This window comes from Macaca fascicularis, chromosome 7 (genome assembly GCF_037993035.2).
Source record: "Macaca fascicularis isolate 582-1 chromosome 7, T2T-MFA8v1.1".
NCBI lineage: Eukaryota > Metazoa > Chordata > Mammalia > Primates > Cercopithecidae > Macaca > Macaca fascicularis.
This window is the reverse complement of record NC_088381.1, coordinates 27,469,451-28,542,686: the sequence shown is the minus strand read 5'-3', so window position 1 is coordinate 28,542,686 and position 1,073,236 is coordinate 27,469,451. Positions and strand designations below refer to the sequence as shown.

At 41.6% G+C, this 1,073,236-nt stretch overlaps 11 protein-coding genes, 2 long non-coding RNA genes, 1 other non-coding gene and 1 pseudogene across 47 annotated transcripts; 7 read left to right on the top strand and 8 right to left on the bottom strand.

Annotated features, from left to right (window-relative positions):
* Window positions 1-23,182: 23,182 nt before the first annotated feature.
* MAPK6 (mitogen-activated protein kinase 6) lies at window positions 23,183-86,789 on the bottom strand. Of its 3 annotated transcripts, none has more exons than XM_015452837.3 (6): window positions 86,586-86,789; window positions 43,613-44,798; window positions 40,571-40,715; window positions 31,114-31,278; window positions 28,774-28,975; window positions 23,183-25,533 (listed from the first exon to the last, which is right to left on the bottom strand). In XM_015452837.3, the coding sequence occupies exons 2-6, from the start codon at window positions 44,165-44,167 to the stop codon at window positions 24,435-24,437; spliced, it is 2,166 nt and encodes a 721-aa protein (XP_015308323.2). In that variant the 5' UTR covers window positions 44,168-44,798; window positions 86,586-86,789; the 3' UTR covers window positions 23,183-24,434. The 3 variants fall into 3 exon arrangements, with proteins under 3 accessions (XP_015308323.2, XP_005559634.2, XP_005559633.2); XM_005559577.5 differs by lacking the exon at window positions 86,586-86,789 and adding an exon at window positions 71,182-71,962; XM_005559576.4 differs by lacking the exon at window positions 86,586-86,789 and adding an exon at window positions 71,815-71,962.
* Window positions 86,790-114,106: 27,317 nt separating this feature from the next.
* Window positions 114,107-154,067, top strand: LEO1 (LEO1 homolog, Paf1/RNA polymerase II complex component). 2 transcript variants are annotated; one of them, XM_005559572.5, is made up of 12 exons: window positions 114,107-114,205; window positions 124,991-125,746; window positions 129,301-129,405; window positions 131,095-131,189; window positions 131,785-131,930; window positions 133,638-133,722; window positions 137,737-137,831; window positions 139,058-139,192; window positions 140,010-140,145; window positions 141,986-142,172; window positions 144,683-144,780; window positions 153,832-154,067. In XM_005559572.5, exons 1-12 carry the CDS (start codon window positions 114,148-114,150, stop codon window positions 153,934-153,936), a joined length of 2,001 nt encoding a protein of 666 aa, XP_005559629.1. In that variant the 5' UTR covers window positions 114,107-114,147; the 3' UTR covers window positions 153,937-154,067. The 2 variants fall into 2 exon arrangements, with proteins under 2 accessions (XP_005559629.1, XP_015308318.1); XM_015452832.4 differs by having other exon boundaries at window positions 153,807-154,067.
* A 478-nt stretch (window positions 154,068-154,545) lies between these two features.
* Window positions 154,546-159,925, bottom strand: LOC135971800 (uncharacterized). Its single transcript, XR_010588064.2, has 3 exons — window positions 159,798-159,925; window positions 158,081-158,185; window positions 154,546-154,683 (listed from the first exon to the last, which is right to left on the bottom strand). It is a non-coding gene; the product is annotated as an uncharacterized lncRNA (long non-coding RNA).
* LOC102124488 (RNA polymerase-associated protein LEO1-like) lies at window positions 156,225-186,703 on the top strand. 6 transcript variants are annotated; one of them, XM_015452834.4, is made up of 9 exons: window positions 156,225-156,391; window positions 160,010-160,104; window positions 161,156-161,301; window positions 162,343-162,427; window positions 163,734-163,828; window positions 164,708-164,842; window positions 166,394-166,529; window positions 167,687-167,870; window positions 185,103-185,332. In XM_015452834.4, exons 2-9 carry the CDS (start codon window positions 160,024-160,026, stop codon window positions 185,186-185,188), a joined length of 948 nt encoding a protein of 315 aa, XP_015308320.3. In that variant the 5' UTR covers window positions 156,225-156,391; window positions 160,010-160,023; the 3' UTR covers window positions 185,189-185,332. The 6 variants fall into 6 exon arrangements, 5 of the variants coding, with proteins under 5 accessions (XP_015308320.3, XP_073851912.1, XP_045251400.2 ...); XM_073995811.1 differs by lacking the exon at window positions 185,103-185,332 and adding an exon at window positions 171,464-171,644; XM_045395465.2 differs by lacking the exon at window positions 185,103-185,332 and adding an exon at window positions 171,464-171,644 and having other exon boundaries at window positions 166,394-166,538.
* TMOD3 (tropomodulin 3) lies at window positions 178,316-258,192 on the bottom strand. 2 transcript variants are annotated; one of them, XM_015452833.3, is made up of 11 exons: window positions 258,009-258,192; window positions 240,389-240,484; window positions 225,795-225,994; window positions 219,499-219,655; window positions 203,077-203,199; window positions 201,658-201,747; window positions 196,545-196,675; window positions 193,643-193,750; window positions 189,836-189,979; window positions 187,803-187,947; window positions 178,316-181,602 (listed from the first exon to the last, which is right to left on the bottom strand). In XM_015452833.3, the coding sequence occupies exons 3-11, from the start codon at window positions 225,918-225,920 to the stop codon at window positions 181,568-181,570; spliced, it is 1,059 nt and encodes a 352-aa protein (XP_015308319.1). In that variant the 5' UTR covers window positions 225,921-225,994; window positions 240,389-240,484; window positions 258,009-258,192; the 3' UTR covers window positions 178,316-181,567. The 2 variants fall into 2 exon arrangements, with proteins under 2 accessions (XP_015308319.1, XP_005559631.1); XM_005559574.4 differs by lacking the exon at window positions 240,389-240,484.
* Window positions 183,060-183,161, bottom strand: LOC123574746 (U6 spliceosomal RNA). Its single transcript, XR_006699950.1, has one exon. It is a non-coding gene; the product is annotated as a U6 spliceosomal RNA (small nuclear RNA).
* On the top strand, window positions 228,376-230,462 carry LOC102145095 (U3 small nucleolar RNA-associated protein 6 homolog pseudogene; annotated as a pseudogene).
* Window positions 258,193-268,680: 10,488 nt separating the features above from the next.
* Window positions 268,681-334,423, bottom strand: TMOD2 (tropomodulin 2). Of its 2 annotated transcripts, none has more exons than XM_015452464.4 (10): window positions 334,308-334,423; window positions 317,458-317,652; window positions 315,670-315,826; window positions 310,952-311,074; window positions 307,774-307,860; window positions 304,791-304,921; window positions 303,085-303,192; window positions 287,269-287,412; window positions 278,477-278,621; window positions 268,681-276,627 (listed from the first exon to the last, which is right to left on the bottom strand). In XM_015452464.4, the coding sequence occupies exons 2-10, from the start codon at window positions 317,617-317,619 to the stop codon at window positions 276,593-276,595; spliced, it is 1,092 nt and encodes a 363-aa protein (XP_015307950.2). In that variant the 5' UTR covers window positions 317,620-317,652; window positions 334,308-334,423; the 3' UTR covers window positions 268,681-276,592. The 2 variants fall into 2 exon arrangements, with proteins under 2 accessions (XP_015307950.2, XP_015307951.2); XM_015452465.4 differs by having other exon boundaries at window positions 269,756-276,627; window positions 317,458-317,655.
* Window positions 334,424-334,485: 62 nt separating this feature from the next.
* On the top strand, window positions 334,486-363,985 carry LYSMD2 (LysM domain containing 2). Of its 3 annotated transcripts, none has more exons than XM_005559567.5 (3): window positions 334,486-334,749; window positions 362,011-362,342; window positions 363,406-363,985. In XM_005559567.5, the coding sequence occupies exons 2-3, from the start codon at window positions 362,011-362,013 to the stop codon at window positions 363,446-363,448; spliced, it is 375 nt and encodes a 124-aa protein (XP_005559624.1). In that variant the 5' UTR covers window positions 334,486-334,749; the 3' UTR covers window positions 363,449-363,985. The 3 variants fall into 3 exon arrangements, with proteins under 3 accessions (XP_005559624.1, XP_045251399.2, XP_015308317.1); XM_045395464.3 differs by lacking the exon at window positions 334,486-334,749 and adding an exon at window positions 349,071-349,379; XM_015452831.4 differs by lacking the exon at window positions 334,486-334,749 and adding an exon at window positions 349,827-349,977.
* Window positions 363,986-366,023: 2,038 nt separating this feature from the next.
* On the bottom strand, window positions 366,024-403,575 carry SCG3 (secretogranin III). Its single transcript, XM_045395462.3, has 12 exons — window positions 403,180-403,575; window positions 402,450-402,502; window positions 401,896-401,941; window positions 401,587-401,802; window positions 396,534-396,676; window positions 395,575-395,724; window positions 392,595-392,772; window positions 388,567-388,683; window positions 385,167-385,250; window positions 383,325-383,462; window positions 373,603-373,683; window positions 366,024-367,618 (listed from the first exon to the last, which is right to left on the bottom strand). Exons 1-12 carry the CDS (start codon window positions 403,259-403,261, stop codon window positions 367,500-367,502), a joined length of 1,407 nt encoding a protein of 468 aa, XP_045251397.1. The 5' UTR covers window positions 403,262-403,575; the 3' UTR covers window positions 366,024-367,499.
* Window positions 403,576-403,873: 298 nt separating this feature from the next.
* On the bottom strand, window positions 403,874-462,178 carry LOC135971799 (uncharacterized). 2 transcript variants are annotated; one of them, XR_012414975.1, is made up of 4 exons: window positions 462,055-462,178; window positions 448,738-448,828; window positions 441,603-441,715; window positions 403,874-404,094 (listed from the first exon to the last, which is right to left on the bottom strand). It is a non-coding gene; the product is annotated as an uncharacterized lncRNA (long non-coding RNA). The 2 variants fall into 2 exon arrangements; XR_010588062.2 differs by lacking the exon at window positions 403,874-404,094 and adding an exon at window positions 438,655-438,779.
* On the top strand, window positions 461,394-634,574 carry DMXL2 (Dmx like 2). 13 transcript variants are annotated; one of them, XM_065547929.1, is made up of 45 exons: window positions 461,394-461,708; window positions 499,707-499,832; window positions 501,531-501,644; window positions 507,301-507,372; window positions 510,932-511,010; window positions 511,842-511,977; window positions 512,638-512,704; window positions 528,534-528,712; window positions 530,151-530,334; window positions 533,361-533,535; window positions 537,374-537,613; window positions 538,087-538,358; window positions 538,985-539,681; window positions 540,066-540,187; window positions 559,100-559,189; window positions 561,698-561,815; window positions 569,282-569,401; window positions 573,499-573,726; window positions 575,986-577,665; window positions 581,100-581,210; window positions 584,467-584,636; window positions 587,595-587,692; window positions 588,105-588,270; window positions 596,164-596,428; window positions 600,770-601,851; window positions 602,257-602,448; window positions 604,068-604,144; window positions 605,699-605,826; window positions 608,064-608,312; window positions 611,229-611,407; window positions 616,377-616,504; window positions 617,043-617,128; window positions 617,813-618,014; window positions 619,175-619,292; window positions 622,933-622,995; window positions 623,787-623,873; window positions 623,955-624,076; window positions 625,127-625,265; window positions 626,224-626,284; window positions 626,400-626,527; window positions 627,357-627,434; window positions 628,801-628,892; window positions 630,741-630,793; window positions 632,038-632,255; window positions 633,162-634,574. In XM_065547929.1, exons 1-45 carry the CDS (start codon window positions 461,622-461,624, stop codon window positions 633,369-633,371), a joined length of 9,288 nt encoding a protein of 3,095 aa, XP_065404001.1. In that variant the 5' UTR covers window positions 461,394-461,621; the 3' UTR covers window positions 633,372-634,574. The 13 variants fall into 13 exon arrangements, 9 of the variants coding, with proteins under 9 accessions (XP_065404001.1, XP_065404000.1, XP_005559618.2 ...); XM_065547928.1 differs by having other exon boundaries at window positions 605,696-605,826; XR_012414972.1 differs by lacking the exon at window positions 630,741-630,793.
* A 45,205-nt stretch (window positions 634,575-679,779) lies between these two features.
* Window positions 679,780-750,762, bottom strand: GLDN (gliomedin). 2 transcript variants are annotated; one of them, XM_005559559.5, is made up of 10 exons: window positions 750,370-750,762; window positions 711,053-711,104; window positions 704,759-704,776; window positions 704,319-704,426; window positions 693,140-693,286; window positions 690,479-690,607; window positions 687,812-687,895; window positions 687,589-687,714; window positions 686,347-686,497; window positions 679,780-683,821 (listed from the first exon to the last, which is right to left on the bottom strand). In XM_005559559.5, the coding sequence occupies exons 1-10, from the start codon at window positions 750,730-750,732 to the stop codon at window positions 683,344-683,346; spliced, it is 1,656 nt and encodes a 551-aa protein (XP_005559616.3). In that variant the 5' UTR covers window positions 750,733-750,762; the 3' UTR covers window positions 679,780-683,343. The 2 variants fall into 2 exon arrangements, with proteins under 2 accessions (XP_005559616.3, XP_015308314.2); XM_015452828.4 differs by lacking the exon at window positions 679,780-683,821 and adding an exon at window positions 683,862-685,750.
* Window positions 750,763-848,980: 98,218 nt separating this feature from the next.
* On the top strand, window positions 848,981-882,066 carry CYP19A1 (cytochrome P450 family 19 subfamily A member 1). Its single transcript, XM_015452459.4, has 9 exons — window positions 848,981-849,242; window positions 854,986-855,136; window positions 864,436-864,590; window positions 869,763-869,939; window positions 872,933-873,047; window positions 875,768-875,882; window positions 876,350-876,512; window positions 879,011-879,252; window positions 880,512-882,066. The coding sequence occupies exons 1-9, from the start codon at window positions 849,098-849,100 to the stop codon at window positions 880,758-880,760; spliced, it is 1,512 nt and encodes a 503-aa protein (XP_015307945.3). The 5' UTR covers window positions 848,981-849,097; the 3' UTR covers window positions 880,761-882,066.
* A 109,952-nt stretch (window positions 882,067-992,018) lies between these two features.
* TNFAIP8L3 (TNF alpha induced protein 8 like 3) lies at window positions 992,019-1,030,012 on the top strand. Of its 8 annotated transcripts, XM_073995807.1 has the most exons (4): window positions 993,216-994,309; window positions 994,480-994,575; window positions 994,731-996,338; window positions 1,028,180-1,030,012. In XM_073995807.1, exon 4 carries the CDS (start codon window positions 1,028,266-1,028,268, stop codon window positions 1,028,740-1,028,742), a length of 477 nt encoding a protein of 158 aa, XP_073851908.1. In that variant the 5' UTR covers window positions 993,216-994,309; window positions 994,480-994,575; window positions 994,731-996,338; window positions 1,028,180-1,028,265; the 3' UTR covers window positions 1,028,743-1,030,012. The 8 variants fall into 8 exon arrangements, with proteins under 8 accessions (XP_005559611.1, XP_073851909.1, XP_073851906.1 ...); XM_073995808.1 differs by lacking the exons at window positions 993,216-994,309; window positions 994,480-994,575; window positions 994,731-996,338 and adding exons at window positions 992,266-992,373; window positions 1,006,342-1,006,452; XM_073995805.1 differs by having other exon boundaries at window positions 993,111-993,287; window positions 994,184-996,338.
* The last annotated feature ends 43,224 nt before the right edge of the window (window positions 1,030,013-1,073,236 follow it).

Below are 1,073,236 nucleotides of genomic sequence, written 5' to 3'. Positions count from 1 at the left end.
AGCACTTTGGGAGGCCGAGGCAGGTGGATCATGAGGTCAGGAGATCGAACCCATCCTGGCTAACGCGGTGAAACCCCATCTCTACTAAAAATACAAAAAATTAGCCGGGCGTGGTGGCGGGTGCCTATAGTCCCAGCTACTCAGGAGGCTGAGGCAGGAGAATGGCGTAAACCTGGGAGGCGGAGCTTGCAGTGAGCCGAGATTGTGCCACTGTACTCCAGCCTGGGAGACAGAGTGAGACTTAGTCTCAAAATAAAAAAGTCCTTGACCTCATGAAACCCATGCTGTAACTGGAAAAGACAGACAATGAATGGAATTAGTAAATATAGTATGTCAGAAAGCAGTGTGTGCTATCAGAGGGAGGGGAAGAAAAGGGGAGTAAAGGGGATCAAGAGTAGGTAGGGAGGGGTTGTGCTCATTGAAAAGATGAGATTTTTACAAACACTTGAATGGAGTTAGTCAAGCAGATATCTGGGAGAAGGATATTCCAGGCAGACAGAAGAAAGAAGAACACATGGTATGTTGAGGAGCGGTATAACAGCCAGTGTGGTCAGGAGCAGAATGAGCCAAAGATACATGACAGTCACTGAGGTGAGACAGGCAAGGGGCTGTGAGGGTGCAGATGATGTATAGCCCTCGGGACTGTGGTGAGGACTTTGGCTCTCACTCTAGAAGGAAGGGAGAACTAATGCAGAGTTTGGAGCAGAGTGGTGATCTGATGTGACTTAAATTTTAAGTATTGTCCTTTGAGAATAGAAGGTGATGGGCAAGGGCAGAAACAGATTAGTAAGGATGGGCTATTGTAATAACGCAGGTAGTGAATGATCATGGCCATCATCACAGCAGTGACACGTGTTCAAATTCTAGATATATTTTGAGGTTGGAAGTGATAGGATTTTCTGATGAGTAAGAGACCAGAGTCAAGATGACAAGAATTTTGGCCAAGACAGCTGGAGGCACATAGCTGCCATTATGAGATGGAAAACACTAGGGAAGCAGAGGTGTTGGGGTACAGAGAGGACATCAAGTTCTGTTTTGGATTAACATAAAAGATTTGTGATTTGGGCCCAGCACAGTGGCTCACGCCTGTAATCCCAAAACTTTGGGAGGCCAAGGTGGGTGGATCATTTGAGGTCAGGAGTTCGAGACCAGCCTGGTCAACATGGTGAAATGCCACTTCTACCAAAATTATAAAAATTACCTGGGTGTGGTGGTGGTGGCTTGTAGTCCCAGCTACTCTGAAGGCTGAGAATCATTTGAATCCAGGCTGTTGAGATTGCAGGGAACCAAGATCACGTCACTACACTCCAGTTTGGGCGACACAGCGAGACTCTGTCTCAAAAAAAAAAAAATTGTGGTTTAAAGAATCTCATCTTGGGCTAAGGGACCAAGAGTACTAACGGGAAGACTTGTTGGGAGGCTGTGCAATGTCAGTAGATCAGAGAAAAGAAGAGTCCAGCAAAGAAGACCAGGAAGAAGCAACCAGTTGAGGTAAGAGGAAAACCAAGATTGTGATGTCCTAGACAGTCCAAAAAGAAAAGTGCATCCATGCCATTCATTCCATGATGGCCAGTTGCACTGTTTAGGTTCAGTAAATTACAATTGTACTTTCTTGAGTAAACATGTATATGTTCAGTTGACCGTTAAACAACATGGGTTTGAATTCTGTGGGTTCACTTACATGCAGATTTTTTTCAACCAAATAGGGACAGAGGCCAGGCGTGGCTTAAACCTTCAGTGGAATTAAACTTTGACTTAAAATGCCAGGCATACACATCTTATTCAATGCAGTTCTTCCCCCTCACATACATTGAGTCCCTTAATTGCCCTTCGAAGAGAGTTTGGCCCTTCTAGTTCATCACTTATCTTGAGCAGATAATCCCCCTTAGGCCCCTGTTCTTCTCTGTCACTGTATTTGTCATCTATTGTCTGTAAGTCTATGCCCCCATCCAACACACAAACACGCATTAAGGAACTGGTGATAGTGGTGACTGAGAAAGGGAATATCATAGCTACAGACAGCCTCACTGTCACATCATTCCAAAAAACCAAAGGCCAAAGAAAACATCTCTCAACATATACAAGTAAAGATTTTTAGAGAGAGTCTCTGATTGGCCTTACTTGTCACATGCCAGCCACTGTAGCCAAGGAGATGGGGTAATGTGATTGGTCAGTAGAGTCATGTGTTCAGTCTTTGGCCAGGGGGTGGTAGGTACTGTGATTGGGAGGCCTTTTGAAGACCACAAGATGTCAGAAGATTCTGTAAGAGAAAGAGGTGATGTTACCAGAAGTAGGTAAGGAATGCTGGCATCCCAAACCAATAGTTGTATACTGTTACAGGACCAACAGTTTTGTATGCCCGCTGTGAAGTGACATACCAATACACCAAGACAGCAAGGTTTGCAGCAGAGAAAGACTTTAATGATTGCAGGGTGGCTGAGCAAGGAGATGGAAGGAGACCCTCAAATCCATCTCTCTGAGGAGTTCTGGGGTGGGGTTTTTAAGAGAATTATGAAGGGCAAGGGGCTAGAAAGTTGTGGTTGTTGATTGATCGAGGAAGGGGTATGAAAATTATCAGAACGTGGAAACTGTGTTCTTTAAGTCAACTCCTGTTGGGGTCCTTTAGACCAGCTGATGTCACTAGTTTCACTAATATGCAAAACCTGAAAGAATATATCAAAGGGAAAACTTAATATTTCATAATGTTCAAGTTGTTATCTATAGAGCAGTTAAGGGGAACTATAGGGTTTATGTGATTATAGTATAACAGGTACCAAACCACTATGAGGAGGTGGGTCAGAGAGCAAGCTGACTGAATGATTAATGCTGAATGTGCTGCAAGCATAGTTTATTTTTGTTTCTTCTTCTCCCTTATTCCCAGATTAATTTTATAAAGTTTATAGGGACAGTTTCATTAACAGAGTCCCATTCATTTATGCAACAAATGTCCATGGAGAGCCTATATGGACCAGGTGCTTTACCAGGACATTTCATGTATGCCTATTTCAGTTAATTATCTCAATAGCCCTGTGCAGTAAGAAATATTAAGAAATATGTTACGGGTGAAAAAAATCAAGGCTCAAACTATATGCCACCCAAGATTGCAAAGCAAGCCATCTTTGGAGTTTTGACATAATGACTTATTTTCTGGCTTTAAGCCAAGATTCCTCCTGCTCTATTAATCAAGATGAATCTATAGTTGTTAACTCTTTAGCATGAGGCAGGAAAGGGCTAGCTAATAAGTGGTAGAAAGCTGGGAAGAGAGGGTGAGTTGGAGGGTAAGGAAATCTGAGCTTGACCTCACCAGACTAGCTCTAAAGCACATGTTAAATTCGAAGAAGAAACTCAAAACACAGTTGGAAGGATCTCACGCTGCAGATCTCATGGTTTGGCTGCCCCATACCCATTCCCAACCTCTTTCTTTCCTCGACTCTACATTTGGAATTGGAAAAGCCAAACATTTGCATTCTCAGCTACCTTTGCAACTAAATGTGGCCATGTGATACATTCTGGCCAATTATATGTTAGCAAAAGTCTATTGGGCGGTTCTGGGAAATCTTGCCTTTTTTTTTTTTTTTTTTTTTTTTTGAGACAGAGTCTCACTCTGTCGCCCAGGCTGGAGTGCAGTGGCGAGATCTCAGCTTACTGCAATCTCCGCCTCCTCGGTTCATGCCATTCTCCTGCCTCAGCCTCCCAACTAGCTGGGACTAGAGGCGCCCACCACCACACCCGGCTAATTTTTTGTATTTTTAGTAGAGACAAGGTTTCACCATGTTAGCCAGGATGGTCTCGATCTCCTGACCTTGTGATCTCCTGACCTTGTGATCTGCCCGCCTCGGCCTCCCAAAGTGCTGGGATTACAGGCATGAGCCACCGTGTCCGGCCTATCCCTGATACATATTTTTTATCCCTGATAATTTTTAGCCATTGAACCAACATCAGAAGCTGCATGTCTCCTGAATTTTTGCTGCATAAGAAAAATGAATCTTTTTTTAATGAGATTTTTTCTTTTTTTGGAGAGAGAGTTTTCCTCTTGTTGCCCAGGCTGGGGTACAGTGGCGTGATCTTGGCTCACCACAACATCTACCTCCCAGGTTCAAGTGATTCTTCTGCCTCAGCCTCCCAAGTAGCTGGGATTACATGCATGTGCCACCATGCCAGGCTTATTTTGTATTTTTAGTAGAGATGGGGTTTCTCCATGTTGGTGAGGCTGGTCCTGAACTCCTGACCTCAGGTGATCCACCCGCCTTGGCCTCCCAAAGTGCTAGGATTACAGGTGTAAGCCACCGTGTCTGGCCCAAGATCATGATGATTTTTTTTTTTTTTTTTTTTTTTTGAGATGGAGTTTCGCTCTTGTTGCCCAGGCTGGAGTGCAATGGCACGATCTCGGCTCACTGCAACCTCCACCTCCCAGGTTCATGTGATTCTCCTGCCTCAGCCTCCTGAGTGGCTGGGATTACAGGCATGTACCACCATGCCTGGATAATTTTTTGTATTTTTAGTAGAGACAGGGTTTCTCATGTTGGTCAGGCTGGTCTCGAACTCCCAACCTCAGGTGATTTGCCCGCCTCGGCCTCCCAAAGTGCTGGGGTTATATGCCTGAGCCACCGTGCTCAGCCAGAGATTCATTTTTAATAAGGCTTTAGGCAGACTGATTTTTGTTTTGTTTTGTTTTCTGTTACTTGCCGCCAAATATCCTCCTAACATACATGTCTGCTGGCAGTAGGTGCTTGACCAATGTTTGACTGAATTCAATGTTTATTTGGGGATGAGAGCTTTGAGCTCATGGATGTCATGTCTGCAATCGTGTCATCTCTGAGTGGGGGAAAAACTGAGAAGAAAAAAAGAGCGTGCCCAGGTCTCTCTTGGTGTCTTCAGAATATCAGTAGAAAGGGATTAGGAAAACCAAGAAGAACTTTTCTTCAAGGGAAGCAAATGAAGATACCAGAGTAGCTTGGGGAGAAGGAGAAAATAATCAGCGTCATGGCAACAAAAGAGCACCTGAAATCTCGCCACCCTCAATGCCACGTTTTCTCTCTACAAGCTCAGAGTTTTATAGTATTTGGACAACAAGGGGAGGCATCTGTTAAAGCAGCAGGAGAGAAAAAGACCCGAGGCCTGGCAGAGGTTTTCTGTAAAGCACAGTTGTATCCATGTGTACCACTTCCTTGTTCTATATGCTGAACCAAAATAATAATCACCCTGTAATCTGTGCTCCCGAGGTAGATCATTCTGGAATGAATGTTTTAACAGGGAGCAAAAAAATGAATGCATAAAAAAATCTTATTTTATTCTAAAAATCAAACATTGAAGCTTTCCAGAAACAAATACAGTTCAGCATGATTGTAATTACATGTTTCCATTGCCCCAAAAAATCAAGCAGCTAGAGCAAGAGTAAATTTGATTTAAAAGATATGTATTTAGCAGCAATTGCACATTCAGAACAGGCCCCATCTGGCTAAGAAGTTGGTTTCCTACTGAAAAATCAGGTCAGATAAAGAGAGATGAGGGCCATCACCAACCCACAGGATGGTGTCATTCGTGTACCTTTAGAAACTGGAGTTTCCCCCAGTGGAGACAGACCAGCTATTCAAGGGGAGAAGAGCATTTCTCAGAATCAGTTGTCAGGGCTGGGCGCAGTGGCTCATGCCTGTGATCCCAGCACTTTGGGAGGCTGAGATGGGCGGATCACCTGAGGTCAGGAGTTCAAGACCAGCCTGGCCAACATGGTAAAACACCGTCTCTAGTAAAATACAAAAAGTAGCTGGGCGCGATGGCGGGTGTCTGTAATTCCAGCTACTCAGCTACTCAGGAGGCTAAGGCGGGAGAAATGCTTGAACCCAGGAGGCGGAGGTTGCAGTGAGCAGGGATTGTGCCACTGCACTCCAGCTTGGGCGACACAGTGAGATTCCATCTCAAAAAAAAAAAAAAAAAAATCAGTTGTCAGGAGGGAGAAGTTGGGTATTCTGTGGTTTGACAGCTCTCACAAGTGCAGTCTTTACCACAGCTATTTATACTTTTAAAGCTGCTTTCCAGTAACTGAGCAAACCCTCAACGTTGGCAAGTGTCCTGGGAGGTCCGCAATTACCAAGACCCTTCTGCCGAGGCTCACAGCTGGCTCCACCGGGAGGTGGGAGGTGTGGTGGGCTGGATTTGTAAAAGGGGCCACAAGATAGTAAAAAGCAATGTAGCGAGTGAGGGAGGGAGTACCCCGTAGGCTAAATGCAACCTGATTACCTGGCACAGCCTGGGCCACAGCCTGGAACATGCCAGGCATCTGTGCTGCCTGACAAGGGGCACTCAGACACAGCCCTGCCCTCCCAGCACAACCTGCAGCTGGGAGCTGCAGAGATGAGCAGCAGCTCTCAAACAAATTCGAAGTAACTCTGGCTCTCTCTTCGTGTGGGGTAGGTAACGCACCCTAGGCTGTTGCTTGTAGTGAGGTAGAGCGCTAAGCAGTCCCCAGGAGCCCTGGATAGGCAGCGGCAGGAAGGCTGCCTTTGCCTCTAGACTCACAGCGTTGGTGTTCTGGGAACCCAGCATGCTTGGTTTGCTGCTTTTCTGCTCCTATAGGAGAGAACAATGGAGCACAGAGGCACGTGGGCATCTCAAGATTGCCGGTGTGTTTCCTTCTTTGAGCAGAATTTAAATTCTCTCTCAACCTGAACTCTTCATCTGTTGAAGCCAGGGACTCCGATTACTTATTCATTTATACGTATGTACAATTGGGTCCCTGTAATTTTTTTTTTTTTTTTTAACAACTCAAGGTTTTTGTTTTTGTTTTTGTTTTTTTGTTTGTTTGTTTGTTTTGAGACGGAGTTTCACTGTTGTTGCCCAGGCTGGAGTGCAATAGCGCGATCTTGGCTCACTCCAACATCCGCCTCCCAGGTTCAAGCGATTCTCCTGCCTCAGCCTCCCGAGTAGCTGGGATTACAGGCATGTGCCACCACGCCCAGCTAATTTTGTATTTTTATTAGAGATGGGGTTTCTTCGTGTTGGTTAGGCTGGTCTCGAACTCCCGACCTCAGGTGATCCGCCTGCCTCAGCCTCCCAAAGCGCTGGAATTATAGGCATGAGCCACTGCGCCCTGCCAACTCAGTCTTCTTTATACCCAAATTTTTTAAATTCGCAGCCTATATAACAACGTATCTTTAAAATATATTTAAAGTACAGGCCTGGGGCAGTGACTTATGGCCAGTCTTGTTACATCCCTACCCACACTCATTCCCCATCTCTTCCTGTGTGCGAAGCTCAGCCTCTCCAGGCAAGCGCCTGAGTCCTCTGACATGGGCACAGTGGTCTTCAATGCGTTCCTTGCTTTTTGGTATGACAGGATGTTCCAGGTTCATCCTGTACCTTTGCTGCTCCAGGCTAGAATCAGCTGTTTTCTTTCAATGGAAAATGTACTTACAGACCATAATCTGGGTTCTTGGGGTGCTATTGTTCCTAGGGCGGTCACTGTCCCTAGGTTACGATGCCCACTTTGGAGTTCTTCTCAGGGTCTGTTAGACACTCGGACTCGCATGACTACAACAGGACATGCTTGGCATTGACTGTTTATTTATTTATTTATTTATTTTGAGATGGAGTTTCATTCTTGTTGATCCGGCTGGAGTGCAATGGTGCAATCTCGGCTCACTGCAACCTCCACCTCCCAGATTTGAGCGATTCTCCTGCCTCAGCCTCCTGAGTAGCTGGGATTACAAGAGTCTGCCACCACACCCGGCTGATTTTTTGTATTTTTAGTAGAGACAGGGTTTCACCATGTTGGCCAGGCTGGTCTCGAACTCCTGATCTCAGATGATCCACCCACCTCGGCCTCCCAAAATGCTGGGATTATAGGTGTGAGCCACTGTGCCCGGTATAACTTAATTTAGAATAAGGATACAAAGGCATGAAACAGCACGCCAGCTGCGTGATGGCAGGTGTCTCTCTAGCTCCTTTTCCCCAAGTAGGGTTGCCAGATAAAATAAAGGACACCCAGTTAAACTAAAATGTCACGTAAACAGCAAGTTAAAGCCTTATTCCAATGAGAAACTGGTATTTCTAGTAAGAGCCTCATGGGAATAGCTTCCTTGTCTCCTCAAGGGGCATGCCCAGCTCTAAGAGTCAAGATTCAGAACTCCAGAGCCACAGGTTCCCACCAGGTACTTATGATTCATTCGCGGCCCTCGCTGTCCAGATGAAGTGGATCGTTCTTACCACGAGCATTGTTGCCTGGTAACACAGCCGACGTTCCACCTTTATCAGGTTTCCAGGAGAACAGAGCTAGAAAGAAAATGCCAAGAGAATGAGAAATGAAGTTTTAAGATCAATTATTAGAGGGATTTTTTTTTTTTGGCCTTCTACATATATAGGCCTTTTTACTGGTCAGAGCTAGGAATGTAGAGAGATAGTAGATAGGTAGATAAATGATGGATATTGAGATTAATAATATGCAAAATTATAATCAGCCTAGATGACCTATAAGAGGGGAATGGTAAAATCATGATGTAACCAAAGGGTGGAATATTATATACTCTTGTTGATTACATAGGTTTACAAATAATTTTTAAAGATGAAAAATAGCAGATTTATACAATCTTAAGTCATCTTCTCACAAAGGTTTATTTAGTACCTACTGTGTGCTTTGAGCTGTTCTAGGCATTTGGGGTGCATCACTGAACAAAACTGACAAGGATTCTGCCGCCTTGGTGCTTATATTGAGGCGCGATGGAGAGATGCAAAGTAAACATGATACATGAGGAAACTGTTTAGAGGGGAAAGGTGGTAAATGTTGAAGAAAACAAAAGTAGAGCAGGATAGGGAAGCTGGGGTGCCAAGGTGTTGAGGGAGGGCAGGCTTCAGGCTGAGCAGGGCAGGGGGTGTTCAAGGCCAGAGGGCTCAGCTACAGTGTGGAGGAGGCATGGCCTCAGCTGCCAAATTTATAATTTAACTTCTATGTTATGTATACCCATATGTAGATTCTTTACATATTTCATATCTTTTCATAGAAAAGGGACTAGATAAAACACCAGAATGTCAACAGTGGCTATCTGTAGAAGGTAGGATTGTGGTGAATTTTTTTAGTGGAATCTTTTTTATAATTTGCCTCACTTGCTAAATTTTATGACAGGAGTAGGCACAGTTTTATTATCAGTAATAAACCACATGCATTATTACATGTTGTTTTTTTTGTTTGTTTTTTTGTTTTTTGTTTTTTAAATTTATTTATTATTATTATTATACTTTAAGTTCTAGGGTACATGTGCATAATGTGCAGGTTTGTTACATATGTATACTTGTGCCATGTTGCTGTGCTGCACCCATCAACTCGTCAGCACCCATCAACTCGTCATTTACATCAGGTATAACTCCCAATGCAATCCCCCCCGCCCCCCATGATAGACCCCGGTGTGTGATGTTCCCCTTCCCGAGTCCAAGTGAGCAGAGCGAATCTACTCTCTAATCTTAGGAAGGGTTTTCTGCCGGGGCAACCTGTGGTTTGCAGGCGAGGAGCGGCGCTTGACCTATTTGAGGAGAAGGTGTTCTTCCACAAGGGGGCGCCTGGCTTTAGGGCAAGGAGGCGGCTGAGCCCTGCGTTTGGGAGTGGGGTTTTAGGGGAGGAGCGTGCCATGGGTACATCTTGCGTGTAACTCAGTGCGCCTAAGAACCACACTCAAACTGGTTTGAAAGCTTTTGGCCCTCTAATGCCTGCCTCTTTGGTCGCTGATAACGTGCAAGTCGATATTCCCTGAATTCAGTCAGTAGAGTGTAGGAGGTTTGCACTCCGCAAATGCAAGGAGGAAGAGGGTTCTCCTTGCCCTTGCGGGGAGTTCGCATCTAACCACAGAGACCAGACTCAGGGTTACCCACGTACGATGCAAAGACCTGTGGGGTGAGGGAAGACCCCAGGGAGACCAATACATGCGGAAGCAAATGCGAGTGGGTGAGAGTCCCTCAGATGCTTGGAAGATGAGTGCATGCAGAGGGAAGGGACCTGGGGCAGGAGAGCAGGTAGAGGTGGAGAGATGCCAAGGCCAGTTGTGTGGGGAGACATAGATAGTGCTGGGAAAAGCAATCAACCTGATAACACTGGGGATTTTTCAACCTAATGACCCCAAGGACTAAGTTGCCAAGAATTGCACTCCTGGCCCAGGTCTCTTAGCAAACCTGACCTACGTGAACCCAAAGAGAAGTCTGTGGCTCACAGCCAGTTTAGCTTGCAAGATTTCTGGTCTGAGGGAAGCTGGATGCACCCCCCACCTCTACTACCAAGGCTTGCTTCACTGCATGCCTGGGAAAACCTGGGGACAGAGGACTGCAAAACAAAGCTGGATAAGACATACCCCCAGGGGAAAATGTACCTTGTACCCACACAAGGTACTATGGGAAGAGAGAAGAGAACCACCCAACCCAATCTGAGAGGTCAGGGAGGGCTTGCTGGGGGACATGGCACTTGAGCTAGTCAGGAAGGACATTTGAGAGTTTGAGAGAGGAAAGGGTTCCATGCAGAGGGGACAGTACGGGAGCAAGAGAGAAAGGGCCATCTATCCATGCAAGTAGCTCAGTATGTCTGGAGCCTGGGGTGAGTGTGTGAAAGTGATAAGCGATGATGCCGGGCTGGGCGCGGTGGCTCACGCCTGTAATCCCAGCACTTTGGGAGGCTGAGGCAGGTGGATCACGAGGTCAGGAGATTGAGACCATCCTGGCTAACACAGTGAAACCCCGTCTCTACTAAAAATACAAAAAATTAGCTGGGCATGGTGGTGGGCACCTGTAGTCCCAGCTATTCAGGAGGCTGAGGCAGGAGAATGACATGAACCCAGGAGGCAGAGCTGGCAGTGAGCTGAGATAGCGCCACTGCACTCCAGCCTGGGAGACAAAGCGAGACTCCGTCACCAAAAAAAAAGAGAGAGATGATGCTGGAACAAAGGGTACTCTATCTGAAGGGCACTGGGGAGTCTTAAAGGATGTTAAATAGTGGAGTTACCTGATCATGGACGTGGAAGTTTGCTAAATTCACCAATGATCTTTCTGTTGCCAAGTCCATTGTGTACCTTTTAATCGGCCTCGTATGTGAATTCTCTCAGCAGCATTTGATCCTGCTGGCCTCCCCCTCCAAGCTGAAACACTTTTGTCTCTTGACTTCTGAGTCCCCCTGTTCTCCTGATTTTCTGTCTACCTCTTTCATCACTTCATCTTGGCTTCCATTGCTGGCTGTGCCTCCTGTCTCTGGCCTCTGACTGTTAGTGTCCTACAGGGATCAGTCCTGGTTCCTTCTCACCATTCACTCTTGTTCTCAACCACCTCATTTCTTCCCATGGCTTCACATGCATCTTACATGTGATTGTATCAGGGGAAGGGGAATACAGAATCAAGCAGGAGGCCCTGTCTCCTGGGTGGCACGGCTGAGTGAGACATGTTCAGACTGAATCGTGAGCAGTTGTGGGATGAGTCAGGATGAGTTATTCAGGGATCAGCAGAAACATGCTTAGAGGCTGACAAGTTGCTGATTAGTATAGTTGGTGCCCTGGATCTGAAGGAAAGCAGCATCCAGGACTTGCTGTTCCCAAGGGGAGAGAAGAGGGGTGGACACTGTAATATGCATTAAAAAGCCAAGTCCAAGGTCTGAGAAGAACACAAAAGCAGGGAGGGGCAGGGAAGATGGGCAGGCGTGGCAGGGTAAGCAGACTCCAAAGTCCAGAGAGACACCAGAGGCAGGGACCCAGGATCACTGGATCCAGGAGATAGATTGAGGAATGACTGCTAGTAGGGACAGGGTTTCTTTTAGGGGACATGAAAGTTTTCTGAGATCAGAGTGTGGTGATTGTTGCACAACCTTGTTAATATAGTAAAAAGCATGTCACTGTATACTTTCTTAAGGGCGAATTGTATGGTATATGCATTATATCAAAATGAAGCTACTAAATACATTTGAGGTGGGCCAGGCACAGTGGCTCACACCTGTAATCCTAGCACTTTGGGAGGCCAAGGTGGGTGGATCACTTGAGGCCAGGAGTTTGAGATCAGGCTGGCCAACATGGTGAAACCCCATCTCTACCAAAAATATAAAAATTAACTGGGTGTGGTGGCACATGCCTGTAATCCCAGCTACTTGGAAGGCTGAGGCAGAAGAATCACTTGAATCTGGGAGGCAGAGGTTGCCGTGAGCCAAGATCGTGATACTGCACTCCAGCCTGGGTGACAGAGCGAGACTCTGTCTCAAAAATGAATAAATAAATCTGAAGTGGATTACAGATATAAATCTAAAACATTAAATATAGAAGGCTAGTTCAATTAATTTTGGTATGGGGAAGGGCATCCCAAGTGTGATACCAAATCTAGGCTATATAAAAGACAATATTAACAGATTGAGCTACATTGAAACAAACAAAAAATCTATGTGAAAGACACAAGAAAAAATATGTATCAGGGACTTTCGCAACCTGCATGACATATTTAGAGTGTTCTTTAAAATCATTATGAGGCCGGGCGTGGTGGTTCAGCCTGTAATCCCAGCACTTTGGGAGGTCGAGGTGGGCAGATCACGAGGTCAGGAGTTCAAGACAAGCCTGGCCCACCAGCATGGTGAAACCCTGTCTCTACTAAAACTACAAAAATTAGCCGGGTGTGGTGGTGTGTGCCTGTAATCACAGCTTCTTGGGAGACTGAGGCAGGAGAATCGCTTGAACCCAGGAGGCAGAGATTGCAGTGAGCCAAGATCACACCACTGCACTCCATCCAGCCTTGGGCGACAGAGCAAGACTCCATCTGGGGGAAAAAAAAAAAATTGTGAAAAAGGTGAACTCCCTGATAATATGCAGTGCTGGCCAGAGTGAGGAAAAGTGGGTGCTTGGGTTGGAGAAACAGACTGTTTGTGGATATAAATGGGTACGGCCGTTTAGGGGGCAATTTGGTATCCAGGAGTGAAATGCACGACATTTCCAATGGGTATGACACAGCCTAAGTCAGAAACACCAGCTGAAAATAACCCATCTGCTGCACTGGGCAGACAGGCTCAAAGCCTGTGGGAGATCCACTGAAACGTTCAGCGTAAACCAATTCTGTTCCAGAGTTTCTGCTTCTAAAAGCGTATTCTCAGAAATGACTCAAAGACACACAAAGAATGTTTATTACAGTGTTGCTTGTGATAGTAAACAATGTCCATTCATAGGAAATTGGTTCTACAAATGATGATGCATCCTCATAATTACATACTCTGCGGGCATTAGGAACAACAAAGTCAATTACTACCAACATAGAAAGATGCTTGAAATGTATTGTGAGAAAAGAAAGTTGCAGAACTGTATGCGAAATAACCCAATTATAAGTACATATATATTTGTATATACATTTGAAAAATTCTGGATAAATGTATAATAATGTCGGTTACCTGTGGAGATAGGGATATTTGGAGGGGAGAGAATATAGAGAGAGCGAAAACAGAAAATTACTTTTATGCATCTTTGAATTATTTTTACCTTTGTAAGTATGAAAAAATAAAGCAATTAGCCTGTAGGGAGTGAGGGGAAGAGGAAAGACCCAAAATATTAATAGTAATTAACAGTGATCATACCCAGGTAATGGGATTCCAGGGAATTTTTCCCACTTCCTTACCTGCATTTTCTAATTTTTCAACAATGAACTTCTATTTCTTTCTTTTTTTTTTTTTAAAGACAGAATTTTGCTCTTGTTGCCCAGATTGGAATACAGCGGCATGATCTCGGCCCACTGCAACCTCCACCTCCCAGGTTCACACAATTCTCCTGCCTCAGCCTCCTGAGTAGCTGGAATTACAGGCACCCACCACCATGCTCGGCTAATTTTTATATTTTTAGTAGAGACAGGGGTTTGCCATGTTGTCCAGGCTGGTCTTAAACTCCTGACCTCAGGTGATCTGCCTGCCTCAACCTCCCAAAGTAGTGGAATTACAGGCATGAGCGACCATGCCTGGCCTACTTTCTTAAAAGTTAGAAATAAAACAATGTCCTCATGCTTTTCTGCTCAGCAGCTGGACAGGTAAGGAAAGGCCTGGTGATGCAGGGGTGCAGGAGACAGATTCTAAACAGTGAAGCCATTTAGAAGATAGTGCTAAGGGAGCTGGTGATGGAAACATTTATAAAAATGAAACATCCTAAGTCACATATTATCATGTAAGTGTCCTTGTAAGTCCTCTGAGACATCATAATTTCAAACTTTAATGTATATTTTGTGAAACATGGACTTGAACCTCTATAGTTCTTTTATGCTAATTGATCATTATGAACAATAGAACTCAAATGACGTCTGAATGCGGATGGTACATAAATTAACATTTGTTAGACGTCTTAGAACTCCTTTGTCTTTTCTCCTGTTGAGCATGGGAAGGTAGCTAAATCAATGACTCAGGCAGGATCTTTGTCTTAAAGCAATATATACAAGAATTTTGATTCCAACATTCTCTTTTTTGAAAAAATCCTTTAATAAGCTCTGCAAAGTGTATATGTGTGTGCATGTGTGCACACACATATATGTATAAAATAGGAACACTGTGTTAGGATGAATATGATTACCTGGCATGTATGGTGGGGTTTTCTGATAGTGAGGGAAGTAGGCCGGTCATGGTGGCTCACGCCTGTAATCTCAGCACTTTGGGAGGTCGAGGCGGGTGGATCACCTGAGGTCAGGAGTTCGAGACCAACCTGACCAACATGGCAAAACTCCGTCTCTACTAAAAACACAAAAATTAGCCAGACGTGGTGGGCACCTGTGGTCCCAGCTACTTAGGAGGCTGAGGTGGCAGGATGAATTGAGCCTAGGAGGCGGAGGTTGCAAAGAGCCAAGATTGTGTCACTGCATTCCAGCCTGGGCAACAAAGTGAGACTCTGTCTCCAAAAAAAAAAAAAACAAAAACAAAAAAAATAGATTCAGCACATCTTTAAGGGTTTATGATGTATAGATCTTGTTCTAGGTATTGAGGTCCATCAGTGAACAACTCTGACAAAGATTCTTACCCTCATGGAGCTTACATTCTAGAAGATAATAAACCACAAACAGAATACAATTGGTAAATCATAAATTGCCCAACTGTTATGTATAAAGAAATTAAGTAGTGCCAGGCACAGTGGCTCACATCTGTAATCCCAGCAGTTGGAGGAGTGCTTAAGGTTAGGAGTTTGTGACCAGCCTGAGCAACATAGTGAGACCCTGACTCTACAAACAAAACAAAACAAAACACCTTTTTTAAAAGATTACCTGGGCATGGTGGCACACACCTGTAGTCCAAGCTACTTGGGAGGCTGAAGCAGGCAATATCATTTGAGCCCAGGAGTTCAAGGTTGCAGTGAGCTATGATTGTACCATTATATTCCAACCTGGGTGACAGAGTGAGACCCCGATTCTGAAAAAAAATAAAATACATTTTTTTTTTTTTTTTTTTTTTTTTTTGAGACGGAGTCTCGCTCTGTCGCCCAGGCTGGAGTGCAGTGGCCGGATCTCAGCTCACTACAAGCTCCGCCTCCTGGGTTTATGCCATTCTCCTGCCTCAGCCTCCCGAGTAGCTGGGACTACGGGCGCCCGCCACCTCGCCTGGCTAGTTTTTTGTATTTTTTAGTGGAGACAGGGTTTCAGCATGTTAGCCCATGTTGGGATGGTCTCGATCTCCTGACCTTGTGATCCGCCCGTCTCGGCCTCCCAAAGTGCTGGGAATAAAATTTTTAAATTCAGTAAGCTGGCTGTGGTGGCTCATGCCTGTAATCCCAGCACTTTGGGAGGCTGAGGTAGGCAGATCACCTGAGGTCAGGAGTTCAAGACAAGTCTGGCCAACATGGTGAAACCCCATCTCTGGCCGGGCGCAGTGGCTCAAGCCTGTAATCCCAGCACTTTGGGAGGCCGAGACGGGTGGATCACGAGGTCAGGAGATTGAGACCATCCTGGCTAACATGGTGAAACCTCGTCTCTACTAAAAAAATACAAAACAATTAGCCGGGTGAGGTGGCGGGCGCCCAGCTACTCGGGAGGCTGAGGCAGGAGAATGGCATAAACCCGGGAGGCAGAGCTTGCAGTGAGCCGAGATCATGCCACTGCACTCCAGCCCGGGCGACAGAGCGAGACTCCGTCTCAAAAAAAAAAAAAAAAAAAAAAACCCATCTCTACTAAAAGTACAAAAATTAGCTGGGCATGGTGGCATGTGCCTGTAATCCCAGCTACTCAGGAGGCTGAAGCAGGAGAATTGCTTGAACCCGGGAGGCGGAGGTTGCAGTGGGCCAAGATCACGCCATTGCACTCCAGCCTGGGTGACAAGAGTGAGACTCCATCTCAAAAAAATTCAGTAAATGAAATTAATACAGTTTTAAGAATTATATTGTAATAAAATTGGAACATATTTTAAAATTAAAAATTGCTGAATCAGTAACTTAAAATTTAACAAGTATATTGGCGTGACACGTAACAGACAGTTGAGTATATTTTTTAGTCATATAAGAAAACTGAAAAAAAAAACTGTCTAGGAATTAATAGCCTGAATTCTAGACCTGATTTCACTACTGTCCAAACTTGGGCAAATTACTTAATTTATTTCCGTATCCTTCACTCACAGATGGGGATAATATCTGGTCTACCTGACCTCATAGGATTATTATGAAACTCACAAGAAGTATAGAAGTATGCTCTAAAAATCACCAACCAATCATCACTATACATAAGTCAAGGGATTGTAATTAATAAAGCTATAAACTATCCTGATGAACTCCACAAGAGACAAGCTGGGGCCAGGTGCGGTGGCTCACACCTGTAATCCCCGCACTTTGGGAGGCCGAGGTGGGTGGATCACTTGAGATCAGGAGTTTGATACTAGCCTGGCCAACATGGCGAAACCCTGTCTCTACTAAAAATACAAAAATTAGCCAGGCATGGTGGCACGACCCTGTAATCCCAGCTACTTGGGAGGCTGAGGCAGGAGAATCGCTTAAACCCAGGAGGCGGGAAGTTGCAGTGATCTGAGATGGCTCCATTGCACTCCAGCCTGGGTGACAGTCAGACTCTGTCTCAAAAAAAAAAAAAAGACAAGCTGGTGACATCAATGCCTGGAGGACCCCAGTGGGTCTGGTTGGAGAAGCAGTGCCCTACAGAAATAATATGTCTGACAGCTGACTATAAAAAAATAAACAGGAAGAGATAGCTTATTGCCATGTGTTCCAGGTACATTTGGGGACGGACAGCTAAAAATGATTTTCCTACCTGCCTTCCACTCCCGATCAAGAAGGGTTGACTCCCAACAGCAGCAGCAATCCCTCAACATAACCCTGCCAACTGGCCATAGCTAACTAGGGGGAGGGCCAATATGATTTGCTTTCAGAGAAACCTTGAATTGGGAGAGAGAAATAGGCAGAGGGATGGACAGACAGAAGAACTCTATATAGCTGGAGGGTTACATTTGAAGTTGAAGCTGTAAGTAACCGGATTCTACCCACTGTTGGGATCAGAAGCCTAGCTGGTTGATAAAGAATAGAGCAGAGATGAGATGCAGAGTCCTGCCTGGGCTACTGGTGCTCCCCCTCCCCAGGCCTGGTTCCGGTTCTTCCTGAGATCCAGTTCTTGGGCTCCAGAAATCACCCTTGAATCCTAATAAATTTACTGTTTTTGCAAAGGCTGCCGTGAGGTGGTTTCTGTTGCCACAGATCCTGAGTTAGATGTAGAATCTAGGCCTGGCTCGGCTGCCAGGGTTACGAACAGCAATAGCGCAGAGACAGTTGAAAACCAAACTGCACTGCGTTGTCTTAACTGGGTCACGAGCGTGTTGTGCAATCCTAACAGGTACAGTCATCCCAGCCAGGAGAGCAGGGAAGCAGCTGAGCAGCTGACTCAGGAGCAATACAATGGTTCACCTAAACCGCACCTACACTTGACAATGCAATTAAGGATAATAAACCAGCCCAACCAGTCTTACGTATTCCGAGAATTTCTAACTGTTCTCGGATTGCAACTTGGAGCTTGCTGGTTCAGGAGAGTCACATCGAAGGAATCCCAAAGTTAGATACCCCTTTGCAAATTGCACAAAGTTGGAGAACTATGAATACTATAACCCCAAAATGAACAAGCAAACCCCGGCCCTATCAATAGAGCTTCGCTGTTCCAGAGCACCATCAATCCAGAGGGAATTTACAAACTAGGCAGCCAGCATCAGTTTCCTTCATGCCTTCATTCAGTAAATACGGTGTGCTCACCATGTCCCACGCCCTGAGTAAGGGCTGGGGATAGAGCCAAAGTCCCTGCTTCAAGGAGCTTATATTCTAACGTGGGAATACAATCTGTAAATAAAGATATACCATGTCAGTGGTTATGTGCTGGAAGGCAAAATCAAGCGGGTCAGGGGCATATGACTGATGGGATGCATGCTATTTTATATATACATTGGTCAGGCACAGCCTCTGTGATAAAGTGACATTTGAGCAAAACTTCTAATGAGGGAGGGAGGGAGTGATGCAGCTCTCTGGGCCAAGAGCTTTCAAGGCAGTGAGAAGAGCATGTCAGAAAGCCTAAGATGGGAGCAACTGTGGCCCAGTGCTGTTGGACCCATGCGAGCACAGGAGGGAGGAGTGGAGAGGTGCCTGTGAGCCTCGGTAAAGACACTGGTAGTTACCCTCAGGAGGGGAATCATTCAAATTTTGAGAAACTAGAGTCTGGAGTGATGTGGTTTGACTTAGGCCTTACAAGGATCACTCTGCTGTACTGACTGTAAACTGCATGGTGGCCAGTTAGGAGGCAATAGGCATGGTCCAGCAGCCTGGGAGGGTGGACTGGATCACAGGGCAGCGATGGAGATGGTGAAAAGGGGTCAGATTCTGGATACGGCCATGGGATTCATCGATGGATTGGATGTGAGTTTTCAGAGAAAGGACTGTAAAGTGACTCCAAGGCTTTTGGCTTCTAAATGAAGATGCTTGTTCTAGGGGGTGGGGTGGGGGAAGCAATTGAAGACTGGTGGGCTCAGTCTAGTCTTTTGGAGTCTGAGAGCTGCTTCACTGAATTCGTTTGTGTAAGGGTTTGGCTGGTGAGAAAGGACCAGAAGCTGGAGCCAAAAGTGGGATAGAGCTGGTGGGTACTATGGCTAGAGCGAGAAGCCATCTGTAGGTCAAGGCCAGAAGTTTAGATTGATAGGAGAATGCAATACTGAAGGCAGTGTCAAGGTCAGAATCCAGTGTTCAGTACAATTTGGGTGGCAGTGGGCAGTAATTCAAACAGGACAAGTGCAATGGTGATTTATTAAGTACTAGGCATTGGTCAGGCGCAGTGGCTCACGTGAGCCTGTAATCCCAGCACTTTGGGAGGCCGAGGCAGGCAGATCACAAGGTCAGGAGATGGAGACCATCCTGTGAATGGTGAAACCCTGTCTCTACTAAAAATACAAAAAATTAGCCAGGCGTGGTGGCGGGTGCCTATAGTCCCAGTTACTCGGGAGGCTGAGGCAGGAGAATGGCATGAACCCGGGGGCTGGAGCTTGCAGTGAGCCAAGATCACACCACTGCACTCCAGCCTGGGCGACAGAGCGAGACTCCATCTCAAAAAGAAAAATAAAAAAAAGTACCAGGCATCATGCTAAAAAGCCTGTGTGTACAGTATCTCATTGAATTTTTACAACTCTATGAATTAGGTATCATTAGCTCTACTTGACAAATGAGGAAAATCAAAAGGTTGAATAACCTCTCCAAGGCCACAAGGCTTGTAAGCAGAAGAACAGTTTTAAGCTTTGATTGGATCTGACTCTGCAGCATGTGTGCCTAAACACTATGCAATGCTGCAAGGTTCAATGTACCAGCTGGCAGCAGAGGTTGCCTCAGAGGTTCAAGTCAGGAGGGTGTGGGATTGGTAAGTCCAGGTGGAAGCAGAGTCTAAATGTACAGACATGGCTCCAAGTTTGTGGTTTACATTAGGCATGAAGAAACAGGCTTGGACTGGACTTTGAACCAGGAGACTGGGAGCAGCATCTCAAATCTGGCACCAGCGTTCCCACTCACCCAACTACAACAGCACTAAGACCTAATTAGGCAAGATGTTGCAGAGGCTGACAATTGTAATGGAAAGTCAGTATTCTGCTTAGCTAGGTTTGTGACACTACCACTGTATTATACTCAGATAAACATGTGAATCCAGTGGAATTTCTTTGTTAGACCTCTGCATTATAACTGAAACAGTGCTCTAATGTGGACGATCAAACACCCTTCCCCTTCTGTAAGATATTTGTTACATAGAGGTTGGAATCTATGTTGAAAGAGCTCACAAAGATCCTTCTCTTCACCTGGCTTACTTAAGGAGACTGCCCTAGATCCTACAGGAAAGAGCTTCGTGAGTTTACATTGCTCTTTCAAAGGCAAACAACCCTGGCATTCCAATACTTTTGCCTTTTTCTCTACCTATCAACTGGTAAGGATGCACTAAACACAAAATTTCATTCTCAGGCTGCTTAAAAGGCACATTTAATGCAGCCAGTTCAATAAAGATAATACAGAAATAAGATCTATAAGCAAGCACATCCTGGCAAGAGCTAATCGCTGTGCTATTATGATGGGTTAGAATTAAATAAGACACTGTCTGGTTCAGAAGTTGTTTCAGGTCAGGCTCGAATAATATGCTTTTCTAGTTTAATAAGGAACTTAGGCTCACCAAGATCGTGACACCCAAGTGACGGACAGTCAGTGGTAAAACTGGGTCCAGAACTCGGATCTCCTGATTTCCAGTTCAATCTTCTTTCTCCTCTACTCAGAAGGTACTAGGATCTGAATGATAAACAATGCTCACATGGAGAGGCATCAGGTAAAACTGCAATTGACTAATACGCCATACATGATGGACCTACTTAGGGTAGAGTCTCTATTGGCTTTTAACTCAATAGTAAGCAGGTACTGAAAAGGCTGGGAGCAGGTCAGCGGTTCAGACAACTGTCCACTTGCTGACCAGACCACTAACTAAATGTGCTCTATATAAAACACACCAAGCATTGAATGGAAAACAGTACCTGCAAATAAAATGATAATTTCATAAGCAGTACTATACAGGTGTCTTAACTGAGAAGCAAAGGTGATATTTGCTTGGATTTTATTTGAAAACCCTATTTGATTCATTATCTACTTCTCCTTAGATAAGGCTCCCACTATAATTACATAATTGGCTCAGCCTTTAAGATTTAAAGCCTCTGTTCCCAAGCTGCAGTGGCTGCAGCAGTGGGAAATGAGAAACAAGGCGAGCTCATATTGAAGTGGCCACGTAAGGATCCCGGAGGTGTAGTCATGATTTCCAGCCATGCAGTTGTTTGGAATTAGACATCCTGATTCCTACTGTAAACTGAACATTGCAAAGCTGGTAGGATTAATTCAGTGGAAGAAACTTGGTTGCTTGTTTGGAGGCGTGTGGATGAATAGGAACTCTTGTGCACTGCTGGCAGGAATGTGAGTCAGTACAATCACTTTTGGACAGGGATATGGCATCTTCATAGACTTGAAGATATGTTGCAACTCTACTCCTAGGTTATCTGCCCTAAAGACACTCTTTCTTACACATGTTCACAAGAATTCTCACTGCAAAGATGTTGGTAGAAGCAAAATTTTGGAAGATGTCATTTAAAAAAATATGTTGTGGCGTAGCAATTAAAACTAAAGCTATCAGGCTAAATGACAGAAAGAGCAGGGGTGGCCATACTCATGTCAGAAAAAAATGCTTTACAGTCAGGCACAATGGCTCACACCTGTAATTCCAGCACATTGGGAGGCTGAGGAAGATTGCTTGAGCCCAGGGTTTAAGACCAGCCTGAGTGACATGTGGAGACCCTGTCTCTATAAACACATTTTAAAAGAACTATAAAAAAAAAAATTTAAAAACTAGCTGGGCATGTTGGCTCATGCCTGTGGCTCCAGCTACTCAGGAGGCTGAGGCAGGATTGCCTGAGCCTGAGAAGTCAAGGTTGCAGTGAGCTATGATCATGTCACTGCACTCCAGCCTGGGCCACAGAGTTAAGACCCTGTCTCAGAGTAGAGAACAAAGAAATAAATTCTCATCTATATGGTCAAATGATCTTTGACAAAGGTGTCAGCTACTCCTAGGTACTCAAGAGGCTGAGGTGGGAGGATCACTTGAGCCTAGGTTCAAGGTTCAGTGAGCTGTGATCACGCCACTGCACTTCAACCTGGGTGGCAGAGCAAGACCTTGTCTCTTTGAGTGTTTCATCTTCATTACCCTATAAAGATACTTTGATTGCAAGTGGGGACAAAGTAAATGGCACATAAAATTTTTATTGCAAATTTGACTTTACAATACTTAGTATTCAGCCTGGGTCACCCTAAAGCAAGCATATTTTATATAAGCGGTTTCAGTTTTACTTTCTTTTTTCTTTGATGACTATGTTTTGACTTTTTAATGCCAACAAGTCAGATCATTGTGTAGATGGCCACTAAACTGCCAAGGTGACAGTAACAAATGTGGATTAAGCCCGGGAGCCAAGTTTCCCAGTAAGAAAAATCCTAGGCCTCCTTCAGGGAAGACAGCATTTGAGTCAAAGCTAATTATCCTCAAAATGAACATAGATTTGCAAAAAAATGGTTATAATGGAGGATCAGGGACCAATGTCTGCTGCCCGTTGCTTCCTTTACCTCCTGTCTGATGCTCTTATGACACTCAAAGCCTCCACACTTGTCACCCCACCCAGATCCAACTACAAGTGTCCCATTTCCCCCTGCCCCACAAATCAATTCTCATGACTGCACTTCAGAGCTTGTCCTCTTAAGGTAATCTATGTTTAAATTCATAACGTGGACAGTATTCAACCAGAAAACAAAAAAATATATATCTATACACATGGCTTTGAGAAGGTAGGCGGGCAGATATTCACAGAATCAGTGTTGTACAGAACAAGGATGAAAGAAAAGTGAGGATGGTTTTATAGCTGGATGGGTACAAGGGTAAGTTCATAAGCAAAGATGTATTACGGAGCAAATACTTCTCAAGTTTTCTCTGACTACACAGTTCAAAGATTCAACTACACATTTTACCTAAGTTTTGAAATACTATAAAGCCTTATTCCATTCAAATGTGTGATGGTTTAAGTCAAAAGACTTCAACCTTCTCAGCCTTTCAGACTAGCAATTTATAGCCATAATTCAAAGTGATTCTGGTAGTAATTTTCATTCTAGCAGAAAATTTTCATTAATCCAAGAGTGAAACAGGAGCCGTATTTGCTGGCCATGTTTTATTTGTCCTTTTTCTTCAAACAGGATAACCAAAGATACAGACAGTATTCAATAAAATAAAATAGATGAAACAAATTCTAAGAGACTGCGATGCCACATGCTACGTTTAACCTAATTTTATTCATGCTTGCCTTGGGATGGGGAATAGATCATTCAGTAAAAACATACAGTAAAAACAAAATGTCTTATCATGTACAACTTTTAAACTACAATAATGATGTACCTTAATTACTTCCATGCACACAAGTCTAACATTCGTTTTTTTTAAAAAATAAACACAATTAAGACTTCTAGGAGCATTTTATAATAAAGTAATTCCTAATTAATTTTTCTTTGTAGATAGATCAAGCACCTCCAAAATACAAATTCCTATACACAGTGAGCACGTTACTTAAAATGAACACTTAAGTAAATTAAGTACGTGGACAGCCTTAGGATAAGCTGACATTATAGATTCAGCTAGGTAGGCAACAAACCATAGTGCCAAATGGAAAAAGTGTATTTGCAAATAAATTTTAAAAACTAAGTTAATTTTTATAATTAAATACAGAAAATATACTGATTTGCTAAAATAAATAAGATGTGATGTATTAACACTTCACTATAAAGAATGCATATCAGAACATTTATAAACAGTGAATGAGTTTTATTAAGAATAGTTTACTACAATAAACGCTGGCTAAATAGAAGTGCATTTTGTGAAGCACTATGGGTGGTATATGTTTTGCCACATACTCTTGTTACCTTGAGGTAGATAACACATGTGTACCAAATTCGGCATTCATTTTCAGTTGCTGCTGGTATCATGTGTTTTAAGAAATGTGTACAGTATGAAAAACTTGAAAATACTCATGAATGAAAAATGTCTTAGGAAAAAAATAGCTATTTTCATGCAATTATGTACAGTCTCACTGTGTAAATTTCAAGGCAAGGTTTGTTTCCTGTAAAACAGATCATTGTTCTATGAGAGAATGTTCTTTACTTGTCTTAGTGCATTTCTTTTCTCCTCCTGCATTATTTTGCTCTAGTCTTTATTTTTGTGTGCAAATGACATGCCAGTTAAAATGAAAACTCTCACATGTAGAAAAAGAAAGTCTGGATTTTAAAAACCAAGGAACTCATAAAATCCTTACTAAATGACACCATCTGATTCAAGTAAAAAATGACTTAAACACTAGTAATAAAAAAAGACAAAACACATTTCATGAATACAAAGACAAATGTCTGCTGAGTGTTTTAGTTCAGATGTTTCAGAATGCTGCTGTATGTTTTATGAGGAATTTGAGGGGAAGATTTCATAGCAGAAGGTGTTAATGTGGCCTGTATTGACTTAAGTGGTGACCCAACTGGACTGTGAAACTGCGGGATGCCTATGGACTCAAGCTGCTTGTTGAAGAGGAACTCCCCACTGTTGTTCAGAAATCCTGCCTCATGTCCTCTCTCCCCAAGCTTCCCATCCTCTACTGGCTCAGTTTCTAGCATTTCAGTATCTTCTTTCCTGCTAAAGAACTTGTCCAAGTAACTAGTGTAAGTGTTTTCCTTCTCAACTTGTTCATCCTTCCTTACCTCACAAAACTGATTGATGAAAAAACAGTCCTCCCCACCACTCACAAACTGGCTGTCCCAAGAAGATTGATACAAGGCTTCTAATTGAGCCAGATTTGCCATTCCTTTTTCCTGTTTTTCCTGGCTTACTGACTTTGATATCAAACTTTTCAATTCTAGTTGGGACACTGAGCTATTCAAGTCATTTAATTTATCAACAACATCAGTAGGCTCATGTTGGGAACTAAGTTGAATAGTTCCTGCAATAAAGGAATCAAAATCAAATCCCTGATTCTTTTCCCTTTCTTTTCCAGCCAGTTGCTGTGATGCTTCCTCTAGCGCTATCTGGGCTTTAACCAATCCATTCCTTTCACATTTTGATTTGCCTTTCTTATCAGATTTTTCTTTGCTTTGTTCTTTCCAATTGGAAAGATCTATAATAAGCTTGGGTTCATAGTAATGGTTAACTTCACTCTCTCTCCAAACTAAGTTATCTAAATATGATGACGACCTCGTTTTGTAGTTACAAGTATGGCTACACTCCAGATCACAATATTTGTTTTCATGATGATCTGAGTATTGCCAACAAGGCTCAGTAGAGTAACTGGTATCAAAAGCAGGATCCTCTAGATACTTTTCCCGATCTCCATCCAAATATTTTCGGGGATCAACTTGTACTTCTTCTTCATCAGTGACATCGGACAGAGCTCTTGGATCAAGCTGAACCTCATCAATATCAAAGTTGTTATGTATAGGCCAATCATGCTCTGAAAACTGACAATCATGATACCTGAAAAAAATCAATACACTAGTGTTATTCCACGTATATGATTTCATTTTCAAATTCACCGAGTACTTTTTATGTGACAGCACTGTGCTAGGTCTATGAGGGGATAATTATAGGAGAATAAAGTCGTATGCCTGCCTTGCCCTACCAAAACTTAGTCTTGATAGGTAAGCTCTGTTAACATATTTGGTAATTGCCAATGAAGTATGTAACTTCATGAGGAACTGAGTCTTCCATTCTGAAATAAGACCAATTCTCATTTATTTTCAATTTGTTTTTTGTCCACCAGTTTCATGCAAACAAAAGACTTCATGGCCACAAAATGCACATCTCGAATCTCAATCAGGTACCTTACAAATGTTTACAGTAAGGGCAAATAGAAGAGGTTTGCTGGAAAACTCATCACCATGAATAGCAAAAATCTCCCTGTGTATATGTGTTACTGAATGTGCTATCCTATTACTGACATGTACAATCATTGAGGGAAAAGAAGAGAGATTAGATGACTTAGCTAGGTATAATAGAAAATGCAGGCCAGGTGCAGTGGCTCATGCCTGCAATTCTAGCACTTCAGAGGTGGGCAGACCACTTGAGGTCAGGAGTTTGAGACCAGCCTGGCCAACATGGTGAAACCCCATCTCTACTAAAAATACAAAAATTAGTTGAACATGGTGGCGGACACCTGTAGTCTCAGCTACTAGGGAGGCTGAGGCAGGAGAACTGCTTCAACTCAGGAAGTTACAGTGAACAGAGAGATGGCGCCACTGCACTCCAGCCTGGGCAACAGAGTGAGACTCCGTCTCAGAAAAGAACCATATTTAGGGGGTAGAAATGGACACATGGAGAGAAAAAATAGTTTGTAGATTTGTGCAAACATACCATACCAATACCTCAATATTTGAGGAGGAGGAAAAAAATTTCTTCTGAAAAACTGGCCGGGCGCGGTGGCTCAAGCCTGTAATCCCAGCACTTTGGGAGGCCAAGACGGGCGGATCACAAGGTCAGGAGATCGAGACCATCCTGGCTAACCCCGTGAAACCCCATCTCTACTAAAAAATACAAAAAACGAGCCGGGCGAGGTGGCAGGCGCCTGCAGTCCCAGCTACTCGGGAGGCTGAGGCAGGAGAATGGCGTAAACCTGGGAGGCGGAGCTTGCAGTGAGCTGAGATCCGGCCACTGCACTCCAGCCTGGGTGACAGAGCGAGACCCCGTCTCAAAAAAAAAAAAAAAAAATCTTAAGATTGTCATTAGTGGTTCCCAAACCTGGCCATACATCAAAATCACCTGATGACTCTAAGCTACCATCCTACTCTGAAGCAGAATTATATCTAAACTTTCCCAGAAATGTATTTATTATTTATTTGAGACAGAGTCTCACTCTGTTGCCCAGGCTGGAGTGCAGTGGCGCAATCTCAGCTCACTGCAACTGCCGCCTCCCAGGTTCAAGTGATTCTCCTGCCTCAGCCTCCTGAGTAGCTGCGACTACAAGCGCCTGCCACCAAGCCTGGCTAATTTTTGTATTTTCAGTAGAGACGGGGTTTCACTGTGTTAACCAGGCTGGTCTCGAACTACTGACCGCAGGTAATTGGCCCGCCTCGGCCTTGCAAAGTGCTGGGATTACAGGCATGAGCCACCGTGCCCAGCCAAACTTCCCTAGAAATCCAATTCTTTCACTTTATGAAACATCAAATTATACACTAATGTTTAGACTTCAAAAAGTCCCTTTTACTGAACCTCTGTTAAGTGTCCCCAAATTAATTTTGTCATTAGGAAAATAGATTCAAATACTGGCTGAGTATGGTGACTCACGCCCATAATTTCAGCACTGTGGGAGGCCAAGGCAGGCAGATCACCTGAGGTCAGGAGTTCGAGACCAGTCTGGCCAACATAAAACCCCACCTCTACTAAAAATCAGCCGGGTGCCTGTAATCCCAGCTACTCAGGAGGCTGGGGCAGGACAGTGAGCCAAGATCGCATCACTGCACTCCAGCCTGGGTGAGATTCCATCTCAAAAACAAAACAAAAAAAACTGCATCTAACATTAGTCAAAAATAATATTTATCTTAAGATGTAACTACCACTGAGACACTGGAGATATTTTATTGGATATGATTGAGTCTTGTTATCTAACATCTTAAATTGTTCTGACATTCATAAAATGATTCACTTCCAACCTTCACAGTTTAAGGACTTTATAATTTTATTTACTAAATATGCCTTAATGACTTTGAAAATGTTTCAAAGTAATTTTTTTTTTTTTTTTTTGAGACGGAGTCTCGCTCTGTCGCCCAGGCTGGAGTGCAGTGGCGCAATCTCGGCTCACTGCAAGCTTCGCCTCCCGGGTTCACGCCATTCTCCTGCCTCAGCCTCCTGAGTAGCTGGGACTACAGGCGCCCGCCCCTGCGCCCGGCTAATTTTTTCTATTTTTAGTAGAGACGGGGTTTCACCATGGTCTCGATCTCCTGACCTTGTGATCCGCCCACCTCGGCCTCCCAAAGTGCTGGGATTACAGGCGTGAGCCACCACGCCCGGCCCAAAGTAGCATTTAACTTTTCCCATCATGTATCATCTAACCAGTAATTACTTTATTAAATATTTAAATTAACGGCTATTTAAGGATCATTACTAAATTTTTCTTTTTCTTTGAGATGGAGTCTCGCTCTAGGCCGGGTATGGTGGCTCAACCCTGTAATCCCAGCACTTTGGGAGGCTGAGGCAGGTGGATCATGAGGTCAGGAGATCTAGACCATCCTGGCTAACATGGTGAAACCCCATCTCTACTAAAAATACAAAAAAAAAAAAAAAAAAAAAAACTAGCTGGGCATGGTGGCGGGTAGCTGTAGTCCCAGCTACTCAGGAGGCTAAGGCAGGAGAATGGCGTGAACCTGGGAGACAGAGCTTGCAGTGAGCCGAGATCACGCCACCGCATTCCAGCCTGGGTGACAGTGCAAGACTCCGTCTCAAAAAAAAAAAAGAGATGGAGTGTCGCTCTATTGCCCAGACTGGAATGCAGTGGTATGATCTCTGCAGCCTCTGCCTCCTGGGTTCCAGTGATTTTTCTGCCTCAGCCTCCCAAGTAGCTAGGACTACAGGCACCCGCCCGCCACCACACCTAATTTTTGTATTTTTACAGTACTAAATTTTTAAGACTTCTACATTGTCTTATATATAATATTAGAAAACTCACTACATACAGTCCATTGAAAGTTCAGTAAATATTTTTCTAATTTAGGATCACTTTACCTTTCCCAGTTATAAATGTGACTGTGAGTTTCATCCATAAGCAAAATATCATCAACTTCATCTTCAATATGAAAAGGATGGCTTGAAATTGGCTCATCCATTGGAAAAGAATATATGCTCATGTAAGGATGGGAGAGCGCTTCTTCTGCTGTTAACCGATCCATGGGACTAAATGTCAAAATTTGTTCCAGGAAATCCAGTGCTGCAGAAGAAAAGGTAAAAGTTTTTGAGAAAAGAACTGCTTACCTTTAGAAAAACAGCAAATGTTGATCTCATTTATTTAAATGACTAGCTAAGTGATTCCCTTAGCACTTCATACTACACAACAGGAAATGAGCATCTTAATTGTACTAACAGGTCCCCATCTTATAAAGGGGAAAAATAGACTACACAATTAAAAAGTTAATTTGTCAGAAATAAAACTCTGGTTTTATTTAGGACTCTGGTTAACCACAAATCCAATTCTTCCAATAAAACAGGCTAGTAGGCCTTCCTTAGCTCCTCACGCAGCCTGAAAGCTGTATTTACACCAGTCACACACTTCTATGCCTTATGATACTGACCTTCAACCCTGGATCATCACCACCATCTACTCTCTGGCCACACACAACAGATGAAAACTAGCTGCAATATCCCATATCTGACTCATTACAAATTCATACTAAACAATTTCATTGTGACCTTTGCTATCTGGCCTTCTCTTTATACTCCAGTCTTCTTTATCATTCTCAACAGATAAACCCACTTCGTATTCGTCTCAATCCTTATACTTCTTCACTATGGTCACTCACACATCCTCTTATCCTTGCCTTCTAAGTGAGAAAGATGGCCTTTCTCTCTCAAGCCAACCTGTACTCTAGAAAGAACCCATTCTTTTCTTTAAAAAGAGAATTTTAAGACACAGGGTCTTTGCTCTGTTGCCCAGGCTGGAGTACAATGGCATGATCACAGCTTATCGTAGCCTTGAACTCCTGGGCTCAGGGGATCTTCCTGCCTCAGCCTCCCGAGCAGCCAGGACTACAAGAATGCTACAATGGTGCTGAAGCATGCTAAGATAGAGAAATGTATGGTAAACCACAGAAAGGGAGGATGAAAGGTAAGTATTGAGGGAAATTAACCAGAGTAGGGCTCCTAGGAGTCTTCTAGGTTCACTCAGATGTACTTAATCCTGTTTGCTTTTTTCCTTCAAAGATCACAGAGTGTGGGGTGAGAACATGTATTCTTTTTACCAAGTTGCCACTGCCTCAGAATGTGCTCTGTCCCAAAATAAAACTCCACTGTTAAGAAGAAAGTAGTATAGAGCGTATAATTGATAAATCTTTAATCTCAGAAACTCCATCCACTCTGCGTTCACTTGCTTGCAGGCACAGTGCTGCCACATGTGACCAAGGATCTTTGCTCAATGGTTAATCCCAGTCACTGGCCAAATATTCAGTTTAGTTCAAAGTTAAAACATGGTCCCCACCCTAAGGAGGGTATGAAAAAGATTCAAATAGCATTATACAGCAAGGTTACAAATGCTTCAACAGCACCATCCTCTTGGTGAGACTCAGCAATAAATGACGATGACTCTAAAGTGGACCCGGGTTACGGCTGAGCAGAGCCACACCTGCAGAGGGTATGCGGACACCCACCCTGTTCCCCACTGCACCTCCCAATTCGAAATTGCTAGTTTGCATTTTAAAAGTGCTCCTTGGCCAGGTGTGGTGGCTTATACCTGTAACACTACCACTTTCAGAGGCTGAGGCGGAAGGGATGCTCGAGCTCAGGAGCTCAAGACCAGCCCGGGCAACACAGTGAAGACCCTGTCTCTATTTTTCAATAAAAAATAAAAATAAAAAAGTGTTCCCACAAAGGACTTATTTAGTTATGAACAGGGATGTTGTGACAGCGGCTACAGGGTTACGAGAAAGGAAGCTAGCAATGGAATTTGTGAAGACAGACTCAAAGACTGGTTAAGAATGTGGAACTACTGAAAAGCCTGCAAAATCTGCTGAAATGAAACACAGCAGCTTTCTCTTTATCCAGGCATTTATAGGAGTTACAAGTATATCTGAGGAAAAAATGCCATCATGGTTTTGCCGCCAGTGCCTATATTCAAAATACTTGCTACTTGCTCTGGAAAGTAATTCAGAGGAACAAAAAAACAGATCGTAGCCTAAGCACCAGGACAAAAAAAAAAAAGGGAGATGAGAGTCGAAGTTTTAGGTACACCTTAAGTATAAAAAGACTATTTGGGAGAAAGCCCCATATCTAAGGATTAAAAAGTTCCAGCTCCCTACACAGATTTCTACTTCACACACAGGCATGAATGTGAGGGCCACTCTCGTGTCACAATACCTTCTCGACTAATTCCTGGAAGCAGCTGAGTTAAAGGTTTGTGTGGCTCAGTCATGTCATTTCTAATGTAAACTGGAATTACGCTGAGAAGCTCCTGACGATCTTCCTCATGTACAACAGGAATAGATTCTAAAATCAGCTGCATCTGTTCAAGTTCATGTGCACCTGAGGTAAAAAACAAAACAAAAAAACACACTAAATACAACAAACACATTCCTCAATGTTTACTTATTTCATAATAAACATAAATTATATTATAATGACCAGTGGGGGGAAGTTTGAATTGAATCATCAGGTTTCACTGCTTTGACTATCACCAATCTACTTATATCTATTTCCATTTCTGCTCACTGATATATTTAGTTTTAGCTGCTTTGTTTCCATAGGGAACTGACTCTAAGTTTGGTCTCATATTAAGGTTATCACAGACTAATGAAAAAAAAGCAACTGAGATTTAAGAGATCTAGATTCTGGTCTTAACTGTACCACTAATTAACTGGCTATAACTTCAGAGACAACAGCTAACATCTCTAGGACTTAATTTCACCATCAATGAAATGAAGGGTTGGACTAGACTTTTAAAATGAGAAGTTTTATAGTTCTTTGTTAGGGGTCAGTATTTCTAGGCTGTTAGGCAATTGAAGAAATAAAGGGGGAAACGAGGCTAAATAGGTGACTTTTAAAAATTCCATTTGCTGTACTCCAGCATGGATGACAGAGTGAGACCCTGTCTCAAAAACAATAAAAATTCCACTTGCCTTTCCTTTAATGTCTATAAATGCATTGAACATTCAAAAATTTTGTTCCTACTATGAGCAGGACACTTCAGAATACAGTTGTGAAACAAAACAGACCAAGTCCCTGCCTTCATGGATCTTACGGTGACATATGCTATAAAGAAAAAGAGAGTAAGCTAAGGGTGATAGGACTGTCGGGAAGAATAGGGCTGTTAATACTAAAGAAAAAAAAGTGAAGAGTTGGAGACCAGCCTGGCCAACATGGTAAAACCCCATCTCTACTAAAAATACAAAAATTAGCCGGGCATGGCGCACACCTATAGTCCCAGCTACTTGGGAGCCTGAAGCACAAGAACTGCTTGAACCCTGGAGGAGGTTGCAGTAAGCCAAGATCATGTCACTGCACTCTAGCTTGGGCAACAGAATGAGACTTGGTTTTTGTTTTGTTTTGAGACAAAGGCAAGCCTCACTAAGAAGTGGAAAATTAAAGAAGTGGGGAATACACCAAACATTCATATGGAAGAAAGAAAGGAGTTCTAGGAAGATGGAGAGAAGCCCAGAGGAGACAGGCAGGTTGGTATGTCCAAGAAACAACAATTAGATAAGCCTAGCAAAAGTAGAGTAGCTTGGAGCACACAGTGGGAGATGAAGTCAGAGTGGTACTAGAACAAAGGGTCAGCTTTACCCTGAGTTTGATGGAAAGCCATCATACAGTTTGAGCAGAGATACGACATGATCTACCTTATCTTTCAACAGGATCACTCTGGCTGTGATGTGGTAACTAAAGACAGCACATACTGAAGCAGGAAAGAGAAGGTCCTTCTAACAGGAGAGACATAATGGCTGACTGGACTTGGGGAGGGATAGTAAGAGTGATAATAACAAGCTGTTTTACTTTTTTTTTTTTTTTTTTGAGACGGAGTCTAGCTCTGTCACCCAGGCTGGAGTGCAGTGGCCGGATCTCAGCTCACTGCAAGCTCCGCCTCCCGGGTTTACGCCATTCTCCTGGCTCAGCCTCCCGAGTAGCTGGGACTACAGGCGCCTGCCACCTCGCCCGGCTAGTTTTTTGTATTTTTTTTAGTAGAGACGGGGTTTCACTGTGTTAACCAGGATGGTCTCGATCTCCTGACCTTGTGATCCGCCCGTCTCGGCCTCCCAAAGTGCTGGGATTACAGGCTTGAGCCACCGCGCCCGGCCGTAACAAGCTGTTAAGAGTCTGGATATGGTTTGAAGTAAGAGCCCACAGATCTGTGCTAACAGACTAACAGAAGTGAAGGACAGTGACAAGATTTTTGTCTAAGCAACTGAAAAATGGAGGTACTGGTTTGCTAACATGAGGAAGATAGTAAAAACAAAGTATGAGGAAGAAATATCAGAGGCCCAGTTCTGGGTAGGTTAACTTTTGTTATTAAACATTTGAGTGGAGATACTGAGTTAAGGAACCTGGAATTCAGACAAGAGGTCAGGGCTGAAGATATACATTCAGAAGTCATCATCAGATATAGATAATTCTTTTTTTTTTTTTTTTTTTTTTGAGACGGAGTCTCGCTTTGCGCCCAGGCTGGAGTGCAGTGGCCGGATCTCAGCTCACTGCAAGCTCCGCCTCCCGGGTTTACGCCATTCTCCTGGCTCAGCCTCCCGGGTAGCTGGGACTACAGGCGCCCGCCACCTCGCCCGGCTAGTTTTTTGTATTTTTAGTAGAGATGGGGTTTCACCGTGTTAGCCAGGATGGTCTCGATCTCCTGACCTCATGATCCGCCCGTCTCGGCCTCCCAAAGTGCTGGGATTACAGGCTTGAGCCACCGCGCCCGGCCTCAGATAATTCTTAAAGGAATGAAAAAGAATGAGATTACCCAGGGACTAAGTGAAACTAGAGAAGCAGGGAGCCCAAGGACTGAATCTGGGATACTTCCAACATGAGGCGAAAGAGAAGAACTGGCAAGGGTGACTGGAAAGAAGCCAGGGAAGAACTGAAGAGTGGCATGCCCAAAGACAGCTGAAAAAGCACCTGAAGAGGGGAAGATAAATTGTAACAAATGCTGGAGATGGTTCAAAATAAGGACTTAGAATTGATAAGGGATTTAGCATTATGGAGATCACTGGTGACCTCGATGAGAGTGGTTTTTGGTGGAGGACCAAGCCTGATTGGACAGGGTGAAAGACAGAATGTAAGCAGAGGAATTAAGAGCAGCAAGGATGCACACATCTTTTGAGAAGTTTTACATTCAAAGAGTACAGTAGTATATGGCAGTAGCTGAGGGACTGCGGGGTAAGGACAGAGATTCTCTTGTAAGAGTGGAAAAATTTTATCAATGTTTGAATGAATACTGATAAAAACGATCCAGCAGAAGGGGTAAAGTGAAGATGCGAGGAATAGAAGTGCTAAGCAGGAAAGAGGAAAAACACCTACTGCCCAAGTAGAAGTGTTAACCTGGGACAGGAACACCTACAGAGAGACAATCTGGACACACGAGAGAAATGTACCAAAAAATAAGACTATAACACTTTCTACAGGCTAAAAATACACTGATTTCCAATGAATGCTTGGTCCTTACCTTTTGTTGCTCTGTTCATTTGCACCTTATACCTAATAACCACTCAGATCTCCCTTCATGTTTTTATCTAATAGTTCACTGACAAAAATCAATGAAGCATCTAGCAACCAGAAAAAAACTACAACCTAGATCTTTCTAATCATTTCAAACTATTCCTATTAAATGTAAAAACTATGCTACTTAAAGAGTTTTAAAACAAATCCAATTATTTTTATTCCTATACTTAATGTCTGAATGTGCACTGAACGTTTAAAAACAAACATTTAAAAATACATAAATACAGCTGAGAGCAGTGGTTCACACCTGTAATCCCAGCACTTTGGAAGGCTGAGGCAGGTGGATCACCTGAGCAGGAGTTCAAGACCAGCCTGACCAATATGGTGAAATCCTGTCTCTACTAAAATTTCAAAACTTAGCTGGGCCTGGGGGCGTGCACCTGTAGTCCCAGCTACTCGGGAGGCTGAGACAGGAGAATTGCTTGAACCTGGGAGGAGGAGTTAGCTGAGCTCACATAAGCGCACTCCAGCCTAGTATGACAGAGCGAGACTCCCTCTCAAAAAAAAAAAACCACACACACACACAAAAAACCTTTGTATAATCCATGCAGCAGCAGTAGGCACTGACCTCATTTCTACGACTTGGAGCATGACCAAATGATTTTTCATTATATAGACTTAAATTTGGTTTTGTTCTGAGACAAAGTCTTGCTCTGTTGCTCAGGCTGGAGTAAGTGGCATGATCACAGCTCACTGTAGCCTTGACCTGCCAGGCTGAAGCAATCCTCCCACCTAAGCCCCTTGAATAGCTGGGACCACATGTGTGTGCCACCATGCCCAGCTACATTTTTGTTTTTTTGTCGAGACAGGGTCTCACTATGTTGCCCAGGGTAGGTCTCGAACTCCTGGGCTCAACTGATCCTCTGGTCTCAGCCTCCGAAAGTGCTGGGATTACATGTATGAGTCACCATACCTGGCTTGTTTTTCTGACTTGTTACTGTGGTGGCTTTAAAATGTGTCCACCTGGCCAGGCACAGTGGCTCCTGCCTGTAATCCCAGCACTGTGGGGGGCCAATGCAGGCAGATCACCTGAGGTCAGGAGTTTGAGACCAGCCAGGCCAAAAGGGTAAAAAAATTTAGCTGGGTATGATGGCAGACACCTGTAATCCCAGTTACTTGAGAGGCTGAGGCAGGAGAGTCATTTGAACCCGGGAGGTGGAGGTTGCAGTGGGCCAAGATCGCACCATTGTACTCTAGCCTGGGTGACAAGAGCAAGATTCCATCTCGGAAAAAAAATAATTTTATACACACACACACACACACACACATACGTATGTACATATGTGTGTGTGTGTGTGTGTATCCACTTAATCCATTCGAGAAGGTCAAAAATGAAAAAACGGTCCAAAAATTATTTTGATACTCCTCCCTTTAAAGGGTGGAACTGAACTCTGCTCCCATTGACCATGAAGTGTACTTAGTGACTCACTTCTAACACACAAAATAAAGCTAAAGTTGACAGTATGTAACTTTTGAGACTTGGTCACAAAAAGATATTTTACATGTGTGGTCAACTGATTTTTGATGAAAGTGTCAAGATAATTCAATGGGGAAAGAATCTTTTCAACAAATGGTGCCAGGACAAATGGACATCCAATGTGTAAGAGTTAATCCCCCTTTTTCTTCCTTCCCCCACCGAATACAGAGTCTTGCTCTGTTGTCCAGGCTAGAGTGCAGTGGCACGATCTTGGCTCACTGCAACCTCTGCCTCCCAGGTTCAAGCAATTCTCCTGCCTCAGCCTTCCGAGTAGCTGGGATTACAGGTGCGCACCACCACGCCCAGCTAATTTTTGTATTTTTAGTAGAGACAGGGTTTCACCACATTGGCCAGGGTGTTCTCGAACTCCTGACCTCAGGTGATCCACTCTCCTCTGCATCCCAAAGTGCTAGGATTACAGGTGTAAGCCACCGCACCCAGCTGTAAAAGTTAATCCTATAAAACTCTCAGAAGACAACACAGGAGAAAACAACCATGACCTTGGGTCAGGCAATTATTCCTCAGATATGACACCAAAAGCAAAAGGGACAAAAGAAAAAGATAACTGGACTTCAGAATTAGAATCTTGTTTCAGGCCTGGCACAGTGGCTGATGCCTGTAATCCCAGCACTTTGGGAGGCCGAGGTGAGTGGATCATGAGGTCAGGAGTTCGAGACCAGCCTGACCAACATGGTGAAACCCTGTCTCTACTAAATATACAAAAATCAGCTGGGCATGGTGGTGCGCGCCTGTGATGCCAGCTACTCAGGAGGCTGAGGGAGCAGAATCGCTTAAACCCAAGAGGGAGAGGCTGCAGTGAGCCAAGATTGTGCCACTGTACTACAGCCTGGGCGAGTGCGCGAGACTCCGTCTCCAAAAAAAAAAAAAAAAAAAAAAAAAAAACCTGTTTCAAAAGACATAGAGAAAGGAAAGGAAACTGCAGAATAGAAGAAAAACATGTAAATCACAAAAGATTTGTATTCAGAATTATGTAAAGAATTCTTACAACTCAACAATAAAAAGACAACCCAATTTAAAAAATAGGCAATAGATCTGTACAGACATTCAACATCCATTAGTAGGGAAATGCAAATCAAAACCTCAATGAGGCCTGGTGCAATGGCTCCTGCCTGTAATCCCTGCACTTTGAGAGGCCAAGGTGGGCAGATCACTTGAGGTTAGGAGTTAGGGACCAGCCTGGCCAACACTGTGAAACCCCATCTCTACTAAAACTACAAAAATTAGGTGGGCATGGTGGCGCATGCCTTTGTAATCCCAGCTACCCGGGAGGCTGAAGGCAGGAGAACTGTTTGAACCTGGGAGGCGGAGGTTGCAGTGAGCCAAGATTGCACCACTGTACTACAGCCTAGACAACAAAGCGAGACTCCATCTTGAAAAAAGAAAAAACAAACCACAATGAGATACTACTTCATACCCGATGGATGGCTATACTCAAAAAGATAAAATTTAACTCTCATGCATTGCTGGTGGGAATGTAAAATGGTACAGCTATGCTGGGAAACTGTTCTTCAAAAAGTTAAACAGTTATCACACGACCCAGCAATTCCACTCCTAGGTATATATACCCAAGAGAACTGAAAACATTTTCACACAAAAACTTGTACACAAATATTCACAACAGCATAATTCATAATGAAGAAGTGAAAACCCAAATGTCCATCAACTGAGGAATGGATAAATAGCATGTGGTATATTCATAGAGCAGAATACTATTTGCCCATAAAAAGGAAAAAAGTACTAATATATGCCACTACATGGGTAAACCTCCAAAATATTGCTACATGAAAGAAGCCTGTCCCAAAGTCCAAATGTTATCTGAAACAACCAGAGTAGGCAAATCCATAGAGACACAAAGTAGATTAGTGGATGCCAGGGGTTGGGGGAAAGAGGAAATGAGAAGTGACTGCTAATGATTTGCAGGATCTTTTAGGAGCCAAGACAGTGTTCCAAAATTAGATTGTATTATTTACAGAGTATATAACTCTGTAAATATACTAAAAGATATGGAACTGTATAATTTAAATAAATTGTATAGTATGTGAATTATATAACAATACAACTTTTTAAAATAAGATATACTGGCTATCTCCTTGCTGTCTTTTGGATCATTAGTTCTAGAGGAAGCCAGCCACCATATTATGAAGACACTCAAGCAATCCTAAGGAGATGCCCACATGGTGAGGAACCGAAGCCTCTTGGTAACTGTCATGTAAGTAAGCTATCTAGAAGTGGATCCTCCTGCCTTGGTCAAGCCTTCAGGTAACTGCTGCCCTTACCAACATCCTGACTGAGAAAACCTGAGCTAGAACCACCTAGCTAAACCACTCCCACATTCTGACACACAGAAACTGTAAAATGGTAATAAATGTTTGTTGTTTAAGCTACTAAGTTTTGGAGTAATTTGTGACACTGCAACAAACAATACAGAATTGTTTATATATGCTGTAAGGCACTTGGTATCAGGAACAGAACCTCTAATCACAGTATTGTTCCTAAGCAAAAATCAATCCATTTAATAATTTAGTTTCCAGGAATCCCTCCGAATTTCAATTTAGAAAACTAGCATACATCTTAGATTTTTTTTTTTTTTTGAGACAGTCTCTGTTGCCCAGGCTGGAATGCAATGGCTTGATTCTGGCTCACTGCAACCTCCATTTCCCAGGTTCAAGTGATTATTGTGCCTCAGCCTACCCAGAAGCTGGGATTACAGGCGTGTGCCACCATGCCCGGCTAATTTCTGTATTTTTAGTAGAAACGGGGTTTCACCATGTTGGCCAGGCTGGTCTTGAACTCCTTACCTCAAGTAATCTGCCCGCCGCAGCCTCCCAAAGTGCTGGGATTACATGCATGAGCCACTGTGCCCAGCCAGAAATTTTAGATAAATAGAAAAAAATTATAGGCCGGGCGCGGTGGCTCAAGCCTGTAATCCCAGCACTTTGGGAGGCCGAGACGGGCGGATCACGAGGTCAGGAGATCGAGACCATCCTGGCTAACACAGTGAAACCCCGTCTCTACTAAAAAATACAAAAAAAAACTAGCCGGGCAAGGTGGTGGGCGCCTGTAGTCCCAGCTACTGGGGAGGTTGAGGCAGGAGAACGGCGTAAACCCGGGAGGCGGAGCTTGCAGTGAGCTGAGATCCGGCCACTGCACTCCAGCCTGGGCGACAGAGTGAGACTCCGTCGCAAAAAAAAAAAAAAAAAAAAAAAAAAATTATGAAGGGCTGGCTTTTATATAAACTAAGTACTGGCATTAACGTACTTAAAAGACATTTATGCATGCTGTCCTTTCTTCACCAGTGCTCTCCTATGTACACTAATCTTTCTTATGTAAATAGGCTCTCTCCTTTCCTTCTGCTCTTAGCACAGTCTGGGGGTCGGCGGGAACAACTCTAAAAATGGTATGTATAGAGGACAGGGTGCGGTGGCTCACGCCTGTAATCCCAGCACTTTGGGAGGCCGAGGAGGGCGGATCACGAGGTCAGAAGACAGAGACCATCCTGGCTAACACGGTGAAACCTCGTCTCTACTGAAAATACAAAAAATTAGCCGGGCATGGTGGCGGGCGCCTGTAGTCCCAGCTGCTCGGGAGGCTGAGGCAGGAGAATGGCGTGAACCTGGGAGGCGGAGCTTGCAGTGAACAAAGATCGCACCACTGCACTCCAGCCTGAGTGACAGAGCGAGATTCCATCTCAACAACAACAAAAAAGGGTATAGAGGGGGGAAAAGTAATCTCAAAACACAAAAAAAGGCCTTAATCACTATCACACCACTTCCCCAACTAGAAAATCTTCAGTACCCCTACTATTCCTTACTTTTCCATATGGAAAGTCCTCTACCTACTTTCTAAATACTTTCTTATCTGACCCCATCTTAAGTAGTCATAAATATGTTTATTATTATTTGACAACTTGCATGAATCTCAGATTCATGAATGTATCAGGATTATACTTTTATTTATATAGGTACCCTTAAATAACATATTTTCTCCCTTCCCCAATTAAAATTCTTCACTATTATGACTCCATAATGCCTTCCATTCCAGCAATCACTGATGTATAGCTTCTCCAAGTTTATAGCTCTAGCCTATACTAAATAATTTTATACAGATGTATGCTTTGCTTTATGACACAAGACATTTTTCATGGATTATTCATCTCTTCTCATCTTGACAAGGTCCTCTCTCACACACTTCTTTAGACTTCTAAATAGCACCAAACTTAACAAAAAATTACTTGTTTGGTTGTTTATAGGGGGAGGAGACCAAGAAAAATTGGTTGGATTTTCAACAATGGCTTAAAATTTTCACCAGGAAGTGATGATACTGACAGAAGTATGCAACTCAAGTGTCAACACAGATTACCAACAACTATTATGGGTCCACAAAATATAAAATTATATTTAAACACTAGAGTTCTGATAATTTATGAAGTGACCAATTTAGTGAATGTGAATAAGTTTTCTCAATTTTTTGAATAAAAACGCCAATTTATCTGTTCATTTTTAGTATTCTAGATCACAACTAATTATTTTAAACTTTATATGAATCTTGCTTCAGAGATAAATGCAAAATTACTTCTCTTTGGGAAAATTTTTCCCCCCACAAAATACTAACCTGCAAAAAGGGTTTTACCAGTCAGCATTTCAGCAAAGATGCAGCCTGCAGCCCACATGTCAATGGCTTTAGTATAATTATTAGGAGAAAGTAAAAGACGTGGAGATCTGTACCATTTAGTAACCAATCCTTCAGAAAGATGACCCTACGAAAGAAACAAAAAACATTTTTTTTACTTTAGCTAAAAAACAGTACTTAAAACTTGATTAAAGAATCCTTAATCTGCCGAGCGTGGTAGCTCATGCCTGTAATCCCAGCATTTTGGAAAACTGAGCTGGGCGGATCACCTGAGGTCGGGAGTTCGAGGCCAGTATGACCAACATGGAGAAACCCCGTCTCTACTAAAAATACAAAATTAGCCAGGTGTGCTGGTGCATGCCTGTAATCCCAGTTACTCAGGAGGCTGAACCAGGAGAATCGCTTGAACCCGGGAGGCAGAGGTTGCGGTGAGCCGAGATCGCACCACTGCACTCCAGCCTGGGCAACAAGAGCGAAACTGTCTCAAAAAAAAAAAAAAAAAAAAAAAAACACTTTAGTCTTTAACCCCAGCACTTCGGGAGGCCGAGGTGGGTGGATCACTTGAGGCCAGGAGTTTGAGACCAGCCTGGGCAACATGCTAAAACCCCATCTCTACTAAAAATACAAAAATTAGCCTGGCATGGTAGCACACGCCTGTAGTCCCAGCTACTTGGGAGGCTGAGCTGGGAGGATCACTGAAGCGCAGGAGACAGAGGTTGGAGTGAGCCAAGAGCAAGACCCTGTTTAAAAAAAAAAAAATTATGTAAAACTCTAGTTATAGTGTTAACTCTAGGCCACACATTCAAAGTATTTTTCAGATGAGCTGGTTTACACTCAAGTCTTGAGATAATCAAGGAGCAAGTATGCTTCAAGTCAGAACAGTAGGGAAGAGCACCAGAGGTGCTACTTACAAACCAATGTCAGCCTCCTTACTGACCTCTACTATAAATCTTATTAATAACCAATTTATTCAATTACTTTACAATTACAAAGCACCTTACAAAACCTTATACATATATTGCCTTATTTCATCCTCAAAACTACCCTGGGAGATTGTGATGGTAGATATTAACTCCATTTTATAGGTGTGATGCCCGAGAGACTAAGGGATCTGCTTCAAGTCATATAGCTAGTTGGATGTAGAAATGGAGTCAATTTTAGACAGTATAAGTCTTAGTTCAGTGCTCTATCCACAATACTTCACTGTGGATACAGTAAATACATAAAAAGGACGTGGTCAGTGTTAATAATCTCTTTTCTCTAGAAAAAAAAAAGTGTCTGTGTTGCCCAGGTTGGTCTCAAACTCCTGGCCTCAAGTGATCCTCCTGCCTTGGCCTCCTAAAGCATTGAGATTACAGGAAGAAGCCACCGTGCTCCCAGCCTAGAACTCATTTTCTACAAAGTTTTTTTTTTTTTTTTTGAGATGGAGTTTCGCTCTTGTTGCCCAGGCTGCAGTGCAATGGCACGACCTCAGCTCATTGCAACCTCTGCCTCCCGGATTCTCCTGCTTCAGCCTCCCAAGTAGCTGGAATTACAGGCATGCACCACCAGGCACAGCTAATTTTGTATGTTTAGTAGAGATGGGGTTTCACCATGTTGTCAGGCTGGTCTCAAACTCCCAACCTCAGGTGATCCGCCTGCCTCAGCCTCCCAAAGTGCTGAGATTACAGGTGTGAGCCACTGCACCTGGCCCAAGTAAAAATACTTTAATATGGGTTGGGCATGGTGGCAGGCACCTGTAATCCCAGCTACTTGGGAGGCTGAGGCAGGAGAATTGCTTGAACCCAGGAGGTGGAGGTTGCAATGAGCTGAGATCACACTATTGCACTCTAGCCTGGGCAACAAGAGCAAAACTTGGTCTCAAAAAAAAAAAAAAAAAAAAAAAAAAAACTTAATGTGAAACAACACATATGAAGATTTGTCTTAGGCATGTACTGTGAAAAGCCAACAAAGCAGGGCTCCCAGGGGTTCTTTACAGCCAAAGCAGCTCCACTTTTCTATTTTAAACATCATGGTCCCACATAAGATTTCATTTCAAAACTAAAAGACCAAGGTTCAGCTTGAAAAATACTAAATTCTTGTATGAAGACCATTTGCTATCTAAGAGGAAGTTGCTGTGAATCTTTTTGGCTATACTTACTACCAATTGTTTATGGGAATTTAGATTTCAAGCTAAATTTAGTTTAAACAAAGCAGAACTGAATACAGTCTCAAAGGGACAAAAGAAGACGTAAGTTTGGGTGTGCTGGCATGCACCTTTAGCATCAGCTATTTAGGAGGCTGAGGCCAGAGGATCACTTGAGCCCAGGAATTTGATGCCAGCCTGAGCAACACAGCAAGATCTTGTCTCTAAAACCTTTAAAAAAAAAAAAAAAAAAAGACAAAGCATGATGGTTCACACCTTTGTAATCCTAGCATTTTGGGAGGCTGAGGCAGGCAGATCACTGGAGGCTAGGAGTTTAAGACCACCCTGGCCAACATGGGGAGGCCCCATCTCTACTAAAAATACAAACAAATTAGCTGGGCGTGATGGCACGCACCTGTAATCCCAGCTATTTGGGAGGCTGAGGTACAAGAATCACTGAATCCAGGAGGTGAAGGTTGCAGTGAGCCAAGATGGCACCACTGCACTCCAGCCTTTACGACAGAGTGAAACTCTGTCTCAAAAACAAAAGACCTAAAAGTTGAAATAGTATCCCCTCTTACCACAATTCTGTCCCAAAGAAAGTATATTCCACTCTTAAATAACTAAGGGAGAATTTCATTTATAATGAATAACCATATACTTTAGAACTTCATTATAATAACCATATTTTTTTTAGAAATTTGTATTTAATTATCCCACTCCACCTTCATTTCAAACAGAGAGACTGTGAAAGATAGATTTGTATCAGAAAAAAAGGCACTATGTAAAGTTTAATAAGATTAAAAATTCTGCCACAATATACAAAGAAAATGCAGGTACCTATTCCTGATTAAGCGTATCAGTTTAAAGGTCTGTCTCAGCTGGCTTTCTCTACATACCTTATGGGAATAATGAGGATCCATGATCCGTGCAAGACCAAAGTCACCTATCTTCAGCACCAAGTCTTCAGTATTAATGAAAAGATTAGCTGGTTTGAGATCTCTGTGCAGTACGTTTGCAGAGTGAATATACTTGAGCCCCCGTAGCAGCTGATACATGAACAGCCTGGCATGCTCTTCCAGTAAAGGGCCCTGCTCCAGCACATTAGCCAAGTCTGTCTCCATGTACTCCTGAACAATGTAAACACTGTTCAGTTCCGTAAGAGAGCCCACATCGTCTGTTAATTGGCTTCCACTAGGACCAAGAATTTCAAACACTTTCACAATGTTATCATGGTCAAGTCTTCTAATAATTTTGATTTCACGTAGAGCATGTTTGACACTCTGGGGATCAGTAAGGACAATTTTCTTGATGGCTACTCTTTTGTCACAGTCATTGTCTACAGCAGAAAAAACCAAGCCATTGCCTCCACAACCCAATGGTTTTAAGTCCATATACCTAGAACCCAGATCAAAACCATGAATGTTCATGAGACTTTCAAACTTCTCTGCCATTTTGAAACCCTTACTATTGCCTTTTCCTTTCGAATTGAACTTGTGTAAACAAGGAAGAAAACTGGCATCAAAAGGAAAGATCTTTCAAAAAGGGAGAAGAAAAATAATTATGCTTCCACAGCAAGATGGTTTCTTGATGTTCATTGCATATGCCAAACAGGCCTGTTGAGTTCCCCTTAGATTTAAAGCTCAAAAAGCTCTACTCATATTGAGAATTAAAAAGATTGCAGTACTCATAGTTCAAGAAAGGGGCAGCAACTCTGCAGACATTTAAAGAAAACAAGAAACTCAAACGGAATGAAATGACATACTGTGCACTCAGATTACCGTGCTAAACGATTTAACATTTAACAAAAATGTGAATAAATATGCACACAACAGGCTTCTATGAACATTCTCCTCACAGTGCAGATACATTCAGTGTTGGACTGGTCCTGAGCAGCATCATTCTAAGGTGCTGGTAAGCACTATTTCCGTTTTGCTTCTTTTCTTCCTTTGTTGCTATATATTTATTTCAACAGGAAGCTCTGGCGGCTGTTGGTTAACAGAAGATGTCTTTTGTTAGTGATCAGGTGGCTCCAGCTCACCACAATCACAATCAAAGCTACCGTCCATCTTACTCTGATACAACCTGGGGGGATGAGAAAAAGAAGAGAGTCACCACTGCAGGAAATACCCTTTTCTTCAAATGTGTAGTATGACGCAAACTGAGCATTTAGCAATAAACTACTACTGGTACATTAAACTTAATGATGGTCATTAAGTGACAAATTACCCTTAATCAAAAATAGCTTACAAAAATGTTATGAGCAATTCACACACGTTGGCCCGGGCTCCAGATTTCACTACGCTAGATTCTTGGTAACACTTAGGCTCATTAGGTTGTACCATTTCTGAAATGCCAACAAGTATGGGAAGGTTCATAATATTTTTATAGAACTCGAGTTTTATGAGGGGTAAAACATTAGTAACATCTATCTAAAAGAATATATAAGAAGTCTGCAATGTGTTAGTTAAAGAGCATGTTTATTTATTAACTATGCCTATCAATATCCAATGAACAAAAATCTAACAGCACAAATAAGTATGCGAATAATGCTCTTCAATTTATAAAAGTAAACTTGCACAATAATACCTATGAAAAGGTATTTAATGTGACTGATAGGAAAAGATTACCTTAAAAGAACATTTCAGATTGAAAAACCATGCTTCTCTGTTAATGTCAACTCTGAGGGGTGTGGAAAAACAAACTTACACACAATAGTGGTTAGAGTTTAAATTAGTACAAGAACTTCAGAGCAATTTGGCAGAAACATATAAATGAATAAATAAATAGCATACTCTATGACCTGGCCATTTTTCTTCACAGTAAACTCTCTAGAGAAATTCTCATTTTTTTGGTAAAGAAAATTAGAAACAACCTAAACTTCATAAAACAGGAGAACAGATAAGTAGTTATATGCATGCAAAATAGTTTTTTTTTGTAAGTACATATGTACATTGCAAAAGTAAAAAAAAAAAAATGGAAAACAAAAAAGAGACAAATACCAAATTAATAATGATTACTTGGAGGTTTTTTTTTTTTTTTTTTTTTTTTCTTTGAGACGGAGTCTCGCTCTGTCACCCAGGCTGGAGTGCTGTGGCCGGATCTCAGCTCACTGCAAGCTCCGCCTCCCGGGTTCCCGCCATTCTCCTGCCTCAGCCTCCCGAGTAGCCGGGACTACAGGCGCCTGCCACCTCGCCCGGCTAGTTTTTTTTTTTTGTATTTTTAGTAGAGACGGGGTTTCACCGTGTTAGCCAGGATGGTCTCGATCTCCTGACCTCGTGATCCGCCCGTCTCGGCCTCCCAAAGTGCTGGGATTACAGGCTTGAGCCACCGCGCCCGGCTACTTGGAGGTTATTAAGGAAAGAGACCAGAATCATTTCTCTGCATTTTAATGTGTTATTTATTTTAAAATAACAAGCATGGCAGATTACTAGATTCTTACAGAGCTGGGTGGTATGTATATAAAGGTTCGTTATATCAATCTCTGTTTGCTTAAAATATTTCATACTTTAAAAAATATCCTCTAAAAGGGCAGGAAAAAATAGCCTCAACTCCAGTAGATGGTTCCCTAGCCAGCCTGAAAAAAAATAAATGCAACTTGGTTCTTTCAGTTTCTTAATGGCCTAATCCTTGAATCTGCAGAGTACCCAGAGTACCAGATATAAGGCATTATGGAAAATGAGGTGGTCAGAATTCCTAACAAATAAGACCAGACAATATTTGAGGCAGAAAGAATAAAGTCAACAATTTATTCATTTAATATATAAACATATATTGAGTAACTACTACATGCTAGGCAGGAGCAAACCTGATATGAGCAAAAGGATTCTGGCCCTCAGTAAACTCAACTCATTGTCCAATAGGAGAAAGACAGCTTCAATAAAAACTGATACTTACTATCCTCCAGTTCTTTTAATAAATGAGAACGGGTCTTGTATCTGCTTAATATGAAGGACACTAACAGTAAAATAGCTTTCTTTTACTGTAACAGATGGCTTCTCCTCTGCAAGTTTTTCTCTGCTTCTCAGAAATCAGCCCCCCTAGCCCGCCAAAAAAAAAAAAAAAAAAAAAGTCCTAAAAATTCTGTAGCTTACCAGTCTATTTGTAACAAAACACTTAAAAAGTTTGTGAATAAACTTTTGAATTAAAAAAATATTTCAGGCCGGGCGCGGTGGCTCAAGCCTGTAATCCCAGCACTTTGGGAGGCCGAGATGGGCGGATCACGAGGTCAGGAGATCGAGAGACGATCCCGGCTAACACGGTGAAACCCCGTCTCTACTAAAAAAAAATACAAAAAAATAGCCGGGCGAGGTGGCGGGCGCCTGTAGTCCCAGCTACTCGGGAGGCTGAGGCAGGAGAATGGCGTAAACCCGGGAGGCGGAGCTTGCAGTGAGCTGAGATCCGGCCACTGCACTCCAGCCTGGGTGACAGAGCAAGACTCCGTCTCAAAAAAAAAAAAGAAAAAAAAAAAATATTTCAAGGCTGGACACGGTGGTTCACGCCTGTAATCCCAGCACTTTGGGAGGCCGAGGAGGGAGGATCACGAGGTCTGGAGTTCAAGACCAGCCTGGCCAATACGGTGAAACCCCATCTCTACTAAAAATACAAACAGTAGCCGGTCGTGGTGGCACATGCCTGTAATCCCAGCTACTCCGGAGTAAGGCAGGATAACTGCTTGAACCAGGGAAGTGGAAGTTGCAGTGAGCTGAGATCATGCCATTGCACTCTAGCCTGGGCGACAGAGCGAGACTCTGCCCCCCCGCTCCCCGCCAAAAAAGTCAAACAACTTAAGTCCAACATATCATTTGCCATTATCCAGCTGAGCCATTAGTCTTGTCTTTGGTCTTTAGCCACTGGATATTCAATGCTGTTATGTGATCTAGCCCATGTGATTATGGAAGTAAGTAATAAAAATACATTTTGGGGCCAGGCGCGGTGGCTCACGCCTGTAATCCCAGCACTTTGGAAGGCCAAGGCGGGTGGATCTCCTGAGGTCGAGAGTTGGAAACCAGCCTGACCAACATGAAGAAACCCTGTCTCTACTAAAAATACAAAAATTAGCCCAGCATGGTGATGAGTGCCTGTAACCCTAGCTACTTGGGAGGCTGAGGCAGGAGAATCGCTAGAACCTGGGAGGTGGAGGTTGCAGTGAGGTGAGATCACGCCACTGCACTCCAGCCTGGGCAACAGCAAGACTCCATCTCAAAAAAATAAAAATAAAAATAAAAATAAATTTTTGTATTGGTAAAAGTTTCAGATTTTTAAAAAGGGCTTTAATACCGCGTCTCCCTCCCACCAAGGTTTTTCTGTTTGTACACATCTTGATTCTTCCTGCTCCCCAGGAAATACCCTAGGAAAACCAGTTTGTTTGTTTGTTTGTTTGTTTGAGACAGGGTATTGTTCTGTCACCCAAGCTGGAGTGTAGTGGCCTGATCACTGCAACCTCTGCCTTCTGGGCTCAAGCGATCCTCCCACCTCAGCCCCTCAAGTGTCTGGGACTACAGGCAGAAGCCACCACACCAGGCTTTCTTTTTCTTTTCTTTTTTTTTTTTAAAGTATATGTGCTGCTGAGGCAAGCAACACACACGGCTAATTTTTGTATTTTTTGTAGAGACAGGGTTTCACTATGTTTCGCAGGCTGGTCAAGAAAACCAGTATTTCTCAAAGGCTCCACTATTTCCAAAATTTTACATCTCTAGTCTCTACCTGAAATAGAATGCTTGTTCATGCCTACCCTTCCTGCCTTAACGTAAACAATTCCTTAAAGCTCAGTCATGTTTTACATTTCTGACTGTAAAATCAGTTCCATAGACAAATGAAATAAGAACAGTAAGATCTCCCAAGTTCTCTCTCAAACTTCTACTTCACTAGAAATCTAGTCAAGCACAAATGCTTTGTCAAAAATTACACCACTGTTATCTGACAGAATAGCACTACAGTAGGCGTTGTAGCCAGATTAGGAAAGCCATGAAAATGAGAGATCCTTACTTAAGGCCTCCATCCACATCTGCCCCACTTAAATTTTATTGAGACCAAGAAGCCTCACAAACTAGAAACTTCAAGGAGAGTGCCTTTTCAGAATTATCAGTGACTGGTCAGCAATTAACCAGGTAGAGTGGGTAAAAAATGATACTAGGGAAGGTAGGAGCTTTGCCTACACTGAGAACTGCAGAGCCATCACTATGTACTCAGATGATGATGACTATACATTCTAACAAGAGAAGGTAGTATTTATAAACCAAACTGTAATTCCACTAGACAATGAGGATTATACCAATTAAACACCTGGGAGGGGAAAAGGATTTACAATGGCAGTGCTTGTTCAGTGATTCTGCCTCATTGCTCTGTGAGTAGTAGTCTTCAGGATCCTTCACTATCCATTAGACCAAATGCTGCTGGAGCGCCTTTTCAGCCAGGATCTTGGAAAGTAGACCCACCTTAATTAGTAAGTTGGGAGTCATGCTGTACCTCTACATCATACAGTGGATCCATTAAGTGTTTACAATTCAGTCATATTCCATTATTCGGTAAGTATTTGATAAGTATCTGTGTCAGTCAATCCCTTGGCAATGGGGATAAAATGGTGAGTAAAGAGAGACTTGGGCTCTGCCTTCGTGGAGTTTATCGTGTGACTAGAGACAATTTTTTTTTTAAAGAAGAAAAGTAAACAAGGAAATGAAGAAAGGACAAGTGGTACCAAGGAATGCTACAAGATACTACTGAGAGTCTGCACATTGGGGGTCTGACCTAATTAAGAAAATCAAGATGTGTGTGCCAGGTAGCCATAAAAAAGGCAAAGTAGGCCGGGCGCGGTGGCTCAAGCCTGTAATCCCAGCACTTTGGGAGGCCGAGACAGGCGGATCACGAGGTCAGGAGATCGAGACCATCCTGGCTAACACGTTGAAACCCCGTCTCTACTAAAAAAAAAAAATACAAAAAACTAGCCAGGCGAGGTGGCGGGCACCTGTAGTCCCAGCTACTCAGGAGGCTGAGGCAGGAGAATGGCATAAATCTGGGAGGCGGAGCTTGCAGTGAGCTGAGATCCGGCCACTGCACTCCAGACTGGGTGACAGAGCGAGGCTCCGTCTCAAAAAAAATAAAAATAAAAAATAAATAAAATAAAATAAAAAAGGCAGAGGCCTCTCATGCTCTCCTAGTGACCCTAGAAAGAAAATTGTTCCCTCATCACCTTAACTCTTAGGGCAGTTATATTCCAAATTCTGATGTCTCCAACTACCTCCAACTTTCACGTCAACCATGGAGCTCCTTGGCCTGACTAAAGCATATATAAAACTCAGCTGGACCAGCAGATGGTCACTTCATCCTCTATCCACATCAGTGTCCTATTAATTGCCATTATCTCCACCATCTTTCATGCTTAATTTCATAAAGGCAAAGTTTAAAGCTTAGACCCAGGAAAAAACTGGGGCTCCATATTCTTTTTACATGTTCTACACACTTCAACAAGGGAGTAAAAAGGAAGGTAACATAAAGGGACCCTTTCCAGCATCTTTTCAATTTCTCTGCCTCCAAATAAATGCTATCCATTCCTACCAACCAGTGCTGATTCTGGGTGGTCTGGGGAGTGATCACTAAGTTTGATTAGCTGGTTTGATGTTGTTTTGGGTTTTTTTTTGTTTTTGAGATGGAGTCTCGCTCTGTCGCCCAGGCTGGAGTGCAGTGGCCGGATCTCAGCTCACTGCAAGCTCCGCCTCCCGGGTTTATGCCATTCTCCTGCCTCAGCCTCCCGAGTAGCTGGGACTACAGGCACCCGCCACCTTGCCCGGCTAGTTTTTTGTATTTTTTTTAGTAGACACAGGGTTTCACCGTGTTAGCCAGGATGGTCTCGATCTCCTGACCTCGTGATCCGCCCGTCTCGGCCTCCCAAAGTGCTGGGATTACAGGCTTGAGCCACCGCGCCCGGCCCGATGTTGTTTTGTTTTTTAAAACTTGGTGAATAAAAAGAAGTACAGAGAATAATTTATAAGAATAAAGTTGACTTTTTGCTTTATCTTTGGCTTTCTTTCAGTGATCTACCATGCCATGGAATTAAGAGCTCTCTATAATCCAGGCTGGATAGCAGCTTCCTAAGTTTATAAGGCAGTTCCCTGAAACTGCATTAGCCACAACTGTCTGCTCAAGCACTGCTCTCTTTGCTATATTACTTCCTGCTGTCACCTGGTCTGCCCCCACACCAAGAGCAATGCTGGTACTGGGAGTTAAGACTAAGTATATAAAGTAATGAAATGCAAACAAAAGAAGTAACTTTACTTTGTCCTATCTCGCCAATCTATAGAAACTGAATTTTTTTTTTCTTATTAAGGAGCAACTTGGCCTACCTATGTCAAAAAGGAAGTCTAGATGTGCAAAGAAAGTTTGAAGTAAGGGCCACAAACATAAAGGTTACTTTTCTGGCTTTCTCCTCAACCTCCTGCTCTGCTGCTTCTCTGGATAAATGCTGACATGGGTCATCTGGCCTGTTCACATTCACTGACAGCACTTCCCCCATCCCCTCTCCACAAAGGCTCTTACTCATTTTGCTCTTCTCCATCGACAAGCGAGTAATTTGAGTTAACAGGAACCTAGCCAACCTCACATCTCCTCGGCCAAAACCCAGTTGCTTTTGGACTGAAGGGAAAGGTTGAGCTTTTCTTATATTCACCTAGGGCTATCTCCTAACCTGGCACAGATAAATGTAGCTGTAGCAAATTGGCCCTTCCCTGAGATCATGTCTCAAGCTCTCATCAAAGCTACTAAGTTTTTTGGGCAGAGAAGGCCAAGTGCTACAGCTTAGCTGCTTGCTCACTGCATTCTTGACAAAGCCCTTGCTCCTAACATATGGTGGGTGGCCGTAAGAGCTACCAGGGACCCTTTCAGGATTTGGACGTCAAGGAGGCTGGGAGTGTAAACTGTTAACAACAAATAATCTTAGGAACCTGGGAAGAGACACAGGACCTTAAATCTAAAATGCCAAAGTCTAAAAGGCTTTGGGTAGTATCACTAACTATGCTTATCTACAGAGACAAACTTTCAAAGTCAGAGAAGACAGTAACAAAGTATTCAACTTAAAGACAAAACAGACTGGGCATGGTGGCTCACACTTGTAATCCTAGCACTTTGGGAGGCCAAGGCGGGCAGAACACCCAAGGCCAGGAGTTGGAGACCAGCCTGGCCAACATGGTAAAACCCATCCCTACTAAAAATACAAAAACTAGCAAGGTGTGGTGGCTCACACCTGTAATCCCAGCTACTCAGGAGGCTGAGGTTGGAGAATCGCTTGAACCTGGGAGGCTGAGGCTGCAGTGAGCTGAGATTGCACCACTGCACTCCAGCTTGGGCAACAGAGTGAGACCCTGTCTCAAAAAAAAAAAAAAAGCGCATGCCATTATGTTTATTTTGTTGCTTATCTCTAGTTGTTCATTTCCGGCATGGATGACTTACAGTAAATGTGTAACTAGATTACAACTAGTAAGTCTAGTTACAACCAGGCGGGGTGGCTCACGCCTATAATCCCAGCACTTTGGGAGGCCAAGGCAGGTGGATCACCTGAGACCAGTCAGACCAACATGGCCAAACCCCATCTCTACTAAAAATACAAAAATTAGCTTGGCATGGTGGTGCATGGCTGGAATCCCAGCTACTCAGGAGCTGAGGCAGGAGAATCGCTTGAACCTGGGAGGTGGAGGTTGCAGTGAGCCAAGATCGTGCCACTGCACTTCAGCCTGAGGGACAGAGCGAGACTCCATCTCCTAGTTACAGCTTTACTGTAAGTCATCCATATTAGAAATTCAAAAATTCATAGACCAGATAAACTAGTAATAACATCCCTATAGATTCTCCCAATTCTAAGTCTGTAACTTACAAAACCACAGAACAAGTCTTATATTCCTTTAGTTTTATTCCCAAGCCCTATGCTAATATGTATGCTCAGAATGGGAGAGATGTTATTTGAATTGTTGTATACTAAAGAAATACAATCCTCTCGGCCGGGCGCGGTGGCTCAAGCCTGTAATCCCAGCACTTTGGGAGGCCGAGACAGGTGGATCACGAGGTCAGGAGATCGAGACCATCCTGGCTAACATGGTGAAACCCTGTCTCTACTAAAAAATACAAAAAAAAAACCTAGCCGGGAGAGGTGGCGGGTGCCTATAGTCCCAGCTACTCAGGAGGCTGAGGCAGGAGAATGGCGTGAACCCGGGAGGCGGAGCTTGCAGTGAGCTGAGATCCGGCCACTGCACTCCAGCCTGGGCGACAGAGCGAGACTCCGTCTCAAAAAAAAAAAAAAAAAAAAAAAAAAATACAATCCTTTCTACAAATTTATGGCTGGAAATTTTTAAATAATTATAATAACCCTTCATCCAATTTCTTATCTTCTTCCTGGCAGGAGGCTTTATTCTAAAATTCCTAACCTAATTAACATTAAAGAAATATTGGCGCAAATATAGGACAGGAGCCATGTGCACAGCCTCTTTCTTCAAGCACCTTTGGACACCTGAGGATTCTAACCAGATGAAAATATAAATTTTCGTAGCAGTCAGGATAATAGATGGCCCCCAAAAATCCAAGTCGTGCTCATGCCACAAGTCCAACGTAGCTGTCAGCCAAGCTGTTAAAGTACCTACCATCTCTACCAATGACATGCAATGTAGCAGAGAAAACAAGCAACAAAGCTTCCATCCAAAAATGACACCATTCACTTCTCTCATTTTACTGACTAAAGTAGGTCACATGGTCATACGTGTATAACCAAGGGAGTGAGGAAATGCAATCCCAACATGGGCCCAGAAGCAGAATGAGCCAAGATGTTTTTAAAACATCTTTTACACAGACTAAACAGATTCAACTCTCCCATCCCTCCATTACGTTTCATTCAACATTTTACTGAATGCTCACCATGTGCCAGGCATTGTTTTAGGCATTAACGTAGAGCAGAGGTCTTTTTTTTTTTTTTTTTTTCAGTCTTTAGCTCATAGGAACACATTATTACTCCTGGAGCACAGGGACATGTAGTGGATTCCTCCCTATCTCACTAACATTTCACTTTTCTTTCTCTTCTTTCTAATAACGTTTTCACTTCCTTTTCTTTTGCCATCCTTCCCCAATCTAATCTAATCTGATTCTTCAGAACCTCTACTCTTCATTTTCCAGGGCACCATTCCCCTCCTTTTTTCTGTGGCTTTGTCTGTTACAAAAGGTGTGGGACTAAGTAGCTTTGGGGACATTTCCTAAGCATAGTACCTGGTAATTAGTAGGTACCCTAATTTATGTACTGAATGACTCAATGTAAATAGCATATGCTACCTGGCAGTAGAAAGCTTTGGAGAAGGGAAGTCCTATCCTCAAATTTTTCAGAATCTGATCACATTCTGATCTACCACTAGAAAACATCAGTGAAGATTCCTAGATATGGTATTTTCCTTTCCAGGCATTCCACCAGGACCCTCACTCTATGCGAATGCATAGGTCTGCCAGTAACATGAAGGAGGCAGCTGGTTTCAACCCACTCAGAATGAAGAAATAAAACACTTCAGCTTTGTTACAGCTCTCATCTTATTTTGCTGAGGTGGTGGGGAGGGACTGTGCCACTGAAATAGCATCCTATATAATCAGTCAAGCAGGACTCTTAAAAAGTCCTATCAGCCCATCTAATACCAAAGAAGGTATAATGAAGATATGCAAGACCTTGACACTATTCGTCAGTCCATCCTAGCAGGGTTTAGCACCACAGCTTTTCAGACTACAGATCAAACATGATTGCTATTGTTTTTGAGCTAACTCTGGTGAGGGTCTAAAGAAGGTCACATTATGCAAGGCCATATAAAACATCTCTGGACTCTCATCAAACGGAGAGAACCATACGCTTAGTTGAAGATTCCCTTTCTCTCTTTAAGAGACAGGGTCTTACTCTGTTGCCTAGGCTGTGGTGCAGTGGCATGATCAAAGCTCACTGTAGCCTCAAGCAATTCTCCCAGTAAGCCTCTCAAGTACCTGGGACCTTTAGGCATACACCACGCTTTTTTTTTTTTTTTTTTTTTTTTTGTAGAAATGGGGTCTCACTATGTTACCCAGGCTGGTCTTGAACTCCTGGCCTCAAGTTATTCTCCCAGCTAAGTCTTCTAAAGCGCTAGGATTACAGATCAGCCCTGCATCTGGCCAATTCCCTAATTTTAAAAAAATTCAGAATGGCATACAATTTTGGAATATCCTTCCTCTTTATCTCTCATTTTCTCCAAACTGAAGAAGGCTTGCAAGATTTGGCTGCCCTGACTATGGAGTAGCCATTCTTTTATTCCTTTACTTTCTTAATAAACCTGCTTTCACAAAAAGAGGGGAAGGGGTGGGGAGGGGAAGAAAGGAAAAGGAAAAGGAAAAGGAAAGGAAAGGAAAGGGGAAAAGAAAGGAAAGGAAAGGAAAAAGAAAAGGAAGGAAGAAAAAAAAGAAAGCTTGTGAGATGTGAAAACAAAATTTTAAGTTTGTTTCCTATCAGACCCATCTGAGAATTTGGCCCTACTGAAAGAGTCCAGTCTGATTTCACTAGGCTCGTGCCATGCTTTGAATGTGTCCCCCAAAGTTCATGGGTTGGAAACTTAATCCTCAATGCAAGTGTTGGGAGGTGGGGCCTAATAAGTGGTGATTATTAATCACTAGTAAGAAGCAGATGGGTTAATGTTATTATTGTGGGAGTAGGCCTATTACAAAAGCAAGTTTGGCCCTCTCTTTCTCTTCCACCATGGGATGATGCAGAAAGGAGACCCTCACCAGATGCCAGCACCATGGTATCAGACTTCCAAGCCTCCAGAACTGTAAGAAATAAATTTCTTTTCTTTATAAATTACCCAGTCTCAGGTGTTCTGTTCTAACAACACAGAACTAAGTGGGACAGCTTATATTAAAAGAAATAAACCGTAAGTTTAAAGATCTGGTGTCTACTCCAGGATCTGTGGCTAAATCAGCTGTGTAGTCAAAGAATTTCACATTTTTATGTCTCAGTTCCTCATCAGGAAAACAAAGTGGCTAAACTACAGGATTTCTTCCTTCTTAAGAGACAAGGTCTTGCCCTGTCACCCAGGTAGAGCCAGGCAGTAGTTAGGAATACAGGCACACACCACCCCACCTGGCTTAAACTATATGATTTCTATGGTCTCTTCCAGCTCTCAAATTTTGTAATTCTAACAAAAGGCTCAGGATTTCCACTTCTGACTAGAATGCTCAAAGTTGCAAGACACCAAGCCTCACTCTATAAACTGCAACAAGCTGGATAAGCTACAAAAATCATAGTTTAAGAGAAAAAAAAAAAAAACACAACCATCAGAAAGCTAAGGATGTAAAGAAATCTAAATAATAAATAAGCTAAATCAGAGAAAATGTCAAACCCTTCAGAAGTGAAGAGACCATAGCTATTCTCATTCCTGGCGAAGTGGCAGAACCAGGAATCCACTGACAGGATTAACGAGAAACCAGCCAAACCTATAATGAACTTAATTTTAATGGTTGCATGTGGACTCAGATAATGTATTAGAGAATCTGGAGGAGGCCCAACTACAAGCCCCAATACTAACTCTTCTCTATGGGTTTTTTTTTTTTTTTTTTTGAGACGGTGTCTTGCCGTCGCCCAGGATGAAGTGCAGTGGTGCGACCTTGGCTCACTGCAACCTTCGCTTCCCAGGTTCAAGCAATTCTTCTGCCTCAGCCTCCCAAGTAGCTGGGACTACAGGTACGCACCACCACACCTGGCTAATTTTTATATTTTTAGTTTCACCATATTGGCCAGGCTGGTCTCAAACTTCTGACCTCACGAGATCCGCCTGCCTCGGCCTCCCAAAGTGGTGGATTACAGGCGTGAGCCACTGTGCCCAGCCCCCTAGGGGTTTTCAACGTGTGCAAGTCTGAGGGCAAGGAAGAAAAGCGGAGAGAATCCCATGAAAAGAGCCTCTACCATGTTCAAGGCAGCAGCCCTCTCTGTAGAAGGAGATCAAGACAGGAAGCATGGAATAAACACCTCTGAGGCATTCTGAGTCTTCAAGTCTTCAAAGAATGTAAGACAGATAGTCCTCCTAAGGCTAAGTCAAAGAATTAGGGCAAAATCAAGAGATAAGGAAAATCCTGAGTGAGACTAGAGAGCAAAGAGAATTTCCCAGCAGTCCAAAGAACCAGAATCTAGACTGAAAAGCAGAGCTTAAAGATTCAGTAAAGCAGAGGCACATGAAGAGATAACAAGGCCAGACGCAGTGGCTCATGCCTATAATTGCAGCACTTTGGGAGGCTGAGGCCAGCAAGCAGATCACTTGAGTCTGGGAGTTCGAGACCAGCCTGGGCAACATGGTGAAACCCCATCTCTACAAAATATACATAAAAATTAGCCAGGCATGGTGATGCATGCCTATAGTCCCAGCTACTCAGAAGACTGAGGCGGAAGGATCGCTTGAGCCTGGGAGACATAGATTGCAGTGAGCCGAGATCGAGCCATTGCACTCCAGCCTGTGCAACAGAGTGGGACCCAGTCTCAAAAAAAAAAAAAAAAAAGATAATGGACAGCCACCCACAAATCTAGAAGTTCGATGAAACCCAAGCAGGATAAATACAAAAAAAATCCATACCTGGTCTGGGTGCAGTGGATCACGCCTGTAACCCCAGCACTTTGGGAGGTAAAGGCAGGCAGATCACAAGATCAGGAGCTCAAGACCAGCCTGACCAACATGGTGAAACCCTGTCTCTACTAAAAACACAAAAATTTGCCAGGAGTGGTGGTGCGCACCTGTAGTCCCAGGTACTTGGAAGGCTGAAGCAGGAGAATCACTTGAACCCAGAAGGAGAAGGCTGTAGTGAGTTGAAATCACACTACTGCACTCCAGCCTGTGTGACAGAGGAAGACTCCATCTCAATAAACAAACAAACAAACAAAAAACATACCTATGCACAGAGTGAAACTGTTGAAAACAAAAAGAGAAGGAAGGAAGAGAAAGAACAACTCTTGGCCCCAGGGCACAGTGGCTCACGCCTGTAATCCTAGCACTTTGGGAGGCCGAGACAGGCGGATAGCCTGAGCTCAAGAGTTCAAGGCCAGCCTGGGCAACAGGGTGAAACCCCGACTCTACAAAAAATACAAAAATGAGCCACGCATGGTGGCAGGCGCCTGTCCTAGCCACTTGGGGGGTTGAGGTGGGAGGACTGCTTGAACCCAGGAGGCAGAGGCTGCCGTGGGCTGAGATCGGCCACTGCACTCCCGCCTGGGTGACAGAGCGAGACTCTGTCTCAAAAAAACAAATGACAAAAAAGAATGACTCTTAAAAGCAACCAGGAGTCCAGGCTCAGTGGCTCACGCCTGTAATCCCAGCACTTGGGAGGCAGAGGCGGGCAGATCACCTGAGGTCAGGAGTTTGAGACCAGCCTGGAGAACATGGTGAAACCCCATCTCTACTAAAAATACAAAATTAGCTGGGCATGGTGGTGCATGCCTGTAACCCAGCTACTCAGGGGGCTGAGGCAGGGGAGAATTGCTTGAACCCAGGAGGCAGACGTTGCAGTGAGCTGAGATCGCACCACTGCATTCCAGCCTGGGGAACAAGAGCTAAACTCCATCTCCAAAAAATAAAATAAAAGCAACTTGGAAAAAAAAGCAACCAGGGAAAAGAGAGAAAGTATACGCTGGAGAAGAAGAATAAGAATGATCGCTGATTTATCACCAGAAACAACGAAAATCAGAAGACAATAGAATATTTTTCAAGTACCAAAAGAAAAAAAAAACAAAACTATCAATCCAAAAAGAAAATAAAGAAAAAACAAAATAAAAAACAAAACCTATCAACCCAGATGTATTAGTCACGGTTCTCGACAGGGACAGAAATAATAGGTTATATGTATATATGAAAGGAGCTCATTAGCTTATTAGGGAGAATTGGCTCACAGAATCACAAGGCGAAGAAGTCCCACATCAGGCCGTCTGCAAGCTGGGGAAGAAATAAGCCAGTAGTGGCTCAATCCGAGTCCAAAAGCTTCAAAAGCAGGGAGGCCAACAGTGCAGCCTTCTATCTGCAGCAGAAGGCTGGAGAACCCCCAACAAACCACTGGTCTAAGTCTAAGAGTCCAAAGGTCAAAGAATCTGCAGTCTGATGTTCAAGGGCAGGAGGAACAGAAGGAAGCATCCAGTACGGGTGAAAAATGAAAGCCAAAAGACTCAGCAAGCCAGCCTTATCCCATCTTCTTCCGCCTGCTTTGTTCTAGCCTCAGTGGCAGCCAATTGGATGGTGCCCACTCACACTGATGAGGGTGAGTCCTCCTCTCCCAGTCCACTGACTCAAAGGTCAATCTCCTCTGGCAACACCCTGACAGACACACCCAAAAACAATACCAGCTATCTAGGCATCCTTCAATCCAATCAAGTTGACACCTAATACTAATCATCACACCAGGATTCTGTATCTAAGGGAAATAACCTTCAAAAATGAAGACCTTTTCAAAAAGACAAAAGCAGAAAGATGCCAGGCACCGTGGCTTATGCCTGTAATCCCAGCTACTTCTCAGGAAGCTGAGGTGAGATAATCACTTGAGTTCAAGAGCAGCCTGACCAACACAGTGAGGCTCTGTCTCCATTTTAAAAAGGAGGCTGGGCGCAGTGGCTCACGCCTGTAACCCCAGCACTTTGGGAGGCTGAGGCGGGCAGATCACCTGAAGTCAGGAGTTTGAGACCAGCCTGACCAACGTGGAGAAACCCCCATCTCTACTAAAAATACAGAATTAGCTGGGTGTGGTGGCGCATGCCTGTAACCCCAGCTGCTAGGGAGGCTGAGGCAGGAGAATCACTTGAATGTGGGAGGCAGAGGTTGCGGTGAGCCAAGATTGCGCCATTGCACTCCAGCCTGGGCAACAAGAGTGAAACTCCGCGTCAAAAAACAAAAAAAGAAAAAAAGTATTAAAAAAAAATGGATAGAATCTGTCTCCAGCAGATTTTCACTTCAAGAAATGCTAAAAGAAGTCCTTTAGGATGAAAGAAAAATGTAACCAACCCCAGATCTACAGAGAGGAATAAAAAACTCAGAAAGGGTAAACATCTCGAAAATATAAAAAGCCTATTAAAAATATCTATCCATGGCCAGGTGCGGTGGCTCACGCCTGTAATCCCAGCACTTCGGGAGGCCAGGGCAGGTGGATCACCTGAGATTGGGAGTTAGAGACCAGCCTGGCCAACATGCAGAAACCCCATCTCTATTAAAAATACAAAATTAGCCAAGCATGGTGGCACATGATTGTAATCCCAGCTACTCAGGAGGCTGAGGCAGGAGAATCACTTGAACCAGGGAGTCGGAGGTTGCAGTGAGCCGGGATTGCGCCACTGCGCTCCAGTCTGGCGACAGAGCAAGACTCTGTCTCAAAAAAAAAAAAACTTAAAAATTAAAAATTACTGGGCTGGGCACGGTGGCTCACACCTATAATTCCAGCACTTTGGGAGGCCGAGGCAGGCAGATCATGAGGCCAGGAGATCGAGACCATCCTGGCTAACAGAGTGAAACCCCGTCTCTACTAAAAATACAAAAAATAAGCCAGGCATGGTGGAGGGCGCCTGTAGTCCCAGCTACTCAGGAGGCTGAGGCAGGAGAATGGCGTGAACCTGGGAGGCGGAGCTTGCAGTGAGCCGAGATTACGCCACTGCACTCCAGCCCAGGTGACAGAGCAAGACTCCGTCTCAAAAAAAAAAAAAAATTATTTGTTCATATTATAAAGGAAGTCATAGTACTGAACATGAAAATAAAATGTTGAAATTTTTATTTTATTTATATCTTGAGACAGGGTCTCGCTCGCCCAGGCTGAAGTGCAGTGGCATGAACATGACTCATTGCAACCTCCGCCACCAGTGCTCAAGGTGGGTGGACCACCTCAGCCTTTTGAGTAGCTATGCCCATGGTGTGAGCAGCCCCGCCTGGTTCAATTTTTTTATTATCTTGGTAGAGACAAGGTTTCACAATGTTGCCTAAACTAGTCTTGAACTCCTGGGCTCAAGCAAACCTCCCACCTGGGCCTCCCAAAGTGCTGAGATTACAGGCGTGAACCACCATGCCTGGTCAACATTTTCTAATATTTGAATTTTAAAAGAATATAAGCAAGGTTTTATTGAGATTGTATTATATGTGAAGCATTGTGTTGGACATATACCCTTACACTAAATCCTCCCAATAGGCAAAACAAATATTATAATCTTTATTTTAGAGAATTTAAAAAATACATTCAAGATCACACATAAATGAGAGAGCCAGGATTTGAACCAGGTTTGTAAACCAAATTCCAAGATCTCTCACTGTACCTTTTTTTTAATTGACTAGTACATATCTCCCTTCACTCCCCAATCCTTTGAGTAGAGTATATTTCCTAAAGACAAAGACCTTCTTCTGGCCGGGCGCGGCGGCTCATACCTGTAATCCTGGCACATTGGGAGGACAAGGTGGGCGGATCCCTTGACATCAGGAGTTTGAAACCAGCCTGGCCAACAGGGGGAAACCCTGTCTCCCTACTAAAAATACAAAAATTAAGGCCAGGCGTGGTGGCTCACATTTGTAATCCCAGCACTTTGGGAGGCCAAGGAGGGTGGATCCTTTGAGGTCAAGAGTTCAAGACCAGTCCAACCAACACGGTGAAACCCTGTCTGTACTAAAAATACAAAAAAAAATGAGCCGGGCAAGGTGGCGCCTGTAATCCCAGCAACTCGGGAGGCTGAGGCATGAGAACTGCTTGAACCCAGGAGGCAGAGACTGCAGTCAGCCGAGATCGCGCCACTGTACTCCAGCCTGGGTAACAAAGTGAGAGCCTGTCTCAAAAAAAAACCAAAAAAACAAACAAAAAAAATTAGCTGGGCAGGGTAGCGCATGCCTGTAGTCCCAGCTACTCCGCAGGCTGAGGCAGGAGAATTGTTCGAACCTGGGAAGTGCAGGTTGCAGTGAGCTGAGATTGCACCACTGTACTCCTTCGTCCTGGGCAACAGACTGAGACTCTGTCTCCAAAAAAAAAAAAAAAAAAAAATCCTTCTTCTGCATAACTAAAATATAATCATCAAAATCAGGAAATTAATGCTGGTATAGTACTACCATCTAATAATCAGACCCCATTTAAGTTTCTGCAATAATCCCAATCATGTACTTGGGACGTAAAGGACCCAGTCCAGAATCATGTTACACTGGGTACAATGCAATTATTAATGCAGTTTTTCCCTTCCGAGATTTAAAGGAATCAAACATTTTATACAGTCCACAAAAATTTACTGAGCACTTAGCAAGTGAAAGGCACTGTATGACGATACAGTAGAGAATAAGACAGACAAGGTTATTCTGCTTCCAAAGAGCTTGCAGTCTAGTAAGGACAGACCAGCAAATAAGTTAGCTAATCAACAAATTCAGATTTGGCCTAGTAGCTGGGAAATGGCCCTCTGAGGAGCTGAAACCTGAATAAGAAGCTACCAGCATTGCTAAGAGATGGGAGAAGGGCATTCCTAACAGAGGAAACAACAAATTGAACAACCTAAGGTGGGACAAAACTTGGCATTTTGGAGCAAAAGAAATGCCAGTGTAGCCACAGCATCTCCAGCAAAGGGCGTAGGAAAGGAGGTAGCAGTAAGATAGGAAGAACACGTGAGGCAGGATTCTGAATCTCATAACTAAGACCAAAGAAAAACTAGGAAACCACTTTAAGCAGGCAATCTACACTATTTCATTTACATTTTTGAAAGAAGATTCTTGTTACTGGGAGAAAGAATGTCTGAACAAGGTAGCTGAGTAAAAGCAAAAACCAGTTAAGAGCTACTTCAGTAAGCCAGGTGACATAATGGTGGCTGAGACTAGGGTGGTAGAAATAAAGATATAAAACAGATCATTGAATAAATAGATTTCAGTGATATTCTGGAGACCAAAAGAACTTGATGATGGATTAGCTATGGGATAAGGGAAAAACAGGATTCAAGGATAACTCCTAGGTGCCAGTTACGGAAGAGGCAAAGACTGGAAGAATATTATGGAAGAGAGTTCTATTTTGGACATGTGAAGTATATTTAGACAACTGACTACTAGGTTACTAAGTGGTAATGTCTAGCAAGGCAGTTGGATAGTATGTCTGGAGCTCAGGCAAGAAGTCTAAACCAGAAACATAAATATAAGAATGATTCACATATAGATGGCATTTAAAACAATGAGTTGAATGAGACCACCTAGGGGATGAATTTAGAAAAAGAGGGTGAAAAAAAAAACCCAGGAGTTTTATCCTGTCTTAGGTATGCCAATACTTAGATGCAGGTAAAGGAGAGAAGCCTGTTTTTTTTTAAAAAAAAAAAAAAAAAAGGGCCAGGTGCAATGGCTCACACCTGTAATCCCAGCACTTTGGGAGGCCAAGGTCAATGGATCACCTGAGGTTAGGAGTTCCAAGACCAGCCTGACCAACATGGTGAAACCCCGTCTCTACTAAAACTACAAAAATTAGCCAGGCGTGGTGGTGTGCGCCTGTAATCCCAGCTACTGGGGAGGCTGAGAGGCAGGAGAATCACTTGAACCCAGCAGGTGGCAGTTGCAGTGAGCAGACATTGATTGCTCCACTGCACTCCAGCCTGGAGGACAGCAAGACTTCATCTCAGAAAAAAAAAAAAAAAATACAGTATAACAAGAAGTGAAGGAAAACAAGAACATATGTCTCATAAAATGAGAAGTAGATGAACAGGCAGAAAACAGTGGTCAACTACACTGAATGCTCCTACAAGAGCCTGTAAGACGAATTTAGTAAACAGAAACCAGTGGTAACCTTGATTAGAGTAGTTTTAGTGGTAAGAATGGAGGCCAATCTGTAGTAGGCTAAGAAGCAAAGGAAAGTAGAGAGAGCACAAAATGACAACTTTTGAAAACTGGTTTGGAGGAGAATCAGAGAAATGAGGCTATAGCTAGAGAATAATGTGGAATGGGGGAGAGGGCTTATAAAGAAGGAAGCCTCACTTAGAGCTGCTGTCCAATAGTGCTGTCTGCAATGATAGGGATGTTCTATATCTGCACTGTCCAATAAAGTAGCCATTAGCCATCTATGGCTACTGAACAACTGAAATATGGCTAGCATCACTGAGGAACAAAATTTTTTAAATTTTTCTTTTAACAGCCACACATTTCATTGCAGAAAGCACTGTTGGTTAGTAGCTACCATACTGGACAGTACAGCTCTAAGGCACATCTGTATACTAATAAAGATGATCCAGAAAGTGAAAAATTCATGATGCAGGCAAGAACGAGGTAAGTCCTTAAGAAGTCAACAGGCTGACAGGGTGCGGTGGCTCACACCTGCAATCCCAGCACTTTGGGAGGCCAAGGCAGACAAATCACTTGAGGTCAGTAGTTCAAGACCAGCCTGGCCAACACAGAGACGAATCCTCATCTCTATTAAAAATACAAAAATTAGCCGGGTGTGGTGGGGGGCACCTGTAGTCCCAACTACTCAAGAGGCTGAGGCAGAAGAATCACTTGAACCTGGGAGGTGGAGGCTGCAGCGAGCCAAGATCATGCCACTGCGCTCCAACCTGGCCAACAGAGTGAGACTCCATCTCAATAAACGATAAATACATAAATAAAGAGAAATCAACAGACTGAGCAGAGTGGCTCATGCCTGTAATCCCAGCACTTTTTGAGGCCGAGGCAGGATGACTGCTTGAGTCCAGCCTGGGCAACATAGGGAGACCCCATCTACACACAAACAAAAATTAAGATTAAAAAAAAAGTCAAGAGAAGAAATCCAGAGCACAAGTGGCGAAATCTACATGGGATACAACGTGAATGAGGCAAGGCATGAAATTACAGTAACTGGTAGAGACCAAGACTCAAAATATGTATTATGCCTGATTCGAATCCTAAGCATATAACTCAATTACAGAGGGCTATAAAATCCAAGCAGAAGGGGGAGGGTAGGTAACTCATATCTACTAAGAACCTATTATGTGACAGGCATTTTCTTTTTTTTTTTTTTTTTTTTTTTGAGAAGGAGTCTCGCTCTGTTGCCTAGGCTACAGTGCAGTGACATGATCTCAGCTTGCTGCAAACTCCCCCTACTGGGTTCAAGCAATTCTCCTGCCTCAGCCTCCCGAGTAGCTGGGATTACAGGCACCCACCACCATGGCCAGCTTTTTTGTATTTTTAGTAGAGATGGGGTTTCACCATGCTGGCCAGGCTGGTCTTGAACTCCTGACCTTGTCATCTGCCCGCCTCGGCCTCCCAAAGTCCTGGGATTACAGGCATGAGCCACCGTGCCCGGCCACGACAGGCATTTTGTTTTATCTTTTCTCAGGATGGAGTCTCGCTCTGTCGCCCAGGCTGGAGTGCAATGGTGCGATCTCGGCTCAAAGCAACTTCCACCTCCTGGGTTCAAGTGATTCTCCTGCCTCAGCCTTCAGAGTAGCTGGCAGTACAGGCATGCACTACCACACTTGGCTAATTTTTTGTATTTTTAGTAGAGACGGGTTTTCACCATGTTGGCCAGGCTAGTCTAGAACTCCTGACTTTGTGATCCGCCCACCTCGGCCTCCCAAAGTGCTGGGATTACAGGCGTGAGCCACCGCGCCCAGCCATGACAGGCATTTTCTAAATGACAAATTATTTCTCTCTTCTCTAACTACAGTCTTGTAAATATCATTTTATAAACAAGAACAATGACTCTCTAAGAAAAGCAACTTCATGAAATTACACACACAGTAAATGCCGGAATTTGGACATAGGCCTGTGACTACAGGGTTAGAATTTTCCCATTGCATATGGTGGGAGGTTAAGGCCAGGCGTGGTGGCTCACGCCTGTAATCCCTGCACTTTGGGAGGCCGAGACAGGTGGATCACCTGAGGTTAGGTTACTTTATCTACTTCAAACATGGTTGAAACCCCATCTCTACTAAACATACAAAATTAGCTGGGTGTGGTGGCGCATGCCTATAATCCCAGCTACTTGGGAGGCTGAGGCATGAGAATCACTTGAACCCAGGAAGCGGAGGTTGCAGTGAGTGAAGATCACGCCATTGCACTCCAGCCTGGGCAATAAGGGCAAAACTCCCTCTCAAAAAAAAAAAAAAAGGTGGGAGGTTATGAACCACTCTGTTTCTGCACCTGGAATTAACATAAACAGCAGATCAATCTGGAAGTTACCAACAAGTGCCAACAAGCCTAGAGGTACTAGGCCAGAGGCAAAAACTATCCTGTCAATGCTTTCCACAGAATAACTAAGCAAATAATAGCCACTTTTTAAAAATACAAGTGAAAATACCTCTTAAGATGGGAAGGAATGGACTTTCTTACAACTTAGATTATCTACTTTATTGAACACAGATGTATCAATTAGAAAATCAGCACTGTTTTATAATACATACTAAAATAATATCTGGGCATACTAGAAAAACTAAGTCAACATACCCTCTCTCCAATTTGTACATTAGGAGAGAAAAATTATTAAACTGAGTCTAACCCATTATTAAATTACAACTTAGATTTTAGAGTGGGCAAAGATCATCTAGATCTGTGTTGTCCATGTAACCACCAGCTACGTCCAGCTATTTAAAGTAACTAAAATTAAATAAAAAATTCAATTCCTCAAGTGCACTACTTGCTCGTCAAGTATTCAACAGTCACACATGGCCAATGGCTACCTCACTGGATAGCACAGAACACATCTATCATCATAGAAAGTTCAACTGGGCAGTGATTAGCTTCTACATTTTCCATTTGACTTTTTTCAGAAGGGTCAGTGGAAAGAGCAGCTCAGAAGACTAACAAGCTGAACAACCATGTATGCATCATTTTAATTTTTATTTATTTACGTATTTTTTGGAGACAGGGTCTCTTGCTGTTGCCCAGGCTGGAACGCAGTGGTGCAATCAGGGCTCACTGCAGCCTCAACCTCCTGGGCTCAAGCAATCCTCTCATCTCAGCCTCTAAAGTAGCTGGGACTACAGGTGCGCACACCACAACTGGCTCATTTTATTTTGTAGAGACAGGGTCTCACTATACTGCCCAGGTGTATGCATCATTAAGCAGTGCTTCTCAAACTGAATGCGCACTGAATGACTTGAAAAATCTTGTTAAAATGTAGGTTCTTCCCAGCATGGTAGGAGGCCAGGAGTTTGACAACAGCATGGGCAACACAGCGAGACTCCACTTCTTAAAAAAAAGAAAAAAAAAAAAAGGCAGGGTATGATGGCACACACCTGTATTCCAGCTACTGAGGTGAGAGGATTACTTGAGTCCAGGAGTTCCAGGTGGCAGTGCGTTATGATCACACCACTACACTCCGATCCAAACTGGGCAACAGGGCAAGATTGTGCCTCTTATTTACAAAAAAAATGTAGATTCTAAGATTCTAATTCAGTAGGACTGAGATGAGGTCAAGATTCTAACTTCTAACAAGTTCGCAGGTAATGCTAATACTGTTGGTCCAGAATTCACACTTTCAGTACCAAGGTCTTAGATCTCTCCAGGCCTTAGTTTCCTTAACTGTCAAATGATGTACATGAATGAAGCAAGATAATGCCCATGACACCTCCAAAACAGTAATATTTTAAAAGTTTTATGATTGTACAGAATTAAATGCATATAGATTTGCACTCTGCAGAGGCAGACTTTTCTGAGGTAAATGCTAGGATTCTAAAAACAAGTTTTATGATACCATTTTTTTTCTGTGAAAAAACCACCAAATTTAATGAAAATTAATGGGAAAATTTTATTTGCTATATAAGCATTCAATCTCTGAACAAGTTTTTAGAAATGGACTTAGAAGACTGACATGTATAAAAGACAAAACTTTTAGAACTCTATGGGCCGGGCACAGTGGCTCACGCCTGTAATCCCAGCACTTTGGGAGGCCCAGGTGGGTGGATCAGGAGGTCAAGAGAGCGAGACCATCCTGGCCAACATAATGAAACCCCGTCTCTACTAAAAAAAAAAAAAAAAAATACAAAAATTAGCTAGGCATGGTGGCATGTGCCTGAAGTCCCAGCTACTCAGGAGGCTGAAGCTGAAGAATCGCTTGAATGTGGGAGGCGGAGGTTGCAGTGAGCCAAGATGGCGCCACCGCGCTCCAGCCTGGCGACAGAGTGAGACTCATCTCAAAACAAAAAACAAAAAACAAACAAACAAAAAAACCAACTCTATCAGAGAGCCACACAGTATTTTCCAAATAGGCAGTTCATGGAGATGAAAAAACCAGTGCTGGACTTGGCCCACATCACTGTCACCTTAAAAGCATCAGCTTCACATGAAAGCAACCCCTGGAAAATGCCATTAACTACAGTAACATTGGAGTTGTTTTCTTAAAGTCTCAGTCAAGGCTCTCAGCAATAAAAATGAGCAAAATTCCCATACCACAGGCAGGTTGTAGTGTAATGTAACAGCCCACAAAACAGGCTGAAGGAACTAATGAAGGCAGCCAACAATGCCACACAGAATTTACTTCTGAGGCATCTTCTTTCCATTTTAACAGGGGACCTAGAGTAACACAAGGTTCGAATGGTTCAAAAGTAACAAGGAATTGGATAGCAGTGGTGAGAAGGCTCAGCATTTCATAAAACAGTACCTTGCAGATAGGAAGCAAGCTAAGATATCCAGTTTTTGTTTGTTTGTTTGTTTTTTGGAGTCTCGCCTCAGCCTCCCAAAATGCTGGGATTCCAAGCGTTAGCCACTGCCCTGGCTTCAGTTTGTTTTTAAACTCTGAATTATGCACACCACAGCTAATTACCTATATTTGAAAACAATGCCGGAAATGTGTTAAACCTCTAAGTAATGTGATGCTCTGAAAATTTTCAATACTTTGTATTTTTATGTTTCCTTTACTAGAAATTTTTTTTTAAGTTTGAATTAAACTTTATTTAAAAATCCTCTAGATATAAAGCACGCAATACTCTTCCAAAATAGTTCCAAAAATTTAATTCACATTAACAATACATTTTACGGGCCGGGAGCAGGGGCTCATGCCTGTAATCCCAACACTTTGGAAGGCTGAAGCAGGCAGATTGCTTGAGCCCAAGAGTTCAAGAACAGCCTGGGCAACATGGTGAAAACTCATCTCTACAAAAAATACAAAAACTAGCCAGGCATGGTCGCACACAGCTGTAGTCCCAGGGACTCAGGAGGCTGAGGTAGGAGGATCACCTCAGCCCAGGAAGTAGAGGTTGCAGTTAACAGTGATCGCACCATTGCACTCCAGCCTGGGTGACAGAGCAAGACCCTGTCTCACAAAAACAACAACAAACACTTTACTGTCCACAAACTCCTCAAATCCATTTGAAAAATTAAACAGTATACACAGAAAAACTAGAGGATGGGTGGGAAATTTTTCTTTTATTTTAAAAATTGAGACAGGGTTTGTTATGTTGCCCATACTGGTCTTGAACCCCTGGCCTCAAGCGATCCTTCCACCTCAGTGGAATCCCAAAGTGCTGGGATTACAGGTGTGAGCCACCGCACCCAGCCCCACTCTTAAACTGCCATTCTCAATCTTTTTCCCCCTCTCAATCTTATTTTAAGCCAACTTGCTAAACGTTGCCTGTTTTAAAATCAGTCAAAAGATGTATCTTATTACCAAGTTTCAACTTAAAGTTTTAAATTTGGAACTGTACATTCAGCTTATCTTAAAAAAAAATGAAAAATAGTGCCTAATACCTATTTCAAATTGTCTTTATTAAAACAGAAAATTCACATAAATCACAAAGCACAACATATAATCATGTTTTAATAATTCCATGAGAGTGAAACTTTCATATTCAGAGCCATATCTGATTAAATATTAAATATAAAGATAACTCACATAACCAATAAAAATATAAGGTCAATTTCTAACGACACCATAAAAGTACTATCTGTCCTTTATAAATAACCTGTAACAAATCTCTCTCAGCAGTAGCCAAAAACCTGTTAGTATCAAACATTTAATTTCAGCACCTGACCGGCAATTGGTTTTACCTTTCCTCTCAGCAAACGTTACACAATTCCACCTGTAGGGTATAGGATATCCTTTTAAAATGCAATTTAAGAAGCCATTACTTTATAGAAACTGCTGTTCCTCTTCAGAAAAAAAATGAGAGAGAATTTCAATGTGGACAGGAACATTTTAGCCTATCATTTAAAAAAAAATACAATTAAAAAAAAAAAAAAAAAAGCCACGTAGCAGTCCGTGGGCAGCATGAGTCATCATCCAACTCAAAACTTGCAGCAGCACTTGTAAGCTTCCTCCTACCCGACCCCATCCCCTTCAGCAAAGTACCCTGAGTCAGCAAACCTTACTATTTTGTCAGTTGATTCTCACGATGCTTTAAATGAATTTATGTAAAGCACTGCAACACTTTTAGTGCTAACATTTGTCTTTAGAATGGGTGCATTTTTTTAATTGCAAAATTAACTTACTTCAGATCACTCTTCTCTGTATTTTTTAATCACAAGTAGCCAACGACTACTTCTAATCCTCTTTTGCAAATAACTGAATTCCAAAATATCCTCATATACGAAGTTTTTCCTAAAATATTCTCCATTTTCCAGTGTTTTCTTCTGAACAGTAATACCTAGGTGATCAAATATGTTCTGCTCAAATCTGGCATATTTTCTAGATTAACTGCAATTACTGAATTCAGGACATCAATAAATAATTTGACACGCTTAACAAGGCAATTCTTAATAAATGATGTAACATATGTGAAAAGACTTTACACTCCCTGGCACATAGCAAACACTTCATAAACATGTTTGAACAATTACTATCTAAAGACAAAGTTTCTTTCACCCAATTCAAAATTATTTTTTAAAAATTAAAATCTGACATTTCTATGAAGAAATTCCTGATTTCAGGGCCAGGCCCTGTTTGGACCCTACATTCTTCTGGTCAGATCATTCTTTCCATCTCGGTTTTCCAGCGTTAAAGAGAGAGGACATGCCCAATCGGAACTGTAAGAGACAGGCTAGAAGAATCAGCCATCAGAAAATTACTCTGAAGCTGCTTGCTCTTCATTGTACGGCATGTTAATTTTTCCCCTTGACAAATCATCTGTATCCGTTAAAATTAAAAAAAAAAAGTCATTACTTAGACTGCATCTTTAGCAATGAACATGAATTACGACGTTAATACAAGTCGGCTTCTAATTCCAACTCACCAGTCCCTTTCACTGGACCTTTTCCAATGAACAAGCAAAAGAAAAAATAAAACAGGAAAGGAATCGAGAAGCTCCTGCTGCACAGAGCTCCCCCGTAACACCTGAACCGGTTGGGTCCTACACTCGTCAATAAACAAAAGGTTGCCAAAACACCTTTACTTTTCGACACAACTCACAAGGCGGACTAAAATGCACAGCAAAGTGACAAGGCCCTTTCTGGTGAACCGACAAAACAAGCTTTCATTTGGGCACTTTCACACAACACCACTTAAGGTCCCGAAAGAAGCTAAGGCAAGACTGCAGGGCCGGGGGAGGAAATTAGGAATTTCGTCTCCGAGTTTTCAGTACCTCATTCATGGCTAGACTCAAAACTTGGGCGGACTTCAGGGCTCTGAGGCGAGCCGGGAGAGCGCTGCGCGCTACGCCACTGGAGACTTTGCCCGGCCGGAGTCAGCTGAGGCCGAGTCACCGGGTGGGACGGGGGAGGAGACGCGGGAGCATTTCGAAAGGCAGAGTGCCAGGAAGGCGAGACTCCACGCCACCTCATGTTCCCCGGGCCGCCGCCCCTCGCTCGCCCGCCCTCCGGTCCGGCTGGGTTTCGAACCCGCGGAGCCGGGCGCAGGTGGCGGGGCGGCAGCCGGCGTGCAGGGCCAGGGAACGGGCTCAGCCCGGCAGGGCGACCGGCGAGGGGCGTGCCGGGTGGGAGGGGCCCACTGGCCGCCTCGCCGGCCCCACGCGGAGACCCCGGCCCGCCGCCCGCCGGCCCGCGCGGGGACGCGCCGGCCAGGCCCGAGAGAGCGGGCAAGCGGACGAGCAGGGGGCGGGCGGCAGACCAAACAAAAGCGCCTTTGTTGAGCGGCAGCCGCCGGAGGGTCACACACAATGGAGGAGGGAGCCGGCTCCGCCGCTGCCGGGCCCGCCGCGGCGCCCTCCCGAGCCGCCCAGCCGGCGCACCCCGCACACGTACACACACACACTCACGGGATTTCTCCGACTCATTGAGAGAGTGCGGGACCCGCGGACAGCCCCCAGTGTCGGCTCAGGTCTCCGGCTGTGCTGGCAGCAGCGGCGTCTCCGAGGCTCTCGCTTTGCCGCAGTCGCCGCCATGTAACCCCGACCCGCGAGAGAGGGCGAGGGAGAGGGGGCGGGGCCTCGCCGTGCCACGCCCCCTCACGTCACAGGCTCACTCCACGGGTTCTCCCGCCCCCGCCCTGCCCAGCGCGCCCGCACGCGCCGGAATTTCCAGCGCCCGTGACTGGGCTGTGCGCGCCGCGGGGGCGGTGGGAAAGGCACGCGGCTAGTCCTGCGCCTCCGGGGGCTTTGCCTGCGGGCGGGCAAGAAGGAAGACAGCCGGGGCCGTCTCTGCTCCACTACCTGCCCCGGCATTAAGGGAACAAAGTGACCAAACCCAGTGCGAGCGTTTACTAAGCACCTACTAGTGCAGAGCACTGGGCAATCCGAGAGGAAGAGGCCTCAGTCTCCAGGAAGGCTGGTCCTCGAGATGGATTAGGCTGGAAGGCGGCAGCCGGAGCACAAGGCAGACGCGTCCGAGGCCAAGTACTGAGGCCATTCATTCTGCCAGAGAGTATGCAGGAAGGCTTTTAGGAGAGGTCGCCACAGGTGGCCTTTCAGCTAGATCTTGGAGGAGCGGATGTAACCAGGAGGTGAAGGGGAGGGTGTTTCTGCCGAGAGAACAGTGTAAGCAAAGACTGGGAGGCCAGAGTACCTGCCTTGTTGCAGGAACTGGGATAGGATAATTTGAATTTGAAAAGGGATGCACTGTGAAACGTAGAAAGGTGGATGGGTACCTTCTTGGGCCCACTTCTTGGCTAAAAGCAAACTTACATTACTTTTAATGGCTTATTGAGTCCAAGGAGCCTTTCCAGTGTTTATGTGAAATTTAGTATTTATGAAATTAGAGATGCAGGTCAGCATATTTTTTCAATGACTTCATCACCATACAATGCCGATAAGAACCATACAACAGCCCCTTAGCCATTATTATGGGCATCTTCAAGAGTGAGGCAAAGGCCACTTCAAAAAAAATCACAAAGGGCCGGGCGTGGTGGTACACGCCTGTAATCCTAGCACTTTGGGAGGCCCAGGCGGGCAGATCACCTGAGGCCAGGAGTTCGAGACCAGCACGGCCAACATGGTGAAAGCCCCGTCTCCACTAAAAATACAAAAACAAGCCAGGTGTGGTGGCTCACATCTGTAATCCCAGCTACTCGGGAGGCTGAGGCAGGAGAATCGCGTGAACCCCGCGGGGGCTTGCCGTTAGCTGAGATCGCGCTACTACACTCCAGCCTGGGCGAAAGCGTGACACTCCGTCTCAAAAAAAAAAAAAAAAAAATCACAGAGTAACGAAGTTAAGTGGTTGGGGTGAGCTGGAATGCTTTCTATTTTTTAATATTTAAAACAACGTCAGCTGAGTACCAGGTGTGAAGAAGAAGTGATGAGTGAATAAAACCAAGAGAAAGGGGAGACTTATTGCAACCGCAGAATTTCCAACTTCTGCAACAAGAGCTCTTACCTTCAGCCCCATTGCCCCTGCTCTAGGCTCTCCTCTGATCCTAAGGACATTTTTCCTCTCACTGTTTGAGAACTCATTTACCTTCCTCTTCCGTCAATGTTTGATCACCCAGAGAAGGTGGGAGAATAAATACCAAGCACTGTGCCTTCCCTCAAGGAGCGTTTAATCCAGTGTCACTGCTGACTTCGGGTAAATAACCTGTGGATAATGCAAAGTTGGCTTACAATAGTAAGGGAGACACTAAGTTGACAGAATCTTTGTACCTTTTCAAAAGGGGAGGTCAAGGATGGAATAATTACAAGATTTGGGGGATCTGGTTTTTGTTTGTTTGTTTTTGAGACAGAGCCTTGGTCTGTCGCCAGGCTGGAGTGCAGTGGCGCGATCTCGGCTCACTGCAACCTCTGCTCAAGCGATTCACCTGCCTCAGCCTCCTGAGTAGATGGGACTACAGGCGCGCGCCACCACGCCCAGCTAATTTTTGTATTTTTAGTAGAGATGAGTTTTCACCATGTTGACCAGGATGGTCTCGATCTCCTGACCTGGTGATCCACCCACCTCGCCCTTCCAAAGTGCTGGGATTACAGGCGTGAGCCACCACACCCAGCCCAGGGATCTGGTTTAAGACTGGTTTTTCTGTGACGGGTTCTGATTGGGTTTGGGACAAATTTGTGATATCATAGTTTAGGATGGGTGGGCAGAGGATGGGGAGAGTTTTGAAGAGAGCCTAAAGGGATAAATAGAGCAGAGGGCTATTTACCCTGATGAAGGCAAATTCTGTCAGTAACTTAATGAGATAAATGGATTTTAGGAAGTTCCTGAAACCACGATCAAGTTATTTGCAACTCCACCGTTTTGGGCAAGAGTTTCTTGGAATTCAAGTTATATTTATTGCAGATAGTTGAATTGTAAAGTCATGTTAATGTAATTGGTTTTAGTTTTTTGGGTTTTTTTTTTTTTTTGAGATGGAGTTTTGCTCTTGTCACTCAGGCTGGAGTGTAGTGGCATAATCTCGGCTCACTGCAACCTCCGCCTCCCGGGTTCAAGCGATTCTCCTGCCTCAGCCTCCTGAGTAGCTGGGATTACAGGCTTGTACCACACGCACAGCTAATTGTAGTATTTTTAGTAGAGACGGGGTTTCACCACGTTGAGCAGGCTGGTCTCAAACTCCTGACCACCCGCCTCGGCCTCCCAAAGTGCTGGAATTACAGGAGTGAGCCACCGGGCCCAGCCAGTTTTAGTTTAGTTTTTGTGTGTGTGTGTGTGCGATGGAGTCTGGCTCTGTGGCCCAGGCTGGAGTGCAGTGGCAGGATCTCGGCTCACTGCAAGCTCTGCCTCCCAGGTTCAAGCTACTCTCCTGTCTCAGCCTTCCAGTAGCTGGGATTACAGGTGGCGCCACCATACCCAGCTAATTTTTGCATTTGTATTAGAGAGGGGGTTTCACTATGTTGGCCAGGCTGGTCTTGAACTCCTGACCTCAAGTGATCCGCCCACCTCAGCCTCCCAAAGTGGTGGGATTACAGGTGTGAGCCACTACACCCAGCCCGGTTTTAGGTCTTAATCCTATTCTAGGCAGTGGCTCACACCTGTAGTCCCAGCACTTTGAGAGGCCAAGATGGGTGGATCACCTGAGGTCAGGAGTTTGAGATCAGCCTAACCAACAGGGTAAAACCACATCTCTACTAAAAAATACAAAAAAAAAAATTAGCCAAGCATGGTGGCGTGCGCCACCCAGCTACTCAGGACGTTGAGGTAGGAGAATCGCTTCAACCCAGGAGGTGGAGGCTGCAGTGCACTGAGATCGCGCCACCGTGCTCCAATCTGGGTGACAGAGCGAGACTCCCTCTCCAAAAAATAAATAAATAAATAAATCCCATTCTGTAGCTATAAAAAGTTTCAATGCTTGGCCGGGTGCAGTGGCTCAGGCCTGTAATCCCAGCACCCTGGGAGGCCAAGGCAGGTGAATCACCTGAGGTTAGTAGTTCGGGACCAGCCTGACCAACATGGTGAAACCCTGTCTCTACTGAAAATACAAAATTTAGCTGGGCATAGGCCGGGTGTGGTGGCTCACACCTATAATCCCAGCACTTTGGGAAGCCGAGGCGGGTGGATCACTTGATGTTAGGAGTTTGAGACCAGCCTGACCAACATGGTGAAACCCCCTCTCTACTAAAAATACAAAATTAGCCAGACATGGTGGTGCACGCCTGTAATCCCAGCTACTCAGGAGGCTGAGGCAGGAGAGTTGCTTGAACCTGGGAGGCAGAGGTTGCAGTGAGCCGAGATCACACCATTGCACTCCAGCCTGGGCGACAAGAGTGAAACTTCGTCTCAACAAAACAAAAAAAATTTCAATTCTCAGCATTTTTTCAAACTGCAGATTATGATCCATTAGTGAGTAGTGAAATCATTTTAGTGGATTACAATTTGCATTTTGTCTTAATGGAGCAAAAAACTAAAGAGAGCTTGCCCAGAAGAAAGGGCAAACATTGTTTTGTGCAACTTTTGTCTTGGTTATGTAACACATTTCAACAGATCTGAAAATGTCATTCATTATGAAACATGCCATTATTTTATGTACTATTAAGAAAGTGAAAACTCTATCAAAATATGATACCTTATTGCCACATCTTTTTTTTTTTTTTTTTTTTGAGAGACTCTCACTTTGTCACCCAGGCTGGAGTGCAGTGGTGTGATCATGGTTCACTGCAGCCTCAAGCTCTCGGGCTCAAGCAATCCTCTTGCCTCAGGCTCCTGAGTAGTTGGGACTACAGGTGTGCACCACCATACCTGGCTAATTATTTTTTGTAGAGATTAGGTCTCTTTGTTGCCCAGGCTGATCTCCAACTCCTAAGCTCAAGTGATCCTCCTGCCTCAGGCCTCCCAAAGTGCTGGGATTACAGGGATGAACCACCGCACCTGGCCTAAATCCTGATTTCAGGCATTAAAATGGAGGAAGTACTTCTTAAAATTGATGAAATATATAGTTTATATGAATGTGTCTCTTGGAACATAATGTAAAATGTATTTCTAGTTATTACTTATTATTGCTATGAGCTATGCTATTGCTGAAAGTTTGAAAGTCACTGCCATAGTGGAGGAACGCAGGAGAGAAAAAATAAGTACAGCGTGAGCTAGATGAGTGCTTCCTGAGCAGAGATGCAAATTACTTGCTCTTGTTGGACTATAATGGAAGGAACAATTGATAAGAACTGGGGACACAGGGAGAGAGAGTATTTGAACTGGGCTTGATTCCATCGGGTAGTATCTGGAAAAAAAGACATGAGCATGCAGGGCACACTTTGGAAAATGGGAGAAGTCTGATAGGCCTGGGAGACTGAAGACAAGTTAGCACCACATTGAGAAGGCCTTGATTACTTTCGGATTTCATCCAAAACTAGGAGAGGAATGTAAAGGATACAACTAGTATTTTAGAATATAACACTGGCATTAATAGGAAGAGTAGATTGAGCAAGAGATTGGAGACCTGGAGCAGGTAGAAGAATCCATTGTTTTTTCTGCCTTGTATCCAATGTATGGTCTTCTGGTAACAAAACTCCCATGTCCTCTAAGGAGCCTCCCTTTCCTATGTAAGTAAAAATTTTTTTCTGTTGCAAGTAATAGAGAAGTCAAACCAAACTGTATCTCATGAGAGAGACACAGTATATTTAGATGGTTATTGTACCTTTACTGGCTGAGGAAGGAGATGGTAATACAAGAAAGATTATTGGGTAAAGTGGACTTGGTGAATGCTTAGATGAGTCAGAGATGTGTGTTAAGTCACCCAGTTGCTCCCACATTACCTCTTTAAGTTCCCTCTTTAGGCTTCTTGTTTTATCTTCTTCCAGTTAAGTTACCCTATGAAGATAAACTATCAAATACCTTGATTTTCAAAATGGATGGAAAATAGAGTTTAGCAATACAAACTGCTACATTTGATGGTAAACCCTGGAAAATGTCTGATATAAATCATTAAAGACAGTATGTTAGGGAAAATGTAACAGGTCGTCATGACTTCTCTTCAAGTAAGTCATTACAGAGAAATACCACTTCCTTTCTTAATAGGATTTTTACATTACTTAACCAAGAAATTGGTCATTTCAGGAAGGCAAGACACCTTTGTGGATAAGATGGAGTGATGTGGGTTTAGCTTATAGCAGAGAAAGGTTGATTCAGAGTGCCAATTGATGGCATGACAAGGAATCTTGAGAAAGTTCTCTAGAAAAGCAACACAAATTTTCCCCTCTTTAGTCTTGTGTAATACACATATATTTTTTCAGGCAGAGTCTCACTGTGTCGCCCAGGCTGGAGTGTAGTGGCATGATCTTGTCTCACTGCAACCTCCACCTCCTGGGTTCAAGGGATTCTCCTGCCTCATCCTCCCGAGTAGCTGGGACTACAGGCGCCCGCCACCACGCCAGGCTAATGTTTGTATTTTTAGTAGAGACGAGGTTTCACCATATTGGCCAGGCTGGTCTCAAACTCCTGACCTTGTGATCCTCCCGCCTCGGCCTCCCAAAGTGCTGGGATTACAGGCATGAACCATTGTGCCCGGCCGGGTAATATTTTTATCAATGTTTTGAGTTAAGGTACTTATTAAACTTAAAGGAGATATAAAACAGTGTGATAGATTTCAGAATAATTACTCAGAATCATCTCCATAGGTTGCAAAGAATCTTTTTAAAAAGATGAGATTTGACTGCAATAAAGTACAATATCTTTGTTCAGAAAAATCATTTGAAAAGGGCCAGGATTTGGGAGACTTGGCTTAACCTGCTATTGTGACAATAAGGGATATTAATGCAGTGTGAGCAGATGCCAAAAAAAATGTAACAAAATGTGTTAATGGGAAACAGTGTCCAAGTCCCAGGGGGTACCACACCTACGCGATTCAGCTCAAGATATCTGAACTTATGTGTTCAAATATAGACACCACATTTACAAAGGCTACCACACATAACAAATTAGAGTAATTCATTAGGAGACATTCAGGCAGGGTGTGGAAAGCATGTTCTCTGAAGAAAAGATGTGAGAATTGGGTCTGATTAACCTGCAGAAGAGATTTGCTGAGGGGTTATTGTGTGCAGAGGAGAGAATGGTTGCTCTGGGAGTTCAGATCTAAAACCACTGAGAGGGCTGTTACTGAGAGGCATTGGCTTAGCATAAGAAAGGACTGTTTTGGACGTTGGAACTGAGCCACAGTGGACAGGACTTCCCCGTGAAATGAGTGCTACATCACTGGAAGCATTCAATCAGAAAACAATGGCCACCTGTCAAGGAGGCTCTAAAAGGAACTGCTGAGGAGAGGAGGGGCCTACAGCCAGCTGATAACTTCCATGGTCTCCAACTGGAAGCTTCTGTGTGTCTGTTTATACTCTTAATTTAAAATGACTGCTCTCCTAGACATGGTTTATAGAAGAACACATTGTAATTTGATTTGTAAATAAACAAAACAGCCTTCCACTGAAGAAATTCATTGCCAAGTACAGTTCATCCTTACAGTGGATTCTCATTATTTGTGTTACTTATGTTCTGTAAAGTCATCATGAACAGTAAATTAGTGAAAACTGAACCCTTGCTCCTAGGGGAAGTACAAGGTTAGGTTCCTGCAAACCTCTGGCACAACATTCTTATCAGCCAGTGAATATATAATCTTGTCTCATGTGTATTTCTGTTTAAAAACACCTTTTTAAATACTTATTGTTGATTCATTAGCACTGAACTCACTGCCAAAAGCACTGGAACTCGTGCCTGAATAAAGCTTATCTAACATGTATTTTCTCTGTAGGGCACTTCACAGCCTTCTGTGCTTAGGAACTCCATACAGCACTTCAGCAATACATTCGGCGGCCACTTTAACAGCAAAATCACCAACAGAAAGCAAAAAAATGTGATGGCTGGGCACAGTGGCATGAGTCTATAGTCCCAGCTACTCAGGAGGCTGAGACAGGAGGGTCACTTGAGCCCAGGAGTTTGAGTCCAGTCTGGGCAACATAGATCCTGTTTCTAAAAACAAAAAAATCATGGCACCAAATAGACCATGGAAAGGATACTCGTTTACAGTACAAGAGTTGAAACAAGAAGGCAGAATCTTGTCTTATTTGGCCTCAGCTGGCAATGTTCATGTAGGGTGACTCAAATATCTCGTTACTGTGCATGTTCAAAAGTGACTACAAAGGTGCTGTGACTACTTCGGGATTACAAATAAGTTTCAGCAGTAGGCAAATTTGCAAACAGAATCTGTGAATAATGAGGACTGGCGATAGTTAAAGATGATGGAGAGAATGTTTTCAGTCAAAACCCATCAAACCTGTACATACGTTTTGATGAGAGGCAGATCACAGGAATGCTTTTTGGAAATGGAAGACTACCTGCAAACAAAACTAGTATCCCACATTTAACTGGATGGAGCAACAAGAGTTTATCCCCTCTGCCAGTCGCGGTGGCTCACGCCTGTATTCCCAGAACTTTGGGAGGTCAAGGTGAGCAGATCACTTGAGGTAAGGAGTTCGAGACCAGCCTAGCCAACATGGTGAAATCCCATCTCTACTAAAAATACAAAAATTAGCCTGGCCTGGTGATTTGTGCCTGTAATCCCAGCTACTCAGGAGGCTGAGGCAGGAGAATCGCTTGAACCCAGGAGATGGAGGTTGTAGTGAGCCAAGATTGTGCCACTACCCTCCAGCCTGGGCAACAGAGTGAAACTCTGTCTCAAAAAAAAAAAAAAAAAAAAAAAAGCCACGCACAGTGGCTCATGCCTGTAATCCCAGCGCTTTGGGAGGCCGAGTCATATGGATCACCTGAGGTCAGGAGTTCAAGACCAGCCTGACCAACATGGAGAAACCCCATCTCTACTAAAAATATAAAAATTAGCCGGGTGTGGTGGCTCCTGTAATCTCAGCTACTCGGGAGGCTGAGGCAGGAGAATCGCTTGAACCCGGGAGGTAGAGGTGGCAGTGAGCCAAGATTGTGCCATTGCACTCTAGCCTGGGCAACAAAAACAAAACTCCATCTCAAAAAAAAAAAAAAAAAAAAAAAAAAAAAAATATATATATATATATATATATATATATATATATATATATATATATATATAATCCTTCAGGAGGAGAATGGTAATAGCAATCATTTATCAAGTTCCTACCAAGTAACCCGTTTCAGGTACACACTTTACAAATGTTCTATCATTTTCTCAGACTATGACAAATGGGATTTCATAAAAAAGCTGTAAGAAATTACTTAAGGCCAGGCACAGTGGTTCATGCCTGTAATCCTAGCACTTTGGGAGGCTGAGGCAGGTGGATCACGAGGTCAGGAGTTCGAGACCAGCCTGGCCAAGATGGTGAACCCTCATCTCTACTAAAAATACTAAAATTAGCCGGGCATGGTAGTGGGTGCCTGTAATCCCAGCTACTCGGGAGGCTGAGGCAGGAGAATCACTTGAACCCAGGAGGCAGAGGTTGCAGTGAGCCGAGATCGTGCCACTGCACTCTAGCCTGGGCGACAGAGCAAGACTCTGTCTCAAAAAAAAAAAAAAAATAAAAAAAAAAAAATAAATATTTTAGACAAAACCTGGCTTTCCTTGTAATAAAATCAATTTATGAGACAAAAACTATACATTTACTTTTTGAATAATGGTTACATAATTAAACATTTGAATGTACTGGGAAATATCTATTGGGATAAATTTATAAAACCAAATAAATAATCCAAAGAGCCCCTCTAATTTGTCTGCTTTGGAAGTCAGTATTTTCTGCAAGCAGGGCAAATTTGTAGAAATGGTAGAATTAAACTAGTAATACAAAACTTACAGCCTCCCCCAACACACACTTTTTAAGAGAAGCATAGAGAGAATGACACTTTCTAGCTTTAGGGAAATTTAGTCCGAAGGTTTTCTTACTGCATTCTGTCTTTCCTTATATCTTGAGAGGCCCAATAGCTTGAGGAGAACAGATACTCCTAATTTCTGGAGACAGTGTCCAACTTGAACCTCTTGAGACCCCAAAGCCTTCTATAACTAGTCTCAGATTTTGAGAACAACCTGGGCCTCTGCCACATGACCAGAGTAAATAAAAGGAAAGAATAGACATGATGTTTGTCAGCCCATGCACAGGGAATGATAAATATTTTGAGTTGTGGAGACAAAGCAGCTTTCAACTCACAAGGGTCATGCTCCTCCCCTTTACACTTCAGTAGTCAAGCTATCCTGTCCTTTGGGGAAGAAGGTAATCACTACCTCTAACTAAACCTGTACCCAACATTTGCTTTCACTGGTCATTCTGAGTGCTGCATTTATCAATTAGTATATAATATGGTAGGCTTAGTAGGTCTGCCTTCCACAATCCCGCCTCTCACCCGCCATTTGCCACTTGATAATTACTGCCACTGGAACTGCCTTCCCAGAGGATGTCATCATCCCCGGAAACTGATAACCACTTCTGCAGTCTTTATCTGCACTCATCATTGTCTCTGGCAATCCCCTAGCTCTGGTGTTCTGGAAGAAAAACAGCCAGGGGCTCAAGAGGCCTAAGATTCACCTGCCCATCCTGGCCTCTAAACCTATGAATGCCCATCCCATACTGCCACAGTTCTCTCCTTTCCCTCCCACAACCAGGGCATTACACAGGGCCCTGTGTGCAAAAGAACCCCATGCTTGGTTTAATGCTCTGCTACGACTATCTTGACATTCCTGAATTTTTTTTTTTTTTTTTTGAGATGGAGTCTCGCTCTGTCACCCAGGCTGGAGTGCAGTGGCCATATCTCGGCTCACTGCAAACTCCACCTTCCGGATTCATGCCATTCTCCTGCCTCAGCCTCCCAAGTAGCTGGGACTACAGGCGCCCGCCACCGCACCCGGCTAATTTTTGTATTTTTAGTAGAGACGGGGTTTCACCAGGTTAGCTAGGATGGTCTCGATCTCCTGACCTCGTGATCTGCCCGCCTCAGCGTCCCAAAGTGCTGGGATTACAGGCATGAGCCACCGCGCTCGGCCGACATTCCTGATGATTTTGTCTTTGAACTCACGTTGTATAGTGAAATCAGATGTGGCAGTGAAGCCGCAGGTGAGCAGAGGAGATAGATGCAATAAGTATGTTCACTATTTCTTGCCACTCCATTCATATATATCATTCTCCATGACCCACGTGCACAGGATTCTGGTGAGCCCACAGTGCCTCAGAATTCAACGAGACAAAGCAAATAAGTATTTATACAAGGTAAGCCTGTTTTGTCTACGACTGAGTAAGTGGGGGTCCTGATGGTTCTGAGAAGTCATGCTTTCCACTGGAACCAGAACTTCAAACAGAAAGAAGGCAGTGGCATCCTAAGACATTAAAGTCCAAGGTACTGTATCGTATCTTTTCTTTCTTGTGTCACTTCCCTGTGTTAGCTGACTGCTTGTGCTGAGGACATTTCCTTTGCCTTTTAGTACTTTCTTACTCAGTAAGTCAAAGGTGGAGTGTGAGTACAATGTGTGTGCATCAAGAAGTGAAATAAGGGCTGGGCACGGTGGCTCACACCTGAAATCCCAGCACTTTGGGAGGCTTGAGGCAGGTGGATCACCTGAGGTCAGGAGTTTGAGACCAGTTTTCCCAACATGGTGAAACCCCATGCCTCCTAAAAATACAAAAATTAGCCAGGCGTGGTGGCAGGCACCTGTGATCCCGGCTACTTGGGAGGCTGAGGCAGGAGAATCATTTAAACCTGGGAGGTGGAGGTTGCAGTGAGCCAAGATCACACCATTGCACTCTAGCCTGGGTGATGGAGTGAAACTCCATCTCAAAAAAAAAAAAAGGTGAAATAACAGTTGAGGTAGTTTTGTGTAGTTTTTCTACTGTTCTGGTAATAACCAACTATATATGTATGTAAGAGCTAAAAAATAGAAATTGTGTCATTTTGGTGAGTCCACAAAGGAGTTAATTTTTTTTTTTTTTTTTTAATTTTTAGATAGAGCTCTAGCTCTGTTGCCCAGGCTGGAGTACATTGGTGCAAACACAGCTCACTATAGCCTTGGCCTCCTGGGCTCAAGCAAATCCTCCTGCCTCGGGAGTTAAATGATCTTATATTTGTATTTAAAACTGGTTTTGCACAGTATAACAATGAATTATAACATTCATGCTAATCATTTAAATTTTTCTTTTTTCTTACATAGAACAACATTAAATCACATATTTAAAACACTGTAACAAGTCGAGAGAGAGAGCAGAAGAAAGGAAAAAAAGTTTTATACTTCACTAGCTCAGCAGCATTTTTATTTTTCTGCCTTTTGAACAAAGGACCCCAGAAATTATGTAGCCAGTCTTGCTAGAACCCCACCCACCAGAAGCCCTGAAGAAGATGGGTCAGGGACAGACTCCCGACCTGCTCCCACTCCCCTCCCTGCCAGAGCTGGGGCAGGAGAAGTGAGAATATCTCTGCCCTTGGGGATAAGTGTCCAAGGCTGCCTCAAAGCCCAGCCGCCCACTCTTGGGAGCAGCACTTCCTGTAGTAAACACACAGGCTTCATTACACAGGGAGGTAGGAAGTGGGGTAGGAAGGAAGACCTTGTTCCTTCTGGGGCACATTTTCCCATAGAAACAATGTCGTAGGTCACAGTTCTATAGTCTCAAAGCTAAATGGCCTTCTAAGAGTTTGCCTGAGAACAGAACCAGTATTTCTAACATTAATTCTCTGGGGAAAAAAATGCATTTTCAGTTTCAAACAACCAAGTTAGAAATCAACTTTTGGGAACATAATTCAGTCACAAGCAGGGACTATCTGCACCTTCCTAGCTCAGAAGTGCTGAGACCACAGAGAAGGATGGTATCTGTTAGACCCAGGTAAACAACTAAATGTTAACGACACTGTTAATAAATCATAACTTCACTTTATGCTGTAGCTGATATGAAGGGTCCAGTCCTTCAGACTTGCTGCTTGAAGAACTTGATTGCAGGTTTACCAGGGTTGATTGGCCTCGGCAACCAACACATACCAACCAAGTTCAAGAGATTGCACCCTAAACCAGCTGCCAATTCATTAAGCACACAAGAATAGCTGTGCTGAGTTGGACTCATGATTCATCCCGGCTGGTATTCTCACACAATGATTGTGAACTTCTGTGTTTTAGTCATTGTAAACTCTAGTGTTGAGCATAGTGTCTGAATATAGTGGTTTCTCAAATAAATGTTTGTTAAAAATGAAAGGTGAATAGGGGTTTCCTTCAAATTTTCCCTTATTTAATTCTACTTTTAAAGCAACTTTCTTCTTAGGAAATCTATTTGGTCATTTTAGTTACCTCTTTCTCTGACCTGGTATATGTATGAAATACTAGACTCTTTTTTACGGTTTCCAGGGAGAATTAAATGCATGATTCCACGTATAACTTCATTACCATTTTGTCAAATGTAAGACAAAATAATGCTTTCAGTTCTGTTTTCCACGTTCTTAGCAAAGAGGCCTAGCATATTGTTATATGACTTTAGGAAATAGTCAACAATAACTCATGGGTCTCTTAGAATAAAACACAGCTCCAAACTCATCTTTTAAGTGACTTTAGACTAACAATACTAAATGCATTATTCCAATTCAGTACAGAATGAAACTCATTTGCCATATTTTTGTCCACTCACATAAGCTGTGTGAAGCTTATCTTTTCAATTTAGATCCATCTGCTTGGTGTTTACTCCCCTGGAGAGCTTAAGGCCATTTCAGCCGTGTGATGTTTCCTACATGGGTCTGCTTCCACACAGTCTATGACAGTTTTAAGTAAGACAAGTCCTCCAACAGTAACCCTTGGGGGCTCTACTCTGAAACCAGAAGAATCTCTCTGGTGCCTTGGTGCCAGTGGTAGTCAGCAGACCTAGGTGTTGGCCCCAGTTCTGCCACTTAGTTGTTTGATTCCAGGCAAGTCATTTAATCTCAACTTTAAAATGGTATAAATAGCACCTGCTCCCCTCCCTCGCAGGGCAGGGTCTGTCCAAGGAGTACATGAGATAATGTGTGGAAGCACTCTGAAAAGGCTAACCTACTCTAAATAAGGGTTGTTGTTAGTATCTTCAGCCAGAAGCTTGCCTGTTTAAACTATCATTCACCTAAGTTAAGCCAGATCTTTTTTGTTTGTTTGTTTGTTTGTTTGTTTGAGATGGAGTTTCACTCTTGTCGCCCAGGCTGGAGGACAGTGGTGCGATCTCAGCTCACTGCAACCTCTGCCTCTCAAGTTCAAGCAATTCTCCTGCCTCAGCCTCCTGAGTAGCTGGGATTACAGGCACCCACCACCACACCTGGCTAAGTTTTGTACTTTTTTAGTAGCGATGGGGTTTCGCCATGTTGGCCAGGCTGGTCTTGAACTCCTGACCTCAGGTGATCTGCCCTCCTCGGCCTCCCAAAGTGCTGGGATTACAGGCAATGAGCCACCACACCTGGCCCAGATCTCTCTTCATTCATTCAATTCATTCAACAGATAGCCTTTGAGTGCCTATTTTATCCAAGACAGAACTTTCTCCCACCTTTTGGGGTAACTTAGTAGGGGGGTTTTGTTTGTTCTTCCTTGTTTCCTCAGTGTTTAATGTGTAAATTGGTAGAGATGTTTTTTAAAGTGTAGCGTTCACATGCTTATTTACCCTTCAAAGAAATGTGGTCCAACAGTGAAACATGAGGCATGCTCAAGCGTGTTGCTGCAAAGGAAGAAGGTCAAACACAGTCTCTGCCTGCATCTCTCCACAGAAAGCAGGAGTGCCTTCCACACTCAGCCTCGGAGGGACAGAAGGGAAAATCCAGAGTGGGGTTGCTATGGTTTGGAGGTGTTCCCCAAAAAGGGTATGTTGGCAACTTAATCCCCAATGCAGCAGCGTTGGGAGGTGGGGCCTAATGGGAGGTGTTTAGGTCATAGGGGCTGCACTCCCATGAATTGATTAATGCTGATTATAATAAAGCTGGAAGCTTCGAGTTCAGTGTCTTGCCCTCGTGAGATCACTCTTGCCCTTCCGCCTTCTACCATGGGATGATGCGGCAAGAAGGCCCTTATTAGATGCCGTCCCCTCTTAGACTTCCCAGCCTCCACAACTGTGAGCCAAATAATTTTTTTTTCCTTTATAAATTATTCAGTCTTAGGTATTTTGTTATAAAAAGCACAAAACAGACTAAGACAGGGGTATAGCTGAGGGGGCCAGTGAGAAAGGGAAGCAGGGGCAACTATATAACCCCTCAGATCCCAACAACCGCTATAATAATAAATGGATTTACTTACATGAAAGCAGCTTATAGCAATCTCCTTTAATTTAGCCCGTGGTCCATTCTAACAAAGAAAAATTCCTTCCACTTTTAGAAGCTTCTGATGAAGGCTTATGGATACTGTTTCCAAAGGAAAAATAAAAGGCAAAGCATTCCTAGGGAAAAGGAGGAAAGACGTGTTTGTAAAATGATTTAGCCGTACAGCAGGTTATGAAGGAGTGAAAAGGAAAAGATTAAAATGGTTCTTTCCCTCCTCCCTCTGTGACTCAGATTAATCCTAAAAATAATCTTCATCCCAGTATGAGAAGCTTAGGAAAGACTCAGATCTCCACAGACCAATTTTCATGATGGTCGTGAGGAGGAAAGGAACAAAAGGAAGAGGGAGATAGGGAACAGGAACTACTAAAGGCAAGCTAGAAGAGACTTCACCTACTCAGAAGAGGTGAGGTGAAATTAAAGGCCAGTGTAAATGTGAGGCAATAAGCATTCTGCATTCTTGCCCTATTCTGAAGGCCTGGAATTATATTGCATCAGCAAAGATGAAGCTTCAATTTACTGTTTCACTCTTACCTCTCACTAATTCTTCTGGCCATCCATATTTTATTCATTCAAATGAATTTTCATCTTTTCAACATCATGCTCCTTTCTTTGTATCAGCAACAGGAGGCTCAGGCCGGGCGCGGTGGCTCAAGCCTGTAATCCCAGCACTTTGAGAGGCCAAGGTGGGCGGATCATGAGGTCAGGAGATCGTAGACCATCCAGGCTAACACGGTGAAAGCCCGTCTCTACTAAAAAAATACAAAAAGCTAGCCGGGCGTGGTGGCGGGGGCCTGTAGTCCCAGCTACTCGGGAGGCTGAGGCAGGAGAATGGCGTGAACCCGGGAGGCGGAGCTTGCAGTGAGGTGAGATCCGGCCACTGCACTCCAGCCTGAGCCACAGAGCGAGACTCCGTCTCAAAAAACAACAACAACAAAAAACAGGAGGCTCTTTTTCAGACCTTTTTTCAGTCATATTTAATTTGTGTAAGTCTGTTCATTTGTTTTAAAAGCATTTTATTTTTAAAGTATTTCAAACTAACAGAAAAGTTGCGTACATAGCATAATTAATTTTTACTTGAACAATTTGAGAGTCAATTGCTGACATGATACCTGTGGTGGATGTTGAGATGTTTTGACCAGATCCCCCTTCAAGGAAGGTGCTGCCCTGCTGTGGGGACTGTGCTTAGCACACAGCTGTCAGCTACCATTTCCTTCTGGGCTTGCCTCATGTGCAGAGAGCTACCTTGCCCAAGAAGATGTGCCTTTTCTGGGTTGCCCAAATCCGATGAGTGATCAAGGCAGAAGTAGAAAGGTGATATGGTTTGGATCTGTGACTCCACCCAAATCTCATCTCAAATTGTAATCCCCATAATCCCCATGTGTGGAGGGAGGGACCTGGTGGGAGGTGATTGGATGATGGAGGCGGGTTTCCCCCATGCTGTTCTCATGTTGGTGAATCAGTTCTCACGAGATCAGATGGTGTTTTTTTGTTTGTTTGTTTTTTGTTTGAGACGGAGTTTCACTCTTGTTGCCCAGGCTGGCCTGCAATAGTGCGATCTCGGCTTGCTGCAACCTCTGCCTCCCAGGTTCAAGCAATTCTCTTGCCTCAGCCTCCTGAGGAGCTGGGATTACAGGCACGCACCACCATGCCCGGCTAATTTTTGTATGTTTAGTAGAGACGGGGTTTCACCGTGTTGGTCAGGCTGGTCTCGAACTCCTGACCTCGTGATCTGCCCACCTCAGCCTCCCAAAGTGCTGAGATTACAGGCGTGAGCCACTGTGCTCGGCGATCTGATGGTTTTATAAGTGTTAGACGGTTCCTCTTTCACACACACTCTCTCTCTATCTCACCTGCTGCCATCTAAGATGTGCTTGCTACCTCTTCCACCATGATTGTAAGTTTCCTGAGGCCTCCCTAGCCATGTGGAACTGTTGAGTCAGTTAAACCTCTTTTCTTTATAAATTACCCAGTCTCAGGTATTTCTTTATAGCAGCGTGAAAAAAGACTAATACAAAAGGCCTAGCTATTTTGTCCTGTCAGAACAGCTCTGATGATCCATTTCCTCTGGAGAGATTCCTGTGTGGGGTTAACTGAGGCTATCAACCTACATCTCAGATCGACTTCACCCTCTGTGCAATCTTATTTCCTTTCCCTCCCATTCACAGATGTTGATCCCAAGGGCCCTCCCTAATAAATATCCTGTACGCTGAAGTCCGTCTCAGGATCTACTTCCTGGAAAACCCAAACTACCACAGTCAGAGCCAGGAGAGGTCTGAGAAAGCACAGATAAGATGGAGTTTTGGAACTGGGTCACTCACCCACCTAGCTGGTAGGGAGGACCCTGTTACTGGTAATAGATGGAACCCAGATAACCCCTGGCACAAGGTGGCGGCCAGATATTAAAACTTTCACCAGTGGTGAACTGAGATGGTATACCAATGAAAGAGAATGTATTAGCTCAAGCAATATATGGCAGGAATAGTAGTTCTTTTTTTTTTTTTTTTTTTTTTTTTTTTTGAGACAGAGTCTCGCTCTGCCACCCAGGCTGGAGTGCAGTGGCCGGATCTCAGCTCACTGCAAGCTCCGCCTCCCGGGTTCACGCCATTCTCCTGCCTCAGCCTCCCAAGTAGCTGGGACTACAGGCGCCCGCCACCTCGCCCGGCTAGTTTTTTGTATTTCTTAGTAGAGACGGGGTTTCACCGTGTCAGCCAGGATGGTCTCGATCTCCTGACCTCGTGATCCGCCCGTCTCGGCCTCCCAAAGTGCTGGGATTACAGGCTTGAGCCACCGCGCCCGGCCAGGAATAGTAGTTCTAAGGACAATGGGATTGTATGGTTATTGCTTACCTCTGTGGAAGCTCTAGGAAAAGAAACCAAAAGGCTAAGAGAGTAACCACCAGGCAACTAAGAGCCAAATGAAAGCTTTCGCCAGAGGGTCTCTGGTAGCATGTAAAGAGACTTTTGTGACCTAAGGTGGGAAGGCAGAGATGCTGAGGACAAGACCCAGACTAAATAATCAGTGTAGCCAAACTCCAAAGAAGATTAAACTACCAACCAAATTAGGTCAGGGCTCTGGTTGGGAAAGAGAGAGGCTCTGACACATGGGATAGGGACATCTTCGTTGATGCCCCCCAAAATCTTGAATTCCCAGATTCTTCTTGACCCTCTGAGTCTACAGAAGTGAGTCGTTCTTCCCTATTAAGGGCTACATGTGGCCAGGAATGGTGGATAACACCTGTAATCCCACCACTTTGGGAGGCTGAGGTGGGCAGATCATTTGAGGCCAGGAGTTCGAGACCAGCCTGGCCAACATGGTGAAATCTGTCTACTAAAAATACAAAAATTATCCAGGTGTGGTGGCTCATGCCTGTAATCCTAGCTACTCAGGAGGCTGAGGCAGGAGAATCGCTTGAACCCAGCAGGCGGAGGTTGCTGTGAGCTGAGGTTGTACCACTGCACCCCAGACTGGGGGACAGAGTGGGACTCTGTCTCAAAAAAAAAAAAAAAAAAAGAAAGGAAAAGGCCAAAGGTATACCACTCAATTCCCAATTTCAAAACTTACTACAAAACTATGGTAATACAAACTGTGGCACTAGCAAAAGAATAGACATACAGACCAATAGAATAGAATTGAGAGTCTAGAAATAAACATGTTTAACTATGGCTGTCTTAATTTGCTTGTGTGCTATAACAAAATACTTGAGACTGGGTAATTTATAAAGAACAGAAACTTATTTTCTTGCAGTTCTGGAGCTTGAGAAGTCCAAGATCAAGGTACTGGTAGGTTTGGCTGTTTGGTGAGGGCTGCATCCTCTGGAGAGGAGGAATGCCGTGTCTTCACGTGGCAGAAAGTGGAAGGCAAGAGACTGAACACTGCATGAAACATTTTTCATAAGAGCCCTAATCTCATTCACAAGAAAGGATCCCTCATAGCCTCAATCACCTCTTACAGTCCCCACCTCTTCATGCTATCACATTGGCAACACCTGAATTTTGGAGAAGACACATTCAAGTCATAGCAATGGGCAATGATTTTCAACAAGAGTGCCAAAACAGGAAGGGTGGTAGCGGGGTGAGGGATAAAATATCACCCACTGGAGACAAAGTATGCTACTAGTGTGATAGGTACACTAAAAGCCCAAACTTCATCACTGTACAATTCATCCATATAACCAAAAACCAACTGTACCCCTAAAGCTATTGAATTTTTTTTTTTTTTTTTTTTTTTGAGATGGAGTCTCCCTCTGTCACCCAAGCTGGAATGGAGTGGCGCGATCTCAGCTCACTGCAACCTCCGCCTTCTGGGTTCAAGAGATTCTCCTTCCTCAGCCTCCCGAGTAGCTGGGACTACAGGTGCATGCCACCATGCCCAGCTAATTTTTGTGTTTTTAGTAGAGACGGGATGTCACCATATTGGCCAAGCTGGTCTCGAACTCCTGAACTTGTGATCTGCCTGCCTCAGCCTCCCAAAGTGCTGGGATTACAGGTGTGAACCACTGTGCCCAGCTATTGAAAAGTTTTCTAAAATGCCAAAACAATTATATGAGAAAAGAATAGCCACATGCAAAAAAATGAAATTGGACCTTATCTCATATAGTACACTAAAATTTAACACAAAACGGGTCAATGCAAGAGCTAATACTACAAAACTCCTAGAAGAAAACTTAAATTAGGCAATGGGTTCTTAGATATGACACCAACAGCACAGGCAACCAAAGAAAAATAGGTAATTTGGACTTCATATAAATGAAAAACTTTTGTGCTTCAGAAGACCCCATCAAGAAAGTGAAAACGAGGCCAGGTACAGTGGCTCACGCCTGTAGTTCCAATACTTTGGGAGGCCGAGGCAGGAGCATAGCTTGAGCCCAAGAGCTTGAGACAACCCTGGGCAACACAGGGAGACACAATCTCTAAAAAAAAAAACAAAAACAAACAAACAAACAAAAAAACCACCCTTGTGGCCGCAGCTACAGGGGAGGTGAAAGCAGAAGGATCACTTGAGCTGGTAAGTCTGGGCTGCAGTAAGCCATGATTGCAGCATTGCACTCCAGCCTGGCAACAGGGTGAGACCCCATATCAATAAATAAATATAGGTCAGGCATGGTGGCTCACACCTGTAATCCCAGCACTTTGGGAGACCAAGACAGGCAGATTATCTGAGCTCAGGACTTCAAGACCAGCCTGGGCAACATGGTGAAACGCTGCCTCTACAGAAAATACAAAAATTAGCCAGGCCTGGTGGCATGCACCTATAGTCCCAAATATTCACGAGGCTGAGATGGGAGGTTGGCTTAAGCCCAGGAGGTGGAGGTTGAAGTGAGCGTGTTTGCACCGCTGCACTCCAGCCTGGACAACAGAACCAGACCCTGTCTCAAAAAAATAAAATAAATACATAAATAAATAAAATAAAAAGAGGGAAACTAAAATAAAAGGAAACCTTAAAAAAGGAAAGTTAACAACCCAAAGTGTGGGAGAAAATATTTGTAAATAATATATCTGATAAGAGTCTGTCTACTAGCCAGAATATATTTAAAAAAACTCTGCCGGGCGCGGTGGCTCACGCCTGTAATCCCAGCACTTTGGGAGGCCGAGGCGGGTGGATCACAAGGTCAGGAGATCGAGACCACGGTGAAACCCCGTCTCTACTAAAAATACAAAAAATTAGCCGGGCGCGGTTGTGGACGCCTGTAGTCCCAGCTACTCGGGAGGCTGAGGCAGGAGAATGGCGTGAACCCGGGAGGCGGAGCTTGCAGTGAGCCGAGATCGCGCCACTGCACTCCAGCCTGGGCGACAGAGCGAGACTCCGTCTCAAAAAGAAAAAAAAAAAAAAAAAAAAAAGCTCTTCACTCAATACTAATAAAATACATAATTCATTTTTACAATAGTCAAAGGATTTGACAGACATTTCTCCAAAGAAGATATATGAATGGAAAATAAGCACATGAAAAGATGATCACCATAATTGGTTATTAAGGAAATGCAAATCAAACCTACAATGAGATACCACTTTATACCCATTTAAATGGTTATAATTTTAAAAATGGAGGCTGGGCGCAGTGGCTCACACCTATAATCCCAGCACTTTGGGAGGCTGAGGGCGGGTGGATCACTTGAGGTCAGGTGTTCGAGACCAGCCTGGCCAACATGGTGAAACCCCGTCTCTACCAAAAACACACAAAAAAATTAGCCGGGCGTGGTGGGGCACACCTGTAGTCTCAGCTGCTTTGGAGGCTGAGGCAGGAGAATCGCTTGAACCTGGGAGCTGGAGGCTGCAGTGAGCCGAGATGGTGCCACTGCACTTCAGGCTGGGCAACACAGTAAGACTCCGTCTTAAAAAAAAAGAAAAAAAATTAACCAGGCACGGTGGTGCATGCCTGTAATCCCAGCTTCTCGGGAGGCCGAGGCAGGAGAATCTCTTGAACCTGGAGGCAGAGGTTGCAGTGAGCTGAGATCATGCCATTACATTCCAGCCCGGGCAATAGAGTGAGACTCTGCCTCAAGAAAAAAAAAAAAAAAAAAAAGCAAGCCCGGTGCGGTGGCTCATGCCTGTAATCCTAGCACTTTAGGAGGCCGAGGTGGGTGGATCACCTGAGGTCAGGAGTTCCAGACCAACCTGGCCAACATGGTGAAACCCCGTCTCTACTAAAAATACAAAAATTAGCTAGCTGTGATGGTGGGCACCTGTAATCCCAGCTACTTGGGAGGCTGAGGCAGGAGGATCATTTGAGTGCAGGAGTTGGAGCCTGCAGTGATCTATGCTCGTGCCTCTGCACTCCAGCCTGGGTGACAGAGCAAGACTCTGTCTCAAAAAAATAATAAAAAATAAAAGGGGAATATTTCCACCAGGGGACGCAGCCAAAGTCTGAATTACTAGCAAAAGCTGCCACCTGGGCATTGAGGACTCCTAGAATCCAGAGACAAGCAGGCTAGAAATAGACCAATAATCTTGGCAAGGGTATTGACCCTGGTCATCAGAAGGAGTTAGTTCTTCTTCTGTTATACAATAAGGGGAAGGAAAAGTGTTTCAGTGCTTTGAGGATCTGCTTGAATGCCTCGTGTTATTCCCTTGCCTTGTTGTGAAGGTAAGTGGATAATACAGCAACTCTGTCCTCAGAAAGAAAGTCCTGGTGACTAGGAACTCAGACCTTTCTGAGATGGGAATCTAAATCACCTCCCAAGGTAAGTTACCAAGGCTGAAAGAGGTGGTAGCTGAGAATGAGAGGAATTTAGAAAGCCTGTAAGTTTTTTTGTTTTGTTTTGTTTGTTTGTTTGTTTTTGAGACGGAATCTCGTTCTGTAGACCAGGCTGGAGTGTAATGGTGTGATCTCAGCTCCCTGCCACCTCTGCCTCCTGGGTTTAAGTGATTCTCCTGCCTCAGCCTCCTGAGTAGCTGGGACTATAGGCGTGCACCACCATACCTGGCTAATTTTTGTATTTTTAGTAGAGACAGGGTTTCACTATGTTGACCAGGCTGGCTCGAATTCCTGACCCCAAGTGATCCGCTCCTCTGCCTCCCAGAGTGCTGGGATTACAGGCATGAGCCACCGCGCCTGGCCTAGAAAGCCTATATGTTTTGACTGTGGCCCCAGGACCAGCTATAGCAGAGGCAGCTATAGTTTGTCCTACAAGTCTTCCTTTCCTAAGTTTCCCCAGGGAGACAGGCCTATCAGAAATCTTGCAGGAGTTACTACTCAAACATATATGAAGAAGTGGATGTGGGGTGAAGCCACTGAACTTCCCTTTATGGAAGGACTTCTTGTCCCCTCTACTTGGAGTGCTGTCAGCAGACAGCAATCAGTCATCAACTCCTACAGTTGCAGAAAGCAACCTCACCCAAGCTCATGCCCTTTTGGGAACAGTCCTCATTCAGTGGCTGATCAAGGTATAATTTGAAAGTCTAGCCCTTTCAGGCTGGTTTGGGACAATGCCCAAGGGTCACTGTAGCTCCAGAGCTCCTCATGAGGTCAGCTGAGGCTGCTGGGCCTTCCTTACATACAGTTTATTTTTTCTTCTGTCTAAGCCTGCTTCCGCCTCTGCCCTGGCACAGGTGTCAATCCCAAAGACACTCCCTAACAAACATCCTGGACACTAAACTCTGACTCAGAGACTTCTTGCAAAGCTTCAGCGGTAAAAATGCCCCATCATGCCCAAATACTTTAGTATTTCTTACTAATAAGAATATTCCTCCAGCACAATCATCACAATCAGCAATGTTCAGAAATGATGGCTGTATTTAGTTATTATAGGTCTTCAGTCTTCTTCAATCTTGAATGGTTCCTTAGACTCTTTTACTTCTATGACTTTGATACTCTTTTAGATTACAGGCCATTTATTTTTATAGAATGTCTTTCCATGTAGGCTTGTCTGAGGTTTTATCATGATTAGATTCATGCTCCTTTGGCAGAACAATCAGAGAAGTGACGCTGTGTTCTTCCGATAGCATGATGTCAATTTGTCTCATCACTGATGTGGCTAATTTTGATCACTTGAATAAGATGGTGTCTTCCAGACTTTTCCATTGTAAAGTTACTATTTTTCTCTTTGTAATTAAGTATTTTGTGAGGAATACCTTGAAGCTATGTAAATATTCCATTCCTCATCAAACTTCCAGTTTAAAAAAAAAATCTTTTTTTTTTTTAGATACAGGGTCTCTCTCTGTTGCCCAGGCTGGAGTACATCACTCACCGCAGTGATAATCATGATGAAACCTCAGACAAACCTAAATTGAAAGACATTCTATAAAAATAAATGGCCTGTAATCTAGTCTTAAATTCCTGGGTTCAAGCAATCCTCTGTCTCAGCCTCTGGTACGAGCCACCATGTCCAGCATCTGCCTCAGCCCTGGAATCAGCCGTTCTGCAAGGGGCCCCTGGTTCCTTTCAGTGGAGAATGGTATTTGGAAACCAAGAGCTGGCCAGGCACGATGGCTCACACCTGTAATCCCAGCACTTTAGGAGGCTGACGCAGGCAGATCACCTGAGGTTAGGAGTTCGAGACCAGCCTGACCAACATAGAGAAACCCCGTCTCTACTAAAAATACAAAATTAGCCAGGCATGTTGGTGAATGCCTGTAATCCCAGCTACTTGGGAGGCTGAGGCAGGAGAATCGCTTGAACCTGGAAGGCGGAGGTTGTGGTGAGCCAAGATCACACCATTGCACTCCAGCCTGGGCGACAAGAGCGAAACTCTGTCTCAAAAAAGTCTAAATAAATAAATAAAAAGAAACCAAGAGCTAAGCTGGGCATGGTGGTGTGTTCCGGTAATCCCAGCTACTTGGGAAACAGAGGCAGAGGATTCCTCAGTCCAGGAGTTTGAGACTAGCCTGGGCAACATAGTGAGACCTCATCTCAAAAAAAGAAAAGAAAGAAAAGAAAAACCAAGATCTGGGCATTATGTGTATGCGTTGCTGTTAGGTGTCACTGTTCTCAGGCCCTTTTTGTCGACAGAGCTAGAGAATATATGAAATATGTGTATGTGTGTACATATATGTGAGCATTTATATATATAAACTTTTACATATACACACATTTACATCTATATTTCTACATCCATCTATGTATATTTAAAATTATGAATTTGCACTAATACCTTTCTAATCCAACACCAAATAGTTCTTCTAGTTTTTTCACTTTCCATATGTATAACTCCATTTCTGCCAGTGAGAAACTTGATTCCTGCTATCCTCAATATGATGATTTATTTAATCAATCTGTCCATATGCAAACAATCTCCGGTGTCTGTCTGTGACATTGTAAGGTACATATTTTGATCTTCATTTGCAGTTCCTGATGTAGCGCTCCTAAAACCCTTCTAATTTCCTGAGCAATAGTGGTGCTAGGAGGATCTTTTGTTCTAATATTTGGTCTTTGACCTTGGTTCCTGACTCAGAGCTCTGAACACTTGTGTAATTTCCTGAGTGATAGGTGCATTTGATACAGAGCTCCTAAAATTCCCTGGAAATTCCTGTGATTGGGGCCTCTTTTTCTAATGAGGTAACTTTTGGTATGCTCCTGAATAGCCTCAGAATGGGGGTTGGTTGCCAGGGGAACCAACCATGTGATTGGAGGGTTAGAAATTTTACGCCCCACCCCCCCACCAACCATGGACCTCCAGGGAGGGGAGAGAGGCTGAAGGTTGAGCTGACCAGCAAAGACCGATGATCTTATCAGTCATGAGTACATAATGAAGCCCCCACAAAAACCCAAAGGGACAGGGTTTAGAGAGCTTCCAGATAACTGAACACATGGAGTTTCCTGGAGGGAGGTGCTCCCAGAGGCGGCATGGAAGTCCTACACCCCTTCTTCCATACCTCGCCCTATGCATCTCCTCCATCTGACTGTTCATCCATATCCTTTGTAATATTCTTTTAGATAAATGGGTAAACATAATTTAAAAGCATTTCCCTGAGTCTTTGAGCCACTTTAGCAAACTAATTGAACCTAACGGGGGAGTCATGGGAACCCCACTTTATAGCTGGTGGGTCAGAAGTACAGGTCAGAACCTGGGACTTGTGATTGGCATCTAAAATGGGGGACAGCCGGGTGTGGTGGCTCACACCTGTAATCCCACCACTTTGGGAGGCTGAGGTAGGCAGATCACTTGAGCTAGGAGTGCAAGATCAGCCTGGGCAACATGGCAAAACCCTGTCTCTACAAGAAATACAAAACAAGGGGCAAGCATGGTGGTGTGCGCCTATAGCCCCAACTACTCAGGAGTCTGAGATGGGAGGATCACTGGAGCCCGGGATGTCAAGGCTGCAGTGAACTGTGATCAAGCCACTACACTCCAGCCTGGGTGACAGAGCGAGACCCTGTCTCCAAAAAATAATAAATAAATTAATAAATACATACATACATGCATACTTAGTTGCCTCTAATTTTCTCCTAGACTTTTTCCTATACAAAGATACTTCAAATGCCCTAAAGCTATATAAACCCAGATCTCAATAAGAATGGATTATTCACTTTTTCTCAAATGTGCTCCAAGCTGTTCTCCAAGCTCTGTGCCAGATTCTTCTACCTGGCCCATCCTCCCATTGCATCTCCAAAGGTCCTTTGACCTACATATCGTTCAAGTCACATTTCAGACGCTGTGTCCTCCCTAAAGCCTTTGCCGATGTCAGCAACCCTGGACCCTCAGAGAACTGTGTATGTATCTATGACATGGCCTTTTCTGATTTATATTCTAATTACCATTCCTGGGAAACTAGAAACCAGTTCCCTGGAGACCGGTACTGTTTCTTTTTCATCTCTTCACTCCCTGGAGGCCTTGCACATTGTAGAGGCTCTGAATACATTTGTCGAGTTATATAATAAAGGTTTACATGGTTTGTATTAATTTCTCTTTATGTGATACACTTTCCAGAACAATTCAACTTCCTAGTAGTCCTTTCTGGCATAAGACCTAAATTTTCTGTCTCATAAAAGAGAAAGGTGTTTACTTTTCTCATTTAAAGGACAGCAAAGTGAAGATGTTTGTCCTTTTTCCAACGTGATGCCATGGGTTACGTTAGTACCAAGAGATAAAATCTAGTCTCAACATAATTTCATATTTGCCTATGTAAGCCTATATATATGTATTTTTTTTAGACAGATTTTCTCTCTTGTTGCCCGGGCTGGAGTGCAGTAGTGCAATGTCAGGTCACTGCAACCTCCTCTTCCCAGGTTCAAGTGATTTTCCTACCTCAACCTCCTGAGTAGCTGGGATTACAGGCATGTGCCCTCACGCCTGGCTAATTTTGTTTGTTTGTGTGTTTGTTTTGAGAGGGAGTCTCGCTCTATTGCTGGCTGGAGTAGAGTGGTGTGATCTCGGCTCACTGCAAGCTCCACCTCCCAGGTTCATGCCATTCTCCTGCCTCAGCCTTCTGAGTAGCTGGGACTATAGGCTCCCACCACCATGCCAGGCTAATTTTGTTTTTGTATTTTAGTAGAGACGAAATTTCACCATGTTAGCCAGGATGGTCTCGATCTCCTGACCTCGTGATCCGCCTGCCTCGGCCTTCCAAAGTGCTGGGATTACAGGCGTGAGCCACCGTGCCAGGCCTAATTTTGTATTTTTAATAGAGACAGGGTTTCTCCATGTTGGTCGGGCTGGTCTCAAACTCCCAACCTCAGGTGATCTGCCTGCCTTGGCCTCTGAAACTGCTGGGATTACAGGTTTGAGCCACCGCGCCCGGCCTCAAGCCTATATTTTGATCCTGCCCGAATCATATGCCATTCTAACTTTTAAAGTTATGAAATATTGACATTTTCTCATTTTTGCTACAATATGTGCATTACTTTGCATATTGAATGCAATCATATTTTTATCTGCAGAGAGATGGCCCCAATTTCTCACTGCCCATAGCAATTATGTAACTACAGCAGGAGATCAACCTGCTTCTTTTGTGTTGGTCTTAGCATGGATTTGCATAATCTGTTCCAAAGTTGGGCATTATCGAAAATCTAGGCTACTTTGTTGTATTTTTTCCGCTATTAACTCTTTAGTGCAAAAGGAATCATTAGACAGTAAACACTTTGACTCAGAGGTGTCTTCTAACTTCTTTGTATCCTCACAAGTCTTAGGATAGCAGCACACCATAGATGTGCAATGAATGATTTCACCAAATTAGTTTTAGAGTGCTTCACTTGTTTAGGCTGTTCCTATTAATCTTGCTCTGTTTAGTAGCCAAAACAATGGACTTCTGGTGTTTTTTTCCTCATGCTTGATTCTACTGCTTTTAGACTTGTATTTGTCTCTAGTAGCCTGCTAGACATTGCGAGACAAATTATTTTAGTTGGCAGTTTAAAGAATTTTAAACTGGGTGCGATGGCTCATGCCTGTAATCCCAGCAATTCAGGAAGCTGAGGTAGGAGGATCCTTTGAGACCAAGTGTTTGAGACCAGCCTGGGCAACATAGAGAGACCCTTTCTCTACAAAAATAAAAAATAAAAATGAGCCAGGTACGGTGGCACATGCCTGTAGTCCTAGCTAGTTGGGAGGCTGAGGCAGGAGAATTGCTTGAGACCAGGGGGGTTGAGGTTACAGTCAGTAGTGATTGCCCCATTGCACTCCAGCCTGGGCAACAGAGTGAGATTCTGTCTCTAAAAATATAAAAAATAATAAAAATTTTAACCTCCTGTTCATATAAGGTGCCTTGAAATAGAAAGAATTGAGTGAAGAAAGAAGGGTTAGGGACCATCAAGAAGCTCTCCTGTGTATTAACAGAAACTTTTACTGGCAGTTATCTGTGGTAGGCTATGTATATCTCCCCAAAAGCTATCCATGTCTTAATCCCGGGAATCTGTGACTGTTACCATATACGGCAAAAATGGATGTTACATTATGGATTTTGAGGCTGGATGCCGTGGCTCATGCCTGTAATCTCAGCACTTTGGGAGGCTGAAGCAGGCAGATCACCTGATGTCAGGAGTTCAAGACCAGCCTGGCCAACATGTTGAAACTCAGTCTCTACAAAAATACAAAAATTAGCCGGGCATGATGGCGGGTGCCTATAATCCCAGCTACTTGGGAGGCTGAGGTGGGAGATTGGTTGAACCTGGAAAGCAGAGGTTACAGTGAGCAGAGACCGTGCCATTGCACTCCAGTCTAGGCAATGAAGTGAGATTCCATCTCAAAAAATAATAATAATATGGGATTTGAGATGGAATGATTATCCTGTATTATTTGGTGGGCCCTAACTGGAATTACATATGTCCTTAGAAGAGGGAGGCAAAGGGAAATTTGATAGATGAGGAGAAGGCAATGTGACCACAGATGCAGGGATTCGAGTGATGTGGCCACAAGCCAAGGAGTGCCCAGGAGCCACCAGAAGTTGAAGGAGGCAATTAACTTATGCTAGAGTCTCTGGAGGGATCACAGCCCTGCTGATACCTTTATTTGACCCAGTGATACTGATGAACTAACTTCTGGCCTCTAGAACTGCAAAGGAATACATTTCTGGTTTTTTGTTTTTTTTGTTTTTTTTGAGACAGAGTCTCACTCTGTCGCCCAGGCTGGAGTGCAGTGGCAGGATTTCGGCTCACTGCAAGGTCCGCCTCCCGGGTTCATGCCAGTCTCCTGCTTCAGCCTCCTGAGTAGCTGGGACTACAGGCACCCGTCACCACGCCCAGCTAATTTTTTTGTATTTTTAGTAGAGATGGGGTTTCACCGTGTTCGCCAGGATGGTCTCGATCTCCTGACCTCGTGATCCGCCTGCCTCAGCCTCCCAAAGTGTTGGGATTACAGGCGTGAGCCACCGCACCCAGCCAGTTTTTTTTTTTTTTTTTTTTTTTTTGAGACAGAGTCTCGCTCTGTCACCCAGGCTGGAGTGCAGTGGTGTGATCTCAGCTCATTGCAATCTCCACCTCCCAGGTTCAAGCAATTCTCCTGCCTCAGCCTCCTGAGTAGCTGGGATTACAGGCATGGGCCACCACACCCAGCTAATTTTTGCATTTTTAGTAGAGATGGGGTTTCACCATGTTGGCCAGGCTGGTCTCAAACTTCTGATCTCAAGCGATCTGCCCACCTTGGCCTCCCAAAGTGTTGGGATTGTAAGTGTGAACCACTGTGCCTGGCCATGATATACAGTATTTTATTTTATTTATTAAAGATGGAGTCTCGCTCTGTCACCCAGGCTGGAGTGGAGTTGTGTGATTGTGGCTCATGGTAGCCTGGAACTCCTGGGCTAAAGCATTCCTCCTGTCTCAGCCTCCTGAGTAGTTGGGACTACAGGTGCATGCCACCACACACAGCTAATTAAAAAATTTTTTTGTAGAAATGGGGTCTCACTATGTTCCCCAGTGTGGTCTAGAACTCCTGGGCTCAAGTGATCCTTCCACCTCATCCTTCCAACGTTGTGAGCCACCACACCCAGCCAACGATTTTTGCCTGGCAATGTTTTTTGTTGTTGTTGTTGTTGTTTTTTGAGACGGAGTCTCGCTCTGTCGCCCAGGCTGGAGTGCAGTGGCCAGATCTCAGCTCACTGCAAGCTCCGCCTCCCGGGTTTACGCCATTCTCCTGCCTCAGCCTCCCGAGTAGCCGGGACTACAGGCGCCCGCCACCTCGCCCGGCTAGTTTTTTGTGTTTTTTAGTGGAGATGGGATTTCACCGTGTTAGCCAGGATGGTCTCGATCTCCTGACCTCGTGATCCACCCGTCTTGGCCTCCCAAAGTGCTGGGATTCCAAGCAAGAGCCCTGTTGTCCTGTGTGTGTGTGTGTTTTTTTTTTTTTTTTTGAGACAGAGTTTCGCTCTTGTTGCCCAGGCTGGAGTGCAATGGTGTGATCTCCGCTCACAGTAACCTCCACTTCCCGGGTCCAAGTGATTCTCCTGCCTCAGCCTCTGAGTAGCTGGGATTAGAGGCATGTGCCACCACACCAGGCTAATTTTGTATTTTTAGTAGAGACGGGGTTTCTCTATGTTGGTCAGACTGGTCTCGAACTCATGACCTCAGGTGATCTGCCAGCCTCGGCCTCCCAAAGTGCTGGGATTACAGGCATGAGCCACCGTGCCCGGCCTAAAAAAAAAATTTCTAAAGGTTAATATTTTTTTTACAAATAGAAATTTATGACCCTGGGATATTTTTTGGCTGTTTTCCTATTAGTTACTTCTTTTTGACATTTTAGGCCCAGGATTCTACCCTATTTCCCTACCCAAATTTTGATTCTGTGTTAAGTAGCAGATAAAAAGTAGGTATGTGTGTGTTTGCACATCTGAAAGTTAAGCTTATCCATACATCACTATGATTCATTATTAACCTAAAATGTCACACCTATTTAAAGAAAGGAATTAATCCTGCCTGTCATTTCCTCAGTGAGTAAGGAAATAAATTGCAGTCAAGGAAATAAAATCTTCACTGGACTCTTTAGGGAAATTTCATCTTATGGAGCCCAAGAAAAAATTTAAAAATTTCCTTAAGCCGGGCGCGGTGGCTCAAGCCTGTAATCCCAGCACTTTGGGAGGCTGAGACGGGCGGATCACGAGGTCAGGAGATCGAGACCATCCTGGTTAACACGGTGAAACCCCGTCTCTACTAAAAAATACAAAAAACTAGCCGGCCGAGGTGGCGGACGCCTGTAGTCCCAGCTACTCGGGAGGCGGAGGCAGGAGAATGGCGTGAACCCGGGAGGCGGAGCTTGCAGTGAGCTGAGATCCGGCCACTGCACTCCAGCCTGGGTGACAGCGGGAGACTCCGTCTCAAAAAAAAAAAAAAAAAATTTCCTTAAAAGGTGAACGTTACTTTACATAAATGAGTTACTTTATCAGCAGATGCATACAAATCAGAGTGCCTATAGTTGAAAAATAGTTCCTTAGTGTTTTCTAGTCTGAAAAATACTGCTTTTTTTTTTTCACTTGGGAAAAACACAAAAACAAATGAATAAACACTGCCTGATTTTATCATAAGAAGTGTTTTGATTACTATCTAACTGCAGTACTCTTCAAATCTCCTCTTCTCTCCTTAAGACCTCCTTCACCACCACCACACACATGACAATTTCTTGCTAAAGAAAAATTAGTAAGTGTATGGTATATGTGTGAATGTGTGTGTGTGTACCTCATTTTACATAGATTGAGATCTCTTTAGGGTATACCATCACCATCTTGTGGCCTTTTGCCATATTACTGTTAAGGATTTAATACTGCAATGTGGCCGGGCGCGGTGGCTCAAGCCTGTAATGCCAGCACTTTGGGAGGCCGAGATGGGCGGATCACGAGGTCAGGAGATCGAGAGACGATCCCGGCTAACACGGTGAAACCCCGTCTCTACTAAAAAATACAAAAAACTAGCCGGGCGAGGTGGCGGGCGCCTGTAGTCCCAGCTACTCGGGAGGCTGAGGCAGGAGAATGGCGTAAACCCGGGAGGCGGAGCTTGCAGTGAGCTGAGATCCGGCCACTGCACTCCAGCCTGGGTGACAGAGCAAGACTCCGTCTCAAAAAAAAAAAAAAAAAAATACTGCAATGTTTTTTTTTGTCATTGCAAGCATGAAATTCAGCATTATCTCCTCTTGGTAGTCCTCCGTGGGTGAGATGAAATATACTGAGGGCCAGATGCAGCCTGCATGCCAGCGGTCCCCACCCGCTGATGAGATAGTATCTCTGCACTTATGCTGTGTTCTCACACGATTCTAAAACAGCCAGTTGAATAAGGAAATCCAGTGAAAGATCTAATCAGAGCTGTTTTGCTGTAACGTGAAAATTTTCAGTTTTGCTTTGTGTTTGAGCCGGATCTGCTTTAGTGGTTCCTTTCTATTTGTAAAATTTTGGTTGGCAGGGAAGTCTACATTTCCTGATGTTTCTCTCTGTCTCTATGTTTGTGTTGTTGGGATGTTTTCATATTTTTCTTTCAATATTTCCCCACCTCGGTACTATTTTATTATGTGCCTTAAACAACTATTTTTCCATCCCCTTCTCTCACTCCTTTCCCTTTGTCTTCTTAATCTATTTTTTCTGTCTTTGCTGTCCTTCCTTATACTTCTCATTTTCAGTTTCTTTGATATCTTTTCTGCATATCATTTTTCTTATTCAGCTTCCTCCACTAACACCCACAGCACCCTCCGTACCCCGTCCTCCTTTCTTTGTTCCTTCTGATTCTTTCCTCCAGTAGTTGTTCCTGCTCTGGTGTTGAGTACGCTGACCTCATCCTGCCTGCTGCAAAGGTCTTTTCAGGACATAGCTCTCTGGTAACCCTCAAGCTTCAGGAAGGAGCCTAAAGTCTACCTATTCCAGGAAGCGGGTTCCTAAAACCAACCCTATATTTAAAAGGTTCCAAAAGGACACACTTTGCTTCTGTCCTAAGAAACAATTTCTGACTCATTACCTTTATTCTGTTCTTTCTTTCTTCACGTAAGTCTGACTTTTCATAGGAAGCATACTGGAACTTTTTCCAAGCTTATATTTGCATGTCCAAACTCTCATTTCCATAGGGAGTAATTTACATACTAGTGCTTTGGAGATGACACTTGAATCTTAGAAAAGCAAGTTAGATTATTGGTGGTGGAGGAAAGAGGTTCGGGAAAGGGGTTTGCTGTCGTTTTAGAAAACAGCTTACACTGAATAATGGGAAGTATGTTTTTGGACTTTTTCTGGATACCCTGCAAATGCTTCCATGAGGTAATCAGCTCTACATTCAAATAGCTTTTGTGGCTGGGTGCGGTGGTTCATGCCTATAATCCCAACACTCTGGGAGGCTGAGGCGGGAGGATCACCTGAGGTCAGGAGTTCAAGGCTAACCTGGCCAACATGGTGAAACCCCATTTCTACTAAAAAATATAAAAATTAGTTGGACATGGTGGTGTGCTCCTGTAATCCCAGCTACTTGGGAGGCTGAGGCGGGAGAGTCACTTGAACCCAGGAGGTGGAGGTTGCAGTGAGCCAAGATCATGCCACTACACTCCAACCTGGGCAACAGAGAGAGACTCTGTCTAAAAAAAATAGCTTTTGTAATTCCAACTGGGTAAATAGCTCCAAACACACAAAAAATACTTGAGGCAACTAATGTGACAATGTGATTCCCAGTTTATGATGTATTATGCATCCTAGATACCAAACTAGTAGGAAAATTGTAGTTGAACAAAGGATATGCTACCTGAACAAAGGATATGCTCCCTAAACAAAGGTTTTTTTCCTGCTTATTCTAAAACAAATACATGTTCATTGTGGAAACTCTAGAAAATATTAAAATGAATTAAAAAATAAAATCTCGGCATCCAGAGTTAACGAAACACTACTGACATTTCGGTATTCACATTTTCTTTCTTTCTTTTTTTAAGACGGAGTTTCGTTCTTGTTGCCCAGGCTGGAGTGCAATGGAGAGGTCTTGGCTCACTGCAACATCTGCCTCCCAGGTTCAAGTGATTCTCCTGACTCAGCCTCCCAAGTAGCTGGGATTACAGGTGCCTGCCACCACACCCGGCTAATTTTTGTATTTTTAGTAGAGATAGGGCTTCACCATGTTGGCCAGGTTAGCCTTGAACTCCTGACCTCAGGTGATCCACCCACCTCAGCCTCCCAAAGTGCTGGGATTACAGGTGTGAGCCACTGTGCCCGGCCCTTCTACTTCTAATTTTAATTTTGAATATGCTTGTTTAGTACAAAATTCAAAAGGTACAGAGTGAAAAGTGATGTTTCTCTCCTCCCTCTCTCCTCCAGTTCCCTAGCTCCTTCTCTTGGAGGCTAGCGCTGGGTCTAGCTTCTGATGCAGTCTTCCAGAGATAGTCCCTTTGTTTACATGCTAGACACACACACATATTCACATTGTTTTACTTTTTATTTTTTTGGAGACAGGGTCTCACTTTGTCACCCAGGCTGGAGTGCGGTGGCGCAGTCTCTGCCTCACTACATTCTTGACCTCCCGGGCTCAAGTGATTCTCCCATCTCAGTCTCCCAAGTAGCTGGGACTACAGGCACACGTCACCACACCCAGTTAATTTTAGTATTTTTTTGTAGTGATGGGGTTTCGCCCTGCTTCCCAAGTCGGTCTCAAACTCCTAAGCTCAAGTAATCCACCCACCTTGGCCTCCCAAAGTGCTAGAATTACAGGCATGAGCCATGGTGCCCAGCCTATATTTAAATTTTAATGGTAAATTTATATAAATATTATTCAGAATTTTTTTCTTCTCCTTACCCTGTGTCTTGGAAATAAAATATTCTTTACTAAAATTATTAGTGTGTGGTGTTACGTTTTAAAAGTCAAATAATCCTACTAAACGGAAAATATGTTTATGTTATTACGTCTGAGCAAGTCTTCTTAGCTGTGTAGCTTAGGGCAAAGTCTCTTAGCCTCTCTGTTCTTCCTTCTCTCCTCTTTTCTTTTCTTTCTCTCTTTCTTTCTTTCTTTCTTCCTTGTTTCTTTCCTTTCCTTCCTTCCTTCCTTTTCTTTCTTTCTTTCTTTCCTTCTTTCTTTCTTTCTTTCTTTCTTTCTTTCTTTCTTTCTTTCTTTCTTTCTTTCTTTCTTTCTTTCTTTCTTTCTTTTTCTTTCTTTCTTTTTCTTTCTTCTTCTCCTTCCTTTCTTCCTTCCTTTCTTCCTTCCTTCCTCTTTCTTCCTCCCTCCTTCCCTCCCTCCCTCCCTCCTTCCTTCCTTCCTTCCCTCCCTCCCTCCCTCCCTTTCTTTCTCTCTCTCTCTCTCCCTTTTTTTTTTTGTTTTCAAGGTCTCACTCTGTCACCCAGGCTGGGGTGCCGTGGCATGAGCATGGCTCACTGTAGTCTTGACTTCCCTCATGCCTCAGCCTCCCAAGTAGCTGGGACTACAGGGGTAAGCCACTATGCCTGGCTAATTTTTTTTTTTTTCTTTTTTTAAATTTATTTATTATTATTATACTTTAAGTTGTAGGGTACATGTGCATAACGTGCAGGTTTGTTACATATGTATACTTGTGCCATGTTGGTGTGCTGCACCCATCAACTCATCATTTACATCAGGTATAACTCCCAATGCAATCCCTCCCCCCTCCCCCGTCCCCATGATAGGCCCCTGTGTGTGATGTTCCCCTTCCTGAGTCCAAGTGATCTTATTGTTCAGTTCCCACCTATGAGTGAGAACATGCGGTGTTTGGTTTTCTGTTCTTGTGATAGTTTGCTAAGAATGATGGTTTCCAGCTGCATCCATGTCCCTACAAAGGACACAAACTCATCCTTTTTGATGGCTGCATAGTATTCTATGGTGTATATGTGCCACATTTTCTTAATCCAATCTGTCACTGATGGACATTTGGGTTGATTCCAAGTCTTGCCTGGCTAATTTTTTTGTTTTTTTAGAGACCAGGTCTCACTATGTTGCCCAGGCTGGTCTTGAACTCCTGGACTCAAACGATCCGCCCACCTTGGCCTTCCAAAGTGTTGGGATTATGGGTGTGAGCCACCGTGGCTGACCCCTTCAAATTCTTGACATGTAAAATGGGAGGAATGTAATGTAATCTATGTTATAGGGTTGTTGTAAAAATGGAATAAGTTAGTTCTAGTCCACAATCCCTTTTTCAAAATTCTGAAATCCAAAAATCTCTGAAGTTGTTTTCTTTAAAAAGTTTTTTTCTTGTTTTCTTTTAATGGTGTTTTAAGGTATCCCCCCCCAAAAGAATCTCTGAAATTGAGCGTTCTTTCATAACTCATTTTGGTGGCAAATGCTGACCCAAACTGATCTAAACCTATTTAAAGTTTGTTTATCACTCTTAGTTTGAATTGTCATACATTTTACTACAGAAATCTCATTTTGATTATAGGATGCTGGTCAGCCCCTGCTGGGTGTGGTAACAGAGTTTAGATACTGTATTACTTTTTGAAATCTGAAAAAAAATCTGAATTTTAAAATGCCTATTGCTCCAGGGGTTTTGGGTAAAGGGCTATGGACGTGTACATAAAAAACCTCCTGGGTTCAAGCCATTCTCCTGCCTTAGCCTCCCAAGTAGCTGGGACTACAGGCAAGTGCCACCATGTCTGGCTAATTTTTTTTGTTTGTTTAGTAAAGACGGGGTTTCGCCATGTTGGCCAGGCTGGTCTTGAACTCCTGACCTCAAGTGGTCTGCTTGCCTCGGCCTCTCAAAGATGGGAGACCCCGTCTCTACAAAAAATTAAAAAGTAAATTTGCCAGGAGTGATGGTGCACGCCTACAGTTCCAGCTACTCGGGAAAGAAACCTCTGCTGACTAACCTCCATCTACGTTGATCATTTTCTGGCTTTCAATTTTTAGCACCTCTTCATAGTTTATAATTAACTTCTAAAACTGAAATTGTTTAGATGTTTTAAAATATGTTTCATTTCCCCCAAACTCTTTTTTTATTATTATACTGTAAGTTCTAGGGTACATGTACACAATGTGCCATATTGGTGTGCTGCACCCGTTAACTCGTCATTTACATTAGGTATATCTCCTAATGCTATCCCTCCCCCCACCACCCCACGACAGGCCCCAATGGGTGATGTTCCCCACCCTGTGTCCAAGTGTTATCATTGTTCAATTCCCACCTATGAGTGAGAACATACAGTGTTTGGTTTTCTGTCCTTGCAATAGTTTGCTCTGAATGATGGTTTCAGCATCATTCATGTCCCTACAAAGGACATGAACTCATCCTTTTTTGTTGCTGCATAGTATTCCATGGTGTATATGTGCCACATTTTCTTAATCCAGTCTATCATTGATGGACATTTGGGTTGATTCCAAGTCTTTGCTATTGTGAATAGTGCCACAATAAACATAACGTGTGCATGTGTCTTTATAGCAGCATGATTTATAATCCTTTGGGTATATACCCAGTAAAGGGATGGCTGGGTCAAATGGTATTTCTAGTTCTAGATCCTTGAGGAATCGCCACACTGTCTTCCACAATGGTTGAACTAGTTTACAGTCCCACCAACAGTGTAAAAGTGTTCCTGTTTCTCCACATCCTCTCCAGCATCTGTTGTTTCCTGACTTTTTAATGATCACCATTCTAACTGGTGTAAGATGATATTTCATTGTGGTTTTGATTTGCATTTCTCTGATGGCCAGTGATGATAAGCATTTTTTCATGTATCTGTCGGCTGCATCAATGTCTTCTTTTGAGAAGTGTCTGTTCATATCCTTCGCCCACTTTTTGATGCAGTTGTTTGATTTTTTCTTGTAAATTTGTTTAAGTTCTTTGTAGATTCTGGATATTAGCCCTTTGTCAGATGGGTAGATTGTACAAATTTTCTCCCATTCTGTAGGTTGCCTGTTCACTCTGCTGATAGTTTTGCTGGGCAGAAGCTCTTTAGTTTAATTAGATCCCATTTGTCTATTTTGGCATTTGTCGCCATTGCTTTTGGTGTTCTAGTCATGAAGTCCTTGCCCATGCCTATGTCCTGAATGGTATTGCCTAGGTTTTCTTCTAGAGTTTTTATGGTTTTAGGTCTAACATGTAAGTCTTTAATCCATCTTGAATTAATTTTTGTATAAGGTATAAGAAAGGGATCCAGTTTCAGCTTTCTACACATGGCTAGCCAGTTTTCCCAGAACCATTTATTAAATAGGGAATCCTTTCCCCATTTCTTGTTTTTGTCAGGTTTGTCAAAGATCAGATGGTTTTAGATGTGTGGAATTATTTCTGAGGGCTCTATTCTGTTACATTGGTCTATATCTCTGTTTTGGTACCAGTACTATGCTGTTTTGGTTACTGTAGCCTTGTAGTATAGTTTGAAGTCAGGTAGCGTGATGCCTCCAGCTTTGTTCTTTTGGTTTAGGATTGTCTTAGTGATGCAGGCTCTTTTTTGGTTCCATATGAACTTTAAAGTCGTTTTTTCCAATTCTGTGAAGAAAGTCATTGGTAGCTTGATGGGGATGGCATTGAATCTATAAATTACCTTGTCCCCTGAACTCTTTTATATGAAAATAGTGCCTGGGCCAGGTGCAGTGGCTCATGCCTATGATCCAGGCACCCTGGAAGGCCAAGGTGGGAGGATAACTTGAGCCCAGGAGTTTGAGACCAGCCTGGGCAACATAGAGAAATCTCATCTCTACAAATAATTTAAAAAGATGTGCCGGGCATGGTGACTCACGCCTGTAATCCCAGCACTTTGGGAGGCCGAGGTGGGCAGATCACCTGAGGTCAGGAGTTCGAGACCAGACTGACCAACATGGAGAAACCCATTCTCTACTAAAAAAAAGACAAAATTAGCTGGGCGTGGTGGAACATGCCTGTAATCCCAGCTACTTGGGAGGCTGAAGCAGGAGAATTGCTTGAACCCGGGAGGCAGAGGTTGTGGTGAGCCAAGATCATGCCACTGCACTCCAGCCTGGACAATAAGAGTGAAACTCTGGGAAAAAAAAAAAAAAAAGGCCACGCGTGGTGGCATGCATCTGTGGTCCCAGCTACGTGGGCGGCTGAGGCAGGAGGGTTACCTGAGCCCGAGATGTCGAGACTTCAGTAAGCTGTGATTGTGCACTCCAGCCTGGACAACAAAGTGAGACCCTGACTCAAAAAACAGCAACAACAACAACAACAACAACAACAACAACAACAACCTCACTGTGTCACCCAGGCTGGAGTGCAGTGGCATGATCTCGGCTCACTGCCACCACGCCCGGCTAATTTTTTGTATTTTTAGTAGAGACGTGGTTTCACCATGTTAGCCAGGATGGTCTCGATCTCCTGACCTCGTGATCTGCCTGACTCAGCCTCCCAAAGTGCTGGGATTACAGGCGTGAGCCACCATGCTCGGCCTATAATTAACTTCTAAAACTGAAATTCTTCAGATGTTTTAGAATATTTGTTTCATTTCCCCCACTCTTTTTTTTTTTTTTTTTTTTTTTGAGACAGAGTTTTCCTCTTGTTGCCCGGGCTGGAATGCAATGGCGTGATCTCAGCTCACTCCAAAATCCGCCTCCCAGGTTCAAGCAATTCTCCTGCCTCAGTCTCCTGAGTAGCTGGGATTACAGGCACACACCACCACGCCCGGCTAATTTTGTATTTCTAGTAGAGACGAGGTTTCTCCATGTTGGTCAGGTTAGTCTCAAACTCCCGACCTCAGGTGATCCGCCCTCCTCAGCCTTCCAAAGTGCTGCGATTACAGGCGTTAACCACTGTGCCCAGCCCCCCAAACTCTTTTATATGAAGAAATATGTTTGTTATTATTTTTATATCCGTATAGCACCCATTGTGGGAACCTAATTCAGTAATTCAGTAAGGAATCCAGTAAAGGCAGCCTGTTAGTGAATATCCTGTGTCTTCCAAGAAATGAGCTGAGTATTCACTTACTGCTGTAGAGAGAAACTACAGGGTTCCTCTCTTGCTCTCTTTAATTCAGATCAGCCTGTTCCCTTCTAAAGGCCAACTCCTTCCACAAAGTACTCAGAAAAGCCACATGATCCTCCTGTGGAGTGGCAGTTTACCATAAATGGAGTGAATTTTCAGTGACTATATTCTGTTTAATCAATCTGTTGTTTTTCCTCTAAGTCTTTAAGGTGTTACACAAATTTAAAAAGATATATTCCTTTTTGTGTGATTTGGTGTAAGTATATATTTTATACATCTTTTTTTTTTTTTTTTTTTTTTTGACGGAGTCTTGCTCTGTCTCCAGGCTGGAGTGCAGTGATGTGATCTTGGCTCATTGCAACCTCCGCCTTCTGGGTTCAAGTGAGTCTCCTGCCTCAGCCTCCTGAGTAGCTGGGATTACAGGCGTGTGCCACCACCCCCAGCCAATTTTTTCATTTTTACTAGAAACAGGGTTTCTCCATGTTGGTCAAGGTGGTCTCGAACTCCCAACTTCAGGTGATCTGCCCGCCTCGGCCTCCCAAAGTGCTGGGATTACAGGCGTGAGCCACCGCGCCTGGCCTCACCCAGACTTCTTTTAAAAATTAAAATATAATTGTGTTTTCCTTAAGATACCTTCTTCTTTAACCTGTGCAAATCATTTCATTTTTTTGGGCCCCTTTAAAGTGAGGGGCTTACCTAGCATTGACCATTTATGAAAACTCTATTACCGTCTGACTTTATAATGTACAACTAACTGTAGCAACATTTCCTAGCAAAATCAAGTTTTTCCTTGCAAAACAAAAAAGCCAATGGAACCCTCTGAATAATGTTTTTCTAGCTGCAGGTTGCAATCCAGTTGTAAGTAATGAAATCAAATTTAGTGAGTTGCACTGCCTGACAGCACTACAAAAAACTGAAATAGAATTAAATCGAATAGAAAATCTCAGAATGCATATTAGTAGAAAGGGAAATGATGCTTTGTGGAACACTTGCTTCAACTTTATACGTAACGTATGTAAACATAAAGTGTTCACAAAGTGTGTTAGAATGGGCCTTTTCAGCTGCTCTAACAGAATACCACAAACTGGCTAATTTATAAACAGTATGTTTACTTGGTTCATGGTTTTGGATACTGCAAAGTCCAAGAGCATGGCACTGGCATTTGGCAAGGGTCAGTCACTCCATGGCAGGAGACAGAAGTGAGATGAGAAAATGGGGACCAAACGTATTCTTTTATTAGGAGACCACTCCTGCAATAACTAACCCACTCCCGTGATAATGGCATTAATCCACACGGGAGGGCAGACCACTCACGACCTAATCGCCTCTTAAAAGTCCCACCTCTTAACACCCTCACAATGGCAATTAAATTCCAACATGAGTTTTGGAGAGGACATTCAAACCAAAGTAGGAAGGAAAATCTATGATGTTTGAGAATCACTGCTCCAAAGCTGTGGTTGGATGGAGACTCTTTCAGGGGATCTCAGACAGCCCTAAGAGAGCCTCCCTTTTCCAATTACAAATGTATTTATGCAAGACCAGATTTTCTTCGTGTGCTTCAACTACATGTCTCAACAGATTGTAGAAACAGGTATGACAAATAAGACGTCTTCTTTTAAGCTAGGCATTAAAGATATTTTCAAAACTAAAACAATTCCACTCTTCTAAAAAATTTTTTTTTTTTAGATGGAGTTTCACTCTGTCTCCAGGCTGGAGTGCAATGGCACCATCTCGGCTCACTGCAACCTCCACCTCCCAGGTTTCAAGTGATTCTCCTGCCTCAGCCTCTCGAGTAGCTGGGATTACAGGCATGTGCCACCACGCCCGGCTAAATTTTGTATTTTAGTAGAGACAGGGTTTCACCATGTTGGCTAGGCTGGTCTTGAACTCCTGACCTCAGATGATCTGCCCACCTTGGTCTCCCAAAGAGCTGGGATTACAGGCGTGAGCCACCGTGCCCGGCCTAAATATTTTTTAGAAAATAATGGTCTTTTCATTTATTTTTATTTTTTGAGATGGAGTTTCGCTCAGTCGCCCAGGCTGGACTGCAGTGGCACCATCTCGGCTCACAGCAACCTCCACCGTCCGAGTTCAAGCTATTCTCCTTCCTCAGCCTCCCGAGTAGCTGGGACTACAGGCGCCCGCCACCACACCCGGCTAATTTTTTGTATTTTGGTAGAGACGGGGTTTCACTGTGTTGCCCAGGCTGGTCGCCAACTCAGGAGCTCAGGCAATCCGCCCGCCTTCGCCTCCCAAAGTGCTGGGATTACAGGCGTGAGCCACCGCTCCCGGCCAAAAAAATGGTCATTTAAAGCTTAAAAAAGCTATTTGTTAACATGGATATTATTTTTAAATGAATTAACTTAAAATTTTATTACCGTATTAGTAAGACTACAGTAAATATCAATAGCTGTACCCCACGTAAACAAAAGCTCTTTGGCGTCCTCAACAGTTTTTAAGAGGGTGAAGGGGTTTGGGATGAAACAACTGGAGAATAGCTGCTCAGTAAGGAACAAAGGGCTTCAGGCCTGACTCGCGATAGGTTTAATCCAGCCAGAGGCCCTTCCCCAGGGAGCCCCAGTCACCGCCCAAACCATCCGCACCCGCACCCACATCCGAACGCAGGACGCCCCGCCCCCCGGTAAGAATCCTGGCAAATAACAGACATTGACGAAATGGCCTGGCTTGTATACCATACACACCCGGGAGAGGCTAGGTTCACTGGGCAAGCGAAAACTAGGTCACAGAAGGAAAAGAGTGTCTTCAGCGAATCTTTGCGACACTGTCGTGTTTCGGTGATTCCGTGCCGTAAAGAGAGGCCGGGAGCTGCCCCAGCCGAGGCAGCAGCGGACGTGAGCGACAATGGCGGATATGGAGGAGCTCTTCGGGAGCGACGCCGACAGCGAAGCTGAGCGTAAAGGTGGGTTCACTGGGCTTCGGAGGATGGGTGCGTGGCAGGCCTTCCGCTGTGGGAGCCAGACAACCGTGGAGGCTCCGGCGCCGCGGGCAAGAGGTGGCATTTCCTCCACTCCTGCCTCAGCGCCCCCTGCACTCCCGGAGGTGCCATCCTCCTCCGGCGGGCGGGATGGAGAGTCAGACACAGTCTGCGCCTCGAGGCTCTGGGTGTCGGTGGAGTTGATGGTGCCTGGGAGCTTGTGGAGCGAAGGGGGCGCAGGGCAGTGGTGGAGGTGCAGGCGAGCCTGCGCAGCGCGGGTAGGAACGTTGGTGTCCTGTTCCGCCTTGCCTTGCACAGGCCAGCGCAGAGTAAGAGCTGTTTGTGAATGAATGGAAATGAATGCAGGAATATGGGATGGGGTAGGCGAATTTACAGAGGACCTCAGAATGCCCTCTTGAATGAAACCAAAGCATGGTGTGATCGGGTGCTTGAGATGTCTGAATGAGGGGTCTGGGACGGATAATGGGATGGGATTACAGATAGATGTTTCACATTGGAGAGTATATGTTCTCTAAGAGCTTGTACAGGAACTACAGAATTTCCGGAGTCTGTGATGTTAGATTGGGGAGTGCATGGGGTCTGTGTGCCGAGAGGAGGAATGAAGGATTTGTTGATGAAATGAATGAATTAGTGTATGTGCATGGTGCATGGAAGTATTTCTGGCACAGGATTGTGGGTGTTTTTTTAAAGTTTACTTTTTTAGAGACAGGATCTCACTCTGTTGTTCAGGTTGGCCTTGAACTTCTGGGCTCAGGCCATCCTTCTGCCTCAGCCTTCAAGTAGTTGAGACTACGGGCACTTGAAATATGAATAGGAGCTATTTGAAGTGAGAAAGAACCCAAGACCAAGTTCAGAATTCTTGCAACCCTCTAGGCTCCAAGCAGTGTATCTGTGTACCTTTTTTCCTTAGTAAAATGCATTGTTCGGTGGTTCTTTTTTTTTCCTCCTCCATTTCCTCCAACTCCAATTTATTCATCATTTCTAGAGTGTAGTGAAGGCAGCACTAGGTTGAGGTACAGAGAACTAAATTCTAGTGTGAAGGCTTTACAGGGATGGGTATCCAGGAGATGCTAGTCAGGATAAGTGTGGAAATACAGAGCTCCGTATACTAACTCTTGTTCCACTACCTTTGCTCATGTTTTCATTTTTTCCTCATTTTTACTTGTGTATATCCCATTCACCCTTCAAGGCACAGTTCTATGTGAACCCTCCCATGGCTAATTTCCATGAAGTTATGAATTAATTTGATAAGTGTTGATCCCCTATTGTGTTCCAGCTGATTTTGAGGGCACAATGAAAAGATGATCCCCTTACCTCCCAGCTTACATCAGTGCTTAATACATAATTGATTAACTGGATGAGTAGAAACAATAGTTTCATAAGGTGTACCCTGCAGTGCTGTTGCATTGCAAACTCGGTGTATAGGGAGGTGAGGAGTGGAGCTGGTTGCATCTCTGGGCTTCATGTTTTACCTTCTTGTAAGTCCACTGAGACTTTCTTCCAGGATTTACTTCCAAATCTGGTATGCTATCCTTGAAGATTGCTCTTGGTCCTGAAGATTGTATGGATATGATTCCTTTTATGCCTAGCATATTTCATTATCTCCCTGGTCTGTGGGAGTTGTGGAAAATAACTACATCTGATAACTCTTGTTTTTTTAGATGGAGTCTTGCTCTGTCGCCCAGACTGGGGTGCAGTGACCCGATCTTGGCCCACTGCAAGCTCCACCTCCTGGGTTCACGCCATTCTCCTGCCTCAGCCTCCTGAGCAGCTGGGACTACAGGCGCTGGCCACCACGCCTGACTAATTTTTTTTTTTTTGTATTTTTAGTAGAGACGGGGTTTCACCGTGGTAGCCAGGATGGTCTCTATCTGACCTTGTGATCCGCCTGCCTCGGCCTCTCAGAGTGCTGGGATTACAGGCGTGAGCCACTGTGCCCAGACTACATCCGATAACTCTTATTTTAACATGAGTAGAACTTCTACCTAGGCCTAGCATGCTGCTTCCATGTATAAATATGCCAGTTCTTAATTTCTTTCAACAATGTTTTGTAGTTTTCATTGTATAAGTCCTGCATTTCTTAGGTTAAATTTATTACTAAGTATTTTATTCTACTGGATACTATTGGAAGTGGAATGGTTTTCTTTTTCTTTCCTTTTTTCTTTTTTCTTTCTTTTTTTTTTTTTTTGAGTTTCACTTGTTGCCCAGGCTGGAGTGCAATGGCGCGATCTCAGCTCACTGCAGCCTCCGCATCCCAGGTTCAAGCAATTCTCCTACCTCAGCCTCCTGAGTAGCTGGGATTACAGGCGCCCACCACCATGCTCAGCTAATTTTTGTATTTTTAGTAGTGATGGAGTTTCTCCATGTTGGCCAGGCTGGTCTCGAACTCTCGACCGCAGGTGATCAGCCTGCCTCAGCCTCCCAGAGTGCTGGGATTACAGGCGTGAGCCACCACGCCTGGCTGCAAGTGGAATGGTTTTCGTAATTTCATTTTGAATTATTTAATGCTAGTGTATGGAAATACAACTGATTTTTGTATGTTGATCTTATATTCTGCAACCTTGCTGAATGTATGAGCTGTAATCTTCTTTTGTGTGTGTGTGTGTGTGTGTGTGTGTGTGTATTCTTTAGGATTTTCTATATATAAGATCATGTTGGCTGGGTGCTCACACCTGTAATCCCAGCACTTTGGGAGGCCAGGACAGGAAGACCACTTGAACCAGGAGTCCAAGGCTGCAGTGAGCTATGATTGTACCAGTACATTCCTGCCTGAGCAACAGAGCAAGACCCTGTCTCTTAAAAAAAAATCTTGGGAGGTGGAGGCGGGTGGATCACTTGAGGTCAGGAGTTTGAGACCATTCTGGCCAACATGGCGAAATCCCGTCTCTAATAAAAAGACAAAAGTTAGCCAGGTGTGGTGGCACACGCCTGTCGTCCCAGCTACTTGGGAGGGTGAGGTACAAGAATCACTTTAACCGGGGAGGCAGAGGTTGCAGTGAGCTGAGATCACACGACTGCACTCCAGTCTGGGTGACAGAGGAAGACCCTGCCTGAAAAAAAAAAAAGAAAAAAAACCCATATCTATGAAAGAGACAGTTTTACTTCCTTTCCAATTGGTGTGCTTTTAATTTCTTTTTCTTGCCTAATTGCCACAGCTAGAACTTTTTGTGAAATGTTGAATAGGAGTGGTGACAGTAGACATCATTGTGTTGTCTCTGATCTTAGGAAGAAACCATCTAGGGTTCCACCATTACATATGATGTTATCTGTGAGTTTTTTTTTGTAGATGCTTTTGATCAGGTTGAGGAAGTTCACTCCTGTTCCTAGTTTGTTGAATGGCATCAAGAGAAGGTGTTGGATGTCAGATGCTTTTTCTGCATTGATGATCACATGATTTTTTTCTTTATTCTTTATATAGTGTTTCGCTTTGATTCATGTTTAGATATTGAACTACCTTTGTAATACTAGGATAAATCCCACTTGGTCATGATGTATATTCCGTTTTTTTTTTCTCTCTCTTTTTTTGAGACGGGATCTTGCTCTGTTGCCCAGGCTGGAGTGCAGTGGCGCAACCTCAGCTCACTGCACCCTCTACCTCCAGGACTCAAGCCATCCTCACACCTCAGCCTCCTGAGTAACTGGGACTACAGGCACATACCACCACATCCAGCTAATTTTTGTAATTTTAGTGGAGGTGGGATGTTGCTATTTTGGCCACACTGGTCTTGAACTTCTGGGCTCAAGTGATCTGCCCACCTCAGCCTCCCAAAGTGCTGGGATTACAGGTGTGAGCCACCTCACCCAGCTTGGTATATATTCTTTTAATATGCTTTAGGGTTTGATTTGGGAGTATTTTTTAAGTGGTTTTTTCATCTCTATTTTGGTGGATAATTTGTCTGTAGTTTTCTTGTGATGTCTTGTTCTGCCTGTGGTAGAAGGGTAATATTGACCTCATAGAATGAGGTAGGAAGTGTTCTTCACTTCAGTTGTTTGGCAGAGTTTGAGAAGGATAGGTGTTAAATCTTTAAAAACATTCAGTAGGATTTACCAGTGAAAGCATCTGGTCTTGGGCTTTTCTTTGGTGGAAAATTTCCCATTATTGATTCAAACTCTTGGTTATAGGTCTATTCAGATTTTCTATTCCATTTTGAATCAGTTTTGATAATTTGCGTGTTTCTAGGAATTGATCAGTTTCATCTAAGTTGTCTAATTTGTTATTATATCGTAGTTTATAGTATTCTCTTATAATCCTTATTATTCCTGTAAAGTTGGTAGTAATGTCCTCACTTTGATTCTTGATTTTAGTAATTTTAGTTTTCTTTTTTTTTCTTTGTCATTCTAGCCAAAGCCTTGTCTGTTTTTTGATGCTTTCAAAGAACAGACTTTTGGTTTAATTAATTTTCTTCATTGTTTTTCTATTCTCTATTTCATTTATCATTGCTCTAATTTTTTTTTTTTTTTTGAGATGGAGTTTCGCTCTGTTGCCTAGGCTGGAGTGCAACAGCATGATCTCGCCTCACTGCAACCTCCGCTTCCTGGGTTCAAGTGATTCTCCCGCCTCAGCCTCCTGAGTAGCTGGGATTATAGGTGGCTGCCACCACGCCCGGCTAATTTTTGTATTTTTGTAGAGATGGGGTTTCAGCATGTAGGCCAGGCTGGTCTTGAACTCCTGACCTCAGGTGATCCACCCGCCTCGGCCTCCCGAAGTGCTGGGGATTATAGGCGTGAGCCACCGTGCCTGGCCTCTAATTTATTATTTCCCTCTTTCTGCTTGTTTTGGGTTTAGTTTTCTTTTCAGTTTATTAGTTTTCTTTTTCTGATTACTTAAAGTGAATGAATGGTTAGGTTATTGACTTGAGATTTTTTTTTTTAAACAAAGATTTTTACAGATATATATGTGTATGTATATATATATATTTTTTTGTTTTGTTTTGGTTTTTTTTTTTTTGAGACGGAGTTTCACTCTGTCACCCAGGCTGGAGTGCAACAGCATGATCTCGGCTCATTGCAACCCCCGCCTCCCGGGTTCAAGCAATTCTCCCGCCTCAGCCTCCTGAGTAGCTGGGACTACAGGCACGTGCCACTACACCTGGCTAATTTTTGTATTTTTCGTAGAGATGGGATTTCACTATGTTGGCCAGGCTGGTCCCGGACTCCTGACCTTGTGATCCACCTATCTCAGCCTCCCAAACTGCACTGGGATTACAGGCATGAGCCACCATGCCCAGCCTAATTTTTTTGAGCACCTTGAGGACTGTTTTCATTGTATCCTTAAGTTTTTTCCCCCCAACCTCTGGGAGCACAGAACATGTTTCCTTATGTATTGGTATGCTGTGTTTTCTTTTTTCTTTTTTTTTGGGATGAAGTCTCGCTCTTGTCCCCCAGGCTGGAGTGCAGTGGCACCATCTTGGCTCACTGCAACCTCTACCTCCCAGGTTCAAGTGATTCTTGTGCCTTAGCCTCCTGAGTAGCTGGGACCACAGGCATGTGCCACCACACCCAGCTAATTTTTTTGTTTTTTAGTAGAGACTGGGGCTTCACCATGCTGGCCACGCTGGTCTCAAACTCCTAACCTCATTGTATCCGCCCGTCTCGGCCTCCCAAAGTGCTGGGATTACAGGCATGAGCCACTGTGCCTGGCCTGTGTTTTCATTTTTATTTGTCTCAAAATATTTCCTAATTTTCTTTGCGATTTCTTTATTTTTTTATTTTTTGAGACAGAGTCTTTCTCTGGTTGCCCAGGCTGGAGTGCAATGGCGCGATCTTGGCACACTGAAGCCTCAACCTCCCTGGCTTAAGTGATTCTCCCACCTCAGCCTCCTGAGTAGCTGGGACTACAAGTGCATGCCACTGTGCCTGGCTATGTTTTTTCTTCTCTTTTTTTCTTTTTTTTTTTTTTTTTGGTATTTTTAGTAAAGATGGGGTTTGCCATTTTGCCCAGACTGGTCTCGAACTGCTAGACTCAGGCAATCTGCCCCCTTCAGCCTCCCAAAGTGCTGGGATTATAGGTGTGAGCCACTGCACCTGGCCCTCCATGTGATTTCTGTGAGTCCTTAGTTGTTTTAAAGTGTGTTGTTTAATTTCCCCAAGTTTATGAATTTTTCAGATTTCTTTTTGTTACTGATTTCTAATTTTAATTCACGTGTGGTCAGAGAATGTATTTTGTATGATTTCGGTTTTTTAAAATGTTTGAGACTTGTTTTGTATCCTAGCATGGTCTGTCCTGGAGAATGTTCCATATGCACTTGGGAAGATGCTATTGTTGGATGCAGCGTCCTGTTGATTGTCTGTTATGTCTAACTGGTTTATAGTGTTGCTCAAGTCCTGTGTTTATTGATCTTTAATCTAGCAGTTCTATCCATTATTTTATTTTTTTGAGACAGGGTCTTGCTCTGTCACCCAGGCTGGAGTGCAGTGGCGTGATCTTGGCTCACTGCAACCTCTGCCTCCCAGGTTCAAGTGATTCTCCTGCCTCAGCCTCCCTAGTAGCTGGGATTACAATAGGTGTGTGCCACCACACCTGCTTAATTTTCGTATTTTTAGTAGAGACGAGGTTCACCATATTGGCCATGCTAGTCTTGAACTCCTAACCTCAAGTGATCTGACCACTTCGGCCTCCCAAAGTGCTGGGATTACAGGCGTGAGCCATCATGCCTGGCCAGTTCTATCCATCTTTGAAGTCTCTGACTATTATGTTGAACTGTCTATGTTTCCCTTCATTTCTCTTTGTTTTGTTTTTAGGTGCATATGTGTTTATAATTATTATATCTTCATGATGGATTTAATGATCCTTTGTCTTTTGTAACAATTTCTGTTATAAAATCTGTTTTGTCTAATATTAGTATACCTACTACAGCTCTCTTTTGGTTACTGTTTACATGTAATATCTTTCTGTCCTTTTGCTTTCAACCTGTTTGTGTATTTGGTTCTAAAGTGAGTCTCTTGTAGACAACATATATCTAGTTGTTATTTTCATCACCCCCAAATAAAACACTGTGTTCATAAAGCACTTACTCCCCATATGCTCCTTCCTCCAACCCCTGTCTGCTATTGTTTCTGTACTTCTCTGTTCTGGGAATTTCATACAAATTGAATCATGCATTGTGGTCTTTTGTGTCTGGCTTCTTTTACTTAGCATAATGTCTTCAAGGCATTGTAGCTTGTATCAGTACTTCATTCATTTTTAATGACTTAATAATATTCCATTGAATGTATATATCCTAAATTTGTTAATCCATTTATCTATTGATGGACTTTGGGTTGTTTGAATTGTGCTACTGTAAACATTCTTGGTTCAGGCAGGCGGATTTGCCTGAGCTGGGGAGTCGAAGACCAGCCTGGGCAACATGGTGAAACCCTGTCTCTACTAAAAATACAAAACGTTAGCCAGGTGTGGTGGTACTTGCCTGTAGTCGCAGGCACTCAGGAGGCTGAGGCATGAGAATCACTTGAACCCGGGAGACAGAGGTTGGAAGTGAGCTTAGATTGTGCCACTTTACTTCAACCTGGGTGATAAGGTGAGACTCTGTCTCCAAAAAAATAAACCAATAAATTCATGTACATGTTTGGGTGCCTGTTTTTAATTTTGGGAGGAGGGTATTATGTAGGAGTGCAGAGTCATATGGTAAATCTTTAATATTTTGAGGAGCAGCCAAACTGTTTTCCATAGTGGTTGAGCCATTTTACATTACCACCAGCAATGCACCAGGGTTCCCTTTCCCCACATCTTTGCCAACAGTTATTTTAAGTTTTTATTTCTTTCTAAAATAGCCATCCTTGATGTTATCAAGTGGTGTCTCATTGTGGTTTCAGTTTACACTTTGCTGAAGGCTAATGATGTTGAACCTCTTTTTTTTTTTTGACGGAGTCTCAGTCTGCCGCCGAGTAGCTGGGATTACAGGCACCCGCCACCATGCCCTGCTAATTTTTGTATTTTAAGTAGAGATGGGGTTTTGTCATGTTGGCCAGGCTGGTCCCGAACTCCTGACCTCAGGTGATCTGCCTGCCTGGGCCTCTCAAAGTGCTAGGTTCAAGCGATTCTCCTGCCTTAGCCTCCCGGGTTCAAGCGATTCTCCTCCCTTAGCCTCCTGAATAGCTGGGATTACAGGCGCCTGCCACCACACCCTGCTAATTTTTGTATTTTTAGTAGACATGAGGTTTTGCCATTTTGGCCAGGCTGGTCTCAAACTCCTGACCTCAGGTGATCCACCTGCCTCGGCCTCTCACAGTGCTGGGATTACAGGTGTGAGCCACTGCATCCGACCATTGAACATCTTTTCATATACTTATTGGCCATTTGTGTAACTTTGTTTGGAGAAATGTCTATTCAAGTCCTCTGTCTGTTTTAAAAAATTGGTTTTAGGCCGGGTGCGGTGGCTCACTCCTGTAATCCCAGCACTTTGGGAGGCTGAGGTGGGTGGATCACCTGAGGTCAGGAGTTCGAGACCAGCCTGGCCAACATGGTGAAACCTCGTTTCTACTAAAAATACGAAAGAAATTAGCCAGGTGTGGTGGCGTGTGAGCCACTGCGTCCGACCATTGAACATCTTTTCATATACTTATTGGCCATTTGTGTAACTTTGTTTGGAGAAATGTCTATTCAAGTCCTCTGTCTGTTTTAAAAAATTGGTTTTAGGCCGGGTGCGGTGGCTCACTCCTGTAATCCCAGCACTTTGGGAGGCTGAGGTGGGTGGATCACCTGAGGTCAGGAGTTCGAGACCAGCCTGGCCAACATGGTGAAACCTCGTTTCTACTAAAAATACGAAAGAAATTAGCCAGGTGTGGTGGCGTGTGCCCATAAACTCGGGAGCTGAGGCAGGAGAATCGCTTGAGGGAGGCAGAGGTTGCAGCGAAACAAGATTGACCACTGTACTCCAGCCTGAAGGATACAGAGAGACTCAGTCTCCAAGAAAACAAACAAAAAACACAAAAAAATTGGTTCTATTGTTGAGTTATAAATGTTCTTTGTATATTTTGGGTAGTAGACACTTATCAGATACATGGTTTGCAAATATTTTCTTCCATTCTGTAGGCTGTTTTTTTCACTTTCGTTTTTTTTTTTTTTGAGATGGAGTCTCACTCTGTCGCCCAGGCTGGAATGCAGTGGCGTGATCTCAGCTCGCTGCAACCTCCACCTTCCAGGTTCAAGTGATTCTTCTGCTTCAGCCTCAGCCTCCCAAGTAGCTGGGACTACAGGCGTGCACCACCATGCCTGGCTAATTTTTGTATTTTTAGTAGAGACGGGGTTTCACCATGTTGGCCTGGCTGATCTCAAACTCCTGACCTCAGGTGATCTGGCCAGCTTGGCCTCCCAGAGTGTTGGGATTATAGGCATGAGCCACTGCGTCGGGCCTACTTTCTTAATAACGTCCTTTGCTGCACAAAAGTTTTTCATTTTGTGGAAGTCCAATTTATGTTTTCTTTTGTCTTTCATATCACCTTAGTTTTTGAAGCATAATTGTACTGAATATAAAATTCTTGGTTGACAGTCTTTTTAGCACTTTGAATGTGTCCTCTTATGGTTGCCTCTGGGCTTCCTTGGTTTCTGATGAAAAATCAGCTGTTACTCTTATTGAGGGTTCCTCATATCGGATGAACTGCTTCTCTTTTGCTGCTTTTGGAATTGTTTCTTTGTCTTTGACAGTTTGATAACAGTGTATCTAGGTGTGAACCTCTTTAACTTTATCCTACTTGTCATTTGTTGAACTTATTGGATGTGTAGATCTATATTTTTCATAAATTTGGGAGGTTTTCAGCTATCGTTTATTTATTTATTTTTTTGAGACAGAGTCTCGCTCTATCACTCAGGTTGGAGTGCAGCGGTGTGGTCTTGACTCACTGCAACCTCCACCTCCCAGATTCAAGTGATTTTCCTGCTTCAGCCTCTCAAGTAGCTGGGATTACAGGCTTGCACCACCATACCCAACTAACTTTTGTATTTTTAGTAGAGATGGGGTTTTACCATGTTGGCGCGGCTGGTCTCGAACTCCTGACCTCAAGTGATCTGCCCACCTTGGCCTCCCAAAGTGCTGGGATTACAGGTGTGAACCACCGTGCCTGGCCTCAGCTATTATTTATTTAACAATTTTTTCTGCCCATTTCTCTTCTTCTGAGACTCCATTATGCATACAATGGTATAACTTAAGTGTCCCATAAATCTTTTAGGTTCTGTTCATTTCTCTTTATTCTTTTTTCTTTCTGTTTCTCAGACTGGACAGTCAAATTGACGTTATCAAGTTTACCGATTCTTTCTTTTTCCTGCTCAAATCTTTGGTTGCGCCCCTCTAGTGACTCTTTGATTTTAGTTATTGTATTTTTCCTTTTCTTTTTCTTTTCTTTTCTTTTTTTTTTTTTTGAGACAGAGTCTCACTCTGTTGCCCAGGCTGTAGTACAGTGGCACTGCCTCTTCCGCCTCCAGGGTTCAAGTGATTCTCCTGTCTCAGCCTCCTGAGTAGTTGGGATTACAGGCGTGCACAACCACGCCCGGCTAATTTTTGTATTTTTAGTAGAGATGGGGTTTCGCCATGTTTGTCCGGCTGATCTCGAACTCCTGACCTCAGGTGATCTGCCCACCTCGGCCTTCCAAAGTGCTGGGATTACAGCCGTGAGCCACCACACCCAGCCTTAGAATGTTATTTCTAACAGTTTTTTGCCAGTTTCTTTATTGCTTTTATGTTGGGATGGACTTTGGGACTGCCTTACTCTGCCTTTTTTTTGCTGATGTTATCCTATGTTTACATGATCCCATAGATTCTGATTCTGGATCTGACTCAGATTCTGATCAAGAGAATGCTGCCTCTGGCAGTAATGCCTCTGGAAGTGAAAGTGATCAGGATGAAAGAGGTGATTCAGGACAACCAAGTAATAAGGAACTGTTTGGAGATGACAGTGAGGACGAGGGAGCTTCACATCACAGTGGTAGTGATAATCACTCTGAAAGATCAGACAATAGATCAGAAGCCTCTGAGCGTTCCGACCATGAGGACAATGACCCCTCGGATGTAGATCAGCACAGTGGATCAGAAGCCCCTAATGATGACGAAGACGAAGGTCACAGATCTGATGGAGGGAGCCATCACTCAGAAGCAGAAGGCTCTGAAAAAGCACATTCAGATGATGAAAAATGGGGCAGAGAAGATAAAAGTGACCAGTCAGATGATGAAAAGATACAAAATTCTGATGATGAGGAGAGGGCACAAGGATCTGATGAAGATAAGCTGCAGAATTCTGACGACGATGAGAAAATGCAGAACACAGATGATGAGGAGAGGCCTCAGCTTTCCGATGATGAGAGACAGCAGCTATCTGAGGAGGAAAAGGCTAATTCTGATGATGAACGGCCAGTAGCTTCTGATAATGATGATGAGAAACAGAATTCTGATGATGAAGAACAACCACAGCTGTCTGATGAGGAGAAAATGCAAAATTCTGATGATGAAAGGCCACAGGCCTCAGATGAAGAACACAGGCATTCAGATGATGAAGAGGAACAGGACCATAAATCAGGTAATACATTTATGAGAACCAGAATGGCTCAGAAAGAAGCATTCAGCCACAGCAGGGACCCATTTAGTCTTCTTTCATTCCCATCTTTGTTACCCTGCTTTTTCCCTTCTGTCCCTCCCTTTCAAACTTTTCTAACTCTAGAATACATTTTGCTTCTTTTAAATCTTTCTAATCTACTTATTCTTTCTTACTGCTTTCCCTTCCATTTGTTCATTGATGGGTCTGGGGAAAAACAATTTAAAGAGGACTTAAAATTGAGTCTTAGAGAGAGGGATATGGTGTAAGAAGAGCTACGTAATGAGTTAAGTTGGTTCCATTTCTGTGGATAACTGAAGAGCATGCCTCATGTGAGAGAATAGATTAGCCTGGGAAAAAACAATCCCATTGAAATGTCCCCCCACAGAGCAGCTGTACCGAGATGTGGGCACCATTGCTGCCGTTCAGCTTTTTGAGATCCAAAATTTGATCATCCAGAGATGGTCAAGCTCTAAGGAGTTTACTCAAACTAGTCAAATTTACAAGATATTAATATATAAAATCGAATTGCAAAATTGTTTCAAGAGGCTCAGTTTTTTCTCCCTTATCATCGTATGTTTCCCCAGGGGCAAATCTACAGTAGATGCCAAATTATAATAATCAGGAGGTTGCCTGGGGAGTATAATATGTAGAAAGTACAAACATGGCTGGGTGATCTTAGTGGACAGTGTCACTGAGCCAAGACAGATTGATGTGCGTATCCTCACCCTACAGAGACGAGCTAGGATTAGAGCACCCATTCCCTAAAGACTACAGGAGGCATACACCTGAACTGTGGTCCTGGACCCTGCTTTTATCATTGCCATTTAGACTATTCTGCTCAAGTTAACACATTCTTCATATAGAATGTATAAAAAATTAGAGATCATATTTCTTTGTATTATATAAAAGTTACCTTAATTGAGTTGAAGTCTTCCTGAAGTGATACCTGGATTGCTTCATTTCCATAGGTGATTGATTATATTAATTATATTTTGATCCTATCTTCTCAGCTTAAATAGCATCTAACACACACCTCACAGGACAGCATTCAAAAACCACATCTTGGTGTTATTAGAAGAGGAGGGCAGCATATTTCCAGAGATGAATATAGATCTGTGTAGACTATGGGACTGCAGTAAGTTTTGAATAACTAAATCAGAGTAGAGGTTTTTTTTTTTAAATAACCTTTTTTTTTTTTTTTTTTTTGAGACGGAGTCTGGCTGTGTCCCCCAGGCTCACTGTGAGCTTCGCCTCCCGGGTTCACGCCATTCTCCTGCCTCAGCCTCCTGAGTAGCTGGGACTACAGGCGCCCACTACCGCGCCCGGCTAATTTTTTGTATTTTTAGTAGAGACGGGGTTTCACCGTGGTCTCGATCTCCTGACCTTGTGATCCGCCCGCCTCAGCCTCCCAAAGTGCTGGGATTACAGGCGTGAGCCACCACGCCTGGCCTTTTTTAATACTTTAAGTTCTAGGGTACATGTGCACAACGTGCAGGTTTGTTACATAGGCATACATGTGCCATGTTGGTTTGCTGCACCCATTAACTCGTCATTTACATTAGGTGTATCTCCTAATGCTATCCCTCCCCCAGCCCCCAACCCCCCGACAGGCCCTGGTGTGTGATGCTCCCCATCCTGTGTCCAAGTGTTCTCATTGTTCAATTCCCACCTATGAGTGAGAACATGTGTTTGGTTTTCTGTCCTTGTGATAGTTTGCTGAGAATGATGGTTTCCAGCTTCATCCATGTCCCTCATGTCCCTGCAAAGGACATGAACTCATCCTTTTTTTTTTTTTTTTTTTTGAGACGGAGTCTCTCTCTGTTGCCCAGCCTAGCCTGGGAGTGCAGTGGCGCGATCTCGGCTCACTGCAAGCTCCGCCTCCCAGGTTCACGCCATTCTTCTGCCTCAGCCTCACGAGTAGCTAGGACTACAGGCTCCTGCCACCATGCCTGGCTAATTTTTTGTGTTTTTAGTAGAGATGGGGTTTCACCGTGTTAGCCAGGATGGTCTTGATCTCCTGACCTCATGATCCGCCTGCCTCGGCCTCTCACAGTGCTGGGATTACAGGCATGAGCCACCACGCCCGGCCACTCATCCTTTTTTTTTTGAGACGGAGTCTCTGTCACCCAGGCTACAGTGCAGTGGCACGTTCTTAGCTCATTGCAACCTCTACCTCCTGGGTTCAAGCAATTCTTCTGCCTCAGCCTCCTGAGTAGCTGGGATTACAAGCATGCACCACCACACCCAGCTAATTTTTGTATTTGTAGTAGAGAGGAGGTTTCACCATGTTGGTCTGGTTGGTCTCAAACTCCTGACCTCAGGTGATCTGCCCACCTTGGCCTCCCAAAGTGCTGGGATTACAGGCAAGAGCCACCATGCCTGGCCAAAAGTAGGGTTGTTTTTACTGTTATCAGAAACAATCTTTAAGGCTCATGTACTACATCCCAAATACTAGCAGACCAAGTCAAGGGCAGGGTCATAGTAGGGAACCTTGTAGCTGGTCATCCTGCTTATCTCTTACTAGTTCAACAGTGGTTCCACTGATTTTTGTGAAGTTTTTATGTAAACAATTGGACCTTCTAGAAATAATGATATATATGTCAGTTCCTTTCTAATATTTTTAACTTTTTTTCTCTGAAATTTCTTATGTAAATTTGATAATAAGTTTTAGTGCTACTTTTCTCATTTCTACCAAGTTGTTCTATTTGCAGAAGCCAGTATTTATTTATTTATTTATTTGAGACAGAGTCTCACTCTATCGCCCAGGCTGGAGTGCAGTGGTGAGATCTTGGCTCACTGCAACGTCCGTCTCCCATATTCAAGCGATTCTCCTGCCTCAGCCTCCTGAGTAGCTGGGACTACAGGTGCACGCCACCACACCCGGCTAATTTTTGTATTTGTAGTAGATATGGGTTTCACCATGTTGGCCAGGCTGGTCTTGAATTCCTGACCTCAAGTGATCCACCCACCTCGGCTTCCCAAATTGTTGGGATTACAGGAGTGAGCCACCATGCCTGGCACCAGTATTTATTTTAAGAATTCTATTTTTTAAATCAACACACACTAGAGTTGATTTTTTTTTTGGCGGGGGAGGGGGGTTCTGCATGTACAGCTCTATTCATGTTAACATCCCTATAGATTTGTATAACCACCATCACAATCAGGATACAGAATAGATGTTACCCTGAAAAACTGCCTTATGCTATCCGTTTTGAGTCACATCTTTCTGCTACCCCTAAACCCTGGCACCTACTGGTGCCTTTTATGTCACTATACTTTTGGCTTTTTGAAAATGTCATATAAATAGAGTCATACAGTAAATATGTAGTCTTTCAGATTGGCTTCTTTAACTTGGCATATAGCATTTTTGATTCATCCAGTTGGTTACATGTATCAGTAGTTCATTCCTGTTTATTGCTGAGTAGTAGTCCATTGTATGGGTGTATCACAATTTGTTTATCTCCAATATTGCTTTTAAAACACAAAATTCAACTAAGTTGACTGATTATGCAGAACTTCTAATTCTACCCTTATAGAATCTGCAAGAGGCAGTGATAGTGAAGATGAAGTTTTACGAATGAAACGCAAGAATGCAATTGCATCTGATTCAGAAGTGGATAGCGACACTGAGGTGCCAAAAGGTACCCCTATTATTATTATTTTATATATATATGTATATTTCCATACCTTTCTGCATTTAATTGTAGTGCATTTCTAACCCTGAGTGTGTTTATCCCAGATCGCAAGACCCACAGAAAAAGTGTGGATACACTCAGTGTACCCAGAGAAGTTATATAGCTATGAGAAGCTGCTCATGCTTAATTAGTTGAATAAGAACTTGCTTCTTTGTAGTTTTTTTTTTTTTTTTTTCCGAGACAGGGTCTCGCTCTGTCACCCAAGCTGGAGTGCAGTGGCGCAAGCTCAGCTTACTGTAACTGCTGCCTCCTGGGTTCAAGCAATTCTCCTCCCTCAGCCTCCTGAGTAGCTGGAATTACAGGAACGTACCACCATGCCTGGCTAAATGTTTTGTATTTTTAGTAGAGATGGGGTTTCACTGTGTTGGCCAGGTTGGTCTTGAACTCCTGATCTCAAGTGTTCCACCCACTTCAGCCTCCCAAAGTGCTGGGATTACAGGTGTGAATCACTGTGCCCAGTCTGTTTATAGTTAGAGTGAATTCATTATTAGGGGGCTGGCCTTCTTATTGGGGTGGAGGTTACAATGTCCATTCTTCAGTTTGAATGATGACAGTCTCAGTGTTTTGTTCCTAAGTTCTTAACAGATGAAGAAACTGATTCTTTGAGCTGTGAGTTAGATGAAGAGCTCATAAAAACCCAGTGTTGGCCAGGTGCAGTGGCTCACGCCTATAATCCTAGCACTTTGGGAGGCCAAGGTGGGTGGATCACTTGAGGCCAGGAATTCAAGACCAGCCTGGCCAACATGGTGAAACCCTGTCTGTACTAAAAATACAGAACATTAGCGGGGTGAGGTGGTATGCATCTGTAGTGCCAGCTACTCGGGAGGCTGAGGCACGAGAATCGCTTGTACTTGGGAGGCGGAGGTTGCAGTGAGCCGAGGTCACACCACTACACTCCAGCCTGAGCAAGAGTGAGACTCTGTCTCAAAACAACAACAGCAACAACACCACCTACCACCACCTACCACCACCACCACCACCACCACCACCACCACCACCACCACCACCACCACCTGGTATTATAAGTTGGAAGGATGAAAGTAGTTCTACCAGCCAGGTGTGGCAGCTTCCTTTTTCCTGCCTTAGCCTCCCAAGTAGCTGGGATTACAAGCACCCATCACCACGCCCGGCTAATTTTTGTATTTTTAGTAGAGATGGAGTTTCACCGTGTTGGTCAGGCTGGTCTCAAACTCCTGACCTCAAGTGATCCACCCGCCTTGGCCTCCCAAAGTGCTGGGATTACAGGCGTGAACCACAGTGCCTGGACTGTAATTTTGAATCTCGGATAGACGTACGGAAAATAGGTGTCTGTGGAGTGCTTCAGCCCCAACTTTGAGCATCTAGACTGTAGGAAACATTTGGGCTCCTGGGGAATAAAGGAAGGTGGGAGAACAAGGATGGTGAAAATGAAAGGAGAAATAAGTGCCTCCTGTGCAGCTTGCCTTTCACTAGATTTGCCCCCTTCCCTCTCCCCACACTGTCTTTTTGGGTCTTTTGAGAGCCAGGCTCAGCATTATGTTTTGGGTGGTTTTCTGATGCTGGTCCAGAAACCTTGGGAATGTGCCGAAGTGATGAGCTATGAAGAACCTTAGTTACAGATAGTAACACTAATGCCTTTTTCCTTCTGCATTGAAGATAATGGTGGAACCATGGATCTATTTGGAGGTGCAGATGATATCTCTTCAGGGAGTGATGGAGAAGACAAACCACCTACTCCAGGACAGCCTGTTGTAAGTCAATTACTAACATGAACTTATTCAAGGCCAAGTATAAAGTTTCAAAGGTGAAGAGTCTCCTTTATTCTAAGAAAGCAAGTTGATAACTGAATTCTAGTACAAAAATACAATGAACAGATGACTTTCTTCATTATGTAGGGAGCTCTTGGTTATAAGGGGAATGGAAATTGCCAAACATGAGGTTGGTGTCATGCCTTAGGGGACTGAACTGTGAGGACTTGTGATTTGAGAACCATTGACTTGAATGTTTTTCTTGCTCATGCCAAGAAGTGTCTGCTGTGTTGATAATCTTCTCTGGTTTTAATTGATAGAGTGACTTCATATTAAAGTGTTAATTTCACACTTTTGTTGATGAGTGTTTGGAAGATAGATTTATCATAAAGGAGATAGTTTCTTGAACTGAGGTATCCAAATTGATCTTGTTTCCCATTTTGTGTGTGGGTGGGTTCGGATGGGGACTGGGGGCTTCTTTAGTCCTAAAGTGATATGTAATTATGTTTCTTGCACCCCAGAGTAATTAAAGTGTGGAGGCTGAAGGGAGCCATTTCTAAGCTCCCATCAAGCTCCAAACTTCTGATTCTTTCACTAGGATGAAAATGGATTGCCTCAGGATCAACAGGAAGAGGAGCCAATTCCTGAGACCAGAATAGAAGTAGAAATACCCAAAGTAAACACTGATTTAGGAAACGACTTATATTTTGTTAAATTGCCCAACTTTCTCAGTGTAGAGCCCAGGTAAGGAAATCCATTAAAATTTTTTCAGGATGTTGAATAGAAATACATAGAATGTTTATTTTTCTTATTTCGCATTGAGTTTACAAATCACAAAAATGGAAAATTGATCATGTATCTCTGAAAAAATTAGTCAAGCACATCCTGAGATAGAAAAAATATGTATTGGTAGGGAGGCTTTTATTTTATTTTATTTTATTTTATTTTATTTATTTATTTTTTTTGAGACGGAGTCTCGCTCTGTCGCCCAGGCTGGAGTGCAGTGGCCAGATCTCAGCTCACTGCAAGCTCCGCTTCCCGGGTTCACGCCATTCTCCTGCCTCAGCCTCCCCAGTAGCTGGGACTACAGGCGCACACCACCTCGCCCGGCTAGTTTTTTTTGTATTTTTTAGTAGAGAGGGGGTTTCACCGTGTTAGCCAGGATGGTCTCGATCTCCTGACCTCGTGATCCACCCGTCTCGGCCTCCCAAAGTGTTAGGATTACAGGCTTGAGTAGGGGAGGCTTTTAATGCTATAACTGTTTTGAGCAGTTTGATACTTTCTTATGAATTAACAGACACCACAGGTCTTCAAGATATTTTTTTAAGTAGTACAACCTTGAAAAGGCTGAAATTGAAAGTGATGAAATTTGCTAGAGAAATGCCAGTGCCGCCAGGCGCGGTGGCTCACGCCTGTAATCCCAGCACTTTGGGAGGCCGAGACGGGCGGATCACGAGGTCAGGAGATCAAGACCATCCTGGCTAACACAGTGAAACCCCGTCTCTACTAAAAAAATACAAAAAACTAGCCGGGCGAGGTGGCGGGCGCCTGTAGTCCCAGCTATTCGGAAGGCTGAGGCGGGAGAATGGCGTAAACCCGGGAGGCGGAGCTTGCAGTGAGCTGAGATCTGGCCACTGCACTCCAGCCTGGGCGACAGAGCGAGACTCCGTCTCAAAAAAAAAAAAAAAAAAAAAAAAAATGCCAGTGCCCATTGTAGCAACTATTGTTGGTCTAGAAAAGGTAATGGTTTTGGACAATTAGACAGTGTTTGATGGGTATTATTTACTAAGTTTATTCAAACTCTTGTGCTTTAAAAAAATTTTTTTCCACAGGCACAATGATGTGGAAAACTAGAGCATATGTTGCCTATTCTTTGGCAGAATTACATAATAAGAAGAAAGGATATTTTGAATATTTACCCTTGCTTGTACTTTATTTCAAGCAATATGTATTAACAACAAGTTTTAAGAAGTAAAATTATTGGCTGGGCATGGTGGTTCACGCCTGTAATCCCAGCACTTTGGGAGGCCGAGGTGGGTGGATCACCTGAGGTCGGGAGTTTGAGACCAGCCTGACCAACATGGAGAAACGCCCTGTCTCTACTAAAAGTACAAAATTAGCCAGGCATGGTGGCACATTCCTGTAATCCCAGCTACTCGGGAGGCTGAGGCAGGAGAATCGCTTGAACCTGGGAGGTGGAAGTTGCAGTGAGCCGAGATCGTGCCATTGCATTCCAGCCTGGGCAACAAGAGCAAAACTCATCTCCAAAAAAAGAGAAAAGTAAAATTACTACTTCCTTGAAGTTAAGCATGAAGATATTGATCATTATGATTTAAAAAATTATATTATGATTTTTTGATATAATGGTATTTATTAATAGAGATGTTATTACATAGCAGTAATATTCTTTATAAAATATGATTAATAGTTTATTTGGAAAACAATTTGTAGACCTTTTGATCCTCAGTATTATGAAGATGAATTTGAAGATGAAGAAATGCTGGATGAAGAAGGTAGAACCAGGTTAAAATTAAAGGTACCATTTCATGCTTTTTCCTTTTTTTTCTTTTATAAAGTAAAACCTGGAGAACTAACTTGAAACTTGAGCTTTTGAAAGTGATTTTTTTAGGCCGCGGTGGCTCAAGCCTGTAATCCCAGCACTTTGGGAGGCTGAGGTGGGCAGATCACGAGGTCAGGAGATCGAGACCATCCTGGCTAACACGGTGAAACCCCGTCTCTACTAAAAATACAAAAGATTAGCCGGGCATGGTGGTGGGTGCCTGTGCTACTCGGGAGGCTGAGGCAGGAGAATGGTGTGAACCCGGGAGGCGGAGCTTGCAGTGAGCCGAAATCCAGCCACTGCATTCCAGCCTGGGAGACAGCGAGACTCCGTCTCAAAAAAAAAAAAAAAGTGATTTTTTTCACCTAACACTTCACTATATGGCTGTGTTCTTTTGATTGCTTTTGTTGACTATTAGGAGAAAATTTGTTGTACTAAATTCCCATTAATGCTTCTCTTTGATACCTCATACCATCTGGTCACACTATCCAAGGAGGGCCTCTAATCTTTTAAGTAAGGAGGCTGTAGGTTGAGTAGAAGTTTCATCTTTTTATTTTGAGACGTGGTCTTACTCTATCATTCAGGCTGGAGTACAGCGGCACAAACACAGCTCTTGGCAGCCTCATTGTCCTGGGTTCAAGTATCTTCCCATCTCAGCCTCCTGAGTAGCTGGGACTACAAAAAACATGCCACCATGCCCAGCTTTTGTTTTTTTTTTTTCCCGTAGAGATGAGGTCTTAGCTGTGTTGCCCAGGTTTATCTTGAACTTCTGAGCTCAAGTGATCCTCCCGCCTTGACCTCCCAAATTGCTGGGATTATAGGTGTGATCGCTACTGCACTTGGCCAAGTAGACATTTTAGAATTGAGTTGTACAAGGGAACAAGAGGTGGTTGAATGCATGATACTGAAACTGGAATTATGCATTTTCAGTTCTTAAATCTGAAGGATTTCCCATAAATTTCTTATTTTCCAGTGGGTATATATATATTTTTTGAGATGGAGTCTTGCTCTGTCGCCCAGGCTAGAGTGCAGTGGCACAATCTTGGCTCACTGCAACCTCTGCCTCCTGGGTTCAAGTGATTCTCCTGCCTCAGCCTCCCAAGTAGCTGAGATTATAGGTGCGCACCACCATGCCCAGCTAATTTTTGTATTTTTAGTAGAGACAGGGTTTCACAATGTTGGCCAGGTTGGTCTTGAACTCCTGACCTCAGGTGATCCACCCACCTCGGCCTCCCAAAGTGCTGGGATTACAGGTGTGAGCCACCACACCCGGCCTTGGTACCTTAAATAGTATTAAATTGTTAGAAAGGGATAGTCTGGCATTTTGTAGGTGCTGAATTTTTATATTTTTAATAGTACCATCTCTTCAATGTGGTGGATTAACAACTACCTAAATAACCTTGGTATAAGATGGTTTCTATCCAAAAACTTTTCAGTAGACTTCACTACTCCTCTTAATGGAACGGCAAATCAAATAAGAAAATTGAGATAAACAGATGCCAAGAATTTGTTCAGGGTCACACAGTCAACAGATATAGTGCTTACACTGTTTTTTTTTTTTTTTCCTGTCCTCCCTCTACCACCCATCTACTCATCTCTGTTTATTAGCCCATCTGTTAATATTATTTCCTTGGGACATATGGATGTATTGATTTAGGCTTGTATCAATATATCTATTATATTTTTAGACCATGTGATACCAGATGCTAGTATGGGTATCAAACTTCCTAAATAAGGCTGGACATGGTGCCTCATACCTGTAATCCCAGTACCTTGGGAGGCCGAGGTGAGAAGACTGGCCCAGGAGTTTGAGACCAGCCTGAGCAACAGAGAAAGACCTTGTTTCTACTAAAAATAAAAAAAATTAGCCGGCAGAGATGGTGCGTGCCTGTAGTCACAGCTACTCTAGGAGGCTGAGGTGGGAGGATTGCTTGAGCCCAGGAGTTTGAGGCTGCAGTGAGCTGTGATTGTGCCATTGCACTCCAGCCTGTGTGCCACAGCAAGACCCTGTCTCCCAAAAAAAAAAAAAATTTATAAATATGTATTTCACCCTAAAATTTCAGTGCATCAGACTATAAAATATTGGTGTTTAACATAAACTGTTGTCTTAAAACCTTGGTGTGTGATAGAAAATAACCCTGGACCCTTATTTTCTTGAGTGATGTTTAAGAATAGGCTGACCAGTCTTAAAGCATGTTGTAGTTAATTCTTTAAGAACAAGGAACCATGGAACCAGGTACAGCTTATGTACCTCTCTGAGATTCCCCTGTCTTCAGAAATACTATTATGTGTCCTTCATCCCGATAGATTAGGACCTAGCAATGTGTCCTATTATAGAAAAATTACTATTTGAATCACTTTATATAATAGGAAGCATTTTTTTAGAATGGCTTCTCGATTAATAATGGCCTATTCGTTTTTTTGTTTTGTTTTGTTTTGTTTTTGAGATTGAGTCTTGCTCTGTCGTCGCCCAGGCTGGAGTGCCGTGGCGCAATCTTGGCTCACTGCAACCTCCGCCTCCCGGGTTCAAGCGATTCTCCAGCCTCAGCCTCCCGAGTAGCTGGAATTACAGGCACGTGCCACCACACCCGGGTAATTTTTGTGTATTTTTAGCAGAGATGGGGTTTCACCATGTTGGCCAGGCAGGTCTTGAACTCCTGACTTCAGGTGATCCGCCTGCCTCAGCCTCCCAAAGTATTGGGATTAGAGGTGTGAGCCCCACGCCTGGCATATTTGTGTATTTATATGTGGCCAACCTATTGTATGAGAGGGAAGACAGGAATAGTGACAGATTGTTTTGTTTTCATTCCTTACTAAGGAAAATTTCAAACATAGCCAGTGTATTAAGAACAGTATAATGAACTCTCTCATGTGCCCATGACCCACTTCAACAGTCGTCAAGTTAACAATCTTTTGTCATCTCCATATTCCCCACCCCAGCTTCCCCAGACTATTCTGAAACAAATTTCAGGTATGACGTCATATTTAATTCATGAATATTACGGAGTTATTCAGTCAGCATACTTTATAGCTATTTGTGAGGAATAAATAGGGAAAGAGGAAAAACCGGAAGGGGGAATCATTAGGACCCGGTTGCACAGACATTTGCAACTAAGGGAGTGGAGATGCAGACGATCTCCTTGGGACTGGGAGCAGCTGTGTTTAGGATTGACACTGGGGGAACAGGCAGAGGGAAGCACGGTCTTGGCATTGGCAGTTTTCACATTGTTGGCTTCTGTCTGTCTGTTGCCAGCTTCATTCTCATTCCTTCTATCCTTGTCTGTCCTGTTTTGACTCTTCATTGTCATTTTAGTGGGTTTCCAGGAGGCAGCAGTGATAAACTGCATGCATTTAGCATGCTGTGTTTTCCTGGAGGTCCCACTGACTTTAATTTCAGTAACAGTGGTTTTCATTTGCCAACTCTGTCTGGTGTTTCCCCACCATGCAGGTAAGATAGGCTCTAAAACTATTGAAATCTGGGGTTTTAATTTTCATAGGGCACTTATTTATCCTTGCTCATATATGGGAAATTTTTCTCTTTGTGCCAATAGGCAGAGTTTTTGGTCTCATTTTTCTAGAGTTTTTAGCTCTGTGAGAGAACCTGCTTCATATAGGGGTTTCAATTCAAAATTTCTGCCTCACATGGACTCAAGTTTTATCACCCGTCCCTTGTAATTCTTACTGTGTCTTAACGTATCTCGGGGTTACTGTACATTTAGTATCTGCCATCTGCTCAAATGCTCTAAGCTTTCTTTATGATTCTGATAACTGGGAGTTCAGAAATTCACTTAAGCATATTTTTTCCCCTGCTTTTAATTTATCCAACATCTCTAGGTGATTTAGAGGGTTTCAGTGTTGTTCATTTTCCTGCCACACATACATCTGTCACCTCTGTATGCTTATTCTGTGATTATGTGCCTCTTGAGGAAGAAAAAGATGCATAGAATCATTTAAACTGTAATTTTCTAAAGTACTTGTGTTGTGAAACAGGTAGAAAATACTATAAGATGGAGGATACGCCGGGATGAAGAAGGAAATGAAATTAAAGAAAGCAATGCTAGGATAGTCAAGTGGTCAGATGGAAGGTGAGCACAAAATGCCTGAAGGGTATTGACATACCCAGAATGGGTCAGAGGGATCAAGTTTTGAAATACTTTTTATTTTTAAATTTATTATTATTAGTTTTAGAAATGGGGTCTCTGTTGCCCATGTTGGAGTGCAGTGACATGATAATAGCTCAGTGGAGCCTCAAACTCCTAGTCCTAAGTGATCCTTCCACCTCCCAAGTAGCTGAGACTGCCTGGTGTGCACCACCCTGCATGGATTATGGGAAAAAAAAAAAAAGCCTGCACATGGTGGCTCACGCCTGTAATCCCAGCACTTTGGGAGGCCAAGGCGGGTGGATCACGAGGTCAGGAGTTCAAGACCAGCCTGGTCAAGATGGTGAAACCCCGTCTCTACTAAAAATGAGCTGGGTGTGGTGGCAGATGCCTGTAATCCCAGGTACTCTCAGGAGGCTGAGGCAAAGAATTCCTTGAACCCAGGAGGCGGAGGTTGCAGTGAGCTGAGATCGCACCACTGCATTCCAGCCTGGGCAATAGAGCAAGATGCCATCTCACAAAAAAAAAAAAAAACACAAAAAACACTTTGTAGACACAGTTCTCCATATGTTGCTTAGGCTGGTCTTGAACTCCTGGGCTCAAGCAATCCTCCACTTCCCAAAGTGCTGGGGTTACAGGCGTCAACCACCATGCCCGGCCACAAATTGACATTTTAGAAAAATTGCCCTTCACTGGGACTGTAGTAGAGCCTGGTAAATGTCCCAGCATGTGTTACTTCTTTGTAGTCAGTCAGTTTTTCTCATTATGACTTCTTATTTTCTTTCCTTCTGAATTCTATTTAAAGAGAGAGAGCAGCAGTTGAATCACGTTTTGTTTTGTTTTTTTTTTTCCTTGAGATGGAGTCTTGTCTTATCGCCCAGGCTGGAGTGCAGTGGCACGATCTTGGCTTACTGCAACTCCACTTCCTGGGTTCAAGCAGTTCTCCTGCCTCAGCCTCCTGAGAGCTGGGACTACAGGTGTGCACCACCACACCCAGCTGATTTTTGTATTTTTAGTAGAGACAGGGTTTCATCATGTTGGCCAGCCTGGTCTCAAACTCCTGACCTCGTGATCCCACCCGCCTCAGTCTCTCAAAGTGCTGGGATTACATGTTTGGGCCACCGTGCCCAGCCTGAATCACCTTTAAGTGAAGTAAGATGGTAGAGTGAAAGCTTTATGACTTTAGTATATGAAATGTTTCTTCTTTCCAGCATGTCCCTGCATTTAGGCAATGAAGTGTTTGATGTGTACAAAGCCCCACTGCAGGGCGACCACAATCATCTTTTTATAAGACAAGGTACTGGTCTACAGGGACAAGCAGTCTTTAAAACGAAACTCACCTTCAGGTAACTGTTATTATGTATTATTTTTTATGGTAAAAGCAGTGAAACATAGATGTTTCTGTAATGCCTGCCACCTGAGTGATGTAACCCCACGGTGTGATTCAGCAAGAACCAAGATCTTGTGCATAGTTCTGATGGTTCAAAGGTTATTTTGTCAAATACACTGAAAGTTGCTATTTCTTAGGGAACCAGGTCATGCTAACCAGACTTACAAGAGAATGTCAATGTATTTAATTCCAGTGACTATTATAACTACCTTGGGTAATGCTTATCTTTAGAGGGGGCACAATAATGTTGGTTATGATTTAGCTTTTTGAAATTGTAAAGGTCAACATACAGGCTTTGGAATCAGTTAGGCTCATATTTGAATTCCGTTTCCACTTGTGTGACCTTGTGCCACTTTCTCAATCTCTTTTTGCCTCAGTTTCCTAAATCTATAAAATAAGATAGTTATATTAACAATATTAATATATTAATACTAATTAAAAGTAATGGCAAAAGCCGTAATTACTTTTGCACCAACCTGTAGTATCTAATTCATGTTGCTTGAGCTTATCCATTTATTGCTTCTAGAAGGCCATCATGCCATACAGTCTTTTTTACTCCAACCTTCTGTTTTCATTTGTGGAATAAGAATGTCTCAGTGAGCCACAGAATGAAGAAAATCACAATCTTCCACCTGGTATATTCAGTCGAGTGTCCCTGCCTGTTTGTTCAGGTGACTAGGAAATGGTCACTGGGCTCTTCTGTGACGTGGGTATCACTGGCTCACAAATGTATCTGGTAAACAGTGAGATGCTCTTTGTTTATTTCCTGGCAGACCTCACTCTACGGACAGTGCCACACATAGAAAGATGACTCTGTCGCTTGCAGATAGGTGTTCAAAGACACAGAAGATTAGAATCTTGCCAATGGCTGGTCGTGATCCTGAATGCCAACGCACAGAAATGATTAAGGTATGTTTGCTAAGCCTTATCCTGGGATTCTTTGTTAATTAGGAAAGTATTTCCCAAAATGCTTGTTCTTCATCTCTTATTGGCCCACCTTTTCCTCTTCCAACCGACATGAATAGGGAGCTGGATTCATTTCCTCAGCATTCGCCAAACAATGCGTGATGCGGCGATGACAGTAAAACAGACACATGGCTCAAGTTCTCTCTTCACCAGGCCCTGAGAGTTCAGCAACAAACCAGTGATTGAAATATCTGAATTTTCATGTATAAGTCCAAAGATCATTAAGTCTTCTATGTGTGGTTTAGAATCCATGTCAGAAGTCAGTGGAGATACTAGAGAGTAGTGTAAAATAGAGAATAGACCAGGAGTTTGAATGAGAGAGTGCCTAAAGGAGACTCTGGTAAAGAATAAGACGAGCTTATGAGTTTTTAAGGTCAGTTTGTAACATTCTACCTGGTATATTTTCAAATGTGACCCAGCTGTTAATTAGGCACAAGTTTATTTGGGGCGTTGTACCTAATCGATAGAGCATGCGCTCATATTGGCCATTGGCCTTTCCTGCAGCACTGTGTTTGAGAAGCCAGATGCAATGGTACAGGCTCATCATTTCTCCTCTCCATCTCCTCTAATCCCTACTAGATTTTGGCCTTTGCCCAACCTGCCTTTGTGATTATATTGTTTAGTGAAGCAGGGCATGGTGAGGCTAAGACAGTCCAGTTGCCTCAGGGCCTTTCTTACTAATCTTATGGTCAGGCTCTGCTGCAGGTTTGGCTCTGAGCCCTTACTTTTTCCTCCATCCTATATTTGTTCATCGAGGCAGATTAAACCAGATCTCATAGCAGTACCTAACCCAGTGGTATATAGGGGCATTTGCTTTGGAGCTGGGCTTGTTCCATTTCCCCACCTTTTCTGTACAGGCTAAGGGAGTTGGAGGAACCTGCAGATTCCAGCCTCAGCATTACTGGAGGAGCTCTTGAACCACTTTAAGCATCCCCCTACACCCTCCTCCATGTCCCCAGCTCCTGTGAAAATGTAGACAAGGAGTCAGCTAGTTTGTTCTTAGTCCCTGTACTACTGACAGTGATTTTTACTCTAACCTCCGTACAGCCACATATTACAAAAACAATCTGTTTCATAGAATTCCTAGCAATAGATGTGGAGTTGTGTATGATAATACAGAGCAATTGGATGAGGAAGACTTTCAAAGAAATCCCAGAATATCCCTAAAACCTACTCGAACACCACCCCTACCCCCAACCTGGTTTAACATCAAGATGCAGAATGCCAGGCAGTGCAAAAGAAACGAAAGCTCCACCTTGTGGCTTTAGGACGCTCCCCAGCCTGTCATCAGGAGCCGTGAGGAGCTGTCTGGGTTGAGGGGCTGAGGGGCTGGGACCAGAATATCTGGAACTATGGGCGTTTGGTAGAGCTGGGGCAGATCAGGTGTCTGTGGTTCAGGGATGAACAGGAATAGCCACTGCTACTCCAGGGAGTCAGTTTAGGTGTCTGCTGGGCATGGATGGGGTTTCTCAGGCGGGTCGCTTCTCTCTGGGTTAAGTGGCAGCACAGGACACCAGCACGGCTCCCAAGGACACACCTGTGCCAATGCCAGTTGGGCCGGTTAGTGTCAGGGCTCCCTTCTGCTGCTTTACCCTTGTGTTGCCTTCGCTCCTGCAAACCAAACCAGAGGGTCCATGTGGAGGCACAGAGGTGTGATGGGGAACACACATGGGACAGCTGTTATCTTGACCAGATATTACATGCTGTTTGTGATAAAAGTGGGTTCAAGTGGGCACAAAAGTAGCTCCTTTTTAGGTTAAAGAGGTTATTTGCTTCTTTACAGAAAGAAGAAGAACGTTTGAGGGCTTCCATACGTAGGGAATCTCAGCAGCGCCGAATGAGAGAGAAACAGCACCAGCGGGGGCTGAGTGCCAGTTACCTGGAACCTGATCGATATGATGAGGAGGAGGAAGGCGAGGAGTCCATCAGCTTGGCTGCCATTAAAAACCGATATAAAGGGGGCATTCGAGGTGAGTCATGTGTGGAAATTACATTTCATCATTTCAGGATTCTGGACTTCATCCTAGCATTGGATGTAATCTGACTGCCAAGTCAATGGACCCTTTTTTTTTTTTTTTTTTTTGAGACAGAGTCTTGCTCTGTCATTCAGGCTGTAGTACAGTGGCGTGATCTCGGCTCACTGCATCCTCTGCCTCCTGGGTTCAAGTGATTCTCCTGCCTCAGCCTCCTGAGTAGCTGGGATTACAGGTGTGCACCACCATACCTGGCTAATTTTTGTATTTTCAGTAGAGACGGGGTTTCACCATTGACCAGGCTGGTCTCAAACTCCTGACCTCAAATGATCTGCCCGCTTTGGCCTCCCAAAGTGCTGGGATTACAGGCATGAGCCACTGTGCCTGGCCAGGACATTTTTAAAGAACCGGTTGTCATGAGTGATCTTAGTTCATTCAGATGGGCTTGAAAGGTAGGAACTGCTGTTGTTCCCACTTTGGGTTTTATCCCTTGAGCTTCTGCTTTCTGACTTGAGAATCTGTCAATTATATTGGAACTTCTGTAAACTTTTTTTTATTACCTAATTGGGAATCAAGAAATTAAACTATTCCGAAATTATGTGATATTTTCTTTCATTCTTCTTCTACATTTCTCTTAGAAGCATATTTCCTCCTTTCGCAAGTATCAGTGATTTCTGATGGTTACCGTTTTTTCCACACATACTGAATTTTAGGCAGATGCTCAACACTTGACATGCATCCTATTTGATCCTCATAACAACATTATGATCTAGTTGCTCTTATTTCCTTGTTCTTATTGCAGAAACTGAGACTTTGAGAGGTTGAATAACTTGCCCAAAGGCACGTAGTTGCTAAGTGGTCAGTTCTTAAACCAAGGTCATCTGACTTCTGAGACATCTGTCCCACCTGGTTCTTACCCAGGGGTTCCCCCAAGCCAGTAGCAAGAAGACATGCTGAAAAGCAAATGAAGAAGACCTGCTGGCCTCCTGACCCTGCCCACTCTCATCTCAGTCTGCCACTTTTTAGTTGTGTAACTTCTGAAGAGTAACATAGTCTCCCTTAACTTCTGTTGCCTCATCATGACAAAAACAACCTATTAATAATGGTAGTTAGAACATAAGGTTGTTTTGAGGATTACATGATATAATACATTTAAAGTACTTAGCCTAGAGCCCGGCATATAACAAGTAAATTTTTAAAACACCCAAATTTATTTTTCTTTGACTCTCCCATGAAACTCATTTCTCCTTTTCTTGTAGTGGCTGCGTGTGGTCGGGTGGCCTGTTACATATTACCTACCTATTATTTTTCTTGTAGTGGCTGCATGTGGTCGGGTGGCCTGTTACATATTACCTACCTATTATTTTTCTTGTAGTGGCTGCGTGTGGTCGGTTGGCCTGTTACATATTACCTACCTATTATTTTTTGGGGGCCACAGTACAGAGACCCTTTCTTTTTTGTCAATGCTGATTTCCCATAGAAAAAGATTCAATTGTGTGGAAATAAACCACACAAAAATTAAATTAAAATTTTAAAAATCCGAGGATGCTTTAAGGGAGAGAGGTATGTAACATTCAGGTCACCAGAGATTAAAAATCTAGCACATGAGTCTAGTAGTGCTCAGATCCATACAGTAATCAGATAGACAAGGAGCGGGGACAAAGGGAAGGCTTTGGGTTTTGAGGGGAGGGGCTTGGTCTAAAGTCCTTGGCTCTTATTCCACCCAGAGGTTCACTTGGGCTTGGGCAGTGGAGCAGATGGGCGCCCCTCTGCATCTCTCTTTGAAGGTCTGCCTGGCAACAAACGGTCTTTACAGGACCAGGAAAACACTTTCTTGCTTTACCTTCAAAGCTCATTTTGGAATTAACTGTTACCGGTGGAAGAATGTCTCAGGCTTTAATAGTTGACTTCGGAAGAGTAGGGTATCTGCCTCTTTAGAAACCTTGCACACAAGCCTTTTTGATCTTTAAAGGTGGTCAGGTTTTTGTATTTTGAGAGGGTAAGTCTGCTTTATTTCAACATATCTAAAATTTATATTTATCTTTAAATCAAAAACTTTAAAATTATTTGGTTCCTCTGGGAGGAAATATACAGAGGGAACTAAAGATATTTATGAGAAGAAACCATTTAAGAATGAATAGTTCACTGTCTTCGAAAGCCACTCACAGCTGGGCACAGTGGCTCATGCCTATAATCCCAGCACTTTAGGAGGCTGAAGAAGGAGGATTGCTTGATTCTAAGAGTTCAAGACCAGCCTGTGCAACATGGCAAGACTTCATCTCCACTAAAAGGAAAAAAATATTAGCTGGGCATGGGTAGGTAGTGCACACCTGTGGTCCCACCTACTTGGGAGGCTGAGGCAGGAAGATCACCTGAGCCCAGGAGGTCAAGGCTGCAGTGAGCCATGATTATGCCACTTCTCTCCAGCCTGGGCCTCAAAGCAAGACCCTGTCTCAGGAAAAAAAAAAAAAAAAAAGGTCACTCACAATCTATACTTTTGCTTTCAGAGGAACGAGCCAGAATCTATTCATCAGACAGTGATGAGGGATCAGAAGAAGATAAGGCTCAAAGATTACTCAAAGCAAAGAAACTTACCAGTGATGAGGTAAGACTAAATTTATTCAATTCTAGGGGTTTATCCTGTACTCAGGAGCCAACTGCTTTGAATGAAGAGCTCACAGATCAGGCAGGCACAAATTAGTTGTCTACACACTTCACTGAAATCCAGCGAGATAAGTGCAGTAACAAGACAGAGTGCTCCAGAGGAGGGTCTGATGCCAGTATTTAGAGAGGTCTTAGAAGGCTGCATGGAGGATGAGACTTCTTGCTGGGTGTTGAAGAGTGATCAGAAGCTTGCTGGGCAAACTGTCCTATCTCTGGTAGGTCACTCTGGATAGATGGAAAGGCCTGGAAGAAAAGGTGCAGGTCCCTGACATACCAAGGCTCATCCAAGAGAGAGTGATGGATCATTCAGTGTGGTAGACCAGAGGGTATATCTCCTTTTTGTAAAAATTCTCAGTATTTTTTTTTATTAGGAAAATAATTCATTCTTGGTTAGATGTGGTGGCTTATGCCTGTAATCCCAGTATTTTGGGAGGCCTAGGCAGGCAGATCGCTTGAGCTCAGGAGTTTGAGACTAGACTGGGCAACATAGGGAGACCCCATCTCTCCAAAAAAGTACAAAAATTAGCTGGGGGTAGTGGTGTGTGCCTGTAGTCTCAGCTACCAGAGTCTTGAGGTGGGAGGATTGTTGGGGTGGGAGGACTGTTGGGGTGGGAGGACTGTTGGGGTGGGAGGATTGTTGGGGTGGGAAGATTCTTGAGGCTGCAGTGAGACATGATTGCACCACTGCGCTCCAGCTTGGGCAACAGAATGGGACCCTGTCTCAAAAAAAAAAAAAAAAAAGAATTCATTCTTGTGTTGGGAAAACATATTTTCTTTTTATTTAGATGAAATAGTATTTGGCCGGGCACGGTGGTTCACGGCTGTAATCCCAGCACTTTGGGAGGCCGAGGCAGGCAGATCACTTGAGGTTGGGAGTTCCAGACTAGCCTGACCAACATGGAGAAACCTCGTCTCCACTAAAAATACAAATTAGCAGGACATGGTGGCGCATGCCTGTAATCCCAGCTACTCACAGCCTCAGGAGACTGAGGCAGGAGAATCGCCTGAACCCGGGAGGCACAGGTTGTGGTGAGCTGAGATCGCGCCATTGCACTCCAGCCTGGGCAACAGGAGTGAAACTCCATCTCAAAAAAAAAAAAAAAAAAAAAAAGAAAGTATTTGAAATTGTATTGAGTAATAAATTGAAATAAGTTTTCATTTATTATTGACAAAATAAATTATTTTAAACAGTATTCTTTTCATATTATAAGAGAACAGGCCCTGAGTATTTTTCTTTTTCTTTCTTTTTTTTTTTTTTTAAAGCCTTGCTCTGTCGCCCAGGCTGGAGCGCAGTGGCATGACCTCGGCTCACTGCAAGCTCTGCCTCCCAGGTTCATGCCATTCTGCCTCAGCCTCCCGAGTAGCTGGGACTACAGGTGCCCGCCACCACGCCTGGCTAATTTTTTATATTTTTAGTAGAGATGGGGTTTCACCGTGTTAGTCAGGATGGTCTCGATCTCCTGATCTCATGATCCGCCCGCCTCGGCCTCTCAAAATGTTGGGATTACAGGCATGAGCCACCGCGCCCAGCCTCTTTCTTTTTCTTAATACCCCAGCAAGTATTTAACACCCCACTGGGTGATGCGGAGATACTGAGAAATTTAAAGTCTTTACTATACCAGTGAAATACTATATAAAGTAAAATACTATATATGGTAGAGCAGATGGTGAAAAGTGGTCAGGAGACAAATTCTGCAGGAAAGGGAATGTAGAGAATGTTCTGGGGGGTCTTGGGAGTTGGGATGTTGTACTTTTAGAAATACTGTTCAGGGAAGCTCTCACTGGAATGGTGATCTTTGAGTAAACATCTGAAGGTAGTGACAGTGAACTGTTCAGCTCTCTGGAGAGTGGTGCATGCAGAATTAGGAAGTGCAAAGGCCCTGAGGTGGGAACCTGCCTGGCATGTGTGAAGAAAGCACAGAGGCTGAAGCTGGAGCCTTGTGAGGGAGAGGGCAAAAATATGATGGGGCCAAATCACCTACGGCCTCACACCATTTGTAAGGCCTTTTTTTTTTTTTTTTTTGTATTTTTTGTAGAGACAGGGTTTCAGCATGTTGCCCAGGCTGGTCCTGAATTCCTGGACTCAAGCAATGTGCTTGCCTCAGCTTCCCAAAGTGCCGGGATTACGGGCATAAGCCACCGCGACAGACTGATTTTTTTTTTTGGTTTTTTATTCTGAGTGGTTTTCGTTGGAGGTTTTCAGCAGAGGAGAGAAGATATGATTTAACTCTTAGTAGGATCACTGACTGCTTTGTTGAGAGTATGTTGATTGTGCCTGTGAAATAATGGCCTTACCTGTTTCCCAGGTATCTATAGATCAAGGTAGCATAGCAGAGCTAAGAGAGTAGAGGCTTTGGAGTCTTAAAAGACCACCTAGGTTTGAATCCTGCTTCTACTACTGAAATCTTTTATCTTAAATATCTGGCTTTTCTGAACCTCATTTTTCTCTAAGCGTTGCTGTAAAATTAGAATTTTATATCATGTGTATAAATTAAAGTTTACACATAGTATATATAAAAGTATATAAATACATATTTATATTATGAAGATATCATTACTATTTCAAAGTGTGATGAAACTGGAATTTTTAAAAGGCACATGGAAACAGATTGTTGACCATTTCAGTTTGTTCTCTGACAAGTACGCCTAAACTCTCTAAGATAAGGACTTCCCTTAAGTATCATTCAGGAGGAAATCAGTAATGTACCAGACAGCATGATGATTAGCAATGAAAAATTATAACTAATTTTTAAAAAATTCTTATTTCTATCCTTTACCCTAACTGGTACCTTTGTAAAGCTATGTAGCTGAAATTCCTATTTTCTTCGTTGGTATCTTTATCTGAAATATATTTTATCCTCTTGAAACATTTTCAATGGTTATGCAATTTTAGAGCAATTTTCTTTCAGGAGATTTTTGGCTTCCATTATTATTATTGAAAAATGAGCTTTCTAATGGTGATTTCTTTTGGCACTTTGAATATGCCATCCTCTGCCTTCTGCCCTCCATTGTTCTGATGAGAAGCCAGCTCTTTATCGTCTTGAGATTCCCTTGTATGTGACCAATCATTTTTCTCTAGCTGTTTTCAGGAATTTTTCTATCTTTTAGCATTTTTACTGTGATGTATCTGCATGTGGTTCTCTTTGCATTTATTCTACTTGCAGTTTGTTGAGCTTCTTGGATGTGTAGGTTAATGTTTTTCAACAAATCTGGGAAGTTTTCAGTCATTGTTTCATTTAATATTTTTTCTGCTGTTTTCCCTCCTCTCCTGCTGTTCCCATTAGGTATATGTTGGTGTGTTTAGTGGTGTCTCGCATTTCTCTGGGACTCTATTCATTTTTCTTAATTCTGTTTTCTCCGTTCTTCAGACTGCATAATCTCTTCGTTCCATCATTAAGTCTGCTGATCCTAGTTCAAATCTACTATTGTGCCCCTCTGGTCATATTTCATTTCAGTTACCCTTTCAGTGTAAGAATTACCATTTGATCCTTTTTTTTTTTTTAAATCATTTCTGTCACTTTATTGATATTCTCTCTTGATAATACATTATTACCAGGCCTTTCTTTCTTTTCTTTCTTTTTTTTTTTTTTGAGACAGGGTCTCACTCTGCTGCCCAGGCTGGATTGCAGTGGCGCAATCTTGGCTCACTGCAACCTCCACCTCCCAGGTTTAAGTGATTCTGCTGCCTCAGCCTCCCAAGTAGCTGGGATTACAGGTGTGTGCCACCACGCCTGGCTAATTTTTGTACTTTTAGTAGAGACAGGGTTTCACCGTGTTGGCCAGGCTGGTCTCGAACTCCTGACCTTGTGATTCACCTGCCTTGGCCTCCCAAAGTGCTGGGATTAAAGGCGTGAGCCACCGTACCCAGCCTATTTTTATATTTATTTAATTTAATTAATTAATTTATTTTTGAGACAGATTTTCACACTGTCACCCAGGCTGGAGTGCAGTGGCGCGATCTTGGCTTACTTCAACCTCCGCCTCCTGGGTTCAAGCGATTCTCCTGCCTCAGCCTCCCGAGCAGCTAGGATTACAGGTGCCCGCCACCACGTCTGGCTAATTTTTTTGTATTTTTAGTAGACATGGGGTTTCACTATGTTGGCCAGGCTGGTCTCGACCTCCTGACCTCGTGATCTGCCTGCCTTGGTCTCCTAAAGTGCTGGGATTACAGGTGTGAGCCACCGCGCCCGGCCTATTTTTTATACACAGAGGGTCTCACTTTGTTGCCCAAGCTGGTCTCAAACTTCTGAACTCAAGGGATCCTCCGACCTCGACCACCCAAAGTGCTGGGATTACAGGCATGAGCCACTGTGCTCGGCACTAGACAAAATTTGTTGGTTTTTTTTTTTTTGAGACCAAGTCTCATTATCTTGCCCAGGCTGGATTGCAGTGGTGCCATCTTGGCTCACTGCAGCCTTCACCTCCTGGGTTCAAGCAATTCTCCTGCCTCAGCCTTCCTAGTAGTTGGGATTATAGGCACCCGCCACCATGCCCAGCTAATTTTTGTATTTTTAGTAGAGACAGGGTTTTGCCATGTTGGTCAGGCTGGTCTCAAACTCCTGACATCAGACGATCCACCTGCCTTGGCCTCCCAAAGTGCTGGGATTACAGGTGTGAGCCACTGCGCCTGGCCAAAATTTGTTTCATTGTTCTGCAACATACTTGTTTTAAATTAGATGAGGCAACATCTTAATGATACATTTATAGTGCTGAACTGTTGGCAAACGTGAGTCCTCATCTAAGCAGATGCTATTTTTTTCTTGGCAAATAGAAACTGTGAATGAAAATTGAGAAGTATCATGGGACTTCTGTCTATTCCTAGTATTCTCAGAAGTGAGTTTTTTTTTTTGTTTTTTTTTTTTAAAGTGATCCATCAGATAGCCTTCTTCTAGGCTGGGCAGTTGCAAACTTATACTGCCTGACTTAAAAATGCCTCTTGGGAATGGCCACCTAGCTATTACAGGAACCACCCTCTACCTCCCTTATCCAAATACTCTCTTTCAGGTCTTCCTGCACTCTTCCCTTTCCTGCCCTGACAACAAAGATTTTACTTCTTCCTGGACCTCTCAACCCCTGCCACTGCCTCTTCATGTTACCCTATTGTGAGTCCTGGTCATGCGTTACAATGGAAGAAGGAATGGGAGCATTCCTGTTCTAAGTCCCTCTCTGTTCTTTGCACACTAAAGCCCACCCAAACATCAGGAGCCTGGGTATGCCTCCTGATATTAAGGGGAGTTTTCAGACCCCAGGTCCACAGCCCAGAGAACACCATTATCATCATAGCATGCCTTGAAATGGAGGTGAGGGCCAGTCTATAGTAGAGTGAACTGCATCGATTTTGGTGCTACCCTTTCCCACTTGTATGGCCTTGGGCCAGTCATCTCATATTTCTGAGTCTATCTCCTCATCTGATCAATGGAGTTTATGCTCCCTGTCTTGTAAAAATGTTGTATTACAGTATTAATAAACAACAGATTTGAAAGTAACACAATATGTAGTAGCTGAACAAGAAATACTATTTTCCCTTTTCCAACAGAGTCTAAGTTACCAAAAAGAAGAAAAATGTAAAGGAGAGCTTTTTATTCTCCCTCATTTTTTTAAGTAGTTAAAACTTTACAAAACCTCAATTACCTCAAAGATCTAGATAAACAGGTAGGGGGAGAAACCGTGTGCTGGTACTCTGTTCTCCAGGAGTCTGGGAAAAGGGAAAGGCCCGAACTGAAAGAAACATGGAGACAGTGGAAGGGAGAGGTATCAAGGCCAACCCTCGGCTTCTTAGACAAAAGAGGTACCTGCTGTGAAGGATTAGTTAGAACATGGTGCTAGGCAGCCTTCTCTGTGTCTCTTTCTCCAGCTCTCCCTCTTGAGACTCCATTTCCCCTCTGACAACCCTGCCTTATCTTCATCACTGTGGACTGTTTCTGTGCCTCCAGGGACCTGCGTTCGTGACTGTATTAGCAAGCTTTCTTTTAGACTTAATAAACATATTTTTGTCATTTACTGCATTTATATATGACACTGGGATCCATTCCAGTTATGTTCAGTAAGGCAGCATCCCACACGTGTAATTTCACAAAATGAAGTCATCCTGAAGGCTTCTGTCACCTTTCTAAGTCCTGGGAGTCTGAGAAACTATACACCTTTGCTCTGTGTGATGGCTGACTGGCTGGCTTGCTTATTTATTTATTTGTTTGTTTGAGATGGAGTCTTGCTGTTGCCCAGGCTGGAGTGCAGCACCGCGATCTCGGCTCACTGCATACTCTGCCTCCTGGGTTCAAGTAATTCTCCTGCCTCAGCCTCCAAATCCACGCCCAGCTAATTTTTGTATTTTTTAGTAGAGACAGGGTTTCACCATGTTGGCCAGGCTGGTCTCTAACTTCTGACCTCAAGTAATCTGCCTTCCGCAGCCTCTCAAAGTGCTAGGATTATAGGCACGAGCGACACGTGACCTTGTTATTTATTAAAAATTTTTTTTATAGCAATTATTATTATTATTTTTTGGTGAAGACAGATGTCTTACCATGTTGCCCTGGTTGGTCTCACTCAAACTCCTGGCCTCAAGTGATTCTCCTGCTTTGGCCTCCCAAAGCCCTGGGATTACAGGCATGAGCCACTGCGCCCATTCCCTTTGTTGTGTTTTTCTGTGCTTATGTGTAGCTGCCAGAGAAGTCAGTCCTTGGCAGGCTTTTTTTTTTTTTTTTTTTTTTTTGAGACGGAGTCCTGCTCCGTCTCACAGGCTAGAGTGCAGCGGCGTGGTCTCGGCTCACTGCAACTTCCGCCTCCTGGGTTCAAGCAATTCCCCTGCCTCAGCCTCCCAAGTAGCTGGGATTACAGGTGCCTGCTACCATGCCCGGCTAATTTTTTTGTAGTTTTAGTAGAGATGGGGTTTCACCATGTTGGCCAGGCTGGTTTTGAACTCCTGAGCTCGTAGTCCGCCTGCCTTGGCCTCCCAAAGTGCTGGGATTACAGGCATGAGCCACCACACCCAGACTTTTTTTTTTTTTGAGACGGAGTCTCGCTCTGTTGCCCAGGCTGGAGAGCAGTGGCATGATTTCTGCCCACTGCAACCTCCACCTCCCGGGTTCAAGTGATTCTCCTGCCTCAGCCTCCTGAGTAGCTGGGACTACAGGCATGCACCACATCTGGCTAATTTTTTGTATTTTTCATGCAGACGGGGTTTCACCATCTTGGTCAGGCTGCTTTCAAACTCCTGACCTGTGATCTGCTGGTCTCAGCCTCCCAAAGTGCTGGGATTACAGGCATGAGCCATCGTGCCCAGCCAGTCCTTGGCAGGCTTTCCAAAGCAGAATTTCACAGCTTCTCACTTCAGAGGATGGATTAGGACTGGTGCCAGTGAGACTTCTTTGGGAGAGGCCTGGCCATCTCCTGGCTGCTGCTGTCCAGGGATCTTTAGGACAGGCTGGACCATCTTTTAGAATTACCATGCTAGTTCTCTTAGTGATTCAAATTTCATCTCCTTAAAGGATTTTAGAGCTGAAAAGACAAATGCACTAAGGCTCATTTTTGGAAGGTTACCAAAAAATAGTGATTGCATGTAAAATGTTTAAGATAAGATTTTTCCTTTGAAAATTAAAAGACAAGTAGTGTGATTGAATGTGCTCTTTGCCTGTGGGGCTGGGAGAGATTTGGGTTTGCTGTAGCCTGTAGAGTAGACAGGAGGGGCTCTTGTTCCTTCTTGGGGGCAGGATCTATCTTTCAGTGTTGCTGTTTAGGTAATTTCCCTGCTGCCAGCTGGGAGGTAAATGGAGGAGGAGGACTTCTCTAAATCCCTTACTGTGGATTCATAACTTCCCCCCTTTGAATTCTCCTATGGCCTTTCAGGTCTGTGGGAATGTATTTGGGATAACAAGGCAGAAAACAAGTGTGAGATGCTATCTTGTCTGTCAGAGGGCCAGCCATGAGAACCATCAGAAAAAAGTGGGCATACCAGGTTGCATTCTACATCTAGCAGCCTGTGGTCACAGCAGCAAGATGTCTGGCTTTCCCTAACTTCAACCTTCAAACCATTTGTTCATACCATTTAATTTTTAATTTTTATTTATTTTTGAGACAGTCTTGCTTGCTCTGTTGCCCAGGCTGGAATATATTGGCGCGATCTCAGCTTACTGCAGCCTTTATCTCCTAGGTTCAAGCGATTCTCCTGCTTCAGTCTCTTAAGTAGCTGGGATTACAGGCGCGTGCCACCACACCTGGCTAATTTTTGTATTTTTAGTAGAAATGGAGTTTTGCCATGTTGGCCAGGCTGGTTTCAAACTCCTGACCTCAGGTGATCCACCCCCTTTGGCCTCCCAAAGTGCTAGGATTACAGGCATGAGCCATCGTGCCCGGCCCATCCCACTTAGTGTCAGTTTATTTTAATCAGTATTTGACACTTAGATACTGACATGTTCAAATTCTATCTGTAAAAAATGTTTTTTAGATAACTTCCTAAATTATTTGTTTCTGTTAGAACATTTGTACAGAATGATTTTAAACAGAGGAAACTTGTGTATAGATGCCCTTTAATGTCATGAAATATTTTCTTAAAAACCTTTATGATGTGAGTTTTTAATGCATTGAAACAAATTGTTCCAAAAAAACCCAAATCAACAGTCTTTAAAATACTGAATTTTAGATAATGGAAAGAAGTGAAATGCTGAGGAGGCAGAGAAAAAAAGTTTGAGAAATTACCTGATCATGGTAAAAATATCCCGACAGGATCAGTGGTTAGACAGGCAGAACTTTTGGGAGAGCCCCACCCCTTCTGTGGCAAATCCTGTCTCCAGTTTCCTGCACATCCTGCTCTGTGTTCAAAGGTTTCCCTGTGAGAGATTAGCTCACAGTTGCTGACACCTCACAATCTCCCTCACAATCTGCAGGAACAGTTACTTTGAGTTGTCAGAGGGTCATTCAGCTCATAGCTACTTTTGATAAACCATCCTAAAAATGTTATTTATTGACTTGTAGATTTGTAAAAATTGTATCTGTTTAGGAGGGTGAACCTTCTGGAAAGAGAAAAGCAGAAGATGATGATAAAGCAAATAAAAAGCATAAGAAGTACGTGATCAGTGATGAAGAAGAAGAAGAAGATGATTGAAGTATGAAATATGAAAACATTTTATATATTTTCTTGTACAGTTATAAATATGTAAACATGAGTTATTTTGATTGAAATGAATCGATTTGCTTTTGTGTAATTTTAATTGTAATAAAACAATTTAAAAGCAAGTCTCTGTTCAAGAAATCTACTTTTCCAGCCAGGTGTGGTGGCTCATGCCTGTAATCCCAGCACTTTGGAAGGCCGAGGCGGGTGGATCACAAGGTCATGGTGGCATGCGCCTGTAGTCCCAGCTACTCGGGAGGCTGAGGCAGGGGAATCGCTCGAACCCGGGAGGCAGAGGTTGCAGTTAGCCGAGATCGTGCCACTGCACTCCAGCCTGGCAATAGAGCAACACTGTATCTCAAAAAAATAAAAGAAAAAAGAAAAAAAAAAGAATCTACTTTTCCCAAAGCAAACTGATTTTGTTAATGCTTTACACAAAGTCTTAGGTCTCAGTGAATTCCTGCTGCTCTCTCAACCCCCTTACCTCTCATTCCCCACAAAGAAGCCTTCTGGCCAGGCTGAGATTCTCTCACAATTCTGGAGACTTGGAGTCTAAAATCAAGCCGTGGGAGGGCCATGCTGCCTCTGAAGATTCTTGGCAGGGATCCTTCCTTGCCTCTCAGTTTCTGGTAGTTCCTGGCAATCTGTGGCTTTTGACAGTATGACTTCCGTCTCTGCCTCTGTCTTCACATGACCTTCCTCGTGTCTCTGTTCCGGGTCTCAGTATCTCCAGATCTCCCTCTGTTCATAAGGACATCATTCATTGGATTTAGGGCCAACTCTAATCTAGTGTGATATCATCTTAACGAATTACATGTGCAAAATTCTCTATTTCCAAATAAGGTCACATACTGAAGGTGTGGGTAGACATGGATTCAGTGGGGTGTGGGGGGTGGGTCACTATTCAATCCACAATGATAACCATGATAAATATTGTTGTAATGTAATTTTTAAAATTGTATTCAAAATTAATGTCAAAAAAATCCATGATGAACAAAATGTCAAAATTTTAAATGAAGACGGGATCTGGGCTGGGCGCAGTGGCTATCCTGTAATCCTAGCACTTTGGGATGCCGAGGTAGGCATCACTTGAGGTCAGGACATCGAGACCATCCTGGCTAACACGGTGAAACCCCGTCTCTACTAAAAATACAAAATTAGCCGCGCATGGTGGCACATGGCTGTAATCCTAGCTACTCGGGAGGCTGACGCAGGAGAATTGTTTGAACCCAGGAGGCAGAGGTTGCAGTGAGCCGAGATCCTGCCAGTGCACTCCAGCCTGGGTGACAAGAGTGAGACTCTGTCTTAAAAAACAAAAAATACAAAGGGAGGGGAATTTGATTCCTCTTGATTGGAAGAATGGCAAAGAATCTGCAGGTATGTTTGAAATCCACCACACACATATTTGCCTTCTCTGTGGAGCTCTTTTTTTTTTTTTTTTTTTTTTTTTTGAGACAGAGTCTCGCTTAGTCGCCCAGGCTGGAGTGCAGTGGCGCGATCTCGGCTCACTGCAAGCTCCGCCTCCCGGGTTCACGCCATTCTCCTGCTTCAGCCTCCCGAGTAGCTGGGACTACAGGCGCCCGCCGCCTCGCCCGGCTAATTTTTTGCATTTTTAGTAGAGACGGGGTTTCACAGTGTTAGCCAGGATGGTCTCGATCTCCTGACCTTGTGATCCGCCCGCCTCGGCCTCCCAAAGTGCTGGGATTACAGGCGTGAGCCACCGCGCCCGGCCTCTGTGGAGCTCTTCTACATACACTAATCTTGTCCTTACTGATAGCCTCTACTTTGACTCATCTTTCTTCCTGGTGCTATTAGTCCAAACTGGGAGTGGCAGTTGTGGGAGGCTTACCCTGAAGCCTGGTTATAGATAAAGAAAAGTGACATCAAGAGAGGGGAGGCCTAAGTCATCATCATGTCACTTTCCTAACTCAGAAATCTTCAGTGCCAGCTATTTCCTGGCTTATCAAATGGAAACCCCTCTACCTGGTTTTTAAGAGCCTTCATTCTGACTCCACTCTCTCCAACGCAACACAATTTTGTGTGTTTGTTTTAAACATGTTACCAGTAGACACCTGTGTCAGTTGTTAAGCTCTTGTCTCTTCTCCAAACCTACTCTTCTGTACCTGGCACGGAGGTGCTGGGGCCAGGAGTCCACAAACCAGAGTTGAGCTTCGCCAGCTGCCCCCTGTTAGGGGGCGCCAAAGGAAGACTGGAAGCCTGGAGAACTAAGAAGGGATTGCTCCTTCCTGTTTGCTTATGGAACTTTCTGGGGGCTTCCTGTTGACTTGCATTTTCTGAGAGGACCCACCAACACTTCTTCACCTGAGCAGAGGCAGAGCCTTTCTGCAGCTGCAGAGTCCAGTTTGCAGTTTTGCCAGCACTCGCAGAGCCAGCTTCATTTTCCCCCCTGAGAGACATCAGGACCAGCTGGGCAGCAGCTTTTCCTCAGGTATGAGTTAAGCTCCAGGGGGCCCTTTATGTAAGTGTTTTAAGTTTTTATAATCCCCCCTTTTCCCTATCAGCCCCACAGGTGGAAGCTGTTCTTTGCATCTGCTACCTCTGTGAACCCTCAGAGTTCCTCTTTTTATACTTTCAGTAACCTAGTCCACAACTTTAAACCCAATTGCAACTTTAAAATATTAAATTATGTCTGTACAGCTGTACAGACAACTGGTGTGTTTTCTGTTCCCTGACTAGAACCTGACTAGGTGGTCAAGGCAACAAATCCTCAAAGATGGAGTTTAGGGGTTGGTTTGGGTTTGAGTGCAGTTCTGAGCTCCCCACCAATGAGCAGGGGGATGCTGGTAGCCCATGGTGTCCATTGGTATCATGATGAGTCAGATTATCTCCTTTACTAGAGTAGACTACAAACTGGGGAAAGGAAATACCCAGAGTTGAAGGACTACTAGATACTGGCTCAGTTGATGCTCACTCCTAGAACCTCAAATACTCCACTAAATACAAAGTGGAGACTGACAGTGGTCAGGTGATAGATGGAGTTTTAGCCCAAGTTCAACTCACAGTATGCCCTCCAGATTTACTGACCCACCTTGTGGTTTCCCCAGTTCTTAAATATATGATTGGAATAGGTATATTTTGTCAACTGAGAAATTCCCCACATTGTCTTCTGATCCATGAAGCACCATTAAAAAGTAGAAAGGACCAAGTGGAAGCCCCTGGAACTTATTTTTCTCACCAGGATAATAAACCAAAAACAACACTGCATGCTTGGGGGAATTGCAAAGATGAATGATACCATCAAAGACTTGAAAGAAGCAGAGGCGATGATACCTCTTACATCCCCCATTTATTTATTCATTAATTTATATTATTTATTTATGAGACAGAGTCTCGCTCTTTATGTATTTGTTTTTGAGACAGAGTCTCGCTGCATCGCCCAGGCTGGAGTGCAGTAGTGCGATCTCAGCCCACTGCAACCTCCGCCTCCCATGTTTAAGTGATTCTCCTGGCTCAGCTTCCCGAATAGCTGGGATTACAGACACACGCCACCAAGCCTGGCTAGTTTTTTTATATTTTTAGTAGAGATAGGGTTTCACTATGTTGGTCAAGCTGCTCTAGAACTCCTGACCTCAGGTGATTTGCCTGCCTCGGCCTCCCAAAGTGCTGGGATTACAGGCATGAGTCACTGCACCTGGCCACATCCCTCATTTATCTCACCTGTATGGCCTACTGGCAGATTGATCTTGGAAATGACTGGTTATCTTATACCGAATCAAATAATGACTATATTAGCAGCTGCTATTTCATATATATTTCTTTGAGACAGTCTCATTCTGTCACCCAGGCTGGGTCACAAGGAAAGTGAGAAATACATTAAGCAGAGGAGGACATGTATCCTTCAAAAGCTGTAGGCAGGGCCAGGTGTGGTGGCTCACACCTATAATCTGAGCACTTTGGAAGGCCAAGGTGGGTGGATCACCTGAGGTCAGGAGTTCAAGACCAGCCTGGGCAAATGCTTTTTTCCCCTTCATATTAATATGTAAGGACAAACAGAAACAGTTCGCTTTTACTTTTTAGACCAATGGCACCCCTCATTAGACCAATGGTACCCCTTACTAGACCAATGAAACCCTTTGGTCTGAGGCAACAATCTTGCCTCACAGCTACATGGACTTACCTATATACTTTGCCATATGGAGTCTGCAAAACTCCTGACCATCTTGATGTTCCACATGTCACACTGGTCCACTGCAGCGATGACATTATGCTGATGGTATCTGATCTGATGAGTAGGAAATAACTGTACTTTAGATGCCTTAGTAATCAGCCCTCAGCATGTAAACCAGAGAGTGGGAGATAATCCCCATCAAAATTTAGGGGCATGCCACCTCAGTGAAGTTTCTGGGGGACTAATGGTCTGAAGCATGTCTGGATAGCCCCTCCAAAATGAAGGATATGGTGCTGTACCTTAAACCACCTATCAGTGCAAAATAATGCTTGGTGGATCTTTCTGGATTTAGGAGCCAATGTACACTTTATTTCATTGTGCACTTTGACCTTTTGCCAAGTAAGGCAGAGATGCTACCTGTTTTAAGTGAGGACCAGAATAAGAGACTGTTTTGCAGTAATTGCAGGTTACAGGGCAAACTGCTCTTCCACTTCGGCCTAATAACCCAGCATATCTGATAATGCTTAGTGTGTCTGTGGCAAATATCACTGCTGTCTGAACCCTGTGGTTAGAATCAGCAAGAGAACTGAGTACAGGTCTCTAGGGATTTGAAACATATCCACGTCCTCTTCTGTAGACAGTCCTTTTTTTTTTTTTTTTTTTTGGAGACGGAGTCTTGATCTCCTGACCTCATGATCCGCCCGTCTCAGCCTCCCAAAGTGCTGGGATTACAGACGTGAGGCACCACACCTGGCCTAGACAGTCCCTTTTAACACTTAATCATGGAATATCAAGTAACCACACAGGCTGAGCTTCTCAGAATGAACTGGGCATTTTCTGTCCCAGGAAGCTGTAAGATTGGGCATATGTATGGCAGTTTTTTACCAATCTATCATCTGGGCTCAATGAGGTCTAGAAGGCATGAGAAGGTTTCTTGTATAGGTGGCTCAGGTTCCCTTAATACAGACTCTTGCTGAATTGTCTCTTCTGTCCCCTTCTCCAAAAGCAAAAAGCCTGGTTTCAAATATCCTCAATTTATTTACTCATTTGTTCAGTTCCCAGTATGCAAATAATAAAATGACTATGGCTGTCTGCTCAGCTCTGGGCCATACACAGTGGCCATGCAGGCCAAGTTCCCATTTAATTTACAGCTCAGAAAGCTCTACTCATATTGAGAATTAAAAAGATTCCAGTACCCAGAGTTTAAGAAAGGGGCAGCAACTGCAAATATCTTAAAGAAAACACCCAAGAAACTCCAACTGAATGAAATACTATGTGCTCATGTGTACTTTGCCAAATGATTTAAGATTTGACACAAATTAGGCTGGGTGTGGTGGCTCACACCTGTAATCCCAGCACTTTGGGAGGCCGAGGAAGGTGGATTACTTGAGGCCAGCAGTTCAGGACCAGCCTGGCCAACATGGTAAAATACTGTCTCTACTAAAAATACAAAAATTAGCTGGGTGTGGTGGCGCACGCTGGTAATCCCAGCTGCTCTGGAGGCTGAGGCAGAAGAATCGCTTGAACCTAGGAGGCGGAGCTTGCAGTGAGCCGAGATCGTACCACTGTACTCCAGCCTGGGCGACTGAGCGAGACTCCGTCTCAAAAAAAAAAAAAAAAAAAAAACACCTGAAAACAAATCACTCTCAAATTCAGCACTTAACATCAACAAGCATTTACTATTATCATGCTGATTCTGAGGATTAGGAATTCAGGAATGGCTTACCTTTCACCCACCAACGCTGCCTCTTTCTTTCTCCAAAGACACTCTAGTTAGTTAAGCTTCTGAGAACCTGGCTTAGGGAGCCAGTTTGAGGTTGGTTTAATGGAGATTTGTTTTATGAAGTTTGGGACTATGTTGAAGTGGTGGACCAAGAACTGTGTATAAGAACTTTAGTTGGAAAAATTAATACTGTGCATTTTCCCCCAACACCAAAGATCCTAGTGGGACCATGGATCTGTTTGGAGATATAGACGACATTTCTTCTGAGAGTGATGAAGGCAATCAACCACCTACTCCACGACAGCTGGTTGTAAGTACAATCACCAATATCAACCAATCCCATTATTCAAAGCTAAAAAAAGAAAGCTTCAGAGGCTGATGGGTCTGTCTCATGTTGAGAGAGGATGTGGATAGCCAAACATCTGATGAATAGGTGACTTTCTTAGCTATATTGGGAATTTCTGGATATAAGAAGGCACAGAAGGAACTACTCAGAATAAAGCTGATGCCAAACTTTAGGGGCTAGACTAATATAAAACAATATAAAAATATAATATATAACATAAAAACCTTTGATTTAAAGGTTTTTCTTATTCAAGCCTATGACAAGAAGCATGAGCGATGCTGACATTCTCTGATTTTAATAGTTGTCTAGTATTGATGGGGTGAATAATTTCATACTTCTATTGCTGAATATGTTATGCAAAATACGTCAATAAAATAGATACTTTTTTCTACTAATGTTGGCTAACGGATCCTGTTTTCCCATGTTTTTTTTCTGTTTTGTTTTGTCTTGCTTTTTTTTTTTTTTGAGACGAAGTTTCAAAGATTACAGGCATGAGCCACCACGCCCAGCCTGTTTTGCTTTTTGTAGGCATGAGGTGAGGTTTTAGGGAGAAGCTTGGAAGAATTGCTGACTGTTTTGTCCCTAAAGTGGAGTGTAAATTTACTTCGCAGCCAGGCGCGCTAGCTCACGCCTATAATCCCAGCACTTTGGGAGGCCAAGGTGGGCAGATCGCCTGAGGTCAGGAGTTTGAGACCAGTCTGACCAACATGGTGAAACCCCGTCTCTACTAAAAACACAAAAATTAGCCAGGCATGGTGGTGCAGGCCTGTAATTCCAGCTACTCAGGAGGCTGAGGCGGGAGAATCGTTTGAACCAGGGAGGTAGAGGTTGCAGTGAGCCGAGATCACGCCACTGCACTCCAGCCTAGGTGACAGAGTGAAGACTCTATAAAAAACAAACAAACAAACAAACAAAACATTACTTCCTGTCAAACCTGCATCTGCCTAGTGCAGGACGAGTAAAGCTAGCACATTTCTAATGTCTTCAAGTTCTCACATTCTGATTCCTTTCTTAGGATGAACATGGAGTGCCTCAGGACCAGCAGGAGGAAGAGCCAATTTCTGAAACCATAATAGAAGAAGAAATTCCCAGTATCAACTCCGATTTAGGAAATGAATTGTATTTTGTTAAATTACCCAAGTTTCTCAGTATAGAACCCAAGTAAGAGGACTGATTAAAATTTTCAAGATATTAAAAATATGTGTAGAATAAATATTTTTTTATTTATCATGAGTTTACTAATCACAAAGATGGGAGATTTCTCATATAACTTTGAAAAAATAAATCTGGGTTGTGCTGTGGTAGAAAAATGAATCACTATTGAGAGAGAATTTTAATGCTAATAATTTTTCTAGCATTTTGGCACTTTCTTTTACATAAACAGATCACAATGGATGAAGGTGTTTCTCCCTAGTATAAAGCTGACAAATCAGAAAATAAGAGTGACAAAGTCTGCTAGAGAAATCACAAATGTTGTGGCCGGGTATGGCGGCTCATGCCTGTAATCCCACCACTTTGGGAGGCCGAGGCGTGCAGATCACTTGACGTCAGAAGTTTGAGACTAGCCTGGGCAAAATGGTGAAACCCCGCCTCTACTAAAAATACAAAAATTAGCCGGGCGTGGTGGCACACGCCTGTAATCCCAGCTACTTGGGAGGCTGAGGCGTGAGAATCTCTCAAATCCAGGAGATGGAGGTTGCAGTAAGCCGAGATTGTGCCACTGCACTCCAGCCTGGGTAACAGAGTGAGTGAGACTCTGCCTAAAAAAAAAAAAAAAAAAAATCACAAATGTTCAATGCAAAAGCCATTGTGAATCTAGAAAAGACAATTATTTTGTACTACAAAATAGTGTCAGTGGGTATGATTCACTAAGGTACATGCATGCAAGCTCTTGTGCTTAACACATTTTCTTTAAAAAATATGGGAAGACCATGTGTTACCTATACTTTGGAAGACATATTTCATCAAATAACATTTTGAACTGTTAGTTGCATTTGAATTTTATTTCAGGCAATATGTTTTAGAAACAAATTTCAAGAAAGCATGGTACTTTGCATACTTCTTTGAAGGTTTACATGAAGTTATTTGTCTACTGTGATTTTTGGAAACACATGGGGACACCTTGTAGGGATGATTAAATATAATATTAATCATATTCCTTACTAAATATGGCTAACATGATGTTAAAAACACAATTTGTAGGCCTTTTGATCCTCAGTTTTATGAAGATGAATTTGAAGATGAGAAAGTGCTTGACGAGGAAGATAGAATCAGGTTAAAATTAAAGGTACCATCCCACACTTTATTCCTTTTAAGTTTTTCCTTTTATAAAGTAAAGCAGGGATGACAACGTGAGACTTGAGCTTGGGAAATCCTCTTATGTTTCTTGTTCAATAGCTCTTTAGACCTAGGAATTAAAACACCTTTTCAGAATATTTTTATGGGAGGAGGTATGTGTCCTTTTTTATCCCTGTAGAATTGTCACTTTCTTCTTTTGGTTGCAGTTATGCTTTTTTTGACATAAGTAAAGATAAACATTTTTGAAAATTGTTAGCTACTTCCTTCAGGATAAAATAATAATAAGGCATATGGAATTGACTCCAGATTTTACAGTGGGTAGATCCTGGTGATTTCCCACAATAGAAATGTCTCAACTCTTCATGGATATTCAAACTATGCACAAAAGAGAACTTGTCATTAGGTGGTTCCTCTCTTGAAGGCCGGGGACAGCAAAGCACTACCAACTACTTTCATAGGCATGTTGTTCTTCCTTAAGGGGGTTTCCTTTAAAACAATTTTTTTTTAACTTAAAACTTTGTGTGGGTTTTTTTATTTTTTTGAGATGGGCCTTGCTGTTTTTCCCAGAATGGTCTCAAACTCCTGGGCTCAAGCGATCTTCCCACCTCAGCCTCCCGAGTAGCTGGGTACAGGTGCACACCACCACACCTGGCGACAGGATTGCCTATGAGTTTCTACTGGGGCCCCAGTGGTAGCACTGGGCAGGGGAAATTGTTGTTGTTGTTGTTACTTTCCACCATATGGGTAGAATAAATTTAGACTCAAAAACAGGGCAAAGCACTGATCTCATGTTTTAATTTTTTAATTCGTTATTCTTTTTTAAAAATTGTAATTTCATGCCCAGAGCTTCCCTGTCTCACTATGGGAATAAGACAGGGAATGGGGCAGTTTTTCGCCCGTCTTTCATTGGGTTCATCTTCAAGTGGCCCTGTCATAGGCAGAGGTCTCATTTTAACTCTCTACCTCATGTGGACCCAAAGCCTCATGCTGTCTCCTTTGGAGTTCTTCATGTGTCTTGTTTGATAACACCTCTGGCCTGCATGCTACTTAGCTCCTGCTTCCACTGATATGAACTGGAGCTCAGAAAAGATTTGAAGAAAATGTCTGGCTAGTTTAACCAACATCTCTAGGTATATGTAGCAGGTAGGTTTCAGTTGTGCTGAATCAGTTAGTTTTTGTAAGCTCACTCTATCATTACCTATCAAGTCTTTACACATGATTATAAATCACCTGAAGAAAGAAGAACATTTAGTTAAACTGGTTTAACTAACCAATGCCTTTGGGTTTTTAACCAGGTAGAAAATACTATAAGATGGAGGATACGCCGGGATGAAGAAGGAAATAAAATTAAAGAAAGCAATGCTCGGATGGTCAAGTGGTCAGATAGAAGGTGAGCATAAAATGCCTGAAAAATACTGACATGCCAAGAGGGAGGCCTGGGATGAGTGAGGTTTTCTTTGTAGAAACTTCTTTTGGGGTCATTTTCTTTTCTTTTTTGTTTTGAGACAGACTCTCGCTCTGTCAGGCTGGAGTGCTGGAGTGCAGTGGCGTGATCTTGGCTCACTGCAGCCTCCGTCTCCTGGGCTCAAGTAATTATTCTGCCTTGGCCTCCTGAATAGCTGGGATTACAGGCATGTGCCACCACGCCCGGCTAATTTTTGTATTTTTAGTAGAGACGGGGTTTCACTGTGTTGGCTACGCTGGTCTCGAACTCCTGACCTCAGGTGATCCGCCTGCCTTGGCCTCCCAGAGTGCTGGGATTACAGGCATGAGCCACTGCGCCTGGCCTGGGGTCATTTTCACTAAAGGATTTACAAAAATTTAGGTCTCTGAAATTACCTAGGAAACTTGAGAGAAGTAAATAGGGTAGAGGTCTTATAGCTGTGCTGGTGGAGACTTCGGAAATGAACTGAAGATGTGACAAAAGCCATTGTATCTACCTTACTGAAGTGAAAGACTAAAGGTAGCTCCCATTGGTGAGATATCAGACATGACAAATTGATACTTTTGAAAACTTGTTTCTGCTTTGCTAATGAAGTGGTAGAGATTTGTAAAATTACAAAACAATTAAGAGGATAGATTTTTACCACTTTTTACTTTGGAAGGAGACAGGTTATTTACAGCATCTTTTCTGCTTTTCCTATGAATTCAGTATGAGGACAGGATCTAGCAGTTCCACACTATTTTAAGCAAAGCTCACATGGCAGAATGGAAGCCGTAGGACTCATTAAATATCCACCCTAATATTTGAACTGTTTCTCATTTCCAGCATGTCCCTGCATTTAGGCAATGAAGTGTTTGATGTGTACAAAGCCCCGCTGCTGGGCAATTACATCCACCTGTTTATAAGAGAAGACACTGGTCTGCAGGGACAAGCCATCTTTAAATCCAAACTTACCTTTAGGTAACTATTCACACCGACACATGATTACCTGCAGTTAAGGAGTAACAAAGTAGAGATAGTACAACCCAACCCTGGACCACGGTCTAGTTCTCATACACCTTTTAAGTTGACTCCAAGCTGAACTGCTCAGGGAGCCAGTTCATCCTATCAGAATTCCCAGGAGAGTGATTATAACCCAGAATGTAGGTATGTTAATCCACAATGATCAGTACACTTGGTAAGAAGCCTGGAGGATTTGTCCTTGCAGCTCTGCTGCTCAGCAGGTCCTTTCCCTGGAGTGAAATTGACCTGGGAAGCTAGGCCATCATCAGAATGGTGTTGGTGTGTGCCGGCAACAGACCCTTGCCTGAGGCTGCTGCAGCCTGTGCCTAAGCAGTCATATGCTGTGGCCAGCTAAGCTTACTGTTGTGGCCCCTTCTCCATGCCTTCCCTCTGAAGGACACAGTACTGTTGATTAGGAGTAGGCTTTCCTCCAGAGGTGGAGTACTTTTTTAAAAGACAAGCGCTCTTTTGGGGGACATGGAAGTTTTCTAAAATCAGACAGGGGTCATGATTGTAAAACTGTTTAATTGTATACTTAAATGAATGGATGTCATAGTATGTAAAACATATTCAGTATATCCGTTGGTCTTTTTAAAGACTATAAATAGGGACAGCTCTGAGGTTATGTAATCTTGAGGAAGGGTTGCAATCTCACTAGTTTCCAGCTTCCTTATCTATAAAATGGCAATAACAACATCTACCGCACAGGGATGTTGTATCAATGAAGTCAAATAACACATAGAACATCACACAGAGACCTGGCACAAGTGCTGAGTGGTGCTCAATCCAGTCTCTTAATCATCTCTCCTAGAATAGCATCCTAAAAGACGCGTGATTCTGAGCTTGCTTTTTTTCACTGTCCCCCGTGCTCCACACTGGGATATTTGACTGCCTGGCATCATCTCATTCTGGACGTCCCATCTCTCTGTAGCCATGCTGTCTCTTCCAGAGACTCTCCCCTAAGGATCATTCTCCTCCCCTCTGATATACATAATTAAAAGCTGCCTTCCTGTAGTCAGGAAGACATTTCTTTCCACCCAGGACTCCTGGTCTAGCTGTATTATCCCCCTGGGCTGTTATAAGGCCCCTGCTGCTACTGTGACCTGCCTCCTTGCTTTGACTTCCAATTTCTTCCAGATGGAGAGACTCATTGTTAGTTCTCTAAATGTCCCTTCTGGCATCTGCACCTCCCTCTGGGAACTGAGATTTCATATTCCGTCTCTTCTCCTCTCTCTGACTGCAATCGGGGATATTCTTTGTAAAATACTTTGACCTTGCCACCTGCCTCTCCTCACTTCTGCTGCACTCCCACTTTAGCCCAGTCAGCTTTCCCCAGGAGGTGGGGCAGAGGGAGGAGTTTCTCAGGAGGCTGGAGAAGGAAGAACTGTGATCCTGCCTCCTCTGTCTGCTGAGTGCGAGGTCCTCGTCCCCAGGTGTTTTTGCTATCGGTATGATTGCCTCCAAATGTTCATAGTGACCAGTGAGACATTTTTGTCCACTTCCTGGCAGACCTCACTCTAGAGACAGTGCCACATACAGAAAGATGACCCTGCCACTTGCTAATAGAAGTTCAAAGACACAGAAAATTAGAATCTTACCAATGGCGGGTCGTGATCCTGAAGGCCAACACACAGAAGTGATGAAGGTATGTTCGGTAAGCTTTATCGTGGGACATTTGGAGTAGTAAGACCTATGTTTTCCAGAACATTAATTCACCATTTCTTATTGCCACTGCTGTTTTATTTCTTGCAGTCATCAGGGAACCAGCTTCACCTTCTAAGTGTGTAGTTAACCACAGTAATGTCAGTGGCTGCTGGTGAGACTACCAAACAAAGGACTCTGAAATCTAGAAAACTGATGATTAAAAAAATGTAACCTTTCAGAAACATACATTGTGAACCCCAATGTGTGAAATGCCAGGCAGATTTTAAAAAATGGAGTCTACCTTGTGGCTCAAGAACTGTCCCCTCGTAAGGCCTCTCCATTCTGTCACTGGAGCTATGGGGAGCTCTGGGTTGAGGAGTCAGGACAAGAGTATCTGGGAGCCATGGGAGTTTGGTGGAGCCTGGGCAGGTCAGGTCGTTGTGGCTCAGGGATGAACAGAAACAGCCTCTCCTGCTCCAGGTGGTCAGTTCGGGTGGGTTGCTTCTCTCTGGGCCGAGTGGCAGCACAGAACAGCAGCACGGCTCCGGAGGACAGGCCTGTGCCAACAGAACAGCAGCACGGCTCCGGAGGATAGGCCTGTGCCAATGCCAATCAAGCCGGTTAGTGTCAGGGCACCCTTCTGCCTCTTTTTTTTGAGACGGCGTCTCGCTCTGTCGGCCAGGCTGGACTACAGTGGCATGATCCTGGCTCACAGAAACCTCTGCCTCCCAAGTTCAAGTGATTCTCCTTCCTCAGCCGCCTGAGTAGCTGAGGACTACAGCTACAGGCGTGTGTCACCACCCCCATCTAATTTTTGCATTTTTTGGTGGAGATGGGGTTTTGCCATGTTTCCCAGGCTGGTCTCGAACTCCTGACCTCAAGTGATCTGCCCGCCTTGGCCTACCAGATTGCTGGGATTACAGACGTGAGCCACTGCACCTGGCCCCTTCTGCCTCTTCACCCTTGCATTGCCTTCACACCTGCAAACCAAAGGATCCACGTGGAGTAACAGAGGTGTGATAGGGAATATGGTACCCCAAAGACACATGGAACAGCTGTTACCCTGGACTAGGCATTATGTGTTCTTTATGGTAAAAGTAGATGCAAGAGGGCACAAGTTTTGATTTTAGGCTGAAGAGGTTATTTGCTTCTTTACAGAAAGAGGAACGCTTGAGGGCTTCCACTCACCAGGAGTCTCAGGCAATCCATCTGCGGGAGAAGCGCTACCAGCAGGAGCCAAGTGTCTCCTACCAGGACCCTGGCAGTGACGGTGTGGAGGAGGAAGGCAAGGACACCTTCAGCCTGGCTGCTATTAAAAACTATTATCAAGGTGAATTCCAAGGTGAGTCAGGTTATGGAGGTCACATTTCATCATTTCAGGGTGGCAGTGCCTGCTTTTGCTCTGGTGAGCTGTTACTCCTTGTCCTACTATTTATTGAGGACAAAAGTACGAAGGCCTTTTTGTTTTCTCTCCCACAGAAAAGATTAGCTGTGAAAATATGGCATCTGGCTGGGCGCAGTGGCTCACGCCTGTAATCCCAGCACTTTGGGAGGCTGAGGCAGGCAGATGACCTGAGGTCAGGAGCTGAAGACCAGACTGGCCAACGTGGTGAAACCCCATCTCTACTAAAAATAGAAAAATTAGCCAGGCGTGGTGGCGGATGCCTGTAATCCCAGCTACTCGGGAGGGTGAGACAGGAGAATCGCTTGTACCTGGGAGATGGAGGTTGCAGTGGGCCAAGATTGCACCACTGCACTCCAACCTGGGTAACAAGAGCAAACTCTGTCTCAAAAAAAAAAAAAAAAAAAAAAGAAAGAAAAAGAAAAGAAAACATGGCATCCTCCAAATAAAATCAATTAAACAATTTATGTCCTTGTGGAAGGAAATGTATATAAGGCAGTTCCTCTGCTTGTATAATTAAAGACCCAATATTTAAGCTTCACAGTTCTTAAAACTGATGTGTATGTATTTAAAAGTGATCAAATAACCTGAGAACAAAACCTCTCAAATCTAGTCATTTCAGCATGTCTGAAAGTTCTATTTACCTTCCCACTGAAACTTTTAAAAAAAGTTGACCCTTCAGGAAAAATGTACAGTGGGAAGTAACAATATTTGGCAGAAGAAACACTGAGGAATAAACCATCTTTGAAGGTGAATCCCATGTCTTAAATTCCTTTGCTTTCAGAGGAACAAGCCAGCATCTATTCCTCAGACAGTGACCAGGGGTCAGAAGATAAGACTCAAAGATTAGTGAGAGCAAAGAAACTCAGTAATGATGAAGTAAGACCAAATGTAGTCAATTCTCAGAGTTTACCCTGTGCTCAGGAGCCAACTGCTGGGAACAGAGCTCACAGACCAGGCATGCACAAATTAGCTGTCTACACACTTGACTGAAATCCAGTGAGATAAATGCAGTAGTAGGACTAGGAGTGACCCAAAGGTCTGATACCTGTGCTCGGGTGGGTCTTGGAAGGCTGCATGGAGAAGGAAGTCTCTGCTGGGTATTGAAGAATGAGCAGAAGCTTACAAGCACACAGGCCAGGTTAGGCACTCTAGGAACATGGAAAGGCCTGTAAAGAAAGGTGCAGGGCCTGAGATATCAAGTCTCAGCTACAGAACTACAAATTGCTTCATGTGGGTAGAGCAAGGGTGGTCTACCATGTTCATTGTGGGACACTGGGTATCTTTTAAAATTTATTTATTTGAGATGGAGTATCACTCTGTCACCCAGGGTGGAGTGCAGTGGCACAATCTCGGCTCGCTGCAACCTCCACCTCCCAGGTTCATGTGATTCTCCTGCCTCAGCCTCCCAAGTAGCTGGGATTACAGGCACCTGCCACTAAGGCTGGCTAATTTTGGTACTTTTTAGTAGCGATGAGGTTTCACCATGTTGGCCAGGCTGGTCTCAAACTCCTGACCTCAGGTGATCCTCCCACCTCAGCCTCCCAAAGTACTGGGATTACAGGCATGAGATACCAATACCACCACACCCGGCCTTTTATTTTATTTTTAAGACAGGGTCTTGCTCTGTTGCCCAGGTTGGAATGCAGTGGTATGATCATGGCTCACTATAGCCTCAATCTCCTGGGTTGAAGTGATCCTCCTGCCAAAGCCTTCTGAGTAGCTGTAACGAAAGGCGTGCACCACCATGCCTGGCTAATTTTTAAAATGGTTTGTAGAGATGGGGGTCTCAATATGTTGCTCAGGCTAGTCTCGAACTCCTGGCCTTTAGCAATCCTTCCACCTTGGCCTCCCAAAGTGCTGGGATTACAGACGTGAGCTATGGTGCCTGGCTTAAAACTGGGTGTCCTTATTGTTTCAATGTAATAGTAGTTGAGGGGTTATCTCATTTGTTATAAAAATATTTTCCTTTGTTTTCTTTTCCTTTTATAAGATCACAGGTACAAATAAATTTTAAGTCTTTTATTTATTTTTTTATTTTGAGACAATCTTGCTATGTTGCCCAGGCTAGAGTCAGTGGCACAGTCTTGGCTCACTTCCCAGGTTCAAGCAATTCTTGTGCCTCAACCACTTGAGTAACTGAAACTACAGGCATGCACCGCCATGCCCGGCTAGAGAGAGAGAGAGAGAGAGAGAGAGAGAGAGAGTGAGAGAGAGAGAGACAGAGAGAGAGAGAGAGAGAGAGAGAGAGAGAGAGAGAGAGAGAGTGTGTGTGTGTGTGTGTGTGTGTGTGTGTGTGTCTTTAGTAGAGATGGGATTTTGCCATGTTGGCCAGGCTGGTCTTGAACTCTTGGGCCTCAAGTGATCTGCCTGTCTCAGCCTCCAAAAGTGTGGGGATTACAGGCGTGAGCCACTGTGCCTGGCCTTAAGTATGAATTATATAAGAGAATCACTATGGTATTGCCCATTGGCCATATTAATTCATTGAATGTTTTCTGAACACATGCTCTGTTCTAGGTTCTAGAGATACAGACAGGAAAAACACTGCAGTGACAACAGTGGTCACTGTGTGTTCATTTATTTTTTCCTCTCTCTACACAACACACAGTTGTCCCTCAGTATTCATGGTGGTGGATTGGTTCCAGGACTCAGAGGATACTAAAATCACAAGTGCTCAAGTTGCTTATATAAGATAGTTTAGCATTTGCATATAAGCTATGCACATCCCCCTGTATGCTTTAAATCATTTGTAGGCTGGGTGCTTTGGGAGCCCAGCACTTTGGGAGGCTGAGGCGGGTGGATCATTTGAGCCCAGCCTGAGACCAAGATGAGACCCCCATCTCTACAAAAAAAAAAAAAATTAAAAAATTAGCTGAGCGCAGGTAGTCCCAGCTACTCAGGAAGCTTAGGCAGGAAGATCAATTGAACCCAGGAGGTTGAGGCTGCAGTGAGCCGTAATCGTGCCACTGCACTCCAGCACAGGCAACAGAGCAAGATCCTGTCTCAAAACAAAAAATTATCTCTAGATTACTTATAATACAATATAAATGCTATGTAGGCCGGGTGTAGTGGGTCACGCCTGTAATCCCAGCACTTTGGGAGGCCGAGGCGGGTGGATCACCTGAGGTCAGGAGTTCGAGACCAGCCTGGCCAACATGGTGAAAACCCATCTCTACTAAAAATACAAAAATTAGCCAGGCATGGTGGTGCATGCCTGGAATCCCAGCTATTTGGGAGGCTGAGGCAGAAGAATTGCTCAAACCTGGGATGTGGAGGTTGCAGTGAGCTGAGATCACGCCACTGCACTCCAGTCTGGGAAATGAGCAAAACTCCGTCTCAAAAGAAAAAAAAAAGTAAAGTGTCTCTTCAGCCTTGACCACTGCCTAGGGGAAACCTATTCAGTTGCCTGATCTAGACGGTGTCTGAGCTCTAGTGTGAAGGGCTGGCTCCCTCACTGTCAGGTCAGAACCATTTTAGATAAAATTTCCAAAAACAATTTATTTTAAAATGTCTTACCTCTCATATTTATTCAGGCACACCTTCTGGAAAGAGGAAAGCAGAGCATGAAGAGGAAGAAGATGATATAAAGCCCTAAAATGTGCACTCACTGTATTCAACAGTTTGTTTTAAAACAATTATGAAATGACTTGTTTTAATTGAAGTTGAGTTGCTTTTGCATAATCCTAGTTGTGAATAAAAAGTTTTCAAAAGCAAGTCCATTACGTTAGAAAATTCACTTTTTCCCAAAGAGGAGGATTTTGTTCACTGTTTACTGTAGGTGGATTTTAGGTTTTAGTGCATTCCTGCTGTTAAGTTTGGCTCAGTTATGGCCTCCTCCAGGATGTCCTCCCTGGACTGCCTAGCTGAGTTTGGGGCCTTTCTGTGCTCTGTAGTCTCCTTAGTATGGCATTAATTCCATTTCCCATATGGCACTGTGCTCTTGGAAGAGCAGGTACAGCAGGGAGAGCTCACTGGATACCTGGTACTTAACCAGAGCTGTGTGGGCTTGACCACTTCTAATCCTTAGGGCAGGTGCTATTATACCCCTTTTATAGATGTGGAAGCTGAGGTTTAAAGAGCTTAAGACTTTTGTACAAAGCTTTTACTTAAGTAAACAAGTAAGCTTTTCTGAGACAAGGGTTAGAATCTTCCATGCATAGTGATCACAATGCTGGGCTAATACTTTAGTGACCTTATGAAGATACCCAAAATATCTACCTGAGATAAACAGGCACAATTAGGTTTAGGGAAAAGTGCAATGGGAAACAAAATACCAGATTTGATTTCTAGTTTTGTGATTGCTACAACAGCTGGAACATAATAGAACCTAAAAACTACTGAATGAACAAACAAATGCTGTTGTGTTGGGCAGTCCCTTCTCTGACATCAGTTTCTTGAACTAGGGGGGCTTTCGATTTGACCACATAAATCCTTCAATTCAATGTTTATATTTCTTTACCTCTGAGAATACTAGATATATATTTTAAAATGTTTTGTTAAATAGAAATGATCAAGGGGGAAAAAAATAGCCCATTCACCATGCCAAAAATCCCATTTTACAATTCTATTTCCTTCCCTTTTATACTTTTACAGCATAATTTTGTGCTTGTATATTAAACACATTCACAATTAGCATTAGCTTCTAAAGAAGAATTGAGAGACTCATTCAGAACAATGAAGGGTACTAGCACAACTTAATTTTAACATCAGGTTTCTTTCTAAGGGGCTGGCCTTGAGGATCTGCTACGTCTGTGAACAGGACAGGGGCTGGGGGACTGGGTTGGGATCTACAAGCCCTCGACCTTTGCAGACCATGCAGGAAAGCTTAACAGTTGAAGGAAAAAAATGTTTGGCAATTTTAGACTCACAAGTGGTCAAGCCACTCCCACTATTTGGTACCTATAAGAGCAGTGGTAGCACCAGGTTGGACTGCTTTGGAGGACATGGTGAGGGCACTGTTGCCTCACAACCAGTCCCTGGCACTCAAGTCCTCTTGAACTCAGGGGAGCAGCTCACAACTCAAGCACCCGAGTCTCCCTGACTCACCAAAGGGAATATGCATCGAGGCTTCCTGTACGTGAATATGAAGCTCAACAGCCATTCTCAGAAGGGAGAATGACATTAAAGATTCCAGGTCAATTTCTTTATTCCCCTAAGTTAGGAAAACTCTGAAAACTTTAAATTATTTAACTTTTATCCTTAAGTTTCCTCAAACCTATTACATGTTTCCCTGTTTTTTTTGAGACGGAGTCTCACCCTGTCACTGAGGCTGGAGTACAGTGGCGCGATCTCGGCTCACTGAAACCTGTCTCCTGGGCTCAAGCGATTCTCCTGTCTCAAGCCTCCTGAGTAGCTGGGATTATGGGCACTCGCCACTGCACCTAGCTGATTTTTGTATTTTTAGTAGAGAGGGGGTTTTGCCATGTTGGCCAGGCCGGTCTTGAACTCCTGACCTCAGGTGATCAGCCCGCCTTGGCCTCCCAAAGTGTTGGGATTACAGGCGTGAGCCTCTATGCCCAGCCTTTTTTTTTTTTTTTTTTTTTTTTTTTGAGACAGAGTCTTGCTCTGTCACGCAGACTGGAGTGCAGTGGTGCGATTTTGGCTCACTGCAACCTTCACCTCCTGGGTTCAAGCTATTCTCCTGCCTCAACCTCTTGAGTAGCTGGGACTACAGGCATGTGCCACCATGCCTGGCTAATTTTTGTATTTTTAGTAGAGACGGGGTTTCACTATGTTGGCCAGGCTGGTCTTGAACTCCTCACCTCAGGTGATCCGCCTGCCTCGGCCTCCCAAAGTGCTGGGATTACAGGCGTGAGCCACTGCACTTGTCCGACCCTGCTCTTTCATATTTGTCAACTCAATTCAATTTTATGAACAGACAGGGCCTAGTACTGATGATATTAGGTTGAACCTTATGAAATTACTATTTTTATGAGTAAAAGTGTTCAACTATTGTAACTAATTTTACATGATTCATAGACTGAGTGGCTTAAATAACAGAAATTTATTGCTCACGTTCCTAGAGGCTGGGAAGTCCGAGATCATGGTTTGGTTCCTGATGAGGGTTCCCTTCCTGGCTTGCAGGCAGCTGCTGTTTTGCTGTATCTTCACGTGATGGAAAGAGTCTCCTGTCTCTTTGTATAAGAACACAAATGCCATCATAAGGGGACCAACCTTGTGACCCTATCTAGCCTTAATTACCTTCCAAAGGCCCCATCTCCAAATATCATCACATTGGGGGTTAGGGCTTCAACATGTGAATTTGGGGTGGGGGGCAGGTGTGGATACAAATATTCAGTCCATAACAGGTAGGACTGAATAACTCAGGGAAATTGATAAACTTGTTCTTGAAGAAGGATGTAAGGAATGAATTTTAGAACTTAGGAATGAAAGGGATTACATGCTTTTTCAAAAAGTCCAAGTTTACAGAATATTTGATAAACTTTATTGAAACGATTTATCCCAGTATATATTGGTTAAGTTCTAAATGCTTCTAGTACAGTCTTCAAAAGAAACTTCACTGTGCTGTTATGAATTTGGATAATATTTTGTATTACTTAAATATCAGTGTTAAAATTCATTGCTTTTATACTTATAAAAATGGAAAAATAAGGCAATTACAATGTTGGATATTTTAGCATTAGAAAAAAATGTAAATACCTGATTTCATTTGACAATGAATGATACTCAAATGATTGTTACAAAGGTAATTTTCAAGCTTTTAAATGTAACTAAAACCAAATATAATAATTCATCCAAAAAACTGAAAAAAACCATTTGAAATTACAAAAATTTTTATGTTATACGTGTATATACATTTGAAAAAACAATTCTTAAATGGATTGATCTAAAAATTTGAAACCACTGAATCAAAAGCTTATCTTTCTGAGTACAGGTGAAATTTAAACTTCTAAAAACTGCTATATACACCCATCAAGAAGCACCAATAATTCATTCTTAAACCTTACTCTCTGAATGTATAGACTATAATATTTGAAACATTTTAGGCCAATTAATTGCTTTGCATCAATTAAGACATACTGAGTGTAGAAAAGGGAGTAAAACTTCATATATGTAGACTCTAAGAGGTGTCTGATTGTCTTAAGAATGTAATAACTTGGGCTGGGCACGGTGGCTCACACCTGTAATGCCAGCACTTTGGGAGGCTGAGGTGGGTGGATTAAGAGGTCAGGAGTTCGAGACCAGCCTGGCCACGATGGTGAAACTCCACCTCTACTGAAAATACAAAAATTAGCTGGGCATGGTGGTGGGTGCCTGTAGTCCCAGCTACCCAGGAGGCTGAGGCAGGAGAATCGCTTGAACCAAGGAAGCGGAGGTTGCAGTGATTCGAGATTGCACCACTGCACTCCAGCCTGGGCGACAAGAGTAAAACTCCATCTTAAAAAAAAAAAAAAAATGTAATAACTTGTTACAGCTATATTAACAAAACACTGCTGGTGGTGTTTCTTAATACATATATTTTTTGGAGATGGAGTCTCACTCTGTCACCCAGGCTGGAGTGCAATGGTGCAATCTCGGCTCACTGCAACCTCCACCTCCCGGGTTCAAGTGATTCTTCTGCCTCAGGCTCCCTAGTAGCTGGAATTACAGATGCACACCACCATGCCGAACTAATTTTTTGTATTTTTAGTAGAGATGGGGTTTCGCCACGTTGGCCAGGCTGGTCTTGAACTCCTGACCTCAAGTGATCCTCCCACCTCGGCCTCCAAAGTGCTGGGATTACAGGTGTGAGCGACTGCACCCGGCCATTACAATCTATTTTTATCTAGCCTTTAGAGCAGGTGTCCTAAGTGAAAGACAAAAACAACAACAAAAAAACTGCTGGGTTTTTTTTTTTTTTTGGAGACAGAGTCTCACTCTATTACCCAGGCTGGAATGCCGTCACATGATCAAAGCTCACTGCAGCTTCAACCTCCCAGGCTCAAGCAGTTCTCCCACTTTAGACTCCTAAGTAGCTGGCAGTACAGGTGTCTGGCTAATTTTTAAATTTTTTGTAAAGATGGGGTCTTGCTATGTTATCCAGGATGGTCTCAAACTCCTGGGCTCAAGTAATCCTCCCTGCTTGGTCTCCCAAAGTACTAGGAGTACAGCTCTTTTTTTTTTTTTTTTTTTTTTCCCTTGAGATAGAGTTTCACTCCCATTGCCCAGGCTGGAGTGCAGCGGCATGATCTCATCTTATTGCAACCTCCACCTCCCAGGCTCAAGCACTTCTGCCGCCTCAGTCTTCTAAGTAGATGTGACTACAGGCATGCACCACCACACCCAGATAATTTTTGTACTTTTTGTAGAGATGGGGTTTTGCCATGTTACCCAGGTTGGTCTCAAACTCCTGAGCTCAAGTGATCCGTCGGCCTCGGCTTTCCAAAGTGCTAGGATTACAGGCATAAGACAGTGCTTGGCCAAAATTCTTCATGTGTTAATGAAGGCTTTCCAAAATACTTAGTTATGGCTTACAATAGTTTACTTAGCCATGTCTTTTTTCTAGGTTGACCTTTCTGAACAATCAGACTGCAAGACAGGGCTTAAAATTAATAAAATATATTATGTTTTATTATAAAATTTCTAATTCATTCATTTTTTACAGGGAAGAACTTATAGAACTGAATTATAGTGGAGAAAAATCAATACAGGTTGAGTATCCCTTATCCAAAATGCTGGGACCATAAGTGTTTCAGATTTCAAATTATTTTGGATTTTGTAATACAGGGCATTACACAAGTTCAGCATCCCTAATCTGAAAATCTGAAATTCTAAATGCCCCAATAAGCATTTCCTTTGAGCACTATGTTAGTACTCAAAAAGTTTTCAATTAGGGATGTTCAATCTGTAGATCTAAGAAAGAATGACCAAATTAAAATACAAGCATAAAGGCCGGGCACGGTGGCTCAAGCCTGTAATCCCAGCACTTTGGGAGGCCAAGACGGGCGGATCACGAGGTCAGGAGATCGTAGACCATCCTGGCTAACACGGTGAAACCCCGTCTCTACTAAAAAATACAAAAAAATAGCCGGGCGTGGTGGGGGGGTGCCTGTAGTCCCAGCTACTCGGGAGGCTGAGGCAGGAGAATGGCATAAACCCGGGAGGCGGAGCTTCCAGTGGGCTGAGATTCGGCCGCTGCATTCCAGCCTGGGCGACAGAGCAAGACTCTGTCTCAAAAAAAAAAAAAAAAAAAAAAAAGAGTAAGTCTGGGTGTGGTGGCTCAAGCCTGTAATCCCAGCACTTTGGGAGGCTGAGGTGGGCGGATAACCTGAGGTCAGTTTGAGACCAGCCCCACCAACATGGTGAAACCCCATCTCTACTAAAAATACAAAAAATTATCCAGGCGTGGTGACGGACGCCTGTAATCCCAGCTACTTGGGAGGCTGAGGCAGGAGAATCACTTGTACCTGGGAGGTGGAAGTTGCAGTGAGCTGAGATTGCACCACTGCACTCCAGCCTGGGCAACAGAGTGAGACTCAGTCTCAAAAAAGAATATAGAAGTCTTTGCCTCTGAATATTATTTTCTCAATTTAAAAATAATGAGTGAACAGTTTCTTTGCTTTGTTGGTAAGCAAGTCTTAGGGCAAGAAATATCCAGAAACATTAATCATCAGTGAAGGAAAGGGTAATTTTACAGATACTTAGACCCCAAGAACTCACGGCCCTTAACGGAGAGAGCAACCCGAGTTGTCTCTAGTGCATCCATATGTTTGCTTCTCTTGGGTGCCATGGGTCAATACATTCGAAGTGCAGTAGCACTGTAGAATGAGTGAAGTTGGGCAGTACTAAACTTGCAAAGAATGGAAGTGACTAAGGACTCCAGAGAAAGCATGATCCTTGCATCTGCTGAGAGGTAAACAACGGTTCCTGGTTTTATAGGGAAAAAGTGAGGCAACCCTGGGAACACAGACCCTAAATAAGATTTTATAAAACTCCATAAAGGCTGTCATCTTATTTTAAAGACAGCAAAAGTTAGATATAATGTACAACATGATATGAGTAACATTTTATCAAAACTTTTTTTTTTTTTTTGAGATGGAGTTTCACTCCTGTTGCCCAGGCTGGAGTGCAATGGTGTGACCTTGGCTCACCACAACCTCCGCCTCCCAGGTTCAAGAAATTCTCCTGCCTCAGCCTCCCGAGTAGCTGAGATAACAGGCGTGTGCCACCACGCCTGGCTAATTTTGCATTTTTAGTAGAGACAGGGTTTCTCCATGTTGGTCAAGCTGGTCTCGAACTCCCGACCTCAGGTGATCCGCCCGCCTCGGCCTCCCAAAGTCTAGGATTACAGGCATGAGCCACCGCGCCCGGCCCCAAACATTTTTAAAAATAATTCTTATTATGTCATGGAATCCTCTTTTTAAATGAAAACAACAGATACTTGGTCAACTGGAAAACAATTTATAAAGGTCTATTTACATGTAACTTCTCCAGAGTGCATCTCTTATACAAAGCAAGGATGTGGGTTATTTCATTCAAATAACATGAAGTCGCAATTAAATGACCAAACTAACTCTCCTCGAAGTCTCTAACCATCTGCTAATTTATTTAATACAAAAATGCTTATTTGGTCTTTTAATGACAAGCAACCTTTGAAAGTGTATTTCACCTATTCTTGAGACTTCTACTAGGCTTTAGCTATAAGAATATAGCACCAAAATCCATTTTAATAGTATTAATATTTGCCACTAATATTGAGTTTTTAATACATACAATTTCATGTAGGAATATTGGGAAAATTCAGACAAATATGAGTATAACATTTTATAAAATGGGTAATAAAAAGCTTTTTTAAAAATAGCAATTTAAAAACACAAAGAATATTCTTTTACAGAACCAGATAAGCTGGTTAGACTACAAAACCTAAGGTCTCAGAAAACCTTTGGCTTAAAAATTAAGATTACTGCAAAACCCTAATCTATTTATTACAAAATTTTAGAGCAATTTAGAAATACTGAAAGTTACTAAGAGGTGCCAGATTTTTAAAGATTGAAGTAAACACGATTTTTCTCCCTTATACTTTTGGAAAGATTTTCTATATTCAATTGGATGAATGTTCATATTTAATGTTACTTATGAAGAAATCCTTTCTTTCAGTTATACAATGAACTATTATAATGCAGAATTGAAATGGTACAAGCAAAATACTCAACTTCATGCTTCAATAAACAATAAAAGAAAAAGATATTACCCATAGGTATGAGGCAAAATTATAGGTAGAGTCCCACTTACCTATATTAAAAAAAAAACCAAAAAACTTAAGGGATGAAGGGGGTACTAGTTATCAACTGATTGACTTACAGAACAATGCAAACGAGGATGCCTGACTGAAAGTCTAGGTGACCAATTCTTTCTGGTAGCCTGAGATGCCTGCTCCATGCCTGACTCTCAATCTTGCTGGAACTGTGCAGTCTCTACAAAACCAAATACAATCAAAAAGCTGCATATGGGCGTGGGGAGGGGAAGAGGGGTGAAGAAGAGAGGGAGGGAGAGAAATAGGGAAACAGAGAAAGTTGGAAGGGAGAGGGATGGAGGAAGGGAGGCAACAAAGCAAGCAGGTGAGCCTTGCTAACTTAGAAAAATATCAGTGGCCTTTAACTGACAGGGAATAGTGCAAGTTAATCTTTGGCCCCTATAAAACACTGGGAACTGATATAACAAAACAAAACAAGACAAAACCAAAAAAAGAAACCGAAGACACATACCACAGTTCTTATGAGGGAAGCTTAGTCTATTAAGAAGGCTTATTAGCAGAGCACACAAGAAGCTGCCTTGCTTGTTAGATAAACTGTCCAGCCCAAGCCAAAGTAGCAGACGTATTGCAATTCAATTTCAAAAAGTGTTTTTGTTTTTGTTTTTTTTTTTTTTGAGACAGAGTCTTGTTCTGTCGCCCAGACAACAGTGCAGTGGTACGATCTCGGCTCACTCCAACCTCTATCTCCCAGGTTCAAGTGATTCTCCTGCCTCAGCCTCCCGAGTAGCTGGGATTACAGGTGTGCACCACCACACCCAGCTAATTTTTTGATTTTTAGTAGGACAGGCTGGTCTCGAACTCTTGACCTTAAGTGATCCACCCACTTTGGCTTCCCAAAGTGCTGGGATTCCAGGCATGAGCCACTGTGCCCAGCCCAAAAAGTTAAAAAAAAAATTAATAATGATTAGCTACCTTGCCTCCCTCAGAAATGAGATTTTTTCCCTTCAGAAGCATCTCTGTAAATGATACAGCCAGGCCTGAATTTTGAGGCCAGGGTTACCTCAGATTCCATTCCTCCCTGTTTTCTGCAGCTGTAAATGCCTCTGCCATCTCCTGCTCCAGGGGCTGCCCTGAGACAGAACATGAACACAAGTCCAGATCCTCTTCCCACCAGCATCAGCTCTGCAGTCTCAAATCAGTCTCCCAATCACAGTACTCTAGTTCAATTGTTCACTTTAATACTTTGAGCAAGAAAGACTGCTTTTATTATAGAAATGACTTTTATAAATATGGACAAAAGTATAAGATGAAAGGAAGCATATACTAAAAATTAGATTTATGAAGAATAGCAGTTTTCCTTCTTGGCTGGAAGATCTGTAGCAGTGATTAAATACTGTATGCAATTCTGCACTGCAAATAGGAACTTCTTGATACTGTGTAACACCAAGTAATTTACATACATGCTAGCTTCCAGTTGACTTACAGTAACCATCAGTTTAAACAACTGTTTTGCAAGTGCCTCATACTGGAACTCTATCATATTTATTCTCTTTGATTTCATTGTTTAACAGTTTTCTTTTTTCTCTTACCCTAAATAATTAAGAGTTGGCTGTATACCTTTTTTTTGGGGGGGGGGGCGGTGAAAACAGCTTTTATTTTTTACTATTAGCTTTCACAAAAATTTAATAATGCTCACTTTATTAAAATGAAACACTGGAATGAACTTAGACCTCACTATACTTTTAAACAAAGTATGTAACCTAGCAAAGCTGATGACTTTGTTTTAAGAAAACCTGGGTGTTGCTGTGTCTCATCAGACAAGTGCTGTAACCTGGAATGCACAGATGACCGCCTCTCTCCCTGGAGACCTGCTTTAGCTCCAACACAGATGACCAGATTTTGAGTCAACTGTTTTAAAATTCTGGCATTTTGTTCTCTTCATAGAGAAAAATCACACCCTTGCAAAGTTCATGTATTTTAAAAATTTTTTAAAAATTTAGAAAAGTCTCCAGGTCATGGAGAGAAGAAAATACTGAAGTGTTTTATGTCTAAATGAAGCAATAACAATTCTGATACCAGCAATATCCCTTTTGATTTAAAAAAGATTGGTCCTCACAATGTTCAAATTATTCTACACAAATGACCTGTGAAATTTTTTACAATTGTATTTTTTTGCTCAAGAGTCATCATAAATCATTTGATTAAACTAAATTAAAATTGATTTCAGCAGAAAGTAGAAATGTTTCAGAATATAAAATATCACATTACTGATTTTACAATTTGAAACTGATAACAACTTAAACTATAAAAAAAAAAAATGCATATCACTAAAAAAATTTTTCCAGTCTTTTCCCTTCTACCCAGGAAAATTTTACATCTGGTGTCACCAACATGAACCTTTGGTGATCTTCTGAAGTCTTCCAAAGATTACACCTTGGCAGACTTACTGGTGATCTCCTTCAACTCGTCTCTTGCGCACTATGAGAAAAATAAAAGAAACTATGTTAGAAATCCCTATTAGTTTTTACAATGGTAACTTGCTTATAACAAGCAAGTTTCTGCGTAAGTTATAAGTTCTACAAAATTGAAACGTCCATTTCCAGTTCACATGACCATTAATTAAAAAAACAAAAACAAAAACCAAACCTACTTCCCATCATTCACCACTGTCATTTACTTGTTGAGAACCGAGGGGCTTCAAAACAAGAACTACATGCCCTAAGGTCAATGACTCATAGCTGTGCTTACATAGCAGCAGCACTAGAAATCTAAATGGTCAGCAATCATCTACAAGTCATTTGTTTTTATTTTTAACTTTGTAATTTATTTTATTAATAAAACAGAGATTAGGTCTCACTATTTTGCCCAGGCTGGTCTCGGACTCCTGGGTTCAAGTATCTGCCCGCCTCAGCATCCCAAAGTGCTGGGATTACAGGTGTGAGCCACTGCGCCTAGCCCAAGTCATTTGTTTATTGAAAAAGTACATACTCAGGTTTAAAAAAACAGCTAGTAAATTAGTGTGTTAAATTTTGAAGTGACATTCGGGCAGCTGGGGTTAGAACATATTAAAAGTAGCTATTTGCATGCTCTCCTGATTAGACACTACAATGTATTTCCTTAGGCTGTAAAAGAATATACCAAAAACATTTTTGTCATTTTTATACGTAAGTGATTTGCTACTGCTTTCTGAATTTTCCTTCTCTTGCTTCCTGTAAAATAAACCAGTTCAGGGTCTGATAAAACAACAAATGCAAAGTAATGAAAATCTCAGACCCTGGTAATATGGCGCGGTCACTTCTGACTACCATAAACTTTGGCTGCCTAAGTGGCCAACTCACTCAGCTTATGCAGCAAAGAACGGTACATGTATGTATCTGAGACTACCAGCCTCTTCCTGGACTGGTGATGCCAAACTACTCAGGGGTGTTCTCTAGTAGCAGAACAAGGTCTTCAACTTCAAATCTTGCTACCTGCACTCTCACCTATCAGCCACTAGACAGCATTCACTGCCACCAATTCAGGACTCTCAGCACTGTGGCCAGCTCCTAGAGAGGACAAAAACCACAGGTTCCAGAGTTGGTGACAAATAGAGTGAATCATGGCTCTGTCACTTCTGTAGTATGTATTTTGGCCTAAATTGGCTGTTTGACAGAGGAACTAGAAGCCAACAGGTGTACCTGGTGTCCTGGCCAGGCCATAGACACTCCACTCTTGTGCTACTCTGACTGCTGGCTTCTGTTTGTCAGCCTTTAATAGATAAGACCACACGTTCAGATGACGTATATAAAATCTTGTTCAGCCATAGGCTGGGTGCTCGCTTGAAAATAAAACCAGAAGGACTAAAGTATCAGGTTCCCACAAACATTTTTATACTTATCTAATTAAGTTTGCCTGACTCTAAGTTTATTTTAATTTATTTTTTGCCAGAACTCAATAAAAATAGGGATTGCTTCATGAATGTGTGTGTCATCCTTGCAAGGGGCCATGCTCATCTTCTCTGTATCATTCCAATTTTAGTGTATGTGCTGTCAAAGCAAGCAACTGACTCTAATTTTAATCCATGCTAACAAGGACAAGTTTCATGTGTTCACTGAAGTATTAAAAAAAAATTAAATGGAGACTTGAGCTCTCAAATATCAAATCATGTATATAGATCTCTGAAAAATATAGAAATGTCTGAAAGGCAAACTTCAGATAATTCTTTAGGGTAGAACATTTCAAAGAAAATTCTGAATTGCAGCAGGGTTTGGATGTTATTGGCATACCACTTCAGATGCTAAAATGCATGCTATAAAAAAGGACAGAGTGCAGCAAACAAAAAAGGTCTACAAAATGGAATATGTAGTTAGCTAGTGCAAAGATAGTAATGTGAGACTCAAAGGTAAATAGAATATTGCATGTATACCATAGAACCTCTTTGCTGTTACAGCTGTGACACTTCTTAGCTGGAGAGATGGAGAGTAGGTAGAATTATTTCAATGAATAGCTGAGACTAAGAAAACAATGAGAGGGAACGATGTTACCAAAATCAGAACTCAAAGATCTGATAAAGCCCCCTCTACAAGGTGAAAAAGAACTATATGCCCAGGAGATTCTGCACAAGTTTCAAGTATTGTTCTTTGATTATCTCTTTTGTGTTAGCACATATCAGGCTGCTGAGACCAGTATGTCAGAAAACATGGTCTTCAGACTTTCCATCTTTATCTTCTAGGCAGAGGTCAGAGTATACAGCTGAAAAAAAGTTAAGCTGAGCGGGAGAATGAGAAACTGCTGCCACTGTGTGTACAACAGAGGACAGTGGGGCAACGGGCCATTTCTGCCTCCTCTTTCTCACCTGGTGCTCACCTGTTACCTTCCAGCAATTCCTCAGCTCATCCTCTAGATGGCAGGCTTATAAATGTTGCCCTGTTAACAATTGTTTGGATCTGGTCCAATTTCTTTCCAAAACACACTCCACTGATAAAAGTTGTCAATACGTCATCATTAGTTAATTGCAAATGTCCTAACTAACCTCATTTTCTAACTCTAAAAGCAATAAGGGCAGTTTTTTTTTTTTTAAGTATCTTAATCATGTATTCAGTGTTCTCTAATGGCTCTCAAACGCTTCCTGCATAAAATCCAAATAAATCCAAGTTCTTTAACCATGTAATTTTAGTGTATTCTACCAACACTGCCTCTTAAATCTGCTGATATCACCTTTTTTTTTTTTTTTTTAAGACAAAAGTCTCACCCTGTCGTCCAGGCTGGAGTGCAGTGGTGCAATCTCGGCTCACTGCAACCTCTGCCTCCTGGGTTCAAGCAATTCTCATGCCTCAGCCCCCTCAGTAGCTAGGATTACAGGCACCTGCCACCACACCTGGCTAATTTTTTATTTTTAGTTTCACCACATTGGCCAGGGTGGTCTCAAACTCCTGACCTCAGGTGATCTACCCATCTGGGTCTCTCAAAGTGCTTGGATTACAGGCGTGAGCCACCGCACCCAGCCTTGATCTGCTGATATCACTTTGTAAATACTAGCTTTAAACAACAAGTACTTATTGAAAGTTTATTCTGGAGCCAGCCTCATGATAGTCAGTTCTTAAAATCCACAGGCTGTCATCAGCACATAAATAACTTGCTTGCTCTCAAATTTGAACTTTTATCTATAATTGCCCTGTCCAGGAATGTGTTTATTGTCATTTCATGCCTGAGACCCACGTCTGAAAATGTAGTTTGGATCAGAATGAAACAGTGTAAGTGGGAGTCTACAGAGTTCCCAGCACAAAGCTGCTTGCTTTCTCTCAATTCTGCTTTGGGTCAGAACACAGCTTCTTCAACATGGCCTTCAATTCCTCTATAACACCCCACTGTGCACAGCTATTCAATTGCTCAGTGCCAACATAAAGCAGTCTAGGAAGTGGTTTTCATTTGCCCCCCCCCCCATCTTGCATTTGCCCAAATCTCCCTCAATCTAACACTGGACATTTCTTTTCTTACAGAAATGCAGGCAAAGTGCCTACCACAACAGGCTTCACAAAAAAACACAACTGCTGAAGCCTTGCAAAGGTCAGCACCCCTGCCATGACATTTATGGGCATTCACTGTACTGCCCCCGGAGGGCCAGTTGCTGGAATCACCTGCCTCCTGGAGGGAGGTAAGTAACAGCTGGTTGGGGCTTGTTAAGTTAGTTTCCAAGGAGAGGAAAAATGGAGGATACTTCTGGCTTAGTTTATGGCCATTTAGGTACCAGAAAATTGTAACTTTGAGAGAGTTCAAATTCTACCACTTATTTATTCACTTAATCCAGTTTTCTTAAGTACCTATTGTGTGTCAGGCATGGTTTTAAGAGAGTTGGGATTCAATAGTTGGACATGGCCCTGCCAACAACATAGTCCCTGCCCTCAAAAAGCATATAGTATTTGGAAATAAGACTATTACATATAATTAATTTTCTGAGTAAAAGGCAATTTAAAAAATAGGACAAATGCTGTGTTAAGTAGAAGACATACGGGGCATACCTGCTTAAGATGTATAACAATGATGAACTCAGAAACTCAAATATCCACTCAACACTGGAGAAACAAGCCAGGGTTTCTGAGTGTGAAATGACTTCAACCCAAATCTCATCATAGACTAAATCAGAACCTCTAAGGAAATTCGCTCTGTCACTTTTCTGTAGTGTGTTTTTTGGCAAGTCAGTTAACTTCTCTGAGCCTCAACTTATCCTGCATAACAGGAGAACAACAGTATCAGTACCTCGTGGCTGTGTAGTGCACTAATGAGAACATAGTAAACATTCAACAGAGCACTTGGCTTCACTATCCATCAAAGTAGGGTTATGTGATGGTCGTGAGGCCCTGGTCAACCAACTTTTTGGGGTGAAGAAAGTCATTTTAAGCCAATAATGTATGTGTTTTTAAACCTCTCCAATTATTTATGAAGTCCAGCTAGAACTTTATGAAGTTCTCTTAAAACATTGCTCTAAGAAGCAAAATTAAATGCCTGAAGGAAAAAATAGAAGCTAACTACTGAACCAATACTAAAACAATTAGCATGACTTTGCAAACTACATTTGGAATCAACAATACACCAAAACACACCAATTTTCTATTTTCAAAAGCAAGCAGCTAACATCTCCTCTGGGAAACCATAGTGATACAAAGGACAGAAAGAGTTTGAGCTAATATTTTCCACAGTGATCTGGAATAAAGAAATGAAGTGCTATTTTTTTCCTGCTCCAGAAACTTTTACAGAATGCAAACTCAAATATGGCTGAAGCTTAAGAGAATGGCAACACTTTGAAATGTCACTCCTTTTGAGAAGTCTTGTTTTACTTCTTTTCTAAAAGGCATCTTTAAAAATACTTCAATGGCAAACATCCTAGTTTAAAAGAATCAACTTTTGGAAACATGTAGAAATAAAATTCTAAGCACCATATTCTTTAATTCAGCCTTGGCTGGAAAGTCTATTTCAAACAGAAGCCACAAGCCTCAAGCAATTAAATAGGAACCACAGGAGAATGAGAGATTACTGACCTAGATGTATGCAGTGAGAAGAGAGTTCCACAACAGTCCTGTTAGAAAGATGAGCAAACACCTACACACCGGACTGTAAAACCTGGGTGAGGGCCCAGGTGCGGTGGCTCACGCCTGTAATCCCAGCACTTTGGGAGGCCAAGGTGGGCGGATGGTGAGGTCAAGAGATCGAGACCATCCTGGCCAACACAGTGAAACCCCATCTCTACTAAAAATACAAAAACTGGCTGGGCATAGTGGCTCACGCCTGTAATTCCAGCACTTTGGGAGGCCGAGGTGGGTGAATCACAAGGTCAGGAGATCGAGACCATCCTGGCTAACATGATGAAACCCCGTCTCTACCAAAAATACAAAAAAAAATGAGCTGGGCGTGGTGGCAGGCGCCTGTAGTCCCAGCTACTTGGGAGGCTAAGGCAGGAGAATGGCGTGAACCCGGGAAGTGGAGCTTGCAGTGAGCCGAGATCATGCCACTGCACTCCAGCCTGAGCAACTGAGCAAGATTCTGTCTCAAAAAAAAAACCCAAAAAAAACCAACAAACAAAAAAAACCACCCAAAAATTAGCTGGGCATGGTGGTGCACACCTGTAGTCTCAGCTACTTGGGAGGCTGAGGGAGGAGAACCGCTTGAACCCCAGAGGCAGAGGTTGCAGTGAGCCGAGATGGCACCACTGCACTCCAGCCTGGCAACAGAGTGAGGCTCTGTCTCACAACAACAATGACAAAAAACCTGGGTGAGAAATATAATTATTCTCTATTTTATATATTTCTATATTCCATATTCTATCATATAAAACTGAATTTCTACCAGGTCTATTTGATTAAAAGGGCAAAAAACTTTCCTTTAATGTTGAAATCTTTGTTTCAATAGTTCCAAGGACTGATTTGTAACTGAGAACAAATTGTTTGTTGTAGAAAACTGGTTACTTACAACTACGAAATATGCTTGTCACAGGAAGCTGACTTTACCCATTGACCCAATCATCACAACACCCTCACTTTAATTGAACTAGAATTCAATCGGTATAAAAAGGACCATGTAGATTTTAGAAACAAAGGCCAAATAACTTCTTTGTTAGAATTTATTCTTAAGAGGAAAAGAAGTTCCCTCAATACATTAGCTTATGATAGAACCCAGAAACTCGATCGATACTGTCTATGCCTTACCTAAGTCATTGTTTTTTGTTATAGCATTAGCTGCCCTGGTTCGTGGTCCCTGCTGTGTAAACTGATATCCAAATTTAAGGATATTTGTATTTTCCTCAAGCATCTTGGCCATTTCCAATTCTACAGCTGTCCCCAACTGCTGCCTCTGGAATAATCAGAAAAAAAAAGAACAATATTAATAAACTAGATCAAAATACTTTTCTAGGTAAATTAAGACATTCAGGCACATGCTGATTCTTTGATCTCTTTAAAAAATGTTCCCAATTCCTACAACATATACATAGTTCAGTAGTTCCAAGGGCTGATTTGTAACTGAGAACAAACTGCTTGTTGTAGAAAACTGGTCACTTAAAGCTAAGAAATGTTTGTCACAGGAAGCTGATTTCACCCACTGACCCCATCATCACCACAGCCTCACTGGAACTTTACACACGCACACACACAAAATAAACTTTTTTTTTTTTTTTTTTTTTTTTTTTGAGACAGAGTCTTGCTCTGTCGCCCAGGCTGGGGTGCAGTGGCCGGATCTCAGCTCACTGCAAGCTCTGCCTCCCGGGTTTAGACCATTCTCCTGCCTCAGCCTCCCGAGTAGCTGGGACTACAGGCGCCCGCCACCTCGCCCGGCTAGTTTTTTGTATTTTTTAGTAGAGACGGGGTTTCACCGTGTTAGCCAGGATGGTCTCGATCTCCTGACCTCGTGATCCACCCGTCTCGGCCTCCCAAAGTGCTGGGATTACAGGCTTGAGCCACCGCGCCCGGCCACAAAATAAACTTTTTTAAGTTCAGTAATATGATCATACAGACATCAAAAAAGTGTGAATTACTACAATGAGATATACTTCATACCCACTAGGATAAGTATAATAAAAAAGATAGATAATAACAAGTGTTGGCAAGAATGTGGAAAAATGAGGACATTGCAGGGAGGAATGTAAAATAGTACAGCTACTGTGGAAAACTGTTTGGCTGCTGCTCAAAAAGTTAAACATAGAATTACCATGTGACCCAGCAATTACACTCCTAGCTATATAGAGAAATGAAAATCTATGTCCATGTAAGAGTTTGTAATGAATGTTCATAGCAGTATTATTTCTAGGGGCCCATACGTGGACACACCCCAAATGGAACAGAATATTATTCAGTCATAAAAGAATGAGGTACTGATGTATGCTACAATACAGATGAACCTCCAGAACATTATGCTAGGTGAAAGAAGCCAGTCACAAAAAGATCACATATTGTTTGATTCCCCAGATACAAGCTGTCCAGAATAGGCAAATCCTAAGAAACAGAAAGTGGATGAGTGATTGCCAGAGCCTGGTGAGAGGGGTGAATGGGGAGTGACTGCTAAAGGGTATGGGGTTTCTTTGTGGGGTAATGAAAATGTTCTGGAATTAGTGGTAATGGCTGTAAAACTCCACAAATATACTAAAAACCATTTAACTGTATATTTTAAAAAAGTGAATTTTACTGTACGTAATTATATCTCAATAAAAAATTAAAAACATGGATTAAGAAGCACTGGGTTAAATTTTAAGACATAATCCTCTTTTCTACCTTCATAGTTTACAAAAGTTGTTTGAAGGACTGAAGGAGACATTTACCAAATATTTTTTCAAATAACTGGAGTTATTTTTTCAAATAAAAAAATTAATAGCTAATCTGGATGGAAACATTGCTAACATGTATCTCTCTGCCTCTTACTTACAAAGACCCTACAATGTGGACCTTGCCAGCACAGAGCTGAAAAATTGGAAGGTGGACTAGGTCACAGGTAAAAGTCCTCTCAGTTCAAACTAGATAGCCATCTAAATTCTCTTAAAATGATCTAGGGAGAGTATACACCTTTATATTGTATACACTGTTATATACACTAATATTCTAGATACCCCAAATGTCCGCTCTCCATTCAGCCCAGCATCTTTCAATAGGGATCCCTGACAGCCCACCTCCCATCCCCATCCTGAGTCGCCAAGCCCTACATAGCAGTGTGGGCTGTAGCTTCCTCGACGTTATTATTGTAGAACATTGACCTGATTGTCAATCTTGAGCTCTGCCAGGGTTTCATTATCTCTTAACGCATCAATCAGTGCCAGAATCCCAACTCCTGTGATGAAGTTGGACTCCACATTTAAGCTCTTCAAAGTTTTGTTCACTTTCAGCATTTCTGCAAAAGCCTGGAAATTAAAGAAAATATTGAGATGAAAATTTGATATAGTACCTACTACATATTGTACATGTCATAAACAAATATATTAATTAACATAACTGCCTTAATGTTTGTCATTAGTTGTTTCAGTTTGACACAGTAGCCCATAGCTCTCACAGGTACAGTTGTCCCTCAGTATTCATTGGGGATTCGTTCCAGGACCACCTGCAGATACCAACATCTTCAGATGCTCAACTGCCTTATATAAAATGGCATAGTATTTGCATACAACCTGCACACATCCTCCTGTATACTTTTCATTATCTCTAGGTTACTTAATATACCTAATACAATGCCTACACATCATTTCATTTTTGTGGATTCAACACAGTACCTGGCATACAGCAAATTCAGATTTTGCTTTTAGAAATCCATAGAATTTTTTTTCCCAAATATTTTTGATCTGAAGTTGGTTGAACCCATGGATGACTGTACCTACTTTTCTTTTTCTTTTTCTTTTTTTTTTTTTGAGACAGGGTCTTGCCCTGTCACCCAGGCTGGAGTGCAGTGGCATGATCATAGCTCACTGCAACCTCTGCCTCCTGGGCTCAACTGATCCTCCCACCTCTGCCTCCTGAGTAGCTGAAACTACAGTTGTGCACCATCATGCCCGGCTAATTTTTGTATTTTTTTGTAGAGATGGGGTTTCACCATGTTGCCCAGGCTGGTCTCAAACTCCTGGGTTCAAGCAATCCACCCACCTCGACTTCCCAAAGTGCTGGGATTACAGTTGTGAGCTACTGCACCTGGCCTGTACCTATTTTTCATATGCACCCTGTCATAATCTTTAGATTTTTTGATCACGTGTAATTCCCTGTTGGTGACATTCTCTACTCCTCATTCCCTACTTCATGCTTCTTTCTTCTGTCTCTCTCACTCTTTCAGTTTCTGTGTCAGACCAACTTCATCAATGTGCCTGGAACATCTTTTCTTATTTGGGTCTTGCTGTAGGTGGACCATGTGAAGCCAAAATGAGGGTAAATTATGTACTAATTTCCAAGGCAGGGGCCAAAAAAGTGGTCAAGGCAGAAGGCCAGAAAAGAACACAGATAACCAGAACCAGAAGAGCACAAAGGCCGTTGAGAAGAAGGGGCTAATGAAATATTAAATTCCTCAAGTAATGGTATGTCTTCAATCTGCTTCTGTTTCACTTCTCATAGGATACGGCACAGTATTAGACATTTGACTCAGTGCTTAATAAATACCATATTGATTAATTAACAGAAGCCTACAAGTGAAAAAAGAAAGAGGAGGGAGACTGGGAAGGAAAGAGAAAGAGACAGAGAGGTAGGAAGAGAGAAGGGAAGGAAGGAGGGGAAGGAAAGAGAAAGAAAAAAGAAGAACGATCATGAGTTTATATAAAACAGCCCCGTAGGGGGATTAAAAGCAAGCTTAAACTACAGAAAATATGGGTAAGACCAAGCTTAAAGTTAAAGGAAAGGCAATAGGGGGTAGAGATACTACAAAAAACTGTGGCTGATACCTACATACTTGTCCTTTCTATTAGCAACAACTAGCTATGTGACCTGGAACAAATCCCTTATCCATACATTTATTCAAATATTACTGATGGTCTATTATTTGATTAGCACTGTTCTAGATATTCAGAAATAAAACATATTGGTCCCTGCCTGGCAGAATGTTCCTTCTAGTTGGGGAGGGACGCAGATAATAAAAGTAAGCAAAGTGCAATGTTAGAGGGTAAAAAGAAAAAAGGCACAATAGGGTAGAGGGGGAGTACTGAGGGTGGAAGTGGGGTTGGTATTTTATATAGCATGGTCAGGAAAAGCCTCACCTAGAAGGTGACTTTTGAGCAAAGAGTCAAAGTGATAAGGTGAAGTTATGTGGATTATTTTAGGAAGAAAGTTCAAGGCAGAAGGAACAAAGGTACGGGCCCTGATTTGGGAGTCCACATGGCATGTTGAAGAAGGCTGTATGGCTAGAGTAGAATGAAAGAAAGGGCAAGTAAAGGAGATGAGATTGACTTATGTGAAGCCTTATAAGGCCACTGAAAGATTTTGATTTTTACTCTTAATGAGATGGGAAGCTGCTAGAGGGTTCTCCGAATAGGAATGAGATAATTTTTTTTTTTTTTTTTTTGAGACGGAGTCTCGCGCTGTGTCACCCAGGCTGGAGTGCAGTGGCGCGATCTCGGCTCACTGCAAGCTCCGCCTCCCAGGTTCATGCCATTCTCCTGCCTCAGCCTCTGAGTAGCTGGGACTACAGGCGCCCGCGACCACGCCCGGCTAGTTTTTTTTTTTGTATTTTTAGTAGAGACGGGGTTTCACCATGTTAGCCAGGATGGTCTCGATCTCCTGACCTCGTGATCCACCCGCCTCGGCCTCCCAAAGTGCTGGGATTACAGGCTTGAGCCACCGCGCCCGGCCAGGAATGAGATAATTTAACTTAAGTTTAAAAGAATCACTCTTAGTGCTATGTAAAGAATTGATTTTGGGGTAGGTAAAATAGATGAAGGTAACTCAATTAGGAGGCTGTTGCAATAATCCAGGTGGGAAAAGATGGTGGCTTGGGTCAAGGTGGTAGTTGTGAAAATGGTGAGAAGTGGTTGGATTCTGAAATATTTTGAAGATAGGGTTAAAGGTATGTTTAAGGTTGCAAGAAAGGGATGTCAAGAATTATTCCATTATAATTTTTTTTTTGCCTGAGCAATTAAAGATTGAAATTGCATTTAGTAAGACAGAAAAGAGCAGAGAAAAGCAGGCACAGGATGGAAGTCAGGAGTTTGGTTAAGGACTTACATGTAAGTCAGGAGTTTGGTTAAGGACTTACATGTAAGATGTAAATTAGACATCCAAGTAAAGCTGCTGAGGAGGTAGCTGAACATGAATACAGAATTCAGGAGAGATACAAACTGTAGATAACAACACCGGGAGGCATCAGCAAGTATATGGAGATAATATATATATTTCTGAGATTACCCAGGAAGTCAATATAGACTGAGAAAAGAAGGACCAAGTTCTGGGCCATTCCAATATTTAGAAGTTGAAGAGATGTGGAGAAACCAGTACAGGGCTTTGAGAAGGACTGTCCACTGAGGTAAGGGGAGCCCCCAGTGGAGTGAGTGATACTCTCAAAGCCAAGTGAAACAAAAGGTTTATACCATGATCAAGTGGGATTTACCTCAGGAATGAAAGGTTGGTTCAACATATAAAAGTCAATCAATATACCATATTGACAGAATAAAGGACAAAAACCATATGATCATCTCAAGAGACACAGCAAAAGCATTTAACAAAAATCCACCACTAAAGATCCATAAATGGAATCCTCTGAAGATGTTAAAATAATGTGGTAGATCCCTATGTATTGATACAACAAAACTTTAAAGATAAAACGTAGAGTAAAAAATCAAGTTGCAGAACAGCATACACTACATGATTCCATGTTTTAAAAAATTCATATGAAGGAGGGGGAAGCTGGGAGGGGGAAAAATTCATAGGAAGGAAATACAGGAAAAAATAAACACAAAAAGGTGGTAAGTAGTATACTGCCTAATAGTGAGCTAAAAGATTAACTATAAAATAAAGGGGTAAATCTCGTTCATAAAAATCACCACTGTAACACACCCTGGGTATGTCATAATTTTGATATTCTCAAGTAGCTTACTTACAGTAGCAACAGGGTCATTGCTCCGGGTGGCTGCAAGACTGAAATATTTCACATGTGTGTTGGTTTCCAAAGCCTTTGCAAAATCTTTTAGGGTTGGAATTGGGATATTCTTGAAAGACAATAATATAAAACATCATTACATTTCAATTTTCATTATATTTAGTTTCCATTAATCAAATATTTTTTTTTGCTTTAAAATGTATTCAGAAGTTATACAAACTCAAAAGAATTAGTCTACAAATGAAAACAAATAATGCAGTTTTCTCCACATTTATCTGACTTATTTATGATGGAGCATTTGCATAAACTACTGACTCAGAGCAGTGCACATAACACCATTTCTCTAGCACTTAGATTTAAAAAAATTCTCACTATTCTCACCTTTCATTATTCTTTGTATGTATGTATGTATTTATTTATTTATTTTGAGACGGAGTTTCACTCTTGTTGCCCAGGCTGGAGTGCAATGGCACAATCTCAGCTCACTGCAACCTCCATCTCCGGGGTTTAGGCAATTCTCCTGCCTCAGCCTCCCAAGTAGCTGAGATTACAGGCATGCGCCACCAGCTCTGGCTAATTTTGTATTTTTAGTAGAGATGGGGTTTCATTATGCTAGTCAGGCTGGTCCCGAACTCCTGACCTTGGGTGATCCACACTCCTTGGCCTCCCAATGTGCTGGGATCACAGGCATGAGTCACCGCTCCCGGCCTTCATTATTCTTTTTATATGAAAATAAAAGTGGATTTACTTTTCTACAAGGAGAGAGATGAAGGAGCCCATCTCTGATGGAGTATGATTCCCGAGGCAGACAGACTGTTCTCAGTCACTTAGTTTAAGCTACAAAGTACTAAGAGAGATTAAACCTACACTACTTGAAGGAGAGAAAATAAAGTATTGAAGATGCTGGTTTTTCTCCGTAGTATGTGAGACTTCAATTCCCCTTAGCCTGGTTATTTTCAGATCATTACTGTTTATTTAGAGAAAGGAATACACAGGGACCAAATTAAAAAAATTAAAATAGGCCGGGTGCAGTGGCTCACACCTGTAATCCCAGCACATAGGGAGGCCAGGGTGGGCAAATCACTTGAGGTCAGGAGTTCAAAACCAGCCTGGCCAACATGGTGAAACCCCATCTCTACTAAAAATACAAAAATTAGCCAGGTGTGATGGTGGGTGCCTGTAATCCCAGGTATTCAGGAGGCTGAGACACAAGAATCGCTTGAACGTGGGGCGGGGCAGAGGGTGCAGTGAGTCAAGATCGCAGCCTGGGCAACAGAGCGAGACTCTGTCTCAAAAAAACAAAAAAACAAACAGGCCGGGCGCGGTGGCTCAAGCCTGTAATCCCAGCACTTTGGGAGGCCGAGATGGGCGGATCACGAGGTCAGGAGATCAAGACCATCCTGGCTAACACGGTGAAACCCCGTCTCCACTAAAAACTACAAAAAAACTAGCGGGGCGACGTGGCGGGCGCCTGTAGTCCCAGTTACTCGGGAGGCTGAGGCAGGAGAATGGCGTAAACCCGGTAGGCGGAGCTTGCCGTGAGCTGAGATTCGGCCACTGCACTGCAGCCTGGGCGGCAGAGGGAGACTCCGTCTCAAAAAACAAACAAACAAACAAAAAAAAAAGTGAGTAATCAACTATGAATATAAGCTTTAAGCTTTCTCTGAGGGTTTCCTTCCTCCACTCACAGGAAGGATTACTCCCTAGAGGAGCACAGAGGCTTTCTTCCCTAGGCTCGTGATTTCCAGATGCTCTCCTCCCCTTGTCCCCCAGTTCAAAAAAATCAACTTTTAAAATAAGGAATTTATAATGAAGCTTTTACACAATGGCTAATATCTAGATAATCTGAGTTTACTCTTCGGTGATTAATTACCCCTATGCCCTCCTAATTTCTTCTTTCCTTACTCCAGGGAACAGTTGCATTGTTTAAAACTCAAAGTAAGATCCCAGAAAGCCTATTCCTAGGTGATTACTCAAGAGAATTTAAAGCATGTTCACACAAAAACCTGTGTGTGAAAGTATATAGTGGCTGTATTAATAACCATCCCAAACTGGAAGGAACCCATATGTCTACCAACTGATGAACAAATAAACAAACTGCAGCGTATCTGACACACTCACCAGGAATGAATCTCAAATGCATTATGCTAAGAAGTCAGACCCCAAAGGCTACATACTATAGGATTCCATTTATATGATATTCTGGAGAAGGCAAAATGATAGGGAAAGAAAATAGGTCAGTGGTTGTCAGGGGCTAGAGCTGGGGGGCAGAGAATGACTACAAAGAGGTATGAGAGAACTTCTGCAGTGACAGATATATTCTACATCTTGAGTGTAATGGTGGTTGTACAAAATTGTATGCACCTGTCAAAATTCATAGACCTGTACATTAAAAGGGAGATTTTTACCATATTTAAATTTTACCTCAAAAAAAAACCAGGTTTTATTTTTTGAGATGGGGCGGTGGCAGGTCTCACTATGTTGCCCAGGCTGGTCTCAAACTTTTGGGTTCAGGCCATCCTCCAGCCTCAGTCTCCCAGATAGCTGAGATTACAAGCATGCACCACCATACCTAGCTAAGGAACCAAATTTTACAAAAGCAAGACCCAAGAGGCTAAATGTTCTTAGAAGCGGGCAGTATTTAGAAAACCCGAGAGATTTATTCTGACAGTTTGTAGGGTTTACATTTTTAGATGATAAATTTCTCAAAAAGCAAGTGAGAAAATACAATACCATAACACTTCAGTATCTAAAATATGAAGAAACCTATGTTAGCATACTGGTAAGAGCAAAAACTTTACCTTAAAGTAGAAAGAATTAGACTATTTTATCAACTGCCCAGCTCTCATCCTAGGTTCAGCCGACTCAAAGCAATACAAAACCACTCTGACTAGCACACTTACCTTTATATTATTCAAATTAACTTCAACAAGATAAGCATCATTTTCTTTAATTCTCTTCAAACTCTCTTCTACGTTGGTTGGATTTGGTGGCTCATCAAATACTGGAAGAATCTTTTCACCTTTGACCACATCTGCAGTGATAAATGAAAAGAGCAGCGGTTGATACTTTTTTTTTTTTGAGATGGAGTCTCGCACTTTCACCCAGGCTGGAGTGCAGTGGCACTATCTCGGCTCACTGCAAGCTCCGCCTCCCGGGTTCACGCCATTCTCCTGTCTCAGCCTCCTGAGTAGCTGGGACTACAGGCGCCCGCCACCACGCCCAGATAATTTTTTTTTTTTTTTCTTTTTTTTGAGACGGAGTCTCGCTCTGTCGCCCAGGCTGGAGTGCAGTGGCGCGATCTCGGCTCACTACAAGCTCCGCCTTCCGGGTTCACGCCATTCTCCTGCCTCAGCCTGCCTGGTAGCTGGGACTACAGGCGCCTGCCACCACGCCCCGCTAATTTTTTGTATTTTTAGTACAGATGGGGTTTCACATTGTTAGCCAGGATGGTCTCGATTTCCTGACCTCGTGATCCGCCCACCTTGGCCTCCCAAAGTGCTGGGATTACACGCGTGAGACACCGCGCCCGGCCCCGGATAATTTTTTGTATTTTTAGTGGGTTTCACCATGTTGGCCAGCATGGTCTCAATCTCCTGACCTCGTGATCCGCCCGCCTCAGCCTCCCAAAGTGCTGGGATTACAGGCGTGGGCCACCGCGCCGGGCCTGGAGTTGATACTATTACAGTGGATGCAGATATTCACTTGGTAACATCTCTTTCTCTCTCTCTCATACACACATATTTATTCAAGGGGACAGATTTAAAAGTTTCAGCCCCACAGTTCCGAAAAGATCCTTTATGTGTTGGCACATATTTATTTATTTTTTTTAAATGGTTTTTTTTTTTTTTTTTTTTTTTGAGATGGAGTCTCACTCTATTGCCCAGGCTAGAGTGCAGTGGCGTGATCTTGGCTCACTGCAACCTCCTCCTGCCACGTTCAACTGACTCTCCTGCCTCAGCCTCCCGAGTACCTGGGACTACAGGTGTGTGCCACCATGCCTGGCTAATTTTTGTATTTTTAGTAGAGATGGGTTTCATCATGTTGGCCAGGGTGGTCTCGAACTTCTGGCCTCAAGTGATCTGCCTGCCTTGGCCTCCCAAAGTGCTGGGATTACAGGCGTGAGCCACTGCGCCTGGCCTTGACACACATTTAAGGCATCCAAATAAAATTTTACTGAATATAAATACCAAACATGTTCAATATTTAATTTATTTGCCATGTATCAGTCTTCAAAAATGAATATTTTCATTGTCTTAGTATATTACAAGATATTTTTACCACTCAAATATATTTGATAGCACAAGTTGATGATGCCATTTGTTTTTAGCAATATTTAAGATAAAGTACTAGTATGATAAAATCTAGCATCTCATCATTTCTCTGAGATTTAACTGATAATTGGCATAAAGGCAGTAAGAATCACAGACTTAAAGAAATATAGCCTAAATGAGAAGAATAAGGTGATGGGAGGGCACATTACCTCTTCCTCCCATGGGGAGTACTCTGCAGTGGGAAAGGAGGGAGAACTTTCTGTGAGAAAGAAGGAATAGGAAGGAGGGTGGGAATAAGGAGCAGAGAGGGAGAGGAGGTAAAGGTACACGGAAGAGCTACTGAGACAGAGTCTCCAAAATTTACTGCCCTCCCTCACTCTCACTCCCTAATCTTTACCTCAGCTACCCACACGATAGGAATATGATGCTTCAGATGTGAACAACAGAGGCCCTGAAATCCTTGAGTCCTTTCAAGAGATCACTGTGCTCTGCTGCCTGTGTGTGGGGGTCCATGAACAACTATAACGGGTAAACTTTTATGGATATATTTTCTGGGGAAAGCATTACTTTTTTGTGGTCATTCAAGTCAAAGACCACAAAAGGCTCACAAACTAGTGAATGACCACAAAAGAGTAAGAGCAATTGACATGGAAAGACTGACCGGGTTCAAAATGGACTACTATCTGGCTTTTTTCCTTCCTGCCTTCCTCTAGATTTTAGAAGCAAAACTCATCTTGAGACAGGGTGCACTGATTATCCAATAAATTCCATTAAGGGTATCTTGTTACTTTCAAATATCACACACACACACAGAGCATCTTGAAGAGATCAATTTAGATAAAGGTTTGAAAATTACTTTCCTGAGGTAGGGTGAAAAATCTGAATATATTTAGTCTGGAGAAGTACATATTAAAAGAAGTTATGCTAGCTGTTTTCAGATTTATCCTGTAGAAGCTGAGAAGAGACAAATTTAGTGCTGTTCTGAAAGGCTGGGTTAGAACAAGTATAGATTGCCAAGAAGCAGAACTTGGTTCAAGACAAGGAAAAGCTTCCTAATGGAGCTCTGCTCAACAACAGAGAGTGGGCTCCCTCTCACTTGAGTTCAGCAAGGTAGTCTTCAAGACAGCTAGGGAAGAACTTCCTCAATGAATGGAAAATTGAGTAGTTCTAATTTTATAAAACCACAGGATGTGTGGAATGGGGAAAGAAATCTCGAGAGTCTTGCACCTTAATGAAATAATGAATCCAGTCAATGGGATGCAGGAATTATTAAGCAAAAGGTTCATGGGAAACTTAAAAAGGATGGATCAGGCTGCCTACATTTGAACCCTGTGATCAATCTCATTCCCCCAAAGAGGAAGGATTAGATTTGATAAGCTAAGTTCTTAATATGATTCAATCACCACCCATGAAGCATTCTTGCCAAAAGGGACCTGCACCTGCACCTCATCAAGCCGCTAGAACTAAAAATTTATGGAAACACAGGTGATAGAAAAACATAAAATGATACCATAAGGTTGAAATCAGCCAAATCCAGAATGTGGAAAATTCTATGAAAAATAACCCAGTTTCTTAAAAAATAAATGGCATGAAAAAAAAAAAAAAGAAAAAAAAAAAAAAAAGGAAAGAGGTTGGGGAGGAGAACTGTTAAGAAATTAAGGGAGACTAAAAAGACAAACAACCAAATGCAGTGTGTAAGCTTTTTTGAGTCAATAATGAAATGACATTTTGGACAGAATAGAGGAAATCTGGACACAGACTGGGTATTACATGATACGAAGAAAATACTGTAAATTTTAAACTTTGATGATGGCATCATGATTACATTAAAAGAAAAGCCTTTATTTGTGAGACACACATATGGAAATATTTATAGGTGATGTAATACAAATGAACAGGGTTTGCTTTAAAATACTTCAGGAAAAAAAGTAGAAGGGCTAGGGAGGGAGACAGAAGATGAATAAAACAAGGCTGGCAAATGTTAAAAAACAGCTGAAGCTGGGTAATAATATATTATTCTCTCTTCTTTTATGTATGTTTGAACACTTCTACAATAAAAACTGAAAAATGAGAAGCGGGATGGTCAAATTGCAAAACATCGTAAAAAGGAATGTTATACATATGTCTGAATGAGGTAGATGTATACATATTGACTAGAAAACATGGTCCACTGCTAAGTGATACACTATATAACACGGGTTAAAATCCTTACCACTGACTTTGTGTAAAATATTGAGGTTACTTAATTATTTTAAAATCTCAGCTTTCTCACATGCAAATTAAAGATAATAATATCTATTTCAAAGAACTGTTTTGAGGGCTGAGAGTACTCCACATCCAAGAGCTGTGCATGCAACATGGCCCACAGTAAGCATTCAAAAACATTTAGTTGGCCAGGCACAGTGGCTCATGCCTGTAATCCCAGCACTTTGGGAGGCTGAGGTGGGCAGATCGCCAGAGGTCAAGAGTTTGAGACCAGCCTGGCCAACATGGCAAAACCCCATCTCTACTAAAAATACAAAAAAAAAAAAAAAAAATATTAGCCAGACATGGTGGCGTGCACCTGTAATCTCAGATTCTCAGGTGGCTGAGGCAGGAGAAGTGCTTGAACCTGAGAGGCAGAGGGTGCAGTGAGCCACGATGGTGCCACTGTACTGCAGCCTGGGTGACAGAGGGAGACTGTTTCCAAAAAAAAAAAAGAAAAGAAAAAAAATTAGCTAATAGAATTATTACTGAAAAATTAAGTTGCAATAAATACTTACAGTATAATCTTTTTTTGTAAAAAACAAGAGACTATGTATAACATGTATACATTAGTACAAACAGTGAAAAGTCTGGTAGGGTATGTACAAAAGTGTTTTAACAGGGTGCTGTTTGGGTAAGCAGAGGGCATGACAGCTGCAGACAGAGACACTTTTACTTCTTCCCGTAAATACTTATGTATTGTTGAAATGTGCTACAAAGGCATGTATCACCTTGCTAATTTAAGAACACCCTATACATGAATTTTTTATCTGTTTTTTGAGATAGGGTCTTGCTCTATTGCCCAGGCTTGAGTGCAGTAGTGTGATCACGGCTCACTGAAGGCTCAATCTCCTGGGCTCAAGCCATCCTCCCCTCAGTCTCCCAAGTAGCTGAGACTAGAGACATGTGCCACCATGCCCAGCTAATTTTTAAAATTTTGTAGAGATGGAGGTCTACATTTCCAAAGCTGGTCTTGAAGTCTTGGACTCAAGCGATCCTCCTGCCTCAGCCTCAGAAAATGAAATTACAGGCATGATCCACCACACCTGGCTCCTATAAGTGAATTTCTGAAAAGCTTTGCTTTAGGCTATATAATACTTCACAGCAGACTGAAAGGTTTAGGGGTTGAATAGTTTTGTGGTATCACCTGAATCTGATTTTATAATGTAATTTCTTTGTAAGTATTATTATCTATTTCTTGAAAATTAGTAGTAGTGATAATAAAATGTCAACAAAACCAAGTTTGACTAGCTTTTATACTGTTTAGTTATTATTTAGTGAGGTAGAGTGGTTCTTACTACATTTGCTGACCCATTAAGCACAAAATATTTAATACTCTATTTTCAATGTCTTTCTTGGTTAATACCACCAAATTGAAATATCAGGTTTCAAGTACATATATATAACATCTAGTATGTGAATACTTAAGCTGACACAAGGCGAAAACAAAATATATTTAATAAACGATTAGAATTCACAAAGCATTTTAAGTACTCACCTGAAAAATGTTCTTGGTCAACACCATTACTACTTCCCATCATATTACAGAACTGTGTATTCGTTATCAAATTGTGCATCCCAAGAATTGCTATATAGAAAAAGAAAGTTTTTATTGTTTTAAACATGAAGAGTTTTACAATTAAAAATTTTTATCAATAATTTTAATATTCTCTGGACCTTTTCCTATAAATTACAGATCACACACACACAGAACAACAAAATGATTAAAAATCACCTACAATGTCATTCTCATCAATACTCTTATTATTTTTCCCCACATTTCTAAATTTACATTTCCCCGCATTTCCAAAATCAGAGTTGGAGGCAGCCTAATCCTGAACGTAAATCTATGCTTAGCTCCATCTGGTGGCTAAGAGAGAAAATGGAAAGGATCTATTTTTGCCGTTAATTTCACAAGGTTTCTAGGAATATCATGTGACAAAAAGCAGATTTTCAACTTAACCTTCGTATTTTAATGTATGTTAATCTCATGTCATCAATTTGCATTTGGACTCCAGTTAAGAGTGAAATACTAAAGTATTAGGTTCTTGTATGTAAGAATATGAGCACCCTTCAAATATGACAGGAGGAAAAATAAATTTGGTTTTAGTTTTTGATGCCCTTGTGTACAAATAAAGCAGAAGTCAGAGGATGTCCTTGGCTCATTCCACTCTGATTAATGTACTATTTACAGATCTGTCAGTCCTCAGTCCCTCAACACAAAGACTCCTGCTCTGGCTGTGGCATCACACCTTGACCTGTCCCTTTCCAAGGTCCTTCCCAAAGGACCATCAGTGCTACATTCAAACTTAATAGTTCTTGGGGTTATTTGGTATGAAGAACTCCCCATGCATCACACTTTTCTATCTAGGAAAGTAGGTCGTACATAGGTACGGAGGGGAAGATACTGGTCTAGATAAGAAACTGGCAATAATGAAAATAATAGAGAGGTTTGGAGTGTTTCATATACACTTCAGAAAAGTTGGGAAGGTGGTGAGTATAGCTCAGAACTGACTGCTTCAATCTACTTTCTAGTTACTCATCTCTCAGTCTTCTGATAAAGTAGGTCAGCAGTTGACCCTGAAGACTCTTTTTCAGTGTGCAGATGGGACAGCTTCTAGCTGAGCACCAGCTGATGAAAGATTTTTAGAAAGACTTTCAAATATGACAACATGGGAAAAGGTGTCAACAATACAATACATTCTCTTAACATAAACATTTCACTATTGAGAGTATTTAGAGAAATGAAACTCTTTATGTCAGCTTTATCGTGTAAAATATAAAGCCAAATATGTGGTTACTGATTCAACAGTACTTGCTAGGTAAAGAAAACATCTGTATCATGTATATAGGTATGTGCTGGTATTTCCCACTCCACCCCACGTTTATTCACAAATTAAATTGTTTTAGGTGATACCTGCGAGGTCACACAATTCTGTATCAGAAGCACTTGTCAAAGCTTCTTCTAATTCTGGATCAAGAGACACTTTTTCTTCTGTAAAAGTCTGTACAGGTTTTTGTTTGGGGATAAATATTTTCCCTGTAAAATAAAGCACTTTGTTAATTCCACTATTACTGCTATTAACTCATTACCATTTTATCCTTGTAACCAAAGTATGTATAATTGAACCTGAAGGAAAAGATTAACATTAACAGTAATTTTGTTTTATCTCTGACATAGATTTTTAACTTTCCAGTGTAATATTTTGGCTGTAAAAGTTGGAAAGAAAAGGTCAACTGAGAAACTTTTCATCTGTGGAAATAAAAATGGGCTCTTTTTAGAGTAATTGCGAGTTGCTTTACAAATAATCAATCAATAAATGAAGGAATAAACAAAAAAACCTATAAAACTTTAAAGAGATTGAAAAAAAAAAAAACCCAAAAAAACCAGATTCCAATTTCTTTTTTTTTGAGATGGAGTCTCACTCTGTCACCCAGGATGGAGTGTTGTGGCGTGATCTTGGCTCACTGCAACCTCTGCCTCCTGGGTTCAAGTGATTCTCCTGCCTCAGCCTCCTGAGTAGCTGGGACTACAGGCGTGCACCACCACACCCGGCTAATTTTTGTATTTTTAGTAAAGACGGGGTTCTGCCATGTTGGCCAGGCTGGTCTTGAACTCCTGACCTGAGGTGATCCACCCGCCTTGGCCTCCCAAAGTGCTAGGATTACAGGTGTGAGCCACTGCGCCCGGCCCCAATTTCTTATTATTAAGCAACAAACTGTTACTGTCACATGGGGGATGGCAGAGACAATTATGATTCTAGAAATTCAAATTCTGATTGCAAGTAAATTTCTACGTCCTGAGTGGCACTCTGAAATTTTTAGTCATTATTCCTCCAAGCCTCAATGTACACGAACAAGAAACTAGTTACTCTAGAAACCTAAAGACTTTATCATATGAAAATCATGTTTATGACCATATGTTCTATGCAAGATTGAAAATACGAAGGGAATGGAAAAATGCTAATAATTATAACTGCAGCACTAGCTGACCAAACAAGATGTACTCATACAACTTGGGTTACTAAGCTTGCATAGAACAGAATACCCAATTAAAGTTGGTTTAAACTGATGCTTCAAAAGCTCTGATGTTCATGTTAGTCACCAGGGATCTTACTAAAGTACAGATGCTGATGCAGCAGGTCTGAGTAGGGCCTGAGATTCTGCATTTCTAACCAGACTTCCAGATGATGCTGATCCACAGACCACTCTTAAAGCAATAAGGGTTCAAACAACATGAAGTTTTATTATCTCACTTAATAAGCCCACAGGAAGGTGGTTCTAGGGTTGGTTTAGTAGCTCACTGTTGACATCAAGGATCCAGGTTCCTTTGTTTTTCTCTTTGGCTATTCTCAGTGTGGAGGCCTTTGTTCTTAGGCCTTCACAGTCTCAAGATGACCTTTGTAGCACCAAGTATTATGTCCCCACACAATAAAGCCAGAACAGGAAGGAGTTCTTTTTCAATTGCCAACTTTTTTTAAGGCTAGTCAAGTGAAGCAGTGGGAGTAGAAATGGAACAAATAAATCTGTAACTGGTTGTGATCAATTAGCTGTAACCACCACTGCACTTGGACCACCCTCAACTGCCAACTTTTACAAGAAATCCTGCACTGCAGATTTTTCCTTTGGTCTATGCCCCAGCTGCAAGGGTGGCTAGGAAAGCAAGCATCTGTGAATGGTTGTTAAATGGGCAACTATAGTGTCTGTCCCAAACTGAAACCAACTAAAGTACTTTTATATTCCCTCAATTCCCTGAACATTTCACCATAGCTACACTTAGACATTGTGCAATGTGTTTGTCTTTTGCATGCTTTTCAAGGGGATGCTGTATGTTCTGTTCATCCCTGCATCCTTGCCTAGAACACAATAGGCAATCCAATTTGCTGAATAAACAATTTGGTGATCACCTTCAGTCCAATGGCCCCATTTTATAAAGTATAATTTAAATACATGGGCTCAAAGTCACACAGCAGAGCTAATACTAGAACACAGGTTGTCAAACTCTTAAGGCCAGGGCTTCAGTGCTTTTTCCAATTAACTGGTGGCTTACAAACTTGATTTTTTTAGCAACAGACTTTTCCCCCCCAAACAAATGCCCACCTATATGGTGGTATATATAACTGATCTTAGTACCAAATTTTGGAATTCTGGTGACTGGATAATCTTTTATTATTGGTTCACAGGTAAAGAGAAATCCAAATCATTATGTCCTGATAATTCCATACTTTTCATAGTGGTTGAGATTACAACTAAAGTGACATACATTTCAGGGGGGCATAATTTTAATTGCCAGTTCAGGATAATTACATTTTCCTTAGCTCAATCTACCAGTTTTCAACTGTGTATGGCAGTAGTTCTAAATGTTATATGCACAGTGGCTTCACTGTGAGAGCTTTACAAAATTCTCATGTCCAAGCCCCACTCCAGAGATGCTGGTTTAGTTAATCTTGTATGCTGCATGGGCAGCTGAATTTTTTAAAGCTCTCTAGGGATTTTGATGCATAGCAGCCAAGGTTGAGAGCAACTGGATTATGGTATTCACTGACTAAACAAAACTACTCAAGCTTCTTGCCACAAAAAATGATCAGTATGTGAGGTAATATTTATGTCAAATTTAATTTAGCTATTCCACAATGTGTACATGTAAAAAAAGTTATACACCGTAAACAACACAATTTTTACTTGCTAATTTAAAAAAAAAACTACACAAGCTATCAAATAGCTGCCCATGTCTTATTTGAGGGACTGATGGAATCTAAAGCACTATAAAAATCTAAGATGCTTATTTTTTATAATCCTTATACACATTCCTTAAGAGGCATTATTCGTATCTAATTTCCCCCATACATAAATTTTTGCTAATGCTTACAAATACAAAATGAATCTCGGCAGAAAAATCAGTAAGGCAAAACAAAACTCCCAACGACCTAGAAAAATTTTTCTGTCATACAGAATTTTGCTCGATTTCATAGAGTTCTGACATAGCTTGGCACCTCTTCTGGCACTTCTCTTTGGCACTTTGGGAGGTCAAGGTGGATCACCTTAGGTCAGGAGTTCAAGACCAGCCTGGCCAACATGGCAAAACCCCGTCTCTACTAAAAATACAAAAATTAGCCTGGTGTGGTGGTGCACGCCTGTAGTCCCAGCTACTCAGGAGACTGAGGCAGGAGAATCACTTGAACCCAGGAGGCAGAGGGTGCAGTGAGCCAAGATCACGCCACGACACTCCAGCCTGGGTGACAGAGTAAGACTCCATCTCAAAAAAAGGAAATTGGATTCTGTTTTTTGTTTTTTTTTTTTCCAATCTCTTTACATAATTTTTCTGTATGTAGAGATTTTTGCTATAGAGCGATTTAGCTTGTACAATATTGTTTTTTAAAATACAAAAAGTAATTACTTCATATTTTCTTCTAGGTTAGTTGAACACTAATACACTGTAATAAGTTATCTTTTAACGCATATATATGAAGTTTAGTTATAGAAAAGTAGAAGTAAAGAAATTAATTTTGTAAGAAAGGATAAACTAGGAAGGACCTAAGTTAGTATTATGAATACAAAACCTAAGGGACTCTCAGCAAATTAATTTACAGATTTATACAATCTCTTTCAAAATCTCAGTTGGTTTTTTTTATAGAAAGTGACAAACTGATCCTAAAATTCATATGGAAACCCAGAATAGCCAAGAACACAGTTGTAAGTAAGACTTAAACTTCCCAGTGTCAAAATTTAATGCAAAGCTACTATAATCAAAACGGTGTTGGTGCACTAGGAAAGACATTTAGATCAACAGAATATAACCAAAAATCCAGAAATAAACCCTTATACTTATGGTTGATTTTCTACAGGAATACCAAAACAATTCAATGGAGAAAGAACAGTGTTTCAACAAATGGTACTAAGACAACTGCACAGTCACATGCAAAGTTTTTTGTTTTTGTTTTTTTTCTTTTGAGAGAGTCTCTCACTTGGTAACCCAGGTTGGAGCGCAGTGGTGCAATCTCAGTCCAATGCAACCTCCGCCTCCTGGGTTCAAGCGATTCTCATACCTCAGCCTCCCAAGTAGCTGGGACTAGTAGTAGATGGGGTTTTGCCATGTTGGTCAGGCAGGTCTTAAACTCCTGACCTCAAATGATCCACCTGCCTTGGTCTCCCAAAGTGCTGGGATTACAGATGTGAGCCACCACTCTTGGCCCTCATATGCAAAGTTGAATCCTTACCTCACACCATACTCAAAATAGATTATAAACCTAAATGGGATGGACATGGTGGCTCACGCCTATAATCCCAGCACTTTGGGAGGCAGAGGCGGGCGGATCACCTGAGGTTAGGAGATCAAGACCAGCTTGGCCAACAAGGTGACACCCCGCCTCTACTAAAAATACAAAAACTAGCCAGGTGTGGTAGCACATGCCTGTAATCCCAGCTACTCAGGAGGCTGAGGCAGGAGAATCACCTGAACTTGGGAGGCGGAGGTTGCAGTGAGCTGAGATCGCGCCATTCTACTCCAGCCTGGGCGACAGAGCAAGACTCCGACTCAAAATAAATAAGTAAAATAAAAACAAAAACCTAAATGTAAGGGCTAAACTACAAAACTCTTAGGAAAAAACATAAGATTATATCTCCTTGGGAGGCTGAGGCAGGCGGATCACCTAAGGTCAGGAGTTGAAGACCAGACTGACCAACATGGAGAAACTCCATCTCTACTAGAAATACAAAAGAATTAGCTGGGCATGGTGGCGCATGCCTGTAATCCTAGCTACTCAGGAGGCTGAGGCAGGAGAATCGCTTGAACCCAGGGGGCAGAGGTTGCGGTGAGCAAAGATAGTGCCACTGCACTCCAGCCTGGGCAACAAGAGCGAAACTCTGTTTCAAAAAAAAAAAATTTATATCTCCGTGACCTTGAGTTAGGCAATGGTTTTTAGATATGACACCCAAAGTATAAGTAACAAAAGAAACATAGATAAATTGTACTACATCAAAATTAAAAACTTTTATGGGGCAAATTATACCATCAAGAAAGTGAAAAGACAATCTGCTGAATAGGAGAAACATTTTTTGAACCATGTATCTGGCAAGAAATTTTTATCCAGAATATATAAGGAATGCTTGCCAATCAACAATAAAAGGACAACCCAGTTTAAAAGTAAGCGAGGATTTGAAGAGACATTTCTACAAAGAATATGTACAGCTGGGCATGGTGGTGCACATTTGTAATCTCAGCTACTCGGTCAGTCGAGGTAGGAGGATTGTTTGAGCCCAGAAGTTCGAGTCCAGCCTGGGATGCATAGCAAGACCCCATTTCCAAAAAGCAAACAAATATACAGTAGTCTAACAGTACATGAAAAAATACTCAGTATCATTAGTTATTAGGGAAATGTAAATCAAAACCACAATGTGATATTACTTCACACCCACTAAGATGGCTATAATAAAACAGACAACAAGTATTGAAGCATGTGGAGAAATTTCAACCGTGGTACATTATTGGTGAGAAGGTAAAATACTGCAGCCACTTTGGAAAACAGTGTGGCAGCTTCTCAATTTGTTAAAGAATCGTTACCTTATGATCCAGCAATTCTATTCCTAGGCACATACCCAAGAAAAATAAAAACATATGTCTATACAACAACTTGTATAAAAATGTTCATAGCAGCATATTCACAATAGCTAAAAAGTGGCAACAACCTGTATGTCCATTAACTGAGAAACAGATAAACAAAATGTGGTATCCATACAATAAAATATTACTCAGCCATAAAAAAGAATGAAGTACTGACACACACTGTAACAAGATGAAACTCCAAAACCTTATGCTAAGTGAAAGACGCCACAAATACATATTGTATGATTCTGTTTATAGCCGGGCGCGGTGGCTCACGTCTGTAATCCTAGCACTTTGGGAGGCAGAGGCAGGCAGATCACGAGGTCAGGAGATCGAGACCATGCTGGTTAACACAGTGAAACCCCTTCTCTACTAAAAATACGGGCGCCTGTAGTCCCAGCTACTCTGGAGGCTGAGGCAGGAGAATGGCGGCACCCTGGGAGGTGGAGCTTGCAGTGAGTTGAGATCACATCACTGCGCTCCAGTCTGGGCGACAGAGCGAGACTCTGTCTCAAAAAAATAAATACATAAACAATGATTAGATCAGATTAAAAAACTCTCGGATAAGTATGAAATGATACATTCCCTGCCCCCAAGTTAAACAAAACAAAAATAAAGCTGACCCTTGGTTGCTAAGAGTGTTAAAACAGTTTAGTAATGTTTCTGCAACTACAAAACAGCAGCTAAGGAAATGGAAGACACTGAGATAAGAATTCATATAATAGTAATTTAAATGTATGGCATTAATCCAAACCCATGTTTGTGCCAAGAAAAAAAAAAGAAAAAGAAATATCCTGTGCCAAGATCCTTGTTATTGTCACAAAATCAGTGAGAAATACTGTGATCCATGTTAGCAATTCCATTGCCAGGACCTTTCTTTACTAGTCTTCATCTCTTTTGCTCTGATAGCAAGTTACAGCTGCAACAAATGTTAAGAATTATCTTAGTCATAGCTCCCACCCTTGTTGAGTATATAAAAAATATAGTAACAAGAAACAGAGATGGCTCTTGGTTACTTCATTCCTACAGAGTTGAAAGGCCCTAGCTAACTTTACTGTTTGTTTACAAACTGCCTTGTTCCAGAAAAGATTGAAGGACCGTATGCCACTATAATCTCCAGGAGGCTTTGCGATATATTGTTTGACAAGCAGCACACAAACCTCAAACCAATCAAACTAAAGGATGAGGGGACAGAGCCTAGAAAGACGTTTTTGTTTTGATACAGTGACACACACCACACCTGCTTGATGCTGCAATATGGTCACCAATAAATGCTTAGTCAACAAATGGTTAGTGAGTGAGTTTGTGTATACTAGACAATGAACTAGAAAGACACCACAAGGAAAACAAAACAAGAGATCCTTCACTTTAGGGAGCTAATACTCTAACAGGGAAATGGAATAGCAACTGAATCCTAATCTGGAGGATCTTATGTCAAGATGGGGTAATAAGGACAGAATTTACCCACATGCCTGAAACAACTAAAATGGATAAAATATATGAAACAAGTTTTATACACACACACACACACACACACACACACACACACACACACTTTTAAAGAGATAGGTCTTGTTATGTCGGCCAGGTTGGTCTTGAACTCTTTGGCCGCAAGCAATCCTCCTGCCTCAGCCTCCCAAAGGGCTAGGATTACAGGCATCAGGCACCATACCTGGCCAGAAACAACAGTTTTCAAGACACTCGCCATCAGGCAACAAAGGACAGTGATCCCTATGAAATGGGGAAAACAGAGGTGAGCCCTGTGAGTACCTAGCTTATTGCCTGGAGAAAGGTTCCAGGCTGCAGATCAGGGAGCAGAAATTCAGGAAGAGCCTGGTGAACTCCGAGCTGAGGAGACACAGCTGAGGTCCAGAAAAACCAAGGCAGCCAGTGTTTGAAGGATAGGGAACCAGAGAGGAGGGAGCTGCACACAGAGGGAGCCCAGAAATGTGCAGAGGGTTGCACTGAGTGTTCAGCAGAGCACCAATTGGTACGTGTATGTGAGGAGCTACTTTGAGCCAAGGAAGAAAAAAAAAATCTGAAAGCTTAGAGGTAATAATGCCCATGTTCATGTAGAGCTGGGAATAGAACCTGTTCCTACCAGCCAGACTGGAAAAGCTGACAATTCACAAGGCTCATAATTGGGTAGGGAACTCAGAAGGGTCTTGCCTCAGTATTGGGGAAATAATTAGCCCTAAACTGAACACTGCTCTAGTCTCACCTAACACATCTTAAAAGCAAGACTCTAAGGAATCAAACTGTTTCCAAGTAACTTAATTGCATCCCAGAATGAAACTCAAGAATATATATAGGGATATCAATACATCCAGCACCGGAAAGTTTGATACCCAACAAACAATTACAAACATGCAAAGAAATGGGAAAATCTGATCCAGAAGAAGAAGAAAAAAAATCAAGTCTATCAAAATTGACTTAATGATAGATGATAAAATTGGCAAGTTAAGGACATTAAAAGTTACTATAATTATATTACATATGTTCAAAAAGTGAAGTAGAGGCATGAAAGATTTTTTTATTTTTTTTGAGACAGAGTCTCACTCTTTTGCCCAGGGTGGAGTGCAGTGGCATGAGCATGGATCACTGCAGCACTAAACTCCTGGGCTCAAGCCATCCTCCCACCTCAGCCTCCAGAGTAACTGGAACTACAGGCGCACACCAACACATCCAGCTAATTTATTTTCATTTTTAGTAGAGACAAGGTCTCACTGTGTTGCCCAAGCTGGTCTGAACTCCTGACCTCAAGTGATCCTCCTGCAGTGCTGGAATTACAGGTGTGAGCCATCATGCCTGGCCGAAAGATTTTTTGTTTTTTAAAAGTGCTGGGTGCAGTGTCTCACATGCGTAATCCCAGCTACTCAGGAGGCTGAGGTGGGTGGGAGGATTGTGTGAGGCCAAGCATTTGAGAACAACATAGCAAGACCCGCCTCTAAAACGAATTTCAAACATTAGCCAGATATGGTAGCACATGCCTGTAGTCCCAACTACTTAGGAGGGTGAGGCAGGAGGATTGCTTGAACCCAAGAGTTTGAGGCTGCAGTGAGCTGTGATCACGCCACTGCACTCCAGGCTGGAGTACAAACAACAACAACAACAATAACAACAAAGAACAGATAGGACAAACAGAAAAGATATACCATGCCAACTAATCAAAAGAAAGAAAGATAGGCTCTATTAACATCAGGCAAAGTAGGTTTTATAGCAAAGAATATTACCAGAGACAAAGGTCATTTCATAATAACAAAAAGGACAATTCATCAAGGGGATATAACAATCCTAAAAACAAATAGCAACAAAGCCTCATAGTACAAGATTCTGAAACGATCAAAAGCAGTATTTTAGCCTGGCCATGGTGGCTCACATCTGTAATCCCAGCACTTTGGGAGGCTGAGGTGGACAGATCACGAGGTCAGGAGACCGAGACCATTCTGGCTAACATGGTGAAACCCTGTCTCTCCTAAAAATAGAAAAAAAATTAGCCGGGCGTGGTTGTGAGCGTCTGTAGTCCTAGCTACTCAGGAGGCTGAGGCAGGAGAATGTTGTGAACCCGGGAGGTGGAGCTTGCAGTGAGCCAAGATCGTGCCACGGCACTCCAGCCTGGGCAAGACTCCGTCTCAAAATAAATAAATAAATAAAAAGCAGTACTTTATGGTATGTAAATCATATGAAGAAATATTGGAGGAAAGGAACTATCCAGAGTGGGTGTAGTTATCCAGGAAAGGTTCCCCATAAAACCGGGTGTTAACATGAGTAACAAGCCATCCATCTGGCTAACTCCTTACCCTAAAGGAGTTAACAGTGAATCATTCAAATGATATTGCATGACCCGTCTGAAAAGGAGATGCCGGCATCTGCATGACTAATGTAAATAGCCCATTTCAAACATCAGCTTCAGTGCCTGGGAAGACCACTTTTCAGGTCTACGAGGGACGTTTAGGATTCATAAAATATGATTACAAAAATAAGAGCCAGTTTTTATCTCTGGACTTAGCGGAAACCAACTGCCCAGTGGTGGTTATGTAATCCTGTAGATGTAGGCAGGTTTGTAACCATGATCTTTCTGGTTTACTAAGGGATCACATCTGTCTTTCCTCCAAAGAAATCACATATTCAGAAAGGTGAGAAAGAGTAGGTTTTCTGGAAAGCTAACATAACTGTGAATAAATAACTTGGACAGTATATGGGAAGTCCTTAGTTTAAGGCAACTGGGTGAAATTTACCTTTAGAAGAGCAGGGAGGGGCATGTGGAATTCTTGGGAAAGAATACAAGGGCGTTCCATTCTCAGGATAGGGAAAGAGAAAACAACCACCAAAAGGCATAAATGGCTGTACCCCAAGGCCCAGCAGGAAGAAAAGGAGTGTGGTGCAAGGAAGGGAGGAGCCCACAGCGGGTGAGTCAGCAGCTCAAACAGAATCAGAATGCACATCTCTGTATGGGATATAAGGTGCAGCCATGGCTGTGGTCCGTCCGTGAAGTAACACAGGGAAAAAAAAAATCTTAGTCTAGGTAAGGGTGGAGCATGATACTAGCAACAGAGAGGAGGAGTCCCCAGCAAAACAAAACAAAATGACAGGCAGTAAAAAAATACTGAAGACTGGGACACAGTATTTCTGTAAGTGATAAATTCATGGCAAGGTTCTATGCCTCATCTATCTTTGAGACAGAATACACATGCTACGTAAAAATATCATGGGAACTAATAATCAGCACTGAGAATTTTCACCATTCTCTGAATGAGAACAAGCTGGATGAATACTCTCTTTCACCCTTGTGCTGGCCTATGTCTCAGTTATATACTTTGCAAAATTTTAAGGAGGAAGAGGTAAAAAGCTACATGTACCTTTCCAACATTTTAACATGATATTTTTAAGCAAAAGGAACATATATTGAAAATATGGACCAGGACGCAGTAGCTCACACCTGTAATCCCAGCAATTTGGGGGCTGAGGCAGATGGAAGTGCTTGAGCCCAAGAGTTCGAGACCAGCTTGGACAACATGGCGAAACCCTGTCTCTATTTTTTTTTATTAAAAGAAAAAAGAAAATATGTTATTAATTTTGTTAATTTTTTTTTTTTTTTTGAGATGGAGATTCACTTTTGTCGCCCAGGCTGGAGTGCAGTGGTACGATCTTAGCTCACTGCAACCTCTGCCTCCTGGGTTCAAGCGATTCTCCTGCCTCAGCCTCCCAAGTAGCTGGGATTACAGGCATACGCCACCGTGTCCAGCTAATTTTTGTATTTTTAGTAGGGACAGGGTTTCCCCATGTTGGCCAGGCTGGTCTTGAACTCCTGACCTCAGATGATCCACCTGCCTTGGCCTCCCAAAGTGCTGGGATTACAGGCATGAGCCACCACACCCAGCTGTTTTAATTTTTTTTAACAGACAGTAAGAAGAGGTAGATTGTTTTAATTTTCTTAAACATTCAGTTTCTCAACATTTTGAACATAGTAGACTCATAAGAAAGACATTTCCATTCATCTTTGTCAAGATTATTTGATATCATGATACCATTCCTACTGAGCTTATTAGATTTAGGCGAATTTAACATGTGTATATTGTGGGTTCTATGGTAAATAATGCACTTAAAAACAATCCGTAACACACCTTTTGTCAGCTTACCTTTACCAGCTAATGTCTTTTTGCTGTTAATAAAACTATAGTATTAAACATAAAACATTCACCAGTATAGGACAAAATATTCCCCCAAATGCATGTAAGACATAAGGCCTTGAGCTTCACTTAATTAGGATTACTTTCTTCTTCTCATATATTGACATATGCTTTCAATTCTGTAAAACATATAAACAATCATTTCACAAATCATGAGGTGAAATTATTAATGGATTTACATATAATAACTCTTAAGTGTCCTTAGTCTATCAGGCTTCTAAAAAACATTTTTTAGCAATCTAGAAAATAAAATTTGGCATGAATATATACTTTTTTATTGGTCAAAAGGAAAAACCCTACCATGTGCAATTTTTAGTTTTATAAGGATTCCCTCCTGTCCTGGCCAGTTATGTCTAATTTTGGCTCCAGAAACAGAGTGTGCCTTTAAGTGAAAAAATAACAAGTATAATTAATTGTGAGTCTCAGAATATGAGAAAATAGTCTAATGACTAGGTAAGTAATCCTTTTAGTGGTTCCCAAGTTTTTGCTCTTAAAAAAATTAAGCAGTCGGCCAGGTGCAGTGGCTCATGCCTGTAATCCCAGCACTTTGGGAGGCTAAGGCAGCAGATCGCCTGAGGTCAGGAGTTCGAGACCAGCCTGACCAACATGGCGAAACTCCGTCTCTACTAAAAATATAAAAATTAGCCAGGCGTGGTGACAGGCCACTGCACTCCAGCCTCGGTGACAGAGTGAGATTCCATCTCAAAAAAAAAGAAAAATTAGGCAGTCATCTGATAGACCCTTTAAAATAATTAATTTACAAGTTTGGCATATAATTGTGATTTTGGCATATAACTTGGAAAGAGTTCAAGGAACTGAATGACACTGCTATAACATTCCCTGGTCAGAAGGCTAATATTGCCATTAGTTACTGCACCCTGAGGCCAGTCAAGTTTGAATGAAAAAATCATTTAGAGAACAAGAGAACATCTTATGGATTCTAACTAATCTAAATGTACCAAGAAAGTAAAATGCCTTTGTTTCTCAATAGAGGTAGGTTTGCAAACTTTTATGAAGAACGAGGAAGACCTCTATTGTAGGGGAAAGCATTCTCAATCTGAAAGTCCATCTCCACTAAAATAAGCTATTAAGTAAAAAATCTGAGACTCAACCCAGGTGTTCAGGGCAGAGTCATAGGAGAGGCATCTTTAAAAAACAAGCTTCTGGATTTTTGGAGCTACAGAGGAGATTAACATTTAGCTTGATGGAAAGTATTCTAATAAGACACAGATGAATAACTCTGAGGACCTTCTGGAATGTTATCAGAATCTTGGAGATTAGATGAAGAGAAAGGATGGCATATTCGTGACTAAGGAAAACTAAGGCTAACTGCTTTAAAGATGAGAGTCTAGGGTGGACTTCAGAACACTAGAGGTGGCTTTTTGCTATATTTCAAAGCAGAGCTTTACAGCCAAAGTTGTTTGATTATTGAAGAGGAATCTGCCCTCCTTCAGGTCCGTGGTACTGTGACGTGGCTTATAAGGCTTGATTCTACCACATCTGATAGTACGTGTTTCCATCTGATAGATTGATGAAACTCACAAATTCACCCCATGGTTGTTCTGGACCACTCCTCCATGACAGAGAATGAAAATCTCTTGTTTGGTAATCATCTCCCATATGATCCTTTACAGTGATTGCAGTGTACCCATTAACAAATTTGGTCCTCAGCTGGGTGTGGTGGCATGTGCCTGTAGTCCTAGCTACTCTAGAGGCTAAGACGGAAGGATTGCTTGAGCCCAGGAGTCCCAAGTTGCAGTGCCACTACATTCCAGCCTGGGCAACAAGAGAGTGAGTCCTGATCTCTAAAAACCAAACCAAAACAAATTTGGTCCTCACAAAAACTGTATGACATAGGCATGCCAGATGCCTGGAATGTATGTTTCCATCAATATAAAGTTCAAAACAAGCAGAACTAATCATTTTATTAGACACTATGTTGGTTATTACTTTTCAGAAGACAAAAGGGAAAAGTGACTGGGAAGGAGCATGATAGGGCCTTCAGTGGGTGCTGTTATCTTTTTTTTTTTTGAGACAGGGTCTCGGCTCTGTCGCCCAGGCTGGAGTGCAGTAGAGCGATCTTGGCTCACTGCAACCTCTGCCTCCGGGGTTCAAGCGGTTCCACTACCTCAGCCTCCCAAGTAGCTGGGACTACAGGCACGTGCCACCACGTTCAGCTATTTTGTATTTTTAGTAGAAACGAGGTTTCACCATGTTGGCCAGGCTGGTCTCGAGCTCCTGACCTCAAGAGATCTGCCTGCCTCGGCCTCCCAAAGTGCTGGGATTACAGGCATGAGCCACCGCATCTGGCTGCTGATGTTATCTTTACCTGAGTGTTTAGATAAACCATGGTGTGTTTATTTTATAATTCACTGAGCTACATACAGATGATCTGTGCATTTTCTCTACGTAACAAAAACTTCATTACTTTAAAAAAAAGCTATCATTTTAATCACTGCATCAGAACCACCCATAAAAAATATTTAATAGACATATGTAGCTAAAAGATGCAGTAAAAATACTGAATGTACTATAAAGAGAAACCACTGATTGTGAATGTAAAATTACTTGTTCAACTACTTCCATTTATTCTTACCCATCTAAAACCTAAAGTAAGAAGTAAAAATTTAAAAAGATACATAGGAGGACAGAGATATTCTACAATAGTTGAGGATACAGCACTTTTTCCTAATGTCACCCATATTCCTCACCTCTATCCTTTTCCCCCTCTTGTATTTTCTTATTTTCCGTAATTCTTCTCTACTTTCTTTCCTATTTCCTCTAATCCTCCAAGGTATTTTCCTAGGTAACTGGAGATTATGAAACAAGGGCATATTAGGAAGCTTCCTGGGTTAGCCTGGGACAAATGCAGCTTTCTTTCAGGTCTCTTATTTTTTCTCCTTGTCCTCAAATTCCATAGTTTTTTTCTGACATCTCTTTTTCTCACATCTCTCCCTTTGTTTCTACCTCCATTCCCTTCCAAATTATACCCCCAGAGTCCACCTAAAACACACAGAATAGAAGGTGATCAACCAGTATTTTTTCCCATAAAATTATGTTCTCCAATTTAAGCAAGATTAAAGCCATAAACACTGACATCTGTATGGCTGTACAGAGAAAATACAACCAGTAGTTTTCTTGGACAAATAAAAAGGAAGAGATGCCTCTGCCTGTCTTTATGATTCTCCACATTTCAAAATTCTGCATTGGTTTTGAACTCTTTTTCTGGCCCCAAACACCTGAGGGACAGGACATTCCCACCTGTAACAGTGGTGTGATGGTTAGTTTTATGTGTCAATTTCGCTGAGTTGTGGTGCCCAGATATTTTCTCAAACATTCTTCTAAAAGTTTTCATGAAGGTTTTGTTTGTTTGTTTGTTTTTGTTGTTTTGGATGAGATTAAAATTTAAATCAGTGGACTCTAAGTAAAGCCAATTAACCTCCATAATGTGGCTGGGCCTCGTTTAATCAGTTGAAAGCCTTAAAAGAACAAAGATTCATATCCCCAAAGTAAGAAGAAATTCTGCCACTAGACTGCCTTTCGACAAGAACAGTAAATCCTCCCTGCGTCTCCAGCCTGCTAGATTTTGAATTTTAAAAGCCTCCTTAAAATAAACTTTTCTCTCCCCTCACATCCCATTGGTTCTGTCTGTCTGGAGAACCCTAACTCAAGTAACAAAGATAGTGATCCTTAACAAGAGATGAAGGGGAGGAGGACTCTAAAGAAAAAGCACAGGGGCTGAGGTGATGGATAATTTTGGAAAAGTCAGGTGCTGAGTTTATGGCTTACCTACTATTACCATTCACTAGCCTTCCTCTACTATAGAAGCTGGAGTGCTAAAATGAACTTTCTTGCTTCCCTTGCAGCTAAGGGGTAGTCATGTGACACAGTTCTGGCCAAAATTATTGAGAAGGGCCTCTTTCTCAAATAAAAAGCCCAAGTACCATTCTTCCTGCCCAGACTAGAAAGAATTCAGACATAAAAACAGTGCCTGCAAGAGTTGATATGCAGCTCTGCCACTGCTGTCACCATTCCCCAGTATTCTATACACAATATTCCAAATAAGAGTGAACGTAGAATTTGCGTTTTTAGGTCAACCTATATTCTGACCTGTTTGGAAAGCTGAAAAACTTATCCTGTTTCATTTAAGTATATATATAGAACTTTTAAGAACACAGCTGTGGCCAGGAGCAGTGGCTCACGCCTGTAATCCCAGCACTTTAGGAGGCTAAGGTGGGTGGATTACTTGAGGTCAGGAGTTCGAGACCAGCCTGGCCAACATGGTGAAACCCCATGTCTACTAAAAATACAAAAATTAGCCAGGCGTAGTGGCACGCACCTGTAATCCCAGCTACTCAGGAGGCTGAGGCAGGAGAATCACTTGAACCCGGGAGGTGGAGGTTGCAGTGAGGTGAGATGACACCACTGCACTTCAGCCTGGGTGACAGAGCAAGACTCTGTCAAAAAAAAAAAATCAAAAAAAAAAAAAAAAAGCCACAGCTGTACTTAAGCTCCACTGAGGATACATAAGCACAAACACTTAAATGAGGGAGACTTGGACTAGAAAAATTTCCTAAAAGTACTGATTACGAAGCATTAGCAATCATAACCATGAATTAATAAGGATGGCTATAGAACAGCTTTTAAAAAGGGTCTTTGAAAATATGACATGAATTGTTTTATGGCATTCCACTTTAAAGAATGCAGTTAGAATAGATGCCTTAACATCATTTGTACTCTGTAATCTACCACTGGATTTAAAAGTTTCCTTCAATACACTTTTAGATCTGTTACAGTAGAGAATTAAAGAATGTTATACAAAATCATTGTGTAATAAAACTTCACTAACATCATTAAGAAGAAACTTATTGGCCAAGTTGATGAAAAATGTAAATAAAGTGTCTAAACTAATAAATATTTAAGTCAACAGTATCCTATATTTAAGGCTACCAATGACGTACCTCTAAAAATATGATTTTCTCCATACCCACCTATAAAAAGAAAAATCAAGTGTTACCACATAATAACTTCAAAATTCTGGGCTTACCTTTTTTTTCTCCAGTGTAGGGCACATAGTCTTCCCTGTCTTTATGCTCCAATGCTTCCTTCTCCAGATACGAAAGGAGATGCTCTCTATCAAATGGCCCTGTGGCGGACTTTGATGTCTGGTTCTTCTGCCGGAACCCTGCAGGCAGAAGGGCATTCTGCCAGAGAGAATGAATCAGCCAGTATGACCAAAAAGAATGCTAATGCTATATGCTTCCGAAGATTACCCATATAAAAAAGAATTGCAGACCGGAATGTGATACAGGCACTGAACACTTCATTGCAGGATTTTAGGACAGCAATATACAACTGCTCCAAACATGAAACTTCTTTTTTATTAGGTAGAATTCACTTACATTATTATTAAAATAGGCACATACATTAGTACAGTTTCTTTTCTTTTTGGAGACAGAGTCTCCTTCTATCCCCAAAGCTGGAGTGCGGTGGCACAATCTTGGCTCACTGCAACCTCTGCCTCCTGGGTTCAAGCCATTCTCATGCCTCAGACTCCCAAGTAGCTGGGATTATAGGCGCCTGCCACCACACCTGGCTAATTTTTGCATTTTTGGTAGAGACAGGGTTTTGCCATGTTGGCCAGGCTATTCTACAATTCCTGACCTCAGATGATCTGCCCTCCTCAGCCTCCCGAAGTATTGGGATTACAGGCATGAGCCACCGCGCCCGGCATATGTTTTCTAATAGAACATTTTCTTCAGAGAGGATTCTACTAGCAGGAAACAATCTTTAGTTTTTAAGTGTTCTGGGATACTAATAAAAAAGTTTTATTAACCACATACCGCATCTTCTCACTTACCTAAGTGGGAACTAAATGATGAGAACACACGGACATATAGAGCACACACACTGGAGCATAGAGGAGGGAGGGTGGGAGGAGGCAGAGGATCAGGAAAAATAACTAACAGGTATTAGGCTTAATACCAGGGTGATGAAATAATCTGTACAACAAACCCCCATGACACAAGTTTACCTACGTAACGAACCTGCACATGTATGTCTGAACTTAAAATAAAAGTTTTTTTAAAAAGTTTTATTAATGCTTAATAATTGCTCAGTGTATATGTACAGAGAATAATTCTATTACAAGAGTGTTAAATGACTCTGTACATGATATTCCTTCATGACTTCCATTTCATTGTATAGACTTTTTCATGATTAAAACATGTATACCACACAGTAGAATATCAGATTGTTTACTTCAGTTTAAACACAATGTGAGATGTTCCACTTATGTGTGTATGCATACATATATACATGAGCACTAGGATGTACTTGCAACAATCACTATCATCGTTTCACATGCCCCAAGGGACCCCTGAAATACTCATAGCAAGAGCTATGTTCCTGGGTTTCCACATGGGTAAAGCTTTTGAGTGCATGGACTGACTTAGAGTTGAGGGAGGTGGAGTAGAAGGTGATGGATTAAAGTTTTCTCCTGTAGTCCCTTAATTTTCACTAAGCGCAGTAAACACAAGGGCTGACTAGACAAAGAAAGCACCGTCCTTTTGCTTGTCAAAAGCCAAAGAGGTGATACTGCCTTGTCTCCTATTTCTGGGTATATCTTTGCTTTGAAAATGGGAGGCAGCCAGAGAAATCACACAGAAGGGCCAGCCCTCTTTTGCAAAACCTCCCAATTGAATTTCATGCGTGGTATAAGACAATTTTTCATTATAAAGGGTAATCTTATAAGGGTAATGTTAATAGAAAATATTCAATTTGTAACTAGGAAATACAGTACTTCAACTGTGGTCATTTGTTGAGATACATAATAATTTTCATAAAATTCACCTGTGTTACCCTTTATGTAATGGTACCTACTACACAGAAAGCTGAACTATAAAGATGAAACACACAGGAGGTCCATTCCTAACTCTGTACCAAGTATATTTCTGTAATACAAAATTGTTTATGGAACCATAAAAAAGAAACAAAAGATATCTACCTTTAGACTTAGAAATCAAGAGAGGAACTACACATGAAGAATCCATTTCCAATTGACCTGCAAACCCTACTCTTTTACTTCCTGAAGAACTCATTCATCTTTTTCCCATCTCCAACATTATTACTTTGGTCCAAACTATGATCCAAGCTTCCTGAGACTGTTACACTAGCTTCCCAACTGTATCAGTTGCCTGATATTTTTTATCCTTCACCACCAGCCCCTCAGTCTGTCACCCTAGGCTCATCTCATACATCCTCTCCATTCTAGTCACACTGGACTTTTTTTTCTCTCTTGTACTTGCTACATACTTCCTTCTACCACCAGGCCTCTATGTGGGTGGTCTCCCTTCCCTGGAATGCTCTGCCTATCCCTTTTTGCAACTCATTTTTCAGATTGTAGCTCCATTCCCCCAGGGAAGCTTTTCTTAACCTCTCATCACAAGCTCTTACAGTGTGTAGCATTTACCATTCTTTTAATATGGTATGATTATTTGATTAATGTCAAACTGCTCCTATTCCTACCAGCCTGCGTCATGAGGGCAAATACCACATTTGTTTTGCTCATTCTTGTATTCCTAAGCCTAGCATAGTACCTGAAATCTACAAGTTGTCCCCAAATATTTACTGAATAAAGTAAATGGTAGAATGCTTTTAAAAATTCTCATTAAGGCAAATTAATAAAAAGTTACTTTACTTCTCCATCAATAATAAAAAGTTACTTTACTTCTCCATCAATAATGCATAGATGTATATATTGCTATTTCATGGCGGTGGTAATGGAAGTTGCACTACTCTACCTGCCTGCTCAAGCCCATGCGACACACACAGTCTTAAATATGATAGCTGAAATCCTGGCTCCTTAGAAAGCCTTTTTTTCTTTCTTTCTTTTTTTTGGAGGGGAGACAGGGTCTTGCTCTATTGCTCAGGCTGGAGTGCAGTGATGTGATCATAGCTTGCTGAAACCTTGAACTCCTGGGCTCAAGCAATCTTCTTGCCTAGGCCTCTGGAGTAACTGGAACTACAGGCGTGCACCACCATGCCCCGGCTAATTTTTATAATTTTTTGTAGAGGCAAGGTCTTGCTATGTTGTCCAGGATGGTCTGGAACTCCTGCTCTTAAGCAAATCTCCCGTCTAGGATTACAGGTATGAGCCACTATACCTGGCCAAAAACAGTCTAACCACAAACTAAATGACAGCTAGCTGGTTTTAGAGGCTATAAACCCATGAACCAAGCTTCATTAGAAATATACTCTAATCAAGTAAGCTAATAGATCATAATTACTTTTCAGATAAAAATTTTCTTTAATATGATTGTCACTAAAAATGACATGTTTCTCTCTTGTAGTGCAATTTTGCTGTAAAATATATTCCCAGCCTTCGGGGGTGGGGCAGGGGAAAGCTTTTGCTAGGCTGGCTGTCTTCTGGGGATAGATTTTTTTTTTTTTTTTTGGGCAAAAATGCAGTGAGTTAGCAAACACGTACACTGAATACAGCAGAAGGACAGTAAAACAGTCCTCCAAAATATAGGGTACCACACATACCTTCAACCTACTTCCTGAGACTTTGTAAGTTACAGTGGTGTTTCGCTGCTACTATCCTTGACCTCTTTTCTTACCTGGTTCTTTACCAGAATGCTTTCCAAAAACATGTCACCCAACAAACAGATGCTGTCATAAACATCATTGTTCTCCTAGTCTCAACTAACAGTATTGAGGTTAGGGGAGTTATGACTGGGGTTGGGGAGTTTGCAAAAGACATTTAGAGGCTAATCAAGCCTCCCCACACAAGAAGCAGGCCATGGATTTACAAATGAAAAATAAGCCATCAGATTTCAGACTGATACCATAGTGCATGAGTTGGGAGGAGACTCAGTGTGGTTTAACAGAAAGACTGCTAGACCGCCAGGTATCAATGAGGCAGTGAGGGACCTAGTCCCAGCTCTTTCCCTAATTGTAATAACTGAGGTAATTTCTGTTTTCCACCTGTAAAACAGAGGGCATGAACTAGATCAATGTTTCTGAACCAGTAGTGTTTTTGTCCCCTATGGGACATTTGGCAATGTCTGGAGACATTTTTGGTTGTCAGCTCAGGGGGAGGAGTATTAATCACGGTTTTCAGTCTGGGTAACATAACGAGACCTTGCCTCTACAAAAAATTTTACAAAGAAATTAGCTGGGTATAGTGGTGCTTGCCTGTAGTCCTAGTGACATAGGAGGCTGAGGTGGGAGGATCGCTTGAGCCAGAAGTTCAAGGCTGCAGTGAGCTATCATTGCACCACTTCACTCTTGCCTGAGGAACAGAGTGACAACTGGGCTCTAAAAAAAGTCATGTTTTTTATTTTCTGAGTTTTATGATGCTTTGACATCTTGGGGCCCTGCTAATCCTGGAGACCACTCCTTCCAGGGCTAGCTAGAGAGCACTACTCCCTACCAACCTCACCCGGAACACACCTTTCATATGCAAACCAACCAATTCTCCTAACCACCTCTTTTTTATCTAATTCTCACTTACCAAGCCAGTATTTCCCCTCCCCCTAAATCACCCAGAGCCAGATACTGGACAACTAGAGACTACTTACATAGCCCTGAGCCTGTTAAAATTATTCAAACTATCTAGTCCTAAACTTGTTAAAATTTGCCTATCCTGACTCACCCATTCATTCCTATTGAACCACAATAAAGGCCCTTGGCCATGCTTGTTCCTTGATCCTTTTGCCTCCTGACCAACCTGGGTGCTTCCCCATGTGCCTCTGTGTGGCATGGTGTGCCTCCTGCTCTTGGAACTGTAAGTAATAAACCCTTCTTTCAAGGAAGTAGTTTCAGTGTCTGTCATCCATTACCAAACCTGATTAAAACAACATCCTAGGAATATTTTAAAACAGGAGGAGTGTGCTACTGGCCAGGGATGTTGTTAAACATCCCTCCAATGCACAGGACAGCCCCCCTACAACAAATTATGCAACCTCAAAAGTAAATAGTGTCAAGATTGAGAAACCTGGACTAGGGACTAGATAAAGTCTTACGCTTTCTCCAGTTCTGTTATTTATTTATTTATTTTTTATTTATTTATTTTTGAGATAGCCTTGCTCTGTCACCCAAGCTGGAGTGAAGTGGTGCAATTTCGGCTCACTGCAACCTCCACCTTTCTGGTTCAAGCAATTCTCATGCCTCCGCTTCCCAAGTAGCCTGGGATAGCCTGAGACTACATGCATGCACCACCACGCCCAGCTAATTTTTGTATATTTAGCAGAGACGGGGTTCACTATGTTGGCCAGGCCGGTCTCGAACTCCTGGCCTCAAGTGATCCACTCACCTCGGCCTCCCAAAGTGCTGCGATTATAGGTGTGAGCACTCGTCCACTTTTTCCAGTTCTAAAACCATTTGATTCAAATAGGTCTAATAGATTGAACTGCCTACAGAAGATATTGCTGTGATGTGATAAAAACAGCACTGTTATCCTGAGTAATCCCCCTCCAATTAGGTGTACTGGGAACTTTTCCTTATAATAGTAATTATGGTTAAGGGACTTGATCTATGGTATAGACACATCATCCAGTAACAAGAACAATGTTATAAAATGAACTCCATCTCAGTCCTTAGAGGATACTTAAAATCAACATCTTGGCATAAAGAAATGTGGTAAAGAAAAGAAGCCTAGCAAACAACCATTACCTTCAGGACCTTCAGGTTCTTACCTCACTGCCCCTCCCCCGACATATCAGGGAATAACAATTCAAGGGTCATGGGTGTCTATCTAAGCCTTGTGTAATTTATAAGACAAACAACATCCACCTTGCAAGTTAAAGCTTACATACATATATTCAGGTCTGCTCCACAGTGGACTGCTGTATTGTCAAGAAATTACTTAGATCTATTCTTCCAATGACTGGAAACTTAATCGATTGGGTCAGCATCTTTCAGAAAGGGAACAATTAGATTTAGGGTCATGAAGAATCTTTTAGAGGCATTCTACACTGGAGCCACCTGGCATACAAACTCGGAAGAGACAGAGGTTGGCGTGTATCAAAAAGGTAATCATCTGCTGCATTGTACTAAAAATATCCCTGCCTGCACAGAGGAGAAAAATTTCTCAGAGGAGGAAGAAATTTCAGGAGATGTTTGAAAATAAGGATACTGGAGTAGTTTAGGACAGTCATGTTAGTAAACATATGGAGGCAGAAGTGGGGAACTGGAGAGGAAGCCAAAAGCAAATTGATTTGGATAAAGAGGAGGGGGTAGAAGGTGCCAGAGAAAAGTCATGAAAAAGCTCAAAGGCAGCTACTGAGTTTCAAAGAATTTGAAAAGTTATTTCATTTCTCTTCATCAGCTAGCACCTACCTCTGGGTCAAGATCATCCAAAACAGTTTCCAGTTGTTTCAGTTCTGTTTCTGACAGATTCCCAAGGAGCTCATCTTCATCAAGGTCTTTGTACTTTTCTAAGTCCTTACGGAATGGCAGTGCCATGATTTACAGTGTAGCAAGTCACTTAATTTTTGCTGTTCAGTACAGTCAGAAGTGATCTCTACTTTTTCTTAAAGCTATGGAGAGAAGAAACAAAAACATTTTAAATAGTAAGTCATCTCCACCTACTTCGATCTAATTCTTAGGTTAAGTGAAATGTAATTTCCATATGTCATATATTCTCTGATCATATATCACATGCTATTCTTCTTTATGAATCATTCAATGTCCTTTGCCTTGTGTTGAAAAAAAAAAAACAGGAAAAAAGAGGGAAAAGATAAAACAAAATTCAAATCCATTAAGGCAGTCACTTGACAGAATTTAGAATTTCTAATAATTAAATTTTAGGGGGAAAGAAATTATATGCCAAAATAAAAGTTTTTCCATCAATGGTTTTCAAATTATTTTACCAGAGTACTTTGCTTCAGCACAATGTGTTTAAGGCACATTTGTTTTACTATATATTATTCAGGAGCACAATATGACTCAATATTAATATGGGGGGATATCAATACATTCCACATGACAGGAGTGGTCTCTTGCCACTAGGAAAAATTTTCTTTTGAAAAGATGCATTTGAAAATATTTTTCTGAGGTGTTTTTAAAGGAAAAAATATAGCATTCTGAAGATGTTTGAGTAAAATACTCAAAATCATGCTGGGATATGTCACCCACTGATTGACAAGGTTGGTCGGAGGGTCTGACTATGGGAAGGGACCATCATCGTTTCCTTATTGTGTGATCTCTCCTGGACAGCTATGAGGTTAATCAACAAGCAGGTTAATAGAAGCTCTAGAGACACAGAAGTTGGCATATATCAAAGAGCTAATCATCTGTTGATTTGGCAGGATTGTTCTATAGGAAAGGTGAAAAACCAAGGATTTCTCTATATTCCAGTCATATGTATGAACCATCTGTCTCATAAAATATACCTAGTACTGGGCCAGATGCAGTGGCTCACATCTGTAATCCCAGAACGTTGGGAGGCTGGGGCAGGTGAATCGCTTGAGCTCAGGAGTTTAAGAGCAGCCTCAGCAACATGGTGAAAAATATGAAACATCAGCCAGGTGTGGTGGTATACACCTATGGTCCCAGCTACTCAAGAGGCTGTGATGGGAGGATGGCTTCAGCCCAGGAGACAGAGGTTGCAGTGAGCTGAGATCATGCCATTAGACTCTAGCCTGGGTGACATAGCAAGACCTTGTCTCAAAAAAAAAAAAAAAAAAAAAAAAAAAGTACTTACTACCTATGGAAATAAATGGAAATACACTTTAGACTTAGTGATTTGGTTAAGTTTTTCTTGACTGCAAAATGCTCAGTACTTCAGTTTGACATATTTACTACTTCTTCCCTCAAGTTTTCTCAACTTAATATTTTAGTATGTTTTTCCTGCCAAACCAGTAACATTTTAAGGCTCCTTTGATGTGTTTCCATCTCCCATGAATGGAACTGTTCAAAGTGTTTAGAAAGGCAGGCTCACCGCAAGAGTCTGACAGTAACTTGACTAGCAACCACCTTAGGTCCAACAACAAGCAAATGGGGGAGCTTCCTGCATGTGTTTGTGGTTGAGAACCTCCCCATGGGGTTGTAGAGTTTGGACCTCATTGTAGAGATAATTCAGGAACACAAAGATCAGCTCCCCGAATTGGAACAGCTGGAGCACATTGGACTGTTCAGTCATGCAGAGATTAAGGCTATCATTAAGAAGGCTTCTGATCTAGAGTAGAGAATCCAGGGAAGAGCCCTTTTCAAGGACGACTTTACCAATTATGTTCAATATGAAATTAATCTTTTGGAACAGATCCAGAGAAGAACATGCATTGGATATTCATTTAGAAAGGATGAGATTGAGAATTCTGTTGTACACGGGGTACAAGGTGTTTTCCGATGTGCCTCAGCAAAGAGGAAAGATGATATTCAACTTTGGCTCTCCTATGTCGTTTTTTGTTTGTTTTTTGAGGCGGAGTCTTGCTCCATTGCCTAGGCTGGAGTGCAGTGGCATGACGTCGATTCACTGCAACCTCTGCCTCCCAGGTTCAAGCAATTCTCCTGTCTCAGTCTCCCGAGTGGCTGGGACTACAGGTGCCCACCACCATGCCCGGCTAATTTTTGTATTTTTAGTAGTGACGGGGCTTCACCTTGTTGGTCAGGCTGGTCTCAAACTCCTGACCTCAGGTGATCCACCCGCCTCGGCCTCCCAAAGTGCTGGGATTATAGGCGTGAGCCGCCGCACCCGGCCTCCTATGTAGTTTTTTGTAAGAAATGGGCTACTAAAACTCAACTTAGCAAGGTATTTTCTGCCATGTTGGCCATTCATTCCAACAAGCCAGCTTTGTGGATTATGGCAGCCAAATGGGAAATGGAAGACTGATTGTCTTCAGAAAGCACAAGGCAACTATTTCTTTGGGCACTGCACTTTCATCCAGAGGGCCCTAAACTTTATCAAGACTATTTTAGAATGAGGCTGATGCATGCTGAAAAACTGAGGAAGGAAAAGCAAGAATTTGAAAAAGCCAACATGGATGTGGAGAATCCTGATTATTCTGAAGAAATCCTTAAGGGCGAGTTGGCACGGATCATCTACGAAAATTCTGTAAGCATAATTTGAGGTGCAGAATTTCATGTGTCACTGCTTTCAACTGCACGGCGATTTGACTTTGCCAAAGGTCTACAAAAAGAAATTTAGGATGACCCTCAGGCTCTACACACAGATGATCTTCTCACTTGGGATTATGCGGCAAGATGAGAATTAGAGATCGAGCCACAGACGGGAGAAGAGCAGCCTACAACGAAGTAAGACAAAGCAGAGGAGGGCCAGAAGGAGGAGAGATGTTGCGCCGTATAGAAGAGGCAGTGAAGACTCTGCCAACGGAGGCCATGTGGAAGTGTTACATCACCTTTTGCTTGGAAAGATTTACTAAGAAGACAAATAGTGGGTTCCTCAGAGGGAAGAGGTTGGAAAGAACCATCACTGCATTCAGAGAGGCACAAGAACAAGCTTCTGCCAGAATTCCAATATAAGCAGTTAACTTGAGTTGTTGCTGTGCCATAACTTCCTGAGGGAAGCTCTGGAGGTGGCAGTAGCTGGGACTGAATTATTTAGGGACTCTGGGACAATGTGGCAGATGAACGTGCATGGGGTGATTGACTCAAAGAGCCCTGACATAGCCATGCTTTTTGAAGAAGACTCTGTGCACCTGAAACCCCAGGTTTGTCTGCCATTGCAGACTTCTTGGCAGAGCGGAGTGAAGATGCCAAAAGCCAAGAAGATACTGAGGCAATCTTTAAGAAAGTTCTCTTAGCTGTCACAGCTGCCAACTCAGTAACCCTGAAGGATAAGTACCTGGATTGGGTTTATCAACATGGTGGCTACAAAAAAGCCAGAGCTGTGTATACAAGTTTACAGGACAGTCATCCATTTTCAGTTGACTTTTTCAGGAAAATGATTCAGTTTGAAAAGGAGCAACAATACTGCAAGATGGTGAACATAAGAGAATATTATGAGAGGGCTTTGAGAGAGTTTGGATCTGTAGATTCTCATCTTTGGATGGATTATATCAAGGAACCACTGAACCACCCCCTTGGTAGACCTGAGAACTGCAGACAGATCTACTGGCGAGCAATGAAAATGTTGCAGGGAGAGTCAGCAGAGGCGTCTGTAGCTAAACATGCTACGGAGGCTGGCTGTTTGTGAAGAGGAAGAATACAGCCAGCTTTGTGAAACAGTATTGCAAGCCCTGTGGGCAAATATGTATTATGAGTCCATTTTTGTAATTTGTTCAGAGATGGCAGACAAGATGGCTGTCTGATTTCAAGACACACCTTAATTTTATGTTAACTTAATTTTTTTAAAAATTAAAAACTTTAATTTTTTGATTGAAAAAACTAATCATGATTGAAGACAGGGTCTTGTCCTGGCTGGTCTTGAACTCCTGGATTCAAGTGACCCTCCTGCCTCAGACTCCCGAGTAGCTAGGATTATAGGCACAGGACACCATGCTCATGATGCACTAATCTCTAATTCCAGGAAAGAGAACTGCTGATTTAATGTTGAGATGTTGAGGCCAGATCTACCATAGGTCCTAAATGTTTTCCAGAATACATGGAAAGCATACGACTGGGTTTTACCTATCCCAGTTCAAGCATGAGTATCTCTAGCTAGGAGCCAGCTAAAATGAAGGAGAAAGTACAGTTTTGTTGGTTTATTCTCATTATAAAAGATACATGTTATGCATTTGTTCTGGAAAATATGGAGGAAATAGAATAGTGTGTCAAAAAAATAAAAAACCTGTAATCATAGGAAAAAAAAAAACCAAGCAAATGAAGAGAATTTGTCTATGCAGATATTACATTGCAGGCAACTTGTGTAACTGCCCAAGACAGGTCTGGTTTACACCTGTTTTATTGGCACCTCTTCTGGTTTACTGGTTATCTTGAAATTTTTTTCTTTTTTTTTCTTTTTTTTTTTTTAGCAAATTATTATCATTGTCATTACTGTTTGTTAAGCCTCCATTTTGTACTTCCAACTTTAAGATAGCAAGCTTGGCCAGGCACAGTGGCTCACGCCTGTAATCCCAATACTTTGGGAGGCTGAGGTAGGAGGATCACTTGAGCCCAGGAGTTTGAAACTAGCCTGGGCAACATAGTGAGACCTCATCTCTATATAAACTTTAAAAAAATAGCTGGGCATGGGGGCACACACCTATATTCCTAGCTACTTGGGAGGGTGAGGTAGGAGGATCGCTTGAGCCCAGGGGTTTGAGGCTGCAGTGAGCTATGGTTGCGTCACTGCACTCCAGCCTGGGCAACAAGGTGAGACCCTCTCTCTAAAAATAAATAAATAAATAAATAAATAAATAAATAAGCAAGCTTACAAGTATATTTACAGTGTATTTTCTCCATTAAAAAGAATACAGTCTGCGGAGAAGATTCAATGGAAGATATCAGCACTTTCCAATATAATAGCCATAAAATGTAATTTTGAAGAAGGTAAACTTTTTAAGGGACAAAAATAAAAAATAAGACCACTCAAAAAAATTTTCCCTTTATAAAAATACCAATGACATGGTATTTCAGACAGATAAGGGTAAGAAACTGATAAAAGTATATAAATATGTACCAAGAATAATTTAGTTCATGCTATTTTTTAAATGTTTGAATAATTACTATTTTAAAAGTTTTTAATGTGCTTTAATATATTTTTGAAAATTTCAGTATATAAGCCAATTTTCTCAATGAATATTTTAAAACAGACATAGATATAAGTTTAATTATTATTTTATGCATCCCTAACTTTACTTTCTTTTTTTTTGAGATGGAGTCTCGCTCTGTCGCCCAGGCTGGAGTGCAGTGGTCGGATCTCAGCTCACTGCAAGCTCCTCCTCCCAGGTTCACGCCATTCTCCTGCCTCAGCCTCCCGAGTAGCTGGGACTACAGGCGCCCACCACCTCGCCCGGCTAGTTTTTTGTATTTTTTAGTAGAGACAGGGTTTCACTGTGTTAGCCAGGATGATCTTGATCTCCTGACCTCGTGATCCACCCGTCTCGGCCTCCCAAAGTGCTGGGATTACAGGCTTGAGCCACCGCGCCTGGCCCCTAACTTTACTTTCAAGAATGTCCTAGTATGGGTCATACATTCAATGGTCATTCTAACAGGGCACTCTAACAGGCAATATGATAGGAATGAGGTATCAGGAGCAAAGGCAAGCAATGCTGTATGCCAGCCAGGTTCTGCAAAGTTGGAATATGACATTCTACATTCCACGGAGAGACTAAATAGCTTACTCCAATACATTGCTTCTCCTAATCCCAAAGTAAAATCTACTACACAAAGCTTGTTTACAGTATTGCTTAAAGAATAAAACGAACACCCTGCCCAGCATAAAAGAGAAAACATTACTAATACCCTCATGTTCATTTCTCCAGTTGCATCTCTCCCTCCAAAAGTAGCCACTCTACCAGATTTTGAATTAATCATTCTCTTGCTTTCCTTCAGAGTTTTGCCTTATTTGTACATATCCTCAGTTTTAGATCTGCCCCTTTTCCTGCATGTTATGTAAACAGACTCGCAGAGTATGCACCCTTCTGTGACTTGCTTTTTTCATTTAATGTTGTTCATTGTTTTGAGTTGATGCTTAGAGCTATACTACTTTCTCTTCATTTCTATAGAGTATTCTATCGTATAAATGAACATTTAAGTTGCTTATAGTCTCTCCCCTCTATTTCTCTGCTATAAACAATCTTGTTACCTATTTCCTGGTACACATGTGTGAGAGTTTCTCTGACGTTCAAATCTAGGAATGGAATTGCTGGGAAAAGGGTATGCTTATACTCAACTTGATTAGGTAATGCCAAATACTTTCAAAGTGATTGCATGAATTAACGTTCCCAGCAGATTCGGCACATGAGAATTCACATTGCTCCTCATCCTTGCTCATTGGTGGTATTATCAGAATATTTATTTTTGGCCATTCTGGTGGTATTTCACTGTGGTTTTAATTTGTATTTTGCCGAATTATGATAAGGTTGAGCATCTTTTCATGTGTTCATTGGCCAATGTGTTCCTTATTGTGTGAGGAATCTTTTGCCCATTAAAAAAAAAAATGCCCTTAATATATTCTTTGTTGGTTATATGTAACAAATCTCTTCCATTTTTTTTTTCTTTTTCCAAGTCTTATCAAGTTTATCATGGCATATCCTAGGGGAAAACGTTGCTAAGTATTTCTCATTTTAAAAAAGTTTACTTCTTTAGCTAGGTTTTCCTTTCCAAAGCAGTGGAAAATGAATTTCCTTCAGATTCAGATTATAGAATTTTGCCATGAGGCAAGAACTTCTGGGTAATACACCAAAGTTCAAAGTTTCAATTCTGCTTTAATAAAAAGCAAATAACTGTTGCTCATCCTATCTAATGATGCTTAAAACTTATCACTTTTTGTTTGGTTTGTTTTTGTTTTTTAAGACAAGGTCTCATTCTGTTACCCAGGCTGGAGTACAGTGATGCAATCACGGCTCACTGCAGCCTCTGCCTCCTGGGCTCAAGCTATCTTCTCACCTCAGCCTACCAGGTAGCTGGGACTGCAGGCATGTGCCACCACACCCAACTAATTTTTGTATTTTTTGTAGAGACAGTGTTTCACCATGTTGCCCAGGCTAGTCTTAAACTCCTAGAATCAAGTGATCTGCCTGCCTCAGCCTCCTAAAGTGCTGGGATTACAGGTGTGAGCTACCCACTGCACCTGGCCACTACTAGCATTCTTTCCTCAGATGTTCCCATTCTCAGATTCTCTTAACTTGATTTTACCTTCCCTCTCAACTCTCATCTTTTATTGAGGAATATGTGTATTCTGACAACATTCCAAGTGCCAGCAGGAGCTCAGAAACTGCTTAGGAAGGGAAGTTCTGGAAGGAGTGCTTTGCTTTTCTTTCTGTCCTGGGATGACATGTCTCTCTTGTTTGTCTTTTGACATCTGTCTTCTAGAAGAGGAACAAATTCTGAGTGATGAAGAGGTGAAACCAGTGTGCTAGAAAAGTACTTTAAATCTACACTTTGTCTACAGAAACTTTTAATCTCTAAGCTAATGTATACTGTATTTCATATAAAAGTAAAAAAACAATTTATATTGCACAAGAATATGGGAATTGGTTTTCAAAGCATAACATTCTCATGATCATTTAAGAAAAACAAAACTTTTTGTAAATAAGCAAGTTCTGCCAGGTAAGTTAGGCAAAGCTTAAGAAATTTTAATCTGGAATTCTGGTATGTTCAGACTATTTTTCTTCTTAAATCACTTTTTACAGCAGTGTTTCTCCTGCTTTTGACGGCATCATAATCTCCTGGTGGGCTTGTTAAAACACAGATTCCTGGGCCCGCCCCCAGCGTTTCTTGATTGGGTAGGTCTGGGGTGGGCATTTCTAATAAGCTCCCAGGTGGTGCTGATGCTGCTGGTCAGGAACTATACCTTGAGATGTACTGCTCTAGAGGTACTCCCCTCATCAGTTCTGACAACTACATCTCATACAGTGTGGCAGAGTATATTTTGTTTAACTCAAAATTCTTCGAAGGCTGAAGAACTTTGTTTAAATATTCCACAAAGTCTATGGGTGCTGTTGCTTTTCTTCTTTCCACTCACCCACTGCTTCACTGAACTTCAGCTAGTGGAGGCTATACTTAAGGACATCAAGAAACTCCTGGAATATTTTCAGCCAAAAGTCTTCATCCATTTACCATCTTCCTTTTCATTTATCACTTATTTCTAGAATCCCTGTTTTTCACACTGGACTTCCAGGACCATGCTAATTTTTTAATGGAATCTCAGCAATCTCATTTTGCTAAGAGTTTTAAATTTTAGCTTTCTATAAGAATAATTTCTAAAAATTAATAGCCATATTCTAGATCCTTTGGATCACTTAAAAAGAAGCAATGTTGTAGAATTTCAGTTGCCACATTTACATTTATCATTGCACCAGCACCTGGTAGAACTGCTTTAATTGTTTTGATTGTCAGTTAACACTAGGGGCCCTACAGCTTTTTTCCTTTAAAAGGGATCTATATATAAGTTTGAGAAGCAATGTTCTACTCTATTCAACCAATCTCCACTTATTTTCTTCAAACTTTATATTTGTATGGGGAGTAAGGTGTCAACATCGACTATATTTTTAAAAATGTGGAATCATATGATTCAGAGAGATACTCTATGAGTTGTTAACCTCCATTTCACCACCATTTCCATAGGGCGGGCTCAGAGTTTTCAGATTCTTATCTGTTCTCTCTTTAATGTATACATGTGATCATATTGTTCTCTGGTCCAAAAGCCTTATATAATTCATATTACCCACAACAGGGTTAGGCAAACTACAGCGGGCCAAATTCGGCCTGCTGCCTGTCTTTGTAAATGACACATTCACGTTCATTCATTTATGTACTACCTATGGCTGCTTTTGCTACAATGGCAGAGTTGAGTAATTGCAACAGAGACCCAATGGCTTGCAAAGCTAAAATATTTACTATTTGGCCCTTTACAGAAAAAGTTTGCCCATCCCTGACCTACAAGAGAAAGTCCAATCTTCTCAGCATAAGATACACAGTTCAGAAGCTGGTCCTGACTAGCTAGCTTTCCTATATTATCTCGGGCTGCTCCCCATCACATAGCCTATACTCCAAACAGGCCACAAACTTTAGGCCTCTCTATTCCTTTGCTTATTATGTTCCCTCTCTCTAGAAAAAATGCATTCATTCCCATCTACCTCTATCCTCAACTGAACCTCACATATTCTTCAAGACCTGGCTGAAAATGTCGTATCTTCCCTGAAAATTTCCCTGGTCTCCATTCTCACATGCAGGCAAAATTAATGATTTCTTTAAGGATGTTGGCATTATCTTTTTTTTTTTTTTTTTTTAAGAGACAGAGACTTGCTCTGTCAGGCCAGAGTGCAGTGGCGCAGCCTCAAACTCTTAGGTTCAAGTGATCCCTCCTCCTCAGCCTCCTGAGTAGGTAGGACTATAGGCATAAGACATCATGCCCAAACTGTTGTTGCTATTATCTTTATATATACATCCATTATAACCACAGGTTGTATTGTACATTGGTAACTTCAAAACTTAAAGGGTGTAACTGAAAATACTGACATAAAATGATAAGAGGGTTTCCTAGAAAATCAGATAGAACAAATTACTATAAAATGACAGTACCATAACTAAAGAAAGTCCAGGTGCAGTGGCTCACACCTGTAATCCCAGCACTTCGGGAAGCCAAGTCGCGAGCATTGCTTAAGTCCAGGAGTTTGAGACGAGCCTGGGCAACATATTGAGACCCCCAATCTCTACAAAAAATAAAAAATTAGCCAGGCTTGATGGCTCACGTCTGTAGGCCCAGCTAGTAGGAGGCTGAGGTGGGAGGATCACTTGAACCCAAGAGGTCCAGGCTGCAGTTAGCCATGATTGCACCACTGTACTCCAGCCTGGGTGACAGAGTGAGACTCTGTCTTAAAAATAAATAAACAATAAAGAGGGCAATATTTCATCATCCAGTTATTTCCTCTTATTCTTCTCAATGTTCATCAAGATATCTTCTAATTAAAATTTGGCTATTCATGTAACTTTCCTCACTAGATATTAATAAACTGATATTTTGGCTCACAAATCATAAAGTCTTTTATGATTATGGTTGCTACGGGCCAGTTTTTAAGAGATTAGACACCTACCAGTTGACTGAAATTGTGTCTCGGTAAAGATAAAGCTGTGGGCCATCACCTGAAATCCTATCCAGAGCTACTCCATAAAGACACCCCTCAAACTTACTTCAAACCAACAATGATACTGATTGGAGTTAGTCTTGCACCTGTTTCTCTCACTAGACACTGTAAAGCTCTTGAAGGGCAGAGGATCTCTCCCAGATCTCATTCCTCACTGGATTGCCATCGCGAGGTACAGTACCTGGTAGTATACAGCTAACACAAATTTGATATACTTGAATTATACATCAATCTCTGCTTTCCCTTCTTTGGTAGTTCCCTCTTTCTCCTCCAGCCATGTAATGTCCTCTTGCTCCCAAACTCTAATCCCCTTATCACAACTAAAGGGGGACTGAAAATGAGTTTTTGACACTTGTGTTGATCCTTTGTAGCCCCTTCTTCACCTTTTCTTCCCTATCAACTCATCTGAGCATAGGATTCAGAGTTCTCTGCTGTCTAATCTCCCCCAGTTGAAAACGAAACAAAAATATCTGATCGTCAGTCATCTGATCTCTGAAATTAAATGAAAATCTGATTTTTTTTAGGTAACCAAATGAGTTTGGTTAGGAGACACCAGGCCTGAGGTTAACTCCACTTCAGGTGCTGGAGGCCTTCTCTTCAATTGCGCTAGGCTTAAGACTGTGTTATGTTGTCTTTTCCCCATTGGCTTCTCCTAGGATTCCTGGGTGCTGAATCTCCACAACCCACCAGATCAGAGAATTTTTTTGCTCTCAAGATTCCCAGATGAATATTTGTTTTTCAATATACTTACTGTTCTTTTGACATATATTTTTGAACATTTCCTACGCCATGAATTATTTGTTCTAGACGACAGGCATAAGCAGTATACAAGACAGACAAGTTCCCTGCCCTATTTTAAAGGTGGCATACAGACAAAAAACAATGAATAAAGGAAGAAGGTAATATGAGACAGCAATAAGTACTATAAGGAAGAAAACTTAAAGCAATGGAGGTGGGGAGGATCAGGAAGGCTAACTTAAGTGGCTCAGAAAGACTGTTCTGAAAGATGACTTTTGAGCTAGGACCTAAGGTCTCTAAGCAGCTCTCTCAGCCTAGGACTATGCTAATAGCTGCAATCTAGGTGAGAAATGATGGCAGCTTTGCCTAGAGTTGTGGCTGTGGAGATGGAGAGAAGTAGATAAACGTGGTATGTTTTGGAAACACAGCGGTTGGCTGTAGGGGATAAACACATGAGAGGCTCAAAGGATGACTTCTAAGTCCACTTTTAAATATTATTAAAATATTAAAAGTCCACATTTAATAATATTTCTTATTCCACACCTATTTTTTTTTCCTGAGGAGCTGAACATTGTCCTATGCCACCTATATTTCTAAGCCTGCTTTAAAGAGTTTCTTGGTTGATATTTTCATCATAGTCTGTTTTGAGATCCACATTGTGAATGGTCCTAATATGACAGTTTATGAACAAACCCATAATAATGATAATCAACTAACTAAACAAAATCAACCAATCAGAAGTTACTAAATAAAACATTTGCTGGCTGTCCTTAAACATACAGTCTAAACCAAAGAACATGTCTTTTTGTTAATGCCATTTCTGGTATCATTTTTTGCAAAAGATTGAGTCTAAAAAGTAAAACAAGCAAATAACTTGTCATGCCTTAGAAAAAATTTTTACACAATTGCTGCTTCTTATTTTCTTTCCAAAATCTTCAATGCTTACTGGTCAAACTGCTGAAGAAGAATCATGAATCTGACACCCAGGAACCATAGTGATGTTTCCCTTACTCTGAGTTCCCTGACCGTCTTTCTTCTAGCAGTCCAGTCCTCAGCTTACCTCAGCTGAACATCCCCACGGTTATCACCCCCCAACAGTCCTTATCTTTACCAATAAGCATGCCCCTCCATAACTCTCAACATCTTTGACCCTGTCTCTCTGGAACTCCTCTGGCAAAACTCCACATCTGATTAAAACTAACTCTTCTGGCCGGGTGCGGTGGCTCACGCCTGTAATCCCAGCACTTTGGGAGGCCGAGGTTGGCAAATTACGAGGTCACGAGTTCAAGACCAGCTTTACCAACATGGTGAAACCCCTGTCTCTCCTATAAATACAAAAATTAGCTGAGCATGGTGACACATGCCTATAACTCCAGCTAAGGAGGCTGAGGCAGGAGAATCACTTGAACCCAGGAGGCGGAGGTTACAGTGAGCCGAGATCGCACCATTGCACTCCAGCCTGGGCGACAGAGCCATACTCCGTCTCAAACAAACAAACAAACAAACAAACAACCTAACTCTTCCTACTTCTCACCAGCACCAGGGTGGCAGATGAAGCTGGAGAAAAAACACAGGAACTGACTGGCTACATTTAAAATGTATCACCACTAATGTCAAAGAATACTGCCTAATAATTCTAATATTCTAGTATTTCAAATCCTAGTCCAGTCACTCTCCTACTCTCTTAGATGACTTTTTTCTACTTCTTTTTTCTCAAACCTTCAATACTGCCTACCCCTCACTCTCTGATGACCTTACCTTAATATTTCACTAAGAATACAGAAGCAATCATAAAATAACATCTGAGTTCCCATCATATCTACAAACCTACCACACCTGTACCTACACACTCTACCTTCCCTCTTGCTGTTATGGATAAACTGTCCAGTTTCTTACCCAAGGCCAATCTGCCTCTTGGAACCAGATCCCATCCCTGCTCATTTATACAAGGGTTCCAGTATACATTTATACAACAGCACAACTATCCAGTACTTGTGCTCTTTTTCTACTGGACCATGCCCATTAGCACACAGACTGTAATACATACCTCAAATAAAAAACATACAAACTCTCCTTCTACTTCACATCCCTCTCCAGACACTACCCTACTTCTTGGCTCCGCTTTACAGCCAAACTTAAAAGAACTGTCTATATTTGGTACCTCGAGTCCTCTCCCTCTTATTGTCTCAAATATTCTCCCATCTGACTTTCATCCCCACCACTCACTCCACCCAAAGTGATCTTGCCAGCACAGTGCTAAATCCAATTGTCAATTTTTAGTCCTCATCTTTTTTTTTTCTTTTTTTTGGAGACAGAGTCTCGTTCTGTCACCTAGGCTGACATGCAGTGGTGTGATCTCGGCTCACTGCAACCTCTGCCTCCTGAGTTCAAGCGATTTTCCTTCTTGAGCCTCCTGAGTACCTGGGATTACAGGTGTGAGCCACCATGTCTGGCTAATTTTTTTTGTATTTTTAGTAGAGATAGTAGTCTTTACCATCTCCACAGATTCCTTCCACTCTGGTCCAAGCCATCATCTCCTTCTATCTGGGCTATTGCAATAGCCTTCCAACTTCTGAAAGCAGCTTATCGGGAACATACGCCAACAAACACTCCACTGAGTGCCAGTCAATCATAGTCATACTTCTACAGATTATGTTAACCTGCTATGGCCTCAGAAAGTTTGCCAATCCCTGAATTCCGCAATTCCCCAAAATAAGAAATTGGCCTGCTCTACTTAGAGAAACTGTCTAGCCAGCACTGCTCTCCCTTATTACAGTAAGCATTAAATTCAGCTTTGCCTTTGCTTCAGATATTGACTGGCAGTCTTATCGTTTCATGCTGAAGAAAACTTTTGGTCATTATATATGTTTACTTTTAAACAAAACTATTTCAATGTTGACACATATTAGATAATAGTAGTTAGGATCAAAATATTCCCTTTGGATGAATATCCATGTAATCTTTTGAAGTAGATACGGTTCACTGGCCAACAATTTCCCAAGTATCTGCTCCAATTTACCTCAATTAGAAAAATTCAAATTGACATTCCCTTTTCTTTTTTGTTTGGACATGGTTCAAAATTAATCTGGAAATAATGCAACAATAAGTTATCTCTGGCTGGAGATTTTAACATTCAAAACATCAAAATACTCTTCTATTTAATGTTAAGGTTGAGTTTCATCTCTGCTGGTTTGAGGAACATTCTCTTTGATAGAGAAGGCTGAGGTAAAGACAGTCATCTATGTATTCTTGGGATTGTTGAGGCTGAGTATGAATATCTGTCAGGGACAATGTGGCAGATTCCTCAAAGGCAAGGGAGTTTCAAGACCTCATAAGGTCATATCCTTTTTATAAGCTTATAATTCTAAATAACACTAATTATAAACAAAGAATATATTCAGTGACTGTCTTAGCCCATTTGGGCTGCTATAACAAAATACCACAAATTGGGTAGCTTGTAAACCACAGCAATTTATTTCTCACAATTTCCAGAGGCTGAGAAGTCCAAGAAGACGCCAGCAGATTCAGTCAGGTGCGAGCCCACTTTCTGATTCACAGATGGAGCCTTCCAGCTGTGTCCTGAAATGATGGAAATGCAAGGTAGCTCTCTAGGGCTTCTTTTATAAAGGCACGAATCCTACTCATGAGGGCTCTATCCTCACAACCTACTCACCTCTCAAAGGCCCCACCTCCTAATACCATCATATTGGTGATTAGGTTTCAGCATATGAATTTTAGGAAGGTACAGACATTCAAACTGTAGCAGTGCCCACCACGCTCAAAGCACTGTATTGGCAAACATATTTACCTTCTAAAAAAAATGCCCATTTTATTGTAGTTGTATATAATGTATATTACTTTGATAGTAAATGGAGGAGGATAGAGATGGGGTCTTGCTTTGCCCAGAATGGTCTCTCGGCTTCAAGTGATCCTCCTGCTTCAGACCCTCAAAGTGCTGGAATTATAAGCGTGAGCCACCATTCCTGGCTAAGACTTTTTTTAAAGAAAATACACTGGATGCTAAATTTATCCTTTTGTTCGGTTCACTGACTCTTCTATACAGTGAAGCCTAAAAGACAGTATTTTAATGATTTTTGTGGCGTTTTGGGGATGCTATCGCTTGTTGTCTCAGATATTAGCACAGCTCAGTGAGATAGCTGCTTTGCACACAGTTGTTTGAAAAAAATAGTGGTTGATTATTCTGTGTAAAAGTCCCACGGAAAATAATCAACCTACGTATGGGATAAACTATGTAGCCCTGTTTTTCCTGCCATTGCTACTAATGCCATCTTACATTTTAAAAAATGAAATCTATAGATCGCAGAGAAAACAGTTAGAAATCTGAAGGCAGTGCAGAAAAATTTGTTAGGGCTAGAATAAAGGAGATGTAATTAGACACAGGTCACGGAGGACTACCTTAAAGTAGAAAGTAGCCAGATCAGTTCTGTGATTACTACAAGAAAATACTTAACAGGTTATTCGTATCACCTTTTTCAAAAACAATCTTTCAACAAGACCCTGCTGAGAGACTTTGTGGCTCTCTTGTAGGTGCCCCACTTCCTTTTCTGATGAATAGTAGCAAACCAGCTCCCAGTCCTATCCCACCTCCCCTTTTTCTTCTTAGTGGAGCTGCAGCATCAGAGACACAGGGCAAGGTCAAAGAGGAACCAAACCCACTCTGTGCATACCAAACATGGATGCCAAAAGAGCCACACCCTTAGCATATCCAGTTTCTCGGCACCAAATGTTTTTCAGTTTTTAATTTTTCGGTTTGTTTGTTTAATAGACTGGGTAGACTGGGAAATGTTTTTTTCCCAGTTGTTGCAAACTCAAAATATCTTTAAAAAGAAATGACATCATACGAACAAGTCTCTGACAGTAATAAGGTTACAGAGGCTGGTTAACTGAAAAAGAGACTTCTACCAGTCCTACTGTGAACAAAACTAAATATGATATGAAGTGGCTTACAGGGAAAGATTTATCAGAGCTCAGCCATCAATCAAAATGCTGAATCCATGCCAAGTGCATAATGGTGAGATTAATCTGAGGGTTTTCTTTCTCTCCCCCAAAGGGAAGTATCACCATGACTCATTCTTCCTCTTGCAAGAATTTTCTTAATCCACCAAGTTAGTAAGCATTGAAGAACACATAAAACCTAAAATAAACTAGACCAGGTCTAAAAGAAATCATGCTGAGAGCAAGTTGAACGTTATGCAGTGAACAAAAGGTATTATTTTTCCTCAGTTTCAATCCTTCCAAATTTCCTGGGCTTCAAACTAGATTTGGGTTTTGTTTGCTTTTTTTTTTTTGAGACAGGGTCTCACTTTGTTAACCAGGCCAGAGTCTAGTGGCATGATCATGGCTCACTGCAGCCTCGAACTCCCGGGCTCAAGCAATCCTCCCACTTCAGCCTCTCAAGTAACTGGGACAATAGGTGCGTGCCACTATGTCTGGCTAATTTTTATTTTTTAATTTTTTAATTTTTTTTTTGTAGAAATGGGGTTTTACCATGTTGCCCAGACTGGTCTCAAACTCCTGGGCTCAAGTAATCCATCTGCCTCGGCCTCCCAAAGTGCTGGGATTATAGGTGTGAGCCACTGAGCTCAGCAAGTAGTGCATTTTTAAATTTTAATGGAAAAATCTTCAGTCTTAAAAATAGATTAAAAGTTTTTAATTTTAGCTAGATTATATAACTCAAGCTCCCTTTCTTTGCTAGAATAAGGAGAACTTTCTGTACCTTCTGACTCCTTGACTGACTACTCTGAAATTCTGTAACAAACTGTGACAAACCTATGTAATTAATAGGATTCAATTATCACCAGAGGAGGAAAAACAAACAAAACCCAGATGAAACCAAAATTCTTCTCTTGTTTTATTTTTTGAGAAAGGGTCTCCCACTGTCACCCAGGCTGGAGTGACCACAGCTCACTGCGGCCTCGACCTTCCGAACTCAACCGATTCTCCCACCTCAGCTTACTGAATAGCTGGGACTACAAGTGTGTGCCAACCATGTCCAGCTATTTTTAAATTTTTTGTAGAGATGAGGCCTCACTATGTTGCCCAGGCTGGTCTCAACTCCTGAGCTCAAGCGATGCTCCCACCTCAGCCTCCCAAAACACAGAATTACACATGTGAGCCACTGTGCCTGGCTGGAACCAAAATTCTTCAGGACAGAAAGTCTAGCACTTAGTTAGCTCCCAGCATCAAACTGAGGGTGAGCAGCTCTATGGATTTAGGGGTTCTGACTTTAATCTCTTCTTAGTTTCCTGGGCTAGATGAAGAATAGCTAAAATATAGTCCTGGTTCTGACAGGTGACTCTTCCACGTCCATGACAAACACAGCAAATCAAACAGCCTTTTTTTCACTGAGCACAGATCCTCCCTCAGTCCTTAGGCAGCTACTACCAGTAGATGAGATTTGGCAAAGGTTGAAACCTATTCATTTTATCCCTGAGCCTGATGGACTCAGGTCTCTGCTAATTCTAATTGTCTATGATTTTAAGGAAACACCATTTAACCCAATCTTGGGGGAAAAAAATACTGATGTGCCTTCATCACTGCCAAGGTGAACAATGTATAAGTAAAAAGGAAAAATATGAAAGCTGAATCATGCTAGATATGCACATACAAAAGCTGAAATACTTCAGGAAAGTGACTTGAAAAACCAGAACCAGATAGACTTAAAAAGTGAACAAAGTAAACAATGAAGTCAAGCATGAGCCAATGTTATTAAGTAGTAGAGGGAAAAAAAGTTACAGTAGTATGACCATATTAACACTTTCCTGAAAACTCACCAAATAAAGCAAATTTATACAGCTGATTTTCTATTTTCACATTGATTTCCATAATAAAGTCAGACATGTTTCCACAAAAACATGAATTCCCTACATATCAGAAATCACAGGAATGAATGCAAAAAGTTTCAATCACAAAATTAAATATAAATTCTGTCAATGTAGTATGAATACTTAAGTAGCACATTCATTTCTGCCTTGGTCTTTATTTCCTTTTCTTTTATTAAAATAAATTTAAAAGTATTTAACTACTGCCTCTCTTTATTTTGATTAAATTTTATAACCAAGACTCTCAAGAGGAGAAGAGTACTGAAAGATATTAGAAAAAAGACTTCAGAATAAGAAAAAACAGGTTAGAAAAATGGACTTGGAATTTGGAAAGAGGCCTTTGGGAAACAGGTTTCATAAAGGCTTTAACCACAGAAGGTGATATTTTACGGAGTTTCAGAGGGTTCTCCTCACCCCATCATTCATTGACATCTATTCCTCAAATGTGGCCCACTTTTTTTGGCCCACTTTTTTCTAGTACCTCAAGAAAGTCTACTGGTTAACAAAAGACCTCCAAGGTCCTTCGAAATCTAAATAATCAACTTTTAAAAACAAGTGCTTGAAATAACTCTGGAAGGATCCACAAGAACCAGAGACAAACTAGTTAGCTGAGGATACAAGTGAGAGGGTTCACTCAGCATTTGCTATATATCCAGGAGGACCCCAGGAGTTTTGTACCATGTGCATTTATTAATTTTATTTTTAATTTAAAGGACAATTCAATCATTTGTTGCATTTTGATGCTGTGTATGAAAAAACAACAAATATTATCTCTGACTTTAGAATTATGCATGCCACACTCAGGTAATAGCAAGAAATGCTTTGGTAGAAAAAACAAAGAACGATTAGCCATCAAACAGTCCTATTAGAATTTCAGAACGTTATTTAAAAAACAAACAAAAAACTAGCAATCTGTGAAACGAATAGCAAAGCTCATTTTAAAAAATATGTAATTATATATTTTCCCAAGTTCCACAGCTTTGGACCAAAGGCCCTATTTAAGTGAAATCCTGAAACTGGGATTGAGGCCAGTTTTGGGGTATGTTTTCTCAAAACCTTTTCCCTAAGGAAACATCAAGAGAAACAACTTTCTAAAGTCCTATGCAGGCTCTTCAAAGCCCTAAGTCTCTAAGCCCTGCCCCTTCCCAGGAAAGGTTCTAGGATCTAGAGAAATTTCTGGAACCTCATAAAGAGAAGTAAAAAAATACTGCTTTACTAAGACCTCTGTCACACCAGGCTCTAGACAAGCAAACTGACTCTAAGCTCTTGTTTTCCTGCTCTAACATCTGCATCTTTCCTATAGTCACCTAAAACACTGCTTTTAAGATTTTACTCCTTTACTTAGAAACGTTTCTTGTTAGGTGTTTGTAGTTTGACAGTTTCTTGGGTGATTTTGATAAAACACCCCTTCCTACTTGCTCTAAGAATCCTCTGCTTTAACCAGGCTAGATTCCTCAGGGCCTCACAGATACCCAAACTTCATTTTCACCTGGCTGCCTCATTGGTTTCCCACAATGGTGTCACTCTTCTTAAACAATCCTTTTTACCCCAGGCCCAAATTTCACTTCTCTATCTTATCTGCACACTGCACAATTCAAAGACTAGCTGAAGTCTGTCCTCTCCAAAGCCCTTCCTAGCTCTTCCAACTCTGACTACTCTTTTTCCTCCTCTCAAGGTCAGCAGTGCTCCAGGTGTGGCACACCATCTAGCCCCACTGCTCACCACTGAGTCCTGAGTATGGTGCCCCAGCTGGTATGAATGAATGCTCCGCAATGGACCATGCCTCACTCCTACATGGTGAAGGCATTCATACGCACCTTCAGAGACACGGCACACTTCTGACTTAGAGATACCACTAGAATTACTCTAATCAACTTCAGGGGCCTGGAGATATATAAAGTTTTATTATCACAATTAATTTTCAGATTGAAAGAGTAGTAGTAGTTACAATAGGTTTTTCAAGAGATACAAGCCTAAAATTTGCATAATGTATTTTGTACTTCATGAGGGAGGTGGGGAATATAATACTACTCAAAAAGAGATTTGGTAACTCCTGGAGTTAGGGTATAATTCTCATGAGGTGGGATAAAAGCATGAACTCAGCCAACAGTAGGGCAAAAGAGAGTCAATTCTTCAAGAAAATGACACTGCCCCACTACCTTGACCCTAGGCCCTAAATGCAGAAAACCTCATGCCTAATGAGGTTCTATGATATCCAGAATGAATAGCTGAAAAATAACCAACAGGGCACTTGTAAGTAACCACACAGCAGCCACAATCGACATCCACACAACCCCCTATAAGCAATTTTTGGAACACAAAGAGAAAGGGCAAGATGACTTACACACCACAGACAGCTCGGAAGAGGGCTTGCCAGGAAAAGTAATTTGTTATCATCAAGCTGTATACTTAAAGTTGATGGTATATAAATTATGCCTTGATAAAAGCGTGTTTTTTTTTTGTTTTTTTTTGAGATGGAGGCTTGTTCTGTCGTCCAGGCTGGAGTGCGGTGGCACGATCTCGGCTCACTGCAAGCTCTGCCTCCCAGGTTCACGCCATTCTCCTGCCTCAGCCTCCCGAGTAGCTGGGACTACAGGTGCCCACCACCATGCCCAGCTAATTTTTTTGTATTTTTAGTAGAGATGGGGTTTCACCGTGTTAGCCAGGATGGTCTTGATCTCCTGACCTCGTGATCCGCCTGCCTCGGCCTCCCAAAGTGCTGGGATTACAGGTGTGAGCCACTGCGCCCGGCCGATAAAATTGTTTTTTGAAAAAGTAATCTGGTGACATGAGCTAGGGTATTCACCTATGGAGAAACAGCATGCAGTCCAGTAAAGTGAGGGGAGAGGGGTATTCACCAGGTTTTCATTGGCAGTTTCAAGATAGCAGGCACAAAGCCTCTGGCACAGAAGTAGAAATGCCTCATGATGTTAAGATAGACAGTTCACTATAAATGATAAGAACTACCACAATATAGCCTTTGGAAAGTACACACAAACATATAATAAAAAGCCAAACCAGGCCGGGCACAGTGGCTCACACCTGTAATCCCAGCACTTTGGGAGGCCAAGGTGGGTGGATCACTTGAGGTCAGGAGTTCGAGACCAGCCTGGCCAACATGGTGAAACTCCGTCTCTACTACAAGTATATATAAAAAAATTAGCCAGGCATGGTGGCCCATGTCTGTAGTCCCAGCAACTTGGGAGGCTGGGTTAGGAGAATTGTTTGAACACGGGAGGCAGAGGTTGCAGTGAGCCAAGATCGTGCCACTGCACTCCAGCCTGTGTGACAGAATGAGGCTCCATCTCAAAATAATAATTTTAAAAACCCCAAACCATATAAAACTACTGAAATAATGAGAACCATACAGCTAAGTGGGGATTGGGGATAGTTTCAGAGAAAGGAGAAATGGGAGGGGCTGGAGGCAGAAAGAAAAACAAATTAATACTTAAGACTGGTGATAGCTAAAGAAAGCAGAACTGATGAAAGAAGGGAAGTCTTAGAAATCATTGCTATTGGCCAAGAAGCTTGGTTCACAGTCTCCAAGACACAAGGTCTGCTTTGGGATAGGTTCTTTAGATGGGGGCTAAAGGACATTTTTCCTTTAATATCAAATGAGGGAAATCAAGGGAGCCACACACAAGTAAAAGACAATGCAGGCAAACAGAGGAGGTTGCTGAGAGCTTAGTAGAAGGACCCAAAACAGGAGTTCAGGATAATATTTCTTTTTTTTTTTTTTTTTTTTTTTGAGACGGAGTCTCACGCTGTTGCCCAGGCTGGAGTGCAGTGGCGCGATCTCGGCTCACTGCAAGCTCCGCCTCCCGGGTTCCCGCCATTCTCCTGCCTCAGCCTCCTGAGTAGCTGGGACTACAGGCGCCCGCCACCGCGCCCGGCTAATTTTTCGTATTTTTAGTAGAGACGGGGTTTCACTGTGGTCTCGATCTCCTGACCTTGTGATCCGCCCGCCTCGGCCTCCCAAAGTGCTGGGATTACAGGCTTGAGCCACCGCGCCCGGCCCAGGATAATATTTCTAAAATTAACACTTATGACAACAACTATCAATTATTATCTTTAGTGACAGAATAAAACTCGTTATATCTTAATTACATCATAGGAAAACATTTATTTCATTTTTTACTTTAGTCTCTCAGAATAAAGGGATCATGTCCCATATCATATTATAATGAAGTGAAAAAGAAAGGCATCAATTTTTGTTTATATACGTGTTAAAATGCCAGGCACTTTATCGTACACATCTCCTCATAATAACCTTGCAAAACAGTTCTATCTCCAATTTACAAATGAAGACACTGAGGCTCAGAAAGGCTAAGAGCCTGCTCAAGGATATATACGTTTCAATAGCGGATGTGAGATTTGAACCTGACCCTAAAAGCCATACATTTTTACACAATATCACACTTCCTCTAAAAAATACTCAATTTTTGCCATGTTTTTAGTTTTATGATACTAGACACTACACATTAATAGATGCAAATTAAGTGATATTAGGTGACAGCAACAAGCCACAGCTGGATATAAAAGAGAAGGAAAAGCTACCAACTAACCAAAACACAAAAGTGTGGGACAATTTAATGCAGTTTCTAAGAGCCTATAAACTTCAACAATCTCAGAAGGGAATTCAATAGCACAGTACAATAAATTGTGCAAAGAAAATGAATTCTAAAGTCGATATTTCCCACATCATTTTGGCTAAATTAAGCAGGGACTCCATTTAAGAAGGGCAGGATAAATTATTATAATACATCTTATTTTTAAAATGACATTTAAAATAACTTACAAAAAAGATTTTGACTTCTTGCTAACTTTATAACCTTGGGCAAGATACTGAACTATTGTTTTGTCCCTCTGTTTTCTCATCTGTAAAATAAGAATAATACTCAGAGTAACTATCTCATGGGATTGATATGTTAATTTGTTAAATGAGGATAACATATATACATCACTTAGAATAGTACCTAACACAGAGCACGTGATCAATAGTCAATATTATCTTCATTAAATATTATCTTCATTTTTAAGGAACACTTCATTAGTTATATTAAGTAAATGAGATATTATTCATACTATACTCTGATCCACATAATATAAGCAATTAATTGCAGAGATTGAGAGAGTTAGAAACTAAAGAGAATATAGAAGAGTGAGAGATCGATGTACACAAAGAAAACAATAGAAGAGAGGTGCTAGCCACCACTTTGCCCACACTTCTATCAACATTTATCTCACCAGACCGTAATCAGTTGCATAAATATCTACTTCCACCATAGATTGTGAGCACTTTGAGGGCAAGGACCTACTTTTACATTATCAGCCCCTAACACAGTGCCTGCAACGTGACAGACACTAAATTAACATAAAATAAAGTAATATGAGGGGACTCAGTAAGCATTGAGATCAATGATGTGAGTACTTAGTTTTATCATATCCTAATGGGGCTGGGAGCAGAGTCAGTAAAGTTGTACTGTATTGTCGCTCTTTGATTATCAATATTCTACTCCCCTATTCTTTCTGAACTGGGAAACAAATTTCAAAAAGTAATGTTTAAAAAATATTTAATCTGCTATAAAATTAGAAAATTTCCAAATGATAATACAAATTTTAGTAATTCATTTTAAGTATTACAAATATTGCTCACTAGAAAAATTAGCCAGGTGCGGTGGTGTACAAATTGTAGTCCCAGCTACTTGGGAGCCTGAGGCAGGAGGATCGTTTGAACTCAGGAGTTCAAGGCTGCAGTAAGCTATGATCACACCTGCACTCTAGCCTGGATGACAGAGCGAAAGCCTGTCTCGAAAAAAAAAAATTGTTCTGAATTGACTATTATACCTAAAAGTTAATCCTAATGATCAAATGGTCAGTCATAGGAATAAACAGACACTAAATAAGAGAAGACTGAGTGCGGTGGCTCACATTGGTAATCCCAGCAATTTGGGAGGCCGAGGCAGGAGGATTGCTTGAGCCCAAGAGTTTGAGACCAGCCTGGGCAACATAAAGAGACCCCATCTCTATAAAAAATACAAAAAAAATTAGCCAGGCATGGTGGCACGTACCTATAGTTTCAGCTACTTGGGGAGGCTAAGGCGGGAGGATTGTTTGAGCCTGGGAGGCGGAGGTTGCAGGGAGCTATGATCACACCTGCACTCCAGCCTAGGCAACAGAGTGAGACCCAGTCTCAAAAACAAAACAAAATGGAAAAAAAAGAAAAGAGAGAGAATTACATCTATTTCTTAGCTGTCAATCTGCCAGATGCAGGGAACATACCAAAAAAGAGAAGGTATAGTCACTTCCTTCTGACATCAAAATAAGCATGTTTTGAGATGAACAACCCCAAACCTCCTTGTGTGTGGGAACCCACACCTTACTCCAGTCCCTGTGAAATATACAGCCAAAGCAACAACATAACAATGTCCCATTTTTCACAGCTGTTTGGTACAGGGGTCACCACCCTCAATCTAACCAGGATGGACCAAATTCAATTCTTCTCCAGGAATCGGCAAAGCTGGGAGACAAAACTCAAGTTGAGACATAAGGTTATCACCAAGTCTGGAGACATTACCATAACAATCCAGTCACCTTGAAGCTGAAGCTAAGGGAAAAGCACAGGTCAGTCTGTAGGGAAGAGAATGAAGCAGGGCTGGGGCTAGAGGGAAGAAAGAAAGGAGAGGCACCTGCCTCAGGCACAAGACTTAACAGGGTGCAAAAAGCTCAGCAATGAAGATAAATTACATAGTAATGCATACTACTTTTTTAAAATCAAAATTAATGTCCTAAAATGGAGCAGAGGTACAGAAAGAAGCCCAAGAGAGCCCCACAAGCAGAGAGAGGACAGAGACTTTCAAAGTGTCTGCTCTGGGTTCCAGCTGTAGGTCATTTCAGGGACCTCAGCGGCCTTACTATAGTAACGCACTACAACTCCCAGCTCTGCCACCATACCATCTAGCAAGCTAGCTAAAGTCGGTTTGTGTTCCCTGAGACCTAAACACCTTGACTAATATACTCTATTTGGGAAAATGAGACATGCACATAAAGTGCTTTTTTTTTTTTCCCCAAGAAAATATATAATTAACTGCCAGAAGAATGGTACTAGCTATTAGTGTACAGAAATTCAGAGATCACTGTGGGTGGTCAGGGAGGGACAGAATTAGCTAGACAGAGAGGGGTGGAGAAGTATATACTAAGCAAAGAGATCAAAGCACAGGCTGAAAAAGCTTGGGGCTGGGAGGGAAGCCAGGGCAAGAAGAAGTAAAGGGAAAGGAGCAATCTTCACACACCCTGTGTCACACAGAAGTAAGTACGCCTCCATGCTCTTCCGCCTGCAGCCCTTACATCACACGGTTCATTACACAGGAAATGTCCTTTTGCACTCTTTCTCATGTTCAAATCCTTTCACATCTTTCAGGGACCAGTTCAAATAACATTTCTGCAGAGGCTCCCCTTGTGTGCTAGACCAGATTCAGGCAGTGAGAGAAGAAAAGAGGAAACAGTTTCTTCTGAGGTAGGAGGGAAGGTTAAGGGGCTTAAAGCAGTGGCAGCTATTCTCTGGTGGAGGGCACACTATATCACTTGGAATGTTGGCCAATGTCTAAGGAAAGCAGAAAGTAGATGACTTGACAAGGAATAATAATGGGGGTTCAAGAAAAGTGGCAGAGGAGAGGCAAGCATAGAGGGTGTGCTGAAGACTACCAGAAGAGCCCACCTGCACCAAAAGCCTTGCAGAGGTGAAATCCTACACATCTCCCTTGGTCCATTTCTGTGTAGGGTTCTGTAATTTTTCTCCAAGAAACTAAATCTTGGGGACAACAGCAGAAAAACAAAACGGGGGGGGAAATATATGGTAACTAGCCCTGGATCAATCTCAGTCAAGTTCCAATCTGGAAGAGGAGCATAAAAATTTTATTTTTAAGATCAGGGTCCATGCTTAAGAAACTGATAATATAAGCACAACTAAAATGCAAAGTAGCTCAGCTGATGAGCTAAGATGCCAAGTCAATCTAATGGAGAAAAACAAACAAACAAAAAAGAGGTTTGTTTTGTTTTGTCTTGAGACAGGGTCTTACTCTGTCACTCAGGCTGGAGTACAGTGGCACGATAACAGCTCACTGCAGGCTCCACCTCCCTCAGATGATCTGCCTGCCTCAGCCCCCCAGGCAGCTGGGACTATAGGTGCATGCCAGTACTCCTGGCTAATTTTTGTATTTTTAGTAGAAATGGAGTTTTGTCATGTTGCCCAGGCTGGTCTCAAACTCCTAGGCTCAAATGATCTGCCTGCCTTGGTCTCCCAAAGTGCTGGGATTACAGGTGTGAGCCACCACTCCTGGCCGAGAAAGGAAAGTTTTTCTTAAACCTATGTTTAAAGTTTTCTTTTTTTTTTTTTTTTTGGAGACGGAGTCTTGCTCTGTAGCCCAGGCTGGAATGCAGTGGCCGGATCTCAGCTCACTGCAAGCTCCGCCTCCCGGGTTTACGCCATTCTCCTGCCTCAGCCTCCCGAGTAGCTGGGACTACAGACGCCCGCCACCTCGCCCAGCTAGTTTTTTGTATTTTTTAGTAGAGACGGGGTTTCACCGTGTTAGCCAGGATGGTCTCAATCTCCTGACCTTGTGATCCGCCCGTCTCGGCCTCCCAAAGTGCTGGGATTACAGGCGTGAGTCTCCGCGCCCGGCCTAAAGTTTTCTTAAACCTATGTCGCTGGAACAACTGGATATCCAGGGGGAAAATGAACCCAAACCCCTATCTTAATTATAACACAATAATAATTACTTTGAGATCAATCACAGACCCAAATGAAAAACTTAGAAAAATAAAGCTTCTAGAAGAAAAAGCTTTCTTCGCAATCCTGGGCACAGGTAAAAATTTATTGGTCAGGACAAAAAACACTAGCCATAATACAAAAAATTGATAAAACAGACTATAAAAATTAAAAATTTCTGCTCATCGCAATATCATTGAGGAAGTAGACAAGGGACAGACTGTGTAAAAAAAAAAAAATGCCAACACATCTATCTACATACATGACAAAGAACTTGTACCTTGAATATATAAAGAGCTCCTACAAACAATAAAAAGATGAATGACCCAATGAAAGACTAGGTAAGACTTGAACAAACAATTCACAAAAAAAGATGCTGCATAGCCAATTAACGTATGATAAAGCACTCAACATTCTTAATCATCAGAAAAATGTAAATTAAAACCATAATGAGGTACAACCATACATCCTGTACTATGACTAACAATGAAAAGGCTGACAACACTAAACATTGGCAACACTAAAAATATGGAGGAAGTAGAACTCCTGTGTATAAATCACTTTGGAGAACTGTTTGACAGATTTTTTGTTGTTGTTGTTGTGACAGAGTCTCGCTTTGTCGCCCAGACTGGAGTGCAGTGGCCCGGATCTCAGCTCACTGCAAACTCCGCCTCCCGGGTTCACGCCATTCTCCTGCCTCAGCCTCCCGAGTAGCTGGGACTACAGACGCCCGCCACCTCGCCCGGCTAGGTTTTTGTATTTTTTAGTAGAGACGGGGTTTCACCGTGTTAGCCAGGATGGTCTCGATCTCCTGACCTCGTGATCCGCCCATCTCGGCCTCCCAAAGTGCTGGGATTACAGGCTTGAGCCACCGCGCCCGGCCGCAGATTTTTAATAAGTTAAACATACACATACCATATGACTCAATAACTCCACTCCTAGGTATTTATCAAGAAACTTGTAGGCCAGGTACAGTGGCTCACGCCTGTAATCTCACCACTTTGGGAGGCCAAGGCGGCTGGATCACGAGGTCAGGAGATCGAGACCATCCTGGCTAACACAGTGAAACCCCGTCTCTACCAAAAAAATAGAAAAAATTAGCCGGGTGTGGTGGCGGGTGCCTGTGGTCCCAGCTACTTGAAGCAGAAGAATGGCCTCAACCTGGGAGGCGGAGGTTGCAGTGAGCCGAGATCGCGCCACTGCACTCCAGCCTGGGCGACAGAGAAAGACTCCGTCTCCAAAAAAAAAAAAAAAGAAAGAAAAGAAAAAGAAACTTGTAAAAGAATGTTCATAACAACTTTATTCCAAATATCCATCAAGGAGAAAACATAAATTGGCGTATATTCGTACAATGGAATACTATTCAACAACTTAAAAGGACAAACCACTAATACTTGCCAACAACATAGATGAATCTTTCTTACATGAAAGAAACCAAACACAAAAAGGCACATGCTGTATGACTCCATTTATGTGAAGTCCAAGACCAGTCAAAAAAACTCTGTAGTGTGAGAAATCTATGGAGTCAGGAAGTGATTGCCTTTGGAGGAAGGTGGGTGAGGGAACTTTCTGGGGTGACTTAAAAAAAATGTTTTCTGGCCAGGCGCAGTGGCTCATGCCTGTAATCCTAGCACTTTGGGAGGCTGAGGCAGGTGGATCACGAGGTCAGGAGATCGAGACCATCCTGGCTAACAGCGTGAAATCCCGTCTCTACTAAAAATACAAAAAAATTAGCCAGGTGTGGTGGCGTGCGCCTGTAGTCCCAGCTACTCGGGAGGTTGAGGCAGGAGAATGGCGTGAACCCGGGAGGCAGAGCTTGCAGTGAGCCGAGATCACGCCACTGCACTCCAGCCTGGGCTACAAAGACAGACTGTCTCAAAAAAAAAAAAAAAAAAGTTTTCTATCTTATTTTGGTAGAGTTTACAGTGTAGAAAATTGTCAGAACTCCTTGAACTAGATATCATGTGCATTTCATTGAATGTCAATTACACATCAATAAAATACAAAGTAGCATTCTGCCTCAAGATACACACTAACAATTTTGTTTCAAATGAAACGCCTCAAGACTACACAAATGCATTTGCAGTTACACAGCATTTTCAATCATGAGACATTCTGATTTATTCACACTTCTATTCTTTCATCATTGTAAATAAGCTAATGGATTACAGACACATATAGATACAAGAATGTAAGTTCACATATATAATTTTTTATAAACACCAAATTAAATTTGATTGTTTACAATTTAAACAAGAACTTAATGGACCAGTTATAGGCCCAGTAGAATTTTCTATTGTCTATACCATTTTTCTCTCCATATATTTGTGATTTTAAAGGATCTGACATAAAACTGCATGTAAATCAAATGTCAGCAAGGACTATTTAGCCATACAAACTAGAGAATAATGCCCTCCTCATCTAGTCTAATCTAGTCTAATCAAGAAAGCTCACACATATTAAATTTAAGAGCAACTGAAAAGCGTGAAGAATAGTTTGCCAGCTATAACACAGCCTAAATATCAGTATACATCAGACTGACACCAGAAAACCTTACTAAAAGTCTTTTTTCCCTCTACTGTTTACTGGATCCTCCTCTTTATCTTTCTCTCTCCCTCTATCCAGGTATATTTTTATCCCCACAGCCTCTCATCCTCCCTATGATATTGCTCAGATCTAACTGATTTTCTCTTTTGTTTTAGTTTTTGAGACAGGGTCTTGCTATGTTGCCCAGGCTGTCCTGGAACTCTTGGACTCAAGTGATACTCCTGCCTCAACCTCCCAATTGGCTGGTACTACAGAAGTGTGCCACCACATCCGGTTCTAATTATGTTCATGTTTCTGGCTCATCTAAGGTTCCAAATAAAATAAATTTACAGAATTGCACTATATGTAGATATATGTCACATACACTCAAACAGTATAGCCTGGGGAAAGAGATGACCAGTGAATGGAAAAAAATATTGACTTTATTTGTTCCCCACTCCTACAACTGGAAAAGATCTCTCCTAAATATCTACTACCTTTTTACTCCCTAGAGGTGGCTCTTACAAGTGCTGTGGACTACACATAAGTACATCTGCCTAATCCCAAAGAGAATAAGGTCCTAGACAGGAACCATGTCATTCATATTTTTATATATATATATATAATTTTTTTTTCTTTTTTTAGAGACAGGGTCTTACTCTGTCACACAGGCTGGAGTGCAGTGGCACAATCATTGTCTCTCACTGTAATCTCAAACTCCTGGGCTCAAGCAATCCTCCTGCCTCAGCCTCCTGAGTAGCCAGGACTACAAGCATCACCACTACACCCAGCTAATTTATTTTATTTTGTAGAGACAGGGTCTTGCTATGTTGCCCAGACTGGTTTCAAACACCTGGGTTCAAGCAATCCTCCCACCTTGGCCTCCCAAAGTGCTAGGATTACAGGTGTGAGCCACCAAGCCCGGCCCTGGCCTCATGTCTTACACATAGTCACCAAGAGCCTAAAACACTACTTTGTACAGAATGGGGCAAGACACATACTTGAATTCATGAACTGCCAAATTAATGTGAGTGAAAACAAGGAAGGAAGAGGAGGAGAGAAAAAAAAAAAGCAAAGAGAAAAAAGACAAACTAGCAAAGGAAAGGAAAAGGAAAGAAAGAGAAAAACTTATGAAGACAATTGTTCTTGTTAGAGTTAATAGGATTACAGTATTTTAAAAAACCGAGAGTTGAAAAAGCCATCAATTATGTATCTAATATCAGTTATCAGTATCAGTATTTAAATTGCCATTAAAAACACCTTAAAATATCTCTAAAATTACCTCCCCACACTTGACATTCAAAGTGTGGTCTCTGACAGCATTACCTATCAGACATACAGACTTTGGGTTCTACTTCAAGCTTACAATATCCTGAGTGAATTACGCATGTTAAAGTTTGAAAAGACTGCCCTCCACCATTCAGGGCCTTTCTGTCATACCAAACCTGTTTTGTTTCAATGGGCCAGTAATTACGAACGAAAAATCTTTGAATGGGATTTGACCTGTACGTATTTAACTTCAGATGAAGTTATTAATTACAGTGTAGGTTAGCATATTGGATATACCACAAAATTTAGGAATTAGTCATAAAAAAATACATGATGAAATAAAATTGAGCAGTAGGTCTACAGCATTCTCAAGAACTCATGTTTGCTCTTTCTCATGGCTAGCATAGGGCTTGGAATTCATATGGCCAGTGTTTCCTGAATGAGTAAAATAAATGAACTTTTAAAAACCAGAGATATTTAGGGGCAGAATAATCTTGGGGGTCATCTGGTCCAACAACCTAATTTTAAAGATTAGCAAACTAGAATTTCTGCGAGTTGCAAAAGCAAAGAAAGCTCAAAGAGCTAAAATATATTTGGACATTTTAATTAGTTTTGTTCCTTTCGTAGGAATGTGTAAGAAAGGGGACTGTAATATTATAACTGCTGACTCTTACAGGTGAAAAGGTGCCTAGGAAGAAGAAACTAGCAAGAGTAAATGAGCCTTGGTAAAGCTATTTTTCCAAGCCTAATATATTTTTGACGGGCCAATTAATTAATCAATTTAATCTGCCAAAAAAATTAATCTGAAAGTTTCTCAGAAAAGGACACATGAGTTGCATGAAAATGTTACAAACCAAGGAAAACTGCACATAACTAACTTAAATCTCCACAGGCTTATTTCCTGTTGAAGTATGGCCTCCTGGGGTAAGTTTTACTGCAGTGTTCATTGCCAGATGACTTTTGGTTTTAACAGAGGCCAAGGGCAAGTTGGAAATGCGATTCTTAACTAAACATTAAAAAGAAAGAAAGAAACTGGCTGTTTCCCATTTCTGTTTGCAATCAGAATGCAGGCTTGCGGAGGAAACACACCACCCGCTGCAAGCAAAAATATAACGACCCAGTCACGTCCTCAAAACAAACTAACACACAAACTTCCCAGCCGGATCCAGCTGTGCTGCCTGGGAGCTAGGAACTTAATTCTAAGAGCAGACAGATCAAATCGGTGAATGCAAGGGCAGCCACATTTCAATCACAAAAAGGGTGTGCCCTAAGTTTTGGCTCCCCTACTCCGCCGCCCCAATTTTTAAAAAGCCGAAGCCTTTGAAGGAGGCTTGGTGCTATCGTGTCCCGGCGATGCTGGGTGGGGTGCAGGGAGCCAGCTTGGCCGCGGCTCCGCGGGAGGGGAGGGGGCCGGTCCTGAACCCGGGCGCCCGGGCCGCGGGTGATTCACCGGGAACGCCGGGTTCGCGCGCCTCGACCGGCCGGCGACGCCCAGCGCGCCCCACGCCCCCGGCCCGGGCCGTTCGCGGAGAAGCAGCCCCCGTGTGCCCCCGCTCCCCTAGACGGACCCGTCGGGAAGGAGCCAGGAGTCGGGCGGCGGGCGGGCAACAAGCTCTCCCTCCTCAGCCACCATGGCCGGTGCGACTCCCCAGCCCGCGCCCGCAGACGGACTTCCTGGAAAGCACCGGGCTGGGTTTACCTGACTGGCGCCCGCAGGGGCCGCCGACTTCTTCACAGATCCACGGAAACTGCCGGCCGCAAGCCTAGGCTCGGTTCCCAGCACCCGCCCGTGCGCCCGCGTCGGCCTCCCAAGGAGTTGCCTGACCCACCCGCCAGCAGCTCCCTCACTCGACCGCCCTGTCGGTGCGGCGGGTTCCTCCTCCGCCTCCGACGCGCGTGCGCACTCCCATGCCGCAGGGTATCCTGGGAGTTGTAGTTCCAGCGAGGAGGGCGAGGCTCAGCGTGGACTCCGGTCTTTACAATGGACAGAACATAGGAAGGGGACTGCGAATACCAACCCTTATCCCAGTCTGAGACAATGTTCTCTACCCGTGGAAGTACCGACTGTGGACTCCCCCGAAGCTGGAAATAGTATCTAGAGGCTCTTCGGTATAGATTTCCTTTTTACTTTGACCTTTTGTAAAGAAGCACACACGGCAGGGCTTGCACTGTAGTCTTGGTTGTTAATGGGAGGACATGACATTGAGCCCTTTAAACTGGCCATGACAGAGTTATAGAAAAGTAAAGGAATAAAATCTAAAGCCCAAGAGAGGCATAAATCATGCGAATGTCACCTCCAGGGTGTGGTGACCCTAGTGGTTTTCTTAGGTATGCAACCAGGGATGATGTAGCTATTCCAGGGCAGTTTCTGCCCATCCTATCGTCCCATTCCATCTTCAAGCTCTGCACCAGGCGGTGGGGCTGGCTGCTGTAGTGGGAGAAAAAACAGAAGTGGCTGCTCAAGGGAGGGATTGGGGTAGATGGGTAGTCTAGAGGGAAGAGGAAGAGTATGGGAATCTCTCAGAGGACTGTTTGACAGTGGCCTATGTAATGGCTACCTTTTGTGCGAGACTCTGTGGAGAGAGAACTGCGACATTTTACCATTTATTCATTTAGTCACTTACTGGGAATTTTCCTGGCCTGCTCTTCAGGAGCAGACCATCCCCAGGAGTAATGCTAAACTTCGACACAACCTTTCAAAAATGTAGCCAAAGAAGTGGACTGACGTGCCTGCTTGAGGTACATTCCAGCCACACCCAGTATGCGAGCCACTTAATGGTTTAAACCTCTCCTGGCATCTACTTCTTCCCCTCAGAGAAGGGAGCACCCTAGGTTAGATAAACATCCTGGAATTTCATGCAACTGGCACCCACTAATGTCAGCAATGGAGATCACTGATGGTTTGGGTTTTTAAGGAAAAAAAAACTTTTTTTTTTTCTTTTTCTTCTAAGACAGTCTTGTTCTGTCGCCCAGGCTAAAGTGTAGTGGCACGATCTTGGCTCACTGCAACCTTTGCCTCCCGGGTTTAAGTGATTCTCTTGCCTCAGCCTCCCGAGTAGCTGGGATTACAGGCACGCACCACCATGCCCGGCTAATTTTTGTACGCTTAGTAGAGACGAGGTTTCACCATGTTGGCCATTCTGGTCTCGAACTCTTGACCTCGTGATCTGCCCACATTGGCCTTCCAAAGCGCTGGGATTACAGGTGTGAGCCACCGCGCCTGACCAGGAAAAAACCCTTCTCAATTGCAAATATTTAGAGGACAGTCAATACTCAGTGTTGTGGCCATTGCATTTTATTTTCTATACCATCTTTAGGTCAATCTCTTGGAGATAACAGCTTTCTGAGTGCAATTTCCTACATAATTCAGGTTGATATGAATGTTTATACTTATAATACATACCAATCACTGGGCCAGCACTTCATTTGTAATATCTCATCTAATCCTCAAAACTCTATAAAGAATAAACTGGCATCCTCTATTTCTATAGATAAGAAAATGAAGACTCAGAAAAGTTAAGTAATTTGTATAAGGTCCCACAGCCAGTAATTGGAGATCCAGAGATGAGACACAGTTCTCTTGAGTCAAGTTCTAATGTGCTTTCCACTGCTGATCAGACTGATGTGTCTCCTAAATCTCATCAATTTTTTTTTTTTTTTTGAGACAGTCTCATTCTGTCACCCAGGCTGTAGTGCAGTGGTGCTATCATGGCTTGCTGCAGCCTTGACCTCCTGGGCTCAAGCAATCCTCCAACCTCAGCCTCCTGAGTAGCCTAAGCAGCTGGGACTACAGGCGTATGCCACCACACCCAGCTAAATTTTTTTTCATTTATTTTTTGTAGAGACAGGGTCTCCCTATGTTGCCCAGGCTGGTCTTGAACTCCTGGGCTCAAGGGATCCTCCCACCATGGCATCCCAAAGTATTGAAATTATAGACATGCAACACCATACCCAGCTGATATGGTTTAAGAAGGACTTTCCTCTGCAATATGGCTTCTTTTGCTTTGGTCAGAGAGGTTTTTAAATTCAGTGTCTGACTGACTTAATCTATTACACTTTTCCTCTCTCACCTTCCTATATAGGCTGCTAGGCAAATATTAAATATATTTTCTTTTAGCTATTCATTTCAAATTTTTCCTATCAAATGTATACATCTTATTTTAGTTCCTTTTTCTAAAATAATGCAAAATTTAATGGTGGATTTTTTCCTTTTTTCAGGCATACATTATCATATTTTAATCACAAAACTTATAAACATGAATCTCTTAAATCTGTGTACATTAAAAACCACATATGGGGCCAGAGATGTTAAGAATAGTACCTTAGTATTGGATAGCACTAAAGAGGTAGAACCTTCCACACTTCTTCCACTCCTTTGCTCTAACACATTTTCTATATTAGCAGTCGGAATTACTTTTTTTTTTTTTTTTTTTTTTTTTTTTTGAGACGGAGTCTCTCTCTGTCGCCCAGGCTGAAGTGCAGTGGCGTGATCTCTGCTCACTGCAACCTCTGCCTCCCGGGTTCAAGCAATTCTGCCTGCCTCAGCCTCCCTAGCAGTTGAGATTACAGCACCCCCTCCCCCCCCGCCACCACCACACCTGGCTAATTTTTTCTATTTTTTAGTAGAGACGGGGTTTCGCCGTGTTGGCTAGGTTGGTCTTGAACACCTGACCTCAGGTGATCTGCCCACTTTGGTCTCCCAAAGTACTGAGATTACACGCGTTAGCCACCACTCCCAGCCCAGAATGATCTTTTAAAAACAAATCAGATCATGTCGCCGTCTTGCTCCAAACCATTCATGGCTTCCATCACATTTAGAATAAAATCCAGAATTAACACCTCTACAAATCTGTATATGATTATTTTGTTTCCTACCACATATTCTCTCTGACTCTGCTGTAGTCATACTGGCCTCCCTGAGGTTTCTTAATCCTGCCCAGTTTCTCCCCATCTCAGAGTCTTTATGCTATGCAGGAGAATGATTTTCCTCCCAGATGCTTCTAGCTCATACCCTCATTTTAATGAAGGTTCTGCTCAAATGTCACTTCCGAAAGGTTTCCTCTTATCACCTTACCCATTCTCTCCTTTCTTTACTTGTCACCATAGCACTTTTACCACATAACATCATATTGCTTGTTTTCTTAGTGGAAGCCCCAAGAAGCTTTGCTTTGTTTACTCCTCCATCCCTAGCATCTACAATACTGCTGGCACCCAGAAAGTATTCAATAAATATTTGTAAATAAATGAATGTTGCATTCTTCCCCCTCTCTCCTGCTCTTCTCTTGGGACACAGAACCAGAAGATTCACCTGTGAATGCCAGCCAGTGACCTGGTTTGGATTTAAACACTAGCTGCAAGAGGGTTGACTACACAGGAGAATAAGATCCTGTGAAAGTCCTGAAATAGAGACAGAGTTCTCTTTTAAAAAGACATAATTTAGGGTTGCCACTATTCGCTTATAGTTGGAAACATAATTTTTGGAGGAAAGCAAACAGGAAAAGCCTGGAAATTATATTTACATAAATAAGTGAAAAGGTAAGTCCACTAAATGCCTGTGGTAGATTGAAATACTGTTACCAAATATTTGCTCTCCTTTAGAGGAATAGACAGGCTTGCCCACTACTATGTGACTTCCAGTGCTGCCCCGTAGGCATTCCAGGCTTGGCTATGATCCCATGATGGGATTTTCCTCCTCTCCTCAGATAAATGTCATATTGTAATCAGAAAGTTTAGAAACATGAATCTTGCTTTGGTCAATAAAATACAAGTGGAGGTGACAATCAGACAGTCCTGGGTGGAAGCTTTAAGAGTCACTGCCTTTCTCTACTAGTGTGCCTGCTCTTTCCCTCCACCAAGAGAAAGCCATGTTCTGAATAGAGGCTGGTCCTTCTGCCTGGGTTCTAGAATAAGAAATTACGTGGGTCAGAGCCTCAGCCACTAGCTGACATAATATAATGTAAGCAAAGAGGAAACTGAAGTTTAGGTTCGTTTATTACTAAAGACTTACTTAGCAAAAATTGACTACTACAGTGCCTAATCAAAGAAACATGATGATCTGAACTAGAAGTGGTATGGCACCCCCAACCTTCTGCATTTAACCCACTTCAAGTAATGGAAAACCGTTGAAGTTCAACATCCTAACACACTAAAGAGAACAAATCTGAGGACTTCAGGTAAAATATTTGAACAAGTGACAGAGTATGGTTCCCATTAGTGTTCAGGGTTTGGTTAGAGTGAAAGTGATAGATAAAATGACACTCCGACTCTACTTAATATGTTAACATTACAAGCTCTAATTAGTGTTATCTCTAAACTTCCAGCCAGAGTAACTCAGAAAGCGTGTCACACTGAATCATCATATGCTAATTAATAACAGCAGCACTTTTCTTGTTATCAAAGAGTTCCTATAGGAAATAGTTACTTCGGTATACATAAGCATATTCTATGTGTATGTAAAAACATGTATTTATAGGAGAGTTGAGAAAAACTAAAGACATAAATTTGAAACGAAAAGGTAAGGATTTCATTATGGAAGCTTGGAGGTAGGAATCCTATGGAAGCAGTGGGAGGCAGGAATCACAGAAGACAAGCATCATGGCTGGGTGCATACAGTTTTTTTTTGAGATGGAGTCTCACTCTGTCACCCGGGCTGGAGTGCAGTGGTGTGAGCTTGGCTCTCTGCAACCTCAGCCTCCCAAGTAGCTGGGATTCCAGGTGTGCACAACCATGCCTGGCTAATTTTTGTTTTTTTAATAGAGACGGGGTTTCATCATGTTGGCCAGGCTGGTCTCAAACTCCTGACCTCAGGTGATGTGCCTACCTTGACCTCCCAAAGTGCTGGGATTACAGGCATGAGCCACCACGCCTGTGTGCATACAGTTTTATAGGAAAGATTCAAGCATACTTTTTGGCCTGAAATGCCCTTTTTCTATCACCCATCTCTGCCTGTTAGACGCCTCCTCATGTTTCATTGTCCATCTCAAATGTCTGCCCCACTCAACCTTCACTAATGCCATCATCTGGAATTAATTTTGCCTTTCCCATATTTTCATACCCCATTATGCCTCCATTAGAGGTGCACTGAATACATATTTCAGCCAAATGCCAAAAGGGACAAAAAATGAGTCACTCTTCAGCTGAAGCCGAAGTTGATGACAAACATCACTATTAAAGAATAAACTTCTGGGATATACACATAAACCTAAAATATTATCCCCAAATTTTAATATCATTTTAATAATATTAAACAGTTTAACGTTTAGTATAGAAGTGATAATTTTCCAGTGCTGTCCATTGTTAGACTCTCCTACAGTCACCACAGAAAGCCAAATTTCAGCTCAGGTGAGTGAATGAATATGATCCCTGTCATAAATGGAAGTAAATAACAATTAAATTCAGGTCTTTAAATGATAAATGCTAGATACCCCAAACCCTTCTACCAAGACCAGAGTTGTGATATGATATAACTTCTGCTTACCTTTCCTTGTTTTTATTTATTATCATTATTTGTTTTTGTGATGGAGTCTCGCTCTGTTGCCCAGGCTGGAATGCAATGGCATGATCTCGGCTCACTGCAACCTCCACCTCCCAGGTTCAAGCAATTCTTCTGCCTCAGCCTCCCGAGTAGCTGAGACTACAGATGTGCACCACCATACCTAGCTTATTTTTGTATTTTTAGTAGAGACAGGGTTTTGCCATGTTGGCCAGGCTGATCTCAAACTCCTGATCTCAAGTGATCCTCCAGCCTCAGCTTCCCAAAGTGCTGGGATCACAGGAGTGAGTCACCATGCCTGGCCTCCTTGTATTATTTAAATGTTTTATAAACATTTATTGGCTCAAAAACAATATTTTTTCTAAATTATCTAGCCAATGGATTCCTTCTTGATATTTATAGTAATTGTCAGCTTATTTCCCTATTTGCTTGAAAGTTTTAAATAATTGTTTCTTTTTGTCTTTTACTAAATATTTATTGATACATTATAATTGTACATATGCATGGGAGTACATGTGATATTTTGATACATGATACAATGTGTAATAATCAAATCAGGGTAATTGGTCATCACCTCAAACATTGATTATTTCTTTGTGTTGAGAACATTTCACATCTCTTCCAGCTATTTTGAAATATGCAATACATGATTGACAACTACAGTCACCCTACTGTGCTGTTGAACCACTAAAACTTATTCTGAGTGTATTTTTGTACCCATTAATCAAACTCTCTTCATTTTTACCCTCCTTAATTTTTTAATTTTTTTTTTGTTTGTTTTTTTGAGATGAAATCTCGCTCTGTTGCCCAGGCTGGAGTGAAGTGGCATGATCCTGGTTCACCGCAACCTCCACCTCCTGGGTTCAAGTGATTCTCCTGCCTCAGTCTCCCGAGTAGCTGGGACTACAGGCGTGCACCACCATGCCTAGCTAATTTTTTTGTATTTTTAGTAGACACAGGGTTTCACTAAGTTGGTCAGGTTGATCTCAAACTACTGATTTCAAGTGATCCACCCACCATGACCTCTCAAAGTGCTAGGATTATATGTTTGAGCCATTGCACCCAACCAGTTCTTTAGAGAAGTTTTACAAGTGTTTACCCTTCAAAAAGCTTAAAAGTTCTATAAAAATGTTATGAACCTTTCCTAAATTCCCAGCTTTTAAAAGTGATGCATCCATAAGTGAGCCTAAGTACATAAAAGAAACTTGTGGTATCAGGAGCCAGGGCCAAAATGTGTGCATTGCTAGAACATGAAAAGCACCATCAGGGGATTACTTTTTAAATTTCTTTTTCAGGTTGTTCATTGTTGGTATATAGAAATGCTACTGATTTGTATATGTTGACTCTGTTTACTGTAACTTTATGGAATTTGTTTATCAGTTCTAATAGTTGTTTGATGGCATCTTTAGGTGTTTCCAAATGTAAGATTATGTCACCTGCAAACAAGGATAATTTGATTTCTTCGATTCTAATTTGGATGCTCTTTATTTATTTCTCTTATCTGATTGCTCTAGCTAGGACTTCCAGTACTATGTTGAGTAACAGTGGTGAAAGTGGGCATCCTTGTCTTTTCCAGATCTTAGAGGAAAGAGTTAATTTTTTCCCATTCAGTATGAAACTATCTGTGGGTCTTTCACATATGGTTTTTATTATGTTGAGGCATGTTCCTTTTATACCCAGTTTTTTTTTTTTCTTTGAGACAGAGTCTCACTCTTTTGCCCAGGCTGGAGTGCAGTGGTGCGATCTCAGCTCACTGCAAGCTCTGCCTTCCAGGTTCACACCATTCTCCTGCCTCAGCCTCCCGAGTAGCTGGGACTACAGGCACCCGCCACCACACCTGGCTAATTTTTTTGTATTTTTTAGTAGAGATGGGTTTTCACCGTGTTAGCCAGGATGGTCTCAATCTCCTGACCTCGTGATCTGCCCGCCTTGGCCTCCCAAAGTATACCCAGTTTTTTGAGGGTTTTTATCATGGAGGGACATTGAATTTTATCTTTTTTTTTTTTTTTTAGCATCAATTGAAATGATAATATGGTTTATATCCTTCACTCTGTTGATATGATGTGTCACATTGATTGATTTCTGGTGGGGGTTTTTTTGGTTGTTTTTTTGTTTGAGCGAGGTTCTTGCTCAGTCACCAAGGTTGGAATGCAGTAGCACAATCTTGGCTCTTTGGAACTTCTACCTCCTAGGCTCAAGTGATTCTTTCACCTCAGCCTCCTGAATAGCTGAGACCACAGGCGCACACCACCATGCCTGGCTAATTTTTTGTTTTTGTTTTTTGGTGGAGACAGGGTTTCACCTTGTTGCCCAGGCTCCCAAAGTGCTGGGATTATAGGTGTGAGTCACCATTCCTGGCCTGATTGATGTATGTTGAACCATCCTTGCATTCCAGGGATAAATTTTTCTTGGTCATGAAGAATGATCTTTTAAATGTCTTGTTGAATGCAGTTTGCTAGTATTTTGTTGAAGAATTTTTGCATCAATATTCATCGGGAACATTGGTCTGTAATTTTCTTTTTTTGATCTGTCTTTCTCTAGTTTTGATCTCAGGGTAATACTGGCCTTGTAGAATGAGTTTGTATTCCCTTCTCCTCTATTTTCTGGAACAGTTTGAGTAGAATTGGTATTAGTTCTTCTTTAAATGTTTGGTGGAATTCAGCAGTGAAGCCATCTGGTCTTGGGCTTTTCCTTACTGGCAGACTTTTTATTATGACTTCAATCTCGTTACTTGTTATTGGTCTGGTCACACTTTGGAGTTCTTCATGGTACAATCTTGATAGGTTTATGTGTCTAGGAATTTATTCATTTTCTCTAGGTTCCCAATTTATTTGCATATAGTTGCTCACAGTAGCCACTAATGATCCTTTGAATTTTTATAGTATAAGTTGTAGTGTCTCCCTTTCCATTTCTGATTTTATTTATTTGGGTCTTCTTTTTTTTTCTTAGTCTAGGTAATGGTTTGTCAATTTTCCTTTTCAAAACACCAACTTTTTGTTTCATTGATCTTTTATGTTACTTTCTTCATTTCAATTTCATTTATTTGTGCTCTATCTTTATTTCTTTTCTTCTACTAATTTTGGGTTTGGCTTGCTCTTGCTTTTCTAGTCCTTTAAGATGCCTCATTATTTATTTGAAGTTTTTCTTCTTTTTTTGATGTAGACACTATTAACTTCCTTCTTGGTACTGCTTTCACTGTTTCCCATAGGTTTTGGTATGTTCCATTTCCATCATCATTTGTTTCAAGAAATTTTTCAATTTTTCTGATTTCTTCATTTACCCACTGGTCATTCAGGAGCATATTGTTTAATTTCCGTGTATCTGTATAGTTTCTAAAATTCCTCTTGCTATTGATTTTTAGTTTTATTCCATTGTGGTCAGAGAAGATGCCTGATATTATCACAATTTTTAAAAATATATCAAGACTTGTTTTGTGACCTAACATCTATACCTGAAAATGATCCATATGCTGAGAAGAATGTGTATTCTGCAGCTTAGATAAAATGTTCTGTAAATATCTCTTAGGTCCATTTGGCCTATAGAGCAGATTAAGTCCAATGTTTCTTTGTTGATTTTCTCCCTACAAGATGGGTCCAATGCTGAAAGTGGGGTGTTGAAGTCCCCAGCTATTATTGTATTGAGGTCTCTCTCTCTCTTTCTCTTTAGTTCTAACAATATTTGCTTTATGTATCTGGGTGCTCCAGTATTGGGGGCACATGTATTTAAAATTGTTATATCCTCTTGCTGAATTGACCCCTTTATCATTATATAATGACCTTCTTTGTCTCTTCTTACAGTTTTCTCATGAACTCTATTTTGTCTGATATAAGTATAGTGACTTCTGTTCTTTTTTGGTTTCCATTAGCATGAAATATCTTTTTCCATCCCTTCATTTTCAGCCTGTGTATCTTTAAAGGAAAAGTGTTACCTGTATGCAACAGATCAGTCAGCCTTTTTTTAAAATGTTACTCAGCCCAATAAAAAGATAGTATGTCTTTTTACTGGGGAGTTTAGTTCATTTATATTCAATGTTATTACTGCTAAGTAAGGACTTACTCCTGCCATTTTGTTGTTTTCTAGTTACTTTATGGTTTTCTCTTCCTTCTTTCCTTCATTCCTGTCTTCCTTTTAGTGAAGATGATTTTCTCTGGTGGCATGATTTAATTTATTGCTCTGTTTGTGTGTTTTTGTGTGTATCCACATTAAGCTTTTAATAAACTAAAACATCAAAGTCTTTCTCCACACAGGTAGCAGTTAAGTTATATTCTCCTCATGCTATTTCTAAGTTGATTTTTAAAATTAACTGCTCTATTCATTATAACCCAATAGGCTGAAAGGGAGAACCTTTTAAACAAAATAATTACTATACCTCTTTGTCCAAGAGAAGGTGTGAAACAGCAAATACAGAAATTAGACACTGGCTCTTTATGTTTCTCAGTTGAACCTTACCAGCCTAAACTGAAATCCAAGAGTTGGGACAGAGTTCAGCAGAAGGGCAGGAAGAACAGCTTTTCCTGTTTTTCCAGGGTCAAACCTTTACAACATAACTTCATCATTTTTAGTGTTCAGTATTACAAATTACCAGAAGGGCTTTAAAAATAATAATAACGTAAATCCAAAGTTAGTGTAAAAAATTCAGGGTAAAATAGTTAACCTGTTTGGGCTTTCTGTATTCCTGTTCCCATTCATTCTAGTAAATTTTTAACTATTTAGCCAAATGTGTACATTTTTGTTTGATAACGAATTATTTCTCTCTGTTATGGCTACTTGTAGTTGTCTTGTTTCTTCATAATAAAGACATTTTATAGTTTTCTGCAGCCAACCATTTGTTTTAAAGAAACACTGTCTAAAAATTAGCCATATAAAAACCAGTCTTTACTTTTACTTCGAAAGGAAAGTTTATTAATTCCCAATGTTCTTTACATTTTCATTTGGAAATATCATTCCTGACAGAAATAGATACATTATATCTTTGAAAGCTAATTAATTAAAACAGTTTACATTTACCTTAGCATTAAGTCTGGCTGGCTAATTTCAAAGTATTAAAAATTGCACCTATTTGGGCCAACTGGGGTCCTGAATAATTATCCAGGGTAAAAGTATAATATTTCAAACTTTATACATTTTGCTTTATCACACATTTACTTTCCACACAATGTTCAACTTCACATTTAAAAGGCAAATTAGTCTTTAATTCCCTAATGAATATAATAGTCTTGATTTGATTGAAGTTTCAAATGGAAAATAAAACTATATGGAGTTTTCAGTAACTGCTTAGCCCAATAAATGTTGCCAATAGAAGTTTAAACACTTGTTTAAACAGTTTACAAAGTATTACTTCCTTTGTTATCTTCAAAACAACACAGACACACATAAAGTCACACATTACAGGCATCTGAACTGGTAAAATGTTACAGATTAGTGGCATGCAGATATTTTACATTTTTAAGTACAATGAAAAATGCTGCTTATTCATTTTCCTTGAAGAGATGAAAACAACTAAGCTAAAGGCTTAATTAAAATATAATTATTTCATGTATATAAGAGCTTTTGTTTTTAAACCAAAGTGGCGGAGATAAGAATTTTAGGTCAGAATAACTTATTTCTTAACTGAAGATTGTCACTGGCAACATTTGGTACTAAAATAAAATTTCCTCAAAAAGCACATTTCCTATTGATCTCATTTCACCATATGGCCGATTCCTATCTACTCACAGTTAGATTACCCAAAAGAAGTTTTAAATCCTGGGTCAGCCTCTCTCAATTGCACAGTATACTTTTGATTGGCTTCCCTCTGTTTCCTAGTCAATACTTACACACACACACACACACACACATACACACATACACTTTAAATAAGAGCCTACAAAAAATGCTGTGTTTACTGTGCTCAGTTTCTTTCTTTGCCTCCCCTCCTCTCCTTTCCCACTGGTTGAGGAGCAAGATAGTATATATTTTATTTATTTTTTTGAGATGGAGTTTTGCTCTTGTCACCCAGGCTGGAGTGCAGTGGTGTGATCTCGGCACACTACAACCTCCACCTCCTGGGTTCAAGCGATTTTCCTGCCTCAGCTTCCCCAGTAGCTGGAATTACACGCTCTTGCCACCAGGCCCAGCTAATTTTTTGTATTTTTAGTAGAGACGGGGTTTCACCGTGTTGGCCAGGCTGGTCTTGAACTCCTGACCTCAGGTGATCCACCTGCCTTGGCCTCCCAAAGTGCTGGGATTACAGGCATGAGCCACTATGCCCAGCCTAAATAGTATATATTTTTAAGTATCCTTTCAGAAAAGGCCGCTCATCCACAACTATTCTGAAGACAGTAAAGAACTGCTGAAGAGGAAGAAAAAACTGGCTGTGCAATAGTCAGACCTCCTCTGAACAAAGCCTCCTGGAGAAAAACAGAGCTGCAGTGGAGGCATTACTCACCCATGTTCATAGGCAATGGAAACGATTTAGAATCATAGGCTTGTCAAGTACTGGAGCTGGAAGGGACCTTAGGGAGCACTGAATCCACTCACTTCATTTTACAGATGAAATGAAGACAAGATAGATGGGAGAGTCTTGCCCAAAGTCACATACAGCTGGCATCCAAATCAGTATTGTTTCCCAAAAATATCACACGGTGGCAAATGGAGCATAACTCTGTGGGGCTGGACAACAGCTAAATTCAAGCAACATTTGTTCATTAAGCACCTACTATGTACAAGGCACCTTATGAGATGGTACTGAAGATACAAAGATGGATGAGACACAGTCCTGACTCCAAGGGCTTATGAAAGTCCTTGGAGGCCATGCTTCAAAACCTTTCCTAGCAGAAATATTACTGACCAGGGCTAAGGTTGCTGGTGATAACAAGGCAGCTGCTGCCCTGCAGAGCTGATCCCACAACAGGTGGCATTTTCTCCCCTTCACTATCTATCAGAACTAGTGCTTGTTACTCAGCTGCTAGGCATGAAAATTCTTGAAACCCTAGGGACACTCTTCTCTCCTAGGCCTCCAGTCATGCCTGAAGTCTTAGCCTCGCCCACCCGCAGCAATGACAGGAGAGCAGTCGTGCTCCAGACCCTCCCCTCAATTCTCAACTGCTCGCTTTCTCCCTTGTGCCCAGCCTTGGCCCTCTGCAAGGATTCTGACAATTTCCCAAGGTACTGTCAAAGTGACCCAGGAAAATGTCCTACCATATACATCACTGGTATCTAACTTCCACCCCCCATCAACCACCTCTCCCACCTCTATGTGGGAGCTGAAATAACTCCAGTCCCTGACGACACACCCAAGCCTCAATTACCCACACTCCAAAAGATGAGGAAGATGTAATGGTTGGTTAGAATAAAACCGATTCAAGAGGCAGTGGAAAATAGTGATTTGATAATAAAACTGATCTCTCACATTTGTATGGCGCTTTCCAGTTTATATAGTGTTTGTATCCAGTTATCTGATTATATTCTTACCACAACTCTGTGAGGTAGTTAGTGAAGATATTATTCCCATTTTATAGCTAAAGAACCTTAGGCTCGAGAGACCAAGTGGTTTGCCCAAAGTTACTCAGCTAAGGAAGTGTGGAGCCAAGTGTCCACGTTTCTTGACTCCAAATCCAGTGCTCTTCCCCCTATATAGTCTATAATTGGCAGGCAATTGAATGAATTGCCCATGATCATATACCTGCTAAGTGTTGGTGATGGGATTAGGATTCAGTCTCCAAATCTGTTAGTACGGTGCCCCTTCACCATACCAACTAGCTGGGCCAATGTGCTCAGAATCACTACCATGGAAGAGATCAGAAGAAAATCTAGTTAGTTAATTACTCTTTTCTGTGTCTAGGTTGTCAGCTCTCTCCTTCAGCCTCCCCCAAGTCAACAATGTATCCCAACTGGCAAAGCCTCTAAAACATGTACTGTTTCTAGAACAGAACCCAGAGTCAGGTTATAAATTTAAACTTGCAACTCCTCTTCCATTGGTCTACTGATTATTGAGTCATTGCTATTACAGACAGATGGGAAAGAGGTAAGCAGAGCAAATCTCAGTTCTGCCATTAAACAAATGTAAACCTTTAATTTCCATCCTCCTTCCCCACCTCGGTCAGCAATTTGACTTCTTAACTTCTGAACTACAAAGTAAAATCCAATCTGATCTAGTGCTGGGGAGTAGGAAAGCAGTGAATAACATCCCTGAAGTTCTTGGCGCTTTTCTCTGGCCAGTGTATCACAACAGGAGGCCCTATCGTGTGATTTTCCTCCAGTGGGCTCAGCTGGATGCTTCCAAGCACTCTCACACCTTTCCTTTGTGTGCGTCTCAGTACGTTAGCTTTAGGATTGGTTGAGTAGCAGGGATATTTGAGATGAAAGCAATAAGGGGAGGTAAAGGGAAGTTGCGAGTGGAAGGTAGAGCTAGGACCTTTCCTCTTAGTTCTCTGCTAATTAAAACGAAAACAGCTATTATTGCATCATTGGTGGAAGAGGGGAAGGAAGCTTCAGGATTGTGACTTAAAACCTGACTCCAGAAACAGTTCTACCGAATACAGGTAACATAGCACAGAACCTAGTGTTCTCAACTTCCTGCCCTCTGCCCTTTTTTGCTGATGCTATAAATACTTGAATTAAATATGGGATCTTCTTTGTAAAAAAGGCACTCGATCTACTCCCCAATCCCAGAAAGACATATAAAATTATATTAGTCCAGAATTTTTATGCTTCCTCTGTCTCCTTCATAGTGCCTAGGAGAGGGCTGAGTACATCATATCTGTGAACAAGGAAATAGCTGCACATGTGTTTGTAAATTCCAGAGGGCTATCTTACACTTAAAGCATGCTGATGCTTAACATTGGTTTTAAGAGTTTTCAGTTTGAGCATCTGAAATATTCTCATGGCAGCTATACGGAAGACATTGGTTTCCCTAATGCTGGTGCCCTGTCAGGGGCCATGTTTCTGTTGGAAGAGAAGCACCTGTTCTTTGGGCTGGTGTGCCAGTCTCCCCTTAGGGAAATTGGTTTGAGGAGTACAGGCACTGGGATGATTTCTGAGTTTTTAAATGAATGGACTTTTATTGTAAGATGAACTGCATGCCCCTCCAGGTTGGTAATCTTCTAACCTGGGCCTGCAGCAACTTGGACAGGGACAAGGGAAGTAGGGCTGGGAGACTGCGTCTCCCTCCAATCAATTTTCCAGATGAAGCCAAATACCTCATTACAGTATTTGATGATCTTTATGTACAAAATATTTATATACAATGAGCCCTACAAAGATGGAAGAAAGGGGCTTAATCATGTTGATGAGGATGGAATGTTAAATACATTAGGCAAATGGATAGATTTGGTGCTAGAACAACTAAATGATTTCTAGGCTTCTAATATTTATTTCCTAAGAGTCATCCTCTACATAGCTATAAAATGTGGTGGTTGGTAACATAAACTGCAAACTCTAGGGAGTAATTTCATATTTAACCTGGGCCTGCAGCAATTCTAAAAAGGACAAGGGAAGAGGACTGGGGAGAGAGCATCTCCCTTCAATCAGTTGTCCAGATGTAGCCAAATACCTAGTTAGATATCTGACAGTACACATGCACATACACACACGACACTTATTTACATTATACCCTCCAAAGATGAAAGAAACTAAGTCATTTAATCACGCTGATGAGGATGAAAACAGCTTCCAGTTATACACAATAAGCAGATGGGGAGCTGCAGTGCTGAACTAATCATATGATTTCTAGACTTCTAAGGTTTATCTCCTAAACATCATCTACATATGCCATAATAGATGTTGGTGATATGAGCCCACAAGTCCAGGTGAATGATTTTACACTTAAAGTGGACCTGCACAACTCTAAAAGTGGGGGGGAGATAGGCCTGGGGAGAAGTTATCTCCCTTCAATCAGTTATCCAAATATTGCCAAATATCTCAACACAGTATCTGGCAAAACAAATACATAGAAAAAAATTTTATATACATTATGCCCCATTACAATGGATAGCAAAGGATTAACTGTGCCCATGATGATGAAAGAGCTACCATTTCCACATACTTTGGGCAGAGAGAGGGATGAAGTCCTAGGCTAATTAAACGGTGGATAGGCTCCTCAAGTGTATATTTTTCTAAGGATTATCGTCAATATGTGCATACTCATGGAAACGCCACCTTTCAAGCCACTTTAAAAACACAAGTAATAATAAAACAAACTGATTAGTAATCAACATTTCATTTCGTAGACTCTGTTGCATGGGACCCAACTATTTTATAAGCTAAAAACAGTGCTATATTTTTGATAATTTTCCATTATCTTGCTTTAATACTATCAATAACTGCTTGTACAAAAGAAACAGCCATGGTTGAACTCTGATTTTTTTTTTTTTCTTGCTTTCTGCCAGAGTTTGCCAACAACTGCTTTAGCCCCCAGTTCACAGCACTGTGGGGCTGCAAGGAATGCTCTATAGGGTCCGGGATTTTAAGAGGCAAGGCAAGAAAGAGAGTGAGAAAAAAAAAAAAAGAAAAAGGCTTACTTGGAGAGGCAGGTCAGGGACTGAGCACTTAAATAGGTTTGTAACAAATCCAAAGAGGAGAAAAGACATCTAAGAGAAATGTTCTTCCCTTTGGCAACATGGTAAGCAAAACATATGTATAAAAAAATTTGTAATTTCACCCAGTGGTGTGCTGATGAATGCTTATCAACCAGCAATCTAGAGGGGGAGAAAGCCCCAGTTTCTTACATATTGCTAATTTCTGTGATGTAAATATTTCTACCACGGCCAATTTCAAGCCATTGTAGTAACAAGAAGTAGTGAACATGGAGTTGAGAGGATATGTTCAGTAGCATACTATTAAGTAGTATTTCTACATACATACCTACTAGATGTAAATAATCTTAAGAGGTTAGAAAATAGTAAAATGTAAGATTTTTGAGTATAGTATTTGTTACTTTTGTCCTTAATATAATTCATTCAATTGTAAGTACACATCATTTCATTTTAAATAATGGCTGTATTGAACAACCAGTTTGCAAAATTCTTGAAAATATAACAATTGGCAAGCCTGTACAAGTTGACTCCAACACATCACACCTAAATGGGTGAAAAGGAAGGAAAAATCAGACTGAAAACCATGAAACAGTATTTACTGTGTTTTTAAAATAGATAAGGAGATGAAGCCATAAACTAATTAAAGGATTTTTAGGGCCAAAGGTGTTAGAATATTCTGCTTATTGTGTTCTCAAAAATTAAAAAAATTTCAAGAAAATGAGATATTTCAAAGGACTTCAGAGACACAGCTGTGGGTACTTATAATACAGGTAAATGTCCAACTTTACAAGGGCTATCTTAAACAGATTCCATGTGTTTTACAAGCTAAATAGAATAACAGAATAATATATTAATCATTTTCCTATTCACTTGTTTTATTGCTACCAGGCAACTAAGGAACACTCGGTTACTAAACAAACTCTGGAATTTGTTTAGTAACAAATTAGAGAAAAGAAGAGAAAAACGACAATGAATTGGAAGGGAGGGGAGAAAGGAGGAATAGAGGGTGAGTTGCCTTGGGCAGTGTCAGAATGTCACCAATCACAACCTCAGGCACTGACAGTTATCAGAGTAGTGCACTTGAGCCAAAGGCTGCAGTCACCTGCTTCCTTAGTTTAGCATTGCATTTTTACACCACTACATCAAAAGATTAATGCACACTACAATGCAACCATTTCAGCTGTACTTTCACAGGCTTTGTCCTTGAGATGACACGCATCTGGATAAATGATAATTCACATTTTTCTCCTGACATTCGCAAATGTCTGGATGGATCATGTACTGCGGACAAAAGTCTAGATAATTAACCTGAATGTTCATCTTTCATCCTGTGATCTTGTTACACTAAAGACAAAGCCATAAATGTTTCTAAAATTTGCCAAAAAAATGCAATCATGTGCATCAGACAGCCTTAAGATACAATATTATTGTTTTATTCAGGAATGTACTGTTTTAAAAGCTTCTCTCTTACTAACATTTAGAAAATTTCTATCATGTTTGAAAAACTTTAAAACAGCTTTGTAAATAGTTATCCTTTAAAGTCATGTTAAAGATTCAATATATGTTGAATAGTCAGTAAAAGTAGGTGTGCTAATTCATTTTGCTACCTGTGAGTCTGGCTTGAAGCTACATTTGTGGGTTAACAAATAGACCTCTTTGCTAATACTGTTTTAAAGTGTCATAATGTTGTCTTGCTTTATGAAGATGACACTACTGATCTCCAATCAACAGGGCATGTGCATTTACTGATTTTTCTGGAACGAAGACAGAATTTGTGCTAAATTGGTCACATTTTCACATGCAGTGAAAGATTGGCAATACTAACTTCTTATGTGGTCAGCAGAACACTTCTGATGTATTTAGCCTAACTCAAAGCTATGCATGTAAACAGAGATAGGCCTCTATCATAATCACAATTACAAACACATATTATACACTAAATTCCTTTCAATGATTAAAAAAAAAAGTTCATGTAAGAAAGCAAGACAACCCAATAAGAAAGTGGTTAAATTCATTTTCCACGTCGTCACTCTCTAAAATCTGCATCAGTCCATTTGTCAAGTTGCCAGAAGTGCCCATGAGCAAATAAAACAATTGTATATATTACAAAATCCAAGATAAATAAGTAGTGCTAAAAAAGAATAACAATTAAATTATTAGTTATGTGGTTAACGGAAATGAACAAACTTTGATAAAATGGTCCCGATGGGGAAGAAGAAGAGTATTTGTTTTTCAATGGCCACACCACGGTGAAACTTCACTCCTCCCTGAGGATGTTTACCTTCTGTCTGCTTCAACTCTCTTCTTACGAACTAGGTAAGAAAGAAAGGAATAAAAAGACAAATTGAAGGGATACTTCTTAAATTCCAGATGAACAGCATTAATTACATAAGATGACAATCTCACACGCTTGAGGATCTAGTTATCTTAAATGTTAATACTCAACCATGACAATCAATGGAAATGATAAAATAATCCAGTGTCTGGTGGAATTTACATTTAAATACAGGTATGTCTGATAGTTGGGTACTCGAGTGTTAGAACGTTCGCATTTCTATGGGGTAGAAATTCCAGAAGAGACCTGTGAAACTATGCACTTTGACTATTTTCATGGCCGTTTATCCATGGCACTAGCAACTCTGTCACCAACTGGCTTTAACTAACTCTTCACAATCTTTTAATGCTGATTATGGGTTGAAGTCTGGAAGGAGATGCAAATAGTTCAAAGATTCTAAAACTCTTCTAAATAAAAACTCTTAAATATCAACCTACAGGAAGGTATGATTCAGTTAGCAAGCAAACTCAGAGATTAATTTCTATTAACCTGATGTTTAGGATCGAAGAAGTGGCCCAGACTGCCTGTTTCCCAGTTCCTGCAACCCTCTTTTTCCACCTTTCACTTTCCCAGCTGCAGGCTCTCCTGGTCACTGGGAAGAGGGCTATTGAACCTTCTTGGATTTGGTAAAAATGTGCCCTGGCTGTAGTCTTGCTCTAACTCTCCACTTTAAATAGCCTAGCTCCGGCCTAGGCTCTTGCCCACAGATGCCGCTGCTTGGACGTAGGCTGCCCTATTTTCTTTAGACCTCTTGTTTTGCCTGTTTTCCTTTGGTCTCCATGTTGTTTGGTTGTGGACCCAATGTGCTTTTCCCAGGTGTCTTCTGACTGCTGCTTCCACTCTTCCCCAAATCCCTATTTGCCTGTCTGCCCCTTGGCCTCACCCTGTGTACCCCCCAGGTAAGTACCATCACATGTCCAGCCAGCTTCCTGATGCCACACACTACACCTTGCCTAGGCCTCAGGGTCTTGGCAAAGCCTGTCTGGACAAGGAATTGGATACTAACCTTTATTTGCCCCTTCTTGTTCTAACCTTTAGCTTGTATCTTGCTCACTATCTGAGTCCTCCTTGAGGCCAGCACTGTACCTGGTGGAACGCCTTGCCCAGTTCCTCCACCCAAGATCTGGCATTCTGTCCCTGAACCTCAAACTGGGGATTGAAGCCTGCTGTTGACTGACTGACCGCTTGCCAAATGGATGTCTCCTCCTAGATGTCCTTTTGCCAGGCTGCTCCAGGTGGCTGGGATATCCTCAGACCAAGTTTTCCCAGTTCCATTCCTCTTTGCTATGGTTGATCAGGATATGCCCCACCTCTAACAGAAGAAATGCCAGGGATCCTCAGCAACAAGTGGCCACAGGAAAAGCTGAAGGGGCTAACTGAAAAGGCAACTTCTAAGTTTAAACTTCATAATGTAGCTCCATGTTTATATCACATGTAAAGTGCCAAAGTATCAGACATATCCATATTTAGAACTAAGTACCAAAGCAGTCAGAAGTCAAACATAATTATCTGGTGCATGTAACAACACAAGGTGATTACATGTAAGTAAAAGAGAAGCAAATACACAAAAGAAATCAAGCAAAAATCAAAGGCTACCTGGAAAATAGAACAAACTTCTTTTTTGAGAAAATGCTATGATGTAACTTAAACACTGCGAGGACCACAAAGACTCCTATGACCATGTATTATAATAATGTGTCTTATATGAAGAAGTGAGTGACATCAGAGGCCAATGGAATGGTATCTGTAAGATGTTGCATCTGAAGTGGAGAAGTGAATGCTTATGCTCTTCTAATGGTTAACAGCACATATTATGGCTGAATTACCCAGGTCATTATTCTTTGTGATGGCAGCTGCCACCCTTGTTCGTGGCCCTTGCTTGGTAAACTGGTATCCAAACTTGAGGATCCTTGAATTCTCCTCCAGCATCTGGGCAATTTCCATCTCTACAGCTGTTCCCAACTGCTGCCTCTGGTTGCAGGTGCAGACACATGCGCAGGATGACCAAGAAGGAAGAGGAAACAGTTACTTGCACAGGAAAAAGACAAGGCTACTTGCTAGACAAAAAGGCAAAGAGGCAAAGGTCTCAAATTAAAAGGTACAGAGTCACTTGAGATGTTTTCTCTCATAATCATTTGAATCCTGTTCCTTGTCTAGAAGCAAAATCCAACAGACAGCTGAGTTCGCTGGTGTCCTACAGCTGAAAAAACTAAGCAAATTGTTTATGAAGGAAAGGATAATTCCAGAATTAAAATGAAAGCAAAACTAATATTTGGTGTTTTGAATTCATCCCAGTATCTGTGGTTTAAACAAAGTGTGTTTTAAAAATAATGAAACTATTTTGTAGCAGCCAATCCAATTACTAAATTTTTATTTTATTTTTTTTACTTTTCACCTAGGAAATTCTTATTTACTTATTGTGGTAAAATATACATAAAATTTTGCCATTTTAAACTGCACAATTCAGTGGCATATAGTACAATCACAATATTGTGCAACCATTACCATTATTCATTTCCAATACTTTTTCTTCTTTTTTATAAAATGTTTTTATTTTTGACTTTTGTGGATACACAGGTATATTATATTTATGGGGTACATAAGATATTTTGACACAGGCATATAATGCATAATAATCACAAGAGGGGACATGGGGTATCCATCACTTCAAGCATTTATCCTTTCTTTGTGTTACAATCAATCTAATTCTACTTTTTAAATTTAAAATGCATAAGTTATTGTGGATTATAGTCACTCTGTTGTCACTGTGTTGTGCACAAATTATATTTGTGCTATCAAATATAATTTTTTAATTCTGGGATCCATATCCAAAAATAATTAAAGATCTCAACCTATGGGCTGTTGTCTCTCAGCAGAATCTCATTAGGTGATTCTGAGCAGCTTTATTGTGGTTTGAACCATGTACACTTTTGGATGAATCAGCAAACTCTGAAGGCGGGCTACAAAAAAATCTCCAACTTGTTTAAGTTTGTGGGAAAAGTTTTTTTTTTTTGAGACGGAGTCTCCCGTGTCGCCCAGGCTGGAGTGCAGTGGCGCAATCTCAGCTCACTGCAAGCTCCACCTCCTGGGTTCACACTATTCTCCTGCCTCAGCCTCCTGAGTAGCTGGGACCACAGGCGCCCGCCACCACGCCTGGCTAATTTTTTTGTATTTTTAGTAGAGATGGGGTTTCACCGTGTTAGGATGGTCTCGATCTCCTGACCTCGTGATCCACCCGCCTCGGTCTCCCAAAGTGCTGGGATTACAGGTGTAAGCCACTGCACCCAGCAGGGAAAAGGCTTTTTTGTTTGAGACATAAACTAATAAAAAAATAAAAAAGAGGGTTTTTTTTTCCTTTTTTCTTTTTTTAATAGGGAGGTCATGCACTGTGGCTCCACCTGTAATCCCAGCACTTTGGGAGGTCGAGGCAGATGGATCACTTGAGGTCAGGAGTTCGAGACCAGCCAGGGCAACACGGTGAAAGCCCGTTTCTACTAAAAATACAAAAAATTTGCTGGGCATGGTGGCATGCACCTGTAGTCCCAGCTATTCGGAAGGCTGAGGTAAGAGAATCACTGGAATCTAGGAGGCGGAAGTTGCAGTGGACCGAGATTGTGCCACTGCACTCCAGCCTGGGTGACAGAGTGAGACTTTGTCTCAAAAAAACAAAAACAAATAGGGGCATGTAAATATGGGAATTTAAAATTTAAGGGACAAAGTATACTTTGTCCCTTAATTTTAAATATAACTGTACGAGTTATATTTTTTCATAACACAGTCATTACATTTCAAAAAATAAGGCTGGGTGCAGCGGCTCATACCTGTAATCCCAGCACTCTGGAAGGCTGATATGGGCAGATCATGAGGTCAGGTGTTTGAAACCAGCCTGGCCAACATGGCAAAACCTTGTTTCTACTAAAAGTACAAAAACTAGCTGGGTGTGGTGGCAGGTGCCCTTAGTCCCAGCTACTCAGGAGGCTGAGGCATGAGAATCGCTTGAACCCGGGAGGCACAGGTTGCAGTGAGCTGAGATTGTGCTACTGCATTCCAGCCTGGGTGACAGAGTAGACTCCATTTCAAAAAAAAAAAAAAAAAAAAAGTACAGGCTTGTTTGGAAAATGCAAATTAAAATGTATATAAAACATAAAAGTTCCCTTACTTCAACATTCCCATTCCCCACAGAGAAAGCCAGATTGGCGTGCACTATGTAGTGTTCTAAACATTTTCTATGCATTCACACATCTACACAATCACTTGTACATCTATGCTTTTTTCACATAAATGGATTACACTAGCATGTTGTTTTGAAGTGTGTTTTTATTTTTCATTTAACATTAAGGATATCTTTTCATGTTGGTAAATATACATTTACCTCATCCATATAAAGAACTGTGCCACATCCCATTGCAGTGATGGATCATAGTGTATTTAGCCAGGCCTTACTGACTTACTGTTACATTGCATTCTATTTCCACTATTCCAAACAAAACTGTAGTGAGCTTCCCTCCCCCCAGTGCATCTTGGGGCATTTCTGCAAGTATGCTTGTAGGACAAATTATAGCTGGGTCAGAGGGCAAGCATGTTTCCAGTTCTGGTATATTACTGACTTACTGTCAAAGGTTATGACAGCTTTTATTCTTGCTAACTGTACGAGTGTTACTGCTTTCCCTACCCTAGCCAAATAAGATACTACTTACCTTTTTAATCTTTGTCAATACACTTTGTGAAAATTTATATTTCTTTTATATTTATTTAACTCCCTTAATTTGCATTTGTCAAATGATGAATAAGAACAATGAATTTTCTTATGGATTTATATTTCTTTTTTCTCAGGAACTACCAATCCATGCCATTTGCCCATTTTTCTACCAGCTTACGGTTCCTGTATTTTGTGTTTTTTAACTTGATTTGTAGGTTTCTTGTATGTTAGGAAATTAGCCCTTTGTCAAATGCGCTGAAACCATTTTGCTCTGTTTGTCTTTTGACTCTCATTTTGTCACTATCAGAACTTGTTTTTCATTTTCATATGGTCAAATTTATCAATCTTCTAGATATCATGTTTAGGAAGCCTCTCTACTCTTCCTGATTTCTTCCATTTGGTTTATGATTTAATATATTTTAATGTTTAAATCTTTATTTCATCTGGAATGAATTTTAACGTAAGAGTGAAGATAGGGCCAGGCATGGTGGCTCATGCCTAAAATCCCAGCACTTTAGGAGGCTGAGGCTGGCGGATCACCTGAGGTCAGGAGTTTGAGACCAACCTGGTGAACATGGTGAAACTCCGTCTCTACTAAAAATACAAAAATTAGCAGGGGGTGGTGGCATGCGCCTGTAATCCCAGCTGCTTGGGAGGCTGAGGCAGGAGCATCACTTGAACCTGGGAGGCAGAGGTTGCAGTGAGCCGAGATGGCGCCATTGCACTCCAGCCTGGGTGACAAGAGTGAAAGAAACTCCATCTTAAAAAAAAAAAGAAAAAAGAATGAAGATAGAGACCCAATTCAATTTTGTTCCAAAATGCTAGCAAATTATCCTACCATCTTTTGTTTCATTCTTCCCTGATTTGAATCTGCTTTATCGCTCTGCTAGTCTATTTTTGTGCCAGTACCATACAATCTTGATCACTTTGTAATAAGTTAAAAACGTATACCTTTTAAATTTGGAAAATTTAAATATGGAGTAGATGAAGAAGAAAAGTTTATGGCTTGCATCCCAAGCAAGTTTTAAGGCTTATCTCTTTGCTTTTCTCTTTCTCGTCATCCAGCAACCCCTCAAATGAGTCTCTCCTCGAGAACTTAACACAATGTGATATTTCCAGTTAGACAATAATAATTATGGGCATCCACCGTGTAGAGATTAACGCTTTAAGCATCATGAGTCAATGGGAGGGAGTGGCAGCAAAAAAGTAAGAGAAGCTGACCTCAGATTTTCATGAGCAACTTTAGCAAATGTCATAGTTTAGAATAGTGGGACTGTATCAAGGAATGAGCCCCGAGCTAAGGTTAGGGCTGCCATTACTATGGCTTGTGCCCCTGGAGCATTTGAGTCCTGGACTTGGGTAACTTGCAGTGTTAATGCAATGGTCAAAAGTTACCCCAAATCACCTATATTCCCAAGTATCTGAGTCCCTCCTCTCCAAGTAGCTGGCTATTTCCCCAATAGTTTAAATTCTGCTCAGCATCCTTACAGCTGCTTTGTTGTGCAATAAAAGGCAAATCCACACTTACTCGCCCTTGATTTGAATGTTCTATTTATATAGACATCAACTGTAATTTCTTTAGAGTTTTCTGTATTTTGTAATAAATCTTGGATGACATTCTGGCAAAGCAGTAAAACAAACACCATCTCTGCTTTTATGTTAACTTAAACTATTAATATAATCTGGAATCAAAAATAGGAAATATTAATAATAGAATAACAGCTTTTAGTTTTGTTTTTTTGAGGGGGAGGAAGGAGATGCTAATAGCTACATAAAAGACTTAGAAGCTGAAGAAAATTATATTGGGGGCATATAAAAAAGGGGAGGAATTAATGTAACATACACTATGTTTCTTCCTCAGCCTGTATCTTTTTTTGGATTTGAGGTCTCTTTTTTACACAAACCCAGGACAAATAGATGGGCATCAAAATTTCTTACAATTTGGATATATATTTTTTCTATATACTTAAATTATGTAAGTATGTAGTATATTAAATTATATAACTTTTATTATGGTATATATTTTATATATATATAATATGGTATACATATGGTATATATTTTATTTTATATATATATATATAAAGATGAGGTATTGCTATGTTGCCCAGGCTGGACTTGAACTCCTGGACTCAAGGGATTCTCTTGCCTCAGCCTCCTAAGTAGGTAGCTGGGACTAGAGGCCCAGGCTCTTTTTCCATTTTAAGTCACCAAACACAAAGGGGGAAAACTAGAAACAAATGTTTATGCATATCTTCAAATCACCTTCTGTTTTTTTTCTAAGTGACCTCTTTTATCTACTCAAATTTATTTAGCAGTTCCCCATCTGTTTCTTTTATGTGCATCACTGATTGTTCTTCCCGCAGGGGCACCTGATTAAATCACTGCATATTGACCTGGAGCCTAGCCCAGCAGTCTGCCCCTGGTGGTGGATTCTCAGCAGGCCTTCATTTCGGTGCAGCTGCCTACTGCTGTGCTGTTAAATTGGTCTTGGCTTCTGGTTCTGCCTGAGGAAACTGTCTTACAGATTATTTTATTTCAAACCCCTCATTTGATAGATAAGGAAACTGAGATTACTTCTAACAGTCTATGAGTCAATGAACACAATTTGGATGTAGGACAAGTTTTGACCCTGAATTTCCTCATTTCTTAAGTAAAGCAAATAATTTTTTCCAATTCCTCTAGAAAATCGAGAGAGAGAGAGAGAGAGAGAGAGAGAGAGAGAGAATAGACAGGGTCTAGCTCTGTTGTCCAAACTGGAATGCAGCGACACATCCATAACTGACTGCAACCTGGAACTCCTGGGCTCAGGTGATCCTCCTGTCTCATCTTCGCAATGCATTGGGATTACAGGTGTGAGCCACCACACCCGGCCTCTCTAGAAAATCTTAATCCTCCTTGTCATATACAAATAAAGAGAAGCCAGGCTGGGCATGGCGGGGCTCATGCCTGTAATCCCAGCACTTTGGGAGGCTGAGGCAGGAGGATGGCTTGAGCCCAGGAGTTGGAGACCAATCTGGGAAATATAGTGAGACCCTGTCTCTACAAAAAATTTTAAAATTAGCTGGGCATGGTAGTGCGTGCCTGTAATCCCAGTGACTCAGAAGGCTGAAGCGGGAGGATCACTTGAGCCAGAAAGGTGGAGATTGCAGTGAGGCCAGATTGCATCATTGTACTCTAGCCTAGCCACAGAGTGAGACTTTGTCTCAAAACAAACAAAAACAACCAAACAAAAAAAAGACGAAATAAAGAGAAGCCATTTCGGAAGCAAAATGAAAGATTACAGTTGAAAAACTACATAAATCCATTCCTAGATGGCTGAGGAAGGGTGATGAGGTTGATTTAGCGGGGATTTTAGGGAGCAAATTCTTTGTACTTCAGGGTTTTTTTTTTTTTTTTTTTTGAGACAGGGTCTCACTCTGTCGCCCAGGCTGGAGTGCGGTGGCATGATCTTGGCTGACTGCAACCTCTGCCTCCTGGGTTCAAGTGATTCTCGTGCCTCAGCCTCCTCAGTAGCTGGGATTATAGGCGTGAGCCACCACGCCTGGGTAATTTTTGGATTTTTGGGCAGAGATGGGATTTCATCATGTTGGCCAGGCTGGTCTCAAATTCCTGACCTCAGGTGATATGCCCGCCTTGGCCTCCCAAAGTGCTGGGATTACAGGCTGTACTTCAGGGTCTTCTTTATATGCATTGCCAAAAGCTGCTCTATTCTAAATTTTCACAATTCTAGCTCATTCTAGCCTCATTCTAACTCAATACTAGGCATAGAGTTGCCAGGTTTAGCAAATAAAAATACAGGACACCCAGTTAAGTTTGACTTTCTCATTAACAACACATATTTTTTTTAGTATAGTATAAGGTATCCCAAATATTTGATGACACATGCTAAATTGATATATCATTTATCTGAAAGCCAAATTTAACTGTATTTTATGTGGCAACCTTAGCTAGGTGGTATCTTTTTTTTTTTTTTTTTTTTTTTTTTGAGACGGAGTCTCGCTGTGTCTCACAGGCTGGAGTGCAGTGGCGTGATCTCGGCTCACTGCAAGCTCCGCCTCCCGGGTTCACGCCATTCTCCCGCCTCAGCCTCCCAAGTAGCTGAGACTACAGGTGCCCGCCACCACGCCCGGCTAGTTTTTTGTATTTTTAGTAGAGATGGGGTTTCACCATGTTAGCCAGGATAGTCTCGATCTCCTGACCTCGTGATCCACCCGCCTCGGCCTCCCAAAGTGCTGGGATTACAGGCTTGAGCCACCGCGCCTGGCCAGCTAGGTGGTATCTTGTAAGGAATTAGAGACAGAGTGTGTGATACTATTTCAGCTATGAGGTTTCACAATGGCCTAAATCCGTAAAAAGAGTTAAATATACTTTCAAACAGGGTATTCACTTCTGTGTTAGTTCCCCTGGAAATATTTACTAAGTGCCCACTTAGCTTCTTTCTGATATGAGTCTATTCAACAAATATCCCTGAGTGATCACTTCTGTTCACTCCCTTCATATTTCTCTCTGGCTTGTTTCCTTACTCCCCCACACCCTGATGCCACTTTCTAATTTACTAGCAGCTGGACATATGCTAGGATACACAGCATCAAACTTCCTGAGTGTGCAGAGCCCTGTGTGGCACATCCCCTGGGGTGCTGCCTCCACATCTCTGTGTCTGGGAAAGCTGTTTTGGTGGCACATCCCTTCTGGCAGGATGAGAATGAAAAAGCTCCTGTCTCCTGGTGGGCTTTCCGTGTTCCTCTGGCAACAAACATCAGAAGTCCAAGGCCAGAGGGCCTGCAGTAAAACAGTCTGCTTGTCTTGGTTAGCAAAGACAGAGAGTAGAGCCTCCATGGGAACTGTTGGGAGTTTCCAGGGTTAGGCAACAGTTCTGGGTGGCACTCTGCAGCTTTATCAGTTCTTGGAGGGTCTGGACCAGGAAATTTCCCAGAGATGGCCCCCAGACATGCAAAGGATGCTCTAAGCAGCAGTCACCTCCCCAACTGTCTCTCCCACCACCCCACAGGGGAACGAATGCTCATACCACAAGTCTCCTTGGTCTCTCCTTTCCAAGGCCCTTTCTTTTCAAGATACAGTGTCTGGAACCCCATCACAGACCCTCCCCCGTGGCCAGAGGAGCAGGGCTCAGCATCATGGCTGATCACTGAGAGTTGCTGTCTGTGGGCAGGACTCAGCTGAAGCCAGCAGAGCAACTCGGAAGGCACTGCAGGCTGATGCTGGGAAAAAGAGGTTGCCAGGCAGGAAGAGTTGGCTCTAGGGAAAAGCACCTTGCTTTGGCTGCAGATGGGAACCTGAGAAATGCTGCGGTCATGATCAATGAGATTGTGATCAGACCACAGTCTCATGGGTGTGGCCTGCCACTCTAAGCCAGACCATCTTCTAGAACCCTGATTCCTTTAAATAGGCTCTCTGCAGCCAGCATCAGACTGCAGGAGCCTGCCTCTGCTCTTTTGGTTGTAGAAGTCTTCAGCCAAGGAAAAGAAATCTGAATCTTTGGCCATGGCCACCCTGCTTTCTCTGTTAGTGACAGTCCCACTGAGAAGCAAAAGTAAGGCTGGGATAGGACAGGGCAGAGATACATGCCAAAAGGCAACAATGATGAGACTGAGTAAAGCAGCTGTCAACACCTCTGCCACCACCTCCTCGCTTTCTTTTCTTGAGCCTGACTAGCCTAGGGTTGTGGGTAGATGGCTCTTTATGTCCCAGGCTGCCCCACTGTACATTGTTTGATTAGTAACATGCTCTTCTGCACATCCTCCATGGGCCAGAAATGGTTATAAAACTTACAGGAAATCCAGTACATCAAATGGAGTCACACACAGAACTGTGTCTTTTAACTCATTTCTTGTGGCATTTCCCCTGCTCACTGCACACCCTGTGAGTTGGCTTTGCCTGTTCTCTGGCCTTCCTTACCTGGTTGTCAATCTTGATCTCTGTCAAGGTGTCATTTTCTTTCAGTGCCTCTACCAGGGCCAGGATTCCAGTTCCAGTGATAAAATTGGATTCTATGTTTAGACTTGTCAAAGTCTTGTTTACTTTCAGCATGTCTGCAAAAGCCTTATGATGCAAAAAGAAAAAAACTTAGAATTAAGTTAGAATTTCTAAAGATTAATTTACTAAACGCCTCACTCCGAAATTAAATACAGATGTTTTCTAGCACTTAAAGAAAACTTTCACCAAATCATACTTTCACTTCCAAGTAACAAAGATACAATTTAAAACCGCAATTAAAATATTTCAGTCCAGCAGTCTAGACATAAATTTCACATACTTGCAAAAACTTTTTTTAAAAAAAGATACTGACATAGGATTATTGATTTTTTTTTTGTTAAGTAGAGACATTAAAAAAACACTGTTTTCTTTTCTTTTCTTTTTTTTTTTGAGAAAACACATTTTAACATTAGAAAAAAGGTAGAAAGGACATAATCCCAGAAAACCCAGTTTTTTTCCTTTTACTATGAATTGATTAAAAAAAAAACTTTACCATTGACTAGTACTTGGACACTACTGATTTAGTTATATTATTTCAGATCATCTATAAATCAGAATTTTAAAAAGATAACTTTTGGAACAAAATCACCACTGAGGGTGGCAAACCCATGGGAGACTCCAGTTTGAGACAGCAGACTGCACATGTGCACCTGCCGGCTCTCTTTACTCCCAAAGTTTCCCACCACCAGGAAGAAATAATATAATTTTTAAGAGACTGAAATTCTCAACATGCAAGAAAACAAAACAAAACAAAAGGCCATTATCTTGAGAAATTGCTGAAATACAGAAAATAGAAAGATCGACAGATAAATTAGCACAAGCACGTTGTTGCCTGAGCTGCTAGAGATAGGTTCCATTTGGGGCAATTCCTTAAAGAACTGCCTTAGGAACAGATGGAACAGCTAAGGCAGATGGAGAGCATACTATCCCTCCCAGCACCTTCCAGGAAAAAGAGCAGCTGCCAGCACAGCTATCAATGAAGTCTCCCAGGAAGAGCCTCTGGTGAAGGTGCTGCGAACTGTGAGAGAAGCAGTGCGGAAACGGAGGCGCCTCCAGACCTTCATACCAGTACAGTGTGGGGGGAAAAGGGGAAAGGCAGCTCTGCCAGGAAGGAAGTACAGTATTCCCCGCAATCTGCGGTTTCAGTTACGTGCTGTCAACCGCAGTGGGAAAATGTTAAATGGACAACCTCAGAAATAAACAATTCTTAAGTTTTAAATCGCATGCCGTTCTGAGTGGTGTGATGAAATCTTGTGGTCTATGTCGCCCAGGAGGTGAATCACCTCTTTGTCCAGTATCTCCATGCTGTCCCTGCCTATGAACCAATGACATTGTCTGCTTTTGACATCCAACTATTGACATCGTCATGGCTGGATGAGCCAGGATCACCGGAGGCAGATGATCCTACTTCTGACAAATGGTCAGAAGGGCAACAGTAGCCTAACACAGTCCCCTTGCCTATGTCATTCACCTCACTTCATCTCATCACACAGACATTTTACCATCTCACGTCATCACAAGTGGGAGGAGGATAGTACAGTAAGATATTTGAGAGAGACCATATTCACACAACTTCTATAACAGCATATTGTTATTACAATTGTTCTATTAGTTATTGTTATTAATCTCTTACTGTGCCTAGTTTAAAAATTAACATTATTATGGGTGTGTAGTATAGGAAAAGACATAGCACATATCGGGTTTGGTACTATCTATGGTTTCAGGTATCCACTGGGGGTCTTGGAACATATCCTCTGCAGATAAGGGGACTACTATATATTGAAAGGTGTCCCTCCCAGAATGAAGTCCTCCTAACTGTAGTGATTGCAGGGGACTCTCAGGCTGCCTGTGGGCTCCTTATACACATACTGCAGAGAAGGTGGCAGGTCAGCACACCTGCGGCTGAAAAAAGGTCTCACTCATACATTCAAAAAAGACTATTTGTCAGGCTTCTACTGTGCTCTAGCAGTAGAAAAAAACAAAAATCCTTGTCCTCAGAGAGGCTTATATTTGAGTAAGAGGGCAGAGTCAGTAAATTAATAAATAAAATATATAGCTTATCAGATGGTGACAAATGGAGAAAAATAAAGGGGCCTCCTTTTTAAGGGAGAGGTCTGTTGGTAAAATAGATAGATATAACTGCAGGAGAAATGATCCTGGTTTATACAAACCAACCTTGCTCTCCATTCAAAAATATAAACAGGCAACCAATAATTGTCAGACATTTTAGGAAAACCAACATCATGAAAGAATAAAGTTGACCAAGCAGGACAATATGCCATAGAAGAAACAGCACAAATGTAAAAATTCTAATTATGTATTATTTTCCTCCCTGCCCCACAAAAAAAAAGAACAGGAAAGAAAGAGAGAAAAAGTGGGGGGGGGGGGAAGAGAGAGAGAGAAAACATTTAGAAAATTTTAAAAAACTACATTGAAATAAAAGAAAATAATAGACATCTAGAATTACAAAATAAACATGGCTGAAGACCAAGTTGGTGATCTAGAAGATAACACTGAGGATATTTCCAAGGATATACAGCAAAAAGACAAAGATAGAAACTATGAGAAAACCTTAAGAGATGTGGATGAAAGATGCAGAGATTCAACACTCATCTAAGAAGAGTTCCAGAAGGATAAGAAAGAAAGAAAGAAAGAAAGAAAGAAAGAAAGAAAGAAAGAAAGAAAGAAAGAAAGAAAGAAAGAAAAGAGAAGGGAAGAAGTTATCAAATAATTAAGGAGGAAAAATCAATTTCCCAGAGATGAAGAAAGTTATGGATCTTTATCTGAAAGAAATCACTAGACACTCAGCAGAATGAATAAAAACTACTCTTTTTTGTTTTTTGTTTTTTGAGACGGAGTCTCACTTTGTTGCCCAGGCTGGAGTGTAGCGGCACTGTGTCAGCTCACTGCAACCTCCATCTCCTGGGTTCAAGCAATTCTCCTGCCTCAGCCTCCTGAGTAGCTGAGATTACAGGGGCTCACCACCACACCCAGCTAATTTTTATATTTTTAGTTGAGATGGGGTTTCACCATGTTGGCCAGGGCTGGTCTCAAACTCTTGACCTCAGGTGACCCACCTGCCCTGGCCTCCCAAAGTGCTGGGATTACAGGCGTGAGCCGCCGTGCCTGGCCCAAAACGACTCTTAAGTGAACAGACAAGTGAAATTTCAGAATTCCAAAGGGAAAGAGAGTACTAAAAATTTCTTGCAAGGAAAAATAAGTTACCTGCAAATGATCAAAAATCAGGTCAGCACTAGTCACTAGATTGCAAGGTCCATGGGAATGGAGATTTATATTTATATAGTTATATAATTGTAAATGCTGCTAATAGGTTAATTTTTGGAATCAATCTATATACAAACACAGAACATAATTACATAAAATGTATAAAGCTCACATGTGTGAAAATAATGTAATATCTACAATTTGGAAGTGGAAGAGAAAGGAGGAATGGAACATAAAGTAAGTATAGAACTGCCCTCATCTTTTATAACAGAGAATAAAAAATTTTCTAAGATGATAAATGAAAAATATAAATTTCTGTACATTAGTGGTTTTCTACATTGACCACACATTAGAATGGCCTGAGAGCTTTAAAAAATTTACCCCAGAAGAATTGAATCAGAATCTCTGAGGCTGTGGAATGGCCATCTGCATTTCTGAAGAGCTCTCCAGGTGAATAATGTGCAGTTAGGGTTGACAACCACTTTTTTTTTTTTTTTTCCCCCCGTGTTTTGGTATAGAAACAGGGTCTCTCTATGTTGCCCAGGCTGGTCTCGAACTCCTGGCTTTAAGTGATCCTCCTGCCTCCGCCTCCCAAAGTGCTGGGATTACAGGCATGAGCCAGTAACCACTTTAATTAAACTCATAAAGACAACAACTAGAAGAATGAAAAACAAACTACTAATAGTGATTGCTTCTGGGGAGTAGAACAAAAAAGTTCTGAACTATTTTAATTGTTTTTACAGTGGAAAAGACAGGAAGAAAGAAGACGAGAAGTCCCAACATTGGACGAGAACAGGGTTATTTAACCCCAGCATGACTGACACTTGGGGTCAAAGAATTCTTCGTTGTGGGAGGCTGTCCTGTGTATTAAAGAATATTTAGCAGTATCTCTGGCCTCTGAGACTCACTAAATGTCAATAGCACTCCTCCCTGTCATGACAACTAGAAATATCTCCAGATGCTGCCAAATGTCCCCTGGAGGGCAAAATTGCCCCAGGTTGAGAACCACTGGACTAGAAGAATAATCCTGTATCTTGATCAGGCAGTTGCTTGTACTGCAAAGAAAGCTCAAGAATTTGGATTTACACTATGGCACACCACGTAAATTAAAGCGTATTTATTCTGTGCTAGGTCCTTAATTAAAATTAAATCTATACATTTTAATCTGATCACCAGAGAGGGATGCATCAGGACTTTCCTTTTGGACACTCCAAGCTTTGGGATTTACTCTCATTATTAGAATAACAAAATGTCAGAGCAATTAGGCCTTTACAGAAAGTTGCAGAACCTCCTGGCGAGTTGCCAGGATCTTGCCAATTTCTTTTAAACTTGAGAAAACACTTTCTTATGCTCCACAAAACAGCGGCGAGCCAGCCAAACACAATCCTGGGCTGCAAGCCCAGGTTCACTTCAGTTCAGCAAATATTTGAGCATATTACATGTGCTGGGAATAATAACATTATTAAAACAAAGACTAGATGTTTTAAATGTCATTGAAATAGAGTAGAAATACATCTTTAAAGAGAAGGGTTTGCTCTCTGTACTTTATAGGATTGTATGGAAATGCAAATTTCTGCACTGGCCAAATGGTAGCCATGAGAAATGTGGCTATTGAGCCCTTGAAAATTGGCTAGTCTGATTTGAAATGTGCTGTAAACATAAAACACACTGGATTTCAAAGATGTAGTATGAAAAAAAGAATGCAAAACACCTCATTATTTTTTCAAATTACATTTTGGATATATCGGTTTAAATACAATACAAAGAGTCCCTGACATGATGGTTCCACTTTCGATTTTTGGAATTTACCATGATGTGAAAGCGATACTCATTCAGTATGCTCCTTGACTTATGATGAGGCTATGTTCAGATAAAGATTTTCAATTTACAATAGCTTTATCTGGACATAACCCATTGTAAGTCAAGAAGCATCTATTTACTACTAAAATTAATTTTGTCTTTTTTTTTTTAAATGTGGCTACTAAAAAATTTAAATTTATACGTGGGGCTTACATTTGTGGCTCACGTTTTATTTATTTATTTTTTTATACTTTAAGTTCTGGGTTACATGTGCAGAATGTACAATTTTGTTACATAGGTATACATGTGCCATGGTGGTTTGCTGCACCCATCAACCTGTCACCTACATTAGGTATTTCTCCTAATGTTATCCCTCCCCTAGCCCTCCAATCCCCACAGGCCCTGGTGTGTGATGTTCCCCTCCCTGTGTCCATGTGTTCTCTTGTTCAACTCCCACTTATGAATGAGAACATGCAGTGTTTGGTTTTCTGATCTTGTGACAGTTTGCTAAGAATGATGGTTTCCAGCTTCATTCATGTCCCTGCAAAGGACATGAACTCATCCTTTTTTTATGGCTGCATAGTATTACATGGTGTATATGTGGTACATTTTCTTTATCCAGTTTATCATTGATGGGCATTTGGGTTGGTTCCAAGTCTTTGCTATTGTGAATAGTGCCGCAATAAACATACGTGTGCATCTGTCTTTATAGTAGAATGATTTATAATTCTTTGGGTATATGTCCAGTAATGGGATTGCTGGGTCAAATGGTATTTCTAGTTCTAGACCCCTGAGGAATCGCCACACTGTCTTCCACAATGGTTGAACTAATTTACACTCCCACCAACAGTGTAAAAGCATTCCTATTTTTCCACAACCTCTCCAGCATCTGTTGTTTCCTGAGTTTTTAATGGTTGCCATTCTAACTGGCATGAGATGGTATCTCATTGTTTTGATTTACATTTCTCTAATGACCAGAGATGATGAGGATTTTTTCATATGTCTGTTGGCTGCATATATGTCTTCTTTTGAGAAGTGTCTGTTCATATCCTTTGCCCATTTTTTGATGGGGTTTGTTTGCTTTTTTCTTGTAAATTTGTTTACGTTCCTTGTAGATTCTGGGTATTAGTCCTTTGTCAGATGGATAGATTGCAAAATTCTCCCATTCTGTAGGTTGCCTGTTCACTCTGATGATAATTTCTTTTGCTGTGAAGAACCTCTTTAGTTTAATTAGATCCCATTTGTCAATTCTGGCTTTTGTTGCCATTGCTTTTGGTGTTTTAGACATGAAGTCTTTGCCCACGCCTATGCCCTGAATGGTAGTGCCCAGGTTTTCTTCTAGGATTTTTATGGTCCTAGGTCTTACATTTAAGTCTTTGATCCATCTTGAGTTTATTTTTTGTATAAGCTGTAAGGAAGGGGTCCAGTTTCAGTTTTCTGCATATGGCTAGCCAGTTTTCCCAACAGCATTTATTAAATAGGGAATCTTTTCCCCTCATTGCTTGTATGTGTCAGGTTTGTCAAAGATCAGATGGTTGTAGATGTGTGGTGTTATTTCTGAGGCCTCCGTTTTGTTCCATTGGTCTTTGTATCTGTTTTGGTACCAGTACCATGCTGTTCTGGTTACTGTAGCCTCATAGTAAAGTTTGAAGTCAGGTAGCGTGATGCCTCCAGCTTTGTTCTTCCTGCCCAGGATTGTTTTGGCTATGCAGGCTCTTTTTTGGTTTCATATGAGGTTTAAAGTAGTTTTTTTCAATTATGTGAAGAAAGTCAGCGGTAGCTTGATGGGGATAGTGTTGAATCTACAAATTACTTTGGGCAGTAAGGCCATTTTCATGATATTGATTCTTCCTATCCATGAGCATGGAATGTTTTTTCATTTGTTTGTGTACTCTCTCTCTTATTTCCTTGAGCAGTGGTTTGTAGTTCTCCTTGAAGAGGTCCTTCACATTCCTTGTAAGTTCTATTCCTAGGTATTTTATTCTCCTTGTAGCAATTGTGAATGGGAGTTCACTCATGATTTGGCTGTTTGTCTGTTCTTGGTGTATAGGAATGCTTGTGATTTTTGCACATTGATTTTGTATCCTGAGACTTTGCTGAATTTGCTTATCAGCTTAAGGAGATTTGGGGCTGAGACTATGGGGTTTTCTAAAAATACAATCATGTCATCTGCAAAGAGAGACAATTTGACTTCCTTTATTCCTATTTGAATACCCTTTATTGCTTCCTCTTGCCTGATTCCCCTGGCCAGAACTTCCAATATTATGTTGAATTGGAGTGGTGAGAGAGGGCATCCTTGTCTTGTGCCAGTTTTCAAAGGGAATGCTTCCAGTTTTTGCCCATTCAGTATAATATTGGCTGTGGGTTTGTCATAAACAGCTCTTATTATGTTGAGATACATTCCATCAATACCTAGTTGATTGAGAGTTTTTAGCATGAAAGGCTATTGAATTTTATTGAAGGCCTTTTCTGCATCTATTGAGATAATCATGTGGTTTTTGTAGTTGGTTCTGTTTATGCGATGGATTATGTTTACTGATTTGAGTATGTTGAACCAGCCTTGCATCCCAGGGATAAAGCCAACTTGATCATGGTGGGTAAGTTTTTTGAGGTGCTGCTGGATTTGGTTTGCCAGTATTTTATTGAGGATGTTTGCATCGATATTCATCATTATTGGCCTAAAATTTCTCTTTTTTTTGTTGTGTCTCTGCCAGGCTTTGGTATCAGGGTGATGCTGGCCTCATAAAATGAGTTAGAGATAATTCCATCTTTTTCTATTGATTGGAATAGTTTCAGAAGGAATGGTACCAGCTCCTCTTTACACCTCTGGTAGAATTCGGCTGTGAATCTGTCTGGTCCTGGACTCTTTTTGGTTGGTAGGCTATTAATTATTGCCTCAATTTCAGAACCTGCTATTGGTCTATTCGGAGATTCAACTTCTTCCTGGTTTAGACTTGGAAGGTTGTATGTGTCCAGGAATTTATCCATTTCATCTAGATTTTCTAGTTTATTTGCATAGAGGTGTTTATAGTATTCTCCGATGGTAGTTTGTATTTCTGTGGGATCAGTGGTAATATCCCCTTTATCATTTTTTATGGTGTCTATTTGATGCTTCTCTCTTTTGTTCTTTGTTAGTCTTACTAGCGTCTATCCATTTTGTTGATCTTTTCAAAAAACCACCTCCTGGATTCATTGATTTTTTGAAGAGTTTTTTTGGGTCTCTATCTCTTTCAGTTCTGCTCTGATCTTAGTTATTTCTTGTCTTCTGCTAGCTTTTGAATATGTTTGCTCTTGCTTTTCTATTTCTTTTAGTTGTGATGTTAGGGTGTCAATTTCAGATTTCTCCTGCTTTCTCTTGTGGGCATTTAGTGCTATAAATTTCCCTCTACACACTGCTTTAAACGTGTCCCAGAGATTCTGGTACATTGTGTCTTTGTTCTCATTGGTTTCAAAGAACATCTTTATTTCTACCTTCATTTCATTATTTACCCAGTAGTCATTCAGGGGCACGTTGTTCAGTTTCCACATAGTTGTGTGGTTTTGAGTGAGTTCTTAATCCTGAGCTCTAATTTGGTTGCACTGTGGGCTGAGAGACAGTTTGTTGTGATTTCCATTCTATTACATTTGCTGAGAAGTGCTTTACTTGCAATTATGTTGTCAATTTTAGAATAAGTGTGATGTGGTGCTGAGAAGACTGTATATTCTGTTGATTTGGGGTGCAGAGTTCTGTAGATGTCTATTAGGTCCACTTGGTCCACAGCTGAGTTCAAGTTCTGGATATCCTTGTTAATTTTCTGTCTCATTGATCTGTCTAATACTGACAGTAGGGTGTTAAAATCTCCCATTATTATTGTGTGGGAGTCTAAGTCTCTTTGTAGGCCTCTAAGAACTTGCTTTATGAATCTGGGTGCTCCTGTATTGAGTGTGTAGATATTTAGGATAGTTAGCTCTTCTTGTTGAATTGATCCTTTTACCATCATGTAATGCCCGTCTTTGTCTCTTTTGATCTTTGTTGATTTAGTCTGTTTTATCAGAGACCAGGATTGCAACCCCTGCTTTTCTTTACTTTCCATTTGCTTGGTAGATCTTCCTCCATCCCTTTATTTTGAGCTTATGTGTGTCTTTGTACATGAGATTGGTCTCCTGGATACAGCACACTGATGGGTCTTGACTCTTTATCCAATTTGCCAGTCTGTGTCTTTTAATTGGGGCATTTAGCCCATTTACATTTAAGGTTAATATTGTTACATGTGAATTTGATACTGTCATTATGATGCTAGATGGTTATGTCACCCATTAATTGATGCAGTTTCTTCATAGTGTTGATGGTCTTTCAATTTGGTATGTTTTTGCAGTGGCTGGTACTGGTTGTTCCTATCCATGTTTAGTGCTTCCTTCAGGAGCTCTTGTAAGGCAGGCCTGGTGGTGACAAAATCTCTCAGCATTTGCTTGTCTGTAAAGGATTTTATTTCTCCTTCACTTATGAAGCTTAGTTTGGCTGGATATAAAATTCTGGGTTGAAAATTGTTTTCTTTAAGAATGTTGAATATTGGCCCCCACTCTCTTCTGGCTTGTAGGGTTTCTGCCAAGATATCCACTGTTAGTCTGATGGGCTTCCCTTTGTGGGTAACCCGACCTTTCTCTCTGGCTGCCCTTAACATTTTTCCTTCATTTCAACATTGGTGAATCTGACAATTATGTGTCTTGGGGTTGCTCTTCTCGAGGAGTATCTTTGTGGTGTTCTCTGTATTTCCTGAATTTGAATGTTGGCCTGCCTTGCTAGGTTAGGGAAGTTCTTTTGGATACTATCCTGAAGAGTGTTTTCTAACTTGGTTCCGTTCTCCCTGTCACTTTCAGGTCCACCAATCAAACGTAGATTTGGTCTTTTCACATAGTCCCACATTTCTTGGAGGCTTTGTTCATTTTTTTTTTCACTTTTCTCTCTCTAATCTTGTCTTCTCACTTTACTTCATTAATTTGATCTTCAATCACTGATATCCTTTCTTCCACTTGATTAAATCGGCTATTGAAGCTTGTGTATGCTTTATGAAGTTCTTGTACTCTGGTTTTCAGCTCCATCAGGTCATTTAAGCTCTTCTCTACACTGGTTATTCTATTTAGCCATTCATCTGACCTTTTTTCAATGTTTTTAGCTTCCTTGCAATGGGTTAGAACATGCTCCTTTAGCTCAGAGAAGTTTGTTATTACTAACCTTCTGAAGCCTACTTCTGTCAACTCGTCAAACTCATTCTCTGTCCAGTTTTGTTCCCTTGCTAGTGAGGAGTTGTGTTCCTTTGGAGAAGAGGCGTTCTGGTTTTGGGAATTTTCCACCTTTCTGCTCTGGCTTCTCCCCATCTTTGTGGTTTTATCTACCTTTAGTCTTTGATGTTGGTGACCTACAAAGGGGGTTTTGGTGTGGATGTCCTTATTGTTGATGTTTATGCTATTCCTTTCTGTTTGTTAGTTTTCCTTCTAACAGACAGGCCCCTTAGCTGCAGGTCTGCTGGAGTTTGCTGGAGGTCCACTCCAGACCCTGTTTTCCTGGGTATCACCAGCAGAGGCTGCAGAACAGCAAATATTGTTTCTGATCCTTCCTCTGGAAGCTTCCTCCCAGAGGGACACCTGCCTGTATGAGGTGTCAGCCCCTACTGAGAGGTGTCTCCCAGTCAGGCTACACAGGGGTCAGGGACCCACTTGAGGCAGCAGTCTGTCAGCACGAATGCCATGCTGGGAGAAGCACTGCTCTCTTCAGAGCTGTCAGGCAAGGACGTTTAAGTCTGGAGAAGCTGTCTGCTGCCTTTTGTTCAGATATGCCCTGTCCCCAGAGGTGGAATCTAGAGAGGCAGTAGGCCTTCCTGAGCTGTGGTGGGCTCCCCCCAGTTCAAGCTTCCCTGCCGCTTTGTTTACACTGTGAGCATAGAACCACCTACTCAAGCCTCAGCAATGGCAGACACCCCTCCCCCTGCCAAGCTCTAGCATCTCAGGTGGATCTCAGACTGCTGTGCTAGCAGTAAGCAAGGCTCCATGGGCATGGGACCTGCCGAGCCAGGCATGGGAGGGAATCTCCTGGTCTGCTGGTTGTGAAGACTGTGGGAAAAGCACAGTATTTGGGCAGGAGTGTACTGCTCCTCCAGATACAGTCACTCATGGCTTCTCTTGGCTAGGAAAGGGAAATCCTCCAACCCCTTGTGATTCCTGGGTGAGGCGATGCCCCACCCTGCTTCAGCTCACCCTCCGTGGGCTGCACCCACTGTCCAACCAGTCCCATGGAGATGAATCAGGTACCTCAGTTGGAAATGCAGAAATCACCCGTCTTCTGCGTCGATCTCACTGGGAGCTGGAGACCAGAGCTGTTCCTATTTGGCCATCTTGGAAGTAACCTCTCAAGTTTTATTTCTAATAAACGGTGCTGTCCTAAACTCTTGATTTTTATATGGCTCACTGTAAATAACAGTAGCATTTTAAATACATTTGAGCCTTCTCCCCATTGGCATTCAGTGGGGACAAATTCCATTTGAATGCTCAGTTACTATAGATGTGGTTATATGGAAGTGCTTGGGGCACAGTAAACTAAACTCAATCACAGGTGACTTACATTTGCATCCTGGCTTGGCCACATGTGGTGTAATCTTAGTTCAGCATTTAACTTCTTTGAGTCTCAGTTGCCTCATCTGTAAAATGGCTTGTGTTCACCACGAACCCCAAAATGTGTTTTCTGATTGAATGCAAAACAGCCTTAAATGGGCACATGTCTAAACAGATGCCAGTCACACAGGGCTTCACTGATTCTAACAATATATCAAAATAATAATTTATAATATGAAAGCAGAATAAGGTTTGAGGTCCACAAATGTCATCCACCAGAAACGCCTTTTCACTTCATGTTTGAATGCTAAAAATGAAGACTTTCTGCCAGGGCTCCCAATAAAACAGTCACCCAGGCACAGTGACAACCAAGAAAATCTTTCCTAAAATCATCACTTCGTTCCCTTGGTTCTGCCTCTCTTCTCTGCTTACCCTTGAGGAGGGGGGATTAGGGGAGTCAGGAGGGGAGGAAGGTGTGACACATCTTAGAACTGGAATGGAGGACAAGTGAAAAATTTCTATTAGGAGTGATGCTCTTCGGAAAACAGTAGCAAAATCATGTTTTGAAAACTCTATCCACATAAATGAATATATATATATATGTGTATCTTCCTGTGGTCCCTCTATTTTTTATACATTGTACTATGACTATAACAAATAAATTAAAAATGTTTTACTGATAAATAATAGTTGTACATATTTTTGGGGGTAAATGTGATATTTTGATACCTTTATACAATGTGTATGCAGTGATCAAATTGGAGTAATTGGGATAGCCATCACCTCAAAGGCTGATTTTTGTGTTGGGAACATTACAATTCTTCTCTTCTAGCTATTTTGAAATTTATAATAAATTATTGAATACAACAACTTATTCCTTCTAACTAACTGTATTTTTGTACCTCTTAACCAACTTCTCTTTGTCCCCACTCCCTTCCCAGGCTTTGGTAACCACCATTCTACTCTTTACCTCCATGAGAACCACTTTTTTTAAGCTCCCACATGTAAGTGAGAACATGCTATATTTATTTTTTTGTGCTTGGCTTGTTTCAGTTAACACAATGACCTCCAGTCCCATCCATGGTGCTGCAAATGACAGGATTTCTCTTTTTTTATGGCTGAATAATATTTCAGTGTGTATATGTACCACATTTTCTCCATCCATTCATCTGTTGATGAACATTTAGGTTGATTCCATATCTTGACTGTTGTCAACAGTGTTGCAGTAAACATGGGAGGGCAGATATCTCTTCAATATACTGATTTCCTTTCTCTTGGATATATACCCAGCAGTGGGATTGCTGGATCATATGTAGTTCTAATTTCGGTTTTTGAGGAACCACCATACTGTTTCCCATAATGGCTGTACTACTCTACATTCCCACTACCAGTATACAAGTGCTCCCCTTTCTCCACACCTTTCCCAACATTTGCTACCAAATGAAGTATTCTTTAAAAAGCAAGTTACAAAAGGTCAAATTTGCCTGAAAAGTGTTGCCGAAAAAATTCAGCTCCTAGTGTAGTGCTTTTCATATGATAGGCATTCAACACATAGTTGTTGCATTAAAAACAGCATCAAAGTGATTATTATATTTGGAATTTATTTAATCCACTTAGTAAGTTATCTATTTGGTCTAGAATAGGAGTTAGATTATTTACCAGTAGTGTTGGCAGTTGATTGTGAACTAACCCCACCCCTGCAATTTTACTCAAAATAATATATTAAACAGAAGTGACAAATCATTTCTTTATCCCTTTATTCATTTACATACAAAGTATATTGTGAATATTTTTGCTTTACTGAAAAACATCTACTAAAAGGCAGAAATAGCACAAAATCATACAGAGATAAGAATCCTTAAACTGTTCATTTCACCTTACCAATTATCTAGTTCTGCTATCTTTCTATTTTAATGATAGGTTTCAAATTCAAAACTGCTTTCAATCTACAGATTTAGATATGTAATAACTGCTGGTAAAAACATTGATTTCTGTAGCCTGGTTCCTCTTTTACATGAGTGCTTATTTCAAGTTTGCTGTGATCACCATAGAAATATTCTCTATTGCTAGAGGTTGCAGGTTATGATCATTCATTTGTCTAACAAGTACTTTCAAACAGCTATTCTGTGCCAGGACCATGATAGGTAGTCATTACTTTCATGTCATGTTTTAAATGCTATTTTAGATCATCCAAAAGGCACGTTACTTTAAATCAAAAGATCAAGTCAAGACAACTTCCGTTTTTCTTTTCTTTTCTTTTTTTTTTTTTTTGTTTGAGACGGAGTTTCGCTCTGTCGCCCAGGCTGGAGTGCAGTGGTGTGGTCTCGGCTCACTACAAGCTCCGTCTCCCGGGTTCACGCCATTCTCCTGCCTCAGCCTCCCAAGTAGCTGGGACTACAGGCGCCTGCCACCACGCCCGGCTAATTTTTTGTATTTTTTAGTAGAGATGGGGTTTCACCATGTTAGCCAGGATGGTCTCGACCTCCTGACCTCGTGATCTGCCCACCTTGGCCTCCCAAAATGCTGGGATTACAGGTGTGAGCCACCGCGCCCAGCCCAACTTTTGTTTTTCTAACTTGATTCAAGGGCTGAGCATTAAATGCCATAGAACAACAGGTTGATGCCCAGGCTTTTGATAAATGACATATTTTAGCAAATGTATGAAAGCCAGTCATTGTGTGTAAATCTAGCATAGCTTGATGGTTAAGCTTCCTGGTTGTAGAACCAGAAAGACTTGGTAGTGAATTCTGGCTCTGCCATTTACTGGTTTTATTACCTTGGATAACTTACTTAACCTCTCCGAGACTGTTTTCTCATTTGTTAAAGTTGGAACTAATAAGAGTATATACCTCATAGCATTACAGTGACAAATGGATGAGATACTGTGTGGAAAGCACGAAAATCGGTGCTGGTATTTACTAATTCCTCAACAAATTAGCTATTAATAGGAGTTATTAATTGGCTATTGATAGGAAGAATAAAAATCATGATAGTGATGGTATAAGTATTTACCTGGGTCAAGGGGCTTCCTTATTTGGCTAAATTATCTAAAATGCATAGGAAGAACAGAACTTTTAGTTGGCTATTTTTCTTTTACATATGTATGTATGTATGTATGTGTGTGTGTATGTATGTATGTATGTATGTATGTATCTATCTATCTATCTATCTATCTATCTATCTATCTATCTACTGTCTCGTTCTATTGCCCAGACTGGAGTGCAGAGGTGCGATCATAGCTCACTGCAGCCTAGAACTCCTGGGCTCAAGCCAATTGTCTCACTTTAGCCTCTTAAGTAGCTGGGACCAGAGCTGTGCGTTACCACATCTGGCTGGCTATTTTTTTCATATTCTGGTTAACAAGGTGTCAAACACAAAATGCTTCATGATTTGGTTGTCTAAGATATTTTAGACACACAATAATCCATTTCAAAGATTAAAATATACTTTAATATTTCTTTCTTTTTTTTTTTTTTGAGATGGAGTCTCCCTCTGTTGCCCAGGCTAGAGTGCAGTGGCATGATTTCAGCTCATTGCAACCTCTGCCTCCTGGGTTCAAGTGATTCTTCTGCGTCAGTCTCCTGAGTAGCTGGGACTACAGGCCCATGCCACCATGCCCACTAGTTCTTGTAGTTTTAGTAGAGATAGGGTTTCACCCTATTGGCCAGGCTGGTCTCAAACTCCTGACCTCATGATCCACCCACCTCGGCATCCCAAAGTGCTGGGATTACAGGCGTGAGCCATCACGCCCAGCTACTTCAATATTTCTATAGGTGCCTAGTTCCTGAAGGATTTTAAGGTCATAATATGCAATGACTGCAGATGCAAAAGTTTTAGAAAATGTATCCTAAGCACAGAACAAACCCTAAATATTCAGTTAGTTAAATGCCAAACTTATCTTGTTTCTTTCTCTGAAAATTGTAATGCTGACAAAATTCCAGATAACTTACAGCATCTGACAGTTTGGTTCTGAAGTTTTACTATTGCATTGTAACTATAATTTTGCTCATTAACTGTGTAGAATGTAAGTTTACCAGATCTAAAAAATTGTTAGCTAAAGAAACAAATTAAATAGAGCCTCCAGTGGATTAAATAACTTTATGTTATATTTCTAAGAATTCTACTCACAATGGCCACAGGGTCATTGCTGCGAGTTGCGGCCAGGCTGAACTTCTTCACGTGAGTGTTGGTCTCCAGAGCCTTTGCAAATTCCCTCAGGGTTGGAATTGGAATGTTCTAAGACAGAGAAGACATGGCTAGTTGATGACCCATTCTATGGCACACTCTTGCCAAGGTAAGAACCCACAACCTTTAAATACCATATGTATGTAGATAAATACATGATATCCCTTCTAAATGAGGGTCGTTACCTAGCCTTCAGCAACCAAGCTATCCTGAGCCAACAGCACCACTTAGTGTCCAATAGGGGAATCTAGTCTACCACTATGGTACCTCTTGAGTGTTGTCTTTCTGTTTTCCCTTACCAAGAAAGTATGCACATACTACACTTCCCTCTTTTTATTTTTCACTCTATATTCTAGCCAGACTGATATACTTGCCATTGTTTTAATATACCACAGTCTTTCTCTTTTTCAGACCTTTATATATGCTTTCCCCTTAGCCTGGAAATTCCTTTTGTCCTTTTCTCTGATTAATTCCTACTCATCTTTCAAGACTCAGATGTAATATCATCTCCTTTGTTTACTGGATCTCCTAGGTAGCATTAAAATTTTTCTTTCTTGCAATTCAATGACATTTGGGGGCTCACCACATCATGTTATAATTATCTGTTTAGTGTTTTTCTCCTAGTATAATATTTTTCAGAGTAAAGACTGAAAAAATCTTATTCATCTTTTAGTCCTTTTTCTAGATCATTTACCACAGTAATGACCACTGGGGAAGGAGACAATATGGGGTGCAGTTAGAAGTGGAGAAGAGTCCTGGCTGCACTATAGGCTAGCTCTATGACCTTAACAACTCTTTAAGTCCCACTAATAATTAAATGAGATAATAAATTCCAAGTATTTAGTAAAGGACATGGCATATAGTATGCACTCAATAAAAGTTGGTTATTATTAAATGCGAAGAACTGGCCCAAAAAGAATAAACAAAAGAGACTTCAGGTAATATTTACACACACACACACACACACACACACACACACACACACACTCTCTCTCTCTCTCTCTCTCTCTCTCTCTTCTACTCTTTCCCTTTGAGAGTGGCATGACTTATCAAACTGAATAAAGTGGAAGTAACAAACATGTTCAGTAACTTCAGAAACCGGGTCAAAACAGGTATTGTGGCTTCCTGCTTTCTCATCTTTCTGTCTTGGATCACTTGCTCTGGGGAGCCACATGGTGAGAAATGGAGGCCTCTTCCCAACAGCCACATGAATCTGCCATCTTAGAATTGGATCCTCCTGCCCCGGGCAAGCCTGGTACTGCAGCCTTGGATGACAACTTCACTGTCACCTCATTTGAGACCCTGAGCCACACTATCCAGCTAGCTACTACCAGATTCCTGACACTGAAAAATTGTGTGTGAAATAATAAATGTCTGTTGTTTGAAGCCTCTAAGTTTTGGAGTAATCTGTTACTCAGCAATAGATATAACTAATGTACTACGCTTAACTCAGGTATGGTGATTCTTTTCAAATAATTATAGAAATCACTGTTTTCCAAAACCCACTTCTTTTGAATAGGATACCTTGACTCCAACTCAGTGACTACAAAGAACTGCAAACAGGTGTGAAAACAAGCAATTGGTCATCTCTGGTAAGTTTTCTGACCTCATGATAAATTAAGTGACTGATGATAATCACAATGAAATACCTTAATGTTGTTGAGGTTGACTTCTTGCAAGCTAGGATCATTGGCTTTCATCTGCTGCAGGCTTATTTCCACATTTGTGGGATTGGGTGGTTCCTCAAATACTGGCTTTACCTTTTCACCTTTGACAACATCTAAAACACAAGTTTTCATTTTAAAAAATGCAAAGTCTCTCCTATGAAAATCAGTGGCGACTTCCCAAAAAATGACATATCTTTCATATGCTCTGATTCCAATAAGACTTTAATAGCAATGACAGTAGGTTTATTCTCAGCTGAGCAAGCATGGGAGTGGTGTAGCTCTGAGTCACAGTTTGGAAGGCTGGTGTTTCTCAACTGCAATGAGAATTCCCTGGGGCTAGCACTGCATGGAGCCAAAAGTTCAGGAGGCCCTGCAGCAAACTCCAATGTTCAAAATATCCATGGGCAGTTATTGCTGCTCCATATGGACATCTGTCAGACTATACTAACTAGACTTCAGGATCTGAGATACAAATCAGACACCACAATAAGTCTTCACTTCCCAAACTCTAATACCCCTCTGGCCTCTTGATTATACCCTACCCTCCTCTGAGTTCTATTCTGGAGCTTTAGTTTTAAGGAAGGTATGGGAAAAGAAAGGGATAAAAAAGAAGAATGGAAGTTAACAGAGATACAAAGGATTAACATCCCAACATACACAGAGCTCCTACAAATCAATAAGGCGACCCAATTAAAAATGAACCAATAATACAATCAGAAGAATCTGTCACTCAACCAAAAATATAAAAAAGTAACTAAGCTCCAAAATAAAGAAAGGAGATACCATTTCATTAACAAACAAGTGTGAAACAAGATAACATCTGGAGTTGGCAACAATGTGGAGGAAAAAGCATCTTCCTACTTCTCTGTAAGTGAGAATGTGATCTGATGCAAATGTTTTGAGAGAGTAATTTGGCATTATCTATTACAATTTAAGATGTGCATGTTCTATGACCCAGCAATTCTATAGAAGTCTTATCTACAAAAATAGCACAGATACATAAAGATATATACTCACAGATATTCCCTGTTCCCTGATATATTACTTGTGACAGCAAAACATGATAAAATGTCCATCAATATGAAAATGGGTAAATAAAGTATAGCATCATCACATAACAACTCATTGTCTATTCATTAAAAGAATCTATTCACGAGCCAGGCATGGTGGCTCACACCTATAATCCCAGCACTTTGGGAGGCTGAAGCAGGAGAGTTGCTTGAGGCCAGAAGTTTGAGACCAGGCTGGGCAACACAGTGAGACCCAGTCTCTACAATAAATTTTAAAAATTGGCCAGGTGTAATTTTGACTGTAGTCCTAGCTGCTCAGGGGACTAAGGTAGGAGAATCCCTTGATCCCAGGAGTTTGAGGCTGCAGTCAGCCTTGGTAGTGATGCTGGACTCTAGCCTGGACAACAGAATGAGACCCTGTCTCAAAAAAAAAAAAAAAAAAAGATCTTCATTATCTATCCATTAAAAAAGTTATCTACTCATTAAAAGAATGAAGGAAACCTATAGGTACTGATAAGAGACCACAATTTGAAGACAAGTTAATATTTGTGTGCATGTGTACATATAAACGTCCAGAAGGTTATGCATCAGATTGTTAACAGCAAACATTGTCAGAATGTTATCCTTTGATGCTGAAGCTAAAAAGGATGAGCATTTTTTATCCATAAGCATAAGAAACAAGAAAGGCCAGCCTAGGCAACATAGCAAGATCCTGTCTCTACAAAATAAAAGTAAAAATAATTAACTGAGTGTGGTGGCATGCACCTGTAGTCCCAGCTACTCAGGAGGCTGACGGGGAGGACTGCTTGAGTCCAGCAGCCAGAAGCTACAAAGAGCTATGATTGCACCATTGTACTCCAGCCTGGGCAACAGGGCAAGCCTCTATCTCAAAAAATAAAAGGAATATTGCTCATTGTGTGTCTAAATTACCACTATAAATAATATTTCATATATACGCTACTGAAATTAGAAAGCATCTCCCAAGTCTCTATTAAAGTGAATAAAATAAAATTAACCTAAGAAAAGTTGTAATCCTAAAAATGAGCTGGGTGTGGTGGCACACGCCGGTAGTCCCAACTACTCATGAGGCTGAGGCAGGAGAACTGCTTGAACCCAGAAGGTGTAGGTTGCAGTGAGCCGAGATCGTGCCATTGCACTCCAGCCTGGGTGACAAAACAAGACTCCATCTCAAAAAAAAAAAAAAAAAAAAAAAAAAAAGCCGTAATTTTCTATGAGTTTTCAAAGCATATGGATCACACTGTACTGAAATGACCTGAATATTGGTCCTTCCTTACCCCGGACAGATAAATTTCTTTGGGCAGGGACCATTTTCATCTTTGTACCTAATCCTAGAACATTCCTGACACATAGCAGGTATTTAGTGGATGACTGACGAATGAATGAATAAAAAAGTCTAATTAATTGTTTACTGCTACAGGAAATGGTGACATAGAAGATGGTGGTGTGGAATGTCCTGTGCACGTAAGTCCATGCCAGCATGTCTTTCATGCCCTCTGAGGGAAGTGGGCATTCAAATTCTAATGACAAGCGTCTATTACTGAGACAAAAAGACACTCAAATAGAGAAGGGAACTTATTTAAGCTACCATAGTTGATTAAAACATCCTTAGGAACATGAAACTCTGCATTTTGTGATGACTAAGCAATCTCATATCAGCAATTTTTTTTTCATGAATATGGATTATACTATTTAATGCAGACCCACATATCAACAATTTCATCTTCTGACTAAACAGACCTACCAAGAAAGTGTTCTGGGCAACACACACTGATTTGTACTAGTTTCACCGCCAGATGGAGCTCTCATTGTCAGCTGCTCCGTATCCTAGCCAAATGACAGAGTGCAAAGCCTGCAAGAGTCAACAGGCCTCTCTCCTGCCAGCAACCCTGGAGGCTCCAAAGCTTTACAAAACCACAGATTCCACATCAACTTACTTCTGACAGGCCCTTTGCCACCTTTACTGTTGGCTGTTTCTTCATCGAACTTTGGATTGTTGAGCAAATTGTGTACTCCAAGGACAGCTAAAAAGAGACAGTCAACAAATGAGCATTATGTTTGGAGAAGCACATGAGGATGTCCACATTGTTAATATGCCCCTTGAAGAACAATTCTTTACATCATAAATGTAAGTCCCTGAGTCCTCTTTCCTTGCACAGTGTGTGGTACATGTATAGTGTTAAATACACTTATTTGAAAACCCTCCTTTCAAGACCACCAGTAATCTTCATGTCTTTCTACATCTCCACATGTAGAACCATTTAGGGTCTGAGCAACGGTGGCCTAGTTATGGCCACAGTTTACTGAAAATCTGCCTAGACCTCCTAGTTAAATAGACTCAACCTTTCAGTTTTCTCATCTGTAAAATGAGAAGGTAGGACTGAGACTAATGATTTTCAAGATCTAACATTATATAGATGACTGCATATATTTTTCCAGAGGCCTCTTTCAATGTCAGCCTCCTCATCTCTCAGTACCAAATATAATTGTCTCTAGAGCATTCCAGGGTGGGGGAAAAAAGCAACATCAGCAATAAAAGGTCAGTTATGCGTACTGAGATTTTCAGCTTCCTGTATTACACAGAACTTGCACCAGGAGGCAGCGTAGGATGCAGGAACAACACTGGGGAAGAACGAACGCGGGGCTGGACTGAACCTGCAACTTCTATGCAGATTTCCCTTTGCTAATGAAATTCTAGATGACATTGGCCACCTGGAGAAGGATCCCAGAAGGGATAATATTCTGTTGACAGGTGGCAGAGGAGTGCCTCTGAGATGCTCATCAGCTCTACTGTAAGCTACATATTGAAGGAGGGAGGCAGCTGGCACAGCACAAGGAAGGGCAAATGGTCAGAGCTAGCAAGGACCTGGTGAAGAGGGGGACTTGGGAGCAGTCAAGAATCCTGACTCTGACACATGTTAAACTGTGTGACTTGGGAAGTTGTTAAATGCCTGAGTCTCTGTTTCCTCATCCGTAAAACAGGGATAATAATTATACTTTATTACCAAGATTAAATGACTTTCTATGTGTCAGGCACCGTTCTAAGTGCTTTACAAATTCTTGTTAAATAAATAAGAATTTGTCACTGTGGGCTGGGCATGATGGCTCATGCCTGTTATCTCAGCACTTTGGGAGGCCGAGGTGGGTGGATCATGAGGTCAAGAAATCGAGACCATCCTGGCCAACATGGCGAAGTCTTGTCTCTACAAAAAATATAAAAATTAGCTGGGTGTGGTGGCGGGCCCCTGTAATCCCAGCTACTTGGGAGGCTGAGGCAGGAGAATCGCTTGAACTCGGTAGGCGGAGGTTGCAGTGAGCAGAGATTGTGCCACTGCACTCCAGCCTGGGTGACAGAGTGAGACTCCGTCTCAAAAAAAAAAAATAATTTGTCACTGTGTCTCTGTGAAGGGGACAGGAGAAGGAGAAGGTGTCCCATTTGATAAACACTGAGGCCATACAACAAACACATCTTCTTGCTCTGGCTCCATGCTCACCAAGTAACTTCTAATTACAATTTGGCTCCTACTGCCAGGTTTTCGTTTTTATCTGTTATCTGTGAATTGGGCTAATGGATCAGTTCCCACCACTTTGCTCCAATCTGACTACTTCCATGTATACTGATAAGATCAGATTTCCAGTCCAGAGCTCCCACAGTTTAGGGCCAGGAACTAGACTCCGGATGGTGACCACACTGACACCCAGCCAGTCTAAGAGGCCCTGTCTTGCAGGTCAACTACCACTCTCTTGAAGAACTTTCTCTTTGCTCTCTATCTGCCACAATAACATGGGCAATATGCCGACACTCTTTCTTATCTAAAACTCAATGGCTGCCAGCCCATCTGCCCATGGGGCTGCCTTCAGTCTTCCAGAAGGGTCCACCCTAAAGAAGATGCTGCCAACACCCCCAGCCAAGCTTCCTTCTGAATTCCTAGGGAACACAGGACGAGGGAAGGAAGCTGAGTAAGGATGAACAAGGACAGTTTTCTATTTGGATTCTCTCTCCAGTTTTACTGTATGAATTTCAGGATCTAGTATCTTCCAAATAATTGGTGTTTTTCTCTTTTTCCTTTCTCAAGGCGTTTCCTGGGAGTTCAAGTTCAGCCTGGCATTCTCCCTCTGGGCAATTCCGGTAGAGACCATGAAGCAACCCCTGGGAGGACCAGTAACCATAACAGGATCCCTCCACAGCAACCCCAGGGCTAAGACCAGTGCGTGCAAAACACCTTCTTCACCAGGTGAAGCAAGTGCCTCAACTCCTGCAGTGGCCAGTATTAAGTTCACAAACATGGGAACTTCCTGACATCATCACAGAAGGAACGAGAATGGAATTGAGATGGCTGGTACATATTAGAATAAGGCTGGTTCTCCTGGGAGGAAAGAGGTGATTATTATATCTGTCTTCCAATGGAATACAAATTATTGCTAAAGCTGTGGATTTGTTTTTAAAGCGCCTCTATCCTGTGGGGATCTAATAACCCTGTGTATGTAGAAGGAAGATCTAATGTATAAATATACTGGTACATGCAGAAAATCTTTCTTGAAGGCTATACAAGACACGAGAGTGGGCCTAGGCAATTAAGGTCGAGAGACTTACTTTTCATTACACATTCTTTTGTACTCTTTGACTTTTTTCTATCCGCATTTTAAATAATAATCATTATAATCATTATTATGTTGCTATTGTTAAGACTAGAAGGCTAACAGACCTCTTAGCATTTTCTGAATCAAAATGGAACAGTGACCATGGGAAGAACCAGAACTTCATAGAAATGTTGTGATGATAAAATGCCAAATGTGAAAGCTCCTTAGAAAGCAAAAGAGCTGTTGTTTTATTCTTTAAGTTCTCAACACTCCTTCCTATTTGTTTGCTTTAATTTCTCACAGTAACTCTTTGAGTTTTGCGGGATGGGTATTATATGCAGCTGAAATAGAGCAAAATAACATTTGCTTAGAGAGGTTAAGTCACCTGCATTAAGACTGACAGCTCCATAATGGCTGCTGTCAATCTGCTATTCTCCTACCTACAGAGAAGCTCAAAGGCTGCTGGCATGGGTGCCAGTGAATGCTGGGAGGTCATGGAGCTAGACAGGAAAGTTCCCAGAGTTCAAGACTAACCTGCAAGATCATAGAGTTCGGTGTCAGAGGCACTGGCCAAAGCTTCTTCCAGTTCTGGGTCAAGGGTCACTTTTTCTTCTTTACGAGTTTCTACAGGCTTTTCTTTAGGGATAAAGACTCTCCCTTTAAATCAGAAGAAAAACAAAAATATTGAGTACTACTGCCTTACGGGTAGGGTAAGTAGACTGAGCAGAGAATGCAGTTCTGACCATTGAGACTCATATGATTAAGCCAGTTCACATCCAACTGAGATTCCTGGATGGCCAGGATGGTGCCAACATCGATAAGTCACTGTCAGAGGGAAGGAACACTGCAGGAGGAATCCTGCATTCTGCCACACAGAGATCTGAGACTACAGTCCTTAAACACAGAGGGCAATGGTGGCTTCTACCCCTTTCCTATTGGCGGTACTGCCCTTTGGTCTGGGCAGGAGAGGTCCTGCCCTGCGTCGTGCACTTTAGAGGACCCCATACTAGTCTTCCTGTAGCTGCACCTCTCCCCTCCAGGGGAGAAACCATGAGGCCAAAGGGATATTCCCATCTAGCATATAGGCCACTTTCTAGACTACACTTCAGGAACCTAGGACCCTGGAATGTCTTGCCCAAAGAGCCCCGTGCCTGCCTCTAGGGCCTCCATAAGCCCCTTCCCATGTCTATCCTCCTGAAGGCAGGTCACGCTGCTGGGTGTGTACCCCCAGGTCAAGGGGAGGCTATTTGTCGGGGAGCCTGGATGAAGCTTAGATATGTGGGCTTGGGTGTCCAACATGTGTGTTTGAGGCCCTGGCAGTATGGGACAGATCAATATCCCTGCATGGAACTCTTGGAAGTCCAAGAATCCTGGCCTTCTGGGTATATCTAAAGGAGGATACAGCATATTTTAATGGTTTGTTAGCCTTTAAATATTTGGAAAATATTTAAATATTTGGCTGGCTTGATCATAGCTAACACATCCACTTCCCACACGTGCACGCAGGACAAGCTAGAGCCATGATCAAAACACCCCAGAGCATTCATATTCCTTTCTAATTCTTCCCAGCTTTTGACTCTTGGTTTCTCTTTTTTGAAGCTGGTCTTACTTTTTGGGCATAATCTTTGAAATTGTTCTCTTCCATTTTGATTTTTAGAGTTCCCTAAAGGCTCATCTGGCTCCAGTTTCAGTCCATTGGGACCCAAGTTCTCTCCAGGTCTCCTTGGCTAGGCTGGCTTATCCCACTCCCATGGGAAAGGAAAGGGTCCAACCCAAAGTCAATAACCCTCCTGCATGAGAACTCTCCAGGAGACTTCCCTGATTACAAGGGCTGTGTATTTCTTGTTTTACCATATTGTCAAATGGCTGGATGAGTAAACAGGAGCGTGTCAGAGCTGGGCACTCCAGACAGGAAAGAAAGGCACTGCTTGTGGTCAGTCTGGGGCATCCTGGCAACAAGGTCATTATCACTGACATGCATCCTACTTCCTGCCTTGGGATCACTTTAGCTGCCACATTTCTCAGAAAGAAGGAAAATACACTGGGAAACAAAGTAGGAGGATGGCCAGAAGATAGAAAATGGAAAAAGAAATCAACTAATCAGTAACATCTCAAATACTGGGGTTCATCTCAGACTTAATATTCCTAGTATCTATGGCCTGAAACATTTTCTTTCTGGCCAAGATGATCTTAGGTTTAGAGTCAAAATAAGATTTCTTTCTTTATTTTTTCGTTTTTAAAGACAGGGTCTCACTCCCTCACCCAGGCTGGAGTGCAGTGGTGCAATCATAACTCACTGTAACCTTGACCTTCTGGGCTGGAGCAATCCTCCTGCCTTGGCCTCCCAAAGTGCTGGGATTACAGGCATGAGCCACTGTGCCCAACCTAATATAGGATTTTCTAAGTTCCTCTTTCCTGGTACTAAACATGAGGTACGCAGCTATTGGTATTCAGGAGAACTGCTGATACAGAGCCATTCCTGGAGGTCCAACCAAATAACAAGTTCTAAGCAAAACTCTGCACCACAGTAAAATCTAGCCCAGGAACCTGAGGTGCGCCAGCACATAGTATTCAGCACTGCGGACCTCACTGAGGACCTCATAGCAGCTTCCCGCTGCTCCTGGATGGTCTCACTGGTCCTTCTGGGGGCCCTGCATACTCTTCACTCTGCTCTGCTGCTCTGATTATAAAACTTGCTCCCTGCTCATTTTATTCAATTGTGCTACTTCTCAACCTTCTCCTAAGCTACACTATGCAACCATATACCCTTTTTATATCTCTATTACTCAGACAGCTCCTACGTTCCCAACTCTCCCACCAACCATCTGGAGATCAATCTTGATCATGAGATAATTTACCATAGCCACTCCTAAGACCTCTACACTAAGAACAAAAGATAATAGCTTTTCCCTTATTATGCTGTCACTACTTGATGTTAACTGGGACTTTATTGAAGATTTGACATAATTTTTTTCACAACTAAATTAGTCCAATAGCAACTATGCAGCTATAGAAACAGCTCCATATTTTCACAGTAATCCATGATTATTTGCCTGGTTTGTAACTGTTCACAATTACTTTATTTATTAATTATTTTTTTGGAGGCAGGATCTCACTTTATCACCCAGGCTGGAGTGCAGTGGCAGGATCATAGCTCATGGCAATCTTGAACTCCTGGATTCATGGGATCCTTCTGCCTCAGTCTCCCAAAGTGCTGGGATTACAGGTGTGAGCCACGGCATGTGGCCCAATTTTACTTTCTTAATGACATTCTCAATGGTGCGTGACCCACTGAATGTGCGCAATACAGAGGGCAGCCTGGGCATTATGTGACACAAGGCAGTAGCACTCTGCCTCATGCCAACTAGGAGCTGGATGCTCCTGCTCCCACTGCTGCAGTACAGATTTCTGAGATGCCATTCACTTGAACCCATGTTTATCAAGTGCCTCCCATGCCAGTTTCTGTGCCAGGATAAAAAAAAGACCCTATCACATGAAAACATGCAAAAACCAAAGTAAATAAAGTGATAAACATTGTTACAGTACTGTGAAAGCAATATGCAGCTGTCATAGTAGAAAGAAGTGAGGTCAGAGAAAGCCCAAGGCCCTGAAATTTAAGCTGAGACCCTTAGGATGTGAAAAATGGGGACATGAGTCAGAAGGAAGAGTCCATGAGAAGACCAGCCTGAGGGAGGAAAAGAACTCAGCAGGTTCAGGGAAGTGAATGAAGACAGTGGGGCCTGAGGATTAGCAAGGGAAGGCCAGATGCAGGTAGAGAGCTGGATGGAGGCTATATCTACTTTAAAGACCACAGTAAGGATTTGAGACATTAAGAAGGGAAATGCCAAGATTTTGTTTGTTTATTTATTTTAAGACAGGGTTCCACTCTGTTGCCCAAGCTGTAGTGTAGTGGCATGATCACGGCTCACTGCAGCTTTGACCTCCTGGGTTCAAGCGATCCTCCCATATCAGTTCCTAAGTAGCTGGGAACACGGGTGCGCCATCATGCTTGGCTAATTTTTGTATTTTTTGTAGAGACGGGGTTTTGCCATGTTGCCCAGGCTGGTCTTGGACTCCTGGGCTCGAGTGATCCTCCTGCCTCAGCCTCCCAAAGTGCAGCAATTACAGGTGTGAGCCACTGTGCCCAGCCAACATGATCTGATTTGTATTATAAAAAGATTGTAATTGCTGTGAGGTTATCAACAATTCCATTAGAATCTTTGGGGTCAAGTCAGCATCTATAGCTGAGGAAGCTGGACAGGCTATTGATAGTCACTCTTCCTCCCAAGGGAGCACAGGGTCGGGAGCTAAGGAGAAGGGTTCCCTATTCTTGGCTCAAAGCTCAGTCCTGGCATGGAAAAACATCTCCTTGCTCCTCACAGCCTTCCTAGCTCTGTCATCCTGTTTCTCTCACTAGACTACAAGCTCCTTGAGGGCAGGGCAGGGTCTTATTTGCCTGTGGTTCTAGCATCTGGCCACAAGGCTCTGCACAGAGGAGGCACTCAGTAGATGACGGATGCATGAATGACTGCACTAAACTTTAATGGTAGCCTCTAAGGTTAGAGGTGCAGTGCTACAGCCATCCTGGACATGGAGCAGAAAGGCCTTGAGGGACTTCCAAAGTTGGTAAAGCACCAGGCTAAGAGAAACACACCAGTGCCTAGGAAACTCTCAGGCATGACACCACCTCACATTTTCAAAACTTTCTTTGGGGTTTCAGATTTTTTCAATAAACTAATTTGAGAACCATCACACCCTAAGCAGTTAGCCTATATATTTGATCATGTTTCTTTTTTCCTTCAATGTATTCTCCCCAACTCATCCTCCCCCGACTAACGGCATCCTATACCATAGCGATACATATATTACAACTGATGAACTTTCATGGAGACATCATTATCACCCAATGTCCACAGTTTCCATTAGGGTTCACTCTTGGTGTTATATTTCCTATGGGTTTGGCCCAGTGTAGAATGACATGTGTCTCACAGCCATGATTCTTTTTAATACTGAATCCAGTTCATGGGCTTATTTCCCATTTCCAGGACAGTTCCCTTGCTTGACCCTCCACAATAAAATAAATACTGAATCCAGTTCATGGCTTATTTCCCATTTCCAGGACAGTTCCCTTGCTTGAGCCTCCATGACAATAAAATAAAAGAGATACTCTTAATTAAGAGTGCCTCCGTTCCAAAAAAAAAAAAAAAAAAAAGAGTGCCTCCGTTCCAAGATGCTCTGCCTGTGGTCCTTACCTTTCTTTTCTCCAGTGAAGGGCACAAAGTCCTCTCTGTCTTTCTGTTCCAAAGCCTCCTTCTCCAGGTACATGAGGAGGTGCTCGCGGTCAAAGGGGCCGGTGGCTGCCTTCTGTGTCTGGTCTTTCTGTCGAAATCCAGCTGGTAGCGTGGCACTCTGACAAGACAGAGGTGTGAGCAGGAAGGAAGATGTCTGCCGGCCTGTACTTTGCTACTTCCTCTTCCACCCCTACTCACTATGTGCTGGGGAAGCAGGAGGGATACCTACGCAGAATGCACGTGTGAGCTGAGGGCTGGGGGCTCTGGGACGTCTCTGAGGCCTTACTTGTTCTAATGTTCTGGGCTGACAGGGGGGCTCCCAATGAGCTCAAGCAGCGCAGGGATGGCTAGAGCAGTCTCTGAGTCTTCTGAAGCTGCCTCCTAGAACACGGAGGCAAAAGACCTCTTTCCTTGTAGATCACGCTTAGGTTTGGCTAGGGCTGCACCCAAGGAGCTTCCAGGCAGAAACATGAGACTCTAACAAGGCGCCGACATGGGGAACCCCTCTCCTGCAGAAGCAGCCAAGCTGATAAGTAACTATTACGATGATATTAATGCCTGCTTGATAAAACTTTGCGATTCCTTCCTTAAGTTAAAAAAAAAAAACAGAATACCTGTATTTTTAAAAGTAAACACCATATCCAAAGTATCTGATGTATCAGAATGCCGTATACATAATTTTGTTTTAGTTACATTTTTATTTATAGTAAAATTACTATTTTGGATGCCTCCAATTCTAAGTTTAAGATCATACCAGCAGGTCTGAAGAAAGTGCTTGCTAAACAAACAATATAACAAGAGACTTAGCTTTTCAAGAACTCATAAAAATACTGGAAACTCCATTGAAATGAACTTGATATCATGATTATAGTCAGTCTAATCTATTCATTGTTATAAGTTCATCAAAGAGTTCACATTATTTGTGCATTTGAAAGAAATTAGATATTTTTTAAAAATCTGCATTTGGGGTCGGGTGTGGTGGCTTATGCCTGTAATCAAGCACTTTGGGAGGCTGAGGTGGGCGGATTACCTCAGGTCAGGAATTCAAGACCAACATGGTCAACATGGCGAAACCCTATTTCTACTAAAAATAAAAAAATTAGCCAGGCATGGTGACATGTACCTGTAATCCCAGCTACTTGGGAGGCTGAGGCAGGAGAATTGCTTGAACCCGGAAGGCGGAGGTTGCAGTGAGCCGAGATCATGCTACTGCACTCCAGCCTGGGTGACAGAGTGAGACTCTGTCTCAAAAAAAAAAAAAAAAAAAAAAAATCCGCATTTGGGGTTTAAAACCTGGTTTAAATACCATCTCTGACACTTACCAGTGTCGAATCTTATATAAATTACCTCTCCATGTCTGTCTCCTCATTTATGAAATGGGGATAATATAGTTTACCTCAAGGGCTTCTGTGCCCAGAGAAATGTATGACCCAGAAAAACTCAGTAAGATTTGCCTCTTTTCCTCTTTCCTTCTTTTTCCCCTGTCAGACTAGTCCTTTCTCAACCAATGGAAAATATTTCCCCCCATTTACATTAGGCTGTTTTTTGAGAAATACATTTGCTGTATCACACTGTAGTGGCTATGAGGTTCTCTATGAATTTGTAAACACAGGTGACCCAGAACCAATCAGAGGAAGAGAAGAAAATCTGCATTCAGAGCTAAGGGCTTTCTACCATTGTTTAAGGACCAAGCCACGCCATTTATCCATACTATCATCAACCACTCTGCTTCAGTTCCATGTCACTAACCTCGGGATCTAGGTCATCTAGAACATTTTCCAACTGTTTCAGTTCCTCTTCTGAGAGTTTGCCAAGAAGCTCATCTTCATCAATGTTCTTGTATTTCTCCAGCTCTTTTTGAAAGGGGAGTGCCATGGCTTCTTGTATGCCTTTCTCATGGGCCGCGCACATTTAAATGGTCCAGTTTCCTGAGACTTTAGATTACTGCTAATAAAAAAGAAACACAATAAAAAAGAATCTCCATTCTGTAAATAAGACTTATTAACAGGAGACAGAACTATCCTCCAATGGAGCCTACTGTATTGAACGAATAATTCAACAACAAGGTAATATTCCCTTCATTTGCAGAGCAACCTGACAGCTTACAAAGTGTTTTCACATACTTCACTTATCTTGATCTTTACAACAATCCTGTGAGGTGCCCAAGCCGGTATTATCATTCCCATGTTATAGATGACGATTCTGAGGTGAAGGTGGCCTAGTGCTTTGCTTGAGGTCACAGAGTTGGGATGGGTGAGCCCCGCCTTCTGATTCCCAGCGTAGGGGGTGCTTTTCCATTATACTACTCGGCCTTCCCTGGCTCTCCACAGAAAAACAGGGGAGAACAATGCACTAATTGTAAGGCAGTTGTAAGAAGCATACTTGTGTCTTTTCAGGGAGAGAGTGATGTGAAGAATACAAAATGGGATTCATTCAGGAACGAGAGTTTGGAACGTCTATGTGAGAAAGCATTGTCCAGTAACTCCCCTGCAATTAAACTAAGTGCGATTCTAAAATCCTGGCCACATGAGCACTCTCTCTATTTTTCTCCTGGCTTTGTCTTCCATTCTATTTCTAGTCTCATTTCCTTTTCGTTCTACCTATTCATTCTTTATACCCCCAGACCGTTCTTCTCTCAACCCTTATTTTTTATATTACTTCACTTCTAAATTTTCACCCCAAATGCAATTTTTACTCAATCCCTTCCTCCTTGCAGAGGATGCTACAGATCTTCCTTAGAAAGATAATATTCAAGAAACAGTAATGTACTTCACTGACTGTATTTCTCCTTAGGAGGTATTACCACCAATCACATCTTTCAGCCCAATAAATATTTGTTATATACCTACTATTTGCTAGGCATAGTTCTAGAAAACAGAAATACAAAGATAAACAAGATATGCCCCCTTTCCCCAAGAAGATCACAGCTTAGTGAGACAGGCACACAAATAGCAATAATGGCATAAGTATTAGGCATAATGTATAAAGTAGGTTTAAAAATACATGAGGAGGCCGGGCGTGGTGGCTCACACCTGTAATCCCAGCACTTTGGGAGGCTGAAGCAGGTGGATCACCTGAAGTCAGGAGTTTGAGACCAGCCTGACCAACATGGTGAAACCCTGTCTCTACTAAAAATACAACAATTAGCTGGGTGTGGTGGCATGTGCCTGTAGTCCCAACTACTTGGGAGGCTGAGGCAGGAGAATTGCTTGAACCCGGGAGGCAGAGGTTGCAGTGCTGAGGTGGTGTCACTGCACTCCAGCCTGGGTGACAGAGTGAGATTCTGTCTCAAAAAAAATACATATATATATTTTTATCAAAATGACCCCTTCCCCAAGATCACAGCTTAGTGAGACAGACACACAAACAGTAATAATGCCATAAGTATTAGACATAATGTATAAAGTAGGTTTGAAAACACATGGGGAAATAATCACTAAGTAGGGGAAGTTTGAGGGGAAACTGTGAAAAAGAGGTATTTAAGCATTGAAGGAAGAGGTCATAAGGTGGACACGGATGGGCAAGTGTCATTCTAGCAAAAGGGAACAGCACAAAGGGGTACAGGATAAGACAGTAAATGATATGCTGGTAGAGCAGGCAGCGTGGCGAGAGAGGGGGATTCATGGAGGAAGGGAGAGGAAAGAACTAAAGACAAAGATGGGACATCTGTGAAGGGCCTTCCTTCCACGCCTTGCTAAGGGACCTGGACTTTATTCTGTTGGGAATGGCAAGCCACCACAGCTTCTTAAAGTAGGGCAGTGATCTGAACACGCCAATCTTTTTTTATGACTTCAAATCATAAGAATGAAGAATGAGGCCGGGCGCGGTGGCTCAAGCCTGTAATCCCAGCACTTTGGGAGGCCGAGACGGGCGGATCACAAGGTCAGGAGATCGAGACCATCCTGGCTAACACGGTGAAACCCCGTCTCTACTAAAAAATACAAAAAACTAGCCGGGCGAGGTGGCAGGCACCTGTAGTCCCAGCTACTCGGGAGGCTGAGGCAGGAGAATGGCGTAAACCCTGGAGGCGGAGCTTGCAGTGAGCTGAGATCCGGCCACTGCACTCCAGCCTGGGCGACAGAGCGAGACTCCATCTCAAAAAAAAAAAAAAAAAAAAAAAGAATGAAGAATGAGTTGGCATGGAATGAGACTGGCTGCAGGTGGGCCTCTTAAGGGCTATTAGAATAGTGTTCCCTTTCCTTTGTGAATTCAACTGCTCACAATGTTCAGGTTTGTGGTTTCTGTGTCGATACTCCTTTCACATGCAATGCAACGCTCTTTTCCATTAGCTCACCTTCTTATTTATTAATATAGAGGTAGGGTCTCCCTGTCGCCCAGGCTGGAATGCAGTGGTACCATCTTGGCTCACTGCAACCTCCACCTCCTGGGCTCATGTGATCCTCCCACTTCAACCTCCAGAGTAGCTGGGATTACAAGTGTGCACCACCACATGCCAGACTACAGGAATGTGCCATGATGTCCAGCTAATTTTTAATTTTTTTTTTGTAGAGATGAGGTCTCCCAGCCCTCCGTTTTTTTTTTTTTTTTAGGCTTTAATGACTATATTCTAGTAAACAAACAAACAAAAATCCTACTAAAGTCAGAGAAACCAATTGGATCTATACGCTTTGTTCTGGTGCCAACTACCACTAAATTATTGCATCACACAGGACAAGGATGGCCCTTATCCATCAAATGAATTGGTTGAACTAACCTACTTAATGGATTCTAAAATGCACACTTTGCCACATTTAACATTCTGAAATTGAGATGTGTCTTAGAATTGATGGTGTCCTACAATTACTGTTGTCCTAGCAGTAGTAAAAATGTACTTGTCATTGCTTGTATCTCAATATCAAAAGCACCAGCTTCAAAACAGCAGAGTGGATGTTAAGGACTTGGAAGGAAATCCCAGGGACAACTGTGGAATACTCTTTCAAAATTTAGAAAGCAGACAATTGTAGGCAGGTGACAATGCAGGTATGTTTAGCAGAACTCCCAAAGAGAGGTCCAGATTAGGATAGTTCCACATAATTACAGAGTGAGTTTAAGTACCCAGTTCAATGACTTTTAGTTTTAGTTTTGTTTTTTTACAGATTTTTAAAATTACCACTAGATGGCACAGAGGAAATTATTATGTAGAAAAGAACCAGATATGGATGAGTAAAATAGTGATATAAAATGCTGGACTCTTGAGTATGAAGAAGTTTTAAGAATATCAACCAATGAATGCATTTCACTTGCATTTCCCCTTTTATGTATGCACAGGAGAGATATGTGATTTTAAAAATCCATGTATATTCATAGCACATTTATTTGTAATTGCCAAAAACTGAAAACAATCTGAATGATAGTAAATGAATAAAAAACCAATTGTGACCAGGTGCAGTGGCTCACGCCTGTAGTCCCAACGCTTTGGGAGGCTGCGGCAGGAGGATTTCTTGAGCCCAGGAATTTGAGACCAGCCTGGGCGACACAGTGAGACCCCATTTCTACAATTTTTTCTTTTTAATTAGCTGGGCATGGTGGCACATGCCTGTAGTCCCAGTTATTTGGGAGGTTGGGGTGGGAGAATTGCTTGAGCCAGGAGGTCGAGGCTGAAGTGAGCTATGATTGCACCACTGCACTCCAGCCTGGGCAACAGAGTAAGACCCTATCCCTAAATAAAGAAATAAAAATAAATTGTCGTATATCCACAAAATGGAATACTTCTCAGCAATAAAAGGGAATGAACTATTGATGTACACAAAACATGGATGAACCTCAAAATAATTATAATGAGAGAAAGAAGACCAAAAAGAATATACACTGCAGGATTCCATTTATCTAAAATTTTCGAACATGTAAACTAGTCTATATGACAGAAAGAAATCAGAGCTGCTTAGGCATGGGAGAGAGGTGGGGGGGCAGATGAGAGGAATGACATAGGGGCATGGGGAATCTTTTGGGGATGTTACGTATGTTTACTATCTTGATTGTGGTGATGGTTTCACATATACATGCATATGTCAAACCTTATCAAACTGTACACTTGAGATATGTGCACTTTATTGTATGTCATTTATACTTCAGTAAAAAAGATTTCAAAAAACCTATGTGGAAGTCGAAAACAGCTCTTTCAATAAAGTAAAAAGTATTAATTTTTGTTGAGACATGGTCTCACTCTGTTGCCCAGGCTTGAGTTCAGTTGTATGTCATTACAATTCACTGCAGCCTTGACCTCTTGGGCTTAAGTAATCCTCCCACATCAGCCTCCTGAGTAGCTAGGACTACAGGTGTGCACCACCATGCCCGGCTATTTTATTTTTTTATTTTTTGAAGATACAGGATCTCACTATGTTGGCCAGGCTGGTCTCCAACTCCTGTGCTCAAATGATCCTCCCAGCTTGGCCTACCAAAGTGCTGGAATTACAGGTATGAGCTACTGTGCCCAGCCAAAACTTCATATTTTTAAGAAAACATATTATATTGTGGCCGGGCGCGGTGGCTCAAGCCTGTAATCCCAGCACTTTGGGAGGCCGAGACGGGCGGACCACGAGGTCAGGAGATCGAGACCATCCTGGCTGACACGGTATAACCCCGTCTCTACTAAAAAAAATACAAAAACTTAGCCGGGCGAGGTGGCGGGCGCCTGTAGTCCCAGCTACTCGGGAGGCTGAGGCAGGAGAATGGCGTAAACCCGGGAGGCGGAGCTTGCAGTGAGCTGAGATCCGGCCAGTGCACTCCAGCCTGGGCGACAGAGCGAGACTCCGTCTCAAAAAAAAAAAAAAAAAAGAAAACATATTATATTGTGATTGCCAGCCTTTTTTTCTTAGTGGTACATAAAATACTGGAGAGTTTTATAATCAATGGTATCTTAGAGTTGTTAAGATTCTATTTGAATTTTTTTATTTTTTATTTTTAAAGACAGGGTCTCACTCTGTTGCCCAGGCTGGCTTGATCATAGCTAACTGCAGCCTCCAATTCCTGGGATAAAGTGATCTTCCTGCTTCAGTCCCTCGAGTAGCTGGGTCTACAGGTGCATGTCACCATGCCCAGCTAATAAAAAGTTTTTTTTTTGCAGAGACGAGGTCTTACTATGTTGCCCAGGCTGGTCTTGAACTTCTGGGCTCAAGCGATCCTCCTGCCTCAGCCTCCCAAAGTGCTGGAATTACAGGCATGAGCCACAGTGCCCAGCCTCTATTTGGATTTCTATTGCTGGATTCTGTAACTAAACCTAAACTCCCCATTTTTCTCTAAAATAAACTTGCTGTCTAGATTAATCTACCAGTCAGACACTCCCAACACTCATATCAGCTTCAGATTCTCCCACTTTTTTCTGAGTCCAGCCGGTCAGCACCTCCTGCAGGTCCTTACAGTACAACATTTTTCACACCACCCCTTTTTTCCACTCTTGTTTCAGCCTTTTGTTCCTTCATGCCTGGACTACTCTGATTGCATCTTGAAAGATTTCTGTTTTTCCCTGTAAGCCACCCAGAACACTATAATTGGATCATTTTTCTCAACACTGCTAACAAGCCACTTCCCTGGTTAAGAACTTACAATGGCTCCCTCTTGTCTACAGAATGAAATCCAGACAATCTAGCTCCAAAGCTCCCATGATTTGGCTTTAACCTGCACTTCCTGTTTTCTCTCTCATTAGTTTCCTGGGGAGCCCACTTCAGCTAAAATGGTTTATTTGCTCTCTGTGGTAGGCAGAATCACAGCCACCTAAATATGTCCTCCTCCTATTCCTCACATCTGTATGTTACTTTACATGGCACAACAAATGAGTTGTGATTAGATTAAGGATAAAGGATTTTTTTTCTTTTTTTGAGACAGAGTTTCACTCTTGTTGCCCAGGCTGGCGTACAATGGCACGACTTCGGCTCACTGCAACCTCTGCCTCCCAGGTTCAAGCAATTCTCCTGCTTCAGCCTCCAGAGTAGCTGCGATTACAGGCATGCACCACCACACTCAGCTAATTTTTTGTATTTTTAGTAGAGATGGGATTTCACCATGTTGCCCAGGCTGGTCTTGAGCTCCTGATCTCAAGTGATCCACCCACCTCGGCTTCCCAAAGTGCTGGGATTACAGGCGTGAGCCACCATGCCCAGCCCAGATTAAGGATTTAAAAAGAGAAAGACCATTTTGGATGATCTGGGTGTGCCAACGTAATCCAAAGAACTCTTAAAAGATGGAAGAGGAGGGCAGAAGAGTCAGTGTCATGCAATTTTTTTGCTTTGAAGATGATGGAAGGGGCCATGAGCCAAGGGATGTGGGCAACTTTTGGAGGCTGGGAAGGGCAAGGACATGGATTTTCCCCTAGTGCCTTCAGAGAGGAATACAGTCCTGTGACACCTTGATTTCAGTCCAGTGACATGTGTTTCAGACTTCTAATTTCCAAAACAGTAAGAATAAATTCGTATTGTTTTAAGCCACTGGATTTATGCTAATTTGTTACAGCAGCATTAGGGAAGGAACATACCCTCTTACCCAAATACTTCCATTTTCCAGGATGATTGTTCTGGCTGTCTTCTGTTTGCCCCTCCACATCCACTCCCCTGCTGCTCCAGGAAGATGATCTATTTAGACTGTATCAATGGGTTCCCTTCCTGTCTGGCCTGTGTTTGGCCCACAGGAGGCACTAGCAGGAAACTGGAGAGCAGGGGAGGGGGAGGTTGGGTCCAGAAGGTCACATCTCCCAAGAGACAGCCCTCTCCATACAGCTGCCTGCCCCTGGCTGGCCTCAGGCCTTGGGTGGTCAGGGGTCCTTGTGGCAGCTGGTGCCAGAGTTCTGCCTTGTTGGATTCCCTAAATCCTTCCCCTATCTTTGTAAATAGCCTCTTTATTAAAATTTTCTCAAGTTACTCAGTTTGAGTGTATCCCCTGTTTCTTGTCAGGATGCTGGCTGATATAATAATATTACTTGGAATGCCATTCTCTATTCTCATGGCGTATGTATGTGCTCTGCTTTGGAGACCTGGCTCAGATCCCGGTTCTGCAGGACCACAGAATGTCAGAACTGAGAGAGGCCTTAAAGATTGCTCAATCCAGCAACATAGATGGTTTTTCTCCTATTTCTCTGACCATTTCTTTTTGGTTTCTTTTAGTTATTCTTCTTCCTCCACCTTAAATATTGGCATTCTTTAAGGTCTCATCTTATAAATTCTTCTATTTTCATACTATATATTCTCTCTGGAGGAACTCATGTGCCTCCAAAATTTTAATTATAATATATATCCAGGAGACTCCAAAATCTGTATCTTCATCCTAGACTTTGTTCCTGAGGGTTAGGCCCCTATATTTCTATCTAATATCTAATCCACATCTCTCCTTGGCTGCCTCAGACACCTCAAATATGTCAGAAGTGCTCTTATCATTTCCTCCTCCAGAATGCCCCATTTCAGGAAATTGGCCAAAAAACCAGGGAGCCATCCTTGACATCTTCTCTCGTCTCTTTTCCAGCCATCAATCACCAAATCCTGTCCTTACCTAAACGTGCTGAGAATCCACCTACTTCACTCATCTGCATTGCCCACATGTCAGCCCTATCCCCTCCTGATCCATTCGTCATACAAATGGCCAAAGTGAGCACAGAGTTAAACAGCTCTTCTCTAGTTACTTAAAATCATCCAGTGGCTTCCGCTGCCTCGAGGATAAGGTTCAAATTCAGTCTGTCTTTCTGTCATTCTCATCACCCTCATCCTGCGCTGCACTCCCCATCTCCTCCTGGCTCCAGCCTCCTGGCCCACTTCCAATGCCTGGATCGTGCCTTATGTTGTTCTCTCTGCTCAGAACACTCTCATACCACTCCCGTCTGGCTGACTGCTATCCTACTCAGCCGCTGGTCTCATGCAAGCTTCACTTCTTCAGGGAAGCCTTGTTTGGACCTGGAGACAAGGTCTGGGTCACTCCCCATCTCCATGCTACCCCTTTAATCACATCTGTTCTTGGCTTTATTACAACTACTTGCTTTATCTCTATTTTCCTTGCTAATCTCTGTGAGGGAGGGGGGCTGTATGAGTTTTATTCACTGACAAAATCCTGACTCCCAGCACTGTTCTTGATCTGAAGTAGGTATCCAATAAATATTACATAACAAATGTCATGTGAAAGAAATGAGCTCAAATGAACCCGCAGGTCCAGGGCTCATTCCACTCTATCCACTGCTTCCTCTCCCTGTGATGGAACTTTCTGGATCATCTAAGGCCACAGAAGTTTCTTCTTCCTCTAAATTTGTATGCCTACATCACCAATTTGATGTATCTTGCTATCTTTTCATGTATGTTATATGTATGGTTCTCTCTCCAGCTATACTACAAACTCCCAGAAGACAAGTACCATGTCATAACTCAGTAGGAAAATACATTAATTAATTAAAATAACATGTTAATACTATGTAACAGTAGCTGTTAAAACAAACTGCCTATGTTGTGTCAATGTACCACGGGGTCTCAAAGTCAGAGGAGAAAAAAACCTGCATCCTCCTGGAGCACAACTTTGATTTGAAGATTTGGGGAAAAGCTAGTTGTTGTTGTTGTTGTTGTTGTTGTTATTATTATCAGAAACAGGGTCTCACTCTGTTCCCCAGGCTGGAGTGCAATGGTGTGATCACAGCTCACTGCAGCCTTGTACTCCTGGGCTTAACTGAACCTCTTGCCTCAATACTCTCCCCACCTCCCTTGACTGCAGCTGAGACTGCAGGTGTGTGCCACTATGCTCAGTTAGTTTTTAAATTTTTTGTAGAGATAGGGTCTCGCTACATTGCCCAGGCTGTATTTTTAAAAAACAAATATAGAAATACTGGGAGATGACTTTGGGAGGCCAAGGTGGGCGGATCACAAGGTCAGGAGATCGAGACCATCCTGGCCAACACAGTGAAACCCCGTTTCTACGAAAAATACCACAAATTAGCCAGGCGTGGTGGTGGGTGCCTGTAGTCCCAGCTACTCGGGAGGCTGAGGCAGGAGAATGGCGTGAACCTGGGAGGCGGAGCTTGCAGTGAGCCAAGATCGCGCCACTGCACTCCAGCCTGGGTGACAGAGCAAGACGCCATCTCAACAACAAAAAAAAAAAAAAAAAGAAAGAAAAAAGAAATACTGTGGAGATGAATGCAGTATTCTCATAGCTTTTAAAGTCAAATCAAAGCTTTTCCAGCTCATGGCTGGTCTGCTTTTTCCCCCACCAAGGCTGCACAAGGGCTCCCATTTGTCTTCCCTTCCTGTTAGCAATGCTGCAGTGGGAAGTTAGCAAAGCACTGCTACAGCCTCACCTCCAGCAGAGTGTCTGTCCCATGGCAAGCATTTAACATGCAATACGATGCTAATGTACATGCTGGAGTGAAGCAAATGCCTAACAAGGCTTCCAGGAGTCCCAGTGGGCAAGTACAGGAGCCAGTTAGGAAAATGGAAATGGGATTAAAGACTTGAGCTGATGTAAGTATGACTTGGGCCCTTAAGTAACTCTTCCTATTATCCAAATATACAAGCCTTGGGAATGAAAAGAAGGAGTATGGTTTTTTCGTTGTTTTTTTTTTTTTTTCTTTTGAGATGGAGTCTCACTCTGTGGCCCAGGCTGGAGTGCAGTGGCGCCATCTCGGCTCCTGCAAGCTCCACCTCCCGGGTTCACACCATTCTCCTGCCTCAGCCTCCCGAGTAGCTGGGACTACAGGCACCCACCACCACACCCAGCTAATTTTTTGTATTTTTTGTAGAGACGGGGTTTCACTGTGTTAGCCCGGATGGTCTTGATCTCCTGACCTCATGATCCGCCTGCCTCGGCCTCCCAAAGTGCTGGGATTACAGGTGTGAGCAGGAGTATGGCTTTTTTTGCTTCTTATTCCACTACCTTATTTGTATAACTGTGGTATGAAAGAGGAAAATCAGAAACAATGTGAAGTGCTCAGGCTTTGAGCCTGCCTATACACAAAGACAGAACCAAAGCTGAAACAACAAGCGATCCTATATATTAAACCCAAAAGAAACCAAAGACTAACTTTTACAAAACAGTAAACAGGCTGGGCTCAGTGGCTCACGTCTGTAATCCCAGCACTTTGGGAGGCTGAGGCAGGTGGATCACGAGGTCAATAGATCGAGACCATCCTGGCCAACATGGTAGAACCCTGTCTCTACTAAAAATACAAAAAAAAAAAAAAAAAAAAAAAAAAAAAGTAGCTGGGCGTGGTGGCATGCGCCTGTAGTCCCAGCTACTTCGGAGGCTGAGGCAAGAGAATTGCTTGAACCCCAGAGGCAGAGGTTGCAGTGAGCTGAGATTGCACCACTGCACTCCAGCCTGGCAACAGAGCGAGACTCCATCTCAAAATAAATAAATAAATAAATAAATAAATAAAATTTTAAAAAAAGAGGAAACAAAAATTACTCTTCAAAACCTAGTGAGGCTGAGTGCTATGGCTCACAACTGTAATCCCAGCACTTTGGGAGGCCAAGGTGAGAGGACAGTCTGAGGCCAGGGGTTTGAGACCAGCCTGGGCAACATAGCAAAACCCCATCTCTACAGAATTTTTTTTTAATTGGTTGGGCATGGTGGCACATGCCTGTAGTCCCAGCTACTTGGGAGGCTGAGGCAGGAGGATCACTTGAGAGTCCAGGAGTTCGAGATAACAGTCAGCTATGACTTCACTGCACTCTAGCCTGGGTGACAAAACAAGATCTTATCTCAAAAAAAAAAAAAGTAAAACAAGTTTAAAAAACACGGTGAAAAATTTTTGATTTTTTTTTAGAGATGGGGTCTTGCTCTATCACCCAGGCTGGAGTGTAGTGGCATGAACATGGCTCACTGTAGCCTTGATCTCCTGGGCTTGAGTGATTCTCCTGCCTCAGCCTCCCAGGTACCTAGGACTACAGGTGCGTGTCATATGCCCAGCTACTTTTTGTATTTTTTGTAGAGACAGGGTTTTGCCATGTTGCCCAGGCTGGTCTCAAATTCCTGAGCTCAGGCAATCCGCCCACCTCGCCCTCCCAAAGTGCTGGGATTACAGACATAAGCCACCGTGCCCAGCTGTAAAAAGTGTTTTAAATGGGCAAAACAGTGCCATCAATCACCTAGGAGTATGTATATATCTAGGAAAGCTACAAAGGACTGCTGATATGACAAACACCACATTGGGAGCGGGTAGAATTTGATTGGAGAAGGGAGTCTTGGGCTTCAATGGTGCTGGTGATGCTTTATTCCTAAGTGGAAGAGGTCAGTAAATGAGAGGTTATTATTCTTTTTTTCTTTTTTTTTTGAGACAAAGTCTCGCTCTGTCACCCAGTCTGAAGTGCAGTGGCACGATCTCGGCTTACTGCAACCTCCACCTCCCGGGTTCAAGCAATTCTTCTGCCTCAGCCTCCTGAGTAGCTGGGACTACAGGCGCACAACACCATGCCCAGCTAATTTTTGTATTTTTAGTAGAGATGGGTTTCACCATGTTGGCCAGGATGGTCTCAAACTCCTGACCTTAGGTGATCTGCCCACCTCGGCCTCCCAAAATGCTAGGATTACAGGCGTGAGCCACTGTGCCCGGCAGAGGTTATTATTCTTTATTCTTTTTTTTTTTTGAGACAGAGTCTTGCTCTGTTACCCAGGCTGGAGTGCAGTGGCATGATCTTGGCTTACTGTAACCTCTGCCTCCTAGGTTCAAGTGATTCTCCTGCCCAGCCTCCCAAGTATCTGGGACTACAGGCGCGTGCCACCACGCCCGGCTAAATTTTGTATTTTTAATAGAGACGGGGTTTCACCATGTTGGCCAGGCTGGTCTTGAGCTCCTGATCCACTTGCCTTGGCCTCCCAAAGTGCTGGGATTACAGGCGGAAACCACCACACCCAGCCCTCTTTATTCTTTTTAAAATATCTTTAATATTTCATAATTTTTTTTTTTTGAGACAAGTCTCGCTCTGTCGCCCAGGCTGGAGTGTAGTGGCCAGATCTCAGCTCACTGCAAGCTCCGCCTCCAGGGTTTACGCCATTCTCCTGCCTCAGCCTCCCGAGTAGCTGGGACTACAGGTGCCTGCCACCTCGCCCGGCTAGTTTTTTGTATTTTTTAGTAGAGACGGGGTTTCACTGTGTTAGCCTGGATGGTCTCGATCTCCTGACCTTGTGATCTGCCCGTCTCGGCCTCCCAAAGTGCTGGGATTACAGGCTTGAGCCACTGCGCCCGGCCCAATATTTCATAATTTTAAACAATTACTGCACTGATTTTCACCAGAGCTAAATCCACATTTTCTAAAACTAGTAAATTAGAACAGAATCTGCATATCAATGTATCCTCCAACAAAACATGAATTGATCCTAGATATTTAATTCATTTCTGGCTGCTGGGCAAATATAACATGGCAATGGCCTGTGTTTTGTAATGTAGCTATTTGAAGATGAGCCAGTTAAGTTTGTTTTATTTTAAAACAACTAAAAGGCTTCTACGTATTCTGGGAAATACTTGCAGAGGATGAAGGACAGAATGAGGTGGGGATAAGGAGAAGTCTCAATCAAAAATATGGTACAGTAATGGGAAGGAACAAGCTGAAAGAAGAATGAGGAACAGATCTTACTAGAAGGCAGAGCTCATATTTCCCAATCTTACAACACAAAACTTGCCAAAGCTTAAATCATACTTGAAAAACAAGGTGCCCACTAGTGACTGCTCCTGTCCAAGGTTAGAAGAACACAGAAGACTAAAAGCACGGGCCTTGGAGTTAACCAACCCAAGGTCTGATGGTGCAGATACGTGTGCAGTGACAACCTCTCCAAACCTCTGTTCCATCCTCAGTAAAACACGCAAAGAACAGTGCTTATCTCAGAAGGCTGAGGTGACACTTAAGGTGACCACGTACATATTAGGCACAGTGTCTGGCAAGCGCAAGCCCTCAGTCAAAGCTATTTCTCTTTCATCCTTGGTTATGGAATAATCTCCTTTTTTGGGTGTTCTTTCCCTCTGTTTTCCCCATCAAGATCTGCTGAATATAAAGAGGCAGAACCTGTAAGAGCTGCAGGTCAGTGTTGCTAGGTGTAGAAAGCCACCATAGTGTAAGCTGGCCAAGCTATGAGATAGATTTCCACCTGGGCAGGAAGTAGTCAAAAAGCCAAAAAGTCTTGCTGTTTGCCCAGCCTGCCTCTTGGTTTCCAATTCTCATGGCGGGTCCTATTTCCCGCTGTTGCCTTGTTCCTGTGCTTCGCCTTCTTTTCTGTTTTTAGAGGAGTTCCTGTTTCTTGACCTCTATTTATCTCCTTGCCTTCCACTTGGAGATCTGTGCCTTTCTGGTTTTTAACTGCCTGTTGCTTTTAACCATGTCCTTCCTCTTGCCTTTGGGAATTTATAGGCTTCTTCTAACTTCCTGATTGGCACCTTGCGTTTCCTGCTTTTTGTCCTTTGATTCATGTGCCCTCCTTTCTTCTGCTTGCTTATGTGGTCTTTGACTCACTCATCTTGTCTCTTTCTTCGGCATTTTATACCAGGTAGGTTTTGATCCAGGCTTTGTTATGACTTATGGATGCTGCGTGCACCCTGACTTGTAAGTGCTTACCTAGATGATGTGCAAAACATTTAGCAACTGGTATAAAATGGACACTGCCCAGTCAGAATGGTTGTTTATCAACAATGAGAACAGTTGTCCCCATGCACACTGGCTGAATAGCAGCCCAGTTCAAGGGACCTCCTGGTCCTTTCTTAGGGCTTGTGCCTCAGCTTGTCTCCTTTCTCCTCTTGTCCAGGTTTGGCATGGCTGGCCTTGTGCCCTGTTTCATGAGCTCATGTCACTCACAGTCCTGCAGCTGACTTTCTCATCCCCACCCTACCTAACTTTTACTAGGGGAACCCAGGAATACTGATGACACATGTGAAAGAGGTAATAAGTGGGGCAGCTTTGATGCCAAAATAGGATGGCAATTCATAAAAGCAGAAATAGGAAGAAATCACAGCTTTAAGGAAGGTTGTGCTGAAACATGTGACCAAGGCCAAGGAACTCAAAATGGCTTTGGGAGTAAAGGTGGCTATCTCAGTCCATGGAAGAGCCAGAGCAGAAGAGCGCATCCCATTTTACACAACCACGAAGCCTTAAAGTTATGTAGAATTGACTTTTTGGTGTACTGAAAATAAAAATGGTTCATAGTATACAACAAAGGACTAAGCAGGATAATTTATAGGAAGAAAGATGGGAAATTTAGGTTGAAAAAGTAGACGGATCAAACTGTTATGATCCATTAAAACCAGAAACTGAAATTTGAATTCTAATCTGTAGGTAATGGGAAGCACAAATACTTACAACTTACACATTTAATCATATGTCCTGATCTATCACTCAAAAATGCATTAAAGGCAGTTTCTCAAAGTTGGTTCCATGTAATGACAGTCCCTCAAGATATTTTTCATTTTTTATTTTTGCACGCAGTTTGGGAAACATTACAACATTACATATCCCATCCTATGGACATTCCCACCCCATTTACATCCCCATATACAATGATCATTAACCCATGAAAGGCTCCAAAAGTCAAGAATAAACCAACTTTTCCAGCTTTGCTCAGTGTTTTCCACATCTGGCTAGGCACTTTCTTTTTCTTATAACCCATTAACATTCTACATATTTTGGGGAATACTGATTGAGAGATTCACAGATACACACAGACATTCATGCAAGTAAATATATATACTTTAAATTAATATTTTCATGTACACATATACACATACAATCCAGGAAAAGCAAAAATATCTTTGCAGCAAGGGATTTGCACCCTACCTAGCTGTCACTATCTCCACATTGTCTTTTACAGCTTTTTTTTTCTCGTCTAGGATTCAAAGTTCATACATCCCAGTTCACTGTTGTATCACTTGAGTATTTAATCTACAATAGTTGCCCCCCATTTGCTCTGCTCCATCCCCAAGTCTTTTGGTAGGAACACTACAGAGGTGAAATTATGCCTCCTTATTGCTTCACGACGGGAGACTCACAGTAGATGCTGCTAAACTTGGTCATTTAGTTCCAGTGGTAACCTCCTAATTTCTCCATTGTAAGGACAAATTTTCCCAGAGTAACCTGTGGTGAGATACTTTAAAATAATATGAAAATCCTATTCCCCAACTACCTTTCACTCAAAGGTTTTGGACCAGTTGGTAAGTCCTTGCCTTATTCAATTGTCATGTTAGGGTTTGCAGAGCGCCAAATTTCTGATTTTCTCATTCCTTCTGTTGTGTATTTCTTTTTCAAACAATGATCCATCCGTATGCATCTTCTCTTTAATGTATATATACACTCTGGTTACTTCTTGTTGGGGCTTCCTCCCCCACCACCATGCTGACCACATTTGACCACTCATGCCCAGCCCTAGGGAGCCACTAACCCTTTATCTGCTGATCCCATCACTTCACCTTCAGCAAATTAAAGACAAAAACAAAAACAAACCCCATCACTTTGTTGCCCACCAATGTACAGTTCCTTATAAAAATTAAAATGATTGCAATGCATATTTACTGGGTTAGACTGAAGAGAGTAGACAGAGAAAATCAGTTTTCTCTTAAAAAAATCAGATTGCTGAAGCTCTGAAAAATCTTTCCTCCTCACTAGGGCAGAGGCGCTTGTTGTCACAATCAGGCTTTCTGTAGTGCTGTTTGAAACAGAAACACTCTCATCTTCTCAGTTCCCTGAGAGGGGAGAATCTTGGAAGAAGAGAGGTTTACAAATCATTTAGCCCAAACGCCCCACTTTATAGGCAGAGGCCCAGAGAGGTGGAGAGACTTGCCCAGGTCTCTCAGCTCCTGAATGGTCGAGCTAATAGGAGAACCTGGTTTTTGAAACACCTCCCCCGATATTCTTTTCATTCCCTTCCCAAATGCCTCGTGATTCAGATATGTAATGGGCACAGACGAAGCTTCAGCAAGCACGGCCTCCTTCACCGCTAATTTGCATTGTGACGGCATCACCTTCCTACCTCTGAATATTCTAAAAATTCCCATTAGGAGCCTTTTATTATTGTTTTAAAAATTCACCTTCATTTTCGCAGGCCAACAGGGAAAATTTAGGAAGCCTCAATGGAGCACATACTACCATTACTTTAACCAGAAAAGTAATAACAATAATAATAAGGTTCTCGAGGATCCGCACGAGGCCGCTTTCTGGGAGGCTGAAACGCCCTGCGAGTGACAGCTCCAGCGATCTCAGGAAAGACGCCGGCCAGTCCACCCCTCCCCATCGCCTGCTGAACGAGGCAGGGAGATGCATACCGCTCCAGGAGCTCATCAAACATGCACAGGAAGGGGGAAAGTGGGGGAACAAAGCCCGGCGTGGAAGAACACAGCCCCGCAGCCCGGGAGGACAGGAGACCGCGCCCTCCACGCCGCGGCCCAGCGAGCTGCAGAGGCTGCGGCACCGCAGTGCGGGGCGCGGGACCCACACCCCGGCGGGCGCCTGCCGTCCGGGCGCAGCGCCTGGTCTCCCAGAGCAGCCGACCAGGCCGGGAGGCGAGAGGCGAGAGGCGGCCCGGCTCTGCCCGCCCGCCCGGCCGAGCGCCCATGCCGCGGAGCATCCTCCCGCGGGCAGGGAGGGCGCGACGGCCACAGCGCTGCGGGCCCGGGGGCTGCAGACAGCGGCCGGCCAGAGCAGGCCCCACCCGCCCCCCGGCGCGCTCACCCGTCCGTGCACTCATCCCGGAGCCGGCGGTGCGGGCAGTCAGTCCGTCAGCCCCGGAGGAGCGGGGCCGGGAGAGCAGGGGCGGCGCCGTGGCCGGGGCGAGAGCGGCGATCAACAGGCGGCTCCCGGCCGGGCGCGGCGCCGGGGCGCGCGGCTGCAGCGGAGCAGGCTGGGAAGCGTAGTTCCTGGCGGCGCCTCGCTGCGGCCCCGCTGTCCCCCAGCCCCGCCCTTCCTCGACAGGTGTCCCCTCCCCGAATCGGGGTCTGAACCCCGCCACAGCTCTGCAGGGGAGGAAGCACCTGGGTCGGGGGGAAGCCTGGGCAGGCTCTTTGGAGACGCTTGGGGCTCCGGAGAGCGTGGGTGGCAACGGCTTTCAAGCTTGTGAGGAGCATTCTCGTAAGCGAGCATCCTGACACGGAAGCCGCGTTGAGAGCGGGCTCAGGTACAGACCCCGCCCGCCCCAGGTTTTTCCGGCTGGGCAGAGGCGTGGGAGGGGAGAGTAGTTGGCCAGCCTAGGGATGGAGAGAGGTGAGCGAGGTGAAGGTTAGCAAGGCTCTAGGGTGATGGCGTGAGGGGCTGGAGAGCCCACGCGCAGTGGTGGCTTCACTGAGGTGAGACCAGACGACGTAGCCTGTCTGAGCCTTCGCGTCCTCATCTGTAAAACAGGCTTAAAGCTTGAAAAAGTGTTGTGAGGATTAAGCGACCCATAGCACTTAGGGTCTGGCACTTAGTGCATACTCAGTGAAAGTTCCTTCCTTGGGGGTTGTGAGGGAGTTCTTGGGCCGGGAAAGTCCTATATGTCGTGCTAACCTAAAGATAGTTGGACCTCGTTGGGCTGGGTAAATGTTAAAATACACTGGGTTTGTTAGTCGTTGAGCCGGTTCACTTCATCCCTGAATATACCCTAAGATATTCTCTCTGTCAGATTCTTGAGAGCTCCAAAGATAGAGAAAATAAAGTCAAGTTTCTGAAGCATGACAGTAGAGTGGGATGACAAAGGACAAAGACCAACATTATGAAAATACATGGCATCTAGATTTACCTTCCAGAGGCCTTTTCTAATTAGATGTGGTCTCTCTCTCCTTCTTGAACTTTTGCAGCTTATTTTGAGCGTAACCTTTGCCTATGGGACTTGTCTTGACAGTTTAAGGTTGGTTGAGTTTTGCAAGTTGCTACTATGCAGTGTTTCACATGATGGTGGGATTTGCATTCAGAGATGTGGTGGAGGAAAATGAACCAAAGGGATGGATGCAGCATGGCTGTTGTAATCTCTGTATGAAATTTTAGGCAAAATGTGAAAAGAGGTGAAACAGCTTTATAGTCCGTCTGGCACGAGGTGTGCAGTAATCGTGTGGCCAAAAAAAAAGTGCTGCAGAGGAAATTCCATATCTGAAAATGATAACACTGCTTTGCATTTATGAAAATACTTTCCTATTCGTGTTCTTATTTTATTTTTATGAGAACTCTTGTGAGACAGGCAGAGTGAGGGTATTTTTCCCCAATGATAGTTAATAAGAGGCAGAGAGAGGTGATGTGACTTATTCAAGGTTACAGAGGTGGTCAGTAAGCCTGTCTTCTCTCCTTCCCCTGTGGGCACCCCCAGCACTGTCTCCCCTTTGCACATTTCAAAATAGGGCCATACCTTCCCCAGCAGATGGGTTGAACCAGAAAGTAAAGTTAATTCTCTAAAACTCTGGAAACTAGCATGATGAGCACTGGCACGCAGTAGCTGCTGACTGAGAGACCAGTGTCGTTTCTACGAACAATTGTGGTAATGGACTATGCCCTGGGCCTCCTGTCAGAATGACAAATCTGAGCCAGAAAGAGTTAAAGGAAATGGGGGTGTGACCAAATTACCCTAAGTCATGTTCCCAAGTTTTCCTGTACATTTGTTATTCCGAATGTCCGGTGTAACCGACGGGATGCCTTTGACTTTTTTATGTTGTGCATTTGTTACCGTCATAGCCTTCTGTTAAATAAGAACAGGACTGCTTAAGGCTCGAACCAGCAGTTTTCCCAGAGAAAGCTGATAGTAGGCATAAGCTGAAAATAATAAAGCAATTTCATTCATATTGGAAGAAAGAGTAGCAACGGTGCTCAGTAGTGTACGGTATTTCTCTTTGGTTTCCTGTGGTTCCTCACAAGGAAAATGGCTGCATATGATAAAATGAATAGATTATTCCTGCAGAAACCAGCCATGAAAGGAAGCAGACAGGTGAATGACTTAAGTTATAGTCATATTTGGCAGTCGAAGCAGAGATACAAGAGCTATCCTACAGCCCTAGAGCCATGCTCCAGGAGGATATTGACACCAAAATAAAGTGAGTTGTGAAAAGGAACTTCTGATCAGTCTCTGTCTGTATGATGAGTGTTGGAAACTGGAAGGTGTTCATGGATGAGTGAGGGAAGTAGAACATTTAACCTAGAAGTTAAAACTTAATGGAAAGATATTACCAGTTCCAGTCTGTTTAGCTCTTTACATCTGATGCTTATGTCCTATTTTAAGGGAGAAAGGATGTCAATATGCCAATGACTTATCAGTTGAAACCCATTATCATTTCTGGACCATATCTTGTAGGTGCAACTTTTCTACTTGCTTTTTAGAAGATGAAAATGTAAAATTGAAACAGAACTCCTGGAACTGGAAGGGACTTTACATATCATCTTGTGTAACCATTTCTTCCTGTAAATGAAGCTGATATATTGACTGTAATTGTCACATGACAGAAAGTAAAAAAGTTCAACGTGGCAGTTATAATGAAGTATTTTAATTATTCACAGTGGAATATGTAGCATACCTCATTAGGAACAGGTAGTAGATACTGTTGGTTGTCTATTCAAAATTCAGTCCACCCTCTTCTTCTTCTTTATAGAAGCCTATGTAGGTGTTTACACATTAGGAAAGGTGACTCTATCAGCTTCTGAGGTACACTCTCAAATCTATCATAGACAAGAGGAATGGGATCCTCTTAACTGGCCTCTAAAAGTTTAGTAGTGGACATGTGACCCAGTTCTGGCCATTGTAAAGAGATACAATTAATCTGGGTCTGCCATGTTGTTGTTGAGTCAGTCATCAACCAGCCGCAGTGCTGCCCTTCTTCTGGATTTCTTGTTATATGAGATAATAAACAACCTTATTGTTGAGTCAATTTGAGATGGAGTTTTCTGTTACTTGAAGTTGACAGCATCCTAAGTGTTAAAGATGAAATGTGAAAGTACATTCTTTGAATGGATGAAAGACTGCTTCCTAGAGTTGATTAAAAAGAACCACCACAAACCACAGGCAATGTGATGGAATATTATCATATAACAGATAACAGCATGGTAACATCAGAGAGTTTGAACCCAGATATTTACTGGCAGATTGACTATGGCCAAGTTTCTGTAACCTCTCTTAAGCCTCATTTTCTTCTTCTTTTTTTTTTTTTTGGATACTGTCACCAGGCTGGAGTGCAGTGGTGTGATCTCGGCTCACTGCAACCTCCGCCTCCTGGGTTCAAGTGATTCCCCTGCCTCAGCCTCCTGAGTAGCTGGGACTACAGGCGCTGCCCCCACACCCGGCTAATTCTTTGTATTTTAGTAGAGACAGGGTTTCACCATGTTGGCCAGGATGGTCTCAATCTCCTGACTTTGTGATCCACCTGCCTTGGCCTCCCAAAGTGCTGGGATTACAGGCGTGAGCCACTGCACCTGGCCTTCTTCATCTCTTAAATTGAGGATAATAATACCACATAGGGTTATTAGAAAGACTAAATGAGATAATTTGTGTCAAGGATGCTTCAAAGGATATGGTGGATTGTAAGGACTAAAAGGAGCAGCGACTATGTTGATGAATTATGAATTAAATCGTATGTGTAGTATAATTGACAGCAAACATCTAAAAGCTAATTACTATGTAATCATGATCATGTTAAATGATACCACAGTGATGCAATCAGCAAAATCCAAAATATAGGAAGCTCTACATGACAAACAACTGTTTCTTCAATAAATAAATTGCAAGAAAAATAAAACGAGAGAAAGCTTATAGACACACAGAAATTCAAGAGACAAATAACAAAATGTACTGTGTGATCTTAATTTGAAAAAACAGCTGTTAAAATTTCACATTAATGAGACAATTGGGGAAAGTGTGAACACAGAATATTTGATTATATTAAAGACTGTTTTTAAAAATTATTATTATTATTTTGAGACAGAGTTTTGCTCCTGTTGCCCAGGCTGGAGTGCGATGGCGCAATCTTGGCTCACCTCAGCCTCCACCTCCCGGGTTCAGGTGATTCTCCTGACTCTGCCTACCAAGTAGCTGGGATTACAGTCATGCACCACCACACCTGGCTAATTTAGTATTTTTAGTAGAGATGGGGTTTCTCCATGTTGGTCAGGCTGGTCTCAAACTCCTGACCTCAGGTGATCCACCTGCCTTGGCCTCCCAAAGTGCCGGGATTACAGTTTTTTTTTTGTTGTTGTTGTTGTTGTTGTTGTTGTTGTTTTGAGACAGAGTCTTACTCTGTTGCCCAGGCTGGAGTGCAGTGGCGTGATCTCGGTTCACTGTAACCTCTGCCTCCTGGGTTCAAGCAATTCTCATGTCTCAGCCTCCCCAGTAGCTGGGACTACAGGCGTGTGCCACCACGCCTGGCTAATTTTCGTATTTTTTTTTTTTTTTTTTAGTAGAGACAGGGTTTCACCATGTTGGCTAGGCTGGTCGTGAACACCTGACCTCAAGTGATCTGCCTGCCTTGGCTTCTCAAAGGGTTGGGATTATAGGCATGAGCCACTGCACCTGGACTAAGGTGTTATTTAAAAATTTGTTTGGATGTGATAACAGTATCATGATTATTTTTTTTGAAGAGTCCTTACTTTTTGGAGCAATAAACTGATTATTTACAGAAGAAATAATATCAGGAATTTACTTTAAAAATTATCCCGTGTGGGAGATGGGGTAGATTGGTGGGGTGGGGTTTAGATGAAATGATTGGCCGTGAGTTGATAATGGTTGAAGCTGAGTGATGGAGCTTTATTAAACCATTCTCTCTCTCTCTCTCTCTCTCTCTAAATACAGTTTTGTTAAGACATATTTCACATATCATAAATTCACCTTTTAAAAATGCACAGTTCAATGGTTTTTAGTATATTCACAGAGTTGTGTAACTATCACCCAATCTATTATAACTTTAGAACGTTTTCAAAACTCCAGAAGACACCTCAAACATGTTAGCACTCACTCCTCATTCCCCCTACACACCCAGACCCTGGCAATCACAAATTTATTTTTTGTCTTCTCTAGATTTGCTTATTCTGGGACATGTCACGTAAATGGAATCATACAACATGTTGTATTTTATGACTGGCTTCTTTCCCTAATTATAATATTTTTAGGGTTCATTCATGTTGTAATACATATTAGTACTTTATTCTTTTTTATGGCCAAATAAATTCATTGTATGGATAGACCACATTTTGTTCACCTGTTCATCAGTTAATGGACATTTAGACTGCTTCCACATTTTGGCTGTTATGAATAATGTTGCTATGCACACTCATATACAATTTTTTGTAAAAGTGTGTTTTTATTTCTCTTGGGTATATATCTAGGAGTGCAATTGCTGTGTCATATGGTAACTTTATATGAAGCATTTTGAGGGACCACCAAACTGTTTTCCAAAGTAGCTGCACCATTTTACATTCTAACCAGCAATGGGTGAAAATTCCAATTTCTCCACATCCTCGCTAACACTCGTTAATGCCTTTTTAAAATTACAGCCATCCTAGTGAGTGTGCAGTAGTATCTCATTGTGATTGTAATGATTTCCCTAATGACTAATGATGTTGAACATGTTTTCGTGTGCTTACTTGCCATTTTATATCTTCTTTGGAGAAATGTCTATTCAAATCCTTTGCCTATTTTATTTTTTAGTTGGACTATTTGTCTTATTGCTATTGATATATAAAAGTTCTTTATATGTTCTAGACACAAGTCCCTTATCAGATATGTGATTTGCAAATGTTTTCTCCCATTCTGTTTGTTTGTGTGTGTGTGTGTGTGTGTAACTTTCTGGATGGTGTTCATTGGTAAACATCCTTTATTAGTTTGAGGGAATTCCTGTTTATTCCCACTTTGTTGAATGTTCTTATAACAAAAGGGTGCTGGATTTCATCAAAGAGTTTTTCTGTGTCTGTTGAGAGGGTCCTCTGGATTGTTTTTCCCTTTATTCTTTTAATATATTGTAATACATTGATTTTCAGGTGTTAAATTTACCAATAATTCCTGGGATAAATCCCAGTTGGTCATGGTAGATAATCCTTTCTACATGTTGCAAGATTTAGTTTGCTAGTATTTTGTTGAGAATTTTTGTGTCTACATTCGTAAGAAGTATTAGTCTATAGTTTTTTTTTTTTCTTATTATGTCTTTGGTTTTGGTACTAAGGTAATACTGGCACTATAAAATGAGTTAGAAAGTGTTCTTCTATGTTTTGGAAGTGTTTGCAAAAGATTAATATTAGTTTTTCTTTAAATGTTTGGTACAAATCATCAATGAAGCTATCTAGGTCTTGGCTTTTCTTTGTTGGAGGTTTAAAAATGACAAATTCAATCTCTGCTTGTTCTACGTCTATTCAGATTGTGTATTTCTTCTTGAGTCAGTTTTGTTAGTTTATGTCTTTCTAGGAATTCATTCACTTTATTTATCTAATTTGTTGTCATACAGTTGTTCATAACATTCTTTATTATCCTTTTTATTTCTCTAAGATCAGTAGTAATATCCTCTTTTTTATTTCTGATTTTAGTAATTTGAATCTTCTCTCTTTTTTTTTCTTGGTCAGTCTAGGTAAAGGTTTGTCAATTTTGTCGATCTTTTCAAAGAATACACTTTTGGATTTGTTGACTTTCTTGTTGTTTTTCTAGTCTGTATCTCATTTATCATAACTCAGATGGTTGAGCTGGTGAATTCTATGAAACATTTAAGGAAGAATGATACTAATTCTCCACAATCTCTTTCAGAAAACAGAAGCAGAGGGAACACTTCTTAACTAATTCTATAATGCCAGCACTGCTCCAATACCAAAACCAGACAAAAATATTACAAGAAAAGAAAATTACAGGCCAATATCTCTCATGAATATACATGTAAAAGTCCTCAACAAAATATTAAAAAATTGAATCCAACATTTGATAAAAAGAATTATGCTTGCAGTGAGCTGAGATCCGGCCACTGCACTCCAGCCTGGGCGACAGAGCGAGACTCCGTCTCAAAAAAAAAAAAAAAAAAGAATTATGTGCCACAATCAAGTAGGATTAATTCCAGGTAAACAAGGCTGGTTCAACATTCAAAAATTAATTAATATAATGTATTGCATCAATAGGCTAAAGAGGAAAAATGTCATATGATTATATCAATAGATGCAGAAAAAACTTTTGACATAATTCAACATCTGTTCATGCCAAAAAGTCCTCAGCAAACTGAGAACAGAGGGGTACTTCCTCAATTTGATAAAGAACATCTATGAAAACCTCTACAGCCAACATTATATTTAATGGTGAGAAGCTAGATGCTTTTCCCCCAAGATTGGAAACAAGGTAAGGGTATCCCCTGCCACCCTCTATTCAACATTGTATTGGAAGTCCTAGCAGATGCAATAAGACAATAAGGGGGAAAAGGGATCTACGGATTGAGAAGGAAGAAATAAAACTGTCTTTGTTCATAGATAACATGATTATCTATGTAGAAAATCCCAAAGAATTGTCCAAAAAGCCCCAAAACCCTCCCAAAACAAAAAATCCAAACTCTGGAACAAATGACTGATTATAACAAGATTGTAGGATACAAGATTATTATAGAAAAAACAACTGCTTTCCTGTAATTGGAATTTGAAATTAAAAGCGCAATGTCTCTTACATTAGCACCAAAAAAGAAATAAGGAAACAGAGAGAAACAAATAAATACTTAGGTATACATACAATATCTATGTGAGGAAAACAACAAAACTGATGAGAGAAATAAAAGAAGATATGAATAAATGGAGAGGTATTCCATGTTCACAGATAGGAAGGCTCAATTCTTCACAATTTGATCTATTGATTCAATGCAATCCCAGTCAAAATCACAAGTTATTTTGTGGATATTGGCAAATTGATTCCAAAGTTTGTATGGAAAGGTAAAAGGCTTAGAAATGCCAATGCAAAAAAAAAAAAAAAAAAAAAAAAAAAAAAAGAAATGCCAATGCAATACTGAAGAAGAACAAATTCAGAGGACTTACCCAACTTTAAGACTTACTATAAAGCTACAGTAATAAAGACACTGTAGTATTTGTGAAACAATAGACAGTTAGATCAATGGAACAGTACAGAATGTCCAGAAATAGACGCACACAAATATAGTTAACTGATTCTTGACAAAGGAGCAAAAGCAACTTAATAGAGAAAAAATAGTCTTTTCAGCAAATGTTGCTGAAATAACTAGACATCCACATGTAAAACAATGAATCTAAACACAGACCTTATACTGTTCACAAAAATTAACTCAAGATGAATCAGCCTGCTGGGTGCAGTGGTGCTTGCTTGTACTCCCAGCTACTCAAAAGACTGAGGTGGGAAGATGGTTTGACCCCAGGAATTTGAGACCAGACTGGGCAATAAAGTGAGATCCCATCTCAAAAAAAGGAGGGGGAAATGCATTGATCACAGAAGTAAATATAAAACACAAAACTATAAAACTTCTAGAAAATAACATAGAATATCTAGGTTGTACTTTTATAAGCAACACCAAAAGTATGATCCATGAAAGACAAAATAGAAGTTCTCAAGTTAGAAACATGTATGTATGTGTGTATGTATGTATGTATTTTTGAGTCAGAGTCTCACTGTGTCCCCCAGGCTGGAGTGCAGTGGGGCGATCATGGCTCATTGCAGCCTCGAACTCCTGGTCTCAAGCAATCTTCCCATCTCTGCCTTGTGAGTAGTTGAGACTACAGGCATATACCACCACAACTAGCTAAGTCTTTCTATTTTTTTTGTAGAGACCAAAAAGTATGACTATTTTGGCCAGGCTGGTGTCAAACTCCTGACCTCAAGGAATTCTCCTGCCTCAACCTCTTAAAGTGCTGGGATTACAGGCATGAGCCACTGCACCCAGCAAGTAAGTTGGCCTTTACTGAAGTTAAAAACTGCTGCTCTGAGAAAGACCCTGTTAAAAGATTTAAAAGGCAAGCCACAGACTGGGAAACAATTATTTAAAAACTACGTATCTGCTAAAGGACTTATATTCAAAATATACAAAGAGCTCCCCAAAACTCAACATGATACATGTTACAACATGGATGAACCTTGAAAACATTATGTTAAGTAAAATAAGGCAGACACAAAAGGAAAAATATTGTATGCTTCCACTTATGAACTATCTACAAGAGTCAAATTAATAAGACCGAAAGTAGTTTAGAGGTGACCAGGGACTGAGGAAGGCAGGAATGTGGTTATTGCTCAATGGTTAAAAATTTCTTTTTGAATCCCAGCACTTTGGGAGGCTGAGGTGGGTAGATGACCTGAGGTCGGTAGTTCAAGTCCAGTTTGGTCAACATGGTGAAACCCCGTCTCTACTAAAAATACAAATTTTAGCTAGGTGTGGTGGTGCACACCTGTAATCTCAGCTACTTGAGAGGCTGAGGCATGAAAATTGCTTGAACTTGGGAAGCAGAGGTTGCAGTGAGTGGAGATTGCACCATTGCACTCCAGCCAGGGTGACAGAGTGAGACTCTGTCTCAAAAAAAAAAAAATTCTTTTTGGAGTGATGACAAACTTTTGGAAATGGTGATAGTTGCATAACATTGTGAATATATGTGTGTGTGTGTGTATATATATATGTGTGTGTGTGTGTGTGTGTGTGTGTGTGTGTGTGTGTGTGTGTGTGTGTATTTATTTTTTTGAGATAGAGTCTCCCTCTGTCACCCAGCCTGGAGTGTAGTGTTGTGATCTCGGGTCACTGCAACCTCCACCTCCCAAGTTCAAGCAATTCTTGTGCCTCAGCCTCCCAAGTGTCTGGGATTACAGGCACCTGCCACCACACCTGGCTAATTTTTGTAGTTTTAGTAGAAATGGGCTTTCGCAGTGTTGGCCAGGCTGGTCTTGAACTCCTGGCCTTAAGCAATTCACCTGCCTTCGCCTTCCAAAGTGCTGGAATAACAGGCAAGAGCCACCACCCGGGTCATGAATATATTTAATGTTACTGAATTGTATGCTTAAAAATAGTCAAAATGGTGAATTTTGTGTCAGGTACATTTGTCACAATTCAAGAAATTAGTAATGTAATATAAATATGCAGAAAAGCATTGAATTATACACTTTAAATGGATTAATTATGTCATGTGTGAATTACATGATTTTGGTATCTTGTTTAAAAAATCTTTTGCTGGCCGGGCGCGGTGGCTCAAGCCTGTAATCCCAGCACTTTGGGAGGCCGAGACGGGCGGATCACGAGGTCAGGAGATCGAGACCATCCTGGCTAACACGGTGAAACCCCGTCTCTACTAAAAATACAAAAAACTAGCCGGGCGAGGTGGCGGGCGCCTGTAGTCCCAGCTACTCCGGAGGCTGAGGCAGGAGAATGGCGTAAACCCGGGAGGCGGAGCTTGCAGTGAGCTGAGATCCGGCCACTGCACTCCAGCCCGGGCTACAGAGCAAGACTCCTGTCTCAAAAAAAAAAAAAAAAAAAAAAAAAAAAAAAAAAAAAAATCTTTTGCTATCCCAAGGTTATAAAAATATTGTTGCAAAAGCATTAAAGTTTGCTTTTCCCAATTCTGTCTTTAATCAATCTATAATTGATTTTGATGTATAGTATAAGGCAGGGATCTAATTCATCTTCTCTCACAGAAAACTAATTGTTCCAGCAACATTTATTGAATACGTAACTTTATGTCTGTTATAGATTAAGTTCTCCAATGTATTTGAATCTGTTTACTGGCTTACTTCATTGTCCCTTTGTTATGTTTTTCTGTCTCAGCACCAGTCCCACATTGCTTTAGTTCTCATAGTTTTTAAGTATTGATGGCTATGACGGTAACCCTCTTTCCTAATTCTTCTTCAGGAATGCCTTGGCTCTTGTTAGTGCTTTATCTTTCATATGAATTTCAGGATAACTCTGTCATGCCCTTCGAAGAATCCTATAGAAATTTTGTTTGGAATTATAACGAATTTAACATTACTTTGTAAAGAAAATGATGTTTTCATTATTTTGCATTTCCCATTCACAAACATGGTATATCTCTGCTTTTATTTATATTTCTTTTATGTACTTCAAAAAAGTTTTATATTTTCCATACAAGGCACACTTTTCTTTCTTTTATTTTTTATCTTTTTATTTATTTATTACCTTAAATTTTTTTTTGCTCCTACTCCACCAGGAACAATTTTATTTTGTTAAATTTATTCCTAGGTATTTTTGATGGTATCTGGAATGTCATCTTTTTCACACTTATATTTTCTTATTGAGTCATGCAATTGATGTTTGTATATTGATCTTGTATCTTGTAACTTTGGTGAACTCTTGTTTGAGCAGTTCTAATGTAGTCATTATCTGTGTTGCCTGTAAACATTTTAGTATTGGCTACTATCTGTAAACAACAGTTTGTTTATTTCTTTTCAATCTTCATTTTCCTTTCTTCTTTTTAAAATTGCATTGGCAAAGACCTTCAAAACAATGTTAAATAGAGGCAGTAATAGGCTTCCTTTTCTTACCCTTCCCTTCAAAGGAAATGCTTTTAATGTTTCATCATTAATTGTGATGAACTATGTTGTAGGTAGATACATATTAAAACAATTTTGAAGTTCTGGTTTAAGAAGGAAAACAATGAACATCTAATAACACCTCATGTAACCCAGTTCTTTAAAACAAAACAAAACAAAACAAATAAACAAAACAGGGCCAGGCATGGTGGCTTAGGCCTGTAATCCCAGCACTTTGGAAGGCCGAGGCTGATCGATCACTCGAGGTTAGAAGTTTGAGAGTTGGGAGGCCGAGACGGGCGGATCACGAGGTCAGGAGTTCGAGACCATCCTGGCTAACACGGTGAAACCCCGTCTCTACTACAAAATACAAAAAACTAGCCGGGTGAGGTGGCGGGCGCCTGTAGTCCCAGCTACTCGGGAGGCTGAGGCAGGAGAATGGCGTAAAAACCCGGGAGGCGGAGCTTGCAGTGAGCTGAGATCCGGCCACTGCACTCCAGCCTGGGCGGCAGAGCGAGACTCCGTCTCAACAAAAAAAAAAAAAAAAAAAAAAGAAGTTTGAGAGAAGCCTGGCCAACATGATGAAACCCCATCCCTACTAAAAAGACAAAAAATTAGCCAGGCATAGTGGCGCACACCTGTAGTCCCAGCTATTCAGGAGGCTGAGGCAGGACAATTGTTTGAACCTGGGAGGCAGAGGTTGCAGTCAACTGAGATCACACCACTGCACTCCAACCTTGGCAACAGAGCAAGACTCTATCTCAAAACAAACAAACAAGGAAAACCCCAAAGCCAAACCAAAACAAAAAACCCCAGGGTCTCCCTGTGTTGCCGAGGCTGGAGTGCAGTGGCGTGATCTCTGCTTAGTGCAGAGATCGCCTTCTGGGCTTAAACGATCCTCCTATCTCAGTTTCTCAGGTAGCTGGAACTACAGGAGTATGCCACATGCCCGATTAACTTTTGTATTTTTTTTTTGAAATGGATCTCACTATGTTGCCTAAGCTGGTCTTGAACTCCTGGGCTCAAGTGATCCTCTTTCCTTAGACTCCCGAAGTGCTGGAATGGGCCACTGCGCCAGCTCAGTTCTTTAATCTTCAGATAAAAACTTTCACTCATGCAGTAAACTTTTTCTTAGTGGAAAACATTATATGCTATCTCATTCCTAGATTGTAAACTCTTTGAAGGAAGACACTTCTTTCTTGAAACATTACCAGATCTTGTCTATATATTGAGACAGATTCTGCCTCTCTCTTGGGTCCTGAAATGGACACACGAGATACCACCGAAAAGTTCATGCGTGGCAGACTTATGCTAAAACAATCCAAACTAGCATTCAGGATCTTTTTACTACACTTCAATTCAACCACTTGTAATTATGTTTTTTTTTTTTTTTTTTTTTTTTTCCCACTGAGCTAGGCACTGCTGGAGCTAAAAAGATGAGTAAGACCCAGTTATGCCTCCCAGGAGCATGTATCTGTTGGAGGAGATAAGACAAGCTCATGCATGTACATGCAAGTACAAACACAAAACACAGAGAGTTAAATACTAAACCAGAAGTATTAATACAAACCTCTTGGAGTTCAAAGATGAAACAATAACGGTTGGGTAGGTGGGAAAAAGGGACCATTGGGAAGAATTAGGAAAAAATCTCATGGAGGATGTATCATTTGAAACAGAACTTAAAGATTTAAAAAATGTAGTAGAGGGTACTGGAAGAGTGTTACTATTGGAAGGAATAACATGCAAGGTATGCAAGTAGGAACAAGGAGGCCAGTTTCAGAGGCTCTGTTTGGCAGGAATATGTGGAGTATACAGAATAAGTTATAGATGGGGTATGGTCAGAAAATGAATAATAAAAATAGAAATAATAGCTTGAACGCCAATGTAGGTTTTTAGTAATGCTGTTGTCCCCAGAGAGCCATTGTAGGAGTTTTGAGTGGGATGGTGATGTGGAAGCTTGCTCCTGTCCCATCCTTTGTCTCCTGAGCAGTATTAGCTTTGCCTCTGTCCAGCACAGCAACATACCAAAACTTCAGCCAACGAATCAAACCTCCTGGCTCCGGACCTTCCTACAAGGTACCTCTTCTTGGAGAGCTGTCCAAAATACAACAGAAACCAGGCACTAGATGCTAGTAAATGTGTACAGTGTGTTGAAAGGGTGTTCAAAAGTAGACGGTGTTCAGATGAAGAGTACAGATAAGAGGTCTTTGGTGGTTATAATATTAATAGCAATACGGGGCAGGGAGTTGCGATTTCAGGGTGTCAAAGAATAAACTGACGAAAAGAAGATGAATGCAGATAGTAAATTCCAACTACTGAGCCAGAAGAATGAATTGTATGTGGCCAGGCTTTTGAGGCAGCCAGGACTTAAATTGGCACTAGTGTACAAAGTGTGAAACCCGAACAACTAGGGGGTTATTTTGAGGCCACCCATTAGGCCTTAGAAGTAGTATCCCTCCTAGTGCAATTTGGAAAGGACTGAGCTCTGCGGCTATTAAGATGGCCCTGGAGAAGCTGTCTGTGTGTGTCTGATGATCTTAAGTTTTTCTGTGACGTGGACTTTGAGGTCACCGGGGTAGGGGGAGGGAAGTACCCTTGGCATTGGCCGAGCTTGAAGGTCTGAGCTGGTTCCTGCTGGGGAATAAATAAAGGAGGCAGAGCAAAGCTTTTTTTTTTTGGCCGTGGCCAGGGCAGGGTTCTGTCGGGGCTCTATCAGCATGGAGCAGGGGTCCACCTGGGGCGGAGGACGCCTGCAGATGGGCCTCCCTTAGCCCCCACGGCCGCGGGCTTCAGCGCGCCCCCGCTCCCTCGCTCCGCAGGGTCTCCCCGGTACCGGCAGGCCGCAGTGGGAGCTGCTTTCGCTCTTCCCCTTGCGGGTGCGTGTGCCGTGGACGCCCCGGCAGGCAGGACGCGGAGGAGGAGGCGGCCGCCATGCCCGGCCTGCGGCTCCCCGCCTCGGCTTCCCGCCCGCCGCCCCCGCGGAACGGCCTGCTGCAGCCCCTGTGAGGAGGAAGAGGCGGCGGCGGAGGAGGAGGAGGCACCACCCCCTTGGCAAGCTCCCCGACCCGGCGGCCTCGGCAGGACCCATGGCGGATTCCTCGCCCGCACTATCCCTGCGGGAAGGCGGCCCCCGCGCGCCGCGGCCCTCGGCCCCCTCGCCGCCGCCGCGCTCGCGTTCCGGCTCCGAGTCCGAGGAGGCCGAGCTGTCGCTGAGCCTGGCCCGCACCAAGACCCGCTCGTACGGCAGCACCGCCAGCGTGCGGGCTCCGCTGGGCGCCGGCGTCATCGAGCGCCATGTGGAGCACCGGGTCCGCGCGGGCGATACGCTGCAGGGCATCGCGCTCAAGTACGGTGTCACGGTGAGCAGGGCGCGCCGCCGCGGCCCGGGCTGGCAGCTCCCGCGCGGGAGGCGGTGCGGCTCGGGGTGCGGGTGGGGGTGAGGGTGGGACTGCGGGTGGGGGTTTGGGGGATAGGGAGTCGCAGGGACGGCCGTGAGTCTTCGGGCGACTCGGCTCCCAGGGCTCGCTCAGCGCGCGCTGCTGGCCACCGCAGTGGTCGCCCAAGCTGGTCCTGCAGCCGGTGGGGCGGGTCGCCAGGGCTCCCTCCCTAGGTAGCTGCATCCAGTTCCCGGGGCCCCGCCCAGGCTCAGACTAGATCTGTCGCGTGAGGGAGGCCAAAGAGTACTAGGGCTTTGGCATCCCCGGGAACCACTTTCACCCGATTTGCAGTCCCCATCACTCCACTCTATATTTACGCAAAGCCCAGCTGAGGTGTATTTTGTTGTCTGTGAAAACAAGCTCCGTGATGAGTCAGGAATGGTGCAGTTGTTCCTACTGGGTGGTTCTGGTGCTATCGATTATGCTTCTTTATGTAGAAGTGAAATTACACCCTCTGGGCTCACTGGCAACCGCGAATGTGACACCTGTCGCTAAGCAGCAGCCAAGAACTGTGGTGTAGGTGAGCTGGAGGGCTGCGTTTATTACAAATTTATAAGTGTGTGTGTCTTGGGTGTATTGCATTACACCTCTGGGAAGAACATGGAAACCTGAGGGAACAAATTGTTTCATTAAAATTACTTATAATTAACTGTGAGCTATGTGATGGCCTTTTAACATTTGGGCCTTGTATCAGTTTTCAGTGTTCTTTCTCGAAGTACCTTAGACAGCAGTGGGAAGAAAGAGGATCTTATCTATATCTTTCTCTTAAAGTGAAACTCTTTCTGGCCATTTACCGAATGAAGGAGAATCAGTATGAAGGAGAATGTATTTTGCATATTTAAGCTGGTATGTGTTTACCTATCACGTCCTTCTCTCTTTGAAATATTTTGAGAGGGACCTTGCTGTGCAGTCGTGTATTGACTTTATCATGCCCATTCTGCCGTCTTGGGAGTTCTGTAAATGTGAACATAGAACTACAATTCTCCATGTGCATTAATGGGGCCTGGTTTGGGTCAGAGCCGGAGGAAAGTGAAGTTGGGAAATACCAGTAGCTACCCTCTGCTGACTGCCTCCGGTGTGGCAGGCATTGCATTTGTCTTGTTTCATCTTTATCTTATTTAATTTTCACAATAAGCCTAGGAGGTAGGTGTAATTAATCTTTTTACAGATGAGAAGATGGATGAGAGGTAGGGATATTTTCCAAGTATGATCATTCATTGAGACCAGCTTGAATTAACAGTGATAAAGCATTTGCTCTTCTCTAGATATTACTTTTGATAACCATTTTTATTTTTATCCTAGTCTTATCAGGAGCTCTCTCAGCATCCTGGCTACTGAAGAAGGACAGTCTTTTCTGTCTGGTTTTCTGGCATCTTGCCTTACTAGGCTAGTGACTGCACCTAGGAATCTGTGATATGCAGAAGAATGTTTTTTTCCCATACTGTCTTCCCATGCAATCTCTCTATGACCCACAGCTCTCTGTGGTTTCACTTGAGGTGATTATAGATAACTGCTATACATCTGTTCACCACCTTTGATCAAATGCTTTCTAATCCCTGTTATGTCTAATATAGATCCTGTTACTCATAACCTCATTACTCCTTTTTAAAATTAAAGTGTAAATCAGATTTTTCATTGCTTTTATAAAGACTTTTTGTTTGTTTGTTTGTTTGTTTGTTTTTTGAGACGGAGTCTCGCTCTGTTGCCCAGGCTGGAGTGCAGTGGCCGGATCTCAGCTCACTGCAAGCTCTGCCTCCCGGGTTTACGCCATTCTCCTGCCTCAGCCTCCCGAGTAGCTGGAACTACAGGCGCCCACCATCTCGCCCGGCTAGTTTTTGTATTTTTTAGTAGAGATGGGGTTTCACTGGGTTAGCCAGGATGGTCTCGATCTCCTGACCTCGTGATCCGCCCGTCTCGGCCTCCCAAAGTGCTGGGATTACAGGCATGAGGCACCACGCCCAGCCAAGACTTTTGATTTTAAGATGTGAAACACAAGTGTAATGAATCAAGAACTATAATTGATAGTGACACATAGTTCATTACAGGGTTTCCCAACCTCAGCACTGTTGATGTTATAGACCAGATAACTGTTGTACGGGGTTGTCCTGTGCAGTGTAGAATATTTAGCAGCAACTCTGGTCTCTACCCACTAGATGCCAGTAGCACTCCCTGACCCCTATTCAGGCATTGCCAGATGTTCTCTTGGAGGCAAACTTACCCCTGGTTGAGGACCACTGGTTTGTTACATGTATTTCTCATTGCTTTGGGCACTGGCTTATAGATGATAAAAATTTTTAGAGACTCCTTCACTGGTAATATAGAATCAGTGAAAGTGATAATACTTACCGTAACAGTGAAGTAATATTTTTGTTTTAATATCTTCAGATTTTTTTTTTTTGAGACAGGGTCTCACTCTGTTGCCCAGGCTGGAGTGCAGTGGTGCTAACATGGCTCACTGCAGCCTCGACTGCCGCTGCACAAGTGATCTTCCCACCTCAACCTCCTGAGTAGCTGGGACTACAGGCCCAAGCCACATGCCCAGCTAATTTTTGTATTTTTTGTAGAGATGGGGTCTCATTATGTTGCCCAGTCTGGTCTCGAACTCCTGGACTCAAGCAATCCACCCACCTCCGCCTCCCAAAGTGTTGGGCCTACAGGTGTGAGCCACTGCGCTGGCCTAATATCTGCAAATATTAATTAGGTTTACTCACTGTGAGATTTTAAGGTGGAAGCTGTAAAGGCAGAAAAATATTTTTCTTCTCCTGACTCAACAGAAAGAAGTTGAGCAAATTAGGTTTCTAGTGTTGACTGGCAAGCTCATCTACAACATATTTAAATGATTGTTTTAAAAGGTCAAAAATGAGATATTGGGGGCTTAGAGACCCAAGGCAGTGCACCTAGAAATTAAGTCAGTCCAGCAAACAATTGACCTGAACATACCATATCTGGCAATCTTGCATAGATGAGCAGAAACTCTCAGGGAAGCCTATCTCTCCATGGCAGCCTCAGCCACCCAGCTGGGTGTCCAGGCAGGACTTCAGTCCTTTGGTGGAAGACTGATTAAGAGCCAGTCGTACTCTAGGTACAAGGAAGTTCCCAGAACAGAGACTCTGACAAGGGGGTGAAGATGGAGACCTGGTTGCCAGCCCTGGATTACAAGGGGAACAAGTTGGGAGCCATTTTCTGAGGTGGTGCTAAAGGACTGGCAGCGGGGTACATCTCAGGATGTGAGAATAGATCCATGTTCCTCAAATTTGCCTGGACAGGACAGGAATACCCTGGGGCAAACTAAAAATAAAGGATCCTAGCTGACATTGGATCTATGGGATTGGAATATCCAGAAAAGGAGTCTAGGAGTCTCTGTTTTGTTTGTTTGTTTGTTTTTGTTTTTGAGACAGAGTCTTACTTTGTCACCCTGACTGGAGTGCAGTGGCGCGATCTTGGCTCACTGCAACCTCTGCCTCCCGGGTTCAAGCTATTCTCCTGCCTCAGTCTTGCAAGTAGCTGGGACTTTAGGCACACGCCACCACACCCGGCTAATTTTTGTATTTTTAGTAGAGATAGGGTTTCACTGTGTTAGCTAGGCTGGTATTCAACTCCTGACCTCATGATCCACCCACCTTGGCCTCCCAAAGTGTTGGGCTTATAAGCATGAGCCACCACACCTGGCCAGAGACTGTATTTTTAACAAGCATGGCTGCTTTGCTTGTTCCCAAAGTACTGTTCTGCCTTAGGGTTCTTGCACTTGCCATTGCATGTGTCTTACTCTAATAGCTGGATGCAGGACCAGCTTCATGGGCATGTGACCTGCACAGTCGCACAAGACCCCATGCTTAGAAGGGCCTCACACTTGGTTTAATGCTCTACTGTCATCTCTTGAAATTTTTAATAGTTTGTGAACAAGGGCCTCACATTTTCATTTTTTTCACTGGCCCTGGGCGAATGATGGAGCTGATTCTGGCTGGGTGATTTGTTCCCTCAAGGCCATCAAGTCTTTGCTTAAATATCTCATTCTTAAGGCCTTTTCTGCACACTCTATGTCAAATTGTAGCCTTTCTTCCCAGTCCGCCAGCACTCTTCCCCAACTTCCCTGCCATATTTTCCTAACAGTATTTATCATTCATCCAATTTTTTTTCTTTCCCTCAGAGCTACTTTTCTGGTGATACATTAGTGAGTAAATAAAAATCTGTGTCCTCATAGAGCTTATATTTTAGTTAGTGGAAACAGTAAGTAGAAAAATAAAATGTCTCATGTCAGATATTGATAAGCATAATGAAAAAAAATCAAGCAGGAGAGGAAGTTGGGGAGGGCTCGTGGAGATGGCTGGAATTTAAAATGGTGTGGCCAGGGAAGGCCTTGCTGAGAAGGAGGTGAGGGAGGGAGCTGTGCAGATATCTGGTGAAGAACATTCCAGGCAGAAGGAATAACCAATGGTGCAAAGGCTTTGAGGTGAGAACATAATTGGCACCTTCCAGGAGTACTGTGGCTGGTGCTTAGAATGCAACGGGGTATAGTTGGACTAGATCACTTTGGACCTTGAAGACCATTGTAAGGACTTTGTCTTTTTCTCTGAGTTGGGATACATTTAAGGGGTTTGAGCAGAAGAGTGACATAATCTGACTTGTGCATTAAAAGGATTACTCTGGCTGCTGCTTTAAAAAGAGTTTGTAGGGAAGCTAGTACCGAGCCAGGAAACCAGATAAGATGATGGCTTTTGTAATAATGCAGGTGGGAGAGGATAGCAGCTCGGACCAAAGCAGTAGAGAAGGAAGGAGGTGGTGAGATGTGGCTGGGGTCTGGATGATTTGCTGATATGCTGTAAATGTTCTGCTTGTTTGTTTACTGTTTAGTTTGAATGTCTCTCCCCTAGAGATGGGCCTGGGCATCCTGGGGATGGGAAAGAAGAATGTGGAGTTTCAAGAAGCTGGCTAGGTGTGACACCTGATGGACCCAAGTTCTTTTGCTAGTGACTTAGGAATGATCATTATGACTCTTTCCTACCATTACTTTTTTAGTCATTGATAGCTACTAAAAACTGGCATTCATTATTTTCGTAACCAACTTCTATTGAGCCTGGTTGGTTTGAGACCTTGGGCTAGATGCTGGGGCTGGAAGATAATACATGTTGTTCTCTTTTTATTCATGGTGAGTTTTTCAGCTACTGCTTTCTAGTAGCTTCTAGCTACTTGAGAAGCCAGGAAATTTGTTTGATTGATGTTTGTATCTTCCATGGCTAGCCTGGAGCCTGGCATGTTGTGAGTTCTCCACATACATGTGGACTCTTCATCCACAAGAAAGCTTGACTGGTTTGAAATAGCCAGCCATGGAGCCCAACAGACACTGGAAGTCAGGGCCCAGGGCAAGGGCTGAGTGAAGAGGTACGGCCTGCTGAAGACTTGAACAGCAAGATTTGGTTTGAGGCTCATTCTCAAATCTATAAAAGACTGCTGCCCTTGCTGGTGCTCAGTGTTTGTCTCCTCCCCTCCACCAGCAGTGGGTCTTTACATTGAGTGACATATAAGTTTAGGCTTGAGCAGCTCTGCCAGAGGAAGAGGCATTGGAGGAAGTGGGTCTGGGAAACTGAAACTATTTGGGGTGGGTTGAGTAACTGTTAAATATAGTTCAAACCTCAGATGTAACCTTGCTTGGACTGGCATTCCCCTGGGCGTGTTTATCTCCGCTGGGACGTTAAGACTCCTTCCCTAACTCTGTATTCTTGATTTAGCTATTGCTTTTTCAGTGATCCTGGCTCCTCCCAGTTGAAGTCAAGCCTCTGGAGGAAATTGACCAACTCCAGGCTGCCACTGTAAATTTTTGTGCAGAAACCCTGGAGAAACCTCCAGAGAGCCATGTAGAAACTGAAAGTGGAAAGGAGGCGGCCAGGAGGACCTATTATTTGCATACACTCTTTCTTTTTTCTCTTTGCTTCCTCCAGGCAGCTTGCCTGTCTTTTTCCCTCTCCAGAGGCCACCTCACCCTGCAGTACCCTCAGTTACTTCCTAGCCAGTTTATTCCCAGGATTCTCTCTTCCTCTACCAATTAGTTGCTAAGCCAAGTTGTTGCTTAACGTTTCCCCTAACAAAAGTTACCTTGCTGAGAAAAGGTGAAATGATTGTCATTTTTAGAGAGAATAAACGTTGTGATTTAGAAACCTAGGTGCATGTAAATCTTTAGTGTTCATAACTTTAACCCCTGCTGCTGATAGAGATTGCTGTCCCTTGCTAAAGAGAAGATAACTATAAATAGTGCCACTAAAAGTGAGAGGTATGGCAAAGTAGCCTTTAGTCATTCGGGGTTTTTGTAGATTCTCATTGTTTTTTTAAACACCTTTATTGAGGTTGTATACCACAAAATTCACCCATCTTAAGTGTACAATTCAATGACTTTAAATTTACAGAGTTGTGAGGCCATTATTGGAATTCAATGTTAGAACGTTTCATCACCCTGAGAAGATCCCCATGCCCATCCATTCCTCTCACTCTTTGTTTCCTTCTTCAGTCTTAGACTACCACCAATATGCTTTCTAATCTATAGATTTGCCTTTTTTGGACCTTTGCCACAAATAGAATCTCATGTACTTTTTTGACAGTGTGGGGAAGGAAGAAAAGCCTTTTTCTCATGAACACATAGCAATGGAGGGGTCTGGTCTCATTGCCATCAACACTTAGAACGTAACAGGAGACAGATGTGGGGGTGAATCTTGGGAGAATGATTTAATATTTAAGTCTGTTTTCTGTAAACTAATAATCACGTGAGAGCTGTGTGCGTATGTGAGAACATTCTGCAAGCCACACAGTGCTATGTACATGTTATTATGTATCCTGAAACATTTTTGGATGAGCTTATATCTTTTAAGGAATGGAGAGGAAGGAAAAAGAAGTTTTGAGAATTGCATTCACTATTAGGTAGGTGGACTGATGATGCTGGTCTAAGATGGGAAGAGTTCTTGACCTTACTCAGCAGCCTGCTCTTAAGGTATCTTCTAGAAGGATGCTTTGTGAATTTCCTTCACAGGGGAATCATTGTATTTTATTTTATTTAAAAAAATTTTTTTGAGACAGGATCTTGCTCTGTCACCTGGCCTGGAGCGCAGTGGCAAGATCTTGGCTAACTACAGTCTTGACCTCCCAGGCTCAAGCGATTCTCCTGCCTCAGCCTCCGAGTAGCTGGAACTATAGGGGTGCACCACCACACCCAGCTAAATGTTTTGGGGGATACTTTTTGGTAGCGATGGAGTTTCATTGTGTTACCCAGACTGGTCTCAAACTCCTGGGCTCAAGCAATCCATTTGCCTTGGCCTCCGAAAGTGTTGGGATTACAGGCATGAGCCACCACGCCTGGCTGGGGAGTCATTTTCAGTATGTTGTTTTAAGTTATTGATGGCATTTGTTCTACCTAATTTCACCATGATTGAACTTGTGACCACCCTTTGGCTATTACTTTCCTTATTCTATAATCTGTCTCTTAGTGACTACACAGTAAATTTATACTTCACTGAGTCATACTATTCAATCTAGATTAAGGGAGACTTTTGAAATGAAAGCATTGATTGATGTACCTCCCCACTCCCATTCATCCATCCCTAAGAAACAGAGGATAGTCCTACATCAGTTTGAAAGGACACACTTTCTAGTCTCAGCATTAATTGGATCTTAGGAAATGTTGAACAGAGGGTAGGTAGGAAAGCTATATAGAGTTTTCCAGCTCTTCCTTGGATTGGATGATGACTTTTCTTAGCTTTATGTGAAGTGAAATTGCCAGAACAGCAGACCCATCTATGTTCAGACAGAAGTATAAAAGATACCAAAGCAGGCCGGGTGTGGTGGCTCATGCCTGTAATCCCAACACTTTGGGAAATCGAGGCAAGTGGATCATGAGGTCAGGAGATCAAGACCATCCTGGCTAACATGGCGAAGGCCTGTCTCTACTAAAAATACAAAAAATTAGCCAGGCATGGTGGCATGCACCTGTAATCCCAGCTACTCAGGAAGTGGAGGCAGGAGAATAGCTTTCATCTGGGAGGAAGAAGTTGCAGTGAGCCGAGATCGTGCCACTGCACTCCAGCCTGGGCGACAGAGTGAGACTCTATCTCAAAAACAATAAAGATAAAATAAATTAAAAACATATCAAAGCAAAAGAAAACATCATTTCACCATTTTGGATTTTTCAGTTTGTTGTCTGTACTATGGCAGGTGCCTCTTTCTTGCTAATCCATTTTCTGCACCCAGCTGCTAATTCGTTTTCTACACCCAGCTGCTAATTCATTTTCTGCATCCAGGTGCGGAAGCGATCTTTAACTATGATCAGATCATGCCACTCCCTGCCTTCACCGTCCAGTGGCTTCTCATCACATTTAAAATAAATTCCAAATTCCTTAGCTTGGCACCCAAGGCCCTGCCTGGTTGGAAGTTTGCTTATTACGCCCTACACTTTAGCCATGTGATTTTTTTCCTGCTCTGGGGCATTTGCTGCTCCTTTTTCTAGATGGAATGCTTTTATTCCTGGCTCTTTGCATGTCTGATTTCATATTTCTTCATGGGTGACAGAGTTTAGAGCCTACACATTTGGCCTAAGCCATAGCTTGTAAAGAACAGGTTAAGATTTTCATTACCTTTTGAAAAACCTATTCAAAGCCTTTTGTGACACCTCAAAGCAGTGACAATATATTATGGTATTCATCTGGGCTTATCCATGTGAAATTTTCCCTATATAGTCTTATTTTGGGGCAGAAACCATTTCTTTTTTGAGACAGAGTCTCACTCTGTCACCCAGGGTAGAGTACAATGGCACAATCTTGGCTTACTGCAACCTCCGCCTCCCAGGTTCAAGCGATTCTTCTGCCTCAGCCTCCCTAGTAACTGGGATTACAGGCACCTGCCATTATGCCCAGCTAATTTTTACATTTTTAGTAAAGATGGGGTTTCACCATGTTGGCTAGGCTGGTCTTGAACTCCTGACCTCAGGTGATCCACCTGCCTCGGCCTCCCAAAGTGCTGGGATTACAGTAGTGAGCCACCATGCTTGGCTGAGAAACAATATTTTGTGAGAGAATATTTCTACCTTCTTCCTTCTCATTTGCTGATTACATGTTAGAATCTGCCCTTACCTGATGCTTTCTTACTTTTAATTAAATTTAATGATAATAATTGCTGACACTTTTGAGTACTTCTTGTGTGCCGTGTGTGTGTGTGTGTGTGTGTGTGTGTGTGTGTGTGTATGTATTCCTGGAGTACAATGGTGTGATCTCGGCTCAGTGCAACGTCTGCCTCCCGGGTTCAAGTGATTCTCATGCCTCAGGCTCCCAAGTAGCTGGAATTACAGGCATGCACCACCATGCCCGGCTGATTTTTTTTTTTTTTTTTAAGTAGAGATGAGGTTTTGCTGTATTGGTCAGGCTGGTCTCAAACTCCTGACCTTGGCCTGCGAAAGTGCTGGGATTACAGGCATGAGCCTCTGCACTCAGCCCATATGTCATTCTAAATACTTTACATGAATTAATTCATTTAATATTTACAATGATATAGGGAGATGAAGGAACTATTACTATCCTTACTTTACTGATAGTAAACAGACAGGGAATGGTTAGAAAATGGGAAAGCCAGGATGAGAACCCAGAAAGTATGGCCCCTGAAACCTTGCTTCTGAGTACTATCCTGTATTAAACTCAAGACTCAAATCTGCCCCTGTCCTTAGATTGGTTCCCACCTTGATGCTAACTGTGTCTGGATATCCCTGGTGTCCTTGACTCTGGCATCTCATGTGTCATCTTAGAGTCTAGACCGCATACATCTTAAATGCTTACTAATGACATTGAGATTGAGACGGTGAAGCCCCTGACTTCAGGAAGCTTGTGGACCAGTTATAGTGAGTCACTTATGCAGCAGTATGTACAGAAGCCAGGGGAGCCTTGCCCTTCACTGCTTATGGACTCCCTGACTGCACACAGCCTCTGACTCAGTCACCTTGTCTAGTCCTCTGTAGGCCCCTTGCTTGGCCTTGATGGCCCATTGTGCTCCATATGATAGATGTATCTGTCAGCATCCCAGCAGAATACAGATAACACTCTCAGAGGATGTGGCCGAAGAGAATTTAATGAAGGGACATTCACTGAGTGTGAGCATGGTTGAGGGAACCAACAAGGGAAGGTGAAGCACCCGGAGACTAGCAATAGTAGGGAGACATTACCCCTAGGCCTGAAGGGCCAAGGGAACACTGGCAAGATCTGGAGCCTTGGATCTGGGACTCCTGATAGGAACTCTCACCAGAGAGGAATGCAGCCACTGGTTATGGTAAGGTCGTTCTGCTGCTATTGGAAAACCAACTGGAATTCCAAGGACAAGGATGCCTGGGTAATGCAGTTCTTAAAAAGTCAGCCTCCTAGGGTTTAGAACAAGTCCAAGAAGAGTGGGGAATGGATTGGGAGGGGAGAGTGGGTTTGAAAGGAGAATAAGCAGCCCAACAGACAACTTACTACCCATTTCTGATTACTTCATTTTCCGTGCCCACTCCTTTGACCTGTGTTAAGTCATTCATCCATCCATCCATCCATCTGTCCATCCATCCATGCATCCATCCTGAGCACTTAGTGCATATGAGATCTGTGTCAGACCAGGAAGCCTATAGCAATAACCAGTTCTTGCCCTGAAAGAATTCATAGTGTACTCTTGCAGTTCCTAGCTCTGCTCAGCAGTTTGGATCCTGGTGTTCCCATCTGTTTCTGTCTTCCATCGTTATTCCCAGGAAGCAATGACTATCAGCAATCATAGTCCCCTTCTGATAAGCATTTCAAAGGGCACTGTATCAGCAAGAGCTCTTTCAGCTACAAGTGACAGACAACCTAACTCAAATTGGCCTAAACAAAAAACAAACTCCAAGTGGAGTTTAGTGGCTCTTGGAAGTGAGCACGTTCTGTCTTCAGGCTGTGATCCAGAAGTCCAAATGCTCACTTCTAAGGTAGCTGTAGCATCAGATTCCACAAGGTGCCAGGATGACTGCCAGCATCTCCAGCCTATCTCCCTCTGGCAGAAAACAGTAGAGAACGCTCCCCTCTACCGCCCTGCAGAAGTCTCTTTGCGTGTCTGAATGATTCTGTCATGGGCCTGTGATCTATCACGAAAGCCTGTGATGCTCCACAGGGCAGGAATGAGTCATATGTTCACTCTGGAGCCAAGGGAGGGCTTAGTGTCATTGGAAGCCTATGCACTAAGAGAGATGGAGCAGTTGGATGCTTGGGGGCAAGATCTAGGGGCCCTAAAGGTGAAATAGCATATACCTGAACCTGCTATGGGCAGAGTGTCCAAGTTATTAACCCTCTCAAACCTGAACTAGACCAGATATACTTTGGATTTTTAGTTTTTAATTTTGTCTCTAAAAGGCACCCGCCCATGTTTATGTTCTCTTTCTCCTTAAACTAGAAACTAGAACACAAAAGACCATCCTTTTTAAAAATCTCACTCCTTTAATGGAGTACCTTTAGAAGAAAAAAGAAAGCTTTACATGTATGATTTGCATGGAATCAAGTTATAACAAAGCAGGACGAACAGGGTCCACTTAGTTGACTGTTGGTTTTGCAGGTTTTTTGAAGTAGAAATACAATTTTTTTTGTTTTTACTCAGAATTCATTTGGCATTAAAGGCTCCCCGTAATGTGGTTTCATTAGTTGTGCACTTTAATCCAGATGTTGTGTGGACTTTGGAGTCAGACAAAAATCCCAGTTTAAACGTTTAAAGAGCCGTATGTGCTTGGTCAAATCTACCATCTCTTTTGTGTTTTGATTTCTTCATTGGAAAATGGAGAGTAGTAAGTACCATCCACTGCCAGATACTCTAATCACTACTTTCTCTCTCTCTTTCCATATAGATATATATGGGAATATATGTATAGAATGTACATATATTTGTATCTATTCTCTCATATATATATCTCATATATCTTTTTGATATATACATACCAAATATATATTTGATATATACGTATATATCTCATATATATATCTCCTTGATGTGAGTGGGTATATAAGCTCTCATTTAATCCTTGCAATAACCCTGTGAAAAGCAGATGGTTCCTGTCTTACACATGAGGAGAAAGGATCAATGAGATAAGGAACAAGCTCATGTTCATACAGTAACTGTATTTACTAAGCACAGTTCTAGAGACATGGGAAGCACTCCATAAGTAAAACAGCAGCCATGGTATGTTTTTAAAAAATCAGATAATAGAAATGTTAAAACAAGAATGGAATTTATTAAGTGCTAAATATTTTATATTTTTAAGCTTCCGAGATTTAAGTCCACTGATATTAAAAGCTGCCTTGTAGTAGAAATAGTATAGTGGGGAAAAATTAGTCCTTTTATAAAATCGGGAAACAATTTTCCAACATCTCTTGAAATAACTGGAGATATCTGGGAAGATTACCGAACCTGATTGAAGAGTCTCAGATCCCAAGAAAGCATTGTGTACATTTTGCTTATGAATATTGGTAGTTGTTATATACTAAACCTTACTCGTTGACTTGGTTATATGTAACTCTGTGTTTCCTTTTTTATGTTTTAGATGGAACAGATTAAAAGGGCCAATAAACTGTTTACCAATGACTGTATATTTCTGAAGAAAACTTTGAACATCCCAGTTATATCAGAGAAGCCTTTGTTGTTTAATGGACTTAACTCCATTGATTCTCCAGAAAATGAAATTGTTGATAACAGTTTTTCTCAGGAAGAGGAGCCAGTGGTGGCCGGGGAAGACCTCCCTCCTCCCACTCCTCAAGAATCTGATGTTCAGCCTGTGCAGCCTGAGGAAGTATCAGCCAGAGATTTCCTGCAGAGACTTGACTTGCAGATTAAGTTATCAACACAGGCAGCCAAGAAGCTAAAAGAAGAGAGCAGGTAAGAATACCCTGGTACAAATGTCAAAGTCTAAAGAAATCACTATTAAGATGTCCTTGCTGGGCCAAATCTTTCTTTTCTCTCTTCTTTTCTTTCTTGCCTTTCCTTTTTTTTTTTTCTTTAAAAACTGCATTTTAGTTCTAGAAAGGCATTTTTAGCATGTAAACTCTAAACAGAGCTGCTGCCTGCTGCACAAGGCTTTATCTGTTGCAGCGTTATTATCTGTTATTTACTATAAAAAGTTTGCTTCTTTTCTTTAATAGCATCACTGTCCAGCTAGCAATTCTGGATAGCAGCAAAGTAAAAGCGTCTCTCTCATTGACACGTTCAAGAGAAGCAGTGTCACAGAAAATACTTGTAAAATATTGATCTTTATAAAACTTGTCAAAGACATTGTCTGTTATTTGTTACTGAGTATTTCCTACGTAAGATCTCATGCAAGCTTTTTTCTTTGTTTTTAAAATTTGATATTAGGACAAACTTTTCTCTCTCCTATAGGAATTGGTTTCCTGTTTTCTTTATGATTTGATTTCAAAAAAGTACAATCTACTGTTTCCTTTTTTGCTGTGGTTACTGGGAAGCTTGCAACTAAAATTGATACCTGGGTTCAACTCCTATAATATTTCTTATGATTAATACATTGGTTTCCTTCTCCTTTCCTTAGTCCTGATTTTTTTATTTCTATTTCTTTCATCTTATTATATATATGCCCTTTGTTGTTGGTACCTTAAATCCTTTTGAGAAAGAGGTGAAATATAGAAAACATAAATATAAATATGAATATAATTTAGTATAGATTTAAAATATATTTAAATGTAATATAGACAAATATAAATACATGAATGATATTATTTATTCTCATAACTGAGATATGAATAAAATGGAGATAGTAAGGTATATCTTAAGTATTGGCATTTCATACAATTTTCTAGGCATGTACAATATTCTAAATTGATATATTCTTTCTTTGGCAAGTGGATATTAAATTGTATAATAAGTTTATGTTTTAGGTTTCTGAATACAGTTCTAAACACTGATTTATGCTGTATTTATTTTCTTTCAGAGATGAAGAAAGTCCCTATGCAACTTCCCTCTATCACAGTTAGGTGATTTGGGGGCATAACTCTAACCAAAATTAAGATATGTTTGGACCTTAAAGAATCCAACAACTGAAGATTCAAAAACATCCCTTCTGGATTCCTATAGTGTCCATCTTAAAATCATAACTAGGTAGTTCTACCTGCTGCAATTGCACTGAAGTGATTAGTTCCCTCTGGCTTTCTATAATTTTAAGTCTTTATTATGGCATGATGGCAAGGTTGTATCCTAAAGCTCATCACTTTTGTAGGTGGTGTTAGTTTTTAGACTAGCTTTTATAAATACTAATTGACATAAAGCATCAAAGACTATTTATATATTTAGGCTAAAAATAATGTTTATCTCCTTATGCAATCCTGATCATGTGAAAATATGGTTGCTGTTTAAGTGATGCTGAATTTGCTGTGTGTTTATAACTTAAGTGCTATATATATATTTCGATATGTCTTACGTATTCTCTATTAATATAAAGAACCAAATTTTGTCCGCTATTTTGTAACAATAAACTACAAAGCCTGAATGAGAAAATAAACTATGTTTTTAAACTTGAGTCTTCATTTTTTTAACAAATGAGAAAATAAAATTGACTTTTAAATTATATATTTAAATGGTGACAGCTCCTTCTTCACTTTAATGGTTTTTATTATTATAAATGCAATTTTGAAAAAAGTATTACTAATCTAAAAGCAAATCAATTACAATTACTGGTAATCTTGGTATTTTCATTGACCTAATGTGATTCAGATATGGTGAAAACATGGAATAAATCAAAAGAACAAATAAATAATACCATAATCTGACATTATATTGCAGAATTCTAGTTTAGATTTCATTGCTAAGTTACTTTATGAGTGTTTGGTAGTCCTGTACTTATTTAAATTGACTTTTATTCTCATAATGTAATTGGTCTTTATTATATGTATAGATTACAGTAGTACACTTTAAGCAATATATCATTTATAATTAAATATTGTTTTGGTCTCAATTTCTGTTCAACTGTTAGATTCAATAAATCTTTAGGCTTCCACAAAAAATCCCCATATCTACCCCATCCCAGCATAGCAAAAATACTTTCACTTTCTTCTTTTTGTTATTTTTTCTCCTGTCTCTTTCTTTTATCTTCCCTTGTTTTCTTTCCCTCATTGTGCTTCTCCAGCTCATCCATTAAGCAAGAAACAAGTGCCCTTAGGTGTTAATGCATCAGAGCTTGCAGAATTAGAACTGCACATATCCAACCCCTGAGACTGACCAACTGCTGCATCAATGGGAAACAGTAGCTGTCAGCCCTTGTCTTGCTGATTTTTTTGTTTGTTCCTAACGTACATAATCCCTGTGTCTTGTCTTTTTTTTCTCACATTATAGGATCTTTGAAATAGGGTACCCTCTTGATCATGCTTTGCTGTTTTCTTGTATTTACTACCTGAACTGTGAGGAGTTAGTTGGATGAAGAGAGACCTAAATGAAAAAAAATAAGAGGAGAAAAACAGGTATGCGTGTAAGAAAAGGTTCAAACAAACATCTGTGGTGGCCTAGGAACCATTAAAAATGTAGTTATCATGCTATTTAACATAAAATGTTCTGAAATTTGAGAGTAATCCAAAAGACGTAACAGCTCAAATTTGAAATTAAGACCACAATCTCAAAAACATTTTTTTTCTGAGTATTTTATTCTTGCCTAAGGTCTCTCTTAGCATTCTCTAGCCAAAACGTTGGTCATCTTCAAGTTATTAGTAACTTGGAATTCTTTGTGGCCACAGTTAAACTATTCTGGACTGAGTACTTTAGTCCCTACCTTGCACATAGAATCGCTGGAGTGGGCTAAGAGACAAGAAACTTAGGTTCTATCCCAACGTTACCATTTCTTGGCTGCATGAGCTGGAGCATATCCTGTGCTTTTGTTCCCTTTGCGAACCAGTTTCCTCTTTCATAAAACCGGACTGATGATCTTCCTTTTGTTTTGGTTATGGATAGGAGCTAATGAATGCCAATGTGCTTTGAGAACTATAATAAACTCCCTAAGTACATTTCTTATTTTTAAAAATACTGCATATTTAGATTCTTTATAGAAAAGTGAATGGATAAAATGCTTTAGCCAGTGCCAGTTTATTGTCTGATGCACACGCAGCCTGTTTGGGTATGGCTGAATCGGAGTCAGTCATGTTATCAAAGATGACTCATGGAAACAGTCTGATTCACTGTGTTTTGGCAAGTGTTATTTGGACAAAGGTGTTTTTAGTTCCCTGTCCCCACTCACAGATGGGTATTGGCTTCTCTAGAACATACTGAGTTTAGTTCGTGTGTGTGTGTGTGTCAGGCTTTGGCTTTTGTTTGTTTTTGCAACTCTCTGGAGAGGATGGGAGAAGAAAACAGCTTTCCCCCACAGTCCCCACCAAAAGGTGGGGTACCAGGTAGGGGCATTCAGGACAGCAATGCAGGTGTCAAAGACTGTTTGAAACAGTGACAGCTAATGTGTCCAGAGTTGGTTCCTGCCAGTGGGTTTGTGGTCTTGCTGACTTCAAGAATGGAGCCAAGGACCTTTGCAGTGAGTGTTATAGTTCTTAAAGATGGCACTGACCCAAAGAGTGAGCGGTAGCAAGGTTTATTTTGAAGAGCGAAGGGACAAAGCTTCCACAGCATGAAAGGGGACCAGAACAGGTTGCCGCTGCTGGCTGGGGTGAGCAGCTTTTATTCCCTTATTTGTCCCCTCCCGTGTTCCCTTTTTGCCCTATCAGAGTGCCCCTTTTTCAATCCTCCCTGCGATTGGCTACTTTTAGAATCCTGCTGATTAGTGCATTTTACAGAGTGCTGGTTGGTGCATTTTACAGAGCGCTGATTGGTGTATTTTACAAACCTCTTGCTAGCTACAGAGCACTGATTGGTGTGTTTTACAGAGCACCGATTGGTGCATTTTACAATCCTCTTGTAAGACAGGAAAGTTCTCCTAGGCCCCACTCGACCCAGGAAGTCCGGCTGGCTTCACTCTAATACACAAAGCATTATGTTATTTTTACAATTTGAAGTAAATATATAGAAAAATATGTATGTAATTAATTTACACTGAGTAATACATTTTCAAAGCATTCTCTGGTTTGGGAACATTAATTATTAACATTTCAAGAGGACCTTGAGCCACTGTATGTTTCCAGGGCTGTGTTTGTGGTGGGGGCTGAGTTGCAGGGACCTGAAGTTCATTAACCTTTTTCTCCAGGGAAGCTGCTCTACCAGCTTTGGATCACAAGGAAGGAATGATTTTTATCTCGATTTCTACCCTACTGCCTGGCCGTTTGCTCTCTGTTGGGAAACCTTGGCTTGGATCTAATCCAGTTTAGATAACTGAGATGTGGCATACATTTTTACCTTGCTTTATGCAGTGTTTATGACCTCATTTGTCTTCTTAGAGAGTGCATAAATATCTCTATAAGCAAACTCAAGTCTGAAAAGTCACTAATAGGAAGTGTTAAGAGCAGGGCGAAATTGTCAGTAAATCCAGCAAATCCTATACCCATTTACCTGGATCCTTTTTATGTCACTGGGCCTAATAAAAAGCCAGCTAAAAAGAGCAGCCAAAAAAGCAGATAGCTCCTCCAAAGCTACGAGACTTTGAGAAAATGTGAATTTACTTCAACTCCCCAAAGGGAACTGCTAGTGGAAACGACATCCTGTAATAGACATACTCTGCAAGGTGCTTTGGTACCTGGCATACCTTGAAAACAGAACCCACTTAATTCTTCAGGGAGTGCTTGTGTGGATGAGACAGTGAGTTTTAAGGTCAGTCCATTAGAGGCTTTTTCAAAGCAACATATTCTGATTATAAAATATAAGTCTATGAGGAAATAAGGATTCTGTATACAAAATCTCAGCTTACATACAACTTTACTTTCAGATAGTTTTTACGGGAAGAAAGCTATGTTTTAACCACTTGTAAAAGGTTAACTACTGTAAATTCAGCACTTTCTAATAACCCTTGGGTCAAAAAATTTTAATCACAGAATTAGAAGTGTTTTAAGCTATATTATGTTTTCTGAAACAGTTGAAAGACTCCTGGATCTTTTGCCATTTTTACAGGCTGCTATAAATGCGCTTAATGGCCTCAGCTTCTTCCTTGTCAAGGATGCCTTTCTCCACATAAGCATCAGCTTGTTGGTTGATGAAATCTCTCATCTTCGAAAGGTCATAATCTGGAAAATATTATTACAGCATCATGAACAAAGATCAGGAAAGGCCAATCCCATTACAGTGATTACCATTAACTGAGAAGCATTTTATATGATAACACAATTACCATTCTCCATTTTTCACATTGGGAGACATTTTAATTCGTGGCATTTGTGCAGTACTTTGTGGTATAAAGTAATGTTTACATGTATTATCTCATCTGCTCTTCATCACAACCCTGTGAGATGTTCAGGTGAGTCATACCATCCCCATTTGACCAAACAGGAAATAGGCTCACGACCAGGGCTTTGCAAACTTTAATGTTTATACCAAACACCTGGGGCTATTGGGAAACAGCAGAGTCATATTCAGTAGGTCTGGGGTGAGGATCCAGGTTATGCATTTTAAACAGCTGTCAGGTGATACCGATGCTGTTGGTCCAGAAACCACACTTGGGGGTTAAGTGCCTTGTTCAAGGTCACATAGGTAGTAAAAGTTATGATCAGAACCAGGTGTTCTGACTTACACTAGGTTTAAGTCCCTGTTGATGTGACAAACCACTTTTTTTTTCAAATTAAGAGTTACTTTATTTCATGCTATTTGAATTGTATGCAAGGAGCAAAAAGCCAAACTGTAAACTCTTTTTGGTTCCTCTGTCCTACTTAAACAAACAAACAAACAAAATCTGTATAAATTGTCAAGACACCCACCAAAAATAAAGATTTCCAGGTAAGAAGGCTGCCTATGACACCTTGCTGAAAGTTTTAAAAACCCCCATTTTCTCTTGATCCTTTAAATATTAAGCAATTATAGCTATAAATGACTAGAGAGAACCCTGCTTTCTGTTCATTGGTAAGGAGGAGAGAAAGGGGAGAGTGGGTATAAAAGGGTGGTTTAGCAGCCACCCTTAGCGAGCCTGAATGTAATCTGAGCCTGGGTCACTTGGGTGTCCTTAAGCTCCTATGAGAAAGGAAAACGAACCACGAAGGACCTCTCTACAATCACTAAGTGAGTGAGGCTTAGACAGGGCTTATTTCCTCTCCGGCAAGCAGGACATCTGCTCCATGTTAGGGGACAGCCATGAGGATTGAAGGAGAAATCCCAGCACTGAGCACTTTACAGCCATCACCTTAATTGCTCCCCGCAAAACCCCATGAGGTTGTACCTTATGACATCTTTCTTTCTTTCTCTTTCTCCTTCCTTCCTTCCTTCCTTCCTTCCTTCCTTCCTTCCTTCCTTCCTTCCTTCCTTCCTTCCTTCCTTCTTTCTTTCTTTCTTTCTTTCTTTCTTTCTTTCTTTCTTTCTTTCTTTCTTTCTTTCTTTCTTTCTTTCTTTTCTTTCTTTCTTTTCTTTCTATCCATCATCTAACTATCTATCTACTTTTGTGTCCATGGTTCCTGGCTTATAACTCTCATAGCCCTTGTTTCAGCCCTTTGTCATAATGTTGGGGCACTCTGGGCCTGAGAAGAAGGCCTCAGGAAGCAGATTCTTTCTCTGACCTGCCCTCCTTTCACCCGGCCAAGGCAGGACTCTAATCTGATTGTGGGTTATAAGACCCTTGATCCATAGAGAGTCCTGCCCTGTACCCTGGAGGAAGGAATGCTGCACAGAGAGGTCAAGAAGAATCTAAAGAGGCAGGCCTTACTGGGTTTAGACCATGCCCTTTCTGTCCAATCACATTCCTACATGGTTGCCAATCATGCCCATCCAATGAAGTCTCCATGAAAGGTCCAAGAGGACAGGGTTCAGGGGCTTCCAGATAGGTGAACACGTGGAGGCTGACGGGAAGGTGAACAAAAACTCATTCACATGCCGGAAGGTTAGTGCACCCCAGCTCCACAAGGATGGAAGCTCCTGCACTCTGGACTCTTCCAGACCTTGCCCTGTGTATCTCTTCATCTGGTTGTTTATTTGTATCCTTTAAAATATCCTTTTAGTAAGCCAGTAAATGCATTTCTCTGAATTCTAGCAATCTTTTTCTTCTTTTTTTAGACAGGGTCTCACTCTTTTACTCAGGGTGGATGCAGTGGTATGATCGTGGCTCACTGCAGCCTTGGACTTCTGGGCTCAAGTGATCCTCCTGCCTCAGCCTCCTGAGTAGCTTGGGACTACAAGCGTGCACCACCACACCTAGCTAATTCTTTTATTTTTTTTTGAGATGGAGTCTTGCTCTGTCGCCAAGGCTGGAGTGCAGTGGCGCTCTCGGCTCACTGCAAGCTCTGCCTCCCGGGTTCACTCCATCCTCCTGCCTCAGCCTCCCAAGCAGTTGAGACTACATGCACGTGCCACCATGCCCAGCTAATATTTGTATTTTTAGTAGAGATGGAGGTTAACCATATTGGCCAGGATGGTCTCGAACTCCTGGCCTCGTGATCCACCTGCCTCGGCCTCCCAAAGTGCTGAGATTACAGGTGTGAGCCACTGCACCTGGCCCACCTGGTGAATTTTTAAATTTTCTGTGGAGATGGGGTCTCGCTATGTTGACCAGGCTGGTCTCAAACTCCTGGCCTCCAGTGATCCTCCCACCTTGGCCTCCCAAAGTGCTGGGATTACAGGTGTGAGCCACCACACCAGACCCACTCTAGCAAATTAACTGAACCCTAAGAGGAGGCTGTGGAAACCAAAACTTGCAGCCAGTCAGCCAGCTGTTCCAGTGGCCTGGACATGCAACTGGTGGGAAGGAGGGGGCACTCCTTTGGGACTGCGCCCTCACCCTGTGATGTCTGAGGCTGTCTCTAGGTAGATAGTGTTGGAATTGAATTGGCGGACACCCAGCTGGTGTCGGCTGCAGAATTGATTGCTTGCTTGGTGGTGGGGAGAAAACTCCACACATTTGGTCACAGAAGTCTTCTGTGTTGATTGTTGTGTTGAGTGAGAGAATAGGAAAAAGCATGTTGAGGGTTGTTTTTTTGATATTCATGGGTAAGCATTAGTATCTTCATTTCAGAGATGAAGAAACAGAAAAGAGGGGGTAGGTCACTTGTTCAGGTAGTGGTAGAGTCAGGTTCTGAATGCTGGTCATTGATTGACCATTCCATAGCCTTGCAGTACTGACTATAAAACATCTAACAGGTACAAAGCAAATGTTCAATAAATGCTCCCTTTTGTTTTTGTTTTTCACTTTTCCCATTCTCTCAGGCATGAAGTAGAGAACGAAGCTGAACATACATTTTGTGGGCACTGCACCTAAGGCGATGATTCCTTTATTCCTGACCCCTAAGGCACAAAGGGCACTTCTTGTTCATTACTGGTTCATTAATGTTGGCTCTGCAGAATAGGCTGCAGTGTCAACATCTTTAATGGAATAAAAGGCAGACTCCCAGCTGGGCGCGGTGGCTCATGCTTGTAATCCCAGCACTTTGGGAGGCCGCGGTGGGCAGATCACGAGGTCAGGAGATCGAGACCATCCTGGCTAACACGGTGAAACCCCGTCTCTACTAAAAATACAAAAAATTAGCCGGGCAAGGTGGCGGGCGCCTGTAGTCCCAGCTACTTGGGAGGCTGAGACAGGAGAATGGCGTGAACCCAGGAGGCGGAGCTTGCAGTGAGCCGAGATCGCGCCACTGCACTCCAGCCTGGGTGACAGAGGGAGACTCCGTCTCAAAAAAAAAAAAAAAAAAAAAGGCAGACTCCCAAAGACATATGTGCAGAGGTCCAGTGATTTGAATGGACAAACAGGCAAATATTTTGCTTTCTTTTGAAAAGGAAAAATTGTATGTTTATGGCGTGGCTATTATTATGTGCAGTGGGAAAACCGGCATAGTTTTTTCTATGCAGTGCAGTGGAGAGGCCCTTTGGTCTAATGCCAACTCTGCCCTAGCTGGGTGTTAGGAGACATAAGCTAGTAGCCATCCTGCTAACCTTAAAGGAAGTTTTAAGGTTGTAAGGCTCAAAGGAGAGAAGGGCTGTGATTCACTTTTTAAAAGCATATTTTTTCAAGGCTACATAAGATTTTCTCATTATCCTCACTATCACATCACATGGATCCTCCCTTTCCTGGGTTTGAGAAGGGGATTCAGGTCACACAGTCCCTTACCAAACAAAGGGTGGCAACGATGGTTAAGAAAGGTCAGAACTAATAGTAATTCTACTTGCTTATACAGCTGCAGCCACTGCATAGCCCTAGGACCTAGATCCCCCCACAGGCTTTGAGAGATGACCCCAAGTCAAGCAGAGCACATATGAGAGCAGTGGAGAAAGAGTTTGTGTCTTGAAGAGAGCATACTGCATATTTCCCGGAGACAAAAGGGAGCATCGAACCCAATGCTATTATTCTGAAGTTTCCTAACAGAGCCTTCCATATGCAAGCACCAGAGTTCCATGCTTCACCAGGTTGGTCATTTCTGGGATGGGAACACTGAATTGCAAGATGTTGTTGATTATGACCAGGAGTCTGATTCGTATGCTAATCAGTAAAAACAGTAACAAATACTCCAAATTGATGTACCATACGATTTACCATGGCTTTGGAATGTATTTTGGTACACAGTGTATTACAATGATTCTAAGATGAACATTTTAATTTTAAAGTCTTTGCAGTCATTGATGGTATGTTGTAATTTAATCGCACATAAAACAATGGTGCATTTTTAATCAATGACAGATTTGATGAAATACAGTTCATGTCAATTTTAGTATAACTGACAGCCTGGAAATTCAAATCATTTTGAACCAAATAAAGTATGCATGAATATCGATAATTATTGCCATCACACTCAACTTAGAAGACCCAAGCTAAGAGGGTGCTGAAAATAGCTCTTTCTCCCTCTGTTCCCAGAATTTCTGATTTAGTGGTGCTGCAGCGCAACCTGGGCAGTGGGATATTTAAGAAGTTCCCCAGGTGATTTGGATGCACTTTAAAGTTTGAGAAGCATTACTTGTTTCTTTGGAAGGCATCACTTTGCAACTGCTCTGGCCAGATACCTGGGAATCATATCAGAATCCTCCTTCTCCATATAGCTCTCGAGTTCCTCCCTTCCTTTTTATTTCCTCTGTTGTCCCCTGGTTTACAGCCCCATATTTCTGCTCCAGATCTCTGTCTTGCCTCCTTATCTCTCTCCTGCCTTCTGGGGTCTTATTTTTTCAATCTGTAGTCACACTGCTGCCAGATGGATTTCTCAGTTCTTAACCAAATTAGGCCCCAATTTAGGCTCTCTTGGCTAAAACAAACCTCCTCTGAAGGGTGCACAAACGTCTTCCTGACATGGCCTCTGCCCACTTCTCAACCCTGTCTGCTACTCTTCTCCACAAACATCCAGTGTTCCTGGGGACACGAATGGCTCCAGTTCCTAGAACAACCCCTCTTCTTGGTCCCTTTATGGCTTGGTACCTAGTGTTCCCTCTGTCTCCATCTCTCCTCACCTGGCAGCTTCATTCTTAACTTTCCGGGAAGGGCTTTCTTGTGGCCCTTCTCTCAACTGTCTCTGTCCTAATACGAAGATCCACCCCACCTTCTCACCTCCTTGGCAGTAACACACCTATCCATGACATCACGGAGCAAGACCAACCATAGCTCTAATGACGCTGTGCACTCCTTGGGTGGGGCATCTCTGGCACTTAGAACGGGGCATGGTTCTGTGTTTGCTTTACATAAGTGAGTGACTGCTTTTGTGACTGCAGGGTGTGTGAAATATGTACTCAGAAAATGCCTTTGTTTAAAATACTCCAAGAAAGGGGGGCTAGATAAAACAAGACTGGCAGCATTTGATAATTATTGAAGAAGGGTGCTGGAGACACAAGGATCCGTTATACTATTAGTTCTACGTTCACTTGACATTTTTCATAATAAAATGTAAAACAGAAGAAAATGTCTTTGCTTGAAAGGCTAATTTGAATAATAAGAGAAATGGAGGTTCTGTTCCCCTCTGCATCTGAGAGGTGACTTCAGTCTTTTTTGGGCTCTGCGGGGAGACTTTGGCACAGTCAATTTGATTGTGGGAATTTTTATATAGAAAGACCTCCTGACAAATGGGTGAAGTTTGCAATGTACAACCACACCCGGTCCTACCTTCTTTATTTCCCTTTTTGTCATGTTTCTTCAACCATTCAATATTTTTTCTGATGGCTTCCAAATAGGCTTCTGTTTTTCCTGGAAGAGGTAAGAGAACGAAATCAAACACTCAGAAAATACCACTACAGCTCATTTTAGAGACCACACTTACGTTCAAAACCACAAATATTAGATGTATGCAGCACTTGCAAGGTTGTTTCCCTAACTAGGCAATGTACATATTTGCATGTGCATATGTGTGTTTGTGTGTTGAGGGGTTTAGGTCAAGGAGAGCAGGTGGGGATGAGGTTCCAGGAGGAAGAATCAAGTTGGTAAGTGTCAAGGGGCATGATTCCCACACACAAATAAATCCACCTTGATGTCCTGACAGAGAAGAGTTTTGATTCGGTTTACTAGATAGATGGGCCCCTAGATTAGTTCATTTCTGGTTAGGGATGGTTCTTCCAAACTGAGGAGCATCATCAGGCCAAGGACTTGAATGAGAGTGGCAGATACTTAAAGATTCCATCACTTCAGTTAAAAGTCCAAATGTGTGGTTTTATGTAAGCAGCTCTAAGTCTTCTGCCCAATTCTGGCAGGGGACAGGTAAAAACTTAGACAAAGAGGTGACCAGTGCTTCACTTCAAGGTTTGGATGGCAAACCTTAGAACTGGTTCTAATAAAACTCTTCAGGATGTAAACACTGTTCAAAGGGCCTCAAGTGTGGCACAAGAACACCAGGCATCACTCATGCACCTGCTCTGTGATGCCCTTTACCTGCACTTATGTCTGCAAGTGGATATTACCATTCACTGAGAGGTGAGGAATCTGGGGCTCAGAGAGGCGAAGTGAGTAGGCTAAGGCTACACAGGAAATAACAGCTGGCATTTGGACTCTGATCTGCTTAGTTTCCGCTACCTGCATTATCTGCAGGATAAGACCTCACCTTCAGACATGGACAGTAATGTTGCTTTGTTCTGTATCAAAGAAATCAGCCATTCTCTTAAGCGGGTAAGGCCCTAAAGCTTAGGGAGTCAGCACCAAGAAACCAGGTCTCTAGAAAGTACCAGATGGCCTACAAAAAGAGGCTTTCAAAGTCCAGGGCCTCTGCAGGAGCAATAGATGCAGAGCTCAGTGTGGTGACCACCCCATTCTGAGCCGCATCTGAGCCCTGTTACCTCTACTCTACCGCACAGCCCTCTTGGTTGAGCTACCTGTATTGTGTGCTTATCATGTGCTGAGGACTGCTTTATGCTCCAAAATGCACTGTCTCATTTATTCTTCACGACAACTTTTTGAGGCAGTCCTATTATCATCCCCATTTCACAGATGAAGAAATTGAAGCACAGAGACATAAAGTCATAATCACATGGCTAAAAAGTAGCAGAGCCAGGCTTGAACCTGGGTACCTCCAACTACTGTCCATGTACAATAATACTGCCCTAAGAGTTGACCGTGTTCCAGTTGCCCCCACTGTGTTTACCTAAGTGACTTTCTGAGCATCTTTCTTCCTGATCTTGAAGCCTACTCTTGCCTTACCACTGAAGATCTGTGTCATCTGGTTCCCAAAGAAGCACAGAGACTCCTATGCAAAAAGGGGTAAATGGACCAGAAGAGATCCACAATTTTTTGTCCTTAGTTGCTTCAATAGTTGGTGTAGAAACTGCCTTGATTTCAGCAGTCTGGGAGGCTGAGGAGGGAGGATTGCTTGAGGATTGCCAGGATGGTCTCTTCTAAAAATACAAGAAAATTAGCCGGGCGAGGTGGCGGGCGCCTGTAGTCCCAGCTACTCGGGAGGCTGAGGCAGGAGAATGGCGGGAACCCGGGGGGTCGGAGCTTGCAGTGAGCCGAGATCGCGCCACTGCACTCCAGCCTGGGGCACAGAGCAAGACTCCGTCTCAAAAAAAAAAAAAAAAAAGAAGATTGCCCAGTGAGCATGGAATCCAAACTAGGAAACTACGTCTTAAAAAAACATATAAATGGCATAGATTTATCTCTACCCTTTTTTTTTTAGTGACAGTGAATGATTTATTTGAGAGACTTGAAATGGAATGGATTCTAAACTTAAATGACAGCTATATCAGAACATTTAAAACACAAGTGTGATAGGTATACTATATCCATATGTCATTCTTCATAGAATTCTATTAATTAAATATCATTTTCTCAGTTTATTCATGAAGAAACTAAGGCTCAGAGAGGTTAAATGACATGCCCAAGGCGACATAGCTAAGTGAGGGTCTGATATGGTTGGGTTGTGTCCCCACCCAAATCTCATCTTGAATTGTCGTTCCCATAATCCCCATGTGTCATGGGATGGACCCAGTAGGAGGTAATTGAATCATGGGGGCGGTTACCCCCATGCTGCTGTTCTTGTAGTAGTGAGTGAGTTCTCACAAGATCAAATGGTTATGTAAGGGGCTTTTCCCCATTTGCTCAGCACTTCTCCTTCCTACCGTCATGTGAAGGAGGATGTGTTTGTTTCCCCTTCCACCATGATTATAAGTTTCCTGAGGCCTCCTCAGGAACTGTGAGTCAATTAAACCTTTTTCCTTTACAAATTACCCAGTCTCAGGTATGTATTTATTAGGAGCACGAGAGGGAACTAATACAGGGTCAGAGCCTGGTTTTGAACCAAAATTAATATGGAGCCTTTAATGACTGGGGCTGGGTCAAATTCACCTTTTAGACTAGAGAAAGTGAGTGCCTGCTATTGTTGTTAAACTGGCTGACAAGGCAGTGGTTCTCAAACTTTGATGCACATTAAAATCACTTAGCGAAAAATTTTAAAGGCCCAGTGTCCAAATTGCTCCTCAGACCAATTAAATCAGAATATCTGGGACTAGGGACCAAACATTTGTACTTTTTAATGATCCTGAGGTGGCTCCAATGTGCAGCAAAGTTTGGGAACCACTGCCACCAGTTTTAAGACCTCCACACGCTTACAAGAGCCTTGGCAACAATGGGAGTCATATCAGGTACTCTTTTGCTCTTGGAGCAAAGCAGCTGGCTCATATTGACTTTTCTCTTTGCAGGAGCTGTAAAGCAAATCTTCTATTTACACAGTATGCACTGAAAACCTTATGAGAGTCGACTTTGGAAAGCTGGACTATTTTTTTCCTCAATTTATTTCATCTTCCTTTGGAAAAAAAAATAGCTCATGGCTGAGGTAATAGAGCACAAGCCTTAAAACATACGCTGAAGCAGATGGGAAAAGGGCCAGAATCAAGATGCAGCCTTGTTTTTCTGGCTGTTCTGGTTTTTAACACTGTGAGAAAAATATCTTTTCTAAACATGAATTTGTCCTTACTCTGCTATGCTGTCCTGACTGTCTCCCTCTGGGGAAAGTGTATAAATCAATCAGGTTGGCCTATTGCATACTGCATGTACTAAAGACATTAGGTTTTGTAAAAGAGTGTTTATAAAAATTAAAGTTTGATATAATACTTAAAATTATGCCAAGATTACATGACTGCACTTTTGAACTGGATGAAGCAAAGCAACTGATACTGATGCATGGGTGCCGACACAGGCCACAGAGCTGTGAGATTCAAGATTCTGCATAATGATGACATTTTACATGCCCATTAGATGCAGCATGGAAGACTGGAAGAGCACTGGAAGAAGAGTCAGGAAACATGGGTTCAAGGCCAGCTCCACCACTCTGGCCATGAGGTCTTGAGCAAGTCGCTCATCTTCTGGGCCTTGTTTTACTGGTTTGTAAATCAAGGGGTGAATGCTAAAAAGGAGACTCATGATTTGTACATATAGAAAGAAATTCCCTTTTGTTGTCCTTGAAAAATCCATATTGCTATATGGCTCTCCCAAGCCGACTTGGGACTTCCTCACCCACTTGCGGACTCCCAGGGGAGAATATTGGACTCCTGATTTTTGGACATTTCTAGCAGAATCCCCGGAGACTTGAAGGGAGGTGTGAATTCTCTTATGTTGCTTAAAAAATAAGTGTATCCACATGAATTAGGCAATTTATTATCAATTTATTAAATAGGCTAACTTTTCTGGCTCCTGTAAAAAAGATATGACGATGATAGGACATTTAAGTGAAAGTTACCTTAGAGATCACCTTTTCCAACCTAATTTTATTGTCCAGCCATAAACTTAAATGATAGCACTGGAGTGAGTTTATGGGTGTTATAATGCTTATCTCATCCCTTGGATGATTTAAAAAAAAGACTTTCAGTGACCCACAGAACAGATGTGAATGAGTAAACATCCAACTGGCAAAAAGAGCCACACTTAGATTATGAAATAAAGTTTGAAAGCAGTTTTCTTTGGTCTTCAGAGAGCAATTTACTTGAAAAGTTAAGCAACTTCATAGATTTGGTTGAAGTTAGAATAAATTATAATTTATTAGAATATGCATAAAAATTTAGGAATAATTATTGAATCAGTCAAACAACTAGACCAACATTGAAAAACACTATTCTTAATGTGGGTCCCTGTGGAAACCGTAGTTTAAATAGTTTAAACTATTTTCAAAGGTGAATGTATCATTTTTCATCATTGGTAATGAAGTTGGATGTTTTTTACATTAAGCTGGAAATGAGATGCATAGAAACATGCTTTGTAAACTGAAGCATGATATAAATGTAGAGTATTATTATGACTTACATTCCTCACAGGACCCAGTTCATGCTAGGCATGGTTAATAAACGGTTGCTGTGGTTAGATGAGGCTATCACCTCACACACTGCAAGGCCAAAACAGACTCCCCACAGATACTATTGCCAATGTGTTCTGCTTATAATTATTTCCGTAAGTGGTTTTAGCTGGACCATTACCTCATCCTTTATTCTACTCTGTAACGTCCTCCAACTTTCTGTCCTGAAGGGATCCTGTTCTACATATGTCTGGCTCATCAGTAAGTGGGATATGTGTGCATGTATGTGGCCTGTGTTGCACTTGCCAGCATATGGGTTAAGGACTATCCTTGGGCCATTTCAAAGCTTGCTTGAGTCCTCAAAGGCAGGAATTGGTTCTTATATTCCTTCTGTAGCTGCTTCCTAGGCACAGCGTTAGGCATGCCATTGGAATAAGTGTTTATTTCTTGCTGAATAACTGTCCCAGAAAACCCAGTCAACCCTGCCTCCACTCAGACGGATGATTTTCTTTTTCTACCTAGAGACAATGGGTGTTTTCTCACTGGGTTTCATAACAGAGAAGCAAAATAGCCCTTGAGAAAAATGCAATGAAACAATTACGAACACAAAGATATATGTCGGTATGTCCTTTTGGGGATTAATTACATTTTTTTCTTAGAAATTGTTAGTCCTTAGCTTAAACTTAGTTGGTGTTTTCTAAACTGTATTAGAGTCAGTTGTCCTTATCCCAGAGTAATGGGGTCAAGGGTAACATGAATAAATTACATCTCTGAACAATAGCAGAGGGACTAATTTTAACCCCAAATTCCTGCCTTCTTTTTAATGTTTTAGGAGAACCATTGCAAAGAATAACCCTAGGCTGGGCGTGGTGGCTCACACCTGCAATCCTAGTACTTTGGTAGGCTGAATGGATTGGATGGATCACCTGATGTCAAGAGTTTGAGACCAGCCTGGCCAACATGGTGAAACCCCATCTCTATTAAAAATAAAAAATTAGCTGGGGGTGGTGGCACATGCCTGTAATCCCAGCTACTTGGGAGGCTGAGGCAGGAGAATCGCTTGAACCTGGACGGTGGCGGTTGCAGTGAGCAGATATCGCACCATTGCACTCCCCCGCCTGGGTGACAGAGCAAGACTCTGTCTTGGGGGAAAGAAAAAAAAAAAAGTAAATGGATAGAGTTTTAGTCTATTCTGTTCCTCTCTCCCCATTACTATCTGATGGAAATCCTAATGAAGAGGGAAATCCACTCTCATCATTAGTCTCCAAACACTCACATCCTAAATAGGCCATAGTGGACTACTGAGAATCATCTCCTTTATATTCATTTTTTACATAATGTTTTCTTAAAAAGAAGCTAAACACTTCTGTCAGCTCTCATTCCTACAGCCCTGTGCACAGTGATAGAAGGTGGTGTTTAAAGCACTGAGAATGTTACCCCAGCAAGTCAAAGGACGTAGCCTATGGCTCACTGGGTTCTAGGGAAATACGATTGCTATACGTGGGCCACTTCCAGAGGGGATGACAGGCATGCTGGGTTTCTGTTGAGCTGAGCTGTAATGCTCTATGCTGCCCAATTCCTGGTTCTCTGTCTCAGGTCACAGGCCACTCTTTTCTTGGTTAGCTATTTTTAAAAATTTACCATTCATCCTCCACCTCACATCTGTTAGGATAAAAAAAAAAAAATCCAGAAATAAAAAATCTAAGCAAGGATATAGAGAAACTGGAACTCTTGCACACTATTGGTAGAAATTTAAAATGGTGCAGCTGCTACAGAAAACAGTATGGTGGTTCCTCAAAAAATTAAAAATAGAATTCGCATATGATCCAGCAATTCCACTTCTGGATATATACCCAAAAGAACTGAACGAAGGAGCTCAAAGAGACATTTGTATACCCATATATATATATATCCGTATTACTCACAACAGCCAAGAGGTAGAAGCAGCCCAAGTGTCCACAGACAAATAACTAGATGAAATGTGGCATATACATACAGTGAAGTATTTATTCAGCCTTAAAAAAGGAAGAAAATTACAACATGGATGAACATGGAGGACATGATGCTGAGTTACATACGCCAGTTGCAAAAGGAAAAATGCTATATGATTCCACTTATATGAGGTCACTAGAGTAGTCAAATCCATAGAGACAGGAAACAGAATGCTTATTGCCATGGAGTGGGCAGAGCGGGAATGGAAAAGTGTTGTTTAATTGGTACAGAGCTTCGATTTTGCAAGATGAAAAGAGCTCTGGAGATGGATGGTGGTGATGGTATGAAAACAAAGTGAATGTACATAGTGCCTCAAAACTGTACAGTTAAAAATAGTTAAGATGGTAAATTTTATGTTATGTACATTGTACCACAATTTCAAAAAGAGAGATATATATATATGTTTTAAAAAGAGTTTACCACCCATCCAGAGTGACTTAGGGTTAAATGGAAGTATCAAAGCAGCCTGATTGGTCTACAGGGTCCCCAAACATGGCACACATATCATCAGTTCTGCCTACTCTTGCTCAGGACAAACATTATTAATTGATCATTACAGCTTTCTTTCTTCCTGAACCCAGATACAATATCATAAACTTTCACAACATGGGCCACTACCAAGCAATTGGAGTGGACACGTCAGCTATGTCAATGTAGGAAAAAAATATAGGAAAATGTACAATGTAGGAAATGTAAAATGTAGGAAAATATAAAATGTAGGAAAAAATTGTGATGGTCTATGAAATCCATGGTAGAGAAAAGGAGGATACAAAAATATAAAAATGTATAAGATAGGAAAAATCAACACAAACTTGATACATTAAGGAAAAATTGTATTTTTCAGCGCTGGCTCAAAAAAGTCCCAATAGCTGAAATAGAAGCAGCATCTTTCGCCACTATTACCACTCATGTGAACCCATATAACCCAGGTTTGGGTGTCCAATTCTACAAGTCTTTTCTACAAAATGGAACCAGAACTCCTTCAAGGAGAATTGATTTCAAGTCTTGGGAAAGGAAAATTCAGAGTGGGTGTAGAATATCCCATTGTTGCTAGAAAGCAAAGACGATGTACTACAAGGACTAAAGAGAAATTTAGGGAGCTCCCACTGCCCCAGCTACACCAATTTAGGCATAAAGTGTTAGCAAAGGTAGTAGTAATATAAAAGGGAAATAGTTTGTAATTTTATTGGTATTATTGAGTTTCAAGGTATTGAATACGTAGCTAGTTTGTTTCTCTTCTACTTCATACGCAGACATTAAGCATGGGTCTATTATTAAGGGTGAATAGGAACCTGCTTCCATTTGTGTTAGCAGGAGATACTGGGTGGGGAAACTTTAAGTGGGCCAGTCTCTTCAAAATTAAGTGCTATACCATGAGCAAGATTGGTCCTTGTGATCTCATATCATATCATAACAAGGAATAAGAAAAAGTCTACCTATTCACTGCCACTGATGGTTATGCATAACCAATGAAAATCCCTTTTCAGAGAGTCCAGTGGTATGTTTTCAGATGATAAATTAGCTGGGTTCCTCCACCACCTCCCCCAAGAGAGCACTGACCCACTGCCTCAGCTCCTAAAGAATAAACTCTGTAGATGAACCTACTAATGAGACATTAATCTCGCTGTGTCACCCAGGCTGAAGTACAGTGGTGCAGCCTCCACCTCCTGAGTTCAAGTGATAAGACATAAATAAGGTTCCAATTATATCAAAGATGTCAATATATCATAATGACAGAAAAATAAGGTAGGTTTGAATCATTTGTTCACAACTTCTGGTAAAGACGTTGAGTTTCAGAAAAATAATATCTATCTGAGACATAGAGATGTAAATTTCCACGATGTAACTAGCACAACTTTGTAACAAGGGGACTTGAACCACTGAACTATACAACTAGATCCCACATTCAGACCTGAAATCAAAGGGATAACAATTTAGAACTTATAACCTCATCGAGTCTTTTTCTTTGTGGGTATGGTAAAGTTTCTAAAATCCTAGGAAGATGGCCGGGCACGGTGGCTCACACCCGTAATCCCAGCACTTTGGGAGGGTGAGGCGGGGGGATCACTTGAGGTCAGGAGTTCAAGACCAATTTGATGAAACCCCATCTCTACTAAAATTACAAAAAATTAGAGGGCATAGTAGTGTGTGCCTGTAATCCCAGCTACTCGGGAGGCTGAGGCAGAAGAATCACTTGAACCCAGGAGATGGAGGTTGCAGTGAGCTGAGATCGCGTCACTGCACTCTAGCCTGGGCAACAGGGGGAGACTTCATCGCAAAAAATAAAATAAAAAATCCTAAGAAGATGTAAATTGCATTATATATTTCATAGATATATTTATACTATTTAAGGAAATTTGATATATTGAATTTGTTATTTTTATCAAGTCCTTAAAAGTGTTTAAAGTTACAATCACTGGTTAAATCATTTTACAATTTTGCTTTGTTAAATTTAATTTTTCTTTTCTTTTTTTTTTTTTTTTGAGACAGGGCCTTGCTGTGTCACCTAGGCTGTAGTATAGAGGTGCAGCCTCCACGTCCTGAACTCAAGAGATCCTCCCACCTCAGCCTCCTGAGCAGCTAAAACTACAGGCATGCACCACCATACCTGGCTAATTTTTGCATTTTTTGTAGAAATGAGGTTTTTCCATGTTGCCCAGCCTGGTCTCAAACCCTCAGCTCAAGCAATCCAAACTGCTGGGATTACAGGCATGAGGCACCGCGCCTGGTCAAATTCATAAATTTTGGTGATCTTTTTGAATAAGTAGCATGTGATTATTTAGAGGAGTATTCAGTAAATTTAAAAATATTGCTCAATAAATTTGTAAGATTATAAATTACACATTAAACAATGCACTAATAGTCATACATATTCCTTTCCAAACAGAAAAGTCCATTGAACACTAAAGACTCTCAAAAGATGAAATCAGTTTGCCATCCCAGGAGACTCAAGGCCATTAAAAAAGATTGCTATTCAAATAAAGATACCACATGCCAAGCCTGTTCTATACAGATTGTGTCAATTTCTCAGATGTGGTGGAGCTTGCTCTTTGGATCACCCTACCTGGTGTGGTGAAAGCTTTTGTTTCCCAATTTTATTGCTAACCTAGAGCTGTCAATCCCATACCTTTGGGTTCATCTGTCTTTCCTCCTGGGTTGGAGTTATCATCTTTTGTGGAGTCCTTCAAGGTTCCATATTCCTTTTCCATCTTAGCTGCTTCTTCCTTGGTACTGTCTGTTTCCTCATGACTCTTCTCTGATGGTGCTGTAATCAGATTGAGCATTGTTGTCATAGCCCTATTTCCTATCTATTAATTGGTTCCTAAAGTAGAAATCAACTTTATTGATGAGGTACAGTTTGAGGTCAGATCATATTTTGAGTTGAATGGGATCTTAGTGCTTATCTAATCCAATCCTCTAACCCCATATCACAGAAGAGGAAATTGAAGCCCAGAAAGGGGAGAGATATGTCTAAAGTCATCCCATGAGTTGACTTCAGACATATCGCCCCCACCCCACTCCAGCTTTCTGAATTCTGATTTGGTAATTTTTCCTTTCTGCCACACCGTGCCATTAGAAGGCATATATTCTTTGTCTTACTTTAATCAGTGTAGGTGATCAAGCCAGGATATGTCAGGTTCTGAAGTATATTAGGTGGGTCTTGATTCCAAATGATAATAACTCTATAGCTGCCCAATCTCTCCTTGACATTGCATTTTTGAAGGACAGTCTATTATTCAGAGTCACACCTAAGTATCTGGGGCTATGGCAGGACTTCTCACCTTCTGCTCCTTTCTTCACACTCCTTTACCCCTAGGAACCCTAAATTCGAAGAAGAGACTTGAACTCTTACTGTCAAAAGAGAATAACTCTTGCTCCCTTCTCACTTTAAAATAACCATATTTCCATGTAGTAATCCTTTGTTGAATTAAAAATCATAAACCTTAAAGTAGGTAACCATTTGGAAACAATTGTAATGCATTTCTGTAGCCAATAAAATATTTGGAACCTCAAGCAGTCTAACAGTAAACTTTTAAAATAAAGTGTTTTTTTATTGTAGAAAAATAAGAAAAGAAAGAAATCAGTTATTGTCTGATATCAAACATCCGCTAGTGTGCTGCGGTATATACAGAGATGCATATTTTTTTTTCACAGTTGTGGTACAATTTTGTTCTTTGCTTGTGTCATTAACATTATTATGGAAGGATGTTTCCAGGTAATTAAAAACTGCTTGAAAACATATTTTAAAGGGCTGTATACAATGCCATCAAGAATATGTACATGATTTCTGTGATAGGGACAAAGAGTCAAAGTATAACAATTTGCAATTTTTGGTTGTCATTAATAGTTAAACAAATTTTAAAAAGAATCTGCCATTTGCAAACTTTTCTCTTTTTGTTCCACCCTCCTCCTTGAAAGGAGGCTTCTTTCCATAGCTCAGTTCCCTGGGGTTTGATGGGCAGAGTAGGGTGATGGGTGGAGGTTTGGAACTGATGAAATCAAGAGCGGGGGTAAAGCGCACTACCTAGGGGCACAGACCATCCCAGGGGAGAGAGAAGACCTGGGAGGCGAGAGCAGGAGGTGGGGCAGTGGAGAGTGGACAGATGACCAGGGACAGTAGTCTGGAGAAGTGCTTATCTAGTGAGAGAAGATACCTAAAGGAGAATTTTAGGACGGATTGCTCAGTTTTGTGATGTAGCCTTTTCCTTTCCACCTAAGATTCCTAGCCACCTCCAAGAATCTTCAGTAAAGATCTACATTATTTTTCAATGTTTTTTGAGGTCAGATTTATGTGCTGTGATTGGCCACAAAATAACCAAGGTCACATCTCATTAATCCTATGGCTGCATTTCAGATTTTAACACTTTTCAAAATCTGTAATTTTTTATTAATGTTTATTAAAGTTCATTATTTACTACTCAAAATGGTTATTATTCTAAAGGCTAGAAAAATAGTTAAATAATCGTACCTGGGAAAAGCTTGCTTATATTGTCAGTAGCATTTTTTTCTAGCTTGTTTTTGGTCTGAAGAGCAATCATTTCATCTAAGTTTTCTGGAGGGAGGAAGGAAAGAAATATAATTTTATTCCCTGAGAGATGACATCAAATTTTTACTAAAAATGTTTACATTGCACCAGAAATATCACAATAGTAACTCCAAAATATTAACACCGCTGGTAAGGTGTTTTGACCTGGATTTTATTTCTGAGAATCATAGACTCTCAGGATGGAAAGACATATAATTTGAAATCCTCAAGTTCAGCCTCCTACTCAGCTAATTGCAGAAGTCACTTCTACATCTCTGTAGCCACTGCTAGAACACTTCCAGGATTGGGAATTAGAGTGGATACTTGGAGTTTGACTTACTCAACACCTTGTGGTAACTGCACCTTGAATTTTCTCTGGGGAACCTACCCCTGTCTCACTCTCAGAACATTTGACTCCACTGGTGCTAGAATAACACTAGAATGACTAAACAGGGTCTTCCATGACCTGGGCTATAATTCAAGGAGGAGCCCAGGACCCTATCCAGGTCAGTGAGACTCAATGGTAGGACCACTGGTAGAAAGAGGCTCTCTTTCCACTGGGATTGATGTGCTGTGAGGAGGTGAGATTGGGACTGTCCCAGCCATCTTGTTCCCACAGGGAGCAATCTGTCTGGAATAAATGAAGACACAAAAAGTCGGAGCTGTGAGATGAGATAAGGTCAGTTCCTCACACTGTTGGTGGAATTCACAAACCCAAAGCCAGGCTACCCCGTCACTCCATAGACTTTTCCAGCTATATGCAGCAATAAATTCCTTTTTTGCTTAAGCCAAACAGTTGGATTTCTGTCTTTCAGGGCTTTCACTAATTCATGAGGAAGAAAGTTCTACTGTCAGGTAATCTTAGGGATCATTTCCCTACTTATATTAAGCTGCACTCTGTATCCTTGTCTTTGTTCTAATTCTGCTCTTTGGAGTAGTATCATATTAAGTGTTGCTAGACAGGAGTCTAGACTGTGACTTCCTCAAGGTAGACGATGAATTAGAAACCACACTTTTTGTACTTAGCTATTCAACCAGCCACATAGCTATCTCACTACACTATTTTAGGACGAGCCTTTTCCACCATTCACAAACAAGCAAGTCTTTGCAATTAGTTTGTAAGGATCTTATTATTACTTTGTATATTTTCTCCCCAAGTAAACTCCTCTTGCCCTACCCCTATTTTAAGAAGATAATTAATATATTCTAATGTGTAATGCATTGCTTTCTTCTTGGAAATAGTTGCCATACCTGGCAACATTTGTAATCATGATACACTGTTGAGGCCAGAATAGAAGGGCAGATCACTGCTTGTGACTAGCTCGGATGGGAGGAGAGGAGGCTGGTCAATTGTCTTCTACCCATGCTGCCCTGAGCCCCTGGGGATATAAGGGTGGCTCTCCACGGCAGCAGAAGTCAAAAGCCAATGTGCTTATACAGAAAAATTCTTAAAGACATAACTCAAGCTCTAATTGTAAAAGTTACACACACACACAATACATATATGTATATAAACATGTACATATACATTAATATGTATGTAATACATATATATTTATAAACAATATTTACTTTGCATATGTAAGGAGCAGATATAATTATTTAAAAACACAAACATTTAGAATAAAATTTAAATAGTCTATCATAAAAATAAATAAGTAATTTACTTTAGATAGTCTTCTCTTGTGGAGTATCTAGCCTATTTTCACTGCTTTGCTCCTACAAGCCAATGTTGTCCAACAGAACTTTCCGCAATGATGACTGTATTCATTTCTGCACTGTTCAATACGGTAGCTACTAGCTACATGTGGCAACTGGGCACTTGAAGTGGGCCTAGTGCAACTGAGAAACTAGATTTTAAATTCTGTTTCAGTTACTCTTAATTTAAATAGGAACTTGTGGTTAGTGGTTACCATATTGGGCAGCACAGTTATAAGTGACAGTGGGAATATCCGCCTTGCACATAAGCCTTTGAGGCATTTCTGATTTATTTCCATAGGATAATTGACTAAGTGTGGAATTTCTGACTCACAGGGTAATGATATGAAACAGTTGTTGATATGAAAACAATGTCTTTGATCTACTGTTAAAAAAATAAAGTAGGCCCCAAAGCACTATGTGTAATATGAGCTTATTTTTTGTTGTATAAGAGAAAGAAATGATATAGGTACACACACACACACACACACACACAGAATAACATTTGGAAGAATATAAACCAAGATGTTACCAGAGTGTTGATGTTGTGAGTGATTTTCACTTTCTTTTTAGTACTTTTTGCATTGAATGACTTTTGAAAATAAACATGCTCTTTCACAGTCAAGGAAAAAACCAGTAAAACTACTTTCATTTAGAAAAAAAATGAGGTTCATCCAGAGTAATTCTGGATAACCCTATCTGATATAGTTTTGATATTTGTTCCCCCCACACTAATGTTGAAATACAGTCCCCAATGTTGGAGGTGGGCCCTGGTGGGAGGTGATTGGTTCATGGGGGCAATTTCTCACGAATGGCACCATCTTCTTGGTGCTGTCCTTGGATAGTGAGTGAATTCTCATGAGATCTGATTGTTTAAAAGTGTGTGGCACCTCCCCTACCCTTGCCTTTGCTTTCACGCTGTGACATGCCTGCTCCCACTTTACCTTCTGCCATGAGTAGTTGCTTCACTGAGCAGATGCTGGTATCATGCTTTCTGTACAGCCTGAAGAACCGTGAGCCAATTAAACCTCTTTTCTTTCCTTTTTATTTTATTTATTTCCTATTTATTTATTTGAGACAGGGTCTTTCTCTGTGGCCCAGGCTGGAATGCAGTGGCGCTATCTTGACTCACTGCAACCTCAGCCTCCTGGGCCCAAAGTGATTCTCACGCTTCAGCCTCCTGAGTAGCTGGAACTACAGGGGTGCACCACCACACACAGCTAATTTCTGTATTTTTTGTAGAGATGGCATTTCACCATGTTGGCCAAGCTGGTCTCAAACTCTTGGCCTCAGGTGATGAGCCTGCCTCAGCCTCCCAAAGTGCTGGGATTACAGGCGTGAGCCACCGTGCCTGGTGGAGTCAAATTTTTATAAAATTGTCTCCATAAGATTATATAGAAAATGCTAATGAGACAATTAATAAATGTGAAATATTTGTACTCAAGCTGGTTCTATAAAGATAAAAAGTTGAAAGCTGGTTAATTTTATTTGCATATATTATCAAACTGGTCGATTCTTGCTACCCAGGTGATCTGGCAAGCTTTGGCATAAATTATCAAATTAATGAGGTCATTATTGCCAAGTCCCTAATTTACTTTGAACAGTGAAAACCACCACAGTAGAAACAAACCACATAGGATCTCACCAAGGTAGGAAACACCTTCTTCTGGAGATATTGTTCCATATTTCACCATCATCTTCACAAAGTCAATCAATGTTTTCATGATAGTAATCAGTGTTTCTTTCTCTTTTGCTTCTTTTTCTATATGAAAGAACAAAATAACTTAAAACTAGTGGGGGATAGCTTCCTCTTTCAATGTCAATTTATAAAGTACAGCATCTTTTTGTTTGTTTGTTTGGGTCTTTTTTTTTTTTTCTTTTCTTTTTTTTTGTTTTTTTTGTTTTTTTTTTTTTGTTTTTTTTTTGTTTTTTTTTTTTTTGAGACGGAGTCTCGCTCTGTCGCCCAGGCTGGAGTGCAGTGGCGCGATCTCGGCTCACTGCAAGCTCCGCCTCCTGGGTTTACGCCATTCTCCTGCCTCAGCCTCCTGAGTAGCTGGGACTACAGGCGCCCGCCACCGCGCCCGGCTAATTTTTTGTATTTTTAGTAGAGACGGGGTTTCACCGTGGTCTCGATCTCCTGACCTTGTGATCCGCCCACCTCGGCCTCCCAAAGTGCTGGGATTACAGGCGTGAGCCACCGCGCCCGGCCTTTTTTTTTTTTTTTTTCAAAAGATGAGGTCTCAGTGTGTGGCCCAGGCTGGAATGCAGTGCTATTTGCAGGTCTCATCATGGCTCACTACAGTCTCAGACTAAACTCCTGGATTTAAGAGATCCTTCCATGAAGTTGGAACTATAGGTAAACACCACCACACTCAGCACTAATTACAGTATTTTACTGAAATATTTTTTTCTATATTTATAGATAAAACCATATATATTTAACTTACAAAAAAAATCTAAGCTTGATTGGAAATATAGGGTAAGATAGATACAGCTATACTGAACTTTTTCCAGAAATAGGCAATTATAACTTCTCCAAAAGAGTTTAATTTCATTGAAAATACTTTGCTGATAGAGTAGATGATAAAGACACAGTTTTCAACCCGAGATAACATGAACTCAAAAGGAAGGGTAGAAGACTGGCAAGCCAACAACTTTTCTCTACTCAGGTGGTAAGTCTTTGAGGGCAAGAACAATCTTTATTCATTAATGAAGCTTAATTTTCTTAATTGAAAATAAGAACATATATAGTTTTAGTTTATAAATGCAAAATTGATTTTTGAACAAGATGTTACTTTTTAATCTTTGTTTCATTTGAAAGAATATATGCATATAGTAAAAATATTTCAACTGCTCAAAAGTAAATAAAAATGGAAAGTAATATTCTCTTCCTCATCATCCCCTCTAACTCTCTTTAAGTAACTATTACTAGCAGTTTCTTGGGAACCTTTTTTCTTTTTCTTTTTTTTTTTTTTAGATGGAGTCTCACTTTGTCACCCAGGCTGGAGTGCAGTGGCACCATCTTGGCTCACTGCAACCTCCGCCTCCTGGGTTCAGGAGATTCTCCTACCTCAGCCTCCCGAGTAGCTGGGGTTATAGGCATGTGCCATCATGCCTGGCTAATTTTTGTATTTTTAGTAGAGATGGGGTTTCACCATGTTGGCCAGGATGGTCTCAATCTCCCGACCTCAGGCGATCCGCCTGCCACGGACTCCCAAATTGTGGGGATTACAGGCATGAGCCACTGGGCCCGGCCTCTTGGGAACCCTTTGTATTTGACATTCTGTTCTGCATCTTGATGGAACAAAATGGATAATGATGCCATAATAGCTGAGAAAAAAATATTAATTCTAAAATCAGAAAAAACATCAGTTTCCATTTTTGAAGAAAAGAAAAACTAAGATGCTAGAGGGGAGCCCATTTTCCCTATTCTTTGAGCTTCCACTGAAAGATTTTCTCTAAATACTCCTAGCCTTTCCCCCTTCCTCTGCATCCTCCCCCACAGATATGGTTGGTAAGCAACAGCCATTAGCCTATGTTTCTCAACTGGTGGGGATTTGGAATCTTTCTTTTTTTCCACTTGCCTGGAACAGTGCAAGGCAAGAACCTGAGAAATGAGCCCATTCTGCAGACCCAAACCATCCCTGAGACTGGCTGTTGATCTAGACGGAGGAGTAGGGAGCAAACAAGGCCACAGTTGGCTCTCACATGAAGCTACATTCTGCAGCCCCGTGTTTATCAGCAACAGAGATGATATTTTGGTTTCCTGCCTGCTTTATTCATTCTTAATTTGTTGAGACCCTGGGCAAGAAAGACAGATGCTAGCAAAGAACTCAGTATAAATATTTAAATTAAAATTATGGGAAAATAAAGGCAATAAGAAATGAGGTGAGGAAAATGGAAAGATAAAAACGAATAAGGAACATTTTATACAGTAGCATTTTTAAAAATGCCATCAAAGTCATGGGTTGGGAGGGAGGAAAAATGGGAGAAGAGGCAGGGGAAGAGATCTTGGAAAAGAACTGATAAATAGTAACTTCGGCTATCACATTATTTGCTCAAGGGCACATCCATAGAAGTATTTGGCATCACGCTGGTGCTCTTCACTGATGAGAAGTGACTCACCAGGATGACAGAGGTTCTGAGTTGGGCATCTGCCAACCAGTGGGGCAAGATGGCTCAGAATGGACCCTCAAGATGTACAAGCCCTGCAGAGCCAGCAGAGTAGCCAGTGCCATCTGGCCAATGTCTGGAATTGAAGCACAAAGGATGTTCTCCAGAAACGAAAGCTTATTTTAAGGTCACTTCTTGGGAGAAATAGATTACAGTTATAGAAGTCTTTATATAAATGTTCAATCTGGGGCTGAATCCTTGAACAGGGAAAGGAAAAGCCATGAAGGCAGTCCAGAGCATCTGTTTGAACAATAACAACAGAAACATTGCACATTATTATCCTCCTTGCAGATTAACCAAAATAAACATGGACTGAATCCTCAGTTAACTCAGTGCACCTAGGAGCAAAGAGATCAGCATGAATGACTTTGCTTTAAAAAACAAAAACAAAAACAAATGATTTCCCAAGTGTGTTTTAGGCTCCTGGATTTCTTCAGTCTAATGTTCTCCATTTTAACTCTGAAGTGAAAATGTTCATAAAGGCTGAAGCTGAAACTGTTCATAAAGAAGTCTTGAATAATCTTTTGAATTAGGTTTCATACACTGTTTCCATTAAGGAAAGTGAGTAAAGCCTTTGAAAGAAAGATATGTTGCAAATGGCAGGATTTCCTTCCTACTTTCGTGTTTGTGTATGTGACAACATGTATGCTACTAAAAAAAAGTCAGGCAAAGAAAGACAAATACTGTAGGATCTCACTTATATGTAGAATCTCAAATAGTCAAACTCATAGAAGAAGAGAGTAGAATGGTAGTTGCCAAGGGCTAAGGGAAGGGAAAAATGGGGAGGTGTTGGGGTCAAAGGGTACGAAGTTTCAGTTATGCAAGATGAATACATTCTGGAGAATGTACAGCATGGTGGTGATAGTTAACAGTATTGTACTGTGTACTTGAAATTAGCTAAGAGGGTAGGTCTTAAGTGTTCTCATCACACACACAAAAAGAATAAAAGAAAAAAAAGAAAAAAATGTTAACTGTGAGGTGATAGATACACTAGTTAGGTTCATTGTGATAATCATTTCACAATGTATAAATGCACCAAAACATCAAATTGTACACCTTAAATATATACGATGTTTGTTTGCCAGTTATACCTCAATCAAGCTGAGAAAAAAAGAGTTGCAATAAGAGTTGAGGTTGAACTGGGTAAGGGCAGGGACACTGCCTGGTTCATATCCATCTTGGTGCTAGGTCTTTTCCGGTACCTTGTACATAACACGTGTCCAGTATTTGTTTGCTGAACAAATAAATGAACCTTCTGTTAACAAGAAGATTAAATTATCCAGAAACATCACCTTTCCTGATTATCCTTTCCTAAATATTTTCATAACTGGTATGCTCCTTTGGAAAAAAGAAATTGATGTGAACCGTTTTCCCCAAGCCCACAGTGTATGTCATTGAAGATTATATTTGGAAACTGAAAACAGGAAGAAAAAAACCCACCCACACATTTCCTGGAATTCCTCTTTCTGTTCCACATAATCACAACTACACAGTGGTTACCTGAATCAATACTTTTCAGTAATGCATAGAAATTTGGGAAATACTGGAGTTCCTCAAAGTTGTCTTCACTGTAGGTTTTGGTTCTCCTTTCCAAGCCATTTGTCAAGGTTAAGGTGTTAGATACTGTTTCATCGTTTTCTCCCTTAGTAAGACCATCTTGAATTGCTGCCATTGGAGTCTCCAGTGGGGAAAAAATCAATAAAAAATAAACATTTTGTTAGAACTAGTGAAACTCCAGCTTGATTCCTTCCTTTGTGATGCCCTTAAATGTGAAGAGAAAGAATTCCACCACCTTTGCAAGCTCCTGCAGGTTCAAACCCATTTCTAGACATGTGTGCTCTTGTCATTTGAAAAGGTCATTGAAGCTTAGGGAAAGGAGCTCTACCTCAAGGGAAATCCCCTGAAGAACCTGGCTCCTGCTCAGGGGAAAAAGGGGAATTTCTGGGCTCCTTCTCTGACCATGTTTACCTCCATAAATTCTCATGAGTCTCTCCTCGAAAAATTGCCTTTTAATGAAGAGGGAAACTTTGAGTTCACAGAATCCACCAAGAGGGCTGGTGTCAGGATACAGGAAAGCCTGTTAGAATGTCTATCCCTAGCAGAGCAGTCATACTTGGGAATTTCTGAGTACAATTTAAGTGCTGTCTGGATGAGTGTACAAAATCCTTTCTCTCACATCTGATATTTGTTCCATGGCTCCCATCTTAGTAAATGATTCATTCTCTGTTCAGTGAACTAGATAGAAATTTAAGAGCCTTTCTTGCCTCTTCTTCCTTTTCCCCCATCCAATCAATCAGTAGCCTTGTTGGCCCCGCTTTCAAAATTTATCCCCAATTTGCACGTTTCTCTCTCCACTATGCCACTCTAGTCCAAGCAGCCTTCGTTTCTCACCTGCTAGCTGCAACACCACCCTCCCCAAATCTGTGCCCAACGCTGCGTTTCCACATTGTAGCCAGAGTTATCTTTTTAACAGTCTGATCATGTAACTCCTTTGCTTAAAATTCTTCAGGGGACCAGAAAATTCTCATGGTTCTTACAATAAAGATCAGAGTCCATCCATGGCTCATAAGGCACTGCATGGTCTGGCCCGGGTCCACCTTCCCAGTCTCTTCTTTTTTTGCTCTTTCTTTCTGTGCCAGCAACACTGTGCTTGTTTCAGTTGCTTGGATACTCCACACATCCTTCTCTGTGTGCTGCCTCTCATGTTCACAAGTTAACTCCTATTTGACCTTCGGTTCTCAGTTCAAGTTACTTCCTTAGGGAAGCATTACCTGAGCCTAAGTCCAGGTCAGGCTCCTTTTTTGAGGTCTCACAGAACCATGTTTCTTTCCTCAGAGCACTTAATGCAATTGTAATGAAAATACATGATGATTTAAACACGATCTACCTCTTCCACTAGACTTTGAGCTTCATGATTAAGGGATTATGTCTTTTTAAATGGGCATGGTATTTCCAGTGCTTGGTACAGAGTTGGTATTCAATAAATATTTGTTGAAAGAATATTTCATTTGTATTTAATTTGCATTGATGCATTCAGGTAACATGAGTACACAGGTCAAGCATGTGAACATTTTAGAGATGGGTGAATAGGATTATGTAATGGGAGTGAAGAATTATGGAAATAGCTATGTTAGTTGTTAGTTTTAGCTCAGACTGGTAAGCCTGGGTGAAAGTCATAAGGGTTTTTTTTTTTTTGATAAATCTAGAACTTTTTTTTTTTTTTTGAGTGGGTGAATCTTCAAAAGCTGCTTTAAAAGATGGCAGCTGTTGAGGATTGGAAGTAAGGAGAGCAGAGGAAAGTTTTTAGGCTACCCAGTAAAAAAAAAAAAAAAAATCCAGACCCAATTTCTATTTTCTAGCCTCTCTAAAACAGAATTATCAGCCTCTATAGTCTTTGTATTTGAGATAAGATGTTGGAGGAGATGAGGAGCCATGGGTGTGGGTTCTTTATAGAAGAAAATCAAAGGACAGATGAGGAATTTGATATCCCCCTATAGTCAGTTTCATCTAAAGTTTTAAAGAGAATTCAAGGTGGGGAGAAAGATCTCAGCAGCTTGGTTGGTGCCAAGGAAAAAATGAAGAGGCAAGGAGTCCAATAAAGGGAAGGAAGGATGAAATCAGCCTGGGTAAATAGGCATCTAAACCAATGAAAAGGGGAAGGAGCAGGTGGAAGAGCACTGCCAAGAACAGAGAGGCAGCATTAGGCAGCTGGCTCTGGGGAACACAAAAGCTGGTGGAGCAGACGATCTAGTCAACCCACTTCTTTGTGGGGGGACTGGGCACAGATGATGACATCTGCTGTGAACAGATGTTGGATACCAAAGGAACTGTGAGATGTTTGGTTGCAGTTCACTGGGACTGTACATATAGTTGTTATTATGTGATATTGTTACTTCACATATTATTATGTATTATTTTACTGTGGGGTATAAGATGTAATCTTTACCAAATAATAGACTATAACATAATCTTTACATTATTTTCAAAGTGGAGATCATTTATATTTTTAACTTTTTGGTATTTTATGCATATACATATTTTAAAATTAATTAATTAATTAATTTTTTGAGACAGGGTCTCACTCTGTCACCCAGACTGGTATGTAGTGGTGCCATCATAGTTCACTGCAACCTCAAACACCTGGCCTCAGGCGATCTTCCTCTCTCAGCCTCCTGAGTAGCTGAGACCATAAGCTTGTGCCACCACACCCAGCTAATTATTTTTATTTGTAGAGATGGGGGTCTCACTATGTTGCCAGGACTAGTCTTGAACTCCTGGTCTCAACTCCCGCCTCACCCTCCCAAAGTGCTGGGATTATAGGTTTGAGCCAACATGACTGACCTGACTATAAATGGGCTAAAAATGCCACATACCTCAAATCTTCCTTGGTATCAAGTAAGGCACTAATTATTATACAGATAGAAGTACACACACACACACACACATCCATCCATGCAGATACGTATACACTCATACATACCACTTTCTCTGGTATTTTTCCAGCCTGATTCTCAGTCCTGCTAGTTGGCTTATTGAGATCCTCCTCATAATTATTGGCTTCCTTTGAGATTAATTTTTGTAAAACCTCCGCTACTTCATCTTCCAGTGTATGTGCTTGGCTTTCTGTGATCTGTCATAAAAAGGCAAAACATATATAACTGCTATATTCCCAGTCCTGTGATTTAAAAAAAAATGCGGACTAAACTGTAGTCAAACATCTATTTTTTAAAGAGGACTCTTTTGAACCATCTTTCAGACAGCCCTCACTTATGCCTGCACCACATACTAGCTGTTATAGGGATTGCTCAGCACTCCTGGAAGAAGTATATTTGGGCCCACCATGCAAGCTGTTAGTCCTATCTCTTGAAACCCATGGACCACATATTTTGAGAAACACCCGGCGCATTGCTCCGCCACAGCTTTAGGTCACAGTCAGATAACCTTTGACATCCCACAGCATTAGCATCTTAATAAAGCCTGCCAGGGCCACGTCAGGGCAGAGGAGCCAAGCTGAGGTGGATTCAAATGAGATCACCTGGAGTTTCTAAAATATAGATCACATGCCTTTGCTCCTGTTATTTCTTTTTTGTCACATACATGTCTTTTACCTCTGCTGGTCATATCCTAACCATCCCTCTAAGCTTCCTTCATGAGCCTCTCCTCTGAAGCCTTTCCTTACTCCAGTTGGAATAAGCTATTCTCTGGCTCTTATGGTTTTTAAGCAGCTGGCATTTGGGGCATGTGTCTAGTTCTACTTGCCTAGTTCTTCTGATGGATGATAAACTCCCAGAAAAAAAGAATAGTGCTTTACTTTTTCTTAAAACCTATGGGTCCTAGTAAAAGGAAGACACACTTGGCTACTTGAGACAAGTGACTTGGCTTCTTGGCATACTCTAAACTGCACTGGGAATTTGGTTTATTTCCATGCACATGACTTACAAGGCCAAGATTCAGTAGTTTAGAAACAATCTTGTCAAACACTGCTCTGTCATTTTCTTCATAAATCCTGGTAGCGATTTTATGGACAATGTCTTCAGCAGTTAAAGGAGTCCCGTCTAGTTGATGAAGACCATCTGGATCATCTAGACAGAACGACCACAACTTCACACCATAGTGATCATAGATCTGTTTCATGCATCATATTATACTTATAATCTGTACTTCACTTTTGTACACTCAGATATGTTTGAGATGTATTTATGGTGGTTCTTGGTCCACAGAAACCCTTAGTTTGAAATAAAATTGATCTTCATGTTAAAAACTTAGTATGATAATGGACATTCTGGAACTTTCTTAGGTGACTATAAGAGGAAGGAAGAGCTAAAGGCAACACAAAAGCCCTCTCCATTTATTGTTATCACAAACAATACAAACCATATTATACCTTTTATTAACATAGTATGCCATATTTATATAGCATGTCATATTATTCAATGTACCCTTCTATATATTGTATGATTTGATATTTCAGTTCCATACAGGGAATAGATTGTTTGGTAATATCCCCACATGTACTACCTTTGCAGGCAAATTCCTGGGATAGGGGCAGGGACCTCTACCTCACACCCAGAATCAGAGAGTGTGTACTGAAGATTTTATGACTCACCTAAAATAAATATTTACTTCTAACTGAACCTGTATCAGAGTGTCTTTATGTAAAAAAGGCAGCTTAAGGTAACAAGACTCATTCTTAGAGAACAGGGAACTTACTTTATGTGCCTGGAATTTAAACTTTTGAAATGTGGCAACAGATCTGCACAAAGCAATATGTAAATCTTTGCAGAGAAGCATGCTAATATGTACCCTTGGCTTTCCTAGAAATACATTTGGCAATACGACTTCAGACCAAAGTAAGGGCCCATCCTGAGGGAAAGGGCTAGTGGCAATGAAGCATTGTAGCACATCCATGGAGATCTTCCAGGAATCAATTATTAGTCATCTCCAATCTATACCACATTGAATGGATCAAATTTACAAGACTCTTAATTCTCCCTGTTTCCTCCGGGAAGACTGGAAAGATCAGAATTTTAGCCCCAGTGATATCTCTGGTTAGCTATATCCTTGGATCACTGTAAAGGAGTCTAATAAGGTATCTATTTCATGGGATTGTTGTGAAGATCAGATGAAATAAAATGTAAAAGTACCTTTTAGATTGAAAAGTACTTAAGGTCAATGCAAAAGTAATCGCGGTTTTTGCCATTACTTTTAATGGCATTACTTTTTAATGGCAAAAACCGCGATTACTTTTGCACCAACTTAATATATGAAAGCTAAAGTATTATTGTTATTATGCACGATATATTTGTATTTTGAAATAAAGGAACTGCAATTATCTTCTAGAGAAAATGGAAATTGAATCTCTGGCCAGATTCTGCCCAGACAATCCTCATCACACTCACTCAAAGAAAGAAGAACCTAGTATTTCTCTTCTGATTCTGCTCTTTTCTTCCATGGGTTTTGGAGATTTGGACAGGGAATATCTCCTTTGGCTTTTCTTTCAGACTCTATGAAAATAGAGGTATATGCTGCCTCAGGCAGAATATCTTCTTCTTGTTTGGAAAGAAGCTTAGGAAAATGAGTAGGAGTAAGTATACATGGAGGACTGGAAGTTCTCTGTCAGTACAAAATTGCCGAGCTGTTGGCCAGCGCATGAGCCATGAGCCCTTCGAGCTGAGTACCAGACAGACAAAAAAGCAGAAAAGCCCCTAAGAAAAACAAAACAAACAAACAACAAACATAAAATCAGTTCTCCTCCTGGCTGACTGAAAATTTGGTTCATCATCTATTTTTCAGAAGCAGAGACTCACTATTATGTGTCTGATTTTTCCATTTGTGGGTTGCAAGTCAGGCTCTCGGGAATACACAGAGCAGAAACTGCCCCAGTCTATGCAGAGGTGGAAGAATTTATTTCCCTTCCCACTTATCCCTCAGGATCCGTAAAAGGAGGAATATTGGTTGCCTGCTAAACCTGGAAAATAACTGAGATGACTGTTTTTCAGTCCATTTACTTCACAACAGGGAGGCTGTTAGTAACCCACTGAAGAGACTTTGCTCTGCTACACCGCTGTACTCTCTTGAGCCAGGAACTTAGGTCTCCCCTAGCAGCGCTTTGCTGGATGGGGTAAACAGTGGAACGTGTGACCATTGCTCCTCACCTTTCCCTGATTTCCTTCACTCTTCTAAAATGGATAGTATGACCCAGAATGGCTTCCCTCCTGCTCATGAAGGGGTATTTCACCCTCCATGTATAGACTCCCAGAAGGGAGCCAAACATGGGTTTAACACATAACTTTTGTTAAGTAGCCACAACATTCTAAGTGAATGTCAAAGGGTCATGTCCCAAGTCATCATCTGCCCAGTTATGTTTTGAATCCCTAGCATCTAACATAGCACTTGACATTCATTTGTTCAATATATTTTAATTGAAGCCTTACTATGTGTCAGACACTGGAAATAGAGTGATGTAAAAGTTAGGCATGCTCCCTGACTACACAGGGTTTATTGTCTAGCTCATAGTCCAATACGTAGCAATTGCTCAATAAATATTTGAATGCATACAGGAGGCCCAAAGCACTGCTTTATAAAAGAAATTTGGAGAGATCCTAAATTGTGCATACTATAGAAAACAGTGAAAAGGAGAATTGATGGGTCCTGTAGCACAAACCTGTTTGGAAGCTTCCCAAAGGCAAGAGTAGGTATGGGAACACATCTGGCAGAAGTTAGCTTCCTTTACCTTCCCCTCTGGGATGAAGTCTACATGCATCTGAGGCTGTATTCAACTTGGTGGCCAAAACCCCCTGGTTTCAGGATTTCCAGAGCACAAGGGGAGACCAGAAGCTTACTCACAAATCATTGTCTCCAAGAACCCTGGCCGGTCTTTTCTGTGATCTCGAGTGGAGTTAATACCTCCTACAGTAAACCTGAAGTCATTAGGACTAGCACTTGGTAGTTCCAAACATATTTGGGATGGTAATAAAATGTTGAACAGTTAAAAAATTAGTTGCTCAAGTTAGTAGTCAGATCAAAAACAGATCTATGTCTCTGCCTGCATGTACAACCAGTTTGACCAATCCAGCCAACTCAATATTAGATTATTCTATTAAATCAAATGATCACTTCAGTTGCAGTGGTTGAATCTGATTTGTCTGCAGTTATAATCAGTGTCTATTTGTAGTCCCAATATTTTAGGTAAAAAAGTTGAATTCAAGATTTTAAAAAGTAAATTTCCCTAAGTAGCATGGCATACGATATATGTCAAAATATATACCCATTGCCTCCATTCCACTTCATAGGTACACAAGACACTTTGGAATACTCCTAGGTCATTATGTCCTATGAAAGTCCACTATTTAATCGTCATATAAAAGTCATATATTTAATCGTCAGTTGTTTTCTGTCAGAGATAATCAGCATAAATCTCCTGTAGCCATGGAACAGAATAAGGACAGGGAAGAAACCTGTACTTACTCCTAAGCACTGGTTCTCAAAATGAAAAACATACTTTCCTCCTTAATGCCTAGGTATGGCAGTTCATTTATTCCCTCATCTGTTATTTCATTTGTTCATTCATTCTTTCATAAATTTATTCAATAAATTCATGGGCTTCCAGGCACTGGGGTTACAATGTCTCTAATGAAGTTTTCAGTTTAGTTTTGGAGAAAGGCATTAATCATAGATAGTCACACTTATGAAGGTAAGATTACAAACTTTATGAAGTGCCATGAAGGGCAAGGACAAGGTTTCTATCAGGTTATGTGTGCTGGATGAACCTAGAAATGTAGTCAGGAAGCAGTCCATGCAGGACTATGCAAGCTTCATTAAGGACTTTGGTTTTCCTGTTTTGTTTGTTTGCTTGAGACGGAGTCTGGCTCCGTCGCCTGGGCTGGAGTGCAGTGGCGTGGTCTTGGCTCACTGCGGCCTTTGTCTCCTGGGTTCAAGTGATTCTCCTGCCTCAGCCTCCCGAGGAGCTGGGACTACAGGTACCCACCACCACTCCCAGCTAATTTTTGTATTTTTAGTAGAGACGGGGTTTCACCATGTTGGCCAGGTTGGTCTTGAACTCCTGACTTCAAGTCAGGAAACTATCACATTGGCTGCCAAATGAAGAATGAGTTGGGGAGAGGCAGGGTGGTTGCTGGGAGAACTGTAGATTTTGCAATAGTTTACATGAGACATAATTGGAGCTTGGACAAGGATTGGAGTTTGCACAAGTATAGAGAAAAACAATTGAGAGATGCATAAGACATAAAATTAGTAAGTTTTGGCAGATTAGAATTTGAAAGGTGACGGAAAAGATAAGTAGTTTGATCCTAGATTTCTGTCTTTAAAAAACTGAATGGATAGTAGTGTCTTTCCTAAAGAAACAGTACTCTAAGAGAGCTAGGTTGTGAGGTGGACACAGATTATGAATTTAATCATGGGCATGCTAAATTTGAGGTGCTTCTGAGACTGCCAAGGGAAACTGTCAAATAGGTAAACAGATAAATAAGTGTATAGCTAAGAGAAGCCTGGCCTAGTGATACAGGGTATCAGGATATAGATGTAATTGAAGCCATGTAAAGGTTAGGATGACCTACAGAGAAAGGATATGACTAGGAGAAAACATTGAAAAGGAAATAGTGGATATTTCACATTTTGGGGTAGGGTGGGAGGGTACTTTATTGATCTAATTATTTGAAAATTATGATATTTTGTGTGTACTAATTTTTAAAGTAAATTTGAATGTTCAAATGAATTTAATAACATAAAATGTAAATACTAGATTAAAAATGTTTTCAGAGCATCGCTAAAGGAATTTTTAAAGGGAAAATAAAATTTGGCACTCTGTGGAGCTGGGGCTTTACACATTATTGTAAATAGATGCTTTATCTCAATTTTTGACTTGACTAATAAAGGATTATGAATGTTTAAAAGATATTTTTAAAATATTGGACTTTCTCTTAACCCACTATAGGGAACTCCACGTTAACAAAAATTCTTTTTTCTCATTTACCTTGAAATTTATGATCCAATCCACTCTTAGTAGAATCATAATCATCTATCAGTTTTCGATTCTTGGTTGAATCAACATCTTCCACATTCAACTTATTATCAAGTGGGGTGCTTCTTATAGATTGTCTTTCTTTCTCCATTTTTTCCTTTTCTGTTATTGCCTTTAGCAGGTTCAAGTTATCAACAAAAGAATAGTTGCTCTGACCTGGCTTGTTTTCTGGAAGAAAAGCCCCAAACCAACACAGCCATTTTAGTTCAGATTCTCATAGCCTACATTATTTAAATTAACATCAACATGATTTCTTTTTACCTAGAGGATATGTTTTTTTAATCTTGTCTGCTTCTGCTTCAGCAATCTGTGAACAAACAGGAGATAGACCTGGTTTAAAATCATTGCTCCACCACTTACCAAGTATGAGAGCCAAATGATTTACTCTCCATGGGATTTAATTTTCTTGTTTGTAAAATGTGGATAATTCCTATTTCAGAGCACTGTTATAATTATTAAATGAGATAAAATTAAGGGCAGATGCTCAGTAAGTGTTAATTCCTTTCTCCTATAATATTGGTGAAAGAGAAATCTCTGGTAAATTAGGCAATCTTACAACAGAGTGGATGTGATACTGAGCTTACTGGGTTATTATATAGCTACTCTATGTATTCAATATACAGAACTCAATATAAATAACTGCTAGGGCACAGAATTTACCAAAACTAGATTTCCCATCCTAATTGCTGTCAATTAACTATTAAGTTCCTGGTGTTTGTAAATTCAAAATGACCAAAATGTCACAGCATAATTACATTAAATAATAATAACTAAATCAAAATGAAATAGCATTCATAATGTTACTTTTGACCTACCTGTTCATTCAAAGGTCTTTCTGCACTTAATTCTCTATTATGTAGAGATTTGTCTAGAATAAACACACGTGAATATAAATTTAATTGTGCATTGAAAGACAAAATATGCCTCTTATTAAATAAAATCTTTATAAAAAGGAAAAACAAACATTAGGAGAAATAATTTTTGGATGACTATGAAACAAATACTAACAAAGATTATCAAGATTATACAATAACAGTAATTATCAATATTGCCTTGTTTATTATCTTTGTGTATCTCCTGAGCTGACAGAATCACACTTTTTTTTTCTGATCAGAAATTTAACATATAGTTCTAACACTAGGGTTACCAGCTCTTCTCAACTAGAGAGAGCATAATTTGGATTGGTATTATTGGCACACTAAAAGCTCTTTCAACATATACTGCCTATATAATGAATAGACTATCTGAGAAAGGTTGTAAGGCAACTAGGAAAAAATCCGAGCCACTTTAGGTGAAAAAGATTCCCTTCCCTTTTCAAAATAAGATCTTTAAAAACAATCCATATTACTGCTCTATCATTTTAAAACTGAAGAAAAAAATCTGTCTTCTGTCTCTAAATTCGAACTGATTTCTCTGTCCGTATTCATGTATATGATTTGATCAGAAAACGAGGCAGGGTGATTTACAGCTCATGTTATTATACCAAACTTTACCTTTTGGTGGCGAAATAAAAGGAAGGTAGGAAGAAGAAAAGTGCTCACATACCTTGGCTGCCTCCAGGTTTGGGGAAAGCTTGAATCGGGAGCGCCAACACCAGAATCCAAGTGCCGGTCCCGAGGAACCCCATTCTTCCACGCTCGGCTTGGGTCACAGCCCGGCGCTGGGCTCCTGGAGCTGTAGCTTTTGTTATGAATGAAAAAGGAGGAGTAAAAACAGGAAGAGCCAGGAGGGCGGGTGTGGGGCGGGAGAGGGGCCGGGACTGGGCGGCCGCGGGATCTCTGACACTCGGGGGTCAATGGATTAGCAGGGTTGGGGCACGCGGGAGTCACGTCTCCAGGTGGAGGGGAGCGCTGTCCGCCCCGTGGGTGCTGAAGTTCCTGTGACGCGGAGACGGCCGCGCCAGGGCGTAGCTTTACTCTCGCTCCCTCCTGGAGAGGAAGTGAGGGAGGAAGCGCATGCTCCATGAACGCCAGAGGCGGGAGGGGATGGCGTCAGTGACTCCAACGCTACTCCAATCCCCCGGGAATGGAACAAAGGAGGAGCGACCGGCCAGCTGGCGTATTTTCTGTGCTGCAGTCCTAGGGTGCTCCTGGGCTCAGGGTCAGCTGGCTTGCCCTAAGCGTGACAGAATTGTCCTAACCTCCCAAGTAAACGTTACCTCAAGGGCCAAATGCCTTCTTTGCGTGTACACCTGTCAAGGAGATTTAGATAACCTTGTGCGAGGAGTTCTGCTTTGCGATTCTTCTTTCGGGATATCTGTTCCAGAATCCCTTCGTTCCATTCACCTCGTGTACCCAAAAGGTAGATATAATTCTAATCTCTTTAGAAAAGTCCTGCCTTTTGTGGTCTGTGTTGACGTATCAAGCATCCCTCAGCTCTACCGAGTCTTTTGAATTGGGAAATTCAAGGAGCAGTCTTCCAAATAGTCAGATTGCTGCAACACACTCTCACTCTCTGATGCTGAAACACAACAACAACAAAAACAATTTTTTGCCTATTCCCCTAAGAATGAATGTCTGCATCAGTCCTGAGTAGATGAGCAGCAATGGCAAATTCTGCTTTCCCCACCAAGTGGAACCTCCCCCACTTTACACACACACCACAAAACTAAATTAGAAAAAAAGAAGCTGCATTTCTGTAAAATCTTGCCCAGAATTTAATTATGCCCAAAGACCTGGCTGTTTCAGGGGTCCTTCAAGAGAGCGGATAGTCATGAAAAGCATTTTTCTTCTTTACTAAGTTAGGGAGGTGCTTCCTATGTTCTAAGAATACTCCCAGAAGCCTAAGGTTATTGCATACAAGGAACTATCAAAAGACTTTAAATAATGAAAACAAGCAACATTAATGTGAGCAGGGTGCTGAGTAAGCTCTTTAGTCTGATTTTTAAACAGAACTTGGACCTTTTCCTCTGGACTGCGGCATGCTGGGAACCAGTCTGAATAATGACCAAAGAGAAGGATTCAGCACAATCAGGCCTTTGATTTCTGCACCCTCCTTTTCAAGGAGGAAGTTATTCAAGTACCTAAAAACAAACAAACAACCAAGCTGACAAACAAATCTCCCTCGCTCTGGAGGTTTTTGAGTTTGGAAGTCACTCAAATACTTCCTTTCAGGATCTAAAGAGTACTTCTAAATCTAACAGCTCCTCCAAAACAAAAAAGCTCTTTCTTGGCAGTGATAGCACAGCATTATTATCCCATTATACTGCATTAAAAAATTAAGTCATATTTTTAAATCCCAGCTGAATGAAGGGTACATTTCCTTAGTTTCCTTTTCTTTAAGATGGAAATGACAGGCTCTGTTTACCTCACACTCTTATTATGAAGATCAAATGGGTACATGTTTTGAACTAGTCATTTTGATATCAAGAATATTTTGATACAGCCTAAGAAAATAAGTCATGAAATGTTTTCAGCTTTTACGAAACATTACCCAATGTTATCTGAAATAGCCATTCACTGATCCTGAGACTCACTGACCTAATCCCTCAGTTTCACTTTGTCCTTTGTCCCATTTCTGACTCACTTGTCTCCTCAATATATGTTTGCAATTGGGAGACACTCAGGATGGAATGAAGGTCAGGAATATCTGTTGAGTACATTGCATTGCTTGCCTGAAAGAAAAAGGGTATTTTATCTCTCTCTGCCATTTGGATTTAAAGTGATTATGTTAAATGGACACTAAATCTAGGATCATGTTATGTTTCTGATCAAATGATTGGTGGAGCATTGAGTAAACCATAGGCATGAATTAGTTTACATTATTCAGCCTTACGGATGATCCCACTGGACTTGGTATAGATCTGTGAATGGAGTAATCCTAAATTGTATTTATTCATCAATTTGCTTAACAGGTGTTTATTGAGCATCTAAAATGTACCAGGTATTGAGATAGTTGCTGGCTGTACAAAGACAAGTAAGACACTAGTCACTGCTATATCACTATAGCCTAGTAGAGAGAAAGGATTGTGAATATAACAACAACTAGTTGGTGAACAGGTTTCACATGCAACACACTATTCTTATTTAAATATAAGTGAATGAATAAGCACAAAACTGTGTTAAGTGTCCTTTTTGTATGTGCAAAGTTCAAGTAGAGTCTGTCCAAATAGTGGAATGAATGGTCAGGAAAGATTTCAAAGAGAAGACAGCCCTTTTATTAATAATAAAAAGATTAAAATATTTGATTCTTATGTGTGAGCACACTATAAACATGGAATATGAAAATATATGTTGAAATTACAAGACAAATAGCATTGACACAGATCAGATAATTATTAAATTGACAATGTACAATGCACAGTGAGTTTCTCAATGCTGCTTGTTCATTTGTCCACACAAATGGAACAATTGTGGTGTGCTCATTCACTAGTGGAGAATATGATTTTTGGGCTAAGTCTTGAAGATACAGACATTTGTAGGATGTTTTCATTTATTACAGAAAAAATATATTAATTATTATTGTATTTTTGTAGAAAATTTCAAGCACAAAAGTAGAGGAAATAGTGAAATAAGCATGCATGAATCCACTACCCAACCTAAATTATCATTAACTCTGACCATTATTTTTATTCTATATTTCCATCTACTTCATACCCCCAGTGAATTATTTACTTATTTAAAACCCCAGACATCATCACAAGATCAAGAGATCAACACCATCCTGGCCAACATGGTGAAACCCCGTCTCTACTAAAAATACAAAAATTAGCTGGATGTGGTGGCGGGCGCCTGCAGTCTCAGCTACTTGGGAAGCTGAGGCAGGAAAATCACTTGAACCCAGGAGGCGGAGATTGCAGTGAGCCGAGATCGCACCACCGCACTCCAGTCTGGCAACAGAGAGAGACTCCATCAAACAAACAACAAACAAACAAACAGAAAACCCCGGACTTCATATCATTTCATCCATAAGTATGTCAAAGTATGTCAGTATATTTATGTAAAAGATAAGGATTTTTTTTCTAACATTACTGCAATGCTTTTAACATACCTCCTCCTCATTACAATAATACCATAGTATCATCAAATATCCAGTCAGATTCAAATTTCCCCCACTTGCCTCATACTGTAAATATTTTCACAGTTGGTTTACTTGAACCAGGATCCAAAGGTCATGCTTTGCATTTGGTTGACATGTGAGAGACCCATATGAGTAAGAATGGAAAGGCAGATGTTGCAAGGTTTTCTTTGACTTCCTAGATGAGATCATTGCTTCCTCAGGATACCATGCACACTCCCAGTTGGGCATATATCCCATCATGCTACTTTGTGTAGATGCTTTGTTTCTCCTTAGTTCCAAAATGATAAATACATATTGAAGGAAAAACTTCTGAAAATACAGATAAGAAAAAAGGGGAAATATCTGATAGTGATAACCAATGCAAACTTCAGGGGCATGTCCTGTTGTTGCACATTTTTCTAAGAAAACATTTTGTACATATATTTATAAAATTATATCTCTCACTGTAATTACATGCTTACATATCTGTCTTTCTACCACACTAGACTGTGAATTTTTCAAGGAAAGGATCTTGTTTCACTCATCTTTGATTTCTCAGCCCTTCTTACAGGGTCTAGGTATCCATCTGCTTAAATAAATGAAGGGATGGAGGGTTTCCTGTTTACCTTTGGTCTTCAAATGCATATCCTTCAAATGCTGATGGCTATCCCACATTGGAGGATCATGACACTGTCAGTACAATTCTCCAGTCAACACTTTCATTACAAAGGCGTAGTCTCACAGAAGAGATGTTCATAAAAGGGCTAAGAATAGAGAGCCTGAGCTGGCAAGGCCCTCGCAGTTACAGCGTTATAGGAATGGATCTGTTGCTGTGAAAGAGACCGACACAGGATGCTAGCACTAGAGGTGGCTGCTGATATAGACGAAAGGAGAAATAAATGTGAAATCTAGAAAGTCACCATCACAGGAAAGTTTAAATGACAAAGAATAATGGAAATGAGCAAATAACAAGACTTAAGGAAAGTGAAGGCATGGAAATGAAAAGAAAAGGGCATGTGAATAGGGAAAGTAGGCCCAAATGACAAGATCATATAGGCCACCTACAGAGTGAAAAGGGCCAGAAATAAATCTGAGAGTGGGTAGGAGGAGAAAGTAGTAAACTTTTCTTGTTCACTTATCTCGCTTGTACCATAGTTGAACCAGGTTGGGTCAGTCACCTACCCTCGGGGCCATAGGAGGAAGATGTAAGAACTATGACTGAGGGTTCACTCAAGAACCATAAGGGTAGAATGACTTGCCAGAAAGAATCAGGGTGAGGCTATAAAGTAAACAAAAAACAACAGATGCTCACTACACCATTAAATACAGTATTTAAAATGAGTTAGCATTATTGAGTGAAAATATCAGGTTGCCTATCAGCAATGTGATTCCTATTATAAAAAGAGTGTGTGGCTGGGCACAGTGGCTCAGGCCTGCAATCCCAACACTTACAGAGGCTGAGGCAGGAGAATCTCTTGAGTCCAGGAGTTTGAGACTGGCCTGGGCAACATAAGGAGACCCCATCTCTCCCACCCCCACAAAATAAATAAATAGATAGATAAATAAATAAGCCGGGCATGGTGGTGCATGACAGTAGTCCCAGCTACTCGGGAGGCTGAGGTGAGCGGGTAGCTTGAGCCCTGAGGCTGTAGTGAGCCATGATTGCAACACAGCACTCCAGCCTGGTTGATAGAGTGAGACCCTGCCCCAAAAACAAAACAACAACAAAAAAGTGTGTGTGTGTGCGTGTGTGTGTGTGTGTGTGTGTGTGCACATGCTCACACCTAGAAATTTATTTGGAAGTCTATTTCCCATAATATTTACAATGGTTACCTGGTTAGGATTTTTCTTTGTTCATTACGCAGTTCTGAGCTCTTTAAATTTTCAACATGAGTAAGTATTATGCTGTTTTATAATCAGAAAAGAACAATAATATAACATAGTCTATGTAAATCAGTTTATATACTATAATGTTTCATATTCCATTATGTTTCAGACAATCGTAATAAACTCTTTTCATTTGGGATGTGAGAATACATTGTGATAAGGTCAGTGGAAGGGAAATTAAAATTTGGTGGGAGGGTTTTTTTGTCTTCTCTGACACTCTGCTACTACTTGAGTGCCATTCTAAACAGTTTTTCACAGTGTACTGTCATTACTTCTATGTCCTTTTCATTGTGACCTCCTAGAGAGGAGGGGCTTGTCAGTACTCATCTATTTACCTCAGTGCCTAGCATATGTAGTAAAGAGGTCATAAATGTTTGTTGAATGGAATCTTATCATCTCATGAATCTACAGCAGTTCTCTTACATAAGCCTTGGTACCTTTTTTCCAGGTGTATTCCACGAGTGTATTTCAAGTGACCATACTGCACAAATTCCTCATCAGCCCCGCCCATTCCCTCATTTTCCAGGGACAATGCTGCCAGGTAGACACGGGCATGCTTGAGGTGGGCTAAGACTTCCCAAATGCTCCTCAGGTTAGCACCTGCCCTCTGCCCTGTGAGGCTCTGGAGCTGAGATTTGTGGTAGTAGGAATTTGGAATAGGAAACTATTCTAGTTCTTCTCCCTGTTTAGTGATGCAGGTATGGGGGTTATCAGGCAGGGAGATAAAAGGTACAAAGTGGTGTTTCTTTCTATAGGGTGCAGCCTTGGGGAATCTGCTAAAATACAGAGGGGATGTACTCCCTTGTGAACCTTCACAAGGTATTAGTCATGCAATGTGTGTTCAGCTTGCATGAAGTTAAGGCCGTTCTTGACCCCCTTCATTAGTGTGGTGGTCAGGCTGGCCCTGAGTGAGCTACTTCAAACTCTTAGAAGTGCTGGTCAAGATCATCTGGATTTCTGAGGAGGAGACAGTAAGCATCAGAAGCTTGGCCTCTGGCTGCTGGAAGGCACCTTTCTCTGGGTTGTGCAGAGGTGACAGAGCAGTAGGTGCACCAGAGTCATTGTTCCTGGGACTCTGAGGTCAGGTAGAGGACAAGGTGGAGACGGGCACCCACCCTGACTCACTCCTGTCCTGCAGGTCATGCAGATGCTGATTAGTAGCACAGGAATGTGGCAGGGGTAAAGGAATTAGAGACTTTGCTCAAGGTAAGGGGCTCCACGAAATCACTGCTCTCTGGGCCTACTGTGACTATTATAGGGTGGCAGGAATTGGGATTCCTCTGTCATTAGGTGTGGTGGGCTTGGAGCATGAGTTGTTTCTGCTCCATGGTTATAGTGAGTGAAGATGATGAACAAGTACCAAGAATCATGTCTTAAAGGAAGGCATGATTGGAGTTGTGATCAATAGCATAAATTGTGTCACCAAGGCAAGAGATCCAAAAGCAAGAACCAGAGCTCACTGCTTAAAGGGGCAGGGAAACTCAGTGAATTGATGAACCAGAGTGCTAGGAAGAAGGCCGGTCTGGAAGAATTTTTGACTTGGTGTTTAGGCACCTACAGCGGCTTTTTATGCAGGTCCTGCTTTGCCTAGTTGTGGCAGATCCGTTAAAGGAACTGAAATGGACTGGCTGGGGATATGTAGAAATGGGTACAGTCTAAGCATCACCCCAGCACTCATGGCAGACCTTAGCTCTCCATTTCTCTTCCTCATGAACACAGTGAGAGGGCTCCACAGGGCAGGATTCCCATTTTAAGTTCTGGATTTATTTTTTAATGTTATAAAAAGGATTTGTTTGTTTGTTTGTTTGAGACTGGATCTCGCTCCATCACCCAGGATGGAGTACAGTGGCATGATCTTGGCTCACTTGAGTCTCAACCTCCTGGGCTCAAGCAATCCTACTGCCTCAGCCTCCTGTGTAGCTGGGACCACAGGCATGCACCACCAAACTTGGCTAATTTTTTTTTGTAGAGATGGAGTTTTGCCACGTTGTTCATGCTGGTCTCAAACTCCTGGGCTCAAGCAATCCACCCGCCTCAGCCTCCCAAAGTGCTGGGACTACAGGTGTGAGCCACCACACCTGGCCCCTTTTAAAGTTCTTATCTATAGATTTTAAGAGAGTTTCTAAATTTCTAAATCTAAGTTTCTAAATTTCAGATTCCATGAAGCAGTATTTCCTCTACATCAGTATCTGGGGCCTGGATGTGATAACTCAAAGAGAATTTCTCCCTAGAGGTCAACCCAACCATGGACAGTGGGAAGCAGCTTCTATCTAGTTGTATCAGATCCTATTTGGTAAAAGATGATACCACGGGACTGAGGAATCAATGTCCAGATGCAGGCAGTCTCCAATGGACCAAGGTGACAGTTCTTGTTCCTTGTCTTGGCTCCATGTTAGATTCTCTGGAGGGAGCTTCTAAAGTCTTCCCAAAGAAAAACAATGACCTAGAGACTGATGAAACTCTGGCCCAGTAGCATTAGACCATCATCCAAAGCTGGGCTCTCAAGTGCCTGGTAATGGTGGCTTAGGAGCCCCTCTTATATGTGGCATGAAGGCTTCCTTGCTCCATGTGGGTTTAATCCGCTTACCTGACTCATGGTTCTGGAAGATTAAAAATATGTGGAAATCTTGCCTAGAAAGTTGAAGCAGCTCTGAGAAAAAGCCAGGTTCTTAAATGTTGCATATGTCTCTATACTTTTTGGCTCCCTGCATTAACTCTCATTTCATCTTTTATTGCTGTCCCCCTTGCTTTTTTTAATTCAGCCATGTTAGGTTCCTTGCTTTTGCTCACACACAGCAGGCCTGCTTCTTCTACCTCAGGACATTTGCAGTTGCTGTTTTCTCTTCCTGGAATGCTCTTCCTCTAGAAATTTCCTTGACTCAATCCCCTACGTACATCATCTCTCTGCTCAAAAGTCATGTTCTTAGGAAGTCCCACTGTCTCAAGTTGGGTTTCCTGAAAAGCCAACTCCGAAGTGGAAATTAGTATGCAGGAAGCTTGTTAGGGAGTGCTCTTGAACCAACTCCTATGGAAGAGAAGGAATGGGAAGGAAGTAGGATTTGGCAGAGGGACAAATTGAGCTGCAATGCAGTCTCGATAGAAGAACTTGCCAAACCTACAAGGAATTCTAAAGATGAGAGGACTCTTTAAAGCTGTGCTGAGCTGGGGTGGGAGGGCTCAGCTTTTATATTTCTGTGTAGATCAGTCACTGGGTGTGAGCCTTCCCCGTATGACCTCGGATGAAGAGGTTCTTTTCCACAGCTGGAGGAATAAGTCTTTGTGTCCTCAAGGGGGATCTGAGGAGCGTATCTCAATGCTTACCACACATGCTCTGGCCCCCTATTTAAAACTGTGACCCCTTCCCCTGCACTCCCCATTCCCATCCATTGCTTGCTATTTCTCCATTGCACTTATCACCATCCAGTGAATTGCACCTTCACTTATTGATTTTATTTGATATCTCTCCCCCACATCTAGAATGTGAGATTTATGTGGACTGGGATTTTTGTCTATGTACTTTTTTTCATTGCTGTATTCCTAGCGTCTAGAATAGCATCTGACTTACAGTAAGTGCTCAACAGATATTGATGCCTGGAATTTGCTTTAAAATACCCAAGAAAAAAATATACAGTTAGATAAATAGATACAGAGAAAAAATAAGAGTGGCTATTAGTTGATAATTATTGTTTCTTGGCAATGAATAAACAGGGGTTCAATATACTATCCTCTCAAAATTTTTCACAATAAAAAGCTTTGTACAAAAGGTTTACTTTAAATTTACTCCTCACTGAGGGAGAGAGTAGTAAGACAGACTATTTTTCTTTCCTCTTCCTTCTCCCAGTGGTATTCTGAAAATACAATTTAACATCTTCCTCAGTGGAGCAGAAAATAAACAGCGTTGCTCTGGTGCTCTAAAGTCCATCCTCCAGTCAGTCGTCCTCCGGCGACCCAAAGTGACTTAGCTGCCAACTCCTCTGCAAGATTAGTGGTGCAATTAACAGTCCTTGAAGAATTAGGCCAGCATTTCTTGTCAGACACTACATAGGTATACTTTGAATGAATGTATTCTGAGAAACTAACAGAGATTAGTGATTCCCCCCCGCCCCACCTCCCGCCCCACTTTCAATAAGGCATGAAACAGTGGCCAGGAGGAGCCTGTGTGAAAATCCTCAGCTCTTCTCAAACGAGAGGGTGGGTTGTGGACTCATGGTGGGTGGGGAGGGGGCAGGGAAGAGAAATCAGCAGTTCCTTCTTCTCTGCTGCTCCTGTGGCCTATCTGACCTTCTTTCTTTCCACTCTCCCTAAGCCCTGAGCTCCAGCCACACTGGCCTCTGCTGCTGCTGACATGGCCAGACACACCCTTACGTTGGAGCCTTTACTGCGACCCCCTTGTCTACATGGTTTATTTCCTCACCTTCCCCCAAGCCTTAGCTCAAATGTCACTTCCTCAGTGATGGGCTATTTAAAATTGCACCCTCTTTCTCCACTCCTGTACTCCCAACCCCATGACCTTGTTCTACTTTTTCATTATTCCTTGCCACTTGTCTCTTTCAAGCATGCTATATAATTTATTTATCCATCTATTTATTATTATATAATTTATTTATCTAATCATATAATGTATTGATTCATCTATTCTGAGTGCCTATAGTAGTGCCTGGCATGTAAATATGGAAAAAGTTGAAAGAATAAATAGAATTGAGTTCTGTGTTTCTCAGTGTCTATACATTCAAGATTTTTTTTCAAGTCAGTCCTGGTTTTGATTACGTTACTATCAGTCTCTCTCTGCTTCCCTTCCTCTTGCCCTATACCTCCATCCCTCCAGTTCATACTTTAAGGCAACCAGGGTGATCTTTAAAAAATGAGTCTGATCAAAGATAAGTGTGGAGTTTAGGCAAAGCAACATGGGAAATTGTACCCCTCTATGCCCAGTCACAGCAGAGAGCCATTACCATCCAAAGCCTGAGCCTGGTGTGAGAACTGACAGGACCTGCAGTCTTCAGTAGAGGATGCAGCCAGCAGGAGACAACCCATCAGAAAGGCAGCCAAGGAAATAAATCTCTTGACTCCACTCTCCTTCCTTCCTCTCATCTCCTACAAGTGCCCCCCAGTGACTGAACTCAACCAGAAACCGGAAGGCAGGGGTGCCATTGATGCAATCCTTAGAAGTCAGCCCTCTTGGGCACAGGGCAAGGTGGACAGTGGAAGTTAGGAAAGGGAGAACATGGAAGATACCCACTTTTTCTCTTCTATCATGTTGCTCCAGTCCCAAGGCCCTTCATATCACTCCAAAAATACAAGCTCTGCCCCAGCTAAGGACTTGTGCACCTGATCTTCTTTCTGCTTGTAGTTTGTCTTTACAAAGTTAGCTCCTTCTCATCCTGTCCTTACTCAATTATCTTCTATTACATTATCCTATTTCTTTCTTTCTTGGTATTTATGACAACCTTTAATAAATTTGCTTCATGGTCCACCTCCTCCTCTAACCTATGCAACCTCTTTTAGGCCAGGAACCTTGTCTATCTCATATTCCAACACTTGGAACAGAGTCTGGCATGGAGTAGGTGCTCAATAAACATTTTTTGAGTGAATGAACACATATGTGAATAAGCAAGAAAGTTTTAAAAGAAAATGAAGGTTAGCTGGCTGACCAGATATTAAATTATAAAGCTATAGTAACTAAAACACCTTGGCCCCAGCACAAGGATAGAAAAAAATAGTCGAGAAATAGAACCACTGTCATAACTTTCTAACTAGTTTCCCTGCAATATGGTGGTTTAGTATACGATCCAAGTGGCATTTAAAATCAATCTGTTTTGTGTTGCTATAACAGAATACCTGAGACTGGATAAGCCATAAACAATAGGAGCTTATTTGCCTCATGGTTCTGGAGGCTGGGAAGTCCAAGATCAAGGGGTCGCATCTGGTGAGGACCTTCTTGTTGCATCATAACATGGTGGAAGACATCACATGCAAGAGAGTGTGCAAGAGAGCTGAACTCACTTTTACAACAAACTCACTCCCACGATAAGGACATTAATCCATTAATTCCATTAATCCTAGGGTTAGGTTCTGTCCTCATGACATAATCACTTCTGAAAGGTCCCACTTCACAACACTGTTGCACTGGTGATTACGTTTTCAACACACGAACATTGGAGGTCACATTTAAACTATGGCAATAATTAATCCCTAAATGATGTTTGTATGATTAGCTAACAATTTTTTATAAAAATGTTTGGGAGGCCAAGGTGAGTGGATTGCCTGAGCCCAGGATTTTGACACCAGCCTGGACAACACAGTGAAACCCCATCTCTACAAAAAAATACAAACATTAGCCAGGTGTGATGGCATGCACCTGTAATCCCAGCTACTCAGGAGACTGAGGTGATAGGATCACCTGAGCCTAGGGAGATCAAGGTTGCAGTGAGCCATGATTGTGTCACTGCATTCCAGCCTGGGTGGCAGAGTGAGACCCTGTCTAAAAGAAAACAAAAAAGAAAAAGAAAAACGAATGCATTCCTCACACCTTCATTGAACTAAATCGTATACAGATCAAATATGTAAAGTGAAAACATGAAAAAATATGTGTGAATACTTTTACAGTTTTTTTGTACGCTTGTTTTTTGAGACAGGGTCTCACTCTGTTGCCCGACTGGAGTGCAGTGGCACGATCTTGGCTCACTGCAAGCTCCGCCTCCCAGGTTCCCGCCATTCTCCTGCCTCAGCCTCCCGAGTAGCTGGGACTACAGGCGCCCGCCACCTCGCCTGGCTAATTTTTTTGTCTTTTTTTTTTTTTTTTTAGTAGAGACGGGGTTTCACCGTGTTAGCCAGGATGGTCTCGATCTCCTCCTGACCTCGTGATCCACCCGTCTCGGCCTCCCAAAGTGCTGGGATTACAGGCTTGAGCCACCACACCTGGCCCCAGCTAATTTTTTAACTTTTTGCAGAGACGGGGTATCCCTACATTAACCAGGCTTGTCTCAAACTCCTGGGCTCAAGAGATCTTCCTGCCTTGGTCTCCCAAAGTGCTAGGATTACAGGCATGAGCCACTATGCTCAGCCTACTTTCATAAGCTTGAGAAGATAAATACTATCCTAAACATTACAGATAGAAAACATAACGGGCTGGGTGCTGTGACTCATATCTGTAATCCCAGAACTTTGGAGGCCAAGGTGGGAGGATCACTCAAGGCCAGGACAATATAGCCTGGACAATATAGCCAGACCCTGTCTCTACAAAAAATAAATATATTATCTGGGCATGGTAGTGCATGCCTGTAGTCCTAGCTACTCCACAGAAGGTAAGGAGGGAGGATCCCTTGAGCTCAGAAGTTTGAAACTGCAGTGAACTGTGATTATGTCACTGTGCTCCTGCCTGGGTGATAGAGTAAGACCTTGTCTTAAAAAAGAAAGAAAGAAAGAAAGAAAGAAAGAAAGAAAGAAAGAAAGAAAGAAAGAAAGAAAGACAGAAAGAAAATAAAACATAAAGAAAAAGAATGAGTAGATATCTACATTTCATGTTTTAAAAAATTACAAAAGTGTTATAAGAAGTTTGAAACACTAGGCAAAATACCTGCAAAACTTAATTTCCATAATATATAAAAAGCTCATATAAATCAATGATAAAATAGAAACACTCTAAAAGAAAAATAGGCAAAGGACACAAACAGAAATTCAAAAATAGGAAGAAAATTCATTACGTATATAAAGTGTTCATTTTACAATGAATATAAAATATCATTTTTGAATTTTCAAATTAGCAAAGATTGAAAATATTGACAATACTGAAGGTCGACCAGTATAGTAGTTTCTTACTGCTGCTGAAACAAACCACCCCAAATTTAGTGGCTTAAGATGACACAAATTTATTATCTTATGGTTTTGTAGGTCAGAATTCCAACACCTATTTTACTGGGCTGAAACCAAGGTGTTAGAAAGGTTGCCTTCCTTCTAGAGACAGTAGGGGAGACTTTCTAAGGAAACTCCATTTCCTTGCCTTTCCCAGCTCCCGGCAGCTGCCACATTCATTGGCTCATCGCCCCTTCCTCCATCTTCAAGGCCAGCGAGTTTGCTTCTCCTTCTGACTTTTCTTCAGTAGTCACATCTCCCTCTGACAACAGCCTGAACAGGTTCTCTCCTTTAAGGACCCATGTGATTAGGCTGGGCTCACCCAGATAATCCAGGATAATCTCCCCATCATGCGGTCCTTGACTTAATCACATCTGTAAAGTCCCTTTAGACATAGAAGGTAACATACAGGTTCCATGTGTTAAGACAGGAACACCTTAGGGGGTGGGATGAGGTGGAAGAAGATGTATAATTTGGCTTACCACAGCCAAGGTGAGGGAAAAAAAGGACATTTCATTTAGTTTTCCTGATACATCTTACTTTAAGAATGTACTCTAAGGCAGAATAACCCAAATTGTCTTCTTTAGAACTTTATATAAATTTTCTCTTAGGAAGAGAAAGGAATGTCAGAAGATTCACACTACACATTAGCATCATAAAGTTTATGAGGTCCACAATTTAAAAAACAAAAACAAAAATAGTTTTGAACATTTCCTAAACTTCTTTAGCCATGGAATCTACTTTCTTGCATAACATTGGTTAACATTTAATTACTAAAAGTTATAATATAATTGAACTTTACATTCATACATATACATACCATACATACTATACATATATAATTGTAACAAAGGGTTGTGTTCCTATTTTGTCTCCACAACTAGCTCAGTCCTTAAAAAGAACACACAGAAAGAAATATTGCAAATAATAAACATGTGAGTGGTCGAAAGCAGGAAAAATAACCATACAATAAGTAATAAGAGAAGTAAAATGTTTCAGAAAAAGAAACCATTAGTTTTTTTCAAATTTAGGACAGATTTTTGAAAAGATAAATGCTAGAATTGGCAAGGATATGGAAGAACGTGTCCTTAAGTATATCGTTCTGGTGAGAGAGCGATTGGCATAAGCCTTTTGGAAAGCAGGTGGGTTATATAAATCAAAAGCCTAAAAATACATATACCAGATGCCTGAGATGAAAAGATATGTACCCCTTGGTTTAGCAATTTCACTTCTGAAGTGATCAGTGGTAGAAAAGAATGAACTAATGCCACATGCAACAACAGGAATACATCTTGCCCACATAATGACGAGTGAAAGAAGCCAGACACAAAAGAACACATGTGTTTGTTTATATGAAATTCAAGAATGGGCTAATTTATCTATGGTGGTAGAAGTCAGAATGGTGATTATTCTGGGTCTGGGGGTAAGTATTGGTAGGGAAGGGACATGAAGGAGCCTTCTAGGGTACTGGAAATAGTAAATATCTTGATCTGAGTGTGGTTACATGGCTGTATACATATTTAAAAATTCCTCAAGCTGTAATTAGGTCCTTTATTGTGTGTATGTTATACTTGAATTAAAAAAAACTAACATACATACAGACACAAGGCCCTGTTTAAAGTGATCCTCAATTACCAGAGTCAAGACAATTTTAGCATTAAAATAATGACTATAGTGACTGAGGATAGCTGAGAGTAATACTTTGGACAAATAAAAATCCATGAACCCATAATGGATACTCAAAAAAAAAAAAAAAATGGCAGGGGCTGGGGAGTAATCCTTCTTCTTTACAGAAGAACGCAAGCTAACAAATCAGAAAAGAGTTCTAGAATTAGAAAATCACCACTTTACAACCTCATATTACAAGAATCATCAATGATCACTTAAACCACTAGGTGAAAAATGATTGGGGAGGAGAGTAGTCACAAGATTTCAAAATATCACCTCACAGATTACTTGCTAATTGCAAGCAGAAAATATGCCTTTACAATGGAGTGACTTAGTAGGCACCATTTTAATTTGGTGACCAAATTCAGCATCAGTCACTGGCGTCAACTCAACATTATGTGCCTCTTGATGTGTTGTAAGGTTAAGTACACAAGCATCACTATCAGCTGTTATATGCTGCCAAAGATGCTAAGTTCCCTGATATGGAATAGAACCTGGACACTGACGTTGGAAGTCTTCACGAGCTCCCCAGAAGATCTTAGTATGCAGTTAAATTAGAGACAGAACCATTAATTTAAATATCTGCAAGGTACATATTGAGTACCTCTATAAATTATTTTGTAGTTACATACTAGAGTCCCATTGAAATGAGCTGAGGGAAGAAACACAAGTGCAATGGAAAACTACCTTCCTGATTTTGGTAAACAGCCAAGTAATCTTTTTCAAAGACCCTTTCCCTTCTCTTTGCACTATCATAAATTTTTAAAGAATATGTATCTTTAAAATATGCCATGGTAAGGAATTACAAGTCAATGGGACAAGAGGTTTCTACAGATCAAAGATAGTTAACTGCTACTTAAGAATATTTGGGCTGAGTGCGGTGGCTCACACCTGTAATCCCAGCACTTTGGGAGCCCAAGGTAGGCGGATCACTTGAGGCCAGGAGTTCAAGACCAACCTGGCTAACATGGCAAAACCCTCTCTCTACTAAAAATACAAAAAATTAGCTGGGCGTGGTCGCGGGCCCCTGTAATCCCAGCTACTCAGTAGGCTGAGGCAGGATAATCACTTGAACCCAGGAGGCGGAGGTTGCAGTGAGCAGAGATCATGCCACTGCACTCCAGCCTGGGCAACAGAGTACAATTCTGTCTCAAAAAACAAACAAAAAAGATATTTGATATAATATTTTAATTTCAAAAGTAGAATGGTGTTTGCCAGGGGATGATGGGAGGAGAAAATGGGGAGTTATTGTTTAATGGGTATGGAGTTTCAGTTTTACAAGAGGAAAAGAGTTATGGAGATGGATGGTAGTTATGGTTGCACAACATTATGAATGTATTTGATGCCACTGACCAGTACACTTAAAAATTTGTTAAGATGATAAATTTTATGTTATATGTACTTTACCACAATGTTTAAAATTGGAAAAAAATAGGTATTTTTCTTCTCACTGCCCAAAATGAACACTATCAGAAAAGAAGGTTTTCACTATTTAAATAATATTTGCCCTGACAGATTACTGCTAGTCATGAGGCAATGAATGGGAGGGTGCGATTTTACAATGCAAAAGTCAGGCTGTTACCACATATTGTATAATTTTGTTTATATAAAATGTCCAGAATGGATAAATCTTATAATGATAAAGAGTAGATTAGCAGTTGCTCAAGGCTGGGGTGGTGGTGGTGGTAGTTGGGAAGTGGGGGTTTCTTTCTGGGGTGTTGAAGATGTTCTGAAAATATTTACAGTGATGGTTATGCAGCTCTGTGAATACACTAGAAATCACCGAGTTATATACTTTAAATAGGTGAATTGCATGGTGTATGAATTGTATTTGAATAAGGCTGTTATTTTTTAAAAAATCAGTCTGTCACTCCCTGAATCTAGGGTTCAGTCTTTAACATCACAGATAGTGGAACAACCAGACATATGGGCATCCTGCTATAATGCAATTTAAAGTACCACTAAAATAGTCTTGCCAGAAAAAGTTTACTTGAATCTAATAAATCATTTAGATCTACATTTCAGGGGCTAGAGGAATAAATCCTACCTCCATGAGGAAGCAGTGCGACAACTCCAGAAGGTGGAAAATTCTACCAGACTGTTAGTAGAAGAGACTACTTTTCTAGCCTCCTCAACAAGTCACTGTCATGGGAGGCTACGTGTGGACTGAAACTGTTCCAGATTGCACAAGACTTAAGAGATGTAACAAATTCAACGTGTGGGCTTTGATTGGATGCCATTTTGAACAAACCTCTAGAAAGAATATTTCTGTACAATTGGAAAATTCAGATATAGAATGGGTATTTTTTGATATAAAGGAATTATTGTTAATTTCATTAGGGATTGTTGTTATATGTTCTTAATTTTTAGAGATGCCTACTGAAATCTTTAGAGAGCGAAAAATCATGATGTTTATGCTTTACCTTAAGAAACATAGAAAAAATATAGAGGGAGCAATTACGGCAAAATGTTAATCATTGCCAAGTCTAGGTGAGTATATGGGGGTTAATTTTACTATTTCCTCTCCTTTCCATAGGAAAATTCTCATAAAACAAAACAAAACAAAACAAAACTGTAAGGCCAGGAAATTGTAAAATCTGTAATAATAATCCAAAAGAATTATCCGAAGATTTCTCTAAGAGATGTTTGATTAAATATAGGAGTATAAGTACTTTTTAACAAAAACTTTTACTATATAAAAGTACAGGTTGGCCAGACGCGGTGGCTCATGCCTGTAACCCCAGCATTTGGGGAGGCCGAGGAGGGCAGATCACTTGAGGCAGGAGTCTAAGACCAGCCTGGCCAACATGGGGAAACCCTGTCTCTTCTAAAAATATAAAAATTCGCTGGGTGCGGTGGCACGTGCCTATAATCCCAGCTACTCAGGAGGCTGAGGCACAAGAATCGCTTGAATCTGGGAGGCAAAGGTTGCGGTGAGCAGAGATCGTGCCACTGTACTTCAGCCTGGGTGACAGAGCAAGACTCTGTCTCAAAAAAAAAAAAAGAAAGAAAGAAAGAAAAGACAACTCAAATATTATAGAATTATCGTATTGCATTATTTCATAGAACATTATTCTTTCTAAAATGAAGGGAATTTAATATATATATAACTAAATAATTTTTATACTAATGTATGTAAAGCTTTTCATGCACATAAATTCACAAATCAGGAAAAACCTGTTGTTACGTTGTCATTTCTACATTGAGATTACAAAATAAGGCAATTTTAGCTATATATAAAATTTAGAAGTATTATATTCATGAAATCCCGACAGAGGTCAACAGACAACAGTAGGGAAAAAGGAACTTGTTCTGAATTTTCTGATATACTGATCTAGGGTTCCACAGTTCAGTTGCCTCTCTTGTCTTGTCCACTTAAAGATCTCCGTCTCATTTATAATATTTCTTATCATTAAGACAATCTGGGGAAGCAGAGGTCCATAGTCAGATTCTCTCAACAGGGTCAGCAGTAAATCATAATTGAATGGCTATTCAACCCTACTTCTGCTCAAGCCATTATTAGCTACACTCAAAAAAGGTTTACTGTGAAGCTAGTGAAGGTTACTTAAAGTTGTACAAGCCCCTTCGAAGGCCCAGGGAAAAGCCCTAGCTAGTTCACATAGCCATATACTTTCATAAAATTTTAAAAAGTAAATCTTTAAAACTCAATTAGCTCAGAACTTTGTACTCTAACTTCCCAGCAAATCGCTCCCCATGTTGGATGTTGGGCGAATAGCCATAGGCATTTCTGGAAGTTAGATAAAGGAAAGTTAAGTTGGGATATATTGAGTTTAGTAGGATAATTTAAGTGTCTCATAGTCACTTCCATGTAGATTTAGATTATTGCAGTCTGGCTGATAAAAGAATCGATTCCTGGAACATGCCTACTGCCAACTGTGCCAACTCATCTGCTGTCCAGGCACAGAAGTACATGGCTAGAGGTCCCATCACAAAGTGAATGTGTCGTATAGCTTCTGGCACCAATGTAGTATGTCAACAGTGGAGGAGAAACAACACCCAAAGTGCGATGGAGTAACTGGGATGATGGACATTGCTGCAGAGAACAATATGAAGAGCATGCAAGTGGACTAAGTACTCCAACCTGAAGACAAAGAGTCAGACCAGGTAAAACCATAACCCAACTGTATGGTCTTCACCAGACACATACTTTAAAAATAAGGACATGGAAAGGTTGAAAGTAGAAAGAGAACCATATTGAGCCCAAACTACCGTGTGGAAAATTCTTCTAATCATCAGAACTATAAAAAATTATAAATAGCAGATTTAGTTCCTCGTCAAAATGAAGTTTTTTTTTTTTTCAAGTATATACTTGATAATGCTGGGTAATCAGTTTTAAATACGTGGGTTTTTCTGATAGGCATCTCACATTATAGACTTTATCATAATTCCTGTGTTTGTGGATCATAAATAGTAGCAGTGTTACAAACAGAGAGTATGTTCATGTGTAACAGTGTATGTTTTAAGCATCCCCACAAACAAAAATTTAAAAAAAACAAATTTTGATCAGCATGCTATAGGAAAGATTGAATTTTTTTCTATTCTCTCCATGTAAATTGATACTATAAAATCAATGTCACATGAAAAAATTTGCAGCCAAAAATGGGGAAGATGGGTGGTGTAAAGATGGGTTAGGCAGTTAATGAAAATTTTATGCTTTTTAAGGATTTTGTGATGTTTTGCTGTTTGTCAGCTTTTCAAAATATGTATTTTGTTATCATTTCTTTTCTTATCAAACGAAATACTCAACTTTTCCAAAGAAGACATACATGGCTGGGCACGGTGGCTCACGCTTCTAATCCCAGAACTTTTGGAGGCCAAAACAGGCGGATCACTTGAGGTCAGGAGTTCGAGACCAGCCTGGACAACATGGTGAAAGCCTGTCTCTACTAAAAATACAAAAATTAGCCTGGCGTACTGGCGTGTGCCTGTAATCCCAGCCACCGAGGAGGCTGAGGCAGGAAAATTCTTGAACCCAGGAGGTGGAGGTTGCAGTTAGCTGTGATTGTGCCATTGCACTCTAGCCTGGGTGAAGAAGTGAGACTCCATCACACACATGCACACACACACACACAAAGAAGACATACAAATGGCCAACAGGTATAAGAAAAGGTGCTCAACATCACTAATTATCAGGGAAGCCAAATCAAAACCACAATGAGATATCACCTCATACCTTATAGGATGGCTATTATTAAAAAATCAAAAGATAACAAGTGTTGTTGTGGATATGGAGAAAAGGGAACTCTGATACATTGTTGATAGGGATGTGAATTGGCACAACCACTATGGTAAACTGTATGAAGTTTCCTAAAATAATTAAAAATAGAACTACTGTACAATCCAGGAATCCCATTCTAGGGATATGCCCAAAGAAAATAAAACCACTATATCAGTCTGGGCATTGTGGCTTACACTTGTAATTCCAGCACTTTGGGAGGCCGAGGCAGGCAGATCACCTGAGGTCAGGAGTTTGAGATCAGCCTGGCCAATATGGTGAATCCCTGTCTCTACTAAAAATACAGGGCTGGGTGTGGTGGCTCACAACCTGTAATCTCAGCACTTTGGGAGGCCGAGGTGGGTGAATCATGAGGTCAGGAATTCGAGACCAGGCTGGCCAACATAGTGAAACTCCACCTCTACTAAAAATACAAAAAATTATCTGGGCATGGTGGCGGGTGCCTATAATCCCAGCTACTTGGGAGGCTGAGGCAGGAGAATTGCTTGAACCCAGGAAGTGGAAGTTGCAGTGAGCTGAGATCATGCCACTGCACTCCAGCCCAGGTGACAGTGTGAGATTTTGTCTCAAAAAAATAATAAAAAAAAAAAATTAGCTGGGTGTGGTGGTGCGCACCTGTAATCTCGGCTACTTGGGAGGCTGAGGCAGGGGAATTGCTTGAACTTGGGAGGCTGAGATTACAGGGAGCCGAGATCGTGCCACTGTACTCCAGCCTGGGCGACAGAGCAAGACTCTGTCTCAAACAAACAAACAAACAAATCACGATATCAAAGAGATATCTGCACTCCAACACTCATTGCAATACTATTCATAATTGCCAAGATATGGAAACGAGCTAAGTGTCCATCAATGGATGAATGGATAGCTAAAGGAAATGTGGCATATATGCACAATGGAATACTATTCACCCTTAAAAAAGCAAAAAATTCTGTCATTTATGACAACACAGATGAACCTAGAGGATGTTGTGTTTCCCACCTTCGGAGCCTTTGCACAAGCTCTTCCCTCTGACTGGAAATCTCTTTCACAGGCTCTTTGCCCGACTGGCATCTCTACCTTCAGGTCTCAGCTAAAATGATACCACTAAAAAAGACCTTCCCTATTCCCACCTTAAAGTCATTTTTTTTCTAGTCTCTATCACATCACTCTATTTTCTTTACTTATCATGATCTATAGTTATATTTTATATCTAAGCACTTCAGTAAGCATCTCTAAGGTATAAAGACATTTTCTTATATCCTGTCAAAGAACAAGACCACTATTCAACATCTGAAACACAAAGCACAAAGCTGTATTTATCACTTACTTAAGTAAATGAGGGGGATGCTGGTCAGGGACAATCTATCTGTGTAGAACTGATTGACGACCTTGTATTGGGTTTTTAAAAAGAGTATAATTCCGAGATCGGTGCATTTTTAGAAGTGGCATTAGGTTTTCATCAGCTGTAGAAGCAAGGTTACTCAGATGAGCCTGTTTCTGATGGCTTGGCATTCAGAAACATGTTCATTGGAATCAGTCTCAATGGACTGACTTTCAGAAGCAAGAGATTCACAAATGGATTAAATTGCCAATTGGACCAAGGCAAATTGTCATTGATTGATTAAATAGATTTAAAACCAATTCTGTGTAAATTAGTGCAACCTCTATGGAAAACAGTATGCAGATTTCTCAAAGAACTAAAAACAGAGCCACTATTTGACCCAGCAATCTCACTGTTGGGTATTTATCCAAAGGAAAATATCATTATATCAAAAAGATACCTGTGCTCATATATTTATCACAGCACTATTCACAATAGCAAAGACATGAAATCAACCTAGGTGCTCGTCAATAGAGGATTGGATAAAGAAAATGTGGTATACATACACAATGGAATACTATTCCCTCATAAAAAAAGAATGAAATTCTGTCATTTGCAGTGATGTGGATGGAACTGGAGGCCTTTATCTTAAGTGAAACAACTCAGACACAGAAAGACAAATAGCGCATGTTTTCACCTGTAAGTGGGAGGTAAGTAATGTGTGCATATAAAAGCAGAATGTGAAATGATGGACAATGTGGATTTGGGGGTCTGGGAAGGTGGGAAGATGGGTGGGAGGTTGCTTGGTAGGTACAATGTGTGTTGCTCCAGTGATGGATGCACTGAAGGCCTTGACTTCACCACAATACAATATATTGATGTAGAAAATTGCATGTATACCTTACGAATATATACTATATATATGCACACACATAGACACACAGATACATATATATGCTTATGTATGTGTATATGTATATATAAACATATTTGTAGTTATTTGTTACCATGATTACAGAACTATAATTTGTTGACTAAGCAGATTAAAAAGCAGTTGCAGTGGCCACTGTTACAATAGCTTCAGTACAATCAGTCTTTTCCTAGAAATGTCAGGACTTTTTCTATTCTCTACCATTATCATACAATACAATTAATAATTCCTTCATATCATCTAATACAGTACTATATAAAATGTAATCCATTCAGTGGTTCTGGTCATAAACCATTATCTGTCTGTGAATAAATGTATAAAGAAACTGAAAATAGTCATTTATAAGTAAGTACAACAATTTCGCAGGATAATTTTATGCCTATTGACTCCCACAATAGTAAAAACAATGACTCTTGTTTGTTGTGCATCTTTTATTTACTTCATTTTTCTACTAATTAATTTTTATTTTATTTCACAAATGTAATTTTCTTCAATGGACTGGGGAAAAACTGTTCCTTCACCACAGGTAGAGAAACACTGACCTAATACCCACTGCATATTGAAATTTTCCCAATTATTCCCAATAATGTTATTTTTAGTTGGTTTGCTCACACCATTTGATTATTATCTCTCTTAAATTCTTGTACGCTAGAACAGTCTTCTCACGCCATTGACTTGTAAAGAAACCAGGCAAAGGAGGATATCGAATGTTTCCAACATAAAGAAAGGATAAATATTTGAGATGATAGATATGCTAATTACCATAATCTGATCACTATGAATTATTTTTATCAAAACATCACTATATACCCCATGAATATGTGGAATTATTATTTTCTAATAATTTTTTTTTTTTTAAAAGAAACCAGGTCAATTGTCTTATGAAGTTACCTTCTCCTTAACAACCCCATTCTGGTTCATTTGATGGCTTTCTCAATATTTTTTCCCAGTCTGTGGCTTGCTTTTTCATTTTCTTTTCTCTTGAAAAACAGATTTTAATTTTGACAAAGTCAATTTATTGATTTTTGTCTTTTATAGTTTGTGATTTTTGCATTTTATTTAAGATAGCCATAAGCCAAAAAAAAAAAAAAAATCCTCCAACCTCACACCATATACTAATACTAACTCAAAATGAATAATGGATCTAAATGTAAAAGCTAAAACTATTAAAAAAATCCAGAAGAAAACATAAGAAAAAAACTTGGCCTGGTATTTGGCAAAGATTTCCCCAGGTTATTTGGATGAACTGCCAGGATTGAGAACAACTCATTCATTTCTGATAGCAACCAGGTCAATGTGACTTAAGAGGAAGTTTCTTAAGCTTCAGTGTTTCTTAAATGTTAATGTATATGTTACTGCTGGAGGGTCTTGATGAGTCATTCAGGTTCCTGGTGTTTTGAATAAGGATTGGACAAAACACACAAACAAAGCAAAAAAAAAAAATCAGATGTACGAAAGAAGCAACAAAAGCACAGATGTATTGAAAGAAATGTACACTTCACAGAGTGGGAGTGGCTTGAGCAAGCAGCTCAAGAGCACTTGTTGCAAAATCTTCTGGGGTTTAATTACTCTTTAGAGATTTCTTATTGGTTCCACCCTATGTAAATGAAGACATGGCCCACAACCCATCAGAGGCTGAAGTGGATTTATGCCCTATGAAGATGAAGACTTGGCCTGCGACCAATTAGAGGCTGAAATGAAGGTTCCCTGTCTCCAGACCCTATTCTCTTGCCTCATATATACATATCACCTGTTTTTCTAAAACAAAGCAAAACAAAACAAAACAATTTAGTAAGTCTTGGAATTGCCTTACTGCTGGTCTTTGTTTTTGTTTTTGTTTTTCCCCTCTGTTGTCCAGGCTGGAGTGCAGTGGTGCAAGCTCAGCTCACGGCAACCTCCACCTCCCAGTTCAAGTGATTCTCATGCCTAAGCCTCCCGAGTAGCTGGGACTGTAGATGCGTGCCACCATGCCCAGCTAATTTTTATATGTTTTTGTAGAGACGGGGCTTTTTCCATGTTTCCCAGGCTGGTTCCAAACTCCTGGCCTTAAGTGATCTGCCTGCCTCAGCCTCCCAAAGTGCTGAGAGTAGAGGGGTGAGCCACCCCCGCCAAGACTCCTCTTGTCTTTTTGTTATGTGAAGACATTATTTAAACTTTAAGCCACTTTTAGGTGGGTGTACAACACTCATCTGTAAGCATCTTAACAGTCATGTTTTCATAATCTCATTTTTAATGTCTACGAATAGCTCACTGAGTGGGTGTATCATACTTGTTTCTAAGAAAAGAATCATTTTCCTTCATAGACTTCTAGGAGGGACTTTACTGAATCAAAGAGTATAATACTTTTATGATTTCTTGTTTACATTGCCAAATTCCTTTCCAAAGAGTTTGTATCAAAAACTGCCCACTCTCTTGATATGAAACATAAATTAATTTAGGCTAAAATATCTAATTAAAAAGGAAAATAAAACCATTTATTCATAAATAACATGTGTGGGAGACTAGAATACACCACCACAAATATGCCTCTAGCATAAGGATTGTTGAACTAAAGGTAATTAAGAAACAGTAGGTGCAGGAAAGCTTTCTATCGTCCCTGTATTTCTGTAGAAGCAGAACACACGTTGATAAAGACAAAAGGTATCACCCCATGCTCCACACACATACACTTTCTCCCGGAGAGAACGAAAGTTAACCATTGAAAACAACAGTAGACCTTTATGGGTCTGGAGACAGCATCAGAGAGCTCTTCATTAACAAGCTTTACTAACTGGCCTTTTTATTTGCCTTCCCACAAGTTACCTCCCCTAGAGACTCAAAGTCCTTTCCCTATGTCTTGTCACTTCTCCAAAAATTTGCCATTCTTTGTTGAAAATGGTATATAGGCTGGAATTCAAAGCTAGTTCTTTGAGAACCACTAATTCCTGGGTCTCTCCCAAGTATATATGAAATGTACATGTTAATAAACATCTGTTTGCTTTTCTCTTGTTATTTATTTATTTATTTATTTTGACATGAAGTCTTGCTCTTTTGCCCAGGCAGGCTGGAGTGCTGTGGCGTGATCTGCGTTCACTGCAACCTCCGCCTCCTGGGTTGAAGCGGTTCTCCTGCCTCAGCTTCCCAAGTAGCTGGGATTACAGGCACACGCCACCACGTCTGGCTAATTTTTGTATTTTTAGTAGAGATGGGGTTTCACCATGTTGATCAGGCTGGTCTCGAACTCCTGATCTCAGGTGATCCACCTGCCCCAGCCTCCCAAAGTGCTGGGATTACAGGCGTGATTCACTGCATCCGGCCGTAATCAATCTGTCTTTTGTTACAGGGGTCCATTCCATTTATGAGAGTTGAGTAAAAAATTATTTTTCTTTTCCTACACATGATTGTGTATGTAGAAAAGCCAACAGAGTCTAGTTGTTTTTTGTTTGTTTGTTTGTTTTGTTTTGAGACGGAGTCTCACTCTGTCACCCAGGCTGGAATGCAATGGCGTGATCTCGGCTCACTGCACGCTCTGCCTCCCAGGTTCAAACAATTCTCCTGCCTCAGCCTCCCAAGTAGCTGGGACTACAGGTGCCCACCACCATGCCTGGCTACTTTTTTGTGTTTTTAGTGGAGACGGGGTTTCACCATGTTGGCCAGCATGGTCTTGAGCTCCTGACCTCGTGATCTACCCGCTTCAGTCTCCCAAAGTGCTGGGATTACAGGCGTGAGCCACTGCGCCTGGCCTAGAGTCTAGTTTTTTAATGGAATAAGTGAATTTAGCAAAATTGCAGAATACAAAATAAATACCTAAAACTTTCCTATATTTCTATAGACAGTCAGCCATTTGTATCCATGGGATCTGCACGCACAGATTAAACCACGCATAGATTGAAAATCTTCAGAAACAAAATTCTACAACGTTCCAAAAGCAGAACTGGAATTTGTCATGTGCTGAGTACTATGCTGAATCACGCAAATGAAGTGATTTATAGGCATTGTATTCTGTATTATAAGTAACCTAGAGATGATTTAAAGTATACAGGAGGATGTGAGTTGGTTATATGCAAATACTATGTCATTTTATATAAAGGACTTTAACATCCATGAATTTTGGTATCTGTAGGGGATGGGGGTGGTCTGGAACCAATCTCAAATGGATACTGAAGTATGACTATACTTGTAACAACTAGAAGATAAAGAATTTTAAAAATACAATTTATACGAGCCTTAAAAAACATCAAATGGGCCGGGCACAGTGGTTGGTGCCTGTAATCCCAGCACTTTGGGAGGCTAAAGTGGGTGGATCACTTGAGGTCAGGAGTTTGAGACTAGCCTGGTCAACATGGTGAAAACCCATCTCTACTAAAAATACAAAAATTAGCCAGGTGTGGTGGTGCATGCCTGTAATTCCAGCTACTTGGGAGGCTGAGGCTGGGGAATCACTTGAACCCAGGAGGCTGAGGTTGCAGTGAGCCGAGATGGTGCCAGTGCACTCCAGCCTGGGCGACAGAGTGAGTCTCTGTCTCAAAACAAAACAAAGCAAAAACCCAAAACCAACCAACCAAACAAAAAAAATTCAAATGTCCAGGGATCTATCTAACAAAACGTGCAAGATCCTTATGCTGAAACTGTAATGTATCGTTGAAATTTTAAAAGACTTTAATAAATGGAGAGAAAGGGAATGTTCATATAATGGAAGACTCAACATTGTTAAGATTTCCATTCTCACATTGACCTATGGATTCCACACAACCCTAATCAAAATCCCCGCGAAGTCTTTTGAAGAAATTGACAAGCTGATTCTTAAATTTGCATATGAAAGTGCAAAGGAATTGAAGAGCCAAAACCATTTTGAAAAAGAATAGGGTTGGATTTCTTATACCACTTGAGTCTGAAAGTTACTGTGAAGTTATGTAAAGTATGTAATAAAGATGAATATCAATGGAGCAGAATAAAGAATCCAGCAATAGGCCCAAGGTGCCAAGTCCATTCAATAGAGAAGGAAAGTCATTTTTGTTTGTTTGTTTTGTTTGTTTGTTTGTTTGAGACGGAGTTTCACTCCTCATCCAGGCTGGAGTGCAATGGTGCAGTCTCAGCTCACTGCAGCCTCCACCTCCCAGGTTCAAGTGATTCTCCTGCCTCAGCCTCCCGAGTAGCTGGGACTACAGGCGCATGCCGCTATGCCCGGCTAATTTTTTGTATTTTAGTAGAGACAGGGTTTCACTGTGTTGCCCAGGCTGGTCACAAACTCCTGAGCTCAGGCAATCTACCCCTCTTGGCCTCCCAAAGTGCTGGAATTACAGGTGTGAGCCACCACGCCTGGCCAGGAAAGTCATTTTAACAAATGGTACTGACGATTTAATTTTTCGATACTGAATATAAACAAATTTTGATAGTCACTCGTTCCATATACAAAAAATAATTCAAGATGGATAATAGGCCACACAAAAGCCGAAATCATAAAGCTTTTAGAATTTCACTATTCCTATAGTAGCTGCCATCCACATGTGGGCTGTGGAGCACTTGAAATGTGGTTAATCCAAATTGAGACCGGTTGAATTTCAAAAACTCAGTATGAAAGAAAAATAATGCAAAAATCTGATTAATCTTTTTTTTTTTTTTTTTTTTGAGATGGAGTGCAGTGGTGCGATCTCGGCTCACTGCAAGCTCTGCGTCCCCGGGTTCACACCATTCTCCTGCCTCAGCCTCCCAAGTAGCTGGGACTACAGGTGCCCACCACCACACCCAGCTACTTTTTTTGTATTTTTCGTAGAGACAGGGTTTCACTGTGTTAGCCAGGATGGTCTCAATCTCCTGACCTCGTGATCTACCAGCCTCAGCCTCCCAAAGTGCTGGGATTACAGGCGTGAGCCACTGTGCCTAGCCTGATTAATCATTTTTTGTATTGATTACATATTGAAATGATAATATGTTGGAAACACTTGGTTTAATTAAAGTCAATTTCAGTCTTTTTTGTTTTTTTAAATAATGGGGCTACTAGGACATTTAAAATTATGTATGTTGAATCTATAGGCAATGACACCCCAACAGCAATGAGCATGTCTAAGGCAGAAATCTTGGTTTCTAACACCATCCTTCAATAAAAGGAATCAAGGCTCCTTGGAGAAGCAGGTGATTATAAGACTGGGGCAGAAGATATACAAGACAACCGTGCAACATCTTGTAGTGCCTGAAAGTAAGAAAGTGTTCAAAACAAATCTACATTGATGGAGGCATGAAAGCCAACTGAAAGAGCTCCCAATGGTCAAAATTGGAAAGATTTGAGGGAGAAATGACTGCCATAAGATAACCAGCAGTGTTTGCCACACTGAGTAATAACGTGGATTATGTTTCAGATAGAACTTCTCCTTTCACCTGACCTCCCCTGGCCACTTGCTATCTGAACATTTATTGAGTACCCATTATGTGTTAGTGCTGAGAATATGATGGTGAACAAAATATGGTTCTTGGCCTCAGGAGTCATGGTGCTCTGATTAGAGCTCTTGTGGAGAGAGGGGTTGCTAACATAAGGAGGCAGGAAAGATTCAAGAAGTGAGGGAGTTAGGGGTAAGTATGTCCAAGGCGGTGAAAAAGGGATTATTTGGGTATTAATGAGGCTTTAGGGCCTTTAAAATCAGAAACCAAACCACCTTTCCCCAGCATGCACATATATATATAAAAGATAGTCCTGAGATGGTAATGATACTGATGGGCTGGGGTAGGTCCACAAACACTAGTGGGACCTTGACCTCAACCAGTATCCAGGCTTTTGACACCATCGCAAGAAGAAATTCAGGGATGAATCAGAAAATAGTGAAAGGATGAAGATTTATTGCAAAGAGAAAAGTATACACTCAAGAAAGGGGAGTACAGGTGTACTCAAGAGAGAGTTGCATGCAAGGTTTGCGGGTGCTATTTTTATGGGTTTCTGTAACCAGTGGGTGAAATATTCATGAAGATTCCTGGAGAAAGTTGAAGATTTCTCAAAACTGTGGTGCCACCCACTTTTACACTGAATTATGGGTGTTTGTGAACTGTCATGGTGCTGGTGGGCATGTGATTGAGTGTGTTAGTAAGCATATAATGAGGTTCTAGGAGAAACCTACGTCAAATCCAGTGTCATGTTGGGTTCAGTCAGTCTTAGCCATCTTGGTCCACACCCTGTTTCTCAGGGTCTTAGCCCATGGCCTCTGCAGCTATTTCAACAGTTTCCTTTTGCTAGTCATGTGATTGTTGCCTGGAATTTTCTAATCTCCTACGACCACCTTATATTATTCCTCTCTCAATAGTATAACTCTGACTACAAAATTAAGATCTAATCATCTATGGTATTCATAGACATTATCTTTAAACTAATTCCACAGGCAAAAGGCTAATTGCAGGAGTTTTGTAGCCTTTTGTTGGTATATGGAACTCTATATGCTGTATGTTTTTATGGAGGCTGACTGGAATTTGCCGTATTGTTTCTGAGGCTGTCCTTTACACTTGAAAAATTTGTTATGACCATTTATATCAAGATTAAGGAAGCCAAGGTAATGGAAATAGGCCAACACTTGGTGAATTATTGGAAAGTTTATATAGGCAGCTACATACATAAGATCAGCCATCCTTGGAAATCTCACTGATTGAAGTCATTTCATTTACTCTCTCCCCAATAATAATGAAGATTCTACAATTGAAACAGGAGTAAATATGTAATGTATTGTTTATTGATATTAAAATACATGAGATAATATTATTTGTATTTCCAGACTTTAAGGCCATCCTCTGTATCTCCACCCCTGACCATTCCCTTGACCACATACATATCCAGTTACCTAGTGCACTGGATGACCGGCAAGCATCTCAAGTCTCAAATGCAACTACTGAAGCTCTTCCTTCCCTCGCTTCATGCTGCGTCGCAAGAAGATGTAAGGCAATTATCCATGAGGCAGAGGGTCCTATGTGACTGCACCCTCATATCCCACAACCTATTCACTGATATTCTGCTTGTCCAATCCATCTTCCTCCTCTCAGTCTCCCCTCCGCCCTAGTTCAGGCTGCCATCATTTATTCATTTATTTGTTCAGTAAGTTTTTCTTGAGCACATACCATGTGCCATTCATATTCTATGCTTCAAATAGAATAAACAGTGAACAAAACACTCAGTGAGCATCACTGAACAAAACTGACACAAAACCTTCCTTCACAGAGTTTGCATTCAGGTGGAAAGGGAAATAAAACAGATATAAGCAAAATATATATTACTAGAAAGTTATGGATGTATAGGAGAAAAAATAAAGCAGAGAAGAAGGACATGACATTTAGGGTGGGGTGGAAAGGTCTCAATAAGGAGGTGACTTTTGTGTAAAGACTTGAGAAGGAAATGAGGGGGCTAGCCTTGTGTATCTGGGGGAAGCCCTGGGGTGAGATTGTGCCTGGCCTGTTCTAGGCATGGTAAAGGGGCCAGTGGGAATGGAGTAAAACAAGCAAGAAGGAAAGAAGTAGACAGGGATGGAATGAAGTCAGAGAGCTAATAAAGACAAGACGCCCTACATCATTTTCTCGGTGAATGGGAAGCAAAGCCATCAACTGAGAATTGAAGTAATGTTCCTGTAAACCATTTAGTACCTTTGCCTTTTTTGTTTGTTTTGTTTTTCTTAGTACCTTTGCCTTTTGAGGCACATTTTTATACCTGTTTGTTGGAGATTCACCTAGGGATAGAAATGTTGGATTGTATAGGATGTAAATGGAATCAAATAGATTTTTTAGGATTAAATTTTCTCTGATTGTAGAAGTAGGAAATACAAAAATGTTTAAAGAAGTAAATATCACCTGTAACCCCCCTCCCAAAAATAAGTACGTTTTATAAGTATACTTTAATATATTTTATTTAAATATATTAATTTTTCAATGTGATTAATGCCAAGAGGAGGGTATAAGCCAATTTTATGTATAGCTTGATTACAATTATAAAAATGTGCTTAGAGAAAAAAGGATCAGAAAGGAGCCTAACAATAAGCTAACAGGCTATGTTAGTAAAAACATATGTGACTTCTTTTCTCTATTTCTAAAAATGTCTGCAATCTTATAATATTCTTAATGAGAAAAATTAATTTTACAAGCTTTTTAAAAATAGTTTTTTTGTTTTTAAACAAAGATATTTATTTTGGAAATCCTCGAAGGAGACTTCTAGAATTACCATACAGCTGCATTGACCTAGCTTTTGCCAGAATAATAATTCTTTTTGTCATTCACTGTGACATTGTACACCACTTTATAGGATTGGATTTACATAGAAAATACTATTGAAATAACAGAAGGTACCTATTACTGCCTGGATATTCTGCCAACATTTAGGAAATACTGCCACCAGGTGGATGGTAGGAATATAGCTTTTGTCCCTTGATTTCATGTATCCTTCCTGTTGCCTTAATTCTGTACAGAAAGTCAGAACAGACAAAATTGACTGTGTGTGTGTGTGTGTGTGTGTGTGTGTGTGTGTGTGTGTGTGTGTGTGTGTAAACACTGCTTCAGTTGAACCAGGAGGGTAAGCTCAGACAGTTGCTTATGTATGTGTGAACCAAGGAGGAAAGATGAAATCCCAACTGAAGGGGAAATCTTGGACAGACTGGATTTCACATCCAGCAGACTGAGTAATGCATCCTGATTCTAATTTTAGGGTCTATACTAAAGAAATAATTATGGATACTCTAAGATTTAACACTGATGCTGCAAAGACTTAACACTGGTGTTTACTGCAGTGTTTTTTTTTTTTTAACAAGTGAAACGAGAATCTAAATATCTTGTGATTGAGGATTAATTGAATAAATAATGATACATCTCTGCAATTAACTACTCTTTGACCATTAAAATGAGGTTTAAAAATATGTAATGACAATGAATGATGTTTATGATATAATTTTGAGTGAAAAATGGAGATAACAAAGCAGTATATGCCAGACACAGCTAAACAACTACAAAGGTATACATAAAAATATTAGCAATGACATTAGTAATTAACATATATTCAGTGTTTACTATGTGTCGGAGAAATTAAAATACATAACTTGGACCAGCCTTGTCCTCCCTTCTCTAATTTAGTCCTTCTAGTGCTTCCCACTGCTTTTATATCTAGTTTCTCTTGGGCTCTAGACCCTTTGGAAAATCTTGTTGAGCATATGGGCCCCAAAGGGACATTTAAAAATACATAATATGAAATACAAAGCATTAAACAGGAAACCAATTACATTGAAACATAGTTATTAAAATATCAAAAAATCAAATTTGTGATATCATTTTATACACATACATACTTTTTAAATTATTATTATACTTTAAGTTCTAGGGTGGATGTGCACAATGTGCAGATTTATTTACATGTGCCAGGTTGGTTTGCTGCACCCATCAACTCATCATTTACATTAGGTATTTCTAATGCTGTCCCTGCCCCAAACCCCCACCCCGCAACAGGCCCCGGTGTGTGATGTTCCCCGCCCTGTGTCCAAGTGTTCTTATTGTTCAATTCCCACCTATGAGTGAGAATATGCAGTCTTTGGTTTTCTGTCCTTGTGATATTTTGCTAAGAATGATGGTTTCTAGCTTCATCCATGTCCCTGCAAAGGACATGAACTCGTCCTTTTTTTATGGCCGCATAGTATTCTGTGGTGTATATGTGCCACATTTTCTTAATCCAGTCTATCATTGATGGACATCTGGGTTAGTTCCAAGTCTTTGCTATTGTGAATAGTGCCACAATAAACATACGTGTGCATGTGTCTTTATAGTAGCATGACATAATCCTTTGGGTATATACCCCGTAATGGGATTGCTGGGTCAAATGGTATTTCTGGTTCTAGATCCTTCAGGAATTGCCACACTCTTCCACAATGATTGAACTAATTTACACTCCCACCAGCAGTGTAAAAGCGTTCCTGTTTCTCCACATCCTCTCCAGTATCTGTTGTTTCCTGACTTTTTAATGATCGCCATTCTAACAGGCGTGAGATGGTATCTCATTGTGGTTTTGATTTGCATTTCTCTGATGACCAGTGATGATGAGCATTTTTCCATGTGTCTGTTGGCTGCATAAATGTCTTCTTTTGAGACGTGTCTGTTCATATCCTTTGCCCACTTTTTGATGGGGTTGTTTTTTTTTCTTGTAAATTTGTTTAAGTTCTTTGTAGATTCTGGATATTAGCCCTTTGCCAGATGAGTAGATTGCAAAAATTTTCTCCCATTCTGTAGGTTACCTGTTCAACTCTGAATACACATACGTACTTCTTCATTAATTCATTAAATAACAAGCTATAGTACAAGGTCTAATAATTTCTGAATATATTCATAAATGATATTTGTAGATAATTGCAATAATCATTATATATAAAAACGTGTGCAGAGCCTCACGTCTATAATCCCAACACTTTGGGAGGCCGAAGCAGGAGGTTCACTTAAGGTCAGGAGTTTGAGACCAGTCTGTCCAACATGGGAAAACCCCATCTCTACTAAAAATACAAAAAAATTAGGTGGGCGCCTGTAATCCCAGCTACTCTGGAGGCTGAGGCATGATAATCGCTTGAATCCAGGAGGTAGAGGTTGCAGTGAGCCGAGATAGCGCCACTGCACTCTAGCCTGGGCGACAGAGCAAGACTCCATCTCAAAAAAAAAAAAAAAAAAAAGTGATATTCATTGGTGACAAAGTCACAGGTACTGCTAAATACAACAGTGTTTTGTTATCTATATTCATGACTGAAATGTTAAGTTGCAGCTAATGCTTAGAGAAAATAAAGATGTATTTTCTTCCCCATCCACTGGATGGAGTTTAAGAACCTATGCTTTCCAGAGTGTGCTCCAGCCAGCTGTCATGCTATGTCATTCCTTTTTCAAACCCCTTAAATGGCTTTCTGTGTCACTTAAGTCAAAATCCTTACCCCAAGCAGATTTGGTCTGAAGTTCCCTTTCTGATTTCACTTCCTGCCATTTCCCACTAGTCTCACCCTTTCTCCCTGCCATCCAGTCACACTGGCTTCCTTCCAGTGTTCCAGCTTGAACACAAGCCAACCACAGGCCTGACTCAGGGCCTTTACTCTTGCCATTATCTATGCCAGGACATTTTCCCCTTAGATATTGGTAGGGCTTGCTCTCTTATATCAGGGGTCAACAATCATTTTGCATAAAGAGCCAGATGGTAAATATTTTAGGCTTTGTGGGCCATATGGTCTCAAATCTACTGTGATAATGCAAGAGCAGCCATGGAGAATAAATAAATAAGTGCGGATGTGTCCCAATAAAACTTTATTTTTGGATGCTGAAATTTGAATTGCACATAATTTTCACATGTCAAAAAGTATTATTCTCTAAAAAAATTTTTTGTTAACTATTTTTAAAATATAAAAACTATTCGTAGCTCTCAAGCCGTACAAAAACAGGTGTGCAGTCAAATTTGGCCACTGTTCAGAGTTTGCTGAACCCTGCCTTACATCGTTCAGGTCTTTGTTCAAATGTCATCTGTTTGGAGAGGTCTGCTTTGGCCACTTCCTCCCAAAAGCCATTCCCTTCTCTTCTGTTACTTTACCTGGCTTTATTTTTCCTCACTGAACTTCTCGGGCCCTAACATATTATATTTTTATTTGTTCATTTTCTGTATTCTTTCTAGAATATAAGTACCATGAGGCAGGGCCTTAGTCATTTTCCTTGCTGCTGTACCCCCATCAGCATGACGGTGCCCAGCGCAAAGTAAATGCTCAAATACATGTTGAATGAATGATTTAGTACTGGTCATCTCTCTATGAATATACTTGCCAGAATTATAATTTTTCTGAAATTGTGGTGGCCAGAATTGAAAATTATTTCCCAGTTACAGTCTCAATCAATGCAGAGTAGGATTTTTTTTAAAAAAATGCTTCTTTTAATGCAGTCATTTTTATAAACCTGTGTATTCAAATTGAAATTTTGGCAAACCAGGTTACTCCAAAACTGTACTTGTGAGTGATGTTTTCTGAACCTATATCTAATTCTCAATATCTGTATTGTTGGTTTGATTTTGTGCTTCAGTCTGCTTTAAATTCTTATAAAGTTTGATTCTGTTAGCTTTCACATCAGCAATTCTAGCCATCTATAGATCTGACGATTATACTGTTAGTGTCTTCAACCACACCTTTCAGACTAAGGCAGAGAGGAGGACTGACTCTTGTGACTCCTCCAGGTGACCAGAGCACCATTAATCCAGATGCGTGGGATAAATCCTGTAGGTGACCCATTAGGCCAGGGTAACATCGAAGTCCTTCATGCAAGAACTGGAAATGGAGGCACAGGGGGATTTCAGATAATTCAACTAAAAATCAAAAGCTGTGATATGCAAAGCATATCCTTAGAAAGGGAAATGCCTAAGATTAATATTATCATGTCTAAATGGAGGATGTGTTGATCACAAGTGTGTGGGATCAGCTGTGGAGAAACAAAGTTAAGAGAGAATCCCTGAGGCAAATGTTAGCCTTATTCATCCAATCTTATGTCAAGCCCCTTGATGGACTCTGTTGAGAGTTGAATAGTTGAATTATCTAGCAAACTCCTATTGTTCTGTCTGATTCTATACTTATACAGACACTTTCTGAAGATTCAGTTTCCCATATAATGAACCAACAGGGACCATTGTTGGGGCCACCAACCTATTACATTTCTTATTGAAAATAAATAAAATGGCCGGGCGCGGTGGCTCAAGCCTGTAATCCCAGCACTTTGGGAGGCCGAGACAGGCGGATCACGAGGTCAGGAGATCGAGACCATCCTGGCTGACACGGTGAAACCCCGTCTCTACTTTAAAAATACAAAAAACTAGCCGGGCGAGGTGGCGGCGCCTGTAGTCCCAGCTACTCTGGAGGCTGAGGCAGGAGAATGGCGTGAACCCGGGAGGCGGAGCTTGCAGTGAGCTGAGATCCGGCCACTGCACTCCAGCCTGGGCGGCAGAGCGAGACTCCGTCTCAAAACAAAACAAAAACAAAACAAAAAAAAAACAACAAAAAAAAAGAAAATAAATAAAATGGTGCTTTGTTCCAATGTCTATCAACCAAATTTATAAACTATATTCATACAATGGAGTACTGCTTAGCAGTAAAAAAAAAAAAAAAAAAAAAAAAAAAAAAAAAAAAAAAAAACTGCTGATACATGTAACAATGTAAATGATTTCAAAAATATAGTGTAGAGTATAAGAAGCTAGACACAAAAGAATGCATAGTCTAAAATTCCCTGTATGTAAAACTCAAGATCAGGTAAAACTAATCCCTGATGGTAGAAACGAGAAAGCTATTGAGGTGGAGGCATTGGCCGGAAAGGGGGAGGAGGAACTTTTCTGGAATGATGGAAATAATCTACATCTTAATTAGATTGGTGGTTATACCAGCATATATATATATATATGTATATATACGTATATATATTAGTATTACTTTTCAATAGTATTACTTTTCAATAAAAAGTGGCTGGTTTTAATCATTAGTTTCTTGTGGGTTTTGTAAGCATGAGGAAATTAAATTTCTGAGTTGGTTAGGCTGAAGTCAGAACCTCATCAATGGTAAATTTACCAAGGGATCTGCCATTTTATAAAGGCCTTTGGGGACCTTGGTCAACATAATATTTTGGTGTGATAATCAGTAGGGATTTTATTAAATTTCTCACAGAAAGAAAATAAAAGATGTCTATGGCATTAGTTTTGCTATTGAAAACTAGACTTTAAATAAATTTGACATGACTTGCTATTGGTGAATCCTTGTTAAATATATCCTTGATAAATATATTCCTTTTTAAAATTGCCACAAATTGTGTTTCATTCTCTATTAAAGATTTTTCCGGGTTTACTAGTTTGTAGTTTTTGGTACCCACAACATTCTCTTTAGAAAATTAATACAATATTTGCCTGAATTAAACTTTGTGGCATTTCTCATTAAGAGGCAAGTTGGAGTCATAAAATGTATTTACTTTTTCATGGAATTGGAAGGCAATGTCCTAGGGAAGTTCATTAAGAATCCAGAGACGATCTCTTCTTTTGAGGTAAGCAATCAAAACAGTGATCAAGTAGTTTTGCTTCCAAATTAGACCTGGTTTGAATCTTAGCTCACAGATATGTCACCTTAGGCAAGTTACTTAACCTTTCTAAACCCCATTTTTTCTAATCTGTAAAAGGGATTGCTATGGCAATTACAAAGGGAAATTTTTGTAAAGCACTTAACACAGCACCTGACACATAGTAGCTATCATCATCAACATTATCAGTAGCCTCATCCTCATCATCTTCATTAACAGGAGCCAGTCCCTCTTGGATTGATCTTCCAGGGCAGTATTTTGTGAACCTCAGTAGAGTGCTCTATGGGCCAAAATCTTGATTTCTTTCTGCCAACTGACTGACTGAGTTCAGAAGGATCCATTCACACATCAAATACACAAGAAACTGCTTATTTATTCATTTATAATGACAAAAGATAGCTGCATCAATATATTCTTTCCTTACACATATAATAGGAAAGCCAAATTATCTATGAAGGTGGTTTGATTAGCACAGGCTCATTGTTCCTTGCACTGGAAACACCCCTTTCCTCTTAGGCACCAAACTAGGTTATAGCTATAGACATGCCAGTAGAATTGCACTCACTGGAGATGACACACAGGCACCCATTTAGACCTTACTGCTGAGAGTAAATGATCTTAGTGGGTAGATAATTGATCTTACCCATTACATGTTCATTTTTATAATTTCATTTTTGGAATCTTCATCTTGTGGGCTTTCGGGGGGTACATCACTACTTTAATTGTTCGTACTTCATCTTTGACTAACTTCAACAATTTCTTCCTTAAAGACTAGCTCTGAAATACGAGGCTTTATACTTGGATAAGAAGGTAGTGAAGGGTGAGAAGTGGGGGGGTCGAAGGATATAACTGTACTGTCTTTCTGTTTAAAATGTCTTTGTGTGGCTGGGCACAGTGGCTCACGCCTATAATCCCAGCACTTTGGGAGGCCAAGGCAGGCGGATCACCTGACGTAAGGAAGTTGAGACCAGCCTGGCCAACGTGGCAAAACCCCCTCTCTACTAAAAATACAAAAATTAGCTGGGCTTGGTGGTGCATACCTGTAATGACAGCTACTCAGGAGGCTGAGGCAGGAGGATCACTTGAACCCAGGAGGCTGAGGTTGCAGTGAGCCGAGATCATGCCACTGCATGGTAACAGAGCAAGACTCCATCTAAAAAAAAAACCAAAAAACCCATAAAACAAAAATGAAAAAGCCCAAAATATCTTTGTGTATTTATATTATTTAAAAAGTCATAAAAAATGTTCCAACTACTTTATAGAGCTAATGTTAGTAAATAGGTAATAACTGGGCGCAGTGGTTCACGCCAGTAATCCCAGCACTTTGGGAGACGGAGGCAGGTGGATCACGAGGTCAGGAGTTTGAGACCATCCTGACCAACATGGTGAAACCCCGTCTCTACTAAAAATACAAAAATTAGCTGGGCATGGTGGAATGCACCTGTAATCCCAGCTACTGGGGGAGGCTGAGGTAGGAGAATCGCTTAAGCCCAGGAGGCAGAGGTTGCAGTGAGCCAAGATTGCACCATTGAACTCCAGCCTGGGCAACAAGAGCAAGACTCTGTCTCAAAAAAAAAAAAAAAAAAAAAGTAAATAGGTAATAATGCTACTTTTTTTTTTTTTTTCTTTTTGACACGGAGTCTCGCTCTGTTGCCCAGGCTGGAGTGCAGTGGTGCGATCTTGGCTCACTGCAAGCTCCGCCTCCCAGGTTCATGCCATTCTCCTGCCTCAGCCTCCTGAGTAGCTGGCACTACAGGTGCCCGCCACCATGCCCAGCTAATTTTTGTATTTTTAGTAGAGACAGGGTTTCACCATGTTGGTCAGGTTGGTCTTGAACTCCTGACCTCAGGTGATCCACCTGCCTCAGTCTCCCAAAATGCTGAGATTACTGGCGTTAGCCACCGCGCCCGGCTATAATGGCTACTTTTATTGAGCAACCATTGTATGCCAGATCTTAAGAAGAGTCATATATTACTACATTTAGTCCTTACACTCAGAAATGTAGTTTTATTCTCATTATTCAGATGAAAACACTGAAGATCAGAGAAATAAACTGCCTAAGGTTACATAGTGAGTAGCTGGCAGAAGCATCGTCTGAACAGCCTTCTGATTCTGCAGCCTGTGCTCTTTCCTCCACATTACATTCAGGAAACAAGTCTTGTCCTGTTTTTAAGATCATTGGTTCTTCAACATCTTAATTTTGAATCACAGAAAAGTAGAGCATTAGGTAGTCAGGATTTAATAAGAAAAACAATTTAATAAGAGAAACAAATTATTGGAATCATAGTACAGGATAAGATCTGATCTTGCTTTGGTAACTTTGAGAACAGTCATTACACTACTTATGGTGACTGGGTTCAAGCCCAGAGATGTCTTAAATAAGTGAGTAAGTCAATGTCATTGATGTCCCAAATGCCTATGGATCTCACTCGCTGATAATAGTTTCCAGACTTTCGGATTTCAGAGATATAAATAAATAACAAAGTAGGAAAAGGAATAAAAACAATCTTGCAAACTTTTTTATTTTGCCCAGTAAGGATGCTTTTTAAAAAGTCACACTACTCCGTACTATGACCTTTGTTTCCATAAAGATTAAACATTTTAGCACTCCTCTCCTCCCAAACTGGAAAAATATAATTTGAAAACAAAGGATTGTTCCTCCAAAGAAATAATAGTTCATAACCTTAGTCTCCATACATATTACCCATTGTCATTATTTTTGTCATATTTGCAGTAAAGGGGAGAACTCTGTCTTTTAGTGATTCTGGTATCGGATAAATGGCTGAACTTATTTCCTAGTTCCCACAAATAATCTTTCTGTAAATTACAACTAAATCAGGAAAATGGAACAAGATAAAGATAATATAGAAAGCTAATTGATCTTGCTTTGCATATAGGCCTTCAAGTTTAATTTTTAGAAGTTATTGAGTGACATTTCCATTTCTGATATTTATTAAAAATTTGCAGGGTAAAGCATAAAGTTTTAATCTGTTAATCATTTGTTTAAGGTGGTAACTGATCTTGAGTCCCAGTGTATTTGTATTTCGACATTAGCCTGAGCCAGTGGTAAGTCAAGAACTAGCAGGAACTTCTCAATTTACAAATCCTAAGAGAAGAAAACAAAGAAGTTTCATTGCTTCAACCAGAAATGTTTACTAAGTGCTTATTTTAGTTTTGGGCATAGGCACTAATAATATAGTTTACGGAGCCACTAGACCCTGAGCTCTTCAAGAGCAGACACTCTTTGTAGTACCAGCTGCTAACAGAGGTCCCAAACCAAGTGAGGAGCACAAATAAAGTTTGTTGAATGAATGGGAGAATAAATGACAAGCACTTCTAAAAATCACAACAAAGACAGGATGAAAGGGAGCTTGTTTACCTAGACACGACTGACTAGAATCAAGGGATATGCCTTGACATTTATGAGGTAAATTTAGGAGAAATAAAGGAAACACAGGATGAAGTAAAAATAAAGTGAAAGTGGGCAAAACCAAAATAATCCTAAACCAAAGCCAAAAACAAAGTATTTGCCTCCCAGAAGCTCTGGACCCAATATTGGAGATGGACCCTTATTTAAGAAAACTGGAATTAGGCATTCTGATCATAAAATATATTCAGTGAAATTTTGTCATTATAAAAAAAGATATTTAGTGTTTGCCAGAGAAGGCTCAGTGAGAGGGGTACTTTTTCTACTTCTACTGATTTTACTAGAAGATAGGACCTGGATTTATATATATATATATTTTTTTCTTCCTTTTTTTTTTTTTCTGAGAAAGGGTCTCGCTCTGTTGCCCAGGCTGGAGTGCACTGGCACCACCTTGGCTCACTGCAACCTCTGCCTCCCGGGTTCAAGTGATTCTGTCATGCCTCAGTCTCCCCAGTAGCTAGGATTACAGGCTGGCGTCACCACACCCAGCTAATTTTTGTATTTTTAGTAGAGATTGGGTTTCACCATGTTGGCTAGGCTGGTCTTGAACTGCCTGCCTCAAGTGATCATCCACCTTGGCCTCCCAAACTGTTGGAATTACAGGCATGAGCCACTGCACCTGGCTGGACTATAGCTTTATTATAAACTTTTATTGAATTCTGCAAATATATAAGGCAAAAGAAAGGTGCTATTTTTTGAGCAGTTGGTTCACAGTAGATATTAAATAATTTGTCTTTTGATTATTTCCACCAGCACTCTCCCTAGGCTTTCATAGTGTCTCTATAGTGATACAGATTTGTTTGCTAGGTGAAATTTAATAATAATAATAACTTCTATTATTAAATTTGACCTGAAACACTTGTATAGCATTTATTCTGTGCCAGGCAGTGTCCTAACTGCTTTATAGGTGTTAATTTATTTAATTCTTATAACAGTCAATGAGGCAAGTGCTATTATCACTCCCATTTTACAGATTAGAAAGCTAGAGTATGGCATTGTTAATTAGCCCAAAATCACATAATTAGCAAGTGGTAGATCTAGGATTTGAACTTAGCATGTTTTTCTAGTCTTTGTGCTAGATTGCCTCCCACTTAGGATTTTGTTCATTTGAAATACCAAAGAAATCCTAAACCAGCCTACAAAATCAGAATCTCTGGGAGTAGGAGTCCACCATCTTGAATTTTTTTTAATTAATTAATTTTTTTTTTGAGATGGAGTCTCGATCTGTAGCCAGGCTGGAGTGCAGTGGCGCGGTCTTGGCTCACTGCAACCTCCGCCTCCTGGGTTCAAGCAATTCTCCTGCCTCAGCCTCCTGAGTAGCTGGGACTACAGGTGCTCACCACCACGACCAGATAATTTTTGTATTTTTAGTAGAGATGGGGTTTCACCATGTTGGCCAGGATGGTCTCGATCTCTTGACCTCCTGATCTGCCCACCTCAGCCTCCCAAAATGCTGGGATTGCAGGCATGAGCCACCATGCCTGGCCCACAATCTTGAATATTAACAGGCTTTCCAGGTGGTATTTGGGAACCAGAACCCTAGGTTCCTCTTCCTTTGTCTTGCCACTGTTAGTCAAGCAATCACCATGACATAGTGGTTGTTGTTTGTGCATCTGCATCAACTCTTTAGAACAGGTGTCAACAGCTTATTGAAAATCTCGAAATAATACTGAAACACTCACAGAAATTCTGCAACACTAATGCTTTTGATGGCACAGAGAATGATGTGTGAAAAAACCTGACACAATTCTAGTTGAAAAGTAACTCGGTAGGGTTGAAGTCTGAATGAGAGAGAGTTCTGGGAAGTTTTGACCAATTTATTTTGCATATATATATAGATATATAGATATATTTTTTGGCATAGGCTCAAGAGAGTTAAATATAATAAAAAAATCAAGAGATCTTTTGATGAGTTTGAAATAAATATCCCAAGTAATAAGAAAGCAATGTGTCACAGTTTAATTGGCTGGTTTTGTTCTTTTTTTGTTTTGTGGTATATAAAATAATGGTGTGTCTTAGAATCAGTGACATCTTAGATTAGATGAAATACAAGAGATGAGAGTGGGTGCAGTAGCTCATGTCTGTAATCCCAGCACTTTGGGAGGTCGAGGTGGGTGGATCACCTGAGGTCAGGGTTTGAGACCAGCCTGGCCAACATGGTGAAACCCTATCTCTACTAAAAATACAAAAAATTAGCCGGGCGTGGTGGTGGGTGCTTGTAATGCCAGCTACTCGGGAGGCTGAGGCAGGAGCATCACTTGAAGCTGGGAGACGGAGGTTGCAGTGAGCCCAGATCACGCCACTGCATTCCAGCCTGGGCAACAGAGCAAGACACCATCTCAGAAAAAAAAAAAAAAAAGAAAAAGAAAAAGAAAAAAGAAAACACAAGAGAGGTTATCTTAGTCTTTAAGAATTACCCTTTGGGGCTGGTTGTGGTGGTTCATATCTGTAATCCTAGCACTTTGGGAGGCCAAAGTGGGAGGATTGCTTGAAGCCAAGAGTTCAAGACCAACCTGGTAAACATAGTGAGACTCCATCTCTTAAAAAAGAAAAAAGTACCCTTTGGTTCCTGATAAATGAATGTGATATCAAAATTCCTTCTCAGTAAACCTGGATTCTCATTTAGAAAGAAAACAGAACAGTGAATTAAAAGGTGAAAAAAAATCTTGTGAACCCAAAAGACTAGATGGTAGAGTTTAGAATGTTCCTTCTAACCTGGGCAACAAAGTGAAACTCTATCTCTACAAAAAAAAAAATTAGCTGGTCATGGTGGTTTGCACTTGTAGTTTCAGCCACTCAAGAGGCTGAGGTTGGAGGATCGCTTGAGCCTGGGACGTGGAGGCTACAGTGAGCTGTGATCACACCACTGCACTCCAACTTGGTTAAGAACCTGTCTCAAATACAAAGAAAAAAGAAAAAAGAATGCTCCCCCATCTCCACACCTTTCTTTCACATGATTTCAACCTGGTAGAGATGTTTGAGGTAGGGTGTGGTGGGGGAAGTCAAGGACAGAAGTAATAACTGGTTGAGCTGGAAGGTTTTGCGCTAGAGGTGTAAATAATTTATTAAAAGGATGGCATAATTATCCCAGAGTGTTTAGCTTGTCATGCTGGCTCCTCTTAGGGTTCAAGCGGGAGCCTATTATATTATTATCATATAATGAGATAATCTCAAAATAACATGACTTTACTTCTATATGTACAATTAATTTGTAAGCCACTGCCAATTTATTAACCAAACTCTAAGAGAAAGCTATTAAAAAAGAAGACAAAACAAAAGCAAGGGTTCTAAAGCTAGCCCATAATCAATTATTACACAGGGTGATTCAAAATATTTTTTTAAAAAGTAAAAAATTATGACTGCTCTGCCTACGGAGTAGCCATTCTTTATTCCTTTACTTTTTAAGTAAACTTGCTTTCACTTTACTTTATAGATTCACCACAAATTCTTTCTTGTGTGAGAACCAAGAACCCTCTCTTTGGATATGGATCCAGACCCCCTTCTGGTAACATCTTCCTGTGAACCATGAAGGGATGATACTAAGGAGGTCACGACCCAAAGGGAATAGACTGCAGCACCAATTGGCTGACTTTGGGTAAGTGGTGGAGTACCCAGGTAAAGGATAGGACTGGGTTAGAGGCCCAACTTAGGGGAGTTAGAGTCCCTCCTAAGACAGAGAGGGTTAAAGGCCACTCTTAATAAAAGGCAAGAATGCTTGACCAAACTTGGATTGGAAGCCCAACTGAGGAATGTTGGAGTCCTTCCTAAGATTTATGGGGTTAGAGGCCCCTCTCAGTAAAGTCCCTCTTGGTTAAAAATGCATTTGGCACTATAGGATGTTTACTGCTATTCTCTTTGAATTAATCTGCCTTGCACTCTTTGCTGAAGGCTGTGGGTGACAGGATTAGGTATGTACAGGATCATGGGACATAGGGAGCTTTTTTTTCTCCCCAAAAGGGGAAACTAGAGAGCTGATGGGACTGCTGGAAAAACATCCCTTCACTACCAACAAACAGCTGCCTGAACTTTTGATTCGGTGTTGCTGCAATGGGCAGGTCTCTCTCTGGCCTCTCTGAGCTCCTCGCCTTTCCTACACTGCCACAGACAATGGTTTTCTCCTTTTCTCTCCTTTCCCTTTCCTATCTTTCCTGTTATTCAGGGCGACCATCTTGCCCAGAGACCACATATTGAAAGTCCTGGTCGGAGGTTGGATTAAAGATGGCAGGGTTCATCCGGGGGCAAGCTTGACCCTTGTCAGTTCAATATTGGATGCTAGGGAGAGTGGCTAATGTCTGTTTGGTCACACTTATTTTACCCTGGCTGGAGCAAAAGGGAATAGAAAATATTAATTCAGGTTCCCCATGCAGCTAGTTGGGTGGCATCCTACAATATTGAGAGGGTTTTGCCTATGATTCCATGAAGCAAAAAAAGCTGATTTTCCTTTGAGTTGCAGCTTGGCCCCCAGGGCTTTCATGCAGTGAGCAAGGTTGTTAGGGCTGCTCAGGGAAAGAAAACCCAGAAACCTGGCATGCCTGCAAAAGGGTAAGGATTCTTACTGGTCAGACTTCTTGTCTCTCTCCCTGTGCAAACTGGTTGAGTGAATGGTAAAAATCACTGTTTATCTTCTCTGCAAAGTTTTGATTAATGGAAAAAAGGATGTGTGAGGCCAATCTTAACATATAGTGAATTTGGTGTACTTTGTGCTATAAATTTGTCTTTCTGCATTGTTCTGTCAAAAAGAGGAGTACCTGAGGATAGAACATCGGCTTAGGACCCCTGTAAACCTGCCGCTCAAGACGCTCCAGGAAACTGGTCAGTTACAAACTTTGCTGCAGGTCTCTGAAACAAAAAAAAAAAAATTAGATGAAGTTTCCCTCTCATTGTGTTTTATGTCCTTGGGAGCTTGACCTTGTAACCATGTGGCAGTACTTTCTCTTGGTCTCCACCATCCAGGGAACAGGAATTTTGGGGTTCATGTTATACTTAGCACTAAAAATTATCTTGAGCAGTTAAAAGCCTTTGCGAGCTCAAAATGGACTGCTTTCGGCTCCTTCTGGGAAGGGCAATGGAAACTGCCCAGTGCTGAAGCTTAGTTGCAATTTAGACTAACCCTGCTTATTCCTGTGAACCAATCAGTGATCTCTGACTGCAGTTCAGAAGAAACAAGAGGGATGGGTAGTATAAAAATCTGGTTCAGTATTCTAATTCTGGACACTTATTGGAATCAGCTAGCAACCCCATATCAGCTTGGTTCCAACGTTGCACGGTTCATGGAAAGCCTTCTAATTTAGTTTACTTGGGATAATTTTATTTATTTTGCTTTACTGTTGTGGAATATATTGCTGTTGTACTCTTCATATAGGAATGCAGGATAAGCTTACTGAATGTTTTCTTAAATTGAACACTTATTAATCTTCCAGAAACTCAAGATTTATGAATGGCCCTTGCCATACCAACACTTTCTGACTGAGCTCCTCTTTGCCCTGGATGCAAAATACCCTAATAGTTAGGCAGGAATATCATTGCCCCTATTCAGCCTGATCCATCTGTTACAGAAGATGGATCTTTACCCCTTTATAACCCTTAGAATTAAGGGTTCCCTTGTAAAAGAAAGGGGGGAAATATGTAGAGGTGTTTGATCCAGAGCAACTCCATCTTGAACAGGGGTTGGGTAAATTGGCTGAGACCTACTGGGCTGCATTCATAGGAGATTAGGGATTCTGAGTTGCAGGATGAGATAGGAGGTCAGCACAAGATGCAGGTCATAAAGACCTTGCTGATAAAACAGGGTGTGGTTAAGAAGCCAGCCAAAACACACCAAAACCAATATGGTGATGACAGTAACCTCTGGTCGTCCTTACTGCTCATTATATGCTCATTATAATGCGTTAGCATGCTAAAAGACACCCCTACCAGTGCCATGACGGTTTACAAATGCCATGGCAACATCAGGAAGTTATGTCACATGGTCTAAAAAGGGGAAGAATCCTCAGTTCTGGGAATCGCCCACTCCTTTCCTGGAAAACTCATGAATAATTCACCCCTTGTTTAGCATATAATCTAGAAGTAACAATAAGTATAAGCAGCTGAGAAGCCCATGCCACTGTTCTGCCTATGGAGTAGCCATTCTTTATTCCCTTACTTTCTTAATAAACTCGCTTTGACTTTAAAAAAATTATTAGAGGCTGATAAGGCAGAAAAAGCATCTTATTGGGGGTGTTAAGTGAAGAGAATCGGAAACCCGGCTTGATTTTGTAACCTTAGAATAGGCAGAAAGCGTCCTACAGGAATCACTGGTCACAGATCAATAGCCAAAACTCTAATAATTATTTTAGCTCCATAAAAGCAAATATGACTTTTTTTTCTTTAACTCTGAAAGAGTTGTAGGGAATTATGGTTTTCTTAAGTTAGACTTCTTTCTGCAAGTAGCCAGTGTTTTTTAAAAACTATCCAACTTTTGACCAGGAGCAGTGGCTCACACCTGTAGTCTTAGCATTTTGGGTGGCTGAGGTGGGAGGATCGCTTGAGCCCAGGAGTTTGAGAACAACAACATAGGGAGACCCTGTCTCTACAAAACATTTAAAAATTATCCAGGTGTAGGCTGGGCATGGTGGCTCACACCTGTAATCCCAGCACTTTGGGAGGCCGAGGTGGGTGGAGCACCTGAGGTCGGGAGTTCGAGACCAGCCTCATCAGCATGGAGAAACCCCGTCTCTACTAACAATACAAAATTAGCTGGGCGTGGTGGCACATGCCTCTAATCCCGGCTATTCGGGAGGCTGAGACAGGAGAATCGCTTGAACCTGGGAGGTGGAGGTTGTGGTGAGCTGAGATCGATCGCATCATTGCACTCCAGCCTGGGCAACAAGGGTGAGACTCCATCTCTAAAATAGAATAGAATAGAATAGAATAGAATAGAATAGAATAGAATAGAATAGAATAAAAATTATCCGGGTGTAACGGCAGGTGTCTGTAGTCCCAGCTACTCAGGACGCTGAGGTGAGAGGATCACTCAAGTCCTGGAGGTTGAGGTTGCAGTAAGCTGTGATGGAGCCACTATATTACAGTCTGGGTGACAGAGCAAGACCTTGTCTCAAAAACAAACAAACAAAAACTAACAAACAAAAACTATCCAACTTTTGTTAGAAAAAATGATTAGAAAAATTATAATTCATAAGAAGTCTAAACAAAAATTAAGTGTGGTCTGCTAGCTTTGGACTTGGTACTCATCATGACTCCAACTCAAATAAATAAGAAAGTCACTCATCCAACTTGACATAAAGGAATATAGGGGTGCAGAGGCACACTCCTACTGCCATAGATGGAGAGATAGGAAGAAAAGCCACCATGTGAGAAGTAGTACAGGGAGCAGGCTTGGAAGGAAGGAGCCAATTCAGGTAAATGAATACTAATTGATCAGAGCATCAGTGTGGATGCCTACAGAAATCACAACGTAACGTGCTGTTCAGTCACTATAAGGTGATTAGCTTTTTCTGAGCATACTGTGTAACTTGTTGCCTCTATTTTTGCATATGCTTTTTATACTAACCAACCACTACTTACCAACCGCTTTTCAAAGGTGGTGAGATTTTGGGGTTGTAGGCCTACTGACACTGTTGTAGAGCTATGGAAGTCATCATCCACTCCAAGATCAAAGGCCCAGTAGGCCCATAGACTTGTTCAGGAACCCTCTGCAATGCCTGTCTTTTAAACAAATTTAAACATGTCTTTTGCATTCACATTTGAAATTTTACATATAAGTGTGCACAAATTATTGTGTTTTAAAAATAGTGAAATATACTCCACAAAACTTTATATCCTCATTTAAAATTTAATTTTGCAACTGATATGGAATACATAATGTTAATCTGAACATGATTTCCTAGTTTCTTAATTAAACTTCTTCATAGACTTAAAGGCCATCTTTTGTTTAAAAAGTTAAAATCATTATGTTTTTCCCAATATAAAAGCAACTCATATATATTGATTGTAGAAAAATTGGAAACAAATGTGGAAAGAGATTGAAATTAAACTTTTTATAATTCTATCAACCAGACATGAGAGCTGTTAACCTACTTTCTAGAACTTTTTCTTTGTACACACACGGAGTTTGTTTCTGTTAATTAACAAAAAGTGACTCTTTCTTTTTACTGAGGTAAAATTCATATAACATAAAATTAACCATTTGAAAGTGAACAATTCAGGGGCACTTAATACATTCACAGTGTTGTGCAACCATTGACTCTAGTTCCAAAACATTTTTATCACCACGTAAGGAGACCCTGTACCCCTATTCATTTCTTCCCCTGGTCCCCAGCAATACCAATGTGCTTTCTAAGATCTCTATGGATTTACCTATTCTGGAAATTTCATATAAATGTGTAGTCAATGGGACTTTTGTGTCTGGCTTCCTTTATTGAGCATATTTTCAGGTCATCCACATTATGGCATATGTCAGTACTTCATTCCTCACTATCAGTAATATTCTATTGTATGTAGATAGCACAATTTATCCATTCATATGTTGGTGGATAGTTTTTTATTTTTACAATCTTCTTTTTGAAAAATGCAATAAAAACCTTAATCTATCCTGAACATTTTTCATAATCTTGTTTCATATGTAGAAGGGTTAATGGTCACAGGAATATGCCTATACAAATATGCTTGCAGTATATAGAACTAGATTAAAAGGAGAGTCAATTGATAACGTCAGGTTTTTTTGGTTAACACCTGACCCATGTAGGCACACCCACATGCAGGGAAATACAAACCACCACCACCACCACACAACAACAAAAAACAAACACTGGACCCAGACCCTCTGGCACATGCTTGTTTCTGCTGCCCCCAGATACAAATTCTTTCCTGCAGGCAGGGATGCCATCTCTTCACCATGAGGAAGTGCTGATTCCTCTCCCTTCTCACTTCCCTTTAGGGGTGTGGTGTTGGGAGGCTCAGTTCCCTGACCATCCTGGCCCACCCCTAAGAGTACTGTGCAATACTTGGTGATTTCAACACCACAATGCCTGATGGTTAGCTTGACTGATTTTTCTCTCAGCAACCAGAACAACACAAGTTCAGTTTGCTCTCTAAGTCTAGCACGAAATGAACTTGTTTCTCTCTCTCTTTAAAACTGTATTTTGCTCAAGTACCACGCCAGCAAAATTAATTCATTTCTCCAGATGCACAAAATGGTCTGTTGATTACCTAGCAGACCATGCCTGATTTAGTAACTAACTTCAACTTTTGTTCAGTCCTTATCCTTTATCTCAATACTATTGGCCTTCTCTCCCCACAACTACCATCTGCCCTCTCGACAGGATGTAGTATTTTGTTTTCTGAGGCCTTGGAAAGGTATGTAAGTTCTAAAATATTTGCGACATTTTCACTAAATTTACATAATGTACCCCAATACAGTTAATAACTACTTGGCTTAATTAACATTTCTTCAGTTCCCATTATGTTCCAGGTACTTTGCCAGGCTTCAGCAAATAAACACACACACACACACACACACACACACACACACACACACACACAGCTAAAAGTTAGAATGAGCAACACCTCTAACAGAGACACAAAACATAGTGGCTTAAATAATATAGAAGTTTATTTCTCTCTGATGTAAAAATCCAGATGGAGAAGCCCGAGGCTGGTGAGAAGGCTCCATAGTTGCCTGGAAATTCAGTGACAAGTGACAAGCTTCCAGTTTTTTTCTCTTTTCTTTTTTCTTTCTCTCATTTTTTTTTTCCAGAATCTCATTCTGTTGCTCAGGCTGGATGTAGTGCAGTGGTGCAATTTCGGCTCACTGCAACCTCCACCTCTGCGGTTCCAGCAAAACTCCCACCTTGGCCTCCAGAGTAGCTGGGATGACAGGCATGCACCACCACGCCCAACTAATTTTTGTATTTTTTGTAGAGACAGGGTTTCACCTTGTTGCCCAGGCTGGTCTGGGACTCCTGAGCTCAAATGATCCACCCACCTCAGCTTCCGAAGTGCTGGGATTACACGTGTGAGCAACCGAACCCCGCAGCTTCCAGTTTTCTAATCTACCATTCCTAGGGTTGAACCCTCATCCTCATGCTCCAAAATGGAGCTTCAATGATCTCACCTATGTTCTAGGGAAACAGGATGGAGGAAGGTGGGATGAAGGCATCAAGGGTATGACAACTACCTTTTAAGGAAAATTTCCAGAAACTACTGTACTTCTGCTTTGATCAACATCCAATTGATCACAACTTAGCCATATAACCAAGTGGCAACAAGGTAGACTCGGAAATGTATTCTTTATTCCAGGCATCTATTTCCCAGCTAAAAACTGAGAGTCCTGATGAGGAGAAAACAGATAATAGGTAAGGCAATCAGAAATCGTCAACATTAAGACACAGTCCCTGCCCTCTAGGCAGAAAAGGTAAGAGAATACTGTTAGCATATAACAAAGGAATCTAATTCACACTGTGCAAAGTTTTCCGGAAATGAAGGTGCCCGAACTGAATTTTTAGGGAAGAGTAGTAGTGAGATAGGCAAAAAGTGTAACGATTTTTTTTTTTTTTTTTTGAGACAGAGTTTTCGCTCTTGTTGCCCAGGCTGGAGTACAGTAGTGAGATCTCAGCTCACTGCAACCTTTGCCTCCCGAGTTCAAGCAAAGTCTCCCAAGTAGCTGGGACTACAGGTGCATGCCACCACGTCTGACTAATTTTTTTTTCTTTTTTGTATTTTTAGTAGAGATGGGGTTTCACCATGTTGGCCAGGCTGGTCTCGAACTCCTGACCTCAGGTGATCTGCCCACCTTGGCCTCCCAAAGTGCTGGGATTACAGGCAGGAGCGACGGCACCCGACCAAATGATAATAGTGAGGGAGTTTCTGGAAAGGGAAATTAGCCAGTGGCCAGAGGCTTGAAAGGAATTACTGTATATTAGTGTGGTTGTACTCTACATATAGAGGTCAGGAATGTTGAAAGATGAAGTTGAAAAGATAAGCAAGGGTGAATACTTTTTGTGTCTGGTCTAATCTATATAATTATTCATGTAACAAAATGTTTAAAAAAATTAGCTACCCCTTAAGCTCTTGTTAAATGAGTTTCTAAAAGTGCTAATCAGTGATCATTAAGGAAATAAATTATATACATACAGCATATTACTTTTCATAGTACAATCATAAATAGTTACCTGCAAAGATATGAACCAATCTTCTCTATACTCCTTCTAAATGGTCAGTGTTCTCAGAGTCTAGCAACAAAATAATCTAACTAGATGAAAACTTATCGTATTCACTTGCTTATAAGATGCATAAAGATTCACCTTTGCCCTAGAGAAAGGTATTTAAAAATTGCCCCATGTCCAACGCACTTACATTAGAGATAAAAAGCCAAATGCATAATGAATGAGAAATAGCTAAGAGTCTGAGTTATAGTCACCAAGAAAACAATAACTTAACACTACCTCTAGCAGAGAAAGACAGCAGATACATAAGTTTTTTTTTTTTTCATCCTATAAGTGACATGCTTACCTAAAGCAAAAGCAAATATAACAAATCAGAGGCCACAGAGATGGTCAAAGCTAGAGTCTGAGGCTGTGATACAGATTTTTTTTTTGCAAAGATGGCTGATAACTTCTTCTATACACATTTTCAATGTGACTTTTCTGTTCTTCCCATTGAAAGGTGGATTTTATTTCCCTAGTTCTTGAATCTGTGCTGGCTCTGTGACTTGTTTTGACCAAGGAATATGATAGAAGTGACTCTGACCTTCAAGGCTAGGCATGAGACTGCCGTGTACAAAAGTCAGTCTAGTCTATGGAGGACAAGATGCCACATAAAGGGGAACTGACGCACCCCAGACAACAACTAGCATCAACTGATAGACATGAGGCCATCTTGGACCTTCTACCACAGGTGAACTTTCAGTTCACTGCAGTTCTATAAGTGAAACCAGCAGAAGAACTTCCCAACCAATTTACAGAACATACGAAATAATAATTGTTGTTTTAAGCCACTATGTTTCAGAGTGGTTTGTTAAAGTGATAACTGATATAGGTTTACATCTATGATATTTTAGATTAAAATGCATCATTGCTATAGTTTATGACTGAAAAGCAATAAAGGTATTGCTACAACTTCAATTTCAGACTTTCACACAATATACTGCAAAATGAACTGGTAACAGAAAGTCGGGGCTTCCATTGCTATACAACTGAAGAAACCAGCAGCTTAAAGTGTTAGACATCCCTAGGAAAACTGTACGGTCCCCACAACTAGAAGAAATATTTTTTAAAAATGGATATTAGATCCTTAAACAAATGGAATCACTTGAGAAATTTAATATTTAAATTATGTAGATAGATCAACAAGAATAACAGATATATCAAAGATCAACATTATGATACTGTAGATTTATGAGTAGAAATTCCAGTTACCTCTGTAGGTAAGAGTAATAATGACACAAATCATGTCCCTTGACTCTTGAAGATGAAGTCCTTGAGTTCCATGGTGTAGTGGATAACCTACAAAATGGCTGCTCACGACTCTCCCCTCCTGGCACTCACTTTCTTAGGAAATAGTCTCCCACAGTAAGTTATAGCTGGCCTTTGCACCCAATAAAATATGGTGGAAATGATGGTGTGTGACTTCCAAGGCTAGGTTATAAAAGACATTGCAGTTTCTACCTTGGTCTCTTTCTTGGATCACTTGCTGTTGGAGAAGCCAGCTGCATGTCTTGAGGACACTCGCCCAGCACTGTGGAGAGGAACACATAGGAACTAAGGCCTCCATCTGCCTGTTAGGATCAACTTGCTAGCCATGAGAGCCTGCCATCTTGGAAGCAGGGCCTTTAGCTTCAGTCAAGACTTCAGATGACTGTATCTCTGGCTGATATTTCTTTTTTAGATAGCTTAATTGAAAGTATAATTTAATTACCATAAAATTCACTAATTTCAAGTATACAATTCAGTGATTTCTAGTAATTTTACAGAACTGCCCCATCATGACCACAATCTAATTTTAGAATATTTATATCATGCCAAAAAGAAACCTCATATCCATTAGCAGTCACTCTCACTTCTACCTTCTGCCCCAGGCAACCATTAACCTATTTTCTGTGACTGTAGACTTGTCTTTTCAGAAAATTTCATACAAATGATTTCATACAAATGAATTATGTGGTCTTATGTGTCCAGCTTTTATTTAGCATGTAGCTGACATTTTGATTGCCATATCATGAAAGACTCTAAACCAGAACTTTCCTGCTAAGCTACTACCAAATTATTGATTCACAGAAACTGTGAGATAGAGTCTCTATTGTTATTTTTAGGTAATTTTGGGGTAATTTATTGCACAGTAATTGATAACTAGTACACATAGGTATGTGATACTGCTGGGAAACTAAGTCCCACATTTAATGGCACACATTCAATGGGCCATTAAACCCAACCCAAAGGTACTATTAAGAGTTGTGTTGGGATCTCAAATCCAAGCAAAAAGAAAAAAAAGAGTTGTGGACATAAGAAATTATATCTTACAATTCGATTAGCATATTTTGTTAATGATACACAACTGCCACTTTTTCTAATTTTTAAAAGAAAGCCATTTCCAAAATTAGAAGAATTTCCAATTTGTTTTTAGGTCCATGAAAAAATTTGGATGAACAAGGAAGAGATGAAATTGTGGACAGTCAAAAGTGTGGTCTAGCTGCCCTGGTGGGCTACCAAGGAAACTTGCCATATTAGTCTGGAATGAGTTTTGATTGATCAGAGTGGACAATAAAAGGCTCAGCTGTAATTCCAGGAGACCTAATTAGCCATTTGCAACCTTCAGACAAGGCTATCAAGAATCCATTTAAAGGATTCATGAGGGAAGAGAACAGGTGGATACAGGCTTCAGATTTTGAGTTTGATACTGAGAGGAAGAAAGAGGCTCACAACGTCACAACTGTGAATGGGCCAAAACTCCATGGAATGCTGTAAAACAAAAGCCAAATGTGAAATGGTTTAAATAATGTGAATTAGTAACACTCTTGGAAACCTGCGTACAATTGTACAATTTGTTGTTTGATGATAGTTTTGACTTGGTTTCTAATGCAGCTAAGGTCAAAGATTAAGAGATTCATTTAGAATCCAGTAGTAACAATGGTTATCAGGCTTTAAAAATGAATTTGAGGGTAAAGATAAAAACTTTATGACACTTAGAAACAGCCTTCACTTCTTATGTGGCCATAATTCTCAAAACTAGCTTCTATAACACATATTTAATTTTTATCCTGCAATTTAATATATATGAACATTTGGTAACATATTTGCCTTTTTTCTATGTATGTATATAACATTGGAATTTCTTCAAATTTATTACTTTGTTGTAAGAGTTGTTCCAGTTTTTTTACTGAAATATTTGTTTACATGAATTAAACCTTCATGTAAAGTTTAAATATATTGTACTAACTTCTTGCTTTATACACAATTTTACTGCTACATGCTGTGTTTGCATGTACAGTATAGGAGTTTTCTCAGATGTATTTGATACTGTGACATGTTTTTTAGTTGCTAGTACCAACTTAAATCTCCAATATTTGCCTCCATGGTTCATTTTTCTTTTGTTTTGTTGTCTGCTATAATATTGTCAGTGTATTTCTTTTTAGCTATGTAGCTGAGTATCTTTATTCATGGTCAGTAGTATATAATTAAATATGCAGAGTCAGTAATTTCCTAGAACTCAGTATAATGAATATAGAATACTGTATTTATACGAACATGTAATACCTCCCTCTATAAAACCACTATAATATCATTTGAACACTTTTACAAGTAATGAAAGGTACTTTTTTACCCCGTAACATTTTCTCGCAAAACTGGATGCTCTTATTTACATTCACATCTTATATGTCAGGTTATTTGTATCATAATTCAGGTACTGGAGAAACAGGGAAAATCAGATACAGATCCTGACTTGAAAGATCTAAGGCTCTGCTAGAGGAAACAGACATACAAACAATACTTACATTGCTTTGAGACATGTGATACGGTGTTTTACAGTGAAGGAAGCCTCAAAGTGTTTGGGGTGGTCAAGGAGGGTTTTACTGAATAGGTGCCTTGAGCTAACCTGCTGTTTGTCAGGTTAACAAGGGGAGGTAGAGCATTCCAGATAGAGCAAAGATCGTGAATAAAGGAAGGAAGCATAAAAGAACACAGTATACTCTGGAAACAGCATTAGCTCAGTGGGGCTGGAACCTAAGGGCATGTGAGATAAGACAGGAAGATAAGGCAGAAGCCAGATTGGATGGGATTCTCAGCCAAGCTAAGGAGTTTGAACTTCAACCTATATGGAGTGGGGAGTTACTACAGGATTTTAAGCAGAGGAATTTTTCCTTTAAAAAGGATTCTCTGAACCTGTGGGTTGGCAGGCACCTGAAGTTCCAGCTACTCAGGAGGCTGAGGCTGGAGAATTAAGTATAGTCTGGGCAACAATGGGAGATGCCTCTTTTTTTTATGTTTTTAAAGATGTCTCTCTTTTTTAAAAAGTATTTTAAAAAGGTTTCGCTGGCTGCAGTGTGGTGGATGGATTGGAGAGGCAAGAGGTGGAAGACAGTTTAACCATTTAGAAGGCTATGAGGGCAGTTAAATGAGAAATAATGTTTGGAATTAAGGTAATGGCAGTGGAGATGATGAGGGACATGAATTTGGGATATCAAAAAGGAATCCTTGGATATGGCGCGGGGGGGAGGGGAAGGGAGGAAGAGGGAGAACGGGAGGGAGAGAGAGGGATGGCAGGGGAGGGAGGAGGAGGGAGAGAGAGAGTGGGGGAGGGAGACAGAGTGGGCGGGGAGGGGGGTAGAGAGAGAGAGAGAATGCCCTAGGTCATTAAGAATTATTTTTCATACCTCCTGCAACTTTCTACTGAAAAGATTACCAAGGACTGACAGATCTTTGCCTCCAATCTTCCCCACCCTTCCCTTTATGTTTCAAAGTGCTACAAAGTCATCTCCCCAAAGCAGCTCTGATTATATAAACTTTTGCTCAGAAACATCTGATATACCCCCACTGCATGCAGAGTGAAATCTGGGCTTCTTGGCGCATTCAAGACTTTCTCCATAACATGTTTTGGTAGGCCAAGAGATGGACCACTTGGATACCTTGATCTCTTGCTAAGTATTATTTACTTTCCCCACCCTATAAATCATCTGTCTCAAACATTAATCTTTGTACCTCCAACACTCCCCCCTCCATTTTCTGTACCGTATTTGCAGCATTTCTTGTCTATCTCAGCCTGTCAAAATTAAACTCAGCGTTTATGTCAGGTTATGTCTCCATAACGCCTTATCCAGGCCCTTAGTCAACATCCTTCTTCCTCTTCTGCGGTGCATAGACTTTTATATCTCAATCACAACACTTTTGGCGTTCTGCCTGGTTTTACACACAGTTGTGTCCTGGTGTCCCCTGCTGCCTTACCCTGTGACTTAAGCATAGTATGGGTTAAAAATTCGCCATGAATTGGCCTGCGGCAGGGATCTGATCCTTGTTATCAACCACTCAACGTTTATCAGACAGTATGGAAAATCAGGCGATTCTTCTAATTCATGAAATTACCCATGAAAAAAAGTCTAAAGGAGTCACCCGTCTCTAAGGGGGCTTTTTGCTGTCTAGAATAACCGTGACAAAAAGTGGGAGCAAAATAATTAGCTGTCAGGGGAGTACGGCTTCTCTAAATAGTTGCAAGATGCCTAAATTGTTTATGTAAAATAAATTATCTTATGTACTGCACTTTCGAAAAGACCGAAGAGATATAAGATATCTCCAGGTGGAAATTCCTGGTGACGGGTGTCCTGAGGCTAACTGCACTGACCATTGCACACTGTATTCTGGACTAGGTTCAACACAGCAAAACAGGCTCGTGGCTCGTCCCCGGCGTCCGACTGCTGCGTGGCCCCGTGCGACCTACACCCCACTCCGCCCCCGCCCGCGACCCAGTCCCCGGCCCCGGCCCCGGCCCCGGCCCCGGCCCCGCCCCCGGCCCCGCCCCCCGTCCTCCGCCCCCCGTCCTCCGTCCTCCGTCCGCAGCGGCTGCAGCCCTGGAGGCTCCAAGGGAACTCCCGCACGTCTGCGCGCGCAATGCCGGGACCGAGGGTCGGCGCGGCGCGCGCAATTGCCTTGGAAACCACGGCGCGCGCACGCGCAAACGCGGGGCGTGGGGAAAAAGACTGAACTGAGAGCTTTGCCGCGGGAGGGGGGGCTCTATCTCCCGTCGACCGTCGCTCCCCCGCGGTGGGCGCGCGCGCCGGCCCGCTCCCTCGGGCGGAGCGTCCCTTGCTGCACGCTCCCAGCTCGCGCGTTCCCCCTCGTGCCCTCCCCCGCCTCACACGCACCCTTGCCCTCCTCCCGCATTTGTGCGCCGGTGCAGCAGGCAGTGGGAACATCCGGGCATTTCCGCAGCTGAGCGGCGACCCGGGCGGCGGCGGCGGTCGAGGAGCTCCCTCATGGCAGGGACGAGGCGGAGGGAAGGCGAAAGCCGGGCGAGGAGTTAAGCCGGAGCCTCCGCGGGGCGGGTTTCCGAGGGAGGCACAGAGGGAAGCGGCTCTCGCGGCCGGAGGAGGGCCGGGCGCGGGGCTCGTCGCCCCTCTCGCGCATTCTGTACAGCCCGGGCTCCGGAGATGCATCTGCATCAGGTCCTCACTGGGGCTGTCAACCCTGGAGACAACTGCTACTCCGTGGGCAGCGTCGGGGATGTCCCCTTCACGGTGAGCGGCGGCCGGGAGCCCGAGGGGAAGATACCAGGATCCAGACGCGGGGGCAGGGAACTCCTGTCCAGGGCGCACGCCTCCTCAGGAGGCTGTGAGGTGTTGGTGGGCCCCACCCGTGGCCCCTTTGCAGCCTTGGGGTTTAGTTCCCCGTGGGACCGTGGGTCCTGCGTCTGGTGTAGGAAATCACCCCTTAGGGGAAAGGCTTAGTAATCCACCGCACTCTCCACCCCCAGCAAACGGGCCCGAGGTGGCTGAACTAGAAGGTTCCTCCTAGGGCGGCCCTTGGGTCTGCGGTGGAGGAAGGTGGTGGGGTCGCTGAAACCCCAGAGCGTCCGTTTCTCACCTGCTCTCGGCGTGGAGGAGAAGAGACTTGGTGTTGGTTTCGGAACGTGCAGGCGAAGAGACTTGGTGTTGGTCTCGGAGCGTGGAGGCGATGCTGCGCCTTGGCTCCCCCTGCCCGCTGTGTTAGGGCAGCTTGGAGCTGCTGGAGTCTGTGGCTTTAAGCCTAACCCTGCGTATCTCCTGATAATGCAGGATCTTAATTCCAAGAAGAAGATAGAAAAATTCATCCTCTGCGGCCGAAAGATTTAGCATGGAAGGGTTAGAGTGACAGTGACTTGGAGAGCTGTCTCATTTATCAGGAGGTCGTAGTTTGGTAACCCTCCTAGATAATAGTTTAATCTGTAAGGTAGCCCTTTTTTTTTTTTTTTAAATATAGTAAGGCAATGTGAAAAATTTACGACAGTGCTTGTTTGAGAAAAGTGTATGTATACATAACGTTTTAGAATCTCCTTAAAAGCTGGATGAAATAGACATGTTTCTCAAGGAGATTGGACTCATCAGTCCTTTTTGAAAATGGAAATGTTCAAACCAAGCCCTGGAGCTTTGTTTACTCACAGTCTCCCATAGATTAATATGAGTTCTTTTTTAAAGAATGAAATTTATACGTGGTCTTCCTTAAAAGGAACTGTAGGCAGCCAGACGTTTATTAAATACATTTTGTTATTGATAACCGTTCTTCTTGATAAAATTGGAAATAGCATAATGGTATGCTTTTTAGACAAGGAAAACCCTTTGATCCGATGTCTGCTTTCCAACAGTGTTTTTAAAACGGCAGAAAATAAAGCTTCAGCAAAACTGCAGAATCATTATGTAGCAGTGCATTCTGGAACAATTTATTTTTTTGACGTTTTGTGATACATTAACCCCAGAAGATTGCTTTTTAGCCACTTTAATTTTTTAGTGTAATCAACTTGGCCTAGCTCCAGTTTAGAACAAGCCCTTTAAAAATAGGGTTTGCCTGCTTTATATTGTTACGCCTATCACTATCACTGGTGTGTCATCTGTGTTTTATGTACGTGTGACTTAAAAGATCCATATAGAACTGAGCTTGGTCTTCAAGTGTGTGGAGAATCTTTTGGGGATAGAGAGAAGAAATTTCCCTGTTCCCCAGTAGTGCAGATAGAAAGTTCCCCAGGGTTAGATAGTGGGCCTCTTTCATCAAGAAACAAAGCTGGAATCTTTGGTAATAGGTATTTTCCTGCTAGAATGGTGGTGGTAGTTTTCTGCTTCCATCTGAAGTGGAGTGCTGTTTCACTGCAGGTCTGGTATGTAGAACTAAATAAACGGGTTCAGATGCAGCCTGGAAAAACCTGTGTAAGAACTGTTAGTGCTGCGCAGGTGTGGTTATGCTGTAGGCCACTTGTGACCAGATGCTCAGAGTCATTTTCAGATCTTTTTGCACCTCCCTAATTCAACCTTTCACAAAGTCTAGTTGACTCTCTGCACTCTCTACCAGATTTACTCCTTTTCATGTCCTTAACCACCACCTTACTTTACAGTCTTATTTGTATTAATATGAAAGCTTTCAAAACAATTTTCTGACACTCATGTCTGATAACTTCTTCATCCTCCACACCGCTGCTAGGATAATTTTCTTCAAGTATCATTTTACCATATCACTCTTGGCTTAAGAATGTGTAGTTGTTTCTAATAGCTGTGTTACGAAATACAAACTTGTCAAATATTCTCCATCTTTGACTTTATATTTAATTATATGTACTCCTCACTTTGGCCCCTCTGTTACATACTGATCTTCTTACTCTAACCTGCATTTTTATGTTGCAACAAGACAGTCCTTGGCCGGGCGCGGTGGCTCAAGCCTGTAATCCCAGCACTTTGGGAGGCCGAGACGGGCGGATCACGAGGTCAGGAGATCGAGACCATCCTGGCTAACACAATGAAACCCCGTCTCTACTAAAAATATAAAAAAATTAGCCGGGCGAGGTGGCGGGCGCCTGTAGTCCCAGCTACTCGGGAGGCTGAGGCAGGAGAATGGCGTAAACCCGGGAGGCGGAGCTTGCAGTGAGCCGAGATAGCGCCACTGCACTCCAGCCTGGGCGACAGAGCGAGACTCCGTCTCAAAAAAAAAAAAAAAAAAGACAGTCCTTTTGGTCTTCCAAATTCGACTCAAAATTTACCTGGTTTAGGATGCCTGCCTGTGACACTGTTATTTTGGTCTTTTGACAAATGCAAATACAAACCCATTTTGCACACCACCTCATTTTAATACCTTAGTTTTGAGTGTACTGATCCAGTTATAATTTTGTCATGAACTGGAGATGACCTCTTGGGCTTTGTGAAAAACAGATTGGCAAAAAAAAAAAAAAAAAAAAAAAGCTGCTTTCAAGCACTGTACAATCAACTAACAAATACCTGAATTCCTATATTTGTATAGTAAAAAGAAAAAGCAAGCTCCTCTTCATGGAGCATGTCACTTGATTTTAGAGCAATCAGATGAAGAAGCTTTAGTTCTGGATCAGATGATTAAAAGGGTGACCAGCCAGGACTTGGAATGAAGGTCTTGTGACTTCTCATCCTGTGGGCTTTTCTTTGTAGTATTTCCTTCTTAATATCAAAGTGCCTGCTTTGGAGAGGGCGTGTAGGTGCGTAGGTGGGTTAGTGGATGGATGGAAGGCCTCCCAGCCAGACATAGTGTAGAATACTGTCTTGCAACTAACTGATGATTCTTAGCTGATGTTGTGTTTCATGGTAACCTGAGAACCTTTTCAAAATACAATACATACTTTATTTCAGAATCTAAAATTGATACATCTTTGAAGAATAGAATTGTTCTAAAAGGATTTTGAGTTTATAACATTGTAATAATTGAAAGAAATGGTGTGTTACATATTTTCCTGTGCATGGTGGGTGGCGTGATTGGTTGGCTGTGAATGACTGCTTGATGTCATGATGTCCCAGTTTGTGCAATATTGACATGGTAGTGCAGTCTGTAGTAGACAATCTCAGCTGATGTCTGTGGTTTTAGTGGTATCATGTAAGCTGTGATGCTTTTCACTTGTGTTTAGGCAGCATACAGCTGTTTTCTTAAACATTCAATTGTGATTTCGTAAATGTAGCTGTAGATACCACATTTTAAAACATCACCTTTTGAACAATTTTGTTCTTTTCAGTGTAAGATCTAGGTTTTGGAAACGTTATCCTGCAATGAGTCAAATCTCTGGTAGTTCAAAGAGATGATCTTCTCCTGTGTATGTGCTTTATTATACTTTATTTTGTCTTTAAGACATTTCTAACTACCCTTCAGTGAATGTTTTGAGGGTTTATGCAACAGATATTGTAAATTTCTCATTATTTATGTTACTACTTTTCTGAAAGATAGTTCTTGGCTATTTTTAAACTTTACTGCACATATTAAAATATTAATTGAAATAATGATCATACATGATGATTTTCAAATTAAAAATTCATTTGGCCTTAAGGTTTGCAGACTATTTTCAGATGTGGGCAGTGACTATTATTATAGTCTGACATGATTTCAACACATTGATGAACATTTACAAAAATTAGTAAGTCATTTGCACTCTTACGGCATTTATAATATACTGGCAGAGATTAAAATGATTTGTATAATTATAACATAAGGCAGATGGAAGAGATTGTAGTTGGGAAAACAAGAAGAGGTTTTATGGAAGATTAAGGTTTGGAAAGATAAGAACAGAAGCAAAGGAATGGCATAATACGAAGGATAAATTATTGAGTGACTGTTGTCTTTGCAAAAGTTACTTTTTAACCACAGGACTTCTTCATTAAATAATAGACACTCTTAGAATGTTGAAAAAATATAATTTTCAAACATTACCTGTAGCTTTTCAGGAAAATACACCTGGTATTCTGACATTCGATTTTTTTTTAATTAAAGTACCAACAAAAGGTTGGAAATAAATGGAAAACCATTGATTTAAAAATTAGAAGATAATGTTGTATAACCTCTTTTATGGCATTTAGATATGTCTTAACTCTATTGTAGAATAACATTTCAGTCCTAGAGTTATGGCAACACTAAACCTTAAAAATAATCAACCAGTTTATACATTTAGCAAATGTCGAACACATAGGTGTGCTAAGCTTTGTGGGTATTTAAAAAAAAAAAAAATTACAAGACATAGTCTTGATTTCAGGGAGTTTACTGAAGAAGTGTAGGATCCTGGTAATCTAATAGGAGAGTAAAAGACATGTACCTAATAACCACAGTAGGCCAGCTGTGCAATATTGCCAGCATTTAAGTGGGAATTCAGGAAGACTAAGAGATAACTTTTGGCCAGGGGAATCAAGGAGTTGGTTAAAAACATGCTTCTGTACTGGCTGGTTATTAATGTGTCAACCTGTGCTGAGAGGAAAGGGAAAGACAGAAGTCAAGAATTTAGAATGGACTTGTTTTCTAAGAGAAATTTGCCTTTTTGTTCTTGGCGTGTAGCTTCTTGTTTATTTAAATGGATACATTTAAAACCTTGTGGGCTTGGGCTTCGTGTCAGCCAGTACGTGAATATAGGGTTATATAAGTTCTTATGTACCTGTGTAGCTTGTTAATTAGCCTTCCTGCTTGTAGCAAGAAGACTCCTAGCAACTACTGAGAAACTCTGGTAAGGTTCTGAATAATGTCTTCCCCAAAAATAGAAGGTCAGAGACCAACTACTTGTATGGTGGTGTCTAAATCACTTAAACATGTTTAGGTCTTTGATCTGTAAAAGAAGTTCTTAAAGATATTCTTTAAGTATTTAGACCACGAATGACAATTATATGGACTTCTCTAGAGATTTTCAGGGGCTAAAAGAGAAAATGGACTAGAAACATAAAGTGGTTGTGTCGAAGTTGTAGGTCTGGAGTCTTTATTGTATATTGCTTCTCACTTGCACTTACAGGACTTTATCAGACCTCACAGTCAGGGAGTCTAACCTCCTTTCTGGCTCAGTAGATAGGCCATTCAGAGCACTTATGAAGTAGTGGGTCTAGGAATGAGTCTTTGGGCTTACAGCTGAGGAGGAGCCTCTTGATTAGGTTTTGGTCCTTGGCACCTGACAGATAATAATTGCCTGTGAGGAGGAGCCTCTTGATTAGGTTTTGGTCCTTGGCACCTGACAGATAATAATTGCCTGTGAGGAGGAGCCTCTTGATTAGGTTTTGGTCCTTGGCACCTGACAGATAATAATTGCCTGTGAGGAGGAGCCTCTTGATTAGGTTTTGGTCCTTGGCACCTGACAGATAATAATTGCCTGTGAGGAGGAGCCTCTTGATTAGGTTTTGGGCCTTGGCACCTGACAGATAATAATTGCCTGTGACTGCCATAGTACAGTATTGGGTGGGAGATGGGGCCAGTGTGATAGTGTTTAGGTTCTTCTTTCGAAGCTTTCCTTTTCCCATGCAATGCCTTTATTCTTTTAGTTTCTGTTCTTAGGATTTGGGGGATTTAAAAGACTACTTTAGAAATTATAATCAGATTATCTTAACTTGGATCTCAGTAAATTTTTAGAACAAATCAGAGTCTCAGTATTTAATTATCTGAAAGAGCACAGGATGTTGGTAACAACCATAATGGCACAGTGGAAAAACAAGTCATGCCTGACCAATTTAATTTCCTTCTATGAAAGTAAGGCAGTATTTAAAATGGGATAGTAATATAGAATATCTGAAATTCAGATTTAGTCAGACTTCTCTAGCTTGTCAGTTTTTTATTTTTATTATTATTTTTTGAGATGTAGTCTCACTCTGTCACCCAGGCTGGAGTTCAGTGGCGCAGTCTCTGCTCACCACAACCTCCGTCTCCTGGATTCAAGCGATTCTCCTGCCTCAGCCTCCTGAGTAACTGGGATTACAGGCGCGTGCCACCATGCCAGGCTAATTTTAGTATTTTTAGTAGAGATGGGATTTCACCATGTTGGCCAGGCTGTTTTGAACTCTTGACCTCGAGTAAACCTCCTGCCTTAGCCTCCAAAGATGTTGGGATTACAGGCGTGAGCCACTGCACCCGGCCATTTGTCAGTAATTTTTAAAAACAAATTTGGAAGCCAAATATTTTAGTAGAAGTTTTAGGGTTTTCAATCTTTTCGAGTTTGTAGAATCCTTTTGCATTATATTAGTGCTCTGAAACCCTGATCCATGATGTCACTTGGTATTGAGGGACCAAGTACAATTTAACAAAGGTGGCATGACTGTATTCACTCTCTCTTAAAGAGTAAGCTATGATGCTTTTCACTTGTGTTTAGGCAGCATACAGCTCTTTTCTTAAACGTTCAATTGTGATTTCGTAAATGTAGCTGTAGATACCACATTTAAAAACATAACCTTTTGAACAATTTTGTTCTTTTCAGTGTAAGATCTAGGTTTTGGAAATGTTATCCTGCAATGAGTCAAATCTCTGGTAGTTCAAAGAGATGATCATGTAATCCTGGAACTTGATGTAAATATGAAACCAGTTGCCTGCACTTCTTATTTTTTTGTGTGTGGGTTTTTGTTTTCTTAAATTTCTTTTTTTTTTGTTTGCCTGCAAGTTTTATTCTCAAATCTTCTCATTTCATGATTCCTGAGGCTTCCTTTAATGCTGTCTACCCCTAGTCCTGAACACCTAAAAAATGTAATGGTTATCTTAACTCCTTCTTTTTTTTTTTTTTTTTTTGAGACAGAGTCTCGCTCTGTTGCCCAGGCGGGAGTGCAGTGGCACAATCTCAGCTCACTACGAGCTCCGCCTCCCGGGTTCACGCCATTCTCTTGCCTCAGCCTCCTGAGTAGCTGGGACTACAGGTGCCCGCCACCACGCCCGGCTAATTTTTTGTATTTTTAGTAGAGATGGGGTTTCACCGTGTTAGCCGGGATGGTCTCGATCTCCTGACCTCGTGATCTGCCCGCCTCGGACTCCCAAAGTGCTGGGATTACAGGCGTGAGCCACCGTGCCCGGCCTATCTTATCTCTTTCAGATACAGAAAATAGAGTTAGGCCCCTCTAAATATTATACATGGTAATATGGTGGGAGTGATTTTAAGGGAATACATAATACCCTCTTAGATGGATTATCATTGGAGAGACGTTCCTTTCAGTCCATTTTCTTCTAAAAACTGAGCCTTCTTGGGTGTAGTAACATTTAATTTAATTCAGACTAAATTGTTGTTTTATTTCTGTGATTTTAGGAGAAACCCATTGGTTCATACTAAATCAGTAGAGTTTTCTTGTGATTTTAGGAGAAACTCAAAAAGTCGTAAGTGCGTTTTGCAAATAAGCATAGATGGACACAAAAAACTCAAAAATTCTGGCTTAGACTCATTTCACAGATATATGTAGCTCATATGTTAGCTGTAGTTCAAAAACAAAATTGCATACATTTTCTTAGGAGTAATGATTTTGGTTTTGTGCCAGCAACTTCTTCATATCATCTCTGGCCTCGAGTGCATCCACACTTAAGAGGATCTAATCAGCAGGAGGTAATCATATTATCATCATGTACCTTTCCCATAATAACTCCCATCGTTCCTTTTATGTGGATGAATAACCAGTGTTTTCAGCAAAGGCCACTTCCTTCATTTATGTTCTAAATTGGGTGTGATTTTGTACCCCAGGAGACATTTGGCAGTGTCTGGAGACATTTTTGATTGCTGTAACTGGAGATGGGGAATTGGTACTGCCATCTAGTGAGGAGAGGCCAGAGATTTTGATAAAACGTCCTACAGTGCACAGGATAGCCCTCCACAATGAAGAGTTACCCAGCCCAAAATGTCAGTAGTACTGAAAGTTGTGAGAAACCCTGATTTGTACCTTATGGTTCGCATCTCTCTTTCCTACTTAAGTGCATGATTCTAGCAGTTTCTCCCTTCTCTCTTATAAAAATGCTTTTTCTGCTCTACTGAAACACTTTCTTCATTTAGCCTTCTTAGTTTTCTCCTACCATGCTTAATTGCTTCTTGTCAGCCTGATTCCAGATTTGTATACTCAGCTGTTTCTTTGACATCTCCTCCTTGAAGGTCTAATAGCTATCACATTTTCCTCTTCCAGTCTTCCCTAAATCAATAAATGGCAACTCCACTTTTTTTTAGTTCCCTTGTAGTCTACCTTTTCTCTTCCATTTATGTCCTATATCTAATGTTGGCAAATTCTATTGGTTATACCTTCAAAATGCATCCAGAATCTTGACTACTACTTATCATCTCTACTGCTGCCACCTTGGTGCAAGACAGCATCATTTTTTCCCCTGGATTATGGCAGCTGAATCTTAAATGGTCTTCCTGCCTTTTCTGCCTCTAGTCTATCCTCCTTCAGTTTATTTTCAACATAGTAGTTAGAATGCTCCTGTTAAAATACAAATAAAATCTTTTTAGTCCCTTCTTCCAAACATGGCTTTTTCTTTTTCCACTCAGAGTAAAAACCTGAGTGCCTGCAATGCCCTTTATTGCTGTTTCTTTAGCACCTGAAACAGAAGGTGGTACAAAAAAGTACTCAATAAATTAGTAAGTGGAAAGGATACTTAGTGTAATACACACATTCTTACAGTAAAAACTGATCTTTTCATAAGGCTATTTTTTATAATACTTCTTGATATAGGTCAGTGGCATATTTAGAAAAATCAATTTTATAGGATGAAGGCAGAGAGCTTTGATACAATATAGGTGTAAAGCTGTGCTGGTCTGGTTTAATCCAAGGATATATATTAATGTATCAAGAGGAATTGACAGGCTGTTCTAAAATTTTCCTCAGTGATACTTTTGAAAGACTTAAATATATAATGAATTAGAGGTTAGCCTGACAAATACCTGAAGTGTAGAGATTCTGTATTTTAGGAGTTTAATATGTTGTATTAATCTGCTAGGGCTGCCATAACAAAATAACAGACTGGGTAGCTTAAACAACAGAATTTTTTTTTCCTCACAGTTCTGGAGTTTGGAAGTTCAAGATCTACGTGTCAGCAGATTTGGTTTCTCTGGAGGACTTTCTCCTTGTCTTGTACATTGCCCCCTTCTTGCTGTGTCCTCATATGGCCTTTCTTCTGTGCACATGCACTCGTGGTGTCTTTTTCTCTTAGGGACACTAGTCTTATAGGGCCCCACCCTTAAGGCCTCATTTAACCTTATATTACCTCTTTAAAGGCCTTACCTCTAAGTACAGTCACGTTGGTAGGTAGAGTTTCAAGCTGTGAATTTTGGGGGCACACAGTGTAGTCCACAACACGTTTTAACTATCGGCTGAGCTGGTCCTGGAATTGAAAATTGAGGAGCCTAACAAAGACATGATTGAGGTGGCCGCCCTACTTGGTGGTAATCTCAACTCAACCAAAGGAGTACTCGTGGATAGAAGCAAGATTCTGTTAAGAAATTTTAAGAATATGCTAATATGGACAAATGGGACATTCAAACATGGCTGTGATAATTTTATGCTGGAAAATTTTATATAGATATAATTAAAAGCACAGTTTGACCATTAAAAGCAAAAAGCAAATAAAAACCACAAAGAATTCAGATTTTTTTGGTAAAAAATTAATGTAATATCTGCATTGTAAAAGAATTATAATTCCAACAGCGTTGAAATATGGAAAGTAAAACTGAAAGTTTCCAGTCCCCGGAAGAATTAGTACAACTTACTGGTTATCCTTTATACAAAAAATATTTTGGTGCCTGGACATTGTACATACAAGATAAACTAGCTATTAAAGTGTACTGTTGTATAAGAGGGCTTGGTGTATGTTGGTATTAGCTATAAATTAGTTAAATTGGGGATCATGTACTAACGTGATGATTTTGACTATGGAATAATTGAACTGTAGCCGTTCTTCCTGGCAGTGTTAAATAGTGCTATCTCTGTGTGGTTGCTATATAGAAAACAAGGCAATTTTTGAAAGTAGTAAGATTAATATTTATCTTGTATGTTAAATTGGTACATGAAATCAAATCTGCTTTACAAATTAAATCTAGTTTAGTATCTTCATTTTGTGCCTGGAATTGGTTCCTGCTGATGGGTTCGTGGTCTCGCTGACTTCAAGAATGGAGCTGCGTACCTTTGCAGTGAGCGTTACAGCTTTTAAAGATGGTACAGACCCAAAGAGTGAGCGGTAGCAAGGTTTATTGTGAAAAGCTACAGGGCAGAGCTTCCACAGCGTGGAAGGGGAGCTGAGTGGGTTGCTACTGCTGGCTGGGGTGGCCAGCTTTTATTCCCTTATTTGTCCCTTCCCGTTCGGTTTCCGTCCTATCAGAATGCCCTTTTTTCAGTCCTCCCTGTGATTGACTACTTTTAGCATCCTGCTGATTGGTGCGTTTTACAGAGCACTGATTGGTGCATTTTACAATCTTCTTGTAAGATGGAAAAGTTCTCCAAGTCCCCACTTGACCCAGGAAGTCCAGCTGGCTTCACCTCTCAATTTCATAGATGAGGATACTAATACTCTTGAGAAATTAAATCATTTAATGAAGGCCACCTAGTTAGTACCGTGGCAGAATTAAGACTGGAACCCAAAGCTCCTAGTTCTCTTCCCCCCACCCCAGCAAAATGTAAAAAGTAACACATGCCCTTGCAGATAATTTGAAAAATCCTGAAGAAAGAGAAAATAATTTATAATGGCACAACCCAGAGATAACCCCACTTAACATTTTGGTAAGTTGGACTGAGGCCTCATGGAGGAAGCTCGTATTATTACTGATTTGAGAATGTTTACCTGTAATTTTTTTTGTTGAATGATTTTTGGATAGTTATTTTTCTAATAATTTATTTTGTGTAGGTTTTCAAATTTATGAGTATAAAGTTGTTCACAGCAGCCTTTGAATATCTTCTTAGGTTTGCAGCATTTCTGTTGCTTCTTTTCTCATTACTGCCATTGGTTATTTGTGCCTCTCCCTTTTTCTTCAACAGAGGTTTATCAACTTTATTAATCTTTTTTAAAGAACCCACTTTAGCTTTACCATTTCTCTCTGTTATATACTTATTTTCTATTTTATTAATGTTTTTCTTAATTTGTTATTTCCTTTCTTCTATATTAATTTTGCTGTTTTTCCCCTACCTTGTTGAGCTAAATGCTTAGCTCATTTTTGTCTTTCTCCCTAATAGATGAATTTAGAATGTAAGTTTTCCTCCAAGATCTGCATTCTCTGCATTCTATAAAGCTGTTTTTAAAACCATGAACTCATAAGTAATTTGGAAGTAAATTTCTGAATATCTGGTACTTTTAAAGTTACAAATATGCCTACTAATTTCTAGTGTAGCTGTATTGTGTGCAAATGGCATGCGGTGTGTACTTATAATCTTTTTAAATTTATTGAAATTTCAGTTGGTCAGTTTTTATAAGTTTTTTTTTTTTTTTTTTTGAGACGGAGCCTCGCTCTGTCGCCCAGGCTGGAGTGCAGTGGCGCGATCTCGGCTCACTGCAAGCTCCGCCTCCCGGAGACCATTCTCCTGCCTCAGCCTCCCCAGTAGCTGGGACTACAGTCACACGCCACCATGCCCGGCTAATTTTTTGTATTTTTAGTAGAGATGGGGTTTCACCGTGTTAGCCAGGGTGGTCTCAATCTCCTGACCTCATGATGCACCTGCCTCATCCTCCCAAAGTGCTGGGATTACAGGCGTGAGCCACCACATCCGGCGTTTATAAGTGTTTCATATGTGCTTAAAGAAAATGTGTCCTCTTCAATTGTTGGACAGAGTTTTATATATTTTAGGTCAAGCTTGTTCATCATGTTGTTTAAATCTCCTAAAACGTTACCACTTTTCTGTCTGCTTATTCATTTTGCCGAGAGATGTGTTAAAATCTACTATAAATATGCATTTATTCCTGTCTTGTAGTTTTGTTAATTTTGTTTTATTTATCTGTGCTTACAAGTTTAAAATTATTACACCTTCTTGGTGAATTGATCTGTTGATCATTAGGAAGTAACCCTTTTTGATTTCTGACAATGCTTTCTGCAGTGTACTTTCTCTGGCATTAATATAGTTTTATTAGCTTCCTTTGGTTGGCATTTGTACAGTCTATCTTTTTACTTTCAACTTTTCTGCATAGTTATGTTTCAGATCTTTCTTCCAAATATAGTGATGCATTGATTAACAATGGAGATGCATTCAATATATTGCTAGGCAGTTTCATCGTTGTGCAAATATCATAAAGTGTACTTACACAAACCTAGATGGTTTTTTTTTTTTTTTTTTTTTTTTTTAAGACCGAGTTTCACTCTTGTCTCCCAGGCTGGAGTGCAGTGGCGCAATCTCTGCTCACTGAAACCTCCATCTCCCGGGTTCAAGTGATTTTCCTGCCTCAGCCTCCCGAGTAGCTGGAGTTACAGGCATGTGCCATCACGCCTGGCTAATTTTTGTATTTTTAGTAGATGTGGGGTTTCACCATGTTGGCCAGGCTCGTCTCGAACTCCTGACCTCAGGTGATCCATCCTCCTTGGCCTCCCAAAGTGCAGGATTACAGGTGTGAGCCACCACACCTGGCCAAAAACCTAGCTAGTATATCCTAGAACATACCTAGGCTATATGGCATAGCCTGTTGCTCCCAGGTTACAAAGCTGTATAGCCTGTTGCTGTACTGAATAATGTAGCCAGTTGTAACACAGGGGTATTTGTGTATCTAAACATATCTAAATGTAGAAAAGGTACAGTGAAAATATGGCAACATAATCTTATGGGACCACCCTCATATGTGTGGTCCATTGTAGACCGGGTCCGTTGTAGACTGGAATGTTAATGTGGCACATGACTATAAAACATAGTTGGATTTTAAAAAATACAGCCTGACAATTTCTGTGTTAACTAGAACTTTCAGTTCATTTATGCTTGATGTAATTACTGGCATGTTTGTGTTTAAATTCGCAATCTTACTATGTGCTTTTTGTTTGTTCCTTTTGTTCTTTGCTCCCCTTTTTCTCCTTTCTTGTGTCTTTTGAAATGAATTTTCTTTTTCATTCAGTTTTTTTCCCTGTAGTCCTAAAACTCCATATTCTGTTTTCATTCTTTTGCTAGTTACTCTAGAAATTACAGCATGCATTCTTAACTTATTTCTCTTATTGAAGCCTTATGAGGGTTTACATTCCTTCTAGACAATTCAAGAACCTTCTGTACTGCTTTTTAATTCCATTCCTGCTTATAATATACCCTTCTTTGGTAAGCCTATTTTTATAACCCTGGAAGACATTATTATTTTACACAGTCAATGCTTATTTAGATTTACCCATATGTTACTTTACTCTTCGTTTCTTCCTTCTCTGACATTCCATTTGAGATCATTTTCCTTCTTCCTGGAGAATCTCCATTAGAATTTCCTTTGGTGTGAATCTGTTGGTGTTGTAATGTTGTCTTTTGTTTGTCTAAAAAAGCCTTTTTTTCATTCTTTTTAAAACTTTTAGTTGCAGGGGTACGTGTGCAGGTTTATTATACAGGTAAGTTGTGTGTTGCTTGGTTTGGTGTACAGATTATTTTGTCACCCAGGTAATAAGTATAGTTCCTGATAGGTAGTTTTTTGATCCTCTCCCTCTTCCTTCCCTCCACTCTTCAGTAGGCCCTGGTGTCTGTTTTTCCCTTCTTTGTGTCCATGTGTACTCAGTGTTTAGCTTCCACTTATAAATGAGAGTATGTGGTATTTGGTTTTCTGTTTCTGTGTTAGTTTACTTAGAATAATGGCCTCCAACTACATCCATGTTGTTGCAAAGGACATGATCTCATTTTTTTTATGACTGCATAGTATTTCATGGCATATGTGTACCACATTTTCTTTATCGAGTCTACTATTGATGAGCATCTAGGTTGATTCCCTGTCTTTGCAATTGTGAATAGTGCTGCAGTGGACATACGCATGCATGTGTCTTCATGGTGCAACAATTTATATTCCTTTGGGCATATACCCAGTAATGGGATTGATGGGTTGAATGGTAGTTCTGTTTTTATTTTGTTTCATTCCTTTTTTTTTTTTTTTTTGAGACTGAGTCTTGCTCTGTTGCCCAGGCTGGAGCATAGTGGCATGATCTTGGCTCGCTGCAACCTCCGCCTGCTGGGTTCACATGCTTCTCCTGCCTCAGCCTCCCAAGTAGCTGGCATTAGAGGTGCACACCACCACGTCTGGCTAATTTTTGTATTTTTAGGAGAGAATGGTTTCACCATGTTGGCCAGGCTGGTTTTGAACTCCTGACCTCAAGCAGTCTGCCCACCTCAGCCTCCAAAAGTGCTGGGATTACAGGTGGGAGCCCAGCCTATTTTGTTTCATTCTTGAAAGGCCGTTTTGCTGTCTTTTAGCAGTTAGACAGGTAGATAGAGCATGGCAGTGTTTTCCTTTCAGCACCTTAAGGATTGTAGTCTTCTGGCCTCTACTGTTTCTGTTGAGATGTAAACTGCTAATTTACTGTTGGTTCTTTGAAAGTTGTATTTTTTTCTCTTAGCTGCCTTTGAGATATTTTCCTTTGTGTTTCTGAAGTTTTGCTATGTTTTGTCTGTGTATACATTTAAAAAATCTGCTTGGGCGTTTTCAAATCTGTACATTAATATCTTTTATCATTTATTGAAAAATTTCATCTGGTATTTCTTCAAATATTGCCTCTGCCCTGATTGACCTTATAAAACAAATAAATATGTTTTAGACTTTCTGACTTTATTTCTATGTCTAATAGTTTTTGCCATGTTTTCTATCTTTTTATTTTTATTTTTTTGAGGCAGAGTCTCACTCTGTCGCCCAGAGTGACTCCGTTACCCAGGAGTGCAGTGGAATTGTCTCAGCTTACTGCAACCTCCACCTCCCAGGTTCAAGTGATTCTCTTGCCTCAACCTCCTGAGTAGCTGGGATTAGAGGCATCCATCACCATGCCCGGCTAATTTTTGTATTTTTAGTAGGGACAGGGTTTCCCCGTGTTGGCCAGGCTAGTCTCGATCTCTGACCGCAGGTGATCTGCCTGCCTCTGCCTCCCAAAGTGCTGGGATTACAGGCATGAGCCACCGCGCCTGGCCCCATGTTTTCTATCTTTTTATCCTTTTGTGCAACATTCTAGATTTTTTTTTCTAATCAATTTTCAAATCATATATTCAACCATGTCTAATTTTCTGTTAAAGCCATCCTTAAATTCTTAGTTTTGGGTTATACTGGTTCTTTCATGAGGTCTTCTTTCCTGGTGTGATAGATATTGTTGACTATGTGTATTTGAAAAATGACTTTTAGAAATAACCTAAGACCCAAGATGGTGGTATCTTACCCAAAAGGGAATTTTAATTTAATTAGGTGACATGTCTTGGGGATTTTACTGGTTAGGGATGACATTAATTCAAGCCCAAGCCTTGAAATTTTCTAAACCATCCAAGTGATACAAAGACAGGTGCGAATCTCTACAAGTGGCTGGGCACCGTGGCTCACACCTTTAATCCCAGCACTTTGGGAGGCTGTGGTGGGTGGATTACCTGAGTTCAGGAGTTCGAGACCAGCCTGGCCAACTGGTGAAACCCCGTCTCTACTAAAAATACAAAATTAGCTGGGCATAGTGGTGCACGCCTGTCGTCCCAGCTACTCGGAGGCTGAGGCAGAAGAATCGCTTGAACCCGGGAGGCAGAGGTTGCAGTGAGCTGAGATTGCTCCACTGTACTCCATCCTGGGTAACAAGAGCAAAACTCCATCTCACACCCACACCCACCCACACCCACCCACACACACACACACACACACACACACACACGCACACAAAATCTCTGTAAGTGTTGGTTTAAGTCTCTCATGTTATGTGGATTAATCTTCAAGATTTCAGTTCAAAGTGTTGGGTAGTTTATTGGAGTCCCATCTTTTGTCAGATGGAGCACTTTCATTTTTGTTCCTCTAGATCCAAGAGACCATCAAAATGCAGTTCAGTTTTACCCTCACTCTTTTAGATTAGCAATGCTGTTAGACAAATTGGCATTCAGTGCTGAGCACAGCCTTATGTTCTCCTTTTCTCTTAGATTTTGGCCCACTAATTTCGCACAGTATTTTTTTTTTTTAGCTCTTTGAGTGTTTTAAAATCTATGTTCATTAAGAATATTAATCTGTATGGGCCGGGCCAGGTATCTTACGCCTGTAATCCCAGCAGTTTGGAAGGCCGAAGCAGGCAGATCACTTGAAGTCAGGAGTTCGAGACCAGCCTGGCCAACACGGTGAAATCCTATCTCTACTAAAAATACAAAATTTAACTGGACATGGTGGCACACGCCTGTAGTCCCAGCTACTTGGGAGGTTGTGGCACTAGAATCACTTGAACCTAGGAGGTGGAGGTTGCAATGAGCTGAGATGATGCCACTGTACTCTAGCCTGAGTGACAGAGTGAGACTGTTTAAAAAGAAAAAAAAGAAGACTATTAATCTATATGTTTTTTTCCCTGCTTGTACTGTTTTTGTCTGGTTTTGGTATCATGCTAAGATGTTTTTTGTAAGTTTCATGAAGCTTTTTGTGTTTTAAATTTAGATCCTATGATTCATTTTGAGTTAATTTTTGTGTAAAATATCAGATTAGATTTTTTTTTTTTTGGTATATGAACGTCCAGTTGTTCCAATACCATTTGTTGAAAACCTGCCCTTTCTCCATTGAATTGCCTTTGTACCTTTGTGAAAAATCAGTTGGCTATATTTTTGTGGGTCTATTTCTGTAGTCTGGGTTCTGTTGCACTGGTCTGTGTCTCTATCCTTTTGCCACAACACCACTGTCTTGATTACTGACTTTGTGATAAGTCTTATAATTGGGTAGTGTGATTCTTGCAACTTTCTTCTCTTTTTTTTTTTTTTTTTTAACAATTGTTTTAGTTATTCTAGTTCCTTTATCTTTCCATTTAAATTTTGGGATCAGTTTGTCTATAGCTACAAAAAAAATCCTGCTGGGAACGAACTTGATTGCCTTTCTTTTAAATCTGTAGATCAGTTTGTGGAGAAGTGACATCTTTGAGTCTTCCAATTATGAATGTATGTCTGTATTTATTTAGATCTTTGACTTTTCATCAGTGTTTACGCATATAGATCTGATACATGTTTTGTTAGAAGTATTTCATTTTTCAGAGCTATGTTCAAATGGTATCTTTTTAAACATTTTATTTTCCAGTTGTTTCCAGTCATTCATGTCTGTTGATTTTGTATCCTGTGACCTTAGCAGTAGGTTTTATTTTTCTTTTTTGTAAATCTCTTGGGATTTTCAGTGTAGCTGTCCACAGTAGCTGCAAATTAGACCGTTTGAATTCTTCCTTTCCAATCTATGTGTTCTTTTTTTTTTTTTTTTTTGCCTTATTGCACTACTAGGTTTTTTTTTTTAATAGATGCCTTTATAAGGCTGAGAAGATTCTTTTTTATTCCTTGTTTGCTGAAAGTTTTTATCATAAAGGAATCTTGAATATTGTCAAGTGCTTTTTCTGTATGCATTAATATGGTTATGTATTTTTTCTTTGAATTATTAATGTGTGGATTGCCATGATTGAGTTTTGAAAATTGAATCAGTCTTGTAGTACCAGTACAAGCCCCACTTTGTTATGGAATATTATTGTTTTTATTTGTGGCTGGATTTGATTTGCTAAGATTTTATTGAGTGTTTTTACGTCTGTGTTCATTAAGAATATTTATTATTATGGTTTTTTCTCTTGTACTGATTTTGTCTGGTTTTGGTATCATTGTAATACTAGCTTCATGAGTTTGGAAGTATTTTGTCCTCTTCTACTTTCTGTCAGGATTATGTAGAATAGGTGTTATTTCTTCTTTAAATGTTAGTAGAATTTACCAGTGAAACAATCTGGGCCTGGAGTTTCCTTTTTTGGAAGGATTTTAACTATACATTTAATTTATTTACTAGTTAAAGGACTATCCTAGTAATGTATTTCAGCTTGGGTGTGTTTATACTGTTTTTGGTTTTAGAGGAATTAGTCTATTTCATCTGTTTCATTTTTATAAATTTGCATATAGAGTTGTTTGTGGCATTTCATTATTATACTTTTAATATGTGCAGGGTTAGTACTGATACCCCTCTTTTATTCTTGATATTGGTAATTTGTGTCTTTTCTCTTTGCTTATCTTGCTGAAGTTTTTGTTATATTGCTCTTTTGATTTCATTCATATTCACTCTTGTTTTTCTGTTATGTCATTGATTTCTGCTTTTTTATTGTTTCCTGCCTTCTATGTGATTTGGAATTGTTTTGCTCTTCTTTTTCTAATTGATTAAGATGGAAACCTACGTTACTGATTTGGGAGTGCCCATACTTCTTTAAACATTTTTCTACTAGTCATTTTAACATCTTTGTCAGTTGATTTCAACATCTGTGTCTTGTTGTCTTTTCTCTTGCAAGTTGAGATTTTCTTAGTTCTTTATATAAGTAATTTTGGATTATGCCTGCACATTTAAAAATATTACATTATGCGACTCTGGGCCTTGTGTAAATCCTATGGAGAATGTTGATATTTTTGTTTTAGCAGGAATTAGACTTGGCTGGGTTGAGGTGGAAAGGTTTGACCAACCTTCTATATATTGTGGTTTCTATGTAAGTTCCATTTTCAAAGCCTTTGCAGTGCTAGCTGAATATACTCTATCCTGTGATGTGCCACTTAGTGGCCAGTATGGGATCTGGGCAGTGGTCTCAAAGTTTTTGCTCAGCTGTTTAAGCTAAGATTATGCTTGCACAGCCTGGGGATGAGCCCAGGAGTTTACAAGCAAGTTTATTGAGTTGCCTTTCCAGACTCTTCTTTCTGTGACTTTCCTGGTACTTTCTGGTTTTCTGGCTGGAAAACTAGTCCCTTCTTGTGACTGTACCTGTCTGTATTCAGTGCCAACGTAGCTGTAGAGAAAGAAAAAGAGCAACGTGGATCTGCTCCACTCTCTTGGGGTTATAGCTCCTCAGAGTAAAACTGTGGAATTATTTGGGGGCTGGGATATCAGAAAATAGAGGAAAAAAAAAAGATAAAGGGATAATTTTTCCACCCTTTCTTTGAACATTAAGAGTCTCCTTTCCTATTCCTTGAACCAAAAGTAAATGGCCTCTCCTGGAGCTCTCTGTTTTTGCTGCTTGGTTTAGGCCTGACAGTCCAGGCCTAACTTAGTTCAGTAAAATGGGAAGCTCTCTGCTACTATAGTGAACTTCAAATTCCATTCTTCTTACCTCATCTATCTGCTGCCATTTACTTTATTAAGAGTCCTCCACTAACTGTTCTGTGCAGTCTGTTTTATGGCTACATCAAGTGGGAGAGACATCATCGTGGTTATTTTACTTAGAACTGGAACTATGATGTAATATTTCATACCATCAAAAAATATCAAGGACCTAGGAACAAATCTGATGATACATATTTAAGACTGTCATAAGCAAAATTAATAAAACTTTATTGAGAGACTTAAAGGAGATAAATACTATGTTCATGGACTGGAAGATTCACTACTGTAAAAATATCAACCATTTCTGGCCGGGTGCGGTGGCTCACGCCTATAATCCCAGCACTTTGGGAGGCCGAGGTGGGCGGATCACGAGGTCAGGAGATCGAGACCATCCTGGCTAACACGGTGAAACCCCGTCTCTACTAAAAATGCAAATTAGCCAGGCGTGGTGGCGGGTGCCTGTAGTCCCAGCTACTCGGGAGGCTGAGGCAGGAGAATGGCATGAAACCAGAAGGCAGAGCTTGCAGTGAGTGGAGATCGTGCCACTGCACTCCAGCCTGGGTGACTGAGCGAGACTCCATCTCAAAAAAAAAAAAAAAAAAAAAAAATCAACCATTTCCAAGCTTATTTACATATCTTTGATGCATTCTCAGTCAAAATTTTAAGAGAATTTTGTGGAATTTGATAGAATGATGCTAAAATTTTATGGAGATAGATAGTGCCAAGAATAGATAAGGCAATATTGAAGAGCAATAAAGAAGACTTCTACCAGCTCAAGACTTATAAAAGTTGTAGTCATTAAGAGAGTGTGATGGCAGTCTAAGGACAAATACACCAAAATCAGTACCAGAAAGAGACCCACACATTTGTTGATGTTTGATTTATAACACAATTGGCATGGTAGAGTAACAGGATAGTTGATGTTTTCAATCAGTGGTGCTTGGACATCTTGTTATCTACATAGGAAAGAAATAAGACTTGGTCTGTATCTCGCACCATACATAAAAATTAACTCCAAGTAGATTAGAGATGTGCAAGACAGAATAATACATATTTTAGAAGGCAGAATTCAGAGGAATACATTTAGAGGAAAACATATTGCTAACCTTGAGGTTACAAAAGTTTTCTTAAAACACGAAATTGTTGTATTTTCTTCTAATTTGATCTTTCTTTAGAGTGGCTATAGACTCTCTGGAGAGTGGCTATAAACTCTATCTCTGTCCTGATGATGTCCAGGGATTATTGTGGGGCTGCGATATGACCATATGAGATGGTCGTGGATGTTTACAGTCTGTCTTTCATGAGATAGTTCTTTATCTTGGTAGATGTCCTAATGCTTAAATGTCAGGCCCATGGCAAGGTGTTCTTCTCACAGAAGACTTATTTATACTGGCAGATACCCTTGTGGTTCTTGTCCGATCTGTGTCCAGTTTATTTGACCAAGACAGCCACGCTCTAGGAGAACCCTGACCAAGAAGAGAATTAGGTTCAGGTGTGTCGGTCAGGTGAGCTACAGAGGAGATGGTAAAACAAAACACATGAAATAACAAGAAGTTTTTATTTCAGATTTTAGAGAGAAGAGAAAGCACACCTTGCAAGGTCAACAGGAAGAGGGGAGCCACCTAGGACAAGCAAGTGCAACCAGTGGATGGGACGAAAGAGAAAGGACCTAGGGAACTGAAGTCTTTATTGGGGTCCAGGGTGTTCTTAACCAAGCAAGTTTCCCATGGGGAGTTCTAATTGGTAGGTTGGAGAAAGCAGGCATGAGTTCTGAGGAGTCATGCTGTGACTAAGAGGTGGTCACTGACGCATATCTGTACAGTCTGTGTGAGTCAGGTAGATTCTACCTAGCTCTCCCAAAAGGAGGTAATAACCAGGAGGTGGTTGTAAAAGGCAGATATCTTGATTGACCACGTTGAGGACCTGGGAGGAAATGGAGGACTAAAATCTGTGTTAAGGGTGACTGAGCCCTGATTCTTCAATGAGAAAGTCAGACTTATACTTGAAATGAATGGCAAGGCAACCTAAAATTATAGGAATTCACTGCACAAATAAACCACAATTGCAGATAGATATATTTTGGATATTGTGAGCCAGGTTTCTCATTATTGAAGAAGAGAGTTACAAGTTTAGAAAGTGGGAAGACAGCCAGGCACAATGGATCATGCCTGTAATCCCAGCACTTTGGGAGGCTGAGGTGGGCGGATCACGAGGTCAGGAGATTGAGACCATCCTGGCTAACACAGTGAAACCCCGTCTCTACTAAAAACACAAAAACTTGGCCGGGTGTGGTGGCCTGCGCCTGTAATCCCAGCTACTTGGGAGGCTGCAGCAGGAGAATCGCTTGAACCTGGGAGGTGGAGGTTGCAGTGAGCCGAGGTTGCGCCACTGCGCTCCAGCCTGGTGACAAAGCGAGATTCCATCTCAAAAAGAAAGTGGGAAGGCTAGAATGAACCTTGTCAATATAATTGGATTAGAGGCATTAGTGTGACCTCATAGATGTGTATGTGTCTATACACATATGAATATATTACGTGTTTACATGAATAATATGTGTATGTATGTATACATGCATGTATTTGTATATATTTAAACAGACATAAAACAATGATGTATAGGTATAGAGATACATAGATATGATAGGGATGTTTGTATTGGTGTGTCTTTGATCCTAAGCCCTTTCAGTGGACAGTTGAAAATAGATGTGTGTGTGTCTGTGTTTATAGATACATACATAAATATATGCACACATTTGTTTCCTAACTTTGTCAGCTGCGAGGCCTAGAAGCAGTGATACCCCTGTACCAGTGAACACAACTGGCATCTAGATCTTGGTTTCTAAATACCTTTGTCCACTAAAAGGAACCAGCACTTCTTGGAGGAACCAGCATTTCTTGGAGGAATAGCTGATTTTCGGCTGGAGCATGAAAAACAAGATAAATTTGGAATTTCTTGTGCCAGAAAGTAAGGAATTGCTCAAAGAATGATCAGAGCGTGTCATAATGATACAGGAGCTAGCTTAAAGGTCTTCTACTGGCCAAGTCTGGGACAATTTGGGTATGAAAATGAGTGATAGTAGATTATAACCCTTTGAATAAGATAAAAATTCATGAATTTTTACTGATATAAATAAGTACACAAATAAGGAATGCTCTTCTTTACAGAGGGAAACTGACAAATGATGCAACAATGGAATTAGAAAATTGCCATTTGGCAGCCATCATAGTAATACTAAAACTAATGGATGAAAGTTTAGTAAGGAACAGGATATTTACATAATCTCAAAATTTATTCCCATAGTATACTTATTGATTATAAAGGAAAAGCAATATAGAGGAGAAACCTGGAAGATACTATCTGCATTCACTGTCCAAAGTAAACATCATCAGAGATGGGGCAAATTAACAGAAGTGCCTCCTGATAAAATGCAGTAAGAACGTTGCTGCATTTCTGTGGTATTCCTGTCCCAAGCCCATAACCTAAATCTAATTGAGAGGAAACATCAGACAAACCTGAATTTTGAGATACTCTAGAAAATAAATGGCCTGTGTTCTTCAAAACTGTTAATGTCATGAAAGACAAAGAAAGAGTGAAGAATTACTCCAGGTTAAAGGAGTCTAAAAAGACATGATAGCTAAACACTTAATCTGGAATTATCTTTTACTATAAAGGATACTATTGCAGCAGTTCAAGAAATCTAAATAAGCTCTATAGATAATAGTATTTTATCAGTATCCATTGCCTGATCTTGATAATTGTACTGTGGTCATATAAGATATTTTAAAGAGGAAATATTAAAGTATTAAGGAAGAAAAAGTAATCATGCCTGCAACTTGCAAATGGTCAGGAAAAAGTGTCTGTGTATATAGAGACAAGGATAAAACAGATGTAAAATATTAACATTTGGGGAATGTGGTATATGGTAACTTTTTATAACTTTGTATAACTGTATAACTTTACAACTTTCTGTAAGCCTGAAATTATGTCAAAATAAAAAATTAAAAGTAAAGGAAGTACTGTATCATAAAAAAAGAGATGAATGATAAATTAGACTACTTTAAAATTAGGAACTTCCTCAAAGATAGCATTAAAAGTGAAATGCAAGTTGTGGAGCTGGAGAAAAGAATTGCAACATCTATATTTGACAAAGGACTAGTGGCCGGAATATAACAATACCTACAAATAAATAAGAAAATGATAATAATGGATGAAAGATTTGAACAGGCCCGTCACGAGAAAATCTAAATGACCAGTAAACATTTGAAAAGGAGCCATAGCTCGTTAATAATCACAAAAATACAGATTGAAATCAGAAGATTCTATTACATACCTAACAGATTTGTACAAAATTACTAACTCTCACATATATCTGGTGATGGCAAGGATGTCCAGTAATGGGAATTCTCATGCACTGCTAGTGACAGTATAAATTAGTACAACTATTTTGGAAAACAATTTAGCATTAATGCCAAAATTTAAGATATACCTAACTTGTGATACATTAGTTCCTCTTTTGTGTATATATTCTAGAGAAATGCATGCACGTATGTGGAATTTCCCTGCAAGAATGTTCAGAGCAGCATTGTATGTAATAGGCAAAATGCCTGTCAACATTAGAGTGGATAAATTGTGATACATACAAGGGAATATTAATAAGAAATGAAAATGAGTGAATCACAGTTACATGCACCATGGATAAACTTCTGACCTAATGTTCAGGGAAAGAGACAGAAAAGCATACAGTATGATTCCATTTACATAAGGTTCAGAGGGAAGGCAAAACTAAACCATTTTGTTTAGGCATGCATACAGAGGTGGAAAAACTACAAAGAAAAGTAAGGGGGTGATTTCCCAAAAAGGGTAGTGGCTACTTTTGCTTGAGAGGGAGAAGTGTAATTTGGAAGGGACGGCGGATGATCTTTTGAGTTGCTGGAAATACTCTTCTCTACTTGGGTGGTGGTTACGCATGTGCTCACTTTAATTTATTCTTTGCGGAGTATGTTTTAGGTACACCTCTAAATTTAAAACATTGTCTTAGTGGGTTTTGTGAGGGATTATATAGGTGCATGTTTGTCTACTATTTTTAATGAGAATCTCAAGGCTTTACAGATTAAAAAAATACAAACAAAAACTTATTGTCCATTTCTCTCTCTTTCCTCCTATCCTGGGAAAATATAAGCACATGTGGCAGGATCCTGTGTGTATTTTCTACCATGTTATGCCCTTCGTGCCTGGTCTAGCGTAACTGCTCAGTAGACATTTGTTGACTTAATGCTTAGCAGTTACCATATTATAAATAGTTGCTGAATAAAGAGTTAAAATGGAAGTTGGGTGCAGTGGCATGCCTGTAGTTTCACCTACTTGGGAGGCTGAGGTGGGAGGATCACCTGCGCCTAGGAGTTTGAGTCCAGCTAACACATAGTGAGAGCCCATCTCTTAAAAAAAAAAAAAAGTTAAATGGAACTAGTCAAGGCAGATTACCTTAGTAATGGGAAATTTATTGTAAGGATATAGAAAAGGGAATAGAAGACAAATCTTCGAAGAATCTTGTAACACAAGTTGTAGTACAGCTGAGCCTCAGTTATCAGGGACTCATTTCTGTGGACTGCTTACTCTTCCTAGTGGGCTGTGTGGTCTCTTACAGTGTCTGTGCCTCTTTTGTGTACGGGCTATTAAAACTGGCTTACATGAAAATCACAACGCCTTGGCCTCTGTGTACATAAAGCCATTTTGGCTTTAGTGCCTGTTACTACCTGCTACATTTCTTGATTTTACTAGTTGAATATCTAGGAAGTAGAATCTGGCCCAATTCACTCTTTTAAGCCAGACCGCATCATAGCTTGCTGGCCAGCCTACAGCTTTTGGTATTAAATTCTTGGTCTTTGGAATCAAGTGTCAACCCCGGATCCAGTCAGTTTTATACTGTGGGTGTTGATCACGTGGTCTGCCAGGGCTGCCCTTTCAGAAGGACTGTAAATGGGGCACTTTTCTCTAGAAAGGCCTGTGAATAAGGTGAATAATACATTTGACATGATAAAGCATAATTTTTCTATTATGTGTTGTTCAGATTGTTCCCTTTTTTATTACTTTACATAATTGTGCAATAAACTGTTATTAATACTAATTGTGATCTTTGTTTGCATGTCTGGATGTTTTCTTAGGATCAAGTCCTAAAAACAGACTAACTGAATCAAAGTACTCTATTTAAATCTCTTTATAGTCTCCTAATTCACGATACCAATTTGTTTTCCAGAAAAGCTGTATGGTTTGATGCTGTACCATACTCTTGCTCATTACTTTTTCTATTCTTTATTAAAGGCTGAAAAAAGTACATTTAGCTATCTAATGCTGAAAAGCCTTGCAATCACATATTCTGGGTTCCAAGCGATCACAGATAACTTTAGTAACTCCTCTCACTATATATATCCTGTTTTGCTCTTTTCCTCCCAGCATTCTCACTGTACTCCTTACCCTAATTTCATGGCCAAATCCACATTTTCTTTGAAGCCCTGCTCTGTATATCCCTAATCTTTGTATCAGTTTTGCTTCTAGTCAGGGCAAGAGACAGATGTACTGAAGTAAGAGCAAGGTTTATTTTAAGATACACAATAAACCATCAAGGAAGGGCAATTGAACTTCAGAGTAATTGGAAATAGAAAGCTGGTAGGTAGTATCAACTGCTTTGTCTTAGGGGTTTTATGCATTGTTTTCTCATAGGTCTTTCTTGTCTTTGGGCATCTGATCTATTTGCTTCTGAAACTTGTGAGTTCCTCTTCACGTTGCACATGATTCTTAATGATTGCCTTGTTCCTGAATGTGCATGACTTTTCAGCTCCACTCTTTCTGGTAACTCTGGGTCTTTTGGTTTAAATTTCCTTGAGTAGACTTTGATTGGCTTAGATCATCTTTTCCAGCTGGTTATTAGCCACCATCATTTCCAGATGGCTATTAGTCATTATTCTGGACCATCCTCTAATTCTGCCATCTGTGAGGAGGGAAAACGTCACAAAGTAAAGAACATACTGTGTTTGCTTACCTACAGCTCTATATAAAATAGTGCACACTGGATTATTTAATCTTTTGGAGACTTTTTGAAGCAAATTTGTGTACAGTCACAGAAATACTGTCTAAAAAAGGGGTCTCAAGTGATCTAGCTGAAATCTTTCATTTGACTGCTGAAGGAAACATCCATAGGAAGAGTGTGATGTACCCATTATTATAGTGTTAGCTCCTCTAGATTCTCAGGAATATGCTCTTTCCATCATACTGAAGGTGTTGGAAGTTTAATTACAATTTAATAGTTTAATCATATTAAGCAAATTTTTTGGGACATTTACGACCATTTCCCTCAAAATACCAACATTTAGATTAAATGGTTTTCCAGAAATTTCCAATAGTTACAAAAATAATTTGAAGTTGTCATAAATATTACCTGTTAATGTTGGTATATATGACATAATATACAATTAACTTTAAATCTTTCAAATGTGAAATGTGTTAAGAACAAATTGAGAAACAGTATTGTGGCTTGGTGTGGCGGCTCACGCTGGTAACTCACAGCACTTTAGGAGGATGAGGCCTGTAATCCCAGCGCTCCTGGCCAGATCACCTGAGCCCAGGAGTTCGAAACTAGCCTGGACAACATGATAAAATACTGTCTCTACCAAAAAATAAAAAAAATTAACAGAGTGTGGTACTTGCATCTGTGGTCCCAGCTATTTGGGAGGCTGAAGTGGGAGGATTGCTTGAGTCTGGGAGGTGGTGGGTGAAGAGAGCCAAGATTGTGCCACTGCACTCCAGCCTAGGGGACAGGGTGAGCCCTTATCTCAGAAAGAAAAAAAAAAACCCTAAACAATATTGGGTCATTTAAAAATGTTCTTTTTATTTCTTTAGAAGTAGCTATTTTAAAAAGTAGTATTTTACTTCATTATTTGTTACGAAGGCAATTGTTACATACTCCAAGCTTTTGAGAATAAATTTGAGGCTAAAAGGTGACTGTAGGTTTTTGTACATGTTGGCCAGGCCATGGGGCTGATTTTTACAGTATTGCTGTTATTTTATTTTATTTTATTTTATTTTAGAGATTTTTGACAATGAATACTTTGAATGGCTTATTCTTGACACTGACATATAAATAGTTATTAACAGTACTGACATATAAAATATAAGAGATAAGATTTTTGACTTCCACTTCTGGATCTACCTTTTATTGAGAATGTAGGCAAGCTGGAGATAGAGTTGGTTTTATAATGGTTAATTAGAGCAAATAATTATTGCGTATTTTGCTTTTCAAGGTCTCATTTTCCTTTCAGATATTACTACCACCAGTAAACAAAAAAACACATTTTTCTTCTTTATCAGAGGTATGTAAATAGACTTAGTTTGGACCAAAAGTATGTTTCTCTTTAGCTTAGTACTTAGAAGTTTGTTATAGTTCCATCTATTAGTAAATTATCAAAATTGGCGAGTTTTTTTTAGTAACATTAAATTACTCTTTTTAAAGTCTAAATTTAAAATTTTATTTTTATAAAGAAAGTTCTTTCTTTCAGGCCAGTTGCTGTTTTGGAGTAGTTAGGAAGAAATTTGAAATCATTTTGCCTTTTACCACTTACTCATAAACACTTAGAATGTTTTCTTAAGTTTTCTTCTGTTGTTTTTTTGCTGGCCATAGATTTTTGTTTTTACATATTTGTAGTCAAGCTCTGTCTTATGTTTCCCTCAACATACCACCCACAGCTTTGCTTTTTTCTACTGCTACTTGGTTAGATTTTGTTAATTTTGCTTTTTCTGATACAAGTTGTTTCTAAGAGGAACGGTCCCTTTGATTACCACACAAGCAGTTGTTATTAGGTTATTTCCAACATTTCCGTACTCATCATTGACTTATGTTAAACTTTTTTGCTCTAAGCTTTCTTCATGCTGTTTAGTTCCTTTTTCATGTGTTTATTTTGCTTATTCAGCACTCTCGAGTGGACTTTGGGCAGTTAGAATAACTGAATCATATCAGTAAAGTGTGTTCTCAATCATGTGGACAAAAGAACTTACTCAAATGCTACCCCTTCCCTGCTTTTCTTACTGTAGTGTGAACTTATATCTCAATGGTCGGAGTTTTATTTATCTTGGAATTGGCGGTGCCTGGTGGTGGGTGGGAGTTAATAATGGTAAGGGTTTGTAGGTGTGAAAAATTGCAGAAAGACAAATGGACCAATAATATGAATAGTCAGTTTACAGAGAAAGAAATATAAATGGCTGATAAATATATGAAAAGATGCTTATCTTCTAATAAAAATACATATTAGAACAGGGAGATGTCAGGTTTTGTTGGAATGGAAAGATTAAAACATTTGATAATGACTGGGGTTAGTGAGTAACTGGAGAAATAGGTACTTTTATATACCTTTGGGCTATAATCTTTTTGGAAGACAATTTGCAGTTGCAATTAATTTTAATCACTGATCCAGCATATTATATCTTAGAATTTATCCTGTAGGGATTCTTGGACACATACACATATATCATCTATGCATACATGTTCATCGAAGCATTGTTTGAAATAGTAAAAGACTGGAAACAACCAAAATTATGGCAAAGCCACAACATGAAATATTAATACTGTGCAACTATTAAGAAGAATGAAGTAATTTCCTCTGTGCTGATGTAGAAAGTTCTTCAAGATGCATTGTTAACTAAGTGGAAAAGAAGTGGCAGAATTGTGTATAGCATGATCCCATTTATGTTAAAAGAAGATTTATAAAAGATATACTTTTATATATTGAACATTTCAGGAAGAGTTCATAGGTAATTATTAAGTAATTGCTTCCTGGGAATGAGGAGGGGTGGGGTAAGAAGGGTGAACAGGATGAGAAGATGACTTCATTTTCTTATATTTAATTTTAAAATTTAGTAAATGTGTTATTTCCTCTATGAAAAAGAAAATCTTGTTACTGAAAACATTAAAATTAAACATTTTATGTGCCTTATTTACCTTGTACATGATTTCAATGGATATGTGACTTGTGAAATTTCTTGCTTAATCAGGAATGTATTTAATAAGGAAACCTATTTGTCCTTTTAGAAATTAATAATTCTGAGAGTATCATAAAGAGCTAGGATTTTAATTAGGTAACTAAAATGGAGAGAAGGAATGGGTGTTTTCTGGGAAATCTTTGTTAATCTGGGTTTTGTCCTCTTGGTTGTAAGATTTTTCGTATGTCAACATTGGCCTCTTAAGACTCTTTCTGTAAGATCTCTTGGTGCAACCAAGTAACCATCAAAGCCCAGACAACCGTGTCTTCTTATTAGTTTTTTTGTTTATGAGCAAAGATACAGCAGAAGTGAAGAATTGAAATGTAATTAACCAATAAAGAGCAAAAAATTTGAGCAACAGAAGACAAAACAATAGAAAAATGTCATTAGTGAAGTGGAAAAAACAGTAAAGAGGGCTGAGTTTGAATTATAGTCATGTATTTACCTTGTGACTTAGAAATTTGATTAAATCCTGTGAAATTCCGATTTCAAAAATATTAAAGTGGGATTAATAACCAACTTCTAGGACTGTTGCAGTCTTGAAAGAAAGATTAGGAATATAGAATGAAAATAGTATAATATCCTTCACCCAGTAGGTTTTTAATAAATGGTATCTCCTTCTTGTAATTATTTTTCTCTCTCTCTTTTTTTTTATACTTTATGTTCTAGGGTACATGTGCACAACGTGCAGGTTTGTTACATTTGTATACCTGTGCCATGTTGGTGTGCTGCACCCATTAACTCGTCATTTACATTAGGTATATCTCCTAATGCTATCCATCCCTGCTCCCCCTATCCCACAACAGGCCCCGGTGTGTGATGTTCCCCTTCCTGTGTCCTGGTGATCTCATTGTTCAATTCCCATCTGTGAGTGAGAGAACATGCGGTGTTTGGTTTTCTGTTCTTGTGATAGTTTGCTGAGAATGATGGTTTCCAGCTGCATCCATGTCCCTACAAAGGATACGAACTCATCCTTTTTTATGGCTGCATAGTATTCCATGGTGTATATGTGCCACATTTTCTTAATCTAGTCTGTCATTGATGGACATTTGGGTTGGTTCCAAGTCTTTGCTATTGTGAATAGTGCTGCAGTAAACATATGTGTGCATGTGTCTTTATAGCAGCATGATTTATAATTCTTTGGGTATATACCCAGTAATGGGATGGCTAGGTCAAATGGTATTTCTAGTTCTAAATCCTTGAGGAATCGCCACACTGTTTTCCACAATGGTTGAACTAGTTTACAGTCCCATCAACAGTGTAAAAGTGTTCCTATTTCTCCACATCCTCTCCAGCACCTGTTGTTTCCTGACTTTTTAATGATTGCCATTCTAACTGGTATGAGATGGTATCTCATTGTAGTTTTGATTTGCATTTCTCTGATGGCTAGTGATGATGAGCATTTTTTCATGTGTCTGTTGGCTGCATAAATGTCTTCTTTTGAGAAGTGTCTGTTCATATCCTTTGCCCACTTTTTGCTGGGGTTGTTTGCTTTTTCCTTGTAAATTTGTTTGAGTTCTTTGTAGGTGCTGGGTATTAGCCCTTTGTCAGATGAGTAGATTGCAAAAATTTTCTCCCATTCTGTAGGTTGCCTATCCACTCTGATGGTAGTTTCTTTTGCTGTGCAGAAGCTCTTTAGTTTAATTAGATCCCATTTGTCAATTTTGGCTTTTGTTGCCATTGCTTTTGGTGTTTTAGTCATGAAGTCCTTGCCAATGCCTATATCCTGAATGGTATTGCCTAGGTTTTCTTCTAGGGTTTTTATGGTTTTAGGTCTAACATTTAAGTCTCTAATCCATCTTGAATTAATTTTCGTATAAGGAGTAAGGAAGGGATCCAGTTTCAACTTTCTACTTATGGCTAGCCAGTTTTTCCAGCACCGTTTATTAAATAGGGAATCCTTTCCCCATTTCTTGTTTTTGTCAGGTTTGTCAAAGATCAGATGGTTGTAGATGTGTGGTATTATTTCTGAGGGCTCTGTTCTGTTCCATTGGTCTATATCTCTGTTTTGGTACCAGTACCATGCTGTTTTGGTTGCTGTAGCCTTGTAGTATAGTTTGAATTCAGGTATCCAGCTTTGTTATTTTGACTTAGGATTGCCGTGGCAATGTGGGCTCTTTTTCAGTCCCATATGAACTTTAAAGTAGTTTTTTCCAATTCTGTGAAGAAAGTCATTGGTAGCTTAATGGGGATGTCATTGAATCTATAAATTACCTTGGGCAGTATGGCCATTTTCACGATACTGATTCTTGCTATCCATGAGCATGGAATGTTCTTCCATTTGTTTGTGTCCTCTTTTATTTCATCAAGCAGTGGTTTGTAGTTCTCCTTGAAGAGGTCCTTCACATGCCTTGTAAGTTGGATTCCTAGGTATTTTATTCTCTTTGAAGTAATTGTGAATGGGAGTCCATTCATGATTTGGCTCTCTGTTTGTTATTGGTGTATAAGAATGCTTGTGATTTTTACACACTGATTCTGTATCCTGAGACTTTGCTGAATTTGCTTATCGGCTTGAGGAGATTTTGGGTTGAGATGATGGGGTTTTCCAAATATGCAATCATGTCATCTGCAAACAGGGACAATTTGACTTCTTCTTTTCCTAACTGAATACCCTTGATTTCTTTCTCTTGCCTGATTGCCCTAGCCAGAACTTCTAACACTATGTTGAGTAGGTTTTCTAACTCTTAATAAGATGTGCCTTCTTCTGTAGAAAAGTAGACATATTGACAGTGATCAAAACTCACTCCCAGGGAGAGGTGGGAGTTTAATAGTAACACTCTTGATATAGTATTCTTGGGAAGATTATAGTACTTCGTTAAACCTGTCAACATGCTTAATACACCTTCATTTATCAGGGTTTTTTTTTTTTTTTTTTTTGGTTTTTGAAGTTTAGACACATACCAGTAGTTATCAATGATCTCAAACTTTGACCCTGTAACTTCCAGGATGTTAAAACATCCAACTATTCTATAGTAAATGGCAATGTAATTAATCTATTGTATGCTGTAGTTTCATAGGAAATGTGGTCATGTTTGTTTAAGGTTTTTAAAAGTTTTCATTTTGTTACTCTCCACTTCAATTTATCTGAGACATAAAGGAAATTTGAGAAATTAGAAGTGTTTGTGGGATTAGAGTATTAGTTTTCTTTTCTGAAAATAATGTAGTTAAGACAATTATATATAAAACTAAAGTTAGAGAAGACTGAGTGAGTGTGTTATGCCTCTTCATACTGCATATTAAAAGTCCTCTTAACATGTCTAATACTCCTTATCAGTGCTTTTTTTGTCTTTTAAATTTAGACGCATCTGTCAGTAGTTGTCAGTGATCCCAAAGTTTGCATTGTTCATGAGGACATTAAACCCTCTAGAGCAGCGGTCTCCAACCTTTTTGGCACCAAGGACTGGTTTTGTGGAAGACAGTTTTTCTACAGCGAGTGGTGAGGGAGAGGTATGGTTTCGGGGTGATTCAAGCACATTATGTTTATCACTAGATTCTTATAAGGAGCATGCAACCTAGGTCCCTAGCATGTGCAGTTTGTAATAGGGCTTGCGTTCCTATGAGAGTCTAATGCCACCACTGATCTGACAGAAGGTGGAGCTCAGGCAGTAATGCTCACTCACTCACTGCTCACCTCCTACTCTGAGGCCCAGTTCCTCATAGGCCATGGACTGGTGGTAGGAATCGGGGGCCCCTGCTCTAAAGAAAGCAGCAATATCTTTATTGTGGTAATAATACCACAGCAAAGAAAAGAAACACATTCACACAACTTTAAATACAATTTTTAGGAGTTCAGAGACCTACTGAGGCCATCTGTGACTACGTCTATTAGACTTCAGGTTGAAAACTTTTAGTTTCAATGTTCAAAGCAGAGAATACTTTTCTCTTTCCTAATAGGATGGATTTGGTCTCTAAGAATAGGATTATAACAAGTGAGGGTTAATATTTTTAAAGTTTTATTTTGGATGTAACAGCTTATGCTACAGAATTATCTCTTAGTTATGAATTACTAATATCAGCTAATCATTATCATCCGTTTAGTACTTTTATAAAACAAATCCTCCCACATGAATGGAAGGAAAACAGTTTTTCTAAGACCCTTCCTCTTTTCTTGGGCCTTCTCTGTGCGTAGGGACTGAACCATATCCTTGATTTCTAGATAAAGTGTTTTATAGGTCAGTACTGTTCGAAGAGCAGGACACTGGTATATTGTGCTCTGGCATAGGTCAGCTCTACAAAGAATCCAAGGAGGGATAATCCAGTCAAGCGATTCCATTTCTCCAGAAAAGGCTTGCTGTCCTTTTCCTTGCCTCTCTATAATAATCCTGTGACCTGTCTCCCACATGTGAAGAAGTTAGTTTACTAACTTTACTAACTTAGCTTAGTCAGAAGTATTTCATTTATCTAACACAAAGGAGCCCACATCCATACTCTCTGGGGTCAATTTAGTATTTACTTATAGTCTTAACGAGCACCCTTTTTTCCTCCTGCACTATACATTCTTCCTCTGGTAATACTGGATTCTGAAAAAGAATGGAACAAAATCACTTTTGATCTGTCTAAAATTGAGAGAATGGGAATCTTTTGAGTAAATTATCGCTTTTGTGTAAACTGTTGGTCTTTACAGAATGCTTATTCTGTGCTCCATGATGTGGTAAATTAATTGGGATTACAAAGATGAACAGACTCCTTCTAGCACCAACAAGATCTTCATGGACTAGAGGTAGGGCAGTGCAGTGGAAACAGCAGGAACTTTACTGTGAAGCAAATGAATCCTCATTCTGTGAACTAGGGGAAATTACTTATCCTTTCTGGGCTTCAGTTTCTCCGTCTTCAAAAGCAGGCCTGTGAAGATAATGATAATTTTTGTAAAGATCCTAGCAAAACAGCTTGATCATAGTAGGTATTCAGTAAATGGTAAATTATAAGGAAGGCTTAGGTAGATTCTCTTCTAGTAGAACTTCTACATTTGTTGATACTGTTAGCTGAAAAATCAGTCAAAATCTCTCCCTCTTTTCTTAAGCTTATGAGGATAGGTTGGCCAAATTGTTAGCAACAAGACAGTGTCAGTGTTTCAACTCCATGTTCTTTGACTAAGTTTCTAAGTGCTTAGACTTCTGGAGCCAGACATTCGGTTAGAAAGACTTAATAATTTATTACACAGCTATTGATTGAGAGCTGCTTATGTGCTAGGTGTTGGAACTACAGTGGTAAACAAGGACAAGGTGAGGTCCTTGCTCTGATGAACCATTCAGTATAGTGAGAACCAGACAGACATTAAACATGCCTTAAAGCCGTTAAAATCTCATGGGCCCTCAATTACAGAATACACGTGATTCAGTACTGACTGATTATATGAGTCCCTTTTTCTTCCACACTTGGGTTATTTATGCATTAGACTCTTTGGAAAATGCCCCTGTGCACTTTTTCAAGCTGTTAGTGTGCAATAGTTTAAGAGATTCCATTCTAGCATTAATCATGGTTATTATATAAAATGGTAGGCATTGCCTAACTCTGGTTCAACAGGAAACTAGCACCAGACATACGTTGTTCCATTTTGATGGGAATTACTAGTTTGGTAGGGGGGTTGAAACCATTCTAAACCTGTGGTCTTTAAACTTTCTATTTTTTTCCTTTTCTTGAGACAGGGTCTCACTTAGTCACCCAGGCTGGAGTGCAGTGGTGCAATCATAGCTCATTTCAGCCTTGACTTCCTGGGCTTAAGTGATCCTCTCATCTCAGTTTCCTAGGTAGCTGGGACTGCAGGCATGTGACACCATGCTAAGCTAATTTTTTGATGTTCTATAGAGATGAAGTCTCACTGTGTGTCCCAGGCTATTCGTGGACTCCTGGGCTCAAGTGATCCTCCTGCCTTGGCCTCCCAAAGTGTTGGGATTACAGGCATGGGCCACTGTACCCAACCTCTTAACCTTTGGTAGCTGTATAGTATTCCAATGTAATTCAGTAATTTATTTAACTACTCCTCACTGATGAGTGGTATAATTATTTTCAGTTTTTGCTACTATAAATACTGAGGCACTGAATGTCCTACATATATTTTGGCAAACTTTTATACATATATGTATATAAGTAGGGCAAAATAGGGACTATTAGGGTAAAATAGGGAATATTTGATCAAAAGGTATATTGTATTTAAGATTTTGATAGATATTGCCAAATTATTTTATCCATGCAGATTTTAATTTAAAGTCTGGAGTGGGACCGAGCAATCTGTGTTTTTGACAAGTTTCCTAGGTGATTTTGATGCCTCCAATTTGAACTATTGCCGGATCAGAAAAATGGAGTATAGTACACATCCTCTGGAAAACATCAGGCAATTATGGTTATCTAGGGAAGAGTAAAAAGCCTTTTCAGTGACTGAGCTGTAAGAGTGAATTTATCTTAAGTAGCAATTGCTAGGGATGGCCCATCTTTAGAGAAACAAAGTGTACTAATATTTATCTGGAATGCTTTATGTCTTTTTGATATATAATGTAGGGAAAAGAATGTAAAAATTGTAAGGACCTGAGTTTGAACACTTTGCATTTAGTAACTGTAATCTTGGGCAAATTAATGAACTTGAATTTTTCTTTATATAATGATAATATCTACCTTCCAGGTTTGTTGCAAAGATTAAAGAGAGAATGATACAACACTTGTTGAGTACCTCTTCTGTCTTCTAGTATTTTATGGCTATCTCTGTCGTGGCAGTTTGTCATTTAGCTTTAATTAGTAATTTACCTAGTCATCTCCCCATTAGAGTAACTGGGACCATGTCTTGTACTTTAGTGTTCCCAGTCACTAGCCCAGACTTGAGACTTGGTGCACTATTCTGTTACTTAAATGACTATGTACATTTTCCATTTTAGTGTTCATAAGTATCCTAAGAGACAAGTATTATTTGCTTCATTTTACCATGAGGAAATGCTCAGGGAACTTAAATAACTTTCTTAAGATAGCGCAGCATGGCATAACCAAAATTGAAAACTGTGTGTATGATTTCAAACTAGATAAAGTCTGTGCTTTTTCCATGAATCCACTTTGCTGAGATAATGACATAAGGCATGTTGGAAATTTTGAAATTGCTACTCAAGTGTAAGATGATTTTTGTTATTTTAATACTATACTTTAAAAATCAGCATGGTGATTGAAACATTTCTTCTGCATATACTCAGTATTCTTCAGTTTGGCTTTCGTGAATTCATGGTATAACCAAGTCTGCCTTGTCTGTAAGAATGTAAGTGATCATTTCCTCTTGCGAGTGATTTTTCTCTATTTTTCTTGCTTAAAATTCTGTCTTTGCTTTTCTTTTGGTGAACTTTTTGATTTTTATAAACACATGGTTTAAGATGTTTTATATAGTGGTTACGGCAGGATTTTGGTAACACTGGAAGTTTTAGTAGAAGTAATGTTGTCTTCCTGTCTGGTCTTTATCTTCATTTCCGTCTTTCATTAGCAGCCTTATATGGACCCCTTCAGGGCATGGGTCACTGATTCGGATGTCATCACATGTCAGCCCTGCTATTGGATATCTCTATTTTGTAGGTCATAACCACATTGCTTAAGGGTGTGGAAGCAGAGAGGAAAATACCATTTCATAAGTTTTATGTTTATCTTGCTTTTAATGGCGCTTTTCTTTTGAGAATTGGGTTGTTAGGTTGTTTTGAATATTTAATCATAAATAGTTGGGAAGAAAAAGAAAAATGTCCCCACTCTCTGACCCTTATGTCATAAAATTCACAACGTTGCAAAACAGGAATAGCATACAGCAAGAAGTGTTGCAATAGGAAGAAATGTGTGGTTTTACTTATTAGAGTTGGACATGGGAATTTTCCCAACAATTTCTGTTTTGTAGTCTATTTCCAGACCATATAGGGATATTTGCCCAATATTCTATATAAATTTGTTCATTTTATGTTTTATTTGACTTTTTTTTTTTTTACCTTTGGTAAAACAACTTTGGGTTGGTTTCCTTTCTCCCTCAGGCCTGATGATGTTGGGGATGGATGGTGGATGTTGGAGGCAGGCTGCGTTATGGATTCATTTGAGTCATTGATGCATTTAAGTTTAGCCATTGCCTTAGTACATGTAATTCTGCCTTTGTTGTTCATGTCTACTTCACTAGCTCTTTAAGGCATGTGGAATTGTGTTGGAAAATGCATGCCTGATTTCCATCTTGATGTTTCTAAAGTCTGGTTTGAACCCTGGGAACACAGTTGCAGTCTTCAATGTCTTAGTATTTTTAGATGGAGCTTTTATACTTTAGGGTTTACTGAGATGAACTTTGGAGAGAAAGTCTAAACAGAATAATTTATGACCTGCAGGAACAGAGGATGTCATGTTTAAGAACTGGAAGAACCCTTTTCCTGTTAGTAACAGTTGTTGAATGATAATGCATGGAGTGTCATCAGTTTTTTTCATGTGATTTTTAATGTTCTTATTTAGAAATTGATATTCTTATATTAACTATTTTGGAAAATGTCCCAAGGTATACTTTATAATGGCAATAAAATCTAAGATAAAATATTATGTAATAAGGTTTCAAAAGTTATGTATCTTATATATTGTAAAACTTTTTTTTTTTTTAGGCATATGGATCAGGCTGTGATATTGTTATTTTGGCAAATGACTTTGAATGTGTACAGATCATTCCTGGTGCTAAGCATGGAAACATCCAAGTCAGCTGTGTGGAGTGTTCTAACCAACAAGGAAGAGTAAGGGATTTAATTTCTTTACTAAATGTCATTTAAAAATGTGTTTAATAATCTCAGAATATTCTCATCCTTTTATGCAAAGCTTGTCTAAAATTTCTTATGTATTGCTTGGGTGGCTGTTAATAGAAGTTGTAAAGCGATAGGTTTATACAGATTGTAAAGTGCCATTAAACTGATAATTTGACAGTTGTTCTACAGCGGTATGTATACTGTCTTCAAAGATCTGTAGGCCTTACAATCCTGTGCATACTGACGTTCTGCCAGTTACTACTTCTAGCAGCCATTAAGCCAGTAAGGGGAAGTAAACTTTTATCTTCTCTACCTAGCACCCCTTATATCCCTCATACTATAACATCAAAGTTGTATTAAGAAATTCTGCAAGTTGTTAATGTCTAATATCATGCTTGTCATATAGGAAGAGATTTGTAAAATCTGTTAGCATAATGAAACTTTTTTTGTTGAGTGAAGAGTCTTATAGTTCATTCAGGCTTTAAAACAGACGGTTTATTTTGAAATAGTTAAAATTTCATCATATGTACCTCTCCCACAATTTTCAAACATAATGTACATCAAATTTTGGTTGCATGTCAATATGGCATGTTTGCTGTATACTCCAGCAATTCAGTAAGGCCAATTTTATGTAGCCGAGTTGAATGTCTCTACAAGAACAGAGAAATAAGATTTTTACCTATAGTCATTGTAATAGTTTAAACTATTGTAGTGTTCTAGAAATTGTTCTTTATTGGGTAACAAATTTGGTCAAGGATGTGTTAAATCAGAATATTCATGTTGATAAATAGTAATCATACAAATTTATACTGAATGGTAAATTATGGTTACTTTATTATACCATTTATCCTGCCCTATCCTACTGCCCATATCAAGCCATAATATTTGTGTAAATGTACCAGTACTTGACAGTTCAGTGATACATTTGACCTAGTATTGGAACACTGGATTTCCTGGTGTTTCCTGATACTCGTTTCTTGCTTTTCTAATTTTCCCCCCAGGTACTCCCCACCCTCAAGCATTGCTTACACTTATTTTAGAAAACACGGAGAGTGTCAGGTTTCTCTCATTTTTTGTTGCTCTTCTCTCTAGGCCAAGCAAGGTAGCTTAAGCCTGCCTAAAGTTGTATGATAGTTGTCAGAGGTGAATTTTAGTAAATAGCTCAAGTGCGGGTGATAATCGCAATGAACACATTCTCTGGGAGTAAAATTTTTTAAAAAGGTATATAAGACATTGGTATTCATACCATGGGAAACAGAGCAACTTGTGTTACTACTTTTCTTGAGCTGGTTTAATGTAAATAAGGCAAAATTGTAGTATCTTTATTGTCTTTGTTGACATCTTCCTTTAGCTTTTATCCCCCAGTTCTTGTGGTGATAACTTTCACATTTGTGACTTTGTATTAGTCTGTTATAAGCATTCATTCATTCATTGACATGTTGAATGGAATCATTACAGCACTTTTTGCATGTTATTTGAAGTAGCTTTCTGTTGTGGATTATGATTTTTCTTGGAAAGAATGTTAGATGTTAGGTAAGAGTTAAAATCACTTTTTGGCATGACAGTGCCTTAAAAATCACAGGGGATATTTTTGGCAGACCTTAAAAGAATATATACCTAATGAAGTTTTAAAGGTTAACTGGGGTGCAGAGGTGTCAGAAAGGATGGTTTTTGGTCTGTGCCCTGTAGGTAATTCCATCTTACCAAGAGGAGGATGAACTTGGAACTAGCCTTCAAGAAATTATTGGAAAACAGGCTCTGGTAGTTTCTAGGAACAGAGGGATTTATATATTTTCTTATCAGGTATGTGACATGGGACAAAATCCTCCTGGTCCCTAAATTTCTTGCTTCAGTCCTCTGGAGATGTCTTCTTCAGCTCTTTCCCCAGGTGCAGTGTATGGCTCCCTGACTTCTTCTTGGCCTGTTTTTTCTATTCCTTCCTCTACATGGTGTCCCAATTGGTATTTTCTGTTTGATGGTATAATTAGGCCATTTTATTTGAAATATTTTTAAGACCTGTTATTAATTGATGCTTTTCTCATGGATTTTATATTATTTTCACTGGATTATAAAGTTTCTGACAAAGATGTGTGCTTTTGAAATGTATTTTTAATAGTTGTTTTTATATTAAAAATAAAATTCTTATGAAAAATGTGATTTTTAAAAATGTGCATATATATATTTTTATTATACTTTTTAAGTTCTGGGGCACATGTGCAGAACGTGTAAGTTTGTTACATAGATATACACATGCCATGGTGGTTTGCTGCACCCATCAACCCATCATCTACATTAGGTATTTCTCCTAAGGCTATCCCTTCTCTAGGCCCCCTACCCCCTGACAGGCCCTGGTGTGTGATATTCCCCTCCCAGTGTCCATGTGTTCTCATTGTTCAACTCCCACTTATGAGTGAGAACATACAGTGTTTGCTTTTCTGTTCGTGTGTTAGTTTGCTGAGAAAATGGTTTCCAGCTTCATCCATGTCCCTTCAAAGGACATGAACTCATCCTTTTTTATGACTGCATAGTATTCCATGGTGTATATGTGCCACATTTTCTTTATCCAGTCTGTCATTGATGGGCATTTGGGCAGATTCCAAGTCTTTGCTATTGTGAATAGTGCCACAGTAAACATACATGTGCATGTGTCTTTACAGTAGAATGATTTATAATCCTTTGGGTATATACCCCATAATGGGATTGCTGGGTCAAATGGTATTTCTGGTTCTAGATCCTGGAGTAATCGCCACACTGTCTTCCACAATGGTTGAACTAATTTGCACTCCCACCAACAGTGTAAAAGCGTTCCTATTTCTCCACATCCTCTCCAGCATCTGTTGTTTCCTGACTTTTTAATGATCACCATTCTAACTGGTGTGAGGATGGTATCTCATTGTGGTTTTGATTTGCATTTCTCTAATGCCCAGTGATGATGAGCATTTTTTTTTCGTATGTTTATTGCTTATGAGCTTAAGGAGATTTTGGGCTGAGATGATGGGGTTTTCTAAATATACAATCGTGTCATCTGCAAACAGAGACAATTTGACTTCCTCTTTTCCTTATTGAATACCCTTTATTTATTTCTCCTGCCTGATTGCCCTGGCCAGAACTTCCAATATCATGTTGAATAGGAGTGTTGAGAGAGGGCATCCTTGTCTTGTACTGGTTTGCAAAGGGAATGCTTCCTGTTTTTGCCCATTCAGTATGATATTGGCTGTGGGTTTGTCATAAAAAGCTCTTATTATTTTGAGATACGTTCCATCAATGCCTAGTTTATTGAGAGTTTTTAGCATGAAGGGCTGTTGAATTTTGTCAAAGGCCTTTTCTGCATCTATTGAGATAATCATGTGGGTTTTGTCATTGGTTCTCTTTATGTGATGGATTACATTTATTGATTTGTGTATGTTGGAACAGCCTCGCATCCCAGGGATGAAGCCAACTTGATCGTAATGGACAAGCTTTTTGATGTGCTGCTGGATTTGGTATGCCAGTATTTTATTGAGGATTTTTGCATCAATGTTTATCAGCCATATTGGCGCAAAATTTTCTTTTCTGGTTGTGTCTTTGCCAGGTTTTGGTATCAGGATGATGCTGGCCTCATAAAATGAGTTAGGGAGGATTCCCTCTTTTTTTATTGTTTGGAATAGTTTCAGAAGGAATGGTACCAGCTCCTTTTTGTACCTCTGGTAGAATTTGGCTGTGAATCCGTCTGGTCCTGGACTTTTTTTGGTTGGTAGGCTATTAATTACTGCCTCAATTTCAGAACTTGTTATTGGTCTATTCAGGGATTCAGCTTCTTCCTGGTTTAGTCTTGGGAGGGTGTATGTGTCCAGGAATTTATCCATTTCTTCAAGATTTTCTAGTTTATCTGTGTAGAGGTGTTCATAATATTCTCTGATGGTAGTTTGTGTTTCTGTGGGATCGCTGGTGATATCCTCTTTATCATTTTTTAATGTGTCTATTTGATTCTTTTCTGTTTATTAGTCTGTCTAGCAGTCTATGTATTTTGTATTTTGTTAATCTTTTCAAAAACCAGTTCCTGGATTCATTGATTTTTTTGAAGGGTTTTTTGTGTCTCTATCTCCTTCAGTTCTGCTCTGATCTTAGTTATTTCTTGTCTTCTGCTAGCTTTTGAATATGTTTGCTCTTGCTTCTCTAGTTCTTTTAATTGTGATGTTAGTGTGACGATTTTAGATCTTTCTTGCTTTCTCTTGTGGGCATTTAGTGGTATAAATTTCCCTCTACACACTGCTTTAAATGTGTCCCAGAGATTCTGGTATGTTGTGTCTTTGTTGTCATTGGTTTCAGAGAACATCTTTATTTCTGCCTTCATTTTGTTATTTACCCAGTAGTCATTCAGGAGCAGGTTGTTCAGTTTCTATGTAGTTGTGAGATTTTGAGTAAGTTTCGTAATCCTGAGATCTGATTTGATTGCACTGTGGTCTGAGAGACTCTTTGTTATGATTTCCATTCTTTTGCATTTGCTGAGGAGTGTTTTACTTCCAATTATGTGGTCAGTTTTAGAATAAGTGTGATGTGGTGCTGAGAATAATGTATACTCTGTTGATTTGGTGTGGAGAGTTCTGTAGATGTCTATTAGGTCTACTTGGTGCAGAGCTGAGTTCAAGCCCTGGTATCCTTGTTATTTTCTGTCTTATTGATCTGTCTAATATTGCCAGTGGAGTGTTAAAGTCTCCCACTATTATCGTTTGGGAGTCTAAGTCTCTTTGTAGGTGTTTAAGAACTTGCTTTATGAATCTGGGTGCCCCTGCATTGGGTGCATATATATTTAGGATAGTTAGCTCTTCTTGTTGAATTGATCCCTTTGCCATTATGAAATGCCATTCTTTGTCTCTTTTGATCTTTGTTGGTTTAAAGTCTGTTTTATCAGAGACTATGATTGCCATCCCTTCTTTTTTTTTTGGTTTCTATTTTCTTGGTAAATATTCCTCCATCCCTTTATTTTGAGCCTATATGCTTCTCTGCATGTGAGATGGGTCTCCTGAATACAGCACACTGATAGATCTTGACTCTTTATCCAGTTTGCCAGTCTGTGTCTTTTAATTGGGGCATTTAGCTCGTTTACATTTAAGGTTAGTATTGTGATGTGTGAATTTGATCCTGTCATTATGATGCTAGCTGATTATTTTGCCTGTTGGTTGATGTAGTTTTTTCATAGCATTGATGGTCTTTAAAATTTGGTATGTTTTTGCAGTGGCTGGTACCAGTTGTTCCTTTCCATGTTTAGTGCTTCCTTCAGGAGCTCTTGTAAGGCAGGCTTGGTGGTGACAAAATCTCTCAGCATTTGCTTGTCTGTAAAGGATTTTATTTCTCCTTTGCTTAAGAAACTTAGTTTGGCTGGATATGAAATTCGGGTTGAAAATTCTTCTCTTTAAGAATGTTAAATATTGGCCCCCACTGTCTTCTGGCTTGTAGAGTTTCTTCCCAGAGATCTGCTGTAAGTCTGATGGGCTTCCTTTTGTGGGTAAGCCGACCTTTTCTGTGGCTGCCCTTAACATTTTTTCCTTCATTTCAACCGTGGTTAATCTGACAATTATGTGTGTTGGGGTTGCTCTTCTCGAGGAATATCTTTGTGGTGTTCTCTGTATTTCCTCAATTTGAATGTTGGCCTGTCTTTCTAGGTTGGGGAAGCTCTGCTGGATAATATCCTGAAGAGTGTTTTCCAACTTGGTTCCATTCTCCCCGTCACTTTCAGGTACACCAATCAAACGTAGATTTTGTCTTTTCACATAGTCCCATATTTCTTGAAGGCTTTGTTCATTTCTTTTCACTCTTTATTCTCTAATCTTGTCTTCTCGCTTTATTTCATTGAGTCGATCTTTAATCTCTGATACCCTTTCTTCCACTTGACCGATTCAGCTATTGATAACTTGTGTATATTTCATGAAGTTCTCATGCTGTGTTTTTCCACTCCATCGGGTCATTTATGTTCCTTTCTAAGCTGGTTATTCTAGTTAGCAATTCGTCTAACCTTTTTTGAAGGTTCTTAGCTTCCTTGTATTGGTTTAGAATATGCTCCTTTAGCTTGGAGGAGTTTGTTACTACCCACCTTCTGAAGCCTACTTCTGTCAATTTGTCATTCTCCATCCAGTTTTGTTCCCTTGCTGGCGAGGAGTTGTGATTCTTTGGAGGAGAAGAGGTGTTTTGGTTTTGGGAATTTTCAGCCTTTTTGCACTGGTTTCTCCCCATCTTCATGGATTTATCTACCTTTTTTTTTTTGATGTTGGTGATGTTGATAGTCTTCCTTTCTGTTAGTTAGTTTTCCTTCTAACAGTCGGGCCCCTCTGCTGCAGGTCTGCTGAAGTTTGCTGGAGGTCCACTCCAGACCCTGTTTGCCTGGGTATCACCAGTGGAGGCTGCAGAACAACAAAGATTGCTGCCTGTTTCTTCCTCTGGGAGATGCTAGGCAGAGCTATCCTGTAGGAGGTGTCTGTTGGCCCCTACTGGGAGGTGTCTCCCAGTCTGGATACACGGGGGGTCAGGGACCCACTTGAGGAGGCAGTCTGTCCTGTATCAGAGCTCGAATGCTGCACTGGGAGAACTGCTGCTCTCTTTAGAGCTGTCAGGCAGGGACGTTTAAGTCTGCTGAAGCTGCACCCACAGTCACCCCTTCCCCCAGGGACTCTGTCCCAGGGAGCTGTTGGTGGGCTCTGCTTAGTTCAAACTTCCTGGCAGCTTTGTTTACACTGTGAGGGTAAAACGACCTACTCAAGCCTCAGCAATGGAGGATGCACCTTCCCCAACCAAGCTTGAGCATCCCAGGTCGACGTCAGACTGCTGTGATAGCAGTGAGAATTTCAAGCCAGTGGATCTTAGCTTGCTGGGCTTCGTGGGTGTGGGACCCACTGAGCCAAGCACCAGAGAAAATTTCCTGTTCTGCCAGTTGTGAAGACCGTGGGAAAAGTGCATATCTGGGCCGGAGTGTTCTGTCCCTCCCGGTACAGTCTCTCACAGCTTTCCTTCGCTAGGAGAGGAAAATACCCCAACCCCTTGCACTTCTCGTGTGAGACAATGCCCCACCCTGTTTCGGCTCACTTTCCGTGGGTTGCACCCACTGTTCAGCCAGTCCCAATGAGATGAACCTGGTACTTCAGCTGGAAATGCAGGAATCACCCGCTTTCTGCATCCATCTCTTTGGGAGCTGCAGACCAGAGCTGTTCCTATTCGGCCATCTTGCCAGCTGTCCATCCAAATATGATTTCTTTGAGTAGGTCAGCCTTGTATATGATATGTAAAATAAAGCCTGCTGAATTTTTTGATAACAGAGGAGAGACTCATAACTCCAGTACACTTCCAGGTATATTTATGGAAGGAAATAAACCATGAATACTGTATTGAGATTATATTATATATAATCAGTTTATACATTATTATGAAAAGGAAGATACCTTTATTTTACCCTTTTCTAGATATTAATGCTATATTTATTCTTTTTTAGATTGCAGCTTCATATGGTAATGCTGTTTGTATATTTGAGCCCTTGGGCATAAATTCTCATAAAAGAAATTGTGTAAGTATTAACCAATAATAGAATACTTTTAGAATCTAGTTAACTTTAGAATCCAATTGATGTTAATAAAAGCTCCTTAGGAGCTAGTGCTGAACGTAGACTAGAGTATCAGTGAAAAATTGGTCTAGTGCTTTATGTTAGGATCCTTACATTCACTGGGGATACATCCCTAGTGCTTTTAGAAACCCAAGTCTCTAGAATATCGCAAATTGAGATTTCCTGTGTTAATTGAGATCTACCCTAGTTTGAACTACTCTTATTTCTTATCTGGATTACTAATCTCTATCTGATATCTGGTTTCCTGCTGCCTTCAACCCCAGTCTCTATTCTCAACAGAGCAGGTCATGACATTTCTCTTCTTAAAAGTTTGTAATGGTTCCATATTTCTCTCTCTCTCTTTTTTTTTTTTTTTTGAGAGAGGGTCTCACTCTCCCTAGGCTGGAGTGCAGTGGCATGATCACTGCTCACTGCTCACTGCAGCCTCAACCTATCAAGTGATCCTCCCACCTCAGCCTCCCAAGTAGCTGGGACTACAGGCATGTGCCACCATGGCCAGCTGTTTTTTAAATTTTTTGTAGAGATGGGGTTTCCCTGTGTTGCTCAGGCTGGTCTTGAACTCTGGGGCTAAGCGATCCTCCCACCTCAGCCTCCCAAAGTGCTGGGATTATGAGCATGAGCCACCATGCCCAGCTGCTCCGTACTTCTTTCAGATAAAAAGCCAAAAGCCTTTTGTAGACTACAACTTCCCTTCTGCGCAGTCCCACACTTACTACGTCTCAGAGCTCACCTCCTAAGTTTTTGTCCTCTCTGGTTCTGCTCTGGCCACATTGGCATTTTTACTGTTCCTCAGTTAACCTTCCCTCTTTGAGCCTTTGTGTTGGTTGTTTCCTTTGTCAGGAATGTTATTCCTCCAGATATCTCCAAGGATAGCTCCCATAGATCCTTTAGGTCTTTGCTCACTAATACCTTGACAATGAGGTTTTCCTTGACCACCCTTTAAAAAATTGTACCCCTGCTTATTTGCTATTTAAAAATTTTTTTACAGCATTTATTTATTATTGTTTGTTATGTAGAATGTTATCTAAAGGTACATAAGGGTAGGAAACTTTGTTTCTTTTTTTCACTGATGAATCCCCAGTACTTAGAACAGTGTTCTGGAACAGCCAGGTGTGGTGGCTCACACCTATAATCCCAACATTTTAGGAGACCAAGGCGCATGGAACACGAGGTCAGGCATTTGAGATGAGCCTGGCCAACATGGTGAAATCCTGTGTCTACTAAAAATACAAAAATTATCTGGGTGTGGTGGCACACGCCTACAGTCCCAGCTACTCAGAAGACTGAGGCAAGAGAATCGCTTGAACCCAGGAGGTGGAGTTGCAGTGAGCCTGGACTGTGCCATTGCACTCCAGCTTGGGCGTCAGAGCAAGACTCCATCTCAAAAAAAAAAAAAAAAAAAGAAGTATCTGGAACATAGCAGGTATTCCTAAATGTTGGTCAAATGAAGAAGTTAGGAATTTAAAAAGCTCACTTACCAGCTCAGCTAAGTGGTTAAGCATACCACATTGTGAACCATTCAGATTCATACTGGGTGCTCTATTATATTTGTCTTACTTAACGTTCAAAACATCTAATGTGGTTAGAATTAAAAAGTACTGCATGCATTAAATTTTTACTATCACTCACAAATAATCAAAATTGCAAATGCTAAATCTGAATGCAGAGTATATACAAGTAATTTTTAAAGTATATTTTTAAGTGAAATGCCTTAAAACAAATGGTTTTGGAATTTTTTCGTTAAATATATGTATTTGGATATATCTTTTTACATTCCCCTAAAACAGTGTAAATTAAAATATTAATCTTTCCCTATAATAGTATTATGAAATGGATATCAAATTTTGGACTACTTAAGAGTCACCTAGAGCACATACTAAAAATTTAGATTTCCAGGTCTCATTCCCCAAATTTCTTCAAGATACTTGCTCCACAGATTACACTCTAAGGAACACTAAAGGAAAGGATGTTAGGGATGTCTATAATTTTAGGAATTATTTAATTACTACACTAAAATAGATTTGTTGAACAGTATTTAAAATCGTGTTATGCTGTTGTGATTGTTGTTTGGTCAGCAGTGGTAGGGTTTAAAAATAACATTTTCTCTGATTATAAAATGTAAAATTATTTTTGGATAATGAAGTGCAGGCTTTGCAGATACATACACACATTTCCCACCCCTCTGGCCCCGACACATTTTTTTTTAGAGACAGAGTATTGCTCTGTCACCCAGGCTGGAATGCAGTGGTGTGATCATAGCTCACTGTAACCTCAAACTTGTGGGCTAAAGTGATCCTTCCGCTTCAGCATCTGAAGTAGCTGGGTCTACGGGCATGAGCTACCATGCCCAGCTAATTTTTAAATTTTTTATAGAGGTGGGGGTCTTGCTATGTTGCCCAGGCTGGTTTCAAATTCCTGGCCTTAAGCAATCCTCCTGTCATGGCCTCCCAGACTGTTGGAATGCAGCTGTATTTTAAAATTCTGCCTCGAGGTAGTCAGGAAACCTTGTATACATTTAAAAATTGTTAAATATTCTTAAAATACTATAACACGAAAGGGCATTACCGTTTAAAAAGTATTATTTGCCAAGCAGTTAACATATAGCTTGCCTGAGGTAACATAGCTTTGCAAAGCTTTTCAAAAATGTCCTCTCACAAAAGGACATTTTATATTTATGTACTACAAAGAAATATATAAACTTTTGTTTACTTAGAGAATATATTTCATGTCAAAGGTTTTTGACTTTTAAACTTTAAATCACCTTTTAGAATGAAAATATTAAGAAAATAGGATAGAAATTATTCAGATATAAAGTTTGTGGATTACATATACAATATAGTGCAGATGGGTTGACTTTTGGGGAGATATATCTAGTTTTCTTTTAGACATTGAGTCCATGGGATTATGACAATTTGCATTTCTTCCTAATGTGCATTTATTTTGTGTTAATAAACATTTAACATCTTTGTGCCAGCCATTACAAACTCTGAAAATAACAAAAATTGTTATGACACAGTTTCTGCCCTTGAAGAGTTGCAATTTAATGGGAGAGTCACACGTATAAACAAATACTAATTCTATGTGATCAGTGTTATAATGGCAGAATGTGAAAGTGGTGTTGGTGCTGCCAGGATGTCAGAGAGGGCTTCATAGCAGAGATGATGAGTTAGCTAATCATAGTGGAAAGATAGGGGTTTGCAGATGGAGACGTGAGGAATAGGATATCCTAAATATAAGAAGGTATTTATGGGCATGGAAGGAAGCCTGAGAGAACCTTGCTTTGTTTGGGCATAGCAAGGAGCTCAATATGGTATAATAAATAGTAGTGGAACCAGTTAAAGTTACATTAAAAACAGTATATGAAAATAATAGTGAAATATTTTCATCTTTGTTTCAGATCATAAGGTCTTAAGTTGAAGAAAATGATAAAATGGTAGTGTTTTGGGATATTATTTTAAAAACATCTTTTTTTTTCTTATTTCTTTTTGTCTACATATTTCAGCAACTCAAGTGCCAGTGGCTTAAAACTGGGCAGTTTTTTTTGAGTTCTGTGACGTACAACTTAGCATGGGATCCTCAAGGTATTTAGCAATTATATCTAAAATTATTTAAATTAAATATTTGTTTTAGATGTATGATAATAATGTGATATAGTCTCCCATAAAAAGAAAATGATCAATATATTATATTTTCTTTTTTTTGACAAATACAATTTTTCCTTCTTGGTATACAGTGCTTTGTACAATGCTTAATTTACTATTCTGTGTTTTCCCCTGCCTTTCAGTGTTTTGTTTCAAGAAACAGTTATGATTTGTTTCCTAGTTAACATGTGCTGCCCTTTACTCTTGTTGTATTTGCTAAGAAACACGTTGGAAATAAAACAGAGACCGAAAAAACTTGAACTCATTTTATCATTTGTATTGGAAAATTACTATCTTTAATTTTGAAAAATTAGGAACCTCTAATGATAATAGCTGTTGTCCCTTTTTATATTCACAATAAGGATTATTTTTATATTTCGTGTATAAAACCACATTTTATTAATTTGTAGTTATGTCTTATATTTTGAGGACATTTTATGTGGTATATATCAGAGTTTTGGGGAGTTTGTTATTCTATTAATACATTTGCTCTTAGTTTTTTTGACTTGCTTGATAATAATAGCTCTTTGCCAGTAAGCTTTACTTTGTTGTTCTCAAATCTTCCTTAAGAACTACTCTTTGTTGTCCGGAAGATTCTTTTTTTTCTTCTAAGGGACTTTAAAATATAGATATATATCAAGTGTTTTTCATTGGCGATATTGCTTACTTTTCACATAATGTTAATAGTTTACAGATCTAAACAGAAGCCCATGTGCATGTATTTCCCTATATAATATTTGCCTATTCATCATAACTTTCTCTAATTTTCAGATAATAGATTGTTGACAGCAACTGATTCCATTCAGTTGTGGGCTCCTCCAGGAGATGATATTCTGGAAGAGGAGGAAGAAATTGATAATAAAATTCCTCCTGTTTTAAATGATTGGAAGTGCGTCTGGCAGTGCAAGTTAGTGTCTATTTCTGTTGTTATATTCATTAATTAAAAGCAAATGCTTCCTAAAATATGTTTCCTTTCACGAAGATCTTTATTTTTTGATGGTACCATTGCATATAGAGGCCTAAAAAGTAGATTTTTTACTAACCAAAACCCATATAATAGCATTCTTTAATTTGTGCTAGTTAATCATTTAAAAAAAGGATGAAAGTATTTTCATAGTTATAGCCCCAGGACAGGAGTTGACAGGGTTGATACATAGGAATTACTCATTAATAGATTGAGATAAGGATGGGGAGGGGGAAGATGTGAAAGTTGCCAGCCACTCTTTCAAGTGGAAGATGTACTGTTAACAGTCATATAGATTATGTGACAAAGACTAGTCAGGGATGATTATGAGCTCAGCTTTTAACATGTTATATATAGGATGTAGGTGGAGATATACTGTATTCATGTTACGTACATTCTTCTTTTCCCAAAGTGAATGTTGGATTAGTTTTAATTAATTTATGTTGTTATGGAGGTGAAATATTTTATTTATATTTTTAGGGAAGCAAAAACAGTCTTATTCTGAGGATTCTGACTTTGATGTTACAAAAATCTCATCTTGACCATTTTTATATACAGTACACCAGATTTTAAAAGTGCTAATTGCCTAACTCTCTTTTTTAGAACCTCAGTATCTATACATTTGATGGAATGGTCTCCTGATGGTGAATATTTTGCTACTGCTGGAAAGGTAAAGGATCAAACAAAAACATATGAAAGAAACAATAAAAATTAAAAATATTCCTTATTTATTTTTATTTTCAGTTTTTTCATCTGTAAAACTGGGCTAATCCTCCTTGGCAAAGCTGGCCTGAAGAATACAAATGGTGTTTGTAAAACACCTGGTATTGTGCTCACAGGTTGTAGGCACTAGGGAAATAATGGCTATTGTGTTACTCTTATTTGACCTTGGCTCATTTGCATTTTTAAAAACTAAGTTTTATGTTTAAAAATAGCATATGTACATTAACTTAAAAAGTAAAATAATACTGGATTCACAATGAGAAGATGTACTCCTTGCCTCATTATTCCCACGCTAATTCCTGTGTCCAGGAGGCAATTATTTGTCAAGTTGAATATTTTGATATTTCCTTCCATGTCCTTGAGTAGCTTGAGGTGCTCCCATTTCTTGATTCTCTCTGCCCAGCCCCCTGAGTTATGTGAATTACTTTTTGCCTTCCCACTGTAGAAGCTGAGCCTTTAGCTTGATAAAGGGGAGGGGTTGATATCCCCAACCACATCTTCAAATCTAATACATACACATATTCATTTCACTTGCTCCTATCTTACTGATGTAGGTATCTCATGATTTTGGGTGAATCATAGTTATTGTTTACATTATTAAGATTGTACAGAATATTCTTAATGGTAATTACTTTGGAGATAATAATTACTTTGTTTTATGGTTTGCTTTTTTCCCTATATACCTAATTCATCCTTAGAACTGCTTTGACTTTTTTCTCAGTATAATCCCACATAGGTGGTGTTCTGGGAACATGAGTTCTCTTTGCTCTCATTCAGCTTAATTGCTCTACCAGTCTAAAATAGCAGAGCTACCATTTTCGGGTTTTATTTTACCAACTTTGGGAAATTCTCTTTGCCTCTCTCCTATGTTGAATTTTCTGTTTCTTGGCATCATTTATCTTCCTTTTTTCTTGTTTTGATGGCGATATCCCCCAATAGGTTCCTGAAGAAAGGTGAATAGGAAAAAACACTTCTCAAGCCTTACATGTCTGAAAGATTTTTTTTTTATGCTTGATTTTCTCGGGCATAGAATTGGGTTGAAAATCACTGACCCTCCATCTTATATCTCAGTAAACTTTTTTTATTGATATATATGTGGGATACATGTGATATTTTGATACATGTGTAATGTGTAATGATGGTCAAATTAGAGTATTTAGGATATCCATCACCTCAAATGTTTATCTCTTTTTGTGTTGGGAACATTTCAAATATTCTAGTTAATTGAAATATACAGGCCGGGCGCAGTGGCTCACGCCTGTAATCCCATCACTTTGGGAGGCCAAGGCACGCGGATCATGAGGTCAGGAGATTGAGACCATCCTGGCTAACATGGTGAAACCCTGTCTCTACTAAAAAAAAAATACAAAAAAAATTAGCCGGGCGTGGCGGTGGGGGCCTGTAGTCCCAGCTACTGGGGAGGCTGGGGCAGGAGAATGGCGTGAACCCCGGAGGCAGAGCTTGCAGTGAGCTGAGATGCGCCACTGCACTCCAGCCTGGGCAACAGAGCGAGACTCCGTCTCAAAAAAAAAAAAAAAAAAAAAGAAATATAGAATATATTATTGTTAACCATAGCCACCCTACTGTACTATTGACCACTATAACTTATTCCATCTATCTGTGTATTTGCGCCAATTAACCAACTTCTCATCTCCTTTTTTAGCTGCCACATAAAATTGAGAAAATGTGGTATTTTTCTTTCTGTGCTTGTCTTATTTCATGTAACATAATGACCATTTGTGTTACTACAAATTATAGGATTTTGCCCTTTGTACAGCCCAATAGTATTCCACTGTGTATATTTACTACATTTCATTTATCCCTTCATTTACTGATGGGCATCTAGGTTGATTCTATATCTTGGCTATCGTGAATAGTGTTGCAGTAAACATGGGAGTGGAGCTATCCCTTTGATATACTGATTTTCTTTGTTTTGGATAAATACCCAGTAGTGGGATTGATGAATTGTATGATAGTTCTAGTTTTGTTTTTTGGAGAAAACTCCGTGCTGTTTTCCATAACCACTGGCACCTGAGCAAGCTGACTGTAGGCCCAAGGACTGGTCCTCCTGGACCTGTGACTGCTGGTGTCCACGTATGCTGCCTGGGAGCCCAAGGGCCAGCATGCCTGGCCTGCCTCTGCCACCACGTGTGCCCCAGAACTGGCCTGTCTGGTGTCCCTGTCTGCAGCAAAGCCTCACCACAGCCTCTGCTACCAACCACAACCTAAGACAATGAGTAAGACAGACACTGCTGACACTGACAAAGAATGAAAGTGAAGTGCTGACACTGAAGAATAAAAGTGGCTGAAGAAATTGTATGAAGACGACTCCTCTTCTCCCACCCAGAACCAAAGCCAAAGCACACTATCCAACTAACACCACATCATCTGGGGGACCTGTTAAATCTGAAACTCATGTCTTTCAATTCTGAGAGATTATTTTATATTATTTCTTTTGTGTTACTTCCTTCTTTCTCTGGATCTTTTCTTATTCAGTTATGGGTACTTTTACATTAATTCTATATTTTAGTATTTTCCCCCTTTACTGTTTTCCACTTGTTCATCTTTTTCTATTAATTTCTGGGGGACTTTTCAGATGTAACTTCAAAGTAATTTTTTTCTGCTATTAAATTTTTAATTTTTAAGAGGTTTTAAAATTCTCTGATTTTTTTAAAATTACAAAATATTTCATAAATTTAAAAAGTATATATAAAACATGTTGTATAAGATATAATAAACAATTAAACAAATACACATGTACCCTACTCCTCAACTTGAGACAAAGAACATGAAACAAATGGGTCCTTTATCTTTCTCCATGCATCTCCTTCCTCTCCTCCCACCCCAGGCAGCCAGAATCCTGATTGTCATGTTTATTATTTTATTTAAAAAAGTTTCATTCATCTAAATTCCCAAATAAGATAATATTTAGTTTTCCACAGTTTTGAACTTCACAGAGTTTGTGTTTTTCTTTTTCTTTCTTTTTATTTTTTTGAGACTGAGTCTCAGTTTGTCACCTGGGCTGGCGTGCAGTGGCACAATCACGGCTCATTGCAGTGTCGACCTCCTGGGCTCAGGCAGTCCTCCTACCTCAGATGGGACTACAGGTGTGCACCATCTAGGTGTGCACTAGTTTTTTTTGTTGTTTGCTTGTTTTTTTTTTTTTTTTTTTTGTAGAAATAAGGTTTCATTATGTTGCCCAGTGGTCTCTTTTCCCTTTATTTGTGATGACTTAAATTTAAAAAAATTTTCTTCAATCATGAACAGAAATGTACTGAACTCCTCTGTACCCATCACTTAGCTTCAGCAGTTATCACTCAGCCAATCTTATTTCATCTGTACTACTTCTCCCCCAGTTGGGTTATTTAGGCTTGTGTCACTGATGTCATTCATCTGTAAATATTTCAGTATCTACTTTTGAAGTATAAAGATTTTACAAAAATATCCACAATATATTGTGGGTTAAATGTAGTTTGAATCTTGTTTAGGAAAATTTCTTACTGTGATGCTATAAAAGTATTCTATTTTCTCCTAAAATCATAAAATTTAATCTCTTATAATTAAGTCCCTAATCCAAATGAAAATTGTCTCAATAACATTTACTGAATAGTTCTTTCTTTTCCCACTGATATGCCATGCCGTTCTGACATGTATTAAATAATGCTGCAGCAGATGTCTTATACATGTTTGTTAGGCTCTTGTGTGGATTTCTCTTGGGTATATACATAGGAATAGAATTGCTTGGTTATATGTTATATGTGACGTGTGTATATATATATACACACACACACATATACATAGTATGTCAGTTGATCATAGCTCACTGTAATCTTGAACTCCTGGGCTCAAGCAATCCTCCTGCCTCAGCCTCCTGAGTAGCTAGGACTACAGGCATGCCCACCATGGCTGGCTAAGTTTTATTTATTTATTTTTTTGGTAGAGATGGGATCTCCTTATGTTGCCCAGGCTGGTTGTGAACTCCTGGCCTCAAGTGATCCTTCTGTTTTGGACTCCCTAAGTGTTGGGATTACAGGTGTGAGCCACTGTGCCTGGCCTCCTTGTAGTTTTAAAGTGCATTTCCCTGATTATTAATGAGGCTAAATACGTTTTCATTTATTTATTGGGTATTTGGATGACTGATTTAAGAGAAAGTAACTGGGCAAGCTCCTTGCCCGTTTTTAAAATAGTTTTTGGTGTTTTGTTGATTTGTAGGAGTTCTTTATTATGGATATGAGCTTTTTGTCAGTTACATGTTTTGCAAAGATCTTCTCCCACTCCATTAGTTGCTCATTCATTCTCTTAATGGTATCTTTTGATGAATAGAGATATTTGATTTTAATGTCAAATATATCAGTGTTTTTCTGAGTCCTATTTAATAAGTTTTTCCTACTCTGAGATTCTGAGGATTTTCATATGTTATATAAGCTTCTAGACTAGAGTTGTTTTAAGATTTTTTTGTGCTGTGAATTCCTTTGGAAATCTAGTGAAGCCTATAATAACCTTCCTCATAGTATGATGTTTTTAAATGCATAAAATAAAATATGTAGCATTGCAGAAGAAATAAATTATTGAAATACAGCTTCAAGATATTAAAAAATACATTTGTGATAGAGACATTATGTACTTTTAAATTAATGCGTTCAGTAACAAAAATTGGACTTAAAATATGGGCAGTTTTAATTGTGTTTAGCTGTTGTATATGGAATTAAAACTTCAATATCTCACTTTATAAGGTGAGGATAGGCTTTCCAAGAACAACAAAATTCACTGAAGGCTTTTTGGGTTGATCTCTAGTTGTAGAAACGTTAAACTTTACTGTTCTATTGCTCAGCAGTTAGTTGGCACAGAGGTAGTTGCTTAACAGTTGCATCAACAATATAGACAGGAAGACTGCAATCCTGCGGTTTAGTAGCAGTTCCAATAACTAACAATTTCAAAGTAGAAATGAGTGTAAAAAAATGTGATATGAAAACATCTTTGATTCTGTTAGAGACATAGTCATACGTACTGCCAATACTACTTTTGGTTTGTTTTTTTCAATTAGCATTTATGAAAATAAGTAATCGTTTTTCCCCATTAAGGTTCGTGGTACTTTAGGGTCTCAGTTTTCTTGGTTTCTTCAGAAGCAGACCCTGAGATAAGGGTTCAAGTGTAAGTAATTAATATGGGGGAATGATCACACGAAATATTTTGGATTGGAGGCAGGGAAATAAAGGCACTTAATAACCTTTATTAAGTGTGTTAAGAAGCTTGAATTTCTGGGTCCTCTGGGAGCCCGTGTTCCTCACTTGCATCATGTTCCTTATACATGTTCTTCACACATATCAGTTGAAGGCGGGTTAGGGCCAGGCATCAGTTCTCATCACTCATAACCAGCTCTTGGAAAACTTCAGACAAAAAGATGTAGATGCTTGCAGTTGAAACTGGCACACCAAAACGCTAAGGCATGATGGGATACAAATGATGTGTCAAAAGTAACTTTTATATCTTGAAGTCTATCCACAGGACCTTTGGGTCAGAGGACCTCAGGCCAAGAACCTCTGGTGTAGAATATGGACATTTTATGTTTTGTCTTTCACATTTAAGTCTAAAATCTATGTGAAATAATGTTTAGGTGTGATTTGAAGAAGGTCAAGTTTTGTTTTTTCCTTATGGATATTTGGTTGTCTTGAACAATTTATTGGAAAAAGTCTTCCCTTTCTTCATTGTTCTACATTACCACTTTTGTCATAAAATCAAATGTCCATATCTCTGTAGGTCTGTTTCTGGGCTCTTTTCTCTAGTTCATTGGTCTTTCCTTGTACTAGTGCCACCTGACTTAATTGCTGTAGCTTTAAATTAAGTCTTGATATCTGGTAGGGCAAGTCCTACCCTCTTTTCTTTTTTAAGATCATCTTATCTATTCTTGGCCCTTTGCATTTCTATATGAATTTTAGAATAAATGATAAATTTCACAAAGCAAACAGAAAACCTCTTATGTTTCTGATTGATATTACATTGATTGTATAGGTCAGTTTGGGGAGAATCGACATCTTAACTATATTTAGTCTTCCCATTTATGAACATGATGTATCCGTTCATTTATTTTAGACCTTTTTTTCCTCAGTAATGTTTTATAATTTTCTCTGTGAAGGTCCCAGATATCTTTTGGGATTAATTCCTAGATATTTGATGTCTTTGATACTGTTATAAATGGAGTCATTATGTAAATTTTGGAAAAATAATTGTTACTGGTATATAGAAATGCAGTTTTTGTATATTGGCTTTATGCCCAGCACCCTTACTAAACTCATTAATTCTAATAATTCCTCTGTAGATAATTTTGGATTTTATATGTACACAGTAATATCATCTGTGAATAATGAAAGCTCTAGTTCATCTTTTGTCATTCTCCCATGTTTCGTATTTTTCCTTTTTTTTTTTTTTTTTTTTAAACCACAGTGTCTAGGACCTCTAGTAGAGTGCTGAATAAATGTGGTGATAACAGGTATCTTTTTCTTGTTCCCAGTCTCAAAGGGATACCCTTCACTGTGTCATCATAAATACAATGTTTACTGTTGATGTTTGTGGTAGATACTTTTTTTTCAGATAAAGAAACTTTCCTTCTATTTGTTGTTTGCTAGGTTGTTTTTCTAAACCACAAACGATACAGAATTTGAGCAAGCATTCTTTCTGCATCTAATGAGACAATTTTTATCTTTTTTTTGGAGACGGAGTCTCGTTCTGTCACCCAGGCTGGATTGCAGCGGCACAATCTCAGCTCACTGCAGTCTCAGCTTCCCAGCTTTAAGTATTTCTCCCATTTCAGCTTCCCAAGTAGCTGGAACTACAGGCACCCATTACCATGCCCAGCTAATTTTCGTATTTTTGGTAGAGACAAAGTTTCACCATTTTGACCAGGCTGGTCTCGAACTCCTGACGTTAGATGATCCACCTGCCTCGGCCTCCCAAAGTGCTGGGATTACAGGCGTGAGCCACTGTGTCTGACCATCTTTTAAATCTTTTAATAAGATGAAATACATGGACTGATTTTGTAAACCTTGTATTCCTGGAACAATCCCAACTTCATTATAATGTATTATCCTTGTTGGATTTGATTTGCTGATCTTTTGTTTAAGATTTATGTGTTAGAGTGAGATTCGGCCAATAATTTTCCCATTTTCATAATGTCCTTGACAGATTTTTATGTTGATGTTATGCTGGCCTTATAAATGGGTTGGAAAGCTCTCTTTTGTGAAGATTTTATGTGAGATTGATACAGTTTTATTCTTAAGTATTTGCTGGTGAAGCCATCTGAATCAGGAATTTTCTTTGTGGGATTCAGTTTTTTAAATTATTCAGATTTTCTTTTTCTTTTGTATGTCAGTTTTGGTAAGTTGTATTCACCTATAATTTTTCGGTTTTATTTAGATTTTCAAATTTATTGGCACAAAATTGTATAAAACACCTTATTTTTTAATATCTATAATACATGTATAATGATTTCTTCTTCAGTTTTGATATTAGTTATTTGTGCCTTCCCTCTCTTCATTCATCTCAATTTTTTAAGTCTTTTTACTTATATCAATTTTATAAGTTTATCAATTTTATAAGTCTTTTTACTGCCCTAAAAAGTCTTCTGTGCTCTGCTTATTTTTAACTCTGGCTACCCCTGCTTAGTTGTTAGTGTTGTCTTTTCTACTTTTAAATGTTGGAGTACCCAGGGCTCTTCTAGTCTCAAAAGTTTCTGATGCCATTTAAATACCATTTTTGTATGCTAATGACATTCAAATTTGTACTTTTTGCCTGTACCTCGCCCCTGATCTCCACTTCCCCACCCCCTCAGTCTACTCCCTGATGGCTCACCTTTAGAATATATCCACAATTTGCTTACTTCTTTACCACCTCCACTCTTATAATCTGGTTGAAGCCACCATTATTTATCACTTGTATTATTGTATTAAATTAATTGGTTTCCCATTTTTGCTGCACTTCTGTACCATCTGTGTTCAAACCAGCAGGTGGAGTGATTTTTTAAATTATTTTTTTGAGACAGAGTCTCACTCTGTCACCCAGGCGGGAGTGTAGTGGCGCGATCTTGGCTCACTACAACCTCTGCCTCCTGGGTTCAAGCAGTTCTTGTGCCTCAGCCTCCCTGGTAGCTGGGATTACAGGCATGTGCCACCACACCTGGCTAATTTTTGTATTTTTAAAAGAGACGGAGTTTCATCATCATGACCAGGCTGGTCTTGAACTCCTGGCCTCAAGTCATCTCCCAAAGTGCTGGGATTATAGGTGTGAGCCACCACGCCTGGCCTAGAGTGATCTTTTTTAAATGTTGTCAGATCTTGTTACTCATATTCTGTACAAAACTGTCAAAAGTTTTTCCATTTCAGTTACCAAAAGCCCAAGTCTTTGTGATGGTTTAGCATGCTCCATGCTTATCGGGACTCTCGTCACTGCTTCAGCCTTATCTCCTGCTAACTCTCACCCCTGCACACTCCACTTCAGCTAGTTTGCCTCACTGTTGTTAAAACTAGATTTCAAAAATAAAACACTGAAATTTTGATAAGCCAGTTCAATAATCTACAAATAATAAAACATACTTAGTGTTTCTGGATAGAAATGTAGAGACGTGTGAATAATTTTGTGTAATATTTGAGAAGCGTGGGTTTCTCATGAAGGGAACACTTATCAGAATCACAGGCAAAACAGTTTGAAAAATAATATAATTCATGTCTTTTTTTCCTTTTTAATTTTATTTTGTGTAATTCATGTCTTGATCTCTAAAACTAGGCAGTCACCTTTGAAACTTTGGATCTTTAAAAACAAATACCCCATTACTCCTAAAATTTGACTGAAAAAACTCACAGATTTGTCTTTTTTTTTGTTACTCATATTTCTTAGGATTACCACATGTTAATAAGTGATTAATAAAGCCAATCATTCCTTTGACTTAAGTCCATAATAGGTGAACCTATGGATGATTTAATATAGGACTAGTTCAGCGTGGTCAGAGAGCTGCTGGAGAGTCATTCTGGAATCCAGCCTTATAATATTCCCAGTTAGTCATTGCTGATGTCAGCTTGGTTATTGTACATACTGTGCATCATTTGGAGCGTGTTTTCCTGTTGCCTCCTTTTAAATATCATTAATGGCACTCTGATCATGGGCAGGTATTGTATACACAAGTTTTCCTTGACTCGTGTACCGTTAACCCTTGAACAACATGGCAGTTAGGTGATCCAACCCCCTGCACAGTCAAAAATCTGTCTTAACTTTTGAGTCTCCAGAAACTTAACTACTAATAGCCTGCTGTTGACTGGAAGCTTTTCCAATAAAATAAACAGTAAATTAACACGTTTTGTATATGTATTATATACTCTACTTTTTTTTTAAACCCTGCATGTGGCATCCAATATATACTATACTCTTTTAAGGAAGAGAAGAAAAATGTTATTAAGAAAACCTTAAGGAAGAGAAAATAAATTAAGCATTCATTAAGTGGATGTAGATGATCATAAGGTCTTCATCCTCATCATTTTCACATTTAGTAGGTGGGAGAGGAGGAAGAAGAGGAGGGGTTGGTTTTGCTCTCTTGGGTGGCAGAGGCAGAAGAAAATTTATATGTAAGTGGACATGTGCAGTTCAAACTCATGTTGTTCAAGGATCAACTGTACTTTAACATATATATTGTCTGATTTTTTTAATCATATAAACTGGTCAAAGAAAATGCATTTTAGAATTCTAGCAGTCTACACTGGTAAGGCACATGAGAATCTTTTATAGTCATATTCATATCATGATAGACTTTATATATGTAAAATTGATAGTGCATTTTGGAGGAAAAATTGATTTGAAATTATATCTGAAATTAACAACCTTCATTCACATGTTTAGCAGATACTCTTTTGAATACCACCATATACCCTGAACTGTTGTGTGTGCTGGCAATCTTATGATGAAGATGACAGACAAGGCTTTTGTTCTTACAGGACTTAACTTCTGGTGAGGAAAAACAGAAAAAAAATCAAGTATTAACAAGTGCTGTCCAGAAAATTAAGACAGAATAATGTGGTAGTGTGACTGGGTGTCTATTAGAGTGGATGATCTTTAGAGAAAGCTTTGCTGAGGAGATACCTTTAAACTGAGAATTGAATACTACGAAGGGGACAACTGAAGTTCAGGGGAAAGAGTGTTTTGGCCAAGGGAACAAGCACCAAGTGCAAATGCTCTGAAATAGAAATTAGCAGGGCTTGTTAAAGAACAACAGAAAGCTGGAGTGTAGTGGTTAGACCAAAGTTTGAGATGCATCTGGGTTAAGATATCAGATAGGATAAGAGAGTCAGGAGTTCTCTGGCAATTTGAATTCTTTATCCAAAGGTGGTATTTAAAGTTATGGGTCTGGATGAAGTTAGGGAGAAAATGTGTGTTAGAGAAGAAAATGGGACTCAGGATCAAATCCTAGGATCCTCAAACACTAAGAAATGAGAGGGGGGAGATGCCTATAAAGGATGCTGGGAAGGAGTAGCCACTAAAATAGAAGGAAAACCAGGAGAATGTGACATTAGAGAAGCCAAGAAAAAAGGTTCAAGGAGGGAATATCAATTAATTTTGTCAAATGACCTAGAACATATGGGAGAACAGTTTGAACATATATAGATAGTACAGGCCTAACTGCATAAATTAAAGCAAAGAAACTTTTGTGGAATCATAAAGTTTTAATTAATGATCTTAGTGATCACAGAAGAAGCCAAGGTTTTTAAAAAGGGATGAAGTCCACATCTCTGCCCTCCACTGCCACTGCCTGTGTCAGCATCTTCGGGGCTGCGGACCTTTATAGTAGTCCCTTAAGTGATGTCCTGCAGACGTCCTCTGATCGGTCTGCCCACAGGAGCCAGCCACCTGAACATGCCATTTTCCTTTTTCACCACCCTTTAATGACTCCTGTTGCTCTTAAAATGAAGATTATGATCTTTACCATGGCCTGTGAGGCTCTGCTGTATGATCTGACCCTTCTGTGCCTTTCCAGCTTCATTCCCACCTTAATGCCTACCACACTGATGTCCTTTCAAGGCCTTGAATATGCCAGGCTCTTTCCTGCTTCCAGGTCTTTTTATGTGCTGTTCTCTATGTTTAGGGAATACCTAGAATACCCAGCCTTCCTGCTTCTTTGCCTGGTCATCTTTTATGTATCCTTCAACTCTCAGTTTAAATACCACTTCCTTAAGGAAACCTCTTATCTCCCAGGCAAGGTCAAGTCTCCTAATTAAATACTTTCCTGGCGCCCTCTGCTTCTTTCTTATAGTGCTTATCACAATTGTAATTAAAACAATAATTTATATCCTTACTTAATGTTGCCTTCCTTTCTAGAGAATAAGCTCTGTGGGATGAGGAAATATATTTTATTATTTCTGTGTCTTCCTCTGCCCCAGCTATATCCCCAGCCATTCACACAGTAGCTTTGTTCAATAAATACTTGTTGTTTGAGTGAATCTTGTAACTGTTTCAAAGTTGTACAGGCAGTTTATGGCACATCATCATTATCTATTAGTATGTTGAGGACTGATTTTGTTTTTAATCCTGAGAATGGTTGGAAAACCATTGAGTTTGCTTAGGGTGAAATTTGGCTCTTTAATTAATCTGTATCTGGACATAATCAAATGTATAATAATTGGTTCTTACGAAAAATATTAAAATATATGTAATTAGATTGAATTAAGAATAGTAGCTTGATACAAACTACAGGATGCCTACCCTTCCCTAAAAGAGACATATGGACTGTCAAAATGTCCACAAAAATTTTATTTTCTAGATGAGTGTTTTTTTCATTGTGTTAGTCATGTCTCCCTAAGCTGTTTATATTCAGTTATCCTAAGAGTTAAGTGTTTCATAATTCTTATGGAAAGATAAGAATGCTTTTCTGGTGAGGATCCTATGGAGGTTGAGCAAATGTGTCTTGAATTAAAAAAACTATTTTCTCACATTTTTGAGAATATACCACATCTGATTAAGATTATCCTGATAAAAAGAACAGAAAGTAACTTTGGAATGTTGGGCAGTTTTTTTTTTTTTTTGGTACAATTTGTTCTGCTTCTGTTAATAAAGCCAGATTTGAGTTGATAAAACAGATGGTCACTGTGTGGATCTCCCACTAGAAGGCATTTTCCACCGCCTCTGCTACACATGACAGGATTTTATTTCAGGTGTTGTGAGACTCAAATTCAATTACTTCCAGGATTTTTAATATTACAGTTCATTGAGGACTTTGGCTGGTAAGATCTATTTTTTACAAATGTGGTAAATTAAATTTTTCTTAGGCTTAAGAGTATTTTAAATTTCTATCTGAGCTTAAAATAAAACCTTACTTACTAAAGAGCCTTTTTTCTCCCACAAGACATACCTGATTAAATCTTTAGTTCAAGAATTGGTTTTCTCTGGTTTGCTTACTAGGAGATGTTTGCTGAAATTTTATTTGTTTATGTTCAAAAAGTTTGTATTGGAACACTTTAAAAAATGACACTTGGTTATTTTGTAAAATTTGCAAGTAATTTAAAGTATCCTGTTTTCTTCAAAAAATGGAATATATCTTTTCTTCTTTTGAGTTCTTTTGTGAAGTATGGTGAGTGTAGTTAGTAATAGAATATTGTATATTTTTAAATTGCTAAGAGTAAATTTCAAGTCTTCTCACCATAAAAAATGTTAAGTATTTGAGGTGATGGATATGTTAATTAGCTTGATGTAATTATTGTGTTATATTTGTGAATTATAACATCACTTCATACTCTGTAAATTTATACAATTATAAGTTGTCAATTTATAATTAAAAATGCAGCATTTTCTTTGAGAGAAGATTATGCCTTTGAGTGAAAAACTGGGTTTTTCAAGGGCTAGGTTGAGAAGATTTCTTGAGGGGAAGGGTTGTCCCTTGTATGCTGATTCTGCTGAGGGTTGTAATGATAAAGGGATGCTGGATTTTGTTAAGTGCTTTTTCTGCATCTGTTGAGATGACCATGTGATTTTGTTTCTAATTCTGTTTATGTGGTATATCATATGTATTGACTTACGAATGTTAAACCATCCCTGCAACCCTCGTATGAAACTTACTTGATCATGGTAGATAATCTTTTTGATATGCTGTTGGATTCGGTTAGCTAGTATTTTGTTAAGGATTTTTGCATCTATATTCATCAGGGATATTGGTCTGTGGTTTCTTTTTTGTTGTCATATCCTTTCCTGAAGTTTTTGCACAGTAAATGAAACAGCAGAGTAAACAGACAATCCACAGAGTGGGAGAAAATCTTCACAGTCTATACATCCGACAAAGGACTAATATCCAGAATCTATAAGGAACTCAAACAAATTAGCAAGAAAAAACCAAACAATCTCGTCAGAAAATGGACTGAAGACATCAGTAGACAATTCTGCAAGGAAAATATACAAATGGCCAACAAACATATGAAAAAATGCTCAGCATTACTAATGATCAGGGAAATGCAAACCAAAACTGCAATGCAATAAATACCTCCTTACTCCTGCAAGAATGGCCATAACCAAAAAACCAAGAAATAATAGATGTTGGTGGGGATGCGATATAAAAGGAACATTTTTACACTGATGTTAGGAATGTAAACTAGTATAACCACTATGGAAAACAGTGTGGAAATTCGTTAAAGAACAAAAGTAGAACTACCATTTGATCCAGCTATCCACTACTGGGTATCTATCCAGAGGAAAAGAAGTCATTATATGAAACAGATACTTGCACACGCGTGTTTATAGCAGTACAATTTGCAGCTGCAAAAATATAGAACCAGCCCAAATACCCATCAATGAGTGGATAAAGAAATTGTGATATATATACATATATATATATACACACACACACACACCATGGAATGCTATTTAGCCATAAAAAGGAATGCAATAATGACATTCGCAGCAACCTGGATTGAATTGGAGACCATTATTCTAAGTAAAGTAACTCAGGAATGGAAAACCAAACATCGTATATTCTCACTCATAAGTGGGAGCTAAGCTATGAGGATGCAGAAGCATAAGAATGATACAGTGGACTTTGGGGACTAGGGAGGAAGGGTGGGAGGAGGGTGAGGGATAAAAGACTACAAATTGGGTACAATGTATACTGCTTGGGCAATGGGTGCACCAAAATCCCACAAATCACCACTAAAGAACTTATTCATGTAACCAAACACTACCTGTTCCCCCAAAACCTATGGAAATTAATAAATAAATAACACAAAAACACTAAACGAAAGTGAACTTAAAAAAAAAAAGCTAGGAGTTTCCCCCATGCACTCAGGTAACTACTACTCTCCCATTTTGATATGTTGTACTTTCATTTTCATTCATATTTTCAACATATTTAAAAATTTCCCCTGTAATTTTGAAGTTTTTAGTTTTCAAATATTTGGGAATTTTCTAGATATCTTTCTGTTATCAGTGATTAATTTTGTTGTGGTTTTACAGTTGTAGACAATAACAGATGAAAGAGGGACTGCTTCATTTGAGGGGGAGCTTGGTGGGAGTGGGAGAAGGGCTAGAGTATCACCTGCTCGTGGGGCTCTTTGTATTTCCATTGTGACTTTTGAGGGGCTCTCAGATACTTCTAGAATTTCTGTGTTACATAGTCTGAAACCACTGCATAGAATGTGCTGTAAATTTGATTATGTGAAAATGATGCTATGCTGAAGAAGACACTTGGAGGAAAGCAACTAGTACATTGTTAAGTGGCTGTCTGAGGGCAAGCACTTAAAAGATTTGCTGTATAATTAAAATATCCAAAAAAATGAGACATTAATGGAAATGTATGTTTCATTATGCAGCATAAATTGAGAATGAGTACCAAGATGGAAAAAACAGAATTGTCTGTCTAGTCCAGATGAAAATATTTGGACCAATGCATACTTTTCAGGAATACGTAATTTCAAAATTTCTCAGAGGTTATATTTTTGCATAAGTGATAACATTTATTATTTCCCTTTAATGCAGTTTTTATTATTGATTATAAAGCACTATAAAAGATAGTTTGTTAAAATACAATTATTTAGCCTTTAACTAAATTGTTAGAACTAAGTAAAATGATTAAGTCAGTGCCTATTGTTATACTTGTAAATATTTTAAGTGGACATAGAGGTGATTCCTGACAGCTACCTGCATGCTTTCTCATCACTTAGAGTAAAGATCGCAGAACTGTGGTCCAAGAGCTAAGAAAGTTTTTTTTTTTTTTTACCTTTTTAAAGGGTTGTAAGAAAAAAAGAATCTCTGTCATAGACATGTGTAGCCCACAAAGCCTAACTTACTTACCATCTGGCCCTTTGCAGAAAAGTTTGCTGACTCCTGATTTAGAGCAAGAAACAATTCATATTCATGAGGTGAAGGGTGAAGGGTTTCACTGTGACAGACCACTTCAAAAAGGAAGGGTTAACAATTACTGAAAAGATAGCATGAATCTTTCTAATTCTTTCTTAACTAACTTATCCAAGGGGCTGGCATCAGAATCTTTTCTCTGCACTGACCAATTTATGTCTAAATGGGGAAATTTGGCATCAGTCTGCATTTGAAAAACACTATCACACAGAAAAGATTGATAATGAATAGGTTCATTTATTTTTCAAGAATAGTATTCTTTAATAAACGTAATTTTAAGATAAGTTTTGTATTATGTATGTCACTTTTTAGTTTTTAGATATATAGCTTAATTTTTAAAACCTCTTCAAACCACTTAAAATTTGAATTGTGTATGTACAAATTATATTGACCTATATATTTTTCAGGATGATTGTCTTTTGAAAGTGTGGTATCCTATGACTGGTTGGAAGTCTTCAATTATACCTCAGGATCATCATGAAGTGAAAAGGAGACAGTCCTCTACTCAATTTTCCTTTGTTTACTTGGCACATCCCCGAGCTGTGACAGGTTTTTCATGGCGTAAAACTAGCAAGTATATGCCCAGGTTAGATGAATGAATCATACAACTTTAGTTTGTATCCTTTTATGTTTATAAAAATAATGAAAGTAAAGTCCTTTTAGTTTATTTACATGGTGGCAATTAATAGCATAGGCTGTGGCATCAAGCTGCCTGAAATCAAATCCTGTTAGCTTCATGAGTTTTTGACTAAATTTCTTAAGCTGTCTATGCCTCAGTTTTTCTCTGTAGAATGAGGGTAGTAATAGTACCTACCTCAGAGAGTTGTTGTGAAACTAAAATGTAGTTTGTGGGTGGGAAGTGCTTAGTACAGGCCTTTGCACATACTTTGTGTCCAGGCAATGAAATTGTTAGTAGTAACTGTGGTACTAGCAGATCCTAGCAAGAAAATGTTTGCAAATAACAGGAAAGCACATACTGAAGGGAAATATATCAGTATAAAACTGTCAATTATATATATGGTGTTAAAGCATATAATGTAGTCTGAAGAAAGTGGCCAGGTTGTACTTTTTTTTTTTTTTTTTTTAATCTGAGGGCTGTCAACAGAAGTTTCTCAAATAATTTTTTATTATACATTTTTTCCTCATCGTTGTGGCACCTCTTAAAGGTATTTAGAAGATTAAATAAACTGCAAAACAGCTTATACAAATGATTATTTTATACAGGTCTAAGAAAGCTGTTGGGCACTCAGAAGCTTGCTTAGAAATCTAGTTTGTTCTTGAGGGAGGGTTATTTTGCCTACTAAATATATCTGAGGATTGTTTATGCCTGATAGGAAATATAGCACACATTGTAGAGATGCTCAGTAAATGATAACATGGGAAATTTATATACTTTTTGAATCTAAATAAAAAGTCTTTTCTACTTAAGTCATCTGCATCTATTTGCAGAATACTTTTGACTTAGATTCTATGTGAGCCTTTTTTTAAAGGGAGAATGATTTTTTTGTTCCTTTGTAACCAAGAGGTAAGTTACTTTCGTTGCTCCATGCCATGCCATTTTTGCTTATTTTAACTTAATGGAAATGGATTTATAGTTTGAAATGATATTCTCCTTACAGTTTTATGATGAAGATAATTATTTGTAACTGTTTGGGTTATAGGAAGGATGATGTAAAGTGAAACTACTGCTATAAGCCAGATAGTTTAATTACATTTAATGATCTTTTATTATGGTCATTCTGTAATTTGCAATGATTAGGTTTTCTTTTGCTGTTTAGTTTGTATGTTTTGTTTAGGAGATACTAATAATCCTCTAGAACCTGAATGTATAATCTAGGAGTAATTTCTAGTTCTTTTTTCAAAACAATTTCCCGGTTCTTATGATGTTCACAGGTCTTTGATTGATTACTTTTTTCCATCGTGTTTTGCACTAATGTTAACTTTATGCATGAAGAACCAAAATATTAATTAATTGATGGGATTGATATTCACGTTAACCTTTTTTTATTTCTCTTTGTTGTTAGGGGTTCTGTCTGTAATGTGTTATTAACTTCATGTCATGATGGTGTGTGCCGGCTCTGGGCAGAAACTTTATTACCAGAAGACTGTCTTTTGGGTGAGCAGATTTGTGAGACTACCACTTCCAGCATTGCCAGCAACCTTTCTCATGCTGGAAGACACAAAGACAGAATACAGCATGCTCTTGAGGTATTATATTATTTAAAATGGTAAATGAATTTTGAAGATAATGTGAGCCTGGTGGAAATTTATAAACTAATATGCAGATGGCACACATGGTACATGTAATGAGTGAAATTAAAAGCAATAAACTCTCATTTATGCTTGTAAGACTACTTATTTATTCCACTAAGAAGCCAAATGCAGAAATTAATGATCTCAGACATGTTGTATAGGTAAATATTATTAACAATTTTTTTAAAATTGATATTTTATGCTCAAGTTCTAGATAATATTATTTTAATTCTTTTGCATGTCAGATGTGAAAATCTATAGGAATAAGTATTAGTAAAATATGTACAGGTCCTTGAAATTAGTTGTAATTAAAAATATTTTGCTTTTGTTTCATAAAGATTAAAATTTTATTGTTCTAGTTAAAAATGACTATTTTGTTCGTTAAGAATAAAGATGTTTATTAAGATATTAGACACAACTGAACTTCTTTGGAGTTTCCATGATTGAATATTTTGAAAATGAAATAATTTTTCTAATTTTTAAATACAGTATGAAATAAAAGTGCTTTATAAGAAATTAGATTATAACATATAGTACAAATGATTGTGTCCCGTATGATTAGGTAATACAATGAGATATATGCATGTTTTAAATTGTCAGAAATGTATTATAGTAAACTTAGTTTACTACTTTTCTTGTGACTTTTTTATTCAAATAATGTATGCTAGAATTGGATTAAGAAAAGGAGAAGAAATAATGGAATTTATAATTCAACTATTCTAGTCATGTGAATATGTGTATTTTTCTTTATAAGATTGAGATAATATTATGCAGTAATATTTTATAACTTTTTATACTTAATTTGTTACACTCTACATTATTGACTATACTTTTACTTTATATATTTACATTAACAGTTTAAAGCTTGCATAGTCAAAGTGGCTTTGCCATTTTACCAAGCAGAAATATTGTACAACTTTGACAGGTTAAGGATGTGGTCCTTAAAAGTTTTGTATGAAGCAGCCCTCCTCAGATATTGTCTATATTAGGCCATTCTTGCACTGCTATGAAGAAACGTCTGAAACTGGGTGATTTATAATGAAAAGAGGTTTAATTGCCTCTTGGTTCTATAGGAAACATGGCACCAGAATCTGGTTGGCTTCTAGGGAGGCCACAGGGAGCTTTTACCCATGGCAGAAGTTGAAGCAGGAGCCAGCACATCACATGGTATAAAAGCAGGAGCAAGAAAAAGTTGGGGGGAGGTGCCACCAACTTTTAAATGACCATTCACTCGCTATTGCAAAGACAATACCAACACCAAGCCATGAGGGATCCGCCTCATGACCCAAACATCTCCCACCAGGCTCTACCTCCAGCAATGGGGATTACAGTTCAACATGAGATTTAGGCAGGGTCAAGTATCCAAACTATATCACTGCCTGTGATTGGGCGCTATTTTTACATTTTTTTCAATATTTAAAATGTAAGTGAAATTAAAAGCAGATGGCAAAACAGTTATCTTTTATTTTGATACTGATATTTAGTAGGACAAAGTGCTTAATTTTTAACTAGATATTTATGATCATTTACTTATGTAACGTATTTTATTTTCAAATTATATATAAGCCTTTGGAAACTAAGGGCTTTTAGACATCTTTGTATCCTCCATAGTACCTGATATATTGCTTTTCAAGTGTTTGTTAAATTGAATTATTGCCATGTAAAATAGAACAGAAATATGAGTAAATATGTAACCAGTGATTTGACAAGTTTTTACTGTCTTTTAGTAATATTATTAATATGTTAAGATAGTTTTTAAAAGAAAAAGCATAAGTGTCTGACTTACAAGTCACTTTGCTTTGTGACATCCTATCGTTTCCTATGGAACTCCTAACTGTTAGGTCTATATAATTGTATATATTCTTAAGTTATATTTTTTGTTTCTAGGAGAAAATAGCCAGTATTAGATCAGTCTTGTCAGTCTAATTTAAAATAATGGTAAATGTCAAAGATCCAGTGAAAATAATTTGATAGGCAGTTTGGACCAGGGGGTCTCTAATGTCCATCTTAACCCTGTTATCAAAGCAATAAGCAACTCCGTAGTGGGAGACCAGAGGTGGGGCACACACCATTGACCTGATACTATTTTCCATAGGTAAAATAAGAAGGGCTGTAGAAATTGAGAGGATATACCAGATATGTTACTTTAATGAAGAGGGATTGATAACATTTTATACTTTATTTAATTGAATGTGGAGAACAAAGGAAAAGAATAGAAAATTATTATGAAACATGGTCTTGGGAGTGGGTTAAGTTACAGAATAAGGAATTACTGCCAGGTGAGGCCGTGACATGGAGAAAAAAGATAATGCCAAGGATGACATGGCCCCATGTCTAAAATAGTCCACATGATCACACATGCTAATGAAGAATTTTAATCATATAGATTTATCTCAATTTAAACAGATCCAATTTGCAAATTGTTTAAAACAATTTAAACAAATTAAAGGTCAACACTTTAATGAGGTCTTTCCTTGTCTACTCCTATCTGGGTAGGTTCCCCTTGTTATTCTGTATTTTCATACCCTGTTTTTTTCTTTATAATCGATATCATGAATTTGATTATTTAGCTGACTGTTTCATTCTAAGTGAGAGGCAATATTGGGGAGGCAATATTCTTCCTGGTAGGAAGACTCAGGAATTTTTTTTTACTCTTATGACTAGAAAATTCTGTCTCAGTGCTAGGATATCCTGAAAAAAAAAATCTTTGGACCTTCTAATATTAACGGGAATTTTTATTCATGTTTTGTAGATAACATGAATACGTATTTCTGCACACTACTTTTTGCCTCGAACTAAAAGTTTACAAGAACTGTAGAAATACATCCAAAATAGTTCTACTGTAATTTAAAAAGTTCCCTTTAAAATGATCAGGTTTTTATGGAGAAAAAAATCTGAAACCTTTTAATAATTAAGAGTATTTTGGTTGGTGTTTATTAGACCTTCAAGAGTTGGGCTCAGCAGCTATTTTTCTATTTTAGACAATACACCATTTGAAAAATTTAAGGAAAGGACAGAGGAGGTCATCTGTTCTTGTAACTCACGCTGAATTAATGCCCGACCAGACAGCAATGCATGAAGTTCAAAGACACATTTCCCACCATGCAAATGCACTCTGTCATTTTCATATTGCAGCAAGCATCAACCCTGCCACAGGTAAAGGATAAAGTTTTATTTCCCATAAATATGTTGAAGTCAGGTAAATAAATAGAAAAGTGGAACTACTTTTATAACCTATTTTTTATTTTATTATTTCATGTTGCCTTTAAAATACTTAATTGGAATAGAGATGCAATATAGAGTACCGTTTTTTGAATTGGGACTATGTGATTCTCAGGGTATTAACTTCAGTAACTATTTCTGAGCATCTTTGTCTAGTCTATAACAAGGTTTCCCAGTAAATTAGAGCTTTAACTGAACCTGATGTCACAAGTGGTGGCAGCCTGGTAAATTAGTGTAATTTCCCTCACTTTACAGTTTAAATCTTCCCAACTCTTCTTTATAACCTCCTCTAAATATATTTTTACAAAGTTTTTCTTATATCTCAGCATATCTTGTTTTCTACCCTTGTAGACTTTCTTGTCCTATACTAAGGAAAACATTTTTCCTTCTAACTTGAATATTTTCTTTTCCCTTTTTCCCCTATGTGGCTGAGAAGTATTTTGAGGCAGGTTCTTTGTTGGCACACATATTTGTGAGCTTCTATTTTAAAGGCAATATGTTTTCCTTCTGCATGGAAATTTATGAGAAAGGCTATAAATTTTATATTACATTGCTCAGAACTATATAAAGTTTTATATAAAATTATAGTTGTATGTTATTGAACTGGAGGTCTGTTGCTTCAGAGTGAAGGGGCTTTTAGTTTTAAATGTTTCTGTATGTAAATACAGTATTTAGTAAATAGAATTCTAAAAGGGTGATCTTCAGTGGTGACTCTAGATATGTGTTGTTTTATAGAGTAGCCACTAGCCCTGTATTAGCTGTTCGAGCACTTGAAATGTGGCTGGTCCAAACTGAGATATGCTGTAAAATACACACTGAATTTCCAAGACTTAGTATAAAAAATAATGAAAACTATTTCATTAATAATTTTATTTCATATTGATTACTTGTTGAAATACTGTTTTGTATATGTTGAGTCAAATAAAGTATATTATTAAAATTAATATTACCTGTTTCATTTTACCTTCTGAAACATGGCTACTGAAATATCTAAAATTGCTTAACATGTCTTGCATTTTTGGTCTGCATTATATTTCTATTGGACAGTGCTTTGCCATCTGATTAAATGTTATTTTCTTTATATTATCCGTTCTGATCTAATATCTTAATTGTATTCTAAGAATATCTTTATACATTAACTTGTTTTCAAAATGTTTATGGTTTTAGATTTTTATGAAATTTTAACCTTTTTAAAAGGACCTTTTCTTGAATTACTGTGATAAAAATTTAACTTCAAAACAAAATGCAACTCGTGATAGTCTGCAGTAAATTCAATACATTTTAGAGACTTTGGCTTTTTAACTGTGTACACTATCCTAATTAGATAGAATAGGATCACAGAGGATGCACATTCTGTCACATCATTTGAGCCTAAGGACTGGATATGTTCTTGCAGCCACTGGACCCTGGTCTTCTCCAGCTTCTTTACTAACCATCACTAATTTTATTCATGCTCATCCTAACTTACCTACATATTATTTTAAAAATAATTTTCTTAAAAATGTTTAACATCATGCATTTTTAGTTACTGCATGTAAATATAACATTTAAGTTGACCAAATAGATTACTAAATGCAAATAATTTTAAATCGTTAGGACTTGTCCTCTTCACCTTTTTTTCAAAAAATTTTTTGAAACTACAAGAAAGTTGAAAAAATAGTACAGCAAATATCTATATACCACTTACCCAGATTTACCACATATTAACATCTTGTCCTTTATTCTTTTGTTCTCCCCTCTCTGCCTGTATAGATATGTCTTTGCTGCCTCCTCCCTTATTTTTGGCGGAACTATTTGAAAGTAAAGCTGTTGATTACATTACCCTTCACCTCCTAAATATTTAAGAATATATCTTTTAGTAAAAAGGGAATTTGCTTCCATAACTCTAATACTGTTATTGCATGTGAGGAACATGGATAAAATAATATCATGTAATATATAGTTCATATGCAAATATAGATTCCTGTCTTAAATGCAGATTATTTTCTTTAAATTCCTCCAATCTAGAACAGTCCCTCTCTCAACTGTCAAAAAAACAATCTGTCAGTCTCAAAAAGTTGTCTCTCAGTTTTCTTTCAAAATGTCTCACAGTTTGAATATTTGTTCATAAGATTTAGGTTTAACACTTTGAGCAAGATTACTACATAGTCACATAGGTGATGTAGTGTTTTATAGGATTGCTGATTCACAAATCCTATTTTATATGATTTGTTTCATTTTTATCAGAAAACCAGGATGGTCATCCAGGAACTGGAAAGAAAGAACAATTTAAAGCATTATTTAGCATTCATATTTATTATAATAGAACATTACCAGAATGTCCATGCATTTTATCTTTAGATTTTCACTTCTTTTTGCAAAGGACAATTTTTCCTTCTGTTGATGAATTATTTATAACATGGATTGAAATTAAGGAGATTAAGTTTTTGATTTACACCATGTTTTGGGCGGAGGGGGACAGGGTCTTGCTCTTTTACCCAGGCTAGAGTGCAGCCTTGATCTCTTGGGCTCAGGCAATCCTACCACTTCAGCCTCCTGAGTAGCTGGGACCACAGGTGTGTGCCACCACTCCTGGCTAATTTTTGTATTTTTTGTAGAGACAGTGTCTCTCTGTTTCCCAGGCTGGTCTCAAACTCCTAAGTTCAAGTGATCCTCCTGCCTTGGCCTCCAAAAATGCTGGGGTTACAGACACGAGCCACCACCCTGGCCAATTTATACTGTCTTACATGACCTCATCAACTTCATAAATTTCAGTTACCTCAAATGGAGAAATTCTCTCTTACTTAGAATTTTGCCTGCCTTCTTGTGTTTTTTCTTCATGTTATTTCCCAACAGGTTTTTAGTAAAGTTTCAAACACTGAGAAAGGTTGGAAGAATAGTACAGTGAATACTTTTATATTCTTCACTTTGATTCAACAGTTGTTAACATCTTGCCACAGTTGCTTTATGTGTGGCAAATGTCTGTGTGTGTATGTGTGTGAAATGTTTTCTTTTCTTTTTCTTTCTTTTTTTTTTTGGAAACGGAGTGTTGCTCTGTCACCCAGGCTGGAGTACAGTGGAGTGATCTCGACTTATTGCAACCTCTGCCTCCCGGGTTCAAGCAATTCTCCTGCTTCAGCCTCCCAAGTAGCTGGGACTACAGGCACACCCCTCCATGCTGGGCTAATTTTTTGTATTTTGTATTTAGTAGAGATGGGGCTTCACTGTGTTGCCCACGCTGGTCTCAAACTCCTGAGCTCAGGCAATCCACCTGCCTCTCCCTCCCAGAGTGCTAGGATTACAGGCATGAGCACACAGTCGAAATGTTTTCTTAGTCTTTTCAAAATAAGTTACGCCTAACATGGTGTATCACCCTTACATTAGCAAGTATCTCCTAAACTTCTCTCACATAATCATAATATCATCATAACTAAGAAAATGATAAGTAATTCCATAATATCTAATATCCAGTTCATATTTAAACTTCTCCAGTTATCTCTTTTATGGCTGCTTTTCTGCTTTAATTTTTCATCTCCTGTCCCCAAACTAGAACTCACTGAAGGTTGATACATTTGTGTATTTTGTTTTTAAGTTAATAGTTTAATTTCGTATAAATCTATCATTCTTAAGATTTACATTTACCATTAAATTCAGGTAACGTTTTTACAAATGCTGCTAAAATTATGTTGACTTGTTTAGCACCTTTTCTTTGTATAGATTATTCATTGTAAGCACTTGTCATGTTTTTAAAGAAATAAAAAAATTTATATTGAAATCTTTTTTATTTCCACAGATATTCCAAATGTCTTGGTTGGCACTGCATTTAATGTTGATGATGGAAATGGGGGCTTTGTAGTTCATTGGTTAAACAACAAGGAATTTCATTTTACGTCATCTACAGAAATATTTATGCATCAGTTACGAAAACTTTCTGATAAGCAGGTAGATCATGAAAGTGATGATGCAGATAGAGAAGATGAGGAACATTCACAGGAGGATAGAGAACGGGGTTTACATATGAAATTAGACCATGGTTAGTATCCTGTGTTCAGGTTTTTCTTACTCCAAAGTTAACAGCCTTCTGTGGTACCACTTTTAGTTTTGAATTCTTCCTTCCCGCTCTTCCTCCTTTTTACTTTTCTATTTGTTACACAAGTATTTACTGACCATCTGCCTTGGATCAGGCACTCTGCTAGGTCCTGCAAACATCATCTAACTATATGTTTTGTTATAACATATTTCTTTGAGTCTTTAGAAGCCATAGCCTTTTCTGGGGAACAGGTTTTGCTAATGGTAGTAATAATGATAGGGTGAATGAAGTTTTAATTTATCTAAAAGTAGTAACTATAGTAACTTTCAATTCAGACAAAAGTTTCCTTTTTTTTTCCTGACTGTAAATTGGAAAAGAGATTTATAGTTTTTAAAGATAGTATGCCGTTTATTTGTAGTCTAGTATGTAAATGAATTACTTAATGCATGTATTGATAAATATATTTTCTGGTTCAGATTTATCCCTGGATAGAGAATCTGAGGCAGGTACAGGATCATCGGAACATGAAGATGGAGAAAGAGAAGGAAGTCCTAGAACTTATTCACGACTTAGTGTACCAATGCCACTGCCTACGGTTCTGCTTGATCGGAAGATTGAAACGCTGCTAACTGAATGGAATAAGAATCCTGATATGCTTTTTACAATACATCCTGTAGATGGTACCTTTCTAGTGTGGCATGTAAAGTATTTGGATGAATATAATCCTGGAATATTTAGACAAGTCCAGGTATATTTTATTGATGAAATGGTTATTACATTTCTTAAAACAATAAAAAGAAATAAATGCTTTGTAGAGTTAGCATGTTTGTAGAATTACTGAAAATTTTGGTTTTGATAAGCATCTGAGTAAAGAATACTTCTTGCTTTCAGAAGGGATCAGTGACCATAAGCTTAGCAAACTTGATTAGTTAGAAGATAATGAATTTGGCCTTGAAATGCAATACTGAATATTTAAATATGTGTTGATTTTGGGGGGAATTAATTAATAATATTTTGAATAAGATTAAGAAACTACCCTGAAAATATGAATCAGGATGAGCTCATCCTTGTGCCCAATTTGATGAGCTAAACGAAGCTGCCTTTACTTGTCATCTCTCTCAACTTTATTGCTGTTTAGATCTGTGGCTGGTGGTCATTTTGTTGTACAAGCAAAGCACCTGAACTTTTTTTCTTCAGCCTTCTCTTAGGCCACGAATAGAGATATGATATTCGTAAATAGAAGAAAGGGATTGAACCATAAAGAGGTTGAAAATGACATTTTTTGAGAAGAAGCTGAGATTTGGTATTTTGAGAAGTCTTTTTTTTGAGAGGAGGTAAACTGTTTGTACTGAATCATATAATTATGTTTTTCAGGTTTCTTTTTCTTCTCGGATTCCTGTTGCATTTCCCTCTGGTGATGCTAGCTCTCTTAGTAAAAATATCATGATGTATGCCTGTATAAATGCGACAAAAGATTCTGACCACACCTTGTTACACCGGGAGGGGATGTCTGTAGGCAGTCCTCACGGATCACAGCCACACTCTAGATCACACAGTACAAATATGAACATCTTAGCTCCCACAGTGATGATGATTTCTAAACACATAGATGGTTCTTTAAATCAGTGGGCAGTCACTTTTGCTGATAAGTCTGCCTTTACCACTGTTCTAACTGTATCTCACAAATTTAGATATTGCGGTCATCGATTTCACCTCAATGACCTGGCATGTCATTCAGTTTTACCATTGTTATTGACATCCTCTCATCATAATGCTCTGTTGACTCCTGAATCAGATTATCAGTGGGACTCAGACAATAAATTAAGTAGATTAATGGACCCTGTAAAACATATGAAAGGTTCCTCAAAACAACCTCTTAGAAATGCAGCAACTCGTACATTTCATGACCCAAATGCGATCTACAGTGAACTTATTCTGTGGCGTGTAGACCCAATAGGACCTTTGTCATACACTGGAGGAGTATCAGAATTGGCTCGAATTAACTCTTTACATACCTCAGCGTTCTCTAACGTGGCTTGGCTTCCAACTCTCATTCCCAGTTACTGTCTAGGTAAGTGTTCATTGTAATTGTGAAATTAACAAAAGCTTTTAAACTATTATTTGTTATATACAAAATGGTTTATATTGTTGTTATTAAGATGATTTTTAGTAAGTATTCAGTTTTATTATTAAGGTGATTTTTAATATTCAGAATACAGGCATGAGACTTATTTTTAGAACTTTTTTTTTAGAAGTTTTTAACCTTCTCAATCCATTTTTAAATTAAATTTTTTTGTTAATAATTTTGTATCTACTTATTGTACCTGTTTAATTATGATTCTAGACCATGGTTAAGCCTAAAAAGAAAAATGTGAATACTTGTTTCTTATCCTTTAGCCAATAAGAAAAATAAACTACATGTTTAGAACCCAGAGTTCTTGTTTTCCTTTCTCAGGCACATATTGTAATTCTGCAAGTGCTTGCTTTGTTGCTTCTGATGGCAAAAATCTGAGACTCTATCAAGCTGTAGTGGATGCAAGGAAATTATTGGATGAATTGTCAGACCCAGAATCTTCAGTAAGTATTTAATAATCTTTATTAATTTATCTAAGGTGGTAATTCTCTTTTGACTTTGTCTAGGACCTATATTTGTTAGTTGCTGTTTAGGGAGTAAGCATATGTTCTGGGCTGCATATGACATATATATGACACATTTATTTTTTCCTAAGTTGTGTTCCAAGGTATATGAATCAAAATTTTAGTGTACATACCACACATTAATACATTTTACATAAAAAGGAATAAAAAGGATTTTTTCAAAAATATTATTTGTAACATATTTTACTCTCTAGTTTGGTTCTTTTAATCTTACTTTGCTCAAAAAAGGTTTTAAGACATCTTTATCAAGCTGTATGTTTAGGTTGGAAAACTGGAACTTTTTCAAGCTTGATTGACCATTTAAAAAAATTCTCTGGTTAGAATTTGTTATCAGTGGGTGGCAGCATCTCATTCTGATAGTTCTGTATCTGAGCTAGAAGTCATATATGATAGTATCTAGAGTTGAACAGATTTTCCATTTACCTATAAAAATGACTATTCTAATAAAAATATTTCCAGTATTGAAAACCAGTGACTATTTTTGAGCATCTACTGTGTTCTCCTAGATGTAAAGGGAATACAAAATATAAGTTTCAGATCTACCTTTAAGGAGCTTTTAATTTAGTTGTAGAGAAAACGTATTAATAAAAAGTTAAGTAGCAGTTTAAGACATAAGACGAGAAGTCTAAGGGTGATACGTAATTAATTGCCAAAAGGATGGCCCTAGAAGTGTTTCATTATTAAGAGGAGAGAGAGATCAGATTAAGGTAGGCATGGAAGTCTTTATTAAGGGCAGTATTTGGGTTCATTCTTGATGGGTGGATAAGATTTAGAAAGATAAATTCTTTGTCTTTGCCTGAGTGAGAAAATTGCCTGAAAGTAAGTGTAGATACGGGAAAGTACATATGTAAAGCTTGTTCCAGAAACAGTGAGAAAACCATTTGGATTGGAGCTTAAGGTTTGGCATAGAGAAAGTCTAGAAAAATAGAATCATAGAACTAGAATTGGAAGATACTTTAAAGGTCACCTGGTCTCACCAGCCATCTGATACTTTATTCCCCTCTGCTTCATTCCTGCCAATTTGTCATCTGGCCACCGATGAGGGAGACTGAACTCTAAATGCAGCTCATTCTGTCCTTGAATAGCTCACACAATCGTATTTAAATGCTATTTATTTTGTGTAAATTCTACTTGTTAGTGCTAGTTCTACTTATAGTAAATCTAATATTTCTTGCATATGAGAACACCTCAAGATATTTAAAGACAGCTTTCTTGTAACCCGTGAACCTTACTACCTCAGGCCAAACCTGCTCCCCCTGTGCCTATCAAGTTTCTTTGACTGTTTTACATTTGACCCTGGTTACTCTTCTGAGCAGGTTTCCTTTTGTCTGTACTCTGAGCCTTGTAGGATGACTAAAACATAGCAATATTGTGACCTCTCTCATTAGATACATTTATGTTTTGACAGGCACTCCACATTCTTCGTATGTAACTGATTCATCATGAGCTGACTCTCAATATCCCGAAGTCTTTCCCTGTCCCTGCCCTCTGCTAAGCCTTGTCTTCTCCATTCTATATTTGTGCATTTGGATTTGGGGTCCAAATGTAGACCTGTTTTTTCCTATTACATTTCATCTTGCTGAGCGCAACTAAACAGTCCAGTCTCTCAGTATCTTTTTGAATCTGGATTATGTTATTTAATATATTTGTTACTGCTTTATGACTATGTCACCAGCCTATTTGAAGAGTGTTATATCTACATTATCTGAGTCAGTTATTAATATGATAAACAGGCAGGTCTGAAGAAAGAACCTAGCAGTATACATTTGAAATCTTTCTCCATTTTCATTTTTTGGAATGTTTTCCAGCTTGTTTCAAGGATTTCTGTGAGACAGCCTGTCATATACTTTCTGAAATAAAATACACTCTTTCTACCTTCTGCAGTCAAAGAAGAAAGTCAAAGTTACATGGGGTGATTTGTTTTAATATATGATAGGTATAATATATACACCTTGACATCTCTTGGTGACCAAAACATTGTACTAGATAGACATTAAGCTCCTCAGTCTGCCCTGCGGAAGTATGCTCTTTTCCTTTTTGAAAATGGGAATTTTTGCCTGTTTTTAGTTTTCTGCCATTGATGGCATTCCCCATGATTTGGGGGATTTTGTATTTTCTTATGGTTCTATTTGTTCTCCGTTATACTCAGTGTTTTGTTTTTGGTGGTACCTCAAGGTTTTATAATATGCATCTTTAACCTCTCATAGTCTACCTTCAAATAATAGTACAGTACTCAAAATATAATGTAGCTAGGCACAGTGACTCACACCTGTAATCCCAGCACTTTGGGAAGCTGAGATGAGAAGATTGCTTGACCCCACGAGTTCAAGACCAGCCTGGGCAACATAGTGAGACCCCATCTCTAAATATATATATAAATATATATATATATTTATAATGTAAACATGTATAAATATATATATAGTAAACAACTTTCAATAGTATCCCCAATCTCCCTCTCCTGTGGTCTTCAGCATGCATGTCCTGTGAATGTTTTGTTAGGTTTATACGTAAGTATTTCATTTATTCTACTGATTGTAAATGGTACTGTCTTTTTAATGTTGATGTCCAGGTAGTCACTGTCGGGATATACAAATACAGTTGAATATACAAATACGATTGAATATACAAATGCAATTGAATTTTGTGTGTTTATCTTGTATCCTGTAACATTGCTGAATGCATATATTAGGTGTAGGAGTGTTTTTGGTAGATTTCTGGGACTTTTCCATGTAGATAATTGTGTCATTATAAATGGGAACAATTTTATCTCTTCCTTTCTAATCTGTATGATTTTTGTTTTTCTTATTTTGTTGTGGTAACTAAAACTTCCAACACCATGTTGAATAAGAAGTGAGATTAGATGTTTTTGCCTTCTTCCCATTTTTGGAGGAAAAACATTCAGTCTTTGATCATTACATATAATGTTAGTTGCAGGTTTAAAAAATTTTTTTAAATTTTTGTGGGTACATAGTAGATGTATATATTTGTGGGGTACATGAGATGTTTTGATATAGGCATGCAATTCTTAATGAAATAATGGAAAATGGGGTATCTATCACCTCATACATTTATCCTTTGTGTTACAAACGATATAATTATACTCTTCTAGTTATTTAAAAATGAGCAATTAAATTATTGACTATAGTCATCCCGTTGTGCTATCAAACACTAGGTCTTATTAATTCTAACTATTTTTTTTGTACCCATTAACCGTCCCTGCCTCCCGCCAATCCCTTACTACCCCTCCCAGCCTCTGGTAATCATCCTTCTACTCCCTATCTCCATGGGTCCACTTGTTTTGATTTTTAGCTCCCACAAATAAGTGAGGACATGCAATATTTGTATTTCTGTGCCTGGCTTATTTCACTTAAAATAATGACCTCCAGTTTCATCCTTGTTGCTGCAAAATGACGGAATCTCATTCTTTTTTATGGCCAATTAGTAGTCTGTTGTGTATAAGTACCACATTTTTTTTTTCTTTACCTATTCATCTGTTGATGGATACTTAGGTTGCTTCCAAATCTTGGCTATTTTGAACAGAGCTGCAGCAAACATGGGAGTGCAGATACCTCTTCAATATATTAATTTTCATTCTTTTGGGTATGTGCCCAGCAGTGAAATTGCTGGATTGTATGGTAGGTCTATTTTAGTTTTGTGAGCAACCTCCAAACTGTTCTCTATCATGGTTGTACTAATTTACATTCCCACCAATAGCATATGAGGGTTTTCTTTTCTCCACATCTATGTCAACATTTGTTATTGCCTGTCTTGGATATAAGCCATTTTAACTGGGGTGAGATGATATCTCACTGTAGTTTTGATTTGCATTTCTCTGATGATCTCTGATATTGAGCACCTTTTCACATGTCTGTTTGCCATTTGTATGTCTTCTTTTAAGAAATATCTGTTCAAATATTTTGCCCATTTTTGATTAGATATTAAGATTTTTTCCTATAGGGTTGTTTGAGCTTCTTACATATTCTGGTTATTAATCCCTTTTTAGATGAGTAGTTTGAAGATATTTTCTCTCATTTTGTGGGTTGTCTCTTCACTTTGTTGATTGTATCCTATCCTTTTTAACTTGATGTGATCCCATTTGTGCGTTTTTGCTTTGGTTTCCTGTCCTTGTTGTGTATTACTCAGGAAATGTTTGCTGAGACCAATGTCCTGGAAGGTTTCCCCAATGTTATCTTGTAGTAGTTTCATAGTTTGAGGTCTTAGATTTAAATCTTTAATCCATTTTGATTTGATTTTTGTATGTGGTTAGTGATAGGGGTCTGGTTTTATTCTTCTGCATATGGATATCCAGTTTTCCTGGCACCATTTGTTGAAGAGACTGCCTTTTCTCCATTGTATGTTCTTGGCACCTTTGTCAAAAATGAGTTCACTGTAGGTGTGTGGATTTGTATCTGGATTCTCAATGAAACACAGTTCCATTGGTCTGTGTGTGTGTTTTTGTGCCAGTACCATGCTGTTTTGAGTACTGTAACTCTGTAGTATAATTTGAAGTCAGATAATATGATTCTTCCAGTTTTGTTCTTTTTGCTTAGGATAGCTGTGGCTATTCTGGGTCTTTTGTGGTTCAATATAAATTTTAGATCTTTTAAAAATTTCTGTAAAGAATATCAGTGGTGTTTTATAGGGATTGCATTGAATCTGTAGATTGCTTTGGGTAGTATGGACATTTTAACTATATCAGTTCTTCCAATCCATGAACATGGACTATCTTTCCATTTTTTTGTCCTCTTCAATTTCTTTATTCAGTGTTTTACAGTTTTCGTTATAGAGATCTTTCACTTCTTTGGTGAATTCCTAGGTTCTTAATTTTATGTGTGGCTATTGTAAATGAAATGACTTTTTTTTTTTTTTTTTTTTTTTCCCGAGAGGGAGTCTCGCTCTGTTGCCCAGGCTGGAGTGCAGTGGCCGGATCTCATCTCACTGCAAGCTCCGCCTCCCGGGTTTAGGCCATTCTCCTGCCTCAGCCTCCGGAGTAGCTGGGACTACAGGCGCCCGCCACCTCGCCCGGCTAGTTTTTTGTATTTTTTTAGTAGAGACGGGGTTTCACCATGTTAGCCAGAATGGTCTCGATCTCCTGACCTCGTGATCCACCCGTCTCGGTCTCCCAAAGTGGTGGGATTACAGGATTACAGGCTTGAGCCACCACGCCCGGCGTACTTTTTTTTTTTTTTTTTTTTTTTGAGGCGGAGTCTTTGTCACCCAGGCTGGAGTGCAGTGGCGCGATCTCAGCTTACTGCAGCCTCCACCTCCCGGGTTCAAGTGATTCTCCTGCCTCAGCTTCTGGAGTAGCTGGGACTACAGGCACGTGCCACCATGCCCGGCTAATTTTTCTTTTTCTTTTTCGTAGAGACAGGGTTTCATTGTGTTAGCCAGGATGGTCTTGATTTGCTGACGGCGTGATCCGCCTGCCTCAGCCTCCCAGAGTGCTGGGATTACAGGTGTGAGCCACTGCACCCAGCCGCGATTACTTTTTCAAAATTTCTTTTTCAAATTTTTTGCTGTTGGCCTATAGAAATGCTACTGATATTTGTATGTTGATTGATATCCTGTAACTTTACTGAATTTATCAGTTCTAATGGTTTTTGGTGGAGTCTTCAGGTGTTTCCAAATGTAAGATCATGCCGTCTGCCAACAAGGATAATTTGACTTCTTCCTTTCCAATTTGGATGCCTTTTATATATCTTTCTTTTGTGTGATTGCCTGATCTGGCACTTTCAGCACTATGTTGAACAACAGTGGTGAAAGTGAGCATCCTTGTTGTGTTCTAGATCTTAGAGGAAAGGCTTTCAGTTTTTCCCCATTCAGCATGATACTAGCTGTGGGTCTGTGCTGTATGGCTTTTATTATGTTGAGGTATGTTCCTTCTACACCCAGATTTTTTTTAGAGTTTTCATCATGAAGGGGTGTTGAATTTTATCATGCTTTTTTAGCATCAATTGATATGATCATACGGTTTTTGTCCTTCATTCTGTTGATGAAATGTATCACACTGATTGATTTGTATATGTTGAACCATCCTTGTATCCCTGTTATGATAAATGATCTTTTAATCATTTTAACCATATTGTTGAATTTGCTTTGGTAGTGTTTTGTTTAGGATTTTTGCATCAGTATTCATCAGAGTTATCGACCTGTGTTCTTTTTTTGATGTGTCTTTGTTTGGTTTTGGTATCAAGGTAATACTGGCCTCATAGAATGAGTTTGAAAGTATTCCTTCCTTCTGTGTTTTTCGAATAATTTGAATGGGTTGGTATTCGTTCTTTTTTATATGTTTGGTAGCATTCAGAGCAAAACCATTGGATCCTGGGCTTTTCTTTACTTAGAGACTGTTTATTATGGCTTTGATCTTGTCACTTGTTTTACTGATCTATTCAGGTTTTGGATTTCTTTTGTGGTTCAGTCTTGATAGGTTGTATGTGTCTAGGAATTTGTCCATTTCTTGTAGATTTTCCAATTTATTGGCATATAGTTGCTCATAGTAGCCACTGTTGATCCTTTGAATTTCTTTGGCATCAGTTGTAATAGCTCTTTTTTCATCTCTGATTTTATTTATTTGGGTCTTCTTTGTCTTTTTCTTAGTCTGGGAAAAAGTTTGTCAATTTTATTTTATCTTTTCATAAAACTTTTTGTTTTGTTGATCTTTGTATGGTTTTCTTTGTTTCAGTTTCATTTATTTATGCTCTGATCTTTATTATTTCTTTTCCTTTACCAATTTTGGGTTTGGTATGCTCTTGCTTTTCTAGTTCTTTAAGATTCATCATTAGGTTGTTTATTTGAAGTCTTCCTTGTTTTTTGATGTAGGCACTTACAGCTATAAACTTCCCTCTTTTAGTACTGCTTTGGCAGTATCTCATAGATTTTGGTATGTCATGTTTTCATTATCATTTGTTTCAAGACATTTTTCAATTTTCTTTTGAATTTCTTCATTGACTCAGTTGTCATTCAGGAGCATATTGTTCAATTTCCATATGTTCGTATAGTTTCCAGAATTTCTTGTTATTGATTTCTAGTTTTATTCCAATGTGGTCAGAGAAGATGCTTGATATTATTTCATTTTTTAAAATGTTTTAAGACTTGTTTTGTGACCTAACGTTTGGTCTGTCCTTGAGAATGATCCATGTGCTGTGGAAAAGAATGTATATTCTGTAGCTGTTGGATGAAATGTTCTGTAAGTATCTATTGGGTCCCTTTTTTTGATAGTACAGATTAAGTCTGATGTTTCTTTGTTGATTTTTCTGTCTAGAAGATATGTCCAATTGTGAGTGATGTAAAAGTATCCAGCTGTGATTGTATTGTGGTCTATCTCTTTCTGTAGCTCTAATATTTGCTTGATATATCTGGGTGTTCCAGTGTTGGATACGTATACATTTAGAATTGTTATATCCTCTTGCTGAATTGACCACTTCAATGTTATATAGTGACCTTCTTTGTTTCTTCTTACAGTTTTTGTTTTGAAAACTATTTTATTTGATACATAGTATCAGACATATAATGATACTGATATCAGTATATCTGTCTGATATAAGTATAGCTATTCCTGCTCTTTTTTGGTTTCTGTTGGCATGGAATATCTTTTCCCATCCCTTTGTTTTCAGCCTATGTGCGTCATTATGTGTGAAGTGTGTTTTTTGCAGGCCACACATTATTGAATCTTGTTTACCTATTCAGCCACCATATTTCTTTTGATTGGAGAATTTAGTCCATTTAGTCCAAGTAATTAATAGGTAAGGACTTACTCCTGCCATTGGTTATTTGTTTCTGGTTGTTTTGTGGTCTTCCTTCTTTATTTCCTTCCTGTCTTTCTTTTAGTGAAGATGATTTTTGCTGGTGATATGATTTAGGTTTTTGCTTTTTGTTTTTGATATATTCACTGTATGCTTTCTAATTTGAGGTTACCACAAAGCTTGCAAATATTATCTTACAACCCATTATTTTAAGCTAATTATGACTTAACACTGTTTGCATAAATAAGCCTAAAGAAAACTAATAAAGGCTCTACTCCTTAACTTTGTCCTGCTACAACTTTTTGTTATTACTATTTATATCTTTTTGTATTGTCTGTATCTTGAAAAGTTGTAGTTATTATTTTTGATTGATTCATCATTTAGTCTTTCTACTTAAGATCAGTTTACACACCAGTGTTACAGTGTAATAATATTCTGTGTTTTTCTGTGTACTTACTATTACCAGTGAGTTTTGTACCTTCAGATGACTTCTTATTGCTCATTAATGTCCTCCTTTTTCTGATTTAAGTACTCCTGTAGCATTTCTTGTATGACAGGTCTGGTGTTGATGAAATCCCTCAGTTTTTGTCTGTCTGGAAAAGTTTTTATTTCTCCTTCATGTTTGAAGGATATTTTTACTAGATACACTATTCTGGGGTAATTTTTTTTTTTCTTTTCAGCACTTCAAATATGTCATGGCTTTCTCTCCTGGCCTGTAAGTTTTCCACTGAAAATTCTGTTGCCAGACATACTGGAGCTCCATTATATGTTGTTTCTTTTCTCTTGCTGCTTTTGGGATCCTTTCTTTATTGCCTTTAGGAGTTTGATTATTAAAAGCCTTGAGATCGTCTTCTTTGGGTTAAATCTGCTTGGTGTTCTATAGCCTTCTTGTACTTGGATATTGATATCTTTCTGTAGGCTTGGGAATTTCTCTGTTACTACCCCTTGGAATAAATTGATATCTTTCTGTAGGCTTGGGAATTTCCCCATTGCTATTGCTTTCCACCTCTACCTCTTTCTTTACCTCCTCTTTAAGGTCAATGACTCTTAGATTTGTCCTTTTGAGGTTATTTTCTGGATCCTGTAGATGTGCTTTGTTGTTTTTTATTCATTTTTCTTTTGTCTCCTCTGTGTATTTTCAAATAGCCTGTTTTCAAACTCACAAATTCTTTCTTCTGCTTTATCAATTCTGCTAGTAAAAGACTCTGATGCATTCTTCAGTATGCCAGTTGTGTTGTTTAGCTCCAGAATTCCTGCTTGATTGTTTTCAGTTATTTAAATTAGTTGGTTAAATTTATCTGATAGAATTCTGAATTTGTTGTCTGTGCTATCTTGAATTTCTTTGAGTTTCCTCGGAATTCTCTGTCTGGAGGTCACATATCTCTGTTTCTCCAGGATTGGTCTCTGGTACCTTATTTGGTTCATTTGGTGAGGTCATGTTTTCCTGAATTATCTTAATACTTGTAGATGTTCTTTGGTGCATGGACATTAAGGAGTTAGGTATTTGTTATAGTCTTCACAGTCTGAGCTTACTTGTATCTGTCCTTCTTAGGAAGGCATTCCAGGTATTTAAAAGGACTTGGGTGTTGTGATCTAAGCTGTATCTGCTTTGGGGGGACCCCAAGCCCAGTTATGCTATGGTTCTTGCAGACTCTTAGAGGTACTGCCTTGATGGTCTTGGATAAGATTTGGAAGAATTCTCTGGATTACCAGGCAGAGACTCTTGTTCTCTTCCCTTACTGTATTCCAAACAAACTCAGTCTCTCTTTCTCTATCTCTCTCTCTCTCTCCCTCCCTCCCTCTCCCTCTCCCTCTTCCTCTCCCTCTCCCTCTCCCTCTCTCTCCCCCTCTCTCTCCCCCTATCTCTCACCTCTCTCTCCTTCTCTCTCTTTCTCTTTCTGTCTCTCTTTTCTGAGCCACCTAGAGATGGGAGTGGGGTGACACATGCACCCCTGTGGCCATCACCTCTAGGACTGTGCTGGGTCACACCTGAAGCCAGCACAGCACTGGTTCTTGCCCAAAGCCAGCTGTAATCACTCCCCAGCTACCGCCTATGTTCTCTCAAAGCCCTGGGCCTCCTGCAATCTGCAGGTAGCAAAGTCAGCCAGGCCCGTGTCCTTCCCTTTAGGGTGATGAGTTCCTCCATCCACTGGGCTGGTCTAGAAGTACCATCTGGGAGGTAGGGAGCAGAGTCAGTAACCTTAGAAGTCTACCTGGTGTTCTATTGTACTGTGGCTGAGCTGATACTCAAACCACAAGACACAGTCCTTCCCACCCTTCTCTCCCCTCCAAAGGCAGATGAACCTTACCCTGTGGCCACCATGACCTCAGGCCTACAGGGAGTACTTCCAGACTACTACCAATGTTTTCTTAAGGACCAAGGGCCCTTTGGTTAGCTTGTGGTAAATGCTGCCTGGTCTGAGACTCACCATTTCAGGGCATTGGGCTCCCTTCTGGCCCACAGAAGATCCAGAAATGCTGTCCAAGAGCCAAGTCCTAGAACTGGGGACTCCGAGAGCCTGCTTGGTGCTCTACTCCCTTGTGGCCAAGCTGGTACCTAAGATGCAAAACAAAGTTCCCTTTAGTTTTGCCTCTACTTCTCTCCAATTTTAGTATATGTGCTGTCGAAGTGAGCACGTTGCCTCTGCTTTTCTCAAGCAGGAGTCTTGCCCTGTAGCTACCATAGCTGGGAATGTGCTGAGTCTCACCTCAAGCCAGCCAGTCTCATCCAAGACCCTCGTCATAGTACCTGGATATTGCTGCTGGTTATTCAGGGCCCAAAGGCTCTTCAGTTAGCAGATGATGAATCCTGCCCCAGGGGTCTTTTCCTTCATGGCAGTGGGTTCCTTTCTGGCCCAGGGTGTGTCTAAAAGTGTCATGTGGGAGATAGGGCCTGGAAAGGGAGCCTCATGACTCTGACTAGTGCCTTATCCTGCTGTGGCTGAGCTGGTATCCAAGAGGCAAAACAAAATCCTCCCCACTCTTCTGTCGCCTCTCCTCAAGCAGAAGGAAGGAGTCTCTTTGGAGCCGTGAGCTGTACAGCCTGGGGGTTAGGGAAGGGATGATGCCGGCACTTTTTTACCCATCCCGCCTGGTGTCTCAGTAGGTTGCATGCCTCCCAGGCCCACTGTCTTTGGTCCAGTTCAGCACTAGGGACTCATCTAGGAGTTGCAGACCTTGTGGCCTAGACTGCCTTTCAAGTTTATTTAAGGCCCCAGAGCACCTGATGGTGGCAAGGCTTTTGGGGAATCAAGCTCAGACAGATGGGATCCAGCTATTCCCCTCTGGGTAGGGCTCCCTCCATGGGCGAGTGTCAGCTGAGTTTGGTCTGGTTTCTCTTTCTGCTATATAACAAGGCAGCACTGACTTCAGTGCTCACACTTGCTTGCTCTTCCTTTCCCCCGTACACGGAAACTCAGCACCTTGCTGCTGCTGCAGGGTATGGGGGAAGGGTGGTGTTGGTGATTCATGAGTGTTTTTCCTACCTCTTCTGTGCCTCTTTCAGTGATAATGAAGTTAAAACTGGGTACTGTGAGTGCTTACCTGGTTTTTGGTTCTTATGAAGGTGTTTTTTTTTTTTTCATGTAGTGGTTAAATTGGTGTTTTTGCTGGGGGGACAATTGGTGGAGCCTTCTATTCTGCCATCTTCCTCTTCTCCTGCCTTCAGCTGTTGGGTTATTTGTAGATATTCTTTATAAAGTTGAGGAAGTTCTCTAGGTTTGTTAATTTTCTTGATATTTTAAAAGAATCAGCTTGTTGTTTAATTGAGCTCTTTGTTTCTGTAATGTTTTCATTTTTATCTTCATTGATTTTTGCTCTTTATTGCTTCCTTCCTTCTGCTTGCTTTGGGCTTTTCTTTGGTTCTTTTTTTTCTAGATTTATGAGACAGGAGCTTAGCTTAATGATTTTAATTTAAAAAAAATTGTCTAAGGTATACATTTAGTGCCTGCAAATTTTTCTTTCAGCACTGCTTTAATATTTTTATATGTAGCATTTTTATTTTCATTTAGTTCAAGATATGTTTTGATTTCCCTTGAGAACTTCTCTTCAACCCTCGATTAGTTAGAAGTGTATGATGTAGCATCCAAGTGTCTGTTAATAATTTCTAGTTTGATTCCATCAGGGTAGAAAAATGTACTGTATGATTTCAGTCCTTTTTAGTTTGTTGAAGTTTGTTTCATGGCCCAGGACCTGGTCTATTTTAGTACAAGTTCCACTCACTAGCACTTAAAAACATGTGTATTTTCTTGTTGTTGGGTAGAGTGTTCTATAAATGTTAGTTACTCTTGTTTTGATTGATGGTGTTGATTGATGGTGTTCTTCTGTATCTTTACTGATTTTCTCCCCAATTGTTCTATCAAGTCTTGAGAGCGAGGTATTGCAGTTTCCAACTATAATTGTGAATTTGTCTGTTTCTCCTTTTACTTCTATAAGTTTTTGCTTCACATAGTTTTCAGCACTGTTCTTTGGTGTATATACATTTAGTGCAAATTCAAGGTGTTGGCAAGGTCATGCTCCTTCTGATATTCAAGGGGAGGATCCTTCCTTGCCTCTTCCTAGATTGCTCCTGGCAGTCCTTTGTGGTGTTTGGCTTGTAGCTGCATCACTGCAGTCCGCCTCTGTCTTCACATGGCCTTCTTCCATCTGAGAGTCTCTGTGTATCCTTTTTTGTAAGGACACCAGACATTAGATTTTGCACCTGCTGTAATCCAGTATGACCTTTTCTTAAACTAGTTATGTCTGCAAGACCCTACTTCCAAACCAAGGTTACATTCCGAGATGCTGAGTGGACATGAATTTTGGTAGGATACTATTTAACCCACTACTCTGATCAACTTTCTTTTCTCATCAGTTATATTTGTAGTCGCATAGTCAGGAGCTTTCAAAGTCTCTTGAGCCTCCAGACTTCCTTGAGCCATTTTGACTTTGAGACCCCCATACTATAAGGCATTCTGGGATTTTTTAACCTTTCTAAAATATCGACTATAGAGTCTTGCCCTTATTTTCAATCTTAAACTCTTAAGATGATGTGACTACTTTCTGTCACATTTCCATTGTTTCTGCTCATCGTTTTGATTTTCTTAATACAATAGCAGTTCTCCTATTTACTTCTATTAATTCTGAGACAAAATGTAGCAAGAAGTTGTCACATGCTCTCCTATTCCTCAAATGAGATTTTTAGTAGATGCCAAGTAAAGGCTAGCTTTTTAAAAATTTTGTAAGAGATACTTGAAAGCTATAAATATTGTTCTGTAGATAGAGGGGTAGATTTAGGGAGCACAGGAAGGGAAATACAGTGATTAATTTGCAGGGTAGAGTAGAATTGGTAGGTACTGGAAGCATGAAGATAGCAGGGAGTCTGTTGAGGTCAACTAAGCTTGTGGTAAAACAAACTTGATCGAAAGTGGGATTTCATAGTCTAGGAAAGGAGAGGAGCAGAGCTTAGTAGTTGCTTGAATATGGATATGAAAACAGAGGATTCTAAGGTTTCTAGTTTGTGACAGTTGTTCCAGTAGCTATGGCAAGATAGTTTTGAGGTATTAACAATGACTTAAATTTTGGACACATTGAATGTAAGGTGACCTTGGTTTTAGTTTCCTAAGTTTGGTTTGTTTGTTTGTTTGTTTGTTTATTTTTTGAGACAGAGTCTTGCTCTGTTGCCCAGGCTGGAGTGCAGTGGCATGATCTCGGCTCACTGCAACCTCCGCCTCCCAGGATCAAGCGATTCTTGTGCCTCAGCCTCCTGAGTAGCTGGGACTACAGGCGTGTGCCACCATGCCTGGCTAATTTTTGTATTTTTGGTAGATATGGGGTTCCACCATATTGGCCAGGCTGGTCTTGAACTCCAGACCTCAAGTGATCTGGCCACCTCAGCCTTCCAAGTGCTAGGATTACAGGCATGAACCACTGTGCCCAGCCCCTAAGTTTAGTTTAGATACCTGTTTTACAGGCAATTGGAGATATTCCTAATGTTTCACATTAGGTACCAGTGCACATTGGGATTTATTATTACAAAGACAGTACTTGAAGTCATTAGATCTCTAAAGGCATTAGTAATAGTTAATGTTCATAAATGTGACTGCCAGTCATCAAGAAGAGAGTTATGTTTAGCGAGCTGTTTATGAAGACAGGGATTAAGCTTTTTAAAAAAAATTCCATTTAAAATATCAAAAATACAGTTGTTTTGGTGCCTAAAAAATAAGCTTTTGATTATCTTCACCCAGTGATGCTAGATTGGTGAGATCCATTCATTCAGGTATTTAATGAGTACTTACTAAGGTATTCTACAAATAAATAAGGGAGAAGTTGTGTTGAAAGATAGGGTGGTATAGTGTGTGCTACTATTAGTAAAAACAAGCTTTTAAAGTAGGAATGATCTAAAGTGTAATTTGTTTTCACTCAGTAATTTATTTACTCAATCTTTAATTTTCATTGAGGACTCACTGTGCATAACCTATAGTACATGGAAGAATAAATATGCGTATTGTACCAGGTGCTAATAGTGTTAAAATGAATAGAAGCAGTCCCTACTTTCAAGGATCTTGTATCTATAGAGTCATGTAAATATGTACATGTAGTATGTAATAAGTGGTAAATTAGAAGAAAAGGCTGATTTCAGGATGTGAAATTCATTTAATTGGCCTCCACTTAAGCCAGCTCATTGGATTCATTGATGCTGTCCATTCCCTCTATAAAATATAGGATGGATGCTCATAGGGAGTAGTATACCAGGCTTTGTTGATTCCACAAGTTGACTTGTAACCTTAATAATAGCTGGGAAAGTTACTTAACATGAAAAAAAAGTGCTGCTGCTGCTGCTGCTGCTGCTGGCAAACTTTTATCTAGTGATTATTGTATGTCAGGCTCTCTTCTAAATGCTTTACATATATTAACTTACTTCACCTTCCTGGTAACCTTAAGAAAAATGTAATATTACGTCTATACTTTAGAGGTAAGGACACTGAAGCATAGAGAAACGTAATTACTTGTCCCAGTTTAGTCAGCTAGCAATGGTAGAATCAGGATTCGAACCCAGGCAGCCTAGCTGTAGAGACCAAGCTCTTGCAACTATGTTGACTGTCTCTCAAGAGCCAGCTGTGTTTATTTTCAACCTTGTATATGTCAAGTTGCACAGATTAGTGTCATTCTATAACTTAATTATTATATAGATTGATGAAATGTAAGTATAAAAATGTGAATGTTTTTATAAAAACAAGTGCTTTGGAAGCAATTTTGCTAAAAATCATTCTTTAATTAGACATGGTCAAAACAACTGTAAAAGATTCAGGAGGAAAATGTTTAAGAAAAACTGCACTCAAAGTGCTTTGTAGGTGTCTTTATGTTTTTACTGCCATTTATGTATGTATGTATGTATGTATGTATGTATGTATGTATGTATGTATGTATTTTGAGTCCAAATGTTGCTCTGTCGTCCAGGCTGGAGTGCAGTAGCACAATCTCGGCTCACTGCAACCTCTGCCTCCCGGGTTCAAATGATACTCGTGCCTCAGCCTCCCAAATAGCTGGGATTACAGGTGCGCACTGCCATGCCTGACTAATTTTTGTATTTTTAGTAGATACGGGGTTTTCACCATGTTGGCCAGGCTGGTTTCGAACTTTTGACCTCAGGTGATTCACCCAGCTCGGCCTCCCAAAGTGCCGGGATTACAGGCGTGAGCCACTGTGTCCAGCCTATTTCCATTTAAAGAACTGAAAAATACAGCCAAGGACTTACAGGGGTGGCATACGCAAGAAAGACCTGTAATTCCCATTAACAAGCCCATACTCCAAGGTCTTACTCAACACCAAAATATCAGTTATTTATATATGTTTATGTTTAAAATAAAACAAAATGTTTAAAGTATACATATTATTTTAAAAATGATTCTCTGGGTTAACTGACCTTGCTGAGTGATTTATCCTCTCTCTGTCCAATGCTGTCAGATAAGATGGCTTTTCCTACAGTTAGAAGCAACTCTTAATCCAGATTGTGGTGGTCAGGAAAGAATTTCTGGCGCAGATATCTGAGATGAGACTTACTGAATGGGTAAGACGTGAAAGTGAAGGAGGAAAAGGATATTTCAGGTAGAGATAACAGCAACTAAAAATGCACAGAGGTATAAGAATATGCATAGTAAGCTGTAAGTAGTTTATTACAGCCATAGCATAGAATGTGAATGGCTGCTGGAAATAGCTGAGACTGGATAGGAAGTTAGAGGTTTGAGTGTGAAAAAATTTATATTGCTTTCCTTTATGATTTTGCTCTGCTTTCTCAAAGTCTGTTCTCAACACAGGAGTTAGAATGATGCCCTTAAAATGTAATTCAGGGCTGTGCGCGGTGGCTCATGCCTGTAATCCCAGCACTTTGGGAGGCCGAGGCGGGTGGATCACCTGAGGTCAAGAGTTTGAGACCAGCCTGGCCAACATGGTGAAACCCTGTCTCTACTAAGAATATAGAAATTAGCCTGGTGTGGTGGCATGCACCTGTAGTCCCAGCTACTCGGGAGGCTAAGACAGGAGAATCACTTGAACTCGGGAGGCGGAGGTTGCAGTGAGCCGAGACCATGCCATTGCATTTCAGCCTGGGCAACAAGAGTGAAACTCTGTCTGGGAAAAAAAAAAAAAAGAGACTTTGTCAAAACAAGATAAGCAAAGAAGGAGATTTTGAAAATATTATTAATGTGTTTGTTTCCATTAAAGCCAGAAAAATGAAACTATAATTAGTCAAATTTCTGGTATAAATAAATTTAAACTTAAAGTAATACGTGAGTTTTAATGCACCTACTTTTCAATTTTTGGCATTTTTCAGCTACTTTAATGTTCCAGAAAAATGTTAACTACAGCCAGGTGCAGTGGTATGCCTGTAATCCCAGTGCTTTGGGAGGCTGAGGTGGGAGGATTGCTTGAGGCCAAGAGTTTGAGACCAGCCTGAGCAACATAGTGAGACCCTGTCTCTACAAACAAATTAAAAAATTTGTCAGGCATGGTTGCGTGCATCTGTAGTCCTAATTACTTGGGAGGCTGAGGCAGGAGGACCACTTGAGCCTGGAAATTGGAGGCCAATAGAGCAAAAAACAAAAGAAAGATGTTAACAATTAAAAAAAATATATATCAAAACACGTATGTGCAGTTTTGATGCACATTAATGGCATCAATATGGCTCATTAAGATACTATTGGGTTCTGTATGTAAATGTTGGATATTTTGCTCATTATGGATTGTTTACATTAATTTTTATTTTAAAAATATTGCATTAAAATATTATTTTTCTTGATTATTGATCTTTGAGCACTCTTTTAAATTTTGCACCCTGGGTGAATGCTTCACTTCATTCTAATTTCCAGTAGTGTTTTCCACTATAAAATGAGTTTCTTGTTGGAGGTGATGTTGAGTGAGATTCTGTAGAATTCTGGAATTCTGTAGTGTAGTGTTCAGAAAGTCTGTTAATTATAGTACTGGCAGAGAGTTGTGGGCAGGGAAAGCAGATCCTTAGCTGGAATACATATCTATTCCTGTGAGGGGATCTCAACCTTGGCTGCACATTGGCAGCACCTCAATCTCTGTAGGTGGGACCTTAGCATCATTGATTGTTAAAGCTCTCCAGGTGATTCAGTGTGCAGCCAAGATTGAGAACAAGTGATCTACAGCAGTACTACTTAAACTTTAGTATACACATGAATCCTATGTAAGTCTCGTTAAAACACAGGTGTCTTAGTTTCAGGGAGTAAGTATGCATTCATAAAAAACTTCCTGTCACTGCTGGTCCATTGACTACACTTTGAGTAGCAAAGCTTTGTTGTGTACTAGAAAAATTTCACTGTTTTCACCTCACCAACTATAGGCCACAGTTGAGTCCAGATTTGAATGAACAAACCCAGCAGACTGTTAACACCATTTCTTTTTCTTTTCTTTTCTTTTTTTTTTTTTAATGGAGTCTCACCCTGTCACCCAGGCTGGAGTGCAGTGGCGCAATCTCGACTCACTGCAACCTCCGCCTCCCAGGTTCAGGTGATTCACTTGCCTCAGCCTCCTGAACAGCTGGGATTATAGGTGCCCTCCATCACTCCCCACTAATTTTTATATTTTTAATAGAGAGGGGTTCCACCATGTTGGCCAGGGTGGTCTCTAACTCCTGACCTCAGGTGATCCACCTGCCTCGGCCTCTCAAAGTGCTGGGATTACAGGGATGAACCACCGCGCCTGGCCCTGTTAACACTATTTCTAAATGTCTGAGCTAACACTTTAAATCATGAATCTTGGGTGAACATACCCATATCAATAAATTCAGCCCTACCTAACTACATATTTTTTTTCTTTTGATCTAATAACCCTAGAATCCATTTTCTTAGATGCTCTCTGGAATCCTACTGATACCAATAAGAAAGTTTCTACAACTCCAGTATAAATGCTGTTTTCTCCCCTACCTTGTACTTGTATCTAGGCGAAGCTAGCCTCTAACCCCTCTCATTGGCCTTTTTGAGGTAGTGAAAAGTAGTAAAGGTGGGTGCTGAGGAGAATGGGCATTTCTTTCTGAGGCAACCGTTTCAGATGAAGTTACCGAAAGGTTTTTATGCAAGAGAAAGTCGGTTGGAACATAGGTGAGGAGGACTGTTCTTTTTAGCAGAAAGTTTTTGGGCTTTGGGGTTCCAAAGTTAGGCTTCATGTGTTAGTTCCTACATCCTTATCCCAAGACACAATCCCACTTCTTCTCAACCATTGCCCTTACCTTCAGTCTGGCAGGGTTGTACTTTTAAATGTCATTGCACGTCTGCAGACCACTCAGGCATTGGGCCAGATCTTTAGCCATGTCTGTCTTGGGCTTTAAGGCTGCAGAAATGAAGAAGATATGATGCCTTGAAGTTATATGCTATTTTTATAAACACTATAGAGTTTTCTCTCTGCTTAGTTAACTTTAGAGTTAACATGAGAATGAGTATAGAAAGTTGAAATATTTCTCTGAATGTATCACATTGCATTGTCAATCAGTGACTATTTAGAGGGAGCCTTAAATGTCCAAGATACTGTATCATATTGACAATAGATTTTAAGTTGTTGGCCATTAACATTTTGTGTTTTTTATTTACAGAAACTTATTGGAGAAGTGTTTAATATTGTGAGCCAACAGTCTACTGCTCGACCTGGCTGCATTATTGAACTCGATGCAATAACCAACCAAGTAAAAACATGCTTGTGAATTGGTGATATTATATACTTTATCCCATGATGTTTTATGTGTATATGATATATGTCATTCTCAGAATAATTTTCTTGTTTGTTATTAAATGCAGACAACTTCAGTTGATTCCCATAGTGAAAATCTACTAATGATTTAGGGATTATTTTTCTCCTTGGGAAACCAAGAACCATATATTCTCACTTATAAAGTGGGAGCTAAGCTATGAGTATGCAAAGGCATACAGAGCGATATAATGGACTTCAGAGACTCAGAAGCGGGAGGGTGGAAATGGAACTAGAGATTTAAAAAACCACGTTAGGTACAGTGTACACTACGTGAGTGATGGATACACTAAAATCTCAGAATTCACTACTATATAGTTTATCCATGTAACAAGAAAACCACTTGTTCCCCGAAAGCTATTTAAATAAAACATTTTTAAAAAGGAATTATTCTTCTCCAGTTGAATTGTATTTGTAGCAAAGGAAATTTGGTTCAGTTAGAGAAACCATGACCTTGTTCTTGAAGTGCTGAGAGAAAATACAGTGCAGCTGCATAGAGGATCGGGTTGTGGTTTCTCGTTTTATATTATTACTCTTTTCAACTCAGTAGAGGGTGACCTCAGCTTCAGAGTGTTTGCCTTGTTAGGCCCCATGTTGGGTACTTTTATGAAGTCCTTTAAAATGCAGATGAAAGTCAGATCAAAGTGAACATATACTTTTTAATAACAGGTCCTTTGTGTAGTCAGTATTCCCCACTACCTACTACCTAGGAAATAAGGAGAACCCTTCTCCCTACAGGGAGATGTAAAACCCATTTTAGCCCTCAGGATATTTGTTTCTTTAGGACTATGTTTATGTATTAAGGGATAGAACTAACATTAATTCCAAATGTGAAAAGGTTTAGTTTGGTAAGGAAGCTACCAATAGTTTTAAACAAGGAAATGAAGAAAGAGCCAACTGTAGTTAAAAGCAAGTATAGAATTATATCATAAATTTTCTTTGGTGTTTTGCACTTTTTTTGGGGAAAATGTAGTCATTTCTGCTAATATAGATAAAATACATCATCTCTTGATAGCAGAACTGGGGCTGCCAGACCCATATTGCTAATACCTCCTGGGAAATGCTTTTTAATCCCCAGTGCCCCACCTTTCTTCAGATTCAGCCTGTGATTTCTTTTTTCTACTCCATAGGGATGTAGAAGCATGGGTTGGCTTCCTTCCTACAGATAAGTTAATTTTTAATGGATTGGATGTTAAATTCATCCCCTACTTTAGCCTCCTTTGCACTGATTACCATGGGATATTAATATAGCCTGCTCTCACAAAGCAGTCTTTTTACTTCATATTTGCTCAGCATTTTCTCCCCGCTCCTTGTGGCTATTTTTAACAGAAGGCCTGGTCAACTGTAAGCAATAATGAATGACAAAGTTTAAAGTTCTTTCTAGGTTTGTTCCCAGTGTGTTGTATGATTTCTATATCCATAAAGGTATCACCCTTCTCTTTACTTTCATTTATTCTTTGTCCCTTGGGAAGGTGACCTCCTAGACAATGAATGTGAAGAGATTTTTAATGTTTCTACCTATAGAAACACAAAATGCCCTATAACTTTCCTAAAATTGTGTGGCCCAACCAAATATTGTAATCCTTTTATTTCTTTCTATTATGTAAAGAGGCAGGCTTTCCTTTATAAGATTATTGACTCCTCATCAAATGCCAAGATAATCATAGCTACTTCCCTTTCTTGAAATCTCTGGGGGTGCCATCTGATTGTCTTAATACACTTCCAAAATAAGCTTTTGTTTGGATGTAGCCTTTCCTTGAACTTCAGTTCACGTTAAGGTTCTAAGTAGCCATTCGTGACAGTCTTAAAACGTGGTCATGGAGCATAGCAGTTGACATTGATGTTTCATCCATCCTTTGAGGGGTTCTAGTTACTTATGTGTGAGTTTAATTCTCTAGAGATGTAGCCTCCTGCTGGCTGTTACAGGATCCCTCGTAATTCCCACTAGTCAGAGCTGTTGGGATACTTTGAGGAGCTTTCTGGGTTTTGTTTTGTTTTTTGGTTCTCTGGTGGAATTGAAAAAAACTGCAAGTTGTGTAGTAGTCTAGTGTGTCTTACATAGTTAGTGCAGCCCTCCCCAGTCAGTTGTGAATCTGATGCTTTCAGGCTCAAAGTGGTGAAGGTTGCTTAACTGCTCTTTAAATTTGGGTTTTTGTAGCTTCTTTTTTGTTTTTGTTTTTTTGAGAAGCAAACCGGTTGATTTGTTTCTGCTAGAGTTCTTCTATTCTGCTATTGGCTGTGATATCTTTGAAAGTAATTTTTCTCTGACCAGGATAGTTTTAATGATTTTTTTCTGTTGCTTTATTTCTTTCTAATTAGTAGTAGTTAAAGAATAGAAATTGTTAGATATATTTCTTCTGCATTAGCATTGGGGAGGTGATGGATGGGAGATGGGAGACAGAGAATTTCAAAGATAAAACCTCTTCATTTTTTTTCATATTTGTAGTGTGGCTCAAATACACAGTTGCTTCATGTGTTTCAAGAAGACTTCATTATAGGATATAAACCACATAAAGAAGATATGGAGAAAAAGGAAACAGAAATATTTTTTCAGCCATCACAAGGTACTTTAAAAAAATAGTCTGCATTTGTTTACCTTCATGCTAAAAAAAAGATCTCTAAGCTTTCATTGAGTATGGATCTTCAAAAGTTATCACTCTCATAATTTTTGACAGATACACCAGTTAGTTCTGTCAAAATTGCTTGCTTGTAGATGAAGAGGGCATGTGGGTGAACATTACATTTTGCAAGACAGTTCACCGGTGATATAGACTTTTGCCAAGAAATGGTGTCTATGAACCTTAATTTGTTTTAAAAAGTAAGTTTAATTATTCAACTCTGTAAATAAATTATTTTGATTGGTAGTTCTATTTGGTATCTCAAGGAAAACAGTTAATTTTATTGTAGGTTTTAAAAAATTACCAGTAAATTGCTTCAGACCAATGATGAGTATAAGATATAAGGTATCATGTTGTGTGGGACAGTAGAAACCTCATGGAAATAGTGAATGCAAGGTAACGTCTCACAGTTTTCCCCTTTGAAGTGTGGTATTTTTTCCTTTTTGTGAAAGTAAGTAGTTTAACCCTTTCAAAAACAAACAATATGATGTTTAGTTTAAGCTTTATAACTTAGCTTAAAATGTTACCTTCAGACGTTAAACTATATTTAAGTTTTTTAAATTGGCAAATAAAATTGTGTGTATATATATATAACTTCATAATTATAAAACCAACATGTCCTATTTGAAAAGCCATGTCTTTAAGAATTAAGTGCCTGTGTTAATATTTAGTTTACAAAGGGTTTTTAGATAATTAATTTCATTTGGTTACAAATTGTGAATATCCAGATGGACATATTTAATTTTCTTAGTGTAGTTTTCATCACAAAATTATGTATAGCATCTCAGGAAACTGTTTCTATGTAATTTGTGCAGATAATTTCCTTTGCTTTCGTGGAAAATCAGATTGAGGTCCTGTATTCTAAGAAGCTTAGCTCAAACATCTTTTCACTCGCCAGACTAGTAACTTGTTTTTCTTTCATATCTCTTTCTTCATACACAAAACTTTTCTTATTTATGTTATTCAATTATGTTCAGTTTTATTTCACTATCATTATAACAGCAGTACTTCTTTACAGATTTAAAATTTACTTTTCTGTAGTATCTTACCTTTGCCTGGGTTAATCTTTTTAATATGGTTTCCAACAAATGTAGCTGCCATTTATCACGTTATTTCTAACAGGAAAGATATGCCAACTTACCAGAATTCAATGCTTATATAAAGTTGATACTTTTCTTTATAATATTTTAATTGACTTGCATTAAAAATTTTCTTTATTTCTCGCTTTTGGTATTTGTTATGCCACTGCTAAATCAGGCCAAAAGATTTCCTCAATGCTTTCTTGGTTTTCCTTTAGTTTTTGTGTGAAGTTTCTCTTTCTTCCTGATTTTATAGCTGTGTTCTTAAAGGACTTGTGTAGGTTTCTCTTCTTCTCTGCTTCTGCTTTATTTTGTACTTTCTAAGTTTTAATTAAAAGTTTATTACTCTCTTAGTTAAGAAAAATGCCAAAAATAGACAAAATTAAGTACATAATTAAGTGAACCTCCATATTTGAATTATAATGTAGGTTAAAGATTTTATCACACTTGCTTTGTCTACACAATTTTTCTTTTTCCCCCCTGAAATTTTTTTGTTCCCCCGAGACAGAGTCTTGCTCTGTTGCCCAGGCTGGAGTGCAGTGGCGTCATCTCAGCTTACTGTAACCTCCACCTCCCAGGTTCAAGCAATTCTCCTGCCTCAGCCTCCCAAGCCGCTGGGATTACAGGCGTGTGCCACCACACCTGGCTGATTTTTTTGTGTTATTACCAGAGTCGGAGTTTTACCCCGTTGGCCAGGTTGGTCTTGAACTCCTGACCTCAAGTGATCAGCCCGCCTCGGCTCCCAAAGTGCTGGGATTACAGGTGTGAGCCACCGTGCCTGGCCCCCCTGAAATATTTTAAAGCAAATCCACCTGCAGTGTTGTTTCACTTCCATATGCATTTCTAAAAATAACTCCCTTACGTATTTGCTATTATCAAATTGATAAAATAATAAAATTCCTCAGAATCATGCAATAACTACTCCCATTTTTCATTGAATTGTCAAAAAGTTGAGGTTTTTGTTTATGTGTTTTTGTTTGAATCTATATCCAAACAAGGTTTACATATTGTGTTTTCACTGTCTATTAAGAAGAGTATTTTAATCTAAAGTGATACCTTATATACACCCTCATTATGCCACTAACTTTAGAGCAAGGTTTTTTTTTTTTTTTTTTTCTTTTTGAGACGGAGTCTCGCTCTGTCGCCCAGACTGGAGTGCAGTGGCCGGATCTCAGCTCACTGCAAGCTCCGCCTCCCGGGTTCCCGCCATTCTCCTGCCTCAGCCTCCTGAGTAGCTGGGACTACAGGCGCCCGCCACCTCGCCTGGCTATTTTTTGTATTTTTTTTTTTTTAGTAGAGACGGGGTTTCACTGTGTTAGCCAGGATGGTCTCGATCTCCTGACCTCGTGATCTGCCCATCTCGGCCTCCCAAAGTGCTGGGATTACAGGCTTGAGCCACCGCGCCCGGCCAAGTTTTTTTTTTTTAATTATTTTTTTATTATGCTTTAAGTTCTGGGATACATGTGCAGAACGTGCAGGTTTGTTATATAGGTAAACACGTGCCGTGGTGGTTTGCTGCACCCATGAACCCATCATCTACATTAGATATTTCTCCTAATGCTATCCCTTCCCTAGGTCCCCCACCCCCCGACAGGCCCTGGTGTGTGATATTCCCTTCCCTGTGTCCATATGTTCTCATTGTTCAACTCCCACTTATGAGTGAGAACAAGCAGTGTTTGGTTTTCTGTTCCTGTGTTAGTTTGCTGAGAATGATGGTTTCCAGCTTCATCCATGTCCCTTCAAAGGACATGAACTGATCCTTTTTTATGGCTGCATGGTATTCCGTGGTGTATAAGTGCCACATTTTCTTTATCCAATCTATCATTGATGGTCATTTGGGTTGGTTCCAAGTCTTTGCTATTGTGAACAGTGCCGCAGTAAACATACATGTGCATGTGTCTTTATAGTAGAATGATTTATAATCCTTTGGGTATATACCCACTAATGGGATGGCTGGGTCAAATGGTATTTCTGGTTCTAGATCCTTGAGGGATTGCCACACTGTTTTCCACAATGGTTGAACTAATTTATACTCCCACCAACAATGTAAAAGTGTTCCTATTTCTCCACATCCTCTCCAGCATCTGTTGTTTCCTGACTTTTTAGTGATTGCCATCCTAACTGACGTGAGATGGTATCTCATTGTGGTTTTGATTTGCATTTCTTTAATGACCAGTGATTATGAGCATTTTTTCATATGTTTGTTGGCCGCATAAATGTCTTCTTTTGAGAAGTGTCTGTTCATATCCTTTGCCCACTTTTTGATGGGGTTGTTTTTTTCTTGTAAATTTGTTTAAGTTCTTTATAGATTCTGGATATTAGCCCTTTGTCAGGTGGGTAGATTGCAAAAATTTTCTCCCATTCTGTAGGTTGCCTGTTTACTCTGATGATAGTTTCTTTTGCTGTGCAGAAGCTCTTTAGTTTTTGTTGCCATTGCTTTTGGTGTTGTAGTCATGAAGTCTTTGTCCATGCCTATGTCCTAAATGGTATTGCCTAGGTTTTCTTCTAGGGTTTTTATGGTTTTAGGTCTGATGTTTAAGTCTTCAATCCATCTTGAGTTAATTTTTGTATAAGGTGTAAGGAAGGGGTCCAGTTTCAGTTTTCTGCATATGGCAAGTCAGTTTTCCCAACACCATTTATTAAATAGGGAATCCTTTCCCCATTTCTTGTTTTTGTCAGGTTTGTAAAAGATCAGATGGTAGTAGATGTGTGGTGTTATTTCTGAGGCCTCTATTCTGTTCCATTGGTCTATATATCTGTTTTGGTACCAGTAGCATGCTGTTTTGGTTACTGTAGCTTGCAGTATAGTTCGAAGTCAGGTAGCATAATGCCTCCAGCTTTGTTCTTTTTGCTTAGGATTGTCTTGGCTATGTGAGCTCTTTTTTTGGTTCCATATGAAATTTAAAGAGTTTTTTTTCTAATTCTGTGAGGAAAGTCAATGGTAACTTGATGGGGATAGCATTGAATCTATAAATTACTTTTTCACGATATTGATTTTTCTTATCCATGAGCATAGAATGTTTTTCCATTTGTTTATGTCCTCTCATTTCCTTGAGCAGTGGTTTGTAGTTCTCCTTGAAGAGGTCCTTCACATCCCTTGTAAGTTGGATTCCTAGGTATTTTATTCTCATTGTAGCAATTGTGAATGGGAGTTCACTCATGATTTGGCTCTCTGTTTGTCTGTTATTGGTGTATAGGAATGCTTGTGATTGTTGCACATTGATTTTGTATCCTGAGACTGCTGAAGTTGCTTATCAGCTTAAGGAGATTTTGGGCTGAGACTATTGGGTTTTGTAAATATACAATCATGTCATCTGCAAACAGAGACAATTTGACTTCTTCTCTTCCTATTTGAATACCCTTTATTGCTTTCTCTTGTCTGATTGCCTTGGCCAGAACTTTCAATACCATATTGAATAGGAGTGGTGAGATAGGGCATCCTGGTCTTGTGCTGGTTTTCAAAGGGAATACTTCCAGCTTTTGCCTATTCAGTATGATATTGGCTGTGGGTTTGTCATAAATATCTCTTATTATTTTGAGATAAGTTTCATTAATACCTAGTTTATTGAGAGGTTTTAGCATGAGGGGCTGTTGAGTTTTATCAGAGGCCATTTCTGTATCTGTTGAGATAATCATGTGGTTTTTGTCATTGGTTCTGTTTACGTGATGGAGTACATTTATTGATTTGCGTATGTTGAACCAGCCTTGCATCCCAGGGATGAAGCCAACTTGATCGTGGTGGATAAGCTTTTTGATGTGCTGCTGGATTTGGTTTGCCAGTATTTTATTGAGGATTTTTGCATCCATGTTCATCAGGGATATTGGCCTGAAATTTTCTTTTTTTGTTGTGTCTCTGCCAGGTTTTGGTATCAGGATGATGCTGGCCATATAAAATGAGTTAGGGAGGAGTCCCTCTTTTTCTATTGATTGGAATAGTTTCAGAAGGAATGGTACCAGCTCATCTTTGTACCTCTGGTAGAATTCAGCTGTGAATCTGTCTGGTCCTGGGCTTTTCTTGGTTGATAGGCTATTAATTACTGCCTCAATTACAGAACTTGTTATTGGTCTATTTGGGGATTTCACTTCTTCCTGGTTTAGTCTTGGGAGGGTTTATATGTCTAGGAATTTATCCATTTCTTCTAGATTTTCTCGTTTATTTGCGTAGAGGTGTTTATAGTATTCTCTGATGGTAGTTTGTATTTCTGTGGGATCAGTGGTGATACCTCCTTTATCATTTTTCATTGTGTCTGTTTTATTTTTCTCTTTTTTTTTCTTTATTAGTTTGGCTAGCGGTCTATCTATTTTGTTAATCTTTTCAAAAAACCGGTTCCTGGATTCATTGATTTTTTTGAAAGGTTTTTTTGTGTCTCTGTCTCCTTTAGTTCTAGGGCAAGGTTTTTTTTTTTTTTTTAAAGGAGTTTCTCTGACTACTTACTTGTGATGTTGTTTAAACTTTTTCTTGTCTACTGTATTTCCTGTAAAGTGCAAGTTAGCTCTGTAGACTGGATTAGATCTGGATTCAGCATTCTAGGTGATGCAGTACTTCATATGTATCATACCAGAAAAAAAATAATATTCAGATATCTCACTTTTAGTCATATTAAGAGTCAGAAGATTCAATTGGTGGTGTCATTATAGTTTGACAGCAGTCTTTATCTCATGGCTTCTTCCATTGAATATTATTGATCTTACACTAGTTCATTAAGGATTAAAAAATTATGATTTTCCAATTTTATCAGTTCTCATTTATTTATTAGCTGGAAAACGTCTGTAAATAGAAGCATTTCTTTATCTACTGGGGCCATTGGATTACTTTGAAAAACAGTTCTTTTTGGAAAGGGTTTAAGTGCTTAATTCTTTCCATTTAATTGACAGTTTCAGAATGAGGAGTCTGTGCGCTGGTTATCTCCAGCTACTACTGTTGAATTTGTTGTTGTTTGGATTTCTTTGTCTTTTAGGTATCAATATGAACCTATTTTAAGAAAACTCTTTAATGAACAATAATATACATACGAGAAGTACTCATATAACTCAATGGATTTTTATGTATGTAGGATATTTCAATCAGTTGCAATCATTTTTTAAATGCCTACATAGTCCTATATTAGGCTAGTAAGTACCATTTGAAGTAGGTCCTGAGTCCTTTTGACATAACCTCATTATTGTAATAGTTTACTTTCTTTCAGGCACAAGATTTTCCTGGGTTTATCTTGTAGCTGTCCTTTGCAAGAATGGAATCATCCTTCCAAACTGTTCCTTTTTAAAAAATTATTATTATACTTTAAGTTCTGGGATACATGTGCAGAACATGCAGGTTTGTTACATAGGTATACACGTGCCGTGGTGGTTTGCTGCACCCGTCAACCCATCATCTACATTAGGTGTTTCTCCGAATGCTCTCTCCTCCCTAGCTCCCTACTCCTCAACAGGCCCCGATATGTTATGTTCCCCTCACTGTGTCCATGTGTTCTCATTGTTCAGCTCCCACTTATGAGTGAGAACATGCAGTGCCAAACTGTTTCTTTTAATGGAAATTGTTAGAGGCCACAATTTTAACTCTAGCAGCGCTCATTGCCAATAAGTTGTCATTATGAGTTTTCATTATTAAGGAAAGCTTTTATTATCCTGCATAGATCTCATTTTCAGTTATGAAGACTATAATTGTCAACAGGGAAAATTATACATACAAGTAATGTCTTTTCTTTAAAAAATGCGTGAAATTTCTACAAAATTTCTTCTTTACCCTACCACTACTCCTTCTCCCACAACTTAAGTTTTTTTAAATGCTGTTTTCATACAAGAAAGCAGGTTGAATATTTTATTATTTCCTTTTAATTGCCAGTTCTCTAAATAAGGAGTAAGTGACCCAGTTACTCCAGGGGCATCCTGTGAGGCCGGCTTGAGCTTTTGTATGCTCAGCACGCCGCTTACTTCCCTTCTCTCCTTCTTCCATTCTTCTGCTGCTTTCCTTTCCTTTCCTTTCTTTTTTATGTAGCCTCTTTTGGTATTTGTGTAAACTCCTAGTTTGCAATAGGATAAATATATTTTAACAAATTGTATTCAGTTTTATTCTTTGATGCTCAAAGTGTCCCCTCTTTGACCAGTAGGTATCCTTTCATATTAGCTTTTGTGTACTTTTGACGTAACTTCATTAGTCCTTGATAGCTATCTAACTTTTGGCACAAAAATTATATAAAACTCCTCCTAAAGGTCTTTCTTGCCTTTTCTTCCCAACTTCCATGCATATCAAGAGGTGGTGGTAGCTTTTAAAAAGTGTTTTTTTAACCCTATAAAAATATACTAATTTAAATATCCTTTTCCTTTGAATAATAGGATACCGCCCACCACCATTTTCAGAAAAGTTCTTTCTAGTAGTAATTGAGAAGGACAGCAATAATAACTCTATTCTGCATATGTGGCACCTTCATCTTAAATCTGTACAAGCATGTTTAGGTAAGTAATTTTAGTTTCATACAGAGATGATACATAATAAATTCATTTGGTTAATTCTGTAAAATGAAGTTCCAGTAAACTGTAAATTGAGTTGCTGAATTATGTCTCTTCTAAACTTTTAATTACAAGGTCATAAATCATTAATGAAACTGGTTAATCCTAAAAACTAGCCTATGGGCACATTAGACATATTGAAAAAAAAAATAAAAGCTTGATTTATTTTTTTCAGTGAATATTTATTGAGTGCACATTATGACTGTTTTAGATGTCCATAGAACTAATATTGTACTTTTTTGTTAATACACATTCCCATGCAATACACTGTACATCATCAGCTTTATCATCATTAAAAGAAGCAGAATTGGCCGGGCGTGGTGGCTCATGCCTGTAATCCCAGCACTTTGGGAGGCCGAGGCAGGCAGATCATCAGGTCAGGAGATCAAGACCATCCTGGCTAACATGGTGAAACCCCATCTCTACTAAAAATACAAAAAATTAGCCAGGCGTGATGGCGGGCACCTGTAGTCCCAGCTACTCAGGAGACTGAAGCAGGAGGATGGCGTGAACCTGGAAGGTGGAGGTTGCAGTGAGCTGAGATTGTGCCACTGCACTTCAGCCTGAGCGATAGAGCAAGATTCCGTCTCAAAAAAAAAAAAAAAGCAGAATTGCTGTTTGATAAAATATAATTGAGTGCCTGAGGCTTATAAGCAGAACTGTTTTTGTAGAACATTAAGAAATACAGGTTGGGCATGATGGCTCATGCCTATAATCCCAGCACTTTGGGAGGCTAGGCAGGATGATCGCTTGAGCCCAGGAATTCAAGATCAGCCTGGGCAATATAGTGAGACTTCATCTCTACAAAAAAATAAAGAATTAGTCAAGTATGGTGGCATGTGCCTATACTTGGGAGGCTGAGATGGGAGGATTGCTTGAGCCCTTGAGGCAGAGGCTGCAATAAGCCGAGACTGCACCACTGCACTCCAGCCTAGGTGACAAAGTGAGACCCTGTCTCGAAAAAAAAAGAAATGCAATTGTGATTAAAAAATTATTTCAGCCATTCTTTTGCTGTACACATTTAGATTAATCTCTAAACAAATTGGGAAATCTGTAGTATGAAGCAAAGAAATTGATCATAGTTTTTTTAAAAAACAAACTTTTACTGTTTGAGAGATAATTGTTAAAATGAAGAACTACATGGATAGCCATATTACATTGAATCTGCTTTAAACTGTTAACTCAAAATATTTGAGTTGTAATAGTTTATTATTTCTTGTAATTATATTAGTTGATTTTATACAACTTCTTATACAACATTTGATACAGTGAAAGAATAATTTGTACTTTTTTGTTCACATGTATTATACATTATCACATAACTTTGTAGGTAGCAGTTCTAACTGGGCCATGAATTGGCATTAGAAAAGCCAAATTATTTGACAGAACCTTTACCTTCACCTAGTTGAGCCTAATCTTCTTGAGGCACCAGGTATTTAAAAATTCTTTCAAAGCCTTTGGAGTTAATTTTTTGCATTATATGTTGTTTGACAGAAATGCAAGAGAAGGGATCTAAAACCAGTTCATCAGGAAGAGATTCACCCAGCAGAGAATATAGTAATTTCTAGAATTTGGCACAGAGATAGGAGTGACTCTGAAGAGATTTACAGAGGTAGTAACAGATCCTTGTGGGAGGACAGGAACTGTGTGATTTTGTTTGTCCCCACTGTTTATGAGGTGTATGTCTCACTAAAGCCAGGGTTAGAGTTGAGTTGCTTGCCTACACTGTTTGTGACAGCAGTAGGTCACAGACAATGAGATTACAGTAGAGGCAAATAATTTACTCTTCTTAGCTGTGATAGAAAGCATCCATCTTTTTGTTCTAATCTTTGCTGCAGATTTAACAGTGTATCCTGCCATTCACATTTAATGCTTAAATTTACCACAGTAGTGAATATCCTGTTAGAAGATAAATGATTGGTTTAAATTTTGTTAGAGAAGGGAACATGTTGAGTACCTTCTGGGTGCCAGGTACTGAGATTGGTGCTTTATATATGTGAGATAGACATTATACCCAGTTTACTAATGGAGTAAGGGTAAGTAACTTGAGCAAGACCCATTATATAGTTTGTCACAGAACCAAGTTTCAAAATCAGGCCTTGGTGACTCTAAAGTCTTTGCTTTTTTTTTCTGCTCTTATTTTCTTTCTTAGCATGAGATATATGTTAGAAAATAGCATGCTTTACAGGAAGAGAAATGATGTAGTTTTAACCTTATTTTGCTGGTGAAAAAGTAGCCAGAGATGGTGAAGTGCCTGGCCTAAGGAAACACATCTCATTAGTGATAGAGCCAGGAGTGGGACTCCTGTATTCTGACTATGGATTCAAGTTTGTAGTCTCATTTCATTTTACAAAAATTTTTTTTTCATATTTCTTACTTATTGGCCTACCAGTATAAGATAGATTGACATGTTTAACAGAAACAAAAGAGGATTATTATTTATTAGATATTCTGGTGCTCCTTGAGATGTACAAGGCAATAACATATCATCCCTGCCTTTAGTGAATTTGTGGTCCAATGGGGAGAGACAGATACACAAATAAATAAATAAATAAATAAGTAAATATAATATAGAGTATCTCTTATATGTCACGGAAGAACAGATAACTGAATCTTAGAGATTTATACTCACTGGAAGTTCTTTGGAAGATCAAGTCAATATGGCTTACAAAGGCAGTCAACTAATATTGTCTTAAATTTTCTTACAACTTTTACTTTTTGTGTTTATTCTTGAAATCATTCTCTGATTTGAGTACTTGATAGGAGGCTGCTAGTGTAACGTCATCTTTGCCCCTAGCTAATTATATGGCCTCAGGAAAATCACTAAACTCTCTAAGTTTAAATGTCTTAATCTAAAAGTGAGGCAGTACATTGCTATTTCTTAAAGTTTGGTTCATGATCCATCTGTTTCAAAAACACCTGGGCTGCTTTACTGGGATCTACCCCGTATCATCTAAATCAGTGTCTCTGTGGTTAAGCCTGGGAATTTGCGTGTTAACAAATTCCTCAAGCTTTTAATGTGTTTTAAAGGTTGTAAGCACTGGACTGTGTAAGGGGTTTCTTTTAGCTTTTACATGTTGTGATTCTTCCCTGTCAGTCTCCCATGATAGAACTGATGCTAAGAAAGAGTAAAATTTAAAAAAAAAAAAAAAAAAAAAAGCTTATCAGAGTAACTAAGCAAAAGTTTGAAAATTGACCTTGTCTCCAAAGTAATTTTTAAAAAAAATTTTATTGATGCATAATAATTATACATACTTATGGGGTACATGCGATGTTTTTATACATGGATAGAATATGTAATGATCATATCAGGGTATTTAGGATATTCATTACTTTGAAGTTTATTGTTTTTTCAGGTTGGGAACATTTCAGATTTTCTAGCTCTTTTGAAATATGTATTGTTGTTAACTGTAGTCATTCTACTGTGCTATCAAACAAAAGAACTTATTTCTTCTGTCAAACTTTTTGTTTGTACCTATTAAACAGTCTCTTCACCTACCCCACAACCCTTCCCATTCTCTGGTGTCTGTTATTCTATTATCTACCTCCGTGAGATCCACTTTCTTAGCTCTCATATGTGAGGGAAAGAACAGGTGATATTTGTATTTCTGTGCCTGGCTTGTTTCACTTAACATAGTGACCTTTGGTTTCCAACTGTGTTGCTGCAAGTGACAGGATTTCATTCTTGTTTATAGCTGAATAGTATTCCATTGTGTATATACCACATTTTCTTTATCCGTGTATTCACTGATGGATACTTGGGTTGATTTTATGTCTTGGCTGTTGTGTATAGTGCTACAATAAATGTAGGGGTGGAGTTACCCATTTGATACACTGATTTCCTTTCCTTTGGATAAACACCTAGTAGTGAGATTGCTGAGTCATATGGTCGTTCTATTTTAAAGAGTTCTCTTTTCTCTGTATCCTCACCTCCAAAATACTTTTAAGAAGCTGTTTCTTAAATAATAACGAAGTAATATTCTAGCTCATATTTATAGTAATGATATACATACATTTTGTAATATTATAATTTATTTTTAAAGCTAAAGCTTCAGAAGGTGCTTCCTCTGAGAGTCTACTTTCAGTCCCTGGACAGAAGAATGTAGATTCTTCTCCAGAAACCTCTCCTAGTGTGAGCCCCATGCCACATTCTTCATCAATTGCCAATCTTCAAACTGCCAGTAAACTTATTCTGAGTTCTAGACTGGTGTATAGCCAACCCCTTGATCTCCCAGAATCAGTTGAAGTAATAAGAGCAACTCCTTCAGCAGGTAAGGTCATTTTAAGACTGCACAGTGGTAGCTCATAGTGATAAAATGTATAAACTCTTTAGTAGATAAAATACATGAACTCTTCTGAAATATGTGCTATGTTGACATTAAAATAAAGATTTATTTTCTTTTAATGATATGTCTAGATGTTTAGAAACACGTCTTTATTAGAAATAATTTCCTGACTGGGTGCAGTGGCTCACTTCTGTAATCCCAGCACCTTGGGAGGCTGAGGTGGGTGGATCACTTGAGGTCAGTAGTTCGAGACTACCCTGGCTAACATGGTGAAACCTTGTCTCTACTAAGAATACAAAAATTAGTTGGGCATGGTGGCATGCACCTGTAATCCCAGCTACTTGGGAAGCTGAGGCAGGAGAATCGCTTGAACTCGAGAGGCAGAGGTTGCAGTGAGCCGACATTGCACTATTGCACTCCAGCCTGGGTGGGCAACAGAGCGAGACTATACACACACATACACACACACACACAAATTTCCTGTGATAAATGTAATCAGCTTGACAGAAAATAGTGTAAATTTTTACTATTTTGTGTGGTTTTTTTTTGAGATAGAGTCTTGCTCTGTTGCCCAGGCTGGAGTGCAGTGGTGCTATCTTGGCTCACTGCAAGCTCCCCTCCTGGGTTCACACCCATTCTCCTGCCTCAGCCTCCCAAATAACTGGGACTGTAGAAGCCTGCCACCGTGCCTGGCTAATTTTTTTGTATTTTTAGTAGAGACGGGGTTTCATCATGTTAGCCAGGATGGTCTCGATCTCCTGACCTCGTGATCCACCCGCCTCGGCCTCCCAAAGTGCTGGGATTACAGGCGTGAGCCACCACGCCCGGCCAAAATAGTGTAAATATTTTAATGTGAGATGTCTTGCCTATACTTTGGAATATCATGATAGTAAAAATTTTAAAGAACAAATTCATTTGTAAACCACTGAGGCTTTTTTTTTTTTTTTAATTAAGACTTTTCGTTCACATTGTGGTATTCATATCTCACTTTTATTAAGAATGTTTGAACAAGGGTTGGCGGATACTCTGAGGAAAAATGTAGGATAAAAGATTATAGTTTGGCTGGTCTGGAATGATACCGACTTTAGCAAGATAGATAAGATATTTGGAGGGCAAGACTGGCAGCTGTATTTAAAGTGATCTGCTACTTGTAGAATTTTAATTGGGGAGTTTCTAGAATAGTGTTTTTTGGAAACCAAAACTGGAGGTTCAGGGCTGTTAATATTACAGGTGGATGATATTCAGTAAGGGTGTTTTCTCATTCATCCCTAAGACAGGTTTGCATTTACAGTTGGAAAGATCATATTGAGAAGAGTGTATTCTGGGCTTTTGTGGCTGGTGCAGATCTAGGCCAGTTTGTTAATCTTTCAAAATATTTGAAAGGTTTGGGTTATACTCAAGTTTATTGGCGTTCATGATAATAAATTATATTTTACAGAGGCCTTATAAAATGTCTTATTTGACAATAATATTCTAGGGGAAACAGTAACTGATCCCAGTTGTTCAGATGGAACAGGCTCAGATGATTAAGTAGCTTTCCCACTGTTAATGAAATTATTGATGGATTGAAACTCAAATCCAGATCTTCTGACCTCAGATCTTAATCTCTATATCCCCTTGTCTTATAGTTGACAACAGATGTACCTTGTTAGTCTTTGGCAGTCAGGAATAGATAAGAGGGTTCTTGTTCAGTGCTAAGAGAGGATGAATTAAACTTGGTAGAATGGGTAAGATCTATTGGTCTGTTTTGCTGTCTGAAGCAAAATTTAATGTACCACCTGGGGTCTGGATTATTTGAGGGAGGGTTAGGGGCATTTGAAAGGCAAATTGTAAAGCTCAGTTAAGTATTCATGATGAAAATGATTAAATATATAGTATGAAAGTCTAGGGAGGCGTGTTGTGAAGGTAAATGTAAATAATAGAAACACATTAGGGGTTGACTTATTTCAGTGCTTTTGAGTTTTATTTTAATTAAATGGTTGCCTCATTTAAACTTAATTACCTAAAAACAAATTAAGTGATTATTATTGCATACCTTGATTTCACTGATGGGCTCTTCAAGACCTTTATAGATACGTTGGCCAATGTACATTTAGTGGGATACTAGTTAAGAGGAAGACTACAGAGTTATTCTGAAGAAGCTCATAGTGACTTTGAATTGATCACATTCCAGAATTTGATTATTACCATATTATTTTGAGGCTTTATTATTATTATAACTAACTTTGCTTTTTCTTTTTTAAGGCCATCTGAGTTCTTCTTCAATTTATCCAGTGTGCCTTGCACCTTATTTAGTGGTTACAACTTGTTCCGACAATAAAGTACGCTTCTGGAAATGTTGTATGGAAACCAACCCAGACTGTAATAAAAGTGATGAGAAAGAAATTTATCATTGGAAGAGATGGCCTTTGATGAATGATGAAGGAGAAGATAATAGCAGTACAGTGAGCATCGTGGGAAGACCAGTTGCTGTTAGCTGTTCATACACAGGTCGCCTTGCAGTGGCTTATAAGCAACCTATCCACCATAATGGTTTTATTTCTAAAGAATTTTCCATGCATGTTTGTATATTTGAATGTGAATCTACAGGAGGATCAGAGTGGGTTTTAGAACAAACAATTCATCTTGATGATTTGGTTAAGGTTGGGAGTGTACTTGATTCAAGGGTCAGCGTTGACAGCAATCTGTTTGTATATAGCAAGTCAGATGCACTCTTGAGCAAGGATAGATATCTTATTCCGAATATCAAACATTTAGTACATTTGGACTGGGTATCAAAAGAAGATGGCTCCCACATTCTTACAGTGGGGGTCGGTGCTAATATCTTCATGTATGGAAGGCTTTCAGGAATTGTGACTGAGCAAACCAACAGTAAGGATGGAGTAGCTGTCATTACTTTACCACTAGGTGGTAGTATCAAGCAAGGGGTTAGGTCAAGATGGGTTCTTCTTAGATCTATAGACTTGGTATCTTCCGTTGATGGTACTCCTTCACTGCCTGTTTCTCTCTCTTGGGTAAGAGATGGGATATTGGTGGTAGGAATGGATTGTGAAATGCATGTATATGCACAGTGGAAGCATGCTGTCAAATTTGGAGACACTGAAGCTGATAGTCCTAATGCAGAAGAGGCAGCAATGCAAGATCATTTGACCTTTAAATCTAATATGCTGGCAAGAAAAAGTATTGTTGAAGGAACAGCTGTTTCTGATGATGTTTTTTGTTCACCAACTGTAATTCAAGATGGTGGCTTATTTGAGGCTGCACATGTACTTTCCCCTACTCTTCCACAGTATCATCCAACTCAGCTGTTAGAATTGATGGATTTAGGGAAAGTGCGAAGGGCTAAAGCCATTCTCTCTCATTTAGTAAAATGTATTGCAGGTGAAGTAGCAATAGTTAGAGATGCTGATGCTGGAGAAGGAACTAAGCGACATCTTTCTCGAACTATTAGTGTAAGCGGCAGTACAGCAAAGGAAACAGTCACCGTAGGAAAAGATGGTACTCGAGATTATACTGAGATAGATTCTATCCCTCCACTCCCACTATATGCATTACTTGCTGCAGATCAAGATATATCCTACAGAATTTCAGAAGAAAGTACAAAGATACCACAGAGCTATGAAGATCAGACAGTAAGTCAACCAGAGGATCAGTATTCAGAGCTGTTTCAAATCCAGGATATAACAACGGATGATATTGATTTAGAGCCCGAAAAGAGAGAAAACAAATCAAAAGTAATAAATCTTTCTCAATATGGACCAGCTTACTTTGGCCAAGAACATGCAAGGGTACTTTCAAGTCATCTTATGCACTCAAGTCTACCAGGCCTTACCCGTTTGGAGCAGATGTTCCTTGTAGCTTTGGCTGATACAGTGGCTACTACCAGTACTGAGCTTGATGAAAGCAGAGATAAGAGTTGCTCAGGTAAATATTCTCACTAAAAATGGATAAAGTTGTACCTAATAGAAATATTTGTATTATCTATATACTGACTCATTTATTGAATTGTAGTCTCAACTTTCAAACTTTGCATGGAAAAGACCTCCTTAATAGGCAATTACTATTATATAATATGCTCAGAAAAGACAGTTGAGGCAGGCATATGAATGCACAGATTTGTGAGATCCATGTGCATTCTCTCATGAGTTTTTACACTGAAACCTTTGTGTCATTTTTGATTTATAATCTCTTGTTTTTTGTGTGTGTTTGGGTGGGTTTTTTGTTTGTCTGTTTTTTTGAGACAGGGTCTTGCTCTGTTGCCCAGGCTGGAGTTGAGTGGCATAGTCACAGGTCACTGTAGCCTTAACCTCTCAGGCTCAAGTAATCTTCCCACCTCAGTCTCCTAAATAGCTGGGACCACAGGTGTGCACCACCATGGGGCCAAGCTAATTTCTTTTTTTTTTGTAGGGATTGGGTCTCCTTACGTTGCCCAGGCTAGTCTCGAACTCCTGAGCTCAAGCAGTCCTCCTGCCTTGGCCTCCCACAGTGCTGGGATTATAGGCATGAGTCACCATGGACTGGCCAAGTCTCTCGTTTTTTTAAATCAGATTGATCCCTGTGATTTTTCCTTTGATAATAACAGCCCATTTGTTAATGTTACTGTGGAATCATGAGGCTTATTGGGACCTCATGGGCTCAACTTGTTGGTCTTCCCATTTCTAGCCATAAACAACTTTTTACAATTACCTAATTTTCTCCAAAAAGTCTCTTCAGAGAGGTTTCCTTACAGTTAATGTCATACGTATTTTGCCTAATTCATTCTGTAACTAGAAAATTTTTGGCTGCTTCCTGGAACTAGATTCCATTCTCTTTTATGCACATAGTTCAGGGTAATGTTGTAGATTGTAAATGATAGCATTGGCAAAGGAAACTGAAAATTAATGATCAAAATTTCATTAATTCAATAAATATTGTGGAGGAGTGAAAAATGGCTGTGTTTCAGGTACTTTCTTTACTTTATCATATTTAATTATCACAATCTTCTAGCAGATAGCTATTATTATGTTTAACTTTATAGATGAAGACACTGATCCTTAAGAAATTAAGGGACTCACCTGAGATCACATAGGCATTAAGGAGTAGAAGTGGGGTTCATATGTGGATAAATTATTGACTCAAAGCCTGTACCCTTTTAACTATTTCATAATTTCCAGATTTGTGGGGGAAAGGCAGCTGGAAAATATCTCTTCATGTAGATTTACATCCCTATAGTATATCCCCCAAAGTTTTCTCCTCTGCAGGTTAAAGTAACTAGAGACCTAGGGTTTTGCCTATGACTTATTTTCTCACTATTAATTGGAAAAGAAAAATCTTAACCATTATGAGGTTGTATGTAGTTGAGTGAGATTCTTCCCAGAACAACCTTAAGCTTGTGTTGTGTGTTTAATATATGTTAGTTTTTACTGTGGGACATTAAGAAAGTAGGCATGCCATAATTTGTAAAACAAAACAGTTTACACTTTCTAATACAAAAGTGTATCATTGGCTAAAGCAATATAGAAATAGTGTATCCTGGACACAGTGGACATTGATGAGGTAATAAGGCAGGAATGAATGTCTCCATTTCACAGGTGGGAAACCGAAGGTCAGAGATTAAATGAGTTACACATCTCAGTAAATGGATTCTAAGTAAATGAGTTCTTCCACTTGTTTTGGTGAAACAACGTACAGTCATTCTGGACTCTGCTTTCTCTTATACCTCATATCCAGTTCATTGGCAAATGCTATCAGTTCTATTAATATCCAGAATCCAACAATCAATTATCATTACCTCTGCAGTTACTACTCTGGTCCAAGTCCCTGTCATCTCCTGACTGCTTTATTCTTGTTACCTCCGTCTGTTCTTTGCCTAGGAACCAGTGATTCTTTTAAAATCAAATCACATTAAATCTCTCCTTTGCTCAACATAAACCAGTGCCTTCCTGTCTCACTTTAGAATAAAAGTTAAGAGCCTTAAAGTGGCCTAAAAGTCCCACACAGTCTGTACTCATTTCTGCTCTATTAGAATGCTCTTCTTCCAGATTCATGCATGGCTCATTCCTTTACTTCCTCAAATTGCTGCTGGCATGTCATCTTACTAGAGAGTTCTTTCCTGGCCATACTGTATGAAATAGAACTCTCTTACTCTAGCATTCCCTATCTCTCAGTCCTGCTTTATTTCTGTTCGTAGCATTAATTTCCACATATTATTTGTTTATTGTTTGTCTCTACCTCCTAAAATATGATCCCCAAGAGAGTAGGGACTTTGCCTTATTCACTGCTGATTTCCCAGTACCCGAAGAGTTCCTCACATGTAATAGATGCTTGATTTGTTGAATGAATAAGTAGACAAATGAGCATGGTGGCTCACACCTTTAATGGCAGCACTTTGGGAGGCTAAGGTGGGAGGATTGCTTGAGGCCAGGACTTTTAGACCATCTTGGTCTAAAAGCGGGATCCTATGTCTATAAATAAATAAATAGATAGATATTAGGTTGGTGCAAAAATAATGGCAAAACTGCAAATACTTTTGCACCAACCTAATAGCTATCTATCTAGCTAAATAGATAGATAGATGGATAGATAGATGGATTGATATAGATAATGAAAAACAGAGCTAGGGCTTGATCTTTGGCCATTTAAAAGTTTTTGTTTTTTTTTTTCTGGAAAATATTGTTTGATTGTATAATGTTTGAGTACTTCTGAAGTGTCAGTTATTGGGCTAGGTGCTGTCAGTATTTTTCCTTTGCTTTTATCCAGCAGTGGCTATAGTTTTGGTTACACTTGCTACACCTTCATACTTCAACTAAGTGGAATTCATTTGTATAAATAAATTTGTGGAATCAAGGTGAAGATTCAGCCTAACCATGTAACACTAACTAGCCAGGGGATTCAAATTTTAAATCTTTGGTAGTACGATATTTCAGTTAATTTAACCAAGGTAGAAAATATTACCTGTTTAAATATATAACAAATGATTTCACATCAGTTATATAATTTCCATTACATCTCATTGGAATTCGTGTAGAAAATATTATTAAAAGTTGTACCTAATATACTATAGTTAATATATTTTTTATTGGATTTCAAGATGTCTTTCATTTATTATGTCACTATAAATGCTTTTGTTATCTGTTCTAATAGTTAATTGTATTTCCCTAAATCATTTTTCTTTTAAGAGTTTTCGTAGTCACATATATTTTTTTGTAAAGATATGATTTTTTTGTAAAAACGTTAAAGTGTTCAGGAAGGAATACACTAAAAATATCTTACGTATTTTATATAAATTATGACTAAGTTTAATGTTTATTTTATAGCTTATCAGTTTGTGGCCTCTTGCATTCCTTTTTCCTTAAACGTATTTTCTGTTTAAATTACAGGAAGAGATACATTAGATGAGTGTGGTTTGAGATACTTGTTAGCTATGCGCCTACACACATGCCTTTTGACATCTCTGCCTCCCTTATACCGAGTGCAGCTACTTCATCAAGGTAATTCACTCACTGAAGCTTTGCCAACTTTTACTTAATATTGGAGCGGTGGGGTTTATTCACATTTGTGTGTAAACATTAGGTAAGTCATTAGTGCATACCTATCACTGGCCTTAAGATCTTTCTGTCACATAGTACCCACTTACCATTTTTCTATGCATCCTTCGGCTCTATTCTGTGACTTACTCTTCTAACTAAGTTTAGAATAGAATTTATTTACTGAAGTAGTAGCTTAGGGGGTAAATGTGGTATGCCTGAGGTGGTAACCTGAAGTGGCTCTCTGCAGAGTAGTGCTAAATATCTTGATGTCTTTTCTTTGAAAAATTGTGTAAACTTTGCTCTGTGATATGTTTTTGTATTTATTTTAATGTAAGCATTATGTTCCAGTTATTTGCCAGCAAGTAAAGTTGATGATTCAGGAAGATCTGCCATATTGATAACAGTGGATTTGCATACTTCAAGCATACTGCCACACCTGATTTGAGACATAAGGATTTATATCAGCCTTGTTATTACAGATTAAAAAGTTGAAACCATAGAATTAAAAGTGACCTGCCCAGGATACAGGACTATTTATTAGAAGATTTGGAGTTCGAATCCCAGTCCAGAGCTCATTTCATTGGACCATATTTCTTTTGAAACCAACATCTTGGAAAGAGTCCCATAATATATGTCTTAGTATTACAGAACCTAGAACACTAGGCTTGATAGACTGTTATTCCTACCCATGGCACTTATACCCTTTAACCTATGAATGTTCTTTGAAAACATAACTTTAAATAGCCATCTGAAATTCTGTGTCTAAACTGTATTTTATCTACCCAATCCTTTATTTTTGAAATAGATTTTGCTGAGGTTTTTTTTCTGTTTGAATTGTCACTGTAATGAAGAACCTTGTAGCTTGGCAAGTAAGTATTTACATTCCTGTTTATTTCCTCATGCTAGTTTTCTAGCAGTGGAATTACTGAATCAAAAGGCATGAAAATTATTCACCCTTGATAAGATAAGTATCATGAAAATGCCCTTCAGAAGTACTGTGCTCATTTACATTCCCAGAAGTTTGTATACACTTACTGTGTACTCACAAAAATTGAAAACAAAAAATTATTAAAAATGTAAAATAAAAAAAGTTTGATGATGCCAAAACTCAACCCATTGCCCACATTTGATATTAACATTTTAAGCAATCTATGCCATTTGGATAGATTTTTAAAATGGTATCTCCATGTTCTCTTTAATTTTGGGTGATAGTCAAGTGGTATTGAATCAATTAATAACAATTTTGTACATTTCCTAGGGCAATCTAAAACACTTCAAATTTCTAAAGCGTTGTCAAATTCCAGTTTCCCTTCTACTACAGTTAAAGCATGGGCAATGAGAAGTGACTGGTGTTATAGGTGATGGTCCTGGGACCAGTTTTCAGGGAAAAATTAAGTAGCCAGTATGTAGATAGAAAAGCTGAGAAGAGCAGAGGTAAACTGTAGAGAATAGCCTGCCATTGGTAGGTAAATAAAAAGAAGTGCCTGTTGGTGCCCCTGTTCTTTTTCTTCCCTAATAACGTTTTTCACCTCTGCAAGTTTTCAAATACATTCACTGCTCTTAATCTTGCTTTCTGAACCTAATTCTTCTGACATGTCTGTGTGTATTTTTGTTTTGTTTCTTCTTATACCAAAATTTTAATTAATTTAAGGATATAGAATGTAATATGCTATGTATTATTTTATATTATAAATTTTGTATCAGCAAATTATGCATTTTGTGTTGCTGTATATTAGTTTCTAAAGCAGAATTTCAATTATATGATGCAGTAATTCTCTCTTAACAGCAGAGATTTAAATAGTCAAAAAATTAGTCTGTCTTTTAGGTTATTAAAAACTAAATTTTTATTAATTTTGTCCGGTGTTTTCCCCTAAATTTATAGTGGCAGCCAAGACATGTTGCATTAGTTTTGTGGTATGATTACAAACACAGTTGTTATATGAGTGTTGGCAATGGGAAATTTAAGAGAGTTAAGATTGTTATTCAAAATAATAATAATAGTTTTTTGTTTTTTACTTTCTAAAGGAATTATAGTGAAGCAGTAATTATTAGAAAAGCTTTAAACTGCATACAAAATCTGTATAGTAGTTGATAATGAAAAAAATTATGTGTAACAATATTGATACTTAATAGCACTGAGAGGCTATTAAGTTGTAATGTGACTTTCATTGACCTCAGACATTTCTTTATTTCTAAAATGAGTTCATAGAGATGGCTACTTGGACTAGTTTGGCTTCTTTCCAAGGCTTCCCAGAGTTCTTCCCAGCATTCCCATTATTCATTACCATTCTGCATGGTTCACATTCATTACGTTGTGTTTTTACCTGCTCTAAGTCGAATTTCAGTAAGAGTGTTATTAATAATTGAACTGTTGATAAATCCATTAGTACTTGGAAGTCTAATAGCATCAGTAAAGATTTTGTTGCCTCTACAAATAGCCTAGATCTCTGTCAGTCTTCTTCCAGGAGGAAAAAAAACAAACCCAAAACAAAAAACAATGTTCATCAAAAAGCATCAATATTAGTCACTTTAAACTACTTTTAACTGAAGGCACTAAAAACAGAGGAATGTACATCGTGATTGCAACTTACCCTTATTATTTTCTGGAACTCTCATGAAGTTTAGAGCTTACTTTGAAGTGATATTTAGCTCCATGGGTAGAGAGAAGAATGGGGTAGTGGTGCTAGAATCGACATCCAGGCCGGTGAGCCAAGTGCTTTTGACTTGAACGAAGCTTTCACCATGCTTTCCTTCCCCTGGGCTCTTGTCGGGGACAACACACCTTGTGTCCTCTTGGGCAGGCCGGATTCACAGGTCCTCGTGACAGAGAAACTTGGAATCAGGCCTGCGCCCTGCACTCTTAGTTGTGTGAGCTTGGGCAGCTCTTGTGACGTCTTGATAAATTTGGTGTGCCATACGTGTGAATGGCCTGATATTCAAATATTTTTATGTCTAATGATTAAGTTTTAGTGTCCCTATTTTTGTAGGGGAAACAAAAACAAATGTTTGGGGAAAAAGAGATTTGGATTTTGTGTATCACATTATTGATCTTGTATTCAGAAACTTATAGTATAAAGTCCTGAATCGATGACAGACTGCCTTTCACTCTTTCTGCTTCAAAATTCTTTCCAAAACGAATGCATATGTGACTGCATGAAAAATTGTTTTTCTTATTTGATACAATTATGAAGGTTATTATTTTATATTTCCAATTTAGGTGTGTCTACATGCCATTTTGCCTGGGCTTTTCATTCTGAGGCTGAAGAAGAACTGATTAATATGATTCCAGCAATTCAGAGAGGGGACCCCCAGTGGTCTGAATTAAGAGCTATGGGAATAGGGTGGTGGGTGAGGAACATTAACACGCTTCGAAGATGCATTGAAAAGGTAACTTTTTTTTTAGTGGATTTTGAGTTATATTAAAAAAAAAACTTTTCCTAAAGAAAAAAAGATACCGTCTCCCAGAAAACCTGTAGTGGGAAATTTGTTTGTCTATCTTGAGGTCTTGATATATATATATATATATATATATATATATATATATATATTTTTTTTTTTTTTTTTGGAGATGGAATTTCACTCTTGTCACCTAGGCTGGAGTGCAATGGCGTGATCTTGGCTCACTACAACCTCTGCCTCCTGGGTTCAAGTGATTTTCCTGCCTCAGCCTCCCAAGTAACTGGGACTACAGGCGTGTGCCACCACACTCAGCTAATTTTTGTATTTTTAGTAGAGACAGGGTTTCACCCATGTTGGCCAGGATGGTCTCGAATCCCTGACCTCAGACGATCTGCCCTCCTCTGCCTCCCAAATGGCTGGGATTACAGACATGAGCCACCATGACTGGTGAGACTTTTTAAAATTAAGTTTTAAAGATTACAAAAACTTGACCTTCATAAAACATCCATGCAGTATGATATTGTGTCTTTCTATATAGGCTGAATTTATAATATATCCGTGGAATAATAATATTTTCTGTTATTAATTGAGGTGTGCTGTAGTTTAAGAAAATGCAAAAATCTAAATTTAGAAAGTAAACTTGAGTTCTTGTTTGTTATTTACATTGCAAATTAAACTTTTTATACAAAGGACTCTCTGCATCACTAGTTTAATAAGTAGCAAACGTTCTTTGCACGCTTGAAATCTCATTGGATAAAAACAGTTTTGATTTGTATGTACTTGAAGAACATATCTGTGGCAGCAAGTGAAATGGCTATAAAAGTTTTTAGGGCAGGTTTTTGGAGTCAGTTTTCTGGTAGATTCCTTTTAGGAAAAAAAAAATCAGTTCAGCTCTCTACCAGGTTTGGTGCCAGTTGCTTTTCATAAATAATTCCATGTTATGTTCTAATCAACCCTATGTCATCATTTCCATTTTACACATAATGGAACTAAGATTCAGAGAAGCTAGGTAACAAGCCCAAACTCCAGTCATTTATAAATGTTAGATTTAGCCTGTGCCCTTTCTACTTTAGCAGGATTAGGAAAGTGGAATTCTCATTCATATTTTCCTTTTAGTCCTTTGGAATTCCCTGGAGTACAATCAGTGGTACTATATTTGTGAAGTATGAATTTGTTTCTCTGAAGGATGCCAAGACCTTTTCCTGATTAATTCCTTAATAGTAGTTCCCCAAAGAAGACTCACCTGGTAAACTTATGTAGAATGCATATTCTCCATCTCATAACCAGAGATTTTAATTTGGTAGGTTAGTGGTAAGGCTGAGGTTTCTTCATCTTAATCAGCATCCCATGATTCTGGTGTGTATGGTTGTCAGATCACAGTTTTAAATGTGAGTCTAAAGTATTGTTTTTCTGTTACATGTAAGGCTACCAACAAAATACCAGTATTTTCTTTTCTAAAATAAGCACAGATATAAGAAGGAATTCATTCCTGCACCAACTAAAAAATGTGATTTCTGATGTACAGGAAAAGTTAATTATTAAAGAATATAAATGATGCAGTATCTACATTAAATTTTTTATATTCCAAAGCACTGGATAAAAGAGGATATATTTTATCTGAATTGTTTCAGATGTATCCCACAAAGATTTTACTTCTTGTCAACATGTGTCTTGTCATTATAATTATCTGTGATAATACACATATGATTTATTTCCACAAGTAATTTATTTCTTAAAATTAAATCAAAGGGATATGTACATTTTCTGCCTTGAAATGTGTATTATAAATCAGCTGAATACAAATAAAATTCTTCTAAAACTGATGGAGCATATTGAAGCACTAAGTTAAATGATAAGGGGCAGAGAACACAATTAAAAGGGGGAAGGGAAAAGAGTATTGAGAGTAAAATGTTTTCTTTTTTTCCTTTCTTTTTTTTTTTTTTTGAGATGGAGTCTCACTCTGTCACCCAGGCTGAAGTGCAGTGGCGTAATCTTGGCTCACTGCAACCTCTTCCTCCCGGGTTGAAGCAATTCTCCCACCCAGCCTCCGAGTAGCTGGGACTACAGGTGTGCGCCACCACGCCTGGCTAATTTTTGTATTAGTAGAGACGGGGTTTCACCACGTTGGCCAGACTTCCCTCGAACTCCTGACCTCAAGTGATCTGCCTGTCTCGGCCTCCCAAAATGCTGGGATTACAGGCATGAACCACTGCGCCCGACCCAAGAGTAAAGCATTTTCGTGATGTAATTTAGGTGTCTTTTCCCTTTTTCCCATACCTTAGTATTATAGCTTCCTGCTTTGCCATCAATGTGAGCTAATTAATAAAATGTCCACTGTTTTTTTGTCAGTATGCCTTTCAGCTTAATGATTTGCAGAGGCTGTATCTCAGCATCCTGGAAAAATCAGATATGGCCTATATGCTCTTATGTTTAAGACAGTATGATTACATACAGTATAACATGTTGAATTTTCAAGAAAAAACTCACATCTATTGAATATTCTGCCACCTTTATTGCTTTCTATGTTAGTTTCAGTTCTACGTGGGTTCTATTCCCTTTTCTAACCCTTACTGTGTGACTGTAGGCAATTCACTTAACCTTTCTGTCTCAGTCACTTCATCTGTAAAATGGGAATAATGATAGAACCTCATGGTTTGTAGTGATGCAATAAGATAACAAAAGGTGCATAGACTCGTGCCCAGTACATGGTAAATAGTCAATAAGTGCTGGCTGTAATTATGATTTTTACCATAATTACTGGCTTGCAAATGATTATCTCTAGGAGCGTGTATTAATATTATAACCTACTGAAGATTGTGAAACAGAACCAACTTTTTCTGTCTCTACAGTTTCTATCAGCCATGGAAGTAACAGGGAAACATTGTTGATTAATTGATTGTAATTCTTTTGTCAAATTATTAATTTAATATTTAATTTATCATTTAGGTTGCCAAAGCTTCTTTTCAAAGGAACAATGATGCCTTAGATGCTGCACTATTCTACCTTTCAATGAAGAAGAAAGCAATAGTGTGGGGTCTGTTTAGGTAAGTTGCCTTGACACTTAATGTGATTCAACAGAATGAAGATTGTGCTGTGAGTAAGAAACCTAATGCTTTTGAAAATAATTAGGTGTATGAGCTTCATCAAATCAACTTCTATGCGACTTGGTTCCTTTAGCTGAAAAAAAGGGTAAAATATATTTTCAGCTTAATCTAAGGGGTGGGATGTTTTAAAAGTTGATAAAAGCACTTTGCAAAGTAAAAAATGCTTTCGTTTCCTAGTTATGTATACATAAGGCATTGACATTCCTTATTAGACGAAGTAAAGAGATGCTTGATAACAAATGCCTGTTCTTCTTTTAGATTTATGTTTGAGGTTTTTATTTTACATTTTTATACATTTTATAGAACATTTTAAATTTGGTTTAACCACTTTATGTTTCTGCTTGGTTCCCAGGTCACAGCATGATGAAAAAATGACAACATTTTTCAGCCACAACTTTAATGAAGATAGATGGCGAAAAGCTGCTTTGAAAAATGCTTTTTCCTTACTTGGAAAACAACGCTTTGAACAATCCGCTGCTTTTTTCTTGCTAGCGGGTTCGTTGAAAGATGCCATAGAGGTATAAATAAGAAAACACACTATATAATACTTGTAAAAGATTGAAAACCTGAGAAGGTTGTAGAGGAGATCGTAACTTTTTGTCATATGTTTGTAAGGACACAGAATAACTACAAAGGTTGCTGTACTTAAAATAGTGGCCCTGTGGTAAAGGAAAATATGAATAAATTCAAGGGAGAAACAAATGAAAAATTTCAGGTTGGGCATGGTGGCTCTTGCCTGTAATCCCAGCTCTTTGGGAGGCCAAGGAGGGTGGATCACCTGAGGTCAGGAGTTCAAGACCAGCCTGGCCAACATGGCAAAACTCTGTCTCCACTAAAAATACAAAAATTATCCAGGTGTGGTGGCACACACCTATAGTCCCAGCTACTTGGGAGGCTGAGGCAAGAGAATCACTTGAACCTGAGAGGCGGAGGTTGCAGTGAGGTGAGATCGCGACACTGTACTCCAGCCTGGGTGACAGAGTGAGACTCCATCTCAAAAAGAAAAAAAGAAAAATTTCATATATGGCACATTGCATTTCAAGACTATGTGTAAAATGTATGAAAAAAATGCTGAAAAACAGTTTATGAATGTCGTCTTCCCGACCACTTGTGATTCTGAGCTATTTAAAGTATGTAGGTCACAACCTCCTTATTCTGTGCAGAAAGGCAGATACATTAAGCTGTTCTCTTTTTGTTAATGAAATTCATAAATAAGGAACTGAAACTGCAATTTGTACTGTTTTATAATATTTTATAATATTAGAATATTAAAAATGATGTGAGGAGGTAAAACTTCCCATTTTTTGATATGTAATCCTAGCAGCTGATTATGAGAGTAATTACAAATATTTCTGTTTACTTCTGGTATCTTCCTCTTAGATTACTTACTATCATGTACAATATGAACAGGTAAAGGGCAAATACAATTGGAAATAATACATGATAGAAAAATGTTCAATTAAGTGAAAGTACTTTAGTATTTTAAATTTAGAATTAGTCGGTTTTTTTTGTTTTTTTTTTTACAATTATCCCAGGCATATGAGTTGCTTTTTTTAAATAATAAATACTTAAGATTTTTTCTTTAAAATAGAACATTGTTTTATTTTTTATACTCGGTTTTGCTGCTGATAATTCTGATGTAATTGTTCATCCTTGTTTCCCCATAGGTTATTTTCTTTCTTTTTTTTTTTTTTAATTGTACTTTAAGTTCTAGGGTACATGTGCACAACATGCAGGTTTGTTACATATGTTTACATGTGCCATGTTGGTGTGCTGCACCCATTAACTCATCATTTACATTAGGTGTATCTCCTAATGCTATCCCTCCCCCTCCCTCCTCCCCACAATAGGACCTGGTGTGTGATGATCCCCTTCCTGTGTCCAAGTAATCTCATTGTTCAATTCCCACCTATGAGTGAGAACATGCAGTATTTGGTTTTCTGTTCTTGTGATAGTTTGCTGAGAATGATGGTTTCCAGCTGCATCCATGTCCCTACAAAGGACACGAACTCATCCTTTTTTATGGCTGCATAGTATTCCATGGTGTATATGTGCCACATTTTCTTAATCCAGTCTGTAACTGATGGACATTTGGGTTGATTCCAAGTCTTTGCTATTGTGAATAGTGCCACAATAAACATACGTGTACATGTGTCTTTATAGCAGCATGACTTATAATCCTTTGGGTATATCCCCAGTAATGGGATGGCTGGGTCAAATGGTATTTCTAGTTCTAGATCCTTGAGGAATCGCCACACTGTTTTCCACAATGGTTGAACTAGTTTACAATCCCACAAACAGTGTAAAAGTGTTCCTATTTCTCCACATCCTCTCCAGCACCTGTTGTTTCCTGACTTTTTAACGATTGCCATTCTAACTGGTGTGAGATGGTATCTCATTGTGGTTTTGATTTGCATTTCTGTGATGGCCAGTGATGATGAGCATTTTTTCATGTGTCTGTAGGCTGCCTGAATGTCTTCTTTTGAGAAGTGTCTGTTCATATCCTTTGCTCACTTTTTGATGGGGTTGTTTGTTTTTTTTCTTGTAAATTTGATTGAGTTCTTTATGGGTTCTGGATATTAGCCCTTTGTCAGATGAGTAGATTGCAAAAATTTTCTCCCATTCTGTAGGTTGCCTGTTCACTCTGATGGTAGTTTCTTTTGCTGTGCAGAAGCTCTTTAGTTTAATTAGATCCCATTTGTCAATTTTGACTTTTGTTGCTGTTGCTTTTGATGCTTTAGACATGAAGTCCTTGCCCATGCCTATGTCCTGAATGGTATTACCTAGGTTTTCTTCTAGGGTTTTTATGGTTTTAGGTCTAACATTTAAGTCTCTAATCCATCTTGAATTAATTTTCGTATAAGGAGTAAGGAAAGGATCCAGTTTCAGCTTTCTACTTATGGCTAGCCAATTTTCCCAGCACCATTTGTTAAATAGGGAATCCTTTCCCCATTTCTTGTTTTTGTCAGGTTTTTCAAAGATCAGATGGTTGTAGATGTGTGGTATTATTTCTGAAGGCTCTGTTCTGTTCCATTGGTCTGTATCTCTGTTTTGGTACCAGTACCATGCTGTTTTGGTTACTGTAGCCTTATAGTATAGTTTGAAGTCAGGTAGCGTGATGCCTCCAGCTTTGTTCTTTTGGCTTAGGATTGTCTTGGCAATGCAGGGTCTTTTTTGGTTCCATATGAACTTTAAAGCATTTTTTTCCAATTCTGTGAAGAAAGTCATTGGTAGCTTAATGGGGATGGCATTGAATCTATAAATTACCTTGGGCAGTATGGCCATTTTCACAATATTGATTCTTCCTATCCATGAGCATGGTATGTTCTTCCATTTGTTTGTGTCCTCTTTTATTTCATTGAGCAGTGGTTTGTAGTTCTCCTTGAAGAGGTCCTTTACATCCCTTGTAAGTTGAATTCCTAGGTATTTTATTCTCTCTGAAGCAATTGTGAATGGGAGTTCATTCATGATTTGGCTCTCTATTTGTCTGTTACTGGTGTATAAGAATGCTTCTGATTTTTGCACATTGATTTTGTATCCTGAGACTTTGCTGAAGTTGCTTATCAGCTTAAGGAGATTTTGGGCTGAGACAATGGGGTTTTCTAAATATACAATCATGTCATCTGCAAACAGGGACAATTTGACTTCTTCTTTTCCTAACTGAATACCCTCGATTTCTTTCTCTTGCCTGATTGCCCTAGCCAGAACCTCCAACACTATGTTGAATAGGAGTGGTGAGAGAGGGCATCCCTGTCTTGTGCCAGTTTTCAACGGGAATGCTTCCAGTTTTTGCCCATTCAGTATGATGTTGGCTGTGGGTTTGTCATAAATAGCTCTTACTATTTTGAGATACGTTCCATCAATACCGAATTTATTGAGAGTTTTTAGCATGAAGGGATGTTGAATATTGTCAAAGGCCTTTTCCGCATCTATTGAGATAATCATGTGGTTTTTGTCTTTGGTTCTGTTTATATGCTGGATTACGTTTATTGATTGGCGTATGTTGAACCAGCCTTGCATCCCAGGGATGAAGCCCACTTGATTATGGTGGATAAGCTTTTTGATGTGCTACTGGATTCGGTTTGCCAGTATTTTATTGAGGATTTTTGCATTGATATTCATCAGGGATATTGGTCTAAAATTCTCTTTTTTTTGTTGTATCTCTGTCAGGCTTTGGTATCAGAATGATGTTGGCCTCGTAAAATGAGATAGGGAGGATTCCCTCTTTTTCTGTTGATTGGAATAGTTTCAGAAGGAATGGTACCAGCTCCTCCTTGTAACTCTGGTAGAATTCGGCTGTGAATCTGTCTGGTCCTGGACTTTTTTTGGTTGGTAGGCTATTAATTATTGCCTCAATTTCAGAGCCTGCTATTGGTCTGTTCAGGGATTCAACTTCTTCCTGGTTTAGTCTTGGGAGAGTGTAAATGTTCAGGAAATTATCCATTTCTTCTAGGTTTTCTAGTTTATTTGCATAGGGGTGTTTATAGTATTCTCTGATGGTAGTTTGTATTTCTGTGGGGTCGGTGGTGATATCCCCTTTATCATTTTTTATTGCATCTATTTGATTCTTCTCTCTTTTCTTCTTTATTAGTCTTGCTAGCGGTCTATCAATTTTGTTGATCTTTTCAAAAAACCAGCTCCTGGATTCACTGATATTTTTGGAGGGATTTTTGTGTCTCTATCTCCTTCAGTTCTGCTCTGATCTTAGTTATTTCTTGCCTTCTGCTAGCTTTTGAATGTGTTTGCTCTTGCTTCTCTAATTCTTTTAATTGTGATGCTAAGGTGTCAATTTTAGTTCTTTCCTGCTTTCTCTTGTAGGCATTTAGTGCTATAAATTTAACTCTACACACTGCTTTAAATGTGTCCCAGAGATTCTGGTATGTTGTATCTTTGTTCTCATTGGTTTCAAAGAACATCTTTACTTCTGCCTTCATTTCGTTATGTACCCAGTAGTCATTCAGGAGCAGGTTGTTCAGTTTCCATGTAGTTGAGTGGTTTTGATTGAGTTTCTTAGTCCTGAGTTCTAGTTTGATTGCACTGTGGTCTGAGAGACAGTTTGTTATAATTTCTGTTGTTTTACATTTGCTGAGGAGTGCTTTACTTCCAACTATGTGGTTAATTTTGGAATAAGTGTGATGTGGTGCTGAGAAGAATGTATGTTATGTTGATTTGGTGTGGAGAGTTCTGTAGATGTCTATTAGGTCCGCTTGGTGCAGAGTTGAGTTCAATTCCTGGATATCCTTGTTACCTTTCTGTCTTGTTGATCTGTCTAATGTTGACAGTGTGGTGTTAAAGTCTCCCATTATTATTGTATGGGAGTCTAAATCTCTTTGTAAGTCTCTAAGGACTTGGTTTATGAATCTGGGTCCTCCTGTATTGGGTGCATATATATTTAGGATAGTTAGCTCTTCCTGATGAATTGATCCCTTTACCATTATGTAATGGCCTTCTTTGTCTCCTTTGATCTTTGGTGGTTTAAAGTCTGTTTTATCAGAGACTAGGATTACCACCCCTGCTTTTTTTGTTTTCCATTTGCTTGGTAGATCTTCCTCCATCCCTTTATTTTGAGCCTGTGTGTGTCTCTGCATGTGAGATCGGTCTCCTGAACACAGCATACTGATAGGTCTTGACTCTTTATCCAGTTTGCCCATCTGTGTCTTTTATTTGGACCATTTAGTCCATTTACATTTAGGGTTAATATTGTTATGTATGAACTTGATCCTGTCATTATGGTATTAGCTGGTTATTTTGGTCGCTAGTTGATGCAGTTTCTTCCTAGCATCGATGGACTTTACATTTTGACATGTTTTTGCAATGGCTGGTACCTGTTGTTCCTTTCCATGTTTAGTGCTTCCTTCAAGGATCCCTTGTAGGGCAGGCCTAGTGGTGACAAAATCTCTAAGCATTTGCTTGTCTGTAAAGGATTTTATTTCTCCTTCACTTGTGAAACTTAGTTTGACTGGATGTGAAATTCTGGGTTGAAAATTCTTTTCTTTAAGAATGTTGAATATTGGCCCCCACTCTCTTCTGGCTTGGAGAGTTTCTGCTGAGAGTCCGCTGTTAGTCTGATGGGCTTCCCTTTGTGTGTAACCCGACCTTTCTCTCTGGCTGCCCTTAACATTTTTTCCTCCATTTCAACTTTGGTGAATCTGACAATTATGTGTCTTGGAGTTGCTCTTCTCGAGGAGTATCTTTGTGGCATTCTCTGTATTTCCTGAATTTGAATGTTGGTCTGCCTTACTAGGTTGGGGAAGTTCTCCTGGATGATATCCTGCAGAGTGTTTTCCAACTCGGTTCCATTTTCTCCGTCACTTTCAGGTACACCAATCAGACGTAGATTTGGTCTTTTCACATAATCCCATATTTCTTGGAGGCTTTGTTCATTTATTTTTACTCTTTTTTTCTCTACACTTCTCTTCTCGCTTCATTTCATTCATTTGATCTTCAATTGCTGATACTCTTTCTTCCAGTTGATCGAGTTGGTTACTGAAGCTTGTGCATTTGTCACGTAGTTCTTGTGTTATGGTTTTCATCTCTATCAGTTCTTTTAAGGTCTTCTCTGCATTGATTATTCTAGTTATCCATTCATCCATTCTTTTTTCAACGTTTTTAGTTTCTTTGCGCTGGTTATGTAGTTCCTCCTTTAGCTCTGAGAAGTTTGATCAGTTGAAGCCTTCTTCTCTCAACTCGTCAAAGTCATTCTCCGTCCAGCTTTGTTCCCTTGCTGGCGATGAGCTGCGTTCCTTTGGAGGGGGAGATGTGCTCTGATTTTTTGAATTTCCAGCTTTTCTGCACTGCTTTTCCCCCATCTTTGTGGTTTTATCTGCCTTTGGTCTTTGATGATAGTGATGTACTGATGGGGTTTTGGTGGGGTGTCCTTTCTGTTTGTTAGTTTTCCTTCTAACAGGACCCTCAGCGGTAGGTCTGTCGGAGTTTGCTTGAGGCTCACTCCAGACCCTGTTTGCCTGGGTATCAGCAGCGGAGGCTGCAGAAGATAGAATATTGCTGAACAGCAAGTGTTGCTGTCTGATTCTTGTTCTGGAAGCTTCATCTCAGGGGTGTACCCCACCGTGTGAGGTGTGAGTTGTCGGTCTGCCCCTAGTGGGGGATGTCTCCCAGTTAGGCTACTCGGGGGTCAGGGACCCACTTGAGCAGGCAGTCTGTCCGTTTCCAGATCTCAGCCTCGTGCTGGGAGATCCACTGCTGTCTTCAAAGCTGTCAGACAGGGGCATTTACCTCTGCGGAGGTTTATGCTGCTTTTTGTTTAGCTATGCCCTGTCCCCAGAGGAGGAATCTACAGAGGCAGGCCAGCCTCCTTGAGCTGTGGTCGGCTCCACCCAATTCGAGCTTCCTGGCGACTTTGTTTACCTACTTAAGCCTCAGCAATGGCAGGCGCCCCTCCCCTAGCCTTGCTGCCACCTTGCAGTTAGATCTCAGACTGCTGTGCTAGCAATGAGGGAGGCTCTGTGGGCATGGGACCCTCTGGGCCAGGTGTGGGATATAATCTCCTGGTGTGCCGTTTGCTAAGACCCTTGGTAAAGCGCAGTATTAGGGTGGGAATTACCTGATTTTCCAGGTGTTGTGTGTCTCAGTTTCCTTTGGCTAGGAAAAGGAGTTCCCTTCCCGCTTGCGCTTCCCACGTGAGGTGATGCCTCGCCCTGCTTCAGCTCTCTCTGGTCGGGCTGCACCCACAGACCAGCGCCAACTGTCCCACATGCCCCAGTGAGATGAACCCGGTACCTCAGTTGAAAATGCAGAAATCACCCGTCTTCTGTGTTACTCATGCTGGGAGCTGGAGGCTGGAGCTGTTCCTATTCGGCCATCTTGGGCGTCGATTATCAGTACTTAAGATTTTAAAATTGGAAGGTTAGCTTAGAAGATATTCAAGCAAAGACAAGTGTTGACTGAGAGATGCTCATATTGCCTGAATGACCTCAAATGCTCAGAACTGGTAGTTGCATTAGCATATAGGCTCCCAGAGACTATGAATAGAACATGTGGCTTTATTTCATAAGTTATTTACTATTTAAATATGAGGCAGATAGTAATACTTATGTTTATGCAGAAATATATTTGGAAATTAAGAGGAAGTGGTATATAAATTCTAGTGTCATATGTAGTATTTACTTTAAAAATGAATGTTATTTAAATTGATCTAAGTCTGAGATGATATTAATATACTTTGTTTCATGCTTATTTTATAAATGATCTGTCTAGTTTGGAAGCTACTAAGTTCCAACCTGTTACTCTTTTTGCTATTCCTTAATCTCCTATCAATCATTTAACTACCCTTCACTGTCTCTTCCCCCACCATGAGAACATAAATGGTAGATAATTTCAGGGTATTGATGGGATATTTCGTCTCTCTAATTATCATTAAATAAGATAAGTATTAAAATTTAAATTTGCAGGTATGTCTTGAAAAAATGGAAGATATTCAGCTAGCCATGGTTATTGCCCGTTTATATGAATCTGAATTTGAGACTTCATCCACTTATATATCCATCCTAAATCAGAAGATTTTGGGTTGCCAAAAGGATGGCTCAGGATTCAGTTGCAAAAGATTACATCCTGATCCTTTCCTGCGTAGTCTTGCCTATTGGGTAATGAAAGATTACACCCGAGCCTTGGACACATTACTGGAACAAACACCAAAGGAGGATGATGAACATCAAGGTAGGACATTTTGTGGATTTCTTTTTTTTGTTTTTTAAAGGAAGAGACACTTTCTGAACTAATGTTCACTTAGATTAAGAAAAATCATTACCAGATTTGCTTTTCAACTTTGAGAATTTATTATTAAAATTTCTTGTGTGGCTAAAGGATGAGATAGGATTACCATCCTATTCTAATTACATATATATTTAACAAGCATACAAAAACTTTATGCCTCTGTGGTAAATTTTCTTGTTTCCTTGTTGTCCTAAATAATTTAGATATTACAAGCACTTAAGGATATTTATCAGCATTGTTTGCAATAATTTGAAAGGAATGGAACATTTTAAGTTTTTGTCAGTAGAATAGTTAAATACATTTTAATATATCCACATATAGAATCAGTGTGTCATTAAAAATTGAGGTAGATAGATGTGTTAATACGTGCTGTATTTTTAAGTGAAAAAAGTAAGATGCACAGCAGTGTGGTTCTTGTTGCATTTGACATATATATGTTGTACACACATGCACCTGAATGTGCACACATGTTGTGTCTGCCTCCTCCATTTCCTTTGGTTGTTTCCTGAAACAAATCATAAGAAATGAAATACTGGTCATTGGTCACTGACTGCCTTTTGGGAATAAAAATGAGGAGATCCTTGTCTTTGACATTTGACAACGTGACCATGTGCCTTGGAGAGGATCTTTTTAGGTTGAATCTATCTGGGATTATTTGAGCACCCTGGACCTAGATGCCTGTCTCTTTCCCAAGACTTGGGAATTTTGGGCTGTTACTTTATTTAGTATGTTTTCCTCACCTTTTCCTTTTTCTTCTTCTGGAATGCCCATAATATGAATATTTGTTTACTTAATGGTGTCCCATAAATCCCTTAGGCGTTCTTCATTATTTTTTTTCCTGTTCCTCCTCATCCTCCTCCTTCCTTCTTCTTTTTTTTTTTTTGGTCTGCCTGAGTTATTTCAAAAGACCTATCTTCAAGTTCAGAAATTCTTTCTTCTGCTTGGTCTAGTCTGTTGTTGAAGCTCTTGATTTTATTTTTTTATTTCATTCATTGAATTTTTTATCTCTAGTATTTCTGTTTGGTTCTTTTGTATGATACCTTTCTTTTTGGTGAATTTCAAATTCACATCATGAATTCTTTTCCTGATTTCTTTTAGTTGTATATCTGTATTCTTTTGTATCTGAATGAGTTGCCTTAAGACTATGATTTCCTTAATTATTTTTCTGGCATTTCATATGTTTCCTTATGACTGGAGTGTATTACTGGAGAATTAGTATTTTCCTTTCCATTTTTTTCTTTGGTGTCATAGTTCCTTGCTTTCTCATGGTTGGTGTGTTTCTACATTGATCCTATGCATCTGGTGGAAAAAGTTGCCTCTTCTAATTTTATGGAGTAGGGTTTATAGGGAAAGACTTGTTATTATGAATAGGTCCTCAGGTGTTGGTGTGGTGGAGTGCATTGGTTAGATGGATACAGTAGTGTACTCTCCATGTAGCTTCTTCAGCTGTAATCCACATTAGTGGCATTTGCAATCCTCTCAGTTGCCTAGGCTGAGTTTGCGGTGATGGTCATGTAGCTTTGCCAGGATGGGCTTGTTGGACAGTTTGTCAGGTCAGGGTGCATATGTGCACACAATGGGTCAGTCAGCTTAGGGTCTGGTTGGCTGGGATTGGGGCCACAGGTCTGTTACTCTGGCCAGGAGTGTGGGTACATGGTCACTTGGCCAGCCTGGAGGTGTGCCTGCCAGAAGCAGCCTGCAGGTCTGTTTCTCAGGCCTCATATGTGGGCTCATGGCTACTCAGCTGGCCTGGGGTTTTGTCTCCTGGGGGTGGGAACAAGGCTGTTTCTCAGGCCCATGACATGATTGCATGGCTGCTCAGCTGGCCTGGGGGTGTTTCTGCAGGGTGTTGCCCATGGGTTATTTGTATACCTGTGATGCAGGTGCAGGGCTGCTCAGCTGTTCTGGGACTATGTTGGCTGGGGTGGCAGTCAGGCTGCTCCTCAGGCCTGAGGTGTGGGCATAAGGCTGCTCAGCTGGCATGGGGGCATTTCTGCTACGGGCCTATGGTGCTGTTTCTCCGGTCTGAGGCTGGTGCAAGGCTGTTCAACTGGCTAAGGGGTGTGCACACTGCGGGCAGCCTGCAGGACTGTTTGACCAGGCTGGGATGTGTCCACCAGGGATAGCCCACAGGGCCGTGGAAATGGGCTCTTGGCTGCTTGGCTGGCCTGGTGGTGTGCTGCCAGGGGCGGCCTGAAGGACTATTTCTTGGGCTTTGATTGCAGGCACAGGGCCTTTGGCAGGCCAGAACTCTGAGTTCAGGGAGCAGGGGTGCTGCAGGCTGTTTCTGAGGTCCTGAGTGTGGGCATGTAGCTTCTTTGCTGGCCCAGGGGCATATCAGCTGCTCATAGGCTTGGGGACGTCTCTCATTTGGGGGAGGGTATGTATGCAGTGGTTCACCCTGGGCAAGACTGCCAGATTGTTTCTCTGACTAAAAGCGTGATGGTAGAGGTTGATTTCCCTGCCATGCAGGACCAAAGTCATAGCCAATCGTGGACCTAGGCTCTGCATAGCTGGGATTGTAGCATTCAGCTATCCATGTGGGCTTGGAATGAAGATGGGGCCCCAGCGTTGGACAGGTACAGTGACTCCTGGCCCCCAGAGCAGTGCGCATGCCAGAGGTGACTGGTCTCAAGATAGTACTTTGCTGCAGCAGCTTGGCTCACTGGCAGTAGGTGGAGGGCACACACCTTATGCTCCTAATCTGGGGCAATGCAGTTGCATGAATTTCTGACATCTCTCCAAACTGGACACAGGGTTTGCAAGTACTGTGGGATTCTTCTATTGTAAGGACTGTAGATGTTTGTGGTGGCCATGAGGGCTAGTGGGGATCTTCTGTTTACCTTTTCCCCTCTGCAATGAGAAGTTCTTCCTGACTGTGGGCAGATCCAGTCTGGGTAGGGGAGATAGGGCTGCAGAGGCTGGGTACCTCCACACTGCTGTCCTAGACTTACAGTCACCACAGGTGCATCTCCACTCCCCTGCTGCACTCTAGTGCTCTCCCTTTGACACTCCAGTCAAATCTTAGCTGTTTATTCATTGCCTTGGTCCTTTCTTTTTGGAGGATGAATGCCAGGTGTGTCTAGTCAGCCATCTTGCTGACATCATTTTCTTGGTTTGTTTTTATGGATGCTCAGATTGTTCTGTCTTTCACAAATGGAGCTTCTTCAGGTTTCTGAATTATTCTGGCATTATTTCTTGATAGTTTTCTTGCTTTCTGGTATTACAGAATGTTTCAGGCTCATCTTGTACATTTCCTGCCCCAGACCTGGAAATGACCATTCCTCCAAAGCATTCTGCTTCCTTTTAGTGGGGAATAATATTTAGAAACTATAGTCTGGGCACGGGGATCCTCATTGGTACTAATCTTGTCATAATTTCTAGACTGTTGCAATGAATGGAATTAGGGAATTTTTTTTCCTTAAGAATTCAGGAGTTTACCCTGATATTTCTCATGCACATATAGATTATAGGGTTCTTTCTTCTTAGATGTCAAGTTTGTGTCTTATAATGAAATGCTTGAATTCTCATGGCATGAATGTACTTATTTGCTATCTGTGTGCATATAAGTTTCAGAATAATAATACAGATATTTTTATAATAACATCATTCTGAGCATAATTTAAGCTTTTTTGCAGATTTTTTTGGTTTTATGGTGCATTCTGCTAAGGATGTACAGTCAAATTACTTGTTTTTAACTCACTTTTTAGATTTCATCTCTGTGTGATTATGCTACCAACTCGATAGATTGATTTGTTTAATTTTACCTTTTGTGAATTGTGGTTTAGATTTGATTTTATTTTAAAATTACGTAAAATGTTGACATGGTGTTGAAATAAAATATATAAAACCAGTGTATTTTCAGAGGAATCTAGCTTTTTTCCTCTGTTTTGCTCTCCCCTTTTAAGGAATCAATTAAAATTTTTTTGTGTTTGTCTTCCATTTAAAAAAGATAAGCCAATATGCATGGGTGTGTATTTGTATTTCCTCTTCACTGTCTTATATAGATAAAAGGTGGTTACTACATGTACTTTCTGCATCTTCTTTTTCTTAGTGTATCCTGGACATCATTCTATAGTGATGGGAATCACTCCATAGCATATTGGGAAATTCTTTTTATTTCAGCTGTACAGTTTTAATGATTGTATGTGCCATAGTTTAACCTATCGTAGGTTAATATTTACATGTTGTTTTTTTTAAGAAATGCTGACGTATTTTATTGTTTTGTAATGTAAATACATATTAACATAATGCTTTGTGATTTTATCTCCTTGATTTCCATAGTTATCATCAAGTCTTGTAACCCAGTGGCATTTAGTTTTTATAACTACCTTCGAACTCATCCTTTGCTCATTCGAAGAAATCTTGCCTCCCCTGAAGGAACTTTGGCAACCTTAGGTCTCAAAACTGAGAAGAACTTTGTTGATAAAATTAACCTCATAGAAAGAAAATTATTCTTTACCACTGCAAATGCTCATTTTAAAGTTGGATGCCCTGTTTTAGCCTTGGAGGTACTCTCCAAAATTCCAAAAGTAACCAAAACATCTGCCTTATCTGCAAAAAAAGATCAGCCTGACTTCATTTCTCACAAGATGGATGATGTACCTTCACAATCAAAAGCTCTGAGTGATGGCAGTGGAAGTTCTGGTATTGATTGGTCAAATGTAACTTCATCACAGTATGACTGGAGTCAGCCAGTAGTAAAAGTTGATGAGGAACCTCTTAATCTTGATTGGGGTGAAGATCACGACAGTGCCTTAGATGAAGAGGAAGAAGATGCTGTTGGTTTAGTGATGAAAAGTACAGATGCCAGGGAAAAAGATAAACAATCAGATCAGAAGGCCTCAGACCCTAACATGTTATTAACACCTCAGGAAGAGAATGGTCCTGAAGGTGATACTGAAGTTGATGTGATTGCTGAGCAACTAAAATTCAGAGCTTGTTTAAAGATCCTTATGACTGAATTAAGAACATTGGCTACAGGTTATGAAGTAGATGGAGGGAAACTCAGATTTCAACTCTACAACTGGCTTGAAAAGGAAATTGCTGCCTTGCATGAGATATGTAATCATGAATCAGTTATTAAAGAATATTCTAGTAAGACATATTCCAAAGTAGAGAGTGATCTACTGGATCAGGAAGAAATGGTAGACAAACCAGATATTGGTTCCTATGAGCGCCATCAAATAGAAAGAAGAAGATTGCAGGCCAAACGAGAGCATGCAGAAAGACGAAAGTCGTGGTTGCAGAAAAACCAAGATCTCCTGAGAGTGTTTCTCAGCTACTGTAGCCTTCATGGGGCCCAAGGTGGTGGTCTGGCTTCAGTAAGGATGGAACTCAAATTTTTGCTACAAGAATCACAACAGGTGTGAATATCACTTTTTTTCCAATCTTGTTTATTTCAATAATTTCAGTAGCTCTTGCAGTTATAGCTATAAAGCTCTTTTACTACTTTTTGCTAGTTAATCTAAATATGTTCAGCTCCTTTCTTTATAGGAGGCAGATATTTATACTCTATGTGGTCTTAGACTGAAGTTTTGATAACAAGGAATAGGCTTAAAAGCTTGAGAGTATTCTTGTGTCATATTTCTCTTTATATACCATCTACATCTAGCATAGTACCTGGTACATACTGGGTACTCAATAAATTTGTGTAAAATTAGTGATCGAACATACTCCCTTTACACAATGTTTATCACCAGTATTTCTATCAGATAATTGATGAAATTTTTTTAACTACTTTGAAAAAAATAATTCACTATCACCCACAGGAAACTACAGTAAAGCAGCTCCAGTCTCCACTACCACTGCCTACCACCCTACCTCTGCTTTCAGCAAGTATTGCGTCAACAAAAACAGTCATAGCTAATCCTGTATTGTACTTAAATAATCACATCCATGATATACTTTATACTATTGTTCAGATGAAAACACCACCTCATCCCAGTATTGAAGATGTGAAGGTAATGTAAAGTTTATGATCATTTGATATTATACACACTGAGAAGGTAAATATGTTATACCTGTCTTTTAATTTGAACTTAGAGAAAATGTTTTAATGTGCTCTTATGTGCTACCTTTCTCACTCCTGGTCAGTTCAAGACTATTTGTCCAATGAATGTAATTTAAAAGCAAGTGTTCTTACTTCTGGAAAAATTATTGTCTTCCTTTAAGACAGACAAATACTTTTGGCAATAAAACTAATTTTCTTGACAGGATTCTTGCCACTTAATATCCCTCTAGATCCTCCATTCCCCTTAAATGAACCATTAAGTTGGAAATATTTACGATTATTTGTTTACATGCCAAGATATTATGAAAATATAAGTTGGGGAGTATCTGGGAGGGAACCGTGATTGGTCACAAATGGTCCCAGAGAGAGTGTCCTTATTACTGTTTCCTTGGTGGTTGTGTTTATTGGAGGCAATAGTTAGAGGCAATCAGAGTTTCGGCAGTTACTATTGCAAACTATATTGATACCCCGTGCCAAGATCTTAAAAACTGATACAGTCCAAGAAACACTAGGGAGCTTGGCAGGATCTGGGGAGCTGATCAGACTTCCACTGTCCCAGCCTAAGTGTATTTGTGCTATGCTTTTTCCAGTTCTAGTGGCTGACGCACAATTCAGATCCCCCGTTTTCTTATTTTTTATTTGTTTTGTTTGACAAGCACATTTAATCTCTGGCGGTACATTCTTCTAAAGGCCTGGTTATAACCAATTAGGGACTTCTCATCCATAGTATGAATTAACCTATATTAGTATTTTAGCAGAGATTATTTAAAGCATTTGTTGTGTGAATAGGGACATGCAGAAAAGGCATAAAAAGCATATGAATTCGAAGTAAACATTTCTGGTTCCTAGAAATTTGGGTAAGGCTTTCAAAGAGTAATCTGTATAACATATGAAACTGTTTCTAAGGTCCCTTCAAATTTAAAGATTTTATGAGTCTGAAAATATTGATTCAGTATAGCATTTGAGGGTGTTTTTTTCTTTTTTTAATTATATGGAGAAATTTAAAACTTTCTAAATGTAAAATTCTAAGACTATCCTCAATTCATGAGTACCAAGTAAATTACTTACTTTCTGGAAAATTAGCTGTTTCACACAGTGATTGATACATTTACTAAAAAGATTTAATTCATTTTTATTGATAAGATCAAGTCTTTATTTTCAACAAGGTGAATTTCATGAGGCAAGCTTAAATAAAAGCTCTGAAAATTCTATTCTTATTTTGCTTCTGCTTTTTTTTGAATATTACTATTTAAGCTAGTAAGCTAGTTGTTAGGCTAGGACAAATCCCTGTAATACAAACATTAGCACTTTGCTCAGGGCCTGGTAAACAGCAGGCTCACAGTAAGTAAATGTTTGATTAAAATGTGTCTGAAACAATCAGCTTTGTTGTGGCATGTGTATAAAGGTGGGTGAGAGTTACTTTAGGAGATTTAAAGCAGAGTTAGTAGTCTCATCTAGGATTCAGTCTTATGATGTTGCTAGGTTTCCTGGATGTTTTCTAATTTTTGAAATATTACTGTTGTGTAGAAATGTTAGTACAAAATGTAATTGTGGCTGTTTTGGTTTTAGGTGCACACACTTCATTCACTAGCAGCATCACTTTCTGCATCAATTTACCAAGCATTATGTGACAGTCATAGCTACAGGTAAAAAAAAAAATCACCCAAAATAGTATTAATACAGCAAAAACAATTAAACTGTTCCAGAGTTATATTAAGTTTCTATTTCCTAGGGACTGAAAAATCCCTAAATATGACTGCCATGATATTTTTAATAGATGAGAGAGAATCAGAAATAAAATAATTATTTTAGTTATCACCTAGTAGTCACAGAGAAATAAAGTAACAAACAGTAAATGTAAATTACCATCATTACCATCTTTTTTGTTTTGAAGAAAGAAGAGTTTACTGTCCATAATAACTTATAATATGAAATTTTCTAGTTGTTTTTCCTTAGAAACAATTTCTTTTTGTATTGGATTAGCAGCTATTTATTTAGCTAATTATCCATTGAAATAAAAATACTTTTGAAAACTGAAAAAGTACATTCCTAAAATGGAATTATTTAAATTACTTTTACCTACTCATTTACATATGATGTAAAAGTCTTTGGAAGTGATATCAATTAGAAGAAAGGGACTGAATTTTTCCTAATGTAAAATTGCCTTCATTAGTATGTACTTTGCATTTTAATGACTAGAGCAATATAAGTAGCAAGAAATTGAATCACTTGGAAAGATAACCTAAATTTAAATGAATTATGTTAATAAATGAAAAGTTTGTAATAGTAGATTCACATTAAATTGATATTAAATGTATGTCTAGCTTTCTTTCTTGTAATGGTAGCAGCCTTTTGTGGGAGCATTTGGTATCAAGTAAAGAATTATCTATCAAAATGGCCTGTACTCTGATTGTAACCTAATTAAGGCTGTGTCTAAATAACTCGAAAGATTAGAAATGTAAATAAGGAAAGAAGTTGATTTAGTTGACTGTTGTCATCTAAATGATCAAAGATAACTTGTTTGATGTCAGTCACCATTAAAATGGCACCAAATGAAAATGCAAATACATTGTTTTTAAATATGTATTTTCTAGTTGGTCAGCTATGATTCACTAGACTTAGCTTGACTTTCTGCTTTTATATTTTCCCCAGCTTCACAAAGATAGCAATTGTAGAGAGGGAAGTAAATATTATTAAACAATATTTAGGGACATTTAGTTTCAGGTTTAGGTATTTCTAAAATATGATTCTCCAGGTTTTAGTTCATATTTTAATTTAGAGTTAAGCTTGCACAACTTTTGAGAAAAGAAATGCAACCCACTAGTACCCTGAAACTTTCTGCCTACTATATCCTAGTACCAACAGTAGTCTCCTTGCCTCAGACTTTGTAAAAACACAAAATAAAAATTACTGCAAATAGAAAAGATTTTAAAGTATTAAAGTGGCATCTGGAGAAAATTCTAAAGGAATAAATGTCATCTGCCCAACGTAGTAAAATTTGTTATTTTGTTTAAAAAAAAAAAAAGCATTTGTAACTAATTTCAATAATTTTCTAAAATAAACTTTTTTTAGAACAGTGAATGCATTTTAAGAATTTTTGTTTCTTAAAGTAGCCATCTAAAATAGATGATGTGCATAAAGTGCAGTTTTTTATTACCTCTCTTACAATGATAAATAACTAAACCTATTTGTTTTAGCAGTCAAACAGAAGGAAATCAGTTTACAGGAATGGCTTATCAAGGACTTCTTTTAAGTGATCGTAGAAGACTAAGGACAGAAAGCATTGAAGAACACGCAACACCAAATTCATCTCCTGCTCAGTGGCCTGGTGAGAATTTAAGTGATTTAAAAAAAAAAAATCTTCTATTTGGCAATTTCTTCTTAAAAGTCTACTGACCAGTTTCCTGCTTGTTGCTGGATTTAGTGAGTGGTTTCTTGCTTTCTTTGTTTTTTGATGATATTTTTCTGCTATGGATTAGGAACTATGAAGTACTGCAGTATTGTCTGAAGACTCAGGAAGTTAAGGCTTCATAAAACCAGCTATGTTAAGCAACGTAAAAAAGCAATGTCTTAACATCCTTCATAAGGATGGAGCACATTATCTTTCTTAGGAATTTTGAATTAGAGTCTTAGAAAATCACAGACATACCAGAGAAAATATAGTTGTTCTTGGGCGTGTAAATTTATGTATTGGGGTAGGAGTGACTGTTCTACGGTACATATATCATGCAGTCTGACAGTCCTTTTTTTCTGGTTGGCTGTCTTTCTCATTCTCTACCTCAGTTATTTCAAAACTTCTCCACTCTCTTCAGTACCTTAAGTGTATATTTCAGATTACTTTAACCATTGCCTTATAGAAACACATTGTTTTCATTTTAACCTCTTATTTCAAAATAATTTCAGACTTGCAAAAATTGCAAACATAATACTAAATTTCACCCAGATTCCTCAAATGTTAATATTTTACCATGCTTGCTTTATCATTCATTTCTTCTCTCTCACTCACTTGCGTGTATCTAAGTGTATTTTTTTTTTTTTTTAAATTGAGAGTAAGTTGCAGACCTGGTATCCTTTTCCATCTAAACATTTTAATGTGTGTTTCCTATAAATAGACATTCTCACATAATTACCAAATTTAGCATTTATGTTCTCTAATCTACAGACCTTTTTTGAATTTTGCCAGTTGTCCCACTAATGTGCTTTTTGGGGCCCATATGTAACATTTAGTTGTCATGTCTCATTAGTCTCCTCTGATATGGAGTAAAGTCTTCCTTCTTTCTCTTTCACAACTTTGACATTTTGAAGAGTACCAGCAGGTTATTTTTTTAAAGGCTCTCTCAATTTGGACATTTCTGATGTTTCCTCTTTTCCTTTCCCCCCCCTTCCCTTTTCCCTTTTCCCTTTCCCTTTCCCCTTCCCCTTTCCCCTTCCCCTTTCCCCTTCCCCTTCCCCTTTCCCCTTCCCCTTTCCCCTTCCCCTTCCCCTCCCCTTCCCTCCCCTTCCCCGCCTCCCCTCCCCTTCCCTCCCCTTCCCTTCCCCGCCTCCCCTCCCCTTCCCTCCCCTTCCCTGCCCTTCCCTTCCCCCCCCTCCTCTCCCCTTCCCTCCCCTTTCCTTCCCCCTCTCCTTTCTCTTCCTTTCTTTCTTTCCTTTCTTTCTGTTTTTTTTTTTTTCTGAGACAGAGTCTTGCTCTGTCTCCAGGCTGGAGTGCAGTGGTGCAATCTCAGCTCACTGCAACCTCTGGCCTCCTGGGTTCAAACAATTCTCCTGTGTCAGCCTCCTGAGTAGCTGGGACTACAGGCGCCCGCCATCACGCCCAGCTAATTATTTTGTATTTTTAGTAAAGATGGGGTTTCACCGTATTGGTCAGGCTGGTCTCGAACTCCTGACCTCAGGTGATACACCTGCCTCGGCCTCCCAAAGTGCTGGGATTACAGGGGTGAGCCACCGTGCCCAGCCCTGATTTTTTTCTTAATGTTGGATTCAAGTTACGTATTTTTGGGCAGGGATACCACAAAAAAGATGTGCCTTTCTCAGTAGGAGGTATCAAGAGGCATATGATGTCATTTGGCCCCAACTGCTATTAACTTTGATCACTTGGTAAGGTGGTTTCTGCCAAGTTTCTCCATTGTAAAGTTACTTTTTTTCCTTTGTAATTAATCAGTATCTTGTGAAGAGTTTGAGACTGTGTAAAATATTATACTTTCCCTTGCTAATTTTAGCATCTAGTGATGATGTTTGCCTGAATCATATTACTGTGGGGTTACTAGACGGTGATTTTCTACCACTCTCACTCATTTTATGTATTAGTTGAACTTCTACTGTAAGAAAGAGCCTCCCCTTCTCACCTTTGGTCCTCTGCTCATTTATTATATCATTGTAGACAAATGGATGATTTTATTTTATAGGCTCTAATCCATTCTTATCATTATTTATTTTATTGCTCAAATTATGGAAATATTTTGTAAAATATAAATGCATAATTTTGGATAAGTTGCAAATTTGGATGTTTTTTCCTTCTGGTTCTTCATCCTTACATACTTCTTATGATTTTATATTCCCTTATAGGTGTGAGCTCACTTATTAATCTCTTGAGTTCAGCCCAAGATGAAGACCAGCCAAAACTGAACATTTTGTTATGTGAAGCTGTTGTTGCTGTTTACTTAAGTTTATTGATACATGCTCTTGCTACAAATTCCTCCAATGAATTATTTCGGCTTGCAGCCCACCCATTAAATAATCGAATGTGGGCTGCTGTTTTTGGAGGCGGTGTAAAACTTGTTGTGAAACCTCGAAGACAATCAGAAAATATTTCAGGTAAGATAAGTTTGATACCAGTAATGTATGTAAATGTTAATAATTTTGAATGTTAAAATTTTTTAATGTTTTAAGAAATTTCACTTTGAAAATAAGCGATGCTTAAAGCATAACTACTCTTGTTATGACAGCAAATAATTAAACCCATGATATAATAAAAATATAGTTTGTTACTTTTATTTTTATAGAAATAATGTTTTTGAGGTTGATAAAGCAGGACATGTTTGAAGAAGATTAAAAATAGAGGAAAGGTAAAAAGGTAAATACAGAAACAATGTTAAGGAACAAAGTCATACAAAAAGGATAGTTCCTAAGAAAATAAAATGAAAACAAAAACAAAAAGGATAGTTCTTAATTACAGAAAGAAAATTTAAATAAGTGTTCAAAATCTTTAGCGCATACCAGCATTTGGCTTCAGATTAAATGTATGGTCATGTGCAAGATAGCCATTCTGATCATACACATGGTTTCAAAATTCTATTTTATTTTTATTCTCTAAAATATGTTCCCTTAGTCTTCAATGTGATAGTATTATTCCATTTTCCTTGTGTGTTTTTTCTTCCCTCATGGACCAGAATATATTTTTCATCCCACTTTTGAAGATGGTAGGATGTGGTGAGGGTATAGACTGATGCCACAGGAAAGATTTCTATCTTGATGCTCATATATAGAAATCATCTTAATTCATCCTTAGAAATGGACATATTACAGATGAGGAATCAGTGACACACAAGTTTAAATGACACTAACCTCTGTCTTCATTGTCTGTGATTGAGTTAAATAAATAGGTTCCTGTGTAAGTCATTGTAAGGGAGATGATCTCATCAACTCCCACTGCTTCCATTCCTCTGAATCTCTTTCTTGCTGCTTGGTTGTAGTCCACTTTAAACTTAAAAGTGTTTCCTCAAAATTGTTTATTTCTCTGCCTGAGTTTTCTGATTTTTTGTACGTGGTAATTTATCCATCAAATCTTCCATGCTTAAAACCTGCCAGTACATATTTATATTTGCATTAATTTATTCACTTAACACCTATCAGGCAATTAACAAATGATATTTCAGGTATGATAAGAACTGTGATAAAAACGGAGTAAGTGGAAAGAGAGTGATGAGGGAATGGGAATAGACCAGTTTAGTTAAGGGGGTTGGAAGACATGTTTCTGATGAGATAGTATTTGAGCTGAGCTGTAAGGAGGTTAGGAGTCACACCATGTGGATATCTGAGACCAGAGCATTCCAGGCAGATGAATGCAAAGGTCCCGAGGTAGAATTGAGTTTGGCCTTTTCCAAGAACTACCCGGGGACCATCATGGCTCTCGTGAAGAGGGGGAGTGTGGTAGGAGATGAGAATAGAAAAGTAGCGGGAATAAGGTCCTCTAGGATCATGGTAAAAGTGTTAGTTGTTCTAAAGAAAGAAAGGAGTGACATAATCTGATTCACCTTTTCAAAAGAACCGCTCTAGCTGCTTTGTGGAGAATAGACTGGGTAACATAAATCAGAGTAGGGAGCCTGGTAGTGGGGAGGCTAGTCCACTTAAAAGATAATTGTGGGTTACCATCAAGGATGAAAGGATCAACAAAGTATGTATGGTATATACGTGCAGTGCAGTGTTACTCAGCTATAAAAGGAATGAAGTACTAATGCGTACTATAATCTGTATGAACTTCAAAAATAGGCTAAGCCAAAGAAGCCAGACACAAAAAGTCTCATATTGTCTGGTTCCATTTATATGAAATATCCAGAATAGGTAAATCCATAGAGACAGAAAGTAGATTTGGTTGTCATGGGCTAGTGGGAGGGAGAAATAAGGAGTGACTGCTTATTGGATATAGGGTTTCCTTTTGGGGTGAGAAGAATGCTTTGGAACTAGATAGAGGTGGTGGTTGCATGACATGTTAAATGTACTAAATGTCACTGAATTGTACACGTTAAAATTGTTAATTTTATGTTGTGTAAATTTTGCCTCAATTAAAAAATAATAGTGATTTATCCTAGGGTGTTAGTTATGGTCAGAATGAAAAGTGATCATATTCTGGATATAGTTTGAGGTTAGAGCCAATGATTTGTTGATGAATTGTGTGGGGTAGGGAAGACAGAAGAGTTGAGATAAAATTATTTTCTGTGATGGGGAGGTTTAGGAGAGGAGCAGGTTAACTTCTACTTTCTCGCCCTCTCATATCCAATTCCTGAATCCTTTTGCTATTTCTTTTGTGTATCACTCATATGCAACCCTTCTACTTTTTAAAAACCCACCATATTAGTGCAGGCCGTTCTTATGTCATCTTCCATCTTCTTCTCTAATTGATCAGACAAGCCATACTTCATTGTGTGACTAAAGCTTAAGAAGTGTTAGTGAGAACTGCCCAAAACACAAGTTCCCAGCTTCATAGCCACAGACTTGTCCTAACCTAACTCTGGACTTTGTTGTCGATATTACTTCCCTCCATAACTCCTGTCTACCAAAAATAATTGACTCCTCATTTACCCAAACCTTTGATTATTTGTTTATGTTGCCCTTTTCCATTTTCCCATTGAACTTTCGCCCTTCTTTTAAGGCACACTATTAAATTCTACATAGTCAGTGAATCTTTCTTGAACCTCATAGCCAGGGGTAATCAGTCAATCACTTTAATATTTATTGAATATACCACTTATTTAGTATATTTTATATAGAATTACTTTAATCCATATTTTATGGAGCACATGGCAAGATATGCTTTAATGCTTTATCTCCATCTGCATCTCTGCCTTGACTGCTGGAAAGCTGATTCAGTAACTAGAAAAGTTTAGAAGCACAGGAATAAGTAATTTAGTCTAGACCAAAACATGGCAAGAGTAGGATAAAAAGAAAGCTTAACTCTATCAATTAACAATGGAAAATGAATGCTAGATTTTTTTTCCTTCTGTCTTCATTTAGCACCTCCTGTCCTTTCTGAAGACATAGATAAACACCGTAGGAGATTTAACATGCGAATGCTTGTCCCTGGAAGGCCTGTAAAAGATGCTACCCCACCACCGGTGCCTGCAGAAAGACCATCTTACAAAGAAAAATTTATTCCTCCTGAACTTAGTATGTGGGATTATTTTGTTGCAAAGGTAAGGAGTGTGAGGAATGCAAGCTATAAGATAAGTGTATCATCTGTTTTATTAACTCTTGCATGTGTCTCACATAGGAATGATGGGGTAGCTTTTGGATTGAATCACCATAGTTTAGACATTTAATTTATTAAGTCCAGAAACTGAATAGTCATAGTAAATTTAAGGATGATCAGTTACTTGATGATGTAGGAGACAACTTAAAATCACATGGGAGTTGGGTATAAATCAGAAGTCAGGTTATTATATAATCAGCACTATCTTTTTCTAGTGACTGGAATACTTGTAGCTATCATCTAGGCACCTGCCTTCTAATTATCAGTGGCTCCCTTGGTAAGCATGGGATTAGAATAGAAGGAAATGGATGGACATTTGAGGGTTTTATCAGGCCATGATGAGGCCCCATGATACATCTCTGTTTTCCCAGAGCAAAGGAAACTTCTCAGGGAATCAGAATACTCATGGTGACTAGATCTGGTATAGCCCCATTTTATACCATCGTGGGTGCATGCTAATATTTGCTTTTCTGCACTTTGCTTTTTTGAGCTCATGATTCTCCTTCTATTGGTATGTTTCCCTCTTTACATGTGTTAACTCTGTTGTCACCTTGCTGTGCGTACATATTAGGGAATACATCTCCAGAGTGATGCCTCTTCCCATTTTTAGATTTTTATTAGATCTCAGAGTTATTGAGGTGCTGATCCCATTCCGTTTTTTGTATGCTAAGAAGCTGATCCTTAAAAAGTCTTTCAACGTGAGTTTAGAAGCTTTGTTTTGTTATCTAAAGACTTTGAGGCCAGGTGCAGTGGCTCATACCTGTAACCTCAGCACTTTGGGAGGCCAAGGTAGAAGGATGCTTACATCCAGGAGTTTGAGACCAGCCTGGACAACACAGACCATGTCTCTACCAAAAAAATTTAAAAACATAGGTGCAGTGGTATGTGCCTGTAGTCCTGGCTGTTTGAAAGGCTGAGGTGAGAGGATTGCTTGAGCGCAGGAGGTCAAGGTTGCAGTGAGCCATGATTGTGCCACTGCACGCCAGCCTGGGTGTCGGACTGAGACAGTGTCTCAAAAAAAAAAAAAAAAAAAAAAAGACTTTGGTTATGTCAGTGGGTCTCAAAGTGTGGTCTCAGAACCGGCAGCATCAGCATTGCTTGGGACCTTGTTTGAATTGCAAATTCTTGGGTCCTCCCTCAGACCCCTCAATCAGAAACTCTGGGAGTGAGAAACAACAATCTGTGTCTTAACAAGCTCTCCAGATGGTTCTAATGTGTGCTAAAGTTTGAGAACTACGGGGTTAGGCACATTGTGAGTGCAGATTTCCAGGTTTACACTCTATCAGGGTCCAAGTTATACTTCCAGAGTCATTCTGGCCTATCCCTTAAGGCTGCCAATTGAGTTGCACTTAATTGTATTTAGCTAATAAACTAGGGAAGTAATAAACTACTCTTAAAAATGTATAGGCAGTTCCCACTCCTACCTTTTTAAACTTTTTATTTGCCATGAATGAAAGCTCATTGCATCATTAATGTGAGTGATAACAACGTTAAGATTTGTAAATGGTAATGTGCTAAATTAATTTTTGTTTTTCAAAAATGTTTCCTCCTGATACATATTTTGAAAATTTGGAAAATGCAAAATATTATAAAGAAGGGAAATAACACTCATCTATGCAAAGATAACTGTTACCGTTTTGGCCAATTTACTTCTAATCTTTTTTCCTCAGATTAAAAAAGGTATATAATTGGATCAGTATATGTAGTTTTTTTCTGTTAACATTAAGGTAAACAGTTTTTGTACCATTAAAAACTTATATAGCTATCATTTTTAAAATTTTAGTGTAGAAAGCTTCCAACATACACAAAAGGAGAGGTAATGGCATATGAATCTTTTATCTACCATCATGTAGCTTCAAAAATTATCTATTCATGGACAGTCTTGTTTCATTTTATACCTCACCCCACTACTTGATTGTTTGGAAGCAAATCCACCATGAAATTTCATTCAAAAATATTTCAGTATTTGTTTTTGAAAAAAAGAGGATTTTAAACAGATCTACAGTAATGTTACACCCACTGAAGCACACTCACAATTCTTTAATATTATCACATATTCAGACAGTATTCACATTTCACCAATTGCATCTTAAATGTTTTTATATAGTTTATTTGTTCAAATCAGGATCTAAAATACAATTCATACCTTGCAAGTGGTTGCTACATCTTCAGTCTCTTTTAATCTATAGGCTCCACCTCCATTTCTCTCTCTCTCTCTTTTTTTTTTTTTAAACTTAACTCCCACCTTTTTTGTTTGCCCTGAAAGAATTTTGACGTTTAGAATTTTTCAACGGATTTTGCCAATGGCATCACCATATTTTGTTCCTCTGAATCTTGTAAAGTGAAAGTTAAATCCAATTTCATTCTGATTGGATAGGAAGAGGGAGTGCAGGATTAACTTCATTGGTGGTTTTGTATATTTCTGTCAGGAAGCTTTTTATGATTTTAGTTGATCTTTGCCTACATTTATTATTTCAGTGAAAGTTTTAAATTATGATGATAAAATCCTGTCATTGATTTTTCATCTATTTGCTGGAATGTCTCTTCATCAACCTATTCAGTTACCCTGAAGTACATTTTGAGTTGGAAAGACATGATAAATGCTTTATTCTTTGCTTTTGTGTACCAGTTTTCAAAATGATGAGTTGGTTCCCAAGCATCCTTCAGAGAAGGCCAGTGAGTTTTGTTTCGCTTTCATTTTTGTTATGAGCTTACAGATTTAAACATATGTTATATGTTTTAATCCATTGCAGTTATTTTTCTCATGGGGCCTCAGATTATCCATCTTTGCCAGTGAGAGCCTTTTCCACAGTTGGCTCCAAATCTTTTTGAGATTATTCCACTAGTGTTTGAGTTTGTCTGCTTTCTAGTTTTATTCTAGGCTAATCATGTGTATTTCCTGCCCGTGACTGAGAACAAGCTTTTTTTTTTTTTTTTTTTTTAATAACCTGGTTCCTTTTTGTGAGAAATTATATTTAGAAATTACAGTCAGATGCTGGGGTGCTCACTCTCACTTGGTTGATCATTGCTTCTAGATAAGCATCAATTATAGTGATCATGTAACTTTTCACTTTGATGAATACACTGTAGTTTACCTAATTAGCGATTTGATGTTTATAATGCCAAGAACAGTATCTTTTAAGATACGTCTTGTTCATGAGCAGATTATTTCCTTAAGAAGTACTAGGTCAGGCTGGTATGGTGGCTCACACCTGTAATCCCAACACTTTGGGAGGCCGAGGTGGGTGGATCACGAGGTCAGGAGATCAAGACCATCCTGGCTAACACGGTGAAACCCCATCTCTACTAAAAATACAAAAAATTAGCTGGGTGTGGTGGTGGGCGCCTGTAGTCCCAGCTACTCGGGAGGCTGATGCAGAAGAATGGCGTGAACCTGGGAGGTGGAACTGGCAGTGAGCCGAGATCGCACCACTGCACTCCAGCCTGGGTGACAGACAGAGACTCCGTCTCAAAAAAAAAAAAAAAAAAAAAAAAAAGAAGTACTAGGTCAAAGGTTATAAACTTAAGGCTTTTAATACGTATTGCCAGATTATTTTCCACATTACTAATTTGTACTCTCTTGAGAATAGTGAGAGGATGCATCTGACCTTACTCCCTTATTAGCATTAAGTATTCCTTTTTCATTTTTGTTAATTTGATAGATTAAATGATTTGTATTTTCTGTTAGTGACATTAAAATTTTAATGATCTTATTGCCATTTGATTTTCCAGTTTGAGGTATTGACTGTTCATATTCTTACCTAAATTATCTATTGAGATTATGGCGTTTTTCCTTTTTATGGATACTTTATTTATCTAGGGATATTAATTTATCTTGTTAAACTTTTTCTAGTTTATTTGCTTTAAAATTTTATTATGCATTTGAAGTTTTAAAAAGTTTACCATGCACAGAAATTTTAAAAAGTTTAAAACTTAGATCTATCTATACATTTCCTTATTGATTACATTATTTTTAAGCAGAAGTCTTTTCCACTAATAAATGTTTACATTTGTTTTACCTTCCTTCTCTGTTTCCTCCTGTTCTTTCTCTTTCTCCTCCTCCTTAACTTTTAATTCTCTTATTTATCTAGAATAAAGTGAGGAACAGACTGGATCAGACTTCATCTCCCATCCCCACACTTAGCTAACTAGTTGTTCCATTATTATTCATTAAATAATCCTTCCTTTTCTCCCGCTGACTTAAGATGTTTATCAGATTAAATTCTTACACGTATATGATTTTTGCATTATATTTTTGTATCAATTGCTAGACTACATTTTTCTTACTTAGTTTAATATCCACTAAAAAAAAAAATGGGATTTTTTTATTTAAAAAAAATTCCCCATCTGATCTCATCTATTTTTTCTTCTCTAAGAACTTCAGAATCATTTTAAAGTTCCAAAATAGGAAGAGAAATTCCCAGGGGGATTTTTATTGAAATTATTTAAAGCCTATGTAAATTAACTTACAAAGAATTACAGTTTTTACACATTTCAGTCCTTCCCATCATATAATTTTATAAAAGTTTATAATTTCCTTCACAAAGCTGTCTCACAGCTTTCACAGTTGTCCTTTTGTATTTCTTTAGACTTTTCTAACTTTTTTATTGCTGATCTACAAGAAGAAAACTATTGATTTTAAACACATTTCATATCTAGCTATTCAGTTACTGAGTCTGAGAGTTTTACCTAGTCATCTTGACTTTTGTAAATGTAGCATCATCTGCGAAAGAAAATTTTTACTTATGCTGACACCATTTAAAATGTTTACTTTTATGTTAGAGCAAAAATAATTATATACTAAAAACATTTTCTATATTAAATATATAATACATAAATTATATAGTTAAAATATATTTTATATGTTTATAAAATTATAATCTTTAAAAAAATAACTTTATCTTTTATTGCAGCCATTTCTTCCTTTGTCCGATAGTGGTGTTATATATGATTCTGATGAAAGCATTCATAGTGATGAGGAAGATGATGCCTTTTTTTCAGATACACAAATACAGGAGCACCAAGATCCAAATTCCTATAGGTAAATAAGACTTTTCTTTTCTTTCTTTTTTTTTTTTTTTTTTGGCTTTTCTTTTTGTAGAAAATCCCAGTGTTACTAATTTTAAATAACATTATTATCCTGAATTTATATAAGAAATGACTTACGTTTCCAGGTAATAAATTCTGCACCTTTGAGGTCAATTTCTCCATAATATTTTCTCCACCTCCAAAGACTAGCTTTCATGGAGAATGCAAACACAAGCATTTTTAGTGAGGAAAAAATATGTAACTCATGGATATACTATTAGAATTTAATATATAATTTATTGGTATACTATTAGGTTCCATGTGACTATGTGGTAAATCTTTTTCCATGAGGTAATTTTCAGCAAGTGTAATATGGTATTGCAAGTTTTTTATATTCAGTGACCACAAAGCTGTCATTTTTGCATAGTAAATTTCAATGACAGCTTTTTTCTGGTTGGAGAGTGGGCTAAACAGTTGGCAGGGAACACCACTCTGTTTCTCCCATGATTTTATTTTTCACTTAAAAGACTTTTTTGCTCCTTCTTGAACAGCTGGGCTCTTCTACATTTGACAATGGTTAAGCTAGCACTTCACAATGTCAAGAATTTCTTTCCTATTGCTGGACTGGAATTCTCTGGTGAGTTTGGAATTTAAAAATTAATGTTATTAAATGTAATAAATTGCCGTCAAGTTTCTCTTTACAGAATCTATATAAAAGGTCCTTTGGCACTTAAAAACAGTGCATTAGATATTTTATAAAGTCTTGTTTATTTTAGGCTCCAATCTGTGACTTTATTTTTAGTTTTTTAGATAGAGTCTTGCTCTGTTGCCCAGGCTGTATTGCAGTGGTACGATCACAGCTCACTGCCAACTCTGCCTCGTAGGCTCAAGCCATCCTCCCACCTCAGTCTCCTGAGTAGCTGGGACTATAGATGTGCCACCATGCTGGGCTAATTTTTGTATTTTTTTGTAGAGAAAAGGTTTCACCACGTTACCCAGGCTGGTCTTGAACTCCTGGGCTCAAACGATCCACATGCCTTGGCCTCCGAAAGTGCTGAGATTACAGGTGTGAGCCACCACACCTGGCTTCAGTCTAATACTTTAGTTTATATCAAGAATCACTCTACACAGAAGATGGAGAAAGAGCAGAAACCCACTTCTGTTTTGTTTAAAGCATTAAGAATCTAAACTGTATTACCTTAACATTTCCAGATTTATTTGTATTTTCAGAGGTTTTGTCTCAGAATTCAGATTCTATAAATATTTGGATGATAATCAGTATTTTTTATTAAAATAAATAACGTGTTCTGTCACCTTGTAGAGCTGCCTGTTACATCACCATTAGGTATTGCTGTGATTAAAAACTTGGAGAACTGGGAACAGATCTTGCAAGAGAAAATGGATCAGTTTGAAGGTCCACCCGCTAACTATATCAACACATACCCAACTGACCTTTCAGTGGGAGCTGGACCAGCTATTCTTCGAAATAAAGCAATGCTAGAACCTGAAAATACCCCATTCAAGTAAGAAAGCTCTTATAATGCTGATAAAGAGTATAGCTTAACTTTTCTGGAAGACAGTTTGGCTAAATATGCCAATATACTTTAAAACATTCATAATTTTGAACCTGCAGTCCTATTTTTAGCAGAATACCCTAAGAAAAATATCAGAAATTTGAATAGAATTTTTTTCCCAGTATTATCTATAATTCATAGACATTCCATTTACATAAAGGAAAAATTCTTTATTAATTTCTGGCGTGGTGTTTTTTGGTTTTTTGTTTGTTTTTTTGAGACAGGGTCTCACTCTGTCTCCTAGGATGGAGTGCAGTGGTGCAATCTCAGCTCACTGCAGCCTCAACCTCCTGGTTAACCCATCCTTTCACCTCTGCCTCCCGAGTAGCTGGAACTAGTGGCGAGTGCCATTGCACCTGGCTAATTTTTTTTGTGTTTTTTGTAGAGACGGGGTTTCACCATGTTGCCCACGCTGAGACGGGGTTTCACCATGTTGCCCACGCTGGTCTCAAACTCCTGGGCTCAAGCAGTCCCCCAGCTTGGCCTCCCAAAGTGCTGGGATTACAGGCATGCACCACTGCACACGGCATATGTGTGTTCTTATTGTCAGAACTCTTACAGAATTTTTTTTCTAACAATCTATATATGCAAATAAGGTGCTTCTGGCTTTTGTCAGTAATTTAACAGTAAACACATTACAGGTTTTTAACTGATGTTTTGATCTTCTGCCTGCCCATGTACGTCCCTTTTGATAAGCAGCATGCTTTTTTTTTTTTTTTTGAGATAGTAGACCCTGATTAATAGTATTTACTATTAAAATAAGGTTAAAAGAACAAAGCTTTTTAGCTTGTTAGGCTGTTAGAATTGATATCTATGACTTATGTTCATTGCCGATATGCTTTAACCAAGAGAACCAACATAAAGTATAATTTAAAAAGAGAATAATAATTTGTCAGCTTAACTGGTTCATTTAGTGTGATTAGAGAATTAGTTGCTAGATGAAATGATTTTTAGGAGAACTAAACATTAAAAGTAAACTGTACAGTTTTGTTGAGCTTAATGCTGTGTCTTCTTTGCAATAGATTGTGAAGGTTTTAAAAATAAATATCTACAAATATAAACATTTTCTATAGACTAAAATAGTGTGATATGTTAATTTTTTTTAATAGGTCCCGGGATTCTTCTGCATTTCCAGTCAAACGACTTTGGCATTTCCTTGTTAAACAAGAAGTCCTTCAAGAGACATTTATTAGATATATTTTCACTAAGAAAAGAAAGCAGAGTGAGGTATTTTGAGAAAAATATTTTCTATTGTAATTTTTCTTTAACATTTCTAAGGAAATCAGTGCTCGATTTATTCTGAAATTTTCTTTCTGGTTGGGTAATAGTCAAAGTTCACTAAACTACCGTGAACTAGTTTTAAGATAAAACCTTATAATTTTCATTTCATAGCAATGAAGCAACATAGGTACTTTGATAAATTACATATATTCAAGTGAAAGTTGGTACTTTATAGTATTTGTCATCAGGTTTTTACATGTAATAAACATTGTGATGGATGGTTTGAGGAATTTTATATATAAACTTACTCTATAATATTCTCCAAATATGTGTTTAAAATATAGCCCTTTAAAGGCATTTTATTTATTTAGCACTTAGAAATGAACAGAATGAAGATTTGAAGCAACACATTCAGGATACTTTTGTGAGAGAATAAACTACAGAAATAGCAAATACAAGATGAAGGAAGATTGCTCTTACAAAGCAAGGCAGAGGTTCTGCATTGCATGATTATTTTTAAGTTAATACAAATGTAATAGCAGACATGGTTCAAGAAGAACCAGCAGCTTGGGAGATTGGCAGATGACCTCTTCCTTATAAAAGTAGGACCTTTTATATGAGCATTTCAGTCTGTTTGGCTATTTAATGAGGTAATGGAGCAGTATGAAGAGTGTTCAGAGTTGAGTGTCTGATGCAATTAAAAATTTGGCAAACATGGCCAGGCATGGCGGCTCACGTCTGTAATCCCAGCACTTCGGGAGGCTGAGGCAGGCAGATCACCTGAAGTCAGGAGTTCGTGACCAGCATTACCAACATGGAGAAACCCCATCTCTACTAAAAATACAAAAGATTAGCTGGGCATGGTGGCGCATGCCTGTAATCCCAGCTACTTGGGAGGCTGAGGTAAGAGAATTGCTTGAACCCGGGAGACAGAGGTTGCGGTGAGCTAAGATCGTGCCATTGCACTCCAGCCTGGGCAACAAGAGCCAAACTCCGTCTCAAAAAAAAAAAAAAAAAAAAAGATTTTGCAAACACAATCAATGAGAAGAAATGAATTATATTTTACTTAGAAAAGTGAAAACAGAGAGAGTCCATATGGCTCAGTTTCCCAAGATTAAAAGTATAAAACTGCTTCTCAGTTTTTCCTCATGCCTAGGGCAGTGAAATCTACCATACTTGTTCTTTTTCCCACTTACCTGAATGGTAATTGTGGTCAACCCTTATGAACAGTCATTTGTTTTCTCTGTGGATTAAAAAATTATGTACTTAAATGAGGAAGTAGAAGAATGAACTGTAGAGACCTTTTGAGTCCTAGTTATAAGCTTTTTCATAACAAAAGACCCTTATGGCATTGAAATTACTGATGTGAGCTTTGTTAGGGAAATCAGAGGCAAATTATTTGCCTCTTTCATTTAAACCACTATGTATAGCATTTCCTATAGTGATCCTGAGTCCAAATTCCATAAACTAAGATATAAGAATCTAAGATAGTGATTTGAAATAAAAGATTTTAGCCAGGCACAGTGGCTCACACCTGTAATCCTAGCACTAGGCGTGGGATCTCCCGAGTTCAGGAGTTTGAGACCAGCCTGGGCAACATGGTGAAACCCTGTCTCTACAAAAAATACAAAACAATTATCCAGGTGTGATGGTGTATGCTTGTAATCCTAGCTACTTGCAGGGCTGAGGTAGGAGGATTGCTTGAGCCCGGGAGGTGGAGGTTGTAGTGAGCTGAGATCACACACCACTGCACTCCAGCCTGGCTAACAAAGTGAGACCCTGTCTTAATAAGATTTCTGGTCAATTAGGGGCTCTGTTATTCACAGAAAACCAGTTCATTGAGTGATCAATTTTCTGAGTGTTTTATTCTTCAAATGATTAAAATTAAAGATTGATCACAAGTATGTTTTAAATATTGGTAAAGTTGATAGCAGGTTGATCGGTTGACTTATCAGAGTGTAGAGTGCTGTGGGAAGCCAGGTGTCTGGGTTTCTTGGACCCTCCCATTCTTGTTTTGCCCTTCCCCACTAGTTTGCTTCTTCCTTAACTAATTCTCCCCCTCTCCGCCCCTTAGTCTCTGTGTGTTCTCTTCTATTTTTCTTCCAGCAGTGGTCCCACGAACAGGGAAGTAGGACAGAGATAAATGGAATGTTTCTTAAAGTGCTATATAAGCAACTGGGAGTTAGGATGGAAGAATTGTTATCATGTACCTTTTTAATTTTAAAACAATGGAATTACTGTCTTGTCTGGTACTGTCCCATAGAACTTCCTGTGATGATGGAAATCTGTATCTGCATAGTCCAACATAGTAGTCACCAGCCACATGTGGTTACTGAGTACTTGAAGTGTGGCTAGTGTGACTGAGAAACAATTTTAAATTTTAATCTAAATGGTTACAATTAATCTAAATAGTTACGTATGGTTAGTGATTGCTGTTTTGAATAGCACAGATCTGAAAAAAAGGTGTTTTCATTAAGAAAAAAATTATGAATAAAATGTTAATGCTGCTGGACAAAATAAAAACTTGTCGCTAGCTTCAGAAATATGCAAAAGTTATTAAAACTCTACCCAATCCAGTAAGAGTGCTTAAATCTTTAAAATTGTCAAATAGAATTTTGGTAATCACTAAATTTGGCAAATTCAGAAAATTGACCAATAAAATTGGCAGGTTAATCCTAAAAATGCTGGATGCATTTTTAAAAAATCCCTGAGAAATGAAGTTATAGATACATTTATAAGAATAAGATCTTTTACTCACTGAAGATATCAAAGAAAAATATTTCACAAAACAAGTGTTTGGGAAACAGATTGGTGAATTTGGCTAGTTAAGACAAATAGATTCTCCAGCAGTTTGGCCTTCACTGAGTTAGCCGTGCCACACATTGACTATTCCTTGGAAGTGTTCTTGGATACATCTTTATCAGCCACAGCAGCCATAGGGGAGTCCCTGGAGGCACGGTCAGAAATTTTGAATGGCCCTTCATGATGAAAGGGAGGCAGTCACCTGAAAAGGTATGAGGAAGAGTTTGTTTCTCTGATCAAACCTTCAGAGTTTCCACAGCAGAGCAGAAGTATGACTACCGATTACAGCCATCCTTAGGACCCCACATTAACCTGGGAGCAAATCACTGAGTGATTTCTTTTCCATGTCTGATTTTATTAAACATTTATTTACTTAGAGAAAAATCATGTGATTAGTCATATTCCTTATAAGAGTGAAATGATTATCAGTATTTTGAATCTATGTTTAGAAATAAATATTTTAATTTATATTTGAAATCCACCCCTATAGGGCAGGAATTTATATAGCATCTTGTGTATCTCCTTATACAAGTGGGCTTTAATTTTTTAGATTACCAGTTATGTAACTTAAATTTCTTAAAACTGTATACAGATAACTAATTTTTATTTTGAAATAGCTTTTATGTTCTTGTGTATATGTAATAGTTACATTAATTTTGCTCTTTTGGCTTTGTATTGTGTTTATTTGATGACTGTTTTATTCAGTTTAATTTCTTGATTTTGCAAATTCATTTTCATCATCTTTAAGTGGTGGAGTGGCCATTTCAGCTTGAAATATTTCACTGTCTTTATAATTTCATTCCATGCATGTGTTTTGTGTTTGTGACGGTGTGGTGGTATTTAGTCTATAGAAGAACATGTGGAGCAGGTCAACCAAAACTGCGTAGCAGAAGATTGCCACATCAAGGTAGTATTCCAAGATCTTGTATTTAGCTCATTCTTTAAAGTTCAAGGAGCTAACGTCTCATCTCTGATACTAACCATGACCTGCCCAACTGGCTAACTACTCAGAGAACTCGTAGTACTCGCATACCACTTCAGTGGTACAGGGGAGGAGATGCTTCACTCTATCTGGCTTGCTCTGTCTTGCCCTTGGTTCTTGTCTTTCTTGCTCCCTATTCCATCTTCACTTCTGTCACATTTTCTGTTTTAAGCATGGCTGTTTCATCTTTCCTTCTCGATTCTGCCTTTTCTTTCCTTGCCATCACAAACCCTAAGCCATTGCACCTTCCTCTCATCAGTCTCTTTTATTCCTTTCAAACTATCCCTCTTTCCAACTTTTCCTTATTTCTGTCTCATCACCCTTACTTCAAAAGGTGGTTTCTTTTTGGTTTTTCTATGGTTTTTACTCCACTCTGTGCCTCTTAATGTATGCACATTCTTATTGCAGAATATGCACTTTTGGAAGAGCTAAGAGAGACATTACTGTATAAATTACTAATAAAAATATATTAGCCATCTTTTATAATTAATCAGTATCTTACCATCACAATGGAAATTGGGGTGATTACAGGACATCAGAGAATTTAAGCAAATTTTCCAAAGCTAGTTTTCAACACATTAAAGTTACTCTTACCCTTTTTTATCGCTGCTGCTGCTACATTTTCTTCTTATCGTGCTTTCAAATCTTATGGGATGTGCATAACTCTAAATAGAGCTGTGCTGCCGCAACTAAAACTGCTGATTAATGTTTTCTAGGTTGAAGCTGATCTGGGCTATCCAGGTGGAAAAGCGAAAGTCATTCATAAGGAATCTGATATGATCATGGCATTTTCTGTTAATAAGGTAAAAGCTATCATCATTATAAACAATGTATTTCTCTTCAGTGAAATTGCTTAAATCATTGACTCTGCCTTTGCTTTATAGGCAAATTGTAATGAAATTGTTTTGGCTTCAACACATGATGTTCAAGAACTTGATGTTACTTCTCTACTGGCCTGTCAGTCATATATATGGATCGGAGAAGAATATGACAGAGAATCCAAAAGGTGTCTCATAGTCACTTTTACATATAGTTTTCTGTAAGAAGTACCCACTAAATGGTTATGCACATGATTTGAATTATTTCAAAAGGTATACATGTATCTCTCTCTTCATTTGAGTAGGTGACAAATATAATTGGTTTAGCTGCCAATGAAAGTCTTTGCCTACATTAACTGAATAAATTATACTTCTTCCATTAAACCCTACACTATTGATAGTATTTCAATCAGGATAATCCCTGACACTTGGCTTCATGATATTCAGTAAATTAATTTGATCTGGATAATTAAAACAGTATACATAAGTGTGTTAATTACACTGAGTCATATTTACTGAGTAATTTTGCAGAGTTTCTTACCACCTAATAAGCATACCCTTTTTTAAACAGATAAAAATATAGACGGCTTCACTTTTCATTAAAGCTTTGGACACTGCACCAAGAGTGTTTTGCCATGAGGTTTCTCCTTCATGGTTTGCCCTCCCTCTTGCTTTTCTCCAGACTCTTAGAAATTGTATGTGCTTGAGGATGGTGCCATGATAGTTTCTCTCCTTGTTTTGTTGAATTTTTTTGTTAGTATGTGATATAACTAGGATTTAATATCACATTTCAGAGTAGATATAACCCGGTACTATGATACAATCCATCACAAAAATTACTTTCACATTTTATATATCTTACTCCAAGAAATCTTTAAGCTCAAATTTCTTTAAAGGTGTTAATTTGATACTGAGATATCTGTACTTGAAGAGAATATATATTTTTTCCATAGATAAAAACAAATCTATATTAAATACAACAAACATTTGTTTCAACTTGTGCAGCAATAAAGTTGTCCCCAAACAACATTAGACTAAATTTATATTTTGCCAAAAGGGAAAAAAGTTAACCAGTATTAAAATTGGCGATTAGGACTTGTACCTAAGTTTTTCTTATGGCTACTTAATTTAGTTTTTAAAATAAAGATTGTCCTATGGGTACATAAAAAGCTTTTTCGTTGGAATTTGTGTTAAGAGAAAAGGGAACTTTCACAGTAACACATGAATGTTTTTCACAGTTCAGATGATGTTGATTATCGTGGTTCCACTACAACTCTTTATCAACCTAGTGCAACATCCTATTCAGCAAGTCAGGTGCATCCACCTTCATCTCTGCCATGGCTGGGCAGTGGACAGACTAGCACTGGAGCTAGTGTGGTATGTTATTTACTTATAGGTATCATTTCTGGATTTGGACTCTCTGAAAAATCAGTTGGAATCACTTTGACATAGGAATGATCCTAAAGTTCAGGGACAAATACCAGTAGATAGGCCATGGTAATGACAGCTGACATTTATTGTGGCTTTTTTATTTGGAGACAGGGTCTAGCTCTGTTGCCCAGGCTGGAGTGCAGTGGTGCAATCTCGGCTCACTGCAGCCTTGACCTCCTGGGCTCAATTGATCCTTCTGTCTCAACCTCCCAAGTAGCTGGGACTACAGGTGCATGCCAGCATGCCTGGCTAATTTTTGTATTTTTTGTAGGGATGGCATTTCACCATGTTGTCCAGGCTGGTCTCGAACTCCTGGGCTCAACTGATCTACCCACTTCAGCCTCCCAGGGTGCTAGGATTACAGGCATGAGCCAGCTCACTGGCCTCATACGACTTTCTTAGTGCCAGATGCATGCTTTTTCTCACAACAATCCTAGGTGGTAGGTGCTATTATTATGCTCCATTATCATTTTATAGATGAATAAACAGATACAAAATGGTAAAGCAAAGTTAAAGGGGAATTCATGTCTACTTCTAAGTGTTTGAAAGCACGTCAGTAACGTTCTTGTCACTGTAGCTGGAGGGGTCCCATTCTCATGTTCTGCTCTGAAGCATCTGGAGGTGCTCCTGAATGTCCTCAGGGAGGAGCACTTGAGGAAGAGTTCCTTTATTATGAGATGAAGCTCCTTGGTAACCTCACAGGCCAGGGCTGTACCAGCAAGTGTCTGTGTCCTCAGCCTCTCCAGACAGTTGTTCTATGTAGTGGTTCGGAACATCCATAACAGGCTTTATCTCAGAAATAAGCAGGGCGTAAGAGAATAAATGTCAGAATTTATCCTGAAGCATATCCTTCCTCATCTCTTCTGAATACACAAAATAAAACTTTTTAAATTTTCTTTTAAAGCTTATGAAAAGGAATCTACATAATGTTAAGAGAATGACTTCACACCCAGTCCACCAATACTGTAAGTATTTATGACCTAATAATTGTAACTGTCCTCATTTGGAGGTTGATTTATAGAATAGAGAATATTGGAACTCTTTAATTTCCTATTTCCTGCTTTTTCTCTTGTGTTTCAGATCTTACAGGTGCTCAGGACGGCAGTGTACGAATGTTTGAATGGACGCGACCTCAGCAACTTGTCTGCTTTCGTCAAGCTGGCAATGCAAGAGTTACTAGATTATATTTTAATTCACAAGGCAACAAGGTTAGTTTCTGGGGGCTTCTGCTAAATTCATCTGAAAATAATTGTGGATATTTAGGAGTAAGTGATAAAAGTACATTGAAAAATGAATTCATTGACCCTGGATTTAAACTGAGCAGGCAGTTTTTTGGTGTCTATTCATATACTCTCTTTTCTTCCAATAGAAGCAAAAATCTACAAAATTTAGTATGGATTGATCATCTATTTAAAGATACTAAATATACTGTGAGAGTAAAAAAACTGCCTCTGTTGAGTGTGTTGGTGATTCCTATAAGCACAGTCAAGTTCTTGAGAGAAACCTAGTTTCTTACTAAATTTCATCAGTGAGAGGTTAGAGGAAAACAGTGAAACAGGTAAGCAGTTAAGAAGTGACGGAAGGGCCAGGCACAGTTTTTCACACCTGTAATTACAACACTTTAGGAGGCCAAGGCAGGAGGATTGCTTGAACTCCAGCATTTGAGGCAACCTGAACAACAAAGGGAGGCCGCATCCCTACAAAATTTTTAAAAATTAGCCCAGGCATGTGCCTAGTCCTAGCTACTCAGAAGGTTGAGCCTGGAGGATCCCTTGAACCCAGGAGTTTGAGGTTATAGTAAGCTATAATTGCACTACTGCACTCCAGCCTGGGTAACAGAGTGAAACCCTGTCTCAAAGAAAAAAAAAAGTGACAAGGAATTTTTTAGCACTTGGACTTTTTGGGAATGACAGCAACAGAAACATAGTTAGGGGCAGAATATTTGTTTAGTAGGGCCTTAGTGAATCATCTTTCCATGTTTTTACCTTTGCTGTGGATGCTAAGAACATGTGTTTAGTAGTTATACTGTTCTTACAGTGTGGTGTTGCGGATGGAGAGGGTTTTCTGAGTATCTGGCAAGTTAACCAAACTGCATCAAATCCTAAACCTTATATGGTAAGTATCACTAATGTTCCCAGGGAGCATATAGACAACACTTTCTTTGTTCATGAAGAGCCCGTTTCAGACAGTGAATCTCATTGGTGGTCCTACTGGGAAAAGGATGATCTTGTTCAGCAATCCCAGCCTAACAGCAGCACCCATCCTTACCCTAGTTTTAGACTGAAATGACCTGAAAAACAAAAACCCTTGCTTTTCACCTTGAAGTGCAGTCATTACATTTTAAAAATTTCTGGGGCTTTCCCTGTATATGGTACAACTTGGGGTTTTTTATTATACTTTTATCCATTTTGAAAACTCTATCTTCTTAATATACACACCATAAAATTCTATCATTAAGAATCAGGTTCTGCCGGGTGCGGTGGCTCATGCCTGTAATCCCAGCACCTTGGGAGGCTGAGGCAGGAGAATCACTTGAATCCAGGAGGCGGAGGTTGCAGTGAGCCGAGATTGTGCCACTGCGCTCCAACTTGGGCAATAGAGTGAGACTTCATCTCAAAAAAAGAATCAGGTTCCAAACATCTATTCCAATTTGTTCCAGAATTGTGCTTACCAGATTATAAAATAGCCAATCCCAGTGAGCCACCTTATTAATCCAAATTGGACTACAAAATACTTGGTGATGAAGACAAGTAGATCTTTACCTGATGGAGATACGGTGGGGGAAGGGAACACGGGAGAGGGTGGAAGGTGACACTGTCTTGTGTGAAACTTCAGGCTTCACATATATGCAGGGAGGTTCAGGAAGCCTTGAACCACTTGGGACCAGATAGATTACCCAGATACTTTAAACAAGTTTTCTAAACTATAGATATGTTCTTAATTATGTGTATAAGATATTTCTCTTAAGTTAGTACACTATAGACTGTACCTTGTCTATGCAGAAATGGAAGTAATCTTGAATTTATACTTTTGTCTTCAGTCAGATCTGCACCACTCTAATTCCAGACAGAAAAGCATGCATTATATATTTTAAAATACCTTGACGTCCTAAGACTAGTTGGGTCTGTAAGCATTTCCTTTGTGGCTTATTATTAAAGCTTATTACATGTATTTGAGATCATTAGCACTAAAATTGACAGGGCTTAGGTAGGTTCATGTACTTTGATGTCCTATTCTTACATAATCTAAAAAACATGACCTCTAATTCTGTTTTTACCAACTCCAGTTATTAAAAATTATTGGACAGTAGCCAAATATACACATGGTTAACCCTTGTACTATCGCTTATTTTATTCTAGACTGAGTTTTTAAAAACTGTTCTTAGCTCATGCATATAGTATGTTATTAGCAGACTATGTTAGTACTGTATCAAATTTTATCTGATGATAAAATAACATCAGTTGCACTTTGTTTTTCGTAGAGTTGGCAGTGCCACAGTAAAGCCACAAGTGACTTTGCATTTATTACTTCTTCAAGTCTAGTTGCCACATCTGGACACTCCAATGACAATAGGTAGGTTGACAGAAAAGCAAAGCAAGAAATATAAAAATGTTAGAAAAGTATTCTTGCTAAAAGTATGGATTTCTATTGGTAGGATTTTTCCACTCTAGGCATTAAAAAAAAAAAAAAAAAAAAAAAAACTTTGTTACATAATTCTTATTTCAGAGTGTTTTTTCTTACCAAAAGGAGAAAAGCAAAAATGAAAGTTATTCCTAATATGTGTAATTTTTATTTTAAAGCTATTCAGTCTTTTTAAAACTACTACTGTTAACACTGTTAGTTTCTCCAGGACTAACAAGCATCTGATACTGTCACCATCATTTTCAACATTTTTATTTTATTGTAGGAGGTTTGGGGGAATAGGTGGTGTTTGGTTACATGGATAAGTTCTTCAGTGGCAATTGCTGAGATTCTGGTACGCCCATCACCTGAGCAGTGTACACTGTACCCAATGTGTAGTCTTTTATCCCTCACCCTCCTCCCACCCCTCCCAAGTCCCCAGAGTCCATTATATATCATTCTGATCCTTTGCATCTTCATAGCTTATCTCCCACTTATAAGTGAGAACATATGACACATGATTTTCCATTCCTGAGTTACTTCACTTAGAATAATGGTCTCTAACTCCATCCAGGTTGCTGCATATGTGATTATTTCATTCCTTTTTATGAAGTATTCCATGGTATATATGTACCACATTTTCTTTTTCCACTTGTTGGTTGATGGACATTTAGGTTGGTTCCGTAGTTTTGCAGTTGTGAATTGTGCTGCTATAAACAGGAGTGTGCAAGTGTCTTTTTCATATAATGACTTCTTTTCTTCTGGGTAGATACCCAGTAGTAGGATTGCTGGATTGAATGGTAGTTCCACTTATAATTCTTTAAGGAATCTCCATATACTGTTTTTCATAGTGGTTGTACTAGTTTACATTCCCACAGCAGTGAAGTGTCCCCTTTTCACCACCTCCATGCCAGTATCTATTTTTTGGTTTTTTAATTATGGCCATTCTTGCAGGAATAAGGTAGTATCGTATTGGAGTTTTAATTTGCATTTTCCTGGTAATTAGTGGTTTTAAGCCTTTTTTCATGTTTGTTGCCCATTTGTATTTTGAGAATTGTCTATTCATGTCCTTTGCTCACTTTTGATGGGATTTTTTTGTTAAGTTCCTTGTAGATTCTAGATATTAGTCCCTTGTCAGATATATGCATTGTATTTTCTCCCACTCTGCGGGTTGCCTGTTTACTGTTGCTGTGCAGAAGCTTTTTATTTTAATTAGGTCCTATTTATTTTTGTTGCATTTGCCTTTGGGTTCTTGGTCATGAATTCTTTGTCTTAAGTCAATGTCTAGTGTTTTCGATGTTATCTTCTAGAATTTTTATGGTTTCAGGTGTTAGATTTAAGTTTGATCCATCTTGTGTTGATTTTTGTATAAGGTGAGAGAGGATTCAGGGACTAACAGGCATTTGACACTGTCCCCATCATTCTCAACATTTATTTTGACCTCACATAGTTTTCATTAGCAACACGTGCCCAGGAAAAACATCTCGTTTCCCTACAGTGGTTACCACCTGGGGATATAAAAGCATTCCTTATACTCAGGAAGTCATATCAGTTTCCTGGAGTGATAATGGAAAGGAGATGGGGTAGAGGATGCAGAGACAGGCAGGACCATATAAGATGGAACTGTGGAGTTTGTCCCTACCCCCATCCTAGTTGGGAATCACTAGTCTCTATAGGTGTGAGTGAACAAAAAAGATAAGAATGAATAAGCAAAATATTTGATTGAAAGACAGGTTGTCCCTGGTGATGACTTAGAACAATTGTTTATGATATATTTTTGTTATTGTGTTTCTTTAAAAGAAATGTTTGCCTCTGGGACACATTAATATCACCCGGAAACAGCCTCATTCATGGTGAGTTAAGGTCTATGATTTTTAAAAATATACCATGAAGGAATAATACACCATGAAGGAATGCTTTCTTGTTTTAATTAGTGAATCCAGTGAGTGTTTATTGTCAGGTTGAAAATGGAGAAATACTTAATTAGCATATCTGGCTTTCTTGCTGAGTTAAAGATATATGGTCTCAGAAATCCAAAATAGTCTTTATATTGTATTCTATTCAGAAAATATGGTATGGATAGTGGTACTACTAACAAGGCTATTTAAGAGATTAGTTGCAAAGTATTCATTGAGCTTAATAGAAAAGAGCATATTTTAAAGAATTGAACCTAATCATAAAATACATTTTGTCTTTTTTTTCCTTTTTGTGGAGAGCAAGGTCTCACTGTATTGCTCTGACAGGTCTCAAGTTCCTAGGCTCAAGCTATCCTCCCACCTCTGCCTCCCTAAGTACTGGGATTAGGGGCATGAGCCATCACACCTGGCCCTAACCATAAAATAAAACAAAGGTTAACCTTATGATAATGACTAGAAATGTAAATAGTGCCATTTAAATATTCCTTTAAGACAGTACTTACCAAATTAGTGTCCTAACTCTGTCTTCCACATAGTACCAACCAAAAAGTGCTCCATGCTCAAGTAAGTTTAGTTAAATGAAGTAAATTGTTTTACAGAAAGATTCTCAGTCTTTTAATACACTGATATGCATTTTGAAAGATGTCGTTACTTCTCAATTTTATTGCAGAATTCTGTGAACAGTGGTTAACATTGCTTACAGATTTTCTACATGTTAATTTGAATCCTTAATCATATTAAAATGCAAATACTCCTGGGAAGGATAATTTCTTAACTTGTAACTGAAAACATTCACACATTTCCTTATCGTGGTGTTGTGATGAGAGAACATGTATGGTACAGCACTTGGTTGGGTTAATACTCACCAACTCTGAGAAGCTTGGTCTCTGCTGTTCTGTATACTTTTTATGAGGCAGTATCACTTAGGGCTTAAGGTTTAAACTTTCTTTTTCTCTCTGTGTTCATTTCACATTGAGATTATGGATAAAAGATTTGTTCTGATATTGCTTAACGTTTTTCTTTAATCATATGATTACAGAAATTCAGTGACTTACAAAACAATAAATTGTTCCTTAGAATGAAAAATGCATCAGTAATTTCTGTATTTAAATGTGGATTTAGACATCATAGTTACCAAGATAAATTGTTTTGAGAAAGTCTCTGACGTTTTTCTTCTTCAGGTTTCACATGCCATGATCATGGTGCCACAGTACTTCAATATGCACCCAAACAGCAACTCCTGATCTCGGGGGGTAGGAAAGGACATGTCTGCATTTTTGACATCAGGCAAAGGCAGCTCATTCACACATTCCAGGCCCATGACTCAGCTATTAAGGCTCTGGCCCTGGATCCCTATGAGGAATATTTTACCACAGGTTCAGCAGAAGGTAACATAAAGGTGAGTCAGTACAAGAGGTTGGAATGTGCTAAAGACTGATTGGAAAGAGAAAAAACAAAAACTCCACATTCTTTGAAATAAAGCTTCGTGGAGATACCAAATGTCTCAACACTCTACCGCCTCCCTATGCTTCTGTATGGTTCTTTCTAAACTGTTCTGGTCAATGAGATTATCAAACTCTTTGGACTTAGGTCATTAGAAAGCTTTAAAGCATTCTATTTTGAGTAAAGTGTATGAGTTTAATACATGAAAATTTTTGATGACATTAGTTTGGCTTCTTAGAAGCTTCTCCTCTCTCCTTCAGTACTCTTGTGTGTGGCGGAGGTGGCATTTCCATTAAGTGAGCTAGCGCAGATGCTCCTTGACTTACAGTGGGAGTACGTCCCCACAAACCCATTCTAAGTTAAAAATATCGTTAGGTTGAAAAACATACTTTCAACTTAATATTTTCAATTTACTGTGAGTTTATTGAGACTAACATCAGGATAAGCCAAGGAGCATACTGAATGCGTATTGCTTTCACACTGTCATAAAGTCAAAAAGTCTTAAGTCACACCATCGTAAGTAGGGGACTGTCTGTACCACACTACTTTTACATAGTCTTAGGGCCTAGCTCAGCATGAGGAACACATTTAACCGAATTAACTCAAATAGTTAATTGAATTAGAGACGGGCTACATATGGTTAACATGAAACTGTGAGAGGATGTGAAGAAAAATGTGAAAGGAGGACAGTAAATGCATCGTGGGAGTGATATTATTTCCCACTGAGATAAGCTCTTAGGAAAGAGGCAGTGGGTGGGAAGGTTGGGCTTTAGTGAGATCACTTGGACCAAGGGAGCAGAAGGGCCATGTTTTTGCTTTTGGTCTTTTCGTAATGTATTTTTAACTCTTTGTTTTGCACCAGGTTTGGAGATTGACAGGCCATGGCCTAATTCATTCATTTAAAAGTGAACATGCTAAGCAGTCCATATTTCGAAACATTGGGGCCGGAGTCATGCAGATTGACATCATCCAGGGCAATCGGATCTTCTCCTGTGGTGCAGATGGCACGCTGAAAACCAGGGTTTTGCCCAATGCTTTTAACATCCCTAACAGAATTCTTGACATTCTATAGATTTAAAGATTGGGGTTTTATTTTTATATCCATTTCAATTAAAAGGCACAGTACAGTAATCACTAGGCAATTCTGCTTTCTAAGCAGTTAACATTGAAAACAGAGAATCTCTGTGTAGAATTCGAATATGACCCAAGCTGAGTATTATCTATGCAGGTTGGTGGAATGAATGTGCATGTACCTTATTATGCTGACATACTAAAAAAAATAAAACCTAGTATTGTATGAAGGATAGCTATTCTTTACAGCATTTAGCAAACCTGATTCAGAAAACATTTGAGATTAGCAAATTAGTAACTTGAAATAATGAAAAGGACGTTTATACCAAATTAAGGAAGAAAATGTTGCTGATTCGGGTTTTTCTTCCTGTTCTTACCACTGACTGAAGCATGCCTGCAGTCTCCTCCTCTTTTGAATGAAGGATAATCATAAGGTGTTAGGAGCGCTAGACCACCAGGAAAACTTTCTTAGCTGTGGAGCAGTGCGTGGTGACCAGTTCTCTGCTGGGAGAGATTATTTCCATTCTTTCCTGCTGAATATTTTTCCTGTTAGTGTTTATACTGAGCTAGTACTGTAACTTGCAAATGAGTGCAAATTTAAATGCAATGTTTTCCTCACAATTTGCACATTTACATTTTTTGGACTGCTAGTTTTTCTATTTAAATATTTGCCTTCATGTTAGGAATGTACTATGTGAACATGACATATTTGTAGTTAACCAAACACACCTTCTTAGTCCAGTTTAGTACGTTTTCTTTTCGTGTATTCAAAGTTAAACACCCACAACATTTAAGGATATGTTGAAACTACACCAATAGAGCATTTCATACCATAATTAAAATGAATGTTAGGCTTCTTGTGGCCAGTTAATAGTTGATGAGATTGGTGATATTATTTATTGCCACAGCCTATTGTATAAACTATGCAGAGTTAAATATTTGCTTGTAAAATATTAGCCAATGTTGTCATTACTTTGATGTATTTCCTTGGTTATGACCAAAAATATGTTGATATACTGAAACTAATGTCTGTGTGTTTAAATGTTTACCAGCAAATTGTCTTATGTTAATGAGAATGTTTAATGCCTGTGTGGTAAATAGTAAATACAATGGCATAAAAGTAACTTTCTCTGAAGATGATGTGATGTTCAGGTTGTGAAATATGTATGTAAAAGAAAAATAAATGTTATTTGTTAGAGTTTTATTTTAGTTTGATCTGTTTAAATAGACTGCTCTGGCATTCTTTGATACTGTTTTTGACAGTTGAGATTTTTAATTGGATAAAATGTTTTAACTGTTAGAGACTTTGCAAGCCATTAGGCAGTTTATTCATTCGTAAGTATTTACTGAATACCTTATATACCAAAGCCATTCTAGGAAATGGGATACAGTGGAGAGCCAGACAGAGAAAGCACACAATGTTGAGATTTAGTTGGGCAAGAGCTAACCTCACTATACCTTCTCCAGACAGATTTGGAGTCTTGGCTCTTTGCTTGCTCCTAAGTAAGGGAGGTCAGAATATGCCCATTGACAAGAACAGTCAGGAAAATGAGCTTGTGAGAGACATCTCAATGCCTAAAGGAAAACTGGCTCAAAGGAGCTTTCAGAAAAAAGGGAAGAGAACTTTCTCTGTCAGATAAAAACAGTAAGAGACTCCAGATTCACCTTCTAGCTTGAAACAACTAAAAGAAAAAAAGAACACAAAATATATAAACAATGGTTCTCAAGGCATTAAGCATCAGGTAGGGAGTGACTGATCCCTGAGAGGTGAGCATTTTAATTGTCCCAACTTACCACCTTGAGAAAGTTTCTAGGCCACAGGCAGGAAGAGAACCCAGGCAGAGCTTAATGGTCTCTCCAAGTTGCCAAGATAGAACTGCAAGTCTGGGGAATAGAATGTGGCTAGAGTTTGCAGGCCAAAGGCAACAGAGTTGCATAGGGAGAGGTGCACAGAAGGTCTGTGTTAGTCTGTTCTCACACTGCTATAAGGACATACTTGAGACTAGGTAATTTATAAAGGAAAGAGATTTAATGGACTCATAGTTCCACATGGTTGAGGAGACCTCACAATCATGGCAGAAGGAAAAGGAGGACCAAAGGCACATCTTACATGGTGGCAGGTAAGAAAGCATGTTCAGGGAAACTGCACTTTATAAAAATCATCAGATCTCGTGAGACTTACTATCACGAGAACAGCATGGGAAGAATCTGCCCTCGTGATTCAGTTACCTCCCACTGAGTCCCTCACACAACACTTGGGGATTATGGGAGCTACAATTCAAGATGAAATTGGGTGCAGACACAGTCAAACCACATCAAGATCCTCCTCAATATTTGAGCTGAAAAGGGGATCAGTGTATGTGTATGAGCAAACTACTGGCACCCAGGACAATAGCCATTGAAAGGGATTAGAGGTAACAATCTAGTCACACAAAGCTAGGAATTCAGCAGGCCCGCTTTATCTGTGGCTTTGCTTTCCGTGGTTTCAGTTACCTGTGGTTAGCCATGGTCTGAAAATCGGTGAGTACAGTACAATAAGAAATTGAGATAGGGAGAGACCATATTCACATAGCTTTTATTACTGTATATTAATTGTATTATTGTTGATCTTTTACTGTGCCTGATTCATAAATTACACTTTTTGAGACAGAGTCACTCAAGTCACCCAGGCTGGGGTGCAGTGGTTTGATCTCAGCTCACTGCAACCTCTGCCTCCTTGGTTCAGATGATTCTCATGCCTCTGCCTCCCAAGTAGCTGGAAGCACAGGCATGTGCCACCATGCCTGGCTAATTTTTGTATTTTTAGAAGAGACGGGGTTTCACCATGTTGGCCAGGCTGGTCTTGAACTCCTGACCTCAAGTAATCTGCCTCCCTCAGCCTCTCAAAGTGCTGGGATTACAGGTATGAGCCACCATGCCTGGCCTAAACTGTATCATACATATATATAGAAAGGAAAACACATATATAGGGTTCGTTACCATCTGCAGTTTTAAGCATCCATCCACTGGAGTCTTGGAACATCTACCCTTGTAGATAAGGTGGGGGGGACTACTGTCATTCATATTCTCACGAACCAGCTGGAAAACCTCATAATTCATGGGGCATTAGGTAGTACTCTCAAGGATTTTGCTGCAGTAGCAAGACAAAATTAGTCCTAGGATAAACACTATCATGGTCCTGCCTAAAAACGCTAAAAAGGAAATGACCAAATTGTTTTCCAAATAGCTAAATTTTATCTGAGGACATAGCTCCAGAATATTTGTAGGAATACAAAAATGTCCAACACTCAACAAGGTAAAATTCACAATATTTGACATTAAAAAAAAATGCATGAAAACTAGGTAAATACAAACCATAATGAGGGAAAACATACATCAAAACAGATCTAGAAATAACACAGATGATAAAATTAATAGCATTATAACTATTTCATGTGTCCAAGAAGCTAGAGAAACAATTCAATGTTAAGAAGAGACAGGGAAGACACACAGATTCAAATCAAACTTACAGAAATGAAAACTATAATGTTTGAGATAAAAAAAATACACCGGATTCACAGCAGATTAGACATTGCAGAGAGAAAAATTAGTGAATATGAAGGCACAATAGAAACTATCCAAAAGGAAACACTTTTTAAAAACACTGGAACCAAGTAACGCCAGTGAGCTCTGGGACAACTTTGAGCATCCTAATGTATGTGTAATTGGAGTCCCTGAGGGAGGAAGGTAAAGAAAAAATAATGGCCAAATATTTTCCAGTTTTGATTCAACCACAGATCCAAGAGGTTTAATGAAACTCAAGCACAGGAAACAAGGAAAATACAGCAACACTCATCACAATCAAATTGCTTAAAATCAGTGATAAGGGAAAAATGTTAGGATCACAAAGAGAAAATAGACACATTGCATACATAAGAACAAAGGTAAGGATGACAGCAGATTTATTTCAGGAACAATGCAAACCAGAAGAGTGGAGCAACATCTTTAAAGTACTCGAAGCAAAAAAGCTGTCAATCTAGAATTCTTTGTCCAGTGAAAATACCTTTCAAAAATGAAGTTTATAAGACATGAAAAGGGTAAAATAATTCATCGCCAGCAAATCTGCACTATAAGAAATATCAAAGGAATATAAAGAAAGTTTCTCAATCAGAAGGCAAAATGATACCAGATGGAAATACAGATCTATTCAAAGGAATAAAGAGTACCAGCAATTATAACTACATAAGTAAATTATATAAAGACGTTTCCTCATTGTTTAAATCTCTCCTAGACAATTGTTTAAAGCATAATAAGTAAGGCCAGTCATGGTGGCTCGCGCCTGTAATCCCAGCAATTTGGGAGGCCAATTGGGGTGGGGGCGGATCATCTGAGGTCAGGAGTTCAAGACCAGCCTGGCCAACGTGGTGAAACCTTGTCTCTACTAAAAATACAAAAATTAGCCAGGCATGGTGGTGGGCATCTGTAATCCCAGCTACTCAGGAGCCTGAGGCAGAAGAATCGCTTGAACCTGGGAGGTAGAGATTGCAGTGAGCCGAGATTGCACCACTGCACTCTAGCCTGAGTGACAGCACAACTGTCTCAAAAAAATTTTAAAAAGCGTAAGTAATAATGTATTGTGTGTATATGTACAGGTAAAACATATGACATCAGCACAAAGGCCAGGAGGGGAGAACTAGAAGTATACTGTTGTAAGCTTCTTACACTATATGTGAAGTGATATATCACTTAAAGTTAGATAAAAATCTACAGTAAAATTAGTTTGGGGAACGACATCAGCAAGATAGCAGAATGGGACTTTCCAATGCTCACCCCTCACAGAAACACCAATTTAAAGAACTATCCATGCATGAAAATACACTCACAAGAGCTAAGGAAACCAAATGAGAGATTACAGCACCTGAATGTTGCACAGAAATGAGAAAAGACGCTGTGAAGAGGATAGGAAAGAGTTTTACAAAAAGGACCCATGCCACCCTCCCTCCAACCCTGGGTAGAATGACATGGAGAAAGATACCTTCCGCATGCAGGATAGAGAGGGAGGTGAGCACCAGAATGGTACCTCGGACCCCAACACCATGCCTGCTCCAGTAAAACCCAGTGCTAGACCCCTGTTGCCCAGATTTCAGGCCAGTACCCGCAGACTGAGCCTCTAAGCCCATCTAAGTAGCAGGCAGGTTCCTGCAGCCCCAGGGCCCTCACTGGACTTCGTTTCTGGGCCCGATTTCTAGGCTCGCCTCAGCAGCCCCAGGCTCTGGAACGGTTCCAATGCCAGGCCAAACACCGCAGTCAGGCTCCAGGATGGCCCCGAGGACTCAGTCCTCAGATCCATCCAGTGACAGGCAGACCCTACTGGATCTAGGCTCCAGACAAGACCCTGTGGAGCTGCCTGCAGGCCTACCTTGGTGCCAGTAGACTTATTCTCTCAGACCTACCCCAGGGCTGGGTTGTCCCCAGTGGCTCCATGCTCCAGACTGTTCCCAGTGCTGGGCTGGCCTCTATAGCCCTGGGCTTCAGGCTCCCTCCAGTGTTGGGCCAGTCCCTGCAGCCCTAGTCATCAATGGGACACCCATGGAGGCTCCAGGCCTGCCCTAGCACCAGTTTAGCACTTGCGGCCTCAGGCTCCAGACTATTCTCAGGCTCCAGGCCTGTCCCACTGCCAGGATGGCCCCAGTGACCTGAGGCTCCAGACTGCCCACAACACCCGGCTGGCACCAGCAGCCTCAGGCTCCAGGCTGGCCCTGCAACCCCAGACTCCAGACCAGCCTTCATAGACCTGGTTTCCAGGTCCTCCCCAGCCTCAAGCCAGAATTCACAGGACCCAGCCTCCAGCCAGCCCTTGCAGACCAGGGACCTAATCTGCCCCAGTGCCAGGCTGGGCCTACACAACCCCAGACTTCAGGCTAGTACATGCAGACCCATCCTGTAGGCCTGCTCCAGCACTAGATTGGCAGCCATTGACCCCAGTACCAGGATGGCCCTGGCAGCCCGAGCTCCAGAGCAGCTCAGTGCAGGCTGGCCCACATAACCCCAGGTTTCAGGCCCACCCCAGCACCAGGTAGACACACCTGGCCTCAGGCACCAGATTGACACTTGCTGCCTCAGGAACCAGTCTGTGTTAGCTCCAGGTTGGCCTTTGCAGTCCCAGACTCCAGGCTGGCATCCATAGACCCAGCCTCCAGGTTTTCCCAGCAACAGGCTGGCCCCCATGGTCCCAGGCTCTATGCCTGCCCTAGCACTAGGTCAGCACCCACAAACCCCAGTCCCAAGCTGGTATGTGTGGACACAGGCTCTCAGCCTATCCAGTGCCAGGCCAGTTCTTACAAACCCATGCTCCAGCAGACCCAAGGTTCAGACCTGTCCTAGTAGACCCAGTACCAGGCTAGCCCCTGCAGACTCAGGACCCAGACCTGGCCCTACAGACTCAGAGTCAAGGTCTCTCCCAGTGGACTTGTATGCCAGGATCATCCCATTGCCTGGCTAGACCCTGCAGATTCACAGTCAAAGCCTGTATGTACCCCAGCACTAGATCAGTTCCCACAGACCTCATCAACAGGTCTACTCCAGTGAATCTAGCCTAATAGACCTAGGCACCAGGCCCGCCTGCCCAAGAACACAAGAAGCAAGCCTGCCCATGGGCCATAATAGATAGCCTGGCCAGAATCTCTGGATAGATTGACTGGTGAAGTACTTGCCCAACCAAAGCAAGTCGGCAAAGACTCAAATCAGTCCCTCTCTGACTTGAATGCATGGCCACATGAGTCAAGAACAATCAGGGACACATGACACCACCAAAAGAACAAGATAAAGCACTAGCAACTGACCCTAAAGAAATGAAGACTTACGATCCAGCAACTACACTTTTGGATATTTACTCAAAAGTCAGTTTGTTGAAGAGATGTTTGCACAGTTATCTTTATTGTAGCACTGTTCACTATAGTCATCTTAAGAAATCAACCTAAGGGTCCATCAACGAATGAATAAAGAAGATGAGGTATATATACGAATGAAATATTATTCAATCTTTATACGGAAGGAAATACTATCATTTGTGATAACGTGGATGGGTTTGGAGAACACTATGCTAAGTGAAATAAGCCAGGCATCGCTGGGCGCTGCGGGAAAGAGAACACATCAATTGTGAGGCAATGAACTCAGTGCTGTCCTGTTAGAGCAGAAAGGGAAACCAGACCACACTCAGCTGATGCCTGTCCATGGAAGGAACATTTAAACCAACCGTAGCCAGAGGGGAATCACTGATCCCAGCAGTCTGAACTTGAGTGCCTGTAAACCTTGTCACTGAGGTCAACAGTGCTCTGGGTCTCCAGGTAAACTTGAAAGACAGTCTAGGCTATAAGGACTGCAACTCTTAGGCAAGTCCTAGTGCTGAATTACACCAAGACAGTGGACTTGGAGGGGACATACGAGACACCAGCTGGAGCACTTAAGGGAGCGCTGGCGTCACCTCTTCCCTAACCCCAAGCTACATAGCTCATGGTCCCAAGAGAGACCTCTTCCTTCCACTTGAGGAGAGGAGAGGGAAGAGTGGGGAGGACTGTATCTTATTACATCTAAAATACCAGCCCAGCAACAGCACAATAGGATACCATTCAGAGTCACGAGGCCCCTATTCCAGGCCCTAGCTCTCAGATGACATTTCTAGACACACACTAGGCCAAAATGGAACCCATTGCCTTGACAGAAAGAATCTAGTCCGGGCAGGATTAACTGGAGAGCCCTTGGGCCCTGAATAACTAGGAGTGATACCCAACTATTATACTGAGGGCCTTAGGTAAGCCTCTGAGATCTGCTGGCTTCAGATGAGACTCAGCACTTTCCCAGCTGTAGTGGCAACAGAAAAGCAGAGGGAAAAGTGCCTTGCGCCTTCGGTACCAACACTGCCACAGGAGGGGAGAGCACCAAGAGGGCTCTTGGGGTCCCTCAATTCCAAGACATGACTCTTAGATGGCATTTCAGGACCTGCCATGGGCCAGAGGGGAGCCCACTGTCCTGAAGGGTGAGTCTTAGGCCAGACAGCATTCACGACAAGCTGATTTAAGAAACCTTGTGCCTTAAGGGAACATCAGCAGTAATCTGGTAGTACTCCTTGTGGCTTGGGGTGGCAGTGGCTGTGGGGTGAGGCTGCTCTCCCTTTGGAAAGGGGAAGGAAAAGTGAGAAGGACTGCATCATGTAGTTTGAGTGCCAGCTCAGCTGCAATACAATAGAACACCAAGTAGACTTCTAAGGGTTTTTAACTCTAGTCTCCGATTCCCAGATGGCACTTCTGGACCCACCTGGGGCTTGGGCAATGTCCCTGCCCAGAAGGGAAGGACAAAGGTCTGACTGGCTTTGGCACCTGGTGATTATAGAGCCCAAGGGCCTTGAGTGAACATAGGCAGTAGTCAGGGAGTGGTTGCAGCTGGCCTTGGAGGACACCCAGTGCTGTGCTGGCTTCAGGTCTGACGCAGTACAGTCATACTGGTAGTGGCCACAGAGGTGTTTGTGTCACACCACTCTCAGCTTTAGCTGGCTCAGAAGAGAAATGGAGACTCTGTATGTTTGGGAGAAAGTTAAGGGAAGAGAACAAGAGTCTCTGCCCAGAAAACCAGAGAATTCTGGATCTTGTCCAAGACCATCAAGGCGGTACCTCTACAAATCTTCAAGAATGACAGTGTTTCTAGGCTTGGGTTACCCCCTCAGGCAGGTACAGCTTAGGTCAATATACCAAAGTCCTTTCAAATATCTGGAAAGTCTTCCCAATAAGGACAGCTACAAATAACCCCAGACAGTGAAGATTACAATAAGTCCCTAACCCTTCAATGCCCAGACACTAAAGAACATTTACTAGCATCAATATTATCCAGGAAAACATGACCTCGCCAAATAAACTAAATAAACCACCAGAGACTAATCCTAAAGAAACAGAGACATGTGACCTTTCAGACAGAAAATTCAAAATAACTGTGTTGAGGAAACTTAAATAAATTCAACATAACACAGAAGGAATTCAGAATTCTATGAGATAAATGTACCTAAGAGATTGAAATAATTAAAAAGAATTAAGCAGAAATTCTGGAGCTGAAACTTGCAATTGGCATACTGAGGAATTCCAAGTCCTTTAATAGCAGAACTGATCAAGCAGAAGAAAGAATTAATGAGCTTGAAGACAGGCTATTTGAAAATACACAGTCAGAGAAGACAAAAGGAAAAAGAACAGAAAACAATAAAGCACAACTATAGGATCTAGAAAACAGCCTCAAAAGGGTAGATCTAAGACTCATTGGCCTTAAAGAGGAGGTACAGAATGAATTAGGGGTAGAAAGTTTATTCAAATGGATAACAGAAAACTTTCCAAACCTAGAGAAAGATATCAATATCCAAGTGCAAGAAAGTTATTAAACATGAAACAAATTTAACCCAAAGAATACTGCAACAAGACATTTAATAATCAAACTCCCAAAAGTCAAAGATAAAGATCCTAAAAGCACCAGAGAAAATAAATAAAGAAATAACATACAATGAAGCTCCAATAACTGCCAGCTGACTTTTCAGTGGAAACCTTACAGACCTTACAGGAGGGAGTGGCATGACATATTTAAAGTGCTGAAAAAAACAAACACTTTTACCCTAGAATAGTATATCCAGCAAAAACATCCTCCAAACATGAAGGAGAAATAAGGACTTTCCCAGATAAACAAACCTGATAGATTTCATCAATGCCAGACCTGTCCTACAAGAAATGCTAAAGGGAATACTGCAACCAGAAATAAAATAAAATATCAATGAACAATAAATAATCACCCGAAGGTACACAACTCACTGGTAATAGTATGTACACTGAGAAATACAGAATATTATAACACTGAAAGTGTACTGTGTAATCTTCTGTTATCCTAAGTAGAAAGACTAAATGATGAACCAACCAAAAATAATAACTATGACAACTTTTCAAGACAGTTAAGATTTATAAGATATAAATAGAAACAACAAAAATTTAAAAAGGAGGGGGATGAAGTTAAGGCATAGACTTTTATTAGTGTTTTTTTTGCTTGTTTATGCAAATAGTGCTAAGTTGTTATCAGGTTAAAATAATGGGTTATAAGATAGTATTTGAAAGCATCATGGTAACCTCAAATCAAAAAACATCTAATGGATATACAGAAATAAAAAGCAAGAAACTAAATCATATCACCAGAGAAAATCACCTCTACTAGAGGAAGACAGTAAGAAAAAAATGAAGATTACAAAAGAACCAGAAAACAAATAATAAAATGGCAAGAGTACATTCTTACGTATCAATAACAACATTGAATGTAAATGGACTAAACTCTCCAATCAAAAAACAGACTGGCCGAATGGATAAAAAAACAAGACCCATTGATCTGTTGCCTACAAGAAACACACTTCACCTATGAAGACATGCATAGACTGAAAACAAAAGGTTGGAAAAAGATAATCCATGCCAATGGAAATCAAAAGAGAGCAGGAGTAGCTATACTTATATTAGACAAAACATATTTCAAGAAAAAAACTATCATAAGAGACAAAGAAGGTCACTATGTAATGATAATGGGGTCAATTTAGCAAGAGGACATAATTTTAAATATACATGCACCTAACACTGGAGCACCCAGATATATAAAGGAAATATTCCTAGAGCTAAAGAAAGAGATTGGCTTCAATACAGTAATAGCTGGAGATTTCAACACCCCACTTTCAGTATTGGACAGATCTTCCAGACAGAAAATCAATAAAGAAACACCATACTTAATCTGCAGTATAGAACAAATGGATCTAATAGACATTTACAGAATGTTGCATCCAATGGCTGCAGAGTACACATTCTTTTCCTCAGCACATGGATCATTCTGAAGGATAGACCATATGTTAGGTCACAAAACAAGTCTTAAAACATTCAAAGAAACTGCAATCATATCAAGCATCTTCTCTGACCACAATAGAATGTAACTAGAAAACAAGAGGAATTTTGGAAACAATGCAAACACATGGAAATTAAACAATGCATTCCTGAATGACCAGTGTGTCAATTAAGAAATTAAGAAGGAAAATGAAAAATTTATTGAAACAAATGACAATCAAAACACGACATACAAAAACCTATGGGATACAGCAACTAAAAAAGGTAAGTTTATAGCTATAACTGCCTACATCTGAAAAGAGGAAAAACTTCAAATAAACAATTTTTTTTTTTTTTGAAACAGAGTCTCACTTTGTCACCCACGCTGGAGTGCAGTGGTGTGATCTTGGCTCACTGAAATCTCCACCTCCCAGGTTCAAATGATTCTCCTGCCTCAGCCTCCTGAGTAGATGGGATTACAGGTGTGTGCCACCATGCCTGGCTAATTTTTGTATTTTTAGTAGAAATGGGGTTTCGCCACACTGGCCAGGCTGGTCTCGAACTCTGGGCCTCAGGTGACCCACCCTTCTTGACCTCCCAAAATGCTGGGATTACAGGCATGAGCCACCGTGCCTGGCTTACAACGCATCTTAAAGAGCTAGAAAAACAACAGCAAACCAAACCCCAAATTAATAGAAGAAAAGAAATAAAGATTAGAGCAGAAATAAATGAAATTGAAAACATACATAAAAGTTCAATGAAACAAAAAGTTCATTTTTTGAAAAAGTTAAACAAAATTGACAAAACTTCAGCCAGACTAAGAAAAACAGAGAGGGGCCTGGCGCGGGGGCTTATGCCTGTAATCCCAGCACTTTGGAATTACAGGCATAATTTGGAAGGCCAAGGCAGGCAGATCATGAGATCAGGAGTTTGAGACCAGCCTGGCCAATATGGTGAATCTCTGTCTCTACTAAAAATACTAAAATTAGCAGGGCACAGTGGTACATGCCTGTAATCCCAGCTACTCAGGAGGCTGAGGCAGGAGAATTGCTTGAACTGGGACCCGGGAGGCGGAGGTTGTGGTGAGCCAAGATTGCGCCATTGCACTCCAGCCTAGATGACAAGAGTGAAACTCTGTCTCCAAAAAAAAAAAAAAAAAAAAAAAAAAAAAAAAAAAAAAAAAAAGATTAAAATAAAATCAGAAATGAAAAAAAGGATATCACAACTGCTACTACAGAAAGTCAAAAGATAATTAGTGACTACTATTAAGTATATGCCAATCAACTGGAAAATCTAGAAGAAATGGACAAATTCCAGATACATAAAACCTACCAAGATTAAATTAGGAAAATCCAAAACCTGGATGGACCAATAAATAAGTAACGAGATCAAAGCCATAATGAAAAGTCTCTCAGTAAAGAAAACCTAGGACCCAATGGCTTCACTGTTGAATTCTACCAATATACCAATCCTCCTCAAACTATTCTGGAAAATAGAGGAGGGGAGAATACTTTCAAATTCATCCTATGAGGCCACTATTACCCTGATACTAAAACCAGACAAAGACAAAGCACCACCACCACAAAGCAAAACTACAGGTCAATATCTCTGATAAACATTGATGCAAAAATCCTCAACAAAGTATTAGCAAACTGAATTCAACAACACATTAAAAAGATGATTCATCATGACCAAGTGAGATTTATCCCAGAAGATGCAAGGATAATTTAACATATGCAAATAAATCAATGTGACACATCACATGAACAGAAACAGAATGAAGGACAAAATCCATATGATCATTTCAATTGATGCTGAAAAAGCATTTGACAACATTCAACATTCTTTCATGATGAAAACCCTAAAAAATTGAGTGCAGAAGAACATACCCCAAACAATAAAATCCATATACCACAGACACAGCTAATATCGTACTGAATAGAGAAAAACTGTAAGCCTTTCTTCTAAGATCTGGAGCACAACAATGATGACCACTGTCACCACTGTCATTCACCATAGTACTGAATGCCCTAGTTAGAGCAATCAGAAAAGAGAAATATATAAAGGGCATCCAAATTGGAAATAATTCAAATTATCCCTATTTGCTGATGATATAATCTTATATTTGAGAAAACATCTCCAAGACCACCAAAAAGCTATTAGAACTGATAAATTAAGTTGCAGGATACAAAATCAACATACAAAAATCAGTAGCATTTCCATATGCCAATAGCAAACAATCTGAAAAAGAAATTAGGAAGTGGTACCATTTACATTAGTCACTATAAAATCAAATACCTAGGAATTAGCCAAAGAAGTGAAAGATCTCTATAATGAAAACTCTAAAACACTGATGAAATTACAGAAGACATCAAAAAAAGGAAAAATATTCCATGTTCATGGATCAGGAGAATAAATTTTGTTAAAATGTCCATGCAACCCAAAGCAATCTACACAGATTCAACACAATCCCTATTGAAATACCAATGACATTCTTTATAGAAATAGATAAAAACGATCCTAAAATTTATATGGAACCACAAAAGACCCAGAATAGCTATACCTTTCTTAAACGAAAACTGGAGGAATCACATTACACGACTTCAAATTAGACTACAGAGTTACAGTAACAAAAACAGCATGGTACTAGTATAAAAACAGACACATAGACCAATGGAACAGAACAGAGAACCCAGAAACAAATATACATGCCTACAGTGAGCTCATTTTTGACAAAGGTGCCAAGAACATACACTGGAGAAAAATAGTCTATTCAATAAATGGTGCTGGGAAAACTGGAAATCTATATGCAAAAGAATGATTCTAGACCCCTATCTCTTGCCATATACAAAACTCAAATCAAAACGGATTAAAGACTTAAATTTAGCTATCTCAAACTATGAAACTATTGCATGAAAACATTGGGGGAAACTCCAGGACTTTGGTCTGGGCAAATGTTTCTTGAGCAATACCCAACAAAGCACAGGCAACCAAAGCAAACATGGACAAATGGGATCACATCAAGTTAAAAACCTTCTGCACAGCAAAGGAAATAATCAACAAAGTGAATAGATAACCTACAGAATGGTAGAAAATATTTGTAAACTACCCCCTCAACAAGAGATTAATAATCAGAATATACAAGAAGCTCAAACAACTCTATAGGAAAAAAATCTAATAATCCAATAAAAATGAGCAAAAGATTTGAATAGACATTTCTCAAAAGAATACCTACAAATGACAAACAGGCATATGAAAAGATGCTCAACATCATGGATCATCAGAGAAATGTAAATCAAAACTACAATGAAATACCATCTCACCTCAGTTAAAATGGCTTATATTCAAAGACAAACAATATCAAATGCTGGTGAGGATGTGGAAAAAAGGAAACCATTGTACGCTGTTGGCAGGAATGTAAATTAGTACCACCAGTGTGGAGAACAGTTTGGAGGTTCCTCAAAAAACTAAAAATTTAGCTATCACATGACCCAGCAATCCCACTGCCAGCTATATACCCAAAAGAAATGAAATCAGTATATCAAAAAGATATCTGCACTCTTATATTTGTTGCAGTACTGTTTACAGTAGCTAAGATTTGGGAACAACCTAAATGTCCATCAAAAGATGAATGAATAAAGAAAATGTAGTACATTTACACAATAGAGTACTATTCAGCCATAAAATCGAATATGATCTCATTTGTGGCAACATAGATGAAACTGGAGATTATGTTAAGTGAAACGAGGCAGGCACAAAAGACAAACATCACATGTTCTCACTTATTTGTGGGATCTAAAAATCAAAACAATTGAACTCATGGTAGAAGGATGGGTACTAGAGGCTAGAAAGGGTAGCGGGGGGTTTGGGGGAAGTGGGAATCATTAACGGGTACACAAAAACAAAGAATAAGACCTACTATTTGGTAGCACGACAGGATGACTATAGCCAATAATAACGTAATTGTATATTTTAAAATAACTTGAATAATGTAATTGGGTTGTTTGTAACTCAAAGGAAAAATGCCTGAAGGGATGAATTATATAATCTCATTCTCCATGACGGACTTATTTCACATTGCATGTCTGTATCAAAGCATCTCATATACCCCATAAATGTATATATCTACTAAGTACCCACAAAAAAATTTTAAAATAATAAAAAAGAATGTCAGAATAATATGGTAATGGCGGTGTGTAAATGACTTATATCTTTAGAATGGAGGTTAAAACTCAAAATTACTAATAACAGTTACAATTATTTGTTCAGGAATACACAATATAAAAAGATGTAAGTTGTGACAACCAAAACGTAACATGTGAGGAGGGAGAATAAAGTATAGAGTTTTTGTATGCAATCAAAGTATCAGCTTAAAGTAGCTGTTATATGATGCTTTATGCATGCTTCATATAACTACAAAGCAAAAACATAGTAGACACATAAAAGATAAAAAGAAATCAAAGTATACCACTACAGAAAATTATCTAATTACAAGGAAGACAGCAAGAGAAGAGATACAGAAAAAAAACCTACAAAGCAACCAGAAAATAATTAACAAATTGGCAGTAGTCTTTATCAATAATTACATTGAATATAAATGGATTAATCAAAAGATCAAGTGGCTAAATGCATTATTTTTAAAAAGACCCAACTATGTGCTGCCTACAAGAGACTAACTTCCCGTTTGAAGAAACATATCAACTGAAAGTGAAGGGATGTAAAAATATATTCCAGGCAACTGGAGACCCAAAGTATACCTAGATAATTAGGCATTCAGTTAAAACTGCAATAAGAGACAAAGGAGATTATATGATAAAGGGGTCAGTTCATCAAGAGGATATCACAAATGTAAATACATATGAATCCAACATCAGAGCACCTGAACACATAAAGCAAATATTGATAGATTTGAAGGGATAGACTGCAATACAATAATAGTGGGAGATTTCAGTACTCCACTTTCAGCAATAAACAGACCATTCAGACAGAAAATCAGTAAGAAAATATTCGACTTAAATTATGCTTGAGACCAAATGGACCTAACAGACTTAAAGAGAACATTCCATTTAATAGCAGAATACACATTCAAGTGCAGATAGAACATGCTCCAGGATGGGTCATGAGTTAAGCCACAAAACAAGTCTTCACAAATTTAAAATTAAAATTATAATCTTTTCTAACCTCAATAGGATGAAACTAAAAATCAGTAATAGAAGGAATTTCAGAAACTTTACAAATACAATAAAATTAAACATACTCCTAACAATCCATGGGCCAAAGAAGATATTAAAAGGAAAATGTTAAAATATCTTGAGGCAAACAGAAATGGAAACATACTAAAATTTATGCAAAGCAAGAAAAGCAATTCTAACAGGAAAGTTTATAGAACGATTCATACGCTGAGGAGACAAATGTGTATTCTGTAGCTGTTGAATGAAATGTTCTGTAAATATCTATTAAGCCCATTTGTTCTATAGTGCAGATTAAATACGGTGTTTGATTTTTCTGTCTGAAAGATATATCCATTGCTGAAAGTGGGATGTTGAAGGCTCTAGCTATTATTGTGTTAGAGCTTACTTCTCTCCTTAGCTCTAAAATTTGCTGTATTTATCTGGGTGCCCCAGTGTTGTTGCATATATACTTATTTTTGAGATGGAGTCTCACTCTGTTGCCCAGGCTGGAGTGCAGTGGCACTATCTTGGCTCACTGCAACCTCTGCCTCCTGGGTTCAAGCAATTCTCCTACCTCAGCCTCCAGAGTAGCTGGGATTACAGGTGCCCACCACCACACCGGGCTAATTTTTGTATTTTTAGCAGAGATGGGGTTTCACCATGTCAACCAGGCTGGTCTCAAAACTTCTAACCTCCAGTGATCTGCCCACCTCAGCCTCCCAAAGTGCTGGGATTACAGGTGTGAGCTACTGCACCCAGCTGCATATATATTTTAAATTGTTATATCCTTTTGCTGAATTGACTCGTTTATCATTTTGTTTTTTGTTTTTTGGATACAGGGTCTCACTCTTTCACCCAGGCTGGAGTACAGTGGCATGATCACAGCTCACTACAGCCTCAACCTCCCAGGCTCAGGTGATTCTCCTATCTCAGCCTCCCAAGTAGCTGAGACTACAGGCGTGTGCCACCACACACAGCTAACTTTTTGTCGAGACAGGGTTTCACCATCTAGCCGAGTCTGGTCTCAAACTCCTGGACTCAAGTGATCCACTCCCAAAGTGCTAGCATTACAGGAGTGAGCCACTCCACCCAGCCAACCCCTTTATCATTATATAGTGAGCTTCTTTGTCTCTATAGTTTTTGTCTTGAAAACTATTTTGTCTGATATAAGTATAACTACTCCTGCTCTTTTGTGGTTTCCATTGCCATGGAATATCTTTTTCCATTCCTCCATTTTCAGCCTGTATGTGTCCTTATAGGTGAAGTGTTTTTCTCATAGGCAACAGGTCATTGGGGTTTTTTGTTTTTTTTTTTAATCTATTCAACCTATATCTTTTGATTGTTTAGTCCATTTATATGCAATGTTATTATTGATAAGGACTTACTCCTGCCGTTTTTTTATTTGGTTTCTGGTTGTTTTCCTTCTTTCCTGTTGTTCTTTTAGTGAAGGTGATTTTCTCTGATGGGATGTTTTAATTTCTTGCTTTTTATTTTTTGTGTATCTGTTGTTTTTTGATTTGAGGTTATCATGAGGCTTGCGAATATTTTATATAACCCACTTTTTAAACTGATAACAATCTAACCCTGATTGCATAATCAAAATCAAAATCAAAAGAAGCAAAAAGAAAACTCTACACCTTAACTTTGTCCCCACTCTTTTTAACTTTTTGTTGTTTCTGCTTATATCTTATTATACCATCTAGGTCTTGAAAAGTTGTAGTTATTTTTAGTTGGTTCATCTTTTCATATTTCTATTCAGGATACAAATACTTTATATACCATAATTATAGTATTATAGTAGTCTGTGTTTTTCTGTGTACTTGTTAACACTGAATCTTTTTTACCTTTGGATGATTTCTTATTGCTCATTAACATCCTCTTCTAATTGAAGTACTCCCTTTAGCATTTCTTATAGGACATACCTGGTTTTGATGAAATTCTCCAGCTTTTGTCTGGGGAAGTCTTTATTTCTCCATGTTTAGAGGATAGTTTCACCAGATATACTAGAGTAAAAGATTTTCCTTCAGTATTTTAAGTATGTCATGCCACTCTCTCCTGGCCTGTAAGGTTTCCACTGAAAAGTCAGATGTAGTGGAGCTCCATTGTATGTTGTTTATTTTCTCTTGCTGCTTTTGGGATCCTTTCTTCATTCTTGACCTCTGGGAATTTGATTATTAAATGTCTTGAGGTAGTCTTCTTTGGGTTAAAACTTAATGTTTTATAATGTTCTATAAATCTGCTTGAATACTGACATATTTCTCTAGGTTTGGGAAGTCACTTATTATCCCCTTTGAATAAGCTTTCTACCACAATCTCTCTACCTCCTCTTTAAAGCCAACAACTCAGATCTGGCCAGCTTACAGCTATTTTCTAGATTTTGTAGGCAGGTTTCATTGTCGTTCACTCTTTGTCTCCTCTGTATTTTCAAATAGCTTGTCTTCAAGCTCACTAATTCTTCTGCTGGATCAATTCTGCTGTTGAGAGACTCTGGGCCAGGCATGGTAGCTCACACCTGTAATCCCAGCAATTTGGGAGGCCAAGGCACGTGGATCCCTTGAGCCCAAAAGTTTGAAGCCAGCCTGGGCAACACAGCAAAACCTCATCTCTACTGAAAATACAAAAATTAGCCTGGTGTGGTGGCATGTGCTTGTAACCCCAGCTACTTAAGAGGCTGAGGCATGAGAATCACTTGAACCTGGGAGGCAGAGGTTGCAATGAGCTGAGATTGTGCCACTGCACTCCAGCCTGGGTGACAGAGTGAGACACAATGTCAAAAAACAAAAACACTGATACATTCTTCAGTACGTCAATTATATTTCCAACTCCAGAATTTCTGCTTTTTAATTATTTCAATCTGTTATATATGATAGAATTCTGAATTTCTTCTGTGTTATCTTAAATTCTGCCAAGTTTCCTCAACACAGCTATTCTGAATTATTCATGTGAAAGGTCACATATCGGTTTCTCCAGGATTGGTCTCTGGTGCCTTAGCTTATTTGGTGAGGTCATGTTTTCCTGGATAGTCTTGATGTTTGTGGATGTTTGTTGGTATCTGGGCATCGAAGAGTTAGGTATTAATATAGTTTGGCTGTGTCCCCACCCAAACATCACTTTGAATTCTAGCTCCCATAATTCCCATGGGTCATGGCAGGGACCTGGTGGGAGGTAATTGAATCATGGGACTTGGTCTTACCCACGCTGTTCTCGTGATAGTGAATAAATCTGATGAGATCTTATGGTTTTATAAAGGGGAGTTCCCCTGCACATGTTCTTTTGCTTGCTGCCATGTAAATATGTGCGTTCAATCTGCCTCCACATTTCACCATGATTGTGAGGCCTCCCCAGCTATGGAGAACTTTGAGTCCATTCAGTCTCTTTTTCTTTATAAATTATCCAGTCTCAAATATGTCTATTAGCAGCATGAGAACAGACTAAGAGTAAGTTGGTACCAGTTTTGAACCCCCAAAATCAGACAGGTCTCAGTTAATTTAGAAAGTTTATTTTGCCAAAGTTGAGGACATGCACCCATGACCACTTCAGGAGCCCCGGGTGATATGTGCCCAAGGTGGTCAGAGCACAGCTTGGCTTCATACATTTTAGGAAGACATGAGACATCAACCAGCATATGTAAGATAAACATTGGTTCTGTCCAGAAAGGCAGGACAACTCAAAGCAAAAGCTGGACCTGGAAGCAAGGAGGGGGCTTCCAGGTCACAAGTAGATAAGAGACAAAGGGTTGCATTCTTTTGAGTTACTGATTAGCCTCTCCAAAGGAGGCAAACAGAGGCGCATCTATCTCAGTGAGCAGAGTGGGGGGGACTTTGAATAGAATGGAAGGCAGGTTTGCCCTAAGCAGTTCCAGCTTGACTTTTCCCTTTAGCTTAGTGATTTGGGGGCCTGAAGATTTATTTTTCCTTCACATGATATAGTGAAGTGCTGCTGTAAAGATACCTGGAAATGTGCTGAAGTTGCTTATTAGCTTGGGGAGATTTGGGGCTAAGACAATGGGGTTTTCCTTTTTTTTTTTTTTTTTTTTTTTTTTTTTTTTTTTTTAAAGACGGAGTCTCGCTCTGTCCCCCAGGCTGGAGTGCAGTAGCCTGCCACCTTGCCCGGCTAGTTTTTTTTTGTATTTTTTAGTAGAGATGGGGTTTCACCATGTTAGCCAGGATGGTCTCGATCTCCTGACCTCGTGATCCGCCCGTCTCGGCCTCCCAAAGTGCTGGGATTACAGGCTTGAGCCACCGCGCCCGGCCGACAATGGAGTTTTCTAAATAGACAATCATGTCATCTGCAAACAGGGACAATTTGACTACTTCTTTTCTTATTTGAATACCCTTTATTTCTTTCTCTTGCCTGATTGCCCTGGCCAGAACTTCCAACACTATGTTGAATAGGAGTGGTGAGAGAGGGCATCCCTGTCTTGTGCCAGTTTTCAAAGGGAATTTTTCCAGTTTTCGCCCATTCAGTATGATATTGGCTGTGGGTTTGTCATAAATAGCTATTATTTTGAGATACGTTCTATCAATACCGAATTTATTGAGAGTTTTTAGCATGAAGGGCTGTTGAATTTTGTCAAAGGCCTTTTCTGCATCTATTGAGATAATCATGTGGTTTTTGTCTTTGGTTCTGTTTATATGCTGGATTACGTTTATTGATCTGCATATGTTGAACCAGCCTTGCATCCCAGGGATGAAGCCCACTTGATCACGGTAGATAAGCTTTTTGACGTGCTGCTGGATTCGGTTTGCCAGTATTTTATTGAGGATTTTTGCATCAATGTTCATCAGGGATACTGGTCTAAAATTCTCTTTTTTGTGTGTGTCTCTGCCAGCCTTTGGTATTAGGATAATGTTGGCCTCAAAAAATGAGTTAGGGAGGATTCCCTCTTTTCTATTGATTGGAATAGTTTCAGAAGGAATGGTACCAGCTCCTCCTTGTACCTCTGGTAGAATTCAGCTGTGAATCCGTCTGGTCCTGGACTTTTTTGGTTGGTAGGCTATTAATTATTGCCTCAATTTCAGAGCCTGCTCTTGGTCTATTCAGGGATTCAACTTCTTCCTGGTTTAGTCTTGGGAGAGTATATGTGTCCAGGAATTTATCCATTTCTTCTAGGTTTTCTAGTTTATTTGCATAGAGGTGTTTATAGTATTCTTTGACGGTAGTTTGTATTTCTGTGGGGTTGGTGGTGATATCCCCTTTATCATTTTTTATTGCGTCTATTTGATTCTTCTCTCTTTTCTTCTGTATTAGTCTTGCTAGCAGTCTATCAATTTTGATCTTTTCAAAAAACCAGCTCCTGGATTCACTGATATTTTTGGAGGGTTTTTGTGTCTCTATCTCCTTTAGTTCTGCTCTGATCTTAGTTATTTCTTGCCTTCTGCTAAGGATACAAAATCAATGTGCAAAAATTACAAGCATTCATATACACGAATAGCAGAGAGCCAAATCATGAATGAACTCCCATTCACAATTGCTTCAAAGAGAATAAAATACCTAGGAATCCAACTTACAAGGGATGTGTGAAGGACCTCTTCAAGGAGAACTACAAACCACTACTCAATGAAATAAAAGAGGACACAAATGAATGGAAGAACATTCCATGCTCATGGATAGGAAGAATCAATATCGTGAAAATGACCATACTGCACAAGGTTATTTATAGATTCAATGCCATCCCCATTAAGCTACCAATGACTTTCTTCACAGAATTGGAAAAAACTACTTTAAAGTTCATATGGAACCAAAAAAGAGCCCGCATTGCCAAGACAATCCTAAGTCAGAAGAATAAAGCTGGAGGCATCATGCTACCTGACTTCAAACTATACTACAAGGCTACAGTAACCAAAACAGCATGGTACTGGTACCAAAACAGAGATATAGACCAATGGAACAGAACAGAGCCCTCAGAAATAATAGCACACATCTACAACCATCTGATCTTTAACAAACCTGACAAAAACAAGAAATGGGGAAAGGATTCCCTATTTAATAAATGGTGCTAGAAAAACTGGCTAGCCACAAGTAGAAAGCTGAAACTGGATCCCTTCCTTACTCCTTATACAAAAACTAATTCAAGATGGATTAGAGACTTAAATGTTAGACCTAAAACCGTAAAATCCCTAGAAGAAAACCTAGGCAATACCATTCAGGACATAGGCATGGGCAAGGACTTCATGTCTAACGCACCAAAAGCAATGGCAACAAAAGCCAAAATTGACAAATGGGATCTAATTAAACTAATGAGCTTCTGCACAGCAAAAGAAACTACCATCAGAGTGAACAGGCAACCTACAGAATGGGAGAAAATTTTTGCAATCTACTCATCTGACAAAGGGCTAATATCCAGAACCTACAAAGAACTCAATCAAATTTACAAGAAAAAAACAAACAACCCCATCAAAAAGTGGGCAAAGGATATGAACAGACACTTCTCAAAAGAAGACATTTATGCAGCCAACAGACACATGAAAAAATGCTCATCACCACTAGCTATCAGAGAAATGCAAATCAAAACCACAATGAGATACCATCTCACACCAGTTAGAATGGCAATCATTAAAAAGTCAGGAAACAACAGGTGCTGGAGAGGATGTGGAGAAATAGGAACACTTTTATACTGTTGGTGGGACTATAAACTAGTTCAACCATTGTGGAAGATGGTGTGGCGATTCCTCAAGGATCTAGAACTAGAAATACCATTTGACCCAGCCATCCCATAACTGGGGATATACCCAAAGGATTATAAATAATGCTACTATAAAGACACATGCACACATATGTTTATTGCGGCACTATTCACAATAGCAAAGACTTGGAACCAACCCAAATGTCCATCAGTGACAGACTGGATTAAGAAAATGTGGCACATGTACACCATGGAATACTATGTAGCCATAAAAAAGGATGAGTTCATGTCCTTTGTAGGGGTGTGGATGCAGCTGGAAACCATCATTCTCAGCAAACTATCACAAGAACAGAAAACCAAACATGGCATGTTCTCATTCACAGGTGGGAATTAAACAATGAGATCACTTGGACACAGGAGGGGGAACATCACACACCGGGGCCTCTTGTGGGGTGGGGAAGGGGGGAGGGATAACATTAGGAGATATACCTAATGTAAATGATGAGTTAATGGGTGCAGCACACCAACATGGCACATGTGTACATATGTAACAAACCTGTACATTGTGCACATGTACCCTAGAACATACAGTATAATAAAATAAATAAAATAATGATTAAAAATTAAAAAAAAAAAAGATACCTAGAAATGTGGAAGTGACTTTGGAGCTGGGTAACAGGAGTTCTATTCAAAGTCACCCGTCTGCTCACTGAGATAAATGCATATCTGATTGCCTCCTTTGGAGAGGGTAATCAGAAACTCAAAAGAATGCAACCATTTGTCTCTTATCTACCTGTGAACTGGAAGCCCTCTCCTTGCTTCAAGTTATCCTGCTTTTGCTTTGAGTTGTCCTGCCTTTCTGGACCCAACCAATGTTCATTTTGCATATATTGATTGATGTCTCATGTCTCCCTAAGATATATAAAACCAAGCTGTGCTCTGACCACCTTGGGCACATGTTGTCAGGACCTCCTGAGGCTGTGCCATGGGCATGCATCCTTGACCTTGGCAAAATAAACTCCTACATTGACTAAGACCTGTCTTAGATTTTGGGGGTTTACATTTTACTAACCACACAGGGATTCTAAGTGGAGGTGTCCCTGACCTTTGACAAATCTATCGGTACTTGGTACCAGCATGAGCTAACTTTATGGCTCAAACCAATAGGATAATTTGCTGAGCTCTAGGAGCACCACCTCTAGAGAATCCCTGATCTCCCCAAATCTGGTTGAGATCTAAGGTTCATTTTGCTGTACAACTCCTTTTTTTTTTTTTTTTTTAAATGTTTTACTTCCAACAAGGCAGGCAAGTTTTCCTGCTTCCATGACGATGGAAGGCAGGTAACTCCTTTATGGAGTCTGAGCTAACTTCCAGCAGGGAAGACCGAGTTGTTTTTCCTGCTTCTAGGATGGTAGAGAGCAGTCTTCAGCCTGAGACCCATCCCTAGGCAAGTAGCTGAATTGGGGTTTTGTCTTGGCTAAAGTTCAATAGCTAAGGTTCTGCCTTCTTTTTTCCACCATGGTTGCTTGAGTTTTGTTCCTAAATCAAGCCCTTTCTGGTTTGATACTTGGTACTTCTGAAATAGCAGCAATTTGTCCTAGCTGAAATATCGTAATGAGATTAAAAAGACTTTTTTTTTGTTTTGTTTTTAAAGGAGCTCAATGGTTAAAGTCAGCTTAATTAAAAGCTAACATCCAGCATGTGTGCGTGTGTGTATTTAAAAGGTCTTCAGGTTTCTTTATTCTCTCCTAGGGCCTTGTCCTTGTTTTGAGCAAAAGTTTTTTTATTCTAGTTTACTGAATTCTGTTTTCTTAATATACTTCTGCTGTCTCTTCTTTCTCTTGCACCCTCTGCTGCATGAGGGAACTAAAATAATTTATAATAACCTGGGGTTCCTTAAAGAAAATGGAGAAGGTGCTGGACTCCATCTGGGGGAGAAACCTGTTTTTCTTTACGGAACCCTAAGAGTATAAACAGACAAGTTCATCTCAGCTTTTAAGCTGCTTTTGTATTGTGTTACCTGATTAACTAAAGTAATTATTGCAACAGAGGCTACACTTGGGTTTTTAAATTAGAGTGTAATACAGACACTTAGAAATGCCTTTGTTTAAAAAATTTTAAGTGCATTGTAAGATCACGTGGTCTAGCTGCATAATGATTCTCCCTTTTTGGAAACCCAGGATTCAGTGTGAGTTCTGCCTAAAGTTTAGAGATCTAGTTAAAAGATAAGTAGTCCCTATCTAAATATAACTGGTATCCTTTTACAATCATATGATAAATTTTTATAATTTTATGTTTGATTTGGCATCCATCTTTCATCTCCCTCTAGTATACCAGTTTTTCTCTCTGTACCTTATGATGTAAATTTTGCTATCTGATTTTCACCTTGTTTCCTTTAATATGTAAACTTAAGGCTATTTAGCTGACAACTACCTAGGGTTGTGAAAGAGGTTATGAGGAATCTGAAAGTCTAAGATAGAGGGAAAAAGGTTTTTATGAATCTATAAATTGTACATTTATCGGCATGCCTTATACATCTATGTATTTATGTGTTGTGTACACAATATTTCACTACTGAAAATATATAAAAGAGCTCTCATTGGCTTAAAAAAATAAAAGCGCCTAAATCAAATACTTTATCATAAAAAAGAAAAGGCCAGTCAAATCGTTTTTTCAAGTTTACATGACAAGTAAAATCTTCAATAAGCTAGCTTTAAAATTATTGGTCAATATTGGAAATGTCTTAAGAATTGCCAGCATGCATTTTTGTTTACCTTTATTAATCAAGCAATTTCATACTTATCCTTGCCAAATATTATAAGGTATCAACATTTGGCATAAGGGTTACAAAACTATAAACAGCTCCAAACAGAATGACCTTTGCTTATGTAATTTTTTAACAAATAAGACATTAATATTGGCTTAATGAAAATAGCTACATCTTGAATTTAGTAAAATTATCGTAACTTCTAATCCTGTGGCCTTAGGCAGTCGAGTACACAGGCAGTAAGGAGGTTTGCCTTAGGAAAGGACTGTTATTCCTTTTTGTATCAAGTTAACAATAAACTAAGCCCTTCTCAAAGTTAGTTTGGCCTGCGTCCAGGAGTGAACAATGACAGCTTGGAAGTTAGAAGCAAGATAGAGTCATTTAGGGCAGATCTTTTTCACTGTCTGAGTTATAATTTTGCAATGACAGTTTCATAGCTTTAAATGATGACTATGCAGTTTTTATAAACAATATAAGTAAATGATTAAAATAATTAAGTAAATGTAATGGGATAAATACTTGTAGATAAACTTGTTATAGTTTAGAATCTAAGATTATATTAAATAATAGATATTTCATTATTTATTTTCCTATACAAATATATTGTAGAAAAACATTCTTCCCAAAAAAAGTGTCCTTTTAAAAAGGTGAATAATTTTTGTCTAATTCAAAGCTGATCTAAAGGTTATATATGAAACAAGTTAAAAGGAACCAGGAAATAGGAAAGATGTGAAGAAAATCATAAAAATAAAGAGTTTTGGGGGTTAAGAAAGCTTAAAGATCAATAATTTTATGTAAGAACAAAATATTGTATGGTAAATTTAGTCCTAGAATAAAATGACTGGTTAAGAAAGAATGTTCAGGACAAACCAGAAAGTCTAAGCATGTCATGAATGGTCTGTGTAAATCACTATAAGAGGATTTATTAAAAAAAAAAAAAACTCTTAAAAGATTAAGTTGTCTTTCATTAAAATTATAATGTTCATTCTAGAGATTGGGCTTGATGTAAAAAAAATTTAATTGAATTATTACATCCATGTATCTTTCTGTACATGCTTTTAAAGTCCTTGTGACAGTGAGTTACAGGGCTTTGACTCCTGGGTCTTAAAAGGACACCAAGTCCTGCCAAATCTTAAACATGGACAGCAATTAAATCCTCACCTTCAGGCCCCATAGAAGATGTCAATCAAACAAACTGCATTCCTATGATGATGTCAATCAAAACAAACTGCATTCCTAGGAAACAGGGCCAGAAATTAAAGCTGTTCAACTCCAGGCCCAGGGACTATCATGGTAGAGGTGGGCACAGAAGATTGTAAAGGCCAATTTTGAAAGATAACTTCAGTTTATCTACAAAGCAATCATTAACTTCAAAGGCACACTGATACAAGACCAGCATATGGGCCCCTGTGTCAGATTAACAAGGTTTTCTTGAAGCATTAACCAACTCCTTAATAAAAGATATAAAGGTTATAAAAGGCTTAAGGAAGTTATATCTTATGGTCAAGATTAAAATTTTATAGGCAGTTTATAAAATTTTGAAAACCAAATTTAATTGGCTGCATGCTGTTTTTATTAGGGCTTATTGTTTGGAAAATTAAGTCTCCTCTGAAAGAATGAAGGTTTTTGCCTTTTTAAAAAAATCTTTGAGTTATTATTTGGTTAAATGAATGATCCATTTTGTGATAACAAGAGTTTTAAACCTTTGATGATTGACAAACTTTCCAAGATTAAATTATAAATTATGTCTTTTTCTGGCCTAATTAATCCTTTAAGATATTAGATTCCCTAAAGTCCTAAAATGACATAGTTTGGCTTATTTGGTATAAAAATTATACAGGAAATATTGTCAAATATGAAATGGTGTTTGGTTTTCTTTGAGCTGTATTTGTATAGTTATGTTATTGGTATGTGTTCCAAAATTATGGGAAGCTCCTGTAATTCTGATATAATGTAGTGTACATTATCAGTAATAATTACATTAAATTATTGTGTGCCATAGGAGTAACAAATTTCCTTGTCAATTGTGTGTTTGACTGTGGCTGCCCTAAAACTTTTTGTCATCAATGGACAACTATTGTCTTGTTTTGGTCCTCTTTGGGAGGTAGTTTATCAAGAAACTTCAAGAGAAGAGGAGTTCACACAACTCATAAGTACTTAATGGTACAAATCTATGGCTGGGCTGGGCTTTAAAAAAAGTCTTAACCTGAGATTCCTACCATGGAACAAGGTTCCATCAAAGCCAATTTAAAAACCTATATAAAAATAATTATTCTTGCTGTACTGTACACAAATAATCAGATCAAGTCTAATAAAGCAAATAAATCCTACCATGATTTGTCTTTAGTAAAACTGGGAAACTGAAGGGAGGAGAAGTTATGTTTCAAAAACTATAGTACAGCTGTTATTAGAGTCTGGTCTTGCCTAATTGTTTTTGATTTTTATTATTTTTTCAGTTTGAACCAAATCCTATTTTTTGTTGACTACAAGTCTTCAAAAATAATGTTTTCAATTAGTTTTCCTTCTTTTTTCCCCATTTTTCCTAATTTGGAGTCACTGAAAACTAAGCTTTGCTTTCTTAAAACCCTGTGAACTGAAGCCAGACAAACTTCAGAAGAAAACAACAGCAACCTATTTACATAGGTAAGTCACTTTCATACCTGCCTACTGATGTATGGACTTGAGAGTAATGTGGCCTATGTTGATTTTCCAGGATTGTTCTTTTGTTGTTTTTCTTCCCTCCTCCCTCTATTTTCTCTTCACAGTAAGGGAGGAGACCACCCCTCATACTGTCTTATGCCCAATTTCTGCCTCTAAAGAAAGAAGAAGCAAAAGCTAAAAGGCAGAAATGACATCTACAGGCAGACAGCCCAGTGCCACGCCCTGGGCCTGGAAGTTAAAGATCGACCCCTGACCTAACTGGTTATGTTATCTATAGATTCCAGACACTGTATGGAAAAGTACTGTAAAAATCCCTGTCCTGTTCTGTTCTGATTACTGGTACATGCAGCCCCCAGTCATGTACTCTCTGCTTGTTCATCGATCATGACCCTCTCACACGGACCACCTTAGAGTTGTGAGCTCTTAAAAGGGACAGGAATTGCTCACTCGGGGAGCTCAGCTCTTGAGACAGTAGTCTTGCCAATGCTCCCAGCTGAATAAACCCCTTCCTTCTTTAACTCGGTGTCTAAGGGGTTTTGTCTGCAGCTCTTCCTGCTACATTTCTTGGTTCCCTGACCGGGAAGCGAGGTGATTGGCAGATGGTTGAGGCAGCTCCTTAGGTGCCTTAAGTCTGCCCTGTGGAGCGTCCCTGCAGGGGACTCCGACCAGCCCAAGTCATGTGGATCCTGAGAGCACTCCTGGGTAGGCATTTGCCCCGGTGGGATGCCTTGCCAGAGCAGTGGCACTTGGAGTCTGGACATCTAAAACTTGATAAGAACGGTCTTTGGAACTTGCCTACTCTGTTTGAGTGGAAGTGTGGCCTGACCACCCATGGCGTACCTTTATCGGCACTTTGGTTTTGGTTTTGACTTGGTTGGAATTGCTTGACAGGACTGGTCTTGGGAACTTGCCTACTCCATTTGAGTGGAAGCATGGCCTGGTCACTGATGATGTGCCTGTACTGGCACTTTGGTTTTTGTTTTTGACTTGACTTGGATTGCTTGATATTTTGGTTTTGGTTTTGACCCGGTCTGGATTTCTTTATACTCTGATTTTGGTTTTGATTCTGGTTTGGTGTAAACTGTAAAAGTGTGTGTGCACCCTTTTTACCCATTCTTTGTTTTGTGGTATGCATGTAGTGTTTTGTCTTGAGGAAACCTGGGTCAGTCACAAAGTAAGCCCACCCCACTAGGAACTATGTTGAAAAATTTCAAGAAAGAATTTAAAGGAGACTATGGAGTACTATGACACCAGGAAAATTTAGAACTTTATGTAAAATAGACGGGCCAGCATTAGAGGTGGGTTGGCCATCAGAAGGAAGCCTGGACAGGTCCTTTGTTTCAAAGGTATGGCACAAGGTAACCTGTAAAGCCAGGGTACCCAGATCAGTTCCCGTACATAGATGCTTGGTTACAGCTGGTTTTAGATCCCTCCACAGTGGTTGAGAGAACTGCAGCATAAGTGAGGCAGAGAGAAAGAGAGAGAGAGAGAGAGGCAGAGAGGAGAGAGAGAGAGAGAGGTGGAGAAGGGAGAGAGAGAGGTGGAGAGGGAGAGAGAGAGAGGTGGAGAGGGGAGAGAGAGAGAAGCAGAGAGGGGGCAGAGAGGGGAGAGAGAGAGAGAGGCGGTGAGAGAGGCAGAGAGAGAGAGGCAGAGAGAGAGAGGCGGTGACAGAGAGGCAGAGAGAGAGAGGCAGAGAGAAGAGAGGGAGAGGCAGAGAGGAAAGAGAGAGGCAGAGAGGAGAGAGAGAGGCAGAGTGGAGAGAGAGAGGCAGAGAGGAGAGAGAGAGAGGCAGAGAGGAGAGAGAGAGAGGCAGAGAGGAGAGAGAGGCAGAGAGGAGAGAGAGAGAGGCAGAGAGGACAGAGAGAGAGAGGCAGAGAGGAGAGAGAGAGAGGCAGAGAGGACAGAGAGAGAGGCAGAGAGGACAGAGAGAGAGAGGCAGAGAAGACAGAGAGAGAGAGGCAGAGAGGACAGAGAGAGAGGCAGAGAGGACAGAGAGAGAGAGGCAGAGAAGACAGAGAGAGAGAGGCAGAGAGGACAGAGAGAGAGAGGCAGAGAGGAGAGAGAGAGAGGCAGAGAGGACAGAGAGAGAGGCAGAGAGGACAGAGAGAGAGGCAGAGAGGAGAGAGAGAGAGGCAGAGAGGAGAGAGAGAGAGGCAGAGAAGACAGAGAGAGAGAGGCAGAGAGGACAGAGAGAGAGGCAGAGAGGAGAGAGAGAGAGGCAGAGAGGAGAGAGAGAGAGGCAGAGAAGACAGAGAGAGAGAGGCAGAGAGGACAGAGAGAGAGGCGGAGAGGACAGAGAGAGAGAGGCGGAGAGGAGAGAGAGAGAGGCAGAGAGGAGAGAGAGAGGCAGAGAGGAGAGAGAGAGAGGCGGAGAGGAGAGAGAGAGAGGCGGAGAGGACAGAGAGAGAGGCGGAGAGGACAGAGAGAGAGGCGGAGAGGACAGAGAGAGAGGCGGAGAGGACAGAGAGAGAGGCAGAGAGGAGAGAGAGAGAGGCGGAGAGGAGAGAGAGAGGCAGAGAGGAGAGAGAGAGAGGCAGAGAAGACAGAGAGAGAGAGGCAGAGAGGAGAGAGAGAGAGGCAGAGAGGACAGAGAGAGAGGCAGAGAAGACAGAGAGAGAGAGGCAGAGAGGACAGAGAGAGAGAGGCAGAGAGGACAGAGAGAGAGAGGCAGAGAGGACAGAGAGAGAGGCGGAGAGGACAGAGAGAGAGAGGCAGAGAGGAGAGAGAGAGAGGCAGAGAAGACAGAGAGAGAGAGGCAGAGAGGAGAGAGAGAGAGGCAGAGAGGAGAGAGAGAGAGGCAGAGAGGACAGAGAGAGAGGCAGAGAGGAGAGAGAGAGAGGCAGAGAGGAGAGAGAGAGAGGCAGAGAGGAGAGAGAGAGAGGCAGAGAAGACAGAGAGAGAGAGGCAGAGAGGACAGAGAGAGAGGCAGAGAGGACAGAGAGAGAGGCGGAGAGGAGAGAGAGAGAGGCAGAGAGGAGAGAGAGAGAGGCGGAGAGGACAGAGAGAGAGGCGGAGAGGACAGAGAGAGAGGCGGAGAGGACAGAGAGAGAGGCGGAGAGGACAGAGAGAGAGAGAGGCGGAGAGGACAGAGAGAGAGGCAGAGAGGACAGAGAGAGAGAGGCGGAGAGGACAGAGAGAGAGGCGGAGAGGACAGAGAGAGAGGCGGAGAGGACAGAGAGAGAGAGGCAGAGAGGAGACAGAGAGGCAGAGAAAGAGAGGAAGAGACAGAGGCAAAAGAAAAGTCCAAGAGAAAGTCAAAGAGAGAAAGAAAGAGAAAGAGATATATACAAGTAGTTAAGAAAAAAAAAAAAAAAAAGAGTACCCTAGTCCTTTAAAAGCCAAGGTAAATTTAGAACCTGTAATTGATAACTGAAGGTATTCTCTGTAACCCTATAACACTCCAATACCACTTTGTTGTCAGTGTAAACAAGGGGTATCCCAAAAGCGCTGAGGCCTTCCTATCAAAAATTCTTAACCCAGTAACCAATGGATGGCCCATATGCATTCAATCTGTAGCAGCAACTGCTTTGCTAACAGAAGAAAGTAAAAAAGTAACTTTTAGAGGAAACCTCCTTGTGAGCACATCTCACTAGTTCAGTTCAGAACTATCCTAAATCAAAAAAGCCAAAAAGTAGCTTACTAACTCAAAAATCTTAAAGTATAAGTCTGTTAGGAAAAAATAATAATAATAAAAAATAAAAAAGGGAAATTCCCTTAACCCAGCAGGTTTCCTAACAAGGGGTTTAAATCTTAATTACCATACAAAGGTCTGACCAGACCTAAGAGGAACTCCCTTCAGGACAGGACGATCAATGGCTCCTCCCAGGTAATCAAAGGGGGAAAAAAAAGCCATCTATACCAATTCTAAGTTAATTTGGACAAAACAAGGTCTTATTAATAGCAAAGGATAATTGAAATCCTGAACTTACAAGGTTCTCAACAAAAGTAAAGTTTGCTAAAAGTTAACATGTAATATGTATTAGAGTAACTTCTAATTTTGTGGCCTTACACAGTCTAGTCCACAGACATAAAAGAAATTCGCTCTGCAAAAGAATGGTTATCTTCGGGGAAAAAAAGGGAAAAAATGGGGGGCAGAATTTATGTAAAAAGAGTATTATATGGTAAATTATTGTCCTGAAATAAGTTAACTGGTTGTTTAAAGATAGAAATGTTTGTAATAAGTGAGAAAGTTGAGGAATGTCAAAGAATTGTCTGTGAAAGTCGTGAAAGAAAACAATGTTATAACAAAGAATTTATGCCAGAAATGTTGTATAATTTAAAAGTAACTAGACCTCCTGAATGCAAACTATTGGGGAAAAAAAACAGTTTATGTGCAAGATGTGTAAGGAAAGTAAAATATACCTTTGGTAAAAGGATAAGGACACATAAGAATAGAAATTTTTACCTACATTAAAAGGTTAAAAATATGTATATTTTGTTTTAAACGTTTAATCAAGTTTTAAAATGTTAATTGGAAAGAAAATTCTGTGTGTAAACATTGGCTACAGAGTATCATCCAGTTTTTCTGTAAACTGAACATTAAAATAAAAGCATAGCAGGTTTTTCTTAAAGTACCAACCTGCTCTTTAGCAAAAATTATAAAAGGTTAAAGAGTCTATAAAATCTTACCTTATTTATCCAACTTTTAATGTTTGACCATTTGTCTACAAGGTTTTATTAAAATTAAGTTTAACATTAATAACACACTAATATAAAGGTAAAATTTAGCTTATCTGGTATAAAAATCATACAAAAAGCATTGCTAAATATAAAATATTTGGCTTTCTTTGGTTTAAAAACTAATAAAAATAGGTGCTAAAGGAAATTTCTCAGTAAAAAGGCACTAAGGACTATAAAGTCCACTGCCAAGGTCCCCATATTTAAAACAAAAGGTCAATTTCTTAAAAATTATATACTTGGTTTATCTTCCACTTTCCTTTCCCTCAAAAACTAAAAGTCTTTTAGCACATATACCACCCCTAGAATTTCCAGTAAACCAGCACCAGCCTGAAGATCACATTCTCATCAAAGGGTGGAAAGAAGAAAAATTCGAGCCAGGCTAGGAAGGACCTTACCTTGTGCTGCTAACCACCAAGACTGCTGTTCGTACAGCAAAAAAAAGGATGGACTCATCACACCCGAGTCAAGAAAGCACCACCCCCTCCAAAGTCATGGGCCATAGTCCCAGGGGAAAACCCTACCAAATTAAAGCTAAGAAAAATTTAACTTTTCATCTATTCTATTACTCTTTCTTCCTCCTTCTATTGCTGACCATCTAGTTATTAACATAACCAAGTCAATTTTGCCTCAAACTATTGCATTTAATGCTTGCCTTGTTATACCCTGTGGAGACTTGCCAAGTCAAAGACAGCTTTCTTCTTCAGAAAAGTACTTCTGTCCCTCCTGACTCCCCTCAGACTGGGCATTAATAAACTACATCATTTAATCCAGAGAGATTTCGATAAAGACCCCAGTGCCAACAAGGAGTCTTGCCCCCTGATGTAGAGCTTTCATGCCATAGTTGTTCCAATGTTCTGTGGACCACTAAAGAGCAAGGATGGACTGCCCCAACCGTTTTTTGTAATTTCCTAAAACCATACATACATTCATTTTACTAGAGGATCATAGAAGTTAAAGACTTAAAACAAACTTTAGCAATAAAGACAGGATACTAAGATGCAAATGCCTGGTTAAAAAGGATCCAATATTCCATCTGCACGTTAAGCAAAACCAAATGTTATGCTTGTGCACATGGCAGGCCAGAGGCCCAGATTGTCCCCCTTCCACTAAGGTGGTCCTCCAGTCAACCAGGTGTAGGCTGCATGGTAGCTCTTTTCCAGGATTCTACACTCTGGAGTAGTAAGTCATGCTGAGCTCTTTCTGCTATATCCTGAAGTCCAGCACCCTGCACGTCGGCCCCCAAGGGCCATCCAGCTTCTGTCTCCCAATACTAAGTTCATTTCATGTCTCTCACGACAGGGAGGAAATTTAGCATTCGTTGGAGACCTGAAGGGATGCAGTGAGCTTAAGAATTTTCAAGAGCTTATCAATCAACCCTTGTTCATCCCATAGTGTATGTGGGGTGGTATTGTGGTGGACCTTTACTGGGCACTCTGCCGAATAACTGGAGTGGCACTTGTGCTTTAGTCCATTTGGCTATTCCTTTTACCCTGGCATTTCATCAACCAGAGGGATAAACAAATAAGACATCATAAAGTGAGAGAAACCCCTTATGGGTCTTTCGACTCTCACATCTATTTAGATGCAATTGGACCCCCACAAGAAATACCAGATCAATTTAAAGCTTAAAATCAAATAGCTACAGGATTCAAGTCAATAGTTTAGTGGGTGACAGTTAATAAAAATGTATATTAGATAAACTACATCTATTACAACCAACAGCAACAAACTTTTCGTGAGTTAAAAGAAAAACTTAGGTCGGTCCCAGCCCTGGGGCTACCTGACCTGACAGAACTTTTTACACTCTACGTGTCAGAAAGAGAAAAAATGGCAGTTGGAGTTTTAACCCAGACTGCGGGGCCCTGGCCAAGGTCAGTGGCCTAACTCTCAAAACAACTAGATGGGGTTTCCAAAGGCTGGCCTCCATGTCTAAGGGCCCTGGCAGCAATGGCTCTGTTAGCACAAGAAGCAGATAAGCTAACTCTTGGGCAAAACCTCAAGTCCCTGCATCCTGCGGTGACTTTAATAAATACCAAAGGACATCATTAACTAATGAATGCTAGACTAACTAGATACCAAACTTGCTCTGTGAAAATCCCCACATAACCACTGAAGTTTGCAACACCCTAAGCCCCACCACCTTGCTCCTGGTATCAGAGAGCCCAGTTGAATGTAACTGTGTAGAGGTATTAGACTCAGTTTATTCTAATGGGCCTGACCTCCATGATCATCCTTAAACATCAGTAGACTGGGAGCTGTACGTGGACGGGAGCAGCTTTGCCAACCCCTGCAAAGTGACTCCGAAGAAGATGACAAGCCCTGCTCCAGTCACACCCGAAAGCTGACTGGTCCACGCATGGCTGAAGCATGAGGAAACTATCGCAGGACTCATTTTCCTTAAAATTTGGACTTGTACAGCAAGGACTTCAACTGACCTTCCTCAGACTGAGGGCTGTTCCCAGTGTATACATCAAGTCAGTGAGGTAGGACAAAAGGTTGCTACAGTCCTATTATTTTATGGTTATTATAAGTGTACTGGAACTCTAAAAAGAACTTGTTTGTATAATGCTATTTTTTTTTTTTTTTTTTTGAGACGGAGTCTCGCTCTGTCACCCGAGCTGGAGTGCAGTGGCTGGATCTCAGCTCACTGCAAGCTCTGCCTCCCGGGTTTACCCCATTCTCCCGCCTCAGCCTCCCGAGTAGCTGGGACTACAGGCGCCCGCCACCTCGCCCGGCTAGTTTTTTTTTTTTGTATTTTTTAGTAGAGAGGGGGTCTCACCGTGTTAGCCAGGATGGTCTCGATCTCCTGACCTCGTGATCCACCCGTCTCGGCCTCCCAAAGTGCTGGGATTACAGGCTTGAGCCACAGCGCCTGGCCTGTATAATGCTATTCTATCCAAGGTATGTAGCCCAGGAAATAACCAACCTGATGTGTGTTATGACCCATTTTAAGCCTCCCATGATCACAGTTTCTAAAATAAAATTAAGGACTGGTCCTTTTCTAGGTGACACAAGTAAATAGCTAAGACAGAAGAAAGAGGGGTCCCCAAACATATAACCCTAAAATTTAATGCTTGTGCCACTATCAATAGCAATTGGCATGGAATAGGATGCAGTTCTTTAAATTAGAAAAAAAAAAGTTACATGGCAAGAAATAAGTATATCTGCCATGAATTGGGCTCATGTGCAAATGTGTATAATTACTGGTCTTGTGTCATCTGGATTACTTAGAAAAAGGATGAAAAAGACTCTGTTTAGCTCCAAAAAGGAGAAGGCAGCCCCTCCTGTACAAGTGGAAGCTGCAATCTCTTGAAATTAGTAATTACAAATCCCTTAAACCCAAGGTGGGAAAAAAGAGAACACTTATCTCTGGACATCGATGGAAAAGGACTAAATCCTAGAGTAAATACCTTACTAAAAGTGGAGGTTTGTAAACTCTCTCCAGAACTGGTATTTCAGACTTTCTATGATGAACTAAATGTGCCAGTACCAGAGACTCCAGGAAAAACCAGAAATTTGTTTTTGCAATTAGCTGAGCATGTAGCCCAGTCTCTACATGTCACTTCATGTTAAGTTTGTGGAGGAACTGTAATGGGAGATCAATGGCCATAGAAAGCCCAAGTATTAGTGCCTACATACTGAGTTTCTGATGAATTCCTGGCCCAAAAGAATCACCCTGATCATTTCTGGGTTCTAAAAGTCTCAATCATTAGACAATATTGCATAGCTAGAGAAGGGAAAGAATTCACTTTTCCTGTAGGATGACTTAGTTGCCTGGGACAAAAACTGTATAATGGTACCACAAAAACAGTTACATGGTGGAGTTCAAACCACACAAAGAAAAATCCATTCAGTAAATTTCCAAAGTTGCAGACCATTTAGGTCCACCCAGAATCCCACCAGGACCAGACGGCCCCCACTGGGCTACACTGGATATGGGGACATAGAGCCTATGCTAAGCTGCCTGACCAGTGGACAGGTAGTTGTGTTATTGGCACTATTAAACCATCTTTCTTCCTACTGCCCATAAACACTGGCAAACTCCTGGGCTTCCCTGTCTATGCTTCCATGGCAAAAAATAGCCATAGATAATTAAAAAGATGATAAATGGCCTCCTGAAAAAGTTATACAATACTACGGGCCTGCCACCTAGGTACAAGATGGCTCATGGGGATACTGGACCCCCATTTACATGCTCATCCAAATCATATGGTTGAAAGCTGTCTTGGAGATCATCACTAATAAAACCGGTAAAGCCTTGACTGTTTTGGCCCGGGAAGAAACTCAGATGAGAAATGCTATTTATCAAAATAGATTAACACTCAACTACTTGCTAGCAGCTGGAGGAGAAGTCTATGGAAAATTTAACTTTACTATGTGCTACCTGCACGTAGATGACCAGGGGCAAGTAGCTGAAGATATAAAGACATGACAAAACTGGCACATGTGCCTATACAAGTGTGGCATGGATTTGACCCTGAGGCCATGTTTGAAAATGGTTCCCAGTGCTAAGAGGATTTAAAACTCTTATAATAAAAATTATAGTAGTAACAGGAACCTGCTTACTGATCCCTTGTTTACTACCTGTACTCATTCAAATGGTAAAAGGTTTCATCGCTACTCTAGTTCACCAGGATGCTTCAGCACAAGTGTACTACCTAAATCACTATCGATCTGCCATGCAGGAAGACACAGGTAGTGAGGATGAAGGTGAGAATTCCCGCTAATAAAATGAGTGAGAGTCTCAAAGTGGGGGAATAAGGGAAGAGACCACCCCTCATATTGTCTTATGCCCAATTTCTGCCTCCAAAGAAAGAAGAAGTAAAAACTAAAAGGCAGAAATGAAATCTACAGGCAGACAGCCCGGTGCCGTGCCTTGGGCCTGGTAGTTAAAGATCAACCCCTGACCTAACCGGTTATGTTATCTATAGATTCCAGACACTGTATGGAAAAGCATTGTAAAAATTCCTGGCCAGGCGCGGTGGCTCAAGCCTGTAATCCCAGCACTTTGGGAGGCCGAGACGGGCGGATCATGAGGTCAGGAGATCGAGACCATCCTGGCTAACACAATGAAACCCCGTCTCCACTAAAAATACAAAAAAATTAGCCGGGCGTGGTGGCGGCACCTGTAGTCCCAGCTACTCGGGAGGCTGAGGCAGGAGAATGGCGGGAACCCGGGAGGCGGAGCTTGCAGTGAGCCGAGATCGCGCCACTGCACTCCAGCCTGGGCGACAGAGCGAGACTCCGCCTCAAAAAAAAAAAAAAAAAAAAAAAATTCCTGTCCTGTTCTGTTCCGTTCTGATTACTGGTGCATGCAGCCTCCAGTCATGTACCCCCTGCTTGCTCAATTGATCATGACCCTCTCACCTGGACCCCTTAGAGTTATGAGCCCTTTAAAGGGACAAGAATTACTCACACGGGAGCTCAGCTCTTGAGACAGCAGTCTTGTCAATGCTCCTGGCTGAATAAACCCCTTCCTTCTTTAACTTGGTGTCTGAGGCGTTTTGTCTGCAGCTTTTCCTGCTACAACAGGACATGAGACTTCACAACCTGCTGAAAATGAGCTTTCCTAATAACTCGGGACTTACCCATCTAGGGAATACACCATCCTAGCCATGAAAGATCAGATAAAATCTTAGACCAGAGAGAGATTCATTTTATTCTAAAATACTTTCTCCAAAAGATTTTAAAAAGGGGAGAAAATGTGAATAGAAAATATATTGGGCCCCCAAATACAATAAGCTAAAGGGAAAAGTCAAGCTGGAACTGCTTAGGGCAAACCTGCCTTCCATTCTATTCAGTCACTCCTCTGCTCACTGAGACAAATGCATTATATGTTTGCCTCCTTTGGAGGGGCTAATCAGAAACTCAAAAGAACACAACTTTTTGTCTCTCTTCTACCTGTGACCTGGAAGCCCCCTCCTTGCTTTGAGTGGTCCCACTTTTGCTTCAAGTTGTCCTGCCTTTCTGGACCAAACCAATGTTTATCTTACATATGTTAGTTGTGTCTCATATCTTCCTAAAATGTGTAAAACCAAGCTGTGCTCTGACCACCTTAGACATATATCATCCGGAGCTCCTGAAACTGTCATGGGTGTGTGTCCTCGACTTTGACAAAATAAAATTTCTAAAATAACTGAGACCTGTCTCAAATTTTGGGGTTCACAAAAGCCACAGAGCTGCAGCTGCCTTAGGCCATGGGAGCCCACCTCTTACATCAGTGTGACCTGGAGGTGAGACATGGATTCAAAGGAGACCATTTTGGAGCTTTGACTCCCCTGCTGGATTTTAGACTTACATGGGGCCTGTAGGCACTTCACTTTGGCCAATTTCTCCCCTTTGGAATGGGTGTATTTACCCAATCCCTGTACCCTCATTGTATCTAGGAAGTAACTAACTTGCTTTTGATTTTATAGGCTCACAGGCAGAAGGGACTTGCCTTGTCTCAGATGAGACTTTGGACTGTGGACTTTTGAGTTAATGCTGAATTAAGACTTTGGTGGACTGTTGGGAAAGCATGATTGGTTTTGAAATATAAGGACATGAGATTTAGGGGGGGCCGGGGGTATAATGATATGGTTTGGCTGTGTCCTTACCCAAATCTCACCTTCAATTATAGCTCCCATGATTCCCACATGTCATGGGAGGACCCAGTAGGAGGTAATTGAATCACGGGGAGGGGGCGGCGGGTCTTTCCCATGCTGTTCTCATGACAGTGAATAAGTCTCATGAGATCTGATGGTTTTAAAGGGGGAGTTCCCCTGCACACCTCTTTTGCCTGCCGCCATGTTATATGTGCCTTTGCATCTTTTGTCTTCTGCCATGATTGTGAGGCCTCCACAGCCATGTGGAACTGTGAGTCCAAGAAACCTCTTTCCTTTATAAATTACCCAGTCTTGGATATGTCTTTATTAGCAGTGGGAGAACAGACTAATACAGGTATTTATTATGGTTGTTACTTGTTCGTACCTGTCCTTCTTGGAGAGGCTTTCCAGGTATTCAAAGGGACTTGGGTGTTGTGATTTATGTATTTGGTCACTGCAGCTGTATCTGCATTAGGAGGCACTCCATGCCCAAGAATACTGTGGCTTGTGCAGACTCAGAGGTACTACCTTGGTGGGCTTGGATGAGATCCAGAAGAATTCTCTGTATTAGCAGGCAGAGAATCTTGTTCTCTTCCTTTACTTTCTCCCGAACAAATGGAGTCACTCTGTCTATGCTGTGCTGCCTGGAGCTGGGAGAGTGGGTGACATAAGCACCCTTATTGGCCACCATCACTGGGACTACACTGGGTGAGCCCTGAAGCCAGCACAGCACTGAGTTTCATCCAAGGCCCACTGTAATGACTATGTGGCTACCACTTATGCTTGCTCAAAGCTCTACAATCAGCAGGTGGCAACGCCAGCAAGGCTTGTGTTCTTCCCTTTAGGGCAGAAAGGATGGACCTTTCCATCCCTGGATGGGTCCAGAGGTGCTATCTGGCATCCAGGGCCTGGAGTCAGATACCTTAGGAATCTACCTGGTGCTCTGTTCTACTGTGGCTGAGCTGGCACTCAAGCCAAAAGACAAGCCTTCTCACTCTTCTCTCCCTTTTCCACAAGAAGAGTCTCTTCCCATGGCCAACACTGCCCCAGGCCAATGGGGAGTACTGCCAGGCTACTGCCAACGTCCACTCAAGGCCCAAGGGCTCTTCAGTCAGCTTGTGGTAAATGCTACCAGACCTGAGACTCACCCTTCAGAGCAGTGGGCTCCCCTGTGGCCTAGGACAGGTCCAGAAATACCATCTATGAGTGAAGGCCTGGAATGAGGGACCCCAAACCCCCACTTTGTGCTCTACCCCACTGTGACCGACCTGTTACGTAAGCTGCAAGACGAAGTCCTCTTTGTTCTTCCCTCTGCATTTTTTTTAAACAAGGAGTCTTTCCCCACAGCCACCACAGCTGGGAATGTGCTGGGTCTCGACTGAAGCCAGTAAGTCTCAGAGGTTCAACCAAGGCCCCCGACATGTACTACCTGGCGACCACTGATTATTCAGGTTATTCAGGTTTATCCCTGATTATTCAGGGCCCAAAGGCCCCTTTACTCAGCAAGTGATGAATCCTGCCAAGACTGGGTCCTTCCCTTTAAGACAGTGGGTTCCTTTCTGACCCAGAGTATGTCCAGAAATATTGTCTGGGAACTAGGCTCTAGAATGAGTGGCTTAGGACACTGCCCATTGCCCTAGTCTACTGTGGCTGAACTGGTTTCTGAGTTGTGAGATAAAGTCCTCTCTACTTGTCCCTCTCCTCACCTCGAGTAGAAGGAAAGTCTCTTTCTGTGCTGCGAGCTGTGTGGCCTGAGCCTGGGGGAGAGCAGGTGCACACACCCCCTTGGCTGACCCGGCTGGCTTCTCACCAGATTGTGTGCCCCCCAAGTTCACGGGCTCCAAGTACAGTACAGCACAGCATTAGAACTCACCTATGAGTTGTAGTCCTTGTGGCCTAGACTGCTTCTCAAGGTTAGTTGGAACCCAAGTCACCTTAGCCTGCAGCGGCGAGGCTTGCAGAACTCAATTCTGGCCACTGGAAGGGATGACTCCCCTCTGGCTAGACTCATCTAAATATTCTCTCTGTGGGGTCAATTGATTTCTGCCTGGTGTTGCTTTCCACTGTGACAGGGCAGCACTGAGTCCAAATGCAAAGTCCCACAATTACTGTCCTCTCCCGCCCCCAAGGACAGATGCTCTCTGTCATGGGGCCACTGTGGCATTGGCAACGCAAGACAGTCTTTCTGACCCGCTCCAGTGCCTCTTTCGGTGATAAGTTAAAACCAGGTACTGTGATGGCTCACCTGATTTTTTGGCTTCTTAAGGTGCTTTTCTGTGTAGATAGTAGTTAGATTTGGTGTTCCTGTGGGGACGATGATTGCTGGAGGCTTCTTTCACCATCTTACTCCGCCTCCTTCTGAAAAACTAGTTTTTAAAAAGGCTCTGAAAAAATATACACATTATAAACCCTAAAGTAAAATAACACAGAAATAACAATTATACAAATTATAATGAAAAAGCCAAGAAAGGAAATAAAGTGAAATTTTAGAACACATTCAGTCAATTCAAAAGTCATCAGAAAAAGAAAAAATAGGGAACAAAGAACAGATAAACAATAACAAGGTGGTAGATTTAAACCAACCATATCAATAAATGCATATCTGTTGCATGAAATGTAAATGGTCTAAACTAAGGAGTTGGGAAGAAAAAACATGTAAATTGTCCAGACCAAGAGTCTTCAAACCTTTTCTTAAAGGGGCCAATCATAAATATTTTAAGCTCATGGACCATAAAGTTTCTGTTGTAACTATATAACTTTATTATTTTAAGCATAAAAGCAGCTATGGACAATACATAAATAGATGTGGCTGCATTTTGATAAAACATTACTTATAAAAACAGGCAGCCCACCAGGCTGTAGTTTACTAATCCCTGGTCTAAATATCTCAAAAGGTGAAGTTGTTAGGTAAAAAAAAGAAAAAAAAACCCACAAAGCTTAACTATATGCTGCCTACAAAAAACCCACTTTTCTATGACACCCATAGATTAATAGTAGGGAGGAAAAAGCTATACTATGCTAACATGAACCAAAAGACAGCTGGAGTGCACATGTTTGTATTAGCCAAAGTATATCCTAGAGCACAAGTTGGGGGATGTAGAGACAAAGAGATGGCAAGGGTGAAAATAGAAATATAGAGCCATCTTTTCCCAAGGGGATCAGCTTGCCAACCTCACATGACCTTGTCAGACTCCTAAGGACAAGAGAGACCAAAAGACAAAAACAGAAAAGGACTTGCTGAGTCTCTTCCTATGTGAATGTCTTCAGCCCTTATCACTACAGTAGAAAGGTCAGAAGGAGCCAGTGGAGGAATCCTAGATATACTTAGAGGCAAGAAAGAGGAGCTGCTAAAAGCATGAGCTCTGGTGTCAGGCCGCCTGAATTTGAATCCCAACTTCACCACTTACAAACTGAGCGACAGTGGGTGAGCTTCTTAATTTTTCAATCTGGGAAATTAATTTAAAAATGACTATCCCTTATAGGCTTCCCATGATAATTGCACGAGTTAACACACGTGAAGCATTTAGTATAGTGCCTGGCACATGGTCAGCACTCAAAAACGTGAACAACATTGATGTTGCCACCACCATAGTATTTCTTTTCTAGCTTCTTTGGAGAAAGCAAAATAAAAACTATTGTACCCTATGTGTGCAGCTATCTTTAACTTGGCACAGTGGCTCCCATCTTCTAGCAGTGGCCAAAAAAATGTTCTTAATGGAAAGTACGATTTGAAGCAGCATGATTATCCCAGGGGTTGGCAAACTATGACCTTCAGGTTAGATCTGGCCCACCACCTGTTTTTGTATGTTCTGCAAACTAAAAACGGTTTTTATATGTGTAAATCGTTTTTAAAAGTCAAAGATGCTTGTCGAAAGTTTGAGAAAAGAAAAAGTCAAATGAAAAACATTTTGTGAGATGTAAAAATTATATAAAATTCAAATTTCAGTGTCCATAAAGTTTTAATAGAATAGAACCATGCTCATTGATTTACATATTATAGTTTTCAACTACAATGGCAGAGGTGAGCAGTTCCAACAGTGACCATGTGGCCCACAAAGCTTAAAATATTTGTTATCAGGTCTTCTACAGAAAAAGTTTGCCAACAAACTTGATTTAACCCATCTTTGAATTTCCCCTTTATTTCCAAATGCCCACAATGTCTACACAAACGGCAACTTGGAAGTGGCCAACACAGACATTTTATCCCATATGTCAGAGCCCCAACCTGTCCCCGCTCACGTTCTAACCTTGGCATAGCAGGTCTTCTTTTGTTGGGAGTTTAACCTTCTTTGGAGGTTGGTAACTCTGATCTTTAAGTCCAGGGTGTGATCCCGAGCTTTTTCTCCCCTTCTGCAGGAGACAAGAGCCTTTTTGTAAGCTGGAGGTGTAAGGAGCGGGTTAGGAGGCCTTTGGCTTTCTCACTCAGCTTTCTATTGGTGATTAGTCACGCTCAGCTTTTTATCTGTTTCCAGTGGGTCAATCAAGCTTAGCAGTAGCCACCTGATTTTATTATCCTTTCAGTACCTATTTCTCCCATAATCTCAAACATCTGACACATCACATCAGCTAATGCCTTCCTTTCTACCGCTATACATGCCAGTGGATCACCAATGCAAGTTTGAGCAATTCGACCAGTTCCTTGTCCCATTTGCTATTTGTGCTTTATCTATTACTAACCTGGGGTCCTCACTGAAGGAAGGGTGGTGAGTGATCCAGCACCAAAGCCCCACATCAGTGGCTTCTGTCTGCGACCATACCTGGTTAGGCTTGCCAGATTCAGTAAACATAAATACAAGGCTCCTAGTTAAATTTGAATTTTAAATAAATACTTTTTAAAGTATATTTCATGCAATATCTAGGACATATTTTTACTATAATTTTTCTGTCAACTTGAAATTAAAATGTAGCTGAGCATCCTGTATTTTATGTGGCAATTTGACAACAGGTTGGGTTCCCTGGGAAGCAAACTCTGAGATGGAGTTTAGCCAGCATGATGTCATTAAGAAGAGCCCTTAGGATCAACACCTGTGGAAAGGAGGGGCCAGAAGCAGGAAGGACAGAGAAAGTCAATCGGCAGTACAGGCCCAGGGACAGACTTGGCTGAACCATGGGGTGCTCTGGCTCTAGAATTGCTCTTTAGAGTAATTCCAAGGTGGGCTGAGGTGTCTAGGCCTTAAATTCTCACACTGGTCAGTCATTGGATGATGAGGTGTATCCTTGGGCTAAGCGGTTCTCTGCAGCACTGACCATTTCTGTAGGTGCTGACAGCTGAACGCTATATGCTGACGGCACTTCCAGCACCAAAAGCAAAATGTCTTTTCTGAAGTAGAATCCAAGTTGTGAGTGCATCACAGTGTTCACTGCATTTGTAGAGAGGATTTAAACATCATGTAGAGAGAAGGGATGATATCTAAGGACTTTTCCACTCAGGCCTGGTTGAGTGAAATCATGTGTGCTGATTGCCCAGAAGACACCACGGCATAGAGATGATGAGCACTAAGTGGCAGCTACTTTGATGTTTCTAAAGCACTGGGCAAGGAAGGGCTGTCCGGTGGTGGGAATCCCGAGAGTAACAAGTAGTGCTGGACTTGGGCGTGTGTATCTGCTCCAGAAGGTGAGGCTGGCCATTACCGAGTGATGGAACTTCTCTGCAAGACGAGGCTGGGTTTGGCATATTTCCCTAGACATAGCTTTTTAAAAAGGAGTGCCCTAAAAAGCGTTCAAAGTTAACTTTTCCACTTTCCAGTTATAAGAACCAGATCCTATATTTGGTAGCGGTGGGATGAGGTGGAAAACATAAAGTCGGGAACAGTGCTTCCTTTTGACTCTGGCACTTAAGCTGCACGTGGGGTGAGTTAGTCATGCATCTCCTCTGGTCTCACTTTCCTAGACTTTAAAATGAGAGTGGGATCGAGTGCTCTGTAGGGTTCCCATCCAGTGTTGACCTTTTTTCATCCTGCAATTGTGGATGTGGCCTCTGGGCAAGCAGCTTGGGACATTGACAATGTCATGTTGCCAGACACAAAAATCTGAGTTTAGAAGTAGTTTAAACCACTTCTTTATTAAAGCTTAACTCAATTGTTGAGCTCGATCATACCAGAGTGTTTGGAGGAAACAGTAAGGGAACTGAAAGACCAATTTCACCCTTATTAAAAATCTTTACAGTGAATAGATAGAAGATTAGATATCTTAAAATCACATGCACGGTCTGAATGGTCCACTTAAAGGGGTGAGACTATTATTTTCTCCTTGGACTTTTCTTTTTCACTTTGTAATATTTCAGTTACAAAAGTCCAGTAACAAGCACTTCTAGGGAAGGTTATAAAGAAGCTCCATAGGTCAAGGTAACAGGTACTTGAACCATTTTTTCATTGTTTGGGGAGTTTTATGTAAATCTGTTGTATAACTAAGGGACCACCTTTTGGTGTTGTGACAGTGTTACCTGATGTAACAGGTCTTTGGTCTCAGCCCATGGAAACTATTCACATGGTGTCCCTAACCATTTCTGCAGCCCTAGATAAGGCCATGAGAACAACAGGGTCACTCTGGTTCCCTGCAGGGAGGAACAATAAAAGTAACAATTATAATTTGTCAAGAACTGTATAATTATCAGAGCATTTCGCATAGAAAAACCAAGGGAAGTAAATACTGTTACTTTTTTTTAGACATGTTTTACAGATGAAAGAGGCTCCGAGGGATTAAGAGACTTGCCCAAATTCACACAAATCCATTTTTAAATTTTTGTTCTTTTAATTTTTAGCCTCAAATATTATGTCCTCAGTTGCCTTGCCCATGCTGATGAATTGGCAAATCTTCATTGCATTTACGTCTACGTATAACCCAGTTCTAGTATGATATTTCCATTGCTCGTGTTTTCTTACAGAGAAAAGACAGTCCATATCAACAATTTTCCAGTACTGTATTCAGAAGGAGCTAGCAAGTTGAGAGTTTCCACAGAGGAGCAACTAATATTCTACCACAATATTGTTTTGGATTTTTTCTTTTAAATGTTACATATAAATTAACAAGAGGTAAAAATAACAACACACTTATTTCAACATGTGATTGTGCTCAGCAATGATTATTTTATTTGACTTGTTAAATTACAACCAAAAAGACATTCATCATTATTCATTTGTTGTTCAGAATCTGTGCAGGTTGGAAATTACGGCCCTTAATGCTGTGAAACACAAGGCCACAGCATCTGGATGAAAATGAAAAGCCCTATCACTCACTTCTCCTTCACTTGCCATCAGATGATCATAGCCAAAACGTCCTCTGTGTGACAGGAAGGTGACACCTGACTCATCAAGAATTGTACTGTTTCATTTGACTTTTTGCCTTGTGACTGTTAAGACGCCTAAGATCAGAGCTCCTCATCTTAAAACTTCCACCCCAGAACTTTTTCTGTGATAGCACCTGTGCCTAATGATACTTTGAGACCAGAACCACCTGTTTGGCTTCAGGAAGACACCTTATCAGTTGAAAGAAAATGCTTTGAATTACAGTGTGGCCTAGCTTTGAGGTTGGGAGGGATGGTGTTGTTTACTCTCCAGTGGGAAGCTATCTACTTTAGATGAAAGAAGAATTAGAGAATTATCTGGTTTGATTCTGACATCAGAAGTGCAGATATTTGGAAAGTGCTTTAGAGCAACTTTGGTTATAAATAAGAGGGCAAACTCCTAAAACAGTATCTTGACTTAAAAACCTTAGGTTGCATAATCTATTTTAGCAGTGAGCCCAAAACTTTTTTTAAAAAATCAAGTAATGTTTACAAGAAAGAATAAAATCTTAATCCTTTTCACTTTTAAAGACAATCAGATAAGATTACCCACTGCCATTAAACACTGATCAAACTCAGTTGTCCTTACATTAGCATTATTCTGTCATAACAAAAAAAAAGAAAAGAAAAGAAAAAAGAAAAAAAGTCCCAGTGTAAGCTTCTCCAGCAGTGAGCATGATCCCTTACTCACAAGTAAGGAAGCCAAGATAGCTCAGATATCAAGACTGAGGTTTCTAAACCATTTTTCTAAAAGGAATATGTGCTAATTGACCTCTTTTGGTTGCTACCGTATATAGAATTAGTATTGTATATACTATTACTATGAAACTATATCCCTACCCGGTGTCCTGTGTTCAGCAATGGCAACATATATATTTAAATCCTTTAAAAGGACACCAGCACTCGTTAGACATATCGATCTTGAACATGAGACTGTTGGTTAGAGAACGTGAATCTGAAAAGAGTATTTTTGCAAGCCAAGGTAACACGGCATAACCAATCTAATGAAAAAGTAGGGGGAGAAGTTTCAAATACCCATCATGTTGACTGACACAACAAACAAGTCACTAACAGCTGCCTGGGGACTTTCGGGGGAGCTGGGAGATTTGAATATTTAAATCTGTACATCCCCTAAGTTTTATTTACTTATATTTTATTTTTTAGAGATGGGGTCTTTCTAGGCTGGTCCTGAGCTCCTGGCCTCAAGTGATCCTCCCATCCCTGCCTCCCGAGTAGCTGGGATTACAGTTATGTGCCACCATGCCTAGCTCATCTCCTAAGTTTTAAAATGCTGCTGTTAATAATGTATTGAACTCAGGGCCACTGAGAATGAATTTGGTCCCAGAGAAAAAGTTTCAGAACACACACAAATTGGGGCAAGTTGCTGGAAAATCTTTACATAAGATTTGTCCTGGTTCCCCTTCCTGGCTGCAGAGCCCCAGGAACTTTTCCAGCTTCCTCTCTATTCGCAGTGGCCCTTCCGGGGGCCGCAGCGCTGGGCTGAAAGATGTTTAAAGAAGTGAGTTGGCAGAAAATATGCATATTTAAGAGCATTTAGGAGCAAGTTCAACCGGATTCTCTCCTGGCATCCAAGGGGACCAGATCACATCCTTTAAAACTATGTTAAAGAACAGTCCCCTAACCAGCCTTTGTGGAGGGCCACTTCATTTTACGCCGTTATCACCCTTCCCCTCTACTCAAAATGCAAGTCCCTCCTATGTGGCTTGTTAGTTTAGAATAAAACAAAACAGGCTCTGGTTCTGATTTTTTCAAGAATCAGGCTCACTTTATATTCTTTATCAGGAGTCAGCAACCTTTTTCCATAAAGGGGCAGCTAGTCAATATTTTAGGCACTGTGAGGCCATACGCTGTTTGTTGCAATGACTCGATTCTGCTGGTGCAGAGCAGAAGCAGTCACAGGCCGTGCTGCATAAATAAATAAGCGTGGCTGTGCTCAGTAAAACCTTATTTAAAAAACAGGCAATGGACTGGCTCTGGCCCAGTTCTACGTAATAACCACAAATGGCGCCTCTCCTCTGAACACTGGAAAGTGCTTCCCATGGTTCCGGCCAGATTAATGTCTACTTACACAGCATTTAGTACTTTGATAGTGGATCCACAGAAGAAGCATAAGAAGTCAGCGTGATCTGAGGATTTACTGTTCATGATCCACAGCTACAAATCAACATGATAAGAAGTTGGGGGGAATCTGGAAGATTGTGATTCTCTGTTATTAAGAAACCTGGGGCCGGCGTGGTGGCTCACACCTATAATCCCAGCACTTTGGGAGACCGAGGCGGGTGGATCACGAGGTCAGGAGATCGAGACCATCCTGGAGAACACAGTGAAACCCCGTCTCTACTAAAAATACAAAAAATTAGCCGGGCATGGTGGTGGGCGCCTGTAGTCCCAGCTACTCGGGAGGCTGAGGCAGGAGAATGGCGTGAACCTGGGAGGCGGAGCTTGCAGTGAGCCAAGATCATGCCACTGCACTCCAGCCTGGGTGACAGAGCAAGACTCTGTCTCAAAAAAAAAAAAAAAGAAAAAGAAACCTGGGCCAGGCACACATGCCTGTAATGCCAGCATTTTGGGAGGCCAAGGCAGGAGGATCACTTGAGCCCCAGGAGTTCAAGACTAGCCTGGGAAACATAGCAAGACTCTCTATTTAAAACAAGAAAAGAAAAAAAAAATAGCTTATTGAGAAAAAAAAAAACCCTGAACATGTAGCTGTCCCTGGCTTTTGCTAATCTCAGAGCTGCCCAGTCAGCAGCTGAGGGTAATGGTTATTCTGTGGTGGCAGGTGCAGATGCAAAGAAAAGCAATAAATTATGGATAATGTGATACTTTAGATGTCTTAAAGAGTTAATGCACCTTTTCAAAGAACCAGATCTAAGTCAGCACTGAGGGATTCACTACTCAAGCCACTGGACTTCTCAACTCAAAGGGAAATTTGGTCAGCATGTGGCTAAAACAGCTAAACAACAGAAGCAGATACATAAAAGTTGTGAGAAGAGAAGCCGCCAAGAATCACCAAATTTCCTACAGGTAGAGAAAATCTTCCCAATCATCTTAGCCAGATGGTTCAGATTACCAATGGGGAAACTAAGGCCCAAGGAGAAGGAGGTAACTTGCAGAGCCAGTTGTGGCGAGATCACCACATTTCAGCCATTTCAACTTCCAATCTGTTGCTATTTCACTAAGGGGGGCTCACTGACCATTTAAACACTTATGTCATGAGGTTATGTTCTAAATATCTGGCTGCCGTTAAAAAAAACAAGTTTCCTGTTGGCAGAGAACTGGTCCCAGAAAACACCTGAAATTTGCTGAAGGGAGCAGAATGCAGCACATCACTCATTTAAGGTAGTTGACAAAAACTGCACAGGATAAAGCATTAAATGGCCGTCTTCCCACGAATATAAATGCTGATCTCTCATGTTGTATGCTAACATGGCAAGAACAGACTGGGAAGTTCTTAAATCAAAGTTTGCATTGATCTGTTTCCCTCCTAACAAATCAAAGGCAAATGTGACCCTCAGATCTTTGGTGTCTGTGACATAGAGGATTCCTCGGGCAATGAAGGCGTTGCCGGCCTTGGATTTGGGGTACGTGGTATTGATGTGCTGCACCACTGAGAATGTCCTCTCATCCAGTTGTGCTACAAGAATGTTTGAGCCGTCCACACTTGACGCATAGATAATCCAAAGGCCCTTTTCATCTACAGCTAGATTGAAGTAAGTCTTGGAATTTGCAAAAAGGTATTTTCGATCAAAATACAAGGCATTTTCAAGCTTCAGAGTTTGGGATGTTTCCTTGCCAAATTCAAATCTGAAATATGCAAACAAAGAAAAGTACACATGAATCACTGTTTCTGTGGACAAAGGTGGTTTATTAGGCTCCTCTATTAAACTGAGTTAGTGGGTCAGGGGTGAGGGCTGGGATTTTGCATTTCTTACAAGCTCCCGGGTAATGCCTGCTCTGCTGGTCCTTGGGCAATGCTGTGAGCAGTGAGGATGTAAGAGACGATGACTGGCTGTGCTAGCAGAGGCAACAGGGAGACAGTGGTGTGGTGTTAAAGAGAATACTCCCTATAGTCAGAATGAATTTGCATCTGAGTGACCACTTACTAGCCATGTGACCTCCACTTCACTAATGCCCAGATGTTTGTTGACCTCCTGAAATGCCCCCTCGAAGATTCTTAGAGCTGCAAGGGGGCTGTAAAAGAGGATCTAGTCCAATCTTTTCATTTTATAAGCAAAAAATGAGAAGCGACTGGCCCGAGACTACAAGTAAGAGGCAGAGCCAGAGGTTGAACTTAGGGTTTCTAACTCTAAGTGTGGTGGTTATTCCTTTACTCCCTGCTGAAATTAAAAAAAAAGAGTTTCACAGTTTGCAAAGTTGAAAAGAAAGTCACCAGGTGAGAAAGGCTGTTGCAAAGTCATGACTGTGAAAACCATTTTCTTGTCAAGTAAGTGGCTGGATACATTAAACTATAGCATGGAATGTCATGCCCCTTAGCTCCTGGAGGCTGATTTGACAGATTCCAACTCTAGGCTGTAGCATAAAAGTGAACTATAATTCAAAGGGTACTCCAGGAATGAAAATTCAGGAACATTAGGGCTAAAAAAAAACACCAGAGGGTGCCATTGAGCAGCAGAAGAAACATGAAATGTGTGAATCTGTGGATATGCGTTTGAGCATAACAGACTTGAATTCTATTAAGAAACCATGAAGAAACTAGAGAAGAGTGAGGCTTGGGAAGGTCCCTGCACATCTCAGTTCACGGGAGTTCTTCCTCTGAATACCTGGGGTTTAGTGCTGCCATTTGGCTGTGTCTAGTCCTGCCACCTCACAGCTGCATTCCTTGGTGAGACCCATCTCTCCCAGCAATTACAGGGTCGAATTCAGCTCTGCCTCTCTGTGAGGTCCCAGTCAGTGGCCTGGCATAGAGCAGTACAGTCTCCTAACCACTGCATCCAAACTTAGCTTCCTTAGAAGATACACCTCCTTGAAGAGGCCAGTTCTCACTGTGGAGGTTATCCACCTCAGAACTCCCCCCGACCCCACCTCCGTGTGGCAATAGCCCTATAGAACATGGCAGCAGGGGACAAGATTCAGTGAGCAGCATCGGATGAAGGAGTGTGTCTTGAGAGCGAGGACTGCTGAGCAGGCGGTAGGTCAGTTGCCTTTTTCTACCAGCACAAGACTGCCCAAATGAGGCGGCCAGGGAGGTGTAGAGATGATGATGGAGGTGTCATGTACAGGGAAGTGAGAGGCAAAGGAAAGGATGCTTCCTGCCACGGCTGACGCCAGTGTCCGATACGTCTGATCAAATTGCAGATTATACTAGGAAACTCACCCCATTGTAACCTGAGCATTCAAACACCAAAGGTTGTAAAAGCTGGACCTCACTAAGGGTAGGGGAAGGATGAGGGAGAGAGAAGGGACTCAGTCCTCCCTCAAGGTCACTGTCTCTTGTTTTGAATGAGTAGGACTGTGGCATTCATAATACTGGGTTTACTGTTTCAGATGGGGAAGAGCTAGAAGGACTCAGAGGCTGTAGTCCATCTTTTTATTTTTAGTTGAGGACAGGGAGACACAGGAAGTGCTGTCTCTTGGTCCAAGGCCATAGAGGAGGCAGAAGAGTTGGAGCCAGAAACCAAGTGTCCTGGCTTTCGGTTCGTTGCTCTCTTGATTTGCCCAAGACGACCATCTTCTGCCTCCAAAGGCCAGAGCTTGATTTCCTCTTCTTGAACCCTAAAGACAGAACTTCAGCAACTCTTGTGGGGAAGGCTCAGCAGCTGCCTTGGGCAATGTCTACCCAGGTGACCCTCCTCGCTTCCCCGTGGGAGAGCAGAGGGCAGCCTGGGAGGACTCCATCAGGATGACAGATGGATCTGAAGGCAGAGATGCCTGACTTGGGGTTCGTTCCCCAGTCTTCAATGATCTCAGCTGTGACATGAAATTCCCCACACCCAAAATTTTCCAAAACAAAACTTCATCAGGGAGCAGCAGCACATTCCACCAGGGGGAGCTCCGAGTTCAGGCTGCTTCTCTCTCAGAGGAAGGGGAAGCTGCAGCCATTACTACTCCAGGTCCACTTCTCCCTGGCTCTGACCTTCCTCGGGCTGTCCAGACCAGCAACAAATGCAGACCCCAGGCAGGGGCTGGGTCATGGGGCTCACTAACATATCCTGTGATTCATTCAGTCGACAAACCCTGACTGACCTCTGTGTGTCAGCCCTAGGGACAAAAAGATGATGAAAACACAGTCCCTACCCCCAATTGCTCACAAAAGCACCATGGGCAGGTGTGGCCTGAGAGGCATGAGAAGGTGCCGTGGTGTGACTCACCTCACTATGGTGTTGGAACCCCCTTTGTGGTAGTAGAGAGAGTTGTTGTAAACCACGTGCCCACAGCCATGGAAATAATACGGAAGGTGGATGAACGTGTAACTGCCATTCAGAAGTGAGGGCTGGTCCTTGAATTCCTTCACCATGATGCCTGTAGGAGGGAAGCCAGGGAGAGGCCGTTACCTACCTCCAGCAATCACAGCTTGGGAGGGAGTCCTTGGGAGGAATTTCAAAGGAGGGAAGTTGAGAGTGAAGTGTTCCCTAAGGTCCCTTCTCCAGTGTGAAGAGTCCAAGACTCCCCATCTCAAAGTCCAGCTCTCCATATGGATTTCTGAAATGTCTTTCAAATGTGGTAGGCATCGAATTGGCCTGACTCCCGGGAGAACTATGCATCACCCTCTCCCACCCCACTCTATACTGTTTATCACTTTCTATGAGAGTGGTGTAGGCCTTCACCAGGAATAGCAGATACTTGGCGCTTGGACAGTCACCTCTTGCCTCCTCCCACCTCTTCCTGCACTGTGCAGCAGCCACTACTAATGCACAACATTACTTTCTTTTTGAGTCCCCAAATCCTGGTAATCTGGGCAGTTACTACCAGCTTCCCCGTTTAATAACTGGCCTTGATAAAACAAAGAAGTGATTTCTTCTCAGCTATTTCTCCAACCAGTGAGTATGGTCAGACCCCTTCTTTAATGAGGCCACTGTTACTACCACCAGCAGTTCCTGACCATCTCTCTTTGGGACAGTACAACTAGGGTCCTGCTCAGATACAGTGTAACTGCAAGGTGGACCTTCACCTTCTCCCTGGGCTCTCTGTCCCACAGGTGGTTGGGAAAGATGTCCAAAAGTAGTCTTCTGGGAGAGGGGGCAACCTTAGAGAAAGATGGGTGGTCCACAAGGATTTTGTCTTTGGTATTTTTTTCCCATTATGGTTTGGAGGTTTATGAGGCCTGCAGTCATAATGCTATTTGTTTCCTTCTGGATACTTGTCCTAAAACAGGCGATCTCTGGGTTACCCTCGTCATGCTCCTGTGACCTGAACTTCAAAGCTTGCCACCAGCACGTTCAAAGGAAGAAAGTTTTCTGCCCACTCATTGGTCTTTCTAAAATAAAGAGACATTTATCACACCAGCTACTGAGGATTTCAGACACACACAAATGGAATACGCCCAAAGGTAGGCAATAGACGAAAAAATACAGTTACCACATAGATATGGGTCATCGGCCGAGTGTAAGTACCTGAAAAATGCTCTGTCACCCAAATCCGGTCATCACTCTTGTTAGCAGACTCTCTTATCCAAGTCCCAAATGTCTCTGTGACTTTCAGCACTTGCACTGGGTTTCCAACGGAGGTGACCATGGATTCTGCCAAAAGAAGAGAAAAGAAAGTCACTTACCTGCCAATTATGACTTGAAGGCATTCAATTTCTGAATCTCAAGACAGGATGCTTTGTTTCCATACCTGCTTGTGGGGAATGGTGTTCACTGGCTTTCTCATCAGCTTTTCCAGCCAAGGTATCATCATTTGGTATGGCACAGGTCTCACCTAAAATGATGACAATCATCAGAGCAAACACAGCTGGCACAGTGAGATGTGTTGGGCTTTATAGCTGCTGCTCTTCCCCACCTCATTTCAGGCTCTAGTCTCATAAGCATCCCTTGCAATAGGTCACCAGATTCCTTGGTTGCTTGCTTTTAAGCAACTCCAAATCATAGCCTTCCAAATTCTTCACCCTGCTTGTTGAGTTCCCAAGAAGCTTTTCAGGAGTACAGTTGGTAAGATAATACAATCCCAAAAGGATGTCAGTAAAAGCAACAAAGTGAACTGAGCCAGCCAGTTCAAGGCCTTAGCAGTTTGGGGGAAATGAGAGGCTTGCTGACGCCCTCCTGGCCCATCTGGCAGGTGGTATCACTATCATGAATGCATTGTTCTGGAAGGATTTTCACTTTCAGGGAAGCTGGTGGAAGCTGTGAAAGAGCAACCCCAGAGAATGGGGTGGTCCGCTTTATGCAGCATCTTCCTGGGAGAGGCATCAGGAGGGGAAACACAGATTTAGAGGAAGAAGTCATCTAGATTCCATCCAGCCCAGAGACACAGGAGTCCCCTCATGACCATTTCCCCGCTGTCTCCGTCTAAGGGCCTACATGGGAGTCCCCTCATGACCGTTTCCCCCACTGTCTCTGTGTAAGGGCCTAGAGAAACACAGGTCCTTGACAGGGGCCTGGTTCAAGTTGGCTTGAGGCTACAGCTGAGCTATGATTCATCCTCCTTGGCTTATCAGTGTCCCCCTTAATGAATGGGCTGAATTTAGACCTTTGGTGAAGAGGTGCCTTAGGGCAGCAGAAGTAAGGCTGAGAGAGAAGAGGGAGGAGGATGCGTGTGGCCAGGGTGAAGAGGACAGGACATGGACTGAACCGCAGGCCCACTCAAATCCTGAGGGTTTCAAATCACCCTGTGGTTGCTTGATGGAAAGGGTCATCTGAAGGGGCTCCCGACCCTCCGTGATCTCTAAGCTTCCTTCCAGCTGGAAAAGCCTGTGTTTCCCTGAAGTCCTTCTGTCACCTGATGAGAGCGGGCTCAGGGATCTGTCCTGCTGCCCCCAGGGTTTCAACTGGGGTTTCCACTTAGGAAACTATAGGGTATTAAAGACATGGAGTTGGAGCAGGAGAGAGGGCCAAGTTCAGACGCAAATGCCTGGCAACCAAAGACTCATTTCTAGGAGGCAGAGTGGAAGATAATGCCTTTCATTTAAAGCCATTTTCCTTACTCTGCATCCAGCCCCTGCCGATCCAGCCTCCTGATAGATTAGGCTAAGCCCAGAGACTGCTTCTCCAGACAAGAGCTGTCACTGGCTGGCAGAGCCTGTGGCAAATTAGAATTCTGCAAAAGCTTGGGTCAGAGCCCCCTTCTCTCAGGGGAGGTCCCGCTCAGTTCATTCTTCAAGAGAAGCAGAGCAAAGGGCTGATGCTAATGGCTGGGGAGGCACTGCACAGTAGCCCAGCAGAGGAGCAGCTCTGCCGTGGTCTCATGTTGCAGAATTACAATCAGGCTCTACTGAACTGGGGAGGGCGATGGTGCCATCTTCAAAAGCACAGATTCGCCCACTCTGACAGCTGACTGTGTGCCCCCAAATGTCTTTCAGAAAGAACAGTGCACCAAACAGAACTCAAGACTGTTTAGGAAAATGACAGCAATGGCCACAGCAAGGCTGAGAAATTCCAGTGAGGATCCTCCTTATGAGTGCCATTGAGGAGATGGCCGCAAGTGGCCCTCGTCATAGTTTCAGTTAGGTGACAGATCCTAGGTCACCCCTTTTGGGGGAGAAGTCCTAGCATCACCCTAGAAGTATTTTCCATTAATATAATCCTCAATTTCCAGTTAGCTTTCAACCCTGTGGCCACTGTGCCACAAACTGGCTAAAGAACAAGTCCACCAGAGGTCAAGTATTCCTTGCTCTTGGTTGGCTTGACCTTGGGTCAGGTCTCAAAGTGTGAATTTCTATTTAAATGGAAGATGCCCTGAGAGCTGGGACTTTACAGTTAGGCAGAACTGAGTTTGAATCCTAGCTCCGCTATTTACTCCTGGAGCGAGTTCCTTAGCTCTTTGGGGTATCGGTTTTGTTATCTGTAAGTTGCACACAATAATGATTCCAATATCATAGGATTATTGTGAGAATTAAATAAGCACATAGCCCTGTGCCTGGCTTAATGAAGCACTGTTGTTACTATTCGTGAGGACTTAACCAATCCAAACTTCCCCTTCATTCCCTGAGCATCAGTCAAGCTTCTCACTTCCCAAGAGTGCAAAAACAGCAGCTTAGCTTTCCAGACTGTTTCAGGGGAAAGGGATGGTGGACAGGGCAAGGAGGAGGACTGGGCTGCTGGTAAATGAAGGAAGCAGGAGGAGGGAAGGGGAGTGGGAGGCCTAATTTTAATACTGTCCCTGGTCTTCAGCCCCGGGGCAGACTACGAAGACCTCCTGTGAGAAGGTTGCAAGAAGGGAACTCTCATTTTGGACAAAACCCTCCTCCCTCTATTAAAACAAATCTGATCACAGAGCCTGGGGTCCAGACCAAGAGTTTGGAATAATTGACAGAGGAGGCGGGCCCCATGGGGGAGAGCTGGTGACCTGGGCACTGGCCGTTGAACATGTTTGGCTGCCGAGGGCCTTTGGCTCTTCTGCTTCCAGGGGGTCCTGGAGGACCTGGAGGGCCTGGGGGCCCAGATGGACCGGGTGGGCCTTGGTCACCTTTGGCACCTGGAGAGAGAGAGAGAAAGGGAGAGAAGGAGGGAGGAGGGAGAAGGAGGAAGGGGAGAGAGGGACAGAGAAGGGGAGAGAAGAAGAGAGAAAAGAGAGAGGGAAGGAAAGGGGAGGGAGGAAAGGAGGGAGGGAGGGAGGAAAGGAAGGAGGGAGGGAGGGAGGAAAGGAAGAAGGGAGAGGGGGTGGGAAAAAGGGAAGAGAGTGGTCAGCTAAGGTCTCTTTAGCTGCCTCCTCGCAGTCAGACCAAATAAGGCTTTTCAGTTTCTCTACAAGTGGACAAGTGCGGCCACAGAAGCTGGAGGCAGGTCTCTGTCTACCAGGAAGGGGCAGAGATCTGCAAGCAGAGCAGATGAGGCCCAACCTCCTACGCCCTCTCCAGTCTCCTCCAGGGGACACCCTCTGCTCTGACCTGGTCTTTTCAATTGGGGTTCATAAGGGATGGTGCTTTTCTGAAGGGTTTGTCATCACCCCTCATGTGGTCAGCAGCATGGAGGAACACGGTACTCTGGATGTGTAGATTTTCTATGTAACAGAAGTGTAACAGAATTTTATATTTTTTCAAATACATTTATGTATATTACCCTGTCGAAAACACCTCTGAAATTATACATGTTTTGCATAGCAACATCTGCTGTTCATGAGACAAGATGTATTAACCAAGTTCGATCTTTTCCTTGATACTTTGGTCTAAGCACAGTGCCTGGTACACAATAGGCACTCAATCAAGTCTGAATGGATGGATAGATGGTTGGATGGGCAACTGATTCACGGTCATTATTCTGAACATTTAGCATCATCCTTGCTTCCTGAGGACAGACATTATGTCTTCCTCATTTCCAGCTACTAGCAAAGTCTCTGATTCAGAAATGGTGTTCTCTAGTATTTGATAAATCTGTATTGACTACATAGTTATATTTACATGTTATATTTTTATCATATTGATGATCTCCAAGGTACTGTGCTTTAAAAATTCTTCTGCCTCCTGCTCCTCCATGAGAGTCAGCTGTTACCTGCTCTTTCCCCTGTGCTATTGCTTTGTGACTTTCTGCCCCTTACCCTCTTCTCCCACAAACACCAACTATCTGCTTCTACCCTGGGCTGGAAAAGCAGCCACTGTATTTGTAGGGGAAACGCCCCTGATGGCAATAACTGAAGTGTATCCTTAGAATGACCCTGGATGGCAGATGCATCTGAATGTGTGCTCAGAGCTAGGGAATCTGGGAGTTGCCAACCCAGAGCTTTGTTCCTTGTTTTGAGGAACATCTGAACCCCCGGCCCATCTCATGGAAGAGGGGCCGTGCAGGCAGTTGAGGCCCTGAGTTTTGGGTTAAGTGAAGGTTGCCAGGTGGAGGTGGTTAAGGGGAGGGTGTTGATGTGGTGTGGATATCCCACGCAAATCTCATGTTGAATTGTAATCCCCAGTGTTGGAGGTGGGGTCTGTGGGAGGTGTTTGGATCGTGGAGGCAGATCCCTCATGAATGGCTTGGGTCATCTCCTTGGTAATAAGTGAGTTATTGCGAGATGTGGTCATTTAAAAGTGTGTGGCACTTCACACCCCACTCTCACTCTCTCTCTCACTCCTGCTCTCGCCATGTGATGTGCCGGCTCTCCCTTCACCTTCTGCCATGATTACAAGTTTCCTGAGGCCTCTCCAGAAGCCGCGCAGATGCCAGCATCATGCCTCTTGTATAGCCTGCAGAACTATGAGCCAATAAACCTTTTTAAAAATATATAGATTACCCAGTCTCAGGTAATTTATAGTAATGTGAGAACAGACTAGTACAGGTGTTAAGTGAAAATGCCAGGTAAATTGCATGCTGTTTGCAAGTGGCTGCAGTTTTCCTGCTCAGTCCACTGCCCCTGGGCTGCAGGTAAGGCGGTTGGCTCATCCAGCCCACTGCCCCTGGGTTGTTTTTGTGCTAAGTTGGTTCTCCTGTCCAGTCCGCCACCACTGGACTCTCTCCTCTGTACGAAGCCTCCAGTAAAGCTCCGTGTCACATTTGCTGGCCCTGGATTTCTTCTTTAGTTTCTTGAATCTGTTGCCATCCCTACTGAGGTTGATCAGGGCTTGGCACAACAATATTTTGCCCTAATTATATGTAAAAAGGCCATTAGGATCAGGGCCTGAGGATGGCTCGACCTCATCAGTGAAGCAAATGCTTGTGCTTCCTGTCAGTTGTCCTCTGAGGTGTCGTAAGTTGCCTGCTTACTTGTCTTATTTTGGATTGTGCTGGATTTCAATATATCTTGGAAAAGAAAACTTCCTTTGTTCCATTCAAGTCAACTGTGGTTTTTAGACCCAATTACCTGAACCAAGTATGCTTAGAACCCAGATCTGGTCTTGCCACATGGAGTAACATGCTCAGGTTTCTCCTCTTTGAAAGCATAGAACTCCAAAACATGCTGCAAAACAGATGGCCACATAAGGCCATAAAGGAGAAAAGGCACAGGAGCAGCCTTGGTGTTCGAAGCCAGGAAGTTCTCTGGGCACACAAGCCCTCAAAGAGAGCCAGAGCGCACCCCTCTTACCTGCCAGGAGCACATCGTTGGACACATCTCCTTTGTCACCCTTTTCTCCCTTCTGCCCTGATGGGCCCTCATTTCCCTGCAGGCCCAGTTCACCATGGTCTCCCTTTTCTCCCCTTTCCCCTGGATTTCCTGCAGCTCCAGGTATCCCTGACCAAAAAAGCAAATGACATGTTAGCCTATGGTGCAAAAAGTTCTGGCATACCACTTTATATTATTGTACTTTGTGCTTTCCAGGGAAGCAGTTTTATACACCAAACACACAGCTTTTCATAACTGTTTTAGAGCAGTAGTGTGACCATACGTTCATTAAAGAACAGCATTTCCAGGTGGCTTTGCTGGATTATTTATTTATTTATTTTTTGAGACGGAGTCTGGCTCTGTCACCCAGGCTGGTGTGCAATAGCACGATCTCGGCTCAATGCAACCTCTGCCTCCTGGGTTCAAGCAATTCTCCTGCCTCAGCCTCCCAAGTAGCTGGGATTATAGGCGTGAGCCACCACACCCATCTGATTTTTGTATTTTAAATAGAGACAGGGTTTCGCCATGCTGACCAGACTGGTCTTGAACTGACCTCAGGTGATCCGCCTGCCTCGGCCTCCCAAAGTGCTGGGATTACAGGTGTGAGCCACTTACTCCTGGACTGCTGGATTATTTTTAGAGAAATTTGGCTGAGCCAACAGGTTGGAGAGAGGAGTGAACCGCAAGAGGGTGCGATGACAGCAACAGTGGAAAGAAGGTAAGGAAGGCCTAATGAGAAGTCTGCAACCATGATGCTCAGAGGCGTGTGTCTGCTGCCATAATAGTGAGTGTTAAACACATTATTTAGTTTATTCCTAACAACATATTGGAGTGGTAGGCTTGGCAGTCATCCTTACTCTCATTTTATAGATGTTGAAACTAAGGCCTACAGTGGTTATAACAGATGCTGCCAAGTCAGAGCAGCAAAGCACCTCTGATTCCATCTCCAGTGCCCTTTTCTGTGACATTCCAATGCAAAATACTTTCAATCACAATAGGAAAACAGGTAAAGTTGCTTTAGGACAACCATTAATAGGGATGGTGAACAAAAGGTAGTGGGTGAAATTTCTGCCTCTGTTCACAGGGAGCTATGACTACCGGAATTGCTGTCCTCCCTACATTGCTAGAAACCAGTCAAGGTCTAAGTAACAGCTTGTGTCAGCCTTGAACCCTGAGCAGTGAAAGCACCCTTGGATTGTCCCAGTTCACTGCTGGGAGGTAGTTCCTAGTGGCACAGGGAGGAGGATCTCAAATAGCCTGTCAATCTCACTAAGTTGAGGGGCCAAAAACCAGAGTTTGGGGAGATGGAGATGGCTAGAATTTGCAAGATAGAAGAGCAGAAAGACGACAGCTGTGTGAGAGAGCCCTGTGGATCTGCAGAGGGCTCTCTTGAACCTGTGACTGAGGGATGACTTCCACACATGAGGGAATTCCAGAGGGCTGGGAAAGGAACTCACACACTGTTCGCTATAAAATTCTCAGGGCTCACACAGCAAAAATTTCTCATTCCCACGGCCAACATGGAGAAATCTCATCAAATACTGAAATACTGGGTAGAGTCCTTGAAAAAGTCTAGTTTTAGTAGTGGGGCTAAATTAGCCCCAGGTTAAAGGCTGTGGTGGACCCCATCATTACAAAGTTTCAACACAAGTTTCTAAAGGATCAAACCTATCTGCCAGTGATTTAACTGCCTGACTCTGTGCCTGCTGAGAGTCCAAAATTTGAATCATTCAGTTCATTTAACTCAGCGTATTAGCAATTTAAGCAAGAAAAAGTATATGATCATCTCAAGGATATAGAAAAGGCATTTGATACAATTCAACACCCATTCTTGATTTGTCAACAAACTGGGAATAGAAGAGAACTTCCTCAGTCTGGAAAAGGGCATTTACAAAAAAACCTACAGCTAACATCATCCTTAATGGTGAAAGACTGAATGTTTTCTCCCTAATATCAGAAAGAAGGTGATGCTATCTAATCTCATCACTTTAATTTAACATCCTACTGGAGGTCCTAGCCAGTGCAATAATGCAAGGAAAAATAACTCAAAGGCGTACAGATTGAAAAGGATGAAGACTGTTTGCAGATGTCATGATTGTTCACGTAGAAAATCTCAAGGAATCTATAAAAAGGATACTAGAACTCTTGAGTATACAGTTATACAGGGTCCTTGAGAGGGGAAGTTATTATGTAATATTGTACTAAGTTATTGCCAGATATGGATCAATTACCATGATACCCTATCTCAGAGAATATGTGCTCATTTTAACAACCGCCCCTTGGAGATATTGCTTAACAGAGGTATTGCCCAAGTGGCAGAGATTTCAGTGATGGGGAAGTGAGCATCTCACAATACCCCACAGTTCATATCCAAATGCCCTGCATTGCCACCAGATTAATTATTCCCTAAAACAGCGATTCCCAACCTTTTTGGCACCAGATTCTAGTTTCGTGGAAGACAATTTTTCCATAGACCGGGGTGTGGGGAGGGATAGTTTTGGGATGATTCAAATGTATTACGTTTATTATGAATTTTATTTCTATTATTACATTGTAATATATAACAAAATAATTATACAACTCACTATAATGTAGAATTACTGGGAGCCCTGAGCTTGTTTTCATGCAACTAGACAGTCCCATCTCGGGGTGATGGGAGACAGTGACAGATCACCAGGCATTAGATTCTCAATAGGGTTTGTACTCCTATGAGAATCTAATGCTGCTGCTGATCTGAAGGGAGCTCAGGCAGTAATGTGAGCACTGGAGAGCGGCTGTAAATACAGGTGAAGCTTCGCTCAATCATCCGCCGCTCACCTCCTGCTGTACGGCCCAGTTCCTAACAGGTCATGGACTGATATGGGTCCAGGGGTTGGGGACCCCTACCCTAAAAATAAACCTAGAGCTCTTAGCACCTTTCATTTACCCCAGAGCAGTAATAAATATTCAAAATGGTTTCTGCTCTTCCATATTCATGCTCATATTCCATATTCAGGGAAGTGTCCGCAGACTATTCTAAGGACGACAGCAGTGCATGACAAAGCCTCAAAGTATTGATCACTGTTAGAAGAAAACTGTAGTGAATAAAAAAAAATTGCTAGATTTCAACCAACCAATAAAAAAAAAATCTTAGTGAAAACCATGAAATTCAGCTACAGCTGGGAGTCAGAAGTCCCAGGGTCCTCACCACTACCAGTGGTAAGCTTGGACGGTGGCTGCCTGTCCAGTGGAGCTGGGGGAGCACAGTAGAAGAGGATGTGAAGAGGAGCAGGGGATCCCTCCATTGTCAGCGGTGGCTCTGCCATGGATTCAGTGATATAGGGGTCAAATCATGCCTCTTTGAGGGGTCATGGCTCGTAATACCTCCCTCACGATAGCACCAAAAACCCATTGCACTGGCTCCTCCCAGCCCTCAGTCATCGGGACATCTGGGTGGAAAGTGGTTCACTCACTTGAGAAGAGCCCTTCTGCCAGGCCCTCTGTGTGAGAAGACATTCTTTTGTCAGTGTTTTAAATAGGCAATTTGGCACATCATCTGAAGGAGACAAAAGACAGGGCATTGCCATAGAGTCCAGCCCGCACAATGCACCAAGTGTAACTGACACCTTCGAAAGGTTTCACGTGACCCAGATTTAGCAGTGCTCAGGGAAATGGTATCTGCTGGTTACTGCAGGGATATATTCTTCAGGCATTTATTCTAGTCACAAACAGCCTTCTGCATCATCATCTTATTTCCCCTTCCTTTCTTTTCTTTCTTCCTCTTATGTCTTGTCTTTTCTTTCTTAGAAAGGCCATATGTGAAATAGAGGGCAGCTGTTGTAATGCGCCCCCCACAGGGGCAGGTATTTAAAGCTATTCAAGGCCTTTGCTTGAGGCTGCACTTTGACTCTAGTTGGGAAATGCATGATCATTTTATAGCTTTCATTAAGAAAGGGTTGGGGGACATTTTGTCTGCATAGAGTCTGCCTTTGCCCTCTTGTCCACCATAGCTCTGACAAAGCATCCCCTCGTCTTTGTTGGTAAAATTGCCCTGGCTGTGCTTTCGCCGTGGTATGTCAGAAATTAAATACCACCTAATCACGATTCACCATCAGGAACCTGTGTGTGGCATTTTCTTCCCTGCCCTGTCCCAGGGAAGGTCAGGGATGCCAGCTGTGCAAAGTGACACTATGACACTATGTGATGTGGACCCCTAGCTGGCTTTGAGTCGGCACATTCTGCCAGAGAAGAAAGGCCAGACTCTGCCTGCCTAACTTGTGCGAGGAGTGGCTCTCTACTGTTTTTCTCTGGTGTCGCCCACTCAAAACAGTTTCATCAGCATTCGGGTTTGGAGTTGTGTGGTATCTCGAGACTGAGGTCAGCTCTCATCTTCACAACATGGGGTGAGGGAGGATGTTTTATTTTCAGCAGTATCATCTGTTGCTAAGGCGGGGGAAAGGGGCGAGAGGGTGTCACACAAAACCCAGTCCCGAGACACGAATATGGAGGAGGGCTTTCATTTCTGTTTTTATAAGAATTTGACTTTTAGAGAAGATACTGCAGCATTAACTCTTAAGTGAGAAAATGAGAGGCAGCTGGAAGGAAAGAAACTGCTTTTGAGGCAATGGAACGTCAGACTTCATAGAAGATGCTGGTTGCACAGTTGACAACATTTAGGTTTCTTTCAGTTCTGACCTTTTTCTTCAGATCTAGGTTGGTGTTTCCAAATGAATACAGAACACTTCCACTTAGATTTCCTTTTGGTTTAAAATAAAGTTTCTCCTTCCCCACTTTTGAAAACAACAATAATAGCTAACCCCAGTATAGCACTTACAATGTGACAAGCCCTCTTCTAAGCACTTTGTATATATTAACTCATTTAATCTTCCTAATAACACTATGAGGTTAATATTATTATTGTTCCCATTTTACAAATAAGGAAATTGTGGCACAAACTGATAACTTGCCCAGGGGCATACCGCTTGTAAGCGGAAGAGCCGGGACACAAATCATCTGGCTCCAGCTCTGGCTCTGAGCTATTCCACCATCATTCTTAGCTTTTCTAAGGTCAGAACCTGAGAAGCTTTGATGTGTCAATCTCCTGGAAGCAACCGTTAGGCTCCAGAGCTTAAACTCTGGCTTCATCAGGGTAGTCTTATAACGGCTCCTGGTTGCCTCCTGCGTATGTGGAGCTGAACCCCCCGACCTTACTTTGAAGGCCATTACCCTCTAGTCCTACCCCAATCTAGCCAGGGTCCCCACTTGTACCCAGGGATGGCCTCATAACCTGTGAGCCTAGGCCTTTCTGTTCTCTCCCTGCGGTTAATGCTGCTGCAGTATCTTCTCTAAAAATCAAATTCTCATAAAAAAAAAAAAAAAAAAAAAAAAAACAGAAATGAAAGCCTTCCTTCTTATTCGTGTCTTGGGACTGGGCCCCATTCCCCAGCCTTTCCCACCGCTCCTCTACTTATTTCCAAGGTGCTGATCCCTCTTTTCTCTCTTGTGCTTTGTGCTTAGTTCTACTGCACAATCCATCCTCTACACAGGGTCCTATTTGCTCATCTTCTGCACAGGGGAGTTTGGCTTTTTCTTCTGGCAGTACTGCCTGCTGTGAAGTATAAAGCAGTCTTCCAACCGGAATTAGTAGTTACCGAGTACCTGCTGTTGCACGATGTATTTTCTCTTTCAACTGGATTGTAAGCCCTTATATACAGACATGATGTTCTAGTCTTCTCATTCATGCATTCATTCATTCTTCATTCATCAATTATTTATTGGGTCTTAGCTGGGCCCTAGCTAAGAGATGCGATGAATAATAAAATCTATAAAACATAGTCCCTGCCTTCACTGACAAACACTATAGTGGACTATTTAAAACCAGAAACCATATTAGAGTTGTCATAACCCAACCTCTTCTGGCTACAGATGAGGAGGTCAAGGCCTCATCTTGGAGTGACTTGCCCAGGGCCTCAGGGCCAGTAAGGGATAAAGGCAAGAGCTCCTAGAACTCCTTCCACTGTTCCCCTCTGCCTTGAAGGCAGGGAACAAGAGGGACAAAATCAACTGTCTCTGACTGGCAGGTTATACTCATTGAACTGTGTGTTCTCAACAGTGTCCTGCAGGCCTCTCTGAAGGGCTGGAAGGCTCCCAGCCCTCCCAGGAAGACTCAGCCTTGAAGCTCAGGTTGGAGGGTGTCTGAAGCCCTATATTCTCAATCATTAACTGCACCAGCGCTCAAGGCCCAGGCTTCCTTCCTGTTTGCTCCTGCTCTTCGGCACCTCCTGTAACCCTGCTCTCACAACAGGGCCCAAGCCCCTTGAGCACGGAAGTTGAGTGTCACTGTGGTTAAGAGCAGGGGTCCAGAAGTCAGAGAAACCTGGATTCAAGTCCTGCCTCCTTCACTTTTTAGCTTTTGACATTACACAAGTTATATCCAATTATTCAACAGTGAATTTATTGAGCTCCCTGGCTGTGTGTTCCAGGCACTGAAGGTAGGAACTAAGCAAGACAGACATGGCCAAGCTCTGACAGGCCTCACATTCTGCTTGGGGAGTCAGCCCAACAGCACAACAGCAAATAATCCCCACAGGGTGATTTCAGGGAGGGATATTTCGATTGATTCCGATTGGGGAGTCAGACCATTAGCACAACAGCAAATAATCACCAGGGGATGATTTCAGGGAGGGATCAATATTTTAATTGATCCCACTTGGGAGGTCATACCATTAGCGCAATAGCAAATAATCACCATGGGTCGATTTCAGGGAAAGATCAATAATTTGGATTGATTCCACTTGGGGAGTCAGACCCTCAGTGCAGCAACAAATAATCACCATGGGGTGATTTCAGGAAGAGGTCAATATTTCAAAAGAGCAGGGGATGTGACAGAGTAGGTGAGACAGGGGCTAGACACAGAGGCCAGGGATGATGATATACACGAGATGACATCTGAGCTAAGACCTGCACCATGGGAAGACAGGGGAAGTCAGGGAGAGGGCATTCTGGGCAGTGGGCACAGGCCACTATGCCCTAGTCCCACCCCAATCTACTCTGGGTCCCTGGCGGTACTCGTGCTAAGGTCCTGGGGCAAGGGTGGGCTTGGCCTGTTTGAGAAAGACAAAAGTATCTCCATCTGGAAAAAATATGGCTAATGAAAGTATTCATGCCCTTGGTTGTTGTGAGGACTAGATGAGTTGAGTGTACGGAGACCTTAGTGGAGTGTCTGGCGGTAAATGCTGGCTGCGTATTATGGTTCCGAAGGTTGTTGCTAGAAGGCACACCCCACCCTAACTGGGTCCCTAACTCTGTGGAACCCAGGCCTTTTTTCCTTTTCTTCGAAACAACACTTGTTCCCTCTTTGTGGAATGCACTCCCACACCTCTCCTACCCCACCCCTGCCTGGCAAACCATGAATGATCCTTTAACTCTCAGTTTAAATGACAGTCCTTCCTTCTCTACAGTCACAGCAATGGCCTGGCAGGTTGCATACCCACGTGAGGACCTGCAGGGCCATCTTGGGAGCTGGCTGCTTATCCAAAGGTCTGGAAAGGCCTGGGGCCAGCCTCCAACCTCGCCTGACTGTGTGACCCCACCCTCTGTGTGCGCCAGGCCCTCCCTTCATGTCTGGCCAAAGCTGTTACCTCCCTGCCCTCCCTCTCTCTCTATCACTGTACCTCGGAGCACCTCGTTCTTCCCTTCAAACACACGTCTCATGTTGAGATGGTAGGTGGATGTGACTGTCGACTATGGATATTGGCCTCTCCACCAAAGATGGAAAGTTCCAGAACAGTGTCTGTGTCTTTTGTGGTTCCCCAACAGCACTCGACGTCTGTTGAATAAGTATTTGTTGATGAATGTCCCCACCCTCTCCTGGTGCTCCTCTTGCTGCTCAGTTCCCTGCTCAGTCTCCTTTGCTGACTCGTCCCCTTCGCTGACTCGTCCCCTTCTACTTGGTCACTTGAGGTTGGAGCTTCTCAGGGATGAAACCCAGCCCCTCCTCTCCTGCCAGGCTCTCTCCCTAAGTGACCTCACCCCCTGCCCACACGCCCAGGTGCCTCGATGACTCTCTGATATATATCTCTCACCCCAGACCTCCTCCGACTACAGACCTGTTTTCCAAGGCCACCGTCCCACCTCCTCCTGGATACCTCAGGGCATCTGAAACTCAGCACATCCCAGGCGGAGTCCACAATTGTTCCTTTAGATCTGAGTTGAATGCGGGGCTGCCCACCTCAGGCCCGAGCAGCTCATCCATCCATCCAGTCGAGCATGACAGCAACCTCAGAGTCAGTCTTGGTGCCTCCCTGACCCCCTAACTCCCTGTATCTACTGTCCACTGGGAACTGCTGGCTTCACTCCTAAATATCACTTACCCCTGTGGGTCTTTCCACCCCTGCCCACTGTCCGCCGCCTACGGAGGCCATCTCCCTGCCTCTACGCTGGCTCACTCGCCTGCCGGTTCCAGTGCGCTCTCCACGCAGCAGCCACAGTGGCATTTAGAGAGGCAGATCTGATCCCATCAGTCTCTCCCACCTGACAACCCTCTGGGGCTTCTCATGGCCCTCAGAAGGAACCCTGTTCCCCTCAGTGGCCCTGCTGCCTCTGGACCCTCCTCCCTATCCGTTTCCTGCAAATGCTGGGTAGGAAGGGAATCTGTCCCAGGGCTCAGGAGTGGGTGAGGAGGGAAAGTGCAGCCTTGGGGCCTCAGCAGGGTTAACAGGACAGTGTGGCTCTTGCTCTGCAGCCTGAGCTGGCCCATGAAGTGAGTGACCCCATCGAGCTGGGTTCTTCAGATAGCCTTTGGTGGCTAGTCTCCCACTTCCCCTGGCCTGGGACAATGGACTCCTTGTGGGGGCCTCGGGGACTCAACTTCCACCCTCAGTATGAGTGGAGGCTTCACGGTCTAACGCTGCCGACCCCCAGAAGCCTTACTCTCTGGGGTACTGCTGTAAAGAAGGGGGTCTTTGCTGTAGTTCCTATGAGATCTCCCAGAAACCAAGGATTGGGGTCACCCTCCAGTGACAAACAGGATCCAACACCTTCTCCCTTCTCTGCTGCTGTCCTCTGCTCCAGCCTCTTCCCTTCCCTCCTATAGCCTCTCAGCACAGCTGTCGGGCCAGCCTCTCATCCATATGTCAGGCCTAGCACTGTTCCACTTCACATCCTCCCTGTTTTGCTCTGAGTACAAACTACAGTTCTCGAAATGCCCAGGGCTGACCTGGTTTGGCCTGATTACCTCTCTGATCTCAACTAGACTAGGTTAGCCACTCATCCCTTCTGTCCAGCTGCCCTGGCCTCCTTGCTGATCCTCAAACTGTCCAGGTACCCTGGTGACTTACACGCTCTGCCCAGAGCCCTCTGCCCCAGAAACCCGAGACTCTCTTTTACCTCCTCCTGGTATTTGCTCAAAGGCTCCTTCTTAGGGAGGTCTTACTGGCCTCCCAATCTAAATGTACTGCCTCTAACCCCACTTAAACTTCCTACCCCTTTCTATGATATTTTTTCTCCTTACCATTTATCACCATGGACCAGACTGTATATTTTGTTTATCTTATTTACTATCCATCTCTCCCAACTAGAATGTAAGCCTCATGAAGGTGGAGGAGGGGAGCTTATTTCTGAATCTCCAGCATCTAGAATGGTACCTGCCACACAAATATGTGCTCCATAAATGAATGCACTTTTTCTTTTCTGTACTCCCTGGGCTGCAGACTGCATGCAAAGCACATCCTCAAGGCCAGGGATCTGTCTCAAGCCTTTTTGAAAACCACCCCTTTCCTACGTGCCCCACACCCAGCTCTAGCAGGGTGCCCTCCTGCCCCTGAGCCTGCCCTCATCATGCCCATTGCCGAGGCCTCAGGACTGAATCACATTTTTGGAGTCTTCCTGGGATAAGCTAATAGGCATCATTATTCTACAGCGATGCTCATGTATAATTATAATTATTATCCTATATGAACGATCCATTCCTGCTCGGTAATTCCAATGGTAATTGCTGGCCTTCTGAGAACTGAGCTGGCTTGGACGGTGTGTGCCCATTTTCTCTGAAGCTGCCCTCTGGAACACAAGCAAGTAGGCACTGCCAAGTGGCAGAGGTGCTCGACAATTTTTCCCTCTCCACTGGCCTTACTTCAATTGCTAATGAGAATAAGAGTGGAGGTGACCAAAGGAGTAATTGCTGTCTGGAAGAAGTTTCTACCATTTCTTCTAGTCCAGGGCAAGTCCAAGTGAGTTTGGGTAGCAGAGCCAAGAGGTTGAAAATGAGACAGTGCAGTGGAGTCTCTGGCCGAAAACAACCTCCCTCCCCTCTCAGCAGTGGCCTTGACGGGTGGCTGAGAGCCAGGCCTTCATAGGAGCCTCCTGAGTCGTTTTTTACCCTCTGGTCTTTGAGCTCCCAACACACCATGTGCTAGCTTTCTTCAGGTGGATCTGCCCTGGGGATCCCAGGACTGGGGCTCAGAGCCCTTCAGAATCTTCCCCTCTGTGCCCCAGCCTCCTGCCAGGCCCTGCACCAGCCCCTGCTTCTTACTGCTCCCTGGGCACATCTGATGCCTTGGTGCTTCTGGGTCTTTGCTCCAGTGGTGGCACGGCCCTGCTTGTAACAGGGCACAGGAAGCTCCTCCGAGATGCCAGCCATATCTTCGTAGTTATCCTGTAGCCACTGAAGAGGAGACCCTTTGACCTGAGTGCCGGCCTCAGGGACGCCGGGATGCTCCCTTTCCACTCAAGCAGTTTGAGCTATTCCTCTAGCCAAGAAAACTTTACCAGGGGCCAACATCAATTCATTGATTTTCAACCAAACACAGATTCGCTGGGCAGGCGGAGGCAATAGAGGGCAAGGCAGGAGCTGAGGCTCGAAAGAGCATGTGCCAGCACCAGCTGTCACACGGCCCACAGAGTGCCCCTCCCAGGGCTGTGGGCTCCTGCTCCTTCCACCTCTGCAGAAGGGAGTCAGTTCCCAGGAGACGGCTTCTCCAGTTTGAAATAAACATCTGTCAAGGTGGGACCCAGAAGTATACCCTTGGTATCCCAGAACACAATGGCTTCTAGGTAAGAGTTAAACCGGTCTTACACTGTGCAGAGATGAAGCACCTTACCCCTGCTGCACACAGCTTTAGTCAACCCAAATGCAATCATGGAGATAAACAACAGGGAAATTAATTAGAAGAGTTGCCAAAAATACCCATTTTTCCTCTTTTTCCATTTGCTCCTTTTTCTCCTTTTGGGCCCTGAGGACCAGGCTGTCCATCCAATCCATTGTGTCCTGGCAACCCGCCAGCTCCTGGAGGTCCTGCATCAAAACACAGAAACAGGGACGTTAACAACAACAACAAAAAACATTCTTCACTGAAGTTACTGTAATTTCCTTTACCGATGAAACTGAGCAGGCATCAATACCTTTTCCACATCCTCTCCCACTTCTTCCCTTCCTTCTCTGGCAAAAGCAGTGCCAAGTAGGGGAATGGTGATGGAGGAGCCTCAGGTGAGGGGCACAAAGAAGGAGACACACAGCAGGACTGCCTCCAGGCTCTTGCCCTCCCCTCATCTGTCCCATCAGAGAGATCCTAGGGGTCTGGCCACCCACAGCCTCCCCTTAAACTAGAAAAGTCCAAGGGCTCTTACCTGGTGGTCCAGGAGGTCCTACAACAGAAAAAAAATTTAAATGAGAAACCATGGGTGGAAGAAAGAGAAACCAGCATCGAACCCAGAAAACAAAGATCACCCCCGACCTTCAAATCTCCTAATTATCTACTGACCCTAAGCAACGGATTCTACACCTTGTATTTAGAACTCATTATATTTGGCCAAAAGACCCTTCTTTTAAAGCAATTCAACAAAGACCCATTTGCCAATCAAACCACATTTGCTTGTTTCAAGGAACCAAGATTAACTTCTGAGCTGTCCTCACTGTAGATTCCTAAATTAGTCATCTCTCAAGCAGTCAACCTAATAAACGGAGGGCCAGTAACAATACTGGTGGCCATGAATGCAGCCCTAGCACAGGGGGTTAGCAAATGATGGTGCTGTCATTGTGGGGCTGAGATTTGGCTGTCCCAGGAGGCCTCCAAGTGTTCTCATCTAGCTAGCTTGTCTCATCTGAGCCACTGGGGGGAGTCGGGAGTGAAAGCTGTCTGGCTAGATTTCTCTTTTGTTATATGAACTAGCCTGAGGAAAATTGAGAGCCCAGATCAGGTAACACATACCTTCCTTAGCATGTAATTACCCAAGGATCTAAGGGGTTCAGATGAATCCAAATTGATTTTGCTCCCACAAATAGGGGTGTCTTATTGTCAACTATTCTATTTGAGTACTCAGACAAGCTAATGAGGTTGTAACATGAGCAGTTGAATTCCTTTTGTTTCTTTTTTTTTTGGAGACGGAGTCTCACTCTGTCGCCCAGGCTGGAGTGCACTGGCGCCATCTCGGCTCACTGCAAGCTCCGCCTCCTGGGTTCTCACCATTCTTCTGCCTCAGCGTTCCAAGTAGCTGGGACTATAGGCACCCGCCACCACACCCGGCTAATTTTTTTTTTTTTTTTTTTTTTGTATTTTTAGTAGAGACAGAGTTTCACCGTGTTAGCCAGGATGGTCTCGATGTCCTGACCTCGTGATCCACCCACCTCTTTAGACCACATATAATGATTACCAATATTGGAATGGCGAGGTCTTTCTATAAATCTAAGCCTGTGACCATTCACAAAACAAGCATTAACTAAGCAGTTACTACGTGCATCAAACTCCACCAAGAAATCCTGGTCCCTGTATCTGTTGTGTTCACAGTCTATGTGGGGAAGATGGACTCTTTGAAATCATAATGCAGTATGAGAGAGCTACAGTGAAGTGTTCACTCCCATACCCCTGACAAAGGGTACTGGGGAAGTGTGGGCATGCAGTGGTCTGAGAAGGCATCTCAAGATGATGATCCTGGAGCCATGACATTGAAGAAATGGGGCTTAAGATGGCAGCAGATGAGGTCTGACATTTCCATGAAGGGGCCACCAGGAGTACAGGTACAGAGGTGGGGACTCATAAGATTCAGGGTGGGAGGAAGTTAGAGGACTGGTCAAGTGTGTAGAGATGAGGCTGAAGAAGGACCTGTGTATGGTGGGTGGCAGAAGCACTTGAATGTCAAGCCGGGAGGTGTAGATGGTATCTGTGAGGCAGGAGGGAGCCATGGGAGGTTCTTAGGCAGGGGGATGATGCTGTGAAAGCAGTGTGGGTTTGATAGCCTCTTTGTAGCTGGAAGACGGATAGAACTAGGTGCAACAAGACGAGAGAGACAGTGTCACAGACACAGGAAGAGAGACATGGAGGATGGGCATTGCAGAAAAAAAAACCCTAGGGGATCTTTGTAGTTAAACTCGGTGACAAGGTTGTGTATAAATGAGCTGACTGTAGAATTGTAGAGAAAGCTAGACATTCAAGAGGTATTTCAGCAGAATGAGCAAGAATCCACATCTGATTGGGTAGGAGACAAAAGAGGAGGACTTTCAGATAACAGGGGGCCAGCAATACAGATAGATAGAGGCTATTTTGACTGGCGTAGGGACTCTTGGGATAAATAGGTGTTTGAGGATATGCTTTCAATACATAACAGCCCTACTCAGGGCAAAAATGGCTGGCTAAGACGGCACCACATCCTCTAGGTTCAGTACAGCCTGTGTCTCCATGACTTTACCACCAGATGGCGCACACGTACTGGGAAGGGGGTGATGTGTCCAGTTAACAGAGGTCAGAGGAAATCAATTAATCATCGTTCCTGATGACAGAGGGAGCCAAATTCGGATACAGAGATTGGTGGAAGGAATAATTTGACTGTAAGACACAAGACTTGCCTGTACACAGTAGGTTTCAAGAGTTCCCACGACAGTCTGATAACCATGCCCATGCATCAGTACTGTTGGTGAGAGCTCCCGGCTGAAGCTGTATATTCAGGACATATTAACCGTGGCCAAGGCTTTAACTATGGTGATTAGATTAGGGTGTCCTGCAAGAGCTCCACTGACGCCCTGTGGATAGAGTTCTTCTCATATGAATCCACAGAATTGCCTGCAATGCCTATTAAAATGCAGATACCCAGGCCCCATCTGGGGTTCCTAATTCAGTTTAGATTTAGAGGCCCAAGAATCTGCATTTTTACCAAGCATCATAGGCGACTGGAATGCATCTGGACATGGGCCCTCTGATGTGGTGTGAAAATTTTCCGGGAAAAGAATCAGTCACCATCAGCAGATCCTTAGAGGGGTTCTTGACCCTAAAAAGGTTCAGAGCTACTAGTCTTAAGGCAAGAGTAAAAAGTCTGGGCTAGAATTGGGGATGGAAGAGCGGGAGGGCCACACCCCACCTGGGGAGAGGCAAGTGAGAGAAGAGGCACCAGGAAAGAGAGAGCTGTCAGAAGACACGTGGAGGAGGAAATCCAGCAGGTCTAATGCCCCACAGCTAGATGAGGAGAGAATTTCAGAAGAGAAAGGAAGACAGCCCCAGAGAGCTCAGCAGTCCAGGCAGACATAAAATGTGCTGAGGCATAGGGAGCTATGGTGATGGCAGGATGCCCCCCGTCCTCTCAGAATACCAGCCCAGCTCTCCAGGGGCCTGACATCTGGAAGAGCTCCTACATGTGTCAAATAATGTCAAATGTCATGATGTTTGCCAACTGGGTGTTTAGAAAACTGTTTCTCAGCTCCTGACCCTTCTCCCTTTCTTGAATAGCACATCCTCGAGGAATGTGAGCAGACATCCATGTTCATGCTAACAGTGCATGCAAGGCTGGTGTCCGGGGCCTGCCACCCACGCAGGTGCATAGGGTTTCACCTCACAAGGGGGCTTCAGGTGTGGGCTTAATGCTCTGCGGTCGCCATCTAGAAATTCCCAGTGATCTTGTCTTTGAATTTGTGTTTTGTAAGTGAAGTCCAACGGGTCAATAAAGTATGCACAGAGGGCTTGGTGGGGTCTCACCTCCCACCACCTTCCTAGGACATGCCACCTGCTCCCTTGCCCCATGATGTACTCTTTGTACTCTCTGTACTCCTTGCCCCATCAGTAACTTCTGCCACCTTCCACCCTGGTAGGGGCTGGGGTATAAGTTCAGGAAAGGTGGGGCTGAGTGGTGCCCTGCATGCCTGAGTCACAAGGCAAGACCCCTGGGTCTGTACTTGCCCTATAAGTATTCCATGCTTCGCGGAGTATGACATTAGGTAGCAGATAAAAACTCACACCAAAACAGGTCAAGACTGTGGAAGAAAGAAGAAAGCCTTTTTCCTGCTTCTTTTGGAGAAGAAACCCTGCATTTTCATTTTGTACTGGGCCCTACAGATTATGTAGCTCATGCTAACTGTACCCATCCCACACTCCTAACCAGAATCGATTAAAATTGGGTGGATGCTTGATAAGAGCTGAGCCACTTAGATATTTTTTTTTTCCCTTGAAATCTAAAATTGGCCCACAATGCCCCTAGTTATGTAAACTTGAGGCCTGTGATGGCCATGAACACCAAAAACAAATCAGTCTGCAGAGAGAAGTGCAGTTCTAGTCAATTAGCGTTGGCTTTCTGGAACAGCAGAAAAGAATGCTGTGAGGCTGTGCTCAGCAGCATTGATCCATGATTGATATTTGCCTAGGTACAGAATGAGAGAGTAGTGACACGTATCATAACTGGGTTAGGGTCACTTGGCTGCAAGGAGAATGTGTAGTGCTTCTGCCCCAATATGCAGTTCAGTAACGTGATGATTTAGATGTTTTCCAACAGATACACATGAAGAGGATGCAGTGAGTGAAGAATAACCCAATAACACGGCTTCTTCAAGACACCTGCTCTCCCAGAAGATATGCTTCTGGGTTCCCAAGGAAATCTGGGCTCCAGAGTAAGATGCATTCAGAAAAGCATGTGTTGTTTGACAAACTCTGTACTAGCAAAAATAACTAATTTCTCTAGCTAGGGGATTACCCTCACAATCCACCTGAGATGTTAAAGGTTGCACAAAATCACATAGCATCTGTCCTGACTGCCATAGCAGCATAGCAGCAACAGCTGGGCAAGGAAGAGGGATGGGAGCCAGGTTACCTGGTCACAGCTGGACTAGCCTCAAGTTATGAGTACCTGCTTTTTCAAAGATGAATCCAGTGGAACGATAAATCTTGTTCCCAGTCCCCAAGCCCAGGTTCTGCTATGGCACGTCTTCCTGCCAGGCATCCTCTTAGGGCTCAAGACCAGTGCTCTCTGTCCACCCTCTGAAGCTACCCAGTTCATTCCTGGGTCCTGTCACTCAGCCTCCTGCCTACTACCCTGCCCCCAATCCGGACCTCATGGTCTATCCCAAAGCATCCTCTCACTTTGCAACTTGTACTTTTCACATCTAATTTTAATTGAAGAACTTTCTGTGTAAAAGGAGGCCCAATTTCAAGCTGGCATGAAAGGAGAAGGTGCTGTCTTTTGAAAAGCTTTTCAAAGTGCTAAAGAAAACCTACTCAACCCACTTCCAGCACGGATGTCATCCCCTACTCCCTGCCAATCTCTCCTAAGTGGTCTCAATAGCTCCGTCCCGTGCATTCACTGTACAGCCTGGCTCTCAGGTCTATCACTATTAAAAAAAATAAAAAAGGAAGAGGCTTTTCCTGTGCCTCTCAACAGGCTTTTGTGCCTGTAATTCCATCCATCCATTTCTCTAGCACTCATTACTGTCGCATGTAACTCTGAAAAGGGACTTCCAGAGATGGAAGAAAGATGCTTAAGCTACAAGAGTTTCAGAATAAAGGACCAAGCTGTTCTGAAGATCTTTAATTTTCAGTGAGGGCCGGAATATGACTTGAGTTATTCAATTAGCATTTCCCAAGAAGCCACAGGATTATAGTTTTTCTCTCTGAGGCCAAAATAAGTGAACGAGAGTCAGACTTGGATTTGGGGTTCCTGAGGGAAGTTTCTTTCTTACCATCTCACCTCCGTTCACACACTCATATACCCACAGGTTTATTCACTCAGCCAACTCACATTGCACTCCTAATACAAGGCAGGTAACGAGAGGGAGGTGGGGGAAGTACTGTGGAAAAAGGCTAGGCTTCCTACGACATGATGCAAACTGTGCAGGGTTTCTCAAACCTGAGAAGCTCTAGCCCGGCCTCCCCAGAGACTGGGACCATCAACTGAGAGATCCAGCAAAAGCTTCAGGTGGCTTCAGGTCTCATGGTCATGTTTTACAGTCAGAGGGGACTGCTGTAGCACTCCACAACGTACAGTTTGGGCCACCACACCTGGCCAATCTGGCCAATAAGTACTTCTGATAAAAGAACTGTATCAGCCGGGCGCGGTGGCTCAAGCCTGTAATCCCAGCACTTTGGGAGGCCGAGGCGGGCGGATCACAAGGTCAGGAGATCGAGACCACAGTGAAACCCCGTCTCTACTAAAAATACAAAAATTAGCCGGGCGCGGTGGCGGGCGCCTGTAGTCCCAGCTACTCAGGAGGCTGAGGCAGGAGAATGGCGGGAACCCGGGAGGCGGAGCTTGCAGTGAGCCGAGATCACGCCACTGCACTCCAGCCTGGGCAACAGCGTGAGACTCCGTCTCAAAAAAAAAAAAAAAAAAAAAAAAAAAAAAAGAACTGTATCAATTAGCAAGGTCTTTTCCCTTCCTTTTTCCCCCCTTTTAAAAACTAATGGGAATAAGAAAAACATCTATGGCTCTGGTTCAAGGTACCACACGTTTCTAATTACCCAAGTCCTAGTTATTTTCCATGGCTATATTTCTATGGCAATACTGAAAATATTATTTTTCATAATCATATTGCAATGGGTTTTCAACTCATTAAAAACATCTGGTAAAAGTAAACCAACATGTATTTTTATAACACAAAGTGTCCCTAGGTGTTCATTCTACCACGGGCCTTCGGTGGCGCGTGTGAGCGGCTCTGCTCAGCGGCCGGCCTACCTGTGAGGCAGATGCCCTTGGTGCTGTTGCACAGGTCCACCATCACTCGAATCTGCAGGGGAGAGAGGGTCATCAGAGCAGACAGTGGGCAGCAGGCCCTGGGCTCACCCTTTATTCAGATGAGCAGAAAGCAATAATAAAAAGTCACCAAGTAACTTTAGGAGAACTCGTGGAACTTCAAGCAAAACGCAGTGATATCCCACCTAGTGATGTTGCAGTCAACAATGAATCGTATACAATGGTGATTTCATAAGATTACAATGGAGCTGAAAACCTTATTTGTCTAGTCACGGGATAATGTCTTGGTGCAATGCGTGACTTCGTGTTTGTGGTGATGCTGGTATAAACAAAGCTACCACACTGCAGATTATAAAAAGCATAACACGTACAATTACATATGGTACATAATACTTGATAACATGTGACTATTACTGCTTTATGCATTTACTATGTTATACTTTTCAAAATCTTTTTTAAAAGTTTCCAGCTGACAGCTTGACTTCACCATATTTTGTATTGTTATTTTAGAGTGTACTCCTTCTACTTAGAAGAAAAAAGTTAACTGTAAAACAACCTCAGGCAGGTCTTCAGGAGGTATTCCAGAAGGCACTGTTCTCACAGGAGATGACAGCCCCATGCCTGTTATTGCCCCTGGAGACCCTCCAGTGGGACAAGATGTGGAGGTGGAACCCAGTGATATTGGTGATCCTGACCCTGTGTGGGCCTCAGCTAACGTGTGAGTTTGTGTCTTCATTTTTAACAAAAAAGCTGAAAAAGTGAAAAAACAAAACAAACAAAAAAATTTTAAATTTTAAAAATAGAAAAAAAGCTTACATAATAAGGATATAAAGTGTTTTTGTAGATCTGTACAATGTGTTTGTGTTTTAAGTGTTATTACGAGTCAAAAGGTAACAGAAATTAAAATTTTATAAAGTAAACATGTCACAATAAGCTAAGGTTAATTTGTTGAAGAAAGAAAAATATTTTAAAATAAATTTGGTGTAGCCTAAGTGTACAGTGTTTATAGAATCTGCAGTGGTACACAGCCATTTCCTGGGCCTCCACATTCCCCCACCACTCACTCACTGACTCACCCAGAGCAACCCCAGTCCTGTAGCTCCACTTATGGTAAGTGTCCTATACAGGTGAGCCATTTTAAATCTTTTTTTTTTTTTTTTTGAGATGGAGTCTCGCTCTGTCGCCCAGGCTGGAGTGCAGTGGCGCGATCTTGGCTCACTGCAAGCTCCGCCTCCCGGGTTTACGCCATTCTCCTGCCTCAGCCTCCGGAGTAGCTGGGACTACAGGCGCCTGCCACCTCGCCCGACTAGTTTTTTGTATTTTTTAGTAGAGACGGGGTTTCACCGTGTTAGCCAGGATGGTCTCGATCTCCTGACCTCGTGATCCGCCCGTCTCGGCCTCCCAAAGTGCTGGGATTACAGGCTTGAGCCACCGCGCCCAGCCTTTAAATATTTTATACTGTTGTTTTAGGGTACCTTTTCTATGTTTAGATACATAAATATTTACCATTATGTCACAGTTGCCTACAGCATTCAGTACTGTAATATGTTGTATAGGTTTGTAGCCCAGGAGTAATAGGCTCTACCACATAGCTGAGGTGTGCTGTAGGCTATAGCATCTAGTTTCGTGCAAGTACACACCATGATGTTTACACAATGAAACTGCCTAATGACACATTTCTTAGAATGTATCCCTGTGATTACATCACTGTAGTTAACACTTGAAAGAAACTCTTCAAAGATCTAAGAATATTTGCTGTCAGCAGCTTATCTATCAACATCATCAACAGAATTTCCTTGAATTTCTATGGCATTCTGACAGAGGATGACGAGGGAATTGCCAAATCCAACTTTCACCACTGTCATGAGCCAGCCCCCACAGCATCTGGAGGGCTCAATTTGTGGGCCTGAATAAAAGGGGTGGTGAACCTAGTGGTTGGGAGGAAGCACCGACTAACTGGGTGAGCACAGATGAAGTACTTAACCTCTCGGAACTCTGATCTCCCCCTCTGAATAACGTAAGCAGCTGGCCTTGAGGACTGACCTGCTCGGTACCCGGCACGTGGAAACTGCACCTGGGTGGCAGTGCTTCTCATGCCATATGGACACTTCCCGCTGGATGACCACCTGTGGCAGGTGGTCACTGCAGCATGGCATTAGCCTGATGTTTTCAAAACCACTGGGAATAAGGAAAACATCTGTCTGCCTCACACCCACTGTATACCCCTTCCCATTCTCCACGCTGCTCCAGTGAGCTTCAGAAAAAACAAATCTGTGCTAAATTCATAGGCTGATACTGAAAGATCTCTAAGATAAATGAAAAAAATGCAAATATAGAGCAGCACATATAACATACTTTTGTTCATGTAAAACAGTGCTGCACACGGAAGTGCTTCTATAAGCTTCTCTCTTGCTGGTTTTAAGATAATTTCTTGGTCTTTCCGGAATATTTCTGGAGATAAATCTAGCAAACCACAAGTGAGGGGAAAATGGAGGGCCAGGGTGGAAGGGAGCTGTACTAAACATGATACAGTCTTTGTCTTTTTCAACAACGTCACTGATTACTCTTTCCATTAAACTATTTTTCAAAATGCCATGTTTTGATGTGAGGGGAAAATGATTTTTGTCTTGTATCTAGATTTATTTTTTGTTAGGAGATCCAGAGGAAAACTCATATTGTATTTACTTTTTGTCGAGTATGTCAACAGCTATTTATTGCCTGTTTTAGAAACTTATTATGGAATATATCATACATATCACACATGAAGAAAATGTGAGCCTGATGTGGTGGATCATATCTGTAAGACCAGTGCTTTTTTTTTTTTTTTTCAGACGGAGTCTCACTCCGTCGCCCAGGCTGGAGTGCAGTGGCGCGATCTCGGTTCACTGCAAGCTCCGCCTCCCAGGTTCACACCATTCTCCTGCCTCAGCCTCCCGTGTAGCTGGGACTACACGCGCCTGCCACTGCGCCTGGCTAATTTTTTGTATTTTTTTAGTGGAGACGGGGTTTCACCGTGTTAGCCAGGATGGTTTCGATCTCCTGACCTCGTGATCTGCCCGTCTCGGCCTCCCAAAGTGCTGGGATTACAGGTGTGAGCCACCGCGCCCGGCCATCCCAGTGCTTTTTTAGGCCAAGGTGGGAAGATTGATTTGAGCCCAACCAGCCTGGGTAACATAGTAAGATCCTTTCTCTGTAAAAAAATGAGAAATTAGCTGGATGTAGTGGCATGCACCTATAATCCCAGCTACTTAGGAGGCTGAGGCTGCAGTAAGCAGTGATCCCACCACTGCACTCCTGCCTGGGTGACAGAGCAAGACCCTGTCTCAAAAACAAAAAAAAAGAAAAAGAAAGAAAAAAAAAATGTGTACAGATATTTAATGATGAATAATATGACAAACACATATATATGAAATGGAAGTTTAACAATGCCTTGGAAGACTTCCGGATGTCCCCTTACCCCCAGTAGCTCTCCGAGTTGGAGTACACTTATCCATTTTATTCAAATAAGAAAATAGAGGCTTAGAGAGATGCCATCATTTACTGAAAATCAACAGCTTGCTGGTAGAAGAATGGGACTCAGCTCCAGGTTTCCTAATTCCAGGTCCACTCCACTTGTCTATTATGGCTCTGGCGATTATCTTAACATCACCAGACAGAAAAAAAAAATGATTCACTGCCTTTAGTCATTTTCATAAACGAATGTAATCAGCTGCACTAGAACAAAATTTATTGTCTTAAAAAATGTGTAATTGCCCATTGAAAGGACCAGAAAAGACTTCACAATGGCTTCATTTGTTGCCTGGGGGATCACAGCAGAAAGGGTGGTCGGAAACAACAGAAGCATCAATAGGGAAAATTAGCCTTTCTCTTTGGTACTAATCACTGATCTGGGGCAGGTGCAGCTTTTGTAAAAACTATGAAGCAGTTTTCATTTCCTGACCTTTTGGTTTCATTTGTATGCTAAATGTCAATTTAGATATTTGCCAGTAAATTATGTTAATCTTTACTCAAGAATAGTCTTTTAACGAAATTGGGCTGTGTATATAAGATTGTATTGAGATGAAACATATGGTATATGAAAAGGTGTGGCCATAAAGTTAGAAACTATTTTTTCTGGTCATAGGATTAAAAATTGGAATGAAAATAAGAAAACTCCAAATTGAAAGTCACAAAATCTAGATGGTCAAATTAAGGAATCATGTTTGGCATAAAGAACCTCTTAAATCTTGAGGTAGGTCTTGAGAAGGTTGAAGCTGGAAGAGTCCTTAGAGGTCATTGTCCTGGGGTACTGGGCATGACACATCCATGTTGTGGCCCTGCGCCCCAACCTTGTAGAGCATCTCCCAGTGCTTTCCCCCTCCCTGCCCATCACTGTCACTCTGCTCCAGTCACACTGGCCTTGTCGCTGGTCTTGGCTGTGCCTAGTGTGCTGTGCAGCACATCTTTACCTGGTGAGCTTCACTGATGCCTCAAGTCAGGCTTTCCCTGGCTCTCAGCTGATGGGAGCCCAGGCAGCCACTCCTCATCACCTAATCTGGCCTTTTGCGTTTGTAGCACTTATCATTATTCAGTACAGTTGACCTTGAATGATATAGGTTTGCACTGTATGGGTCCACTTGTACACAAGCTTTTGTCAGTAAATACAGTCAGTTCTTCATATGCACAGGTCCTGTACCTGCAACCAAACATGGATCGAAAATACAGTATTTGAGGGATGCTAAACTCTCAGAAATGGGTGGCTGAATTTTCATATACTTAGGTTCCACAGGGCCAGCATCAGGAATTTGAGCGTGTGCAGATTTTGGTATTCACAGGTGTCCTGGACCCAAGCCCCCACAGATACTGAGGAATGACTGTATTCTCTTGCTTATATGTTTATTACCTACTCCTGCTCCCCAGAGAAAGGAAGCATTTTGAGAGCAGAAAAACTTCTTTGTTTTGTCTGCATCTCCTGTACTATGTTTTGAATATGTCCTCCCAAACGCATGTGTTGCAAACATAATCCCCAACATAACAGTGTCGGGAGGTGGGGCCTAAAGGAAGAAGTTTAGGTCTGCAGAACCCACCCTCATGAATGAATTAATGCTGATTATAAGAGGGCTTGAGTTCACTCTCTTGCCCTTTTGCCTTCTGCTGTGGAATGATGCAGGAAGAAGGCTCTCACTAGATTCCGGTCCCCCAATCTTGGACTTCCCAGCCTCCAGAATTATGAGAAATAAATTTCTGTTCACTATAAATTACCCAATCTGTGTTTTTCCATTATAGCAGCACAAAAGAGACTAAGGTACCCTGTGTCTAGAATAGTGCCCGGTCCCAGGCCTGGAACTTCTCTGCTGAGGAGAAGGTTCAGGTGTGAAAACACATCAACAGTCTCCAAGGGAGAGTTTCCCTGAGAGAAGGTGACAGTAAATTGCTAATCAGTTCATGGTACGAGAATCTGGTGGTGCTGGGGAGAGGGTGGGTGAGGCACAGGAAAAAGTCCAATCCAGCCACGCTAGCATGGAGGACAGACTTGGTGGGAACAATGGGCCGTCAACCCAAGTGCAAGATAATAAACAGTAGCCCCAAGAGCTCAGGATGAACGCACTGTTGGCTGTAAGCATCACTGAGGAGTGAGAATTATCTCTCAGAAGAAACACTGGGGCCCATCAGGTTCATCTCCCAGGTGGGAAGATCAATGCAGCAATGGACAGGGACACATTACATTGCACAAGTACTTGTTTTCAGCATTGAATGTTTGGTAGCTGCTATGGTTTGAATGTCCCTTCCAAAACTCATGCTGAAACTTAATCCTGAATGTGGCAGTACTGAGAAATGGGCCTTTTAAAGAGGTTATTGGATCATGAGGGCTCTGTCCTCAAGAATGGATTAATCCATTCATGGATTAGTGGGTTATCATGGTGGGGAAACTGGTGGCTTCACATGAAGAGAAAGAGAGTCCTGAGTGAGCACACTTCAGTCCCTTGCTATGCGATGCTCTGTCTCACTTGGGACTCTTCAGAGAATCCTCACAACAAGAAGGCTGTCACCAGATGCAGCCCATCAACCCTAGACTTCTCAGTCTCTATCACTGTAAAAAATAAATTCCTGGACAGACGCGGCAGCTCATGCCTGTAGTCCCAGCACTTTGGGAGGCCGAGGCAGGCGGATCACCTGAGGTCAGGAGTTCAAGACCAGCCTGACCAATATGGCGAAATCTTGTCTCTACTACAAATACAAAAAAATTAGCTGGGTATGGTGCCACACTCCTGTAATCCCAGCTACTTGGGAGGCTGAGGCAGGAGAATCACTTGAACCCATGAGGCAGAGGTTGCAGTGAGCTGAGACAGAGCCACTGCACTCCAGCCTGGGCAACAGAATGAGACTCCATGTTGAAAACAAAAATCCTTTTCTTATAAATCATCCGGTTTCAGGTATTCTGTTATAATAAACAGCAAGTGGACTAATACAATAGCATTAGGGGAAAAGATAGCACAAATGGGCCCTACTGGTAGCCTGACCAGATTTTCCAGTTTTTTTCTCTGAAAAGGGATTCTCATTGGATTAGCAGAACTCTTGGGGATCTTGGCCAAGGTAGAGGCCCCAGGAGAAAAAGAACAGACTTCTTGCTAACCTGGCGTCAGATGGCTTGAGCTTGTTTTAATTCAAACTAAAGAGAGATGGGACATAATTGGGCAGTATCTGTTAAAAAGAAAATGCTGCAAATGAGGAATTCCACCTGGAAGAGTATACAAGGATATCTGGACAAAAATGCTCAAAGCAACATTGTGTGGCAGAACATGCAAAGGCTCATCAATAAGGGTCTTGTTGAGCAAATTTTAAAGGATGAGGTAAATCTATATGTACTGTTGGAAAGACAGCCTTGGCATGGCGTTAAGTGACAAAACCAAAGTGCAGCCCAAGGCACACAATGCAACACAACTTTTTGGTTGAAAAAGAATCCCTAGATGTTTCTGTATAAGTGCACAGAAAAGCTGGGAGGTTCATGAACCCAACCAACTGATATTCTTCCCCCTAGAGACTGAGACTAGAGGACAAGAAGGGGATACTTTTTTTTTTTTTTTTTTGAGACGGAGTCTTGCTCTGTCACCCAGGCTGGGGTATGGTGGCGCGATATCGGCTCACTGCAAGCTCCGCCTCCTGGGTTCACGCCATTCTCCTGCCTCAGCCTCCCGAGTAGTTGGGACTGCAGGCACCTGCCACCACGCCTGGCTAATTTTTTATATTTTTAGTAGAGATGGGGTTTCACTGTGTTAGCCCGGATGGTCTCGATCTCCTGACCTCGTGATCCACCTACCTCAGCCTCCCAAAGTGCTGGGATTACAGGCGTGAGCCACCGTGCCCGGCCAGAAGGGGATACTTAAAAAAATTTTTTTTTTTAAATTTTTTGAGATGGAGTCTTGCTCTGTTGCCCAGGTTGGAGTGCAGTGGCACCAACTTGATTCACTGCAACCTCCGTCTCCTGTGTTAAAGCAATTCTCCTGCCTCAGCCTCACACGTGGCTGGGATCACAGGCATGTACCACCACACCCAGCTCATTTTTGTATTTTTAGTAGAGACAGGATTTCTCCATGTTGGCCAGGATGGTCTCGATCTCCTGACCTCAGGTGATCTGCCTACCTTGGCCTCCCAAAGTGTTGGGATTACAGGCGACCGTACCTGGCAGATTTCTTTTTTTCACTTTTTAATTTAGATGGTTTTAAAGGCATGTTGGAATAATAGGTGATTTTTTTCTTTGCTGTGTTTTTAGTAATCCAGAGAGAATGGAAAGCATGTTAGTGTTGTGTGAACCCAAACAAGACATTCTTACAATTACCCCCATCACTTGAAATTACTTGGACAGATCTCTGTTGTTTCTAGGCAAATGAATAGAATGAACTAGAACTCTTGTCTAGTCCAGTGATTTTCAAATTGTTAGCCATAAGACTTTTCTTTTTCTTATATAAGTACCAAATCCCAAAATATAAAGCAAATAAAAATGGAGCTGCTCTGGGTAAACAAGTGGGGTTGACTTTAGTTACTTGTCTGTAAAATGAGAGAGTTGGATATGACAGATGATTTTCAGACTCTGCTCCCATCAGAGGATGCTGGGTAGGAGGTGGTGAGAAACATTCAGAGGATGTGGAGAGGAAGGATGAGAAAGCTGATGCCCAGAGAAGCCAGGGAGTAGCTGGTTTAGGCTCACCTCGCTGGCTTCCAGAGCTGAGACTATTTCCCCTTCATCTACCTTTTTTTGTTGTTGTTGTTTTGTTTTTGTTTTTTGGAGAGAGTGGCTTGCTCTGTCACTGAGGCTGGAGTGCAGTGACATGAATGTGGCTCACTACAGCTTTAACCTCCCAGGCTCAAGAGATCCTCCTGCCTCAGCCTCCCAAGTAGCTGGGACTACAGGCATGTGCCACCATGCCCGGCTAATTTATTTATTTTTTGTAGTGATAGGATCTTTCTATGTTATCAAGGCTGGTCTTGAACTGCTTGGCTCAAGTAATCCTCCTGTGTTGGCCTCCCAACATGCTGGTATTATAGACGTGAGCCACTGCTACTTTTTTGTACTGCTTAGCCTTTGCAAAAGGAATTGTCCAAATTCAACTTGAAACACAGATTTTTGCTTTAGTGTACTTTGCATATAAACAGGATATTACATTTTTACTAATAGATGTGTAATTTAAAATGTGCCAGTTTCTGTGTGCAGGTGAAAGGCTTAAATCAAAAGCATGTTTTTCTCATCAGAATGAATAGAGAGCTAAATGTGGTAAGCTGCTATTGCTCATTGGAACTCAAAACCTCACAGTGTTTGGCTGGCTGCTCTCTTGAACTCCCTTTCTCTCACCTTTTACTCTCAGGATGAATTCATGCAAAAGTAAGAGAGCAAACCTGCTCATTCTCATCAGCTACTCTGGTTTGTGTGTTGCTGAAACAATGAGGCCTGTCATGGTTTCTCTGAAGTTCTCCAAGCACAGGTTACAGTTTGCTAGCTGGAACACTGTTTACATGCTAAGTCATCTTCCGGGTCTGACCTATTTTGTAACTTAAATTCCATGTCTCTTAGACAACTGAATACTTTGTATGACTCTCCTTAATTATGTATACTGCTGTTATTATGTGCATGCAAATGATCCTGTTAAAAAAATCTCCAGGAGCTGATAATTCACCTTACCATTGGCTGAGATTGCTTGGACTGGAGAGATGGGGCTATGAATGTGGTGGTCCATCTGCTTGTCACTGGAGGGTTAGACCACAGATGTTAGAAGAATGCTTCATGGGATCTGAAGCTGGGGTCAGACACCCTGGATTCATTTCTGGGAAAGGCAGGAATTCACACAGGGGCCAAGACAGGGTGAGGGCACTCTGCAAACACCAACGGGAATGTGGGTCTTGCCTTTGTTAAATGTAAATAAATAAAACTGGAGGCCACAGGTTAGTACCCAAGGCCAATTACTCATAGCCACATAACCAAAACTTAGCTCTTACTGATTCCCTGCCCCCCAAAACATAAACCTTCAACATAAACAAAACATTCAGTAAGCTTTTCATCTTATCAGCATGATTCAATGAAATTAAACCGATCGGCTGTAGGCAAATCAGCTTACACAGCCATATGCCTTAAGAAAGAATATAGGACATTCAATCCTGAAACAGGCCAAAATGCGTCCTCCTTTATGCTCTTGAAACTAAGCTGTAACTGCTGTAAATTTGAGACTTTCTGCCACTTTCCAGTTTGAGGTCTCTTAGTTCATGAACTTTTCTTTGTATGCACAATAAACTCTTAAAATCCCAACTTGACCTAATTTTGATACCCTGTATGCAGCTGCTTGGAAACACCACAGTGAAATTCTGGGGTGTGACTCCTAGGTCCCAGCTCGTGTTGGGCTGCAGGCATTTAATGGCTCATGTGAGCCTGTCCAGCCATCTTCTGCCATCCCACATCAGCGGCCTGGGGGTCAAGTGTTCTGTCAGTTCATTCTGCCAGGGATCTGCAGAGTCCAGCGGAATCTTGCTCAGCCTTCCCAAAGAGCCCAGTTCCTACTGACTGCCCACTTCTGAGTCCAGCAGCATGGCCGGTCACTGGCTCACTTTTTCGCTGTTACGCTGACTTCTCGACTAGGCTCTGAATGGTAGAGGCTATTTTGTCCTTTTTCTGTTTGCCACATTCACTCATCCATTCCCTTTCTCAGCACCAGAATGGCATCGAGCACATAGTAGGTACTCAAAAAAGACTTCAGTATTGATTACTTGCTCAACTGGGAGGGGAATGTGCTCCCCAACAAATGATACTCTTCCTTTCAGACAGGCAGTCACTTTGTTCACAGAAACTGAAAATCTCTCATGGGGATACCTGCTTCTCTTTGTGCCTGCCTGTTTAGGATAATTTTATTTTTGCAGACACTCCAATAATCCCTAGAAAACAGGACCTTGGAGATGCTAGGGTTATCTAATTAGGGTTCCTGAGACATGGCTATCCCCCTCCTGTCTCTATTAACATCACAGCAAAACCAGAGACCATTGATGTGGCCTGGTCTGTAGGGCAATAATACACAAGCCTTTCACACTATCTTGAGTCAGGGCACTTGCGTGAGGTTCTGCAGCCAGGGCTGGTCCGGGCTGGGTCAGCCAGGCTGACACTGGGGTGCTGACATGTAAAGGAGGCTAAGACGTCACTGAAAATGCAATGCAATGGGGAAACCATGGTATTCACTAGATCTTCCTGCTTTGCTAAGTGGATTAGGATGGGGATGGAGGCCAGCCTGCCTTTCAAGGGGTAGGGCTTATTCTTGAGTCATTTGTTTTGCTGAGTCGAGTCTGCAAAGCTGAACTGAATTGTTGGAGACTGGGTAGAAATTCTAGCAGCGCTCCTTCCCACCCTGCCTGTCATTGCCCTGATTCTCTAATAAAATCTTAAACAAATAATTACCAAGTGTTGGCTTGAAGTCCACCCACAAGCCCTGGCCAGCCCTCTTGCACGTAAGGGCTATGGCAGTCACAGGAGCTGGGGCTCTGCTCAGGATTCCTCAGCAATCTCATTTGGAAGAGGCAGTTCCAGCAAACGCCTGCACGCCAATGTCTCCGGCAAAATTACTTTCAGTTGAAATAAGGGCTTTGGAGAAACACTCCATATGACATTGATTAACATTGGGAACATCTGAAAACACGCGGCTGAAGTCCCTGAAGGAGGATTTCTCCCACCAGGTGTGCTTCTTCAGGATCCAACCCTAGGTCAAGGGGAAGGCTGAATAAGCCAGCAGGGGCAGCAGATAGCCTGGGAGGTTCTTCTTACTAACCGCAGCAAGACCCTGGACAGGTTCCCAGCCTCTCTGATGAAATAGGAAATGCAATAGGAAAGGTGACAATCCCCAGGGAGTGGCTGTGAGGATTAAGAGGTCCTTATAAAAGCAATCTTTGGCCGGGCGCGGTGGCTCAAGCCTGTAATCCCAGCACTTTGGGAGGCTGAGGCGGGTGGATCACGAGGTCAGGAGATCGAGACCATCCTGGCTAACACAGTGAAACCCCGTCTCTACTAAAAAGACAAAAAACTAGCCTGGCGAGGTGGCGGGCGCTTGTAGTCCCAGCTACTCGGGAGGCTGAGGCAGGAGAATGGCGTAAACCCGGAAGGCGGAGCTTGCAGTGAGCTGAGATCCGGCCACTGCACTCCAGCCTGGGCGACAGAGCGAGACTCCATCTCAAAAAAAAAAAAATAAATAAATAAATAAAATAAAAAATAAAAAAAATAAAAGCAATCTTTGCACGTTTGTACTGTTATAAACACATTTGGTCATGATTTAAATGTAAATCAATTAATTCTGCTTTCTGAAAAATCCTCAATTCATACTTTTGTTTTTCAGACAGGGTCTTACTCTGTTGTCCAGGCTGGAGTGCAGTGGCAGCCACGGCCTCCCAGGCTCAAGCAATCCTCCTAAGTGGCTGGGATCACAGGCACGTGCCACCATGCCCAGCTGGTTTTTAAATTTAATGTAGAGATGGGGTCTGCCTATGTTGCCCAGACTGATCTCAAACACCTGGGCTCAAATAAGCCTGCCTCAGCCTCCCACGGTGCTGGGATTACAGGTGTGAGCCACCTCGCTTATTTGAATTCCTGCTATTTTAATAAAGATATTCACGAAAGTCTAATCACCAGCTCAGTTTAACAACTGAATTCAAAATGTAATCTGAATAAATCTTACTGAGTAAGACTTATAGACACAGCCAGGCATAAACGGGTAAGTGCCTTAACGCACTAACTGTAAGTCGTCATTGGTCATTATAACCACCTTCCTAACCTTTCCCTTCTCCCACCTGGAGCCCTCCAGGCTCCATCAAGCCCCAGGTTTTCAGCCTTGCCCAGTCTTCAGTTCAAGCTACCACCACTCAGTAATGAAAAGTCCTTGTGCTTTTCCCTCGGTTGCCTGGTTAAATGGCAGCTGCCGGCAGCAAGGCCTCCTTCTTGCATGAACTGGCTGACCCAGGTCCAGAACCTGAAATCCTGGGCCACTGTCAAAGGTGGCCTCCGACCGTGTTCTCCCAGTATGGCTGTGTTTGGATTGTTCTTCCTCCCGGTCGGAAACACACACACACACAGTGACAACTTGACGTTGTGCAGCTGACCCTGAGGTAGTTCTTCCCCAGTCACAAAAAAGGAAGCATCTCTAAATCAACTTACTGATATCACATCCTTGCCCTGACTTTATTTTTAAGAAGTTGTTTGGTAGTGAATTGCCTATTTGTGAGTCTGCAACTTATTCGGGACAATTGTTCCTTAAAGGGGACAGGCTTTTTTTAAATCTCTGTTTTAAACACATACGAATGTAACAGAATAGCTTTCAAGTGAAATTATATGTATTTATGAGAAAATGCAGGCGAATATTTACCTGATCTTGAGATCTTGAGGTGGGAAAGAACATTCTACACATAAAAGCAGAGGAAGAACCCATGAATAGAAGATTTTTATAGATGTGACTACATGAAAATGAAAAATGTCCAATCTCTTCCCAAAATACCCAAAAACAAAATTAAAATGTAGATAACACCTTAGGCCAAAGGTGTAATGTAAATATTGTGGACTTTGGAGTCAGACATACTCTGAATTTCAACTCCTTCACTTGCTGGCTGTGTGACCTTGCACAGCATGTTCAGCCTCTCCCAGCCTCAATGACCTGTCTGTAAAATGGGAATAATAATGATGATGATAATAATAATAATGACTGCCTCACAGAGTTATTATCAGGATAAGATAAAGACCTTTTTGAAACACATACCTAATGCTGTTACCATAACACCTGGCATGTTGTATGTTCTCAATAAACATTATAATTATTATTATGGGAAAAATATGGAAACATAGGGAAAATATAAAACAAAAAACTAATAACGTTCCTATATAAAGAGCACTTGTAAATTAGTAAAAAAAAAAAAAAAAAAAAAAAAAAAAAAAAAAAAAGACTAAAAGCTCCAATTAAAAATAAAGAAAATTAATGAAAAAATCTCATACAATGAAACAAATTCAAATAACCAATGAATATATTTTAAAAAAATTACTCTCACCATAATCAAACACCTGCAGCCCCCTCTTGGTGTCAGTGGTCCAATCCATCAGGAGTTGGGCTCCCCTCTTTTGTGTTATTGTGCTTTGATTTCTTATTTGACTGCTAAATAAACAGTAGGACATTTTTGGCATGAGGCTAGAATGTGTAGTTTCTGGGACGGTCAGCTATGTGGAACTTACTCAAGGCTATTTCTTCCCCTTGGTAATTAAAGGGTGCCTCACTGAGCTATAGCACCCAACAAGGTAAAAATCACAATGTCTAACAGTCAATAAAAATTACCAGACCTTCAAAGAAGCAAGAAAACACAACCAATAATGAGGGAGAAAAATCAATTAATTGAAACCCACTCAGAACTGATACAAAACAATTAGTAGACAAAGACAATAAAATAGTTATTTTAACTATATTCCTATGTTCAAGAAGCTAGAGGAAAGATTGAACATGCTAGACAGAAATATAAATCATATAAAAACCACCCAACTCCAACTCTGAAAATGAAAACTACAATGTCTGATATGAAAAGTAAACTAGACTGGGTGCAGTGGCTCGCACCTGTAATCCCAGCACTTTGGGAGGCCAAAGCAGAAGGATCACTTGAGCCCAGGAGTTCAAGGCTGCACTGAGCTATGATTGCGTCATTACACTCTAGTCTGGGTGACAGAGCAAGATCCTGTCTCTAAAGAAAAAATAAGTACAGGACTTATTTTGGACAGGACTAAGGGCAGATTAGACATTGCAGATTAAAGGCTAGTGAACTTGAAGACATAGGAGTAGAAACTATCTGAAATGAAACACAAGGAGAAGAGATGCTTTTTAAAAATGAGCAGAGTATTAGTGAGCTATGGGACAACTTAAAGTAGCCCAGTACCTGTGTAATTAGAGTCCAGTGCTGGCAGGGAGGACAGATACATTTCTGAAGTACCAAGGGCAGAAAAATTTCCAAAATTCAATAAAAACTATAAGCCCGTAGATTCAACAAGCTCAAGAAGCCCCAAAGACAAGAAACATGAAGAAAATAACACCAAGGCATATCATAATACAACTGTTTAAAACATGTGATGAAGAGAAATTTTAAAGGCAGCTAAAGGAAAAATGGCACATTCCACAGAGAGAAACACAGCTAAGGATAACAGCAGACTTCTTCAATGGAAACAATGCAAGTGAGAAGATAGTAGAGTAACATTTTTTAAGTGCCGAAAGAAAAACATGTTCTGTCTAGAATTCTATAGTCCCAGTAATTTTCAAAAGCAAAGGTAAAATAAATAATCTTTAGACATTTTTGCATCTACCTGTATCATGCTCAAGCTAAAGTGAACCACCTGCTGTTCAAGGGCATTCCCCTCTCCCATCCTTCAAGATTTGACTGGTGTGCTACCTCCTTCTCAAAACCCTTCCTGATCGCCCACTGGACTTTATTCATATCCCTCTTAGGGTCCCATTATCTATTGCTTGTGTCGTAAGGGTTTGAGGATTTTTCTTTTCCCTCCCACTCGCCTGTGAATTCCTTGAGGGTTCCTTTCTTGTTCTTCCTCAGCACCCACAGCGCGCACCCACATGCCCATAACAGGCGCTGAGTGTTTGTTACATTGATTTACATTTTACTTGGTTGCGAAAAGGCTTCTTTTAAGCTTCTTTCCAAAATATTTTTGACTGATTTAGAAGTACCGATGTATTCATCAGCAAACACATGATAAGCCGGGCCCTGTGCTTTTAAAAATAAGGCAAAATCTGTGGGCACAAAAGGCTCACAGTTGATTGATTGAATTTCGTTGTTTATAAAGGACTTGAAAAAATAACAGTCTGGGTTTCATAAGGAATAGACAGACTCTTGATGAAGCCTCCCTAAGTCCCAGTAATGAATAATATCATGCTTAGCATCTCCATGATTTCCTGACTATGCCTCCAGCTGGGACCCCCCTCCCAGACCCAAGTATGCAGCTACTTCTTGATGACATCTTGCCTTGGACATCTAATGAACATCTCAGTGTTAACAACATTCAAAACTGAACTCTTGATCTTCCCCCTAAACCTGTTCTATCTGCAGTTTTGCCATCTCAGTTAATGGCAATTCTTTCCTTCCCATTGCTCAGTCACTGACCTTGAAGTCCTTCAATTCCTCTATTATTTTTCTCTCACATCACATTTAAACTGTCAGAAAATTTTATCAGCTCAACTCACATCACATTTAAACTGTCAGAAAATGTTATCAGCTCAAGTATCAGACATATCTATACACCATTCACTTCTTATCATCTCCACTGCTTCCACTTGGTCTAAGCCACAATCATCTTTCACCTGGATTATTGCAATGGCTCTGTAAATAGCCCCCTTACTTCCACTACCTAACTTGCCCACCCAGAGTCTATTCTCATCATTGAAAAGTCAGATTTTCATCACTGAGAAGTCAGAGTGATTCACTGAGAATTCAGGTGAGATCATGTCACTCTTCTGCCCCAAACCCTCCAAAGATTCCCCATAAAAGTCAATGTGTTTACAATAGCCTCCTAGGCTCTACATGAACTGGTCTCTTGTTCCTCCTTCCCCCACCCCACCCAATTTTCTTTCCTTCTTTCTTTCCTTCTTTCCTTCCTTCTTTCCTTCTTTCCTTCTTTCCTTCTTTCCTTCTTTCCTTCTTTCCTTCCTTCTTTCTTTCTTTCTTTCTTTCTTTCTTTCTTTCTTTCTTTCTTTCTTTCTTCCTTTCTTCCTTTCTTCCTTTCTTCCTTCCTTCCTTCCTTCCTTCCTTCCTTCCTTCCTTTCTTTCTTTCCTTCTTTCTTTCTTTCTCTCTCTCTCTTTCTTTCTTTCCTTTCTTTCTCTTTCTTTCTTTCTTTTTCTTTCTTTCTTTCTTTTCTCTCTCTCTCTCTCCCCCTCTCCCTTTCTCTTTCTTTCTTTCCTTTTGACAGAGTCTCGCTCTGTCACCCAGGCTGAACTGCAGAGGCACAATCTCGGCTCACTGCAATGTCTGCCTCCCTGGTTCAAGCGATTCTCCTGCCTCAGCCTCCCAAGTAGCTGGGATTACAGGCATGCACCACCATGCCCAGCTAATTTGTGTATTTTTGGTAGAGATGGGGTTTCTCCAAGTTGGTCAGTCTGGTCTCCAACTCCTGACCTCAGGTCATCCGCCCACCTTCTACTCCCAAAGTGCTGGGATTACAGGCATGAGCCACCATGCCTGGCCCTGACCTCCTTTGTTATTATTCTTCTTCCCACTCACTTTGCTCCAGTCTCCTTCCCTGAGCTCTCTCACCTCCGGGCCTTTGCGCTCGCTATTCCCTCTGCCCAAATGGCCCTCTCCCTACGTATCCACATGGCTCATTCCCTGACCTCCTTCAAGTCTCTGTTCAAATGTTGCCTCCTCAGTGAGGCGTCCCCAGCCCCACTACTTATAATTACAGCTTCCTATTACCCCTCCCTAATCCTCCTCCCTGCTTTAGTGTTTTTTTTTTTTTTTTTTTGTAGTTGGAGTCTTGCACTGTTGCCCAGGCTGGAGTGCAGTGGCATGATCTTGGCTGACTGCAACCTCTGCCTCCTGGGGTTCAAGCAATTCTCCTATCTCAGCCTCCTGAGTAGCTAGGATCACAGGCATGTGCAACCATGCCCAACCACTTTATTGTTCTTCATAGCACTTATCACCTTCTACCACTATAGATAAATTACTTGTTTGCTTTGGTTTTTGTCTCCTTCCCCCCAGAACATAAACCTCAAGAGAACAGGGATATGTATGTTTTGTTTACACTGTTTCTTGAGTACCTACAATAGTGCCTTGGATATAACAGGTGCTCAGTGACTTCATATTGAATGAATGAATTTTTGATCAGTAGAGCAGTTCTCTAAGTCAGTCTTACCAATACCTGATCTCATCTCCTATTTGGTGAGTAGCACGAATTCCTAGGAAGGAATTTTTTTAGTGTTCTGGGACCCACCTCCAAAACTCTTAGTATGGCAAGAAGCCAGGTTCAGAAACTGGCAGATACACAAATTTATTATGCACTCATCGAGTCGTGGATCTGTCTATAGTCAAGAGGTATTCATCAAATACTTCAGTAAAGGCATAGTAAAAAACTGTAAGACATATTTAAAGAGATAAGGTGACTAAAGGTGACAAATTAGAGGCTAAAATTGTAGAAAACCAAAGTTTGAGTTGTATGATACAAATAAGTGCAGAAGAAGTTAGGGTAGGAAGGGATGAGTGTTTTGAAGTGAGCTGAGAATCACTTGTCTTCCCCAGGCCTCTAATGGAGTTTCTAAGCAGGAGTACTGCTGGGATCATCTTTCAGTAACCGCTAACAGCAATATTTTGTACTCACATTGTTCCCTTCAAAAACAACTTCAGATACTTTCTGATTTTTATCTAAGCATTCTTACATTCATCCAATAGTCAGAAATCATAGTTAACCAACTCGTCTGATGTTGGGAGGAATGGACAAAGAATTAGACCATTATCTTCAAATGCTGCCCTGTGGTGTCCTTTATACAGAGCAAAAACATCTGTAAGAGTGTTTTCTCAACCTACTCCCTGCTCAGCCCCCTCCTTCCTCAACGCAGGGGATAGCTACCTGTGTACCTGCTGCTCAAGCAGGTTCCCCTCTCCCATCCTTCAAGGTGAGACTTGTACGCTGCCCTGGGGTGATATGATATGATATGATATGATATGATAATTCCAGGAAACATTTGAATAAGATCCTTTGGGGTATAGTAAGATGCTTACCCGTGAAACAATCGTTGATGCTGTTAGCATCAGGACACTGGCTGGATGCAATCATTGGTCTAACCAGCATGCAGATTTAGTCAATAAAAAAAATGAATGCGTGAGTTCACGTTGGACATAATGAATAAAAAATATTTGCAATTAAAATAATTTTAAAAATTTTTTGTGAGATATATATACTTATGGGATATATAGGATATTTTGATACAGGCATACAATGAGTAATTGTGTAATAAAGCAGGGTAAATGGGGTATCCATTACTTCAGCATTTTTTTGTGTGTTATGAACAATCCAGTTATGCTCTTTTATTTTAAAATGTACAATTAAATTATTATTGACTACAGTCAAATATTTTCTTTTTTTTTTTTTTTCTTTTTCTGTGTGGAGGCAAGATTTATTAAAGCGAAAGTGAAAGGAAAGCTTCCACGTGGTGGAAGGGGACCCAAAAGGGTTGCCATTTCTGGCTTGGGTGTTTTATGCTTATATCTGCTTATGTCTCCTCCCCTTTTCCTTTTTCTGTCCTATCGGATTAGCTTATTTTCTATCTGCTTGTGGGTTGGCAGGCCTGCTTGGTTAAAAACGTCAGGCTGCAGCTAGAGCTTAAACTCCCTATATGATTGGTTGAAGTTTCAATCCCTTAGTTTGCAGCTGTGACTCATTTTTGCTTAGGGGAAAGTCCGTTTGGATTGGTTGAAGTTTCAATCCCTTAGCTTGCAGCTATGATTCATTCTGGTTCAGGGGAAAGTCCCCTTACGGAAGTCCCTACTGATGCAGGAAGTCCAGCCAACTTAGCCACGTAGTCCCTCGGTCCCCGCTCTCAACAGGAAAGCCCAAGTGCTGTTGGGAAGTTGGACGATGATCGTTCTAGCTATTTCCTGCTGAACTGGGATGTAGAAGGGGCTCTGCAGTTGAGGTTTCCTCGAGAGAGGAGTCTTCGGTGTCATGGTACCGGAACAGGTTGGCGGGTCGGTCTAGGGGTCCTCAAAACTAGGTACTAGTGGTGGTCATTTGGGGCTCCATTTGTAGAACAATTTGCAGTTTTATGGTTCTATTCTGGAAGAGACAGATTTTACAGGGAGGTTAAAAATGCAGGGCCCAAAGATAAGCAACATCACAATAGCCACCAAGTGTCCCAAGAAGGGGAGAAGCCAGGGCATCCACTGGTTGACAATACTCCAAGGTCCTGTGTCTTAGAGCTCTTGTGCCCGGCACTGTATCCGGTCTCAAAGCTCTTTAACTTTCTCGGTGACAATTCCGGATTGATTAACGAAATAACAGCACTCTGCTCCTAGAAAAAGATCGGTTCCACCTCTTTCGGCTGTTAATAAATCTAAGGCTCTCTGATTTTGAAGGGCTACTGCTGCTAAAGAGTTAAACTGGCTTTGTAAGGTGACCAGCGAATCTGCAACTCATTCCATGTCATCATTTAACTCTTGTGATAATTTGTAATAGAATTGGGGGGAGGTGGTAATGGCTCCAATGCCAGTTCCTAGTCCTCCTAGTATCCCAGCCCCGATAATGAATGGCAGGACTAGTGTCCGTTTATAACGGGGTTTGGGTAGAAGAAAATTCTTTAACTCCTGATCAGTATAGATAGTCATAGGGGGCGCCAGAAATGAGAGAAAGCGTAGACTTTTGGAGGAACCGTTTAAGCAGTGGTAAGCTGAGGAACCACAAACAAAAAAGATTCCTGATGGTAAGCAAGAGAGTCGTGGAGGTAGGGTAATCTGTGTTTTGACTGGAAGGCAGCTGCGTCAATGGTTGTGCTAAACTTTACACAGGTGAGATTGGATGTATGTATTATTTCTAGATTTGAAACTAAAGGGCCCACCAGGCCTATGGTGTTTGTTTTCAGTTCAGTGGCGTTCCAACGTTTGGGAACAGGAACTGGGACATACGGTTTAAAGCGTTAAGGGGAGGCACATCCAGCAGTCTGCTGGATTTTGGCTGGAGGCCTTGTGAGTTTCGGTAAGGGTGACATTAAATAAATTTAGCAAGCGGGAGTGAATGACTAATCCCTGTACTTTTAGGTCTTTGACGATCTTTTGTAACCCTTGTGGGGCTTCTGGTCTGAGAGGGGGTACTGCCTTTGATAAGGAAAGGAGGTAGGATCATTTAATTTAACTTGAATTGGACAAGCGTTTTTGGTTCGTCCATATTGTCCTTCCTCTTCCCAGATGTCAGGATTAACTCCCTCCTCAAGTAGAGGGTAGCAAACAGATATTCCTTGTCCTATATTTAAGTAGATAATGGCCCCTGCTTTAGCTAGTACATCCCTCCTTAGTAAAGGAGTAGGGCTCTCAGGCATGATAAGAAAGGCATGTGAGAAAAATAAGGTTCCCCAGTCACAGTGTAGTGGGTGGGAGAAATATCTAGTAGTGATTGGCTGTCCTAGGACCCCTTTGATGGTGACAGACCTGGAGGATAGTTTTCCAGGACAGAAGAGTAAAACTGAGAAGGCCGTGCCAGTATCCAGGAAGAAGTTAGTTTCCTGGCCCTCAATGGTTAAGCTTACCCAGGGCTCTCTGTGAGGGTGATGGCATGGGCTGGTGCCTGCCTCGGGCACCCTCAGTCCTGTTGTTGTACCATCTGGTTAGTGGCCTCTGGCCCAGAGGACCTTTGCCCTCAGGGGCAGTGTGCCTTCCAGTGATCCCCCTGGCACAAGGGACATGGACAAGGGGGTAGCTTGTTGTGTGGGCAGTCCTTTTTGAAGTGCTCCTGTAAGCCTCACCGATAACAAGCTCTGTTAGGCGGGTTGCCTGCCCAGCCTTTCTTTCTTTCAGAGCCCCCGAAGTTCGTCTGCCTGAGGGCCATGACTAAGGTGGATGCCTTTTTCTTGTCCTGCTCCTCCTCATCTCTATTATAAAACAGCGAAGTTGCCAAATTCAATAGAGTTTCCACATTTTGCTTGGGGCCCAGGGCAGACTTTTGAAGTTTTTTTCTAATGTCTGCAGGTGACTGAATGATAAACTTATCCTTTAAAATTAGTTGACCTTCAATAGAGTCAGGTGACAAAGAGGCATGCTTTCTTTCTTTTTGTTTTTTTTGAGACGGAGTTTCGCTCTGTCACCCTGGCTAGAGTGCAGTGGCGTGATATCGGCTTACTGCAAGCTCCGCCTCCCAGGTTCACGCCATTCTCCTGCCTCAGCCTCCTGAGTAGCTGGGACTACAGGCGTCTGCCACCATGCCTGGCTAATTTCTTTTGTATTTTTAGTAGAGATAGGGTTTCACTGTGTTAACCAGGATGGTCTTGATTTCCTGACCTCGTGATTCGCCTGCCTCGGCCTCTCAAAGTGCTGGGATTACAGGCATGAGCCACCGCACCTGGCTGAAGTATGCTTTCTTAATGCCTCCCTTAGCCTCTCTAAAAATGCCATAGGATTTTCTTCCTTTCCCTGTGTTATGGCGGACATCATTGAGTAATTCATTGGCTTTTTTCTGGTCTTTCTTAATCCCACTAGTATACAAGTCAGTAAATGCCTGTGACTCCAGTCTCCATGCTCCAAATCAAGGTCCCAGTGGGGGTCCACACTGGGAACCACCTGTTGGCCTGTGGGGAATTGTTCCCTTTCTTCTGATGTCATTTTATCATTTACCTGGCTTAGGTACCAGAGATCCCCAAATTGGGGGCCCCAGCTAAGGCAGCCTCTTTTTGGTTGGGAGTTAATGTTTGACCTGACAACAACATAATACCTGTCTATGCTAAATCAAAAGATTGTCCTAATCCCTATAAGACATCTATGTATCCATCAGGATTATCTGAGAATTTTCCTAGGTCCAGTTTGATCTGTTTTAAGTCTGAGAGGGAAAAGCGGATATGTACTTGCACTGGGCCAAAGTCTCCTCCTCCTACGGCTTGGAGGGGGCACAGTCGAGGGTCACTGGCACCTTTCGGTTCCTTGACTATCTTTTTATCTGGTTCCTTTTGGGCCGTTAGGGCCGAAGGAGAGTCTTTACTAGTGGGAGGGGAAGACGTGGGGAGACCTGAGTACGGGGGTAGGCTTTGAGGAGCCCCGGTAGGATGTAAATTACATTTTTTACATAATTGTGGGTTATCCCTTAGTGAGAAAAAAACCTGTATATATGCCACTTCACTCCATTCGCCCTCTTGTTTACGAAAGACATCTAGTGTAGGATGGTATTATAGTTTATACTTCCCTCGGGTGGCCACGTCTCTCCTCTGGGAAGAGGCTATTGTGGCCAGGCGGCGCTGCAGAAAAATATAACTCACTTCTTCTTCAGCGTTTGAGGGTCAAATTGGTCCCAATTATCCAGAATACACCTCAGGGGTGGTTTCACTTTTGAGGGATGTCTCCCATCTGGAAGGAGAACATAGGAGTGCCCACACCCCTAGTCATCCACTAGTGAGCACTAGCCCTCGGGTGTCCCCTATGGTTCTAGTGTCCTTTTATTTCCAGGATGCACAGCCACCCATGGAACCCTGTTTATCGGATTTAATTGTGCTTACTGATGTAGCAGTTTTGCTCACACTCGTTTCCTGCCCTTTTTTAGCCACAAAAAAAAGGGGGCTGGGGCTGCTGGATTTTAGTGGCTCCTTAACAGCGTGCCCACAATTGCCTTTGCACCTGCGAGTGGGTCTTAGGTTTAGGGTGTATTTTGAGTTCAGATACCAGGCACCAGTTAGCATATTTCTGGGCTTAGAGCTGTCCCAGCAAGATAAATTCCTTGAAAATGGCACTGAAGCACAACAGTTTTAGGGTAGGCAGCGGCAAATTGGAGGACCAAGGTTGGAACAGTGCTTTTCGTACCTGAATTTTCTGTCCCCTATTTGCCCTCCTAAGAATATTCGTTGACCTTTGGACTTGAATCGGGGGACCTATTGTCTATTATATTGTTTTCGGCCCATATGTCTGACTGCTTCGAGTGGAGAAATTCTACAGTTCTAATCACTGATCCCAGATGGGAAGGTGATAATTAAAGTAGCCTCTATAATCTGGAGTAAGTTTAGGGCAACAAAAGGAAAAATGTCCTAGGCCTTCTATCAGCCACTGACATGCCTTTTGATGTCCCAGATAGTGCCCAGGGTACAGGTTATGAGGGACAGGTCCTATATAAGTTTATTGGTACCCATTTGAATAAGAATAAGCCTGGGGGCACCATGGGCAAGGGTCTTTGGATTGCCACCCCCTTCGACTTAGGCTCCGAGCCCAAAGATTCTTAGACTCGGGTAGGAAAGATCCTAGAGGATAGGGCCTCTAGAAAGTCTTCTCTAAGGACGTTAGGACCCAGGAGGCATGGGTCAGAAAAGGCGGGGAATGCATGCATGGGCGGCTGTGGAGTAGAGGCTTCTGGCTGTGCCATGATCTCAACTGGGTCAGTGCTGGGAGTTCGGGATGACAGTTTTCCGCCTCTAGTCAGCCCTTGGCTGTTCCCAGGAAAGGTGGAGAAAGGTGGAACTGGTTCCAGGCAAACCAATGCTCCCGGCCCGCAGGGCCAGGGGTTGTTGGAGAGCCCTTGCCCAGAAAGTCTCACACCTGTGTCTTAAGTCCAGTGGCCATGCTAATTGCTTTTAAATGGCTGACAGGTGCCCGGTGTTTTCCTCCAATTTCTAGCGCGAAGATAGAACAGAATAGCAAGCGAAAGGGGTCCAGTGTTACTCACCGCTTTGGAGAAATCCCGGACAGACCCCCAGAAATGAGACGAGAAGTCTTCTCCTGATCAAAGATTTTTCTCGATTGAAGGGTTCGTGGTCTCACAGGCTTCAAGGAATGAAGCCGTGGACCACAGTGGCAAGTGTCACAGCTCGATTAGAGAAATGCGCAGACCCAAAGAGTGTGCAGTGGCAAGATTTATTAAAGCAAAACTGAAAGGAAAGCAAAAGCTAAAGCAAAGCTTCCATGTGGTGGAAGGGGACCCAGAAGGGTTGCCTGACTCCAGTCAAATCTTTTCAAATTATGCTTGGTATGAGTAATTTCCCTGAATCCAATATCCAAAACACATTTTTCCTTTTTAGTCCCCATTAACTTTCAAAACACCTATCTGGAAAACAGTATTTTTTCTAGAGGTCTGTGTGTTGTCCCAATCACCCAAGATTCCAAACTTTAGGGTCATTCTAGAATCTGCTGTTTCTCTGGCAAGTTCTTTTGATTTATCTCCAAATTCTTTTTATTACAAGGCATCCAAATTCCCTGAAGCACAGAATGGCAGCATTAGAAAAATACTAAAATAATATCGATGAGTGAACACATATTGAGTTTTAGATACTGTAGTAAGGACTTTACATAGATTATTGAACTGACTTCTTATGATAACTTGTAGGTTAGATACTGCTATTGCCACCTTTTTAAAGCCGAGGGAACTGAGATGCAGAGGGGTTGAGTGACCTGCCGAAGGTCACACGGCTGATGGGGAGCCACAAGTGAACTCACAGTATGATTCCAGTGCCCATGCTCTTTACCATTATAAAGGCTTAGATCATTTTGGGGTCTGCCTTTTACTTTCTAATTTGCAAAGGCCTCTTACATGGAGAAGACAGAGTTCTCCTTGGAAGTAGGATGTTCTCCTTTCCCTGAATATTCTTTCTTGTCTCAGTTTTCCTTCTCTCTTTTAACGTCATATTCAGTCCCAAAACAAACTCAGCATCCTCACTTCTAAATTAGCCCGCTTCCATGTTTCCTCACTTCTGTCCATAGCACCACCATCCTTGATGTTAAATGCATCTGGACCAAGTGGCCCCTTTTGTCAGAGGTGTTCTAACCAGAGCGACTCCGTCTTGAATAGGGGCTGGGTAAAATAAGACTGAGACACCTGCTGTGCTGCTGCCTTCCCAGAAGCCTAGGTATTCTTTTTTTTTTTTTTTTTTTTTTTTTTTTGAGATGCAGTCTTGCTCTGTTCCCCAGCTGTAGTGCTGTGGTGCGATCTTGGCTCACTGCAACCTCCACCTCCTAGGTTCAAGAGATTCCCCTGCCTCAGCTTCTGGAGTAGCTGGGACCACAGGCGCACACCACCATGCCTGGCTAATCTTTTGTATTTTTAGTAGAGATGGAGTTTCACCATGTTAGCCAGGATGGTCTTAATCTCCTGACCTCGTGATCCGCCCACCTCAGCCTCCCAAAGTGTTGGGATTACAGGTGTGAGCCACCACACCCAGCTGAGGTTAGGTATTCTAAGTCACAGGATGAGACAGGAGGTCAGCACAAGATACAGGTGACAAAGACCTTGCTGATAAAACAGCATGCAGTAGGGCCAGGAGCAGTGGCTCATGCCTGTAATCCCAGCACTTTGGGAGGCCGAGGCAGGTGGATCACGAGGTCAGAAGATCAAGACCATCCTGACTAACATGGTGAAACCCCGTCTCTACTATAAATACAAAAAATTAGCCGGGCTTGGTGGCGCGTGCCTGTAATCCCAGCTACTCAGGAGGCTGAGGCAGGAGAATCACTTGAACCCGGGAGGCGAAGGTTGCCGTGAGCCGATATCACGCCACTGCACTCCAGCCTGGGTGACAGTGAGACTCCATCTCAAAAACAAGAAAGCATGCAGTAAAGAAGCCAGCCAAACCCCACCAAAACCAAGATGGCAATCAAAATGACATCTGGTCATCTTCACTGCTCATTATATGCCAATTAATAATGCATTAGCATGCTAAAAGACACTGCCACCAGCACCATGACAGTTTACAAATGCCATGGCAATGGCTGGAAGTTATTCTATATAGTCTAAAAGGAAGAGGAACCCTCAGTTCTGGGAAATCCCTGCCCCTTTTCCCAGAAAACTCATGAAGAATCTACCCCCATATTTAGCTTATAATAAATAAATAACCATAAAAGTAGCCAACCAGCAGCCCTTGGGGCTGCTCTGCCTCTGGAGTAGTCATTCTTTTGTTTCTTTACTTCTCTAGTAAGCTTGCTTTCACTTTTTTCTGTGGACTCACCCTGAATTCTTTCTTGTGCATGATCCAAGAACCCTCTCTTGGGGTCTGGATCAGGACCTCTTTCCGGGAACGCTTTTCCTTATATCCAATTAGTTAGCCAGATTAATTCATGCTTCTCTTTTGATATTTCTATGATATAACCCTTCTTCATTTCCAATGCCATTATCTTAGCCAGACATGAATTGTTTCTTGCCTGGATTAATGTAATAACTTTCCAGTTTTCTTCTTGCCTCCGTCTTTCCCCATTTCCAGTCTTTCCTGCCTTGCACCAACAGATCTGTCCTCCTATAAAACCACTGTCTTTATGACTCCTCCCTAGTAAAGGATCTACAATGGCTCCCAGTTGTTCATTAGGTTCATTCTCAACTTCTCAAAAGTAGAAAATCAAGCCTCTCTCTAACCCAGGCAACTTTCGTTCCCTTCTCGCTACTCCAAACTCTCCAGTACAGGAAGGTCTGTCTGGCTTCTTGTTCTTTCTGACTTGCACCATTTTCATTTCAGTCCCTAGACCTTGGCTCAAATTATTGCCTATACTTGGAATGATTCACCCTCCTTGCCTGCCCCAGTCTCAACAACTCTCCATTGCCCATTTGAGTTCAGTTTCCTTAGTGAGGACTTATTTTCTCTCTTCTTCACTGCCCCATGCTCTCCACATAGTCACTGTGAAGGATTTTCCTCTAAAGGTCTTCCTGTTCAGAGACTGATTCCAAGGTCCCCAAATGTGGCTTAGGTTGGGGTAGGTATTTTCCACCTTCCAGTAAAAGAGATTCCAGACTCCAACACTCACCCACTGAGTAACAAAAAAACTGGGGAATTATTTTTGCCATCACCAGCTCAACATTTTAGAGTGCACTTATTCACAACTCATTACAAAGTACTTCACAGTTTTTATAGAGAGCCTAGGCAGGGCCTCCAAATTCCCCAGCACTTTGGCAAGCACAAACTTTTTCTGAGTGGTAGATGAAGGGGTTACTCTATTGGATTCAGAACAAACTCCACAAATTGCATTTTGAATGATCTTTAATTGGCTTTGTTGTTTTAAGGCTACCTTTCAGAAAAGAAAATTGTGTCTTCAATTTAGATAACTAGAAGCAGATTATATCTATTTAAAGTATAGAGCTGTTAAAATCTACATAAAAGCAACTGATGGGCTGCAAAATGCTCCCTTTGTAGCTTAATTACAACTTAAAAGTTTCAGCTTGTTTTAAACAACATGACCTTTAGTCTGTAGATAAAATGCATGTAAATTAATCTTGAATGTCAAGTAGATTTGGCCAAGAATTTCTTTTTGTGTGTGTGGTGGTGGTGGTGGTGGCGAGTTTGAGGAATGTAGAGGGAATAAAAGAGTGTCTTTTTTTTTTTAATTGACTGTTTTTTTCTTTTTTTAATCAAATCTGAGGATTGTTCTGATAGTTCCCACATTGGCAACAATATCCTGGAGAACACAAGACCCCTAAGAAGTAAAATTGTTCTTTCTCAAACCGTTTTTGCTCTACCTTCCACTCACATTTTCTCAATTTTCCAAATGCAAGCATGCAAAAATTTTTTCAGGAATGTCACCAACAGGAATCAACAGAAGTTGACAATAGCTGAGCCAGTCGGAGAGTGGTGAAGATGACTGCCTTTCAGTGAATGTCAAACCTCATCACCAGTGGCCACACAGAGGTGTAACTACCCAACAGGTTCACTTGCCTGCTGTGCAGATAGGGTCAATTTATCAAGACAGGGGAATTGCGACCAAGAGTTTAATACACATAGAGCTGGCTAAACAGGAGACCAGAGTTTTATTATGACTTGAATTAGCCTCTCCAAAAGTTCAGAGGCTAGGGTTTTAAAAAGATAGTTTGGCAGGTGGGGGTGGGGGGACTAGGGAATGGGAAATGCTGATTGGTTGGGTCAGGGATGAAATAACAGGGAGTCGAAGCTCTCCTCTTATGCCAAGTCTGTTCCAAGGTGGGGGCCACAAGACCAGATGAACCAGTTTATTGGTCTTGGTGGTGCCAGCTGATCCATCAGAGTGCAGAGTCTAAAAAATACCTTGAACACCAATCTTAGGTTTCCCAATAGTCAAGTTATGCATAGGAGCAACTGGGGAGGTTAGGAATCTAGAGGTGTCTGGCTGCATGACTCTTGAGCCATAACTTCTAATCTTGTGGCTAATTTTTTTGTTTGACAAAGGTGTTCCACTTCCCAAGCCAGGAGGGAGTACATTTTGGGGAGGGGCTGATATCTTTGTTAAAAAGTTGAATTATAAACTAAATTCCTTCCAAAGTTAGTTCAGCCTACTTTGAGGAATGAATGAGGGCAGCTTGGAGGTCAAAAGCAAGATGGAGCCAGTTAGGTCAGATTTCTTTCACTGTCATAATTTTCACACTGTTATTATAATCTTTGCTAAGGCAGTTTCGGGGGGTGGGAGCTGAGAAATCCTGAATCTCTGAAGAAGCCCTGTTGCCATATCAAGGGGAACTCTGTTCTGTTGTCAATGGCAAGATGATTTAGGTTGGTATGATTCCAATCCAGACTTTGAGGCCAAATATTATTCCAAAGCAGCAGCTGCTAAAAGCACAGATGAACAGACAAGTTGGCACCCTGAAGGAAATGGAAATAAAGAGTAAACCCAGAAACAAGACACTAGCAGCATAGGGCAAAAAGGGCTAATGGCAAAGCAATATTGAGTGCCTTGGTCTGAATATTTGTGTACCCCCAAATTCCTACGTTGAAACCTAATCATCAATGTGATGGTATTAGGAGGCAGGGTCATTGGAAGGCGACTAGGTCATGAAGCGAAAGCCTACATAAATAGGATTAATGACCTTATAAAAATGATTTCATAAAATCATAAAAATGATTAATAACCTTATAAAAATGAGGCCCCAGAGAGCTGCCTTGCCCTTCCACCGTGGTGGAAAGTGAGAAGGTGAGAAGGTGCCATCTATGAACCAGAAAACAGACCCTCACCAGACACCCAATCTGTTGGCACCTAGATGTTAGACTCCCCAGCTGCCAGAACTGTGAGAAATAAATTTCAGTCATTTATAAGCTACCCAGCCTATGGGTATTCAGTTATAGCAGCCTGAATGGACTAAGAATATGATAAATCTTAGTAACAGCAACAATGAACACTTACTGAGAACCTGACTATACCAGGCACTGCACTTTACCTATATGATCTCCCTTAAACATCCTAACAACCTAATGAGGTAGGTACTATTTTCTCAGTCATACAGATGAGGAAACTGAGGCTTGGTGAAGTTAAAAGATTTGCCCAAGATCACCCAGCTACCAAGCTATAGGGCCAGGATGTGAATCCATCTGACTTCCAAGTCCACACTGCTTACCACCATCACATACTTCAAATAATTAGGGAGAGAGAATGGGGCTGGGAACTTAACAATGAAGAAAGATCCCAGGTTACTTGAGCTAAGGACAGGTACATGAGGGCTGAAGTTGGCAGCAGTACCATGTGCAGGGAAGCCTACAACTGCCATAGGGAGATCCTGGCACAAGAGCTTGGGAAGGATGAACCAGCCTTCAGCTTTGAAGGACTTGTGATCTGAGAAATTGTTCTGGAACTCACACAGGAAGGGACCTTTGCCTAAGGATCTCTCAGCCTGTGGTCTAGTGGGCAGTGCTACTAACCAATTGGCTGATCACAGGGTACTGCTCTCTCACCACAGTGGAGAGACAGTTTTCAGGTACTTTTAATGTGGCTCTGAGTTCCAAGACAAAAATCAATTTTATCCCTGGCATAGTGGCAGGGAAGTTTGAGGGAAAGGCAGGGAAATAGTGTGGATAAAGACACGAGCAGCTAGGTGTGGTGACTTATGCTTGTAATCCCAGTACTTTGGGAGGCTGAGGCAGGAGGAACCCTTGAGCCCAGGAGTTCCAGACCACCGCGGCAACATAGTGAGACCCTGTCTCTAAACAGATCTAAGAGAATGCTGGCTATCAAGAGATGCAAGCACTTTGAACTGGGAGGACACAAGAAGAGAAAGGGCCAAGAGATCTCATTTTAAGTGTCATCTTTTGTTTTATTATGAATACAATAAAATCTTGAGTTTATGTTCACTTAAAAAAAAAAAAAAAAAAAAAGACAAGAGCATACAACTCACCAAGCCCCAGAAGGTTCTACCCTGCTCAGTCTATAAAGCCTTGGTAGGCTCATTCCTACTGCCCTCACCTCTGCTGCTTTGGATAGAAAGAGACTGGAGGCTTTTAATAGTTCTGGGACATGGGAGTAGGTCCTGATGGTTTCATGCCATTCCTTTGGTCAACACAACTGCTCTATTCTCATGGGTCCAGATGATCAGCCTTGACCCACCTGTTTCTTATATATGTCCCTAGAGAATCATGCCAATAACTTCTTACATGGAATGCTTTATTTGTGTATGTGCAATGGATCTCAGGGACCAGCTCCCTCCTGTCTTCCTTGTGCACCATCATTGCCTAAGACATGGGTTAAGCTTAAAGGTGTGTTCCCATCACCAACACCACTAGACACAATCTTAGCAGAGATATGGCTGCAAGCTCTCTCCCAACCCTTAATTGATAACTAGAGGTGCCTTCTAACATGGGAACAAAGTACACAGTGTCGGGTGTGCTCAGAGTACACAGCCCTGACATCCTAAGGGCACCTGTGCACATGCTGCCGTGAGAAGGGCCACGGAAACCCACTTCCCAGGGTCTACATGGGGTTTGACTTTGGCCACCCTGTCTTTTTTAATCCTCCTGTATCAGGCCTCTAACCTCTCATCAGTTCCCCCAGCCCCTCACTCCGCAGGACCTAACGTGGTATGCATCTCTCTCCTTCAATCAAAGGGAACAGATAGAGTTTGAAACAAGGCCTAGATTTGGGAATAATGGATGGCCAAAAGCCCCCCTAACATTGTTTGCTCTCAGTTTGGGAAGCCAGCAAGCAGCCTGGCTCAGCCCTACAGCCTCATTGTAGATGGAACAGCACTCTTAGTGCGTCTCTGTCTTGCATTCCATCGCCTTGGGAGACGTGTTAGACCCCAGAGTTAACCAAGGCTGGAGCACCCCTGATTTAGTAGCCCAAGCTACTAAGAATCAACCCTAGGCCAGGCGTGGTGGCTCATGCCTGTAATCCCAGCATTTTGGGAGGCCGAGGCAGGCGGATCACGAGGTCAGGAGATCAGGACCACCCTGGCTAACATGGTGAAACCCCATCTCTACTAAAAATACAAAAAAAAAAAAAATTAGTTGAGCGTGGTGGTGGGTGCCTGTAATCCCAGCTACTTGGGAGGCTGAGGCTGGAGAATCGCTTGAACCCAGGAGGCAGAGGTTGCAGTGAGCCAAAATCACGCCACTGCACTCTAGCCTGGGTGACAGAGAGAGACTCTGTCTTAAAACAAAAAAAAAAAAAAAAAAAAAAAGAAAGAAGAAAAGAAAAGAAAAAGAAAGAATCAACCCTAGTGCTGTTCCAGGGAATTACGATGTAAGTGGAGCTCTGGCAAACTTTTTCTGAGAAGAACAAGACAAAAAGTATTTTAGGCTTTGTGGGTCTCATGGTCTCTGCTGCAGCTACTCAACTCTGCTGCTGTAGTGCCAAGGCAGCAATAGACAGTTTGTAAACACATGGGCATGATTGTATTCCAATAAAGCTTTATTTATGGTTACTGAAATCTGAATATCATATCATGTTCACATGTCATGCAATATTATTATTCTTTTGTTTATTCCCCACCCATTTATAAATGTAAAAACCACTCTTCATGGCCTGTACAAAAACAAGTCGAATAGCAGGCTGGACTTGGCCTACAGGTCATAGTTTGCTGACCCCAGTCTAAATCCTCAGTTTTTACAACGTTTGGAAATAACCCAGTCCAAGGAAGTGGGAAAGGGAGATAAACTCTGGCATAGCCAATTTAAGGAAATACAGCACCCATGCAAACAGGAGCTGTGACTGCAGGTAATCTGATTTTTTTCTCTATAAACAATAGAATTTCTAGATTCATATCAGTGTAGCTTACGGCAGTCATAATGCAAAGCTACCTGTTTGCTATAATAATGTGTTACTGCTTAATCCAGCTGGAATCTCCCACTCGGGAACTACCCTGAGAATCAGGAGCACATGCTTTTGAAAAGCCACAGTGACAGGAAATCTCCATCCACTAAAGATGGAGTTGAGTTTTAGAAACAGCAAAAAAACAACAAAAAACTGAAACCAAACCCAATGCAAAAAACCACATCGACCTCAATCAGTAATAGCAACAATCACAATGACACAGTAACTACTATACTTTCAGAGTCAGGCTGGTAAATAAGGGCATTGTGGTCAAGCTAAATAAAGCCCTTTGGGTTCAAAGCCGCTCATGATTCTGAGATGAGACTCCTGCAAATGCATGATTGGAAGTCCTAACATGGCCCTTAACAATGTGAGTGTTGTTTGGCCAACATTCTGTCAGCCAACTTAAAAAAAAAAAAAAGAGAACTTTTTTGAATTGCTGTCAATATTTAAAAGCCAGGAGATTTCACATTAAAAAACAGATTTTGTACTTCTCTTAAAAAAAATAAATCAGGCTGGACACAGTGGCTTATGCCTATAATTCCAGCACTTTGGGAGGCTGAGGCAGGAGGATTTCTAGAGCACAGGAGTTCAAGACCAGCCTGGGCAACATAGTGAGATCTCTACTAAAGAAAAAAAAATTTTTTTTAATTAGCCAGGTGTGGTGGCACACACTTGTCCCAGATACTCAGGAGGCTGAGTCAGGAGGATCATTTGAACCCAGTTAGTCAAGGCTGCAGTGAGTTATGATCACTCCACTGCACTCCAGCTTGGGCGACACAGTGAGACCTTGTCTCTAAAATAAAAAATAAAATAAAATAAAATAAAATAAAAAATAAAATAAAATAAAATAGTAAAGAACAGAAAAGAAAAGAAAAAAAAATCAGGCACAGGAAGCAGGAGGCTTTGGTTCTTGTACAGTCACCATCAGTGGGAGCCTCTCCTTTAGACAAAGCAGATGAACCTCAGGTTGGTGCAGTCCCTACCACGCTCTATTGCTCCCCAGCCCAGGAGCAGCTACCGGATGACCCAGTGGGCAAGGCCCCTTTTACTCGCATAAAGAAGAGAGTAACACAGTCACATGATTCAAAAGTCAAAATGATACAGAAAGCTATACAGTGAGGGGTTCATTCCTCCCTTATACCCTCCAAAAGTAAGCACTTTTGTTAATTTCTTCAATTAGTTTTCCCTTTCTTGCTTACACAAAGTAATACAATATATATTTTTCTCTGCCTTGCTTTGTTCACTTAGAATATATCCTGGGGATTGTTCCAACTCTCATTATAGAGATAATTTCCTCATTCCTCTACAGCTACTTAGTATTCCAGTGGGTGTATACATTCATTTAACTAGTACTGAATTGGTGGATATGGGTTATTTACAGTCTTTTGCTTTTACAAATATTCTACAATGAATATGCACATATGTCATTCATAGGTGATAAAATCTATGGTGAGATTGCTGGGTCAAAGAGTATTTGTAATGTTTTCCAGATTTTGCCAAAGTGCCTTCTGTACGGGTTCTGTCATTCTGCACCCCGAACAGCAATGCAAGAGCTTGTCTGTTTCTCTTCATCTTCCCTAATAGAGCGTGTTGTCAAACTTTTGTAGTTTTGTCTTTCTGTTAGGTTAGGGGTGTCCAATCTTTTGGCTTCCCTGGGCCACAATGGAAGAAGAAGAATTGTCTTGGGCCACACATAAAATACACGAATACTAGAAATAACTGATGAGCTAAAAGGAAAAAAAATCACAAAAAAACTCATACTGTTTTAAGAAAGTTTATGAATTTGAGTTGGGCCACATTCAAAGCCATCCTGGGTCACAGATTGCATAAGCTCGTGTTAGGTGAAAATTACATTTTGGGGTAGTTGTAATCTACATTTTTAAATGAAGAGATCTTTTCCCATGTGCTTATGAGACATTTGTATTTCTTTGCCTGAGAACTGTCTGTCTCATTGTCCTATTGGATTCTCATTTCTGTTGCTGATTTTCCTATTAAATTTTTTAATCATCTTTTAGGAATGCCAAATGTATTAGCAAGATTATGTGTCTATGAGAGATGATATGAGTTTTCCAGTTTGTTTTGCTTGTTTTTTTTTTTTTTTTTTTTTTTTTTTTTGAGATGGAGTCTTGCTCTGTCACCCAGCTGGAGTGCAGTGGTACCATCTCGGCTCACTGTAACCTCCACCTCCCGGGTTCAAGTGGTTCTCCCTCCTCAGCCTCCCGAGTAGCTGTGATTACAGGCGCCCACCTTCATGCCCGGCTAATTTTTGTATTTTTGTATTTTTTAGTTTCACCATGTTGGCCAGGCTGGTCTTGAACTCCTGTCCTCAGGTTATCCACCCACCTCGGCCTCCCAAAGTGCTGGGATTACAGGCGTGAGCCACTGCACTCAGCCTTCTAGTTTGTTATTTATCTTTTGCTTTTGTTTGTGGTGCTTTTATTTTTGTTGTTGTTTGCTATGCAGAAGTTTTGTTGCTGTTTCATGTGCTTTTAAAATATAGTCAAATTTATTTATTGTTTGTTTGCATCTGGCTTTTGAGTTATAACTTGAAAGAAAAGCCTTCCCAATTCCAAAATTAAAAATGATATACTCATATTTTCTTTTAGTTTCATATTTTAAAAATGTAAATCTTTGACCCATTTAGAGTTTGTTAAAGTAGACATTGTGAGAATAAAACTATTCTTTTCCAGCCTTTATCTTTTCCCAGAGGGCTTGCCTGTTGTCTCAAAATCATTTATTAAATTCATTCTTCCTTGCTGGTGTGAGATACTGTCTTTATTATGTACTAAATTGCCATATGTATTTAAGATTTTTTCTGGACTTTCCACTCTGTCCCACTGGTTTATCTATTCATATCCCACTCTGTTTTAATTGTATCAGGCTTTAATTATATTTTAATATCTTGTAGAACCTAGTGTTCCTCCTTGTTCTTTTTCAGTGGTTTCCTTGCCAGGAACGCTTATTTTTCCATGTGAACTTTTGAATCAGTTTGTCTAATCCTAGAAAATAAAACCTATTGATAGTTTTATGTTGGGGTGGCATCAGATTTCTAAGTTAACTTTCAGTTAACTCATTATGATGCTAAGTTTTCTATCCAAAAACATGTTATTTTTTCCATTTGGTTTAAATATTTTGTGCTCTACAAGAGTTGTTCCCCAGCCCTTTCTTAACGCAAAAGATAAGTATATAGATACACACACAGGTTTTGCACATCTTTTCTTTCATTTTATCTTTCAACAGATGATTTGGTATAAGAAGTCTATTGATTTCTTAGTAATATTTTAATACCTTGTTTCCCACTGAATTCTGTTATTGTTAGTGGTAGGTTATCAACAGATTCTCTAGGGTTTTCCAGGTATATAATCGTATGATCTGAATATAGCCAGACTCTCACTTCTTAACATATTTAGACCATTTTCCCTTGTCTTGTTGCTCTGGCTGATCCTTCTATGACAATTCGAGATACTATTGGTGATAGTGGGCATCCCTGTCTTAATACTGATTTTAGTAGAAACATCTCCAGGATTTGACAATTCAGTGGAAAGCTATAGTCTTGGGGGCAAGACACAATTGCATTTTATCGTGTTAAGAAATAATCCATTGATTCCCATTTTATTGCATATTTTAAAACTCAAGCATAGATGTTAAATTTTATCAAATGCCTTTTCATCATTTGACAATTATGGAATCATATTTGCCCTCCTTAAAAAAATCATTTGAATTGTAACTCCTGCTTTAAAATAGCCAGGCTGATTTTCTTGTTAGAGAGGTTCCAAGGACATTTTGAACAATATCCTGGGCGTAGAAATGCATATGGTCCCTCAAGGACAACAATTATCATGGATACGTAATCACCAGTCTCAGTGTATTACATCTTCTCTATGTTTGTTTAATTTATGAAAATATTTATGAATCTCCCTGTGGGTGCTTGACCCTAGATTTTGGACTTTACTTAAAGACAGGATGATAAAGCTACCAGAAGATCAGCAAATGTGAGACAGGAAGAGAGGAACGAGAGAGGGTAGCTGATAGGAAGAGAACAAAAAGAATATGAGAGGAGGTCAGAGAAAAAGAGAATAAACAGAAGTAGCATCTCCCGCAGGAGTTAGTAGCAGATGGGTCAAATTTTCTCTCCCCACTCACGCTCACCAGATCCCCATTCCCATTATCGGCCTAATTCAGTGGTTTCCAAGCCCCATCCGGGGCCCCTTTTATTACTTTCTCTCAAGAGTATGCACATGGTTTTAGAGATTTAATGTGCTTCTTGGCTCTGTCAAATTAACTGTACTTAATAATTATCTTGCCTTTTTAATGAAGTCATTTACAGCTGCCAACCAGGTTCTGGTAAGAATGTGCTCAGCTAAACAGAATTCTCATGCTGAGTTGATGTATTTTCAGCCAACCAGTACAGAAACTCAAACTATCAGTTAAATTGAGGTTCATCTTGGATAAATGAACCATTTTGGAAGGCTTTTTGAAATGTTGACATTAGTCTGCATAGAGTTTGTTACTTTGTTCCTAGACCTCTAAGGACATAAGACCTCAGGGTGAGGACCTTGGATCTCACTCTCATTCAAGATCTGGTGGTGTATAAAAGGGCCAGGGAAGGTGTAGCCTTCACCTATGAGAAGTGTGTACACTTGCCTCCACGATATACACTAGATCATTCTCTTAACTTCTCTCCAAGAGCTACCAAATGATGTTTTTTAAAAATTGTTTTCTTATATGAATAATTGTTCTGAGAAAAGCAGAGAGTAAAGATGAGGAAAACTGTGAAGCTGAATGGAAAGAATCTTGCTGTCATAAATTTAAAAGCTTTTCAGTAATAAAATTGGCTCCTCAGCCTGAAGCAAAGGCCTTGATGGGGATCTGGTGGGAGTGTGATGCCTAACACAGCTACTATCCACAGGAAGTCATGCCAAGGTCCTTCCTGCTGGGGAGTGAGCACTCCACCCCCAGGCTGGGGCCTAACAAATTAACTCAGAATCTCTCAGGATAGGATTCAGGTATTAGTAAGTTTGAAAGCTCCCCAAATAGTTCCAGTAGGCAACCTTACTACTCAAAATGTGGTCTTCAGGCCAGTAGCATTGGTAGCAGTGGGAGCTTGGTAGAAATACAGAATCTTAGGCCCCAGCTTAGACCATCTGAAGCAGAATCTGCATCTTAACAAGATCCCCAAAATATTCGTGTGCACAATAAAGACTCAGTGTTAGAGACTGAGTAGTGTGTCTTAAAGTGTGGTGCCTGGACCATCTGCATCAAACTCACCAATGGCATAGGAGGTGGGGGGATGAGGGTCAGGGGACTTCTAATAAAGAAGATTCTGGAGAGGATTCTATAGGTCTGAGGGAGAGGCCCTGCAATCTGCACTGTAATATGCTTCCAGTTGACTCCTGAGCCTACTGTTTGAGAACTGCTCCCAAGAGGAAAGTCAGTAGTAAGATGATTGCCTTCTCCTAGCCTCAGGGACAGGCCCCCGTGACTCTAAAAGGTCAAAACATACCCATTGCAGGTGGGGGATGAGTTGATGATAATCTACTAATAGTTTCCAGTCTGACAAATGTGATAGTTCTGCTCTCTGCCCTGTAACAGCGTTAGTGGTAGCACTGCTAGGTCACCTAGAGTTAATTTGACACAGAGATGAGTGTCTCCATTCAATTTGTTAGTGACAGAACAGGTTGCAATTTGGATACAAAACCTTCTACCTTAAAAGCAGGATTAAAAATATACAACAATGATGCTCATGAGGGTTTGAGGGTTTTAAAAAAGCCTTAAAATGTAGGGTAGAGAGCTGAGAGGGAGAGAATGAATCCCCTAAGGAGGCGTTTTCATCTTACAGAAGTCCTTTTTGGAAATTTCTGCTTTGGTCCAGATTTTTAAATAACATGAATTTAAAAAACAAATGAAGTGAGGAATGGAAAACTTGATCTCTCTCAAAAGATGTATTTGAAGTATGTAGTGCTTTTACGTAATTTCAAAAGCATTTCAGCTCATGTAAGATATTTAAAAGCTTCTATGATAATGGAAGCTTTAAGTCGATTTATTTTCAAATACCTAGGATTCTGAAGTATGGCTCACACTTGACTGGAGGTAATAGCCGAAATCTTTCTAAGTATAAAGTGAAATAAGACTGTCGCAATCGTAATAGATAATGAAATGGGATGGGGAACTGCAGTGTGATCTAACAGTATTTGTTAAATACTTATTGAATTAAAAGTGGCAAAAGCAAAGAAGCTTAACAGCGGAAAACAAATCTTTGAGGCTTTGAAGACTTTCTTCAGAGCAGTGTTTCTTAAATCTTTTGGGGGCGGCATGCAATGGGGGACCCGTTGAAGATCTAGTGAAAAGCTGCGGACCCTCATCCACATGGGCAGGAGGGCACAGGCACACACACTTGGCAATTTCTGCAGTTCCATATATTCCCTGGAGCCCAATGGGGAGAGTAATCCGCAGGCCCCATGTTAACAACCTCAGCTTTGACGCTGCATTTTAAGAAAAAAATTGCACCGTATTGATGTCTCTCATTTGGAACTGCTTGAGATCCAGGGGCAACTTTCCCAGCATCTAGGTCCCAGGTGGGCAGTTAAACTAGGGATGTTTTCACTTAAACGGAAACAATTAGGCCGGTCATCTTGTAGGAATGAGGTGATGCCAGGTGAAAAGCCAGACCACTAGTTGATGCCAGAGGAAGAATCCCTTTATTGAAAAAGCCTACGCTCTTTCAGAAACGCGCCTCCATCCTCTCAGAGGGCCCCACCCACAGGCCAGTGGCACAGGCGGAGCCCCAAGGCTGCTGTGGCTCCGTTCACACCAGAAGACGAAAACTTGTGTAAGTAGAGGAGGAAAATAGGCTTTTAAAAACACTGCCTTCGCCCTTCATTTACATGCGGACTCAAAGAATGTCAGAGGTAGAAGAGACTCCCTCCTTCACCCTCTCCCCAACCTCACAGATGAGAAAACAGACTCCAGTGGGTTGAGGTGCTTGCCAAGGTGACATCCCCAGCTACTCGTGCCCACAGCCCTCTCTGCAGCACCTCGCCGCTGGCCAGGGGAGAAGAGGGCGTCGGCGTCCTCGCCCCACACCCCCAGCCGCCCACCCGGCGGGGGCGCCACGGGGAACCGAGCCCCCGCCTACCGGCACCATGGAGTAGGTCATCATCATCAGCATGTCCTGGCTCTCGGCACGGATATGCGGCGCAGGCTCCCCGCTGTGGCTGCGTTTGTTGCGAGCTGAGCTGGCCGGGTCTTGGGGTGGCGCGGGCGCCCTGCGCGGCGCGCGGCTCAATTCGGCCAGGAAGGAGCGCAGGGCACTGTCCTCGCGCTGCTCCAGGCCCCGCTGCGCCTCCAGCGCCCGCAGCGCCGCACTCAGCCCGCGCCACTGGCACAGCGCGAACACCGTGCCCGCAGCGTTGAGCGCGGAGAGCAGCGCCACGGCCGCCAGGGCGCCGCGCAGGCCCCAACCCGCGTCCCCACGGCCTCGCTCAGGGCCTCGGGCCATGCTCTGTGCGCCTTGGGCCGGGCAGGGCTTGGCAGCCTTCGGCCCTGGCAGCCTTTATACGCCTCGGGCAAGCCGTGGGCTGGTGGCTGCGCCGTGAGTCAAGTCACCCTTTGGCCCAGCTGGCGGGGCAGGATGGGGACAGTAGTGGTGGCGCCCGAGCAGCCCAGAGGGACAGGCGGGCAGAAGCAGGAGAGGAGCCAGCCGAGACAGCCCGCGGAGGAGGGGCTGGCAGGTCTCGCACTGCCAGAGTCCCGCCAGCTGAGCAAACCCTCTCCTCCTCTTCCCATTGCTCTGCCCGTGGGCACTGCCGTGGCCCAGACAGGCAAAGCAAGGGTCAGACTGAGGGGGAGAGCAGGAATTCTTATGGAGAGAAGTCTCCGGATTCCGCCCCCTTCTACCCCCACACTGCCCTCTTTGGAGAAATAGATCAGCATGCCCAGATGCTAAGGCACCTGCCCATTGTCCATGGGAGGTCTGGTCCTGGCCCCAGCCCCAGGCTGCCCATCACTCCCCACCCATGGCCATGAGGCTCCACGGGGCCACTGAAGACCCCAGACGACCTTTCGCAGGAAGGGGATCGATAGGGGCAGGAAGACACTTGGCACTGGAAGGCAAAAAAGGCCACCCATCAGAACCAGAAAAGCCCAGGACTGCCTGGCCAACGGGGCTCGTCCTTGAAGGGAGAGTTCCCGGATTTGACAAGCCAGGAACTCTCCGATGAGATCCATATCCAGAAAATGGCAGGGTGATGAGGAAAACAAAAACAGGAATCAGGAGACCTTGTTCTAAAGCCACTCTGTTGCTATTCGGCTGGGAGGCTTTGAGCATGTCCCAAGACCATGCGGAGGTGCTTTCTGGCCTAAGGGTTGGAGAGCTGGGCCAGGGTTGGGTTCTCACCTAGTCCTAGGAAAGCATGTTGTCCCATGCCTCTCATTTACTCCTCACAACTATTATGTTGCCCAATACCTGCTCTGCCTCGAGGGCCACTGTCAACCAAATGCAGAGGCACTTTTGAGCCTCCTCAGAGAACTTCTTCACTCATGATCTTTCTCAGCTTCTCCTAGAATGGCTCTGCTTCCCTGGGGCCCCAGGGCCTATGGAAAACTAATGTAGACAGCAATCTTCAAACTCCATGTTAAGAACCTCAAGTTTGACATTATTTAAGGAAAGAAAAAAAATCACTCTGTATGGATGTCTCTTTGGGAGACCCAACCAGAAGGCAGGATTGCTGTTTCCATAACCCAATAACTCAAGGAAGAGGTGGCTCCCTGCCATTGAGCCAGTTGGAGCAGTTATAGAGAAAGGACTTCCTCTAGCAGAGGTCACACTGTTTCAGCACCTGGGGGAGACCAGTAGAATGATCGGAGAGCAAGCACCTTTTGACTTAATGGTAGGAGCTCTGTAACCATCTACTCCCCAAAGATTTGCATTCCGATGTGGTTTGGATCTGTGTCCCCACCCAAATCTCATGTTGAATTGCAATTCCCAGTGTTGCTGGTGGAGCCCAATGGGAGGTGATTGGATCATGGGAGTGGTCCTTCATGAATGGTTTAGCACAATCCCTCAGTGCTGTTCTCATGATAGTGAGTTATCATGAGATCTGGTTGTTTAAAAGTGTGTAGCATCTCTCCTGCCCCCTCTTCCTCCTGCTCCCACCACGTGAGATGTTTCTGCTCCTGCTCTGCCTTCTCCATAAGTAAAAGCTCCCTCAGGCCTCCCCAGACGCAGGTGCTGCCATGCTTCCTGTTCAGCTTGTGGAACCATGAGCCAATTAAAATTCTTTTCCTGTAAGTTACCCAGTCTCAGGCTTTTCTTTATAGCAAGGCGAGAATGGACGAATACACATTCCAATTCTTGCAGGTAGGTATTTCTGGCACAGCAGAGAAAGCTGGGTAGCATCTGACTTCTTGCCCCCTACTTTCCAGGGTGAGCCAGGGTAGAGCCTCTGAGAATGCACAAAGAAACTGAAGTGACATCTCAATCAGAAATTCTGGGTCAAGGTTTAGATTCCTGAGTTTTAATAGGAACATTGACCAACTTCAGTATTCTTAGAAAAGCATCCAGGATAAGGAGAAATTAGGAAAGCATGAAGGTCCAAGTGTTTCATAAAGTACCCCCACTGTGGGAACATGATGACTGGGAGGGGATGGCAGCGATGTAAAAAACTTTGTGCAGGCCAGGCGTGGTGGCTCACGCCTGTAATCCCAGCACTTTGGGAGGCCAAGGCGGGCAGATCGTGAGGTCAGGAGATCGAGACCATCCTGGCTAACACGGTGAAACCCCGTCTCTACTAAAAATACAAAAAAAAAAAAATTAGCCAGGCCTGGTGGCAGGTGCCTGTAGTCCTACCTACTCAGGAGGCTGAGGCAGGAGAATGGCGTGAATCCGGGAGAGCGGAGCTTGCAGTGAGTCAAGATCGCACCACTACACTCCAGCCTGGGCGGCAGAGCAAGACTCTGTCTCAACAAAAAAAAAAAGCTTTGTCCATTTCCTCCCAACTCAAACAATGTTCTGTGACCTACTTGAAGAATTGTCATGTATTCTTATCTCTTTTCATCCAGGTATCAGGTTTAGGGCCAATGGGGAGGAGCCACTGAGAGAGAGGGTTGGCACTTAGCATCAGTCAGATCTTCATTTAATTCAGTAAACACTTAACTGAGCACTTCCTGTGCCAGGTATGGTAATGGGCATTGGAGATACAGGAATAAACAAGACAAGCAGCTTACCCTGTGAGCAGTTGGAACATCATGGAGCCTTCTGGGCTTCTCTTTATCCTAACATTCATTACAGTTACTGTTGACTGATCATCTGTCACCAATACCCACCATTAACCACGGAATAGAAGTCTCCCGAGGCTAGGGGTCATGTCATCCCCAACATATAGCACAGTTCCTGGTTTGGAATTCAGTATTACCCATTGAATAAGTGAGTGAATGAACGAATGAATAAATGAAAGGCTGTATCGTGAAGGCATTTCTATGTAGAACAATGTGGTGTGTGGTGGGGGGTGTGATCTTATGATTACATGTATATAGGTTTTTGTCCATGGTTCCTGGTCCATAACTCCTATGACACTTGTTGTGGTCTTTTGCTGTCATGTAGAGGTGCTTTAGGCCTCAGGAAACAGAACGTTTCTCTGACCTTCTTTGCCCTCCTTTCATCCACCCAAGGCAGGACTCTACAATCTGACTGTGGGTCATAAGACCCTCATTCCAGAGGAGGTCAAGCCCCGTACCCTGGAGGAAGGAATGCTGCACAGAGAGATGAAGAAGAATCTGGACAGACAGATCTTGCTGGGATTAGATCATACCCTTTTTGTCCAATCGCATTTTGTTCAATCACATGCTTCAGTCATGGACAACAAATGAAATCTCCATAAAAGACCCAGAGGACAGGGTTCAGGGAATTTCTGGAGGGCTGAACACGTGGAGGCAAACAGGAAGGTGAAGAAGAATTTATCCTGTCAGCACAGAAGCTCCTGCACTCAGGATCTTCTAGACTTCGTGTATGTATCTCTTCATCTGACTGAACCCTCAACCTGTGGGATCAGACACTCTTTCCAGGTAGATAGCGTTGGAGCTGAGTGGGAGGACACCCAGCTGGTGCCCACGACTTGGTTTGTGGGGGAAGATCCCCACACATTTGGTCGCGGAAGTCTTCTGTGTTGATGACTGGTGTCATGGTGTGAGAGCAGAGGGAAAACATGGCTTGAGTGTTTTTCTGAATAGGAGGATCTAAGAACTATACTGTTCTATGCCACAGAACTGGCCCCTCACCTTCCTTGCAAGGCTGGCTATCCAATGGTGAGGAGAGGAAGTGATAGCCTGAACCAGTCTCCCCACTTCCCCACCTCCCTCCCCAGTTCAGAGCCCAGATCCAGTAGACAGAGCAGACATGAGGCCCGCTTGGAGCCAGGCAGGCTCTATCAGACACCTTCAGGCCAAGAAGTTGCCCCTCTTGGGATGCAGGACTCAAAAGGCTTGTAGCATGGCCACCCCGTGGGCTGGGTGGGTGGAAAGCCTGGGCTATTACTCTGGGGCAAGAGAGGGGCAGAAGGAACGGCAAAGGAAAGGCCAGACTCCTTTCCGACCAGACTCTACTGTCGGATCCCTCTACAACTCTTCCTGTGTGGGATGATGGCATTTTTCACAGAAGAAGGGGGACATGTCGATATGGCCTACAAGGTAGACATCTTCACTCATCCCTCACCCTAAAGTGGCTGTGCCCAAGCAGCTGCCATGCTCTGTCCTCTTTCCCCTTCTCCTCTAGCTTCTCTCTCCAACCCTCTTTCCACCACAGTGCCACACAGTGACCTATCTCCATCACTGGCCTATTTCAGTGTTGCCCACTTTAAGGCCTAGCTCAGAGCCCCCATCCTCATCCAGCCTTGCCTTCCTAGGCCAGCCCCAAGCACTGTGAGCTCTACAAGCTGCAGGGGCTCTGTGGTTATACACCTGGGTTTTGGAATCAGACCTGACCTTGAAACTGTTTTTTAACTGCATGATTTTAGATACTCAAGTTCTTTAAAGAGATTGTAATTGTATCTATTTCATAGGGTTATGGAGCTTTAATGAGAAAATACATGTAAAGCACTTGTTGTATAATAAATGTTCAACACAGGTTGGTATTGTTGGATATGGGCCGTATGAACCGGCTGAGACTTACAGTGTGTGCCTTGTGCTGTTAGTTGATATCTTAGTTCTTCTGTGCCTTATGCTGTTAATTGACATCTTAGTGCTCCCACATCCTATTTATTCAGTTGGGTTACAGTATTCTTAAGGCAGGGACTTATCTTAACTGTGTCCTCTCACAGCGTGGACTTGTGCCAAGTAGGAATATTTGATTAATCGATTGACTAATCATACTTTGTAGATGCTTTTTGAGGAACAGAACTTTTGAATGCATGATAAACTTGGGTTCTTGTCTGAATACAATGGCTTTGAGGTTGGTTATATGGAGCCTTTCAGTGTGGATCCCTAAGCCTCCTGAGATTTCTCGAGAGGTAGATATGCCTGCATAGGCTGCCCTGCCTGCTACTTCACAGAATGGGCTGCTACTTTTTACTTATTATTAAAAAAAAAAGTCAGCTATCAATCTGGCCTGTTTTGTTGACACAGGAGGTTCAAGATATAGTGGGGACACAGGGAGATATCTCAATTCCCTTTTTTTGGAGACCAAGGCGGCCAAGAACATTGTGTGCTATCTTTACAATGAGAAGTAGGTTTTCCATTAAAAGGCAGATGCTTCATTTCCAAAAGTTAAATAGAATGGTCCTTAAAAATGATTCCAGCTGGTTAACTTTAGGGCTCTGGAGAATAAAATCAAATTAAAGAATATACCCCAACTTTAGTTCCACAGCATTTCTTCCTGATTGTGAAGTGAATAATTTTCCTGGCCTAGCACTCGGGTATTCTTGTCTTCAGTGATGAGATTGACAGCTACGCTGTGACTTCTGATGGCTTTGCTGCCCCACCGCCCTCCCACCCCACTGGTGATTAGGGAGAGAGCCACCCTAAAAGTTGTGACCACATGTACCTTCCACTCAGCCTCTTCTGGTTGTAACTCCCCATTCCTACTGTTAAACCCCAGGAAACCTCACACCACCCAACCAAAGTCAGCAATTCTCCCTTTTTTCTTTCTTTTGTTCTTTCAGGTATTCATTCACTCAGCAAATGGTAATTGGGTGCCTACTATGTGCCAGGAACTGTGCTAGGAGCCAGGCATAGCATGGAGAGCAAAGCCAGGCACCATTCCTGAAGTCCAGAGTGGGGAGACAGATTTACCAAGCAATATTAGACATGAGGGTGCAGTTCTAAATGCGGCCACGAGATAAATCCTCTGGAAGAAAGGAACGCAGTTCCTTGAGATCGTATCACTGAAGAGCCTGTCCTAGAGTTGGATGTGTGGTTCAGGGAAGGCTTCCCTGAGAAAAGGATGCTTGTGTTGGCACCTGAAGCTGAGTTGTAAACTAGGCGAAGGTGGGGGTGAGGAGAGATGCAGAGGGGAGGAACAACATGTTCAAGGCCCTATGGCAGGAGATGGCATGGCTTATTTGAGGAACAATAGGAAGGCAATGTGGTGCTGCATGGAGCGTCAGGAGCAAGGAGGAGGGAGTGAAAAGAGACTGTAAGCAAGGCAGGGGCCAGACTCTGTGGGTGGGACGTGCCGTGTAGGGTTGAGGCCTTTACTATAAAAGCAATGGGAAACCAAGGAGGAGTTTTACATGTGTGTGGGATGGGAAGGAGTGGGTAGATGGATGATAGATTTTCATTTTAAAAGATCACCTTTTGTTGCCAAGACTTGCAGTGGCTTCTGTCACTATGGAAACCATGTATGATCTCTGACCTCCACCAGGGCCAACTTTAGCCTTTAAAACCACCTTTCCAAATGAAGTAAGGAAGTGCTAAGTTCTAGAAAATGTCACTTTCTCTTTCATCTGTATGTAAAAAAGTAGTTGAAAAACAGAACCGTGACTAACATTTAGATCATTTAGCCAATCTTGATACTAGTAGGGGTCTTTGTATAATACACAGTGTGTTGTTAGCATTTTCTTGGAAGTTAGCCTTTGGTGCTTCCAGGTAAAAGCACCAAATCTGCGTATCTCTAGGGTTGGGAATAAGAATAGACAATATTGCTTCCCTTGTGAGATTTTAGTCCAAGTCGGGCTGGTAACAACAGATTTCTACCTATCGTAGCAGCAGTGTCTTAGAGCTTTGAGTTGCACACTCATTGTTCGACATGGAGCTGTCTGTGGTTGGGAAGGTAATGCCATTTCAAATCCCTGCTTTCCATTGTTTTCTCTCCTTCTTCACAACAAACATGCCCTCCCACCCCACCCCACTCCACCTTTCTAGTGTAGTGTACCCGATTGTCACAGGTTAGATTCTCTGGAAACAAGTGCTGAGATGGAATTTGGAGTACAAGATGGTTATTAGGGATCAGCACCTATGAAGGAAAGAAGGAGAAGCAGGATTGGGCAGAGGGAGAAATCCAGCACAGTCCAACCCTGTGAAGCCTCAGCCAACCCACTGGGAAGATTGGATTTGTATTGCCCATCAGAGTGTCCCGTGTCAGGCCAAAGTGACTGGGCTTTTACCCACTTCACTCAGTCACAGGACAGATGTGGGCTGCCCTGGGGCCAGGTGGCTCTCTGTAGCTGAAGCATGCTTTAATCTTAATCTCTGCAGCCAGGCGGTCAGTCCTTTCTTGAAAGTGCTGTGCACGTCTACCACATCAACCACCTGAATCTGCCATTCCAACATTAGAAGGCTTTAAATTGTAACCGTGTCAGGCTGTAGAAAGAAATCTTTTCCTTTTTCACCTGGAGTTATGGCCTTTCAATGAATAAAAAAGCGATTGTTTTCAGAACAATGAAAATATAAAGGGAAGCTCTAAGAGTGGATTCTGTGAAATCATGAGAATGGCTCATGAATTTGAAACTGCTAAATCCACAGAAGTAAGTTAAAACTGCAAAGCTCCACTTACGAAACTCGAGTCACTGTTTTTGAAAGGATAAAACAAAGCCTTACATGTGTAGAGCACTTCAGTTTTCACAGCACTTGCTCATGTCATTTGAGTCCCATAATAAGCCTGTGAAGGGGGCAGGGCAGGTTTTATAAGCATTTCACAGATGAGGAAGTCAGGGCTCAGGAGGTTTAAGTAATCTGCCCAAGGTCACATTGTTGAAACCTCATCAGCGTTCACCCACGCCCCGTTTATCAAAAGTAGGAACTTTTTTGGCCCCCATCTCAGGCCACTGAGGAATGCTCAGAATGATGGACAGGAAGTGAAACAGTAGAGCAGAGAGGTGATTCAAAGTGATGGAGTGGAAAAGGGCTCAGACTGGCACTTGGCTCCAAGGCTTAAAAACAAACCTGGAGCAGGTGCTGAATGCTAGAATGTGTAAGCTAGTCAAGAGAGAAAGCCAAGCCTGGTCTAGCAGAGTAAGGAGGGTTTTAAGAGAGCAATGATGTAACTACATGATTTCCTAAAAACCATGTAGGGGAACTGTCATCTCTGCAGTGAATAGGTGCATAGAAGTCCTAAAAAAAAAAAAAAAAGTGAATTTGGGGCCTGGTAGCCTAAGACCTTTCCTTCCTGGGTTGCAAAGGCAGAGTAACAAACTAGAATAGATATGCCTTACCTCTCCAAAGAGACTGGTTGGGAGTGACCAAAAGGGATTCCTGCCAATATCAAGCCTAAAGAAGATGACACCCCATCTGCTGAGCCTGGAGACTCAAGCCAGGGACCAGATGAGCGGCCCCAGCTAGGGGAAGCTTACCTTTTATTGCCAAGACTTGCAGTGGCTTCTGTCACTATGGAAGCCATGTATGATCTCTGACCTCCACCAGGGCCAACTTTAGCCTTTAAAACCACCTTTCCAAATGAAATAAGGAAGTGCTGAGTTCTAGAAAATGTCACTTTTTAGGTCAAACTGTGGACCCTAAACCCGTGCTACTTTCTTAAAGCTGTGTGAGCAAACACATGGTCTCCAAACCACCCCCGATTCTGTAATCATAAGAGGGCACCAGTATCCGGGCATCAGTGAGTATCCTGGCAGATGGACCTGGCTGGATGAGGTATGGGAGTTGTAGAGGTGTGCTGAGTCTATCTCTACTCCTGAGCCTGGGAGGTGTGAGAAAACAGGAAGATGAGAGTCTCCCCGCAGTGACTTGATAGGGGATTGATAACCACCATTTGTGGATCTGTCCCTTCTGAGAAGGCACCTCAGCTGCTGGGCCTGAGCCTAGAGAGCAGACAAAAGAAAACATTACCCTCATACCTAAGGGGCATAGCAATGCTCTTAGAAGAGGCTCACATGAAACCAAGCCACTAGGGAACAGTAATACGTTTTAAAATATTAACATTAGGACATAAAAATTCCAGTAGAGCACAAAAAGGCTTTCTGCAACCAAATGACAAGATCTGCAGACAAATTCAGTAGCTGAAGGAAAGAGAGGTAGTAGTTAATAGGAAGTAAATTTTCCAAGTTAAGAAAGGGCCTCAGTCTGCCTATTGGAAGGTTTTGGCAAGTTATGGGCAGGACAAATGATTCACAGGTTGGGAAATTCCAGAAGTCTAAGGATGAAAAGAAAATCCTACAATCTTCTAGAAAGAAAGTACAAGTGACTTACAGGGGAAGAAGGATCATGGGGGCATCAGCTTTCTATTCTATGACACCTGAAGTAGGGATGATTGAGGCCAATTGCGTGAAGATTACTGAGAGAAAAATACTGCACACCAAGAATCCTGTAGCAAGACCCCACTTCTCTGTCAGGGTCAAGGAAACATAGTTGAGAATATACAAGGAAAAGATTTGTCACCCATATCTTCCATCAGAGAAAAAGGTGTTAAGATCTAACCAAACAATCGACGCATCAGCTTAAAGGCTGCAGGATGAAAGGAGGAAAAGGGAGAAAAAAATTAGTGGCAAGAAAGGAGCCTTACAACACATCATCAGTTAAATTCAGACAGATAATAATAGATAGTTCAGGAATGTGTAATTGCGAAAATAGAAGAGACATATTTCAAGGGAAATGTTAACAATAGCCTGGAACAAAAAGTTCTAAAGGAGAAAGAGGGGAAGTGAAGTTTCCACAGGTCTCACATTGGTGTGTGAGAGTGGGAAGTGAAAGCACTCTAAAGGCCTCATGCTGGGGGAGGAGGAGCAGCAGGAGAGGAGAGAATCTGGGGAAACAGTTGGACTCTTATGTTGGTATAGTGGAGTAAAAGAATGAGTTTGACTACCAGTGACAAAAATGAGAAAGAGCCGGTAGAATGAAAAACTAGACTAGAGCTCCCAAATAAAGAAGAGAAAGAAAATAATGAATAGCAACTTGATAACTAATTAATACAAAGAACATCAAGGGGGCTTAGATGAGTAATACATATTAAGTAAAATAGAAGAAATAAAATTCAGTGTATTATTAAATGTGAATAGAATTATTCTTAAAAGAGAGACTATTAGATTAATCTAAAAGCAGACAGTTATATGCTTTCTTGTTTATATATATATATGTATATCTATATACATACACACACAAACACAAGAAAGAAACACATTTAACAAATGTGATAAAGATTGAGAATAAAAAGTCAAGAAAAAATACCAGGCAAATACAAATAACAAAGCAGGAAAGAATTACTATGTTAATACCCAACAAAATGAAATGTAACGAGCACTGAATAAGACAGAGTTGCTATGTAATGATAAGATAATAATTTGCAAAAAGTCACTAACCAGTATGTGTTAAAAATCAAATGTGAAAACTAGTAAAGCCATGTGTGATTCCAGTACCTTTTTTCTTTACAGACAGCAAGAAATTGCGCCCCCCTGAACTCGCTCCCATTCTATCCAGTTCTACTCCATAAGTAACCATTCTGGGTCATACAAATACATATGCACTTGCAAAGACGCAGACAAAAGATGCTAACAATACTTATCTCCTTCTGGGTCAGTATTTACAGATTTGCCCCCATTCCTTATTTCTATGAGGAGAGATTTCTCTAAAATGTCCCATGTCCTCTTTCCCCTTCTCCCCCTTTGCTTCTCCCCAGAGAGGAGGAATGTCTTGGCTGACTCATCTTCTTCACCTCTCCTCTTTCCTCTGCATAGCCAGCCTTATCAGCAAGCTGTCATTCTGGTCTACACTCAAGTAGTTCCAGCTCTCCAGGGGCAGCCTCTGTGCAGAAAGGCCTCGGGTGTTCAGTGCTGCCTGTGATCAGTGGGTCTGTCTTTCTCATTTTGAAAAATTGTTGCTGAGCATTTAATGTCACCATTTCCAATGTCAGCTTTATCCCTAATAAAGTGGATGTTTTGATCTCCATCTGCCTGGCTCTCATCCTACCACCTGATTGGTTTAGAATTCTGGTGGAGAAAACAGGAACTCAATTCTGGGGGTCTCCTTACAACTCCAAAGCCACCTTATTCTTCCCAAAGTCAACCAGCCATCTTTAATACGGCTATACTCCTCAGCTGCACTTCCTCACCCCTCATTCATTCCCCAAGTCATGGTCATGTAGCTTCTCCTCCCACCAAACATTGAACCCATCCTGCCAACGTCGCTGATGACTTATTTGCAAAATACAATGAAAACTTTTCAGTCTAAAGGTCAATCTCACTTGAACGTCTCTGCAACTTTCAAAGCTCTTCATCACTTCCTCCTCCTTGACATCCCTTTCTTTCTGAGTTTCCATGACATTACTTTCTCTTGGTTTTCCTCCTACTTCTCTGATTGTTCATTCTCAGCCTCCTTGAACTGTTCTTCACCTTCTGTGCACCTCAACTGCTAGTGTTCTCCAGGGTTGTGCCCTACATCCTCACGCTGTTGACTCTTCCTTGATGATTTTATCCACTGCCAAGGCTTCTGACCACCACATCCCCAAACCCTGCCTGCTGCCCAGGCAAGTACCGGTGGTGTGACTCCATGTGTGACGGAAGAAGGTACCATATCATTTTATTTTTTGTTGCTTTATTAATGACAGCAAGATGTTTTCATATTTTACTGATCAGTTGTGCATGTTTGTAGGTATATGTGTATAAATCCTTTCCTCACTTGACATTTCTTATGCTCTTCCCTCCTCCTCTTCCTTTCTGTCCTGCACCTTAGTTTGGGTTCACAACACACCTCAACGATGTCACCGTGCCACTTCTCCAAGTGGCACTCCCAGTCTGCTAGTTTGTGAGCCCAGACTCGATTCTTCAGTCCGTTGGATATGTTCACACACAGGGCCCTCCATGCCCCACCTCTGCCTACTCTCTCTCTGCCCTGTTTCTCACCATTCTGCCCTTGTGCCTTATGTTCCTTCTTCCAGCTTCCGGGAGGTGCCTTCTCCCTCCCTGCTCTTTGCCACTGTCATGCTCATTTCTTTGCCTGTTTTCCTCTTCTCCCCTTCTCTGACTGGCTGACTTTATTCTTTAAAACACACATCTGCTGTCCCTTCTGGGAAGCCCTTCAGTCCCACCTCCCAGGGAGGGCTATCTGCCCCGACTGTGCGCTTCCACTGCAATTGTATTTACCCATCCTGGTGTATATCTGGTCATTTCTCAATGGCCTGTTGCTTCCTGTCTGTCTCCCTGCCAGGCTGTGAACTCCTTGGGGATACGCCTGTATCTTGCTCATCTAATACTCCCAGAACCTCATGCATACCTGGCATGTAGTAGATGTTCAACACATTTTTGAATGAGTGAATGTGTGACAGAGGGCAGTGCCCTTACAATTTCTTTTGGAGATCTCCCTTCCTGACCACAGGATTCACTTGCTGAAGGGGAGTGATCAGTTTCATACCAGCAGCACCCTCTGCCCACTGAGAGATGGTTCTCCACTGGGAAACTTTCTTCATCCCTGGTGGTATTTGAAGGGAGTTCTCTATACGTGTTTACCTCGTAAAATTTCCCTCTGTCATTGGCCCTGGCCTTGCTGGCCTTCCCATTACACTTCTTGGGGGGCACTACTAATAGCCATGTCTTCAGCTGTTTTTCAAAAGGCCCCTAGCCTTAATATCCAAATAGACACTGAAAAGGAGTGGAAATCCTGGGGCAGTCAGCTCTCAGAGGGTGCCTTGTTGGTGTCTCCTGCCTCTCTGGTTTGCCATTGCCTGGCTCCTGCTGAGTCTGGAGTGGGGCCCTATGTGTGGAAGCAGTAGCCGCCTGTTAGAGTGCTCCAGGTCATCTCAGCATGGACCAAGGGCTGTTATGGCCAAGAGCCTGGCATCCCAGAGTCAGTGATGAGAAGAGAGGAGGCAGGCCGGGGCAAGAACATGGCTCAGACTCGTGTGGGAGTGCGTTAGTCAGGGTTTTTCAGAGAAACAGAACCAATAGGGTGTATACAGAAAGAGATTTATTATAAGGAATTGGCTTATGCAAGTATGTAGGCTGACAAATCCCAAGATCTGTAGGGTAAGTTGGCAAGCAGGAGACCTACGAGAGTGTAGGCCCGGTCTGAGGACCAGCAGGCTCAAAGCCCAGGAAGAGCCAATGTTTCAGTTTGTACCTGAAGGCAGGAAGAAGCCAACGTCCTAGCTTGAAGCCAGTCAGGCAGCAGCAATTCTCTTACTCGGGGGATGGCAACTTTTTGTCTATTCAGGCCTTCAACTGATTTTTTGAGGCCCACTTGCACTGGGGAGGGCAATCTGCTTTACTGCAACTCATTCCGTTTAAATGTGAATCACATCCAGAAACACCCTCCCCAACACACCCAGAAAAATATTTGACCAAATATCTGGGCATCCTATGACCCAGTCAAGTTGACACATAAAATTAACCATCACAGGGAGCAATAGGGTGATCAGGTAACTCTCAACTCCAGCTGTTGGAAGGCACATTTAACCTACACACACACGTGTGCGTACACACACACACACACACACCCCTGCCCTGTAACTCAGGATTCCCAGTGAGGGTGGTTCCACCCGTTAAGAGGTGTCTTTGGAAATTTACGGAGGCATTTGTTACTATCACAGTTTGTTATGATGACGAATGTGGGATGCCATTAATATTTATTGTCCAATAAATGTCGATGGGGGACGGGTGGGGGGGATGTCAGATGCTCTGTAGTGGTCAGGACCATCCACATCACAAGTGACTGTCCCTCATGACTTTCAAATGTCCCACTTGATGTTTATGTCCATGAAAACCTGTGTATACTTAGGTGGATCTAGCATCCAACCCCATTTTATATATAAACACACAGGATTTTTTTTTTTTTTTTTTTGCAGTTTTAACATACACTGAATTTTTCAGGAATGCAGCATAGAGTGAAGATGGTACATGTTTGTTCAGGACTTTATGAAGATTGTTCACCATTTTGGAAAATCATGTTATGTATGGCAATGGTGATCACAGTGTTTGAGCCATCCTAAAAACACATGTGAATCTATGTGCATTTATATCTATTGCATTCATGGCGACTCTACACATAGGTGCAGACATCTAACTACACACTAGGTTTTCCAGTGTAGTCATGTACAAGTTTTTTCAGATACTGAAATGCTTATTTTTCTATAAAATTGCTTTTCTTTCTTTCTTGATTATAACCCAGTGAGTGCATTACATTTTTTTTTTGATATTATGAATTTTGGGAGAAAATGTTGTGTGTAGGTAGATATATTATCTATGGGTTTCAACTGAGCATAACAAAAGGAGAGTTACAAGTTATGTGGTGTTGGTTTGTTTGTTTTCATTGGTTTGATTTTTCTGAGACGGAGTCTTATGTTATAAGAAGGGACACTGATGTGGCAGAGAGCCACTATTTCAACTGAACTAGTGCCTGTGAAGAACACACATCTGTCTGTTGGGCTGAGCCTGGCCCCAAGGGGCCTGTGGACACTGGATCCCGAAGGCACTGGATCCTTGATTACCTTATTTTCCACTTTGAGGACACTTCAGAGATTAAGTCCCCAAGCAACTGACTGATAAGTCCTACTCCTCAGTGTCACTGGAATATTTCTGTGTTCTACCAAGGAATGGAAGAATCAAGAGGCTTCACACCTAGCTCCTCCCAGAAGCTTGCAGGCCCTGCCTCCTCCGTGAAGGCCTCCCTGATCAGCTCCACATCGAGGAACCTCTTTCTCCACTTCTCTGTTCTGCCCACTTGCTGCACCTTAACTTTTTTTTCATAAGTTCACTTCTTATGTTCTCAAAATGACTGTAAACTCCTTGAGGGAGGAAATGGATGTGTTCTGTGTCCTAAGGCATTCATTAAGAATGTCAAATGGGCCAGGCATGGCAGCTCACATCTGTAATCCCAGCACTTTGGGAGGCCAAGGTGGGTGGATCACTTGAGGCAAGGAGTTTGAGACTAGCCTGGCCAACATGGTGAAACACCATCTCTACTAAAAATACAAAAATTAGCTGGGTGTGGTGTGTGCCTCAGGAGGCTGAGGCAGAAGAATCGCTTGAACCCCAGAGGCAGAGGTTGCAGTGAGCTGAGATCATGCCACTGCATGACAGAGCAAGATTCTGTCTCAAAGGGAAAAAAAAAGAAAAAAGAAAAAGAAAAAAAAAAAAGAATGTCAAATGAATTAGTGAATGGATGGATGAGTGAATGCATGCATGCGTGATTTGGGGGATGAGAACATTAGATGGCTCTACTAATTTAATCCCAGTGTCTGTGGAAATCAAACACAGGAAACTGCTTTGTGCTTTCTACCAGCCAGCTCACCAACTGAGCCCCTAATGGTGCCTTAGGCTTTACTCAGGAGTTTAATTAAGCCCTGGCACTTGATTCTGAAAGAAACGGAGAACAGTGATGAACACAGGAGAGATCTGGGCAGTAACCAGCCTGGCATATGGCGCCGTGGATCACCCACTGGCCTTAGGGCTGGACTAAGTCCTAGGTAACTTTACTTCTAAATGTTACTCGTGTTTATTCTTTCAAGATGCTAGACGATTAAGACCTTTTCTTGACTACCCAAAACCAAAAAATACGGGCTGCATTTGGATCATTACTGGTGTATGCAGAGTCATTGGAGATGTAGTGGGAGTAGGGAAAACAGTTCTGGGTTTGGATGCAAAAGACTGAGCTTGACCCCAGACTTTCCCCACAACTAGATGTATGGCCATGGGCAAGCTAGTTCGTATTTCCAGGTTTAAACCTATGGTTCAATGAAATGCAGTAAACAACGATTCAGAGGAATTACACAGCGATGTGTTTATAGTAGATACAACATGAAGTTAAAAATACTTGTACTTTCAGGCCTCTCATTGCCCTGGCCCCTTCCAAAGCCCTGTGTCGCATTTTGTTAGACGGTATCACTATCCTAAACCTGGGTCTCATATTAATTTCTTCCAGGTTCAAAATTCTATGTTTCTGGCCAATGAATTTGAAAAAGAACATTTTCTGTTATACAACTGCATTCTATTCCATAACTTGTCATTTTTTATTTTCAAGGACACCACTGCGTCATATATACATTGTTCCTTTCTTTAGGTACTTAGTATGATTTTGGACAAATCTGATACAGAAAATTGAAAGTCTGGATCCCTGGGATTTACTAGTATAATGCTTAAAGTTGAGCCACATTCTCAACTTTATCGTAGCTGAAAATTCTACAGCAAGAATTCTTTAACTGTAAGGTCTATGTTGGGTTACTATGAGTTTTGTTCTAGTCTCATTTTCATTGTTCAGGAGTTCTGGACATCTGATGCTGCCCATGCAATTCTCTTCCTTTCTTTTTCTAGAAGAGCTTCGCGTCTGGCCGCTTGGAAGCTGGGCCGTGGGAGGTCCAGGGGTAAACTATGCTCAGTAAGACAAATCTTTACTCTGTGACAATCTGGTTTGGATACCTACCCTAATCAAACTGGGAACATCTGGGGAAGACTCAGGAGTTATCTTAATTATAGACACCTCTGACTTATAGTGATTCAACTTGTGATTTTTCAATTTTATAATGGTGTGACGTTCACTTTTAGTAGAAACTGTACTTCGAGTACAACCATACAACCATTCTGTTTCTCACTTTCAGTACAATATTCAATAAATTACATGAGCTATTCAACACTTTATTATAAAATGGGCTTTGTGTTAAATGATTGCCTAATTGTGCACTAATGTAAGTGTTCTGAGCACATTTAAGGTAGGCTGGGCTAAGCTATGATGTTTGGTAGGTTAGGTGGACTCAATGCAACCCCCCCCCTTTTTTTGAGAGGGAGTCTGGCTCTGTCACCAGGCTGGAGTACAGTGGCGCCGTCTCGGTTCACTGCAACCTCTGACTCCTGGGTTCAAGCTATTCTCCTGCCTCAGGCTCCCAAGTAGCTGGGATTACAGGCATGCGCCACCACGCCTGGCTAATTTTTGTATTTTTAGTAAAGATGGGGTTTCACCATGTTGGCCAGGATGGTCTTGATCTCCTGACCTCGTGATCCGCCTGCCTCAGCCTCCCAAAGTGCTGAGATTACAGGCATGAGCCATGGCGCCCAGCCTGCACTTTCAATGTACAATATTTCCAACGTACAATGGACATATAGGGATGAGCACAGTGGTAAGTTGAGGAGCACCTGTACTTGTTGGATAACTATGAGGCTCAATCCCCATGGTTAGTGTTGTACTCTGCTAGCCCAACAGGCTAGAACAGAGAAAGTGGATGGCAGGGGAGGCGAATATCTATGGACTGCACGTCCTTACAATGGGCTCTTTCTTCCCAGACTTCTCAGTCCTCACCACCCCTACACCCTGCCAGCAAAGAACACCCACAGGACATCTGTCTTCAGCTTGCTGTTCAGATCCACTATAAGGGCTTCACCCTGTAGCAACTTGGCTTGGACACTAACCCTAGGCAAACAGGCAATGTTTTTTGAGATAGGGTCTCTTGCTTGTTGTCCAAGCTGGCCTCAGCCTCCAGGGCTCAAGTACTCCTCTGGCCTCCCAAGCAGCTGGGACTGCAGGCACATAACTGTGTGCCCTAAACTTGTAAATTTCGTCTGGTTCAGGAATTCTCTTAATTATTTTGTTTTTCTTGTAACTGGTATTTTGTTCCCTTTGTGAGGAGGGGAAAGGAAGTATTTTCTTTATTTATCCTGTTTTGTCATTTTCACCAAAAATGAGGTTACAAATCTACTTCTGACTTTAATTTGTAACAAACCCCAGAATTTTGTTATTGTTTTGCCTCTGACTTTTGTTTTCCCAACGACTTTTGTTTTCCCAACATAAAATCACTTCCACCTCAGATTTACAACCCCTAGGGTCCCTAGAACTCTAAAAATTCCAGATCAGTGGACAGCTTAAAGGGTTTCCTGTTAACATTTACTCTACCTGTCTGAAATTTGCATCTTCCATTGCTCTTTCTCACTTAATTTTAATTTGTATGTGTTTGTTTGTTAGTTGGACTTAAATAGACATTTCATTTTTAACCAGTTTTAAAGTTGCCTTTTATTTTTGGCTCATAATTATGTTTTAGTTTATATTATTTTATTGCCATTTCATTCTCAACCAGCCAGGAGCTGGCCTGGATTACAAGAACTGGGTTCTAACCTACCCCTCATTGGCCTGTTACATTGTCACACAGGGTGCATTACTTAATTCATCAGACTGGGGCTCAGTCAATGTGATGGCCCCTCTCTTTACGATGTTCTAGTAGCCTATAAATTGGCTTTGTTTTATTCACTCTGATTTCTATGTTAGCATCTTTGGAAAAATTCCTAAACTTATTTGGGAACAAATTGTTATTATATGAGGCTAATGGTAACTAGAAATAACTATAATAATTCCCAAGAAGTTATGACTTTATAAAATATTCATCTTTGGCAATGACCAGAAATGTCTACCTTTACATAAATAAGTGTGTCCACTCTTTTTGGGGCTGGCGGGGAGTCTTCTGACTGGCCTTCATGTGTGGGAATAGCCCCATTCCAAGTGCTGCTTGATTGTAAAATTGGACCAAGCCTGTCGTCACACTGCCCAGTCTTTGGGTAGGGGGAGCTGAGAGATTCTGTGAATAGTGTCAGAAGGGACACGTTTTTGGATAGGGGAAAAAAAAAGAAGCAAGATCCCCAGGTCCCCTGATTTTAGCCGTGACGTAGAAAAGCTCCACACAGACCCTCCTCCCTTCCGCCCTGGCACAGAGTCCCGTTGTCCTTTCATAGGCGGTGTCAGAAACCCTGTGGTGAAATTCAGCTTGTGGATTCCAGAAATTTGGAGTGTTCTTGGGGGGAAAAATCCACACACACAAAGCAACATTTGGAAATCCCTGTGGTGAGTTGGGAGGTGGGGACGGGATGCAGTGTGGGAAGGTTGGAAGGGAAAGCGCCGGTGTACATCCCTCCCTCTTCTCTCCAGGGCTCTGAGTGTCAGGGCTGAGATGAAGATGACACCCTGGCAGAGGAGGAGGCAGGGTACTGGGGGCGGGGCATGGACATTGAGGTCTGTGCTGAGCTTTACAGTTTGCAAGCACTTTCACGTTATCTTGTGGGGGTAGATCAGTGGCTCCATAGCCATTTTATAGGCATAGACATAGAATTTTACGGTGGTTAAATAAATTTCCTAAGACCACATGGTTGAAAAAAAAAAAAGTAGAGACACACCCAAATCCAAAAATTTTGTGCTGGAAGGTTTTCATGCCATAAAACATTTCCATCTCCGTTTATCATTGATCCCACAAGTTCTACTACTTAACTTTAATTTCTTTGGAAGCTTAACTGACTTTTTCCTTCTATAGGACATCTGCACTTAAATTCTTCAGGAAGTATTATGCCTGAGTGTGGCTACTCCCTACCTGAGAGCAGCTTCCTATAAGGAGGAGCTTCTCAGCAGGCAAGGAGAGAGACAGCTGGAGAAAGGCCAGGCATGGCGAGCAATTGTGGGCCACCCAAGGGCCTGGACTCTCAGGGTGTGATAACATGGTGGTAGAGGTTTGGGAAGAGGCCCAGAGACAGCGGCCCTGGAGGCCACTGCAAGGGAAAACAGGAAGGTCAAGTTCCTTCTTCAAACCAAACCAACTAAGCCCTGTCCAGGGCCCTTCCTCTGGCTCCAGCATTCATTTGGTGCAGAAGAAAACACTGAATTCCTTGGAGCCATTATTGAGGCTTGAAAGTTTGGAAGCTCTATGTTAAGCAGCATTTTAGGGACAGTTCAGCCAGAAGTGGATGTATTCCCTACAGACATAAAATTCTAGAAACTGCATTGTTTCCTAATGGGATCACTGGTTATGGACTCATGGAGCTGAAAAAGTCTCCACAGTGGGAGAGAAACTGAGAGGTGCTGAATCCAGCTGGTGAGACCCAGCACAGTAGGGGCTGGCTCAACGCCACCAGTGAGTTAGTGTCCCCTAAGGTTGTTACAGTCAAATGCACTTGCAAAGTCATAGTGGGAAAGCGGGGAGTGGGGGTGATGCAAGGATAGAGAGCATTTTGTCAAGCATCAGATTATGACAAGGCCTCTTCCTAAAAATTAAGAATGTGATGACTGAAAGGGGCCTAGGATATATTTGGAGGTGGTACTGGCATTTGAGTATTTCTAGTTTGCTTTTATTATCTGGATGATGAACAGTAACAGCAGCATCAGCAACAAACTCTTACATAAAATGTATCTCTAAATGCCAAAGCAGTTTGTTTCTCTAAATATAGCATACAAAAAGAGAGAGGCATTTACATAAAGTGACTCACTATTAATTGTCACTTGCGCTTCCCAATCAGGTAAGGGTTGCACGGTTCAAGCGAAAGCCTCCACTGGCTGCTTGTTCTCTGCTCAGCTCTTGGGCACAGACACCTGCCCTGCCTTGTGATGAGGACGCCTTCCTCTGACAAAGGCAGAAATCTCCATACTCACTGAAAGCTCCTTTCCATGTACAGGGAGGCAGGCAGGGGCGCGCAGGTTTCCACTCAGCCTATTTCAAGCCCAGCCTAAGCAGCCCCTTTGCCTGTGGAACCAGGTCCGACCCCTGGCCCGTGGCGGGAAGGCCACACCAGATGCAGATGTGGGACGGGAGCTGTAGCTCCATCTTTTCATTCTCTTGCAGAAGGGGATGAGTGTGGTGCTCCCTGGCTTAGCAGCTGCTCTCAGGAATTTTATTTATCATGTTTTTTTTTCCTAAACAGCATTTCTTTCCATTTAGTTCACAGGATGTTGATGGGTTTCTCTTCCTTTTGGGGCCCCTCCCTGTCGATGAGAGTCCAGGCCTCCCCCTTCCCAGCGTAGTCCAGCCTGCCTGGATATTCTTTCATGGGCCTCTGGGGCCAGAGGATGAGTCCCTAGTGCTGTCCATCTGCTCTGTGAATGTCTGTTCAGTTCAGTACACGTTCACTGAAGAGCCGCCCTGGGAGGATCCAGATTAGGCCTGGAGAATATAGCAATGGAAATGTTTGATACCTGACTTCATGGAGCCTGTAGACCAATGAGGGACACAAGTGGGACCTTAAAAATCACCTACAAGACAGAGAGAGATATGATCAAGTTAGAAGGTCTTTTCTTAAAGAACTCAGAGATAATCTACCCCTAGATATGCAGACGAAATTAGAGCCAAAGGGGGTGGATGAACTGGTTTGAGGACTCTAAGGATGGCACAAGTGATTTCAAATCGAAAGATGGGGAAGGAGCTCCTGGAGAAGGTGGCAACTGGGCAGGGCATCATGAGGGAAATTGGATTGTGGCAGAGGGAGAAGAGTGAGCAGAGGCTGGGAAGGAAAGTGTGGTGGGCTCCCTCTGCCAACAGTAGGCAGTCATGGGGGGTCTAGGGGCATGGTGGGTGGATGGGGAAAGGTGCTCAAAGGGTCCATCAGTGATGATTGTGAAGAGCCTGAATTCCATGTGCAATGGAGAGGCACTGGTGGGTCACAGATGACTTCTATGGGGGGCTTGGCCAGCAGTGTGCAGGGTGGTTGGGAAGAACAGGTCTAGTTCAAAGGCTATAGCTTGGATGTGGGCAAGAGACAGCAAGGTCCTGGAGTAAGCTGGCTGGAGTAGGGAGACAGGAATGGGTTGAAAGCACAGGGAAGAGAGAACCCACCCATTGGGTTCCAGCTGCACTGTACAGGCCACGAGCCGCAGGTGGCTCTCGAGCACTGGAGTGTGGCTGGTCTGAATTGAGATGTGCTCTAAGGATAAGACACACACTAGGTTTTGAAGGCTTGATGTGAAGAATGTACAATTCTCAATCATTTTAAAAATATTGATTACATGATGAAATAATTTCATTAGAATATACTGGGTTGAATTAAATATATTAAGATTAATTTCACCTGTTTCTCTTTTTAATCTGTGTGTTACACAATTTAAGATTACTTACATGGCTCACATTCTATCTCCATGGACAGCACTGGGTTAGAGGGGAAGATAATAAGGCAAAGTTTTGGGGACAGGAGGAACAGGGCTGAGAGGAAAACCTGAGAAGTGGGGTTAAGGAAAGAGGAGAGATGATGCAGATTTGGTATCTTCCCAGATTGAGGCAGCTTTTGGGCCTCTTGGGGCCACAAGGAGCTTCAGAAGTTGCTGGTGTCTTTACCTGGAGCACCTGGAATGTCCCTCTGGCCTCCCCAGTCACCTGGCACCTAACCGTGTGCTTTTTTTTTTTTTTTTTTTTTTTTTTTTTTTTTTTTTGAGACAGAGTCTCACTCTGTCGCCCAGGCTGGAGTGCAGTGGCGCGATCTTGGCTCACTGCAATCTCTGCCTCCCAGGTTCATGCCATTCTACTGCCTCAGTCTCTCAAGCAGCTGGGACTATGGGCACCCGCCACCATGCCTGGCTAATTTTTTGTATTTTTAGTAGAGACGGGGTTTCACCGTGTTAGCCAGGATGGTCTCGATCTCTTGACCTCGGGATTCACCCGCCTCAGCCTCCCAAAGTGCTGGGATTACAGGTGAGAGCCACCGCGCCCAGCCCCATGTGCTGTTTTGTGCTTGACTGTTGCTTACCTGTGTCTCTGAGTCCTTGCCTCAGCCAGATGGAAAGCCTTCTCAGGACAATGCCATTGTATCCTGTCTGTTCTATCCAGTGCTTACTTCACCCAGGCCTGGGGGTAGCAGGAGCTCCCTGGAACTTGGCAAACATCCTTATATTGGGAGGAGCTTGGCTGGTTTTCCTTGATCTCCCTCTTCCCAGTGTGTGGCTCTTGACAACTGATTTGACCCCAGATTTAAGGTAAGACTGTATGATGTGATGCTCACAGTATGCACATGATGCAGCTGTGAGCAGGGATGGGAGCCGAGGATGGTGCCTGGGCACAGAGGGGAAGAGCATTGGATGGGGAGATCTGAGTTGGAAGGTCAGCTCCTCAAGGGTCTAGTCATTGGAGTCTCCACATCTGTGAAAGGAGGGGATGATATCTACCTCCTAGTATTGTAGGAACTAAGAGTTAATATACGTTAACAAAGGATGGCTGGCATTCAAGTGTTGCTCTGTAACCCACAAAAGGTGTTCACATCCATGAGCTCATCTGAACTTCACAGTAGGGCAGGCATTATTATAATTTCCATTGACAGACAAGAAACCTGAGGTTCAGAGAATACAAATGACCTGATAGAGATCACCTGACTATTAAGGTAGAGCTGGGTCTGGAGCCCAGCCTGACTTCTGCCACTGTCTTTTGTTGTCCACTTAAAAGAGCAGCTTGCACACATGCAGGGTTACATAGGCTTCAAAGGCCTGTCATGCCTATTAACTGCTTATTCTTCCTAGAAGGATGCATAAGCCCAAAGTTTTGCTATATATGAAGACATGATTTTCATGAGATTCCTGCAGCCAATGAAGAAGCAAGCCTTCAGTAATCATGTGGATCCAATGGTTTAACTGTCACCTGTGGGTGACGGGTGATGGATTATGAGGATTAGATAAGAGCTATTTGTAAGAATGTCTACAAGGTACAGTGACAGGCTCTGGTCAGATATTTTCATCATGCTACAGTGCATGAAAGTGTTTGTAAGAATTTCATCATGCTACAGTGCATCTGTATCTAACAGGATCTGCTTATATCTTCAGAAAACTTTGTCATAAATTTAAATTACTTAAAGTGTCTGATCTTCAGATACTTTAGTGCATTTGAGAATTGGAATGTTGATTACAGTATGTATAGGGAAATAGATGAATATTCCATTAATAACTATTAAAATCTGCTAAAGCTTAGGTCAAGCTGAATATATTTAGTTATAATAAAATTGGGTGAACACATTCCAACTTCAGCCTGATTAAGGGAAAGGGTGTAGGGGTGAGACACTTAGGCGGAGCCTGAAAAGGAATGGTGAGAGTTTGGCCAATGGGAAGGGAGGCTGTGCCAGACAGGAATCATGTGGGCTGATGACAACTGAGGGCAAACTGCTTGTCCCCTCATAGTTGCGCAATGAATGCAGAGGGGCTGAGGTTCATCTGTCGCCTTCAGCTCTGCAGGCTACATCTCAGGGTGTTTCCTGTGAAAGTTCCAGAAGAAAGCTGTATGGTCAGCTTGGGGAAATATGTGGTTCATGCTGGAACGCTGGACATACCACATTATTGGAAAGATGCACATTGAATGACTGACAAAATGAAACTCAACTTTCCAAATGCTGGTAATGAGAGAAGATTCTGTTCTAACGACCAGTTGTTTCCTGAAAGAATGTCAGCTCGATTCATAATTAATGCATTCTAACCATGACAGCCACAGTCAGGACACACAAAACAAAGTGTCCTTGATCCCAGGAAACAGCCCTCTGGAATCTGTGAACTCTAGAAACTAGATTGGGAAAACTCTGACACCCCTGCCCCATGACCAACCAAGACTAAGAGTCCCAGGAAGATTGAGGTCACAGAAGGCGGGGGCCTGCCCCCTGTCCAGGAGATCCCTGACCCATGTGGGGTCATGGGCAGGGCATGAGTGATGTGATTGCTGGAGGGGAAACTGGCTCCTGGCTCCAGGTAGAACGTGACCAGCTGGAACCTGACAGGAGGTCCCTGGCACTGGTCAGCCCATCAAATCAGGTAAGTTCTTGGAGTCTGAGTAGGGACAGGAGACTGTTCTATGCTTTGGCAGGGATCAGGAAGATGTTAGAATGTGGTTGATGGAACTTGTCTTTGGAGTTGAACAAACATGGCTTTGCATCTCCACTTTGCTATCAACTGAGTGGCTTTGAGTAGGTGGCTTCATTTCTTAGATACTCAGTTTCTGCATCTTCACCTATAAAATAAATATATTTTTAATTTTTTTAGACTGCTGAGGGCAGTAAATTAGACTATGTACATAGAGCACCCAGCACTGTGCTAGACACATTGATACTTATTCCATAGTGGGATAGCACCACAGCTGTGATAGCCTTGTGAGGGGAGCTACACAGGAGGCCCATGGAGTGGGCTCTGAGTTAAGGATAGGTCCAGATCCTAGACTTGTAGCAACCCCCAAAACCCCCTCTTGAACCTGTTGGGGTGTGATGGGGGTGGGGAGATATAGTCCTGTTCTCTGGCTGTGTCTGCCCCAGATTCTCTCAAAGAGCACAAAATTGAAAGATAGCACTGGACCAAGGGTCAGGAGAATTGAGATGGGCTCTGCCACTCCCTGGCTGGGTGACCTTGGACAAGTCCTTCAACCTATTGAGGTCTGGGCTTCTTCATTTGTACATTGGAACAAGATTATCTGCTCTGTCACAGGATGAACTCCAGCCTCATTAGCCTGGCATTCAAGAGCCTTCCATCATACTCCCTCACCACATCTCTTCATGCCCACATTGTTCTGTCATATCAAACTCTTCTGGGCACTTCTTTCACCCCTAGACAGAATGTTCCTGCATTCTGTGTAGGGGTGAATGCTCTTGCCCAAGTCTCTGTGTATCTAAAGCCCATATACATTTGCATCCCCTGCAGCATCTAGCACAGGGGCTTGCATAAAGCAGATCATTGTTTTCTCAGTTAGGATTAGGTTTGGGACAGGAAAACAAACACAATAGTTATTTAGCAAGTTAGAAGTGATTTTTCTCTTGCCAGGTGCGGTGGCTTATGCCTGTAATCCCAGCACTTTGGGAGGCTGAGGTGGGTGGATCACATGGTCAGGAGATCGAGACCATCCTGGCTAACATGGTGAAGCCCCGTCTCTACTAAAAATACAAAAAAAAAATTAGCCGGGCGTGGTGGCAGGCACCTGTAGTCCCAGCTACTCGGGAGGCTGAGGCAGGAGAATGTCATGAACCCAGGAGGCAGAGCTTGCAGCGAGCTGAGATCACGCCACTGCACTCCAGCCTGGGTGACAGAGCGAGACTCTGTCTCAAAAAAAAAAAAAGAAAAAAGAAAAAAGAAAAGAAAAGAAAAAGTGATTATGCCAAAGGATCCTAAAAGGAGGATAGCCCAGGACTGGGAAGGTAGCTCCTTTTGTTGGGGACCCATGCTCCCTCTGTCTTGCCACACCAGCACTCTTGGCACCTTACCCCATAGTCCCATATGGCTGCCTGGGTTTCAGACATCTTATTCTCATTCAGCCAGCAGAAGATGAAGAGGGCAAAGCATGTATTCTCTTCCTTGAGGGAGGCTTCCTAAATGCTGCACATGACACTTCTGCTTATAACTTTTTGGCTACAATTTAGTCACATGGTCATATCTAGCTGCAAGAGAGGCTGGGGAATATAGTTTTTAACTGCACATATTGCCCTTCCTTCCTTCTTTCTTTCTTTTTCTTTTTTTTGAGACAGGGGTCTCCCTATGTTGCCCAGGCTGCTCTCCAACTCCTGGGCTCAGGCAATGTACCCACTTTGGCCTTCCAAAGAGTTGGGATTACAGGGGTGAGCCACCATGCCTGGCCATATTGCCATTTCTAATAAAATTGATAGGAGTGGCTGGGAGAACAGATATTGGCAACCCATACAGTTGCCTCTGCCGCAGTTACTGAAAGCATAAAAAATATAAAAACTCACTAAGAAGTTTAAAGTCTTATCTAATACATGAGATTATTATTACAAAACACTTCACTCATTTTAGGTAAGTTAATTGTCCTGACTTTTAGGTTGAAAACAGCCCAATTTTTCTTCACCTCTAGTGGAAATATGGTGACATATTTTTTCTTTTTTCTTTTTTGTAGAGGCAGAGTCTCGCTATGTTGCCCAGGCTGGTCTTAAACGCCTGGCTCAAGCAATTCTCCTTAGACTCCCAAAGTGCTGGGATTACAGACATGAGCCACCATGCTCAGCCAACATACTTTTTTCATAGAATAATAACTCAGAGTTGTAAGTGAAGATAAATTATTGGTTCTTCCCCTTGCCTTACCACATTTTGCTACTGAGGAAACTGAACTCCAGTGAGGCTAAGTGATGTGCCTATCATGGCACAGCTGAATGGCGAAGGAACCAGAACTGGAACTTAAGTTCCTGGACTCCATCAGGGCTGTTTCCTTGATGAGCAGCCCATTCGGGTTCTGCTAACTGTCACTCGGAGGCCTTGAATTCCATGCATCTCCTAACCCTGCATGAGGGCCCTGCTCTGCCAGCACCCCTGGAGGCAGATCCAGGTCACCGTGTTGTCAGCCACATTCCTGCCAGTACGTAGTTCAAAAACTTTCCATCTGAAGAGAGGGAAACATGAAGAAATAGAGGAGCATGCTATTAAAATAACAAGGCTTTTTTGCTAAGAGCAAACAATCACTTCCTTTCCTTGGCACCCAGAATCTGCAGGGCCCTGAATTAGGCACTGAAGGGAGATCCAGGGAAGCAAGAGGAATGGTCACTGCCCTTGAGGGCCTGGATGTATAGGTTCATTCTACTTTTCATCCATTTATTCAAGAATTATTTCTTGAGCCTCTACTAGCAGCAGACACTGAGCCTGGCACTGGGTTTAGAGCAAGAACCATGTAACTGGGTATACAACAGTAAACTGTGCAGATATGGTTCTTGCTCTAAAATTGCTTGTAGTCTAGTGAGGGACAGAGGCAAGTAAACAGGCAACTACAAAATGGAATGAAGATTGCTGTGATGGGAAGATTGCAGTGATGGAATGAAGATTGCAGTGATGCAATTACAAAATGGAATGAAGATTGCAGTGATTACTTTGGGTGTAGACTGGGATGGCGTGGCAAGTCCGAGTGGGTGAGATATCATTACAGTGGAGACCTGAAGACTGAGTATGTGTAAGCTAAGCATGCACCGAGAGGGGTGTGGCAAGTGGGAAGGAAGTGTATTCCCCGTGGAGAGAATGTGCAGGAGCACGCATAACCTTCTGACCAGACTGCGGCAGGCCTGGGTGATGGTGGTGGTAAAGGTGGGGAATGTTGAGAAACACCAGAAAGGTAGGCAGGGGCCCATAAGTGAAGGACTTTGAAAGCCTGTTGGAGAGTTTCTGTGTTATCTCAAGGCCAGTGAGATAAAGGACTTGAAGCAGCAGATTTGTATGTTAGAGTCCTCTGGCCTCAGGATATAGAGTAGATGAAAGCAAGCAGGACTGGATTCAGAGAGGTCAATTAGGAGCTGTTGCTGGGATAGTGGCTTGAACCAGGAAACAGCCCAGAGAGGTGCAGAGAGTGAAGGACTTTGAAAGCCTGTTGGAGAGTTTCTGTGTTATCTCAAGGCCAGTGAGATAAAGGACTTGAAGCAGCAGATTTGTATGTTAGAGTCCTCTGGCCTCAGGATATAGAGTAGATGAAAGCAAGCAGGACTGGATTCAGAGAGGTCAATTAGGAGCTGTTGCTGGGATAGTGGCTTGAACCAGGAAACAGCCCAGAGAGGTGCAGAGAGGTTGAGGAATTTGAGACTACTTTAAGAGCTACAACCAACAGGTTTGGTGACTGGGTTGGAAGTAGGAAATGAGGAAAATGGAGGAAACCAACATTTATGAAGAAACAAAGACAGAGGGTAACAAAAACAATAGCCTTGCTCCGGGAAGAAAATGGCGGCATGACCATGTATTTTGAGCAAGGAAAAATCGCTGTAGGCTACAGAGGTTTTGAAGGACTTTCTAGAAGAGTTAGAATTGGAGCTGGTCTCAGATATGGGTAGGATTTTGGTGGGTAGAGAGGACATTCCAGGCTAAACAATGATGCAAGTTAGAGTTCTAAGGCAGAACAGTGTGTGATTTGTTTAGCATGATTTGGTCATGGTTTTCTTGGGAGACTCCCAAAGAGCTGATTCTCCAGGGGGTGCTAACTAAAACTCTTATTGAAAGGAGGGATTACAGAGACGAATTTCATCACTCTCCCAGAATGGCACAGAGCTCTTCATGGACCCCTGGGCCACCTGTGTAGGAACCTTAAGGGGTCAGTGGATCACTAAACAGCCCAGCCTGCCTGAGACCCTCATAGACAGTGGCTTCCACCACGACAAAGACAAAAAGTCCCTCTTTCTCAAAATCAATACTTTCATTCTCATAGGCCTCCTGCTGTGGTCCAGTCCCCATATTGAGAGCTGCCATCCCAGGGTGTTGCTTCACTACTTCTAGGCTCCGGCAGAGTCCTGCCTCGCAGGCTGCACTGGTGAGTGAGGCCTGCAAACCCATCAGGCAGACTACGTGAATCCAAGGCCATGGAAGACTTAGGTTTGGTACTCCCGCTGCTCCTTCCTGGCTGTGTAACCCTAGAATAATTATTCAACCTCTCAAAACCGAGACTCAGAGAAGTTGGGTATTCTAGGGTCACACAGCCAGGAAGCATCAGAGGGAGTACCCAAACCTGTCTGTCTGACAGCAAAGCCTGTTCTCTCCATCTGTCCAGGTTCCTAAGCCAGGTGAGGGCTGAACCTCCTTTCTTGAATCAAGATTCCAATTCCTAGGTAGGAAAGCACAGTGAGTCAGGGAAATATTTATACTGAGACCACACACCCCAAGCCCTTTCCCAACCTGCTCTTGTGTGATCCTTTTGAGCTTTTTCGTTTGTTTGTTTTGAGATAGAGTCTCACTCTGTCGCCCAGGCTGGAGTGCAGTGGTATGATCTCGGCTCACTGCAACCTCTGCCTCCTGGGTTCAAGTGATTCTCCTGCCTCAGTCTCCTGAGTAACTGGGATTATAGGTACCCGCCACCATGCCTAGCTAATTTTTGTATTTTTAGTAGAGACAGGATTTCACCATGTTGGCCAGGCTGGTCTTGAACTCCTGACCTCAAGTGATCACCCCGCCTCAGCCTCCCAAAGTGCTGGGATTACAGGCGTGAGCCACTGTGCCTGGCCTTGAGTTTTTTATAGACGGGAAAACTGAGGTCCAAACATGAGCAAGGGCTCCACATGCTACCTCTCTATTTTCTCAGCCCCTTCTGCAGGCTCCATGCCATAAGAACATGGCTCCTAAGGTTCAGGCCTATGGCCCCAGTTTAGGTGGTGCCTCCACTCTGCTCCCCCCAACCCCAGCCTCCTATTTGAAGGCCAAGACTACTCAACTTTGAATCAGGTTAAATGAGTCATCAAGGGTAAAACAAAGAAGAAAATAAAACAAAGAAGAGAAGGCCTATTCCCTTGCAGATGAAATGAACCCACCCACCTTTTGACATCTTTTTGTTCTGGAATGATGACAGCATGCAATGACTCAGAATCATCACACTCACAGAGACTACTTTGTATTTTTTCTTGAAAACGAAGAGACAATATGCCAAAAAATGAGCTGAAAATGGCTCATGAAGGGAGGGGAGAATGACCTCGAGCACACCAGGGCAGAGTGGGGGCCACATGAAGGTGCAAGAGTGGGAGGGAATCGCAACGCCTTGGCAGAGAGGAGAGCAAGTGGGGGCCAAGCCGCAAAGCTCTTCAAGGCCAATCAATGGTGAAACCTGAAGGAGTCCCATCCATCCCCAAGTCTGCTTGAGTTAAAGCCCTGCACCCTCACAAGCAGCTGGAAGGAGGGGAGGAAAGATATTTTCAAAAGAGCCATCGTATGTGGGGTGTGGGAATGAAAAACTTGCTGTGTCTAACACCAGAGAGCCTCTCCAAGCCAAGCCATCTGCCTCAGGGCAAAGGAGGGAATGGAAGCGGGACAGACGAGTCTTGGAGCCAGCTCTCAGCACTGTACTTCTGTCTGGAGAAATGAGCTGAGAAGATCTGAATCTTCTCCAGCCTGTTCTGCAAATGTGAGACAATCGGCCCCTGGCCCAATGACTGGTGCTCACAGCGTGGCTCGGGCATTACCCAGGACTCTGGTTCTTTGTGATAGGAAAGAGGACAAATTTGGAAGCCAGACAAGCTAGGGCTGGATGGTCTGGAGGAAAACGTCTACTTCTCTCAAACTGTTTCTTCTGAAGAAACAGATGATTGCAACCTCAGAGGCTGGGAGGATGAAATGATGTAATGCATGGGAGCTGCTCTGTAAACTGTAAAATGCTATGCAAACGGTGCTTGTTAACGTGTTTACACATGTGGGTGAGTTAACACAGTCTGACAGACTGGATGCCAAACTCAGAGTCCAAGGCAATAGGGGCATTATATGCTGTGCTTTAGCATCTGGAAAACATGATGAAATTGGAAATGCATTTATTGAAAATGAAAAGTTTTCTACAGAGCTTCGTGTCCTTTCCAATGCATTCCAGGCTTCCCATGGTGCTTGCAGGGCTCCGCCGGAAGCTGCTGGGAAAGCTGACTTCCATTCCGGTTGCTATGAAACTCCATTTTTGGTTCTGTTTTGTAACCATCTTCATTTCAGTCACTTGCACCATTATAAGGATTGAAAGACTCTTGGAAGAAAAGTAGTTTTTTGTTTCATAGCATTAGGGTTTGATACATATTATCATTTTTGAACAGAAAAAGTTCACATAGGAGTTGATAAAGGGTTGGTATTTTAGAGCTGAAGGGACTTAGAAGACTGTCTAGTTCAACCCTGAGATTTTTTTCAGGTGAGGAACTGAGGCCCAGGCAGAAGGACTGGTTTTCTCCCGCTCTCACACATGTCAGTGAGCCAGGGTTAAAATCACCAGAGGTCTGACTCCTATTCATGTGCCCCTTCCCCTACCTCAGGGTCAAAAGCTCAGACGCTTTCAGAGTCCAGATAAGTGAGGAGGAGGGCATTGGCAAGTAGGAAGGTAAGGAGTTGTGAGATGTTCAGTTCTGTTTATGTGGATCCTGTTAAAGGTTTAAGAAGCTGCTTGAATCTTAAATTTATGTCAGTTGTCAAATCTGGGAAGTTTTCAGCCATTGTTTTTTCAAACTTTTTTTCTGTAACAATCTCTTTCTCCTTGCCTTTAAGGATTCCAATGACATGAACATTAGACCATCTAGTATTGTCCCACAGATCCCTGAAGCTTTATTCATTATTTTCCAAACACTTTTCTATCTTTCAGATTGATCATTTCTGTTGATCTACCTTCTAGTCTACTGACACTACCTCTGTCATTTGCATTCTGCTATTGGGCTCATCTCATCCAGTGAATTTCAGATATTGTGATTCTCGGTTCTAATATTGCCATTTGGTTCTTCTTTTATATAGTTTCTATTGCTTGACTGAGAATTTCTATGTTTCCATTCATTGTAAGAGCATTCACCTTTATGTCACATAGGATGATTATAATAGATGCTTTGGAGTTTTTTTTTTTTTTTTTTTTCTGTAATTCCAATATTGTCTTATCTTTTCCCTTGAGAACTGGTCATGTTTTCCTGGTCCTTATCACATTGGGTAGTTTTAAATTGTATCCTGGACATTTCATGTAGTACATTATGAGACTCTGGGTCCTGTTAAAATCATAAAGCATGTTGAGTTTTGTTTTGTTTTAGCAGGCAATCAACCCCGTTAAGTTCAACAGCAAGTTCTGTCTCATTACTCCTGTAGGCAGTGGTCTCAATGTCAGCTCACTTTTCAAAGCTTTTGTTAAGCTGTTTGTGTTCCACACGTGCACGTCTTGGGGGTGAGCTCAGGACTTGTGTTGGCTCCTACATGAAGTCTCTTTCTCCCGCTCTTTCCTCTGAAAGATTTCTCTCTTGCAGGAAAAGGACCAGTTCCTTTTCCTGGTCCTCTAGCTAGAAGGATAGATTTCTCTCAGAGCTGGAGCCGCTGATGATACCACAAACTTTGATTCAACTTGGCCAGACCTTAGAGCAAAGTGCAAGAGGAAAAAAGTGAGGACTCTCCCGACACTCTTGACATTAACGGGGACCCCTTTTCTGAATTTCTCTACCCAGAGGGACAGGTTTTCTCTCGAGATTTTAGTGCTCAAGCTGCTGCCAAGGTGGTGGCGGTGCAGTTTGGGGGCTGCATCTGACTGTGGGGCTGAGCTGAGAGAGAAAAAAAGACAAAGATTTTCCCCACGTTTTCTGTCTGGCAGGGGCCCCTTTTCTAGATTATCTATCCAGAAAGATGGGCCATTTCTTGGCATTGTTGCTGTCCATGACTGCTGGGAGGTCTCATGATTCAGCTCACCCTTGGGTCAAAGCCAGGAGAAAACAAATTCCAGGAAATTCACCATATTGGTCTTTCAGCAAATTTTGACTTCTTTTTGCAATCTAGCTGCTTTTAGAGGACTTTTCAGAGACCTTGGTTCATTTTTTTTTTTTTTTTTTTGTATTTTGTTAAGAGTGTTTGGTTGTAATCATGAGGGAGATAGTGTGCAATGCATGCCTTCCATTTGGTTGGAACTAGAAGTTGAGCAACACACTTGGAATTCATCTTTTTTGGTTAGTGTATCCCCAGGACTTTCACAGACAGAATCCAAAAATAGAACCTGTATTTGGGAATCCTATATTCCCTGGCCTGGTGGTGGCAGGTCCCAGGAGTCTATGGCCCCAAGTTTTCTACCTGATTTGGGTAGACACGTGAAACAATGCTCATTCAACAAAGAGGTAGTGGGTGCCCACCATATGCTATATCCTGGAGACACAAAAATCACGAAGACATAGTGCCCACCCTCAAGGAGTTCATAGGCCAGTGGAATAAAGGGATTTGCAGTAAAAATTTAGGATCCAAGCTTGAAAGCTTCTTTCCCAAGACATCTTGTGGGTCCCAGAACCACAACATGTTGTCAGAGAGCAATTTCTAGCCTGATTCTGGAGCTTTGCCTTTCTAGAAACTTCTATCATTGCTTCTCTCCTCTGAGGGGAACCAATAGCAAAGCACTGTATATTAAAAAAACAGTATATAAAATGCTCCTTTTGTTTTGTGAACTCTACAAATGCCTAGATTACCTGTTTGTAACAGTCTTCTTGCCTACTAAACATAGACTTAGAGAACACAGTCTGGTTTAGGGCTCCAGAACTCAAAAGGGAAGTGAAGACAATGGAGAGTGTTCAGTTAGCACCTTTAGTAGATCGAATCTGATATTTAAAAATAAAGAGTGGGGGAGATGGGGGCCATCTGCCAAGGAGATAATCCTTCATAAAGCAGATTAACCATATCTTTGTCTTAGTTCAAATCACTATAACAAATTACCATAGACTGGGTAGCTTAACCAACAAACATTTATTTCTCATAGTTCTGGAGGCTAGAAATCTGAGATCAGGGTGCTAGCAGAGACAGGTTCTGGGGAGGGTCTCTGCCAACTTTTGCTGTATTCTCATATAGTGGAAAGAGAGCTAAAAAGTCGTCTGGTACCTCTTCTTATAGAGGCACCAATCCAATTCATGTGGGCTCCACCCTCATGACCTAATCACTTCAAAAGGCCCCACCACCTAATACCATCACACTGGGGATTTGATTTCAATATGTGAATTGTGGGGGAACACACTCAGTCCATAACATTCCCCCAGCCCACCTCTGCTGCCTTTTCTCTTTGAAAGCACTTACCTTCTCTTTCTGCATTGATGTAATGCCAGAGCATTGGATCTGGGAAAGGAGGTAAAGGTGGGAGGGAAGCATCGGGGTTCAGCCATTTAGGTAGCACAAGTAGATGCCATGCACCAACAAGGGTACCCTGTGCATGAGTTATCTTACCACCCTTACAGCAATCCAGCAGGTCTGTGTGATAAGTGTTGTGTTTCCTGTGTGGTATACGAAGAGACCGAGACTCTGAAGTGTTGTGATTTTTCTCAAGCTATTAGCTGGCAAACTGTAGACTAGAATCCAGGTCTCCTGAGTGTGGGTTCTGTTTATCTAGTTTACCTACTGCACCAGCCTTTAAGACTTTGGGGTCTGAATATGTACCTCTTCATACCACTAGAGCCCCAGCAGTCTCCTAAGTGACATGTGAGCCATACTGGGGAGGAGTGTGGGGAAAGGAGACCTTACCACTGACAGCAGAGTCTGGGGGCTCACGAGAGAGGAAGATGCCCACTTGGAAGCCAGATCCCAGATTCTTTAGACCTATATCTCCCTGGAGTATAATTCAATCAAGTGCTTTTCCCCCTCTTTAAAAAAAGCTAAAATGGTGCAGAAACTAATTATGAAACAAAGGAAGAAAAAACAAGGGAAGGCAGGGATTATTTCCCAGGACATTTTCCTCTGACCAGGAGGGTAAGTTGGGTACAGAGGACAGACTTGGTGGGGATCAGAGGCAGCCCAGGGGAGAAGAGTCATCCCTTCTACTCTCCCACCTGTCCTCATTGCTGGCTGTGACCCAGATGAGAGCTGGGGGCATTGACATGGGAGGCTTCTCTCCTTCCTGAGTGGTCAGTGAGGGGCAGCTTCTCCTCCTACTCCAGGAGGGTTGGGGGAACCTGCATGTTGCATCTCAGAGCAGCCAGGGCTTCTTCTTGCCAGTCTCCTACCTTCCCTTTCTGGCTCGTTTCCTCCCACCTCCTCATGCCCTCTTTCTCATTTAATAGCATGGAGAAAGGAAATGAAACTTGATGGAGCCCGACTGTGCCAGGCACTGTTCCAAGAACTTTGTGTTCGTTTGTTTCTAGAAAAAAAGAGGGCTTGGTATACTGTAGATGCTCAATAAATGTTAGCTCTTACCTTTAGTGTCTCCATGTCCTTCCATTTTACTGATCTCCAGGCACAAGGCAGCAGTTGATGGCTCAGTTTCACAACTGCTACAGAGAGGAGGCAAGAACAATGTCAAGTGGTTGGGTGGGGGAAGATGAGACTGGCATTAGGGCTAATCACACACATTTCTCACGGTGCTCCTCTTTTGAGGCCCTATTTCCATGAGAAGGAAATTGAGGCAAACCCAGAAGCTGACAGCTTAGCTGGGAACCAAAGATGATGATATATGGAAGCCTATGGAATCTCAGGGCTCAAGCAGCACCTTTTGGCACCCACCTGCACCCAAAGAGCATCTTTAAAAGTTGTCTCATATTTGCTGCAGGCAGCTCTTTCACACCATTACCATGCTCTGTGCCAGACATGACTAATTTTTTAAATCTCTGACACTCTTAATTAGTCATGAGCTAATTCTGTAAGAATGTTAGAGTAAGCACACCAAAATTATATTCTGCAAAGAGAAAGAAGATTGCCTGAGACCACTTGTCCCCCCTCAAAGAAGCAAGGTCCCAGCCCAAACCTTTGAAGCTTTGTGACATCAATAGATTTTCTCGAGTGGCATCATGTCCTTTTGATTTTTCTATATATTGTATTTTGAATGCCACCTTCTCCTCTCCTTTCCACTGCCACTGCCCTGGCTGGGTCCTCATCAGTGCCATAAACTCTCACCAGGTTCCCTGCCACCAATCCAAATAAAACCAAACACTACTAACCATGGATCTTCATGGCACATTTGCTTTTGTTGGCTCCAAAAGCCTTCAGTGGTTTCCATTGCAGATTGGAAAGGTCTAGACTCAGCGATCAAAACTTCCACCATTGATTGCTTTTCCAAACATCTCCCCTACTTCCTGTTGCGAATACCACCTGGTTTACTTATTATCTCTGGTTTACTATTATCTGGTTTACTTATTATTGGTGCATCAATATGTCTAGACCCTTCTGATCTTCCCAGCTTTACCCGTGCCTTTTGAGTTCCCTTCTTCTCATTTCTCACCACTGATGGACAGTCATCCTTCCTTCCAAGAAGGGCTTAAGTCTGGTTGCCTTGACTCTAGATAATTTCCCTCCTCCTTAGCAATTCCACTTTTGATTGTCTGGACTCCTCGTGCCAGGTACAATTATCCTGTATTGTTAATTGTCTTTCTATGTCTGTAATTTGCTTCTGTGTTGTAGACATCATCATGGCACACTGCCATGCTTTTCTTACAGAATAGGTACTTAATATTCTATTATTCAATTTGCTAGAACTTTGCAATTTCATAAAGATAACTCTGTCATTAAAAATGTCTCCAGTGGGGATTTAGGGCCCTTGAGATGGTGCAAGAAAAGGAGATAAAGGGTTTTTTTTAAAGCTATTTGTTCTTCCTGTGCAAATTATATAACTTCCAATTATTTCCAACATTAAAGAAATAGTCCCTCTGAACCCTTTTAAATTATTCAAACATTAAAATAATTCACCAGTTTTTTTTTTAAACTGCTGTGACCCTTCCAAAAATGTAAAAAAGAAGAAAGAAAACCCAAATATTGGCTCTTTTGGAGGAAAAATAAACTGACTGTGCTTTTTTTCCTCCAATATTCTGAAAGAACTGGGAATGCACAACAAAATGGCAGCGCTTGTGTGCACCTGAGTGTGTACACCTCACCTCTGTCTTGATTCCACTCTCCCTACCAAGCTTTCCTTGGGTAGCAGTCATGGAGCCATAGCCGGCACCAGTCACCTGAGCACTTCTCTCGCAAAGGAGACTTTGGTTTTCATCCCTGCCAGGGGGATTCAAGTGCTGCTCTCCTAAGGAGGAGAGCAGGTTTTCTTTGCTTGACTGTATTTCAACACCTTTGGTGGAATGACTCCAGCCAGCCACGATGCTTTTTTGCTTCCCAGCTTCTCCTAGAACCCTAGATGTAGCATCCTTTCGGTCCTCAACATTTACTTCCCTCTTTACTCACTGTATTAGTTTTCTGTTGCTATGTCATTACCAAAGCTTATTAATTTAAAGCAATACAAGGTGGGGCACAGTGGCTCATGCTTGTAATCCCAGCACTTTGGGAGGGCAAGGTGGGCAGATCACCTGAGGTCAGGAGTTCGAGACCAGCCTGGCCAACATAGTGAAACCCCATCTCTACTAAAAATACAAAAATTAGCCCAGTGTGGTGATACATGCCTGTAGTCCCAGCTACTCGGGAGGCTGAGGCAGAGAATTGCTTGAACGCAAGAGGCAGAGTTTGCAGTGAGCCGAGATCTCACCATCATATTTCATCCTGGACGACAGAGCAAGACTCCGTCTCAAAACAAACAAAAACACACACGCAAATTTATTATCTCATGGTACCAGCTGGCTCCTCTGCTCAGGGTCTCACTAGGCCCAAAGCCCTGTGTCTCTGTCTGTCACCGCCATCATCCCACAACCCTGTCTCTGTGGCACCTTGTGCTTCACAGCTCAAGGTCATATTATCTGCATTTGGTTTTGAGACAATCATAACCTTATGACCACTTTCTCCATTCTTCTCTGCTAGCTGAGTTTCTCCAAGGCCTAAGACATAGGCCATGCCCTCACAATTCTATACTCAGGCACTTTCCAAAATCACACATTCCTTAATGCAGTGAAGAATTGATGCTCATGAGTGACATCCTACATTGAAAGGAAGAGACACGGCCGGGTGCAATGGATCATGCCTGTGATCCCAGCACTTTGGGAGGCCGAGGTGGGCGGATCACTTGATGTCAGGAGTTTGAGACTAGCCTGGCCAATATGGTGAAACCCTGTTTCTACTAAAAATACAAAAATTAGCTGGGCGTGGTGGCAGGTGCCTGTAATCCCAGCTGCCCAGGAGGCTGAGGCAGGAGAATCGCTTGAACCTGGGAGGCGGAGGTTGCAGTGAGCCGAGATCGCGCCACTGCACTCCAGCCTGGGTGACAAGAGTGAAACCCTGTCTCAAAAAAAAAAAAAAAAAAAAAAAAAGGAAGAGACACAGTTACTTGGGGGATGGATGGCAAATGTTCTATTTAGAAATGCATTTGTAAAGCTCACCTTGTAGAGTTTCTTGTCATGCATCTTTTAAAAAACTAAATTAAAAACCTTGCATATTACACTGAGGATTTTCTCTTGAAAGAGACACAGAGATAGGGTCAAGTCACTGGGAATTTCATGCTTTGGAGGATTTTCTCAGAAGACTTTCTAAGAATAACTTCAATAAACTCCAGTAATCTGCAACCTACTTTTCTTTCTTTAAAACAAAGTTAGCTATGGAATTAATATTTGGAAAATGCAGAAAGCTTAAAGGAAATAAACATTTCCCGTGATCTTACCATCCACTGAAAACCATGGTTAACTTGACACGGGAGTGGGCTTGGGTTGGAAAAAAATAGAGAGAGAGCTTTATCTCTGGAAAGCATTGCGGGCTCCCTTCCACACTCACTTATTATCGTAGTGACACTGTAGGGGGAAGCACAAGCTATGTAAAGAGGACTTAATTTGGCAAGATCTACTGACTAGCGAGGGGCTAAAAAGAGATGAGTGGGGTGGAAGCAATGGTTTCCACAACACCTCCAAGATAAGGGGTACCACTTGTGCAAATTTAGCACCAGGGAGTGGGGCCAGGCCAGAACTTCAACTCAATATTTGTCAAGCCCTCAGTACACCTCCCAACCTAGAAAAACAATAAAAATGTTAATTTTTGAAATCACTAGCAAAATACTAAATACAATGTCAGTATTTTAAACGAAATTGCCCTGAGAGCACAGTTGTTTCTAATGACTTCCTCCTGCCTGATCCTCCATTTTTCTCTGTGGTCTTATCTTTCTGAACTTTTTTGCTGCAATTGGTGAGCATGGAAAGGCTGAAACCACTATTATCGCCACTATTACTGCCCTCCCCTCTGCATTTGAACACCCCGCTGCATCCTGCACCTTGCCTCTTGCTTTATACTTGTTGCTCTGGATGAGGTCCCATGTATTATCCTCAGCCTGGGATTTTCAGGCTCCTAGAAGACATTTCCTTTTACTGACACATGGACACGTGCAATTGCAGCCAAAGGTGAATTGGTTGTCAAGTGTCCCCTCAGCTTGGCTCCTCTCTGCCCTCTCACTGCCTCCTGACATCTAATCAGCTCTTATCCACCCCTTAGAGGGACCATCATTTCAGTTATTAGCTATTCTTGTGTATACCTGCTGGTTTTCACTTCCTTGTATTTGCTCAGACATTTTTTTCCACCAAGAAGGCAGATGCTTCAAAACCCCGATGGACACTGCCTTTCAGAAGCTCTGCCTAAAAAAAAACCCACCTACATCTCCTACTTGGCATCCTCCAAGCACTCGTGTGTTTAGGCTGGGCTATGTATATTTTCACATTTTATGTTGTTTTCATTCTTGACTTTATAGTGATGACAATACTACTTACTACTTATTTAAGGACTAGCACGTGCCAGGACATCTCTCTCTCTCTTTTTTTTTATAGGCAGAAGGAGAGGAAAAGCAGCTCAGAGTACTAAGGGGCTATGATTGGAAGGGTGTCAAGAACCAGCTCTGTCACCCTCAAAAGGCCTTCCTGGCCCAGCTGGTCCTGCCTAAATTCTCTCATCAGAGTGCAGGTCACTGGGGAGTAAAGATGCTCACCCCTCACCTCTTTCACCCCTCCACGCCTGCCCACCCCATCTCCACTGTTCAGTGCAAAGGTTCCTGGGAACAGCAACATTCTAAACTGTTAACAGCTGAAGCCTTCCAAAGGATTCTGTCCCCCAGTGACAGTTGGCTGAGGACCGTGAAAGAGAGAGGTCCTTCAGGGTTGGGAGTGAGACCAAGAGGGAAGGGAAATTACCAGCCTCAGGAAGAAGCAGACTCCCAGGCTGAGCTCCTCACAGCCTACTCCTCCCCAAACCATGCCTGCAAACCTCCTTGAGGGTTTATGGGGCATTGCTCTGCAAGGGACTCAGAGATGAATCAGACATGGATCCTGCCCTTGAGGAGCTTACTGTCTACTGGCAAAAAGTGCCAAGTACAATTTCAACCCAGGGAAATTTCAAGGGTTGTAGGACTTCAGAAGAGAGAAAGATACGGGCTGGACATCAAAGAAGGCCTGCTAGAGGAAGTCGCATTTGAGCTGGACCTCGAAAGATGGCAGGGGACTTTCCACAGGCAGAGCCTGGAGGTGGTGCTAGTTACAGAGCAGACACCTTCAGTCTGACGCTGTGATCTGTGAGGGCGGTGGAGAGGGGGGAAAGCCAGGGAAGGGTAAAAGGCCAAGGAGACCCTGACCACCTTCCCTAGTAAGAGGACACCAAGGATCACGCTTTGCCTGCTTTAACATCTTGCCTACCATTGCCCTGATGAAAATAGGCCGCTGTTTTGAATTAGCTAAAAGTTGAGAACTCAGACTTGGATTTGACAAGTGCCCTCTGAGGGCAGTTAAACCAACTCTCAGCCCTATGATTCTATGAGTCTGTGATTCCCAGGTGGAGCCAATGACACACCTTTGGGACTAGGCAAGTCCTCTTGGTCAGCGAATTCCCTCAGGGGAATAATGCTCCTTCACAGGAGAATAGCAGATGGAGAAACCCCCAAAAGTGAATATGTCCAGGACTGCTCAATTGAATTTGCAATAGTTCCAGATTATTGACTAGCTCATGCCTGTCAGCAGAGTGAGAATGGACACATACTTTGAAGAGTATGAGGGCAGGTAGAGGTGAAGAAAAAGACTGAAGGTGGCATTAGATGGCAAGAACATGACAGTGAGGTACTTGATGAGAACCTCCCAAAAATGATCAAGAAGGGGTAACTGGGTGATAAAGGGGGAGGTTAAGAAGCCTATACTTTATTGTACCTGGTTTTCTTCCCCCACTGTTGCTATTTTAGAATTGCAGCTCTACATTTTGTGGAGATTACAGAGGGAATCTTGTGATTTTTTTTTCTCTGACAGGGAAATAATTACCAAAATCTTAACTTTTATAATATTTGTGCAAATTTCAAAAATAAGTTTTGTTTTATCTTTGGTGGCACCACATGCTTTGGACTTTTGTTTTTAAATCCCAGCATAACCAGTGTTTTCCCAGGATTCTAATCATTCCCAGTGGGCTGAATTTAGCCAGCAATAAACCTAGCCTTGCAAAGACAAAGCAACCAGTGATATTTGTTAAAATAGAAGCTGACAGATAAATCAGGTCTAGTCAATCAAAGGATGAAGAGCAGAAGACTTAGGCCAGAGAGAGCACTAGCATGTGTTGGATGGCCAGAAAAAGAAGGGAAGGAAGGCATGCAGGGGGTCAGCCCAAATAGGGGTCAGTATGCAGGGCTCTGGCCTCCAATCCTAAGACCCCTTGGGAGGGGAAGAGCATTCATTTTCTACTTCACTTTTTATGTACCTGCCTTGGCGGAAGAAGCCTTGGTCTTGGAGGTGTAGCCCCTGCATCCAAAATGAGATGAAGCCTGCCTCTGTCAAGTCAGGACCAGAAAGGCTAAGTTGATCTAACTTGGAAAGGAAGCTTTGTGCTATCTCAGTTTTATGCTCAGTGTCTGCCTTTGAGGGGCAAGAACAGCCACAGAGAACAAAGAATCTCAGGATATCAGAGAGAGGAGGCAACATAGCCAAGTCCAGTATGAGAAACCTGCCTTCTGGAGATTTCTTCATATAGCTGTTCTTTCAGCTGGTCTCTCCAGCTTCTGTCTGCCCCCAGTAGGTTGCCTCAAAGGCCCTTTTCCTATGATCATTCCAAGCCCCAGCGAAATACCTGTTTAATGCTCAATGTGGCAGTCCCCTTTGGATCTGACTTCCCTTCTGACAGCTTCCCCACCACCCTGTGAACTGGTTCCATTGTCTTCCCTGGAAAGGTAGTTCCCTTTCTTAGCTTCCTATTCACTTCTGTTCACCTCTTTTTCCTTCCTGCTGTTTCTCCAAAAACACTTTGCTGGCCTCCAATAATATTGGTGTTCAAATTCAGTTTGGGGCCTACCACTGTTTTATGTCTCTGTGGGTTACAATTTTCTTTGAGGAATGTCCTCATAACCATATATTTTTAAACTAAATAGTTTGCATGAATAGGGATCCCCAAGCATTTGATACAATAAGAAAGGCATAGAACGGGGGTGTAATTTGGGGGCAAGCATGTTCGCTGTAGGAGGCAAAGGCAGCAGGAGCTGCTGGTTCCCAGTATAGGGTTGGAGGAGGAGCTGCTGGTGGTACTGCTCACATGCTGCATTCAGGCTGCTGGCACAGGGGGTTCCGGAGCTCCAGGCCTGGCAGGCATGGTGGGAGGAGCAGGGCCTTTGTGGTCTTTTTGAAACTGATTGGGGAACAAGGGGTCAGTTTCACTCAATTCTCCTACAGGTGACTCAAACCTCTATCACACCCAACCATCTGCCCCAGAGATGATCTCTCCTATGAAAGCCGTTGAAATGCACCAAAGTGATTTATTGAGAGTCTTATCTCTCAATAAGAAGCTCATAGGCTACGTGCAGCCCTCTTGTTATTTGTAGCTTAGGTCATAAGCGTAGAACCCAGTAAAACTGTGTAGAAAAATGTTGAAAGACTCCACAGAGCCTAGACAAGAAATTGAGATCATGGATTTGCCTTCTCTTTTAAAGACTCCTTAGGAGTCACTTCCTCCTCAAAACCCTTTTAATGGATTTCTATGAAGAAAATCATCTAAATAAGAGTTTTACTCAAACTGGGGTCAGTACTTCCTGGTGGCTCAGGACTCTGAGGGGAGCTGATAGACACGCTGCAGAAGCATACTGACAATGGTTTGGTCCTGCCTACCGGTTGCCGTTTCACTCTTCCTGTTGCTCAGATTGGCTGTGCATTCTCTTGCTTTCAAACAAATGTAACTGCATGAATGATAGTACTCCCATCCCCATTTCTGCCCAGCGAAATCCTACCTCTCCTCTTGGCTCAGCTCAAATGTCACCTCCTCTGTAGAACCTTCAATGAGTGTCCAGTGGGAGGTCAATATTCCCTCCTCTGGACTCAACCACCATTTGGTTGGGTGCTCCCCTACACTCTAAAAATGAGGGTGTTAGCAAAGGTCTTATCTCCCCTGCTGGGCTGTCAACAAGTGAGTAGAAGATTGCTGAGCATCGAAGCTAGGATAAGCCAGAAAGGTGGCACTTGTTTTTTCAGATGCCATTAAATTCCTGTAAAGGAACTTCTCACTGAGGGTGCTTATTCTGTGTGGGGGGAACTGCATGAAAACACTCCTCATGGCCTTTTCTTTGCAAAGGCACAGTTAGGTCTGCAAACGCAGAATTTGAGCAGCTGTGGCAAAGCAGCCCTGATCACATGGCCCATCTTTTCCATTCTCTAGCTGTCCTGACCAAAGGCCACAGTGGAAACAGTTCTAAGAGCCACAAGAGCTGTGGAGGCAGAAGTAGAGGAGGAAAGACAAATGTCAAAATTCTTGGATGATCCTGGGTAGCAACTGGCCAATGGGGGATGAGAATGGGTAACAGAGCCTTTCACCTTTGGGGTCAGCAGCATGTCTGGATTCAGGACCAGAAGGCCAAAACATCTGTCAGCTGGGCAGCAGCTCCTGTGAATGAATCGCCTTTGTCTTGTTGGAGGCAGGGATGAGTGTGAGTTTATTTGCTCAACAGAAAGCCATGTAAACCAGGGATCAGATGGAAGCCCTGGTGGTGGCAAGAAGCCCAGCAGCCCTTCAGACAGAAGATGCCCATCAACAATGGAGAGGAGTACACAGGACCTCCAAAGGAAAGGTCCTCTGTCTTGGCGGAAGGCCCCTCACGTCTTCGTGAAGCCCTCTGGGGCAGAAAAAGGCCTTGCCGGTTCCAGCAAACCTTCGTGGAGCATGGGGGTGGCAGATAGGGTGCCTGGTCCCAGCCACTCCTCTCCCAACTTCCCACTAGCCACGTGGGCAAACTCACATTAGCAATGAGCTCAGGCCTCCTTTGCTCATTTAAGGAAAAGCAGTGATCCCATTATCCCAGGGGTGATTCTTTGCCCCAGACGCAGCTTCTTTTTTCTAACTTCCTTCAGCCCTGCTGGCTTCTCCTCAGCAGTAGCTAATGTGGGATGATGATCAGCAGCAGTTGAGCTATTTTTAAGTCAACAAACTACCAATGCTAAGAGTTCCTGAGAAAGCCGGGGAATTTGGAGCCTCAGAAGCAAATGCTAAACGTGATTGATGGGCATGGAAGGGAATGTTCTGGACTGCTGTTCAAAAAAGGAATCCCTTGAATTTAATCTTAAAAATGGCCAAGCTGGAAGAGTCCTTAGAAACCATCTAGTCTGCTTTCTCCCTCCCTAGAAAATTTCTACAGATGAGAAAGTGAAGTGGATGATGGTTTAGGGCTGAGGCACTCAGCTGATGTAGAGCTGGAAGCCAGCTCTTCCTGATTCCTATGTGAATATTCTTTCCATAAAGATCAGTAGAATGTTTCTGGATTTCTTTGTTTTAATGAGTTTCAATTATCACACTTCATTTTTTGTAGCATGGGCTCCATAAAACTAAATTATTGTACAAACTCTAAGTTAATTAAACAAACCCCAGACACAGAGTAACTTAAATGACATTGGGGTATTAAATCTCAGTTTATAGTCAATGGACAGATAACTCTGAAATATCAGCTGGTGGCATATCCAGATCAGTAAGGAAGGACCACCTGAACAGTGGCGGCACTCCAGCTGGTATGTCTTCCTGGGCTCTTGATGCAGTACTTCCTTTCAGCTCCTGCTTTGCTCTCTGGGGTTAATTCAATATCCAGGGGCAGGGAGCCACACTTGGAAGGTCCTCTCCCTGCATCTAACTCCTGCTTCAACACCCAGCTCCAATGTCTTCTCTGTGAAGCCTTCCTGCATCTTTCCCCATTCCTCAGAGTAGCCTAAATCCTCTCCTAATGCCTCCTCTCTTTATAATACCCCTACAGTCACATTGTAACGTTACTGTGTTAGGCCCCCACCAGGCCTAGGGTTTTTTTTGTTTTGGTTTGGTTTTTGTCTTTTTGTCATTCCTACAGTGAATCTCTCCAGAAACACCAATGAACAGGTTTGACTGTACAAAGAGACTACAATGAGAATTTTAGTGCCAATATAGGAGATTTGGGACCCACACTAGGTAGAGTTTACTAGAAACAAGATACCCCTACTGCGGTAGCCATTGAACAGGGAGGGAGATAGGGGAGGGAGATAGGGGAGGGAGAAGAGCAGTGGGGGTGTCTGCAGGAAAGCCTTGTTAAAATCATGGAGGCTGAGGTAGCTTATGGGAGCCTGGGTCTTAGAACTAACCCCTGGGTCATTGAAAAAGAAGCCCCTCTTGGAGGGGAATGAGAGGCTGTAGCAAGCAGCTCTGAGTCACACAATCAGGAAGACATTGAACGCTTGAGGCAAACAGCCATTATGACAAAGGAGAAAATGCACTGTACTCCATGGGACTCTGTCTCCCCCGGTGGGCCTAAGCATGCTGGGCAAAGGCAGCTGTCGCTTGGCTTGAGGCTCATCTGTTAAAGAGGAGGCTGGTGTAAACCTAAACCGGGGGGCATGTGGAGATGAGGGAGAGGGCTGGCCGGGGTGTTTGGAGTCTGGGCCTGTCTCAGCTCTGCCACCAGTTGGTTGCATGGCCTTAAGTCAATCTGCTCCATCAGAATAATGTGGGCAAGATAAATTCTAAAGTTCTTCCAGGTCTAAAGGTCTGGGATCCTAGGGCTGCGTGAACCTGTTCCTACCTCAAACCTGTTCATTGGTGTCTCTGGAGAGAGATGGACACAAAAGTCGTCACTTGGCTCTTTTGGAAACAGTTGAGTCAAAAAAGTCTTGGCCTCCTGGTCATTTTAAACCAGGGCCTCACAGAAAACAGTTTGCAGTCCAACTGGTACACTGGCATGAGAGGCTGTACATCCTAACCGGGAGAGCAAACAGGAAACTTCTCCCCTTGGGTGTTCAAAAATACTTCATTTTTTAAAAATGGTCTTTTTAAAACTGTAAAGGTGTGTAAACATTAGTTTTAGAAAAATTGCTCCCCAATAATTTATTTTACGAACAGGAATATGAAAAATAAATGGTGGTGGGAGGAAGGATCCACTAAGAACACCTTTTTTAAATTTTGCTAAGTAAGGACGTTGAGGAAAAACACTCAAACTCCAATCTACCATCATTGTTTAATGTCCAGCAAACATGAAGCATTTTAACACCAAAAAGTGAGGAGAATATAATCTCAGCATAAAGGAACAACCTTTTAAGCTGAATTTAGCACTATGGAAAATGTGCCTCATTGTCCATACTTCTAGCGAGTTTCCCACAGACGTACACCCGCCCCATGGATTGGCACGCTGGGGATCACAAGTTTAGGGGTGCCAGTGCCTTCTGACAAAGGCCCGTGGATCCCCATGACCGCCTGTCTGTTCTTTTTAGAGACCTGCCCACACTGCAGAGAAGTGATTGTGAAGGTCTCCAACCCTGTCATGCCCCCACGTGCCATCTTGACTTGGGAGAGGGACACTCACAAAACCATGTGAAATCGACATCCATTTCTTTCTCTTTCCCTCAGGTCTCAGGGTCTCACACTTTTCCTCTGCTCCTCGGATTCTTTCTCTCAAGGCCTCTTCTACAAAAATCCCTGCCCAGAGGATTACTGCTAAAATAAAGCGCCCATGTCTGTCCCCTTTCCTGGCCCCCAACTGACTTGCCTGCCTCTCCTTGCTGCTGTCCCCGACTGTTCCCCTTCATGCTGGTTCTAGAAAGATGTGGTCTTTTTCTCAGACCCCAGCCCCTCTGGCCTCCCTGCTATCCAGCTTCTAGCCTCCCCTCTCTGGAATCTATGGAAGAATCATCAAGTAGATTCTGGAAATCCAGGAGTCTGTCCTTGGTCATGGTCATCCTCAACCTGTGTTCTTGAGAACGTTCGTGCGCTCCCAGAAACATTCTTTCGCCTGCCTTTCCTGGTCTGGCCACATTTGACTGTGTCACTCCTCTTTTCTCACTCTTCTCTGCCCTCCACAGACCTCTGTGCTGCCAGGGCTTCCTAACAGAAGGGTTTGGCTAGCTCCCCAAAGCCATCCAGAACTGGACCCAAAGGACCCAGCTGAACTTGAACGTCCTTTTATCTGCCCAGGAGATGGGAGGATGCCAAGACCATGCTTCAGTGCTGTCCCGCATCTGTCTTTCTGAGTTTGGACTTGGTTTTTCCACTATATTCCATTCAATAGAATTTTCCATTATATTCCACAGTGTCTTACCTAACTCTAGCTTTCTATACTCAACAGCAATGCCTCCTGAGAGGCTTCTGGGTGTTAAGTACTCTGTTGTGTGCTTTTGAGGACTAGGGTGTTAGTAAGGCACAGTCTTTGCCTTTGCAGGGCTCACAGATTCATGGGGAAAATAGATGTTCTAGCTACAGTGAGGCAAGGCAATCTGGCAGTAACTCCAGAGAGATGCATGATAGGCTGGGCCTAGGGATGGAGGGGAGCAGGTAATAGAGGATCCTAAGGAAACTGAGAGAAGAGGGGCTGGTCTGCGCTCCTGTGTAATGCCTTGGCTAACATTTTACTTGTTCTTCTGAATCACCCTGGCATTGTCAACAAAGAATAATGTATGGTCCTTCTTGGAGTAAAGAGACTTCAACAGTGCTTCACAAAAAATTCTATTGTAAATTTTGTGTCCTACCTCAAATTAATTAAAAAAAAATAAAAAATAAAAAAACCATTTTGTTAATTTGCCCCAAGCCTACTCAGCTGCTGAAGAATTTTGAGTATTCAGCTAGAGATCTTTGTAACGAACAAGTAGCTCAATTATTCTGCTTTCATTATACAATGTATCAGACATTCTTTGGCATCAAGGAATTAAAGCACATTTTCTCTGGCAAATGGCAAGAATATCTGATTTGAAGACATACCCTACACAAGTGGTTCTTTACTAAATGAAGTTCCATTTAAAAATAAGAGTTTTCACATGATTTAACCTCTTGTAGTCTGGTCTCAGCTGGCTCATTCCAGGGAGTTCTTAGCTCACACTTGCTAGTACTTTTTTACAATTGTGCGAATTCTACAGTTGGCAATATTGTTCACCAGGCATTGAACTCTTTTACTTATTATTATTTTAATAGGTTTTTGGGGAACAGGTGGTGTTTGGTTACATGAACAAGTTCTTTAGTGGTGATTTGATATTTTGGCACACCTATCACCCAAACAGTGTACACCATACCCAATGTGTTTTATTTTGTCCCTCACCCCCTCCCACCCTTTCCCCCAAATCCCCGAAGTCCTTTATAAGGCACTGAACTCTTAAGCTTTGTTCCTTGTTCCCACGGCTCAGCCAGTTGTGTTGGTCCTTTCCTCTGCTTTATTTAGTCGCTTCCTTTGGAGGCTGGCCTTTTCTACCCAAGACACTATGGGCAGTGGAGCACTCAATCCATATTCTCCCAGACATGCTCCTCAATGCCAAGCAGAGAATCAGAGCACCTGGTGTTTGGGGACCAGGCCTGTGTTCACTAAAGGGCCCCAGTCAAAGGAAAAGGCTTCTCCTGTAAAAAAAAAAAAAAAAAAAAAAAAAAGGTACTTTCTGCCCATGAAGAAGGACCCCGACCTTCCCCCCAGTGTAAATGCATAGGCAGGACCCCCACTACCGTCTGCTCCTTTGTGCAGTTGAGGAAAAGGTGTCCCATCTGGATAGATACAAAGCTTGGCAGGAAAGAAGGGGCAGGATTTCAGTTCCCTTGCCCCCGTGCAAATGAAGGAAGCTTTACCCTGAGGTTTATTTAACGCTGTTTTCCCCACACAGCTGCCTTCCCAATTCAAAGGCTCAAGACCATTGAAAGGCATATGCCAAGGGACAGACTAAACCTGTGACAGAGATGATTGCCAGTTTATGAAAATGCTGAAAGCTTTCCATAAATTTGGGATGCACAAGGCACCTTGCAGTCACATGCTGGGTCAATCCCATTGCAGCGGGGATGACGTCCAGGAGCCTAGCATTGTGTTGAAATACATTATTCTGCAGGCTGGTGGTGGTTATAAACTCACTACCAGCAAGCAGTTGGGGATGAAAGGAGAAACATTATAAAACGGTTGCCACTAAAGTATAGTCTGTTCAGGGCCAATAATTAACCCTAGTTGGGGATGATTTCTCTCTTTGACCATCACCAGGGTTGAGAGCCGAGGGACTATGCCTGTCCAATTTGATTGTTAGACTAGTCCAAAGGAGAGTTCCTCCACCTTCATCCACCATTACTGGGTCTCTCCTCTTTCTTTTACTGCCAAATTTCTTGAAAGAAGGGTCCACACTTGCTGTCTCAATAGCTTCTCTGCCTTGCATCTGACTGACTGAGTGACTGACTGACGAGAGGTCACAATATCTTGGACTGCTGAAGTAGCCAGTCTTTTCTTGTTTTCCCACCCTATTTGTCAGTGTAAAGTGTTCTAAGCTGATGGCTTCTCTTTCCTTTTTTTCTACTTTCTTCCTTGGACTCCAGTTAAATGACCCTCTCCAAGTTACCTCTACCCTCGTGGCTGCTTTTCTGCTTCTTCATTAGTGCCTAAGCCGAGTGTATTGCTCAAGGTTCTAGCCTGAGCTTTTTCCCTGATTATCTTCTGTGTTGGAGATTTGGCCCACTCGTGGGGTTTCCGTGATAACAACTCTGCGACAGACTCCCAGAGTCATCTCAGCCGGTCTCATCTATGTCCAGTCCTCAATGCCCACAATTCAACATGTTCAAGACTGTCATCTCCCCTCTCTATGTTGGTCCTGCTGCGGCTTCTTTAGAGAAATCATCAAGACTTTGGAGTCATACACCTAGTTTGGAATCCTAGTTGTACACTTTTCTGTGTGGCCTTTGAAATGAAGTCCTTTTTTCTCATGTTCTGTGAATGCTACCAATGCTCATTATACAATAAGCACTTGTCAAATGCTGGTCTCCTTCCCTATTCTTTATTAGCATGAACATTTCCCCTCTATAGTGGGCTTGGAATCATCTAGTTTTTCATTGTAATAATGTACTTTCTCCTCCCCTGCACCTCTGCAAGCCCATTTCTCTGGAAACAACTCTCACGTTGGTCCTCTCCTTTCAATGTTAAGGGACGTCATCTGGGCCCATGCAACCAGTCTCTCTGCCTTTAGGTTCTGCCCACCCAATCCTCTCTGCCCGCCACTACTGCCTGAAGCATGTTTCAGATCACATTCCCACCCAAAAACTGCCAGTGCCCCCACTCTCAGTTCCATACCTTTACTTTCAAGGTTTTTAATGATCTGCCTCAAACCTAGTTTTCTGCCAAACTTAGGATGGCTCAATCACATGGCATGCTGGGACCTCAGTGACAGAATCCAAGGGGGTAGGGTAACCAGGGTAGCCAGTGTTTATCCCAAAGCCTCCAATCTGGAGGTTGGGGCAATGCTTTAGGGCCCTAATGATGCTCAACGTGAAATGGGGCTTCACCTATACCTGGGCGCTGGGCTCTGGTCCTCAGGGCAAAGATCCTAGGCAAGAAGATCAATGACTGGGTCCCAGCCAAGCTGCTTAAAAGCCAGGGCAGCACTAGAGGACCAGTTGGAAGTCCAGAGTCTTGGGAAAAGGAGGCAAAATCTCAACCCCTATGTATAGAGCAACATGACGCTGGGAGGGAAGGAAGAAGGCAATGCAGTGGTCCTGGGCTTCTAGGTTAATTCTGAGGGTGGACCCGCAACTGTTCATCTTTCTCTTCCCTGGCTTTAGGCATGTATCTTGCAAATAGTGCTTGCTTAATTGGTCTGACACAACTCCCTACACTTACCCCTTCTTTCCATATAAAGTGCCAGGTCCTCTGAAAGCCCCCTATATCACCTGGCCAATTGGAATTTTCACAGCCAGGATAGAAAACAGGCGAGGTTTGGGTTGTAAATCTCCATCTTAGGCATTGAATAGGATGTGTAGCCAGTTCATGGAAGACGTTTTTCACTCTTCTGAAGACTTAGGAATAAAAAACGGCCCTTACTGTTATCATTTGGTCAGAAGGCATTCTTTTTCCACTTTAAAGAACCAAAACTTCCTCCAGTTCAGAAATAGTAAATGAATGGTCCACCATGTGCTGAGAACTTTGCTGTTCACCATCATGGCTGCTCCTAGCAGCATCTATGCAAGCACCCCATGGATACTATCCAGGGTTTCTTCTTTTTATTATTAATAGCTAACATTTACTGAGTGCTTACTATATGCCAGGCACTGTGCAAAGGGAAACACAATGCCTCAGTCCCAGGTAGTTTCTGGGAAACTGAACAGAACCTTAAATAGAAACTGAGGAGTTAGGGGAGTGAGGGCTCACTGGGGCTGCGACCCCAGGGGAGACGATACTCAACAGATGGTTTTGCAACTCAACCTCAGATTCAGGCCTGCTATATCACTTTCACTCACTCAGTAGTAGGCTTGGCATTTAGTGAGGGACAGGGGCAAGGTGGGAGGTTTGGGGTGCTGTTCAGGCTTGGCCCTCACCAGCCTCTGCTGGGAATGGTGGCATGACTGTTGTGTAGGGTGTTGGGGAGCCGGAAGAAGACTCTTCCTCAGCCCCTCCCACTCTATCCCAGCCCCCTCTCATCTCCCCACACCCTTCAAGGTTAAATATTAAAAATTCCCTTCACAGGGTGAGCTTTCAGTCCTTGATTCACTCCAAACAGGCTTCAAATGCAAATAGCTCTAGAGAAGGTTAACAAGGTTGCCTCAAATTATTTGGTGAGGGTTGGGGAGAGGATGCCCAGGAACCCTGGCTGGCTGGAGAGTGGGGAGAAAAGGGGGCACAATGGGAAGCTGTAGGCAAACACCTGCCATCATAGCATTGCAGAAGGCCCCAAAGGACCCAGCCAATGTGAGACAGGTTGGTTTAAAAGCCTCTCATGGGAAGAAACCCAGAATGATGACAAGCAGAGCCAAGTTCACGTCCCTGTGGATGAGAGTGTGGCTCTAGGAATGTGAAGCCTGGAGCAGGAGTCAGGGGCAGGGGGGCTCTAGGAGAGCTGCTCCGTGCCCAGAATTGTGCTGGGAATGGCATAAGCAGTGGCCTGGTCAACTTGCTCATCCCTAGGCCCCCTCTTCCCAAATTTAAGATTTGAAAATGAATTATTTTAAAATGTCTCTGGAATCTTGTGTACACTCTAACAAGGCATTCGAAATGTAAAGATTTGTGTATTTAGGAAAGCATGAGGTAAATTACCCTTCATTGAAATACATATATATATGCCAGTGCCCCCACTCTCAGTTCCATACATTTACTTTCAAGGTTTTTAATGATCTGCCTCAAACCTAGTTTTCTGCCAAACTTAGGATGGCTCTACATATATATATGTAATACCACAGGGAGTAGAATTGTCTCAAACAATTCAGCATGTCGGCTTGTCAGGGACCTGTATCCACCACCCTGTTCTTCAACAAAGAATGTAACTAACCAAAAACGCTGGTTCTGTAGCAATGACCGCATTTGAGAACAACCCCACCTCCTGTACTTAGTTCACCCATCATTTCCCTTGGCACTGCAAGAAGGAGGTCAGAATGCAGTTGTGTGGGGGGGGAGGTCACTGCCACATTGCAGATCTTTTGCTCATGATGAAGCTTGGCAAGTTAGGCTGGGAGACGACAGGGCTCTCTCATCGGTGTTGGTTTAGCCGCTACGGGTGGGACTGGCTAGGAGGGCAAAGGGCACAGCCATCCCCCATGCAATTCCATAATGGACAGTAGGATATGGGGGAAGGGTGTCTCACCAGAGGAGCAAGGCAGAGCCCAGATCACGGCTGTCATGCCTGAGAACAGTCTGCATTTAACAAGGAGCAGGCTTGTGGGGCCAGAAGGTCAGATCTGGGCTCTGATTTTCAGGAAAAAGCAAGGATGGGAGAGTAAGTGGGGACAAGAACAAAGGAGGAGGCTAAGAGGACAGTTTCCCTGTAGTGGGCCGCAGGAGTATGCCAAAGGGCGAGAGGATGGAGCACATACCAGACTGCTTATCTGAAATGAGGAGGCTCCCTTAGATAAAGCAGGAACACAGTGGTGAACCCTGAGGTGCAAGACTTCAGGTTTCAGCAACCCCCAAGGGGTGTGGGATGGTGGAGAAGCTGTGACTCAAGTAGCAGCTGTGGAACACTAGTGGCCAACCCAAGGGTGGGCTATGGGGGGTGGGCGGTGAGTTGCTGCCACACTTTGGACAGTGGGCAGAGCAGTGGCAGCTTGAACAAGAATTCCTGTCTCCAGATTGGGCTGGGAGTATGGCAGGATTGAGCACACAGATAACTCAGCTGTCAGGACCTGAGGAGGGCCAGGGATGGTAGGGGCTGGGGACAAAAGGCAAAGGGTAAGCAGTTTCATTCATTGAAAAATCACTGCACAACTGCTGAGCGCTCCCAACACCAGCAGGCCAGGGATAGGAAGATGAGTAAGACATGGTCCTTACTCTTGAGAGGTTTGGGATTGCTGTAGGAGAGCTAGACTGGGGAAAAGAGAGACTCCAGTGCCTTAAGATACTTAAGTCAAACTCATGGTGCTTTGAAAGTATTATACAAAAGCAGCTATTACTCATATTTTACTCCACTAATACTCTTTAGCTTATGCATATCAAATTTATTTGCCCATGGATTATTCCACTGAGGCATTGAGCTTTTGAACATTCTACCTTCAACTCAGCTCTAAGATGCACATAGACTTTAGTTGCCAATCAAATTGGCTGGCAACCTGGGACTGCTTCAGGTCAGACACCAAGGTGGTGGTGCTTCTGTTTCATTTTATAGTGTTAGCCCCAGACCATTGAAGAAAACTAGGACTCAGTTGAATAATTACTTTGGGGGTCTTAACTGAACAACTGGTTGGAGGGTATGAGGGAAGGTGAGGGCATCTGAGAGTAGGATGGAGACCTGGCCAGGGCAGAGTGAGGGGGAAAGGTGTTTGGGCCCAGGAGACAAAGCCTGCATGGGAGAGGCTGCCTTCTGTACAGCAGCGATACCAATGTCTGAGCTGTGGCTGCCCAGGAGTGCCGACAAGGCCCACACAGCTTCAGGGAAGTGGGACTTGTAGCATGTGAGACAGCCTGGTGTGAAGAAGCCCCAAATTCAAGTGGGCTCTGTTTCCTGGCCGATTCCAAACAGACCTGCCTGATTTGCCAGAGAACACAGTTACCAAGGTTCGTGTTGTGTTAGCAATGCCTGTGGGAGACAATAGGGTCAACACTGCAGCAATGTTTAGTTTTCTTCTCTCTTGCCTGAGGAGCCTAGGTTGTTTCTTCTTAAAGGATATATTTTCCACTATTTTGATTGGATTTGTCCAGGGGTACTGGGAAGAACAAGATAGGCAAGAAGGGAAGGACTAATAAATTTTCTTGCTTGTTCCTAAGTCCTATTTTTAGATTAGATTTTTAGATCTTGAGCTCATCACTATGTGCATTAGTTGTCATTGGATAAGTCATGTCCAGATGGGACACGTGGTGGCAACTCCACTCTTGCCAACCCTGCCCTCTATTGATGCCACCCACCTCACAGATGAATGTGCTGGGTAGGTTCAGCCAAAAGCTCTTTCTTTTAGAATCAGCCTCAGCAAGACTAGAGTGACCTCCTGTCCCCTCTAGAGGCCATCTAGAGATATGTTCTGAATCTGCCGTGGCTCACTTCTCTCAAGATCTCCTGGGTCAGGGGTCAACTTCTCACCTATCCTTCAGCCAATGTATCCTCCTATGCATGGGTCCCTGCCTTTTATTTCCTTCTGGGTGATTTTCATCTGATTGCCTTGCTGCACAGGTACAAAGCAACAGGTCTGCAAAATGAAAACAGCTGGGGAACTCTGAGTGTGGTGACAGTGAATGGAGGAGGTGGTGGTATCTTCTTAAGGGGGTACTCACAGTGGGAGGGTCTTCATTTTTCTTGGGGAGGCTTCCTTACACCATGGGCTTTGGACATGCTTGGTAGTCAGGGCACACTTGGCTTTGAAATGCAACGTGCTAAGTGGAATAAGCACTTTGTACCCTGCTAGCTGACTGGTACCATCCTGTGGGTCAGATAGGAATCAACCTTCCAGGGGAAAAGAACAAACAAACAAAACAGACAAACAAGTGCCTGAAGACAGAAATTTAATGGAGTGCTTCCTGGCCTTTATTTTAACCCCCCTCATCTAAAGATGTGCATCTGTCCCAGATTTGAGCTATGATGTGTGGAGAGGTAGAAGAGAGAATATTTATATGCAAATAAGAGGTGTTGACCAGAACTCTGGGGATTTGGGTGAGGAGGGAAGCCAGGTTTTCTGTGGCAGGGGTGAAAGGGAGAGCAAGGCAGGGAAGGGGTGATCCAGCAGGAGAGACGGGTAGAGTTATTATAGATGACTTCTCCTGGAGAGTTGGATCAGGCCTGTTGTGGGTGAGAGGGCAAATCTTTCCCAAGAACCCAAGTGGCAGAATAGGTCTGGCCTTCCCTTTAGGTGGTTATTGGAGAACTGGTGGGTGTGCATGTGGAGATGCGGATGCCTGACAAAGCCGGTGCAGTCTGGATTGGGGCAAGTAAGGTAGTTAGAGGTCTTTCTAAGGAGTGAGACTGTGGTGAGAGGTGCCCAGAAAAAAGAATGTTGATCAGACCCAACACCAGATCTTGCGGGTGACAAAGTCTGGCAGAGTCAAAGGAATGAGAAAAGACAGTTTGAGAGAGAAAATGGGTCCAGTGGGCTAACACGAGTATGGAGGCTGTGAAGGCCCTGAGCTCTGGAAGCCCAGACTATTTATTGGTGATCAAAGAAACAGGTGGTGAGAATGTGGGGGTCAAAAGGGCAAGCACATGATCTACAGCTGTGACGGTTTAGCATTTCCTTTGAAGCATATGGAACATATTCTGCTACTTGAGATAATGGGGAGCATGTTCTTCCAGCTGAAGCTAGGAGCAAGGAGCCAGCAAGTCTAGACTCATCCCAGAGGCCACGAGGGGTTTTATGCCCTGAGCCCTGGACATTGTGTCAGACATGCAAGGCCTACCTCAGCATTTTTCCCAACACTCAGCTTTTTCCCAACATGTCCCCCTTCTCTTTTTTGTAAAACTGCCACAGCTATCATTATTACTAGCATAAAAGGTGGCCTCTTTTTCTTTTTAAATTAATTGAGCAAGGCAATTGCAGGCTGTGCAGCCCTTAATTGCTGGTTGGTGATCCAACTTCGTTTTTCTTAGCCCTTATTCCAAAATGGAGTCACTCTGGTTTGAATGCTTCCCACGTATCTCCCCTTTCCCTTTGACAAGAGGACCCTTCATCCTAGGGGTTGCAGGATGAAGGTCCATCTTCTGTAACTTCTTCATGCTGAATACGAGCGATGATACTCCTGCCTAACTATTAGGGTCTCTTGTATTCAGGGTAGAGAGGCACTCAATCAGAAAGCATTGGTCCGTTAAGCATCTATAGGTAAAACCCTGGCACTCCAGCAGTTTCTCAGCTTCCTGTGCGGTTTTCTTGATCTGTCCCCATGTTATGGGGATTGTACCCACACAGTTCCGTTCATCTCCATGAGGTAAAATTTTCCACTGATAATGAGAAACAGGCCCCTTCTAACAGAAGGCACAGAGAAAGCAAATCAAGACTTCTCACACCTTCAATTTGCACTGTACAGGTGGGTCCACTAGATGCTGTGGCTCATGCTAGATTTTCAGATGTTTGGTGAGCACCCACGCAGGCACCTGATTGTCACCTGGAGAGACACAAGCAAATCCTCTTCCCCATATAATTATCTTTGCTTTTTCCCAGTTCTTTGCATGTGCATCCCTCCACCATATATCTTGTCCAGCCTTTTTATTTTCCTTTTATCCTGTCAGGTGTTGTTCCACTGCAGTTATGAGTTGATCTTTCTGTAAATTTAAAAAATTTAATGTTAATAAAGCTAAATGCAATTGCATATGCAGTGTCTTATATTCCTGGTCCTTCTCCCAGGCGATATCCCATATTTCTCATCATTTGTCTACTATTATTACTATACTGATCCATAGGAATAGGTATTTCAGCATCCCACTGTTGCAATAAGTCTCTACCCCGTAAATTGACAGGAATAGGTATAATAATAAACTGAATTTTCCCTTCCTGGCCATCCAGTCCTTGACATGGTAAAATCAAGGAACTTTGAAAAACCTCTGAGGCTGTTCCTATTCTCATGATACCCATGGAAGCCTTTTGTTTGGCCCAGTGTCAGGGCCATTGATTTAGTGCAATAATAGAGACATCAGCTCAGCTCCAGTATCTACTAGTCCTTCAAAATCCTTTCCCTGAATAGTCACTGTGCAAATAGGTCTTTTGTTAGACACTGGATTAACCCAATATACAGCCTTTCCTGCAGGATTAGTACTACCAAAGCCTCCTTTCTTTTCACTGTGGTGCTTCCTAGTTTTATGTAGGGTAGCAGCAGCAACTGAGCAATTCTTTCTCCTGGGGAGGCAGACCACAGAGTTGAGCAACTAATAAGTAATTGAATTTCTCTGGTATAATCAGAGTCAGTTATTCCCATATACACAGTGAGACCTTTCAGATTTAGACTAGACCTTCCAAGTAATAGACCAACTCTTCCTGAGGGTAAGGGTCCTCTAACTCCCGTAGGGAACGTTTTTGGCAGCTCCCCTGGAAGTAGGGAGATGGGAATTGTGCTGAAAAGGTCTATGGCAACACTGCCTGCTGTGGTGGGGGACAACTGTTGTATGCTTGTAAGGGTACTGGTTGTGCTGAGTATGCCTGTTTGTTGAGGGGCCCGAGGCAGGCCACTCTTCCCGTTTCCCGAAAGAGGTTGTCCATCTTTACTAAATTTAGAGTGACACTGATTTGCCCAGTGAGTGCCTTTTTTACAATGGGGGCATACACCAGGGCTTTTCTGTTGATTGATGGTAGTAGTTCTTGCCTTTTGATTTCCTTTTCTACACTCCTTTTTTGTGTGTCCAAATTGCCCACAATTGAAGCAAGAGCCTGAGAAACAGGGCATATTCTTTCCTACTCTTAATCTAGCCTTAAAAGAGCAGCCTTATGTAAGTTACCTCCAATGCCATTGTAAGCCTTAACATATTCAGAGTAATGGCTTTCTTGAATTCCCTTCCTCCTTGCTGGATTATAGTAATGGGAAATTGCCATGCTTCAAGGTCTCCCTCGGCTCTAGCTTTTTGAATAGAATTTTGTACAGCACCAATTGCTCCAGGTTTTAATGTTGCAACTACAGGAGCAGTAAGTTTTTCAGCTAATTCCTTTTCTTGCCCATTAAGGGGAGAGAGAGGAAGTGGCCATTCACTTAATTCAGCAGGTGGAGCTGATGGGCTAGTAAAACATTTTTCAATTTCCCTTTCTTTTCTTTAATTTCCTCTGGTTTCTGTTCTTCACATTCAGAATCTGAAGTTAGTTCTTTACACTCGTCCTCCTCTTCCTCATCTGAATCTGCCTCATCATCTGTTTGAAATGGCTCAAGAGCTGCCTTTATTAGCACCCACACTGACCAAACAAAAACTGGAATTTTTGCTCCATCTTTATGTGCCTTTTAAAAATCTCTGCCAATTCTCTCCCATTCATCCAACCCCATAGTCCCTTGTTCGAGGAACCATGGGCAAAACTCCTTCACTGTATTAAAGAGTGACAACAAATTCTGGGTCCTAACTTTCACTCCCCCTTTGTAATAAATGCCTTAGGAAATTTAAATAGGCAGAATGTTTGCTTTCACTTTGTCCCACTGTTACCCTGGTTCTTCAGAGTGCTCAGCTTTCCCACTGAGCTTCCTTTAGTCATCCCCGGGTGTCCTTTGACGACGCATCCTCTGCTTTCACATGCTCTAGCGTTCCTTCACCGGGGTCTTTGTTGCCCCACATTGGGCAGCCAGGAAATGTTGGGGTGATCAGACCCAACACCAGGCATTGGGGGCGACAAAGTCTGGTGGAGTCAGAGGAATGAGAAGACAGTTTGAGAGAGAAAGTGGGTCCAGAGGGACAACACGAGTATGGAGGCTGTGAAGGCCCTGAGCTCTGGAAGCCCAGACTATTTATTGGTGATCAAACAAAGAAACAGGTGGTGAGAATGTGGGGGTGAAAGGGCAAGCACATGATCTACAGCTGTGACGGTTTAGCATTTCCTTTGAAGCATATGGAACATATTCTGCTACTTGAGATAATGAGGAGCATGTTCTTCCAGTTGAAGCTAGGAGCAAGGAGCCAGCACGTCTAGACTCATCCCAGAGGCCACGAGGGGTTTTATGCCCTGAACCCTGGACATTGTGTCAGACTTGCAAGCCCTGCCTCAGCTTTTTTTCCCAACACTCAGGTTTTTCCCAACAAGAAGATGAAGTGTCATGTCTTAGGAGCTCCATCTACAAGGATGAAGTGAGACCAGAGAAAGGGATGAAATCAGCGAGGGTGGCTATCGCCATGTGTCTTGAGGTCTGCTGCTCCTCGACTCCAGCCTCTCTGTCTCAGTTCTTCTCATTCCAGAGGTCCCTGTGGACTGTGACAAATATTTTTCAGAATTCAGAGAGGCAACCAACACAGGAGCAAGCTTGCTTTATTTATCTTTATTTGGTTTATTCTCATTATTATTTCTCTTGCCTTTTCCATCTCTAATTCCTTCTTAGCCCTTCCCTTTCTACTTCCGTTTCTATCCCAAAATATAAGCCACAAAGAGAAATTTGGGGAATTAGAAGGAAGAGACTTTAAGAGAAAATGTATATGTCATTGGTATATGTGTCAGTTTTCACTCATAACTTGGGGTGGGGGAAGTCAGTGTTTCCTTTCCTCTTGCTGAGGAAATTTCTTCTGAGCCTTAGCCACATCCCACTTGCACAGGGCATCATTCTTCTCTTTTTTCTCTGGCATATATCTCTACTTCAAATTCAAACTTGGCCAGTACCTCCAGCCAGCCAACCAGCTGTCCCCTGGGAGAGAGGCCAACACTCCTGCCCCTCACCGCCTGCTTCTCAAGGCTGCCCTAGGGCTCAGCTGAAGGAGGCGGTTGTGCTTTGCTGCCCTCTGTTGCTCAAGTCCTGCTCTTTCATAGGAGCTGCTGGGCTGGATGTCTGGATGTGACTTCTCCAGGCAGGTCCTCCTCTCCTGCCCGCAGTGCTCTGGCTCCTCAGAGTAGGTTTCTGTCCAGCACATGGACCCTGAAAGGGCTTGGAAAAAACCCCCCTGCGTGGTAGTGGCTGAGCTTCTCCTTGCTGCCCTAGGAACCTCCAGAGAGTGCCCCAAACCCCTGCTATAGCCTTTATTCTTACCTAGTCAGTCATGTTTCTCTTCAGGCCTCTTCTAATAACAGTGTCCTGGAGAAATAGAATAGAGTTGTGGTCACTACACTGGAGTCTTCCTGGGATAGAAGCGGGTCCTTTCTAAAGTAGAAGGGGCTGTGTAGCAAGGGGGCTGTGTGAGCATTTCTAGAAATGGTGTCTGCTGAATTTTCCCCTGGGAAAGGGCAAGTCCTGGTGGAGTTAGCAGCAGCTGGGCAGTAAGCAATAGATAGCACCAGGGTGTCTGGATGCTCAGTGGGGGTGGCATCAGGGAACACTCATTTCCCCAGTAAGAGGCGACTGGGCCTGCAGTGGCGGTCACTTCCACAGAGGATGCCCTGGAGCTTGGCATCTTTTACTGTGCTGTCTTCTTGGTCTGGAGGCAGGCACCCGCTGTTCTGACTTCCCATTCCTGAGACTGGAAGATGGAGCTCATGTGGGCTGGACAGCTTCCCAGCAATGGTGGGTCAGGATGTGAGAGCACTGTGGTCCAGGTACCTGTGGACAAGTGGCCTGCCACACTGCAAGACCCAAAATGACACTGGACTACATTCCTTGACACAGTTAACAGCTGTACCAAAAATTGTTTTCCAAGCTTCAAGTTGGAACATTTGTAAGCCAAGCTCTCATGGGTCCAAGCCTGTTTTCTTCACCACACCACACTGAGTGAGGGCAATGGCTCATTACAGACCATGGTATCTCCCTACCTCCACCCAGGCAGATGAGAACCCGGAGCCTGCCAAGGACTAGTGTCCAGAATGGTGTCCGAGTCACCTCCTGAGAGGTAGGAAGTGGCCAAAACGAGGTGTAGGACCTCATGTCCTAGAGGTCAAAGCTAAGAGTCCAAGGCAAATGGCCACAAGGCAGAAGGAGCCAAACCAGAGCCGCCCCAAAATGGCAAGACCAGGATGGACAGATAAGAAGGGCAGGCTTTGGCCAGGCGCGGTGGCTCATGCCTGTAATCCCAGCAATTTGGGAGGCTGAGGTGGGCAGATCATGAGGTCAGGAGATTGAGACCATCCTGGCTAAGACTGTGAAACCCTGTCTCTACTAAAAATACAAAAAATTAGCGGGGCATTGTGGCGGGCGCCTGTAGCCCCAGCTACTCAGGAGGCTGAGGCAGGAGAATGGTGTGAACCCAGGAGGCGGATCTTGCAGTGAGCAGAGATCGCACCACTGCACTCCAGCCTGCGTGACAGAGAGAGACTCCGTCTAAAAAAAAAAGAAAGAAGAAGAAGAAGGGCAGGCTTTTAGTTTTAGATAAGTCCAAAACTAAATGTGAACAGAGTGGGCTCTTATGGCGGGAGCCGGTCACATGGGGTCTAGGACAAAGTAACAGTTCAACGCCCTTAGACCCATCCTTTCTCTCTCTGTTTCTCCTTTGACTTCAAAGTTAACAAAAATATTTAATCGCATTCTAAATGCAAAAGCCCCGTGCAAACACTTGGAATTGGGAAAAGAGGAGAATACGACAGTTTCTGCCCTCAAGGAATATAAAGTCGAGTTCACAGCCTCTTTCTCTTTCAGCCTCCTCTTCTCTCTCTTATTCCTTCACCTAGCAGGTCCTAGGCAGCAACTGTGTACCCAGCCATTATTATTTCTCTTGCCTTTTCCACCTCTAATTCCTTCTTAGCCCTTTCTTCTTCCATTTCTATCCCAAAATATAAGCCACAAAGAGAAATTTGGGGAATTAGAAGGAAGAGACTTCAAGGGAAAAAATATATGTCCTTGGCCTATGTATCAGTTTTCACTCATAGCTTGGTTGGGGGGAAGTCAGTGTTTTTTTCCTCTTGCTGAGGAAATTTCTTCTGGGCCTTAGCGACATCCCACTTGCCCAGGGCATCATTCTTTTCTTTTTTTCTGGCATATATCTCTACTTCATATTCGGGTTGGTTGTAGGTCTTCCACCTACTTTGTAGATGGGGGTGTGGGGGTTGATGCCAATCTGACAGTGACCAGCACTACAGAGGGGAATGGGAACCTTCTCTACCTCCTGCTGGGCTCCCACCCCAGCCCCCAGGCCCCACCTTACCCTCTCCTGTGTGGTAGGGTTCATTCCCGGATGCCCTCCCAATCAAGCTGAGGGCATGAAGGCTTCTAGAATGGCAAGTACTTTGGAGGCTAGGAAGGGAACAAATCTTTAAGACGCTAGGTACTCTTTTTACTTCTTATCTTGCTTTTAATCCAAGTCTTTTGACTCTTACGTGCTTGGTTTCTTCTCACCCAGGACAGAATCACAGAGACCTTGAAGAATGGGGGAGGTAGAAAAAGGAGAAATGCAGGAAGGAGATGTGTTGTGGAGTTATCCAGTGGAGGCTCGCATCCAGCTTTATTTTGCCCCCAAAGATCTTGCGTCCTACCTCTTAAGAAGCTTGGAATGCCACTATTCCATTAAATCCTAAAGGAACTCGAGTCCTTCACTTAAAAATATGTTCCTAAAATGTGAATGTCCCTATGTGGGACAGTATGTAGCCGACAGTAAATTTGAGGGGAGGGTCTCAAGGGGCTCAAGGGGCAGTGTCACCAGGAAAAGAGACAGAAGGGCATCTCCCCCCAAGTCAAACCCAATTGTATTTCCTCCCTCAGATGATGCTATATCTCAGTACAGGAGAGAAAATAAAAGGTAGAGAGATTTTTATCCAAGCATCCCCCTGGCTTCCAGGTGTACTCAACTGAACCTGATGCAGTGACAATCGTGTTCACACATAAAACATCTGGCTAAAGACTAAGATCGCTTCAGATTTCCGATGTACATTTTCCTCAGCAGAGCATTTTTCTCTTAATTTTCCTTAAGAAAAGACTGTAAAGTAGTTCCATAATTCCCACATCTTCATACTCCACCCTGCACTCAAGTTTTCCTGGGACAGGTATCTATGTGTGTGCATAAATCTATATTTACGGCATATGTCTAGGACCCCCTGTGAGGAGACAAAGTTTCAGAGAGCCCAGCGACAATGTAACTCCATGGAAGGGAGGCACGATATTACTCTCTGTTCACAGGAGTGTACTCACAGATCTTTTCTCCTCCTCCTGGTCAGTTTTCTATTTGTGATTAGTAATTGGCTTCTCTTGGTACGCTACGATCTATTACAAAAGCCAAACATTCAGGGGGCGAGCTGAAATGACAAAATTTGGCTATAATTTATGTTGGCCCCTGACATATATATTTTTTTAATGGTTTGGTCTCTAAGCAACTGATCTCTTAGCAACAAGAAGCACCTTTATAAAAGATGGCACACGAAGAGTGATTGCCAGAAAAGCCACCCGGTTCTTAAACAGCCGTGCATCATTAGCAAAACTCACCATCTTCAAGAGTCCAAAAACTAGAAGTGACCAGCAGACCCAGGTAACCTTGATATTTGCGCATTTTCCTGGAAAAAATAACTCATGCAACTATTGAAGAGAACAAAATTCTTTGAAATATGTTCATTTTTGAGGTCTTATTAGTTGGTCTTGACTAACTTTTAATAATAGTATGTATTCTTTTAAATGACTGCTTTTTGATTAAAAAACAAACAAACAAACATGATATTTGTGATCAGAAAACAGTTTACTTGAAGTATTTCATTGGCATGAGAATGGAAGGAGGGGAACAATCTATCCATTTCAGAGTTTATTTCTGTAGGGTTTCATTTGATGGGAAAAGATTCACATCGTGGCAAAAATAGGAGTATATAGAATGTCACCCAAGAGGTGTGCACTATTAGGGAAATATGTGTATTTATTTTCTAGTGTATTTTCAAACTGCTTAAATATTTAAAGAGTAGCAAAATAATTTTACTTTCAAACTTTAGCTTTTTAATCCAATGTCTATTCCAGTAGCAAGTGATAGTCTTTTGTTGCAAGTGTTCAAGGACTGGTTTTTTCATTTGCTTTCATTGCCGTAAGAAAAGATTCATTACAAGACTAAAAATAGGAAAAATTACAGGCATCTGTACCTTGTTTGCTTTTTTCAGGTACCCAGGGATTGAAGATTTCAATGTCTTTCCAGAAAATTGGAATTAGAAATGGGAAACAACTGTTATTTCATCTGTACTCCTTCAATTAAGATTGTGTAATTATAAACCCACTTGGGGTACTCAAAGGGCATAAAAAAGGAGATGTTTTATGGGGATGAAATAAAAATCCTCCTAATTGAACTTGGAAACAGTGTTACATAGAGATACTGCAGATCTAAGAAAACAGACTAGAAAATTGCAGTTTCAGTAAAGACAAGTTGAGATAGTGACACATCGTTTTATTTTTTTATAAGAACTGCTTGTACCACTTTCTCTCTTTTTCTTTATTTCTTTTTCCTGTCTTTCTCTTTCTCTCTCTCTCTTTTTCTTTTCTTTTTTCTTTTCTTTCTTTTTCTTTTCTTTCTTTTCTTTTCTTTTCTTTTTTTTTTTTTTTTTGGTGCCCTTTCTGAGGTGCAAATACCTCTTTAAATTGAACTGTATGCTGACATTCTCTTGGAACCAGAAAATGGGATGCTTTGTCCGAATACAAAGCTTGGTAATGGGTCAGGGCATTCAAAACCAACACAATCCCACAAATTTTGGGACTTACAGTTGCTCCTCTAAGCAAAGGCACCTCAATAGCACATTATGATTACATTTGATTTTAAAAGCTGCTTATGACTTGTATTTCTGTTACTGCTACCGACTTCAGGCAGGAAGAATTCATTTTTGTGGCGGCTTTGCTTGGAAGTTAGAAAGTTGGATGTTTTAGGTTGAATTGCAGAGATGTTTTTAAAGCAATGCACCATGAAATCACAGAGAAGCATATAGGTTTGTCCTTCAGAACTAAAATTGTATGTACTTGCAGTGTGGTAATTATTGTAGAAATGGTTTGTGGCTTTAAAGTTAAGGAACTTGCATAAATAATTACAAGATGTAACTTGTGTTGGCTATGTCTGGATATATTTTCAGTTTTAACTGTACTGTAGTTTCCTAAAATATGAAGGGTAGTTAACATGAAAGCAAAGGTATGGCAACATTTATATTGTAAGTGGCAGCTAAGTTTTTGTAGTGGTTCTTTGGGACTTTGCAAATCCAGTCACTGTGTCTTTTGAGTTCATGTGTTCTGAGTTTTATCTATACATGAGGAAACAAGGGGGTCAATGGGATTGTAGAGCTTGTCATTTTGGCTGGCTTAATGAGCCATCTGACGAAGATAGACAAACTCCTGCAAGACGTGAGATAGACTATGAAATACTCTGATTAGACTGGCTGCTATAGACTAAGCCAAATCATTCTGCTGTGTTAGGATTAGTTATTTCTGAGACACACATGCACATTCACACACACACATGCGTGCATATGAATGGTCTCAGTATAAATCTGGAAATCAGAACAAGCCTCTCTATCAGTGAGAGCTTCCCAGGAAAAAGAATAGTTTTAATTCTGTGAATGATAGTTTCCATCATAATCTTTATTTAGTGTCTAGAAATCCTAGACAAACTTGATGGCTCTTTTCCTTCAAACCTCAGGCTGGAATCTGGTGTGGGGCAGGGCAGGGGGGCACAGCAGCTGGCAGGCACGCTGTCAAGCAGTCCTGCTGTAGGGGCGATCTATGTTGAGAATGAATCCATTTACTTTGGACACCTTACTACCTGAATGGAAACAATCAGGCAGGAACTTGTTCAATAACTACATGATTGGCCTTTCGGCAGAATTCTTAAACTCTTATAAATAAGCCATACTTGAGATAATTTAGTCTTTCTCCGGTGAGAAGGAAACAAGAAAAAAAAATGTGAGCAGCCACTCTTGAGTTAGGTGCTTGACGAGGACCGGGCAATTTACAATGTGCAGTTTTGTTTAACCTTTACAGCAACTGTGCAGAGGTCTCAGTGTCCCCATTTCATACGTGCCTAATTCAGACCCAGCAGTTTGCTAAGATGTTACCTAAACAGTGAATAGCAAAGTTGGGATTTCAACCCAGGACAGTCTGACTCCCAAGCCTGTGCATTTTCCTTGTATCACAATGGCACAAGCAGCAATTTAAAACGGACACTAAATAGTCCCTCTGGTCTTAGTAAAGCAAAAGCTCTGAGTAGTTGGGCTGGAGGTGAAGATTCAGGCATCTTTTCACAGAAGAGACTCCTTAGCTACTGGTTCTGTTGGGTGGAGTGACTCAGGTCCTGTGTTTCCAAGGCTGCCATTGGCTATGAACCAGAGGTGGGCGCTCAGGCCATGGCACCATTCCTTGCCATGATGCACATCCCAAGTGAAGTGGGGTAGGACTCTTTAAGGTTCCCTTTCTGTGTGAACAGTTCTGAGAACTGGGTTTTCTGGATGTCCCCTCCCACCCTGACCCAGGCCACAACAGCTAGGGACTGTGCAAGTAGAGCGGAAGCCAAACCACGATCCAGAATGGGCCAAGTGACATGCCACCAAGCTAAGGTGAAGGAGACAGAGCCAAAGTGTGGCTGGAGCAGGCCTGAGAGTGGGGGTGAGATAATTATAGCGAAAGCAGAGCTTTCTCTCCGAAGTTTCAGGATTTCGGTATGCTGTCCCCTCTGGCTTATTATGTTGCCCCTTCTCTCTTCTTCAAATACCCCGACAAAGGGATCAATCTTAGAGAGTTCATTAAAAAATATATATATATATTCTCTGAAATAGTATTTGGGCAGGAGATGATGTATATAGGAGCGAGGGCAGGGGTGGCTGTAGCCAGTCCTGGAATAAACCCTCTGTACATCTCTATTTCTTGTGATCCTTCCATCACTCAGACACTTGGAGCATCGTGCCCAAAGCCAGACAGTTCATGTAGGTGGGACTCAAACTCAAGTCTTTTGACTGGAACCACTGTGGCTCTTTCCTACACCTGGGAAATCTGATGGTATTTGTAGGCAGATACAGAGTCTGAGGTGGTCTGCCTTGAACTCGGCATGACCATCAAGTGAATACGGAGAGAGCTCTTCACCTGTTACACTTGAGTCCATTCCCAGAGGAGGGACTAATGCTCCCAAGAGGCATAAGAGGCAACCTCCCATTTCTTTTTCCATTCCTTCCCCACTCAGGGATATCTATGGGTAATTCCTCCAGTCATGAGTCAGAGGGCTGATGGGCAACTCAGGAAGTCTGAAAAGAATGCCTAGTAATAGGTTCAATTTGTGTACAAAATTAGGTAATAATCCTTGTGCAAGTAATCTTCATGCCTCTACTTCCCTAGGGTTCCTGTCTCCAAGCAGACATGTTCACCCCGCTTGAGTTCCTGCCTGGTGTGTGGTGCTATTGAGGTACATGGCTGGCACATTGACACCACACACCTGCCATGGACAGCGCATGCCCAGTCCCACTCTCTACCTGGTGCAAAGGAAGTCTCCTTTTTTCTGGCAACTCTGGGTAGAAGAATAGGGCCACTTATGTCTTTTTTTTTTTTTTTTTTGTGACAAAGTCTCGCTCTGTGGCCCAGGCTGGAGTGCAATGTCACGATCTTGGCTTACTGCAACCTCTGTCTCTCAGGTTCAGGCAATTCTCCTGCCTCAGCCTCCCAAATAGCAGGGATTACAGGCGCCTGCCACCATGCCCGGCTAATTTTTTGTATTTTTAATAGAAATGGGGTTTCACTATGTTGGCCAGGCTAGTCTCAAACTCCTGACCTCAGGTAATCTGCCCACTTCGGCCTCCCAAAGTGTTGGGATATCAGGCGTGAGCCACTGTGGCCAGCTGTAATTTTTTTTTAAAGCTTAGCATTCTTACTCTGGGAACTGACTTAGAGGTTGCTTAGTTTGGACTTCTTGGAGGTGAGGGGCCTGGGTTGAAGTGATTTTCCCAAGGGCTGTGCAGCTAGGCAAAGGTGGGATAGAGCTCAGTTCTCTTGACTCCCATTCCAGTGCTCTTTCCTCTGTACCATAATAGTTGCTATTCCTAAGAAGAGGGTGAGAGTAAACTATTACCCTTATTTTACAGATAGGAAAACTGAGGGCATAGTTAGATTAGGGATAACTGCCACTCCAAAACTATGAAAGTTATTAAATCTATGAGAGTGATTTAACTAACTGCTTTCCTGGATTAAAAATTTTCATTCTGCCTGCTAAATATAAATAAGGTACAGTGTTAAAATAAACACATCAGAGTGTCCAAACACTATTCACCCTGTTGATCATATAGTTTCTCTCCTGTATAAAAAGTGAGGAAGGGGGCCAGGTGTGGTGGCTCACGCTTGTAATCCCAGCTCTTTGGGAGGCCAAGGTGGGTGGATCATGAGGTCCAGAGTTTGAGACCAGCCTGGCCAACATGGTGAAACCCTGCCTCTACAAAAATTAGCTGGGTGTGGTGATGTGCACCTGTGGTCCCAGCTACTCAGGAGGCTGAGGCAGGAGAACTGCTTGAAACTGGACGGGCAGAGGTTGCAGTGAGCCAAGATTGCGCCACTGCACTCCAGCCTGGGCAAAAGAGCAAAACTCCGTCTCAAAAAAAAAAAAAAATGAGGAAGCGAATGGAAAAATGGTCTGTCCCATCATGAAGCCTGGTGTCCTAACAGAGTATGCATTTATGAAATCCCTGAAAAAGACAAATCAGTGTATATCTGCATCTCTGTCTATCTCAACTGTCACAGCCAAACTCCACACCAAAAATCATAACCAGAGGCATTGTAAGCAGTCTTCTTTGTGGATTTTTCCTCCTGTTGGAACAGGTTTTTCCCCTATAGATAATTACAAACTTCACACCTGAGTTTGGTACTACTCTAGAGGAGGCTCTAGCAAAACTACCCTGCTGTAGAGGAGCAATTATAGGAACTCTGCAATTCTGATGACAGTTCTAAAAACGTAATGTGAGGGTACGAACTCATAAATACACAGTTCTCTGTGCCGGGTTCTGTGCTAAGACCTTCAGATAACTTTTCTTAGTGTTCACTACCTATGATGTTGATATTCTGAGCACCATTTTCCAGATGAGGAAGCTCAAACTCTTCTGCTGATGAGGCCAACACCATAGAGTGGTGTTTGTCTATTCAGTGTATATTTTATTGCACTCAAATGCTGTACCTGGCACTGGTCTAGATGCTGGTGCTATAAAGTTAAATAAGACACGATCCTTGTCTTGAAGAAGCTCATAGCCTAATGAAGCGCATTTCCAGTTAAATTTGAGAACTTCTGCTCTTCGGGCTAGTCTAATAGCACATAAGAGATTTACTCCGGAACACATATCTTGAAGGTTGGGAAGGGTTGGAGAGGAAATACTAGGATAGGAAGAGATAGGGCTGAGGTTAAAACTGAAGGGAAAAATTGAAGTTGGACAGAAAGTTGTCACTCACGGTGTGTAGAATACAATGGGCACAAGTACGGATGAGAGAGTGCCGGGTTGTGCAAAAGGGTCAGCCAGCCTGGTGTTTCTCTCTTGGCTGAAGGAGTTCCACATTGAGGCATAATATAAACAATGAACTTGGTGATATAGGATGATGGTAGAAAATCCTAAAAACCAAGCAAAAGAGTTTGGATGTAGTGAACAGATAATAAAGAGCTGGTACAAAATCTTCTGCAGATGTAAACACTGCTGGCTTTTTAATGTCACCAGATTGTGAACACCTATGATGTAAAAAGTGCCAAAGGAAAAGATTTTTGTCAAAGTAACATTGACCCTGATGGGGGGACAATACAAACTAGAAGATCAGTCTTTGGAAATCCTTGGACTGATAAATCAAAGAGTGGCTGTAGCCACAGAGAATACAGCCTAACCCAAGACTAGTTCAGAGAAAACAATGGGCTAGGCTCAGTGAGTAGATATGGGAGAGGAAGGAAAGAAAACCAAAAGGATGGTGGGATCCCTAGAACTAAAGAGAAGTTTAAGGCTTAGCTACCTGTTTCCGTAGAATTGTGGTGGAGCTAGTTTGTCAACAAGGTTTATTAGATCTTGTAAATTGTCCATCCAAGTGAGAACATTCCTTGGAGATGTTAAATATGTCGCCCAAACTATACATCAAGACACATTGGGTCTTAGAAAAGATGTACTCTTTTGAGAGTACAGGAAGACGGGAACAATCTGGAAAGCATCATTTAAATGCTAAACTATTAGATATTTCAAGGTACTATAATGTTTTATGGGTATATTAGGGTTAACTGGGTAGTCAGAACTTTAGGTGACTGGCAGGCTTGGTTAGAAGGGTCTTGCTCCTACAGGTGCTTGAAAGAGCATCTCTAAGAATGACAGAGGGACAGAATAGAAGATCTGGAGACCACAGACTGCATGACCTGGGTGATTAAGAAGAGGGGGATACAAAAAGAATCAGGACAGAGTATGAATAAGAAGTGACCAGAGATTTGAGAAGAGAACCAGAAACAAACAGCCACATGGTTCCAAGGAGACGTTCTCTGCAAAGGCAGCAGAGAAGTAAAAAAAAAAAATGCTTAGACTTGCACATAGTTCATCAGACAGGGTGACAGGGAGGCCACTGATACCCTCAGAAAGCAATTTGGGAGGAACAGGAACCTAGGAAACCAGACTTGGTGGCAGGTGTTGTGGGGGTGGAATGCCAGAGCCTAGTCAGGCCTCCAGACCCACAGTGTCACATGCTGAATGAACACAAGACAGTCAGTCTAAAATCTTGGGCCTCAGCAGAGACCCATTTTGGAATCTGTCTGCCTGTGTAGCCTGGGGATAGTCAGCTTGTGGTAGGAGGAAAGAGCATGAACTCTGGAGTCAGACGGATGGATTTTGGTCTTTCCTTAGAAAGAAACCAACTGTTGAGACCCTGTCAAAGAGATTTAATTTCTACTTCTTCATCTTTAAAATGGAGCTACTTCTACTTATCTCACACAGTGGTTTCCTTTTTCAATTTTAAAGACTCAAATGAGATAAGATGCCTATAAAATACAGGGGGAGGTGTTGAGTAAATACCAATTTCCCTAGAATAGTGGCTGGTTATACTGTGTTATTTGGAGTATGAGATTTCTTTGGAAACTTCTAGAAGCTGTTTTTGAGGGTGAAGGGGTTCTTCCAGGCAGGGATAGGGATACTGATTGGAGGAGCTCCGGCTACCCACACCCCAGTCTTACCAGAGCACTGGGATCCCCCAAAAGCTTTTGTTTAAGAGGGTGGGGGGAGGAAGCAGAGACCAAACTACTGGGACTAGTAATGAATTCAGCAAGATTTCGGTTCAGGATACAAGGTTAGCATACAAAATCCAATTGTATTCTTGTATACTATCAGCAGTCAATTAGAACATAAAAAATTTAAAACAATTTCAATACAGTAGTACCAAAACAAAACAAAACAAAACAAAACAAAGAATTCTTAGGAATAAATCTAACAAAAGATGTCTAAGACCTCTACACCAGAAATTACAAAACATTACTGAGAGAAATTGAAAAGGACCTAAATACATGATGAGATATATCACGTTCATGGATAATTGGCTCTATTGATCTATAGAGCCAGTGAACTGCCACTTAAAATTTCAGTAGGCTTTTTGGGGTAGAATTTCAGAAGCTGATCTCTAAAATGTATACGGAAATGCAAAATACCTAGAATAACCAATGTGTGTGTTTGTTAGGAATCTTTAAGAAGCAGGTGGCAAGACTGCATTAAACAGAGGCTTACAGCAGCAAATGACTGGGAAAGACAAAAAGGGAGGGAGCAGCAGTAGGCCAAAAAGCTTTCAGTCCCCAGTGTAGGTCTGAAATCTGTGAAAGAAGAGAGGGAAGGATGAGTGGTGTGGAAAGGGCTTCAGATCACAGTGTAGCTCTGAGAGAGTTTCAGCCTGCAGTAGGAAACCCCCAAGCAAAGATTGCCTGTTGGAAGAGTCCTGCCTTGTCTGGAATGGGCTATCACTAGTATCTTTAGCATGCTTGTCATTGTTTAGGAGCTACCCAGAGAAATATGGCCTTTCTGTGAACATGGTGGTGAATCTATAGGGTGGAACTGTCAACTATGCTCCAAATAGTAGTAGTAGTGGTAGTTGTTGTTTTAAGGAGATTCGAGCAGTGCAACCCCATGAAGTAATTAAAAAAAAAAAAAAAAAAAAAAAAAAAAGAACCAAGTTGGAGAGCTCATCCTCCAATTTACTAATCTTGCTTTTACATTTTAAGACTTACTATAGCTATAATAGTCAAAACAGCTTTGTGTTGGCAAAAAATAAGCATATAGATTAATGGAACAGAACAGAAAATGCAGAAATAGACCCATATGTATATTGCCAATTTTTAACAAAAGTACTAAGGCAATTCAATTTGAGGGGGAGAAAAGGGCCTTTTCAACAAATGGTGCTGGATATATCCATAAGAAAGAAAAAGTAATAACCCTATTAACCCTTACCTCATACTATATACGAAATTTAACTCAAAATGGATCATAGACCTACATATAAAACCTAAAAGTATTACACTTATAGAAGAAAACAGGAGGTGACCTTGGAGTAGACAAAGGTCTCTCAGAACACAAAAAAAGTAGGAGCCATAAAAACACTTGACAAACTTGATCAAAAATTAAAAACTTTTGATCCTCAATAGACACAAAGAAAATAAAGCAGAGCACAGACTAGGAGAAAGTATTCAAAACACACGTATCAGACAACTCGAATCCAAAACATGTATTTTTTAAAAAGCCAATAAGACAATCCCCTTTTTTTTAAATGGGAAAAAAGATTTGGCCAGATGCTTCATAAAAGATATATGAATGGCCAGTAAGTTCATTGGAAAATGCTCAAAATTATTATCAGGAAAATGCAAATTAAGATCACAATCAGGTACCTCTAGAATAGCTAAAATTCAAGACTGAGAATGTGAAGCAACTGGAACTCTCATATACTGCTAGTGGGAATGCAGTGGCACCTCGGAAGAGTTTCTCAAAAAGTTAAACATACACCTGCTATACAGCCACTGTTAGATTTTTACACAAGAGAAGTGAAATATATGTCCACACAAAGACTTGCACACTGACATCAGAGCCTTGCTTGAAACAGTCAAAACAACAAAAGGGAAACAACCGAAATGTTCCTTAAGAAGTGAACGGATGAACTGTGGCATAGCTATGCAATTGAGTACTACTCAGCAATATTAAGGAACAAACTTGATATGAACAATAAGAATGAATCTCAAAATCAATATGCTAAGTAAAAGAAGCCAGACGAAAAAGAGTACAGACTGTTTGATTATAAGGACAATAGAATTCCAGAAAGCACAAACTGATCAATAATGACAGGGAGCAAATCAGTGGTTATCAGGGGATGGGGGTGGAGGAAGGATGAATGACAAGTGGGTGATGGAAATTAAATGCCACCTTGATTTTGGTAATGGTTTCACAAGTGCGTGTGTATGTGTTAGAGCTCATAAAATAGTACACTTTAAATATTTGAGGTTTATTGCATGTTACTTATGCTTTGGTGAGGTCCTTTAAATGGGATGGGGGAGGGTGGGTCTGATGGAAGGAGAGCAACCCCACCTCTACAGTAAAAAGATTTGACACGTGCTCTGGAGGAAACCTAGGGGGAAGTGATACGGTGCTTTGCTTTCATATTTATCTACTTAGTATCTGATTCTTCCCCAGGGTGGGGAGGGGCGAAGGTGGAGCAATGTCTAGTGCCAACCAGCTGCGGGGTTCAGGCTCCTTATAGTGCTCTCGCCTGCTAAGCTGGGGTGGGCACAGGGAAGACCCTTCCCCGGGCCATGGGGAGCAGGCAGGGCTGGTTTCAACGGCAATCCGCCATAGGGTCCCGCGCTCACAAGCGGTCCCGCTTGGAATTTAATGCTCTGCAGTCACCATATGAAATTCTTAATCATTTTTTCTTCGAATTAGTGTTTTGTAAGTGAAGCGCAATAACATAGCGGATGCTTGGACTCTTGTCTCACTCCGGTCGCGTCTCCTGCGTCTTCCTGGGACGCGTTCTGGACCCCCCACCCGGCGAACGCCGCTGCCCTCCGCCCTGGGCAGTGGCCGGCCACGGATGTGGGGGCGGCGCAGGCCTGGGTGCACAGCCAAGGGACCTCGCCGCAGCGCCGGGTCGCCTAAGAGGGTCGGCCTTTGCCCCGCCAGCGTCCCTGTGCCCAAGGCAGCACAATATTAACTAGCAAATAAACCCCGTCGAGAAAGGTGGACAGAAAGACCACAGGAGAAAGAGAAAGGCGTTTTCCTGCTTTTTGAACACGGGCCCCCGCGTTTTCATTTTGCACTGGGTTGCGCAGATTCTGTGGGCGGCACCGACCGCAGGCAGCCGGCTGGAGAGCGCTCGCGGCCCCACTGCCTCGCCTAGTGCCGGGGCTGCTACAGCTGTGAATGGAACGCAAGCAGAGGAGCTGGTTTTGCTCCCGAACGCGTCCAACAAAAATTTGGCTCCATTCGCCCTGCTTGGGAGTGACAAAGGCCCAAGCTTTGTCATGAAAAGCCGGAAACGGAGGGCAGCTTTGCTCTCCAGAGCAGGGAATGTGTCTGGGTAGAAGCAAGGAAAGTTCCTGCCCGCCTCAGATTTTCTTCTGGATACAGACTGCCCTGTTCTTTGACTTCTTCTCCAGTGTGGAATAAGGCTGAGGGTCTCATTTTGGTGAAAAAAGTAACCATGACAACAGCCACATCGTGGAGAGCATAGTAAAATGTGTAAAGCTCGCTGGCAATGCCTTCCCTTCCAGATTGAAAGCTCCTAGTCAGACAGCGACTCAACTGCGCCAAAAGAGCGGAAGGGAAGACCAGACCAGGGAAAGCTTCCCGTGCCCTGCCCTGGGGCCTTCCACAGATTAGGGGACCTCCGTGATTTGTCAGCTCTTTGCCTCCAGCTTTCTCACAGGGTCCGGGGCTGCTTTCGAGAGCTTATACTAAAAGGGCAAGAGCAGAGATGAGCTGTTTTTAGGAAACATGTGTTACGAATGGAGTAAACTCATGGAATTTCAAAATAAAAATAAACTTGGAAAGTTCCATTAAAAGGCTTAGGGACTGATAGAAATTGTGCACGAATCCTTGACTCCGAGGGTTGAAGAAGGACTGGCAGAAGCTTGTCCACCTTCGTCTAGGTGAGAAGGGAGGGATATGCTTCTCTTCCTGCCACGGGGGAGGCTTCCCACTCAGTCCTCCTTCCATAGGCAGGACGAAGCAATCGCATCTTTAGGGGGCACTGGTTGGAAAGAGAGACAGGTGGCCTGGGCTCCAAACTCTGTCACTAATTAGCTGTGAGACCTTGGGTACATAGTTTAACCTCTTAGGATGCTCCAGCGCTTGCCCTGCTCTGTCCGTGGAGATGCAAGTGCCTCGCAAGGAGAGGAATGTGTCATGTACATAATGTGATGTGTAGGCACACATCCTCATGTGTTCATTTCTCTTTGCTCTTCTCCCAGCCTGGCAGAGAAGGGTTGATTGGATCTGGAAGCTTTTTGTGAGGTGAGAGCAAAATCTTTCCTCCGCTGGCTCTGGGCTGCACAGCTAGGGAGACTTTGGGAGAGAACTGAAGCTTCCTTTACCTTTGTGCAAAGGAAGCCAGCCATTTCCCTCAAGGTTGGCGGAAACTAGATTTGCTATGATTCTGGAGCTATCACTAGATTTATCAAGACCAGGCATATCCTCTAGCCTGTAGCCTGACTGGCTCAGTGGGCATCCGGGGATCTGAATGAAGCTCAAACAGCTAAAAAGGGCAGTCAGATAACAACCAGAGTATAATAAACTGTGGGGGAATGGTTGGCACTGAGGAGAGCAGAGAGCCTCTGCCCTGCAGAAAGAGGGCAGTCCTTGCTTGGGGACAGCTGGTTGTTGCTACAAGGTAATGTGATTCCTCTGGAGCCAGATCTGATTTTTTTATTAAAAGAGGCCTGAAATCTGCACTTTTAAAATTTAAGATATCCAAAATTTTAAATAAAGACAACGAAAGCAAATATAAAACTCAGTATAAGCCAAAAGAAGACAGGTGAGCAGGTTGAGTGGGTGAATGATAGGAAACTGCAGTAGGGACTGGGAAATCTGAGAGCAATGCGCTTTTGCCCGGGTCCCCACAGAGAGCCCTGACAGGAGCACCCCGCCTCCCTCAGCCTCTTTTCCTCCCTCCAGGCTGAGGAGACTTTCTGTCTGTCCCCATCCCTTTTGTTCAAGCCATTGTTGTGGCCAATCCTTGCCTAACCTTTATAGGATCTGGATTTTGAAACTCAAAATAATTATTTTTTTCCATCTGCTTTCTGCTTCCCTTAGGCAATGAAAAATGCTCAGCTGACTTAATGTGGGGAGGGAATAAAGGGTAAACAGGTCAATATCTTAGAGGGAAGGGAGGACATGGAATGCTGTCTGACCTGCCCGCAGCCCAGGGGAGGTGGGATCCAGGATGGGAGGCTATACTGGGTGGATAAATGCCAAATGCCACACACATAGCCTTGGGGGCCCAAATGGGGCAGTGTGCTTGGGAAGTTAGGCCCAGTTTGATAGAGCTGGGCAGAGTGCAGGGCAAGTGGCAGGGGATGAGACTGGAAAGGTGGGTGAAATAGGATTTACGTAATAAGAAAGTGTGATTGGCTCAAATGTCTGATTACTTATGTGTTATTTTTGTAAAACTGGTGGCCCGACCCTACATTATTTTCGTATAATTTAACATCTGTGCACTTTGAAGTGACATGCATTCAAGAACCTTCAGAGTCTCAGAAACCATGACCTGGAAACCACATCTATCCTAATTTGGGGGTGGTCTTGATCTCTATGAAGTATCCAAACTGATACTGATTGGACTCATTTGAGGATATCAAGTAACATCAGACTCCACTGAGAGGTGTGCCACAGCTGTAACCAAGCGACTGCTACTACTTTCTGCCTGCACCCCACCCCAGTTCCTGTTCCCTGTTTCCCCAGCTCCATCCAGCTCTTTTTGTTCCCCGGTAATCCTTCCAACTCTATCTCTCTTTACTGTATTGGGGCTGGCCCCTGAAGACTCCGTTTTTTCCTGCTGCCCTTCGTTTTCAATAATAAATTCTACAATTTCAGTGCTGGGAGCTGGTGTTGGTGTCTTCCAGGCAACTCACTGCTGTCCCTTGACCATTACTCTTTCTTTCTGAAACACTGAAATCTCCTGTAAGGTTCACACTATCCACCAATTCACCCTGTCTCCCCTACTAACCAAAGGCTTTGATATCTTTCTCGGGGTCTTACCCTCTCCCCTGACTCCTGCCATCATTCTAAGTAACTGAATGTCCTTGTGGCTGATCCAACCAGTGCGCTGACTGCCCAGTTCCATGATGACTGCACCTTCAGTGATGTTATTTGCCCTTTCACCTCAGCACACTCACATGGCCACAGCAGTGACCCTGTCATCATCAGAAACTGTGCCTCCTCTGAAATCTCATTCTCTTGCCACCACCCTCTAGCTCCCTTGCTCAAGTCCCTTCTCTACAGCAGTTCTCCAGCCCCAATGAGATTTCCAAGCCAATGGTCCCTCCACTTTGCCTATGTCCATAAATTTCCTCCTATCTTCATTTTCTTTTGTATCTAGCTCAGAGGCCATGGTTCTTCCTATAGTGTCCTAAAATACCACTAAATCCTTTATTGACCTCTCAGTTGTTCCCAGATTTACTCATGCCTGTTGCCTGAACAGATCAGAATTACTGGAGAATGTGACACAACTGGGCATTTTGGCTGCTTCATGCTCTCCAAACTCAGCTGGTACCTCCACACTTCCTGGCAGGTTTACTATGCTTTTCTAGAAGCTCCCTCCATGTTCAGAATCACAATTTCATTTCTTCCTCTCAGAGTTGGAATGCTTGCAAACCCTTTATTCCCAGAGAAGCAGCCTGGGAGGATTGGATGGGTCCATTGGATTTGCTCCTGTCCTCTCCTCTTATCACCACCTCCAGCAAAGGACAGTCCCTCCACAGGTGCCTGGATCCCATGCCTTCCTCCCTGGTCAGGGCTCTTGTTCCGTCAGCTACACCCTCTCTTTTCCAAATCTTTGACCTCTTCCTCACTACTGGATTTTTCCCTTCAGCACTCAAACAGATGAGAGCATCCACCCTCACAAACAAGCAAGTGAAAACTTCCCTAACTCCACACCTCTGTCAAGCTATCACCAATTCTGTCTATTCTCCTTTTACAGCCATGCTTTTTGACTATTATGCATAGGCACTGCCTCTACTTTATCTACTCCTCTCCTTTCCATTCTGGTTTCCTGCTTCCTGCTTCCTGCTTCATTGCAGAAACTGCTCTTGCCGTGGTCACCAGTCACTCCCTTGCTTTATCCAATGTCAATGTTCTGCCTGCATCTGACTTGACCACTCAGCAACACTTCATACAGTTAACCATATCTTCCTTCTTGAAACACTCTCTCCTCGACTTCAGTGATAAAACAGGGTTTTTGTTTGTTTGTTTGTTTTATTTATACCTTATGACAGTTCTTTCTGAGGATTTTTTTGTCTGTTCCTTTTCCTACCAAATTTTAAATTCTTGAGTTCTTTGGGAGCTCATCTCACGACATATTCTCCCTTGCAATTTCAACTTCTCTCAAGACCTTAAATACCATCTCTACAGTGGCCAAAGTTAGGTCCCTGGTTTAATCTTTGCTGAAATCTTAACTTTTCCATCACAGAACTGAAATTAAGTACTTACTTGGGTGATTATCTGTATTTTGCTTGTCTCGCCTCCTAGACTATAAGCTCCAGGAGTGCAAGCAATGTTTTTTTTTTTTTTATTCACGACTTCCATAATCCATTGAGTCAGCTTCAATGTCAACTTCTACCCAATGGGTTCATGCTCTGTCTGCCACAGGCCAAAGCAAGTATCATGAAATTTTCTAAGAGCTAGGACATGTCATTGAAGCCTTTTCTTCAAATTTAAGTGTGCAGTTATATTTTCTTTATTGCAGAACAGGAAGTCAAGTAGTTTCTTTTGCCAGAAATGGGGAAATCTTATATTAATAACCCTAGCACTAGGAGAGTGAGAAGTCTTCAAGTCTGTGAGTCCAGGCATGACATAGCAAACTCCATAGATTTTGGAAGGCTAACTGTCAGCAGTAGGGAAGAAGAATTGGTAGGAGGAGAGAATAGGGGCAGGGTTATTTGTTGTGATTCTGTTTCAGGGGAGGGCTGATGAAAGCCTTTGTTCATGGATGGCCTTGAGAATAGAGAGGTGCTGAGACCACCTTAGTTGGGGAGACCCTAACCCAGTGGCGCTAGAGGAATTAAAGACACACACACAGAAATATAGCATGTAGAGTGGGAAATCAGGGGTCTCACAGCCTTCAGAGCTGAGAGCCCTGAACAGAGATTTACCCACATATTTATTGACAGCAAGCCAGTGATATTGTTTCTATAGAATATAGATTTACTAAAAGTATTCCTTATGGGAAACAAACGGATGGGCTCCAGCTAGTTATCTGCAGCAGGAACATGTCCTTAAGGCACAGATCGCTCATGCTATTGTTTGTAGCTTAGGAACGCCTTTAAGTGGTTTTCCACCCTGGGTGGGTCAGGAGTTCCTTGCCCTCATTCTGGTAAACCCACAACCTTCAGTGTGGGCATTATTGCCATCAGGAGCATGTCACAATGCTGCAGAGATGTTGTTTATGGCCAGTTTTGGGGCCAGTTTATGGCCAGATTTGGGGGCCTGTTCCCAACAGAGGGGAAAGGAGAGACTTTCAGAGATGAAATAACAACTGATTGGGGGTGAGATGGTGGGCAGTGAGAGGTGGCCCAGAACCTGAAGACTCTACTGCTTCAACCATCAGCCTCTCCAATGGGCCCTCACATGCATGCTATTCTTACTCCCTGGGAGGACCTGCCCCACCCTTCTCTCCTTGTAATTCTATTTCTCCACCATGACCTCTATGAAACTTGCCGTGACTACTCCTGGGAAAGTAACTCTTTCTTTCCTCTTTACCCCAACAGCAGTTGTCAAATGGTCAGTTTTATTTCCAGTTGTATGCAACACGAGTGCCCGTGCAGTTAGCTATATCAAGGCATTGTGCCATCTGTAATGAAATGGCTAAAAAAACCCATACATTTGAAGAAACACACTTGCTTTCTTTATTTCCTTGACTTGCAATTAGTATTAACTGACCAAAAGCATTATCTTCCTCTTTTTGCTTTTTTATGAAGTTTTGGTAGGTCGTGTTAATAATACCCATTACTCATTTCTCTGATAAGATTATAGAATTCCAAGGTCTTGGATGATATTGGCCTGCTCCTTCTGTTATGGGTGGGTCTTTGTTCTTAGCGATCCCAAGATGGGGTGGGCCACTTCCAAGATGGCAGCAAGGCTTTCGTTCTCTGACCTGGGGTTCTTGGCCTCACAGATTCCAAGGAATGGAACCTTGGGCCATGCGGTGAGTGTTATAGCTCTATTAGAAGCCATGGGTCACGGAAGAGAACTGTGGAACCCAGCGACTAGTGTTCAGCTCGATTAGGATGAACCCGGGCACTTAGCCATGCAGGAATAATGGCAAGCCTCTAGACCGATCGGGAGCAGTGATGGGTGCCTCGCTGGATAGGAAGGACAGTGGACACCCTGCCAGATCCGGAGGGGTGGGAGTCAACGGCAGGTCTGTGATGGTGGCATTCAGCAGTGGTGGACTGTGAGTGAAAGCTCAGCTCGAGCCGGAACAAACAGACCAGAAGAGTGTGCAGTTGCAAGATTTAATAGAGTGAAAACATGGCTCCCATACAAGGGGAGGGGACCCAAAGGGGGTTGCCCATGCCTGCCTCGAATGCCTGGGGTTTATAGCCCGATCATTGTCCCTTCCCCTGTGCTCTCAGATGATATATGATTTGACTATTTCTTTACCTCCTGCTTTTAGCTTAATTTGTATTTTAGTGAGCCCTCTTTACTACCCGATTGGCCCAGTGTGAGCTGAGATACAAGCCCCATGTTTAAAGGTAGGTGCGGTCACCTTCTCCAGCTAGGGTTTAAGAATTCTTAGTCGGCCTAGGAAATCCATCTAGTCCTGTCTCTTACTTCCTTTGATTTTGAAGTAAACAATCTCTTAACTTTGGGATAGCCTGAGACACCACCTCTGACTAAATGACTCAATATCCTGAAAACCCATGGTAATTGTGCTCCAGCTCAGCTGGTTCCAATTAACCCCTTTCCAAGCTATCTGTGTGGGCCTGCTTTAGCCTTTTAAAAGGAACCAGACGTTGTTAGTCACAATGGATGCATATGATAGCATAGTTTACCTCAGATATGCTGTGGGTTAGCTTCTATAGGCTTCCTTGTATTTAATACTTTCCCTGACTTCACATTTAATGTGTTTCCAAAAATTTCCCAAACTAAGGCTTCAGCAGCCCTTTAGGACCAGTATTTCTGGGAAAACACTCAAAATACATCTGAATCTGTGTGTTATATCATCACCTACAGCATGCTACCATCTAGTTTTAGCAAAATCCTAGTGATTCCACCAGACAAGAAAGATTGCCTCACTGGGAGACAGCTGCTGATTCCTGTTTCCCTTCACTGTTCTACTTTGATAATTTGCATATGCCTTTCCTGCAACATTTTATCACATAAAGCTTTGCTGTTTTTATCTATGTTCATGTCTTTCTCTCTAGTTGTATCACTAAAGGCAAAAACAATATTCATTTAGTGTTCTTCTTACCTGTCCTCTTCTCCCCAGTACTGGAATCCTAACACCATGCATTACACTTTTTTGGTGTTCAGGGTTCTAGGAAAGCTGATAAATGGATGAAGCATAAATGTAATTTGGGGCAATTTTTTCACAAAATGTGTCACCCATCTTTGTCTTTTCTCTGCCCACTCATACTGGCTTTCTGTGGCTTCTCCCCATCTGTCTAGCATTTCTCTCCACCTCTGAAGAATGTCAGTCTGGTGCAGCCCTGGCACCTGCACCATCATTCCCCCTTTGGACTCATTGTTAAAGATGTTGAGGAAGGCTAGTTCCAAGGTTTACCCTTTGCATTTGCAGAACTGTCTTACCATGCCTGGTTTCTTCAGCCCTGATAAGACTATGCCATCTTCACCCTCCCTTCTCCCGCCCCTTCCCTGGCCACTTCAACCAACCTTTGTCAACTCAACAAGAAAAGCTTACAAAGTCTTCCTTGGCAAAAGAGCTGGTTGACTTGGAGCCAAAGGAAGCTAGGTGCAGTGTCCAATTCACTCCCCCAAATCCCCCTTGAAACTGGAGAATTGAACACAATGTGGTCTCTGGGTTCTTTTGTTATACCATGTTTTCTTGCACATAGACAGAATAATGTGGTTGTTACAATAAATGTAGTGTATGCCAGAAACTGATTACTGTGTGTAACAGACACATCATTATTTTTCAAGGAAAAAAAAATATTTTGGGCTTTGGTGATTACTAGACAGATGTCCTTGGTGATAATAATCACAGTAAGTCCCAACTCTACCCAGTACTTCACAATTCTCTCGCTGCTTTCACTACTTGTTGTCTCCTGTGATGACATATCATGTCCTGAACGGTGGGAGGGCAGGGATCATTAGTCTCATTTTACAGATGCGCAATCTGGGACTGGGAGAGGGATTTCCTGATTTGCCTAAACAGCTACAGTTTGTCAATGACGGTGGGGGGATGGGGGCAACACTGAACCTCCAGCTTCCTAAGACTCCCACTTTCTGAAGCTTTTGTCAGATGTGTCATGAGCGGCATTCACTTTGGTCAACTTTGGTTCCTTGGATATTTAGTCATCCACTTATGCTGGCTCCCCATTTTTTTGGATTTAAACTCTTCTAATTAAATAAATCAGATTTACATTTTAAAAAGAAAGTCTTATCTAAAAGACTCCTTAGTTTTTGTAAATCTTTTGTAAAATTTGTAAATAATTTCAACAGACCTTACCTTAGAATTTCAGGCAATAGGTACATATCATACACCTCTTAGTTCTTCCAGACTGGTCCAGGAGTTGGAGATGAGAGGGAATAGTTGGGGGAAGGAATGTGGGTCAGGGGGCCTGGACTGTAGTCCAAGCTCTGCTGAAAGAGGGCCTTTTCCAAAGTGGACCCTCCTGAAGGCAGAGGCTCATCTAGAACACATAAATGTGCAGCATTGGCTAGTAGGGGTCCTGCTGGAACAAGGCTGAGGCACATACAGGATAGTTTATAAGACAGTCAAGTCGCATGCATAAAAATTAAACAAGCACGTGGGCTTTGTTGGAATAAAGATATGCTAGAAATGTCACCAAGGATATATACCAAGTGCCGAATGCAGTCATGTACAATGAAGGAGAGCAGTGGTAGGAGAGGTGTCGGCAGGCTGGGGAGGACGACAAGCGCTGTGGGCTAGGAACTGTGATTTGGAAGTATGCAACCCAAACTAAAAGGAGAGAAAATGGTCCCAGCCACTGGCAGCATCCCAGAGTCCTACCTACTGCCTCCGGTCCTTTGCAAGTAGGTAGGATATAAATATAATGTTAGCTACCCAGCACAAAAGAGAGGGGAGAAAAGAAAGCAAGAGGCAGTCAAGAGGACAGAGCCTAGTTCTGAGTCCTATTTTACTACTCAATCCCTGGGTGACCTTGAGCAAGTTGCTTCTATTCTGGACTTCTATCGTAATAGCTACCTCACAGAGTCGATATGAGGATTAAATGAGACTATTGGCTAAAAGGTGCTTAGAATAGTGCCTAGCACAGAGTAAGCTCTTAATAACTCATAGCTATTATTATGATAATACATGCATAGAAATATATGCACACATGTACATTTACCAGTATGTACACATTTGCACACACAAAATGCCCGTTGCGATCTGCAAGTAGTACTAGGATCCATAAATTGAAAGTTATTATATTCCACAGGGCACCTTGAAAAGTCAGGGGTAAAAAAAACTTGACCTTCATGTGTTGTTGCTGTTTTTAAGTGGCTCAGCACTTTGAAATAACATTTGGAGGAAAGCATTGCAATGGAAGCTGTGCTGTGTGGGATTGATCTTGGGGACCTGGGCTCAGGCACTGGAGCACAATGTCCAGGAAGCCAAGGCCTGTTTGGATTCCTTACACCATGACATGGAGGCAAAGCTCCTCTTGGTTGCCAACCCAAGAGCCCACAGTCCTGTGAGCTTCACCCCTCCTAGGGGTGTTTGTGGTCTGGGCCCTTGAGGTTGTGGGAGACCAATTTGATTGCTAAGGGAAAATCCCAGAATGGCTCTTCTTGTCCTTACTGAATCACTACCCTTCACCTTGCTGTGTCCTGCCCCAGCCTGGAGGGCCGACCTAGGCCTGCTATTGCTTCCAGCCCAGAAGTGTAGCAAATTGGGGCCATGACCATAAGGTTTACACTTGGTTACCTGGTGAAATATGAACTCTTGGGCAAGTTACCTAATATTGCCAAGCCACATCTGTAAAGTGGATATGAGAATAGAATCTACTTTATGGGTCTGATTGTGAGGTTTAGATGTAATGGGGTGAAGTTTGGCACTCAATAAAAGGTAGCCATGCTCATTCTTACTAGCAGCAACAAGGACAGTATTGATGCTGCAGGCAGAGAGAAAGGGGGTGGCTGCTGCCTAAAGCACCCTTGCCACTCACATGTAATTAGTTGATTATACAATTTATTATCCAAAAGGGGACACTTAAGATTGAAGGGGGGGGTGCAATTAATAATGGTGCCAGAACAACAGACATAAATTAGGACAGTCTTAGGCAGACTTGCCCATGATTCCTTACCCACTGCCCACCCATCATCTGACTACACCTCTTTCTTAAAAGCATAGTTCTCAGTGGGATATTTTTCTTCTCCCTGATCGCTTTGTTTTTTGAAGGGTATGATTCTGCTATTAACATTAGCTATCACTTACTGAGGAGCAAACATGTGTTAGCCATTGTGTTAGGTGTTTTATGGAAATGAGCTCCAAAATCCTTGCAGCAACCTTGGGAAGCAGGTGCTACCTCCATTACTCGGTTGTAGAATGTGAGGCTCAGGGAGGTTAAGTCACTTGCCCAGCCAAGGTTACAGGTCTATTAAATGGTATATTTGGCATTTACCACTCACCATTTTAACAGCATTTTATTGGCCTTTGCAGGCCAGAATCTTTAGCAGTGACCCCAGAATGACTTATGCAGGACCCCCACTCCCACCCCTCCCCTGCTGCACTCATGGGGTAGGTGTCAGGGTGTATATCTTCCTGTCATACATCCACCAGTTCCCCAACTCTCAGGTCAGAGCAGTGGGCTGAATAACGATTGGCTGACCTCAGATTTCCGCATAAATGGAAGCTTCTTAAATATAGGTTGTGAAATCTGGTTTGAGTTTCTTTGTAAAAGGAATCTTGTATAGTTTTCATAACTCCTAAAGATTGTATAGCTAAGCCTGCTGAATAATTTATCCTTATTTTTTCCATTTCAGATATTCCCAGGGTTGGGTTGGCGGGGGAGGTGGTGTTGAAGAGCAGGATCTTTAGAGCCCATGCTGCTTATTAATATGCTGTACAGACACGCTTCTTCCAGGAATACCCACTTCTGATTCTGCTGTGGTGATAACGATACATTACCTTGCCCATTAAGTGTTTGTTGGTGGAAAACATTAACTCTAAATGTCTGGTTCCATGTGAGCAAAGCTAGGGCTCCTGTAAAACTGGGCAACGATACTCTGAATTCAACTGAACTGTTTGGGCAACTTTGTCACTTCTGGGGCCATCATTTTCAGGGTAGTTTCCACAGTGTGAGACAAGGACTGCTTCCTGTAGTACTGGCACGAGGGTGAAAAGAGAGCTCTTTAGCAAACACATTGTTTATCTACCCTTAAAAAGCTTGTCATCCCCAGGGTGCTTGTCCAGAAGCAATCTCATTACTGAAATCATATCCTAGCATGTGGAAAAACTCCCCGAGTCCCCCACCTGCCCCACCTACTGATTTCTCAGGACCACTGACAACAGCTTTCATGTGGAATTTGGGATTAATATCAAGCAAGCCACAGATTTTTGTCTCCACTGGACTTGGGCCTTAGGGACAGTTTGCATTCCAGGTGTTAAGGGCTTCCTGACTTTCAACAGTGGTGCTGATCCCAGTTCTGAGGAATGGAACATCAGAGAGCCTCCCCTCCTCAGCCACTTGTAAGCATAACAAACTGAAAATGTAATCTGCTTTCAAATATTCTGTTGAGTAAAGATTCCTTTGAATTACTTTAACTGGGTTTTTGTAGAGACAAGGGACCATTCTCTGTTTCCCATGTCATAAATGACTTTAATGAGGAATGGTGAAAACATCAATTAGGGCAAGCCCACCTGTGCTGGGGCTACCCTCCCTTCAACTCTCCATACCCTGTTGGGTAGAAACCATGTGGGAATTTACCACTCAGCTATTCCAGAGACCCTTAGAACAAATAGCATTTGCTCCCAATTACTGAATCATGCGGACTTCCTACTTTTGGTAAGAACATTGCCTTCCTCACCATCAGGGCCTTTGAACACACTGTTCTCTCTCCCTGGAATAAGACACCCCCTTGCCATTTCTTCTCCTGGCAAATACTCACCCTTAAGACTCAGCTTAAGGGAGCACATGACCGTGTTTGGGGTTCTGGAGGGTTTTCTGTTACATCCTCCCATAGGACCCCACAGATCCCTTTGATCCATCTTGTCTCATTTTTCCTGTTAGCCAACTGACTAACAGGAAATTTCAGCCACAAATGAGCACATACTAAGTAATCACTGTGCATTTGAGGAATGCCAGCACCTTGAAAGGAAGCCACAAGTTGTAAACAGAGTTTATACCAGAGGAGACTTACTGATCATTCAAAACATTCAATATATTCAAGTATATATTGAATTGTTAGCATCAGAGACACAAGCAGATATTGCATCCATAAGAACATAAACAGATAATGGACATTACTATTTTGATTTTTGAAATAAAAATATAAATGGACAGCCTGAAAGGACAAACAGATGACAAACTGAATTGAGAGAGTCAATCAAGGAATTATCCCAGAATGTAGCACAAAGAGAAAAGAGATGAAAAATATGAGAAAACAGGCAAGAAATAAGAAGGATGGATCCATGAGACTGAATGTTTGTCTAATAGGTATTCTAAGAAGCCAAAATGGTAAAAATGGAGGGGGGTGGGGACACAGTCAAATATTAAGGAAGAACTGAAGACTGAAGTCTCAGACGTAAGAAGTCACAGATATCTCACTGGGGCCAATCCTTCAATCAGTTGCTGAAGGTAGACTTAATTTAGAAAGCAGTCAAAGGTCATTTGCAACCAAGTGTGATAGAAGAGATGGATAATCAAACTTAGTTCTTGTCGACAATTAGTTGTAAGTTAAATTAGATGACCATTTTTAAAATTATTTGCAAGGCTCATAATAGACTTCTGAAGATGCCTGCCTCTGCCATCAGCACCCAGAGGGAGTTTAGTGAGTTGAGTTTGCTCCGTCTTTCTCAAAACCTCCTCTAGTTTCCTTGTATCACTGAATGGGAGGTCATGAACAAATTAGAAACCTGGGGTCAACTAAGAGAGCACTGCCTCTCCTGTATCCTCCCTCATCAACTGCCTTTCTACTTATAGTTCCACAATAGATATTATTGCTTCCTAACACAAATCTAGCCTCTTCATTCTTGTTATCCCCCAACTGCTGTATGTACTCCTACCTCCAGAATTGCAAATACCTCTCCTCTACTTGCCATCAAAATCTCAACCACATTTCAAGGCCCAGAACATGTCCCATCATTCACATGAAGCCTCCTTTGGTCTGTATGCTAATATCTCTTTGTACTTGTCAACAGTACCAAGCTTCTTAGTTTTTCTCTCCCAGTAGACTGCAGGCTTCCCTAGAGCTGAGAGTGTGCCAAACATTTTCTTAATGATCATTAGGAACTGCTCCAGGTACATGTTAACATGAAAATATCCCAGGAGGGAGAACAAGTTAAAGGATTAGCCCCTGGATACGAATTATTTTGATAAGGTAATATCCTCTGCCTGGGCAGAGCATAGTAGGTGGATAGAAAATGTGGGGAAATTACACAAAAAAAGAAGTGTGGGTGGGAAGGGGCACTGGAGGCAAATGTTGAGAATCCCACAAGTGTGTTCAGTGACCTCGTGGCTCTCACATGATCCCCCAATGTAGCTGTGACAAGAGGGATGTATTGGGAACTACAAGACTACCCCACTCCCCAACCTGCTGCATGTTCTTAAGACAGATATAGTGAGCTGTTCAAAGGCATACAGCTCTTTAGGGACCTCTGAGGGTACAACTCCAGTCCAAACTGTTCCTTCCAGCTATTACAGGGACTGTCCATTGTTACTTCTGCTCTTACTGGAGATGGAATCACAATAAGTTTATCGAGGTTTTACCATATGCTAGACACCTGATACGGCCCTAACAGGCTTTATCTTGTTTCTTCCTCCTAGTAACCACATCAAGAAATACCGCTGTTTCCCCCATGTTTTTCTAATGAAGAAACTAAGCAGAGATCTAGCAGTGGACACAGTGATAGAGGGTCTCCCTGGACCCAGGAAAGTGAGTGGTGTGGGGAGGGATGCAGAAGCAGCTTTGAGTTTCCCCCGCCAATTCGTTTCTCATTCCCTCTACCTGCAATGCCCTTCCTCAGCTTGGTGTCTTGCAGAGTAATGCTTCTCCTTCAAATCCTGCTTGTAAAGCCATGCGTGACCTTCCTAGGGTAGTCACTTTCTCCTCTCTTTTCATAGCTGTTTATGCCTCTGGTTGAACACTTGTGCAATCTGACTTATACTATGATGATATGGGTGGCTCAGTCTTCCCCAGATTAACTCCGTAAGAGCAACAACCTCATGTCCCCATGTCCCTAGAGCATAAAACAGCGGCTAGGACGTTGTAGATTTACTCAGTGTTGGAGGTGAAGACAGTGGCCTCCACATGCGTGCACTCCGTGTGCCCTCCATGCACTGGAAACCTCCTTGGCAGAACCCTGGAGATCCCACGAGCCTTGATGCCCTCTTCAGGGCCACAGTGTGGCCATGGACAGTGTCAGTCTGAGGGCCCACAGATGGGATATCAGGGTACCAGTTGTGCCCCTCACTCTCTCCTTAAACCTTTCTTACTGGTTCTGTGGACCGAAGAATGTAACACCCCATTATCAACTGTAATTTGGGGTCTAGTTAAAATGAAAAATCTTCAAGAGAAATTATATTCACTTATAACCTGGAAACAACTTTCTATTGGTCAGTGAAAGCGGTTTTAATCAGGAAAGAACCTCTGGGATATTGGACAGCTTGAAGCAGAAGGTTGAGAAAGGAACTGGGCCCAGGAGTTGTCCATTTGAGGTCTTTGGATGGGCTTTAGAGGGTCCGGGATCCCAGAATTGTACTGAAAGCTTTGCATGTTGATTCCTGAGTGTGTTTCTCCAGAGCAAGATTCCACCACGTTCACTGGATCCTCAAAATGGGGACTCTAAAAGAGATGAGAAGAGATGGAGAAGGTGACCAAAGTGGGCCACGTGCACCCCAGGCTCCCTGACGTCTCAGTGTTTCTCTGCAAACCTGGGCCTGCGGGCACCACTGGCTGGCCTATGACAACGCGAAAGAAAAGAACCAAGGAAGGTGACAGGGCAAAGGCACAGGGAAGGGCTGGGGGAGGGCAGCTAAGACAAAGGGTAAGAATGCTGGGCAGCAGATACAGAGATAAGAGGGGCCCTGTGACTCAACCCCCTCGTTTTATAGATAAGGAAACGGACGTCCAGAGAGGCTAGGTGGCCCCAGCACTCTGGGGTCAGCCAGGGGCTTCCTTGCCAGAGAGTGTCCCTGCTCTAGGACATCTTTATGGCCTCACAGTCTGTTCATTAAACAACAGATAAGCTCTCAAGGAAAGGCCAGCAGTGCTGCTGCTATCTGACTGTTTGGGTGGTAGCTATGGGCCACTGTGTTGCTGGGACTTGGCATTTGGAATCACTGCTAAGATGTGCAGAAGGCAAACATCCCTCTGAGGATATGTGAATGCATCATTCTTTGACAACTCCAGGCCTAAAAGGCTTAAGATGCTAACCATTGGTTCACTTCATTTCACAAACGTTTACTGAGCACTTACTGGGTGTGAGGCACTTGTGGTAGCCCCCAGGGGCTAGATAGAAAAGCGAGATGTGAGTCCTTGCTCTGGAGGAACTTATGTTGTGGGAATATTGACAGACATCCCCTATTTCTGCCATTACAAGAACTTATCATATCCAGGTAGATGAGCGGAAGGAAGCAAGGCCACTTGGGACTGCAGTGCCATAAATCTTGGATGCCAAGACTCAGGCATGGCTCTGGATCTTGCCACAGAAAGAGGTTCAGGGGGCCTCTCTGGCTGGGGGCACCTGGGCTGCCCTAAGGATTGTGTATCCATTTAGGGACCTTCCGTCTTTACTACCAGAGACAAGGAATCCCACAACTCCATGTGCCACAGAGACCTTAAAGCTGGAGGAACGACAAACACCACCACTGGCACTTGGCTCTGGAGGCTTCCCTTTCACCCACCTCAGTGTCCTGAGGCAGCTTCAGTGCACCCCCTCAGCCAGGGCATAGCAGGCCTGGGAAGTAAGCACATTTCTGAGACTCGTACTCAGCTCATCTGGCCCCAAAGCCTGTTCTTGTGACGTGGTCTCTGGGACTTGTACTCAGCTCATCTGATCCTAAAGCCTGCTCTTGTGCTTTTGTCACTTCTGCCTTTTCCCTCCTCCGGTTAAAAGCCCAATTTTGGCTGGAAAATTCCACTACCTTATCTCCTGTGGGGCCAGGTAACCCATCAGGTCTTATGAAATTGAATTGAAAAGTGAAGTCATGGGAAACCTCTTAGAAAAATGACTGCTGTTGCTGGAACAGTCCCCAACTGGCCCTTTCTGCCTCCTCCGTAAGGCGAGGTCGAACTCCTCATGAAAAAAACTATGGTTTGGGTGTCAGGCAATCCCAATACAATAGGAACTGGAGGATCAACCCCAATTCAACAGGTTCCCCAAATACTGCCCCCACTTTGTCTCATGGCCTGAAATGCCTTAAATAATCAAGAAGTCTTTTAAGACAGTCATTTCTCACTGTTTAAAAAAAACTTCTCTGGGAGACTCTATCAGATGCAGCCCACTGGGAAGACAATAGATTAGGTATCTGAGGAAGCAGAGGCACCATCAGATGGGCAAAGAGGCTAGCTGAGATAAGGGCATTCTTGGACTACTCTTGCTTTTGACTGCCAATGTTCCCAAGTCCCAGGCTTGCTGGTAGTCAGCCACTAAGTCATTGTGAAGAAAGGAGTGATTCCACGAACCCACACAGAGCACCTCCTGGGGCAGGTGTTGTGCTGGAAATCATGGGACCTCACAGGTGAGTGAGAAAGTCACAGTCCTGTTTGATGGATGCCCAGGAGCCTTGGGTCTGCACACACATGTGAAATGTGGGTGTTAGCAGCAGGTACCTTTCATACACTGTCAATAGTCTTCCCTATGTGGGTAGAACCCTAGGGGCTGAGGTCTCCCATTGGTGCCTTCAGGGCTTTTTGCTCATTCCACACAAATGGTCAGTCAGAGACCACAGCAGGGATGGGAACTATAGGGTGGACAAGGCATTTGCCCTGAAGGTAGTCCACACCATGTGTATCTATCTGCATTTTTCCTGTTGGTTCCTATTGTGTCGCTCCTGCTCCAGAACGAGAATGTCCCAGGGAATCACTGGAAGCTTGCTAGGAATAACAACTGGAACCTCAAGTTTCATGACCCCAGTGCCAGGGAATGGAAATCAGATCACTGAATGTGCACATGGGTGAACCTTCCCTGCTTTTAAGTAACCATTGACAAGTGACCTTCCCTGGGTGTCATGTAAGTGGTTCATTTTTAAAGGGAGAGAACCATATTATTAGAAGATCACAGCATTTCTTTCCAGTCCTGATACCCTGTGTCTCCTTGATGTAGAAGTTCATGGGCAGCTCTACATGTCTTTCTAGAGAACTGTCGTTCTCATAAGATGTCCTAGCTAGCAGCACCTTCAGCTCGCTTGTCTTACTGCCTCCCATGTCTAGAAAGAAAACTGAATGTCTGAATGTAGTACCCTGCTCAGATAAGGTTCCTAATAAGTGTTTATTGAATGAAACGCTCCAAGGCTCTGATTTATATAGTGCCTTGGCAGTCAAAATCAATAGTAGTCCAAGACCCATGTCAGAGAGAAAAAGAGGAGTATTTATACCAGGTAAGAGATGGCTCAGGCAAGGAGAAGAAGAAGCAGACTTGTCATGGGAAACCAGTGGGGCAGAACTGGACGAGCAGGGAAACGTGGAGGAGGAAGAACTCAGCAGGTAAGATGTTGTGGTAAAGCAGGAGTCAGACTTTGAGTGGAGAGAACCAAAAAATAAGGCTGGGTCAAGACGAATTTGGGGTGGGGCGTGGTAGCTCATACCTGTAATCCCAGCTCTTTGGGAGGCTGAGGCAGTTGAATCACCTGAGGTCGGGAGTTCAAGACCAGCCTGGCCAACACGGTGATAACCCTGTCTCTGCTAAAAATACAAAAATTAGCCAGACATGGTAGTGGGTGCCTGTAATCCCAGCTACTCAGGAGGCTGAGGCAGGAGAATCCCTTGAACCCAGGAGGCGGAGGTTGCAGTGAGTCAAGATCTCATCACTGCACTCCAACCTGGGTGACAGAGCAAGACTCTGTTAAAAAAAAAAAAAAAAAGATGAATTTGAAAGCCTTGCAGACAACTGGAAGCAAAGAAGGGTTTTTGGCAGAAGATTGACGTGATGTAAGCTGAGTTAAAAAGCAAATCTGGCAGCAACGTGCAGAAGAGAGTGAAAGAGAAGGTCTGAGAAGGAAGATCTTGGATAGTTTACAATGGGGAATAAAAGCCGAACAAAGCTGGAGATAGTGCAAACTCAAGCAACGGGTTTGTAGCAAGCATGTACGAAGGCCTGGACACTGTTCTAGAAGTGGAATACAGTTGTGAAGGAGAGAGACACACAGATCCCTGTCCTTTGGGAATTCACCTTCTAGAGAGAGAAGAAACAGATGGAAGAATTTGACTTTTCATGAATGAATGCCTCTTTTTGCTCTGTAAGAGGCGTGAGGAAATTTACAAACATACATCCACTCAGAATAATAAAAATAAGTGATTTTACCTATTGCCTTTGACAACATCCTTTCATTAGATAAAATAGTGAGTTCCCTATGGCTGACCTTACAAAGTCACTCAGAGGTAGCTTATGGCCTGGCACCAAAGCATGGCTAGACAAAGGTAGTTGCACGAAGAACACAAGTGACTAGTTCCCAGTTTGTAGCTCCATGAAGGTTGTGATGGTTGATTCAGATACTGAGTAATGGCAGCAAATGGGCTGGAGTCTCGATTGGGCTCATGGAGAGGTGGTTTGTTTGGCATCATGCCTGGTCCTTTGAGAGGAAGGCTGTGCTCTAGAATGTGCTGCAGTCCATCCCCCACCCTCCACATTCATGTCACCTGTGTTGCCCTTGAAGACATTAGAGCTTGGGGCTGCCAAAAGAGGATTGAGGGTCCACCAGGAATCCCCAGTAGATTTTTCACAGCAGAGGCTTTTGAGAGCAATTAATATTAGAGAGTTTGAGGTAGGGGTAAGTTTTGGCAAAGAAGGAAGCCAGGAAGTTGCCTTCAACTGACCACTGAGATATCCTTTGTCATGAATGGAGCAGAGGGTAGGGTTAAGGCCCATTATAAAAATTAACATATAAGCCAGAAGATTAAAAAAATACAGGGATGTATCTTGAGACAGGGACACGACATTATTAAGGACTATGCCTAGAACTTTGTGACTGGATATGGTTAGACTGGGATGGGAAGGGATATGTTAGGAAAGTAAAGGGAAAAGGGAAGTACAAAACACCCAAGATTTTGAAGCTGGATGATAGGGTAATGATGTATAAGAAGGTTAGGGCTCTGATCACTTGAGATCAGGAGTTTGAGACTAGCCTGGCCAACGTAGTGAAACCCCATCCCTACTAAAAATACAAAAATTAACTGGGCATGGTGGTACGTACCTATCATCCTAGCTGCTGGGGAAGCTGAGGCAAGAGAATCGCTGGAACCTGGGAGGCAGAGGTTGTGGTGAGCTGAGATTGTGTCACCACTGCACTCCAGCCTGGGCAACAGAGCAAGACTCTGTCTCAAAAATAAATAAATATAAATAAAAATAAAAAAGGACAGAGGGAGAAGGTCAGGAGGAGGTTGATGGATTCGGTTTTAGATGTAACTGTGGAGTAATGGTGAAGTATCTGCATCGTGGAGTTCACTAGGCAGTCAGTGCTTCAGAGATGGAGAGGACAGAGGCAAGAAGGGAATCGGGGGAGGTGCCTTCACAGAAGTAAGAGCTTAAGACAGGAAAATAGAGTTCTGAAAAGGAGAATAAAGCAGAGAGGGCAAACGGTTTAGGCTGGAGAGATGCTCATGGTTTGAGGACTGACGGAGGAATAAGAACGGCTGTAGAGGAATAGAAACAATGAGAGAAACCTGCCACAACCATCATTGGAGAACAGATACAAGAAGGAGGAATGGCCAAATGGGTCCAACGCTGCAGAATGAGATCAAGAACAAACATAGATGGGGAAGAGGTACAGATCAGGCAGTAGTCAGGTCATGTGTCAGCTTTCAGAGACAGGTTTTAGTGTGGCCAGGCAGAAGTCGGGAGATAAGAGGAAATGGGTAGAGAAAAAAAATGCATTTCTGCAGGAGCTAGGGTGTGAAAGAGGGATGGGCCAGGTTTGCTGGAGAGAATAAGAGGGAGTGCAAGCTTGGCACCCAGCCCTCAGATCCAGGGTGACTGGGCCTGTTTCCCTGCTGGGCCAGTAGCCGCCATGCTAAAAGGTAGGATTTAGCAGGGTCTGGACATGCTAGGCAGCACTTCTGCAAGGCCAGGGCCTGCCTCCCCTCCCTGTGGCAGGCTAGGGTTAGGGCTTGAGCTGTACTAGAGGATCTGAGAGTCCTTCATGGCACTGTAGGACCCGAATGTGTTCAGACCCTCAGGTCACCAGGACACCTGGGCTCTGCTGTGTCCCCACAGGTTTTTGCCCTGACTCAGGCTGAGGACTTTGGGTGTAGGACTCGCATTTCCTTACGCAGAGGTTGGTGGGGCATTGAATGAAGGTATTAATAGGCTCCATGTAGCACAGGCACACGGGCCTGGTGCATCAAGTGGCCAGAGCCCCTGCTTGGTGCCAGGAAAACGTGGGATGCCTGAGCAGGCAGAGACCACTCAGCAGATAATAATGGGGTGACCCAAGAAAATGACCCTCAGAGGGCAGTGGAGACCCAGGCATTTGAGACGGCCTGGCAAATGCACAGCACCTGAGGGCTGTGTGCCTATATGTGTATGTTTGGGGGTGAGAGGAGGGTATTACTAGCCAAGGGGACATATGAACAACCTATGTGCAAGTTCTAGGACCTTCCTATACTCCTGTACCCCTATTTGAAGACTTCTGTTCAACATACCCACGTGGCCCATTAGAATGTTCCACTGAACAGGAAAACCAATGTGCAATCAGGAGAGAAGCTCAAAGGACCTTTCCAGCTGTGGCATGCAGAGATCCATAAAGCTTAATCCTTTAAAAGGAATTATTCTAAATAGCCCAGGAGTGAGCATAAACGAATGAAAAGTCCATGAATGTGGGGACTGAATCCCATAATAGGTTGCAAAACGGCATGATAAAGAGCATGGGCTCTGGAGACAGACCACCTAGGCTCCAATTTCAGCTCTGTCACATGTGAGCTGGGTGCCCTAGGGCAAGCTGCTTAACCTCTCCAGGCCTCAGTTTCTCCATCTGTAAAATGGGGATAGTTAGACTTAGCTCTCAGGCTTATCATGAAGATGAGTGGCTTAATATTTTTAAAGTGCTTAGAACAATAACTGACACAGCACACGCTTTCTGGGTGTTAAAAAATATTCTTACCCTGTTGGGTTTTTAAGTGATGCTCTTCTCGGGGATCTTTATGACATACTTTTGAGGAAGATGAGAAACCAGGCTTCTTAGCTCTGTTAAACATTTTAGACACACAAACAGTCCTCACTTTGCATGGTAGTATGGGACTGTAAAAATGACCATGCAAGCTAAAACTGTGCAAAGCAATCCTAAAAATCAAGAGAAAAATTACAACTGTTCTGTGACCTTTAAAATTTTTTGTCAAAGCATTAGAAACCCTTACCATAGGTTGTAAGTGTGTAGGGAGACAAGCAAACAAAAATAGTAAAACAAATATTTTAGTACACAGTAATTTGAAACATTAGAAACAATGCAACATTTTAAGTGTTTTCTTTCTTTGTGAAAATAAACTTATTGAGAGGTTTTTTTTTTTAAAGTTCTTGCCTTCTTCTCTTTGCATAACTTACGCTACTGAGGGAACATCTTTTCTCTACCAGTGAATTGCCATAGTCCTTTATAAATTTGCATCAGCTTCCAACATCTTATACTCTTTGCTTTCAATGTTGTGAAATACCTCTGAAAGTTCCTATAATGTGAAGATTTTTGCTGGCATCACTTCCTGTGGGACATCTTCATCCTTTTTGTCGCAACCACTTTCCTCATTTATGCTTTGAACAATGGTTTCAGGTTTCATCAATATAAATAGAAACTTTAAGGGTCCTGGCTGTCAGAAAGTCACATAGAGCTTACTCAGAATGATGTCAAATTCCACTCTAGAAATTTAAAACCTCAGCCTGTTAAAAATAGCTTGTCATCAACAAAGGAACCAGATGATAACAGACACAAGGCTGACTTTTTAGTCTCAACTTATATACATGAAAAAAACAACCCCAAAACTGCTCAACATAAGCGCAGGCATTTTCAGTGCCCTGCATCCAAGCATTAATGATTATTTAAATGGTAGAATAACATAAAATGATGAAGCAACTGGATAAATTCAACTATGTTGTCGAATTTTTTTAGTTGACGGAAATCAGTCTTTGGACTTTAAGATCTCATGTAGATCAGAGGAGAAATACAATTACATACTCCTTAAGAATCTGATGAAAGTTATGGCCTTTCTCCACCAGAATGTGCACATGAGCCGATACAATGTTATGCAGTGTTTCAAGGAATCCACAGAGCCCTGGATATCCAATTAGAAGCCCTGGCTATGAATCTAGAATTTTATTACTTTATTACTAGGTGAAACCCAGCCCAAGTTCGTTTGAGAGCCACTGCAAGTTCCAAAAACTGTAGGCACTATCTAAGTAAAGGCAAACCTTGGAGCATGTCATCTGCCACTGAAAATGCATTTAATGATGACTCACTCTTTCCTCACTATACAAGTTTGTTCAAACTACACCTCTTCAGCTACAAACTACCTACCATCCCTGAAACTCTGTTCTGAGAGTAAAGGGATTACGAAACCTGGCTGAAAATACAGACTCAATAGAATGTTGAAAAACACAATAGAACCAGCACATCAGAGTGTAAATTGATTGTCTTGCACAGGATGTTAGCTGCTCTTCGAATGAGGTTCCTGAGTGGCACCTGAGCCTATTGCTGGTGGCATCCTATTCTGCCGTTCTCTTTCTTCCTCCTTCCCCATTCCTTTCTTTCTCTTCTCCCTTTATTCGTCCTCTGCAATTCTTTTTTTCCACACTACCGTTGGCAGGTCCCTAGGGACACTGTTTAATCTGGCCCATGGTACAAGAGATTTTAGATCTTCATTGAAGTCACTAGAGATGGCCTGAGTGAGTCACTTTGAATTTAATAGGCAAACTGATGGAAGGCTCTGAGAAGACCTCGATGCCCAAGAATTGTGTTCTTACTGTAGAAACTATTTTGATCAAAAAAGTCATTTTGGTCAAAAAGGGGAGTTGGGGGAATTGCTTTTTTTGTTTTTAAATTGATTTGGCTTCAAGGGAAGAAGATTGCCTAAACAAAACCTGCTGATGAAGTCACAGAATGACTCCACCTCTGGAATGAGCTTTATTTTCTTATATTTTGACAAGAAATTTGGCTTTCAATTGGGAATGCACGTCACTCTACCCACTCAAGGGCAAGATGATAAGGTTCTATCAGACCAAGCGTCTAAAGGAACCTGAGACTCTACCAAGGTCAGAAATGCTGCAATTCAAGCCAAAAGATCTTTCTTGGGCTTCCTTGTTTTGACTTGTAACCATAAATTAGTCTTGCCTAAATGTCTGATCACATTATAAAACAGTGAGTGAATCTGTACTGTGCAGCACCGTCTGAAGCAACAGGAGCTGTAGATGAACCTTTAAGGGGATTCTGTAATTTTCTGTCCCTTTGATTTCCACAGGACTCTAAATTGTCCCCTCTGAGGTCAAGGAACACAAGATGGTTTTGGAAATGCTGAACCCGATGCATTATAACATCACCAGCATGGTGCCTGAGGCCATGCCTGCTGCCACCATGCCAATCCTGCTCCTCACTGGCCTTTTTCTCTTGGTGTGGAATTATGAGGGTACATCCTCAATACCAGGTAAGTCAGTTGTTTATTTCCGTTTCTAAGGAGATTATTTACTTGGGATTTTGGTCCATGATGGTAAAGAAAATTTTGCAAAAGGACAAAAAGCACACCTGGTAAGATCTCTGAAGACTATGGCTGTGTTAGCAAATAAGGACTTGGGTGAAAATTTTCAAACCAATTATCTGCACATTTTAAATGAAAGCACTTTAAAAATATCTTAGATAAACCCTTCCAGTCTGCACTGTGCTTTCGTAAAGTAGACTTGGCACAAGTACCTTTAAAACAAGCTCAAGATGGGGTGGAGTAAAGTAAAATTCCAGGGTTTTCTGGTTAACTTTCAAAAATGAGATTGCAAATTTGCTCTGAAGGTGAAAATGTCTCTGGAACGCCTTCTTCACTGCTTTTCTTCTCCCTTTCATTTTGCTTCCTCCATGCCCCCTCTTTGTCTTATATTTATCCCTTCTCTTTATTCCACTCATCATTTTCTCTTATTCTTGGGAATGTGGTGATAGTGGTCCCCATTTTTCTCCCACTACCTGGCTCCCATAAGGGTCAAATGAGATCCAGGCAGTGGGATAAAAATTCAGACCACTGCAGTACTCTTGGAACATCACACCTCGAGAGAATCTTCAACAAGATCTGTGGGTCAATCAAAAGTGGAGAATAATATAATTATCCAGATAATCCCAATAGAAAACCCCACCCTTCCACTGTTAAAGCTACAGTGATCAGATATCAGATTAATTCAGAATGACCTGAAATTTCAGACTGCTTCTTTAGTTTTCAGTGAAGATGCCTCATTGCAGACACATCTGTTCCCAATTCCATAAGATGTCCAATGAGACTCTAAGAGCGTAGTTATTACACACTGGTAAGTGTGGTGGGCCTCGTCTCAGTGGGATCAGAAGTGGGAGCATGGGGCTGGCACAAAATGCTCTGTGTCTGGATTCTTTTTAACATTGCAGATAATTGCCTGTCTCTCTGCCTGATTCAGCCTGATATTTTAGATTACTTTAATGCCCAGTTTAAAGGAACATTTAGTTAATTTTGTTCTCTGCTCCCTGACAGGGTCAGCTCTAGAGAAGGGAGGCTCAGAGCTAAGGGAAGACTGTTTCATTGTCTTTAACTTGAACTCTCTTCCCCAGTGTGGCCCTTCCTCACTGGATTTCTCCTCTCCCAAGGGGGCTTCATGGTCAGGGTCAGTGAATGGTCGGGGTGTGGTGAGTACGTAGAGGGGTGGAAAGCCTTCTTTTTCCTCTTCTTCCCTTCATAGGCCCAGGTGCTAAATTCTAATTTGTCTGTATTATCAGAGAATCAGGCCAGGAGAGTCCAGCACTGCCCACACCGCATTGCCCATCCAGTAAGCCACAGGTTCTCAAGCTTTTAAGTCTATGTAAGAACACCCAGCAGGTAGGAGCTTGTTAACATTTCTGTTCCTGGACCCTGCTCCTGACTTTTTGACTCAGGCTCTTCAGGTCTAGAAACATGCATTTTTAAAAAGTCCCCCCGGATGCTTATGCTAATCAGCACTGGTAGAATTTCCTTGGACCCCTGACCAAGGAGGTCAGCCTGTTAGGACAAGCCTGAGAACCAGCAGCCCTGAAGCTCTGGATCAGCAGGAGAGTAGGCAGCATCTCACTCTGTCCACCATTTCTGGGCCAGGGCCATCATGCTGCATCCACTGACAGTCAGATCAAGTAGCACAGTGATTCTCAGCACTGTCTGAGGTAGGGGCTCAGCTGGTTTGGGGCTGCTATTTTTTAAAAAATCTCCACTCCTGATTTTTTATGAGCAGCCAAGGTTGAGAGCCACAGATATGAGCCTAACTCCTTCATTTGACAGAAGGGGAAACTGAGACCCAGGGAGCTGATCTGCCTTGCCCAGGCAAAACGCTATGACAAGCATGAGAAGCCATGGAGTTCAAACTCCTCATTTTACAAGTGGAGGGTTAAAGCCCAGAGAAGGGAAATGGCTTGTCAGCTCCCCAGCTGGACAGGAAGTGGGAATGTAGGGGGGCCACCAGGAAGTCCTAAAGCCCAGGTTGATGATCATTTTGCTGGACAGGTAGTTTCTAGTTTCACACTTTCCCTTTGAAAGCAGAAGGTCTAGTTAGAATCCACTAGTAGCACAGACTGTGAGATCCTATGGTTTCTGGTTGGGGGAGGGAAGATAAGAAAATTGGCCTTGTTTGGGGTGGTTTTTGCTGATCAATACTCCTGAGCTCCTGCCAGCTCACTTGAATCAGTGGCTCTCTAGGTTCTTGGTTTTAGAGGTTTGGGGGAAGCGCAGAGTCAGGAAAGCTCAGGACCAGTGAAAGCTGGAGGAACTTACAATGATTTAAAGTCCTTGAGTGAGTTATAATTTACAAAGCAGTTGCATGCCCATTTTCTATGGTGAGGTTGGTGTGTTTGTGTCTGTTTTGTAGGTGGCAAAACTGAGACTCAAAGAGTCACACAACCAGTAAGTGATGAAACTGGGGCTCATATCTAAGCTTCTTCTAGCTGTATTTACTAAGAGGCCCTGTTCTCCTGCTTAGGGGAGGGAGGATGTGTGAAAAGATTAAAGAGATGTGGTTTCTGCCCCGAGGGGATTATATAAATGTAGTAAAGACAGTCAGGGGCACACACATAGGTGGCTGACTTAGTGCCAGGTAGGGGCTATGAAAGTCCTGAGGAAAGTGTCATTCCTGTGGGGGAGGGGGAGTGGCCAGGGTAGTGGGGGGCAGGGTTGGAAGCTTCAGTTCTGAAAAATTGCTCCCAGTCTACTGATCTGGGTCAGGACTCACAGTCACCTGGCACGGGCTGCTCTCCCTTCCCCAAGGACATATAGCCATCCCCAGCTCTGAACAAGGGTCCTCTCCCTCCATATGCCATGCTGTGCCCTGGGTACCACATCCCAGAGCAGAGAACTGGGGGGAAAAAAAGCATGGCAACTGACATTCCACTTTTTCTTATTAAGATAATGTTTCACAGAAAAGTGCACAGCGCGGTGATAAATTTGCCATCACAATGCAGCCTGAGAAAGCAGATGTTACCCTTGTTCCAGAAGCTCCTCGCGTGCCTTTGCAATCACTCTCCCTCACTCCAGAGCAAAACACCGTCTTTGATTTTGTGACAGTCACTCCCTTGCTTTTTTTTTTCATCATTTTACCACATAATTTCATATCCCAGAGAATACAGGTTAATTTTGCCTTGTTTTAAACGTTTTAGCAGTCAATTCATACATTATGTATTCTCGTATCTTGCTTCTTTTGCTCAATAGTGTGTTTCTAAGATCCATCCACCTTGTGGCATGCAGGTGTAGTTCATTTTTATTGCCATAGGGTATTGAGTTATATAAATATCTCATGGTTTAATTGCCAGTTCCACTGTTGAGGGACACTTGAGGTGTCTTTAGTTTGGGGCTATTGTGAACAAGGCTGTTCTGAATGTATATGTGCACACAGGTTTCTCTATGGTGTATATGTGTAAGGCGTGGAAAGCAACAGCTTGTTGATTAGGACAGCTGGGGAGAGGTCCCAGCTGTTGGCTCCAAGGAGGCTGTCTCTGTACAAAAATGCAGCAAAGCATTCACTACTCCTTTTAGGGTGTGAAAGAGGCTCCCACAATCACTGCATGCCTAAATAAGCATTCCTAAATCTGAGAAGCAAAGATCAGCTTAATGTGGATACAACCAGAATATTTCCCTAATATTCTACCAAAGTTTCTACCTTCCTCAAGCATTCTTCTCTCCAGCTGGAGGGTGGGTAGAAGCATAAGATATACACATAAATGAAAAGGTCACACTGTGTTAAGATTCTTTTATTTTGTAATTATTTTTCACATACTCTCCTGTCTTGCCCCTAGACTCTGATGGGGACCATTATACTTATAATATCTCCAGTCCCTAATTTGGAGCTAGTGTCTATACCAGTAGTATCTATACCAGTAATTGTTTGTTGGATGAATTAAGCTGATACAGAATTGATCGCTAAGGACTCAAAACTCTGGTTCTCTTCTGGTTAGAACACTAAGGTTCTTAATCTAAGCACAAGGTTCAATCTCCCTTTTTCAGTAGATACGTCTCTCCTGCGTCATAGCTTACATTTGAATGGCAGGTCCCAAATATTAAGATTTTTACATGGCAGGCTGGGTGTGGTGGCACAAGCCTGTAATCCCAAATCCCAGCTACTCAGGAGGCTGAGGCAGAAGAATCGCTTGAACCCGGGAGGCGGAGGTTGCAGTGAGCTGAGATCATGCCACTGCACTCCAGCCTGGGCAACAGAGCGAGACTCTGTCTCAAAAAAAAGGATGGCATTTAAAACTTCATCCTTTATATTAGATACACATGCCTAATTAATTTTTAAAATTTATTCAGGAAATATTTATTGAGCATCTACAAAGTGCCAAGCTGTAAATATCCAGTGAGGTAATATTATGCATATGTTAATTGATTAAAGGTTAATATATCTAATGACAGTTTAAGGAAATACATATTCAATCAAATCTGCCGTGGAAATCTTTTAAAGAGCTTAATGAAATTATTTTAATATGAAGTCAGTCATCTACTGTATAATGTAGTGTTACTAAAATAATCACAAGATTAACAACCTTAGACCATATTTTGGTTCTATAGGTATCAGCAAACATCTTCTATTTAAAGGGAAAAAAGAGCCGACAGTCTTGCTCATATTAACTCAGCTATTGCAAAGTAAAAGACTAAAAACTGTTTGCTGTGTTTGGGACTAAACATCCAATTTAGGTGATTCAAGCAAAAGCTTACACTATGTATATCATTACACAACTCTTGCCCATAAGGTGAGAATGCTGTCTCACGTAGTTAGGAGTGTTTTGGCTTCAGAATGATTTCACTGGCAGAATGGAATTAAAGGAGAAAGATTCAGAAAAACTACTACTTGACAATTTCTAAAAAATTCTAAAACTTTTTAATCTAACTTTTTACCACCACCAGTAAAATCAAAGTACCAAGTTTGTTCTCTGATATAAGCAACATCAAATTCCCCAGTTGTTCCTTGGGTTCATGTTCTTTATAATTCTGCCATCCTCTGCATAAGCAAGGTTGTAAGCAGCCACTACTCTCAGCTAAAACCAGATTATGGGACTCAAACTCCAATCTAGAGGCTCAAAGACCCATTGCCTGACTCCTCAACTCTTAGCTTTATTTTGCCTAATGAGATTTAGCTTAAGAGCCTTTTCTTAAACAGTCTTCTTTGAGGGGAATAAAATAGATGTTCTTGGATTAGACATTGTCCTTGTAGATCTTGTTTCTTTCAGTTGAAAGATTTCCTACAAAACTACAGACCAGTTTTAACCCACCTATTCTGTCAACTGGGGCACTCAAACCAAAAGTTTCCAGAAAAAAACTACGCGCCAAACAGATCTGCCGGCTCGTCAGCGTTTCCATGTTTGCTACCAAACGCACGAATTGACTTGTATTCAAAACTCATTGATACCGGTTAACCTGGGAAGAAATTAGCACACACACCCCAGTTCATTCAGACTGAAATGATTGAGACCAAATAAAACTAGTGTGGCGTGGATACTGAATCCTTTTTACTCACGGAGGGGTGAAGAGCCTCATGTTAAGTGTGAGGCTTTTGTTTTGTTTTGTTTCAAATCACTTTATTCATGATTCACAGATATACATCAAATGTAAAGAACACTTAGCTATAAAAGAACAAAAACAGGAGTAACACAAAGCAGTTGCAATTTTTGGTGTGACTAAGATGTAGCTTACCCTCTGACACCTGTCCTAGGTCCTGGCTACTGCATGGGAATTGGACCCCTCATCTCCCATGGCAGATTCCTGTGGATGGGGATCGGCAGTGCCTGCAACTATTACAACCAGGTGTATGGAGAATTCATGCGAGTCTGGATCTCTGGAGAGGAAACACTCATTATCAGCAAGTGAGTCTGTTCATAATCGGAGACATACTTTTTTTTTTTTTTTTTTTTTTTTTTTGAGACGGAGTCTTGTTTTGTTGCCCAGCCTGGAGTGCAGTGGCGCGATCTCCGCTCACTGCAAGCTCCGCCTCCCGGGTTGACGTCATTCTCCTGAGTCGGCCTCCCCAGTAGCTGGGAGTACAGGTGGCCGCCGCCACACCCGGCTAATTTTTTGCATTTTTAGTAGAGACGGGGTTTCACCGTGTTAGCCAGGGTGGTCTCAATCTTCTGACCTCGTAATCCACCCACCTTGGCCTCCCAAAGTGCTGGGATTACAGGCGTGAGCCACCGCGCCCGGCGGGAGACATACTTTTTAAATCGAGGCTGGAGTTTTTTCCACTTAAGACAGCTTTATTTTGATTATTGATGTCTTTGTTTCTAATGCTATATTTTTACCACTGAAATGAAGGTGAGCAATCCCCAGAAATCTAACATTGAAACAGAATAATTGGGTTTTGCTTGAAATGAAGTTAGCGGTACATAAATAAATAACTCTGGAAAGTTGGGAAATTATTTACAGTCTCTGTGAGCAGTGAATGTGGAAACTTGGAAACCAGATAATTTGATTTCAACGAAACATACTTTAGGGAGAGGTGTTATCTTTTCTGCTTTCCGAAGTTTTTTGGTCTTAACCACAAATAAACATTAAAAAGAACCAAGCCAAACAAACAAAGAAAAAACCCATACAAAACAAAAATAAAACCCAAGACACCACTGCACTATAGTCTGGGTGACAGAGCAAGACTCTGTCTTTTAAAAAGTAAAATAAAACCTGAGGCAGAGGTATCTGATCAGCAATTTGCTAATTTATTCTCCTGCCAAGCCACTGAGCACCTCTAAAAGAGCAGATGGTAAGCCGACCTTGGCTGAATCTGATTAAAGAAAAAAGAAAAGAAAAGAAAAGAAGAGACGGTAGAAAAAGAAGTCATTCACATGCTGCTCTTCCATTTATGACTTTACGCCAGTATCCAGTGGAGGGATCTTACATAAATCAGGAACAATGTTATCCATTTAAAAAAATAGTGTCCTCCCTCTCTGCATTATTATATTTTGTGGATAACTAGCAGATTGAATTAGTTCTATGGTTAACTAAATAGGAATTGACTATAAAGAACTAGTTTGGTGAAATACTCGTTTTCTTGTTTATTGATCTTAGAAAATGGAGAATTTCAAAGGCAGCGTATTTCCGTAGACTTTCAGCCAGTTTTAGTAGATTTTTAGCAAACCTATGTGCAAACACTGTCTCATTAACACATTTTTATATTTGTAATCCCTGACAGAGCTTTACCCACAAACCGAAGCTGACCAGGGTGTTTTACCAATTTGTTCAAATTATTCATTCAGATACAAAGACTATAGCTCAAAAGCAAGTGAAGCTTTTCTAGAAACTACATAATTTTTTCAGGTCAAGATTACATACGTCATCTCATAAAATACCACGATATCCTCAAAGCCCAAATATTTGAAGCAGATACTGAAAGAAGGAAGCAGGAGAGAAATAGGTGTTATTTTAATACTTCCAAATATTTCAAACTATCCAAAACAATTTTTTTTTGGCCTGGGATTTTTTTGTTTGTTTCATTCAGTTTCATGTTGTAGCACTTCTAAGAGTAGCTGATGCAGACCTCACACAACTAAACAGAAATGGCTTCAGGTGGAAACAGCATTTCATTGGGTTCATTGTGACGTACATTAATGCAGTAGTTTTCAAAGTGTGGTCCTTCAACAGGCAGCATCAACAAGCCTGGGAACTTGTTAGCAATGCACCTTCTTGGGCCCCACCCTGACCTACTAAATGAGACAGTCTGGGGTGGGACCCGCAATTCGTGTTTTAACAAAGTCTGCAGGTGATTCTGCTGCACACTTGAGTTTGAGAACCACTGCTCTAAGAACTAGATCATAATTACTTTTTTAATTTTAATTCTCCTGGTCTATTAGGCTTTAGTCAGCCAAATTTAAGTGACTATGATATGTTCTTGGTATGTTCTCATTTTAAAAATCAGTACTTGAGTCACTTTTACAACTGGCTACGGTCTCACAAATATCCTGGAAGCGCTGGTGTTTGGGTTTGCGGGTAGGGACATTTGCTGCTGCTCTTACATTTCCCCACACAGCCACCTGCCTTCCAGCTCTCCCCAGCCCAGGGTCTGCCTTCCCTACCACCTCTTTCCCTCAGCAGACAGGTGAAGTGACCCCCAGGATATTTATCTAGAAGGATATCTACCTGCTGCCCAGGATCTAGCACAGTGCCATGCTTCTCACCCTAGCTGTACCTTAGAGTCACCCAGGGAGATTTTCAAAGCCCCACTGCCTAGGCCACACCCCCACTTTTAGATCAGAACCTCTGAGGGTAGGACCCAGGCATCAGTGGTGTTTAATACTCCCCAGGTGATCCCAGGGTGTGACTGAGTTTGAGAACTGCCATCTGGAGAGGGGGTGGAGGCGGAAGCTCCTGGGGCAGGAGGGCCTCTCCCCGGGGTTAGGGGAAACAGCGATGCAGGTTTGGTTTTGTCTTATGCTGAGGTGGTGGCAGTATAAGACTAGAATTGGTGTAAAGAATGATGGAATTGAGAAAGGACCACAGTACCAGGATAGAAATCATTCTGACATACTAGATATTTCGATGCTAGATTCTTAAGTCTCCAGAAAAACTCCCTGAATTCCCAAAGACAATTCTTGAAGTGGTTGCTCGTTACAGTGGGGGTGGCATCTGACCACTCTGCTAATCTTAATTAGGAAACTGATTCCAACAACCCCGACCAAGTCAGGCGCTTGTGCACGCAGAGACGCGGCCACAACCCACCCACCCTACCCCCAGCTCTCCCAGTTCTTTCCTTTTCCTGTCCTCTCAGGCTTTTCACTTGTTGGAGTCTTTGTGTTCTCCTTAATTGCCTCAGAGCAGTTCCATTTTGTTGTTAAAGGCTGAGCTCCCCGCGGGAATAGGACATGTTTGTCCCCATCTCCTTTCCTTGCCTGCTCTTCAAGTCCCTTCCAGAACTCCCCGTACCTCTTGAAAAGACCCCACTGGACCTCAGAAAGCTTTTTATTTTTATTTGAATAGTTTGCCAGGTTTTTTTTTTCTTTTGAAAAGTTTGAGGTCTGTAGTCATTACAACTGTGTAGAAATTATGGTCCAACTTTTCCAACCAGCTTTGTCCCAAAGTAATGGGGGCTGCAGAACTTCAGGGGAGAAGTCAGGCATGTGGGCTGCTGCAATTCCACCTGCACCACTGGGGGCGTCGAGGCACAGTCCATCTGGTGAGATGTAGATGATGTGTGCACCGTTCTTCCCCCAGTCAGCTACCCAGGCAGCTGTGCTCTAAATTAATGAGGGTCTGTAGGTGCTGCATGACACTATATGTCCATTATATGTCCCTAGATTCGTTTTTGTCATGAATACAAAAAAAAATTTTATGTAGCACTCATAAAGGGAAATTAGCAATTAGCATGCTAATTCGGGTTCTATTTGCATATCTGTTAGCAATTAACATACTAATTAGGGTTATATTTTTACATCTGTCTTAAAGATGTGCAAATTTACACATCATTTGCAGGGGTTTCCTTCATTTATTCTTTGAATGTACATTTACTGAGAATTTATTATATACTAAGCACTGAATGATTCTAAGTTGTAATAGTCATTACTGGCTCTTCATCCATTAAATATTTATTGAAAACTTACTATGTATAGCAGCAGGTATTGTTCTAAGCTCTGGGAATACAGCAGTGAAAAAAACAGCCAAAATTCCTTTACCTCATGGAGCAGTATGTTGTCACTAGGTCAACAATAAACAAGTAAAATATATAGTGTATCAGCAGAGTGACCAATTGTTTCAGTTTGCCTGGGACCAGGGCCTTTCCCAGGATGTGGGACTTTCAGTGCTGAAACTGGCATAATCCTGGGCAAACCAGGATAGCTGGTCACACTGTTATGAGGCAGATAGGTATTACATAGAAAAAGAATAGGGAAAGCGGATGGGGGAGGACGAGTTGTAGAGACGCAGGTGTGATTGTAAACAGGTGGTTCAGGCAGCCCTCACTGAGAAGACAGCGTTTAAATAAAAACCTAAAGGAAATGAGCAAGTAGCCCATGCAGAGACCTGGTGGAAAAGCATTCTAGACAGAAGGAACAGCAAGTGCCAATGTCCTAAGGCGAGATCCTGAGTGGAAGAACACAGGAGATGAGATGAGAGAGGCAATAGGGCACCAAATCACGTCAGGCCTTGCAGGCCATTGTAACAACTCCAGCTTTTACCCTCTGTGAGAAAGGAAGCCACTGAAGAATTTGAGCAGAGGAGTGACGCATGTGACTCATTTGTGTTTCAGCAGAATCATTCTGGCTGCTCTGTTGATAATAGGTGCAAGAAGACAAGGGATGGGGACAGAGAGACCAGTTAGGCAAGAGGTGATGGTGGCTGGTCCAGGTGGTAGCAGTAGAGGTGATAAGATATGAGGGAAAATTCCAGACATATTTTGAAGGCAAAGCCAACAGACTTGCTGACAGATTGGATGTAGGATGTAAGAGAAAAAAAAAAAAGAGTCAAAGTGCTGTCCAGTTTTGCATTGAATGGGGACATCGTGTCCTAAGAGAATGGGGACATCGTGTCCTAAGATAGGTGGAGCAAGTTGGGAAGGGGAGAGATTAGGGTTCCATTCTAGACATGTTAGATTTGACATGCCCAGTTGACATCTGAGTGGGATGATTGAGTAGAGAGGACTGAACCTGGAGACCCTCTAATGTAAATAGGACAGAAACTAGCAACAGAGACTGAGAAGGAGCAGCTGGACCGAGAAGAGAAAACCAGGAAAGTGTGATGTCTGAAAACCAGGTGAAGAATCCATATCAGGGCGTAGAAAATTGTGAACCATGTCAAATACCACTGATGGGGAAAGGGAATGCATGGAGATTTCAGTACTGCGTTTAGCAACAGGGAAGTCACAGGTGACCTTGACAATAGCAGTTTCATTGGACTAGTCAGGGCAAAAGTCTGAACAGAGAAGAGAATAGGGGGAGAAGAATCAGAGGCATCAAGTGTAGACAAGTCTTCCAAGGAGTTTGCCATAAAGAAGGCAGGAAATGGGACAGTAGCTGAACGAGATGTGCAGGCAAAGGAAATTTGATTTTTAAAATAGGAGAAATTACAGCATGTGAGTTGTAGGGGGAATGGTCAGTTATGGAGGAAAATCAAATGATTGTTGATGGAAGAGAAAGAAAGGGTGTGCTAAGTGAGACGTGAAGAGGTCCCTGGGGACAAGTGGATGGGTTGGCCTTGAATGGGGACATGGAATTTCCATCGTAATAGGAGGGAAGGTGGAATATACGGGCACAGGTCCGGGTCGTTGGGGCTTGCGGAGATTCTCTTGTAGTTGTTTCCATTTTCTTGGGAAAATTGGAAATAAAGTCTTCAGCTGGGGCTGAGTGGGGAGAATATAATAGTCATGTAGAAGAGTGAGAGAGTGAATGGGCTGGGGACTTGCAGTAGCATTGCCAGCGACACTGAGAGCCCACTTGAATTTAACCAAGACCTGACAGCAGGCACGTGTGTGCTCACGCACACACATGCACACACACGTGTGCACATACATGGTTTTTCTTTTCTTCCCAGCCTCAACTGCCAGATGCAAGCACAGAATAAGCTCAGAGTTGGACTTAGCTGGAGTTGTGGTTTTACCAGGCAACCATGACAAAGTAAGAAGAGGGTCAAGGGAGTTGAGGATTCAGGGAAGGGTATTTTAATTTTAATGATTGACAATAATTTCTTCCCAACTTTCTATTAAGAAAATTATCAAATGAGTAGGAAAATTGAAAGAGCCGTCCCCCAGTCACACTTTTCCCCCTATGACATTGACCTTTTGAAGAGACCAGGTCAGCTATAAGATATCCCACATTCTGAATTTCTCTCACTGTTTCATCAGGATGTCATTTACTATATTCAACTATTCCCTGTATTTCTTGTAAACTGAAATTGGGTCTAAAGGCTCAATTAGATTAAGGTTGCACATTTTTGCAATAACACTTCAGTAGTACTAGGAACTTCATATCACATCACATCAGAAGATGAGTAACGGGTTGTCCCAGTAGCATTGATGTTAAATTTGATCACTTGGTTGGGTGGTTACAGTAAGATTCCTCTGTTATAAAGATTGCTTATCTCTTATAGTCACCTAGAATTTAAGCTGGGTAAGTGAGGATATTAGAGATGTGAAGGACAGTGAAAAGGTGACAGGATTGATGGAACAGATCTACACGAGGCAACTGTTTTTAAATGTTTGTCACCAGCTGGGTGCAGTGGCTCACACCTGTAATGCCAGCACTTTGGGAGGTGAAGGTGGGCGTATTACTTGAGGTCAGGAGTTTGAGACCAGCCTGGCCAACATGGTGAAACCCTGTTTCTACTAAAAACACACACACAAAATTAGCTGGGCCTGGTGGCGGGCGCCTGTAATCCCAACTACTCAGGAGGCTGTGGCACGAGAATTGTTTGAACCTGGGACGTGGAGTTTGCAGTTAGCTGAGATTGTGCCACTGCACTCCAGCCTGGGCGATAGAGTGAGACTCTGTCTCAAAAAAAAAAAAGTCACCAATTATTCCATTAATTGCCTCCTCATCACTGTTGAACCTGCCCATAAGTGTGTAAGTTGTTTAATCCCAGAACTCAGGTGGCTTCCTTCTCATCACCTAAGAGCTTACTCCCTGGCTACTCTTCATTTTGAACAGACAATAGGTCTGCCATCTTTGGAGATGTCTTTTGTCTTCAGTTATGCTTAATGAGGGATAATAACCCTAGTGACCAGACACCCAACACTGTGCCCTGTCCCTGTGAGGTTGGGGACTCAGTTGGACTCTCCTCAGTGCTAAGAAATCCTCATTCTCCCAACTAATGAGTATAACGCTTGCCTATGGCAGTGTTGCAGGCTGGCCCACAAGCCAGAGCCAGGCCTGTCTTGACTGCCAGGAGGAGCTCTGGGCTGGGGTCCTTAGTTCGTCACTGACCTTCTGTTCTTCACTTCTCTGATTTACTCTGGCTAGATCAATCCAGCCTACTTTTAGTAAGTGACCTTGTTTTAAATTGCTCATCTGTGGCCAGTCACACATCCCTTGCTTTATCACTTCTGCCTGATTAGCTTTGTCCCTGACAAGCCTGAGCTTTGGATTCAAAATAGCTGAGATGTTGGTGCCCCCTAAAGGACACATGAATTTTAAAGGTTGACTCTTTGTTACTAATAACTAGCAAATATTTAGTTGGGTTTGTTTTATGTTTGGAGTTTCTTACTCTCTTTTGAAAACTGGTTAGCAAGTTCTTAAATGAAATGGACAGGCCAATATAATTAATGCAGTATGCAAAAGCCCTAGGGTCAGAGCAGAAAAATAGTGTTTGTCCGTTAAGTGCTTAAAATTTTTAGATACGAGTTTGTGAACAAAGAATGTATAAATTACTTAATTTCTGCTTTAATTATGGAATGATGGAGGGGAAGGTAAGTAAAGCTAGAGTTTTCAAATATTTTAATTAGTAAGAATTTCATGCCTTCCTATAGCATAATTTTTATATATATGACAAAATTTGAAGTGTCAGACAAATTAATTCTCTAGAATACAAATGGAAGCATCTGTATTTTTATTTTTTTTGTTTTTATTGTTTTTATTTTTAATTTTTTGCTAGGGAGAGGCAAACATATCCAAAACTTAGGATTATTTGATGAATATTATCCAGAATCAGATCAAAAGAATATTTAATGGTGTTTTTATTTGAAAATAGGGGATTTTTCCTGAAATAGATATCAAGTAAATAAGTTATTTATACAATAGCTCTGCTTTTTTTTTTTTTTTTTTTGAGATAGGATCTTGGTCTGTCACCCAGGTTGGACAGCTTCAACCTCCAGGACTCAAGCTCTCCTACTGCCTCAGCCCCCCAAGTAGTTGGGACTACAGGCACACACTACCACGCCCAGCTAATTTTTGTATCTTATATAATAATAATCCTGTTCTAATTTCTTGACACTACCATTATTTCAGAGGCTTACTTTTAAAGCTTAAATAGGACTATGGAACATATCACAGATGTGAGAGCTGGATTAATACTTAGCCCACAACCTAATCCGTTGAACCAGAGCAGCGCTTTTTAGGCCTAGAGTCCTCTGGGAAGGTATTTCAGCAGGTACACTGAACAACCTCACTAAGGCAAAGGTATCCTTTTAGGAGCCAAGTGTCAACTAGGAGATGGAGGAATAAGAGTCTCTCCAACCTGTCTGAGAACCAGTTGCAGATATTATAGTAACCACTTCTAATCTTTGAGGGTTATGTGTTCTGAAAACCTCCATAGTAGGAGAATTTGCATTGTGAAACGAAATTTTGGGAGACCAGAGGGGAGGGAGGACCAAAGTTGAAATTAATACATGAAATTTTGTATAAATATTAAGTTCACCAAGAAAGTAACAACAACATCTGAAATCAAGATAATACCAATGACATCTTACGCATCTTGAATTTGCATAATTGAGCATCATGCAAATTGTACTATCTCATGACTCATCACATCCTATGTCATGGGAGAACTCTGTGACCCTGGAGACTTTGATGAGTCATGATGGAATGCAGAGCCCCAAAATAGCTTCCTTTACTACCACAGTGAACTTTGCATGCCAGCCCAGCCAGCCCCTGGCCAAGCTCAGGGCTAGAAGAAGTGTCCAAGGAGATGTTTTTCAAGCCCTGACTGATACTCCATTGGAGAGGGCAGGCCTGATCAGAGACTAGAGTTGGGTGGTACTGGGCAAAACTGCTGGTTCCAAAATAGGAAAACAAGACTTTGGTAATTCCACAAACTTCCGATTCTGTGACTCACTCTTGCAGTGGGTGGCACTTTGTGGAGTGAGGCTGGGTAAGACCTGGGAGGCTGGAGGTTCTTCTGGCTCTGGTGGTATGGAGGGTTCAGCTTCTTAACAGCCTTGAAGCTCTGACTCCAGTAGTGGGTAGTATTTTGGGGAAGTTAGAGAAGAAAGAGAAATAAGGAATGGTATGTGGGTATGTGTGTGTGTTTTCTATCTTTGGTGATGTTTAAACAGGGAATCAGTAGGTAGAAATGATTCAACTGGAGAAGGATGTCCTCATGCTAACAGAAGTGCTTATTCAATCTGAATACTAGAAATCATGCACACTGCATTTGGAACGATATGCATTTGCTAAGAGAGCCACCTCCTAGTCAAAATGTACCACCATGAGTTCTGCTGACCCTTAAAAATTGATACCAAGGTTTCCTTTCTTTTCAGGTCCTCAAGTATGTTCCACATAATGAAGCACAATCATTACAGCTCTCGGTTCGGCAGCAAACTTGGGCTGCAGTGCATCGGTATGCATGAGAAAGGCATCATATTTAACAACAATCCAGATCTCTGGAAAACAACTCGACCCTTCTTTATGAAAGGTAAGCAGGTACTTAGCTACAATCTTCGTTTTTGTCTATGAATATGCCTTTTTTGAAATCACATTTGTTAAATATTTTATTTACTTATTTATTTATTTATGGAGTCAGAGTCTGACTCTTATCACCCAGGCTGGAGTGAAGCGGCACGACCTTGGCTTACTGTAACCTCCGCCTCCCGGGCACAGGTGATCCTCCCACCTCAGCCTCGCAAGTAGCTGGAACTACAGGTCTGCACCACCATGCCTGGCTAATTTTTGTATTTTTTGTAGAAATAGGGTTTTGCCACATTTGAGACCAGGCTGGGCTCGAACTCACGGAGTCAAACGATTCACCCTCCTCGGCCTCCCAAAGTGCTGGGATTACAGGCATGAGCCATCATGCCCAGTCTGAAATCATATTTTGAATTATACTGCAATAAAGGAGGAAGAGCTAACATTCATTATACCTTTACTCTGTAGTAGCCATTGTTCTAAACACTTGAATGGCAGCCCCATGTGGTAAATGTTGTTATCACCTACAACTGACAGAAAATGAAGGCATAAAGAGGTTAAGTAACTTGCCCAAGGTCCAAACATTAGTAAATGATAGCCTGGAATATATCCCCGAAGCCTATATTTCTTAATCACCACACATTCTTTTCTTCTTATTGATATGCAAAGCAATTTTATAGGTATAAAGAAGAGATGAAGATATATATTTAGAATCATTTCAGTTAAGAATTTAGCATGTCACCCATATGTTTGATTTAAACATGGCCACACAATGTGTTTGCTGAGTGCTTGACTGACAGCCCAGATGATTCAGCAGGAAGCAATTTGTGAATGAAATTAGAGAATTTTAGAACTGAGAGGGACCATATCTGTCATCTAACCTCTGATTTTAACAGTTGAGGAAATAAAGTCCCAATGAAGTTATGATTTTCACCCAGGCAAAACAGGGAGTAATGAATGAGCTGAGACTCGGTTGCAAGCCTCCTTATCCAGTGATTTTTCTCCCTTTACCTCATCATGCTGGAAATGAAACTACTGGGGAATACACATGACTAAGCCTGGACATTACTATCAAGCATCAAGAAAAATAATCGTGCCCTAGAAACCTTCTTAGTGGTGGAATCTGGGGCTAGATGATTTTAGGTCCGGCCCTGTCTATTCACAGCCTTCCCTCCAGCAGCCCGTGCTGTGAACCCAGGTCACCACCTTCCGTGTGCCTGCTAAGATGGGGAGAGCTATGCCAGTACCTGTGCCCACTGGGTGTTGAGTCCAGCCTTCAGAGCTGCCCCTCACCAGGACTCAGCACAACTCTTGCTGTAGACCCCAGTGTATCACTTTCCTATTGCTGCTGTAACAAATTGCCACAAAATAAGTAGCTTACAAGAACACATTTATCTCACAGTTCTGTAGGTCAGAAGTCTGACATGGATCTCAGTGAGCTGAAAATCAAGGCATAGGCAAGGCTATGTGCCTTTCTGGGGGCTCTAGGAAAGACTCTCTTTGTCTTTTCCAGCTCTAGAGGCCAGCCACATTCCTTGGCTTGTGGCCCTTTCCTCCAGCTTCAAAGCCAGCAACAGTGGATTGAGTCCTTTGCACGTTACATCTCTGGCCCACCTTCTGTCATCCCATCTCTCTCTGGCTTTGACCTTGGCTTAGAAAGGTCCTTTGCCTTTTTTTTTTCTTCTTCTGAGACAGAGTCTTGCTCTGTCGCCCAGACCAGAGTGCAGTGGCGCCATCTCGGCTCACTGCAAGCTCCGCCTCCTGGGTTCACACCATTCTCCTGCCTCAGCCTCACAAGTAGCTAGGACTACAGGCACCCCCCACCACGCCCGGCTAATTTTTTGTATTTTTAGTAGAGATGGAGTTTCACCGTGTTAGGCAGGATGGTCTCGATCTCCTGACCTTGTGATCCACCCGCCTCAGCCTCCCGAAGTGTTGGGATTACAGGCATGAGCCTGTAATCTTTGCTTTTAAGAACTCATGATGAGGTTTGTCCCACCCCATTTCAAAGTCCTTAACCTTAGTTATATCTGCTATTTTTCATGTAAAGTAACGTATTAGTTGGTTCTGGGGATTATGACCCAGACAAATTTAGGGTGCTATTATTCTGCCTATCACTCATGTTGGGGGAGATAAATCTCCTTATACCTTATAAAACTATGGAACGAATTAATGGAAAAAGTATAGGACTTGGTATTACAGGTTGTGAGTTTGAGTCCCAGCACTGCCACTTGCTACCTATCTGACCTTAGGCAAGTCGCTTCACCTTTCTGAGCTTCAGTTTCCCTATTCACAAAAGGTGATAAATGTTATAAAACTTGCACTCTAGGGCTATTGTGAAGAGCAAATGAAATAATGCTGTAAGATCCCACGTTTGACTTTTTCATTTGGCTCAGGCATATTAGGAATATGTGAACTAGTATTTAGGAGTAGTTAACTTTCACATACCAATATCCTCTACCCTGACATGCAAGAGCTAATTAAAAGAATCTCTAAGTTCATCCATTTGTTTGACAAACCACCGTTGTCATCACTGAACTAGGTACCAAGATACAATGACAAACCAGATGTGGTTCCTGCCCTCGAGGAACTTATAATGGGGGAGGGGGGTTTGAATTAGGAAGGGGCAGCCCAGCACATCACCAAACACTACCCTAGGTGATAGTAATGCTGGCGGTTGCATGGAGTGATGCCAAGTACAGATGAACAGGCCATCTGAAGCACACTGAGGGGCAGGGGAGACTTTTCAGAGGACTGGATGCTCATAATGAGTAAGGTAGAAGCTAATTAAGAAAACAAAAGACAAACATTCTAGGAGTAAAGAACAGGATAGCCAAAGGCACAGATGAATAGTTAGACATGACGCATCCAGGGCCCTGTCAGTAAGTCCTTGTGCCTGGTGCAGATACATTCAGGGACGTGGCCAAGGGGAGGGCAGGGCCATATCACCAAAAATCTCTCGGTTAAGGCAAGGAATTGAGCTTATCTCAAAAACTATGGAGAATCACTAAAGATTTTAAGCAGAATGATATGAACATATTTGTATTTTATAAAAATCCCTCTGGTAGCAGAGAGAATGACTAATTGGAAGGAAGCAGGACCGTGAGCAGTGAGAACATTTAGGAGCTACTGCAGTGATGCAGGAAAGGTGGAGGGGAGGCTGTGGGTTCAAGATAGTCAAAAGGATAGACCCTACGGTAGTAGACCCTATAGTACTTGGAAATTAAGCCAAACATCTTTGTGACTTTTTTTTAGATAGCCTTCTATAGGGAAGATCAGGGTTTCTACAAAAAAGTGCTACACAATTGGACCCAAATTCATAATCCCAAGAAATAGGAGGCTAATTGCTTATTGGAAAGTTCACTGTGGTGTCTGACATTTCTATAATCAATGAGAGTCCTAAGCATTTTTCAGTGAATTTCCTTTTAGAGTTAGACTCCCTGTTGGTTTTCCTGATATAGCAGAAAGTTTGGCACAGGTTTCAGTAACGTTAATGAAAGTATTGACTTACTAGGTGAGTCTGTAGAGAAATAGTTAAGTGCAACTTAGGCAATGGCCCATCTTGGGAGGTGGGGAAGGGTGGGAGCGAGGGGTGAAGAAATAGCATATGTTTCCCAAAACTGCCGAGAAATGTGTCCATATTGATGGTATTTGCTGTTTGCTTGCCCAATTTTCTTTTGACTGGACAGATTCAATACGTTTTGGCACATTTTAAAAATTAAATCATATCTACATCATACCACTGCCTATAAGCAATGTTATTACATTTTTGCCCATAAGTTTGGCATGTGGCTTCAAGCTCTTTAAACACAGAGGCAAATAAATCATGCATGAGCCTGGAAGAAAACCACCAGTGACATTCTAAGCCAACCCTTCCACTTGAGTCATTTGTCCTGCTTGCTGAAGTGGCAGTCACCCAGAGAACAACATCCTGGTCTTTCACATCTGCCAAGTCCTTCCTATGGTCAGAAAGCCTGCTCCTACCTCAACCTTCCTTCCAAGATGTATGGAAATCTCAAAAGTCTAGGACCAGTCCTCAGGCCTCCTTTCTTGTTTGCAAAGCATACCTTCAGGCATGGGGGTTCTGCAGCTTAACCCAGTGTGTGTGTGTGTGTGTGTGTGTGTGTGTGTGTGTGTGTGTGTGTGTGTGTGTGTGTTTAAGAGAGAGAGAGAGACAGAGGATAATCTTCTTCTGGAGTTACATCTACAAAGTTTCCCAGTATTTTTTATCTCATTTCAAAGACTCTGACGTTAACAACAAACATGAATAATAAAAGATTTAAAAAGAAAGATTACTCCTAAAAGAAGCTTAAAGAAACTTAACACAAAGAGAGAAAGGGGCACTTTAAGGGTTAAACCCTCCTGTGTAGGCCACCCACCATCAGGACTGCTCAGATAGTCAGGAACAGAGCAAGAGTGAGATCAGAGCCAGTTTACTCTGTTTTCATTCATTCATTCTTTTCTCTGTTGAAAAATTATGTATGAAGGCCCCCATGGACCATCAGCTTGAAGGGCAATGCTAATGAGCGACTGTCACTGTCCTTAAAGAGCTCTCAGTTCAGTGAGGGAAGACTGGTAAGCAAGCAAGGAATTGCTTAGCTGTCATGCAGTTGGTTGAGTAAAATAAACCTGGAAGTAGTTTGAAGAGAAATCAAAATTAAGAGAAGGGCACTTTGGGGGATGTTTACAACTAGCCTTTTACACTTTAACAGGAAGCACCTTAGATCAAATAGGATCCAATTTGACCAGTTTTCCAGTAATATCCTGCCACCTGTTGAAACACAAAATAAATATGATCCTAGGCAAATCCAAATCAGCTTTGGAGGGAAATGTATACAATAAATATGAAAAAATCACTGATTTGTGAGTTATGACCACAAGTACTAAATGTTTCCTTTGCAGTCTCATAAATGGCTGGCTAGAGCATGAAAAAAGTTGAATTTTTAACAGTTTGTTTAAAATAATATTTGTCCCTATCTTCCTTCCATTCATTCATTCTTAACTATAGGATAGTACGTGCTTATGGAAAATCACAGAAAAGCATAAGATGATGAAAATTTCCACCCAATTATTAAATAAAAAATTGTGGACAATTAAGCTCCAACATAAAAAGCCAGAATGGCCCGATTTTGTGTGTGCCCTGGAGTTCATGATGGCTGATTCTCTGATGTGTACGCTGCAGCTCTGTCGGGCCCCGGCCTTGTTCGCATGGTCACAGTCTGTGCTGAATCCCTCAAAACACATCTGGACAGGTTGGAGGAAGTGACCAATGAATCAGGCTACGTGGACGTGTTGACCCTCCTGCGGCGTGTCATGCTGGACACCTCTAACATGCTCTTCTTGAGGATCCCTTTGGACGGTACTGACATTTTCACTCTCGCATCTTGACCATCTGTCCTTTATTGAACAAGGAGCTAGGAGGGTTAGCAGACCAAAGGAATCACATGCCGTTTTCTACATTGCTCTTGTTGAAACATTTCTAAATACTCCTCGTTTTTTTCCCTAGTGTTTCTGCTTTATTCACTTATAAAATATAAATTTCCATAAAGTAGGGGCCAGCATCTATTTCTTTTGTATCTTTCCTCATTACTCTAGGAAATAGAATTCTACCCACAGTTGAAATTTAACAACTGTGATTAGTTCATTTGGTTATTAGCATATCCTACCACCCATCAACTTTATATATTTAATCATTTCCAACTGTTCTTTTGGGCATGATATATACATACATATATACACACACGTATATACACACACTCCTCCCTCAAAGCTACTAAACATGAAAATATCATGCCTATATGATAAAAATGTCAATATTGCTGATGATACTGATGCTGATGGAAATGACGATATTAGCTGCCATTAACGTAGTATCTAATGTGTGCCAAACAGTATTAAAAATTGCTATATATACATGTTTGCCATTTATTGTTTATAGTCTTAACAAGATGTCTCACTCAAAAGGCTAGTTTCCTCACTATGATACAGAAATGAATATGAAAACATGTGCATGCTCACGTCAAACTCATAGAACTTGGTTTTATTTTGGCAGGATTAAACCAATTTGCAACTTGAGTACAACTGCCAATATTTCGGCTAGTTCTTGAAAATTTGTGCCATTGTGCAAAAGTCCTTGACTTTTTGATAACTTTTTAACCTAATGATCAAACACCTGACAGGAATGGAATTCACTGGACTTGTACCTAATTGTTTTACATTGTTTTCTATGGGTTACATTTTTTATTGCCATTGCAACCTTTATCCACACACTAACCTGGAAAGTATAGGAATTAAAAAATTGGTATTCTTTCTGATATACCTTTTTCGTTTTCTTCTTAAAGTCATTTAAATTATATATTACTCTTAAAGAATGTTTTGGTCTCCATTTTAGTAGTCTGTGCATAAGGTACTAATACATGTACACAAAGAAAAATTCACAAGCCCATTCAGATGTCTTTTAGAACATTACTTACCACTAAATATTTATACAGTTGACATAATGCTTATTATGCCCTTGAATAATAGAATTTGTTTTTTATTACTTCTTATCCATAAGCATTGGCCTTATATTATCTCAAGAGGAACAGAATTTATTATTAAACAAGATTCTTAAATCCATTATTCATATCGTGACCTCATACATTTTGTAACCCTAGTAGTGAATATACCCTAAAAACCTATAAATCCCCCAAATCACTCTACTGATAAAAAAAAAAAATGTACATGCAACTCTACCACCACACCAAAAAGCGTAAATCATTTGAGTAGTTTGGTGGTTACCAGAGGAAGGGAAGCATAGTGGGGTAGTGGGGAGAGAAGAGATGAAGAGAAGTTGATTAATGGGTACAAAAATACAGGTAGATAGAAGAAACAAGACCTAGTGTTCAATAAATCAGTGTAGTGAAGAAAATAAATAATAATCTATGTACAACCAAGTAGCTAGTAGAGAATAATTTGAATGTTCTCAGCATAAAGAAAAGATAAATGTTTAAAGTGATAAATATCCTCATTACCCTGATTTGGTTATTACACATTATACAAATCTATCAAAATATTACATGTACCCCTAAATATGTATATCTATTATGTATCAATAGAAAATTAATCATTTGGATTAATTCCATTCTGCTATTGGCATTAAGTATGTACAACTCAGTGTGACTTTTCCTGAATTAACTTAACACCAGTGTTCATTGATTCAAACATTCATTCATCAAACATTTATTGATTGCCTATTTTATGCCAGGCACTGTTTTAGGTTCTGGGGACATAACAGTGACCCAGACGGATAAAGTTCTTGCCTTCAAGGGACTTACATTCCAGTGGGTGATATGGACAGGAAAAGAAATAAATATCTAATAAAATATTAGCAATAGTAAGTGCCTTGAAGGAAAAATGAAGCAGGGTAAGAGGACAGGAAGTGAAGGAGGGCAACAGTGGGTGTGGGCACTCCCTATTGCCACACTGGCTGTATGGTTTTAGGCAAGCTTCCGAATTTCTATGAATTGCAGTTTCTTCAACTGCAAAAGGATGATATCACAAAGCCCATGGCAAGAATATGAAGATGAAATTAAAAATCTCTTTCACAAAGCGCCTAGCATGGTGACTGGTATTTAGCAGTTGGAAATAAATGTCTATTCTCTTCCCTTTTGTATATTATCTGGTATAATTTGAAAAAGTAAGGGTTTTATTTCCTCTAGTATTCAATTTAATTAAAGAACATTTGTTAAGAGCTGATTGTGTGTGAGGCTTAGGACAAGGCATTGAAGAAAACAAGATGAATTCTACACTCTGGACTGAATATAAATAACTATGAAAGCTACGTGATGAGTGCTATGGGGGAAAAATGAACAAAGCACCATGAGAACATGATTAGAAGCTATTAAGTGTATAATCCATATAAACTGTCCACTTCATGGCTCTGCTTACCCAACACCAAATGAAGTTAAAATGTGCTTGTTAGCCATCTAACAGGCTCCACTTTTTGCACTCCCAGGTACCAGAGTGAAGGCCATAACAGCCGTAATTACTAGTTCCATTTGTCCAGAGAAACAGGAGCAAGTTGGAAGCTCAGCCCAAGGAGAATATGTGAAATTCCAGGTTGAAAACTTGAAAACTAGCAACTCATTGGTTAACTAGTCCAATTTGGATGGCAAGGAGAACAAATCAGTGCTTGATTTCTCTAGTGGTATTCACATGGCTAAGACTCCTACTGAAGATGGAACCTCACTTAGCTTAGAACCCCGGACTGTTAGGAGAATCTACAGGGAATGTTTTCTGCCCAGAGCACCCTTCTTAGGCTCACATTTTGCTCAACTGCTCTTCCTTGTGCGTTTTTTTTTTTTTCTACAGAAAGTGCTATCGTGGTTAAAATCCAAGGTTATTTTGATGCATGGCAAGCTCTCCTCATCAAACCAGACATCTTCTTTAAGATTTCTTGGCTATATAAAAAGTATGAGAAGTCTGTGTAAGTAATACAACTTTGGAAGATTTATGAGTACAATTGGATTGGTTTTTTCCCCTTGTGTCTTTGCTGTTTTTGTTGGCCTCTCCGGTAACTTTTCTGCTCTCTAGAGCCCACAGGGAGCTGTTGATTAGGTTGCTGATGAAACACTTTTTACAGCAATCTGGCTGCATTTGGCCAGACCAGAGAGTAAATGAAGCCTTTGGCTGGGCGGCTTCTCGGCAAGGGGTCTGAGTGTGTGGTCTCGGAGCTTCAACTCGGGAACTAGGACACTGGTGTGTTTTGAGTTGAAGAGAAGGGTTGACTGATCCTGTCATTAATATCTGTCAAAATTATCTTTGCACAACTGAAAATCTGGAACCACAGAATCAATTTATAGTTGTGTTGTTTTTGAAAGAATTTAACATAATTTAACTTGTAAGAACTGACATTAGTCTCAATACAATTTTTTCTTAATGAGTATAACTAACTTCAATAAAATGTGTGTGGGTTTTTAAAATTATGTATCTTGTGTGTTGGGGGTCCTGAAATTGTCATTAAATGGCTTTGTTTTGATCTTAGAATTGTCCATCAGAAAACCGGACAAATGCCCAGTGGCCTATAGGCTAATCAATGGGTTTGTAGAGTACAAGTAGCCAGTCACTAAACACTGCTACCTCTAACCACCAGTGGAAAGCCTATGGAATCTAGAAGCCTATGCTTTGTGTCCTGTTTCTAATGGCCTTGGGAAGTTATTTAAAGTAAGATATAACCTATCTTCTAGAGTAGGGGCATAGGTTAATGACATCATATAAGTAAGGAAATTAGCATAGAGCATGGCACATAGAGGGTACTAAATATGTTAGTTTCTCCCTTTCCTGTGTTCATATCTTCCTCAGATGTTCCTAACCATCTCAAGTTCTCCATCTCTAAACGTCCCCAAGCTTGTCTGAAGACCTGACTTTATTCTACTTGTGGATTTTAAAATTCAATAATATTAGTTTCTAGAGAAGAAGCCAACTTGATGTTGTTTTGTTTATTCTCTCATGGTTGATGAGTACTAGGTGAATGTTTTAGACACTTGGTTCTTTATACATTTCATTCCCACCAGAGCTTATTGTGACTTGAAAACAAATAGATAAAAGATTCATCTCTTCCCTGTGATCAGAGTTGGTGGCAGTGGTAGTGGTCTGAAGAGTTCATTACATAGTTCTTAGTCATTAGTTTAGCCTTGGTCTTGGCCATTGGACCTATAGAAATTTATTGTACAAGTCTGTGTAAAGGTTTCTCTTAGGTTTCTGCAGTTCCGTCAAGGAACTCTCTATGAATTTACAGGCTAGGGGCACTCCAACACCTCCCAGACCATTTGGGGCTAGTGCTCAGATGGGAATGCTATGAGCATTCTCGGCCTACTAGGAAGAGGGCACCACAGCCCAACTGAGTGAATATCTGTTAATTGTATGTAGGAGTTGCTCAGCAAACATTTGATGAATGCATGGATCAGTAGGGTATTTAAGTGTATCAGTGAACATGTAAATTAGAATTTGAAAGATGGATTTATTGTACATTTAACGTAATACAGAACATTGTTCCCTGGGATAAGGGAACAATACACTTACAAAGAACACATACACTTAAGGACAGAGATAGGAAAAATTGAATTTAGATTCAAGGTGACTTTATTTTTCATCTAGTGTGATCCCTTCACTTTAAAAGGATGGAGGGCCCAGAGACTCAAAGTATCTTACATAGAAAGAGAACAACCTGAACTAGGACCTGACCCCACCCCGTCCAAGTGTTCTTTCAACCACACTGCCAAAATACCTATACATATTTATGCAACTGTTTATTCATTCAACACATATTAGTGTTTACAATGTGGGAGAAACTAACAAGGCATGAGAATAAACATCAAGAATGATACCTAGTCACTGGAGTTTACTGTTTATAACAGGAATCTCAAACTCAACAGTCTTCAGGACTAGGCAAAGAAAAGCAGGCTATGGGGGCCGGGTGCAGTGGCTCATGCCTGTAATCCTGGCATTTTGGGAGGCCGGGGTGGGCGGATCACCTGAGGTCAGGAGTTTGAGACCAACCTGACCAACGTGGTGAAACCCTGTCTTTACTAATAATACAAAAAATTAACCGGGCATGGTGGCGGGTGCCTGTAATCCCAACTACTCAGGAGGCTGAGGCAGGAGAATGGCTTGAACCCAGGAGGTGGAGGTTGCAGTGAGCTGAGATCATGCCACTGCACTCCAGCCTGGGCTACAGACTGAGACTTTGTCTCAATTAAAAGAAAAAGAAAAAGAAAAAGCAGGCTGTGGAAACATAAGACAAGGAAATGGAGGTGCCTGTGGCAAACTGAAGAGCACCTGACAGCACTCACAGGTTTTTTTTGTTTTTGTTTTAATTTAAACATTGTGCCTGCCAAATCAGAAATTGGAAAATATTGCTAGATTTAGCCTTTTGCTATCAATTTTTAACCCTTAACTAGAAGTCACAGCCTTGATTTTGCTACCAGAATCCAGAAATCTTAGCTAACTCTGGCACCTTAACATGAAGTATAAGGTCTATGTAATTTAAGAGTATTTATGAAGAAATAAAACAGTAATTCACTGACTCATAAGCACCAAGGGTTTCAATTAAAGCAGATCATTTTACCTAAATACGTGGCAAATAAATCTGTTTCACTAGATGTCTAAACTGAGTACAAATAGACTATATTTTGACTTTTTTCCCAGCAAGGATTTGAAAGATGCCATAGAAGTTCTGATAGCAGAAAAAAGACGCAGGATTTCCACGGAAGAGAAACTGGAAGAATGCATGGACTTTGCCACTGAGTTGATTTTAGCCGAGGTACTGACCTGAACTAACCATAACTCCCATGCCACATATGTTATGACTGTGTAGAGGTGTGTAAAGATCCCCTTTTGTAACTGATGTGTATTTCTGCTTTTAAATACTTTCTCTAGCAGTTCTATAATCCCAATCCAAATAGCCAACACATTAGGTATTTCAGTAAGGCCTTTAAGATTGGAACATTCTAGTAAGACTGACTGCTAAGATTGTGACTCTTCTGTGTAACAATATAAAATATGAAAACAAGTTGGGGGAGGCCAAAGACACTACATACATAGACAACCGGCCTAATTGTTCATCTTTCAGCTAAAGATTGTCATGTAAAATGTCCACAGTCAGTCACAGAGACATGTGGTTTCTATTATTTCATTTTGTTGAAGTTGTTGATCCTTGAGTATCACCTCCCCTCATTTTTTGAAACTTTGATTCACTTTCCAAATTTTTCGTGTCTTCCAATTGTTCAGAAACGAGGTGACCTGACGAGAGAGAATGTGAACCAGTGCATATTGGAAATGCTGATCGCAGCTCCTGACACCATGTCTGTCTCTTTGTTCTTCATGTTATTTCTCATTGCAAAGCACCCTAATGTTGAAGAGGCAATAATGAAGGAAATCCAGACTGTTGTTGGTAAGAATTTATCAAATAAATAACACAGCTTAAAAACAATTTCTTCTGAATGTCCATTTCTTATGTCCTAAAAATCTGATATCAAACATAAAATTTTTTATAATTCACTCCAAACAATAAAGCAAGACATTCTGTCACATTTGATTATACTAGATAGACTGAAAAGATGGTTATTTCTGTTGTCTTAATCATAAAAGTAATACATGCTCATTGGGAGGAATTTAAATCACAGTGATGTGTAAAGCAGTAAGTGACATCCCCCAATCTTTTCCACTCTCCTCTCCAGCCTCATCCCCACTCTCCAGTGGCAACCATTGTGAATAGTTTGCTGTGCATTTGCTAAAATCTTTTTCTGTTTGCCCACAAACACATATTTATGGTTGGATTTGTCCATTTTACAAAAATATGGGATCACATACAGTGTTCTGTCTCCCTTGTCAGTTACAAAAGACTTTTGTGGAATCTCCCAGGGAAATGATCGTCTCTCATTTACAGCAGTGTTTCTGGGCTTCAAGCGACCCATTCACAAATGAACTTCCAGTTTGTGGCAGAAGGAAGAGGAGAAGATGACAGCAAAGACAGGGGAGTGATACATATCCCTCTCCACTCCAATCCAGTGATGCCAGCCCCTTCCTCTCCCCTGCCCTCTGCTCCTCTGCAGCGGAGCTTCCAGGTCCACACTCAGGTCTTCCCCAACTCTACTGCTTCATTGCTCTGTCTCCGCTTCAGTTTCATCCTGCTCCACTCTTCCACAGCAACAACCATGCCAACTTTGAAAGAAATCAAATTTTCTTTCTGGGAGAAAGCATAATTCCTCAGTTGACACTTCCTTCACAAGAGTAATCTTTTAGGAACACATTTCTTACAAATGTGAAGAGATATCAGAGAATGTAGACTTCCCTCTCTTGACTTTACACAGACCCTGCAAAACAAGTTATTTGGCTGTAGAAGGGCATCATCTTTTTCAAACCATGGGAGTGCTGCTTGAAATAGTTAAACATAAGGAGAAATTTCACTGAAGGGTTAAATATGGGAGAGAAGGGATCTGCAGATGCCTCACACAGGTGGGAAGTTTCCTGGCAAGGTAGATAGCAAGGAGCCGGAATAACATCTAGACTCCAAATTCCAGAATGTTTTCTTGACTGCCTCCTCTCAGGTTCTCAGGTTCTGTGCCAGGTGCAGGGCTACAGCCTTGAACAAACCAGCACCATCCCTGTGCTCGCGGGGCTCACGGTCTGGTGGGAAAAAGAAAACAAGCTCAATACAGTAAAGAGAGACCAAAGGAGGGCGTTCAAGGAAACCATAAGCCTTTAATACATATTGAATACAATTTATTTGAGAGGTGAAATGTGTGTGTACATGTTGATGTTCCCTGACACTTCAAAAGGCCTCTGCAAAGATGGAAAAGCAGCAGAGCCATTTGCAATTGTCCATGTTCCCTCCTGTGTGCCACACACAGACTGGATAACTACTTCCTAGTGAGCACCTTTGGTCACCATCTCCATCATCTTCCTTTCTACTTCCCAACCCCAGCTATACAGGCCCCATTAGACCCTTGAGTGTGCCAAGGGCAGTATGTAAGGGGAAGGGCCATGAGAGGACTCTGACCAAACTAGACCTTTCCTCAGTAGCTTGGTTGTATATGAGACAGGGCTGCCTCAGGACCCTGGGCTATTTTTTATTCTGCAAAAGTGGCATCTCTGAAGCTTTACCATGTCTGGGAATAATCTGAGCCTCTTTGACCAGTGTCAGGCCAATCTGAGACAGTGAGGGTGTCCATCAATCCCCAGCTCACCCGGGGCTGATCTGAGGCACCTATTTTGTCGTGGTGGGGAGAACGTCCTTGTCACTCTACTGCAGGTCTTTCTTGATGAAATGCCGAGGGACTATCAGTGATATGTAAGGGCAGATGACTGCACAGGTAACCAGAGGAGAAAATTTCGTTGAAATGAATCAAATCTGCCATCTCACTTTGACTCTGCAGCAGCCTGTGCATCATCTCTGGGATGGTTGTGGTGCCAGTTTGCTCACAAGTGAAGAGAGGAAATGAATGTCCCCTACAATTTAGAGCAGGGAACAAAAACTCAAAGATTTCAGAAAGCAGGCAGATAAGATGAATGTTTGAAGCAGATTGGGCACGGTCTAGATGGAACTGTGTGACGTATGCCCCCTCTAAAAGGGTAATTGGCCACTCAGTGTCAGCCCATTATTGCTATGTGGGAATGTAAGTTCAGCATCACCAAGTTTTCTGGATATTCAGGCTTTTCTATAAAATCCTCCAGTTTTTAAGGTAATTGGCTTCATATCTGAATTTTTATAAAACACTTTGTGGACTGAGCGTAACATATTTGGCCCTGGTTGCTGGAGTGCATTAGAATTAGAGCCACAGTTTTTTTCAACCAAGAGCAAACTGTTCTGTGGAAAAAACAGGAGCTTTGATGCCAATCACAGATGGAAACTAACATTACCTTATTTGTCCCTGTTATCTGTTTCCACAGGTGAGAGAGACGTAAAGATTGATGATATGCAAAAATTAAAAGTGATGGAAAACTTCATTTATGAGAGCATGCGGTACCAGCCTGTCGTGGACTTGGTCATGCGCAAAGCCTTAGAAGATGATGTAATTGATGGCTACCCAGTGAAAAAGGGGACGAACATTATCCTGAATATTGGAAGGATGCACAGACTCGAGTTTTTCCCCAAACCCAATGAATTTACTCTTGAAAATTTTGCAAAGAATGTAAGAGCCCTTCCTTAAAGTTGAGCATGCCATTCTTGAAAATGTCAACTGTTAAATCCTCTCTGGTTCTTTGTGTTTGCACCATAAACGTTTCATTTTTCTTACTCATTCCCTCTGCCACCTCACCAGGAGCACACATGTACCCTAGCTTGGAGCAGGGCTCCCGTATTCATCCTCAAGCCTTCAAGGATGCTGGGTCTCCAGCTCTAAGAAGTATCTACATGGTGGCCACAAAATAGGTCAAAATGTGAAAAAGCTGGGCCCTTAATTTGGCTAAAATGAGGTGATTTTTGTTTAACCCAACCAACCTACTTTTCCATTTAAACTTTGTCAGCATGTCATCAGATTCAGCTATAGCACCATCTGAGCAAAGGAAAGTCCACTACTGCTTCAGATGAAAATCAAATGAGACCAGAAGATTTAGTTTTTGCAAAGTGCCTTTGGCTCATCAAATGGCCCCATGAGCAGTAGGTCCCATTCTAAATAGGACTTACTAATTAGAAGAGAGACAGTTTTTCTTTTTTTTATAATTGATGTGTACTAGAGATTCCACCTTCATTAGGTCAAATTTTAGGCAATATGTTTTTCAGTCTGAATTACATAAGCAGTTCCCTAAGTGCCCTTTTTTCAATTTGCATATGGTGTAGAAACATGATGCTAAAATTAATTAAGTACTCCAATTCATCTTGTTTCTACATGGGCAATCCAGATAATGCCATGTAAATCAGTAAACTGATCAACAAAAATTTGTTGAACATCTACTATATGCCAGGCACTAAGTCCAGATGTGGACAAGACAGATGTGGTCCTCATTAATTTTCTGCATAACTAAAGTTAGTTAGATGCTTGGCACTGAATAGGCCAGGAATCTACATCTTTGCTTGCCTTTGTCTCTTATATGGTATCACAAAAGATAATCTTTGCCTTAGTGACTTATAAAACAGTAGTAAATCTGTGGCTATTCCACAGAGTTACCTGATTATACTAACACTTGCTGTAATAAGATGGTTTGCATTACTTTACCCCAGCACATGAAAGGCAAAACTGGGGACTCTCTGAGGTTGGGTTGGATCACAAGGGGTGAATCAAACAGGACAGAGAAAGGGCTTGAGTTCCAGTTGTTCATCTGAGGGGCTGGAGGGCATTGTGGCTGATAACCACGACACAGTGTTCTGACTGACCCATGTTTTCAGAATGAATCAAACAGAGACTGAGTGACTCTAGCCTTTAATATTCTGGCTGTCTGATCATTTTCACAGGTTCCTTATAGGTACTTTCAACCATTTGGCTTTGGGCCCCGTGGCTGTGCAGGAAAGTACATCGCCATGGTGATGATGAAAGCCATCCTCGTTACACTTCTGAGACGATTCCATGTGAAGACATTGCAAGGACAGTGTGTTGAGAGAATACAGAAGATACACGACTTGTCCTCGCACCCAGATGAGACTAAAAACATGCTGGAAATGATCTTTACCCCCAGAAACTCAGACAGGTGTCTGGAACACTAGAGAAGGCTGGTCAGTACCCACTCTGGAGCATTTCTCATCAGTAGTTCACATACAAATCATCCATCCTTGCCAATACTGTCATCCTCACAGTGAACACTCAGTGGCCCACTGCATTTTATAGGCATATTTCATATGGGTTGTCACCAAGCTGAGTGCTATTGGTCATCTGCTCCTGTTCATACCAGAGAACCAGACTACAAGAGAAAAAGCAAAGGCCAAGAGTTTGAGGGAGAAATAGTCAGTGAAGAAACTATCCGTAAAGGCCCGATTCCACCAAATGTGCTTTGAGAAGGATAGGCCTTCATTAACAAAATGTATGTCTGGTTCCCCACTAAAGCTCTACTGCCTCAACCCAAGGTGATTTTTATGTCTGGGGCAGAAACACTCAAGTTGATTAGAAAGACCAGCCCAATGTCGGGGTACCTGGGGCCAAACACAACTGCTAGTGTGAATTAAAATACTTTAATTTTTTTTTCTGTGGAGGCGGAACAGTAACATTCATAGTCTTTGGAGAAATGCTTAGAAATTCAGCATTTGACCCTTCCTGTGAATTAAGCCCAATTAATTCCTGTTTGTCCACATATGATCTGTCTGTGGCAAAAGTTAAATCAGAGGAAATTCTTTCCCAGTCTGTCAATTTATGCCTCAGCCACTTGCCTATACTACAATTCGTTGTATTACCTGTAGATTCAAGTAATACAAACTAATTTAGTAATAGCCTGGGTTAAGTATTATTAGGACCCTGTGTCTGCTGTAGAAAAAAAAATTCGCATAATGCACTTCAAATAAAAATCCTTTTGGCATGTTTCCATTTTTGCTTAGCTCAATTAGTATGGCTAACCAAGAGATAACTGTAAATGTGACATTGATTTGCTCTTACTACAGCTTCAGTGACTGGGGGAGGAAAAGTCCCAACCCAATGGGCTCAAACTTCTAAGGGGTGCTCCTCTCATCCGCTTATCCTTCTCCCTCGACATTTTCTCCCTCTCTTTCTTCCCATGACCCCAAAAGCCAAGGGCAATAGATCAGAAAAGAACGTGGTCAGAGTAGAACCCCTGAAGTATTTTTTAATCCTACCTCAAAATTTAACAGTTACCTGAGAGATTTAACATTATCTAGTTCATTGAATCATTGTATGTGGTCGTGGATAAAATGCATACCTTGGAATTCGCTTTCTAAAGGAAATCAAATATGAATGGAGGAACTTTTCAAACACCACTTTACTTGTGTTATATAGCCAATATAACTATCTCTACTGAATGTCATTGAAAAACTGAAAAATTAAACTTATTTACAAGTAGGTAAATATTTGTCATTGAATCCATTGCCATCCCATTTGACTATTCTTTTCATCCTACTGTATAGTAATAAGGCAACAGCTGAGTATAAGATGAAAGTGTAATCTCCCTGAAAGCAGGAGCTATTTTCTTTCTTTTGTAATCCATCTGCATCCCCATCTCCCCATCCTGTCTCCCTGTATTCTCTCCCAAGCTCAGTTCTGAATAGGCACTCCTGCTCAGAGATACTCCCAACTGATGCAGAAACCAAATAAAGAGGTAGGTATTCCAAGAATTCAAGAATGGATATGAGTAAAAAATAAAACGTTTAGTTGAGCTTGGAATTATTTGGATCATCTATATAGCCTAAAAATATATGGACTATGCCTGTGTACCTGAATATGTCTATAGTCAGCTCGAGACAATCATCCAAATAATTTAGACCCCTGAAAGCAAGGCCAGGATTTGCGATTTAATGTGTCCAAATTAATTCACTTGAAAATTAGTAACACTCTGTTTACATTGCCTCTGGCTGGAGCTGCATGGTGGAGGAAGTCCAACTTTGGATCCATGTACTTCGCCTATCCAATACACTTAGGACATTTATGTATATTTTATCTGTCTATATGAAGCCAAGGTCTGTGTCTACACAGTCAAAGTGAAATGAAAGTTTGATATAGTTGTACATAGATAACTATTTTGCAGATACAAAAATATCCTAGGGAAAAACTGGGAGTGGAGGGGTGGGGGGTGGAAATGAGGGATATGGGGGAGGGACAGGAAGAGGGGAAGTGTTGGTTTAAATGATCCAAACAAACTCTCCCAGAATCAAACACCTGGGTAGTTGTTCAACTTTCATTCTGCTTAGCCTGTATAGACAAACCCCATATGTTTGTAAGGCTTGGCCTAGGAATTTTGGAATACCATTGGCTTTTCAGTAGGCTGATGAACATGTATTTGAAAATTCTATTATCTCTTCAGAATTTTGCCTCACTGTTAAGTGCTTAACTGTCACTCTTGAATGTGCAATGTGCTGTGGATTCCATTTTCATCAGTTCTCAAAGAACTGAAATGTGTAAATTATCAGTGAAATGCATGCATATAAGGGCTCTATCATTATCAAATTGTAAGGACAATTGTCCCCTTCTATATCTCTGGGCATACTAGACAGCCCCATGCCTTCATTGAGATCCCATTTTCCCTCTCAAGTGGAAAATAATCACATCCAGCAAGCTCTCTCATTATTGAGAAATACCACTTGGAAATTGCCACTTTTTATTCCTAAGCAGCACCTTTCACTGCTAATGGTGCTAATATTCCACAAAAGCATGTGCCATTGGCCCACTGAAGGATGGAGGGACCCTTTTCAATCTGTATCAGCTGGGCTCTGGGACTGAGTCTCTCACCTATTCTTGCAGAAGGACATACTAATTAAACCTTATCAAAGTAGTAAGTCAAATGGAGCATATGATGCTTTCAGTTGCTCTTAGCTCAAAGAACAAAGTCAAGGGCTTAACCCTTCATGGCTCAATTCTGTCAGGGCTTACCTGTTTCAAATTCTTCATTTCCTTTCTGCAGCTTTTAGCAGGTATTGGCCTATTCTAGGAAGTCAATGACCATAACCCTGTTTCTACCAGGTCAACAAGACAATGGAATGTATTTAGACAGGGCAACCCCCATTCATCAAGTCCAGCCCATTAAGTATACTCTACCCCTCTCTCTCCCATCAAGAATACATTTCAAAGTGCAAAACAAATAAGAGTCATAAGAAAACAACGATAATTATCATAAGAATAACCTCGAATCCACTGTGATTTATAACAAAAAGCAAATGTTTCACAAACCTCAGTATTTTAATTTGTTAGCAAAACATTTCTTGCAAAGAAGGTCTTGATTAGAAGGTATGGCAGCTGAGTGCCTGTGGTCCAGGTAATTTTTAAAGTTCCTTTCAGCACTGCGACTCCATAAATAGGGAGGCAGTGGAGCCCTGAATCTGGGCTCAGCCTTTTTGTAAGAATATGCTTTGGGCAAACTGTTTCATTTCTCCATATCACAGTTTTCTCATCAATCCAATGTGGATAATAATTATCTTATAAGCATTGCTATGAGGATTGCAAGAAATAATTTCTGTGAAGCCCTTTAGCACAGTGCTGGTACACAGCAGCCTCTCACTGAGCATAGGGCATGATAATGACAAGCTGAGTAATTAGGCTGAATCATGATCTCCTCAAACCTCTTATTGTGCAGTAGAGGGCGGCAGGAGATGATGTGCCAGATGCTTCTATTATCTCACATTAGGCTTCATGACAACCTTCCCATCAGTATGAATGCCTCAGTAATCCCTGCAGCCTTTTTATAAGACAGAGTCCCAGGGAGTTTGGGGACTTGCACCCAAGCACTCAGCTAGTAAAGGAGCAACCTAGATTCAAGTCCATCTCTCATTCCAAAGCCCTTGTCCCCTCTCTCGTGCCATCTTTTTGCAGCAGGACTAACCTGCTGAGAGGCTGGGGAGTCTCATTCCACTTGCCCAGCTCTCTCACCATGTGATGCTGGGTAAACCCCTTTTAAGGGCTGCTCATTCCCCATCTCATTGCCCAAGGAATATGAAGCAAGGAATATCTCAGTTTCTTCATCTATGAAATATGGATGATTTTACCTGCCTTCCCTACTTCCCAAATGTGTTTCAAGTTACCTTCTCAAAAGAGATCGAGGAAAGTGCTGTAAAAGTTTAGTTACTATAAAATGGTAGTAGTATTAATGAGTGTATTCCAACAGCTGCCTCAATAAGAAATTATCAGATTCCATTTGGCCATTACCTGACCATCAGGAACATTTCTAGCTTCACACAATTTCAATTCATTTCAGATTTGTCACTGCATTAAAAAATAAGGAGTGGATTTTATAGTCATTTTCTATAAACACACAGTGTGCAAGGCAGACTGCATGATGGCCATAAAATTGCCTACATTTTGGCCAAATTGGCAAATGCTAATAAGTCTATTATGATTGACAGCTATTATGCAATTTCTTCTTCTGGCAAGGATTTCATATATGAATGAAATATTCAGTCCCTTACATAGTTATTTCCAGTGGGGATAAGCTAGGGGTTTGGTGTGGAGGAGGCAAAACCAGACACATGGGCACAAAGCTTTCCTCTTCTAGCCTAGTTAAGCCTGGATAGATGAAGAACTAAGGGTTGTGAAAGTACATTCATTCTTTCAGGCCAGGAAAACAGTAACTGTAGGTACTTTCTTGCTACATTAAGCCCTTTTAACAATCATGTCATTTACTTCTCTCAACAATACTGTGAGGTGGTTATTACTCTCCCCCATCCATCCATCCATTTTTATTCCTTTGCTACCTGCTTGGTAGGGTTTCCCTCCCCTACCCACATATACCCTAACACATATGGCCAGTGTCTCAGCTTCTATTATCAAAAACTGCTCCCGAAACATTTTTTTAAAACTCCTTGGGAGGCTGAGGTGGGAGGATTGGTTGAGCTCAGAAGTTCGAGATCAAAGTGAGCTATGATAGTACCACTGCACTCCAGCTAGGATGACAAAGTGACACCCTATCTCAAAATAAATAAATAAATAAATAAATAAATAAATAAATAAATGAATAAATGTGTCTACCTAAGTTATAAAGCATAGCTAAGTTTCAAAATGTCATCCTCCCTTACAGTAAAAGTTTTTGGTTTTCTAGGGAATTGCACAAAAGCTTGATAGGCAAGCTCGGCTTGTGGGAGGAGAGGAGGAGAGAAAGGAGATGGTACCTTCCAGATACCCCTAATTGGTCAACAATTTAGGTATTGATATTGGAGGAATTTAGGTATTGGGAAACTAGGGAATTCTGTCTCCTATCATAACACACCAGCCACTCCACCATGGGAATAAGTCCAAGAACAGTGACTTGAGATTTTGCCCTGTCTCTCCAACCAACAGCTAGGGGTGAGTCAAACCGATTCTACTGATTCAGCTATGTTATGCAACCAAAGTAAACTGATACATATGTGTTCTCTAGTCATCCACGTTTTACTCATCTCCATGTCTGGCACACAGCATGCTCTCAGTACATTTCTGTTAAATGAATGAAAGAGTGAATCTTTAAACCAGTAAGAGAAGTTAGTACTATCAAATTCCTAAGAATAGGCACCACATGTACACATTCTAAAACGCGGCCTTTGCAGTCTACTAAGTGCCACTGGAGGACAGTGAATGATCAATCCACACACTTAAGCAAGAAAAACATGGCCAAGTCGGGGAAACCGGATAATCTTGGTCAGGGGTACTGGCAGTTGGGGGTGGATATTCCTGCTTGTTGGGAAATTGGAGGAGATGAACTTTGGACTCCTGCAACTGAAGATTCCACAAGCCAATGGGTTTGTTCCCCTCTCTACAACCAGTGAGGATTTAGACATTTTCTAAGTTAAACCAAAAAGCTGGCTTTGGGGAACACATAGCCTCAAAGGGGCCATCTTTCAGAAGAATCTCTTTTAGCTTAATAATCAGCCCATACTCATAAGGGTCGCAAATATATGGTATTTTGTGTTTAATAATCACATTTGATGCCCATTGGTTGCCAGGATAGGTAACACTATGCCTATTTACAAGGCTAATTCATTTACAAATGAATTTAAAAAGCACATTTCATTCTATTTTAATGCAATTGTTCCTGGTTCTCCTTCTTAGGTCTCATTCTAACCTCTCCCAACAGCCTGTATTTCTACTTCTCACAGGTCTTTTGTGGCTTCTTCCATAATGAATCCTCTCAGTAGTTCTTCCCTTCTGCAGTTCCCCTCGGCCTGTCTCAGGACCAGCTCTGAGGACTGTGCTCTGGGGAAACTCCAGCCTGTCTCCCAGCCCCAGGCTTGCCATCTTGCCTCTATTGTTGAATGCCATCCCAGCAAACCTGGGCTGTGTTTGCTTTGTGTCCTCCTCTTTCTTCTACCTCTGCAGATCCATCTTCCGTATTTCCCTCATTCCCTCCTGAGCCTCCTGTTTTCTACTTCCCCTTTCTCTTACCATCTGCACTCACCATCCTGAATTGCTCTGGCTGAGGTCAACCTTTTATTCTGAGCTGGTGAAGTGGAGGCAGCTACCCTCCTTTCATCACGACAAACTCTTGTGTAGATGAGATGTAGCCCTTCCTCCTTATATTTGTTTCCTAAAACTGCTGCCACAAATTACCACAAACTGGGTGACTTCAAACAGCACAAATGTATTCTCTTTTAATTCTGAAAGCCAGAAGCCTGAAATCAAGGTGTCGGCAGGGCCATACTCCCTTGGAGAGGGATTCTCTGGGAGAATCCTTCCTTGCTTCTTTGAGCTTCTGGTGGCTGTAGGCCATTCTTGGTTTCCTTGGCTTGTGGCTGCATCACTCTAATCTCTGCCTCTGTGGTCACATTGCCTCCTCCTCTTCTGTCTGTATCTTTCCCTCTTCTGTCTCAAATTTCCCTCTGCCTTCTCTCCTAAGGACACAGCATTTGATATAGGGCCCACCCAATATTCCAGGATGATTTTATCTCAAGGTTTTTAGTCTACATCTGCAAAGATCCTTTTGTCCAAATCAGGTCACGTTCACGGGTTCAAGGATTTGGATGTGAACTTATCTTTTGGGGGCCCCCTTTCGACCCACTGCGCCCCCAGAACAGACTGGCACTTCTCGATTTTTAAAGCAGTAATTCCTAAGCTTTAATGTGTGAATCACCTAGTGATTTTGATACAATTCAAGTTCTGACTCCATGGGTGTGGATAGGGCCTGAGGTTCCGCATTTCTAACAAGCTCCCAGGTCACACTGATGCTGACATTTTGAGGAGCAAGGTGAGCCAAAATGTGTAGCTGTGTGATCCCCAGAGCAGTCACAGCAGCACCACCTGGGAGCTTGTTGTAATAGGAATGCCCAGGCCCCATCTGGACCTACTGAGTCCAAATCTGCACTACAACAGGATCCTCACACACTCTAGTTGCATGTTAAAGGCTGAGAAGCGCTCATCTAGTCTAGAAGGTTTTTTTAACCCTCATGCTTTATACCTAAGACCCCACTTGATTACACTCTGAACTCTATCTTCATGGAATCTTCAGCCTCGTTGGGGTAGCTCTTCTGCAACCCTGCACAGATTATAACTCCTCTGTGCCCCTAAGTGGAAGCCCTTGGAAGGCAATTAACAACGTCTTCCCTTGAACACTGTTCTATTGCATAAATGTCCCCAACCTGCACCCCAAACCAAGTAGCCATGTGTCCCAAGACTGCTAATTCCATCAAGCCACAACAGTTGTGACACATATGGAAGCTACCAAACAGGATTTTATCCTGCTCAAATAAGTCACTAGAAAATTATCTCTGTAATCCTGGTTTGTTTGTTTTCAATACAGTGATCAATTAAAAGTGCTTTTTCCAGCCAGGTGTGGTGGCTCACGCTTGTAATCCCAGCACTTTTAGAGGCCGAGGCGGGCAGATCACCTGAGGTCAGGAGTTCGAGACCAGCCTGGCCAACACAGTGAAACCCCATCTCTACTAAAAACACAAAAATTAGCTGGATGTAGTGGCAGGTGCCTGTAATCCCTGCTACTTGGGAGGCTGAGGCAGGAGAACTGCTTGAACCCAGGAGGCAGAGGTTGCAGTGAGCCGAGATCGCACCACTGCAACCCAGCCTGGGTGACAGAGTGAGACTCCGTCTCAAAAAAAAAAAAGAAAAAAAGTGCTTTTTCCACTCTTCTGAAGTTCCCATCAAACTCTTTACTCGTAAGGATTCAAAATATGAAAATGTGTCTCTCTTCTTTCATCCCAGTGAACTAAGAATGGATGTTCCCACAATTAAAAGCTTCTGTTAGGTATCTGCCGTCATTACTTATGTGGTTTCTTTATTCATAGAATTTCCTCTGGAGGGGACCCTCCTGCCACCCTACCTCCTATTATGTAGGAGATACATAATTAGGCAAAGCCTGAACTTGGTCAACTTAGAATTAAATTCTACTATTTACCAGCTGTGTGTCTTGGGGCAAGTTGCTTAACCTCCTACAGCCTAGTTTTCCTCAGCTGTGAAACACACGCCCCACAGGATTCTTCCATTAGGTACATCTTGAGTATTAGCACCCAACATGTAAGGGGCAGCAACGAGGTTCAGAGAGTGTCTGTTTCCTTTCTTTGATCTTCCTTTGGTCCTCTTCTCTTCACATGGCTCTTAGGAAAATGAAGATGCCAATTACATATTTTTGTTTTCTTCCTCCTCCTCCTTCTCCCTGGCCTAGAGATCTTTCAAATTATTCATTTGAAGAGAAGACTGTCCCTGATCTTGTCTTAAAAAGTGCACGTATACTTTTGTCCACCTCAAAAGAAAACTATGTCAACTGAGAAAAAGAAAAAATTTTGAAACCAGTTTTATAAGTTGTCAGAATGAATTTAGGAATTTTCTACTGCTTAAATAACTCCATCTTATAACAGAAATAATTTATTTTTGACCTATTAATCATTTATTTCTTCAACAAACATTTATTGCCACATACTATGTGCTGGACCTGGTTCTTAGTGCCTATACCTTTGCACCCTATATGTCAAAACAGAAAACAAATAAAGCAACAAATAATGAAACAGATCATTTCAGATAGTGGCAAGGGCTATGAAGCAAATAAACTGGGTAATGAGATAGTAATGGGGGAGGTGGCTCTATTTTGGAATTAGGTGCTCAGGTAAGGCCTCCCTGACATACTGAAGTTAAGATCAAATTGACAAAGAATAGCCAGTCAAGATCTAGAGAAGAAAGTTCCAGGTAGCGGGAGCAGCACGTGAGAAGGCCCTCACGTGAGATCAAGCTTGGAATATTTGAGGGTGTATATTTGAGGTGGAATATTTGACACAGGCAGGGTGGCTGCAGTGTCATGATCAGAGGGAACATGAAATGAGGTAAAGCTGGCAAGATGGACAAACCACACTGGGTCATGAGAGTCTCAGAAGCTGGATTTTAAATAGAAAAAGTTGCTGGATCTGGCTCATTCTAGCTCACGAGATCCACTTGTTAAGTTTTCAGGGTTTTAAGAGCTGATTAATGTCAAATTGATAGCTTGAAATTGGCCATAGTGGGAGAATTTACACCATGATAATTGGCAAATACAACAAACCCAGGTTCTTCTCCCAGATCTCTCCTCCAAGAGAGCCAGTTGTTAAACACTTAACAGAATACCACTGGTGTATGTGCAATTTAAGTGCAGTCAGAACTCACTAGAGGGTTTAAGCCGGAGGATGTTATAACATAATTTATGTTTTAAAATAATCCCTCTGGCTGCTGTGTAGGGAATGGCTCTGAAGGATAAGAGGGAAGCTAGGGTGGGTGTGGGAGGGGCAATAAGAGAGACTTGAACCCAGTTTTTCTGACTTGAAATCCTGTGTTCATTTTACTGTCACACAAGACAGACAGAACTGATGCCTGCCCTTAGTATTCTTTTTCTCTTTAAACTTTTGCTCTATAACCAGCTTTCTTCCTCACTTAAAATTACCATCAGACCAGACTTCACATCTGAATGTCTCAAATGAGTCAGAGCCTCAAAGACCCTCATATAGATTCTGGAAATAAAAATGACTAAGGTTCATTAGGATGAAAGAACAGCACCTTTTCTTCCCAGAAATTAATCATATCTCAGGGTTTCAGGGAAATTCTTTATATGATTTTACTACGTTCATAGCTTAATGGAACTTTCTGGCTAGAGTGGGCACAATCCACCATCTACAAACCCCGAGGTCTTAGAAGTTAAGAATGTTTTGCGTATGGCCACACAGCTCTTTGGGGCAACACGAGGACTGGAAGCTCGGCCTCGCTCTTCTCAGTCCAGGCTGTGCTCAGAAAGCTCTAGCTTTCCCTGCCAGCAAGCTCAGGCCACTGGCTGCCAGCTGTAAGGTTGTTTGCTGCCTCTGCAGTGGTGCCACCACCCCAGGGATGGGGTTAAAATCCCAGTTCAGCCCTGGAGGCCGCCTCCCAGCACAGGGCCCTGCCAGCCTGGTTCTGGCCTTCTCTCCTGAACCATAAAGCAAGACCACATCTCAGCCTGCCTGTGCAAGGCAAGGCAGAAATGGCAAAAGACGCCTTGCCCATTGATGAAGGCAGCTGATTGCTTCGGCATTTCCCTCCTCCGTGGTCTGGACGCGGGCCAGCCTTGGTCTAGTTGGCCTATATTCAAGTTACTTTTCTTTTCCTGATGAACTATGGTTCTATTCATTGTGGGGGAAATTGGAGGAAATGAATTGGTACATAAGTTTTCAAGTCATCTTTGTGTTTCTAAGGGACTGGCATCGAGCTCTCAGTAATAACACAGTCGTGAGATGCACAGATGGGAAGACGTAACCCTCTTTTTTTTTCCCTTTTTAAAAACTTTTTAATTGTGATAAAATATACATAACATAAAATGTACCATCTTAACCATTTTTAATACAGCTCAGTGGTACTTGTACGTTCACCTTGCTATATACCACTCACGCCAGAACTTTTTCATCTTGCAAAACTAAAATTCTGTAACCACCAAACATTTCCATTTTTCCTCCCTCCCAAAACCCTGACAACCACCATTCTATTTTCTGTCTCTGTGAATTTGATGACTCTAGATACCTCATGTAAGTATAATCACATAGGATTTGTCCTTATTGGCTTATTTCACTTAGCACAATGTCCTCAAGTTTCACCCATGTTGTGACATATGTCCAGATAGCCTTTCTTTTTAAGGCTGAATAATGGTTCATTGTATACATATACTATATTTTGTTTTCCATTAATCTGTCTATAGGCACTTGGGCTGTTGTGAATAATGCTGCTACAAACATTCATGTACAAACATCTCTTCAAGTCCCTGCTTTCAACTATTTTAGATATATAGCCAGAAGTGGAATTGCTAGATCATACACTACTAACCCTATTTTTCATTTTTTTGAGGAACTACCATACTGTTTTCCATAATGGCTATACCAATTTATACTCCCACCAACAGTGCAATTTTCTGTTTGTTTTTGTTTCCTTAAATAGTAGCCAGCCTGATGGGTGTGAAGTGGTTGAAAATTGACTTTTTTCTTTTTTTAAGAGACGAGGTCTCACTCTGACACCCAGGCTGGACTGCAGTGGTGCAGTCATAGTTCACCGCAGCCACGAACTCCTGGGGTCCAGCTATTCTCCCACCTCAGCCTCCCAAGTAGCTAGAAATATAGGTAGGAGTCATCATGTCCAGCTAATTAAAAAAAAATCGTATAGACAGCGTCTCCTGTTGCCCAGGCTGATCTAGATAGAGGTAGCTATGCCCAGCAGCCAGACTAGGCAAGAAACTGGTGAGATGTCACTGTTATAGGTAAACCCCTGCCTTCCTTAGCTGGACTCCTCAGACCTGGCTACACAGCCTGGCTTCCATCTCTCTTGTCCAAACAACCGATCCTGTAGCCTCTACTTCGACTTGAAAAGCTACTTCCCATAGCCACCGTTAGGACTCCGTCTTTTACCCCACATCCTTTAAATGTTGAGGATTAACCACAGCTCTAAATAGTTTGTATGTATGTCCCAGAAGCCAAGTTCATTTACATTTATTTTGAGGAAGAAATTCTTTATGAGTGATGTACATATATTGTGTGGTTTCTTGGAAAATGATACACGTCTGCAAAGTAATTATTTTATCATCTGGCTAAAACCGTTTATTTGCTAATCCATGGTCTTAAATAACCTGTTTCAGTTCATATTACTGAGGTACAATTTATAGAGACAAAGTGGAGCCAAGAGTTTAGGGTGTTTTGCTGTGATTGAGGGATAGATTAGGAAAGGTACCCTGAACCTGGCCACAAATGCAGGTGCAGGTGCAAATGCATAGACCCTAGAAAGCACAGGGAAGATTATAAAGTGAGAGGAAGACCCTGTTCCAAGTGCCCAGCTCACACTCTTGCCCATTCCTGTCTCTGACCCCTCTTCCACTGGCTCTCCCCTCTCTACCCCCAGTTCCTAGACCTGTGGTCTGTGCCTCCATCATCCCTTACCTCTCCTCCAAATTTGTCTCATCCCATGATTTAGACAGGGCAGCAGATGTGGAATGACCACGGTGGGGAAAACGGCTGGATGAAGCTGGAGGATGTGAGCTGAAGAACCTGGAGGGCATGTCACATAGGGAAAGCAGGTGGGAGGAAGAGAGTGGGTTACGTGATGGGACAGAGGAGGGACAAGAAAGCTAGATTCACACCAGGACCCTCTGAAGCATGTGTGCCAGAGACTTGGCATATTGGCCAGAACTTCTAGACCACTGGATCGTCTGCATGACACAGACAAACCCGACAAACCCATGGAAGCCAGATCCTAAACCACAGGGCTGCCCCAACATCGAGCGGCAAATGGCATTATTTAGGAGCCCCGTTACCCTTGGAGGTCTCAGCTAGATTTTGAAACATATATATAAAGTTTTCCAATTAGTTGCTTCACATAATTTTTCACTGGCTCTCTTACCTACACCTGAATTGACATAGGATAATCCTAAAATCATGTTGTTAGTTTACACATATCTAAAAGATTCCATTACAATTCTTTTCATAAGTCTCAAATGATTAAATGTAATCATTTAATGTAATATAATCATTACATATCACTGTAATGATAAAGTTTATTAATGTATATCAAGGGTTCTCACCAGCTACCAGGCCTCATATTCTTTCAGGAGGGTTGATTATTGTCTTCCCAGGGTGCTGGACATGGTACCTGGATTATATCTCTGTTGTAATTAATCCTCTAATGCTTGGCTGGTATCTATAATTTTAGTGCTTTACAATAAAGAAACGTGTATCCCTATTCACTATGCTGAGGAAGACTCCTATCTAAGGCTGAGTCTCCAGTTACCGGGGACTAGTGCTGCTCAGTTCCTATGCTGCAGCTACTGGTACTGCAAATCCCTCACTGTGGTACAATCGCACTTGATCCACATGTGACCCACATGTGAAATGCATTTTATTACATATGATTTTGGAGTTGAGCTAAGTGCGAGGTGTGATGTGGTGTAGCGTTTAGGGGTTGTAACTCCTAAGAGGAAGGGGCAGAACACAGGGCAACTATGCCAAGGACACCCAGGGGACATGCAGGAACTTCGTCTTTGATTTAAAAAAAAAAAAAAAAGCAAGCCTGATCAGGACAACAAGGACTCTTTTCAAATTGTGACCCAAGTGACTGATTAGAACCACAACTATGTGTGCCTTCAAAAACCCTCTGAGACAATCTCATCATGTAGTTGTAACTACACTGTGACTACACTTTAATTTCATCATAACTTTCACTGTCTCTAGCGGTGTCTGGGGTCCTTGATTACTTTAATATAGGCACTAGTAGCATGAAGTGCTCTGTGAACACAGGAAGTTAGGAAATCATTGGCTCACATGGAGTCTTTTAGGCCAGTGGCCTCTGTCATGCACAGCCCAACACTATTTCTTATTCATCTCTCTTCAAAACTGTCCACTAAAGGCAATTTCAAAAAAAAAAAAAAAAAAAAAGCCATTCTGAAATTGTTCCAAGCAGTGGCAGCATCATTAGAATAACAGTACGATCCCTAAATTTAAGGTAGAAGTTCTGGTATGTCTACTGAAAACCAATATCATTCCATTAAAATCACACTTCATTCAGGGGGTTAGGACTGTCTTTTCCTTCACATTTTCAGGGTGTTTCCAAACAAGAGGATCATTTTGAAGCCAGATTGCTAATGTACCTAAAACATTACACATAATGTGAAATCCTTATTTTCTAATTTAAAAAATGTAATTCACCTTGTAGCTGAAATCAAAACAGAAACAGATGAAATGCAGTTATTAAAATTCAAAGCTGAAAATAAGTGGAAAATAGGAAAGATAGGTGATGAGCTGGCTACTGTCCCATAAGAGCCAGCCCCTGTTTGTGGCCATTTCTGGACATGTTTTTCTCAATAAAGTAACATGGATGTGGGCTTTTAGGGTGAGTATAGTAGAGTTTTATAAAAATGTTGTAATGTGCTATTGTTCCTGTACCTTTTACTGTCTGGTATCCTGAGCATGTTCAAGTTTAAAGTAAGAAAACAATAGTCCTAGTGATGCCGAGAAACTCAATTATTCCTCAGAGTGCCATGGTCATCTGCACACAAAATGTATCTTTAATGTGACTGTGTCATTTGTAAAGTTGACAAATAAAGTGCTATGAATACTCCTCTCCTCTTTGTGGAAACTGTCTATTTGTTAAAAATTATGATCCCCACTGATGTCCTTCATCTCCAGAGAATACAGAAGTAAGAGTGGCTTAGACCAGGTCTTCTCAAAGTGTACCCATAGGCTAGGGCCAGTCTGCAAACTGTTTGAGGGTTCCTGGTGAGATAAACATAGATATGAGTCAGAGTCTAGAAAGTTTATAGCAATTTGACAACAGCCACATCATTAAGCACACCACCAGAGGACTTGTCTCATGGAAAAGAGTAGAGGCGGGGCATGGTGGCTCACACCTCTAATCCCAGCACTTTGGGAAGCCAAGCCGGGGGTGGATCACATGAGGTCAGGAGATCGAGACCATCCTGGCCAACATGGTGAAGCTCCATCTCTACTAAAAATACAAAAATTAGCTGGGCTGGTGGCATGTGCCTGTAATCCCAGCTACTTGGGAGGCTGAGGCAAGAGAATCGCTTGCACCTGGGAGGCGAAGGTTATAGTGAGCTGAGATCACACCACTGCACTCTAGCCTGGGTGACAGAATAAGACTCTGTTGAAAAGAAAGAAAAAAAGAAGAGAAGAGTAGAGAAGGGAAGGGAAGGGAAGGGAAGGGAAGGGAAGGGAAGGGAGGAAAGAAGGAAGGAAGGAAGGAAGGAAGGAAGGAAGGAAGGAAGGAAGGAAAGAAAGGAGTAGAGACTACTTTCGGTGGTCTTCATTTCATTTTCTAATAATTTATTTTTATTGCATTTTTTAAAGTGTCAGTTCCTATGGGTTGAAAACTAAGAAAAATAATTTGTCCTTCACCCCAGGAACCCTGCCTTAGGCTCTGCTGAGGCTGAATATATGTGTATATATGGGTGCTCCAAAGTAAATACAAAAATTATCTGGAAAGTCTTGTTTCTTTAGAAAATACCAGGGTTGAACATGAGGTCACATTAATAGCAATAGCCATGTACAGCTGGTTCTACCTCCCACCCCTGCTGGCACAGGAACTCCAGCCCCCACAACATTTCCCTTGGGAATTTCTGGGCTCCTCAGGCATCCACTCCTGGACCACAACAATTTTATGTGCCTCCCCAGAGTTCCTTGGCTCCAGTTTTTCTGGGAACTTCAGCCATTTGCTCAATGGAAAGTGCCGGCAGCTCCCTTCCCCTCACTTCTTGATAGCTCTCGCTGTCTCCTCTGTCCTGTGTTTGGACTTGTCAGGAAGTGACAGGCAAGCTGGCCTCAACACCAAGAAGCACAGCCTAGTTTCTTTCTGAACCATAAGATTCCCATTCTCAGGGAACAGGGCCTGGGGACCTCATACAACGGTGGCTCAGGTTGGGGGGCAGGGTGGGCAGCTGGAGTTAGCAAGTTGTCTGGCCACGGGGGGATGCAGGTGAGCAGGGCTGGAGACGTGGTATGGGGACTGGGGAGGAGCTTTGGGGAGAGAATGTGAGATCCAGCGAGGAGACCTGCTTAGAGGAATCTTTAAAGAGCTTACATTTAAAGAGCTTACAGGTAGAGATTTCAGATCGAAGGACCATTAGACGTCGTGTAGTCTAATGCCTTCTTTTACAAATTAGGACACAGGTTCAGAGAGGACACCTGCCGCTGGAGTAGGTGACCCTTGGACAAGAACCCAGAGTCCCCTGAATGGTGTTCCAATGTTTTTAAAGATGATCTTTAATTTCCCACCGTCCTCCTCCAAGCCCCACTGTTTCCACCCCACATCCAGTGACTACACAAACTAGCTTTGCCAGGACAGCAACCAATTTTAACCAGCCCATCCTAAGACATTCCTATCTGTCAGAGCCCAGGTCCCAGTTTGGGGTTACGGCAATTCACCACTCCCCTACAATTACGGAAGCCCAAGCAGTAGCCGGGGCTTCACTCAGCCTCACTCTCTCCTCCAGGGTGCTCTTGCAAGGAGTCAGAGAGAGCCCTGTTATGCTCACATCCGCCAGCAGGGGGCAGACAGGGAAAAGGTTTACCGGCTTTGAAGCCAGGCAGCTCCCTGTGAAGAGGAGTGTGCCTGCTGCCTCGGTTTCTAGCAGCGCTGCTCACTGAACTGGGCTGCCTGCCAGGGGCCAGCAGTAAAAAGCCAGTCAGGTTGGTATTACTGTCTGGTAAAATAAAAATACCCCTAAATGCTCATTTGCTCCATCATTTCAGATTCCCTAATGGCTGGCTCCAATCAGGGCACTTCAGTTTACATCATAACCTGGTCGCTGAAGAGCTGTGACCTTGGGGAAGTTACTCTGTGGCTTCCACGTTTGAAAACGGGGAGAACCATAGTGCCCACCTACTGGGGTTGTTAGGTCAAACAAATTAGAAATTTCTTGCTATGTAGTTGAGTACTCAATACACATAAGCCAGCAATAATACGTGATTTTACTTTATTAACTCATCCTTTAAATAAGCATTTACTGAGCATCTACTATGCTTAAGGCCCTGACCCACGTGTTTAGGAGACCGAAAAATTAATAAGATGCTCCTTCAAAAATGTTACAATTATTTTCTATCATTTATCTATTATCAACACTGTAATCTCTTAAATCTCTTATTTCTTTCTTTTTTTTCTTTCTTTCTTTCTTTTTTTTTTTTTTTTTTTGAGACAGAGTCTCCCTCTGTCGCCCAGGCTGGAGTGCAGTGGCGCGATCTCGGCTCACTGCAAGCTCCGCCTCCCGGATTCACGCCATTCTCCTGCCTCAGCCTCCCAAGTAGCTGGGACGACAGGCGCCCACCAACACGCCCAGCTAATTTTTTTTTTTTTTTTTTTTTTTTTTTTTTTTTTTTTTGAGATGGAGTCTCGCTCTGTCGCCCAGGCTGGAGTGCAGTGGCCGGATCTCAGTTCACTGCAAGCTCCGCCTCCAGGGTTTATGCCATTCTCCTGCCTCAGCCTCCCGAGTAGCTGGGACTACAGGCGCCCGCCACCTCGCCCGGCTAGTTTTTTGTATTTTTTAGTAGAGACGTGGTTTCATAGTGTTAGCCAGGATGGTCTCGATCTCCTGACCTCGTGATCCGCCCGTCTCGGCCTCCCAAAGTGCTGGGATTACAGGCGTGAGCCTCCGCACCCGGCCTCTCATTTCTTTGATTGCCCTTGTTATGAGGAAGCTCAGCACCAAAGCTGAAGGCCAATCTTTGCTGCTGTTTTGATCCTCAGGACCATCGGCTCTGCATGCTTTTTTTCTGTTGGTTCTCGTATTCCTTTCTATTTTATTTATTAAGTCACAGCATACACTTCTTGCCTGACCTGCTCCATGCCGGGGTCTGGGCTTGCTGCCTTACTGATGGGAAGTCAGAGCGGAGCACTTTAGGGAATGGAAGGCCACTAACCTCCCCCCGCCCCCACCCCACTCCCCAGCCCCTCCGAAAAAAAAAATTACGGGTAAGGAAGTGACTCATGAGGCCTGAGGGGATGAGAGATGGAGGAGAAACAGCAACAATGAAAACACCTCTGAGAAAGACAGGATGAGAGACTCTGGGGAAAGAAAGAAAACACAGTGAAAGTAAAGACCTTGCCAAGGGCCAGCCCATCGTGTGGGCAGAGAAGAAAAGAAAGGGACGATGTGGAGGTGTGAGCTGAAAAGCACAGGTTCAGAAATAAGTTGCTTTTTGTATCCATTTCAGGAGCAGAGCAAGGGGCAGCGAGGCCAACTAGCGATGTTTCCCATCAAGAGACAGAGAAGGGCAGGGAGCAGAAATCACTGTTTCCGGAGTGGAAAAACACAACTGAGTGTCTGAACCGCGAAAGTCACAGCGTCAGCTGGCTGGACAGCTGAGCGTCCAGGTTTGCCGGCCAGCTCGGGCAGCTGATGCTCGTGTTCCCTCACCCTTGAGCCAGTCTGGAGCCAGGATGTAAATAAGTCACCTGCGTATGTTAAAAATATAACAGGACAGCCATTGGCCTTGCTCAGCAACGTTGAAGAGTCCTGCAGATGGAATGGTGCACTTCAAGGAAGAAAAAGTACAAAAGAAAAATTGCTGATTATGGCAAAGGAGAAAACAGGGTGAATCATCTGTTAAGCCTGGGTCAAGAAAATGTCTTGGCCAAACAACTCACCACTTTTCTTTTAAAGACTAAGCAGACCCCACAAAAATGTGCACGTCTGTGGGCCAAAGGGTATGGGCTGGAACCATACATTGGAAACTGCCCCCACTGTCTGCCAATTGCAGAATGGGTGCATACATTGTATTTTGAGACAGCAATGAGAATGAACAAACTTCAACTACATACAACAATGTGGCTGAATCTCACAGCAGAACGTTCTGGTTTCTGTGCCCCCCCCCCCCCAATAATAAAGCAAGTTTCAAATGTATATGTAAAGTTGTTTTAACATTTCTTTATGCCATATAAACCTGTAGTTGTTTTGACTTCTTTGAACCAGTTATAACATCTTACCAGTTCCCTCGTTCAACTAGGGAGTTAAATAAAATCTTTGATACGCATTCATTGTACATTTCCATGAGAACCATTATTTTACTTATTTAAAAAGACTATCCTCTATCACATGGGAAGAGGTCAGGTTCAGATGCATGGTCCCTGGGTTTCCTGAGAAAGGCCCCCTCTTCATTGTACCATGGTCTGCTGGCAGGAGGCCCAGTAGACCTCATAGGGCAGGCGTGAGGCCAGGGTCCAGGTTGGCCTTGTCTTCTGCTTCCTGGCCAGGGTTGGCATGGACAGCGGAAGGCAGGGTGGATTTTGGAAGGAACTCTGCCTGGCCCAAAGGCAATAAACAGTGAGCAGGGAAGGATCCTGGCAAGGCCAGAGCTGCGGGCCCCATCATGGGCTGCCTAGGGGCTGAGGGACCAAACTGGAACTCTGGAATTGGGTGGTGCAAAAAAAGAAAACAATGCAGCTAACTGGGTAAGCACAAACACAGGATCCTGAAGGACACAGTTTTAGGTTCTTCTTTGCCCCCTTCCTAGTTCTGTGATCTGGGCAAATTAACAAATTCCCCAAGTTTCATTTCTTCCTCTTTAAAAAAATGTTGATGATATCACAGTACCTATTTCCTGGGTGGGGGAAGGACAGTGTGAAAATTAAGTAAGGTGATACACGTGAGGCTCTTGGTACCACCTCTGCCCTGAACATGTGATAAATGGCAGTTATTTTCATTGTTATTGTCAGCGAGAGACTGCAGCTTCTGGTGGAGGATGCATTGAGTAAGTGCTTGTGGCTCTTGGGTTTTTTGAACTATAGACCACTCTTCGTCACTATTATTTTCCCATGACCTAAAAAAACATTGTAACCCTCCCAAGGTGAAGTAAAAAATAGAATGAATCTAAAAAGAAGTCAAGTTATCATTAATTTATCAAAGCAAGAAGTACTTTACAATTCTTAACCACAGGAACAAAGATGCATAAGGAATTTCTTTCTTTTCTTTTCTTTCTTTTTTTTTTTTTTTTTTTTTTTTTTTTGAGACAGGGTCTCTCTCTGTCACCCAGGCTGGAATACAGTGGCATGATCTTGGCTCACTGCAACCTCCACCTCCTGGGCTGAAACAATTCTCCCACCTCAGCCTCCACAGTAGCTGGGACCACCAGGCCCAGCTAATTTTTGTATTTTTTGTAGAGGCAGGGTTTCTATATGTTGACCAGGCTGGTCTTGAACTCCTGGGCTAAAGCAATCCGCCCACCTTGGCCTCCCAAAGTGCTGAGATTACAGGTGTAAGCCACCATGCCTGGACAGGAATTTCTTTTAAGAGAAGAAGTAGCTAGTGATGGCAGTCGTAATGGTTGGCATTTATTAAGCATTTGTTCTCTGCCAGGCAGGATGCCCACGAAGCAGCGTGTCCTGTCGTTTCATTCCTCATTTATCACATGCTAAAGGCAACCTCATGAGGGGGTGCATGTTACTGCCTGTTTCTAGTTGGGAAGTGACAAAGAGCTGGGATTTAAACCCAGGCTAAGCCAACCAGCCCCGCTGTGTGTGGAGAAGGCTGAGAAGCCTGATCCTAGATGCTAGGGTGTGAGGGTAGATCTGAGGTGCTGGCAGGACCTCCAGGCAGCACTTTTCAGCCAGAAGTTGAAATGTAGGACTGATGCTAAGGAGAGGTCAGATATGTTATTCATTTAGCATATATTAATGGAGGGCCTATTATGTGCCAGGCACTGTTCTAGACTGAATAAAAGAGGCAAAAATCACTGCTTCCATCGAGCTATAATTCCAGTGGAGGATTTAGATAACAAACATAGTAAATAAGTAAAACACATAGTATGCTAACTAGGGATAAGGTCCACAGAGAAAATTAAAGAGAGAAAGGATTCAGAGAGCCGGGGTGGGGGTGGAGGGTGCAAGTGTACTTAGGGTGGTCAGGGAAGGCTTATTTAGGGGCATTTGTGTAAAACCTGCAGGAGGTGAGGGAATAAGCCATGCAGCTTTTTGGGAGGAGAACATTCTGGATGGTGAGAACAGCAGTGCAAAGGCCCCAAGGTGAGAGAACACTTGGCATGTTTGAGGAGCAGCAGGAGGCCATTGTGGCTGGACCAAAGTGGACAAGGGCACGCATGTCAGAGACGTGTCAGAGACAGGCAGGAGGTGCAGACCCAGAGGGGCCTTCTATGCTGAGTGACTCGAGGGTGGTCCTGAGCAGACCAAATACACCGGCTGGCTTAGGCAAAAGAACTACTCTGGCCACTTCACAGACAGTGAAGTCTAGTGGGGAAGGGGTGACACAGGAAATCACTCAGAAGCCACTTACAGTAGCTCAGACAGGAGACGGTGGTAGCTGGAGCAGCGTGGCAAGCGACTTCGGGGAGCAGTAATGAGATTCTGGGATTTGGGAGTCTTCAGAAACCTTTGAGACTGTCCTTTGAGGGGTGTTCCCATGTGGGGCCTGATCCCAATAACCTTTCTTGGAAAGCCCTCTCCTGGTGTCTCCAGGATAATAGAACACATCACCCATGAAAAGGAGCCTTTCTGGCCCCTGCCAAGTGTCCGGGCACAGGGCCAGCTTTTTCTCTATCCCCCAGGGATTCTGGGCCCCTCTCTAAGACATGAACAGTGACAGGTAATGAGCACTGAAAGCCCCTTAACTTTCCCTCAGATTTTCCTCAGAAACGAAGCAAATGCCACCAGGAGCAATGTTCCAGTTTCTATTGTTGTGTTAAAAACACCCTAAAACTTTACGACATAAAGCACTATGTTCTTATGCTCTCGGATTCTGTGGGTCAGTAACTCTAAGAGGGTACCACGGGGTGGCTTGTCTCTGCCCCATTATGTCTGGACCCTCAGCTGGGAAAGTTCAATGGCTGGGGGTGATGGATGACAGAGTCTGGCATCACCTGGAGGTGTCCACGCTCACGTTCTGGCTGTCGGCTGGCATCTCCGCTGGCTACTGGGCAGAACATCTACACTTGGCCTCTCCCTATGGTCTCCTTGTTTAGGGTGGTGTGGGTGTCCTCCACACCACAGTGGCTGGGTCTGGAAGGCCTGTGTTATGTGCATGAGAACTGACCCTGCAGCAGCCACCTGGCAAGCAACAGAGATAACAGAAAACAAAATTGCCACACTGCAGATAGCAAGCCAAAGAGGTGGAAAGTACTGGGGGCCCGAATTAACCTGGGGCACTCTACCTCAAATTTCCTGTTTGGTGAAATCAAATACATTTTCTGTATTGTTTAAACCAGTTCAAGTTGGGGTTTTCTGTTATTGTCACTAAAGGCAGCATAACTGATACAGCGCTCTTGATCTGCCAGGTCTCTGGTGGGCTGCATACTCTGGGGAAGGAAGCCAGGGCTGGAGCATCACCACCCACGACAACCGACATCCTGCTGCCAGCAGACAGCTGCTGCCTCCTGGGGCAGCTGGGGTCAGGGGTCCCTATGGTTGTTCATGCATGAGCCGTCAAGACGTGATTCTCGGTATCTTCCCCCCATAAAGGCAAAGAATCGATTCTTTGCAATTCTCAAGAACTCACACCCAGGGGATGGAGGCGGGGGTGTGTGGGGAGTAGTTCTGATGTGTGGTAACTTGACAGTGATGAAACAAAAAAATGGAAAACACTAGGGGGAGAAAACCCTTCAGACATGGCCCCAACACTCCCAGGGAGTTGCTCACCTGAAGTCGTGCGTATGGTGAAAAAAGAGGCTGTTAGTGTCCCAGACACATCCCTTAGACCTTTCGGTGGACTTCAGCCAACTTCAAACTGTGTGTCTTTATGCCTGTGCCTGGGACTTTTTCCAAAACTGTGGAAATCCCCTCAATTCACATGCAAAGAAAGCCAGAAGTGGGGGAGAATTAACACCCCTAGGGAGCAGCCTTCCACCAATGCACCTAGAAGCTGCTGTATAAACACCCTGTCCTCTCCCTTGGGTGGTAATATTCTGAGGCTTGTGTTTGATATTGGTTTCCAGAGCTTCCTCACGGAACTAAGCTCCATCTGCCTGCTATGAGAGCTGGTGGAACTGCATCCTTTGTTGGCTGCCTTCCTTCCTGAATCACTTCCCCATTTCCCCCTCCCCTACTGGCATTCTCTGCCCCTCCCAGATAAATTGCCTATGCTCAAATCTGTCTCAGCATCTACTTCTAGGGGGCCCAAACTAAGGTAGTGATCATAAGGGAGTGGTTGGTTGAAGAGCATGAGAAAATAAATTGACAGGAAAATCTCTGCAGGATGAAGTGACAATCGAGCCATAGGATTCTCTTAACTAGGAGACTCCAGAAGTCATGAAACCAGGGCTTTTTTGACTTGCCAACTGGGAGATGAGCCTCCTAAATTTTCAAGGCCCAGTGGTAGCTCATGGGTGCTCAGTTGTTGAGCCTTCTGTGTGTCCAGGGGCCAGGGCACCATTAATGCCATTCTGATTGGATCTAATCCCAACAGCACCCGTGAGCAGCATTTCACACTGACGACCGCTCATCCACTCATCTCCTGTCTCCCTGCAGCTGAGGAAACCTCTCAGCAGTGATCAGCATAGAGAATGGAGCCTCTTTTGTTCTTGTCCATTCAGTGTGTTTATTTTCAAGATTGCATTTGTGGAAAGCATTTAAACAGCACCGTTTATAAGAAAACAAAAGTCACCAGATGGAAAAATAGAATAAGAAACACACACACACACACACACACACACGAACTCCCCAAGCAATATAGCCAGGGCAGTGGGAGTTATTGTTGTCCTGCTGTTGTGGATAATGCAGCTGTGTTGGAAAAGCTGTCTGCTTTTGACAGCCTAGAATTTTCCAGAGGGAACTGAACACAGGTCAACAGAATTCTGTGCTGCAATTCACTTCTTGAGAAAGTTTGACAAACCTTCCTCTTCCTCCTAGGACTGAACAACAGCTACTAGAATTACCATATATATTGAATTATAAAGCACAGGCAAGTTTTTCTTGCAATAATGCCTTACAGTTGGCCCATATCTTATTTGGACAGATAACGTTCTTTCTTAGGTCCTCAAGAGCCTAAGAAAACCCTTAGCCACTGGCTGGCTGCAAAGCCAGGCTGATATGAAAACAAGAAAGATGGCGGCTGTTTCTGAGGCTGAGACAAACATCACCTCCTGCCCTTGAGGAAATCAAGAAAACCAAACTGCTTTCCCCTCTCCCCGACTCCACCACCAAACACATTATGATTTTGCCTATACTGGGGGTTGAAAACCTTCAGCAATATGCCAACCTTCAGTCACAAGTAACTCCTGGCTATGACTTCCTCCCTGCCATTCCTTCTCCTGATAGCCAACATGGGAGAAAAAAGATGGCAGTGTGAAAAGATGCTCAAGTCAGGACTGGTGTTCTGGATCCTGTGAGGAGGAGTCTTAACATTAATTTTCCCTGGACTGATCTTAGCTGGACCCCCAGCCTCCACCCACAGCCACTCTGGGTGTGGCACGCTCAGAAGAGGGCATCAGGTCACAGCTGCAGGAGGGAGATGTTATGTTATGCAGCATGGCCGCCCCGGCAGTAGTTGGGGAGTATTGAGCCCCACACTCAGACAGACACTTAATTGTGACACTCAGGAGTGTACTTAACCTCCCTGACCTTCAGTCTCTCCAACTGTAAATAGTAGTCCCTACTTCATAGGGTTATCTTGAAGTTTAAAAGCATGTAAAATACTAGTGCTGGACACATCATCAGCTCTCTATAAACGGCAGCTCTTATTACCACTGTGGGCATTCGGCTGTGGTTTATAACACTGTAAGCAAGTATGGACTAATAACAGCTGTTTCCACAGTTGTCAGTTTTAGGAGCTGTTAACACGATTGCAACTGCGGGTCTGAGAACCCGGGATGACTGTTAGAGAACCCAACTGAGATTTCACATTAGAGAACTAATGATATTAAGGAAAAGAGTCATGTGCAGGCCGTGGAGTGGATGGTGAGGACAGCCAGAGGGCATGGGGAAAGTTACCAGAAGGCCCAGCTGCCATCAGGAGGACTTTCCAGGGGAGTAGCCCACTCGGCATGATGCGGATGCAGGAGCCAGAGGAAAAACTCTGTGAGCCTTGGAGCAGAGCTGGCACGTGCGGGTTTATTGACCACAAAGCATGAGGAAGAGATTTTACATAGGTCGAGGCTATCTGAGGAGAAAGGAGGTTAAGACCACAGCAAAGCTCTCTCTGTTTCACACCGAGTGTCCTCACCAGGCTGGGCCTTCCCACTTAGCTGGGAGGAGGTGCAGCGGCTGGGCAGTGAGGCGTGCGCACACCTGGATGTGCCAACGTCAGGGCCGAAACTCAGAGGCCAAGGAAGCTCTGAAAGAGCAAGGTAAGTGCCCCCAGGGATGGGTACTAGAGCGTCTGCTGTTGGAATTCATGTTTCTAAAGCATCGATCTGAATGTTATTCAATAATACCATGCCCTTTCCCCTCCACACTTTTCAGACAACAGGATGACCACGCACAGCTGGGAAACAACACTTTGTAAGCAAACTCCAGAGTGGGTGACTTCTTTGAGGAAAGAGTGAAAATAGACAAAGATGTTGCAGGGGGACAGTATTGGAAGAGTTCCCCTCCAAGGATATGCTGATGTACACCTCCCTGGGGCTGAGAAGCACTCAGAGAGTAGCTTGGGCCACCACTGAGCACTCAGGGGGTGGGAGAGATGCCACCATGAGCTCCTTGAGGCCAGGAATCATTTCCAATCCAAGTATCAACTAATTTATCTTGGTTTTAAAAAATCATTAATTTTTCATGTGTTTATTCCAGAAATACAACTTCTCTTCTTTTCCTCCATCCTCCATGCACGCAACACACAGAGCAAACCCCACATCTTGATGGATGACTGACTGGTAAATAATATAGTACTCCTTCTGCCCTGAAGCCCCGACAAGAACAAGGCTACCTCTGGAATCCACTCTCACACTGATCATGACTGTGTCATCAGGGTTTGATCTTGGTCTATCACGTGAATCTCTACCTTGTTCTATGGGCCTGCGACACAATCAGGGCAAACCAATGGATTTCCCTTAAAGAAGGAGCAAGGGAAATCTATGCAACAGCCTAGTATAAATATATTACATCCTGGAAAAATAGACTATCGTAAAAGTCTACTTAACTGATGTACTCCACTCTGAACAAGCAAACCACACCCTTTATCAACAGCTTCTTATGGCCCTTTTATTACTGCCATTACCCCACCTGAAATAGCCCCCCCAGTCCATGGGAAGTGCTGTTGTGGAAACAGCACTTATTCTGGAGCCAGACAGGACCACGTTCAAGCCCTGGTTTACACTTACCAGTTGTGGATCTCTTTCCTAATTTGGAGAATGAGGATAATGCTACCTGCCTTATGGAGATGTCATGAGGATTAAATGATGTAACTTCTAACCCCCAGGTTTTACAGCTTAGAAACCAAACCATAGATGATTCTAGAAGGCAACCTCCTTGCCAGGTCACAACCAAACCATAGCCAGATGAATGAACGTAGGGAGCTGAGTGAGCATTTTTGAGCTCCAAGTCTGTAGCAGGGACCCTAAGGGTGGGAGGGATGTCAGTGGGAGGGGACTCATGATGTCTTAAGACCTAGATAAGGGATGGGAGCAGAATGGGAGCCTTCCCCAAATCCATTTTCCCTTTCTTCCTCACCAACAAAAGCCTGGTACTCAGGGTTTCAATGTGCCCAGAAGAAAAACTGTATTCTGCAGCCTACCCTGTAGATAAGGATGGCGACAGAACCAAATTCTGGCCAATAATACATAGGCATAAGATATTGAATGGGGCATTTGGGAAAGCTCCTTAAAGAAACAGTGGATTCATCTGGGAAGCCCTTTTGCATTTTCCTCCTTCCTTTGCTAATTGGAACTCAGACGTGAGGACAGGAGCCGCCGAGGCCATCTTGGAAGCATGAGGCAACCCTAAGGATGAGAGTACAGAAAGATACAAGGTGCCTGTGATGGTGCTCTCCACCTCCAGACTTACTTTATGTAGGAGAAAAATAAAGCCTTATCACTTGTCATTTCAGGCCTGTTATTAGGAGAGTTTGGTAGCTAGCCTCCAAGGTGGCTCCCAGTGATCCTCACTGGGACCACTGGGAGGATTCGTGCTCTTGTATAGCCCTTCCACACGTTGAATAGAACTGATCTGTGTAACCAATAGGATATTAAGAAAATGACAATATGTGATTTCTAGGTCATAAAAGACATGGTGGGTTCTGCCTTGCTTTCTCCTGGATCACTCACTCTAGAGGAAGCCAACTGCCAGGTCTTGAGGACATGCAAGCAGCCCTACAGAAAAGTCCACATGGCCAAGATCCAAGGCCTCCTGCCAATAGCCAGCATCGACTTGCCAGCCCTGTGAATGAACACTTGGAAGCAGAGCCCCTGGCTCATGAAGCCCTCAGACAAATGAAACCCTAGTAACATCTTGAGTGCAATCCCAGTGGAGACCTCGAGTCAGAACCACCAGATAAGCTGCTCCCAAATTTTTGATTCATAATAACTGTGTGAGATAATAAATGTGCATTGTTGTTTTAAGGCCCTAAATTTATTATACAGCCATAAATAACTAATACATAGACATACTCAATTCCCAACTGATATAGAACCTAAAGAGGCAACTTGGAATGACTATACATGACACCCAGACGACCTGCACTCTCCAACATGCTGAAATCCCATCCAGAGAGGCACAGCTTCCCTCCTCCTCTCACTACCTCCCTCTGAACATGTGGGAGACATGCAGCACCCTTCCTGTAGACCGCAGATACTGGTGCCAGCTATAATCAAAGAAGTCAGTCCATCCCATTCCACTTGAGGAGTGATCTCAGCCGGCTCTTTTTTCTCCCAACTTGCCCAGGTGCAGGAGTTCTCAGCCCCACACCACCTCACCCTCACCAGCTCAGCCCATCATCTGTTACATAGGGGGCCTCCAGAGTTCTGGGCCATTGAAAGTGGGTTGTCCATGGGTGTCAGCTGGATGCTGAGCCAAGTTTGGGGGAACGGAGTTCCTGCAGCCAACTGCCTCTTGGCGGCAGTCCTCACTGGCCTCCTCAGTAGACAACTGGACATGTTAATTGAAACTGATTCCCTTGGGATTTCTGGAACTAGAGAATTGAGCTGGAAATTCAAGTTATTTTCCCCAAAGTCATAAAAATTATTTCTAATCTGAGGGGCTGGGAAATGTGCTCATGTAATCCTTGAAAACTCTTCTTCTGTGTAAGAGACCTTTTGAAGGTGAAACTGGAAATGTACTGCTGCTTGTTTTCTGATTCTTTCCCCTCAAAGAAGATGCTAACTCTTCCCTAATTGCCATTAGGAAAGAGAAGAATTGTTCTCATTCCCTCCCTTCCAGTGGCAGAGAGGAATGTCCACAAGATAGAAGGAAAAAAAAAAAGAGCACATGATACAGGTAGAGGAGAACATCAATTAAGAATACGAGTTGTATTAGTTGGAGTTCTCCAAAGAAACAGAACCAATAGGAGGGAGGATAGATAGCTAGATTCTCAAATGAGGTTTATTATAAGGAGTTGGTTCACATGATGATGAAGACTAAGAAGTTCCATGGTCTGCCATCTGCAAGCTTCCCTCCTTACCCAGGAAAGCCAAGGGTGTAAACTTTAGTCAAAGACCTGAGAACCAGCCACTCTGATGGTGTAAGTCCCAGCCTAAGGGTAGGAGAAGGCCCATGTGTCAGCTCAGCAGTTAGGCGAAGAGAAAGAACACGACCTTCCTCTGCCGTCTGTTCTACTTAGACCCTCCAGGGGTTGGATGAGGCCCACCCACCTTGGGAAGTGTGATCTGCTTTATTCAGCCCACCAATTCAGATGTTACTCTCATCTGAAAACACCCTCACAACACACCCAGAAATAATGTTTAACTGGCTATCTGGGCGTTCCAGGCCCTGTCAAGTTGACACCTAAAATTAACCATATATAAAAGCCTATTTATAGAGCACATGCCACTCCTTGATCACATCTGATGCTCTGGGGACAAGGACCTCTGTACACATCTACACATCCCAAGCTGTTTTCTCTTCCATCCTTTCTTCAATGCTTTTCTGCCCAGAATGGTCTTTTCTCACTTTCGTATGTGGCTAAATCCTACTCCTACATTAAGACTCAGTTGGAGCCACCTGTCAGGATGTGTCAGGAGCAAGTGCTGCAGGCTTCCATGATCCCCATGCTGTCACCCACACCACGTTGTTCTCATAACCCTCTGTGCACTGACCTCCATGCTTACATCACTGACCCCTTAGACCTCTACCCACCACATTACTCTGGGGATTTCTGGAGAACAGGAGTTTCACTTCTGTCTTCCCAAACCCATCGTTTAGATTCTAGAACAGTGTCTAGCAAATAGTAGATGTTCAATAAATGTGTGATGGGTGACTAAATTGATTGGATAAATGAATAAATATGCAACATGCACTGCACAGTGGAACACCATCCCATCCACTCCATTTTATTTTCTTAAGCTTTAAACATTGCCCTCAAGAGATATTTGGGGGCTGCTCCCTGGCCCTGGAATTTCCCACTCCTAAAACGAGTCCTTAAACCACCACACTCAGGAGCAGGAATTCCAGACCACTTTATTTTTCTAACTCAAAGTAATCTAGCTTTGACGACTCTCCGGAGTGGTGAGAAATTCAATCTCAGTCACATTTGGGGGTGTCAAAGTATAATTTCAAAATGCTAAAAATGTAACTTTCATATAAATATATAAGGAGCATGTGTCAAAAGATTTACATAATTCATTAATGAGAGAAGGCAGGATGAAAAAAAACAGGCTCAAAAGATGACACAAGGAAATGATATATATAGAAAGTCAGTGATAAAAAGAGAACAGGGGAATGAGATTGTTAAATTAGATATGAAACTAGTTAATGCCCAACATAGCAATAAAACCATCACTCTTAGGGTTTCCTCCTCTACCAAACAGAAACATTTTCACTTCAACCAGGCAAAAATCATTCACCTCCCTTCCGTTTTTCTGCAAGCTAGCATCTAATGCTATAAATTTTGAACCTTAATGACTATAAATAGGAAGCTCAAAAAAGTTACCTTCCCCTAAAGAACACAAGTGAATTCTATCCTGGAAACAATTCTACCAATAAAGAAGTTAAATGAGAAAGAGTTAAGTTGGGGATTTAGGCATTTAAGAGAGATGTGAAAACGAGACTAAATGAGATATAGTCACAACGTGTATATGCAGCAGGGGAGCACGTGCAGGGCAGTCTGACCTAGTGAAGAAAGGACAATAAAGAGAGATTGTAACAGTGACGCTAGAGCCAACGTCTACATAAACAAGAGAAGGCGCAAGAGAGCTGGTGTTTTCAGACAGTGATCTGATGAAAAGACCACCAACTTACATTGAGCAAATATCCAACATATGCCCTGATAAAATATTAATTCAAAGGTCTGTTGAGAGTTTAGGACGGATGCCCAGATTCTCCCCTCAGGGCTTTGCTGCTAAGAGAGCTGTCTGCTCAGATAAAATGCTAAATGTGAAATAAAATGGTTTTCTACTCGTTCCCCATCACACAGCTCCCCTCAACCTCAAAGGCAGGTCTGCAGAACACAGCCACAGTCCCTGGCTCACCTGCTCGCTAGCAGAGGAGACTCCGGGGTGCTCAGTGGCCAGCAGCCCCTTGAAGGTAGCCTTGCCTTGGGGGACTCTCTACACAGAAGTGGGAAATGTGAGAGCTCTGAAGATGGAAAATTTGGTGACAAAACTTGAGCTGAACTGATGGAAAATGTTTATAGCTTTCATTTATTCCACTTAGTGTGAATATCCTATATTTCAAGGGAGAACTATTAATGAGTTTGATAACAGGGTACTTCTCCTGGCCCCAGTGGTCTACATTAACCTTTCTGAACTCCAAAAGATTCTGGATTCTACCACCATCTGACCCAAAAAGTCTTAAGTTAGAGGTTGTGGTCCTGTACCACATGCAAAGATGACCAACATTCACATTTTGGTATCTGATCTGATTTTTCATTTCCCTATTGTTGGATATTTCCAAAATTGTTTTTAATTCTTTATATTTAGAAAAATCCTGCAAGGATGATTTCCTTATGATAAATTCCTAAAAGTAAAACCAGAGTAAAGGGATATTTATGTTTTAAGCCTTTTGAATCATGTTGCCAAATTACTTTCTAGCATTGTTTGCCAATATTTAAGAAAGGCTATCTCAGCCCAACTCAGTCACACTGAATGTTACTGTTACAGCGTTACTTTTTATTTATAGAAAACCAGCACTCTCGCATGATAAAGAATTCAAGTAGTACAAAAATATATACACCCTGCTGCCAACTTTCAATTCCTTTCCCCAAAGGGAGGGAGGGAGAGAGGAACTCAACCACATTCCACATACTTTTCTTAACTCTCTCTTGGCCTTTGCCAGTGCCTCCACTAACACTCTCTGATCTTGTGTCTTCAGAGGCCAGGTGAGGAGAATAACTCGCTGTATTCTACTTCCCCAAACTTGGCCTTCCCTCAGCTGTTTAATTTCTGAACTTGACTGAATTTTACTATTCCAACGGCAGTTAAAATTTCCCTTTCTACTATCCAGGTTCTTATTTTAGTAGGAGTATTAGTAGTCCCTTAGCCCTGGCTGAGGGAAGATCAAAATGTGTAAACACCATTATCTCTCTGACTACTGATGTGACCTGCCAGATCTTACCCAAACCAATAGCACGGGGGCATATTTGAGAAGATCCTGCTGCAAATAGTCTCCTCTGGCTCTAAGAAAGTCTTTCCCTTTAAAATCCTGGCCCCAGGAAAGATTCTCTATCTCAGTTCCAGACCAGATCTCTTGGGGCTGGGGGACAGCAGGGAGATAGGCTTTATGTGGTACCCCGTGAGTACAGAATGGTTGGGGCAAGGGTGAGCAAATCCCCAGTGGAAGCCGTGGGTGGGGTGAGGGTGCTCTGAATAGGCCAGGATGACAGTGGTCCACCATGATGGCCACTGGCTCTGCCCACCTGGGTCCTCAACCCCTGGCAAATGCTTCCTCCTGATGCTCTGAGGCTTGTCCCGGACAGGAAAGGACAGCAAACAGCCAGGTGTGTATTGATTGTAATCCTGCTAGGTAGGTAAGCGCTATTCATTTTGGATGGCATGTTTCCCAACACCCACGCTGGGGTCACAGAGACGACACTGCCCAGGAGAGAACAAACCCTCTTACAGTGTTCCTTTTAAAGCTCTTTCCCTTTTAATCATAGTCACCAGTATACTAAGTCCCATTCTGTGACAAGCAAGAGGCTCCACGTCATGGAGCTGTTTCTGTCTGCACTGAGTCTGTAAGCTGGAAACCTTGTAGGGAGAACCCACCAGACTGTGCAAATTCCCCTGTGATGTTTAAACAAGCAGCTCCAGAGGAGGAAGGAAAGGAGCGGGAGAGAGGTGAGACAGGCCTCCCTGTCCCAGCTTCTGCTTCCTGGCTTCCTTCTCTAGCTCCCAAGCTCCAGAGCTTCCATGCTGTGCTAGGGTCCCCACACCGCTATTTGTACCCAGGCCTGTCTGCCCAGAATGCTGACTTCCACAATAGTTCTGTTCCTTCTCTCTCCCCATCGAAGCCCCAGGCCTGAGACTGCCCCTCCCTGTCCCTCCAGACTTCTTAGGTCCAAACCTCATCCCGGCGGTTATTTCTATCTGGTCTCTAAGACCAGTAACTGCCACTGCCTGAGATGCCCTTTTGCATCTACCAGCGGAGGTGTTAGTATCACTGTTGGCTTCACTACACTACTCAGATTTCCAACACATGAAAGACAAGCATCAAATCACACTTCCATTTCCCAACTTCCCATAGACTTTATGTGTCTAGGAAAATGCTTTCAAGTATTATGTTTTTCAGGGATATATTTGTCCCATCACTGAGATTTTACTGTACAGAGTAAGATTTCATTTCTAACATAATTTTTTAAGTGTCTTCATTTTTATTCTTAGTTTGTAGCCAAATTCTCTTTAACAACAATCTCCTGTGTACCTTAGCATAACTGGTCTTATATTTCATACCTATAAGTACAGACTAATTTACATCATCGAATGATACTGTATTTTAATGGATACCCAAGCAGCCTATCCTTAGATTTATATTTTACAAAAGTCTATACTAATAAATGATATAGTGGCATCTCTTTGCAATACTTTCTAGAGTTTTTCCTCACAAATTATTTTGTATCCCTGTGCTATAATTCCAGTCAAAGTTGTTCCATGGTCTGAGAAGCATCTACACTGGACAAGTACATTATTAGACATATCAATATCAATTTGCTTTGGCCAAATAATTTGCAAATTGTAGCTGGAGGGTGTCCCCTGAGTTGTCCCTTTTAATTGGAAGCAAGGAACGAAAAAGCTGAATAAGAGTGTTACCACCAGGATGTGGACCCAGGTGAAGGGCCTAGAACTATGAACTGAAATTGCTTTGAAATGAACTGAAATTATCTGACCAGAGAACCAGGTAGGAGACGGTCAAGACTGTTAATGCTGTATCCAGAAGCAGAGGATCAATTCAGACCATTGGGACATTGCAACCCAGACCTTAGCCGTGCTGACAGAGATTCCTGAGATCTGGGAATAAAAGAGGACCTCCTCCAGCCCCCAACCCTGCAATTGTTTCTCCAAGGAGGGTCGAGGAGGCCCAGTTCTCATTACTGATCTCCTCTGATGCTCTGTAGAAGAGTCCCTCCCCATGAAAAGCCAGCAGAGACATCTGCCCCTTCCTGAAAGTTCTGGGTCCTCCACTCCTCCTTATAACCAAATGTAGACCTTCCGTATCCCTGGCTGGGTCTGGCCCCCTGGGCTGTTTCATAGTGCTACTTAAAGGAAGCCAACAACCAAGCTGCTTTCATAAGGTCAAAGAACACATTGGGCTCATGAGGAGACCCAGACAACTCCTAATAAAATCAGCATGGACCCAGACCTGTTCATTTTAATTCCTCATCTGCTACCAACTGTGAGACCTTAGGCAAATTGCTTCACCTCTCTGAGGCTCCCATTTCTCCATCTGTAAAATGCAGATAATACCAAATAGGGATGTGGTGGGCATACTAAATGAATGCACAAAAGAAAAGTATGAAAACACCAAGTACAATTATCAGTCTGGCAATATGTTGATGCTAGCCTTGAACAGTTTGTATTACTTTCTAAAAATAAAAAAGGCTGCTAAGAAAATTTTATAAAAATTCATCTTTCTACTTGTATAATTTTCATAAAAACTATGGAAGTGTTAGCATGTAAACAATGCCAGATATTCATTTTCTTTATAAATATCTATAATTGAAATCAGCTTTACAAAACAGAACAAACCCAAGTAAATTATATGCACATGATTAATTACAAAATTTTTGTCTTATTAACAAAAACTTATGTAAATCTGAATTAAGAATGTAAAGAACATTCTTGAACTTTTTGATCCATTTCTTCAAGCTTTGTTCTAAAAATCTTAAGAACCATACCACTACTCCCACTCCCTGAACTAAATCCAACTGAAGAGAGAGAACAGAGTAGAACCAAACGCAAGCCTTGGAGATGCCCATGCTTAAAAACTTCACTTGGACCAATGCTCAGTCATCGGTCATCAAAGAAATAAAAATTAAATCTACTAGAATGGCTAAAAATAAAAGGACTGAAAGCACCAAATGTTGGTGAGGATGTGAAACAACCAGAATGTTCATCCATTGCTGGTGGGAGTGTAAAATGGTAAAACAATTTTGGAAAGACTTGTTTCTTCTACCGTTAAACATGGACCTACCCAATGACTCAGCACTTATAGTTCTAAGTTTTTACCCAGGAGAAATGAGAATGTATATCCACAAAAAGACTTGTACAGGAATATTTATGGCAGCTTTATTTATAACAGTCAAACTGGAAACAACTCAAATCCAGGGAAAAGGATAAACAAACTGTGGTACATTTATAACATGGAATACTACTTAGCAACAAATGGGAAAAATCTGCTTCTATGTAATGGATGAGTCTCATAGACATTATGCTGAGCAAAATAAGCCAATTATGAAAAAGTGCATATTGTATGATTCTATTTATATGAAGTTCTACAGAAGACAAAACTGTCTATAGTGAAACAAAACCAGAAAAGTGGCTGGCTCTGGGGGGATAGATGAAGAAAGAAACTTTCTGGATGGTAGAAATGTTTTATGCCTTAACAGGAGTGAGCATGTGTTCCTTATAAGTTCTAGTGTTCTATGCCACTGAAGGATGACTATAACAATAACATATTATTAGTTTCAAAGAGCTAGAAGGAGGATATTGAATGGTCCCAACACAAAGAAATGTAAATGTTTGAGATGATGGATACACTGATACCCTGATCTGGTCACTATACATTATATGTATCAAAACATTCCTACGTACCCTAGAAATAAATACAATTATTATTTGTCAACTTAAAAATTTTTTAACATATCAGATTATACATTTAAGATTTGTGTATTTTACTATATATAAATTTTGTACTCTACTAGTAGGCTTGCTTTTCTCAGCAGTGTGGGTTAGCAATTCTGAAATTAATTTCTGTGTATCTTATGATTGAGCAAATGAATAAATATATTGAGGAAAATAGGAGCCATGTTTCTTGCTGTCAGAAAAAAGAGTTACAAATTATGGAAAAAGGGGAAAATTAGAGTGTTCTCTGAGGTTATGGATTGGAATTAGAGGTACCAGTATGAACATATGTTTTTTGATATATAGATGAATAGATGAATAGATAAATATATTTCCTAACTCTCTCCACCAAAAGTGTCTGCAGCAGTGAGCACATCTAGCACTTACATCTTGGTTTCTAAGTACCATTCTCCACTAAAACGAACCAAGAGTCCTTGAAGAAAAGTCTTGGATTCCAGGACTGGGGTGTGGAAACACAAGATGAGTTTAGGATATCTTATTTCACAAGAAACTAAGAAGATGCTCAGTGAGAAATGGGAAACATTCATAGGACCCAGGATTAGCTTGAAGGAACTTCCACTGGCCACTGAAGGGACTCTTCTATATTTGGGACAATTTGAGCATCAATTATAATACTGCATTGTATTTCACTGAATAAAATAAGAATCCCTGAGAGCACACTGACAGAAAAATGCCAACTAGATAGGGTGCCATGGCTCACACCTGTAATCCCAGCAGTTTGGGAGGCTGAGGCACATGGATCCCTTGAGTTCAGGAGTTCAAGACCTCCCTGGCCAACATGGTGAAACCCTGTCTCCACTAAAAATACAAAAAAATTAGCCATGTGTGGTGGCGCGTGTCTGTAATCCCAGTTAACTGGGCAGCTGAGGCAAGATAGTCTCTTGAATCTGGAAGGCAGAGGTTGCAGTGAGCTGAGATTGCACCACTGCACTCCAGCCTGGATGACAGTGAGAATGAGACTCTGTCTAAAAAAAAAACAAAAAACAAAAAAAGCCACCTAATAAATATAGAAGGGATGATAGAATTAGAAAATCATCAGTGGTTGCCAAAACTAGTTTGATAAGGGTGAAAGGTTGATGAGAAACAGAATATTTACAGTCTCAATGCATTTCCCTCAAATTACTTACTACTTACAAAAGGGAAAATGGTATCACGGTGGAGAAATTTGACAGACACTCCCTGTTCCATTTACTTTGTCTACATAATAAATTACCCCCAAACTTAGCACCATTAAACAGCCATTTATTATGCTTGTGGATTCTAGAGGTCAGGAATTTGTACAGAGAACATCAAGGATGGCTTGTCTCTGCTCCATGATGTCAGGGGCCTTAGTTGAAAAACTCAAAGGCTAAATGCTGGAATTGTCTGAAGGCTCCTTTACCTGCTCCTTTACCACATGACAGCAATGAGTGTTGTGTGTGGCCGAGAACCCCAGTCCTTCCCCAGGTGACTGGTTTGGGCTTCCTTACAGGATGGTGGCTACCTGGATTCACCACTGTGCAGTTAGTATTTTTCACTTGTAATTGATAAATAGCTTATAGGGAGATGGTTTGAGATTAGATAATATCTTATCTCTTGATCATGCTTTTGGCCACTACTTTCAGCATTGCTGAAAACTCTTTTTTAAAAGGCCAATTTATTTCAAAGCATGTACATTTTTTCAAAAAGTCCAAACTCTAAGCAGTGTAATTCTTGAAAGCACAGAATCCTTTAGTTTGGCTCACAAGCGTGATCTTTAAAAAAACCCTCTGTTTTTCCAGCTTGCTGGTCTTTGCTAATCAGATAGGTTTTTTTATAAAAGATATTTCATTATACTTTTAAGGGTCTGTCTATTATTATAGACTGAGCTCGAGCATCTTTTCATGTTTGAATCATTTGTATTTCATTTTCTGATAACTGTTCTTATCATTTGCCTATTTCATACTTACAGAAGTTTTTAAAATATATTAAAGAAAGTAATTATAGAATAGAGAAATATATTCAGGAAAATAGCCCTTTATCAGTTATACAAGTTACAAGCATCCTTGTCAGTTTTGTGTTTGCCTTTCATCTTTCCATTTTGATTTAGTGTTACTTTTAATACACAATTTTTTGTTGTTTTTGTTTTGTAGAATTTACCAATTTGTGTGTGGGTGTGGTTTCTTAGAAGAGCCTTCCTCATTCTGATATTATTAGTTAAATCTCCCATTTTTACATACTACTTGTATGATTTCATTTTCATGTTTATATATTTAATCTATCTAAAATTTTTTTTGGTGTAAGAAGCGAGATCCAGCTTTTTTTAAATAAGATGATCCACTTGTCTCAATATCATTAAATGAATAGTCCGCATTTTCCCTAAGGATATAGCTTATATCATATATTAAATTCCCATATGTATTTAGTTTGACTTTCTAGTCTGTATTATTGATTTAATCATGCATTTGTACCACATTATTCTAATTACTGTAGATTTATAATATGTTTCAATATCTGCTAGGATGTTTCCCTCCTCAGTACTCTTTTTTTTCCTGACAATTTTTCTCTCCAAGAATATGCTTGTTTGTTTGTCCATGTGAACTTTAGATTCAGTTGACATGCCTGAAAACTTCTGGACTAATTTAGGGAGACTTGACATCTTCATGATATTGAATCTTCCCAAGTATGGATGTTCAAACAGTAGACCTTTCCATTGCTTACGGCTTCTTTTGTGTCTCCTTTCTTTGCGTAGCTTAAAAGAGCATTTTAATATGTTTTTCACAAGAGCTGATCACTGTGTCGTCTTGCCCTGTCCTGTAAGAGCCAGCCCCCATTTGTTGCCAATTCTACACTTTTTTTTTTTTTTTTTTTTACAAAAAAGCAACATGGATATGGAGTTTTAGGATGAGTATAGTAAAGTTTCATTAATATATAGTAATGTGGACCAGGCACAGTGACTCACACCTGTAATCCCAGCACTTTGGGAGACTGAGGCAGGCAGATCACCTGAGATCAGGAGTTCGCGACCAGCCTGGCCAACATGGTGAAACTCCATCTCTATTAAAAATACAAAAAATTAGCCTGGCATGGTGTCAGGCACCTATAATTCCAGCTACTTGGGAGGCTGAGGCAGGAGAATCGCTTTAACTCAGGAGGCAGAGGTTGCAGTGAGCCGAGGCCATTGCACTCCAACCTGAGCAACAAGAGCAAAACTTAATCTCCAAAAAAAAAAGTAGTAATGTGCTATTGCACCTGCACTTTCAAATTTCCAGAGAAAACAATACTTCTGGTGATGCTGAGAAACTCAATACCATTCCTCAGAGAGTTGTGGCCTTCAGCAGACAAATTTATTTGGGGGGTATTTTATTTGTTTCATCACTATTACAAAAGGATTCTTTTCTCGAATCCTGTCTTCTGCCTGATTGCTATTTACATATAATTAATTGGGTTTATAGGTTCTCTAAGCATATCACTTAATGGGAGGAAGAGAATTTTATTTCTTTCTTATATCAGTCACCAACTCATAATGGTAAAAAATGAATCTCAGGCTACATACCAAAGGGAACTTCAGGCAGTTCTCTTTTTTCTTTTCTTGATAGAATGAAATATTAATAGAACATTCAGCAAATTGGCTTTTAGACTGTACATATAACTATTCAATAAGTAGATCTTTTCTTAAAAAAAAAAAAAAAAGCAGCTTCCACTTGTATTATCTGTATCAGCCCCAGTTAATACAAGTGATGAGATAGAGAGATAGAGGGGTGAGATATGGAAGAAGATTTTGCAGTGCTTGTCAAAAGTTATTACTATACATCCACTTAGAGTGTGGCCTTTGCAATCATTGCACTACCTTAAAAAAAACTTTTTTTTTGGCCAGGGACAGTGCCTCACACCTGTAATCCCAGCACTTTGGATCGCCACGCTGTGTGGCAGACCCCAGCAGCTCACAGCAGTGAAAAGTTCTCTCCATGCTAAGGTAGTGACCAGCACAAAGCCATGTAGACTCCAGCTTCAGCCACTCTGGACTCTAGGCTGACCATCACCACCCCAGTGTAATGGGACGATTAATAGCCTGCTTTCCACCAGAGACAGAAGTGGAAAATCAACTACAGAGTTTTCACATTCTTTAATTATGGACACAACCAGCTTCAGGAAACCACTGATTTCATAATGGCCTCCTCCCAGTGAAGCAGCTGTTGGCACATAATCCTGGGCACAAGGCACTCAGGGCACCGCATTGGCTTCTTCACAGAATGGCCGCTGGGGGTGCTTCCTGACTCCATAGGAAGGGCTACAGCATGCCCCTCCACACTCAGTAGGCAAAGATGGATCCTCCTCAAATGTCGCATTTGCCACAAGAACCCTCCAAAGCTAGCATGCTTTTAAAACTTAATCAACTTTTTCTTTAAGAGCGGCATCTTTTTAAAAGAGATCTATTGATGTACAACATATGTAAAGTGATTTGCAATTTTCAGTCTCCCTTGTCCTCTCCCTATCCAGCCTTAAAATAACTTCAAGAGGGAGGTGTTATGCTAATCCTTAGTTTACAGGTAAGAAAGCTGATATCAGGGAGGTTCAAAGGCTTGCCTGAGGTTCCACAGCTGGGAGGCAAAAACGCCTATGGCCCCAGGGAGCCACTCAAGTTAGAATTGGTCTGTGGTCCCTGGGGGTGGCCACCTACAGGGTGGCTGCTGCTATCTGGATAGCACAGGGGAAAAAACAAAGTAAAATTGTCTGCTTCTGTTCATGCAGCTTAAAAAACCTCTGTCCATCTTCCAATGGTTGATAAAGCAACCTGCAGAGCAAGGCTTTGCCTCTGTTTTATGTGGAAATCTAGGTAGGAGGAAAGAGACAAATGGTCCAGTGTCCTTCAAACCTCAGGAAAAGGCAGAAATAAACTCCACGAAACCACAGGAGAGAAGCTGAGACAGACTGACAGAACTCTGAAAGAGAAACTACCAGAACCCGTTGAGTCATGAGTTTTTAACGGGAAAGTCAGGCTGCATAGTGCCTGCTTAGACAAAAGAGATAATTAGATCTTTTGTTTGTATATTTATCCTAAATGGCTTCTCCACTCTTTGGCGATATCTTTGCTAAGATTTCCACTGTTTTACATAATGAAGTTTTATGGGATTTTTTTTTTTTCAAAGAGGAATCTATTTTTATAGAGCTGGAATATTGTGAGGCTAATTTTGTATCTCAAAAAAGCAGGCTCTCTGCAGGGGAGGCAAATGAGTCTCTGTCGCCACCTAGTGGACATTGCTAAATGGGAGCCAGCAGAGAAGGCTCCCCATAGGCACTTGGAGCCCCCAGTCACATTGCACCAATGACAGACATGTGACAGCCACTGAGGGGCCACAGCAGTCTTAGCAGGCCCACCCACAATTGCGTGTCATTTCTGATTAGAAGCACATCTCATTTAAAAGATCTTCAAACATTGCTTTTAGCATTTGTACCTAGAGTGAAGCATCACAAATTGAGCGTGTGGTCTCACCTGGTCCATGTGTCCTGATCCCTGTCTGTTCTCCAACATTAATTTCATATATTCCTCTAACCACAGTCCTGCTTTGTTGACTTCAACATTCATTCCAGTATATGGGCCATTCGAGCTGACCATATTCTAGGTCCCAACCTGAAACTGGTTCTTTCTTCTGGCTTTCCAACCCTGCCTTCACCTATGATATGCCAGCACGCTACTTCTCCAGCTACTAAGGCCTGTCATCTAGGCCTGTCATTTCTGCTTCCAAAATATTTTTCACCCCTTTTCCTCCTGGGGCCACACACTGACCTTTATGACCTGAATTCTGGATTCATTCATTTATTCAACACATTTTGACTGGACACCAACGGCTGTTATTTGCAGCTGCAGTATGGTAGAGAAAAGAGGCCAGTATGGCCAGTGGAATTAGGAGAGGACATCTTTTCAGATGGCTTTAAATAGGCACCCCAGGTGGAGAAGAAGGAATAGTTTCTTTGCTGGGCTTGAGCAGCATGATCTCCTTCCGGTTCAATCCACCATGCCTCCTCGGCAGCCTGACTTCTCTCCTTTATTCCTTGACTCAAAAGTCTTCAAAGTTCCCTCCTGCATCCATTCAGCTCATCCACAGAGTCTGCTTTACCCTGTACTCAGAGATACAAACAGGGGTGGGATTCAGTTCCTGACCTTAAATTGCTCAGCATGAGGAAGACAGACCAGCAGACCCATGGTGTGGAGAGCGCTGCCTGAGGCTGGACTAATGGGTGCCTGGGGAGCCAGAGAGGGTGAGGCCAATTCTGCTGGGCAGCAGGGAGAGGTTCCCAAGAGAAGGTGACATTCATACTGGACGCTGAAAGATGGATAGAAGTTTATCAGCAAGAGGAGGGAGAAGGAAAGGTGAGGCAGAGAGCATTCTGGGCAGAGGGAATGGCAAGTGGAAAAGCACAGAGGAATGGAAGAGTTAGGGGTCAGGGACAGTGGTCCTTCTGCACGCCCTGGAAAGGAGGTGCAGAGCTAGGGCGACAATGACCCAGATTCCAACCACAACACTGGATGTGATGGCCATATGTTCATCTCCACCACATGGGTTTATCATTCCTGAGGTTCCCTGAGGCAACAAGAACTAATAATGAGGTTTCAAATGAATACAATCCCAGGCAGTCACTTTGACTGTCATTTCCCCTGCTGCTGCACTGATCTGGCTGGGGTTGTCTGGGCCCAGCCGTTGTCATCATCTCAGACTCTGGAAGCAAGGCTCATATCTACAAGTCACTGTGTGGACTGAACAGCATGAGTTGTGGGACTGAGGTGTTGATTTCCCATCTGTGGCGTTGGCAACTGATGGCTCAGATGAGTTTTCATCTTGCTCTCTTTCAACTTGCTCTCAGTTACAGAGAGCTACCTCACCCAAAGATATGTCCCCTTCCAATAGATAACCCCTTCCCATAGACAATCCATATCAAATAGATGGGTAGATGCAGGGGGCAAGGCCCAGACCCCTGGTTTTCATACAGCAAAACTCTGAGGGACCATCCTAGCTCCAGACCCCCAGTGGGATTCGCTGAGACCTTTGTTACATTTGCATCACGGCTCAACTTCTCTCTCTTCCCAATGTTGATCCCAAGGGCATGCCCCAGTTAAACTTCCACACACATATCTGCCTCAGAGTCCGCTTTTCAGAGAATGATTCACAACAGAGAGCTTAGGAAGCCTGGTTCCCATTCAAACAAGATCCGACAGGATGGACATAGCTTGAAAAGAACTGTGTCTATCAGAAGGAAGTTGGCCAGCCACGGAAGCCCCAGAGATACTGTCTAGCAGTGCTCACCCAGGTGCTGTCCTGGGGGAAGAAGCATGGTCAGGACCTCACAAGCTTCATTCCACCTGGCCGGACTCTTCCTTCTGGAGGAGATGACTGTGTAGGGCTGTTGGATCTGGTGCCATTAAATGCAACCCATATTCTGTAACTAACCCCCCTATTCTTGCTCATCTTCATCAACAGATATTTTTATTCTTATCTGCCTTCCAGCATACCCCAGAAAGAGAATATCATGCATGTGCAGTCCATCCTGTGGTTACAATTCCTTATTTTCAGTCAGCATATTGACACTGGGGCCTGGAGTTGGTCTCTCGCAGACTCTGTCAGCCTGAGTGGACTGTGCGGGAGACAGTGAGAGGATGTATGACCAAACCCACAAGGCAGAGTCCCCACCTTAGGTGATGGTGAGTCCACCATGGCAGCGCCTTCTGGGGGTGTCCTGGTGGACAGATAGTGCATTCCTCCTTATGATACCTCAACTTCGACATTCAAACACCCAGAGACCTCACTCAGAGGAAACTGAAAAACAAGTCTGCTTCCCCCAGTTTAGCCTTTGCTCAGTTAAAACCTACTAGGAAATAGATTTCTTTTCCCCTAGAGGTCAAGGAAGATGGCTGTTTGGGAGATTAAAATTGCTTTTTTACAAGCAAAACAACTAAGGGAATTGAGAGCTCCACCGGGGGTGAGCCGAGATGAAGGCCCTCCTGTGAGGAGATATTGCCAATACACTTAAGGCAAGAATTTCTATAAATAGCCCTTTGGAATAAAGGAAATGGTATTGCCAGTAACTGCTCTACGACTTCACTTGAAAGCCTCAACAGCAAAGTGATACATATTGCAGACAAAAGAGCCTGTCAAACTCGTGTCCTCCCAGCCGGCTCAGTGCCATGGGAGGGCATCCACTCAGCTGCCAGTCCCCAAGGGCAGGGGCCAGGAGCCGGGCTGGTTCCTTTGGGCTCCACTGTAAACGTGGAATTCTAGATAGACTTTTAGTGTCTCTCACAGTCTAGGTGTTTCTCTGGGTCCAGGGAGTGCTCAAGTCTCTGCTTTTGCAAATTGACTTCAAATGGAATTTAGAAACTTGCTCCCATCCCTACACCACTTTTATCTCCTCCCTAATCCACCTTCTCAGCCCCCACACCATATCCCTGCTCCCCCTCTGAAGGGTGGGTCCTCAGAGGTCTATCAGGGAGAACATATGTGGCCTCTGGTCCACTTGATCAGTTGAGACATCTTACCCAGGGCTTACGTGTCAGCTGAGATGAACCTGGCGACGTCACTTCAGAGGCACCAGCAAGGTGTGTCTGAGAGTGAGCGCTGGGGGAGAGCTCCAACCATCTCACCAAACGCCTCTTTTACTTCATGGGAAAAGGAGGTCCAGGGAAGTGAGGTGATCAGAGCCCAGACTGGATGCCTAGGCCAGTGCCCTTGGCACTGAACACTCTGTCAAGCTGCTTCCATCGCGTATTATTATTCGGTCACACATTTAGTCGATCACCTTAGTGAATAAATGTTCGCTAAGCCCCTAGCATGGACAAGCACAGAGGTACTACCCAATTCACTACAAAGAATTGGGAAAGTCTTGGTGCTGCATGGTGTGGCACCAGAGGCAGGCACACCTAGGAGGACATGGTGGCACACTCTGGAGAAGCACCCAGTGTCTGCAGGAGGACTTAGCTCCAAGAGATGATGGGTAAGGACTCAGAAAGGCCAGATGAAGAGCCAGGGACAAGTGTCTCTACCTTACAACTTGGCCAGGGGCAGCCCTGGCATTCACTCAGCCTCCAGTGTCTAAGAGCAGAGAGTGGGTACTGCTTCCCAGGACTGGCTACATAACTTGCAGGGACTGGTAAAAAATTAAAATGTGAGGTCCTTTGCTCAAAAAATACTATGCATTTCAAGGTGGTGGCAGCAAAGCATTAGACCAAGCATGGGACCCTTCTAAGCATGAGGCCCTGTGTGACTGTCCTGGTCACACGCCCAGGAAGTCAGCCCTGCTGCTACTCAACTTCACCATTTCATTCATGAAGCCAAGGAATGCCAGGCCTCCCATCACCCAAACCAGACACATCCTGAACAAAGGAGGAAGCTGAGACCTACAGAGGTAAAATGACATGTCTATGGTCCCTCAGCTGGTCAGTGACTGCCTAGTGTCCTTAGAATTTAGGTTTGTCCTGCTTTGGCTAATCAGAACCATACCATATCTATTTGTCTAATTGTTGTCTGCTTGTTTACTTTCTACTAAGGAAACTGGCTACATAAAGGATAAAAAGAAGAAAATATGGCCCCTTTATCAAAGAACAAGGTGAAAACACCTGAAGGCAGACCCCTTTACCAGCCCCAGACTCTCCAGCCACCACTCCTGATTACTCTTTCTAGGGAAGCAGCCTAGGCCCACCCCAGAAGACCCTCCAGTATCACCCTCCCTCCCAGGCTCATGCACAGCACATGGCACTCCAGGGTGTGAAGGGCACCTGTCTATGGTATAGGCTTGCCCATCTGGAGATGGCACCATCTTTGGCAAGGATGGGGGGTGCAGAGCCACAAATCAGGCCTCGTAGTCCCAAGGAGGAATGGATCAAGCAAGCTGCTTTGTCATTGCACCTTCCATGGGCCTTGGATGTCATGCTGTCACTGCTGGAAGGATCTTGGAGACGAGCAGAGCAACCTTCCCATTTGACAGATGACAGACCTGAGTCAGTCACCCCCATACACTCTGCCATGAGGAAGCCCAAAGAGGTCCCTAACAGTGGGGGCTCAAAGACATTCTGGTCAAATGACAGACCCAGAGGGATGTGTAGAGTTGCAACCAGAACTAAGGTCTCCTTGTAGACAACCCAGCTCCCCAGATGCCAATCTCAGCCTATGAATCTTGTGACCATATTCTTGGCAGTACTTCCTTCTTTACAACATGGGAAGGTGGGGGGAAAAGAGGGACAAAAGGGCGTGATAGAAGGGACTTCCAAACCAGGAAGTCAGTGACTTTGGCCAGGTCTGCTGCCTTCCAGTTGTGCAAACTTTGCCTTAGTTTCCTTATCTACAAAATGAGGCTATGAATATCTACCTCAAGAGTTGGACTACATCAGGCAAGATGCCTAAGACACCCAGAAAAGACTTGCCTTTATGGCAGGTGCCTCACCCTTCTTTCTCCCTTTCTTACTCCATGTCAGGGGTCCCAGTGGGGACAACACTCAGATCTATACACTTCCCATGCGTTGTGTTATGTGACATGTCCAAACATCGTTGTATCACCTGTTATACATGGAGCTTAAGAACTTCAGTAGAAAACATTTTAATCATGCATTTAATTAGGATTCCAACTCCTAGGGGCAAACTAGGAGTCAGTGGGAGGTGGGGAGAGTCCTTATTTTGAAGCAACAGAGGCCTAGGACCACATCAGACACTACTAAAATGTCCAGAAATCCATGTGGGAAGCAGGAACTCTAAAAGGGTTGCTAAAACTCTGTGCTCAAGCAGGAGGAGGCTAACAAGGTAGTAAGATCCAGGAGTTCCCATTAATGGGTTTCATGAATCCCTCAGGCTGCTGAGGCGGCAGTCACCCCCATACACTCTGCCATGAGGAAGCCCAAAGAGGTCCCTAAGAGTGGGGGCTCAAAAACAATCTGGTCAAATGACAGGCAGTCGGCCATCACCATCATGAAGCCCTTTCTCTGCCGGCTTCTGGTCTTGGAGGCTCTCCTGAGTGTGGGCTGACACCTCCTTTCCTGCCCCCTCTCACCTGGTCACAGTGCCTTTCAAAATGAAGTGCACCTGTCTGTGGTTCCCAATGCCCAGACACCTCCCTTCCGAGTCAGCCAGGAGCCTTCACAGAGCGCCCACCCTGCCACCCCTCCCCCAGCCAGCCCCAGCCCTGCCTCAGCCTCCCACTTTGTCCTGGACACACAGGTCACATTTTCCTGCAGTGATGACAAAGGGTACTGTGATTTGAGGGAACATACTTCATGCAGATCCCTAGTGGTAGACATTTGTGATTTTGTTGACCCTTTAGGAGACTGGGGAATGTTCCTCCCTCAGGGAGAGCTGGAATCTTGGGAGGTCTGAATTCAGCACAGATTAGAATGGCAGAGTAGTCAGAGCAGGATGTGGAGCCAGACCTGCCTTCCAGTCCTGATTTGGCCACTTACCCATCTGGTCCCTCACACAGGTTACTACACCTCTCTAAGCCTCCGTCTCCTCATCTGTAAAATGGCCAGAACAGCAATCCCTTCTAGGGAAGAGTGAATAAGAAGCCTCGAGTAAAGAACTCTGCACTGCGCCTGGCATGCAAGGAGCGCTTGGTAAACATGCAAAGCAGTGGCTGCTCTGGATAATCCCCAACGTTCTCCCTAACTAGTCCCTCATGCAACTCACTTGCAAGATTACAACAGTATCTTCACTTGACTCCCTCCAGAAACAACTGGGTGGCTTAAGCAACAGAAATTTATTTTCTCGCAGTTCTTGGAAATCCAAGATCAGGGTGTCAGCATGGTCAAGTCCTGGTGAGGACTCTCTTCCTGGCTTGCAGACAGACTGTGGCCTCATGTGATGGGGAGAGATACCAAGCTCTCTACTGTTTTTTCTTATTAAGCCACTGATCCCATCATGCAGGCTCCATCCTTGAGATCTTATCTAAACCTAACTACCTCCCAAAGGCTCCATCTCTAAATACCATCACATGGAGATTTAGGGCTTCAACATATGAATTTGGGGGAACAATTGATTGAATCACATCACTTCAGAAATACCCACAGGTAACATCCACATTTCTTGGCATGATAGCCAAGCCCCAAGTGTGCAGTGAGGCCTCACTCCCCTTCCAGTTCATCCCTCCCTGCTCCCTCCTCCAGGTGTATTTCATCCCCTCCTGCCCTCACTCCTACTGACTCTCAGCTTCAAAGCTCCTTTGTACTCAAAGACATCCTCCCCTCTCACGGTCCCTCTCCTTTGGGAAGTTCTTCCCATCCCATCCATGGGAGCCTGTCACACTTCTGTGGTCCCTCCATACTAGCCTGGACCTCTCTCCCACAGCAGGCCTCTTGCTGGGGTTTGTGACACAGGCCTGTCTCCCCAAAGGAGAGGAGGCAGGAACATCATCCTGGTCATCTCTGTGCACTCCCCAGTGCCTGATATGGCACTGGATGAGTGTTGTTGGATCAATGAATGGAATCATTAGGTAATTATCAAATTATTCCAGACAAGTGTGAGTCTCTACCCTCTACATTTCAGACCCAGCATTGTAGACAAGCAGAAAGGAGGGAGAGAGCCCCAGATGCACACATTCCTGTGCTGAGAGCAGCATTTTAAGGGTAACCAGCAGCCAGCCACGCTCCTGCACTCCCTGTGCCCCCCACAGCCGCCAGCATAGGCACACTACAGAGTCTTCACTGGCTTCCCTGAGAAATCCATCACACCAGGCACTTCACTTTCTTTGCAGTTTTTCTGATGGTTCATGGGGTCACCAGGAGCGACCACACCACAGGGCTCACCCATTTCCTTGGGAATGTCCGTCCTTGCAGAGCCATCACCCGCAGCTGTTCTCAGCCCTCATGACCTGTCTGCTTCCTCCTTGTTTCCCCAGGCACTTGATGCCTCCAACAGCTGCCTGGTCCCGAGCAACCCCTGCTTCCCAGAAGCTCCTGCTTCTGCCTGTGTGCCCAAATCATCACTCCTGCAGCACAGAGGCCTCTCTGGTTATGGAAACACCCACCGGAGATGCCAGTGGAGGATGCATAAAGCATTTAAAAAACATGTTCTGCAAGCCTGAGCACGGAGTTCTGGAGAGCAGCCACCTCTGAGAGAGAGGAAGGGAGTGGCGGGGCCTTGACTTGTCCATCTGATTTCTTTAAAGTGGAAGGCAGGCAAGGGGTTCTAAAGCCAACTGACAAATGAAAGAGGTACAGGCTTGGCTGCAAGGCAGGTGTATTGGGGGCAGTGTATCCTTCATAATTTTTAAAAAATTGTTTTTAAACAAAAGCACCTGGGGACAGAAGCACAACATCCTTCAGGCCAGCCAACCCGGCAGGGGGGCCTCCACCCTGCTCTTCCCTGCCCTATCCTAGGCCCCACAGTCCTGCTCCCCTCCCGGCCTCAGCTCTTTCACTCCTTGCCTCCTGGGACCCAAACATCTTTCCCCCCAAAACCAGCCTGGCCCAAATGGCCCCCAATTCCTTCCCCAATCCGCATACCCTTGCCTTCTCTGTGGGAGCCCTCAGGCTTCTCAGCGCTGCCAGACCACAGAGACAACAGCAAAAATAACTAACAAAGCGGATGCCGGGAGCAGCCAGGAATACTCTTTCACATCTCGTAGGAAGAATTACCCCTGAGGCTCCGTGGAAATCCAACGTGGGCCAACTCCACTCTGCCACAGCAATTTCACTTGAGCTTCTGGTGTTTGGACTCTGCCTCACTGACCTTTCAATTCCTGGCTGGTGCACCTGGATCTCAATCCTCCCTGAGAAAGTGGGATTGGAGGAATGAGGAGGAAGGTGAGGAGGAACCATGGTGGGCACTAGTTCCATGAAAAACAGTCACACTTCCACCTCACCGGGACCCCCAGACCTTGCTGTCTGCCCGAGTCATGAGGGAAGTCCCTCCTAAGAGCAAGTCCCAAACCAGGAGGGCCCCTCAGCTGTCTCCTCTGTGCCCTGCTCTTCATTATCCTCCACTTTTTCCCAATCCATTTTCGTTTCCCTTTTATGACTTGAGAAGATAATCCTTCCCCATTTTGCTGTCACCAAAAGGCGCTGTGGCCACATATGGTGAGAAGGTCTTATTTTTTATAATAATAACATTCTTTAAGACTTTCAAATGAAGAATAACTGACATCGAGAAAAGTATATATATCACACGTGTTCAGCTCAATGAACTTTCACAAAGTGAACACCCTTGTGAAACAAGCTCCCAGGTCAAGAAATAGGGTATGAGTAGCTTCCAGAAGTCCATCATGGCCTCTTCCAGGCACTATCTTCCCACCCAAGGCAAGTGCTATCCTGACTTCTAACAGCACCGATTTGTCAGCCTGTTTTATGCTGTACTTAAGAGGAATCACACAGTGCGAATTCATTTGTGTCTGGCTTGCACTCAACATTATGCTGGTGAATTTCACCCATCCTGTTTCTTGCAGTTGTAGTTCTTCACCCTCATTGCTATATAGTATTCCATTGCTAAACTAGGGTACTGATATGACTTGACTCTATGTCCCTGCCAAATCTCATGAACTGTAATCCCCATGTTGGAGGCGGGGCCTGGTGGGAGGTGTTTAGGTCATATGGGTGGATCCCTTATGGCTTGGTGCTGTCCTTGCCTTAGTGAGTTCTCGCAAGACCTGGTTGTCGTAAAGTGTGGTACCTCCTCCTCCACTCTGTCTTGCTCCTGTTTTCGCCATGTGATGTGCCTGCTCCTGTTTCACCTTACACCATGAATAAAAGCTCCCTGAGGTCTCCCCAGAAGCAGAGCAGATGCCCACACCATGCTTCCTGTACAGCCTGCAGAACCATTAGCCAGAGAAATCTTTTTTCTTTATAAATCACTCAGTCTTGGGTAGTTCTTTACCACGATGCAAGAACAGCCTCATACAGGTACCTCTTATTTATCCACCCTCCCACTGATGGACGTGTGGGTCATTTCAGTGTGGGCTATTAAAAATAATGCTATTACGCAGGGAAGACTTTCTAAGGGCTCTGCCTGTGTCCTCACAAAGCTGTCTTCTTCCCTGCAGGTTAGGACAATGAAAGATGGGACAATGGAGTCTTCTGAAAGATTCCAGGAAGAGCTGACCCATTTGGTATCATTTGTGGGGTGGCATTGGCTCATCCTGCCACAGTCCATCTCTCTTCTAATAGAGAGCCCCAATCTCCTGGAATGCTAACCTTCCTCTTTTGGGTTCATCGACTTGCCCAAGGTCACAGCTAATATTTGGTTAAAGCAGGAGGTAGACTGTGATCTATCTGAGCACAGAACTCATTTGCTCTTACCACTATCTCCCTTGTGTTAAGAAACCCTCTCCCCAAGGTCATTATTAAAATGAGCCTATCATGACTAAGAACAGGTAGCACCCATTAACACCCCAGCACAAAATTTTTTAGAAAAGGGAACTCCAGGAGGTCGAGGCTGCAGTGAGCCATGTCTATACCATTGCACTCCAGCCTGGGCAAGACAGTGAGACTCCGCAGGGCACGGTGGCTCATGCCTGTAATCCCAGCACTTTGGGAGACTGAGGCAGGTGGATCATCTGAGGTCGGAAGTTCAAGACCAGCCTGACCAACATGGAGAAACCCCGTCTCTACTAAAAATACAAAATTAGCCAGGGTGGTGGTGCATGCCTATAATCCCAGCTACTCGGGAGGCTGAGGCAGGAGAATCACTTGAACCCAGGAGGCGGAGGTTGCGGTGAGCCGAGATCGCGCCATTGCACTCCAGCCTGGGCAAAAAGAGCGAGACTCTGTCTCAAAAAAAAAAAAAAAAAAAAAAGAGTGAGACTCCATCTCAAAAAAAAAGAAAAACAGAAAAAAAAAAAAAAAAAAAGGTGGGGAGCTCCAAGACTAGGTCAGTATAGACATGGCTCACGGTGGGGCCAGGAGAGAATGAGGACTCCAGGGAGTGAAGAGAAGGCAGTAGAGGCCTCTAGGTAAGGGGGTGATTAAGGGGGAGTAGAGCTGTTGGGAGGCCAAGTAGACTTGGATTTAGGTTTCCCAAGCCCCAACTCGAGGAGGATCGCCAGCATGACTTTCGTTATATTCAAATGCCATCTGCACCACTACTGACTGTTTTCCTAAAAATAAATGTATTTTAAAAGGAAACTTTATATTTCCATTCTAAATCCCTACCAGAATCATTTGCCAAAAATAGAATATAACTGTAGAAAATAAATACAATGAGAACAATAGCATGTTGTTAAATTCTAACTAAATAGTCTTCTGCCAAAAAATGTGAGCCTGAGGCCTACTTTCCGTCTGTTAAAGACAGACTCTAGCTTGAGTGAGGGAGGTGTGGAGAACATTAACTCCCACGATAAATACTCCTCGATACAATCAGAAAGATTAGGAAACGAATTAGAAAGGGCATAACTTTCTCACCCTGCAATTCAAAGTTATTATATATTGGGTTGATGAACCACTTAAAATGACCTCCACACCACCAGTGTAACATGTCCTTGGGTAAAGAAATTCTCCTGTAGAGAATCGGGGCTTGTCTTCTTTTGCAAAAAGAGCCCAAAGCGCGGTGGCTCACGCCTGTAATCCCAGCACTTTGGAAGGCCGAGGCGGACTGATCACGAGATCAGGAGATCCAGACCATCCTGGCTAACACGGTGAAACCCCGTCTCTACTAAAAATACAAAAAAATTAGCCGGACGCGGTGGCGGGCGCCTGTAGTCCCAGCTACTAGGGAGGCTGAGGCAGGAGAATGGCGTGAACCCGGGAGGCGGAGCTTGCAGTGAGCCGAGATGGCGCCACTGCACTCCAGCCTGGGCCACAGAGCGAGACTCCCAAACCTCCACCCAGAGGAGCCCTGAGAAATGGGCGTTGTGGCTGAGAAGCAAATCTGGAGCATTTCTAGGGAGGTTACAACAAAGACAGCGCCCCAGGGCTGCAGGGAATGGAGCCTGATCAAGTGCAACTTCTCCCATCCTTCCAATTGGCTTTCCTGAGATCTGCCAGGAAAGCAAGTGCCATTCAAAGGTTAGCGCCAGAACGGGAGTTCTAGCAAGTTCTGCTGAGAGTCTTTGGCTTCGGTTCCGTCTTCCTTCTTCTTCCTTCTTTCTCTCTCCCCTCCCCCACCCCACTTCATTTCTCTCATCTCTGGCTGTAGCCCATCTCTTAATGTGTATGAAGTAGAAAAATAGGAGGCACTGGTGCAGCTACAGCCAAGGAAGTTGGTTAACCTTGGGAAAAACAGAAGTCAGAAGCCAGAAGCCGGAAACCAGAAACAGACTTCACTTTCGACTCCTTAAAATGAAAAGGCTTTTTTCTTTATAGCAAAATGCACAATTAAACAACATTTGAAAACAAAAGCAGTTGGAAAATGTTTACAGTGTAGAAGTTAGTGTCCCTACCATACAAAAAGAGCTTCTACAAATCTATATGAAAATAAACAAACAGCTCAACAGAAAAATGCACAAAAGATATGGACAAGAAACTTTCAGAGAAAGAAATGCAAATAGCTAATACACATGTGAAAAGATGATATCAGAGTCTAGTTACCAGAGAAATTTAAATTAAAACAAGATGCTATGTTAGACCCCTCATATTGGGAATATGAAAGGCCTGATAATGTCCAATGGTGGAAGCATTGAAAGAAAAGAGCACTTTTTTTTTGCTTTTTCAACTTTTATTTTAGATGCAGGGGGTACATGTGCAGATTTGTTACATGGGTATATTGCATGATGCTGAAGTTTGGGGTATGAATGATCCCATCATCCCGGTACAGAGCATAGTACCCAACAGTTAGTTTTTCAACCCTATCCCCACTCCCTCCTCCCTCTAGTAGTCCTTAGTGTCTATTGTTGCCATCTTTATGTCCATGAGTACCTGATGTTTAGCTCCCACTTAGAAGTGAGAACACGTAGTATCTGGTTTTCAGTTCTTGTGTCAGTTCACTTAGGATAATGGTCTCCAGCTGTATACATGTTGTTGTAAAGGACATGACTTCACTCTTTTTTATGGCTGCAGAGCACTCCATGGTGTGTATGTACCACAGTTTCTTTATCGAATCCACCATTAATGGTCACTTAGGTTGATTCCATGACTTTGTTATTGTGAATACTGCTGCAATGAACATATCTGTTCATGTGTCCTTTTAGTCAAGTGATTCATTTTCTTTCGGGTTGAATGGTACCTCTACCCTAAGTTCTGTGAGAGATTTTCACCTGCTTTCTACAGTGGCTGAACTAATTTACATTATCACCAAAAGTGTATAAGCATTTCCTTTTTCTCTGCAGCCTTTCCTTTTTGACTTTTTATTAATAGCCATTCTAACTGGTGTGAGATGGTGTCTCACTGTGGGTTTGATTTGCACTTCTCTGATGATTAGTGATGATAAATGCTTTTTTATATGTTTGTTGGCCACTTGTATGTCTTCTTTTGAGAAGTATCTGTTCATGTCTTTTGCCTATTTTTAATGGGGTTATTTATTTTTTTGTTTGTTCAATTGTTTAAGTTCCTTACAGATTCTGGACATTAGACCTTTGTCAGATACATAGTTTGCAAATATTTTCTTCCATTCTGTAGGTTGTCTGTGTACTCTGTTGATAGTTTATTTTGCTATGCAGAAGCTCTATAGCTTAATTCAGTCCCACTTGTCAATTTTTGTTTTTGTTGTAATTGCTTTTGAGGACTTAGTCATAAATTCTTTCCCAAGGCCCATGTCCAGAGTGGTGTTTCCTAGGTTTTCTTCTAGGATTCTTGTACTTTGAGGTTTCACATTTAAATTTTTAATCCACCTTGAGTTAATTTTTATATATAGTGAAAGGTAGAGGCCTAGTTTTATTCTTTTGCATATGGCTAGTCAGCTATCCCAGCACCACTTATTGAATAGGGAATCCTTTCCCCATTACTTATTTTTGTCAACTTTGTTGAAGATTAAATGGCTGTAGGTGTACGGCTTTATTTCTGGGCTCTCTATTCTGTTCCATTGGTCTATGTGTCTGTTTTTGTACAAGTACTATGCTGTTTTGGTTACTGTAGCCTTCTAGTATAATTTGAAGTCAGGTAATGTGATGCCCCCAGCTTTGTTCTTTTTGCTTAAGATTGCTTTGACTTTTCTAGCTGTAAAGAACACTCTCATATGTTGTGCTTTGTCTGAATATCTTCAGAATACAATCTGATCAAATCTATTAACATTTCATCTATGCTTTGACCCAGAAACTCACTTTTAGGAATCTATCCTTTGGGAATACACACACATTCGAGGATATTTGTACATAGATATTTCTTGCAGTATTATTGATAATAGTGCACAGTTAGAGGCATCTTCACTGTCTATCAATAGAGGAATGGTCATACACAGTACAGAATATTCATATTATGGGATACTATGCATTCTATCAAGAAATGAGATAGGACTGTATTGATTATGGATATTCTTGAGTGAAAACAGCAAGTTGCAGAACATCATATATAAATTCATATATACCCAAAATGAGATCAAAGCATTTAGGGAGTTTTGAATTAAATGCATTTTATTTAATAATCGGTAATTAAATTGTTAATATTCTTCAATATATTTACCTTTGCATGTTCACACTATGCCAGCACTTGTAGTGCCTGCTGAAACATTATTTGAATATCTCTTTTAAAATTGCCTTCCAATGATGGCCTGTTTTGTCAGACTTGATGACTTGGTGTCAGATCCTCTCCTTTCACGGTTTATTTCAATCTGGATAATAGCCAGAAGTCTCACAGTAACAAAATGGCCATAAACACACTTCATTATATTTTTATCTCCCCAATTGGCAAGGAGTAAGCTTGTACTAAGTTGTATTCAGCTCAAAAGGCAAACTTCCCAAAGAACATTAACAGTGTAGGCCAATACCAATGAAGCTCATGGCGCCCTGGAGTGTGATAACCGTGAAGACTCTGGATGCTCAGCACAGAAGTTTCTCAAATTAAGCCTGGCCTCCAGACACCCTCCATCCAGACATATCTGTTGGTGGTAGCCCTGTTGGACAATCTATTCTAGCCAACCTCATACACATAGGAGAAGATGGAAAAGGCACACAGAAATGCCATTAAGGGTTTCACTTGGGATTAGGAGTGGAAGAAGGGGGGCTTGATAGGGACTGTATTTCATGTATAAACCTTCATAATGTTTGCATTTTTTGATGACTATGTACCAACTCAATTAGAAACACTTCCACAAATTGAACAAGCACCACCAAAAGGAATGACTCAACAAGCATTGTGGTAACCATGTTTTGCCTCATGGGAGATCTGCATTCTGCTTGGACTCAATATGGAAGTTACTCATTTAACCAAAGAAATCAAGGACGAAGGCCCCACCATGCCACTTTGGAGTTATAATATTGAGAGTTCAAATTAAAGAGCTGTAGAAGCAAAACTGCAGTGTCATAAATAAAGAAAGGGAAGTCATTGGGGAGTAATAAGTAGTTAGTAACAAGCAGTTAGCAGAAAGCATATTGAAAGATGCAATATCTTTTAAATACCAACGATGGAGGCTGCTTTTAAAAAGAACTTCCAGCAAGTAAAAGCAGATCATTTCTAAATGGTTTTGAAAGTAGTTTCCACCATTATTTTTCTACATTCCCTCCTTGTTTGCTTTCACAGGGTATTTATCACAATTTGAAGTTATTCTAATCACCTGTCCACTTATTTTTTGTCTCACCCATAAAATGTGAGTCCACAGGAATAGGGGCCCTATCTGTCAATTACACTCTCTGGCAAATAATAGATGCTCAATTGATTTGTTGGATGACTGTGTGGATTAATGAAAATAATAATAAAGATCCTGATATAAGGAAATAACAACCTCAGAACAATCTACCGTGGGACAAAAATAGAATAGAAACTCATTTGAGATAAAAAATAAAAAGAGTCCTGCAGGTCATAAGAAGAGATTTGCAACAGAGATTAGAAAGACTGTACTAATGGTTTCTACTAGTTCCTTGGTGAAGAAAAGTTGCAAATTAATACCTTGGTTTTACTTCCTAAGTCAATATCTAAAACTTATAAATTGTTGCATACACATATATGTTATCAAGTTAATTGTTACATAAAGCATAGAGATTCTTCCATCCATAATGTGAGTTGGGTGTTTGGAAAGAGCATGGGTTTGGGGCAAGACCAATCTGGGTATGAATTACAGCCCCACCTCCGTAAAAGAGCATGTGTGGTCCTGATTCAAACAAACTGTGGGGAAACATTGACGAGACAATTGGGGAGATTTGAACACTGGTAGAAAGATGACGTTAGGGAGTTGTTCATTTGGACAGGTGATGATAACAGCATTGTGGTTACATTTAAAAAAACAGGCCGGCAGGGCGTGGTGGCTCCCACCTGTAATCCCAGCACTTTGGGAGGCCTAGGTGAATGGATCACGAGGTCAGGAAATCGAGACCATCCTGGCTAACACAGTGAAATACATTGTGTTAGTCTCTACTAAAAATACAAAAAATTAGCCAGGCGTGGTGACAGGCGCCTGTAGTCCCAGCTACTCGGGAGGCTGAGGCAGGAGAATGGCGTGAATCCGGGAGGTGGAGCTTGCAGTGAGCCGAGATCGCGTCACTGCACTCCAGCCTGGGCGACAGTGCGAGACTCCGCCCCGCCCCCCCAAAAAAACAGGCCTCCTCTATGTAGGCACATGTGTAGCAGGTGAAGTGGTATCATGTCTGGGATTTGCTTTAGAATAATTGGGATGAGGGCTGGTTAGGAGAATGGATAAAACAAGATCAACCATGAGTTGATGCTTGTTGAATCTGGGTGTTGACTGCACAAAACCTCACAATTTTTTCTTTTCTATTTTTGTATAAATTTGAAAATTTTTCATAATCAAAAGCTAAAAAACAAATCAGTATGTATGTAAAGGTTAGAATAACACCATGTGAGTAACTCTGGGTAAGTTTCCAACCTTCTCCGTGCTTCAGTTTCCTTGTCTGTAAAATTAGGATAATGGTAACAACTACCTTGTAGATTGCTATGAGGTTTCAATAATGAAATACAGATATAAAACTTGGAACAGTGTCTGGCACATAGCAAGAGCTCATAAATGGCAATTGTTGATATTAATTTTTTGAGAGAGAGAAAGAGCATAAAGTATGGACACATCAGTATTAAAATGCTAACAATCTTGGGAGAGAGATTATAAGTGATTTTATTATTATTTATTTTGTTTGACTATATTTTCTTATATTTTAAAAAATGAATATGTATTATGTTTATAATAAAAATTAAGTGAGAAGCCAGGTGCAGTGACTCACGTCTGTAATCCCAACACTTTGGGAGGCCAAGGTGAGAGAATTGCTTGAGCTCAGGAGTTTGAGACTAACCTGGGCAACATGGCGAGACCCATATCTATAAAAAATTTTTAAATTGGCTGGGGTGCATACCTGTGGTCCCAGTTACTCAGGAGGCTAAGGCAGGAGGATTGCTTGAGCCTCGGAGGTCAAGGCTGCAGGGAGCCTTGATAGCACCACTGCACTCCAGTCTGGGAGACAGAGTGAGACCCTGTCTCAAAAAACAATAAAATAAAATAAAAATCAAACCACAGTGTTGCTTCAAATCCTTCTATGAATGAAGTTAAATTACCTAACCAATCAAAGTTTAATGAGTATATTAAATTACTTATTAACAGAAGGCTAGCAAGGATCCAGGGAAGATCAAGACACAAGAAGGGAGGTGTGGCCAGGCCTAAGGGAGAGGATAGGTTTGGGAAGTGTTGGGAGCCCTTCAGAGAGGAAAGAGGCCTCGGAAAGCCCTCTGGGGACACCTTGTTCCATGTGGCAGTCCTTTCTGCTTACTTCTCTTCCTTTGAGAAGGTTCAATCCTCTTTGCTCTCAATATATGTTCCCTAAGAAGAAAGTACCCTCTCTAACAGCCTCAATGGTCGTGCTTCATAGACAGGTCCCAAGCCCACAACTCCAATCCCCACTTCTGCTCAGGCTGTCTCCCCACTGCCTGTGCAGCAATTTCAACTTGGCCTGCCCATTTTCACCTTAAATCTCATTGCATCTACAATGGCATGAATCCTCTCCCCAGCCCCACAAGTGATGCTTACTTTCCGATTCCACTAAACATCCAGTCCCCAGAGTAAAACCCTCCCTTTCCTTCTGCCTTCAAAAATAATTCTATTTGACAACATCTACATAGTAGCATACTATGTGCCAGGAACTGGGGTTAAATAGATGACAATACGGTAGCTTTGCACTCAGGAGTCAGGTGCTCATGCCAGTCTTCCTGTTTGGAGGGTCCTTTGATCATTTTTCCCTCAATAAACTCCTATTCACCCTTCAATGCCCCGTCAAATGTGACTTATTTTGTGACATTTTTTCCAGCTTCTTCCTCTGAGACCTCAGCTTAACAACTGTTGCCTTGTATTGTGCTTATTTGCTGTGGAAGAGGCCCCTAATTGTCCCCCAATATTTATTATATTTTTTCTCCCATAACAGTAGACTGCCTAAATTTTATCCCAACAAGTGATCTCCCAGAATAAAGACTACATTTCCCCAGCCTGGGCAACATAGTGAGACCCTATCTGTACAAAATTTTTTTAAAGTGAACTAGGTGTGGTGGCCTGTGCCTGTAGACCCAGCTCCCCTGGAGGCTGAGGTGAGAAAATCACTTGAGCCCAAAAGTTCAAGGCTGTGATGAGCTGTGATTGCACTACTGCACTCCAGCCTGGGCAGCAGAGTAAGACCATCTCTAAAAAAAAAGAAAGATTCAATTTTCCAGTCTCCCTTCTAGTTCATTGTGGCCATGTGATCAACTTTCACTCAGTGGGATGTGACTAGAAAGAAGGTGAGGTATATAACTTCTAGGGAGAAACTTTGAAGGGGAAGCTTATTATCTTTCCACTCTCTCCATCCTTGTGAGGAGACCAGAGAGGTAGTGGTGAGCCATGTTGGTTCAAGCAGCTGAAGGCAACATCCAATGGAGAAGAGCTTCCGTACTACTCCCTGGAGGCCTACCTCCAGTCGCTAAGTAAAAACTGTTATTCTGTGTCTCTGTAACATGCAGCTAAACCTATTTCTTAAATAATATACTTGCCTACCTCTGATCCCCACTTGGAGGTTGTATAATTCTTGAAGGTATTACATGCATATAATTGAAATCTCCAAATAACAGAATGAGAGTGTGAGGCAGAAGGAATAATTAAAAACACAATCACGGAGAATTTTTCAAAACTGACCAAAAAAAATTCTCAAGCCATAGATTCAAGAAGCTGTAGGAACTAAAGCAGGATAAATACAAAGAAAACCACAACACACACATCATAAGAAAACTGCTGAAAATCAGGACAAAGAGAAAAATCTTGAAAGTGGTCAGAAAAAAAAAAAAAAAAGACAAATTTACATGCCCAGTGCTTGGCATAGAACAGGCCCTTGAGAAATATTTTTTGAGTAAATAAATGATGGTTTGGATGAGTGTTTGATAGACTAAGATCGCATTGTTGTGCAGCATGCTATGGTAGACAGCACTGGAATGGGCATCAGGAGACCTAAGTGTAATTCCAGCTCTGCCTTAATTAGCAGGCTGAAATTAGATGGGCCCCTTCTCCCCTCCAGACCTTTGTTTCCTTGCTATAAAATAAGGAAGCCAGATTTCTGCCCTTGATAATGGCAGAACAGTTGGCCACATGGCTCACCCATGTAATTCCAGCATTTTGGGAGGCCGAAGTGGGCAGATCATGTGAGGTCAGGAGTTCAAGACCAGCTTGGCCAACATGATGAGACCCCGTCTCTACTAAACATACAAATATTAGCCAGGCATGGTGGCATGCACCTGTAATTCCAGCTACTTGGGAGGCTGAGGTAGGAGAATCGTTTGAATCCAGGAGGCGGAGGCTGCAGTGAGCCAAGATTATGACACTGCACTCCAGCCTGGGTGACAGAGTGAGACTCTGTCTCAAAAAATAAAACATACAAAATAAAAAAATAACAGCAGAGCAGCTTGTTGAAGACCAACTCTCCCATTGAGAACGTCTTAAAAAACTAGACGATACAAAAGACCACGCGCACACACACAAAAGTATTGGAGAGATGCCTTGTCAGCGAGGACTTGGGGAGACAGGACCTCGGGGGAACGCAAGCAGACTGACGTGAGTTCAACAATCTGCCAGCACTTTCCCCCCACAAAGTACTTGCTGACTCATAAGCAGTTCACTGTAAGTGGATGAATGGTATTTTAGAGTTTAGGAAGCTCACCTTAGCTGTCAGCAGCTGGACAGAGTTGAGGAGACAAAAATTAGAATATGTGCTAAACACTTTCTTTGCCCTAGAAGCAATCAAAGTACTAACTTATAGTGAAATTATGAATGTGTGTTGTAATCTCTGAGGTAATCACTAAAAGAACAGTAAAATAATGTATGACTAACAAGAGGTTAGAGGATGAAATGGAATTATTAAAATACTTGATTTGTCCATAATTCAAAAAGAAAAATGCGAATTTGTGGTTACTGGGGGCAGGAGAAAGGGAAAATTGTGGAGCAACTGCTTAACGGATATGGGATTTCCTTTTGGAATGACGAAAATGTTTTGAAACTAGATAGATGTGTCGGTTGTACAACATTGCGAAGTGCCATGGGTTGTTCACTTTAAAATGGTTAAATTTATGTTAGATGAATTTCACTTCAACAAAAATAAAAAATATAATAATGTTAAAAATACTTGATTTATCCAAAAGAAGGCAACAAGGAAAGAAGAAAAGAAATACACAACAGATGGGACCAAAAAAAATAGTAAGGCTGGGTGCGGTGGCTCACACCTGTAATCCCAGCACTTTGGGAGGCCGAGGCAGGTGGATCACGAGGTCAGGAGATCGAGACCATCCTGGTTAACATGGTGAAACCCCGTCTCTACTAAAAGATACAAAAAATTAGCCGGACGTGGTGGCTGGTGCCTGTAGTCCCAGCTACTCGAGAGTCTGAGGCAGGAGAATGGCGTAAACCCGGAAGGCGGAGCTTGCAGTGAGCTGAGATCGCGCCACTGCACTCCAACCTGGGTGACAGAGCCAGATTCCGTCTCAAAAAAAAAAAATAGTAAAAGCAAGATGGTAGAATTAAATCCTGTGTATCAATAATTTACATTAAATGTAAATGGTCCTAATATATCAAGCAAAAGACAGAAATTGTCATAAAATCTAATTATATGCTGCTTATAAAAGACATTTAAATGTCACAATGCAGGAAGGTCAAGTAAAGGAAGAAAAAAGATGTATTATATAAACACAAACCTAATGAAAACTCTAGAAGTGAACTAATATCAGGCAAAGTAGACTTAGAGGAAGAAGCAGTACTACAGATAATGAGGAACAATTCATAATGATAAAATCCAGTCCACCAGGAAGCCATGATAATTCTAAATTTGTTTGCACCTAATAACAATTTCAAACATATGAAGCAAAACTTGACAGAATTAGAGAAAAATAAACAATCTATAGTCATATTGAAAGATTTAACATGCTTCTCTCAATAATTGATAGAAAAAGTAGAAAAAATCACAAAATATCTAAGATTTAAACACTACAATATAGAAACTTGACCCAATTAACTTATAAAGAATTTGCATTCAACAATTATATGATATACACTTTTTCCTAAGTTTTTCTGAACTTTTATATTTACTAAAATTGATTGTACATGGGGCCATAAAGCAAGTCTCAACACAATTCAAAGGACTGAAGTCATGTAGCATACATGCTCTGACCACAGCAGGATTAAGCTAGAATCAGTAACAAAAAGATAACAAGATAAGCTTAAGAGAGCCATTGTACAACAGAGTAACTATAGTTAATAACAATGTATTATAATTTTTTTTTTTTTGAGACAAGGTTTCACTCGGTTGGTCAGGCTGGTGTGCCGTGGTGTGAACATGGCGCACTGCAGCCTCGATCTCCTAGGCTCAAACAATCCTCCTGCCTCAGCCTCATCTGTATTCTTGAAAATTGCTGAGAGTAAGACTGTAAGTATTCTCATCACAAAAAAAGTATGTGAAGTAATGCATATGTTAATTAGCTCAATTTAGCCATTCCACAATGTATACATATTTCAAGACATTACATTGTATATAATAAATATATACAATTTGTATTTGCCAATTTAAAAATTAAATTTTAAAAATGGGTAAAAGGTCTTGAACAGATATCTCTTCAAAGAAGATATACAAAAGGCCAATAAGCACATGAAAAGATGCTGAATACCAGCCGCTGCAAAAACACACTGAAGCACATAGACCAATGACACTATGAAGAAACTGCACCAACTAGTCTGCAAAATAACCAGCTGGCATCACGATGACAGGATCAAACTCACCAGCAACAATATTAATCTTAAATGTAAATGGACTAAATGCCCCAATTAAAAGACACGGACTGGCAAACTGGATAAAGAGTCAAGACCTATCAGTGTGCTATATTCAGGAGACCCATCTCACATGCAAAGACATACACAGGCTCAAAATAAAGGGATGGAGGAAAATGTACCAAGCAAATGGAAAGCAGAAAAAAGCAGCAGTTGCAATCCTAGTTTCTGACAAAACAGACTTTAAACCAATAAAGATAAAAAAGGACAAAGAAGAGCATTACACAATGGTAAAGAGGTTAATTCGACAAGAAGAGCTAACAATCCTAAATTTATATATGCACCCAATGCATGAGCACCCAATACAGGAGCACCCAGATTCATACCACAAGTTCTTAGAGACTTACAAAGAGACTTAGACTCCCACACAATAGTAGTGGAAGACTTTAACACTTCACTGTCAATATTAGACAGATCATCGAGACAGAAAATTAACAAAGATATTCAGGACTTGAACTCAGCTCTGAATCTACTGGACCTGATAGACATCTACAGAACTCTCCACCCCAAATCAACAGAATATACAATCTTCTCAGTGCCACATGGCACTTACTCTAAAATCTGTCACATAATTGGAAGTAAAACACTCCTCAACAAATGTAAAAGAACTGAAATCGTAACAGTCTCTCAGACCACAGTGCAATCAAATTAGAACTAAGATTAAGAAACTCACTCAAAAGCGAACAACTACATGGAAATTGAACAACCTGGTCCTAAATGACTCCTGGGTAAATAATAAAATTAAGGCAGAAATCAAGTGCTTTGAAACCAATGAGAACAAAGAGACAATGTACCAAAATCTCAGGGACGCAGCTTAAGCAGTGTTACAGGGAAAATTTATAGCACTAAATGCCCACATCATAAAGCTAGAAAGACCTCAAATTGACACCCTAACATAACACCTAAAAGAACTGCAGAAGCAAGAATAAACAAATCCAAAAGCTAGCAGAAGACAAGAAATAACTAAGTTCAAAGCGGAACCAAAGGAAACACGAAAAATCCTTCAAAAAATCAATGAATCCAGGAGATTGTTTTTTGAAAAAATTAATAAAATAGGCATACCACTAGCTGGACTAATGAAGAAAAGAGAGAAGAATCAGAGAATCAAATAGACACAATAAAAAATGATAAAGGGGATATCACCACTAACCCCACAGAAATACAAACAACCATCAGAGAATACTGTAAACACCTCTACACAAATAAACTAGAAAATCTAGAAGAAATTGATAAATTCCTGAACACACACACCCTCCTAAGACTAAACCAGGAAGAAGTTAAATCCCTGAATTGCCCAATAACCAGTTCTGAAATTAAGGCAGTAATAAATAGCCTATTAACCAAAAAAAGCCCAGGACCAGATGGATTTACAGTTGAATTCTACCAGAGGTACAAATAACCAGCTGGCATTCCTTCTGAAGAGCTGGTACCATTCCTTCTGAAACTATTCCAAACACTATCATCACTCTAATGATAGTTTCTTTTGCTGTGCAGAAGCTCTTTAGTTTAATTAGGTTCCATTTGTCAATTTGTGCTTTTGTTGCAATTGCTTTTGATGTTTTTGTCATGAAATATTTGCCCATACCTATGTCCTGAATGGTATTGCCTAGATTTTCTTCTAGGGCTTTTATAGTTTTGGATTTTACTTTAAGTCTGTAATCCATCTTGAGTTAATTTTTGTATAAAGTGTAAGGAAGGGGTCCAGTTTCAATTTTCTGCATATGGCTAGCCAATTTTCCCAGCACCGTTTATTAAATAGGGAATTCTTTCCCCATCACTTGTCTTTGTCAGGTTTGTTGAAGATCAGATGGACATAGATGTGTGGTCTTATTTCTGAGAACTCTATTCTGTTTCATTGGTCTATCTGTCGGAACCATGCTGTTTTGGTTACTGTAGCTTTGTAATACAGTTTGAAGTCTGGTAGCATAATGCTTCCAACTTCGTTCTTTTTGCTTAGGACTGCTTTGACTTTGTCTTGGCTATACAGGCTCTTTTTTGGTTCCAGATGAATTTTAAAGTAGTTTTTTCTAACTCTGTGAAGAATATCAATGGTAATTTAATGGGAATATCATTGAATCTATAAATTACTTTGAGCAGTATGGCCATTTTTACAATGTTGATTCTTCCTATCCACGAGCATGGAACTTTTTTCCATTTGTTTGTGTCCATTGTTTGCCGCCAACAAACATGTGAAAAAAAGTTCAACATCACTGATCATTAGAGAAATGTGAATCAAAACCACAATGAGATACCATCTCATGCCAGTAAGAAAGGCAATTATTAAAAAGTCAAGAAACAACAGATACTGGTGAGGCTGTGGAGAAATAGGAAAGCTTTTACACTGTTGGTGGAAATGTAAATTAGTTCAACCATTGTGGAAAACAGTGTGGCAATTCCTCAAGGAGCTAGAACCAGAAATACAATTTGACCCAGCAACCCCATTACTGGGTATATACCCAAAGAAATATAAATCATTCTATTATAAAGATACATGCACATGTATGTTCATTGCAGCACTATTCACCATAGCAAAGACATGGAATCAACCCAAATGTCCATCAATGATAGACTGGATAAAGAAAATGTGGTACATATACACCATGGAATACTACACAGCCAAAGAAAGGAAAAAGATCATGCCCTTTGCAGGGACATGGATGGAGCTGAAAGCCATTATCCTCAACAAACTAACACAGGAACAGAAAACCAAACACTGCATGTTCTCACTTATAAGTGGGAGCTGAACAATGAGAATACATGGACACAGGGAAGGGAACAACACACACTGGGGCCCGTCAGGAGGGTGGAAGGAGGGAGAGCATCAGGATAAATAGCTAATGCATGCAGGGCTTAATATCTAGGTGATGGGTTAATAGGTGCAACAAATCACCGTAGTACATGTTTACCTATGTAACAAACATGCATGTCCTGCGCATGTATCCTGGAACTTAAAATAAAATAAAATTTAAAAATAATAGTAATAAAATAAATAAAAACATTGAATTCAGTGAAAAAAAAACAGAAAATGTGTTCAACATCGTTCATTGTTAGGAAAATGCAAACCAAATCCACAATGAAATACCACTTTCCACCTACTAGGATGGCTATAGCTAAAAACATGGAAAATAAGTGTTGGCAAGGATGTGGAAAATTGAAATTCTTGTGCATTACTGTGGGAATGTAAAATGGTGCAGCTGCTGTGGAAAACAGTTTGAGAGTGCCTCAAAAACCTAAACAGAATTAGCACTTGACCTGCAATTTTACTCCTAGGTATATATGTACTCAAAGGAATTGAAAGCAGGGACTCAAATAGATACTTGTAGGAGAATGTTCATTGTAGCATTATTCACAATAGGCAAAAGATGGAACAACTCAGGTGTTCATCAACAGGTGAGTGGATAAACAAAATCTGGCATATATATAGAATGGGATATTATTCAGCCATAAAAAGGAATGAAGTTCTGATTCATGTAACAACGTGGATGAACTTTGAAACAATACGCTAAGTGAAAGAAGGCAGACATAAAAGCATACATAATTGTATGATTCCACTTATACAAGATTCTTAAAATAAAAAAGTTCATAGAGACAGAAAGTAGAATAGATGTTACCAGGAGTTGGAGAGAAGGGCACATGGGGTATTATTGTTTAATGGTTAAAGAGCTTTTGCTTGGGGTGATGAAAAGGTTTTGGAAATAGTGGTAATGGTTGTACAACAATATGAATATAATTAATGCTACTAAATTGTGCACTTAAAATAGTTAAAATGGAAAATTTTGGTATCTATATTCTACCACAGTTTTTAAAAATTAATGTAATACATGAAAACCATTGAATTGTACATTTTAGATGGGTAAATGGTATGCTATGTGAATTATATCTTAATAAATGTTTTTTTAAAAAAAGATTAGAAAATCCCCATCTGTTTGGAAATTGAGCAACACACATCTGAAATGAGGAGGCCAGAACAGATGCTCTCTAGGGTCCCTTCAAGGTCTGATGGTCTCTACGTCTGAAGCCTCATCTGACAAATACCCACTTCACGCTGAGCAGTGTGGTCTTTACAGCAATCTTTTCCCTGCAGCTTCTGAAGCTAATGGGATTGTCGGCCCTTGCCCCATTCTTTCTAAGACAGAGAGAAAGAAATTCCTCAGGCAGAGTGAAACAAGCTCCTACTTGCTCTCCTTCCTCCCTTTGCCACCCAAGATTCTGCAGGGCACATTCGTGTTCCCCAATAACCATTTTTCCCATCTTGGAGATTGTGTCACATCACCAGGGAAACATCCACAGACCTTCCAGCTTCCTGGGAGGCCCTGTGAGCCCAGTGACAGCAGCCATTTCATTTCTGAGGCTGCTTACAGGCGGGAAAGCAGCAGCGACCTGGAAAGTGATGCCTGGACTATGTGCAGACTCCTCAGGAGATCCCAGAATGACTGAGAGACAAGCAGGGTGGGGACCTCCTTCTGCCCTGAACTCCTGAGCTGGGCCACTTATGGCTGTCTTGTATGGGCTCCTGACACTAGCTAAAAGCTAAGTCATGTACAGCTGACATCCCTGATTGGAGGGGTAAGTAGGGTCTGACACAGACCAACTCCCAAACTGACAGAGGCTCTCTTCGGTCACCCTGTCCAGCATTGCCACCTGCTTATTTTCTGGAACAGATTGAATACTCCTTTACATTATGGTAAACATGACTGAAACATCTAACAGGCATCCAAACCTCATTTGTTCCACATACACTTATTAAGCTCATACTACATGCCAAATACTCTGCTCGACACTGTGGTTACCAAGAGGGATCATAAGGATTCATAGCTAAGAGAAATAAGCTTTCAGGTGTTAAGGAACATGTTTTCAGGGGTATCCACTGGGGCTATCCTACAGATGGGTCTGAAGCCCAGTATCTTCCTGAAATTAGAGCCTGGGCTATGGCCAATCCTGGAGTCTAGAGGGGCTCACATCTTATAGCTCCACAGTGAAAACCAAGGAGTGGCCTTCCCCCAACACTGCCCCTGCACCCAGGTTCCCTGCATCCTAAAATATGGATGCAAACATTTTTGGAGACCTCATCAAAGCAGATATGTGGGTATGAAGGAACATGCATTTGGCAACAACAAGCAAAGACACTATTACCAATACAATCATGTTGGCATGTGACAGAGCCCCCTGGTCCCAGGGCTGTGCTGAAGCCTGGAGAGGGCTCACGTGTCACTCTCAGGTGACACTGTACTCTCATTTTCATAAATGGGCAAAATGAGCAGGAGATGTAGGTCCTATGGGAGAATGAAGAAGGCTGGTCCTTAGAGGAATGGCTATAGGGACAGTGTAAGAAGAGGGTACAGGTGAGTCCAGGTGGCCTGACTGGGATAGGCGGGAAGGACTTCTAGCCTCTGGAGGGCCTGCTGGGTGAACCCCAGGCTTCCCTAAAGCAGCTTCAACGTCTGCTGGCACTCGGGCCACCGACCCCATGCAGCACCCTTTCATGATTCTCCACCTGAGCCTCTGCTCCTCCAAGCCTCAGTGCACCTGTGCTCTGACCTCCGAAAAGGGGGCCTGCACAGATGAGGGTCGGGCTGACCTCCTCAGCTCTGCAGCCAGGCTGCCCTTCTGACCACACCAAGGTGACTTGCAGCCCTGCTGCCTGGGTGAGTTGGCTGGCAGCCAGCTGAGAGCAAGCCCCAAGGCATCACAGAATCCAAGCAGGAGAGGTCACTCACGCTGGGCACAGTGGCTCATGCCAGTAATCCCAGCACTTTGGGAGGCTGAGGCAGGAGGATCATTTGAACCCAGGAGTTTGGAGGGGAAGGGAACAGGCTCCAGGCCCCAACCCCAGCTTCAGCACAGACAAGCCAGTTGGCCATGGACAGTCATTTAAACCATCTGACTCCAGTTCCTCATCCATGAAATTAGGAACTAACGCCTGTCCACGGGCTCTGTGTGAAAATTAAATGAAAGTGAAGGTGGAGACCCGAACACTGCCTGGTTTCAATGATATAAATTCCCCTTCTTGCCTCAGCTCTCCACAGCCCTCATCTCAACACTCTTTTTAGGAAGCAAAGATCACCTTTCCACTCGCATGCTGGATTTCTTAACTCAACACAATTCTCAAAGATTCCCTTGCGTGTCCAGTCAAGTAAGTCCTCAGTAACTTTTCCTTGACTCAAACACCCTCAGGTCCCAAATCCCCCAGCTTAGCCCCTTCCAAGTTCAGGAAATCTGTGCTCATTAATGCAAGAGCCATGAACCTCTTGAAAGAGAACCTCAGAACCTCAGGATAATGAGAGAAAGTGCTGACAGGCAAGCTTGACGCAGCAGGTAGAAGGTGGAACACATCGTTGACAGCTGCACAGCCCATGCCTTAGAGATAGCACATGGATATCTACTGGGTCTCCCTCAAGTCATTACCCTCTTACATGAAGCTGGTATGATGTCATACCAAACGGAGTGTAGGAGTGTGTCTCTCAGGCCCATCCCAGATGTTGCACCATGGCTTGGAACACCTATAGGATCATCACCCTTTGTGTTAGGCTGAACCAGTCCTTGAGGCAAGGATTCAAGTGCAAGTACTTTATTTGGGAGATGACCTCAGACAACATGGATAGGGGCATGGGGAAATGGACAGGAAGGGGAAAGAGAACAGGAAGGGGAAAGAAGTCAATAAGGGGCTTGTTATCAAGCAAGTTACAGTGAACAACTGAAGCTCAGTGTTATGCTAAGCTAGGGGGTTAATTGACTAACCTAGGGGTTAATTGGTTAGTTGGTTGGGGGCTGCCTCTAAGGGCAGTAACTCTAAGGTGCTTCCAGATTGTTCCTTGTGTGGGCGGAGGGTGTTCCCATGGCCAGAAAGAAGCTCCGGGGCAGAGTCCCAGGTATTTGCAGTAGGCAGCCCTCAGGCATGCACAGTGAGTGTGGGGTGCCCACACTGTGGTCACCTTGCTGCATGTGCTCCCAGCTCACTGTGCAGCCTTTAATTGTTGGTCCAGCATCCCAAGATATGTGACGAGAAAAGCAAAAGCCTGGGTGGAATGCAGTCACAAGGTCTCTGGTGCCTGGACAGTGTTTCAATTCGTGTGAATTAACTAATTCACATTATAGTTTAACTTGTGAGTTTGATGATTAGATGAGGTTATCCAGAGCCCAATGAATAATGACTATGTATTAGCTGCTTAGCTATTTGAGGCTTTCAACTCATATTGTGGTAAATCATCAGAACACCTGAAAGGAAGGTTTTGTTATTTCTAATTTAGAGATAGAAAAATTGAGAGTTAGAAATTAAATGACCTGGCCAAGCTCCCATAGTTACTAAGAAGAATACTCAGAATTCAAGTGTATGTGAAACGGGGAACTTTGTGAGATTCATACATTGCACTCTAACACCTCTTTGACTCCTGGGTACTCTGATGAATCAAACCTCTGAACCTGTAAAGATGGGGTGAGACTCTGGGCGCACAGTGACCCCACCAGGTTGCAGATATCCTGTGAGGGACAGCCAGCAGTCAGCCCCAATTGCTCACACCTGCTTTCTGTTCATTCTCATCCTACTAAAAACAAAATTCCCACCAAGTTCTCAGTAACTCCCCCAAACTCACCCGGGTCCTCAGTCTCAACAACACCCTCTTCTCTATGTTAAAGAAAATAGTATTCTAACACTTGCTAAAACAATAAGGAAGACTTTATTCAGGACTATTGTGATGGGGTATTGCAATAGGGGTGAGAGATCAGGTTCAACTTCAAATTCAAGGACAAGTGGGATTGTCAGCCAGGAAGAGAGTGAGAGGGTTAGTGGATATGGAAAGTTGCTAAGAGAAGACATCAAGGGTAGGAGATTCTTGTAAAATCAACTTAACAGGACTCTTGCTAAACATAGACTAATGTGATCAGATACCAAGCATGAAGGATTCTCCCTAAACTGACTTGGCAGGATTCTTACTAAAACTGGACTGGGAAGGGACAGACACAGACACAGAAGTCCAAGGTCAAGGCCTAGTTGAGAAGAGGCTCATAGGAGCCTCACTAAAGTCTGGTCAAAGAGAGAGTCTTTGTCACTTGCCACAAAGGTCCAGATAACAGTTATGAAGCCAGACACTGGGACTAGGTGTTCTGAGTCCTCAAAATACCCTGGAAGGCAGGGACCAGGATCATCATCTTTGCTTCACCAATGAGGAACCAACAAGTTAAGTACCTTGCCTAAAGTCAGACTGCCAGCCAATAACAGAGCTGGGATTTGAACCCAGAAAGTCTGGCGTCAGACTCATAGCTTTATCCACTACATGATATAGCTTCTCATCTTGTTGATTCTTTAGTGGATTTCATGCTAATTAATCTTCCCACCACCAATTTGGGGATAAAGAAACCCAAAGAGATGGGGCTATCATATAATCCTGCTTTACAACAGACCATCCTTCATAGCCTCTCTAGTTGCTTTGGGGCCTCTGAAGATAAGCCATTGTAATGGACGCTCCGTAATGTGATTTGACCAACAAAAACACTGGTACACAAAAGAGGAAACCGGAGCAGATTTCTGCATTCGTTTCTATTTTTGTTGTGTTCTGCTTTTGTTTAATAATAAGGAGGAGGAGACTGGGCTCGAGCACTCATCTGCAGCAAGAATTTTTTATTACCAGGGGCTGGAAAACAAAATGGGCTTTAATTTATTCCAATTTCATTTCAGTTTTGCCAGTGGACATCTGTGCTTGTGAGCTTGGAAGCCATAATACACGGCTAATACTTTCCAATAATTTTCTTTTGATAATTTCTCTGACAGTGTGAAGAAAAGGGCCTGAACATGGATTAAATATCACATGACAACATTTTCCCAAATCTACGTGGCAAAGTGCTACTTTTCTTTTTCTACGAAGATAATAGGTGGAAAAAAGCAATTTATCAGAGCAGAAAGCAGCAGACTAGGTTCAGGGAACTAGGGTTCTTCTCCTGGCTCTGCTACCCACTGTCCAGATGTGTGGCCTGGGGCAGGGGAATTCACCTCTCTGGGTTTTTGTTTCCACATTTGGAAATGAGTTGCTTAGACTGCATGATCCCCAAAGTCCCTCCCAGCTCTGAAATTTCCAGTCTCTGATACAACATGGGTGCCAAGTGACCTTTATAGCGTCAGCATCTTAGCTTTGGACGTACTTTGAGTTAACCTGGTAAACTGACTAACATAGGGAAGGAAATCTACAATTAATTGGGCACATATGCAAGCACTTAAAAAAAAGCAACAGTTTACATCAGGAATCTCAAATGGCAGGTGGCATAAGTGAGGGCATCAGGCTGAGCAAGGAAACCTTAGGGAGCAGTGGGGACACTGCTGAACTGAGAGCTCAGTGTCTCTGAAGGTGGCAGCTGCTCCTTAGCGCCTTCCAGTGGCTTCCATGTGGCAATGTAGGCCCAGTGCAACCAGAAACTGATTTTTCAAGCAAAAATAGAAATCTAGTTTTTTATGTGCTGTTTCCCAATTATTTAAACACTGCTGGGGCCAAAGGAAACATACTGAGGAATCCTAGTTAGCAAATCTTGAGTCACATGCACTGGGTGTCTACACCATTCTCTTTTCTCCAGGACCATCCTGTACTTTCTCTGTCAGGCAGAACATTCATTTCTGTTTAGTCATCTGACTCCCTGCTGGATGCACAGCATTTTGAGGGTCATGGGTTCTATGCCTGTCTTGAGTAGCAGATTGTTGGTAGTCAATGAAATGAAGGAATTTTACTATTTACAATGAACGCGTCACTGTATTAGTCTGCTCAGGCTGCCATAAAAAATGCCAGTGATTGAACAACAGAAATTTACTTCTCACAGTTCTGGAGGCTGGAAAGTCCCAGATCAAGGTCCAATAGGGCTTAGTTTCTGGTCAGGGCTATCTTACTGGTTTACAGAGGGCTTCCTTCTCACTGCATCTTCATATGGCTTTTCCTTGGTGTGTGCACACACAAAGAGAGAGGTCTCTGTTGTCTCTTCTTACAAGGAGGCTAATCCTATTGGAGCAGGGTCCAACCCTTATGACCTCATTTAACTTTAATTACCTCCTCAGAGACTCCATCTCCAAATGCAACTACACTGGGGCCCAGGAATTCAATATATGAATTTGAGGAGGACACAAACATTCAGTTTATAACACTCACCTAATGCCAACTCACAAGAATTTACCAAAAGCATGGGGGAGGAAAAGGACAAAAAGTTGGGTCTAGAGATCAAGAGAGATGGGAGACTCAGGGCCTCTCAAGCCCAGGGTTTCCCCAGCCTCTCTCCTCAAGAGACAGCCCCCACTTATCACCTTGATGATGCTCCTTGCTCCTCCATTGCCCACTGAGCTGAGCAATGGCTCTTACCAGGACCATGACCCTGATATTTCCAACAAGCTGATAAACACACAAAACTGACCAGGCCACCCCTAGTATCCACAGGCATCATCTCCCTTCCTTACAACAGGCCCAGGCAGGTGAAGTAGCAGGTCCAAGGTCACATGGGTAGTAAGTGGCAGAGCCCAGATTTAACTCCTGCCCCTCCCCTCAAGCATCACTACTTTCCTCCCACCAACTTCTCCACCAGATGCCATCCCCAACCTAGAACTTTCAGATGCTAAGAGCCAGCACCTGAAGCCCAAACTGACTGATATCTCCTAGGAATCATTCCTCACATTTCCCAGTCCCCTGCAGGAGGTGATTCATGAGGAGTGGCTTCTGGGCTTCCAGCAAGAACCCCTCACTCAGAAATGGTTTTCTACCACTCTGTTATTCAATGCTTGAAACTCCATTTTTTAAACTTCCTAAGTCAAACCCTGGTGATGAAGCCTGGTTGCTATCAGAATCATTCAGAAAGCTTTTACTTTTTTTTATATCATGAAAAACTCACTGCTTTTCCATCTGTTTATATTTATTCTAAAATTGTAAACAATATATAAAGAGAAAAGGAAGAAAAAACTCACCTGAAATCCTACCCTGAGATTACCATTATCGATACATTAATGACCTAAATTCATGCATTTCATTATGAATATATATTTTATAAATTTTATAATAAATTTTATAATATATTTAATATGTTATAAATATATTTATATATTTATATATTTAATAATAAATATATTTATATATTTAATAATAAATATATTTATATATTTAATAATAAATATATTTATATTTATATAAAATATAATACATTATAATATAAAATATTATAATAAAATTTTAAAATAAATTTTATAAATTTTATAAAATATATATTTATATGTGTGTGTATTTGTTTTACATATATGTGTGTGTGTGTATATGTATATACATATAGCATCCACAGGCATCATCTCCCTTCCTTGCAACAGGCCCAGGCAGCTGAAGTAATGGGTCCAGGGTCACATGGGTACATATATATATATGTGTGTGTGTGTGTGTGTGTATATATATATATATATCTTTTATGATGTCTTATCACACAAGCTGTTTTTTTCATTGTTACCTCTTTAAATACAGTACTGGCAGGAAGGCTACCTTGATTACCGTCTTGTTCCTCCTCTGTTTCCTTTCACCCACACAACTTGGTCCAGGTCACCAGTGTTAACAACCTTCTCTATGCTTATCAATCATACATAGATATATAGACAGATATAGACTAATGATGATGATGAAGATGATGATGATAAAAGTTTAAAAAGACAATAGAGATTACCTCTTGATTTATCATTTTTTAAAAAGGAATAATATACATTTCTCTTGCTCCTGATTTTCTCATTTAATAATACCTCTTGGGAATACTTCTTAGTCACCTTTTTAAAAACTAAAATATTCCATAATGGTGATAATTACAATGCACTACATTATTCCCCCTTTGAAGGGAACTTTAGGTTCTATTTTTGTCACTATGCATAATGTTGCAATAACTATCTGAGGACCTATTTATCCATACATACTGCTTTTATTCCATCAAAGAGATTCCCTGGAATGGAATTGCCAGGTTGAAAGAATGTGCATTTTAAATTTTAATTGCTAATGCCAGATGGCTTTCCAAAATGTGGTAGCAATCTCCATTTCTACCAATAGTTCATAAGTAAACTCTCTCCTGACTCCCACCAGTAGTAGGTGTTATCATCCTTTAACTTCTGTCAACCTGACAGGTGGAAATTGATAGCCCACTGTTACTTTCCTTGCATTTCCCTACCAATGCACTTGAGCATCTTTTAACATTCATTCGTCATTTGAATTTGTGCTTCTATGAAAGGCCTGCCCTTATCCTTTGCCCATTTTCAATTGAATTGTTTGCCTTTTTGTTATCAGTTTGTAAGATGTTAACTTTTGGGGAGTAGAGACTGGCTAGTGGTTGACCTGAACTGTTTCTTCATCCTCATAGGAGCAGCCAGACCACATGTCCCAGCCTCTCTTGTGCTTGTGTATATCCATAGTCTCAGTTCCAGTCAGTGAAGCGTGGGTGGAAGTGGAGTATTACCCTTCCAGGCCTGGCCCACAGAACTACCCACTTGTGAGCCTACCTACTAATTTCCCTTCCACAAGGATCTTGGAAGCCACATATTAAAGATGGCGGTGCACACAATAGAAAGAGCCCAGGTTCCTGAATCTCTGCCTGGAGGAGGGCTGCCTGCCAAATAGGATCACCCATCATGGACTTGATATGAGTGAGAAATTCAATTCTATTGTGCTAAACCATAGAGTGTAATGGGTTTATATGTACAACAGAGCCAATCTAACTAACACACCCACCACCTGCCATATGTGTTACCACTGTTTCCGCCAAACTATCATTTGTGTAATGACTGTGCTTGCAGTAAAATTTAAATTGTAAAATGTTTATATTTTCTTGTATGCCTGCATTTTATAGCCTCTATATTTTCCATGTAAAATGGTTTCTGGGGAGCTTTTTACAAGTACAGATTCTAAGATCCACCCTAGAAAATTCTGCTGCAAGCAGTCTGGAGTGGAACCAGGAAATCTCAATCTTCTTAAAGCTCCCTGGAGTTATTCTGCTGCATCCCAGAGTTGGAGAGTATTGCTTAGGATATTAAAGTGGCAGCCCCTACCACAATGGAAGCAACTCTGGGAGTAACCTAACCTGCCTTCTAAAAGTAGATTGCTAGCAACACCTGGAAAGAGCCTAAACTGAAGCTGGGTTAGCCCAGTGTCGTGTGGGAGATTCTAAGCCCATACCCAGGCTTCTCCACTTCCTCAGGTGTGCCCTGGGGTGAGTAACTTAATACTCTAGGCCTCCTTTCCCCTCTCCTACAAAATGGAAGTGACAATAATTCCTGCATTGTGATAGGAATACCTACTTAGCTTTCAGGGTCAAGGCAAAGATAAAGACACATGTAAAAATATTTCATCCTAAACCTGGTGCATGGGACTGGCCCAAGAAATTATTAACTCAAGGCTAATAACATAACCTTGAACTATTTAACTAAATATTACCTAAATATATATTAACCTAAATATTAACCAAACTACAACCTTGCCTAATTTACAATATTGGCTGTGATAGTTCTGCTGGACATCATCAGACACTAAGCCCTTTCACTTCAAAATGCAGATTATAGACATTCATTACATGAGATATATAGATGCAGATACAGATAGATATATTTAAAGAGCAGTTAGCTTTACAAGCATAGAATAATTCCAGAACTTCTCTCAAAGCTTACTTAGTTATCTGTCTTGTATTAACATTTTTGTGCATGCATGTGTGAGGTGTGGTGTGTTAGTGTGTGTGTGTGCACATGCGTGTGTGTGCGTGTGTGTGTAAATGCATCAGGTTAAGTGTAAGGGCTATAAGCTCTCCGGATAAGGTTTGGATGCAGTGACAGTGACTCATGAATAAGTGCTCAGGGCGATTCCTGACTAATCCACAGAAAAGCAACTGCCAACATCACTTTAGGAGAATGAAATTTATTGAGGGCCTACCCTGTGCCAGACACTGTGTTAAGAGTATTATTTGCTCTCTCATTCAGTCTTTAAATAAGCCCATAAAATTGTATGACACTGTTCCCAGTAACATCTTGTTCCTACTAGATGAGGAAACTGAGGCTCGGAGAGGCTAAGCTGCCCACAGTTACAAAGTTGTGGAAGGGTGGAGGCGGAATGTGCCTCCAGGTATGGGGTTTCACTGGAGATGATGAAAATGTTCTAAAATTAGTTTACGGTTATGCTTGCTCAATGTGACATACAAAAAAACCACTGAATTACACACTTTAAACAGGTGAACTTTATGGTATGGAAATGATATCAATAAAACTGCTTTAAAAAACAAAAGTGCACCCAGGTCAAGCTGACTCTACAACCAGACTTGAATGAAATGCTTCTGGTGCTTTCATGTGAATCACCTTGTTCATGTCTGGCCCCTCTTCTGCTCCCACCACCACCCTGTGGCTGTGGAAAACCCTCTGCCTCCTAAGGGGAGAGATGAGATGGATAAACAAAGCCAAAACCTTGTATGGCCCCTCAGGCCAAATGGTCAGCAAGCCTGAGGTGGGCATCAGTGGCAGGAATCAGAGTCAGGAACGTGTGGGATAAAGTGCCCTTCCGTACACACTAAACCTCTGCCAAAACCTCATCAGCCATTTGCAAGGCAAGCTGGCTAGCCTTTGTTTAAAATCCAGATCTGTTCTCATGGATCCCACTGGAACCACTCAGCAGCTCACCTTCGCCTTTAGGGTTACATGTGGAGTCTTTAGCACAAACCCCAAAGCCCTCAAGACCCAGGGCCCCTCCGCTGCCACACCACACCCTACGCTCTGGCCACACTGGAGACTGTACTGTCCCCTGCCTACCCGTGATGCTCAAGTCTTCATGCTCTGGCCTGCATTGCTCCTTGTCTCCCTGAGAGGATCCTACTCAGCAGGGGATTTGATGTGAACATCTTACGTGTGGCTCCCCTCTATCCTCTCCCCCACAGCCCCACATCCTAGTCCTCCACTTACATTTTCTTAATATACCTATCTCAGCATCTTCCACACTGCATTGTCACCATTTGCTTCTTGCCGTCTTCCCTTGTCTTGCCCTGTCTCTACTGGTCCATACAGACTATTGACTACTTGCCACTCCACTTAGACAGTGCAAAGGCACTGTTGTGGCTTGAATTATGCCTCCCAAAAAGGTATGTTGAAGTACTAACCTCAGGTCCCTGTGAATGTGACCTTAATTGGAAATAGGGTCTTTGTAGTTCTGATCAGTGAAGATGAAACCATACTCATTAGAGTGGGACCTAAATCTAGCAGGACCAATGTCGTTATAAAAAGAGGAGAAGACACCAACACACAGGGAGAGCACCATGTGATGAAAGAGTCTGAGTGGAGCGACACAGCTGCAAGCCAAGGAATGTCAAGGATTCCCACCAGCCGCCAGAAGCCAGGAAGAGGCAAAGAAGAGGCCTCCTCTAGAGCCTTCAGAGGGGGCACGGCCCTGCAGACATTTGATTTCAAACTTCTAGACTCCAGAACTGTGACAGAATAAACTTCTGTTGCTTGAAGTCCCTCTGTTTGTAGTACTTTGTCACGGCAGGCCAAGCAAATGAATACAAATACCTTATGCCCATTAAGACCAAATCTGATTTCTTGATCTCATCATCCAAACCAGCCTCTTCCCTGATTTTAGCACAACCTTCATACTGTTACACTAGCCAGAAACCCACAAGCAGTGCAGGCAACTTCCTCTCCCTCCTATCCCCATTTCCAGTTCATTACTTTAGAAGACGTTACTGTGTCTTCTACATATTTCTGCAACCTGCCCGCTTCTCTCCAGCTCCATCCTGCCAACCTAGTTTATCATCTCTCACCTGGACTACTGGCCACCCCACACACATTCTTGCCCCACCAATTTTTCTCCCCACAGCAGCCACAATGACATTGTTAAAAATGAAGTATTTTTTTAAACAAGGGATGATGGGTTCTCATCCCTCCTCAAAATACTTCATGGCTTTCCATTGTTCTTAGGAAAAAGATAAAACTCGTGTCTCCAGCCACCGTGAGTACCACCCTCTCTCTCACTCTGAGATCCAGCTACTCTTTGACATTTTTGGAGTTCTTTCAATTTGCCACACTCCCTCCCTCCCACCACAAAACCCTGTACAAATCATTCCTTTGTCAGAAGGCTTTTTACACCATCCCAGGCTCCTACTCAAATAGTTACCTCCTGATCTTCCTTAAGATGCAGCTTGGCCATCACTTCTTCAGAAAAACTTTCTCTGACCTGGTCAGGTAATTCTCCCTAACTGCTGCTCCCCTGGCACCTCTTCAATGGTATCAGTGATGGGTACTCAGTCAAGATTAGGTTTGGCTGCATTTAATAGAAACCCACCTACAGTGGTTTAAACAGAAAGAAGTGTATATTGCTCTCACATAACCAGAAGTCCAGAGGTAGGAAACCCAGGCCAGGCTCCTTCTTACTCCCCACTCCACCATCCTAACAGGAGGCTTCCAGAATCACTCATGGCTCAATGCCTGTAGAAATCCCAACCATCATGTTAGCACTCTAAGCACCAGGAAGGAAGATCAGACAAAACTCCTCTCCTTTAAAGAGACACTCCGATTGTTCCATTCCTCTGGCTCATTGGCCAGAACATAGTCACATGGCCATACCTAGCTGCAAGAGATGCTGAGAATGTGTCTTTCACTCAAATGATAACTAAAAAGTGGGATTGTGCTACCAAGAAAATGAAATTGAATAGATGAGGCAATTATCATTGTTGTGATTACATATTATTTGAGTGATTTGAGGATTGATGTCTATTTCCCCAACTAAATGATAAGAAATATATGGACAAAAACTTTGTATATTTTTGCTCAGAATTATATGCATAGGCCTTAATGAACATGTGTTGGGTATATTTCACAGAGCAGTCAAATTACTCCTCTGTTTCCCCATCTGATAAATGGACATAATAATAGTACCTATCTTAGAGAGTTGTTGTGAGAATTAAATTAAATAATATATGCAGGCTGGGTGCAATGGCTCATGTCTGTAATCCCAGCACTTTGGGAGGCTGAGGCAGGAGGATCACTTGAGGCCAGGAGTTTGAGGCCAGCCTGGCCAACACAGTGAAACCTCGTCTCCACCAAAAAATACAAAAATTAACCAGGCATGGTGGTGCACACCTGTAGTCCCAGCTACTTTGGAGGCTGAGGCAGGAGAATTGCTTGAACCCAGGAGGCAGAGGTTGCAGTGAGCCGAGATCATGCCACTGCACTCCAGCGTGGGCAACAGAGTAAGACCCTGTTTCCAAAATAAATAAATAAATAATATATGCACAATACTTCACATAAAACCCAAAATCTGATAAACACTCTATAAATATTAAATATTATTATTAATCCCCACTGAGGTGAACTCCTTGGAGGCAGATTCTGTCTGATTCACCAGCATCTAGATGCTCACTAAAGGTCATTGAATGAACAAATGAATTAATGGATGAAGTAAATTGGGAAGAATTATAATCATATATATTTTACAAGTGAGAAAACTGAAACTGAGTCTATTAATAAGTGATATTAGTGCTGATTCTGGTTCCACCACATATTTAAATATGAGAAATTTCAGAACCAGGAAAACAAACTTCAAAACCAGTGAACAGATTCTGGAAAGTTGGCAACAGCAGTGGCAGGCTGGCAGGCTGGCAGGCTGGGGATCTTCCTGAACCCTTGCATAAAAACAGAGCAAATAGGCTGGGCGCGGTGGCTCACGCCTGTTATCCCAGCACTTTGCAAGGCTGAGGTGGGTGGATCATGAGGTCAGGAGATCAAGACCATCCTGGCTAACATGGTGAAACCCCGTCTCTACTAAAAATAGAAAAATTGGCCAGGCGTGGTGGTGGGTGCCTGTAGTCCCAGCTACTCGGGAGGATAAGACAGGAGAATGGCATGAACCTGGGAGGCGGAGCTTGCACTGAGCCGAGATCCCACCACTGCACTCCAGCCTGGGCAACAGAGACAGACTCTGTCTCAAAGAAAAAATAATAATAATAATAATATTAGAGCAAATCGATAACAAAACTGAAACCCATAAACAACATTTCCAACAAAACTAGGTGGCAAGGGGTCCCCAGGAAGCCCAAAACACAAGCAGATGAAACAAGCCACCAACAACCACAGATCTGTGAGTTATGGATATGTGCAGAGGAAGCAGAGGGCAGCATCAGGGCTTCTGATGGACCTGAGAGAACCCCTAGAGAGCCAACAGATATTCACTGGGAAGCCTGGTGGGCCAACTGAGGCAAAAACTGGGAGAAGCTGTGCCCAATCATAGATTGGGGTAAGGATTAAAGAGGCTGGAGCAGCCAGAGGCCCTGGGAATGCTCTAAACTGATAGCCAGGGTTTCCTTCCAGTACAAAACAACTCAGTTCCACACTGAAAAGAAACTGCCTGTAGTAGAGTAAAAATAAAGGAGGACAGGGACAAAAGAGTTGAAGAGCAGCTCAGATAGATGCACGGAAGGGAACACAGCCAGTAAATATCAGAAAGCAAGCTACCATATGTTTTAAAACCACCTGAAAACAAAGAAGTTAGAAAAGCGAATTAGACGAGCTATCTGAACCAAGTCTCCTTCTCAAAGTTCAGACAAACCAAATTCACATAAAAATGGGCAAAAGATAAGTATCAACGTCAAATCCCATCCATGGTTACTATATTAAAAAGAATGAGCAGAATGACTTCTTTCTAGAAAATAAAAGCATACCAGAAAAATGTACTTTAAATATTTGAGCTGTTATATACAATTTCAAAACAAGACTAGGAACATTAAGAAAATGATACAAGATATAAAAGAATAACATGAATAATAATTTTAAGGCCAAGTGCAGGCTCACACCTGTAATCCCAGCACTTTAGGAGGCCAAGGCAGGATGATCGCTTGAGCCCAAGAGTTTGAGCTATAATGAGCTATGATTGTGCCACTGAACTCCAGCTTGGGGAGAGAGTGAGACCCTGGCTCTAAAAAAGGAAAGAAGTGACTAATGTAAGAGAATGTTTAAAATAAGAAAAAGTTCTCATATTTATATAGTATATATTTATAGATAAATATTTGTATATACAAAATATATTTTATATGTAAAATATGTAATTATATTTATTTATATAATTGTATATTTATATTATATAACATATATAATATAAAATATATTTTATATGTAAAATGCTCATCAATGATAGACTGGATAAAGAAAATGTGGTACATATGTACCATGGAATACTATGCAGTCATAACAAGAAATGAGTTCATGTGCTTTTTGCAGGGACATGGATGGGACTGGAAGCCATTATCTTCAGCAAACTAACACAGGAACAGAAAACCAAATACCACATGTTCTTACTTATAAGTGGGAGCTGAACAATGAGAACACATGGAACACAGGGAGGGGAACAACACATACTGAGGCCTGTTGGAGGGCAGGAGGAGGAGGAACATCAGGATAAATAGCTAATGCATGCTAGACTTAATACCTAGGTGACAGGTTGATAAGTGCAGCAAACCACCATGGCACACATTTACCTATGTAACAACCTGCACGTCCTTCACATATATGCCAGAACTTAAAATAAAATGAAATAAAATTTAAAATAAATAAATGAAAGAAAAAGATTTCATATGTATACAAATATATTTTTATATATTCAAGTACCACCAGAGAAAACAGACACAATAAATAATTCCTCAAGAAAAATAGATGGTGGAAAGAAAAAAATAATTATTAAATTTTAAAAAATAGACAAAAAGAATTTGAGAGGAAAAAAACAAATACTGAAGATATCAAAGAAGATCCAACAAATTGACAATAGAGGTGCCTAAAGATAAAAACTAAAGTGAAGGAACAGAATACCATAGTAAAATGACTGGACTCTAATTTTTAAAAAAGGAAAACAATGCTTTGGCATCTAGGCAAAAGAGCAAATGACTGATAAGGAAAAGAAAATCTGATCGTTATCAAACATTTCAACATTTTATTCCATAAGAATACAGAGCACATTTGCAACTTTTTTATAAAACTAAAATTATCCTAAAATAAAAATGTGTTTAAATTTTTCTTTAATTTGTTTTGAATTTGGAACATCAAATGAAATCACAAGATGTTTTATCTTTAAACAAGTGTGTGTGTGTGTGTGTGTGTGTGTGTGTTCATTTTTCTACTTCTGCCTACTGTAAAGACATAAATAATGACCCAACGGCCAATCTAGCCCCCAAGATTGTGGACTTGAAGTGTCACCTCCAATTTAAAAAAAAATGAGGACTTCTTGGAGAAATGATCTGTTTTTGTTCTGGGGCAGGAAATATGCACAATAAGCCTTACAAGGCCTTGTCATGCCAGACACCTTGTTATGCCAGACAGCAAGGAAGTTATCAAAGTCTATGAGGTTCATGTCAAAGGATTCAGAAACCACCTTTGGCCAAATATGGGCATTTTGAGCTTCAATAAGGATTAACATTACAAGGGACTGAAACCAATCAAATATGGTACATAATCATTTATATTAAGAAAAAATAATACCCATCTTCAGAGGAAGACAGAGGGCCTACTGGTTATTTTGAAAATTGGGTACATAAAAGACTAAAGCATTTGTTTTGCCTTTCTTATATAAACTATACTGCTAGGTTTCCTAATAGTAGATGGAGGAGAGGGTCTTTTTGTATAAAATTATTCAGGAAATAAGTGAAAATGACATACAAGTATGTCACCATCTTACAACCCTCCAATGAATTACTGGATGTAGACATTGAACATCAATGGCTGCTAATATAAGAGAAAAAAGTGAAAAACAGACATTATGAGCATCCTAATGAAAAAACACACACCACTAACAATGCAGTTAAAGGGATCAAATATAGGTTTGATCAAACCTCTGGATACAGCTGCCAATTTGTAGGAAATATACAGGATGGAGAAACATTGAATTTCACCACAAGAATGCAATCAGCAAAACCATGACTATGAAAATCTCCATATGTCAAATAGAGCAGGTTTTTCAAAAGATAAACTGTCAGAAGAAGAAAGAGATGGAGGGGAATCTGCAGTTTAAAAGATATTTAAAAGACGTATCAGATTTCTTTAAGGAGCAAAATTAAACTTGAGTGTCTAGGGATGCACAATTGGAGTGATAAAACTGTAAAGATATATAAGGAAGTGGTTACCATAAAAGTCAAGATCATGGTTACTTTTGGAGGGATGGAGGAGGTCATCGTTGGAACAGAGCTCATGAAAGGGCTTCTAGGGTAGCTGGCAGAATTCTGGTTTTTTTTCACTTGGGTGGAGGTTAGAATGATGTCTGCCTTACAACAATCCTCTAAGCTATCATTTCTTTTGTGTTACATTTTCTATATTTGTGTTTTATAATAAAACAGTTGAAATTGAACTAAGAAATGTTTTGCCATTAAAAATTATTTCAGTCTTCAATTAATAAGGATGCTGGAAGAAAATATTAAAGGGCAGAAAAATATCCACTATAATCAAAAAAATAATTGAAGAAATGTTTTGCTATTCTGAAGACACACTCAACAAGGCTTTGGAAAGGATGTGCAGGCTGCTATACAGGAGTAATCCTTACAGAAAACAGTTTCTAGAAGGACTTTTGACTAAGAAGGCTGAGAGCTTAAGCCACTGCCAAGGAGTTGCTCAAGGCAACCTCAACTTGAGCCAGGAGAGGCATTGTTTCCTGATAAAGAGGAGGTGATCGCCTGGTGTAGTCCAAGTCACCCTGTGAGTCAGGGAATGTGAGTTCCTGTTTTAGCCCTGTACTGCCTCCCTCTGTGACCTTGGGTGAGTCACCCAACCTTAGTCTGTCTTCAGCAGAATGGGGAGTAGTTGTAGGATGAAATACTGTAGAGTCTCTTCCAGCTCTATCTTTGTATACTTTTATGATTCTAAACAGGGTCTCTCACAGTGTGATCTACTAACCACCTATGTTAGAATCATGGCCTGATGAACAAGCCAGATTCCTGGGCCTCATTCAGACCCACTAAGTCAGACTCTCTAGGTATGGGGCCCTGGAATCTGATTTTATTCAAGGACCCCATTTGTTTCTTGTAACCCTAGTTTAAGTGCCACTGTTCTAAGGCATTGTTCAGGTAGAAAGAGGGGGATGATGGGGTTCAGGACATACTACCCCGAGATACGGCACCTTGGCATTTGAGAAAACAGCAGTGGCAGGAAGGTCTCCAATCCTCTGCTGATGCAGGCCATGAAAGAATTCTCTAATCTTCTAAAAGTAGGTCATAAAAGCCTCATTCCAGAGACATCCTCCCTATACCCGGAGGAAAGAAATGTCACACAGAGACACAGAGAAGCATCTGAACAAACAGGCCTTGGTAAGTTCCCCCCAGTTTATTACCAGTAAATCACACCCTTCTGTCCTCCAATCATACTTCTGCATGACTGTTCATAAAAATATAGTTTCCTCTGTTTCTTTGGGTCTTTATTTCTGAAGGCTCCAGTGTCACATGAAATTCATATTAAATAAATGTGTATGCTTTTTTTTTGTTAACCTGCTTTTTGTTATAAGGGTCTCAGTCATGAACCTATTGACGGATGAGAAAAGAAATCTCTTCTTCCCTACAGAGAAAAGACCTCACATCTCTTCAACTCCTCCTTTATGTCAAGCACCGCACTAGGCATTTGATTATATAGTTTAGATTATTAGATTATATTATATCTCATTTAATCTTTAGAGCTACATAGGGAAGAAGGTGGTGTCCCTGTCTTACCAATGAGGAGAGGGCAGCTCAGAGGGTTTTGGTCAAAAAGCCGATAGAGGTGATGGATCCATGTTAACTGAACGGCTGCTTCTCGAAAAGTTAGGAAGGGAGGGAGGGAACAAAATTCACTAAGAAAATATCACAGGATTAGAAAGATCCTAGTTTGATGACTCTGTTCTGCTCTCAGCACGGATATATTCTGGGGGAAAAAAAAAAAAAAAAAAAACTTTGTCTCCTGTTATAAAGAGAAGTGCAGGCAGGAGTAACAGGGAGGGATGATATGGAGAGAGACAAGCAAAGTAAGACCTTTTCTTTGTTGACTTGGAAACCATTTGAAGCTTCTGGTGCAGGGAAATAAGTAGTCCAGAAAAATCTTAAAGCTAAGTAGCCCAAAGATGGAGAATAAGACATCGAGGAATAGCTGTGACTCCAGGAGGTAAAGGAGGAATTTATAACACAGCAACATATTCACACATTGATTTATTTTAAAGTAGCTATAAAATATTATCTTTAAGCATAATGAGTACTTCAGAGACCTCAAATGGCTTAATAAAGAAGAATATTTGTAAATAAGAACTGAAGATGTCATAACTGGAAGCAGATCTCAAGCACACAATGCCTTATAGTACAGATCATGTATTTGAAGCCCTGTGGTCTGGGTCCAGCATATCTAATACATGGGAAGAGATGATGTTAACCTTCTTAAAGATGGAATCTGCAAATAAAATGAGTGAAATTCTTGGCCAATGGCACAACTATGCAGGAGAGGAGCAGAATTTGCTTCCTAATATCTGTTAGAATTTTCTAAACTAACCAAAGGACTGGAAGGGGCTGCCGTGTACGTAGTGCTTGGCTCACTCAACAGGGAGAATAGAGCTCAGAAAGCCTCTGGCTGCCAAAGTCGGGGTGTGGGAAGTAGTTTAGTCAGATGGCATAGTTGCTAAGATCACAGAAGGATTTGCAGTCTACCAGCCACAGCCACTGAGCTAGACACTATGTGGGAGGCATTTCTGCCCTCAGGGAGCTTATCAAGCCAGTGGGAGGCCAGTCACACACAAACAAAAGGTGACTAACGAGAAGAGATGGTGGAATGAGAACAACAGAGCAAGATGTACAAGTGCTACAGAAGTACAAAGGAATGAGACACCTGAAAGGCCTACGCTTCCAGGGAAGGGAGTCTTTAAGGAGAAGAAAGACTTCTAAGCCAAACTCCAAATGGCGGGGAGGTGAGCAGAGGCACAGAGTGAGCACACCACATAGCATAGTGGGAGCATGGGGAGTCAGCCAGTGTAGTTGGAGGAGAGGGTTCCTACAAGGAATGTAAGGTTGCAAAGAGCCAGATTGGACATGGAGTACGGGGCTTGAATGACAAGATTAAAGAGCTTGCAAGTTATTTTATAGGCAATAGGAAGCTACTGAAAGATTGGGAATAACGTAATCATTATAAATCCCAGATCCATGTGTCTAGGCTTTATATGGAGTTACAATAAAAAAGCACAATCCAAACTGTCAAAATTAACCAAAAAGAAGAAAAATTCCAGTCTTTTACTTCCATTTCTCCAATGCATAGCTCCCAGCAATTCTTCTTCAATCCCTGTTGTTCCTCCTCCTCCTCCAAACACACTACTCCATAATCTTTTATTTGCTATATGCCTAATCGCCTCCTTCACTTCTTTCTTTTTCTCCTCTTTTCCTGCACTTTATTATAAAAATCAACTTCAATTTTCGGGCTAAGCTGTTCCTCTTCCACTCTAACCTCTCTGTTCCAACCTTTCTGTGTCACAAAAGTCAGGAACCCTTCAGACAAATGAAAGCACTCCTAATTGGGGTTGGGGAGTCAGGGAAAGGATGGGGTATAGGAAGCAAGAGTTGAGGTATAAAGACAACATTCTCCTAATCAAAAGGAAAGAAGGGAATATTCAAGTCTAAATATATTTTATCCCATCACTGTAAGATGGGGTATGAGGAAAAAGTGGGGCTTTAAGAAAATGTCTACAATTATTGATATGACCCAGAGATGTTGAGTATTCCCCAAAATCCTAACTGTTATGATCCACACAGAGAGAATTCTAGACAAGTACATGCAAAACCATAGTCAGGTAGATATGGGCATGACTCAATGTTTTTATGACTGGGAGCCAATGGCCGGATGGACAGGTTCAGTGAGAGGAGGGCAAACATGGGAGAATGGTGAGCTGATAGACTGTGTGTCATCAGGGCTGGCACCAAAGATGGTGAATTATTGGCAATACTGACAAGGAAAGCTAAATTTCTGTGATTTTTCTCAAGGTTAATGAGTCACCAGTCAACCATACCCGAACACTTCAAGCTGCATATCTAGGTCTTCTGAGAGGAATAAAAATGAAAGAGTTTATGTTTGTATTCTCATTAAAATTTATTTTATCTTAGGCATAATTTCAGACTTACAGAAAAGTTGCAAGAATGACTAGTTATTTTGTAGAATATCCCAGATTTGGCTTTCTCTGATGTTTCATCGTCATTAGATTCTGACTATGCCCTTTTGGCATCACATGGTGATGCCACTGGGTTCTTCTCAATGTCTCACATCAGGAGGCAGTGTATTTTTATTTGAAAATAAATTATATGAGGTGTTTTCTCAGAGAATGATTCTGCAGAAATTATGTTTAGATATAAAAAGGAGAACAAACAACTCCTAAAGGAACCATAGTAGAAACAACTGAACAATTGAGTTATTTTCCAAGATGACACCAGAACATGGAGCTGTTTTCTTTTCTTTTTTTTTTTCTTTTTCTGTGTACAAAATGAGTTTATGTGTCTAGTCCTGAGGGCATGTAACCCCAGTTAGCTTTTAAAACTTTAAAAATCTTTTATTGTAAGGAACATAATTCTGTATTAGTCTATTTATAATATACCCATAAAATGGAATGCCATGCAGCCATTAAAATGATGATGTCTAATTGTACAAATAGACAAGAAAAGGTGTGCAGAATAAGGTTTAAAAAGCAGGGTGCAAAGGAGTAAGTATAATCCCATTTTTGTAACAAAACCACAAGAGAGAGACATAGAAATAGAACTAGAGAGGAAGAGGTAGATTGAGAAAGAGAAAAATTATGGAAAGATACATACCTAACAGTTGTTATTTCTGGGATGTAAATTTATGGATAAATTTCACTGTCATTTGTCTGTATTTCTGAATAATTAGAATTTTGATAATTATGATTGCTCATGATCAACTCAAGCAATCAAAAAGTTTCCATTTTGAAAAAAAAAAATCTGCTTGTAACATTAGTCTTGGCAGCTGAGCAGTATCTCCTCAAAGGCACCCCTTCTCACATACCCCTTCTTCTGTCTCCTACCAGATGCCCTCACTGTCTATATCTTGAAAAGAATGGGAGCTCCCTCCATTTTCCTGTTTTGCACCTCACAATTTCTCTGCACTACTCTCAACATTGTCTGCTGCCCTCCTCTCAAAGGAAGAGGCTTCCTTCCCCTTTCCCAGGCCCCTCTGTTCAGGTGTCTCTATCTCCATCTTCCCCCTGATGTTTTCCCTGCAGGGAGGATCAAGAACCCTTCCCCATTCCCTCCCATCCAGCCAAACTTCTCGGAGAGGTGTCTACCCTTGTTGCCTCCCCATCGCCTCACTAAGCCTTGAGGTTGGCTTCCACTCCCCACCCCAGAACACTAAGCTCTTAAATCCAGGTCAAATCCAATGTGCTCTTAAGTCCAGGTCAAATCCTTTCATTTTCTAGAAGACTCCTCTGCAGGATCTGCTGTCTTCAACGGCCTCCTTGAAACACCTCCTGTCCTGATCTCTGGGACAAGCTGCAGCCTCAGCCTCTTTCTCCTCTCTGACTGCTCATCTCCAAGCCCCGCAGTGGGTTGTTCTCCCGTACTCCACCCTGGGCCTTCTGCTCTCCTCTTCTACCCCCTCTGCCTGGATGATCTCCCCTACGTCAGAGACTTCCCTGCAAGCCTCCAAGGTTCTGCTTTCAGCTTTTAGCATTCAGCCTTTTCTGTCATACAGGATAGACAACACTGGCATTTCTATTTCTTCAGCCACTGAACTGCTAAGTCCAAGTGATTCTACCACTGAAATGACTCTTCTTTCTCCAGCTTCATTGAGGTATAATTGATAAATAAAAATTTTATGTATTTACAGTCTAGTCCCTCTTCCCCCAGCCCACTGCCAATACCCTGGTTCACGCCATCACTTGCTTAGACTGGGACAGAAGCCACCTTCTGGGTCCAATTACTTGTCTTTACAAACTACTTTAAAGTTGTCTCTGAAATTCCCTTCCTGAAACACAGGTCTGACCATGTCATTCCTCTGCTCAAAACCAACATGCAGATTTCCCACAGGGTGCTTGTCCCATGGAGATGTTAATAGCCGATAGGGCAGCATTTTTAAATAGCAGGGGAAGTCAATACCCACAGAAGTTTAAGTTTAAGTTTTTTTTTTTTTTTTTTTGATATAGAGTCTCACTCTGTTGCCCAGGCTGGAGTGCGGTGGTGCGATGTCAGCTCACCGCAACCTCCACCTCCCAGGTTCAAATGATTGTCCTATCTCAACCTCCCGAGTAGCTGGGATTACAGGTGCATGCCACCATGCCCAGCTAATTGTTGTATTTTTAGTAGAGACAGGGTCTCACCATGTTGGCCAAGTTGGTCTTGAACTCCTGACCTCAAATGATCCACCCCCATCGACCTCCCAAAGTGCTGAGATTACAGGCGTGAGCCACCGCATCTGGCCCAGAAGTTTAACTTTTTAATAAACACTGGGTTAAACAAAGCCCAACAGGTTTCTTTACTGCAGAACTTATCAGAGTCCTTCACATGCTAATAGCACTTTGAATTTCCAAGAAAGAGTTCATTAGTGTATTATTTCTCAAAGTTATTTGACTTCAGAATTCTTTCAATTTGCACAAAACATTCATGCTTTAGGAAAGATCCTAAAGGAGACAGGGCCACAAGATGGAAGGAGCCTGGGTTCCCAACTCACTTTTTGGGACTGAGCCTCCCAGAGAGCAGCCCTGTGAGAAACACCTGTGATGAACTAGTGGGTGGGTGAAAAATAAACTTTTATTGTGTTCAGCTGCTTAAACATCAGGGTTGTTTGTTATAGCAGTTAGCCTATGCTGTCCAATATGGAATGCATGCAGGTATTTAAGTTATTTGCCAAAGAATAGATTATCTTTTTTGGCCTACAGAGCTTTTGTCACAAACAATAATAGGTCACAAGACTTGTAGCCTTACTAAGGTGCTGTGATAAGCCTTTGCAAACCGTATCTCATTTAATCCTCTTGACCACCAGTAGGATTAAGTACAATTATCGGCCCATCTCACAGATGAAGAAGGTAAAGCTCACAAAGATTGAGAATTTGAGATAGGAAGCCCAGGATATGCACGCAGATCATTTGACTTTGGGTTCTTGATCTTAATCACATCAAGGTCCTACCTCCTAGGCCCAAATTGTGAGGTCAGAAAAGCTGGGTTCCAGGTGCAATTTGGTTAGTTACCTAGAGTAACTGAACATCTACACAACTTACTTCCATTCTTTTTATTTAGACCAGTGGCTCCCAATGAGGGTTGATTTTGCTTCCCCAGGAGACATTTGGCAATATATGGAAACATTTTGGGTTGTCACAACTGGGGAGGTACTACTGGTATCTAGTTGGTAGAGGCCAAAGATCCTGCCACAACATCATACAATGCAAAAGGCAGCCCCCAACAACAAAGAACCACCTGCCCCAAAATGCCATAGTGCCAAGGTGGAGAAATGTTATATGTTTTATTGACAGAGCCCAAATGTCCAGAATAAATCCACACTCCTGCTTGGAATAAGAAGCTTACTTTAAAATCCTGCTTTAGGTTTTAATTCCTAAAAGGGCAAGAAAGGCCATAACCAACAAGTAGCTTTTGGTGCCCAGAGATGTTAGCCTTGGCCATTTTTGGAGTGAATCCAGCCCAAAGAAGACTTTGCCACATACAAAGAATTCGGTTTGGCAGGACCTCAGGAACAATATATGATGACAGAATAGAAATTCCTCTTGAAAGAATGCCAAACCTTTTTGGTTTCCTAGTAACGTAATTTTCCTGAGATTTCTCTCATATTTGAATTTGCAACATCCCTATACCTATTTTAAATCAAGGCAACAAAAGAAGAATTTTATGAAAAGATGACATAATAGAATCATCTTCTTGGAGAGAGAAGGAAACCTAAGGGCCATCTGATCTTTCCCCTTGCCCACCCCTTCTGGCATGTGGCTCCCCTTCTCAACATCATATGATGCAGGGCAGGGATGTCACCATCACTAGGATCCTGTTTCGTTTCTAGAATGGTCTGTTCGAAACTTCTCTCAGGGCCAGAAACCTGCTTCTCTAAACTCTCTGTTTCCTGCACCTCATTCAATGCACTCGGGGAGGGTAGTGGGAGAAGGAATCAGGAGATGGGCATGGGGGTGGGGAAGTGTTCTTCCATGAAAGCTTACTGGGTCTCAGGCTCTGTGCACCTCATTTCTAATTCTCCAGCATCTCTCACAGCAACCTCAGGTAGTGATCGTGCACAGCCTCCCCGCCCCTGCGTGTTGTCTCTTTTCCAGATGAAACATCATGAGATCTATTTTCACATGGAAACATCCCTTTGGCACCCTGTTCATTCATTCATTCACTCATTTATTCAGCACATAATTACTGGGCACCTATGATCTGCCAGGCTTGTGTCAGAGACTTGGGATACAATCTTGGGCAAAATGCCTTGTCTGGAAAGGAGGGCTGGCAATATAGTCAGCAAGGGAAGCCCTCGACTTAGGGACTATTATTATTCTCATTATTATTATTATTATCTTCAGCAAAAAATTGCCATACCAGCACCCTATGGGGTAGCCTAGGGCATCAGGAACATATCCCAGAGGGAGTGATGTCTAGCTGGGCGGGTAAGCAGAGATCCAAAGGGTTTCACCAGGTAATGGGGCACGTAGAGTGTTACAGGCAGAGGTAACAGTTTGTGCAAACACCACAGAGGCACCCAGGGCACTGAAAACAGGTTGGTGTGGCTGATCTGAGGGAGGCCGAACTGATGCTGGAGAGGTGGGCCCAGACTGGTAGGCCCTGCAGGTTGTATAATGGATTTGGATTTTAGCCACAAGGACCACTGAAGCTGAGAAACAGCAGGATTGGATTCAACTTGCAGAAAGCCAGTCCTGGGGGCTGCGTGGAAAATGGGTCAGAAGGAGCGGAAAGGCAGGGACTCTGGGTGCGAAGCTGTGTAGTTGCCCTGCCTCCCTCAGAGGGTACGGTGGTGGCAGGGACTGAGAGAAAGAACAGTGGTGGCAGAGAGGTTAGGGGTCTTTAACCACTTCCCATAATCTCGATCAAAGCACCTCCAAAAGTCACCTCAATAAACAGAAAGTTAAATTCAAAGCAGTGTTTAGCTATGCTCCTGCAGCTAGGAAATGAACCCCCAGCCCTGTACCCCTCCCACCAGCAGATATTCTTTGAGCACCCCCATGTTGAAATTTTATATCCAGCCTTAAGAAATAGGGGCATTTAGGGTAGACACGACTTGGTATTTGGACATGAGACACAGAGAGAGAGAGAAGGAAGGAAGGATGACCGGTCCCAGGCTTGAGCAGTGAGTGGATGTTGGAGAGGGAGTGTATTTCCCGGCAGGGAAGAGAGATTCACCCGAGCCAGGTGGAGTTACATAGTCCAAGTGCAGAGAGAGAAATTTGGAGCCCCAAGAGAATCTGGATGTGAGGAGAAGTCAAAGGACAAAAGGGTGAGCCTGACAACAGAATGAACTCTCCTGAGAAATCCCTGAAATCTTCAGGGATCTCCACAAAACTCACAAAACACTCACCACGATGTGTGCCCATGGAAACTGTAGTGTGCCTGAGCTCTGCATGAGGGGGATGTATAAGAAAATGGGGGCCGGGCATGGTGGCTCACGCCTGTAATCCCAGCATTTTGGGAGGCTGAGGTGGGCGGATCATGAGGTCACGAGTTCGAGACCAGCCTGGCCAACATGGTGAAACCCCCATCTCTACTAAAGATACAAAAAATTATCCAGGTGTGGTGGCGCATGCCTGTAATCCCAGGGGACTGAGGTGGGAGAATCTCTTGAACGTGGGAGAATCTTTTGAACCCAGGAGGCGGAGGTTGCTGTGAGCTGAGATCACGCCATTGCACTCCAGCAGACAGACAGATAGACAGACAGGAAGAAAGAAAGAAAGAAAGAAAGAAAGAAAGAAAGAAAGAAAGAAAGAAAGAAAGAAAGAAAGAAAGAAAGAAAGAAAGAAAGAAAGAAAGAAAGAAAGAAGGAAGGAAGGAAGGAAGGAAGGAAGGAAGGAAGGAAGGAAGGAAGGAAGGAAGGAAGGAAGGAAGGAAGGAAGGAAGGAGAGAAAGAAAGAAAGAAAGAAAGAAAGAGAGGGAGAAAGAAAGAAAGAAAGAAAGAAAGAAAGAAAGAAAGAAAGAAAGAAAGAAAGAAAGAAGGAAGGAAGGAAGGAGAGAAAGAAAGAAAGAAAGAAAGAAAGAAAGAAAGAAAGAAAGAAAGAAAGAAAGAAAGAAGGAAAGAAAGAAAGAAGGAAAGAAAGAAAGAAGAAAAGAAAAGAAAGAAAATGGGACGCAGGAGCCAGAAGCTGAGGGGACCACAAGACTGTCACACCCCAGGGCTTCATCAGCCTGTGGAAGTAGGTAGAGTTGGGGAGAGACTGATGTCTAGAGAATCTCACCTAGAATGCAAGGAGAGGGAGATCCCTAATTTGCATCTGAATTATGTATGCCAGGGTCTTTGGTACAAGAGTTCATTTGCAGAAAGAGCTCCATTGCATTACCATCATCCCCCTTCAAAAAGTTCTGCTGCTGGGAGATAATGCCTCCAGAGGTAGTGTGATGAAAACATTGTCGAAGAAACCAACAAACCTTTCATGGTAGAATTTTAGGCACTGTAGCAGATTATGGGGAACACGCCTGGTGGCAGATAGGACATTTGGCACTTCAGAGTGCCAAATGATCTCCCAACAGCACCCAGTAGCTCACAGCTCTGGGGACATTGGGCCTTCTCCTGGCTCTCCCTGAGGAATGAGGAGACCCAAATGAAACTGCAATAGAAAACAAGTGATACTTTCTGAGCCAAAGAAAGTTGCCTTCAAATCTGTGTTTTTGTAATTCCTCCTGGAAACAGGATTGATTTTCCCTATGAGTTCTACATCTGGAGGCTGAGTGAAAACTGACCTAACCAGTTGCACAGGAGCTTCCTAATCTACTAGAAAGCTCTCAAAAAGCCGAGTGAGATAAATGTGGAACTTTTGCAAAACACCAGTTTAATTCAAAATAATTTTCAGTTTGAATGTCATGAAAATTTTAAAATATTTTTCCATTTTCATTTCAGGTTCATCTTGTTGAAATGGCATTGTGTTTATTTACTTTTTGTTTTGTTTTTAAACACATAGCTCAGCAAGAAAAGGCCTTATATTCTGTCTGCTAGCAGAGGGTTTGGGGTACTTGTCTTGCACCTGCTCCGCATGGCCTCCTGTCCCCCAAAATCTAGCTATTAACTCCTTAAGACTGGAAGGGTCTCATTTTTCACTGTGTCCTCAGCAGGCCCAAGACCATATCTGACAGGTAATAGTTGCTCAATAAGAACCTGCAGATCTGAGGGGAACTGTGGGGGAAGACAACAGTGTGGTTTTTCCATCAGGAAAACAGTGTCATGGGGCAGCTGCCTTGAGAGGTCACTTGGTCCTCTGCTCTGGGTGCCCCATGATGGCAGGGACCAGGCTGTCACTGGCTTTGTGTTCCCAGCCCTTGCCACCCACCAGGCATTCAATGAAAGTTGGATGTAAGAGGCTAGGCATTAGGGCCAGGAAAAAGAATATTATACATCAGGGGAAATACTACAAATGCAGGATTTTTTCTTTTTGGAATCAGGGAACTCCAGGCCAGAGAAACAGAGCTGTTTTGGTTGCTGGAATAGTAGAGCTATCACTGGTGGAGGATGATGGGAGAGTTTCCAGGATCTTCATTCCTGGTGGGCGAACAATGTGAGCAGGATGCATAGAGTAGCTCCTTGATGCCTAGAGCAATAGAGCTATCCCTGTTATCATTCTCCGCTCAGAACCTCTTCCTGCACACATTCAGTGAGAAGAACTCTGGGGAAGACAGGTTTGGGTTTCAACCAAAACTTCACCACTTACCAGCGGTGTGACCTTGGCCAAATTACTTAGCCATTCTGGGCTTCCATTTCCTCATCTGCAAAATTGGGCTAAAACTTAGTAGTATTACCTCATTGAGAAGTGGGGTAGATTAAATGAAATCTTGACATATGAAAGGCACAGCTCCTGGCACATAGCAAGCACTCAGTACATTTCCCCAGGGCGGGAGAGGCTTACCTAGGGCGGGCCCTGGCTGAACTTGCTAGGTGGAAGGTGTTTGCCCACAACTGCTCTCACAGCAATTTTGATAATTTCACACAAACAGGCCCAAGCTCAGTAAAGGGATGGGAGGATGGTCGGGAGGGGTTGGGGGTAGCACAGAATCTGGGACAGAATAGGGCTGGGGCTAAGGGGAGCCACCTGAGAGATGCCTGCCCCTGCTGCTTGTGCAGGGGAGGTGGGAAGTGGCCAACCAAAGGCTATAGAGCTCATCCCAGGGAGAGCCCTGGAAAGCACCCTGTAGCCGGGATGATATTTGCTGATGCAGAAGAGAAGGAAGGGGGTTACAGCCCCAAGGGAGTTGACAGGCAGTTTCCAGGGCCTCATCCAGGGCACCAGGGCTCAGGAGGGAGCTCCTGAGTGAGTGCTCTACCAGGGCTTACTCCAGGCGTTCCAGGCACTCGAACTGGGGAATCAGGAGTAACTGCTCCTGTCACCCCACCTCTCTGACTTCCTCACTACCACCCTTTCCATGCCTCCACCCAACCACCCCGGCCTCCTGCTGTTCCTCAGCCCCACCAAGCAGGCTCCCACTCAGGTGCTCTGCCCCAGCCACTCCCTGTCCTGGCGTGCTGGTCCCAATAGCTCACTCACTGCTTATAGCTCTCTGCCCAATTGTCACCTCAGGCAAGAGAACCTCTCTGTCTGCCATATACAATATCATTCATATGTTTCCCCATCCCTTTCACTCTCCAGCCCCACCTCATTGTCTCCACAGTACTTGCCACCATATGACCCATGTGTATTACTGGTAAACTTGTTATTCTCTATCTCCTACACTATAATGTGTGCTCCATGAAGGCAGGGACTTTGTTCACTCCAGCATGCCCAGAGTCTGGCCAAAATGCCTGATCCCTGAGATGGACCTGCCCAATAACTATTTGCTGACTTAATAATGAGTGAGTGAACTGCCAAACCCCATCTGCTGGCATGTGAAGGACACTAACATCCTGAATTGGTACAGAACTGGCCAGGACCGAACCAGGACCTTATGAAGGTCACAGGTACCAGTTGCTAGTGGGATGGGAATTGGGGAGGAGAGGGCTGAGTTTACAGAGGGCAGTAGCTTACCTTGACTCCCATCTACCTGCTTCAAGTATCAATCCAGGAAAACTTTTATTAGGGAACTCTTGGACACTGAAAAATTCCTTTTGATTCAGTGGTATGAACCACTGATGACAGAACTTCAGGCACCACGGTCAGCAGGGAGAAGGTGTCCGGCTGTTTGGCTCACCCAAATCACCCCTTGAGTCACTTTGTACCTACTTATAACTCCAGTAGTAACCAAAAGATCATTTACACAGACAAGTCATTAGAGAAATTTGAGAATTTAAGTCATAGTTTCAGCAGTATTACCCAGATAAACAGCAGCTTGTGGTTAGGTCTTGGATGGAGTTCTTACCCACAGGTCAGGGTTTCTCCTTTCTGGTGCTTAAAATCACTGCCTCACCAAGAGGGCAGCAAGCAGGGTATCATTACAGTGAACAATTCATGACACAAAATGCAAGAATGTCTAAGCCCCACCCAGAAGCCCATGGTCACGATGCTTGCCTGATCTGCTCATGACTGAATCCATTGAGAGGAATTATTTTGGTACCAAGAACACATTTCCCAGTTCCCGTCCATATGTGGGGAGAAATGGCATGCCTCTGTGTGTCAGTGCCCAGAAACAAGCAGGCTGTCAGAGTTGGGAATGACAGAAGCCTCACCCACAGTCTGGCTGACATCTGAGAGGTTTCCAGGGAGCCTCATTGAAGAAGCATTGTTATTTTCCAGAGGAGGTCAGGGCACAGTGGTGATAATGTGGAAGAGAAGAAAGAAAATGAAACATCCTGTTCTGAAAGTGTGAGCTCAGAAAGTAATGGTTGTGTAAGAGGCTATCCCTTGCAGGAATGTCACTATTCCTTCTTGTGACTTCACCTTCCCTGCCAGGGCACTGAATTTCTTCTGGGCCATGACTAATTACAACGAAACCCCATCTCCACAAAAGAATTATATCTGCATGGTGTTCACATGAATAGGATCTGATCTATGCCTTCAGCAAAATAAGATAGCTGCATGCCCCTGGAGCTGTTTTATCAGGGTTAAATAAAATTGTGTACCTAAAGGACCTAGAAAATATGTGCCTGGGAGTCAGTGTGTGCTCAAGAAATATTATTTTTCCTGTCTAAAGATCTCATTATTTTGCTTACTACATGATATTTTGTTGCCTTGTAGTGATGATTATTTCTTTTAATATCTGGCTTAGACTACCCCTTTTAGCTTCTTGCATTTTTGTTTTAGAGAGTATAAAGTATGTTTGGTTTTTAGTTGTAATAAAGTTATATGTTGGAACTAGCTCAGTCTAAAAATAATCTCAAACATTACAGTGATTTGAGGGACATTTTTTCCCTTCATTAATTCACTTACCTCATGTTGTTCCAGAAGTTTTTGAGGGGCCACAAAAATAAATACAGCAGGATATAAAGAGATAAGATTAATTATTACAAGTTGGTTCCAAAATTGGTCCCAAGCATCAGAGAAGCCAAAGCAAAGAGGGAAAACTGAGCAATGACAAGAATCACAATGTTTACAAGATACCAGTTCCTTCAAGAAAGCACAGTTTTTCTTGCAGTAAGGCCTAAGTGAACTCTGTTCCATCCTCAACAGTATCTCTACAGAATAGCTGCCTCTGATCCTGCCTTTTGGTACAAACCAGGGCACCACACCCAAGAGCAGCTGAAGACAAGATCTAAGCAAGGTAGGTTTCTGCTGGACTAGTGTGATTCAGGTGTGGGATCTTCCTGGCAAGAGGAATCAATGAGATGTACATTTGTTCCAGTTACTATAGGTACATAACAAATTACCCCAAAACCTAGTGGCTTAAAATTACTATTTTAGTTTGCTTACAATTTTGAGCAAGAGTAATGTGGATAGGGAACAACAAGGATAGCTTGCTCTGTTCTGTGATATTTGGTGTTCACACAGGGGCAATGTGAAAGCCGGAATCTGGAAGCGTCTTTACTTACGCAGCTGATGGCTGGTGCTGGCTGTTGGCTGGGACAGGGGAACTCACACATGGCTCATCCACATGGCCCAGCCTGCCTCACTGCATGGAGGTTGACAGTAATCAGAATTCTTCTGTGGTAGCTAAGCGCTCCAAAGGTGAATGTCCCAGAGGGCCAGACAAAAGCTGGATAGTCTTTTCTGGCCTAGCCTCAGAAGTTATCCGAAGTCCCTTTCACTGAATTTGGTTGGTTACAAAGCAAGTCACAAGCCCACCCAGATTCAAAGAAAAGGGACATAGACCCCACTTCTTGGTAGAAGGTATGTCATCACATTATAAAAAAGCATGTGGATGGGAGGTATGGTTGCCGCCATCTTTGGAAAACAGAATTTTCTACAACATCCTCTATGCAATCACCTATACATACTATATCTTGCAATAAAGCCTTTGATAAGAATTGAGCAGACCCTTGGTCCTTAAAGGGTATCTTTTTGGTGTCAACGCTAGATGAATAAGTCTAAATAAGTTGGTCTATTAGGTATAGTCTAAATAGGGATACAGCACATTTGAGAGTCACTGTGACCATAAACTAAATGGCTCAACAGAATCTGGGTCCTCAAATATACTAGTATGCTCAGGCTGCCATCACAAAATACCATAGGCTAGGTGGCTTAAACAACAGAAACGAATTTTCTCACCATTCTGGAGCCTGAAAGTCTAAGATTAGGGTACCAGTATGATTGGTTTCTGGTGAGGCTTTACCCTTGGGTAGCAGATGGGCACCTTCTGGCTGTGTACTCAGCTGACCTTTCTCGTGAGCAGAGAGAGTGAGAGAGTTCTTGTGTCTCTTCTTCTAAGGGCATTAATCCCATTATAAGGGTCCCACCCTGGTGACTTCATCTAACCCTAATTACCTCCCAAAGGCCTGCTCTTCCAATACTATCACATAGAAGCTAGGCCTCTACATGTGAGTTTGGAATGGACACAAACATCCAGGCATAACACCATGGTTACAGACATGTCAGCATTCAGTGGAAAATGGCATCAATCCCTGAACATTTCCAAATATCTGGAGTCTTTAATCAAGTGGATAATTTACTCATACACATGAATTTTTCACTTTCTTTCAACTTAGTCTTATAGCTAAAATTCAAGCCAGAGACTATGACATGGATATAAATAGACCCAGAGAATCATTATATATAATTTGGAAAGGGTGTCACTGGCATATATCTGTAAGCAGTTCAGGAACACTTTCAAGCTGTGTTTACATGATATCAAACATCTGGATGAAAACTGAAAAAAAAATAATCATTTTGGATTGGAAACAAAGCAGAAGTACAAATCTCAGTGCACTGTACTGGCCTTTGGAATATTGAATGCAGAACTGATCCCCTTACCCCAGGAATGAGATAATGGTGCTCAAGAAAGGACACTGAAATGACCGAGAAGGAAAGGGGGCTTCTGTGGGAAGCCATATTTAAAAAACAAAAACAAAAAACTAATTCCATTATGCAACAGGAGATGAGAAGGGACAGCATCAAAGACTGAAAAACATAAAGGAAATGAATCTTAAAGCACCAAACTGCAAGAACTGGGAGCTTTGAGTCTTAACGGCAATGAATTTTATTCAACTAAAAATCCAATAAATCCTGGTCGTCAGGGAAAGGGGCATTCAGTAAACTCAAGATTCTAGATAGCCAACAAACCATTCCTTTGAGTATCACAACCTATGTTCACTTTTCAGGTAGAACCTTTTCTCAAATATCTTACGTATTCCTGGGGCCTCTTAAAAAGAATACACTCTACCCAGATCACTACACACCAGCCCTCAGTGTGTAGAGAAACTATGCCACATATCTTTGTGTCCCAGTGGTCCTTGTTAAAGGGCTACAGGACCCCAAAATACTTTAGTTGTTGTCTGCATTTTTTCAGAGTTCTGCTATTTTCTCTTTCCATCATTTCTTGGCTTTTCGTTCTTGCAGCATGTCTTAGGATAAGTTTCTCCAGAAGCTGACCCTGAGTTAAGGACTTGAGAGGTAGTTGTTTGGGAGGCAATCTCAGGAAGTACCAGGAAGCCCATCCAGGTGCATTCCTGAGAGGTTATTTATTCAACCCCTGTGGACAGCTGGGCTTCAGTCCTGCCAGAACTTCTATAAGACTATGCAGAACTGTCCCAGACAAGGGGCAGGAACCTAGATTTCATCTCCAAATCTTGCCCATTGTTCTCTTAGAACCACTGCCCTTAACTCCCAGGCACTATCAAAAGCCTGCAGGTGTTTGCAGTAGGAAGCCATCAGGTGAGTAAGAGGTAAAGTGAGTGTAGACAGGAGCACCTGCTCTACCCTGCCCTCCTGATAGAATTTTGGGGTAAAGAAAGAAAACTAGACTATGAGTGAGAGCCTACAGGACTCTCTCCTGAGTAAAGGATACCTTTTCTGATAGCTTAGGGGTGTTTACTTTCTGATTTCTCCTTGGTTCTTGATCATATTTTTTAAAGGTACTATAATGCAACTGGTAGTTAAAAAAATTTTTTTGGTCATTCAAAAAGTCCAATGTAATTAATTTTTGAAGCAAAGTAAGAGTCCACTAAATGGCAGGTAGTGTTACATACACTCCCTAGAGATGAAAACTGACTTGCTAGTGTTACCTCAAGTAATGGGAAATGACCAGACCTCCTAAAGAGTCAGTGTGCAAGTTAGGGCTACTGTCCCAAGAAGGACACCTGAGTCCAAATGGGGAAACTGCGGCAAAACCCAAGCACACTTGTTTCCACACTCTGTGAGGCAGAGCCAAAGGGGAAACTGCAGGTCAATAGATATACAGGGGTCCACGGTACAAGGGATGCCACATTACAAACAAGACTCATCCCCTTATCTTTTCATCTTCAGAGGGGAAAGGGACTTGGTCGACACTGGCTCAGGAACTGGCAGAGAAGAGAATATAGGGGCGGGGAGTCATGTGCAAAGCATGCAAGGTGGTGAGGATGCACAGAGCTGGCATCTGAAGAGGGCCAGCACAGGCAGCCCATCTCTTATTTAGTGCTCCACATCAAATTCATGAACAGCCAGAACAAAAATCCAGGTGTCTTCACTCCAACACAGCAGAAATTACTCAACATTGATTCACTTAGAGGCAAAGCTAAGAGGATGTGGGTTCCAGGAACACAAGGGCACGCTGGCCAGAAGGTCCCATGAGGATAATTCAGAGAGAAGGGCCCAAGGCCAGGTCGGAGAGCCAAAACCTCCAGCCATCACAGCAAAGCATCCACTGGCAGGGAGGAGACAGCCTTAAGCTGGGGGAAGGAGGGGCCAGGAGTGCACACACCAGGGACGAAGCTGCAGCAGACAGAGAGCAAGAGGAAAGACATGCAGCAGCAGGGCAGAGAGCAGAAACAGACTGACACGGCGCAGATGCAGGATGTGGCTGGGCTATGACAAACTCCTTGCTGTGTGGACTCTGGGTAGTTCTTTGTTTTGGTGTATATTCAGGACTTTCCTGTGAGTGGTGAGCATAGCAGGTTAGTAAAGAGGCCGGCTCTAGGATGGCTGAGAAAGCTTGAACTCTGGCTTGGGTGTAGCTGGATTTGGGCAGGGATGGATAAGGGGAGATAGCCAAGAGAGTGCTGTTGCAGCAATCAAGACACAGGAGAGAGCTGGGAGGAGGGAGCCTGTGAAGATGGAAAGGAAAGGGTAAAATGAAGAGATTCATGGTAGAAATAGCATCAGATGTTGATAGGACTTTGGATGGCAGCATTGAAGCAAGGAAGACAGAAATAAGGGCACTGATTTGGAGACTATAAGCCTGGGGAACTGGGAGGCTGTTAGCATCTTCAGTACAATGGAGATGTAATTGTTGGAAAGATGTGATTGAGGTGAGAATGGTTGCACTGACCTCACCCTCCACTCTGTACTAGCAGAGGAGAGCATGTTGGGAAGTGATTCCTGGTTTCACAGGCTCTCCTTTTTCCTGCCAGTAACTCCTCATTCCTCTTAACTCTCGCAGCAATATCACCTATACTAAGGAATAAGGCACATGTCCCACATGCTTGTTTCCTGGGACAGAACCCAAATATTTGATCCTTGGACTTATGAATTTCATCAAGAGAAGTTAAGGTATGAGTTACAGGAATGTGGAGGATGAACCGAGTTCCTGGGTTTTTGACAAAATATGTGACTGAGACATAATACACATTAGAAGAAAGTAACACAGAGTTTGGAAGGATAGAAGACCACAGTTCAGCTAACTGGAAATATGGTATCAACGTGTGTGTTTTAGAAGAGGACCAGTCCACTTGAATGAGGTCACTGTGACTCAAACATTATGCTGTAATGCTATCCTGAAAGAGCTTCAATAAATCTAACCGCTTATGAATGCCTAGATAACACAAATTTGGCAAGATCTAAAAACCAGCTAAGATTGATAGTGACAGTCAAAGGAGAAAGTTGTTGAAACATTGGAAACTCTCATGGGATGATGTCTGTAAATGGTTTTAAATAAAATAAATTTGATATCCTTGGCCATGGAAGGAATTCCCTTCTCTGCAATAATGTTTGAGGTGTTAAGATGCCCACAGCCACAGTCAAGAGGCCAGAGAAGCAATGGAGAGAGGCCCAGGTGTCTTACTAAGGGATAACATTAACTTATGCCTCCTCAGAGAATGAGCAAAGGCTTATGGCAACCAAGCATGGAAGATTCCTCTTTTAGAAGTGTTGATAGCTTCAACCAGGCAGACTGCTTTGAACACAAAAGGGAGGGATCAGTTTAAGGACAATGCCAAGGGAAGACTTGGCGGGAAAGAAAATGTTGGATAGATAGAAGAGAGGAATGGAAAGTTTGAAAACCCAGAAAAGAAGAAAAGGGAAGGGAAAGGGAGGGAGATGGAGGGAAGGGGAGGAAAGAGGAGGGGAGGAGAGGAGAGAGAGTCTTTGATGAGATGAAGAAATTGAAAAGAGGTATTGGTCAAGTCCTGCTTTTGTTAATTCCATTCCAGATGTATATGATCTACTAGAACACTGGTGTACAGGAGGTAAAAGGAGAGGAAAGATCAGTACTGGGGAGAGAGATTTGGGAAGTGAGGGTGTAAACCAAATGAAAACTGGATGTAGTAAAGGAAGCAGCAGGAAGTCACTGCTGTCCTGGGCTTGAGTATACAGGCCATAAAGGAGCATGGTAATATGATGGGAAATCCTGAAATAGGGCCAGAGACATGGGTTCTGGTCCCAGTTGTTCCTAACTCTGGGCAAACCACTCCATCTTTCTAGATTTATTTCTTCATATCTAAAGTGATGGGGTTAGACTAGGTGACCTTGAACATTTCTTCCCCCTTCTACAGCCCTCGACTGGGCGTAGATGTTATGAAATCAGAGACTTACAAAAATGGAACCGTCCAGATTGGAACATGTATTTAGCTTTTCTAAGTAGAAAATGCTTTGAAGGGAGGAACAAAAGGTTCCACTCAACACTTGGCGAGCGATATTTGTTCTGTAAAATAATTAGTGAGTAAGCATTATTGAACTGGGTTGTCACATAAACATTAGAGAATTAAAAGAAAAAACAAATTTAGGAGATTCAATTTTCCCTTCCACAGATCAGAAGGATGATTAACATAAACCACGGGAGGATATTTTTAAAGACATGCGCAGGAGAAGAGTCAGCATCAGATGAAAGCCTGCTTGTCTGGAGATCAGGAGCCTTGAGCTCTAGTCTCAGCTCTGCCACTCCCAGGACTTGGACACATCGTTTCCTTTCCATGTGTGAATTTCCAAAGGAATCCTAAAAGTCGTGGACTGCAGCCTCCCACAATACCCCTACCCATGGTCATCCAGTTGTAATCATTAAAAAACACTTTCTTATTCCTGTACCACTGGTACATGTGTATCAATGAGGTCTAACTAAGAAAATGTTTTACATATTTTCTTTTCTTTTCTTTTTCTTTTTTTTTTTTTTTTTTTTTTTTTTTTTTTTTTTGAGATGGAGTTTCGCTCTTGTTGCCCAGGCTGGAGGGCAATGGTGTGATCTTGGCTAACCACAACCTCAGCCTCCTGGGTTCAAGCAATTCTCCTGCCTCAGCCTCCCGAGTAGCTGGGATTACAGGCATGCACCACCACGCTCGGTTAATTTTGTATTTTTAGGAGAGACAGGGTTTCTCCATGTTGATCAGGCTGGCCTCGAACTCCTGACCTCAAGTGATCCGCCTGCCTCGGCCTCCCAAACTGCTGGAATTACAGGCGTGAGCCACCGCGCCCCGCCCTATTTTACATATTTTCAAAGGAGATCATGCAATGCAGGGAACTGGCTACACAGGTTTGAGAAGCCAGAGGATAGTGAGGTAACCTAGACATTAGCAACAGCATGAAGTCACTGCCACCCTGGGCTGGAGGAGAAAAGGGAGGAGTTGCTGTTACTGGAGCCAAGGGGTTGGTATCACCTCATGAAAGCTGGAACCACAGTAGGTCCATTCGGTGGGAGCTGGAGCCACAGAGGAGATACAGCAATTGTCAAAGGTGCCAAGATTGAGGGACAGAGGATAGGGGAGAATATTCCTTCCCCAACCTGCCCATCTTCTGCCAGTGCCTCCCACTGGCTCTATCCAGCTAGAAACCAGCTAGTACAGGGGCCTGGCAAATGCAGCCTGTAGGGGTCAGCCCCTTTTCCATACAGAGGATGGAAAGGGCAAGGACAGGCAGGCCAGGACTGGCACAAGATCCAAATTCTCCCTTCTTATAACTTTTATCCATTAGTCCCACATCAGCCTAGAAGCCAAGTCTTTACACATTTAAGGACATGAATCCAGTCATGCCTTCTTTGGATTTTTTTGTTTTTGTTTTTGGTTTTGTGTTTTGGCCTTCTCCAGCCTGACATTCAAACTTTCTCATACAGAATGGTTTCCAAGCCGCTTTCAACATCTTGATTCCCCCACCTTGGGGAGATTCCTGATATGTCCCTTAAAATGTGGCACCAGATGTTCATAAGACCCCAGGTGTCTATAAGACTAGCTCCAATACAGAAGAACTATTCCTGCCCTTATTGTAGCAATACAGTTATTATCCCACTGTTGACTCATGTTGCTCTTATAGACAACTAAGACCCACATGTCTTTCCCACACGATTTTGTCTTCTCTGACCTGCGTTAGTATGGTAATCTATACCATTGATAAGCACAAGCATCAAATTCTTTCCCTAAATCACTACTCTTGTTGTTGTCTTAAAAAAAAAAAAAAGTACAATAAACTAGAGCCAAGTGCAGAGTTCTGTGTCACTCCACTGGAGACCTCCCTCCTAGTTAACTCAAAGCCCATGAATCAAAGCTCACTGCGTAGGATTGTTCAACCAGCTCCAGATCCACCTAGCAGCAAGGAAACTGTGTAAGACCTCCTCAAAACTTAAATCACAATATATGGTATCTGTGACAGTCATTTCCCTTCATTTTGCACCTGAAACACAGAGGGTACTCAACAAATACTTGATACATACCAAGTAAAATAAAATTATCTTGATTTATACACTTCATGACTCTGTTTAAAGAAAGTTAATATGGTTATTTTAGCAGGACATGGTAAGGAACCCATGTTGGCTGCTGGTGATCAGAATTCTCTTCTTTAAATGCTTATAAACCTCTTTGTTCCAGACTTTTGCTAGACAGCAACAAAAAAGTCACCAATTTGTTAAATCTGGAATCAACTCCTTTCTTCTCTTTGAAAACTGGGGTAACATTGCCCCACCCAGTCTTTGGGTACTTTCCTATCATCCTGAAAACCATAAAGACTCTAGTTGCCACTGAAGCCTCATGGGTCTTGATTCCATCTTCTCCCTTGTGGGAATAATACTGGTCTTTTCTATGCCATAGAGCTGTGTAAGGATCCAGGAAGATGGGAAGGCACTGGGCAGAGCTCAGCAGTCACTTAGGGTACCCACATACAAGCTGTGTAGATGCTCGTAAGAACAGCTCTCATACAGCAGTGGAGTCACATCCCACAGCCAAAATGAATGCCACAAATGAGATCACACACCATATGTGATCAGGGAGGCTCCCAGTGGGGCTGAACCAAAGATCCTGGTGCTGCCGTTTCAAGGGCTTATAAATAACCCCATAGGGTTGGGCTAGGGCACAACAGAGGTTGGGCCCATAGAGTTTTCTTCTCTCTCCCTCTTTCTCTTCTCCCTTTCTCCTTCCCAATTTCCCTCTCCCTTTGGATCAGTGCTTTTGAGTCACTATAACTGCATTAACCACACAGAAAGCTATCCTGCCGGCAGCAGCTCAAGAAACAGAAGCTAAGAACCCAGGAGAATAGCTGAATGACAAAGTTGCCAGCCTCATCCGCCCTCTGCCTCCTACAAGGGGTCTGGACTTGGATGGGGCTGTGCAGAGGACACATTGCCCACAAAGAAAGTGTGGAAGGAAACTTTGTATTCTTCTCCTAAACCTATAGAAATCCCCTCTGGGCTCAATTGATGCTGGACAAATGCAAGAATGAACTCAAATAAGCCACCCACTGCCTAGTGGAGATTATACCCATGAAAAGTCTTGATAACCTTAAAGTCTTGGGATATATACAACAACTATTTTGTTAGCTGCAATTTTCTTTCTTGTTTCTCTCTCCCAAGGTAAACCAAGGAGGCTGCTGAAAGTTCACAGGCATTGATTAGTGATGTGTGCAAAGATTTAGACATGAGGATATTGATTGATACTATTATAGCAGAAAATTGTAAACAACCTAAATGCTCAACAATAGAGGATTGTTTAAATACATATGGTGTACTCATCCAGTAGAAAATTGTACAGCTATTAAAAATCATGTTATCAAAGAGTAGATGAAATGATGTTCCCAACATATTGTTAAAAGGAAAAAGTAACTTATAAAAGCCGAATACTGTACACATATAGAAGGAAACTTTTTAAAACATACGTTAACCATGATTGCAACTGGTAAAATTACGAATTAATTTATTTTCTTCTTTTTTGTTTATATGTATTTTCCAATTTTTCTAGTAATGTGCATTACTTTTTAAACAAGAGGGGGGACTAATTAAAGCTTATTTTTACTGGCAAGAAAGAAATAGGAAAAGCTCCCTTTTTCAAGGCTGTCTTCTAGCACCTTGTTCTGTTAGATGGACATTGACTAGCTTGGACCCTGCTCTCCAGCTTACCTACAGTCCATGGAGGCCTCCTTAGCTCTGGGTAGAAGCTTCCTCGGGATCAAAGTCTACCTTGAGATAAATTATCAAAAATAGGGCCAACCTCGCACCTCTAAGGACCAAAGGCCTCTTCAGCCTAGAGAAAACAGCAGTTCTAGAGTTGGTGGGTTTTCAAAGCAGAGCAGCAGCCCTAACATGTGAAAAGTATCTCCCTCCCTCCTCCCACTGCTGAAGGTTTGCAGACAGCTCCCTTTCCATCCCACAAGAGGAGACAGGCAGATGAGTCATAGCACTGGCTCAGATTAAAGGAGTATTATTGTGTTAGCAGAAATGGATCTATTTTATTATCTGTTTCTTGACACCTTACAAATAGATATGCTTTACCCACCAGACAGGCAATTTCCTTAAAAAGCCAACAATTTTGTTCACTCGAGTTAAGAAATGACCAATGAGTGGTAGAAACTTGTATATCTGAAGAGCTGCCAGGCTGAAAAGATGTAGTGGAAACACTGAGGAAGTTGGTTTATAACCCTCAGACTCTAGATTCAAGTCTGCAAAGTGATGCCATTTTTCTAAAAATATACAGAGGAACTACAGAAACCCTTTCCCCTTTTCTGTTTCTTAAGAGTTTTTTTTCCCCCCCAAGAAATACATCAGAACTGGTTTGTAAAAGGAGATTTACCACCTCAGATTTCACTGTTTTAGTTGGGGTGATGGTCATAGGATACTATTTTAAGGACTTCCTTCTCTTACACAGATTTTTCCATACTGGGAGGAGAGATAAGGTATGTTCCACTAATGTTCCTCATTAAATTCACACGCGTGCCAATAGTCATTTCCCTTTGTCTTGCTGTCCCATGACAACAGATTGCACATCATAGGAAATTGGAATGAAGACCTTATTTAGTTTGGATCTCTCTTCCCCATTGTCTAATTCCATATTCAATTCAATTTTTCATTCTATGTCTGCCTCCTTTCGCAGAAATATACTATGAATGAATATAGGTGCAGGTAAATTAATAGGCATTATCTAAGAACTTAACTCAAAGACTTTTCAGGATACCTTGACCAGTTCTTTCTCACCCCCCGCATGCCCCAAGCATTTCTCTCTGGGTCAAAATGTACTAGATACTTAGTGAAGACCTGATGACTGATGAGCATACATGTGTTGTAAATGTGTGTTCTCAGTACATTGTTTACTGTTGATCAAATTCCAGCAGTTTCTCCATTTCTTTTTTGCTGTTATCCATACATGTCTCTGTGGTCTGTCTCCCTCACACTGCAACCCAGGCTACCTGTACATTAAAACACAAACAAAACCAAAAAAGCTTCCATGAAGTGCAAGGAAAGGAGATCTAAGGAAATAGGGAAAGTTTCACATTTCCTGTTATTGAATCTAGGCACAACCTTTAGAGGAAGCTGAATGCCTTTTCAATCCCATATGCTCTGTTCTGTGAAGCTATCATTGTTATTTTACCTTATGACTGCAAAGCTATTATAGCAAACTTTTTAAATGATCCCAACTATTTGTTTTTTGAGAATCATCTTGTATCCAAATTTTGCCATTCTTTTTTCTTTCTTTTTTTTTTTTTTTTTTTTTGAGACAGCGTGTTGCTCTTGTTGCGCCTAGGCTGGAGTGCAATGGCATGATCTTGGCTCACTGCAACCTCCACCTCCCGGGTTCAAGAGATTCTCCTGCCTCAGCCTCGTGAGTAGCTATGATTACAGGCGTGCACCACCACACCCGGCTAATTTTGTATTTTTAGTAGAGATGGGGTTTCTCCATGTTGGTCAGGCTTGTCTCGAACTCCCAACCTCAGATGATCTGCCCGCCTCGGTTTCCCAAAGTGCTAGGATTACAGGCGTGAGCCACCACGCCCGGCCTCCAGTTTTTTTCATTAAAAAATGCAATTCTAAAATATTTTGTTTTTCTAAATGGGATCCATTCGATATAAGAATTAGTGTTCTTTCCAGTTATCAAACATTCACTGTGTGCCAGGCATAGCTTTCACACTCATTAATTTATTTACAAACGCCCTATGAAGGAGACACCAACACTTGAGGAAATCGAGGGACATTTAGCCATTTGCCCAAGATAACACATCCACTGTGGGGTTCTTTTGACCATTTCATCAATATCCATCCAACTTTTATCACTAGAGTCCCTGAGCTTGGCCATCCTTTGTTTTCTGCAAACACAAAGTAGAGTGGTATTTGCACTCTGTTAAGCCCACACTTCACTAAAGAAGGCAGCCCTCAGGTAGACCAGAAGCCAAAACTCACTTATGACACTATATCATAGCAGTCAGGAGCAGATCTGGACATCAGAAGGTCCTGATTTCAAGTCCCAGCTCACCTACCTACTGGATGACCTGAGACCACAGGGACATCATCTGCTTTCTCTGAGACTTTTCCCATCTGTAAAATGGGAGTGAAAATAAGTTGAATTCTATGAACTTGCCAACTGTCAACCATTTTCTACTTCCAAAAAGTATTTTCAAATGGTGCAACCTTAATTCTTCACTGGGTCATTGTACAGATTACATGAGGACACAAAGGGAAACGTTCAGTAAGTGGCGCTTTTTAGTAGACTTTTTCTTCTTGATTTTCTTTTGCTCCGGCCAATAGTTTGCACTCTCTGGGCAGACTTGACATGCAGAGAACCCATCTTGAGGCTTTGTGAGTGTAGGAGCCTATAATAGGGAGACAACAAGAGCATATAGATAACCAAGAATTAACAACAACAAAAAAAGGCCTCAGTGCTCCGTGCATTTCCTCCCTCGTTTGAGCTCTTAATTAGTAAATAGGTTTACAAATGCTTCCCCACCGCCTTTCAGAAAGGAGGGTGTTACGGAAGTTTAGCACTCTGTGTTTAATCCCATCTACAAAGAAAAGCTTTTAAAATTTATTCCGGCCCCTCTCTAGTCGCGGGCGCGAAGTGGCACGGCTGCTTGATTGGCAGGGTGACTCCAGCCTTCCAGGCGAGTCAGGGTTCGGACTCACCGAGCCCCCGGAACCAGCTTCACCACGGCTTGCCCCACCTGCCCTGCCCGCGCCGGGAGAAGATTCAAACAGCCAGAGTTAGCATTACCTGCCTGTGTCTTTACTTCGTCGCTAGGTGCCAGGCCCTGCGCTCTGTCCCGCACATGCCTTGTCTTACTACTTCCGACAACAGTCCTACGAGGAAACTGTCATTTCCCCCCACCCCGCCCCTTTCCCTTATCACTCCCCCCCGCCCCCTTCCCTCATCTGCCTAGTGAGAAAACACGGGTCTCATCCAAGGTCTCTGAGCGGTGGAGTTGGACTCGAACCCTGGCAGCCCCATAACTCGGAACACTCGGAACCTCTCCTTTCCTGCGCGAGTTGAAGCGCTTTTTCACCTAGGAATCTTACAAACTTGGCCTCACCCTAGGGAAGGGGCTCGGCCTTGCAAGACCAGCACAACCTCGCCGCGCGGGGGAAGTCCAAGGGCTCCGACGCAGGGCGCGGGTAGGGAGGCGCGGCGCCGCCCCCGGGGTATTTAACCCCAGCCTGGAGCCCACTGGGCGCCGGACGCTCTGGCTCCTCCGCCCTCCCGCCTCCCCTCCCTCCTCCCATCTCTCTCCCGGCGCGCCCCACCCTCCGCCCTGCGCTCGCCTAGCGCGCAGGCACCGGCCGGCGGACGCGGGGAGCGGGGCGCGGGCGGCGCTCGCCTCTGCGGAGCCGCCCCCTGGCCGCTGCCGCGGCGCACCGCCCAGCCCGCGCCGCCCGGGCTCCAGCCGCTCCGCTGTCCGCACTGAGTGCGCCGCGGCTGCCCGAGCGCCCCGCAGACGGGCGGGTGGCCGTGGACGCCCAGTCAGCAACCCGCAGCATGGATTCAGATTCCGGGGAGCAGAGCGAGGGGGAGCCCGTGACCGCCGCAGGTACCGAGGGGCCGCGACGGCCCAGCCTGGTGGGCTGGGGCTGGGGAGGAGGGGAGGCTGGGGCATGAAATCGGGAAGCCGATCCTCAGCAGCCGGACCCCTTCCCGGCCAGGACGACTGGCGGTTGCTCCGCGCCGTGAGTTTGCTTTGGGTCTTCCCCCAACCCCATTGCACTTGGGCGCGCGGGAGGAAGGGAAGGTGCATTCAGGGGTGGCTCTCCTTGCTGCCAGTCTCCTGCGGCGGGCTCTGGTCGCCCGGGCTGGGTGGGGGCGGGGAAGGGTTCGGGAATCCGCGTACTGTAGTTTGCTGCAGAGAGGGTTGCAACATATCTGCCTTTTGAAATAACTTTCCGAGCGCGGGCCCGGTCCTCGAACCTGGGTCGCCGGGACTGCGCTGCCGAGCAGGTGACTGGGTCCAAGAACGTGACTGGGGGCTCTGAGCAGAAAAGGCCTCGCGAGTGGATGGGGCAGGGGTCAAACCACATCTTGCAGCTGCGGTTCCCGAGGCTGCTAGGCGAGCCCGTGCACAGGCGCTCGTCCATCGCTGCCGCGCAGCCGGCAGAGAAGGTCCAGAAGGTCCCCGCGGACGAGTCCCGAACACAGACGCGGGGGCGCGGAGCTGGTCTTCTCCTTTAAGAGGCCCCACCGACTTTTCACAATCGATAGTTATTAAAGCAATAGGTGGAAATAGGTGGATGCTTACTTAGGGAAGAAAAAAAAAAAAGAATGTCCTCCCCCGCCACTCCCTGATCCTGAGCAACAGGAGGAAGCCACCCACAGCCGTGGGTCGACTTGCCGCCGGGCTCTGCCCACCTCCACTGGCCCGCTCCGCCCCCCACCCACGGGTCTACGCACCTGGGACCGGCTCGCCCTCCGTACGTGCCCACGGCTCCCGGCGCTCGTGCAGCTCTGAAGGTTAGCCCTGGGCCTGCAGTCCCGGGACCTGCGGGCTGGGACCCTCCTGTACAGACCGCGGCCCTGGCTAAGCCCCCCACTCTTCCCAGTGTCACACTAGAATACTGACGGTGGGGACCAAGTGACAGAAGTCACCATCATTCCAGCCGTGGGTGTAGGAAAGGGAGGTTCGGGAACCAAGCAGGACAGCGCCCTGTGTGTGTTATTAATACCCTTTCATACTCACAGCCCCTGGCCAGGCAGTTATTTTCATTTTACAAAGATTCCCATAGAGTAAAGGGCTTGCCCACGTCTCACAGCCGGAGTAGCCAGGACCTAGTGACGCCCTTCACCCTGCATCTGGCCCCACAGAGGGTGGCTGTGGCCAGCACCTTTGGGTGGGTGGGAAGGGTCAAGGCTGGCGGAAAGGAAATGCCAAGATGTTTGTATTTGAGGGTTCCTGTGTGTGTGCGAGAGCCACCTGCTTTGCGTAGGTATATGTGGATATAATTCATAAACATGAGCCCTTTGCATGCCTATATGTTTCTGTGACTATAAAGTGCTGAGATTTTGCTTCACAGGTGGCTTGTGGATCTCCTGTCATCATTTAAAGGTTCCAGTAGGTGTTTTGTGTGTATCTATTTCGAGAGCGCAAGCGGGAGGGAGACATTGACACTGACACTTAACTCTCTCAAAATCCCAAGAACAGCATTCTCTGTGCTACCCTGCCCAACCCTCCATCTCTTCTTCTGGTTGAAGTTAAGGGGTTGAGGGAGAAGGGGGAGGAGGATAAGGAGGCTTAGAGAAAGAGGAAGGAGGAGAAGCCGGGGGAAGGAGGAGTATCTTCAGAATCCCTGGTACTTCGGTGAAAGGGAAGGAAAAGAATTCTTCCGCACCCTGTTGTTTTCTCTCTCCAGCCTGCCCCAGTGTTTAATATCCCGGTTATATTCACGGTCAGTTTGTGTCAGAAGGCGTCTGTGTAGCTGACAGCAAACATCACTAAGGTCAGATGGACCCCATGAAGAACAGCGCAGCCTGCTCTCGTGAGCTGTCACCATTTGTTTGCGCCTTACTGTTTTCTGCAGTCACTTCTTTCTGCGTGTGCTTAAATCTCACAAGTCAAACATGTATTTTAATGTCACAAGCCATTCTGCTAAATGTCATTCAGTCTCACTCATTATATTCCGTCTTAAAGTATTCTCCTGTATGACAGTGCTTCAAAGCTGGATGTTAATTCACCACCTTGCTAGGGCTGCATCCTGTCAAATGGAAACCGTTGTTGCGGATTCAGATGCAGGTTAGATGAGAGGTATGTTCTCCTTAGAGATTGACCTTTGTCCCTACAAGAAACTTGACATTCATCCATGGACCTGTATCTATGAAAGCTGAATGGGTGTAACTGAGAAGTACAGCAGAGTGGGACCTCTTGGAGAACTTATATGTGTGTGTGTATCTGCCTCACAGGGAATTGAGTCATAAAGGCTGTTTCCTCGTCCATGCCTTTCCATTTCCTGAATTTGTGGAAAAGCCCTGCCATAAGATGGACATTGTAAGAGTAAAAGGCTGGACTCTGGAACTGGACAGACCTGAGTTTCAATCTCCACCTCATGGACGAGTTATTTAACATCTCCAACCTCAGTTTCCCACTCTGTAAAATGGGGATAACAATAGTACCATAGGGGTTTATGAAGATTCAGTATAATAACACATGAGAGGTGATCCTGGTAATCATTTAGTAAATGGTAGCTGTTATTTTGGTTATTACCTGATTGGATTATTTGTTGTAAGAATATTGCTAAATAATGAACTCCAGTGTTTTAAAATATAAATGCATGAGTAAAACAATTAATGTTGATGTTGTTATTATCACATTAATATAACTGCCTAAAGAGATTTGTTTTGTATTTTCTCCTTTTCAGTCTCTTGTTCATTCTCTCTTGTGTGTGCACGTGTGTGTGTGCTTGAGGAAGTATTTTTAGTTTACCTCTTCTCATCTTCATCCATCTTCCAGCACAAGGCATGAGATGGGGATATTCCAACCTGCTGCTTTCACCAGCTTTTCCTACGCCTCTAGGGAAAGTTATAAAAAACAGAGAACCCCTTACTCAATCCACCTGCTAACGTGGAGATGAAAGCGTTTCTTCTTTCATGGTGCTTCAAGTGGAAGAAGAGGAGGCAATCCCCTGCCCTCCACCTCCCCTATTCCATTGGTAAACCTTTTCCCTTCAAGGTGGCAGGAAACATAGGAGGTGCTCACCTTCCTCCCTGCCACTTTTGCCCATCATAGTCACCTTTCTAGTCACCTATTGGCAGAGAAGTAAGAAAATCTCCAAAGACAACTCACTTTTTACTGTACCACCTTCAAGAGACTCTTCCAAAGTTCCCCCCACTTTGTGCGTGCAGAGCAGATCTCTCATAGAGCAACACACTGCAGTGGAGGGTGGGGCGGAGGATGAAATTTGTCTCCATCTGCATTTTCTGTTTTTCAGGAAGCACAGAATGATGCTTCTATGTCATTCTGCTGCCTGCATTCTCCGCTGCCTTTCTATCATTTTATGGATCTTTCTATGATTAGGGAAGAGGCAAGGTTTATGGAACACTGGATTCTTTCCAGAGACCCAACTTGGCACTCTTTCTTTTGGCAAACCCACCATCCATCTCTCAGAAATCCCAGAGCTTGATGCATTCACTTGGGAGTTGTTAAGTCTTTCCTAAGAAGCAACAGGGGAGTAAACATTAGCGACGTCAGTTTTTTCCCCCTTCTGGCTTGGAAGATCAAGACAGCCCACCCAGCTGAGGGCAGATAAGCTCCTTCCTCCCACAACTGGATGGTCCAGGGCAATCCAGCTGATGGTGCCTTTGTGCCTGGGTCGGTGCTGCAGAAAAGCATTTCCAGGTGATGGAGTCAGAATATGGTAGGGGAACCACAAGAGAAAAACAGGACTGGGAAAACACCAGGCCCCTAACTCTGCCCTTCCTGTCTCTCTCCTCCCCTACATGCTCAGCTTGGTCCACGTGAACCAACTGAAGGAATGGATCGGATTCAATAGGATCCTGTTGAGGAGGTGGCAGGTGAGAGGGAAGGACATTCCAGAAGTCATACAACTTGTCTCAAAAGGCACAAATAAACAGGAAGGCAGCTAGAATAGAGGGCACATAATGGGGAGTTCTGGGAGATAAAGCTAGGTAAGTATAGGGAGTAAGTTGGTCTTGGCAGGGCCTCCGGAGCCCCTATGATTCTTGAGCAGAGATGTGACCAAATGAAAGCTGAGTTTTCAGAATGTACATCTGGCAGAGATGGACAGATGCAAGGTTTGCCTGGACTTGGCACCTCAACTCCCAGGGTATGGCCACAACATCAGAAAAGGTAGTGGCACTAAGGCAAGACAGAAGAGGAAGGGTGCAAATGGCATTTCAGAGAAATCAGCAACAGAAGTTGGTGACAGATTGTACAAAAGCAGTGAAAGGAGAGGGAGAGTTGAAAGAGACAGTGGCATGTTGTGTTGGGTAACGTTCTCTGGAGGCAGGGAAATGCAGGAGACGGGCTCTGCCACCCCACAGACACTCCCTCTTCCTTCAGGCACTTAGCAGTGATGTTTGGGGTAAAGGTTCTTTTCCCCTTTAGACAATAAGTTTCACAGGTGTATTGGTTTTGAGGCACTGTGAGGTTTGAGGGTTTGTTGATTCTCATTGCTAGGTTCCTTGCAGAGACTGTTTAGTAATCTTTCTCTACTGACAGATTGAAGATAAATGGGCTGGCCTGCTAAGGGCAAGAGCAGCCTGGGAATGATGTGCCGTTTGGCTATTAGTCATTTTCCCATTTCTTGTTCCTGTTTGTTGAAATGTGCATGGATCTCTGCCTCATCCACAGAGTAAGCTGTAGCTGCTTTGGGAGTCAGGACCTTGTCTTGTGCTTCTTCATGTTCCTGAGATTTTATGGACATAGTAAGTGAATGAGCATCTTGAGGAACCTCCTGAGAACTTTGTCCTAAAAGGCCAGACCAGCAGCCAGAAACCTGTCCTATAAAGTAGACAGGATGCCAAGGCTTTCCCTCAGTGTTTTGTTTTGTTTTAGTGTTTTAAGATTTCTTTTACTGTCTGGGACTCTGTGTTAGGAATTATGGGAAATGCAAAGAGAGATAAGGACACAGTTCACCCTGACCTCCAGAGCTTGACGTTGGATGAGGAGACAGGGTATGTCTACTGATGACCACAGCCTAAGCCAGTGAATGAAGACTCCTCACCTCCCTTACCTGCATCACATCCCCAGTTATATCTCCCTTAACACCAGCCCTTCCTATTGCATACTTTATGGTTATTCCTGTGCTGGACTGTTAGTTAGCTTCCTAAGGACAAAGACTGGGTCTTTTTCATCTGTATGAGCCCATGCCATCTATGTCCCCTAAACATAGTGGCAGGTTACTGGCTGGATAGGTGGGTGGGTGGGTGGGTGGGTGGGTGGATGGTTGGATGGATGGTGTTGTGGGTTGGTTTGCTAGGAAGCAGACTCTGAGATGGAGGTCAGCAGCATGCACAAGGTTTATTTGGAACTTCTCTTGGAATTAATACCTGTAGAAGGCAAGGAAAAAAAAGGGGGAAGGGAAGGGAACAGGACTGGGCAGAGAAGCTGAGCTATCATGTAGACCCAACAGCCTCAGCTGAGTCCATGGGAGCTCTGGAGCTAGAATGGCTCATCAGAACTATTCTGAGTTGGGGTGAGAGGCCAGGCCTTTATACCTTTACACCCCCAAAATAAGCAGTCATTAAAGGCAAGCCATTTCAAGGAACGAGGTATGACCTTGGGTGAGGCTGTTCCCTCCAGCCGAGGGCTTCTGCAGGTAGCACTACCAGCCACTTGTGGAGGAAGTCCTTCGTTCCTGAAGGGGGAGTCCATGAAGCACATGGCAGTGGTCACCACAGGTGGCCTCCACAGATCTTTAGGACTGTTTACTAGGGATGGCAGGCCTGTCTACCAGCGGAGTTCAGGGGATAGTTATTGAACTACAAACTTTGTCTAGACCTCTTTGGGGCAGTTTCAGTTGCCAGATTAAAGTGGCCATTCTAGACCTCATAGCTCTGAATCCAACTGTTCAATCCACACAGTGCAGTAGATGCCAGCTGATCAGCTGTTTTGTGTTCAGAGTGGTGCCAGGTGCTGTGATAGTATACAGAAATGCGCTTAGATGTGCTCCTGCCTTCCAGAGGTTTGTAGCCATATTGGGGAGAGAAAACCCATCCCAAACTGGATCTGTAAAACTGGGCATCACCAGCAGTAAATAGTGCAGGATTTGGAGCATGGGGCAATGTGATTTGGAGTTCTAGTGGGAAGGCTTCTTGAGGTAAAGACTGAGTGTATATGAATATATACATGGAAAGCTCTATTTCCTATGTTATTTTTCTCTTAAAAAATACAGCACTTGCCTTTTTATTTGTCAACAAAGCTAAATTATAGTCACACTTTCCATTAGCACAGTTCCCTAACTGGTTCATTTCCCTCCAGCATTACCCTTGGCTCCCATTCGAATTCACATGTAAATCTCTATAAAGACACTACATAAATAACTTTGTTTTGTTTTTCAGTCACTTGGCTTCCAACTCTTTATGTAAAATACCTGTGTAGGTGGATGTTTGGGCTGTATTCTATACAAATATAGAAATAAAAGGATAGAGAAGAAGAATTTAAAAGACAAGTTTCCTCTAAAAATTCAATCCAAAAAATCATATAAGGAGAGCAAATATCCTCCCCATTGCCATATATATATCTTAAGGTATGCTAGAAAAATTTTATTACATATCAGAAATGCTCTTTTTAGGCAATGGCATGGGACAAATTCTGAGTCTGCTTTAGAACAATCTTCACGTTCATATTGGGTTTCCTAAGCATCATTGCTTGGGAATAAATTTGAGCCTGTTCATGGAAAATCTACCAGTGTGCAGACTATAAAAATGGAAGGCTTGGCAGCACAGAAAGTGCTAGACACACCCTAATAGAAACCAATATTTTGTAACTCAGTTCTCCGGAAAAAAAAAGAGACACTTGGTGGTGTCCAATATTGCTTTAAACTGTTGAAAAACCACAGGGGCAGCCACTGGCTTCTAGGTTGTGTTTCAGAAGTAAAATGTGCTTTCTGGGAAAATATTCTGGCCATGAAAGGAAGCATGTTAGCCATATGTAGCTTCATGGAGACTCCTGGTTTATATTTTTGTAGTAGAAGCATCCAGTTTCACATGAGGGAGGAGATTCTGGAAGGAGCTGTTGCTAGTGAGCACACACATCCCACGCTCCTGATTTGGAGCCTGTGGGTTATGCTGGGAAGGTGGACAAATACAAAGTCAAATACAGGAGGTAGGTGAGGGGGGCCATCTGCCCAGCAGGCCTCTGTGGCAGCTCTTTCCTGCCACAATTGAGTCCTGTCTCCTTGGTTTCCTTTGGATAAGACTGAGAAAGTGAGGGTGGGAAGACTGGGATTGGGGGTTACAGGATAAGAGAAGCCAGGGTTTAAGAAGTTATGGGCCGAGTGTGGTGGCTCACACCTGTAATCCCAGCACTTTGGGAGGCTGAGGCGGGCGGATCACCTGAGGTCAGAAGTTCGAGACCAGCCTGGCTAACATGGCGAAACCCCATCTCTACTAAAAACACAGAAATTAGTTGGGCATGGTGGTGCATGCCTGCAATCCTAGCTACTCAGGATGCTGAGGCAGAAGAATCGCTTGAACTCGGGAGGCAGAGGTTGCAGTGAGCCAAGATCGTGCCACTGCACTCCATCCTGGGCAAAAGAGAGACTCTGACTCCAAAAAAAAAAAAAAGTTGTGGCAAAACAAGATGAGAAATAAGATGGCGTGATCCTTGCCAGCCCAAGGTCAGCCCCCAAGGGCTGTTACTGAACATAAAAGTATAATGATGTTTTACTTTTTTATTTATCCTATATTAATTAAGCACTTACAATGTATTCGGGACTGGGTTAATTGTTTATATGGTAGTTGATCCTTATACCAGCCTTCTGGGCTACGTACTATAAATAGCCCCAATTTATAGAACAGAAAATCAAACACAGAGAGGTTAAGTAACCTGCTTAAGATTGCACAGCTTCTCAGTAGATACGAAGCCAGTCTAATTCCAGAGACTCTTCTCTTGCACAGGTAGACTATGTAATTAGATTCATGGATGCCACCAGGCTGCCTTGCATCCCCCACACAGCCTCCACGGTGCCCAGAATCCTGACCCTTAGGCTGCCTCTGTTAGGTGAGGGCATTCTGCCTCCACAAAGGCCTGCTTTAAGCTGCAGACATTCCCTGCATTAGCCCAGTAACAACATGGTCAAGGACTGGCTGACTCCGGTTCCAGATCAGGGGATGGTAAAGGGCGATCTGTGAGGGAAGATGGGAGAGTCAGCACACAGCCACTGCTAAGGAGAAGGTCCTAGAAGGATGCTGCAGCCGTGGGCTTCTTCTGGATCACACGGGTCTGGTGGGAGAGGAGAGAAGAAGGTTTGAAAAGCAGAGTTAAGAGAGATACCAAAGTCAAGTACACCCTTTTTCAGAGTGTGCTTGAGCTGGGTCCTAAGCCCTTTTTTTCACCCCAGCATTTAGAATCATTTCAGATATACAATCCCCAGGACATGGTGACCAGCAGGACTTGAGGAGAGAAAATTCAAAAGGTGAGAGTACACATAGTGAAAAGAACTTGACATTCAGAGCTGGATGACTCAGGTTTGTGTTTCAAGCATTGTCGCTTAGTTATTGCTTGTCAGTAACATTATTTTCTGACAAAAAAAGTACAAGCTCATGGTGGAATATGTGAAAACAGTACAAAGAAGAAAACTAGATTGAGCCCTAAGAGAAGACTGCACTCTTCCAAGAAGGTGGTCCAAAAGCAATTAGAAAAAAGATGTGAGAGCTTTATTTAGGGAGAGGGGAGGGTTTAAAAAGAATGAGAGTCCCGTTTCTGAAATGTTGACCTGGGATGCTAAAAACATTTTGTTCCACTGCAAGGCAGTGTTAGAACAAGAACTGGAGGCCAAATCCCGTGGTTTCTTTGTGTTTACCCCAAAACATAGGTAATTAAAAAGAATAAAAAAAGGATCAGAGAGCTATTCCAGGTATTGAGATATCAAAAGGACTTTTGCTCTTTTTCCTTCTGACACCTTCTACTGTGTTCTTGCCACTCCCTCCCATCACCTGCATTTCCTTTCTTAGGTTTCTCCATCCTGGGCCCATTTGCCACAGGTCAGACCAGCACAGGCCCACGCTAGCACGTTGCCCAGGGGCCTCCTTCCCTTGGGTCAGGCCCACTTCTCTTTCTGAGTCAGAAGAGCCCTCCACAAAGCCCTCAGAAGATAAGTGCATTTTTTTTTAAAATACTTGAGAGGCATTTGGTAGGTTTTACAGATGTCCAGGGACAATTGCAAAGGTTAATTTACTTTGAGCTTAAATAGCTACTAGCTTCAAGAAAAGGTTTATTGACCACTAGTTCTCCAATTACATTTTATCTTTCTTTAGATTGATTTTTTTATTATAAAGAAACTGGCATGTTTGTTCATCCATGTTAGGTCTCTCTACCTTTAGGATTTAACTTCATAATTCGCTGAGTCAAACAAGGCAGGCAGAGCTAAATTGATATAGGGTCAACTTTTAGAGAGCCCACAGCAGTATCTGGTAGGTATTAAACCTGAATTTTTGTGGCTCTCTTTTGTTTCTAACTTATCTGTGTATAATCCTGGTTTCCCTGTACCCTTCTTCAGTTGCTCCTCCTGCATCCCTCATTAATATCTTTTTCCTACCTGTGTCCCCTAAGATGGAGCTCTTGCCTTGCTTTTTTCTGACAAAATACTTTCTTTTAGAAAAGACCATCTGTTCTTATAACAAAAGCTGTAAGCTTTTGGGAAGCTAAAGACTCCCAAAGTTGTACTCTAGCCCAGTCTTCTCTCCTGAGCAAGAATCCTGTCTTCTAAAGGCCCCAGACTCCTCCTCCTTACTGTTTAGGAGACACCCCAACACACCCACATGCAGGCCATCACCTTTCCCTCACTTTTTCCCAACTCTGCTGGTGGCCTTGACAGCCACCAAGTCACTCAAAGTTAAAAGACTGTGAAATCATAGAACAGTGAAATCTCCTCCACACATGTTCTCATAGCAAAACCATGACATGGATAAAGCAGGTATTACCATTCCCAGTTTACAGATGAAGAAACAGACGCAGAGAGATTAAATTATCCCAATCACAAAGTAAATGGCAGACTTTTGCTATTTAAAACTGTCCGCGGTGAGGGCAGAAACAAACCTAAATAAACAACTTGAATATTCAGTCAAGTATTTATGGAATGATTAAATATATAATGACATTTCCACACAGTGGGATATTATTCAGATGTTAAGGAAAGTTAATTTGAAGAACATTTGATGATATAGGGAAATGTTCACATTATAACATTGTCAAAGAAGGTTCAATAATCTGTGATCCCTGTTTTGCTGTATGTACATGTGTACATAAATGCGCATATACACACCCACCCCTATACATATGCCCCTTTGTATATGGAGAAGGGGAGAAATCTCCCCTCACATTCACACACATAAACACTTGAGATTTTTTGTTAATGCTAGAGCAAAATAAGCCACTCTGTGATGAGTGTATAGGTAATTTTAATTGTCTTCTTTGTACTCTGCCAGATTTGTCTTCAGTGAGTACATGCAGCTTTCAGCTGGTAATTTGTTTTTATAAACAACAGCCAAGTGAGCTGCAGTGCCTGTTCCCCAGCTCATCCTCCTGCAGGCTTGTCCCAGGCCCCTCCATCCTCTCCCTTGAAACTTGCTCTTCCATCAATTCCCTATGTTCCTCTTCCCCCTAGAGCAGTCCTCTGTGGCCCCCTTACTGGCTCTGCCCAGCCCCCTACCTGCGGTGATCCAGCCTTCTGCCCTGCACACCCCCTGCCCTAGCCTCAGCCCATGCTTTCTCTGGTGCTCCCACCACCATCACCACCTCCTATTCTGAGCCCACCTGGCCTAGCCTTTGTGGGCCTCTATGCCATGAACAGAGGGTCAGAATAGTTAATGAGCTTGTAAATATGAGGCCTACAGACTGACCGAGGGCACTGCAGCCTCCCAGTCTAAACGCACCTGTGGGTGAGCCTATGGATTCAGCCATCTTGGCTGTCTTGAAACTCAGCGTCACTGCTGCTCGCTGGCTGGCAGGAGGTCCGGCTGGCAGGAGGTCCAACTGGCAGCTCTGACCCGCGTGCCCTCTGCCACCCTTCCTCTGTCCTTGACCTCTATCCCAGATATGAGTGACGTTCACTTCCCACATTTTCATTTACCTATACTAATTTTGTGTTTTTATTACTTTTTAAATTAGAGGGGGAAACAAGGACATTTAAAAGTCTGTTATAACAGGATTGTTAGCTTTTAGGAGGTATTGGTGTGCCACCACCACTGTTAGTCCATCATTCCAAAAAAATTTATTATTTGAGGAGTGGTGTAATACTAAATATAATGTGAATCTATTTCTGAAGGAATTAGACTGAAATTTAATTGAGGATTCCTTATGCATCTTGAAGCTAAAATTAAGAGCTCATACGGTGGTCCCAGAATTCCTTACTCCCCTCTAGCCTCCCAAGCAGAGGAAGCCCAGTCAGGAAGTTTCTAGAAAAGGAAGTATGCACCATTTAGATTCACATTTAACAGAGTTTTTAACCCAGTTTTAAATTAGCCCCAATCACCCTTAATAGTTGGTATTCCCCATCAGCCAGGATTTTGTCTATCTTTATTTACTTTCTTGGTTTATATTATGAAAAATGATTTATCCTTACTCCTTTTCAGGTATAAAATTATACAGTCAGGTGCCATGTAATGATATTTTGGACGTGATAGTAGTCCCTAAGCTTACAATGGAGCTGAAAATTCCTTGCACTTGATGATGTTTTGATGATCTTGACCCTTTGTAGGCAGAGACTAATATATGTGTTTTTCTTAGTTTTTAACAAAAAAGTTTAAAAAGAAAAAAAATTAATAGAAAAAAGCTTATAGAATAAAGATATAAATGAAAAAATAATTTTTGTACAGCTCTGCAATGTGCTTGTGTTTTAAGGTGTTATTACAAAAGTCAAAAAGTTTTTTTTAATTTAAAGTTTATAAAGTAAAAATGTTTCAGTAAGATAAGGGTAATTTATCACTGAAGAAAGAAAAATGTTTTTTATAAGATTAGTGTAGCCTGGGTGTAAAGTATTGATAAAGTCTATAGCAGCGTACGGTCATATCCTGGGCTTCCACATTCACTCTCTACTCACTCACTGACTCACCTGGACCAACTTCCAGTCCTGCAAGCTCTATTCATGCTAAGTGCCTTAGAGAAGTGGACCATTTTTTATCTTTTATACTGCATTTTTACTGTACCTAATACATGTTTAGATATACAAATACCATTGTGTTACAGGTGCCTACAGTATTTAGTACAGTAACATGCGGTACAGGTTTGTAGCCTAGGAGCAAAAGGCTGTACCATGTAGCCTAGGTGGTAGTGGGCTTTACCATCTAGGTTTGTATAAGTATACCATATGATGTTCACACAATGGCAAAATCCCCTAACAATGCATGTCTGAGAACGTAGCCCCATCAAGTCACTCATGACTCTATGTTGACTATGCTTTTTCACCCTTCCAGAAAACTCCCCTTATTAAGAAAAAAAAAAAAAAATCACTCTTTCTTAGTTTTCAAGTTGAAAGCAGGAAAGTTCCTTTATTTAGTGCCTTTATGAAGGAGCCATCTTTTCTTATTATTTGCAAGTGAGTGACTATGACCACTGCGATTTTAAAAGGAATATGAAAGGGAGAATGATTGAGTTAGGAGTAAATTGTTGGACAAAGGGAGCATTGTGCCCAGAATGATGGATAGCTCATCCTAAGACCAGCAAGCGTGGTAAGCAGGTAAGCACAGGGGCTGCTACCAACCTGGATTTCTCCTCATCCTGGGAGGGAGGTCAGTGATGTGCCAACACTCAGGGAATGGATGAGGAGGCCTGTTTCCACCCATTCTTAGTGTTTTGCTTTGTTTTCTGTTGTGTTGTTGTTTAAAAAACTATGTAAAAAATAGCTTTGCCAAATTGTCGTAACCCAATGGGAGTGACTGAGGTCTGAGCAGTGTGTGAAGAGGGTGGAGGTTGGTGCTGAGACAGCACACAGGTGGAATCAAGGCCACATGAGGGCCAAGAGCAGCTGGTCAGTGTTTTAGGGAATCATGGGGCACATGACAGGAGTGCTGTAGGACAAGTCCATTCTCTCATGAGTCACTGAGTCCTGTCATGGCTGCCCCAGCTTTCTTGGGCCCCTCCACCTGGAGGGTAGCATCTCTTAAGCTCAAAGAACCTAAAACTTCCAGAAAAGCAAAGTTGGGCTCCCCCATGGGCCCTACCCATCTTGTCTACACTCTAGAACCTCAATTTCTCCTCCTGACTTCGCCCTGTCCTCCCCATCTCCCTGGTCCCAGCTCTCTGCCTTACCTGGGATGTCTTCCCTTCCCTGACCCATCTCAGGCCCAGATGCTCCTCTCTGTTTCCTCTGCCTTGGGCCCCCACCCACCCCCAGAAGCCCTTCTGAGTGCTAGAGGGACTAAGGCAGTGAAAAATCCACGTCTTATGGCCATTCCTGGAGTCGAGTCACGAAGCAAAAATCTTAAAAGCTTCCAGAGAGAAAAAAACAGGCCCTTACCAATGTATACTAGTTTTCTAAATAGCTGAACTTTAGACAACAGTGATGCCCTGCCTTTGAATTCTCAAGGCAAATGATTTCCAACATAGAGCTCTGGACCAAGGTAAACCATCCATCAAACGTGTGGTTGGAATAAAGTCATTGTATGAAATGTTAGATCCCCAAAAATGACTTTATCATGTCCTCTTCCTGAGATAGCTGCTTACTCAGGAGGCAGCCAACTGAGGTCCCCAGGCCAAATCTGGCCTGTCACCTGTTTTTGTGTTTACGTTTTTAAGTACATCTTACATGGTTATTTATACCTTACATGGTTATTTAAGTACCTACACAATATTCTCTATTTTGCCTTTTTCTCCTTTACTCTCTGGCTCTTTAAGGCAGTATGCTGATACCTGTGCTGGACCAAGTGCTCCACTGAACCAAGGACTAAATTAAGAAAAAGGAGTCGTGAGATCCAAGAAACAGGAGATGGACACAAGAGAGAAGGGGTAAAGAACGAAGGGAGGACCCACGTTGACTGCCTGTGTCAGGCATAGAGAAAAACATGCCCAGAGTTGAGTTGGGGGACAGAGGGCTGCCAGAGATGTTTTCAAGAAAAAAAAAAAATGGGAACAGTTGATTAGTTGATGTGTTTGAACCTGTTGAGAAGAACTTTCTATTCTGCTAGGAACTTTAGGAGTGAATTGGCACTAGACAGATAAAAAACTAACCAGGAGATTAAAAAGTAGTGTTTAACTCCTGGGAAAACAAGATGAATAAGAAAGGAAATGCTGGCATGGAAGTCATAGGACACTACATGACTTGGCTATGAATGATAGCTAAATCATAGTAATGTCATCACTGAAGTTTGATTTAACCAAATGTTGAAAGAGAAGCAAATTGGAAGGTGGAAGGAGAAATGAATGGGAAAGAAAGCTAAGTTTTCACCTTCTGTAGTAGAAAGTTAAAAGCAAATAAAATCAAGAATTAACAGTGTACACATGTAACTTAAATATAGAGAAACAGCTAAAATAGTTTAAAGTGTTTTGTCTGTAAGGAGCTAGCATCAGAGGTGTGCTGGGGATGCTACATTTTGTTATAAGCCTCCCTCGTAGAATGACTTTTCTTTTTTTCTTTCTTTATTTTTTTATTTTTATTTATTTATTTTGAGACAGGGTCTTGCTCTGTCACCCAGGCTGGAGTACAGTGGCACGATCATAGCTCACTGCAGCCTCGAACTCCTAGCCTCAAGTTAACCTCCCACGTTGACCTCCAAAGTGCTGAGATTATACGCATGAGCCACCATGCTCAGTCTGATTTGACTTTTTAAATAATTGTACCCTGTATTACTTTGAAAATAACTTTTTTAAATAAAAAGAAAAGGAGTGACAGAGCAACCTGGTGAGTGATGTGGCAACCATGCCCAGGTGGGAGTGTCTCAGGCCCCTGGTTGGAGGACATGCCAGCTCTCATTATCATTATTGCTCCTGACATGAGCGTGAATGCATTTCAATAAAATGTCAAGAGTGAGAGCCATACATTCAAGCAATGAATATTCTCTGTTTCAGTCCCTGGCTACAGTTGCCCAGATAAATAAGCTTTGGTCCCTGCCTTCAAGGAGTTCACAGACCAGTGGGTGATAAAATTCCTCATCCAGCTAGTGGATGATTGATTGCTCCACAAGGTGATAAGTGACAGGGTAGGTGATTGCAAAAAGAAATTGCCTAGAAGTCAGAAGTCATTCAAATGGAGCCCTGGAAACTAAGCAGGAATTGGACTGGGAAGAGAGTAAGAGGTCAGTGTCCCAGCACAGGGACAGAAAATGCAAAGGTGCAAGGTGACCCAGGCCTGGTGCAGGTGAGACCTGCCTGTGGCCTGGAGCCAGAAGCTTAGGGTTTTTGTAGAGGGTGAAGAGAAGACAGATGTCAGTTCAGTGGCCTGGTGTGCCATGCTAAAGAGTTGTCTGGGCTCTGTCTTGAAGTTTATGGGAATCCCCTTGAGGCCCTTTCTAGAGGAGCAGCAGCATCAAAGCCTGCTGTCAGCCTGGTGTGGAAAATAGAACAGTAGCTGGGGTAGAGAGATGAGCAAGGAGACAGACGAACATTCGGGGAAGAAACCATAAGGGTCTGTACTGAGGTAGCAAGAGAGAGGCAGAGGAAGGCAGGTGCATTTAAAGACATCACAGAAGCTGAATAGACAGTCGGAGGCCTAGTTAGATATGAGAGGTGAGGGAGAGAAATAAGGCAAGGATGGTCCCCAGGTTCTTGTCCGGACACAGGCCGGTGGCAGAGTCACATATAATACAAGGAGAAGACTTCAGGAGGGTTGGAGAAAGGAGCTGAGAGAAATATTGAATGTGGAGGGGGAGGGATCTGTGGGAATCCAGGTGGAGAGATCGGGCAAGCAGTTATGGATGGGAGAGTCCCCCGGACCGGGGAACATATGGGGCAGGAGTCAGTCCATGGGACAGGGGTGGCATCTCACACTTGGGGAGTGTCTAGCAAGAGAAGAGGACCCTGAGTGAGCTCGGGAGGACACCCAGACATGAGGCATTGACAGAGGAGGAGGAGGCCTGGAGGAGGCTGAGGAGGGCCAGGAGAGGTGGGGTTAGGAAAGCGAGACCAAGAGAGGGTCCCCTGCTGCTGGCGGCCAGGTAGGCCGTGTGTATCAGGGCTGCCCTCGGCGTTCCAGGATTACAAGTAGTTAGCATATCTGCCCCCAGAAACAGCCTTTAGAACCCCTACTTATATGTGTGACAACCAAAAATGCCCTCCCATGTTTCCAAACACCCCTCAGGGCCAATTACAAGACCATCTGGTGACCTTGGTGAGAGCGGTTACCATTGAGTCTGTGGTGAAAGCCAGGGAGGAACAAAACCACAGCGCCTCTGTCCTGCCGTGACCATTCCTTCCTCAGGCCTCTTCCAGGGCTGCCCAATCACTATTTATTTTTTGAGGTTTAAATGTATGTTATTGAGTTCCTAGCACACGTCAGGGACGCCACGGTGAACACAACAGTTAAGGTGATGCAGAAGTTTTTGCTCCTTAGTTCATCTAAAACCGGGTTCTCGTCACATGACCAGGAAAGATGAGGCCCGTCGACACTTTGAAAGGTGAGGGGAGCAGAATGTATTAAAAGAAAGCTCTCAGCTTAAGAAATAAGAGGTCCTGCTAACAGGCTTCCACCTCAGACTGAATTCCAGGCCAGCACTCTCGAGCTGAAGAGCCCAAGCTCCTCCCCCTGCCCAAGGCGCGAAATCCCGATGCTCCGCCCCCCGTTCCCCCAGTGCGCATGTGCGCGTTATTCAGCGATAAGCTGGCTGGGAAGGGCGGGCAGACGGGCTGTTCTCTCTCAGGGTTGCGGGTTTCATCCGGGACTGGCCGTCGGGTCTTTCAGCTTTCAGGCCGTTTTAGGCTTGAAGGGGGTGTTTTGCCAGGGACCCCTTGGCTATCTCCTGTCTCTATCAAAGGTCTCCTCTCTCGGAACTGCCAGGGAACAAACAATTGAAGCCGGGTGTGGGTTCCTTGACTAGGCCCCCTTGCAGAAGATGGGAGCTGGGTGGGCAGCAGGGCGTGCTTGGCTTAGGGAGGAGTTGCGCTGAGCAAAACGGTATGAGAGGCTGGGGAGACAGGCCAGGGCAGTTGGGATGTGGGACCAGCGGGAAGAGCTGGCCTTGAGGTTTTGGACACGAGTCCCACCCACAGCTACGTCAAAACAGGGCAGCCTGTCGGGGCCAGGGGCCTGGGGGTCCTGGCAGTCTGTGGTTTGGTCTGTGGGCGCTGAGGCCAACACAGGAAGAGGCCTTAGGGAGAACCAGCATGACGCCTGCTGACCGCACGCTCTGTGGCGACCACAGGCCAAGAGCTGACAGGAGGCTGAGGGCTAATGGAGGAGTCAAGAGCCCCAGGAAAACAGGGGAGGGAGCAGCATTTTGGAGGGAAGCCACAGATGAGGAAAGCTGGAGGCTCCAATGTCGATGCCCCAGGTGTTACAGAGTGAGAAAGAAGCAGGAGAATTCCATTTATGAAGAATGGCGGGAGCAGAACCGGGGGGAGGGAAGCGGGGGAGGAGGAACGCGGAGGATCCTCCACAGGCATCAGCGCACATCTGATGCGTGCCCAGATGATGACAAAAATTCAATTTATCATACTTAAGGGGTTACTATTAAATTGAGAAAAGAAAGCAAATTAGCAGAATCTTCTAGTCTGCTTTCTCATTTAACAGACCCAGCAACCAACAGGTAAAGAGATGGGCGCATGGCACACAGTGAGTGCGCTGGGGGTGGCAGGGGCAGGGCAGGGCTGGAGGCTGGGCTCTCTCTTCCACTTCCTGCTGCTGGCTCAGTGGCAAAAGTCAGGACCAGGGCTGGGCTCTCTAGTTTTCCCTGTATCCGGGGAGGTAGCTACTCCATGGATATACCCTGGCATCTTGATTGTGCGAGACAGCCATTCTCAGCATCTTTGAGTGACCACACCTGGTGATTTGATTGGAAAACAGTGAAACCTTTTGGTGGTACTATTTTATATTACCATGAAGTATAAAGAAGTAGAAAAAATTGTATTCTGAGCGATTTGTGGCCTTAGAGTTTAATTTAGAAAGGAAGCCTGAGAGAAAGTCACATTTCTGAGAAGCTTCCAGGAAGTTAAACCTCCACAGCTAGTTGGCCCCTCCCGTTATGTCATGTGAATGGGATTCCCCCTGGACTCAGAGTGGTTCCATCACAGTAGTGGTCCCAGCAGAGCTTAGGAGCCCAACCTCAGGAGATCTTGCGAGTGTCATCCCACCTCCCATCTGCTAACAACATCCCTCAACACTGTCATTCCACAGGCCAGATATTGACCATGACATTAAAAATGTGGCTTGACATGTCTTAAATCCGTAAACAAAACCAGTTTTACTACAGAATGTATGTAAGGGAGCTTATAAGCAATATATTACATGTCCCTTTCCTGCTGTTCCGCATTCAGATTGACTGAAAGCCAAAAATGTCATTGTTCAGGATTCATATTTCACTAAAAAAAAAATCAAGTAGAACATTGAGGAAGCCGTAATGCTGTCTGCCAAATCATCTCCCATCCAGAAGTACCTTCTGGTTTCTTCTCCCTCATGTGTTCCGACCTCTCAAGTACAGCTAACAGTTTGTCTGGTTGTTGTTAAGCTCACTAAGCTGAGGGTTTACATGTTACTACGTTAATTAATTAGAGCACTTTCCAGTAGCCTCAGTCCTTTAGGTTTAAATACCCACTGCCACAGGCCATGTTTTGTTTCTTTTTTCCAAGATAGACTGGAGTTTCTTCCATCTTATTGTTTTGCACATTTTAGGTTCTGCATCCATACTCCAAAAATTACAGCATTCCAAAGACTGACATTTTTATTGCATTAGGCTGTTTACTAATTTCACATATTACCGTCTTGGCATGCTCCCATGGCTCTGAATGTGGCATCCTACTGGTGTCCTTGTTAGCAGTCTGGTGTTCTGAGCCTGAGTTCTTGGGTGCCTGCCGTGGTGGAGAAAGTTTGGGAGCTGCCAGCGGAGAGACAGGATTACCCAGAGAGACAGAACGTGGACTGTGCTATTCCAATGCCCGACAGCTCCTGAGTATATTAAAATAGCTCATGAGTGTGAAGGGGTGTGAATGGGGAGGCTCCGGGGGTGGCAGGAAGGAGGGGTGCTGCTGTCGCGGAGAGAGGGTTTACTGCTGGAACTGAACACTGAGAGCATTGTGGGTGATCCATCTGGCCCCCAGGCAATGCTGCTGTTGTTGGGGCAAAGACAGGCAGAACCCAAGTGGGCCAAGCAGGTAGCTCCATATGAAAGGCAAAGGGTGGACCTTGTGCTCAGTTCAGAAGGCATTTGAGTAAATTCAGTTCCACCTGCACGTTGTGAATATGCACCTCCTTCCAGGTGTGGGTCCTGAACTGATAGAATCTGAGCCTTAAAGAATAAGAACAAACATGCTAAAATCATTCATTCAGTCATTCATTTACTGAGACATATCTACAAGACATATACTGAGCAACTTCTACATAGTAGGCACTGACCTGCTTATGGGGATTCACAGGTCTTCTGAGCATCAGTCCCTAAGAACTCAGCACCAGATGCGGAAAGTGGAGGGCCAGTCGCAGTGCAGCACAGGAACAGGGCTACTACCGAGCTGGGTGTGAGGGCCAGCCTCCCCAACAAGAGGGACATAAGGGTTGGCCAGGGGCTCATGGTGGGAGGGGACCTTCAGCTGCAACAAACAACCTGTCAGCTGTGCTTCTGCAACCTGGGCAAGGGTCCACTGGTTTCAGCTATGGCACAAGAGAGTCAGGGCATGGTTGGCAGCCAGGGCAGCACCCTCAGGGAAAACCGGCTTGATTTCTGGTACTCTTTGGCTGTCATTTTGACTATTTCAGCCAGTTGGGTTAGGGCAAAACCGTTTTTGTGAAGAGTTGAGCCTCCTTTTGGCTTTGAATTGGGCAAGCAGGCGTCTGGTAGGAGAGATGGGATCCGGTGGGCAGAGCCAGAGGTCTGTTCATGGAACTCCTCTTCAGTGTTTCCTGCCACTTTGTTACTTAGGAAGGAGCATTAGAAGGGAATCTTACCATGTGCCAATAGGCACCCTTTTCCCCAACAGGCAGCCTGCTGCTAGGTTGTTACTTTCTGCAGATATTTCATAGCAAAAACTGGAAGCAGTTTGAAACCTACCAAGAGGGGACCAGTAGAGAAAATGGTGGCATGTGCTATTGTCAAAAAACAATGATACAGTACATTTGTTGTCATGGAAAGATACCCTCAGAATGTTGAGTGAAATGCAGGCGAGTTTTACTAAAACTGTCAAAAAACAGTTAATCGCCACCTTACATAAACACTCTCAGACATAGAAAAAGAAGGAAAGCTACTCAATCCGTTTTATGGGACCAGTCTTCTCTGGCATCAAAATTTGACAAAGATAGTACTATGAAAACGTTGTAGACCAATCTTACTTTTGAGCATAGTTGCAAAATGCAATATTTACTAATAGAATTCATCAGTATGGTAAATGCATATGCATCATGACCACGTAGGGCTTATCCTGGGAATAATGATGATTTAAATCAAAAAGTCTTTGAATAATTGGTTAAATTTACATATTAGAAGAGATAAATTATATGATCATCTCAGTGGATACAAAGTGTTTGCTAAAATTGGATACATTTCTACTTAAAAGCAAACAATGCCTTAGCAAAATAGGAATAAAAGGAAGATAACTTGATAAGGGGTATCCGTCAAAACCCACAGCAAACATTGCATACTCAGGGAAATTTTAGAGACAGTCCTGTTAAAGTTAGGAACAAGACCAGGATGCCATGTAATGCTATTCAACACTCTGCTGGATGTTTCTACCGGTGTTATTAAGCAGGGAAAAGAAATAGTGGGTCAAAGAAAACAATCATTTTGTGGAGGCAATGTTGTCTACATTAAAAAGTCCAAGAGATGCTATATAAAATATATTAGAACTCATAACAGAGCTCAGCAAAATGTCTCAATTGGAGATAAGTATACAGGGATCAGTTGGGTTCCTATGCATCATTAATAACCATTTAGAAACTGTAATAGAAAAAAAGTAACAGCAGCAACCAAAACTATAAGGTAGCTAGAAGTAAATCTAATGAAAGATATGCAAGAGCTTTATGGAGGGGACTGTAAACATAATTGAGGGACACAGAAGGAGATATGATTAAATGGAGAGACATGTCATGTTAATGGAGAGGAAGATTCAGTATCATAAAGATACCAGTTTAGGCTGGGCGCAGTGGCTCACGCCTGTAATCCCAGCACTTTGGGAGGCCAAGGCAGGCCGATCACCTGAAGTCGGGAGTTTGAGACCAGCCAACCCCATCTCTACTAAAAATACAAAATTAGCCAGCCATGGTGGCACATGCCTGTAATCCCAGTGACTCAGGAGGCTGAGGCAGAAGAATCACTTGAACCCAGGAGGTGAAGGTTGCAGTGAGCCAAGATCACGCCATTGCACTCCAGCCTGGGCAACAAGAGCAAAACTCCATCTCAAAAAAAAAAAAAGATACCAGTTTACTTCAGATTAACATAGAGTGCTCATGGCATTTGATCATATGATCCTAAAATTCCTGTGGAAGAATAAAGGGAAGAATAATCAAGACAGTTTCTAAGCAGAATAAAGTGAGCGTGAGGGGGGCACTTCCCTTTGATCTATCATGACTTATGAGTTATATTAAGAAAACTTGGTTTTTGTACTGAAATAGACCAATGGAACAGAGTAAAAAACTCAAAAACAGATCTATGCAATATAGAAACCTGATATGAAAAGAAGGGGCATACCAGATAGGTAGCAGAAGGATGAACTATTCAATAAATAGAATAAATTGTGAGGAGAAAAAGATTCCCAACCTCATGCAATATGTACAGATAATTTTCAGATTGATTAAAGACCTAAATGTGAAAAACAAAACCTTTAAACCTCTGGAAAATATATGATTATCTTTTATCACCTCATGGCAAGAGAAGAATTTTTAAAATGAGATACAGAAACCACCAACCATCAAGGAAAAGATTGATAAATTAGACTACTAAAAATTTAGGTTTCTGGCCAGGCGCAGTGGCTCACGCCTGTAATCCAAACACTTTGGGAGGCTGAAAGGAGGCGGATCACCTGAGATTGGGAGTTTGAGATCAGCCTGACCAACGTGGAGAAACCCTGTCTCTACTAAAAATTCAAACTTAGCCGAATGTGGTGGCACATGCCTGTAATCCCAGCTACTCAGGAAGCTGCAGCAAGAGAATCGCTTGAACCCGGGAGGCAGAGGTTGTGATGAGCCAAGACCGTGCCATTGCACTCCAGCCTGGACAACAGAAGTGAAACTCCGTCTCAAAAAAAAAAAAAAAAAATTTAGCTTTCTATATCACTAAAGACATGATAATAAAGTTAAAATGTAATGCTACAGACTGGGAGGAGATAGTTGCCACCCCTGTGATCAGCAGAGGCTTAGAATCATAAACAAAATATACAAAAAAAGAAAAAGATATATAATTCAACTGAAAAAATGAGTAAATTATATGAACAAGCAATTTGCAGAAGAGAAAAACCTTAATGCCCAATAAACACAAATATATTGAATCTCACCAGCAATCACAAACATGCATATTAAAACAAGATACCATTTTATACCTATCAGATTGGCAAAAATTAAAAACTTGGGTGATTTGAAGTGCTTATGAGGAAGTGCAACCACAGGAACTCAGACACTGCTGCTGGGCGTGAAAATGAGTGCAGTCTCTCTGGAGAGCCATTGGCAGCCTGCAGGACTTGGCAATCAAGTTCTAGGTGTAGACCCCAGGAGACTGTGGTGTGTGTGCACACAAGGAGACACTTTTTTGCTTGCAGAAAATGGAAAGAACTTAAATGTCCATCAGGAGGAAACTTGAAGATATATATTTATATAAGCAACTAAATGACTAAACAAGATAAATCTTGAAAACAGGATGTGGAATAAAGAGTTGTAGATGGATCTGTGTAGTATGACACCTTCTGTGTGAAGCTTAAACATGATGTTGATGCATGCATACTTATGAAACGAAACAAAAGCATAAAAACGTGGAAGGATGAAACAAAAATACGATTTCTGGTAGTGCAGTTTTATCTGGGAGCTAGAAGCAGAAGAGAGGGAGTTGAAAGCAAATAGGGCTTTACCTCTCCCTGTCTTTGAGGGTAAAATATTAAGACTTTTTCCACCTGAGTGGTGACCACAAAATGTTTGTTAAATTATGTTCTATTTTGTCCGTATGTTTGAAATGCTTAATATCTAAAATATTAAGAATTGTTCCATCTGGATGGTAGCCACACAGTGTTTGTTAAATTATCTTCTATTTTGTTTATGTTTATGTATATGTTTTTATGTATTAGGCATTTTTATCTATTATATATATGTTTGAAACGCTTGGTGGTTTTTAGAAAATTCTTGTGACGGAAAAAAACTGCTCAGTCTCCATCTTAAAGTGGGCAATAATTCACAAAACATTTAAACTAATTGATGTTTGTCACTCCATGCATTGCAGCTCAGTGTGGCAGGCTGAAGCACTGAACTCAGGCAGACTGTGGGGCAGAGTCTGCCCAATCCAGCTCTACTACTTTCTAAATGGTAGATTCAGGCAAGCTACTTAATTTCTTATTTGCCTTGGTTTCCTTGATGTGAAATGCTGCATCCATTGCTATTGCTGACATTAGTGCCTACTTCATACAGTTGTTCCAAGAATATGATAGCTTAACTGCATAAAGCACATGAAAGAGTGAGCACTTTGTTATTATTATGCCTGAATATGATCTACCATTCAGAGAGACACTAGTTTTTTGTTAGATGCAAGGGACTGGGGGAATGAATAAGCTGTGTTTAAAGAAATCATGTAAGTAGATGTTGTTTTTAGTGATGGTTACTTTTCCGCAGTGAGCCAAAAATATCTCTCAGATCTCCAAAATTAACCTGTTGATTTGGAGATGATTCACCCCCCCACTGGCTTCACAAGTATCTGCTTCAGTTAGCTCTGGTAAGTAAAATTATCAAACACTCATTCACTTTTCAGAGCTGGCTATAAAATCAATATGTAACTGTTGAAATATATAGAATTCCCTCTAAAAATGAAAGCTACATCTATCTTCAAGTCTTGATGAATATGTTCTATCACATGAGACTGTCCCTTTTGTATTTAAAAAAGTGATGAAATATAACTCCCCCAGGTAGGTGGAGATTTAAATTGAGTTCTTCAATATTTCAAATGAGTGAGAAATCGCAGTCATTAGGGAACCAAGGGGAGTTTTTCAAAGGCAGATGCAGGAAGGCTTTGGTGTCTAGTGAACTGCAGGCTTTGGTGTCTGGTGAACTTGGGCCCAACTGCAGCTTTGCTACTTACTAGCCACTTAGCTGGCAGTGAATTACTTAAATTGACTGTGCCTCAGTTTCCTCATCTATAAAATGGAACTCACAGTCCCTCTGTTGAGGAATTGTGAGGATCAAATATACGGTATATACCAACTCATGTGCATAATCTGTACTCAGCAGTTGTCCTTATCTCTGACATTATCATTAATTGAGTTACAGATTGCTCAGTGCTGATGGGCGATGGATTGGAAGTTCTAAAACAAGCTGAGATAATGAACTAAAAGGCTTTACAGCTCCCCCTGCCAATCTCTGTTCTCTTCAAGGCCCAGGAATAAGGGCAGGGGAAAGGTCTTCATCTGGAAGACAATTAAATGCTGCTTTTCAAGTGTAATTATTCAATGTAAGGCATTGAAGCAATCTGAAATTGTATCCTGTTTTGACTGCCATTGCTTTTGTATGTTCTTATTCAGCACCCTTAAAATGTCCAAAAGAGTTGGGAAATTTTGTCGTGTTTGGTGCCCCCAAAACACACAAATCCCCATTCCTGGCCTGTGGATGAATGAATCTCTGGGACTGAGCAGCTACCAACTGCAAAGCCAAAGCTCTGTGCCTGTTAGCAGACCCCAGCCAAAGGCAGGATCTCAGGGGCACCTAAGCCAGAGCTGGAGTCAGGAAAGCTGGTCACATGACAGAGAGGGTGAAGACTGGTAAACCAGCACCCCTGTTCTGTGTTTGGTTGTCTCCGGTAATTCAGTCCTTCATCCTTCCAACCTCTGCCCCTGTCCTACTGCACCCAAGGCTGCCTCTCCCTCCCTACCCTAATTATTAAATAATTCATTCTCTTGATGAAAGAGGAGAGGTAGGCCAGGTGCAGTGGCTCACCCCTGAAATCCCAGCACTTTGGGAGGCTGAGGCGGGAGGAGGGGGCAGATCATGAGGTCAGGAGTTCGAGATCAGCCTGGCCAACCTGGTGAAACCCCATCTCTACTAAAAATACAAAAATTAGCCAGGCATGGTAGCGTGCACCTGTGATCACAGCTTACTTGGGAGGCTGAGGCAGGAGAATTGCTTGAATTCGGGAGGCAGAGGTTGCAGTGAGCTGAGATCATGCCACTGCACTCCAGCCTGGGTGACAGAGCAAGACTCTGTCTTGCAAAAAAAAAAAAAGAGGAGGGGTAGTTTGATGGTGGACGACAAAGGGGAGAGAGACTCCCAAGAGAGATACAGTGTGGCTCTGACTGAAGTGAATAGAGAACCCACTTTAACCAGCTAAATGGACGTGTTTGCATTTTGAAGGAAGAGCCCATTATCCCTCAAGATCTCTAGTGGGCTAATTATTTCAGGAAGATGGGTCTTTTCATCATCTCTTCCTTACTGGAAAGGGATAGGGTTTGCAGGGGAAAATGAGAAGACTAGGGTAGGACAGGTGAGGTTTGAAGTGTCCTGCTAGACAGGCTGGTGTCACCATCTCCACCCAGATGCCCCACAGGTACCAGGAACTCAGGGATGAATTCATCTTCCCTACAGGCTGGCTCCTCCTCCAAGATGTCCATTTCAGTTGGTGGCACCTCTATATCCCTTCACCCTACCTGTCTCTCAAGCTAGAAGAAACACTCATCGTAATCCTTGACTCATCCCTGAACCCCAGCAATCACTCATGCTGTTCCTTACTGTGCTCTCTCCCTGTCACCCAGAGGACAAGCTAAAGATCAGAAACATGAGGCATTTAACTGTCTTTAAACACGAGGTGTTTAACTATCTTTCTAATTGCCATGGCTTCCTACTGCCTTCGGGAAATATCTCAAGGCAAGTAAAAGTGTTTGAAATCCATTCTTCAAGTTGTCCTATAGAAATTTTTGAAATGTCAATGGCCCACTTGTTGTCAGATCTGATTAGACATTACTTTTCCCTTAAAGTGAGGCTATGGGAAAGCTCTTGCCAAGAGGAAGGATAATTGTCCACTCTGCGTTTTCCTGCTGTTCACATATGTCTGTATGATTAGCGGCTCATCTTCAGTCCTCGGTTTTGTTTCTTTCAGGCATCCTTTGAAATCACTGGGCTATTTTGCAAGGGCTAGTTTAGTTAGAATGAAATAGTATAATCAGTGAGTCTGTTTAACCAAGCACACATAAACATATGCTGAAATAAATTAAAACTACTAAAAAAGAACAAACAAGTGAGGCATAAACTAAACACCTCTCCCCACCCCACGTGGGGGATCTTTCCCTCATCCCTCAGAATGCCACACAACAGTGGGGCCCAAATCTATCTGTGTATTAAATATTGGTAAAGCTTAATTTATCTCATTACAGAAAAGGAAACCGAAATAGAGGTTCTAAGAGTTCCATTTTGTGCACCCCACCAATGGTGCCTAGTGGAGGCTGCTACCCTTTCAGTCATGTTGTCCCCCATGAGTCCCCCAAACTGCCTGCTTCCTGTGGCAGGTGGTGGAAATTTGGGAGACCTCAGGTCTTCCCAGAAGCAGGGGTAAGCTCAGGGTATCTGTCTTCAAGGCAGGTGGCTCCTTTGGAGGGTTGGGAAAGGACCAGACCCAAGAAGTCTTCAAGAATATACTGTGAAGTTAACCCTGAGTCTGAAAAATCCATTCCCTAACCCTTCTAAATCATCTAAGTTTCACCATGGGTGCCTTTTAAAGTGTTCCCAAATGCCTTTTGTAAGCCTCAAAACTACCATCCTCACTCACGTATGAAAGGAATTAGACCAATCAAAGGCACTTTTCATGAGCTTCTAAGCTTTGATTATTTCTACATAGGAGAGGGGAGGATCAAGGTTTTTTTGTTTTTTTTTTTTTTTTTTTTGCTTATCTCTGACTCAAAGGCCCCACCATCCCTCAAGACTTTCATTTCATTCTACCTCCTACATCTCCATGTTCTTTCTTTAAAATTCTAGGAATATACAAACAACAGTTTTATACAAGGGATGGAAAAATGTTTTCTAGTTTGAATCCGCTGGAGATGCAACAACTCAGTGAGTCTCTCTGGAAACCACAACTGTGTTAGGTTCACATTTCAAAACACTAGTTAAAGGTCGTTAATGGTCCTGCCCCCACAGCTTCTTAGGGACAACCAAAACCTAAAGCAGAGGCAGTGTCTTCTTGAGGAGGCGTTTTATCATCATCAAGGATATCCCATCTTGCAGACCACCACGCCTCACCCCTACCGCAAACACCTTCCTCATCATTCACCCACAGAACAGAAAAGGAGATGGGAAGGGGCGGCAAGGCCATCACTCTCCCCATTTGCTCCTGGCCACTTATCAGTAGTGAAAGATGGAGCATGAGGGACGTGACAGGTTCAGTCAGCTTTTCTGGCTGCATAAACTGAGCAGAAGGATGGTTGCTCATCATGAAAGTTCAAATTCAGGCCAGACGCTGTGGCTCACACCTGTAATTCCAGCACTTTGGGAGGCCAAGGCAGGTGGATCACGAGGTCGGGAGTTCGTAGACCAGCCTGGCCAACGTGGTGAAACCCCATCTCTACTAAAAATACAAAAATTAGCCAGGCATGGTGGTGTGCCACTGTAGTCCCAGCTACTCAGGGCACTGAATCAGGAGAATCGCTTGAATCCAGGAGGCGGAGGTTGCAGTGAGCCGAGATTGTGTCACTGCCCTCCAGCCTGGGCGACAGAGCAAGAATCTGTTTCAAAAAAAAGAAAAGATAGTTCAAAGTAGTTTGTGAGCCTGCTCCATCTCAAGGAGGCTTGCTTGAAGTTCCTTCATTTTTTGGTTTTTTTTTCCCCTAACAATTAAGTGTAAGAGATTGAGTGCCAGAAACTTGGACTACCAGGAATGTCCCTCCGCCTAGGGCTCTTATCCCTTCCCTTGGGCCTTTCCTCCCACCTTCCCTGTCCTCTGGGTCCCCTGCCTTGACAGATGATGCCCATTAAGCACTCCAGATTGTTTTCTTCTGGGAACCATCTTCACTCTTAACCTCTGCTTAACATTTTTAGCTAATTCTCTTCCCTGCCATTATCTTAAGCTATTTAGAGAAACGAAGTAATTCTGATCTGTACTGGCTATTACAAATAATTTCGCATTTTATAATTTTGACATAGCTATCCACACTTACATTCAAGTTTTCCACACACTCCTTAGAGAAGTTTCCAAGTCCTGTGAAAAAGAAGGGAGAATAGCTGTCCCCTCACCCTGTCCACTCCCACATCCTGGAGTGATGCTGGGCTGTAGCTCAGAGCTCAGAGCCTGTCATCTTTTATAACTATCATTTACTTTATTTTTCCCAAAATTTATTACCTTGTTCTTACCATGCTGAAGCTCTTCTACCCACTCACCCAGCTTGGTAAAGATCTTCCTGTTGTTTATCACCATTAGCTTGGCATTTCACCATCTGGGAGAGCTTAGTATTTCTAGAAACATGGAAACATCACTTGTATTCCAGCTGAACATCATTTATAAAAGCAGCAGCTCAGACTGGCCCCAGCACTTTTCCATGCAGTGAAGTTCCCCCCTTAAATTATCTTTTGCTTTCTCTCTCCAAACTAGCTCACTGCCATTGTCACCCCATTCTCCCAACATAGTCCTGGTGTGTTTCCTTTCTTGTAAATGATTGAAGGGTCCTTATTCTCAGAGCCTTCATATTATCTTTGATTGAGCTCTTCTATCAATCTTGGTTTAAGGAGGACCCCTGTCTTTCTACCAGGATGAATTTGCTATCGCTACATAATCACATTTTTATATCCATTCTCAGAGATTCTGAGGTACTATAAGCAATCCATTACCTTTCATGCCTAGAAAATGGGAACTTTTGTTCAAACATGGTTAAAAGAATTATCCTTGGCCAGAAGAGCTCTCCTAGGGCTTGTAAACAGAAAGAGAAGTTTTTACCAAGACCTATCGTCCATCTTTTAGTGTTTCCCCATTGATAAACATGGTCCACTAGTTAGGCCTGTTTCCCAAATATCCCAAGCACACCCATGACCTTGACTCCCAAAGCTTAGCTCATGCTATTTCTCTCAGCCTGCAGTGTTCCTCCTTGGTGGGTCACCAATAGGCACCCTGTGCAGAAGTCTGAGGCAGAAGGATGGTTGAAAGCAAGGCCAAGATTTCCATGTGCAAAAAATCTTCCAAATGGGACTGCTCCCTCAGTGCCCTCTCTCTCCCTTAAATCACTTGTAACATTATGTATGCATGCTGGAAACAATGGTATCTCCCCACCTTCCCCATTAATCTCTGAGAGTTGTGAAAGGGTTCTGTTGACCAGTGTCTTGATTTTATTTCTCTCAATCCTATCCCACTATTTCCTATAATGTTTACCAGAGAATGTGATATATATATGTCATATATATGACTTATGACATATATATATATTCATATGCATATATATATTTCCAGTAAGTTTGAGAAGTGGTGGATTAAACAAAACTATGCAGGTATCTTTACTGTAGGACTTCTCAAAGCCTTAATAAGCTACCTGGTATGGTGAACCATCAAAAGCAAACCATGATATATTGTCATCTACAAACTCATTTAACTGACCTCAAGACTTTCTTTCCTGGCGCATCTAACAGGACAAGTGCTCTGTAGGATGCGTGTTGGAGCACAGTGTTATCAATCGTGGGTCCTACATTCATCATGTCAGAATCACTTAGGGAGCTTGTGACAATTTGGGGTAGAGTATGGAAACCTACTTGGTTGTTGCTTTTTCTTAAAGCCTTCCTGGTAATTTTAGTGGTCCATAATATTTGGGTTCCTCTGCACGACACTTTTGATCTTTAAAGCTTCAGAGATGCTATCCCGGTGACCCTCCTGAGCCCTCACTGTAGAATTTTGTACCCAAAATTACTTGCAGGTAAATAATAAATTCTTATACAAAATAGATGGCAGGAAGCTTATCAGGGAAACCACCCAGGGACTTTGTGACTTGGGGAAAAATACTGGCCTATATCCATGACTTTAGAAACCACTTCCTAACATCATAGCTGTCCCTACCTACATGCAAATCCACCTTCAGAGCCCATGGACTTTACCCCAGCTATTCTCACTCATGCCAATGCGGGCTGTTTCACGTGTTTCTGTATTTTGTTTCATTTCTATATCTGGCCTCACTGCAGGATCATATTCAGAGCAAGACCCAATTGAATACTTTTCTCGGGATTTCCTCATAGCATTTGATACGTAGCCAAACTAAGAGTAAATGCTCAATAATTGCAGAGAAGACAAGGGACAAAGGGGACCTTGGTCTAAAAGAGACAAAAAGTTGGCTCTGGAATTAAAAAGCAGGTAGAGCAGGTGGTAAATGTGGCAAGATGGGTAGGTACTCAACTTCGCCTGCTGAAGTAAGAGCCTCTTAAATGGTATAATCTTCCTCCACTCTCAAGTTGTGTCTTTGTTACTTCTCTGTTCTTCATATGATAAATATACATCACTAGTAGTTCAGGAATAGATGACCAACTTGTCCCAATTTACATGGAACATTTCCAGTTTTAGCAATGAAAGTCCACTGCCTGGGAAAGCCCTCCTTGCTGGAAAACTGGACATTTGGTCACTCAGGAGGCAAAAATAGTTCCCTAATCAAAGAAAATCGAGACTGCTACATCTCATTCTACCCACCTGAATACATTTCCTATTGCTGCTGTAACAAATTACCACAAATTTAGTGGCTTAAGACACCAATTTATAATTTTGTATTTCTGGAGATCAGAAGTCCGAAATGGATTTTACAGAGCTAAAATCCAGGTGTGGCAGGGGCTCCATTTTGTTTTTTTTTTCTGGAGGCTCCAGGGGACAATCCCCTCCCTGGCCATTTCCAGCTTCTACAGGACACATTCCTTGGTTCTGACTCTCCATCCATCTTCAGAGCCAGCCACCATGTCACCCCAACCTCTGTTTTCATCATTGCATCTCTTTTCTAACTCGCTCTCCCACTTCCCTCTTTCACTCTCAACTTAATTATGTCTGCAAATTCCCTTTTGCCATGTAAGGCAGCATATCCAGGGATGAGGATGTGGATATCTCTGGGGGTCATTATTCTGCCTACCACACCAACTTCTCTCTGGGAGTTGATAGAACACCTTAATGTATTAAAGAAATACTTTTAAAATCTCACAGAATGCTTAATCAGTGTTTTTTAAATTTATGTAATCAAGAAATTCTTCTTTTCTTCCCAAGGAACACTTCTTAACATTTCATGGAAAGCTGCTGCTCTTGCAGAAGAGTAGGATTCAGAATGGTAGATGGGCAGACTGCAAGAATCCAGAGACATTTCACTACACATACAGAGTTTTGAGGGAACTCAGTTATAGATCCAAATTCCTCTTGGCAACTTCAATACATATTCTTTGTACATACTAATATACAAACTCAGCTGCCTAAGAAGAAACCTAAGGTCAAGGCATGGTGGATCTCCCTTTCTTCCACTGTTGTAGCCTCGACCTCCTGGGCTCAAGCAATTCTCCTATCTTAGCCTCCTGAGTAGCTGAGACTACAGGTGTATGCGTGGCTAATTTTTCATTGTATTTTATTTTATTTTATTTTATTTTATTTTATTTTATTTTTATTGAGATAGGGTCTCGCTGTCACACAGGCTGGAGTACAGTGTCATGATCACAACTCACTGCAGTCTCAACCTCCTGGGCTCAAGCCATCCTGCCACCTCAGCCTCTCAAGTAGCTGAGACTACAGGTGCATGGCACCTCATCCAGCTAATTTTTGTATTTTTTCTAGAGACAGGGTTTTGCCATGTTGCCCAGGATGGTCTCAAACTCCTAGGCTCAAGCGATCTGCCCAGCTCAGCCTCCCAAAGTGCTGGGATTACAGGGTGTGGTGGCCAAGAAAAAAATCTTAATTGGACATTTTGCCCTGGGGGTATAAAACCTCCTGGCAAACAAAGAGTTGATGTGAAATTCGCATTGCCAATGACTCTTTTGGTAAGGCACCATAACTCATCCCTGCCCATCTTATTTAGAGGTGCATTTCCAATAAAACTTCATTTCTTATGTTTGGTAAGTAGTTATCAAAGTTTGATATTTTATATTATACCTAAAATAATTAAAATGATAACTCGCTCCAAAGAAAATTTTTAATTTTTGCTTAGAGATTTATGGTTCCTGGAATCTATCTTCTTTTAATTTAAATTTAAATTCATATGCATCCTTTGGTTGTAGAGAATTATGATGAATTGATAAATATTTTCAAGCATAAGCACATACATGAAGTTAAAGTGCTGTGGGTGAAGTAGAATAGAGATACAATTTCAAGGAGAAAAAAAATGTAACATTTCCAATTTTTAAAGAAGACCTTGTTCATGTCATTTTTAAAGTGTACAATAATGGGTATTATATAACAACGGTACTTATGTTACATTGGACACATTTAAAATAATGATTTAACAGGTTAATTTGAAAATGTCACTATTTACCTTACCTAGAAATTATATCTTTCCTATTTAATCTTAACGTGAAAAATGCTTGCTGACAAGTTTTAAAATATTCAAGGAGGTACACAGTTTTTAAAAATTCTTATAGGGGCCAGGCACAGTGCATATTCCTATAGTCCCAGCTACTTGGGAAGCTGAGACAGGAGGATTGCTTGAGCCCTGGAGTTCAAGGCCAGCTTTGAGGCTGCCATAGCGAGGCCCCCATCTCAAAGAACAAAATAAAATAAATGTTGATAAATTGAATTAATTATTATTATTTTTTTGAGACAGTGTTGCTCTGTTGATCAGGCCAGAGTACAGTGGCACAATCTCAGCTCACTGCAACCTCTGCCTCCCGGGTTCAAACAATTCTCGTGTTTCAGCCTCCCAAGTAGCTGGGACTACAGGTGCACGCCATCATGCCTGGCTAATTTTTGTATTTTTAGTAGAGATGGGGTTTAGCCATGTTGGCCAGGGTGGTCTCAAACTCCTGACCTCAACTGATCCACCTGCCTCAGCCTCCCAAAATGCTGGGATTACAGGCATGAGCCACAGCACCCAGCCAATTAATTATTTTTAAAATAAATCTTATGGGGATATGTGAGCTCTGACAACTGGTCCAGAGCAGAAAATGCTGGCAGTACAAACAGCAGGGTATGGAATCAGGCCAGCAGGAAAGCCTAGGGAAAATGCCCACTTAACCCAGCCCAAAGGGTTAAACAGCACCTGGCACAGAGCCAGCACTCCCTTCACTCAGCCGACACCTGTGTGTTGCCAGTGTGCCAAGCACTGGGGGTAAAGTCGGGCTTAGACACGAGTCCCTGTCACCAGGCACTAACCTGCCACTGGACGCATATGTAGTTGACCTGCTGCTTCTGTGTAAATGCATGTTGGCTGCAATTCCAGAGAGTCTAAGACCTTATTCTTGGGCAGTTTTTAGAAGCTGTGACTACAAAGCCATGACTCATATTTTTATATTCTAGAATGGATCCGTCTACATTCCACTATTCCTATTAGAATAGTTACCTGAGGAGGCATATACTTATTTCAGTGACAGGGCGATTACTCAAAAGTCTTTAAGCTTCATCTGTGGAATTGACTTCAAAGCATACAGTGCAATCTTCTGAATATGCTTAGTGCTAGTAAATATTTGCCTTTGGAGAGCAACTTTGATTTTGCAGAGAACAAAAGCTATTCACACAAAGCTCTAGTGATCATGGTAGATGATGAGACTGGGCAGGAATATCATTTGCCTCAAACTCTGGAATAGCATCAGTCAGGAAGTCGGAGCTTTCTCATAGTAAAGAAGAGTCAGGAGAGATTGTTCATTCCTTTTATGTTCTGCACAATGAGTGTTTATTCCTCTTAGCACTGAGGCAGAAGGGAAAAGCCTGGCCATGTCAGGGTCACTTGGGTGTGAAGTTGCTTAAAGATTCTGTGGTCTCAGACTTTGGAAGAGAAGCTTGCTGGGGCTGTGGAAGGCCCCTGGTGCTCGCTGCTTTAGTTCTGCTGACCCAGGAGCAGAGAGGCAGGGTCCAGACAAGGACAACAGAAGCCAGGCATGTGGCCATTGCTCTGTCTGCTCTGCGTATCCTGTCACTCCTGTGTGAACACAAAGTACTGGACAAAAGCTCTTGAGATTCTCAAGGACCCTCAATTCTCAAAAGGAATATTGGTTTTTCTTAGTTCTACTAAAATACTTAGTAGAACACTGTATTTTACTACTTTCTTATTCTTCTGCATTTCTCTGGTATTTTACTCAACAGCACCATTCCCTATTCCCAGAACTGAGCTAGGTGCTGTGGGAGACATTGCCTCTGTCCTTGGACAATTTGAATCTCCTTGGGAAGATAAGAACAATATGCATACATACTGTAGAGTGAGAATGGCTAGTGGGTTTCATTTCAGATGTCAGCTCCAGCTAATTGGTGGCCTTGTAGAGTATTTCATCAAATCAAAACACCATCAATTGTAAGATGCCATTTTATGCATTCTTAAGAAAAAAAATACGCTATAAATTATGAACCATTGCTTTCTTATTACTTAGAATTTTTATTTATACTTATTGAAAGAGGATTTTTAGACTTATTTGCATATAATATTGTGGATTTTTTAAACATATATTGTTCTCATTCATTCATAAAGTGGAAAATAACAGCAAAATAAATTGGGTCTGGTTTTCCTAAGCTGCTTCACCTTCGGAGTACTACTCATCTGTAGCATCTTTGATTTGGAGTTATTGATGTGTGTGTTCTCACAGTACAACTCTCTATGCCATCAAGAGTATTCAGGAGGCAACATTTCTTACAAAAATTTCTCTTGACTTTCTCCCAAATCTCTGACAACTTTTGTGTAAATTGATGTGCACACAGGTAATAACAACCACAGCACAACAGCTACCTGGCAACAGTAACTGAAAGACCCATCCAATTTTCAATTTTTCAAAAGCAAAAGAATACCTCTTAGGCCCAATGATATGTGGGTTCTGAGACTCAGTCAAAAATGACTGTCATGATCAACTATCCATGTCTGCCCTGGGAATGGGGTTGACAATGGAGCTGCATTCTTGCAATTAAGCAATAATTTGCTGCTGTATAGTTTGCGAAGCGGAATGGTTTCCAGTGTGAGAGCAGTGGTAGAGTGTTCTCTGTGAGCTAATAGAATCAGGAAGGCTTTATGAATGAAGTAGGTCTAAAAATGTAAGATTTGGCCTGGATAAGAGGAGATGACCTCCAGCAGAGGAAGGAGCATAAGCACAGTTTAGAGGATTTGAAAGGGTAAACAAGCATGTCACATGGAGAGGAAAGTGGGGGAACCAGGCTGGGGTGGGGTTTAGTTAGGGAGTTAGGGGATATAAAGACATGAGTTTTTGCTCTGAGAGCATAAGTTCAAGTTAGTGTGTTTTACTTGTGGAAAAGTAATAGACAGTTCTTATAATTCTAAAACTTTTATATGTTTTTTTTTACCATAGGTCCTGATGTTTTTAGTTCAAAGAGTCTTGCTCTTCAAGCCCAGAAGAAGATTCTGAGCAAAATAGCCAGCAAAACTGTGGCCAACATGTTGATTGATGACACCAGCAGTGAGATCTTTGATGAGCTCTACAAAGTCACCAAAGAGCACACTCACAACAAGAAGGAAGCCCACAAGATCATGAAAGACTTAATCAAGGTGGCGATCAAAATTGGGATCCTCTACCGAAACAACCAGTTTAGCCAAGAGGAGCTTGTTATTGTGGAGAAGTTCCGGAAGAAGCTGAACCAGACCGCCATGACCATTGTCAGCTTCTATGAGGTGGAATACACCTTTGATAGGAATGTGCTCTCCAATCTCCTGCATGAGTGCAAGGACCTGGTACATGAACTGGTGCAGCGGCACCTGACGCCCAGGACCCACGGGCGCATCAACCACGTCTTTAACCACTTTGCCAATGTGGAGTTCCTCTCTACCCTTTATAGTCTGGATGGAGACTGTAGACCCAACCTCAAGAGGATTTGTGAAGGAATCAATAAGTTGCTAGATGAGAAAGTCCTTTAAATGCCTTCCCCCCTCCTGGACTTTGCTGCTTTAAAGTTACAGCACTCAACCATGATCTGGGTGAGAATCAAGAACATAAGCAGAAACCCTTGTCAAAGATGTCCATGTTCTGTCCTGTTCTTCCCTCCGATGCTGATTCTGATGCTGAACTGAGCTCAGGTGTGTTTTTCTTCTGTGCTCTCCAGCAAGGTTTCTACTTAAAATCACATGTGTGCAAGCCCAAAGGACATTTCATCTATTCCAAGCAGAAAGGCTGTTCTGTTCATTACAGTGAGTGCAGTTCATCTCATGGAGTGGGAGGAGCACTAGACCAGAAGACAGAGGACATGGATTTGGTTTCCAGCTTAACCAGTTAGGATTGTGTCCTCTGCATTCTGGAACCATGATGCCTGCCTGCCTCACAGGGTTGTTGTGAGGACCAGATGAGATGATGTATGTTCATGCTTTTGGAATCTCTAATTTAAGGTCTTAATATTTTGTCTTCTGAGCATGAGGGGATAAACCTGGATGTAGACTATTAAGCAGCATAGGAGAAAAGAACAATAGAATCTAATGGACTGGGTTTGCAATCTGTCTCTAAATGTACTGCTTCAGACAAAGTGAAATCCAAAGGTGTGAAAAAGTATAGCTGCAAATTGGAAAAATATGTTTCAAGAGTCTTCTTTTTGGCCAGGCGTGATGGCCCACACCTGTAATCCCAGCAGTTTGGGAGGCTGAGGTGGGCAGATTGCCTGAGGTCAGGAGTTCAAGACCAGCCTGGCCAACATGATGAAACCCTATCTCTACTAAAAGTACAAAAAGTAGCCAGGCGTGGTGGCGCATGCCTGTAATCCCAGCTACTCAGGAGGCTGAGGCAGGAGAATTGTTTGAACCCAGGAGATGGAGGCTGCAGTGAGCTGAGACCATGCCACTGCACTCCAGCCTGGGCAACAGAGCAAGACTCTTGTCTCTAAAAAAAAATGATAATAATAATAAAAAGAGGTGTTTTTTGAAGTCTTAGATGTTCAGGTTTATGATCCTGCAGAGAGAAACTTTCCATTGGGGGTGGGGAGAGAGAGTTTTCCATCCACAACACAGAAACAGAAAAACACTGTGCTCCCTCTGCAGGACCAGCCTTCCCTTATCTAAGGGGCATGGAGCTCAGGGAGGCTTTATTCCATATGCGCAGGAGAATCAGGCAGAATGAACCCCTACCCATCTTTCTTGGCCTTTCACAGTCATTTTGTGCTGTTTTCTCTGGTTCATTAATAAATTGAAACTACCCTCCAAACAACAGACCTTAGAGTTGTGATTCAAAATAAAATTCCTTGGAGTTAAATACAGTGTTAAGAAAAACAGGATTGAAGGGAAGAAGAAAATGAAGAGCAAGAGTTCTGCCCTCAAACCCTAAGGGGAAGTAGATTCAGGGGAGCATAAGTGGGTGGATCTGTGAGATGGTCAATGGGGAGCTAGCCCACAGACACAAACCACCTTCTCCAAATGTCACAGCCTTGCTTTCACAGTGCAGCTTCTGAGGTCTTTTCATCATAGTCTTAACCAACACCAGAACAATGTACTTCCTTTCAACACTGTGCCATATTAAGAGACTTGCTCCTCTTGCCTTTCCTCCCATCCTCCTGTGCTTCTCTTCTAATGATAATGCAAAAATACCATACTAGTGCAGCCATATGGTTCATCACACCCCATGGTCTATCTCCAGCAGGAGCATCAAGAGGTTTTGTGCTCTTGCTGGTTTGTGGGGAGATGTGAAACAATGTCCACTGAGCCTCGCTGGCCATTCAGCCTCAGCTGGCTGTCATGTCAATATCAGAGCAAACCATCTAGTTATGTTCTTCAGCCACAGCAGCCAGAATTAGTTCATAGGAAGGCTATTCAGTATGGAATATGGAGGAGTAAGGCCAACCCCTATTCTCCATATTGGACAAACATGGCCTCGCCCTATACTCAAACTCAAGGGCTGAACAATGATGCCCTGTGCACACCTGGGCTGAGGAGATGGCTGGTCATTTGGCACTTCTGGTGGGAACTACAAGCAGTTGGCTCCCCTTCCTTCCCACCTGCCTGCAAGGCACCAGTCCAGCAGTGCTGGATTTTCTCATGCAGTCTTCAAGGTTTGCCTTGATATATTTATCTGACCAAAGACTGTTTTCTTGTTCAAGAGATGGTTCTAGAAGCAGGTTCATTGTTCATTAAGTGGACCAACTCAGAACCAAGAGGAATGAGTGAACCTGTCTTCTGTCTGTGTGAGATACAGTGGGGAAGAAGGCAGGATCCCCAGCTAAAGAAGGTGGTGGGTTCTCTCCTGGCTCTGCAGGCCACAGCACAACAACGGTGTAGGAGGAAGGCTGAGTTGGGTTCTGACAGCCACAAGTCTCTAAGGAAACTGGGTCCTTTCTGCTCTGGTCAAGGAAGGATCAGCACTTCCATCAGTGGATCTCACCAAGTGCAATGGCAGAGTATGGAGCAAAACATTTTCTATTACCTTAGGCTCCCTGCTGAGGGAGCCAGGGGGCTCTCTATCCAAGACCCCCAGACTTAGCAGCAGCAACCAGTGGGGAGCTGGGCTACCTGGGCACAAGAACTCTTCTAAAAATACAAAGCCAAAACCAATCCCATGTGCACATTTCAAACATACAATTGTCATCTAAATCAAGTGATTCTTGAGTTTCATCAAGCAGCTGAAAGGCCTACAAATTTCAAATATTTTACATAACAACCTAGTGACCAAAGCTAGCATCTCATTATACAGTCCTATTGGTTTATCCTGAGGACTCTTAACCACATCACCTGGTGGCCCTGCAAGGCTGTTTTGGCTGAAAAAAAATGTGACAGAGGCCAGCAGATGCTTTGGAAAGCAGGACTCTAGATGTGCATTTGTGCTCAGAGCTCTGTACAAAATTCTCAATATGAGAACCCACAAAAGTAGAGTTAGAATAGCTGCATTTTTAGGTCCCCAATAACAAACATCGTTTTGCAAAATGATGGGAAAGTAATTTCAAAATAAGCAATGGTACAAGATGGCTCAATTGATCTAGCCCTACACAGACTTCAGACAGCAATGCCTGATTCAGCAAACCAAGTAAGGGAGTGACATTCTTTAAGGCTGAGGAGTGGCAGGAGCAGTTTGCATCAGTCATCTGGAAACATCACTGGGTCTTCAACCATCCCTGAACACTCAGCTCTGTCCCCACAGGAGGACACCAGGAACTTGTGCTGAAATCCTCACCAAGCCCTTTTCTACGTGTCCTTCCTCATGTATCTGAGCCCTGCAGAAACACATTCCCTGCCAGCTGCCACCTGCCATGTGTCTGTACCACTCTTCTTCTCTGTGTTTGCATCTGTGGGTCTTGACACCCTCAGTAACTCCAGGTGTCTTCTCAGTGACAAAATGAAAAGACTTCTCCATCTGTGCTTCTTCAAACTCTCACCTCTCCCATCTGTACATTTTTTAGAATCAAATCAGCATATTCATTGGCTGCTCCAATGAACTTACTGCATCTATTTATATCTTAAAAAAGGAAAGAGCTCAAATCAGGCCTATGTGCCCTCTGCCTCAATATCTTTTTTTAATTTTTTTACTTTTTAGAGATAAGGTCTCCCTCTGTCACCCATGTTGGAGTGCAGTGGCATGATCACAGCTCACTGAAGCCTCAGACTCCTGGGCTCAAGCAATCCTCCTGCCTAAACCTCTTGAGTAGCTGGGACTACAGGTGTGCACCACCACGCCTGGCTAATTTTTTTTTTTTTTTTTTTTTTTTTTGTAGAGGCAGGGGTCTCACTATGTTGCCCAAGGTGGTCTCCAAACTCCTAGCCTTAAGCATTCCTCCCACTTCATCCTCCCAAAGAGCTGAGATTACAGATGTGAGTGAGCCAACTGTGCCCAGCCTTGCCCCAATATTTTTAGGACTTTTCTCTTTTTTTAATTCAACATGATCCCAGAGGTCAAGACCGAAACCAATCAGTGAAAATTCAACTTTAGCTGTAAAAACATTGCACTAACAGGAGCTATCCAACAATGGACCAGAATGTTGACAATAGAGTTATGAATCAGATGGCCTTGGAGAAGAAGGTTGCCAAGGCCCTCCCAACTGGGAGTTAAATGGTCAAATGGATTTTGCTTGTTTAATCTGACCCTGCTACATGAGCCACAGCCGAAGGTGGGCCCAGCTCATGCTATTTCTTTAGAGGGAGGTCTTGCTTGTTGGCAAGGGCAGGGGAAGGGGAGAGAGAATCTTCTACAACACTATTCCTCAAAATAGCATCTATGAATCTCTGAAAGTCCTGAGGGCAAGGGGGCGGGGGAGATGGAGTCCATGAGTTCCAAAATAAGTTTTTAAGTTTTTGTTTCTGACAACTTTTTTAAAAAATTAAAATCAATGTAAGTATGTTCCACATCATTTGGGAATGACCTTATAGCCATGTGGTGCCATCTGGCTTCAGTCTGAGTTTCTGAGTTTGTGTTTACATCACTCATGCTGACTGAGCACGGCAGGTGAAAGAAAAGAATTTAACTTCATGCGTTTAAGGTCTGACATCAGCTAGAGGTCTGCAGAGGGGAACTTTCAGGGTCTGTGAGTGCTCAATTTAGAGAAACATTGCTACGACATATGAAAGTGGAGGCTTGCAGAGAATGAATGTCACCCTCCCCTAACCAGTGACTTATTTGTGGGGGCTCGAAGGTTGAGAGGTGAGCCAAGTGTCTGAAGCACACATAGGTCTGCATTCTATGTGCAGGTCAACTTCCACATGTTCTTCCTGCCCTTTAAAAACTGGCCAAGAGAAGCTACCACATATGTGTTAGTCTGCTTGCATTGCCATAAAGAAATACCTGAGGCTGTGTAATTTATAAAGACAGAAGGTTTATTTTGTCTCATGGTTATGCAGGCTGTACAGGAAGCATGGTGCCAACATCTGATCCTGGTGAGCACTCAGGGAGCTTTTACTCATGGCAGAAAGTGAAGTGGGAGCAGGCATGTCATATGGCAAGAGAGGGAGCAAAGGAGCAAGAGAGGAGATGCCTCTGTTTTAACAACCTGTCTTTTAAACAACCAGATCTCACATGAATTCAGAGCAAGAACTCACTCACTACTGCAAGGACAGCACCAAGACATTCATGGAGAATCCATCCCCATTGACCCAAACACGTTCCACCAGGCCCCGCCTCCAACACCAGGGATTACATTTCAACTTAAGATTTAGAGGGGACACACATTCAAACCATATCAACATAGAAATCAAATTAAAGAATTGACCAACCTATGCTGGCAATCCTAATACTAAACCTCAAAGGCTCAAGAGAGTCCATCACTGGACAAAGCAGGCAGTGTTACTCCCAAGGAAAGGAACAGAGGAGAAGTTTTTGAAGAGGTCACCTGCACGTGCTCACACTCTGTCCTAGTTCCAGCCTCATCTGCTGGCATGCAGACACAAGTCCAAGGTGTCAGGAGACCTTGTATGCTTCCGGGATCCCAAGAAGTTGTTCCTGAAGAATGAGGCATGTGGCTCTAAGATACTGGTGGCATCAAATTCCTTCCAGCCCCAGAAAAATGAGAGGTTGGCTGGTGAAAAGACTCACACCTACCCCCAACAGCACTGCAGTTCCACTGGTAGCCTTGCCTTTTCCTTACATGTCCTTCCTTTGCTGAGCTGGGGCAGGTCTGTCCATAGGAGGGGTCCTGGCAGCCCACCCAGGCAGCCAGAGTCTGGGCAGCCAGCCCTCCCAGGCCTTGATATAGAGCTCTTCTTAGCTGACTACTAAGGCCATTCTGGACCAGTTCCTGAGACAAGGGAGTCTGGGGTTTGGCTCCCAGCTCAAGGAGCAGCTGGGCAGGAGCCAGAACTTGGCACAGAGTGAGTGCTGGAGGCTAGTGGGGAAATGGCAATTAGGTTATGTTAGGGAGAGAAGCGCTTTCTCAGGCTCTGTCACTGGTGAAGGAAGAGCTTGTGGGCTGGTCCCCGAGGAGGGACTTGGGCTCTTTCCACCTCTCCCAGCAGCTGGCTTCCCTGTGAGAGGGTCACATTTCCTCTCAGCCATGGGATGGGGCTTCCCCTACTTTGTGTTTCAGAAATAGTGACAACTTGGTTTTAGAAATAGATTGTTGGCTTTGGGTTGGGGGAGATGAGGGAGATAGATATTTTGGGGTTTGCTGTCTTTCCAGCTTTCACAGAAAATAGAAGATGTAGAACATGGAGCCAGCTATGGGTCAGGAGGATTCATCTTAGCTTGCCCATTAGCCAGGGATTTCCTTATGCTTCACCTCTCCAAGCCTCAGTTTCCTCAACTGCAAAAGCAGAGAGTTGCACAAGGTCTCTTAAGAATCCTTCCAGTTCCATAGTTCTTCCAAGCAGCATAGAAGAGAAGCTCTGGGCATTCCTGCACTGTAGGTCTCTTAGAGGGGAAACCTATTCATTATTCAACGGAGCAATAGCCTCCAAATTGAAAAATGACTCCTCAGTGATCCTCTTCAGAACTTTTGAATGAAGATCTTAGTTGATGGCTTTCAACGGGAAAAGCTTTAAGCCAGAAAAATGAAAAGTAAAATCGAGACTCCCAGAGAACTACACACTGTGGGCCCAGGGAGTCAGCCAATTAGCCAACTCAGCAGGAGCCTGCTGAGGTTCAATGTTAGGCCCAACCCTCTATTGAGACATGCATTTACAGATCAAAATTGTGTCAGACTCCAGTAACAGGTCTCTGGACAGAGAACAGGATATAAACAAAGTCATGAATAAGTCATTATTGATTTGAGTCAAATATCATAGGATGCCATCAGAATTATTTTAAAATAATGAAGCCATTCCCCCAACAAATGAAACATTTTATGGAATTCTCAGTCCTTTTTTAAAAATAGCTTTATAAAGATATAGTTCACATAACACACAATGTACCAATCTGGGAGTACAATTCGATGGTTTTTTGAATTGTGATGTGTTATGCGCTACATAAGAACATTTTGGTCAATACCTGACCCCATAGACAACAGTCGTCCTATAGGATTATAATGGAGCTGAAAAATTCCTGTCACCTGGTGATGTCTTCATGATCCTGACCCTTTGTAGGCCTAAGTTAATGTGTGTGTTTCTTAGTTTATTAACAAAAAAGTTTAAAAAGTAAAAATTTTAAAAATAGAAAAAAGTTTATAGAATAAGGACAAAAAGGAAGAAAACATTTTGTATGGCTGTACAATGTGTGTGTTAAGCTAAGTGTTACAAAAGAGTCAAAATATTTTTTAAAAATTTAAAAGTTTATAGTTTCAGTAAGCTATGGTTAATTTTATTGAAGAAGGAAAAATATTTTTTATAAATTTAGTGTAGCCTAAATGTACATTGTTTATAGTTTATAAGGGTGTACAATAATGTCCTAGGCCTTCAAATTCACTCAACACTCACTCACTGACTCACCCAGGGAAACTTCCAGTCCTGCAAGCTCCATTCATGGTAAGTGCCCCATACAGGTGTGCCACTTTTTATCTTTTCTACTGTATTTTTACTGTACCTTTTCTATGTTTAGGTATTTTAGATACATAAATACTTACCACTGTGTCACAGTCACCTACAGTATTCAGTTCAGTAACATGCAGTACACGTTTGTAGCCTCGGAGCAATAGGCTCTACTGTATATCCTAAGTGTGTGGTAGGTTATACCATCTAGGTTTTTGTAAGTACACTCTATGATGTTTGCACAACAATCAAATCACCTAACAACGCATTTCTCAGAATGAATCCCCGTCAGTGTATGAGCTGTCATTAATATGTGAACCCTAACCACAGTCAACTTTTGAACATTTTCATTATCTCGGAAAGAAGCCCAATACCTTATCAATCACCTCTCTACCCCCATGAGACCTTATTAGCAACATAAAAGTTTATTTTCTTCCAAAAAATCACAAATAAGAATTTCTTAATATTGGAACTGCTCTATGGTCTTAGATTCAGATCAAGCAAATCCCAGTTATATGCATGACTGACTCATTTTGCCGAACCGCATCCTAGATTGAGCCTCAAGCTCCATCTGTGTCCCCCACCTCAACATTCTCCTGAGATGAAGCCTCATCAGCCTCTTAACAGGGGTGGCCTCTGTGGGGAAGTGGGTTCTGCAAAATGTTAAGGACAACCTGGCTGCCAGTGGCTGGTCACTCCATCATCATCCTGCAGCCCCATTGAGGATGCAGAGTCAATAGCCATGGCTGGGTGTGCCATAGAAGGAATTCAGGCATTACATAGGGCAGAGGATCTCAAACTGGGGACTGTGAAATACCTGCATCAGAGGTCCCAGGGATGGGCAGTGGTGCTATTGAAAATGCAGAATCGCCGGGCGCGGTGGCTCACGCCTCTAATCCCAGCACTTTGGGAGGCCCAGACAGGCAGATTACGAGGTCAGGAGATTGAGACCATCCTGGCTAACATGGTGAAACCTCGTATCTACTAAAAATACAAAAAAATCATCCAGGCGTGGTGGTGAGCGCCTGTAGTCCCAGCTACTCAAGAGGCTGAGGCAGGAGAATGGCGTGAACCCGAGAGGCAGAGCTTGCAGTGAGCTGAGATTGCACCACTGCACTCCAGCCTGGGCGACTGAGCGAGAATCCATCTCAAAAAAAAAAAAAAGGCAGAATCCTGAGTCCTACCCCAAACCTACCAGCTCCAAATTTCTGGAGGTGGGGCTTGGGACTCTGCATAGTTAAAAAGTTCTTTGGTGATTTTTAGACGCAGTAAAGTTTGCTGACCCAGTATAGAGGGCTCCACTTGAAATCATTTGCATCTCAAATTCTGAGGTTTTCAGAATGTAACTCCTGCCTGAATTGTTTTTACTTCCCGCCCTTTTCAGTTTTGAAACTGAGTCCATCCCCTCTTCTTCCTTTGTGTTCAGGAAGCAACCTCTGGCCATGTGCCCAACCCACTACCCTTCACATGTTTTCATCTCCCTGGGGCTGTCGGCAAGCCCTATTCTCACTAGCTGCAAGTGCCTGAAGGCTATCTTTAGGCAGTTATTCCAATGCGAAGAGCCATGGGAACCATGAGAAAAGTGGCACCAGTTGGCCCCTAATGTCCTGGCAATTGCGGCATTTTTTCCATTTCTCACCTCTCAATTAATTACCTTTAGTAACTGTTTAAAAGTTTTCTTCTAAGGTCAATGACCTGGGATGCTGATCTGGAGATATAATTTCCAGAACTATATTTGACCCATATATAAAGAATAAAGAGAGAGAGTCCCTACCCCTTGAGGTAAATGTCGTATTCTGCTAGGTCTCTCTTTGACCCTTTTCTTTCCAAGGCCTCCTCTCCAGTAATGTAGGATGATCTGGAAACCCCAGTGTAGAGCAGGATTACTCCTGGAACCTGGAGGCAAAGGGGAGCAGAAAGAGCACCCCAGGCGACATTCCTTTCTTTTAGCCAATGGAGAAACAACATCTATAAAAGTTGAACCCAGGCTCAGATCAGCCAGCCATGAGACTCCCAGATGGGAGGCAGAAGAGAAACCGGGGACACACAGGGACAGAGGGGAGAGGCCTCCAGGAGCATGTACATTTGGTTCCATGTGGTTGCAAGTTGAACAGAGCTACCAACCCCTTTAGCTTTCCCTAACCAAGATCTCTTTGAGAAAAGGGAAGAAGGTTTCATCTCAGAAAAGGACCTTACAGCCAATGAACAACAACAAAAAAGGAACGTGGGGAGCCCAGCCCTGTGTGGGAGTTGTTGCTCCCAGGCCTCCCTAAAGGGTTAGGTTCCCCTCACTGCAGGTCCCCTAGCACAGGGCAGGACGACAGGTGCTGGCATACAAGGCCATTCCTGGCAGGGATTATGTAAGGCCCTGCAAAAGTGAGGGCTGGCCCTGATCTCATGCCTCTAATCTGACAACAGGCAGCTCACTTCTGGAGAGATCAACCAGCTCCTAGTTCAGGTATCAGGCCACACCCTAGTCATCCCACAAACTCAAATGCCCAGAACTCAGCAGGGCACTTCTCTTCATTCTATATGGATGGAGGCTCCTTCCCTTATCATTTAGTTGGGAGGGGCAGGAATTGAAATTGTTTTCCTCCTACTGCTCAACACAATAACAGACATCTTCACTCTTGGAGCTCCTGCTTACTCAGCCCTTGCCCCTGTCGAGGTTATATATGTGTGACCTCCAGCTTTCCTGCTCCACTCTCTCTTAGATTTTCAGGTCACCGAAGAAGAGGTCGTGAAATCTGCTCATTGATGGGCATCAGTCACTTGCTGGGACCCATCACTCCAGCAGAACCAGGGACCCATTTCTTTCAGTCCCTCGAACTCCTCACCTTCTGACAATCACATATCCTTTTACACTTTGCCTAATTTTCTACCTCTGTGATCAAAATCCCAAGGAGAGGAGAAACCTTCATGCTGTTTGTGTGTGTACACGTGTGTGGTTACATAAGCATCTCCTTTTCAAACTTCCAAAACCATAGTAAAAGATATATTTTCCCTTTTTAAAATTACATCCAGTTGACAGATTTCTCAAAACTCCCTCTGAGTTAATTGCAAACAACAGGATTGCTTGAAAGATTTTTGGATAAACTTAACATCTCTGGGATCTTGAATGTGGAGAACTGGCCCATTAGCACACATGCTTGATGCCTCCCAGCCTGGAGCAGGTCCTTCTACCATCACTGGGAGGAGGGAAGAAGAGGTGACATTTCACTTCCCACCTCTCCCCTTGATGCCTCTCACTTACTTCCTGAGTCATAGTGGTCTCATTTGTGAACTAATCAATGCCATCTTGGTGTATTGGAAGAGATACTGCAGCTATTGGGAGAGATACTCCTTCACCCAGGAAAGAACTGCAGCTTGGCCAGGCTGCTGAACTCTCGGCCTTTGTAGGGATCTGATTCCCCCTGGCTTCCCTCCCCCACCTTGGAACTGCTCAGGGAGAAAAGGCCCACAGGGGTGTGGGTGACCCTCACAGTGGTGGCTGGCCAATTCCTCACTTGCCTGTGAGTTCCCAGAGGAAATGCAAACAAATCAGACCACACTTGGCTGCTGGCCAAGGAATCTTTGAACTTCTTCAATAAAAAGTCTTTAAAACTTTGGTTCTGACCCAAATCTTTTGCTCCAACATAAAAACTGCCGGGCCTTAAGAGTTTCTGTTTAGAGAAACAGTGTGTCTCTGGCATTTGAATAAGGGTGTTTATCTCAGAAACCCTTCTTTGAGTTCCACCATGTTCCGTAAGTTCACTGTATCTCACCTTTAGCCTTCAAGCCTCCCTGAATACCCAGCATGAGTACCTACACCTCTTGTAGCAGTTCTTTCTTTATAAGCCCCTGATTGTGCATTGTAAAAAGGCCCAGAGGTTGCTGAGTTTCCCCTGAAACGGAGACAAGAGAGAAAAAACTCTCCAGCAGGAGGCGTTTAAAAAGGTATTGGTCACTGATATTCGTTATCCAATGTGGTCCTGGAGCTGCCATCATTTAAAGAAATAAAAATAAAATGTTTGAGGAACTGGTGCAGTAAAAGGCATAGTTGTTTCTTTTAGAGCAAATGGTACATTACTGATTGGCACATTTTCATTCCCTCTTTGTTGCTGCTTAATCTCCAAAGCAGATTATATGGCACATACCTGTCTCCAAAGTCTTATCTCCTATCTTTATAAATAGAGGTCTCAGGAGGGAGAACTAGGTTTTTCAGACCTAGGCCTTCCCCTTCAACCCATGTGTTCGCCAAATCAATACCCTTACCACCTCCACTTCTGTACCTTCCTGGATATAATTTCATTGAATCTCCTTTCGGTTGTCAAGAGGAAGTCTGGAGGAAATCAGAACAGTTGCCAGCAAATCACTAAACAGGTCCCCTTTTAATCTACCCCATCACCAATTTACCTAAACAACATGGACCGACATTCAGACAGCCGCTGAACTCTTCCTGGTGTGTCTCCTGAAAATATAGACTTGAACCTTCTCAACCTGAATTCTGTCTGATCCCCAACTTGCAACACATGTGGAAGTCAAAGCCATTGGGATAGTTCTCTCCAGAGTTGCAGGTTGCTGGAAAAGTAACCTGGGAGCAGGAGAGGGTTCCAGACTCAAGAACAGAAGAGAGAATCACAGTTCATACCCAAGGCATATTTTTTAGAAAACTCAAGTGAACAATAATTGTTAACCAATTTCCTTAATTGCTCCCTTAATTAACACCTTCCTAGAATCCAAACTGTTCATTTTCACCTGAATAACTTTTGGTGACAATAGATGGGAACCAACTCTGTTTTGCAATTAATTTTCTTTTATGGCATGCTTCCAGAGGTGTCACAGAGTATTGCATGTTTTAAAATAATGTTTTTTGGTTTGTTTGTTTGTTACTCTTAAAGTGCCAGGATAAATTTACGTGTACATAAATTTGCTGGGCCTAGTATTTTAGGACACCACCAAACTTTTTATAAAGGTGGACATTGTCAACGAAAGAGTCAAACTCTGTAAAATATTTGAAGAGATTTATCCTAAGCCAAATATGAGTGATCATGGCCCGTGACGCAGCCCTCAGGAGGTCCTGAGAACGAGAACATGTGCCCAAGGTGGTCGGGGTGCATCTTGCTTTTATACATTTTAGGAAGGCATTAGACATCAATCAAATACATTTAAGAAATACATTGATTTGGTACAGAAAGACAGGACAACTCGAAGTGGTGGGGTCGGGGGTGGTGGAGGGTGCCTTTTTAATTTTATTTTATTTTGAAATGGAGTTTTGCTCTTGTTGCCCGGGCTAGAGTGCAATGGCGTGATCTTGGCTGACTGAAACCTCCACTTCCCAGGTTCAAGCAATTCTCCTGCCTCAGCCTCCTGAGTACCTGGGATTACAGGCACCTACCACCATGCCCGGCTAATTTTTGTATTTTTAGTAGAGACGGGGTTTCACTATGTTGGCCAGGCTAGTCTCGAACTCCTGACCGCAGGTGACGCGCCCGCCTCAGCCTTCCAAAGTGCTGGGATTACAGGCGTCAGTCACCCTGCCTGGCCGGCTATAGGTAAATTTAAACATTTTCTGGTTGACGATTGAGTTTGTCTAAAGACCTGGGATCAATAGAAAGAGACATTTGGTGGTAGAGACCAAAGTTTTACTATGCAGATGAAGCTTTAACTTGCAGGCTTCCGAGAGAATAGGTTGTAAAACGTTTCTATCAGACTTAAAATCTGTATTGATGTTAATGCCAGAGACAAGACTATAATGAGGCATGTCTGACCCCCACTTCCCTTCATGGCCTGAACCAGTCTTTCAGGTTACATGTTAAGAGCCCTGGCTGAGGAGTAAGTCCATTCAGATGGTTGGTTGCGGGGGGCGGGCGGGGCGGCGGGGGGGCTTAGAATTTTATTTTATTTTTGGTTTACATCATTAACTAGAGATTAAAAGAGGTTCTAAAGATGCCTGCTCCATTCCCTATTTGGGCATCCTTTCTTTTTAGACTGGTGATAATATACATACACATAACATCATCTTCACTACCACCACCACACACAAAAAAAAGTTTGCTTTAGCCACCCATAAAACAATTTCATATTCTGTCATAATATTTGTGGACTAAATGTGATACTTGACCTCTTTTTGCTCTGTCTTCATTTTTTCCTATCATTATTTTTATGTATTTACATGGAAACTTCTAAAATTGGCCAGAACCATGTTGAAAGAGACAAATTATGAGAGCAGATGAAATAACATGTTCATAGATATTTATGATGTGACTTTCTGAAGCACAATAAAGTCAACTCATACGAGGATAATATTGTCTTGCTAATGCTAGTATTTATGGCAAGTCATAAATGAACATGTTGGATGCCTATTTTGGGTAATGACTGCTTTTAGAGCGTTGGAAGAATTTCTCACTGTGGGTCACTCTGTTTGACATTATTCCTTCCTCTAGAAAAATTCTGGATGGCTGTTTAGCAGGAGGATGATCCTGGAGGAAGGCGGCCAAGGCTACATATAATGTGCTGTGGTCATTATCACTTCCTAGGTGAAGAGTGGTTTCCGTTGTTCTCAGGTTGTAGCCTGGAGGCAGTTGAGGATTCATAAAGCCCTGCATTTTCTCCTGCTTTTTTCCTACCCCTCTCCTTTCTCTGCCTCTATCTTTGTTCTAGTTTTCCCTACAGCCTGATTGCTTTGGAGCTCAAACACAAACTACTTGCCCTGTCATTTCTCCACTTGCCCATCCCTGCCCTCTCCCCAGCCATGAAACCCAAATTCCTCCTCCATCCTACATGTATACCCCTAAAGAATAAGACTTAGCTATTCTGTTAATCAGCAGGTCTTGCTTGGAAGTCCACTTCAGAAAAACAAGTGCAAAAAACACTTCTGCTGTTTTCAATCTATCGTTTCTCTAAACCCATCTTGTTTCATTTTCAGCTGCCAAAATTTTGGTCATTTTGAGAAAATGGAAGTCTCCCGGCAGAAAAGACCAACTTTATGTAGTGACTATATGCTTGGTGAAGTTTTAGGAATTCCCAGGAAAAGCCTGAAATTCTAATATTGGGACTTCTTTTAGGTAGAGCATCATGTGGCCATACATTTCTGTGCAGTGTTTGAATACTTCTGAGAAGGACATGCAGTAATCCATTATCATTCCTAACCCTGTGGCACAAGTGGATGTCAAATAGATAGCTGTTTTCTTGGAAAACAATGCAATGGGACACTAATGTAGCAAATGTTGATAGAAGATGGAGGATGAGGTGTATAAAATACAGAAAACCCAGGAGGGGATGGCTCAATCCCACTAAACAGATCACTATAATAGGATGAACTGGGCAACATTAAGCACCTAAGAATTATGACAAAAAGGAAATAGGGAAGGATATCTGAATCAATCAAGGTTCAATCAAGAAAACAGCACTCCAGGGGATGGGGGGCAAGGGGAGGGAGAGCATTAGGACAAAGACCTAATGCATGTGGGGCTTAAAACCTAGATGATGGGTTTGATAGGTGCAGCAAACCACCGTGGCACATGTATACCTATGTAACAAACCTGAACGTTCTGCACATGTATCCCAGAACTTAAAGTAAAATTAAATTAAAAAATACTGCTCCCAAAATTTCAAACATAGAATTTAATACAGGTAATTGATTACTGAGTTGATGGAAGAGTTGAGAAGTCTAACAGGGTACAGTGATGCACCCCAAAGATTAGCAATAGCAGGGAGTTGCTACCAACCCTTAGAACAGGAGGGATAGAGAGGAAAAACTTACTTATTTTCAGGAGCTCAGGAGGTTCAGTTTGAATAAAAAATTGAAGTAGATTGTAGGCATGTTACCACCTCCATTTACGTGTAACCTCCCTTTTCAGGACTCTCAGTTTAGGGGTAAAGATTTCTCTATAGATTACTTAAAAGATTAAAGAAAGTCACTGTATCCCATGGAAACAAGTCTAGATCCCAGTAGGCATCAAAGAAATGTTTGATCCTTTTCAGGTCTTTGAATAAACATGAAGGAGAGGAATAAATATAATCAACCCTTCTCCCTATCCTCTCTTACTCCAGTGGGCTCCCCACAGACCATTAGAGGTAGGGAGACCATTTATCCTGATTTGCCAAGGACAGTCCCAATATACATCTGTTTTCCTGGCATCCTATCTTGTTTAGCATATGTCCTGGAATTTTCATCTTATAATGAAGTAGTATTAACAATTGTATTAAAAAGAGCTGAGATAGGTTTGGTAGACTTCCACTTTGCACTTCCACCTTCCACCACAGTTTCAGGTAATGGTGTGTGAGACTCATGTGCAGTGAACAGATTTCTCATTTTAACACATTGAAAGATGGCCATCTATACTCATATCTCTTTTCCAACTTTTTATGATACGATGTAATTAACATATCCCTTTCAAAACTGGTTTGCAGAGTATTCACTGATAAAACTAAGTACACTCCTATGCCAGTGACTAGGACCAGCTAACTACTGGGTGGTTGTGGGAAAAGTATGTGTCACTCTTGGCCGCCTGTTATATCATGGCCATTGCCACAGCCTTTTCAGTGCACAAAGCATTCAGACCACTAATTGGAAGAGTCAGCGAAAAGTTGTTGGAGTTGGTCTACATGAAATACAAGGGCAAACGAAAGATGAAAATGAAAAGAAAGTTTCCCAAATGCTCTTGATATTTTGGTTTTCTCATGTATTATATGATGTGAATCTATAACTATTTATCTCATCGTTTGGCAACAATTTTATATTTTGTAGTAAATCCTTTCAGTAGCAATGAGCTCAAAAAATAAAAATTTAATGAAAATTAAATAATCAAATTTCCATTTCACAAAAAAGTTGATGATGGATACACAACTTGCACAGAATGTTTATATTTACCATCTACCTCTGTGATAGTATGATCACATGAGAATTAGAAGCAACATCAGCATCTCCTTCAGAAATTAACAATTATCTTAAGAAGACTGCACCCAAAGACATGGATTTATCATATGCAGCTAGAGAAGGTGTGTTTACCTATCACTCTGAAAAGCACAACTTTTCATTTAGATCAAATGATTCTCCCCTTAAATGAATTTTGCTCATTTTTGATTCCAAGTTTTCTCATGCATGGACAAAAGGTAAATTAATAGCAGAAGTACACTGCAAACAGTTGAATGATGCCTAGCTTAATACCAGTATCACTAGATGATTCAAATATAAAATCAGTTAATTCCCATAATGCCTCGATTTTTTTCATTTAATTAAGTCTTAAAATGTTCATTTTGCCAAAAGTGAAACATTTATTGTAAATATTATTGTAAATTCAATTAAAAATTTGGCATCAAGGATAGAATTATTTATTTTTGCAATGGTAATATAAATACAAATTTGGTAGACTATAGCATTGTGATAAAACATATTCTTACTAGATTGAGCAAAAATGTATTTTGAATGGACTGTGGTGCATACATAATTTATAACTCAATAGCATAAACCAGGATAGTCTACCAATTGAAGCAGCAGCTGTACTTATCAAAGTTTACATGTATTTTATATATACGCACTACAAAATTTTTTGATAAAGATAATGTTGAATTTTTTCAATGCTTCAGTATGACTTCATACTTTTTCTCTTTACTATCCATCATCAATTAGATTTCCAAAATGTCTGAGCCATTGGAAAATTAGTTTTGAAATTAACTAAAGTATACTAAGTGGCATTGAATTTTTACATAAATAAAATCTCTAAATTTTGGTTGTACTTGGTTGAAAATCAGCTGGAAGTTTTTAATCAGGGCATCCTCAGAATGCCAAAAACTTTAATTTTTGAAGCTTTTATCAAAGCGTGGTTATCAATGGATACATAAGAAGGATTTCACAAGACCCAATACTATTTCATGGTAAACCTACTCAACAAACTAATAGAAGGAAATTTTCTCAATCTAATAAAGGAAATCTATGAAAAACCCATAGTTAACATATACCTAATGGTGACAGACTTGCTATGTTCATTTTTAACTACTTCTATTCAACATTGTATTAGAGGTTCTAGTCAGGGCAATTAGGCAAGAAAAAGAAAAAAGGCATCCAGATTGGAAAGAAAGAAAGAAAGAAAACTATCTCTATTTGCAGATGGCATGATCTCACATATAGAAAACTCAAAGAATCTACAAAAATACTACTAGAGCTAATTATTTCAGCAAAGTTCCAGGATACAAGATGAATATATAAAAAATTTCTATCTACTAGCAATGAGTAGTCCACAAATAAAATTAAGAAAACAATTTCTTAATTGTTACATTACCACCCAAAAGAATAAAATACTTAGGAATAAATTTAACCAAATAAGCTAAGGTTAACTACAAAACATCATAGATAGAAATTAAAGGAAACCTATGTAAATGCAGACATCCTGTGTTCATGGATTAGAAGACAATACTGTTAAAATGGCAATACTCCCCAAAGTGATCTACAGATTCAGTTGAATTCTTATCAAAATTCCAACCGCCTTTCTTATCAGAAGTGAATGAGCCTATCCTAAAATTTATATGAAATTGCAACGAACACAGAATGGCCAAAGTCATCTTGAAAAAGAAGAAAAAATTTGGAGGACTCACACTTCCCAATTTCAAAAGTTACAACAAAGGTACAATAACCAAGATAATGTGGACAGACATACAGATCAATGGAACAGAATCAAGAGTCTAGATCAGTGGCTTCCAACCGTTTTGGCACCAGAGACCGGATTTGTAGAAGACAATTTTTCCATGGACAGTTGAGGGGATGGTTTCAGGATGAAACTATTCCACCTCAGATCATCAGGCATTAGTTAGATTCTCGTAAGGAGCACACAACTTAGATCTCTCGCACGTGCAGTTCACAATAGGGTTCACACTCCTGTGAGAATTTAATGCTGCAGCTGATCTGACAGGCTCAGGCTGTAATGCTCAGGCTGTAATGCTTGTTCACCAGCTGCTCACCCCCTGCTGTGCGGCCTGGTTCCTAACAGGCCACGGACCAGTATCAGTCCACAGCCCAGGGGTTGGGGACCCCTGGTCTAGAAAATGAATTCATATATTTATCATCAATTTATCTTTGGCAAAGGTGCCAAGACCATTCAGTGGGGAAAGAATAGTCTTCAACAAATCGTGCTGGGACAACTAGCTATCCACATGCAAAAGAATGCATCTAGGCCCCTAATTCATGCTATATGCAGACCTTAACACAAAATGAATCAAATACTTAAATGTAAGAATTAAAAAAAAACTCTAACAGAAAATATAGGTGACTAAGGGCTTCAAGAGGACTGACTACAGGCACCCAGCACTCACCTCCTCCACAAAGAAGAACGAAAATAGCAACAGATAATCACACTTTGAATAGATCATCTAAAAGAGAACACTGGAATTCAACAGAGAAATGACAGGAAACATTTAAAGCAAGGAAGAAGAGAGAAGCAAGGCAGCCTCCTTGACCAGGACCAGCTGGGAGCCTGGAGAGGCTCCCCAAAGTGGGGAAAGGGTGAGAGATCCCCAGCAGTCCACATTCTCACAGCAGACTCCTGCAATCCTAGCCATGGGGGAGCCCACTGACCCTTGTGGGCCACCCTGAGACTAACATAGGAAGCTGCCTGGAGACCACACAACAGTATTGCTCCAGAGAGGAAGCTTATGCTCAGTCCCAAACATTTCCCAAGTCCTAAGCAGATACAGCATGGTGTTATATTGAGAGCCTAGCCCCACCAGCCTGCATCCTGCCTGGGGGCCCAACAGCACCTGCATCTCCACATCCCTGGATCCCCATTAACATCACCAAGCACAGCCACCACCACAGCTGGCTGCTGCTGCCAAGGCTGAGGCTTAAACCATTGGCAACATCCCCACTGCTCCTGGCAGCAAAGCCATCATGCATATTCATGAACCCTGAAGACAAACTCCTCTGCCCACAGCCACCAACACTGCAGGCTGCCACCACGGTGGGGTGGGGGGGTGAAGCACAAGCAAAGTGTATGCTCCTTAGCTGCCTGCATATAGCTGTTGCCCTCGAAAGCAACCCCACCCTCCCTAGTAGCAGGGCTGCTGACACCGACACCCCCGCCTGAACATTCACTTAGGACCTGGGGATCACCCTGTTTCTGCCTACTATAGTTAGTTCCTGCATGCACCACCAGGGGGCCTGAGGATAAGTCCACCCATCCCAGTTCTGCCACCCATCAATGCCCAAACATGCCATCCAGGAGACCACCCAGACCAGTCTACCAGTTTTGGCCCTTGAGCCTCCTAGGGGCCTGAGGTCAGGCTCACTCAGCCTGCCACTACCACTATAGCAGGAATCCACCAGCATGTGCCACCTATGGGCCTGGTGACCAATCTACCCAGCCCATCACAGCCACCACCAACTCCAGCAAGGACTGCTTGGGAGTCAGAAGGTTGTCTCAACACTACTACTACCATTGCCCACACCACACTCACTCCTCAAGGGCCTGAAGAACTTGTCCACTATTGCCACAACCAGCACCTGAGTAAGCTGCCTGGAGGCCCAAGAATCAGCCAGCCTGGACCAGCTAACACCAGTGCCAGCATACGCTGCCCTGGGGCCTAAGGACAGGCACACTCTGCCTGCTGCTGCCACCACTGGGGCCCACGGACAGGACTACATGGTGTTCTTGTCCTCAGCAAAATTTCACCACAGATCCCACTAACAACTGCACCCCAAAACCAGTGAGGAAATCACAGACATCACCAGTGCTGTTTATAGCCAAAGAAATAATACAGAGACTACACTACTGCATGCACCCAGAATGAAAGCAAAGTGCCCTACCCAATCAACACCATAGATACATCTTCAGGAAAAAGTCCTCTCCTATAAAAGCAAATACAAAATACTGGAAGAAGTGACTGTTACACCAGATGCACAGATATTAATATAAGGACACAGAAACATGAAAAGCAAAGAAATACGACACCTCCAGGAAAAACAGTAATTCTCCAATAATATATTCCAATCAAAAAATAAATTTATGAGATCGCAGAAAAAAAATGAAAATATTGATGCTGAAGAAGTTCAGTAAGATACAACAAAACACAGAAAAACAATACAAACAAATCAGAAAAACAATTCAGGAAATAAATGAGAAATTTACCAAAGAGATAGAAATCATTAAAAAGAAACAAACAGAAATTCAGACAAGGAGGCGGAGCAATATGGCTGAACAGAACCCTCCAGCAATCATCTCCCCTGCAAGAACACCAAATTGAACAACAATCCACATAAGAAAGCACCTTCATACGAACCGAAAATCAGGTGAGTGGTCACAGTACCTGGTTTGAACATCATATCAAGGAAAGAAGCACTGAAGAAGATAGGAAAGACAGTCTTGAATTGCTGACATCACCCCTATCCCTCCCCACAGCACTGGCCATGTGGCATGGAGAGAGAATATGTGTGCTTTGGGGAGAGGCACTGCAGTGATTGTGGGACTTTGCATTGGAACTCAGCACTGCCCTGTCACGTGGAAAGAAACACAGGGCAGAATTTGGCCAGCACCCATGAAGGAACATTTAGACCAGCTTTAGACAGAGGGGAATCATCCATTCCAATGGTTGGAACCTGAGTTCCAGCTAGCCCTCCCACCACAGGCTAAAGCACTCTGGGGTCCTAAATAAACATGAAAGTCAGTCTAGGCCACAAGGATTGCAATTCCTGGGCAAGTCCTGGTACTGTTCTGGGCTCAGAACCAGTGGACTTGGGGTGCACACAACTCAGTGAGACACTAGATGGGGCAGCCAAAGAAATGCTTAAATCACCCTTTTCCCAATCCAAGACAGTGTAGCTTACAGGCCCAGGAGAGACTTCTTCCTTTTGCTTGAGGAAAGGAGACAGGAGACTAAAGTGGACTGTCTTGCAACTTGGATACCAGCTAATCCACAGTAGAAGAGGTCACCAGGCAGTTGTGAGGCCTCCATTCCAGGCTCTACCTCCCAGATGACATTTCTAGACATACCCTGGGCCAGAAGAGAAACTGTTGCCTTGAAGCGAGGGACCCAGTCCTGGCAGGATTCATCACCTGCTGACTAAAGAGCTGCTGAGCCTTGAATAAACATCAGCAGTACTTGGATGAGACCCAGGGCTGTGCTGGCTTCAGATGTGACCCAGCATATTCCCAACTGTGGTGGCCACAGGGAGAGGCTCCTTCTGCTTGAGGAAAGGACAGGAAAGAGTAAAGGGGACTTTGTCATAGAGCTTAGGCATCAGCTCAGCCGCAGTGGCATACAACACTAAGCAGGCTCCTGGGGTTCCCAATTCCAGGCCTTGGCTTCTGGATGGCATTTCTGGACCCACCCTCAGCCAGAGGGGAGCCCACTGCCCTGAAGGGAGAGACTCAGAGCTGGCAGCATTCACCACAAGCTGACTGAAGAGCATGTGAGCCTTGAGTGAACATTGGCACTAGCCAGGCAGTACTCACAGTGGGCCTGGGGCAATGGTGACCATGAGGAGACACTCCTTCTGCATTAGAAAAGGAGAAAGAAGAGTGGAAAGGATGATCTTGCAGTTTCGATGCCAGCATAACTACAGTAGAATACAGTACCAAGTAGAATCCTAAGGTTCTGAACTCCAAGCTCTGGCTCCCAGATGGCATTTATGAACCTGCCCTGGGCCAGAGTTGGGAGTTCGCTGCCATGAACAGGATACAAGCCTGGCCGGATTTACCATCTGCTGACTAAAGAACCCTTGGACCTTCAGTGATCATCAGCAGTAGCCAGGCAGTGGTCTCCGCAGGTTGGGCAAGACTCAGTGCTATGCTGGCTTTGGCTCTAACACAGTGCAGGCCCAGTGGTGGTGGCCACAGGGCTGTTTGTCACCCCTCAACCAGCCCCAGGTAGCCCAGCATGGAGAGAGAGAGAGATACCCTGTTTAGGGGAAAGTAAGGGAAGAGAAAAAGTGTCTCTGCCTGGTAATCCAGAGAATTCTCCCAGATCTTTCCCAAGACCACCAAGATGGTACCTCTATAAGTGTGCAGGAATCACAATGTTATCAGACCTGGGGTGACCCAAAACACAGGCAATAAAGACTTTCCCAAACAGAAGCTGAGGGATTTAAACACCAGCGACCAAATATTTAGATTACAATATTCAACTCCTTTTGAATATTTAGGAAGCCTTCCAAAGAAGGATGGGTACAAACAAGCTCAGACAACGCAGATTATAATAAATACCTAACTCTTCAATGTGTAAACACTGATGAACATCCACAAGCATCAAGGCCATCCAGGAAAACACGAACTTACTAAACAAACTAAACAAGGCACCAGTGACCAATCCTGGAGTGACAGCAATATGTGATCTTTCAGACAAAGAATTCAAAACTCATGAGGAAACTCAATGAAACGCAAGACAACACAGAGAAGGAATTCAGAATCCTACTAGATAAATTCAACAACGAGATTGAAATAATTTTTAAAAATCAAGCTGAATTTCTGGAGCTGAAAAATTCAACTGACATACTGAAGACATACAGAGTATCTTAACAGCAGAATTGATCAAGCAGAAGAAAGAATTAGTGAGCTCAAAGATTGCCTATTTGAAAACACACAGTCAAAGGAGACAAAAGAAGAATGAAAGCATGCCTACAAGATCTTAAAAAAAAAATAGCCTCAAAGGGGCAAATCTAAGGGTTATTGGCCTTATAGAGAAGATAGAGAGACAAATTGGGGTAGAAGGTTTATTCAAAGGGATAATAACGGATAACTTTCCAAAACTAGAGAAAGATATCAATATTCAAGTACGAGAAGGATATAGCACACAAAACATCTTTAACCCAAATTAGACTACCACCAAAGCATTTAACAATCAGACTCCCAAAGGTCAAGGAAAAAGAAAGGATCCTAAAAGCAGCAAGAGAAAGGAAACAAATAACATACAAAGGAGCTCCAGTACAACTAGCAGCAGACTTCTCAGTGGAAACCTTACAGGCCAGGAGAGAGTGGCATGACATATTTAAAGTGCTGAAGGAAAAAAAAAAAAATATCCTAGAATAGTATATCAAGCAAAAGTGTCCTTCAAACAAAAAGGAGAAATACTTTCCCAGACAAACAGAAGCTGAGGGATTTAAACACCAGACCTGTCCTACAAGAAATGCTAAAGGGAGCTCTTCAATCTGAAAGAAAAGGATGTTCGGGCGGATCACGAGGTCAAGAGATGGAGACCATCCTGGCCAACATGGTGAAACGCTGTCTCTATTAAAAATACAAAAATTAGCTGGGCGTGGTGGTGCATGCCTGTAGTCCCAGCTACTCGGGAGGCTGAGGCAGGAGAATCTCTTGAACCTGGGAGGTGGAGGTTGCAGCAAGCCAAGATCGTGCCACTGCACTCCAGCCTGGGCAACCGAGCGAGATTCCGTCTCAGAAAAAAAAAAAAAAATCATCTGAAGGCACAAAACTCTCACTGGTAATAGTAAGTAAACAGAGAAACACAGAATATTATAACTGAAATTGTGGTGTGTAAACTACTTACATCTTCAGTAGAAAGACTAAAAGATGAACCTATCAAAAGTAATAACTACAACAATTTTTAAAGGCATAGACAATGTGATAAGATATAAATATAAACAACAAAGAGTTAAAAAGTGGGCGAGGGAGGAAAAAGTTAAAATGTAGAGTTTTTATTAGTTTTCTCTGTGCTTGTTTGTAGTTTGTTTTTGCAATCAGTGTTAGGTTGTCATTAGTTTAAAATAATGAGTTTTAAGATGTCATTTATAAACCTCATGGCAACTTCAAATCAGAAAACCTACAACAGATACACAAAAAATAAAAAGCAAGAAATTAAAACATACCACCAGAGAAAATCACCTTCACAAAAAGGAAGAAAAAAGGGAAAGAAGGAAGAAAAGACCACAAAACAACCAGAAAACAAATAATAAAATGGCAAGAGTAAATCCTTACTCATCAATACTACCATTGAATGTAAATGGACTAAACTCTCCAATCAAAAGACATACAATGGTTGAATGGACAAACAGGATCCAACTATCTGTTGCCTAAAAGAAATACACTTCACCTATAAAGACACACAGACTGAAAATAAAGGGATGAAAAAAGATATTCCATGCCAATGGAAACCAAAAAAGCATAGGAGTAGCTTACGCTTATATCAGACAAAATAGATTTTAAGACACAAACTATGAAAAGAGACAAAGAAAGTCATTATATGATAATAAAGAGGTCAATTCACCAGGCATGGTGGCTCATGCCTGTAATTCCAGCACTTTGGGAGGCCAAGGTGGGCAGATCACCTGAGGCCAGGAGTTCAAGACCAGCCTGGCCAACATGGCAAAAACCCATCTCTACTAAAAATACAAAAATTAGCTGGGTGTGATGGCACATGCCTGTAATCCCAGCTACTTGGGAAGCTGAGGCATGAGAATCTCTTGAACCTGGGATACAGAGGTTGCAATGAGCCAAGATTGTGTGATTGCATTCCAGCCTGGGCAACAGAGTGAGACTCTGTCTCAAAAAAAAAAAAACAAAAAAAGTAAATTCAGCAGAAATTCTGGAACTGAGGACTGAAGAATTCATTACATGAAATACAAAACAACATTCAGGCTGGGCACAGTGGCTCACACCTGTAATCCCAGCACTTTGGGAGGCCAAAGCAGGTGGATCTCTTGAGGTCAGGAGTTCAAGACCAGTCTGGCCAACATGGTGAAACCCTGTCTCTATTAAAAATACAAAAATTAGCCAACCATGGTGGTAGGTATTTGTAATCCTAGCTGCTTGGAAGGCTGAGACAGGAGAATTGCTTGAACCTGGGAGGCAGAGGTTGCAGTGAGCTGAGATCACGCCACTGCACTCCAGCCTGAGCAACAGAGTGAGACTCTATCTCAAAAAAACATATATATATACATTCAAAAGCTTCAACAATAGATTAAGTCAAGTGGAAGAAAATATCTCAGAACTTAAAGACGGGTCTTTTAAAATATCCCAGTCAGGCAAAATTGAAGAAAAAAATTAAAAAGAATGAAACAAGTCTACAAGATGTATCAGACACCATAAAGACCAAATATTTAATTTTTCCAGTATCCCAGAAGGCAAAGAAAAAATGAAAGGTATAAAAACCTATTTACCTATTTAACGAAATAATATCTGAAAACTGCCTTAGTCTAGCAAAAGATTTAGACACCCAGGAAGCTCAATGACATGCAAATCCATATAATTTTAAAAAGCTCTTCTCCACAGCACATTATAGTCAAACTGTCAAAAGTCAAAGACAAAGACAGAATTCTAAAAACAGCAGGAAAGGAATGTTTATCACTTATAAAAGAACCCCCATAAGGCCGGGTGTGGTGGCTCACACCTGTAATCCTAGCACTTTGGGAGGCTGAGGCTGGTGGATCATGAGGTCAGGCGATCAAGACCATCCTGGCTAACACAGTGAAACCCAGTCTCTGCTAAAAATAGAAAAACAAAACTAGCCAGGCGTGGTGGCGGGCTCCTGTAGTCCCAGATACTCGGGAGGCTGAGGTGGGAGAATAGCGTGAACCCGACAGGCGGAGCTTGCAGTGAGCCAAGATTGCGCCATTACACTCCAGCCTGGGCGACAGAGCAAGACTCCATCTCAAAAAAAAAAACAAAAACAAACAAAAAAAAAACACCATAAGACTAAGCAGATTTCTCAGCAGAAACCTTACAGACCAGGAGAAAAAGGGATGGTATATTCAAACCATTCAAACCAATGATACAAAAGTCAGTAGCATTTCTATATGCCAAGAGTGAACAGTCTAAAAAAGCAATCAGACCAGGTGCAGTGGCTCACACCTGTAATCCCAACACTTTGGGAGGTCGAGGCAGGAGGACCACCTGAGGTCAGGAGTTCAAGACCAGCCTGGCCAACATGGTGAAACCCCATCTCTACTAAAATACAAAAAAATAGCTGGGTGTGGTGGCTCGCGCCTGTAATCAATCCCAGCTACTTGGGAGGCTGAGGCAAGAGAACTGCTTGACCCCGAGAGGCAGAGGTTGCAGTGAGCTGAGATCATGCCACTGCACTCCAGCCTGGGTGACAGAGTGAGACTCTGTCTCAAAAAAAAAAAGAAAAAAGATTAATGATGAAAGGAAGAAAGGAAGAAAATAAAGGAAGGAGGGAAGGAAGATTACCTTCACTTGTGGGTTCTATGTTGTTCCTGCAATCCCAGTGCTTGGGGCCATGTCTCCTTTGTTCTCTAGTATTAGATCCCCGAAGAACTACAGAAAGGCTGGCATGATAATTAGTGCTTGCCCCCCACCTTTGGGCTCTGGGACTAGCACCCACGCTCCCTGGACCAGACAGTGAAGCTGCATTTCAACCTCAAAATTGGCATCAGACCCAGCCTCAAACAGCTGGCTCTGAACTCCAGGGCTCCTGCCACCCTAGGCTTGCTCCCAGAACTCTGAAGAGGAGCTGGTGGTCTCATTATTCCACATTCTGCTCTGTTGGGAGCAATCATGGCACTTTGGCTGAGAAATGTTATATTCAGACGTTTCAAGTTGATGTGGCTGAAAATTTTAATTTGAAAAGGATATTTCACACATATTAATAATAATTCATAGTTTCAAACATGTTTACTTCAATAAATAATTATATATGTGTATATGTGGGTGTGGTATGGTTGGGTGTGTTTGTGTCTGTCTCCGTATATGCTGAATTTATCTACTTCTCATTCATTTTTGGTAATGATTATTCTTCTAATACAACACTACGAAAAATACCAGTGAATCATCAATGATTAACTTGTTGAAAATAGTTTTCCTCTGGCTTCATGATTACCTGCTTCAATAAAATAAAATAATCACAATATTATTTAATTTCCTGACCCAACTACCAAATTAATCTAAAATAAAACAAGCTACTATAATCCCCCAGTTTTCTTTAGACTAGCTGGACTTTTGGCCGTCAGAATCACTTCAAATCTGGAAGAAACAAAGAAAAGAAAAAGCAAAATGTCTTTCTCTCCAGTAGAAAAAGAAGAACCCTCCCTGTGACGGGCTGTGACTTGTCAATCTGCTCGCAGATGTTATGACACCTCTTATTGGCAGAGCTCCCAAAGGGCCAGCTGCTGCTCACGAAAGCCGAGAGGTGTGGAAGAATGAAAGGGAAAATGAAATAAGAAAAAAGAAGATATTCACGGAAGATCATGAGATCCCAGCGCAAATCCTGCTTCTACAGATAGATATCTGTATTAAATCATTTAAGTTCTCTGAGCCTCTGTTTCCTCATCAATAAAATAGGAAAATAATGCCTGTGCTACAGGGGCTTGAGGAGATTAAAATAAAACACATGACAGTGTTTAGAACAGCTTCTGACCCAGCTGTACTCAATAAATATTTCCTTATTGTTGTGATGACAAATTATTTTTTCTTGTAGGCCTTTTATTTTATTTTATTTTATTTTGTTTTTGTTTTTTGTTTTTTTTTTTTTTGAGACGGAGTCTCGCTCTGTCGCCCAGGCTGGAGTGCAGTGGCCGGATCTCAGCTCACTGCAAGCTCCGTCTCCTGGGTTCACGCCATTCTCCTGCCTCAGCCTCCCAAGTAGCTGGGACTACAGGCGCCCGCCACCTCGCCCGGCTAGTTTTTTGTATTTTTTTTAGTAGAGACGGGGTTTCACCGTGTTAGCCAGGATGGTCTCGATCTCCTGACCTCGTGATCCGCCCGTCTCGGCCTCCCAAAGTGCTGGGATTACAGGCTTGAGCCACCGCGCCCGGCCCTTGTAGGCCTTTTAATTAGAAGTAGAGTGTCATTATAGATAATAGTAAATCATGTAGAAGGTGTGTTTGAACTGTACTTGTAGTCTTCAAGTTGGGACTTCCAGACTACTTCCCCTTAATGTGAGGAAGGTTGATGTTACAAGCCAATTATATACTTTTTTTTTTTTTCTTGAGATGGAGTTTCACTCTTGTTGCTCAGACTGGAGTGCAATGGCACAATCTCAGCTCACTGCATTCTCTGCCTCCCTAGGTTCAAGCGATTCTCCTGCTTCAGCCTCCCAAGTAGCTGGTATTACAGGCACCCACCACCATGCCCAGTTAACTTTTGTATTTTTAGTAGAGATGGGTTTTCATCATGTTGGCCAGGCTGGTCTCGAACTGCTGACCTCAGGTGATCAGCCTCAGCCTCCCAAAGTGCTGGGATTCCAGGCATGAGTCACCGTGCCCAGCTTTATGTACTGCTTAAGACAGAAAAAATAGGTTTCATTTTGAGTGACAACTCAGATAAACTAGTAGTGGATGCCTGAAGCACTATGCTGGGAAGGATCCTGAAGCTGAGTTTTAAATCCAGAGCAAGAGAGATGCGATAGATGGCAACACCTACCATGATTGCAGAAGGGGAAGTGATGGTTCATGCCATTCCTGATATTCTACGCACAAAGGATACAACTTCAATGAGTTTTGTAGCCAGCCTCACAAGATAAATTCAGACAAGTAATAATAATTCTTAAACCAAGAAAAAACTTAAGAATCACTTCATTTACAAAAAAATTCAGCACTGCTGCCAGTGCTCAGCACTCATGTGGGCCACAGCCCCAAGGACAGGCCTGTGACACCTTCTGCTGCCACCACTGGCACCCACATGTGCCACCCAGGGGCCCCACAGCCAGCCTGCTGCCACTACTGTTACCAGTGGTGCCATGCATGCCAGCCAAGGGCCAAAGGCCTGTCTCCCAGCCCACCACTGCTATTCCCAGCACATGTGGATGCCATCTGGAAGCTACAGAATAGGCCCATGCAGGGCCCCCACCTCCACCAGCACCCACATATGCTTCCCAGGGGCATGAAGACCAGTATGTCTGTCTCACCAACACGACCACTGGTGCCTGAAGATGGCTCAGTTGGTGTCCCCATCCTGAGCGAAGCCTCACCACAGCCTCCACTAACAAGTTCAGCCTAAGTCATCAAGGAACTCACGGACACCAATGACACTGATTACAGAGAAAGAAATCATATGGAGACTACACTACTGTGCCCACTCAGAATTGAAGCCAAAATACCCAATCCAACCATCACTATAGATACAACTACAGGAAAAATCTTTCCCTACAAAAGCCAATCCATAAAATTAGAAGAAGTGACTATTGCACCAGATGCACAGATGTTAATGTAAGAACACAAGAACCGTTTTTTAAAAAGCAAGGAAACATGACACCTTCAAAAGACTGCAATAATTCTCCAGTAACAGATAAAAAAAAAAAAATCTACGAAATACCCGAAAAAGAATTCAAAACAATGCTCTTAAGGAAACTCAGGGGATATAAGATAAATTGAAACCCTGAATGGACCAATAGCAAGCTCTGAAACTGAATCTGTTCAAAACAAACAAACAAACAAACAAAAAACCTACCAACCAAAAAAAGCCCTGGACCAGAAGGATTCACAGCCAAATTCTACCAGATGTATAAAGAAGAAATGGTACCAATCATACTAAAAGTATTCTAAAAAATTGAGGAGGGACTCCTCCTTAACTCATTCTCTGAAGGCAGTATCAGCCTAATACCAAAATCTGGCAGAGAATGACAAAAAAAAAAAAAAAGAAAACTTCAGGCCAATATTCCTGAAAGCACAGAGGCAAAACTCCTCACAAAATACTAGCAAACTGAATCCAGCAACACATCAAAAAGTTAATTCACCACAATCAAGTAGCCTTTATTCCTGGGATACAAGGATGGTTCAATATAATGCAAATCAATAAATGTGATTCACCACATAAACAGAATTAAAAGTATAGACCATATGATCTTCTCGATAGATGCAGAAAAAGCTTTCTATAAAGTCCAATATCTCTTCATAATAAAAACCCTCAATAGACTAGGCATCAAAGGAACATATCTCAAAAATTGTAAGAGCCATCTATGACAAAACCACAGCCAACATCATACTGAGTGAGCAAAAGCTGGAACCATTCCCCCTGAGAACTGGAATAAGACAAGGATGCCCATGTTCACCACTCCTATTCAACATAGTACTAGAAGTCCTAGTTAGAGCAATCAGGCAAAACAAATAAAAGGTATCCAAATGGGAAAAGAAGTCAAACTATCTCTCTTTACTAATGATATGATTCTATACTTAGAAAACTCTAAAAACTTCACCAAAAAGAAAACTTTAAAAAATGACTTTAGCAAAGTTATAGGATACAAAATCAATATACAAAAATTAGTGGCATTTCTATACACCAATAACGTCCAGGCTGAGAGTCAAATCAAGAACACAATCCCATTTACAATAGCCACAAAGAAAATGAAATACCTAGGAATACAGCTAACCAAGGAGGTTAAAGATCTCTACAAGGAGAAGTAAAAAAAAAACACTGCTGGAAGAAATCAGAGATGAACACAGATAAATGGAAAAACATTCCATGCTCATGGATTGGAAGAATCAGTATCATTAAAATGGTCATACTGCCCAAAGTAATTTATAGATTCAATGCTATTCCTATCAAACTACCAATGTCATTCTTCACAGAATTAGAAAAACCTATTCTCAAATTCATATGGAGCTAAAAAAAGAGCCCAAATAACCAAAGCAATACTAAACAAAAAGAACTGAGCCAGAGGCATCACACTACCCAACTTCAAACCATACTATAAAGCCATGGTAACCAAACCAGCAAAGTACTGGTACAAAAACAGACATACAGACCAATAGAACAGAACAAATACTCAGTAATAAAGCCTAGCCTTAAAATGGCTAGCCATGTTATCCCAGAAGAAAACAATGAAATTGAACCTCTACTTTTTGCCATATACAAAAATTAACTCACGAGAGATTAAATATTTAAATGTAAGACCTCAAACTATAAAAATCATAGAAGAAAACCTAGGAAATATCTCCTATAGAATGGGAGAAAATTTTCGCCAACTATGTATCTAACAAAGGTCTAATATCCAGAATCTATATGGAACTTAATGCCACAAGCAAAAAACAAATAGCTCCATTAAAAAGTGGGCAAAGGACATGAACAGACATCTCTCAAAAGAAGACATAAAAGCAGCCAAACACATATGGAAAAAATGCTCATCGTCACTAATCATCAGAGAAATGCAAGTCAAAACCACAATGAGATACCATCTCATACCAGTCAGAACGTCTATTATTAAAAAGCCAAGGGCCAGGCATGGTGGCTCATGCCTGTAATCCCAGCACTTTGGGAGGCCAAGGCGGGAGGATCACCAGAGGTCAGGAGTTTCAGACCAGCCTGGCCAACATGGCAAAACCCTGTCTCTACTAAAAAATACAAAAATTAGCCAGGTGTGGTGGTGTGCCAAAAAATGCAAAAATTATCCAGGTGTGGTGGCATGTGCCTGTAATCCCAGCTACTCAGGAGGCTGAGGCAGGAGAATCACTTGAACCCGGGAGGCAGAATTTGCAGTGAGCGGAGATTGCACCACTGCACTTCGGCCTGGGCGACAAAGGAAGACTTCATCTCGAAAAAAAAAAAAAAAAGTCAAAAACCAGGTGCTGGTGAGACATGAAGAAAAGGAAACACTTATACATTGTTGGTGGGGCTATAAATTAGTTCAGCTACCATGGAAAACATTTTGGAGATTTCTCAAAGAACTTAAAACATAGCTACCATTAAACCCAGCAATCCCATTTTACTGGGTGTTTACTCAAAGGAAAATAAATCATTATACCAAAAAGATGCACACTCATATATTCATCACCATGCTATTCACAATAGCAAAGACATGGAATTAAGCTAGGTGCCCATCAACTGTGGATTGGATAAAGGAAATGTGGTACATGTACACTGTGAAATTCTATGAAGCCATAAAAAAAGAATGAAATCATGTCCTTTGCAACAACATGGATGGAGCTGAAGGCCATTATCCTAAGCAAATTAACACAGGAACAGAAAACCAAATACCACGTGTTCTCACTTATATATGGTAGCTAAACATCAGGTACTCATGGACATAAAGATTGCAACGATAGACACTGAGGACTACCAAAAGAGGGAGAGTGTGAGAGGGGCGTGGGTTGAAAAACTACCTATTGGGTACTAGGCTCACTACCTGGGTACAATATATTCATGTAACAAGCCTGTACAAGATTTGTTTTATAATATTTTAGATACTCCTGTATCTAAAAGCTGAAATTAACAAACTAAATAAATAAATAAATAAAATACCCAGGAACTTAACCAAGAAAGTGAAAGACCTCTACAAGGAAAACTACAAAACATCAATGAAAGAAATTCTTGAACACCAAAACATATTCACTGAAAGATGAAAGAAATTACTTCTTTCATTGGTGTTTTGAACACAACAAATGGACGCAAACAAATGGAAACACTTCCCTTGTTCATGGATCAGAAGAATTAATATTGTTAAAATGACCATACTACCCAAAGCAATTTACAGATTCAGTGTAATCCCTACCAAAATACCAATGACATTCTTCATAGAAATAGAAAAAACAATTCTAAAATGTATATGGAACTACAAAAGACCCTGAATAGCAAAAAAAAAAAAAAAATCCTGGACAAAAAGAACAAAGTTGGAGGTACCATACTACCAGATTTCAAAATATACTACAAAGCTATAGTAACCAAAACAGCATGGTATTGGTATAAAAACAGACACATAGACCAATGGAACAGAATACAGAACTCAGAAATAAATCCACATATTTACAGCCAACTGACATTCAATAAAGGTTCCAACACACATTGAGTAAAGAACACCCTTTTCAATAAATGGTGCTGGGAAAACTGGATATCCATATGCAGAATAATGAAACTAGACTCCTGTCTCTCAACACATACAAAAATCAACTCAAAATGGATAAAAGACTTAAGCCTAAGACCCAAAACTATAAAACTACTAGAAGAAAACACAGAGGAAATGCTTCAGGATACTGATCTAGGCAAAGACTATATGGCTAAGACTTCAAAAGTATATGCAACAAAAACAAAAATAGACAAATGTGAACTATATTAAATTGAAAAGTTTCTGCACAGCAAAGACACAATCAACACAGTAAAGACACAACCTGTTGATTGTGACAAAATATCTGCAAACTATTAATCTGACAAGGAGGAACTAATATCTAGAATATACAAGGAACTCAATTCAACTGTAAAAAAAAAAAAAAACCCACAAATAATCCCATTAAAAAGTGGGCAAAGGACATCAATAGACATTTCTCAAAAGAAGACATACTGATGGCCAACAGGTATATAATAAAATGATCAACATCACTAATCATCAGGGAAATGTATCTCAAACCACAATGAGATCTCACCCCAGTTAGAATGGCTGTTATCAAAAAGAAAAAAACAAATGCTGGTAAGAATGTGGAGAAAGGGGAACTCATACACTGTTGGTGGGAATGCATATTACTACAGCCATTATGGAAAATAGTATGGAGGCTTCTCAAAAAATTAAAAATAGAACTTTCATACATTCAGCAATCTCATTACTGGGTATTTATTCAAAGGAAAGGAAATCAGTATATCAAAGGTATACCTGCACCCCCATGTTTATTACAGCACTATTCACAATAGCTAAGATCTGGAATCAACCTAAATTTCCATCAACAGATGAATGGATTTTCAAATGAGCACAATGAAATACTATTTAGCCATAAAACCAATGAAATCCTGTCATTCATATCAGTATGAATGAGCCCAGAGGATATTATGTTAAGCAAAGTAAGTCAGGCACAGAAAGTTAAATACTTCATATTCTCACTTATAAGGGGGAGCTAAAACAAATTTTTGAGCTCATGGAAGTAGAGAGTAGAATTGTGGCTATTAAAGGCTGGGAAGGATAAAGGGGAGGGAAGGATGGGAAAAGGCTGGTTAATAGATACAAAATTATGGCTAGACAGGAAGAATTCATTCTAGTGTTCTGCAGCACTGTAGGGTGAATATGGCTAACAGTAACTTATTTGTGTATTTTCAAAAAGCTAGAAGTGAGGATTTTGAATGTTCACAGCACAAAGAAATAATAAATGCTTGAGGTGATGGATTTGCTTTTTACAACCTGGTTTGATTATTATAAATTGTATATACATATCAAAATATCACTCTATATCCCATAAATATGTATAATTATTACATGTCAACTAAAAATAAAAGAGAAAAAATTATCAGAGGGAAAATTACCTTCTGGAATCACAAATATTAGTCAATGAAGGTTTTTAAATTAAAACGAACAAAAAATTGTTTAACAAAGAATATGCCAGTACTGATAATATCCATGTCATTATAGGGACAAAACTTTAGAGATACCCTACTTTACTGGCTTATGCCTTGAAAATCTGAGGAAGAGGTAGGGAAAGGAGACTGCTGGATAGCCCAAGGGCTGACAACAATTTTCAACATTTATAAGTTTGATGTCCCTGGAGGGAAACTTTTAAGAAACAGCAAACTTCCCCCAACAAAATAATTTTTTAAAAAAATGCAATTATGCAAACAGACAAATTGGTAGTCCTAAGTCCACAGTATTCTCCCACAAAGAACATTCTCAAATACCACTCACAATTTTGGGGAAGAGGTCAGCTCGGACTGGCCTACCACAGTTTTTGCCTTGACCTGTTCCAGCAAAAGCCTCTGCTCTGTGCACTGTGGCCTGTCCAGAAATATCTGTTGATGCAAGTCTTCAGGGGCCTCATTCTAATGAGAAGATTTAAAAATTTCTCTTCTTCTCTATTTAGCTTTCCTAACTCAACATTTAGCTGTCACAATAAGGGGCTCTTCCTTTTGATGATAATGGTACCCCTAATTGCAGCATCATTATATTTAATAACCTGACCAAACACAAAACAAACATATAGAAGAGTTATTTGTCTACAGAGAGTGAGACAGCTCTCTTCCTTCAAAGTTCTGTATTGAATTTGATCAAGTTCCTCAGCAATTTCTAGAATAGGGTAGGAATATCTAATGAAATTAAAACCTGGTACTACCTGGTTAAGGTACTACGTCTTATGGCCAAGAGTAACAAGGACTGGATTTATCTTCCTGCCTTAAACAACTAGGAAACCAGAGAGACTTATGAAATCATGATTTTCAGACATTGAAAAACAACCAGCACAGAACTCTAATCTCCCAGAGAGAAGGGAAACGAAAACAAGACAAGCCCTGTAATTGTCACAGCTTACTGACTAGAGGCAGTTTCCAGGTCACAGCACAGGGAGGAGAAATCCTAAGAGTTAAGGGAGGTCAGGGTGGCCAGAATTTGGGATAGAAATAATTTATATTTCCACCAACCAGACTGCCCTCATGACACAAAGGCTATCTGGTAGAATCCTCAGAAGGATGTTTCCTAGGGATAAGTTAACCCTAAAGACTGCTCTGGACCCAGCCTAATAAAACTTAAAGGCAGGTCTTTCTTTTCTTTCTTTCTTTTTTTTTTTTTTTTTTTAACTTTTAGGTTTGGGGGTACATGTGCAGGTTTGTTATACAGGTAAACCTGTGCTATGGGGGTTTGTTGTATAGATTATTTCATCACCCAGGTACTAAGCCTAGTACTCAAGTTATACTTTCTGCTCCTCTCCCTCCTCCCATCCTCCACCCTCAAGGAGCCCCCAGTGTCTACTGTTCCCTTCTTTCTGTTCATGAGTTCTCATTATTTAATTCCCACTTATAAGTGAGAACATGCGGTATTTCGTTTTCTGTTTCTGCATTAGTTTGCTAAGGATAATGGCCTCCAGCTCTACCCATGTTCCAGCAAAAGACATGTGTTCATTATTTTTTATGGCTGCATAGTATTCCATGGTGTATATCTACCATATTTTCTTTATCCAATCTGTCACTGATGAGCATTTAGGTTGATTCCATGTCTCTGCCATTATGACTGGTGCTGCAATTAATATTTGAGTGCATGTTAACATCAGGTCTTAAAAGTATCCAAGTGATTCCAAGTAACTTGACTGTGTACCAGAACAAAATTCAACACTACATAAATGAATTCAATACAATTCAGCATGCGACAAAAACATGCTGACATTCAAATGAATACAATACAATACAATTCAGCACACAATATAAAATTCAAAATATCTGGCATCTAGTAAAAAAAAAACTTTAGGCATGTCAAAAAACAGAATAATATGATCAATAACAGGGAGAAACTGCAATCAATAGAAACAGACATAAAAATGACAGAATAGAATTCTCAAACAAGGACATTAAAACACCTATTAAAAATACATTCCGTAGGCTGGGTGCGGTGGCTTACGCCTGTAATTCCAGCACTTTGGGAGGCCGAGGCGGGCGGATCACGAGGTCAGGAGATCGAGACCATCCTGGCCCGTCTCTACTAAAAATACAAAATAATTAGCCGGGCGTGGTGGCGGGCGCCTGTAGTCCCAGATACTTGGGAAGCTGAGGCAGGAGAATGGTGTGAACCCAGGAGGTGGAACTTGCAGTAAGCCAAGATCGTGCCACTGCACTCCAGCCTGGGCGACAGAACGGGACTCCATCTCAAAAAAAAAATACATTCCATATGTTTAAGAAAGTAGAAGAAAATGTGAACATGATGAAGACACAAACTGAAGATATAAAAGACCCAAATGGAATCTCTAGAGATGAAAAATGTAATATCTGAGATTAAAAACACACCTAGATTAGATTAATCACCAATTAAACAAAAATAAGTTAGATGTAGGAGGGAGGCAAGAAAGAAAACAAATAGATATCAAACTCCTCCAGAAGTGAAGGGAGTATCTTCCTTTTCAGAAATAATTCTCTCTGACCTGCCATTAAAATTCAAGTATAGTATACAGATTTAAGGTTAGTTTAGTAGTAAGAAATAGAACAACCACTGATGTTTTTTCTAGATTTAATCTTTGAAGACTATAAACTGAGATCCTGATTGAAAGTCAGATCTGGGGGAAAAAAAAAAAGTCAGATCTGAGACAGCACTTTTCAATACAATATAATGCAAGTCACATATGCAACTTTAAATTTTCTAGTGGTCACATCAAAAATAAAGAGAAATGGGTGAAACTAATTTTAATAATATATTTTATCTAATATATCCAAAATATAATTGTAATACCATTAATATAAAATTAACCCTTTACTTTTTGTGTACTAAGTCTTTGAAATCCACTTGTTCTATAGTTAGAGCACATCTCAATTCTGACTAGCCACATTTCAAGTGCTCAGTTCCGACATGTGGCTAGTGGCTAACATATTGAAAATTATGGGTCTAAGCAGATGCATTAGTCAGGGTAGTTCTAGCTGATATAACAAACCCCCAAATCTCAGTGGCTTAACACAACAAAGACTTGTTTTTAATTCAGGTTACAGTCCAGGGAGGTCAAGAGGGAAAGGAACTGCTCCATTCAGAGACTCATGTTTCTTCCAGCCAGTAGCTCCATTGTCTCCTTTTTGGAAATTTTATAACTGGATTCTCTCCATCCAGCAACCTGATGAGCAAAGAGTGAGGGCATGTAAAATGTTTTAGGGCCCATGCCTAGTTCTGTATATCATTTCCACCAACAATATATTGGAATATAACTGACTGGAACTCAATCACATGAAAATCCAACTCCAAAGGAGCTGGGAAACATAGAAGAGCATGTGGAAACAGTGACGCTACCGCAACTGTAGAGCCGAATGAAAGAGTGGGGAGGCTCTTCTGCAGATCAGAGCTGCCAACACAGTCAATGTTTTCCTGTCTGATTAGACAGAAGGCCAGTTGCCATGCACAGAAAGCACTGGCCACGAAGAATGCTTCTGTTGAATACTAAGACCCCGTGGGTTATGCTGAAACTTATTAAGTTACTGTTCTTCTATGGACTGATACTCTTCCACACCGTTCTAGAGAAATATATAAGAATCTGCTCCCCACTCTACAATAGTGACAAGGGTGATCTCCTTGAGCTAAAACATTTTAGAAGAGGAAGCAATATAATTTGTGAAAATCACATATGCTCAGAGCAGCCCTGAGACTCTGAACTTCAGAAGTAAGGAGGATTTGAGAGATCTACTCCAGTCCTCTCTCTCTCTTCACTTTACAGGGCAAAAAAAACTACAGCCCAGAGAGAAAAGATGACCTGTCCAAGGTTAGAACCAATTTGATCAGAATTATAATTTGATCTTACTGCAACAAGTAATGTTGACTTTCTGATGTGCATCTCAGCTAATGCTACAACAATGCGGTCTATAAACCACCTGAAAAACTCAGTGGCTAATAGCAACAAGTATTGTTCTCATCATCATGAGTCTGCAGGTCAACTACAGTTTAGCTGATCCAAGCTGGGCTTGGTGGGCATGAAATAGGTCATGAAATCAATCTAATTGATTTCAACTAGTTTAGAATCTAATCTAATCTAACCCATTAGATTGCAACTAGCTTTTCAAAAGAATGGAATAGATCAGAATAGAAGGTATCAAAGTGCATGGGACTATTAGCTAAGTGATTTTTTGTGCAATTTGAAATTTCAATTATATACATGATGCATAAACTAGGTCATGATATACAATGTATTTCTTACTGTGGGTTACAGTCAATATAGTTTGAAAGAAGTCTGGCCATACATAGTGGCTTGTAATCCCAGCACTTTGGGAGGCCAAGGTGGCTGGAATGCTTGAGCCCCAGAGTTCAAGACCAGCCTGGGCAACATAGCAAAACCCCATCTCTACAAAAAATACAAAAATTAGCCAGGCATTAATGATGTGTGCCTGTAGTCTCAGCTACTTGGGAGGCTGAGGTGGAAAGATCACTTGACCCCAGGAGGCCAAGGCTGCAGTGAGCTGTGATGGATCCATTACAGTCTCCCTCAGCAACAAAGCAAGACTCTGTCTGAAAAGCATAAATAATTAAAGTCTTCAGAATTGGTCAGGCTAAATATAATCCCATATGTATGTGATAAAATTATCAAAGGTTGAGATGACTGAGCCTGCTACAAACATTTTAATGAATCCTTTAATTCAAGTGGATCACTATTCTCTGACCACAAATTCCCAATCTTGCATCTCCCTCCCAAATCATGTTACCTTCTGTCACTCAACCCCTTCTGTTTTGAGCTCATGTCATTTAAAGTTGTTCTAGATGCTGGAGATATATTAGTGGGTAGAGAAAATGTGTGAACTCATCAATATGTCACATCTCAGGCTAAGGAATATCTCACCAATACTCCTCATGTGCCATCAATATCGTATCTAATTTTGTTCCCACATCTGCTCAGTACACTATTCCTGTCAGGTCCTGCCTTTCCATATAGTTGATAAATGCAACAACAAAGATTTAACGAATCAAAAGAGCTTGATTTAAAAGGTACATCCTTGGCTGGGCATGGTGGCTCACACCTGCAATCCCAGCAATTTGGAAAGCTGAGGAGGGTGATCACCTAAGGTCAGGAGTTCAAGACCAGCCTGGCCAACATGGCGAAACCCCATTTCTACTAATAATGCAAAAATTAGCTGGGTATGGTGGCGGGCACCTGTAATCCCAGTTACTTGGAAGGCTGAGGCAGAAGAATTGCTTGAACCCGGGAGGCAGAGGTTGCAGTGAGCCCAGACTGCACCACTGCACTCCAGCCTGGGCGACAAGAGCGAAACTCTGTCTCCAAAAAAAAAAAAAAAAAAAAACAGTACATCCTTAATGATTCCAATTATATGATGTTTTAGAACAAGTAAAACACATCTATAGGAGAAAAAAAAAAAACAGAACAGTAGCTGCCTTGCAGCAGGGTGATGATGGAGCACAGGGACTGACTGGGAAGGGACAAGAGGAGGTTACTGGGGTAATGGAAATGCTTCACAGCTTGATACGGTTGTGGGTTACAAAGGCATATCCACTTGATGAGGTTAAGCAGTTAAGATTTGTGCATTTCAATGTAGGTGAATAAAAGAACTATAAAAATAATCTAGTGGGGGCAGGAAGTGAGTATGATAAGAATGGCAGAATGCTGATAGTTGTTGAAGCTGGATAATGGTACATGGGTTCATTATGTCACTGTTTATTTTGTATGTATTTGAAATTTTTATAATAAAAAAGTTTACAAAATTATTGCAGTTCAGGTCTTTCTAATTATACCACTTTTATTCATGGTGGCAGCTATCACAGGACATATTAAAGATATTCAATGTTCTAATCATCTTCAACAAAATCTGAATCAATAAAAAGGCAACATTTGAGAAACCAATTAATTATAAATGATGTTTTATCTATAAAAACCTAGGAATTTCTAAGTTCCAAAATAGACATTTTCTATGTCTGTAAATGAAGACTGGTCCAGTAACAGAGTACAAAATCATTTTATCTTTCCCATAATTCACAATAACTATTTACCCCTGTAAACCATTAATCATTCAACTAAAATAAGAAAATAAATTTGAATACCTTGATAACTATCACTAACAGGACCAGCTTGTTCCAGTCACTGGTTTTGTCCTTGCCTTCATTAAATTATTTGGTAGAGATCAAATGCCTCCCCCTGAGAATGTACATGCCTTGCCTCTGCTCCTTTCTACTTGTCATATAAGGAGTGGAGGAGATGTGCAATTAAAATATTTCTAAGCACTTTCACTGAAACACAATTAACCTCTGGGCTCTCGTCTCTCCATTTGGCACATAATCTGCCAGATCCTATCAAGGAAAAATTTCCTGAAGTCAGCCATTTAGTGGCATTGGCACTGTAATGTTTTGGGGAAGGAAAAGTACTCATCCACTTAGGAAAAGAGTTTTAAATAACTAACGGAAATTGATTCCCTCCCTTGGAAAAAGGCCCACAATCTGGCTGCAACTGCTTACAAGGACCCACTATTTTTTCAGCATTAAAGATGCTCCAGGAAGCTCATATGCTCCACATCATCTGTACTTTCTGCACAACCAGGCCCATCTTCTCTGTATCCGCAATGTTTATAAGTTCTCAGGATTCTCTGGGATTCACCTTTTGGGTGTTTTCCTACCATGTACCTATCATAAAAATTTTTGTGTGTGATGCATATGAAACACATTTCCTTTTAAGTAATTCCTTTCTGCTGCTTTATCCCAGAGGGCCTGTTCTTTCCCAACTTTCCTGACATTATTGATCTTATTAATGTGTAGTTGTCCCTCCCTTTATCATAGTGCCTACTTTTTAGAAGAAATAAGTGATGCTGATTTAGCTAGTAAGTCTGCCTTATCATATTCATTAGTTCCCTATTTTTAACTGCCCCAATTAGATGTCTACTACTTTCTGTCCTAGAACAAGTTTTTAGAACAATAAAACTTTATGAACTAATTAATACAGAAAAGTATCCCTCCTCCAAGTCATAATTTCTATCTGTAATAACATTGCATTTGCAGAGAGATCTCTTAAATGGCATGACATGTTCTTATAAGAGAGTATTCAGGCTGGAAGGGTCTCATGAAGATATCAAGTTTCCTCTCTCCCACCTGGTACAAACTGGCATAGGCTATTTTCACTGGAACCCCTTTCTGTTAACTTAAATATTTAAACTGGATCAGATCACATTTCTTTACTTCTGGGAGGGTCACAGAATTACTAATATAAATCCCTGGATATTATCTGGTCCCAGGTCACTTATTTTGAGTGGACAGGTCTCCTTAGTTATTCATTCAATAGATGAATGGCTGTTATTGAGTGCCTATTGTGTCAGGCAAAAGAGACACAAAAACTTACACATAAGAAAAAGAGAGGACACAAACTACTAATATCATAAATGAAAGAGGGGACATCACTCTAGAGCCGATGAACATTAAGAAGATAATCAAGGAACACTATGAATAACTCTATGCCCACAAATGTGATAACCTAAAGGAAGTGGACCATTCCTTGAAAGACACAATCTGCCAAAACTCACACACACACAAAAACTATCTGAATAGGCTTATCTTTATGAACGAGTTGAATCAATAATTAAGAAACTTCCAAAACAGAAAGCACCAGGCCCAAGTGGGTTCACAGATGTTTCTACCAAAAGAAGAAATTATAGCAGCTCTCTTCCAGGAGATAACTACAGATGAAATACTTCTTAACTCGTTCTATGAGGTCAGAATTACCTTAATGCCAAAACTAGACAAAGATATTACAAGGAAAAAAATATATAGACTAGTCTCTCATAAATATAGATGTATAAAACCTCAACAAAACATTAGCAAATCAAATCCAACAATATAAAATAAGAATTATACACCACAACCAAGTAGGACTTATCTCATGTCTGTAATCCCAGCACTTTCAAAGGCCAAGGGAGGCAGATCGCTTGGGGTCAGGAGTTCAAGACCAGCCTGGCCAACATGGTGAAACCCTGTCTCTACTAAAAATACAAAAACAAATTAGCAGGGCATGGTGGCATGCACCTGTAGTCCCAGCTACTTGCAAGGCTGAGACAGAATTGCTTGAACCTGTAAGGTGGAGGTTGCAGTGAGCTGAGCTTGTACCACTGCACTCCAGCCTAGATGACAGAGCGAGACACTGTCTCAAAAAAAAAAAAAAAAAAAATCACAATTAATGGATGTAATCCATCATGTCATCGGGCTAAGGAAGAATAATCAAAAGATCATACTGATATGGAAAAAAAAGGCTGACAGGTCAGGTGCGGTGGCTCACACCTGTAATCTCAGCACTTTGGGAGGCCGAGGCAGGTGGATCGAGGTCAGGAGTTCGAGACCAGCCTGACCAATATGGTGAAACCTCATCTATATTGAAAATACAAAAATTAGCTGGGCATGGTGGAGTGTGCCTGAAATCCCAGCTACTCAGGAGGCTGAGGCAGAGAATCACTTGAACCTGGGAGGCAGAGGTTGCAGTGAACCGAGATGACAGCCTGGGCGACAGAGTGAGACTACGTCTCAAAAAATAAAAATAAAAAAGCAGCTGACAAAATCCAACACCCGTTCGTGATTAAAATCTCAGTAAATCAGGAATAGAGAGAACTTCCTCACCTTGATAAAGAATCTCTACAAAAATCCTACAGCTATCATCATATTTAATGGTGAGAAACTAGAAGCTTTCCCACTAAGATCAGGAGGAAGAGAAGAATATCTCCTCTCACCACTGCTTTTCAACATTATACTAGAAATACTGGTGAATTTAGTAAGGCAACAAAGGAAATAAAAGGTACACTGACTGGGCAGGAAGAAATAAAAGTCTCTTTGATTAAAGATGTCTCTTCTACCCAATTTGATCTTTCGATTCAATGCAACCCCAATAAAAACCCAAGCAAGTTATTTTGTACCTATCTATAAACTACATTTAATCTGAAGCAGCAAAAGACCCAGAAGAGCCAACATAATATTGAAGGAGAACAAAGTTGGAAGACTGACACTACCTGACTTACAGACTTACTATAAAGCTAGAATAATCATGGCAGTGTAGCACTGGCAAAAGACAAAAATAGATGAGTGGAAGAGAACAGAGAGCCCAGAAATGGATCCACATAAATATAGTCAACTGATTTGACTGATACGGTTTGGATGCTTATCCCCTCCAAATCTCATGTTTAAATGTGATTCCCAATGTTGGAGGTGGGGCCTGGTGGGAAGTAATTGGATCATGGGGCAGATCCCACATGAATGGCTTAGCACCATCCCCTTGGTGATAAGTCAGTTCTTGCTCAGTTAGTTCACATGACGTCTGTTTGTTTAAAAGAGTCTGGGACCTCCCTCCTCTCTCTCTCGCTCCCTTCCTCACCATGAGACACCACCTGCTCTCCCTTTGCCTTCCACCATGATTGTAAGCCTTCCTGAGGCCTCACCAGAAGCAAATGCTAGCACTGTGCTTCCTGTACAGCCTGCAGAACCATAAGCCAATTAAACATCTTTTCTTTATAAATTACCCAGCCTCGGGTATTTCTTTAGAGTAACGTAAAAACAGAGTAACACATTGACAAAGAAGCAGGCAATATAATGGAGAAAAGATGGTCTTTTCAAGAAATGGTGCTGGAACAACTGGACATCACATGCAAAAAAAAAAAAACTAACTAACAAAAAAAATGAATCTAGACATAGACCTTACACCTTGCACAAAAATTGATTCAAAATGGATCATATACCTAAAAGTAAAATGCAAAACTATCCAAGAAGCTAACACAGGAGAAAAATCTAGATAACCTTGGGTTTAGCAATGACTTTTAGATATAACATCAAGGCATAATCCATAAAAGAA

Bases quoted from the DNA above. Each gene is read 5' to 3' on its own strand.
- TNFAIP8L3 (XM_005559554.5), top strand. From the start codon at position 992,322: ATGGATTCAGATTCCGGGGAGCAGAGCGAGGGGGAGCCCGTGACCGCC. The intron at 992,374-1,028,179 runs GTACCGAGGGGC...TTTTTACCATAG, and splicing joins GGAGCCCGTGACCGCCGCAG to GTCCTGATGTTTTTAGTTCA.
- LYSMD2 (XM_045395464.3), top strand. From the start codon at position 349,107: ATGGCGGATTCCTCGCCCGCACTATCCCTGCGGGAAGGCGGCCCCCGC. The intron at 349,380-362,010 runs GTGAGCAGGGCG...TTTATGTTTTAG, and splicing joins CGCTCAAGTACGGTGTCACG to ATGGAACAGATTAAAAGGGC. The intron at 362,343-363,405 runs GTAAGAATACCC...ATTTTCTTTCAG, and splicing joins AAGCTAAAAGAAGAGAGCAG to AGATGAAGAAAGTCCCTATG.
- TMOD2 (XM_015452464.4), bottom strand. From the start codon at position 317,619: ATGTGCGCGGCCCATGAGAAAGGCATACAAGAAGCCATGGCACTCCCC. The intron at 304,922-307,773 runs GTAAGTTGATGT...CTTGTGTTTTAG, and splicing joins TGGCAAAGGGCCTGTCAGAA to ATGTTGTCAAAGGTGAAAAG. The intron at 303,193-304,790 runs GTATTTCATTGT...TCTCTGTCTTAG, and splicing joins TCAACCTCAACAACATTAAG to AACATTCCAATTCCAACCCT.
- LOC102124488 (XM_015452834.4), top strand. From the start codon at position 160,024: ATGGATCTGTTTGGAGATATAGACGACATTTCTTCTGAGAGTGATGAA. The intron at 163,829-164,707 runs GTGAGCATAAAA...TCTCATTTCCAG, and splicing joins GTCAAGTGGTCAGATAGAAG to CATGTCCCTGCATTTAGGCA. The intron at 164,843-166,393 runs GTAACTATTCAC...ACTTCCTGGCAG, and splicing joins AAATCCAAACTTACCTTTAG to ACCTCACTCTAGAGACAGTG.
- MAPK6 (XM_015452837.3), bottom strand. From the start codon at position 44,167: ATGGCAGAGAAGTTTGAAAGTCTCATGAACATTCATGGTTTTGATCTG. The intron at 40,716-43,612 runs GTATGTAGAGAA...TTTCTTTCGTAG, and splicing joins ATCCTCATTATTCCCATAAG to GGTCATCTTTCTGAAGGATT. The intron at 28,976-31,113 runs GTATTGTGACAC...TTTCTTCTGCAG, and splicing joins TCCAGGAATTAGTCGAGAAG to CACTGGATTTCCTGGAACAA.
- LEO1 (XM_005559572.5), top strand. From the start codon at position 114,148: ATGGCGGATATGGAGGAGCTCTTCGGGAGCGACGCCGACAGCGAAGCT. The intron at 139,193-140,009 runs GTAACTGTTATT...ATTTCCTGGCAG, and splicing joins AAAACGAAACTCACCTTCAG to ACCTCACTCTACGGACAGTG. The intron at 140,146-141,985 runs GTATGTTTGCTA...GCTTCTTTACAG, and splicing joins AACGCACAGAAATGATTAAG to AAAGAAGAAGAACGTTTGAG.
- GLDN (XM_005559559.5), bottom strand. From the start codon at position 750,732: ATGGCCCGAGGCCCTGAGCGAGGCCGTGGGGACGCGGGTTGGGGCCTG. The intron at 711,105-750,369 runs GTAGGCGGGGGC...TCTCCCCTGCAG, and splicing joins TGACCTACTCCATGGTGCCG to ATTCGAGTGATGGTGGACCT. The intron at 686,498-687,588 runs GTACTTACACTC...TCCCTCCTACAG, and splicing joins GGTGACAGAGCATTTTTCAG to GCATCATGGTGAAGGAATTC.
- CYP19A1 (XM_015452459.4), top strand. From the start codon at position 849,098: ATGGTTTTGGAAATGCTGAACCCGATGCATTATAACATCACCAGCATG. The intron at 849,243-854,985 runs GTAAGTCAGTTG...CACCTGTCCTAG, and splicing joins GGGTACATCCTCAATACCAG to GTCCTGGCTACTGCATGGGA. The intron at 855,137-864,435 runs GTGAGTCTGTTC...CTTTCTTTTCAG, and splicing joins GAAACACTCATTATCAGCAA to GTCCTCAAGTATGTTCCACA.
- TMOD3 (XM_015452833.3), bottom strand. From the start codon at position 225,920: ATGGCACTGCCATTCCGTAAGGACTTAGAAAAGTACAAAGACCTTGAT. The intron at 219,656-225,794 runs GTAGGTGCTAGC...TCTCTCTGGCAG, and splicing joins TGGATGATCTTGACCCAGAG to AATGCCCTTCTGCCTGCAGG. The intron at 201,748-203,076 runs GTATCACCTAAA...TTTTCTATATAG, and splicing joins AGAATTGTGTGACCTCGCAG to CAATTCTTGGGATGCACAAT.
- SCG3 (XM_045395462.3), bottom strand. From the start codon at position 403,261: ATGGGGTTCCTCGGGACCGGCACTTGGATTCTGGTGTTGGCGCTCCCG. The intron at 395,725-396,533 runs GTAAGTCATGTG...TTTTTATGACAG, and splicing joins AACTACTGAATCTTGGCCTT to ATCACAGAAAGCCAAGCACA. The intron at 373,684-383,324 runs GTATGGGATTGA...TACCTCTTCCAG, and splicing joins AAAGACAGATGAACCCAAAG to GAAAAACAGAAGCCTATTTG.
- DMXL2 (XM_065547928.1), top strand. From the start codon at position 461,622: ATGCATCTGCATCAGGTCCTCACTGGGGCTGTCAACCCTGGAGACAAC. The intron at 619,293-622,932 runs GTATTTTGAGAA...GGTGGTATTTAG, and splicing joins AGAAAAGAAAGCAGAGTGAG to TCTATAGAAGAACATGTGGA. The intron at 632,256-633,161 runs GTGAGTCAGTAC...GTTTTGCACCAG, and splicing joins CAGCAGAAGGTAACATAAAG to GTTTGGAGATTGACAGGCCA.